The sequence below is a fragment of the Tinamus guttatus genome, unplaced genomic scaffold, assembly GCF_059628265.1.
Source record: "Tinamus guttatus ecotype Peru unplaced genomic scaffold, ASM5962826v1 Tinamus_guttatus_pri_ptg000180l, whole genome shotgun sequence".
Taxonomy (NCBI): domain Eukaryota; kingdom Metazoa; phylum Chordata; class Aves; order Tinamiformes; family Tinamidae; genus Tinamus; species Tinamus guttatus.
Window position 1 is genome coordinate 701,921 of NW_028288714.1, and position 903,080 is coordinate 1,605,000.

The following is a 903,080-nucleotide window of genomic DNA, read 5'->3' on the forward strand; positions in this document are numbered from 1 at the left end:
ACCCTCCTCTAAGGGAAGCTGTCCCCCAGAAGGTATTGAGTCTGTTAGTGGATTGCCTTAGCTAGTAACCCAGCAGTTTACAGAAACACATTAGGATCTAAATTGTTTCAGCAAGGGTAAGCACTTGTATCGCTACTTAGAAGGCAGCAATATCCAGGAAGGCGAAGCCAGGACTAGCAATACTTTCCTTGGTCCTAGCTGAAACTTGCTGCTAATGGAAATCAAAATTCTGAGTGCTCAAATTCTGTTTGGAGCAGAAATCAGAAAAGCAAAACTGTTTCAACTTACATTAATATATATATAAACATGTAAATGTATGAACAAACATGTGCTAATATATCAGCTAAGGATTGCCAATACCATCTTCCTTCCTCCTTCCTTCCTTCCTTCCTTCCTTCCTTCCTTCCTTCCTTCCTTCCTTCCTTCTTCCTTCCTTCCTTCCTTCTTCCTTCCTTCCTTCCTTCCTTCCTTCCTTCCTTCCTTCCTTCCTTCCTTCCTTCCTTCCTTCCTTCCTTCCTTCTCCTTCCCTCCCTCCCTCCCTCCTTCCTCCTCTCTTTCTTTCTTTTCTTTCTTTCTTTCTTTCTTTCTTTCTTTCTTTCTTTCTTTCTTTTCTTTCTTTCTTTCTTTCTTTTCTTTTTTCTTTTTCTTTCTCTCTTTCTCTCTCTCTTTCTCTCTTTCTCTCTTCCTTTCTCTCTTTCTCTCTTTCTGTCTCTCTTTCTGTCTCTCTCTCTTTCTCTCTTTCTGTCTCTCTGTCTCTCTGTCTCTCTTTCTTTCTCTCTTTCTCTCTTTCTCTCTCTTTCCCTCTCTTTCTTTCTTTCTCTCTCTTTTTCTTTCTCACTTTCTTTCTTCCTTCCTTCCTTCCTGCCAGAATTTCTTCTCCTTTAAATAACATCAGAATCTTGGATGGCCATCTTTCTGTATTAAAAAAAGTACAAATTAACATAGACTGAATTCTCAGGAAAGATTGCATAAGCATTCACTTTTTGCACTGGGCTCTCTCATTTTCTAAAGAAATAAGCACATTTCCAAGCTTTCTCAGTCAATTGTCCAGATACCAACGGTCAATGAGAAACACTGATAACTTGTGCACTGAAGTATCTAGTTTCAAAGCAGAGATCTGATTTCAATAATATCTGTTGGTCTTATTTGCCCAATTTCACCTAAACTCCACCGGGCAAAAGTAGCAATCAGCATCTAAATCAGCGTTACAGCATTATTAAATCACTGCCTAAATGTGCATAATTGTAACTTCTGACTGGTTCGCTGGCAATACAGGTAAAAGCATGGACATAACTATTTCATCCCTGCAATCACATCATCTTTTTGTTACCTCTCTCTCATACATTTGCCTGTTAATTTTGCTTAGTATTTTATGTATTTCTTAATTTTAGTACTTTATAATGAGATTGTTGTTCTTTAGAGCAGATCTGTTTCTTCGTATGCTTGCTCCTGGCATAAAGAGGTAGAATCTCCTGTTATTCAGGTCTGTAGATACTCCTTCAGTAATTACTTATGACTAACAAAATGATCAACATGAGGGAAAGCAAATCAAGATCTCAGGTACAGGATCTTATCACATATAAGCAAATTCAGCTGTTGCTTCTAGAATTTACTTTGGTATCTACTGATAATTTTAATAGTCTGCTGACCGGAAATTAGAAGAGCCTTCTTCTTTCATGAAACAGTTAATTTCTTCTTTTTCTTGATGAAAATAGTGGATTAGGGAAAAAAAAAAAAAAAAAGCTGAACCCCCCACTCCTTGCTTCTCAGAAAGGCCTAGATGAGTTAAGGAAAGTAATTATATAAGTGCATTGCCTGAGCTAGTGTGTGACCATGTTTGATAACTCAGAAGGTTCTCCCCAATCTTATGTTCTCAAGAGCCTTTTGACAGCCAAAAAGAGGGAGGCTGGGGAATTCCAATATGTTCTGACACTTTTCGGTATTGAACGAAGACAACAAGTGTTTGACCACTTTTTCGCAGCTGCTAAGTAGGTTGCACTGTACTTAGAGTCATGGAAAATATCTTTGTAGGCAATAATGTTTGGTGTTTCTATGTATATATACTGTCCTCTTCAACTCAATCTTCTCTTCTCTTTGCCCTCCTACTTATTAGGCTAGGTTAAGACATTTATTATCAGAGAGTCTGCAATCCAGATGGAGTCATATACTTCTATGGTATTCCAGTCTTTTCCAAGGACTTTAGCCTAATTGTCACAGGAACTGAGTAAGCCAAGGAACGGATAAGGTAGTCATGCAATGTTTCAGTTTTAGGTTTGTACAATTTTAAGCAAATTAGTAGCAGTCCCACTGCTTTATTTGCTAGATTTTTACCAAACTGTACTGAACAACACTGCAGTCCTAGGTGTGTTGACACCAGTACGTTTCATTGGCAGTTTCAGCAGAGGCTGAGGTTTGAACAGGCAGAAGCTGAGCTACACAAGCCTCTATCCCTGATTCTTCCAAAATGGAGCTGCAGACAGTACTTTGACATGGCAATATCAAGAAGCCTGCAATGCTGCTGCGGGTGCTGTTTGTTCAGTGGCTGGATAAAAGACATCAGGCTCCCGCACTGTCACTCTGACACATTTCACAAACACTAAAATAGCTTATACAAAAGACCCATAAAGCTATCACATGTTAAGGCAAAATTAAATCTAAATTTCATGAAGGTTAGTAATTGTAATTTCTCAAACACTGCTAGCTTGTTTAAATAAATTGTTTTTCAGGATTTGTGATCTATGGTGCATTGTATTGAAATAGCTTTACATCAAAGTCTAACACTGTTTTTTTTCAGCAGATTACATCTTTGATACATGATGTACGTGCATGGAGTGTCTCAAATTGTGAGGATAAAAACAAAACTGTTGCTTTATGACCTAGTTCTGCCCTTTGTATTTCTACCCCTCAGGTTTATTCCATACTATACCAGAGCTTCAAAACAATGAGTCTCTGAACGAAATTGAAGCTTCCAAATCTAAGTATCCTATCTAAATGCTGACCTACCCTTTGTAACACAGCAAATAGATCAGGAGATCTTGTATACTTTCTCTCTTCTTGAAGTAGCAAGTCCGTCGGCAGGGTTAATGGACTGTTTCCTGACAGAGAACATCCAGGAAGTAAAAGTTGCTTATCAGATGCCATCTTATTCCATCAGAGAGAAAAGGCTATCAGCAGTTCAGTCTGTGGTGACATACAAGCATCTGCCTAGATCTAGAAGAATTAAAAGGGTAAACTGCAAAATTACTCCAGTGAAGGGTTCAAAATGTTATGCAGAATATTGTATCAGACATTTCATGCAAAGATTGAAAACAGTTGTGCAACTGACTTGAAACATCCTTAATTAGGACCTATTAATTTCAGGAAGCATGAAGTCAATGAAATCTTTTTGTGGGATCTAGGATTTTACATAACTGGTTAAGCATGCAATACCTGGTGGTTGTGAAGATTGAAAACATTTGTACTTCTGTGGAGAAGAGCATATTTAATCTTTAACACTGACTCCATTTAGTCAGTACTCAGAATTTGTAGCTTTTCTCCTGACCTATTTTATATTTCATGTTTTAATTAAAATTTTGAAATTATGCTAAGGAGTCTGTCTACCTTCTTACAGTGATTTGCATTTAGGTTAGGACATTGTGAATGAGTGTCCATTCCAGAATTTCAGAATGTTTCCCCCTTCACAACTACAATTTGAATTTAAAAAAATATTTCTCTGTTGCTTCCTTTGAAAAATGACTTTATAAATAACTTACAGAAATAGGATCAATGTCAACATTTTTTTCAGTTTTAGGCCTGGCCTATGTGCACTATATCTTTCCATTCTAAATCTTTCCAGATGTTATTTCCAGTTATCCTTAAATATATACTGTGCAACCCCACTCATTTTGAACCTTCTCTCCGTTCTATCACTGCTTTATAACCTGAAGAATGAATGAATGAAAAGACCCATAATCACAAATAAGAAATGTCAAGTTAAATGATAGCTGGGGCCTTCTTCTGATGTTTTCCTTTTACTCAGAGAAAAAGAAAATAAATACCATAGCACAAAATTATTGCTAAAGTCAAAAACACTCTTATCTTTTGAGTTATTTTTTATTTTTTTTTTAAAGAAAGAAAAAGTATTTCCTCAATATCTGGAACTGAAGCAAACTTTCAATATAGAATAACAATCTCGGAAGAAAAAGAAAAGAGAGATAAAGAATAGGAACTGGATAATCTTCATATTCAAAAAAAAAATCTATGAATGAAATTGTATGGACCTTCCAACCTCCAGCTCCATCCAGCAGGAAACTTCTATGAACTTGAGGCTGTCATGTTCATAAGCACATCTCTAAGACTACACCAGAAGAGATTAGTATCAATGTAGGCATTTTCCGTAGGCATTTTCTTCAGTTGCTAAATCCTAATTTAGAAGATGTGCCCTTAATACATCAGGAATTATGTAGGGAATTTAAGATATAAACCTGAGAGGTGCTAATATTCTGCTAAAAACTTAAGGACTTATTTGTTGCACTCCATAAGACATTGACAGCTATAAGTTCCCACATAAAGGAAGTCATGCTCTGCTCTGAATGACACTTCTTTCCTGAGACTGTACAGACAAAATAGCATCACTTACTAGATAAAATTACATATTTTGTCATTAATTCCATAAGCAAACATAGTCTCTGCTTCCTTTGCTCATGACACTCTACCATAGAGATACAAACCTTTGTCATTCTTTCTCTCAGAGAAATAACCACAAGAAAACAAATCCTGACTAAATTGTATGAGATTTCCATCAAAAAAGCTAAGGAGAATAATGAAGCCTATTAGCATTTTGAAGAGAGAGTGGTATTCACTGAACAAAAACTTTGAGCCTTTGAAAAAAAATAGGGAAAATCATAACTCTTTTCTACTATTATCTCCTAATATCAAGAAAATTGTTTTAGATTATTTTAGGATACCTGAATGCTCAAAGGTGGCACACTGGTTATCAGAAAACTACCCCAAACACTTTTTGAACTTTGAAATCCTTGAATGAACTTCTAAGCAAAGAAAACAACATTTTTTACAAGTGTAAAATAGAATAAGCCTGTAAGGAGAAGAGGTGGACTTCATTTCACTAAAGCTTAGCCTTTTAAAATAAAGGAATTTTATTCATGCTCTCTTATCCAGGCTCTCTTAGTCAGTTGTGAGAAATATGCAGTACATCTCATTTTAAGATAGGCTTCTATGATAGAAAAAATCAATTGCCTCTGGAGATGAATGTCTTCCATGACTCACTGTAAAGATAGTCTAGATGACTAAATTACTGTAGGTGCCAAAGTTTTCATACAGCAAATAGTGAGATGCGTCCCCATCCCAGATGTCCAGCAGGAGTGAGAGAAGTAATGTTTCAATCATCTCATTCCTTGAAGCAAAAGAATTATGAATATACTTATGATTACAAAAAGCTTAGCTAAGAGGATGATGATGATTATCACATAAGGAAGTCAACATGGTGTTAAAAAATTTGCTGCCTTTCCTAGGTCTAGGGACTAAGAATTCTTCATATTTGAGATCTATGCACTTAAAGAAAAAGGTCAGGTTTAGGTGAATCTATAAGTGAAATCTATGCCTTAGGTGAATCTATGTCTAAATATAGGTATTTTTTTCTAATTTCTTTATACAACAGCTATATCAGCAATGTCACAAGAACTGGCAACAGGGTTGCAGTTTGGGTATATTTGTAGGGCTATGATTTGACCAGACAAGGTCAAAATTATCTTAGAAAGCAGACAGTGTTATAACAGCCTCCCATCTAATAATTAGCATTGCTACAAACTCAGTTTGACAGGGGCACTCATAAAGTCAGTTTTCTGCTACTAATTGTTGTACTTCAAAGACCACTAAGTCATTTCCAAATGATATTGATGGCGATGGGCTGGATCTAAAAGGGAAAGTTGGTTCATTTCAGATCTTTGCAAATGAAATTAATGAATGAACTCATCATATCTAATGGATGAAATATTATATTAGCAATCCATTTCTAAAGGATTGATGAGTTCCTTGCTTGTTTCAGATGGTGTTTAAAACAGGTATGTAAGGCAAGCTAGCAATACGAACATCTGACCATCTATGATATTCACCAGACCTTCTTTTTTGTCTCTATTTTTTAAAAAAAAACACACTACAAAAAGCATTGAACACACCACATAAAAATTGGCAAAAAGAAAAGTTTTGTTTGCAAAGCCCTCCTTGAAGGCAAGACTGCAGAGCAGTGCTGCTTCGGGGTCTGACTCAGTACTACGGATGTGCTATACATAGGCTAATAAGCCCGTTGCTACTACTGAAAACACAAATTGCCTGTGGCAAAGCTAACAGTAAGTCCACATTACCACTAATTTTCTGGTTATTTTTCTTCATTCACTAGCTCATGAACTCCAATAGTGTTGCTTCTAGGGAAATATCAATTGCTATGGAAAAGGCATGCAAATGTGTTGTAATTCTAAGCATTTCTGTGACAGAATTATTAATATTTGCAATTCAGGTATATCTCTCGATATATGAAATATAATCTAAAATACAGAATCCATTTTTTTCCTTGTAAACGAACAGTAAAGAAGAATAAATACCAATAAAAATAATCTAACAATAAGTGTAAGATTTTCAAGTGATTTTTAGCTTAGTTGTTTGAGCAGAAGAAAAGCTAATGTCTTGTCAATTTGTAAACATTCTCCCTGCAAATTCTGCTATACAAATATTTTCTAATAATGCTCAAAAGGTAAACAAAATATTTATTTTTGTGGACCATGTTTTTGTCTACTACTATCTTTGTTGATGGAGGAGTCTTCTTAAATAATACAAAAGTTAATGGCAGAAAGTTTTGACTCCATTTAACAATTTTGTTTTTCTATGGCAGAATAAAAGTGAGTGAAGTGTTTCCTTGTAGTTGTTTGCATTAGCTTGTATCTTATCTCTCGAAAGTTATTTTCTGAAAACAGACAAGATTTGCTTGGAAGACAAACACTGTGTGAGTTTAAAATAACTGACAGAAATAGCTTTTTACCAAAATGGTTTATTTTAAGTCTAAATTTAGGAAAGCATAACTGCTAAAGAATACACTTGGGAATGTCTCATTCTTACCGTAAAAGTTACCATATCTCCAGGGAAATTTGTCTTTGTAATATGTATTAACAGCTGTTGACAAATGAAAGAGAAATGCAAGGTAGAAGAGAGGCAGAGAGAGAGGAAGGGAGGGAGGAAGTAAGAGAAAGGAAGGAAGAAACGAAGTAAGGAAAGATGGATTCTCTCAGACATGTATTGCAGAATTATGAATAGGTAACAGGTCAAGCTTTTGTCAAGACGGATTTTTTTTTTTTTTTTTTTTTTTACATTGTGGCATCGTCAGAAAAGGGATTTATACCTCCGTCTTTCTTTTGCTGCTGTTGCCTTCACAAGCAAAATCAGCCTCTTAATGAACCTGTGGTGGCAACTTTTAAATATTTCCCCTTCGTATCTTCACTGTCTGTTTAATGTTTCAACATGTCGAGTAATATGACATTGAGAGAAAATGTCATAATAGAAAAGGCATTTAAATAATATAAAATAAACTCTAGCAGTTTCTAGAGAGAGAGTAAGCCTATATTTAATATTTTTGAGGATGTGCTTAGCATGTGTATTACATCACATAGTCCAAACTCCTCTAAAAACAACCACACAATCCTACACTGACTTAATGAAAGGAAAGAACAAAGCTCTGTCAGAAATCACTGCAATAAAAGCATTTATCCACAGATGATAAAAAAGAAACTCTAATAGCTATAAAGCAACTACATTCAATGATTTTCAGGTAAAAGAAAAATTTCTGTTGACTTTTCCAGTAGTTTAAACAGCCTGTGCTGTGCCTTTTTTCCCATCTGCTTGAATAATGGCTTTGAAAACCTTTGTAAATCCTTTTGTTTGGATTTCCTGCATGAAGCATTCTGATAAAAGCACGCTGTGCTAGATAACATGATGAATCTTACAAATGCCCTCTATTTCTTGTAACCAAGATGTCCAGAGATTCCTCTAAGCAGCAGGCTAAATGGAGATCACTGTTTGATTGAAAGTATACTGGGGCAAAACAGACTACCTGGAAATGCATCACCAGTGACACTAGTGAAAAATTCTGTTGAAAGCATTTCTTTCCCTTGGGTGAAATCAATTTTTCCACTAGTGCTGGTCAGCACATTCAGTACATCCATCCACAGATCTGTGCTTCTTGGAAGAGCTAAGCCACCATATGGCATATTAAAGATCTTGCTTAATAAATCTAGCTAAGCAGACCTTTCCTTCAAGCTGTTTGTTTGTTTGTTTGCTTGCTTTATAACACAGCTTCCTGGTTGTTGCAAAAATCTAGGGCTGACAACGAGGACAGTGCACATTTTGCAAAGGGATTCAGATTCTCTGTGACCTGTGTCATTGACTTTTAGTGCTAGGAGCTATATTTTTCTGCTGATATTTATCTGTCTTCATAAAAACCTAAAATGTAAAAATGTAAAACAAGATGTGGTATTGGCAAGTGATGAAGGCTTGTTGTGTTTGTTCGTTTTTCTTCCTTTTTTTTTTCCCTCTTTCAAGTGTCATTCGGAAGGAAAATTTGCATTCTGATTATAAAGTTAAAAGCAAGTGGCTAATTAAAAAGAAAAGGCTTATTAGGCAGGATATACACTAAGTCTTCCATCAAAAATAAACAGACATCATACTTAGGATTTCCAAGACCACTGCCCTTTTATATAGCATCTGAAAAATACAATTTTTCACAATGGCTTCCACATTGGCAATTATTTACCTGATGTTTATGCGCCTGTTTCAAAAAGACTAAATCGCCTTTAGTGCAGTCATATAATGTCCCTCTCATGCATAAAAATTAGGGTCTTATAGATAGGTTTTTTTCTATTTATTGGTGAACCTTGCTGCTACCACTAAACGTTTATTGTACGATATGCCCAATGACCTATATGTGAATTTATGCTTTAGTAAAAGATAAAGAAAAGACAAGCATGGTAGCTCAAAATTCATTTTGAAGTAATAATGAAAGAGAAAGGTCTTGGGTAGTCAAAGTTCATGGGTCTGGCACAAAGACTGATGCAAACTTGCATGTATTTACATTCTTACATTTCCCTACACACTGCGTTATACACTCTCTGTATTCCTCTGTTATACACTAAGAGGAAATCTGTTTTTTTAACTGCCCCTACCAGTTCCCTGCAGTGTGTGGGGGGTCTGAGGTCTGTCTGTATATTGCACAGAGAAATTAGTTATTCAGCAAAATACACTTTACTAAATGTCAAGCCTTGTAGAGAACTTTAAAATCCTTAATTGACCATTTTACCGCCAGACCACAGAATTTAGTTTCATCTCCGACTCATTACTTTCTGTTATTCCTCACATCAGTATCTTACTCAAATCAGATGACATTTTCTTTTAGAGTTACTTCAAAAACTAAACATCATATAACAGCTGAAGCACTCATTGATGCTCCATTTTCTACCTTAAGAACTGTGATCTTCTCATCAGCATCTCTCTTTCTCTTGAGATCTGACATGCTGCCACCAAAATTAGCTTTTATTTTATCAGTCTAAGCATGTTTTCCATGTTTTTGCAATCTGGTCACTGACTCCTCTAATATAATTTCATATTCAGCCTCTTTAAAGCACTCCACTGCTCCACCTTCCCAGCTCTCTCTCATTTTCTTTCTTTCTTTCTATCATCAGTCAAGAATCTTTCCTACTGAAACAATCCGCCATGCACTTCCTATCAAACAACCCTCTGTGCTTGCAAGAGCAAGCTGATATTCATCTGCTATATGACCTTCTCCTTTGTCAAATTGCTCCCTCAACCCCACTTAGACTGTGGGAACGGAGCTCACTGCTAAGTACATTGTTACGGGCTTCCCTTGCCCATTACTTGCAGTGAATGTACCTAAAAGTTGTACACGGCACTACTGCAGTGAACACATTTTTTGCATTTCTTGCTTCACTCCAGTATTTTTTTTCCCAGGGATTTAAATGCTTCAGCGGACTTCAAATTAGACCTTATACCGAGCTTTCATGAACAGAGACTTTGTCTTTTGGGTATGACATTTGCACTTTATGTGCTTTTAAGCACTGGGCACGTCACCAGTGTAATAGGTTTAGGTCATCACAATAGGAAAGAAAGGAAAGAAATGATTCTCTTCATATTTTGAATGAAACCTTGTTAAAAAAAGACTGTACTTGCAGGAGGTTTGTAAAGGTTAAGACCTTTACAAACAAAGACAAAAAGCTACAGGATGGTTGGTAGAAATGACTGATGATAAAATTTAAGATCAGACAAGTAAATAGCAGCCACTTTTTTCACAGTAGTTTAGCATCTTCTTGGTGTACTATCCCATTGCTACTGGGTTTTGTCAACTGTTCTTTGAATTGGTAGAATTACTTAAAGTGTTGGTATTGATGGCATTACTGCAAGCACTACTCTTTGTTAATTTACACTGCGAAGAAGAGAGGTGTTTGGGGAGCAAGCTGAAAGGAGAGAAAACAAGAAGGGAAAAGAAGAATTATTTAGTGAAAATATTAATAAATGTTAAATAGCTGAATTATCTATTAAATGGATAATTTTATCATCATCATGGCTTTTAGCTGTCACAGTTTCTGCTTATGTATATAAAATTATCCACATAGTTGTCCTTTTTATTTAATCCACACATTTACCCATCGATTTTTAATATTTCCAAACATTTTAAATTGTATTTTTGGAAAGAGTTTATCTTTTTTATTGTTATTATTGTTAATATTATTTTTTCGTACATTCATTTTAGCAAATCTTGGATTGACAGCTTTTAAACTTTCTTTCCTAGAAACTCTTCTGGAATGAATAATTTTATTTGCTATTTTGCTGGAATACAATTTAAAGTTAATTCCAAAGTAAACTGTACTTAACTTCAGGACACTTTGATATCAGACTTAAACATTAGGTCAGCACAGCAAGTAAACATTTACTACAGTAAACATTTATCTATATATAGTGTAACACAAAATTGCTCACACTATGTATGCCTACACACAGTCTCTAGTGACTCTAACTGTTTGTTCATATCACTGTGATTTCCCTGTCCATTTATTTTCCCTTATTTTGGAACTGTACTAGAACAGTTTTCTTGTAGAGAGATCTAGAACGTTTTACAAGACAGACAAGCTTTTAGAACTCCTTTTGAGCTTTGCTAAATAGAACACATGAAAATAAAGTTGTCAGTTATAAGAGCAGTACAGTATTTTGTGAGGGTGGCTTGGAGGATGAAATCGCATAGTGCTGTCTCAGGAACAGAGATTTTAGTTGCTGTGAGGTACATCAATATTATTTGGTCTGATTGATCAGGGAAGTATTCATTTCATTTGGATCAAGCAGAGTCACCACCAAATCCCATTTCTTGATTATCCTGTACACAGTCAGGTGCATGCCATCTATCTAATCTAAATACTTTTTCATTTTGTTATAAAAAGTAGACTGATTCCAGCAACTGAAAATAATAAGTGGATGATAAATAAATCAGTGTTGTGAGGCTATATGAGCAGAAGAGAGTAAAATAATAATAAAAAAGAAAGACAAATCTTAAATCTTACAAGTTACATGGAAGGAATGACGCTTTTCAGCTGATTTTATTTGAAATTACATCGATATTAGATAAATTAGACATATATTTTGCTAATCTGCCAACTCAGTTTTGGAAACAGATGGAATATTTTTATACTGGCAGGCCAACCAGGTAAGAAATATTCTATAATCTCTCGACTTATTGGCAAGACTCTAGACCTACTGGCAATAAAAATATGTATTCTGAGATCTATCATGCTTCAGTGTTAGAAACTAGATGGAGTTTTGGAGTAATCTCCTAAAAATCTTGATGAGCAGTAGATCGGGTAGTCCTCTCCTACTGAAACATTGCAAAGGCTGCAGGAGGTATTAGATCAGAAAATCCCCGAGAAACACAAGATGTGAGGTAACGAAATTGTGACTTATACGAACTATAATGAGATTCTAAAAATGCCAGAGAGAATATGTTACTTTATAACACATATGACTGGCAATACTGATGATAGTCTCAACAATTATGGCAAAGGCCAATCGGTAAAGAAATAAAATGATATGTAGAGATTGCACTTAGATTCAAGGTGGGGATAGTCTGGCAAAAGTTATTTTAAATTTGCATTATGAATACTTCTGTCCGTATTACAGTGACAAAGCCCTTAAACCATATTTTTTTAAGCTCTCTTATCCCCAAAATCTGGATACATCAAGCAGGCACACATCATAGGCAACTTTTTCTGTGGCTCTACATCTTGGCGGATGGCCAAGCCACGTCCCAGCTATTCATTGAGACGTCAGTGGTGTGCAATAGCCTTTCTTGTACTTTTTTTTTTTTTCTTTTTTTCTTTTCCGGGATTTCTACATAGACAGGTAGAGTTTTGAGTCTGCTGTAAGACCAGGTGTTAGCTAGAGGTCTTCAGAATTCATATTTTCAGTGAGAAAACAAACAAGGAATGGATATAAAGTGGCAGAGGGTAGTCTAGTCTACAGTGCAATCAATAGCTGGGAGCTGATAATCACATAACATAGACAGACTTTGTCAAGAGTTGTGGCATTTCAGCAATGCAGATTTCTCTTGAGAAGGTCTCCTAGTTAGACAAAAGTGGAAAATAGCCAGATACTTTTTGTCAAGTAAGGAACCATTTCAAAGAGGACTCACTATCATTCAAAGAGGACTCACTATCATACCTATGTCAGTAATTCTGCTGTAATATGATCAGTTGAAGAAGAGTTGTGATCTGGTCCAAATTTACCCTATTCAGTGAAGTGTATTAGTTATCATTTTTAACCTAATATTTATCAGCTGTTAACAAGCAGACGCTGACAAAAAAAACTCTGCAGATACTTTTTTTGCTCTCGCATTTCCAGGGTTTTATAGTATTTATATAGAAAAAAAAAAAAGATCTCTCAGGACTAAAGAGATCATGGAAGGAAATTTCTGCTAATGCTTAAATTATTTCAGATTAACACGAGTCTCTTTTTATCCTTAAAAATAACCATGCTATTGCTATTGTACAAATGCCATTGTACAGTAGTTAATGACAAGTTCTCACTCTTCAGTAGAAAATATTATAATACCGCATTAGCAGAATACTATTTTAGCAATGTACACTCTACTCATAGAGTAGACTACTTAAGTAGTCTACCATGGGCTAAACAAATATTTCAGGCTATATATGACACGTTGACTACCTAATCTACCTTCAAAACTGATACAGGAAAATGTTTTACAGGAAAATGTATTGTCCTGATGCAGTCCAGAATGCTATTTCTAAAGAGCTACTCTGTTTTGATGCTGTGTTGTGCTGCTAGTACAGATGAAGGAGGAAGATGAAAAACAAGCAAGTAGTTATAACTCACTTTTAATTGAGCCTAATCTTTGAAAATGGACTGTAATAAAGTTACAAGCATAGAAGAATTTTAAATAATGTTCAAAAAAAGATAAAAAATTAAAAGAAGAAAGTTGCAGTGTATTTTAATTTATTTTGAAAGCTTCTGTCAATACGTTAAGAACTTAAGTGTTTAAAAGAACCTTACAGAGATGGTACAAGAAGCATCATAACTGAAATTTATCTTTCAAATAACCATAATATCTGTCTTTTTACAAGGGTCCTGCCCAAGAAGGCATATGTTCCTATTGATAAAGACCTTCCTAACTTCTATACAACAGATGATCTGAGGGTTTTTTTTTAATATAATTAATACATATACAAGTAATTAGATAATCTAGACATGAGTTTTGCAGCAAACACTCTTGAAACTGATTTTTTTCATTCCTGACTTTTGTTGAAATAACAAGAGGAACAACAGGAATAATAATAATAATAATAATGATAATAATAATAATAAACAGCAATCTTGTAAGTTTTTTCCAACAATTCACATCAACCCATTATTTGGCCCATGTAAGTGCATGAAAACTAAAATATCCTGTCTCAGAATAATGCAATTCTGGGAAGCCATCCAAATCTGGAAATGTTGTTTTATGATCAATATATCAAAACTGGACAGCTAACTCATCTAATACTTGACTAAGAAAAACACACGACCAAGGAGTTTGAAGCTGAGATTTTATATTTAATAAATGTGGTGCCTGATTCCTTACGAGGAGTGCCAGAGTTTTACCCCTTTCAAAAACCCTTCTCTGTTTAGAGTTGTTTATTAACAGGCAATAGAGTCCAAATACTGAGTCTTCTATGAAGCCAAGTTTTCATCTATGCATATATTAAAGAGTTTGCAGACAGTACCACACTACAGCGTAGCGTTGTCTTCTGTTTAAAATATATCATAGCAAAGCTTCAATTAAACGATGTCTCGTTACTTGCAAAATCTTTACAGTCTAGCACTCTTTTTGCTTCAGTGGTTTACTAGTTTCCTCACCCTGAGATTTGAAGGTTATTTGAAAAGAAGCAGACAGACAATTTGTCTTTACAGGAGGAGTAGATTAGTGAAACAGTTTAGAAAGGATGAACTGTAGAAGCAGCAGAGTTGAGTGTCTGAAATAATATTGAAAATTGCTTTCTAGTGCTGTTTATGTTCTCTGGCTTCAGGAACATGCAGTGTGGGATGATGAGTGTCAGCTAATAAACATGACAACTCCAAGAGGGAGTCATGAAATGACAGCAAAAACACCTGGTAAGTACAGCAGGACCCAGAAATCCCAGAACTTCAAAATCACAGATTTGTAATGGCTGTGGAAGGCAGCAAGATTTTAAATGTGCAGCCATTCTTTGATCTGCAGCAGGTTACTTGCCATGGGAAATAACTTACAAGTCTTTGTTGTTGTTGTTGTGGCTGGGCTTTGTGCCTTTGCGATTTTGGGTCTTGCAGGATGGCCAAAACAGAATGACACATTTCAGGTTACATTACCTTTTATGCAGCCTTTATCAATGAATCATCTTAAATAATATATACTTAGTCATAGATACAAGGCACATATTGATTGTCAATGACACACCTGAAGTTCCTGTTCTCCTAAGATCTTCTCTTTAACCTTTAAGCTGTTTCTTGCAGCAAAAGAGTTCTGCAAAGATCCTTATTGTATCAGATGAAAGAAAATGCTCATTTATTTCTCTCAACTGCTATTTTTCTCACTGTATGTCTCCCCAAACTCTGTTTAAAGATGGAAATGTGCCACATCACAGTTTTTACTCTTAGAAATTAGAAATTTCTAAAAATTAAGCAATGAAGTCCAAACTTTAGAACAAAGATCCCTCAGAACTGTAAAGAGTGAAAGTCACAAGTCTTATACACCCTAGAATTTTGGAATGGTAGAAGAAGTATAATGAAAACACACACAAATAATCCATAAAACAATAAAACCTCCAATAAAGATAAAATCTGAAGACTTTATTTGGAAAAGTTTAATAGAACAGATAAGTAAAAACAACCTGGATGAACTAGATACAAAACATCCATCACTCCCTGTCTTGCTGTTTAAATTAAATTCAAATCAATTTCTGATTCATCTGCCCATCGCATTCTGTGCAGACATTTGGAACCTAAGGCTAGAAGTGATGAAACCAATAATTTGTAGAACAGCTTGCCTTACCTTTAAAAAGGCATGTGCATATCAAAGCAATAAAGAGGAATGGGGATAGTGTCAGAGTCAGACAGGAGAAGAGACAGAAGGGCATAAAACCTGTGTACTTCACTGTTCTTCAGCAATATTGTTTTTATATTAAATTCATCTGCAAGAAATAAATGCCTTTCAAAACACTGAAATGATGGACAAGTGATGAGAAATTGCACTAGCTGAAAAGAGGGAGATATTGTCTAAAGGAGAAGAGGGAAAAGAGAAGATAGAAGACAGGGGAAGGGGAAGGGGAAGGGGAAGGGGAAGGGGAAGGGGAAGGGGAAGGGGAAGGGGAGGAGAGGGAGGGGGAGGGGGAGGGGTAAAAGATACTTTTGTGGGCAAGGACATTTATTGCTTTCTAACTCCAGTTCAATTCTGCATACAACAAGGTAGGTCTAATTAAGTCATTTCATGTACTCCGAGACTATACAAGACACGCTGCCCTCATTAGAGAGAAAAAAAAAACATGAATTAGATATCTGTATGGTGAATTACAAGATTGAAGAAAACTGTGGCAGATGCTATACAGCCTGACATGGATGGAATACCATTTTAGCAATATAATTAAAACTGAAGATTTTATGACAAAATGGAAAGTTAAATATGTCAGTTAAAATTTCAGAGACAGCAAGAGGCTGAAACTGACAACTTTATTTGCAAATTTTTGAATAATCATCTAGACACTAAAGAGGGTGTGCATGAATATATGATCTTGAATTCTATGTTATGAATCACTGCGTGTCCTGTTAAGCAAGGTAGTGTTGGTGACTGACTATATACAAATATATCTATATAATGTTTCTTTGTACTGACAGAGTAATAAAATACATATATCAGTGAAAAAATATAAGCTATTGTGTAAGATATAAGTAAAGATAAATGACAATTAAAGAATTAAAACACATAAGGAAATCATGACAAGGTATATTTATATATATATCAGGATATATTGCAGAATGAAACAACAAGAGAGACAGCATGTGGACTAAATATGGTAATGGTAAAGAATCCAAATGATGCCTCAGTTGCTATTTTACATCAACACTCCCTCTTCTCCTTTTATCTCTTCCAAACTTCTTTTCATCAAACACTCACGTGCACAATTTTGAGAGAAACAGACAGGAGTTTCAAAGTTTCTTGTGGAAAGAACTTCAAGATGGAACTATAATAGACCAGACTCTCACTTTGTCAGCTCTCAAGATTCCCCAAAATCAAAATAGTTTGAGTTATTTACAGTAGCTGAGGATCTGACCCCAAATAAATTTTCATTATGTTGGGCATTTTCTTGCAGCATGAAGAAGAAACATGGCAAGCATATGAGTAGGAAAGATATGTTACACTACAAGTGATCCAAACTCCTGTTTTCTCCAGATGCTTCTCAAGAATGCAGAAGAAAAATGAAAAGAAAGGGGTAGTTAGCAATAAGGAAATAATTTACAAACAAGAGAAGTAAAACTGCCATTTCTACCCAACACTGCTGCAGAAGTTTGGCCTGGGTACAAACTTCTGGATAATCTGAAACTGAACAGTAACTTCAGAAACGCAAATAAACATCAAAGGATAGTTGAGGCCATAGTGCTAATAGTGCTACCATTCTCATTTATATTTGTCCTTAGGAAAATTTAATGGGACTGAGGTTATTTTATAATGAGAGATGATTTAGGGAGTAGTTTCATAAGCAGCTGATCCTGCTAAAAATCACAATAAACATTTTTTTTCCTCTGCAAGAAGCCTGTCCCTATGCCTTTCAATGCTTTATAATAGCTGATGCTAGCAGACAGAAGGAAATGTGACTGCAGGCAGCAATGGGCACCTCTTAGTAGTTTGGATTAGTCTTCTCTGAACCCTCCAATTAGGTAGATGTGGGAAATATTAAGATTCCCCTTAGACTCTCTTCCAGGGTTAACAAGTTCCTGTTCTTCAGCATTTCTTCACAGGCATTTGGACTAACTTCCTGAGAGCCTTGGTAGTCCTTCACAGACTTCATTCCAGTATGTCTTCCTTATATCACTGCTATGAACAGACACAGATGTACAGTATTGGCCCATTCTCTGTATGCATTGCAGTTATTTTTTTCTTAATCAAAGCAGAAAGAAGATTTGTTCCTTTCATTTAGATTATAGATTGTAGATTCCTCTTTGTCTAACAGAACGGAAGTCACACTTGCTTGATATAATCAACAAATGTCATAGAAAACTCTTGAAACATTCACATAGCAAAATGTTATGAATACATTCAAATGAATTAGCAACCTCTCTTCATTAGCTGATATACTGTATATTTCTAATTCTTCAGCTGCTAGATATATGGAGTAGCATATATTTTTCTATACATACACATATGGACAGATTTAATTTGCATTTTCCTTTGTGTCCAATGCAAGGAAGTTTGAAGAGCTCAGACTACTTGGAGCCAGAGTTTAATGAAGGGGGCTATAGCTTAGACTACTTTGTTCATTAATTCTAAATTTAGCCCTGGTATTAAAACTGAACACAGTGCAGGAATGTTTTTAAAAAATATTACATCCTAACTCTCACAAAATAAATAACTTGTAATGGTCTCTTCAAAATACAAAACAGAGAACAACTGGAAAAGAAACAAAAGCTCCTTTTTACAAGTCAGAATACATTTCTTTAAATCAAGAGTCTACTCCCATTTTGTGAGATTTTTGCATTGTAAATGCTTGGCATATTTCATGAGCACTATGAGGCTTCATAAATGTGCATATGATTTTGCAAGAGAGCAACAGGCATTATTTAAAGGAATAAAATTCAAAATGAATTATTCAAGGTTTAACCAAAAATACTTACCCATAGAGATAGCAGAGTTATTTTTGTGATCACGATTTCAAATATCAAAACAGACAGCATGTCTAAAATACTCTTTTATTTGAAATGGTAGCTGGTTAATGAAAGGACAAAGATTGTATCAAACTCAGGAGATCACTTAAAATTACTGTATCTCAATGTGTTTATAAACAATAAATTGATTCATTAGAAATTGAGAGGAAATGTATTATAATTTTATAAAGTTCCATAAAAGTCTTACTAGGGATTGATGAGATTTTTTTTAAAAATAATACTACGATAAATTCATGTTAAAATATAAGTCTTACTTTGATGATTCAGAATTTGGTTTGCACAGAACAGTATATTTCTACTATTTCTATTTTGCTTTCTGTGATGGGTTCAATTACTTAAACATAGGCACCTAAATTCATTTGAAGTGTCACAGATACTAAAACAAGTGTATAGGACTAGCATCCAGGTTCCAATGGAGACCTACATCTTTCTGGAACACCACGTGGAGGCCTTCTGTGGCACATAAATGTTCTTAAAATGGCACTAGATGTCTAGGTGACTGAAACTCATCTCCAGACTTATTTTCACTTCCTTTCTCAAATCTTTTATGTCTTCTCTGAATACAAGAAGTAAAAGAAATCAATTACCATAATTTATGAAAAATTGAGTATTTCATTAAATTGCATTAAAAGGGACTCAGATGTTTATTTTAACCTGTGTGAAAATTCTATAGGCTTCTAATTTAGTTACTTCAGTTAAAGAACTACAAATAAATATTACAAATCTGACTTCTGTGTTTCTATTTTCTACACATCTTTCTATCTACTCACCTCTCTTTTCAGTGTTTATTCTCCCATGACAATTTAAGTGAACCACATATACACACACACACAATCACTAAAGACCTATCATATAGTAACCCTGTGGGTCCTGTACAATTGTCCTATTCATTATATCCCAATTACCTTTGACTCAGCTTAACATGCAGAATGACATTGCAGTTTGCATAAAAGACGTTCACTGCTATTTTTAGGAGATATTTAGTCTTCAAACTCTCATATTTACAACACTTTATTTCTGCTTTAAATTTCCTGTTAATGTTTTTATCTACTACCTGCCCTGACCAATGTGTTACTGACTCTACAGTGATACTTAAAATTTCTTCTGAATTTGCAAGGCGAGATGCTTATGTCTTGTTATTAACTGACTCTGCTTCTGTAACTATTATCTGCATGAAATTTAATAAAAAGAAAAATTATTTTTTTAGCTTCCTTTCAGTGTAGTGATACACAATGTATCAGTCAATGAAGTAGCTTCATCATCCCAAAAGACCTTTGTTGCAGTTCTGTATCCAAGATGATACTCCAATACAATCACTGCATGTAATATAAACTCATAAGTAGTGAGGATGAATTAAAAGCTATGTTGATAATACTAAGTACATCTTCTATTACAACTGGAAAAGAGCTTCAAGGAGTTCAAACAGCCACAGCAAGTCTAGGACATGGATTTATATCTTAATATTAGTATAAGGGAGGGGGTATCCTATTTTACTCCTTAAAAAGACAGAATACAAATGACGCATCAGCAAAAATGAAATATTGAGAAAAAATTGTAATGCTGAAAACATTATTTACAGACAACGAACAAATAAGCTGCATCTTTCTACTTGGTCAAGCTTTGAATAATTTATAATGGCAGTATCTTTTTTTTCCTATGTTATATTCATCACCGGACAGGAACTTAAAGCATATACACCCAAATAATAAATTGAGCATGGTGGACAAACGGAATATCATTTTAGTGTTTCCAGATGGCTAGGCTTAGATGCAGCCCATCTAACTTTGGGCACATAATCAAGGTGCTGCCTCTTTAATTGATGACAACTTTGCTCATGATCATAAATAAAGGTAGCACAAATTTGATGCTAATAGAAAATGCTGAAGCTTTCTTTAACTCTCTGGCTCTTCAACAGTGGTCTGGTTTGATAAACAGAGCCAAAAAAGCAAAGGCTTAAGAATAAGAATTATAAACAAGACTGGTCCAAAAGATGTTGAGAGAGTTTAATTTCAGGGAAAGGAATTTAGAAAAAGAATATGGAATGTGAAATCAAAAGTAATAGAAGTTACACAAAAGCTTGATAGTTTTGCAAATCACTGGCCATCTCAAACCATCTTTCCTTCAAAAAGATGTATCAAAAGTATAGTTCACATAATAAAAACATACATCTTGAATGTTCTGCCTGATCTGGAAGTCAAAATGAAAAATCTCTAATTCAAAGACAGAACTGGTATTTCATAAAACAGAAAAATGAAAGATGCCATGATAATAAATGATAGAGTCATTTGGATACACAACAGTTTCAAAGCAGTTATTTTCAGAAACGAGCAAGAAATCCCTCCGAGAAAAGCAGACCTTTCATTCTTTATACCACCTGTTCCTTCATCTCAGATTTATAAAGGACAGATCATTAAGCAGAGAAAGTATTGTAGAGATTATATTGCAGCTACTCCCACCAGAGAATTACCTTAAGGTAGTTGCTCATTACTAAAACCCAATTTTTAATCTTTGAAAACCTAAATTAATTGAAGTCAATGAGAACTCTGAATGCACAATATCATTTAATATTATGCTATTGAGTCATGGCTTAGAACACATATTTAATTAAATAAATTTTGTGCACAATACATTATTACAATTAAAACTGATGATGACAAATATGATTATGAAGTCACTTAATTAATATTCATATTGCAATTATTATTTTATATGTCTAATTACGGATAAAGAATGCCAAAAAAAGTCCAAGTTAATTATATTGCTTTACTTATGAATTAAACTCTTTATGCCATTTTAACTGCCCTTCTAGCCTGGAAATTTCAGGGCTTTTTGTTTTGACAGATATATTTGGGGATAGAGATAGTAAAAAAGAAATAAAATAATTGACGTCTAGTGTTTCATGCAAGACGTTTTTCAGAACTCTCTCACACACTTACCTGCTTCCTCTTATTTCTCTTGCTCTTGCAGTGAAATAATCTTCACCGAAAGTGAATTTCAGTAATGTCTGAAATCCTATAAGTAAATTGGATATTGAGAGATCTATCCTACAAGCACTTACATCAAAAACAGATTCAGGTTCACTGAGCAAATAAATGTTTCTTACCTGAATACTTACAAAATAAATCTCTCCATTACTTAAAATATTGACCACACAAAGATCATAATTTTAAATTCAGTTAATTCAAAATACTTCTAAAATAATTTTTGCAAACAGTTATTATGCTAGAAATTTCATTTAAAGAGACCTTTTCGAGAATTTGAGTTTTGTCTGTTTTTTTGACTGGAGTCATTAAAAATATTTTTTAATTCACATGAGCACAAGAAATACATATTGCACAGCTCTCATCTGTCCATTTTAAGATCCTTGTTCATCAGCTTATGCATGTGTACAAATGAGATTATCTCTATTGTTTGCAACACGATCTCGCAGTTACAGCATGTGACTTAAACACATGAGTAAATATATGCAGAAACATTTTTTAATGATCATTTAAAAGTTTAATTCAAAAGTTTTCTTCAGTAAAATTCTTTGACCTGCATCTGTGCTCAGGAAATATATATAAAGATGACTTGGAGGTTGCTGAAGAAGAGACAGGTCAGTACAGCAGAAGAAAGTTGATTCAGTGATTAAAAAAAAGAATATATGCAGCATGTTTTTCTGAGATGTTTTCCTTAATTTTATATTACAAGTACACCAGACAACTCATCATTCAACCCAAGATTTTAAAACATTTCTACTGTATTACTGTATTCTCTTGTATGTCTCAAACTCTCTAATTATCGGCAATGTTATACATTTTATTACAAGTGTTTGCTTAAATGAGTGATCTGAACTTGAAATCATGGATCTCATTAGTTTTCTTATGAGATATTTTACTGCATCTATGGTAAAAGAATTACGATTTCATTGCACAGATGTATTTTTTCAAAGTCAAAAGCTTTAAAAAGCTAATATTCAAAGCAGGAGCAACTAGACATTTTTAAGTTGGATGTCATACGTTTTCACATTATTATGATTTCCGCACAAGATCAACCAGGTGAAGAGCAGAGGAAATGAGACAAAATATGTGAAATAACTTTGATAATTGGCTGAAGTAACAAGGAAATTATGAAAAATGTAAGACACTTTTAAAAGTAGGATATATTTTAAATTGGTCCCTAATTTGCAATTCCATTTTCTAAAGAAGACATTTATAACTATCCAGATTCTCAGTTAAGGAATAAATTCAATGGACATTTTACAACTCTTTCATACAGGAAGAAAAGGTGATATTAATATCCAAGTCAAAATATAATGCGTTTTAAAAGTTACAAAATGTGTCTGCAGAGGCCAACAAAGTTATTAAATACCTTTAGACAGAATAAAAGCATATATCTGTATGCTCAATAAATATTTGTTCCATCATTTATCATCTATTTAATTATCATCCTATCGTTACATTTGTATAGGCTATTACATGATTTATGCTATTATATTATTTAAATAGTTTAATTCTAAATGCAAAATTAATGTTTTAGTCTCCATTCTTTTATTAAAACATTCCTAATATAGTTTCAGGGAAAGGAAATATGTTCTCCTTTATAAGACTTTTTTTTTCCAAAAAAAATCAGAAGTGCTGTTATTTGCATGAGTGATTTTCAGCAAGACTAATTAGAGGAGATGTCTTAGCAAATTAGATGTCCAAATTTCTTAAGGACGAATCCAATCTGAATGAAGAGTCAAATCCAGCCCTCTCAACCTGTGAGTGATGTTTTAAATGAAAAGTCCTTTGAGAAAAAGAAGTTAGAATCGCTATTCTTGGCGTAACTGTCTCCCTCCAAAACAGGGTATGAAACTCCAAAAGGGAACTTTGTATCTAGAGAATTTTGTATTATTTCTGCAGCCACATGTGAAATGTGGCAGTTTGAAAGCCGTAGTGGTGGTGGCGGGGGGGAAGGAGATATAAAATCAGTATCGGATTCACAAACAGTCTGTGGACCGTAGGTCTCATCACCTTCCTAGGAGTGAATCAAGTTCCCAAATAGTGTAATCACCTATAAGCTTGACTGTGGCAGTATCGGATGTCAGTACAGGAAATTTTCTACTACAGCATGGGGATTTTAGCTAGCTCTGATGTAGAATTGTGCAATCATCACTCACCCCAGAAGATGGGAGAGGGCTTCCAGTCTCGAGGCTCCTCAGGCGGTGTCCCAGCCCGACGGAAGGAAAGGGGGATCACCGCATAGACTGATCCAGAATTTATTATGGAATCTTCCCTCTCGCTTCTTAGTCTCCTCAGGCGGCATTCCAGTCGAGGGAAGGAAAGGGGGATCAGCCCATCAACTGAGCCAAGAGTTACGATGGATTCTTCCCTCCTCACTCCTTAGTCTCCTCAGGCAGCATCCTGACCTGAGGGGAGGGAAGGGGGCTCAGCCTGTCAACTGACCCAGGAGTTAGGATGGTTTATTTCCCCCTCCTTTTCATCCTCAGTTCACCTTTTATACTTTTCTTTACATTCAGGTGGAGCTTGAGTGACTAGAGTCATACTTCATATTGTTATTGATTGGTGAAAAAGTTTCTCGCTTCCATTTAAAGGTACAGTCAGTCGAAAATCTGGAGCGCACACTCAGCGAGGAGTGGTCGTGCCTCGGAGGCGGGTAACTTTTGGGATGGAGATGTGGTTTTGACATTATAATGAGCAAAGTTCAAGTAAAGTTCCTCCAAAAGGAGTGATTTGCCACCCTTGCCGGCTCGACACCAGACATGTTATCGTATATCTCCCGTTAGACAGCTACTGTGCAGCTTATCAGTGGCCCAGCACAGGGAGTGCAACAGAGTTTGGCCGCGGTGTCTTCACTCCGCTCCATCCTCCATTACTCCCCTTTGCAGCTGCCAGGAGGGCAGATTGTGTTGCCCAGGGAACTGTGGCGGAGCAGAGTCCACGCGCACCAGCCATCCTGGAAGTGGAAACTGTGTATCACCCCAAGCAAGCTTCTGCAATGCCAAAACTTCGATTAGGCCCTAGTTTTCCTCTCACTTCCTGCTTTCAAACAATTCTTCCACACCACAACATGTACTCTCAGTCACTAAAGGGCAAATTCAGCCACTCCAGTGCCTTCACATTCCAGATGGACAGCTTACATGGTTCTCTGATGATTTTCAGGAAGGCCTTTTTCAAACTCTTCCTAAAATTTGATCTTTAGGTTTAGATGTATCTCAACAAGCTTGAGAAATGAGCTAGTAGGAGGTGTAGGATCTTAGTGAAGTATAAAAAAGGTGAATGTGAGACCTACTAGTGGAGCAGGCTGACCCCATGCAACAGCCAGATCGGGCACTCACTGTGAAGAAAGCAGCGGGCCCAGGAGAGCCTGTTGAGTCAGCAGCACACCTTCATGGTGACAAGGCTAACTGCAGACTAGATCAGGCTGCTCAGGCCTTTTCCCAACCAAATTCTCAAAATCTTCTGGCATACCAGTTCCACAATCTCTCTTGAAAATCTGTACCAGGGTTTACTCACTTTTTGAAGAAAGCTTTCCTTACTGGAATTCTCCCTGCTGCAACTTGCGATTGTCATACCTTGAACTTTCCCTGTGCCTCACAGAAGAGTCTCGCTTCACCTTCTCTGCACCCTGTGCACCCCAGCCACGTACCTTATTGGCCACTGGCTGTATCTCCACCCACATCTCATTGTCTGTCTTCTACTGGGGAAGACAGAGATGAATACAGCTCTGCAGAGGTAGCCTCTTAGATGTGGAATAAAGGAGAATAAGCATTTCCCCTCACTTGCTGGCTGTGATCTTATGCAGGGTGGTCTGCAGGTAGCCTTCATCTGTGCAAGGGTACAGTTCTAGCTCATATTAAACTGCTTGTCCAACAAGATTTTCTATATCATTTTCTGCAAAGGTGCTTCCTAGTCTGTAAGTAACCAACTTGCGCTGTTGCGTGGGGTTATTCCATCCCACGTGCCTTTGCTGAACTTCCTGAGCTTCCTCTCAGCCCATTTCTCCTGGCTCTTGACATCCCTCTGAATAGCAAACCTGTGCCAATTCTGTCAAACATGTTTAGGGTGCACTCTGTTCCACTGCCCACGTCATAAATAAAGATATGAAGCAGTACTGGCCTTGGTATGGAACCTTCAGAGATGCCTCTCATAACTGGCTGCCAGATGGACTTGATATTGCTGATTACAGTTTTCAACAAAGTGGCCCAGCCAATTTTCTACTGCTGTTATCCAGTCTGTATCACTAATTTGACTGTAAGGATGAGTCAAGAGAATGAGAACATGTTGAACATTATGCCACTTAACATAGAAAGCAACCAGTTTGGTGAGGCTGCCATGGTCTTAGTCCAAATTGACACTGTGGAGAATTAATGGGCTCAATACCACAGCACTTCTCAAGACTGGTGTATGTAACATTAAGGACATTATGACATGTTAACATATGTAGTGACACAACATCCCTGTCTTGGGATTGTGCGGGATGCTGAGAGCCAGCATAAGGGCCCAAGGGCTGGTGTGCCCTTGTGGGCCCAGTCATGGGTCCTCCTAACATGAGCCCTTAGGCACCACAGATGCCTCCTGGGGACCTCTGCTTCCAGAAGGATTAGATCCATTACCTTCCAAGGGAGAGAGGTAAGGATGTTGCCTTCCTTTTTGCCGTTTTTGAACCTCTATGATATCTGCCTCTGCTTCACAAGAAGACTTCCCCAGTTACTTTTGAAGATGATAGCAGCCTTGGAATAACAGTCAGATCCCTTAGCACCCCAGATATTCCATTAAGTCCCACGAACTTTCAAATGAAAATTTGTTTTAAAGTCCTTAAATTGATCATGGTCCACTGTGAGCAATCACACTTAAAAATTGAACAACAGTGCAGCTACGTCAGAACAAAACTTGCTGTTTTGTAACATCATTTTCTGTGATTTATTCTGTCCTGTCTACAGCAATACCTGCAAGAAAGACAGAGCTATCACCAGAAAATTTGGTGTCTACAATTCTGCTTAAAGATCCTATGACAGGCATCTAGGAAAACTGTGAATGCAAAAGCAGAACAAAGACTGCAAATATTTCTGACTGAATGAGTAGTCTAATCATTTAAATAGCTTACACTGAAGTAAAAAAGAAAATAGAAACTTGATTTGCAAGCTTATATTTCTGGCTCATGAGACCAGAGGTCATATTTGAGTTATCTGGGGATGTATATTAGGAGCCCTTAATGCCCTGTATTGATCACTGATCTAATATTATAAAACTCTCCTTTTATTGAAACCTCTTAAAAGATCAGAAGCCACTTCAAATTCTGCAAGAACAAAGCACTCCTCAAAACTGCTTCCAAGTTAAAAACTAATGAAATTTTAAAAAGGTTGATTTCCCTCTCTTTTTCCTGTAGGGGATGGTAAAGGTGAAAGGAAAAACTCTCTTGTCTGTCTGAGAGTATGTAATGAAGTCTCCTAGAGCATGTTAGTGCTCATGAAAGCTTTCAAATTAGAGGCCTTTTCCTTTTATTCAAAAATGTCTTGTGGAAAAGTGTGAAAAAGAAAATCCCTTTCCTCATCTTCCAAGATTAAACATGGGTTTGAACTAGAACTAAAAACAGAGGCATTTCTTAACAATGAACATCAGTACATTAGGTGCTGTTATCCACACGTTTCAACTCAGTGGGAATTCCAGACACATTCCAGAGCTATTGCAAAAGCAAAACAATGCTTCAGAAAAAAATCTCGCTTTGTTCTGGGGATGAATCTTTTCAGGTAACTTAGGAAGATGTGAACAGAACACAGCATAATTAAATTTTATCCATGGTATGCCACGGCTATTAAAAGAAAAAATAAGACAAAAAAAATCTGATATGCAAGGAAGGCATTCCAGAATGGAAAGATACTCTTGTCATACAAGTTATTTTCTAATAACTTTTGAGGAAAAAATATCATTAACAGTTTGAACATCTACAGTTGCATTAGCACATCATGTTTTCATTTGAAAGACCGCATTTCAGGGTTCTCATTTCAAGGACCTTCTCACCTCAAGAACAATGCAAACCAGCAGAAATTTCTATTTTACATTTACATTAAGTATTTAAGGAGCTATATTAAACTGTATTATATTTATGTACAAGTTTATTATATCTTATATAGAATCTGCAAAATGTACTAAAGGAAAAGAATATCTTACAAATCACATACAGCTCAGTAATTTGTCTGCACTCTATTTTTAGGCCTAATTTTTAATGAAGTGCCGTTACATACATGCTTTATGCCTTCTAGCCATACGCTTGATATTTAAAGCAGTATTTCGTCTTGAGAATATTTGGCCTGATTGCACATCTCAGTATATTTCAACATCACAAAATTTAAGTCTCGTAGTAACCCCACTGGTAGATTTTGCATTGTGTGGGTTTCTTTGCTTGGAAAATTACATGATTTACTTCAGGCTGATTTGAACAGATTCCTTTGAAGGGGAATAATTTTTTAGGGGTTTAGTGCATCTCACAGCTTTTTGTATGCTAAGTCTTATCTTCAGACTATTTTCTGTTCACAGCCCCCTTTAAATCTGATGGATTCTCCTCTGACACCTCTTGATACAGTTTTAAATCAGCACCACATATTTATATGAACTGTTAGCTTTCTGTTCAGTTTTAGAGATTATCCTGCATTGATTTGTACTCCTGGAATATTTTTGTCCAGCAGGTTTTTGTCCAACCTGTGATAAGTTAAAAAATCTTAAAAGGACCTTAAAAGTTGCCGTATTTACTTCACACATACATCAGAATTCTTAAAAGGAGGTATAATTATCAAGTACTGATGTCAATAAATTGTTTCCTAGGGCAATGTTTAGCCTTTGTCTTTTCTATACCCTGCAGATTCAGACTCCACTTGACCTAGACCAAGGTCAAAGTAGAAGTCTCAATAAAACAAAATGCTCAGGTCCAAGCACACTTTGTAACGTTTTCAGCTCCTGGTAGACAGAATGTCAAAATGGCACGGGAGAACAGGAATATAAGTTAAACCAAAAGTATTAATATTTACCTGAAATTTTGTTAAATAGATCATTCATAAGAGATATTGTTCAATGGTTTATCTCATTAGCAAGGGAAGAAAAGTTAATCAGGTTCTTAAAACTTAAGAGCAAATTGTATACCTAAATATAACAGAATAGGTCCCAACTCCAGACTCTACTAAGCCACTGGAAATTACATTCCTAAATATGCTGAGTTTCTGGATAGAAGAGTTTGGAAACACTGTAACATGAGGATCTCTCTGAATAAAATTCTCTCCATAAGCTCAGGAGCAGCATCTTTCATCATATACAAACTAATCTATGAACACAGACATATGGTTGTTGTGGTTTTAGTGGATATAGAACAAATCCAAAGCTGGATAATGAACAGGAAATAAACTCCAAAATAGACAACTGAAAAACCTTTTACTTATGTAAGCTTTCACACAGAAAGGCAGGAGGCAGCACTGGCTATGTACTGAAGTCTTTCAAGTGTTAATTAATGCTCCATAATTAAATGCTCTCCTGTAATTCTGCTAGCAGCAGAACCCCTCCTTTACAATGGAAAATATTTGTAATTGTACTGACCTGTATCATGAGAAAAATATAGCCATTTTTCTGAAAGGTCTGATTCACATGCGTAAATGCAAATATTCAATGATTCTAATTTATAGAAAGAATAGTGCTTGTTTGTTTTCTCAAATTCAGCTTTTTCTTCTTACAATAAAGTAAATTCCTTTTGAATAAAATGAATGTTTTTCCCAGCCACAAAATACCAATCAGTTTACGTCATAATAACTGAGCAGAAGTAGGCTATATTTAGAGATGCCTCCTTGCAAAAGAAAGTAAGGTAAAAAGGTTGGTGCTTACTGAAAATGAGACTACATAGAACCATCAAATCATAGAATCATTATGTTTGGAAAAGACTTTAAGACCATGGAGTCCAACCGTAAACCCATCACTACCATGTGTGCTAAACCATATCCCTAAGTGCCTCATGTACATGTTTTTTGAACACTTCTAAAAACAGTGACTCCACCACTTCTCTGGGCATCCTGTTCCAATGCTTAACTACTCTTTCAATGTAGAAATTCTTCCTAATGTTTGTCCTAAACCTCCCCTGGCACAGTTCGAGGCTATTTCTTTTTGTCCTTTCCGTAGTTTTTATTTTGGAGAGGAGATGGACCCCTGCTTTGCTACAACCTCTTTTCAGGTAGTTGTAGAGAGCGATAAGGTCTCCCCTGAGCCTTCTCTTCTCCAGACTACATAACCCCAGCTCCCTTAGCTGCTGTGCTCCAGCCCCTTCCCCAGCTACACTGCCCTTCTTTGGACACGCTCCAGCATCTCAGTGTCTTTCTTGTAGTGAAGGGCCCAAAACTGAACACAATATTCGAGGTGTGACTTCACCAGTGCCAAGTACAGAGAGATGATCACCTGTCTGGTCCTGCTGGCTACACTATTCCTATATTGTTACTGTACTGTTATTTCTGGCTACAGACCAAATTGAATCGGCTTCTTTTTTTTTATTCGACCCTATTTCATTTCCTCTTTTTGTAGCCTGGATGAAGAGAGGTTGAGTGGAACACACAAGTTTGTGTCTTGACAAATAAGGGGGTTCCCCCACATTCTTTGGCTGATGCGCGGGACAGAGGAATATATTCAGGTAGCAGACTGTTAAGATCCATGAGTGAGTGGGACAAAAGAGCGTATGCCAAGAAGGAAATTGTTCCCCCTTCTTTGGCAAGGGGGACAAAAGAGTCGGGTGACCTCAGATGAGAACAGATGGAGGGAGGCAGGGAGTTTGGTGTAGGCGGACTGGGAAGGCTGTAACTTCTGGGTACCTTGGCCAATGGGGAAAAGGAGAGGGCACCCCTTAGTAGGGAAATTAGGATAAAAGCGGGGGCTGCGTCCTCCAGCAATTGGAGAGACCCCACAAGGACATGCCTGGTGGATTCTCCCCTTATTCGAATAAAGTTTTAGGACTTCTCTGCCTCCTTTTTGGACATTCAGTTCTTGACAGCGAGATTTTCCACACCAGATGAATGGGATGAAGGAGACAGATTAAAAAAAAAAAAAAGAGTCAGAAAGAGAAGGAAAGAAAAAAAAAAAGCAAAGAGAAAAAACCTTTGGAGTCTTTTCTTCTTCTTAAAAGACACTGATTGCTAGTAAAAACTAAGAAATTAGGAAAAAGAAATATTGGTGACAGACAACACTGAAAAAAGAAACAGATTTTAATAGTAAGATTCCTAATTTTATTGTACTCAAACCCAAAATTTCATTGAATTATGTAGAATTGGAGTTCTACCTAACTAATCTCAAGCAATATTTACTGCTAAACTTACAGATTCCTAATATGAGTAGCATAGCAATGCAATAGCATTAAGTAGATTAGTATGCATTATTATCAGTGGCAAGTGCTTGTAGGTGCTTATTCTAAAATTTCAATTAAATTAACTTACTGACTTGGCCTTCAGCCTCATTTTGGAAAGTACATAATGAGCATATGAGTACATAATCTTAATTGCAATATTCAACATATAGACACTACAATAACAGATGAACTAAAAATGGAGAGCAACATTGTACAGGACTGAAACTTTTGCTCTCCGTAGCAGTGGAGAGCGACAATATCAGTCCTCGATAAGACTGCCAAGTTCTATGATTAACAAACAGTTATGAATATTTTCTGACACAACATATAATGGAGGCAACTCATTAAAAAAATCTCTATAGGAGTTCTAAGATTTTCATCCCTAGAGAGTTCAAATTCTGAAGAATGTAAAACAAAGATATCAGGTTTGCCATAAATCATTTTCGTCTTCTCTAGTTCATTAAAAATAAATAAATAAAAGCTCAAAGAACTATATATATCGAGACCAATAGGAAAAACTCTGACAAGTTTAGTGCTTTATTACAAAATACTAGAAAGGTGAAGTATTAAAGAATTATTCCCCAGTTCAAGGTCTAAATCAAGAAACACTCTAAAATTTAACTGTTACACACTAAAGCACAGTATATTTGAAAGCTCAAAATGCTTGTCTTATTTGACAAGTGGTATGGTTAAACAACAATAAGCACTGAAATACATCATTGTGCCATGATATGCAAGTAGCTGTGTTCCTAAATTATTTTTCTTCTTAAATCAAAGGCTGTCAATTTGAATTCCATCTCTCTGCATTGTCAAACTACCTTGTTTATGTCAGACTCCCCACTGAACAAACACAAGAGAAGAAAATGGGAACTTTGTTTAATCTTTGTATAAACATTGTGTCTGTTTACATTCATTTTTACTTCTAATTCCTCACATTTGTGCCCTTTACAGGAAAAAAAAATCAGCTCTGTTTCAGAATTTTCTGATATTTTGGACAAAATATCTTCAATTATTCAAATTAAGAATATATATTTTTAAATCTGCTCTGGGATGTTCTCCCACCCAGAAGCATCAAATTTCTGAAATAATTTCAGCTTTATTTTCTGATGTTTTCTGTAAAACAAATTTAATTATCTGATGAAACTTTGCAAAATTACTTCTCATAGGACAAAAAAAAAAAGACAGATTAAAAATTCTGATGACTTAAAGGATGTATGGAGTCAGCTTTTGGCTTAGAGGTTTATGAACAACTTAAGAGTTTGACTTTTCTGTCCTGATAATAACCAGAACAGTTTTGTTGTAATAGCAGTGGTCTGGTCAGAGCAGAGAGCTGAATTGAGTTAGAGGTTTTAACATTGAAAAATGTGTTTCATTCACCTAAACACAGATACCCAATTGATTCCAGCTGCTCTAGTACTTTCATACATACATATTTCCTCAGGTAGCATGCACATATTCACCATCAGGCTACAAAAACAGATGCATAGAGCAATGTGAAGCAGAGAGAGAAATACAAAGTAGAGTTCTCATTATCTTGGGTATCTTGTAAAGGAAGATTACTTACTGAAGAATCTGAACTGAAGCTGCTGCAAGTAAGGTCACCTGCAGGAAAGTGGCTAGCTAGCCGCTTCCCGGAGAGTCATTCCAACATGAAGCTGGGGCTTGCTAAAACCAGCAGCTTACGGATGCAGCTGCTGTGGCTCTGCATCCCCAGATCCAGCCAGAAGTGAGACCGAGCACATCTTCCTGACAGGCAAACAGAGACTTTTGCCTTTGCTTTCTCAGTCTTCTCCTATCTACACTAATCTCTCCCTTTCCATGATTTCGGTTTTTTATCCAATTATCCTGAAACAGATCTTGTATGTTCTCACAATCCTCTTAAAACATTCCACAATAAGTTTTAGATAGTCCTAAAATACTTTCCCCCTTGCAACCAGTGATGAGTCCTGCACACCTTTCAGCAAATCCCTTTCCTCTTTTTTTTCAGGTTACCTTGACGGGCTTCACACCAGGACTCACTCTTCTCCTGGGACATCCCTGAGAGGAGGGGAGGCAGGAGGCTCCTTCCACCAATGCTTCTTGCTCCTCACCAGACCTCAGTGGTTATGATGATCAACCTTTAATTATCTTGAATACCCTGAGCATTACTGTTCAAAGTAGTAAAAACCTCAAGTTCATTGGGTCACATGGGAAGCAGTGTGCTTACTAGATGCTTACTAGTGTGCTTTGGAGTCTTGGGGACACATACACATTTATTAAGCTAGGGATTATCTCTGCAAAGAAATAATTTGCTTTAATGGGGGCAAAAAGAGAATATATCTTATATATACACCAGGAAAAAAAAGGATAAAAGAGAGTGTTGTCCTGATTTTGCTTGTCATGTCCTTCATTCAATACTTTTAGTACAAAATTTGAATGTATGAAGAAATCAGCTTTTGGACCTTTCTTTAGTGTTTATATGGAGCAAAAACAGTAGAAACATTTGCAGTGAGCAAACTAAAAAAGTTATGGCCAACATTTTTGTCTTTAGTGATCAATGTTCTGATCTATAGTTCATAAATCTTAAGAGTATCTGAAACTAAAATCAGTAAAAAACCTTTGAAAAAACTTGGTTTTAGTCTTGCGTTTATGCTTGCTATTAAACAAGATTCCCTGGGACCAATCTTCATGTTTCAGCCATGGCAAAGTAGAACATAATATGAATGCTATATAAACTGCAGAAACTTGGTTTGTTTATCCTTAAACTACTTTCTTCCTAGTAGCATAAATTTTTAGGTTTTGTCTAAACGTGATTTTAATCATATTCCTTCCTTCTTTTTGGAAATATCTAAATATTGTGCCTCAAGCATAAACACAGACACACTTATCCTGCAACAGTGAAATATTTAAAGGCAATACAACAGTTATTATAGTATATAATAACTGGATCACTCAGGAGAGTGATGTAACTGCAAAGTTCATCATTATAATGTCGTAAAGTTAAAGAAAGTCTAAATATAGCTGCCTGAGTATCTTACTTTGAGGCCTGAAAGGACTATGTGGAGTGTAATCTAGATCCTGACATAGACATCATTTTCCATGAAGCTACATTTGCCTAGATATTTATACTTATGTTCTCACTGTTCCCTTTAAGCAGCAGACAAATGTACAAGAGAAAACCACAGACAAAATGGGAAGAATTTGTTAATATCTTCTTTCTCACTTCTTGAAAAGAAATTTAATTTTGTGAACGTTTATGCATTTTTTCCTGAACACTATGTCACATAATTCAGTGAATTATGCACTAAAAATATTAACCATACCCTCCAGTTCTATTTCACTCAAATTCCTGATTACTTTCAACAAAATTCCAGATCTGAATATTTTATTTTTCACAGATTTACAATGTGACAAACTATATTTAGTTTTTAATCTCCAAGATGGTCAGACCTATAGTTCTGCATCTCGGTTCTTTCCAACTCTGGACGAATGAGGACACAGTACTGAAATTTGTAGTGCCAACTATTTCTCTTTGCAAGCTTTAAAATGGCAGTACTTTCAGAGAGATCATTAGGTTTGAATTAACAATAGAAATAGGAATTTTCCAAACAAATGGGCCTTGTTTCAAATATAGTTCCTTTCCCAGTCAGAAGCACATATTTTCAGCCCTACTAGCATTTGTGGCAGGTGTTACATATTAATTCTAGCTTCATAATGAATAATCTTGACTGTGAACAATAAAAGCATAAGTGGATGACAACATGCATAGTTATGTTTATAATGGCCAGCAAATGCTCCTGAAAATTTATTTTAACTGAACTGGCTTGTGAAAGGACTTGAAGGTCCGTTTTAGACAAGGGACTTTGCAAATGAAAGAAGTCACATTGTCCATAGAGCTGCTCTGTCATACAGAGTATTTGCTTTCAGAACTGACTCTGTTTCCAGCAATATGAATTCTTGATTTGTCAGGAATGTGACACACACTATTAAAAATGGACACTGGAAAGTGTCAGCGAATTCTGCTGAGTGGCCCGCAGAAGTGTCACTTTTTGTTAGGAGCTGCTATCCTGTCCTCCTGCGCAATTATGCGTGGACAACTATACTGGAGGATATCAGTTAATGAAATTAATGCTGAAAGTGAAAGAAAATCCATGATGACTCTATGACAGTGCCATAGTACATCTACCTACTTTAGGACGTGTTAGAAAACAAAGGTACAACCCTCGCTATTTCACGGATTACATTATATTATAATTGTTATTGATGTGCTTTCAGATCATTTTAAATGATCATAGAAAGAATGCTTTACTTCAGTTTAATTTATGCAAACACGTCTAGCTTTACTCTTCTCCTTTCTCCGTTACATTATTTGCACATGTCTTAGCTCCCTGTTATGTCATGTTAGACAATGATTTCTTCCCCTCTTTGTCTTCCTTAACTTGGGGGTATGCTGGTTTCAGCGAAGCAATATGAATTGGGGCAGAGGTGCTATAAATAATCACAGAATCACAGAATCATAGAGTGGTTAAGGTTGGAAGGAATCTCTAGATATCATCTAGTCCAATCCCCTACTCCAGCAGGGGCACCTGGAGCACGTGGCACAGGGTGGCATCCAGGCGGATTGTGAAAATCTCCAGAGAAGGAGACTCCACAGCATCTCTAGGCAGCGTGTTTCAGGGCTCCGTCACCCTCACAAGAAAGAAGTTCTTCTTCATGTGGAGGTGGAACTTCCTGTGTTTCGACACGTACCCATTAGCCCTTGTCCTGTCACTGGCCACCACAGAGAAGAGTTTGGCCTCATTCTCCCTACATTCTCCCTTCAGGAACTTGCACATATTCATCAGATCTCCTCTCAGTCTTCTCTTCTCTAGGCCAAACAGGTCCAGCTCACTTAGTTTGTCCTCATAAAACAGATATTCCAGTCCCTTAATCATCTTCGTGGTCCTACCCTGCACCCTCTCCAGAAGCTCAATGTCCTTCTTGTACTGGGGAGCCCAGAACTGCACCTGATACTCCAGGTGCGGCCTCACCAGAACTGAGAAGAGGAACGAGATCCCCTCCCTTGACCTGTTGGCAACATTCCCATTGGCCTTCTTGGCCACAAGGGCACATTGCTGACTCATGGTTAACTTGTAGACAACCAGTACTCCCAAATCCCATTCCACAGAGCTGCTTTCCAGCAGGTCAACCCCTAATCTGTACTGGTGCCTGGGGTTGTTCCTCCCTAGGTGCAGGACCCTGCACTTTTCCTTGTTGAACCTCCTGACGTTCCTCTCTGCCCAACTATCCAACTTGTCTAGGTCCCTCTGACTGGCAGCACAGTCCTCTGGCCACTGTATATACTGTGAATAGATAACAGCATTTAGTAACTGAGTCAGTGTAGCAAAATAGAGGTATTATATAGAGTGAATTAGGTATTAGGTATAGAGTGGTATTAGGTATTAGGTATAGAGTGAATTAGGTGAATTATATAGGTATATATAGAGTGAACCATCATACATTTCCAGTGGCACTAGCTTTGCTTTACATGTGTTAATATTTTACATGGCTCTTCTGGGGTTTTTCACCGTTGAAAAGAGGAACGATCATTGGCACAAAACTTGCTGAGGCATCTGCTATATCATATCTACATCATATCATATCAAAGACAGCATGCATGGTGTCTTTAGTAGGTAATGCCTATAGTGTTACTGGAGTTCCTGAACAAAGTAGCAGTTGTAACTAACTGCACTGGGGAGTATCTAGGCAAGAATGTGTACTCCAGCATCACTATCATAACAGCTAGATTCTGGAGGAGTACGAAGGAGCCCAGTGACTGCAGAAAGCAGCTTGGCTCATGAGCTCTTCCTAAAGGGCAATCCCTACAGGCCTCGCTGGAGATGAATGCTGAGTGAAATGCACCCTCGGTTTGACCTGGGAAAGTGTCTCTTACGCCTTTCTTATGACAGGGCCACACCCAAATTCCCTTAGTGGGGAGAGATCTCATTCCTCTAATTCAGCCTGTGTTTGGAAAGTTGTATGGGAAGGGAAAATGGAAAAACAGCAATTCAGAAGAGGTTTTTGTTGAAAGCTGAGCACTCTACCACCAAATAGAAGAGATTTGCAATATAAGAAGGAGCTTGACTTCACGGTCCAGTGCTCAAAGCACTCCATCAGACTTTGTGGTACTTGGTTATACCCTTTGTTTTACATTTTACAATTAAAGAGTCATTGATTTAAAAACACTAGTACCAATATAAAGTACTGATTCACAGCTAGTTTCCTTAGGCACTAAGGTGCTATGTATTGCTTTAGGCTTTTAATTCTGAAGACGAACAATTAAGTAATCTGAGACTGTTGTTAAGTAATAATATAGCTTCTTTAAGTTTATAGCTTGGGCACTACATGGCTTTATCCTACAGAGAGAAAAATTTATGATTGTTATAATCTTTGTTATATTACCATGCAATTTATTTTATTTCTGCTTAGTTCAGCACTTGTGATTACAACTTTTATAAAGTAACTTTAGTCAGTATCCTGCAGGACCTTAATCACAAGGGCATAGAGGGATCGGTAAGGGGATAACATATGAAAAACTCCAGATATATTTGTTCTGATACTTTCAGTTCACTTCCTTTTTTGCTCACTTAGTCCAGATGCAAATTCTGCATATTTTTTTTCCTGTCTGTGTCAGAGAAACCAGAAGGGAGGCTGATGCTCACTTGTTTCTCAGGTTATGAATGAAATTATGCATATTTGGCAATTATTTATCTGGATAATTTGTTAGAGCTATACTTTCTGGAGCATATTACGTCCCTTACACTCATTTGAACAGACCAGGGTTGGGAGATATGGATGTCTTTGAGAGAGACATTAAACTAAGATTTGTTATCATTAGAATGGAGGTTATCACACAAATCTGAATCCTCTTGTAAAATAAATACGTAATAATGATGCAGATATATACGATTCTTCCTATAAAAGCTATGCATTGCAGAATTCAAAGTATACAGCTCCCTGGATCCTGTTAATAGAACTAAGGTTCTATTAACAGAAAGGCCATAGCTGAATCTCTATTTCTGACACTATGGAAATACTACATTCTACTTCTTTCTTTACCGATGCCTCCCAGTCACAGCATTTTTCTAATCACAAACAAACTCACTCTTCTAAACGTTTAAATTGCCTTGTGCACTAGATTGCCTTGTGCAATGTTGGCAGAATGGTTTTCATCTGCATACAACCTATTAAAAAACTAAATATGGAATGCTCTGTTATTATTTTTGCATTTCCTCATTCTGAGTTTTTTTGTGTGTGAAGATATCTCATTTCATGAACCATTTGCTGATGTAATGCAGATCACCAGTAAACCAGAGATTGGGTTGAGAAACAGTCCCAGATCTGTTTGCTCTAAGAGCTTCTTTGATTAGTCCCTTCCACTCAGATGCAGCCTGATGAGTAACACTAATTGCTGTAAATCTTTCGGAGCCAATCTGTATTTTGCTAGAAACTTCCCAACAAAGCAAGGGATGAAAATCAGTAGCCTGTTGCTTCTCCACACATCCCCAAATACACACATGCACAGACATACAGATTTAACAATATATTTTCTTCAGGACTAATGGAATTAACTGATGGGTCTCTTTTTTAGAGGGATTTAAAAGTTTTAAGGGCTTGTGAGTTGTAAAAGGCATTCATATAGCTATACACCTGACCCTGTGGTAAGTCTTGTTATAGCAATATTTTTCTGCAGTCATGAAATCTGTAATTTTTTTCCTATTGACTTCACTGTAAACCACGTTGTGGCTTTATGTTATAGTAACCAGCTAGCAAAAACACTGACATTCATGTAAATTCATAGATGACTAGTAACTAATTACTTCATTTGCACTCTTAATATATTATGAGATGGGGTTTTGCACTGTTTTAACCAGAATGAGAAAAATGACAAGAGATGAGGAAAATATTCACTGCTAAAATCCCCCAAGGAACTCATTATAAAGATGAATTGATTACAATATTAAAAAAAATAAATAAAAAAAAAAGATTAGACTGAAAATGAAAGTGAATATCATATGGATTTTGGCCTTATATTTTACAGTTTTTTTAATATGCCCCTGTTTCATTGCATTTTGACATTTTTGTTACTGGGCCATCATTGAAAATTTATTTATGATGCTAGAAAGGATTTGGAATGCAGCAGAAAAGCTGAGAGAAGTATAATAGCATTCAGAGAGTTGAACTGATACTTCAGAAAAAAATGAATTTTTTATTTGTCCCTCAAAAAAAATCTGGTTTGGTAATTCTACAAATATGATCCTGAGTACACACACAATATAGAAATATAAGACAAACATTGAGGGAAAAAAAAAAGGAAATTCCTGAGTACCAAACTAATTCTCAGGTGATGAGTGAAGTGTTTATACTTTTTTCCTGATTAAAACCTTTACCAACTGTGACATAAGTGAGTAAGCTACAGAATAAAATAGTTTTATAGTTTAGCTACAGAATAGCTAAAATACAAAATAGTTTAGCTACAGAATAAAACAGTTCCCTAGGCAGCACAATCTGCCCTCCTGGCAGCTGCAAAAAGGAGTAACAGAGGGTGGAGCAGAGTGAAGACACCATGGCCTCAGAGTACAGTCGGTTGTACTCCCTGTGCTGTGCCGCTGATAAACCACACAGTAGATATGCAACGGGAAATATACAATTAGATATCTGGTGCTGAGCCAGCAATGGCGGCAAATCACTCGCTTCGGATGAAATTTGCTTGAACTTTACTCATTATAATCTCATTATAATTCCAATGCACACCTCCATCTCAAAAGTTACCTGCCTTCAACGTAAGACCACTCTTCACTGAGCACGCTCTCTAGATTTTCTTTTGATTATACCTTTAATGAAAAGCAAGATACTTTTTCACCAATCAATAACAAAAGTAAGTATGACCACAGTTACTCAAACTCCCCCTAAATGTAAATAAATAAATATACAAAAGGTGAACTAAAGATGGAAGAACTTTGAGGGAAGACTTCATCCTAACTTCCGGGATCGGTCAATAGGCTGAACCTCTGCCCTTGGGTCAAGATGGCACCTGAGGAGATTCCGGGAGGTTGAAAGCCCTCTCCCATCTTCTTCAGTGAGTAATTATTGCACATTTGTACATTAAAGCTAGCTAAGAACCCTACACTGTAGCAGAGAATTTCCTGCACTGACATCTGAAACCTGCTTTGTAAAAGTTGTATTTGAATAAAGCATACTATTTGTGAACTCAACTGCTTGTTTTGAAGGCGATCGGACCTCTAGTCAGCAGACTGTCCATGAAGCTGGTGCTGCCAGAGTCCAGCCTATAGCTACCACAGTGTTTGGTATTCCTATTAAGAGATGAGTCCAGCTGCACCCAGTCCCTCTAGCCTCTGAGGATCGGCTGGAATGCAAGGGGATTCATCTCTTATCAAATTAGCCCCACACACACATTTCAGACTGCAATAACATGTGGCAGAAAGTATAGTGCAAGGACAAAACTGACTAAGTAAAACAGTGAAAATCAAATAAATAAGCAGAAGCTACAGCTCTCTGAAACAGAAGAGATTGGTAATCAGATGCTTGATATGATTTGTTGAAAACAGTTTAGAGTCCTACAGAGAAAGAGTTCAAAAGAGAAAAAGAAGATATTTTACAAAGCTTTGTTGAGTTTTCCTATGGATAAACACTGAACGAGGAGAGCAAACTGGTTCCTGAGGAAAAAATGAATGCTCAGGGCTGTTTTCATTAGTACAACAATGTCATAACTTGACCTACTAATCAGGAGTTAAATGCAAAAAAAAAATAAAAAAATAAAAAATAAAGACAACTGCTTGCTTATGTAGAGAAAATATTATATTTATTTATTTCTAGATTCATAACAATTCTGATTTTTTATGCTAAAGTAATAGAAAAATATCTTTTTTACTGCAGTTCCTTTTTTTGTTCTTTACATGGGTTTAGCAGGCTCTTCATGGAGATGGGAAAACTGCTCAGGTCTCACCTGTTGAATTTCTGAAGTTTTTTGGAAGGTCAGTAATTTCTGCATTGCTATGAAGAAGGTACTAGTGGAGTGTTTTGCATTCAGGAGCCATATGAAGTTCAAGGATGGATGAAGAACCACTTCTGCAAAGCTTAGCTCTGTCCCGGTGAATTTTAGGACGTTATAAGACCAAAGTCAGTGAAGTCTTCATCTCTGATTAACGTATAGTTTCTATTAAACAGAGTGCATTTTTAGTTTATTAACTGACTACTTCATTCTCAAATAATGCATTCTACAATAAAAGAGAATAATGTAAGAAATGTCTAAAAAGTAACTTAGAAATCACTCGTACTTTGCAGGTTCATTGACAGATACATTATGCAGCCTTTGGCTTGCTCTTGCCAACCTTGCAAACTGTATTTTACCTTTCCCTTTTGCACTTTACAGCTTCTTCTAATAACATCTGAGCTAGTGTGAGCGTCACGGGAAAGGACAATGAAGGGAACAACTCAAGATGAAAATGCTGTAGCTGCTTTATTCTAGTCTGTGGCACACAGAAGTACAGACTCTGATAAATACATAAATAAAAATAGAAGAAAATCGTAAAAGACAGAAATTCACAAGATCTATAAACCATACTGAATAAAATACCAGGTTAATTGCCTACTTTAACACCAGTTTTCCCATGCAGACTATTAAATGGAATATATTGATAGCTGGGACCCAAGTTATCCTAATTCTATCTATCTGCCTAGTTTCAACAACCTCTTTTATATTCATTTTAAAGTTGTTTGGAGAATTGAATTATTCTTATTCCTCCTTCTCCTGCACAGCTGGTGGGCTAACCTAACATACAGAGAAATCAAGATCAAGACTTCATTACGAAACTTTCCGTGTCCTCATTAGGGAAGAGCTGCTGTACAAGGCTGTTGTACAGTCACTTGGGAAAACTTGGCCCTGCTTTGAGGGAGTTTTGGACAAGATAACTTTCAGAGATCCCTTCCAAGCCAAATGTGAAAATTATGACAATAATTTGCCTCTTACCTAATTCAGGGCTTATGCATAGCTGAAAGAAGGGCAGGCTTCTGACTGGACTACTGAGAGCTGTCAGGGTTGTTATTTATGGCCAGCTGAGACATACTGATAAACACCTGAACACAGGACTGCTGCTTCTGAAAGTGTAAATACGCCGGTAGACATGAGTGCACTGACTGTCATTGGTACAGGATTTTAGTATGTTATTTACAGTTGTATGGGTTAGCAACTGAACATGGTAAAGGGAGGTTTTCCTTTCCCTTCATACCTCCCTTTTGTCTTCTCTAATCAAAACTAAACATATGATAAAACTTTCAGCCCCAGAAAGTAAGGCTTAGGCTGTAATCTCTCCTTTGTAATTCATAACATGATAAATATAATACAAATATTTTTATCTTTAAAGTTCCTATCATAGTTACTCTGTTCTAATGTTTTTACATTAGAATATAGTTTACTATCTTGCATAACAGTACCAAACCACACTCAGTATGCTTGCATTGTATCTCCTCATCACTGTCTAGTTAGGAGTACATTCAATTATTTTCTTCTGTAGGAACAGACTGTTATTTGAATACGTCTCTCTGAAATTGCTATGGGTACTTGAGTGATAACTGATTGGATGACCTAGCTACACTCTGATAATGAACAGAATAGAGAAACTAATACAGCATATTAAATTGAGGAAATAAATCTCTTTCTATTACTACTGTCTTCCACAACACTAATGGAAAGTTCATTTTTTTATGGCAGCTTAAGCAAGAACTAGAAAATGATGAAGCAGGCAGGATTAACTGAATGCCAAGGAAACACTGCTGTCCCAGGTCTGCCTCCTTCCCATGGTTTCTTACACCCTAGAATAGATCCAAGCATCCTCCATTCTTATTGTGTATTTGTGGTAGAATGTTTGGGAGGAAATTTTTTTTTTTTGGTAATATTAATTTTCTGCAAACCATGGGGGCCATTCTGCATTGACTTTACATGTTTGTGCACAAAACTCAAAATTTCCAGTTAGGCTGCTTGTGTGCTCGGTAACTATGACAAATCAATATTGTTAGACCAAAAACCTTGCTGCTAAAAACAAAATATTTCACTGGTGCTGTATCTAGGACAAATGTGAGTCTCAGTCATTTCCTTAGACACACTCAGCCTTAGACATAGCTGCCTAAACCATATCTTCAGAACAAGGTACTACTTAAAAAGAATACCGCTTATGAGTACTTTAATATTTTCGGGTTTGCTCTGCTCTGCACAAATCACACCTAATGTATGTAAATACAAAATTAACCCTTGGAAGAAAAAATTAACCTTCTCCTGCGAAGCTTGAAACTATATTTGATGTTGACAGTTTGCCATCATATAAAACCCTTTGCCGTCACATGATTAATCTATTAGCAAGGGAAACAAGAGCCAATGTAAATTGACATGGTTTTGTTAGGGAGTGGGTTTGGTTTTGATAATAAAAAATTCTAACTTTAGAACAATTATAAAGGGATCATTTTGTCATAATAAAATCTTTTGTTTACTACAGAAAACTGTACAGTTTTGTTTGCTACAGAATTTAGCACCTGTAGTCAAAATAGAAGTTAATACCTTTAATTGCAAGCTATGGTTCAAATGCTGTAGGGCAAATTAAAGATGGCAGCACTTAGTCACCAACAAATTTCACCACCCTACTTTTAAGGGACCGAGCTCCTGCTTTCTTAAGGGGTTGTGAAAGATAAATGAGCATTTATCTTTTCTAAAATAACACTTTGAGAATTATTGTTTTCTTTATTCTAAAATTTTTTTTGTTCACCTCCAACCCTATTTAGACCAAACTGACTGTGTTTCTGTTCTTTCACTCCTAGTTACTCCAGGAAGTCTTTGTATCATTTGCTTTTGTATTTTGTATGATACACACACAGTGGCACATGGTCTGAGGTGAGGAGTGAGTTGTTGGTTAGTTGCCTTTTTTACATCTTTTTTAACAAATGAACAGAAAGGATTAGTCTCCACAACCTTGTAAGCAAAATTTGTAGGAGAAAAATAAGCAAAAGCCATATAAAAGTGAAATGGTCAAAGGGAGATTGCGAATACTTGTAATATTTACCAAAACTCTCCTTTTTTTTTTTTTCTAGAATTCAGCATGTGTGGAAAACATAAACAAGCAAATGAAAGAAGAAAATTTACATCAAGCTGTTTCTTAATTGAGCTCTAATGGATCCCCTTTGAGACCCATCATAACAGAGAAATTTGTATGTAGTCTAATTTGCATCTGTGTACAGAGCAGGCTCACAGATGTTTACCTTTGCTATCTAGCAATAACAGCCAATTTTTAAGGCTGGCATGTGATCTAAATCCGCTTCTCATCTCTTCTAAGCAATAAAGCCCAGAGGCTAAAAAAGATGCATTCTGCTAACTCTCAGTGAAACTATATTTCCCTTAAATATCAGGATCTGAAAAGTACTGTTCTTAACCTTTCCTCACCAACCTTCAACAAAATATAAATGAGATGGATAGTTAGAGTAGAAGACTGAGAGTATAAAACTAAGAATTGCGTCTGCTAGGTAGTCCCCGCCATCATTGCCATTTTTACCTTTTTTTCTAGTGATTGATCATAAATGGAAGTTAAATGAATGGTGTGGTTTCAAGACAGGTTTTAGCAAGTTAAAATATACATCACAAAATTCCCATTTACAGTGCACTTGTAATTTTCGTGCAGACGTGTATGTGTATGCACAAGTACGCATAGTAATGATGTAAGTTGTTTTCTTAAATGGACTGATCTGGAAAGTGCTTTTAGACTGTTCAGAGAGAAGAGATATTACAAAGAGGTGGGTAGAGCTTATACCATCATTAAGGCTGACATGATTTCAAGCTCTATGCCTGAAAAGAGGATTTTTGTTTGGAGTGCTGAGCTTCATTCATGTATTGACTGGAACCTGCGTGAAGTGTCTTGTGTTATTGGAACCTTTCTGTGTGGTGTTTCATTGACTTTACTCCAGTTACTCAAGTAAATTACCATCTTCATTAAGCTTCTGTTTTGTATAAATGGAATCCTAATGTTTCAGCCCCAACTTATTCATTTTCCTGGATCGTTTCTTCCCAGAATTTTCATTGGCCCCTATTGACTAGCTGCATTCTGAAGAGGAGTTGCCAAGGAGCTCTCTTGGTGCTTATTTTCCTCCTGACTGGTCTCTACAGTCTGCTGGAACTCTGTCCTTAACTATTTGAGCAGCTAGCACTGTGCACACTAGCAGGTATAAGAGGGATTACATGACATATTGACAGGTTCGGTATCAAAATGAGATGGATTTTATGCGAGATCTTTCATGTACTTTTCTTCAAAGCTCAGCATCTAACTTTGTTTTGGGATAGTTTAAGCACTTAAGATTTTTAAGTGTGCAGTTAATGCTTTTGTTATGAAAGAGCTGATTTCATTTGTTTTAATGATCCTTATAAATAACTTCATGCTACAAATATAAGCAGAATATTCAGAAGAATTGCTATCCTCAAATTAGTTTGTGACATAAATGTAGGACTGAATTTATAGTGAACTGGAGTTGTGGAACTCATCACATTAAATAAGTATATAAGTATATATCTCATATGTATTTACTCCTGGTGTTATCTCAATTTCAGCGTGTTAGTCTAGCCTTCTAGTCAAAAAAAGAAAAATCAGGTAGGACTGTCCAGGGAGGAATGACCAAGGAAGGCTACACATGGGATGAGGAGAAAAAGAATGACAGATACAGTCTACCTACTCTAACAGGCCTTTCAGTTGTGCCATTTTGGGGAGAGTTCAGGCAGTTGGACACTTACATATCACCTGAAACTTTCAACTGAATCTGTCTATTGTTAAAACAGTTGCCTTAATTCATTTGAAAGGCAAGTAATAATGTGTTTCAACTTCAATGGAGAATCAGCAATTGTATGTTTCCATGAGTGTCTGAAGAACAGAAGTACTGAATTCTAGGAATAATTTTTATTTAGATAAAAATTGAACACAGAAACTGAGATACAAGCCAGAATTTCAGGAAGAAAATAAGGTGACCGCAAATTTGTGTTCATCTTTGGCATGGTTTCATCACTAATAAATGAAGGTGCTAACCCAGAATCTTGGCAGTCATCGTGCAATGTGTTTTAGACAAAACTGGGGATATATTATATTGCCTCTGCCATTTCACTGCCTAAACAGAGGTTATCATATTCATTGTCTTCTCAGTGAGTAAATAAATTATATGAAAATGCAACTTTCATATAAGCAGATGTAACTAATTTGAAAATGTACTGTGAACATGTTTTGGAAATCTAAAGGTATTTTGATTCTTCTCCATTTTCCTGACTTTTATATAGGGACAACTATGTGGAAGTTGCCAAGAACCTGACAAACATTAGATAAAATGAGACAAGAAATCCTGAGAAAATAAAGGGATTTAAGATGACAGGCTAGCTTGGCGCTATGCCTCACTCCTATCAGTTTCTACACCCTGTAAACTTCCATACATCACTTAGCTGTGTGAGGCAACTCAGCACCCACAACCGGGAAAAAAGTCCTTGGTAGAGCAGTGCCTGAAGCCATTGCAGAGGAGGAGGACAACAAGGACTAGCATTATTGGTGCTGTCTGACCATTATTGGTGCTGTCATGTCAAGGGTTTTGTCAGCAGAGCCCCTAGTGTATATACGGCGTACGGTAGCAGAAAATGCTTTTCTGCCAGCACAGTTTCACTATCCCTCTAAATGATAAAAACTAAGTTGACAAAGATTCTCCTCTATCAGCATAAATGTTCCTACACAAGAGATTTTTCTGACATAACAGTGTCAGTATGAGGTGAGATTTCTTTTCATGTTCTCATCTATGAATGCTCCGCTGACAAAATCTTCGGGTGTAATTTGGACTAAGTCTGCAGGACTAAGAAATCAACATTAAAATCCCTAGGAACACTGTCTCCTTTGTGTCTATGTTGAGGAAAAGCTGAGATGGCAAGAGTAGGATTTGCGAGCCACAGAAGGATAACATCGCAATGAGTTTGATATGGGGCCATAAAAACAAGTATTCACATCTCCCTTATTCAAGCATGTCACCAAGGAGCTTGGGGAAAAGTAAGTAGTGTTTGGGGACTGTAGTCATATTAATCCGTGATATAGTTATCAAGATGTCACTGTCTCTATAGTAATATGGAAAGAAGTTTCTAGGAAATGGTCCATATAATAGAGGCTACTTCCGTTTGCTTTCAGCAGGAAGTTACTGGGCCAGCTGCCATTGCCCTTAATCTAATGTCAGTGATGGTGCTCTGTAATATAAACTGAATTTGTTATGGATAATGTCATAAATTATAATGTTTCACATTTATTTTCTTTTCTCAGTTACTAAAAATGTGCTACTTTAATAGGTACATAGCCATACAGGCAAATAACATGCACATATATGTAATGCATACAGATAGCATATACTACAATACTGTCTATATATTGTCTGTCTAAACTGTGCCTTAAGATACACAGTTCTGACTGATTGATTCATTTAGTGAAGCATAAAACCTGTTTACACTAGAAAAGCCTTGATGTTCCACTTCTTCTAATGACAGATTCCGAGGCCATTGGAAATTCGATAAGATCTGCTTCACAAAGTTTGTGCTTGTCAGTTAGTGATACATTTGTTTGTTGTTATAGTTACACCACTACACACTAATACACAGCCTGGTACTGGTATATTCAAGATAGCAAAATTTCTTTATGAGCGTAAAGCCTCAGTTCAGGACAGCTTCTTCACGTTTAAGTATCACACTTAATATTAAATCTACAAAGCATCCCTCCAAAAATAATCTGGCAAAACTCAAGAATTTTGCCATCTATGTTTTCAATTAGAATTCATATTTAATAATACTCTTCTAATACATTGCTTTCTTCATAACATTCGTTCCAAGCTTTGATTGTCTCTAGTGTTTACTTTTGATTTCAAATGCCTGCTATTAACTCTTTTTATTTATTTAATTTGGCAAAGCTGCTTCATATGAAATTCATGTATACTTTACTACTGCAACTAGGTAATTGAACTTACCAGTAATTTGAACTTACCATGTGCCTTAGAAGTGACAGTTTAAGACATTCTGGTTTGAATGTGTTTCCTTGAATAATGTCTGCATATTTAATTGCCTGAGTATTTATGTACATTGTTGTTCTAGTGTGTCTTCTGACACCATCGCTAGACATTAATTTGGATGCAGATCTGTCTTCTGATTTTTATTCACTAAGTTCTCCTTACTTCATGCAGTGCCCAGTTGTATATAAATATTGACTCATTTCCTCTAGCTGCATTTGAATACCTCAGTCAAACCATATAATGGGATTTTCTCTCCTTGCTTTCCTTCTGCCTGCTTATAGAGGGAAACACCTGTTTTCAAAAGTGGAAAAGAAAAACTCTCCACATTTTTCTGTATACTTAGAGTACAGGCTCAGGACATGAAAAGAGAGTTTCAGGCTTTCAGAGGAAACTGGACTCAGCCTCCTCTAAGAGAAGCTGTTATTCAGGAAGTAGATAGGTACTTATAATCTTTATAAAAGATATTTCAGACACTTATGCTTGTGAGCAGACCTCATTCTCTAGAGAATGAATGGTGTTTCATAGCCAACCATGAATCAGGATCTTAAATGTGAGACTGCACTGAAAAAAGGCCTGTGCTCAGTCAGACCTGATTGCTGGGAGGGAGAGGTTCAAGGAGCTCTTATACCACCCTTCTGAGGTGCTATGTTTGTACATAAGAGCATATATGCTGAAACTCTGTGGCCTGAGTCATCCAGATAGTGACAGGTTCCTAGTGCCTGGGTATCAGAAAAGTCTGGTCAAATGACTGAATCTTATCCTTGGCTGATAGAATACACTGTAATGTGTCATCTAGTGAGGCATAATAGCAGTATTAATCCAGGTAAATTAATATATTATTGTCAGGATTGCTACCTTTCGAGGAAAATGTACAGAATTGAAATACAATGTCTGAAAATGTTGGGTACAATTTTTATTCTACTACAGCGACCATTCAATCGGTACATAGTCCTTACATTTTTTAATTTTATATTCTTAAATTAAATGACATGGCTTATTTTCTAGTTTTTATGATCTTAATTTTAATTAGCGTAGTTTCGCTAATATTACTTTTATTATTAATACATAATTATTTTAATGATATGCTAATAAAAAATAATTATATTGGCAAAGACTCAGCACTTGCACAGCTCAGATATTCTCCGATGCTGTATAAATGCTTTCTTTTTACGAAAGTTTATCAATGATTTCTGTGTCAATCAAATTCAACCCCACTGAGGCTAGCAATGAACATGCTGTGGTCTGCATCCTAGCTCCATCTTTGTAAGCTACCGAAGAAGAAGGGAAAGCCTAAAATACTCTTTTCTGAACGTGGGAATGGAAAGAATAGGGAAGAGCTCTCCTCAGATCAGAGGCAGCTGGTATTTGGAGGTCGTGGAGACCACTGCTACTCATTTAAAGCACACTACTACAGAGAGAGTACATCATATATTGCTCATCCCTTCAATCAGAGCTGTACAGGAAGTTCCAACTAGAGAGCAGTCCAGATGTGGGAACTGGTAGGGTATTTGGACTAGCAAGCTATGCAGAGGCTGGGTCCCGAATAGCTCTGAAACTGGAGGCAGGTACTCGCATAATTATCTGTGGAGGACAGGGACATGGGGGTGTTCTTGACCAGTCCTTGACTGGGCTAAGTTGGCGGGAAATGAGAAAGTTGCTCATTATAAAAGACAACTTTGAGGAAGTACAGCTATCTTGAGATGTCAGTGTGGCCATTGTGGTTAGGCGCTTGGATACGGCTTAGCAACCTATGATATGTTAGCACGTTAATGCTTGTAGCCAATTACTGATGCTCTACCGAGATGTAGCTGTGCGAATTGCTATATATTGTGATACGTAACGCGAAATAAACGAAGTCAGTTCCAGCTTCTATGAAGTTGTTGTCTGGCATTCCTGACCCACTCCAAGCTGCAACAATTATCATTCTGAGCGTGTGCCTGCCGGGGCTTACAGTAACGTCCAAGGTCTAAGGGAGCATAAATCTGCAATTGCAGTGCTGGTCTGCACCGCGCAGCTGTATTGCACTGTTTGGAGATAGTGCAGGTGTTTCTAACACACTGATGTATAACTTCTCGTAAGCCTGTCCTTAAAGCCCTAAGTGCCTGGACTGAAATCAATTCATCTGAGGTACTTGACGCCTATATTGGCTCCAATGACAATGTTATGCTATAGTGATTATGGTATTGCTGGAGGCAATTTCTTCTAGAAAGCAGAAATGGAAGTTCTGTGCATGGACATTGCTCTTCTCTTGCTCCCAGGGGAACAAGTGCTACCTAAGGATGAATCTTCAAAATTAGAGGGTGTCAGTGCAAACATTTTCATCTCTGTACAACAAAAATCTAAAAGGCAAAGCCCAACTAATAGCTTCCCTATGACTAAGATCAGGAACAATTTTTATTCCATTTGCACAATTTATCCAGAATATGTAGATTGTCTCCTCTTTTTCACATGCCTACAGTTCTGAGACAATTTTATTCATTTTATCAATGTTTTCTATTTATCAATTTTTTTAACTTTATAAGACTCACTTATCTACCTTACCAGTTATAACCTCAGTATTATAAGCTTGTTTTTGTTTCTTCTAATCACAGCTTTCTGGATGATATCTTTGTTCCCATCTGTTTTATAAGACAGGCAGTATTTTCTTGCGTTACACCAATAAAATATGAAATAGTTCATTTTCTGTCATCTCTCAAACAGCATTCCCCATTAACTACTTAAACAAATTTCATATTCACTGTCCAGTTATTTGTGGGTTTTTTAAATTCTTTTCTTCTCCTTGATAACATACAGTTCTTGTTCCACCAGTGTAGGAAGCATTTTTCGTATCTTTTAGCTCCACTGCATCTGCATCTTATCTATGGATATGCTACCACTTCCATTTCAGGAATAGATTTTCATGGGTGTCAGACATTAGTTAGCTACCCCCGAAACTTTATTATGAAGTCCCGATTGTTTCTTAGAATGTTTAAGTACCTCTTTTTAAGTTATTGCTTTGTAGGCAACTGAATCTCTCTCATTATGTGTAACCACAGACAATTACACAACACCATTTGAGACACTACCAGGTATGTGAAACATTTGTGCAGAGGTGAGCACATAACAGAGGACCTGTGCTAAAGACTCCATTCTGCATTGGCCCTAAAAGCCCACAAACCACACCCTACGGTTAAGAAAATGCGCTTGACACTTCTAGACACCTGAATCATTACCTAGATTAAGTCTGTCATATGTATAGAATATTTGAATAGCAATAATTTCATAGCTGTATTTAAGAGTTTCATTCTCACAAAATCTCACCCGTTCAAAAGCGTCAGTGAAAGGAATTTTGCAAGCATTCTTCATATGCCTAGTACTTACGCTATTCTGTAGAAGGATCCTGCATGAGTGTCTGTACTAGTCACTTTATATAAAAACATACGCATACTATTTCAGGAAAAAAAAAAAAAAAACACTACTGAAAGGATCCAGAACTGAGGTCCCTTTGCAAACCTTCAGAGATAAAAAACTTGCCAATCGTTTAGATCTGTGCAACTGTGTTTGTGTAAAGAAAGCTGAGAATAAAGTCTTTCCTGGGAATAATAGTCAGAAGATTATGTCATTTATTACAGATATAATTATTAGAATTAAACTTTTTCCACCAATTAGGAAGACCCTCTGAAATGAAGAAAATAGGTTGGGATCCATTTTGCCTACACAGAAATAAAAGTATGAAATGAAAATAAGAGTACAAGAAGAAACTTCTTGCCACAACAAATTCATTATTGGATCTTGTTGTCCAAAGACTACACTGAACCAACCTTGAGTCACTTAGCACTTCTAAAAGAAAGAGCATTTCATTTATACCTGCAACAACAGTCTGTAATTAAACTATTCAATGATCTCTATTACGTGCCTTATACAAAGGTTCAGAAGAGTAATTAACACTTCACTACAGCAAAAACAGTTATTAGCTAAGGGTAAAATGAACACATGAAAACAATTGTAAATTAATGGGTTTGTAAATTAATAGGCTTGTAATGTGAAGAGATCAGCAAAGATTAGCAGCTATTTGAGAACTTACTGTAAAAGCACCACAGCTTGTTATGTTCTAAATTGCAAAAGGAAATTTTGTGTATTCTTTGTTAGATAGGTAAATATTTCTGATCTAAAAATCTCAACGGAGAGATGAACATAGGTTTTAAACCAGTTTTTCATTTGCTACCACATTTAATTATTTTTATTCTGTAGTAGAGAGGATCAATTTTGAATGCTTATTATGCCTCTGAGCAGCCATGTGGGATTTATAATTGTTTTGAATCAACCTTCAGGTCTAATTGTAACTATAATAAAGGAATCAGAGAGTTAAGCTTTTGAATTTTTATTTATAATTTCTGTTTTATCGGTCAATTTTACATTATTCTTGGGCAGAAGCACAGCAGCTTTTTTTTTTTTTTTCTGAAGTAGGGATGAATGTTGTTTAACTTCAAAGCTTTCACCCTTCACAGAAGAAAAGAAAAAAAAAAGAAAAAAAAACTCTATGGTGAGACAGAAAAATACCTGAATTTTTTTTCCTTCAAATTTTGCTGCATCTCCTTTGAACCGTTCATAGAACTAGAGCCAGAAGAGACTTATTGGACATTTTGACTGAGGTGTCTACAGTTTCCTGTAGAAAGTGGATTCCAGTGTGCTGTTTTAGAGGACAGCTAGTTTTGTTCTGGGAATTCACATGGCAGACAAGTGTAGACGAACCTTAGAAGGATACAGTGGAGCACATGGATCTTCCATTTTCCTCCCAGCTACTCGCCTTATTTTTCCCACCATAACTGACCTGCAGCTGTTTATTCTTTATAGAGACATCTAAGAGTTTAGATAAATCAACTTCTAACTGCCCTTGATGTTACCTTATATCTGTTGCCTTCTACAGAAATACACTCTCTTGTTTGAAACCCATGTTATTGACAAAATGCCAAGGTTACAGTCATGGTCCTAAACTCGCCAGCAGACTTTACCACCTCTCCTTTCTCCTTCCTTCCTTCTTTCTCCCTCTATTCTAAGGTTTTGGCTGCCTGTGTCAAAGACGAGTGCCAATGTGCCACAGCTATCTAGCCTTGCTTCACGTAGCTGGGAGAACAGCTCAAAGAGAAAGACCTGTCAGACTCTGTTGCTCTAAGCTCTGCTTAAGCACTGGCCCACAGCACTGGTCCTTGCCTGAGCTGTGTTGTAGTTAGGCGCATGCCCAGCTTTGCATCTTGCTGATCCCAACCTGCTAACTGGAATTCTTGGCTTTACCTCAGGCTGGACTCGTGACTTGCATGGTGATTGTTGGACTCTTTGCTAACCCTGGTGACCGTCACCGTCTGTGCTCTGTTCTTCTTGCTCACATAATGTGGGACTGCACCCTCCCAACCTGGGGAGCTTACTGCTCTGACAACCTTTTTTTGTTAGCTTTTATTGAAGGTCTTTGTTCTCAGTTCAAGCTGAAGGAACCACTCATTCTTCATATGTAGTGTTGTCATCCACTGGTAGACAAAAATCACTCCAAATTGCAAGTTTAAAAACAGCTCTGAATTTTCCTTTTGCCTACAGTCTTCCAGTTTATCTATTCAAGCTTTCTAACTAATCATGGAAGTTAAATAGGTCATGTTTCTTTTCCTCGTTTTGATTAGAAACTCATATACTTAGATAATGATACAGGAGCTGAAACATAACAAATATATATTTCATATTGTAAGATCCAGTGATGGTCTCGTGGTCTGTCATCTGGACAAAAGCTGTTGGTATAGTGAGTTAGGAAAATTCCTTTACTTACCATTACATAAAGTTTACCCGTTTTGTCTCTATGTCATATTGCTAACATCATGAAAGAAAAGCTGAGAAATCTTCCAAAATTTTCTTTGAAGTACTTGTCTCTCGTTTGTACTGGTATTCAGCTTGAGCAGTAGCTAAAATAGCAAATGATCCCTTATGTCTCCGAAGTTCAATTTGAAGCCAAAATTAGTTGAGTAGCCCTCATTCATCTAGACCAGCTGATGATGTTGGTACAAGAGAAGCTGTTTTTACTTTCAACATTGCGTGTGGCAGCACCAGCTCTGCTAGCCAATACAAATGTCTTGGAAAAGACTATAAACTTGGCAGTTTTTACAACAAAAGTTGCCTTTAAAATGTCTTTCTGTAAGCAGGAAAAGATACACACAGAAATGCTAAATAGCTTTTATTACATTTCTTTGAGTATACAATGTGTCAGTTTTGCCTCCCCATAAAATGGTTTTAAAACCCAGACATGCACTATAGATATAATTGCTAGACTTTGTGAATACTATTATTATCCATTATGAACATGTCATCCTGAACAAAGCTTTCCCTTCTTCTTGGTGTTTTTACTGCATAGGAGCATATCTTACAAACATACATTTTTGTATTTTCCTAACTGTGTTTTTTATGAACAAATAAATAGTTAAACTTTTACTCGGTCATGAAGAACTAGGAAAAATAATAGGGAAATAGCCCGTCTTCAACAGCATCTTGTGGAGACTTATTCTCTCATCCTAAAAAATGCCGGGTGAAAGTGATAGCAAATTTGTTCCCTCATTCATTTTTACTAAAATCAAGGAGCAAGCATTCTGGACTGCCCTGGGAAAAGGGGGCTCATATATTAAAGGGAATTTAGAGGTCCACAGCAAGTTAACCCATAGGAAGAACTGATCCTAGATAGCAGAATAGTTCGTCTTTAGGACCAGCTGGTGCACTCCTGTTTTCTGCAATGCCTTTATGGCCTGTTGCTGCATGAACATTCTTCCATTTTCTCACCTCTGCATTTAGATCAAGGCTATATTTGCCCGAGTACTAGTTATTGGAATACCAGAAACTGAAGACATAGAGCTAGTCCCAAAGGACCTATAAATGAAATTCTCTGCTGAAAGGACGTAAATGTGTGCAGAAAAAAAAAAGAAAAGAAAAAAAAAAGAAAAGAAAAAAGAAAAAGGAAAAAGAAGTCTCAGTAAATGTGATCTGAAAAGAAAAGGAAAGATGATATATTTATATTTTTTTCAGGTTCATGTATTTTCTGACTGGAAAGTTTTTTTTTCTTTTCCTTTTTTCTTTTTTAGAATGAGAAATAGAAGTCTCCTAGCTGGCTGCATAGGTACCTTTTCCCAAGGTGCAAAAGATACTGCAGCAAAAGCTTTATAACAGATTTTTCCATTTTTTTCTAGGTGACTACTTTCTACTTATTGAACAAATGTATTTGTTTTTTGTTGTTCTTGTTGAAACTGTCCTAAAAAAAATACAATTCTCAGGTAGAAGAACAATTGTGAAAGCAGGATATTATTTATTTCATATTATTATTGCAATTCTTGAACTTTTTTCCTTAAAACCAATGCTAAGATTTCTGATGACTGTCAGTCTGATTTAAATACGAGTCAGAAAGTTTCTGTATGACTTTTAAGAATGTAATCACATGACCAATATGCCTAGATTTCTTTCATCTCTCAAACTTATTTTTATTACAAGAGAGGTTGTTCTGTTTTTTGGTATAATAAAAAGTTTAGGGATAATTTAATCATTTATTGTTACCTGTCAGTCTTTAATGAATGACCTAACTTACTTGCTTACAAATGAGTAGATGACAGGAGATACAAATTAACATCATTAATCTCTGTAAATACATGCTGAGTTGGGCTGTGTCCAGGGAGTACGTTACTTAAATATACTGGACAAGACAAAATCTTGAAACTGATTCTGGCTATGGTTTGGTGTAATAAAATAAGAAGCAGCTGTGCCTCTTCAACAAGTTAGTTAACAGTGAAGCTATATATTTTCAAAAAACTTCATCTGTAAGTTTATGCCTAAGCATCATGTAATTTCAGTCTCTTTTCATTTTGCCTAAAAATCCTACTTATCTAAAAACTATGGGTAATCAAAAAGAAATAGCAACACACAGTAAACCATATGCACAGTAAATACAATAATGCTTATAATTAAAAATAACCACCATTTGGATAGCTGTATTTTTTTTCAAATGGCAATATTCATACTTCCTTATTTCTTGATGTATTATATACATCAGATCAACAGGCCTGCACCACTAATCCATTTTTTTCCTTTGTTTTATTATTTTTTTTCTGTTTCTCAGGAATTTCTCTCTTACACTCCATTTCTCAATCTGTACCCTTGTATAACATGTCTGTTTCCAGATCTGGATTCCAGGGTCCTGTTGTAGAAATGATCAAGTGTTTCTGACTTGAAACATTGAATCTCTAATAGGTTTTACTTTCCCTTCACATATGTCTCCATCCTCTCATTGCTGTTATCTGTAGCGCATATGTTTTATACCACCTTCCCAAGACAAAACGGAAGAGGACAGTCTGCTGGCTTTGGCAGAGTGCTCTGTTAATGCAGTTAGACTCATGGTAGCTCTTTGAAGCTGTATTTTTTTCAGAATTTCCAGGTATTTATCAAGCTAAAAAGGCTTTTGGTATTTGTTCTAGTTTCTCCTGCAGGGGCCTAATTCAGATTTATTTCAGGAAATTTATGCCTGCAGACATGGCATTTCTTCCCTAGAGAGTGTTTTCTTCCTTCCTCTCTCCCAGTTCCTCCCGATAACCTAGCAGCTGAGTTTCCAGTCAGGGCAACCCAAGTAGCTTTTCTGCAACATTTTGCCAGGAAACAGGTAGAACTATTGAATGTGAAGGAGTCTTGGAACTTCTAGGAATCAATTCCCTTAACTCCTCAGTACAGCATCACTAATTCCCTTAATTCATCAAAATCTGACTACTTAAAATTGAAAATATTAGTTACAGACCTATTTTCAGTTCAATTAATTTAAATTGAGGCAATTCATGATTCCGTATTATTTTCTATTAAGTCCTTACAAGAAACACAGCTCAATATAAACTTAGCACCATTTTTTTTGTTGATTCGTAATGACTTAGTAAAGAAATCTGTCAGCTGTCACCAGTCTGAATAGCAAGGGCTATTCAGTGCTAATACCATTATTAGTTGCATTTGTTCCCCAACACTGTATCTTGGAAGCTAAATACTTCTGTAATGATACCATTCCCAGTTCACCATATGTTGAACAATGATTGGTCTTTATAAAACACTTACTGCAAAATTAATATTGAATTCTTCTATGGTGATTATAAAATTACTGTTTCTTGAGACATTACTAATGTGCCTTCAGAAAGATGTGAGTGCAGGAAAAGAGCCTAAAACCTTGAAGAAGTTTGTAAACAAATTAAAGAATAAAACATAAATGTAAATTAGGATAGGCTGGTGAAAAGAGCAGAAAGATCCATCCCAAAACCTGAAAAACTGAGTAAGAATAATGTTGCCTCCAAAATTAATACTTTATCCAAAATTCCATTCGGAAAGAACATGGAATCAAATTCTTATAAAAGTAAGTTGAAGACTCCAGATTAAATATATTAGGAAGAGGAAGAGAGAAAGCCATCTTCCTAAGCTGAGAGACATGGAAGCATTTTAGGAAGACCCTGAACTTTAAGAGTGAGTTGAATTTATATTTTCTTGCCCTTAATTTTCTTTGGTAATGTTATGGTTAACATAATAATAGTATCTTTGATTTTTAGCTATAGTCAAGCACATAGGAATCTCTGGCAGATCTGGCAAATAGTGGTGACTGGATAAATAGTGGATGGTGGCCACAGATCTTTCGTGTGTGGCTATTGCCTAGAAGTAGGTCTCCAACAAGTGATTTGTATGTAAAAGAAAAAGCATATTTACTAAAGGCATCATTTGGAATAGGTGATAAAGAAGCAACCGTATTTTCCAGAGTTTAATCTTAGAAAATCAGGAATTTTTGCAGCAAATTAATTATTCTTTAAAAGATGCATAAAACATGAACCTGTAGTTATTTCAAGAATCTACCTCGGTGTCAGACACAGCATTCCTAACCTGCTGTGATAAAACTATTACCTCAAGTTTCGAAACCAGCCATAAGAGAAATTATTTAAATATTCCATAGTCTAATGAAGACATCTGGCTGGAAGACAGAAATTAGATCAATTTTATTACACTAAACAAAGCCAAATCAAGCCAAATCAAGCCATATCGAGCCATAATCAAGCCAAAAGTCTTAACAAGACACCTGAAGTGTTCTGTTGGTCTGCTGGTTGAGAGTTGAAAAGTTTTAAAGTTTTTTTTTTTTTGATTGTTTGTTTTTGTTTTTTCTTAAGGAAACAATGGTTAGAATGACCCTGAAAGTTTAGGTACTAGAAAAATTTGAAAGCATTTACATTTATGAATTTTCTAAGCCATCTTAGCTTAGGCAACAAAGCCATGAGATAAACTGTTTATTTCTCCAAATGTGAATGATCTTTTATTTGTGTGTTGACAATTAGCTTAAACTAAATACATCATTTTCAGAGGGCTACCTTTGAATGAGATGGATTATACTGCTGAATTTGAGATGTGTTAATTTTACCAATTTTCTTTTCAAATTTCCCATAATGTTTTCCAACACACTCAACACTATATCTTGATTTATTTATTTCAAAGAAAAATACAATAAAATGGTACTATATATAAAATGTAATTTTCAGTTTAACCTGCAACTCCCTCACTTATTAAAAAAAAAGAAATTTCTAACTGTGTGGAGGCATATGTAAAAAAATAAGATAGAAATAAAAAAGAAGAAATAATCTCTGAGGAGTAAACTCATCCTAATTTTCTTAACATGAAAAAAATGTTCACATGAGAAACTGAAGTATTTTTCCATCTTTATGGACAGAGAGATAAATCATTTTACCTGAACAGTTGTATAGGAATGATGAGATTAATAGATGTAACCTGATGCAGATGTTTTCTCTTTACCTTCAGATTTTAAATCTTCCTCAGTCCTCTGCTTAATGGTAAAATTACACACTTCTAACATCCAATTTACATGTATTTTTAACTTAATCATTTTTTTTCTTTTGCTATCATGAATGACAAGTAAAATAAATGTTACTATTTTTTTCTGTTGAATTCTGTAACCCATTTTGCTTTTGGCAGTTGTAGTGACACTCAGTGATTGTGATAGGATTCTACTAGAGCCCTCACACAGACTCTTTCCTTTTAGTAATTTCTTCTTCAGAAGTAGAATATCTAAATCTTTGCTTTCTGATTTATTAATTAACATTAGACTTTTAGATAGCAATTTTCTAAAAGATTAATTCAAAGTCATGAATTTTTTTGTTTTCAGACGATAACAAATCATTCAGTCCTGCAGTCTTGGCCACTTGGATGCAAAATTTGATTTGTTGCAAAAGTATTTATTTATATATATGTATATATTTATATATAATATATAAAGTAAACATAACATTTATAAAGTATGTACCTACAATTAATATTTGGTATGATATGCCAGCTCACATGGTACCTGTACATGCTAAGTATGGTTCTTCCGGCTAACAAAACATTTAATACACTCTTCTATTTTTCTTTTGAGCTACCTTTCTCCAGACTTTGATATCACAGACAGCAGAAGATTCTCAATTAGATGTCCAGTTAGGGTCTCTTTTAATTTGTCACATCTTAACAAAATGTATGTGCTAGAATAATTTTTAAAAAAACTTAATTTTTTTCATGCTGTTCATAATATTTATAGTACCATGAGATCCTCACAGTTACCTCTACAACTGTGAAAGAGTCATAGTTTTCAGAAATGGCTATTTTTGTACTGACTTTGAGGCAGTGGACCTGATTTTTAAGGAGTGTTACAGACATCTAAAATTAATTGCTTCTGAAAAACTATATCTTCTTATAAACAGATCTAACTTGCTCTCCTTTAAATCAAAACTTGTTCTTTAATTCTTTATTTTTTAAACTATATAAGTACACTGTGAACTCTGTAGGTGATTCAGATGCTACTGCCAGCCTGAAATATACAAATAATATAATCTAAGATGACCTTTCAAAGTACCATTCATTTTTTAGATTAAGAACAATTATCTATTTTGATATATTGTAGAGAGAACATTTTATAATTTCTGACCTTTTATAATAAAATTGTATTCTTCTGTTTATTCGGAAGCACAGAAATAAAGAACAATGATAACATGCTTAAAGTCTAGCAAATCAACATCTGGTTTAAATTAACAGCATAGATTTTTGACCCCAATAAGTTCTATTATGAAACTATATCTAATCACTCTGTATCAGCAGTATGTTCTAGCATTTATATTTTCAGTTTGTATGTCATCTGAATTCTGTGTACGTCATTTCACAAAATAATTTTGTTTATTTTCATTTACCCAAAAGTATGGGAAAAAAAAAACAAAAAAAAAAAAAGAAAACCCTTCCCTTAGGTAACTTTTATATATGACAGAAGAGAAAGCAGAAAAGGAAGATGGAGATAAAACTAAGGATGGTTTGGTAATACAAGCTTGCTTATATGAACAGCTGATCCTTTCATATAAGAACGTAATTTTTTTTCCCAACACAGGGCACAATGGCATGTGAAGGCTAATAGGGTTGAGTGAATTTCCCAGGACACATTGCTCCTTTTCTTCTAGAAATAGTTTCCCCTTCAAATGATGGTGATTCCAACAAGGAAGAGCAGGCACCTTTCTGTACCTAAAGAATAAATATGAACACAGATGACACAAACATCTCCATTATTCTCTATATGGAAATAACACTTCACCAAATAAGAGCTGTAGTGGGATGCAGAGAAAAGTTTGACATACACATAAAGACTGGCACCAGTTGAAGGTTTGGGGCAAGATTTTTATATATTTTACTGAGTTCCAGCTGCTGTTAAAATGCTAATTTTTAGGCGGCATTTCTCTAGCATTAATGAAGTCCAAAGTCTCTTGTGTGACTGACTGAGAAAAAGAAAGGCTTCTGCTTTGACTCCCCTTCTGGAAGAATCTAACTTTATAGACTCTGAATGAGAAGAGGCCTTGGTCTCTTCACATTGACTGTTACAGACACAAATGAAGATCAGCATCTGTAAGCACAAATTAATTCTTAAGAAGATCTTTCTCTTAAATGACTTGTGCATTCCAGTGATGTGATGTTGCAAAACGTTTCTTTAATGGTTCCTTAGTGATTCCGTGAGATAGCTGGCTCTAGGGACACAGCATGCAAAGGCAAAGGGAATAGTTAGCAAACTGTATTACCAACATAAAATTAAATGGAAAAGCACAGGATATTTCTGCGAGGTAGGAAAACAACAGAGTTTCTTTGAATAATTAGAAACACAAATATTCAGTTTTTATTTCCAATGGATCCAAATGAAATATGAAGCCACTGCATAGCACTACTGTCAATATTTTCAAGACTGCTGGTATTTAAAAGTTTTTCTTCAATAAAACATTACAATCACTGGGCAGGGTAAGAGTAGGTTTTTGGTTTACTATGTCTTTGGAAAGTTTAAAAAGCTCTGGAAGGATGTTTTCTTCAGAAGCATTTCTGGTCAGTGATGTAGGCGTTTGGAAATTAACTGACCATGCAATCAATTGCTCAGAGAGGTCAAAGCTACTTTCTTCTGGCAGTCATTTTTCTCCAGCATCACACCATTCTGCATTCATATGGAAATACAGAGGTGAACACTTGATGTCTCCATAATCAGCTGTTTCTCTTTGATACAAAAATTCTTACACATATTTGTCTATAAGCGTATGCTGTCAAGCTGCTTGCTAATGATTTTCTCTCAGAAAATAGGCATTCTATTAACTGCAAGGTTGCTGGTGAAGAGTTGGCTCTGATTAGTTGGATCTGATTAGTTAATTAGTGCTATTGTAAGTAAGCCTTAAATTTGTTGGTGGAAATGTTTTTTGATTTGTGTTTTGGGGTGGTGTTATTTTGTTTTTTGATGGTTGGTTTGGTTGATTCACCAACCAAAGTGTGTCCTGGAACTGTATCATTCTTTACAAAATTTGGCAAGTTTGTCCTGGATGTACAGCCCTGGCAGAAGGTAGTCAAGTGTCCTTCCAGATCATGCTATGGCTTCTCAGGGAGGTAAAAGCAGAATTCAGGCCCTGAGGATCCTGTTCCAGGCTGGTTGTTCTATACAAGCTGGTTATCTCGGTGAACTTCTTTCTAGCTTGGAAGAAGGCTGAATGATGAAATCTTAAAGTTCTTCAATTACTTTTTTTTGCTCTGAATCATTAACAAGTTAATTTTATGCCAAGGGAATAAACTCACAACATAAATTGAATTCATAACAATTTTAGAAAATTTAAAAGGTATTTCATCTTATTTTTGACTCTTAATATACTATGAAATGGTGATTTATATATTTTTGATGTTAATTAGCTCACAAAATACTAAGTAAGTAAATCACACTTAAAATGAGTAAAGTTTATAACTTATGTTCCTAAGCATTAATTATGAGGGTTTCAGTGGTTTGGGAAATATTTGGGGGGGGGGGGGTTGGTTGTTTGTATTTTATATCACAAAACCCTTTGTGCTCCTCAATCCTTCCTGACATGCTCTGTTAGGACATTTGCATTAGCATCAGTAGGAAGAACATAGTAGGTAACTAGAAAATAATGATTTTAAAATGACAGTTGTTTCTGGAATTCAAACACAGTTCACAGTTCCTGCTGTTGGATATATACCGACAGGAAAGCTTTCCTCAGTGGTGAAATGTTTCTTATTTCCACTGCAGGGGTAGGATACATTTCACTTACCTTAAGACAACTACAGAATTGCCTTAGTTAATAAAGATTAAAATCTTTGTTAATAGAGTTTTAAAAAACATTTTAAATCAAAATCATTGTCCATGAAGAGAGCTTAGAAAAATGAATCAAATATCAGCATCCTAATTCAGTTATCTGAATTCTAATCTATATTGCTAATTCTAGACACAATGTTTTTGGTAACAACAAAACAATTTTTTTTTTGTCTCTTTTGCTCACTTCATAATTCTTATCTTTATATCTTATCTTCTTACATTATGAAGATACTTTGCAGTCCTATTAAGAGTGATTAAATACAGGTTAAGTAGATAATCAAAGTCTATTAAGATGGATCACCTTATTAAAGAGAAATTTAATTTTAACCATCTCCAAAAACGGGGGCATATTATGTAATAAAAAATCAGGGAGGTTCATCAAGGTCAGATTCTGAAATAAATGTCTCAGATCAAGCAAGAACAGAAGTCGTGACACAAAAAAACAATCAAAATAAATAAAGATAAAAATCATGGATGTATGGACAACTTCTCTGTTAACTGTTCATGAACATCTTGCTTAACCTTAAATTATCTCTTGGCTCTGCCTTTAAACTAACCAAAAAGAAAGAATCTTTACTTTGTTACCAACATTCAAAAGAGATTATGACTGATAAAGTTAAGGCTGCAGTGAGAACTAATCAATTATTCCAATTGCCTGCTTAAATCACAAATAGTTTCTTCTTTTCAAGATATTGTGACTGCAAATTTTCTCCTTTTTGTGACTTTATATATACTTATATACTTATAAGTATATATATATATATATATGCTGTGACACAAAATCCTTGGCATATTTTTCCACCTCTGAGGTAAAGGTGCCTTCCAGTAAAAAAAAAAAAAAAAAAAAAAAAAAAAAAAAGTCTAGTGAAATCTAATCTGTATTTGAAGAGCACACACAAAATGAGATGCTGGAACTGGAACATCTTCACAGTGAAACTGGACAAAACCTAAACTTTTTTTTCTTTGCTCTCTATACATGTGAGCACTAATAATACTGCCAAAGGAGACCTTGGGCAGACCAAGGGTGACTATAGAGGCTAAGGCAGAAGGTAGAGCTGCCCAGGTCATATCCTCCTTAACAGTCAAAAGGAAAGACTGGGACAGGATAAAATCAATACTTGCCTGAACAACTGGGGTCACAGTCATGTCTCTTTAGGACCCTCTTCAAGGGAGGAGAAGCCAATAAAGATAAGATGCATCCAGTGAAGATGGTGGGCAAGGTAACAGCAGCAGGACTGCTGACCTATTGAGAAGGACTATGGTGGGGGATGGAGACCAAAATCCAGAGAAGTGGGAACACAGGCATGAGGGGAAGCTCGTTTGGGACAACATGATGGAGGAGACTGCCATACTTTGCAAGAGAGATCAAGGTGAGTGGGAACTCATCTGAAAGGCCTATAGTCCGTGAAATAAATAGGAGGAATTAGAAGTTTATACATAGTGGTTGAATGCTGATGTCACTGGGATTGTAGAGACATGACACCTTGACTGCCTGGATTGCTGCAGTGAATGGATATGGCCTCTTTTAGGAAGATAAAAAAGAGAAGTGTTATGCAGTATACAAAGGAGCAGCTATGGAGCATGGAATTCTACTGTGGAATATGACTGTTGAAAACTTATGGTTCAAGATCAGAGAAGAACCAAAAGTAAAGCATGGTGGTGGGCATCTTGTACAGAATAGGCAAATCAAGATGAAAAGGTGGATAGCATCTTCTTAAAACAACAGGAAAAAAAAAAAAAGTTCCATCACTGGCCCTGGCTCTCTGGGAATATTTTAACCAGTATTGAATGGGAGGGCAACAGAGTAGGACACAATGAATTCTGAATTTCTCTGGTGTGAGTGTTGAGGGCAATCTTTCCTGTGGGTTGTGGGGGTTATCTAAAAGTGATAATCTGATAGATCTTCTACCTATGAATAAGGAAGATTTTACTGGGGGCTTGTCAGCCTCGATTGTGATCATCATGACATAAAGGAGCTTAAGATCCTCGGGGAAGAAGGGAAGTAGTAGACTAAAGACCTTGGACTTCAGGAAAGCAGACTGGCTTAGTCTGAGAACTGGTAGGAAGTGGTAGCAAATGGAAGATGCCTTGAAGGGCAGAGGAGCCCAGGAGATCTTCTCAGCTTTTAAGGACATCTTAGAGCAGAAGAATGATTTATCATCGTTTACAAGAAGAAAGGAAAATGTAGCAAGAATTCAGCTTGTTTGACTAGGTTGTTCCTCACTGTGCTCAAATAGAAAAGAACCAAAAAGGAGGGATGCACAGATAAAAGCATCACCACTTCCATTTTCTATCATTAGTGCTGACAGTTATGCACAAAGTTGATGAGCAGGTATGAGTTTAGATGAAAGAAATTGAGAACTTTCCATGTGTTCTTCTCAAGTCTATAGTGCCGGAGTGTACATTCATGAATTATATTACAGAAAAAAAAAATTCAAAAAGTCGTTGTGGCTCTTCTTGTTGCACACACACCTACCTGCATCAGATTCTCATCAGTGCAGATGCTCATTTCCGTTCTGGTGATATAAGCCAGCAGCTACAAAGTGCCATGCAGAGGTATGCTTGTAAGGACACAATTTACAGAAACATGATGTGGGTCATTTCACTGCTAAAGTCCTCCAAAAATGCCTAGAGGCAAAACTGATTATGTAAAAAATAATATGTGTTTTTACTATTCCTCCAGTGGAGTTGAGGTTTTCAAAAGGCCAGAGAGATTTCAGTTTTCTTCTGTTTTAGAATTTTAAATTTTGAATGACTCAAAGCCTTGTTTACAGCTATCACAGGCATCTTCTCTGGGTTCATTTTTGGAATTGACTCATTATTGGGCATCCAGTACTGCCTGATATAATTTCCTCAAATTCTGATCTCCTGTGTACCCAAGGTCTTCCGGCTCCTACTTGCTTAATCAGACATGGCAGCTAACGAAGAGAGAAAAATCAGGAGAGGTTTCTCGGTGGTGCCATCTAGATCCTGTGTGAAACTCTCAGGCTTGTAAACTTTTGTAGACAGCAAGGTAAGAAGTATGCAGGGTAAATAGGATAAATGAACACAACTTGCTTGACTGTAAGCCAAAAATGCTAAATAATTGACTGCTGTAGGCTACCTGGAGACCAATACTGGACAAGATTTAGAAAGATGAAGCCTATTTTTATGAAGACAAGATACGGTATACATGACAAAAACATTTTTGTTCATACCTTTCCCACAGATTTTGGCCAAGAGCTCCACAGTCTATGACACTCATAAGTGAACCAAGCTCAGTTATGCGAAGCTACCTTTTTGTCCCTGAACATCGTATAATCAAAATTTTCCCCAAACATAGATAAAAATTGTTTTAAACAGGAGAGAGATGAAAAAGAGGCTCTTCATACCTTTCTGGTTACTATAACTTTTTACTGTAATTGGTAAATGTATCTTGCTTATGTTTCTAGTCATTAGCTTTTTTTTTTTTTTTTTTTTTTTTCTAATAAATTTCCATGATGAGATGCTGCATTAGCTGGTGGCCTGTTTTCTTTCTATCTCAGATACAGCAGAGAAGTAAAGTTTTCTTGAATAAGTGTAATGTTTGGAACATCAATCTTGATTGAACACAATCTTAATTCAATCAGATTCAGAGTGATGTGACCATTCATGCACTGGAATACTGATGTCTCCTTCCCCTCGCTCCAGTATGTCCCTAATTTCACTCTTTAATTCAATATAACCTAGGTATATTGGGTTTTGGGTATGCTTGTGTATATATTTTAGGTATGTTGTTTAGATAAGTTGTACAGTTCTCTAGTTTTATAATGGATTTTTTAAAAATATGTGAAGGATGAGAGATGCAGCAAAGTGACCCAATTTCTATAATGTGGAGGCTTGCAGAATATTTTTTCCTGAAGGAATGATTTCATAAAGAATTTTTCTTACCAAAAGGAAATATTTGTAATGCTTTTTAGTGTCACCTATGAGTAAAACCATGTTGAGCTGATGACTATACTCTGTTGTCACCCAAGTGAAGAAAATAAAGGCAGATGGCAATATACTAACTCTAACATGTCTCTATTTCAGTGCACCCGATGTCAACTACTCTCGCTCAAACTTCCGAATATTAACTTCCTTCTGTTCATTGCCATATGCCACCTAGTGACTTTCTGATGAATCACAGTTTAAAATGAGTTAAGAATGACTGGAAATTACAGTCTAAGTTCTGAATGTTTAAGGATGTAAAATTGGCCATGGAAACAGGGAGAGTCACAGTACAAAGCATGCACTTACTTCTTTATTTCACTATTGCAGACCTCCAAATACAGGCAAACAAAACAAATCGTATGGATCTGAATGATCCAAATTGTGTCTTGCAGCAGTTATTCCCTGAAATCGAAATACTAAAAAAGAGAGGGTCATTGAGATGTAAAAATAAAACCAATAATAAAAGACAATATGCTTGCTAAAAGATGGAGAAATATATATGAACAATGTAAAATAGCATAATTTCCTTCTTATTATCTATTTTTAACATTTTACTTAATATGTCTTTGCATATTTTCAACTTTTTTTAAAAAATCATATTTTTATTGAGTTCTATCTTTTCATATTTTAATTTTATGATAGAATGCATAAAATATTAGCAGTCCTCCTCTCTGAATGTGTACTATGGCCATATTACAGAAATATTGCAATATTTTAATTTTTAAACGTGATATCAAATTTCTTGCCCAAAATAGATGGAATATAGTCTTTGCCTCATGAATCAGAGATCTTTAAAACCTTGTTAACTGCTCTGCCAGTAACAGCAGCCCTCAAAAACTTCCTAATTGATGTAACGACTTTAAAATGAAACTTTTGTGTTTAAGTAGGCACTTCTCAGAAAAAAAGAAAAAGGAAAAAAAAATAAAAAAGAAAAAAAAAGATGTAGTGCTCTCTGTAGATTCTTCCTGTTTAGGAAAGACAGCAAACAAAACAAAGCTATGGGGGTACTCATGATGCTTATCAAAATACTGTGTCTGGTTTCTCTCAAGTGTATGTTGACTGAACACTGTCTGAGAGGTTCTTCATTTCACAGGCAGTCTAGGCATTAGAGATGCAGCATGACTTTATGTAATGCAGATCAGAAAGCATTTGATGACAATTTAATATTTGAAATGTAATGAATAATTCACTGTGCGGATCCAGAACATCATCGTCTAACTTGCCACATTAATAAAATTAAACTGTAAAGAAGTATCATCTCCAAACAAAACAGGATACCAGACCAAATCAAAATGACATTTATCATACAAGACTGTTAAAAGATCTTGTAAATGAGTACTACAATGTATTCTCCTTTGCGGAAAGGCTACTATGACTGGTAGCATAATAATAATAATACTATGTTTGCTTAGAGTGTTTTTTTTTTACCTGATAACTCTTGACCTGTTTTACCAGAATAAAGTTTCCTTAATCTGCATCTGGAATAAAGCAAGGGATCTGTTAAAAATTTATCTATCTACTTCTTCACCTACTACTGTGCAATATTCAAGATATCTGAAGTCTTTCAGACTTATGTCTTTCAGATTTAGAAATTCAAATCTGAAATATATTTTCCTGGTTTATAGAGTTTTTGAAGTTCATAATAGTATGACTTAACAATTTTAATGTTACAAGATACTCCCTTGTCTGTAGCGTAGTGTGCACAGAGCTTTCCTGCTGCAATCGGTGAGAAGCAGTATCTGCAGTCTCAGCATCTATGAAGATCAAATGCAATTGCATTTGAGAATTCAATCACTTGGTCTGTTAGTACTGGACAAGATCTAACAAAATGCCTTTCTTGAGAGTATTTAAGTACCTACCTTCCTATTTTATCAAGTCTGAGGCTGACTGACTTCATTCAGATATTAAATTCTGAGATTAACTGAAAATTTCTCAGATGAGACATTTTGTCTCAAAGGCGAGTGTGTTTGCAACACTAATATTACATGAAACAAACCTGGTGCTAACTGGTCTGGTGCTGCAGACGTGGATTGGCGCTTTATCAGTGTCTGACAAATCATAGAATCATAGAATCATAGAATGCTTAAGGTTGGAAGGGACCTCTAGAGGTCATCTAGTCCAACCCCCCTGCACACACAGGGTCACCTGGAGCACGTGGCACAGGACTGCATCCAAAAGGGTTTGGAAGATGTCCAGAGAAGGAGACTCCACAACCTCTCTGGGCAGCCTGTTCCAGTGCTCTGTCACCCTCACTGTCAAGAATTTTTTCCTTAAGTTCCTGTGGAACTTTTGGTGTTTCAGTTTGTGGCCATTACCTCTAGTTCTGTCAGTGGCCACGACTGAAAAGAGTCCAGCATCATCCTCCTCACTCCCTCCTTTGAGGTACTTATAGACACTGATTAGATCCCCTCTCAGCCTTCTCTTCTCCAGGCTGAACAGGCCCAGCTCCCTCAGCCTCTCCTCGTAGGGCAGATGTTCCAGGCCCCTGATCATCCTTGTGGCCCTGCGCTGGACTCTCTACAGCAGCTCCACATCCCTCTTGTACTGAGGGGCCCAGAACTGGACACAATACGCCAGATGTGGCCTCACCAGGGATGAGTAGAGGGGCAGGATCACCTCCCTCGACCTGCTGGAGACGGTCTTCTTAATGCACCCCAGGATCCCATTGGCCGTCTTGGCCACGAGGACACGCTGCTGCCTCATGGTGAGCTTGTCGTCCACCATGACACCCGGGCCCTTCTGGGCGGATCAGGGCCGATCAGGGGAAAGGGTAGGTTTACGGATTGATAGCAAACATTTAAATGTTTTGTTGTTGTTGCTGTTTTGCTTGTTTAATTCAGAGGCTATTCTACAAGTTTGTTGATTCTGCTTCAGCCTGTCATGCATATCAGCCTTGATATATGGGATGATGTGAGTGATTCATCCTGCCTAATGCTGTGCACTAGAGCTGACCTCAGTCTCTCTTGAGAGTTCCCAGACTGTGCTGAATTTATTGGTATAACCTATTGCTCATAACTAAAATGCTGAAATGCTTGTTTATTGCAATTTAAACATATTATATATATATATGTATCTCAGATAAGTGATATCTAAGAGGGTGATGAAGGCAGCACACACTGTGAGCTGATTCAGGGAATCTGCATTTGAAACGCTAGATATTCATGTGGTGTTTTTTAAAAATATATCATTTCAGAGGGGAAGAAGGGAGCACACAGTGTAATCTTCCATCAGCTGTGAGTGCTGTAGTTCTCAGACAAGGACAATGACAGTCAAATTTTGATGATAACCCATTCTGGGTAGACCAGCTTCCTTCAGCTTCTGTGCAGGAGTGTGGCAATTTGGGGAAAATCTCTCAGGGTCCAATAAAGTAACCAAGAGGTTAATACTCCTCCAGAAACCTCAGAAAGGAAGAGGAAGAGGAATGGGATGACACTTTCAGGTTTGATGACCAGCTAAAGCAGGAGAGTAGAATGCTGATCTTCTTGAAGAATATTTGCCTAAAGTTCTCCAGAATAGTAAAGGAGAGTAGGAGGAGTAAAGGTGTCTTTTGCTTGGGATAGGTTACTTTTTGCTCATGATCGCAGCAGTTTTCTCTCCTGAAGTCACTGAGCATTCCCTGTGCATCATGTCTCTTCTGTGACTCCAAAGAGACAAATGGCAATCCCTGTGGTATGATTACATGTGTGCTAAAGTTACTGAAGAGTCATCTTCTTGGTCCAAAAGCTGAACTGCATTACAGATCTCAATTTTTACAGACGGCTAATAGTTAAATAGCATGATTCAGGCCACTGAAGTGGAATGGATCATTGGGTTTATATCACAACATAAAAGGGGCTAGGGAGTAAACTCAAGCACTGGACCTCTGAGGATGCACACGACATAACTATAGCTCAGTGTTCAACTGCTCCAACCAGCTTTTTCCAACACTAAACCTAAACAGGATGAGGAAGGTGGTTGATTTCCACAACCATAAGGAAGAGACAGTCCCTCATCATGCACCCAAGATATGCAAAAGATCCCTTTAAATTCACACTATTTCAAATACTCTTAATGGAAACACACAAACAACAACAAAAAAACGTAAAATGATAATTCTGTTCTACACATACAGGGATCCCACATGTACTTCAGAGATGTCCTCAAAGTGGATTTATTCAATCTTCCCTAGATTACCTCATTCCTGGGTAGTGCCTGTGTGAGTCAGTGCACAGCAGTTGGCCTTGGGGCCAGAGACCAATGTCAGGCCCCCTTCCCTACAGGGCAGCAGACTATATGAGCAGATTGTGTGTATATCCTTCAGGACAGCTCGGTCTTCTCTTTTGTAATGCTACTCTCTGGAGCACCTAACACCCATGATCATGCCCTTGTGCTGCAGCACAGGAAAGGGAGCTGGCTTGAGTGTTGTTACAATTCACTGATAGAAGTGGAGAAGCCTGAACTCCTCTTTAAACTCTGTCCGAGTAAAACCAGCTGACATAAAACATTCCTGCAGGGAGTGTAACATAGAATGATTCACTCTACCACCACTCACCTGCTACATACAGCTTTAAAGAAGATGCTGTCAGGCTAAAAATGTATTCAATTAACTTTGTCCAACCTGGCTCTTCTTGTTAATATTTCATGTTATATCACTACTATGTACCATTCTACATACACATTAATAATCTGCTACTAAAAAAAATCAATAGTATAAATCAGCTGAGAACTTTAAATGAAACCAACATAACTCAGTTTTCTTAAAATCCTGTAGTTTAATGCTGGTTAACTGCGTAGGAAATTGAACAGTAAAAAACAACTGGAGAACTAGTTTATTAAAAGTACATTTACAACCAAAGATGTTTACTGTATCAAAATACAGTGGATTTCAAAGAGCAGTGGAGAGCTCATGCAAATGAACAAGCCATGATAGTGTAAAAACATCACACACATCTGCTGGTTTGTGGTAACTGCATGTATGCAGGCTCTTAGCTTGTGGTAAGGTAGTTTGAGTTATCTGAGCCTTCTTTCGCTAGTCTCATATACTCTGGGAACTTTCTGATGTATTTAAAGCCCTCAGACCAACACCCAACTTTCAAACTAATGCACAAAACTGGAACAAACCAGTGAGACTGACGTGAAAGCCTGTCTAGATATAAAAATTTGAGGGTTATTTTAACTTACACTGGTAAAAAAACTTCGCTGAATCATAGGATTTTCTTTGTATTTGAAAGGCATAATCAAATGCCTTAGTAATATGGGTGACCCCAAAAGGTGGGGATTAGAGAAAAGAAAAAAAGAAAAAAGAGGATAAGTAAACTAAGCATATTTTATCGAGCCAAGAAGTAGCTTAATACAAATAGTATTTTCTCTGTTATCTTAATACTGCCTTCTGAAAATGACTTCAAAAAAAACGTAATGTAAAACAAAGTAATCATCTAAAAATACTCTGTAACTTGGTGACGGGCGCTTTTTCCAGATGAACCCAAGACCATCAGTTTTATTTCTATTAAATATGATATAAACTTTTATGTTTTTGCATACCCATGAAATTAAGACATATTCCCTGTTAAATTTATTGTTTATTTATTTAAATAAATTTAAATTTTAATTTTGGAAGCTCTACTACTTCTGCCTCATTTAGCGAGGAATTAGAAGTTGTTCTTTCTGAGTCCCATTGAAGTTTTTCAATCACAATTCTGCTCTTCTGCACTTTAATGCGCGACTAACTTTGGAGGGCTTATAGGCAGAAATGTACTTAAAGAGCAGAAATAGCAGAAGGATGAGAATTGGTGTGAAAGTATGTTTTTAATTTATGGATATAGATAAGAGGTGTGGATGGAGGAATGTTTTTCTCACCTGATTATAGACACCCAAAATGTCATGTGATCATTATTTTTATTGATGATAAAGAGAGTTTGAAAGAAAAGTTTATATCATCCCAAATACGTATCTAAGACCAGATTAATGTGAAGGTGCATTTTTATTTCCATCATCACCAGAAAGAATTTAGCTCAGACTAGTTCAGGCTTAGTTATCTGACTTTCACAGATCTAAACTACATGAGAGATTCCCACCTACACAGACAAATGATGCCATTAGAAGCATGAAGCCTTACTGAATCGATTAATTTGGTGCAGCTGAAGGTAATATGTGACCAAATAGAAATCACTCTATTTTGTTATAATAAGCACACTCATATGCTCCCAGTAACCTCCCTGCCCTCTGTTTTCATAACCTATTTAGACAAGTTTCCAAGCTGTTTTTTTTTATTATTTTATTTTGATTTCTATAGCTTTCCCTTCTTGTCCCATAAAATATCATGATGTAGTCCTTTTTTTTCCCTACCAGATTATTACATCTAAAACAATTTTCTTTATATATCATCATTCTCATTGCAATCTCTAGTGAAAATACAATGTGTATCCACTGCCTGTGTTTCTGTCAATTACCCAGTGAAATTTGGAAGATTTTTTCATCATAGCTGAAATATTAAAAAATATATTAGCACTAAGTTAACTGTATTTTAAATAGCTAATATTTTAATACATCCTTTTATGATATCACGTACTATTTTTAAATATGTGCTTTAGAATATTCTCTGTAGAATGCTTCTGTTGCTGTTCCTTTAAATAAAACGGACATCAACAAAATGAAAATATTTATGTGCAAGCAGGACCTCACAAAAATATGTTATATATGACTAGGAAAGGAAAAAAATGCACAGGGCTTAGAAGAATAACAGCAACAAGAGATATCACTATCAGAAATAAAATTAAATGTAGACAGGAACATCAAACAAGAATGTTATATTATAAATAACCATGTCTCTAACTGAAACGATAAATCAGAGTTTCCTTATCTTTAATCTCTCTCTTGAGCATTGTAGATGTAGCTTCAGCTGCCTAACTACAGCCCTGACTGGCATTTGATCCCTGGGACAGTCCACTTATGCTTGAAGCAATGCATTCAGTCTCACATTAATCCATGCCCTGGACTTAGGCTTCATTTCTACTCCAAGCCATATCTCTTCCCAGGCTGCTTGTAAATGACTTCCCAGGTTCACCCCAAGGAAAATTTTGAGAATATGCATTCTGCACGATGCCCTGGCGCTTGTCATGTAGCCGACATACTGCTCCCTGGCACAGGCCCATTAAGGCTTCAGTCTTGCCTCCCAGGTTCGCTCCCACTTGCATTTCCTCTCTCGCCTCCTACTTCAGCCCAACTCTCTTTGCCAGTTCCATGAGCCTTGAAGGTCATTTGGCCAATAAAAAGATCAGAAGTGAATATTTTAAGACAAAAAAAAAAATCATGAAGTTTAAATGTACAAAAAGGTAGCAAAGAAAGCAATACTGGAAATGACTGACAAAATTTTTGCAAGAGAATTAGATAGTATATTTTTTCTACCTAATAAATAGATGACTGACTTGAAGTTTTGCAGATTTTTTATGTGTAATAGCTCTAAGCTATGGCCTTACCTATCCACCCACACAAGAAAACAAGCAAATGACTTCTTTCAATTTTTCTTCATCTCTCGCTTAGATTAATGTTTTTTTTTGTCTTGAAATTGCAAAATTGCCCTGAAAATATCAATTGAAAATGCTCTTGCAAAGTTGCTTGTTCTTCAGTGCTGCTTGATCATGCTGTCTATCTCACTGGGTCCCTTATGTGACCACCCATTCTGTCTTAGCTCAGATATAAGCCACTTGTCTTTAGAAGGGTTAGAGATATACTCAACAAGATATATTGCTTCCTCATCAAGGTGTTTTTGTGGCCTAATGGAAACTTCTAAAGAGATTTCTGTTCATTTCTTATCTTTGTCTAGCTTTCAAACTGCTTGATTACATAATTTCTTGTTACAATAGTTAATTGCCATTGAAAACATCCAAAATCTGAAACCTTTTTTTTTTAAAAAAAAAATGAATAACAAAAAGAAAGTTGAACAGGGGGAGGAGGATTTAGAAAACAATAAATGTGAGGAAAAGTCAAATCCAAGGATTTCAAGTTACATAGTGAACTATGTATTGTAAAAATGAACAACATTGGTGTGCCCTATTTGTATGAAAAGAATACAGACTGCAGGACTCTCTGTACTAATGGCATCACAATTTCAATAGCAAAATGCCTATAAATAATCTGTCTGAAAGGACACCAAAATAAATTAAAATGTGAATATAAAATTCTGATTTGTAAAGTTTCTAACTAATTAATGAGCAACTATAAAATCGTAGGCTAGAAATAGTGACAAACAATAAATTAAGAATGAAGTATTTTAAAAATTAAAAGACAAGAAATCAAAATGAAAAGAGAATCAGAGATGTATAGGCTTGTTAGATTTTAAACTGTTTTATGTAATAGCCATAAGTTCAAAACAATAATTTTGCTCAGTGAAAACAAAATAGTCAGCAAAACATGACTATCCAGAGGCAAAAAGTATGTACTTTTCTGTCTCTCCTATTTAGTATCCTGGCTAATCTGCAACATTGTAGTGATAAATGAGTCAATAAAGGGTGATATAAAATCATGGGTGAATGGAATATGGCTGATCAGTATTAGTTTTTGAGAAGTGTTGCAAGAAGAAGTCATTTGAAGTGTGTGACGTGTTGCAAGAAGAATTTGAAAAAAAAAAAGGTAAAGAATAGGTGGCCATATTTAGAATGTTAAAATCTTGAGAAACTTAAAATACTAAAACTAAGTATCAAATATTGTAGTATTGGAGGGTTAAAGGGATATACAGCAGCTGTTAAAATCTCTTAGTTTAGTCAAACTAAGTAGCACTAACGAGAAGCAAAGTAAACGGTGATATATGTATACTTAAATTTTATGTACGAAGAAAGAAATCTTGCATCAGAATTAGCATTTGATTTAGCATGTACTATGAACTGTAGATTGTAATTAATTCCATTCCAATGTCAAGTTAGCTGTTTGCTTTCCTAAATAAAAATGTATACCCATTGCACATTTCCTCCGGGCAACAAGCACAAAGAAGCACCTTCATTATTATTAACAAACATTTATTCAGTGATAAGTCTTCCGTTATTGTTACAAAAACAACACAGTTGGAAAGGCTGCCAGCGCTTAAGGTATTTCATCATTAGCAGTTCTGACATAAAAAGATGAAGGAATAAAACTTCTAGAGCCAAAACTGTTGATACAATAGAACGCCCGGGTTTTGGAATGTCATTCAGAAGTGTACTGCAAGAACTATTCCAGGAAATTAAGTGACCATTAACTGCATGTATGTGGACACTTGCTAGATATATAATTAAAATGAATCTTACTTATTGCGTGTTCTGTGAAGCAGATGATTTTGTGTTGAAAGACTGAAGATTATGCCAGTCAAAATAAAATGATTAGTCATCTGGCAGCTATATTCCTATCTAGATTTTGCAAAAAGAGATTTATTTTGATGCTAGTGTCAAGAATAGTGCTACTACAAATGATTTGAATAATTGCCCCAAAGTGCTTCCAAAAAAATTCCTTTTCTGGTTGAAGTCAGTGCAAGAAAGCATGCCACAATTAGAAAAGTATTGTCTGTTTTGCAGTTGCGTTCTACTAATGCAAAGTGTAGTATTGTTATTTGAGACAATAGACATTAAAAAAAATGTGGTTTAGTCCAAAACGTTCCGAAGGCTGCAAGTGAGTTTAATCCTTTCATGGAAAAAGGGTACAAAGAAATAAAACTATAGATTCACAAAGTTATCTGACAAGTGAACAGCAGTGAGCTCCTGAACTTGGGACTCTGGCACTGTATGAGCTGTCTGTGCCTTTACATCAGGTCAGTTCATTTCAGAAAAGTCAGGACGAGAGACTAATTCACTTCTCTTACAAGCACTTTTGACAGTTGAATAGGTTTTACTCTAACAGGGACGTTAAAATCAACTCGGAAAATTGAAGAAGAATGCTTTTGACTGTCATATAGACAATTACTCTCTGATGGCTCCAATTTTAATTTGCAAACATCCTTATTGCAACATTTAGTTTCTTTGCCATTTTATTTTGAAGATTAATTAACAAATGCATATTACATTTTTGTTTTTATGTGACTGCAGGTACAAACTTGGGCAAAACCAGGATATATATTATAAATGCTACATAACAAAAGAGTAAGCACCTACTTAAAAGCCAAAAAAATATTTCAGCATGTCTGAATGCAGTTTTATAGTATCCACTTCATGTTAATGTGGTTACGAAGTGGAATTCCTCTGAAATGAAATTAACCTGTGAAATGAAAGTAACATAAAAAAGTGCATGGCAACAAATTTGCTTACAAATGACCAGAAATACTTCAGTTTTAGTTCTCGATTTTCATTAAAATGCATGGCAGATTCGACCTATTCTGTCTATAATTCCTGATGAATACTTCTTTAAACTATCCTTTGAAATCTCCAGCAATTCTTTAGTTTCCCCAATATTTAATTTTTTATCAATTGACACATTTTTCTAAACATATAACCTAAATCTCGCCTTTCTGAAATTAAACTCCACATCCTTTTTTTACAGCAAACATGGAAAATGTTTTTCTTCACATCTATATACTATCCAAAAATCTGTATCTTACCATGTTCTTCCTCAGTCTTTCCTCAGTCCTGTTTTGTAGGTCTCTCCCCATTATGGCTGCAGTCTTCTACTCACTCTTTACTTGGTCTGTATCCACCTCATTTTGTAGGTTAAAGCATTTCACACTTCACAAGGAGGAACTCTGCCAAGAGGATACATCCTAAGTCTTTGATACAGTAGTGCTGTTTATATAGTTTGATACGATAATTGCATGACATTGATAGCTGTTGTTGAGCTTCAGTCCTAATCCTACTTTGCACAACTGCTACCTGTCATTCTCACCTTATCTTTCTGTTATTACACAGCAGTGAATTTGTTTGTAGAGAACTGAATCATTTCAAGATTTTTTTTTTCCAGATCATTCATCCAATTTATTAAGAGCATGAATGTTAGTCTTATCTAACAATGTGCTTGCAATGCCTCCCAGGTGATGAAGATTTTTTATTTTATTCCATTATCTGTTATCCACAGAGCATTAAGGATCCATGTGTTTCAAGACATTAAAATTACAACGCTTTTTATCGAGAAATTCTTTTTTTCCAGTGTGAAATATTCAGAGAAGACACTCAGTAACAGAAAAATGAATTAGAAAGAACCTTTCTCAAGGGATGTAGGTGATTGCTATTTATTTCAACATGCAAAGAAGACAAACCAGCAAGCTCTGATTCACTGCCTGTGCTGCAACTGTTGGGCAGCCAGTGACATCTATCATCCTCTTCAGCTAGTTAATGGATCAGACCAGCCATCTGCACAAAGCATGTCTCCGTGAATTCTGACACCATGCATGACAAGCTACTCTGTCTTATCGTATCATACAACAAGTCCTAATCAATAACAGGGTTATCAGTTGCTTTATGTCACTGATGCAGTCTTTATTTATTTATTTTTGAACAATGTGATCACCAGCTTGTTCTCATGCATTATGATTAGTTATAGGAGTCATAGGAGTACTCTATTTTCCTCATCAGAGCCACAGTGAAGTAAGATTTTTCACCAGGCTTCCAAGATCCCAATCAGCACCTGTTAAAATCACAAAATACAGTGAATTGATGAAGATCACCACCATAATGCTGTTGATGAGATATGATTGAAACTACTCTTTAACCTCATGAGTGTAGGAAAGAAATAATAGTGGCATAGCACTTATGTAACAAGACTATTTAGAATCTCATATTGTATTAAATAGACTATATGCATTTTTTTAATCCACTCTGATGATCTCGGATCATATCACACTTTTAGTGACTCTGAGATACTTAATTTCGAGATGTCATATAATGAACTAATGGACCGTTGTATTGATGTATGGTCGTTGTCAGTGCTAGATGACACTTTTTCCAGAAAAAATTAAATCATCAAGAAGTGACATTTTGGAGTGATCAAAATAATTTGAAAATTTAGTGAAGAGTTTAAACAAAAATGTCAAAATATATTCAGAGAATATATGTTGTTCTCTCTTCAATATTATGAATTAAACTTTTTGACATGTTGTTTCATTTGGATATTTATCTGCATTAGAAATTTAAAGGCTCAATAACTTGAAAATGCAACCAATAATTTCATATGACAGTGTTGACCTAAAGGAAATTTTTAAGGCTTTCATTTTTCAGAGAGAAATAGGGGGTGGAGGAACGTTAGTTTGACGCACAAGAAGTATGTTCCACAGTTCTTTGGTTTTACTCATGAACTGAAAAAATCTTACCCCATTCATGCTGGACGTCTTTCATAATGATGTCAACTGGTTGTAAGGTCTTAGTGTTGAAGTCAGGATATTTCATTTCACATTTTTAAATGCTGATATTTGTTTACATTTGCATTTAGTTTACATTTTTGAATTTAATTTACATTTTTAAATGTAAGCTTAAAATTTTAATAATTATTGATATTTATGTTAGCAGCACAGGGTCACAAATTCTAAATAATATAAATAATATGTTAAATCAGACAGCTGATCAGACAGCTAAAAAGACACAAGCAGGTGTGACTGAGATGATCCTTCATATTATTCTCCTCAGCTCTCCCAATAAGTATTCAGCTACTGCAATTCCAGGATAAATGTCACTGTTAATCAAATAAATGTATAAACAATTGTGTTGGAACAAATTGAAAAAAAATATAATAAAATCAGCCCAGTGTGCAAACATTGATGCACCTTTCCTGGCCAGTCTTATTTAATTATGGACTGACTGTTCAGCTCTGGACAGTGATAAACAACAACCAATTCACCACAGTAGTAGTTAATTCCTTCTCATTAATTCCTTATCCTGTTTCCTCTGATTTGAGAACTTAACTGTCTGAACATCCAAGCAGCTATCTCTTCTCCTACTATTCTTACTGCTATAGCTAGTAGTACTCTTTCTGCTGACAAACAAGAACATTTTATCCTCGCTTAAGCTTGGTCCTGCCAAGGACCCAGCCAGGTAGGCTACATGCCAAATGTGAGACCTAGAAGTTTTTTCTAGTTCTTAGATCCAGTTACACACCACAGCTGTCCACTGATGGTGCTTGGACAGGGGTGAGGCTCCATCAGAGGTTCTGGTCCCTATTTCATGTCCTGATTGCCAGTGGAGAACAATCTTTTGTGATTGCGGTGAAAAAAAAAGAGACTTTAGTGTCCTCTAAGAGTCCTTTTGGAGGGACACCAAGACTGCAAAATGAACTGTGGAGTGAGCTTACTAAACAGTTCAGAAGCAATCCCAGACTTCAGAGTAGGTCAAAACATTCATTTCTGCATTTTAGTTTCACAATTTGAAGATAACATTTTGAAATTCTACCCAAGTTTTTCTTCATTTAATAATTTTGAGATATTTGTAAGATGACTATTGCATTCCTGTCTGGTGATGCTGAAGAGAGGAAGCTTTTAAGACCACTGGTCTGTACTACTGCTGCTGCTGAGAACTCAAAAAAATACCAACATTTGTTTATAAGAACAGTTATTTACCAAGATTTTAGGTGACAAGTCCTCACACTGAGTGCTCATAAAGGCTTGGGCAAAAGCTTTCACCATGACAGCACAAGCTAAGACTCCATCTGAGAAAATTAAGTTACTGCATTATAGATAGCAATATATAGTTACTCTCAAGAGGAGCAGTCAGTCATTTTGGAGACACACTGTACCAGCGTGCGGCAATAATTTATTCTGCTATTGTCTTCTCTGAATTGATATACTGTTCTTTTGTAAGCTCTGCTAATACTGAGTGCTTTGGGTTGTTGTCAGTGAAAAGACAGAAGACCCTTTATTGAGTGAACCAGTTGTGGCGATGACCATTGTGACATTTCGTCACTCTTTACTGAATTCATATATTTCCATTCTTGGAACTGAAACAGCATCCTCCCTTGAAGCTACAATGATGAGCTATGCAATAATTTGCAACTATCATAAGCAGATCTTATTTTCATATAAAAGGCAGAACTATCTCCCATTATGATTTCCTCCTGGAAATACTCCCTGCAGGAAGATAGACATATGGTAAATGTGAAAAAGTTAATTGGCTATATAGTGGCTGTAAAAGTTAATTAGCTGCATAGTGTTCCATATATCGGTATTTTAACAATTTACCTTCAGATACCAAAGCTGGTCTTTTTCTTTTCCTGGGTCTGCCACCTCAAACACTGGCTTTCAGCAAAGCTCAATCCAACAGACAGCTCTTTTTGCCCAGAGAATATGAGTATCTTACAGAGAAGTAAGTTCTATATCCTTTTGCTAGTCTTCACAGAGAAAATGAGAAATGTGTCAGTGAGATTTTTGCCATCTGAATTTATGAGTGGCCAGTCAAAAGGTAACCTGGCAAAATGTGCAAGTTTAGCCAGATCACCTACCTGAATTGATTCTTTGTCTGATCACACAGTGCAAGGGCTCGGGAAAAGGGTAGGAAGATAGCGTCAGTCTTGATTTAGATGGGTTCAACATGCCAAAAAACTGTGATGTAATCATGGTTTTTTGCTATGATTAGTCCACTTTTTAACCTCATGTGCTAAAGCTTAAATTTGTCTCATATCTATTAAGGATTTAGGCTTTAAAAAAGCTCCAAGGCATAGTGTGTGGAAGACAGAGGGGACATTGAGCTCATAACATCACTTATTACAGTACATCAAGAACCTATTATATACCGACATCTGGTTATGGTCATAGACGGATTACCTTTTTTTGTATTGCTCAGAGTGCCTGCAAAAACATATATGGCTAATGTGTGAAGATGACAAATCAGCCAAACTTCATCAGAGGCCCAGCAGGGCAGGCCAGAATTTTGAATTTTCAGGCAGCTGAACAATAAATTTTTGCTCCTACAGAGAACTACTCATGTAGAAAGATGTGAATTCTACTAAGGTTACTAGATACTCGAAAATTAAAATAACAAACTCTAGGCTTTTTATTGTGTTAGGGCAATAACATACTATGAAGACTGAGTTTTTCTAAATGGCTTGCACTTCATAGTTTGGTACTGCAGTGCTGCTTGTCACATTGGTCTAGTCCTCTGTACCCTTTATCCTATGCAATCTAATCTAACAAATGATGTTAATACAGAACTCAATAATTGTACCTTGATTATCTACAATATTCATTTTTCAGCTTCAGCTACCTGTCTCCAGGTATCTGTCTCCAAACAAATCTGTAATAGAAATAGTTAGAACCAAGCAATGTGGAGGCAAGATGATTTGTGTCACTTACCTTTGGGGTCCTCTTTAATTATTATGATAATGTGTTATAATAATATAATAATTACTTGTTCTTCTTCAAATTATCAGGGACTCTTGCCCTGACATAGTTGGCCCCGTAGCAAAAACGGAACAGTCTGTCTACTAGAAGCCTGGTAAAACTAAATCCATGGAAATGTTCTTCCTCTTTTGGTCAAAAGAAAAGCAAGGAGGAGGCTGCTATTATTAAATCAAATTATTTTTGTTTTTACAGCATTATTAATCCAAGAACCACACATTGTTTATGAATTTCACGTACTCTTGCAACTGCCTTGTAAGGATGTTTCATTTCTGCAGATGGTTAAGGGCTCAAAAGAAAACAAGCCCATCAGTGGCAGAAAATGGGTCACCAAAGGCACTCCCCAGTGCCAGTTAGCACATTATTTCAGAAGTAAAAATACAGGATGGTACAAATTCTTAATTCTGACTGTGGTCTCAACTTTCATCAAAGTTGGAGATATATTTGTAATAAAATTTGCTGTTTTCCTTCCAATTTTTCATCCTTACCTCCTCAACTATTTTTCAACTTCATGTGTATGATTTCTGGCAATATTGATAGATGATTCTGCCACTGCTTTTCAAAAGTAAATATTTATATATATATATATATATATACACATACATCATTCCCTCTGAATCTGAACACTCAAAGACTTGAATTCTTTTCCTTCTCATTAAACTTCTTACTTGTCCCATACCTGGGAAGAATAAAGGGCTACTAATAGTTCCATCTCTTCTCACTACTATTTCTACCCTGATTTACTTGGCTAGCAGTTCCATGTTGAATACTTTTTCAGATTCTAATACCCTCTTTCTATGCAGATTATTCCCAAAGAAATAGTAAATTTTTGTAAAACATGCTAAATCTGGTTCGTTCTGTATATTTGAAATATTCTCACTGGATTTAATATACATTTCATGTAAGTCTTTCGACCAGAAGCTGAACAGTTCGGAATATCTGTACCTTTCTACTGACCCATTGAAAAAAGTAGTGTCAAATGATCTTTCTACAGTGAAACAAAGCATTGACCTGTTTGTTCAAACTGCATTTATTTCTGATGCAAAAACTAGTTGAGGTGCTAGATTAGAAACAGCTGAGTGGACAGGCAAATTTGGAGCAGCTCCAGGAAAGCTTTAGGTTACCTTCAGGAAAAGGTAAATTCTAAATGTCCAAGTGAAAAAGTGACATTTGACTATCTCTGTAAGCATTTATACCTGGGTGCTTCATTGTATACCTCAAGGGGTTTTATGATCAAGTGTGTTGTCTGGTAGAGCAACACTTAAGATCCCTGCAAGCCTGGTCCCAAAGGTGTTCTTTGATCAGATTTATCAAGAGCAATTTATTTTCTTTTTGAGGAATGAATTTTTGAGGAATGAATTCTCATTTGAGGATGAATTTGTAGAAATATGCAATGGATGTAGACAGATGCAGGTGATCGGGATTTCTCTTTTCAGCCTAAGGAGATTTAAATCCGCAATTTAGGGCTAACATTTCAGCATCAAGGTAGAAACAAGTTTCCCCTCTGTGCATGCTGGGGCTATGTGTGTAAGATCGAAGGGATGAGAAAACAAGAAAACCTGTGATCACAGGGAGATGATTTATTTCAAGTTTACTAGGGAATAGAATTCAGATTTTTTTATTTTCTCTTTTAGTTGGAATGCTTTACTAATTTGGTAAACAGATTATGGAGAATGGAAAGCATGCGTTACTGACACATCCTTCTGATTCTTCATCAGCTTATTAAAATCTTTTCTTGTGTACCCAGAGATGCAATTTCCTGGATCTGTATATCACAAGTGGTGAAGTTGTCTACTTTTTTCTATCAATTTCATCTTCCTGAGAAAACAGAAATTCCAAAAGAAATGGATTTTTGGAAAGACTTCATGATTGACATTTGCCATTGGGTTACTTTATGCCACTTTGAATGCAGCTTTTTAATTCTTTTTTTGTAAGATTGGATTTTCTTATCCAGACTCTTAAGAGGATTTCTGGAGTTCCACTCTGGGGGAGAGAAGAGCACAGGCCTTTTGCGCACCTAGCACACACCTCTGTGAATGGTTAAGTTCAAGCAGTAACCTGGTGTCTGAAAGTATGACTAATATTCTTTGTGGGGAAAATAAAATAAAATAAAATAAAAAAACAGAAAAAAAAGGAACTTCTCATTAGCATGTCTCTATAAATATATGTGAAAACCAGCAGGTTGCTGCAGATGCATCTGTCCCAATCTGTGAGATTTGGGATCTCTTCCTAGTGCATCCCAGCTGTACCCCGAGTTTAGCTCAGCTGTGCATGCCATATGCCCCTTCCACAGCCTGTTTTTATTGAAAGTAGGATTTCCACTGCCGTCAGGTGAGTCCCCTGAATCACTACCTGTAATTTGTTGTTGCAGAAGAATCAAACACTCAGTGTGCCCAGTGAAGACATCTGCCTCACTTGCCAGATATAGGCACAAAATCTGCTAACATTAAAGTTTGGACTTTTACAAAATAGTGAAAAGGAAAGGAAAAGAAAGGGAAATCCACAAGCCCATATATCCTGCAAATATATACTACACTGTATACGAACACGGTTCCTGATTTTCTTCTGAGTATGGACCACCTACCCTGCAGGTCAGCAGATTTTGTACTTCATGTTCTTATGAATCACTTTCCTTCTGCAAACTAGTAAAAGCCACCCATATTGTTTAGTTATAGTGTGTTTGCATGTGTTAATGTTCTCCTGAAGAACTGGAGGAACTCTATCCTCTGGGTCACTGTATTTGAAAGGTCTTGTGGGCTTGCCAAGTCCATCTGCCCTTCTTCAACAGCAGGAGAGATCTACATTTTGAACCTGGATGAAATCCCTGGGTATAGTTGTATGGCTTCATGACTGATGAAAGTTTCTGAATCTTTGAAAGTCTTTCTCAGACTATCAATCTCTGCAGCTGGTACATGTTTTCAGAGGGCAATTGAACCTCATTACCAAATCAGGTAGGCAGGCAGGTAGCTTCAAGTCTTGCTAACTAGTCCACTATGAAGAATGACAAAGGCTTGTTAGTAAAAGATAGTAAGGTAAATGAAAAATGTTTCCTGAAAAAGATAAAAGCTGTAGTAGGGGAGTTGATTAGCAGGTATTTGTATATTGTTTGTTTTCCCTGGACATATCTGAAACTAATAGTGTTATTTATAATTGGACTAATGCTTGAAGACTTTGAAACTGTTGGATTCAGAAAGCTGCTAGTGGGTTCAGAAGGGCTATCTCTTTATTTGCCTGTAAGTCTAAGTATAATATAGATATTGATCTTTGCTAGGTTTGCTTATTATAGATAAGCATGATCTTATTATAATCTGCAGTATGTTTGATTTGGTTATCTTCAAAGAGTGGAAACTGATCTCTACTGTTTAATATCTTTGCTGTTTATACTTCTATGTGTTGAGTGAATGGAACTCTATTTGAGTTATGGAGACTGTCTCAAGTCTTATAGCTGTTTCTTAGAAAACCTAACTTGTTTTTATGCTGAAAAATACATGTTTATTCTTATTTCTAATTAAGTTGCAGGATTTTCTTTTGGACTCTTATTTGTTGTTTTTCGTAGGTAGGAACTGAATGATTAATGGCATATATATGTTTTTTAATGCTTACATTCTATAATCATTCTAAAAATAAAAATGTATTTAGAGGTAATTCTCTTCCTTACTGTATTTCCATCATTCTAAATAGTTAGTCTTGCCTGAGACAAATTTATATACAATGAAACTAAAAAGTGGAATGCATGTTAATGAATCCCTAAGAATTAAATTTGTAAAACTACATATATATTCCTAGTTTGATAACAAAGCTGCGCAACTTATTCAGGTGGCAACAATAACCCATGAAATAACATTGCTTTAAAAAAAAAAAAAAAAAAAAAAGGAGAAGGAAAGCATTTTGGAGTAAAGTGCTTATTTTTCTCATCAGATGTTTTAGAATGTTGATTTAAGTAAAAGATGGAGGCACACATAAAATACTTAAATTCTCAATTTAAGCATCAAGCCCTCCCATAGATTCTTGACCCTCCACATCAGTATGAATTGTACCCCAGAGAAGAAGTCCAAAACTATGGATTGAGCTAATCAATCTCTTCAACTCCTTTCTGTCCTTAGAGCTTCTGCACCTTCTTTCACTTCATATCCATAGTTTTCTTCCAGAGCTTTCTTCTGCAAATACCAGTCCCTTCTGCCTCTCAGGAGACTGACAGAAGCAAGAACTTCTGTGTGAGGTAGATGAAGTATCAGTTGCTCTCAATCCGCTGTATTAGACCCATAACATTGGGCAGTGGAGTACCTGGGGTTCATTCAAATGGGCAATAGTCTGATTACAAGACAAAGCTTGATTTAGTTGTGTTGTAATTAGAGTAGTGAAAACTGTTTTTGCCCCCCAAAGAGATTGTATTAGATTTTACTGTGCAATTATAACAGGGAAATAAGTCCCTCCAATACCATAATCACAATAACCTGGTTATGTATTAGGTGGTAGTCGTCCCGTCTAAATGGAAGAATGCACTATGTAGTTGTGCGAGAGAGACCAGTGACACATATGGTAGAATACTGAGATTTGATCCAATTGCTTCTTTCATGATGTTTACAAAGAGCTAAGGAGTGTGGGGTGTTTTTTTGGTTTTCGTTTTGTTTTGTTTTTTCCCCTCCTCTTTCTACATACCTTACAATAAGCAAATGTTTTTATTACACAATAATCTGCAGTCACTCAATAATAGAAAGCAAGTATTTAAATTTCCTGGTAGAGAAATGGAAATAGAAATAAGATATAGAGGAAAAAGTACCATGAAGCAGCTTTGGATGTTTCTTGAACAGGCTGGGTTTTTACTAAAATATACACTTTGACCTGCTTGCATTGACAAATATAGTTCTGACCTAGAACTGGCCCTTCAGACAAAAAAAAAGATGATTATTAAGTTAATATTTTCTTTTTTTGGTTGACACAAAGGTTTTTTTTTTTTCATTCCCATATACAAAAATGACCCTTCTGTGATATGGAGGCACTTCTCAATCCACCTAGGAATACTTTGTATCTTCCTGTTTTAGTAGTATTGTCAACTACTCTTGGGCTCCGCATTATTTTTGTACTCTGATGTGCTAGCTTGTAACATGGAGTAATTCTTCTTAGCTTGAAGATATTAAAGAACTCCTCAAAAGTGATTTATTTAATTGTAAGTGAACAGCTATGTAAAACACTTATTTGCTACAGAGAAAGGTAGTCTGATATTTCTCCCATTCTTCCCTCCACCATTCCTTCCTGCCCCGCAAGTTCAGGATCAAAACAAATTATAAAACATCAACACTTTTTGGCTATCTAGATAAAGCCCTCATCCTAAAATAAGGATGTGCACATGCAGACTGCACCAAAAAAAAAAAAAAAAAAAAAAAAAAGAGAGAGAGAGAGAAACATGATTTCCATTCTCACTCTCAAACTGAAATTGCTTATGTATTAGTTAGGGTTAAAATCAATGCAGAACTGTGAGTAGAAAAAAAAATAGAATCTCAGAACCAATTTCATTTCTACAGAGTTGAGGAAAATGGAAAACTGAAATAATAGGTAGCTTATCACAGGCACAACTTGCTCTTAATTTTTTTTCTTTTACTGGGTTACACAACTCTTCCACTCAGTTTTAAACCTGCCGACCTCAGAGGCTTGCAGAATTATTGTAGCAGACTATTTGTTTTGTGCACACTGCTTGAAATTTCTTTTTGGGTCACCAATAGGATAGTGCTTGAGCATTATTATGGATCATGTTGACATCTTTTCAAAATCGTTTGCAGAAATAAACAGAAAAAAAACTAAGCTATCACATGTAAGACATGCACCCACTCTGCCGTTAGGATGCTTTATCCAACCTTCTCCTTGTAGCCAAGTGAGAATTGCATTCTATGTGCTCATACCAAAATTAAAAGTGAAGTCCTATGGCACGTTTGTAAGACTATATATTTAAGATGAAGAGGGTGAAGGTGTATCTTGTACTATTGTGGTTTCCCCTGTGTAGGGTTTTTTGGTAGTCTGTGGTGTTAGGATGAACGTTTTTTTTTCCAAAAAGACACAGCTGACGATGGAACTCAAAATAAAATTTGCAAGTAGCTGCATCAAACTGCTATTAAGTTTGGATAGTTCACTACTTGATTGCTCACTATACTATAGCAGCTTTTTGTGCTGATTTTCTTTTCCTCTCTCTCCAACTCTTTCAAACCAGAGGGCAATATATTCCCTCCAGTATTTCATTTACTTTTTTGGAGAAATGGAGAATTTTAGAAATCATAGATATAAGGAAATAGGACAGGAAGTTTGCTTCTGAAGGCCAATGTTGTGGTGATTTCACCTTTCAGTTACATTTCTTGATTTTGAGTCTTTTATTCTAATCTTTAAAGGAGTGGTGTTATCAAAATACTGATTCTGTACATTTTGAAGGGCAGTCTGCTCATAAAAAGTCCATCAAGGCCATCAGAATCATAAAATTTAAACAGATATGTCTAACAATTCAAATTTGTGTAGAATATGATCTCTTAGTTTTTCTGGACTTCCAGCTGAAGTCAATACATGAATAAGCAAGCCTGAAAAAGTTCTGTGAATCTTCCTTACTATGGGAATAGCCATTTCTGTGAATATTTCCTATTTATTTTAAGCCAGGGAGTTAATTCAATTATATGTAGAGAGATAGATAGATAGAGATATAAAAAGGAGGATATTGGTTCAAATTGAACACTGAATTGTCAGAATTCAAGCTCAACTGTAAACATTTTTTTTTTACTTTTTACTTTAAATATCATACTATACTTGTCCCTTTCTTGCATTGATTTAAAATCACTTCCAAATGGGAGGAAAGGTAATGTTAAGATAATATTAAGATAATGTTAAAATTTATTTTCTGAATATAATGTTCCAGCAAATTAGAAAACATAGATAGCTTTCTCCATTATTCTTTCTAATGTAGAGTCAGTGCTTTAATTATTTTTGGGGCTTTCTGTTTAGTTTTTTATTTTGCTTTTTTTTTTTTGCTTTGCTGGTGATAGATTAGTCTTGGGATAATCCTTTAGCTGAACTTTAATTTACAACTTGGTCATGTCCATTTTGCATATTTGGACATAATTTATATAAACACAATTAGGATCATCAGCTTTTGCCAATAGATTATGAAGAAAAACTGCTAATTAATCTATGTGACAATTTAGTTGTTGCCTGGGTTCCAATTCTGTTGACATTTTTTTCCCTTTTTAAATTCTAATAAATCATTTTTTGCTTTATGATTCACACCATACCCTTTTATCACTGCATCTATCTATATATACTTGTTTGAAGCTTTCCATGATAAGACTCATCACTCAAAGTGGATTATTACATGATTACCTTCCCTTGCTATTAGCTGGTATCATGCACCAGCTCAGCTGAAAATGAAATCCTGAATTCCTGCACATTCTTGGCTCTACAGATAACTTCTTTTTTAGTCTAATTTTCACACATGAGTGTTCATAAACAGGGAGTTCATGAAATGGGAAAACCCAACTGTGTTTGTTTTTGAAAGCTATGTTTTTTACCTTTTCGCTTCCAGACATCTCCATATTTATATTTTCTTATCCGAAAGGAAAATGTAAGGTTATTTTAAAATTCGTGTGAGTGAAAAGCACTTGCTTAGTTGAGTGTCCTAGTGGAGTTTGACAGACTTAATTCTCTAGATGACTGGTTGGTAGGTGTATTCTTAACACTCAACACCACTGTAGTCATGAGCTAAAAACGAAGATCATACACAAAGTATCGCTTCTCTCAGTTCTAGCAGAAACAATCCAGAGATTTTTCATTGGGCAACACATAAGAAAAAGACATATATAAATGGTTGAAAACTATTTATATATTAAAACAATCTTTTTTAGGGTAAGATATGAGACATGTCAATAAAATAATACAAAAGAGCAAAGCAGCACACTTTGCTGTACTTTCCTATTGGCATCTGAACAGAAGGGAGGCAGCAAGCACAGAATTTCTAATCATTGGTTATCTTGAATTATTGTATGTATTGTATGTATTTATTACTTGAATTATCACCCTATGCATAAATTCATACATCTCAATTCTTCTGTTATCCAGCTTTTTCCATGTGGTACACAAAACTCATTGTCTTGTGGGCTTATAGGCTCTATTATCCCCTTTCTGGTATAATAGAATTACTAAGGCTGAACAAATAAGCTTTCCTGACTTTCTGCTATTGCTGTTGTCATAGATATGAAGAAATCATCATGTTTTATCCTGGTGATGCAGGGGAACAGCTTGTAGGGTAGCAGCACACTGCACTATTATTGGTGTTGCCAACTACTCCTTCCTCGGCATCAGCTTTCCTGCTTCTGCCCATGGGGAGAAAATCTCCTAATTCTCTTACCTTGGAGTCAGACCCTGTGTCCCACTTCTTGTGCTGTATGCTCTGTGGCTACCTAGGTGGTCCTAGCCTGGCACCTGGGATTACATGGGGATGTTGATGCAGGTGGATTAGCTTTCCTCACGTCACCTGTAGGAACCACATTTTCCTGAGGAAGTGAAAAAGTGAGAAAGCTTAAAATGCCAAAGTGCATGGCTATCCTATCTTTACTTTACCATGAACTTATTTCTTTAGACAGAGGTTTTGTTTGCTCAGACTTCAGACTTTTGTTAGTTCACATGGCTTTATGGGAAATTAAGCAGGAACCTGTACAGTCTACAGTCTTTTTCTGTTCTTCTGTCTTCCATACATCAAATGCCTCTTTTGCCTTTTGGACTCACTCCAGTTCAGTAAGCAGAGGCATGGCAGTTTAAGTTGGAGCTTCAGATATCCTGCTTTCTTCTACTTTCCTTCTTTCCCTTCTACATCTTCTCCAGCCTTCTCCTTTTCAACCAGTTTTCAGACAGCTCAGGTCCATGAACAGGCTTACTGAATTATTTCAAATGGACAGGTTCACAAAGAGGTTGAAAGGGACGGAAGAATTATCAGGTTTGGGCAATTAGATCACAAATAAACTATTTTTCTAGATAATAACTATTTCACAAAGCATTATGGAGAAGCCCCATGTATATCAAGAAACCATTCCCTTGTCTTCCCATTAATACTTACTAATGATTTTTCCATTCAATTTAATGTTGAGTCTGTTGAATGAAAACTACTAAAATTACTTTGTGAATAAATATAGATTATTTTATTAGAGTAAAAGTGGGACAAGCATTTTAAAAATTGACTTTATTTATGAACAGTGAGCAGATAGGTAGTTAAACACCTAGGTATTTTTTGTGCAAGGATGCACATCCTCTGAAATGTTATCTCACCTTGCTTATTGCTCTGCTACTTCTTTTTCTTTTTTTAAGTGCCTCTGTGAAGTTTCAGCACAAATTACATGAATAAGCTGTGGTATTTGAAGCCAAAATTTTCAGGGATGTATAAAGATGAAAAATATATTTTCAAATACCAATGGAACAGAATAAGATTTAGCTTCAATAGATTCATTTTTCTGGTAGTTTTTTGTTCGTTTCTTTCTTTTTAACTATAATTTGAGTTATGCTTTAATTGATTAGAAGTCTTAAAATTTGGTCCTTGCATACATTATGAGGTGAAATTCAGGAACCAAATGAAAGAACACTGTGGAAACATTAGTTGTTTTTTTTTTTTTTTTCCCCTTTTGTATCCTCCTCTGCCTTGCTTAACTGTAATGCTTTAAGGCATCACTTTTCTGATAGAGCTTTGTCTTGCCTTGATTTTGCTCCTGGATGGGCTCGCAGCACATTAACCAAAGAAGGTCTTCAAAAGCTTCAGTCTTTTCTCTAAAACTCTGACAATCCTGATGCCATCAGACATTTCTAGAAGCTTCTGAGTGCCTATGTCTGCTGGAGTGCAAAAGCTCTCAAGAATGCATATATGCATTATGCTAGCAAAATCTGCCTTGCTTTTGATTGGGGTCTGTCCTTTAGCTGTGATTGTCCTTTAGCAGATGTTACTAGAAAAATGGAGATATGACTAAAAGACTTTGAGATATTAAAGTTCCTAGGCATGGAACTGCAAAATGTGGGCTGAGAGCCAGTAAGAAGACTTACAGTCCTTGAATGAGAGGCATGCTAAAAACTTGAAGCAATAATGACAATTTTATACGTTTTATTGCCTTGATTTTCATTTTATTTATCTAAAAGAAGCCAAAAGAACAACAGAAAAGAGTTCTGAAAAATTCAGATTCAAATGAAGAGTACAAAGCTTGAGAGCTTCTTAGGCCATGAGAATAAGGCATACATAGGCTGTTCAAATGTGTCTAATAGATATTCTTTTAAAAGAGCAAAGCAAAATAATTACTAGTCACGTTAAGAATATCTTCTAGGTACTCGTTAGTGTCTTACTTACCTATTCCAGTAGGATAATTTAATGCATGTAATATTAGGCTTAAATAAACATTTGCAAATTTGCATGCAAATTAGGCAGAAACCACAGACAAGTTCTTTCCACATCCTAAACTTTTACATTTCTTACAACTTGCTATGTGCTGAAGCAGCTGCAAGCTTGGAAGTGACAGCAGGCATTGAACTTTGGAACAAATAATTGGGTTGCTTGATTTACAGACTTTGACAGGTTTTATTTAGTCTAATGATAAGATTTATTATAAATTAATAATATGTTTGCCATTATAAGCATGAAAAACATAACTTGTGTTCCCAGACTTCTTACCTGCCCCTCTGAAAAATCAGCTCCTTGGTATCGCTCACTGCAGAGTCTGTGTATTTTTACAGAATTTGCATTATGCAAGTAGGTCAGTACTAACCTCAAAGTTTCTGTCCTGTTTGAATGTTGTTGTGTGAATGCTAAATGGATGAAGATATGCAGTTTGCTAAAGGCATTTACAGAAAACTATGAAATTATACTGGAGTACTGTGTCCTTTTTTGTCCTCTCTCTTCATTACTGAAACAAACTTGAATGGTCAGCATGGTAAGTCATCTGAATAAACTAATATAAAAAATTGTTAATTAAACTGATTTATAACTTTACCTGCTCCTTTTTATCAAGGTCATCTAATATTTTTTTCAGTAGCTTTTAATTAATATTGTAGCTCCTCATCTATTAAATCAACTCTGAGTTGTCGGTGAAAGGAAGTATTGCAAAGTAATCTGGTTCTATCTTTTAAATCCTCCTAGCTTTTTAACTGAATCCACAATGTATTTTGTGTCAAAAAATGACAGTCTTCTCAAACTTACAATACAGTCAGGGATAACAAATCACATGGATGTAAAGCAAATTGATTTGAAATATTGTTCTGTTACTCCAAGAATGAGTTACTGGTATATCTCTCAAGGGTTTTCGTCTATATGCTGTCATATGATACTGATGTATTTTTACATTACATACTGCCCAGTGAGTTGTTCTCTTCTCTGTTATCATTTTATTACTGACTGAAACATAGCAAAGGCTGAGTTAAAATTTTATCGTGTCAGACTAGTATACCTGATGGGCCAGATGAGTGAATAGTCTCTTTCTTTTTGTTGTTCTGGCCAATTATTTGAATCTGAACTTGTAAGAGACAGGAAAACAAGCCCCTCTCTCGGAGTACAGAGTTTAATCTCAAAAAGCGGAGAGTCTGAGGCTGACTTGCAAAATCAGATTGTCTCCTCTCCGTAAGGAAAACAGAAGCAGCACAGAACCACGTAATGAGGATGAGAAGCAGACAGATGTACATCAGGTTTTCTGATTTGGTGTTATTGATCACTTTAAAAAAAATCTTTTCTATGAATTTTTAATGCACTGATTACCATAATTCTCTTCAACTGCTGAATCTTGATAAAGCTATATTCCATGAGTGGATTAATCTGATAAAATCTGTTCTATGTATTTGCTCTTTTTACCTATAATCTTTAACTCTGTAAAGGTTAATATATTTAGACTTGATCAATTATGGCAAGCTGAAACTACAGAGATAGATGGACCTCTAGCATATGGTAAGGCAAGGGAGATGGGTCATCTTGAGTTCCCCATGTCGAGAGCACATGCCCCACTTCAGATCATGCAGGAGAGGACAGAATGTGTCCAACACATCTTAATATGGGAGAGAAAATATCCTCTCTTATACCGGAAAGACTACTACCTATGGCACTTTTTCTTCCGCTTAGAATTTGGGTTGTCGAAGGGGGCCTGGGTTGTTTGTGGGCTACATGTGAAACTGCAGCCTACGTAAATCGCTTGTGCCTGTATTAATTAGGATGCATCTGCTACACATGGGGTGTGTGTGTATGCTCCCATATTTCCATCCAAGATTTCCAGAAAAGGAAGAGGGGATGCACTGATACACCTCCACCTCCACTCTTTGCCAGCTCAGTAACTCCCTTTCCCTTCTCTTGAGTTGTTGGGTTGCCATTGCTTCCTGTCCCAAAGTCAAGGCAAAATCTGTCTGGCTCATTTTACATTTGGTTTATGATGTTACAGAAAAAGAGAAAAGCACCAGCGGGAAGCGGGGAAGAGGTGTGCTTATGTCCTATAGAGTGGAAAGATGCTGAGAACAAACTGAATGGAAGCAATGAAAGCTATCTGAACAGGCTTGTTAATCTCTACCTTGAGGTAGAACAAGCAATGTGATTCCATCCTCAGGCAGGATTGAAGAGAGAGACTTCAGAAAGACTTAATTATATATATAAAAACACCCTGCATCTTGCAGGGTCTGTCCAAACTCTCTCAAGTACACAAAATATGATAAAAATAGGCAAAATTATCTATTCTAAAAGAAAAGAGAAAATTGGACATCTCCCAGAATTAACCATGCTCTATCCCACAGGCAAAAGAAAGAAAAAAAAAAGATACAAAAATGTATTTTACATAACAATTGCTTTCTATTGTATGCATCAAATGGGTACAAGAGAAACTTCTAGAACTTACTGCCACTTGCTTCATGTCACTGATCTTCATGTCCCCTTTCTGTGAGCACGTCAGAAGGCCTCACTACCCTGTAGTAGATATATTAGGGAGAGAGGGTGAGTGCACATTCAGCCTGATAAATCAGATGTATATGATGAACTCTGTAAATCACACAATCACAGAAACATAGAATGGTTAAGGTTGGAAGGGACCTCTAGAGGTCATCTAGTCCAACCCCTCTGCTCCAGCAGGGACACCTAGAGCACATGGCACAGGGTGGCATCCAGGTGGGTTTGGAAGATCTCCAGAGAAGAAGACTCCATAACCTCTCTGGGCAGCCTCTTCCAGGGCTCTGCCACCTGCACAGGAAATAAATTCTTCCTCACATGGAGATGGACCTTCCTGTGTTTCAACTTGTACCCATTACTCCTTGTCCTATCACTGGCCACCACCAAGAAGAGTTTGGCCCCATCCTCCCCACGTTCTGCCTCAGGTACTTATACATATTGATCAGATCTCCTCTCAGTCTTCTCCTCTCTAGGCTAAACAGGCCCAGCTCACTTAGTCTTTCCTCACACGATAGATGCTGCATTCCCTTAATCATCTTTATAGCTCTGCACTAGACCCTTTCTAGAAGTTCCACGTCCTTCTTGTACAGGGGAGCCTAAAACCGCACCCAATACTCCAGGTGTGGCCTCACTAGAGCTGAGCAGAGGGGCAGGATCCCCTCCGTCCACCTGCTGGCAACACTCCTCCTAATGCAGGCCAGGATGCCATTGGCCTTCTTGGACATGAGGGCACATTTCTGACTCATGGTTAACTCATGGTCAACCAGGACTCCCAAATCCCTCTCTGTGGAGCTGCTTTCCAGCAGGTCAACCCCTAATCTGTGCCTGGGGTTATGTGCAGAACTGTGACTTTTTCTTGTTGAACTTCTTGAGGTTCATCTCTGCCCAACTCTCCAATCTCTCCAGGTCTCTCTGAATGGCAGCTCAGCCCTCTGCAGTGGCAGCCACTCCACCCAGTTTGGTGTCGTCCAGAAACCTGCTCAGGGTCCACTCTGTCCCCTCATCCAATTCATTGATAATCAAGTCGAACAGCACCGGGCCCAGTAGTGATCCCTGGGGGACACCACTGGCCACAGGCCTCCAACTAGACTCAGCTGCATTTATCAGCACCCTCTGAGCTCTGCCATCCAGACAGTTCTCAATCCATTTCACTGTCCACTCATCTAACTGACACTTCCTGAGCTTCCCCATGAGGCTGTTATGGGAGACAGTGTCAAAAGCCTTGTTGAAGTCAAGGTAGGCAACATCTACGGCTCTCCTATTGTCCATCCATCCAGTAATCCCATTGTAGAAGGCTATCAGGTTCGTCAAACATGACTTCCCCTTGCAGAATCTGTGCTGACCACTCGTGAGGACTAAAGAGGACTACAAGGCAGGCTGACAGTTTCTGCACCAGCTTAGTTGTATTCTGTGAATATTGTACACTTAAATGTCAAAATGCCCCAGGCTTAACCTCATAACTTCCTAAGAATCTTGTGTAATAATCTTTGCATGAAATCTATAATTTCCTTTTATCATTCAAGTATACCATCCAGATACATACAATTAATTTAAAGATTTTAAATCAAGAGGTAAGGAATTGACCACCTCCAACTATAAGCTTCCAAGGATTTAACTCTGACACAAATAGAAAAATCTATTCCTTCTGTTTTAAATTTGTCCAACTACAATTCCTCAGTACTGCACCTTGTAATGCCTTTGTCTCTTAGAACAATTTATCTGAAATCTTTTCCCCTATGGGTATAGGTAGACTGTAATCAAATGTTCCCTTAACTTTCTCTTTGGTAAGCTGAAGAACTAGAGCTTTTAAAAATTATTAAGGAAAGCTTTTTTCTGTCTCTCTCTTTTTTTTTTTCCTTCATCTTCTTCCCCAGCCTTTAATGATTCCCAAAGTTTCTTCTGGCAGATGAATAGCAAAACTGCAGACAGTGGTCCAGTGAGAGTTTACCCAAAGCCGTATACACAATACAATTTCTTTAGTCCTTCCTGATATTCTATCCCTTCTTCATCCTTTGACAGCCTATTTATTTATATTATCCTAGGAGTTGATATTCAGTCTTCTGCTGCCCCAAATTCTAACTGTCTTTGTATGTGAAAGCAGTATTTATCTCCCAGGTTTACTCGGAGAAGTTTTATGCAGATGCCATGAAGAGTCATTTGTCCCACCTTTAAGCAAGTATTGTGGCTTTCCTTTCCCTGGTAGATGATTTTGGATATGACAGAGCATCCTGATCCCCTTGGGGGATCTTGAGATCATGAGACCTTAAAACCTTGAGATTTTAAAATCACTCAATCATGCAATGCGTGGTAGTTGAGCTAACACACTAGATATTTACGAATAAAAATCCTCTAGTGGGAAGTCTGTCCTGGGAAGATGCAGTCGTTCCATGTGTTCTGTTTAAGGTCACTGTTCAAACACAGTCCTAATCAGGAATGCAAAAATCCCTATCAGGAAACCATCTAGTTCACTATTTTGAGATGTCTCTTCAAGCTGGTAATATACTGGCCTTGATTTATGCAAGCTGACTGGGAACGATGCTATAATTTTACATGTCTTTGTTAGTAAGGTAAGAAAAGCAAAATTTTCCTCCAGTGAAGGGACTGAACAGGGACCTATCTTGCAAGATTTCGTCCTGTATGAAAACTCAAACTTTACCAAGTGATCTCTCTAGTCCTTCATAATTTCTTTTTGAGTATATCTATCTTCTAGGCTTTACTCCTGCCTTACACACAAGTGTTTTGAGGAAGTCATTGATCATAGCTGAAAATGATGGAAGCTGCATTCAGTAAGTAATGGGAAAAACAAATGCAGAAATCCTAATTGATTGCAAAGTCTCTTTCCCTCCATCCCAAAAACATAGGTTACTGTTCACGTATATATTAAAAAATGACTGCACGAAAGCAAATATAGCATAACGACTATATATCATTTATTTAAATAAAAGCTGAGAAGTGATTTTCCTGGAGATAGGAGTGTTATTTTATGCTTTTAGAATCTTTTCACCATTTGCCCTCTGTTTTTCTCGGTGGCAACTTGGAGTTTAGAGCAATGGCGAAAGCAGAGACAGTGGTATCACTGTAGCATTTACATACTCTACCTGCTGTATCTGAGAAATGGAATGTGATCCATGAGATTTGTTCCTATGCTGGAATTCTAAATACTTTGGAAGATAGGATTTTCAAATTCAGTACATTAAGCCATCTCAGATAAGTAACAAAATTGAGATGATTAAACATTATGTAATTTTGTTGGCTTCTTTAAATAGGTAAATATTTGTCAGTAAAGCTCTCTCCTTTTCCAGCATCTGGAGAATTATGCAGTGACTCAAATGACATTATTCAACCACCCACAGAATGTTTTTGCTTAGAGTTCACAAAAAGATTGAGATGATAAAAACATATTCTAGTAATGAATGTATTAAAGGAACATTTTTTGCAAGGATACTAAAAGTTGAATTGAGAATATCTACTTTAAGAAGTATTTCTTAAAGAAGATTATTTTCTTCCTTATTTTCTATAGAGCTCTATTAAAGAAAAGGATTTATTCATCCTATTTGGCACTGCCGTTGAGGAATAAATATACTTTGCCCCATTTTTTCTCCTGTTTTGATTGCTTGATGTGAATATTCGTACCATTTATTTTCAATTGTAATATTAAATAAATATAATTATTACTTTATCAACACTTCATTCCATCAGCATGTTCTCTGCTGAGAAATGATGTCCTGGGTGCATTAAAACTAGATAGTCCTGTAAGGGATTTTATTTCCTAAAAAGAGCAGCTAGCCTTCCCTTTTTTCTTTCTTTTTCTTTTATCTTTTTTTTTCTCGCCTTTAAGCTGATTTTTAAGTAAGTGTTACTTGCATTCACAAAATATTGCACATGGGAAAATAAGAAAGGAGAAAATTCAGAGTTGAGAAAGGTAGCCTGCCAGAGGGCTGTCAAGTCTACATATATTACTTGCAGGTCTCCTCCTTCCCTAAGGTAACTGATATTGGGGGCTGCGAGGTTGAAAGAGTCTTAATTTTTATATTTTGTGGGGATGTTTGGCTGAAAATATCTTCTCCCGGCAAGTACAGTCACTAATATTCTGGATTTGCCCTTTTGGAGATCAAAATGTATTTAGTGGTTAAACAGATAAGGTGAAGTGGAAATATATGGGGTCACTGAATAGGTCACTAATGTTTTATCGACAATCCTTTAAGCCTAGGTCACTATCTTTCAATTGAGAAACATTTTAAACATCTTATTCTAAGCCTTTTCTGAGCTTAAACATCCCAGATCCATTAGAAAGTAAGTATTGTGTAAAAGGCTCGTGTGCTCATACTTCCACCACAACTCACTCATTCCTGAATATCTCACCTATTGCTAAATTAATACACCTATAAATATACCCCTGGTATGATTAGTATGGCTATTTACATCTAGAGTGTATTTACAGTGACTACTGTCAGGTGAGGTAGATTCTGATTAACACTGGTTACCTTTTGCTAGCTTTATTTTCAGCTGGGAATTTCAGAATAAATGCAGAAACTTTGTAATAATTCTATACAGCAGATAAAGCTAATCATAAATTTTCATGCACACTGACAAAATGCAGACAGAGATTAAAAGTCTGCTGTTTCCCATTAAGATTTTAGACCATTATCTTGTTTGTCTTCATCATATCCTGGAAGAACTGAATGACCAATCACTGATAAATGTTGGGTAAAAAAAAAAAAAAAAAGGGAATTCTTCTAAGGTATTTTTCTTAAAATAATTTTTATTTACCTGACAATTTTTTTCTGTAAACATTTTTATGTTGACTACTATTTGGTACATAAATCATTTGTACACATTAATCTGAAGTTTCAATCATTCCTTGTTATCATTTAATTACAGCAACCTTTCAGGTAATTAACTAAATTAAAATATTCCTAGAAAGAACTCTGATCTTTTCCCTGAACAAAAGGATCACATATTTGCTTTCCTTTTTAATTAATACATATAATTATTGCTATTTCAAATGGGTACTTTCTAAACTTTTTATAAACCCACAATCCAATTCCCTTATGTCAAACAAAGTCCTTAGGCCTAAATTTTCCCATTCCTCCTCATATTTTTTTGGTAAAATCTTAAACTGTGCACACGCACGCACATATTAAACATGATAAATAAGATTCTCAGGTATACCTCTGTTGTTTCTTGAGAAGTTATATACAATTGTCAAGGATTTGCAGGGAAATAAAAAGATATTTTGTCCTAACTTTGACTTCTTTATTGGCCATAAATTTTTGTAATAAATTTTTCCATCTAACAGATGGCTAAACCCAGGTCATAATCCAACGTATATGTGTATCATATAAAGAATATATGTTTCAAAACACTACTGTGGAAAACTAAAGCATCATTTTGAAGAAGGAAAGCTATAATTCAAAAGTCCTTTCAGAGCAAGGTATGGCTTTTGGTGGTCAGGGAACAGATCCAATATTTTCTTCTTGAATTTTTGACCAAATTGGATAAAGCATAAATAAATCCACTCCTCCATAAATTCAAAATAAACTGTCATTCCCTTCCAAAAACAATTTATCAGTGATAAATTTAAGCTAGCAACTTGAGCATAAAATGTTTGAGAATGAACATAGCTTCTGCAGGTCCTTAAATGCCTATTTGCAGTATATCCTGTCTCCAATATGTTGTCTAATTATCTTTAAAACCATACCCTATTTTAATGTTCAAAAACCATAAACTATCTCTGCAATGGTGATCAGACTTCTTTTCAGTACTTACTTCCTATATATATTGAAAAATATGAAATAAATTATAGTTTTCAAATTTAGATAATCTATCACATTTATATAAACATGTTATACAAGCATGATATTTCTAAAAGCTTTGCACGAATATGCCTGCACTGATTTCAACATGATTATGGAGTCAGATTTTTTCCCATTGTAGCAGAAAACATGCACCTCATGGTATTCACATTGTCCTCTTTCACTCCACTAATCACCCTGTATTTCAAAATGCCAGTAAAGCTTAATTATAAACTGACAAAAATATATGGTGGATTGAGAACGGGCTGGATGGCAGAGCTCAGAGGGTGCTGATAAATGGGGCCAAATCTAGGTAGAGACCTAAGGCCAGTGGTGTCCCACGGGGGTCAGTACTGGGCCCGGTGCTGTTCAGCTTGTTCATCAATGAATTGGATGAGGGGACAGAGTAGACCCTGAGCAAGTTTGCAGGCGATACCAAACTGGGTGGAGTAGCTGCCACTCCAGAGGGCTGAGCTGCCCTTCAGAGAGACCTAGACAAGTTGGATAGTTGGGCAGAGAGGAACGTCAAGAGGTTCAACAAGGAAAAGTGCAGGGTCCTGCACCTAGGGAGGAATAACCCCAGGCACCAGTACAGATTACCTGCTGGAAAGCAGCTCTGTGGAAAGGGATTTGGGAGTACTGGTTGTCTACAAGTTAACCATGAGTCAGCAGTGTGCCCTTATGGCCAAGAAGGCCAATGGTATCCTGGCCTGCATTAGGAGGAATATTGCCAACAGGTCAAGGGAGGGGATCCTGCTTCTCTCCTTAGCTCTGGTGAGGCCGCACCTGGAGTATTGGGTGCAGTTCTGGGCTCCCCTGTGTAAGAGGGATGTGGAGCTTCTAGAAAGGGTCCAGCGTAGAGCCACGAAGATGATTAAGGGACTGCAGCATCTATCATGTGAAGAAAGGCTAAGCAATATGGTCCTGTTTAGCCTAGAGAGAAGAAGACTGAGAGGAGATCTGATCAATATGTATAAGTACCTGAGGGGGGAACGTGGGGAGGATGGGGCCAAACTCTTCTCGGTGATGGCCAGTGATAGGACAAGGAGTAATGGGTACAAGTTGAAACAGAGGAAGGTCCATCTCCATGTGAGGAAGAATTTATTTCCTGTGCAGGTGGCAGAGCCCTGGAAGAGGCTGCCCAGAGAGGTTATGGAGTCTTCTTCTCTGGAGATCTTCCAAACCCACCTGGATGCCACCCTGTGCCATGTGCTCTAGGTGTCCCTGCTGGAGCAGGGTGGTTGGACTAGATGATCTCTAGAGGTCCCTTCCAACCTTAACCATTCTCTGATTCTGTGAAAAATAAGAGCATCATATGATGCAAGATTTTTATGGGATATAGAAATCTACTCTCCAGCTCACTATTTGCATGTGCCTCAGAAATCCCCTTCCTTAAGACTTAAACTGAGTCCCTTCTGCATAGACTCATGCTAATCCTTACGTTTTTTGCCAAAAGATGAGTAGGGTTTAATATTTTAGTGGTGTTAGGTGTGCAGATTACAGGTAAGAAGCAGTGAAGTCCTGCCCCAAAGTTTTCTGACATGATAATTTTTTTTAGCTTGGATACAGATAAAGTCCTTGAGTAGATGCACAGAGGGGCATTAGAACTTACTCACGAGACATTTGGGGATGATGCTTTAGCTTTGAGGCTGGAGCTCGGAGTAGGGTACTCAGGGCAGATTTGTTGTTCCCTACTCAGAAAAAAAGGGCTACTTTTGGACAAGTGTACAATGGACCTCTTAAAAGACCTAAAAGAGTGCCTAGACTCACTAGAAACAGGATTGTTCACATTCTAGCAATAGTGTGGAATCTTTCTTTTCCTTTATTTTCCTCTACGTGTATTTTATTCTTCTATGGTCAGACTAAATATCTGAGGGACATTGATCCTGAATCTGCCAATTGTTTCACTTCTTCCTGTTTTTTGCTTGCAATTTGTCTTTGTGTGTTATCAGTGTTTCCAGCTGGTCTTCTAGCTATTTATCTGGAATTCTTCTATGGCAAGAGAAATATCAGGAAATCTAATCTGAAATCCAGAAAAGAGATTGGGCCATGGAGAAAGAAGGTGTGTCTACGTGCCTTGTATGGCTATTTAGTGCATATGTGTGCATTTAAACACCCATCACCTACTCTTGTATGGTAATGTCCAATCAGGGATAGAATGTGTGAAATAATAATCATTTGCAGTATTTCAGAATAGTAAGATTTTTTTTTTTAAATCTCATGATTTCTAACAGAGCTTTGCGTCATGTTTTTGCAGTTAAAAGTAGTATATGTTGTAGGAACAGCTTCAACAGGCTGCCTTTGTAGCACTAGTGTTCCTTTGGAGAAAAGGGAAACCAGATTTGCAAGTGGATCTGCACAGCCTATGTGCCAGGCTACCAATGTTCACTTATATTATTATGGTTATCTGTAGTTTCTAAGAAGGTCTCCAAAGGCACTCCAAGAATTCAGAGTTTTATCAGATGCATGTTTTGTAAATATCTATATAAAAAAAAATAATTATTATGTGTTTTAGCTTGAAAATAAGCAGCGGGAAGCCATTTTGGCTAGGCAGTGTAATGTGCTAATTAAAGAAACACAGAAAGAATACGAGCTAATACTTATTCTTGAGCTGAGCTGAGCCCACATATGCACCGAATAGCACCAGGAGCCAATTAACATGAGCAGGAAGGGAAGAAAACAGGAGATGGCATTTCAGGACTAGACTTCTTGGAGCTTCTGCTCTCTGTAAGTCTAAGTTTCAGGTCCCCCAAGAGAGTTTCATTGCTCCATTTTATTGTTCCACCTTGGAAAGCAGCAAGAAAGGAGTTTTTGCTGTTACTTGCATCACGTCCTTGTCTCCCACAGCTTTCATCAGAATCCAAGCAGAGAAATGGAACTTCTGCACCAAGTTCTTTCCAGAGATTATTTTTTCTTGCTATAACTTTATTTCTCTCCCCCCCAAATCATCATATCACATGGAGTTCAGCGAATCATAGAATAATTTAGGTAAGAGAGGACCTCAGGAAGGCCTGCCACTGCTGAAAATAGCTATATTACAGTGTAGGAATTCCCAGTTTCTTTTTAGTAATTGCTAAGAGCAGTATGAACAGGCTTAAAAATGACCTCCTGCATATTCAGTAATATTTGTATACAAAACTTCCATAGGAATTAAAAGATAACACAGGGAAAACAAAACAAAACAAAACAAAGCTTTTATATCTCTTCTATTTCTTCTAAATGAAGAGTGGGTATGGCCCATTTTTCCTTCCTTTCTGCAAATGGAAGAAACTCCCACTCCCAACACTTTTCGAAATCTTAACATTTAAGGTCCTGAGCATAATTTAAAAAGAAAGAAATACAGTTATTTTAAGGATAATTTTGCTTATATAAAAAGAAAAATCAAAGAAAGAGATGTTGAAGCATCTTGGAAAAAGGGTTCACGTGCCGGTAATGGAAATAATCACTAGAATGTAGAGGCATTTTCCTATTTGTGAGTTTGGAAATAAGGATGAGGCATCTGAGCTACTTACAAAATGTGCATTTTATAACTAAAACCAACTACTGTCTGAAGATTGGAGGGTGGCTGCATACCATGTCTAACTTTCACTAGAGAGGTAAAGGTAATGCTGGCAATTGCATAGTGATACAGCAGCCTAAAGCAGAAAAGAAAACAAAACAAAAACTTGCTGCCACTAAATTAGCCAGGAGGAATTTAACAGAGACAAAATCAATAATTTTGATTTTTCTGTATCAAAATTGTAAATCAACACAATTCCCTAGACATTTATTAGGGTTAAAAGAATACAGTCCTTTCTTTTGTGATAGCTACAAGAAAAGTCTTAAAGGTTATGGGGAAAATGTTCTTTTTTTTCCCCCCACCTAAACTTGGATTTGTAGTTTGCTGAACATGAACATGAACCTGTAGCAGAAAGGTATCTATCTGAGCAGTAAGAAAGGACATTTAGAAAATGAGAGGTCCTGTGAGCTTTCCTTTCTTCAGGAGGACAGGTCTTTTTATCCAATTAAACCAGCAGAATTTAGTATCCTGAAGAGAACTGAGAGAATTTGGTAAAGAACTGAAAATTTAACTGATGACAATAAAGTGGCAATTTTATCCTTTCATCTGTGTGAAGATCACATATCATTTTAGAAGCACGACCACTGTGTTTGGCTGACCAGTTATCCTGCAGGACTTGCTAATTCCTATCCCATGAACTGCCCTCACTGTGGGAAGTCCGAAAAAAGTGAGTTTTTGCAGTCATGATAATGTTTGAAGAGTCTAGTTTGTAAACAAGCAGTTTAAATGAGGGATTTGCAAAGCATACAAGTTTGCAGGAAGGAGCAGCACAGATTTGTACCGGAAGTTTAATTTCACTGAATGCACTTCAAAATTGTTATGTTTTTTCAAACCCAAAGAGATAAGCATGTACCTTACATTTAGGTTATTTTCTGTTCCAGATACAAAAGAACAAAAGCAACAAATAACTAAAATGGCTATTTGGGGTTTGAGCAAAGGATAGACCTAGCAGGCTGTACTGTGTCTAGTAGTGGCCCAAGGCAGCTGCCTACAGAAAAGGTAGAGAAAGGATAAGCCCATAGATGTGTACTCTGTCATCTTCCAGGGACTGATGTCTTTCTTACACCACTACTCAGCCAGAAGTTGGCTCCAGGTATCCATCTGATTTCTTTCCCATTAACTAACTTGTCTATTGTCTCCTTGAACCCATATGAATCTATATAGGAAAACTAAAAGCTCCATTCTTTCTTATTCCATACAATATTCTGATTATTAGCCAAGGCACTGCCCACCCCACCACAAAGACAATGACATCTTTCCACAAAAAGTACCAAGAAAATAAATATTGCAGCTGTGCCAGAGGTGAATTTTCCTTTAGACCTCATTAGAGCTGTCTTGCCAACTCTTACCTTGGAACTTGGCCTTTTTGTTCTTAAAACCTTCTGCTAGGTGTATGTCTGCACAGCAGCTTTCCTCCTGTACTGCTCTGGCTGATATTCCAAAAAAAAAAAAAAAAAAAAAAAAAAAAAAAAAAAAAAAAAACTTTCCACTGTGAAGAAAAACTAAAATACACAAGAAAAGCTGATAGAGTGAGCACGCCAAGAAAAGAGAAGAAAATCTACTCTCCAATAAAATCCCAAATGTTATCATAATGCGTATTCCAAGTCAAGTCTAAGATGTCCCATATTTCTGCTGAATGTGTAAGCTTGTGTGTTTCATTAGGCTCCCATTCATTATGAAAATAGACCAGCAAATTACATCTTTTGTAAATGGAATCATTATAGCTGTAATTTACAAAATATATTAAGCCCTTTGATCTTTGTCGGAGAATATACCATGTACTTTTACCACACATTTCTTGGAAATTTTAATATAAAAACTATAAGCCTTACATTCACAGCTTTAAAGCATATTTGAGACTGTACTTTTCTACCAAAAATAACATTTATGTTTTGTCTGTTGGGCAATGTGGCTCACCTTTCAGGTGAACAGAAAAAAAAATACGATAATGCAAAATAATAAAATATAAATGCAGACTGTCATCAGTGAACACTTTCAACTTTTGCTTTTCTCAGACCTGTGATCTAGATAATCTAATCTTTCTAGTGAAAATCTATAACATATTCAAATTTTCATCTTTGTGTAATATTGTCATGATTTCTGGTGTATGTATGCATCAAAAAAGTTATGTAATATTTGTAATAAATATTAATCTATAATCTAAAAGCTTTTTGAGAATTCATATTTTTCTTTGACTTTTTGATCAAGTTTTTTTTTTTTTTAACTTGTCATTTTTAATGATGGTAGGTGAGGAAAACCAGGAAAAATATGCTTAGTAACATTTAGGAATCTTTAAGATAATCTTGTACAGTTAAGAATCAAAAAGGATGTTGCATCTTATCTGTGGATTAACAGGGAGGAGCACAATCATAAAAGTACACATTTGAAAATGAACCTTTTTTATATATTTGTTTTTAAGTGAGATAACACTTATTGCTGAAAGGCCTAGCATGATATCAAAGTCCTACCTAAGCTGTATACCATTTATCTAGAAGAAAAGCATCTTATGAACAAAAAAGAGGTAGTATATTGTATTTAGAAAGGGTACTCCTGGTCTATTCCATGTAAAATCTATACAAATATAAAAATACTTGTGTTTTGGAACTTTGCCAACATTTACTCAAACTTTAAAAATGTGGAATTGAGCCTAATAACAGAATCTGTCTATATATATGTATGCTGCCATCTGGTTTCACTGATTTATTTAATGAAAATTTGCAATCTCAAAAATCTTTTAATTTTTCCCCCTTTTTTGGGAACTGTCTTTTTCCAGGGAAAAACAATTTATAATAATTTCATTTAATAGAGAAGAGCACTATAGACCCATATTCATTTTCATTAAGAATTGACAGATTAAGTTACACTAGCTGAATAAATAAATAAATAAATATAATTATAAACCTGATTTTCTCTTACAAATAGCACCCACGGATGGTTTGTTGGACTTGTCACCCAAAAGGAGGAATGGTTCTGCCCAGACTTTGAGTTCTGTTGCTGCAAAGCCCAGGCATTTCCACTTACCCATTCAGTTGCTATGAGATTTGTAATTCAGAGTCATAAACTTCAAGATTTTTTTCAAAAAAGGTTTCATAAAATGAACAGCTAAAATAAAATACTATTATTTGCCCAAAATAGCATAGCCTGCAGATTTCAAGATTAACCACTACTGCTTATAATTAATAACATATCACTGATTAGCACTTATAAACCTTTTTTATGGGAGGCTAAGGCTCCTATATTATGCATAACTGAGCATATGGAATCTTAGATCTTATTTATTTATTTATTTATTTATTTATTTTTACCTTCTGTTCCCAAAAATTTTCAGAGGAAAGCAAGCTAGTTTTACTTGATTATTTTGTATATTTAGCAGGTCTGTATTCTTGGCCATGAGTCCAAAAACCTTTTCTATGAGGACTAATCTAGCAGCTGTGTTGATAATTCTATTTTGAGTGCAACTTGAAGAGCAAGATGATTTCTTCACACCTGTGTCTCTAGAGCTTACTTTATGGGGGGCATTGGTCTTTGCATTAATTTTGCAGGAAATGCCATATAATACAAAGCAAAACAAAATATTTCCCTTTCTGAAACAGAAGATCAATCTTTGATATTCAGAGGAAGTTGGGTTTACACACTCAGAACACAACATGAGAAAAACTGCTACTAGGGACCATTTCATGTTGTCATGCATCCCATGCAATTAATGATTTATGGGATTTTAAAGAACCATGTCTACTTGGGCCAGACACTATAGACCCTGAATAAGAACATTTGCTTAATATAATATATTCAAATTATGCATAGAGCTTTACAGTAAAAAGAATGTATTAAGATTTCTCTGTTGCTGCTACTGTCAGCAACCTCAATGGAATTGACTTGGCCTTCAAAATCAAAGATGTGTTTTGTGCTCTTGAACCTGCATTGGAAACTGTCGTGGGGCTGGATATTCCCCTAAGCTGAAGTCGGGATTCTGCCAGCCCACACACCCAGAGCTACAGCTTCTCAAGTGCTTCCAGGTTTGGGAGGGCAGACAGAGCCCAGGAGTGATCTTCCTCCAGTAAAAACCAGCTAACCCATTGTAGACACATTACCAACAATAATTCTAATGGCCATCTAAGAGTCTCAATGATTATAGCCTCAACTTGTGAAAGCTTTTCTTTCTTTCTTTCTTTCTTTCTTTCTTTTTTTTCTTTTTTTTTAACCAGAAATCCACTGTGTGAAAGCTGCAAATCTAAGAAATCTAAGAAGTACATAGATCTAACAGTAAATCTGGACATCTACTTTTCTTTTTTTTTAATGAAGTTGGTTGAGTTGTAGAACACTTTGACATTTGCTAAAGCCTTACTGTCAAGTCAGGTGAAAGATGATTTTGTCTATCCAATTCCCTTAATGCCCATGACTTCGATGAGAGGTTTCTGGTATCACCTGCAAATAAATCAGTGTATCTTTCAAAGTAACAATGTTTACTGTGTTTATAAAGTGAAATTCCCAAAAATCTGAAAAAAGGGCAACACTTCCTTGTACAAAACTTCACTCCAACATACTATGCACTATGCTGCTTAGCATTCATAATCACATGTGTTTTTTCTTCTACATCCTTGAATCCCTCGGAGCTTGACATGATGGCAGCCTGGGAAATGACACAGCAATTCAATATTTATTTTTGTCCTTATTATTTAGAGATTCCATAGCGCTGTTTCTGCACGCTATAAAACAGTCTTGGCCATGTGGGGCATCATGTTCTAGAGGCTGGAGGAATTAATACTGGCTGCTGCTCTACTCTGCAGTGACAGTTTTATTATGATGTGGTGTGAATGACTACTTTCAATCCATTTGTTATAGAAGTATATGAAAGCAAAGGTTAAAAATCATTTGTCTTACCCATTCTTGGCGCAACTGGAGGAAAAAGTTTGCAAGAAATCAATTGGTGCAACTTGATATGAATGAACACCTCCTATTTGGAATAACTTCCAAAAAAGAAAGGAAAAAAGAAAAAGGAAACCCATGCTCGTAGTAAACTTTGCATTGAAAAATCTTAATTCTCAGCAATCACATATGTTACTGCACAGAATGTGTTTAGTGGAGGGGACTCTCCAAGAGGATAAATGATTGATTTTCAGTCTGGCTGTCAAGCAAGCAAAAATATTTAAATTAAATTGATTTTTTAAGTGTTATTATTTCTTTCCACAGAAATGTAAAAGCAGCAAAAACATTCCTCGGTGATTAAAATGTTCCATCTCACTAAAATAAAATGTTTCATCTTGGTGCTTATGTAAGGCAAACGAATTGAATGAGTCTCTTCACAAAAACTATGGGGAAAAAGGCAGCCCTTTTACCAAACACCTTAGAAGTCTGAGAAGTCACCCAATATGTGGGCAACTCATAATCGCTTCCATCTCTGTCTGGAAACACTTTAACCTGGGAGACTTTAATCACCATGTCACGGAGGTGAGAGGAGGGCTTTGCTCCATATTTTATATACATTAAATTGTTTCTAATTCAGCAACTGGTGGTCACTCCGGTGAGGTAGGAGGTATTTTCACTGGTTACAAAGTGCAGGAGTCATGTGTCTTTTTATGTGGTGGAACATCTGCAACAAGATGGGTGTAGGGTGACCACCTCAAATAGCCAGTGTAGAAAGTGAAAAATGAGAGGTTTTAGTCCATGCCCATCACTCTTCCAACAGAAGGTGCCATGCTTCACCGCTGGCTTGGGAGAACATCCTGATCTGGGCTTTCTCTGGTGTTCTCCCACTTTGTACAAAAATTAAATTAATGTGCATTGAGACATAAAGTAAAATCATACTATCATCACCTTACGTAAATATACTGCCATTATTTTTAGTTGAAAAATGAATTCAACTAGAATTTGAAATAGGATTTTTTTTAAAAAAAAAAAGAGGAGGTGAATAACCCTGTTTTCCTCTGCATATCTAGAGAACTGTAGTTCTCTAGAAAATAAAATTTACTTAGATGCATTCCTGAGTTAAGCACAGAATCTCTTGCTAGTGTATGATAATTTTTGCACTTCAAAGAATTTTACTTTGATTTTCTTGTTTGCATCTTTGGGCTCATGTCTAATAACTTTCCTGTGGGTTGAAGAAATGTTGAAGAAGGTGAGATTCAGGGGAGTCTGTCGCCTTTGACAGACAAGGGAACTCTCTGCCATGACCACAATGTAGAGGAAAGTTCAGGCAATACAGAAGAAATGAGGTATGTGCAACATTTGTAATACCCTCTTGGTCCTATCTTGAGGCGTACTGTGCTCATCTTGTTCTGCCAAGTAGTAAAAATATGAATCTTGCATAACTGTAAATTTAGATGGTGTCATGAATGCTTACTAACAGTCTGCTGTTTGTGGTGGGCTGGTAGCACAAAGAGTTCTTTATTTTGGGGTTGTTCCATCCTGTCCTCCATGGGATAAGGCTGGGTGACAGCCTTTGGCACTGTTACAGAATCCACTGGGGAAAAAAAAAGAAAAAAAGAAAAAGAAAAAGAAAAAGAAAAAGAAAAAGAAAAAGAAAAAGAAAAAGAAAAAGAAAAAGAAAAAGAAAAAGAAAAAGAAAAAGAGAAGAGAAGAGAGGAGAAGAGAAGAGAGGAGAAGAGAAGAGAAGAGAAGAGAAGAGAAGAGGAGAAGAGAAGAGAAGAGAAGAGAAGAGAAGAGAAGAAGAGAAGAGAAAGAGAGAAAGAGAGGAAAAGAAAAGAAAAGAAAAGAAAAAGAAAAGAAAAGAAAAGAAAAGAAAGAAAAGAAAAGAAAAGAAAAGAAAAGAAAAGAAAAGAAAAGAAAAGAAAAGAAAAAGAAAAAGAAAAGAGAAAAGAAAAGAAGAAAGAAAAGGAGAAAGAAAAAATGAAAAGAGCTAGCAGGATTTGTGAGGACTTGTAAGGAAGGAAAATCTCTCTTTTCCCTTTCTCACCATTCTTCTTTCTTTTTATTTGTCCCTCTGGCCTCCTAGGGAGCTGGCAAAGGTCCCCTAGGGACATCTCGCCTGAACTTTGTAGGGCAAAGGTTGCTGTGATTCCTTCTTCCCATTTGGGCTGCAGGACTCTCTTCTAAAAAAAATCTGGGACTCTGCTGGTCCCTGCATATGCAGGGACTTGTACTAGGAAGAGGGAGGAAAAGGGCCGGGAATACAACTCTGCTTCCCACCTGGTACAGAGCCAGCCAAGGGGCACCATCACCCATTGCTGGGGGAAAAAAGGAGGAAGAAAATAGGAGATGGCAAAGCAGGAAAAATGGTAACAGGTTGAGGAAACACGCAGTGTCTGGTGGGGTCAGCCCATGTACACTGGCCCCAAGCCAAGAATAAGATTGCAGGTTGCTGTGACGCTACAGTGGTACTGGCACCTATTAATTCTGGTCTAATTTTGAATGTGTCTTCGGTTATGATACTGGCGTGGTATTTGCTATATGGCTCCTCACCTCTGAGTCAGCCTCTGAGCTGATGGCAGTTTTCTCTTCTCTTGGCCCTCTTCCCTTTATTCTGGGGACTGATATCTCTGTCTGTATATATAGAGAGATTTTTCTTTTTTTTACAATACCACACTTCTCTACACTAATCATACCAAGCAGTGCAGTGAACTCTTTAGATATGACTTTGGATTTTACTATCAAATACTTCAGTACAGGCTATTTTTCTTTCTCCCTTAGCAGAGCCTGGATTCACCTTGCAGGGTTTTTCTCACTTGCCCATTCAGTTCTTTTGCAGCTGCTCATTTGCCAGAGAGAATTTATGGTTTTGTCCCCTGCTCTCCTCTCACAGGGTGGCACAAATTACTTGGGTCAAGGACTACTCCTCATTCTCCTCAGTCTGCTACCCTGGCTCGGAAGCATCCTCCCTGCTCCCCCGTTCTGAGGACAGGATGAATTCCTCACCCTAGCTCTCCGGCTCGGGCATTTCCGTGTGCAACAAATAGTAATTAATGAAATAAAAATAGTAGTGATAAAATAACTGTTTATGAGGTCACTCCAAACCCAATATTACCGAGATCAATAGCATTGAAGAGCATCTTTTTTGAGTGGCTTCTCGCCAGCGGGCAATTCGTAATTTGGGGGCTAGGAGCCGCTGGATGCGAGGCCAGGAGGAAGTTTTGGGAGACGCGGGTGCTTTTCCTTCCTTCCGCCAGCAAAGAGCACTCCACGCCAGGATTTGCTTCCCGCTCCCGTATTTGGGCGATGCGATGTGTAGCACGTTTCTGTGTGTGTGTGTGTGAGTGTGTGTCTCCCTCGCTGCGTGCGTCTCCCGGCTTTCTCCCTGCCTGCATGAGGCGGCTGCTCCAGCGCTGCGCGGAGCAGAGGTTTTCCCCGGCACCACCGTCACTACAGGCAGAGCAGCCAGTGCAGCACACACACACACACACGCACACACACACACGCACACACACACACACACACACACACACACACACACACACACGCACATAGAGGCGGAGAGGCGCGCTCGGAGCCGCTGTCCAGTGCATCCCCACGCCGCCCGCCCAGCACCTCCGCGGCGCGCAGGCGGCGGCAGCAGCTCCGCGGCGGATCGCGCTGCCGCCGCTCCGCGCTTTCCATCTGCACCACCTACAGCCAGATATTATAATTTTTCCAAGCCTTTTTTACACCTTTTTTTTTTTTTTTTCCCCTAACATACCGAGGAGAAGAGGGAGCGCTCCGTCTCGCCTCGGGGGACGGCGCCGGGGGCGCGGAGGCTGCCGCCCGCCCGCGCATGTGTGCGTGTGCGCGCCCCGCTCCCGGCCCCCTCGCAAAAGTTTGCCCGGGCGGCCGGGGGGCTCCCGCGCCGCCGCCCCCGCAGCCGGGGGGCGCCGCGGCGGCGCCACGGGCCATGCCGCGGGCGCGGGGGGCTGCGCGCCGGCCGCTGCCGGGGCCGCTGCTGCCGGGGCCGCCGCCGCCGCTGCTGCTGCTGCTGCTGCTGCTGCCGCGCGCGGCCGCGGACGCCAAGGCGCGGAGCTGCGGCGAGGTGCGGCAGGCGTACAGCGCCAAGGGCTTCAGCCTGGCCAGCGTGCCCTACCAGGAGATCGCGGGTGAGTGAGGGGCCGCGCGGTGCCTGCGCGGTGGGATGGGCCGGGGGGGCCGCCGCAGGGTGCGCGGGGGGATCCGCAGCCCGCGGAAGGGGCGCGCTGCGGGCCGCCTCCCCGTGCGGCGCCGCCGGCCCGGCGTTGCTGCGTGTGTAGTAAAGGGGTACGGAGCGAGAAGCTGAGGGACGGAGCGGGGGTGGGAACGAAAAAAAAAAAAAAAAAAAGGAGTGGGGAGGTGTTGGGAGAGGCGAGCGAGCCGCGGCCGCGGTGATGGGCGCCCTCGGAAACTTCTTGAGAGTTGCGGCCGGGTGGCGAGAGGCGCGGAGCGGCCCCGCAGTGGCGCCGGCCGCCGCTCGGCGCGGCTCTGCGCGGCGGCGATCACTGCCCTCCACGGAGGGGTCCCTCCCGCGCGCCCCCTCCGCCGGCGCGGAGCGGAGCGGAGCGGGGCGGGCGGCGCCGGGCAGCGGGTCCGTCCCGCCGCGGTGCCCGCTCGCCGGGCGACGGGAGCGGCGGCCTCTCGGCGGGCTCTGCCCTTCGTGCTGAGGCTGCCTCACAACAGGTTTGCCTCCCCTCCGGGCTGCCGCCGAGCTGGTCGCTTTCTCCCTCCACCCCTTAATTTTCCTATTATTATTATTATTATTATTATTATTATTATTATTATTATTATTATTATTATTATTATTATTATTATTATTATTTTCCAGTGTTTCCCTCCAGCCTTATCCACAGTGTGTCTTTGGGACCGCATGGGTAAAAACGTGTCCAAGGCAGATAATCCTTTAGTAATCAGAGAACAGGTGAAAAAAAAGTACATATATATATATTTATTTATACATAGAGAGAGAGAAATGGTATGGGAAAAGCATGAGCGTGGTCTGCTCAGATTGGGCTGCTCAAGCCCTCAAGGAAGAGCTCCACTTTGCTGCGGACGCTTTGCCGGCAGCTGCTGCTGTTTGTAGAGTGATTATTAGATGCTCCTCAGTTTGCTTGCTTCCTTTTTAAAAGTTGGAAGCAGGGGATTTATCGTTCTTGGAGAGAAATAAAACTGCAGTTACTAACCATGCTGTGTTTAGCACTTTACATGGGGAATGACAAATGTGGAAAATCTCTGGGCAGCAAGGATGTAGTTCACAAAAATATTGAGGAGGTTGTTCCACATTCCCACTGCCTGGACTCTTCACATGGCCACATTGCTTTCCTTGGACACATGTGTCTGGCCCACTGACATGCTTTAGGACAAGGCAGGAGCATGAAGGCCCCGTGCATGGAACTGTTGGGCAGACGATTTGATCTCTCTAGCTCACTGATTCTCTGGTCTTTCTGTACTCTTTTTTGCTTTTAAATTTCTCCTCAAGTTGCTCATTTGCAGTCATGCTTTCTTCTAGCTCACTGTTATTTCATCAGCTTTGAAATAGGGTGACAGGTTATGCCCTATCCTATTAAAAAAATCCAGAGAGTTTCATACTTGCAGTAACTTTGGGTAGGCACTTGTTGCTTTCAGTTCGCAAAGGAGTTTTATTGTCTTTGAATATGAAGTGCAAAGTTGTCCTACGCTTTTTAAGGCATCCTTGGAGTTAAGGGGAATTTGCAAGTTTCTGGCAACATGTATCAGCACAGAATGGCTGATAGCAGTTATGTTTAACAGTTGCTAAATCCAAAGTCATTCTTCAGCTTCCTCTTAAGATACACTTCTGGGTTTGGAATTTTTTTTTTTTTTTGCAGATAAGTTATTTTTTCCTGAGCTTCCTATTAAATATTGTTGGTTTTCTTTGGGGATTATTTGTCCTGTTTATGTATCTATCAACTTGGAGCAGTTTGTATGGATTTACAATTGGAAAAGTGTGATGGCCTTATGGTGTATTTGGCAGTACATTCTTTTTATGCGGTGCTGAGAGGTTTTGCAATAAGTGCTTATGCAGCTCTTGTTAATGGGAGGCTATGTATATGCAACCAGGTACAACGATGAAAGAGCTTAATTAAAGCAATCAACATACACATTTCGATTTTTTTTTTCTTTTCTGTCCTTTTCAACCAGCATGCATCTGGTTAAAGAAGCAATTTGTTACTGTTACAAAAATAACTGTAGTCTGTCAAAGTGCTTTTGATATTAAACATATTAAAGAGCTTTATTTGGATTCGTATTTTGGAACAAACACTGTGTATTCCAAAGATCTTGCATCAATAACCTGGTAATATGATGAAAAATAGTAAAACCCAGTATATATGCAATGTGGTCTATGTGTTTGGACAGTCCTCATATGTTCAGCGTTGTTCATTCAAAAGCTACTTCTCTAGCTTGGACTGTTGAAATGTGAAGTGCTCATGTGTGTATGCACTAGTGCAAAGAAAGAGTTGCATAATCGGCTAAAAGAAGAGGGGTTACAGGCCCAGAGGGACCTCTCTTGTTGAAATGAGCCAGACTTGTTTGATAAATGTTTTCTTCTGCTGGCAGCATTATTAATACTTTCTTTAGAAGTTTGAATGGAGAAGAGAGAGGTTACAAATTTGTGAAGTTGTTTAGTTTTGCACTGTAAGACAAGGTTTTCATATGGTGTTTTGTGGCAATAATATGGTAATAATGTGATTATGATAGTCTGTTTATGCTTTTGTAATAGTGCGGAGTTGTTCAGTGTTGCTTGTGTAGCAGTTACTGTGCATTAGGGCATCCCAATCGCTGAATTCAGGTGCTGTGACCTACTGCAAAGTTCTGCCTACAAAGCTGCTTTCTGATAGAGGCTGCCAAAGTAAAACCTCAATGAAAAACTGTGCCTGGGAATGCCTTGAGAGGCGAAGGGGAGAGATGAGAAATTGCAGTGTATTTTTTTGTGCAAAGCCTGCTTCGCTAACATGTAAACTATGTAGCAGCAGCTTGTGGTGTTTGCTTGTATGGTGTATCCCTAAAACATCTGTCCTCTCCTCGAACTCCCCAAGTGTCCTATGTTTGACGCAGTTACTGCCATGCACGTGCCAGCTTGCAAAAACGTGTCTGCATTAAAAATAAATAAATTAACAGACGGTGTATAATTGCACGGATAGCTGAACCGTCAAAATTATGCTGCTGCAGCCCAGTGCTGAGGAGCGCCCAGTGGAGCTCCTGGGACGTTACAGGAAATGTTTCGCTGCAGGAAAATGTATTACGTAAAGAAGTCAATGCTAAAGTGGAAAGTCACAGCAAGTATCGTCCAGGGATATTTGTTTAAGCTTTAACTTTGGTGTTTCACTAATATGCTCAAAGCTGTTGAACTCACTCGGAGGGTTAGAGTGTGTCCTTGCCTTGGATTGTTCCGAATAAAAGTGAAGGCCCAACTCTGCAAATATAACAAATGTGTTTGGTTGTGCCTTTTCATTTTCAATTATATCTTCAGTTTTAGCAAAGATTTTCATTTCTATTCCCCTGTTCAGCTTAAAACTTAACTATGTTTTAGTGGCATTAAAATGTACAGTATTTACCAGGGATGCTGAGAGGGGAAGGGTTCTTTTTGGAACAAATGCTGACTAACAGTGTATCTGAAGATACCCCAGAAGCTCTCTGGTGACATGTCCAACCATAAAGGTGTTGCATTAAGTTTGTTAAGTGTATTCTTTGCTCTCCTGTGTTGATGATAAAGAAGATGAGATTCAGGTAGCCCAGAGACACTGCAGTGAAAGTCACTTAAATATAAGCAGAAGCAAAGCCTTCATTTTGAAGGTTTGAAGAAACTTGAAATCGTGCTTTGGTGAGTGGGCTTCATACTGGTAAAATATAGAGGAAGAAATCTTAGCAAACATAATGCAGATGCTTATAGCATGAAAGTGGTAATAATATTAATAAAAATAAACTGAATAGTCACTCGCGTAACTGAGCTATTAGCCTGTGTCAGATGATCCCAGAATGCTGTTTGTGAGTGTTTTGCCTTCCTTTAAATAGCATTAGGATAGATTGACTGCAGAATGGTGGAAAGTCCTCCCAGCAAAATCTGTATCAAAGTACTTTTTAATTAATGCCTTCTTTTACCATTTCTCTCCTGATGTCACTGAGAATTGTGTGAACAAAGTGCCTGTGGGAGGGAAGACAAATGGGGACTCAGGGATCTTTAGTTGTCTCAGGAGTATGGAACAGGAATAACTTTCCTGAAATCAATGATATAATCAATGTAAATTTGTGAAATCTGAAGCAAGCTGTTAGAGATTAATTCATTCCTGAACTGAGTGACGGAAATGAAGATGGACATGGAGTTTGATGTTGCCTTGTGCTTCTCCTGTGTTAGGCCAGTTGCATTTGTGTTCTGTATAGCTGCTACTAATCTCTAGTAGCGATTTCAGTCACTGTGGCGTCAAGTGACTACCTGGTCCCTCCTCAAAGGCCTCCCTTATTTTTCTGTTGTGAGTGTGTGCAACATGCTAGTAAACCTGTGCGCGCATTCAGCGAGGAGAAAGTGCAACTTCTGTAAGATCTGGCTTTGCTGTCACTTTCGTATGTGCTTGTTGGTATGTATGTGACTGATTCCATTAAAACGAACACGGCTTGAGTCACTACAGCTAAACCTGCAGCTGCCGTTTTGTAAGACCAGGGCCTTTAAGGAGAAATAATGTGTGTTTTAAAGCTTATAAATAATTGATTGTTGACTGAGAGTTCTAAATCTCAGTATCTAGATTGCCCAGCATGATTTTATAGTAGAGTGTCTTGGAGAGAGGGACTTAAAATAGAAATAGCAATGCTTTAATAATTAGTGTAATTGTGAATTTCAGTGAATTGTCCTTTAATCATCCTTTTTCTTCCTGCTGACAGTTTGATTTATAATCAAAGAGCATACCTAAAGCTATAATATTTTCTACACTTCCAAGTGCTAATGTGCTAAACTCTTCTAATGCTGTATTAGTAGTTATTCCATCATATGGTGGTGTGAAACGCTCCTGAGATTAGGTGGTGTTCAGACACCAGAGAGGTCAAGCACTACATTAAAAGCTCGGGCCATTCTTTTTATATTACTGCAGTAAAGAATATATTCATTTCATTTATATTACCACTTGGCTCTCATAAAAGGTCAGTTTCAGCTGAATGTACAATTACTTGCAAATGGCAAATCTTATAACAAGTGATCAACAATAAAAGCTTTTCTGGGTAATTTGTCTTTAAAATTACCACCTGCCATTCCTTTTGAATGACTTGAAGATCTTAGAGTATCGCTGCGAGATCTCTGTCTTCTTCCACACGATATATGCTAGAAAACTATGCATACTAATCTTCTTTCTGCTTAGTAAAGTAAAAATATATAATTACGTTAAAGTTTCCAGTTGAAATAACAAGTGTAGTGCTTAAAACTCCATTACAGTATCAAAGTATCAGCACTCACATTACTAGCAAAGTGAAATTACATTTTCAGTGAACTACACTTATGCCACCCTTCCTACCTGGTTAATGGGTGCTGTCCCTCTGGAAAGGGAACCTTCGTTCTCTGGTTTTGACTATGCATATTACCAGGCATGATTATTTTAGCAGTTTAAATACGTGCGAAAGAATTAACACTTCCTGGCAAATTCCTAAGAGCAGCATATAAAAGGTTAGTGTTTAAAAGCAGAATAGTTAGTACGCTAAACTGAGAGGATACGTTACGAGATGCAGAAGGGACTCCAAATGCCTTGCAGATGGCAGGGAAATGTACGGCTGGCAAAGTTTGTCGCACTCAATCCCTCCATAGGCAAGAACAGCCTCAGAGCTGCCGAAGGCGGAGGCACGTAGAAGTTTTCCGGGGTGAACGGCACCGGGCCGGTCGCGGCCGCGTGGCCGCAGCTGCCGACACGCCGCGCGCCCAGGAGGAGGCTCTACCGGGCAGCTGGAGCGCGCGGTGCCTCCAGCCACGCGTCAGCCTCTGTCCTGCGGGATTGATTTTCATGGCTCATGGCAGAAGCCGTTCTCGGTCCGCGCAGAGGAAGTGGCAAGGGCCGATCCTCTTTGCGCAACTAGCAAATTGCTGCACGGCTTTCGGAGCTGCCGAGCTCTGTTACCTTAAGGGTCTAATGGCCTTTTAACAGCGTTTCCAGCTGAGCGGCAGATGTAAGGGATACCCAACACGGAGAGCGGTTCTTTTCTTTTTTTTTTCTTCCCTCCAGAAAGAAATATTTTTTACAGCTTCTGTGCAAACAGCAGAGCCTTGCACCTCCTCACTGACCTGTTGGGTTTAAGATAGCAAGACAAAGCTCCCAAAATAAATTGAAGTTTCCACTATTTTTAACAGGTGCCCAGCAGGGCTGTTATGTCAAATTAGGTATGCTGGTAGAACAGTGCAGTCACATCCATGAATGTGCACACGTGTAGTTGTGGTTTTTACCTGGAGCGGCCTCAAAGCCAGATTCAAGGACTGGAAAAAAAAAATGACAAACTGCATGTTACTGGGATAACTGTTTGCTAATCGTGTCAAAACATCTGAAGAACACGTGAGCAAACCCACGTGAATGCAAACATATGCACGGTAATAAACTGCACAGAGCTCAGTTCATATACATCAGAAAGATCAAAGGCCAAGTCAGCCACACTAATCCTATTGCTGGGGGAATCTAGTTAGTTTGAACCTGCTGCTTCATGCAGCAGGTAATATATCTTATGCTCTAAAGAAATAGCTCTGTTGCCTGAAATGTTCCTCCCCAGTCGCTGAAGCGACTTTTGCCATGAGTGTGCTGCTAGCCACAGATGTCCCTCTGATGGTTTTGTCTGCGTTCCTGTCACGTATGTATGTGTTGAGTTTCTAGTCTGGGGACTTCTCCTTTGGGAACTTCCTAGAGACCACAGAGGCTCTTGTGACTTTCTCCTGGGTTTCTCGGGAGGGAAATCAGCACTTGTGAGGATGTGCATCATTGCTGCCAAGGTCGTGAAGGCCTCAGAGGTCTGTAGAAGTACCCTGCATCTGGCAAAATAGAGCAGTTGAATGCATCGCTGCAGTTGTCATCTCTTATGTCTGAGATGGGCTCTTGAAAGTAGCTGCTATGATCTTGGATGTTGAGAGCAGTAGTCTGTAATCAAGGGAACTAAACAGCTTTCTGACTTATTTTTTTAGGGAGTGAGGCATAGCATTAGGGAAAAAGATCGTTAGGCTCCACTATCCTAGCAAAAGTCTGGTGATGTTGACTGATGCTCCTGGAAAGGGAGATCCCATCGGAATTCTATGTACATTTTTCTCTAGGTTCTCCTTAGTTCAGAATATAGCTCCGTGTCTTTAGAAAATGTTTCGCTTTTCTAAGTTTCTTTTTTTCTGGTGATTCTAGTCATGTAGTGGAGGTAGCTTTGGGGGCAAAGCATTTATGGCTGCAACATGTGAATCTGAAGAACCATTTTTCTTGTCCAGTAGATCCCAGATTTCTTTTTTTCTTGTTTTTTTTTTTCTTGTTTGTTTGTTTTGTTTTTGTGAATATAGCAAATGGTCAATTCAATGGTCAAATCCAAGCAAGAATTCCAGATATGCGGCTCTAAGTGTAGGTAGTAAGAGTAGAAAAAAACTGCTTTAGGGAATTAGGGAGAGAATAGTGGGTAGAATGAATGTTATGAGAAGGTTCTGTTACTAGAAGGTAAATGAAACGAGTGGGGACACTTTTCTTCTCTCATTGTTTGAGTCACTTTGCATTCAGTAGGTTAGATATTACATCCTTTCTTGCAGATTTAAACCCTGTCTAAGAGAAAGGAAAAGCCTGTAAATGTGCTTTCGTGCTGGTCAAAGTTCTGGATGAATTAGGTGCAGAGAAGGAGGTAGGGAGAAGAATTGATCTGTTCTTTTTTTCTTTCATGCCCCACTTGGTCTTGTTTCATGCACAGTCTCTAGGTTTCTGCTTTTCCTTCTAATTCAGGAAAGCAGCCGTGACTCAGCCTGACTGATCATGCTCCAAAATGCAAAAAAATTCTCATCAAGATGTATTGGCGTTTCTATTGTTAAACAGTTCAGTCAGAGCCTGGTGGTCTGCTAAGTGGGTAGTTTGCAATGACTCAAACTTGGTGTGTAATATGTAATTGAAACGGGTCTCTTGTTTGCAAAGAATAGCACAGCTTTTGCACAGTTATGTCTGTCATAAGAATTATATGTATCTGTGTTCCATAACCCGAGAGAGAAGGCTGTGAGTTTCCAGGATAAGCTTCCTTTAAACTTAAAAAAGAAAAGTTACAAAAAGCTCGAATCCTGACTGTTGTAGTGTAGCTTTCATTTACACCTAACCCTGTCAGATGGGAGTCTGCCATTAACCCAGATAGCTGTATTCTCCATTCCTGCTTCTGGCTTTGTGTCCTCGCTGCTTCCCTTGAAGAAGAACTAGCCACCTACCATGGTGGCCTGGATCAGCAAGCTGGCCTGATAGCTAAACACCAAAGAAAATCCAGAAATTATGCAGGAGAGCTTGTAGGAACATGTAGCCAAGGGTGTGTTGAGAAAGTTGGTGCTGACTTCTGCTGGTGGCTTTCGGGTCTGGTCTTTAGATCCCTGGGCAACTTCAAGAGAAAGACTTTGTCCGTCCTGTCTCATGAAGCAGCAGAACTCAGCCTGCAGTGGGCCAATGCTGTAGGATTCTTATATTGTGTCTGAGAAGATACTCCCAGCAGCTGAGGACAGTTTGTGGGTGCAGTCTCTGCTTTTGCACTCCACTTTCTACCCGTGTCCCCAGGATTTGATGAACCATGCTATGAGAGTCATCTGTTCTACAAGACTGAACGGTGGCATCTGCCTGGGATGAAGGCTCATCATAAGAGTCCATCACTAGCTTGGGGAAGCTCTTGGCTTGTTATCATGTTGATGTGTGGTAGTTAATGTGGCGAATTTAGTGGGTGTCTGCCTCTTTTTATTACACATTGAAGTTTGGGGTTTATGAGGCATTGGCTTGTTAGACTGCAGGTGTGTGGACTGTTATTTATATTTTCATTTTGTAAAAATCTTTCCTACACAAATTCAAAATGCTCTGCAGTTTTTTTTTTTTTTTTTTTTTTTTTTTTGCATGCCGTAAGTATCTGATCAGTAGTCAGCAGACTTCAGAAACTGCTGCAGAATTTTAAAATATCTTTTACTTTGTGAATGCCATTGTTTTATAGATGTGTGCCAGTCCTTAAAGCAGTGCACCACAGCAGTGCAGAATCAAAATAAAGGGAAGATGTGCACCCAGTGTACAGTAGCTAAACTTGAAGTCTTTTCCATCTTTTCTCTTAAGCTGACAGCAAATTTCACAAAAACTACTTTAAGTACAAACAGTGACTGTATCTTATTCAGATACACAACATTGATTCACAGTATAAACACAAAATACCAATATTTATTTCTCTGATATTAGCTTTTGGCTTTACAATTTGAACTTCTCAGATGAAGCTGTATATGAGCAATTTTGAATTCCTGGATGAAAAGAGAAAATTATTGTTTTGTCGATCACTATTATCTACACTATAGAGAAATATGAAAATACTTCTTGAACAGTTTCTGACTCAGCGCATATCCTCTTTAATCAATTAGAGCTGTGGCATTATACCTTTCTTATCTGGTCCAATGGTTGCAGTATTCTTATCTGGTCTAAACTTTGCATTACATATATATATATATCTAAAGCACTATCAGAAATGTAAGAGAAAATGACAGAGCTGGCCCTCCTTAATAAAATCCTCTTCTCTCTTTCGTAAAGCTGTCTGTCCTCTGCTATTAGTACATCTGGAAAAAAAACAAAGAAAAAAAAAACAAACAAAAAGAAAAGAAAGACCTTGCTAATCTAAGTTGCAAAATAGGTTGTGGCTCAACAGAGATTTAGGTGTTTCTGAGCAGAAAATCAAAATTTAATTTAAAAAATGAAGGTATTTAAAAGAGCAGCACAGGGGAGCTTTATTTATTGAATTGGTGAAAAGCCAGGAGCAATATTCTATGACTGCTGCTGCTACAAGATAGTCGGTCAGGCTGACTATGAGCTAGCAGTGAGCATTTGTAAATTGAATACCTGGAACATAACTAAAATGCATTGATTAAATGCAAACACCTCTCTTCGCAATGCAGCATGGCTGATAAAGTGAAAGGACTCCCAGAAATGGTTTCCTGAAATTGGATACTAAAACAGTGATTGGTTTGTTCTTAGAGCTGATCTTCAGAAGTCCGGTAGCATTCTTTGAATGAGAACTCCAAAGCCTCTTTCTTCTTTAATTAATGAGATAGTAATTAAAAAACACATATAAACTCACTGTAATCAGATTGGTAAATGCTTTGGTTAGAATAGTTTCATTAGTGAAGGACACTAATTCCATTGACTGCAGCTGATGGCAGAATTTGATGGAGATTTACTTGCATTATGTTACAGAAGCTAATCAGAAATGTTTTTTACAATAAATAATCAAAAGTGAAAGCTAATTCAATGAAGCACTCAGTAAATACAAAGAAAGGATGGTTTTGTCTCCAAAGGGCTTATATGTTTTCTACTTGTGATAATATGTCCTCATGAGACGTATGTGACTGTAGCATTTTCATTGCGAAATAGTGAAGTACATATTGTTTAAGCATCTTTTTTTTCTATTACATAAGTATGGAATTTAGTATAAACATGTTCCTTAATTTTTTAATTGCCCTTTTAAAGGACACCAGCTTCATATCCCATGGAGATTACCTCAATAATTGATGGATCCTTTGTGGAAGCATCTTTTTACCTTGTTAATTAGTAATTTAGAGTCTGAGTTTGCTTTTTAAAGCAGCTCCAGCTGGACACTGTAAATCATTGCCTAGAGCACAGTCTATGCTCGGTACAGAAACTAGCCAAACCGCAAATTCTTTACACCTTGTATAGAAAAATCTGGTTGCTGGCAGATATTTAAACACATAAATAGAGATCATTGCTCAAGTGGAGCTTTTCCTTATCTGACAAATGGATTTAAATTGTTCCTCTGTACTGATTTGTGTGTAAGAGACTAATGTCTTCTGCTGAGAGTAATGCATAGGAGTATTAGTCTGTGGATCATAAGTAACCACAGTGCGTGGACATCCATCTCTCCATGCACGTATACATTCCAATACACTTTGCACTCGCATAGGCTGCTGAAATTGTATCAATACCAGCCAGCTTTTTTTTTTCCAAGATAGAATATAATTTCTGGATTGTAAGTGAGATCCAAGTCTCCTTTTACTATTTGGAGAGTTTCCTTTAGTTGTTAGTTTTTGCTCCTTCACGTATTCTAGATCATTTTCCATTTTTGTGGTGGCAGGATGATCATTGACCTTATCTTCATGCTCAGTGGGCTTCTCAAGCTAAATCTGCTTGTGATAGAAGAATCACAGGATTACATGATAGAAGAACTGTAGAATTTGCCTATTCTTTTTTGCTGAAAAACCAACAAAGGCAGACTCAAGAAAATTATGAAGCTGAATAGCAGATCCATGCAGCTTTTAATCCGTAATGCTGAGCAAATCAAATGTAGATCTATAAACTGAAGATAGGATAAAGAATCATATGTGCAGCTTTGGTATTGATTTATATACTTTTAAGTTACCTTTTATAGTCTTTTCAACATCATTATTACAATTATCGTACAGCACAGACAATAAACCTTTCTAGAGAGACTAATGGAGTTGGCAAATTAGAATCATCACTTTAATGGCTGATACATAAGTGCTAATCTTTTTCTTCCATTCTGTGGCTTTACTGATGTTAGGGAGCTGATCACACTGTTGAATGCAGTGACTGTTCAGATGAGTCATGTGGGAAGGACTGATACAGCAGAATAAAACTTCTCAAAACTGTACTGAGAGTTCTTATGCTTTTGCCTTTATTTCAGTATAGAGATCCAGAGATCAAGTTTTGCATTCATTTTTAATCATTGCACATGAGATGTGCTGTTCATATATTTCAAGAGACAGTGCAGATAGATAGATACAGTAAGCAATTTGGGAGGATGGCAGTAATATTTAGCAACCATGTTTTATGATTAATAGATAATATCTATTAACATTTGATATTCCTTATCAACATGAAAAACAAATTTATAACTCTTAGTGGTATTTATTCCACAAAATATGCATTTGCCTGATTATTACATTTTTTTTTGTCTCTGTAACGTACAAGCAAAGATGTCTGCTAACCTGTATTAGATATAGTAGGAACTTAACATTCAAATACATTTCTGTTTGAAAAAAAACAGAATTGGTTTAATTTTGTTGTTGTTAAACCAACAAATTGGTTTAATTTTACAAGAGAGCACTTCTTTCAACAGAGAGCAAATCAAGTTAAGAATATACATTCTGAATAGTTCTTCAGATCTTATGGTAGACTCTTTCTTTAATTTCCTCTAATTTCTAAAGTATTCTTTTATTCTTCCTAGAATATTTCAATGTACATGGACAAATACATATTTCCATCTTTCCAAAGAAGAAAACAAATACATATTATTTTAACATTCTTCATGTTTGATGAAATACTTAATGCATCCTCAAAGGATTAGGCCATTACTATATTCACTATTGTAACCCTTTATTTTAAGGTACCTTTCTGGTACTCCCCAGGTACCAGATAAATGCTTCCAGGATAAATGCTTTTTGTTTAGGTGCGTAGACTAAACAATATAACGCATGAGGAGAATTAGTCAAAACCAAACATCAAGGTGAGTAGGCTGATAAACCAAGGGAATAAAATCCTGAGAATGATGCTGTTGGCTATGAGACTTGACTCCACACCTTACTCTTTGGACGAGCATCTTCCAAGCTCTTCTGGAGGCATGTATGCCATCTTTCTTTTTGAAGCAATTCCAATGATCATCAATAATAACATATTGCTAGTGAAAATTTTGGCCTAATCAAGAAATGGGGCAGGGAGTAGTACAGAGGACATTGCAAATCAATAGGATAGGCATGCAGGAATACTGTGTTGGTTATCTGTGTGACTAATAAGCAAAAATAAAAGTAACTCAGAGGGCAGTGATAGTGGGAGGCCTGTGAAGACTGCATCACTAAGAAAATGGAAGAGTGATGGTGGTTAGGTTTGGAAAAAAAATGTTTGAAGGTGCAGGTTTTTATCAACACGTAGCAGGATACTGTTTTGAAGGAGTTGATGCACTCTTAAAGGCTCCAGTCCAACAAATGCATAAATATTTTTGTGCAAAGTAGCCACTGAGAACATCCTGGCTTTAGAACCTCTTGGTGGGGTGAGAATGCTCAGTGCTGAGCCAGGTAGTCAGCTCGCTCTGTTTCTTCCCAATAAATAATTCCTGCATGTAAAGCAAGAAAGTTTCAATAGAAAAGACTGGGAGTAGGTTGCTGATTTTTTTTTTTAATTTCCATGGAGAATCTTTTTATTTTTTATTTTTTTTTTGGTAGTAAATCTATGTAAAAATGAGGTAGCTGTGAAGAAGGGTAACAATGCTATTTGGTCCTATAACTTTTCTTAATAAGAAGCTTAATAAACTTGAAAATTGGTCAACACGGAAAGTTAGTTCTGCTTTTCCCTTATTTCCTCCCTCCTGAGAAACATTCAAACAATCCCCATTTTCCTCTTGTGCTGATAATGTTGTTTAAATTGTTGGTAATGAACTACTAGATTGGAAGCAGCCAGCAATGATCTAAAAGATAGTTGAGAAGTGTTTCAGTTTATGGAATAATCTTCCAAGGGATTTGAGGGGAAATTTGATACTTGGGTCATTTTATCCTTCGTTAAACAAAATACAGTGAATTTCACATTGCTGTCACCTTCTTAGGATTTGTCAGTAGTGATAGAAGGCTTTCTTTCTTAAAGTACTTTAAAGAAACAAATCCCCAGCTTTAACTGAGTTTCTGTAGGGACCAGGTTGGATTAGCACAGTTCCTAAAGCAGGTAGCTGCTGTCCAAAGCATAGTGGATTCACAAGTGGCCTAATCCCTTTTGATAAAATAAATAAAAACCCTTTTTGTTTAACGGAAGCACACATCCTCAGAAGGTAAGTGTTACCTGTTCCCACTATGCAAAATCAATCTTCAAAAACTGATGAAGACTACATGCAGGAGTTCAAGTAAAAAGAATTTATGTTCTGCATACGAGTAGCTCATTTCTGAAAGAGCGGTAGGTATGACTACTGCATGTAAATACACAGCACACATATGTGAAAGAACAGTGTTAGAGGCATTGGTAAGCTTCAGGTTGTTCTAATATCCATATTTTTAAGTCTCTCTCACACAAACATGTACTAAAAAATGAGAAGAAACCACTGCTTTTGTTTTCCTCTTAGTGGGGGGGGACAGTGGTGAGATTTCCTCATAGACACTGCCCAAAGGGTTGACATTCTTCATTCTACAATTATGTTTATTGAGAATGACACTATAAAAAGATATTCCTCAGAGAAAGGCTGGCAGAAATGTTGGTATTCTTTGCTGAGGATGAACCTATTCCTCTCTCAAGTTGCCCTGCAGCACGGTGTCAGATAGGTCTTGAGCATGTTGTGCATTCTGTCTGTTTTCACTAGAAATTTTATTTGCTTTCTGAGCATAGATGAGAACCGTACAGTGGGAATAACAGCAGCTTTAATATTTTCTCATGGGGAAATCACTTGACTTCAGAAGCACCTCAGAGGCTTGCTAAGGTATCACTGGCCAAAAGGCACAAAATAATTTGATGTAAAACCATGCTTGAAGTTGCTATTGGAAACCACCAGGATAATGAGTCCGTTTCAGAAGGTAGAGGTTCATTATTTTTTAATTGGGCAGCTTTTCAAGAAATCCAACGGCTGCTCATCAGAAGGCAAGAGGTGTTCCAAATATTGCAAAATTTAAGGAAATTAAGTTCTAGTGAACTTTATTTATCTGGCTTGATAACTCTATCCATTATGCACTGCCAACCTTCACTGATTAGCTCTCCCACCCCTTCAAATGTCTTTTCATGTGAAACACAATACAAACAGCAATTTAAGCAGTATGTACCTGCGACCTGAAAGTCAGTACATAAAACCTACCTTTAACATTACCAAAAGCATTTTGGCAAGGTTATTTCTGGGAATACTCAAGATATACAAATACTTCACTGCTTTGTGATTAACACCATTATATTCTCATTTGGGATGTTCATTTTCAGCAATTTTCAGAGAAGCTTTGTTACAACAAAATGAGAAAAGCAACAAATATGTTGCAACTATTAATGTATTTGATTTTCAGAGAAAGCAGTAAGCAGAGTGGCCTAAAAGGAATGGGATATGCCTGTGTTCAAGTTGATGCAGAACTGTGATGTATACAGCTGTGGGAACTTAAGAAGCATTTCTCATGCAATAACATAGGTAATCATGACTGAGCAGACAGGTACTTCATGGAATGCAGATGGTTGGACATAAAAGCCTTTCTGAGATTAATTTTATTGCTTTCGCTTCAGCTCTAAATTCCCTCTTTATTGCCATCAATCGAAAAATAAAGCTGGAATCAAACCTCCTTCAGGAAGAATTTTGTAGTCATTTGATAGAGGCTAACTTAATACACCACATCTCGAAAAATAATGTAATGCAGTTTTCACATATCTCTGTTTATATTCAACGACTAGTAATTCTGTATCAGTTCTGTGTGATGTCTGCGTGTCATTGCTCAAATGAAAAGCATTATAGAGTAACATTATTATGCATTTATATATGTGTGCATACATATTTACATATATATGTATCTGTATATAAATATATTTAATTACATGTATATTTATATACACCATCTTGACCACAAGAGCACATTACTGGCTCATGATTAATTTGTGGTCCACTGGGTCTCCCAGGTCCTTCTCTGTAGAGCTACTCTCAGCAAGTCGAAAACCCTAGTCCTTGTGCATGGGATTATTCCTCCCTAGGTGCAGGACCCTGTAGTTGCCTTTGTTGAACTTCGCGATGTTCCTCTCTGCTCAACTCTCCACTCAACTCTCCATCCTGGCTTTTCCCTTTTTGACTCATTTTCTCTCTATTTTCCCATCCTTATTTCACCCTAGTCATTCCCTTTATCCGCCTTTGTCCTTTACTAAATCTGCTGTAGTAGATTTCCAGCATTCCCAGACCTTCCTTAGCATGTCTCTGAAAAAAATAAATTGACACAATGGCAAAATGTTCTTCCTTCTGTATCCTCTTAAAGAGTTCTATATCTTGGTAGACAATTACCGTGCTTTATGTACATGACATTGTGGGGACAACATTTCTTCTTCTGGCTTATTTTGATGAGTTTTAGGTACAACAGTCTCACCAACTAATCGTTCTCCCTGGAATAGCCAATTTGGTGTACTCTAATTTTCCTTAATTAGGTTACTAGAGTGCCTTTATCTATCATTGTTCCCCCAAACCTTGCAGGGCCTTTGTATTTCATTTGTGCAGCCTTTATTAGGATAACTTGCCTATAAATATGCAGCAGCATCATGACATTTTTCTCTAGTCTCTCATTTTTTTCCTAGAACTTCTTCCTTTTCCAGTTTATCTTAGCATCCTGGTTCTGTACCTTCACTGTAGTTTTATCTGACAATTACACCAAAAGAAATATCATTTAATGTATTCTTCTTGCATTCATGATTTAGCCTCCTTTTGGTGCTTTTTCTGTCAAGCTCTTTTGTGAATAGTTTTTCACCTTGTCAGGCACAAGCTAGGCTTTATCTGTAATTCAGAAATCCTCTCTGCTGCATGTATTTTGTCATTGCAGCTGTTCCTCACTGGGGATACTGGTTTTGCCAAAGTCCATGGCAATGCTACATTGCATTTTAATAAGTCCGGGATTTCTTTGCTTAGGGTTTTCTTTCCTAGGCTATTTTTGAGGCAGTGTGTGTGTGTGTGGGGATAACTTAGTTAATTGCTCAATAAGAAAACCAGTATATCCTTCTAATATCCTTTAGGTTACGAGCAACTCTTAGCAAAAGCACAAAGAAGTTTGCATTTGACGAGCTATGTGAAAGTAGGGGAATATCATAAAAGTGCAGTAATACCTGGAGGAACAAAAGAGGCAGTAACTAAAGGTCATCTTTTATAACTTAGCTTATGTGCTGCTAGAGTAGTTTTGCTCAAATTTCTACTATAACAGGATCTTGTTTACAAACTCTGAATTTATGACCCCATCATAATTAATCCCGAATATTTTATTTTTAGGCAGTAACTGCTCTTTCTTGTCAATGCACCAAAGCTGGCCCTACATCTTTCCTTTGCAGTAGTGATACTAGATGTTGCACACTAATATCTTCACATGTCCAAGAAGAGCCCAGGAGACAGCCTATACCTCCCATTGACCCCACAGGAAGGCAGCTCCATCAGAGGTCACAGGCAGCACTTGCCTCTTCTCCGGAGCCTTATAACTCTCTGCGAAAGGTGTTCATGACTAGAATCAGCTTCCCTGGCTCTTCTTTAGCTCCAATGCTCTGTCCAAAACTCCAAGGTCATTAGAGCACACGGCCAATGATAGGAGGTCGCTTGAGTGGGGATGTCCCATGGTGTCCCTTTTGGCCAACCAACACCTCCAGGTTGGCCACCCCCAGCAAATATACATACGGAAGTGTCTTTCTCAACTTGCTGAACAGAATTTCAACTTGAAAACTTAAGAGCTTCCTTAATGGCTCCTGTATAGAATAGCTTTACTTATGACAAGTAGGGTTTTTTCCTTATGCAGTAATTTGACATTGTTTGGAGAAAAGAGTAGAAGAGTGTGTTGAAATCTGTCTCAGTGTGGATAGGACATCAAAGGAAGACTTTAGGAATAAGTTTGTTATGTTTTTCACCTCATATCAGGAGAAAGGAGAAGTATTAATGACAAATAGCAATACATATATTTTTATTGCTATCAATCATCAGCACTTTGGAAAGAATACAGGCAAAAGACAAAATAAGAAAAAAGCAATTTCAAGACAGAACTGGCAGTGATGTGTTGAAAATGCACAGTCTTTGCTGTTCTACTGTAGTCAGAAAAGTCAAAATCCACTTCAGAATATAATAAAAAATGACATTATGCTAGACTGCAGCCTTACAAAATTGCTGTGAAAATAAGTTAGCTTCAAGCAAAATGCTACTCACCTAGCTTTTACAATGATGTTGACTTTAAGAAAAGAAGTATTATACTCTATTTGGGAGTGAAAAATTACATTTTTCATTAGTATGGTAATTTTTAATGCCATTATTTCATAATTACTGCACTAAGCTTGGAACAGAGAAGTCTAGCATTGCCAATAACTTTGTCTTGTTGAATAACACTGAAGAACAATCAACGTAATCATATACAAATGTAAAAATTAACATGATTTGTATTGTTGTTATAAACATACTCATGAACTTTGAAAAAAAAAAGCTTAATTTTTGTATAAAAAAATGCATAAATTCTCTGCAGAGAATCCAAAGCAGATGGTTTCAGTTTGTGTGAAATAAACTATTACTACCTAAAAGTGTGCAACACCAAAGGCAGATGCGACCTCAGTCTAAATCGGAAACTGTACAAGTGTGTAATGTGTTGTAGAATTGGCACTACAGGCCTAACAGATCTGCTTACAGCTACTTTAACCTTCTCTCCTGGCTTTGCACATTGCCAACAGGCATAAACTTTATTTGTTGGCATTTCTGATGTGTTAACAAGTGCAATCTTGGTAACAGCAAATCAATCTGAATTTCAGGAGGGAACACCAGAACAATGAAAACACTTCCTTTATCATTGCATATAATGAATAAGTAAATAAACAGATAGATAAATAAATAAATAAAAATCATGGTAACGTATTCTGATTATAACCTGAACCTGCTATGTCAGCTAATATTCCTATGCATTATTCTGGGATCAACAGTAAATCTGTACATCCCTTCACCCTGTTTTCCTCTGAGTCGTTCGTCATTATAATCATGATATAAAAAAACACTTGGTCCAGGCACAGCTGTTTTACTATTCGAAGATACAGAGTGTTACTTTTTGACTTCATGCTACTTATCTATAGAGAAAAGAAACAGTTTGTTTTAAAATGAAAGATCCACTTACTCCTTGGAGAGAGTATGAGTTCATAGTTGCTCTTGGTGCATATTTTGAGCACAAACAAATGTATGAACATGCTGAGCCAGAAACTGTGAGGACTATTGCATAAGAGCTGTTATATATCTTTAATGGTTAGATACTGGGAAAATGGGTTTTAATTTGAATTGAAATTGATCTGTAAAAAGTAAGGGAGGTCTGGGAATTGGACAGAGATGATGCTTGAATATGTGTCTACAGATGATGTTTGGGGCATAAAGAGGAGGAGGGCCCCAAAGGAAAAGAAAATCGAATCAAAAAGGAAAAAGAGGGAAGAGAAGGAGAGGAAGAGGTATTCCATGCTCAACATACAACAGCACACAAGGGGAAATGAAGGTGAAGAAAGCTGCCTGGGGTAGCATTGCTTTGGTAGAGCGGCCTTAATTTATTTTTAATTCTTTTGCATATGAATTCTGTAGAGTTATATTTGCTTTCAAAATCTCATCAGGCACTAGTGCTTGTTGGAATATTTTTGACAGTATTCCTTGTCTCTATACTTCGTAGTTGTGATTAGTTCCTTCAACAGATCTTTTATGTTGTTGCTTTGATTCTCAAAATTAATCACTCTCACTCATCAAGCACATTTTTCAAAGACAGAAATTATTAAATATAAATTGACCATAATCTCCTAAAGAAAAAGCAGTTTTAAATGTTTCGATTGTCAACATATGTACCTGATATGAAGAAAGCATGATCACCTGAGCATGAATGAAAGCAAAGGATCCTATTCTAAGATGATCTTTGTGCAAAGACAGATTAGAGTGTATTTTTTAGGATGCAAAGACAAGTTAGGATATTTTTTCCTAATATGTATAAAAAGATGTCAGACAGATACCAAATACTTGTAAAATTCTGGCATTGATTTATTAAAGATGGAGTCCTATATCAATATTTATGACGTGCATAAATATGTATGTATATATTTATATGTATTTATAGCTATGGACAGGTAATTGAAGCAAAGCTGCTCATTTTGTTTGCATTTGTCAAACAACAATTTTACTGTGCATGCAACAGAGGAGGATCTCAGCATATGAAGTAACGTGTGATACCAGCAAACAGAAAAAGCGAAAAGGTAAAGGAAGGTATTGCTTTACCTAGAAATGAAGGCTTGGAGCATAGACAGTATTACAGTGCTTGGATTGTCAAATCCAAATCCTATAGTCCATGCATGCAACAGGACTGTATTCAGCCCTCCTAAATTGGACCATAAAAGGACTTTATATGGAATGTAGATACTATACTCTCAGAGAACAGTTCAGGCAGCTAAGAACCGCATCACCTACGTAAAAACATAAATAAACAAAAAATCAGACCAATTGTAAACTGTTTTGAGGCTGAAAGTGCTTCAGCTTCTTAACCATAAGGCTGCTGAGTCAAAGGAGTGCTATTATCCTACCTGTATTTATCCTGAAAGAAGTTTTTGGCACTTGAATCCCATCTGGATTTAGATGTCTGCTTTACCAGGTTTATATATACTCGTATCTTTTGTTTTGGCATGTGGATAACTTGCACTTTTCCATGGAACTATGTAGGTTTCTGTAGACTGTAACTTCCATTTTTATGGTAAATAAAAAAGAAAATAGTATATATATATATATGTATTTTTATATATAGTTCTTTATAGTTAATATACAATGGTAGACCTCTAATTAAGACCTTCTGAATTATTCTCTAGAATCATTCAGAAAAAATGCACCTAAATTAACACTGTAGTATGAATTAGGAATGTGGTTTTGAAGTAAATCTTCCCAGTGTGTCTATCTAACTGTGGTGCTTCAATTCACATCACAGAGCGCTTTTGGAGAACAAAATGTAGACTTCTAGATGAACATAAGATGAGCTCTAACCATTAAGAGATACTGAAATCCACAGTTTTAAATTAGAGTGTATCTGAAGCCTTTAGTGATCCAAGTTTCATCTTGAGGATCCAGTGTTTCATCTTGAGGACTGGCTTCTATCACACTCCGCTCCTTGCTGATGTTAGCTACAGACAGGGATTTTTTGGAAACTGTCTCTTTTGACTGCAGGATGAGTCTATATCTCTAGTGTGGGCAGTCTGAATCACCCTGCTTCAGAAAGGTGCCTAAATTGGAGTCACTGAAGCATTTGCATCAACTTTCTAAAGTAGGTGATATAAATACAGTTCAGAGTGTTTGTATCATAAAATAGTGCTGTGTGTCAGTTCTTATTTCAGGCCTCTTCAGCAAGTTGCTGCCTATGCTCACGTGGAGCCTGCTGAACCATGCAGAGTGGATTGGGATCTTTCCATATCTTTACAAATCTTGACAGTTTTTTTTTTTGTTTTAAGGAGACATTAATAACTTTTCAGAAAACATGAATCTATAAAAAATAGGCAAAAAACCCAAATCCTACCCCTGTTTCTTTTGTGACACACCCCTTTTCACTCTTCTGTTCTTCTGTTTCTAATCACTGTGCTAGAGCGAAACAAATAATTTAATCTGGTCCTGGTACTATTAAGTAAATCGTCTAAATCATTACTGCTGTTAACTCCTGTTTACTATCTTCTTCTCTCAAAAACTATTACATAAATCTTGATTCACTGTCAGTTTAGAGATTGTTTCTCCCTCCCAGAAAACATAAAGCTCTCAGTTCATTCAAAGAGTATTTTACCAGTATGTATTTCTCATGCCGTGCCTGTGGTAAATCAGATACAGAATGGTATAAGCTTTAGTGATATATCCTTCTATAACATATTGATTTTCATAAGCAATTGTAGTATATATTTCTATTTAAAGACATTCAAAAATACTATGTTCATATTTGGAATCAAAATAAAGAAGATTGTGTATTAATGTATTAATAGAAACTTAGAACTGCAAAGTCAAGTATTAAAAGTGCAGATATTTCAGATTGTTGCAGGAACCTTGGTTCAGCTCCCTTGCATATATGAATTAGGATCATTCTAACAGCATGATCATGTACCAGTCCTTCTGCTTGACCTTTTGCCATTGGTCTTTATATAATACATTTTCTTTTGTGTTTTCCAGTTGTTATTTAAATACTGAAGTCAAATCTGTAAAATACTTCAGAGTCTTTTCTGTTGTATTTGAAAAACTTAAGAAAGCCTTTGTCTTCACAGTACTCTCTAAGATACTGTAAATCTTTCATCTACAGCTGAGAAAGAAAGATTTTTAACGTTTTGAGATGCTCAGCTTGTGTTGTAAGAACAGGTAGTGCTGTATATTTTAGGAGTGTCACTAACACTGCTTTCAACTGTGTTCTCTGATTAGATCTGCATATCAGGCTTTATTGTGCTGGGCTTTGGATGCCAGAAAACAGTGTAAATTTGGACTCATTTGTGAAAGTTTGGGTGGGCTGCAGGGAAATGTAACAAAAGGAACAGTACAATGTAGTTCCCAGTGGAAATGATCTTGCTGCCACACTCGTGAGATTATCCCTGCTCCATCTGCAACTCCCTACTCCATTCGCTGAACATTCTGCAAGCTCCCCAAAGGAGACCTTTTTAAGCCCTTATTGGACAAGCCAGATCCAGTTGAGTCCTGTGTAGTTCACCATTGTGACTCATATGTAGGAGGGAGTCACAATGTACGAGGGAGCTGGGGAACAACTGTATGAATGTTTAATTTCCTCACTTTCCTCACTTTCGTAATGCTCTTTAAGTGGAGAGCATGCTAATATGTCTTAAACTTACACCTAATTTTTGACTTTCTTATTGCTGTACACTCTTACCTTATAAAATTCACCTCAGATTTATCTGTCTGACAGTCTGGTCACTGTTCTGCACAAGTCACATCTTGGTTCACTGAAAGAAGAGACCTGAACAGACCCGATTTTTCAGTAGCTTAGTGAGAACTACATTAAAATGGACAGTGAATACAACATCATTAACTGAAAAATATTAGTTCAGCAGCATGCTAAGTATTCTGCGACTTTGTAACCAGTTGATAAAGTTGGGAGATTTGCTTCAAGGAATGCCAAGTATGGCACCATTAGCCACACGAAGGTACTCAACCCTTAGGTAAGTTAGGAGGAACCTTAGGGGAAGAAAATTATTTACAGCTTTGCTCTTCTGGTCGTCTGCAATGGACTGAGGTTCATATGAGCATGAATAGGTTTTTCAGAATTTGATTTGCAGGTTCTCTTCTTTATGAAGCTTATTCTACTCTAAGACAATATCACAGCTAAGGGGAAGACACATTTTGAAAGTGGAGCAGACATGTTAGTAGATAGACTGTAACGGTAGAGTTAAAGAACTAGAAATGTTGGGTTATTCCCCAGCTCTTATAGAGAGGGAAAAAAAAAGCTTATTGTTCAGATCAAGTGGGAGCTGCTAAAATATTGCTGTAAGTATTTTGAAGCATCAGGTTCATATGGAACTCAGACTTAAACATTTCATGAAAATGAGAACAATTCTTCAAAGCTGAAAGCTGAAGCATTCATTTATTTCAAATGTTTCTCTTAGAATTATTTACTTTCAGGAGACCAGACTCTTCATTTACTATTGAGCAAGCTGTTATTGTTTCTACTTCCTTCTGGGAGATGCTTTGGATGATGTGTCAGAAGGGTCTGGATCTCCATAAAAATTCCATGGAACAAAGAAGACTTGCTTATCTTCTTCCTCTTCTGCGCTGATAAGGTTATAGATACAACAGAATTACACAGAATGAGCAAGTGACAGGTTTAGTAGATGTAATTTGTACCTCTCATGCAATGTATTTCACTTGGCACAAACAACTTCCGTGTCATCAAATTACAGCTTTGCCCATTTCACTAGGTAGTTTGTTTCTTATTATTTTCAGCATTGTGAAGATTTTATATTCATAGGCCTTGGGTACATTTTTCATTACGCTGAAGCTTGCAGCCTGCAATGCAGTTTATGGTCCATGACCTTGTACCAGCCAACCATATGGTGTCAATAAGACATGTCACTCATTGGCGCCAAAAATGCTCCACCTTCTTAATAATTTTACCTGTCTCCACAGCAACTGAGAGCTTAATTGGGTTTCCCAGAAACCAATCTTTTGTGATGAAAATTTCAAGGCTTAATTCAATTTTTAACTATAAAATGTGTGTACTATTTACATCTAATTTCATCTGAGCCTTCTCTGCCTTTTTAAGAAGTTTCCTTTTCACTTGTGTCATCGCCTGTCTTCTGACATAATTTCAGCTGCTGGTGAACCAGCAGATTTCAATGATCATAGGCCAAAATAAAATAAAATAAAATAAAAGGTATATCTCCTTTCTAACTTCCATCCTCCACCCGACACCACCTATAACTGAATATAGGCAGAGTCTGCATGATCATCCTGAAAAAGCAGGAATAAAACCAACCAAAACTAAATGACCTACTCCGAAATAAACATATACAAGATGTTATTCCAAGATATTACTGTTAAATGTTTATTGCTTCCCCGTTACTTCTATCTCTTTCTCAAATTAAAAATTTCCTAATCTACTTGCTGTCTTTTCTGTAGAGCTTTTCTGAATATAGATTCATAACTGTCGTCCTTGCCTGAACTTTTAATCATTTTACCACTTTTTTGAAATTGCTGTGTACATGATGTGCACTGTAAGGTTACACAGTAAATCATATTATATTTTGGTTTTGTTTCCAGTTATGTGATAATTGCTAATATTCTGGGTTTTTCTTTGTTTTGTTATTTATTTATTTATTTAGCTGCTATTGGCCATATAGAATAATAATCAAAGATTTTAAAGTGACTGTTAATACTAATGCAAGAGGCTGTCAATATTCATCCACCATTATGGTTGTTCCTTCTTGCCTTACATATTCATTCCCTTGCAAGTATCAGTTGTCATCTGTCATTTTATTGCCAGGTTGTGTCATTCAGTATTGTGCTGTCCTTCAGCACTTCAAAGTAGCCTTAGTTCTAACTATTCTGATTTTGTGTCACCCAAGTTTTTCTTTACAATTAATTTCTGTTTTCTTTACAGAAAAATGTTTTTTTCTTTCTGTTTTCTTAAATTACAATTAATTACAAGAAATTTACAATTAATTTCTGTTTTCTTTACAATTAATTTCTGTTTTCTTGAACATTGAAAAGAAAGCTGTTAAATAGTGTAAGAACTGCAGGGACATTGTGGTCAATTCTTCCTTCCTCTGTTATGAATACTGACCAGTCTTTTCTGATGTACATTTCCTATCTTCTAACCTGTTCCTGATCTATAAGACAATCTTCCCTTTCCTCTCGTGTTAGTTTGCATTAAGAGGTCTCATTAAGAGACCTTTTGAAAGACATCAGATGGTTTTGGAAATTCAAACAATCTGTGTAATCAATTGACTCATACATAAATTGTTGATTCCTTCAAAAACTGATAATTTGTGAGGCATGACTTTTTATTATAATGCCTTTATAAATATTCTGCTCATTTGGTTACTTAAGCAAGCTTCTATTAACACATTTAAGCAGAGGTCAGAGTTCATGTTAGCCTTATAAGGTCAAATATGGCAAAAACAAATTCTTCATTCGGAGCCACCACTGTTCAAAGAGTACTCATTCTGACCAGAAGTCCTAGAAAGGTATTAATAATGTAGGTCCTTCAATGCAATTTAACACAAAAGCAAAAAGCAAGTTGTTGCAGTGTTATCAATATATTTCCTACAAAATATACAAAAGAACATTAGATTCCCTTGTAAGGACTACATATTTTATTTCAGATATAAAAGGCTAAGACCTTGGAACGTTATTTTTACCAACCTGTGAAGAACAGAGAAAGTGCACTTTCAAGAGACAGTACTGTCAGGAGGTTCATTTGACTAGATAAATATAACCAGTATCTTTAAGCAAATATTTTTTTTTGAACATGGAGACATTTACAAATAAGTTACATGATTACTATATTAATTCAGAAAAGTATTTCTTAAAACTTACACAGCATTACTTTTCAAAATAAATCCATGTAGTATTCTTCCTTTGAGTTAAGCATCAGAATGTTTATAACAGCAGTGAGGCAGAGAGGTCTATTTTGACATCTGTGAGAATGACTGCATGGCTATCAGGACATAAATTTACCATTTCTCTTATTGGTCATCCAAAGTAGATGGAAATAGAAACTATATATAACATATAAACTTTGTTTTGCATTTCCATATTTAAAGTATGGGCTTGCTTTCCAAGCAAGATACATCTTTCCAAACTCATAACTGTGAAAAATTGCACAGTCATATATTTACAGACCTTAGTATGATAAAACGAAAGTGTAACTGTGCTTACCTGGAGGTTTCCGCTTTTTAACGATAAAAGTTCTGAGATCAGAATACTCTAGAGATGCTAAGTACAAATACAGAGATTTATGTCATTATGGTCAATCCTCATGCTTTGTAGTACTGAAACTGAAAATCTTTGTGCCTTTTTTTTTTTCTTCTTCTTTTTTTTTCCAGCACTTACTTACACCTGAAATAGTCTATTTAACTTAGGGATGTAATGCTGAATTAACTTGGTTGTGAAAATTTGCTACTATGGATTGAAACTTATGAGAATAAAATAGGTTTGTTTGATTTTGCCCTCAAGTTGCAGGAAATCAGTGCTAGTGTTAACAGGTTTGTGCTCCTTGTAAGAAATGGAAGTTTCGACACGTTACTCTGACTTGAGGTCACATAATAGGGCTATATTATTTAACCTTTTTATTGGAAAACCTTGGCGGTATATGAGAAATATTAAATAGGCATGGAATATGATTATTCTTAGTGGCTGAATTGTTCTTACTAGGTACAAACTGTCAAACATACAGTCTGCTCTCTGTGTTCCTGTTTCTTCTACCTCCAAGCCCACGGCTCAGTTGAGGAATTTTATTATAATGTCCAATTAAGGTATGTTTTGGTTTTTGAAGGTTTTCTGATACTGTTCATGTATACGACATTTTCCTCTGAACTTTCACCTTCTATCCTCACCCAATAACGTATTACGTGAAGCTGCGGGTTTGGTTAGAGAATATTAATGGTGGCCTGTTTTCAGTGTAATTTTGTGACCACATCTGAAGTGCCGATAAAAATTTATGACTCCCACAAGATGAGGACGTAAAAGTTGCAAAATTCAATCCTCTCCCACATAGTCTTTTAACCACAGCATTATTTGAATCAAGGACAGTAACACTGTGTGCCATAAAAACACAGGAGATTTTCAACAGTGTTTCCCAAAGTAATTCCGACAGAGAGGACAGGCACAATCTTTCCACCTGGTTATCATCATCTAGCAGATGTAAAGACCTTACATGTTGTAAAAACAACAGGATGAGCCAGTATGAGTTATTTTGGAGAAGGCTAGTTAAAACTAATAAGAATTGGGGAACAAGTCACTAATGAAGCATTGTAGCCTTTCATAGAAGCTTGGCTGAAGCTCATTTCACAGCCCTCTTCTATTAACAATTTAAATGTAAAATTCCATATATTTAGAGAAGTCTATGAGACGGTTTTGGTGGTCCTCATCTCTATTTCCAAAGTCAGCGTTAAAAAAAATCTCTGTTACTTAACAGGGTGTTAATTAACTGTGTTAATGCTCTTTTTGCTCTGGTGACAGTCAGCTGAGCACGATCTCCCACTATCTCTCCCTGTCTAGGAAGGAAATCAGTCTCCAGATTTGTTTTCTCCGAACATCAACATTAATTTTCTCATACAGTCTCTTCTTTCTCAAACCTCTTTTCTGCCCACCAGTAGAGATAATGGTGATCAGGATCAAACTAGCTAATCTCAGAGAGATTTCCCTCATCTTAGTCTTCAGAAACCAAATCTTTAACATTTCTTTAACATTTCTTTCTTTTTGTTCTAACTCTCCTGTCATACAGAGGTTTTCAGAATTGAAGTCTTCAAGTAGAGTCTCTACTGCTGTACAATATGACAGAGTTTTTCTTCTTGGTTATCACCAGGAATCAATGGAAAATGCTTCTTCCTTTCCTAACTTTTGTTAGGCTGATTCTTAAATATCCTATTCTGTGGAAATATAGTCGTTATTCTCTGCCCTAGATGCCCTAGAAATAGTATGTTGGGATCTTGGCCACTCCTAAGTATTCCAGTACCAGTATTTAAAGATTTGCCATATCCTTTTGTCAGGAACGTCTTCTTAAGACTACACTTAATAATCACAGTCCTCCTTGGCTGTTCCAGCCTCTCAAAGCGATTTTGTCTCACTTGCTTTTTGTCAAGACAGCCTCTCCCACTATTAATTTAAGCTTATCTGCAGACCGTTTTGTTCTTTTTAGTTTGTTTATCTCAAAGAGAATGTCTCAGAGTAAAAGCTGATGCCTCTGCCATCCCCAAGCAGCTAATTTGCCCTGTAGGAAGGGTGCTTTCCCTGTTCCTATACCGAGTACTCCTCATGCTGACTTCCCAGGGCACTGAGGAAGAGGTGAAGGGATTACCTTACTTCCTCCCGGAGGTTTTGGAAGTAATGCTTCAGTGACTGCTCACTTCAAAGCAGAGAACAGAGCAGTGCCTAATAGAGATGTGGGTGTTTAATTCATATCAGAACCTTTCCTAAGAAGACTCAGAAGGATTTGTATGGGATCAAGAGACTTTACATGGTGTCTCTCATTTGCTGAAAGATGAATTTTGTGTCCTGTCTTTCATATAAGAAATATGATGACTCAGGTATTTCAGTTTTCAGGCCTAATCTGGACTTTTTAAGACACTCAGAATGTATAGATTTAGTTTGTTATTGTGTCTTAAACAATGAAATATTAAAGAAATCCAAAAATTTCAGAAACTGGAAATCCATAAGAGTAATGTAATATTAAAAAAAAAAAGTCTGAAGTACAAAAGATGGAAAGATTTGTGAAATGTCCATAACTGCAGAACCAATTTTTACTCTTGTTACACTGTCAGTGAAGTAGTTGTTACAACTGTTTTCCATATCTTATTTCTTCATATAGATAAATCATCTTAGCAATTGGGAACTCACACACTCAGCTCTAGTTTTGTTCCTGTATGTTGCTTGGGTGACTCAGTAAATGGGGTCATAAAAATTCAACCTACTTTATCTCTGGCAACTGTAAGAAACTCTTCATAAACAGTAAGTTTGCAAGCACAAGAATCAGTTTTTTTTGTATATTTGAGGACTGCCTGATCATTGATCCTACCAATTTAGTTCATATCATGATAAACAATTTAGGAAATCCACCTCGGATCCTCCTGACATATATTTAGTTTAACAGATGCTAATGCAGTTTGAGTTATTAGAGTAGATGCACAAGAATTGTATAAAGAGTTTTTATTTCAGGCAGTGGGTCTCTAAATGGGAATAGTGTCAGACAAGAAGTATTAAAAAAAAAAAAACTTTTTTCCCACCAACAAAAACTGTCTAGGAATACACATTTCTCACAGAATGAGAATGATGATATAATGGTAGTTTGTAAAACAAGTCAGGAAATAAAACATACCCTAGAGGTATGTTTAGATTTAGTTTTCCTTTGAGAACCACCAAGAGAATATATGTAATTTCAGTAGTATTTTTTTTCCATTACTTGCTGAGAATAGATTGCATTCTCTCTTCTTCAGGATAGGAAACAAATTCTGTCCTGTCATACACATGCACAATTCCCAAAGAAAGGGATGACTCTGTGTAAAGTGGTTTCTAGGGAAGGTTTCCAGCCATTAAGAGACTTAGAAAAGAAGGGTTGCTGTATCATCACTGGCCACCTAATAGCTACACTTTTAGTATAGGGGTTTTCGGAAGCTCTTACTGACGACCTTCATAAATTCATGAGAACAACCAAAGATAATTCTGTGCTGTTTTGCAAATCTACCATAAATATGTCCCGTGCTCCCCAAGTGCTATATGAAAATGCAAAATGAACTTCGCTGTCCCCAAGAAAAAACCCCTGTGAACAACATGGATATGGCCCTAATCCATCATGGGGGCATTGGTGAATTCTGCAGGCAGTACACAAATGGGAGTTGCCATAGCTTCCAAGGACTGTTATAAAATTAAATACAAGCAATTGAGTTCACAACTCCCTTTTCCTTTATATAGTTCAGTTGTCTGCTTCTGTCTAGTGATAAAATGTGTTATTCCTTTATGAGAACGTTTTACTACTGTAATTCCTTTAATTAAATGGTACTAGATATGGATTGGCACAGGAAAAAAAATGCTCAATTAGACATTCAAGGGGCACAGCGACAAAGAGCCCAGGGCAAAAGTTGAAACTGTTGTCTTTCATAAAATGGGATTTCTACTTAGTGTCATTACACAAACTCTTTTTACCTTCTTAAAATATTACAAACTGTCTTTTTTTGCTTCCTTAGCCTCATCGGAGCCTTGAAAGCCCTGGGCTGAATTTATAAAGTATTTGTCTTTTTTTTTTTTTTTCCCTTTTTTATTCCCTCTTAAACATCTTGGTATCCTTTTTCAAACTTGAAGTGCAATCATTGCTATAGAGACAGTGAAATAGATAGTGGAATGGTCACTTGTGGTTGGATTTAATAATATCTGTGAGGACAATGTGAGGTCCACTTACGAATTACAATAGCTTGAAACAGGGTATATAATAACTTGAGAAATACAACAAATATATGGCCCGAGTTCAAGAGCAATTGATTAAAATACTATCAAGAGAGGAATCTTTGAGACTATAGTAACTCTGAATCAGTGCTTAAAATCTGTTTTCCTGACTGCTGTGTCTCATTTTCTATACAGATCTTAGAGGCTACATGAACATAGTACTTTCTCTCAGACTGATGAAGCCTTGTGCCCTGATCAGTGGCACCAGGTTTTAATGAAATATAAATAATAAATGTACTGTGCAATGAAATGAACAATCTGTAGCTGATTGCATGGATTGCATGGAGACAGCACCATTTTAGTGCTTCCATAGTCAAACTGTGCATTCTGATTTTCTTTTAATTCTTTCTCATACTACCTGAAGTCTTTGTAATATTTTAGGGTTAAAATAATAAATTAGTATTTAAATATTATATTACTCCAACTGTTAGATGACACATATTCAATTGTTTCTAGGTCTGAGGACAGTCTTGCTGTTAAGATTGGACACAGGGGCTCCAGTGCACAAATGCAGTCCATAAAATCCACAGGAGGTCCCCTGCAACTTAGTAAACCCGTTGTTAAATCATAAGGGAGAAAGTGCTGGTCCTGACTGCCCTTCAGCACTTTTCACTTTTAGTGCCTTTCTAAATAATGGCAAGTTGACCATGCAGTGAGTTATGTATAGTTATGTATAGAGACCTCCATGCCTGTAAAAACTCTGACTGCCAATTTCTCATTCACTGTTTTTATTTCCATACCACCTCTGCAAGAATAAATATATATCATTTAAAACTTTGCCTATTTCTCATGACTGCTAATTTTGTCTCTTATAATGTTCTTGTGTCATCTGTTGGTTGGAATGGCCTTTTCAGGGAAGTTGGAAATAAAGTTGCCTCTGCAGTCACACAAAGAATTTAAAACCAAAACTAATAAAAATAAAATTTATCTATTGCAGTGCTGAACATTGCCACTGACTAATCTTTAAATGCCAAGACTGGAAATCATGTGTTAGGCATCTCAGCTCTTTATCTACTCATGAGACCAATGTAGGCTGCTTGGGTGAGAAGTGTGAGATAACGTAACTGCTGCATGATGAATAGAGAAACTATATGGTTTCAAAATCTGCCTACAGAGTGATCTAGTAGCTTATATTAAGTGGTTGCTGAATAAATTCCATAAGTAGTTATCACAGAAGGAAGTGCACCTAGTTCTCCCTCATCTGGTGGCTCTGCCAGCTATGTGACAAAACTGTGCTTTGCTGCTTCTTTTTGAGTGAGAAAGAGATGTAGGGTGCTCTTTCCCAGTCAGAATAACCCACCATTGAAGACACTTTCCAAAGAAGTTGCATGTCAGGAATAAAGCTTCAGATCTTGCCCTTCACAAGCAAGTGCTATAACCAGTAGACAATTGTATATAAGGGAACTGGAAACAGAATCATAGAATCATTACGGTTGAAAAAGACCTTCGAGATCATTGAATCCAACTGTAAACCCTTCAGCACCGTGACTGTTAAAGCATGTCCCCAAGCACCTCATCTACACGTTTCTTGAGAGCTGCCGTCAACTGGATTTTACTGGTGCTGTCTAAAGAGAGATCTGAGTGATCTTTGGAAGAAGGAGCTTTCTATTTAGAAGGAAGATTTGGATGTCTTTAGAGATCTAGGGGAAAATAGCACTGGAAGTATATACGGCTTCTCCATGCTAATTACTGTCCAGGTCCAGGCTAGTTTCAGCACTCTGGCTTTATATGGACTTGTCAGCCTGGTTTGAATGCCTGCTCTGTGATACTGTGATACAGTGCAAAGGACTGCAGTGCCAATACCTGATTTCTTACTCAAATCATACAGTCTGATACCTGCATAATCTGTAGGGTAGTGTCAGAAAAATGAATTGTTTGAATTGCAGTGGCAAAGAAAGGGGCTAAACCATAATCTCTTGAAAACATCCTTAGTATATGCTTGACACTCTAAGTCAAGAGTTTGAAATTTTTATACTTCGCGAGCTGAACTGTGTGCTTGTATAGCAAATTTAAGTATACTGAGAGTTGTTTTTTCAGTTATCGTCTCTAGGTTGCACTTAGATAGTCCCTTACAGTCTAACATTTGCAGACTATGAATTTAAAATAGGTTAAGATTTGTTAAGATATTGAAAGAGGAAAGAGGAAAATGGACCACTCCATCTTACGTTTTAGAAGTGTTGCTAAATTCTCAACTTTGGAGGCGCTTGTTCCTGTGGAGTGTGTCGTAAAAGCATCTAATGAAATCAGTTCTTCATGGAAGGTAGATAGAAGGTTGCTGACCTAATTCTGATGTTCTGCTTTGAGTTATGTAAATGCTGACTTTTCAGTGCTCCCAAACATGGAGCAAATCTGTTTATGTACTAAAGTAAAATTTTAAGAAAATTCTAATTTTCAAATTAAAAAAAAGTCCTTATGCTAAACTTGCATTTCAGCTCAGGTTGTTAGGATTGCATTCTTGAATTTAGCTACCTGTAATGCCCAATTGACTACTTCTTTCTCTTCTCTTTTCTTCCTTTATTTTTTTTTCCCTTCCATTTCGCCCAGTGTGGATTAACCTTAAACTGTGCCTACAAATGAGCGAGTTAATACCCAGCCTATGCTGTCAATGGCGTTACATTTACTGCTGAACTAGGAAGGAGAACAGCAACCTTAGCATCTGGCTGCCTGTGATCTACTAGCAAGTTTAATTGGACAGCAGCAGCTCTTTGAATTAACGAGTCCTACTGGCAGCATGCACCTGATTCCCAGTGTGAACAGAGGGAATGCAAGGGAAATGATATTTGATACTACAAGAGAGGGGGGCGGAAAAAGAGAAGTTGCTTCAGAAATGAGTGAAAGCAAATCTCTCTCTCTCTCTCTCTTTTTTTTTTTTTTTTTAATTAATGGGTAGGGACCCAAAATCACTTATATTTCAGGAACTGCTAGCTAAGAAGTGCTTTTTAGATTTTGAAGTCTTCCAACTGAGAACTTTTCTATCTTGAGACATCTTGGAACAGAGCAGTTAGTTCTATTTATAGTAAATAGCAGAATATTGGGCAGAATGAAGATTTACTATTATTTCGAATAACAGATGACTTGTCGTACCACTTCCTCTTGTCAATTCATGCATGTCAACAAAGGGTCAGTGTGAGTACTTGGGAGTGTTTTAATGTGTATCAGGCAGGCAGAAAAATGGCTGAATAGGAAATTATGGTGGGCCATTTCATACTAATCATCAGAGACCTACAAGAATGGGTTTGGAGAGGCAATCCTTGATCTTTACCCATTATATTTCTTTGAGTCTGGAAAGGAGGTAGTGATGCTCACAGCCTCTGTGTGTGTATGTGTGTATGCAAGCACATACACTTGTGTGCTTGTGGGAAGGATTCTGAACCTGAAGGGATTAAATTCTACTTTATTAGGTAACCTTAAGAGCTTTCTGTCCTGAATCCTTGTTCCAGAGCAGCATAGGTGGATCAACTGTGTAATCCACCTACATGCATTTTGGCTACAATATGAATTCTATACTGTTATGCTTTTTATTTAGCCTGTTTCTCCCCCCTCCCCCTTTTTTTTATTCCCCTTCATCAGCTGGATATCTTAGCTGTCTAGTTAAAACAGCAAAGCGCTAAGACAAGCAGAACTAAAGGCACCCAGTTTCTTATGGATCTTTTTAATAATTGAATTACAGTGTTTTTCTTCTTTTATCTCTGAATATGCATATATTCTGGTAATGATATTCAGACTGCCACATTTGACAGCAGAAATGGGTTGATAAGATTGTTAGCATCCCACATGTTAATGCAGGCTCCTGGTCTCTCTGGAATCCAGCTGCTGCTTCCTACAAAATTTATAAGAATTTAACTATCTTTGAGATTTCTATCTTCTCGGTCACATTTGGTTGAAAATGGGCAAGTTAGTTCAAAAATTACAAGGAGAGGACATGCAGACTGTGTGATTGCACAGGCTTGTTTCCATAGGAATCCAGGCTAAAAACAACCTGCTAAGAGCCAGGTTTATCTTCTGAAAATAAATCCTTTCCCAATCCTATGCTATAGATCCATAGCATAACTGAGGGTACTCTGAAGCTATTACTTTCAGGGAAAATAGAATATCTGAGTGAAACATTTAGAAATGTCAAATACTCCTCTCAGGGAAAAAAAAAAAAAAAAAAGTGTTTTTATCTGAGCAGGTAGGTACGAGTTGTTCAGTTCCTGAGAGTCTTCCCTGCCCCAAATGTTCCCATGCTGTGTTGGAGGGATGAGAGCTGAAATCATGTTCCATGCATCTGTGGGGTGGAAAATAGATGAATGAAGAGAAGAGAAGGCTGCAGAGAGAGAATGTACTGGCTTTTCCTTACCTGCTGTTGAAGATCCAAACAAACTGCCTCTTCAAATCTCCTCTGCTCTACAGGTGTGCAGGGAATGCTATGAAGCTATTTGGAAGCAAATTATGATAGAAATTGGAGGTTGGAACTTGAGCTGTGTATTGCGTCACGAAGATACCTTGCTTGTGGAATTTAATTCAGGATATGGTAAAATGAATGAAAGAACAGTTGGATAAAGAATAAAGGCACTATCAAAAAAGCAGCATCCTGTAGAAAGAAATCAATCAGAAAAAAAAAAGAGAAATATTTAAAAGTAGCCTAACATGAATATTGTAAGCATATGTTGAAGGCACTGTTGCGTCAATTAATAAGATGACTTGTTATGGGAAAAAAAAGAAATTATAAAATAGTGATAAAAATAAAATTGTTCAAGAAACAATACTAGTTGTGTTAGCTTCCTCCATAGTCAGTGGAGAGAAAAGGTTATGTCTGGAGAATGGTTCATCACTTTCTAAAGTAAGTGTATGAGTTGAATAAAAGTTAAAAAAAAGAAAGATCTTACGATCTTACTCAGGGCATGAATTTCCCCTCGAGAACAGCACTTCAGACCCAGGCTGATTTTTTTTTTTTTAGTAATATTTGCAGCGTGTCACAAAGAAGCACATTAAGACTTGTTTAGACATTAACTGCCCAAAGAGAACTGTTTTTTTTTCCCACTCTCTACAGCACTTTGCTGATGGACCAGGCCATATCCAAGACAGATATTTTTCTTATCTCTACTTTATTCAGACATATTTTGAATAGGACATTGAATTCTCACCCCCCCTTTTTATCTTTATTATTATTTAATCAGGCTTAGTAGGAGCAAATATATTCAATGTCAGTTTTGGAAGCTGAGAAGCAGACTCTGATTGCTGATTTGCAGGGTAATATGTCTAAGATATGATGTTATGACAACTGCCATTTTTACATCATAGACTGAGAATAGTAGTAATGAGGTCAAAATCATATGTCTATACCTGGTTCATTTAAGCATCTAATGAGCTGTATGATATGAAAGCTTTTGTTCATGCATTGCAGTTCAGACCCATGCTGTACAATAGGAAAAATCCGGAAAGGCAAAACATCTTATAGTACATAATTTCTGAAGGTATGTAAATATCAAAAAGATCATATTGTAATATCACATTTGAATTGCACATTGATTCTAATAACATAAATTAAATCAATAAATTAAACATGCCTAATTTTGGAATTGTGATTAGTAACCTGATGCTGCAATGTCATGTTTGCTTGTTGGGCTAGAAATTAGTTGTCATCTGAGGAGGGTATATACGTGGAGACAGCTGCCTCTGAAATTTGTTGCTGACACTGTTCTTAGGAGTAGATGATTTCTGCATGGTCAGATTTCCACTCTGTGAATAACTGTGGAAATGTGGATCAGGAGAGTGATGCTGAGATAGATACAGTTTAATTTAAGATAAGATTTTAGAAGCAGGGGACACACCGAGATTGACAACTGAAAGAAAAGGGCTTCCAGGACTTAGAGAACAACCTCATGGACAGCAGCTCTGTGCAAAAGTCTTCAATGTAGACTTTTAGTCTGTTAGTAGTCAGTATTACGATGCCATTTTTAATTATTTTCAAAGTCTATTATGAAATCATAGGCACTTAAGAGTTTTGCATGAACGAGTACTTTCACACAAACAAATATGCTCACATTTGACGTCCCAGGTAAATTAGTTGTCTTTTGCATGACTTATACTTAACCCAGCAGTTCCTGTGGTATCTTACTTCAATCTGCCAAATTTATTGGGTGGAAAACAAAACTAATCACAGTTAGAAAGATTTGCAATTCAACTTTATTGGATTAGCTAAAAAACATTTTTTTTTTGAAAACAAAGTTATCGATTCATGCTTCTTTTTCATTTTGTGTTTGTTCATACAACAGTCGCTTGAAAAATCTCATCCATTAGTCTTGACAAAGTGATGCTCATTCACATCCTCCAAATCCTATGAATGACAAGATGATAAATTATTTTTATTTAGTTGACAAGAGCTTTTGTTTCTTGTTGTCTTAAAAGCAAACGCTGAACTTGCAATCTTAATAATTATAAGAAGAATGAGTAGAAAATGTAGTCTGGGCATTTCTCCAAATCATGTCTCCAAACACCATTAATGGCATATCGGCTTACATTTGTCAGCAACTAATGTCATAGGTTCTAAAAGTCATATTTATTCTTTATTGCCATCTCTTCCTCTTACTGTTTCTTTCTCTGACTTCTAGAGAGGTCACAATCTCCTTTCCAACATTTCTTTCCATCATGTGGATCCAAAGTATTTTTTTCTCAGTAATATCTTTTTTTTTAACTTTTTTTTTCTTTTGAATTTCTTCCAGGTGGTCATTTCTTGTATGTAATTTTTTTTTGTCAAATGACAATCATAATACGAAGATAAAATTAAAAAAAAAAAATTAATTGAGATCCAGACAACTGAAAAATAACAATGTCACTTGCCTCTTGAAATAATTGAGATAGATTGTCTTAATTGTTTCAGCACTATGATTCAAGAAAATTGCATTTTTTTCTTTACTGAAACCTGTTTTTAAAATAATAATAATAATAATAATAAGTCAATGCTACATTCACTGGACTTAAGTCCTGAAAGATACTTCCTGAAACGCAATCTTCCTAGGCAGAGGCAGATTCTGCCATAGTTGTTTATATTTTTATGCTATACTTGGCTCTCCCTGACTTTGTTGGGTCACAAATGTTAAGTCAGTGCATGAGAGAAGATATCCATTCTTAGAGATCATGTTGGGTGCTACAAGCTGATCTGTTTATTTCAGGCCTGATAAAGTAAAAAGGCTCTTCTAGAAGTTTCTGGCACTCTAAATTTACTTGAATCAAAGTTACCTATCATCTGAACTGCCACAGAAGGCAAGCAGCAATCTTGCCCTCTCGTCAAGAGATGCTGAATGCAAGGCAGCAGAGAAGGCAACAACCAGCACAGGTTTCATAAAAAGCTATTGACTACCTTTTTTTTTTTCATAAAAAGCTGGGAGACTAGTTTTTTTTTTTTTTTTTTTTTTTTTTCAAAATCTAATATACTAAATGAGTATACTGAATGATTGAGGTTGGAAGGGACCCCTAGAGATCATCTAGTCCAACCCCCCTGCTCCAGCAGGGACACCTAGAGCACGTGGCACAGGGTGGCATCTGGGTGGGTTTGGAAGGTCTCCAGAGAAGGAGACTCCACAGCCTCTCTGGGCAACTTGTTCCAGGGCTCTGTCACCCTCACAGGAGATCTTCCTCATATGGAGATGGAACTTGCTGTGTTTTAAGTACCCCTTGTCCTGTCACTGGCCACCACAGAGAAGAGTTTGGCCCCATCCTTTTTACATTCTCCCCTCAGGTGTCTTACTATTACTATGTTAGGCTCATTCTCATCTCTACCCTTGGAACTCCATGCCTGCAAAGGGAGAACTTTCCCAGCCACCTGCCCACCATGACCTGACAAGAGGCACAGGATGGGAATGGATAAAAGTTTCTGGGATATGTTGAAGGGGCGGAGGTTCTCATAGGTTCATCAGCTTCCACATGTCAGGCTCACCTACTTTCTTTTCCTCTTAGCTACTTGATGCCAGGCTCTCTTTCCCTACCTGATTTGCTGGGTACTCCTCCTGATCTTCCACCTCTTTTCCCCCAGTCTTCCACTCCTTCTCCTGCCTCCTCGGTGTAGTTTCCATGACTAAACTATCTCTGTCCCATGCATGGGCCTTTCTCCAGTTCATCAGGTATGGGGAGTGCTTTCTTTAACCGCAGTAGCCTTCAGCCTATAGGTCATTTTCAGGTACTTGTGGATTTCTTGGAGCATTTTGTTGCTAAATTTATATTTATGGAACACGTAAGGATAGAAGTCCTCCAGAAGTTTGAGTTTTGTTCAGAGTTGGTCCTCTTTTTGTGGAACTACAAAAGGCAGCTTTGCTCATGCATTTCACATTGCCGCTCCAAAGTGTGAAGTGATGAGTTATCTAATAAAATTGTAGAAGGAATTAATAAGGAAATACATTTCCTCTCTTTCCCTGTCTCATTTCAGTCTGCCCTACCTCAGTTTTTGCATGCTTTTTTAAAAAAAGTGTCAACCAGCTAACAAATGGAAAAAAAAAAGTTGAAAAGTCACTGGCAAAATTCTAATTTACTGGAAGCAAGGAATATAATGGAAAATTTTCAGCAATGCAACTATTGAAACATCCTGTTTCATAGCCTTGAAGCCATAAATAGCTTCAAGGTTTTTGCTTTTATCAGTCTCTCTAAAAATAATAAGAAATAGCACAGATTAATGACAGTGACATTATCACAATGCTGATTATAATTGGATATATACTATAACAGCATCAGACTGTGTTTAGCTGTTTGGATTAGGATTATTGTAGGTTCAGAGTTATTGAATTTTGCAAAGATCTGTCAGAATAGATAGTTACTTTCTGTGATAGAGTCTTTTATAGCTTTACCATGATTTAACAGGGGGAAATGGCTCAAGAAAGCTCTTCATTCATTCAGACTGCTGTTATTTGATATTCTGTTTATACACTTAAAATAATGTCAGAGCAGTAGTACAAGAAGCATCTTTTATATCTTACATTTTACAGATTTTGTAAAATCATGGCTTGCCAAATTACTCTAATATCCCTCTACAAGGCATGGTGAGACTGTTACAAGTCTACTGTTAATGAACTGTCCACCTTCCAGCTCCTTTGAACTTGCTTTTAACATGAGAGCATGCATATAAATGGGTACTAGAAGACTCTCTCCTGATTTCTAAGAATTTTTGGAGAGAGAAATAGAGAGAGGCAGTCAGACAGGTGCTGTAACATTACATAGTTTGTGTTTAATAGTAACATAACCCTCCAGTGCAGATCTGGGATATCATTTTTAGTGTATTCAGCATAACACACAGCATAACACAGTAGATGCTGTTTAATGCACATGGAAATGCTTTTTATGTCTTTTTCCTTAGATGTTTTCTTACAGAGTTTTAATTTAGTTATTCAAAATCCCCTGAGTTCATTAGAAACAAGCATATTTTCAACTAACATTAATCTCTATCATTTCTTTTTAAACTTTTGTGCTTTTGAATACAAATTTTCTCTTTTCTTTAACTGGAAAGACCAAAAGCAACATAAATTTTGAGACACATATAAAATCTAGTACTGTACAGTGCAATTAATTTTTACATAGAGACATCTCTATAGAAGTCGTTAGTCATATGAAGAAGTACAATGTAATTCTTTGGTGAAAAGATATCATCGTTCTTATGCATAAACACTTTTAAACAAATACAGAGTGCTTTGGAGCTTAGGTTGTTAATAGTTGTGTTGTAATTTCGAGAAATATAGGGAGTGCATATAGGGAGCAAACAGAATTTTAACCATCTACTGTAAGACTAGATTTTCTCCTGATTCAATATTTCAAGTATCTGCCACAGGCAGAATGCCTTGCAACTGCTTTTCTAGGCATACTCAACTGGATTTTAAAATATATTTAGCACGTTGGCCCACCATTGCCCTACTGCAAAATTTGAGAGAGCAGAGGTATTTCTTCTTGACTTTTGTTTTGCTAGAATAAACAAGCCTTATGGCTTTAAGCTTTTTGCTGAGGTGAGGTTACCCCATTCACCCATGTGTTGTTCCCTTTTCACTTCATTGCACTTGAGTATCGGACAAACATTCCAGACAAGGAGCATTGCACAGTAGCAAAGGCCCTTCTCTATCTTTTCTGAATTATTTTTTTCCTTCCTTTTTTTTTTTTTTTTTTTTCCTTTTTGGCTTTGTCATCTTGTTGGCAGCTCCTAATGTTGTGGGCTGGATTTCATAATGTATAATCTGAGTCACCTAAAAGGCAAGCATCCAGGCTAAATCAGTTGTTTAACTTGAGAGCGAAAGATAGGCATCTGAAGTGTGTGAGTCATCCCACCTATCTTAGCCATCAGTTTTAGTCTAAAACTAAAGCTATCTATGAGTTAAAGATACTCTCCACCAGCTGCAAAGAAATCCTCAAGGAGTAGTTTAGACTACACATCTAGCTTTCAGATGTCTGAACAGAGTAAGTTGATTCTGACAGTCTGTGGTCAGTTGTACTCTTTTCTTGCTATTACCTCTAAATGGAGGGTTCCCTTGTGCAAGAACGTAATAGATGTGCTTGTGTGAAGCATAGAGCTGAGGAAAAAGAGGTATCTAGAGCTGGAGGATTGGTTCTTTATCCTTGCATCTCTTTTACCTTCACAGGCCATATGACACAAGCTAAGTTGGATTAAATGTAGAATTGCCAGTCTACTTAAAGCATAAATTACTTCCAGAGTTTGAAGAAGCACAGTAATGCTGTAATGAAATGACTTTACCTGTCTTCTGTGTTTCTTCTGTTTCCCTAAAAAGTGAGTCTTGGCATAAAGGGATGGATTCAAGCTAGATGTACAGCCTGCAAAGGGCTACATGGGAGGACAGAAGGTATGGTCACAGCAAAGCTGCAACTTTTTACTCAGAGAATTGTGAAGAAATATCAGAAGCAAGTTGTTATTAAAGTGAAGTGCATAGTTAGAAACTTTCTCATTATGCACTTAAAAATGTGTTTATTAAAAAGTCTTCATATTGCAATCTTCAGTAGCTTCCTTTGTTTCCAAACATATACCCAAACTCAGGCTTAGTGATACCTCAGGATGCAGAAACACTAATGCAGGGAACATTTGATTTGTTGCTTTATATAGCATGTGCTATTACAAATGTTAGTATTTTAAAAAATTAAATAATTGCTAGAAGCTTTAAAAAGAATCTTAATTTAGGTAATGATCAAATTAGTTACTCCCTATTTTTCTTCACATTCTCGACCCTACATTGATAATCAGTTTTAACATGAAATGACCCTGCATTTTTTTGTGCATAAAACACCTTACTTTTACCTGACAATGACATTATAAAGGCTTGCAATTAAAAACTAAAATATTTAAGATTTCTGGGGAAAGGAACAATTTTCGGATTTATACATGAAACATTCAGTAGCTGTAGCAAGCATTTTCCTAACCATGAATGACTTCGCATACTTTATAAAATATATCAATGGGAGTAACAGATAGCAGTGTTGAAGGCAATGCCTACTTTTGTGGTTCAGCACCAATCATCAATAAAACCCAAGAACACTTTCAGATTTTAATATAGAATATCATTATTTTCTGTTGTGCAGTGTGATCTACAGACTGTTTAAAGGTTGGACTCATGAAGACAATCACATCTTAAATAATAGTACATCTTAGAGAAGTTCATGATAACATAAATTTAAATAAAAATATTAGAATTTCAGCTTTTTGGACATATTTTCCATCATTATATCTGTCATCAGTTTCCACTTAAAAGGGAGAAGATGGTGTAACTTTAAGTTTGATACCTGAGTAACTTTTTCTTTTGCCTTCACAAGTGCTTTCAGGTTTGCAACCACTTCTGCTGTCAGATTCTGCTGTGAGACTTTTTTTTACCCGGTTTTACCAGCACAGCGAAGATGTGGCGTGAGTTTCAACACGTCCTATATGAGGCTGATGGCATTCATACTCATCAGCTGTGTTTGCCTGTGAATGCTGCTGTCAGGGCAGACATTTCTTCACTGCAAAATGTTAGTGTTACCTGGATTAAAGCTAGCGTGAAAATGCCTGTCCCGATTAAAAGTGCACCTTTGTATGCTGTGTGCAAAATGCTGTCTCCCTAGTAATGGGTCATCAGCTTGTCTTTCAGAATACTGTGGTGGGGAGAATCACATTAGTACATGCATAGTTGATATTCATGGGATATGATAATAAACTGTTCTCCAGATTCTGTCTGAGAAATGATTTATTTAACTTTTCTGCAAGATTAGCATTTTTCTGTTGGAACTGACCTTTGCCATGTGCAGTTAAGCTGTGTCTGTACCTAGGCTTAGCATGATTTTTTTTCTTTTTGATCTCTTCATACATTTTATTCCTAGAAGAAAGTAGCTGTATATTTCATGCACTGGTGATATTTTTTATTATTCTTATATTCATTTTAGATCATAACCCCAGTGTCCTATTCAGTATTGTTGTTTCATGAAAATATGAAAATAGTCATACTTTGAGTAATTAACTACTCAGTCTTCACTCGCAGTAAAAGAGTTTGATTCAGACAACTCTGCTGTTTCCTTCTTTATCCATTTTAGACGAAGCAAAAACCTCAGTAGAGATATCTTTTATCTCTTTTTAGAAAGAAGAATCCATTCTATCTGGACTTCCCTTTTTTTTTTTTTTTTTTTTAGAGAGAGGAATTTAAATATAACCGTGCCAAGACAACATGCATTTGTTCACTAAAGCGGCTAAAGTAGAGGGTATTTTGGACCATCTAAGTAGTTACTCTCATAGAGAGTATTCCCAGAAGATCTGTTTCAGACAGCTAAAAACTGTCAAAGCTAAGAAGAATACTGTGACGATCTAGAAAACTAGAGAGTTAAATCTATAAAGGAAATAAATAGAAATTTCTGGGCACATTAGAGTAAATGCACATAATTCTTCTCTGTGCTTTGCTACCAGTGGATGCTCAAGCAAATTAGTGGAAACTTTAATAGAATCGAGTAGATAATATAGAATAAATAGATAATACGGAACTGGTGGACACATGAAGTAATATAATGCAATGAGGATCACTCAAAATTACTTGAGTATGTCTCACAGCCTGCTAAAAGCTTTCTGAACGAAGCAAAGGAAAACATAGATGAAGAGTGAACTTAATATGCTCTGCCTGCATTTTTGAAAAAATTTCAGCAGAATTCCTGAGCAAATCTTCAATAAGAAATTAAGCATCTGTGGAATAAGAATGATCTTCCCATAGATCAGTAACTGACTGAAGGATAAGAAACAAAGAAGAGGTATGAAATTAAATAATAATAATGGTCAACCGTGTAGGTATAGGTCAGTATTAGAATTCTGCGACTGTTTATGCATAAAGGTGGGGTGGATAGTGAGATACCAAAGTTTTATAGTGATAATGGATTATTCAGGGTAGCATGCTCAAAAGTGAACTCAAATCTTAAGATACTAAGTATGTAGGCAATAAAATAGCAGATGAAATTCAGACTCGGTAAGTCCAAAGGCAGGCATGCTGGGAATAGATCTCTAAACTGTCTGTTGCAACTGTGAAAATATATTTTGGAATTAAATAGTCCTATAAAACATCAGAGAAGGATAGCAAGCTTGATCAGAATTCCAGAATCATGTCTGTGTGCAGAGTCCTGACTAGACTACCACTTCAGGAAGAAAAAAGGAAGTCACTGGAAGTGGATAGAGTGGCTGACAGGCTGGAGAGGTGTAGAGAATGATTTTTCGCTCTTTCTCTTAAGTACTATGGATCATTAAATACAATTATCAGGTAGCAGGTATTAAATTAAACAAATGAGAATATTTTTTCTTAGAGGGCACAATGAAATCATGAAGTTCATTTCCATAGGAAATTTTGGAGACCAAAAGTATGAGAGACTAAAAGAATTCCTGCAAAATAATTCCCATTAGGACTGTCAAACAGTAAGACACAAATGTAGTTGACAAAGTCCTGAAAGCACAGATTGCTGGAAACTGGGAGCAGGTGTTGCGGAAATGTTATTGTGTGATTGTGCTGCTTTTAGTAGATTTTTAATCATGGTTATATTCATTAGACTGTGTCAGACACACAATACACAGCTTGAAGGATGTTTGTTTAGCACCAGTACTGCTGCTCATATAATCTTAGAGCCTAATCTACTTGCCTTTATTCCAGGTTTTAAAAAGTGTCTTAACCTGTGGGTACCAGGTCAGAGTCAGGGTGCCCCAGTCTGGTGTTGCTATGTCAAACGATGGGCAACGGGGAGTTCTTAAGAAATGCTGCAAGCTCTGGGCTTTCATACAGTGATAATTCCACTCTTGTCACCTGCAATCTGTGGCATGGGGACTTCCTGAGCCAGGGCTTGTATCTTTATGAAAGATGTCCGATTACCTGATATAGATGCATCTAATTGTTTTTAAACTCACTTATACTTGGGCATCTAAAATATCACGTTGCAATGAATTTAATTGTTGCCTACACACTATGTGAATAAGCATCTCCTCTTGCTTGTTGTGTGGGTAAATAGCCAGATAGTTTAATTTCATGTCCTTCTACTAATTGACTAACTGCACTAAGGTGCTTCCTTCTTACGGAGCACTGTTTCCTATTCACCTTCTCTGCAATGTTAATGAGTTTATATTTCATTGTCCAGCTGAAGCGTCTTTACTAATATCTTGTTAAATTGAAACTTGCTTAACTTTGCCATCTCTATCTTTGCTTTACGTTTTACAGTTCTCTGCCTACAGAGCAGAGACAGATTTTTGGATAAATGAGATTTTTGGACATGTTGGATAAATTCTTGCAACTATATTAATGACCAGAGGAAAGTCTCACAGGGCATCCTCTGTAACTTGCAGACATGTCTGTGAACTTTAGTGAAAGCTCTTACAGAGCAAAAGAGCAAAGCGAAGATACTAAGCAAGTAAAAACACAGATAAAGCTTTTTCCACCCTGTGCAGAGATGCACTAATATGCGTACACTACTGTCATGCTGAGCTTTGCATAAACAGTAACAAAAAGGAATGCAGAGATAGAATACAAATAGCATAACAGCCTTCAGGAAATTAGCTGTATTGTCAAAAGTTATAAATCAGAAGCCCCAAAACACAAAACTGTATTAAAATGACTTTTGTGTTTGCAGTGGGTCTTAGCTTTTTTTCTTTTTTTTTGAGTTTTTTGTGTTTATTTTTTGCTTTGTAGTAAGAATGGTTCTCTTTTAGCTTAAAGTTCAGATTGTAGGATAAATATGTGTAAGTGGGTTTCTAAGAAAAATACTAAATAATGTAAGACTTCTGATAACACTGCATAAGCTTGTATTGCTGATCGTATTTCATGATCTGTTTGAAGCATCAAACATATTTTGCCTTTGCAGCCTGCAAACATTATGTAACGGAATAAAAATTCTGGATATGAGTGGAAGCTTGAGGCTTGCAAACAGTGATGGATGACTGTACTCTTATTCAATATCTTTTTAAATTTGGATATTCATAATAATTTAGATAATATAAAGTTATTCAGTCATGTAAAAAAAAAGCATTTTGTCTATGAGACCATTGGCTCTAGGACTGGTTTCCTGATTGACAGTGTTGCCTGTGTGTTTTGGTCCTCAAGTGTTGGCATGGTTTTTAGCTTCATTTTTATCTTTTGAACAGGAAAGAGATTTTTGGTGAGAATGTGAGGTGAAAAAAGTAGGCATTTCGATTTGTATTGATAGCAGTGAATCACTGAAGCTTCTGCACTACAGTTAAAGATCTCTTTGCACTAAGGGTCAGAGTTTTCTTAAAGGCTCCTTTTTTTTTCTGTACATGTAAATCTACAGTAATAAATAAAATTATTTTAACATTATAGAGGGAAGAAAAGCAAGGTAAGACTTAAGTCACTACCTTCATCCTCTATCAGCATCAAGTAATTTCCAACAAATTACAGAAAGTATTTTTATGTAGACATAGTATACTTGCTAAAAATGTACACTAATTATATGCTAGGATAGATTTGTTACAGGCTTTTGCATAAATAATACTACTTATACAAAATGTCTGAGCATATTACTGTAAAAATATTCTTTTTCTTTTACATTTAATTTACTGCATTTATTTACTCAATTTATTACTGTGTTAATTTACTCAAGCTGACTAGGTACTTTAAATGTGTAATTAAGGAGTATTTTTTTAATGTATGCAATTTTAAGCAAAAAACTATGGAATGATTCCCAGTCACATCTATCCTTTTAGATAAATGTGTGCACATCTTATTTTCTAAAGCATAAAATACAACCCTGACAAACAAGGATGACTTCTTAAATTTTCAGAACATTGTAAACCTGGTATTATATGTCTGAGAGTGGTTTAAATAATGTTACCTGCAAAATGGAAGCCACTGAACTTCAGGAAAGCTAATGTCAAGACTGATGTACTGTGTTTATATCTTTGTGATATTTTTTATTCAATAATATGAAAGTGAACTTCCCACAGATTTGATCCCAGTATCGATTTCCAGGAATTTAGATTGCATTCTTTAAGAACCCATCAGTGTGAAAATACCAGTTCTTTGCACTGGTCAGTCCATTGGTGGTCCTTGTTCTTACTTTGTCATGGACTCAGTTTGAGGGTAGGGGGGGCAGAGGGGATATCAGGGCATTATATTACCTGGAGAGATACTAAGATGAAGAAACAACCTACTTATATTTTCCCCTTCTTTTTTTTCTTCCTACTAGCTCTTTAAGCTTCCTGAACCACATGTTACTGTCTGAAGGCCAAAAAAAAAAAAAAAAGTATAACTGCCAGGACTCAAGTACTCCGATGACAGTAAGATAATGATTAATGTTATTAGGTAGTAGACAGTGATGTCCCAAAGTCATTATTTGTTTGCTACAAAATTGCAAATACAACTGTATTTCAAATGACTGGACAGATATGGCAATGTTTTTTAAATGCAATCACCAATGAATTCTGCTGGAGGAATCAAACCTTTTCCTCTCCTTTTATGAATTGGCTATTTAAAAAATAATTTAAGACTTCTATTTTTTTGTGATTTGTTCAAGCCTCTTTTTGGCATTTACTTTTGCCCAACATACACACTGTGAGGAGCTGTTACTTGTTCACATGGTCTGTGGATTTTGTGGACTGTTTTTCAAAAATGCAAGGCCAAGTTTGTGTCTACTCAGCTGCTTTGTTAAGTCTGCGATGCAAAAGACTTGGGCCTACCAGAGACTCAAGAAATGCTCAAGAAATGCAATATGTCTGTCCAGTTTTCCATGCTATTTCCTGAAAGTTCTCCTGGAAGGCACCTGAGAGCATCTGGAATCACAGAATGGTTAAGGTTGGAAGGGACTTCTAGAGATCATCTAGTCCAACCCCCCTGCTCCAGCAGGGACACCTAGAGCACGTGGCATAGGGTGGCAGCCAGGCAGGTTTGGAAGATCTCCAGAGAACCTCTCTGGGCAGCTCTGTCAGCCTCACAGAAGAAAAGTTCTTCCTCGAGAGCTCTCAGATTTTTATGGGCTACTATCCTGTGTAGCATCCCAACTTCTTAGTGTATTACGAAGCTTCTGCAGTACTGCTGTATAAATGGTACTCCATAAGACCCAGATCGTGCATGTACGTGGTATTTGTAGCAGGAGCAGTTCCTTTTCTACTGTGGATCCCAGCACAAACTAAAATCTAATAAAGACAGGATTCCTCTTGCAAATATGCCCTCCTAAGTGTGCACTAAGTGTCTAGGCTTTCAATAGACTGTGTAGTCCTAGGCAAAATACTGGAGCACTATTCAGCCCACATTAAAGTTTTTTGATGTTAAAGTGTTTGGCTTTTTGTTTTACACTGGTTTCGCGTAAGGAAGTTTACAAAGTTCTTGACTAATATGATAAGCAGAATATCCATCTCAGTAAGTATACAGATTTTAGCTAGAGTCAGATTAATTCTGAGCAACTAATATCTGCCCCCTGTTGCTCTCTGTAGAGAATAAGTAATATGTATGTGTAGTACATATGTATTTCTGGTGTATATCATTCTTTGTGTGTTTATCAAGACATCGATCGGTGCTGGTAAAGGAGAGTGCTAGAATTCCTTACTCTGTCTATGCTATACCTTCTTCCCCACAGTGCCAGGAGAAAATTTAGGAGCTTAGTGAAGATAACTTCCAATTTCATTTATGGTGGTTATTTATAATACAGATGAGGGCAATGGCCTGGTCAGGACTGACAGGATTCTAGTACCTTGTGCACCAGTACAGTAGAGCTCTCTTGTGAGCTTCTCTTTTAATCAGGAAAAACCTATATATCCTCTAAATCATGTTATTTTAAAAACAGCAGTACCGGAACACATCAAGGTCATGAATAATCCTCTGCTGCTATCTGAAAAATTAAATAGGAGTGTTAGAAAAGCTATGAATGTTGATAAGCACCTAAACCTTGACTTATATAGTTTCCGATATAAGAAAGATATGAATATCAGTAGACACAATGAAGGATCATTTGTTCCATTCGATACTAATTCTATCATTTTAGTTTTTAAGGACAATTTAAAAAAGTGTCTGTAGCGTACTTTCAAAGAAACATGGCATTTTTTTTAGCTATCTTCTGAACAATTTCCACTGGAGGAAGAAAATAATTTCCACACTTTGATAAAGCATTTTCAAGCACATAAACTAGAATGAAGTCAGGGTAATCCTCTGTGCTTTACTATATGGCAGGTCAGATTAGAGGATCATAGAGATGGTTACGGTTTTATAATCTGTGATTAACATATTAATTTTTAATTCTCTGCATTGTTCTATTCTTTACATATATGCATGCCCTTGATGGGAGCAGGTAAAGCTGAAACAAGGGGTTAAAATTAGGCAATTGTTCAAGCGCTTTGCAGCTTCAGTTCTGATATCCCTGGTTCTTTTTGGCTTTCAAAATGTTTGCAATAAAATGTCTTTTTTGTCATTGTGGTCTTTTCCCCCTTTTAAAAAACAAAACAAACCAAAAACAAAAATGAAAGCGAGAGAGAGAATAAAACCGTTAAGGTAAGAATACATTTTCTTTGCCTGAAGAGACAATTTATATTAGTTAACTAATGCATTAAAGAAAGTTTGAGATGAAATAGTCTGCATTTCCCTAAGCATGACTTTTCAAATAAATTTTACATGTTCAGATAAAATACATATATCATTTGTAGAAACATTTTAAAAGTTCAATTTTGCTTGTGGAGATACATTAAGATAATGTAAATGCTGGATAATTAGCATCAAGGAACTGAATTCTGTACTCCAATGTTTAAATTAAAACCATGAACAATTATTATACAACTAAATAATATGTTTTACATTTCTAATAGCCTATTGCAATTAAAAAAAACAATAAAACTGATTCTATATTAGTCATGTTAATATCATTTTGATATACTTTAATTAATTAAACATCAACTGTAACTCTTAGCTTAAATATATTGGCCCCTGAAGAATGTATCTTTGACAGTAATGTGAAGTAGGTGATTTACCAGGTGCAACTAATTCTCCAAATATGTATTGGGGTTGTTACTTCCATTATAAAGTGCCTGATGCTAGTTTAAATCAATAAATTCATAGCAGTGTGATACAGCTTGAGAAGTATAGAGGAAAGAAATTATAAATCTACATGCCTATAATAAAAATGGACTTCTATCTTTCTGTGGGAAAGGTTCAGCATTTCATCTCTCCTCCCTGCTGTGGTACTGTAGTTTTGGTCTCTCTGAATGTTTCTATTACATGTAGAGTTGCAAACATAATTCACAGACAATAACATGATCAACACACTTGCAAAGTTGCTGTCAAGTTTCCCCTATTGATTTGTTATTCATTCACCCAGTACTTCCTATAGCGTTTTCACATGCCGTTGTCATTGGTCTTTAAGAACCTGTGTTGGATTTACTGTTTCTCCTCCAGTTTTCACCTGCCATTCTCAGCCCTGCCAATTTTGCCATTACTCAGATGCTACCAGTTTTGCTGGTAGTACGGCTTCATTCTGCTTCACTTGTGAAATATGCTCATTCTCTTTCTGCCTGACTTTGTGACTTCTGCCATTTTATAAATACCCAGTTTCTTCTCCCTCGCTGCACCTGGTAATGGTTTTTTTCCTACCATGTCTTCCTCTTCTGCCGTATCCGTTTTCCTTCTTCCCTTCTGTCTGTACTTGGGCTTTCCATATTCTTTTCCTTTTGCTCGTTGCATAGTTTCTCCTCTGTGCAGCACTCAGCTCTCTATGTAATTATTAAGATGTTAAGTGTTCTGTCAAAGACAATCATAACTGGTGACCAATAAAAACCAAACAGATGAACAAAAAGAGAATGACCAGAATCCATGTAAAATCGCCAGTGACTCCAGATGGTAGGTCTGGAAAAGCATCTTAAGGGACCATAAAGACCCCATGGTAATTAATAGTTTGTGAAGACCTGTTTCTCCTTGTATGAGCATTTTTTTTTTTTTTTTTGGTAGACAAGCTGTATAGCTGTCAGTTGAGACGTTATTTGGTTCTGGATGCCTGCAGCAAGGGGAAAGAGAAAGCTGTAAGAGCAATATAGGATTTTGTCCAGGTTTCTGCCTGCCTCTGTCTTTTGGCAAAGATGCACTCTTACAGTGTGTTGGTAATGCTGATTTGCGATCCTTAGCAAGTGTACGTTAGCTGCCCAAAAGTCTACAGCTCAGTAAAGGTTGCCAAGAGCCCTTTCAGCACTGGAGTTCAATTACTTTCATTCCTCATACAATACAGTACATTTAGAACACCAGAAAATGATGAATTCATTTCAGTGAATTTCTTTTCCTTTGAATTCATTCAAATGCTGACTGCTGACTTCAAATTATGAAAAACATACACTGGTATGCCAAGCAATTTTCTAACGCTGCCCTGTTGAATCACATGGTAGCTAGAGGGAACAGTGCTGTTATCATAATTATACAGTAGTACACCTAAAAGAAAATGGAATTGTGCTGTATGTCAAGAACTTGAGCTCTCAATGTATGCCTTGTAGGTGCTTCATATTAAATACTAATGTACCGCGTAATGGGAGATTGATTAAAGGATGTTGCCAACTGTCATTTTGACCGATGTAGTAAGGTCAAAAGGTCTTGCAAGTCTGAGGTTGGGATTTAGCCCCAGTTATTGTCACCTAAATATAAATGTCTGCAAATTAAATTGGTGTGTAATGGTGGGATTAGAGTCAGTTGCCTAAACATAGGAGCCTGATACTATTTGAGATGCCCTGGCCTATCTGGGGCATGCACACAGTGATAATGATTATAACACAGGATCCAATGGAGATTGCAGCAGTGGAGCCCCACTGGATCTTCTGCAGTGTCTACAGAACATCAGGACAGGTTTCATTTCTTTAAGTGGGTCTAGTGCCATTTGAGATGTCCTAGTGCATCCCTTCAGTTTGCAAATAATACAAAGATAGCAAATCCTTTCCATAGTCTGTGCTGTACCTGTCATCTCCCTGGGTACCTTGCAGCTTCTCAAATTGTCTATTTAAGCAATCAGTTCTACACCCAAGTCTTTGTTTACAATAGTACACCTGTATGGGAATCAAGAAAAGGGTATAGACCATTTTCAGTACTGTTCTGTGTCATTAAGAAAAACAATGCATTTTGACATTGTGAAGGACAACATAAGAGTGATGGAGGAGTTTAGAAAGAATATTCTTGTACAAGGGAGAAAGGATGAAGTTTGCAAGTGGAGGCTGTTTGAAGAGTAGCAGATTCAGAGACAGAGTAGAAACCACACCTAAGTGATATTCTGCCTGCTTATGCTTAATGCAAAATGTGTCTTACTCTCCTGTAAAGCTTATTTTCTGGTCCTAGGCTTCTCTGTAACATCACTTGTAGAAATGTACTAGCAATGTTATTATAGAGGGCAGAGTTAAATTTAACCTTGTTAAATCTTCTTCCTTTGATTTTTGTAGAGGTTTGGGGTACTTCAGTTTAGATTGTGATGCTAGCAGGTAACCCTGACTATGCATGAGTTGGAAGCAATTATTTTTTATTGTCCCTGTGAAGGACATTGAAGGAGACGTTGATTCTTCCTGTCCACTGCTTTAGGTATAGAGATCTTTTCCTTCTGACCAGAATTAATCCTTTGCCTGCCTTTTTTTTTTTTTTTTTTTTTTTCCTACTTATTGTTTGGTCCCGTTTTTTCACTAGAGTAATTGAGCATCAGTAAGTTAGCCCTTTGAGAGTATGGAGAAAATGCTAGCTATCACCTGTATCTGTAATCTGGTATAAGTGACTCATTGATGCTGAATTACTCTAGTGAAAAATATAAATGGCTGAGAACTTACTTCTCACAAAAGCAGGAGTTTCCCATCAGTAGCCTTACAAGGTCATATCTTTATAATTCTTCCTCCCGTCTTGAACATAATTTTGCTCTTAATGCTAATGTCGAATCTTAAAAAGATTGTCCTCATCTTTTGTTACAAGACTTTTAAGTGGAGTAATAAAATCCAGTGATGTGGTCATTGTCATACACTAAAGCATAAGTTGGACAATTCCATCCAGAAATGAAATTGCAAGCCTTATTAATGATGATGTTTTTTAAGATAATATGGGTTTAATTATGTTTTATAAGCATTGATGAAAAAAGAAGTGTACTTGTTACATGCCATTTCATCCTACTCATGCACTGCATTTTCTACACACATTTCACAAGATTCTGTCTAAAGACAGTATTTTTAAATTAATTATAGGTTTAAGTTATTGTTATGATATAGTCTGTATTTTGCCTTTAGAAAAGGGCCCATCAAAGAATCCCTAGAATTCCCAAGGACAGTCCTGGGAGACCTTTTGATGCAAGGAGGGTCTCAATACTTTGTAATAATATTATGTGATCCTTTCCTTGTTAATCCAGAAAAGGATGCATTAAACTATTCCTTAATCTACTTGTTGGTCCTTTGGAATTGTGGCCCAGTCAGGGTAATTCATCTGCTTTCTGTCAACAAAGAACAAACATGTATTTTGAATTTGATTTTTATGAAGTGTTGATGTTTTTTCTTGTTTCATTTTCCTTTTGCTGCTGAAAGGTACATCAAATGTTGCTTGGGAAATGCCCTGCATATGTTCTCCATTATAAGGCTTGCACCAAAAGATCTAAAATCTTCAGTTAGACAGTGTATAGCTTTAGGTTGGGGATCAAAGTCCATTGTAAGTCAAGTATTTCTCTGTTCACAAAATTATTCTTAATGTACTATGATTTATATAACGCTCCTACTTCACAAGAATACTACCTCTGCCAGAGGTTTCTCTCATAGTAGTATGTGAGAGAGAGCCAGAGACCCAAAGAAAAGTTCTTCTGACCTCAGATGTCCACACTGTGGACAAATAAGGGAGTAACTTTAGAAGCTGATTATCAGAAAGAAATACTTCTCAAGCATGATTAATTTTATAAGTATTAGGAAGGGTTTTCTCATATCCTAGGATTCCTGCTTCTCTCCACTGGGTAGAAAAAGCACGTATCTAAGTATCTAAGAGGTAGATACGGGGATTGGGTTAGATGAGTCCCCACTCAGAACATGTCATTTTATACTGATAAAAACACATCACTTCATTAGTACTAAAGGATAGCTTATATAAGAAACTTTTTTGCATCAACAAAGGAGGTCTTTTATTCTAATTAAAATTATATTTAAATATCAGTTCTTTTGAATATCAGTTTTGAGTAAGATCTGCTTATTTATGGGGGAATTGATTTGAGTTGAGCAAAGTCTGGATTTAATGACAAAATAGCCTAAGTTTGTAATATTTTAATTCCAATGTAAGCCTAGTTGATAAAATATTTTCAGTATGATTGGAATGCATTTTTAAGGAAGAGACTATTAAATGAAATAAAAATTTTTTAGTGCCACTTAGGGAACTAAACTAAGATCCAAGCTGTTAGTCAGGATATGTGAAGTCTTACAAACACCTCACTTTTGAACATTTAAACATTAAGTTAAATATAATACAAATGTAACCACATCAGCCAAATCTATAGGAACTTGAACTTCTGAAAACTTAAGGCCATATGTCACATGTATGCTAACACAATGGCATATTTAACTTTGAAAAGCTACATCAGCAGATTGTGAATTTATTTTTAAACACTCTTGTTAATGCTTTTTTTTTATTTTTTTTTTTTTTGAGAGAGAGAAGAGTGTGTATTTGACTGAGGGGAAAATTTCTAAACTAAAAAGTTTCAGTCAAGTACGACCAATTACATTCCATGCTACTGCTTGTTACTTACTGAAGATAGTAATAATATTGTTCAAGCACTGACTATAGGGTGAAACAAGATGTATTACTCAGATTGATAAGGTTACTGATGTGCAAATAGTAAGATGCCAAAGATGTCATATTTTTAAAATAAATTTAGATTGATATACACATCAAAAATTGCAATTTCTTCCATGAATTTTACAGTTTAAATTTGTATTCTTAGTAGAGAATTTAAAGCAATTGTAAAAATGTCTTCCAGGTAAGGATAAAATTAGAGTATAGCCTCATATATCTCAGTAATCAAATGCTGCTTTGCACATGTGGAAGTAATAAAGAATAATCAAAACCCTTACTACAGGAAAAATGGGTTGCTTTTATGAGGCATTCCTGGCTTCCCAGAACAAACAGGGTATGAACCAAAGGCTGGTGAGATGATTAGGATTCCAATATATCTTGGCAGGTCTGGATATGGCTTACTGCCTCTTGACTGTTTGGAATTACCTCTTTATATTAGTTCAGATTTGTTCAAAGAAGATAAAAGTAATAACATAAGTTCCTGTGGCCTAGGACTTGCTTTGGTATTTGAATTTTACTGAGCTTCTCATCTTTCTAGAGCTATTTTCAAGCCAAGGAAATGGTACTACTGTGGTGGTGCCACAAAAGACATTGTTGTTAATTATATATATTTTTAATCAGAATATGGCATGGCCCCAGTTTTGGAGAAAGGGAATAACTGGTGAGCCCATCTTCATCCTCTTCAACGGAGATTCCTTGACTTTCTGTTTGGCTGCTGATTATGGTTTGTGTTTGATATTGTCTTTTTAATAAAATCCCACATTGCTCTACATAATCTCTGTAGTCCCGGAACACTGACCCCTACTGAAAACACTGCTCCTGATGAAGTTTTCCTGGTGCTGATTGCAGGTATCTAGATTGCTTTCTAGGGAAGTCTCATGGATCTTTTCCATGCCAGAATTTGGAAATGTGGCCCTCTGAAGCCTGTGGTACCCCAAGGGAACTGACACAAGTTGGTAGTAGCATGCAACATTGCATAGCAGCATGTGGTCATGCTTAGCTTCACTCTAAAGCCTTCATTAATAGTTTTGTGGCCCGGTTGCTACGTCTTATTTTATCAGAATCAGTCGCAGCCAGGCAGATACTGCCACGATTGCAGCGCTGAGATAATAAATCTCTGCTACATCTGCTTCTGGACCTTGCGTAACTGCTCAGGCCCATGGCTTGCACTGACCATCATGCTTTCTTTGACACTGTACTGGTACCTAACAGTTAGTAGCCTTCTCATTTGCAGCATGTGTTTATATGTGTGTATGCATGGGCAACCAGATATAGGTTAACCATTCCATAACCATTTACAGCAAATGAGCTTTGAAATAAGGCAGTCACCTAATATTCAATATTAAAATATGTTTGCAGTAAAAGTGCATGATCATGATACAGTCCAAGGAAGTCTATAGGGTAAATAACAGTCTCTCAAAGTGTGATTTCATTTGATCAGTGGGACATTTTCTGTTGTCTGTAATAACCCTATTTTCTTTTGTTTCTGTGTGTTGAATAACTTTGCTCACATTCCAGAGTATAGTATATGTAGTGTATGGCATGTATGCATACAATATATATATTTTTGTTAAATGCTTTACAGAGTAATAACTAAAAGATTAAAAACACTGTGGTGACTCAAAAAAAATTGTGAGTAGCATAGAGATCTAGAAAGTAAAAATTGCAAAGACTGCATTTGTTACACTGAAAAAGTTGCAAACTGAACAATTGTTTTAGATTATGAAAAATAAAATAGTTTTTTATCAGTGCTGTTTACGCAGACTTCATTGTGGTACAGTGTCTGCTCTACAGAAAGGTCCTTAAATCCTTAGTAAAATAAAAATACTCAGCAACAAAACTGCATGAAATGGGCCATGGGAATTGAATAAAATGACTGGCACGCTCTTAAGAAGGAGAAATTGATAGACTATTAAATATATGTTTACTTTTAATTTTCTGTCTTGGTTATTCCATTACTGAAAAGAGTACAAATCATATTTTCTCTCTGCAGTTAGGACTAGTGAATAAAAAATGTGCCTGCTTATGGATCATGCTGTTTTCCTCCCACCCCCACCTCCAACATCCCTACATGATCATGCAGGGTTTTTATAGATTTAGTATCGTTTTGGTCAGATATACTTCCTAATATTTGTTAGCCGTACACACACATTTTCTTACTTCCTTTCACTGTGCAAAGGTTTCTAACATAGATTTTGTTCATCTGTTGCCTAACTATAAATTGGCTTAAAGAAGGAAAGAGGTGGCTGATCCCTAGGATAAAAGCTAGTTGGTTTTATTAACAGCTGAGTACTTCAGCCGCTTTGGATGAATGCTGCCTTAATTCTCAAGCTGTTTTGCTGAAACGGATAGGCTCCCCTCCCAAAAGACGACAAATACATTGAAAGACAGACCTTAGCTTGGCCTGATAAGATGAAAACATATAATTTGTTTTATACTTATTGCTCCAATTCTCCAAATGTTTTGTGAAATAGCAATAAACCATACATCTTTTAGCAGATTTTACTGGTGCGCATATATGCTTTGCATGTAAATTTGTGCAATTCACTTCTGCTGCTGGGCAGCAAAATGGCTCTTATGGCTCCTATTTCTTTATGTGGGAATGAGTTGAAAAATTAAGCATTCATACTGTGGGGGAAACGTACTCACGCACTCAGAGCTGGTTGTCCGTCCCAGTTATTTTCTGCTCTGGAGCGTGCATGGCGTGAGGCTGTGGACACTGGGGATGGGTCCACAAGGTGCTGGCAGGAGGCAAAGGTTACCTGCACTGCTTCCCCAGCAGCTATCACCAATAAACTTAGTACTGATCCTATATTTTTAAATTACATGTTGAAAAATTGTGATGACAGTGCTCTCAGCAGAAATCCTGCTTTGATGCATCCAAGCCAGGCATAAGGTTGGTGGGTTCATGGGATTAGAAATGGGATAAAAGCATTAAGCAGTGAGTTCTAAGCTCAGAAATGCTGTGCTATTAGTGTCTGTTAATTGCTATCCCCAAGTTTGTTGTTCCAGCTAATTCGCGGTAGAGACTGTTTTTCATAAACAAATACCCATATCTTAACTTGCAAGCCTGTCAGACAGCCGAGATCATTAAATTCTGGAAACGAAAGGCTAGAATCGAATTGAAGAGATCATCACCCATACTTGAGAAGGATTGAGTAAGACCATACATGACAGCTGTTGGTCCATATTCTGTTCTTAAATCAGAAAGCTTTTCCTGAGATCAGTCATAAATCTTTGCTATAAATTAAGGTAATCTCTTTTTACCCACTATGGCCACAAGGAACAACAGATCACAGTGCCTCATATGCCAACCTTCAATGTACCCAAGTTTCTCTCTGTTTGCTCTCAACTGCACCTCCTAGATGCCCTTCAAGTTTTCTTCTTGAATTTTGGAGTCTTTTAGTATCTTGCTTTTGGCTCTCTGTTATGTCTTTATTAAAATTGCCCCAAAATATTGAGTGTTCCAGCTACTAAGCAGGACTGGGGCAGTGCTTTCTGTTTTATATATGGTATTCATGTTAGCAAGTTTGAAGCAATACTAATCTCATCCTGCAGCTGTGCAGTATGCAGTTAGTGATAACTCACCTATCACATATCCAGGGATCCATGATAAACCCCCACATCATTTCTGGCATGCTGCTGATTCTTGAGGCAGTTTTCCTTTGGGTTTGATATTTAATTCCCCCTTTTAAGTATCATACTACTGTTGGGGCCTTAGTAAGATTATATAAGAAACTGGAGTTTGTGGGGAACTGGACGGACGCCTAGCAAACAAGCACCTGGAGGAGCACTAACCAGCTGGGAATCTGTAGCTGGCCAATGAGAACGCCGCTCCCTAGCGCATGCCCACCTGCACTGGTATAAAGCTCTGCTGCAGACAACAGCAGGGTGGAGTTGATCTCACTTTGTGTGGAGGTGTTGTTTGCTCTGGCTTGTGGGGAGGGCCTCGGTGCTTGGCGAGGATTGAACCGGTTTCGAGTTGGGGTGTTGCTCACTCCGACTCGCTGAGTGAGCCTCAGTATTCGAGTGACCCTTGACATCTGGTGACCCCGACGTGATCGTGCGAGAATGCGAGGGATCTTACTGGAGAAAAGAGGATTGTGACCACGACCTGGTGAGTCAGAATGGGAATTGCCGCATCTAGAGTGGAAGTTGCTGCAACAGCAATGGAACATGATACTGTTGAACGCTTTGTAAGGCTTGCTCGAAAAACTAAGATTGAGGTCTCAAAAACCGAGTTAACTAACTGATTTATTGCTATTTTGTAAGAAGAGAAAAATCATAGAAGAAGCCTCCCAGGCATCTAAATTTGAATCATGGGAGCGAGTAGGAAAAGAACTATGGGACGGTGTACAATTAGGCTCAGAGGAAGCGTGGCGCCTCACAAAAACATATCGTCTCATATGGCCTATGTTTGAGCAGTTAGTCGCTATCGCCTTCTGGGAAGCGCTCCATGGAGAAGAAGAGGAAAATGGATCTGAAAGTTCTGAGTGTACTAACAATGCTGAGCCAAATCAGTGTGAGAAAATAGATAATAAGAAAAAGGTAACCTCACCTAAACAGGCGTGTCCGGTAACTTTGGCCCAACGAGAAGTATGGGGGGGAGTGGATGAGTATCTCCCCCCATGGGAGGGGGAGGAGCGACCACCTCCCACAGCACCTGAATGGGAAAAGCGACCACCTCCCACAGCGCCCGAATGGGAGGGGGAAAAGAGAGCAACCCCCACAGCGCCCGAAATGGAAGTGGACCCAATTAAAGCACCGATCCCAGATGGATCGGACGATGATAATGCCGTGGTTCAAAAAATGCGACAAGAACTTTGGGGACAAGCAGAGAGAATGACAGAGTTATTAGAACAAATGCGGCGATTAGACTGCGGGTCCAAGGCCAGAGATGTGAAGGCAGCATATAAGGCTGCCCACAGGGCTATAGTGGAAGGGTTGGAAAATGTAGACAAACAATTGGAGCAGTGGGAGGCACGAAAAGATACTCCTAAGATTCAAAAGAAAGCAGCTGGAGGAAGTGACCCAGCTGAAGAAGGATTGTTGCTGGAGCTCCCAGCCACTACAGGTGGAAGTAATGATGAGGGAATGCCACCTGTTGATCCAACATTTAATGAGGGAATGCCACCTGTTGATCCAACATTTAATGCGGGAGCACGGTATAAAGGACTCGTAGAGAATGCTCAATTACAAGGAGAATTTGTATTAACACCACTAGCAGCTCCTGTAGTAATGGGAGCCCAGGGCCCTAGGTGGGAACCTCTCGATTGGAAACTGGTTCAAGGCTTACAAAAAACAATAATGCAGTATGCGCATGACAATAAGTTGGTGAGAAATCAGGTCTCTGCTCTGTTTAAATATTCCCATATGGTGCCTGCAGATAGCAGAGCGATAATGGAGCTTCTGCTTTCCTCTACCGCTTATATGCTTTGGTTAGCAAAATGGCAGGAAAGATTAGAGGAAAAACAATTGGAGAATTTAAATTGCAGTATGGATGATCCATTAAGGGTTACCACCCTTGATCAACTGATGGGGAATGGGCGTTACCGGGCAACCGAGGCCCAGGCAGCGCTCCACCCCAGGATACTACAGCAATCAAAAAATGCAGCGCTAGCCACTTTTCTTGCACTACCACAAATAGGAACACCACAGTTGCCATACACCAAAATAATACAAAAGCCGAATGAGTCTTTTTTCAATTTTGTTGATCGGATAAAGGAAGCCCTGGATATGGCACCTAATGTGCCTCCGGAAATGAAAGCAATATTGGCCAAAGATTTAGCAGTTCAAAACGCAAACCAAACTTGTAAGCAACTATTAGCTACTTTGCCACCAGGAGCTTCAATTGTCCAGATGATAGAGACCTGTGCCCGAGCGCCGATGATGGAGGAAGAACAGAAGGCAAAAATACATGGTGTGGCTTTGGCCGCAGCACTCAAAGGAGAAAGAATGTCTAGAAAGGGAGACAAGAGATTTCATGGAACATGTTTCCTATGTGGTCGATTAGGACACATGAAAGGGAAGTGTCCTAACAGGTTCAGGATGGAAGATATGGGCCCGAGAGGATTCAATGGGACCTGTGCAAGATGCCAGAGGTTCGGGCACAAGGCAGCGGAGTGTCGATCACGGTTCCGCAAGAACGGCACGCCAATACAGGGAAACGGGAGCTGCCGCGTTGTGAGGGACGCGGCGAACAAGTATCCCCAGGCGATGGCTGCCTCTGTGAACTCTCCGCCGCAACCTGCAGAAGCACAGGAGTCAACCTCTCTGTGGCAAAATCCACAGTGATTAGAGACTGACGTGCACATATTAGAATTGATGTGCACTGGTCCCCTGGGGAGGAGCTGAGAGCCAGCGACCCCCCCCCACCCCAACCGCCACCCTCTTCTCCTTCTCCCGCCCCCCAAGCTGCAGTGTCGCCGGGAGCAGGCCAGGGCGGGCGGACGAACCAGGCAGGTTAATGAGCAGCGGACGGAAGGGCAGATTTGTGGTCCTCTCAGAGGTGGCAGTGAAGTGCAACTTTAGCACGGGAAAATGAGTGAGCTTGACCAGTTATGCCAGGAGGCCGAGCAACTGAAAAATGAAATCAGGGATGCTAGGAAAGCATGTGCCAATGCCACCTTGACTCAGATCACAGCCAACATTGACCCCGTGGGGAGAATTCAAGAAGTGTACTAGAAGAACACTCCGGGGACACTTGGCAAAAATTTAAGCAATGCACTGGGGGACTGATTCCAGGCTTCTAGTCAGTGCCTCCCAGGATGGCAAGCTTATCTGGGACAGCTATGTCTCCTCCTAGCTGGTTATGACGACTTCAACTGCAATGTCTGGGATACACTGAAAGCTGATAGAGCAGGTGTCCTTGCCGGTCATAACTGTGTCAGTTGCTTAGGTGTGACTGATGATGGAATGGCAGTGGCAACAGGATCGTGGGACAGCTTCCTCAAGATCTGGAACTGAAAAGAGCGGCGGACTCCGTGACTGGAAGAACTTTCCAGCGGTTGAAAACTAAAAATGATAGCATATCCAGTCTGACCATACTAACTTGGACCCCCATCCTCCCCAGCTCCAAAGGGCAAGATTTTTTCCTTCTCCTGTTGCTGAAATGAAGAGCACAATTACCTTTCCAAGAAGAATTTCTGTGGTTGTAAGCAAAATGAAATTGTGTATTCCTTTGGGACCATTTTCTTTTGTCTTGGGAATTTAAAAATGAAACATTATCATAAAAGTGTGACCAGAATGATCATACTTGTGTTTGCAACTAGTTGCTTTGTTTTTGTTTATAATATTTTGATGCATGATATTGCCAATTTTTGTTTTTTGTAAAAAGAGGGGAAAATGCTGAGGTTTACAGCTATGTTACTTTGTTTTGCCAATGCTGTAATGTTTATTGCTAATTTTTGTTTTTTGGAAAAAAGAGGGGGAGATATTGGGGCCTTAGTAAGAATATATAAGAAACTGGAGTTTGTGGGGAACTGGACCGATGCCTAGCAAACAAGCACCTGGAGGAGCACTAACCAGCTGGGAATCTGTAGCTGGCCAATGAGAACGCTGCTCCCTAGCGCATGCCCACCTGCACCGTTATAAAGCTCTGCTGCAGACAACAGCAGGGCGGAGTTGATCTCACTTTGTGTGGAGGTGTTGTTTGCTCCGGCTTGTGGGGAGGGCCTCGGTGCTTGGCGAGGATTGAACTGGCTTCGAGTTGGGGTGTTGCTCACTCCGACTCGCTGAGTGAGCCTCAGCATTCAAGTGACCCTCGACATACTACATATCATATAGAAGCATCACTTCTATAGTATAGACTGAAACACAAAAAGTTCCACAGGAACTTAAGGAAAAATTTCTTAACAGTGAGGGTGACAGAGCCCTAGAACAGGCTGCCCAGAGAGGTTGTGGAGTCTCCTTCTCTGGAGATCTTCAAAACCCTCTTGGATGCAGTCCTGTGCCACGTGCTCTAGGTGACCCTGCGTGTGCAGAGGGTTTGGACTAGATGATCTCTAGAGGTCCCTTCCAACCTTAAGCATTCTATGATTCTATGACTTATAATTATTATTATCTTATTTCAGTGGCTTTCTTTGGCTTTCCAGAATCATCTAGAATTTTAATTACCTTTATAATTGTTTAAAAATTCTTCCAGAGTAACACCATGAATAAGAAGCCATATAAACATAGTCTCTTCTGTACTGTAATGCGAATATTTTTTGAAACTGGGCTCAGGATAGACTTCTGTAGGAACATATTTGCAGTGTCCTGCAGAGAGAAAGCAGAAACATAGCAGCAGTGTTTTGAGGTTTTTCTGAGTGTTGCTTTTCAACAAGCTTTGCCCTACCTGGGGCTCAACCCATGTATTCTGCGTAGATGTAAAATTAATTTGAGATATTTTCCCTGCTTTGCCCAAGCTGCCTCATGTCCAACAGGATGGGGAATTTCCCAAAGGTCTGGCTCCTACTTATGAGCCTTGTGTCAGGAGACTTAGGGTCTGGATACACGTCTCCCTTATTCCTTGCGTCTTTCAAGTGCTATCATAACCTATTCTACGTCTTGTCCTGTTCTACCTTTTGCTTGTGACATTATTTCAAAAACAGATTTCTGGTGTTACCAGACTTTCGACTTTGCATGGTGTCAAAATATGCATAAACACACATATTCCTGTGGGTTCTTCTTATAGAACCAGACCTAATTAATGCTTTCCTTACCGCTTTGAAGAACAGCCAGGAAATGAGGAAATGATATTTTCCTAAGTACCCCAGCAGTGGATAGAGAAAGAAGTTTTCCCTCCAATATTCCTTTCTTATGCTTTTTATTAACTCCCATCAATCAAAATTTTCCAAAGACATCATTCTATTAGTCTTAGAGTTATTTTCATCCAAAATGAAAAAGATTTGATCTAGCAAGTGAAGTACCTGGTTCATTTTCATCTCAGCTGTAAAGACAAATCAATTTGTCCAAAGCATGGCGCTAACCAGGCTGTAGTTAACGAGCACTGTGAGTATGTACACAGATGTCACACCTATGTGAAAGATTCGAAATGCTGCTATTCTTGTAAAAATTCTTTCCTTTTTTTTTTGTAAAAAAAATCTCTTTTTGTCTTTACCTTTAAAAAGGATCAAGTGCTTTCCAAAAGAGATCCTTTCAAACAACATGTAAGTCTTGTGTAAACATAGTCAGCAAAATTGATTGGAATAATTTTAGAAATAAAGCTGAGTGGCTCAGTTTTTGCTCTGAAAGGAGTGTTTAACTTCAATAAATGAGAACGTTTATATTTGGCTTCTGGGAAGAGTCATTTGATTTGGTTGAGGCAGTTGTTGCTGATCTCACAGTTTCATTCTTTAATATAAATCGACACATTTCCAGTAATGACATATATGTTGATATTAAACCTTTTACTGAAGGTAGTAATCGTATTGATATAAATACATTGCACAAGGACAGCAACACTTGGAAGTAGCTTATTTTTTATTAATCAGAAATGGGATGCTAGAAATAGAAATCCTTCCAGAGCATCATTTTACAAAATTATTTGAAATAATAGAAATTGTTTGAAGCTGTTTTATCACTATGGCTCCAGAATTTATTTAGTTCCCTTTGAAAATAATTGGCACAGTAAATTATTCTTTATTATTGCTTTGACCTTATACAGCAGAATAAAACTTAAACATTCAAAAAATCAAAACTTAGTTTGCTTATATCTTTCTGTTTTCTCTTGCATTTTGGAGTTTTATAGTCATGGGTTATCTTCAAGTGAGATTGTTTCTGTCTCACTTGGCAATGTATATAAATCATATCTGGGGTTAGAGAAACTATAGATTCTGTAAGTATAGATTGGATAGATATTGATGAGACTTAGAAGTTGGATGTGGATCCATGTGAAATGAATTCATATTACTGACACTGAGAAATCTTTGGGAAACTTTAGAATTTGCTGTCTGTCTACAGAAATTTTTAACTTACCAAATATTTTTCTTTCCCAGTTGACAGTAAAGCTTTTGTAAATCAAAAAAAAAAAAAAAAAAAAATCCAAGGAAGAACAGAACATATGTTTGCTCCTTAGTATGTTTTAAGTGATCACTGAATTTTGTTTGAACATCTTTATAGTTTCTCCTGAAAAAGTGAATGTTTGCAGTCATTTTGAAGCCTCGATACAAATAGATCAGCACATCTAGGGTTGCAGTAAATTACTGGATTCTGAGGGATTCTCCATAACATTCTGGGCAAGTCTCTGATCTTTGTGAACTGTGGCTGAAAAGCATGCTCTATGATCAACAAAAATGGATTAAAGCTGCTCTACCTAGAGGTATCCAAAAATGAGTCATTTTGTCTGTGGAGATATTGGACTGCACAGAGACAGTTGCTAGAGGCAGCAGGGCAGATAGCCTCTGGGATGTGCTTTAGTCTGATAGCGCTAAAGCTGCCTCACAGGCTGTCTGGGAAGCTGCTCTTTTTTATATATATATATATTATTTTTTTCTCCTAGTCATTTATGTTGACTTGTATTATTTATCCATTTATTTTCAGTGGATGGCAAAATCTTTGCGAAATATCTAAAGCTGTAAATGGATGAGGAGAAGAGTTAGCTCAGATAATACTTCCTAATAAATAAATAAATAAATAAATAAAAATCTTCTTAGCTTTTATTCTGGTGGTAGTCCCAGGATGAATATACAACTTCACATGGAAAATAAAGTAATCTTTTTCTTGTAGCAAAAATAATTATGCATTTTAAGTATGGGTGCCTCTGCTATTGTGTTGTCATATGAGAATATGCCCCAAACCATTATGTTTTTAAAGAGAGATTTCAACTATAAAGTCAGCTTTCTGGGCTTTTACTGTGGGTTTAGATTTCAGATGAAAGTTGAAGGAAAAAGTTTCTCTTGGCTATAACAAGAACATGTCTATGATGAATCTTTTAAGATATTAGCCTCTGGCAGGTAATGCCTGGAGGCCTGGAGGAAATTCTAAAAGCTTTTTAAAGTGCAGAGTTATCAGTAGATGGCTTGCAGGATCCAAATTTCCCTTTTAAGCCTGACTCAGAAATGTACAGTGTTGAGTCATTATGCACCAGAATATATGTTAGCTTCCCTTTAAAATAAATGAAGTTATTTGGAATGAGTTAAGCAAAAAAAATCAGACAGACAGCTAGGGATGTTGCAGGAGTGTTTGAAATGCAGAGGTAAATCCAGAAGCATTAAGAAGAGATATATTCTCATAGTACAAACAAACTTGAGTAGTTTTAAAATACGTTTTCTATAATGAGTTACAAATAGCAGGAACAAAAATATCAAGAGTATTACAGTTTTAAAACCATTGCCAATACAGAGGGAATTATGAGTTGATGAAAGTGACCTCCCTGTCTGTGGGGGATGAGGATTTTTCCTCAACAACTATCAGCATCGTCCAGAGCATGTTTGCAGCTAATGGCAAACATCTGCAATGTAAGCAACACAGCAAGGCATGGAAATGTCTGGAATAAAACAAGTCAGGCAACCTACTGCTTTAGGGCATGGTAGAGACAAGGTACTCAGCATCTTTTCTGACCTGGATCTTTGCTGATGAGGCTTGATCTCATGTCTCCCAGGCCCCCCTCTCTATATCAGGATCAAGCTAAGGACTACTTAGGCAAGCTAGACAGGCATAAATCTATGAAAGGAAGCTGGCTGCAGCCAGAGGCTGAGACTGCTACTATTCACTGTCTTCAGCACCATCCAGATGATGGGGTGGAGTTTGGAGGTGGCACTGGGGTGGTGATGGAGGGCAGACTCATAGAGACTGCAGGTCCTGTAGGAGTGGGCCTCCCAGAACCTCATGCAGTGTAGCATCTGGGTTAGAGTAGACCCAGGGAGCAATAAGTGAGCAGGGCTTACTGCTGGTTGCAGTTCTACAGGAAAGGAGTTGAGGTCTGGGGTGATAACAAGCTGAGGAAGAACCTGCAGCACATCTTTGTACTGCTGGAGGTTGCGTGTCTACTGGGTGGCATTGGAAAGTGCACAGTCAGCAGCTGAGAGGGACTGGTTTTCCCTCTGCTTGACACCCATGGAACCACATCTGGAAATTATCTCCAAACTTGGGCCTCACAGTCAGAAATACTGACAGACTGGAGAACATCCAGTGGAGGGCCACCAAGACTCCTAGGATATCCCTCTAGATATGTTGTATGAGGAGAGGCTGAGAGGATAGTTTGTTTGTCCTGGAGAAAAGGGGGAGCAGGCCAGGGTGGATTTAACTGCAGTTTGGCACTGCATAAAGGGTGTTACAAAAGTTAGACCATCCTCAGAAATGCATCATGAAAAGGCAACTGTCTCGAATTGCAACGCAGAGTATTTGAATTCAATATAAGGAAAAAAATATTCAGAATGAAGATGGTTTATGAGGAGAGACAGCTGCCCAGCAAGGTGTTGGAATCTACGTCCTTGGAGATTTTCAAATTTCAGATTTTCCACTAGCGTGAAGCTCTGAGCAATCTGATCTAACTTTGAAATTAACCTTGCCTTGAGCGGAAAGGGAGGTTGGACTAACTCCCGTTCAGAGACCTTGTCCAGCCCCAATTGCTGCATGAGGCTGTGAAGGTAGCTAGCAGCAAATTAGTAGGGGAAAAAAAAAAAAAAGAAAAAGTAGCTGAAAATACAGAGAGGTTTACTCTAACTTTCTGTACCCTGTGTAGTGAGGACATAAAATGATTTACCGCATCAAGGAAAAGAAAGTGAAGACCATAATAAAAACAATAAATTATAAGAACAAACTGGTAGGACTGGTGGGTAAGAGCTCATGGCAAATAAATCTGCATTTACTAGCACTGGCATTTTCCTCAAGAAACTATATTAAAGGGAGAAACAGAAACCACCTCAATACTAGGAAGCAGCTCCCTTAACTAATCCTGGTGTTTTTCATCAGCCCCAGGAAAAAAAAATGCACAGAAAGTGGAAAGCAGGTCAAGTTACCAAACAGGCCTTAAAAATCGCAAAAGTGTGAAAAGCTAACAAAATTGGAAAGGCCAAAACACCAAGTTAAGTGTGATGTAAAAAAAGACATAAAATGAAATTGTTGTGCATATAGAAGAAAAACCATTTTATAAATACATTAATAAAAGCAAGATCAATAAAAGTGTTGGTATGCTACCAGACAAAGAAGGAAAGAAAGATGATACTAAAACTGCAAAAATTCTTAAGCCTTTTCTAGTTTTCATTAGTAAGGCCTACTGTGATTAGTTACCACAACCGACAGGCATCAGAAAGGGCTAAGATCTCAGATGGGAATGATAAAAGAATTTCTTCCATGTGAGAGAGCATGTGGATAAATTAGATATTTTAAAATGGGCTGTTTATAATAAAGTTTATTTTACAATATTTAAATAACCAGATGAAACATTCTCACATTCTATTAGCAATTCTTTTTGTGGAGAATGCAGGAAGTTTCTGAAAATTCAGAAAGAGATGACTTTGCTTGTCTCTATGAAGGAGAAGAAGAAAAAAAACTGGGAAATTATGGACCATCAGCATAATTTCAATTTCTTAAAAAAAAAGAAAAAAGAAGTAAAAAAGAACCCCTGGAACAAATAATGAAATCAAATGAACTCTAAGCACCTGCAGAATAGGAGGGAGATGACTAATAGCCAAAATGAATTTGTCAAGGAGAAACTGTGTAATGCCAGTCTAATATCTTTTTTTGACAGGATAACAGTTCTCGAGAAGAGGGTGAACTAGGAGATGTCATGTGTCTTGACAACTTAAGCTTCTCACACTGTTTCACATGACATTCTCATAAGAACTCATGAACTAAATTAAACCACTGTTACATGAGTGTGTAATTAGTTGGGGGACTGTGGAGAGTGTATTGTTCCCTGTCAAGCTGCAATGTGTTCTGTAGGAATCTGTCCTGGATCTTGTACTATTGAACATTTTTAGTAATGACATGGCCAATGTCCAGTCTAATTAAATTTCAACCACAATGAGATCAGAGGAGAGGGAGAGCTAAATTAGCAGGCAGGATTAGAACTAAGAAATTGATGAGTGAAAAGTGATCAAAATGCAATGCTGTGATGACGAAGGCAAGTTCTTATATTTGTATACAAATATAATGAGAAACTATAATGATATTCTTCACAAGTTATAAACCCATTGGAAAGGAATCAACATGGATGCAATCAGTATAGCATTTTATATAGGTGCACTTGTTATAAATTTTATTATTTGTATTTTTATTACCATTGCCTCAGTTTTTCCATTTTTACCATGTTTTCAACATTCTTTTATGATAGCCGTCTTCACCATAGGTTAACAAAGTGCATTGCCAAAGGGTCTTTTATGTAGAAGGAAAAAAAGGAGAGTAAAAATTGCATGTTAATTTTATCTCTGCTGAAAAAGTTGCATGAAATAAAATGATGGATTTTATTGGTGCTCTTAAATGTTATTGAAGCTAAGCTTCTGGTTCTAAAATACTGGCTTTTATACTGAGAAGTCTTAAGATCTCTTCTTGTGTCAGTAACTTGTTCTGCTCCAAAACAGGAAGAAATAGATAATTTAGAAAAGAGTCATTATCTTTTGTTTATACTTTTAATCAAATAACACTGTGTTCTGTGTTCTTTAGGAGAGATAGAGAAAAGAAGACACACTCAGGTTGTAAATGCTTTATTTCAGATACAGCATTTGGATCTACATGCTCCGGATTCAAAACTGAGAGGGGAAAAAAAAAAAAAAAGCTTAATAAAGAAGTTTCATTGCCTATTTGAGAACATACGTACACTCAGATAGTCTCTAGTCTGACATTGTAAAGCTCCGAACAGGATACATAGATGGCCAGGAAGGTCAACTTCATTTAACTCAATATTTTTTTTTTCCAAATTAATGACATGCAGTTTAGACTCTGGAGGCTCCGTTTACTTCACCTAATTAATTTGGACATGTAGGTATTACACCTCATTCCAACTAGAATGGGTCATTGTCACTGGCACTTCCTTAAAGGATTGGGCTTCAGCTTTTTCATCTGGATGAGATCCAGTTCCCAAAACAGTAACTCTTCAGTCAGTGCAATTCATCTATCATGTATTGTTTGCTTTGGTTTATAGATTATTTTACTGTATCACATTGCATACAAGGTAAAATGTGTTTCAGGTCAATCTGAGATGAAGTTTCAAAGATAGAACCACAGGCAAAAACCACACACATACATATGTAATAGTAGAAGTAATGCTCGAAAATAACAGCTTAATTATTACAAATTTATTTGGAATTTGTGTTAGTAACATTAGTCATTAGATACTCATTTGGGATTGATTTGGATGAAGTGCTTAAAGGATTTTAGTGTTAATTGACCATTATTTTGAAATGGCCCTTGTGTTTGAAATTAGAGGCTTCACACGCTGAAGACACATTGCTTGTAAGGCAGATAGATAGAACTATGGAGGTGTGCCCTGTGTAAGCCTATGGAAGTGGGATTTGGGTCCCACTGCACTGGAACTGCACAGAGCATCTTTTGTGGTTTACTTTGGCACATCATTGAGGTTGCTGAATGAACCTATTTAAATTAGGAACTATTCATGCATAAAATTTAATAATCATGAATGGAACATTAGGACTATATTCCCATATCTTGGTTAGATTATCCAATATTACCTTTTGGATATTGCTTCTTTTTTAACTGTTTTGAAACTAATCTGTGTAACTTCAGCATAGCTTTGGACCATCAATCAGTTTTGGTTCAAAACCAACTTCTTTCATTTGGGGCAGCAGATTCAATGGGCAGTAGATACAAACTTCTTTCAAAGTCAAATTGAACACAGGTGGTAGTGCCTGAACCAAATTTTTATTTTGTGCAATCTTCAGTGAAATTTGAGGTCCTCCTGTATAGTGGAACCTTCAACTATTTTTAAGCTTCCTCTGTGTTTTGTAATCTTTAATGAATTGAGAAATGTACACTTTCTTTTGAATTCTGACCATTTTTTAAAAGAATGGGTAAAGGTTGGTCTATGCTGAAAAGCAGAATACGGAATAAAAATATCTGACCTGAGGCTGACTTGCATTTACCATGTGTCACCATGAACATGCATGTCACACTAACCTGAGTTCCAAAATGTCTATTGACTGCAATAGTGAAAATAGTTGCCCTTTCTGACAGAGATATTGGAAAGATACAAATTTACAAGTACTGGCATAACTGAGAAAAACAAAAAGATTCACATCTAAAATTCATGTCTGGCAAGAGATTAAAGCAATTGCTGGAGGGTGCAAGAGAGAGCAAGCAGAAGATTATATGTTATCTGTCTGCATGGTCTGAAAGGAGATCTGCAATCGTATGTGCGAGCAGGGATGTGGACAGAACGCTCTGTGTTGGGGCTGAAGGAATCTTGGCTTTTGAATCTTTTTTTTTTCTTTAAGTTCAAAGGGATAAAGCACACTAAAAGACATAATACAGTAGCATTATTTTGTTTTACAGTCTCTTAGATTTAACTGTATTCTGTGTGATTAACAACTGAGAACAAAAAAGAAAGTGAACAAAATTCAGCACTTGCAAACTTACAACTAAAAGGGAAATATGAACCTGAAGATTGTACAATTACTCAAGTTTTTCTCAGTTGTCTGCATCCATAGGCAGAGCAAACTTAGGTGGAAATGTATAGTGTGCAATCTACTAATTTAATAATATTTTGGCCTGTTAGATAAGGGATTCCATTCATGTTGTTTGGAAAAGAGTACTTAAAAGCTTAACAAAAGTTCATTCGTATGCTACAACTTTAAAATGCAATGGTCTTATCCTGTGAGACGCAAAGTAAAAGAAAGAAAGCCTTTTGTTGATTAGATTGAATCCTATAACGAACAAATTTTTATTGTTTTTATGTTGTTTGTAAAGAACGTTTTTATGGTCTAATTAATTACAGATAACCTTTGTAATGAACTAAATTTGAAAATTAAAGTAATCAAAGTGAACCAATCAAGTACATACATGAAATAAATGCTCTGATAACTTAAGGAAAAAAAATTATATTTATCTACTCAAAGCTTAAGAGAGTTGCGAGTCACATAGGCTGGGAGTCATGTTTGTCCTACCCTAAGTATTCGAGAGTTAGGCATTTGACCCTAGCTTCCTTTTTTCTTGTCAGAAAACACAAAGTATATATATATAAACGTGAAGAAATGTGTTAGACACGTGCTTTCCAGCAGATACAGTATCAAAAAAAGGAAATTATTTTCCTCCGTTGAAGTAGGAGACTTTGAGTGCTGAGCAATGCCTTGATTGTTTCACTAGAGAACGAAAATATTGTTTAGGCAAGCAGGGAGCATTATTTATTGTTTTGCAGAAACCCAACTTTATTCATTCTGCTCAACTCCTTTTCTGTTGTAAATGTTGTTGGTTGGGTTTTATGAAGAAATGAAGCGGTAAATTGCATTATGTTTTGTATTATCTCTGTCTACCACTAGGCAATGCCACATCAAATTGAGCTCATATGTACAACAGCTTTTATTTGAAAAAAAACATCAATTGTGATAAACTCATTCTGTAAATAGCAAGTCTTCTCCCTGACTTAGTATGAAGTTATAGGGACAGAGGATGAAAATTTTTGTTTCTTCAGTGTTCTTTGAGCTTGCTGTACAGCATGAAGCGTACAGGTTCGCCTGTTTTTGTGAGCTGAAAGGTGGTTTTGTCCAGTCTAGTGATCAGGGAGGTCCTGCTCCTGGAAGCAGCTTGGGAATGGGATGTTGGGGTCCAGATAAACAGGGCTGACCCATTGAGCTGTGGCACCACACAGATGTTTTGTACAGGCCCTTCTGGAGCACATCCATATTTTGGATAGCACTTGCTCTGTGCTACATAGACTGTAGCTGTGGTCTATGGCTCTAGTCCATGATCCACAGCTACAACTAAAAGAGATACCTGACTCCGAGGGTCAAAGGCTTTTTTTTTACCGATCTTTGAACAAACTGGTCTCTTCCAAAGTTAAAATGTGGTGGTCATAATGACAGCAGAAAAACTTGAAGAGTATCATTCTCAGAGCAAAAAGTAAATAAAAGTAGTAAAAATGAAATTTCTGAATGGGATATACAGTTTAATGTGCTAAGAGCTGTAAGTCAGAACTGGCCAGTGATCACAGAGTTCATTATTCCTCACTGCCACCCATTTAAACATCATTACAGTTGGAATTAGAAACACTCTGGGGATTGAGAGGGATGAGTGAAACTTAAAACCCATAGGTTTTACTTTCCCTGCCGGGAGTGTCACTTTTTAGTGCCCCCCATGCACTTTTTCTTCCATTTAACAAATCACTTCTGGAAATTTGCTACTTCTTTCACCTCTACAAATGAAGATGCAGTGCTCTGTGTCTCTCAGTCCACACGAAAGTACATTGAGAGCTTTTTGTAGACAAAATCTTCTTCAACCTGTGGGAGTAGAGGAAGAAGGTGCCTATGAGATGAAAATAAAAAGTCCGTGTCACTGGTCTTTTAAGAACTCAAAGGAAACTTCTTTTCAGCTATCTTTTTGCATTGTGCTTCATTTCCAGGACTTCTGATAAATAGTTTAGAAAATTCTGTGCTTTTACTGGACTTGGAAGGACTTAACTTACTTCCTTTATTGTTGGCAAATAGTTCAGAAATTCTGGGCAAAAAAAGCCTTTCCGAGCAAAGAGATTGGCCAGTTCTTGTACAGGTATTATCAAATACAGGAAATTGGTAATAAAAATCTTATAGTGAAATAGTGCTCAAGAATTTTCAATGAGTGGGTAAAAAAATCTTTACTAATGTAAAACAGTGTAACTATAAAACATCCTTATGCTCTGATAACAGAAGAAATTTTCATTTTAGCGTAATGGCTTAGATTGTTGAAAAATTCTGCTACAGATGATGGAAAAAAAGAGCAGTAGATGTTTTTTATTATAAAATATGATTAACTTTTCACATGATTGGGCCATATGAAAGAGATGGAAGAGGAAAGGGTAATTTAAAAAATAATTAAAATTGATATTTGCAAAAGGTTTATTACCTTGATTTTTATTAAGGCTTTCTACTAGCTGCTCTACTCCCTGCTGCTCCAGATCTTTCTTCTAAACATCAATCATAGATTTTAACAGTAACTCGCCTGTCACCAGGAATTTTAATTGTCAGTGCGATCATTTATTAAAAACCAGAGGTTGATCTGCCCTCTGCTATGAATTTCCATAGATTCAAATTAAAGCAATTGTACAAGCATGTGTTATCAGATAGAAAAACACTGTAGGAGAAAAGCTGCTGTGTATCAGCAGTTGCCTAGTGCTAATAATGCTGAGGTGCATTTACGTTTCTTACTGAGGGCTGTGATACACACTTACTTGGAGGTACTTCTTTTGTATCACTAGGGATGTTTAAAAAGTCTCTCTGATAAAGGAGTTTGGCCTTTTGCACTAAGGTAAAGGGGCTTTAAAGAGCTGCACTTCAGCATGGATCTGCTCTAGCTGGTGATGGAGCAGGAGTTTGGTGTGGAGCTTGGTGTTCTGCTCGCTTGGAGGAACAGGACACTCCGGGTTGAAAATGAAAACATGCGGTGCTGTCTTGAAGGCCCCTTGGCCAAACGCAGAACTTGGGCAATATAGAGGTCACTGGCAGATTATCTTCTGGATACAGAAAGTGACCCAAATAGCCAAAAAAGAAAACCCTGAAAGAATGGTAAATGCAGAACTCCAGAAATTGCGGCTCCTAGTCTTGTACTTTAATTACAGGAAAATACTGTTTCTTCTTTTGGTATATGCATTAATATTTTAAAATCTAGTTTTGATACTAGGTCTGCCTACAGAAGGAACTATGAGCACATAGTTGTTCACAACACAGGCCAGACACATTCTTAACTTTTCTCTAGACTTCTTTTGAGGCACTTCAGATAGATAGAAATGTAGTTGCCCTAAGATCCCTCTATCATCAGAGGACAGCCACCTGCATTGCACTTAGGAAAAGAGTGGGTGCATGTGCACATCCCTCTTCCTTGACTCTAAAGGGAACTTTAGGTCATTAAACTTCAAACTTCGGTATCTCACATTTCATAACTACATTTCTTTGGTAGAATGTGAATATTGGATGTACAATATGAAAGAACAAGGTGTCAGAAATACGTGTCCCTATAATCTAGCCCAGAATTTATTGTATACATATCTTGTAATATGTGGAAGGAAGAAATTACGGTGACAACATGTCGCTAAGGCAGAAATCTCTCTCAGTCATGTTAGAGTCCTCTAACACGGAGGGAGAGAGGAGAAGCGGCAGCCAAGTCATCAGCTGGCACAGCTGGCAGCTGAGGTGTGCTGGCAGGCTCCTCGGAAGGAGCTTGCTAAGGAACTCCTTCCAGAGGTCTGCTTTCATCAGAGATCTCCCTCCTCCAGCAGAGAGGATTATCGAGACACTGTAATTTAGCTGCTTGATGGAACAGAATAAAACTCGCTCCTACATTTACCACATCTCTGCTAGCAGGATGCTTTAACTGAGGAGCTGAAAACATCCCTCCAACAGAGATTGATGTTCGAATGGCAACCGTTGATACCCATCTAAAAAATACTACTGTGTAGCATGGTGACTGCAGTCTGCAGAATCCAGAATGACTTCAAAGAGCTGATGCTGTAATTTTCTCTTTTACTCTGCACACTAACCAGGTTTACGTTTTCTTTCCTATTGGCGAATACTCTTTTTTTCTGTTGCTCTTTTTCTCTTTTATGCCTCATTAAGGTTTTCTTGCAATATTTACTGAAGCCATGTTCCCGCAGGTCTGGATGCTTGCCCCAAGTTCAGAATTTCACTTAGCACCAAAAATTAATCTAATTCTGATCAGGGAAAATGTTTTATTGATGCAAGGGATAGTTGGGTAAATTTTAAAAGGTAGCACTTATTAAACTATTTTCAAAGGCTGTTTTTAAGTTAAAAACAATGGATTATATGTAATCTATCTTACTATTTGTATGGACCATTGCTTCAGTTAAAATTAAAAAGAAATGCTATTAAACTTAGCAGTATTCTAAGTCATTTTAATGTGACTCTCAACTCCTAATAAAAACGTAGCTATTCATGCAACTCAGTATAACACTGGATAGCCATAAAACGTCTTCCTCATTACAATCAATACCTATGAATAGCAAAGACCTGCAGCGTGCCGTGGCCTTTCTCAACAGGCAACCTCACTTGGTGGTGAGGAAAATTGCTATCGCCTTGTTTGAAACCATTTTAGCATCACCCTGAGCTTAATAGAGCAGTCTTTCATAGCCTGTTAACAAGCTGAGCTATTGCCAGAAAGTGTTTAAACTGACAAATGTTGTCAACACTTTTTCCTTGCGAGGACTTTTTTGGGTGTGTTTAGTGTGTTAACATTAGTTTTAATTATGTCAAAACATGTTGATTATTTTGTTTAAGAAACTGATCAGTCCCTTAATTCAGGATGCAGGAAAGTCTCTACATAACAACGGCTGAAGTTCAGCACACTCGAGATAACTTTTATCACGTAAATTTGCAGTTAATTTCACCATGATTTCACCATTGAACATTATTTTGTGTAGCCTATCTGTTTCTTCCATACTCATTTACTGTGCCTACATAGTATCCAAGACATTGCTGTGACAGTGACAATCCGTGTATACCAAATGTTGTGGAGTGACAGTTGTTTTATAAAGGCAAGATGCTCTGACATTCTGTGGACTTTTATAGTCATATATGTACTTATAGCTGAATATGATGTATATTGAAAATAGCATGCTTGAAATATGATAAATGAAGGAGGACAATGTTTGAAAGTTTTGTGTGAGGTGAACTTTTATGTGAAGAAATCCAAGGAAATGATGACTCCACTGGTCTGTAGTCTGCAAAGGAAAAGTTGAAATCTAAAATGTATAAACTCTCTAAATTTGCTAACAGGAGAAAAATGAAACATGAAGGCTTTTTGGGAACATATATCAAATTTATGATTTCAGCACTGTAATAAAGGGAGTGTAATAAAGATGCATTATTTGTGCTGCAGTGACTTTCACATTACACAAATGGTCAAGCTGGCTTCGACCATCTGCCCTTCCTTTTCTATAAAGCTTTCATGGGCAGTTGGAGATGGGAAGAGGAAATAGGGCATGCTGAAGGAGATAGCTGGTGTACGCTGCTGTAGACAGGTTCCTTCCTGCTTTATATTATTGCAATGCCAACATTTCCATAGTTTGCAAGAGTTACATAACTTGAAAGGTCTCCCTGCTTCATCCCTAATGGCACAAAGCTGAAGTGTAGAGTCCTACTCAGCCAGTTGCCCACTTTGTTGAGTGCACTTCAAGCATATCTGATGGGTGATGAGTCTTACTTTTTGAGTGTCAGAGGACTACTGGCGGTTTTGCCTATAAGTCTTATTGGTAGCATTTTACTTTGCAGTAAGCCTGATAAAGAGATGTCAGGGTTTTTACTTTATGTAGGAATTGTACTCATTTTATTCTCTTCTCCTTCCCCGTTGGCCTGTAGCCTCACCAGATTTCCTAGATTAATTATAACTGGAATGGATGTGACAAGGGGAAGGAAGGCAGAATTGTTAGTCTGAACCCTCTAATTTCTTCGAGTTTTCAGGAAGCAATTGTCAAATTCATTCTTCACTGACTTGAGCGGGAATGAGCAATGATTAGGCTCATTAGATAAAATCTGTTTTCATGTAGCAGGGAAGTGTCCAAAAAAAAAAAAAAAGATATAAATTATGGCTTTTTCACTGAGAAATACTTTCCAATTCCCATTTCTAATGTAAGCTAAGTTATAGACTTTCTGAGACATGTGGTTAATGTGTGAGAAAGAGTAATTTTTTAATGATAATTGTTTTTTTTATGCTCACAGGAATGGCTGCAGTGATTAAAAAAAAGAGGAAAAAGAACTAGTTAAACAGAATTCTTACTCCAGCTGTGTGTTCAAATCCATATTTCTTACTGCTCTTCTCAAGATACGCAGACTTAGAGAGAAGACTTTAGAGGAAGAAAAAGAAAAAAAAAAAAGCTAAAACATAAAGAGATATAGAATCTCACAGAGAGGGGAATTGTCTCCCATTTGTACTTGAAAAATCACCCGGAGTCCAAAGGAGGACAGAGCGCTGCTATCCAGTGCCCTGGGAAACAGTTCTCCTCTATATCCCAGGGAAGGAAGACCGTGCATGGAAATCAGGCTGACGCCGCAGTAAGCCTCAATGCGAGCACTGTATTAGTTGAGACAAGGGGAAAAGGAAAGGAGGGAGCAATCAGAAAGAAAAGATAGAGGAAACTCCCACTTCATTTAAAAACACTTGCAGTTTGATAAGTTCCTGAAATGATGTTTAGAGACAACTCAGAAAATTCATTCACTGTAAGTACAGATAGCCCTGCAAGATGCAGGTTTTTTTCAGGAATCTAATCTCCACTTTGCCCTTTGCGCGTGTATGAAATGCCAGTGAAGTACGGTGGTGGTGAAAGCAGCAGTGAAAACAGCATCCTCCCAAAGAGAAGGCATGCAGCCGGTGGTATAGGAACAAGTGGCTGCAGTGCAGATCAGTTGCTAAAGACCACATGCATCTAGAATGAGTAAATGCCTGAACAGATTTTAATTTTTGCATAATATTTTAAGTGCTAGTCAGAAACATTTTCACAGAAGATTACATTTGTTGTTGCAAAGATGAGGAACATGAAGGTTAGTGAAGATGCTTGCACATTGGCAGTTTGTTTTCTCCAGGTTTGTGAGGTTCGCACTAAGTCTCTGAAACTTGCCCACCTTCTCTTACAGCTACAGTGCATTAAAGCCTTTCCAGAACAGCAGGTGTGCTTTTTAGCAGTTGTACTGTGCTCATAAAATTATCATCACATTTCATGTGTTCAAGTGGATTTCACATGAACTTTCTGAGATGTTGTCTATAAATGGAAAGTAATTGCTGGAAATCTGAGGATGTCCTTAGCAGAAGAATAATGGTAAGAACTGGAATCCAGATAAAATACTGATATCCAAAGCAGGAGGGAGGGGGGAAAACATAGTAGTTCTGCTACTTATTACAGACCGGTGGGCTAATTCTTTAGGAAATCCTTGTTAAACAGCTTTTGGTTGCAAGCAGGTGAAATTTCATCATTCAAAAAACAAACAAAAAGCCTGTTGCAATTTAAAGTACTTTGTGGTCAGTCTGTGGTTTATGCTGTTTTATGCATTAAGCTATAAGCTGGGTGGCTGGCTGAAGAAAGGGCTAGGCAAACTGTGCTATGGTTTGGAAGCAGATAACTGAAAATTACAATATACATTTATTACCCTGCTTCAGTCATTGAATCCGCTTGGAGAAATAATTTAGCAGTGCAATTACAAGAAAATGTATGCACAACTTACTGTTAACCAAGGTAATGCTGAGGGCTGTTGGGAAGGAAGAAGATTTATTTTGGAATGTGCTTGTGAAAATGTGACGTAATTAATATCTCCGCACTGTGTTTGAAATTTGGTTTCCTATTCTAACTCTCAGTTTCGCAGAGGCTGTGCTAGCTAAGAGTATCTCAGAAATGCTGATGGTAGGTTTTAGGATCTAAATCCAATTTTGAGAGAAGTTTTTACTGTGGGGAGTTGAATTAGGGCCTATAAAGTATATGATGACACACCAAAAAGATGCAATAGCACACAGCATGAAGAAGCAGTACCTTTTTTGAAATGAGTTTCTACATTTTCAAATACTTGAGATTTTTTGAACCTTTGTAAATGCAGTCTCTTTTTTAATTGCACTGTGAATCCTTGCTGCTTAATGCAAATCTTGCATGTTTCTTTCCACCTGGAAATATTCAATGGAAACAAAAGTATAATTCACGTAACTCACAGATAAATGTCCAGGCTTTGGAAAATGTTAGGAGAGAAGTTTGAGGGCCAGCCTTGCACTGACATTTTGAATTTACTGCTGATATGAAGTATATGGTCTTCTTTTTACAGTATTTCTAGAACCGGAGTTGCCCTAATAAGCAACAAGAAAACCTCTACTCCTTTCCTATTTATTTTTATGTAAGGATTGTGTTTCAGTGTTGTCTCAAAAACAGTAGTTTTTTGTTCATAAGCAAATTTTTGAGGTCCATGTACACTGCAGTTCAGCCATAATAGCAGAAATATAAGATATTAATATGAACATGATTCGGAGCAGTACATGAAGTCCTCAGTGGAACTATGTGACCATTGGGAATGTGCTCCTGAATTTGTTGCCTAAAAGCACTGTCAGAAATTCACATCTAATATCTGAAGCATTTATAGTGTTGTGTGTTTGATGAGATATTGCAGTAGTAGTCTATAAGTGATCATTATTTCAGCAATATTGACAGTCACTGGTGAGTTATAGGTTTATTTTTGCTGTTTCTGCTATAAAACTTTGGTTTCTGCAGACTTCTTAACACTAAGGTAAGAAATTCTACATAAAAATCCAGCTATCGTCTAAGGAGCTGCTTGTAAAGATATTAAGTGAGGATTAAATTGTGTTTCATAAAATATGAAAAGGCAGCTTCTCTGTGTTGCAAGATTCATCTATTTTTCTAGACATTTCCAGAAATGAATTCATAATAATATCAAGGAGTTTGCTAAACATATCAGCAAATATATAATCTTATTTCAAACACAGAACTATAGAAAGTTCTTTATCTTGGGAAACTGCTCAGTCCAAAACTTGTTAAATCCAAAAGGAGTCATTTTACTGTCTCTTAACAAAAATGGACTTGGTCTTCAAACCTTTTCTGCTTTCCTCTCCAAGTGTTCGGCTTTCCAGGCACAGATTGCCCAATAACTACACACTGCATTTGTCTATGTACTTGCCTTACATGTTTATGAAGAGATGAACATACTACAAAGCAAAATATTCTGCATGTCTTTTCTCATGCATTCCTTCACCCAACTCTTCTTTCACTCACACTATCTTCCCAAATTGCCTATTTTCTGGCATTTTCCAGGCAGATCACATTTGTTCTGACAGATGTGTTGCACCTCCGCTAGAGGTTGGTGTGTTGAATCCTTACAGGTCACCATATTTCATGAACGTAGGTGATGTTAGAAGAATAAACCAGTCAGAACCAAAGCAGATATAAAACAAACTCCCTAGGAATGCTTTGAATTCTCCAGTACAAAGGTGAGTTTTATGGTCACTGAGACACACGTCTTCATCTCTTGATCCTGTCACTACTAGCTCCAACCTTTATGCAGGTATTTTTGAAGAAGAGACAAGTAAGTTCACTTTTCATATTCTCAAAACCATGCTGTGAAGATAGAGGGCTTGTTGGCATTTTGCACTACCCTCTTAGAAATCTGGCAGACTGTGCTGGCCGAAAAATCTTGGCAATTGTTCCTAACTCAAATATTTGCTGAACTGAAAATGCAGGTAATACTTGCTACTATGCTGCCTATATTGCATTTTTCAAGTGTTTATTAAAGACGATTGATAAGTGAAAGAAAAAAATGCTTTATTTTCTTACGTCAAGACTAGAACTGTAAGGTTTCTCTTAAGACCATATTCCTTGCTTAGAAGGTTATATTGTCTACATGCTATTTGCTTCAGGTTTCCTTTAGGAAGAATTGCTTCTTGGCAGAATTCTAAGTGTTTTAACTTATTTCAGTGTGTAAATATAAGTAGGGCTTTGGATAAACCTGCTTGTACTTCTTCAGTTCTTTTTGTTGTACTGACTTCTGCCTTATTTAGGACTTTTAGTTGTACAGTTCCTCCAACTAAAAGGAATATTCTATTAGGGAAACAGATGTAACTTGGATGGGTCAGGTTCAATCTCCTGGATTTGACAGTCAGGCTCCTTGAGTGAATGTCCCCTGCTATCTGGTGGCTCAGTCTCTAGCTAGCAAACACCAACTTCTATTTTGTACCAGTCTATGTATTAGGAATACACTTGACAACCATAAACAAGGAGCAATGCGTATCTTGACTGTTACTAGGCATGGCAGTAGACAATCACTTTGAGGCAGTGGGTTTATAGTGATCAATCTCCACCATGCTTTTTCTAAATATACCACTTATGCCACTAATGGGTCTAAAAGCTATGGGATTCGTAAGACTGAGATGTACTAAGTCAGCACAACGTACTGAGCTCTCTATACTGCTTATGTGAATAACCATAATTCACTTTAAAGGTGCCACAGTTGTTTAGACATGAAACACAGCTATGGTTTAATTTAAGCAATATATGAAAAATTGTCTGTGAGAAGATGGATAAGGTAGAATAATGTTAAATGACATCACCAAATACAGAGATTCACTTTAAAGATTCACTTTAAAAGGTGGAACAGATTATAACATCTTTCATTTCTGCTGGCCCTTCTTTATCTTTGCCCTCTTCTAGTGAAGTAAAATGAGTATGTCATCGGGCAGGCATGTACCTCCCACCCAGTGGCCCATAACCAGTACTGTAGCCAAGTTATGCAATATGCTGTTGTTTTTCCATGCTTTAATATATGGGAAATACTGAATTCTAGCCATAAATTCATAACTTTCTAATTATTAATTATTGAATTTACTCTTTGTATTAATGGAATGGCTCTCAGATTAATATTATTTTCAGTAGGGTGAAAGTTTTACCAGAATAGAGTGAGATATTTTTACACCCTCGGATTCTGAAAGTGAAAAATACTTTTAAATAAAGTTTTTGAGAAGATGACCCTTACATTTTTTTAGGATTATTTTTTAATTTTCCATCTGCTTCCTATCTTTTAAGAAAATTTTGATGGTTCACAGCCTATAATTAATGTTAAATGACTTATATATACGATTTTGAATATTTTAAACCAGCATTTGTTAGCTGATACTTATATCTGATAGTAAGTCAAGAAGATTACAGTACACTTTTTAAGTGTGTCAGAGAGAAAGATTTTGGAACAAAAGTCTACTTTAAACTGATAGGTATGTGATAGATTTATACCTTAGAATTACATTGTATTCATGTCCAAGATTCATAATTTTTCTATAAAAATATTTTTCTATATATGAGTGTTAGACTCAGCATTATTTCTTCAACTTTTTTTCTGACTTTGGGATATTTTTTCATACAAAGAGGTCTTTATTCTGTTGTGCGCTTTGTATATGGCAGTTACCATCTCCTTCCCTGTGTTCTGACCTTTCCATGAGCAATGCTACCTCTAACTTAATTAAAACATTTTCTGAAAACAAAAATCTGCATTGTATGTTTCCAGACTTTTCCTCTCAAAAATTTTCCTATTAAAGGTTGAGTTAACTTGGAAGTGCTATGAAGTAAAATTGAAAGCACCCACAAGATTAATGTCCTATCTGTCTGAAGGTAATATAGTAATGTGTGCATGATCCAGAAGATTACCTTGGTTCTTTCTTCATTATTCAGTAATGATAGCTGTAACTTTTTTGACTGCAAACAGATTTTCAAAATGCAGGTATTTTACCTTCTGTTTTGGGGAAAAAAATCTGTGTTTTTTGTTTGTTTGTTTGTTTCACTTTCTCAATCTCTTTCTGTCTTTTTTTATTCATACCTAGCATTTTAGCAACCATGATGAGGCAGATATTACTTTCTTTTGTTGAGGTTCCATTTAGAAGAGGTTGAATTTCTCAGGCACATTCTGACATAGCACAGGAATCTCAATGGATGTAAAGAAAGCAGATTGTTTCAGAGATGTTGAATAGCAGAAATAGAAATGTTAAGTCATGAGAAATACAAAAAAGTAATAATCATTGTAAGGATTAAGAGTAGAGCAAAGATAACTAGTTCGACTGAGTTTTTAGGTGAAATGTGACACTCTAATGTAACAGGATTACTGATAAAATTGGTGTTAAAGTGCCGTACGGTAAAAATATGCTTCCAACAAACTATGCAGCATCATTTTTTAGATGCCACAGTGAAATAACTGCATTGCTAAAGAGTTAAGAGATCAAACAGTGTCTAAGAAATATGTTCCAGTGACATTGAAAAAGGGATGGATCACCAGCAAAGTGAGTCAAAAAATATGAGGTTTATCCAGCCATCTGGAGAATACAAAAATCTCACAAGATCCTATAGAAGCACAGAATATATGTATAGTTATATGTATAGGTTTTTTGGAAGAATATCTGTTCTGATGGAAAAGTTCAATTATAAATGAAACTACAGTTTACTCACTCTAGGAATGCTATCATGTCCCTTGTCCTGTGTAGCAGGTGTGATTTTAATTTGGGCTTGCTGAGGACACTGTTGTTAGTATCTGTTGGGACTGCAGTCGAAGATCATGTCTGATTACAAATTTCAGAAGATACCTCTTGCCCTTTGCTATGCTCTTACAACCTAGGAAGCTGGAAAATGATTGAGCTACCTCAGAGCTGCTTGGGTACATGATTGCTTCAAATTTATGCCTGAAAGGAGCAAGGAGAGAATAACATTTCTGGTGAGCTGAAGGGGAAAAGTTCACAAAATTCTTATATTAGTTTGAATACTCATGAATGTCATCAGCTGCCTAAGTTCTTAAATTGCATATTTTAGTAAGCCAGTCAATCACATTACAGTGGTGCTTTCAATCTGTACTTTTCACTTTATGCTCTAAGAAGTAACTGGGGGAATGAGGTTGTACTTAAAGGAACACTATAAACACCTGTGCCAGGAGTGAAAGAATTTATGTTGTATGCCTTTTCAGAGCGTCTGGGATCTGGTCTCTCTCCAGTATTTGAGTTTTATATGGATTGGATACTAAAACTAAAACTAAAAAAAAAAAAAAAAAAAATCTGTTTCAGGACCACTTTGCCCTTTCTTCCCCTCCTGTCACATTGAAATATGCAGTAAAAGGAACTTCTGATGTATGTGAGAAAGGACTGTAAGTTATGTTCAGTATTTAGATTCCATCCATCTCCACTGTAAAGTGCATATAATTATTTTAATATCTTTGTTTATTAGAGAGAAGAGGGTTGAGTGAAACTGTCACAAGTCATGCTGCTTAATTACCAGGGAGCTGTAAATGGACTGCCTGTATATGGTTTTCAGACATTTTAAAGGGAAATCAGAAAAGCAGATCTGTGAGCAGGAACATTTCCCAAGAATCTCAAATCTTATATAATCTAATGAATCAACAACTCGCTTGCTTCCTTACTGGAAACTATTACAGGTTTCATATCTTGGCTTCCATAATATTTATATTCCAAATTATGGAATAATAAACCCCAAGTAAAAAAATAATGGATGTCCTGACTTCTCCAAATTACAACTAAGTACTCGATAAGAAATAACAGATAGATATAAATGAAGTAGAAGTATAAAAGAAGCAGGATAGCTTTTCAGCATGAAAGACAGTCGTATTTAATCTTTCTCATGATTTAAAGTCATCAGAGCAAAGGAGAGTTTGAAGGTTTTGAAGGAGGGAGAATACATCTGGCTGTTTATGTGGAGCTTCCCACAAATGTATGGAACCACCAAAAAAAAGTAAAAAGGTGGAATATTTTGATATGAGGACAGTAAAACTTAGGATCATAACGTTAATGGATGGAAGATCATGGGCACAGTGAGAATATTACATGCAGGGCATGGGAATGAAGACAAATGGCTTACATTGGCTGTGACAGCGGTGATAAAGACAAAGAGTGACATGGTCAATCAAATAGGATGGAAACATTTCAACTGTAGAATTATTCTAAGTGAATGAACAAGTGAAACTGCATTAATAAAGCACAGAGCAAAAGATGCTGTGGTGATGAAGACACACATTTGGAGTGTGATGAGTATAGGCTGAATACTTGAGTATGAAAGGCTGTGTCTATAACAAGTTGCCCTGAAAGTGTATGTATGTAAGTTAGAAAAGTACCTTGAATATAAGGAATGGGAAGTTATCACTTCCAAAGGTTGAAAGATGAGTATAATTCAGTGAAAAATTCATGTCAGGTGTATCTAGGAGGGTGAAGATAAAGTGTTCGTTCTGCTTTTGCCCAGAAAAAAAACATAGCAAACCCTTTGGGAATACTGTGTCCATGGGATGCAAAAGACAAGTGTCAAGCTGAAACAGAGGAATTCCAGATAGAAAGTATAATTAGGAAACCAGAAATTGTTGTGAGGGTATATGTAACATAGTAGGGGTCATGGAATTTAGATGGTTGTGTATATATAAATTTCATTTCACTTATGGATTTCGTATGATTGGTTCCATCATATTTTGATAAAATGGAAGTGAGGGAGTGTGTGGACAGATACGCTCTACTTAAAGAAATTACCATATCCATCTTTTGTTCTACTTCCATTTTAACTTCATAAGGAGAGCTGGAAAATAGCTCATGCAAGTCTTAGCCTTCATTATACTAATCACATAGCTCCAGGGTCTAGAATGCTATTAAAAACACTAAGATTAAAAAAAAAATTGATGCACAATAAGAATATGAGAATATGAGAGTGATTGTGCTAGCTCAGCCCTTTGGCTGATCTTGTAGCCCTGTATCTCAGCATCACCTCTGTCAAATGCTGGAGCATGTAAGGTCAAGGAAAACATATAATGATATCCCAGAATATTATGTCCTGATTCAATTCAATTTAAAGCGCTTGCGTCTTTTTATTTAATAGTTTTTAGTTTAATTTTCTTGCATGATTTAGGCAACATTGCATTTGACATTACAATAAAATTGATGGTGGAATAACCTAACATAATGCCTGGAGTCACTTAAAGATACCTAAAGGTAGAAGCTAAGAGTGAAAAGATGAAAATTTTGTTATATCTTTGTTTTGTGAGAGGTGAGAACATAAGGGATGTTTCTTTTTGGAAAAGATTCATCACAGGTTCTACTTTTTGTATCTTTATAGCTTTGAACTTTAAAAACTGTGTGGTTTTATAGCTGAATACCTCATAGATTTCAAGGATTTGGTTTGAGAATCGATGTGTTGGCAGGTCAGACTTTTATACCTATTTCACAAATCTCAGTTCTAGAATATTTTGTGAAGGAGACTATTTACCTGTTGCATGACATTTTTGAAGAAAGCTATATTGCTCCAGTCTTGATATTTTATTTTATTTTATTTTATTTTATTTTATTTTATTTTATTTTATTTTATTTTATTTTTAATTTATAGTATTTTGAATTTTCCATTATAGATTTGTTTTAGCGAGTGGTATTATTTTTGAACAATATGTTAAAACTTAAGCCATAGCATTTACCAGTACTGTATTTCCAGGTGTTCTTTTTCATTTTATTTACAGCAAAGCCATTTTGCCATTTTTTTTCTTTAACCAAGTGACTTTCCAAGATTTGTTTTTCTACTATATTATGTGGTCAATGTACCTTTTAGTCACGTGTCTCTTGAGTATCATGCAACAGCAAACTGTGACAGCAAAATTCAATGATGTAGCTCATTGAAAGTATTGTAGGGGTGAAGGAGTGATCTCTGGAGGGGTGAAGAGTGATCTCTGCCTTTGGAAGTCACCTTTGCTTCTCAGTACCCTAAACCCAGGATTTGGTGACAGTCAGACTTAGCATCTTAGCATTGCTTAGTATCTTCAACACTTTACCAGTGAAAGTCGCAGTGGACTGAACTAAAAAGAAGTAACTCCATAAAATACCTAATCCCTTTTGAGAAAAAAGTGACATAGAAAAGGCATTAATTTATGTCACCGGCAGCAGATATGTCTGTATTTGGGTGAAGAATTTTGATATTGATACAGTATCAATATCAGAACCAACTGGAGTTCTGCCCCAGAGTCTGTGGCTCAACAGAGTTTTAGATGTGCATTTTATTTGTTTCATTTGCTGAGGACTGTCTTTGAGCTGCTCAGAGTGGGTGCTGCAGGGACTAGGTCCATCTCTAGTCCCAAGTAGGAGTGTTTCCTCCTTTGTCCCTTCATTTCCTATGAAGGGCAAGGGGCACTGTTGGTGAATGTCGTTTTATTTTCCTTTACTTTGTTAATGTTTCTTGTGAAACACTTTAATACATCCATATATCTGTATATATGTAAATTTCATACAGACATAAATACAAACATGACCCTTGACATATTCATATAAATAAATATAAGCATAAAATACCACACATATATATTTAAATGCATATATGGGGGATATTCATTTATATACATAAATATAAAAAGATATCCTGACTTCAGGCTCCTTTCTCCTGCAGTGAATATCTAAAGGTAAAATAGATAAAATTTGGTATGCTATATCATGACAAACATTTAGCATTCTGCCTTGCTGTGTTGTGTTTACTCTATACACAGCAGTCTGGGCACAGGAAAGGAAACAGAGAGGCATCTAGTAAAAAGACACCCGATCCACACATATTTACTGTTAGCTTAATTCTTTCAAAGGCCCCTTAAGGATGAGAATAATCAGCGAGACTGAGTGAAGATTGCTAATTAAAAGCTGAAGGATAAGAGCTGTGATTAGATGGAGTCTCCTTTAGTACCTTATGTTCAGAATACTATAATGAGAAGTTACAGGACTTGAAGAGCTATTCTTTTTCTTGAATTCTTGGAAATCACCACACATTCTTGTTCTTAAGTATTTAGTATAAATCTTTTGGAATTCCTCTCACCATAACCCTGGATATCACAAGTGGTGTTCTTCTTCTTTCAATTAATTAATTAATATCAGCTTCTGAAGTACAAAAATATCTTCTAAGTGGTGACTTTAGTTACTTCTGTACATTTACGGGAAAGTGTAAAGACAGACTACTAAAGAATCACAGAAGTCTTGGAAATTACTTATATTTCTGTCTGCATTATAAAATGGAAAACTTGCTGGAAGAAGATTGTGTTCTTATTGTTTCTGCTTGAAATTATAAGGTGTAGTTTAAGTACATAGCACTTTCTAGCGCTTAGAAACTTTAAGCAGGGATCAACATGAAGCCAGAATCTCATTATGGTTGCATTTGTAAAATCCATCAAGTACTAATAGGAAACTAATCTGAAAAAATGGAGAAATATAGGTATAGGGCAGGAGATGAAGATTTGAAATTTTCATGTGATGTAACTTGGTTGAGTTCTAACTGCCATTAATAAAACTGGGCAGTTATTCCATTTCTACATATTCATGAGTCGGTAAATGTGTTAGCATTTTTTCCCAGGGCCATGGAAGAATAGTCATAATTTGAAAAGCATTTTCTGCATATACTCTTACATGATTGTTAGATTTTTTTCTGGACCAGTATCTTTAATAAATCAGAAGTCACATTGAAAAGGAAAATAATTCTGCATTGAAAAGTCTTGGGGTTTATATGGTCTAATAAAAAGAATAGAAGGAAGAACTTATTTTATTGTACTCTGGCTGTGCTAAAATAAATACCTGCTGTAACTTTGCCTGTATATATTCAGGTTTTCTGAATGTTAAAAGAAATATGATTTTCCTTGGCAGTGCGATAAAGTTTAGTTCAGTTATGTGAGGTGCCATTTAGAAATGGAAAATATTGGTGTGAAAGCATGACAGCAGAATCGAGGGCAATCAGATTTCTAACATGGCTTTGAAACATTACAGTACCCATAGTTTATTTTCTTGTTTGTGGTGCTGTTGAGATTACTTTAGGAACATTGCTAGACACGTGCTTACATTTTATTTCTAGTCTAGCTGTTTTCTTTGCTGAGATGTTCAACACAATCTTAAAAACACTATGAAGATACAAATGTGGTTATAATACCTTTATTACTGTTGTTATGCACACATTGTGAAGCAGATGGTATTTTCAGTAAGTTACTCATGAAAGATATTCTTTCCATCACCACTTGAAAGAATTAAGTATTTTGTTTGCTAGTCAGATCCCATTAAAATCCTTTTTCACCCTTTTGTTATTGGTATAAGTGTCCAGTGGGATAAATTGAATCTCCTCAACCATATGTGTTATACAGCATAGATATCATAATATGATTTTTATCTCATTCAAAGTAACTTTAATGAACTGATTTATTCTTTATATAATTCATGATTTTGCAAGCATATGGTAGTTTAAGTCCTACCAATTTCTAGTTTGCTTAGTTTTAAAATTAATGTCATCCTTTTGATCTTCAGAAATCTGATTGTAATTCCAGAAGATATTTTGAAATGCTTTACTCTATTAAATTAGTTTCACATCTTCTAAGCATTTCATGCAGGTGACCAGTATGAGAACACAAACTTTATTGCTAATCTTGGCATGCAGCTTTCAGCAGAAACAGCACTGACCCGTCTCTTGCAGACAGCAACAATACTAAAGGCTGTAGCAAGGCTATTTAGGAAAGCAGCACTAACTGGAAGGTTTAACTAACTACGAGCTTATTTCTGTGCTCTGAAAGCAGCTTACAAGGCTCCTACAACTTTCACAGTACCTTGGTTGAGTTGTCCTCTGCAGCAAAGTGGCTTCTGTTCCCTCCCGCTTTGTGAATGAACCCGGAGTTGTATTTGCTCCCATGAGCTTTGCTAGCATAAAGACCCCTGCCAAAAGTGGAGCCTAACCTGCAGGATCTATTAACTCCCACAGTAGCCTCATGCAGTTGTTATCATTATCAGACAAACAAACAAAGAGGTCCCCTTCAGGCTGTTTTATTTGGAATGACAAGTTTGAAGCCCAGCCTCCCTAATTAGGAGGCCTTGATGATCTCAGCCTAGAGGTTTTCCAAGCAAAAGGTTGCTCTGGCACAAACGTATTTCATCCCCAGTAAAAGGGTGCTTTAGTTGTCTAACTGCAGCTAGTTATTATAGAGACATCCACCTTTAGCTTTGGGCAAACACCACGAGCAGCATTTGTATTCAAGACAATAGGCTCTCATCAGTGTGAATTCCTGCCTACTATGCAAGGTGCATCTTTTGATCTTTTAGAAAGAGCTGGAAAATTGGATGGTATTTGCAAAAGTCTTTCAGCTGAGAAATGTCAATAAAGTAATTGTGTTGAGACCAGTACATGCAATTGACTTGTTGGAGGGGCCACGGGGATAGTTACAGGTGCAGGGATGAATTGTGTCTATCTGCTGATTACATGGAACGAAGCTCAGAGATGAGAAATTGCCCACAGGCTCAGCATATCTGGGCTGCACCGCCAGATCTCATTTGATGTGGCAAATAGGAGTGGAAAAAACAGGGATATAGTTTTTCATGCATTTTTAGGCATTGTCTGTGTAAATGCTTTGCCTTCATCACACTACTAAATACATAAGGGCAACAATAGAGCATGATTGCCCTGCATACACTCAGTCCCATTTGCTTTTCCCAAGCAAATGGGAAAAAATGCATAACAATTTCTCGGTGGAACTCTCTCGCAGTCGGTCCCCCTACACACACGCTCTTCCTTTGCACATTTTTGCAACTATGCTGTGTTTAACATGTCTCTCTGCATGCCACTCCTCTTCATCCACATTACTTCTCTAAGTAAACAGAAGTATTTATCAGGCATTTAAAACAATTATCAGCAGCTAATGCGTGTGTTTGTTGTTAATCCATTAAGTTAAAAAGATTAGTGTTGTTTTACTTCTTTTTAAATAAATACGAAAAAAACCTAAAGATTATACGTAGGTCTCCTTTCCTCCTTGGACACTGTTATTTTGAATGCAACATTCCTCAAAGGTCGTTCTTTTAATAAGCTTATAAAAACATCCAATTGTTTATAAAGTACAAAGGCAAATGCTGTACTCAGTACAACACTGCATTGTTAGAGTAAACTAAGCTGATAGTTTGCTAAAAGGCTGATTTTATAGGATGAAAGCAATCAAAATGTGGAAAAGAAAAGATAATCCAAATGGAGATATAGAGAAAGGCAAAAAGGATAAAGGGAGCATGTAATACTGGTGCCTCCGTGCTAGGAGCAGGTGAGAGTACCATATGTAAGGAGAAGAAAACAATGAATTGGGGTGTCCACTGCTGACTTGTCAAATATAGGTCTTCCTGATGTCACATTAAGATATTTAATTTTACTGACTGATGAGTGTCATCTTTGCGGCTCCCAGAGTAGCAAGTAGCATGAAGAATTTAACAATTTTTATTTATGCTGCAGAAGGCACTTCAGAATAATGTCTTCTCTGTTTTCATGTTAATACCACCACACAAATTTTGTTGAAGGATTTCTCAGTGAAAGTTCCTCATTTGATGCCAGAAGGGAGAAGCTGGTAATGCTACAAAAGCTGCTGGAGTCTTCACAAAAAGTTTGCAAGCAATTCTGTGGCTTAGTTTCATGTTACGTGAGATGTGCTACATCGTTCTTGTTGGTTTTTTTGGGGGGTTGGTGCGGCAGGAGGCTAGTGTTATCAGCTTGCTGGTTCACATAGTGTATCACAAGAGCAAACAAGAAATTATATGCACCCTCTCCATACTGAGGATGTTATAGACCTCTGTTTTATCTTCGCTACCTCTCATGCAGGCTAAAGCATCCTTGACTGCGTGGTAGTTCCAGTACAGAAAGCCTATAAGGAAGTCTAATACGTTGTATAGTTTAGTAATCCCGAAATGCAGAAACATGCATTTTAAGCATCAAAATAGAAAGAGATCTCTCAGGATTTCTGGAGTTCTCCCAAGTAAAAGCTGATTATGCTTATTTGAAGTTTACTCAGAGATTGACTTTTTTGCTTATTTAGGAAGTGCATATATCTCTGATTCTAGAATTTATAATTTCTCTTACAATTGTGATTTTGAAAATAAGAAAAAGCAAATGCAGACGATTCAAACACGAGCTTTGTGGTAACTGAAAATTCCAGAAAGTGGAGTCCATTGGCTGCCTTTTGACATGCACAAATCCATACAGGCCAGAACCATTTTATAGATGTTGAATTTTATTAACTGTCATGGTACACTAGTAACAATGAAACTTCCAGCTTTATATTAGTGACTGAGATGGCTTTTAAGTGTGTTTCTTTTTTTTTTTACTTTTAATTTACAAGAGAGTGTAAAGCAGGATTGGAGAGATTACATTTCTTGACAGATGTCATATGGCATACAGGATTTGCCCTTTCTCAACTCCTGGCTCTGTGTTGAATCTTCTGAATAAATATTTCAAATAAGTTTTTGACAATTCTTTTTATGTATAATCTTACATTTTTATGGATTCTGTGGAAACCCAAGTTATGGGAAGGTAAGAAATTAAGTTAGTTGAGAGGTTGTGGAGTCTCCTTCTCTGGAGATCTTCAAAACCCGCTTGGACGCAGTCCTGTGCCACGTGCTCTAGGTGACCCTGCGTGTGCAGGGGGGTTGGACTCTATGACCTCTAGAGGTCCCTTCCAACCTTAAGCATTCTATGGTTCTACAATTCTATGATCCTGCAGTTGCTCCCTTGCTATAATTGCTTAGCAAAGCATATTTTTCTTGGGTGGGCAGTGGAAGAAGCAGCATTGACTCCCTCCCCACGGTCCGCACCTTCTTTCAATAGGGTAGAGCAAGTGCTGCATTGATGGCTAGGTGAGAACATTTGTTAAAAGTCAAACAAACAAACAAACAAATCCCCTTACATCTTGCGACTTGGCATATAGCAATGCCTATGTGGGGAATTAAGTCACTCAAACAGGAGAGTTTGCTTCTGTCTGGATGGAAGTGGGAGCATTTATTGCAAGTGTCCTTCCAGTGGGGAGCGGGATGGGATGAGACTCACCAAACGCCTCTTTCTGCTGGCCTGTGGTCCTACTTGATGACTCCAGCACATGCATGGTCTGTTGTTATAAATTACGTAGAAAGCACCTCCTAACTGTCTGAAGTACGTACAAAACACTGTCCTCCATGACCGTTTATGCCTCTGAGGAAACAGCTTCTACTGACTATTTTCACGTAGCTTGTCTATGGTTCCCCAGTAGGAGCTTCCTGGGACTTTCTGTAATGTTCCACTCGAGATGTTTTATCAGCTCGTCTGGGCACACAGATTGAACTGGGCACAACAGGAGTTCCTGGGGGACTCTCTAGAACCGTATGAAGTTCCCACCTGGAAAGCTCCTCTAATATTCAGGCAAATAGCTAATTCTGAAGGTGCCATGGAACATCCCTCCATCCTCAGATTCCAAATATTCCAACTTCTTATACTAACGTGACTGTTTCTACTGTTACAGGCTGAAAAAGGTCAAAACATCCCTCCCAAATTCACAATATCTGCCCCAAATTCTTGTTTTAGGACCCTGCAGTGTAAGGAAAACATGTAGATACCTTATTATATTTTTCTGTTGCACTATTGCAGATCTGTCTTCAGGTTCAAGGGATTAATTAAATAATGTCCTGCTGTTCTTTCTGCTAAATTATGGGAGTCTCTTCATTTATAGTAGACCTGAGCCTAATGGATATAGAAAACCCTCAATACGAGAAACAGCAGTGAAATGCTTTACTGGTGTTATGTTGCTAGGAGGATACCTCTTGTTTTGTCGTTTTTAAAGGAAAATTTAGATTAAAAGCTCACAGCAGATGAACGCAATCTTTATTTTAATTGTACTGAGTTTGATAAACACTTCAAATGTACTTTATGTACAGAAAAGGAAAATGTTTGTGAGTGATATGATGGTTACTTAGATACAATTTCAGGTTTTGATTATTTGGATCAGGAAGTAGTATTTGATTATGTAAGTCATGTACATTTATATTTTAACTCATTGACCAGAAAGTAAACAACTTTCTGAATCTTTTGAGTCATCTCTGAGACTGACAGCTTGACATTTAAAATGAAATGCTGTCCTATCAAAATACATATTTAGAAATACATTGCTCATTTTGTTAATGTCATTATTTAAAAATAAATTTAGGGACAGTGCTGTTTCAGAGGGTTCTTTATTAAATAGCCCAGATAGATTTACATTATTAGACCTCACCAAAGTCAATAGATATTTTTTCTCTCAACTTTCTTCCTCTCTCCTCAAAAAACAACAATAAAAAACTTAAATTTGGTTGTGCTTCATTTTAGTTTTGTCTGCCAGTCTTTCAGTCTTTCACAAAACACATAGTCACTCCTTTAAAATTCTTCATGGTGATGGTGCACTTTAGAACATATTATTCCAGACAGTTCTCTCACTACTGAAAATGGAATTGCTTTTTTATTTGTGATTTTGCTAAAATCTCAGCATTTCCTTTTCATCAAGGATGCTACATAGAATGAAAGTTCTTCAGATGCTAGATTGGTGACAAGACACCCCAGGTGGAAAAAACAGTATCTCAAAAAATATTCTGCAAGCCTTCCAGCCCTCTGAGAACATAGCTCCCATTTACTACACTGAGCTTCAGAAGCAGTTAGCTAGTAAAATGCCATAGCTGAATTATCTTCAGACATAACTATTGGCTACATGCATGCCTTACTGTCAACAATTTTACTTGACACAGTAATTTTTTTGTTTTTATCTGAGCAAAACTTAAATTTAACATAACCTGAACAGCTGACCCCTTCCTAATTGGCAGACATGCTTGGGAGATGCTGTAACTTGTATGCCAAAGAAAGGACACAAAGACTGTAAATGAATATGTATATAAATTGATACAAATTACCATTTACTAAAAGTCTGTCTGTAATCTATTTAAAAAATTAACTATATCTGTCAGTTTTTCAAAGGCCTTTAAAGATTTGTTCTTTTGGTGGTTTTGTTTTGCTTTGTGTGGGCAGGCTCATTTTATTTTATTTTTTTTCAGTAGATGTTTCCAGTCTTGTTGCTGTGTCACTAATTGGTTTTCTTGCTGAAATAGCATGCTCTAAACATAAAATGTTCTGTACTTGATACAAGGACCTCTCACATATGGCTTGCTTTTGTTGGGAACTTACTCTCTTACATTTTCTTTAAATCTGAACAAGGCTATACTCTAGTGGACAAAACATTTGAATTAGGGTAAAATATATCAACTGCTACATAGGGTATTTTTCATGACAGTTTTTTTTTCATACATACTTTTAATACTAGTATGTAGTAAAGTCTTGTAATCTTGTTTAATCTTGTTAAATCTTGGTGTGCTTAGTTGCAGAACCACAAAGGTTTTGTACCACGTGGGTATGTTTTGGGCTTCATGCCAAAGGCTTATATTTTATGGAATTTGCAAATGTTTGATTAAAAAAAACAACAACAACAATAAGACTTGACACAGAATTAGGAGTCTAGGGCCCTTAGATGGTTGGCCGGTGCCTGCTGCAGGTTTGAAACCATCATTTTCTCCTCACCACCCCAATCTCAGCACTCAGCAGTTGTTCTGTCAGTCTCTGTGCTCTCAATCAAGGATGAGCACCAGCATCCACCCACACACAGACAGGATAACTCCTGGCCATGTTCTCTGACCAAGTTGGGTAAGGAGGCTTGGCTCTGCTCACAGGTACTGCTGGATTTCTGTGTGACAAGGGAGGGCTAGTGGCATCTGAGGAAACCCAGCAGCTGGAAGTGGGCTGCTCCCAATACAGACATTGGGATAACAAAATCTTAGTCACCCTTTTCCTAGATGTGGAGAGAATGGGAATATCCTCAAATGTGACTTTGAGATTGCACGTGAGGTGCGTGAGCAAGAAGTCAGAGTCTGGGCGAGCTGCACAATGTTCCTTGCTGGAAGAGGGCTGCCTACAAAATTTAAAATAACTGGTTAATCTATACAGTAACTTCTTAAAAGTCACGAAAATATCAAAACTGAGGGGCAAAACTCGGATCCCTGCCTACGCATATTTCCTGCCTATGCATATTTCGGTTAAGATGTTCTCATTGACTAGCATCATGTGAGTAATAATATTCAAATGAAACTGCAGTTGTTTTTCATAAAGAAGTGGTAGAAAGTCTCGTCTGGATTGAACAGCCAGAAGGAGAGAGAGAGAGAAGATTAAAACTGTATGAAGTAGAAATCCATATAGGATGATAGGAATTGATCAGACACTTATTACTAGAAGCATAAACAAGAAAATGCCTCCCACAAGCACATCTATACTTGCAAATATACCAAAGCAAATATGTCAGCATATAGCACAGTGTAAACTTTTTTTTTTTTTTAATTGGTGGAAGTGCAGTTGTTCAGAATACAGATTATCTTAAAGTGCAATAAAGACATTTTTGCAAGACTAATGTAATCTTGCATTGACAGCATGGTTGGATTATATTGCATAGTGGAAGCACTGCAAAAACACTGAAGCTGGCAACATCTCACAGCAGTTCTGGAATCATGCAATATAACTTACGATTAAATAATTTAAAAGCAACAGAAATGCATTTATACGGTGCCATATCCAAGCTGTATCCCTGACTGAAGAGCTTTCTGTCTTAGGTGTAAGCTGTGTTTTTGTTAGGACGTCTGTATCATGCTGAGCTGCACTGTGCAGAGCCACCAGCTTGGGTCAGCGTTAGCTCAGGATCTGCAGTATCTGCAGTATGGTAGAAAGATGCTCTGGGGAGCCTCTGCTTATGTATAAGAGTGTTTTCTCTGACTCTTCAAGAGATGTCTTTATCGAGCATGCCACTAAGAAGTCTGTGTGACTGCCCATGACTTTCATGATTGCGACAAATTATTAGTTATCAATATCCTCAACATCTAATTACTCTTAATAATCTTGGAGCATCCAAATCTGCATAGAAACTTATCCTCTCTGAACCTGCAGAACATTCATTGTTGGTGAGACACATTTGGGCAAGACCTCTTGAAGCTGAAAATTGCAGTATGTTTCTTTTATAGAACAGTGTCTTGCTGGGAGACATTAACAACAGAAATACTGTCCTGGGAGAAATTTAAAAAGTAACTGTTGCTCATCGTGTCGATATTATGTTTTTGCATTTGTCTTTTTTCCCCTTAATTCAAATTTCTTTGCTTATCGTTGCTCAGGAAATGTACAGAATTAATCTTGTTAAAGAACAAATCAGTGTGTGAACAGAGCTGAGGGTGCAGACAAGCAGTCTGTTATGCTAGGAGAGCTGTTCCTGAAGGACACACCAAATTGTGCATTGTGCTTGGATATAACTCTGCCATGACTAGACAGATGGGTGGCTATAAATGAAGTATCTTCCTATTCCCTCTGAGACATAAGCAGTAATGTCCTTCCTTAGATGTTCTGTCATGGCAGTGTACACAATTAGCTACAGAATATTAGTTACCCTGCTGGATGCAAATCAACCGCTTTCTGTAAGTATAGTAAAGGCACAAACCTATCAAATGGTATCAAGATACCATATTTTCACATACACTCAGGTAGTCTTAGTTATTTGGTTGCTCACTAGCAGAGTCGGGGGAGAGTGTATAATGAATGGACAGTCTTATGTTTATTTGTAATGAACCACAGTGTAATGTTTTCATCTCCTTGTCCATTTAAATGCAAAAGAGCACATTTCACTTTGTAATGAACCATATACACTGATGTACAACTTCACTGAAATATCAATTTCTTCCAAAGCTTCTCATCCAGATGTAATAGCTTCACAGTGGAGACTGTTTGACATTGTGGTTAAACACCGGTATGGGTCTAAGGCTGTAGCAGAATCTTCTTTAATGCTCTTTATATGGAGAAAAGAGAAATACATCCAGCTGTTTAATTTCATACCTTAAGCACAGCAGTTATTTCAGCTTGGAGAATTTACCTGAAATTTTTTGTGACCTTAACAACATCAATCTTGTTATCTCTTATAATCTGACTGGATAGTAATTAAGTAATAGATGAATTTGATTAAGCCCCTTGATCTGATGTGTGTATAAAAAGAAAGACCTGACCTCTGCCAAGGATCATCAATAGATCATGGCTCTGTCATTTTTTTTTCTTAGATATGAAGTCTCCTTAGCTTGTTTCTCTTGCAAAATATGGGTTTGACTTGGACAATTGCTGCACAGGGAATGCCCTGTGGACGTCTGCCACCCCAGAGTCAGACTCTGAAGTGGGGCTTGTCACCCCAGGCAGTGACATAATTTAGGAAGCATGGAAGACCTTCTCCAGTTTCAGTAAAACACCTTTCTCAGCCACTGTGCAAAGGTAACAGTGCTATTCACTCTGCCTTTGCTGTGAGCCATGTTGTGGAGAGGTCTATGTCATTTTTACTGTGGTGTCAGTTCTGTCCTGAGCTTTTAGTCATCTGACATTTCTTAAAAACTTGGAATAAAATTAATAACCCTCTGGAGGAGCCTCTATTGATTATAAGGTAGCATGGGGAAGACTGGCACTTAAGTGTCTAAAAGCTCATTATGTAAACTAGTGTACCATAAGCTTACCATGAAATAGAGAAATACCCTTTAACAATTGCATTTTGTGCCTCATGCTCTGCTTTCTGCTCACATTTCACTCAGCTAGTTGCTTTAAAGTTTGGGCGTGTTTTATGGAAGGGCTAAGTCATCAGCAATTCTTAAATAATAATACAGATTCGTAACTTTATTTTTTTACGTATCTTGCATCCATGCAGTACCCCTGCTGATAAATAGAGCTTGCCCTCAGTTACTCCCAGATAACTGTACACCCAGATAACAGCACATTTTATTTTAAGCTTTCTCTTGATGTGTGATCAAGCATCACAAATTTGCATCCCAATCTTAACAATTTATCACATGTTCAGCCCTTAGAGAAGACAGTATTACGGTTAACAATCCTCTTTTCCTCGCTTCCTATTTTCCTAAGAAGCATTTGACAAGTCTTCCTGATGATCCTGTAAAAGTAGAACAGAGAAAATGCATGCATAGTATTTAAAACAAGAAGGCCGTTGATAAAATTACTCTTCAGAATGATATGCCAGGATTGATCTTAAGTGTTGGTCCAATAGTTCTATAAAGCCAGAGACCTCATTGCCTTATCTAAGTCACACAGAGAGTGACTTTTGCAGCAACATGAGACAATTTGAAGACACTTTGGGGAGTCTGAGAGTGATTAAGAATTCATGTAGATACCCTAGTATGCTCTCATGTCACAGTTGGAAACATTTAATTGTGTTACCTGTAGACTGCAGAGTGACTGTGTTTTCCAAGCACTTTTTTTTCTATCATGTATGACCACGTCTCCTAGAAGCTTCATTCTTTTCTTTTTTCTTTTTTTTTTTTTTTTTTTTAAAGCTTTTCTATCTTTCTTACCTTTGCCGCACACTTGCATTTGTCTTGGAAAAGAAGTAGCTGTGTCTTCTGGACCGCAGTTGTTCCCTTTAAAAATGAATGACTTGTTCTGCTTCGCACTCTACAGTGTTTATGTTTGTCCAGTTAAGGAATTACTGAAGGTTAAGGTTTAGCATTAGCTGACATGAGCTCAAGCCTGTGATATTGTTGTGCATCACAACACTGTAAAATTTCTAAGCATTTGGTAAGTTCTTCTGAGATTCTTATATCAAAAGAGGTCTTTAAATGGGGTATAGGTTGTCTTGACTCCTACATTTTTCAACATTAAAAGTAATTTAGCAACTTAAGCATTGCCATTAGCTTGTTTTGAGTTTTCTTCTCTATAAAACAAACCAAAATATAGCAAAAAATAAAAATAAGTAAAAGAACTAAAACCCAGATTTTTATTGTAAGGGTCTATGACTCCTCATGTCTTTTTTTTTTTTTTTTTTTAATTTTATTCCTGTGTTGCCTTCTCCCTTACATTTGCTTAGCTCTAAAGGGGTCTCTAAAGCAGAAAGATCAGAAGCATTTGAAAGATTTCTCCTCAGGTATGGACTTTCTTTGCTGATAGCAGAAGTGGTTTCTCACTCCATCTGTGCAGAAATTAATAATGGCAAATCCAAATATTTTCTCGTAAGATTAGAATCCTATAAAACTCTTCATTTCTGTAAGGATCCATTGGGCCTATCCATTCTGTACAGTGTCAATGTTCACTTTGTGGATGGGAAGTCAATGTGAATTACAACTTTGAAATAAATTATGTTCATTGCCATTCAATTCAAATACTATTATATAGACTCGCACAATTTGTAAATATATTGCTTCTAGTGTAGCTATCATGCATTAATATGCCCAAGTGTAACTTGACTAAAAGTAGCAAGCTACCCTGTAATTCTTTGTTTAATTCTTTATATGGATGTAGGCTGAATTTGTCACTATTGCCTTTCATTCAGTTCCTTTACTTGACAGCAGCTTCATTCTCTTGCTTGGGCTTTGGTTAACGCAAATTAACTACAGACATTGAAGCATGCAGTACAAAGATTTTACCAAATTTGTGTGTCCTTTGAGAGCTGTTAATTCAACAAAGGTTTAATATTTTCTTTTAAGTTAGCTCCTCGTTTTGCAGAAACCACCAGATGCTTCTTTGATCCTGTTCTGCACCTTTTGTTTTTCAGTTTTATTCAAAATTACTGTGTCCATTTTGGAGTTGCATAAGCATCCTCACATCTGTTCCTTTGTGATTCTCAGAAAAAAAAAATCTTGCAATTCTGTCTTCTTAAGAATAATTTCCATATCCCACACCAACATTTCCCAGTCCAGATGTGATGTTAGAGAATATTAGAGTCTCAAGTATCCTTTGTGTGATCCTCAGCAATGAGGTTGAATATCTCTCCTTGTGTGTTCTTTGTAAAATAGGTAGGGTTGTGTCAAAGTACTATTCCTGAAGCACAGTGTGGAAAGGGAATGGGCTTTCATTCACCGGCTCAGTTCCTTCACCTGGTGTCTTTGTTGCCTGCTCTCTCTGCTTCTCTCTCGCGTTTTTAATCACACTGCCTCGGAGATATGCAAACTTTTGTAGAACAGGAGCTGGTGAAATACCATGCTTGGGCCCACATATGTCTTGCATATACCCCTGTCTTAAGCAGTGACTTCTGTTTACTTGGTGTTGGAACTCATTTCAGCAATCTCCTTCCATAAAGTTGTTAAAAGCAGTGTCAGCAACAGCCTCAAGCATCAAGGCCATTTAACCATATCACAATCTAGCAATACCTGCTAGGAGTCTGGAAATGCCAGAAGCATTTCTTAACGATACTTTGCCCTCAACTTCTGCCTAGTCTTAGGTGATGTTTGTTTTAAAGTAAGAAGGATGGTAGGGCAGAATATTATAGTAAAGACCTGCATACAAAGCTGTGTCAGACGAACATTGATGCTGTTTTTATTTTGTCGTTTACTCTTGGTATTTAACAACTATGAAGAAAAAAAATCATTTCATAAGCCTATATGAAATTCAGGTTTTATGGCGAATCACTTGTTGAAACAGAAGAAGGAGCAGGTGAAGAGGACACCTGAGAAACTGTATATGAGAAAGCTCACTTGCCAGGCATAAATTCCTGGACAAGAAATGTGACAGCCCTCTACATTTCTGCATTTCAAATGGAAATAGATAAACATCTCCAGAGACAGACCCAGCAAATATTTAATTGCTGTCTGAAAAAGTCATCTTTCTTTCTGATGATGATGGTGGGAGTTGTCCTGACTATCCTTTTATTAACACTTCCCCTAGATTGTATGACCTTGATTCCCAGGTAGATATGGAGCTATTGGTTTAGAATGGAATATCGTAGAGAGAGATATCATGTTTTAAAACAGATGAATATCTGAAAAATACCAGTTAAATTCTAGAATGAAAGACCTGCCAAATATATTTACATATTAACCTTTTTTATTTTGGCCTGATGACAAAATACACCCATTTCTTCTTTTCTGCCAGACTATTTGTATTCTTTTATCTATATTCTCCATATTTTTGTGGAAGCCACTTAAATTAAAAAATTGCTTTAATTAGTTTGGGTATTGGAACAAAATAAAATGTAATGACTAAAATTTAACATGTACAATAAAAATAGATTCTGTCTTTAATAGATAGATATGATGAAAATTTAACATATACAATAAAAATAGATTCTGTCTTTAATAGATAGATAGATAACATAGTGTACAAATTTATGTAAAATTAGGATAAAAAATCACAGCATGAATTTCTGTCTCCTGATATCCAAAACTGGATAATTTGGAAAGAAAAGGAGATTTTATGTCATATAAATTGTTCTGTATCTGTGGGCAATATATAGATCTTGGAAGCAGAACAAGAAAGGAAACAATTTGCTCACTTGATACCTCTGGTATTTCAGAGCGTCTGTCAGCACTGTGCTGGAATCAAAACAGTATATGTTGAAATGAACAAAAGAGAATAAAGTTGGAGTTGCATGTTGGAATTAGGTAGAAAAGCAGTGTGAACCTCTGTCAAGAATCACCTGTGACTATTGACTGCCTTTCTGGAGAATGTTGGGAAGTGGGGCTTGCATATATGTGCTTCCTTTTGTAAATGCTGACCAGCAATTCCATCCTTGCTAAAATCAGTGTCACATTTTTTTGGAAAGTTCTCGGTTTGCAAATCAAATGAGAAATGTTTTATTTCAGAAAATTCCAACTGCTTCAATCTGTAATTGAAGCAGTTTTCTCCCTATGGTCATAGGGAGAAAAAAAAAAAAAAAAAAAAAAAAAGGATATCCATGCTTTTATCGTCTGCTGCTTTTAGAGAAACAAAAGGTGAAAATCTTTAAATATCAGTTTCATGTATTTTGGAAAGAAACGCAAAACAAAAGCTGCTTTTTCAAATCCCCTTTGGCTTTTCACTATGTTTTCAGTCAGTTGTTCTGTTTCCATGGAGCTGTACGAATTAGTAGACATCTGGGTGGTGAAATAGGAAAAAAAAAAAAGCACAAAACTAGGGTACGTATCTTATCTGACATTTTCATAAAGAAAACACTGCATTTTCTTTTGCTATCTAGAATGTAAAAGTGGGCACATTTTAAGTGTTTTGAAAGTTTCAGTTACTCTCCAGGCAGAAGTATCATTACTGGAACACTTCAGCCGAGCTCTTTTCTCTCTGTTGAATTGTAAGTGCTCAGCAGATTATGGCAGCTGCAACAGGATTTGGATTTCATCCCTTCTGTTGTTGAGAGCAAAATAATTCCCTTTCAGTGAAAACAGTATTAGCAATATTTCTGTAAATTTGCGGGCTTTTTATCATCTCATTGTGCCCGAGGTCACTGTTTGTAACGCAAGATTTTGCATGTTGTCGGGGCTTATTGTGGAATGCTCGCAGTGTACTTGTGAAATCATTCATCAATCGATCAATCAATCACTCTCTGTATAGCCCTAAAATGACTCATCAGTTAATCAGTCTGCTAATTTAATTGCTACTTGCCCCTTGCCAGGTCGGCAAAGATGCCATTGTGGTCCCCATAAATTAAAAATAGTACTGTGCTAATGTAATGGCAGTTGCAATTAATTATTCATAAATTCTTATTTATGTGATTATTCTTCTGTCTGTGATGTAAATGATATTTAAACTCCAGGCTCTATTTTAGGAAAACTTAATGGCGAAGAAATATCTGCCATTTAAACTGAGGTGAATTGAATCTCTACAGAATAAAAGGAGAAAATCAAAGGAACTGTGATCCACATCCTATTCTTTTCTCCAGGCCCATGGTCCATTACCTAGTGAAAAGGTTAATAATTTGCCTCTAAAATAACAAGCTTCAGATTGTCCTGCTTTAAAAATGCATTTGTTATCTTCTCAAGTGCTAGAAACTACCTAGATGGCTTTTATGTCCTTATATCCCTCAAATAATACTGATAAATGCACAGTTCAGCAAGCAAAAAGGTGGGAGTTTTGATCATTAAAAAATATATAGGGCAGCAACAGCTAACTAGGTTTGACAAAGGTCCACGGAATTCTATACTTAGCAGTAATTTTTTGCTGATTCCTGTAGCAGTATCTCTTGCAGTAGGGTTGGTGAGGGGCTTCTGCCTGCTACTTTCCACAGATTTATACATCGAGAGAAATTTTGGATATTCTGCAAAGACAGTCTTGGATATTTCATTAGGAACCCATAAGCAACAGGGTGTGTGGGGGGTACATATTACCTCCATGAAAATCCAGGGTTTGGGTTAACTACCATCTGGCGCTCCAGAAAGTACCAGGATTTCTCCAGCTGAAAAACTGACCAGGATCCCGCAGCTCTGTGGAAAGCACTGACCTGTTCTTGAGCAATATTAACATTTACTGCAAGGCTTTTTCCTTGACCCCTAATGTCCAAGATGTTGTACAGCTCTGTCTTCTCCTTCTCCTTTTCCTTTTCATGCTATTCCTCAAGGAAAAATGCCAGAATCTCTAACTAAAATATTAAGTGTCAGCTGCTCAAAGTGGTGCATTATACTTGTAGGCACTCCTTTGGTCTCCCAGGTTTCTGAAGAGACGTATCAGAAATCCTGGTGGGCAGAAAGCACAAAGTGCTTCAGAAGAGTTGTTGACATGACAGAAGTAACACAGAAAAATGGCCACGAGATACAGTAGCCCTCAAGGCAGCTGAGCAAAGGAAGGCTCCAAAAGACTTCCAGCTGCCGACAGAGCCCAGAGGAAGTGACTGCGATGGCTGCACGGTATCTACAGAGTCGTCAGCTAACTTGTGCAGTGCTTTGGAACGTGTTTTCTTAGGAAGGGGAGGGTTTCGGCTTCTAACACAGGAACGAGCTGCCTCTGTTATTCATCACGAGGTTAGTGCCATTCCACGGCCTGGAGCAGTAGCTCGCAGTGCAAGCAAAGGAGGCCCTTGCGTCAGGGAGTAGCGAAGTACTTGGTGTGTGCTGCCCATGCCAGAAAGCTGGGATGCTGCTGTTAATAACCCCCAAACTTCCATGGTAGATAGGACACGGGTAGAGAGATTCAGCTATAGATTAAAAAAAAAAAAAAAAAAAGAGGAGCGGCAGCACATTTCAGAAGCAGCAGCCACCTTTCCATGCAAATATAGCAGGTGAAGCAAGTGTGGCCCAGGCAGGCTGGCCCAGGCATTTCTATCATGGTCCATGGTCCCACAAAAGCAGCCTCACCAAAGCAGCCCCACATTCTCTGGGTAAGAAAACTTAGTTTTAGTTTTGCCAGCTCCATTAAGGTGACTCTATCCACAGCATTTTCACTTTATTCAGGTCAGTGAAGACTATATAACCTGAACCCAAGCTGTAGGAGTTTTGTAAAAGTTGGCAAATATTGTAGTCAATATAAAAATATAGGATCTTTTCTTGGGGGAATCAACAGACCTAAATGGGTAACTGGGGAGGAATCTGCAAAATCATATTAATTTCTGCTTCTTTGGGATGACATGGTATATATATGCTGTTTATGGAAGAAAATGAGTAATATACCTATATGATCAATGACTGATTTTTCTCTTTTTGATTAAAAACAATACTTCATTTGTCCTCCACCGCCGCAAAGTGCAATTTAGGCACTTCACCATCTTTTTGTGGATTGTAAGGACTGCATCCTTTCCCTTTAGCAACATGAGAATGGTGGGGTTTGGTGTTTTTTCCTTATAACTGTTAAAAAGGAGATGAACTCAGTTCCCCAGTTGCAACTAAAGGGGAAAAAATGAGGGATATAATGTAATTACCGGCACTGGAATCTCACCAGGATAGTGGACGTTATTTCTCTGAATTTCTCAAAAAAGTGCCTTGGGACCCACTATAATTACAAGCAATCAGGACCACAGTTCCGTATCTGACATGAAACACTGCCTCCAGCAACTCAGAGCATCAGACTGGGTCAATCGTTCAGCACTGGCTCAAAAAGGCCATCTAAAGAGTCACAGTCATGTTTTCGGTCTTCTTTTAATTTTGCTCTGTATCTACGGCTTGCCTCAGTGTTTCAGTAGCCAACATTTATACATTTTACAACGTTGTGCTCCACAAACAGCAAAATAAGATCAGTCAATGTGTACAATCCAGTCTGTATTCCTTAACACCATTTCATAATAAAAGCGTGTGAAAAATGTCCGACAAGGTTTTTCTCTAATTTATGTGATCTTAATTGAGAGAAAGTAAGATCATAGCATTTTAACTGCAGTAAGTTTTAAAAACTTTCATGTGTGATAAATAGAAATTCTGTAGCAAAGAGCTGGAAATTAGAAAGGATTGTCCTATCATACTATCTTGGCTATAGTATATCGTCACAGCCTCTCTTTTGTAGTTTACTGAGAAAAGGTGTATCGAAGTTTATGTTACCAGTGTGTGTAACAAATGTAGTCAAGCTTTGCTAAGGAAATACAGAGCAAACAAAAATTGCCTAACATGAAATTTGATTTTCCTCCCTGTGTTCTGAAAACTAAACCCTATTGCTTCGATGCAAAAAGGAGGCACTGCTATTTTCCATAAAGAGAACAATAAACCTATTAAAAAATACAAGTGAAAAAGGAAGTTGATTGAACTTGCTCATATGAAATTATTTCTACATTGTATATTCAGCAGTTGACAAAGATAGAATAAATGGATTTGTGTGGTTTGTGTGCCAGTTTAATGACATAAATAAGTTTGTAAAGTCCTTGATAGGAAGAGCCAAGGTGGAAGGAAGGATACATGTATGAGAATGTTTTCACTCCAAATTATGATCAGCTCTAGTATTTTGCTGTCAGAAAGGAGAATTGGTATTAAGATAGTGAATGTATATAAAATGTCTGCATTCACGTATTACCTAAATGGAAAAAAAGTCAAGTTCTAACATAGATTTTCAAATTTATCCTGTTCTCATTTATTTTTGAGGTTGTGGTAAAATCAGTAGTCTGCATAGGTTAATGAAATCAACATCAGCATGCAGATTTCTTCAACATGAAATCCACATCAGCCGTAGCACAGGTTAATGAAATCATTTTAGAAATTACTTATAAAATGAGGCCTGATTTCTCAGGCTGTTTCCAACTGTAGAAATCATGCTTCTCACTCATTCCTTTTCTAAAATTTCTGTCATGATGTTAACTTCATCAAATGCAAAATATTCTTACTAGTTGGAGAGGGGGATATGAGCTCAATATACATTGCAAAAAATGTTTGGAAGGAAGATTGTATATAAGGAAATGTCTTTGTTCAAATAAGTAATATTGTTCAAATTGTTGAGTTTGTTCAAATAATGATTTTAAACCTCATTTTTTTCCACCTCTGATGCCATAGACTTTAGCTTAAGCCTGGTCTATCTTTGTTTTAGAATAAGGCAGTTCCTAAGCAATGTTAAGAGTGTAGCGTTATAAGGTTGTATGAGAAGCGTTTGATACAACAGTTACCGGTCTTTTTGATTTTGATTTAAATAAGTTGATGCAAGAATATTATTGTACCTCATAAAAAAGTCAGAGGCTGTGTGGTTGTCTTGGAAAGCTTATTTGTTTTTGTTTTTGTTTTTTTTTTTTTTGATGCTCAGTGTGATGACAGCCCTTGTCATGTGATCCTGAAACAGCAGACACTGGGACACTTAAAATTGGTCAAATAATCTTCAATTTAAGCACTTAGGAGGCTCATGCTCCTAGTTTGGTTACACCAAGGATGCAGGAAGCTCTTGCTTTTAGGAAGTTTGTATATGTAAAAATGGGATAGAATAAGACATACATTTCATCTGAACATAAGTTATTTTAGACAGAAATTCACCTGTAGCAACATGGTTATCCAGGCAATTTCTCATCAAGCTGAAAACTGGTCAAGACAGATGTTATTCATAGATGTAATCCTCAAATTTTCAGATTTATGTGGGTGGCCTCCTATGAAGGCGATTAAACTTTTAACAAACTAAAACAGATGAATAGGAAAGGTGGCATTTGACAGAGATGCAATTAGGTATTGTGCACAGATTTTAATAATCTAGAAAAAAAGCTCTACAGAATAACATTGCCAACAGAGGGTGAAGCATTTTTGTATTCTTACCTGAGCTAAGGATTATTATTGCTACTTTATTCCATTGCTCAACTTTTAAACAAACAAACTGTAACCCAGCTCTGGAGCATTACCACTGTTATGCTCTAGGGAATGATTTAAGTAAAATATCAATGTATTAGTCTGCTAGTTGTTAGTGATTAAGTCGTAGTTGTGAGATAGTACTTCACTGGACAAACAGAAGAAAAGGGCAAGTAATGAAAGGCATGCTTTTACTGGGAAGACCCACCTCCTCATTTAGTCAGTCAAATGTTGTTATTCTTTTATTACCCTGTAATTTGAGGGGAAGTTCAGTGAATAACTGTGGAGGCCATTAGGAGCTGTCATGCAGAATTTATTTGCCTTTGAATGGAAGGTGGAAGCAGTACAGCAGATCCTATGCTCCTTCAAAGTGGATAATTCTCCTTTTGCAAGCTTTTTAATACTATGTTTATTGTTTCCTGGTATGTCTCCCTAGCCTGTTCTTTGTTGCCTTTGCTGCTCTTGTCAGGAATAAAATTTATAGAAGTGTGGCCCAGGAGAGCAAACCTTGTTCTGTGTAGTGACTACACTAATAGTCTACACTGAGTCTTACTGGAAACTTGCAGAAAACATAGCAAAAATCCACACCACTGCAGAAACTAAAGGTCTGGTGACATTTTTTCTTCACTGCTATAAAATACAGGTAGTCAGGGGAAAACACTATCTTTCAGTGATGTAACTCCAGAGCAGATCTCATCAAAGTCAGTAAAAGCAAATGCCACTGAAGTCAATTAAATTGTTACAGATATATCATAGCCTAACAGTACAAGCATCTGACTTCTGTGAAAGTAGTTGTTATTCTTATGTTCCCTGAAGTGTATTAGACATCTTGAACACAAGAGAAAAATCTGGTCTTTGCTTTAAATAATGTATGATCTGAATTTTAGAAGACAAAGAAGATATGTTAATTTATAGAAGAGAAATAGAGTGACAGCAATAAGTTCATACAGTTGCTCATGTATGACACATTTATCTTGGAAGAGTCTGCATTAGTTAAGGAGTAGAAGATGTGGAAAACAAGGCAGATAATTATACAGTTTCCAAAATTCATGTCACTGATAATTCACGTGTGCTCTGTAGGTACGGTGTTACAGGACAGCTGTATCAGGAATGTATTTTATTTGTTCTAATCGAAGTTAATCCTTTTTTTTTTTAACTTCCTCATAGCTATGTTATTTCCTTAACAGGGTTCCTCTTGTTGCAAATGTCTCAGAGGAATAAAATAAATAAATAAATAAATACATATAAATGAATCTGAAAATATCTGTTTTTTTTTTTTTTTTTTTTTGGGGGGGGGGGGAATACAAAATCAGGTCATCAACTTCATGGTCATCTAGGGGTAGGCTTGAGTTCTGTGTATTTCTCTTCTCTAGTTAAGGTTGCTGTGGTTACCTGTCAGCATTCAAAATTTATGGGATCTTATTGCATTGATAGATTTTATTCAAGCATTTAGAAATTTGACAGTTGCAGTGCATACACATAGGCTGATTTATACCAAATGATCTACTCATTCTCATTTATAGTTTATCAAAAGGGGGATTTTTAAATGAATGTCTATGCATTCACTATAAGATTTATTCTCTGAAATTAAAGACTATTTTGTTTTCTTGTAAAGTATAGCATTCTTAAAATATTAGTGAGTGAATCAAAATTCTCTAAAACCTGTGACTAAATTATGTTCAGTTATTCATCTGAAAAAAATACTTAGTTGTATAAATAATGCCTGTTCCCAGAAATATTTCCTGAAAAGTAATTATAGCATGAACTCTTAATAATGTTTATATATCAAATCTTCCAGTCCAGACAGCAGAACACAGTTCCAAGCACATTATTAATTGGTCAGCTGCATCCAATCAATTACAAAGATTCTGCCACTAATTATTTTTTCCTCGTAGTGACTCTATTAAGAAAAAGATTATGAACATGAACTTTTCAATTGGATATTTCCACAAGGCATGGACTTCTTCGTTATACAAATGCCTAGACATTATTGAAAGTATCTCTTTCGACCAGTAGTTTTTAAGGCATACATTTCCTTTCTGCTTTCTTTTCCTTTCTCCTTTAAGCTGCAGGAGTTTAAACAGTTTCTGGAGGCACTAGCAGAGGTTTCTTGTGATGTTATTGATACCTTAAAGAAGAATTTGTGGAATAACAATATTAGTTATTGTACAGTACAGTCTAGGATAGCAAAAGGGCTGAAAGTTGAAGATAATAGGTATTTCAAAATCAATATTAACACTTTTCAGAAGGTCATTCGATAACCAGCAGATCTTAGCTGAAAGGTATTTTTAAAATTCTATCCTAGATTCCCATAGCAAACAGATGTGAAAATGTAGCAATGCAGCTGTTAGTTGCTGTGTTTCGTTGTGGTGAGCAGCACTTCCTCAGTGTGCAATGTCCCTTGCCTAGCAGCAAACAATTTTATCAGGCACAGTAGAAAAAAAGGGAAGCCTCTAACCGTGCAGACCAGCAGTGTCTGATACTCCCGAGTCAAAACAAGTTTGAGCTTACCTTCTGCCTACTCATTTATTCAGCTGTAGTGCGAGTGCAGGCAGTATCTACAGCACTAAATGCACCAGTCCCCAAGTGCTGACTGACTCCTTAGCCAACTGATGGAGCGCTGCTCTGTATGGGGTCCTAAGAACTTCATCTAGGGCCATGGTGGCCTTGCTCTTGCTTTTATGTATTACGTGGCAACCATTTTGGTTCCCATCCAGGTGTTCCCCAGGGAACAATCAGCTGCTCATGTATTATTGCCCAACATGCTATAGAGGGAGGGTCCTAAATCCTTGCTAAAGCCATGGAGTTGTCTTCATGGTTCATACATTTTTAAGCAAAGATGTTAATAGATGAGTTGTTGGATTAATAGTGGGAATAATTACCACTATTAATCCAAATATTGGAAAGTATAGACATTTATTTTCAATGAATGGCATCTAATCATTTCTGGGAGTGCTGAAGTTTTTTTTAAAAAAAAAAAGAAAAGAAAAGGTGTAAGGATGGGATCTTTGTTCCTATCCTCACTAAAAATTCATAAGCAAATCTGTATTGGACCTTTAGCACTCATCATTTTTATATGGATTGGTTTGGAAGCTGCCCCAAGGACAGTACTTTGCATGATATCTCACTTGATTAGTGCCAGAGGAATGGCACTGAGTAAGGATATCTGGTAAGGATAAAGGCAGTGTTACATGCAGCTGTCAGTTCAGTAGCCAACTACTACAGTTGCCATGCCTCACACATGACCCTGTCCTATGATCTGTTTATTTCTCTGGTTTCTGCTAGCATCAGTTCAAAAGAAGTCTTTGGGAGTGTTGGCACTGTCCGATAAACCAGCTGCTGCTTCACAAGGTGGTAGATGTGTTAGCGAACTCCCAGGGTAAAGCAAACCAGAATAGTTTCCCCTGTCCAAGGTGAAGTCAGTGGCGCTTGAGGAGGATCTTCCTTCCGAGAACAACCAGGCCTCAGGCAGGAGCATGCTGGATTTGGTTCCTCCTGCCCTACAGCCACATGTGTGATCCCACCAGGCCTTGTACTTCCAAGCACACCATATGCTCCAGCGCCGCGGCCGTCGCTCCCTGCGCAGTGTGCGGCGCACACACACCACACTGCCCTGACAGATGGCATGGCGGCCTTCCGCATACTCCAGGTATTAGAACTGAAGTGACTTAAAAATGAAGTTATTGTAACAGGCTCAAATGCACCAGGTGAGCTGACGGGATTGGTCTGTGGTTTGCTAAACTGCTGGTCCCATGTGGAGAGAGCGAATTCTCTCCATGGCCTGGGGCGCAGGAATGATTGCCAGTATAGACATAGCTCAGGCTGTCCTTCGCTGCCAGATGTGACTAATCTGTCTGCTGCAGGATATTTACTTACACAGCTTAGCCAGGGTAGCAGAACAATGTGAATAAGCATATCGTGTCAGAGATGGAATAATATCCATTTGTGGTGGCTTCTTCAGCTCTCTACGCACCCGGGTAGATGGCTGGTATCAGAAAGTAAGGCGTCTTGTTAGATCTTCCCTCCTTCATAGAGGGACTTTGCAGAAGTAGGACTTGCAATCAAGCCCTAGAAGAATAGCTGCTTTGAAGCTGTGCTCACACATTATGCCTTTTAATTGCCTGATTTTCACGGAATGGGTTGCTCTTGCATGTCCACAGGGCATACCAGTGTCACTTTATGGCGCATCATTGCTGCGTAGTGCACACAGAGGGAAAACCACTCATTAAAAAGATGCACAGTGCCTGCTTTTCAGTGCCTATTACTACCAAGACATGTCTAAAATATGCAGTGCACATTCTTAATGGGTACTGACAAAGTACTTTTAAGCACATTGATGTTTTAAATGTATATTTAGACTAATGAACAAGATGTAACTGAAGACTAACCTTTTGTGTCTATCAAATCACTGGGAAAGCCTCCCCCACACCTGAATTGACTGTTTTGTGTTTTTGATCCTTTCAGCGATACTTTAAGAAGATAGTGAGGTTCCAACTCTCCTTGAAGTATCCCAGCCATATAGTCAAACGGTGGTAATTCAGCAGGGTAAAAACCGGCAGAGGGCTAGCATGAAGGACAGAGCACACTCAGGATTATTGAAAGTATAATTTTGACCTCAGTAGTGACTTTGCAAAAATGGCACTGTAGAGTCACATATTTAATGTGTCTCCCAGATTTTTCAGCTAAAACTTGCTCAGTTGGATAATAAAATGGTGTTGCTCTTGCTGACCTTTCATTCCTTCTGACTGTGCCTCCAGCAGAGCTGTGTCTGGCGTGAGCCACCCCAGCTGCGAGGGCGCTTCTGCTGATCCCCAGCCATATTGTGTAACCTTCTCCTTTGGGATTTTCTTCTGCAATGCCTGTGAACGCCCGCTGAAAGGCCATGGCCATGCTTGCTCTGCGTTTGATGGATGGCCATGAGAAGAGCGGAGGTTAGTCACGCCTCGCCTCGTGCTAGCAGGCACAGCAAATGGGTAGATTCAAGGGCAGCCTCAAGGTGATGCTGATAGCAACACATGAAGTGAGCAATCTGTCTGGGCTTGTTTCCTTCTGCTTAGGTTAGACCGAGGGCGCAGTCTGGTCTGTGCTGCCATGCCACCCTTATGCACCCGTTTAGACAATAAAGGAAGAACTATGATTACTTGACAGTAAAAGCAGGAAGAGGTGGATATATTCTTGTTTGATCTAAAATGCTGTCTGCTGTAGCAGTTTGTGCAAGAGCTCAGTTTAAACATAATTTTCTTTCTCAACCTGGCTTAGGGAAAGACTATTCTAATTCCCTGATTTCTTTCCCCTGTTGTTGAATACTCAGCCTTCTGATACAGTTTGCACTTGTCCTTACAGCAGCATGTGGATGGTATTTATAATGCACATCAGGATGTGACTTACAGGCAGGAGGTTCTACATCGCCAAATCTATTGCTGTAAAGACAGGATCACCCACTGACAGAAAATGAGGGGGGACTCCATAGATTAAAAGTGTTACTGGGGTTGAAAATGCCTGGAGATAATCCTTGACAAGATTTGACTTTCTTTACTTACCTTTCTACTCTGTTTACTGCTGTAGTAGCAATTTACATCACACCTAGGTCGAGGGAAGTACTTGATGCTCCTAAGCTAACAGCCCGTTTGCCTTAGGCTTCCTTAATGATAGCTGGGAGAGAGAGGCATTTCCAGCAGACAGATCAGCTATCTAAGGTCTTCATGCTTAGAATGTAAACATTAATTCTTGCATTTTTTGGGGGTAGTGTAAGAAATAGTAAAGATTGTTTTAGAATAGGAATTGTAAAACGTGTTCCCCAAATACTAATACTACTAATATTAAGACTCATGATGCTCCATCTTCTTTATATACTTGAATTCTCAGAGATGGAAATTGGAGCCTGCTGACCTAGCTATATCCCTCCAAATATTAATGAAATAATTCATGATATATAAATAGCTGCTTAAACAGTAGGTGTTTTATATTTAATGAGATAATAAAAATAAATACACAAGCTCACATATATCCATGAATGTGAGTTTCTTATCCAGTCTTTTTAACCAAGTGTATGGACAATAAGGGCTGAATAGCCCTGTATGCACTAGGTGTTTGCAGTTTACATTTTGTAATATATTGTTTAGTTTCAAGAAAGGCCCAATGCATTAATGAACAGTTTTCCTTTGTATAGATGTAGTAAGAAGAAACTGTTTATGCGTGCTGGTAATGTCTGAATTTGCAAGCTTTCCAGATTTTAGCTGAATGTTTTGTTTGTGACAGCTTGATCTCCTAAGTGGGCCATTCTGCACAGATTGTTTCTCTGCACCTGAAGCTGTCTTGCTTTTCTTGTACTGATTTTCTGCTTAGTTTACTGTTGCTCTTCAAAATATATATGGTTCCCTAAGTGCATAGGATCCAAAGAACTAGGAATAGGGACAAGGACTCTCTTTTGGTTGATCCACAGCTGATAATTTCCATATGACTGGCATGTGTCCTCCTGGCACATTCACTGCTTCAATTAAACCCAGTGTGAATGTTTAACATAACCCTTGTCTAACACACTTTACAAAAAAAATACAATTTTTTTTATAAAGTGCTAAAAAGGGCTTTGATTATGACCCCATTTGACCCCGTTACTCTTTAGGGAAGTAAATACCAAATAAGCTATTCTAAAGAGAAAAGGGCCATAGTAAACAAACATGTTTAATTCCAATTAAATCCTATTGTAAATAGTATCTTAAAAAACTTGTTAATGGAAATGGAAAGCAAGAAAATATGAAATATGTATCTTTCAGTTTCTTGTATAAAGCATTTCTGAAAAATTGTAGAAGTCCGAAGCTCCACCAAAGCGATCTTGTTTTGCATGCTAATATATGCAATTTCCTTTGAATTCCACAGAATATGCCTCCATTTAGTTTGAGCGTATACTCATTGTTTACTGTTATGCTTATTTGCAAGTCCAGATAAATATCCTAAATCAAAATAGAAGCCTTATGCATTTTTTACTGAGGCAAATGGTCATTTATTTTACCAGAAATTGATGTTTCCCATTCAATCTCCAAACTAGTACAGATCTATGTGAAGTTATTTACAGCCTTCCATACCTCATTAACTGAAATGATCACCTACAGGCTTCAACCATTTAGTCAACTTTCTCTTCCCAAACACTGATAGATATACTTGACACACTGATATTGGCTTCTGTCTTTCAGAAGAGCATCCTTTTAGCATTTTTCTGGAGTTACAGGTCTTTTTTTTTTTTTTTCTCCTTTAATGATTAAGTCTGTCAACTGCTTGTGATTTTTAGGATTTTTTTTTTCCTGTTAGGCTGGAATTTTTCTGTATCCTTTTTTAAAAAGGAGCTCTTGATTATTGACTGTAGTTAACACTATATCTTGGCTAATGCTAAGGAAAATCATTTTGGGTCCTTTTTGAATATGTGGACAACAAAGATTTTCAAGGAAACAGGGCAAATATCAATTTGTGATACTTTCACAAATGAGGAACTGTTTTGTTTGTTTTTGTAACCATGACTAAGGACTTAACCTTACTGTAAGGGCTACTTTAACTTGGCCCTATGTTTTGCTACAGAGAACTATGGGCAGTTTTCTTTTATGGTGATTTTCCTCTTACATTCTTTCCATGATTTATAGCTTTATGGCAGAAGTGAATCTAGAATGAATATCATTTTATCTGAGCTACCTAGGTATCTCATTTGTGCTCACTGATTTGCTGCACTTAGGATTCTCTCTAGAGATTTGAATTTCTAAGGAGTTGTTCCTGAAAAATGTCTTTATGATGGTTACTCCTTTCCTTGTTTAAGAATGACAGGCTAAAAAAAAGTCACAGTGCTCCTTAACCATCTTTTTGGTTCTTTATTTGGCTTGAACTTACTATATTTTCCTGAATGTATTTCAAAAATATGTATCATGCCACTGGATGCCTTTTTTTGTTTGTCTTACTAAATAATGTGTTATGTTCGTTTCCTATTCTCAGTGTTGCTCTCCAGTACACTTTTACTTTCTCCTCTCACCTCTGAGCTCATTAAGAATTTCAGTTTGTGCCACTGAGCGGGGCAGCTGTGTCACCGTGCAGTAGCAATCTCCTCATTAGGGCAAGATCAGAGCAGGGCAAAAGCAAGTATAGACGTCGCAAGTATGAGGATACTTGCATCTGTTTTGCAGAATAATGCAACTGGAGAATAACTTCCTCATCTAGAAATTGCACCTTCTCCTGCAACGGAAGAATGATTAAATGTGTACATATTTTGTGGTTAATAACATGCTAATGATCACTCAAAACCCAGAAATTTTTAGGTGGAAATTGCATGTGCATTGCACACACATTACGGAACAAATCTACATGTGCTTAATTTTACTCCTCTGCTTTTGAATTTCCGTGGTTCTATTTTAATGTGTCTTAGCTAGAATGGAAGAAGGAAAGAAACAGTATGAAAAATATTTGACAGCTTTATGACTTAAGCAGTTATTTCATTCTCCACCTCACCCCGGAACATTGCTGCTATGATCTGAGCCATGGCATTTGCATTTATCAAATTGACGGGAATATCTGAGGTTGCACTAGCAGTTCGCAGCGCCTCTGGGGCAGCAGTTTTAAAACCTGCCTGGGATGGCAGAGAATTCTCACTTTCACATATATGGAAGTAGCCCCGGGTCAAACTTTTTTTTTTTTTTTCACCAATTCTGGTTCAGTCTTTTTGGGCTTCCACTAGTGGGGCTCATGTGCAAGTGACTTGGGCACTTGCAGCAGGACTTTTGGCAGGGCTCCTGCTGCCTGGGGCCTTTGTTCTGCTGTCACAGAGATTGAAGCGTGCCCATAAACGTGACAAATGTATCCCAGGCGTCACTCCCCTGGCTTCAATAGAGTTACACAAGGGATGATTTTGGGCATTTTCAGCAGCACTTTGTGATTTTAGTACCTGTATGCATACAGTTTGGAGCACGTATTTAATCTGCACAAGCAATTTGATAGCTGTCCCAGAAAGATAAGTCACCCTTTGTCAGAATTATTGCTCTGTATATTCCACATTTAAGAGACTATTAAATCATTTACTCTAAAAGCTTAACATTCTCCAACTTTCAGACTTTGCTTTCTTCCAGGAAATATAATGTCTAGTCCAGCATAATGTAAATTTTTTTCCCGTTGTTTTTTAATAAATCCTTGCAGAGCTGAATAATTAATAATGCTGCAGTCGTTTAAAGACCCAAGGCAAATGCAGTTTATTAGGCCAAAGTCAAGAAATGCAAAATCTCTCCCACGCACACCCTCTGAATGCGGCATTGCCAGGCTACTTTATAGAGCAGGACGTGCTATCCACCAGCCTTGTGACTGAAACCAATTATTGTATTGAGCCCCCTGGATGTGAACAGTGCCACGAATGAGCTAACAATTAAGTAATTAAGTGGGTGATGAGAGATCCCATACTTGAGCTCTCTCCTTGCCCTCTCCTAGTTGGCAATATAGATATACTCAATTATTCAATCACAGAAGCTTTTAAGCTAATTGGATCTGGACAAGGTCTGCTTTCTAAGTCCACGGGAGAAAATCTCAGGTTCAGAAGTCTCGTCTGAGGCCCTTTCTGAGTAGCATCAAATGGTAATGCCTAAAAATTAATGTCTGATGCCTCTTGGTACACCTTGAGGCTGAAGGCTGGCTTTAAACACCTGGCAAATCTTTTTTGACCCATTTAAAGATGATGGATAGTAAAACAGGTAATTTAGGTGTAGTTCACCAGGAATTTATCCATGAGGTATTAGACAGTTACAGGTCTTTCGAAATATCTAGATCCTTCGAATGTGAGCCCTTTTGGGAGACAGTATTGGGGGCAGAGCTGACTCATTCTCCATCTCACTTCTGTGTGGGGTTATTGGGCAGCCTGCAACGGCTGGCTTCTCTCCAGCCTGCTGTTTGAGAAGATCCTCTTTAGGACTAGTGATTTTAAATTTGTGACAGCGCCAAGCCATCCTATTCGTAATCATCTCATTTCCCCATGCAGCCACCTGTGTAGCAGATGCTTTTTCTTTTTTTTTCTTTTTTCTTTTTCTTTATTTTCCCCCTTGGGAAAGTTTTAATGGAGGGGGAACAGCAGTAACTTTTGAGCTGTAGCCTTTCCATAAGCAACCACCAGCATTTCCAGGACAGAAAAAGGCACTGTGGGCATCGTCAGGCTTTCCAGGCCTGCATAGTTACAGTGCTCTAACATTTCCAGACTCAGCTGAGAGAGTCCATTCCATAACAGTTGTTTCTGTATTTTGTAATCAGTATTATAGCCTTCAAAACACTATGAGCTGCTTGAAACATATACATACTTCATCAAAATAATGGTTGTGATTGAGAAATGGCAGAAATTCAAATTTTAGTCTGATTTGAGTAATATTTTTTCTTTAAAACTGTAAAGGAATGGTTCTAGAAACATGCCATTTAGGTAGCACGTACTGCACCAGATGTTTAAAAGAAAAAGAAGGTAAAGCAGCTCGCGTGGAGGCAACTGTTTCCTTGCACATTAAGCAGTGTCAATGCCAACTATTCATTAGGATTCTCTGGCACATCAGTACGCTGTATGAGAACAGTTTATTTTGTATTCTGAGCTTAATTACCATGTTAAACCTTAGACCTCCCCAGCAAACAAAAACTTTCTGCCATTCTGACAGCTTATTTGACAGAAACGATTGTTAACCTTGAAGGCACCCAAATGGCATTTGAATAGCGCTGTGGATTTATAGCGTGCTTCGCAGTTCTGCTTGCTCTCCAGTAAACCAAACATGACACCTCCAGAAAGGTTGTATTGATTCTTGACCACAGATTCTGGCTCTGCAGGATGCCAGTCTATTCTTCAGAAAGGTCATGCTCTCTTAGAAATCTTTTTTTTGCGGAAAACACATTGCATTGCAGCCAAGAGCTGCTGCAGGCGGCTGCCTAACCTGATTCTGATGAGGTTCACTATTCTTCTGATCTTATTGCATCTGTGGTACAATACCTTTTGCAAAATAGATTCATATATAATTAAAAAATATGTATTTATTAGTCTAGCAGGTTGCAGCACCCACTCAGGATCAGAGGAGCAGCAGCCGTGCCTAGATGGGGCTTCAAAATGGTTGCTGGCTCTTGGCGCTTGTGAGGGCTTTTGCCCAGGCGTCCTCAGTGTTTGTAATTATGATGTTAATTAAAATACTAAGTTAATGATTTGTAAAGCACCATATTCTGTTCACTGATGTACTAACATTTTTCACCTGCTAAGCAACAGTGGGACACAAGCGGATCTGTGATTTTATTTATTTATTTATTTATTTTTCCTGAAAATTGTGTGTGTGTGTCTGCTGAAATAGTATCTTGAAAAAGCTGTTCTCTGGTTGGTGAGGCTTGCTTAATGTGGCATTTTATAGCCACAAAAGGCATATGCATTTGCAGTTTTCTTCTAGAAGAGGTCAATACTAGACCTCCGGGACTTTTCAGTTGTGTTTATCAAGCTACGTCCTGAAGTTTTGGTATAAAGCAGCTATTACGAACAATGCTGTGAGCAGAAGTCTGTGGGTGTTGACACATAGAAATTAAGCTGTCCACTAGGAAAAAAAGAAATAGAAAAGAATTTCTCTATGACATGTTTGGATTAGTTTTCTTTTTTTATTATGATTTTGAGATGATAATCAACAGAAAAACTGTTAAAAAAACAGCCCTAAATGCACTACTTCATGAAGCTTGGCAAACAGAAAGAAAGATATTTCTTTTTTGAAAAGATTTTCTAAAGCAATTATATTTTGGAATGCAAGCTTTATCCTAGGTGTCTGTTAACTATTTAAATAAATGTTCCATTGCTTTGATGTTAATGACATCATTTCCCTATTTATCATAATGTGACATGGCAAGCCTCGTGAATCGAGCATTTTATATCCCCCAGCTCTGGACTCCTTCTCTTTATGTAAAGTGGAGTAGATGCTGATATAAACAGAATAGTCAAAACTACTAATTTGAACATCAGGCCTGGATTAAGGCTATTAAGTAAAACAATGACATTAGTGGGATGAACTATAATTTACTTTAAATTAAATTAAATGGAAAATACTGGCATTATTACAGTGTGAGAAATTAAATAGTTCATGCGTAAATACTAGTGAATTTTCCTAGTTGTTTTTTATCATTATTTTAGGAAAAATATAGTGCAACATATATACTAATTCTCGGCTTACTGGGCACATAAAACAAAATTAAAAGCAACTATCATCCAAGTAAATAACAATACTGCAAAAATGTGTACACAGTGAAATAAGAAGTAATAAGAGGTTGTAAATTGTTTAAATATATCCCTAAGGGAGAATATCATTGACTGTTCTTTTTCATATACTGCTACTAATTAATACCTACAGGCAGAAAATCCATAATTTGAAAAAAAAAGTCTGAAATTATGAAGAAATTTTGAAATTGGAAATTAAAAAAGAAGAAAAGCAAATAAAATAATTTGCTGACACTGTGTGTTTTGGTAAACTAAAGTCTTTTCTTGCAATTTTAACATTTCTACTTTTAGAATGTAGAACACGAAACTATAAACAATAATTGTTATTATTAGGTAATTTTCAAATTCTAAAACAGATTTTTTTCTGAAAATACGAGAATACATTCATAATTCCTCTGCCATCTATATTTTCTAACAAAAGAAGGGCAAACATTTTTGCACACACATTTCTAAGATTCCAAATTCCCTTTGCAAATTCTGCCCGGTGCTAGTGCCAAGGGAACCAGCCATTTCCCCATGCCCATCAGCATTAGGAGAAGTGAGTGCAACTGCTGTGGCAAAAGGACAGATCCTTCTGCCTCACAGTTTGGCCATGCTGCAATATATCGTTTAGGGGAGGGGAGGACAAGGACAATATTGTCTCGAAACAGAGGGGCCATTCCAGCAGCCCACTGCTGCCCTCCCACTGCTTTTCCACTGATGTATTTATTTGTTTGAGGCAGCCAGTGCTTTGTAAAATTCTTCTGGTCTCTTCTTGGCTCTTCACACCTCTTCCCAGATATGCATGCAAACCAGTTTATACGCTGAAAAGATGCGTGAGAGTTGCAAAACCATATTCATTTGGAAATATCCGTACTCTCAGAAATAAAGTTTGCTTCATAAATATTAATTTTGGGAAAAAAAAAAAAAACTCAGTTGAGAAAATGCGTGGTAGCGCACACAAAGCTTGGATGAATGGCAGGTTGGATTTAAGACATATGTGCAGTAGTTTTTTCTGCTGTCATCTTGATTGCAGTTTATTTAATGAGCCTCTTTCCAATGTTACAGAAACTGTTAACATCACTGCATTAAGAGGCACAGGTAGTAATTAATTGGAAAAAAATGCATATGTATCATAAGTTTTGTGATTATAGGTTGAAAGTAGATAAGAGTGAATTTAATGAGAACATGGGCAGTAGCTAATTGTTGAAGATGCTTTAGAGGTTGAATCTAAACAAACATATTTGCTCCTTGGTGTGATGAGGGTGACGATAATAAGTAAAAGAAATACTAATTTATAATATTTAAGCTACCATGTAGTGGGTAGTGAAAATAAAAGGTATAATAAAGAAATAAGCAGTAAGTACTAAGTAAAGGCATAACAAATGTCAATAAGTAATAGAAGCATTCTCTTATACTATTTAGAGATCTAAATGTTGACTACTATAGTAAATAAATTGCTTCTCAAAAGAAACCGATAGTTCTGATGAATTAGAAATCATAATTAGCAGCATTATTTCATTTATTTTATTTATTGGTTTGCTTGTTGCATACTCTTTTAAAGGAAGGAAGAAAGGAAAGGAATCGGGTGAATTTTCTGTACTGGCTGAGCTCTTGTTTCATGTGCAGAATTTGTGGCTCCAACTTTTCTGGATGAGCAGCTGGAGGCCACCCAGCATTCCCCTGGGGCATCTCGAATGGCACCAGACACATACAGTTGGGCAAGTAAATTGAGCCTTTGCTCAATAGTGAAATAACAAAAGAAAAAAGAAAAGAAAAAAAAAAAAAGGGAAAAAAGGGCCCTCCAGCTGTGAGCCCTGACCACAGAGCTGGCCCTTTGACCAGGTGCTTCCTAATGTCCCGTCCTACCTCAATCACCCAAGGATCCCCTGAAAAGAAGTGAAATTTTGCTTTTACAAAATTCAGTTGATGATTGCAAACTGTTTCTAGGGCAGAGATGCTCCTACGGATTTGGATATTAGCATTGAGTTCAAATTCCTGAAGAGATCGTCCGTCAGCCTGGCTGTCTTCCTTTAGTCCTCATGCTTATGCATAAGTTAAATCAGTTACTCTGAGATTATGCACGGATTCGACATTGCTCACATCCCCTCTGATGGGACGCCGAAGCGGAGGTTTTGTGCTTCGCCGCGGAGATCAGAATTATCCATTACAATCCTTCCAATCACTGTTTTAAAGCCTAAAAGCAGCCAGGCACAACAGGCCAAGAGAGCAGGGCTGCTGGACGGCCGCGCTGACTCTCCTCCTTTCCTCCCTCAGCTGTGGGAAGTTATCGCAGATGAGCACCTTGCTAACTCAATTTCTTCTAAGTGTCTAGAGGAAGATTGCAGCCATAGAGCTGAAAAACTGCTTTGAACTAAACTACCATACCCTGAATTGAACTGCGCTCCCATCATGAAAAATTGCTCAATGTGAGCAGTCAAATATAGTTGCATAATTAATCTTCAGTTGATAAATAGCACCTTTCTGCACATTTCAGTCAAGCAATAATTTGGCCGGTAGATTTGATAGTTGCAAAAACACATACCTGAATTTTATAAAGCCTCTAATTGACTTGTGCCTAAAGTGCAAATTTATTTCTGTTAAAAAAAATCATCTCAAGTAACCAGAAATAATTGGGCCAAAAAGAGCAGTAAGAATGCGGCAACTGTAAAAAATTTAAATAGAGTAGTACCTTTTGCAAGAAACCTGCTTGTAGACAGGCAAAAGTCAGCAGAAACAGAGAGAGCATTCTTCAGTATTTACAGAGTAGAGGTATTTCACAGTGCTCATAATTTGTCATGTCTGTGATTCAGTCAAGATGTGCAGGAAAAGCTTTATAATTACATCCATACAAAGGTCTTGGGAGGCTGAAAGGATGAGCTTAGGTCGTTTTAATGATGTGCTTCCTACCTTCACTGGTTCCTTCTCATCTTTATGAAACAGTGGATTATGAAATAAGAAACTGTCATCACCATTAAAAACAAATTTTAAAACAGTGATGCGGAAAATTATGATTAGATTTTGATTGTTTTTGTTAGAGAATGTCAAAAAACGTGAACTATAATTCAGTGGTTGTTCGCTGTTTATTTGGGATTATAGACCTTGATGATAACATTCTCATATCCTGCAAACACAATTTAAAATGGATATTTAATTAAACAGATCATTTACGTTCTCTTCAAGTTGTTTGGAGATGTAGATTCATTTTAATTGACAAATTTTATAGGAAATTTATGAAACATTTCTATTTTCATAATGATGCAAGAGTTGCCTTTCCAGAATTATGCTGGTTTGCAGCTGCACGCTAGAAATTTAAGATAGGTATGCAATGTGATCCATATATAATTTTGCTTTATTTACTATTCTAGAAAAATGCATGAATGAGAGAGACATTTACTAAGAGATTCCTGCACACCCAGAGAAACTTTTTAATAAATTCAGATTATTCTTATTCATATTTTCTTTTTTATTGGACATTTATTTTGAGTACATTTTATTCTAACTAGTAAGCTTCTAATTACCTCAGTGATCTTTAGGGAATATGAAAAAAAAAAGCTGATCTAAGTTGTGGGTTTTTTGTGTGTGTGTTTGCAATAATTAATTGTTTGTATAGTCTTGTTCTCATATTCTTCTGCAATTCTGTGATTCAAGTGAAAAATACATCTTTAAATAGAAAAAATACTATAGGAAAGGTAAACAGTTCTCTGGAGCTAAGCTAAACATGTTTGGATGATTAAGTAATTTTCTTACAAATGCAATTTTGAATGAAAGGGTTCATGAATCTGGGCCAAAACTGATGAACGGTTTTGGCTAAAACAGAAGCAGAATCTGAAACTGAAGACAGAGCTGTCCCTATGCCGCAGTAATAATCAAGCAAGGCTTGTTTATTTTTTGCTGGTGTTAGAATAGTAATACTTAATAACATTGAGCTGTTACACAGAATGTTCAATTAGCAGATCTCAGAGCATTTAAAGAGGATTTAATTGCAATTATATTAATTCCACCCAAGACCTTTACAAATAGTCAAGTATTAAAAATCTGAAAATATAAAAGAAATTAGGATTTGATTGGGAATTGTCTAATGAGACGTTAGGTCTGCTTCCCAAGGGAAATTTCTGGCCGTGGCAAGTTTCTTGCAGAGCTTTCTCAGAACTCAGAATAGGAAGGAAGTATTATGGCTTTTTAAAAACTTATTTTATGAATGTCTTTAGGCAAAGATCAGAAGATCAGTGACCAGGCACTTGTCTTTAAAGCATTGATCACAAGTTGCATATGTAAAGTTAATTAATTAACTACCTGCTTTGCACTGCAGAACAATATGTCACTACCGGATCTTCTCTGATGGAAATACTACATTATTTACTTGCATATGTGTAGAAATATAAACCATAATTCTTACTACTTACTAAACACACTTATAAACCATCATTCTTGTTCCTAGCGCTAACCTACGAGCATAGTCGGCTTGATGGTGTGGTCTCTCCCATCACATTGGCAGAGGCGAGAGAGCAAAGTGGCTCCAGGAGTATAATATATACAAAATATTGCTACAGGGTTAAAGAAATCTGTAAATTGTATTCTACGGAGAGATAATTTGGTAGAGGAAGGTGTATTTCTGCTTGAAACATTGTTTCTAAGCATCTTTCATCCAACTTTCATATACAGAGACCAACAATTGAGTCATCTCCTCTAGTGTCGTATGCTGGGCTTTTGGTAGTCTGGGAAGACTAAAGCACAGCATCAAATATTCAGGTTGATAGGAATTCTAGCAGCCTTCTTTTCTTTGCTGGACAAATAGGCACAGTGTCGCTAGCCTAATTACATGACAGCTTTAGTGTTCATGTTGGAGAATGCTGTCACTTATTGATCTCGCCGAGTGACTATTATCTTGAACCTTAATGGCTCTGCATACCATCTGTGTTCAAATTATTGAAAGATTTCAGGACTGGAGGAAGAGAAAAAAGAAATTCAAACTTCTTGATGAAGAACAAAGCTGTATCTATAACAAGGTTCAAGGTGCTGAAAACAATAGGGTATGTCTTCAGTTTAGACCAGCCAAGAGGAAGAAGAATCTGGAATTGGCATAAGGAGTCATGAAGTGAATCTAAATGTTGAGGAGAGTGGAAATGGGTTGAAAAACATAAAAAGTGAACATTTGAACAGGTTTAGTGGTAAACTTATGAATTGGGAGAAGGTTACATGTACTAGTTTTTCGGCACAGGAACTCTTCAAAGGATAAGTAGTAAAAACACTTTTATATGTATATGACCATGAAGGTACCCTGACACCTGGAATAGAAGAACCAGGTCCTGCATCTCAATGTTCTTCTCCTCTAAGTAACTATGAATCTCTCTGCCATAATATTTAAATTCCATAATATTTAAATCTCCAATTAGTGCTAGTTTGAATAAAAGGAGAGGTTGCTGTTTCGGTGTGTATTTCAATTGGAGGGCTTCCTCGCTGCCCGTTGTCCCTATGAGTTGCACTGGGCTGCAGCGTGGTGCCGTTTCTGTGGTTTGTGAAGTTGCATAAGAAGAGCAGTATCCAGAGTGCTACGGCACAACCTGAAAGCCATCGGGAAGCAAGTTTGCTCCATGGGCAGGAACAGCGTGGAGAAGACAATCTCCTCATGTTCCCAGGATCCCTGCATTGCGCAGCAGATGCAGTTGATGATACGTGGCTTCCTGAGCACTGTCCCTCCAAACAATTAATTTCTTCATAGCCACACCTGCACTTCATGCACCCCTGTAGTTTCTGAATCACAGATATTTACATAAATATTTTAATAGCATGCCTGCAAGGGAATGTTCCTGAGAATGAACAGAAAATCCGAGTCAGGTACCACATGGCAGCAGCTATCGTCGGACTCTGTCCAGCATGCCTATTCAGCGGTCATGATCTGCCCAACGTGAGCCTATATGGTCTTCAGACATGTGCCACATACATTGATTTCAGTAGAACTGATCCGATGGTTTAAAATCAGAGCTAAGCATCTCTTTTCAGAACTTTTCTGCAGATATAGGATGGAAAAGTGTCATGAAATATTGAAGACACAACATTGCATAATAAATGAACATATGTGTAATGAATGTGTAGGAAACAACATGGAGAGAAGAGTTATATGACATCAGAGATAGTTGGGTAGAGGGAGGTGAGAACTGTGTGTTTTCTAACAGTTGAGTAAATATAGGGAAGGTGAATCCGGTTAGCTGGACTCCTTTGCCATCCCAGGTGTTCTACAGCTCTCCTGAACAAGGTCTTCATTACAGTGGGTCATTTGCCAAATGAAGGTCATGAGAAACATTCAGTTTGCAGTTATTTTTTTCCTCTCTGTTCTCTCTGTTTTACACCACTCAGAGGCTAACTTACTTTTCTTCACAGGTTATTTTTCTGGTCTGTGTCTTTGAGTAAATCCCACCGCACAGTATTCAGTGGTCCAGGATAAATGAGGTGCTGTCATACCAGTTAGTCAGTTTGTTTCTTCATTTCACTACAAATGACAAATAAAATACTGAAAACCATATCTAGCCAGGGATATTTTCAACAATGGAGATTTCTGAAGTATTAATATCAGCAATATTTTTGTGTATGTTAGTCAACACTACGAACAACTATAAAGTTAGGCAACCTTCAAATAACCTAATTTGGTGTTGCACTTGTTTTTTCTTTGCAGTATTATTGGGGTGGGTTGGTTTTAATATAACCTGTTTTTAGCAGCCTCTGAACTGAGGTTTATGTTTACTGAGCCTTCTCACTTGCCTCTAAGTCAGAAACCCCTAAACCTAAGTTTAAAGAAAAGGAGAAGTCTCACAGAATTAAAAAAAAAAAAAAAAACTTGGATAAAAATTAGTGGCTAACTATAGAAAAGAAACCAAGATTATTATTTTCTTATATATAGTATTCAAGAGAATTGTGATTGGCAGCAGCTGACCTTGTCAGTCTGGCATAGCTAAGGCACAATTCATCCTAACCAGTAGACACACAGAAAAATATAAGGGAGAAAGGGACTAAGATTCTGTAGTTCACCACTGCACAGAAGCAATCTGATGTATTTCTGTTGCTGTTTCTTCAGAGATGGAGCTGGTGCCAGGGTCTAAGGTTTATATGTAGGGTATGTTCAGCACATGGTGAGCATAGAGAAGTCCCCACTGAAAAATGCAGTTTGCAGAAGTTTATTAATTCAGGATCAGGCAATTCAGGAAGATTGATGGGTTCCTGACAATTACATTGATTAAGGAACCAACAAAACTTATGATCAAATGCTACTTTTATTATAATCTGCCAGTTTTAACAGAATCTCTGGACAGTTAACTGAAGATCTCTTTAAGAATGATAGGCTGCATTCTGCAGGACTTCCACAGGTAAACAGCAGTTAAAATCAATACATGTCCAGAAATATATTTTCTCCAAGAAAAAAAGGCTAATGAAAAAATTAGCAAGAAAATAAATGGCTCTTTCATAATGATATTTTATATGTAATGAAGATAGTTCAGTGCTTTAGAAAGAAAAAACTTTCACTCACAAATGGGTGAAATAATTGTTCTGATAGCTAGTTCATGATATTTAATGTACTGGAGAAGTAAGAAAACAAGGAAAAAGGTGCCTGTGCCTCTGTTGATTAGTGCAGAAAGACCTATTGCGCTGTTCATAAAGGCAGCATTATTGGAGAAGGAGGTAGCTACATATTAGGGAGCTCATAGCCTGAAGACTTCATAGAGAACTGTCATTAAAGTGAATACTAAATGAGGTTCATTCAGCTTAGTTCATATGTGATGCCGATGATTGATTTTCACAGTCAGGCTAATAGAACATTTTTCTTCAGTCCTTAGTGCAATTATGTTACTGTTACAATACTCTTTTTTTTTTCTTTTTTTTTTCTCCAGGTATTGTTGGTTTAATAGATTTTTCAAGTCTCCTTGTTGCTGATAAAGTTAGATTTAATTGGATCTTGAAATCTTTATACTGAAAATCTCACCTTTTTATTCTCTAGAAAGAAAACTGCTTTTTTGTCTTCCCAACCCTCTCAACCGGCTGACCTCAAAAGGATAATCAATGCTCTTGTGGTGGCAGATATTTCAATAAGAAAAGGCTTATGTGGTTTAAACTTAGTCATATAATTCATCAATGGAAATGCTTTATGAAGAAAAAAAAAGCATATCTCTCTGTTATTTAAAGTGAGGTTAGGAATCTGCACACTTGTATCGCAGTTTATAATGTGAATGCATTTTTCGCTGTTACTTAAATGAATCACAGACTCTGAACAAATAAAGCTGTCTTTTAATAGTTTTCCTGCAAAAGCTATTGTTTTAAACAATGCTGATCACACTTGTTTATTAGAGTCCAAACAGAAATAATTTCAGTTTGGTAAAAAAAAAAAATCAGCAGTGCATATTGTTATATACAGTTATACACATGAGAATGGGAAAAAAAAGAGAGGCAAACTGGACAATTTTACGGGTACATACTGGTTCATACAAGGTGTTGAATATGTGCTGAAAAGGTGGCAGATAAATTCTAGTGTTACATCCCTACTTCATATATTACTGTATTTTTGTTTTTAGGAGTCAGTCAATTCTAACAGCTTTTCATGCAAAGGATTGAAAACAAGAGTTCTCAAGCCAGCACAAATTAGTTAATTCACTGAAATAATATTGAAATAGTATTCTGATTTTTTACGTATTTGTATTTGAAGAAACATTTTAAGTAAAAAGTTGGAGGTGTGTGGCTTGATTCACAAGAATTATGAAGCTAAGCCAGATCTATAGGCAGAATCTACTGTAATGTTGTCAAAATTAAAACTCAAATGCTACATCTGGCATGATGAAAGACAGTCTGTCTTTTGAAATCAGTTGTTCTCTGTAGTTTATAATCCATGGCATCTCTCTATGAGAATGGTGATTGATAGGGGGATGTGGGTGTGAATTGAAGACAAACTATTCAAATTGCATGAAGATTATGAACTCATTTTCTGGAAGACATAAGAATGATCAAAGAGGAAAATACTTTCACATACTAATGCAGAAGAATGCATTTCTGCTTTCACGCTATTGACAATAATAAAAGGAAGCAGGTAAAACAGAAAAGAGGGATGCCTATTTTTACATGGCTACTTTTACAATAGCTCCAAGTAGCTCATTAGTTTTGCGTTTGGATAGTTGTGTTCAGATGCAAATCAGTGCTTCTGGTTTTGTATCACGTAAGAAGTTATATACACAGTGCAGAAGATTATTAAAAGACTGTTAATCAGCTATACATTTGCCTAAAGAAGAAGCATGACCTTTTCAGAAAGTATCTGGGTCCGCTCCCCAGCTGCTAAATCTCACAAGACTTGTCTTCATATGTATTTACACATTGTATTTGGAGATGTTTAAAATTACAAGAAGTTCATTAGTTTGAAAAGCAATTAAGGCTGAGAAGTTTTATCTTCTAATGCAAAAAGTTTCCATCCGTATGATGAAATTTCAGAAGTATTAATGTAAAATAAAATATTAACAACAACAACAACAACAAAAGACTTTTTATGACTACATGTAAGTCAAACTTACAGAACATTTTAATTCCTTGGCCAAAAATATCTGTCAGGTGATGAGAGAGGACACAGATGACTATATTAGCTTTTTTTTTTAAAAAAAAAAGTGTGTACCTTTATAACTATTTCTACCCCAGGAAGTCATCTGTAATGTCTGCCCAAGTGGTACAGAGTATCTTTGTGTCCACCCTTTGTGTGACTAGCTCTGGTTGAGAAAAACTATGCTCCTGGTGATGTGTAAGGAGGGTTTGTGCACTTGGACTGCTGTCCTTAGGCATGGTGCATGTGTGCAGGGAGTGTTTCTCTACGCACCGGAAGCGAGGGTTGATTTCCAGCCCTACAAGGTGAGTGACTCTTAGCCTGGTTGTTAGTGCTGTCTCGCATCCCTTGGGAGGTGGCCTGAGAGTGGCCGGAGCAACCGAACGTTCAACTATAACATGTCGAAGTGTAGAGCAACGGATCCAAATCCATACTTCATTAGAGAGATGGCAGTCTACGTGAAGCATAGTAAAAGTTTTGTCTGGTTTTTGGTGTTGGGTTGGGTTAGCTGGGTCACTGCACAAGATGATAATGTAGTTAGAATGTGAATTATCACATAACGCGAAAACAAAAGTGACCAAAGGAGAGAAGTTATTATTTGGCTTACTGGATCTGTAAAATGCTTATAAAAATAACATCACCATTTCCTACAAAGTTCTGTTTTCACCGGCAACTTGTAAATCATTCTAGCACCTGAATCTATCTCCTTCTCTACCTGTGTATATGTCTTACCTGCTACCTGTGGAAACTTTCACCACAGAATAGTGTATATGAGAGGAAGCTTTTCCTTTATGAGAGCTTGTTTTTCCAAAGTGTTAAGTCCTTTGGGGGGTCCGGCAGAACTTCAAAGGATATTTTTAACCTTAACTATATGAGATGTCATTACAGATTATGCATAGACCATTAATACAGGGTGTTACTGGAAATTCAGGCAGAGAATCATTTTAAATTTAGGATGTTTTATATAAAAAATTATTTGAGACAATCACTGATTGAGTGCGTTTTTTAAGTATATAATCAATAAATTTAAAAAAGCAAAAAAAATATATATTTCGTAGTGCAAATTCAGCTTTACACTTAAGAACCAAGCAAGATAAAACTTGGCGTGATTTTTAAGGGTTTTGATAAATTTATACCCAACAATGATAACTGAAGTTATTTAGGTTCTGGAAAGATTAATAAAAAATTATTTTTCAGCTTAAAAGTAATGCTCCACATAAAGCTATTTTAAATCATAGCCTTTCTCATCCCTATTTTGGTCATTACATTGCATTATTGGACCCAGCGATGCTAGAGTGCTGTCACTTGACAATATAAAGGTTGGATTCACTTGAGCAAAATACTGTGAGGATGAGCACCCCCTGGTTTACAGCAGAGCAGGGTGTGTGAGCTTGCCATGCAGAGCCCAGTCAGGAGCTGGTGGAATAAAGAGGATCCTCCCGGTCCTTGCTGTGCTCCTACCAGCAGTGTATCTCTTCACGCATGATGTCTACTTAGATACTTTTAATGAGAATCGCTGTCACTGCTGCCTCTGAATACATCTGCTAGCTGATGTGTGCTGGGCTGCTTGCAGTGAGGATAAAGGTGCCTGCGCTGTAGCACCATTGCTGCCTCGCTGTTATCAAGGAGACCGGTTCAGTCACTGCAAGAATTGTGAGAATTTGCAAGCAGTAACTTAAGTTTTGTTTTTCATAGCATAAGAAGGATCACACATGTTTCGATGTCAGGTATTTTATTATTCTCATGCCTACATGCCTTTACAATATTATCTTCTCCCTTTTAGGCAAATATTAAATATAATAGTAAAACAGCATTCGAATGCCTGAGAAAAAACTCAGTAAAATGGTTATTCCTTCTACATATACAATATACAATTTTTTAGCAATATGAAATGGGGTTCTCCTCGCCTAAGAATCAAAGACATCATAGACAACTCGGTTTGAAACTACTCTTTAAAAACATTTTTTAAAATACGTGATCGCACATCCTGTTTTGTAGAACAAGGCTTGCCACAGTGTTGAAATTATGCAAGTGCTTCTAAGAAGCAAAACCAATCATGAAGTCAGACCAGAGCTACAAAGAAAATTCACATCTTAATTAAAAATGATCCAAACACCCACTGTTAAGAGCTTTTCTCAAAGGGATCTCTGTGGGAGTTAAAGTCCTCGACATATGAGTTATCTCTCTTTAACTAGAGTGAAGTACAATTTGTCATTTTTACTTGTCAGTACTTTTTTTTTTTGATTTTTTAGCAGGCGAATAATTATGAGAATTAACATAAGAGCTTTTGAGATCAAATTTTATTCCCATTACCAAATTTTCCCATGACCAAGTGTGTTTTTCAATCTCAAAGATGGAGTTGGGATTTACAGAACAAAAGTAATAGAAATAAATTGATATCTTAAGACAAATAAAACAAAATGCATTTGAATATGTAGTCAGTGTTTTGAAGATTTTCTTACATTGCAATAATATGCTCAGTTTCCTCTGAATAACTTCTTCAATATAATTTTAATGTCCTATGAGTAATTTGGGGCAGTCTGGGACATTTAAACGCCGATTACACTGAAACTGTTTTATACAAATGATTTGTGGCAATAAATGCCTGGAAGATGGATACCACAAATATGTTTTCTTCACTGGGTTTATCTTCCTGATCCAAAACAAAACAAAATGAAAAAATAGAAGACTTAATGGCTGTGCTTAAATCCTTCTTGAGTGAACTCAAAGTCTTGGTTTGTTCTGATGCAACATCCATCGCACCTCAGCTGTCTTTCATGAGAAGGTTTAACTGTCTCATATTTGCCCTTCAGAAGTTTTTGTTACGGGTGGAAAAGGAGGTAGGGATGTTATACTAAATCAGGGATCAGCATCTTGCAAAGTGAGTGTGTACTGAAATGAGACTGGATGAGCTGCTGAGCATTAAAACCAGGGTTTCATGATCCAACATGGGTGCTCCCACCATCCCATCTAACTGTAGCCCTTTCTGGCCATGCACTTGCTGTCTCTGAAGGGCTGGACCTACCATTCATGCAGCCACATGGCAGGCTGGATGGGGGAACCCCAAAATGATGTCTGCTGTTCAACCAGCTGCTTGCACAGACCCGGCTATCTCTGATGGACCTACAGCAGCACAGAGGAAGGGATGTGGAAAACTGGCCAAAATATGGCAGGTAGTCTAATTAATAAATGCTTGAATGGTTGTTACGCTGCAGGCAGTATGGCAAAAGCATGCTGCATAATGGTCTGAGTTTGAGAATGAGAGGTACTTTCTCCTCACAGACTGCTGGCAAGGCATAAAACCAAATTCTTTGTCATGTTACAAATGGCCAGTGTTGCCTATGTTCATTTTTTTTCAACCTTTAAGAGGAGATTATCCTCTTCATCGCAACAAGAATGCTGCAATCATCATTTATCAACAACACCAAACCTGATGGTGTTACAAGAAAGGCTGCAAAATTCTGAAATTGTATTTCTCAGTTTTCTTTGGGAGCAAGGTGTTAAAATTAGTTAAAACATGACTCTTCAAGGATTTGGGTGAAGAGCAGAAATTAGAAAAGTGACAATTGTTCAATAAAAACTCCCATAAGTGTTTAACACCACATTAGTGAAAATCTTCTTTCTTGTGAGATAATAAGCAAGTATTACTGAGAAGACTTTAAACTTAAAGGACCATAATTTTACAGACCATTAGACAAATAGCAATTTTATTCTTACTATTGCATTTCAACAAAGTATGTCTCTTCATGTCTTTCAATTTTAACTTGAGTGTTTCAGTTGTAATGTGAAAAAAGCAAGACACCATTTGACTCAAAATATTAAATAATATAAACAGATTTTATATACATTTAATAGTTGTAGTTTTAAGTAGTACTAAAAAATGAAGTTTCCAATAACAAAACTTTGTGACTATTTTTAAGGAATCCAAAAAGAAACATTAAATTAAAAGAAAAAACAATGTCCTGCCATATATCCATGAATTCTCAAATATCTGGAGTGATTATTATTTTTCTATAACACCATGGGAACATCATGAGTCTTCAGTATACCTGAAAATCAGATGTTGTACTATATCATTATTTTGGTCTTTTGCAACAATGACAATGTACCATTAAAATTTTACTGACTAGTCCTTTTCTACTGTGGCAGAACTGACTCGAGGAGTTAAATCACACTGTACATGTAAAATAATTCATATAGTTATCATCCTAGCAATTTAAAATGATTTTGATTACAATTGACATTTCATGTATCAAAGAAAGATAACTATGATCTTGCTCTTGGAATGCCAGTTGTTCAAGCACTCTAGTCCTGGAGGTTGTACAAAAAGTGACGAAAAAAAAAGAAAAAGCAACTTTAATTCTAATTCAGTACATGCATGAAGATTTCTGAGAAAGTTCTTCACTAGAAACCAGAGAGAAGAAGATGAAAGTGACAGATAAGATGAATGGATACAATTAACTGCAGGTCTGAGAGACAGTAAAGTGAATGGAGATATATGGTTTCCAAAACATAACCATAAACAGTGAGGAGACCCTCCACATGAGTACATGCTCTGGAAAACATGAACTGATAATGATGGGAACTAACTTTAATTTAATGCCTGGCAAAATAAGCAGCTCGTTTGCTTTTAATATTAAGAATATATCGTTATAGCTCATTTTAAGTAATGTAGATGTTCAGATAAGTTAATATAATCGTACTGAGTCCTTGCCAAATTGTTATAGTGCTTTTAAAATGACCATTTATTTGTGAATTTGACAGAAAACATGAGTGTATAAAGGGTAACAAAGTATAATGTAATATAAAATTAATAAAGGACTTTTATTTAGGAGAAAACATATTTATTTATTAAAGAAAGAAAAACTTACTCCTAAGAGTATTGTTAAGATTGAGGTCAGGAAGGCTCTTTTCAAGCAGTTCCTCCAATCCCATTAACTGAGTTCCAGATGTCAGTTCTTTGCTAGGAGAAGCTATATTCTTTGCTAGGAGAAGCTATATTTTTTAATATCTATTCTTGTTTCAATATCAAAACTATGCATTTAAAAATAAAGAGATACACTGTGAAAGGAAGATTTGCTGAGTCAGTGGGACAGAGAACAAAAACTAGCTGTACGTTTTCTCCTATGCTGTCAAGTTTATCTGGCCTGGGAAACAATTTATATAAGGCTGTTTTCATGTTTCCTTTTTATTTTATTTTGAATAATATCATTTAAAGTCCATCCAGATAGTTTTTCCTCTGACAATGGAAGACAAAAATTACATAACAATTTCATATGCCAGAGGCTGGTATCATAAATCAGCAGTCTTAGTAAGGTCAAATAAAACTCCAGTGTGCAGGTCCTGCATCCTCCTCCAAGAGCTGCAACTCAGACCACAGAGAACAGATGCCAGGTGTTAGTGTTTATGAAACTATATATTTTTTATTAAAAAAATGATTACTGAACTTATTAATCATTGCACCTTTGTGTCAATGTTAACTTCATGCCTGATTCTCCATCTGAAGGTCCAATTCTCACGTCATGTGGGACCCTCTGTGGCTGTATCTCTTGGGTGCAAAAGACCTTGCCCTGACACTACATTAAAATAAAGGCCTCTCCTTTTCCCTCCCAGCTTTACTTTGGAGCAGATGTCTCGGTCCTCAATCTCTAGCAGTTCTGATACTTTACGTGGAATCACTGGTCATTTAATGATTTCAGGCTAGTGAGTAAGGTTCCTTATTTCATTCAGGAAATGTTCATTTAAATGCTCATTCAACATTTACTTTCTTTATGGATACGGTATTAGAAAAGGGGCAGCAAAATGTCAGGTTATTAGAATTGAATTAGGCTCAAGGAAACTAAGATACTTTGACAGAAATTAGCTGAATTCCATACTCTAGAAATTTTATGAAATCTGTATTAATTTTGTCATTTATATTCTATTATTTGGAATGTCTAACTGTTCTTTTAATGTTGGCTAGCAGAGTTTGTATCTTTGTTTTGCAAAGTGAGGACACACTTTACAGAAAGGCTCTTGTGTTAGTTATAATTTTAAACTGCAACATTGGTTTCTCTTTGAAAAATCAATTAACATTTTAAGGTCATCATACAACCAAAGGGGATTAGTTCCAGCAAAGGACTGCGAGTGCACTAGTCTAGCATTCTGAGTGGCAATCTGTGCAGAAAATATGAAAACAAACAAGTCATGTGAATCCATACAGTACTATAATGTTCGATTCAATAATACATGAACAGTTATGAGCTAGGGAAGAAAAAGGAAGGAACAATTTTGGTTTTGAAATTGTTATTCACACAGAAAAAATCTAACAAGGTTGTTTTTTTTTTTTTTTTTTTTTGCATCCTGAAATTCTGTTGAGAGGCTTCAGCTTGTTCTCAAGTAATATATTTTATATATGCATATAATTTATTATCTATGTTCTCATAGTATTTAATAGCATGAACTAAGCATCAGGATAGTATTTTAACTGGTGCTTATGCTCAGTTACAAATATAGATAAAATAGAAGGTCCCCAAAATAGGCAAGACAAGAATTTCGGTCATTTCAGTACACTTCTGGGTTAGACAGTGATTTCAGAAGAAAATTAACTACTAATGTAGAAATGAATTAGTTGGATTTTGTGAGTCTGGGGTTCGATCAATTAATCTGCATGTATTTTTACTGCTCAAAGATTGTGCATATGTGAGGCCTTTAAATTTCTGCTTTCTAAATTCCTGTGGTCTTTATAATTGTTTAAATGGTTTTCCTGCTAAAGTTTTGTGTTTGCATTTAATTTACCACATGGCAGGATTTTGCAGTAAATAGAAGAAAGGTGCAGCTTTGCCTGAGTAGTGTGAAGGCAAAATGAAGTAGAAAATTAAAGATATTTATCTTCATTATTCTTTCTTAAATTTGTTATTAACAAATCCAAAATACAAAGAAAATGATAGAATATTATTCATACTTGTACAGCACTCTATACCTTAATGGGAAGAATAATAACCTGCTTCAAGCATATCACAATCCTTTCTTTCTTTTCTGGAATAAATGAGGTGCAACTGTTGCATGTACATGCCTGTATATTCCAAACATTTGTTATATAATGCAGTACAATCCCATGCTAATCTGTGCCACTTGATGATAGAGATCTCAGGGATCAAGTGTATAACCAGTGAGAAAAAGCTGTGAACCTTCAAGGTCAAACTATTAGCGGCATTAAATTCACTCATGCATTATGATTTTTTAAAATATTATTAAATCTCTAATATATTTCAAAGGAAAAAAAAGGCTGAGAAACCTTAGAAATTACATTCATTAGTGTGTGGTACCTTATATTTTATAGCTGGTTATGCATTTTGCGTGCATTGAATTCTGCTTGCCTCATGCAGCTGCACTTATGTAAGGTGATTTTGTCATTGGTTGCCAGTTTGCTCCTATGTCCGGGGGGCCAGTAGGAAAAGTTAGAGACTCCTTCTCTGAAATTTGTAGGTTTAAATTTAAAATAAATAATTTACCAATACATGCCATTTCAGTCAGTATAATATGCTGAAGTCCTCCTGATGCCTGAAGTCCTCTGAGGAAGTTGGAGGGAGTTTTGCATTCTGAGGGAGTCTCCAGGACAAGAAACTAGGCCTTAAATCTCCTTTCTTCCGCTTGCTGATTTCTATTACTGACTGTAGCAGGGTGGAGAATGTGATGGAGAACTTGCTTCTCCAGTAATCCCAGGAGAAACATTTTCCCTCAAGGATCGTAGACATGCACATTTGAAAATGCTCACTGAGGGGAAGTAGTTTCTCAACTCATCCCTACTTCATTAGGTCTAACTCTACAGAAATAGAGGAATTTTGACCACTGATACAAATAAATATTAGAAAGTAATCCCATCTCTTGCTAGTACTCTTTTGTTTTTAATTGAAAAAGGGAATTAGTAATGCCTGTGCTTAAAATAGACTCTTGTTTTGGTTAGTTCTGCTATTGAATATTCAAAGCATCAACTGTCCACACATACTTTTGGTCAAAAGCGCTATAGGAGTAACCTCTAAAAAATGCTTCAGTTCATTTTGTGCTTCCTAATTCACTGCATATTCTATTTTTAAACATCCTTTGCTAACCCAGTTGTATTGTTTTATACTAATACTTTAAAAATACTCTGAACAAATTGTCAATCATCCAAGAACACCAACCTATCAAGTAAACCTAATGGATTACTATGTTTGCTATAGGTGTAATGAAGTGTATTTTAACCTGAAAAGGTTTTAATTGGGAAAGCGTCAGGGATTTTTATAGAGATCAAATGGTTAATCTGAATATGGAATTATAATAAAATCAGATGAACACACCTCACCAACTAAAAATGTATTTAGCCTAATGATAGAATATGACAGAGTCTGCTTAATACATAAATTGCAAGGTAATTAAATTAGAGGTCATTTTTGAATAATAGTGATTGTTTTTGGGGAAAAAAAAAAACATGCTACAAAACATAACAGTGGAACAGGGGTTATGATAAAGCTGTTGATTTTATCTCTGTTGATGATCAGAAGCTAAAAAAGACATACGTGGTAATGCAAGAATATTTATATCAAGATGTTCATGTTCTGTAGTTTGTTTTGTATTCTTTTTACATTTCTTTCAATCATAAAATGCATAATAGAAATGCAAACAAACTCCCCTCGGGAGTGTCTCAGTGACGAAAGTTAGACTGTAAGCAACTGGCTTTAAAAAGAGAAACAGTAAATGTATAAATGATAGCAAGAGTTAAAAATGCATATCTTCTGTGAACTCAATATTGTTTACTTACTTAATGAAAACTCTGTCTGTGAATATCCAAGCAGATCACAAAATAGTTATCATTATGTATAACCACGAGAGTTCGAAAGACCCCAAATGAATTGTAGATTTGTATGAGCATGGCTTAATTTGTTCATCAACTTTGGTTTGTAATTTCCATGCATCTTGTAGTGGTTTCAGAAAACTTTTTTTTTTTTCTCCCCTCTCCAGCATAGGTCTTTAAATTGTAGAAACATGTTTGACCCCTTTACTTGTGCCCAGATGAGACATCCTAGATGGGACAAATGATTCAGCTGGTGTCCTGTTCCAACATCTTGCGTCCCCAGTTAAACTTACAGAAATTTTGACATAGGCCCAGATTTTAGATCATCATTTCATTTTTTTTACACTTTCCTAATGTTCAGTGTCCAGATCAGATGTTCATAATCTTTCCTTTTTACTGTTAACATAAGTGGACTTGCATTATATTTTGGAGGACAAAAGTAGATATAGCATCTATTGCTATAGAATCATAGAATGGATCATAGAATACTTAAGGCTGGAAGAGACCTCTAGAGGTCATCTAGTCCAACTCCCCTGCACATGCAGGGTCACCTAGAGCACGTGGCACAGGACTGCATCCAAGCAGGTTTTGAAGATCTCCAGAGAAGGAGACTCCACAACCTCTCTGGGCAGCCTGTTCCAGTGCTCTGTCATCCTCACTGTTAAAAAAAATTTTCCTTAAGTTCATGTGGAACTTCTGGTGTTTCAGTTTGTGGCCATTACCTCTAGTTCTGTCGGTGGCCACCACTGGAAAGAGCCAGCACCATCCTCCTCACTGCCTCCCTTGAGGTACTTCTAGACACTGATCAGGTCCCCTCTCAGCCTTCTCTTCTCCAGGCTGAACAGGCCCAGCTCCCTCATCCTCTCCTCATATGGCAGATGTTCCAGGCCCCTGATCATCCTTGTGGCCCTGCGCTGGACTCTCTCCAGCAGCTCCACATCCCTCTTATACTGTGGAGCCCAGAACTGGACACAATAGTCCAGATGCGGCCTCACCAGGGCTGAGTAGAGGGGCAGGATCACCTCCCTCGACCTGCTGGAGACGCTCTTCTTAATGCACCCCAGGATCCCATTGGCCTTGGCCACGAGGGCACACTGCTGCCTCATGGTCAACTTGTTGTCCACCATGACACCCAGGTCATGGACTAACTGTTGTCAGTATTCCCTAAATTTGGCAAAGCAAAGACCCTCAATGGGCTCTCACCAAGTTCTGTTCTCAACATCTAAGAGGACAAGATGTTTACCCTCATCTGGGACATTTGGCAGGACTTTTGGTTCCTTCAGTTATCATGGAGAGATCAAAGAATACAAAAGAACATGGAAAATTGATTCAGACTATCCACATATGGCTACCATCTCTTCTTATGTATTTAGGAAAATCAGATGCCTTTACACAGTGATCCTTTTCTCCTGAGCACCAAAGAAAGGGCCAACTAAGGTCACAGCAAAAAATATTTTGGCAAGGATATGAGATAGAGTAATATTTAAATTATTTGAAATTCTCTAAAAAATATATATATTTTCCTTCTTATGCTCAATATAGTTAATATATTAAGGGCTCCTGGATGTAGTAAGCTGCTTTTGAAGCCAAGCATGTGTGTGTTTGTCTCTAATGCCTTCTGGAGAGTGTTAATCAAATTAACTAATTTTTATTGATATTTTAATTTTTTCTCATCTCACTTAGATAAAATGTCTATTACTCACTTAGGAAGTCTAGCACCTCTATGCTAGTGACATGTTAGAGTCACTACAGAAATATTATAAAACACATGGGTCCACTGAAACTGTGTACTCTGCATAGCATTAGACAAATGGATTTTATACTAATATTTTTCAGATCAGCCAGAGGATATTTATTTCATTATCTTTACTTGGAAGTTACATAAACAGAGGTATTCTTAACATAAACTCCCTAAATTGCTCTATGCTTTTGTTTTTCATTTTTATTTATAGTGCTTTATCCTAGACAGTAACAAGATAAACTTTTAAAACAAAATTCACCCTGCTAGATGACGATTCAGTTTTTCTCATTTCTAGAGAAAAGCACTATCTTCTATTGGTTTAGATTTCCAGTGTTACTGTTTCTATTGGAAATGGCATTTGAAGCTAACATTAAAGAGGACTTAGGCATCGTGAACTCTCCTGAAAATGTTATGTTGTCTTAATCTTCTCTGTGGCAATGAAGAGCTTAGCCCAGGCTGCAAAATTTGACTAAGAAGCAGGTAGATGCTTCATAAAGAACTGTGCTTAATCTTGTGTTGTTACAGCTAGATCTGAATACCAATGTGAGTTGCATCTTGGACTGTAAACCCTGAGGGGATATTTCTCTTCTGCTCCATTCAATTCCATTTTCAACCATCTGGAACTATGTGCAAATTCATTTCCATTATGAGCTAAAATCTGACAGAAAACATTAACTCCTGCATGAGAAAAGTTTTGAATGCCATGAGTTGTACCTCAATTAGCCTTCTGTATGCCAGTCCCCTTGGCTAATTTGTTAGGGTTTTGTGTGCAGAAATGCCAGTTGCCGGTGAGGTCTCCTTCTCCAACACCGTGTACAGGTCAACCTGTTGTTCCTGCCCAACCTCTCCCTGCAACCAAACCTGACATACTTCAAACCTTCACATTCCCAGGACTGAATGAATTCTAGCCAATGTTGTTTATACATACCCTGTCTACCATGAGGTTAGTCTGTTTCCACATCAATAACCAAAAACACATCCCAGAAATAGCAACTAAGAGTTGAGGTTTTTTTTTTTTAAATCAAAATCTTCTCCTGTCTTTAATCTTCTCCAAATATTCTCTCGAAATTTTTCTCTCCATAATAGAAAAGAGCAGGGAAGCAGGAAAAGGATACATTCAAAGTCTTTGTTTTTAAATGATCTATGAATCTATATATGAAAAATCCCATAGCAAATTCAAAGGTTATACAATATCAAAAATAGAACACTGCTCATTATTTGAATTATTGTAGCCATGTATGTAGTTACAGCAGAAAATGGAGTTTCTATTTACAAAAAGATTGCATTTCCTCTTATTTCAGTGAGTAAAAATAAAAAATATGTAAATGGATAGTCTCAAAAAATTTCTACGTCTGTCAAGTCTTTACATAATAATGAAGCCTCTGAACTTTTGGATATACAGGCTATAGGCTGTGAAAGAATATTGTCAATATAAAAGTTGTTGCCAACAGAGGAACTGCAGCAGACCAACTCTGATCATAAATGTGTTTGGCTGGCAAAGGAAGGTGTAAGAGCAAAGGTGGCCATCAGCTGCACAGGGTGCTTCAGTCTCCTGGATACCAGCAGTAAAAATCTCCTTGGTAGTCTCTGGCCTTTTACAATCTTCTGAGTATTCCAGATGAATTGAGAAAGTGCTTGAATTTCCACACTGAAATTCAAATAGGAACTGAGAGAGATATGTTTAACGTCTTTTACTAGCATCTGTCTTACTGAGGCTATTTGTCTACTCACCTGAGCCTGGAGATATTCTAAAAACTATCACTCATGAGACTTTATTCTGAAGGCAGGATTGGATAGCTTCTAAAAATGAAACATGTAAGTAGCATCATAAATGATTGCTGTCTCTCAAGACATTCTCATTTTGCCAGAGGAGTAAAATACTGCAGCTGGAAGAGTGCAGCCACTTTCTGATTCCAACTGGGAGGACTTACAAATATAAGGAATAGGTAAATATTCGGTGCTCAGAGAGCACATAAATACAACTTAGTTCTAATAAGAGACAAATTCCCTATACCTCAGAAATATTGCTTTTTCTGAACAGAAGTTCATATTGAGTTAAGAAGTGGTAAATAGCCTTAGCTCACTTAAGGATGGTACAATACTTTCTGTTTTTCAGTTTGCCTAGTGTTCCAACACAGGCTTCTGAGATCAGTTTGCTATGTCCTCAGACAAAATTATAGATTTTATGGACTGTAAGTCCCGATAAGCCTATTTACTCATTAAATATTTTTATTTCTCTCCTCAAAATTTTCTCGTAAGTAGCTTTTTAAGTAGCAGGTACTTTGTGAGTAACTGCTACAGATTAAGGCCATCTTGGCCATCACTATATTATGAGTGACATCAGTGTATCTAGGATTTACAGCAAGTCAATAAGTCTTTCTTTCTGTAAGAAGAAAAGGACATATTCAGAAGGAATTTACAGAATGCTACTATATAGCATGAGACGTTGTTGTTATTGGTAGAAAACTGGAACCCTGTTGAATGAAGAGAGGAAAAAATAGCTGAACATTACGTTTCATCTACATTACCACCTAAGGAAAATTTAAGTTTGGAGGCTTTGTTTTTTCTTTTAATGTTAGAAGCATTTTTGTTTTATTTTTCACTGTTTTATCTGAAGGTATTCAGTATATTTTCAAGATTTGGAGGGTTACTTTTAGGCCAAGGATTCTGATTAGTCTGTCTGTTTTACTCAGCACTAAATTTTATTGCCATTCAAATTAAACAGCATCAGGAGCAAGATTATCAATCTCTAATATTTCTAGAAAATATATGCCCTTTCAGAAATACTGACATTAAACTTACTGTAGCAGATAGATCATGAAAGCCTAGAGGAAAGATTGTTCAACGGACAGTGTTAAGAAAATTTCTTACTGATAGAAAATATGGATAGGGGTAAGAATCCACTTAGGCTTAAATAGCAAAAATTAAATTCTAGAAAAAGTTATTTTTATAGTTGATATTGTACTTTAATGATTACCATAAAAACTCCATTTGGTTTGCTATAGGAAAATGACTGAAAATATGAACAGCAGAATTGCAGCTTCCATAAGATTTCTATAGTTTTTGTCAGCTTCATAGTAAAAGCCAAGGCTCTGAGGTTGAACACTGAACTCCTAGGAAACATTGTATTTTCTATTTTTATTTTTAATGTTGTAGATGAATTTAATACTTTCGAACCTGAGAGATTAATCAATAGTTCAAAAAATGTTCAAAATGCCCCATCTGCCCTGCCAATGTGCCTGTTACCATGTTCTTTAAGCCAAGACTGATTATGAAACCAGTGAAATTTGAGGCAGTCAAAGAACCATTAAAGGCACTTTTACTTAGTCCCTCGAGCTTTAAACTTTTATCCAGATGCCCAAATGCAGTATTTTGACTCTGTGGATCTTAATTACCATGCCAGGAGGCCATATACTGGGGGATACTTGTCCTCCTCGTGTCTATATCCTTCTGCATAAGTTTGGGCTTTCTATTACTTTCTACTCAGCCAGGAAATTAAATACCCAGACTGGCTGCCTATACTGAGGATTATCATGTGTGTCTAGGCAAAGATCGCAGAAGAAGTACACATGCACTATCTCATGAACAGAATTTCATGAACAGAATCACTCAGAAATAGTTTGGATTGGCATCTCTTCTGCTTCCCTTGCTTATCTTATTCTGTATTGAGAAGGAAGAGATAGCCTTCTTTAGGCTGTATTGACCACTATATTGATATATAAAAATATACTCCTAGCAAAGGCAGAATTTTAAAAAAGGCTAAAAGAACTTACCTCAAAAAGATTGCCAGAATGTCCTTTTTTTGTCTGTAGATTTCAATACTAGATTCTCCTTCTCTGTTCTCTGACATTTAGCTTTTATATCCAGCGGTTATCATTAGGACCAAGGTGCTATTTCTGAAGAAGGATGAAATTCTTGCTTTCCTAGCACCTTAAGATATGGCATTGGCATTATTTATACTTTATGCAGTAAAGAGAAGCTAGCTGGAAAGTGATTCATGTTCTGTCTTTTTAAAGAATGCAGAGGCATATACTCCATTCAACAGATTTTTAGGCCTTTTCTTTTATCTCATGTCTACCCTGTTTATATCACTTTAATGGTTCCTTCAGTTTTTATGGAATGGAGGCTTTATTGACTAGTCAGCCTAAAATACAGTGGTAAATATTATATATGAGCTAAATAACTTGATTGTTATTTTGCCAACTGGATATCTGAAAAATTTGAAACTCCCCATAGTGATTATCTAATGAGAAAGCTCATTTAATCTCTGAAGAAACTGGAGAAGTGTTGCTTTTTGGATTTGTTTGCATTTACAGCCAGAAGAAAATATAAGAAGTATAAAAAAATCACATCTAGGGGGAAAAAGCAATATTCTGGGAAAAATACTTTGTACTTGAATTAGAAATATTAGTTCATTCCTTCCACTCTATAATCATTTTTTGAACTATCCCCTAGTAATATGTAATAAGCATTGGGTTGCACATGTGTAAATCAGTTCTTACTTAGAATATATCGCCACAATACAGCAATAATTAATGTTGACTATTGGTATGTTGCTCTTTCTAAATCCTACCCCCCAAAAAACAAACAAACAACCAGTTGAACAAACAAAAACTTCTTAAATTGACAAGCTACTTGGGAAAAAATAAAATAAATAAAAGAAGCTTCCAAATGCTCATCACGACTGGACTCAGTTCTAATCTGAGAACTGCCATTTTCTAGTGTATGTCAGTTGTACCTGTCTGTAGGGCAGCAAAGCAAGTAAAACATTTGCCACCTACCTAAGAGAAGTATATTTGCAGATGCAAGCTGGGTATTTAAATATACAAGAGAATGTGTTTTAACTCTCTGAAAGTCTCAGTATAAGAATTCACAGTTGTAGCATTTCAGTGTGGGTGAAACTGAGCATTTGACATGTATCTCCAGAATCACACTGGGCAAATAGATTTGTAATATGGTAGGCCATTTTCCTTTTTCCCTTTCCTTTTTTTAGGCTTGTAAAATTTACATTGTCAGGTTTTGTTGTAAACAGTGAGGTCAACTGATCTTTTCTTTAAGGAAAACTGCAGTGATTATATAAACATCTGATCCAGGTGTCCATGGTTCTAAGGAAAGCATTAAGTACTACAGAATAAAACAACAGCAGTTTGCAAGACAGCAGATGAACTTAAGTTCATTTGAAAGACTTGAGTTGCTGCGTTGCAAATAACGAGTATCGGCTAAGCTCACCTCATGATCCAGATTATACCTTGTCCTGCAAAAGTAAATGCAGTTCTTTTGCCTCCACAGTCATGTGCGAGAGAATGAGGGCAAGAGGAAAAGACAACTGGCTGGAGCTCACAGCAATCAATACAGGTGCTTTAAGAAATGAATCACAGCTTTTCCAGTGCTTTGCTCTTTAAGGTCATACATACAAATAATAGTCAAAGTCACACTATGATCATTCCCAGGTAAGGAACAAGGCAAATTGCAGTCAGTTGCTCCTTCAGGAATCTAGTGATGTCTTCCCTGAGCTTTAATGAATAGATGAATGCTCTTAACCAGCCACTGTTACTTGCAAGGCCCAAAAAACAGCAACGAGATGAGATTTGCCTGGGGATGTTTCATGCCTGGAGTGAGGCAAAGCAAAAATCAGTAACTGATCTGAAAGCAAGTGGAACCCAGTCTTAGAATCTGTGGAGCCATTTTAAACCATTTCAAATTTTGTTTTGGAATGAGTTGTGAAAAGAACTCAGATGTAGACTTGGAAGATTCATACTAAGGCAAAGGTTCCCAGCTTCTTGTATGTTTTAAAGGTTCTGGGATAGTCAAGCTGAAGAATTACTCTGTGTTTGTGTGCATGTGTATGCACATTCTGGCAGCAGGCATATATATTAGCGTTTTATATAGGATGAGGAGTGTGCTTTTGAAGCAAATGTTCTGATCGTCTCCCTTGACAGGGGTTTTCATTTTAATAATGGAGCTATTTTGTAGTGCAGTGTGTGAAGGGTTTTGGATAAAGCTGGACCAGGTGGGTTTATACAAATCCACCCCGAGGAGCTACAGTGAGTATGCAGCAAAAACTCCCAGAATTTTGGCAGCGACTGTTTGGTTCTGCAGATTTTTCCCCTGTTGTGATGCACTGCTTGCTAATTTGTACATCACCCATAATGCAAAAACTAAAATGAACTAAGGAACGGAATTTCTTTGGCCCTCACATGTAGAAAGGGACACCATTCCCACATTTTTGCACTATTTTGAGGCAGAAAGTGGCATCTGTTATTGGAATGAACCTAAGAAAGTGATGGTTCATTCCTGTCAACAGATTCTCTGTAGCTGAAACCAGAGGAAGCGTGTAGAGGAAGTCTACAAGTTAGACCTCAACAGAGGAGCTAACTTCAGAGCATCTGCACAAATGCTTAATTTTTTCAAGGTTGCCATGTAAGGGGATATGATTTGTTTTCAAATTCTGACATTGCTATTTTGTAATTAGTGCTTGGAGTAAACTTACTGTACTACTGTTCTGTGTATACACACATACAGACACACATATGCACACCAAATGAACTATAGTGTTTGTTTGTAAAGGTCTGTACTCTTAAGTGCCTTCCTTCATGTGGACTCTCACAGAAATCTTGCTGAAGGAACTTTTGTTGGTACACTTTTGGAAAAAAAAAGAAACCAAACACTATTAAACATCTGTTTCTATGTAAAATACATTAATGCAGTTAATTAATATTGACCTTTTCCAATATTCATCATGCCACTGCTTTATTATCCCGAAAGTTCACTTTAAAGGAGGTGTTGCTGGTCCTGCAGAGAGAAGCTGAGAGAAAGCTCAGTTGGGTTTTATTTTTATGCTAATGTTAGAAAACGGTAAATGGTTTCTGCTGGGTAGCCTTAATTTGCAATATCATTAGAGATATATTTATTATATGTTATTATAAACTTTATTAGATTGTATTATTCATCAGATGATTACTTGGATAGAATATGGAAGTTCTTTGCTTAGCAGTCATGCTTTAGCCTATTTTCTTGCAGGAAAAAAAGTCTTTATTCAAATAAGCAAAGTAGTAACTATACTTTAAATGCTTTAAAATGGACCACAGTCCATTGCAGATTTACAATCAGGAATAGTATTAAGTATCTTTGAATAATTTCTTGTTCAAAGTCTTTGACTAATTTAGGTAAGGAGTTGTAAGATTGTTCTTCCTGCTAGGTTTCCTTGTTTCCTGTTAACAATTTTCTGGAGACTCCCAGGTCTCCAGACCTCAGAGAATTTCTGAACAAGAAAAGGAGATAAAGGAGAAAAGGAGATTCCCAGGTCTCCAGAACGCACAGGTTTCATCTGCTGCTCTATTAAAGAACTTCAATAATGAGTTTAAAAAAAGAAGAGCCAGTACATATTGTAGTCACAGCTGATCATTCTTGTACTCTTCCTTTTAGTGTTCCCAGATAAAAAAAGAAATAGCAGTCTCTTGAGATGTAATTTCTGTATCTGCAGCATCCAGATTACAAACCGAGGTGCACAGAAACAGATTTATAACATAGTCATGTTATCAACACATTATTTGCTTTCACGGTACCCTGATATGTTTCCTACTTCACTTGAGGTTTACACTTTGCAAAATCCTACTCCAGATTTCTACAGTTCAGAATTTCTTTCTAATTCCTGCGGTTATCCCAGTGGTAGTCTGGTGCTTCTTACTTATCTAGATGATAATCCTACTAGATTATCCAGTTTAGTGCCTTTTAAGGATAGATTTAGCTTGCAGTCACTTCAACTTGCTACCATCTCTGCAGGATTAAAGCAAATGTTTGATCTTTGTGCAATTATGTAATGAGCTAAATACATTTATCCCATTTTCATATTAGTACATTTATTCGATAATCTCCAGATTATCATAACCATAGAAATACATCTGTTTTTATAGATGTAAATGGAGATATTGAAATTTCCACTCTGAAATTTCTAGACAAACTCAAAAATCAATTTAAGGTGTGCTGTTATCCATTGTGTCAGGAAGTTTTCAATTGGCCATACACACACAGGAGACAATGCTGTCCTGTCACGTCAGTGACTTACATCTCTATAGCAGCAGGACAACCTTTATTTGAATGGTAGGATCTTCTGAATAAGAAAAGGAGATAAATAAATATGGGAAATGGGAAGAAATGAATGTATATTAATTTGCTACTCCAAGTAGAGTGTAAAACTCTACCTGTTTTGATAGGAACATTGCCCTTAAGGGATGCAACCTGGCGTATCAGCCCTGAAGGGCAGCAGAATTCCTTGGGAGAGTATCTGCAGGTGGTCAGACGAACACAGAGAATTGTTTAGGTTTGATGTTCACACATCTAGTTTAAGTATAACCTATTATAAGGATATAAAATATATATTAAATATTTGCAGATGCTTTCTAGTTTACATTTGCTTATATAGTCATTTCATTATAGTCTGATTGAGGTAAAGGAAGTATCAAGATATATGGATAACAAATATGAAGGCATTCCTCATGTAATTAGGGGAAAAAGGATAAAAATGGACACATGGACTGCTAGAAATATTTTTTAACAAATGTCTAGCTTCACACATATTTTTTCAGGCATGCCCCATAGAAGTAACTTTGTTTAGTCAGAAGCTTGATATCACAGGAGCCGAGAATGGGACTTTCCTGTTCAGAGATAGTAGCGTTTAGGAAAGCTCTTTAGCATGAAATAATAGTCTACATGAACTCCCAAAGTCCCAAAGGTGCTTACAGTTGTTTGCACTTGAATATAGAAAGAAAACAGACCATTACTAAGTATATTTTCAAAACTTAACCGCAGTGGGGGCTGACTTTTTCTGGAGTCTGTACGGGTTGTTGTTTTGCTGTGTAAAACCATTGCTGTCGCAACACATAGCAATGAAAGGCAGTAATTCAAGCAGAGCTGGGCATATAAATACTAATGGGTATTGAGATGCCTAAGTTCCTCTGAATTATTTTTTGGTGTCTGAGTTAGTTACCAGAAACACGCATCCTATAAAATATAATTAAAGCTCCCAGCCCAAATTGGCCACTGCTGTTGTTCTGCTACTGCCATTCCCACTGTAATAGGACAATTACTGTCATTAATGAAACAAAAGTACTGTTTAGAGGAATGCAAATTCAGCAAATCTTGCCTAGCACTTGGCCTAAAGTAAGCAATCTTTGACTGTTTGCTAAAACTTCACACTTCACACTTCACAGGGGGCAAGAAGCAGTGAATAATTTCTAACCAGTGTCATGCTTTTTTCTATACCTGATGATTAATGTGCTGGTAAAAACTTTATGCACACTTAATCATTCATAGCCAAACATATCGGATTCTATGCTGCTAAAAGCTTCAGCATTTATATTTAAATGACATCAGAAGAAAGAAATCAGCTAAATCTAGAGGTGGGTAGTTTGAAAGCTTAATGATAATGTTTAAATCTTCTTCCATATTGCACCATGGCATTTAACGGGGATTCTTGGTGTTTCTATCGTGAGAAGAAGGAATGGATAACCGCACCTCCTTCACAGTGTTTTCTTGGGTAGAGAGGGAGAAAGGGCAATGAGAAAGTAGCGTAAATATGTAAAGTATATATGAAGCCATGGCATGCATTTTCAGCATGCTAGTTCTCCTAAAATACTCAAGAAAATGAGTGCATCTGTCAAGATGGAACAGTGGGACTGGGAACAGTCTTAGGATAGTATTTTCTCTTGACTGTGATACTGTCTTCTCATAACTTAATAACTGTCTGTTATTAAATTAGGGCACTCAACCCAAAAAAATGAAAGCAAAAAAACACAAGACACTCCTGTCCCTTAACCTGCCTCCCCTTCCAAAAAAAAAAAAAAAAGGAAGCTGAGTTCTTGTCTCCCAAATCACGAGAGGCCTTGAACCTCATAACTGCTGGATAAAAGATGAAGCCCTAATGCCTTGTTGTTGGATTCTGCTTCTAATGGCAAATGGGGTTGAAATTGCATAGCCAGATGGCTTTAAATGTGCTTGAGTCACACCTGAATGTGAGCTCAGCTGAGAAATAGCAGTTAGCGAATTCTGATGAGGTTTAGATTGAACTGACATTTCTTATGGTGTAAATTCAAGAATATGGGCATATTTTTCTTTCCTATACCTTTCATGGATTCTCACGACTCATCCAATTCAACTTATCCGAGATTAAAACATGTATTTTCTAAAACAGATATATGCATATTTAAAGCAAATTAATTGTGCAACAAATGCAAATAGTTTTCCATGAGTTTTTGGAAATATACTTTTGGAAATATTTGTTTATATAGAGAGAGTTACATAAAAATACAAAAAGTATATTTCCATGTAACCCCCTATATAAATCAATAAGTAAATAAACCCACTTATAAAGCTATTTGTTATTTTTTTTTAAGTTTGGGTGTATGTTAAGCAGCAGTTAGTGAATAAATTATCAGACGAAATGTTTCCATTCTAAGATTTTTCTTTTGGTCCTCCAAAGCAGGTGGTTGGTGATGGAATAGTGTAATAGATGGTGGTCTAATTTATTAATTCCCTGAAGCTTGAAAGAGGTATCTTAGGGCAAAAGAAAATGGGAGCTGTCTGAGGCAGCACAGTATTCAATTATTTATTTGCTTCTGTCCTTAAAGACTGCTTTAGTTCCAGATCTTGCCATTTCTGCTATATAATTAATGTGAAGTATAAAGCATAGCTCAGAGAACCTTGGCTGAATTTGAAAGTATGTGCATGTGTCATTTCTTTGGTAAATCCTAGAGAACATATATATGTATATATATGTATCTTCAAACCAGTTTCTGCATGTTTGTTAAGCAAATACATGACATATGTTATGTGCTTCACTATGTTTCAGAAGTGACATCTATCTTGCTAGAGTTAACATTTCTGAAAAGTATTTAAACAGCTGTATTTATAAGTGTTTTATAGTCCTAAACCTTTTTATTATTTTATTTATATATTTCCCACTGAAGTAGCACATAGATAGACAGTGTGAACCCACATATTACTCTCTATTTAGTCACGAGTTCTGCAACGGGAGCAGAAATCTTCATCGTAAATTACAGAAATGATGAGGGCATGGTCCTGAAAGGTAAAAGTTTTACATGTATTCTCATATGGGGTGAATATTGAATCCAGACCTTCCATTTATAGTGTTTTCTTGTTTGCTTCCATTTTTGGGAAAAATTTTAAAAAAGTCAACTGATTGCTTAATTTGACACCTAAATTTATTATTTCATCATTTGAGTCATTGAGGGGATTTCAAGGCATTCATTGTGGTGTTTAATAAATTGCTAAATAGATTCCAGATTCCCTCTCCTGTTTTTGTTACTGGTTGGTTTAGTATAACGAAGCATTCAGCAAGTGCTTGAGTCCTCGGCACTCTCAGTTCTCCACCAAGGAAACAAGAAATGGGAAGACAGAGCTGCAAGCTCACACTGCTTGTGCTCTGAACTAGTTTGACACTAAACTTTTGACAGTAAAAGTTTAAAAAATCCAAATAGTATAGTGTGTGCCAAAGTGTATTTAAATGTCAGGCTTTCCATAATCTAGGAGCTTATGTTTCACTTTTTCTTACCCTGGGAAACTCTGGCTCCTAAAAACTCAGGAGTTATTGAATCCCTTGATTTGTGCATCCATTCATTTTAGTAGGTTGTATTTAGTTATTTGGTTAGAATAAAAGTAAGTGTGAGCGCCAAGCATAATTTTCCAAGTACAGCAAATATTATCTTTTTTAACTTGATGTTCTGAGATAGAGAAATGCGATAAAGAATACAGCATTATAATTAAAATATTTCTTCCTATCATGTCTATTAGCCATAGTAAAGAAATGTGTTTCTGTATGCACACACAAAGTTCTGATTGATTTATACCCTCAGAATTCTTCAGTAAATATCAAAGAGTAGGTGATATGTGTGAATACAACCTATCTTTTGTATTTATATTGCTTACATGGTTTCCAGGTAACTAAAATCCACTAAAGACACCGTTTCACTGTGGTAAAATCTTAAAATGCTAGAGATGAGCCCTCAGGGACAACTGAAGGCTGGCCACTCCTGTATGTATTGTTTTCCACCACAAATACTTTAAAAAATAATTCATATTTTTTCTCCTGTCTAGAAACCTCTAATAAAAAAAAGATATTTCTAAGGGAAAATGGATGTGTTTTCAGTATATTCTTCTTTCAGGTTTGTTGGGCACATGTGCATTACTAACAAGATTCTCTGTAGGAGACAAATGTTCTAGTATAGTTTTAAGCAAGCATTACTGTTTTCTTAAAACTAAGACCCCGTATTACTGTCTCATGTGCTGATTTGAGCCTTTCAACTGGAGAAAAGGAATGCAAAAATCTTGCTATTAAGTGTGGTAAACACAGCAGTGCATAGGACTCAGCTCTTGCAGGGTCCTGTGTAGAGATTAGCAGAATTATTTATTTCTCTATGTCTGGAACCAATTTAGCACCAAAAACCCGAAAGTAAATACACCTTGTCCTTGAACAGTAGTTTAGTTTAGGAATATAAGGCCATGGCTTTAATCTGAAAACTGTTACATGAGCTGCGTGGATAATATGTTTCTTAATTTGCACATATTATGTAGACCTTTCATGTGGTTTTAATGTTTAGTTTACAGTCAGGTCATGATGCGTGATGTTGGAAACGGGATGAATGAAAGCACAACCTTCCCCTCCCATTTGTGTGAGAGGAGAAAGTGGGGAGGAGGAGAAGTGTCTTAACAGCTGTCATTGCCAAAGATTATTTAAAAGCTGTAAAAGCCTTCATTTGCCTTCAGGAGTTGTGACATATGGTCAGAAACGGTTTGAAGATTTATTGTCATCTTTGTTGGATGAGATTCAGTGTTCTTTAACAAGGATCTTGTCCCTCATCATCCTTGGAAAAATCCTTCAGAAATTGTAAAGCATAGAGAAAACAGACAGAGAATAATGAGCTTTTTTTTAGACAGTCAGTAAGCAGGATAGCAGATGAAATAAAAGAAATTTGCAGGGCAGAAGTATACTTTACTTGCAGTCTAATTTTTTACATGATGCTATTTCATCATGTTCATCAACAATAACAAAAAATTCTGACCAGTCGGTTCAGGTTTTCTCAGTCCAATTAGAGCTAGTCATTTTGTCTGGAGTTCCCCCACCCTGTTCTTTCAGAAATCAGGTAATAAGTATAGCTATCAGATGTGGATTTCTCGTTTTGGAGGCATGATGGGACCTTTCCGCCCCCTGAAAGCCCAACAAAACCCGTGAGGGCAAAAAGAGAGCCAGCAAGGTACCAAATGACAGGCTGCTTGATCAAGACAAGTAAAAAGCTTTAGGAAAGGGAAGAGAATTGCCTGAGCACAGAAAGGTTTAAAATCAGAAACAGCCCCAATTGTGTGTCTTAACATGGTAAAGGACAAATCTTCTCTAACTTCATTTTCCAAGACAAATCTGCATGGAAAAACACGGTGCCTGTTCTCACTCCCCCAGCCTGCTGCACCTGTGGGAATTCAGAATAAAGCCCCTCTCTATGAATATTGAAAGACAAATTGATCTCAAAGTATACGAGGTAACAGTGAGATACTGCAAAGGGCACCTTTTTTATCCCTCTCTAAATTTTGCATAAGTCAGACTGATTTAAGCTTCAGCTGAATAAAACCCTCCAATTTCAGCAGTCTTGACAAGAATTTATTGTGCTCCAGTAGGAAAATAACACAGAACCATAATACCCCAATCATATTTTTAAAGGTAGCTTCACAGTATAAAGTTATGGAGCTCACACTATGGAATTATAGTTACTTTCAGATTCAATGTCCTTGGTTGTTTCCTGAATAACAATAATATATCACACAGCCAGAAGATTAATCTTCAACATATGTAAAACCTCTCACTGTCTCTTAACCAGGAAGGAGAGCAGGAATGACATACATAAGCAGGAGGTCAGGCAGAGGCCACCCTATGAACCTTGGAGATCTCCTCTGCCTTTTTGTGGGAAGCAGCAGAAAGGCACAGGTCAAATTCAGGGAGATTTAATGATTGCATCTCGAACCTCCATATCACTGCCCGTTAGGGAGACGATCCAGCAGGTACGAAAGGCAGAGAAATCACCTCGATGGTCCTTTGCCCAGACTTCAACCCACAAGCAGTATGATTGTGTGCAACATGCCTATAGGAACACTGGCTTCTATCTGCTGTTCCGGTCTTCGTTTTTGCCATGAATGCCCCTTCAGGGAGGAAAACAGGCCATAATTTATCTACTACGTTCTTCTTTTTCTGAACTTGCTACCTGTTTAATTCTTGATTCATTTGACACAGAGCTTCATTGCTCCTGACAGGAGCTCTGATTTTCTGGCCGGCAAGACCTTCCTAAGCCTCATACTGTATTTCTGATTGTTTAATTTGCATAAATTTGCATAAAACCACCAATACTAGGCCTTGCTTGCTTACTTGCATTAAACTGTACAAAAAAAAAAAAACTCCCATATTTGCCTGAGAGACTTTGAACACCAGTCAGCTTGATGAAAAATACCCCTTCCTGATTTTTTCCAGGAGTTCTGATCGGCACATGATATTCCTAGCATGGGAATTCCCTGTGGTCCATTTAAAATAACTAACTGAAAAGGCAACCACCATGTTCTGTGATCCAAGAGAGGATCTGCTCTAGCTTCTAGCTCCAACTCAAGACTCAAATGTGAAAATAATGAAGAAAGCCAAAAAAATGGAGAGGCCCGCTTCAGAGTAGAAACTATTGACACAGCTATCTTAATACGGACAGAAAAAAAACCCTTTTTTTGCCTGCATCTGAATCTTGAATTACCAAGGTGATCCAAATATATAGTGATAGTGAACCAGTCTCGGCCTTTTATGAGAGATGAATAAACTTGGGCCCATGTATGTTGTCTTAGAAATTCCTGCAAGGAAGGATACACTTTGACAGTATTATTCAGCATTTCTGAGATGCCAAACTAAGCTCTAACAGTTTTCTGAATCAAAGAAAGTTTCTGTTGGAAGCAAATATTAGTCATTTTGATTTGATTTTTATGTGATTCACTGAGATTCTGCTTCTTGACATGAATTAACCTTGTTAATAAATTCCTATAGAATTCTTATAGAAACTCTCCTGTGGCCTACCTACTCTCTTTCTTTTAAATACCTGTTTTTATGATTGCAGATCCAAGGCATATATAAAAAGGTACTAATATATTGCTATAAACCTCAAATATACTGATCCATCAATAGTTATTGTCTCATTAAGTACCTTGTAAAAAGGAGTTTTAAGTATGCGCAGTAAATGATAGCTAGGAGACCTACATAATGATTGTATAAGTTTATCCTAATCAAATGCTGTTTTCCAGATAGACTTTCTTGATCCCTGGGCTAAGGAGAGCTCAGTAGGGGGCTAATTACAATGGTACTACTAGTATGAAAAATAGTTGCTCTCCCTTACGGGAAAGTTTCAGTAGGCTTCTAGGTCAAGATAATGAAGTAGATTGGCAGGCTGGAAGACTGCAAGTAGCAGCTGCTTTTCTTAGAAGCTGGTGTAGATGATTGTGCTGAAATTTGTGAAACATCTGCAAAGTAGTTACTGTTGCTTCTGAGAATTCCAGGAACTAGGACAGAGCAAATGTGCTTTATCTAAGATACTACATTTCAAAAGTCAGACCGCATGAGAATAAATAGCATTTAATGCAGACAAAGGCAGAACCTTTCCTTCTAAAATAGATCAGTATTTAATAACCACTAATATTGAGCTGATGTTCGATTTACTGGGGGGCAACCTTTTCAAAGAGCATACAATATTATAGGTGCACGCACTTGGCACTCCTAGCACAGATACTACAGATAATCTTAGCATTGGTGTGTAGTAATGCAAACTTGACCCTTGCATTTTTGGGTTTGCCCAGTGAGCTGCAAGTCTGTAGATAAATAGTAATGTGGAGCCTATGCTCCACACAAATATCACAAAAATAGACATCAGTTTTACTTGTGTGTGTGTCAGTGTCCACTGCAGAGCACACACTTCTGAAGAAGAGACCATTTCTATTTCCTCATTAGCAGAAAAACAGTTAGAATCTCTGGATCTTTATCTTTTACACCTGAGCAATAAGCAAGCTGGAGAAACCTAAATTATTTGCGTTAAAGAACACTACAGCTATCAAGATTTTGGTTTAGGCTTTAACTGCTAAATAGCTATGTGTTATCATGGCATGATAATGCTTAGTATGATAATAGTAAGTAGTGTGCTGGCTCAGGAAAGAATTTGTCTTTCTCTTACTCCTTTTTATGGAGGAAAGGTATATGCTTACGTGGTCTCAGATAAGGAAGAAGCAAATAGATCTGCATTTGCAGTTGGTGAAAATCTGTGAGGCTGGGTTCTGAAATATTTTTGTTTGGTTGACTGGTTTTGAGTGTTGCAAAGGCAGTTTGCCACAGTTGCCACTGTGTCTACTCTATTTTAGCTTTTATTTAGAGATAGCTTAATGTGGTGCTCTGAATGATTCGTTTGTTTCCCTTTAAACATTGCTAAAATTTGCAGAATATGTTGTCATGTTAATGAAAAAATACCGGTATGTACTTTGCCATCAACAAGACTATGGCATCTGCATTATAGATGAATAAATGTTCATGCTATAATGAGGTTAGTGCACAGGCATCTTTCCATCATCTTTTAGGTCACAGCTCTAGCCTCATCTCTAAGGAATATAGGAAGTAAAAGTGTGCAGGAAAAGAACATTAACGTTCCTCACGTGAGAAACTGTCAATGAATGAGCTTTCTTGCTATTGCTTTCATTCTGCTAGAATCACCCATGCATTTCTCTCATTTATTATTATTATTATTATTATTATTTTCATTAAGAACTGTTTTTGAGACTTACCTCTCCAAATACCCTTTCTAACTGTTACAGCCGGTTGGGGTAGTTTTAACTTTAGTCGCATTGGGAAGATGCAAAATTGGTCCTTTGAGATGGATGATCCTAGGTTACAGAGAGTAAAAGGCCAATAAAGTGACCCCTTCACAGGTTATAATGAAGGGCTGTTTTTCAGAAAATTAGACATAACCTGAAATGACCAAGGGAAAAAAAAAAAAAAAAAAAAAAAGGCAGCGAAAAATCTCAGATATGTGGTGCAAAGTTTTTGGTTCTAATCCCAAAATTCCTGACTGACCTTTAGGATTGTCATGAATATTCATTTCTGCTTCTGTTTTCCAATCAATAAAACACTTATAAAAATTAATGGGAACAGACAAAAACCTCAGAGAGGATTTACTTGTCTAAGTGTACATCCATAGTAACATTTTATAGTGTGATGGATGCACGGACAATGAAGTAACTGAATTGAGAGATCAGAATATGGCAGGGAAAGGTTTGGACTTTGATTTAGTGTTTTGGAGTTTTCCTAACACTATTCTGCACGTTTTGGAGGTTTCTTTTTATGCAAAGCGTAGACCATAGGTAATTTTGAAAAACGATACAGCTTTCTCATGGGTGGATTGAAATGCCAGTAAAGCCAGTGGTGATAGTCTAGCTTCCCGAAATTTGAAGGTTACCCATGTATATTTTTGTCCTTGGTGCCCAGGCATCACTGTGATGAGCTCTGGAGATGTTGAGTTTTGAAGCAAACACATTTCCTTTCAAAAGTATGCAAAACAAGTTTATGTGCAGGTCTCTACAGTATGAGTATGGGTACTCAAGGTATGAGTAACCCTGTCAGATTTACTCTTTCAGCATTCAGCAGACTACTTAAGGAAAGAGATATTAATTCATTTTTAATGTTACGAAAATACAGTCATTAAAAAGCAGATAACATAAAATGCCAGAAATGCTTTTAACATTACATGAAGTGCACTGCTTGCCTAAATAGCTTGCTACTTTTGGAGATCTAGATATGCTGAGGTATTAAATATTAAAATAGAGGTTGCTTTTTAAAATGCAGTGTTTCTTATCAGAAATATAGTTTGAACAAGCAGTGCTGTTGTATAATGCATGATGTTGCTAATAAGAGAGTCTTGGAAAATCATTTTTTACGCTGTAAGAATGATTAGTGTTTTGAATAAGACAGATGCTTTCTCTGTTCATGTTCTCATATATAAAATATATAACAGTGCTGTCAAGATGCATGTGATTATAAATTTACAATACATTTTCAGTCACACGAGGTCCGTTCCAGGCTTTTATCATATTTTTGTGTATTTACTTCTTATCAGGTCTGTTAGTAGATTATACATAACCTTGACTGGAAAGTGATATTCAAAGAGCAGTTACCATGTTTCAGTGTTGGTTTGATAAATTTATTGGATGGGGTCTGCAGGGTCTGCTCTATGTCTGGCATTATTTAATATTCATAGTATTGATTTGGATGAGATAATATGAACAATGCTTATTAAATTTTCAGATGACACCAAACTGGTCGCTGTTGTACCTGCAACATTAAAAAATAAGAATAGAATTCTAATTATTCTATTAAATGAAGAAATCACTAGAAAAAATGGATGTAATTCAGTAAATATAAATGACAAATTTTACATTGGGGAGAAGGTGCAGGATAGATACAGACTGATGAATGATTGATTAGAGAACAGGCTAAAGAAGAATTTTCTATGGTCACCATGCATTAGAAATTGAGTCTAAGTCATAAATGACTTAATAATGCCAGAAAGCAAAGGACATAAAGGAACAGATAAACAGGAATATTATTTGAAAGATAGGTAAAGATACTGAGATATAGGGCTATTTTGTCCAGATTTGGGCATAGCTAGGAGGGAACAATGGTAGGTGGTCCAGGCAGAGTAATAACCCTAAAAAGAGGATATAAACTCTGAGGAAAGGTGGAGAAAACTGAAGTTCTGCAGTTAATAAAACATCTTAAACCATGTAAAAGATCACTTTTTAAAAAATAGAAAGGAAATATTGTGTTCTCCATGTTTGCAGCAAAAGAAATGGGTGTTAGACATAATGACAAAAATGTCTATTACTAAGGCTGGTGAAGCACTAGAATGGATTGCCTGGGGAGAATTCAAGAGCAGGTTAGATAAAAATCTTTCAGTAATGGAAAAGACATTGAGGACTGTTACATGACCTAGAGCTCTTTATTTTGTTCTGAGAAAATTTCTTTGGAGCAAACAGCAGTGCCTGTCCAGCCCAAATGCCAATTTTCATCCTGTAAAAAACAATAAATCTGGGTCTCACCTCAGGATGGATCTGGGATTGAGCAGAGCTCCTAAACCTAAGAACTCAGATATAAATAATATTTTAACTTTGATCTAACTTTTTTTGTGGGAAGAAATACATTTTGGTGAGAACTAAATGCTGCTGCCGTGGAGACTTTGGCATGTGACTATTTTTTTTTTCAGGTGGACAAAGTAGCACAGCTTTTACTTACGGGAGGAAATTATTTTAAGAGAATCTCCAAGATATTGAAAAACTCTCAGACCAAAAAACTAAGCATGGGAAATAGATGAGAATAATGTTCTTGAGTGCTTAAGGCTATTTGTGAAAGACTTTCATGTTTGATTGGTTGGTTGGTTGGTTGGCTGGTTTTGTGTCTTGGTGATAGCATGAACTGTATGACTTAAGAGCAAAGCCAGTAACCTTTTCCCTCAATGTTACAATTCCAGCAGTCACTATCATGGTGAAGTGAGAGACTTCAGTAATACCATATAGCAACATAAAGCCGAGCAATTTTAGAGGAAGGAACATCAGACTGGAAGGACCTGGATTCATTTTTTGCCTTTGCCACTGACTTTTAGCAAATCACTTCATTTCTTTCTTGTTCCTTTGCCTCATATAAACAAACTCTTTGGCAAGTTGTGCAAGGAATGCCTCTCACTGTGTATTTAATAAAATGGCTATCCCTGTTCCACTGAGGACTTCAGGGCACTATTACCATTTAATAACAGCAATATAGGACAAAAAAGGGGAAGCCTGTAAATAAGGTTCATATGCACATCACACATCTAGTCTGATTTGAAGCATCAGGCAATGCAGTTGCAGATTAGTACTGTTGCAGCCAGAATCTACTTTGCTGCTTATTCCCTTTGAAATATTAATATTCATCACTTACTCCCTTATTCACAGCAACAACAATAAAAGAGATTGAGTAAAAATTTTCATAATAGTCACTCTAGTAGTCTGCTTATATTCCTGGCATCATCCGTATCCTGCTGTCTTTCATCTCTCCAGTATTAAAGACTCCTTTTCAAAATATTTTTTATTAAAAGATATACTTAATGCTATAAATATTAACATTTTGTGTTGCATATTGTGTGTGATAGCTTGAAGTAGATAGGTTTATTAACCACAGACCATCTGCATGCCAGCTTACATATAACTCTACCTCTTGCATGTATTTTTGTTCTCTGACTCAAAAGTTGATTTTAAAGTCTGCAGTTCATATTAAATGTAAACTTTCCAGTAATCCATTATTTGCAAGCACAGGAACTGAAATTTTTGGCTACCCATGAAATGGATTAGGTTCCTTTAAATGGTTTTTGGGTAGCAGAGTTCTCTCAGTGTCATAGAATAGATCTTTTGAATTATTTCAGCAGACTGATGCCTCCAACCTAATCAGTTCTGCTGATTTATTTGGCCTACACTGAAGTCTAATGTGGATCACAGCCAGGATCGTCAGATTCACCAACATGTAAGACTTTGTGAGAAGCTGAAGTATTTTGGATTCCAGTGTGTCCTTGGATGGGACTTTAAATGGAAAGCGTTCAAGAGAATGGTGAATGAAGTATTCAGGAAGAAAATCAGTGCTTATTTTCTGTCTTGATTTGTTTAACTCTAGAAATGAACAGTCCACCACAGGCGGTAGAATTAATGCTTGGTCTAGTGTTTCCTGCTGCTAATATATCAGCACCTGGAGATCAAAAATCTTTCCGAGGCCCAGTTTTTCCCAAAGTCTTGTGTCTGCTCATGATTTCTGATGAAGAAGCTACAAGAAAACAGAGAGGGTCTCCTGAAGAGAGGCCTAGAATAACTTTTCTGAGTTAAATTAAAGAAAAAAAAAAGCCATATTTGACCATGCTTGAGATACTGAGCCTTTGCATGTTCCCTAAATAGGGCTATTGACTCTGAATTCAATAGAGCTGCTTTAATGTGGTAATGAATCAATATGGCAGGCAGATCAGAACTAGACTTTAGAAACTGGACAAATTTCTTAGCAGGATATATATTTTTATAACATTGTAATGTTAGTTTTAAGCTTAGGGTGCTACTGATGTGAGATTTTTGTACAATGGTCTAACAAAATGTTTTAGAGATTAATAGTTTTAATTATTCTAAAGTATTTGAATACATTATTCTTTTTCAAAAGGGGCTTTCAGTTGCATTTCTCAAGATTAGTGTTTACTTGATGTGATAGCCATGCATTATAGACTGTTTAAACTTACTGCTTTTACATTCAGATCGAAATTCAGTTGTTTCAATGGCCTTTGCATTTGTGGTCACTGTACTTTAGACTCTAATTTAAGCAACTGAATGTTCACTGTCCAAGCTTGAGCTGCGAGGTGTCCTTTATAGTCAATGAAGAGTCACAGATATTTACAGAGAGCACTTTATTTCATCCTAAAATAGGTGTCTACTTGGGTGAAGCAAAGTTCCCTGTAGTGAAGTCTATATTTCTCTGTCACTGTAGGCTTCTAATACTCAAATTCACATGTCTGATTTTTGGAGAGATTGATCTGACTTTTGGAGGAGATTGATCTCATCTCATTAGGCAATCAGTCTTACAAATATGAAAATATTTCTTTAGAAGAAAAGTATTATGGGAATTTCAGATGCATTGCTTGATAAATTTTGTAAGTGTTTGGCTGAATTACCAATGAGATCTGCTTATTACATATCCTTAACTGAGAGCAGCCTGCAATATTCAACAGCTAAGAAACATTTTGATTTTCTTCTTTAAAGTATTGTAAGTCACTTATTCCCAAGATGTTGGCGAAACCTATGCCTATGTTGGTGAAAATGATACAGATATTCTTCATAGCCAGTTTCAGGAGATGGTAAATTATACTTTTGTTTCTTCTCAACATAGGAAGTAGGATGTGATTTTCTGCTGCTTTCAGCTGGTAGTCGTTTGTTTTTGTTCCAAAAACAAAAGTTTAACCAGTCATAATAGCTGTCTGTAGGTAATTCAGATCTGTCAGATCTCATATACTGAGCAGGAGATTCCTGCCCTTCTGCCCTTCTCCTCTTTGACTACTGTCTCATGCTTCTTTACAGCAGCACCTATGTACTTGCCCTGCAGTGCTGTGGCCTCTCTCCTCCAGCAATCCCTGTACATGACGTTCTGCCCAGCTTGCTCAGGGATCTCTTGACCAACAGCATGTATGATATGGGGCCAGGAAACAAGTCAGTGGAACTGCTGGCAGGGCAGTAGCCTGGTCTTTTTCTGAAGAACCTTCTTAGAAGGCATTTTCCTTTTCTACAGTCTTGCACGCAGTCTTGTAGTTGTCATGTAACATGTAATATAACACTATAATGTGTCTTTGTCCTGAACTATAACAAAGACTTGTTATAGTTCAGGAGAAAACTGAGAAATATATATTTTTGTCATTATTTTGAAAATGCAAATGGCAACAGAAGCAGTGAGAGTATCATGACTCAGATCCAAGTGATCTTTTGAGGTTTCATAGCAGTACTGATATGAAGTAAAATGGAAACAATATTCATTGCTTCTCTAGTAAATAGCACATGCGGTGTATCCCAGCATATGCAAATACTGTTAGGTGGCTAAAACAGGTAATGATGTGAGGTGTGACAGCTGAAGAAAAAAAAAAAGGAAAAAGAGAGAAAGGAAAGAGAAATGATTACCCCTTATTCCAAAGTGAAACAACTACCTGATCACTGGGCCCTGAAAACAAACTATAAGAAAGATAAGTCAGTGAAGCCACTGCAAAACTGTTTCAGGGAGTGGAATCCACCATCAAGAAGCTTCTCTTTTCCTGCGTGTTTTCAGCTCAGAAAAAGAAATAAATGGGACATTCAAATAATGGAAGAATCTGCATATTCATCACTTCTATGGAAATGAAATTTGCTAAGCGAACATGATAAGAGTTGCATTTTAGTAGCGTTGATAAGCGAATGTCACAGCATACATTTTTAGGAGACAATCTGGTTACTTTGGCAACTCAAGCATTATTAGTCACTTCTGATAAGGCATCCTTCTTTCATTACCACCTGTGGCCTTTGTCACTCTGTTTCCTAGTAACATCAATTGTTTTGATAGAAAGTAATTAACATATTCAGTTGTAACAAGACTATACATAAATTTGATCGCTCTTTATTGTTTTCCTCAAGGTAGCAGAACAGATTTCAGTAGAAAGCTTTGTTTTCTTGTCTTTTCTCTATTCCCAGCCAAACCTGAGAGAATTACGCTAAATTACTGAGGCATCTATATATCCAAGCCCATTAAAATAATATAATTAGGCTTAAAAAATGCCAGTTAGTATTGCTGGTTTAGATCAGGGGATATTTGATTAACAAGAGGAAAAAATAGCCTTGAGTTATAATAAGATATAAATGACTATTATGAGAATATAGAGAAAGCTGCAACAATTTAGAGATACAGAATTTATTAAAACCCTACAAAATATAATTGTAGATGGTTTCTGGTGTGAATTTCCTTGATTTATGCAGCCACTTTTAAAGTCTTCATAGTCCTAAGCCAGTTAATACATTGACTTTCTAAAAGTTTTGTACAATAAATGTTTTTGGTTTTATCAGGATGAATACCCATGTTGCAAAACGCACATTCACATGTGCATATGTATGTGCTACATAAAGTATTTTTTCAGGATACAAGATGCTTCTCTTGATGCTTCTGTGCCTGGCATGGCAAAGGAGACATGGCAGAGAAGCAGTATTTCTGGTGGCATCAGCAACTCCCTGAGTTCAATTACTGATTGCTTTAATATATTACAGAATTGCAGAATGGTCTAAGTTAGAAATTCTGGAGAGGTCCAACCCTGAGGACAACCCACTGCACAAAAAGACATTACTTGGATTGCCTAGTTGGGTTTTGAATATCCTCGAGGATAGAGACTTCACAACTTCTCTGGGCAACCTATTCCCCCTTTGATTGGCTTAGAGTAAAAAGCTTTTTTTTTTTTTTTTTAATGCAGAGCAACAGAGAAAAAAACATGAATTTTCTGTTACTCAGTCTTTACTGTTTCCTTTGAGAAGAACATGATGTCTTCATGACCAGAGAAAAGGACAAAATTCATCATAAATTATTCATAAAAATGATTGCCCATCTATAGTGACATCATGGAGAGTAATAGTCTCCTCTTACATTATGACTGTTCAGGCCAAACCTAAGCCAGAAGTGCATTAATATTTGAATTTGATATTCTGAAGGAATTGAATCAGCATTAGGAAGTTTAATGGAAACAGCAGTTTAAGACTTTGATCTTGCTATCTTGTGCTTAGAATTGGCTCTTGTGCTGCTAATGCTAGGTTCTTCTCAGTCTAAGTCATTGAATGGAAAATTGGGGAACACCCAGTAATGCTGAAGCTTTAATCAACCTGGAAACAAGTTCTTCGCAGTAGCAGAAAACAGCATTATTGTTTTATTTTACACAGAAAAAAATCTTTGGCTTAGATATCAATGAGATTATAAAAAGTCCTTATTATTTGTACTGATAATGATTTCGTGCCTCGTGGTGTTGGGAATGATTGAATCCTAAACGAGAATGTATTCAACAAGACATTTTTGCTCAGTTTAGCTAGGACTAGCCACTATGATTCATCTCAGCTAATTTCTAAGCCATTTAAAATTAGTCATTTCTTCTAAGTTGCCAATCAGGACCTATCTGTTGGTAAGGGACATTATCAGGAATTTCTGGAAGGCAGTTAAAATACTTAATGTCCTTTAATTGCAAAGAAAGGGCATTGGTCCATGTACATGCATGTACATAGGTACATCTTGTGGAAGAGAAGCAACGATGTCACCACATGTGAATTGGAGAAATGGATATATATCATTCAGTAATGTCAGGATTGCATTCATATTACCCCATATACACTTCCCTACATCAGACGAATCCCACCCTAATGTTGCATATTACCTCCACTGACTGTAAAAGTAGAACAGGTTGGGTGTAAACTAGCCTAAATGCAGACATCTGCAATATATAGAGCTATAAAGTTAGGTTAAGTAAATCCCACCACATTTGACTGTGAGATTAAACTATATTTACAAGCAAGGCCATTGAATGTGCTGCAGTAAGGTGAGTCAGAACCTCGATACTGAGTTTCTTGGCTTCCCAGTAGAAGGTATTTGATGTGAAATCTCTGTGACTCCCTGCTGTCAGCAGCTGTTTTTTCAACCTCTCAGAATTGCGAGGCACTTTTCATTGTGATTCTGATTTTTAAAAACAAATCTCTGATTATATTCCAGAGAAATACCTTCTCTTTTGTAAGGAAAAGGGTCCAAAATTCCGTTATTTATTTTTAGCCTTGTTCCTAATCCTTTTGCAACTCTTTCACTTTTGGCCAATGTAGAAAATGAGTTTATTCACTATCTGCTAAAACAGCACAGCTATGAGGAAAGGAAAAAGAATTATGAGCTGTATCTAAACCTGCATGTGTAGTTCCTCCAGAATCCTGATCTGAAAGCCACAGAACCAGATCCAAATTCTAAACACAAATTATCTATACTATAACTAAGCTCCCATAGGGGATCTGTTGAAATTAAAGGCTGTAAGCATAGTGCACTTGGGGGGATACAATTATGCATCAAGAGTTATCCTTTAAAGCAAAATAAATATGTCAAGCTTAAACCAACCAATCTGAAAATTTAAAAGATGTTTCATAGGGAATTCCTTCCATTTAGACTGAGAGTTATTTGAAACAACAACAGCAAAACCTTTTTTCAGCAAGTAAGCTTGTGTGACAATAAATTTGGGTGCACTTTTAATCTGGAAAATAAGTTATTTGTAAGTGCAGTGAGCTCCTTTCTGATACAAAGAGAGATGGGGGCAGAGTGGAATGTATGTGTGGGAGGGGGAGAATCTTATCAATATTCTGTAATTTATTTTTGTTCTCTGTAACCTGAACCTGTTTCTGGAATTATGTCAAGGTTAATAATTCTTATCTTTAGTCAGTTGAAAGTAATACTTTCTACGGATGTACAGAGAGCTGATTAACTTACCTTGTATGTCTGTGAGTCTTATTATTTTAAAGGGAGTTCATTCAAATGGCAATGTGTATTGAAGAGGAGATTTGATTTAAAGGCTATGCCTACTAACAGTATGTGGGTTTGGGCACTAAAAACATGCCATCAAAAGAATATTACATTTTGAAATTAGTGTTGTTTTCCTTATATATAATATATATATATATAAGGAAAAGTGTATTTATTCTATTAATATGTTTATCCAAGTCAGCCTGGTTTCTCATTTTTGTTTGAAATTTATTTAACTCTATAAAAATATTTCAGAAACAGTATTTCCGAGAGAGAGCGGAAGACTGTCATGATATCAGCATCACAAGAAAATGGCAGTATAGTTCATGCACCAATATCACCTTGAGATTGGGAAGCTGTAATCAGGGGTCAGCAGGATATTAGGAAACCTGATCTATGACTATAAACAGTTGTTTAGAAAGAATGAGGATTATGGTAGGAAAACAGATATTCTGCCTCCTGTGTGCCTGGGAGTTGATGTCGTGGAACAGAGTACTCTGCTGGGATTGAGGGGAGATGGCATGGCCGTCATCAGTAAGATGAGATGCAGCTGACTCAAGAAATTTCCTTTGCAAATAAATCAGGCAAATAACATGGAAAAAGAATTTGACTAGCGGTACAGGAGAGCTCCTGTCCTGTCTGCGTGAGTGGTCAAACTCGTTGATGGGCAGTAAGAGTGTTTCGGCCTCCTGACTGCTACGTAGACATTAGCCAGTCTGAATAGAGGCCTTGTAAATGAAAGAGAGCAATGAAAAAAGAAAGAAAAGGTTGAAAAAGAAAAGGAAAAGGTTAAAAAGCGTATGTTTTATACTGTATATGTTATATTTTTATTTCTTCTTACTTAGGTTCTGCTTTGTTGTATTTCTGTGCATAGTTTTGAAAAACAGTCCAGAGCGAAATGCAATCGAAAGTGTTAGAATGTCTGCAATTGAGTGGTGACATTTTTTTTTGATTTTTTTTTAAAAAAAAAGGAAAAAAAGACTGCAGGTAAAATAGAGCACAAGCAGGAGACCAGCACAGGGCTAAATGTCCCTCCATTTTACTGCATTTTACAGTTTCTAGGGAAGGAACTGAAAGGAGTGTCAATTTTAAGACAGTAAAAAGTATTGATAAAAAACAAGCAGTAGTTATATATCATGTTGCTTAAATTTCCAATTTTGCATTAGGAGAAGTTGGCAATTGCAAAATGACAAATGCAAAAAGTAACCTAAAAATATACAGGGGGTTGCAGACCTCTTAGTTTGACTTTTCCACTCAAAAAATTGATAGCAAAGGAAAGAAAACAAATGTTAGGAAAGAAAAGGACTAGTGAATTTGTGTATACTTATGATAGATACTAACCTGCCTTATCTGGACGACCACAGAAATGAGATTTGAGGAAAGAGATCTTAGAGTCATGAGGATAGTTAATAATCTCACTCTCCAACAGCTGTCAGAAGGCACATAAAATGTCAGGATTTTTTAAGAAAGGCCAATGAAAAAGAAACATCATTATGCTAATGTACAAATAGATGTTCTGCCCTCATATTGCATTCATCCAGTGCATTCAGTTCTGCCTGCCTCTAATCAAAAAAAAAAGATTAGGAGACCTTAAAATTGTGCAGAGGTAATCAAAAGGGGATGATCAGCAATATGGGCTTCTACGTATCCACTAGAAAGAATGTTAAATAGATTAAGAGTGTTGAGCCTTTAAAAGAGATGATTGATTGAGGTCAAAGGGATTGCTGAAGAGCTCCATAACATATGGAGAAAATGGCCAGGTAATGATTAGTCACCATGTTTTATTGTACAAGGAAAACTGACTGGCATTCAATTAAATTGTCAGGCAATGAGTTTAAAAGAAACTGAAATAAGCAGTTTTCTCACATGACCGGTAATATAGCATGGAGCTCACAGGATCTTTCTGTGGCCAGATGCACGAAAATGTGCATTCAAAGAGCAATTGGATGAGCTATCAGTTGCAAGTCTGTTAGCTGTAGCAGTGGCATAGGAAACACAGTTATATACAGGTTATCAAGCTATCCTTAAACTACCAGCCGCTGAAATTTGGACGCACGTCTAGGGAAAGTATCACTCCACCATATCCCTGTTCTCGTACTTCTCTAGGTATCCACAATTTTCTTTAATTACCGTAACACTGATGAAGGAAATTCAGGGTCTGGAGGGTCTGAAGGTCATAGTAGCTCAGTGGCTTCGGTCCACTTTTAGATCAGCACCTCCTTGCTTATTGAATCAGCTTATCCACTTGAATCAGCAGACTGGCTAAATCTGTGCTATGTAGTGCTGAGTGCTGAATTTCTCCTCAGCCCCATGTGGTATTCCTGTGGCCCAAGCACACAACTGTTATTTTTGTGCTTTTCTGTTGCTGTTGTTTTTCATCTCCATGTGTCTGAAACAATGTGAAGGCTGTGTAGCAGCCTACCACAACGGGATTTTATGTGATTAATCCCTCTGCTGAACATTCATTGGAAATACTGTATCCAGTTTTGGGTTTCCCGATATATAGACATTGTCGTATCATAGAATCACAGAATGCTTAAGGTTGGAAGGGACCTCTAGAGGACATCTAGTCCAACCCCCCTGCACACGCAGGGTCACCTAGAGCACGTGGCGCAGGACTGCATCCAAGAGGGTTTTGAAGATCTCCAGAGAAGGAGACTCCACAACCTCTCTGGGCAGCCTGTTCCAGTGCTCTGTCACCCTCACTGTTAAGAAATTTTTCCTTAAGTTCCTGTGGATGCGTCATCTGCCAGGAGCCCCAGATCCTTTTCTGAAGAGCTGCTACAGTTGCATGTTATTCCATCCCAGATGTATGACTCTGCATTTGTCTGTGCTAAATCTCACGAGCTTCATGATGGCCCATTTCTTTACTGGTCGAAGTCTTTCTGAATAGCAGCTCTGATCTCAAGCATATTATCTGTTCCCTCAGCCCCTTTTCCCCCAAATTTGGTTTCATTCTCTAACTCCCTGGAGGTATCTTCTGAACTATCATTCCCATCTCTGACAGCCATCACTAGGCTAACTAATCGTTAGGATCAACCCTTAAGAAACGGCATGCCAAACTGTTAGACTTTCGTCCATTGCACTACACCTTTTGCTCCCAATTACACAGCCAGTTTTTCACCCACTTGTAATTCGCCCACTCAGGACATCTTTCCCCAATCTGGCTACCAGGATGCTATAGAAAGCTTTGTCAAAGACTCTACTGAAGTCAAAATAAATGACTTTCACTGCTCTGTCCCCTCTCCCCCTGCGCTTGCATCCACAGAGGCTTTTAACTCCTCATAAAAAGCAATCAGCTTGGTCAAGTACAATTTGCCCTTGGTAAATCCATGATGAGTGTTCACAGTCACCTCTTGTCCTTAATGTGCCTGGAAGGGATTCCATGGGGACTTGTTCCATAAGCTTCACAAGGCTTTCATATTTTATAAGTTAAACAAACCAAAGTAAAGTAAAAAAAAAAAAAAAAAAAAAAAAGCTGCCTTCTAAAAAATATCTCTTGTCCTCCTGATCATCCTGGTAGCGCTGCTTCAAACTTATTCCAGGCATTTTGTATTTGCATTTATATATTTTGATCACCAGTGGGTTTTGTTTTGCATAGCATATTGTAGGTAGAGCTTAATATTGTTTCTTACAGAGTTACATTGTAATGTAACTTCCCTTTGCTTCTGCAAATACACATAACATTTGCATTTTGTAGCTTTCATTATGCTGGTGTCTTTCAGTTATCCTCTGCTTAACAAATAAACCTAGTTCTGTCACATCTTTTGCTACTCCCTTTCCACTTAGTAACATTATTCCCTCACTGTGTGCCCTTTTTTCTAATTCTATTATTCCTGAAGATGCAAGTATTCCTATATGGTATTCTTATCCTCCAGCCTTGTGTCATGAAGAAATTTCATTATTCTACTTCTGCTCTTTGTGCTAAAATCAGTAATGAAAAGATCCTTAAGGAACTCCATAAGTAACTTCCTTCCAGTGAAATATATTGCTTTCTCCCCTTTAACCAGCTTTCTCTCCACCTCAATTAATGTACTAATAAATGTTAAACATTTTTAGATTAAGTAAGAACTTTTTGAGTGTTATTATGTCTAGTGTTTAGGGAAGTCTGGAGAATTTTATCCATCTTCTCATTTCCTAACGGGTTCTTTTCCTAGATATAAGGTCCATCTGGCAACTACATTTGGAATATATTTCGTGTATGTTTGTTAGATATATCTTCAACTTTACTTTTGAAGAAAGCTAGAAAAAAAAAAAGTTGTGTGGCTTCCTTGAGGAAAACACTAGCTTATAACATTTACATTCAAACAGCGCTGGGATCCCTGCAGTGGCAGTGAATGTAGCAGTAACAGGGTCGTGGGGATCTTCCGTAATGGCATGAAAGGAGCAGCCACCTCGCTTTATGAATGGCAAGTTCTTAGGTCAAGGAGCATCCAGAGACAAGCCGTAAAATAAAGAATAATATAGTGTGGGTATCAGTAAAATAGTAGAATCAGCACTTCTTACTCTATTTAACTGAAAATAAAGGATGAGGCCTGCCTTGGGAACTAATGCTTCTTAACGGTGTTTGGGCAGAGCGCCAGAAGGAAAATGCATTTTAGAAAGGGGAAGAAGGACTGGTAGTCTGTAGGATAGGCAATCATGGAAAGCCACCCTAAAGCAGCTAAATCCAGGGTTTTAAATTGATCAGGAGTGAGACCATGTGGACAAAACTAGAAATGAGTGGTCTATTTATAAGATTTCCAGTAAAATAGAAACTTGCAGTTTAGACCTAGCGAAGTATCTATCCTTGAATACTCCACGTAGAGTTTACAAAATCTATTTTTTCAGTTTTAGTGCTTCATTTTATTGTGTGTCTTGTTTATGCGAAATATAAAAGGAAATCTGTTCTAATAGCTTAAGTGTAAATGAAAGTTACTGTCCCTACATCCTTTTCTTCCTAAAATTGTTTTCAATTTTATTTCAAGTGTATAAGTGCTTTAATAACAAGCAATAAACATACCTCCTTAGGCACATACTAAGGATTTTATTTTATTCAAAAGTAATCACATTTTCAAGTTCAGATTAGTATGAAGAAACCTTGGAACAGAAGTGTGTGCCTAAGTTAATGAAAATCTTACTAAAGTAACAGTAGGTGCTCTTACGATGATCTGTAAGACACAATGGTAAGGCCTGAAAACTGCTGGCATTAGAAAGAGTGATGATGAAGGTATTGATAGTATCAGAATATCTATTTCCTTTTAAGAAATACTTATCGTTGGTTTTAATTTAACTCCTAAACAGGTTGTAAATTAATTAAGTCAAATATTTATATGAATCTTGGTTCTGACTTTTTAGTCTTTTTTAATTTAATGTTTATTTTTATTGTCTTTCAATCTACTGCCAATAGTCTCTCAACAGGGTGTACGGCAATTGTTAATTTTGTGAAATTTGAATGCTGCCTATCCCCCACAGCATGAAGATTCTGCATGAAGATGCTGTTTTCATTGTCATTTCAAGTGATCTTATAACCACAGATATCACAAATAATAGGCTTGTTTGTCATCTCGTTGGTCTTTAGATTTGAGATATGCGATACTGTGAATCACTAGCAATGCTTTTAAATATAATAATCACTGAGGTTTCATTTTTTAAATCTTCTTCTCTGTATGTTCATTAAACATGACATCAATAGAAGCAGCAAAATATGCACAAGCAGGCTTTGTTTTCTGAGTCAATTGTTGGAGGCTCCTTTTGTTTTTCTAAAATAATTTTCATACTAAGCAGTACATCAAATTTAAGTTTTATGGAACTTAACTTCTTCGATATTTAACAACTGCAACTTCAATCTATCTTGTTCGTGTACAAGAAGGTAACACACAGCTATGTTAAATGCATGTGGTAAATCATGTGGAAACCTAAATTTCAAGGCTCTCTCTTATAAATGGCAAAGACAATGAACTCTTCTGCTCTTCTACATATGACCAAATAAAAGTCTGAGTAAATACCTGGAAATTTTCAAGCCAAACACAGACTTTTCCATAAAGAATTTCATGTGAAAACAAGGAATTTCAGTGGAAGCTTGGTCCTCTGGCTTTACTGAAAATATACTGTATATTTTCTAGAGGAATATTCTGAAGGACTGAGTAATTTTGAAGCAGGTTATCCTAGTGTTTTCTTTTATTTGTCTCATGGCTTATAAAGACTAACAAGACATGAACTGTGCTTCATTTTGGGAAAACTATCAAAAAGCTGTTAATCCAGATCTTAAATAAAGGTCTTAAGGGATAAATGTACTTAGCTCTCCTGATTTATATCACAAGTATGCAGTAACCTTTCTGCTGAGATCAGCTATTCTACAGCTTCATCTTTAACACTGTTCTTAAGTAAACTGGTAATGAAGTAATTGATTACAAATGACTGTATGAGCATAGCTAAATCTTTCTAGCCACCATTTCAGGTGAGCTGTGTGGAAGGAACAGGGTCTAACAAACTTTTTTTTTTTTTCTCCACGTTTTGTCTAAGAGCAGTATTAAAATGATTCCTGTAGCTTAATTGCTTTATTCCTTTTTCTGCTTTAAATTATTTTAAGAGATTTTCAGTAGATACAGGACTCGTATGCAAAATACAGTGGTGTATAAAATGCAGGACAGGATTTCACAGCACTTTCTGTATCTGTGCACCTGTAGCATAGATGAAAAAAATAACTGCTTCATCAGAAGATAAAATGCAAAGTATTGCCTATGAACAGCTGTTTAAACTGAAGCTCTAATTTTCTAAAATTCTCAAAATATTTTCAAATCAGTGGCCTTTCTTACAAACTTGCGGTTGCTGGTGCTGCAGAAAGACCTGCGCGCTATTCTCAAACATAGATGTAATAGGGTTTTCATTGAAATGGACTCTTGAATCTAGATTGTCCAACTCTTACACTCTTAAACTACAGAGTTGTGCTTCCTCAATATATCTTACATAAGATATGCAACATATCTTAACCTATTCTGCAGAAATTGAGGTTTTTCAAATGGAGAGACTGAGAGATAACCAACCTTCAGCCTTAAATACCCTGGCTGGAGTTCATCTTATAGAATTTGAGGCAATAGGGCACTAAAAAAGATTTTAGTCTGAAGAAGTAATTTAGTTAATAGAAAGAGTTAAATTATGAAGAAAAAAAATGGAAATGCCTGAGAGCTAAACAACCTAAGCCAAGATAGTAATCTAAAATAGTCGTAATAAACTGCCCTGCTAGGTAATGACACTGACAGTAGCTAAAGGTAGGTGAGATGTGTCCAGGCAGTCTAAAATGGGCAATCTGAAAACTGGAGAAATTTGTATCAAATTCCCTCAGAGGTACACAGCTGAATTTGGCTGAATTTTCACCTGCAGTGGATGCCTGATCTGTTGAATTAAAGTCACAGCAGCTCTTCTGAATTGTCTGTGCCCCAGGTAACAGCTGACTCTGAAAACACCTCCTGTTTGAGCTGCTTGTGGAAGTGGACGAAAACTCCGTCTGTGAGTCTGGCGATGGTTAAATGTATGCAAGAAACATGCCTGTTCGCTCCTGTTAACGAGTATGCAGTCTAAGCATAGTCAAAATGCAGAATTTGGCATCAGGGAAACATTCCTCTAGCAATTTCCACGCTTGAGGAAGTCAGATACATGCCAATGTTAGGCACTAATGCTGTGTGGGTTTTTGAGGATCTTACTTTTTGATTTAGGTACCCGAAAACACCAACTGAATGCATAAGTCCCTTTTGGAAATTTAGTGTAAACAAAATAAATCTAACTCATCCTTAAGTCAAGTGGGAATATCTGTGCTTTGCATATTATTTCTGATGTCTTTTGGAGAGTTCTTGTTAAAGATTTTGGAAAACTTTATTGTCTTCTCAAAGGAAGACAATCAAAAGCCATGTACTTCAGTCCCTAAGAAAAAAATGACTTTATTTTAAAGGAAGTTTTTCCAGAGTCCACAGTTATATCTTAAAACTTCTTAAAAAAAAAAAAAGGCAACAAAAATGTTATTTCCTTTGGGCACTGAAGGCACCGATTGTGTTTTAGCCATTGAATTTGTGCTAGCATTCTTCATACAGTGTATACTTTTATGTGCTTCATGTATTTACCTTTATGTTCTGAGATATAAGTGTCGTGGCACGGGAAACCTAAGCACCTATTTTCAAATGGTGCATTTCAGGTGGTCTATTTGGATTAGTCCCCTGAAGACAGGAACACACCGTCTTAACACTTAAAATCGTCTCTGTTATTCTTTGGTCCTTGGTGCTTATTCATGAAGAGGGACCAGTACTTTAACAAAGACTCTCTACTTTTTCACAGATCTATAAATTTCATAGCAATCTCTTTAATGATCTATATCTTTTCTTTCTCTTTTCATGTAAAATTGTTTCACATCAAGTACTTGGAAAGGTAACAATTCCCCAGCTGGTTCCAATCTCCGGCATTAATTTTGGCATCCTCTTGCCTTGTCCCTTGTGTCTGTTTTCCTTGGCTCCATTTTCTTCAGCCCTAGACTCTAGTAGCCAATAATAATAATAACAAAGTAATCTATGGGAGGGTGAATGATAAAGAGCAAAGTAGCACACAGAAAACTAATATCTAGTGGAGCAGTTCAGATGTCAATATTTGATGCCATTATCTTCTCCCTCAGATCATTAAACAGCTGATGATACCGAAATGGAGCAGTGAACTGCTTTGGCAGCATTGTGTGTATAACTATTATGGTTCCCTTCTTATGCTAACTATTTGTGGAAGGATTGGCTAGAGTTCTCGCTTGCCCCAAGGAAAACTTCCTTTACCATAAACAGCTGCTGAATTATATGCCCAATAATTTTTAAACTTTCTGGATGTTTCTGGGCTGAGTTGATCTCTAAGCTCTGCATGGATTCTTGAGTAAAGCACATCAACCCCCCTGCTTTTCCATCTTTTCTTCTAGGGAAGAGAGTAAATGGGAAGTAACACATAAATACTTCATAAAACATGTCTAGTATAACATTCATCTCAGAAGTATGAAACAACTCTGAAGCACAGTAGTACCAAGGTAATGAGAAAGGGCAAATTATATCCAGTAGAAGTAATTGCACCATGACTAATAGAAATTCAGATTGTAAAACTGTGTTCTAATAAATAGAAAGTGTTTTAAAATACTATGGATTTACAAAAGAGAACTGATGTATGTAATTAAAAAGTTTATGTTCTGGGACACCTCTTGTGTCCCAGAAGGAGGTTTATCTAGTTAGAAGAGGTACTCTAAAAGCAGAATTATTGAAACAATTTAAATAAAATTCAATTGGATGTTGGATGTGGATACATGAATAACTGGAAAACAGTGCAGGGAGGGCTGTTAGTAAAGTTGTGGAATATTTGGTACACGCATCAGGTGAAAGGAATAGAAGACTTCTGCTGTAAAAACATGAGGTTGTCATATACATTTCTCAAACTATCAGTGGACTGCAAGTGTTAAAATTCTCCTGTATCCTTCTCATTTTCAGTAAGATCAATTACATCAAATTCTGTTCATCTTTCTCTTTCCCATAAGATGCTTCAGAAAATACCAGATGCTTTGTTTCTAAGAGGCCTTTTATCCTTATGCAAGCCACAGGTGATGCAGTAAACATTTTTATAGACAAAACTACATCCCAAGACTGCATTTGTAGTCTTACGACTGTACCAAACTGATGCTATGAGCAGGAGGAAAAATAAAATTAACGAAGCAAAACCACCATATAAAATATAGAGTGGAAAAGAAAATCCTTTCAAAAATCCAAACAAGCAACTAATATTCCGAAAGTGCAGATTCTTATTTTACAGCCCTTAGGCTGAAGAGAGAAAGAAGATCAGAAGAGATGAGGGGGGAAAAAAGTCCTAGAAGGAACTTCAAAGATTTGTGCTCCCCATTTTGGTTCAATACAGAATCCTTTGCCTAAAACATTGTTGATCCACTGTTGATCACTGTCTCTACCAAGAACACTCTCCAGTATTTAATTAGTGTTCCTATAAGAATTTTAGGTTTTTAACTAAAATTTCCTTTCTGGAATGTAAAACCATTTCTTCTTATAGATAAGAAGAGAGAATGGAGAATGGCTTATTTCCTTTCTCTTTACAGCTTCTTGCTTCTTAATATTTGAGACCTTCTGCTTCAGTTATTTTTCTTCTATGAAAAACAAACCCAGCTGTTTCTATAGGTCATGATAACTAGACATCTGGTTGCTCCTCTTTAAGATCTCTCCAACTGACCCATTTTTATTTGAATGGCACCAGACTCAGTGGGCAGCAAGGGTTTTGCCAATCCCAAAGGATTTTAAGTAGTTTGCAAAAAGTATTCCTCTTTACACATCTTAGTATAATAGCTCTTTTTTTTTCCCCCAGTCACATGGCATTGGTAGCCCACTGTCAACAGAGGGTTAAACATATGGCTTAGATTTGCGCTTCACAGCTGCCACTCTGCCAGTTGTTCCCCATCTGATATTTTGGCAGTTATTCTATCTCACATGAAAACTTTTTTTTTCTCTGTAATGAGCCACACCCTGTTTCTTTCAGACCACAACTTCAGTTTGTTAGTCCTATTTTCTAAATCATTTTTATTTTGTCATCTGTGAATATAGTCTCTGTTCGACCACACAAGTGTTAGTGAAGTTTGTCGATAAAATATGAAGTGTTGATGTGTTGCTGGATCTACATCTGTACATCATCACATGTCCTTTCAGCCATGCTATGAACCACTGACAACTATTCTCTGTGTACATTTCTTAAACAATTCTGCACATATTTCAGAATAGCTTTATCTTAGCTTTATCCTTGCATATAAAAATACCTTTTGAGGACACGTCAAAAATAGTTTTAAGTGAGGATTTCTTTTGTTACTCTGTAATTCGGAATGCCTTCTTCTTAGAAAATAATTAAATTGGATTTGTCCTCGACAGAATCCGTGTTGACTGTTTTTCATCTTCATGTTGATATCTTTTAAGTTTCTAAACATTTAATTTCTTCCAGTATTGTTTCAGGAATTTAAGCTGAGTAGTTTGTATTTCCTCTTCCTTTTCCTGCTTTTTAAAGATAAAGGCTGTCTATGACCTTTGAAAATCTTGTGAAATGTCAGTGTGCTTCCTTAAAGATAACCACTAATGCTTCTGACACTGTTTTGGTCAGTATTTCATGTACTGTTAAGGTGAATTTCAGGAGACTCGGCTGATTTGACAACATCTAATTAATCCAGATATTCCCCTGACAGTTCTTTCCCTATTTTTATCTGATACCTACCTGTCTTTCAAAAACATTAGCTACCTGATACCTACCTGGTAAAGGCAGTACCATCCTCTCTTTTCTTTTCTACTAGTTAGCTATACAGAGTAGTGCTGAATTTTCTTCTAACTAACTTCTTAAGCCAGATTTGATTCTCTGTTTCCAGGTACTCTTTGGGGTCAGACAAAGTTTAATTATCTTCAAGTATCTGTCAGAGAATTTTCTGCAGGGCAGTCAGAAACTTGCTTGTGGCCCCTGATCTCATGGAGCTTTTTCTTTTTACTGAAATAAATTTCACTACAGTTAGATACAGGTCTCTAAAATGTCATTGAAGTAGGATGCAGGCTGCAATTCTGACCTCATTTTAGGGTCTGCAGCACACTTGACTAAACATATAACCTGAGACCTTTCTGAGACCTGCTACCATGTCCAGGATGTCCTTGTAACATGGGACAAGCATGACAGGGCCTTCATCTGTCACGTCAAGTCAGCCTTCAGCGAGTCACACACAGGCATTTGGTGCCATTTGAAATATTCTGAAAGGTCTGGCTTGGCCTTCAGTGGCCAATTCAGAAGGTCAGAGGCCTCCCATAGGCCTTTGTTCATATCCAATACCTCCAGATAAGGCAGGTGCCCCAGATAAACCAGAGGGATCCAGGGTGCCCAGTGGGTCCAGACACATAGGTTCACACAACTGCATTCCCCCAGCCATCATGCCCGTAGACCTCTAAGTTACTACATTATGTATCTATCTCATTTACAACTTAAATCCCACTCCAGATTTCAGGATAACATGATTGCTGATTTGAAATAATGCTGCTTCTCATGATAAGTATCTGCATGCTCTTCAGAGACATTTCTATGTGAGTATATACTTAATTCTTTTCCTTTATTCTTCGATACCAAGGCAATGTAAACAAGAACACTCCTCCCACATTAGTTTCAAAGTGATAATTTTCTTACTGCTCCTTTTTAAACTGAAGTCACAACCTGCTGTTTCTGACACCAAAACTGATTGCTGTGGAAATAACTACAGTGTTGCTAGATCTGGTTAAGTGTTCAGGTGGAGAAGCAGCTGCACAAAATTCTTTGAAACAAAGATCCATGTTTATTTAACTATCCTTGCTACTGAATATGAGTTAAAGTAAAATTGCATCTAAATATTTTTTCCCAAAGTTCTTCAAGATGTACTGCTTCCTTCTGTGCGAATAGCTTTAACGATGGAAAAAGAGAGAAACAAAATTGAGAATACACCTGTTTTTCACTCATGTATGCAAAATCTGAAATTACCTCCCCCCCCCCCCCAAAAAAAAAGGTAAAACTAGATCTCTTTAATGGAAAAGTGCAATAAATATAAATAATATTCCTTTAATAGCATCCCATAAAGAACTGCTTACTTTAGGGTAAAGTGAGTACTGTTGCCCATTTATCATCCCATGTAAATAATATCGACTAGTCCATCGTTTGTATGCTGAGAGCACCACTAAACATTCAGTCACAGGAGTTTAAGCTAAGATATTTTGACAGCTTGCAGACATTTTAACCCAGAGACGAGTATCTTTGTGTGACCACTAATGATTCTGATGTATGAAAAAACAGCAACCAAGATGAAACAGTAAGAGGGGGAGAGAAGGCTACTAAATTAAAGGTAACTATCAGATACTTGAAAGCACTGCTGGTTGATTGATAGGTTATATAGTAGGTATACATCCTAATTGTTAAGTCCTAGCTCCAGACTCCTAAGTGCATATGATTTATTTGTACTTAAAAGCTAAATCATGTTGATGTTCTGTACATTACTTTGGCTAAATGGCTAAGTCAAGAGGAGATAAAGTCTGAGAATTTGTTTGATCAGATGTGTTTAGCAAACAAATGCTGGAGAATTAAAGCTGACAGTAACGGGTCTTTAACACTTGGCTGAACTGGCTGCTCAGCTGTAATTAATGCATCTTGTATCAGAGGTGAATACAGTTTTAAATATGTTTTATTCTCCAGCTTTGAAGCAATATTATATTTATTATTTGAGAGATAACTATATTCAGCACTCCAGCAAACACGGAAGTAGGATCTCTTGCATACTCAGAAGAATTTACATTTAAGATGAATTAACTTGTTCCTGCTTCTGTGTTTACTGCAGTTGTCAATCTCTTTGCTCCTTTGGACCTCTGTTATCATCTGCCACTTTTGTAACTGTGGGGTTCCAGCTACAGGAGGTGTTTTGCAGACAAGTACAAAGTACAAATCCCAGCGATCGAAGGATACAGAGTAAAAGCAATATTTGAAGGCAGGGAAAAGAGCTGAAACAAATGTGGAAGAAAGAGGGCTGCTGTGAAAAGCCTCTACTTCATATGTAAATATTCATATTCTGGACAAGACATCAAATACAAACTTTCTGAAATTACGGAAGCCCTTAATCCGCAAGAGACTCCTTCCCCTTTCCTGGCCACATGGGAAACAACTGATGTCCTATGCAAGTATTTCTAGGATCTGCCTGAAACAACGAGTTTGTGTAGTAGCACCTAATTACTAGTATGCAATTAAGCTCAAAGTGGTTTAAGATACATCTCAAAGTTCAAGTATAAATTAGAAGTTGTGTAGATTTATGCAATAAGAATTAAACTATTTCCAGCTAAAGAATAAGAGAAAAATATAATTTCTAATACTCTTGAAGAAATAGTGACCAATTGCCCTCTCTCAAGCTCCATAGTATCATCATAAAACCCTGTCTAATGATATTATGGCAAAAATTCCAATTCCTTCATGAAATCTGTGTTCAATTGCATAAATAAATTAGAATATAGAGAAAATTCCCACCTCTTCACTGCCTTTTCAGTCAACAAGTATAATAGTGCCGCATGTACAAATTAGGAATGTTGCTTTGACTGTGGAACACTGACACAAAGAAATAACTTGATTTGATTTCCATATGAAAAATGTAAAAAACTTGATTCCATGGCATAGCTTCGATATCTCACTTCCTGGGGTAGAACACCAACATGAAATGACTAGGTCAAACTTTAACGTATATTAAATAAAACTAAATTAACTTACTTAAATTAATTTTTTAAAATGTAATTTTAAGTGGTACTCAACAGTCAAGTCTAAGAAATGCTTGGTTTCTGCAGCCAGCTTGTTCACACACGCTTTAATTATTCCCTGTGGATCCTGTGGTGTGTTTTTAATTTGCTTCTGGTAGCCCTGACAATCAACAGTGCCTTTTAATTTTGTGACTTTTAGCATTGCCAAGAGAACATTTATGATTAACTTTCCTATCACTGCTTACAGTCTGAGCCTCCTGTTAGCGTCTCTCTCTCTTTATTTTTCTTTCATTTAATTTTATCTAAGTCAATCTGAAGTTGAAACAAAACAGCTCATCAGTGTTACTCGGCGAGGAAATAAGGGTTGTGGCTACATTAGCAAGGAATCCACTAAGAGGAGATGCAAGTGAACAAACATTTCTCTCTGCAGAGTGAAATAGCTGATAAAAAGGCCTGATGCTTCCATCATGTGGATATCAGGATGTTTATTTTAATCTAGTTCTGGTGGTTCTGTAGGCTGTATCCTTGTGAGAAGTTGGAATATCTTAGAAACAGTCCTGAAGGGCGTCTTTACCTACGGTTTGATCTGAAACTACAGGCATGTCCTTTGACGTGATGTGAAACAGAACGCAGTAAGTGCAGACATTGGAAATTTCACTGCAAAAGCTTACTCTCAAGCCAAACCAAAGTGCCAAAATAGACACAGCCAAGGATTAAGTGCATAAGGGACTACTGTGAAGCAAAAACACCTGGAAGGAAAAAAAAGTTCCTTTCTCAGAAGACAAAATGTCCTATGATTAGTGATCGAAATGTAGAACAGTCTTCCAGTACTCAAAATGTTGTTCAAACTTGTGTAAAGGTACATACCGTTACTTGAGAAACTTGCTTAACTCAGTATTTGATGGATGATGCCTTGTTCTGCCATGGAGAACTAGCAGAGACCTTAGCTTTTCTTGCATTTGTCCACTCCTTAGCCCCATTATAATTTCCGTACCTTAAACAGAATATGACAGGGAATTAGTCAAATTCAGAGTATCTCCTTTTCTAAGTAAATGATGTGATTCGGTACCATCTTGGGACATAGGCTTATTCCAGGAATCTGCTGAATAAAAATTTGGTGCTGATGACCTGATATGCTACAATACACATTTGAGAGGGTTTTACTCTAGCTGAAGTCTGCTTCCATGAATGCTCGTTAGTGACTGGCTCATGTTAGATGAGTACCTGGAGTACATCTTGCAGTTTATTTTCATTTGAAAGGAATCTACTTCATGGGCTAAAAAATGGATAGTTGCTTCAAAAGTCTTTTCCAGACCCAAACAAAACACTATTATGGATTCTTACTGCTATGAAGGGTTCCCTAGTCTTTGCTTTTTCTATTTTTATGATTCTCCTTCATCTCAGTAATCCCTTTTCCTAGAGCCTTTGTGTATCTAATTCCACACTGCATGAAAGTATTCCATATTTTTGATCATCCATCTTGCTCTGTCAAGTTTATTATCTTCTTGGGAATTGAATTGCAAAATCCAGGTTTTTGACTATGTTGTGGCAGTGCAAAACAAGGTAACTGTTTCATCCGGCTGGTCAGTCCTTGAAATAGGAAGACTGGTTTTGTTCCCTAAGCTGGTGCACAGTCATTCTGGCAGAGAAAACAGCCCTGTTCAAATGTAGAGCAAAGTGGAGAAGTGGAGGGAGATAGTGAGTAAACAGAAATTTTGCAGGATTAAAGGATTTTTTTTAAAAAAAATGGCAAGGGAAATTGGAGGAAAAGATAGGGGAGATGGGAAAGGCAGAGCTGGGAGACCTATACTCACACCGATTTTCTTCAGAATTTAAGAGAAAAATCAGTATTTTGTGAATGCCTTCACAAAAGATTGACAAAACATGTAATATCATTGCGGGGGTCTCAGCACCGTTTGCTTTCATCTGCTGACCCTCTTCTGTTGCCTCGAATTGCTTGCTAATGTATACATGGGCTTAGAAACTAACTGCTAATTAGCCGGAATATGCATCTAACATTTAGTGTTGGGCTCATTATAGTTTCACAAAGCATTTGTGACATTTGCTTTGCTTTGTTTTTATAAGGTGAAAAAAAAAAAAAAAGAAAAAAAGAAAAGTGACTTTTAAGAATCGTAGACCCACGTAAACAGGGTCTGCAAAGGCTGTGAAGCCATGTGCTCAAATGTTAGCAAATGTCAGCATTAAGATTGCAGAAGAGCCAAGCACTTCAGAGTTACAAATCAAATCAATTAGGGCAGAGTTTTTGGACATATTCTGTGAATTAAGTGTCCACTGCTATTAAAAGTCAGGTAATAATATGAAATACCTTTTAATGTTGCTTAGCACTAAATTAGTGTAGCCGTGTCAGTATATTACCTTGGGATTCTCCTGATCTCCATAACGTTGCTATTTGCTGTAATGTTCCCATGACTGACTGTGCCATATTAAACATAATTTGAAAATAAACCCACCCCAAATTAGCTAAGTACATATTTACATGGTAAAACACAGTGGAACTTAGGCTGTAAAATGTCTTTTAATGTACATTTTAAGCTGATATAGAGAGATAATGTGCATTTTCAGAGACACTTCTAAAAAGACATTTTACTTACTTAGAGCTATTTAATAGTCATACCAAGTGTCATAATAAATATCTCTAATTTTGGTAGTTATGGAAAAGAAATATAAATCAAATTATTCTGAACACTTAAAGACTAGTAAATGACAGCTTTTTTTTTATCTGTAAGGAGATGTTTTCAAATATTCATGAAATTTCTGGTATTACATTTTAATTTGCAATAGTATATTGTTGTCTTTGTTATTTGTTTTTTGTTTGTGTAGTAGTTACATTTACTCAAACTGTTTTCTTATTCTGAGGCAGTTTTGCAGATGATATAAGTGCATCGATTTATTTAATGACATATAAATTGAATTCCTTTCATAAAAGGATAACACTGTGGTAAACAGACTGATGCTAAAATAGCATATTTCTTTTGAGGATATGGTAATCTTAATGGTCTTATTATTATGAGTTGTCAAAAATAAGCATAGAAAAAATCTTCTTGATTCTGGGGTGGGGGGGATTCTTCCCATTTTAATCCACTATGTGAATAATTTAACAATCAGTGTTGGAAGGAAATAAAATTAATATAAAATTGTATATTGCTTACATTGATATAAAAAAACATAGCCTAACTGTTATACTATGTTGCAATGAGATACTGTAAAAAGTCATCTGTAATAGGAAATACTTGGTAAGTCAGAAATTGTACTGATATTCTTGAAAAACTTTTTTTGTTGTTTTTGTTTTGAAAGCTATTAGTAGCTACTGCTGTAGTCCACATGTCCCCAAAGCAGCAACAGTTAGTCTAATATTTTTAGTTATAACTGTAATTTTCACCTGATGAAAAGCTTCACTTTTTTTTTTTTTTTAATTTCTTTATTGATGGCAGGTTTCAGAAGAGTAATATCTAGATACCATTTTAAAGGAGTATTTCAGGACAAACTTAGGGGAAGAGTCTCCTTCCTTGCCTCATTCAGAGAGAGTTCATTTGCTTGACATGCTGTGCAATAAATCCTTTCATTAAGGAAATTAAACCCAATCAGTATGTTCCTAGTCCTCTATGTACCAATTCAAACTTCTCATATATAATGTGTGCTAGGAATCCTATCATTTGTAGATATCTGGAGAAGAGTTAATGATAAATTATGGCTTGGAAATTAAGTGATTTGTGTTTCCTAATGATTATGTATCTATGAGATGATACATAAAAATGTGCTTCAGCAAATAATGGTCACAGTATTAATGTGACAAGCTGTCTACATTTCCCCTTTTCTGTAGTAAAGATTGATGTATGAAAGGTCAACAAGTGTCATACCAAATTTTACCTAAATTCAGAATAATTTATGTTCAAGGATAAAATACAAAAATAAAAATAAAAACAAAAATGAAAACAAAAACAGAGCAATAAAATGAAAGAGGAAATTATATGAATTTGGCTATCCAAACATAAAATCAAATGTTTTAAGATTGCATGAGATCGCTGATATAGTTTATATTCTTTGGACACACAACAGATAAAATACTTGTGGCAAACTCTGAGTAACTTAGTCCATTTAAATCTAACAAAGACTCCTTGGAAATCTGCCCTGATGAGTTTCCTGGTTATCATGCTGCTAATAAGAAGAAATGAGTGGATGGTCTGGCATTTAACGTTCTGCTAATATGTTTTATTCTGGAGGAAAAAAAAAAAATCTTTCCATAGTGTCACAAGGAAAACTCAAAGAAGTAGGAAGGAAAGAAAGAGTGATAAAGAAGCAAAGTCTTTAAGTAAGTGATGCACAGCCTTAATGAAAGTGTTCTAAGTAATTTGCTGCAGCTGTCAGTCAAGGGCTATAAAATAAACCAATCATCTGCACTAATTATTTTCTACTGCTTGAAAAATACACTATTTGGCAAAACCGCAACACAGCATTGCAAAAGTGAAAGGTATTTCTAGCAACTTGGGAAGTTGTTTTTGCTACAAAACGTTAAAAAATGACAGACCTATTTTTTTTCAGAAATAAACACTTCTTTTGTTCTATCATCTGAGTTGAATTCCTTTTAAATTTTAAAAGTATTGAATCCTACTGAAGGAACAATCCAAAAGCTTTAATCAATTTATTTAAAGGTGAGCCCTATTTTAGTAGTATGAAACCTGCTTTCACTGAGGCTGTCAGAGCTCGCTGAGGATTACAGCTGATAAGAAGCAAATGTCATTTAAATTTTGCCTTTTAAGATAAGAAGTGAACTGCTAACATGCTATGATAAAAGGATTGCCAGAAAGTTAAGTACAAATTTCTGCTTTAATTACAGATTACATTGTGCATGTGCACACAGCCCCCCCCCAACATATGTATTTATAAAATACACGTACATCCCACAGCACACACATATATCTATGTCCAAAGAGGAAAATATAAAGAATTTAAATTACATCTGAGATGTCATCATCAACGAAAGTGGAAGATTATAACAAAAATTGATGCAAAGGAAATGCGGTCTGCAGTATACATGCAACACTGGATATTTATGAAAGCAAAATCCCCACTGTTTAGGGGAGCACTTGTGCTTACTTGTGATGGCAAGAGTTAATCTACTGTGCTAAAATACTGTCTTCTGCATCCTTGAAGGTGCTAGATGCATACACACAAAAAAAAATATTTTAGGAAAGGTTATAAATATAGGCAGAACAATTACATCTGAACTTCTGAAATCCCTGAAATCTATATGAGGCACACAGTTGAAATGCACTCTACAGTTCAAAGATGCCTGAAAACTTGGACATTGTTAAGTCAATGTCTGCCAAACTTCCCAGAAACTCCAAATTTCTCTTATGCTTATGCTAAATATTATTGAGATAATGATACTCTATAAATAAAAAGAACTAGTCTTTTGTAACAGTAAATTAATTGCACAGAACATTACCATGTTAGCTAAATTTTAAAAAGCTTAAATTGCCAGACAAACTCTATTGATAGATCTGTCCACAGTATGTGTGGCGTTCAGGCTGAAAACTAAATGAGAATTTACCAGCTATAAATCAGAGTAGTAAATCTATTTTTCTCATTGAGCATAATCAGACTAGAGCTCATGAGCAATCCATGCCGAAACGCGCCTGCACAATTCCTGCGCCTCCTCTTCGACCTCTGAAACCCACAAGTTTTTCAAAAACAACTGCAAAAAGAAAACCCTCACAGCTTCATGGATCTCTGAAAAGCAGAGATCAGAGTGAAGAGTTTCAAGTAAACTTCAGGAGTCCAGTTACTATAGAAATACTGAACATGGGAGCAGAGCTCATTGGACAAATACAAACTATTCACAGATCCACCAGATAAATAAGGAACTGTGTCTTCTGTTCCAGAAGGGCACTGATTCTGTGATAACATTTTAAGGACATCAGCACTAAGGATAGCATTAAGGATATAGTGATATCTTTGAAAATACTATGGCTTCTCTTAGCTGCTTTTTTTTTTTTCCCTATTTATAACTATTCCTATGCTCTATGCAATAAAAATTACCAGTTCATCTGGATTGATTACCTATTTATTTTAACATAATGAGAACAAGAGAGTATAGTTGCATACTTGAATAAAGAAATATCACTTGTGATGACAGTATTAAACATGAAAGTTAGTAGATTCTGTTTCTTGGAGCAGTGTTTAATTCCGGAACGTAATAAGCAGTGTTGTCTTGATGACATTTTCAGTAACAGGGGTAAAATCCCACTTTGTTATATTGCCTAAAACACTTTTTTTTTTTTTTTCCTGTCATGGGAAGGAGTTTGGTCTTTTTTTTTGTCTCAGACCGATATGCTAGACTATATTTTTTCTGTTCTTAAATCACTCAATCTTGTTTTTCCTCTTTTAACACATATTGCATTTTTTTGTTTGTTTTATTTATAATGGATCCTAGCCCCATCTCAATAATCTGCAATTAATATAAGTTCAGTTTTTCTCTGCCTGCTCTTCTTGTGGGATTCAGAGACACCAGCTCTGTAGAACTGGCACCTAATTTTTTCAAGGACGAATACATGCCCTGGGTGCCAGCATTAACCTGCTTCTGCCAGTAGCTGTATCTCACCTAGGACCGAACCCTGACCCTGCAAGGCTTCCTGGATGACTCACAGCTCACAATTTTCGCCTATAGTCTGTAATCCTAAACTTCTGTAGATCTGGTTTGAGAGCGGCAATGCTATTTCAGTAGATTTAATAATATGCTTATGTCATTGCTGGACTGTGATAAGTGCTCAAAATTTATCAGAAACACCCTCTTCCTTCACCTTTCAGGAAAAAATGGTAATTGGCAACAGCAGTCGATATTATAAAAATAACCTGTTGCAGTATTTTAGTCCTTGGCAAGCAGAGGAAAAGGAGGTTTTAGAAGTTCAGGGATAGCTATGTTAAAATTACTTCATAATCTATGCATATTTTTAATACAATGGACAATGTTGTAAAATAAGAACAGGAGTGCTCTGTAGTGAACTATTTACATATTAGGAAATATTAACTTTAGGTAGTATTGCCAATGAGAAGCACTAATGAACTATGAGTTAGCATTTAACACGACATCATACTATTTTAAGCCAGAGTTTAAAAAAAAAAAAAAAAAAAAAAGAAGAAGGAAAGAAATCTTACAAGGGGCTAACTTTTCTGTTACTATTTTTGTTTGTTTTCTATTACTGTGAATACTCATGTACAAGTTATTGTTAAATAGGATTAAATTGTTAAACCTTGAGTAAGAAATAGGATATTTCCTGAAAAAAAAAAGTTGCTATGTATTACAAAATGCAAAGAATTTCAAATGGTTCACAAAAATTGCTTTAATTTTGCCCATAAGTCCTTCTACTGCCCCTGTTGGCATCACGGGCAAAGTACCACTGATTTTAATAGAAACAAGCTTGCTTTAACATTTGTAATTGAAAAGCAAGTTAACCAGAATCAATAAAAGAAAATGAAGAACAGATCTGCCTCTGGAACCATGTTGTACAAAGCAGAAGGACTTTTTATAAAAACAGAAATTAAGGCAAGTATGTAGATGTTTTTTGTTGATACAAAAACAGGGGAGGTAGGTTTTGAAACTACAGTCTGCAGTATCATCAAGAGTTACAGGGAGAGCAAAGAGAAAGATAAAACATTTAATTTGGAAGCCTAGTTTTAATATATTCTCTTAAAATCTTTAGATCATAATGTTAATCTTCCTTAAGTGCACAATAAGAAAATTGTCTCATTCCCTCCAAAGCAACTTGAGTGCTGAAGGCTACATTCGTATTGGAGACTGCAATAAGTATTTTTACTGATATATTTGTTATCAGTGATTACAGAACATGTATATTTAAGGATGGTGGTATGGAAAATATTGATCTGGCAGTACCTGTTTTACAGTTTGGCATTGCCTAGAATTTATGCTTCTAGTTACTATTGCAAATGCATAGTATGTCAGACTTTTGTTACTGACCTGGGAGAGAGTACAGTTATATATCTGCCAAACCACTCTTGTAATCTGTAACTAAAAACATATGTTAAAAAGATATATGAGAGTCCAAGCCCAATAGTGTGAAAGTGATGAATTATAGTGTTCACAGTTAGAGCTTTTCCTCCTGCTTTTTAAAATGGGCAAAATATCAGAAAGTTGAACAGGTATATGTAGAATAAACATAAGAAATACTGCTAGAAACAAACTATCTTGATTATCAGATAGTAAACCATTTAAAGTTATTTATATCGTGATCAGCAGTGATGCTGATAACAGATAAGTGAATGCAAAAAGAAAATTCTATTATTTTTTATATCTATCTAAATCTAGTTTCTCACAAGTCTCAAGAGGATTTGCTTACATTTCCATTAGATTAGTGTGCTCTAACTGGCATGTGCCTTAAAATTATTTCTTTGCAAGGAATGATTTCTTAATATTTTTCCCATGCGTCTTAATTTCCTTTCAGCACTTTCATTTATACAATTTATCCCATATTGTCAAAACAGTGAGTACATCCTTCACGACTGAAATATAAACATGTCAATACAGCGCTATTTATTGCCACAAATATATTTGCCTTATGGTGTTGTCTCTTTCTTGTTATTGCCAACTGAATAAATGAATAAATAGATTCCTTTGGCCTTCACCATCTCTATGCCCTTAGATTATGAGCCAGTTGTGCACCCCTGTGCTTTGGAAATGTCAACAGTTTACCACTGATAGAGCTTTCAGTTCTGCAGAGAATATCCAGTTTTGCATGTAAACGCTTAGAAACTGAAAAGGGAGCATATGTAGGCTTCTCCCTGCTGCCAGCTCTTTGCATTTGTAGTGCAAATTCACTCACGTTGAGGTTCGACATTTGTAATGCCGCCTTCTCATGATGCCATTATAAACAAGTATGTAAATGATCACCTATTTCTGAGAAAGAGCTGAATCTCACAACGTGAATTTTCTGATCTCTGCTGAATACTAAGTCTCTAGTTTTCTGCTAATCTCGCATAAAGATTAACATCTTTAATTTACAGGAATAATTGAAAGAGAAGGCGAATATTGGCTAACTTGCAGAGTTGTTATGGAACAGGTTGTCAAAATGACAATAAAAATGTAGCCTTTCTCTGTCATAGCAGAGCTTGACTAGATGGTGGTCTGGTAGGATTCCCAAGCCCAGTAGGTTTGGAAACTTCAGCACTGTAAGGATTTTTCTAATGGCAGGATATTTAGGAAGATATTGTTCTATCCCTTACTATGTCTAGGAGAAATTGTTTCTGTACGTATATTGAGAATGGTTGATAAGAAAAAACTTTTATAGGCCCCTAAGTCATGCCAAAATGAATTCACATCCTTCTCAAGCGGTGCATAGTCAGAGTGGGCAAAGTGCATTTCTTTCAAAATATGTTTTAAGTAGAATGAATGTCCTTCATTACCTTCTTTTCATTTCTAAGGCCTACTTTTGCTTTTCTTGTTCATAACACCTTTTGGATTTTTGCAATTTGAAAATAACTGGGGACATAGTTTTTGCCTCGTTTATCTTCTGCCAACAAAAAATTTTTAAGTTTCATGTTGAAAAAAAAAATAGTATTGAAATTTTTAGGAAACACTGAAAGAAGTATAATACTCTATTGTAATACACTTAACTGCCTGAAGAAAACTATTCTGGAAGTTACATATTTTTATTGAAAAATACTCATTTTCTACTATGAACTGCAAATATCTAGGTCATTCTAATTTTTTTGAAAATTATGTTTTGGACTAGCATTAGCCTGCACTTCATGGCATTTCTGCCCTTGACATAAATATTTTGACATGAATCTTTGCTCAGCAGAGGTATAAATTCTAGCAGGTATAAGCAGTTTCTAGTTATGACTTTGATTACAGCAAAGTGAATATTCCTTTGTATGCACATGAATGAGGATAATTTGCTAGCCAGTAAATTGAAATCATATAAATCATTTACTATGTAGTGAATATGACATTTTATGTAGATAATATATGAAAGCTTATTTCCAAGTAATATATACTTCTATTTTTTTTCTTCCCAAGGACAATACAGTAACAGAGAAAAAAATCAACATCAAAACAGTTTTCTGAATATTTATAAGAGATGTACCACAAGGGAGAAGGAAAAGCCCTGTAGACTATAATAGTAATAGAGCTCATTTTAGTCATGTTGAAAAAGAATGAAAGTGGTCAGATCTTTCTATTATTTAAATGTGTTACTTGGACTGAATTAAAGACATGCTGATCCCAAGTGACTATACAAAGTATTGGTTGTGTTTTGAGTAGAATGGCAGAAAAACAGAGCGCTCGGTAAGTCAGAAAAGTAGCTTTTCCAGAGTATGTAATAAGAAGGAAAATTCATATGAAAAATACTTTGTGCAAAAAAGGAATTATGAAGTTGTAGAACTTCTTGAAATTAGGAAGAAAAAAAAAAGATTTCCAATGTGAAGTCATGCCAATCGTTGTATCTGCAGTCTGTCCTACAGAATATAGTTGAACAGGTGATATAGACTACAAAACTCGATTTTTGCATTGAGCATTGGTAAAAAAAAGTCAGTGCAGTGAGAAGAAAAGACCCTTTTTGCTCATCAATAGATGATGAAAATGGAAAGGATCTTAATTTATTATGTGAGTGAAGCATGTGAGGTAAATTTGGCCCCTAAAGGCATGTAAGCAATGTAATACATCCAGCTGGTAAATCTTTGCATCTTGATAAGAAACTATCTTTAGCATGGTTGGGCTATGAATACTCTTGTCTTCATTTTAATTTCCTTAAAGTGTAAGAGTATGATAATGAGAAATCATTTTTACCTTGCAGCAGCATTGAAGTGCATTTTAAAATACTGTATGAAGCACTGCAATGTTTTAACTCACAGCTGTTGTGATGCTTTGTACAGTATGGAATTACATTCATCTTGCTGAATGCAGAACCCATGGGACTGCCTTAGCTTAACAGTTAGATTGCTTGTTGTTTTATTTTCTTTTTTTTTGTTCTATTCTTTTTTAAGTTTCTTTTTAAAGAAAACAACTTTCATTGATCTTTAAAAAGTTTCGGGCTGCTGCCTTCACATCACTCATAATTTTTCATTACTGGTAGTCCTTCAACCCAGTTCTTGCAATGATTTTCAGTGAAACTGAATATTAAGTTTTGAAGACAGAAGACATATATGTGTAGGACTGTATGTATAAGGAGATCATGTGTATGAAGACCACATACATGCCATGTATCTAAAGTTTTATGTGTTTGTTTTTTATTATTATAGTATACTGACAAATAGCAATGTAGTTATGCACATGGCTTCAAGGCAGAAGAAAGAGCTGAATGATAGCAAATCCTAGAAGTCTAGGATTTTTTTACAGATTTCATCCAGAAAACAAAACTGTATTTTTAACTTTTTGGTGTTTCAGGAAAAAAAAAAAAAAAAAGACTTCTTATGAGTTATCTGCTAGCTCTTCTTCAATTGATTCCACTCTACTTTTTCACACTCCATATGTTTGATTTGTCACCCTTATGCAGCTATACAAGCTATTCACCATTATCCTCTTTTGGACAAGTTTTGGCATGCAAAAATATGCTAATTGACATTAACCTTCTCAAAGTTGCTGTGGAAACAAGGGTTTTGTGAAAAATATATCCAGGTAGTGCACTCCCAGCAAAGCTGAACAACATGGCACAAAATTCAGAAGCCAGAACAGAGTTACGAGCTGCGGTGTCCGGTGCAGAGTGGGTGCTCAGAAAGGATTGGATACTTTCTGGAGGTCAGGAGTTACATTGGCCTTTCATTTGCCAAGAACCAGGTCTGAATTTGAAAGATGTGGTAGATTTGGAGGTGTTGTGTGGTCTGGAGCCTGGCTTAAGCAGAAAACTCGTTGCAAAACTCAAGCAGAAAACCATAGAGCTAAGAAAAGGCAATGTGGGCAGACTTGTAGCCCTGGAGCAAGCTCTGCCTCATCTGGAGCAGGAGCTGCCTGGCGGATCCTACACTGCATAGTGCCTTGATTCTCCTGGGGTCTCAAAGTAGGGTAATGCTCTGGTATTATCGCTGTTCATAATCAGTTCAAAGCATGTGAAATAACGTGAGGTTTTGTTCAGCCTAAAGAAGTAGTGTGTTTTGCATGTATGTTTTACTTTGGTTGAAAGCTTATGAAAAGTTAGCCAGAAACGGCATGTCTTCTTCTGGAAAAACACTATGTTATGCAGACTCTCAATTATTTATATTCTTTGTCCACTTCCTTTTCCCTTTCTGTCAGTTCCCCTTTGCTTCTCATATCGCATAGCGTTTCAATTACAGTAATTGTAGTGTCTGAAATCAAACTGAAATCCTCTCAGGATCATGGTCTAATTCAGCAAAGGGGAAGCTAGGTCACAGTTGGGGCTCAGTTATGCAAGTTTTCCACTGAATAAGAGGATAAGTAAGGCAAATATGATATGAGAGGTCTGAATTTTCTTTTGAGGCCTGTTGTTTGTTCAAACTTACAGGAGGAAAACAAAAAACTCAGAGGCCAAAACTTAGATCAAAACTGAGGACGATGTTATCTTGGCTGTGTGTGAAAGGAAATGGTTGAGCTTTGCTCAGTTCTGAGGAGATTTAGACTGCAGCAATGATCATGCAATAGTATGGGAGCGTGTAATGAAGGAAAATGTAATCACTTTGAGGCAATGTGTTTGCACTGTGTTTCTCTAAATAGTCACGCGTTCGCCTGTGTGATGATGCTCACTATCTTATCTCTACCTTCCATCTAATTAGTGTGTTCTGACGATGCAGGCTCTTGTAGAGGCAAATCTGTAACACTCAGAAAGCTCATTTGCTAATAAAATAACTGACAGGGATTCACTTTGATTATTTTGTACCTTGAATGCATCTTGTCAAGCAAGTCTTAGATAGTGCCTTGACTCTAAATGATGCATCAAATTAGCATTAAATAACTGCTTGCTGAGTCCCTTTTCAAAGGCTCTGTCTTTGACAGATCTGCAGTGTGACATGCACTACGCAGTGTCTACCTATAAAAATGCAGGCAGAATTCATTTCTGAAGGGGACAGTTTGGCTAAAGCTAGTACATATGCCTAAATCCTATTATTACATGATCATCCATATTTAAAACTTTTTGATAGATTTTTTTTTATTAATAGAAATAGCTATAATAGCTTCAGACTATTATAGGAACTTCAACTTTGCATTACTCAGCATTTGCAGTTTCTTGAATCTGAGGATTTCATACTATTGCAATGAGTGTGATGCTAGTACAATGATGCTAAGCAGTTTCATTTCTGTCTAATTGTTACGTGAAACTTTTCCATCATTAGAACAAGTGCACTTAATTTCACTTTTTTAACACTAAAATAAACAGAATTTTGACATACATTTGTGTGTGTATATATATATATATATAAATAAAGATTCTAAGAACCAGAATTCTTTAAACAAAGATTTGAGTCCTGTGAGTATTATTCCAATCCTTATCTTAAAACATAATTGTCTAGTGTACTCTAAATTTAACCCTTATGGAAACTTTCGCCTTAAATACCACTGGGAAGAAGAGATCAGTGCAGGCGCTTAATTTAATGTTTTCTTAGATGTCTGAGATTTCAGCACATGGAGGTTGTCCCAGCTGAATTTATCACCTGATTATATGCGTAAGTAGTTATTTAAGTGTGACCAAACACTTACGGATTATAAAAAGGAAAGGATAAAGCAAGGACATTTGATAATATGATACATGAATCACTCTAGTTATTCTTATCCTAAATAAAACTTTATCAAAAAGCCAGTAGGTTTCCTGAATTTTAGATCTTATCTGGCCACTTAGGAGAAAAAAGTCTTGGATTCTGGCTTAGAGATCATGAACCTCTCACAGGCTGCCTATAGCTGGAAAAATATGGAAAAGTGAAATTAAGAAAAATTCTATTATCTAAGTCATATCTCTGTGAGAATTTATGGATGAGCAACTCTGTATCTGTTAGCAATCCCACAGAGCTTTTAGCAATTTCTGAGTATGCGAATAATTGCAAAATTGCATTTATTTTGAACTGTGTGGATGATTTTTTGTACCTTAGGAAGCAATGCTAAGATGCACGTAGTTGCGTTAAATTATGAGTTGTCAGATAATAGTGAATTATTAAAATGACAGCGTGGAGCAGTCAAGATTCACAGCTTGTTTTTAACAGTTTTTTATGTAAATGTGAATGCAGAATTTTATCATGCAGTATTAATTTTGGATAATAACTCCCTTAAGATTCAATTATAGATTTAGATACTTCATGTATAACCATATTCAAGATGACTAAACCTACTTGATCCCGCTTTGTTGTTTTTAAAAGACATGCTGTCCGAGTAGAAGGAGATTGGGGGTATTCCCAAAGTGTAGTTAAAAGAACACAAGTAGTAATCTGATTCTCCCCATAGGACATTAATCTTTCAACAGTAGTATCAGCTAAAATTGGCATTGATAATTTAATCACTCAAGAAGTGAATTTGTATTTGGCAGAATATGCCTGGAAACATCTGCAACAAGTGCTCAAAATTGCTGCAGTGTGGAATGGACATAGAACGCAACCAGAAGTTTTCAGAGAATATCCATTATACACGGTATTCACCAGACAACTGGGATTTATAGACTTCTGATGTGAACTCCACTGAATTAATTGCACTGATCAGAAGTCACTTTAAAATACAGTCATTTTATTCTCAGAGAACAGTACACAAGGAAAAAAAAAAACTTAATGCTTGTGAATTTTCTATTTAATGGAAGATGTATGATATTCTTATTTCTTTTTTTTATGCCAAGTTTTTAGTGCAGTTGATATCACCTGCACTGTAATGTTCCTCATTATAAACGTATAAATCTCTTTCAAAAACATAAAGCACCGTGAGAGCTATTAACTAATAATATATTGTATTTAGTGGGATCATGAATCCTTAATTCATAATTTAGAAAAGTGCCAACTCAGTGAATAGGTTATTTCCTGGCAGGTGTATGTATTTTTGAATGTCTTTTTTCATAAACTATTCTGACTTTGTTTTGTTACACTTGCTGCCCTATCTCATAAATACATTAGAAACAGAGTACTGATGTTTTTCCTCACAGATGCAGCCAAAATTGACTCAGAATTTTGCAAGAATGGTTTTCAACAGTTTCACAAGAAGAAAGCATAGTTTTTCATGCTGTGCATCTGATTATACATGTAATTCTGTTCAAGTGTGCCACATTTGCAAATATTATTGTTTTTAACAGTAACTTTCCAGCCCAACAGTTTAAACCACCTCTCTAAAGCCAAGTTCCTGGCACCTATTCAGCTTCACCCTCGAAACAGCAACGACCTTCAGCAGCTACAGTTAATCCCCAGGCCACCCTGAAGAGTGTACGAAGCTTATTGCTATATTGCAAGCTTTTAGCACAGGGCGGGTTTCTCACAGCAGCTCCACCAGTTCTGGTTCATGCTCTCTTACATCTCCTGGTATCTTCTCATTACCTAGAGAGTCAAAATAGGTCTGCAGACTGACATTAAAGAAACATAATATATTGAGCTGCAACTTAAAGAAATTAATACAGAAGTAAATGGCAGCTGCTGTGATAGCTTACCTGCCAGTGGAGATCTTCCTTTAAGGGCTGTGTAGAGTTTACTGGATAATTTAGCCTTTCTCTTTTCTAATTACAGATATTACCTGTATTTGTCAAGGAAAAAAGTAACTTAGATACCTAAAAGACTACTTGAAGTTACTTGTTTGCACATATATTTTACTAGATTTATCCTGAATTGTACTTTGTCAGCTATTTTTTATAACTTTACTCATGATATACAAGGAAAAAATATATGCCTTCCCCTTGATAAATGATAAATGATAAAGAGAGGAATAAATAAAAGTATAATGTGAGTTTTGTTAAGGCATTTTGTGTATATGTGCATGTACATACACATATTAAATACAGTAAAAGTCAATACCATTGACTGAAAGAATCAACATTGCTGGTATAAATAATGGAAGAAACTTTAGGGGTACTTCTAAGGGCTGTTGTTTCCGTTTTTGCAAGTTTTTTATGAAGGTGGTAAGAGGAAAACATTCCAGATAAAGCTTTGGGGCATGCATTGGCCCAACACCAACCCTGAATGTACTTTAATATATTACCTACTACTGCAGTTGAGCCCAAGTTGGAATTATTTACATAACTCCTTCATCAAAAAGCAAACAGAAATAAATCAGAAAACATTACTGGATGCACATGGTTAATGTGTGAATTACATCCATCTTGACCCATCTCTTATCTTACAGATTTATTTTTGCTATTTTGAGAGATTTCTTTAGGTATCAGAGATTTCCTTATGTATCAGCTACTGTCATTTTCTCCGTTAAAGACATAAACAATCATGGTTTTACCACAAGAAGCCCTTCTACATTGTGAAAGGGCACTGTGCACTACACAGAGCCCCACCTTTAGCTCCAGAGTAAAACCTTATAGGAGAAGGGGAGAAGGAGATAAGGGAAGGAATGCAAATTCATACTGTTTAAGTGGAGGGACCTAGTGAACGCCTTTGTGAAGAGACAGGCGCTTCACAGCTGATTTGGGAACCTTATACTGGACGTTAAGAATTGCTCAAATTAGATGCCTAAGGTAAAGGTTAGGCAAAAAGAACAGAGAAAAGAACAAAGAAAAAGAAAAAGACCTGGAAGCATTATAGCTGCGTCTGGGATACAGATATGTCTCCCCCTTGCACATACCTGCACTTTGGTTTCAGGGCTAAGATAGGGAGGCAGTTGAGATTTGAACAGACATACCCTGAGATTGCTATGCATTTCCATATAGCACTAATGTGATGCATCCTCCTGTGACTCCATCCATGCAGAAGAGTCCAAAAAGTGCTGAGAGGTGTCTTGTTCGGCATAGTTTTTGAAATCATAGAGAAATGTATTCAGGATGCTTTTAATTAGGAGAAGTGCCTTTTGTATACTAAAGAATAAGCACAGACAACCTCTGCTATGATACAGCCCTTGCTTATTTTCTTCCTGGCTCCATCTGCTGTACACCCGCAGAGAGTTTCCTCCATAAAACAAGGCTACTCTCTGGATGAAATCTGTCCATATTATGTCAGCTGAACTGCACAAAGTAAATAGTGCCTTGAAGAGTGCCTTGTCATCTTTATAGGAAATGGCCTATTCAGCCATAATGAAGAAGAATTACCAAGCTTCTCCAAGAAAAAATACAGTACCCGGCATGTGATGTTCTGTCACTTAAAAAAAAAAGTATTGAATTTTTTTTTCCAAAAGTAAGAGCTGCGAGGTAACTGGAGGTCACTGCTGTAAGCAGCCAGTCTGAAGTTTAATTGGGCTGCTCAAATATGCCAAAACCTCATATTAATAATGTAGTAATAGTAGTATTATGGAATAGTAATTCTCTGGGAGACTGATGGCACCTTTCTAGCCTATTACTTTGTTCTTCCAGATTTAGATGCTTTGATTAATTCTGTAAAAGTGCACAGGAGCCTCTTTTTCTTTTTTCCAGTCAGTAATGTCCACTCAAAAATATGGTTACTTAAGTGAAGACTTCAAATATAGATGGGGATTTCCTTTCAAGCTGATCTTTAATCATAAAGGTCAAACCTTTAACATTAAAACACTTGAAGGGCAAGAAACTCTGTTACGTTCAGTTATCGATTTTGAAGACCCTGAGCCTTGCCAAGTATCACAAGCCATAGAGGACACTGACAAAAGGACACTAATAAAAAGAGCTGGAAAACTTCTGGTGGCTAAATCCAATACAAAAAGCTGTGTAGGGCTAACAATAGAATCAGATCTCAAAATCTACAGGGAACAGGGAAAATCTGCACTTGTTTGTGGGCTAAGTTCCTATCTCCTGCTCTAAAGAGCTTTACATTTCCTTTTGGCAGCTATTTCTGTGACTGGTTGGCATTATGGAAGCATAGTTTCTGTTAATTAGAGTGAGCTAAAAGTTTTCAGAGCAAACAGAGTTTTGTTGCAAAATATTGACTTAAAGAAATATGATATTGCAAGCAGGTTTTCTTGGTAGGCTGCAGAGTCGCCTAAGCTCCCAAGCTTTCCGCATCTGCAGAGCAAGGCCTTCTTCAGTTGAGGAGACATTCAAGGGCAATGTTGTGCTTGCTCTGTCAGTCTTCTTGAATCCAGAGTCCTATGGCCTCTGAAAGATTCTGTTTTAATCGAAGGACACAGTACCTTTAAAAAAAATAAATAAAGAATTTTCTCAAGCATGGAACCCAAGACCATCTATACTAAAGAGTAGCTCCCACTTTGGCTCTCCTTTTGACAGGTTCAACCACTTTGTTTCCAGATGCATTACTACAGAGGGAGTTAACCCTGAAAAATGTGGGTACAAGCTCCACCACATAGCATGGGATTAATTACTGTGCCCTTTTTATGCAGGACCATTGCTATAGGCTTTAGGTACACATGAAAGTATACCGAAGCCTGGTATATGGATCTGAGCCTGTTTTGGTCTGGAGGGCTCTGGGTGACTTTGGGTCAGTTTTGATGTGTGCAAATAGACTCCACATGCAAGATATAGACAATTCAAGAGTACAAAGCAATGATTTTCTGTAGTAGATAACTACGACCAATGAGCTATGAAGTTAAGCACAAGTATGACTGCCAGGGGGCTGAGACCCCCAGTGAGTTGCTGCTGGTAAGCAGTCATCAGACAGATGGGGAATTCCCTGATGCTCCTTACTGATGGGTTACAATGTTCCCATTCACTCCTTTTTTTTTTTTTCCTTAGACATTTATATCTTGTGTCAGTATTTTTACTCTAGAATCCTTTCACTGCTGCAAGCCTGTCTGTAGTTTTGCTTTCTGTATTTTGCATGGATTTAGCTTGGGCGTGCTCATAAAGTAGCAGTAATTTACTCTGTAAACTGAGCCAAGGTATCTACCTGTTCTACTTGTGGCCATATTTATAATATGTTTCTTTGAAGAAAAAGGAAGATTCCTTTTTTTTTTTTTTTTTTTTTCCCCTGTAAACTCAAGCACTCACAAACTTGATGAAGACTTCTTTTTTTTTTTTTTTTTTTTTTCTTGCCTTACAACTAGTGATACAACCAGGTTAATATTTAAGGAGCTGGGAGTGGCATTTGGTTCCAAAAAAAAATGAACGGCCAAAGCTCATAGTTTCTCACACTAATATTTCTTGTGTGTACCTTGAGCCAGTGTAATAACAGGACTATGAGGTCTTTGTAAGTTGAAGCTTCCTTTTTTATGCACCCATATGCATAACTAAGTAAAGAAATGTGAAAGTCAAAACCTGAGTTGTGTGAGTAGGCTGAAGAGTATCCTGAAGAGTATCTCAGAAAAGATTTTATGGCAGTCGCACCAAGGACTCATCAGTGAAGCAGCTGATACAGCCTCTGACTTAAATCCAACCCAGCATATATCTTAGTTGCCTTTATGAACTGTTTCTGGGACTGATGTTGTAGGAAAATGCATCATTATGCATCAGAAGACAGGTGGTAAACTGATCTGTTGGATGGTGTAAAAAATTTTCCTTGGCCTGGCTGAAGCCATGTGAAGAATAGAAGAGCTCCGTAGCTGAGGACTCTTAAATACATGCTGTGAGGTTTAATATTTTCAGCATGGATTTCATACATGGTGATAGAGTGATCAGCAAATGACCTGCACAGCTGTAAAATACACTTTACAGTGCAGTCAGACAGTGTAGCTGTAGCCCATGTAGCCCAACTTTTGCTGCTTGCATTTTAGTAATAGTGTCTCCTAAGGATCTGCTTTTCTTTCAGCAGTAAAACGTACCTAGCTAACTTCAGGAAACTAACTCTGCCTTACTGGGGTTGTGCTGGAACTAAGCAGTGTAAATCTGTCTTGAGTGCATTGGGAGCTGCAATCCTATCTTTGGATTTTGGTGCTTTCTGAAGAAGGTTGATTAAAGCCTTCATAATTGCATGGCTGTGTGCAACACCACCCTGCTATCTTAATAACAAAATTGCTCAGACAGCAGCTGAAATGCAAAAGCTACTTGCCCCGTATTGCATGAGCATGGTAAAGCAATGTGCTGCTTGTATTCTCCTTCTCTCACTCTGCTGTTATGTAAGATATCTCTGCTACTACAGTGGGGGACCTAATAAAAAGCAAAAATCAATTTGGGGGGAGGGCAAGTTGGCTGCCATTCCCAGGTGGGAGCATGCTTGGAAATCAGAAAATGACAGCCATGAAGGCAGCGCGCTGATGAAACCGCACGGTGCTGAATCACAGCCATGCCGCTCGCTTTCCGCACCGCGCACAGTGTCAGGAATGCACCCCCGAGAGGTAACGAAGGCTTCTCCTCACAAGCTGGGCTATCAAAAACCAATTGTCTGGCTCTGTATGCTCAGAAAATAAAATGAACCTGCGAGCTGGAGTAGTGGTACCGCTTCTGGTAGTTTAGTAAGGAAGGCTCTGAGGACTTCATCTCTTTCCTTAACAGCTGTGTAGCCCTAGACAGAACAGGTTTGCCTTGGCCCTGGCCTCTGGGCTGTATTACTGAGGGCTTCCCAAGGACAACAAGGTCAGGGCTTCTTGCAAATGAATGTTCCCTGTGGGACTTGTAATGAAGAGACTGTTAACTAATTATCGGTCTGTTTGGAAGGCATTCATTTTTTAATTGACCTCAAAGCACTCGAGTAGCAAAAGGAATTTGAGGAAAGATGATTTGAGTCCAGGGTCCAGGGCAAGCCAATGAGTCGTTTGCCTTCCTGGGGCAGTTGTGCTGGTTGATTAGAGTTCGGGGGATGTGCAAGTTTTTCAAGTTTCTGATGATTTAAACTAGGAGGTTCATTTCTGGTAACACACTTTAAATGTTCCTGGTAGCTTTCCTGCCCCTGCTTCTGGTATTGTATTCTGTGCAAACATTGCTCCCATCAGCGCTTCTCCAGGCACCATTACAATGGAATTAATTCCGATCATAATCTGTTTTCTTTCAGTTTTAAGAGGGAAAGTTCAATTCGGCAGTTTGAGTGTCAGCTGCAGTTTTGAGGAGGCTGCTTGCAGGGCTGTTAGACCCCACGGAGAAGATAATTACAAAGTGAGAGGAGCCTTAGGACTCTACATCAGGGAACAGGTTTTGTCCAGCAAAATGATACTCTTATTTTCACAATTTGAATAGTAGCTGAAATGAAGAAACTTATCTTTCTAATTTAAACTGTTAAATAAATTAATGCAGAAAACATGATGCTTTTTTATTTCAAAATAAAAGTGATTATAAATCTAATTATTCTTCTGTACTACGTATGAGTGATAGAAGTGCTGCATGTATGAGTGATAGAAGAATAGAAGTGTGTTGGAGAGAAATCGTGTTCTGTAGTAGAAACTTCATAATGCTGTCACAGAAAATTCTCCTGTATTTAGCCACTTATTCCTGATTTTGTAGACAGAGCACTTAACACATTACCAGCTTTGAAAAGCAGGTGTTCAAAAATGTAATCGCCAGTGCAGAAAGAAAACCAAATCACAAAGCAGCGGGCAAGGTTTTAACCAAATGAGCCTTTTTTTTCCCCTCTCTCTCTCTGTTTAAAAATAAAAAAACATTAAAAGTATGGAAATAAGTTGGAAAATGTCCTTTGTAATTCTGAGAGGTATGAAGTTCTGAAGACTTTAATAATTTATACTGTCTTCTTCAGCAAGGACTGTATATGAGCCGGTCTCGTGTTCAAAGTAGATCCATAAAGACAGGTATTTGTATTTTTAAAGGATGTGGTTGTTGAGAAAGCCCAAAATTGCAACCACATTAACTTAATTCACAGGATGAAAGAGGTGAAGCTATCCTCTCTTGCTTTAAATTTTGCCAATGCTTACAGGGAAACCAAGTTTGAAAACACATATTGCATTTATCCTTTATATTTATTGCCATTTGCCTGTTTTGGCTTTATGACGCAGTGTGATAATCCTACTTTTCCATTATCACTAGTCACACAATTAATCCTATCATTCTGGAACATGCTGCCCAGGGAAGTGGTGGAGTCACTGTCCCTGTCAGTTTTCAAAAAATGTGTGGATGAGGCACTTACTTAGGGAAATGGTTTAGCAGGAAGGATGGTGATGGATTTATGATTGGACTTGAATATCTTGAAGATCTCTTCCAACCATAAAGATTCTATGATTCTGTAGGCAGAACAATATAGGTTTTTTTTTTTTTTTTTTTTTTTTTTACTTTTAACTTATGATTTGGACAGGAACAGTAATAATCGACAACCTCATAAAGAACTGTTTCTGAAATTTCTAAACTTGCATAAACTTGAAACATGATCCACAAGAAATCTGGCTGACGTAAAATATTTTCTGTGAACATGTTTCCAGTTGTAATATTGTAACCCAAGCTTGCATCAGGTGTTCATTAAATTTGGTGGTGAAACTGTAAAGGGTAGTGTTGTATTCCACAGGGTTTATTACCCCTTCAAATTCTATCGTCTGGAAATAGTTACGGTGCTCAAATCAATTGTGGTGTTTTGATACACAGCAGAAGTATTTATTCTGTCTGAGAGCTGTAAACTGCAATTTTTTTTAAAAAAAAATCCTTAGTGAGTTTCCGTAGCGCTTTGTGGAGACAACAAACTACTGCGTATATGAATATAAAATGAGTGCTTTATAAGTTGTTTTATTGCGCTTCAAAGCAACATGCTAGTGTGATTACCAAACTCAAATGCAAAAGTTGCCGATTTGGAACACGGGAAGGCAGGTGTGAGATTGCAGCTGTAATAAGAGTGAAATGGAGAACCGGGCATCTGGATTTGTAGGAGACAATTGGTTTGATTTGTATAACGCGGCCCACAAAAAGAGAGGCGCGCGGGGCAGCAGCTCCAGGTGGAAGCGGTGGCTGGGGGAGCTGTGGGGAATTGCTGAGCTACCTTGTGTTTCTCCTGGCTTGTCGGTTGGCCTTGTCTGCAGAGACACCATTAGCAACATGGAGAAACCAGTCAGTTCTATCTGATGCTGCTTGTGCTCTAAAATCTTCGCTAAAATTAGCAGGAGAAGGCAGAGCATATGGAATTTCCCAAGGCAAGAATTGGTACATCAGCTGTGAGTACTTTCTCCGCTTGCAAAATACCTGAGGTGTGTATATACACAAATCAGTGATTAAACTCCTTTTGGGGTAATAGAACAATATATTACCAAGCTCATATGGTAAATGATCCTGTTCAAGGAAATAGAGGAAGCACTATCAAGTGTAGCCTGCAGAGTTATTTCCAATGCAAGCAGCCTGTGGTACGACTGATTTGAACAGAACAAGCAGAAAATCCTAAACAAAAAAAAAAAGTTTTTTTAAAAAAGTAATTTAATTAAAAAGGTGAGGTTTTTTGGAAAAATAACGTCTACTTTTGTTTTCCAGCGAATGCAGGGAATGACTGATCTTGATGTAATAATATAAACTGTGGGGTTAATAAACACTAACACAAAATAGTAATCACTGTTTTAAAAAAGAATCAAGCATGCAAAGTACTGTTGGTATGAGGACGGACATTTCCATTTGCTATTTCTGGGAAATTTTGCCCAAATTTCTGGGAGCTGCAGCCATTCATGGGTAGTACAAGGGTGCTCAACCGCCACAGTTGCTGAAGTCCTCGTCTTTGCTGCGTGTGCTTGAACCTCTTTTAAGCTGATCAGCCCCCAAATCCTCCATTGCCACAGAGCAGAGGAATAAGCTTTTCCTTGGTTTATACTCTGGCCTGAGCCTGCAGTGCAGGAAACAAGAGGAAGGAAAAGATGATCCTGAGGCATAACATGAAGAGTAACCCAGTATTTTTGTTATTTCTTTTCTACCAAAATGCAGGGAGTCCCAAGAGAGGAGAACTAGAAATGTTGCTTTAAAAAGATAATTGTAGATTAGAGAAGAGTTTGTGTTGAAGATAGGTGGTTATTACAGATGATATTGGAAGGTACTTGGTTAGGAGAGGAAAGGAATGAAGTGGTGTAGAAGTTGTGAGTATTTGTGCTAATAATGAGTTTCACATTTCAGCAGTTAAGAGCATAAAGAATGTATAAAGATCCAGTGAATTAAAAAAGAGGAAACTTAGTGAAAAAACATGTGTAAATATATGAAATAAGTACAGCAGAAATCTGAATGAGGTCACAGTTGCTAAGGTGCATTTTATAATAAATTGAGAAGCAGGTTTTGTAGTAAAGAGAAAGTAAGACTATAAATAAATAAGAGAGGTAAAATTAATAATGCTACACAAATGACTGCAGTACTGAATTCAATATTCTTTAATGGGTTGTAATACTCAGAATAATATAATGTTTTAAAAACCTACACCTATGGCCGTTATTCACCAAGCCTTGATGATTAGTGTTCGTTCAGTTGATAGTCTGGCAGTTGTGAAAAGCAAATAAAGTCACACAGAAAAGAAGGAAAAATAATGTGAAATGAACAGAGGAAATAGAACTGAATTTTATAAAAATTCATGACTGCCGTGCTAAAGGGAGTTATTGTTATACAAAGCATAAACTACGACTGGCTGGGAATGGGAGAGCATGTCTCCCCGGTGCTTTCCATTGAGCAAAACCTGCTGACTTTGTCTTGGACATGGTTATTGATGGATGGAGAGGGTATATATGTTTTATTAAATCAAGATTATACAAGTGCTTGTAATGGTGTTGTTTCAGTTTCCCTTGTGTTTCTGGCCCCTTATGAGAACTCAGGACATGACTGTTATTGCACGAAGGTTCATTGAAGCTTAATGTGTTACCCTCTTCCTTAATTGCATGCAACCTGTGGAACAGCTTCAGTTCAACGTGACAGCAATGTGGAGCTCTCTTAAATATGTAGTTTGTGTAAGGTTCATGAGCATCTGCCGCAGGCGCAGAAGAGAAATGCCCAGCTGACCCCTCCCAGAGAGGGAAGCAAGCATCATTTTGCTGTTATCATTTATATTTGATAGCAGCTGACTGATCGGTCCTTGAATGTGTTATTTCTGGCTTACATGCCCAATTTGGAGAATGGGGAGGGATTAAGGTGATGGTATCAGGAGGGGTTAGCAGATGGGGAAGAAGATCCCTACACTATGTCGATGGTGATGCCCTATGTCTTCTTCTGTGTTCATATAGTGTCTAATTCAACAGTGGTCTGGTATGTGGCTAGGAGTTGTAGGTACTCCTGCAAAACAATAACTGATAGTAATGAAATGATCCTTCCTCAAGATGTAGAGCTGTGAGTTTCTTAAAAGTTTGAGGACTGCTGAAGAAATCTCCTGGATTTACAGGTGAACTCTTGCAGAAAAAAACAAATTAAGTCTGGGTTGATGGGTCAGGCTCGGGGAGCGACTGAACTTCAAATCAAAAAACTTCATTCAAAACAAATATAAAAACTGGAATATGGTCAGGGCAGACTCATGTGCAAGACACTGTTTATTCTAAGCATGTGCAAACCTCTTTTTGATACTATTTTCAAGATGATGCAGCAGCTAAATGTATGACACCCCTGGGAAGTATAAACCTCGGGGCCTGATTCTCTTCAGTACATAATAAGAATGGTGAAAAGTAGCCTTAAAGTAGGTATAAATTGCATTTAAATCTTCTTTATGGCTCAGCAGTGGTACAAAGGAGCCTTGGTATAAATGAGAATCAGGTCCCCAGTATTTATTTAACCCCTGGGCTTTGTATATCATTTTATTTGCACCTTTAAGAGATTTGCAGAGGGATTTTTAATCAGGATTTGGTGTACAGAAAGCTAAATGTTTTCATTGCCTTACAAGTAACTTTAATCATAGAGGCAGATCATTCTTTTTATTTCTCAAGAGGGAATGGTAGAATTTCCTGCCTTTGTACAAACTGAGCTAAATGTTTCTGACACCCATAGTACAGTGTCAATTGGAAATTCACATTTCATGTAATAACAGACCATTTTAATTTCATGAGCTAAAGAATTGGTTTCCACTTGCAAATTGTACTGAAGAAAGCAATATTGTCAGAAGAACTGGCACAGTGCTTCAAGAGATAAATCTATTGAATTAAATAAGAGGCTTTCATTACCTTTTACATTGCATTTCCGTAAAACATAAGCATTAATTAAACTCTTCATTGCTTTCTCCCATTCAGTGGAGCATTTGGTGGGTCTGACAAGAAATGTCGTCCAAGAAAACATGTGGCATCCAAGCACAATCATTAAAATTCACTTACTCAAACAGAAGGCAAGGGGAAGGAGGTGGAAGGGGAGAGTGTTTTGGTGCATTGGGGCAAGCACTGAGATAGAAGGAAAAAATCACATTGCAACCTAACCAACAGAGTAGGAACATGTTACAGGAACATATAATTTCTGGTTTTTAGGTTTTGACAGCGACAAATCTCTGGTGACTTGTAGCTGTTCATGTCACTAGGTAGCTTTCAAGGCATTTTGACTACAAACAAAAGTAATCATCATAGAATTTTTAAGTTTTCCCCTGTTTAGGAGAAACAGGGCCTCAGCATAAGAATCATGTTAAGTCTGAAATAGTTTTGCCTTGTGAAGTATCAAAAAGGCTCTACAAAACGTATCTCCCCACCTGTGTGAGGCATTCCCAGCTGCGGGAAAGTCAGCAATACAGATTCAAAATGTTCCCAGTGAAGGGGTCAAGTCTTACAGAGCTCCCTGTGCCATAGCACACATCTCTTAACAGCAGGGACATCGCGTAGGAATATAAAGTTAATGGAAAACTCTGGTGGACAGTCATTTAAATTTGAGTATTTCTAATGTGTTTTCTCTTGTGATTCCAGGGGAACATTTGAGAATCTGCCCTCAGGAATATACATGTTGCACCTCGGAAATGGAGGACAAGTTAAGCCAGCAGAGCAAACTGGAGTTCGAAAACTTAGTGGAGGAGACAAGTCACTTTGTACGCACCACTTTTGTATCCCGGCACAAGAAGTTTGACGGTAGGCTGGATATAATTTACTTGTTTTCAAGGTTATGGAATTTAAATCAGTTATCCAAGACGAATACCAATCTTCCCTGCAATTTGGTATCACATGTGCAGCTGTCAGTTTGGCTAAGATAAGGGTTAACTTACAGCTGTTACCCTTATCAGCCTTGTGAGCATTGCCTTTAATTACAATAGCATCAAGAATCGGACTGTTAAGCCCCTGCAGGCTTGGCTAATGTTGAGAAAAGAGATTAGATATACATAGAGAGGCTTATAATTTTGGTATCCTAATTTCAAATGCAAAATTTAGGTTTGCAATTATGTTCACTCTTGCAAGATGAACGACGAATCTCCCATGATTTTTGTTACTGCAGAGCTATTTTTTTCTAGTCTGTAGCTGGTAGCCTTAAGGCTCCATTTTTTTTTTTTTTTTTTTTTCTCATCATGATTTACTTACAATGTCCAGAGTCTCTCAGAAGGTCTTGGTTGCAGTCAGGCCTCAGTTGCATTTGGGAAGGATTTTAAAGCAAACCACACAGGCTGCATTAAATACAAATCTTTTCTATGTAGGAAAAGTCGATAAAGGCAGTTTTTGTTTCTTATTTGTCTATCATTACTGTCATCTCTATGGCCCTCAGCCTTTGTAAGACCTGGGAGAGGAATCAAGGGTCTCTTGCCCTGATTTGCTAAAATCTTTGTTTTAATAATAACCATTAAGCAATTTTTATGGCTGTGTCCATCTTTACAAGTCACAGTTTATGAACTTCCTCTCATAAACTGCCGATTAGCAAACAGACTAGAAGATCAACAGAATGTTCGATGATGGCTCTGGCAATATGTGAAATCTGTGCTTGTGCTGAACACTTCCCTCTGGGCATTTCTGAGTCAGATACTGGAACCCTCAAAAGCAGATACTGGAAACCCTCAAAAACAATTGCAGGGCTTTTCCCTATTTTGAGAAGGAAATCAAGACAATCCCCGGTGTTTGGTGAGAAGTGCAAATTACTGAAAATGCTAGCCTGATTTTTCACAGTGGTCAGAGGCTGCCTTTTGAATTATCGGGCATCCTGATGACTGTTGGTATTGCAATGAATTTGAGCATGTGATGGCTTTTTTGGTAACCCAAAATTCTGTAAATCAAGGCTGCATGTCTTTATTGATGGTAGGGTAAAACTCAAAATTATTGACCTGTTTTAAACAGTACATTCTGGGATTCTTATGGATCTGCTCTTCAGGAAGTCAGATTAAAAGACTGGGCGGTTTCTTCTGACTTATCATTGATTTTTTAAAGGGAATTTGCAATTCAAAAAGTCTCAGTATCATCACCTATTCTGAAGTTGAACTACTCAATTTATGCCTTGGTATTTTAATGTTATTCTACATTTAGTTGCTAGATAACCTCTATGTTATAATTCTTGAAATCATCTTTTTTGTTTTAATTCTATACTTGGGTTGCACAAGGAAGTTCTGATACATGAGCTTTCTGTTGCTCGTATAAAACAAATACAGAGAATGAAACAAACACAACCAGTTGTAATCATTTCCTGAAAGTTTTTACACAGGATCTGTGTTTATTAAGAGCAGCACATCTAAGAAATGACAGAATATGTGAATATTTAAGGTATGGTGAGACAGAGAGCATATTGTCACTGCTACTGTGAGGAATTAGTTTGGCCTAGTGTTGCTACCAGCCTTTTGTTCATGCAGACATTTGTATAACTTTGCAAAATTTGGCAAAATACAAAATAATATGGAAGGGTTTTTTTTTTTTTTTTAATGGGGTATGGTGTACTCAGCATACCTTAGGGTAATGCTGATTTTGACAACATATGACACTCTGTTGAATTATGATCTGACCTTCATATGTCTTACTCGTGTTATCTTTCTTTGTAGTATTTTGGATTTTCTATCATCTCGTCCTTTCTGTCCCAGATCCATATGCTTAAGCATAGATTGAATGATTCTCTGATTGCTTTTCTGAGAGCTAATTTGAAGACTGTTTTCCCTTTTAGGATTTTGCCTCAGATCCCATTCGTGATCTAATCTTTTACCAGGGAACTCAATCTGCTGTAATTGAAAGATTGTCTCTTTAGCCTCAGGTCAAATACACACTCTATACACATTTCTACATCATTTCTATATCCATTTTTTATGTTTCATTTTTACCAGAACTGCAGTTCCTTTCAAATTACTGCAATAACTAATTTTTGTAATATCTGTAAGCCAGAGAAGCTAAGTATGAGATTCTTAACAGAGAACTTTTAAAACTATTAAGTGCCTTGGAACCAGCTACAGTCAGGAAAAAAAAAAAAGTCTTTGTTTTAACAGGCAATCAGTTCTTGCCTATTAAAGCCCTATACAATGTTCTTCATACGTCCTCCACATTTCAAAGACATTGTCACTGTGATGGGAATTGCAATAGTTCCATTCTTCTAGGTTCATTTTTTTTCTAATTGTTTTATTAGCGTATATAATTGTTATATTAACATAGTACACGGGGTTCAGCCATCACTCAGAGCCATCGCTCTAACAATAGTGTTTCTCATTTGGGGTCTATATTCTAGCTGGGAAGTGTGAATTAGCATGAGTCACTAGGCAGCATAATACCAGCTGCCAAATGTTTCTTGAGTGAGCCTTGTGCTGGGTACATCTGCATTGCCGACACCTGCATACTCGCTGTTACATTGCCGTGTGCATGGTCATTTGCAAAAATGTGAGGCTTGGAATTGCAGTTTGGGGTGCAGGAGGATCCAGTGAATCCTCTCCTGGGAATCTTGCCCAAAGAAGAAAGCCTCAAAATGGCAAAAATCCCATGAAATACAGTAAGTGATCCATTTTTTTCAGCAAAGAATAGAGTACCTGCTTCAGCAATGGCACTTCCCGAAACCAAAGGATAAAAAGAAAAAAAAGCCAATAGGCTTTTAGTAGGCTTCCAATAGACAGGAAAGTCACATGGAGCACAGTGTTCCACCTGGCCTGAATTCTTCTTTAACTTCACTGTTTAGGGCAGCTGTTTCCTGTGCCCAGCACTAGACAAGCAATCATGCTCAAATTCTTGGACCCCCACTGCATCCCTCAAAGCAGCTCAAAATATAGTGTGCTCCCAGTGCAGTTGTAATAGTATCATCTTATTATCACCAGTTCCCTTGCATGGTGCCTTTGCTGAGCAGCTGCTTTACAGACAAGCCAATTTCTTTTAAGTATTGCTCCATCAGCAGCCGAAACCAACCCTACCGGAAGGTTTTGCTGTGAATGTTAATGAGCAGACAAGTATCTGCTCAGTGACATTTTCTCACTAATCCTGTGAATAACTATAGGCAAATTATAGAAAATAATTTTATTTTAGCTAAATTTATCTGATCCTGATTAAAGAGACATCATCTCATTCTCGTTAAAAAAAAAAGGAGAGAAGTCTTACATGGTAATAGTGTTAAAATTGAAAGTGTGTCTAAGAAAGCGCTGTCATGAACTTGAACATATATGGATAGCCTTCAGCAGAAAGTGTGAGCCATGAAGCCATTACGGCAAACAACCTGAGTAGGATAAGAACCAATCTGCAGCTGCATTGATCTATCTTGCAGGGCCATCATTCCCCATGGTCTTTTTTTTTGCTGTCTTGGAGAAGAGTGATCCATAGCCATTAGAGCTACTTATATTTCTTATAAACATTACCAGTGGGAGCAGTGGAAATCACAGGGCAGGAAAAAAAGTTTCAAAGATAACGCCCTAAAAACACTACCTGCAAGAAGAGCTAGCATCCCAGAAACCTTGTATCACCTTTCTTTTTCCTTTTCTGTTTTCTATGTTTGTGTTTATGCATCTTTTCTTGATACTGGAGTTGGCAAATGTGCATTTAGGTCTTTCAATAAAAGAAGAACTCTTTAACAGGTGGAAACTCATAACCATAGTCTCAGAGTAGACTTCAGAAAAAAAAAAAAAAGGCACGGAAAATAACTATGAGTAAAGCGAGAGCTGCCTGAAGCTGGAATCTGCAGAATTTCAGAGGCTTGGCCAGTATAAGCCCTCTGCACGTTCTCCTGCCCGTGCTGCCAGCCCAGCTGGAGCTCCAGGTCTGGCAGCTGCTCCTGTTGGTGCCTCGAGCACCGCCGCTGCCAGGGGCCCCCTGCACAGCAGCGCGTGCGGGAGGTCGGCGGCCGCCTGCGCATCGCCTGCGTGCCGCCGTCCTAGCCAGCAGGTGAAGGAGGGCTTCGAGCAGGATATTGTTTTCATGTTCGGCTTTGGCTGTGCTAGGGTGGTTGTTTCGTGTCAGGGGTTTTTGGAGGGAATCAGAAGGCTCTGCCATTTCCACATGGCTGTTTGGAAGGAAGGAGGTTTTTCAAGGAGTGCAGGAAAGTCATACAGATACAGGACAGCCTGTGATCCATATGCAGCTACTGATACTCTGCCATTGCTCATATTCTTCATACTCATAATATTCTAGTCCTGTGACATCTGTGACAGAAAAGAGGCCCTACTTGAGGAATGCTGTGTTATCAGATACTTTGCCTTTTACTTTTGGGCGAGGTGATAGTCTTTGTTTTGTGATGCTTCATTTTGTTTTACAGGACTTCAGGGTTACTTTCAAATGTGTTTTGCATCCAATACAAGGACAGGTGGATTTTTAAGGCTCCACAACTGTTAGGCTGTTTCAGTGCTAGCAGGTCCTGATTTCCATATAATTCTTCCACTGTTTTAACAGACTACATAACTTCTTCACTTCCCAAAATACAGTCCTTACAACAGTTATAAGCCACAAAAAAATGGTAACATCTGCTAGCTTGCAACTAGTAACTGCTGCAAGCCTTTGCTGGACATCTGGTGCAAGCTTCTAAGCTTTACAGAGGTGCCTGATAAAAGATCTCATTGCACGATATTTGAAATGAAACAATAATTTGAAAACAAAGTCTTCTAGACTCAAAATCAAATACATCAGAGCAGATAAGAGCTGGCAAGGCATCTCTATTGCATGCAAAAGAAGTGTTTTTGTTTATTATCTGTTCCAATGTCATGTAAAAACTTTGTTTGCAAACTATATCTGATAATAGTAATTAATAATAATAATGAAAAGTTGAATAGGTGCTGCAAGCCTATTGGAAAGGAAGGGTTTGCTGCATAGTAGTGACAGTTTCCTGCCAGGAGTGCAAATTCATATCACCTGTGAAGGCCGGTACAGACAGGCAGTGATGTAGACCCTGGCTCCTTCTGCGCGCTCCCTGCAGCTAGAGCTGTACTTCATGCATTCGCAATGGCTTGTGCTCACTCCTCTCCCACAGCCTCATTTGCTAAGTGCAGCTGGCCAGCGGACCATGTAATCTCCTAACCAGCTGCATCAGGTTTATGAAGCTACAAAGTGAAGGACAAGCTGCTGCACTGCGCTGCAGCGGCGGGACGTGACCCGCTCTCGGGTGGATCTCACTAGAGCACATGCTGTGCGGGTACAGACAACCTGTGCCACATTTATACGTGCTCAAATAGGCACAGTCTCATGCGTTGACACACATGCTCTGAGAGGGCAGGAATCCAATTGTATCCTTATTGAACTAAGAGCAGAATTCTTCTTGCTGCTTTTTAGGTATGCACGGTGTAGGTACAGGATACCTACAGGTGTCCTGTGGGTTCCTTTGTATTCAACAACAACCAAAAAAGATAGGTGCAAATCATGCCTGTCTAAAACATATGTGGCAAGTAGATCAGAAAAATCTCTTTTTGGAGTGCTTATTTCTCTGTATTGATTAGAGAGGGCCCAGAGTTCAGATATAGATGCCTATACTGTGGACATGTACATTTGTTCACATAAACTCCATCCTGAGAAACGTAGTATAGCAGTGAAACATCTGAAACACTTTGAGACTTTCTGTGCCTTATTTTCCTTCTTTAAAAAGTCATTTTCTACTTTTTTCTATAGTGTTCTGGGGAAAAATGCATTAAAAATATTGAGCCAACCAGGCACTGTGGTGGCTTTCCTGTTAAATTCAAGGAACATTTAATCTTGACTGAAGCTCTGAATAATGCACTTTTTGAACATCTTATGATAGAAATTGTTTTCTCAATTTAATGTCCAGGCCTTAAAAATACTAACCCATAAATAAAATGACTGATTTCTGAGTCTAGAAGCTCCTGTGATTAAAGATGTTTTTTATGCATGTGCACAAGAATAGGATTAATAATGGATTCTGCCTCAACTCCATAATACTGGTGAAAGCTATCAGTATTCTGCAAATGTCATCACAGTCTCTGTTAGCCATCCCTGATTCTTCCTCTGACAGTAGGTGCACACCTGACACACAGCAAGGACAAAACCATATTGTAAGAAAGAAAAACAGGAACTGGATGTCAAAACTAAGCAGCAAAACAATGGCATTCATATGTATTTTTAGCACCATGGGAATGGTGGTCTTACCCTAACTATCTCGTTTGCTGTCTTCAGCCCTTATTAAACGGGCAAATATTATCTCAGAAATGAATTCCTCAACTATATTACACAACATTATTGTCTTTTTGCTGCCCTCCCCTATGTAATTCTTTTACCTACATGTTCAGACAACGGGCAATTAAAAGAAAACTTGAGAAAAAATGTGGGTTTTGCCTGTATTTCATCGTTTAGTGTGCAATTGGTCAGGTATAACTTCTGAAATCTTGTTTCTTTAAAAATAAAGGTGTGGATGTCACCTTATAGGTGTGCTGTATGAATTCATAACAATGCATCAGTGTAGCATCAGTTAAAATTTTCAACAGTGTAACACATATCACAGGGTGGGATTAGCTAGGAATGGGGTTGAAAGACATACAAGTAGGACCCAATATGTGTGAACTGATCTCTTATGACTACAGTTCTGTAAATAATGTTATAATCTAAAAGAGCAAACTTAACTGAGGAATTTGATACAGATTTGTCAAGGATAGTCTTCGTATGAGTGGAGAGGCAGATAGTGAACACCATCACTAGTGGAAGTGTGCTTTGAAGCTATACTGAGAAATAAAAAAGAAAAAAAAAATAAATGAGTAAGCCTTGAAATAAAGCTTAACAAATAACAGCATTTGGGTTAGCTTTACAAACCCATCTCAAACACTTCCTAGAAAGCAGGGGGGAAAGAATAAGAATTATTTTTTCGTGTCTACTGTTCTGCATATTTCTCCAGCTTTCCTGGAATTCCTGCAAGTAAAATGCAGATGAATTTAAGTTTTCATAGAATCATAGAATCATAGAATGCTTAGGGTTGGAAGGGACCTCTAGAGATCATCTAGTCCAACCCCCCTGCACACACAGGGTCACCTAGAGCACGTGGCACAGGACTGCGTCCAAGTGGGTTTTGAAGATGTCCAGAGAAGGAGACTCCACAACCTCTCTGGGCAGCCTGTTCCAGTGCTCTGTCACCCTCACTGTTAAAAAATTTTTCCTTAAGTTCCTGTGGAACGTTAGGTGCTTCAGTTTGTGGCCATTACCTCTAGTTCTGTCAGTGGCCACCACTGAAAAGAGACCAGCACCATCCTCTCACTCCCTCCCTTGAGGTACTTATAGACACTGATTAGATCCCCTCTCAGCCTTCTCTTCTCCAGGCTGACCAGGCCCAGCTCCCTCAGCCTCTCCTCATAGGGCAGATGTTCCAGGCCCCTGATCATCCTCGTGGCCCTGCGCTGGACTCTCTCCAGCAGCTTCACATCCCTCTTATACTGTGGAGCCCAGAACTGGACACAATACTCCAGATGTGGCCTCACCAGGGCTGAGTAGAGGGGCAGGATCACCTCCCTCGACCTGCTGGAGACACTCTTCTTAATGCACCCCAGGAACCCATTGGCCTTCTTGGACACGAGGGCACACTGCTGCCTCATGGTCAACTTATCATCCACCATGACACCCAGGTCCCTCTCCGCAGAGCTGCTCTCCAGAAAGTCAGTCCCCAGCCTGTACTGGTGTCTGGGGTTATTCCTCCCCAGGTGCAGAACCTTGCACTTGGCCTTGTTGAATTTCATGAGGTTTTTCACCACCCACTTGTCCAGTCTGTCCAGGTCCCTCTGGATGGCAGCGCAGCCCTCTGGGGCATCAGCTACTCCTCCCAGTTTGGTATCATCAGCAAACTTGCTGAGGGAGCACTCTGTGCCTTCATCCAGGTCATTGATGAATAAATTGAACAGGACTGGACCGAGGACTGACCCCTGGGGGACCCTGCTAGCTACAGGCCTCCAACTAGACTCTGCACCGCTGATCACCACTCTCTGGGCCCTGCCATCCAGCCAGTTCCTAATCCACCTCACTGTCCACTCATCTATCCCACCCTTCCAGAGCTTGCCCAGGAGGATGTTGTGAGGGACGGTGTCAAAAGCCTTGGTGAAGTTGGAATAGACGACATCCACCGCTCTCCCCTCATCTATCCAGCCGGTCATTTCATCATAGAAGGCTATCAGGTTAGTCAAGCAAGATTTCCCCTTGGTGAATCCATGCTGACTAGTCTTGAGCACCTTCTTGTCCTCCATGTGCCTGGAGACAATGGCCAGTATGGGCCATTCCATCACTTTTCCAGGGACGGAGGTGAAGCTCACTGGCCTGTAGTTGCCTGGGTCCTCCTTCTTGCCTTTTTTGAAGACTGGCGTGACATTGGCTTTCTTCCAGTCCTCTGGCACCTCCCCTGTTCTCCAGGATCTTTCAAGGATGATGGAGAGCGGCTTAGCTATGACCTCTGCCAGCTCCCGCAGAACTCTGGGGTGCATCCCATCAGGGCCCATGGATTTGCGGGTATCGAGGTTCCTTAGGTGCTCTCTGACCCAATCTTCCTCTACCCAGGGCAAGTCTTCCTCTCTCCAGGCTTCTTCTCTTGTCCCTAGGGCCTGGGGCTCTAATGGGCTGCCCTTGGTAAACACCGAAGCAAAGAAGGCTTTCAGCAACTCTGCTTTTTCTGTGTTATTTGTAACCAGGGTGCCCATCCCATCCACCAGCGGACCCATGTTTTTCCCTGATCTTCCTTTTGCTGTTAATGTATTTGAAGAAATTTTTCTTGTTATTTTTAACGTCCCTTGCCAGACTGTGTTCCAATCGCACCTTAGCTTTCCGTGTTGCATCTCTGCATTCCCTGACTACGTTCCTGTATTTCTCCCAGGGGACCTGTCCTTTTTTTCCACATTCTGTATACTGCTGCCTTCTGCTTGAGCATTGCCACAAGCTCCTTGCTCATCCATGCAGGTCTCCTGCCCCCTCTGCCTGACTTCTTACACAGGGATGCACTGTTGCTGGGAGTGGAGGAAGTGCTACTTGAAAACTAACCAGCTCTCTTGGGCCCCCCTACCTTCTAGAGCTCTAGCCCATGGGATTCTTCTGAGGAGGTCTCTGAAGAGGCTAAAGTTGGCCCTCCTGAAGTCCATCGTTGCAAGGCTACTTACAGCCCTGCCACCTCCTCGTTGGATCCTGAACTCCACCAACTATGCTTTCATTAAGCATACACTTAAATACCTAACAGAGTGAACCTGTGTCACCCACTTTGATGCCTCGGGAAGTTTCAGTATTGGCCATGAGCCTGAAGAAGCTTCTAGACTTGTGTTTGCCATCAGGAGTGCATCCCAGAGGCTCAGGGATCTCAATATCATTTTTGGCCTCCGCTCAAAATTAAGCATTTGTTTATATGGATAGTCTTTAAGTAAATGCTTGATCATTCTGCCCAATGCACACTGGGGGAGAGTGGGTTTTATTTATTTGTTTGTTATTCACTCAAAACCCGAACCACTGAAAATTCTGTGTTTAGTAAGGTTCATTGCATTGCCACATCCGACTTAGACCAGTTTTGCCACTTCAACCCAGAGTCCAGCTTAAGGGCTTAGAGTTTATTTTTTTAGACCGTCTTCCTAGCATTGTAATCAGTGGGTAGGGTGACATTTGAAACAGAGGCAAGATGCTGCTAAATCAATATCCTTAACTGCTCCGCAGCCCCGAGATGCATCCTGCACGCGCCACAGAGCACACGCGGCTTTATTCTGTGCCAGTGTGCTGCTTGAAATGCCATCTCTGAGAAATCGCAGTGGCGTGACAGCAGGGTAGGGAGCAGAAGAAATGGAAAGCTGAGCGGTGCTATTAGCAACCGTCAGAACAGGCTAGGGAGGAACATCCAAGCTCACGTATCCTAGGACGGTTCTTTGGATCTTCGTGAAATGTCATTAATACGCTGATATTCCCTTAACTGCCTTTCAGTGTTTGGCACAGCTTGTATGTTATCAATAGCAATTATTGAGATGCTTTATAAACTCAGTTTCATTCTGTTGGTTTACTTAAAAGAGATTATTTTGTTGTCGTACCATGGTTGCACACAGTGTTCAACTGTGTTGACAATCATGCTGCTTAAATAGTAGTCAACTCAAGCCTATGTCAGACACTTTAAACTGTGCCAAGATATATTTCTAAATTCCAAGAAGTGGACTGAAACAAACAAATGAGTATTCTGCAGGAGATTATGCCCAAGCTGAAGTTATTTTAATGTGGCATACTTTTCAGCATTCCCATCACCACTGACTTCTCAAGCAACCTCTATGGTCAAATGCTTAGAGATATAATAAAATTCCTTGCTGGAGATTAGGTTCCCGGTGAGTATGTAACAGTTTTTGTGCTTTTGTATTAAATTAGATAAAAATGAGATGTAAAATATCCAGTGATCATTGAGTAAATTCATATTGGATTTATACTGGAAATTACATAGCAGCAGACATTTTTTCCAGCTTATACACATTTTATCCCAGTCCTTGAATATCTGTCTATCCATCTCCGTATTTATATGTGTATGTATGTATCTATATATCCTCATTATTTTAGTTAGTTTTAGTGTCATGCAGTCTATGTATAGATATGATTTCAGGACCGGGACGTACCGTATTAAATCTGCTGTGCCCTTCCAAAAATACTTCTTTTCATGCCTAACAAAATATCCAGAAGACACAAGAAACTTTAGAAAATAAATGAGAGACAAGACAAAATTTTCAAATGGGCCTATAATAATGTCCCTTGTGGAAAAAAAAAATATTTTTAGCCACTTTAACAGAGGAATCTGAGCATACTCGATCTTGATTTTACAGAGTTCTTGTAAAAAAAAAAATGGTACTGATTCGAAGTAATAATTGACCAGTTCTAATAGCAAAGCCAGAGAGAGAATGTTTTTCATGCCAAAATAATATCATGCTTAACTGTTCACTGGGTAGCCTAAAAGCCTAGGGGGCTATTTGGATTTCATTACTAATTTCTCTGCCTTAATGTGACTAGGTTTTGAAGTGCTTTTCTTCCATGTGGTGAATCCGCAACATTAAATTAGATGAAAAAACCTGCAACCTACTTCCGTTCATTTTAGCCCATAGATAAGTCTGTGCCGGGACTAACATACACAGGCTTAGCGCTAGACCTCTGCGTGGGGATCAATTGCATTTTGAGCTATTGCATATAATAAAAAGTGTTGCAACCAGCAGCAGTGGCATCCTTATCACTTTTAAGGAAACATACTGAAACCAAACTCCTTACCCTTCCCTTCACCTCTTAAATGTTCTACTTACGCATCAGTAGTTTGCTCACTAGAAGTTCATCCCAGCTGTAGCAGTGTGCCTGGGAGGAAAAGATTTTATTCAGTTGTTTCTAAAGAAATGCACTAAAGAAGAGTGACATGGAAGAGAAGGGGAAGATTAGAGGTGGGCAGGGACAGATAAGAACTGACAGTACTTTTCGTGCTGGCCTCAGTCCTGTGAAAGGATGGAGAGCCTTGAAAGCCAGCAACCTGAGGAGTTGTCTCACCTGGCAGTCCTCAGGGCCTTATTGCCATTGAAGGCAACGGATTCACACACCAAGGACTGTGAGATCTGATAAAATGTCTAAAAGTCAGAGTAAGGAAAGGTTATTACCTGAAGGTTGTTTATAAGCAGGAGCTATTTTGTAGTGCATAAATCTGTTCTCCTTCTGGCATATGCTTTTCCTGTTCAACTAAAGGAGACTTCAGAGAGCAAGAAGTGTCTGTGATGAAGCTTTAAGCGATACAGCTTGAGAGGAAACAATTGCAGCTTATAGTGAAAACAATACCCATGTTTCTTGCTTTGACTAAAATCTCTTTAGTTTGCTTTTCAAACGCTTCATTTTACGAATTGCTTAAGTAGAAAACATACTACTTTCCAGACCAAAAGTGTCCTTATCTATACCCTATGTTCATGTATTTTTATTATTGCTGTAGATACATCTGGGGAAGCTATAATGTATATCTAAGATAGGACTAGTAGTGATATGACAAGCTTTTATATGTAATCTTTGGAATGAAAACAAACATAGCATTAGGGGAAAAAAAGGCACAGACCCAGTAGGTTAATTTGACCTGGCATCTATAGGGAAAGATTCATACATCCTTAATTCAATGCTATAGGTTTACCAAAAAAAAAAAAAAAAAGTATGCCTCAACTTTCTATTGGTAGTTCTCAACCTGAGACTCTGATGGTAATAATGGTAATATTGTTTATGAGTCTGTGCAATACTATTTATGTTCATGCGAAGTTGAAAGGCTAAAACTGTGACCACATGTTATTTATGGTTTGTTGCTTGCTCAGTATTTTTGCTTGTGGCTTATAGAAAGGTTTCTCTCTCTCTCTTTTTTTTTTTTTTTTAAAAGGAGATTAATTGCAATCTTATAATTTAGGTATTTTACCAGTATGGCCATACTGATAGCAAGATAATTTTCTGATGGCTACATTGGGGAGAGGTGCAGAGATAAAAGAACAAAACAAAATATTTTGTTCAACAAGACTAAAATGTTAGAAGAGCATAATAAAAAAGGTGGAATTTAGTTGACTTCTGCTTATAAATATTTAAAGGAAATTGTCAGAATTACTGTTGTTTGACTGACATAGATTTCCCTGATAAACTCGTATATAGGACCCCAGTGTTTTTAATTGTGGGCTTTCTTCTTTCTGTCTTCTTAAAAATCTCCTCCTGCTTCTAATGGTTAGGCTGGTTATGGTTAAGCTCATATTTTTCGAGAATTTTAGATGTAATAGTTTAGATCAATCACAAGGTCACCTTACTTTGATGTTCCTGCATTCCATCAGCCAACTTTAAAGGAAATAAAATATTTTAGCTTGTTAAATCTGAAAAAAAAAATACTGCTATAGTTTATTCTGACAAAAGAAAGGGGAGGAAGGGACAGAGAGAGAGAGGTGAAAATTCAGCAATCAGAGCTGAGCAGAGTGGCGAGTGACTCCTGGAGATAAGGACGAAATGCTGTCAAGATAGCGCCAAAACTAGGAGGAGGGTATTCTGAAAAGAAAATTGCCGATAACCCAATGTTTGGATGTGCTTAGCATGCCTCTTATGTTTAGCTGCAACATATAAGATGTCCAATGCCAATTTCGAACTGCTAGTAAAGGCGCTGCTCCCACCAGTGCTTGCTCCAACCAGACCATTAAAAAGTCTTTATGAGACCACGTGGTGAAACTGCACACTATTGGATTCGCTAATAGACCATCTATGAACAAGTGTGGCAAGTTTTGCAACAGCTAAAAGGTTTCTTCTCAGCTTTTGTTTGCAAAACATGCGTGAGCTAATGGAGTATCACATTTATATAGTGCTGGGGCATTGACCTGAAGTCTCTCCAGGAAATAGATCTAGGTTTCACCTAGATGAGCTGTGCCTTACAGTGGCAACAGCCCACATGTTCTATAAAATGGTAATGTTGCTTGTTCATTAAATAACAAAAAATGGATGATAACTTTCTTTCCCTAAATGTTTATCATCTACACAGTACTGTGTTTTGCTCCTTATTGTAAAGTAGTTATCTTCTCAAATTAAAGTCTCATTTATTTCATTTGCCAGCTTTATTTTTGAGTAAACTAGGACAACTCAACATTTATTTTAAAAATCCCATTTTCTTTTCCTAGCTAGGAAAAAGTAATCTCCTTTTGTTTCCAAAGAGTTCAGAAATATTTGGGAGGGAGGGAATTTGGAGAATGGTTTAGAAATAGTCCAGGAACTTGGGGAGTCATATAGGGAAGAGCACTTCTAAGCCAACCTGATTCGTGAAAGCCTGATTCTGAAATCACAGGCACAGATAATTAACAAAGAAAACACAGAATGTTGCACAGAATATGGCAAAAGACTTAAAAAAAGATTTAACAATGAAAGTTTAGTAGGGAAATAAGTATGGTCCCCAGCCACATCCACTACCAAAAAATACAATGGCATCTTAATTCTCAGAATGACAGGGTTCATTTTCATGTCTTCATCTGCTGCTCTTTTTGTATTTTTGCTTCAACTGCTGAAATTGGAATTGTGATGATGCTAAATTTAAGAAAATTTGTAATCATTTTTGCATAATATGCTCACTTGTTACATTTAACCAAAAGCATAATTTGAAGAACTTTACGAATATTACTGTCAGAAAAAAGAAATATGCAGAGGATCATTATACCAGACTTAAGGACAGGGAAATCATGGATTTAAACTGGAATTTAAATCATGTAGCCCCCAATTTTTTTAACCATAAGGACTATGGTTAAAATCCAGCACTCTTGAATAGTTTATCCAACCCAGCTATTGAAAGCTCTTCACTGTGTGAAAGGGTCTCAGGTGTCTTTTGCTTTTCACTCTAAATGTTTTCATTTCACTGTTTATGCTTTCACCTAAACATTTTGAGTAATCTAACTCAAGATTGGCCATTTGAAATCTTGCAGGTTCTCTGTGAACTAAATAAGTATTCTTATAATATTCTTATCCTTATGAAGACAAAAAAGAAACTGAGGCAAATCACAGATGTAATTTGACTTCCCTGAGATCTCACAACCTAGGAGCAACAGAACTGTGAAAGGAACAAAGTTGTAAACAAAATATCTTTTGGATGAGTTTTTTTAATGTAGAATTGCACAGACCCGTACACAGCATTCAGTGAATGTTTCATGTTGTAACTGAAAAAGTTTTTTTGTGGTAGAATGGAATAGTTTTTTGGCTTATGAAAATTAAAATGTTTTTTCTTGTTTCAATACTCTGTTACACACTCATATTACATGTATTACCCTCAGGTCATTTTCCCCCAGGTGTTTGAAGTTTTTCTTAGTTACCTTGAAGGCATTCACTTCCATTTTTTCAGTACTTCAGTACTTGCTGCCAATTTTTATTTTCAATCACTATGGGCTTTTTGTCTTATCCTCATATTAGTCGTTGCAGCACCTCCCATTTTGGAATCATTTACAGATTTAATTAATGTGCTGTTTACTCCTTCTTCCAGGTGATTAATTGATGATTTGTCTGAAAAGAACACCCATCCTTTATCTGACACAAGCTCTCTGGGATATACTACTAACATAACTAATTAGACTGCTGAAATGCTGCCATAGGCTCCTCTCATCATTGATCTTCCGAAACAACCGTGCTCTCCTTGTATCAAATTTCTGCTGTGCAGCTTCAGGCTGGTTTCACTCAGCCACAGTGGATCATGCAAGGCCAGTTATTTATCAAACAAAGCAAGCCTTTTACTTCAGAGCCTTTTACCAAATTACGCTAGACTTGTGGCCTTCTTCGGTTTAGTGCTTGTTAAAACATTTAAGATGTGTTGGCCCTAAATTTGCATCTACAAGTCCCGTTATTGAATTGCCCACTCGGTTTTCTGCCTCTCACTGGCCACTATATGCTGGCTAGTATACCTCGAAAATACTTGATAACTACTCATCCTTCATTTGCTCTCATTTCTGCAAAATGAATGAATTGATGCACTAGGCCTGGCTGGGTTTTGATTTTAGCTAATAAATTCTGTCCGAGGCATCGTTCTCTGGTGACCTAGCAATAAATCATGAATATTAAACTTGGGTGTATTCTGCAGCACTTGATAACAGTTGAGCAGAACCTGCTTGCTATAGGCACTGTATGTGAGAACTTTAAAGATAGTTTCTCCATTGCAAATTCTGTTTTAGTTGCCAGACGCTCTATATTTACCTTGTTCTCACACAGAACTGGAAAACCAGTGTTATCCTTGTGTCATAACTGTGAGCTGTTATGCTCCACGATATCTACTTATTCCTCCCTTTAAGAATATGTCTTATTCCTAAAAGCAGCAAGAAACTGCCTTTTAGGCTGAAGACAGATCATATGCTGCTTTGTTCTAGCATGTGCCTGATTTCAAAGAGCAAGGTTTGCTCCTAGCTTTCAGAAGGGGAAAAAGAGGATTGCTTAACAAGGTATGCACTTACTAAAGTGCAAATTCATTTTGTGGCAGCTTCTACCTTTACTCTTTTTTTTCTTTTCTTTTCTTCCTTTTCTCCAGCTATGCCATGCTGCTTGTTCTTCAGGAAAGTTTTCTGATATTACAGGTACTCAAAAGTGTCATACACTGCTAAATAATGTTGTTTGAATGACAGGTATACTATCCAATAGAATGGTTTAGCTAGTACAGTGTGTGTTTATCTATAATATAAATAGTTGTGACTTGAGTACCTAGAATGTCTGCAGAATGTCAGTCTTTATAGAAGAGAAGGAAAATGACATGCACGTAAATTCTAATAGGACATGCTATACTAGCCATATTGTCTTGTGAGGATCACAGATGAGAGCAGGACTAGAAGCACATGTGTGTAGTGCAGTCCTGTGGTTAGAAATATTGAGAAAGATGAAATACAGAAAAAAAAAAAGAGGCAGAAAAAGGAGATATGTTCTAAGTCTTCAGCTGATGACAACATGACAGGAAATTTGTTTTCAAATACTACAAATGCACTTAAGTGTCTGTTCCTTCAGCTGACAGAATATGATACATGTAATTAATTTGATGGCTGGCCTGGCACCTGCTTGTACAGCACTTATCTGTGAGATATACAGCATCTTAAGTCTTCATTCTCAGAGGACAGATGGGGATCACGGCATCACGTAGAGGCTTTTCTCTCAAAATATCTGTGCAGAGAATACCAAACAATGTTCTTATATTTGTTATACAACTATTGCTGGAAGGTAGCTTTATTAGTGAAATGATTCATTTATGCTTTGCCCTTACTGTTCAGTTAAGTGATCTGTTTGTCTTTGCCTCTAGATGACAGAAGTGCAGGTCTTACAAACACTACCACAAATTCAGAACATGATACTTTTAAAGCAGACAATGAAATCTGATACTAGAAAACTCTTTATGTGAAAGGTGTTATTAGGAGATGATGGTATTAACAAAAATATTAACAGGAATTACTGTTAATCTATCTTAATGCATCCTGGCAATGTGTGTCTAAAATGTATGCATATTGTGCATGCCTGTATACCTTATACACTTAGAAAAATAGATAGATCTTATCATTTATCTACCAGAGTTTATAGTAAGGAATGCTTTTAATCAGATGTCTCATAAGCGATGTTTAGAGCATTTGAGTAACTCTGAAAACACTCAGTAATTTCAGATGAATTTGGTTTAGTTTTAAGGTTTCATTTTACAAACAAAAGCCAGACTGAAAGGCACGCAAAGGAAGTTAGGAATCTATTTTTTCCTATTACTGCTAATTTGTAAATTACCTAATCTACCGCCATCCCTACATAAAATCCTGTGAAAACCTAAATACTGATTTGTGGCATCCTGGAGTGCAGCAGGTGCTGGCTTTGCTGTTTTAACATCAGCTCGGGGTTCAACAGCCTTGCAGGACTGACACTGTCAGTTTGCAGGTGCTGGAATTAAAAGACTGTGAGACCAGATGCATTCAGGCAGTGTGAGTGCTCACGGCAGGCATTCAAGGGCAAATCGTGCTTGAACAACTTGATTGCCTTTATGACAAAATGACTGGCTATGTGGATGAGCAAAGAGCACAGGAGGTAATATACCTTGACTTTTTAAGGCTTTTGACACGATCTCCCACAGCGTTCTCATTTGGAAGCTGAGGAGCTCTGGGCTGGATAATCTGGCTGTGGTATGGGTATAAAACTGTCTGGACTGAGAGACTCAAAGTGTAGCAATCATTGGCTTGATGCCCAGAGAGGGCACCTGGTACACCAGGGGCCCATATTGTGTCCATATTGTTCACCATCTTCATCGGTGACCTGGATGGTGACACAGAGCAAACTTCCTGTATGAGCTCACAGAGCTCAGAGAAGGGTCTGAGATAAGGAACAGCAGAACGTCCAGAAGCTTTTCAAGGCAAAGTTTGATAAACTTGAGGACTGAGTCAATAGGAACCTCATGAAGCTCAGAAGGAAAGGCAGAAGCTCTGGGCCTAGGGCTGACAAGCCACATGCAGTCTGGAAAGAAACTGCATAAGGGTAGCCTTACTGCAGGGACCATAGGTCATGGTAGATCCCAGGCCTGTCATCTGGTGAGCAGTGTGTCTTTTGCCTATACTGGTCCGTATTAGGAGGAGCTGAGCTAGCAGGGAGAACTTATTCTCCTCCTCTGCTTGGTGCTGGTGGGGCTGCACCTAGCATGTGGCATCCAGTTGTAAGGCCCTACTTCAAAAGGGATGTAGAGAAACTGGAGAGGGTTCAGCAGAGGGTTACCAAATAGTAACTTTTTATATGAAGAAAACTTGAGATAACTTGTTTTTTTGAGAATGTCAAAGGAGATTGTCAATAGCTACTTACAGTTCCTTAAAGGATGTCTAGTTCCAAACATAACAAAACCAAGCTCTGTTCTGTAGAGATAGAAAATCACTACAGAAAATAACCAAGGACAATGGCCACAAACTGCAGTTCAGGAGTTTCAAGAAAAAAGAGACATGTTTATAGGAAGTAGTGCAGCACGGGTGCAGGTGGTCCAGAAGGCTGTGCAATCCCCATCTGGGGACCTCCATCTCATGATGTGGCTGGATAAGGCTCCAGCTGGCCCTGCTGTGAGTTGGGAGTTGGAGTAAATAACCTTCAGATGTTCCTTCCAACCAACATTTGTAAGGTTCTCCAATTAGTGCCATGGCAATATCTCCAGTAGTCTGAATGCAGAATCATCAGGAATCTTAAATAGGAGCTACAAGAAAATTGTATATATATCAAAAATAAGCAAGATATTCTTAGGAAGGTATGTGGTAGAGCTGCAAATGGATCCAGAAAATTCCCCAAAGAAGTTAGCATTGTACAGAAAGCTGGGTGGAATTTTCCTTTTCTGTGCTCTAACTTCAATACTTTGTGCACATTTAAACCTCTCTGTTGTTGCTTTCCTCAGGCTTAATATTTTCATTGATTCAGAGTGTTTCCCTCCATGCCTTTGGCAATAAAATCTCTTTGTGAACTTGTTCAGTTCTGAATTATGTTTCAGTGTTAACTTGTCTATATGTCTTTTTCCACCAGCATTTCAAACATTGGCTTCTCACTTTTTATGAATTAAGATATTTATGTTAGTTGCAATTGATCAGGTTCCTGCTAATCTGCCTTGTTCTCTGGATGGGACTGAAATATTAAAGCTTTTCTGATAGCAGACTGTTTCCACTTAGATTAGTTCCTTAGTATTCATAATCTTTTGGCATATCTCCTCTCTACTCCCTCTCCCTCTCCTCCTCTTCCCTCTCCACTCTCTTCTCTCTATTTCGTGGATGAGGATGTCAGCCAAAATGTGGATGACTTCCTCTGAGCAAATTGTCTCAACTCCCTTGGTAGTCATTGGAAAGAAATAGGAACTCTTAGGGCACAATGTATTTCCTAATTTAAAGTAGGTCAGATGAATACATCTTACATGTGGTTTCTCTGCTGACTAAACCAGAAGTAAAGAGTAACCCTCTTACCTGTAAGTTCCATATGTCTGAAATGAGGTAAAATTTTATTACTATAATTCAGAGTGATTACATCTAGAAAATAAATTAATTAAAATGTGTTCTCTAGTTCACAGTATTAGGACCTGTTCCTTCCTCATGTTTTATGAAGGACTTGACATTCCTTCCCTGTTCAGTTTCTTCTACCTAAATTTGCCATGTTGGCTTTTGTGTTTCTCCATATTTTTTAGCTTTGTGTTGGTAAACGTGGTATATAGAGACATTGCTCCCTTTCTCATTGTGCAGTATATTGTGTGTGCATGTATCTAAAGGTTGCATGTACTGAGATCATTCTTTATACTCATTCATTAAAAGGATTAAAGAATCACAGTACTGGGCACCTCACTGTTTAAATCTGTAAAGTCAGATTTCACCCACCAGAAACAGCAAACACTTTTTTTTTTCTATTTATTTATTTTCCGTTTTTTAAATTTCAGTTAACTTCTTGGCCTCTGCTATGCTAAACACCATCAATGTTCCCCAGTCTGAGAAAAATCATAATGTTGCTGGCTGGAACAAAATGCTTCTGCTGTGTTTTAAGTATAGCAATATGCAGCCAATGGGATTTTAATGGCTCTTTATCACAGCTGGACTGTAGTAATAAATGCATCAAGTCTTCAAACAAATAATTCTCCTTATATATTACTGAGGACATTGAAGAATCCAAATTAAAGAAAAATATAATTCTAATATTTTGACTTACAATAAAGTTTCCAATATTTTCAGGTTCCTTGAAGCTCATCCTGGCTCCCTTCAAATTTAATGCAGCAGAAAATCAATATTAAGATAATTTTATATACATAGCAATATACCTCAAATTTTTTGATTTCCAGATATTCATGAAATCTCTGGGGACTCTTTCAAGATATGCAATATCACACGCAATAATAATGCCATCTGCTTTGAGATGTAAGATCATCAGACATAGATTTTCTGCTCTTTCAGGATGCATTAAAACTATGATTTAGAAGAGGAAATGTTCAGCTAAAATTCAGCTTTATCTGTAAATTCTATGACCATATATTTTTTTTTCTCCTTTCTTATTGCAGGATTATTTTTACTCACTGAAAATTATCCATACAGCGCAAAGCGCAGCCCATGCATATGAGAACATAAGCATATGTGTAATACTAAGTAGCATTGTAAAAATATGGACACATTTGTCTTTCACTTCTGTAGTGTTGATAAAGTAAATCTGAAGCCATTCTCGGCATGTAAATTATTGTGTTTGAAATTACAGTCACTTTCAGTGACAAGATAAACAGAGTTAAACAAAAAGCAGCAACTTCTGGCTCTTTTCACACTACATTTTATAAAATAGTGCAATAAAAGCAGTTCTACCTTATATGAATTTCATGTGAGCAGCACCGTCTGAGACAATTGCAAGTCAGAGGCAAAACAAGGAGATTGCTAATAACAGAAACTTTCTCACCCCTTTTAGTACATAGCCATAGCTAGTTTTGGTGTTCTATTCCTGCTCATCTCACTGAGACCTTAGGGCTAAAGGGTCTGATGTTATTCAGCCTTCCAGCAGTCTCCTTATTTTGCATTTGGTTGTTTGGTCAAAATAGTTGACCATTTGAGTATGATGGTAGAAAGGAGTACAGTTACAGGAGTACAGGTAACTTTAGGCTCTATCTTGCTGTTTTACCATAGCGCTGGATCAGCCATACTGGAGACATTTATCTTTCAGCCAAATGATCTGTTGTGTATGGTCAACCCCGCTCAAGAACCGTTTAGTCACATTTATATTTGCCTTTGGGGTGATTCATGTTTTGATACCAACACACAGGCCGCTTCAGCCATTGGCTTTGCTTACATAGGTACATAGGGCGCACATAAGGCATGTCTGTTCCACACACTGGTTGACTACATCTGTTTCCCATGTAGAATTTAATTCAGATTTTCTCTTTATTTTCTTCAGCTTAAGGGTGGCATTGCTTAGGACTGTGCCAAAACCTTCTTCAGGGTGGTCCAGTGGATTCGTGCAGCCATGACTTCCTGTGGTGCAGGGATAGCTCGTAATCTACATGATTCTGCATGCACTGTTAGACATCTAAATGCCACCATTTGGCTCTGGGACAGTGAAGAATTTTCCAAGGTTCTTCAGGAATTAATAACATCTTTGGCAATAAAAGGGCTCTCTAGCACTGTAATTCCATCAAATATGGTTAAGGGCATGAGTGAAGAGAAATGCAGTTGGAGCGTATGTGGGTGTGCAAGAAATATCAGGAGAACATTGAAAAGTGGTGTCATGTGGTGGGACAAAGAGCAGACCCAATCCCATCCATAATCTGTCTCATTTAGGAAGGTCTCTCAGTTGGGATGCCAGGAGCAATCTAGCATTTGCGTAATGCAAAGGCAGGGACAATAGAGCCATGGGTAGTGAAAGAAAAGAGAAACAGTGAGCAAGCTGATACATCAGTGGATTTTGGTGGTGATACAGGATTGCATCATCCTTCTATGCAAGTAAACCTAATTCCTGCTCTGCATTGCAGCCTTTTCAACCTTTTGTACAGTCCCCATCTATAGCATGCATATATGAATCAGTGCCTGTATTGCCATTGCCTTGTAGTGTTGTCCAGAGAAAACATTTCTCAGACACTTTTTGTTTGTTTGTTTTTGTTTAGCACAATCATTCCTGTTAAATCTACAGAATAAACCCAAAGAATCCTGTTTAACTTTCCTGCTTTCAGTAGAAAATGATATCCCCAAACAGCAGTGGTGGCAGCTACTGCGGAGTGAAAATGTTATTGCTGTGTTTCCTCCAGCCCCTTCCGTGTGAGAAAGCTTCCTAGCTGGTTATAAAGTGCTGCACCGTGGAAGCAGCAGGACAGTGCTGCACAAGCTTGCCTTTTTTTTTTTTTTTTTTTCTTCCCAGAACATGTGTTGAATATTTTAAGAAAATTAAATAGTGCTGAAGCTCACACTATAATAGGCAAAGTGATAATTGAGTATTTATGACAAAGATGTTCTTATTTGAGTTAATAGACATATTGTTTCCTTAGCATTCCTTAAATAGCTGGATGCTTTACATGACTAAACCCCAGTTTGAAGCCCATTTTTTCTTCTCTTTCTGCCTGTCATATTTTGTTGTTGTAGGTGGCTTTAGTAGAGGTTATTATTTAGCCACAGCGCTCCTTTGCAGCACACACAATCAGAGGTTTGAGTTTATTTTTGCAAATGGTACTTTTTTTGTATTTTTTTATTTTACCCCTGAAAAGCAGAATGAAAACTTCTTTGACGCTGGTCTCTTAGTAGGTGCTCTTAGGACTTACTGGCTTTTTTTCAATAAATAAGAACTTAATTGGAACTTCAACCATATATCAAAATATCTTTCAAGCATATACACTATGAATGAAAAAGAAATTGGTCCTTTCAATGCCAAAAAATAGATAACTAGATTATTATTGTTATTAGATTAGGCTTTATTGTGATTATATTCCAACATCTCACTATGGTCAATCTTGAACTGTTTTACATGTCATGGCAACACATGTGATTGCTCTCCTTTAAGAAGACTGACACGCTCATGAAGAATGAATCAATGTTATGAAGAATCAAAATTTGCTTAAAGGCAAAGTTAATTGTGTTTACGTATGTGTATATCTGTTGTTTATTTTTATATTTGCTTGTATATCTGTGGTTTATTCGCTTTTGATATTGGGGTTAGAGGAGCTTATTGATTATATTTCTTCCCTTTGCCAGCTGTCACATAGGCTTTTCTGTGAAACTAAAATTAATGAAGAGTGTGCTATTTAGCCCATTTTTATCTCAGAATCCTTCCTTTGTATCCAAAATTTGTCATGAATACACTGGAATTTATATCATTGGGCTTTACACCAAAATCCTTGTTTATTATGAAAATGTGGATTTCAGAACAAAGCATTCTAATTACATTGTCTGGTTCTTTGTTATGTTTTCTGTTCTTCTGAATGTTTCTCAAAGTTAATCAAATATGGTTAAATTTGTTGGGAAAAAAGGCTTATGTTGCTTTGCTTTGTTCTTTCAGGCTCTCAGAGTGGTAGTTCACGTCTTAATTGCATATGTTTAATTGCAAGGGTAGGATTCAGTGGCCTGAGCATAGGTATATTTGCAATCTGAGATGCTTTGCAGAAAAAGGAGATGTGGCACAGGACCTAAAGATGAAATGGTATCTGTGGGAGACCTCCTGGAGGGGCAGCTGAGTGCCAGGACCATCTTCCAGGGGTCCAAATAGTACTAGATCCTTACATTTCAGCAACTTATTCATATCCTAAATATTTGCCAATGAGCAGCATTTGCTCCTAAATACCCTTAGTCCCATGTGATCGCAGAACACTTTGGGTTGGAAGGGACTTCTGGAGATGGTCTGGTCCAACCAGGGCCACCTAGAGCAGGTTTCTCAGGACCATGAGCACCTTTCTGTGCTCACACTCCACAGCCTCTCTGGGCAAACTTTTCCAGCGCTGAGTCACCCTCACAGTAAAGAAGTGACAACTGTGAGGATGTTACTGAACTGAGCCATCAGTTTTTTTAAATACAGAGTAAGCCTAAGGCAAGAAGACATGGACTGGCAATCCAGGAAACATGGTTTTCTTTAAGAGAAATGCAAAGGGCAGCAGGAAAGACACAGCATTTAAAACATAATACAAGAGTCTGTGAGTTATCCAAGGATCTGTCAGGTTTGTTGTGTCACTTTGCAAACGTGTGGCAGACACAGCACCACAGAAAGTGATTGACATTTGCATTTTGAATCTCTGAGCATGAAAAGCGTGATAGTTTAGCTGTAGTCTGCAGAGTAATTACATGAATAGTCAAGCAATGAGAGTGATATGGTGAAATTGAAGCTGAAGTTGTACAGGCTGTAGTCCAGAGTTAGGACAGTTAGGGATATTTGGCCTTCTGTTATATGGTGAAAGATGGCAAGGAGAAAAAATAGAAACCACTTTTAAATATACAGAAATATGATCTCCAACTCCAGTGAGTTTTGGAGGTCAAGAGGATATATTGCTCATAGTAATAAACAATAGTAATAAGGCAGAGGGAAAGTAATTAGAGGAAACTATTCCTTTTTTCTTTCAATAAAAATAGCCAAAAAAAAAGAAATGCTCTTGGGAAAGTTGGGTTGCTCATCAGCAGGAAGCTAATTCATGCTTGATTACAGATGATGTTTTTTTCTTCTGGAGTCTTTTTTCGAAGCAGTGTTTATTTTCCCACTCTTATTTCGGAGAATGTATTTTCACTGAGGTAAAAGTCAGAATCTGCATATAAATGGAAATCCTTCAACACTATCACTAGAAAATTTCATTTTCTTGTGCAAGGATAATGTTATTATATACACTTCTTAATACTGAAAGAAGTGTAAAGCAGAATATTTTATTTAAATGTAAATTTTGAAAATTGAATGCCATGATATATCTGAATGCATTCAGCATCAAAATGCTGGTACTGGGGAACCCAAATGAACCCCTAGACAAGCTATACATCAGCTTCCCTCCTTCTTTTAATATAGAATTTTTGAGTTTCTCTAAGAGCAATGTCACTCAAGAAAGAAGTGATTTGTGTCATGAAGGGCATATGTCTGTTACTCTCTAATCTGTTTCTGTTTTGTGTTCTTATTAAATCAAGGTAGTATAAAAACATGTTAACAGCCAGAGAGGTTAAGGAGAGAGAAGTAGAGAAAAGAAAGCAAGAACTTTCACTGTCATTCTCATGTAAGCAATCGAGCAAGCAGAAGGAGTGCTGGTGTGGCTGTCTGTGGTGCAAAGCTTTGCTTGTCTTAATCCCAATTTCCCTCCAATTAAATATTCACATTCTTTCCCTGTTCTAGACATCTGGTTTTGGATATCTGCTGCTGGAGACAACATACTATGCTAAACGAACCTTTTTTTGTTTTTCCTTATGTTTCTATTTAAACAAAAACTACTCCGTCTTCTTGAATCCAAATAAGGACTTGCCCAAGAGCAATGACATGCAATGTCCTTCTCTCTTTCTTCTTCTGCCATAAAAGAAGCCATTTCTGGCTTCGTGAAATTAAAGGCAGGTACTATTTTCAGAACTCTTTCTTCTCACGCTACACACTCTAGGTGACTTTCATAATCTTGGCAACTTCTATTTGCTGTTTTTAAAATGGGGATAATATTCAGTAACAGTATTAAACTTCTGATACTCTGATTTCTTTTGTCTGAAAGAATGAAGAGCATTAGAGGAGTGCTAAGCATTGCTGTTATCTTGTTGCTGGCTTTAGTAATTCAGAAAACATACTTTTTGGTCACAACTGAGAAGCGACTTGCTAAAATGTGATGTGTTTCATCTGTACATAGTAATTAAACATCTGTGAATAATTGTGTGTGAACACACTAGCATAGAAAATGAAAACCAGAATACTGTCCATTAAAACACAGGCTGTAGCAATACAAAATAATAAAATTCATCACTGTTGTGAAATAACAATAACACAAAGCAGCTGCATTTCAGAGGGATCATTACAGCTTTCTCACTTTCCCTATTTTGCAGTGACCTATGACAGTTCACTCTCTTTAATGGTCCATCTATCCACAGCATTGGAATCTATCATATATCCAAAATGACTCATGCAAATCCTTTTAATGTAAAACTAATGCATCACTATGTAAATCTCCCATGTCTGCAAGTAGACAGATATTATTTGGAAAACAAAGCCTTTGCTAGATAGCTTTGAGATCCTTGGGGTCTGCGAGCATCCTCTGGTCCTTCATTACTCTTAGAGGGGGTGAGCATCAGCTGGCTCCATTAGGTGACTGAGATGGTCCAGTCTCTAGAGAATCCTTCTACTAGAAGGATGAATAAACATCTCGTTGAACCTGGTTTTACAGAACCAGGAAAATAAACAGGCACGGTCCTGGACAAGATGAATATTATATAAGAAACATTCATCTTCTTGAAGAAGAATCAGACTGTCTTAATGTATTGCATTCCTCAAAAGCCCTTTAGAATACAAAGAATGAACAGAAGTCAGCTAGCATGAAAAAGCAGAGCAGAACAAATGGATTAAAAAAAAAAAAGTGAAACTAATGTAAATTGATATTAATGGATCTGTTTGAGTTTCAGCAGTCTTTTTGCTGAGAAATCCAGTGCAATATTTTTATAGTCAACGGGAGTCTTTCCACTAGCTGCAGTGACCTTTAATTCATTTCTTGTGATATGCGTATGAAAAAGCAATATTAAGATCTATGTTTAGAAAGGGACCTCTGATCTTTAATCCACAGATTTTGCTTTCAGAGTGTTAGGATAACACAGATTAACCTTTCAGCCAATTGTTAGTTGCTCACAGCTTCCATGTTATCAGAAGTTCTGCAACTTATTCTTGAAAAATTCCAAGCTTTGTAAACTCTACTTAGTAAGCACGTTTCCCCCTCATAAATTACCAACTCCAGTGTTACTGCAAACCCAAATAATTCCCTGGTGATTACAGATTGCAGTCACAAATGCAAAAGGTACCATACTATACAGAAGTAATATCTAAATTAATTATTTCATTTCTGGGCAACTCAATAGCAAGAACTGAACCACCAGCTGGCTAATATGTACAGTCAAAACATTTAGCAGCAGGTTTTTACATTACTAACAGCAAGAATCCATTTCACGGAAGACAACTGAGAATAAATGATTCTCATTTTAAGAGTCCTTAAGGCTAAAGTGCTTTATCCTCCTTAAATGTTCTGACTAACTAGCTCCGCATGATGTCATCAAGATTAATTTTATGAAGGTGCTTTCTACAGCAGAAATATAGAAGAAATGTATACAAGTTATGGATAGTGGACGAGAGACAAAGCAGAACAATGCATGTAACATAAAGCTGTCCAGTTTCATAAGCAAGCCTCAGAAGTCTTGTGTTAGAGTGTGAATGGGAATGTCCTTTTTCCAATTGCTAGCATTGTGATTAGCATTACTATTATTATGTTCTCCTCTCCCAAGTGTCCAGTGTCATTTGAGAAACACCCAAAATATCCAAAAATCTCAACCAGACTGGCAGATAAGGCTTTTTAGAGCCATTGATAAGTCTCTGCTTTGTGATATTGTTTTTCATGAGAGTTGTAATCCAGGTTTGTTGCAATCAATGGGAATCTATTAATTGCAGTGTAAAGCAGGACACAGGACATTTTGGAGACCTGCTGGTGTGACAGTTGGAGGCCAGGCAGATTACAGTAATACATCTCAAATGACACTAAGTGCCTATGTTTAAGCATTTGAACTGAACACTTGTAATCCAGCCAGTATAGTCAGTGGAAGCTGGCGATTCTTCAGCTAACTGGTGGGATACGCTGAATAGCTCTCCAGATCCATGGAGCTCATTCCATTGCCTGAACATAGTTGTCTGAACACACACATAAACTTTAGCTCGTTGCCTATGTGAAATTTTACATGAAGTTCCATGCATTAGCAAGACGCACAGACTTGGTAGAAATACCTCTGGAACCTATGGAAGTCCTATGCCTAACTGGATCAGCAATCTGAAGCTGATGAGAGATGTATTTGGTTACCTAGGAATTTAATGCAGGACTTGATGCTCCACAGAATTCAACATAGTCAATGAGGAAAGAAAGATCTTTCAAAGAAAATTGCAGAATGGGAGCTCTGAATAGGTGTTTTATCTCTCTGTGTCATACAAGCCCTAAAGCTAGGATAAGCAGATTTCAGATACTGTTTGGGCCGTTTGAGATTTCCTGGTTTATCAGCCACTTCCTTATGGAACTAACAATTTTACCCCAGGTGCATTGGAGACCAGAGTCTCCTGGAAGCCCAGCGCAGTCTTTTGAGGCATCTTGAGGTGCTCTAGACACTTTGTCCAGGCGTATGGATTGCTACGGTAATTATCTGGTGTGGCCAAATTTTACTGTGCACAAAGAGACTCTATAGAGCAGTATAAGCTCAAGAGTGCAGAGCAATTATTTACTGCCTTATTCATAAATTATACACAGAGAAAGCTAGGACTAGTGAGCTACTAGACTAAACATAAACATGATCACATCTGCAATGAGGCACTCAGTAAGTCTCTGCTGGCCAAGCAGTTATGGAAAAGACTAACACTCAATGTTGTTGGGTTTCCATCTTCCTGTTCTCTGCTTTTTTTTTTTTTTCTTTGCATTTTATACCATCCCCTGCCAGTATTTTTCTTTTTGAATCATTGAGCTGTCAACTAATTGCTAAACAATGGCACACATATCTCTCTTTTTGCTTTCTTTATATCGTGTGCTTTGGTTGACAGACTTTCTCACACCTTCACAACCATTTTCTCCTTAAACCAAGCCAGGTCACGCAGTTGCGCTGCACGAAACCACACATTGCCCGATAGAAAGCAGACCATGCTAAGGAGCTGAGCGTTAGGTAACTGACCACAAGGTGTCAAAACCTGAAATACTGCTGAGTTTGGGCAACTAAATCCTTCTCAGGTCAATATTCCTCCATATTGCAACTCTACAATAAATATAGTCCCAGTAAAGTCAGTGGAATCTTATGCAGACTAAACTAAATTGAAAGTCTGTCAAATTGTGTCTGGAAATGCTAATTTAATAGCACATTAGTAAATTAATTGTGCGGTAGTGCCTAATGAAAATAGTTGCAAGAATGAATGAAAGATTTTTTTGAAGAACAGTACATATATTTCAAAACTGAGAAATGTCACAGTGAGAAACAGCCGTGAAAAAGAAAATTGAGATATTTGAGGCACCCAGATACGCAGACATCTGGAATCATATATTAGAAGCACCGTATTTTCAATATATTACTTGCATTTGAGATAACCCACATTCCTCTAACTATCTGTGAAATATCTATTCAGACATTTTCCCGGATAGGAGAGAGCTCTGCTTTGTCTGCTGAAAGAAACGGCTGGAAAGATTCTGCCAAATGCTAGCATATAGGATTACATTCACGCTAGAAATAGCAAGAGCTAATATACTATCTGTTCATATTTGATAAACTTCCCCTTGTATTACCTGCATATGAGCACAATTTTAATTTTCACCAAATTAAAAGTTTTCCCACAAGTAACCCACTGGCTATGAAATTATGATAAATAAGTACATGTCATATCACTTTCTAAGAATATTACAGAACTCTTTCAGAATGGAAATTATTGATTAAAATATATTCTGGTATATCTCTTTAACTGTTTGATGACCTTTTTTCCATTCTTTTATCACAGGATCACAGGGAGCACTTTTTTTCTACTCCATTCTTCCGTGGACATGAATAGAAATCTAGTATTTTTCTGTGGTAAAAATTATTTTTTAATATCTTCATAACAATGATGAGGATACTATAGTGTCTCAAAAATTTTATCAGTAGGTAACTCTCTGAAACATTTTTAAATATTTTCCATTCCCCGACTTTAAAAGTTATTTGGATGTTTTCAGTTTTCTCAGATACAAAAAGACCTAGGAGAGAATGCAACTGTGAAGCGTGAGCTTGCTTGTTTCTTAAGCAGGAGCTTTCGTCTCACTGGAACTAATGGGACATGAAAAGGTCATTAAAGTTAAAGAAATGTTTCCATGTTTTAAAAAAGAAAAATATAACTCCAGTCTTGTCCTGTCTTATCTTATTTGAATTTGGGTCTCCTTTTTATTTCAAATTTGTTTGTACAAATGAAATAGGTAAGAGGAGGATGTATCAGTTGAATGCACAGTATGTTTTCTGTAATTTTCAAGGAACCTGAGAAGTGATAACGTTAGATTGAAACCTTCAATTAATGTGAAACATTCTGTGGGGAATTTAAACATTTAAATATTTCAAGTAACATGTTGCATAACAAAGCAAAAAATAATCTCCCTCCCCACCAAAAAGACCTCACCTCATTTGTATCTTTTTCTAAATTAATTTATCTATCTAAATTGCTAGACAAAAAAAAAATATGATTTAGATAAAGCCTATATTCTTTCATAAAAGAATGCTTTATCCAATAATCAAAATAGCTTGCCTGTTTTCAGATAAAAGTATCAAGTAAGTACACACTGAATTATTTTGCTGACTTGAATGACACTGTCACACTGTCTCCAAGTGTCTAAGCTACTGAATCTCCAGATCAATTTTAACAATATTTAGGCAGTAAGACATGCTGAAATAAATTCAAAGTTTCACTAGGAAAGCAAAAAAAAAAGTGAAAGTATGAGTGTTGTCATTTCATGTAAAATATTTTCAAAAAATGAGAGAGCAGATGGATGAACAATAGGGCAAGTTGCTGCAGGAAAGAAAAAAAAAAGCATAGTAGAAAGAAATTCAAAGCAAGAGAATGAGAGTAATGATACTAGTAATTTATTCTATCCTTTATAATTTATTTGTTATGATATCCAGTTACAGATAAATGAGCCATTAATATGTAGAGACTAAAATTATTGTAACTGTTGAAGTTAAACCACAGCATCTTATAAAGCTGAGCCAGAGCTGGAACAAGTTAGGGCAACCTAGTTGTTCAACAACTTCTGCTCCAGGTAAACCAGCCAAAACAAGGTCCAGGCCAGAATGACAACGCCGTATCAGCTGGAGTACAGTGCTACCACACAGCGATTTACAGCACCTGCCGTAGAGCTACAAAGGTGATTAAGGGACTGGAACATCTAACATTGAGGAAAGACTAAGCGAACTGGGCCTGTTAGGGTTGGAGAAGATAAGATTGAGATGGGATCTTGTCAATATGTACAAATAACCTGAGGGGAGAATGTAAAGAAGATGGGGCTAAACTCTTCTTGGTGGTGGCCAGTGATAGGACAAGGGGTAATGGGTATAAGTTGAAACACAGGAAGTTCCACCTCCATATGAGGAAGAACTTTACTGTGAGGGTGACAGAGCCCTGGAACGGGCTGCCCAGAGAGGCTGTGGAGTCTCCTTCTCTGGAGATCTTCCAAACCCACCTGGATGCCACCCTGGGCCACGTGCTCTAGGTGTCCCTGCTGGAGCAGGGCAGTAGGAGTAGCTGATCTCTAGAGGTCCCTTCCAACCTCAACCATGAGGTGATTCTGTGTTTCTGTGAATTTGTTGAATGCAGAACCTTTGTTTGTAACTGTAGGCTTACCTCAGCCAATGCCTACCCTTCCAGATATGCAAGGCAACAGGCTGTGGTCCAATTCTGACTCTTCTGAGTAAGAATTTCTCTTACTTTTGTGTTTTGGTATCAGTACAGTTGGGGAGGAGCAGGGAGGAATAAAAAAAATTGCTTATTAGAGAGAAATGTCAAATTAGCAGATGCTAAAGAGAGAACTGAGAGCAAGTGTTGGAAAAATGGTTTTTAGAGGTATACAGAAGCCTGTTTTCAAAGCAGGTTTTAACTGCATCAAGGTGGTGAGGTGAGAGCATGGAGTGCGATTCTCTAAGGATGGTTTGAAACTGGGACTCTTTTGTCTATCCTGAGTGGGAGGGTGGCCCATATCTCATCTTACAGCAGTATTGAAGGTTTATGGTATGGCTTCTCTGTCCTTGGTGTTGTTGGGCACAAGTGAATGAATATGTCTTTGTCCCTGTCATATGACAGTATCTGACACAACGGCCAAATGCTGACAGAAAGTGAAAAAAAAAAAAAAAAGTTCAGGTAGGGAAATTAGGGAACAAAAAAGAAAATATACAGACTATCTTTTAAATTATGTACAAGCTTGTAGAAAAAAAAAGTTTTTTTTTCTTTAAAGACAGATTTAGTTTAAGACAAAATAGGCAAAGAGCAGGTGCTGGTTCTTTCCCAATTATTTAGCACAACTTTTTCATAGTTTAGCTTCATTTTTAAATAGGAATAAAGGAAAGCATGTGTTTCATACTGAAGAAAATTTCACAAATGTAGAAAGTTTACAAAAAGCTAACCCCTTAAAATCTTTGAAAGGGGAATAGTACCTTAAGCTCCAGGAAGTTTAAACTTTCTAACAGTTTCAACCTTGCAGTTGTCTTTCTCCAGAATGTTATCCCAATGTAATTTGTTTTAAGTGTAAAGGAAAAAATCATGATGTTCAAGGAAATTCAGTGGTGCTTTAATGTTTGTGATTTCTGTACTGCCTAATAATTTAAGGAAATTGAGTGTTGTAGATAAATCAATATTCAGTGTCTGTCAGGGGTTTATGACAGTCTTCAGAACAACTACTGATTTTAAGATTTTACCTAGTGCTGCTATCCGTCTTAATTTTGGGAGAGTAAAATTCATGAGCGGTAAACCAAAATAGTCATGAAAAGTCATGAAATAATTATAAATGGGGAAGCCTTCCTTCCCACAAATAAAGCTCTGTTGTAATCACAGAACAATATATCTTAAAGTAGATTTCCTTAAAATACTTTGCGAAGTTGTTGTGGGATTGTTATTATTTTAAATAATGTTAAATAAATAATGAGTGATTTATTTTCTAATAGGGCAATAAACCTATGTGAAAAGCTTCTGCCTGACATTGCAGGAGCAGCCTGTTATGTCACTTGAGAAAGAGCAGTAAAATTTCTGAGGAATGATTTTCAAAGGCTTTGTATGAAATCTTTGCCAACAATAGGCACCTATTTTAGAATAAAATCCCTACATTCTAATGGTAAACTGAAAGATATTTTGTGAGATAACTCTAAATATACAGTACCATAATCTCAGTGACTTTTTTGTCAAGTATCTGTACTTGAAAGCACTGTGTGATTGTGGAAGTATGTAAAAAATTACTTGGAGAAATGCAAAACTCCACATCGTAAAAGGTATTTAGTGCTGCATAGGTGGGAGAACATAATCATCTAATGATCTTTCAGTACTTGAAAGACAGACCTGTGTTTCATGAACATTTTCTATTTAGTCAAGCAACTTAAGAAAGTGTATTTGTGTGGCCATGCATTTTACTAGTGCATGCATTCCATTTTACCACAATGAAAATGTGCTGGCATTATTGTTTATAAAATTGTCGTTTTATACCAGTGTTTTTTATATATAAGTGTAGCTTTTTGTCGCTTTAATTTGAGTGAAATAACTATAACTGTATCGGAACAAGCAGAGTCAGAAAATGAACTAGGTCCCTTCCATCCCACTGCAAAATAAATACAACTATGAAACTATTCTCTTTCATCTAGTGATTTAAATTCCTGTGAGAAAAGTTCTATGGAAGTAAGGAGTAGCTGTAGTTTTATAGAAGTACAAATCAGGTACATTAAACTTTGAATGGCATGCAGCAAAAATGCTTTTCTCTGTGTCTTTCAATTTCTGCCAATTTGCATCAGAAAAGTGTCTAAGTAGTTAACATATTTAAATAAGAGCTTTGAAGGCAGGCTTTATATTCTACATAAAAGATAGGTATTCAACAGTGTTTACTGAATTTTTTCAAGCTTTGAGTGTTAAAGAAAGCATTTTTCAAGAAGAAAATACATTCCTTTGCATACACATGTGAAGTTTTTTTTGGTAATATAGATACTCTTTATGCTTGAATTTGAGTTGATAATTTACAGAAACAATCAAACAGTAGAAAAGTGATTTTAAAAAGCCTGTGCAATTAAGCATCAGATGCAGCTTCAGTGGAGTTTGGGTTTTTATTTGTAGCCATATGTATTTGTGGAAATGTTGCTGAGGAATCCAAGTTCTATGCACTGAAAATGGAATTATAATTCTCCTGAAAACTTGTTAAAAATGCTGAGGCATCAACTTAAATTTCAAAAAGATAATTGGCAGTACTCCTCAAATGTATACCAAGTATCTGTGTTACAGAATACAAATCCAGATGCTGTTTTGAAGAAAAACTTGCACACCACCAGGAGATGATACACATGTTTGATCGTATCCTGTTGACCCCATTTTGACGGGACATTAACTTCTATTAGGCAGTTCACTTGTATTTCACCTGATATGTCAGCCAGAGTCTATAGTAGAGACTCAAAGCTTCACGGAGCGCACAGATAATATAGCCAAGATTTGCTGGCAAATCAAGACCAAGTGTTTGCTCTGAAGCACATTGCAGAATGGTTTTAGTGTAAATAAAGTTGTGCAGGGAAGCATGAAATTGAGAGAGTTCCTGAAGCCTCTGGGAATGGAGGGAGCTAGTGCTTCTGCTACATTTGACACTCTTGGCTTGGTGATTTGTCTTAAAAATGGGGTGAAATAGGATAAGAAATCAAGAAGTGCCCATTATGCAGACCCTTTAACTTCTTGGAAGGTTATAATGGTGGGAAGCCAGTAAAATGCTGGGAGAAAATCCTCAGAGAAACCATTCTAGCAAGGAAAGGTTATGGCGGTGTGAAGTGAGTGTATTACTCTGATCACTCACTGAAGTGAGTATCCTACTGAATTTTAGTTTTAGTTCTAAGTTTGTTTTGTTTTTTAATAGATAAAATGGCTTTACCAGCAAAAATCTGTAGTGATGCCTTGCTTTAATTCTTTGAGATGGTTCCAAAATAATACTTACAAACTGTTTCACAGAACTTTGAATGGGTTCCTTGCCCAGTAGTCATATCATTTCAGCCCAGGTATAGCAGCTCAGTCAAAGCATTCAAGAAAATTAATTCATCTCTTTTTTTTTTTTTCTCAAATAAGTGGTTTTGGAGTGTCTGAACAAAACGCATCTGTGCTGCATGACATATAGCTAGAAGATGGGTGGGGTGATACTTGGACAGAGCTCATCCAACTGTAGATTTGATTTTAATATGTGACTACCTGGATGTCCTAATGTTTCATTCAGAATAGCTAACCGATGACTGTAAATGATTACATAACAAACAGGGATTTTGAGGCTCTGTTTCTGAAATAGTCTCTTCTGAAAGTAAGAGTGAGAACATATTAATCTCCTTGTTGATATTCTATATGAATTTTCTTCTATATGAATTTGCAGCATTCAGCATGAATTTTTTTTAACTCTGACATCTATGTTTAGAATTAATTATCATTCTGAAAAAGAGCTGGTAGAAGGATTAAGGTTCCAATATGTAGACATCCAGTGCCATTTGAAATGACACAAGTCACTGCTCTTGACCTCCACTCGCACTGTGTCTAGTGGCATTTGAGATGTTCTAGGAGACTCAGGATGACTCTGTTTAGGGGTCAACTGAATTGACCCCGATGTTACATTATACTCCTGGAGAAGGGTTCAGTTGCTTCAACACAGGTGCTTAGTGCTACTTGAAGCACAGGGCATCTGAACAGGTATTGTAGAAGCTTATGTCTAGGCAACAGTGTTCTTTTGGTGTGACTCAGTTTCAGACTAAGACATTTAAATCTAGGTATGTGCAATATACATACTTAAAAGTAGATTGAGGATCTGCATCTCTATTATAGCCAATGGAGATATAGTTGATACAGACAGTGAAGGCTAATGGGCTGTTTACTGATCTCAATTTAAGTGTGCCTGTTTGACATTTCAGAAAGCAGTAGACCCTCTGTTTAGGTCATTGAACCAAGATCACTGGTTGTTTGTCAAGATTGCCTCAAAGATGTTGGCCAAGGACACTTTTTTCACCTTTTTGTTGCTCGTGTATAGGTACTGAGGGGCCACTAGAGCCATGGTGGTGTATCATATGTCTTTCCAGAGCTGGCAGGTATGACACACACTTATGACACTTCTGGAGTAGCAACTGAAGGGCAACTGAATTAGGATGTGAATCCCCACAGATGATAGTGGGAGCCGAGGCATATAAATTAATGTGGGCATCCTTATCAGAGTTGAGTCTCATCCTTCATGTCGGGTTTATTAGAGCTTCACTAATTTGCCTTAATGAATTTGTCTGGTGCCATTTGAGATATTCTGCCTGTCCTCTAGCTACCAGCACAGAAAAGCATTAATTTCATAGATGTTATGTCACCTACATCAGGATCAGGCCAGTATCTCAGGCAAAACAACAACAAATGGCCCTAGATATTTGTGATTAGGCAGTTGAGTGAAGTCCTTAGGATATATATCACTGAAGTGATGCCATTCCAGGAGCTGCAGTACCTGCAAGCAATCCTGAGCTGAGATGTAATGTTTTTTAAATGTAATTTTTTAAAAATATCCTTTCAACAAATTAGTTAACCCAGTGGTTCACTAAGTAAGATTTTGCGGAAGTTTTTGCAAGGAAGAGAAATAGGCATGCCATTTAATATATGCAAATATTTATTATGTTATGTAGATTATGCTATCTGAAAAACAATCAAATTGAAACATTAAGGACTCAAAAGGAAAGCAGCTATTATTTATCACAAAAAAGATACTATTTTTAAAGATAAGTCATAATGTAGAAAACTTGAAGGAGTTAATTCTTACCTCAAGGTGAGGAAGAGAAGGACATCTAATAGTTTTCCTATCATCCAAGCTGTTGAATGCCACCAGCTTCATTGTGGGCTCTGTCTGCTTTAGAATTCTCAGGCAAATTGCTTAAGCAAAGAATTAGATCTCCTCTAAGAACATATGAAAAATGAACTGTGACTTTCTTGCTACGGAGCCTGGTAGCCTTGTAGGGAGCTCTCTGAAGAGGCTTGTTTATCAAAAAATATCCTCTCTATAGTTTTATGAAGAAAAGGAAAAAAAAAAGACTGTACTAAATGTTGATGTGAATGATATGTTTATAGCAAGTGTTCTGTTTTTTTTTCCTGTGTTTCTTGCGATATACTTTGGCCATGATAGTATGATCAGTGGTCTGGTGCCAAGTGAGAATAACTTTCTCCTGAGATACTTACAGAAGATAAGCAAAGTGTTATGGAGGCTTTAAAAAATAAAGTACAGGTAGAGTGTGAACAGAGAGAAAAAAATCACACAATGATATGCAGAAGAGTAAATTAGAATATGAAGACGTGTTATGGTTCAGAGGTCTTCTATTTCCTTTGCTTTGCAAATATTTGCTACCATTAAGCAACTCCAGGCGAGGCTGCCAAGTCTCTGATTGTATATTCTATGCTAGGATGCTGTTTCCCTTTTTTACTTTGCGTGGTTCTTGAGCACAGCCTATTAAGCCCTGGTAACACAGAGAGTCTTGCCCTGTCACTACTCCCTGCCACTCTTTGGAAGAGTCTATGATTTCATTACATTCTAGCAAATCACTCCTAAAATGCTATTATACCCAATCCATTACTCATGATTTCAAATTGCTGCCTATTTCATTGCCATTAACCTGGCACTAAGTGCCAGAGTCTCTTGCTTTTGCTGTATTCGTGGCCCTTGATTGATTTGCTAAGTGTTTTCCATAATCCCTCGTCTTCAATGTAGACTTCACTTCTTGGAGCCTGCCTTGTTCCTATGGACTGACTCCGTAGGGCCAATTTGAACTTTTTATCCTTGTGTCTGTCACTAGGTCTGACACAGCACTTATTGAGGGTGAGAAAGAAATATCAAATATTGGTTCATAATTGCAACTTCTTCTGTAATATAGATAGGATGCAGTTATACATAAATGACTATATACGACCTCAATCTGTGATTGACTGACATTCATAATTAATGGTAGACTGAAGCAAAAAAACTGTCATCTGGTTTAGAAATAACTAGATTTTAGTGTTCAGATAGAAGAGGTGCTTCCAAACTTTAAGATATTAGTTTATAATCAGACACTCTTCCTTTTCCTTTACAGATAGGAAAATTTTGAATCTAGAAATGAGGAAAAATAAAGGATTTATTTAACTTCGTAGGGGCTGAAATAAATCCACAGTTCTTGGCTCTGATCTGATCATTACCCTTTGCTTGTTTGTTTGTCTTGTTTGTTTTGTTTTGCTTTGTTTCTTTCCCCTAAATTGGCTCAGTTTAATACTGAATTAATGTGCTGTCTCTCCCTTGGTCCTAATTTCTGCATCAGAAATTGTGCTTCTAATGCCACACATTATTGTGTTCCCAAACTGCTGGTGTTCTGCGTGATGTGATTTGATACCATGTGTGAAGGGCTTGGATCAAAGCAGAATTTTATTTCTACAAAGCTGGGAAATTGTATTCAATCAAATTTGTAGGTTGATCCATATATATGTACTTATAGGTACATATATATGTACTTATAGGTACATAATTATATTTTAATGTGCATTCCTTCAATCCTAGGTGGAAATTTAGAAAAACATGCCTAGACAGCTTTGCAGTATGGACGTTTTGTATTGACTGGAGATTTCTTTTCCACTGCTATGCTTCCTCTGGCCATTAGCTTTCTGTTCCATGGATACTCAGGCAGTAAAAACTTTGATCATACTTAACCATGGAGATATCTTTTATCATAAGGAATGGCTAAAGGAAAGCATTTATGAGGACCGTGGAATTTCTAAAGCTTCTGACCTTTTGGAGTGGGTTGACTCTGTGATATTTCAAGAGGAAACAGTCACCCCTTGCAAGTGCTGCCCATCATTTCATGACACACCTACAGCTTTTTTGAACGCAACAGGTCCTACAACTATAGTTCATGGAAATATTTATTGCAAGATTCAATGAACCTCAAAATGTCACCTCCAATTTTTAGCAGTTCTTCTGTTTTGCTTTATTTTGCTTTTTCTCTGAACATTTTTTTTAAAGTGATACAGCCAGAATTGCTTGTAAGGTAGAGACACAGATGGCAGTGAACTGATCTTGTTAGAGTTTGTTAAAATAAAATGACAGATGTACCTTCAAAATTGAATACAGGTGCTGCAGAGAGAAAGTTATTACTTTGTATCTGACTTTGTATGGAGACAGCTGGTGCTGCATGTTTTTTTGCTTTTTTGATAATAGGGATTCGGGCATTTTATTTGTACTCATCTGAAATGTCATTTTCAGAACATAGCTAAATAGTTCTAAAGATGATTACCAGCTGTAATAAATAAGGAACTCCAATTTTCAGAGTTTGCAAGTATTCCCAGCACCCAGTAATTTCAGCAGTTTCTCAAATGGAGACTCTCAATCATAAATAAATAAATAAATAAATAGGAAGCATTTTGTATCAAACATTTTTTCTGTATTTGCACATGAGCCCAAGCTAATTAATTCAAATGTAGTTAGCAATAATGCTTATATATTTTGCAAAGAAGACTATTTTAGGTTTATGCAAATATCAAAAATGAGAGTTTTCTGCATTTGCTGCACAGTGTGTCCTATCTTCAGCTCAAATTTGCTACAATGAGCTGAAGAAGAACAAGGCACTGAAACACATTCCTTATGTATAGATGAGAAAGTGAAAAATTAGCTGCAAGTTAGCAACAGTTGTATTTAGTTTAATTATGGCAATCAATAAAGCAATCTGTGCAAAAGGGGCAGCTGGCAGTTTCAGGGCGAGAGGGAATGTTAATAAAGGGGTGGGAGCAATATCACCCAGCTGTTAAGAAGTCATAGCAATGGGTTAGTGTATATGCCCATGAAACATTTGGGGTAGTTAGCAGCTCATCCCAGGAAAAAAATGGAATGAGCAATATCTTTATTCAGTCCATAACTTTTACTATCCAAAATAATAATGTTGTTATTATTTTCCGAGCTCATCTATTGAAGGTGTTTTATAGGTCTCACTGCAGACTCAGGACAGAAAGGATGATGATAGAGAAGGTGTTCTGTGAAAAATGTTTTCCTCTGACAGTTGCCTGTTTCTGTCCCTTGCCAGTTGGTGGTTGTTTTGAGATGCAGTGTTTGTTTGATTTCAATGGCATTGCCTCTGTAAGCCACTAAAAGGTGGTACATCCTGGGACAAGCCTCTACAGGGTATAGAGGTTTCAGTAACTCAGGTGTCCAAACAATTAACTGTAGTAACTTATGACATAAACTTAAGTTATATGCTTGTTAACTCTGGAATCGTATCATTTCCTAATGAATGTTAATTTTAGGAATTTTAGCATGCATTGGTGGCGGTGGGGAGGGGAGGAGAGGAACTTTCTCTGACAGCATTAGGTGAAGTTAGATGCTCCTAGATGCTAGGATTTTTTCCCAGAACATTTTATTTTCTGTGTAGATTGCAATTGTTTTGTGACCATTTTATTTTATTTTATGATTTCAGGACAAGATGCTATGCAAGATTAAAAATACTCGACTAAATGAGATTGGAGGAGTTAGTTGTTTAATAAGTATAAATGAAATTCACATTTCACATTCACAAATGTGTGAAAACACATTTATGTTTGACAACCTACTTGTACATCACTGGTCTGAGCAGTTATTGCTCCTGTGTGTGGATAGTAGTCTGAGAGATAAGGATAGTAGTCTGAGAGGCATTCACCTGGGTATTGAATTTGAGATATTTTCAAACTTGCTCATAGTGGTGAATGCAGACCCCAAGAGACATACTCAACTTGAGGCATGTTAGAATGAAGGAGCCTTAAAACCACCAGTCCTCTTTAACACAACAGTTTGGTCATAATCCATTTGCCAAACTTTCTTTAGCAATAAATACTTCGTAATGTAGTGTAAAATTCTTATTTCATGTTCTAAATTCACTTACATTTTATCCTTTAGTAGAAATCAACATCACTTACATTGAAAATTGAGATACCCTTTGTGTTTGAGTGAAGGGCTAAAAGGATTTTAAAGTAGAAAATGTTTAATCTAGTGTACTTCTGTAATCTCTGATAATGATGTTGACAGCTCTAAGCAAAATCATATTTCATAGACAATGCTGTGAGTTACTGCCTAATTTGATTAATAGCTGGAATAAGAGCTGCTTGAGGTCCCTATAAATTTAATACCCATATTCATAAAGGTCCCAGGAATTATCTTTGTTTTTCTATCTAAGTGGCAGTGGTCTTGAAAAGCAAACTTCAGGATAGTAAGAGGGTTATCAGGTGGTTAAATTGAAAATATTATGCTGGTAGTATCCAAAGTGTGTTTTTGTAAGGCATAAAGGCATTTCTTCTGATTTCTTTTTCTTTATTTTTTTTCTAACTGTAGACAAAAGTCTGCATTTAAATGTGTCACATTAGTTTCTCTAAATATCGTTGATTAGTCCTGCTTTTTGAAGTGATAGCATAAAATCTGTTTTTTGGAAGGAAAGTAAATGAAAGGAGTGAAACACATGAAACAGTGATTTTAATGAATTTTTTTCTTTACTAGTTTCAAATATTACTTGGTAAGTGTCTGAATTACTTTTTCCTTATCAATAGTTGAAGACTTGATCTGCTCCTCACTTGCCTACCTTTCCTTTTGGTCACAATTGTTTTCAAGGATATAAGGGGAACCGTTAAATCGGTACTAAAAACGTGAAAAGTAATTTGATTATTAGAAAACTAAAAACTCACAATTGAATCTTAAAATGACCAAAATTCTTATTTCTGTATGAGAAATCTATTTTGGTGTAGGTGTTGGAAAGAGAGGCTGAATGCTCAAAGGAAACGAATGAATGGCGAGTTGCAAGGAGAGTTCGGGGAGGTTACAGGAGGATGTGTTCTTGGTAACTAGCAACTAGGAAACTTCAAACTCTTGGATTTCTGTAGACGATTAAAGCAGTGATAAAGGGCTGATACAGGCCTTTGAAATGATAATGATATTACTCCTTTAAGTGAGATGCATAAATGGCTAGGGAAAAGAAAGGACTGCATAAAAAGTATCTTGCATGTTTTTGAATCTGTTCACTGCATTCTTATATAAGTCTGTGAAGGTTGGGTAAAACTCTCAACAGTTGAGTTGAAGGTCAGCAGCTCAGGTTTTCATTTCTCTGGAGCACATTCTTGTCCCTGGAAAGCTTTGCTAGCTGTATTGATCTAATTCCACTCCTCCGTCCTCCTTACACTATTCTAGTGCAAAAGCAGGTTTGACTTAGTTTCACATAGCATTCACATCTCATGAATTGCATTAAAAAGGGTTCTTGTACTGATTCCAGTACAATTGTTCATAGTGCTGAGAGTATGCAGGTGTAATTGTATGGATTTACACCATGTGCTGTTTCATATACCTGTACCTTTCCTAGCTGGGTAAGTCCCTGCAGCTCCTTGAGCACTCTGGAGACTGTGACTTGGGGACTACCAAGAAGACTCATCCATATGGCTTAATCCATAGGTCTCTGGAATTACTGGAAGCCCATTGACCGCAGTGGAATTTCCATTCAACTTGCATACAAGTGTGTGCATCTACCTAATGAAATCAAATGAATCAGTTATCAATAGTTTTTACAAATAAAATGTCTGTTAGCATACTCAGCTTAATTTTAAAGTAACACTGCTTTTGCTGAGAGAAATGAGAAAGCCAAATATGCTTACTCAAGTAATGGCAAAGGGGAAATAATCTTGAATGTTGTTCTTTTCCATGTCTTCTGTCTTCCTCTGCTCTATTGTGCAGAGGACTTTTTATTTTTATTTATTTATTTATATTATTTTCCACTTCATATTTCATTACCTGTGACAGAGTATTCCTCAGGAGACACTGCATCACTCCAGGAAAATTCATCAATGTTGAAATGGATGTTAGCCAGTGGCCTTGACACTGCATGTTAGTCCTTTATGAAATATTTAAACAGACAAAAAATAAGGCATAGGGTGGTATCTTTAGACTAGACTACGGAGAACTCGAATCTCAAAAGCATGCGTTGTCTTTAATGTTTCACAACTTACCTTGAAGGTTTTACATTTGCAACAAGACAGGTACTTTGAAAAATCAAAGCAGCGGTGGTAATTTCCAACAAGTCGTCAGATTTACATTTCAGAATCTTTCTCTCTTCTTGTTCTGATGTAATAAAGTGCCATAATATCTGACAGTCATCCACCCATGCTAATATGTTAAGTCCCTATGAAATAAGACACTTTAAAGTGCTGACTTTTAGGTCCTGCTAGTACCGTATAGTAATCATGCAAATATAGTATTTTATTTGAACAGTAAAAAATGTTAACTTTAGTATAGGGGCTATGGTAATACTGAAAATAGTTGTGTCTTTAAAATATTTAAGCTGAATAATATTTACCAACATTTAAGCTCACCTAATTAATAGAGGGCGTAGAGACTGCTACAGCTGAGAGGCTCATGATTTGTGCTGTTGGTATTTTGAGTTGTTTTCCCAGTCTGTAATAAGAATTAGAATAAAATTAGGCTTATTGTTGAACGTGTTCTGAAATGTTACATAATAATCTGATTTTTTGGATGTGCTGATAACTGTCTGAATAAATGAGTGAACTTGAATTGCATAATGCTATCAGAGAATTTATCCTATACATAAGTAATTTTGTTCCACTTATAATGTTGTTTTTCATCATGTTTTCCACATAGACCATTAATGCTATTAAAGTAAATGATCTGTATGCATGAATAAGGAATCATGCAAGCTTCTGTAACTTTTACAGAAAAGCACAGCAATAGAGTAGTTTGCCTCTTTTTCAGTGTCAGTGGAAAAGGAGAATGCAGCCCTATCTGATTAGCAGATGCAGAGAAGAAAAGTTCAGGTGGGTCTGTAACACAATAAAATTCCTTTTAAAGAAAAATGCAGATGTTTGACCTTTAGGCTAGATTATGTTGCACAGCTTAACATTATATCAGGGAGTACATTTCAATTTTTAGATAATTATCTAGCAAATAACAGGAAAGCAATCAAAATAAGCAGACTTTATTTTATTTTTATTTATTTATTTTTAATCAGTTCTGATTATGAGCCTCACCTCCTCTTAAGGTCTATGTTTTAGAGAAGTTAATATAATTCTGCATCTGTTACAACTATTAATGCTACCTATGATGTTGGATACTACCTTGTAGTCTTATAGAGCTGTGTGTACCCATTTCTTTTCTGAACTCATTTCTTCTTTGCTTGCACTACCCATATCACATCTGAAGGAATGCCTAGATTTGGATCTTGGCTTTGCTTATTTATACAGTAATTCTGTAGCCAGCTGTTACACAGTTGTGTACAGCTGTGCTGTGCTTTGTATTATTCTTTTGTTAACAATCTTTACACTAACAGTAGTGCAATGCTAAGTGTAGGGATGTCCAATGATAACCTCTTAAGAAAACAAAAAACTCATTTTTGGTGGACATAAACATAGTAGAGTAACATTAAAACCTACCACATTTGTGCCAGAGAATAAAAAGTGTTTCTGCTTAGTCCTTCTAACAACAGGACTCAGACCAGAGTTGTGTAAGAAAAACCTCCAGAGCTGGGTACTGGGGACTGACACCCACATGGCCCAAATAAGCAGGAAGCTGGGCTGGGCAAAAGATAGTCACAGATCCTCTTTCCTCCTTGGAGTTACTTAATTTATACTCTAGGCAGAGGCATATTACTTGCCAATATGCAGTGTGGATCCCTTTGTAGGCTTTTAGGATGTTGCTTTACTAATGAAATCTCCCTGCAGGAGAGGGCATAACAATACAGAGAATATATTAAATTCATTAACAGGTAATTAAAAACAACAAAAGAAAATAGAAATAATTCCAGTACTGCCAACCACATGTAAACCATAAAGGATTGTATATGCCCAAGGAAAAAAAAATATATATATATGTATATATATATATATATATATATACAAATCTGTCAAAAAACTGCTATAAGACACTTTCTTTTCACTGCTGTAAATTTGGAGGGAGCCTAGGATGACAAGCTCAGACTTAAACATCTGGTTTGGAGACGCCTAAACTAGACCTATGCCTTCACTTTTATTAGGCTAGAACGCACTGTTAAACTGTTTGGTCTGAATATCTGAATGTCACATTTCACTCAGAATCTGCAGCTTCAGCTAACACTCAGGTTCAGCTCAGTTTTAGCTCATCTTTTGCTGAAGCTGTTGCTGTAGCAGGCCAGGGTGGATCCCACAGCCTGTACAGGAACATTTACCTCAGCTGGAAAGCGTGTGGGTGAGCTCTCAGTCTTCTGGATTTTCCCCTCTGGCGTCCAGCTACAACAAAACCTCTCCCTCCTCCGAAAGTGAACCAAGCTGTCCGATTATAAATGATTAATACAGAAAATAATTCTGTTCCGAGATCTGTTTTCATTCTAATTGAACATCTTGCCTGTATGTTGCCCCATTCCAGATGTGAAATGACACAAATGACACAAATTTATTGCTGTGCTTCAAACTGAGTTTATTGTTATTTCATGTACACAAGGGAGGATGGGACTACTGTTCCCTCCCAAGCAATAATCTTCTGTTTCCTCTTATAACATCATTTCTGGGCATTAGGTGTGGAAAAAGTCCCTTTGAAAGCCATGCTTTCATATTTCTGTTTTGAGAAATTGGTGTTTGCTTTATCTTAAGTTTCATTTCCCACCTTCAAAATATTGCCATATTGAGACTCAGTTAATATGAAACACAGCAGCTCAAATCCTCCTTGGTTCCAGTCTGCCTCGTTATGTTACACCTGTGGAGAGGGAAAAAAAAGGGAAAAAGAAAAATCACTTTAATAACTTTTTGTAAAATTCCTGATAAACTTTAAAGTGTCTTTTTTAGCGTACAAATGCTTCTGTAATAGTGGTCCAATATACTGTGCCTCTCTGACTACCTTTTTTCATATGTTTCTAACCTTACAGCCAAGTGTGCGTGTGGTATTTGAAATGCGCTCATTATCTGTGTGGAGCGTTGGATTCAGCATTTAGGCAGCTCTACCCCTCACTATGATCTAAATTCAGCAGTCGTGCTATCCTGTCTTTCAAGTCCACCTGTAAGGTTTGTGGCAGATATCTAATGAGCTTCCATGCTATGAAATATGCTATGTCTGCTGTAAAGAAAGCCCCTGATATCTGTGACCTAAAATATCTAGCAATTAATTAATGATGTAATAATTAGAATTTACTAGAGAAAAATCACATTGTGTGTTTGGGGTTGGTTCTTAAGTATGCTCCATTTCAGTAAAGTGTTGGCTTTGCCTGGCTCCTGATGCAGATTCAGGGAAGTTGGCTAATCATCCAGGATTACTGCCTCAAAATGCAGGATTATTTACTATATGCAGCAGTTAACAAACATCTTGAAATATTTTTCAGCCAAAGGATCAACAGATGTCCTATGCCTGAAAGTTATAAGGGTATTTTCCCCTCAACCATTTGTCTTGCATTCATGCAGTTCCTCAAGTGTTTCCCATCAGTTTAACTTCAGTCACTCTTGACTCCTCAAACCAGAAATTTCTCACTAGAATGCCTAAGAGGCACGTGCTGGTTGCAGATATCTAGGCTGATGTCAAGCACTACCCTCTCACTTTGTATAATGGTGATTTACATCCTCTTATTTAGCCTCCTCCTTTCTGTCTTGCTCACCTTTTATGGAGCAGTTTAATCTTCCTCAGCGTGATCAACAAATCTCTGTCACATAGATACATAGTGATGCAGTGATGGTTACAGCCCTTTCACCCCTACTTGCTATCCTACTCAATAAATATCAGCAACTAAACACATTTGGAGTCTCAGGGTTCACCAAAGGTTAAAATTCTGCCAAACTGAATACAGCAGTGTGTGTATTGCAGGACACAGAAGGGAAACACTTAATGAAAGAAATCCCCTTCTCTTCAGTCTTTGCTATACCTTAATGTTTACTTCTTGTTTTCTTTTTTTTTTTTTTTCCCTTTTTTTTTTTCTTTTAAGCTCTTTCCATTTCCCTCAAGCTCCAGTACGTTTATCCTAGCTGGAAAAAAAAAGAAGTACAGCAGGTGCTAGGTGGTCCACAGTACCAGAGAAGGTTCCTCGTGGTGGTTGGTAGGAGAGGGCTCATGGCAAGACCAGCAGGGTGCCCTTCCCACCCAGCAATGGTGTAGGCACCAGTGGAATGGCTCAGTGCATGACTATGGAGAAGACGCAAGGCTCTGTGTGTGAGAAAACGAGAAGTAAAGAAGCTGGAATCTGCCAGGCCTTTGTTGCTTTCAGAAATTCAAAAAGCCCAAACGGCTCCATAAATGACTGAATTCAAAGTATGTCAAAGCAGAGGAAGGTGTGGGGGAAGCAGATAAAATACAAATTCAGGCGAGGCTAGAAGGTAGCTGACTGTCAGGTGGCTTCATTAGTTCTCGTTTAGCAGGAATATATGTACCTGGTAGAAGCAGGCAGTTTGATCTTTCTTTGATAAAGCTATTGCCTGTTTATACCAGGCAGTGTACTTTGACTTTCTTTCTATCTTGCCTTTGCTGTTCGCATTAATATTCATTCAAAAGACATTACATTCATGATTATTCACTAATGTGAATGGCAATACTGAAATGTTATTTTAAAAATACTTCCAGATGATTCAGTGAGACTTGATTATCATAGCTATCCAATATAAATATGCAGGCTAAATCTGTGTTTAGGTGTGCTTTGTGGCATACATTTGGGTTTAGTGTAAATATAAAAATTCTTTTAAAAAATGTAGTAGGACAACATCACTGAGTTTTCCAAATCAAATGTTTAGAAATAGGAAATGTCAGAAATAAGGTTGTCTGCATACACAAGCGATAATACAGTCTGCAGTTTTGTGATCACAGAGTTCTTTTAATAGAAAACTTACCTTAGTGTCTGATTTTCTGAGGCTGCCTGGGGAGAAAATGTAGCCTATGGAATGCCTGATTCATTTGTTCTGCGTCTGAAGACATGTAACAGCTGAGATTAGACTGATGAAGGTGAAACAGGATGATACCATCATTAGTGTAGCCATTTTAGAAGTATTATCTTTCATTAGTTCAACTGATAAGTGGAAAAATGAGATCATCAGGAGAATATTCCGCTTTTCCATTCTTAAACAGAATCAGCAGATTTCAAAGCTGAATGCCAGTTGGGAACACCTGCTCGGGTATCGAGCAGTTACACCATCTCTTTAGGAGAAAGTAATCTACACAGAGGAATGCAAAAAAGTAAAAAATGAGAGTTGTGATAAATGAGGTATATCTCCTACAGGAAAGCTGTAAAGCATGTGAAGTCTGGAAGGCAGAGAAAGGAAATTCCTGGAGCATACACCTGAATTTCAGAAATTTATTATTAGTTCAGTGTATAAAATACCCTTGTGGCAACTGTTTCTACTTTCTTGAATGCATCCTGAAAAACTGAGATGAGATTTGCAGAATAACTGGCTTTTCAATTGTAAATAAAATCAATTATGTCTTCTCTGAACTATGACAATGTCGTAGTCTATGATGAATCAGGTCTCAGATGACCCAATCTAACCCAAATTAGTGAGCATCTCAATATCACTTTTCATTTCATTTTTTCAAACTGAAAAATAGGTATAATAAAATCACTGAAATCTCAGGAATTTGTGCTTATCAAGCATTTGCAAGGAAAAGCTGGAAAATAATTTCAGATTCAACACAAGGTTTGAATAATGTGTGCTAAAGAAGGTATTGGGCAAAACACAGAATAAGGAAAACAAACAAACAAAAAAAAACCTTGAATAACAAACCGTTTGTTAAATGTAACCAGAAGCTTTAGGGAATAAATATAATGAGTCAGATAACTAAAATATGATGTTGGAAGCATCATATTATGGCAACTGCCAGTTATGGCAACTGCCATAAAGTTGCATATGCATAGGCAATATTTCTGACTAACATCTGAGTGCTTGTGTGCGCAACCATATCATCCTGCTCGCAAAAGGTTGTGCGTTTTTCAGATCAATAAAATAACTGCGTATTTTTAACTTCCTAGGAAGTGATCTGCAACATGATCAGCTGTTACGAAGTTGATAATGAATTAGGGTCGTCAGCATTTTTTGGACCAGTGTCATAAATTTCTGCAACTTCAGGCAGTATTAACAAGTAGCAGAAGTAAACTAGTCATCCCTCTGTGTTGCAGCTGCTATGAATACTGTGACACAGGAAACCAAAGCATAAAAAAGACTGAGGTCCTTTGCAGCTCAGTTACAGTTTCTTTAAAGAAACGTACCTTATCGTTTAGTGACACTTCTTCCCATATAACACTGCCTAGGGTGTCCTCTATTTTTGTACACCTGCACATTCTATCACAATCTCTAGTTCTCACGTTTCTGCAGAATATTCAGGCAGTACTCTCATTTTAACATTTACACTTGGGCAATGTGTTTTGAGAGCATAGCCTCCTGATTATTCGAGTTATGGTCAGTGCTGCAACTGAGGAGACAAGCTCAGCAGTCAGCCATGGAGACATCAGTAGTTGTTAAAGAGACCATGCACAGTGCAGACGAATGATAGATAATTTAACTTCTGGATTCTAGTGAGTCTTTGTTGTGGTTTGTGTATTATGAGATTCTTAATAGATTTATAATTTAATCAAAACTGAACAAGTTTTTGCTGACAGAGAGGGGATGGGATTCAAGTCCAAATTCAAGCCATCTAAATATAGGTGACAGATTGCAGATATGTGTGTATAAGCTTTTCAATTAAATATTTTAAAAATGTTGCTGTTTTGTTCTAACTTTTGTTTTAATTAATTTAACCCTAATAAATGGGTGAACTATCTTGCTGGAGTGCTCTAAAAAAGCCTGAAGAATAATACTCAGGGTTAATTATTGCCTGAATTAATTTTACATAACTACAATAAATGAGACCAAACACTTAGGGGAATTTTGGACAAGTTTAACTGTAGGCATTTTTTCCCACTTACTCCTATCATGTATGCCTATCATAGCTCTTTCCTTCTCTCACCAAAGAGAGACCCAGCCTGTCCTTCTCACCTTCCCAGCTAGCTATGCAAGCTCTCCCGCCATATCTCAGTAATTTTAATGAGATAATTTCAAGAGTAATTCCAATAAATAACACAAAATTTTTTAGATTAGTTTTGTAACTCAGTGGCTGTGAGGATACCTACTAAATGTAATCATTCCTGTTCTGAAATCCAATAATAAAAAGGTTGTAGTACTCTAGACATTTTGGAAAGCTTCAAAGTAATGAGGGCCTCAGTTCAAGAGTATAGGCATAAAGATTTGAGCTTTCTTAAGAGCAACAGTGCACTTAATGGTAATTGAAAATTGAAAGCCTATTTCTAAATAAATAAAAAGTTATTCTCCACATTTACTTAAAAATTCTCCAATGACTTAGCATATTACTAATGGGGCTGGAAACGATAACTATAGGTAAGGGACTTCTGAGATGTTATAATACACCAACAAGGAAATTAACAGAAATTTCATATTTCATTGTGCTAATCCTGCTCGAAACCCTTGTAGACTAAATTCTCATTCCAAAGCCTTGATCTTTGTCTCCTAATTATACATTATATTAGAACATTCATGTTACTATTTCAAAAGTCCTGAAACACTGCACATTTTATTTTGCATTGTATTTGGCACTATCCAATCAATCTGGGCAATCTTTATTTCCTTTTGAATCATAGCAACTCTTTCTCCCCTTAATGGAGAAGATAAATATAGATTCATTAGTAGTTTGTTTGGGCTGTTTCATTATGTCTGGAAACAAAAGGAGGAAATAGTATTTTCATTAAGTCTCTCCCACTCCCTTTGATTCCAGTTTCTATTTGTTTTATTATATCTAAGCAGGGATTTTTTAATGTGTTTGTTTATACTCTGTTCTTTACTCCCTGTGTCCCATACATGTTGAAGTAGAAGTGGCAAGGCATTCAGAAATTAATTCAGAAAATTATAATATACATTATGATGCCTAAAATAATGTTCAAATCTATTTCAGATTTAAGTTGTCACCTCTGCAGTGTTACACTTCTGATGCGAAGAATATTGAAAGGAAAGGCATTAACAGAAATGATATACCTAGAACTTAGGTACATTTCCATTACTTTAGGAAAGAAGTTTCACAAATCCCAAAAGTCACTGCAACTGTAAGACAGGAGAGTTGTTTCAGGTAAGGAATAGAAATACACTGCTAACAGCTGGTGGTATAAATCTGCATAGGAAGTAATACTAACTATTACTAGTTACAGTACCTGTTTACTAAGGTATCACTGAACTTAAGCCAAGATGACAGCATAAAATATCCAATCTAGGCTTTATGTCTTAGTTTTGACAATATCTCGGTTTTGAGTACATCTCAAGTCCTCAACTGAAATGCAGTTTATATGTATATATAAGTATATAGATAGATAGATAGATAGATAGATAAAGCTATGCCTTTTTCTAACTTATATGCAAGGTATAAGTTAGATAAAACCCCTTCAGCCTGCAGTAGATTAGGCAGCATGCTAGAGGTAGGAAAGTGTGCAATGTCTAGAAGTGCAGCAAAGGTAGGATACTACATAGATGAGATAGATTGAGCAAGTACAACAAATCTCACCTTTTAGTAGAAGAAGCTAAAAAATTCCATGCTTAAAAAGGGAGATTTTTTTTCCAGACCCCAAATTAGCAATTACTGTGGTCTCTACTAACTGTTTAAAAAAAGTGTTAAACATCTTAATTGTGATCAATCAGCAAAATGGTGTTAAAAAGCTATTCTTTGCTTAATTGTTTGTAACATCCATCTACTCTTTCCAAAAGGAATGTGGGGACAGCCTCATGGTTCCTACTCCATACGCAGCACTGGGAAGAGGTGAGAGTAAGATGTTCATGAATGGGTCGGGGAGCATTTGTTTAAGCAAGAAGGTTACAAATATGATCTAATACAGTTCTTCAGCACCTTCACTAAAAAAACATGATTTGACAGCAACTTGAAGGTTTTAGGGTGGGGATGGAAGTTTTGTGTTCCAGTTAGTTACTTCCTGAAATTTTTCACCTACTCATTTTAGAAGTCTGAAATTAGTTAAATCTGGTAAGGTTTAAGGAAGATTTTCTAACCCAAAATATTTATTCTATCGTGTCTGAATCCAGGTGTAAATGTGCTCATGTATCTTGGCTTATCTGAACTTTAGTCATGTTTGGGATTAATTCATTGCCTCCTCTTATGTGTATTCTGGCAACACTGGGGCCTGGCCAGCCATATGTTTCTTTATTAATTTTGGCAAGGCTATCATGGCTTCAGTACGCATTCGACAGCACATTCATAATGTAGAACCTTGTGTTCTCCCAGGGCTGTTGCTGATGGCATGACTTTGAAGTCCTAAAGGTGAAGCAACAGTTTAAAATAGTTGAAATTATTGTTTTAGTTTTAAATATTGCAAATAAGCAGAAGAAAGTTGTCCCATATAGAGCATTCAATATTTCTGTAGGATATGGCAGCTTAAAACCAAAGTTTTAGTTTTGCCTTTGGGTGTGAAATATGTTATGAGTGAGTGCAGCTAGACCTTTAGAGGCTGTATGAGCCAGTTGTGGATAATATTAGTAAATTTCCTAGATTGTAAGAGAAATTTGATTAAGTTACTCATTTTTGTTCCTAGTAAAGCTAAAGCTCTTTGCTTAAACACAATTCAAAGGGAAATAGTTTCCCTCCATATATTCTTGTTAAGTGGTTGGAATCAATTGTTTTTCACAGAAGATGTTAATATTAATTAATAAAAACATTAAAATATTTTAAGTTTCTCTTTTTCAATGTTGAACAATGCAAAAAAGCATTTGGTCAGATCAATATTAGATTTTTGATTGATGAAAGGCTGATATAGCTCATTCAGAATGATTCTTCATGACATAATAGTTTTGATTCTCTTTTTAAAAATAAAGATTCTTTATGGAAGCAAAACAGAGGGTGGATAATAGCAGACCTGTAAGTTCTTGCATATTTCTTCTTTCCCTGAAAAATGCCTCATAAAAACAAATTCGGACTGGCTGTGGGAACTGTGGTTTATAGTTTCTTGGTCTCTAGGTGCTCATAAAAAGTGTTTTAAAAGAGCACTTCATTTTAGAGACTATTTAATTCTTAGCATTCTTCTTGTTCTCTTTGCAAGGTATTTTTGTCTAAATGAGAACTGTCCATTTTATGTTATTATGCATACAGTTAAGAAAAAGTAGGATTTTAATATTGTGTGTCAAATAATGCTACTGAAAAGCTGAATGTATACTTAAAAAGATGATAAAAACCTAGTTGCTCAAGCACAATCTTTTTACCTATTATCTTGCATTTTACTGCTATGTGAAGAAACCTGCCATTCATCTCAAAGCACCGTTGAACAGTAAGAAACATTTCAGAATTTTTTCTTTTCTAGAGATTCCTACTTTTTGGGAATAACTAGATTACGTTAATGTACACATTTTCATGACTATTTTAGTCATCTCCCTCTTTCTAATTCAGGTTGCACACTTTGCAAGTAATGATCAACTTGATTAGTAGCATGACAACTATGGTTAAGAGTCAACCATACAGTAAAATCTGTTAAAAAATATATTACATAGTTTCTATTGCAGTGAATATTTAAAGACTTGTTCTGAAACTTCTGGAAAAAGTCTTCAATACATTGTTTTCAATATTCTTTGTTTATTCTTCAATCAGCACAAAACATCTGCTTTTAGTTTATGAGTAATACCGTGGTAGGAAATTCACTCGAGAATTATCTTTTCTGGTTAATTAAAATTCTTTCATTCATGGAATGGTTTAAGTAAGAAAATTTACCTAACATTTGTTTGTGCAAACTAATGCAAGTCATCTACCAGATGTGTGGCCAGATAAAATCCAGTTTCCACGTATGCCTCATTAAACCAAAGGAAACGTTGTAACTGTGTTTTAAAAAGTATGTATAGATGTCAGAGCAAAAACATGCATCATCATTCATTAGAAATATTTGGGACAAGAATATTATATTAATTCTTCTTTTTCAGAAGTTTACATGAGATTGCCAGTTGAAGCTTCCTGTATGTTTTATTTCAAGTTCTTGCTGTTAAATATATGTTTGCTTAAACCCTTTAATCTGGGGTAAAGATGAAAGGGTCATTGGATGTTCAAATTTAGCTAGAGCTAGAGGCCTGCTGTTGTCTTCCTAATACTTCTTCCAAGCATAAGGCCACATCTTGTAGTTGATCATTTTTGCTTTTCAACAAATAGCAAAAACATGAAGTAATGAGAAATTCATTCAGAGATATGTGCTAGTCTGGATAAATATTTGCAGAGAAAAGCTCTGGTACCATGTCTGGCTCACTGCTTTTTTGTTATACTTTGATTTTGATTTGTGTTATGAAGCCATTTTTGCCACTGAGCATTGAAAATGAGGATGCACAGAAAAAAAATATTTGCTAAGATTATGTATGTTTTCAGTGGAGTGTTGAAGGCCAAGAGAGGGTAAAAACAGTTCTCCATTATGGTATAGCATCAAGCAATCTACATGGGCTATTAATTTAAAAGACAGTCATGACCCTGGAAGAGAAATATACACTAACAAGTTGTTGTGGGTTCACTTCTTACTGAAACCTTTTATCATAAGCCAGATGGAGTTCATTAGCATCAAGAAAGGCTGCACAGAATCTTGTGCCTTTAAAGGGTGGAATGTCAAGGCCTAGGTGAAATTTGTTTATTTGTGACATTATTTTTATTATTTTTGGTAAGTTAAATGAGCGGCGTACTGTATTAATTGTGTTGCTTGTGTAGCTATTGTGTAGCTTGCGAAGATCAAAATATCTCAGGATCAGATTTCTCACAAATAATTAAAGACAACTCTTGAATTGCCTAATTTCTAGATGTGAAGCAATTTAAAAGGGAATATGCTAGGTGAAGAATGCCCTTGACATTTTCTTTCTCGGTGATGCTGTCCTTTTGAAGCTACTGTTGTCATTCTTTTGCATTTAGTTTACACCCTGCAGTGGTCTTGTAATTCTGTGAGAAATTAACAATGTCTCAGAGAGCCCCCCTCTAGTTTCGTTCAATATTGTGTTTCCATTGGTGATGATTCTCAGTATTTGTGTGAAGGAAGTTTATCTTGCTTCCTGCCCACAAATACATGCTGGGTAAATGATGGAAGCCCAGTGAGATAAGCGAGTCTCATTCTCAAATGTTTGCATTAATCCAAACAGGTAAATTTGCTTGTCTGCAGAGAGACATCCAAATCCTTAAGTTAAGATGACTTTGGACCTTTCTGTAATTAACAATAACCTCAAAAGTCTTTACCCTTAGAAATGGTTTAAAGAGAATTTGCCACTGTACTCAGTGTGTGCACAGTGAGTTATATGGTTGGCAATATATTAGGCATGGCAGCTTTTTATATAACACAGGGATGGTTACCCAAAAAGAAGAAATTAATTTTTTGCTCTGTTAAAAGGAGTGTAGTACTGAAGAGAAGAAAAGACGGTGAGAATGTAAGTTGGTCTTCATGGAAATTTTTCACTTCTTCTGATAATGTACTTTAATTGTTTTAATTTTTTTTCAAGGGTTGTTAAGCCGAAGAAAGAATATAAAAAGAAACATGAATCCATGACCTAGAAATTAAGCAATGCCACTGTACGAACGGATCTTTAGTGGTCCCTGCTGTAAGCATTAACTTTTGTACTTTACATAAAACAGTCACAGGGGAAAATATAGAAAGGAATAACCTTTTCTGACTCATTTAAAAGAAAAATGAAAGATCTACTGTGAAAGACGTGATTGTAGGCTGGTGACTGCAAGAGAAAAAGCAGTTTTCCCCGAAGCCCAGAGGATGGTATCTGAGTCCCATATGACAGAGGAATGAGAGAGGGTTGCAGACATGCCCATTTGCCCATTTTTTTCCTAGGGGTTAGCTCTAGGCACGTTTGTTATCAGAAAGGTTTGAGTCTACTTGGCTCTTGATACCACAGTAGCAGGAATTAAATTTCCTAAAATTGTATCCCACCCCTTTTGGGGAATTAAACACCATAGCAGCTATTTATAGGTGTGGGAAATGACTGGGATGGAAAATTATAAAATTAGATAGATGTAAAGTACCTGAAATATTGCCCAGTTCTTTAAAAAATAGAAATCAGATGGAGTTTCTATGGAGTATTTGCCCAAATTCCATAAGATAGCAGACTGATTTGTCAGTTGTGTTTTTACTAGTTTAATTGCTGACTAATGACTCTACATTATGTACATTCATTTTGAATCTGATTATTATCTAATCCTTTATTGATCCTCTCAGTTCACCAGGTAAGAAAAATATATTTTCCCCCTGAATGAGGAATACTTCTACACTTGCCTTCTCTGGTATTTTCATGTATGACATTTGAAAACCAGTGAGGAAGGTTTTGACTTTGCTGTAGAATTGCCATTCCCATCTTGATCTGTTCAGCAGCAAAGAGTGAGGTTGCTGTGGCTTGTGGCTTCTTTCATGGGAGGAGAAGGTATTACAGCAAGGGGAGGTCTTTCAGCATGGAGATTAATTTGTCAAAGGAGAAGCACAGATCCAGAGCTCTAACAAATTATTTCCAAGCAGTGATGAAAAAAACAGAGGTCAATAACTCGTTATAAAAAGACAGTTTATTTTAAAACTTTTAAGAATTTTATTTAACATCTTGATTAGAACTTAGGTGACTGTTAGGTTAACTGTTAGGTTACAGTAGTGCTGTATTGTACAACAAGGTACATGTATCTGACTCAACATAGCTAAATACCTTTTATTAACCTGAAAGAAAATTAAAAAGAACAAAAAAGGAGGTAACAAAAAAAAAGGGGGGAGGAAAAAAAAAGACATAACCAGGTACTGGTCAGTTACCTTGAATCACTGAAAACTGCAATTTAATTTGAATGGTAAGTGCAGTAGTACAGCTAGCTAGAAGTGATATTCCTGGAAATAAACACTGAGTGTTGCACCCCATAGGTGTATCCTTCAGTGCAATGACATTGGAAAGGTCCTGAGGCTCAGGGTAGATGGTCAATTGAACACAAGCTCTCAGTGCGAGACTGCTGAAAACAGAGTGTAATTGGGAATGATTTCCAGTAACCAGGAAAATGAGTGGGGCCAGGGAAAAAGTATTGCTTAGTATGCAGCATCAGTGACATTGCTCCTGAAATCCTACACTCACTTCTGGAGAGGATGTTTTAAAAGCTGTTGATGAATTACTTCGACTAAAAGAAAGGTTAAATTTGAATTAATCTCTCATATTGTGGGTTTCAATTAGTTCTATATTTAGTTTTACAAGTAAAAAGCTATGAGTGGCTCATTAAAACACTCCAGATGAAGAAATGACTTCTGGCAGTAAACAACAGAAGTAAAAATAATCTCGTACATGGTAACTGACACTAGGGGAAAAAAAAAAAATGCTTTGAGGCACTGTGGTTCAGTCTGTAGTCACTAGTCTGTATTCAGGTATGTGGTAACTGCTCCATCAGTATAAATGGACAAGTCAAACCAGCATGTTTCTCAAATACATAGGATAACCCTTAAAGAATTTAAGGGCTTGGTTCATGAAATGTTGCATGACTATTTATAGTTTGGATTATGAAAAAAAGACAAGATGACTGTAAGACTTCCTTTGGCATTTAAATCTAATCTGCTGTAAAGAAGCTACCAAAAAAAAAAAAAAAAGAGACTCACTGAAATTGAAGCTGACACTGGAATCTAAACTTCATGATATAAAGTGCATGAAACCTTGGTCCATTGGAGAAGATAAACATTCCCCTCTATTCACTGGTTTCATCACGTATGCCTAGACTTTTAAAATACAGTCGATATGTCATTCAGAATAGCTGTGAAATGTTTGCTGATTTTCAGAGCATATGGGTCATCTAATGGCATCTAATTAATGAACTTACTAGATGTGCCTTTATTACTTGTATTCATTAGAAAAAAAAATTCTTGCCAGTGGACCAGAATTTTTTTTTTATTTTAGCTTTTTTTTCCCCTAATTTGTTTTTCTGACAGTTTGATGTTTGTAGGAAAATATCACAACACAAAATAGTAGATGCTAGATGTATTTTGTTATTAAGTTAAATTAGAGTATTTTAAAAATATATATTTCTTAGGAAGATGAAATTGGATACTGGAATTTTTGGGGGGAAGCCCAAGCTGTCTGATTAGTTTCCACTTCTCAGATGTTGAGTTATTTTTCTGCAGTGTCTAGCATGGTTTATCTAGGAACAATAATCAGATGTTTTAAAATTATGTTGCTCATGATCTATCCAAGTAGATACTGTGGATTAACAGTTTTAATTAGAAAACAAAGGACAGGCCTGTAATGTTTCTTCTACTTTTTTAATATGACTGAACTACCTAAATACTTAAAGCACTATATTAGTCTCATGAAGATGAGCTGTAGCTTCTCCAGTAGTATCATAAGTTCTTAAGCAAACCATGAAAGAGAATCCCGTTTTATGTTAATTAAAAATCATCTTGACAACAGCATAAATCCCTTTTAAAATTGCCTAGAACTCATTTACAAGTTATGCTCAGGAAAACATACAAGTGTTGTTTATTGTTTTAAAGCACTGTATGAAATAAGACTTCTCTGACAGTGACACAGCTTCCCAAAACTTCTTTGGTCTGACACAATGAAAACCTGCGGGATGCTTTTGTCAGCAGTCTTTTAAAAATATTAATTTATAGATATGAGGACTTTTACCATATTTAAGGACAGAACTAACTACTCAGGGCCCTCCAAAAGATCCCCTCATCTGGATGACCACATTTAAAAGAACAATTAGCACCCTCATTTGTTTCCTCTAACAGGAACTGCGTTCTGTGTTGCTTGCTCGCTTTCCCAAGCCCGCAATCCACAAGATTGAAAAATCAATTAAGAGTCACATGTGAGTGAACCCACTAGCCTTGAACACGAAAGCGCAATCATCAGTCATTGCTCCATCCCTGCCTTGTGCTAGTTTTCTTTGCAGAGTAGCAACGCAGGAGTATTTTTAGACACAGCACTGCCTGTTTCGGTGGCTGAACTTGTCACAGGGGGTGCGGTTACACGAAAGCTGTGCATCCAACCCTTTGGCAGTTTTGCAACTTTGCACATTCCTGGCTTAATTATTTGGGTGATAATCTGACACATTTTTATAAAGTCTAATTAATTTTAGCTACTCTTGTGTTTTAAAATGAAATGAGAATTAGTCTTTTATTCTGTAAATGTAGCCCACTTTATAAGCAAGACAGGATGTGCTATCATAAAAATTTTGCAAGTCTAATTCATACATCTGTAATATCAATGAAGAAGCTGAGTGAAGAAAACAGAAGCACAACTTGTGGGAGATAACAACTACAGAACAGTCTTTAACGTGCCAGAGCAGAGGTCCACCTTGCCCAGTAGTGGCCAGATGTGTATTTAGGGAAGAACATGAGTAGTCTGATATTCTTGTAGGTCAAACCTTTAGAATAACTGTCATTGGTTTCCAATAATCCTGTGATCCATATCAAGCCTTCCTGAGCCAGAGGTGCTGTCTCTACATTCATTTTCAGTAATAGGGCCCTTTTTTAGCCATGTGAAAACACCGTCAGGATCTAAAGATAAGATGAGGAGAAGGGGATGTAAAGAAGAAAATGAACAACAGTGCAAATCAAGGAGAGGGATTTTCCAAGTGTGTGAAAGAAGAAGATACAGAAGAAAATATTATCCTATTTTTAATGTATTTGTATAGCACTTCTGTTTCTACTGAGCACTGATGAGCTTTAAAGGAAACTAAACAAAGAAATGTGAAGCTGAACTACAAGGGTTTATTGTGTTGCAACTGGCACGTGGCTCTTTGAGCAGCGTATGTCATCAGTACAAAAGGACTGGCAGGAGCTGAACTGGATTAACGCACTGAACTGATGCTGAGTGGATTTTCATTAGCAAAGGATAAGTTCTTGCATTTGTCGATGGCACAGCAGTTGTATGAAAATTTTTGAATTGAATGAAAGCTTAGTTCTATGTGAATGAAGACCTTGAGGTTGGTTTGACCAGCAAGCTTGGCCAGGACTTGGGCTGTCTTCCACACCAGACATACCATGTCCCCTGCATCATGACTTGTGTGTAGAGCTTCCTGCATCTGAGAGGTGTTCCAGCAGAGCAGGGGTGAGCCTTAAGGCCCACCTAGCCCCAAATTTGCCAGTGATGGGGGATTACAAGAGCAGGGCAAAAAGTGATCAGAGGATCCTTAGTTTCGTTTTTCACCAGCCATGTAAAATAGCGGTGCTACAGCTCAGCATGCTGCATTTCTGTGTATTTTAAGGTAGCGCTTTCTGACCTGAGAAACAGCAGGTATCACTGCAGCTGTTTTCCTGAGCCGTAGGACCGCTGCCGGCAGCTGTACAATGAAACCCGATACAAGCATCATACAGTCCCTGTATTTGATGAAACGTGAGCTGCTGCTATTCAGGGACTCTTCATTTCTATTTATTTTTAATTTGAACAGTTTTGGTAAGTGGTCTAGGCTGTACACTGAGCGCTTTTCTCCCCACCGCTTCTGCTGATAAGCACCAGCTGTCAACAGCATGTTAGGCGATATGAGAACCGTACCGTGATTTTTCAAGACAAGGTCAAATGACAGGTAGTTAAATAATGTAGAAAGGATAATCTTCTGAACAAGCAAAAATCTCAGTTTGGCTGAGTGGTTTTCACAAAATTTACAATCAACCGATGGCAATGCAGAGGTCAAGCTCCAGACAGAAGAGATCGTGTACCTCAATAAATAATTTGTATATAAGTGATACTCTATGAAAACTAATTTTTGCTACTGAGATACCTACCAGGCATACTATTAAAATTCCTCACTGAATTCCATCGTGAGGTACTCAAACTCTATTCATAGTTATTTTCTTGTATGCATATGTTGAAAGGACTAATGATTGGGAAAGTCTGAAGTTTGTGTTTTCTGTGCTTCATGAACTGTTGCATGTTGTGAAAAAGGTGTCTTACAATGGGAACATGACAGAAATCACATTCTTGAAAACGTGTCTGGACAATCAAGAGCATTTTCTGACAGATTGCTTTTCTCACTTTTATCTGACTTCCTGTGTTTCCTAGCACCTCTTGAGAGCTGTTCTTTACCTTCTTCAAAAACCTAAATTTAATTGAGATAAAATTAACAAACTGTTACTTCTAAACCTTAATTTGAATTCTTCTTTAAACAAGATGTTCTTTAAATTTCTTTAACTTAGATCATTCCAGACATTTATTATGCAAAAGCTCAAATGTATTCAGTAGTTATCTTTTAATTACCTTTTTAAAACAAACAAACAGAAAATCCCCACAAGTGAATATGTTTTTCTAATGTGGTTCTTTTACGTACATTGAAAAAATGTAGTAAAGCAATAGTCTAAAATCAGATTGCAACAAAAGAACTCACAGTGAGCTGTCACAGACATAATAATATAATGCCAAAGGAAGGTATTTTTTTAATGGAAATGTCAAACACAATTGTATTAATATGAAGGTAGCTCCCTATGACAATGTAAGTACTATTTCTTTGTCGGTTGGGAGCTTAAAGGATTCCTTTCCTTTTATATATTACATTTTAGTAAAGGAAAATAAAATATCAATCAAAACCTATGCTAAAATCATTTTAAAAGTTTTAAGGAACTAGGCAATATAGGAAAATTTTCGGATAAGACTGTCGTAATATCCACAGATTAAAAGCAGTGAAACAACCCTCAGGAATTTCTTGCCTTCCATGAATTCTCAGTTGATGATGAGCTGATAGCAAGTGAATATTTCTTCCTGGTGAGCTGAAGGTGTGATATTGACTTCTGAAGGTGTAAAGATAACTTGATCAGACTGAATTTCTTCTGAACTTGCTTTCTAGTTTTAAAGAGACAGCCCTCCTTTTATTTAATTGAATACTAGTGCACAAAATTTCACACATTGTATCTTGGTTTAAAATTTCTTTTCAAATATTATGGACACTCTCCAAAATTAAAGGTACATTTATAAGGTACATTTATAAGTTAGTGAAACTCCACTGATTTTAAAGATCATAATGGCTCAGAAGACAGTCCAGAACAGAGCATTTACAGCTGCCCTGATTACTGTCTGAAAATAACCCCAGGACCTTGGTTTTAAAGAAGCTGGTACACAATATGATAAAAGGAGATTTTCCTTGCGTGCCCCAGGAAAATGTTGCTGTTGCTTGTTTTCAACTTATTTTCAACTAGTCACATTCCTTAATTGGAACAAAAAAAATAAAAAGTATAAATAAACTACCAACAGACAAAGCAAAAACATTACTGACAACTTGAAGATTACAAATAAATATTGGCGTCAGAAGTCAAGTGTTTGTCCAACTCTGTGACATTCCTGAAGAAATCTGTTGTTAAAATGGCATTATATTCTAATTCTTCAAAATTTTTGCAGTACTGCTACAGTTTTTTCAAACGCTTATTATTTTCATTTTTATATCACTGAAGTTAGAAGAGAAAGATACATATTTACCAAAATATTTATGTTATCCGACTGCATACACCAATCGAAGTATATAAAATGTCACCAAGTGCTAATATACTGCTTCTGGTATTTGAAGATGACCTCCAGCGGTTTCACATAAAATGTTTCTAGGAGCATCTTTAGCTGGAAACATGGAGGAAAAAAAAATATTTGTCCTTCTCTGAGTTAGCTGAGAAGGTTTTGAACTTGAATTGTTTGCTTGTCTGTTTTTTTAATCCACACTTTTATGGTCTTTGAAGTTCTTCTGTGGTACTTAACTTGCTGACATTTCAAATCTCCTAACAGTGCAATAATTTTTTATTACTGGACATGCGTTTCCATAGCTACCATCATGTATGAAAACTGACATTTGAAAGATTTGGTTATTATCATCAGCTGAAAATTAAGGAAAAAATTGAAAACCACAGCTGTTGTTATGAGAAGAAGGTCTATCCTCTAGCAAAAAGCTTCAATTAAATGTTATTTTTCTCAGCACATTTTAAGTTTTGTGACACAAGATTGCTAGCTGATGCAATTTGTGTATCAGTGATAAATCTGAGCTAGTAAATGGAAATTGAGGACTGAACAAGGAGTGAAACCAGAGGGTTTGGGTTGTTTTTCCTATATCTTGGGTTTCTGAATGAAAGGTAGATTTTTAACAGATTAATTTCCTACTCAGTGATGTAAAATATGCTTAGATGATTGCATTTTAACCTGTGATAGATGAAAGGGTATAGATAAAAGGGTCTTTATTTTTTTACCAGAATCCTAGGTCTCCACAACTGTTCTCCTGCTGAACCTGGCAATGGCCTTTGAAACCGAACTGGAGACCATGCTGCAGCCGTGATATCAGAAGGGAATTTGATTACAGTATGGGGTTTTCTCCCCAAAACCTTTTACAGTTTTTTTGGTGAACCCAGAGCTCCTGAAAGCTTAATTGGTAGTTCTGAAGAGTTAAGTCTGACATTTAATTGCAGAACAGTTATACCATAGAAGCAACAGAACAGGCTACGCACAGAGGTTGGAATGTCTCTAAATAATGGAAACATGAATTTCTCTCCATTACAGCAGAAGTGAGAGAAAGCTGTAAGGAGGAATGTTTGACAGCAATGGTGTATCATGCTTAGTGTTGCTAAGTATAATTATAGCCTGATGCAATGCAGGGCTTTTAAGAATTGCTAGCTTTTGAAAAGCTTTCCTGTATAGAAAAATGACTATGGGGACACTTATCAGCAATTTTACAGATTATGTTTTATTTGAGGAATGCCTCAGTATCAGATTGCCATAGACATTTAATCAAGGAACTCAGTGGGGGAAGATCAAGAAAAGATTATGTTCTAACTTGTCAGGGAACACTTCCAAACCACTGCCTGAAAAGTAAACACTAAATATTGTTAAAGCTTTTCAGATGTTCCAAAGCAGATTCTCCAATGTTGCTGATAGTGTAAAATGTAATGTAGATTATTGCATGGTTCTTATGACACCCTTTCCTTTACTTTTGTCTATTCCACCAGGATTATATATTGGCCTATAGTCATTTTTACATGATTCACTCTGTGAAAATATTGCGTTTATATTATTTTAGAACAATTTATAATAAAAAAATGACTATTTTTACACTGGCTTAACCCTGATCGGAAGACAAGCCAGAAATATTGTTGCACAATATTGGTGCTTTATTTGCCAGACATGTCTCTAGTCACTTCAATGTTGAGTCAAACTATGAGTGCATCTGGCCCTGCAGTTAATGCAGAGAAACACGAAATTCTGTAGGAATCGTCCCCCCAACTCGATCATCTGTTTTCTAAAGCAAGCACTCTGAAAGTACCAGTTTTTCTCTATTGACCGAAAATGAATCCTATATGATCAGCTTTGGGCCACTATTGCCAGCTATAGACCAGCTATGATTAGCAGAGAAAATCTACCCCTGTGGCACTAATCAGGGTGTAACAATAATTTAGCAATTTCTTTGAAATTTCTTTAGCTTTAGAGAGGGTTTATATCTTGCCATTTGTGACAGTGTTCATCTTTTGGTTCCAATGAGATTCTTTTTGGGTGTTTGTTGATTCTAGAGTATTACTAAAAGTAGTAGTTGCACATTAGAAACATCACGTGAATCGTCAGTACATAGGTGAAAAGGGATGGGTTTCTAGATTTTCCTAGTCAAAAAATACTTTGCAAAATGGAATAAAATAAGGGAAAGGCTTTGATGATGTTTATTTCTTCAGTCCATTTGGAAACAAAATCATAGTTCTGTTCTGTAGTCCTGCAGTGTGGCAAAGGTGAGGGAGCACATTGGTATAATACAGGAGAAGGAGGTTCTGTTCAAACTAGAGTACACTAAAATATGTTCATAAGATTATCATGAAAAAAAAAAAGACATTGGCCCTCAATAGAAACACTTTTTCCTTTTGCCAGTTTCAAGATATGTCTCGAAGTCTGCTGGGTTTATGCCGATTTGCAGCATAGATGGTTTTAGGAACAGCAGCTCTGCTACAGTGATGATTCAGCTGTCATAAATGTTTGCAGTGCGTGGTGGATGTGGTCAAGGCTGCAGAGAAATGTAATGATTAGGATCACACTCTTTGTATTTTCCACTGAAGGAGCAACTCTAGCCTGTGCAGTCAAGCTAGAGTTTCCATCTTCATTTCCTCCTGTGGCAGAATCCTGAAGAAAATGTGACTAAAATTTTGCATTATCTTTCACTCTATGAATACCATCTGGGTTGTAGGAGATAGCATGGGAGGAGTTATATATAATTTGTGTTGGAAATAATTCTGTATTTTGGTCCAATCTATAGGAGAGGCAAAAAGAAATTAAAGGGAAAAAGTTTCAACTCATTTCATGCAAAAAGTTCTGTATTTACTTTTCTTCTGAGGTAGAAGATTCTTATCTACCTGTAGCTACAGTTAATGGCTATACATGCTAAAATTGTAATGTGCATGAGCTCATCTCACTGAATGCATTCTGCTTTGCAAGTTGCCTTCACATCCTTTCCAGTCACAGTTTGTTCTTTTAGTATTCTCAGTTGTGCATGGAGAATATCAATTTACAAAGATATCCTTAATATGGATAATGCTGTCTTCTATTTTTACTTCTTTAAAGCATTCTAAATATAAATATACAAAAAAAAAAGAAAGAAAACAGAAATAAAAAGGAACAAGGAGAGGAGAAATGGGGCAAAAATATGAAAAATATGAAAAAATATGAAATAAAAAGATATACAGTGAACAAAGCAGAAGTTATGCTTCTTTTTATACATCGCGTTGACTCTTTAGGGGATATTCAGATGCCATAGTGACCATAACGATGGGCGTTTGTATAAGAATGTGTATAAGTGAGTAAGGAACTGTGGAATAACCTGTGAGAAATTTTCAGGGGTGATAAGGAAATAGGAGAAAAAGAGGAGAAAAGCCTGTTTCTCTCATGAAATTATGCTCTAGGAAGCCAAGCAAAGATGCAAAGAAATAAGTTTTGTTCTCTTTGTCAGCATCCGTTTGTAAATATGTTATTATGCAGTCTTTATATTACAGTTGATGGTGAGATCCAAGTTATTAAACAGTGTAGCCATCAGAAAAAAATTCAAAGCCTAGGAGCTTACTAGAAGCTCTTAGGGCACAGATCCACAACTTGATAGAAGCAAAATGTATGAAGAAAACATATAATCATATGGTAATGATTGAAAATAAATTAATTAATATCATATATGTAAATTATATCTTTTGTCATGTGTTTTTTGTATGTTCCTATAGATTGGAGTAGGTGAGATCCATTTACTGTTAAGTATTGGTTTGAAGAATTATATTGATTTTGAATTGAGTCGCTGTACCAGGTGCACTTGCACTTCACAAAGCAGCATTTACATGAAAAACTACAAACTTTATCTAGGCCACTGTCAGAAAGTGATGAATGAGGTCAGTGGTGCTGTAACCCCAATACTTATCCCTTGGGTGCTACAGGCTCCCTTGAAAGCATTTGCTAGCTGGTTTCATAATATGCAAGATTTCCTATTGAATACCTGTGGAATCAGAGCTTTTATTTAGTTCCTGAAATGTTTTGTCAATCAGGACGGCAGAGTGTATGCAGCAGAATATTGTTTTCAAGTCTGTATAGCACTATCCATTATAAATAGAGGTAGAGTTGTTTGCTGGAGTATGAGAGTGAACAGGTTCACAACTTCAGCTATCAACTTTAAAAGCTAGCATTTGCATTAGAGTAAATCAGAAAGACAACATTTGAGTAAGTGATTAGGCAGTCTGCTATAGTGCCTCTCGCAACTTTTTGAAATACCACCTGTATGCTGGAATCAATTGAGTTATGGTAAAAAAAAAAAAATACAGAGTAACTGATAGCCTTAATTTGCTGTAACATTACTCAATGTACTTTTTTCTCAGTGTTGAGAAGTAGGAATTAACTAACTGACCTATTTTCTATTATTTCACTTGTATTCTTTTGTGCCATATATATGCAGTGGCATAATTAGAATACAGAGTAAGACAAGTTAAGGGTAAGTTTGCAATTTGGCAATAATAAAATCGGAGTTTTAACAGAATAGATACATGAGATTTCAGGACCTTAGTTCTTAAATATAATGGTTCTTTGATAGTTTGATTTCAGATAAGTGTAATTTTCCCATTCAAATGTATGTTCACCTGCAGAACTGCAATGGTGGGGTTCCCTGGCAAGTTCTTTGCAGTCTGTTGTATTCCATGTTCATATAAATCACTTCCCCATAATAAATTTTTTAAAAATGAATAAAGGCATATATAAATGTAGGGGAAATATATGATATCACAGATCTCTATTTTCATACAGAAAATAAATCTAAACTATTGAGATATTCAACTTTGTGCTTACTAATGAATACCAAAGTTTGATAACTGTGCCCTGCTGTTAGTAATGTTTTTATCATTGTCAAAAGTATAGCTTTACAAAAAGAATACAAGTCACATCATAAAAAAAGATGCATTCACTCTAATGGCTTATTTTCCCCCTCCTACTATGCAGGAGAAACCTCCTGATAATAGCACCTGATAATAGTACCTAGGCACAGAAGAAGAGGGAGGGAAAAATGTAAATTTACTGCACTAACCATTAGCAGCAGTTTTTAAATCATCATCAGAGAGGTGTATACTTTAATTTCCTCCATGCTTGTGATTACATGTGTTTACAGTAAAATCAATACTGCTGGTAAAATAGTGACAATTTCCCTAAACTTTTAAAAAACAGCTACTCCTACTTTCCTCATTCCAAATAAACAAAAACAAAACAGTTCAAATAAAACACAATCAAATAAAATATGGAAGCCAAAAATGCTATCCACAAAATAAGGATTTATTTTTAATAAGCTACAAAAAGGCAGTGGTAAGCTGCTCAAAAGTTATACAGTAAAAGCACAGGATGTCTTAGTCCACACCTCCTCAATTTGTAAAATTTTTGCTGTATAGAAAAGAATGAAAAAATAAGTAGTAGGAGAAAGAAGGAAGAGAGGGACAATTCGATACCAGGGCTAAATCCTCTGTTTCGGAAGCCCTTCTGGCTGCTCTTGCCTGTTAATGACATGCATTCTCCATCCAGACCACAGTTGATCTTAGGCAACTAACAAATTCAAATATTTGTGTGTAATTTAAGGTACATATTGCTTTGTGCTTGGTGCACTGCTGTTGGCTCATAAATAAAACATGCCACTAGCTACTATTTACAGGCGAGGAGAAGTCCTCGAAAAAGAAGTTAATAGGAAAATGTATGAACCCCATTTTTTTCCTGTGTATTTTTTTTTTTTTTTTTAGAAGAACTTTTTCTATCAGATTGTTTAAGTGTTTATGAAAATAATTTGGAATATCTGATATTTAGTGGGCCTCAGAGAGGTCCATTCACCTATAACAAGAAGGAAAGAACTCGTGATTGGGAACTGAAATCCCCTAAAGATTCTTTCCTCATTTAGCGTGATCTCTGGTACAAAGCAGATCATCTTCACTGCAACTCATGCTCTGCATGAGGCCAATGTGACCATGTTTTTATTAGAGGATTTAGTTATTAAGAGCAAAAAAGGCACCAAAGTTTATAGCTTTCCATTGAAGAATAACAAGAGGTAGCAGCATTTTCTGGTGCTGCTGAAAGGGTCATCTTCCCACTCATCTTTAGTAAATTCTGCTCTGTTAAGAAGGATACGTTGAAAAGCATTAACAGTATTTTTCCTTAATTCCCCTCATGCCAACCTTATTTTCTCTTGTGAGAGCATGCCAGCATGCTATTTGTTTATGTCCTATTTAAATAATTTTTTTGGCATTGTCAAGACTTTTTTTCTGTTTCCCAAATGACATAATATTTTGCTTCCTCATTCAATCTCTGTTATTCTCTCATAAGGAAATATTTGGTGGATTTTTTTAGCCTCCCAATTTTTACTCAGTTGCGGTGATATTTAATAATGCTGAATATTGATAGGAGGTAGATTCCCTTTTTCTCCCTGTCAAAGAAAGATGTTTGTGTTCTCAGCCCTTGTGTGCACTTTCTCATAAGTGTGTTCACTCACTTTTGTCTCTCTGTGTTTGTATATGTGTGTATTTATGCAAATACAAATAAAAATAGAAAGTACAAGACTAGCATGCAAAGACCTTGATCAATCAAATTAGTGCTGAAGATTAAATAGGAACCAAATGTACAAGGTAATCTATATTGTGACAAATCTTAAAATTCCATATTCTGACAGCCAGTAACGTCTTTGCTTCCATTTCAGCTGGTGGATGTGACCTGACTATCTGAAATCTCTCTTACCATTTTTTTCTGTTCTAACTTTCCCCTTTGAATGCAGATCTCTTTCTTCCTGTGCTCAGCCCTTTTGTACCAATAGTCCCTTGAGTCAGAAAGAACCAACATGACCTTGAACACAAATCAACATACAGATGTAGTAAATTTACATAGTATCATGCAGTTTTCCTTGAAAAAATATATTACCTAGCAGAAAATGGGGACATGTATATGCCTAGACAACATGAAATGAAGGATGGCCTTGACCAGAAGCTTTTGACATATTAAACTGTTTTTATGGGAAATCACAAACTTATGCAACTTTTTTCCCCTCTGCAACAGCAAAATTTAAGGCAATGGGATAGCCTACTGAAAAAGTGCTGCTGAGCTTTTTGTGCATCTGTCTGTGTGCAATTTGACCTCATAAATTTAAAACCTAAGTGACTTAAAGCAGTAACTTCTTCCAGTTCCTGGCCCTTTGCCCTCACTCCAACATACCCATGCCAGCATCCAACATTTTCTTCACATTTATTTCAATAATTTCTTTAATTATATGCCACTGCGAGCCTATATTTTATCTGGATTTTTTGCATGCAAAAGTACACAGTTCAGTATTGACCTTCATTTTGAATAACTGTCAGTTTTCTGCCTGTGGGTGTACTGAAGAATGGCACTTTACAAAATGGAGCTTGGATTTTTTTTTTTTTTTAAAAAAAGAGAGAAACTAATATGTTAATGGTATAGGTCAATGCATGCTGTCAAGATTGGTTGTTAACTGGTTGTTACCAGTACCATGTTACAGATGTCTTCCTTCTGTCTTTGCTTTGCTCTTTCATCATTCATACTTTCTATCACCTGAAATATCAGAAGAACACATAGTAGAAAGATCAGACTTCTGCCCACTGTTGAATGACTGAGTTATATTTGACTAGTAAGCAAACTGAGCTCTCACAGGCTATTCCTGCAAGATCCAAAAAAGATAAAAATTAATGTCCCTCTTGAAATAGAGTGGTACAGATGGTCCTTTGTTATAGCTATCTTCAAACACCAAATGTCAAGCTACTCCGCAACCAAGAAAAGACATTGCAGAAGTTTAAATATAATCTGCTCATGGAATACGTCAGATTATTAAATGTTTCCTGAAACTTTTACAGCCCTTGTTGAAAGCACGCAAATAGTATACTGATGGAAATATTCAGGCCAGAGTCCTGAAGAATATTAGCATATATGTACAAATCCTTTTGTGTCTCAAAATATTTGACTGTGACACAGTGTTGGGCTGGACAATTTCTTAAGTAGACTAACTTGGCACAAAAATGCTAGTTTTTGAACGTATCTTCTATACAATGTTTGTCTTTAGCACTTGGAAATTCACAGTGGTGCTGGAAAAAATACATTTAAAATTTTATTTAGGTTAACATAGAAAGGCTCTTTATTTGAAACAGAACAAATTACTGCTGACTAATCAGCTATGACCTATTTATTTGGTATGTGATCTTGTATTGGTTTATAATGTGGATCTTTAAACTGGTTCATTCAAGTGACTGAATTGACTGAAATTCAAATCTTTATTCTTTAGCCATCTGATCCAATTCCCATTGAAATGTAGGAGTAGGCATTGAGAAAAGAAAGAGTTTGTTCCCCTAGAATCCAATTTATTTAAGCATCATCTAACAAATGAAATTGAGCTTGTGTTTATTATTTAAGGGGGAAAGAAAGATTATTTTATGTCTTACTCGACCTCTTTGTTACAAAAGAGTTTAAAGATTCCCTAACAATTCAAAGATTTCTTGACTTCATTGAGATACTGGAAACTGCTACTCTTCAGTGGTTTCATGAATTTTTCATGTTAAGTGATCGCTGTGGTAGCCTTTTCAGATGAGATGTCCCCACTCTTTACATAACTGTTTATCTAGACTATGTATCTGACAACTATTCTATTTGTTCTCAGAGGCACCCTAGAGCTTGAACTTCTATTCTATTTTAAAGTAAGTTTTCATACAGCAAATTTTACATTTGTCTTTTAATTCTTCCTATCTAATGCCATTTCCCTGGGATAAGAATTCTGCCAGTGTTACTAGGGAAACCTTGATAAGAAATTGTGTTGGTCGAAGACAATTATAAACCTATTAATTTATTTTACTTAAAAGAAGAGCATTTTTAGACTACAAATTATGTTCATTCCTAGGAAAGGTGTGAAGAAAGAGTAGAAAGATTTCTCATTGCAGAGGAATGATTGTATAAAAGAAGCCTAGCTTCACTGCAGCTAGTGGTAGATTAGAGGAGGAGGAAGAGCAATTCCATCATCGGCTTTATTAGGTGACTTCCAACAGTAAATCATGCATTCCCTTACAAGCCATTTGGAAACATAAATAATCCTGCCCTGATGTCTTCATAAAGCTGGTAAATGAAAATCAAATAAAAACTGATCAAATTTCTGATGAATTCACATTTAGGACCATCTCCATACAACTTGTGGCCACAGCCACACGTCTCACAGCCAGCACATGAGGTACTCCTGGTATGCTACTGGGAAGTGACAAGGTAGGAGCTATCCTGTATCACGCTGGCTTAGAGAAGAGCTAGTTTAGGGCTTATAGACAGGTCTATGCTGCTAAATAAAAGCTGATCACTTCTTGTCGCTGAGAGCAAGTGACATGGGCTATCTAGCAGCTGTACTGCTTAGGACTTTCCTACTTCCCATGTTGTGTCTGACTTGCAAAAAATATCTCTTTGGAGCAGCCCAAAATAGCATCAGAAAGTAGACTAACAATGAGAAGGCCATCTGGTTTGTGATGCTTAGTCTTGTCTGTGCCTTTAGTTTTTTGCTTACACCTAGCCTTAGGAGCCTGTTCATGCAGCTGTGGCTAGCTCATCTTCCCAGGCTTACCCAGAATCTCCTTTTCCTCCCAGTGAAGTTCCTGTGCTGGTTACATCATGCCACAGTGGATGTCCATACCTTGCATGCTCTGCTACAGCCACTGTTTGATTGTTACCACTGCAATGGTGTCCACTCCAAGCACAATTTAAGCTTGCAAGGTACTATACAGCACATATGCACTTGCGTACATATATATATATGTGTTTGTACACGTATGCATATGTGTTTGTACACATGCACATTTTGCAGCTATTGTATCCTGAGGACTAATAATGCAGAGGTCTTCGTAAAACCTAGAGAGATATCAGATTAGAAATACTGGCCCAGTTTTGAACATACTAACTCTTTCCCATCTCTAGGCTTGTAGTTATTAAGTCCTGGTAGATAATATTTCAGTTTCAATAGATTCAAATAAGTTATATCAGGCTTGAGAGCAGAGAGTATCTTTTCTGTTGTTTGTCAACAATTTGAAAAACATAATTCTTCCTTTTTCAAAGCAGTATTTATCTAAGGCATAATATCTTGGAATGAAAATAAGACCATTCAGTAAGAAAACAGGCCAGAGAAGCAGAGCTGCTAATTTTATTCAAAGGAAAGAGTAATGAAATCTGATCATTAAAAAGAAAAGTCGAATTTCTGCAGCAAAGTCTGCCACTGGGAGTACATGCATGCTTACTGAGAGCTACTCTTTTCTTTAAGAATACTGGAAATTGCACAAAATTGTTACATAGTTTTTATCAGTGGAAAATCAATATTAAGAACCTCTACTGAGTTGCATGTATCTTATCATATTTTATAAAAAAGGTCATTCTTATTCACTATGGTAATTATTTTCCTTCATCAGTATAATTTTCACACACACTATTTCAAAATCTTACTGTGATGTATGTACTGCAAGATGAATCTTGCAGGTCACTTCTCCCTTTTTCACACCTACCAGTTTTTGTTCTTTGCTGAGAATGGTGACCTATATGAGCACCTTATTTTGCATCACAAAAACTTCTCAGTCATCAATGGTAAAAATATTGCAATAGGGAGTCAGGGAAGGACCAAGTGTTTTCCATCAGAGAGAAATCTAGTTACATGGATATGTATGCAGAAAGACCTTCTGCAACTTAAGTAGTAGCACTAGCCTTATTTTCTCACCTGCAGCTACATGGAAGTAGAGAAAGGTTCCTTCCACCCCTACTAAACCTCTTCCTTGACTATACAAGATGAACTCCTAAACTTTTAAGGTGGAGCACCTAGATTATTTTTTACTCTTTCTTATTGCTGGCATGTACTCATCACAGCAGTGAATGCACCATACTTGGAATGGCACTATGTGTAATACCATGCTTCAGAACACAGTGCAACACGAGCACTACTGATTTTTCTTGTGTACGGGTAACATAGCTGTTCTTGAACTCTGCTTTGTAACTTGGGACATCAAGGTTATGATGCACCTGATTAAAAGTGCAGCATTTAGAGTCTCACCTAAATGCAGCTGGGTAGCCTCCAAAGCCTACTGAATTTGACTGAATGCATCTTTGGTGGGGATAGTTGCTCAGGAGACTCTCTTCCTGCATATGGGGAGGTGGGGAGGCATTGAAAACTAGGTTTGACTATAGGCAGACAATTTTCACAGTCTACATCTACCACAGAGTTTCCTGAGGATATCTGCGGCTTAAGGGTTTAGAGAACCTTCTACATGACTTTTATGGGCATGGTAACCAATTTGCATTGGGCCAATAAATCGGAAAGCTGCCAACAATTCTCTCTCATCCTACCCCTTTATTTTCCAGTGCTGAACTCATGTGTGCCAGTAACACCTCCTGCCCACAGAATCTGGAAAAGCACAGTTGTTCACTTGCTTTTATATCCTCACAGAACTCAGTAAAATTATGTTAGATGTTTTGGGGCACACAAAATAATGAGTACATGTAGAATATGTAATATAGAAATTAATTACACAATCTTTTTGAATAAGATACTAGCAGATTAAAACATAATTATGAGGTCAGATATATTTTTAAGTATATAGATCAAACTTTAATTGCTAGGCTAATTACAGAAAGACACAGAACTTTTGAAATGATTTGATTGAACAATTTATCAAATGTGGGGGTTGCATTTTTCCTCTGCCTCTCCCCTCTCCTTTGCAAGTCATACTACTTCACATATTCAAGTAATAAAAGCTTTTTATTTAGTCATTTAGAAATTTTACTCCTTGGATAAGACCAATGAACCATTGCATTAATATGCTAATTGGTACTTTAAGAGGTCTGGAAATGATTAAAGTCTTAAAATATTTATTGCTATTTTGCTTTCAGCCAATGTAGGAAGTGAGCACACTGTCTAAAATTAAAGATTTGTTTGTGTTAGAAATTTTAAAATAGAAAGTGCTTTTAACAGTATTAAGGAAAATATTTTTAATTTGGATATTTCAGGCTCTTTCTTGTTTTTAACTGCAATAAGAAACTCCCTGTTGGGCATATTTAATTCATTTGAGGTATTTTTGCTAAATAAACCAACTGAAAGGTGAGACACTGTCATTCAGCAGCTAAGATTTTTCCTTAGACTTAAAAAAAAAAATACAAAATATTGAGGAATGGCAAGATCTATTCTAATGACAGACCAGTCCATCATTTCAGAAATGACAATCTGCAGGGCTCTGTTGTGCTACAGAATGTGAACATCATAGAATATCAACATGAAACGTACAGGAAGGTTTATACCTGTATTGCAGATATAAGTTTGAGCATAAAGTAATTTACAAATAAACAAGAAGCTGCCATATGAAAATCAGGATTAAATTGAGTTTGGGATTTCTGAAATGCAAAAGTTTGATTTCTCAGCTTGATTTTTATTTCCTGGTATTATATTTTGAATAATCTGTGATTTACCAGATTTGTTTCCTAAAGCAGGAAATAACTATAAAATATTCACTAGAGGAGTAATTTTTATTAAAAGGTATAGTCTAAGGACAACTAATCTGGTTACATAAAACTCTCCCCACAAGATCCTGTATTTTCTGAACCTGTTTCATATAGTATACATAATATGCTACAAGTATGTTGCAGCTCTTTCTGAATGTGGTTATTTACAGTGGGAAAGGGAGAAACAGGTGTGGTGATTTCCAGATTACAAGGGGGTATATACAAGAGACAGATGTTGACTATGATAAGATGATGATGGTGTATATATGATTAATATATCACTAAGTGTGGTTTGGGACAGTTCTGAATGACCTCTTTATTCAGATTAAAAGCATGTGCTCTAAATAACAGTAGGCTTTTAATTTAATCAGCATTTGCCTTTATATTGCCAGGACTCGAGTGGAAATGTCATGGGCATTTAGGTTGATGAGACCTTGCAGCTACTATATCATTCTTGTTAATAACAGTGAATGAATACATATTTTGATCTTTGTGGTTATATCCAGTTACATAGTGGACTGAAAAATTATACAGTCTGTATAAAGATGTCATTATGTGCTTTACTAATATAGATCAAATACTATTTTGTGAATATCCACTCCAGTGCAACTCTTGAGTGGTATCATTTGTTATTCACATGAAGTGATAGACCACCCCACTTTCATGAGACTAAATTTAGATTTATATGAAATATATTGTTTAGCATAAATATTGTGTACTGATCCCCAATGAAGCTGTATATTAGAGGTTTGACACCATAATATCAGATTTTTCATAAAGTTGGCAGAAATTCCATGCCTTGAACACCTGCAAATTGAAGCCTTGAATGCTTTTGAAACAAAACATAAAATCCAAAATAGACCCTTTCCATCAGACTACATCTTACCACAAAATGCATATAAAAGCAAGTTGTTTACAAATACTTCTTTTTTTTTTCCATTTTGGGATGATCCAAATTTTGTTTTGATAAATAGGAAAAGTCCCATCAGCCTTTTTGCATGTTCTATGGGTTGTATCATGTGATACAGATGTATAATGAAAGCCATAAAATTATCTTTTCAAGAACAAATTTACTGACAGATCTCTGTAATTTTATGCTGGAGTGCATCTATGTATGCACGTCTATAAAAATGCTTTTAAAAGCTGAATTTAAGAATCTACTGCCTGGCAATGAACCACTACCCTGGGCTAGATAGAGGTGTCTAAATATTGGTGCAAAAATTTGCATTAGGTGTCTAAGTTTGGTTGTAGTCAGTGGAAATCTAAGGGCAATTCAATTGCCTAAATGTAAGATCAACGTACTAAGTCCTCCGATGTGAGGACTCACATTAGTGAGTCCTCCTAAGTGACTCACCTGCTTGAAAATGGGATAAATCAACTTTTAAAAATCATTGTGAAGAGATGGTCAATCTACATGAAAATCATACATCACAGACCTAAATAAAATGAGGTGAGTTGAAGGGTATTCTTTTCATTCTATTTCTCTGTCTCAAATGTTTTCAGAAGAGTAGTCAATATGTTACTGATCTAATCACTTGTTTCCCACCAAAGTTTATAGAAAACAATATTAATCTTGAAAGAATTTAACTGAGTTTAAATGAAATCTGTTTTGCAATGGAAGATTTTTTAATCCCTATCAAATTTGTTTGATAAAGAAAATAAAGAGTGTTTATTCAAACCGTTTTCAGTTTGCAGCTACTCTGTGTGGACTGGTATTTGTAAGCCTAATAAAGCTAAATAGTTTAAGAAATAATCATGATACCTTGGCCTGAGATTTCAATAAGAGAAAAAAAGTCAAAGGAATATTTATAGCTGGACCCAGGATGGAGGGAGCAACTAATACAAACAGAATGATTGCAAAAGAAGAGAAGAGAAGAGAAGAGAAGAGAAGAGAAGAGAAGAGAAGAGAAGAGAAGAGAAGAGAAGAGAAGAGAAGAGAAGAGAAGAGAAGAGAAGAGAAGAGAAGAGAAGAGAAGAGAAGAGAAGAGAATTTTTCTGCAGAAACATTTCACAGCTAAAAACAGAAGAGAGGATTTCTCTTGCCTTTTCGCAAATAAAAATGCCTCTTTATTAGATAAGATAGGTAATTTTAGCACTTACGCTATTCTTCAGGGAAATTGTCCTGGAAATCTTTTGGGATTCTGTTTCTTTGAGATGATATACAAAATCACCATGGGTAAAGGGACTGTCCAATAACTTAATATCCCGTAAATTTAACTAAATATATTTACTACAGAGAAATCTGAATAGATTTAATAAAATTTACAAAAGAGACTAGAAAAATATGGTAGAAATAAGTGAAGTTCATGCAGACCTTAATTATGCAATCCTTTAGTGAATATTTCCAAGCTAAATACCACTATAGTCATTTTATTGAATGTAATGACGTTCAGAAGAAAAATCACTTTAATAAAATATAAAAGCATGAGTTTATGAATTTCAATTCATTTCTACTTGTCAAAAATATTTAATGTTACTTATTCTGAGAAAGTAGTTTCCTAATTGCTCTGATGTATAGACTTTTCAGTAGTTTTTGAGGGCACAGACCTCTCTGTAAACCTACTTACACAGCTTGCTCAGTTCAAATTAAATTAGAGATTGTATAATACAGAGAAAAATTCTGTGGAATTGTCAAAGTACAATAGACCAGATGCAAGTTAGGTAGAGATCCACTACAAATGAATTAAAAAAAAATATTATAAAGACAAAAAACCCTATATAAGTCAATATTTAGTGGTTTGAATGATAGTTATTCTTTTGTTTCTTTCTTTTGTTTCTTATTGTTTGCAAAGTTTAGCATTTGATTTACTAAGAGTCAATTCACAGGTTCCTCATCCCTATGCTTTTGAGCTGTGATAGATATGAGCATGATAGTGAATTTCCTGGTGCAAAAAAGGGAGTAAATGCATGGATAAGAGGTAGGTCAGGCTTATCATAGTAGTGGCTGACTTATGTGTATTGTATGTATATAGATGTAGAGTGCCTACGTATATGTATTCATATCATGCTTGTACATGAAGAAAATGAAGTGCAAACCACAAAAATGTCATTTTTTTTCCCATTACTTAAATGGGACCCTTACCCTCCTATTGTGACTCCTTCCCATCTGATCCTTTTCCATCTATCTGAATCTAAGCTTTCTGCAGGTACACCGTAACTATACCAACTAATAGTTTCCTCATGGAGGAATCTCTTTTCTCCCCTTTCAATAATATTCTTCAAACAGATCCTGACTCACAGCAGTGTATGTTTTCTAGCTGAGAAACTTCAACAAACACATTCTCTCAGCCATTTCTAAAATTAAACAAATATGGCAGGAAGGAAAGATTAGGACTATAATGTGCAAGTTTTGACTTTAAGGGCATAAAAAAGTCTTGACAAACAAAGACCATATCCTTTGAAAGATTCTTCTGTTGCCTTTTTTTTTTTTTTCCTGTGGCTTGCTTAGCCAAAGCAATGGGCTTTTCCCCCATGGGGTATTTCACTACAGTTGTCAGTGTGCTTACTTATGTCATACAGTGAAGTTTGGCGGAGGGAACTACAAAGTAGAATTGACTAATTTAGCTCTAGGACTGCAGACAATATAGCCATGCTAGTATAGATCCAAATCTGAACTCCTCAAAATTGTTTCTAGCTGCTAAGTTTATTAGGTCCCCATTAACGAATTTAAACTGATTTTGGGAGGTGGGTTTCTATTTATTTATGTATTTATTGGCTTATAGGCTTATATTTTATACTTGAAAAAGTGAAAATATAAACAGTCCTTAGGGGGCTGAATTGAAACTGTGATATGTTGTCATATATTGCAAATTATTGTATAAAAAGGAAAGATAATGACAAAAAGAAGCATTTAGAATAAATGAAAACTGAAACAATTTTCACTTCTCATGTCAAGTATATTCTCATATTCTCAAGCTCTTTCTTTTCACTTCTCATGTCAAATATATTCTCATATTCTCAAGCTCTTGTTTAAAAACAAGATCCTCTTAAAACAAAATCCTCTTTTTTTTTTTTTTTTCTCCATGAGGCCTATAGACCAGATTGGTGCTGCAAGGCAGGAGCATCATCTTTAAAAAAGAAAATCTTCCCTTGCAACTGATACTGTAATAAGTGTAGTGACAGATATTATCTCTTATTCCTGGCCAACCTCAAAGTTTTACTATTTATATTGCATAGTTCCCAAGCAATGGGCATGTCAGGTCAGTGAATCTTTAGCAGAAATCAATATCTGCTTATGTATACAGTGGTAAATACAAAGAGGTCACATATAAGTAAATTGAGTACTAGAATAATGTGACTGTAGTTGCCGTTATTGTAGACAGAGCTGATATTGTTGCTGTGTATACAACTGGCTAAAGTTTTCTATTGCTATTGGTATTTTTAGTAGATTCAGTAGCTGTGAGAATTTAAACATCTGTTTGCTTCCTGCTAGAGGTAGATAGGTGTATTTAAAAAGCTTTTTGAACCGTAGTTATAGCGCTTTATAAACATCAAGTTCTTGAATTTGTAGTAGCATTCTGCTTGTAGAAAGACTGGAGTTTTTTTGTTTGTTTGTTTGTTTCATTTTATATAGCAACATAATCCATTAAGCAGCAAAATGCTGTTAGACATTTATCAAAATGCATGCAATTTATTATGAACCTTCTTATTGAAGTACTTACCCTCTTGATTTCATAATATATGGCAATATGTGATTGTGCAGAAAGCTGCTGTATCTGTATGTTTTGTTTCGTTTTTCTGATTCCTTCATGAAGGTTTCCTCATTAAGACATTGAAAGAAATGGGAAGGCCGACTGAGAAGCTTTGTAGCCAGAGTCTAACGCATATAAGCAGGAAAGCTTTACCTACATTCTTTACCTGGACTATTTTCTTAAATATTCTTAATTTTTTTGCTTCGCTTACTAAAACTATTCTTAACCCCTGCCTTGCCCCCTCTCATTAAATGATTGTCTTTATTACATATACTCCACTGACTTATTTAGACTTCTTTGACCCATCCTTGCAGCCTAAAATGATGACTTCAGTGTGACACTACATTTCTTCTACCACTTGCACCTTTGGAAAACTTCTTATATTGTTCTACTATGATGTTTTCGTTATTTATTTTTGATAATATATCGCTACATTAGGTTGCTATAATAGACATGCACAAGCAGAAGATGTTTCTGCCTGGCAAAAGATAAAAATATGGAAAAAAAATCTAGTCTGCTCTTGTTGGAATAAAATACTTTGTTCATTTACTGAAACTCCTGTAACTGTCACACATGGTAACTTTTGAAGTGTATAAAAACAGTTTGCCCAAACATGTTATCAAAAGTATTGTTATCAGTGATGTTATAGGTGAAAAAGAAGGAAGTGAAATTTTACAGTGAAATCTTAGAAATACTTTTTTTTTCAGAAATACAAAATTGATTTATTATTCGAAAGATATTTATGGTCAATCTTGAAAAATGAAATAAATTAATGAACAAGAAAACATCTGTATTCTGAGAAGTCCTAAAAATGAATCCTTTCTTGGGGATAGATCTCATTCTTATACCGCAAATGGGGAAATAGCTAATTCTTTGGCATAAAGAAGCCTTTTCTGCCTAAATGGCCTTCTCCTTTCATTGACTTCCTGTTATTCAGATGGCTTGTATGAGGCATAGAGCATCAAGTAACCTATTTTCCAAATTTAGTTTTATTTTTCTTGTGATATCCTGGTTGATCTCAATAGTCACCATCCATAGTGATTTTATTTTAGGGAGTGAAGGAGAAATCAGACAAATATAGATTATATTCTTATACCAATCACAGGCATGCTAGACTAAAATATGAAGTGGTTTATGGAGCACTAAATTGAAACCACCTTAGTTAAAAAGAACCAAGTGACCCCGTACAGGCATGCTTCATTTTAGCTTGTTTTGAGCCCAGAAGGAAGAATTGGCAGTATCAGTCCTCCTCTCTGCTTGGATACGCTATTATCGGAAGAATGGGGAGTGCCAGAAACATGCATGTTGATTTAGTGTTGTGCTGATGAAACCATTCTGTTTGTGTGATATGTCATTTTTCATTGCTTTCTTATCAAGGTGTTTCAGTTGCACCCAAAACAGGTCTCATAATTGCTTCACTTGCTTCTGGCAAAGTTATGTCAATGTCAGTCACTAAATAGCTTTTGACTGCTTCTGGTTGGATCACTTACTTAGAGAAGAAAGCCAGTACAGTATGGACTTCTACATAGTGATGGTGTCTTCATTCTGATTGTAAGGAAGGCTTCTACCAGGGAATGTGACTGCTAGTAAATATATTAAACATTATATTTCAAAATATACATATAATATTGCAAAAATGTATTAAATATATTATTGCATCTTAAAAGATCTGTAAAGATATGAGGGATCATATGGCAAGCATAAAGTACAAATCTAAAGGCAAACCCTGCTACTCTTATTAGCGAAAGCTCCTGAATTTTAGCATAGGGTATTTCCCTTGCAGAGACTCGATGAATGCACAAAGGTAAAGAAAATACCCGTTTGGGCATTGTCCACAACCTTTCCTGCTTTTTGTGAGCTGTGCTGAGATGCGATTGCAGGGAGGTAGGGGAAAGCTCTGATTCACTGGTAATTAGTAGTTACTGGAATGTGGAAGTTGGTTCCTCCCGCTGAGCAGACAGCTGCTGAAGCAGATTCAAGGAGACACCATGGTTTTTCCTGATGCCTGTTAGGTACCAGGCGCAAGGATTGCAGATTCTTATGTCAACCTTATAAGTTTGTAATGCAGTATTTCAAGATGGAAATGCAATAGGTCTGAAAGTATAATGTGACATGTGTCAGACAAATAGATAAATTATAATATTATAATATTTTCCCTTGAAATAATTGTGTGGGCAGCTGCAGGGTCATATGTGCACATGTAAAACAGGAAAGGCACAACTGGCTATTTCGCCATGTTATGAATTTGGAAGAAAAAACTTGCCCATCAGCACAATTTTTGAATTGCATTTTTGAGTGTAGCAATGTCAGAAAACCTACTGGAACATGCTTTTAGAAAAAAATTCTACCACTCTGAGCTTTTTATAACTATGACTCACAAACAGTTGTAACTCAGGTAAGAGCAGGCTCAGCTTCTAGTGCGTATGTTTACAAACCAAGAACGTCTGATAGGGCACGAGTTTGGATCACAAGCTGCCCTGTACAGATGCATTGGAGCAGATAAGAGAAATCTGGGGGGAAAAGACAGAGGAAGAGGCAAAGGCAGACTGTGATCCACTGGATGAAATACTTACCCTTTTTTTGAAGATACTTTGGAAATACCTTGGGTGTTTAGAAATCAGAATATCTTTTGTGAGCTTTAGAAACAAGGGAAACATTCCAACTTCTCCATGTTAGAACAACATTAGAATTAAAAATTTAGAATACAGAATAGAGACAATTAATTACTTGGATGATATATTTTCACCAAGCTAATGTGAAAAAAGCCTAGAGAGGCCTAGAAATGGCCTAGAGTTTCTGTTGCTAATTTATCAGAAAATTAATTTTAACTTCAAGCACGGGAAGACATTTAAAAAAACCTTTCAAACTTTTCTAATTGTTTTGAATGATAGTTTTGTTATTTCATTACTGGTACATGGTTTAAGAAAGGATATTCTTCAGGTTTTAACTGAATGGAACGAAGTATTTCAGTCCTTCTCCTTTGGCATGATTTCATTGCTCATTGTTCATTTGGCATTTCTTTGTAAGCTTTTCCAAATAAGTCTGTCCGTTCTGATCCATGAGATGAATAAAGAAACAAAGCAAGCTAAGTCTTAGCTGAATCAAAACAATACAATATTTCTTTTTTAGTTTTCAAAGTTTTAGTAAAATAATCCTCCAGTTCAAGAGTTTCATGATGAAACTACTGTTCATATTTTAAAGCACTTAACATACTTAAATAATCTTACAATGTTTCACTGACTTCCAGATTTTTTTAAGCTCTATTTTCTTATGATTGCCTTTGATGCTTTTAATATGCACTAAGTCCAGTTAATTCCATTGATATCTAAGTCATTGTTTGCGCCAGCAAATTTAGAAGAATGCATTTTCAGTTCTTTGCCTGAATAAACTTTTGTTTCTGGTGGTTTTCAATGTTTCCTGTACTTTGATATGCATAAATGTGTGAATTCTCCAAGATGTTTGTAAAGTTGCTGGAGACACCAAGAGAGAACAGGAGATTTAAATATCTCTTTCTAATTCTGTATCTGTTTTTAAGTTTTAAAAAACTTAAAAAAAAAAAAAAAAAAAAAGGACTCTCAGGACAATTCAGTTAAGCTTACATTTTGTTTCTAAGATACATTTCACTGTGTAGTATCAATAGTCTACACACAGGCAGTGAAAACATTTCAACATTTCAAAAATGTTGAGAACCGTTTCATTCTATTTACCCATCTTTTACTTAATTTGCAGTGCTCTGTTGTTGGGAATGGCTGGTATGTATTTCTGTAACAAAAGCCTGAATTCCTCTTTCTTCTTCATAGTTAATCCACAGTTTCTCATTCTAGGGTTTCTGAGAGGGAAGCATTTAGAAAGGCGCAAGAACGGTGACTGCTGTAGATGTTGATGTGTCTTGAGTAACCTTAGTGGAAAGAATATAGCTTTGTTAGAAGTGAAATATTAATATAGCTACATAGGAGGGATAAATGTCAAATGTTATTGCATCCATATTTATGACACCATATATTTTGAAAAAGAGTTAGCTAATTTTCAGATATTATTTCTAGATTCCATGTATGAGAGAATTGTATAACTGCTGTGAACAGCAAGTCAATTACATTTAAATACATATATATGTGTGTGTGTGCATATATATATTATATATATATATGTATAAAATGTATGCACTAATAAAGCCTTCAGGAGAACTTTATGTTGATTAAATTGTGTTTGGAAGCATTCATTGCACCCTTCCTTCAAGCTAGGATAGGAGTGATGTGTCATGAGCAGAGTCTGCCATGGCAGCGCTGTGGATTTATGCAGCTGTCACAAAGGTTGCACCTCCGCTATCAATTTGAGTCATTCCCTTTCTCATTCCAGAAACCTGTTCTCTCTAATTGTTCACACTTCATGCATACAAAATCACTCCCTGGAAATCCTTTTGGAGTGGAATAAGCGTGTCTTTCTGCAGATCACACTTAGGAGGGATTCTGTGCAGAGGCTGGTCCACGTTTTGCTCCAACAGGCGAGGAGGTTGCCCCATCTTTCAGCAGGTAACACATGCTTTCCACTTCCACAGAAGCAAAAATTTGACAGGTGTCAAGGAAGCCATTTATCCCATGCATTTCATACAGACATATTAATTTGCAAAGAAGTCTAAAAGTGTTGCTACAATGTGCTAAAATGCTCTGTGGAGCTCTGGAGGAGAAGCGGTGTCACACAGCCAGATAAATGCTGTGCTCTGAGAACAGAGTCTGAGGGCATGGAAGAGCGTTGTGGCATACTTTTTTTTTACATATAACCTGGAAACACATCCAGATTCACCTGAAAAAGCAGAGTGTCTTGACTCATTCTGGACTCAGGTAAAGGAAGAGTCACTCCCAAGTGTATATTACAAGGGCCACATAGCCAAAATGTAGATACAGATAGATAGAATGATATACTTTGTTTTTGAAAATCTTAAGATGTGGCCCAGTTCCAGTGAGGGCTAGTTCTCTCTCAGTAAGAGATGTCCCTTTTACAAATATCTGTAAAGGTTGAAATGATGTAAGGCACTGGGCAAACTACCTTCTTAGGGGACTTTAGTTATTTTCTTTCTTGCCTGTGACTAGGTTGTTGATAGAGCTCATTTACTTATCAAGTTAACAGAGAAAGTTATAGCAAACTCCTTAACTTATGATGACAGAATCACTTTTTCTAGGTAAGTTGGGCCAGAAATGTGCTCTTGCCTCCCTGAAGTCTAGAGATAAAACGTCTACCTGAAAAAGAGAACATTTTACATGCAGAATGTTATTTTGTCAGCAACAGCTTAAAAAGTCAAATAAAAATATATCCTCCTTTGTTGCTAGGTCAAACTAAAATGAGAGGTTAAATGAATCTTGCCAGACTATTAATACCGTTCTGGAAAAGACACTGCTAAGCATCAGCACTGTTATTTGGTTGTTATTAACCTGAAGATCTTTCATTTTTTTAGTCTTAACAGCGTAAGTCATTACACAAACCTTGGAAACTAGAGTGACAACGGTGAGAGGAGGAGTGGCGCATGGACTGCTCCTTTGTAGGCTGCCAAGGGCAGGCACTGCCTATCTCTGGATGCTGAAGTCGTTATTTGTGGGCTGCCATTCTTTCGGTTTTTATCCATCTGTTATTGCACTTATAGTCAGCTTAGTCCTCTGCCTGAAATGACTTATTTGTTGCCATTCCTCAAATGTTACTAGAAAGAAGTTTGACCTCAGATAATAAACTGGCTTACCTGACTAATCATAGTACTTCTTTTCTTATTTTATATGTTTGTAAATATTTCTTTTTTATTTCAAAAAAAAAATTGATAGAAGTTTGCAGTACTTAAAATATATGCACCTATTTTTTTTCAGAAGACATTAGTAAATCTTATTTCAGTTCAAGTCAAATAGTTAAAAGGCAAATGAAGTATAAAATTGTGAAAAATATGAACACATTACCACAGAGTATCAGCACAGTGTCTGGAGAAAAACAAAACAAAACAGTCTCTCATTTCATGTTTAAAGAACTTTAGTAGATTAAAGCGGTTGATAAGGAGAAACTTGATGGCATGATCCATTTTTGCCTTTAAAGAGTCTCTGATGAAGACCTTCACAAGTGGCTATTTACAGTCAAGGACAAGGTTCTGAAGTAAATTCAGAGCTGTCTGCCTAATAGCGTAGAAGAAAATCTCTGTATTTGAAGATGATACATGATTATCTGGGCAATTCTAGGAAGAAAAAAAAAAAAAAGAAAAAAACAGAACTTCAGAGAAGTCTAGCCCTGCTAACAAAATTGTGCTCTCAGATAAGTCCACTGCTGAGAAACGCTAGGATTTCTGCTTGAAGAATATGTGAGCTGATTAGCCTGCTCCAAGTTAATTGTGTAGGAGAGCGAGGAGATGAAAAAAAAAGGCTTAGTAATTTCTGTGAAGAAATCAGGGAGAACATTAACATAAAGGACAAGAGCTGTCAAAAGCTGTGAGTAAAAAGTATGAATTTATAAGGATTCTTACTTGAGACATACAGATAATGGAAAGGATTAAAACACTACAGAAGGAAGGGAGGGGAAGAATTGATAAAGACAGAGTATAGGATGTTGTTTGGACTCTGTGAGCAAGATGCAGTCAATAAAATAGGAACATTTGGAGCAGGAAAATGTAAAGCATTTTTTAGCATACAAGGTGCATAACTGAATTTTCTCTCAAGTTCTTCAAGGACTTAATATACAACTGTAAAAATGTGTACAAAAGCTTGCCAAAATCATCACATCAGAAATGATTTACCTATATTCTTATCTCTGTCTCTGTTGGTAGTCAGTGCAGGAACTGACATAGTATCTTGTGATATTCGTGAGCAATAAGGCAGACAGAATTGCAGACATTTGTTGTGTGCTGCAGAGAAAAGTTCAGAATGTGATAGGCTGGCACATAGACTTGTAAAAGCTGATACATGTATGTGCTCCAACTTAGAAGAAAGAATTCTCTTTGCAGAAAAATACAAAGAAAAAAAAATTAATAAATTATATTTATTTAATAATTTATTCATTATAAACGAGATGAGTGCTTAAACATGAAATAACCTGCCTAGTATGTATTCATTGAAATTACATGTAAACTGAGGAACTATTTTTATGTGACTAGAAATGTGATGAGACTTCACTATTATGTTTTTTTATGATTGTGGATTTAATACACTATTGTCCTCTTCTTCTGTTTCTTCTTTTCATTTCCATGATGTAGTAAAGGCTTGGACACATGACTTGCACATGTGCAATGTGGCGTTCCTTTTCCTCATTATTTTAATAGTACTCAAAAGAGAAAGCACCAAATTATGGTTGTTGGCTCTGAATAATCCTGTATTTTGGCTATTACTTCAATGAAAACTTAAAGTGTATACAAGAGCACCAGTAGGTATATAAATATGTAAAATATCTTTATAAATTTATAAATATAGAGCTATATTTATAAAAATATATTATGAAATCTCCATTATAATGAGATTTTCATAAATCCATGTGTGGATATGAACTACATACATGTAGATGGAGATTTTTAGAAGAGTCTAAAGGACATGTGCATTAATTTTAATGAAAGGCATGTTTAATATTGTGTGTGGCTTTAAGTAAGTCAGCATTTATAGATAGAAGAAGTGAAAAGTGATATGGTTTCTGGAGATTTTAATGTTTTGTTCTTTATATTCATTTGTATAAATCACAGAAGACTCAGTGCTTTATATTCATCAGATTTACTCAAATGACACTCTCTGGGCCTTCTATTTGCTCCTCAGTATAAGGCAAAGTGAAGTAAGAAGGTAGAAAGACTACTACCATCATCAAAAAGTTATAGGTATCCCCAGCCAGCTCCACACAAAGAGTAGAAGTGTTTGTGGAGAGAGAAAGTAAATTTGCAGATAAAACTTTGCAATATTTCTGTCGAGGGAAAAAACAATCTTGAGAATTGATAGTTAAGTTGGCAGAAAATTGTTTTTATCAGCAAGGGCTTGTCTGACCCAAAGTGGGGAAAGTTCAAACTGACAGTAACAGGTTGTTTTGCTGCTGGATGAGGAATATTTTCACATAAATCTGAACTAACAAATCACTTTAGCATATAAAGTCAGTACAAAATTCCTTGTTATTCCCTCCTCTTAGACATCAAAAAGGTAAATATAATTAAAGTGGTTCACCAAATGTGGGAGAATGATATATTGTGATTCTCTTCAAAATTAGACAAAGTTTATTTTTCAAAAAAGAGAGATCATCCTTCATGCTTAGGTGACCTTATTTATTCTAAGTGTTTCAGTACAATATTCTGCATAGGTCAGTATAGTAATGACCTTGTTTATATTAAAATGTATTCGTGCCTGCTCTATTTTTTTCAGGTTTTATACTTGAAACAGACTTGTTTGTGAATTACATTACCAGCATTGTATCTCATTAACAATTAAAAAACAAACACCTACTTTTTAAGGCTTTTTCTGTCAGATAGATAAATATTAATTTACTGAGTCCATCTGCTGTGTTTCAGACTCCAGAATAGCACAATTAAAATTCAACTTAGATTCATTACACACAATTATTTTTCTTTATGCTGTAGATATTAGTGTTTCCTTGAAATATTTTGTCGAAGTACAATAGGGCGAGTTCACCGAAAAAGTTTTCTTGTTGTTGCTATTGAAATTTATATTCAAAAATGTTAATTTTATGCAGTTAATATTCTAATAGTCAAAGCTGAGATAATTTTGTATGTGAAAATGTATTCAAAAGCATGCAGTGATATGCTGCTAGGCTTAAGGTAAAAGAGTTTCTGAACATTTGGTAATGAGAATGTAATCCAGGAAAATTATTCATTTTTAAGCACAAGTTTTTCAATATAGTTTTTATAACCTCCTTAATATGGTGAGTGTACTTGAAAGGACAAAAATCATTATTTCCCAGAGATATAAATGTTTCGCTCACTGAGACTGGGAAAACTTTGAGTAATTGGGGATTAATTGAATATATGGGAAAGTAGTAAACCAGTCTTTTATGCACAGCTTAACTTGCAGAATATGTTTATTAACTAGGAGGAATAACTTTGTGGAAAGGACATATTTTAACAGCTTAAAAGTTTACATTTGCAGATGAGCAAGAGCTTAAAACACAGTATTCATGAACATCCTGATTCTGTAAAATATTCCCACTGAGGAAAACCATATGTAAAGGTAATATAAAGCTGACTCTGAAGTCCAGTTACAAATAATCTAAATAGAAGCATATGAGTAAGTTCTTCCCCATTTTAGGGAAAGACCTACACTTCTGCTTTAAACTCATATGCAATTAAATTATTTCCCTAATGGGAAATAAACCAAATGGGAAATGTGAGTCATCATGTGCCTAAGCCAAGGAATTTTGTCCGCATAAGCACCGTTGTATATGGATTTATAAATACATTTATTTTGCAACTGTTTTTAAGGAACTGAAGTCATGTATGGAAATGAACCAGCTTTCAACAATGTGTAAATCTCTCAGATGTTAACCTTCAATGATGTGACATTAAACTAATTTCCAAACAATATTATGCTATAAAAGCATAATATGCTATATCATGATTTAGGGAATGTTTCTCTTTTCCTTTCATGAAACTTGTTCCATTTCCTTTTTCAGCCCTTACACCCACCAAATGTTTAGTGTCCAGTAATCCTACAAAAAAAGGAGTTAATATCTTATGAATTCTGGAAGAATGTTCACCTTTCATACTTTTTATATGCATCAATACTCATACTGTTGCATTCCCAGATGAGTAGCTGCCCTAGCTGTAAAATAATGGCAGCCATGACTTTGATAGATAACATGACTTTGATAGGTAAATAAATAATTGTGGAAAAAGTAATTAGTAGTTGGATCAAATATAACATTTTTTTCTTAGCCCAACTCTGAATGTTCCTGAGTAAATATATGGTTGAAAGGCAAAAAGCATTCTTATCAAAATGACAGGTAGAAAACACGACATTTGCTTTATCTGTAGCCTGCCCTCTGTCTCCAACTCTGAACTTTGGATGGGTTATCCCTTTGTAGCTGAGTCAAGTGGCGTTTGGGATGCTTCTAGGTCAACTTCTCCTTTGCCACTACATCTCTGATTCGAACTGGACTGTGCATTTTGAAATGAGCAATCAGGGCTTTAAGTATGATCATAAACATAGTAAAAGGTGGTGGTTAGCATTTAATGTCTCTGAAGCACCATGAAAAAGTCTTCTAAAAGTCAACCTACCAGCATAGTTTCAGTACTATAAAACTAATAAATAAAAGCAAAATTTAACTTACAGTTGAAGAGAGATGGATAGCAACTTGTCTAGAGACTCTAGAGGTGGATAGATGACAGATGCATAGGCAGTGAGAAATATGCACACACATGCATACACATGGACACCTACACACCCATGAATTTTGCTAGGCATTCATCTGTGACTCTGTGTGCATGGCTCTCACATCTTCTCTAAGCATCAGGATGTTTTGAAAAAAATAAATTCATGGAGGCTGCAGAAGCATGAGTATTCCCCGTAAAAGCACAAACTTGACAAATTTCACCTTACAATTTTTATTGCAACTTACATAGAAAAGGGGCTATAAGCCTGCCATACACAGATCTGTGACTGAGGGTAATAGACAAATAAAATGCTAAGAAAACAGCTCACCAATACTTTAAGCTGAAAATAAAAGTAATCCATAATTTATTATTTCTTCATAGATTTTGGCCTTTTGCTATACTTAGGGTCTTGACTGATCATATTTGAGAATTGGCAGTGGACCCCATTACTGCAGGAACCCCATTACTCTGTGAACTAGAAAACAAAACAAAAAGAAATAAAACAAAATCTCCGAAGTCTCATCTACTAAGATACACAATTATTCAAAAAGGGATAGAAGTCTGTAATCTCAAATCTGTTCACTTCTTTTTTTTTTTTTTTCAGGATGAGGAGCAAGAAAATCACTGATATTGGATATACTAAGTAACCTTTTCAAATAGTAAATCCTATGGTTTATACATAGTCACAGTATGTATGAAAAATAGTATCTGATCCAGATCATTATCAATCCAGTTCATTATCAATGTAAATACTACTGATGGTACACATGCAGATCCCATTTGTTTTCAAGTTAATAGCTTGGTTCCAGCTGCCTTTACTATGTTTTCCACATATGTGAGACTATCATAGAAGGCACAAGTTGATTTAGAGTGTCTGATTAATGTTGTGGGTTGAGTTTTGGCTTTGCATATGTCTCTGCCTTTCCTCAGCATCTCTGCCTCTTTTTTTCCTTTCATGCTTTGGTTTTATTCAGCCCGTATTTGTCTGTTTCTCACAAAAGTTCCGATTTGGGTTCTAACTTCTCCCCATATCTCTTTTTCATTGAGCCATTGGATTTAGACATAAGATCTTTTGGCCTGAGTGAAGTCAATAGTTATCAAAACCCCATCATCATTAATGAAAAATGCAAAACTGAGAGCCTGATTCTCTTGATTAGTCCAACACATACTAGGGAACTGGGACACACAGTTCTGCAGTAAGGAGCCTGTTGGAGGAAACTAAACAGGAGATATTTGTCCTCATGAATCAGGATCATGCTCAGAGAACACAGACAATATGCCACTAGTATTCAGTTAGTGACCAGACTACAAACTTAATATAAGGCCGCTCTCAGAGGTCTTTAGGTAGGATTTGTTTCACTCAACATCAGGTCTCTACTTTTGACCTGATCACTGGCTATGTATGTGTTGTGTACTGGACTACTGATATTCTTACAACATGTTTCTTCATCCGATCTTGGGCCATGTCACCTAATGCTTTCTTTGAAAGACCCCAAAATTGTGGAGCTCTCCTCCAAATAATAGTAATATACCAGGACCAATAAGATAACAAGGGTATTCAGATGAAACGTAGCTAAGCATCAAGCACTGTGAATGCAACCAACCTGTGCAAGAGGGCCAGAGAATGCCCTGGTTCAGCTCAGCAGTGAAAATACAGTCTCCTTATAGTCTATGGAGGAGGAAGGAGGAGGGGAATAGCCACTTCTTAAGTGGAATTAGTCTCAAACTACTATAAAAGTATATTTCAGGTTATCTGAATTCTGCTTTAGGAGAACCTATTAGGTAAGATGAATCCCACCCAAATCCAATGTTGAGTGAGGTCATTTATTTTTGGAATATATTTTGTGTTCACCTCAGACAGTGCTGATCTCTCGAGTCATTGAATCAAGCTTCAGATCTTATTATGTTTACCTTTTTTTTTTTTTATTGTAGGAAAGACTGGTTGGTTGGCTCTTTTTTGTTGGTTGATTTTTGGAGTTTTGGTTGGGTTTTGGTTGGTTTGGTTTTGGTTTGATTATTTTTTGGAGCTTTTTGCAATGACTCCCTGCCATAATAGCCATTGCATATTAGGATAATAAACACCTCTTTTTGGAGGTGTTCCTTTGGAAAGTACATTACATACTCAGAGGCCGCTGATAATTGTTTTGTTCCTGCGCTTCTTCAGGGGAAGAGAATTTGTCGTTGCTTGAAAACAGAAAATTCAAAAAACAAATTTCAAGTCCCACTCTCACAGGTATTGAATCTTATCTTATTGGAACAAACACAGATAAAGCCCTACAGCGTGATCTCAGGTTCAATAAACAGCTTAGTTATTAGGGTTAAACAGTGCTGCTGAGAGATATGCTAATGCCCACCTGATTTTTTGATGGACATGGTTTGAGCAGTTGTGCAGTCTGAGGGGATGCTGGATTGAAACAGCTCACATGGGGCTGATTAACTATTGGAATTAGTACTTGAAAATAATAGATTAGTTTGAGAAATTATTTTTTAAAAGGTTTATGAACACATTATAAAAATGCTTCAAAGTAAGCATAGTTTGTTGAAAATTAACTGAGTTTTCTTTATCATCTAAAATTTCTTGCGTTAATAATCAAAATAAATACCAAAAAATGTACAGTTTCATTAGAAGTGGCTCTTTGCCAGAACTGCATTTCCAACCAAGGAAAAGTGTTTTTTGTAACACATTTAATCACTTGCATAACTGCAAGATATGAATTGAATTAGCAGTTAATGTAGTTTAAATAATGCATTGATTTAAAATTGAAAAGATTTAAATACTGAATCAGTTGTAAAAAGTAAGTGGCTTCCTAAAACTTGTTATATCCGTGGTGGTATCAAAATCTAGAGCAAAGCTACTTCAGCAGGTGAAATGTAAGTATTTAAAAGCCTTCTAAATAACCTTGTGATGTGTTTCGCTATAGAAAACATAACAACACTGTAACATATATTCAGAGCTTTAATACCTAAGTAGTGTTCTCTTATACAGTAAATCTTTCTTTTAAATAACTTGGCTTAAGTGAATGGTATGGCAGTTTTTCAATGATTAACATAAAATGTCAGTCTTCTGGCCAGGAGAAATGACAATATCAATCACTTTAGAGAAAGCAAACCTTCGGCTTTGTAAAGAGTGGCTGTAAGTTGAGAAGTGACTTTATACAAACACCATGAAAGGTTCAACAATGTTTCTGTGTTCCAGCTTTTCTAGGCAAGTGGGTCTTTCGGCATATAAAAATAGCTGATTTTATAACTGTCAGACCTGGTTATCCAGCTGAATTTTCCTCCTGTCATTTGTCTGTTGCCAAAAGAAGGCAGAGTGGTTGCACAAGTGGCACCAAAGACAGTGATACTGAAGACAAGCGTTGTACAGGCATCATTTAGCCTGAAAATTTTCTCTCACTGGAAAGATGGATGCAGTGAAAGCTATCAAGTTTGCTTTGTCAGATCACATGGAAAAGTATGTAACAAGGAACACAACTAATTTTCATTTGCAAATTTACTGTTTCTCTAGAGAATGAGAAAATCCATTAGCCAGTAAGCAAGAAAAAGATATTTTTGAAAAGTTCATTTAGAGGTTAGAAACTCTGTGCAAGATTTGTGTCCCCAGAAACTACAATAAAAGTTCTAATGCTTAGACCTAGGAACTTAATGTAGCTTCTTCTCAGTTGCTATAAATTGAAGTAAAACTCCACTGAAGTCAGTAACATCACAAGCATAAACATGAGACTGTGCTGCTTTTCAGTCGATGATCAACCTTAAATATTCCTGTAGAGTGTATTTTGACCTGAATAATCAGTCCGAGATATTTATTCATTCATTGTGATGATTGTATCATGAGATTGAGCATTGGGGAATGAACTGTAACAACCCTCTTTCCTCACCTCCAAGTGATGCTGGCAACACGCTGAAGGGAGCAAGCACCCAGCACAGACTCTGCATGGCTTTGGAGCTGCTGCACAGTACAGCTGGAAGGTTATAACTCTATACAAAACTACAGAAAGGAGTGGTCAGATAGCTGAAATAGTGTTCTGGTGTTCTGGCCTTTTCAAATTTATCCTCTCTCAATGTTTATATTGGTATTTCATATGCATGGTTATCTCATCTGGTTCGACCTAGTCAGATTTGTTCTGTAGATGTCACCAACTGATTCACTCTGTGAACATGTAGCTTTGCAGTTGTGGAAATAACAGAATGTTTGCTAGGAGCATAGCTTTCTGGTTCTAATTGTCAGGGTGAAAATTATAGCACATATTTATTTCCAAAGCACTTGCCTTGACTTTATGAATATAACTGAGTAAATTGAAAGATATAGTGAGGAAGTTTCTTTGTAAGTGATGTTTAACAGAAGTAATCAAAACTAAATAAGTAAAGTGAGAATAATCCCAGTATAGATTTATATTTGCTTATCTGAGGTTTCTTCCTTAACCTATTAAGGTAATTTCTTTCTCCTCTCAGTGGAATGAAAACTGTAGATACATCTTTTTAACTCTCTACATGCAAACCACCATGGTCTCAGCACACAGCTTTTACTCTTTCTATCATCAATCAAAAAAGGACAAAGAAAGATGTGTGTCTAAGTATGTGTATTTGTGAACATATATGTAGGAGCAGTGGTTGTATAAGTGCATTTTCTTCTTTTAACATTGAAATTCAGAGTAATAAGATTAGATAGAAAATGCATTAGGTGAGCAGTATTATATAGCTTATGTGCTAGGGACAAAAATACCTACAAACCTTTCTTAAAATTAAAAAAAAAAAGTCAGAATTCTTTTGTAAAATGCAATCATCATACCCAAATGTAGAGAAAGCAAAATTTCTACTCTCTGATGGAAAAATTTATAATGTTTTCATAATAAATTCAACTGCTTTAGTTTGGAATTCTTACAAGATAATTAATAAATAGTACAAAGTACTATCTATAGTAGTATCTATATTTACTATTAATGGTCTTTAGAACAAGTTAGAATCCTCAATACTTACAGTTTCCATTAAAGAGAACATTGAAGTTGAGAAGGGAGGAACAAAAAAGCATTCTTACTAAAATCTAAAAAAAAAAAAAAAATCCTTTTTTTTGCTCTGTATACTGCCTTTGTAGGATTTCAGTGTGTTCATCACTGTAATCTGATATTTTATTTAATGAAAGCTGAAAATTATTAAAACGTATACACATACATGCCTGATGTGCCAAAGTAAAAGAGGAAGACAACTAAAACCACTGCTCACATGTTTGTGCTGATCACAGCCTGTGTCCTGGTTGTGCTTGCGAACTCCAAGTTTGTCTAATTATCCCTGAGTACTATTAATTATTTTCTGTAGAGTGGCATGTGATAATCTGTAGATCTGCTGGCATTTCACTTCAGAATCTGATTAATCCTTGAAAAAGCCCTCTTATCTGCTTAGTTTATCCTTACCCTTGTTTCTGACAGTTCCAGAGGAATCAAAGTTTTATTACAGACTTTGTCTGAGAGTTTGAGGTGATTTAATTACAACTGCCCAGACCATTTGGCATTTTGAAGTCCAGAGCTGAGGCTTTAAACTTTATTTTATTCAGGAAGTGAAGAAAATATGAGAGGTCTGTTTTATTTTTCTTGGGTCCACAGTGGTGCTGGAGAGAGTGGTTGTATGACTGATGGATTTTTCCATACTGATGGAGGCTTCCAATCTATGTAATTTGTGTTGCTGTAGCAAAGTGGAGAGATGATCAGATCAGCGATCAGATGATATCAGGTCATCATCTACCAAGAATGGTATCAATTCTTCTAACCAGGATAGAGAACATTATTCATTCATTGACAAAATCTTATTAATTATCAGTTTTCCTATACTGTGGATCAAGTTAATGCATTGTGGACACACTTTTAAAAGAAAGGTAACAATTCTGCAATGAAATATGTTTCCTAAATTTCACGTTACTCACAGTACCATTCTTTTCTTGATAATACAATTTTTCATGAGAGTTTTTGTTAATTTAATTTAATCTCTGACAATGGGGAGAAAAGAGAGAAAAGCCCTTTAAAGGTGAAAAGTATGATTTCTTCTTCCCTGAAGAAGCTCTATGACTCTATCTCATAAATTATTTATTTACGGTGCTTAGCTCTGTATTATAACATACCATCATTTTATGGTACACCTTTTAAGAATGCTTAAGAAAAGCTACAAAATATTTGCAGAAGGAGTACATAGGTTTCAAAACATCAGCTGAATGCTGAAAAGGACACCTGAGTGGTAAGAGCATCTAGCTGCTTCAGCTAGTAGTAGCCATATTTCCCCCGTTTGTTCTGCCAAAAGAGGACTCTCATGTAGGCAAAACTCATAAGAAACACTTGTACAACAGCTTAATGAAATAAATCAGTCAATAGCAGTAATTGCAATTTAAAAGAATGAACAGATGGTCTTTATGTGACTGGAAGCACTAAGACGAAATTTAGCATATGTGTTTGTTAAAGCAGCTCTGCTCCAAAAAATACACCTGTATACTTTTCTAATAGCAAAAATATTGTTGATACAGTTTTTATTTACCATTATCTTTGCAGTTATATTACACTGCAGGCTTTTAGTCCCTTTTGTATCTAGACAGCTAATCAGCTTTAAACTACTTAATATTATTCATATAAGTGTTTTGTCCTTGGGTCCAGTATTTGTTAATTATGACATCAAAATAGCAAAGTGATCTTTCCAGTTTCCGTAATCCAATTTACACCATATGGTAACATGGTTCAACTAGAATTAAACCAAGTATTTCATCTTCACAACTGGAAATCATTTTTTCCAGTAAGCAAAAACCAATCAAATTTAAAGCCCTCACCAGAACGTATTGGTAGTAGATCTCCCAATTGCTTGTTTCTAATAGCACTAGAACTGGAATGAATCTACAACTTTACCAAATCTTTCATACAGTGCTTAAAATAGCCACATAGATTAAATATTTCTCCTTAACTCACCAAAGTCATAGGAGTGGGACTGGGACAAAAAGGCTCATGCTGTGTCTCAGATTGTCACCATCTCACTGTCCCTTCCTCGTCAGTCCCTGAAAAAACATCCATTGATGAAGAAGGCTGAAAGGAGTTTCCCCAACTCTGTAGCTTGGTTTTGGTCTTTGAAGGGAAAAAAACAAATATATAATTCTCCTCTGACTTTGGGAACTTCCCTGATTTTATCTTTATTTGTTTTACCTTATTAGCCTGCCTCTCCATGCTAAGCAGTGCTTTTACTGTTCACTTCATTTTCGTAAATCATACATTTCCATGAATACTATCTGTACATACCTGAAGATAAAATTAAATTTTAACTTCTAGTTCTTCAGATAGAAACAAGACCTCCCAGGCACGGAGATAATCAGTTAAGCATGAGAGCATTTCCTTTCTTTCCTTCATCCCTTCTACCTATTTTAGACCTCTTGCACACACTATTCCTTTTAGTCCAGGTGACTTTTTTTTTTTGGTTGGTTGTTTTTTTTGTGTTTGTTTGTTTGGTTGGTTGGTTTTTTTGTATGCTTCCATTTGGCCTAAACTATTTTGCCTTTTGATAATATTCAACAAAAAATAGGGCAGTAATTGAACTCAGATATATTTCTGAGGATGCCCACTTAGTCATTTTTTGACTTAAGTGTCATAAGTGAAAGAATAATTGTCTATTATCAGGACTCTACTGTTTGACTTGATAATGCTGAAGAATCTTCTATTATTTGCAAGCTTTATTTTATAGTATATCATATTTTTAAATAAAATTCACTAAATAAAGCATGATACCATTTTAAAAGAAAAGGATAGCGATGTACAGTTATTAATTTAGCTTTAAAATTTATAACGTATTGAGTGCGGCAGAAAAAAACACTGTTACCAGTTCAGCATTTATAAAGATTCTCTGATTTGGGAATCTTTACAAACACAATTTGGAGCAAAGCCCAAAATACCATGTTATGGTCTGGCTTTTTAATACAGAGAATACAGACCAGGTATCTCTAGTAATTTTATCACAGTTATGATTACGTAACAACTATATGAAAATTAAAGTTAGTAGTTATATGAAAAAGTAATAATGAAACTGGCATTTCATATATTTTTATCTGCAGTTTAACACTGAGAAATGAGAGAACAAACCAACTGTCTACAGGATACCCTGTAGACTAATTTTTTGAGAATCTAGCAATGAATCATTATTATACACCTATTCCATGCAACTCAGATGAATTCTTTGTCCTAGTCTGAGCTCCTATATATACTGCAGTGAATAAAAGAAACTGATATCCTAATATATTTTTTGTAAGATAGTGTATATTTTAAAAATAAATAAACTTATGAAAACACAGCATCTTCCAGCTGCTGAAAATTCTTCACCAATAAAACACTTAAGGATAACTTAAAATTAGATCCTTACCAGTTAGCACAGTAAAGCTTCATCATTCCTTGAATATGTGATCCCATTTTAGGTAAACAGTTCAGAAATCAGGTCAGAATCAAATCAAAAATACATGTCATGCCCTCAAGCCAAGTAACATGTTCACTATATCATTTGCAAAACCTCATTAAGTTACTTACAAACCACGGGTGGCAAGTTACAGGGGAAAAAAATAGAATAGAACAAAAGTAATTAGAAGATAATTTAGCCCCACATATGCCCCACAGAGCTTAGCAGTTGGAGATCAGCCCACACTGTGACTGAATTTCATTTAATCTTCCTTAGGAAACTAGAGAATGCCAAAAATACACCTTGTTATAAGCTGCAATAGACATCAGACTACATTTCACCCCATTGAAAAATTTTCTTATTGTATGTTAAATCTTATTATCCATATGGTTGTCATTTAGGCCACAGCTACCTCACTTATGTTTTATTGTTCCTAAATTTTAGTCATAAATAACAGAATTTCAGAAAACCTAATTCTTGCCATCTATCACTATACTTAACAAGCATAAAATTAACTAAAGAAAACCATAGTTTTTCACAGACGGCCAAGTGCTGTCTGATAGTGGCTCACATGATGTCTTTCATCACCACCTTCCATCGGTTCATATTGCTGCTAAAGTAAAAATACATATTCCTCTTGTCATTGCAATTCCCTCATATTCCTGGAATGAAACCTGCTTCTAATGCCCAGATTGGCTGCTTCTTACTCTTCACCACAGCTCCAGCTCTACAAGGCCCTTAAGCACAGGATAAAGTCAAGAAACAAATATACATATGGGCTAGAGGTAAAATAGATTCCCAATGAGAATCTTTTATTGGAGATGGTTTGGACTGCAATGTTAAAAATGCTCTTAGTGTTTTGCTGAATCAGAGCAGCTGGGAAGAAGCTCAAAGGATGAAAAAGTCATTGACTTCATCTTCAAAATTTAATGCAGCATCATTCTGTTCTTCAAAGCACTCATTGCAAGAATTCTTGAGAGATAACCCATTCAGTCAATTAAATAGTTATCACCTCATCACTCTTCGTTGCACTTATGACTCCCATTTTCAGAAAAAAAAAAGTTTGTATTATCAGTCTCTTTAAATGCTTTTAGAAGTGCTCAAAAGATGTTCTTCCTCAAGTTCCCATGGGAGTAACTTGTGCTTTATGTATTATTGCCATGGTAACTTTAGAGAATAGGAACAGGATTGAATGCTATGTTATATCCATCTTAATTTAGGCTTTTTTTTTATTCCCAGGGTCAGTTTAATTTAACAAAATATTTAATGGCCTGTAGAATAAAGATTGAAAAGGCAAATGTCTTTTAATATAGTACTGCACTGAAGTACTTTTTCACAGTTCATTACTTTTTGTCATTGAATCAAATATCAGTGATCTTTTTATTATCATTATTTTTAGCAAAGCAGCAACTGAAATATGTTGTAAGTTTGCTGTGTCAGACCTAGAATACAATCATGTGACGTTTGTCATGAATCACTTGGAAACTCGCTCCCTGACATTTCTCTGCTTTTTTTATTAACAAAAGTGCAAGTCATGCAGAGTGGCAATGTTTCTCAAGTGATTCCAGGTGGCTGATTGGCTTTAGATATCGTCAGATGACATCCTATGACATCCGAGGGAACTTTTTTTTCCCCTACTTTTAAAATAGTAGTGTTCTTTGCTATCTGCTTTCTCCACCTACACTTTCTGTAAGTATATTTTTCATTTTTCTGTTCTCGAAATACCAAATGTACTTTGATTGGCTGCATTTTTATATGGTTTTGATTCCTGATTCTGTAAATCTTTGCTTATAATTATATAAGACTCACTGGATTTCTCTATCCAGCTAATATTGCTACTTAACATTATTGCATAAATAATATATTCTCCCCAGGGTCAGGCTTTGTATTGGTCCTTTCCATACTTATATCCTTTTGCCAAGCGTGCATTCCTTCATGTGTAGACTATATAAGGAGTAGTGAGATAACGAAGCGCCTGTAAAAAAAATAAATAAATAAAATAACACGGGCGAGGTGCTACTACTGCTAGGAGTATTGGCATGCTAGCAAGAGAAGTTTATTAAAGATTAGGTTTCATTTCTCTGTTTGTCTGTTTGTGTGTATGTCCTCCGAAATGTGAAGAAACGCTATGTAAGCAAGTGTACAGCTTCATCGTGAAGCTGTCAGGGCACAAAAGTACGCTCTGCAGATCTTGAAATATACTGCATGGAAGGCAGTTTTACAAAATATCAATAGGAAATACACCTCAGGGAACGATTGTGCTGTGTAGGGGCAGAATTGCATTCTAGGCATCTCCATTAAGATGTCAGCGCTCCCCAATTGATCCCATGAAGTCATTTCCTGTTTGCAGAGGAGGGAATAGCTATCAGGTAGATAATGGAAACAATTGCATTTAATTATCCCCAATGTTAACTTATCAGCAATTTAATGACCACCACTGCATCACTGCATCTCAAGTACCTCTGTACAGTATCTGCATGTTTGTTTCATGATGGTGACATTTTTGCGCTAGCAAGTATGGAGATCATTTTAAGTATATTTATTTATTTATTGGTCTTGATTTTCTAATTAATTTAGACTAGAAATTTTCAGGAGCCAAAAAGGTGACAAAGGAAGCAGTGTTTACAGAACTTTTTGCAACTCAGTGTGCCTGCTGAACTCATTCTAATTTGGGTACCTAGAGTGAGCGTGGGGAACCAATCCATTGATTTGTGAGGGTTGGGGTAGGGGACGTCTGTCCTTGAATTGTTCCTATACATTTCTCATCCTCTTCTCATCTGAGCACAAGTTTGAAGTCTATAAAGAAAATACTATATGGTAGATTTCTTTCCTCATCTGAGGCAGTGAAATCTTGCATTAGGCTTTTGTAACCAGCCATCTCCATACATGATGCCTTCCTATCTAAAGATATTTTTGTCTCTCTTCTTCTACTTCTCACAGACATCTTTGTCTTTTTACAGTTGCTGCTCCTGTTTGTTCAGCTTAGTGCTGAGAAGGGAGTAATAGCAAGCGTTGGGCTAGCCTTGGGCATATTTGTGCCCACTTCATGCCCTTTATTCCATTTCCTTTTCACACTGCATGTGGGATTGAAAAGAAGGATAGAAAGCTAGTTCCTGGGGAAAATGATCACTTACAAGTAGTTTTGAGATAGGTCATTGAAGGGTGAGTCATTGCATCTCTACTTTATAACTGAGGTTTCCACAAAAAAAAAAAAAAAAAAAAAGGATAGACGATCAAAATAGGTGGTTATCAGTGAAGATGCCAAAATCCTGTATTGTGTATATATTGCAAAACCCTCTGTCAAGCTCCTCAATGCTTCTTTAAAAAGATTTTTGTGCTTTGCAGCTGCCCAGGAGGTAATTGGCTACCACCTGGAAAGAAAGCTACAGTGACTCACTGCAACATTTGTAAATACCTTGAAATCCTTTCAGGTTGCAGTGCTTAGCTGAAAACTAGCATATCTCTTTAGGCCATGGCCTAGTAAAACAAAATTTAAGAATGCTCAGATGAGGAGAGCTACTAATCTGTTTCTACCAGGCTCCATACTTGGAGTTAACTTTTGCAAATCTTCTGCTTTTTTATTTTTAATTCCCCCTGCCCCTCCAGTCAACATTTTAGAAAGGATCTCTAAAGCGTCACTGCCCAGGTATTGGAGCTAAACAGGATCCATAATATTTGAATTTTTACAAAATCAAAATACTAATAACAAACACTTTAAAATCTCAAGGCTGTGATTTTTTTTCCTAAATCCTTGTGAATATTTTTACAGCATATTCAGAAATAATGTCTGTATCCATTGAAACAAAACCTCAACATAAGGCTCGTAGATCATATTTTGTCCTTTTAAGCATAATGTTTGGTGATGATGTAACTGTTTTGATGTTTAAAATTTTCTTTGTGGCTCTTTGTGGTAAAGAACACTGTGCACTGAGAATGTAAGTTAAATTTCCTCAGTTTTGTAAAATAACTCTTGTGGGTCTTGAAGTTTTTATGGCAGATTAGGAATCATGGTTAAGTAATAATTGTTAAATATAAATCAAGGTGACATTAAACCAAAGCACAGAATCACATTTTATTTTCACTTACTGCAAACTAACTACTCACATCCTCCCCAAAATCATACTGTAATCTCTTAATTTGACATAATCTTTTACTTTCAAAAATATCACTCTCCTCCTTTAAAAATGTGTTATCTCAGAGGAGGCTTCCCACCTCTTTTGTCTTAATCTAGCATTTAGGATGTGTGCTGAAAGGTAGTAGACCTGGTTTCAGCTGCCTGTTTATTCTGTGGGGACTTATTTTTTCATTTCCCAAATGTGAACTAAGCTTGTCTTGAAACTGGGCTCTTATATGACCAGACTCATGGGACCATAAAGTGAACTCTAAAGAAGCCTGATCTAGTAGTACTGTGAATAAGTGCCAAGATCATATTTCACGCTGTGATTCTTTATAGGAAATAGAAAGTAGCCCTGGGAAAAGGTGTCCCTTTTGTCCTGGCATTCTTCCATAGAACTTCTCATTCCCATATTTATATTTTCGCTGCATGGTAAAAATCATGTCATCACAGACTTCAGTGTAATATAGAAAGAGATAAATCTTAGCCAGCACAGTACCACACATCTTTGAAAAAAATTAGATAAGATCTCCAGAATGAACCTGAAGCACCCATACCACCCCAAACATCAGATGCAGAAAGTGCTAACAAACCCTGCATTGTAACATACTATTACAGAGAAAATCCCTGAGGAGTTTAAGAGTTAAAATCCAAGCAGCTGCTGAATGTGTGGGAAATGTATTTTTTTCAAAAAAAAAGTGTGATTTTGATTGAATTTGGGCGGTTCTGTCAGGGATGACATAAATCACTGTCTGGCACAGAATCTGTGCAGGTCTGTCCTTTCCTTGCATGCAGTTGCAGACATGGGATCAATGTCTCAAGCATCAACTTCTTTGTTTTGAAGTGATTTCTGCACTTTAATGTTTTGCGTTATAAATCAGTTTTTGGCATTATTCTTCCCTGCAGTACACTGACTGTCTGATAACCCTTTTTAAGGTTCATTTACTATCATTTGCACCAGTAAAACTAGGGCAAGTGTGTCTTCATTGTAGGTTGTGATGGTGCTGCTGCTATTGCTGCCAAACTTTCTGAAGGTGACAAAATGCCTTGAAGATGCTAATGAATTAGGATTCTTAACACCCCTGTAAGATAATTAGCTAACATTATCCTGTACTGCAGATGGAATAAATTCAAGTGCACAGAGGACTAATGATTTTCTCCAATGCATGTAGTATTTTGATGCATAATGATTTATATGGCAAGAGTTAAACGATGGCTTCTGTATAGTAGAAATTCACTCATATCGTTAAACAGCAATGCAGATTTCCAGAGTGAAAATGCTTGCCTTTTTTGATTTTCTACTCACCCACAGCCAGCTCTCTGGATTTTTTGTTGTTGTTGTTGTTGTTGAAGATGTCCAAAAGTTAAGTCTACTTCCATAATTCATCTGGGGTCTAACTCGAATAGCTTATCTCTAAGTAAATAAGTGTAGGCAGCATCTCCATTCTTACAGTTTTTTTCAAGCCTAGATTCAATAAAGCCCTGAGCAACCTCATCTGACCTCAGAGCTGACCCTGCTTTAAACTAGAAGACTAGTGACTCTTGAGGCTCCTTCCAACCTGAATGGACCTATTTTTTTGTGATGTTTATTGCTAGGAACTCCTTGTCTGTGACAACTGCAAGCATGTATCATTAGCATATTGCATGTAGAAATTGAATATTCAAAATAAGATTCATGCAGATTAAAATCTGTTTATTGTAATAAAATGTCATACTAGAACTTCTTATCATTAAAGGAATGATAGCACCTTGTAGTACCTCTCCTGAATAAAATAAACAAATGATGCAGTTATAATTAAAATGCTTCCCAGCAGAAACAGATGATAGTTATGGAAGGCAGAAACAGTATATAGAAACAAAAAGTAAATGGCTCAGAAAGAAAACTGCACAGAAACCACTCTGGATGACCTTAGTATACACTTTGAAATTGATCTAAAAAATGTACAAATCTGAAATCAAATTATAATTCATCTATTGCCTGTAAAATAGGGGTTTTTTTCCAGCAAAATTACAAGAATTTATGAATAAGATTTATAAAACGAGTGTAAATGAGTTTTCACAGAGTATATATTTATTATTAACTTGCATCATCGAAACCCGAGAAGCCTAGGGACTGCAGCCTGCATACCATATCTTTTCTGCATATGAATGTATTAATTGGCACAGAGTGTATGTAAGCTTGTTTATTTAATGAAGTGCATGATGGTCTCTATGGGTGAATTCATATTAAAATATCGTGAAAAGCTCTTAATCCCTTTTTTTATCCCCTTAATTCTCAGAACGTATATGATTTAATTATTGATTATTTTCAGAAATATTCAAGCTTAAGGCCGACGTAATCTGTAATCACGGATATCCAGGGAGGCCCTAAAATCAGGGCCGTGATCTCTGTATCAGCTTCACTTGCACCGTGTAAATAGGAAACTAAGAATAAACTAATGCAAAGCTTTGTGGAGTCTGGGCAGACCTGAATGCTGCCCTTTGTATCTGAAAGATCATTTCACCTTGTAGGAAAGCAAGCTGAAAAGTGGACTGTCAGAGGGTGGGTAACTAGATCCAGGCTCCTTGTCAAGGTCCTTTCACAGACAGGAAGACAAAGAAAAAAGACCTAATGGCCCATTTGAATGTGCAGCTCACAGTGCAAAAGCCACAGCCTGCCAATTCAGTGAAAAATTCCTGCCAATGAGTTCTGCTACAGAAATCAGAACAAAGAGGCTGCAAGCCAGAAAGTAAGAATAAAGGGAAAGTTACAGAAACGAAAATGCTGGAGCAGAACAGGCATTTGCTGCCAGCTGCTGTGGCACTTGTAGATCTCAGTCCAGTGGTTGAGCCCATTTAGCAGTGACTATGGATAGGCAGGGTCAGGAAATGTCTTCAGTGAATGACAATAAAGCACAGCTTCTAAAAAGTGTTAAAGGAAAAAAATAAGTCTGACTACAATGCTTTAACAAAGCATCTGCTATCCTCAGCTGTCCAAGTACTATCGAAGAGTGTGATCTGATTTTGTTTGCACCAAAGACAATATATCTGGCAGAGATAAGAGAACATAAGAGTATGCAAAGCAATAGCCTCCTTTGATTTCACTTATATGAAATATTTATAACTTGCATTCAGTCTCTACTCGTGTTGAAAGCATACAACTTAATACTTCTGTGGGATACATATATTTGTCATCCTGCGAAAGAAGCACAACAGCACTTTGAGACCTGACCTCCTGGCTTTGTCTGGCTACTTGTGCAGAGCTGTCCAACAATAGCTCCAAAAAAGGAAAGGTGCTTGGAATAGTCTATTTTTGCATGTATTATGTCTATTTCTTTATTATAGAATTGGCGTGACTAAATGCAGTGGCGGGGCACAGCCTAGCTAATGGTCATATGGAAGCCTTTTTTCCCTAGAGGCAGATGTTCGGGTATGGATTAGGTCTCCCAATTAATGTGTGGTCAGTGACAAAGGAGACCCAGTCATATTGTGATTGCTCGGCTTGGGTATCCCGTTCATTAGCTATTTTCCGTGTATATCTGGACAATAAGGACATTAGTCCTACTAAGAGTGTATCACGTTTAACTCTTGGCATGCTTTCAGAGTCAGATCCAATAAGCTTAAAACCACAAGCTTAAAATGGCAACAGCTAGCAAGCTATCTGGACTGGGGCTTCCAGCACTGATATCAACAGGGGACTGGAACCAGTATCAGCAGAGATGAAGAGCTTTAAATAAATGGTCCTTTAACTAAGTGTGACCTTGAAGAGAGATCTGTTATATGTCAGGAGCTCCCAAATTTTTCTTTTGTTATTTTTTTATTAATGTCTTCACATGTCTTCTATTTATAAGTGACAGTATATGGAATGGGCAAGTAGCACACATCTCCCTCTTCCCACAGAAATGCCACCAGCTATGCTAGGGAAAAGACTGGCCTTCAGCAAAAAGGGGTCAGTACGGCAGCTGTCCACTTGACTTGACAAGCTTTGCCAATAGACTTTGGTGCCTAGAAAGAGAGAAAGAGAAAAGAAGTGACAAAAGAAATGCTTTTAGCATGTAGAAAATATCTGTATCATGCAGATTAAAAAAAAATAGATATTTAGACTTGGTGGGTGCTTTTCTGTTCTCTGTTCAGATTTAGCTTGGAATCAAACTACACAAGGGCTAAGCTGATACTTCATTAACAGTACTGTCAAACTTCTGCTATATCAAATAGAATGATAGGGAAGTTTTATCAGAGAACTTGTGTTTGTGAGTTTCTACAAAAAGGATTTCTGGAGAAAGAGGATATAAGCGGTCACCTGAACGGGATGCTTACTGAGACCTAAACTGAAATCATTTTCTGGATATCAGGAGTTCGTATGTATCTTGGAGCTGCCTCTGACTTTATGGGCATGTTATACATGAACCTCTCATTCTTCTTTTGGAAATATATATCAATTATGAAGTATTTCTTAAAACAGTTCCTTTTACCCAGCCCTGCTGTTTTTCATAAGACTTCCCTAACTTCAAGGATCTCTGCATCTACAGACTTTCAAGGGACATAGGTTCCAACACAATGAAGAATAAAAGAACCTTCCTCTTCCCTTCCCTTCCCTTCCCTTCCCTTCCCTTTTTTCTTTTCTTTAGCACAGCAAACCTTCACTTATCAAGATCTGCCTTCACAGCAACCTTTATTGCTGGATATTTGCTGTGCCATTTGAAATAGAGTGGCAGAAGCTTAAATAAATAATCTACAGAAAAACTATTCCACCTGTTCCTATCTCTTCCCCTGCCCCTTTCAGATATTTCCAAATTCATTTAAGATTACCATATATCTAAGCAAACTTTGCATTGGATCAGATCCTGATCTAATTGGCCTTTGGATCAGATCCTGATCCCTTCCAAGTTCTCATTATAGTCCTGTAAATTCAGGCAGGCAACATTTTGTCTTAACTGACTGACTGGGAAAAAAAAAAAAAAAAAGCAGGGAACACTTTGGCAACATGCAAGAAATGCACTGTACCAGTAAAACTTCTCTTATTAGTTGGCACATTTGACATAAGCAAGTGTCAAATCATTTCTATTATCAAAGCAGGCTGGAGGAGGGAAATAAAGATGATGTGATGTCACCTCCTACCCCACCCTGAAATCAATAGCTTTTACTTTGCATATGTTGGCAGGCTGGCTGGCTACTTCTGTTCATTTTTGGGTTATCATGAAATTACAGTAACATTGGTTTTAGTCTTTAATAATCCACAGTTAACTGAGTGACCAGCCTGGCTTCTAATGCTACTTAATTTTGTTCGAAATTATAGGCCCTGATGTGTTATTTCTAATACACGTTTCTTAGGTGCTTCAATTTGCCATGCGATGAGAACAAGCTGCCTCCCATTTCAAAAAACCTCCCATAAACGCACAGCCTGGTGGCAGTGACCAAACCAGACTATACATCAAGTTTATGTCTCAGGAACTCTACCCCTAATAATTTTTAGTGTCAATTTTTAATAGTAAAGAAGAAAGTACAGCATAGTGTTTTAACACACTTCAGAACACTTTATTAAATAGCATGGTGGTGTGCTGTTGTAAACTGAGGACGGGACGAAGGGTCGCAGCACTTTACTGACTTAGCAGCCCTTACACTGCAGGATAGCACTGAGATGGGAGTCTCTCTCCTCAGGCGGCTTGGAGCTCACAGGGCTATTAGCAGCTCCAGCTCATTAAGACAACAATAACAATAACAGGGTGGGAAAAAAAAATGTACGTATCCAAGATGTATGTAAAACCAATGATTTTGTTTGTCTCGGGGAAAAAAAAAAAGACAACCAAAAGGGACCCTTGGGATACCTGAGGGAAGAAACTCTAATGCTAATTGACATGATTTAAAAAGATGGCTCTGTTATTGCCTACAGTCTAATTTAGTCATTAACTGTCCAATGTGGAGGCAATCAAATATGGTGTTATAATTTCAGCAGATGGAAAACAATGTATGCCTCAGTGTACATATATGTATTCTAGAATGTGGAATAAAAATGCAATGAGGGCTTTCTAATAAATTATTGTATTTCTTTTTTTATGAAATACCACTTCTTAATGGTATTTGTCTGCTGAATGAGCTTCATTATATTTTGTGCAAATATGCAATAATAATTTGTCATGAGGCCATAGAAAACAGCAAAACCAAACAAAACTATCTACATCTGCCTAATTTCACTATTTTTCAAATTAAGAGCCTTACATTTTTACATAAAAAATAAATATTTGTTGGAGAGGGAAATGCTTTGTTCCTCCTTGCGCAGTATGCTTGCTTTGCAGAAAAGAGCCTTACATTAAAGAACTTCGGCGTTCACCTGGAGATTACTAAAGCTGAAAGTATTAAAAAGTGACTGTATTAAGATCCATTGGAGAGGTAACTGGCTACCTGGTCTGAAAGTCTTGCTGCAATACAGCCCTCAAATCTTCTCCCTGAACACACCTCTTACTCTGAGAGCATCCTGGTGGTACTATGTATTTCCACCAAATGATATGTAATGTGCTGTACCTGCCATAATCCCCATTAACAGCTCTAACCAGTGTCTTTGTTAAAATACATGTGGCTCAAACTAAGTGCAGGAAAAAAAAATTGTCAATATCTGTAGAGAAAAACCTTTTTCCAGACCCTTCTACTGCCCAGAAAAGCTCTTTGTGCCTCTTATATAAAATTGTTACGCTCCTTTGACTTTTTTCTCCTGTAAACTTGCTATAAACTTTTCTTTTCCAGTAAGTTTGCTGTAACTCAAAATGTCTGTGCTGGGGAGAATAGGCATTGAGAGGGTAAAAAAACCTTTCTTTGGATGAGTTCTCCTTAGAGTCTTCCTTAGAATGAACCCTGCTCACCAGTAGAGGGATGCTGAAAGTAGCAGTCACTTACTTTCCATTAAATAAGACAGTTTCGGAACTAGGAAAAGGTTTTTCTTCTTTGCAAGAGCTGCTTTTGGTCCGTGTGTCCCTTCTGCTGCATGCTTTTCATGAAGTGTATCTGCCACCCCCCTTTTCCCTTCGTTTTTCTAGCAGTTATCAATGCAGCCCCATGCCCTTTTGTCAGGATGTAGGACAAATGCAGGGCCCATTAACCTTGGTCTCCTGGCATTCCAAAAGAGAACACTTTGTTATGCTTTATTTGTCAAAAATGTTACTGCCTGTGTATCAAAGCTCTATCTTAAGAGCTGGATTTTTTCAGGCATGATGCCCCCAAATATAAGGTATTCTTACACCATGCTTCTCTGCTTCAAGTCAAACAAGGCATGAGCAAGAATCTGATTCCCACATCCTACTTGAGTAGAGGTGACTAGGTCACAGTCTGTATGAATGTCCTTGTTTTTAAGTTCTTTAAACATAAATCTCAAAAGTACATTTTAAAAATGAAACAAACAAACAAAAACCTCACAGTATAGAACGGTTGCTTTCTCAAAGTAAGCATGTAATACTGAGAGGTTGTTTGTGCTTATACTGTTGTGTAGAGAATAATATAAAATAGTAAAATAAGCCTATGTGAGTAATGCCTATTTTCATAGAATCATAGAATCACCAAGGTGGGAAGGGACCTTTGGAGATCATCCAGCCCAACCGCCCTGCATACACAGGGTCACCTAGAGCATGTTACACAAGTTTTCATCCAAGTGGGTTTTGAAGATGTCCTGATTCCACAACCTCTCTTGGCAACCTGTTCCAGTGCTCTGTCACCCTCACTGTCAAAAATATTTTCCTTAATTTCCTGTGGAACTTTTGATGCTTCAGTTTGTGGCCATTTCCTCCAGTCCTATCGGTGGCCACCACTGAAAAGAGGCTGGCTCCATCATCCTCACTCCCTCCCCTGAGGTGTTCATAGACACTGATCAAGTCCCCTCTTGGCTTCCTCTTCCTCAAGCTGAACAGGCCCAGCTCTCTCAGCCTTTCCTCATAATTTTGTCTATTTATGAGGTGTTCTGGTAAATGTTAAAGAATTAATGCCCTTTCCAGGACATTACTAGACATTATCCTTAGATGTTGTAAATGGGCCTTAGAAAATGACACTGCCAGGGATGGATTAAGAGAGTTAACTTGCTTAAGGCCTTAAATCCGTGACCTCTAATTTGATTCATCTCTTAGGAGCACCACAATCTGCTAGGAAAAAGATGGAAGTGATAGCCTTTCCAGACCAGAGAGGATGAGTGCTCCTCTCCTGAGGATAAGGGCTTTTGAGTAGTTGGATTGAATGCAAGTCTGTTCAGTCACAACTTAGAGCTGCTAGAACAACTTGCACAGGGGCTGATTTCTTTTCTATAAGGCAAGGCTTGTTAAAACAAGTGCAACAGAATCACTGTTAGGCAGGAGACTATGCAATGAGAATCTTAATAACTCAGCCATCTGTCTTTTACTGTCTTTTTTAATAATATCTTGGTGTATGATCAGAGTCTAAGTAAGTGACAGTATACAGAAGGGACAAGTGGCACGCATTTCCTTCCTTCCACACAAATGTCACCAGTTATGTTGGAGAAAAGAGTAGTCCTCAGCAAAAATTGGTCAACAAGGCAGAAGCAATAATCAAATGGCAGCTGTCCACTTGACCTACAAACATTGCCTATAGGCTTGATTGGTGTCCACAAAGAGGGAAAGAGAGAAGAAGAAAAAAGAGAAAAAGTAAGGAAAGAAGAAAGGTCCTGCGGTCATTACAGATCATGAGTGCAAGCTGGAGCTGAGGTTAGATTTATGTGAGGTTCATAGTTCTGTAAGTGTAAAAGCAGGTGTGACATGGGTGAAGTAGGGGACATTTGGCATAAGTTTAAAACCAACTACAATTCACATGAAGGTGTCAGTAAAACATTTTTGCCCTCTGATTTTTATGTATTTTCTGAAGATGATATAAGCACAGAGAGCTGCAAACAACTAAATAAATGCTTTCTGATTTTGAACCATGCAACACTGCCTGATAAGAGAGAAATCTGTGAAAAATTCTCTATCGGCTTTTGCATAAGACTGTAATGATTACAGTGCAGTATAACATTATTGCTTTAACATTATTTTATTTTTTTTCTAATCAGAACAGAGCAGTCTGTATATGCTAGTGCCATCACATCTTACCTGTGCCATGACTAGTGTTTCCAGCCTTAACTGCTGATTTATGAAATACTTGTTTTTCAATAGTAGCTGCACAGACTATTACTATCCAGTAACATACTTTCAATTGCCATGATACAGAAATAGTGCTGTTTTAACAAGCAAAATACTTCCCACAAACAAATAAATTTCTAAACTTCTCATTCAAAAGTAAACCATGGTTGCACAGAAACTATGTCTACTTTCACTTGTAGCTAGACCCAGAGATCACTTGGTGATGACTTGGTGAGAAAGGATACGTGACCATCCTGGCTTGTAACCACAAACTGTTTACTGAAGTTTTTAGCTCTCTGGTGTGAACTACACCTTTCTGGTACCCTTAAAGTGTCAGGTGTGTCACCAAGTAGCTTAGGCTGTTCTGTACAACGTAGCAGTTTGGACTTTTCCTGATTGCACTTTGGGATTTAAATATGGTGTACAAACATAGCAAATGAATCATATATTCAGTTTTGAAAAGTGCTGTCCTTCAATATAGCCAGCTTAATGAAATGCCAGATTCACCAATCCTATTGTTCTTAGTGAGTAATGTGATTTTATGAAAATACGATCTTCTATAAACACCTGCCTAAATTGCCTTCTTGTACCTTGTGCAGCATCACCTCTAATGGAAAAAGAACAAGAAAAGCTTTTTCAAATACATTAACAGCAAAAGGAAGATCAGGGAAAACGTGGGTCTGCTGGTGAGCAGGGTGGGTACCCTGGTTGTGAATAGCACAGAAAAAGCAGAGTTGCTGAATGCCTTCTTTGCTTCGGTGTTTGCCAAGGGCAGCCCTTTAGAGTCCCAGGCCGTAGGGACAAGAGAAGAAGCCTGGAGAATCTTGCTTGACTAACCTGATAGCCTTCTATGATGGAATGACCAGCTGGATAGATGAGGGCAGAGCGGTGGATGTCGTCTATCTCGACTTCACTAAGGCTTTTGACATCGTCCCTCACAACATCCTCCTGGGCAAGCTCCGGAACTGTGCGATAGATGAGTGGACAGTGAGGTGGATTAGGAACTGGCTGGATGGCAGGGCCCAGAGAGTGGTGATCAGTGGTGCAGAGTCTAGTTGGAGGCCTGTAGCTGGCGGGGTCCCCCAGGGGTCAGTCCTCGGTCCAGTCCTGTTCAATTTATTCATCAATGACCTGGATGAAGGCACAGAGTGCTCCCTCAGCAAGTTTGCTGATGATACCAAACTGGGAGGAGTAGCCGATACCCCAGAGGGCTGCGCTGCCATCCAGAGGGACCTGGACAGACTGGACAACTGGGCGGTGAAAAACCTCATGCAATTCAACAAGGCCAAGTGCAAGGTTCTGCACCTGGGGAGGAATAACCCCAGACACCAGTACAGGCTGAGGACCGACCTTCTGGAGAGCAGCTCTGCAGAGAAAGACCTGGGTGTCCTGGTGGATGATAAGTTGACCATGAGGCAGCAGTGTGCCCTCGTGGCAAAGAAGACCAATGGGATTCTGGGGTGCATTAAGAAGAGCATCTCCAGCAGGTCGAGGGAGTTGATCCTGCCCCTCTACTCAGCCCTGGTGAGGCCACATCTGGAGTATTGTGTCCAGTTCTGGCCTCCACAGTACAAGAGGGATGTGGAGCTGCTGGAGAGAGTCCAGCGCAGGGCTACAAGGATGATCAGGGGCCTCGAACATCTATCCTATGAGGAGAGGCTGAGGGAGCTGGGCCTGTTCAGCCTGGAGAAGAGAAGGCTGAGAGGGGATCTAATCAGTGTCTATAAGTACCTGAAGGGAGGCAGTGAGCAGGATGATGCTGGACTCTTTTCACTGGTGGCCACCAACAGAACTAGAGGAACTGGCCACAAACTGAAGCACCAAAAGTTCCACAGGAACTTAAGGAAAAATTTTTTAACAGTGAGGGTGACAGAGCACTGGAACAGGCTGCCCAGAGAGGTTGTGGAGGCTCCTTCTCTGGAGATCTTCAAAACCCACTTGGACGCAGTCCTGTGCCCACGTGCTCTAGGTGACCCTGCGTGTACGGGGGGATTGGACTAGATGACCTCTAGAGGTCCCTTCCAACCATAAGCATTCTATGAAAAAGACAGGGAAGGCAAAGGAGTGTTAAGAGGAGTTGTTTTATTTTTATTTTTTTTTAATAAAACTGCTTAGTCAGGAAAGATTTTACAGCTCATGTTTGTGTTATTCTCTATTCAGTAAAGCTTGTCACAGCACACTCATCCTAGATGATAACTTGAATAAGAAAATTACCCTAAAATAGGGCCTTAGGAAACAGTTAGAAAACTGTTTAGTTAGCCATTATTAAGAAAACATCAGTATTTAGTCAAATTTAGTCCTCAAAGTCTCCAGTAATTCATATTTTAGCATTAACATTTGTGCATTTGAATAATGCCTTGGAAATATGTGTGCTGCTATATGGACACACGGTTATGATTCTGCCTTGAAAGTTCTAAATCTCTCTGGATTCTAACAGGCAAGGGAGAAAGAAAATGCTCACAAAGATTTTTTTTTCTTCATTTTAGACTTAGATTTTTAAAAATAAACTTCAAAGGTCTGTAATATACATTATAACATGCTGTGTCTTAGAGTAGACAAAATTATTCATTGAACTGAAATCTTACAGTGAAAATATAGAACTCCTGAAGGAAGTCTAGTTATGGCAGTGACTTACTTACTCCTTAAACTGCAGCTCTTCCTTAGCTACCATTATTTCAGCTAACACTATTTGTACAGTGACTAGGACAGTTGGGGCTTCTACTCTGTGGGGCTGTAAGCGCTGCAATAAAATAACATAATTTAGAATAATTATAGAAGATGCACACTTCTTAAGCACAGTGCAGCAATCACACAACATGTGACAAGGAGACTTCCAGTGGTAAGGCAGTAGGCAAACAAATGGGGTAACAGTCTTGTTTTAATGTACTACATTACCAGATGAGAAAGATAAGTGAGAGTGCGAGCAGATAAACAATCCAATACTCCAGTGGGATGTTGTGCATCAGAGACAGACTACAGTGCAGATGCATGGAGATAAAGAGTAGCCTGATCGTATTTCTTGCCTGTCATCAAAAAGCAAAGAAAGAGCAGCATATTTAAATGTGTGGCTTGACATGGTGGAGTTTAGGAGCTGAGTTGACTGCCAGCAATAAATGGGTAAAGTAGAAATAGAATGGGAGGGAGAATATGACACTCACACAAAAGTTTTCTGACCTTCATATATTAAGACAGCCCCTTCAGTTCAAATAACCACAGAACAACTACCCAATTTTATTATAGCATGTATAACCAAATTCTGTAATTATTACCTGAACTAGTTGTTAAAACTGTAAAATATTTTAGTTAAATAATATATTGTAATACCGTTTCTAAAATATATTAGAAAAAATATCTGGCAATTATACCTTGATTTTTTAGATGAAATTTCTGCTAATCAGATAGAATTACAGGCTGTTCTTAGTGTTTAGGGAGTGAAGTGCAAAGTGAAAAAGAAAGTGATGAAATTTCTTCACATTTTCCTCGTTATTTCTTCTATAAGAGCAAATTTGTGGCCATTAGCTATAACTGTGACCAATAGCTATTAGCTATTAGCCTGTGTATTTTTTATGTCCTTGTAGGACCTGATACTTTGTGCCAGTAGGACACTGAAGACTATTCTCATATAGAAAGGTAATCACGTGCCTAAGCGTTTGCAGGAAGGACTGTTAAAATGTGCGCTATATGCTCCCAAGAGTGAGGCAGACCTTGAAGAAAAGAGAAAAATTCCATTCCTTCACAATGTGCTGCTTATCCTGGCTATTTGTTAGCCTTCCATTCGCACAGCCAAAGGCTGGAGTAACGTGAAACAAAAGCTGAGAAAACTGCATTCTTATTACTTGGAATAGTGCATGTGAAAGCTTATAAAACAGTTAAGAGGTAATCGGGACCAGCATCTCAGTGGTAATACAAGCGTTGACTCTTCAGAGCTGAATGCTTTTTACTGTCGGTGATAGCAGAAACAGGATATTGAATTACCTGCAATTGCTGTAAGTTTGGAGAACACATTTGAGCAGTTGCTGCGCATCAGCTAATCTGCTGTAACATGCTTGTCTTCAGACACTATTTTCAGCAGAAATCAGCACTATTCAACGCTATTCAACAGAATAAAGTGGTCACACTGTCCATTCTCACCTGCAATTAGCAATTCCCCCATCTTCATTGCCCTTCTGAAATATTTTTACAATCTTCAAATCCATCTAGCAAAATACCTTTCATACTCTGTTCTAAAAATTTTTGTCCTTCTGGAATTACAGGGAGAAATTCAAGACTACATGCTTAAGCATGAGCCACAAAAGCTGGGCATGGATTGTCTTTAATTCCAGTAGGTATAGTAGGATTTTATGTAATTATAAAGTTTTTCATGGCTGCTTTTCTTACCAGATGGTGATTAAAGTCTAGATCCTCCCTTCTACGTTTCCACCCTTGGAGTTCTCTTTTGAGGAAAGCCAGGATAGTCTGGCAGGGTAAAATGGCTGATTTCTTTATTCCTATGAAGATTTATCTCTCTTTATTCATTCCAGGCAACATATTTTAGCCTTGGTTTGATTTCTGAACACCTCTGTGTCCCTCTTCTATTTTTTTCTCATACTTTTAAGACAGTTCTTCACTTATTTTGGAAACATATTTAATAAAATGTCTTCTCTCCATATCTGTACATGACTTAGGAAGTTAAGCACATTCATTGGTGTATTTAATGAAATATCTATGTAAGACTGTGCAAGTCTTTTAAAACAGTTCCAGTGAATCTGCATTTTCTAGACTCTATATTTATTTTCCAGTCTGTGATTTATCTCACACCATTGTGGAGATAAACCACCTTTGCCCTTTCATTAAAAATGAAAAAAAAAATGCAAATTCTTAAATGGTTGAGAATGAAAAATGTTCTGTATAGTTTCTTTAAAAAAAAAACAGTTTTAGTTGCATAGTCTTTTTAAACTGGTAATGCAGATGGTCATTACTGTCCTGCTGGAGGAAAGAGAAAAATTCTGTTGAAAAACTCTGGAATTTTCACTGCTGTAGTTTTGTTGTGTTTCTTTGAAGATCAAATAAATCAAACGCATGTAGAAGTACGTGGAACAGATAGCCAGAACAGAAAATGCAGCCTGAGTTACTAGGGCTGAATTGTGCAGCATTGCCTCTGGAAAAAGTCAGGTATATTGCACACAATTTGATCAGCTGCTCTGACACTCAGAAAACTTGTGGCAGTGTCAAGGTGTTTAAGATATTATCATTAGCTGCCTTTCAGTGATAAGCTTATTGAAATTGAACAGAAATAGATTGCTTTGAGCTGGCAAGACAAGCAGACTTGCAATGAAATGGATTAGAAGGAGTAGTAGTAGTAGTAGCAATGGATTAGATGTAGTAAGCCACAACGCGTCTGTTTTGACATCCCCTATTACCAAATATGACTACTCATAATGTAGCTGAGGTAGCTGAAAAATAGGTATTTATTCACCATTAGTAAGATACAGCAGCTAATATTTTGAGTGTTTATAGCTCCCAAGCCTTTGGAGTAGAGTCCTAGACCTATCAATAGGTCACTGAGCTCGTGCACTCTGTTATACAAATAGTTCACCTCACAGTTTTACTTGCACTTAACTTTACGTCAGTTTGTTCACTGCACTGTTTGTCATGTAGATATAAAGTATGTTAGGGTTTGTGATGAGCCTATGTGACATCAAAGGTTGGAAGAGCAGAAACACAAGGGAGGTAGAAAGGACTCCTGAAAGAAAGTAATGACAGGAATGTAAATGTTGAATTAAAAATAACCCTTGAGATCTGATCGGAACCAGTGAAAGTGCTGATCCCTCTGCATGCCTCTTCAGGCTTGGCCTGATTAGGGCATTTCTAAGGATCAAGATAAGGAAGACTGGAATTAGGTGGTGGAAGGAAAAAAGAGAGGAGAAGAAATGCCAGGAAATGGTATCGCAAGTGAGGAATTCTCATTCCGCTACTCAGGGACTCTGGATGTAAAGCTTCCATAGTCACTGGGTTATAAAAATGGAAAATTTTGCTTTGAAATGTGCTGGTTTCATATTGCATTTTTGACTGATTTTATAAACCACTTTATGCAAGTAGATGAGTTAGTTAGATTTTTGTTACCTTGAACACCAAAATAGTTTTCTACAATAAAAATTAGAGTCATTAGTTCTTCAGTGGTTCTTCACTGTGACTTTCTCTATGGTTTCATTAGAATAAAGTCAGTCTAGAAACCATTTCCATAGACTTTGAAATAATCTGTGGGAAAGAAGGCATTCAATCACAGGATAATAATACTTGAAGAATCTCAAATTTAGCATTAAATAGGGAAACGTTCAATTAACATGCCCTGGGATGATGGCAGGCTACAGATGTTGAGCTTGAGATGGGAAAGTCCAACAGTGGGAGAATGTTGAGTAGCAATGAGAGAAAGAGGAAAAGATGCCCAGAAGAATACTTTGTTTGCACTAGACATCTAGACACCTCTGGAGGAAGGCTAGTATTTTCTACCTTGTTGCACTGGCTGGTGGAGAAACCAGAAAGAAAACAGTGCCATTGGAATTAGCTTGAGCAACGAGGCAGGAAGTTCTCCTCAGAAAAGCTAAGAGAAGCTCCCATGTCTCCTGTAGACAGAGATGCCCTGCTGAAAAAAAAGAAAAAATCTTTTATATTTTACATTTCTCATGATACTCCTCACTGAAGCCTGGAGTGAACAGATACCTATTTGCTACCATGGCTGAACAGGGAAGGAGACAGTGCTAATGCCAGAGAAGGGGAGAATAAGAACTGGGAGAGGTGTAAGGAAATGATCAGATGAAGAGCTGCAATTGTAGTATAGAAGAAGCAGGTTAATTGCTATTCCTATCCAACTAAGAAGCAATGAAGGGAACTGAAACTGAGCATCAACATCCTCGATTTTTTTTTCAATTATTATGGCATTTTGAATTCTTATTTCTATTATCTGTAAATGTTTTATGAAGTGAATCTTAGATATGTATGATATTCCCAGCCATTAAGTTAGTACATTGAGTATTTAAAAAAAAAAGTCAATTATTTCCAGACAGGATGTATCATGGCCTTATTTATAACTTCTTAAGAATAAGGGTCTGCTGGACTAAACCTATCTTTTACCTCTTCTCCCCTACAGACCTCTATGCCTCTGTTCTCTTTCCAACCCCAGTTGATCAAATTCTTCTATATGGAAACCTACAACTTGCTCAGGCATACACTTGATCTTCCTGCTCTCCTTGTACTCTCTCTCCAACTGCTAGCTGTATTAAATTCCCAAGTGAAAATCAATATTGATAGAGGAAGCATGCAAAACTGCAGTATTCAAGTTTCAATCCACTGAAGAACCCTGTTCTTCTACTTCCCTGCGTGTTGCTGTCTTAAGTGTCAACAATTTGAAGTCTCTTGTCATTAAAGTGTTTTACTCCTTCCTTTTTCTTCAGTCAAGTGAGATCTGTGGGAAGGAAAAATAAAAAATAATAACAAAAAAGTGAGATCTCTCACTGCTGAGAGATCATGGCAAGGTGTTCTGCTACCGGTAATGAATAGGCATTACAGTGTTAAAAGAGGATGAATTAGTAGGATTTTGATCAGGGAAAATATCTTTATTCAAAAAATTAAAACTCTGAGAGTCCCTGGAGTTGAAAGTTAAAGAGGTCAGGTCACAGAGAAGAAAAAAAAAAAAAAAAAAAGGTTTAGCAATATAAAAAAACAATTGTAAGTTTTCCAGTTACTGAGGAATGGATGAAATAATTGAATCCTGTCTCTCTGTAGATTTGATTGCCCCAGTAAACAGACAAAAAGTGATTTATAAAAGAAAATGTAAAAATAGTAAGAGCTTATTCCTATTCCTAGAAGAGCCACTGGAAATCAGTCAATCCCATACCCAGTAGTGCATATGTAATGTATAATTCATTTGCTCTTTTGCTTGGAAGGGATCATCTCATTTTGTGACGGCTTTGATCAGGATAAACCATCAGACCTCTCAAACACTGCCTGCTCTGAATGAGTTATAATAAAACCAAAAAAAAAAATCAAAATATGTTTTTTACAGCCTAAACTAAAAACACTACCCACAACTTATGTCTTCTATCTATATTAAAGGGTTATTGTGTGTGTGTGTGTGTGTGTCTCAGAATATATTGGATGGCACGACTACTTAATACTGGCGTTTTGCACATATCATGATAAAGCGTTGTTCTGTACTGGTGTTCTTTATATCCTTGTACCTCTGTAGTTCATTAAAACAGTTTACAGATCTCAAAAATATTTTTCTTCATTTTCCTAGAAGAGTTTCCACAGAATCATCACAAGCATAATGCTTTGTATTTTCAATTCCAAACACTTTACAGAGGTATCAAACACTTAAACTGGCTTCTTGCTCAGTATTAAAAATGGAAAGAAATTGAAAGTGAATGGCAACATTTTTAGTATTTCTTTGGTTTCTCTGAAACATTGGTACTATACATGACTAGCATTAAGTAGTGTGTTTCGAAAATCTCTTTACATTTCAATGTAAAATCATAGTTCCTCATGGTTAACATTATGGGTTTTTTTGCTTTTTTGTTTTCTGGGTTTTTTGTTTCCTCTTTGTTTTTATTTCTTATGATGAAAAAAAAAAAAAAAACAGTATGGTTCCAGACAGAAGTAACATGAATGTTTAGGATAAAAAGTCCAGTTTATATGTTCTGAATAAATCTAACAGTGAAAACATTTTTTGAAAACAAACTTCAGCATTGAAGTGCTTCCTGTATGAGACAACTGTTTGGATTGAATTACATATCCAAATATTTGTCACTTTTGTGCCAGTCTGTTTTCCCAGTTCACACCCAGATATAATCCTGAAAAATAGACTTTATTTACAGGGTTATTGCCATTTTGACTCTTCCACATAAAGTAATATTTACCTGAGTTTAAAATATTTGCTTTTTTTAATTGAAATTTACTACATAATATGACTTCCTGGGACTGCAGGCAAAAAAACAGAATTGTAATGCTTGAAGTTAAGATGACATACATCAGAATACCCATATGATTAGGCTTGATGTTTGCTCTTGAAGAGAAATAATAGTAATTCTGTTTTCTAAGCTCTCTTTGAGTCACTGCTGTGAGTATCAGTAGGGAGCTTGTCTAATTATTATCTGAACTGATATGAGGTTTGGGTTTCCATTATACAGCTTGTGCAATTTCACTGTGCTACCATCATAAAATACATGTATTATTTCTAGTAATTAGTTTTAATCAGTTGTTTGTTCCCTAAACCACATCTACCTGCTTCTTACAATGTAGCATTTCAATTGCTGCAAGACAGAATTCAGTCATCCTTTTACATGTTTTCTTGTTGTCATCAATTTGATTTTTGAAAATATTTGTGAAGCAACGAATTGCTTTTTGTTTTGCAGGGTTTACTCTGTAGAACTTGAGGGGAGAACTTCTTATGATGCTGATCTTCTACAAATTCTCGCATTAAAATAGGCTTAAAGAATTAACTAATGTTCATTTACACTGTAGTCATTTTACATTCTATTACACATATTAAAAATCTCACTTGGGCACTCTTTGAGAAAGTCAAGGCTATAAGGTCACAGAACTCATGTTAAACATACCTCACAGTGGTAACAAAAGAGATGGGCTATGTCTGAGCAAGGTCTTGTGTTTATTTATCTATTTATTTATTTATTTTTAAGGAGACCAACCACTAATATACATAGTGTCATCTTAAAACTTCTTTTTTGCAATGGTGTCTTATAGCTAATGGATGTTCTGTGAATTGCCTGACTTACTGTGATAACTCCCCTAATCCAGAGGTTTCTCCACTCTGAGTCTTAAAGCTGGGAGAAAGTACCTATCAGTTCGGAAAAGGAAGTTTAGATTACTGATTCTCTTTCCAATTCAGCAAGTTGTAGCACATTAACTTGAAACTAGTCTTAGTGTTAAAGATGGAATTGGTCGAACTGTGCATATTAGATGTGGCCGAGAACTTCTTGACAACATTTTGTTTGTTTTATTTTTGACGGAAAATCCAATTAATTGAAACAGAAGCTCATTGCTAGCTTGTGCCAGTCTAACAAAGCTTTTTCTGGCAAAGCCTTATCAGCATAATGAAATTCCTAGTCAAAATGAGAAATAGTAAGAGCTAGAGTAAATGCATAAGGTTGCAGTCTCCTGCATGAGAGGAAAGTAGCATGCTGAGCAAGTTATTCACCTGTTTGATTAGCCCTTTTCAGGCTGTCCTGTTGGAGAACATATTAACCATTACAACAACAGCAGCAATGTCCCTTCCTACTGCCCTTCCTACTGTATTTATCCCTAATAATTTCATCCAAAGTATAAGTTCTTCAGCAAGAGGAAGACATAGTGAATAAGGAGCAAATCCAGTAAGACTTCATCAAACAGCATCACTGAATAGGGCAACAAAAATAGACCTAAAGCATAACCATAAAGCCATAGCCAAAAGCCTCAGTATAATTCAGAGCATGTTGAAGACTGGACTTTATACATCTTCCAATTATTAGAGCAGTGACGGCTGTAGGACCAAAGCAGAGAAGTGATCTTCTGAATGGGGATAATACTATATGACACCTGAAATATCAAAAAAAAAAGCTCAACTTACTATTGTTGTTCTGGGCACTATTCAGTATTATTCCAGCTAGTAAAGATGCTAGGCACAGCTCTGGTAACCCTTAGTGATGCCTCCATCTCTGAGGATTTCTGCCACATACTATGCCTCCAGCTTTATTTTCCTTCCTTATGTGATATTTTGGGGCATTTTTGCTGCCGGTGAAGATTTTGCTCTGATAAAAATTTTTACTCTGTTCCCATGCTATCAGATAGAAGAGAACTTGAATTTTTGGGAACTATGGCTCGAGGTAATGCACTAAGTGGGTTTAGCAGAATGACTGCAGGATCCTGGCTGAGCTGCTTCCCTCGTTAATGACTATATATAAGGTGTCATAATAACAGCTGTCAACAAGCAGCATGCGAAAGATTTTTCTGAAGTCACAATTACTTGCAACCTCTGTTCCCCTTACAAATCAGAAGAGTGTTTGATGTGCCTTCTGTTGCCTTCCCACCTAGCAATAGCACTGCTTTGGGCACCATACATAGCTGCTGTTGCTAGTAAGATAATTCACACAGTTCAGCAAAACATATACTCCAGCTGTGGAGAATGAATAAAAGTGTCACCAGTATTCTGCACTTTAAACTAGTGTGTTTTTAGCTCTGAAGGAAACTATTTTCCTTTGCACTTGGGAGTGTTGTTGGCAAGAGAGTAAAGTGACTGTTTTTTTGATAACTTTTGCTTGTAATTGCTCTTTGCTATCCTGACATAGTTAATCTCAGTGGTAATAATTAATTTTTCACCCACTCAGGATATTGACTGGTAGATTGTGTTAGAAAGATCAGCCAGAATTGTTCTGAGTCACCAGAAAATTGGCACTGGTGAGAGGTGAGATGAGAAAGGATAGAGTTTTCTGCAGTCAGGAATATAAGAACATGTGGTGAAGGAAAATAGTACATTCCTTTGCTTTCCTTATAGAGTAGCTGAGCAAAATATTTTTTACATAGCAATCTGAAATGTTAGGTTACTGATTGACATCTAATAAATATGGAAAAAATACTATTTACTGAATTTAGAAAGCAGACATCTGAAAGAAGAAACATGATCCTGCTGCCTTAACAAGATAATTACTTAGAAGTAGGTTCCTATAAGATGATTTTTGTAGAAAAACACACAAAACCTGTTATAGTTCCAGTAACATATTATCTTGCTGTCTCTTCTCTCGCCTTTGAAATTCTGTCATCAAGTCTTTTAAATTGTATAATTCAAGAAATCCTGTATTCAGAGAATACACAATGTGCGCGAGGATATATATTTTGACAGTGCAATAGCAAAATTGATTCAGGCAATTCTTCACAAAAAAAAAAAAAGAGTGTGGGAGGAAAAGTCTCTCAATTTGTGTTTCTTTTGCTCGCGTGTTCAGTTCTCAAGCAGGGAAAAGCCATTGGTGGATGCGGGAGTTATTACCTTTTCTCTTACTTCGCCACCCTACCCCTGACTCCTCTGAAAAATATTCATATTTCCACGTACTTTCTGATCTTGCTGCATCCCAGGGATCAGGTTCCCTTCCCTCTAAAGTGATTCCCAGTGAGCAGCAGGTCTTTGCAATGCCTTCAGGTCTTGGGCAGGGGTTGGAAATCAGAACGTCTCTCCTGTATCCTGGGTGGAAGGGGATATGCTGCATTGTCCCTTCCTCTGAAAATTCTGCTTAACACTTCATAAGCACAATGGGACCTCTGTACAGATTGAAACTCAAGAGGGAAAATTGGAAAGATTGTTTTAGGAATTACACATGGTACGAAAGTAATTGATTTAGTTCTTTGTAGACGCTACATAGTTCAGTTTTACTAGAAGCTGATGATGATCCTAACCTGCGACGTTTTCATTTTGAAACATTTTGTGTTTTCTTTTCCAAATTATGTTTATTTAAAATGTCTTTTAATTTAGAAATAGCTGGAAAAAAATAGTCTTTTATGAATAAATGAAGTCTTGCTTTCAGTGTGAAATGTAATTTGTACTTGATTAAAAATCAAAAGAAAAATCAGTCCAAATAGAGCAAAAGACACAAATATTGTAATACTCCAATCACAGAATATTTACTGAATCATTCAGAAGTAGCACAACATGCTTCAGAACATGTTAATTTTTATATTTACATGCACAGAGCTCCAAAACTTAAGTGCATATGAAATACTGTTAAAAGCAGCAGATATTTTTCTCTTTTTCTTCCCTCACTCAAATTGCATAACTCTGCTAGCTGTACTAACAAATTAGTAGACACTGATAGCATTTCACAGGGTCAGAAATTTAATTCACAGATCTCAAATAACTACACTTTTCAACAAAATCATTTTAAACAATTAAAAATTTGCTTTTGTTGGAAAGACTAGATGATCCTGTTGGCTTTACTCTTTCAATTAGCCAACCTGTCAGCATAGCTGCTTAGTGGATCCATGCGTTTCATACCTTACAAACATGGTCATAATTTTAAAATAACACAAATCATAAAAAATGAAAACAACAAAAGTTGTCTTCCTATACCGTAAAATAAAATAGTGGGTATACAGATTTCAGTTGCTTGGATATATAGCATTTTCGGATTTTTCTACTTTCTAAAGTTCTGATTGCTATAGATTTTTTAAAAAAGACTTTTTAACAAAGCAAAGAGAATCTGCTCAGAGTTCACAATTCAGCCAGGGAATCCAGGGTTCAGAAGAAGCTCATCAAAGTTTACCTCAGCCTTTTCTTTAGGTTTTAGCAATATCGTTTATCTTTTTGTCTAAGCTTCCTTGGAGATCTTGTTATGGTTTCACAATTTGCTCCTTCATCCCTGCTGAGGTTTATTGTTTCTCTGTGCATTTAAAAAATAAGGTTTTGAAACTTTGGGATTTGGGGTTTCTCTAGGGTACAAATTAAGCAGTGCTCATTTCTTTTCAAAATTTTCTCAATGGACTTCGAAGAACTTCTTGCTATTGCAATTTCTCGTCTTCCTTTACTTTAAAAAGCCAAAGTTTTGGGTTTACAGTTGCAAACTATTAAGATAAAGAATGTGTTGGAGGACGAAAGTTAGAAACAGGATAAGCCCTATGGCCATGTCAAAAATGTTAAACCTCCATCATAAAACTAATCTTCTGCTATTCTTGCCCGAAGCAATATACTGCAATCTCATTGTGTTTTATATAAGAAAGGTCAAACTAGCCTCCTCCATATCTGAATGAAATAAATCCAGAGAAGTAATCTGTTCTTAGGATGATGCTGATTAAGTTAGTGTAGAGACAAACAAGATCTAGCTAGAACAGTTTGAATTTACTTTTCACAGCTGTTTATCGCTGCTTCTCCAGTTAATCATTACAGCCCCCATAACTGAGGTCCAACAACAGCTTGTGGGAGGCCTCCCATTCTGTCTTAGTGTAAATTAGCTGTAGTAAAGTCATGGCAGAAGATGGTTGAGGCTAACCCAAACAGTGACTTACTGTTACAGATCAGGATGGGATGTTAATGGACAACTGCTACTAAGATCTAATGCTGCTGTCACTGTCTTTGAGTATCCTCTAAGTATTTTATTGTTCTCGAAGCTACAGCTCTACAGAAAGGGCAGCAGGAAGTCCTAGAGCACCTCAGCTGTTTCAGCTGGTATGATTCTCCTTCCTGGGAGCTTTAGCCCTTTAAAGCCCCATACTAAAAGCTTTCTGTCTAATTAATAGTCTTAAAGTATTGAATTCCAGAGCTATTTGAATAGTTTCCTATTCTGTGTATGTGTGTAAAAAAAAAAAAAAAAAAATAAGTGTTAGCAATTCATTGTTAAAATGCTCTTGCACACACACTCCTGGAGTGTTCTTCCTACCACCTTTCTTTTTCTCTTTTTTACATCCATGTAAATTAAAAAGAAGGTTGGAATAAAAAGTTTTGAAATTATCCAACTTAGTACAAATAGACACTGTTATTTAATAATTCCAAGCCCTGTTACTACAGCCTGATGATGAATGCTGTCAGATGTACCCTTCATGATCAAAGATGTCTATGTTGATAAATAAAAGAGAGCCAGGAAATAAGCTTGAGGAGTCAGACCTTGTCCATCCATGCCATTTATTCTTTCAGTCAGCCTTTGATCTGTTTTGGAGCTCTCTGGCTAGGTTTCCCTAAGGCCTTAAGCACTATGGACACAAATCTTATGTGCAAGAACTTGTGTCTTTCTCTTTTCTTTTTGAATGGTCATTTTTTAGGATAAGTTAATCGACAAAACTTATGTAATCACTTTAATAAATATTCCAACAAATATTAACAAATATTCTAATAAAGTTCAGCTGTGCCCTGGCAGATAATTTCTGCTCATCTTTTTATTTTTTTCCTGAAAGTTAAGTTTTCCTACATGTTGCTGTCATCAGCTCCTCTAACGGGCAAGTTTATATTCAAGAGATATTTTAAATCATTTCAATTTCCCATTATCACAGTTATATGACAGTAAGCTCAGAAAATCCCTTATTAATTTTTGAGTCTACTTCTTAACAAAAATAAATTAACAGAGAATACATCTGTCTCGTGGAAACTCAGGACCATGGGCATTGATCAAGTGGGATAGTAGGCAAAGTTTCCAAAGGATTAGGGAGAGAACAAATATAGTATGAATGTAAAGAGAAAGGAAGCATTGGAAAGTATGTATAGCAAGCCAGTGTCAGAGTAAAATAATAGTCTATACATTAAAAAAAAAAGTTATTTTGAATAGCAGTATTGTAAGAGAAATTATTGCAAGTAGGAGAAAATGCCACTGTGTTTTATGCTGATCCCTGTTGAAAAACTTAGCTACAAAATAGTTGCCTTGAGAAGACAGTGCTCTAACTTGAAAATATTTAATTTGCAACTCTACAAAACTTTACCAGATGAGCATTAAATTAAATACAGTAAGCTTTATTTCAAAATATTATTTTTAAAATATTACTGAAAAGAGCTGTTTTGGAAGTGATGTGATTGCATGTTGAAAGGTTTCTTTTTTCTTCCCCAAATGCAATGGAGAAGAGAAACTGAAATTTCACAGTAAAATAACTTTTGAAAAAAATATTTCAGGCCAGTTAAAAGGCTGAGTTCCAATCTTCTTGTTCTTTCCTCTCCGTGGATTTTATATGTTCATATTTTTATAATATAAATTTTATACCAGAATTAAATTCTAGGATAATAAAAATAATTATCTTTAAAATATTCTAACATAGTCCGGCATTCTTGATAACCTTCAGATCTTTGTAACAAATCTTTAAAATCAACATGTTTCCATAAAATCAACATGTTTCCATAAAATATGTAACTTCAATAATTATCCACTTCGTGAATGAAAATGGTCCATCTGAAAATCTCTAACTGGGTCTGCTGTTGAGCCTTGCACTTTTATTTTTCTTTAACCATTGCACATAAAAGTTCATGAAAAGTCATCATGCTCTAAACAGTACAAACAATGTTAATGTTGTTTGTAGTCATAGGAAAGAAAAAATCTGACCTCTTTAGCTCCAAAGCACAGCCGCTTAGGAGAGCATTTGAACTTTAAGGCAAGGCACGATCCAAAAAACACGCTGTAGCACAAATGGAAGTTAGGGGCCTAAGGGGGCACTTTTGGGGTGGAACTCTACAGTTTTGTTATGTAAACCATGAGGTTAACACAAAGATCATCATGGTGTCTTTGGCTTGGAATCTCTGAAACTTCAGATCTACTCACCTTGGCATATGAATTAATCGTTTACAAAAACCATAAAAGTTGAGCTGAATTGCTTAAACAATTTCATCGAATCAAGGGGAGATGATTGTTTCTTAACTTGCAGATGGCTAAGTATGTGTAGTCTTTTCAGTAATATCATTGCTTATCACTTATGATCCAAGCCTCTGGCAGTCAGGGGATTGAACTGCTGCCAGCACCATCTTTCCACTGGCCATTGCAGAGGAACACGAACTATTTCCTCCTGGGCTGTGTTTGCTGCTGCTTATTGTGCCAGGGCACTGCAACAAGATCTTTTTCCTCTGTAACAAGACCATTGGAGAGATTCTTAATTAGAGTTAAAATTATTGATTTCAATTTTGGAATTACTAAATGCTATCTATATGTGCATATATATGTGTAGTGTATACACTACACATATTTATATGTGTGTGTGTCTGTGAATACGGTCAGAACATGTGTCTGACAAATGTCATTAATGTCAGGAAATGAAAGTTTTGTAATAGGTGGCGTCCTTTCTCTGCAACAAATTTTAAAATAGCTATCAGCAGTAACATCCAATTAACACTGCCATGTGACTAATACTGTTAGTCTAGAGATTGGTTGCAATTAAAATTGCTGTGGATTTTTTAATTCATCTTTATTTCTCAGAATGGCAAGGGCCTGCAGAGCTCTGCGGATAATTTTGTTGCTTTAGCTAGGATTGCTAATGAACAGCAGCTCAGTGATCTGCTTGTGTGGAAAGAGATCCCACTAATTGTGATTCATAAATATTATCCTCCGGTTGTGCTATTTTAGGGTAAAAATCAGCCTAGGTAATTATGTTCCACTGCCCATGTTGCAAACAGACACTGTATAAATCCTGCAGCTGAGCCAGGCTTGACAGGCTGAGAATAATGTGCTGGCCCTCAAAAAGGATTTACACTCAAGATCCACTTGGTAGGTGTGTTTCCCAGTTTTCCGTTTCTCACTAAGTGCCAACAAACTAAACTAGTTGGTTATTCCCCTCTGACACTGTTCTGCTGATGGGATGATACATCATCATCTGTGATTAATTTAGAGTCACTTGAATCTTATTGCTGAGCAGTTTCAACAGCCTCACTTTAAAAATTGATTTATTATAAAATTTACAAAGGAGAGGAATGCCAAATATAAGGATGGGGAGCTGCTGTGATTTGCTTTCTTGTGGCCGACAGCCCCTGCACCAGGACAAGCCTCTCCTGTACAGAGCTCCATTGAATCATACAGTCTTCCCTCTCCCAGTGAAGACTCTTATTTTATTTCTTATCTTTCATTTATGATGGATTTAAATTCAGTTAGAGAAAAAAGCAAAAATCCCTCTCAATAGTGTATTAACAAGAGTCTGTCCCAGAAACATAATGTACTACTCCCTTGTTACTGCGTGTATTCTGGTTTTACAAGGCCTTGCAGTCTCAAGGGCTGAGAGATCAAGGAATATTTTGCTTTGTTATCCATTCAAACAAGAGCCCTTTCCTGTGAGCATAAATAAGGACAAAAATAATGTCGTTTGACAAAGCGCATGCCTCTTAAGTTCATGTTCTAGATGCGTAAAGTTCTTTTTTTTCTGGGAAAATATATGGTATTAAATTCATTTTTCTTGACAAAAAGTGCAGTTTCCATTGAAAGCTATTGCATTGTTACAGCTGAGAAAAAGTGTATTGGTTGCATAGCAGAAATTATGGCTGGAGCACATAAAAGTTAATCTAATGGGATTGAAAGATAATGAAAATTGCAGTTGACAATCTAGATTTCTTTTCCCATCAAGCTACATTTTTGGATAATACCTTATACTTGGAAACATCAGACAAACAGTTTGGGAAGTTTTATGAGGTCTCATAATGACAGCTTTGAATACATGGAAAAATACTGACTCAGTTCTAGCAAGCAAATTTTCCCATCTGTTAATTATGATAAATGACTGCTTTAACAGTGGTTTACTCTTCCTTGACATCCTCAAGACTGCAAGGAATTTTAACCAAACAGAAAAAAAATGTGGTGAAAATGAAGCTAATTCACATTGCCGTCTTACTACTGAAGTTATCAAACTGTACAATGTGCTAATCATTTTGCAAAAAGAAATGTCCCTTGGGAAATTTGCTAAAATATGTTTGCTTATATATTCAATTTCATTTAAATAATGAAATTGTTTGCATGAAGTCAAAGCATAATAACAACAAAAAAAACTTAACTTTATATGAAAGAAAATGAATATTTTAGCTGAAAATTAAACAAATGTGCTGCTGAAAATATTGAAAAGAATGAGATCATTTTCTGGTTTTGGATGGAGGACTCCCATGAGGACATAAGAAAAGAATGCAAAAATGAACTGTTTCTTTTCCTTTTCTTTTTTTTTTTCTGTTATCAGAAATTAAGCTGCATGTATTATGAATGCATTAGTACTTGTATTCTGCTGTTTTGCTAATGCGTATAAAACTAGCTATATTCCATACAGGAATATACAAAATCTCACACAAACAGCACATAAATATGCAGCTGTATATACAAGATGAAATGAGAATAAAGTATCCAAAGCAGTCCTGCAAACCCTGTAAGAACAGAGATGTATTTAATGCGATCTATAGAGCTGCCATGTTTAGCAGGAAATGTGATACATTTTCAGCAAAGAATGCTGTATATACAGAAATATCCTTCTGGCACTGGCAATATCTCAAGATGTTTTCTGAAGAGTCTCACCCTTGACTACCCTAGTCAAAATGAAGATGCCAGGTACTCAACCAAGACTTGCCTTGGTGAGCAGGCCTGCTCTTGTATGCCTGCAATAGTGCAATTGCTGCCTACGTGAGAACCTACCTCTGCCTTGACCAACATGTACCTCCAGAGTACTCGAAGTACTCCTTGCTTTGCCTTGTCTCTGTGCAGTACAAAGCAAGCATGCTTCAGTGTGTTCTCCTCACTTAAAAATATGATGATGCATATGCTTGTGTTTCTCACATTATGCATGATATCAATTCTAGGACTCCGATCCTGCCACCATTTACCATCTAACGCGGTGATAATGTCAAGCATCACACCTAGATATTGATAACGATACGTAATATTTTCAAAACACTTTGCTTAGGCCATATCTATTTTAGAAGTTTCTAACAAGAACCCTCATCCTCTTTACATATGTGGGGAAGCTTAGGTTTCTTCCACCTAATTTAGTCATGGGATTTGCACAGACATGGAAAAAGAGGCCGAGGGCTATGATACCAATGAAAGAAACAGCATAAAACAACCAGGTGGGGAATTCCATTATAGCATCAGATTATATTATTGCTATTTTATTGCTGTTCCACAAATACTTTTTTCTTAGTTATTTCTGCCCTTTTTCATCCTAAAGGGAAGCATGTAGTTCCACATCTTTATATATATGTGTGTATATATATATATATATGTATATAAAATTTTAATGGAAAATACAGTTGCAGAAAGGGAAATGTCAATATTTAAAAAGAAGAGAGGAATGCCAGAAAGGTTGAGTCCATGTCTTCGGCATGGCTCAAGGAGTCAAGGAACTCATGGGTTAACAGATTTACCCAGGGTATGTAAGTGGAAGTCCATCTGACGACTCTGTAATGAAATGACATGCAATATTCTATGATTGCCCTCAATTACCCTATGCAAAGCAAGAATTAATTACTAGCATTGAAAAAATTCACCTTTGTCCCTCATTTCAGGCTCTCATTTATACTGAGTGTTTCTCAGGCGATATTAATAGAGGTCCAGAGTACTTGATAGCTACTTTTTTTTTCCTTCTTTTTCCCTTGTAATGGGGCTGATCCTGTTACATGATAACTGTAGTCTAATCAATCAATGATGGGAGTAAGCATTAAGTTATATACAGAGCATTTTAAAAGTGCTGAACCCACCCATGTACTGTTTGGCACTTTGTTATCCAGAATTGTAGTACACAGGATGGTTAATTTGATCCATTTGTTTTGCAACAAAGACTGCCACCACCAAGTTATTTTAATGTAATGACATAAATCAACTTGAAGGCTGCATAAAAGAATAAATAAACCACATAAAAACAACCTGGAGATTCATCACATATTTTGTCTGTTTTTCCTTGCTGAATCAAGAGATGTATGCCTAAAAGAAAAACAGTGCTGGATCATCATTATCACAGGCTCTTTCTGATTCCCAAGTCACTAATATGGCTTTATATTGGTAGAATGAACCAGTTGCTTGCATGTGCTTTAAAAACAGGTTGTGGATGTATATTTAGTGCTAGTCTAAATGTAAATGCAGATCCAGAACCAGCAAATTAACAGAAATTACTCAAAAATGATTACATTATTAAAATAATTATAATTCTCCAATATTTACTTTATAGTGAGATGGATCCTTTATCAGGTTTTATTTAAGAAATAGAAGTGATCCCATAGTAATAAAGGAAAGTATATTGCTGTAAGACAACAGACACTAACATCTTTATCCATTTGGTTCTAGACATTTTGCTGCAAATAAAAAAGAATTTTACTGACTAAAGGCTTAGGAGATGTCTATCAAGGAGATTGTGGATTATAGTGAGATGTACTAAGGTTTTTTTTTACATTCACTGGTAAACTATTTTGAGTGAGTAGTATGACTGAAGACAAGTGCATAGAGAGGCAAGGGGGTGCATCAGAAATCAATTCCAGAAACTTAGCAACTCTGAAAACTCTTCAGTGTCAGCTGTGGAGAGCTGGCACTGAACTGCTGGTGATGTGAGAGCAGCTTCCTAATTCAGTTGTTCAAATTAACCTGCTTGACTCTGCTGTGAAAGAGGAAGGTTTCAAAAACCCCTCTCATCTTTTAGCAAAAATCCAAGGAAGAAGGCCTCTCATTTCCACAGATATCTATAATGTCACTATCTGAAATGGTCTTCACTATATGAAGAATAGGCACCTCTACAGTGCCATTTCCCTCATTTCTAAAGTGGATATTTGGAAAAGACCGATTTAATTGCTCTGTAGAAGTTCCTGCTTCTCATTTCTAACAGGAAAAAAATGGGGCTCTCGACAGTGATTTGTGAATGCGTCAGTTCCTCTTAGTGCAGAGTCGAACTGGTGATTTTGAATAACTGAAGATTTAGAAAGCCGATCTTAACATTTTTCAGTAGTTAAAGGATCTCTGCTGAAAGTACTTTAAAATAAGCTGTATGACTTTTTGCTTAAGAGGACTGGAATATATCATGTACCCACTATAATGAAGAAAGGTTTCAGAAAGCATTCCCAACTAGAAAGCGGTATGTAAGTGCAACAGAGTAGGTGGACATCCATGTCAGTTTGGCATATTAACCAACATATTTGGCATATTAAGTCATATTATGAACGAGTTCAAGATAGACAGCCAAGTCACCTAATCATGTAGGGATAGTCTTAATTGCTTTCTAAGTAAATTATAGAACATAGAACCATGTCCATACATTAGTCAGAGTGAAGACTCATTGACAACTATGTTCATTTTAGATACAGTATTTTGTCTCCTCTATCATTTTTAATATGGCGTTAGCAAAAGATACCATAAAAGATTTTGAATTTTTTCTTTCTGTAACTTGAAAGTAGACAGATTTTTCTCCATATCCCTCTTCTTCACAATTTCTTGCTTCCCAACTTAAATGACCTTTATTCAGATTTTTTCTACTGAAAATGAGATTTTTTAGAAGAGTTGAAGTATGTAAGACCTAAAGATTATAGAAGTTAGGCAATGATTCTGGAATTGAGGTTGCATTTTCACGGAAAGGAGGATTAAATCCTTCTCTTTCACACATTTATAACTGAAGTAAGGTTTTAACTCTAACTGCAGCCCTCACGGAAATATGATTCAGCTGAGGAGAGACAAACTCACAGTTTGTGCACTTTTTTTTTTTTTTTTTTAATCTCCTCTTGTTTTCTACCTATTATTATAGAGGTAAATAGAGAAAATATACACCAGAGACTGTGGGAATTGATTCATTGAGCTCTGGTCTTTGAAGAAGGTGATTTGCACTGCACTGACCACTTTAACAGCTAGAGAAATCAGAAACTTTTCTGGGTTTGTTACATTTTTTAATGGAAGCACAAGCTCAGAAAAATAAAAAGATTAGCAGAAAGAACCTAAATCCCTTTACTGTCTGTGGCTGTGACTGAGTATTCCCAACACAGTAAATTGATGTTCTATACAAGAAAATCGTGGTGCTGTGTTTTGTTCCTGATTTATTTTATTTAATAAATTAATTTGTAATAGCACAGCACTGAGCTAGGTGAGATAACTGTGCTGGCACACTGGCTGATGAAAGGATGTAGTCTAAAAAAATGTTAGCAGAAGGACTGCTGGCAGAAAAATAGAACGGGTATCAGCAGATTATTATGTAAGAATGCTGATGCTGAAGGAGAGGAAAACATAATGCTCTTCCTCTGACTGATACATAGTATTAAGACTTTTTGATGATTCTTGCAGTGGGGTGAGAGAAAGGACTACAAGGATAGCAACTCTATATATTCACAAAAACACATGGCTTCATGTGGTTCTTCACAGGGTGGGATATGTAGCTCAGTGGGAAGCCTTTCAATTCTTCTCACCCCGCCAAGGAAGCCAGCAATGCTGAGACCAGCAGAGATTTTCACAGGAAATCTGTCAGCATTAATATCTACATTATTCCTTTTTAGTGATCATATATACTATTGGAATAGCAGGAGGTTTTGCAGATTTCTAATGGGAATACCTGTTGGCAGATTTTTAGTTGTGACTTCATTGTGGTCTTTGTGACCAGGGAAAAAGTATTTGAAATCTCATCCGTAGGCTGTAAGCAATAAATATTGCTCACTGCCCTTCAGGGTGATGCCAAGATGAGACTTCAAGGAGGCATTAAATATACCATCAGAGCATTGATAATATCTGACTATATATCACCAGTAAATGAATGTGTTGCTATCTACAAAACTGGTAAAAATAGGACTTGCTGAGTGAATAGATTTGTTTATCGTTGTTTTTCAGGAATCTTTATATGCAGTGAAACATCCCTAATGAATGTCCAATCTCAACATAAAACAGTTAAATGAGTAAAAGCTCAGAGCAGTAAATTGTGGGCTACATTGATTTTCTGACCTGCATACACAGTAAATTTTTCACATCGAGGCTACCCCCAAAGTCTTTTGTTTTCCACTTCTTAGATTTCAGTTTGAAATAATTGAGAGGAACCTTTCGGCATCTCCTTTGGTAACATCTTTTGGAGGTGACCTTTGGCGCGGAAGGGACAGTTAAAACAGCTCTTCAAATATTACAAAACTACATTGTTTTCAGAGAAGGTAAGCTGTCTGACTTAGTAGCTAAGAGGGTAGAATACAGTATGAAAATTGGAATTAATCAGAAATAATTAGTTGTCCAGAAGGTCGGTAATTGCTTAATTCCTTGAATGAGGAGTGAGGAAGAAATCAAAAATGCAAGTTTTTAGCTTTACTTTTGATCGCCAAGCCCCTGTGTTCCTCTTTCTGTTTCTTATTCTTTGACCTAAGAAGAGGTGCACCCATTGCTGGTTTACTGTTTTGCTGTTTTGAAGACTTTTTTTTTTCTGATGCTAATAAATTTTAAATCCTGCCTCCTGCCATCTACTTTCTTATTGGAAAGCCAAGATCCCTGCAGCAAACACACTTCATAGTGTGTTTGTCATTGACACAATGCTTCTCTACATGCAAGTTTTGGTTCAGACACAGAAAAAAATGAAGCAAAGACAAAAAATGGATATTGAGGCAGAAAGCAAAATGTTGTATTAATTTTATTTTATTTCATTTTTCTAAAGAGAGGATTTACATTCTTTTCAAGGTAGCAGTAGGGCTTGGGGAGTTTGGGGAAGAGATGGAGGGAATAATGCAAATATTGTGGATAAAAGAGAGTTAAAAAAAAAAAAGATTAAAGGGATTTCATTGCTAAAAGCAAAGGAGTTTTGCTTTTGGGCTTCCTACAGCAAAGGGCCATTTTGGATATAGTTGTTCAGATCAAGTTCATTTCTATTTCACTTCAACTTTTGGAAGAATAGGCTGCAGTTCACATCCCTGGCACAAGATGTGAGCTGTAACAAAATTACATGTCTTCAATATTCTTCCGTCTTTACTTTTTATTTTAGCTCTTTTATTATAGGAAATGAGACTTCAGGAAATTGTGAGGGAGGTGAGACAGGAAAAAAAAAAAAGAGAGAGAGAGAGAATAGTGAATGCTTTACCTTCATGAGAAAACTCTTTCCTGCTCTGAAAAACTAGTGATTTTTCACTGTATTTTCCACTCAAAAGCACTGTGATTTGGTAGAAGACACTTATGGGTATGCTAGTAAGCAAATTATTTCAAGTACAGATTATAAACAAAATTTATGGCTCCACTGCCATAAGGCAGGCTGCTATCATAGAGTACTATCACATATTAGATGCAAAATGTGAAACTAGGCTAAAAAAAGGCACTGTTATTTTACTCTGAACTAAATTAAGTGAGAGCTTTAGGTACCTAATAATTAAAAAGAACAGTAGCTCTATTAGGAATTCACAGTAAGTTAGCAAGGGATGACATGTGAGTATTCCCATGGCAAGGGAAAAAATATATAGATATATAATTTCTTTAGAAGACAGGACTAGGCCATAATGAAAATGATTTACTATATTATTGGTTTTTTTGTTGTTGTTATTTGGGCTAAATCTATCCTGATGCTGATAGTACAGGACTTCAAATTGTGGTTAATACTGCATCATAGTTTCCACTGTGCAAGTAAAAATTTCCACCAAGTAAAATGAAAAATACCTTTTGCAGCTATGCAAACATTTACTGAAAGAATTTAACTTGTCATGTCATGGCCACATCCTAAGACAGGGACAAATGCTTGAGGTCTGGGACCCAGAATGCAGTCCCCAACCTCCAATAAATAGCAATTTCAACACCACTGCCCCTTCTCTTTACCGCTTTCAGCTCCGATGGAGACTCTCATTCATCCTAGCTGCTTGGTTGCATTTGTAATTAATTGTGTTTTAGTTTCCATATCTATTCATGGCTAGCTTATACTAGTTTTTGTGCCATTGCAGACATTTGCTTAAGTAGTTCTTTTCCATTCTGCTCTAAAAAAGCTATTTAAAGCCATCAAACTGTGATTATGTATGTATATAATATTTAGCTATAGTGTGAAAAACACACATAAAGAAAGTACCTGAAAGTAGTGAACTATTTTTATATTTGAGAAATCATAGATTTAAAATCTCTGCAGTACTGACATGTTTGCATGTGAATCACACCTGAGATTTAATATGTAGCTAGGAATTAACTGTTAGGTAGTGAAACAGGCTATGCAGGAAGTAATATTGACTGTATTTGGTGTCCATAGGTAGCACTTTAAAATGAACTGTTGTACACAAACACAGTATTACTCCTGCCCTGGCTACCTTCTGAAATTTGTATCTCTTCAGGCTCTTAAACACCTTAGAGTATTTGGATTAAGTCCAGCTAAAATATTTGCAACTCACTAAATCAGCTTCCTGCCGTGATGCTTTTTTTAGGAAGTAGTGAAAGATGCTTTCAAATTTGTAAATATCAACATATCCTATAAAAACAATTCTTCTATTACAGAAGTCTTTATGAAAACCAAAGCATTCATTTCCATCTTATGATGGTCATGTGGCAGAGAGTGTAAGCATCTGGACACCATCATTAAACAGGCAAGGAATCCTATAGATTATACTGTTAAATGTAAAAGTCACTAGTTTTGAATTTTTTATCATAAATTGTCTCCACTTCTTTGTGGAAAGTGATGCTTCAGGAATACAGATGAGCAGACAAAATAAACCCATTAAAGAAACTGCAAATGAGAAAAAAGAGAATATCTACAGTTGGGCAGCAGGTTTTGGAAATACAAAACTGTCCCTAATCTCTGTAGTGAAACTGCCACAGTGTGCTACATGTAAGGAAGGGCTCAAAGGCATAGAAACGAGCCTGATAAAAATTATTCTAAAACTCATGAAGAAAACATCTACGCCTTTTGAACATTTTCCTATTTCTTCTTGCACTAGCACTTCTTTAGACAAATGGAAAAAAGTATAGAGGAAACTACAGGAGATGAGGAGAGCAAACCAAAGGGATTTTCTGTGATTTTTATCCCATGCTGAAAGTATATTAGGCCACCATCCTGTGTCTACTCATGAAGGGTATGAATTTTCTCAGTCTTCAGATACAAAGTCTTGATCTTGTTATTTCAAGCTGCTGTTCTGCTTTTTGCTTTTTGCTTTTTTGTTTTTGTTTTAGCAAGATCAGATATAAAACCTAAGTATTATTTGGACAGAATTTAAGCACTTGCATGCCAAATTGCAATTATGAAGAGTTGCATGACTTTTGCCACCCAGTGCTTTAAGAAATGGAGCTCCCTTCACATGCATTTTTCTTTCTGGTCCTAAACATTTACACCTCTACCCCACCCTGAATAGCAGTGTCCTAGACCAAGATTGAACCACAAAACACAGGTCCTCCTCTACCCAAATCTCCCAAAGTTCCTTCCTATGGTTGTATCTTGAACATCCCTAAACAACCTGTAAGATAGGATTCTTTACAAGATGCAATGCAGTGATGATTTCTGCTTCCTTTCACGGAGGCAGAAGAGATGGCATGTGCCATAGCAATGCTCTCTTCTGTAAATGTTTGTGGTTAAAACACTCTCCAGAAGATCTAGCTTACATATGGACTTTGGTATATATAGGTACAGCTCTGTATTAATAAACTCTCAAGAACAACAGTGTCACTGGAGATGTTTATTATGCTGAATTTGTGTAGCTGCATAGAAAAGACTCAGAGAGGGAGCCTATGTAAACCTCAGCCCAAAAAACACTGAAATTTCAGTCACTTTGACTGAAACATTTTTTACAGTGGAGCTCATTTACATAAATATTTAGTACTTGTGTAATTTTCGGTGTTGTGAGATATTCCACTTGGCCTCTAGAATTTCCGTGCTCTGCCTGCCAGACTTTGTTCTGATGTCTCTCTGTCTCCAATGACCGATGACTCCTGCTCCTGATGTTTCCCATTGATTAATTTCACAGTCAGTTTAATCATCTTGACTCTTGGCTATATAGCATTTCGCATCCCATTTTCCCAAGGTGCCCTATCTACCACCACAGAGTTGGATTCTGGATTCTACTGCTAAACTCTAGGGATAAAGTCCATGGATCTGGAAATCCTCCATCAGTTCAGTAAACAAAAAAGAGGAAAAAAAAAACCAGTTTTCCTATAGTCATAGTTTTCCTATAGTCAATAGGCATAAAGGTCAAAAGTACCAATTATTATCAAGTCAAGTAACAACAGTTAAAATTTTAAAAAATATTCTGAGAGGGTAGTTGCTTCTGCTTGATAAGTTACACTTAAAATAAGTTACATTTGAGTCTGAAGAGCTGGCATCCTTTTTAGAGTAAGCTCTAGAAATAAATTTTATATTGAGAGGAATCTGATAGCATTGTAACCAAAGGTAGCACTCCATACTCTTTCTCATCTTTCAAAAATGCTTTGCTATGATAAACATACAAGAAACAATCTTGAATTTAGATGCAATCCTAAGGGCTAATATGTCAGTCTGTTGTGTTTTGCCTGTTCACTAAGATGTGAAAACATACCACTGAAACACATTTCTTCTTGTTTGCTTTACTGGAACAGAATATGAAAATTTTTGTTGACTTGGAGACATTCTGCTGATTGCTTACTTTTTCGAGGCAGAGTTAACTCAGTATTGCTTTTGGATGTAGACTAAACCAGCTTTAAAGCTTTCTTTTTATTTTTTTTCTCCATCTTGACAACGAAAAGCCATTTAAGGAGATGGCATTAAACAGAAATGCTTGCAGGCAAAATACCTTTCGTTTGTCTTTAAGTAGATTGCCTCTTTAAAACTCATTTCACTGGATATTTTTTTCTCTGCCCTTAAAAATATTTTTTGGGGAGATGAAAAGGCAGATTTCAAAAGGCCAGTGCCATGCTGTCTTTAAAATAGTTTTGAACCTGGAAAATAAGGAAGTGTTATTCACAGAATCACCTCATGGTTGAGGTTGGAAGGGACCTTTAGAGATCAGCTACTCCTACTGCCCTGCTCCAGCAGGGACACCTAGAGCACGTGGCCCAGGGTGGCATCCAGGCGGGTTTGGAAGATCTCCAGAGAAGGAGACTCCACAGCCTCTCTGAGCAGCCTGTTCCAGGGCTCTGTCACCCTCACTGGAAAGAAGTTCTTCCTCACATGGAGATAGAACTTCCTGTGTTTCAATTTGTATCCATTACCCTTTGCCCTGTTACTGGCCACCAAAGAAGAGTTTGGCCCAATTATTCTATATCTTTGTCTTTCAACAGCTTTAAATATTTTCCAATGTGGCCATGCATATTTCAAGAATGAAGCCTTAATAAGTAAGTGTTGAATACGCTGAGGAAGACAAACACAATGACATCCGAGACTGAACCCATTCCATTCATGTACTTAAAATGTGATATCGCATAACATTAGTTCTTGCACCTTATATCAATTCTTGGCTGTACAAAGCATCTTGTCTGTACAAACTTTTATATAAACTTGTCTCTACAAACTCTGCCATCAGGAAAGCCATTCAAAGTAAAAGAAATATCTCCTTAAAACATAAGCTTGCAACCAAAACCTTTTCTTGGTGATAAAAGTGAGATACCTTTCCACCCTCGCAAATGCAAATCAAATGGCTTAGCTACCAATGTTTTTTATTAGAGAAGAAAAACTAAATGATTAAAAAGGGTAACTTAACATAGAACTATATCAGTTTTTCAGCCTTTCCCTCTGAGATAGGTGGTTGCATTCCCTTTCCTGTTGCAACCTTCAACCGTCAGCTGAGGATTTTGGTTAGCAAAGCTCAGTTTAACCCAAATAGAGGGCTTTTCTAGGCCCTCTAGCTCCCTTAAACAGCAGTTCATACTTCTCCTCCTGCCATGAATTTGCATTTAGTTGCCTTATGCTGCTCTTCACTGCTTTCCTTGTTCTGCCAGCTGTGTCTCGTGTTACTTCTCCTAGCTATTCCAGCAAACTCTGGCAGCTTTGTTAATGCACTCTGTTAAGGCATCTCTTTTAAGAATATATGTATGGAAAATTAGACACCATTTCTCAAGTAGCAGGAAACTCTTTTGCAAATTCTATCTCACTTCACCTTCCTTGACATGACTAAACTAATTTTCCTTCTATTTCTCTCTAAATTCCTCACTCTGGTACTGAAAACTGGCGACTTATGTTGCGTACCTTCCTCAGACGTGTTTTAGTTTGTATAGGTACTACATGCAGGTAATTGAAAATCTCTCTTCTTCTCTCAGCATGGGAAAGAGCAACAAAATATGACTCTTATTGTCCCTTTAGAGAGACAAGTGCAAAATGACCGTGTCTTAGGTCTTTTTCATTGATCTCCCTTATCTCCATCAGAAGTCAAGAGATTGTCTGTCTCTTTTGAGGCTCAGGGCATCTGACCTAGACCAGTTTCAGACAATATCAATAGGCACTCATGCCAGTCTTCGATCCCAGATTGTAGGCACCTGCATTTTAAGTGTTTAAACTTTGATATCTGCATGCAATATTGGTATCCACAGATTGGAAGATATGACATAATAACTACAGCTATGAATACTGCACAGCTATAAAATAGCATCTATGACCTATGCCCTGAGCAATGGAGAGGCCAAATAGAATACCTAAGAATATTCTGCATTTGCAGCAGGGTATTCAACATGCACTGACTGTAGGCGAGTTTGAATCTGCTAGCTCAAATATAAAAACATACAGATGCTTTGTTCAGAGAGCTGTATTCTGTTCCTGCTTTTGTTGTTTTTTTTATAGGGAAGATGAACTATAGTAGTAGTTCAGACTATTAACTAGTACTTCAGACTAGTAACTAGTAACAAACTAGTAACTAGTAATAGGAGTTATTACACTTGACCGATAGAAAATCCAGGGCTACAGAGCTGCTTATAGGGAGCCCTGAGAGGCAGTGCTAACTTGGAAGAGCTAATGGGAGCATAAGAAAAGGATTATTGCAGGACTACATGAAAAACACACTTCCGGTCTGACTGGAGCAGCAATATCCACTAGAAGAGTGGATAATTCTCTTCACAAAAAATGAGGTGGTAGCAGATCAGATTTTTACATTTTACAAACCTTACATACACTTTGATAAAAATTTTACTATTCTGATTATTGATGATATTTCTTGCATGTAGTTGATTTTAAAAAGATGCTGTCAAAAAATTATTTCTTTATTTTGTGTTAAGGACTGTGTTTTGAGTTAGAGTAGTGACTGGAGAATGTGAGACACTCTGTGGCTCGCAGTCATGCATCCTTAGAATAGAGGCAGATGAATAGGAACAGAGAAAATGAAGTAATTCCCAATTCTGGAATACTCTCTGTAAGTGCCTACAATTAGAGCTATAGGAGGAGCACATTCATGCTGAAAGAATTTTGTGAAACATGAGGTAGCCAAACATGAGAAATCAAAATTAATCAGTGCCAAGAGCTGCTTGAAGCACAGAAGAGCTAAAGAAAATAGATATTGTTGAGTTTCTTGTAATATACTTTGTTATTTTGTCATTTAATGATATTGTATTCTTATTGCAGAGTTTCAAGGAAATATTTTATCTTTATTATTGTATCTTTAAGTTTTATCTCAGAGTAGACATTGAGTGATTTAACACAACATGTCATTCTATTCCTGCAAGTGCTGTAATCCTTAGAAAGCAAAGTCTAAACAGTTGTAATCAAATAAATCAACATTCTGTTGGTTATGGTAAAAGAAAAGAGCATCTCTCAGTACACTGCTATATGGGCTGATTTAAGGGTAATATGGTTAGATGATATTCTGTCAAGTTTGGCCTTTGATCTGCTTTTGATGTGGGCTCACATGTGCATCTGGAGATCCTTTTGTGGCTGTCTCTTTCATAAGTTGCTAGTATAAATGGCTATAAGGAGGAGGAGATCATTTGCTCTCTTACATATTTGTATTTCATCAGTATTTACATTTAAAAAAAAAAGTAGAGGTTTCTTTTGTCTTGTTAATTTTACTGGTTTCCCATATTCAGGGAGTCTTGCAATTTACAAACCAAGAAAACTAGAATTATCAAAAACAGTGCATGCTGAGTGAGTTCAGGTACCCTGTGAATCTGTACTGAAAAGGTTTTCACAGAGTAATATCTAGGGCTATATAAAGATACATGATAATTTACATATAAATAGTTTCTTTTTAAGAAAGAGGTTAGCTTTCACAAATTTGAGGAAAGATGCATGATGCAAATTATTTTCTGTTGACCTCTGAGCAAGCTCAGAAATGAAATTATGAAAAAGCACGGACATTTGGAAAGACATATTTCCATAAAGGACATAGGCAATTGTTGTTTAAGCAATGGGCATCAGTTTTATAACAGTGACAAGTAAAAATTCAGAGGCTTTTTTTGACTATATATTTTCCAGAAGTGAGATGAAGGCATTTAACTACTGGTAAAATTTGTAGTGCATGTGATTTCATTTGTTGTGAAGAAAGGATCATCCTTTTTTTAAATATATGACTATGTTTAATAGACACTTCTGTAGGGATTTCAACTGTGTCTCTGTATGACCTGCTATGCCAGCAAGAGCCCTGTATTCCTTCAGGAGTAAAGAAGCAATATCCAGACTAACAGACACATTATTTTTCTCACTGGAAGACATAACCTTTTCTGGCCTAACTTTAATAATATTTGCCCAGTCAAGTTAACCTCTTCCTGTACCACACTATAGGTTTGTTAAAAGAGAGAGGGAGAGAAAACGTTTTATATAATTGAAAACAAACAGAAAAAAAAAAAAACACTTTTTTTGATCGCTTCCAGCACAGCTATTATGTCTCAGCTTCTAGGAAAAGCATTTCTCCCCACTCTGTCTCTTCTCAGAGCCATCTTCATACTTCAAAATGGCAATGGTTAAGGCTTGGAGAAATGCTGTATCCCTTTTGGGGAGACCAGAAGTTCAGTGCTTAGTGTAAGTGCTCAGAGCCTTAGCATCAGCAATTGGCACTTTTGCCATCTGATGATCGTTGAGAGAAAATGATGGCTTCCCTCAAGGTTCTTCTCTTCAGCAAGGGAAGAAAGCAGGCTCCAGTTCCAGAAAGCAAAGGTAGCCTGAGCATCCTTGCTGTTGGCAGCAGGGTCCTGAGGGAAAAGAACCAGCCAAGGCCATTACCTCAGGCACTCTCATCCTCATGCAATAGGAATAAGAAAGTCTCTGAAGTGTCTAATGCAATAACTTTAATAAAGTCTAATACAGATTTTAAAAGAAATACAGAACAACTTGAATAAGCAGCCCAAGTCAGGCATGGACATGGAAACAGGGGAGTTTTTAAGTTGCCATCCAGGTCAGCAGACAGTTCTGCCCATCAGATGCCTTCTGGTACCGCTTCTCTGCAATCCTTGCAAAGCACTTGCTGTCTCTTGCTGCTGCTGTTCCGTATACCAATTCTTTATACCAATTTCTGGCTAGTAAGTAGCAGAGAAACATCAATCTTTCCAAAGACTGATCTAATCCTTCATTGGAAACAATATAATTTGTGCTAAGGATCAATAACTCAGTTTAGATGGATGATTCCTGTAGCTGGGTCTGCAATTAGACACCATTGCTCACCCCTTAAACTTTACAGCTTCTTTTAGCTTCGTAGTGACTCTGTAAGAGCATATTAATGAAAACCAGGGGCATAACCCTATCTTATATTGATAGTCCTAAATCAGCGGTCGAGATTAATAAAAATGCATATTTAAGAGCTAAGAGTTACTGTTCTACTTGTATTTAAAAAAAGAATTTTGCTAATTCTAGCTTTGAAGTGGAAATAGAAGTGCAGGTTTTATCCTGACCACAAGCTGCTCTCAACAGAGTACTTTTTAGGAGGGTTCAAAAATTCTCACTGGCAATGGTATTAATTTGGAAAAATGGCATATTTTTGCACAGATTCAGTCAGGAAAGGTAGGAATAGAATAGGCAGAGAATAATGTTTAATACAGTCCAAAGAAAAAACTAAGAATTCTGAGAAAGATTTTCAGATGGAGGTGGTGACTGGATAAAAAGACCTAGGCTGTAAGCAAAGAGATTTCCTTTGGTTTCTGAGCTCTACTGTGTTTGCAGAAGTAGGACTTCATTTTTCAGTAAATAAACAGCCTGTTGAAAGCAGCACTCATCATTACTTGTTTCTTTTGCCAACAGAAACAATCCCCCATCTGAGTATCCCTTTACTAAAAACAAAAAGTGCTAAATAAGTGCTTTCAGCGTGTGGCTTCTGAGTGGGAGTAAAATGAAAAAATCAGATCTCTTCCAAGACAGGGTTGTTATTTTCCCACAATATCTTCAACTAGCACTTCAGAAAATATTGTACTACAAGCACTCTGTTTTTTTTTCACTTGAAATTTGAGATCTGTCTATTATTATTTTTGCACACATATAATTCCAAGCAGGTTCTGAATTACCTGCTCAGTTCTCCATTCTTTATTGCATAAATAGCATGCAGCATTTGCCAGCGTGTAGCCAGAATGGTCTTTCTGACATGACGGGAATGAATACTTACTCAGAGTACTAATCTCGGTGACTGTGCAGCAGACCTTTTATCCTTCTCTCCAAATCTATGAAGTCTGGAATCACTATTAAGGATAAGAGGTTTGATTTTTAGATCCTTTAAAGTCAGGTCAAACAATCAACACCTTGTAAAACCAAGATTAAACAGCAAGTGATAATGTTTAATACATGTTTTAAGCAATATAAATCTTGTACCCATCTTACTCCAAGGCCTTTTATATATATATATATATATTTACTTTCCCTAACATAATTGCTTTTGCAAACAATATTAAAAACATTAAAGCTAAGTTATATGCCTATATGATGCTTAACACTTCATTTCTTGGAGTACACTTTATGATTTCTGTCACTATAATAGCTAAGCATCTCATGGATTTGTTGTTCTGTTGCTAAGCCTTTCAAAGCTTCTCTGAGACAGTCTGAAATCTGATCATCCTCAGTTTTCTGATGAGGAGTTAAGGCATAAAGTTACATATGGATCTTTTGCAAGCAGATGTTATCTCACTCAGCCTGCAAACAGCTACTTCAGGGAGCTCTTTAGTTAATGATGTGCTTTGCTTCTGCAGAGTCTGCTAAACTAGAGTGTACGCAGACATCACTTGACTCTGCTTGCAGTAGATAGTGTGGTTGTGTCTTAAGTCAAATAGTCTTAGATCAAACAACAGCAAAGGAAATGTGAGACAAAACTAGGATTTCAGCCCTGAGCACCTTAATTTGAGGCCTCCATGTGAATCCCTAACATAATTTTTCTCTGGTGCTACTTAAAAGAAGACAGAAGTACTTATTTCAGAGTTATGCCAACATTGCATAACCTGTAGTGTCTTTTAGAATTGAGTAGTGGCGATATCATATGCTACCTCTAACCATACCTATGTGTGACAAAGGCTTGAGCCATGGCTTTTTCACAGTCAATACACATTGTGGAAATGGGGAGGAACTTGCTTTCCCTAGCAAGTAATTGCAATTCCACTCATTATATGTAGTACCAAATAACGCCTTCTCCAAAGACAATAAACTGAAAAGTAATTGAAATAACATACAGAATTCCAGGATAGTTACAGCTTTCTGGCTTATCTGCTATTCAGACAAAATCACTAGTTATTAGCATTTCCTTAAACTTTTAAAACCACTGTTCCATACATGGACTGCCTAAGTGCTTCTGGTTTTGACCACACAGAGTCAGAGTTCCGGGCTTTTTGGCTTCTCATGATAGTGTGTCGGAGAGACTTAATACTGACAAATAGGTACCTTCAACAAGTACCACAAAACTTAATGTGATTATAAATGAAAGAGCTGTTTTTGCATGCTGTTTTGCACTAAGCATAAACTAAACAACAACAACAAAACTTAGAATTCAGGAATTAATCCATGCCTCTCTTTATTCCTGTTCATTTCTATTCTCTCTACATTTTGCTTCTTAGTTGCTTTTGTTTTGGGGTGTATGTCTTTGGATGAACCAGCTGTTGCATCACAATTGCTGTTGATTTCTCCTAGGGTGTCACATGGCTGTAAAATCCTAATTGCATGTTTTTCACAGTTCTTGAAGCTAAATAATGAATTTTCCTTCTGCAAGTTCTCTGTATCTTTCTTACTTGCTGTGGCAACTTAACATCTTCCAACAAAAAAGGTACTAGAAATACTAGAAATTTAGTTGCATACCTGAGACATGTAAAAGGCCATTTTCTTGGCTGAGCTGCCATTGCCAGTTGGAGCACATTAGCTATGCTTGCAGAGAACATCTTTCAGTTTAGATTGATTTCAAAGGAATCTGGTCCTGCAGTCCAAAATCACTCTGCAATTTAAAAGAAAACATGGAAAGTGCTCCAGAAGCGCATGCCTGGTCCAAACTACAACAGTTAATGTAGGTTTTGTCTCTGAAATATAAAGAAAAGGGTCAGCAGGCATATACACACTTTCTCTTTGTGGAACTCTACAAGGCTATAGCAAGTAATAATGAATGATTTGGGTTGGCTGGAAGAGTAAGTGAGATCCACAGCTCACTTACTTAGGAGGTACACATGAGCATAAGGTATGGATGCCATGTGTTTGGGGTTATGCCAAAGGCTGGCTCAGGTAGCACTGTTGCATGGATAAGGGAGAGAATTCATTTGCCAAAGGGATTAGAAAGAAGAGGCAGTGATGCAGCGCTATTGAAAAATTAATTGTGACTAATTAGGAATATTGTTTTGAAATATTAAATTTTCTAAACTATGTTTTTCCTCACTTATATCCCTGAGCTACAAAAAGAGTGTTATGGGCTGGCTGTAAATTATTTTATGTATAAACAAATTGTGTGAAATATGTTTTGCGAAATAAGGACAATTAATTGTCAGGGTAAATGAAAAATATGTTAACAATATAAGAATTGAGGTAGAAAACTGGCTTTCTTGTATTCCATATCTCTCTTTTTGTCCTAGGCAGAGACCTTGTTTTTAATTGAGATTAATAATTAGTGGAATACACTCTAATAGTCTCCATTATAATTGATAGAGTTCTATTTCTTCTTTTCTGATAAGGGACATTTTTCTTTTATTAATTCAAGGAAAGATAATCAGACTGCAAAATAGTCTTTTGTGTGTGCAGAAGCCTCTACTGTTGCCAGTATTCCCAAACAATACATTCAAATTATCAATATATTCATGACTGGGAGTTTTTTTTTTCAGTGCTATGTAATGGAACATTTATGTACAAAAGGTTTGTGTAGGTAGCTTTTGTTGTGAAATAACTTTTGGTCATTTTCAATGTCAATCTGAAGGACTTAAATCTTTCTGTTTTTAGGGTATGAGCTTTCTTCTTAAAGATCTTCTTTAACTTTCCTCTCTGTTAATCTTATTGTTCTTTTTTTGTAGAAACTCACTTTTCTATTTATTAGAAATCCTCTAATTCCTAGACAAGCTTTATTAATGGACATATTTTTTATTACATCTACTTTATCCTTAAGCTTAAATAGTTCTCTTTTTTCCCTGCCTTTTCTCCTCATCCTCACATGTGCAAGAGAATAATCATAACTGTCCTCAACCCAACTTCCCGAATTTTGGGATAAGCATGACTTGCTCTTTCAGGGCACTGTGCTATTCTGGGTCCTCTGTTCCTTTGATTACTCTAATGGTCACTTTAAAATGACTGATGAGTTCCTTGATGATACACTTAATTTGTTTCTTTTCCAAATGCTGAGGAGACCACCATAAGTAACCTCAATCTATTCGCCGAATGTTTCTTCCATGGTCGTCCTTGCCTGTCCTTAGTTTAAAAGAAAAACAGATTCTCTAACTACTGAATAACACCTTAAAAAAATTATGTCTGTCATAACCTGTTGTTACAATCAAATGAACATCAAGAGGCAGCTGTGACTCACAGCTTCATGAAGCCCACTGGGGCTCTTAGCTTTTTGCCATCAAACCAGTAATTACTATAGTGGTTTTCCCAAATATAATTTCAGTATGATAAATTCCATCTTATTTTAAGCTAGGTCCAGCACATCACTTACTTGCCAGTTTGTTTCCCAAAGCTTTATCACCTACTCTGCTTTTCCAGCTCCAGGTACATGAGGAAAGTCCCTCAAAGTAAGAAGCAAAGTTGCTGCTTTTGTGTGGTATAGTGGCTCATGCTGCAAGACTGCCAAACCAGTTAGCACATGCCTACCTATCTTCCTCACCTCCCAGTTTGTCCTGCTATCTCTAGATGTATTTACCAGGAATGTTGTTGCCAGAATCAAACACCAAATCAAAAATGGTAATAGCATAAAATCAATGTGTGGAACTGCCTGAGTTGCTTTTTCCTCCTTACAGAAGGGAATGCCTTAGAAGGAAGCTACCATAGTTGGAAAAGGTTTATAAAGTGCTTTTTGATCTCTGGAAGACAGTAAATGATTGCTAACTATTCTGTGTTTTCTTTTTGGACTAGCATCATGAATGATGATATGCTTATTCAGAAGGTAGCAGAAAAAAATCAGTAGAATCTGAAGGCAAAATATTTTATAAATGCTCTAGGACTGATATAGATGAGAAATGACTATGCAAGGACAAAAATACTATTTTAGTAGCCTAATATTTCTTTTCTGTTCTGGATAATATGAATAATATGAAGCTCCAAAACCCTCTTAGAGGGGAGAATTTAGGAACAGTTGTCCGCTTAGCTCAGTTCAAGTTTTCTACTTTGAAAAATCTGGGTAGATTATGTATTCAAAATAGCTGAAGGATCTTCCTGGCAGCTATCCCAAGCTTGGTGTTTCTTATACGCAGAGCGAACACTCCAAGTGCAATTCACCTGAACATGCAGGTTATAGATATCTTTATCCGTGCTAGTCACTGTAAGTATTATTACAGTCAATAAAGAGAAATAGGCACTTCAGGGTGCAATTTATACAGGCTTAATATGCACTCCACATTTGGTCAAATGAACTGTATTCTAACAAGCACTATTTCTATTCAATGGCTGAAAAGGGACCCTACTGTGACCAATTTGAATACAGATGTCAGTACTGACAGCATCCAAAGTTAGGTGAGACGAATCCAAGTTTTTAAGTAATTAAGTCGCAAATCAAATGGGTCAGAGGGCGTTGCATATCTCAGTCTGCTCTCCAACTGTCTTTGCCTTGCAGTATAAATCCGTGTGTTTAGTGAGCTGCATGGAGCAGGCACAAGTATCCACCCTTGTATTTTGTCAGTGAACTGGCACAAGCATAGGCTTTTACCCGTGCTCAGCTCCCTTCCGTACGCCACAATTTACCCTAAACATTTCTGACCATGGAAGAATTCTGGTATCAAAAAAAACAAAAAGAAGGCACAGGGGGGAGGAGTTTAACTGGATTTAGCTTTTTTCTTTTTTTAAAAAAAAAAATTGTTTACAAGGTAGTCAGTGTAACCCGGAGTGCTCTATAATACAGAGCAGCTTAGCAAATTGCTCCTCCCCATCACACTCATTAGAAATTTCTCCAGAGGCAATTTAGAAGTGCTGTATTAGGCAAATAGATATTTAGAACCAGAAAGGAAGAGAGACTCGTAAGAGGTTAAGAACTCAATAAAAATGTAACATTCAGTCACCGAGTATAAATATTTAAAGTGCTGTTGATATTGATGAATGAAGAAAAATGGCTATCATGAAATAATGGATCTGCCAGAATTTCTGCCTACATATTTGTAGAAACAGTTTCTTGTGAACTTGGCGCATTTCTGAAGTGGAAAGCATTTTTGCATTTTTGGCCAAAATAGTGAGAAGAAGAATGTATGGCATATTGGCTTAACAGACAGTATTTTTAACATTATTTTCACTGAGGCAGGGATATATTTACAATTAAAGTTTACGGATATTTGCAAGTATAAGTAATAATAATTGAAACAGATGGCAACAGAAAGTAGTTATTTGTATTTTTAACACTCATAGATTTATTACTCTCTTGATCTTCTGTGAGAAGGATCTAGAAATATTCTACCTGATTGGTGTGTAGTTTTATGCACACTTCAATATTGCTATTGTTAACAATGTGTATAAAAATGTATAATATTTACTTTAAAAAATATGTATGTACCATATATGTACACAAATGTAAATGAGGGAATGAGATTAAAAAGAAGGCATAAAAAGAAGTAGAGTCATAGGGATCCGTAGATTATTTTGTGATTTCCCCAAAGATTTAGACCCGCATGTTCTTATTCCACTGGCTTCTTTAAAGGTGCAGTTGGTATGTCAGAAGCCATGCAGAGAATGAAATGAAAAAGAATTGACTTCTTTGATTTCTATGACTCATGCTACACAGTGTGTCACTTCCTCAGCTGTTTTGTGGTTTGGTTTTGTTTTCCTGTGGAAAGCTTCACATAGTGATTAGAAACTAGGCATTATTCCTCATACTTCATGGTGGTTTTCTTATGTCAGACACGTGCGATCTTTCTTTCAAGATGCCAGATCTCTGACTTCAAAAAAACAGTGTGAACGATCTTCTGGCTACAATTTGAAATAAAAATTTGCTTCTTATTTTTATGCTTTTCCATTTCCTTCTGTCTGTGCGTGCCTTGAACTTTGAAAAAGATTAGCAGACCTTCATAGAAAACTGTGCTGTACAGAAATCTCTTAATATTTGCAATTGTTACTGCATCCTAGTTATACAAACATTTACCCATGGGTTTGACAGGAATTGTTGACTAAAATATGAGTTAGTTCTCACTGCACACTCGTAAATGGAAATCGTCTTTAGAGCTGGAACAGGTTTATAGCAAGCAGAAAATGTTAGCAAAAAATGCATTAATTCTGTGACCAGTCACAAGTCACGATCCAAATTTAAAAATGTATACAAAGTGTGCGTTGTTATGTATATTCCATTAGTGATCAAATGTGGAAAAAAACCAGTAAGATTGCTAAGGAAACTCCTAAGTGAGAGCATCTGCATGAAGGTATGCACATAATGTTTGCTTTTTCTTGGTGTTTTTTAATCACTGCCTGTATCCTATATCCAATATCTCCTCCTTTTTCCCAAACTTCTCAGGGTGTATGATAGCCGCTCTCCTACAGCACAAAAGTAGGACTCACCTCAGGAGTTTAGAAACGTGTTATTAGCAGTTTCCTGAAGTAGTGGATAAAATAATAATAATAATAAAAATAAAAATCGTTTCAGCTGTCAAGATCAATGTTTTATTAAACAAGGTAGAAAAGAAAAGGAAATGTTTTTCTGGACCCTTTCTTCAGAGAATCATATGACAGTTTATAACAGTGCAAGCATTCACACAGTTCATTTTCCAAACTGTCTAACCTGTGTTTAAAATTTTGGATAACAATCCTATAGTTACTTGTTATCATAACAAAACATTGCCCTTTTATAGTCCATTCCAGAATAGACATATAATTTGGGGAAAGTTATAGGGTTTTTTTTCCCCAAGTTATGTGTTTAATGGTTTAAGAAATCTCTGGTTCTGCTTTGGTTATTTAAATAGTCGAAGTTTTATCTATCTTTGCTGTATTACAAAGATGTGAACCTAAGGTGCTACATTGCTTAAGCATAAGTTCACTCAGCAATGGTGGGTTTGGTGATGGGTTCAGTGGATCAATGGGTTTTGATTCATCAGAATTTTCTCCAGCATTTGCTCAAATGCCTGTAGTCAAAAAAAAAAAAAAAAAAAAAAAAAAGCAATGTCAGAAAATTGTGCTAGCAAGAAGCATTGCCAAATGATAAAATTCTTTTACTTTGTGTGCAGATATGAGAGAAGAAGCAATTACTCCTACTTTAATTGTTTCATACATGAGTACAATGATGATGTTACTCATTCCACTTAGAGACTGAATGTAAAAATAACATCTACATGATACAGTCAGAGATTTCATTTTAAAGTAAACCTTAGCAATGTTAGATATATTAAAGCAATAAAGCAAGAGATTAAAGTTTCATAAACAGTAAGAGCTCATTGTTTTGTAAATGGGTGTATAATAACATCTTTGGAGCTCGAATGAAACCATAAAACTGAGTGGGTGCTTTAGTCTTTCAGCAAACTTTTGATTTATACTTTTAATCACTTGTTAGCATTTTTATAGCAATTAAACATCGAAAATGTGCCCCAGTCTTCTTGCTGCATTACTCATCCTTTATTGAACTGCTGTCATTTCTTTACAATGACAAGCAATTTCAAGGTGCAAAAAACAATCAAAGCGTGTGTGGATCTTGTTGCTACAGGTGTTTGTTATTAATGAATAAAAGTGATGGCTGTTGTTGGGAAGTGAGATTTATCTTTGTCTGTGTGTGTGTGAAGCAGACGGTGGTTGAGATATAAATGCACCTGCAGAGTTTTGAAAAGGGAATATTAAAAATTCCAGGTTGACATGACCAGTCAACAATCACGGAAAAGTCTTAGCTAGAGTCTATATCCATTTTGTGCAAATAACATGAAGGTTAATGTTAGGAAAAGGTTAACTAGGTTGGTGGAAGTGCTTTTAAAACTTACCATAGCTGCAAATAAAAAAAGAATATGTTGCGATATGTGTTATGGTCCATCCATTACAGGCACCTGCTCACGTTCCATGAATTAAGGAAAGTCTTATACCCAGGAATGCGTTATTAACACAGGGTAACATAATGGGTGATAAATACTGTAACGATTCTAACAGAATGGAACATTCTTTATAAAATTGCCCACACGTATATTGCAGCAGCCATTGAAACCAATAGCAATGCTTAACATTGAGAAGCAGTTTTTGAAAATCCCCAATTACTTTGAAGTTCTCCAGCTATGTCTTATGACCAAAAGCCTTTTGCGCTGAGAGAGAGAGAGAAAGAAAGAGAGAGAATTCATTCGGGCTAACAAAAATATCCCTGGCCCCCCCATCATGTTATTGCTTCAGGGCTAACAGGAATAAAGAGTGCTAAGAACATATATTGTCATTGAACAAATCTCTTGACTCAAACTGCCATTTTTTACAAAGCCACTTCTGAGAGTAGAACAGCACCCTAGAGAAAACTGTTCCCAGGGAAAAAAAAATAACAGCAGCAGAATTTCACTTCTTATTTCCCATTTCAATCTAGTTACTTGGAAATGTTATTCAGCCCTACGTACCCAATCTTGAGTGAGGGAAAAGTTATAAACTGGGAACATTTCAATGCTGATAAGACTCAGAACTCTTTTTGAACTGCTGATTTTCCTCAATGACATATATTTTTTTCCTTTGCTTTTAATTTCAAACATAATTTTTAGCATTTATTGAATTTCACATTCATGTATTTTAAGTGCATTATTTTGGTCTACTACATAAATTAAAATTTGCGTCTGCTAATGTTTTCTTTCAAATACAATCAAATAAAATCAGCACAGCTCTGCAAATAAGCCTGACTAAAATAAATAAATAAATCACAGAATTAACTTCTCGATACAATGGGAGAAGACAGCAAATCCCAAAATAGCATAAACTTTGAATCTTGCCATTTTAGATGATTTTCTTCTCACATCAGTCTGTCTATGTGTTGCTAAGGTATCCTTACTGTTTGGTATTTGTTTAAATACTTTTGGTATCATATTGTTTGTGTAAAGTGGAATGGATAAATACAGTTTTGGGGCTGAATGTGAGATTTTTTGGCTTTCATTTGTTTAAACTACTAACATTGTTTGGATGTAGCTTTGTGGTGTAATTGTTTGCATTGAGCTCTGCTGACATTGTGGTGGGTTAGTAATGCAGATAATAACAGATGACAGTTCTTTTTGCGGAAGTTAAGAACTAGCTGATTAATTGTTATTATGTTACACTCTAGAGGAAACCTTGTAATTATACCACAAAAAATGCATTAACATAATGCTAAGGGTCTGGTTTAATCCCACAAAAGCAAGAAAATTCAAAGTTAACGATGAAGAGCATGACATTTCATGTTTTAGTCCAAGTGCTGTTCATTGGAAAATAGCTTAGTCCGACTACTGCAGTTGTTTCTGTATGTGATTAGAACAGCTGAACTTAAATCAAATTAAGTCCTTTGATTTTTCTTTGTCTGTTCTTGCAGATCAGGCTTTACAGAAAGATTAGTAAATCCTCAGCACATACTTGTATTTAGAGCCAGATTTTGAGGTCTGCTCTTTGTTCCAGGTACCTAGTTCTGGCTTTAAACCAGAGGATGAGCTCCTCACCGCTTCTTTCATTTGAAAGTGTATCATTTATAGCCTATCAGACTAGTATTAGTACATTTATGTGGCAGATTTTGATTTTCACTAAAATGCTATTTCTTTATTCCTGTAATCCATCAGAAGAGGCACCTGGTTTAATTGAAGGAGTGCTTTACTCAGAGTTAAAATCTTCTGAGTTTTAATACCCACTCTATTTTTCCATGCAAATTTCTAATGATTTTTCTGATGTGACTTGCTTTCCCTTTCCCCCTCCTGCATCCCAATCCCGCACCCTGCGAGAATCGCAGCGCCTGGTGGCCGCCGGGGCTGTTCGTTGCCATACGGTGCTCTGCAGTAGCTGATGAGGAGCTTTGATAAACCTAAAAGGTCTTGATTTTTCATAGTTTCCTTTTGTGCGAGCAATCTGGGTAACACAGACCTTAATTCTCTATTCTCTAGCCTGTATGGTCCTGTGGCAATTTCATCGCCTGCTTTGCATCTGTCAAGGGTAGAAAATTAGACATAGGCTGATGGAGTTGACAGTGAAGTGGCAAAGACAGATGATTACCCAGAAAATGCACATCCTTTTTCAAAAAAAAAAAAAAAGCTTAACTCATTAGATGTGGGCATCCTTTTGCTTCTTATGCCTGAAGGTTGCTTTCACATATATGTACAATAAAATAGTTTCCAAAGCTTAGTTCTGAAACCAGAGACAGAAACTGCTAAGTACCCAAGGAGATCTCAAGATGCATATGTAGTGAGGTATTTCTTTGGCATGTTTAAAAATATGTACTATAAAATCAGTTTCAAGTGCTTGTTACTAGAGAGGGCAGTAACAAAAAATAAACTAGGTATATTAAAGCTTTATGAAAACAGAAGTAGTTTCTGAAATGTTAGAACTCATTCAATTATGAAATTTAAACAATTTAAAAAGGACTCTGGGGATAGAATTTCAGTTCTAGAAAGAGACTTGTTTGTGACCTGCCACAGCTCAAACATTCAAAATGAGAATATATTTTTCATATAATTCTATGACTATAAAAGCAATACAAAATTATTTATTTTCCAGCTTCCAGGTTTCAAACTTAGTCCAATGTACATTTTGAATGCAAACAGCATTATCTCTTTACAACTGAGTTATCAAGCATATGCCTCAACCACAACATTTAAAACATGATATAGTCATCCCTATTTTGGGAAGCTCTAAGAATACTCTATCTGTAATGGGCACATTATTTCAAACTCTCATCTTTATAAATATAAAGGAAACAAGTTCTGTAAAAGCATTTTAACATTTTTAACATTTGTGAAACAAAATAAATAAATATTTTTTTTTCCAGCATGTCCTGAATCTACACATAAAATGTGCACGTGGCTACCTCTGGGCCTTCCTGGCTCCTTCTCTGTGCACTGCTTATTTTTACCTTTCTCCCAAATGGAGGTGAGATATTTCTCCTCTACAGCAGTATAGTTTTAGTTTTTTCAGTTTACTTTCTTGATTGGCAGAACTAGTTTGGCACTTCCAAATAGGTGCAGGCTACAGCCGTAGCTCTTGCAGGAGTTTGAGTCTCCTTTATTTGCTTAGAAGCCTATTTGGCATATGCAGCACAAAACCTGACATTTAGAGAAATCTTTTATGAGCACAGAGATATATCCCTGTTTCTGGATAGGTGACTTAATATTTGATTTGTAAACACTTTTGGAGAGTTGCACTTCACGAGCACATTAAACCCATCCCTTGTGAGATACAAATACCTTAACTTACAGCTGCAGAATATATTCCCCAGCTGGCTGTCATGAGGTAACGAGGAGTTTTGTTGCACGATCAAACACAATTTAAAACTCAAAGCATTCAAGATGCTTATCGTTACTGTCCTGCAAATGGTAAGAAAAGCCTTCCTACCATCCAAACACCAGCCACCTGAGGAACCCTTTTAGCTGAGCTGTCAGCTCATGGTGCACAAGCACCTGGCGGGTTTTGCTGAAAATCCCATCCCGAACTCTTCCCATTGCGGCCTACTTAACTGGAAACAGTTGGGACGGCTGCGCCAAAGCCAGTGCAGAAGGACACAAAAACTACATTGGCAAATGATCTGTCAAGTGACCCGTGAACAAAATCGAGATTGAGTTGCCCTTTGAAATAAACCTATTTGAATTTTATTATCTGCCGAGCACCTTGTGTCTCTAATCTTGTGAAAGGTTAGTATTCCATCCATCAGCACGAGATTAGGGCTCCAGCCGACGTCGGTGCTTGACAATAACTGACTGCAGTGGTTGGGGCTGGAGCAAGAAGATTCATTCCCGTCAGCAGTTCAAAGCGAGAGTGGGTAAACAGACACGCAGGGAAGCAGCCTCACAATACAGACCACATATATTGCAGGGCAGGACAGCTGAAATCAAAGGACCAGAGTGTCAGCACAGATTTAAACCTTTTAACAATAATCCGAGTAAGGCAATGCTGGCTTAGGCCCATCCTTTTTGTCCTTTTTTTTTTTTTCTCTTTCCTTTTTTAATCACTTTCTCTGTGTATATTGTCAAGCAAAAGTTAAGACTAAAACAATAAATGTTGGGGAAAAAAAAAGCCTCCAGGGCTCATGATCAGATTAATGTCCTCCTGATACAACAGTATGCATACACAGAAGTGAAGAATTCAGACTCTGTGATGGTAAAAAAAATAATGCGCTATTTTCATTAATTCACAAGTTCTCTCTCTGCTACCTCAGGTAAAAATAGTTTCTAATGTGTTGTGTCTTTTTTAAAACATACCTGACACTTTGCAAAAAAGCTTTACTGATCAGGCATAATGTTTTTCTCATACCCTTGTTTGCCTGAACTTTCTAAATTTCGTATTATGGTCTGCATTATATATGTGATTAAGTTATTAACAGTGGTGACCTTGTTTCTGATTTTTAAAACAGGGTCATGATTCACTTTTTCAGTGTTCTATAGTGATATCAGCTCTAACACTACTCATTGCTTCAAGAATATAGAATTAATCCAAAGGATTAAAATATATGTACATTTTTCTAATCCTCCAGTTCCTCCTGATGGATCTGGATTTGTGCCTCTGGCTTTTCCATTCATCCAAAGCAGCCCATGTATTTATGGTCTCACATTTGGCTTTGAAGGATAACAAGCAGCCCTTTGGAGCTGATGGCAGTGTATCAGCCAGCAGCAAAATAACATGCGACTGAAATTTTTATTTGCTGTCAAACTTCATAACATCACAAAGGAAAAAATTGAGGGTAGATCTGAGGTTTTCCAGAGGCAGAGGTATTTTATAACAGTAGAAATGGTTGTGTGCAAGGTAGGAATCAGTTTACCTCTTAAGTACTAGCAACAGCTTAGTCAGGGTTTTTTTGTTTGTTTTCTTTTGTTTTGTTTTTTAATGTAAAACACAGTGCCAAAATAAATTGCAATTTACAATAGATTGAACTGGTGCTCAGCATGTAGGAAATCATGATTTTCGGCTATGACAGAGTAGATCAGATCCTGCTGGTGGATTGTACAGGCTTTTATGGTGCCTTCACAGAATCAGCAAAGCTATAAAGAAGAGAACAATTTTAAAGAAAAAATAGTTACCAACAACAATGAATAATTCTAATGTCCTATGAAATATTTCAGTTTAGATCTTGATGGTTCTTTGTACTCAACAGAAATGCTTTTCAGTACCTTCTGCAGTTCCATCTTCTGTTACTTAACTAATTTTTACTGCAATAAGAGACTAGCAAATAAACTATACATGAGTATGTAATGTTAATTACACTGTTTCGTGACTAATGATGGCTTGTGTGAAACACTATCTATTGGAATTAGCTTGACATTAAGCATAAAAATTGCAATCGAAATATGCCACATGTACACATTATGCACAGTTCTGAGTGAACATGTGGTCTATACAAGAGAGGAACATGTGACTAATAAAATAATGATTTTTCAATGGAAGAGGAGAATAAGTGGATGTGGAACTTCCTACATGCTGGATTGAATGAACAATATAATTTAATGCAAAACTCTAATATTAAAATTACTTCATGGGAACATATTTTTAATTATACGGTCTGTAAATGGCATTAGAGTATAAGACTACCTAGACTACATAAAATTATAATGTACTGATGATGTCTCTTATTATGCAAAATGAGCAGCGTAATTAGTGTCATCTAAAATGTAACATACCTCATTTTTGCATTTTTCACAAGTTAGCATTGTTTTAGTGTGAGTCCAAATGTCTTTCAACAATTATTTTGATTCTCACTCAAGTAAGTATGTTGTGTCAATTGAATCCAGAAGGTGCATTCTTTCTTGTGAGATTTCTTTTCAAAGAAATCTCTTCCTTGACAGCTGCAGTGAGGTATCTTTACCTTATGGTGCCATATGTTGAACAATTCTCCCAGGTGAGTAAGTATATATGTGTTTGGAAACATAAATAAAGATGACCAAAAGTCAAAATAATCTCTTTTTGGAAGTTTACACTTTGCTATCTCAGCAGACAGATGAAGACTTTATACTCTCACAGCAATAAAACTCATGCTTATGTGTATATTAAACCAAATACTAGCAGTGATGCAGTCCAGTTGATATGAAGAGATGGGCTCCTGTGGAGCAGGAACTGAGATTTACGTTTTAAAGCCTGTGTTGGACATCTGATGTGAATCATTCCTCCTCTCCCCACTAACTACATAAAAGGAGAGCTCAGGCAAGACTCCACACTGGGGTTCTTCATGTTTGGAGGGAAGCGCAGTCGGGAGTACAGATCTCCCTACAGTTTGACAAAAGGGACTATCTGGGGGACTGTTCTTCTGTGAGTGTATTCACAGCTGATGGTTTCAATGATATTGAGAGATCGTACTGGAGGAAACTCTGGAAACTCTTCTCATTTTCTGCCTTCTACTCAGTTGCCTTTTTTTTTTTTTTTTCTCTTCTATCTTCTTTCCCACTCTTTTCCTCTCTCCAGCTTTCACTTTCCTGTTTCACCTGTACTGCCTCTTTTGCACTTGTTTATCCTCCCTCATTTATTTGAAAGGTTCTGCTGCATCATAGTGCAGGAAAAAAGTATAAGGGATCTTGTCAGTGTGGGTCAATCAGACCTTGTCAAAACATGCTGCTTAGGAGAACAGCAGGATCACATCTTATAGTGATGTCTCTCCGAGATGGGAAAATTTACATGGGAAGAACAGTCAGCAGGAGTTTCAGCTTAGATGTGACACAGTGTTAATATTACCCATTTTACAGAATTGAGAGTTCGGAAGTCCATAGAAACTACTGTCAAAAAAAAAAAAAAAACAGCAATCAGGTCTCACAGTTCTTATGTAACCGCATCACTTCTCTTCAACAAAGGACCACAGCAAGAAGTAAAAGTTACTGCTTATTTGGTTAGAGAATCCCCACCTTCTGGATTCACTGAAATATTTTTGTCATCACATCCAAAAGATTCAGCACCTAATCAGCAGAACCGCATAGAAACACAAAGTCTTTGATATCACACATACTCATTAAGATGGAAACATCTCATGGAACACAGCATCTGATTAATGGGAACAAGCAGTAAACGTGTCCTAGTTCAATTGAAGAGAAAGTAGATTATACTGCTTTAAATCTAATATAACCATAAATATATGCTAATCTTGCTAGGACAGTTTTCCAGTTCATGGTATCATATTTAACTTTTAAGCTTCCTTATGATCGGAAAACTTATTCAATAGTCATAGTTTTAGGAAGGAAAAAAAAAATTCTATCGAGATAGCTGGTCAGATAAAACTAAATCAGACAGCAGCCCAACACAGCGAACTGGAGTCTGTTGAAGAAGATTGGTGTTGACATTAAAGCTATTCAGTCACAAACTTTGTTTTCTAACCCCTGAGCTTTGAAACATCAAGGTAGGAAGGACTACTGACTTTACAATTTTCCACCACCACTATGTGAAATGTAGATCCAGGATCTGAAAGTGAGACTGTTTTCTTCAAAAGCTGTAGATCTCTCTGTACAATCACAGCTTGTTTGAAGTCAGGTGTGTTATCCTTATGGTTCACCATGGTTTTATACATTGCCTTTTTAAAAAATTCCTCACATCCGGTGTCTAAAACCACTGTCTTTTCATAAAATTCATACTATTACCTTAGGAAAAACTGCAAAACTTCCTATATAACAAGCTGAAAACATTTGAGCTGACTTCTTGACATTTAAGTTAACTTTTTCGATTTTGCAATAGGAAAAGAAAGCTGGTTGTTACAATGAAGTTTGACAGTGTAGCTCAATTTATAGGTAAGAAATCCAATGATACCTCTGTATGGCAGTAACAAATAGTATTGATGTTTGTTGGGGAAAGCTCAGTAATCCAAAAGCTAAGAGGCAACTAGGGAATCAGCCTGGCCTTAAGGGGGCACTGGACTCCTTCAGGTGAGAGTATGGAGAAATGGGATATGCTCAAAAGTAATACATCCTTATCTTGGACGTCTTTTTATTTTTTCTCTCAGCAGAGTTAAACCATAACAGAAACTATTATTTGCATTCAGACGTCTCTCGAAAAAACATCAACATGACTTCATTACCTTTTAAGCTAAGGACTTATATACAAAATTGATTTTATGTATATAATAATTTCAGTAGGAAGCTAAATGCTGAACTCCTTTTACAGCAGGTTTCTATTGGTTAGTTCAAATAGAAATCTCTGCATTTACTATAATGTGATCTGTAGTGAGTCTGACATGTTAGAGTATTTTTGAGCTAATATGCTGTTTTTTAATAAATACTAAAATGAGCTTGTTTCAAAGAGATAGAAAATTGAAATGAAATGAGAAGAACTGCAATGTATTTACAGCAGTTATAAAATAAATATTAGTAACTTTGAAGGTCTTTCTTAACTCTCTGTACTTGCAAGTTTGACTTGAAAGTAGTTGCAATTCTCATTTTAAATGGGTAATGATGTGCCTCAGCCTGCACTGCTGGCTACATGTCTTTCCTTGGTGGCATGCAGCAACTGCACTTCCTACTGGGTACTTTGCCCTAATAGCTGTGATTGAGTAGCTGCTTTCAGAAAATACCCCCTTCTGGCTTGTGAGCTGAGACACCAGAGCATGTAGTTGCAATATGAATTTCAGCCTTTGAAGCCAAATAGGGCCCATGACCAGGTTTTTTCCTTCCTCAGTGACAGCTCTTCAAAGCAATCTATTATGTTTGAAAAGGGAGCAAAAAACCACTATTTTAAAGGAAGGAAAGGAGGAAGTTCTCTGCAGTGCTCATACCTGCCTAATTCCAGGCTGAGATTTCTGCCTCTGAATCGCTGTTCCAAAGTCTTGCTGTTGTCAGGTGGCAAAAAAATCCCTAATTGTAAAAGACAGAGAACATTTCGGTGTTCTCCACAGGCCATTTAGAGCCTCCTTCCACACTAATGAATCCTTCTCTTACTCAATTAATGCCATCTATTCAGTGGATAGGCATCAAGGCATCCAACTTGGTGCTACATTTTTCCCAACAGCACATTGCCTGGCTTCTGAACACTGTGATTTTGAATCAGTTGCAAAAACTGCTCTCGTTGCAGTGTGCTTGTCAAAAAAGTACCTATTTTTTCTTCTTCCTCAGAATAAAAGTTGTTCTGGCTTAGATCAGTTTTATCTAGCTTGCTCCAGTGTGAATGAATGTGGACTTCTGGTCTACGTTGCACCTCCCAGTACTAAGATACCACAAACTTCTGGAAAGTCTAGAAGATCTGCTGTAAATTATAAGCATGGCAAAGAATTTTCATACAAAATGTTAGATGGTAAATCTCTTTAACTATTGAAGTGGATATTTAATAGCCTCTAGTGGTGTATAGGGGAAAACAGAACAGGCTCTGTATTTTAAAACAATTGTTGCCATAAGTCTTATAGTTTATATATTGATAATATCATTTTCATGAAAGCTTTAAATGTTTTCCAGAAGAAAATGTGGTGACTCATGAATTTTTCATGAGGCATTACACATTTTTATGAACATATGATGTAAAATTCATCACTTTGAAATTCAGAGATACCCATGAAATGTTACATGCCTGTTTTGGTCATGGATATTCATGGCAGTAGTACTGCTGTTGGCATCTAAATGTCCATTCATACATTTTCTAGAATGTGGCCTTCTGATGCCCTGTAACATTTTGCTTGCATTTTATGAGTACTTCACTTAGGGATTTTCCACTTGATAATGAAAGTAGAAGCTTCAGGGATAGTTATTAGTATATATATAAATTATGTGAAAAGCTATCTCATTGTCTTATTTTTATTCCTAGCATTTTCTTTCTCTCCTATTACTGCAAATCTTATTAATTCTATAAGAGGATCTTGGGAATTTCAGGTTCCATATTTATTATGGAGACTACACCATTGTTACAAATAAAAAGGTGCAACATAACATGAATTAATATTTTAGAGAACAATAAATATTTCAGAAAAGTATATTTAATAGTGTATTTAATAATTTTCAAGAAAAACTCTCCATGCTTGTTTAAAAATTAGCACCCACCAGCAGGAAGCCTAGACTGTACTGGAGAATTACATGCATGCTTTGGGTGGTCGCAGTCAGTGAAGGAGGAAATAACCATGCCACCACGAACAGAGTTTTCCTCAAATTCTGATGAAAAATCCTATGTATGTGTGTGTGTATATATATATATACATATATATATATACATATATATATATCCTATATCCAGTGTGTGTGTGTATACATATATATATATATATGTATATATATATATCTATATAAGTTCTGCAGAGCTTTGTGTGACGCTGCTATATTCTCTCAGGTAGGAGTTAGACTGCATGTCACAGGCACTAGATGCATCAAAATACAACCACCTCAGGTTCCACTGAGAAAGCTGAACCAGATATAAGGCGAATGAATGAAATTGGCTCTTAGTCTTTCTTGGCATAAATATTGTGCGTATCTGCTTGTTTTAGGGAATCAGATGACAACTATTTCCAGCTTTGTATTTTGCCTTATGCTCACATGTTGGTTTTGCTGAAATTACAGACATAATAGAAAATGAAGGGAACTTAGCAGGGCAGGAAACATCATAAAATATCCGCTCCAATATAATACAAATTTATTTTCCTAATAATTGTCTCTAGACAGTAGTTATTACACTGTGTCAAAAGCAGTTATTACATCATGTCATGCTGTAATTTTATCCCCAGTCCTGATCCACTGACATGTGATGACAACTAGTTGTCTCTTTGGAATTAGGTTAGCTCTCAGGTTGAATTAAATTATCACACTAGATTACCTGTGTTAAAATAAATAGAGTGAGAAAGTCAGCATTCAGTTGAGAAGGAAGTGTGAGAGCTAACAAAGTCTTATTTTAATCTGAGAGAAACACCTACAATTCAATATAATCCTCTAAGCAATACATATCCTTTTTCTTTGCAAATGTGTTGTCTGATGACAGACAAAATGTTTATTAACAACTCAAAATTCATCTACAGAGACGTGCTATTAAGAATCTGACATCCTAAATTTACAAATAATATCAAAAAATAGAAACTATCTATCTGAAGTGATGTGCATTGACTGTAAACCCACCATTTAAGCCTATATTGAGCATGTAATAGTTTCAAATAGTAATCTTCTTTTCCTCTTTTCAGTTCTATGTATAGTGGTGTGCCTTAGACTATTCTTTTGAACTACCTCATAAGCACAATTAAACTGGCTTGCTGATGATCCTCTGGCTAACAAATGAAAGCTATATAAAAATATGTGTGCAGCATAAGACATACCCAGGGCATACTCTGACATATGACTGAATACCGTATAAAATTAGGCAAAAATATTTTCAGCATTAGCATTGCTCGAGACAGCTTTTTTTGGCAGCATTTTTTTTCCCCAAGATATATATTTTAAAACACTGCACGGTTCTCGCTTACATAGATTCTCCTCTTCCACCCTCGCTCTTGAGTGCCTTCCAGGAGCACATTAAGCAACATGATTAATGTCTGTCTCATCTTCGTTCTTCTACTTCTAGCTGAAATATTACATTATTTTTCAAAAGGCATCTGCAGGTTGATGAAATATGATCTTTGCAATGGGCATAAAGTCTTTAAATTACTGTGAAGACTATGGAAAAATTCAACCTTTGCAGAAGGAAGTACTGTTTCTCTTGATATGACTGGACAAGGGCCCAACCATGCCAGGACAGTCTGTGTATATGAGCAGAGCGAAGCAGGCTATCCTCTTGATGTAGCCTGCTTTCCTGACTGAAAAAGTGAGTGATCTTTCACAGCAGTGTTCATTTTGCTGAACAGGATTTGATTTTTTTTTCCCAACTAATTAATGCAACATGAGAGCTCTTTTTCTCTTTGAAACTGAAACAGGTGTCCAATTTTGTAGTTGTTGCTGCTTTATTAACCTAATCCTGCAGAGGGTTACTGATGCGGTAACTGTCTTAAAGTACTGCCTGTTGTATCAAAGCATGCAGAAGAATAAAGGTCTAACTTTTAATGGTATAACACCTTATTCTAAGCAATAGCTTTCAAAGACTGGAGACCTAAGAGAAACTAAAAATTAACTGCTATTCAGAAGATGCCAATTTTTCCACAGCTAATCATATGTCTGGTGTCACATTTGGCCTAATATGACATTCAAGCTTTTATTGCTACTGGTAATGTCTATATTGCAATATATTTAAGATTGCAACCAGCTCAGGGCACATCATTGTGCTAGATGCTGTACAAGCATAGAATAAATGACTATTCCAGCCTAGAAAGTTTGGGTGGTTTCCAACAGACTGACTATGAGATTGCAAAATAATACCCCTACACAAAGAAATAACAGGCTAACAATCTCAGACCAGAGGAGCTGTCAGCCAACTCTTTATGCCACTGATTTATACAATGGCATAATCTTTTAAGATAAATAGTGGGATTTCCAGTATGGCTCTAGATTGGGAGGAGTGACCATTTGATTTGCTTACAGCAACCTCTTAATGTACAGAACCTCATGTGAGAGGACTGAGGGGCCTGGATTCACTAGTTTTATGGTTGCTTTTCACAGCTGTCATTCAATTGCACTGGGTTCGACTGCCAGACCTCAGTCCTAAAACAGGTTGTCTGACATGCGTTTGTCTTACAGACTGTGTGAATGTAGTGCCAGATGTATTCAACCACAGAGCCAGTATACACCACTTCTTACGAGAAGAAATGTTGAATGCATAAAATAATAATCAGGATGATTTGGATATCAAGGATCCCATCATATCAGAAATAGAGTTTTTTTTTTTTTTTTCTCTCTCTCAAACTGCTTTATGGAATGCATGGATAATTTGGGGGGAAAAAAGAAGAAAAAAAATCAACAGAAAATGTATACAGTATACTGTATGTTGTGGATCTCAAGTTATTCTTCTTGATAATGAAAGTATTTTTGTTTGTTTGTCTTCCAAACTGAGAAGAGTTGTAGTTTTAATGACAGTTTAGACATTGATACATTTCTTAGAATATATTTTCCCTTTAATAAGCACTTTGATGTACCAAATGTATTCTCAGTGTTGTGTGCATGCATTGTCATTATAACCCCTTTGCAGTTATCTAGGAGATCAAAGGCAGTAGCTCTGCACAATTTCTGCCAAAAAGAAAAGGCTCTATTCCTGCTGACTCTTTGCAGCATGGTACGCATTGTTCATTGTACTCTGCTTTCCATCGATCACAGTTCCAAGTCCAAATTTCATGAATATGTTTCTCTTTGGGGTTCTTAAATCCCATTCTATCTATCTTCAGCATTACAGTGCTTCTGCATTTTCAGGAATCTCTATAACTGTGTAACAACTCCATATTGTTGCAGGGATGTTCACACTATAGCAGTTGCCGTGATTTTAAGTCAGGGTGTCCATTCAGTTGGCAAAATTGTGTCCTTGGGCAGTAAGCATGCATTTAGAATCTGGTGTCTTCGAGTTGGATGTATGATTATTTCTGCATCAGCATGGCTCATTAAAGGGTAATAAATATGTCTTCACTAAAGGCATTGCCATCTCTGCCTTACTGCCTGCAGTGCTCCATTTAAAGGCTACAACACCCATAAACTCTTTTTCCAAAGGAGATTTAAGGAGGTTGCTTGTGATGAGGGACCTGATGACAAGTGGACATTATAGGAAGACGGTGCCTTCTAAAATGTGAGGGAGCTCTGCCTGCTTTATCAAATATATTCAAAGAATTACTGTATCTGTTCAATGAATATCTAGAGAAAGCCTAAGCATCACATGGTACTTAAAAGATCATAATAGAAGATATCATTGCGCATTTTCACTGTTCTGAGAAAGACGACAGAGATTTCTGCTGTGGTTGGTATCCCATGGGCCAATTTCCAGAATCAACTCCATACGCCAAAAATTAAAAACAGCTTATGATGTGGGCTGAAGTAAATAAGAAGCACAGAAGCAGTTAAGTTTGACGTACATTTGAAGAAATACAAAGAGTACTCCACCAAGGCCAATGATTAGCACAAATGGGAATAAGTAGTCTGGCTATGACATGACTGGTGAATGATTCTGGAACAGTCCTTCAGTATAATATCAAATTATTGAAAATGCTAACATTTTTTTAGTATCACCTAGACAAGCAATATTTCTAAAAGGAATTCTGCACATGTACATTCATCTTTCTCTCAAATTTTCTTCAAGAATATTTAAAAATAAGTAATCAATCAGACTTATTTCTTTGGCGTTCTACTTATGTAGATCAGCTTTCTGACACCACTGCTGTTCCAGCTATATCAGCATATTATAAGATTCACATTTAGCATACAAGATGTGGTACACAAGCTATCGAGGAATTTTGGAAGTGACTGGAATTGCTATTTTCAAATGATAAGTGAAGAAGTGGAACTATTCTCAGTGAAGTTCTTTTAGATGCATATTTAATATTTAGCATTCTAGGTTTCTAGGTATCTTTCTGCCTAGTCAGGGAATCCAGGATATTCCCTATTTTTCTTTACCTCTAAATAAAGCTATTTCCTATTCAAATAATTGGATTTTACTAGTGAAGTGTAGTGACAACAGCATGTTATGTCAGGTTTTTACTAACAGTTGTTTGGGAATACAATCAAAAAAAAAAAAACCTTTGTGCCTAATTAATTATTTCTATTAACATCTGCTTATTTTCTCTGCAGAATTTTTCCGAGAACTTCTGGAGAATGCAGAAAAATCCCTAAATGACATGTTTGTACGGACGTATGGGATGCTATACATGCAGAACTCAGAAGTGTTCCAGGATCTCTTTACAGAACTGAAACGATATTATACAGGAGGCAATGTGAACTTGGAGGAAATGCTAAATGATTTCTGGGCTCGGCTACTGGAGCGGATGTTCCAGCTCATAAACCCCCAGTATCATTTCACTGAGGACTACTTGGAGTGTGTGAGCAAATACACAGACCAGCTGAAACCGTTTGGAGATGTCCCGAGAAAGCTGAAGGTTCAAGTGACTAGAGCTTTCATTGCTGCAAGGACCTTTGTTCAGGGGCTGACTGTAGGCAGAGAGGTTGCAAACAGAGTATCCAAGGTAATCTAAAATTAGGATATTTTTAACTTCAAATTTGTTTCCAATGTGCTTATTACATATTTGAATTTTGTTTATGCACTACTTTTTTTTTTTTTTTTTTTTTAGCATGTACTGGTACACTTATTCTAAGTTTATAAATAGGGACTACAGTTCTAATTCTTTTGGAGTCAGTATTAAGATAATACCGGAATATATCAATATACATCGCAATTCTATCACAATAGCGAACGTCATTAGCAATGCAAAAAAGGTTACATATATAAAATGTGATTATTATGATCAGAATTTAAATGTTTCAAGTAAATTTATGCAGCTGTTTGTCAGGGCAGCACAGCCTGTGCAGTATTCATTCATCATTCAGTGGAGTGATGGATGTTGTTAGGAATGTCTAGTCATGCCTTTGATGAGGAAATAGACCACTTTGGCACCTCTGGAGCTTGAGCTTTCCCAAAGGACAGCTTGACTCTTATTTATTTGTTTTAATTATTTATCTATGCAAATATTTATGATGATTAGAACCCTCAAGGGCTTCACATAATTAAAGCTGCATAAGAAAAAAAAAAATACACACACGCACAAAAAATAACCCATCTGGGTACCTGAAATGTGCCTGAATCACTTCTTATGTAATGCTTCAAAATCAGCTGTAGTTCTCTGGATTCCCATTCCAACAAGTTTTGTGATCTAGGGATCTAGATCTATTTCATAGGCCTAATATGTAGTGCATTTGGAACTAGTTTTTATTCTGAAATTTGAAATGCTGAAGTGAGGGTCTGTATGAGATGCTGAAATACTTTCTTCTTGTCTATAGTTGCTTGGGTGATTTTGGGCTTGCCACTTGCAATAAGTTCCTATGTTTACAATCTAAGCCATTACTCTTCATCAGAAGGACTGTCTTTTTTGTTTCTTTTAAAACACAGAGAGAGGGCAAGGTGGAGGTAGAGCTGATGTGTTGGACGGTAGTTTGCAATTCAAGCATGCAAGACAAGGAAAACCCAACAGCTAAACTTTTCTTACTATGCATGATGCATTATTTTGCAATTAAAAATTCAGAAGCTGTGGAGCCAGAGAGGCAGCTGAAGGGTCATTTTTCAGTTTAGCATTGGTGATCAAAATACATGATCTGGTTACCCAGTTCAAATTAAGTTCTCTTCCTCCCAGGTGCCTTCCTGGGCAATGGCATTGGGTTTCCTTTTATTTCTAGGATTGTTGATTCTTGCATTCCTTTCTGAACAGCAACATGGTATCAGCATGAAATCCCAGCCCACCTAGCCAGGTCGGTGGATGACAGGTTTGTTTAGCCTCTGAGTGCGTGGAGTGCATGTACCTGCCTCCCCAGACTTCCAGGGAAGGGCTTTGGAGTTCCCCCTTGGTCAGGCTGCAGGTGCAAATGCTCAGCTCTGAAATCACTCTCGTCAGTAGGCACCAAGTTTTGCTACAGTAACTGAATTTGTTTATAGGGATTAGGCTAGGTAAATAGGGATTAGGCTAGGTAATTTATGTAATAGATATGTTTTGTGTGAAACCCAAACAGAATAAGGTATGAAATGTAGGCTGAGATTATGCATTTTCTTTGCATGTACATAAATGCACAGAAAGTGCAGGTATCTTGCCTTTTCTTACCTAGGAAAGGTTTTTGTTCAGCCTGCTGGTTTTGGGCACACAAGCCCTTTGAAAAATAGATCCTTATCAGTAGATAAGTAGATAAATAGTCATATAATCCTATGATGAGAAATACTAGTTCGACAATCCTGAAGTGAGCTTTTTTTATAGTGATGCTTGAAGGTGATAACAATAGATCATTTTATATGGTAGTGCTTCTGATTTTTTAACTTGAAAGTAATCTTTTAAAATCTTTTAAGAGTTTCTGGTAGTTTGTGTGGTTGCAAACATAGGTTCTTTGCTTTAAATATTCATAAATATATTTTAAAGTAATACATTCCTGAGGATTAGATTTTTCTAGTATTCGTACCAGCTTTCTAGGTTTCTGGTTATTTATACCTGTGATGAAATCCAACTGTTTTGGATATTGATTAATTTAATAAAAGTTTCTTCCAAGCATCACAGGAAAGGGCTATGATGAAAACAAAGGAGGGATCTCCTTTACATGCATTGGTCTCTGAAATCCCATTACATCTGATTGTGTGTATCCAGTTGGCAGGAATCTTGATATGCATGCTCAGTTTTTGCATAAAGTATGTGTAGGTGATGTGTTATAAATCTTGAACCTTTCAGGAACATTTCTACATATGTATAGGAGTCAATAAGGCTAGTTTGTCTTATGCAGAGCTTCCAAATTAGTAGTCCAGAATCCTTGTAGATATCCTGTGGCACTCCCACTCCACTTCCTGATGGGTTTCAGAAATGGTCCCACCTCAGCCATATGTCACATCTGCTGGGCCTATATGGTTGTTTCTGGTAATACAGTGACTAGCCCTAGGTGTTTACTTCTGTGAGAGTGGAGTATTTCTGTTGGATCTGTTGACAGTATTGATTACATTTCTGTTGAGTATATTGAATGTTGAGGTGCCGAGCTCACATGCAGATGCTTGCCTTTAGGCATCTAAATGTTGGCATCCACGTTCAGGGCTGAGTCTCACTAAAGTTATAGAAGAATCCTGTTATTTATAGTGCTTGAGTACTTGACTTCTCAAAATCAGTAATTTTCTTCCAGCTTATTTTTGTAAGTATGTAAAATATCAACATATACAAGCTAATGTAGTAATATTTTATAGAAAGATGAGTGCGTCAGCACATCCAAGCATTGTGCTTATATTGAAATGTTCATTTCATGTTGCATAAAATATAAAGCACATATACCTGCTCATTTTAGAAATATATATGATTGTGTGTAAGTAATAATATTTTTGAATTTGAATTCAGAAGTATTTTTGAATACTTCCCAATTGCAATTTAGTCTTAGCAATGTAAAGCTTCTTCTTTCCAATCATGCTACCTGGCTAGAGAAATTTGTCAATTATATTATAAATGCTAATTCTAATGAATAAAATCAGAACTCTGATTCAAAAAAGAAAATACATATGAAGTAGAATGGTGTGCGATTAGCATGTTTTAGGGTTGAGACAAACTGGAGTGAGTCTAGGAGAGGGCTGCCAGGATGATCGGGGCTGGAACGTTTTCCCTGTGAGGAGAGCTGAAGGACCAGGGCTTGTTTGGCCTTTTGGCCTGGAGAAGGAATGATTTATGGGAATGTAACAGCAGCCCTGTAGGCATCGTCAAGAAGTTGGATCAAAATTCTTCACAGTGGGGCAGGAAGAGAGAAGAATAGACAATGGAATCTGAATTGAAACTTTTGAGGTTCAGACTGGATATATGGAGACACTTTTCACAGTCAGAAGAGTAAAGCAGAGAAATAAGATCCCCAGAGAGACTGTACAGGCTCTGTCCTTGGAGGTTTTCAAGACCCATATGGACAGAGCCCTGAGCAAACTGTCTGACCTCAGAGCTGACCTTGCTTTGAGCAGTAGGTTGGACTAGAGACCTCATGAAGTCGCTTCCAAACTGAATTATCCTATGAACCTATTAAAATATTAATGAAATTCTACTTAAATGTGGAAAGTGCTTTGATGGTAAGACCGACTTTAGTATTAAAATATATGTGGATATATTCATATGCACAGCAAATGGTAAAAAGTGCTGGTTTTAGAGACTGTGTCATATATAGCATGGTGAGGCAAATGCAAAGAACCCTAACTGACCCCAAATACGCAAAATTAATAAATAGCCTGTGAATGTGATTACTCTGATATCCACATTTTCCTACTTGTACAATAAATGCTTATTTTTGCATTGGTGTAGCTACTATAGAGTGTAACAAATGCTCTGTATATAGTATAAAGAGCTTTTCTTTAAACATCATTTTGAATAGACTACAGTCATTCTTTAAAATTAGCACATAACTTTACCACAAGAAAACAGGCAGGTAAATATTCTTTTCTTGCTGTTTTGAAAGTCATCAGATTCAGTGTGTGTTTCATCTTCATAGTACTCTAATATCAAAATAATCTGCAACAGGAACAGCGTCTCTGTGTAAGCCAAGGCAAATAAAAAAAAAAAAGGAAAGAAAAAAAAGAGATAAAATGAAAGGAATCTCAATAAAGTTCTTTTACAGAAATCCTAGTTCGTTGCCTGCACTTGTTGGGAACAGGTGGGGCTTTCTTAGGTGCAACATCCACAAGTTCAAAAGATTTTGTACTTTCTGTGTGTGGACTTGTTGTCTCACTAACCTGTCTCTGCCAAAGGCTACTCTTTAGAGCACAGTTCAGTCCCCATCCTAAACAGAGTGAAAAAGAGACTTATTAAAGAGAAAACTGACAGCAATGTCTGTAACTTTATGTAATGTTTTATTTCTGTCAGGCAAACAGATGTAGTTGCATTGCATCTAGCTGAAGATGTGTGGTTTTATTTGAACGGAATCTTTATAATCTCAAGTTACATTTTTTAAGATTTCTTTTAATAATGTGTTAAAAAAAATGGACAGTCTGTGTTTGTTAAGGGCGTGTTCTATCTCCACCCCATACAAGATATTTCCACTGTCTTGAGTAGGCGCCAGCTCACTAACTTCTATATATGTTCTGTAAAGTTATTTATGCATAGAAACAAGTAATAGTGTGTTTTAAAGTGAGAAAAGTGAAACCTATATATTCATAAATTTATAATCTAAGAACTACCATTTTGGGCACACTAAATATCAGTTTAGTAGATTTCCACCTCAGTGTCTTGAAGCTTATCAGTCAGTAGGAGAGCTGAGCTTCTCCTCCAATTCTTAAGCTGTTTTATAGACTTCAAGTTTATGGACTTTATGAGCTACAGGAAATAATTGGTAGATTTTTCCACCAGCCTGTTTTTCTAGTAATTTGTCAGATCCTAAAAGCCTGTAGAATAGACTTTTTGGCTTTCTTACTATTTTAGGCTAAAAAGTGCCATTTTTTTCCCATAAAATATAGCATATTTAAAGGTCAATGCTTTTACATTAATTTTGTGTTTCTCAACTTTTTCCCTGAGAAAAAAAAAATCTGCCCAGCTGTTAATTAGTATATCATGCTAAACCAAAGAAATTCCTGAAAATTCCTGCCACTTGTGGTTTCCAATAGTGTGATAGAAATGGCATATGAATATTTCCTGAGTTCATCTCTCACTATGGCTGAGCTCTCTAGACTTTACAAGTAGATATTGTTAAGTAATTCCCACAGATGCTTGACAAAACATTCCAAGTGATCATTATGCTCTCTTGGAACTCTCACAGCTTGTTGGAAAATATAAACAGCAAAAAATATGGGGAAGATAAAGCAATTCAAATCAATTAAGTGATTAATTAAGGGAGAAGCTTTATGACTTTCCACAAGCTTATGATTCCTGGAATACCTTCCTCAGCAAAACCCAATTATGGCAATTTTAAAGATTATTGTACAAGATAATTTTTTCCTTAGGTAAGAGACAGGTCTGAAAAAAATAGCAAATAGATATGAAAAAAGATAGCACCCAAAAAAAGATTCAGATTAAAAACCAGTGCTTCTTTAGAAGTCTAAATCTCTAACCATGTGCAATTTTCCAAAAATGAACTATTAGTTGGTAGACACAGTATGGTTTTCCTAACAGAGTGTATCACCTCAGGAAGTTGCATTCCACCTAAACAGATTTTTTTCTCCAAGTATTTTATTTTCATGCATTTTTAACTGAAAGCTGTAAAAAATGGAGAAACAACCAACCAGCCAACCAAACACATACTCTTATGTTTTGTGAGCATGACTTCACAGGGATGATTTGTGCTGATTTGCTATTTCAATCTAGGCAAATTCACAATGAGAATGTATGAACTGTTAAAAAGAAATGTGATTAATGTGACTTTTATTTTATCCAAAAATACTGTTATTATGGAGCTGTCCCTACTCTAGTATATATATATACCATATATATATATATATATATATATATATATACACTCTACTATAACTTTAATCCAAGGAAGACAGTTACAACTTCATTGGCTTTTTGCACTGAATCTGGCTCCCTGGGAACACCAAATGAGTGCAGATTTCCTCTTGTCTCTTTTGGGATAGCTCTAGAGTATTAGTTAATGTTTGTCAGTTTTGCTTTTTTGTTAGGTTTTCTGAATATAGTAGTTTTTCTCCTGATGTATACTGGGATAAGTACAGAGAGAATTATTTTTACTTTGAATTTGCTTTTTATGCATGCCAATTTATGATACCAGACACCAAAATAGCTTTTATTCAAGAAGGAAAGTGGTGGTGAAGCTTAGCTCAGGGGTATTATTAGGAGCAGTTAGTGATTTTATTATTGGCGTAAACATCAAAGATGTTTGATACAGCAACTAGGAACTTATTTCATTAGTGTGTTTAGATATTAATTATGATCCTTTGCAAAATAAAAAAGGTGGTTACAATACTTTTCTCACTACCTGACACTGGCCTCTTGATTCTGTCTTTTCTTAAAACCAATTAAAACCATCTTTCTTCTGAGTATTATTAAATTATGTTCATATCAGACTTCTTATTAAGAATCTGATGATATATGGACAAAGTGAAACAAATTCAGTAACACAGTTATAAGGTTAAACCCAAGATTAGTAGTGAAAAGTAGTCTCTAGTAATTGCCCATGATTACTTCTACTCACAGAAAGCCAGGTTGCTGCTTTTTAAACACACTGAATCAATATTCTCACAAACTCTGCTTTTCATGGTCTATAAATAAACATTTGACAATTCGTGAGAGCTACAGATAAAGGTCAATATTGAATGTCACACTGATTCAGAATGTAATTACAGCAGGGAGGGGGGACATATATGACATGCTGATAAGTCAGGTAATTAAGAGCCAAAACGAATAGTTCTTTAATGCTGGAAAATGTGATTTGCAGGGTGTGATAGATAAAGAGCTACGCGTACTGTATACATTAACTGCATGGGCCAAAAAGATCTGTCTTGTTAAAGTCACAGAGGGAAAGCAGAACTAAAAAGGACAAGAGTTTTCACTGTACTTCAATCCTTAGTTCAAACTGATAGTTTAGGAGCAGCACAGCTGAGCAAGCACAGCTTTTATGGCTGCTTCTGTGTTTATTATTTGAAGGCTTTTTGTCATTTGTTCTTTGAGTTTTAATTGAGTTAAAGTATCTTTCCAAGAATGGATCATAGCACTGTGTGAATGGGCTGTGTTTTGGGGTTTTTTTTTTTTTTTGTCTCTTGTGCTCACAGGGTGTTTCCCAGGCAGGGATTGTAGGGACTGTCCAGCCAGGGACTTTTTAGTGTGCAGAGCCTTCTGTGGCATAAAACAGAACCCGCAAAGAGAATGGCATCTGCGCTGGAGTACTTTGGGATAAAAGTAGCTTGTGAATCTCTAGCTCTGAAAACAATCTCTCTGCTTAACATGGAAGGAAAAGGGGCATAAATCAATGTAGTTTCTATGCAGGTATTTCACAGGAAAAGGAAAGAGCATAAAATAGATGCCTTTTAGATGTCCCAGACTTAATGAAGGCTGACTGATCCTTTTACCGCTTTATATGGTCCCAGTGAAACATCAGATCTGGAAGGACAGCTTAGGAGAAAACACCAAAGATGAAACAGGGACTCCAACAGCTGCTAAATCATTAGATTATTTTCAGAAGGAGAAGGGCAGTAGGATATTTGCAAAAGCTGTGTAGTAGCTATTTGAATTATCACGTATAATGCAGCCTGGCCTTTCTGTATCTAATGTTCTTACGTTTCATTCCGCTAGCTTTGCTCTGAGTTTAATAACTTGAGTTTAACTGAGGCTTACTGTCTAAAAGACATTTAGATTTGCTTACCTTAAGTAGATCTGCCAACCAGGCATATTACTGAGTATGGACTAGTTTACATTTTCAGTAGTCCTGTGTTCCAGGTGGGTTATTTGTATCAGTCACAAGCAAAGAGAAACCTTCAGCCCAGCACACTAACTCCTCCTGCCCAATTTATGCTTTATTTTATCCCTACAGCATGGAAAATGCCTTTTAGTTCATGTAAACATGAAACATCTAAGTATGCACTAAGAACAAAAACCATTTTAAGAGTGTCATTGGACACTTTTCTAACACATTATTGAAGTAATTATTCATATCAAATCTCTCTGTAGGACTTCCAGGAACCACACTTCACACACAACCCTTCAAAGTTTTCGTAGAAATTACGTTTCTCAACTAGAATAGATGTTGATATGACACTGGCAAAAATTAAAAGTGAAATGTAGAACTTTTTCAGAGGAATTTCCAAAGCACAGAGCCTTAATGCATGTCATGATACACAGCCAAGTTATGATAAAAAACAATGGTGAAGACCCACAGCTCATCTCATTTGTGTTCTTCTTGCTGACATTGTTAGATTTAGGCCTCCTCTATAATTAATCTTGGGGCAGGTTTTACAGTTTTGCTGTTTTAGCAGAGGAGAGTGAAAGAAAATTCAGAAGAAGCAAATGGAGATATGAAGGAGATTAAAAAATCTAGAGGTTAAGCAGTGCAAGGAGATCTATATTATCTTGCAACGTGCTGACTTTTTAGAATGACTGCAGTTATAGATTATCTTCATCCTGTTTTGAAGGCAGCTTGTGGAAGCATTTCTTTTTTCCAAACATGATTTGATAAAAGCAATTCATCTATTCTCATATGAGCCAGCAGGTTTCTACAGAAAACATTATTCAAGGAAATATCTGATTTACCTAAAACTTATCAAGAATATTAATTGGAACTTAAATGCATATCTATTTGAGGCATTATATTCAGCAAAGTCATCAGCAACACACTGAAAGAATCAGATCTCTCTGAGACTTTAAAATAATGAAACAGTTGGAATCAGCTATGTTGATCTCAGTTATTCAGTGGTCAATGACAGATGACTGCATTGTCCTCTCAGGTACTGCATCAAAAAACTATATCTCAACAAAATAAAAATTATATTTATAGGAATGTATTTTAAAATGGAGCATTGTCTTATCAGTAATACACAGTTCTGGTTATCTATAAAATTTTAAATTTATCCTCTAGCATCAGATTCTTCTAGGAGTTTTTTATACCATAAGCCTTCTAATTTATTTACATATATTTTTCTGAGAGGATACCTGAAGATAGTAACATGATGGTGTTAGTCAATTCACTGTGTATAATATTAATGTAATTTTGTCAAAAGGGGACCACACTTTGCACACTTGTGCAAAGGACAGCCTGAGCCAGAAAAGCAGTTTTCATCTAATCTGTGTGTGAGTGTTGAATATACACACTTTTTCTTCAGATAACTGGTGGCCAGTTTAACTGTTGCTTGGGGATTCAAGACATCTTAAGGCACACTGCCGTCTTTAGTCCTCCATATCTTAAGGAAAATTGCAAGGGCGTAATCTACTACCATGTAGAGCATAGGTAAAGAGAACTAAAGGGTATTGGAATCTCCTGGAGGAATCTACCTATCCATCAAGTATAAAATGTACTTTTGCAGCAGGTAGATGTCTTTCATCATCACACATCTGTTCTTAAAGAACAGTTCACATCAATTTTTTAAGAAAAAGGTATAAAAAGTTGACCGCAGGAGAATCTTCTATCCCAGTTCTCAAAACTAAAATAAATCTCTTAATTCTGTGCAACTATTTTATTGTTATACAATTCATTGTATCTAAACATTTGACATTCAAAAGTTATATAGAATGTACCAACTGAAATTGAATGCAATTCAACTTTTCACTTAAACCTAAGTGCATCTTATGCCCATATCATGCTTTCAGTTTAATTCCCAAGAGTGTTTCTGAGAAAAATGTCTTCCAGACTTAGTCTAGTACTGAAGCTGCATGAATGCATATTTAGCTGCATGAATGCATATTTAGCTGCATACTGCATATTTTTGTATAGACTCATTATCTATATACTAGTTCAATCTCTATCTCCCTCTCCCTTCTCCCACTTTCTCTCCTGACTCAGTGAGACTCAGCCATTGAATTCAGTCTGAATATGATAATGGTTGGATAGCCCAGATCTGTGTAAAATCAAACACAAAACAGTTTGCTTGTTAAAGCAAACACTTTTACAGCAAACCTAAAGAACTTACTGAAGTTACATACTCCTGAGGAAATTCGAGTGAAATGGCAGACATTTTCAGTCAAGAAATGTCCATTTAAAGGCACAGGAATACTACTACTAGTTACCATAGGTAAAATTTATATAGTCTATATAGGCTATATATAGGTACATATTTCTAGTTAACTGCATATAACATCATCGTCAGTAAAAACTTCCCCATATTTTAGTTTAAACACACTGTAAAAGTTTAATAAAATTCTGAAACATATAGTATCAACTGCCACCAGAGATATGCTCCTAAGGACAATGTGCCCTGTGTTAATTAATTTCAAACAGAAAACAGAAAATGAAGAGGAACATGAAACAATCCACTGCTCCATCTGACTTCATCAATTCTTCCTTACTCTGAGTAGTGAGAAAACTGACTACCAGAGCTTATTAACTCTTTAAGGACCGTTAAAGCTATAACAAAGGCACTGTAAAGAGTATTTCTATGAACATGTAGAGACATGCGTCATTTTACCTTTTCCTCTCAGTTATTTTTTTTATTTGTAAGAAAGTTTATTACTCCATGAGCTAAAATGTTCTGTTACCCAACTTCCGAACAATATCTGTAGAATGACAACACAAAACATTATTCAAAAGAAGTGTTGTCAGAGGATAAAGCTTTGCTAGAGACTGAACTTTTTAAAGTTTTGAACATTTCTCTTTTATCATCCCATCCACAGAGATTCAGTGCTACAAGGACGTTCCCTTAGGCAATATCAATACAGCGTGGAGGTTTATGAGCCAAGATACACATCAAAAAGAATTTTAATAAGGCTTGACAGATATATTGCATTAATAGTGCTGATGTAGTGAGGTAGGACCTACGCAGTGGGGTGTGGAAAGTACTAACATATTCTTATTGTTGGCTAAGATAGGACATAGAACAGACTGTCACTTGGTGGAGAAAAAGAAATGTATTAAGAAAATGTGCTGAATTATTTCCTCTGCTCATGATCAAAATTGTTTTCCTATGGAAAAAAAAATATTGCTCTCTACTAGGAGGAGTATGTCTTTATCAAGGAAAGATTAGAGCTCCATAAAATGAATAAGCTTATTGCTTATTCAACTAAGGACCCAACTCTACATTTTTTCCCTTGTCCTCTCTGCATACAAGTGCATGTGCACGTGTGCACCTGCATGCACACACACACAAACATTCACACTTTCACAGAGCATTGCAGTTGCAACTAAAAAAATGTGAGAAACCACCTTTTTCTACTTAAGAGTTGAATCAGACTGTCTTTATATGCACCAATTCATAGTGGACGAGGTCTAGCTACCTACATCTATGCTCAGATATACCTCAACATAAAAAGGGGAAGAGAGGAAAGGAGTTTACACTCTGCGTGTACATTCTGTGTGTACTCACAATATCACTGAAAGTAGCGTACAGATTTTGCTAATCATCATGTTCATAGTAACTATCTATCATTACAGTCTAGTGTCTATTTCCTGGTCTATAGGAAACAATATGCATATAGATCCTAGAAAACACTCTTAGATCCAGTATCTTTGCTGGCAATCTTATTTCACAGGAAACATTCAATCAACAGGGATGCAGAACTATAGAATATTTTCTATCCCATGTAGATTTAACTTCTTTAGCTGTGGTTTTGTCTTTTCCAGGCAAGACAAAAGGGCTGCTGAGAGTCACTTGTCCTTTGCTATTTTTTATCAAAACAGGAACACAAGTCTGCTGTGTTGTCAAGTTGATATCTTTTACATCCACTAAAAACGAGAATAAAAAAAATGCATTGCAATGGAGCCATGTCCCGCTATTATGATTTTATCTGCATGTATTAGCAGCATGCTCAGAAAAGCCTCACAGGTAAAATGTTACCTAAATACTCTAAGATATTCAAACATAATACGGTGCTTAACATGCAAGTGACAAATGGGCAGGCATGCAAAGAAGAATGGAAATACTGGTAGCTGAAAATGTTCAGGAATATGATTATTGGTAAGAGAAATTATGGGTTTATAGTACAGCAAATATTAAATATGCTAAGAGTTGCTGAAAAGCAGAATGCTTGATGTGGAAAAACAGTAGAGGAAAGATATTCCTGGAAACTAAGATCTAAGAAACTAAGTAATATTTAATAATAAGAAATTCACATTGCCTAGGTAATTTACCACTTATCTGAGGTAACACAGTTAAAAGTAGAGTGACTTGATCCTCCTCCTATAATTCCTGGAGAAAAACGTGCTTCTAGGTGAAATTCATATATTCAGTAGGTTAAATCATGTGCTGGAGCTGACAGTCTTTCTCCAGGGACAACAGAAGGAACCACTCATGGCCATTCAGTAAAGATTAAAACTACTACAGGGAAAAACTGCCTGAACTACATATAATGTGGACATCCCAGGAACTTAAAGAAACTTGCTTCAATTAACAAAACCATTCTTACCAACATTTATCATATTTTCCTTCCTTCTCGTTCAACTGAGGAAAATATATCCATTTATTCTATTTTGAATATATATTTTAAATTAATTTCCATTTAATATATTTAAATTACTTTTAAACTGTTACCATGATTTGCAGGCTGGAAGACTCTGAATAAAATAGAAACAGGAAGTATAGTTTAAGTTAAAAGGGAATAGTAATAAAAATAATAAATAAATTAAAAAGCTAGTCTCAGAAATATGAGGTTTCTCAGTGTTAGTTCTCTCTTTCCTGCATCACAAATTCCTGTCATTGAAGGTACAGTAATGTAAAATTTGCATCAAGGAAGACAAAAATGGTTATGTTTAGAGTGGAACAAAGCCATTTTCAGTGGATATTATTAGAGAAGTCAAGAACAGTGATGATTGATATACTTCTTAAGAGCCCAAAAGGTTACCTTTGGCCTAACCAAATTTACTCTTCATTTATTTGGATTAGTTATTTCTAACTAAAACGTCTGATTAGACTCACAGTTGTAGTTTCTTATTGCATGATCTGTAGTCATCCAGATATACAAATTCTCATTAATCAGACATTAACTTTACAGGTGATGGATAAAGATTAAATTAAGAGAGAATCATCTTTAATTTCCTTGAGATATATGTAGGGTTCATTACTTCATAACTCATTTCTTCTGAAGTCACACTAAAAAAAAGTGGGACTTATGCTGAAATGAAAAATGTCCATTTTAATCTGAAGCGCCATGTTTATGTAGATTATTAGTTACTAGAATATGGAAACCTTATAAATTAAAGAGCAGATGACATGGCAAAAGAGGAAAGAAACTCTCTGCTTTTGTAGAATTCAGTTGCTACGCGTGCATAAAATGTATTACAATTTGATTTTCTTTAGCAATCATTAGAGAAAACTGCCATTGCAACATAACTAAAAATGTTATATCTAAGAAACTTGGAGCTGTTGGTTAGAACCTTCTTAGACAAGCAATGCCTGATGGTAGCAAACTCAGCCTACTTGTTTAAATTTCTGTCAGCGTTAATATTATTGATTTACTGTTTTCTCCAAGATACAAATCTATATCCCAGTGCAACCAATTTTGCTGTGATTGCTGTCAAAAGCATGGTGGCATTTCCTGATTTTTTTGCATGAGGTAAACATGAGGATTTTGAGCAGTTACCTCAGATGAAATGATGGTCAGAGAGCTTTAAGAGGAAAAATTTGAAAAGCTCATCTCTCGCTCTTTCTTGTGAATAGAATGAATCAGAAACAGACATTGGCAGGTATCAACAATAGGGCATCCAAGAACCGCTACTGTCAATATTCCTGTATTACAGTTTACAGCTACTGGATACGAAAACAGGAGTAATTTCAAGAGAGAGTAAAGCTGAGCTATCTATTTCTTTACACATCATCAGATATTTAAAGTAAATATTGCCACTAAAAAAATATTTGCAGAAAAATGTACTGCTTCAGTACCAACACCGCTCTTCTCTAGTATTTTGCAGTGCCTTTGTGTCTAGATTCCATTTAGCCTGGTAGATTTGCCTTTCATCAAATTGGAAGGAGAAATTTTGGATTTTTTTTTTTTTTTTACTTTGGAACCATAATTTTCATAATTTTTTTAATAAGTTCATCGATTACTGTTTTTTTCCCTGTACCTTTTTGATACAGAGCATGAAATGAACCTGGGAAAGGAGTTACTGCCTCAGTAAATACAAATGACTATTTTCCGGATGTGCCTGAGCATTTTAATGGGTCTTAAAACATGTGGTTTAGCTAATGAGAGAATTGGCTTCAGATTATTCCATAAATTATATCTTCTAGTGTAGTCAGAAAGGTATAAACTGATTTACTGTGAGAGAAATCTTTTCTGCCTCAGGAAGCTGTGGAAATGGTAGGCTGCATAGTTTGAGCACACAGTTCACTAAATTCAAAGGAGAATTTTAGTTGAAACTAATAGCCTGTGTTAGCCTGGGCATACTACAAAAGGAGAAAGAACTGTCTGGTCATTCAGTCTGCTCTGCACCACTTATCAGTCACCTTACTTCATGATGTGGGGCTCTTAAGAGTACTTGCTCAAGTGTTTTATCAACCTGATTTTATACATGTCCAGTAATAGTGTTGCAACAACATACTCAAGGAACTGTAACTTTACATTTTAATAGTCTAATTGACTGTAATTTTGTGTTAAGAATTACTTCCTAGAGCTAATTAAGCAAATTCTTAGTTTTTTGTTTCCATATCAGGAAAAAATGCATCCTTGCTTCTCATATGCATGTCACACAAGTTTTAGTGTATATTCTTCATCAGAGAAAAAAATGTTTCAGAAGCCTTACTAACTAAAAAGTTAAGGATGTTAGATGAAAGCTGACCTTTACCGACTTATTTATTTTCACAGAGATTTATTCAGAATTACATTTCTCTGAACATGGAGGCCCCTTGGGTTAGTGCAACTAATCTGGCTCATTAAGCAAGAGTGTTACTTTCTTGAACAGAATTTCAGATGATCCCAACTTTAGGTTTCTATCAAGGTAACTGAGCTTTGAAATGCATTGGCTACAAGCTTCTTCAATAAGCAATGAAACGAGATAAGCATATCCAGAAAGCAATTCCTGTCTTCAGCTACTTGAAGTGACCTCAAGAGGTTGACCTGTTTCTTCACTGACTCTAGTGGAGAGACTAAATTTTAGTAAGAATGTGTTCCTGATTTAGATTCCTTGGTTAAATACATGAAGTAAGGCTAGGGAAAAAATCCAACCTATTGAATTAATATACAGTTCTAGATTTTGTAAAGATTAAGTTAAAGATGGTCAGGATTTTATCATAGATTATTCTAAATGTAGGCTGCTCCTGTTTAATTAACTAACTTAAATACAATTGTTAATGACATTTTATCCAGTATTTGTTAATTAGTCATTGTGGCTATGACTTTTGAAGGACTGCACAAAGACAATGATTTTCTGTAGAAATCATCTACTTTAAAGGCAACAAATGTACAATCTTAATACAGTTCAACACTTGGATGTACTAACAGAGCTGACTGAATAATAAAAATCAGTTCATCAAATATTTTTGAGTAAAAGTTGACCAATCTCAAGGAAGTATTATTTTGAAATCCTCAGAGCTTTGTGAATTGCAAACAAGGTATAGTTAATCTTGGTATTATGAGAAACTTGTTAGTTGGTCAGCTGAAAAATCAGAAGACCCAAACAGATGGCTATCTCATTAGACATAAAATTGTCCAGTTTAAAATATGCAATCTGTGGAAAGCAATAACTCAGTGGTAAACATCGTTCCTTAAATTCTGTTCTAAAATACTTCTGAATAAGTAAGGCATCAGCAAAAATGGAAATTGGTCAGCATTAAAGAAACATTTTAAAAAAATCCTGAATTTCCTAATCTGTACAGTTTACAATATTTCATCAGATAAACTATTTAGAGGCATGACATAGAATGCTTAGATACTTAGATATTATGCTACCATAAATCTCGTAAAGGAACATATTTTCTGTTTTTGTCATGTTCTGCATCTCATATTCTCCAGCATTCCAGTAAAATTAAACCTTAATTAATTGCTGCTTTTTTTTAAGGAAAGTCTTACTGACTTAACCAAATTTAAGTGGCTTATTGACTAGGAGTACAGTCACTGCCAAATGAGTAAAGTGCAAACATATAAATCATGTATTCTAAATTAGAAGTTGGAGCAATGCCTTCAGAAAATTCATGAATTAAGTCTAAGATGGATCAAGTCTAAGACATGGCTGGTCTCAGGATCACTTCTTCATCACTTGTTGCTCTTCGATTTTGTTTATTTTTACCTCTGGATTTTGATGCCTTTGTAGCTAACATTCCACAATTAGTTCAGAGGTTTCTATACCGCTTACTTTAGGAGCATGAGTATGTAGCATTCTTAGAGTACAATTCATATCTGTGCAATTTATGAGTTTAAATTGGTAGAAAAGCTTTTAAAACAGAATTTTAAAGAGTTGTATTAAGAGTTATGTAAGTACATTTAAGGATACATAACTCTGTTTAGCATAAAAAATCATGACCACCAAGAACGAGTGAGATGACTAAGGCATGAATAAAAAACTGGTCTTTGTGAAATGCTACCTGACATTGCATAAAGGCCACAGTATGTCCTTTTGACTAGCTCAGCTTTCTCAAGGTAAAAATGAGAGAGGAATCTTGGGCTCCATTATTTTAACTTGCCTGTACTTAAGATAGTTTTCTCCCCTCCATCTATGTTGTATGAGTACTTTCCACTTTGGTGCACATGCAGAACACCTGTGCTCATAAAGGGTAGCTCTGTGTTACCTACAGCAATTTAGTATTTCTCTGGCAGAGTCAAGTGTCTGAAACCACAATGTCATCTGTTCCTTCTATTGTTCGCATCTCTGATTTTGGCTTGGGCATTTGGCACTTATGTGACACTCTCTTAAAAACAATGCCCTTCATGCAGATGAGATGGCCTTGGCAGAATAATATCATCTATCTACCTAAGCCCAGTCTTGACTGGCAGCTGTGTCCTGGAAAATTGGCATATTACTTTGCAAGGGGCACGTTGCCATCCATAGACAATCAGGAGCTTCGGCAGCAAAACGGTCACAAATGAATATCAGCTGCTAGTGCTCAAGAACTGATTCCAAGTTGTTGGGGTTGGCTAAAAGCATGAGGTCTTTATTCTCTTTACTGCTAAATACAGAAGTCTCTACTGTGCACAGCCTACTCTCTTGTTTCACGTAAGTAAAAATCTAAATTGCAGAGTAATCTTCCATTCAATATTTACAGATGTCTGTGCTGCCTGGTGAAAGATGATGGTATGCACATTTCAGGTCTATATATTGAAAAATCAGAAAATGTGTTAAACAGGTCAGCTTTAATGTCTCATCTTACCCAAGCTGCTGAGAAGCAGTTTGTGATCATAGTGAAATAAAACATTACAGGGGTTAATAAATGTTTCAGACCTGTGCATTTTCAGAATAAAAGATGGTAAATAAATAGGTGATCTGCATCTTTACCTGTAGTAACAGGTACAGACAATACCTTCTTAATCAAGAAATCAGATAATGTATAATATTATTATTATATTGTGTAAAATAACACAATAAAAAGCATATATTAAGCAAACAACTAACATTTTAAAATATGGCTTTGATGAAAATAATATCCCTGAAGCCACTCTGAATTATTAAAAAAAAAAAACTTTAAATTAGTAAACTTGAATATTAAAATAGCTTGAATTTCGTTCCTATGAAGTTGATGTTGTCTACCTTGACTTCAGCAAGGCTTTCAACACCATCTCCCATAACATCCTCGTGGGGAAGCTGAGGAAGTATGAATTAGATGAGTGGACAGTGAGGTGCATTGAGAACTGGCTGGATGGCAGAGCTCAGAGAGTGATGATAAATGAGGACGAGTCTAGTTGGAGGCCTATGGCCAGTGGTGTCCCTCAGGGGTCAATACTGGGCCCAGTGCTGTTCAATTTGTTCATCAATGACTTGGATGAGGGGACAGAGAGGACCCTGAGCAAGTTTGCGGATGATACCAAACTGGGAGGAGTAGCTGCCACTCCAGAGAGCTGTGCTGCCATTCAGAGGGACCTAGACAGGATGGAGAGTTGGGCAGAGCGGAAACTCATGAGGTTCAACAATGACAAGTCCTGCACCTGGAGAGGAATAACCCCAGGCACTAGTACACATGACAGGTTGACCTGCTGGAAAGCAGCTCTGTAGAAAGAGATTTGGGAGCCAGCAATGTGCCCTTGTGGCCTAGGTGGCCAGTAGGATCCTGGCCTGCATTAGGAGGAGTGTTGCCAGCAAGTCGAGGGAGGGGATCCTGCCCTTCTACTCAGTTCTGGTGAGGCTGCACCTGGAGTATTGGGCGCAGTTCTGGGCTCCCCAGTACAAGAGAGGTGTGAAGCTTCTTGAGAGAGTCCAGCACAGAGCGGTTTAAGCGACTAGAGCATCTGTCCTATAAGGAAAGACTAAGCAAGCTGGGCCTGTTTATCCTGGAGAAGAGAAGATTGAGAGGGGATCTGATCAATACATTCAAATACCCGAGGGGAGAATGTAAGGAGGATGGAGCCAAATGCTTCTTGGTGGTGTCCTGCTGGACAAGGGGAAATGGGTCTAACTTAAAACGCAGGCAGCTCCCTCTCCATATGAGGGAGCTCTCCTGTGAGAGTGACAGAGCTCTGGAACAGGCTGCCCAGAGAGGTTGTGGACTCTCCTTATCTGGAGATCTTCCAAACCCACCTGGATGCCACCCTATGCCAGGTGCTTTAGGTGTCCCTGCTTGATAGGGGGATTGGACTAGATGATCTCTAGAGGACCCTTCCAACCTCAAACATTCTATTATTCTGTGATTCTGTAACAATTCAGTGGACCAAGGACCAAACCATATAGTTCTAGATTGTGTCCACCACTTCATTTGTAGTGAAGAGAGGGATGTTGCACTCAACAGCTCTGGAGACAGAGAAGCAGGAATTAGTTGTCCCATAATTCTGTGAAGTTTGCAGTGCTGAGAGTGAAAAATACTGATCTTGAATTTTTATTACCAGACAAATATGACTCTGAATGCGTATAGCTAGCTAGAATGTTAATAACATGAGGACATTTCCGTATATTTCATTTTCAGATTAGAAGTGAAATTTGATTTATCTCACAGTTTTTAGGACAATTTTATTTGACCTTTTCTAAACATTACCACCATTAAGCAGTGGATTTATCCCAGGGCAGCTGACAAAGGCTCTTTTCCCTGTAATATTGTATTTGCTAGAAACCATGAAAAACAAAATTGTTATTAAATTATTGGCGTCATACATTTAGTTATATTACGAAATTTGAGGCTACGGGAATTCAGGCTTCAGCAATTTAAGATGAGTGTTTTCAAAAATAGCTTCATCAGTAGATGGAGGTGTCTGAGTTTATGCTCCTTTGTTTTAGAGATTTGGCCCATATTACTAATCCTACAAGGTGAAGTCAGCATCAGCAGTGACATTCCCTATTTGCCAAGGTTTTGGAGGGAGCAAATATACTGTGAATGGCAGGGAGGGGAGTGGGCAGAGGGGACGACGTGGGCATGAGATAGTGAGGGGTTACTTATTCCACAGGCTAATGAGAGGAACGGGGAGGTTAAGCTTTCTATTCTCCAAGCATAATAAATCCAACTCTGCCTGAGCCACGGAGCTGCTTCTTGAAGAGAGATGTCAGGTCTATAAGCAGTCCAGGAAATGTTTAAACCGGGTTAAAGTTTGGACTGATTGTGTTTTCCAAACTGTCTTGGCACAGAAAGGATTACAGATGACATTTATTTTACCTTTTGAAGGGAAAGTTGAAATTCTTCACATATTTCTTGACTGCTGTGTGGATGGCCTTTTTGCTACCATGAATTTTCAATCTCTCTAAGACTGACTAACTGTACATAAAATAATAATATGGGAGAACATCCCGTTCAGAACAAAGAAACTATAAAATGATCCAGATGCAGCTGCATCTCAGAATTACTTCATACACTTACTGCTAAATGTGTTGCAAATACTGTTGACTCCTCCTGAAAGCAATTCTTGTTTGCCGTGCACTAATCCTATTTGTATGCAGTGGTTATGTAATTTCTTTTTTATAAGACTTTTTTTTCCCCTGGCAAATTGGGCTTTTATACAGAAGATCTTGATGATATTATGATTCATAGGAGGTACTAATATATTACACACAAAGGCATGACAATTATGCAAAATAGCATTACAAATCTCAGGTGGGTATCTGAGATTTTCAAATAGCTTAAAAGAAACAGAAAAATCTTTTAATAAACTTTTAAACTGAATATAAAACTAGAAAGCATATTTTACTGGTCTATCTGATGAGGGCTCTCTGTGTTTGGTATTTGTTGGTCTGCTATTGTTACCTGTCTAAGCTTTGTACATTAATTCTGACTCCCTCAAAATACCTAAGAGCTTTAAATGTGTGTCACTAAATGCAAACTTAGAACACCCTTGCTCAATCAGGGTCATGAGCTCCACAGATAAAATGTGGCACGTATATTGAATTTACACAAGTTTTGTTAATACTTTTGCAAAGTGAATTGGGAGTGCTCTAGCAGAGAACATCAGTGACTAACCACAGACTTTTTCCTGCTATGTTTATGTATTATTTCTCCAGTGACATACAGCTTTCAGCACAAGAATACAGGCCAACATACTTATCAGAATTAATATTAAAGTAATTATTGCCCAGAGAATACCTTCATGTTCATTCTCATAGCAGCATTAGTCAGGATTAAATGTAAAATGAAGTATTATCTAGGTTATTTTAAAAGAAAAAGAGGATTGCTAAGGCTATTTTTTTCCTGTTTTATATACAAGCAACGGTCCTTTTTTGAGACTAATAGATTCTACAATTGGGAGTAATGTGTTATTTTCACTAAACTGTTTAAAAAAAAAAAGATGTTTGAGTTATATAGAGATGTTTTGGTAAAATTAAATTATTTTAATTTTTGAAAAACTGGAATATCTCTAATGCAAGCTGTTATTCTTTCATTGCAATCACTAAATTAAGATTCACTTTTGCATATTACAGAGATGTCATTAAGGCTAAGAGTTTTAAAAGCAGCTAGAGATTTGGGGAGTTCAGTTTGAGACACACTAGAGAACTGGGAATTTCTACATTCTGCAACTATTGAGTGGTTTCTAAAAAAAATCAGCTCTGAAATGCTGGTCTCTGAAAAGTCATTTGGGCACCTGGATACACTAATTACTTTTCAAAATCTTGGCTAATTAGAAAGAGGACACCTCAGATATTGCCCTAAATTACTTGCTTGATGGAGGTAATTTTTCCAGAATGGATAAATCTTACTCCAGGAAACTCAGGGCCTTTACATTGAGACTGATGATCTATATTTATTTTAATAGCCTTTGGGAGCTGACCTGCCTCATGGTTTGGGGAACCATCATCTCTTCGTCCTTATTTTGAAAACATTTGTCTGTTTATAGTCTCACAGCTTGTTTGCTTTTTTTTTTTCCCTAGAGCTGCTTGGCAGGAGTGGAGAATATGGTGCTTTGGCTACCAGCAGCTTGGTGATTAGACAGGGAAGATCTGAGGGGAAAAAAAAGTTTTTACAAATTTTCCTTTATGGCTTGTTCTTCTTTTTTAGCAAATAAAAAAACAGTGTAATCGTGGCTTTTGCATGCATATATGGGGAATAATACCCGCAGTAAGCTGATAGGAGAAGCTTGCTTTACGTTGACAAAGATACATGATATTTCCCTGGCTGGAAGCTGAAACTGGGCAAATTCAGGGTGCACTCAGTACACATATTTTTAATTGTGAAGGTAATAATCTGTAGAAACAGCTGAAAAATGTTTGGATGGTCTCCCTAACACTAGAAATTTTAACAGTTAAATTGGATATTTTTCATAAACTTCTGCGCTATTTTTAACCTAGCTATCTGACTTGGAGAAGGAGTTAGTTCCAAGAAGACTTATTAACTGTGCTTTGCTAGCCTTTAGACTAGCTGATTTTAACGCCTCCCTCTGGATTTAATGTCCCTCTCCCAATGTAAAAAGGGTGAGAAATGAAAAAAAAAAAAAACCTGCTCTAATAAGGTTAAGTGAAAACTTAGCTTCATCTTGAGCACCCAAATAAGACAGCATAGAACAGATTAATCAAGGGAGACTGTTCTTGGAGTTTATTGTCTTTTGTCTTGTGCTCAGGGGAACTGAAGGAACCTACAAAGTAATTTAGCAGTGTGAATTAGTAGAGGCTGTGTGCCCTACTTGAGCTACTTGATGTTATTATTAATGATAATAATATAATAATCATATTAATCTGTAAGACTGTAATATGCCCTCTGTCCTAGTGTTCAGATGCCATTATTGGATGTTTTCAAACACTGATATCCCCTACCCTGACTGTATGTGTTAAGGGACAAACCTCCCTCCGCTGTATCTGTATCACTCGACCCACTAATTACAGTAGGAGACACCAAGGCCCGGCAAAGCCAAGCCTATCCCTTATGTTATTTCTTGTTCAGGGAAATTGTTTCCCAACCAGGTTAAATGGATGTTCTCAGCTGTGTACAGGTCCCATTAAAGAGAGAATCTCTTCCCAGTGTTTTCCAGAAGGCAAAACAAGCAAAGTATGCCTCTTTAATTGCAAAGAATGCATTATAAAAATATAGACTTTTTGAGTTTGATGTGACTATCGCTTGATTTATAAATTAGAAAAACTTCTCAACCTCTTTCAATTCATTCAGTTTAGCTCAGCCTTTTTCCTCTTTTAACAGTTTTATTTCTAATCTGGGATGTCTTTATTCAAATCCCTCTCCCCTTTAGTGGGACTAGTTCATAACCTCTCCTTAGAAAAATATGGCCTCAGTACTTAAAAGAAACTGTGTTTTTAACACAGTTAAAATTGTTTGACTTAAAAAGACAATTTAATGAGATACAACTATTTCCTTATTCTCACAATGTTGGGTAGACAAACTGCATGTTGAACTTGTGAAGATAAAAGTGGTTAGGGGACGAACAAGGCTAGAAAAATGTCACCATGTTGTGCAGGTTAGTTTAGAAGATATCTTGAATATGTATGTACCATTGCTGATAATGCAAAGCATGGGTTTTTGAATCAGGGGAACAATTTGTTATTTATGAATGTCAGCATATCCAAATAATTTGAATATCATTAATGACACTAAGATTTAAACAAGCAGCAACATAGATCTATGTCCCAACACCCTTATGAGCATTTAAATAGCTGACGTCATCCTCAGTACTTCAGAAAATCAGCTCGCTTTTTTCAGCACCAATAATAATACAGGAGATTTGAACAAGGCATTCGTTATTAAAAATCTTGGCTAGGATATTAAAATTACTTATGTAGATGGCATTTTCAAACACATCTGAATATTTATGCAGTGTAATCTGTACAGTATAGAATGATCTTGTATCATGTTGAACATCTTGTATTTGCTTCTGAGTAGGAAGAATTTAAAATTTTTGATGTTCATATCCTTATTACTCCAAAAAGTATATCATAATAAATGATGAACATATTTGGGTTGTTCGCTGAGAAGCAGAGAGGCTTTCTCCTGTTGAAAGCAAGAGCAAGGCAGAGATAAGAATCTGTGGAAACTGTAGACACTGAATTATCTTATATTTGAAAATACTCAATAATCACTTGTGTGCAGGTTTCGAATGCCTTTGTGAATGCTCTACACACAATGCAAAACAGTATCTTCAGCTCTCAGCTCTTTATAGGAGAGAATAAAGGGATCAAAATTGTTGAAAAATGTGCAGTTGGCTTTGAAACAATTACTTCTCTACCCTTTTAAAAGCTAATATGTTTGAAAAGTCGTTAAATATTAGCCAAAGAAGAATTCAGATGTTTCTCATTGGCTGTTTCTTCTGTTAATCCAAAGAGAAACAAGATAAGAAAATGTTAAATAGGTAACTATGTTTAAGTAACCAGCTACTGTAATTTCAGAAATATATATATATATATACATTTATATATATATATATAAAAGAAATATATATATCAGGGTACATTGTTAAGTAAGAGAAGGGGCACTTGTTGATTTGAGGGAAATCCCTAGCTCCATCCATCATTTTGTGATAAAATTTACGCATTTCTGGTCTGCGCAATTCATGAGGCTTCAGGTTTTCTTGGACTGGCTGCAAACTATCGAGGCTCATGATTGTGAAGAATGTCTCTGAAAAGTATCAGAATGTGCTGTTATCGTGTCCTCTGCAGGAAAAAAAGCATATCAGATAGCTCTCAGAGCTGCAAAATTCAACTGTATTGTTTCTTACTGAGATGCAGCAAAACTCCTTATTTATCCTTGGGTTCTTTCACTCCCAAGCTTTCTATGGACAGGAGATTTAGTCCAGAAGCATATTTTTTCGTGTCTCTACATACATCCTCATATTTGAAGGAAGGTTCAGCTTTGGGTTGTGTTCTTATCAAGTAGCAATGCATCCCAAGTAGGCTGGGAGGCAGAAAGCAGCAGATCCACCATGTTGTAGCTACCATTAGTAACCGTGACTTTTCAGATCAGATCCAAAAGGTTTTGTGGCTCCAGATGGCTTATTTGTAACTGTTTGGGTTTGGGAACTGTTCTTGATCAGTAGGTTGCTGGTTAGCTCACATGAGGATGTGGGAACTGCACCTCTGCACAGGGGCTCTGGTGTCAACTAGGGTACAGTAAAATCAGTTCCAAGACAAGTCTGACTATGTCCATCCATTCCTAGGTGTTAGGTTTGGGCAGCGGTCTCAGACTGGAGAAGGTGCAATTAACCTTCCAAGAAGAAATCAATAACACTCTTGTAGCCAGACTCTTAGCTGGGAAATGATGGAGAAGAGGTGAGACTTCTTGACCATGGTGTGTCTCAGAGCTCAGTGTGGTTAGCAGGCTCATCTTGGTGACTCCAGAAACAGTGGTTTAAGATCTTATCAACTAAACAATGCTCATGCTGTCATTAAGCCCAGGTAGTTGTGTAGCAGTGGCTCACTATCAATATACAGAGACAAATAACACTATATGTGGTCTTATATGTGTATATAAATAGAGTTATCTTTGCTATAACACAGTAATAGCCTAATTGCCTTTTATTTTCAGGTAGGATCTTTCTCCCTTCTGTAATCATTTTATTATTTTCTTGCTACCTACCCCTATCTTTCATGATTTTTATTTCATCTTGTGTGAGTCCTTTCTGGCACTGCATCCTCTAAGAGTACCCTTCACACCAACCATACTCTCATCCTTATCTCCACATCAGTTTTTCACCAGTGTTGTTCAACTGTTATTTACTCTGCATTCTGTATTCTTCCTCCTTGACTCTGATTGCAAACCCTCTGCTTGCACCTGTAGAGTACTTCAGAGAGTAGCTTTCGCACTGCCAGTAGGCTTTCTCAGGTATTTTTCCAACATTTTTCCTTCGACACTGCGGTTATTCCATATTCCTAGAGTGCTTCCTTGCTCATGTTTCTGGTACTTGTCTGTTATGATATTTCCCATCTCCACCTAAGATTCTCCACCATCCATCAGCTCTTTTCTTTCTGTCTGGCTATAAATCGTTAGTGCCTTTATACCAAATAGGTATCAACATGGTCTGTGGGTTGTGGACAAGTCTTAAATTCAGTAACATATCCTTCCTCTGTTTTCGTTCTGCTATGTGTACCTTTGGCATTATCCTTCAATCATTCATTTTTGAAAGCTATAAATATTATTATTTTTCTACTGTATATACTTTTATTGTTGGAAGTTTTATTATTTGTATTTTTTTCTCCTGGACTTTTCAAGTCCCATGGCAAGACCTTGCCAAAAAGTGCTGCATTCACCTCTTAATTGCAAACAGTAGAAATAGCTTAGTATTACTTTTCTGTGTCTTCACCCTAGAAGTTCAAACCTCATCTGAAATACGTTTTTTTTCCTATAATTTCTTTTTTTAAATAGAAATTCTAAAATTAAAATTTCTATTTCTAATTACTTCTACTGTCCTCATTGATCATTTTGTACAAACGTTTTGAGAGGGACTGTTAGCAGTTGTGTTGACAATGCCTCTGCTATTTGCATATTAATTTCTAGCATTTTTTTGTTTTAAGATTAACAAGACTGAAGCTACTATATTTCACTCAGAAGAATAAGAAAGATTTATTTATTTATTTTACAAAACTATTTTTACAGTAACGGTGTGAAACATTTGGTGGCCTCACATTGTCATGTTCTGTCTTTCATCACTGGGAGAAATGGCAAGTAACATAGTATTGCCATCCCATTATTTCTTCCTCCTACAAAACATCTATTACTACCGTAGGTGGCAGCTAACAGTGTTTGTCCCACTTTATGTCGATTAAAGTAGTGGGAGGAAATCAGCTACCCTGGGTAGCTGCTGTATATATAGTCTCTTTCTCTATTACACCAGTGAGTGGGTGGCACCTGAAATTATGATATGCTTTTTTCTCTGTTTGAAGGTCAATGGAACTGCCTGATTATTGGATAATGTCCTTGTCCACTGGCTTTATATACTTCACAATTCCTTTTCTCTGAAGGAAAGAAAATCAACAGTAAATTGTCTTTTTAAAAATCTTTTTGATGAAGAACAGTAAATTATTCAAGCAAAGTTCTACCACTTTTAATTAAATTACAAATGCTGCTTGCAAAGCAGATATATCCTGTACAGAAATGGCAGAATCCAAAGCATTATGGGCAGAATGAGAAATATTCCAGGGTTATTGTGACTCAATTAAAATAGACCTTTTAGTAAACAATAATAGATAAAACAAAGAAATCATGAAAGGAAGTTTTCCAGGGATAAAACTAGAAACCAAAATAGCCATAGTTAACATTTGAGGATATTACTTGCTAGAAATTATGAATTCCTAATTTATAACCTTAAAAATATCTGTTACTTAAATATGAGAGCAAAAATGATTTTCTTCCTAATAAAATGCAAGAAATCAGAAAATAGTTTGTCCTCCTCTATTTAGAATTGCTTTTGAGCTTTGAAATTGTTTTGTGTCATTTGAACAATAAAAATATGTGATGACACTGGAGATATTCTCAAAAATTAACAAGTTATTACATGCATCCCCATGCAATATGTAATATCCTGATTCCAACATCAGGAATGGTACATAAAACATTTATTCATATTAAAATATACCTAATGAAATACTTATATTAATATTTTAACCTTTTAATGATATATTTCTATATGTAATTTAACAATTAAAACAAGTTTTTCTTTATTCATCTAAATTAAACTATTTCTATTTCATTATTATGTATCAGTGATTTCTTCCTTCAAAAGTTGCAAAAGTAGAGGAACACTTGTAAAAATATAATTAAACTATAATAAAGGGTCAAGCAATTCCAACTTTTATATCTAAAGTTAGAAGGAACCTAAAATATTCTTACATTCTTTGTTTGCTCTTCAGAAGTATTGAAAACTTGTCACCATAGGTGATCATAGAAGATGGTGGTCGAGCATTTTTGAAAAGCAGGACATATTTGTTTAGGGGAGCAAGTACAGGTTTAGCATCTGTCTTTTGCCATCTAGGCAAATGTAGAACCAAACAATTTTTTGCAGAATCTCATTAGAGGTTTCCTATTTGCTCTTGATCTTTTCCATTTCTGACTGTTTTTCTTCCTGTAGATGTCTAGCTTTCAAATATTGTGGTTCTTATCCTGGGAATGACAGAGTAGTTCTCTTGATCTTGAGCTTGGTGGTAATTTTAGGTCTACATCTGTCTATATTTGATAGAATCATATCTTCCATGGTACCTGGGACATGGTCAATGTCCACCCAGATGTCACATTCAATGAATGGCATGGAGGTGCTCCTTGTCTCTTTCCAAGGGAGTGAATGCAGGAAGGAGAACACAGAAGCAAGGATGGGGACACAGCCTGATCCTCCTTCCCACAATGTGATGTCCACAAGTGTCAATAAACTTTTTAAAATAAGTTTTTTGTCACTGCATATTCCCATTTCCAAACATTCATATTTCCATTTACCGAACATTCAAAATTTCTGTAATGTGGATGGGGAGGGTGGTTCTCACAAACTTTTGAAGAATTTTGTGCATTTTTTAGCTGAAATAATGTGTTGATTGGATTTTGTGTTATGACATCTGGAATACTATCCCCCAGCTGTATACTTGAAACCGTTGTTCATTTGGCATCAAAATTAAGCAAAGCAAGTTCACTCATTTACATATTTTGCATATTTATAACAATACCATTTTTCTGTATCAGTGAAAATGTGGGTGCTGGTCCACTGCAGATGTAGATCAGCCCAGCTCCATTAATTTTGAAGGACGCGATGTGATTTAGACCAGCTGGGATTCTGGCCTGCTGTGTCTAGCACGACTTTACTGTGAACACCTTCCTGAAGCCAGGAAAGGTGATGATGTCTGAAATTCAGAGAAACTTTCTGAATCTTCTCTTAAATAGCTTCCATACAACAAGACTAATTTCAAATCTGTTGAAATTTAAAGCTGAAAGAGGTGAGATAAAGTAAAAGCAGCAGCAGAACCATGAAAGTAGCCTGCACATTATTTCTAGCAGAGATATTAGGATTAAGATTCTCTGTAATGAGAAAAGCAGTCACAGTACCTGAAGTTACACTGCTGTGGGCACCACAGTGGTGGAAGAGCACCTCCAGGAAGCATTTCTGCTGGAGTGTGATTTCTTGATCTGCTTTTAAGCTTGCCCTGCAACTGGACAATCTCCCTTAGTTTTAACCAAAGTGAAAACACAGTTGGGCAAGAACATCATCTCCCGGAAAACAATGAATTTTTCACACTCCACGGAATAACATAAATAAAGAAAATCCACACCAGGCACCAGAGATTACCCAGTGGAGTCAGTGACTAACAGAAGTAAAGGAGGGGGCTGTAGTTAAAAACACCAGCTCTGGAAAACATAGCCTCGGGGGATATTATCTGTCAGAGACAAGCTGGGTAGTTTCCAGAGGGTAGTGAGGTGCATAATCTCAGCTAGTGACTGCGAGGACCCATGTTATTCCCATGAGCTGCTAAAGCCAGGGTATTCTGGCAGCATCTAAGGAGGGAATCAAGCATGGTACCAGAAAAGACCTTGAAGCACGTTGTGAGGGACAGCAGTGCTCCCCAGAGACCCTCCTTCCCTTCTAGAAAGGATAATTTTCTTCGTAGCACTCAAGGCCCAGATCTGGCTATGTTCCTGTGTTACTTGGGTTTCCTTGAAGGACTTGCCAGCTGCTTATTTAGGGCAAATTAAAACCTGCTTCATGATATCAGAGCTGCAAACAAAGTGGTATCACAGCACTTCTTGGAAAAGCTTGGTACAGTTAATGGCACTACACAAGCTATGTTGAAACTGTTAAATGAAGCAGCAGCCCCAGAATGGCAACCAGCTTGGGTCTGCACAGCGCAGGCTAAGGCTAAGGGGAGGAAATCCATCCTGCAGACACTACTTGGAGCCAGCCAAAGCACACCTAGAGAGTGAGCTAGAAGGCAGCAGTTGTGTGGTGCAGAGTCTAGAGCTCCAGACCATGTCCTGTCACTGTGCTTAGACTCTCTCCATATTTGTAATACTCTGTGTGTGCATGTTTGTGTGTGGGGGGGGGGGGAGGTTGTTTGTATATATGCATGCGTGTGTCTGTTAGGAAGTTTAGTTATATGGTTTTCAACAGCAGAAATCTGTTAGGTTAAATAGAAGGAAGTATTGAGTTACTGGCATAGCTATTTGATATGATAATAGATTTAAATGTTGTTTTATAAGGGAACATTATTAACTTTAAAATCTCACTTGTGTCTGAAAGCACTGCTGTTGTTTCAAGGCATACATAAAGTTACTGTTTCCGCAAGGTATTAGAGGCTGAGCTATTTGATCTCTTTCTCTGTTTATTTAATGTTTTTGACAGCATTTCACATGTGGTGGGTTTCCTCAACCAGTTAGTATCACCTATAGCTGTAGAGATCTTGTTGAAAACAAAGAGAAAAATCATTCTTGGGGGAAAATTTGGTTGGCTTGCTTTCTTTGCAACCCGTCCAGGATCCAGGAATATTTTTAAATGTGGCTCAAAATGTAAGCACGAAACAACTGAGGAAAATTATGCTATTCATATGCTTTAAAAAACAGCATTTTTGTAAAGTGCTTCACTAGCTCGGGCCCACCGCCAGGGCAATTTATGGGCAGATGTAGTCCTTGAAACTACTTTTAACTCATCTTGCAAAACTGATTCAATTTTAATTTGATAATCTGTCTTTAATGGTGCTTATTGTACAGTTGGTGCTGGTTAATAGGGATGTTCAATTCGTTGCCAGGAAGCGGTTTCATGTAAGGTATTTAATGGATATTTCAGACCTCATGCCAGATATTATGGATAGCTGAGAATTTATTATTGCTTTCATATATGCAACACTGTCTTGAATAACATCTTTAAAATTTAAAGAATGTTATATTATTTTTCAAATATGTGAAGATATCACAACTGCAAACAGGGCTAATATGACACATTTAACAGGGCCTTTTACATTTCCTCCCTTTTTACAAATGGAGATGTGCATGGCTCTGCAATTATATCTTCTGATCCTTATTGTGTGGTGGAAGGGGATATTTACATTTTCAGTAATTAAGTGCCTTTTAAAAAATAAGCTTCAGGAAATACTTGCCTTTGCAAGAAGTGACCTTCAGTCTACATTAGAAAGCAAATGAAATTTTGGTCCTCCAAGGATGGACTGTAGTTTTTAAATGGTACTGTCTCCAAACAGCAAGGTTTGATACCTGGTTTGAAACAGTAAATGTTAAAACTACATAGCAAAGGAGACAAGTGATTCTGAGAAGAAGATGCACTGAAGCTTGTGTTTTTCTTGAAACACTGAGGTCTGGCTACAGTCTATACTTTTCCAAGAGAACCTTTATTATATTCTCAGGGGTGGCACTTTTTACTTTCCCCACTCTCTTCTTCAGCAACATTTCTCATTGGTTTCCATCTGTCTATTTTATTTTTAATTGGCCATTTATAAAAAGACTGCCAACACTTCTTAACATCAGCAGGTCAACAAAATAGAATGCTTTTTTAATTATTATTTTATTTTCTCCATAATTTTATCTGTCCTGTTGAATTTTTGGCCCAGCACAAGCCAAGCCCTTTGTGCATGAATATGACTCTGTTACTTGTAAGTGGAACAACTGCAGTTTGTCAACCAATTAGTTGCAAGCAATTTGTTCAGTAAGGCTGTGGGAGGAATGACCATGAAGTGAATGAGTTGGGTAGAAGGGAGCAGTGGCTGTAATGGGAACTGGCTGTGAATTACTTCACTGTGAACAAAAAGGCTTCTGCTAATCTGTTTGGATAAAAGAGCAAAGCAGTCTGCTTGCAAAAGCCACTTCTTAGTGGTTTATTCCCCCCTTATTTTCCCTTCCTTTCTTTTTTTTTTTGGAAAGGGAGTTCGGATCTCAGGGACTGTTTGCCCTCCTTGGCTTTAGTTAATGTCTCTATTTTTATCTCTATTACATAAATAATTGACAAGTCCCAAGAGTCCAGGATAGTTAAGAAGGGCATTGAATTACTTCTCAGTTTCAGTTTGGCTGCAAAATAATAATAATAAAAAAAGTGATGCTTCATTAGCTACACAGCAGTTAAAGCACTGTTAGACAAAATAAGAACTTAGTGTTGCATGATCAACTTATATAATAAAATGGAGGGAAAATAGGAAACACATTTTATTAATTTGTTATTTAAATGCCACTTCTTAAAAGGCTGCTTGCTTCAGTAGGTCCAAAATATAATCTACAAGTTATGTTCATTTTATTGCATTAAGCTGCCTAGAGCAATAACACCTAACAGCTGAAGGAAAATGTGTTGTCAAGCAAATAGTGAAAGAGGGAATTAAAGCGAACACCTGTGTCTTGTTATTAGAAATCATACCCATGCTGGACTTGTAATAGGCTAAATAATACAAATTTAGCTAGAAGTAACAAAGCAGATGGAAACATGTGCATGTTGTGTGTGGTGACAGTTATTGGATGGTAGAATCTGTCTCTGGTTTTCCTCTCAGTAAACATTATTTGCATACTAGTTTTCATTCTCTTTGTCTTTAACTCTTTTAAAGCACTTATGCATGATAAAGATATCATTGTGCTAGCAGATTCATACAGTGAGACCGTATGTAAATGCACAGGTACAGATGGGATCCATGTAAAGGTCCACGCAGCAATGCAATGAATACACTGATGGGCAAACAAAACAGCGGAAAACAAAACATTAAAACTGCCTTAAATGTACTGTTTTCCCAGTAAGTGAAAAACTCAGAAAAAAGCGTGTGGAAATACCAGAACCGTCAAGACAAGAAACAGTGGCATCAAATGCAGCCATATCACTGCATTCAGAAAACAAAGCCAAAGCTTATAAACATTGGCATGAGGGAGTTTCATGCTCCCTGCCTGTAGGTACCTATAGTGAAGGTAGTCGGCATGCAGGAGAGCTCTCCTCTCCAAGGCAGCACAGCTGAAAGAACTGGGAAGCAGTTCAGCTGGTGAGATGTCAGGACCTGTTTTCGTGTGAGATCAACAGTCACAAGTGTTTTACATAATCCTTTCCCTGACCACAGTTTTCTTGGAGAAAGGAAAGAAACCCAAAAGCAACAATAAAAACAGATGATATATATGAAACATGCATGACCTGAAAATTATATATACTGCTCCTTATAAGATGAATTTGAGCAAAGTTTCTGCAAAGCAGTAATCTTAAAAAGTGTTCCCTCTTCAAAATAAAGGAAATCAAATAAAGGAAGCCAGCACAGTAAATCATTTATATTTGAATTTTCTATTTCCTGCTTCAGAAAAGTAATTTTAAATATATTTCCTTCTTTCATCTGAAAGGAGTCTTCTGTACTTTGTCAGCAACCTGTGATAGTTGTACACTGTACACATTGATCCAGAATAGCTCTGCAATACTCTCTACTGCAGGCAGATACTAAACAAAACTTTGAAGTAGATGAATTTGAAAATATAGAACATGGGATTTTGAAAACAGAAATATTCTTGGAGTTCTTACTGACATGTATTATGCATTTTGAGATATTGAAGTGTTCAAAGAGGATATCTGGAGTGTACTTGTTTCCTGTACAAGCCAGCAATGGTTCTAAACTGCTATTTTGCTTCACACTGGTGCTTCCAGTGCTTTGCTATCTCTGGTGCTTCCAACCAAAATATTAGCTATTTCACCTGACAAATCGTGGATTTATTTTTCTGATATGAAGAAGTCTTCCTCAGATTGTGTATGCAAACCATATATGACTTGGTGCCTTGGTGCTGCAGATTTTTTTTTTTTTTTTGTAACTTTTAACATAGGTATAATGGCTTCAGGCATTATTGTTGTACTGTCGTTTGCATAAATCCAGGATTCTTTTTAAAAATCTCTTGGTATAGCTGTTGCAGTGATGTCTTTCAGAGGATACGGAGGTCACATTTTGTTGAACTTAGCGGGCTTGTGTTGTTTTTGTGGATGGCTATAGGACTTGCTGTTAAGAAATTCTTTCTATATAAGAATTCTTTATATATATAAATTCTTATATATAAGAGGAGATGTATTGCTGAAACTTTTTTTTTTGTTTAGATTCTAGGACTTCATTCTACTGAGTTTATTAATAAGGAAGCAAAAATCTTACATCTTGTATTCTTCTTCCAGCTATTGAGCTTCTTATATAATAAAAAGGAAACATACTATTAATGAAATAACATTCCTTAATGTATTATTCACCAACCTCTAGGGTTCAATGCTGTTTTTTACTGTCACACTTTTCCTATATTCATTATTTAATGTTCCACAAAATTTCAAATAAAGCAGGTCATTTAGGTGGCAGATCAGAAAAGAAAGAACATGGATTAGCAATTGAATCTTTTTTCTTTTTTTTCTTTATCTTTATTTGTGTATGTGTTTTACCTCCAAATTTGCAGAAGTACTTCAAAGAGTAATTCTCTCTTTTCTCCTAATACCTTGCATAGCAGGTTTCTTTAACATAAAATGAATCTATTGCATTCTCATGTATTTTTCATTATTTGGAAGATAGCCATGGTCCTATTCCATCTTTAGGCTCAGAGACCATGTCTTCATTTTCATATCTTCTTTTCCTTACATTTCCAGGATATTAATACCTTCTCTTTTACCCTTTGCTGATATATTGTCTGTTGCCATCTTTCTGTACCACACAGTGCATGGTATTGAGAGATACTACATTTGAGGCCATGTGAACATTTTTTAAATCTTTGGTGGGAACCAACCTGGTGAAACTGTGGAAGGTAGGTACACTATAGAAATGGAAAATAATAATAATAATAATGGTAAAGCAAGGTAGTGTTCTCTAATTCAGTAAAGCTTACTGTTAAAAAGGAGAAATTGGTGCTTTCTGTGTTTCATAGTCTGTGTTTCAGACTATTTTCATGTGATGGAACCCAGGCTTCCTCTTGTCCCAGTGTCTCCAGTGATGGCACTGACCAATTTTGCCTCGTATAGAAACTTTTCTCTAGACCTTGATCCTTTGACTACAGCTGGGCTGTGCTCACTTAAATCAGTAATAACCTACCTTTACATTTCGCTTCTTTAAGGACTTCAGTCCTTAAAGCTCCATGACATGTTGAATAAGCCAAGTAAGCTCTTGCTCTGGCCACTAGTATGGCATATTTTGTTCAGACAAGACCTCCAAGATGTTTCTTTGTCATGGTAAAACCTAAAACTCTTTCCACTGTGTCCTCTGGCTGAAGATGCCATGTTTCTTTGTATTCAGAAAAGCCCAGGGCAGAATGCCATTTCTTATCCACTTTCTCACTGCTTCCGCCTGCTCCCACTCTTATTTTTTTGTTGTTCGTATATTTTTAGCCTCGTAGGAAATAAAAAAAAGACTCAACGTGTGGCCCATGTAAGCCCCAGAAGTTCCAAAAGCAGAAGATGAATGCACAAAACTGTCCATGCATTACCCAAATACGACGGTTTAAAAGCTCTTGAATAAAAATGAGCCTGATTTTGTAGGATCCAACTCGTGATTTCTGAATGCTCTTGCTTGGCAAGGCAGCAGTGGAAGCACCTGCAGTGGCACAAATGCCTTCTATGGAGCAAGTGTCCTGACAGCTTCTCCCCATGTGCAATGCATCCTGCAAATGCTCCTTGGGGATTCCTGCCAGGTACAACTCAATGTATTTCATTTTTCAGGTGAGTCCCAGAGCAAGTTATCCTAATAAGGATTCTCAGAATGGGTATTTGGGAAGGACAACATTAGAACATAATGATGGATATTGTGGTGGATATGTTAATACTTAATTAGCTAACCTACTTATAGGCATCTCTATAGCACTCATTACCAGAGCAGCTGTGATCTGATTATATCAGCAATCTGAACTTTATCAAATCATTAACTTATGGCATTAACAGTTTGGGAAGAGAATCATAACAAAAAATGGCTGGCATTACGGATGTTGTAATGCATGGCATAGCACAGTGGCAGCTGATAATTAACCATGCAATTAATCCTTATTAAGGCTAATACCTGTACGTTTGTCAGCCATGGAACATTTTTGTTTTGAATAACATAATGTTTAGGACATGATACTCTGGATTAAACATATTCTCCTGAGAGGAACTTTAAAAGATACGAGCAGTCTTGTGTTCTTCTCAAAACACAATAACAATGTGTGTAACAATGTACTTTGTGACATGGTTACATAAAACAGCAAGCCCCCTGCTTGACAATGACACATAGAATAGGTACCAAAAAATAGGTGCTTAGTGATCTGTGAAAGAACTCCCATAAGCCAGGTGGGACTCTGGTGTTCCTGAAAACTAAAACATGGCCCACTTCATTGCTATAATTTAGAAAATCAGGAAAGACAGGAATCAGAAAAAAAGGAAAAAGCACATTTTATACTCTATCGGCCACTATGAAAAACTTGTATTTTCCTATGCTGATTGATAACTTGCTGCGTTGACACATTGGAACTGTGCTGAGTCCCTATGCACAGCACTGTTGGTGTTAGGAAGGGCAGAAGTCTGGATTGAATATATTTTGAAATGGCCTGTGTAGTCAGTTATTGAAGGATATATATTTTTTCGCATTCACTGGAATTGAATGCCCTCATTTAGGGTTACAGATTGACATCATTGAAAGGAGGTAGGTTGAGTCAGCTTTCTTTTAACATGCCTTAAATGAAACGTACTGCCTTTGAAAGGGTGTTAGACTGACAGCAGGAGAAGCTGAAGTCATTTGTTTATCCACAAAGCAGGTTCTGTGAAATCAGTGTCAAGATGCTTTTGTTAATATATATATCCAGTGCTTTTTTTTTTCTTTTTTTTTTTTTAAACTTGGAAGGCAAGCTCTTTAAAGTGAGCAGAGTTTTTCAGCCTTGTGACCCATAAACTGTTGGTCATTCAAGTGCAATCTGCACCAGTCTGCACCTGTATTTTTCTTTCTGAAACAAATGAGGCTGATTCATTGAACTGAGACCGTCAGCTCATTTTATGTGCGCCCCCAAACAAGCTTTGCTCACAAATGACATGAGGAGAAAAGAGAACACTGTGAGGGTAAAAGTTTCAATATTCTCTATTGGTGTCTTTCATCAGAGCCAATATTTTTCATGTTGTCCCATTTGTTACCTTTGTGAAAGAATAATCTGAAAAATAGGACAATATGATTGTTAGCGTATTCCCAGTCTACATCCATGGCCACTTCTTTTTCATTTAATTTTTATTACCTAGACTTAATCCTGAAAGAGGCTGCCTTTCTTGCTGTTGCTTCCCAAATAATATTAGGTATCTTGCACCTAGGCAGGCTCTTTTCCTTGCCTGCACAAAGAAGGTAGCAGATTGGTCCTGATCGTGTTTGGTCCATGCCCTACTGAAAAGAAAGCTTCTCAGATACCTGAGATAAGCAGACCTTTTTGGTAGGTAAGTGTGGAAGATATTGTCATTTTTTATTACCTCATTTGATTTTCTGCTTTGCCGATTAAGATTTCAGATTTTCACAATTATATTTGTTGCTTTCAGTAAATATTTTGTGAATGCTCTTTAGTTTAAATGAACCAAATGAACTTGCTACTCAATGCACATTGTGTTGTTTGCAAGCGCACTGGCAAGTTTTTGTAATTGATTGATTTAAACACACATTTTGAAGAAAATCTTAATTACCGTGATCCAATAAAAATGTTAATAAGAGACTAATATATTAGAAGTCAATGTAGACTTACTGATTTCAATAAGGTAATGCAAATGATTTAATGTTTTCTGACTTGAGACTAGAGTGGATTTCTACTATGGCATTATCCATTGGACTGAGATACATTCTCCATATTTACATTAATTTTGAGAATAAGATTACCTTTGTTGAATAAGTTTGTGGGGAATGAACAGCAATTCCATATGCCTATGCAAACACTGTCTGAATGAATCTCCTTGAGAACATACTATCCTGGTATTGATAGCCATTTTGCTTTTGCTAGAATATTTTATGCGGATGGAAAAAATGATGTCACTGCCCAAATTAGATCTGTGCTTTTTGTTCAGAGTGTACAAAGAAGTGATTTTGCTGTTTCTTCCCCTAAAGTAAAAGCTAAGTCTCCAGGCTTCCTTTATGCTACTAATACCTACCAGCTCTGCTCATTTGAGGCACATTACTAAATTCAGGAAATGTGAGGAAAAATATTTAAGAAGGGAGAAAGGAGGTAGATAACCTGAAAGACAGTTTCTTAGTTATGTTCATCTGCCATAAATCTGAAGGGAAAAAATACAAATGCTTAGACAGAATTTTTCTGTTTACACCAGTGAAACTGAGACTGGACCTCTTGAGGATTTGTTCTTAGTTAAAAACACCCAAACTCATCTTTCAATATCACTAGAGACAGAAGATTGGATTCTTCCAGTGTGTCCAGTTCCAGCCTCAGTCTGGAGGACATTTTGTGCAGTCTTGTTGTCATCAGGAGGATTAAACAGTTCCTTTTAGTTGACAGGCTCAAGTAATTTAAGTAAGTTAAGTAATGTAATGGTTTAAGTCCAAATGAAAGATGTCTTGAACACACAATAGGAATGAAATATTTGCGGCCCTCTTGCCTCCCATATATGCTCATCAAAAGATGGCTCTAAGGGACATTCTTGGAAAAGTAAGTGCCCTCCTATATCTGTTTGAGTTTTGACTCTTTCATGAAAGCCCCATGCTTTCATACTGATAGCTTCAAATTCCATTCGCTTTAAAGCTGTAATTGGAAGAATGTTTACTTAATAAAACCCCATCATTATGCGATTGGTTTATCTGTAGTTTCTATTCCAAAGAAGTGAGATGAATCATCTTAGAGAGTGCATGACTGCTGAGGGGGTAGATTCTCTTGAAAGATGCCATGATACAAGGAATATTGTGCACCCTTACATGGCAACAAGGATTGTGGGTTTGTTTTTCTTCTAGCACTTGCATTTCTGTTGTTAGTTTGCCATCTTTCCCAGGTGCCACTGCAGAAATGAGCATTTTGTGGATGAAGTAAAAAAAGAAAAGCTATCATCATTGTGATGGCACAGAACTCCAAAAATATACGAACGAAATAAATGGCAAAATCTTATCTTTGTTCAAATGCCAAATTCTAGCCAAAGAAATTAATTGCACCTTGAAAAGAGTCCTGTCAGAATTGCTTTGCAATCAAATCAGAATTCATACTTTGGGAGGGCCTGTTAGTCTACTGCCACTCATGCGCGTCCCAAGTAAGCCAGTGTCTAAACATTTCATATATTGGGCGATTTGTCAGATTCTGAAGATGACACCATAATTCCCATAACATATTTTTATACTGTGTACTGTTTTCTGCACCTTATTCAGCACCTTGCTTTCTGCATACAAATAAGTTCCCCTATTAAATGCTTCAGTGAAGTGCTTTTCACCTTATTTGCAAATAACTCCAGAGCAAGAGAGCGGTGAGGGAACGGGATGCTATTTTCAGTAACTTGGAACTAGCAAAAATACAAGAATCTAGGTTTTTTCAGGCAAACCAATTTCCTTTCATGTTCTGTGAATACTAGTTTTATAGGCAAAATGGAATATCCCAAATAGTAGATGGGAGTGGACAACCCCTTAAAACTGTGATGGAAGTGTTTTCCTGAACTGGGCGGGAATGGATACATCTTAACCATGTAGCAAGGCTTCCTGTATTTGGTCTTTTGATTGATTCTCAAACATTCATTTAGGTGAAATATGTCCTTAAAAGACAGTTCAATGCTCAAGTGAGTGGAGCACAATTAGAGCACATTTCAATGTCTGTTGCAGGTGTCTTTTTGATTTTGATACAGTTTCTTTTATTTATGAAATAAGAAGCCACATTTTAGAGATAAAAGCAGAGTTGCATTAAAATGTCTTAACATTTACGCTGGCAACTTAACCTTCTGCCTTTGTGCACAGCACTCATAGGACTTAACGCACACCTTTTTCCTCAATCTATTAGCTAGGATTAGAAAAAAATATATATATATTATTCTTTGGATTGTGGGAATACTTATCTTCAAGACTACAGCAAAAGTATAGGAAGAAATTCGTATTGCTCAAGGTGAGAAGAATTGTTCTCTGAAATTGAACGAATTCATGTTTTTCCTAAACAAAATTTTTTTTCCTGCATTCCTGTATCAGAAACTGTGAGGAGAATAGTTGCTAGGAACATATAAGCCTATATGAAGTGTTGTGGTACTATTTTGTGGATTTAAAAAATGGAACATCCAATTGGGTTATATATTTGGTATAAAACAGATGGCAATCATATTAAAACCTTTTACATTATCTCAAGAAATACATTACATTTGGAAACAAGTCTGCAGGTGCAATTATAAAAGACTCAGAGCACTTGCAGAAAAACACACACTGCAAACCAGAAGAGTGTAAGATTAATATTGTTCCCATATGGGAGGGTCAAAAAATTCTGAAGTTCAGCTGAGTTTAAATATTCTATTTGTGCTAACTTCTGTATTTAACTCCCCCCGCTAAAAAAAGTCTTTAAGAACCATGGTCTAGCAAAATGTAAATACATTTATCCAGGATGCAAATTATTATAGTGCATGTTACTATGGAAATCACTCGAGAAAAGAAGTATAAAATTACAAGGTATGAGGCATAAAATTACAGCTTTCTTTCAGAAATTGAACAAGTTGTTATGAAAACCTTCACGGGAATTAGTGAAATTGAAATATTTAAAAGAACAAAGTAAGAGAAAGCATGGATCTACTTATTTAGGTAATTCCACAAAGTATGGAGATCTCAATGACTGAGTTACTGTTTTTGGTGAAAGAAAAAATTGGACATCTTATATATACTTAAAACTGATGAAAGTTCTTGTGAGTCCTCAGCAGTGAATCTTAGGATTTTAGCAGGGTGGTAAGGCTTAATCTTTTCAAATTCAGTGTCATAGTGTCATAACAGGCTGTAAGAGTCAAATTGTTTGCCATTTTATGCTTTAATACTAAGTATCCTTAGAAAATGTAGGAGTGTGGGAACCAATGAGTAGTATAAGGAAGTGAGACATCTGAAATGAAGACCTGTCATTCTGATATCCAAATTTCTGAGAAGGGAATTTGAGGAAAAATAAAAGCAAAAAAGAAGACTGAGAAGGAATTATAAAATCATGGAATGGTGAAAGTAAAGGAAGTAAAACAAGAGGAAAATAAAACATGAAGTTTCACTGAGAGGCATATCAAGTCTTAACTTCTCATTTCCACAATGGTCATTTGTAGTCTTCATGGGATTTTGATCCTTTTATTCAGTGTACTGTCTCTGTGCCTGTTCTCTTTCATGGTTGTTCAAATATTTCAGGGATGTTTTTCTTCATTTTTCTTACTCTCTCTTTTCACATTTGTCATCTGCTTTCTAAAATAGAAAAAAAAAAAAGTGTCTCCTAAGGGTATTTCTTCACTTGTTTTTAAGTATTCTGCTAATGGTTTTAAGTATTCTAAGAATGTTTTCTTAGGAGCTCTGACAATCAAATCAAATTGTTTCAGTGCCTCGTTATATACCACATTTCCAGCATACTTTCATCCTGGATGTTTTTTCGAGTCTAGTTTTCTACTATTTCCAGCATTACATTGCTTTCTCTGTTCAGGCTAGGCCAATACTAAGATCTTTCCAGTCTTGATGATTTTAACGAGGAATTAAGATGACAGTGTCAACCTTCCTTCTCCAAGAGCCACATACTGAAAACGTTCAAGCCTGTTCGCTGTTAAGGGCACAGTCAAGCACCATGAACACAGACTGCTTACCATGGTTTGACGCGAAATATTGATCCAGATGCATTTCCAAAGCCAAAATTCTTATGGTATCCTACCCCAACACTGCAACGGGGACTAGTGTTGAGTAGGTCAGCTCTTTGGGGCCCAGTAAGACCAGTCCCAGCCCCATCAGAAGTCCTCAGCTGATCACTGGTATTGGATCCACAGATATATGTACAGCTTCCCCACCAGTGTGATCAGACGATGCATTTCAAGTGCTTTGGTGAGCACGTATGTAGAACTTTGTATTTTGGCCACAGTTTTGTCAGTTTACAATACAACTTGGCCACACAGAAATTTGATTTAACTGAAGTAACCTTTAGTTAAACCAAGACACGGATTTTTTTTTTTTTATCAGGGAAGAAGAATGTCCACACACACACACAGAGACTGACAGTAACTCAGCTGAAGTAGCAACTTGATACAATTCCTTGTTTTAAAAGCAATTTATTTTGCATTCCATTCAACTTTCCTCTAGTCTTAAATGGAAACAGGCTTAGTTTAGACAGAAGATATCAATTTATGTACTTTGATCACTAAATTCATCCATCTGACTTCTTTATTTTTAAATCATAAACTGAAGTAGTGCAAATTTCTTGGGAGGACAAAATGGGAGTCAAGGTGAGAATGAATTCTAAGGCACTTGAGGAAGAAATAACAAAATCTAGGTGTTAAAAACATAGGAAGGGAAACTCAACATAGATGAGTGGTGTACTTTACATTCAAAGGAGAGATGAAAGCACTGTGAATTTAAATTAGTGTAATGACCTACAGAAGCTAAATCAAGGTCTTTGTAATTATTCAGCCCTAGCAACCATACAGTGTTCAGGTTTTGTTTTATTTAGAGTTCCAGTTAAGCCTGAGCACTAGGAGAAGTCATTTCATCCCTCCTCTAAGAGGAAGCACAGAAAAGCACTTCGTTTGTCTGAGCAGCGCTTGCTGCAGTGCTCCGAGTTGTGGGGCTGGGCAATAGAGCTGACCCATTTTCTTTCTTTTTCCTTTTTTACCTCTTTCTCTGTTTCCCATCCTCTCCTGTTCCCCTTCCCCTTCTTTTCCTTACTAGATAACTCTGCTCAGTTCTCGCTGTTTATTTATTTCTTCTGATGAGCTTCTTACCCCACCCCCAGCTTTTCTTTTTCATCAAGCATGAAAACTTCAGCTCTTCAGGAATCTGAAGCAGATTAACAAGAAAGGCCACACTCACTCATGATATCAGAAGTCTGTTAAGTCATGTTTACAGTCTTGCATATTCTTCATAAGCCTCTTGATGCTCTGAAGCTTAGTTTACAAAGTTTAAATGGGTATGATTGGAAATACTGAAAATCAGACTTTTGAATGTTTCAAAGAGGATAATTTGTTGTTTCTTAAGGTTCGTCTTTGAAAATAGAACTAGTATTTTAAATGAAGCCAAATGAATCAGACTGTTGTGAAAACATTTATACTTACTTTCCTGTAAAGCTGAAGAATGCAAATACATTTAGCACTGAAACTTAGAAACTTCTTGACTGTGAAAAAAGTTTCCCAAGTAAATTTTATCCCTGGAAAACCATTCCATGATTAATAACCCTAAGGGTCACAATACTCAAATTAGCACATTAAACCTATTTGGAAATGACATTTACACTATTTGTACATGCAATAAAATTCTGAATTAGTTGTAATCTCTCAGGAAAAAAAAAGATGTAAATGTCACTGTGGGCAGTTCAGTGAAGACATCTGTTTGGTGCACACCTACAGCCAAAGGGAAAATGTTATATGCTTTTTATTTTGGTGGATGCTTTGCCTAAGAGAGAATGACAGGAGCAGGCTCCGGGTGCTGAGTGCCTCATCATTAGCCCCGGTAAGAGGGAGGATATGAGTCTTGATGACCCATTGTTTTGTCCCAGTGTGACAATTTCTGTGTTCCCATGATGAAAGGAACAAAATCTTATATGCAAGGAGGAACAAAGAGATCTGTAGATAATAGCCAATTAGTGGATCAAAGGCTAATTAGGTAAGTTCTAAAATAAAGTTTTGAAGGTGATCCAGGCAGCTAAGCAGGGAATTGTCAAATGAGAGGATAATGATACTCTATACTGTTCAGGAAAGGGCAGCCAAAGAACTCAATGATGCCTCAAAGGGTAAGGGAAGGAATATTTTAAAATAAATATACAAAAAAAAATTCTAAAATGAATTATTGTGGAAATTACTACTGGAATAACTGGTCCAGCAGACAAAACAGTTAGTGAGATTGATGTATTCTATTTTTAAAAACAGTTTATATTCTGCTATTTGTTTCTTATATAAAATATGCATATACACAGACACACACAAAGTCACATATACAGCATTCTGTTAGTTATTTTGAAGTATACTACTAGAGACTGAGTTTACTTCCGAATTTATAGATATATGATTGCATAATATTTAGAGTTGTTCTGTTCATACAGGAAGATAGCTTGCAGTTTGATTTATTCAGTTTTTACAGGATCTTACTTATTTAATGACAATTTATCTCTGGAGGTGTATGGATTTTGAAAGAAGGGAAGGAATGACGGATGATTACCCTGTGTGCAAATGTAAACATTAAACTGATACAAAAGTTGTTCGAAGCAAATAATGCATAAATCAGTCAGGAAACTATGGGAAGAGTTCCTATGTGTATGTGCTGCCTACCCTTCCACCTCCTGCCAGCGAACACTGGGATGCACTGTGGGAACCAGTTCTCACCACTGCCATCTAACACTCAGTCTTCCTTGGTGGAGAGGACGCGCTTGTGAGGATGTCCGGGTAGCCGGATTGTGGAGCGGTTCCACCTGGATGTGGAGCTTTTGTATCTATCATCTCCCCTACAAGATCACTCCTCAGACAGAGTTGCTTTGTGATCATGCAGTCACCCAGGCAATGGTGCCAGCATGACGGGAATGACGGGATCTGACACCAAGGCAGCACTGCAGCTTTTCTCCTGGGTGTGATGGCTGCTGGCAGACAATGAAGTGTCACTTTTATGTGTCCTCTCTCCCTCACCTCCTGAATTTACAAACCATTTTCTTCTGCATTCTGATTCCTCATTCCTGCGTGCAGCCAGTATTTGGGTTTTCAGAGAGTAATCCACCCTGTAAGAAGCAAATAACAGAATATATAATATTTATGAGTTATTATAGTCTGGCTCCCAGAGCCACCGTGTGAATAAATGTCCTCCATGGTTCAGTGCTACAGCATAAACAACTACACCATATGCTAGCTTAAATGTGAACATTCCTCAGCTCTCCACCAAACAAATTGCCAGAGATACCAGATTAGCTGAATTACATTCAAACATGCTGAGTGTTTCCTTCACCAGGTATTTTCTTCCAAAAACTGTAAACATTTTTAATGTTTGTAAAATAGAGTTTGCGAACCCAATCTTTGTTGTTTTGTTTTGTGTGTTACAGCACTATTAAGTTCACTCCTTATTAAAGAGCATGTTGCATTGTACAGTGTATTAAATCACTGTTCTTTTCAGGCAAGGGCAATATTTAGTGTTGTGACACCGTGGTAACCACGGACAAAGTTTTCAAATTGTTCCCCTCTGTGTTTTTTTAAAAGAGTGGCTAAAGTACAGCATATAGATGGAGTGTTCCTATGCAGTGGTTTTCAGTTTGAACATAAAAAACGTTTTGTCATCAAGGTAACTGTACTGAGCTCTGTGCTCAGCAAATTTCCCATGCTCTGACATAAACCCATCACAGACACTATCATGCCTAAAAACACTCAACTTCTGATCACTAAGAGCAGACTTCATCTTGTTTTGCTATAATAATCTGGAAATTACACATTTAGTAGGCTATGGCACCTCTAAAGGAAATTCAGTTAATCCTAAAATAGGTGTCTAATGGAGAGAGGTGGAAAAGAATTGCCCCCTGGGACCATGTGTCTCTTAGAGGGCTTAAGTTAGGTGAGGTGAAACACATTTCTCACAGTTAACTGCATCTTTTCATGTAAAATGTTCTTCTGTTGTCAACTGGAAAGAACAAAAAATAACATATACTTGGAAAAGAGAGAGCAACTGTACTTTCTGACAGTGAGTTAAAATATAGTAACTAGGGATAAGGCAATGCAAGTTATACTGTACTTTATTTTTTTAAAATGTTGCCACATTTTTTACACTTTAATTGTACTGTGTTGCATTTATTGTATATTTCTCATGATGTGAACTACAGAGGTTTCTTAGGGTGACTCTATATATTTTTAAGTGAAACAGATGATGCACATTTCTAACTAACATTCCTGTTGTTTTTTGCCCTGCATCATTTGAGCTTTCTATGTATAGAAAGTAAATAATGTCATACCAGTACTTGAAAACTGATGGGGTTTTGCTCTGGTTAACAATTGTGAAGGTTCTGCTTTTTTAATTGGAAAGCTGTAGTTTGTATTTTCTGTATGTCTTTAGACAGCAATCATGTTCATGACTGTTGCTTTTTTTTTTTTTCCACTCCTTTTTTTGCTACATATTATTATTATACTATTATCCATTTGGAGGTTATTTTCCTGAATTCCAGATACTAGGTAGTGTGTAACTCATGAGAAAACTCTCTGCTGAATGTCATACCAAGACATGGATTCTTTCCCTAGTCTTTGATCCAACAAGTGCTCATGAACAGCTGTACATTCAGGTGATATATTCCAATATATATATAGGCAAAGTTATTCATGTAAGATAAAGTCTAAAGATATTTCATGCTTTGCAAATGTGAGAAACATATATTTCAAGCTATTTAATAGCTAACTCATTTGTATGTTTAGATGATTCTAGCAAGGCTAAAAATTATTTAGCCTCTCCTCTCAGTATTGCAGCAACTCTACATAACACATTATTCAGTTTTTCAAGACTCTAGCCACTGTACAAACTTTGAAAAGTGCATGTGGAAGGTGACAGAAGAAGGATGATACATCAAGAATAAAGGGTGCCTATGAAATAGGTCAGATGATATATTTTGTTGTCAGAAGAAAAGAAGATACATGCCATTCCTAATGTTACTGCATTCTAGTGATTTTATGCAGTTTGAAACAGGTCAGAATAGTGCTTTTTCCCTCATTTTCCTGAATAAATGCTTAAACCTCCTATCTTTATATGCAACATTTGAGAGATTAAAAAAAAAAAGGGAAAGCATTAACTCTTCGAAAAGCAAATTCTTTTCCAAAACTTGGGGTAAATAAGCCTCACCACAAAACAAAAAACGAAAAACACAAACTTGAACCCTGGAACCAAACTCAGCATTTAAGAACCTCAAAAATAGGAAAAATCTGAGGATTAAGAGGAATTAAGTCCCTCTAGGTCAAGGGATGCTGACTGAAATTTTAGGGTATCATACTATGTTAAGTTTATGTAGAAAAAAAAATAGCTTTTATAATGGTTTTAAGGGGTAATGGTTTTCCTCAATCCTTTAATTGTAAGCAAATACATAAAGATGATCTCAAGAATATAATTACTTTTGATCATTTTTTAAAATATAATCAGAAAGCCTTTTCTGAAACAGTGCTAATGAAAAATATAGTGTAATATTATGCTCTTTGAGACAGAAGGCTATTTAAATGAATGAGGGGTAGAAAAAAAGAAGGCAATTTTGAGCATAGCTCTTCAGACTAGAGCAAAATCAATGATGTGGCTGAGGTCAGGAGTGAGTAACACACAGGCTAATAATCTGGATGAGAAAGTGACCAATGAGTCAGATGTTTATTAATAACAGCACTGTAGGTTGTTTTAGTTAATTAACATGGCTGGACAATTAAAAACCAAAGCAGATTTAGACACCTCTGTCTCTGAGCAGCATGATGCCTATAAAATTCAGTCAAGCTGAATATAATGCTCATGGGCAAAAATAACTGAAATTTTATATCTGAAAGATGAAAAGTCCTGAGAGGAAAACAGAGAGAATGGCTCATCTGAAGGAAATGTTTTCTTTTGGGAATGTTCTACTGAACATTATTTTTGGCATTTGTGACAGTTTAGCTAAAAAACCCATAGAGGATCCTCTCAAATAAAATAAAAAAAAAAAAGTCCAGAAAGCAATAAAGTCATGATGATGACACAGTGAATCAAATAATGTTACCCTTTTGCTTAATCTTGTCTTACATCTTTGATCCGATAGCTTTAAGGTAAATGCTACTGGGATTGAAACTGCTGTCTAACAAAGATGTGTATAAAATACATAGGACTATCCAGGTATATGTCTCCTACCAAAGAGCTTTTATAAAAAAATATATACTGAAGGCAGTCAGAGCTGCCTATTTATGGAGAATAAAGTATAAAAACACAATCTTTTTTGCAATATTTCAGTTCTGGGGAGGAGTAGCACTTGCAGTTAGAAAAGCCAAAGTAAAGAGGTAGGAAAATCTTAAGTTTCGGGGAGATACTCCATCATTTATTGGACAGGAAGGGATTTTTCCCCCCTATGAAGAATCTTGTCTTGGATGTATAATGCATGTTTTGCCTTGCTGCTAAGCATGAAGTGTGTGATGGTGGCCAGCAGCAGGCAAAGTGCTGGGACAGACCAGCTGTCTGATCCAGCCTGACAAATGCTGTGTTTCTGGGTTTAATTTGTCCAGGTTTAAAGTTTGCTTATGTAGTTGACAGGGGCATAGAAACCAGCTATACAATATCGTTTAACTTGTCCTGGAGAAACAGTTACAGTTTCAGAACACACAACCCCTAATTAGGGTAAATTACTCCTGATGGAATAAGCAATCTGTGAAAAAGGAAAAGAAAAAGTGAGTTTAATTTCTAGTGCCACAGGGAGGTCTTGACTATTCAAATACTGTCTTTAAATCTTACGAGCTATGCTTTGAAGTGGTAACTAACAGAACTGGGCAGGAAATAAGCCTGATTCGCAATATGTTAGCAAATATGAGCACAAAAGGCATATTTACAACAATAGCCAAGACTTATGATCTTCATCTAAACTTGACATTTGTTTAAGAAAAAAATCATTTGAATCCATTAAAATGAGATTAAATAAATTAGGATATTCATTCTGTTGGGCATTGCTTATCACTTTCTCATTTTGAAAAATATGTTTGGAGATCTTCAGCTCTGACTAAGGGGAAAGGGTTACCACTGATTTAGATGGCTTATGACGCATTTATATACATGCTATTCACTAGTTAATATTAATTCATATCACAACAGCCTCTGTTGTACTTTAATACAGCAAATCAATCAGCAATATCTGTAATGAAAAGGCAATGAGAGAGGAATTAGATTTATCCCAAACAATTTACATCTTTAACCTTAAGGTCTTATTCTGCCAGATTGATTTGAATTATTTTCAGTGCATGAGGCAGTGGTTATGATTTTCTTTGCTCTACATAGTAATTCAATGTAAAGATTGGATGGGCCACATAACTCTCTTTGGATGCTCTTGGTACCTTCACAGTGAGCAATTGTAAAAGGATTTGGGAAGGGAAAGAGATTTTCTTGTTGTTGATTTGACTTTTGGATTTCATTTTTTTAATGAAAGGCATTCAGAGCAATTGCTCTTCTGCTTGGATTTTGTTGTTGTTCAATTTTGGGCAGAACACAGAAGGCAATAAGGAAAGGCTTTATACAACAAAGAGAAACAATATTTTCCCATGAATACAAAGCAGAATCATCTCTGCAAAACCTATAATCATGATAGCCAAAGATGCATAAGTTTTTCTGGGTGCATGTCGCTCAGTTTGAGCTATGGATTTCCAGACATGCGGTCAAAGGGGAAGAGATAAGGGGTAAACCTTACTTTAACAGAATATTTAATATATCACGATTACTGACTGTCCGTTAAAGAAAAAGAGAGGAATATGCAAGAGAAGCAGAAAGGAACATATATAAAAGCACAGAAGTAGATAAGTACTAAGCTATTCCTTCCATCATTGCAGGAGGGAGGGCTTTTTTTTTTTTTTTTTTTTTTTTTTAACCTTACTGCTTTCAAATTTTCCTAGTGGTTTTGCTGTCACATGAGTTTTACTCGTATTTGTTTTTAATTATTATTAATTGCACAGTTAACTGAATCCCCCTCAGTGTCCCCAGTTAACTTCCCCAGTTCCCCAAGGATCCCACATTTTTGACTGCAAGAGGCTACTGGAGCTGAATGACAGGAGAAAGAAGTCTGTCATTTCGCCCAGAGGCACTTCCTGATCACAACAGGCACATTGTCCTCTTTGATGTGGGTTACATATGTTCTTCAGCACTAGCGCTTCTCCAGGACTTTCTTTCCTAACACTTGCTAGGGCTCAGGTGTGCAGTATGCTGACGCCATACTCCAGAGATAGGGTTGTTTAACTTAATCCTCCTATGCTAAAACATGAGTGTTCCTTGCCAGATGTTCAAATCATTGACTTGAAACATTTTAGAGAACCTCACAAATGCATTTTTTCCCTCCTCAAATATTAGCATCTCTTTTATTTAAAATTAGTGACAAGCAGTTTATAAAAATAGTGACTCCTCCTGTTTCTAGTCATTAATTACTCAAGTTCCCTCCACTTATTTTATCTTTCAGTCTAAAGGAGCTCTGATCCCTCAGTGACGTAAGGGAGCACCGAAACATAGGACTGTTGTTATAAGATCCATAGTTTTCAGCATGCAGAATTGTGTTCTGTTCAGATAAGCGAGTGTCTTCGTCCTCCTAGCAGATCTTTGTATCCAGAAAACTCTTCAGCACTCAGTGAGTTAATTGGTGACAACTACCTTTTTGCAGTTTAATTTTCTTCAACTTTGAGGAAATGGCATTCAGTAAACACATATCTGGGAACCTGAATGTGTATAGTACATGCCTTATGCCCTAGGGCCAATAAAATTTTGGTATGGGTCCCATAAGGATGCTTTTAAATAGTCTTTCCAACTGGTCTCTAGTCTCAGTAAATGTCAGTTTTGCTTTTATATTAAAAGTTATCAGTGTAGATAAGCATTTGCTCTGCTTTCATATTTCCATATTTAAAAGATCCGTGTAGAGTTGGAAAGTCAAAAAGATTGAATCACTTTGACGTTGCCATGCTCTAGAGAATCAGACCTCCAGACGTAGACTCAAAACTATTTTCTCAGATGCCTCAGATGTAACCCATCATATCACTGCTGTCCTGGGGGGAAAAAAAAGGAGGGGAATGGGTGAGGGGGAAAGGGAAAGGGAAAGGGAAAGGGAAAGGGAAAGGGAAAGGGAAAGGGGAAGGGAAAGGGAAAGGGAAAGGGAAAGGGAAAGGGAAAGGGAAAGGGGAAGGGGAAGGGGAAGGGGAAGGGAAGGGAAGGGAAGGGAAGGGAAGGGAAGGGAAGGGAAGGGAAGGGAAGGGAAGGGAAGGGAAGGGAAGGGAAGGGAAGGGAAGGGAAGGGAAGGGAAGCGAAGGGAAGGGAAGCGAAGGGAAGGGAAGGGAAGCGAAGGGAAGGGAAGCGAAGGGAAGGGAAGGGAAGGGAAGGGAAGGGAAGGGAAGGGAAGGGAAGGGAAGGGAAGGGAAGGGAAGGGAAGGGAAGGGAAGGGAAGGGAAGGGAAGGGAAGGGAAGGGAAGGGAAGGGAAGGGAAGGGAAGGGAAGGGAAGGGAAGGGAAGGGAAGGGAAGGGGTTATTTTGCCAATATTAGAACAGTTTCACCTAGTGCAATTTACCCAGTAGGGTATCTGCATGCAGACTCTAACAGTTCAAGGGCTAAATTATTTTCTTACGAGAAAATACTCTCATTCTTTTATAACAGATATCACTATATCATGTGTTGTTTATTGTTAAACAAAACAGCAAAGCTGGTATTCTGTCCTACTCTATCTCAGCTGCACAGTTCATAAGGGGAAATTTCTAACATTTACCCTTATCGCCAGATTTTGAAAAATAATTTTCCTTAGAATATTAGGTGGTAATAAAAAGAAAGTCACGCCATGACTGCAAGCAGACAAAGCTGATTCAAAATCTTCAAGAATGCAGAAGGTGCTATATTGCAGAATACCTGTCATCTAATGAGACAAAAAGCTACCCTGGATAAGACAATAGGCACCAGCCGTACCAGAGGAGACGTGAGGATAGAGAGAGTCTCTAGGGGCTTTAGCTCATCCATTAACATTGCTCCTTGCACGGATCCTCTTTCGCTGCCCCTGCTCTAGAGGGATGTACCACAGACCTTGTGCAGGCTAATTCACAGTGTTCCTTCCTGCAGCTCCTTATACCCTGGGGCATAGAAAATCATATCTGTTTCAGGCAAATGTATATTCCATTTTCTTTTTCTGAAAATGTTACCATTTCTTACCAATGCCCCTAGAAAAGGAAGTGTGCAGACTTAAGTTCCGCTTTAATCTGTGGCATTTGGACCTTATGCAGGTGATAATCATTCCATTAGTGAATTTCTCAACAATGTTAAATGTCCAGTCATCAGGATCCCCTTTAAGGCTATTTGTAGACCCCTTGGACCAAGAATGCTGAAATTCTCTTGTACCTGTCATAACTCATAGTTATTCTTTCCAGATCAGATGTTCTCCAGGGTCAGAGCAGAGCGAATTGATTTTTTTTTTTTCTTGTACTTTAGCAAACTAGGAGCCTGGATTTGCTTCTGAGCTTGACCTTTCAGAAAAAAGAATTGACTGTCCTCATTAGTGATTGTAGGATTTTCTTAACTGACATGGATCAGCCAGGTCAAGAGGTGAGAGATACGAAGGCATACAGAAACGAATGAGAATCAGATATCACACGAGGCTGCTTTTCTCTGCTCCTGTACTTTGAACACAGGAATCAGTCAGCAGAGAGTCTCTGCTGTGCATAGAGCTGCCAAATTCTGAGGCTATGCCCTTTTTATTAAACTAAACATGGGAAATATGAGAAAGCAGGGAATCCAGAATCACTTTAGTTGCTGACTTGTTTTGCCAGCTTGGATACGGTAATGTCACCTAATACGTGCTTTAAATAGTTCACTTATTCGATTATATGTTTGGATAGTCCATCACGTTTCCAGGTAAGTGAATTGTGATTATTCTTCCCATTTGTCAAAGTCAAAATATCTTTTCTCATGTATTGTAAATACATGATAAGATAGTGGCTACCTAGTAAATGGTCACTGTGGGCTATCTGGGTAGGATAAAGTAAAAGCAAGTGGAAACTTGCACTGCGCAGTGAAGCCTGAAGCAGAGGCTGACAAACTGGGTACATCCCAGTGAGCCCTGGAGCCAGGAACAACGCAGGGTGCCGGAGTCGCACCCCGGCAGCATTGCCCCACAGAAAGCAGAGTTCATTTGAGAGGAAAAGTAAGGAAAATTCTATCTGTGTTTATTTCAGAGCCTGATAGATAACATTTTCCGTATGTCTATAAAACAAATATCTCTTCCGACTTGACTAGTCATTAATTTGTTGATGCCTCTATATACAACTCCAGAATAGATGGAGCTGATTCTCCCTAATATTCTCCTTATCATTCTCTGACGAAAGATTTAGGCACATCTTTCCATTTCATTTGTTTCTCTTGGTGCTAATAAAGTACATCTTTTCCTTACTCTCTTTGCATCTCAGACAAACAGTAAGCAGCAATAAGAGGAGGGAAAGAAAGAAGACAACCCAAATGGCATTGATCATTTTGTGCCTATGGACACATGAGCTTCTTTCTGATGATCTGGCAGGTCTAATTACAGCAGAGTACAGTGGAAAAAAAAAAAAAAAAAGAAGAAGAAGAAGTCCAATTTGGGGAAAAAGATAGAATTACAGAAATACCCTACCACCCTCGCACACACAAAAGGAAAGCGTAACACAAAACCACTATGATTCCCATATCAAAAACTCATCCCTTCGATCTTTCAGGGAATATGAGGAGGTAGTAAACAAAATCCAATGAATCAAAGTGAGTGGCAGATTTCAAAGAAATCCAGCAGAGCTTCTTCATAGTTGCTGTCAATAAACTCAAACATTACTTTCATGAGAATCTGTTTATGAAACATTTTATTCTTATGAATGTTCACAGAAGTTTGTATAGCATTGAATAAGTGACATAGCTAAACATCCAAGAAATATAAAGAATAAATAGTAATAAATCAGATATATAAATGGTGATGGAAGCACATTCCTCAAAGACTGCTCAAAGTTTTTTGAGCTTATAAGGGCTTAATTCATGGATAAAGAAATAAAGTATAACTATTTAATTTGACTAATACTATTTTCATTTTTCAGATTAGAATATCACATTCAAATTTCCTAAAGGACATTTCTTTCCTCTCAGGATTCATATTTTTTTTCAGTTCACCTATTTCTGTGTACTTTCCAGTCCAGACTTTTATGTTTGCTTCTTGTTTTCTATAATCTCCCTGCATTTTCTTTTTCTTCTTACTTGTTTTTTTTTTCCCAAATTATCCTATCTTTATATTGTACTTTCAATTTTGATGATCCTTGTTTATACATCTCCCGACTTTTTTAGGAAGATACCTATTATACATCTACCAAGGAGATGTTACTTTAGATAGAGATCTAGAGATAGAAATCAGACCATTTAACTCTCTCACATACGGCAATACTACCATTCTCTCCAAGAGAAGAATATATATGATGATCATATTGGAAGCTTCTAGCTCATCTCTGATCCATCAGTTGATCCCGTGATCACACCAGTGCTGACTTATATGTGTTCAGTAAACGTCATGAACCATCTGACAGGTTCCTCTGGCTGTGATAAAAAAGGAAAAAGCTTTCTCTTCCTCTCTGCCAATCCAGCACTCATATGATCACTGGACAAACTGGTGGGACACAAATGAAATAAAACTGCCCAGAAAAGCTTCAAGGTGACAGTGAAAAAAAAATTTCATCAGAATGTTTCTCACTACCACAATTTAACCCAAAGTAAAGCAACACCTATAAGTAGGAAAAGAGAGACTGTCATGTTGGATCTACAAAAGTAAGTAGGCAGCAAAGAGTTTGCACTTATTTCTGAAGATTTCCTTCACAGTTAAGAACTTAAATGTATTTTGCTTAGGAAACAAATCTGATTATGAGAATGCTTGTGATCATATATGCATCCTACAGGGCATGTAAGGAAGAGGTGCTTTCAAGCTGATCACTTTTTTCTTAAGTCATGAGGGCATAAGAGTCAATGAATATTTAATTCATTTTTATATTTGCTTATTTCACCCAACTGCATTTCTAGATATTATGTTTGAGAAGAGGCTGAGATAACTGTGTCACTTCAGCCTTAAGAAGAGAGGGCTTTGCTGAGGTCTTAGATAAGAGGAGGAGGTGGGATGGAACCAGACCATTTTCAAAGATGCACAGTACAACAATAGCCAACAAACACAAGTTGCAGCATGGGAAATTCCAATTAGATGTCTGGAAAAAAAATACCTTAAGGGAGGTTAAACAGGGCAGCTCTGCAATCTCCATCCTTGTAAACTTTCAAAATTTGATGGGAAACCTGCTATGGTTGGTCCTGCTCTGAGCAGGCAGTTGGACAAGGTGACCTCTAGAGACTCTTTTCAACTTAAATTATCTTACGGGTCTGTGGCTGGATGAAATATAATCATGTTACCCAGAAGGAATGTGCACTGTGACTTGGAAAGCTGTGACCTGGAAATTCAAGTGATAGTTTAGAAAACAGGTGTTATATATGGAGTCTGTCTGTACTCTCTTTTGAATTGGTAAAATAGATTTACAGATCCTGATCCTGATTCTGAAAAAAAGAAAAAGAACAGCAATAAAACAAAAAAATGGCTAATGTATTTCAAGAAATAGCTGGATAAATTATGCACTTAGAATGAAAATGTTACCTCCATTGAGTAACATCCATCCATCCAGTCTGTGACATTACATTTGCATCAAGAACTTTTCAGTTCTCTGGGCAATATTTTATAGCTATCAGTTATACTTCTGGCATAGTTCATTCAGCCAGAGATAGTTAAAGAAGCTGGATTTCAGAAACATCACTGTATTAGTTGGGGGATGTGGAAGTATACTAATTTGGGTTTTGCTTAGAGGTGCTCTTGTAAGTTGGATAGGTCACATATGGCTGCTGTGTGATTATCTTCAGAGCACTGCAGTTACTCTTTCTGTACATAAACAACCATTTAATACACTGTAATGCAACTGTGCAGTTTATGTACTAACTCCTTTAAAACTTTAAGTATTTAGCATACAGAAAAAATGAGGGTAGGTAGCTTGCCAGTAAAGCCAGAAGTCACTGAATGTGTTTGGTACTGTTGCAAAGCAGTCACAAAAGATCTAGTGCAATACATAGCAAACACTGTTAGCTGGATTTCTCTAGAACCGTAATGACATTTTTATGTAGTCCCCGTTGTATGATTCTCACAGGAGAGTGAGAATAGTGATAGCTACTCTGCCCTTCATGTAGAAGTGAACAGAGCTCAAAAACTGGCATTTGGTATTTTTTTTGTGCCTCTTAACATAGGCTGTTTTTGAACTGCGTCTGCAACGGCCGAGGAGTGTTATTGTTGTAATGGGAGAAGTGTTGTACTTTAACTCTTTGCTGGCATTTCAAAGACTCAAAATCTACTTGCGGTGGTTCAGCTTTGTCCAGAGCTGATTCCAGTGTGTTGAGCTTGGCACCACAGGGTTTGGGCTGACTCTGCCTCCTTCATGAGCATGTGGGCTCAGCAATCAAGCTTGCAAACCCTTCCTCTCCTTCCACTGTGTCACTCATCTCATCCCAAAATAGATGTTTCCAATACAAAAATGAGCACTGACACATGGTTGCCTTGGCCTTTCCGTTTACTGTAAAATGAACCTAAAATGACTATGGATTGACTGTGAGTGAACCTAAGTCCTTGTATAGACATGTTCTCTGCAGACATCAAAAATGAGGAGCAATAGTCTCCTACAAAAGGAAAATAAATAGCTAAATGGCTAATCAACACTAGGAACAACATATAAACATTGCTATGTCAAGTAGCCTATTTTGATCCACAAAGCAAACCAAAAGGCAGGGGAGACTGGAATTAAAACTAAGAAAGTAAACAGTAAAAAGTGATATATATCACAGACTCCACAGACCACACAGAATGACAGGAATAAAAAATAAAGTAGAAGAGCACCCAACTTAGATTTATATCTTGCAATCCAAGGAAATACGAGCAGGTTGTAGAGCTGTTTGATACAAATTTTCCTAACTGTCTCATATGTTTTAATCATATCTTGTTTTGGAAAATGTTATGTCTCACATGCAAATAAAACAGATACTTTTTTAATTAGCTACAATCACTTTAATTGAATGAGAACAAGAAGAAAAAAAGACTGAGGAAATGAATCGGTCTGGCATAGCTTGGGCTGTACGTTGTCACTGTTGTGCTTCAGTCCAGACTCAGCCCAAAACTGAGCAAGGGCTGCTCCTAATGCCATGGACACGTAAAGCCATGTAACAGTCGCCACATTTCAGGCAACCACGGGGAAGAATCAGGTTCCAAAGAACTGGTGCAAAGCGTTACAATTTTCATGCAAAGAAGACACAAGCAGAAGTGACTCTCCATTGCGCTTTGGTTGGGGTGCTGGGAGTGTGCACTTGTGAGTATTGGAAACCAAAAAAGGCACTTAGTCCTTAAGCATCCTTCCATTTCAGTGAGATCCCTTTTTCTGAAATGTTCTTTATGCATTATACATCGTCAGTACTATTTTTGTTTAGGCACATCAGGAATCATCCCACAGTGATTAAAAATCATTATTCCATTAACTTTCATGCCTAAAAAGAATTAATGACTCCATGAATCATAATTAAGGCTTCTACTTCTTTTGGCAAGCAGAAAGCCAGACATTCAACAGACCTTCTTGTTATCTATTTTGGCTGTTGTAACGCTTCATTTTTCATCTCGTTCTCATGCTAACTGAGATCTCTGGGCTCTTCCTTAATGTTTCTTTGCTGTGCTGTTAAATTGTTCAGTAGCAGAGCAAAACTGAAGGAGAAGCTGGCTACAGGATAACTTTGGACATTTTTCTAGTATTTTATTGAGAAACTTTTATTGGAAAATTTAGGAAAAAAAGGATGAAGACTGTTTGTTTGTTTGTTTTAATGAAAGGTTGGAAAATCTTTCTTATATTTTAACTAATAACAAAAATCATATTTTACCCACTGTTGCCTTGCTATTTCTCCCCACTAGTTCATCAAATATGTTTGTTAACAAAGGTGATAGTTATGCTCAAAGAAAAGAAGTGCTGCCACTTGCGTGACAGTGAACAGGGAGTCAATAAACATATGGCAGTCTTCCAAGTTTATCGACTGAAAATATTCTCAGTTCTAATTCCATGCATTTACATGAATTAGATGAATCATCATGTGATTATCATTCATCTTTCTTGAAAAATTTTCTTTAAAATATTTTCAGGAAAATTAGCTATGTTGGATGTGGTGACATTCCTGCAAGCTTGTGGAACAGTGCATGTGCATTCTGTTAATTAAAAAAAAAAAAAAAAGGTAATAGTTTTGTTGTTGCTGTTGTTGTTGTCATTGACAACTGAGACAACATTTCCTTTCTAAGGAGCATTAACATATTCAGAGAAGTCAGTGCAATTTAGCAATCCAGGGAAGTGGCTGATGAATATTAACATGTAAAATTACTTGATTTGACAAAAATCAGAAATACTTCAGAAACTAACTAATGTAACAGCCCAGTTTGCACAGAGCTAAGTCCTGTGGTGATGTTTTCTTCTTGAAATTTGATTCTTCTTTCATTTTCAGTTACTGCTGATTATAGTCTGCATCTTCCTCAATTTTTTCTGGTGATCCCAAAGATCTTAGCATTCTTTATTCTGGTAATACAACACTCAGCATAATAAAGGCCACAATCTGGATTTGTTTGTAAAAAGTAGTGCCATGCTTCTAAAACGATGATGATAGAAACCACAGTGACTGAAGTTAAAAGATCTCTTATGTGAAGAAGGCATTAAGTAGATGCATAGTACAGATCAATGTGCACTTGGGAATTCTACATTTTTTCAATTGCAACATAGTTTTGTTTCTAAGCAGAAAAAATACTATGCATATGTATATATAATTAAAATTGTGATTATATAGTACTTATATAAAATAGTCATAATGAGACTCTGGTGATGCCAATGGCAGAGATGGAGTTTCTTCCCTGAAGCATTTTTTTCTTGTGGCATCCTGGAATCACTTTTCTTCTCAATGTAACAATACGGAGTTAACCATCTTCTTACTACATTTTTGCCAACACAGCAAACCAAGCATTTTTTTTCATTTATTGGGATGTATTTGTTATTGATAACAGAATTCAGATGTGACTGTATACCCGAACAGAATGATTCATTTTCATAGAAACAAATATTAAGATTTTTGCTTTCTGAACCAGTTTTCACAGTGCATAAATTTTAATTTTCAAGGAACATGTGTTTAGGACACTAAGAAGACTTTTATTTGATACATTATCCTTTATTTATATATCTGAAAAAAGGAAGCCAGTGTTTCAGTACCTCCTAATGAAAACTGGGAAAGATGGATTTTAAAATATAAATAGCTTTGGTTGTATTTGTCAGTATCTAAAAGATGCTCCTTTGAAGGTCATCCTGCCCTCCTTGGGTCTTTGGGCAACTTTGTCTCTCTGCTAGAAAGTAAGAATATCCCCTGTACTACAGCTCTTTGGATAGAAAACACTTATTTTTTTCCCAAATAGCAGCACAAAGTATGCTCCTATGAGCATACTTTTTTTTTTTTTTTTTACTGAAGAAGGGATTGCAGGTTAGCCGCATCTCATCTGTTTTGCTGTTACAAATCCTATTTTCACATTTGTTCTGGAGGACTGTTGAAAGAACTGCTTGTTAAACAGCTATCCTTTTTTGTTGTTGTTTTAGTTGGTGGGGATGCAGGCTTCTTTCCGCAGTGCTCTAAGATGTGAATACCAATTATTTGTGTTCTTTTTTTCCCACATGTCCAGAGTAACAAACTCACTCTGTCTAGTCAACTACGAATTTACAGGCCTACCTTTGTAGCACCACAGTGAGAATTGTCCATGTCCAGGGTGATGTTCAAAGATGTCCATAACTCTTAAACTCTAGTTTAGGGTTTTTACAGAGGCATTCAAAACTTTGCCCATTATTCTTAGCTCCCAAGGGAAAAAACAAACACCCAAACCAACAAAAACATCAAAAGAGCATTTAATTCCCTTGCTATCTGACACTACTTGTACTGGTTCATCAAGCTAAACAAGTGCTGCCAATATGTAGAAAAATTTCTGCTGTGCGGAGGTATACTCCAGTCACAATATGACTTCCCACGATGTTTGGATTTTGTCCTGTGCCTATTTATCACTGACACCTATTATCATTTTGGTGGCAAGATGCCACAAGGTTTGACATCTTCATCCCTCTTTTTGCTCTTCCCAGCCTTATAAAAATGTTTATAGGGATTCTCAGTGAAAATGTCCAGTGTGGAAGTTTGGCATTAGAATACTTGCATATTTGGTTTATCATCCAATGTTGCAGCTGAGAGGGGTTTTCCAGCAGTAACTTGAATAAATACTATGAGCAGCAGGTTCCACTGTCTTTCCCGTGGGGACAGAAAAATGTCGTAGAAAACCTACCCTGTGTATTCCTACAAGCTGTTATTCAGAAGGGAACAATACACTCTAAATTCTTTGGAAGATATAACAAGGCCACAAAACAGAAATGAATAGTGGGAAATTGAAAGATTCCCCCCTCCAACAAGCTTTTTTTTTTTCCCCCCACCCCGTGTAAACTAGAACGTTTTATAAGTTTCATCACAGTAGCTTTCAGCAAACATGATTTCTTGCCAAAGGCACAGGAAGATTAACCAAGTATATCCAACTGCTCAACCAATAACTCATCTGAAAAAGCGTCTAAAGAGCAAATTGTAAGCTTCACAAATGCAATCAGTTTATCAAGGTCAGATAAGGACAAGAGCCTGAATGGATATGATTCAGGATAAAAATTGAATAGATACTGATACTATATGATTAGAACAAAAATGAGGCCACCTGCTGAATCACAGGGGTGAAATATCACATTCTGCAAAAATGCACTGTCACTAGAGCATACACAGACTGAAATCCCTGCTGATGATGAGAAATTAGCTTTGTAGTCAACAAATTTATCACTGGTTTGCTTTCACAAATGTACAGTGGAATTGCTGGTAAGATTAAAAGGAAATTTGCAGTGCAGAAATGAAGAGCTTTTATTAGAATTCTGGATCATGTGGGAGAAATATGTAGCAAGCCTCTGCCAATGACCTCGGGTGTAATCATCATTAGTGATGGGGCAGGATGGCATCTGCTGGGAAGCCAGCACCTGGCAGGTGAAATATGGGTATCTTCTATATCGTTGAGGACAATATTTTAATGGAAAAACACTGCATAACTAAAATAAAGACAGCAAATTAAATCACCATATAATGGTGATTTAATCTTGAAAGTGAAAAACAACAGCTAAGGAGAGGACAATTCTCTACATAATGTGAGGGGGAAAAAAAAAAAAGGAAATCACAGGGAAATGGTACATCATGGAATGAAACCTGAAAAGAAAAAACGTGTCATGGCAAATGTGCCATTCAGTAGCAAAAGAAAGCAATAAACAGGCCAAGGCAATTTCAAAGAATTGCTGGTCTTTGCAAATCTCAACAGTTGAAATCAACCATTCATTTTGTTGTCACTTCTTTCTTTATAATTTATTATAACTGATGGCTTAGTATTCCCTAAATAAAGGTCCCTATATGTAGGTAACATGTTCACTCAAGAGCTGATTGTCCCTCAGTACTGATGCAGATGGACACTTCCGAGGTTGCTTTGCAGTAGCTGTGTTCATTTACATGAGTCTTTAGGATTTCAGGGGTCAAAAATCACATTTCTTAGCTTTCCCAAAACATGAAACATGAGCCAGCTTTATGAATCCTTCTCTGAGAGGTTTTTTTTTTTTTTTTTTTTTTGTGGTCTTTCTGCAATTCATAGTTTGTAAAGAGACAAGTAGAGAAGCTTCAACATTTCAGTCAACACTGCCTTCCTTCCACCCTGCCCCCTGGGGTGGATTGCCATCAGTGTTCCCCTGACAGGTCCATATTTTAGTGTAGTAAAAGCCCTACTAAGTATTAGAGAGCTGACGGCTGAGGTCTTTTCTCAGGAGATTTGAGACTTTAACACCATGAGATTACTGCGACAGAAACCTCCCTCTTCAGTCAAGCACTCTGGTTAAACCCTATGGGGTTTTTAGAGGAGATACTTGTAAGCTGGTGCCTCTAACTCATTTCACATTAAGAAAGGCCACTCATATTTTACTTACATTTTTTACTACTCATTGTCAACATATTCAATATGCTCTAAGTCCCTTCGAAAAGGAACATTTTGCCGAACCTTCTCTCAAATGCTGTTTAGCCATAAGACTTGTGTGAGTGTGTACGTTCACGCTGCACACACAGTGTGACTGAGATCAGCCCCAGGAGAGTTTAGCAAAGTGCTGTAAAGAGCAGAAGCGTAGAAGGAAAATATTTTCTTTCCACCATCATTTGGTTCCCATGCTTGGTTTCATTTTCCTGTCTCAGTAAGATCTGGGCCATTAGAAAGCATTCCTGTTTTCATTTATATATCAGCTACAGAATATTTGACAATTCTTCATTCGCAATGAAACACATCAACCTTGCAAATACAGTATAAAGCCATCTGAAATCCACTGTTATTCTGTTATCTTACAAGAGGAAAAGGATGGTGTGCCAATGTGTTGACACCCAATCCTCTCTAGTTCTTAGCAGTGGCCCCTCCAGCTGTGCCCTTCAGAAATCATCCTCTTTCTTTTGTTTGTTTGTTTGATTTTTTAAAGATATTTTTACTCCAACTTGTTGCCCAAGCAGAACACCATAATTATGCAAAGACAAGGTGCATTTTCTTGAGTGAAGCTTCTGTTGCTCTTATTCTACTAATGGGTAAAATAGTACACACTGCCACAAGAGACAGAAGTACACTCAGTATGAGTGCACATATTTAACTTTGAAAACATGCTTCAAATACCATTGTGTTTTTAGTGTACGCAGATATTTTACAACTTTTGTCTATTTTAAAAGGACTAAATGTCAATCATTTTGTTTAATGTTAATAGAAAGTAAACATCGCTGGGACATGTAGAAAGGAGGTTTGGAGATACAGAAGAAAAATATCTCAAACTTGGATTATATTGCTGAAAGAAAAAAAAAGTAAGAAAGAGAAAAAAAAAAAAGAACTGTGTTTGCAAAGTTTTATTCCTAGAGATGCTGAAATAGGCCTGCTAAATACTTGCTTTGTCAGAGATATATGGCATGTGGAAAGAATCTCAACAATGACTACAATAAAAAATCTTGAAATGGTCCTACAATTAAGTGAGAAAGAATTTATCTTTAAGAAAACACTAGTAGAAAAAAAAAAAAAAGCTTTATAAATTCCAAATTCCAAAATTGAAGATTCTCTGGATCTTTACCAAAAGATACAGTCATAATGAGAACTGTTAAGGATTATATTGTTCAAATAGAAGTCTACTGGTATTTTTGATAGCGTTGGTATCTCAAAATACTGGAAATTGGAAAATTCCCTTACAGGCAATGTCATTTCAAATACTTGGCAATATACAATTATAGCCACAAATAGTTGCATTAGTGCAATCTGTCACTGCTGTTAAGTTTTTATAGATATACATGATTCAGTTTCTAACTAAACTTGATGACTTCTGGAAAAATACCAGAGCAATGGTTTCTTAGTCACTGGAGTTAAATGATTTCAAGCATACATGAAGATCAGAAGTACATGAATTTTTGTTTAATTTCATTTTGAAAATTCTGGATAGGCTAAACCAAGCACAGAGTAAGCTTTCATTGTATGAATGTCTAGTGCTATGAACAAAATAGGAGGAACATATTTTGCCATAGCAGGTAGAAACATTTGTGACCTTAGAAATATATTACTTAGCAAAAAGCAGTGAATCTTTGAACAGCTTCTGATCCACACAGACTGTCCCTTCAGCAGAATCAGTAATGGGCTTAGCCCTTCACTTACTTACAGCAGGGGAAGTGGCCTTTTTGCCTTTTTTTTTTTTTAATAGATGCAGATCCAGGGATAAAAGCAGGATGGATATGGCAGCTTTGGTAAAGCACAAACGATGCTTTGTGCAGTGGACTGGTACTGATACAGTGGTAATCAGGTGTCAGACTTGTGCTGTGCTAGCAAAATCATTGCAGTTTAGCACCAAAAATGGTATATAATGAAAAATAACTTATGAAATAGACTCTAAGTGCATATGAAATCTGCAGACACTGCAAGGGGTACTGTGTAGACAGAGCAATCAGAAAAGCACACTTGTGTGGATTTTTTAGCAACCAGCTCTTCAGATAAAAAAGATGTGAATAATATTAACATTAGACAATTGTTTTCATGAATTCTGCTATATATATTATTAATGTTTTAGAATTGAAGATTTTTCCTGTCACAAGATATGCTTCTGCCCCATAATCTTAGATGTAATATCCTTCTATGATGGGAGAGGTAGTAAAAATTATTAGGAAATGTGTATGGAGAGGTGGGCCAAGGATACAAAAACAGCTGGTGTAACTGTTAGGACCTGACTTAATCTGGTGAAAAGAAAGAATATTTCTAATAATGAAAAGGGGAATTAAAGGATTCCTTGATCCTAATTCCCACAGACTGTGCAGTCAGAACCAAGCTCATGTAAGAGCACAAAAGGGAAGAGAACAGTGACTTGAAGCTGTATTTTCAGAGATCTTTATGATAGGATTCCTACCTTAATTTGTGCATATGATTGTTCTGTATCCATGTACCCCTCTAAGCTGATTGAGGCTCTTTCCAGAATTTGTTTCATCTTCTCTCAAGGTAGATCAAATAAATTAACTAGAAAGGGAGCCTAAGGTAACTCTCTTAGACTTAGATGTCTAATTTCAGAGCAGATGAACCGCACTTTATGCCGCTCGTGAAGCTAGATCATAGCATACATGCTTTGCAATTGCTGTGTAGAACTACTTGCCAATTCTTTCTTGTAACCTCTAATCCTGCTCTAATGAAACAGCCCTCGTGAGAATGATTTTTCTGAGTTGAATTGCACTACGAGAAACTTAATTTTACCCTCTTCTGGCTTTCAGTCACTTCCAGCACCTCCATTTTCTCCTTCTTGAAATCTTTTCATTCATTGCTTCTAGGACTTTACCGTTTTCTGATTCTGTTCTTTACTAGCCTTCCAGTGCACTTACTTTAAACGAAGCCCCTCTAAGGTCTGCCCTGGTCCTTTCTCTCCTTCTGCTATGCTGTACTCTGGGGATTCCCATCTAAAAACAATCATCATCTCTATTTATTTATTTATTTACTTGAAAAATATGCAATTTATCAATACCAGCTTTGTTTCCTCCTGCTCAAACCAAAATCATGTTTCTCTCATGTCTGCATGTTGCCAGCTCTCAAATTTGCCTGTAAAATATTTCTGCGTTATCTTTTTTCATCATCGGTTTGAACAGCAGCACATTTTTTTTCTCTCGCTAGCTTTTATATGAATTGGACATATTAGGCTCCATTTGGAACTTCCTCCAGATTGCATCTAAGTGTTATAGGTTCATTCTACATTGTTTATCAGATATACAACCTTTTTCGGCATTCGCACACTTTTAGCCAGGCTCCCAGCACCATGTGTCTCAATTACTATCCTATACTTTCCTGGCCTTGACAAATGCAATCTTCTTTCACCATTTCCAGAATCCTGTAAAGACTGTTTTTCTAACTTGTTTTTAAACACCTCTTTCTGGTCCTCCACTGTATCCCATTTTTTATCAAAATAAACATAAGATTGCTGTTACCTTCTCAGATTATTCTCTTCTCTCAAAAGGTCACTTACAACATCCAGCTGGCTCAAAACCAGCCTCCGTCATTTTTGTGCCCCTGCTTCTTATTAGGAGCATCTTGTAGTAAATCTTATTCATACGCCTGCTGAAATGATGTCCACAAGGAAACATCATCTGTCCTGCATTTGTGCTACATATGTCTATTGCTTGTTAATGCATTTTGGTTTTGGCTCACTGCTTGTGAACGACTGCTTCTCTCTGTTCTGTGTGTTTTTTGTTTACTCCTCACAGTGTTTTATATGAGTTCTTGATCTATGTCTAGAACTCATAATGGTAATACTAACTAATAGAAATAGAAGTAAGAGACAAGTGCAGGATTTGATGACGTATAAATAGATACACTGTGAAGAAGGTCTACTTTTGTAGTAAGTACTAGAAACCAATTTTTGTTTATTTTTATCTCTCAGGTTACAGTGATACACTTTTTGATGTATCAAGCCATGTTACAATATCGTAGCTAATTTTTCTCAGCCAATGCGTCTGGTGAAAAGCTTTGCTGCCAATAAAAATAATGTAGATTTGACAGGATACAGATCCACAAACTTGATATTGAGCTTTCAAGGTTAGAAATGATCACACATTCCTTGTGAATATGGGATTTCCATAAACATCACAATTTTTCATATCTTTTGTGACTTCTGAATGGGCAGTGTCCACTCAGGCTGATTGACAATAGAGTCATTGTTCATTTTACAAGGGTCAAATTATTTTTTTTTGTATTGTTAGCAATTTTAAACTTATAGGAGGGTTCTGTGTTCACTAATATGCCCTATAGCCCCCAAATCTCCTTCAGTTAAGAAAAATGTTATTTCTGAATTACCGTTCTCCAATAACAGAACTCAGCAACCATACTTATGGAAACAAAATTTTAGAAAAGAAAGCATAAAACCAATAGTTCATATCAATGAGAAATATGTTTCTCAAGATTCAAATTGCTCAAATGTGAAAATCAATGCAAACTGTACAATAACTCTTACATTGTGCTTATGAGGAGATTTTCATAACAATGGGATATACTAAATTGCATGTTTCATTTCTCCAGGTAAGAGTACTGGCTAAGTTAGAATCATTTATAGATGATGAATGTATGAACATAAGAAACTTATATCGGCTATCCCACAAAAAAGAGATGTGTAACGGAAGCTTCTTTACAGAAATAGGTCAGTCCATGAAGATATTTTCTTTTCACATCTCAAATTTTGGACAAGAAAATGCCAAATTTAAAGTCTTAGCACATAAGCCAGTGGGACTTAGGCACCTAGGTCACAGTTTGAAAAGTCTTTGCATTGAAAAGTTATTCCTCTCTGCATCAAAATTTAAATAATAATTCATCTTTTGAATGTCTTTCTAATTTAAAATAAGCAGAATCTAGCAGAGGACATCCCCCTGCTATATTAGCTATTGATTAGAAATTCTTCTAATTTCTCCTGTTTCATACATATTATGCATAGGCACATTCAGTTGTAGTCAAATTGTTCCAGAACAAAATTCAGATGACTTAAAGGAAGGTAAAACAATCATCTGATTAAAAAGTTTTACAAACTGGCTATGAGTAGTAACTCTGATAGATGCAGAGAGCAAAATCTAATAGGCTAGGAAGGCAGGCAGTTCTCCTGGTCTGAAAAAGAAAAGTAATTTATTTAGTCATGCTCTAAATAAAATCTTACAAATTATTTTAAATATTTATATTAATAAGTCTCTTTTTATATATTGTATTTATGCTATAACCTTGTTTACAGCAAGTCATATTTCATAGTCATAATGTTGATGTCTAATTCAATATATTAGAAAACCAGATGCCAATGAAATAGCCTTGTCATCTCACTGCACTGGTTAGTAACTACAGCTGAACTCTCTGCCACAATCATTTTCTTTGCCCATTTGAAGATTTTTTGCACTTACACCTCCCTGATATTTAAATTTTCTTTCAAAAAAGTGTGAAGTTGTACTCTCTGGGGAAAAAAAAAAAAAAAGGAAGGAAAAAAAGAGCTCAATTTAAAGCTCATATACTGTGTTGGTAATGTAAATCTTTTATATGATTCTGTACTGCAGTTTCCAAAGGTATCTTATTATTACAAGCATTTACAGCAATTACAGTCACTCATCTGTCTAGGTTTTCACAATAATCTATCAACAAATGTGGTGGAAAGGAGCATATGTATCATAAAGATTATGTTCTTCACAAACACTGTATTCTAGATTCCCCTTTCTTCCATTGTCTTCCCAAGTCCGACTCTCCGCTCTCCCCAGCTGCCAGCTAATCCAGAAAAGATGCTGCTACTGAGAGCAGTCCTTGGAACTGGGAAGACAGCTCAAGCCACCTGCCTTCTGGAAAATCAGTTCCCAGCCCTTTTTTATTTTGCAAACCAAAGAGCAGAGGGGACCCCCTTTCCGCTCCTTTAGCAGTGCCACCCGCCTTTGTGGGCACTGGGAAAACATTAAGTGCATCATGGCACAAGGAGGGAATGGAGAGAGCAGATGAAGTCACGATTTGCAGGGACAGCAGTTTTGCCCCTTTGGTGCATAAAGGATTTAAGAGGCTTCAGACAGTCTGCGTTTTTCTACTGCTGTGGGCCCATGAAACAACAGTAATATGATCTGTCATGTTGAAGGGGACCTTCAATGATACATTAACCTATTATGAATATTAATAGGCAAATGTGTTGAGAGGAGTATTCCAAGCAAATACAAAAATAGAGACCTAGCTTTTGAGGTAGGATATTTTCTTTAGAGAAGCTTCAGATTTAATTATTTTCAATACCTTGATACCAGGCAGGAAATCACAAAACATTGACTTTGGTGTGTTTAGTTTGCCTGAGGCTTATGCCTGGGGTTTTTAAAGATATATGGAAATGTTAAACCATAGACCAGTAAAAACAGTAAAAAAATGAACTCTAAAGAAAGTATGTGCTCTGTCTTTTCCTTTCCTAATGAGAAAGGAAAAGGTGTTTTAAGCTGAACTGTTCAGACTTGTCTTCTTCAGTTCTTGCCATAACAACTAACCGTTGCTAATTGTACCTCATATTCAAGTAATATTTGCATGCTTTTTGGACAGGTTGAGTAATCTTTAGCTTAGGTTTTAGTGTGTTTTATAGAGCAAGTGTTATGAGAAAGAAAAGGATAAGCAAACTCAAACAACAAAAATTCAGCCTTAATCCAAGCTATATGGCTCTTAAAAATCTCTCTTAAAGTTATACTTTTTCTTCTTTTTAAAGAAAACTTTTTATGGCAAAATATGTCAGCTTTTTTCAAGTACTCTAAACTGATTTTCTAAAAAAAAAAAAAAATATGATAACATGCAGAAGGAAATCCTAGAAGTTAAAAATCACCTAAAATTCACACTGTGCTTGGGCTTTTATTATTTATTTAATTGCTTTCATGCCAATTGCAAGTATATCTGAAAATTATTTACAGACTTCCTGTAAACGAAAAAGTAGCTTTCTATTTTGACAAAGTGTAAATAAGAGGCAACCGGAGTGTATGTACAAGCTATCTTGCACAGGGTTCAAGCAATCATGGGAAGTGAAACCATTTTAAGGAAGAATTATCACAGTGGCTATACATTCCCTAAAAATAAGGGCAGCTGTCCCTTTCTGACATTGCCCTGCTGAGTGGCAGGATATTAGGTGATCCAGAAATGCTTTGCTTATTAAACTCCACAATCTCATTCTTACAGGTCACTGAAAACCCTTTGAGATGTTTTGTTATATTTCAGCCATAGATAAATGAAGCAGAAAATAGCTGTGTTAGAGACCTGTCAATTAAAGAAAAAAAAATCTGCTTTCCCTTTTCTGTCCTTGTTTTGATAGTTTTATTTTAGTTTCTCTAATAGAGTTTTTTTTTCCAGAATTTCAAAGACGTAGAAATGCCACAAAGAAAAAGCTTACATGTGGAAATGAAATCCTCTCTTTTGAGCAAGGGACTAGAATTTCTGTTCAGCATGAGCATGTGAGATTTGTTAAAATATTTTTCAGTCCTTTCTGTGGTGGTGTTTTGCCTCTGTATTTTGTTGCCCAGTGCATTAGCAAGTAAGGTACATGTGCTCTGTGAGTTGATTTGAATCTTTGAAATGCAAGTAAGTGTTCGAAAGAATCTGCATTGGGTCCATATCCATCTATTATCTATTTTATTAGCATATGCACTGTACTAACCTACAATCTGCACATGAATTGGAAAAAAAAAAAAGGTTACACAAAAAATGCTTCTTTCCTTTTCCTCTTTCCAATTTTCTGTATCACTAATTTTTAACTCATTACAAAATAATTTTGGTAAAAACAACCAGTAACACAGATATTGTTAGTGTACCCTTTTTATTCATATCTCTGTAAATTACCCAGTCCCACAAGCAGTTCACAGTCCATTATATGTAAATTTCATAGAAAAGCCATAAGCTTGTGTATGTAATGAGTGAGGCTGGGATACAGCCTCCTTCCTTGTTTCGAGCATATTTGAATGATCTGTTTGGATATGTCTTTATACTGCTAAGTCCCACAAGATTGATTAGTGTATTGGTTCCCTCTAGAGCAAAGATATTTTTTCTATCCCAAGGTCATTGCTACTTGCCATATCTAAAGCAGAACATATCTGGAAGTACTTCTAATTTGCCTTCTTGCTAGACAACACTGCAATCACAAAGCACATGGGAAAGCAATTTCTTTTCTCTCAAATTAAGACCTGGGGAATACTAAAAACAGCTACTGAAAGTGCAAGTTTTCCTACTTTCTCACTTTTCCTTCTTTCTACGGAGTGTTCCATGAACGACGAGTGCACCATTTTCACTTATATGTTTGAATATACTTTCATATATGAAGAATTTAAAAGACCCACTGAGAAGTTCCACTGAGAGTATGGAGTACAAGTCACAAATTTTAGTTTGCATTCAAGAAACAGAAGCTAAATAAAAGCTAGGATAACATATATATTTTTCTGTTTTCTTTAAAAAACTGAATGGCAGGAAGAAACTAAGTTTTTGTAGCAGCTGACTCTTTGTCCTCACTTCAGTCTATTCCAATCCCACAAAGGTTATGTGGGTCCATTATCTATAAATATTCTATAATAAATGTGTATTCCGCATGTTTTTCTATCAAAGAGTGTGGAAAACATTTAATAATACTGCCTAGAGTTTTCCATTTACATTTTCATTGCACCTGGGAAAGCTGCTAAGTGAACGAAAGTTGACTTTCTGAGATAAAAATAAACCTATAGTGCTTTAATTTTTTGGCAAAGAGCCAGCATTTCATAATTTCATCTTTTTGGATTGTTATGGGCTGTAACTCAACTTTAATGATCTGATTCACCGAAATATAAAATCTCAGCTTTGCTTCAGCTTTTTTGCTCTTTAATAGCCGAATTTATTGGTTCGCACACAGACTTTCTCATCTGCAGGTTAGACACTGTCAAATTGCTAAAATGATGGTATGTGTTCATTCCCTGGACAAAGTGAACATATAGATTTCTGCATATGAATTAACAAAAGACTGGTGAGTCTATTTCTAGTGATATAGCAGAGTTCATGATTTTTTCATTTGTAGAACACGACTATATGGGGATCCACTAGGTTTGTTTTTTGCTTATTTTTATACATCGCCAACTGTATATTCAGCACAGAAGTAAGCAGTTTTATCAGAATCAAAATGGGCAGTCTGGGAACGTTGTTCAAGGATCAGATTAAAGATGTGAGGGAGGTGAAGAAGCTCATTCATTTAATATTATAGCTAAACATTATGCTTCTTTAGCAAATGTGACAGAAACAATGGAGGTGCCTAGTACTGCAGTCAGATAGAAAGACTGGTTAAGAGGAAGGCACCGAATTAACCTCAGTTCTATGCCTAGATATGATGATTTTACAGCTTTTATGATTGTAAAAGTAAAGTAGTGACACTACTCACACAATCACAAAACCATTGGGGTAGGGAAGCCCGTCTGAAGATCAGCTAATCTTGTGCTACTGCTCAAAGCAAGGTCACTTACAGTGTGTTCTGGCTGTGTCCAGCTGGGCTTTGGAAATCCTCAAGGACTGAGACACCACAGCCTGTCTGCCATGTGTTCTACTCACCATAAAAGAAAAATCCATATGCTTAAGTAGAATTTCCTGTATTTCAATTTGTGTCCATTGGCTTTTGTCCTGTTTCTGGGCACCACTGAGAAGAGTCTGGCTCCATCGTTGTTACTTCCTTCACTCAGGTACTTATACACATTGATAAGATCCCTCCCTGAACTTTCTCTTCTCCAGACTAAACAAGCCCTGCTCCCTTGGCCTCTCCTTGTATGAGAGATGATCCCATTCCTTTCATCCTACTCACCAGCTAGTTCAGCTTTCAAGTCACTAGCATTCACACACACATGCAGGCTTGGAATAGACAGTGCACTCGCACAAAACATAGTTAGAAACAGGATAAAGGATGGCCTGCAGTGATGAAGTTCAGGGTTCAGGCAGACGAGCATACTGAAAAGTCCCTGTTCACTGTAGAACCAACCCCTTTTTCCTAATCTTTTTGTTTCTTCCTCCCTTTCTCCACTTTTGGTCCCTCCCTTATACTCCCCACTATAAGCTTCATACATCCCCACAGTCCCCTTAGAATACCTGATAATATGCTTTACACAGTCCCCAAATCCTCTTCCTTATATCCCAAAATTACACCCTCCATGGCAGTATGTACTGTTTTGAGCAACAGCCCCCTTTGGTTTGCATGGCGTTCTGGAGAGACGTCTTCTTTCCTTAAATCATCTTGGCGGGATCTGCACCTGCGACAGTGGTCTAATCATTCTCCTTTAATGGGCACAAGAGTATCTAGGTCAGTATACTCAATTTTCACTAGCTATCTGTTACAGTAACCCTCACCAGGTCTTTATTTTTGTTTTGGCCTTTAGGCAGATGACAAAATACAGGCATCTTCTTTTCATGCTAAATGGCACTTTCGTTTTGGTCTTCTTCCACAACAAAGAATCTTTTGCTGATTCAGATCCTCCCTTCCACCAGCAATTCATTGAACATTCATTGAACAGGCAAAGACACTGTGCAGGAAGAACAAATTTATCTGTGTTTGCACTGGGGGGAATAGTTAGCAATGCAATGCACTTCCAGTTCTGCCTGTAACTTGTACAGAGTTGACAGCAAGCATGATGTCAGCTTGGAGGCTTGGTTCCTTCTACCTTCTATGTCTTGTAGAAGAAATAGTAAAGTGAAAATCCCTTGAAAATGTTGGTATGTGAACGTCCCCTTGTTTGCATGTTTTCTGCCTGGTCCAGATCAATTTTATACTTCCCTAGTGATTCAGCAATGATATTAATGTGCACAGAACTGTAACCTCAGATTCATCGGTGATTACTCTGCCATTCTTCAATGGGAAATACAGCTTTCTTAGAGCTTGAATCATCACTTATACTTCTCATTAAACACTCCACTCACCTATGTTTTTTTTATATGAGATGACAATATACTTTGTACTATACTGCAGACTAATTCATTATATATTACAGACCGGAGCACTCTTGGATTTGCAGAATGAATAGCCAAAGGAAGAAAAAAAAAAAAAAAAAAAGGAAAGAGAAGTGAAATAAAAGGCTTAATATAAAATTTTGTAATCTACATATAGTTAGTACAGAGAGGGACCGTGTTACTTTTCTTGTTCTAATGAAGCACTCCACTTCCATTTTGAAGCATCCTATCATAAAAAAAAAGAAAAAAAAAGATTATAAATAAGGGGATTGGCTTTTTACCACTGGCTTGTAAGTAACCTTTTACTACTGGTTGTCTGCTGGATTAAGGATTGCATGCCACTGAATGTGAGCAACCTTCAGGTAGCAACCTGCAGGTAGCTCTTTTTGTGGAGCTAGTGCAATCTTGCAATCATTCCTTGCATTTTCAAAATTAGTGAACATTTTGAGAGCTAAAGTGGCAGAAAAAAAAATGTGTATCTATTGTTTGCCCTTCGTGTAGTGATATTTTATTTTTAGCAGGTTGCTCTTTTCTCTTTTTAGAAATAGAAATTCACCAAATCACAGAATGGTTAAGGATGGAAGGGACCTCTAGAGACCATCTAGTCCAACCCCCCTGCACAAGCAGGAACACCTAGAGCACAGGGTTGCATCCAGGTGGGTTTTGAAGATCTCCAGAGAAGGAGACTCTACCACCTCTCTGGGCAGCCTGTGCCAGGGCTCTGTCACCCTCACAGTAAAGAAGTTTCTCCTCACATGGAGATTAAAATTCCTGTGTTTCAACTTACATCCTTTACCCCTCATCCTGTCACCGGCCACCACAGAAAAGAGCCCGGCCCCATCCTCCCTACAATCACCCCTCAGTTGATCAAATCTTCTCAGTCTTCTCTTCTCCAGACTAAACAGGCCCAGCTCTTTTAGTCTTTCCTCATACGATAGATCCTCCAGTCCCTTAATCATCTTTGGGGCTCTACGCTGGACTCTCTCTAGAAGCTCCCTCTTGTACTGGGGAGCCCAGAACTGCACCCAATACTCCAGGTGCGGCCTCACCTGAGGAGAGGGGGAGGATTCCCTCCCTTGACCTGCTGGCAGCGCTCCTCCTGATGCAGGCCAGGATCCCATTGGCCTTCTTGGCCACGAGGGCACATTGCTGCCTCATGGTTAACGTTGTCAACCAGGACTCCCAAATCCCTCTCTGTGGAGCTGCTTTCCAGCAGGTCAACCCCTAATCTGTACTGGTGACTGGGGTTATTCCTCTCCAGGTGCAGGACCCTGCACTTGTTCTTGTTGAATCTCATGAGGTTCCTCTCTGCCCGACTCTCCACCCTGTCTAGCTCCCTCTGAATGGCAGCACAACCCTCTGGAGTGTCAGCCACTCCTCCCAGTGGAGTTTCAATTGGAATTTCAATACAGAAATTGCAAAACCACTCCATTTGGCAGGTACAGACACCTGTGCACTTCTCCATGCACACACGTGTGCATTTAAAGACTGCACATACACCATTCAATTTTGTTACTCAAATTTGGAGCAGAAAACGTAAGTGGGGATAGCTCTCAATGATTAGGTATCATGGAATACAGCTTCAGGCTTTGGCAATACTTGTTCATGAATAATAGTTACCTACTTACAAATGTGAGTTCTCCAGTAATTTCCTCCGTGTTTCTGGGCAGACCCTGTCTTTAAGACAGGGAGAAAAACAGTCTTTCATATTTGAGAAACCAGTGTTTTCATGTTAGAATGGTTGACAGGTTCAATTTCCATTTCAAATTCAAAGTCAACTTCATTCTTATTAAATAAGTATTGACTTTCTGCAAAGAAAGTCTAATCAGAATGCCCTCAACAAAGAAAAGGAAACTGAGTGTAGAAGAGAGATAATGTGAACACAGGTTGGATATTCAGTGTCTTCTCTTTCTTTGAAGAAGATATGCTTTTAGGAACTTTAATCTAAATCATGATGCCAAAGAACCTGTTGTCTTTTTAATAAAGTTAGTGCAAATAAATATTAACATTTCTGTCAATTTTCTAGGTATCTTGTTTCTTTCTGTGTAGGCATACTTCCAACTATAGCAACTACTATACTGCCGAAGATCACAAATATTTTTATTAGATTTAAAGGCAAGATTTTTCCAGGAACTTGCTTGGCATGTGTAAGACCTGTAAGATAGTATTATAACTTTATACAGGATGAAGATTTAAGGAAATCACAATGGTCAGAACGAGAAGGTATTGCTACGATCATGAAGTTGGACATGGAATCCAGTCTAAAACACGTGTGCCGTAATGGCAGAAGGACCTAACCCGGCTAACCTAACTGGCCCTGCTTTGAGGGCCAGACAGCTTCTAGGGGTCCCTTCCAAAATATTTTTTTTTTCTAGGATATAATGATAATCAGTGAAAAGAAACAGTAGAGAGCATAACATCTTCCAAGTCCTCAGTTCCAGTAGCACACCTCATTTGCTTCCTGGCTCCATGTCGATAAATTCTGGGCGTACTTCACTCTTTGCTCCATTTCTTCCCCATTTGTATTTGTGAATATTTGGCGAAAGCAGTAGTATGATCCAAGTTTTCAAGTTCAGGAGGACACAATTAAAATGCTTAGGAGAATCAGATCAACAGGTGACTTGCATTGATGTTCCATCTCTGCTCAGTTTTTCTCTCTATCAAATATGACAAATCACCTTCCCAATGGCTATGACTACATAATGTTTGTAATCATGATCAGCAGCAAAGAAGTTAAAAGATCAGAAAAATGCAAACTGTCACCCCCACTACCACAGGGCTCTACAAATGGACTGTTATAAATGTTGTTAGCTTTCCAGTTACAAGACATCTTAAATGATGGATGAACAAAAGCATCATCTGTGCAAACATTGGGATATTTGAACCCAGAGGAAGGCTCAATAATTAGTCATGCTGAATATTAGTAACGCCCTTTGGTCATATTCCAAGTTCCTTCTGGAATACAACACAATGTCACAAATTGTCAGCTGCTGTGACTTGTATTTTCACAGAGGACAGGCTTCCCGGTGGTAGTACTTACTCTTGGAATAATATCTAACTCTGATTCTTTCCTGAAAATGGGTACTCTACAATGACATTTTATTTGGTGAACACTTTTTTATCATTATTTACATTTCTAGGAAAGTTTTTTTTTTCCCTTTTCCTTCCTAATTCCATCATCCCTACAGAACTAAATCAGGTCAGGATTAGAAAACACGATTGTTTTCTACTCTTTATTTTATTGGTGTAACTATGAACAGAGTTAAATATGCAGAGCCCTATCACTTTAGATGACGTACTGGGATATATGGTGGGCTACATAGAAGGACATAAACTAGGGTAATATCTAAAAGCAATGTTTTGTCTTTGCCAGTTGTACCTGAAGGAAGCATTTGCCCGGAGAAAAGGTTTTCAGATGGTGTTGTGCATGGAAGAAGCATCATTGTTTAGTTTTCAGAGACCAGGAAGGTTTATAGAACAGGTATATAGATAGAAATGACCTTTCAGACAGTAAGCTAAGCAAATTTGATCTGGAAAGCACTGGGATGTGAGAAATGTGGAAGTTTATGCTACTATTTTTTTACAAAGGGACTTTTAAAGTAGGAGTGCACTTTAAATCATTCAGTCTTAAATAGTCTTGGGCTGTAGGGAGAGTTCAGAGACAGGGATTATGGAAAAAGCAGTGGAAAAATATATGCCTTTATTTCTAGCTTTAAGGTTATCTAGAAACTAGCAGATCTCATATTTATTGTTATTGACAGAAAAGAGCCATATGGCATTAAAGATACTACCACAGTACTGTAAATTACTCAAAAAAAATCCTATTCACCTAACATTCTACAGTTAAACTGGCTCATTGTACACTTAGTATCAATTCAAGATTAAAAAAAAAAAAAAGACAGTTTGGGAAGACAGGTTTAAAATGGGACTCAGTCAGACAGACTTTCCTGGATAAATCAGGCTCACTTCAATACACTCATAGCTGAAAATTTCTCTAATGAAATATTGGCACTGTATGGCAAGACATGCTGGCTGTGACATCAATTGTCTGCTCTAAAACACAAGCCTCCTGCAGAAAAAAAAAAAAAGAGAGAGAGATTATTTAGTTAGCTAAATAAAGTGCTTGTTGAAAATTCAAAGAAATCATTTGTGTGATAAATAAGATTACTTATTACCAAGCTAGGATAATTATAGCTATTTTATGAAATTTTAATTACATTATGTGGCTGCTCAAATATTGGTTTTGAACATTAATCAAGTTACTTGGGAAGCATTTTATGGAATAAAAATGAAATGGCTTATTTACTTATCCCAATGTATTAAAAACAAAATTCAGCAGGGAAATTATGAAAAGCCATCAGGGAGAAAGTACTCCCTAAGAGTGTTCACAGTCAATAGAAGTCTAAAACGCATTTTCACTTGAATGATTCACCAAGGCTGACTCGGTAGTGTCTCCATGCTTCAGACAGCGCAGGGTAGTTAAATGCTATGTGCATAATTTCAGAGGTAGGGTTATAGCCTGAAGCCTTCAGATATTTTACATGTTTAGGAGACTTTAAGATATTCCCATGTTACTAGATAAACAGGATATCTCCCCATTTTGTTATTCAAGACATAAAGCTATTCATAGTTTCTGAAAAATCAATAAAAATTATTGCTCAGAAAGAGAGGGAAACAACAGTTTGCACAGAGGAAAAGCAAAATGCAAGTCTGCATTAACTAGACAGATACGGATTGACACGGAACCGATGTGACAGGTCCCATGTTTTGCCATTGCATATGTTTCCTGTCTTGGTGATTTATTTCCTGTGGTAAATTACAGAGGACAGAGATGTCACCAGAAATCTGCTGCATTATTTCATTTCATGTTTTTATTAGCCTTCGGAAGCATTCCAGATTTGTATTAACACTGCCGTCTGGAATAGTGATTTCAGTGGGCTAGTTATGCCTAGAGCTTTACTATGTACAGATTGGCATTGATGGCAGCAAAAGCTTCTGATGGTGCCGCGCCATTTATGCCCATGAGCTCGCAGCTGTATTCCACAGAGCTCTCTAAAATGAGAAGCAGGCAGAGATCTGTGCTGTACTGCGTGGTGAAAGAAAGCATTATGAGCTGGTGTTGCTTGTCCCTTATCCATAAGTGCCATGATATGGGAAAAAAGAGCCCATTGCTTTCCTTTTCCCCAGCAGAATCCACATGAGGCCAGACCAGCTTCCACTCAAAGAGCCCAGCATAAAGGTTTATTGGTTTCTGTAGGCCTAGAAGGAAGAGGGAAAAGAAAAAATGAAACAGTTGATGCTGTCAGCATTTCAGTTCAATCATATGAAAAAACATTCTACACATCTTGAAGACTGCTGCAGTGGCATGTGTGCCATTCACTCAGCAGGAGCTCCAAATGTAGTTGCTTTTCCCAGTTAACTTCACACAACATCCTTAGACATCCTTTTCCAGCTAAGGGCTCCATTTGTAAGCTCTCCAGTCTGATATTGTTGATACTAAACAGGTGGTATAATGGAGAGTTCAGTCGGGGAATACAGCTAGCAAACTTCCTGACTGTGAGGGTGAAGGTCACCAACCACTGTAGCAGGTTGCCCAGGAAGGTTGTAGAGTCTCCTTGTAAGGAGATCTTCAGGAGGTTCCTGTGCAACACACCCTAGGTCACTCTGCTTGTGCAGCAGGGTTAGATTAGGTGATCTCTTCCAAATTTAATCATTCTATGATTCTGCAATAGTTATTTCGTAGTTTCAAGCTACAGATTCATTTTCATCTACAAACATTTTGTCAAGGCCTCAAACTGTCTTTGCAATCAGAAGTATTAATCCTTCTGAAGCAACCTTTCCTATACCTTAGCTTCAGGGAAAAAGAAAAGATATTTTTTGTAGTGACCTATGTAAGTGTGTCTCCTTATTGGAATTTTCACTCCCAAAGTGTAGCATCAGTAAAACCCCATAGAAGTTTTCTTGATTTTTCTGTTTGTTTTTTGGTTGGTTGGTTGGCTATTTGGTTTGATTTTGTTGGGCTTTTTTTTTTTTTTTGGTCTAAACTGTTTTTGGTGAGTCTGTGGATCAAACTCCTTGGATTTACCTGAGTTATTAGTCACAAAATTTGATTCAAAGAACACAAAAACTTTTGAAGGTTTGTGTCTACGTGTTCTTCAGAATTTCAGCTACCAATTTAGCCAAAATGACACGATAACTCTATTAGGGAAGATAGTATTATGCAGTATTCCATAACTCCAGAAAACACCATTACAGAAAGAGTTTGGTATGCTACTTGGTATGCTGTTCTGTTGCCTCTCACCTGGATATGTCTTACACTAGCTTTGAATAGTAGAATATATAGCGGAAAAGAGATTTTCAAAGAAAAGTCAGTCTTCAGTGCCCAGGCCACACTTTTTGCACTTTTTAAACTTCAAATGAGTAAGAATAATAATATCTGATGCTAACATAATTATTACTTTTGTAACACTTTTCATTCTAAAGAATCTCATGAAAAGGGGAGAGAGGGTGACAGAGCACTGGAACGGGCTGCCCAGAGAGGTTGTGGAGCCTTCTTCTCTGGAGATCGTCAAAACCTGCTTGGATGCCACCCTGTGCCACGTGCCCAAGGTAACCCTGCGTGTGCAGGGGGGTTGGACTAGATGACCTCTAGAGGTCCCTTCCAACCTTAAGCATTCTATGAAGCATTCTATGATTCTATAAAATTAAGAAAATCATCTGAGGAACTGGGAGATAATTTTGGTCAGGGATACGAGAAAGTAGTTGGACCAAAAATAGTTTTGTGTTTTCACATTAGTTTTAAGGATTAAAAAATAAATAAAAAGAAATGTTTATCTAGTCTTTTCTTCTCGTAAGGTTAGGAACCACTAACTCATCTGGATGTGAAAGGCTCTACTTGATTCTGTGCATGTGTGCTTAGCCTCAGATATCCTCATTCCAAACAATAATGCTAACCAAAAGCCCATTTTCTACTCTGACGGAAAATTTGCAGCCTCTCCTTTTGGATCTGTTCCACCATGGATAAGTGATTAATCCAGCCCTAGAAAAGACACTTGAACCTTATCTTCCAGAATGCCAGGATAAGGCTTTAACTACTGAATTATTCTCACTGATGCTTTCTCTGCACTGCTGAATATTTAATTGCACATATCAACAAGAAAAAAAAAATCAATAAAAGAGAGATTGTCAAGAGTGATTGGAATAGGTAGAATATCTTCTTCCTTTTTATTGCTCTTTTTTGATAAGAAATCTAATCTTTGTCTTGAAAATATTCTTGCTGAAACAGATTGACTAGTTAGTACAAGATATTTTGATTTTGATGATTCAGCATTTTGTGATAGAAAAGCTATTTACTGGAAAAATTCCCAATTTCCCAACCAGCTGCATACTAGCATATCCATCTGTTCTTTTAAAAAAATCCATGTAAGGGATAACAAACCTTGGTTTCCTTCCAAGGAAACTACACAAAGTGTCTGGAACTTTATTTATCTAATTTGAAAGAATAAAATTTCTCAATTGACTTCACTTAGATTTAAAACCATCTTCCCCTAGAATCTAAGTTTTCCAAATTTGTAGAGATTGCTACTAAATTATGTCCTTTAGGATGTTGGTCATATTTTCTTTTCTGAATAACGGACACGAATAAAATTAACCAAGAAAAAAAAGGAGAAAAAGATAAAACTGCAGGATTATATATTTAAAATAAATGTGTGCCAACTAATAGGTACTCCGTTTACCACAGTATTTTGGATATTTCCTATCCCTCTGTTATTATTGATATATTCTTCACTGTACATCTGAGTGTTCTGTGAACTCAGTATGATCAGCACATTCTCTTTGTGGACATATTAAAGAAGAGAACATATTTTTAAGAAAATAAGAAGGCAAAAGTTTCTCTGGTACTTGGAGAGCTATGGGAGGTTAGGAAGGGAATATATTATAAATCAGAAATCATCACCATATGTTTAAATGAAGCTGGAAACAGCATTTTCACAGAAGTGATTTGGAGCTACACAAAGGCAAATAATGTGCCGCAATGACCTAAAATGAAATTAAAAATGAAGGAGCTAAGGTAACATTCAGATCTAGAAAAGGTCAAAATTATAGCTGCTCTTTCGACTGTGCTTAGAGGTTTGGAAGCCAGTAGGGTTGCACTCATGTTACACTTACTTGGAATATGGAAGCCTTAGAGAATCAGTCTGAGAGCAGAGCAAAACCCCTACCCTCCCTAATTTAAAGGATGATCTTTGCTCTTCCTCATAAATACTTTCATTATGGATCCACACTACTTCCTTCACCTGGGACATTCCCTTCATCAGAGCCCTGCACATTGAATACTCACTGTCTGCATTTGCTTGGGCACTACTTTCTTTTGTTATTCTGCTGTTTAAACCACAGAGGACCTTTCTATGTCACCTTCAAATTCTACTGCTCATACCAACAGAACTAATCATTGACACCTTTCATAGAAACATTTGCTGCTTCTTGTTTTCGCTTGAGTTTAGTACAATTCTTTATTGCTTGCTTTGCCTGCTTCTGCATTTTCTGTAAGATTTCCAAACATTCCCAGACAACACAGAAAGTTGTCAGTCCCATTGAAATTCAGTATAATGTAAGCAGTTGAGTATCATAAGTTGTTTTAGAAATGGTATATCCTTTTAAGCTATTTTCAAGTAGGGCCCTGTGTGTGAAACTGGGGAACTGTGAACACGTGAAGTGACTTACTTCCTGGACTAAATGTATATTGTGGCACTAAAAAAAGATGATGGTGCAACAGTAAAAACCGGGACAAGGCTTCAAACAGTGTTAATCCCCATATCGTAAAGACACATGAGTTGCTAATCCAAAATAGAGCTTCAGGTCTGAGAAGATTTCCTTTCAACACATTCTCCTGTGTGATTTTCTGTCGGATGGTTTGGGTGTCTTGACATCCTACTAATGACATATCTGGGCATCTCTCTCTCCTTCTATTTCATGACTAGATGGTTCAGATGCCTACATCAACATTTTGAATTCTGATTCCAGGGTAAACACACCACAGTTTTCCAAAGTGACACTCAAATCACATGTTTTTTCCTCCTATGAATAAAATCACATTTCCATCTTCAAGTTGCTTGCGTATTCTAAAGTGTCTATTACCTGCTTCAACATCTGCTCCAGGGTGCCTTTCAAGCAGAAGAATCATTGTACTTGCCTTAACCACTGTGTTTTTCAACAGAAAATGCTCTTAAATTGTTCTTAATTATTCTGTGAAACTTTGTTGAGAAAAAAAATATATTGCTGTAATGTGCCTAAAACATTTGATTGTGAGAAACTGTGGCAAAAATTCAAAGGCTTCAAGGAGGGGAAGAGGTGACATCTACAAAAAAAAAAAAGAGAGGGACAGGAAGGTATAGAGGAGTAAATCTAGATTAAAGTAGATGCTGTTTACAAATGCTGTTCCAAATTGTAAGCAATTCTAGATGATACCTATATACTTGTCTTATATAAAAAGATGAGATATTGTGCTCATGTTTGAAAGATTAAGATAATTTCTCTATTTCCAAATATAATAGCATATAGTAGGGACAGAAATTCTGAAGCTGAAATTGAGCTTTTTAGAGCTGATTTCCGAAGCTTAAAAGCTTGAAGCTTATACATGTGTCTCCAGCAGACTGTTAAAGTTTAAAGTTATCTTTTCATTGGCTGGATTCCATCAAAATGAAGTCTTAAATGTTCATTGTGATGTGAGTTGGAACATAAATGCTAAACTATATGAGATCTCAGGTTAAAATAGCTTCCCTTGTATTTGCTAACCGTGATACAAATTTTAAGCATTTCTTCATGGTAATAATAATTTGTCCCATTTAATAATTTTCAGTGGAGAATATGAGCTCCTTAAAAGCATTTAAAATTAAGTATCATAAATACAAGTTGCACCAGTCAAGGTAGGCTTAGTGCTGTAGCTAGACAAGATGGATATTTATCAGAAATAATGGTCCTTAACAGCTTATAAGACTTTATAAGTTGTTCAGTTTATAAAAAAATGAAATTATCATTTTTATAGTCATAAATCTATTGGATTCAGGACAATTTAAAAAAAAAAAAAAGAGAGAGAGAGAAAAGTGCATTGCTGAACACACAAGGGATTTCATTGTTCCTCTGCTGGAATTTAGATAGGCAAGAAATTAAAATTTGATCAGACATGGGGATCCTTAGAAAAACTCATGTAGAATTAACAATGCACTGGAAGAGTCTGAACAAAAAAACCTAGAAACTAGGATTTTACTTTTCATATTTCCCTCTGCTTTTGTGAGGACATTTGAAGAATACCATCTAGAATTCATTGTATTTATTTCCTTTATCTAAACAAGAAGGTAGAAGGAAATGAAAATGATCACTGATGACACCAGAGGAAAAAAAAAAAAAAGAAGATTGTGTGTAATCTTATTTTAAACTATCAAATTTGGTCTTTCTAGCTAGCTATGTTTTTACCTATTAGGCAATGTCTTCAAAAGCGAGTTTAAAAGTTGAACAAAAAAAGTTGAACAAAATGAACTGAATAGCTTTTTAAGTTACTTTAAATTTGTACAAACCTTTCAAATTTTCCATCATGGTATGTTGTTACAGTTTTAAATATGAAGAGGCTGCACTTGCTGCATTTTTAATTTTCTTCATGAGCTAATGAAACATGAAGCAGCTACCATCTCAGTACGTCGTATTTACTGGAGCACTGTATATTTCCCCAACAGCTCTACTTCACTGGTTTTCTATGTAAGAGAATGAGAACATGCATATTCAGGCAAGCCAAAAGGTGACTTGCTTCATTGAAATTCTCGAGGTAGGAAAGGTTGAATCCATTTGTATATTAGTCAGAAAGAGAAAACAGCACTGATGATTATGGGTACATTTCCTTTTTAGCTGTGCAATTCGTCAATTAGTTAGATTTTTAAACCAGTATCACTTCTTGATCCTCAAGAACAACAGGAAGGCATGTCACTTCAAATGTCTCTTACTTTGCATCATTTGCTGAAAGGACATCTATTTTCCATATAAAAATGGTGTTTTTTTTAGAAACTCTGCCAGTTTTTAAGTGGAGCTCTTTTATTAGGCATGCATTTGTGTTTGATATACACGGTCATTCACGGTATCTCTGTTAGAAGCAGTTTGTTTCGTAACTTTATTTTTATTTTCTGAAGAAAACATCTTATCAAAATGGAGAAAGCAAAGCCCTTGAAAGGATTGCTTACCTATTTGCAGCACATCAGAGAAGTAAAATGCCAGACTATCTATCACTCCTATCAGCTCTGTTGGATAAAACCATTGTGGGCTTTCAGTCCTTAGCAGAATCACTTTGGTAGATACTGAGTGGAGCTGTTGATACTACATTTTCTGGAAAGCTCAGTCTGATCACATAGTGCCGGAAGGTACTGACCATAGGTGGTCAGATTTCATGTGACTCTCTCTAGCATTTCTATTTCCTTTATTGTGATATGATTTAAATCACATGCTTAATTCCAGACTCCTCATTATTTCATTTTGAACTGCGTTCTATGTTGTAATTGTGTAGGAACTGAGTTTCTGCCAATAAGAATATACTCCACGTAAATGCAGTAAGGTATTGGTAGCAAAGTTACAGAGAAAACTAAAATTATGAAGATCTTGACTTATAGAGTAACAACTTGTTTACATCTTCTTCCAAATAAGGTTTATTATGAAGATAACAGGACAGTATTTTATGAGACTAGAATATCTACAGAATCCTAATGTTTCAGTAGATTTCCTTACAATAAGGGCTTTCTTAGTTTTAGTTCCCGGTCTTTTTTTTTTTTTTTTTTTTCCCTGTAGTATGCTCTTTAATTTAAATAAAAATATATATATGAACAGTCTTTCAAAGATGCAGCCATAGTTTCTATTGCCTCCAACAGAATCTTCTTTCTGCAGCATCTTCAAAGACCATATCAATAGATTCTAACTGAAGAAGCATATTCTAGTACAAATCATTTAAAATTTCAAGACTGTACTGATGTGGCATCTGGGTGTTAAGGTATTCAGATGAGTGTCTTCCCTACTTTGAGAGGGTAGGGGAAGCTTCTGCAGATGTCTTCTGCAGCTATGGTAAATACTAGAAATGGAATGTGATTTTATTTATTTGAAGCTGGAAGCTGGATGGGGTTTTTTTCAGTTTATATGTGAAAATGGTACTGTTATTGATAGACCTATTCTTGACTTTTTTTTGTTCTTCTTTTTGCTTCTCTCCATTTTGTGGCAGCCCTTGACAACTGAAATTGGTTTTATTTTATCCATCCTTCATATCAGAGAAATAAAATAGCAAGCACTGTCATGTCCAAGACAAGTTTATCTGTGTGATATCTCTCTCTTTCATTTTGATCTGTCATTTTGTTTTGATTCCACACACATCTTCCCTCCCAATGAAGAGACATAATGCAATAGTTCTGCTGACTGAACGCAGGAAACGGAGTTTTGCCATCAGTTAAGCCCCATCTAGCTTGAATGATGAACCGTGCTTGAAGACACAGTTTGAACTACATTTTAAAATATATATTTTTTAAATGTGCTTCATGTTCAGTTTGTTTGCTTAAATCCTACCCATTAGTGGGTAGTATTGGCTTTGATTTCAGCCTGCTTATGTCAGGTGAATTGTTGATGCTGTTGCCTATTGCTAAGCCAGACGAATCATTACTTCTTTCCTGATGTCTATAGCTATATCTTTCTTACGGCTATGGATTAAAGACTGAATTTTGAAAAAAGCAAAAAGCTGAATGTGTGTGTGTATGTGTATGTGAGGGAGAGAAAGGAATGGAAAACTTGATCTACTAGAAACTATTGCATAGTTTCCATGATATGAAAGAACTGTTTCGGCTGAATTTCTCATCAAAAAACGTTATCTCATGTGATAGTCATCATGATCATCAGTATTGTTCATAATAACCTTAACAGAGAATTCAGTGAGGACAAGTGAGGGTAGGATGCAATTTAGAAACAGGCTTAGGTGTGGATTTTGTCATTTATTTATACTTCATAGGTTTTCTCTTTTTAATTTATTAATGTGGAAGAATATAAAATGATGCAAATCATCAGGTATATCCTCAAAATTCAGACTGTTAGGATCAGTCATGAATAATCAATATCTATATTAGTGCTGTACTTTAGTACATTATACTATATGCAAAATAAATATGATTTGTGGTTTAATATATTACATTATTTTATAAAATTATCATATTATGTAGTGTGTATTATCAAGAAAAAAAAATAGCATGATTCATGCCACCTGGCTTGAAGTTATCCAAAGTTAGAATCATACAGGCAGAGAATAACATGCAACATGTTGTGTTTTGTTGATTCTTGTCAACAGATTTGAGTTTTCTGCTTTATTCTCATGAGGGCATGTATATTTATATTTCACTTTACATTCAAGTGAAGCCAACTATTATTTTTTCACTGCTGTTCCTCAGAATTATTTGATTTCTGGAGGAAAGACAGAGAAACAGACATGTTTTAGGGAATTTAAACAAAAAAGTGTAATATTTATTTTATGCTGTATGGGAACATAATTACAGAAATCATAGCAAATGTTTAAGCAAAGCTTTGGGATAAGTGGTATTGCACATATTTAAAGACTTTTTTTAAAAGAAAATAAGCACCATGATTAAATAAAATACTGATGATACTTTTACTGTTATTAAATAACTCATCTTGGGATTTTTGCTGATGGGTCAATCCTTTTTAGCTCTACAAGTGCATTACCTAAGTCATTTTACCTTCCAAAGGAAAAAGAATGGATACACAGTCTGAACATTAGTCAAGTAGACAGAACAGCTGTCTGCCTGTCTGCTTTTAAAATTACTTTGTGAGGTCCACTGCAGTAATATATAATGGGTAGCAGATAGAAGATTACTTATGAAACAAAGCAACTTTTTGTCACTTGATGACCCGAATTGTTCATTATGCTTTGTTTGCAAAGGAATAGTATTGCTATTCATGTGCTGCATCAATTGTCTTTCAGTTTTAAAGAAGAATATGGGAAATTTATTGACAATCAATTCTGCACTTTTGCCTTCTAAATAATAATATTTTAACTGATGCTGATTTTATGCAATGCAAATGTTTGAGAAGGTGAGATTTTCTTTTTGCATTTTTTGAAAACTGCTATTTTGTTTTCAATTTATTATCAGGTTTAACTTTAGAAAATACATCAGAGATTTTTTCTATCATACCTGAACTACTGTGATATATTTACAATAGTGATACATTTCCTGCATTACTATATTTGCTACTTTTGCCAGGGTTTTTAAAATGGTTTTCTTTCAAATCTGACAGGGATTTCCACACGCACAGTGTTTAAAAGGGAGAAAAGTTCATCTAGATGAGTCCTATTGTGGTAGTCATCTTTAATATGATGGAAAGTTTGCTGGCAATGCAGAGCTATGCATTAAATCTGTATCTGCTAAAAATCCTTGGAAAGAATTGGAAGTGCTTTAATTATCAAAGCCTAATTTCTGTAAGCACCAGGTGTGAGAGTTACCATGTGATGAAAACATGTTCCATATTTCCAAATGTCACTATCTCCTCTGATGTAAAGTTCAAGTAATATAATCTGTGACGGTTAATAGAAATCCATACAGAAAAAAATGCCATTTTGATTATCCGGATATTTTGAGAACATGTAAAGAACTGCAAGAAATAGTTTTTATGTATATACAGACCCACAGGCTCTGTGCGTGTGCACACATGTGTGTGTTTGGTGTTTTGATCTGATGAATTTTATGTTTACGAAGTTACATGTTTGCTTTTGGATTATCTCCCCTAAACAGATGGTATCTTTGTGATTGTTGTGACACTTCTTTGTTACTGCTGGCTGATGACTCACGGAAGGAAAATCCCAGCACGCTCAGTATGAGAAAATAAGCCTGTTTGGTGTTCTTTGCTACATCTAATTTTCTAACAGAATTTCGACAGATGTGACAATTCTGCTGAAATGTTGTCAAAATAATAGCAACAAGTTGACAAATCAAATCTGGCTCATTTTCGGTCCCCTGGTATTATACTGGTTCATCTGCAGTAACAAGGGAATTTATATCAATGTCATCCTTGACAACTTGATCATTTTAGATGGCACATTATCAATTGTTTTTGTCCTTCCCTTTGCCTCTATGCTATACTCTCTGGCATTTTTTACAAATAATTATTAACAGAGGTGAAATAGTGGGCCCTGATTCTTGGCTGATAAGAAAAAGAAGGAAATTACAAGCACAGAAATTTTCAGTTTGAGGTCAAAATATGGAGCTAACTAAGTTTTATTAAACAATGGCCTGTTTTTTATTACTTGCTGAAGTTAAACTGCGAATAGCAAGACCAAAAGCATTCATCATCCCTTACCAAATGTGGAGTCTTTGCATTTGCAAATACCAACCAGTGATACCTGGTAATGTGGCATCTAATGAAATATGGTAAATATAGGAACAGTAAGTGTTCCTATTGAAAGATATTCCCATGGCTCCACTAGGAGTTTTTTTTAATGTATTTTTTTTCTTTCTTTGCTGAAGAGAATGATTTTGACCAAGATTTTGTTGTGCTAATATAGAGAAATGGAAGCGAGAGGGGCCAAAAGAATGTATGGCCCCTTTGAAATGCTGGAGTAGAAAAATCCCTGCTGTGTCTGAGTTTGAACACTGAAACACCAAGATCTCTCTGCCTATGGCCTCAGATAAGAAATTTGCAATGCATTTAACACTTATACAGTCAACTTCTCTGCTTTATGGCTAGTTCTATTTCCTAAGCTAGTTCTGTAGTTCTGTTTTTCATGGGTGATTAAATAGTCATTAGGCAGAGGTAGAGAAACTTGCTTTGAAAGTTGCTGGTTATGCCGAAGAGGGATTTGAACATTAGCCTTTCAGATACTGTCTACAAGGGAACTTTTCGGTATTTTAGAGGCTCAGTTATTTTTACAGGCTCTGTGTTATATCATGGAACTGCTGAATTCTCTGAATCCCTTTCAGAGAGAATTTCTCAGTCATAAATGCATGGTGTGAACATGCAAGTTCACAACTGCTAGCATGTTTAAATGACTAAAAGCATGTAAATTAATAAAAACTTCTCATATGAATAATGCTAGTTAATGAAAAAGTCATTTCAAAGTAGGAAGGTTTGTCCTTATATTGGAAAGAAAACAGAAGCTTTCTTAAGTTATTTTTTCTACATATACATTCTTCTTTTAGAATGTGAAATTTTCATCCTAACATTCCAAATACAAGCCTAATGTATCATCTGGATTCTTTGCCCAGTGCAATTTACTTTTTACAGCTGACTAATGTGATTACAACAATATTTTGCAAATCAGTTAAGTTAGTGAGCATTTATTTATATTGATAGACTATAACATATTCTGTTTTCAGTCCAGGTTCCAGTGCATAAAGACCCTTCAAGATCGGCATGGGCACTAACTCATGCATTTGTTGTCAGACTGTGTAGATAGGTTAAGATCTCCATGATCATTCGTATCATTTTTCAGGGCATATTGAATAATTCACCATTTTGCAGTAACAAAAATTGAATACAGAGAGAGAAAGCAGAAAGTAAAGTTGACAGATCTGAATGAGGACAAAAAGTAGACTGGAGAGAGAGAGTCATGTGAATGTTAAGGTCTGTGTTTATATCACCTTCTGGTGATGTAAAGTGGGAATGTAAGAAGTACGAGGCAGGTAAAAAAAATGACTTCCCATATCAAAAGTGAAAAAGATTAAGAAACTGTTCAATATGGTGCACACTTTTTGTAAACAAATAATAAAAAAAAATCTTCACAGCTGACAATTCATTATTTTGCAAAATACTTCTTTTGTATACAAAACACTAATAAAGAATTAAAATGGATCAGCTACTTATACTGTTTTAGAAAGGTCTGACACCTCTAAATGTCATTTCAATGTAACATTTTCTGTATAACATCTTCTTACTGACTGCAGTCAGTGAGATCATGCCTCTGTTGTGTGATGACAGTCAGCTGGAGACAGAATAATGACAAAAAAGTGAGAAAAAAAAATAAAAGGATTATATGGATTAAATTAGGGAAAACATAGTCTTCTGAAAAAAATGTTTAGAGCTCAAGTGAGACTTTTAACATATTCCCTTTCCTCAATAATAATTTTGAAAGCGTGATTCGAAACAAATCATATATACAGATTAGAACAGACCCAAATGAAACATGCTTTTATTCCAAAACAATATGTATATAGAGAGAGAGACAAAGAGCAAGTCCGGGTTAAAATTAGATCCTGATTTCAAGTCAAATGAGATCTTTCGCCACAGTTGTACCAGCACTCCTGTCTCCAAAATGCATCCTAAAGCTGAAGAGGAGAGGCAGCCAGCATCAGTGTCGCATGCTGTTTTTGCTGTTGTTCATCATCAGCTTTGTGGACAATCTGGAATTAGCCTGGTGCTCGTGAGGATGCTCAAATGTAGTTTGGGCCTTCAGTAAAATTTTCGAAAGGGTTCCAGGGACTTGAAGCTCAATCTATCAAAACTCAGTGGGCTTCAGGCTTCTAAATTACTTTGAGCTGGAATGGTTAAGCAGCCAGCTTGTTTTGTAGATGTTCTCACAAGGTACTTTTGAATGTTTTCTTCCTTTTTGTTCACCCCCATCCTTTACTTGCATAGGTAACATCACAGGCAAGCCATAACATAAGCTTAAGAGGATCTGTAATGAGGGTGCCTCTTCATAAGAGCTCGAGGATAGAACTTCTACACTTGCAAAGCAAAAATTGTTCGTTTTAATCAACAGTTTGCACTCAGCTAAGAATACTGCTGTGTTGGTTCTGTAAAAATGCCAGACTTAAAGGTTTATATATGTAATGTTTATATGTGCAAACTATAGATTGTTATTGTGTTTGTCAAAAACACAGTATCTTGGGAGCAATGTTGTTTTTGGGAAGAGGAAAGCTAGGAAGAAAAATATTTCCATTCTGTATGGGAAAAAGTATTTTTTTTCTGACTTTTGCATGGCTTAGAGCAGTATTGCTTCCCTACCCCATCCTGGTTCCGCTTTTCTAGGTCTCTCAATGCTTCCTTTTTTGGAGCCAAGCAGAGTTCTGATTATGGGTATTAGGAAACAGTGGATTTTTTTTTTCTTCTGTTATGGAATATCCAAGATAGGATAGATGTGCAAGATAGGACAGGCATTTATTTTCCTACTTTGTTTTCAAATGATCTTTTCACAAAAAAAAAAAAAATACACTAATTTGCAAAGTCTTCCGGTCATGTATGATTTGCACTATGCTTTATGGTACTTTGCATGAAAGAAAACATCCATAAAAAATACTACTATACCTTCTAGATATAATACAACAGTATTCATAGTATTCTTTTATGAATCTCATAGTGTTTTGATGTTGCTGATGCAGTGGACAGAGCAATGGACTGTGGCATTTGCAAAACTTTAATCATCATTAGAAAGATGGATACAATTGTTTAAATCACTCCAGCCTGCAGAACCTGCTGTTCTGGCCTCAGGAAGCACAGAAGAAAGTCTGTTTTTTTTCCCCCCGGGAAAAAATAAATATTTTATTTTTTAACACCATTCTTTAAAGATCTCCAGGAAGGGGTCAGGCTTTGTGTATCAATTTTGTCTTTCTTTTTCTTTCTCACACAAGCAAGAACAAAAATCAATTTCAAATGCTTTATGTTTTCCTCAGAAATCTGCAGTTAGTATCTGTGCTTGGAGTTTGGACATTTTGAATGACATTATTCCTACTCTGTCTTATAACTCATGATCATGATGGTTAAATTGCCAGGTGACATGAAAGAAAACATGAAAATAGAGAGCTAAGGGCTAAGAGAGCTAAGCATCACAATCCCTTGAATTTCATTTATATTTGGAGGAAAAATCTTCTTAACAGCGATGCTGCTGCGAGACCATCTCAGGATTCTCTTTCCCTCCATGGCAGAGGTGGGAGGAGGGAGGAGGAAAATGACCTGATGATGACCTCTCCTCCGCTGGGTGCTGACTACATGAAATTAGAAGTCTTCCCTTGTTGGCTTTTTCTTAAAGTGACTATGATTGTGCAGAATGAAACGAAATAGGTCAGAGCAGTGGTGACATTGAAGGTGAAACTTGGATTGACTCCTGGCTGGCCTTTGGACCCCACCACGGCATAGGGCTCAAGCTTGATCTCTGGTCTTTTGCTGTGTGCTTAAAACTCATGGATGTCCTGCAAAGATAACATTCTCATTAATAGACATGCTAAAAGGACACGTTTGTCAAAACTTTGGGCTGTGAGCTTACCTGCTTTTTTGTAGTTCTGTACTAATCTGTATTTATGTAGTCAGTGCAGGCAAATCTTCTGAGACAAGCAGACTCGTTTGCAGGAAAGCCACATCAGCAGCACTATATGATTAGTAACATTCCATCTCAAATCGAAAGATTTTAAAGAATTACAGACTGAAGTATGTTAAAAACAAATATACAAAATGCAGTTTGTACTGACTGAGATCTTAAAATAAAACAGGATTTCAGCTCAGAATGCTAGTGATTGCTGGACTGGTTTATTATTATTGTTGTTATTATTTTTCCAACACATATGCTAGGCACCTCTAAGTCTTCATGATGAATCACAGTGGTGCCAGGTAGCTAGCTAAGATGAAAAGAATGAAGTGGAAATATGTAGCAGCAGAAGTGTCGGCAGGTAGGGGAAAGAAGGATGCTGCAAAATGCCTTTTTTTTTTTTCCCAAAGCCCTATCTTCAGACCAGAAGTCCTAAAAAATCAGTACTAAAGGAAGTATATCTGCTCTTAGTCTATATTTCTGGACATTAGTCCACTTAGAAATTAGAAGATCTAAAAGCGGATATATGCCAGTTCTAAGCACCTTTCAGTGCTTATACTGTAGTTGTATGTCAGTGAGCTGTGGACATACCTTTGGTGGCATTACAGATGTACAGTACCTTCCAGAAGGCTATTTAGCTTAGATGGTAACGGTACACTGCTGCTGGTTCCAGGGTTAGATTACGTACTAGCATGAGAGTCTCTGTTAGATTCTTCATTATTTACCTCAAGCAATACAGCATACACTAAGAAAAGTAGAGGTTTTGTGAATTAACAAATCATAGAAAAATGTGCAACCAGTTGAAGTATACTGCTCAAAAAGACTTATCCAGAAAGAACTAAAATTAAGTAGTTATGAGTTTTAGATCCAGTCATCAAGTGAACAATTCTTTATATATCGCTGTCACTAAACATCATGAACCTTTGCAATGATCTGCAAGCTATCCTAAGCGTACTCTGAATTTCCTCATGTATTATATCTCTCCTTACCAGTTCTCATATTTCTCCATCAAAATACCTGCTTTCTTTTCAGTTCTGTGTTCTGGCTTCTCTGACTTCTCTTTGATTTTAAAAGCTAACAGAATTTCCTTATTCCTTCCTATATAAATAAAAAGAAGGAAGTAGTGATTCAAAAACATGTGAAGAAATTAGTCTCACTAGGAAGTTGAGGAGACTCGAGCATGCCAAACTCAAGGTATGTTTTATTCTACACGTCCCGAAAAAGAGCTAGAATGAACATTCTCAGTCAATAATGACCTTGTTTGAGTGACCTTTACAAACTGCTGGGTTATTCAGAGCACCAGATTTCCATCTCTTTGCTTTTTTTTTTTTTTAACACTTCACTTCACTCGTAAACCTCTCAGTATGATGGAGCCGTAAAATTTGGAAACCTTCAAGTGACACCAAATCAGAGAAAATAGCTCATAGAGCAACCCCTGGTAGCTCCTACATGCCCTGTGAGGACACACAGTAAGCAGAAGGTGATACAGCCCTGAAATCCCCCCAATAGATAATGTGTTGTATGTAGAAGCAAACACTGCTGGCAGTCACCCAGCAATGCTGGGAGCTGCCACCAACATGCCCTCTTCATCACTTGTGTAAGATGTGTAAGGTCAGCCTTCAAGGCTCACCGTAGGTGAATGTTCTTTCGCTACCTGCAGCTTGCATGGGCTCCACAGCCTGCTTCTTATCAGAAATGTCAGGTGGGGAATGTGTAAGTGGAAAACCACCCTCAGGACCAGAGAGACTGTGGAGTCTCCTTCTCTTGAGATAATCACAACCTGTCTGGGCGCAATCTTGTGCAATGTGCACTAGGTGACCCTGCTTGTGCTGGAGGGTGATCTGGATTGATTATCTCCAGAGGTCCCTTCCAACATCAACCCTTCTGTGGTTCTATGACCGAACTAACCAGCTTAATATCTCTGAGGCCAGTTTAAATGGCAGATCCCTGCTAAAACTCTAAATTCATGGGTGTCAGGTTTTGGGAAGAAGACATTTTCCTTTTCCATGCTTGAGAGTGGCTCAGAAGGTAAAACAAAATCCCTCAATCTCAGGATATGAGATTCTTTCATTGGGGTCACACCTTATGGTGACCTGTAAGGCTGTAGGGATGCCCTTTTTTCTCCTAATGTTTAGGGAAGTTATAAACTCAGGAAGAAGATTAGTGGATGCTGGGTGAACATGATTTCCGTAGAACTGACTACACATCAAATTAGACTCAGGGTAGGGGAGCCAGGGTCTTGCCTTTTGGTGTTATGACTGGTGAAAACACAATTGCCTGGTGTTAGAATGGTATAAGCAGCTTGTAAAATATACACATAAGAACATGCTGGGGGAGAAAAAAACACATACTCTAAGGTAGAAATTCTGACCTTTCACATCTGGAAGCTCTTTTAAAGGGACATGTCAACTTAGCTAGACTAATTGGCAAAAATGCTTTGAGAGTTTTTCATCAGAGTGCCTCATCCATATACAAGTAATACGCTCTGTTAGACAGTGTCACCTGACCTTGTTATGTCTTATTTATTCCTAATTAGAAAGGAAGCATCTAGATGTGAAAGGTCGTTACACTGTTTTCTGTGACACCTATCATAGCTTATCTGTGTCACCTAGATTTTTATTAGAAATGTGCTGAACAAGCCCAGCTCTCTGTGCCATATGGTTATTGCTGTGTTCAAGGACCTGCAGGTAAAAAGAAAATGTTGTCTACCCAGATGGTTATTACCATATTTTGTTTTCAACTTCCGCAGCATCTCATCATACTAATTGCTTGCAATCTGATGCCAGCTTACAGAGATGTTGCTTTTGTTAATAACACCATTAATAGCAATTCCTTTATACACTGGAAGACATGGGAAGGAAATAAAAATTTTAAGGATGTTAATAGCAAAAATTAACATTTTAAATACTAATTCCTATGAAGTAGTTGAATGTACCCTATTTAATTTTTTTTTTTGCTTTTCCCTATTGTTGCTATTTGGAAAGTCGCTGCATACATGTTAACTAAAATTACTCAGAAGAAAAAGAAAATGACCAAAAGTTTGCTAATACAAAAAAAGAACAACTCAAGTCTCACAGAAGAACAAAAGAACGCTTTTTTAATATAAAAAAATCCCTTAATGGTGTGGTCACAGGTATGCGAAATATATAGTAGTCATCATATTTTTCATTTTCAGAAGGTGATGTCCTACTTGGTTTGGATAGTTTCTTATTTGGTAGCTGATACCATTAAAATCAATTGCACCACTTGATGAAAAAGGTACCATTCCACACAAAACCAGGGTAACAGAATCTGGCTCAGAATTGAAACTGTCAAAGCTGATGATTGATTGTATTTTTTTCTCAAACTTACTTGAATACCTAAAAACCTGGGGCCTTTTCAAGGTCCTGAAAAATATCTGTATAATGGCTTCATCACTCTCCAGCACTGACATATGTCAGTGGTATTGTTTGTTGGCTTGAAAGCAGAGAGGTATGATCCAAAAGAAAGACTTTTGCATGAGCACCAATATGCATAACAACTCAGCAAATTATTTATCCGCTATTGATATAAAGATCTTACATTGCCTATGTACTAGATATTTCTTTGTCCCCGAAAAAAAAAATAGATTCTATTGGTCTGTGAAGACTGCCATCCATTTATCCATCTATTTGCCTCAAAATAATATGTGATTTGTTAGCACATTCTAAGGCAATTTTCAAATACGTCACATTTTCATAGACCTTCAATATATCATGAAAAAGTGTTACGGATTAATTATCACCATAATGCAGCAGAGAAATTTGACTGAAGTACCCCAGATTTTGTTGTAATAATGTTTATACATATCTTATGGTAACAGAAGCCTTATAGGACTCAGCATATTTCATTCAGATGGCATGTTCAGAGTTTCTGTTCCTAATAGTTTAGCAAGTTGTACAAACGATAGCACAAACTATAACATTTTCCTGTTTGGAACTCAGTCAAGTCTGGACATATTTTCCCAAAGATAGACAGATTTTTTTTTTCTGTAATTCTTTCCAACTTTCAGATGTTTTCTACAAATGATGAACTTCCGCTATACACTGCTTTGAGGTTTTTAAAAAGCCAGGAATATGTTTATAATATCAAGGAGGCCATTTGATTGCATATTATAAAAGATTAGTCTCTTTATTAGACCCTACAATCTTCAATCTTATTTATTTTTAACAAAGTGCTTAAATCATTCACTTTTAATATATCAGTATGTCTTCTCAGATGGTCAATCAAGCTTTCTGGTTAAAACTACCTATGTGGAGAGTGGTGGCATGAGATGTCTCATGCCATAAGGACTAAACTCTCTTCCATCTCAAAACAGGGGTATCTGCTGGAAAAAGTTTGTCCCTCAGACTGCATTCCGGTATTTTTGGGGAAGGCAGTTGATGATGCAAGCCACAGCCATGCTTTCCACACAGCTACACACTGTGTTAACAGTTAAAAAGCATGGATTACAACATATGCTGTAAAGCTCTGTCAGGAGACATCCCTCCAGTTGTGTTGGGATAAGGTGCTCAAGATACATTGACCCCAGACGTGCACAGTAATGTGTAGGAAAGCCACCTGCCAACCTCCATGCCCAAATTTCTTTGGATACTGGAAACACTCCTGGATCCAGTGATAGAGATGTTAAAGAACAGCAAAAACCTGTATTAGTAGTCAAAGACGGCATCAAATAAAAAGTTCTTTTAGATTCGTCCCCCCACTCCAAAAAAAAAGTATAGTGCAATGGAGTACATTTTGTGTGACAGTAACTAAATGAACCCACATACATTAAAACTAAGGGGAAAAAAGAAATTTATGGTTATTATTTAAAAATAAGATCAGATGTTATGGGAAGGCAGAGACTCTCTCTGGTATTGTAAGTAACTTCTCCACGAATCTGTAGCTTGATAACTTTGACTTGGGAAATCAATAATTTCTTACCCCATAAAGTTAAAATTTAAAACCTAAAAGTTTCAGCTATGCATTTAGTAATTGGCATTGCACTTAGACTCTTTGTATATATATATATATATATATAAAGTATCATATTTCCATATAAGACTCTATGTTTGTTCATAAATTGCTTTCTCTCTAGATCCAAACTTTAAGAACACTAGACACAAAGACTTAGATGCAACTTATGCTGGATGAATCTAAGTCTTGAGTGGATGATTTAAGTGAATGGAACTTGCATTAGTAATTTCAAATTAGTTCTTCAAAAATGAAAGATGAAATCTGTTAGGAATGTTGTGCTATGTATCTTTTCACAAATGTGAAAGATATCTTTCTCTAATTGATCCTGCACTATTATATTTACATTAGTATAATTTCTAAGTTTGAGGATTTTTCACATTTTTCACTGTTTATTTTAAACTGCTCATTTATTTTTAACAAAACTTATTTAAGAAATCTCTCAGGTGTTTGGAGAACTTCTGTACAAATTTTAAGTTACAGAGTATAGATGCTTCAGGGTTTTTAAAATTCATTTTCAAATATCAGTTGGATTTTCTAAGGACATCAAAATGTTGATCATTCTGACTGAAGTTTTAGTTTGTTTTTCCCAGACTCCTGGCTTTTGGAAAAGAAAAAGTAAAAAGAAAAAGAAAAGAAAAGAAAAAACACGACTTGTTTTTTATATTGTATACTATGGTCAGAAATACCTTTATGTACAGATACTGTCGTAGGATTCTGTGTGTCAGAAGTTGTTGTTATAGTATATTGCTGTAATATCAAGAAAAGTAATATAAAAGGGAAGGTGGAGAGAAAAATAGACTCATTCATTTGCTTTTAGGTTAGGAGATAATCAGTGAAATGAAAAACAAACAAACAAAAAACTACATTTTTATGAAGGTATTTTTTATGGTATAAATCTGTTTGGAGTAAAACAAATGCCTTGACAGAATCACCATAGAAATGGAAAAAGAGTACTAACTCAAAGTAAAACATAAAGTGAAAGAACACAGGGGCAAGATAGAATGAAATCAGCATTGCTCCCAGATGTATAGCAGCTTGGATTCACTTAAAAGAGAAAAATGTAGTTCTCCTTCTGTCCTACCTCCATTCATCTTCACTTAAAAGAAAATTGTGTTAGTGTTGGAACTGGAACATAGTCAAAATACTTGATCCAGAAGTACCAGGAAAGTAAGTTCTCTGTTTTGGCAAATATGTGACTTGAGGAGCCAAAAGAAATAATTTCTTTTAAAACAAGTTTAACAGCCTGTAAATTATTGTGTTTCATATAAAATGAAATCCTGGACTAAATGAATTCCTGGACCAGAAGGCAGAGATATAAGCACTCACTGCTTTTTCCACAAAATCATCTCAGCCATCTTTCTCCTTGTCAATAGCACTATTGTAACAAAAGGGAGGTACCAAGCGTACCAAACAATATATGCTTTAAAGTCTATTAACTTTACCTTTTTATATTATAGGTATGAAGATCTTTAGTTATCTAGAAATCAGCAGTATAATTTGCATATTTTTTTCTTTCTGAGACTCCTTGCTCTTAGAAAATATGTATTTTACTTGGATTTTCCATGGGTAGAAGAGTGAGCAGGGCTTATTGCCCAAGGAAAATGGGAAGATCTAGATGTATGCAAGGCAAGATTTTCTTTGTTAGTCTTGATGAATTAATCTTCTGATTCGATGAATTTCACTTCTTCTCCTTAAAATAAACTCTTCGAAAGCTCACTCCAAAACTTGTACATAATTCTTTTTCTTATTTTTGTGTCTTTCAGAAGCAAGATGGGTGAAATGTTGACAGTTAGTTTTCCATAGGTGGGACTAGTACCATGAAAACTCTTTGGTAAGGGTGGGAAAGAAAGCACATGTTTTAAGTCCTTTATTAATCACTATTGTTGATTTACATGGCCATATTTTAATTTAAGCTCTAAAAGAAGGCAAATTTGCCAGTATGCTCTGCAACTCCTAGTCAAGTGACTCAAAATGCTGTTATAATGCTTCCTGACCCTTTCTTACAGAGTCTCTCCCAACCTGAAATAAAATATTGATTGAAATGCATTATACAAGACTTAATATGCTCAGCTGCTCTGCAAACTAACATTGAAAACATTAGTATAGTGACATACTATAGTTTCTCTAGTTTTGAGATTTAGCCAAGCTCCTGCTTACCTACATGAGGTGGTTAAGTCTTTGTCTAATACCTGTCATAACTGCAGATGGAGAACATTAGGGCATTCTTGGCAAAAAAGCTGAGCAAACCAAAAATAGAAATTATTAAAAGATTGATGATTGGAAACAACACGTTGTAAACATTTGGCAAGCATTTCACTCACCTCATTTTCATTTCTGGTTTCAAGCCATACAGTAGTTACAGTAACCATAGGTTTTTGCTCACATCAAAATGTGTAGAGATGAGAAGAGGGGGGTTAATTCCCCAGTCATTGCCCAAATGATATTTCTGTAGTTAAAATTATAGGAGTTCTAGGATAAATATCTCATTGGCATTCAGTGACATTTTTATTCCATGAGACCTTGATTATTATTACTGACCTTAATGAGATAAAGAGACTGTATTTTGATGGTTCAACGCTTGTTCAAAAGCTGGAGTTCAATGAAGTTTAACTAGTGATTCACAAAAACTTTGTCAGTGTATGGCAGTTTTTCTCTTCTCCCAAGTATGATTATTCTATTACCATGTTGGAAGCTGGGGAGTCTCTGTGAAGCGAAGAGTGGACTCATTTTAATGGTTATGGGCCAAAGCTTCCTGTTGTCCATAAAGAGAAAATAGAAGGACACTTAATGTGCCCAAACATTGAAGTATTAAAATATAAAGAAAAAATTACCTTTAATATAGATATTTGGGGGCAGTTTTCCCATGCTATATCCCTCGTCTTTCACATGTGCAGCTATGCCTAAGTTGCCACTGCTGGACAAGATCTTTGCTGGCACCAGATTTTAAAAGTATGAGCTTTTCAATGGATGCACTGAAAACTGAAATATTTACATTTTTCCTTTAGCACTTCATCTTCTTAACTTATTGACATGTTCCCTCAAATATTTGCCAACTATTTCTGTATAATGGGAGATGGTATGAAACCTGAGGTCAGGATGCTAAGGAACAATGATTGCTGACATGCTGTATGGCTGACTAATCCTAGTTATGGTCTTATCATACCGGTTTTGATTTAGGATCTCATTTAATATTCATTTGCATAAATTTACTCTTTAGTTTATACATAGTTTAAGTAATAAGTGGGCCTCATTTTTCTTTATATGTCTAAATTAGAATACACACATTCATCTATGCAAAAAAAAATCGCTGCAAATGAATTTTCTGTGGAAATCTATGAGTAAGTATTAAAAGCAGAATTATGATCCTAAGAGGCTGTGGCAATCCTAATTAATTTTATTGGCTGAAACCAATTATTTTTTATTGGAAGCCTTGCTGTGTAATTCCGGTGTTTGCTATTGGTGTAGAGTCTGCCTCACTCTTTCGAAAAGGAAAAAGTCCTTAAGATCTTATCAAAATATTCTTTATGGAACTAGAGAGCTGTCTGTATGAATGTGATGTCTGCCATTTTGATCTGACATCAAGTCAGGTGATATCAAAGGTCACAAGTCATTATGACTTGACGTCATATCAAAATGACTTGTGACCTCCAGGACTAAAAACCATAAATTGTTACAGTTTGGAAAAAAGACACAGGGACAGTAATCTCCCATATCTCATGCAGATCCATAAGCAGCAGTGGCAGCAGAGCATCTCCAGTGGGCTTCATTCTCTGCTGCTCTAAACAGCTTTTCCTCAGCATTTGCGACCTATCGCGGTTTTAATCCCAGATGAGCCTCCACATACAGACTGCCTCATAGCCCACAGTACTGATGGCCAATACTACAGACCTCAAAAACTAACAATTTGGGTCACTTACACACTCAGTGTAAGGCACACTGAGACAAGGTTTGCTATCAACTGCTGTCATCTATAGAGCAGCAAACCCTGTGATTTACACAAATGCCTGCAATTCCAATGATCAAGGTGTGATTGGATGTAATTTAATAGAGATCTGATCAGCCTCATTGTCCCTGGGTAGTGAGAATTCAATCTTTTGCTATTCAAATACTAATTAAAAAAAAAGACTTCCACTGGTTCTAGTGTTCTAGTGATAATAATTTCACTATATCTCTTTTCTTTACAGGGCTGAATGTCTTAACATTTAATTACTGTTAACAAGACCTTTATGGGCAGAGTAGAAAATTTCATGTACTGACACAGCATTAGCATATTAAATATAATTGTCAGGTGGCCCTCTTAGGATTACTTCTCCTGATTGAAGCCTATTCAGCTTTTTCTTCATTGTCATTTAAACTTCATTAAGTATAGAAATTCATTGCTTTTACTTCTTTCCATGACAGACTTGCGGTCAAAGTTTTGCAAGTAGGTGATTCATTTTGGTTGATCAATAGAAATTTGATCTGGTTGTGTTCTGATTTGGAAAGGCTGGGAAGACAAGTTTGATTTGTCAAAGTCAAAATAACCGTGGAAATAGTTGTTCTTTGTAAGAGTAAATAAATTAGAAACTATTCTTCTTTTGTCAAGATGTTCACTTTTAAAGAAGTTGGCCCTGAAGAGCCTGGAGTTTAATGTTGCTTCAAATCCCTAATAACCTGCCAGTGCTTGGGAAAGGCAAGCTTGATTAACATAACAACTTTTAAGAAGTCATTCTTAAAGTCTATAATGCATGAACAAAGTTTATACTCTACAGCATCAAGGCTCCTGCTACTAAGTGAACGTATTTCAGCCTTCCAGAAGTGCTGTGGTAGTAAGAGGAGGAATTGTTTTCTTAAAAATGGAATGTAATATTCTGCAGGGCGTAGTACTGTCAAGAAACCCCTGAAACTTAGAAGAAGTGTACAAAACACTGACAGAATTGAACTTTATCACAAGAGGTTGCCTTTCAGTTGCTCTGCTACTAATTAGGATTAACAGCTAACTGTTATTTCACATTGTTTTAATTGGCAGACTACTAAAATTAGGACAAAAGCAAGTGATACTGCCAGGCATAGGTGCTCTGATGTTGTTTTTCCCAGTCTCCTTTGGTTTGTCAAAGATCAGTGTGTAGGTTCCATTGGCCCTCTGATGAATGCATAGCAACGCTTATTTTCAGGGGGATTAGAGCAATGAAATACGCATATCTATCTTCAATCAGTTTCCTTTTGCACAGTTCATGATGATCCTTTAGGAAGCAATGAATGCTTTGCTTTCAGGAGATCTCAGCTTTGGAGCACAAGGTCATGTTTGTATCAGGGGAGCATTCATATGGGGCAGTGATAATGTATCAGCCTGAAAAAGCATTGCATGCACGAACAAAAGGTCTTGGCATCTGTGTCAAAAACAGAATTCAAGATAGTGCAATCCATGGTATAACTTGATAATAATAAAGCTTTCTTTCCTTCCCCTTTCTTTCCTTCCTTCTTAAAGATCTGTTATTTGAATTAATTTTACTTAGTACTATTTTAAAGAAGACTTTTGGTTTGACAATTTTCTGTGAAATCATCATTTTCCATTTTTCACTGCAGAGGAGAAATATATTATTTTTCATTCAGACATATAAATTAGATTGTGCAGGGCTGCAGGCCAATTAGACTTGACATGACAAAGACCTCAACTGATAAAACTATGCACAAGGTCCAAAGCAGGCTAGATTCATTTCACCATCCCAGAATTCTTTGCATTCTTTTTCCCCCCAACAAATTGAGGTGTAAGTCATTTTCAAGTAGTTTCTCCAATAAGCTTACGCAAGCGTAATTTCATGCAGTACAATTCAAACTTACATTCCTGCTGTGAAAGAGAACTCATCAGTCTGTCTTCTGGACAGAAAGGCAAAGCCCTTCTGAATTACTTAGTGTCAGTTATGTTTCCTTCACAGTGCAACATAACTCTTCCCTGGGAATGGAATCTATCTACTGCTTGTTTCCATTTAGGGTCAAGATCAACCAGTATAATTTCATTAAAGCTTTTATACATATTTAGGGAGTAACGTCCTCATGAATAGCTCCATATTAATACCACAGAGAGTAAGATATTCTGTCTTGCCAAAGAAAGGAAGCAACAGTGTGGGCTACTTTATGCCGTTCTTGCAGATTGGCATGGGTTATAGGATGGCTCAGTCTCCAAAGTGCGGCTTTGAAGTAAGAATGCCAGTAAGAATGACAGTTAATGCAAAACACGATGGTGTAGTGGCGATGTGATGGGCTGAGCTGATGGGGTGAGCTCACTGACTTGACTCCTCATCTTGAGCTGGCCACTCAACAGCCATCAAACACTATGAACAGAAGCCAAGATCCTGTGGTGAACTCTGTGTGGAAGGGATTCATTTCAAGGTTGTGGCCATATAATAGCCATTAGGAATCTGCCTTCATCTTGGAGATTGAAAATAAAATAGTCTTTATTTCTTTGTCCAAGCCCAAGACATCAGGACTGTTTGTGAGAAGATTTTGTTTCTTTTAAATCAAATATGGATGGGAAAAACAAGAGATTGGTCACACATTTGGTCTTTTAAATGGTCAGTCTTTGGGGAATTTTGGCAAGCTGCTTCTCCTACTTTGTGGTTATCTAAGAAATACCACTATTTTGTAATACTTAAAAAGACAGAATTCTTTCCACATCCTTTTCCTGTTGCTGACTTATTCTTGATTAATTTAGTAATCCTCATTTCGTTCAGTTGCTTCATCTTAAATCCATAATCTTCATCATCAATCCTCATCAATCCAATCATTTTAAAAGGAAGGGCCGTAATATTGTAAAAGATTGTAAGAAATGGCAGCAGGGTCTTTTTTTTTTTTTTTTGATTTAACATTAGTTTGGTGACATGACATATAAAGTAGACTTTTATAAAGCAATAAGCATGCATCTGAAGTTTAGTTGCCTTATGAACTATATGCTCATAAGAACAGGAAAATAACCAACTTTTGTGAAAAAGTTCTTTCAGTTTTAGGAAAAGCAGTCACTGCCACGGATCAATCATCCTGATTTTTTTCTCCAGCTGTTAATAACACTGAAGTGTGTATTGAATGTGCATGAATAAGTTACCATGGGTCCTTTCTGTGGGATAAACAGGAATATTAAATTATGAGAATTCCATTAGTAGAAGGAAATAACCTATTTAAAAGCGAGTTATTCAAAGTTAATAAAATTAAGTGGTTTAATTGGGTGAGTCATTCTCAAAAAGAAGTAAATCCCACAAATATTGGGAATAAAAATGTAAGAAAAAAAAAGAAAAGAAACAAGGTATACATGGATAACAGATCCACATGGCTTGGTAGGAGATAGTGTGTTATCAAAGGATGGACTGAAATGGGAACAAGTCTGCTGTTTCTAACGAATTTGTTGTTCATGTCGATGAAGAAACTTATGCTTTTGGACCATTTTTAAAAAATACTTTTTTAAAAAAACTCTTCCCATTATTTAATGCAAGTTCTTACATGTTTGCTTATTTCTTAACCCATTTTTCCACTGCCCCATGAGCCTACTGCTACCTTAAGACCTGATAAGTACTATTTTCCCTTTCTTCATCCACCTCCAGAAAATTTCCTTATATACATGTGTAAGAGAGGCATGAAGACAAGGCCTAGTCAAAGCAAGAAATTACTGACCTAATGAGCATTAAAAGTTTTCAGTTCTGCTATTACACTGGAAGAGGGCTTTTCACAGACATCCTCCTTGCGCTGGGATGGACAGGAGGAAAAGGGTCTTCAGTATGGACAAAAACAGATGGAAGTGATTCTAGACAACAAAAAACTAAATGTGTTAGTATCATACAGACAGCACTGCAGAACTTCTCCACTGATATAACTAGGCAAAAGGCTTCAAATTCTCTGAAAACTATTTTTTTTTTTAATTTTTGTTCTATTGCTTTCATTGATCACACACATCCTGTATACTTAATTACTTTTTGATGCTTTGTTTGTCTCCTTTATTGAGGGAATTATCACGAAATATCAATCATGCCATCATAAATTGTTGTTTCACTCTCAAAAGCATTTCGCCTCTCTGCATTCTATTACAATGCACTGCATTGTAAAAGCAGAAAACCTTTCAAAGTGGTTGTCTGTTAAAGTGACATTTGTCCCTTGTACCCTGCACATTGTTCATTTACAGCATAAAATAGAAGTCAGGCTGAAGTGCTCTTTCTCTAACTTCATGTGATACTTCTATTAAATGTTTTACCAACTGTCCAGAGGAGTTTCTTTTTATTGTTCTTCGTTGTAGTTGCCTTGCTCCTCTAAAAATAGTCTTCATTTAAAATTCTCGGAAAGCATTACATTTCTTTTTCAATAGATAAAGGTGGCTTGCCTTGTTATTGGAAAATGTATGATCAAAATATTCTCTCTATTTTTTTAATTAGATTCTTAATTTTAATGAGCAGACAGTCTGTACGATACAAGTTGATTGGACTTGTTAGATGCTTGGTAGTACTGAAATTACCCAAAGACTCAACTTTGATGCAGTTTCTTCATCTTTTAAACCTTGGCCCATACATCTAGCAGAATTTTTACATAAATTAGGGGTTTTAATTTCATGGGTAGCTTGTAATACATCATCTGTTTCTCTTAATGCCCCTCTTGTGCTCATCATTTTACAAATGATAATTTAAAAAAAGCACAAAATTTGGCATGAAGTGTAAAGAATATCAATCTTAAATAACTCTGGAGGGAAACTGTTATTCTGCCAGAGAATTCACAGAGATTGGGCATGTTAAGTGAGATCAACTAAATAAATACAGTAGCACTATGCAGACAAAGCTTAAAGTTTGAAAATCCTTTTTCTGAAATTTAAAATAGAAGTATACTTTGCTTTAACAAAGAGATGTGGATTTTTGTCTTCTTTATCAGATGTCATCTGCACAGTCTATTATTATAATTGAAGAATTATGCCATGTGGGCTCAAGATTCCTTTTCCTTTCCTACATATGACATCTTTACTTCTGAAATCTCATGCAAAAAAGGTTGTGATATGAACAAAAAGTAACTATTAGTACAAGAGAAAAAAGGGATGTGGCTAGAAAATATGTGAGAATAGACATCTTTGTGCCTTTCAGAAACAATAGGACCGTTTCGTTTAGGCCTGAGGGTATAGTAGGAACTATCTTTGATTCATAAGAGATTTTTCCTTTAGCTATTTGCTTTCAGATTTTTTTTCCCTTTTTTTTTTTTTTTTTTTTTTTTTTTCCTGTAGAGCGGCATTTAATATCTTAGGTCAATTTTCCACTGAAGGTGGCAGATTGGCCCTTGAGGTCAGGTGATGTTTTTTACTGCATTTACATTTCCAAGATTTCAGTCCTAGGAAATGTTTCTTGCTTCCAGTATTTTTCATTTTCTGTTGAGTATGGGGACTTCATGTTATGCTCGTAGCACAGAAAACTACCTACACTGTGAAGATCTTCAGAAAACCTTATCCTTATTTGTTGTAATGATTTCTGTGGTGTCAGATATGGTTATAAAATGAGGTCTTTGGCATACATAGCTGTTAGTTTATTGACTTGGAAGATGTTGTCACTTAGGAATCTAATACTTCTTACCAATAAAAAGATTAGGTAGGGAAAATATTTTATGTCATCCCTCCCCTAATTAATCTGTTCTTATTTTTGCAAATCCATCCGGATTAGCTACCATTGAATCAAGAAATGTTACTAGACGTTGAAGTTGTCTGCTCTTTTAGTCCTATCTCTTGGCTTCTAGTCCCAGTAAGGACTTCTGCTTAACCCCTACCTGAGCTCAACCCAAGCCCAACAATGCAATTGTTCATGGCAGTCTGAGTTACAGGGCTGTCCACTGTCACCAAAGCAAACTGTCTGATGGCTCTGCCACAGGGAGAGCTTAATCAAGGTGCTCTGAGCACCGTGCTCTGAGTACAACCTCTTCAATTTCCATGAGTTCCCTGAGCTCAAATAAAGCACAGACTTATAATAGGAACTAGCCTTGGTTTTCAATTCAAGTATGAAAAGTCCAGCCTTATTGCTAATCTTCTTGTTTGAGCCCTACTGTCACATGAATGTCATAAACGTGGAGCAAATTGGACAGTGGCAGCTGGGCACAGAGGGAACAGCCTTTTCACATTCAAAGCTTTTCACTGCCTGGCAGAGTCAGCCCTAGGTTTTCTCTGGAGTTTTCATGGGGTAGCCTGCTTACACATCTGCTGCTTTTTCTTTGGAGGAAAACATCTCAACGAATCGCTTCCAGGCTATTGTAACAAGGTGGATAGCAGGAGAGATGCAGCTCTTTGGAGGGAACCTAAAGGTACACAAGCCCAGTAGAGACAAGTAGGACGTTTATCTCAGTGACCCTGATTTCAGGCCACTCACAGGAAGGCACCAGAGGAAGGACAGGATTTCAGTCAGTAGAAATTAAGACTTTGCTTAAAGGTGCCTGAAAAAAAGGACAAGCTTTAGCTGTATTTTGTTCAGTGAGCAGATCTGTTTTGTATCTACAGAACTCAGCTAATGGAGATAATGAGGCAAATTTTAATTCATGGTTTGTGAAGCACAAGCTATGGTGCTCAATGCCATGTAAGTGCTTAGAGAAAAAATAAAAGAATGCAACAAAGATAAAATCTATATTTCCATAGGTGATAATCATAAGATTGTTGTAATTAGCATTTCTGCTGTTCATCTTCAGGAAAAAAAAAAAAAAAAAAAAAACAGTTTTGGAGCTGAAATTTTAAAGCAGAAGATTTTTAGAAAAGCTCTATTTGACATGAAAACACATGTGGGAAAATAATTTTTTCTATAAAACTAAAGTTGAATGTTATGTAGAGTTCACAGGTTTTTTCTAATACAATATCTTCATCCACTTTTCACAGAGTTAGAATATGCATCACTGTGGGATAATAGACTCTGGCATCTATCAGTGATCATAGAAATGCACTTACATGAGAAAATAATAAATATTCATAAGGAACTGCAGAAGCACATTTTATACAAATGGTCTGCCCATAAGTTTTTGCCTCTTACAAAACATCAGTCAGTAATTGCAAGATATGGCTAGCTTCATGAAAAATTCTAAGAAGACTTGATTCATTGTTGTGACTTTATTAATAAGAAATTATGAACTTGAATTAACTGACCAATTTAGATAAGACCATCTGCTGTCTAATAAGATGTGACTATAATTTGAATAGTAGTTTTGTAATAAGTGTATTATGGAATGAAGGACAAGCAGATATTAGCTTTGTCTCATTAGCTTCTAGAAAAAATATGTAGTAATTCTGCCAGTAGGGAACATAGAAAGTTTTTTTTTTCTTTAACTTTCAGCTGATCCTGTGTACAAATAGACCTCCCTGTTTGCATCCTCCCTAGCATTATGATAGGAAGGTGTCATAAAAAGAGAAAGGAATAGAATGTGCCATAATCTTCTGGGCACACATCATTGGAGATAAATGCATTTTGTTCTTGGGGCTATTTTGATTTTTCTTGGTTCTACCGCATACCCTGATTGCTGTGATGACAAAATGGCAGGCCTTACATGAACATTATGAACATTATGGCAGGCTCTTATGAACATTATCCCAGTATTTTTTGCTTTATTTAGTTGCCCTCTCTGGGCTAGTGCAAGGAGCAAATGTCAGTTAAGTACTGAGAGTGCTGAAAAATAGTCCTTTTATGTTTAGAGAAAGCACATGCAACGCATTACAGCTCAAACTCTTGCAACAGCTTTCTTTTTTTTTTTTTTTTTTGGTATGAATGTTAAATAATACTGTAGCGTAGATTAACCTTTACTACAAACCATTGTGCTTTCATTAAAACTCATAGGGCCAAATCTTACAGAAGCCAGTTAAGCAACAAGGATAGAAGTCCAGTTAAGTAACAAGGATAAATCTTATCTTTGACCATACAGAACCAGGCATTAATCTACATGTATAAAATATAATGCAGAAATAAGTGCAGATCTGTGCCAGTGACTTTTCTAAAGATACCTGTAGGATGAAGAATGCTGTGTAATTTGCTCTGGCTTCCTTCTGAAGAGTTCTCTCCCTTTAGGTCTGGTATCATTGAACAGAGGAAAGGAAAACAGATGGTTAATAAGGACTATATTACCACAAATTAGAAGAAAGATCCTGCCAAATGTGTAAACTATGTTGGATGAAACATAGTCTTTCAAAACTTGTCTTTATACTCTTAGAACTCTCTCGTTTGGGATATTCCTGGTCAGATGAGGTCCTACTTCTTTGTTTTTTGCAACACATTTATGTTTAGAAGGAACAACAAGTATTCCACAAAATGACATAGGACTTCGAGTTTTACAGTTAATATGACTTTGGCTTGTGTGTGGTACTGCAGGTGTTCATATATTATCTCAGCGGTGCATATTGGCAAGTTTCTGGCTAAACACTATGGAATACCTCTGAACACTACTATGCTCTTAATGCTCTTAGTTAGTGCAGTTCCTTGGGTGAATTCGTATTTTCAAACAGCCTGAAACAGCAGCACAATATATTACAAGATAAAATAGTTAAGCAAAAGCTCATAAAAGCCCAAGACATCGTACTAGTTTTCTCCCCTTTCAACTGAGTTCCTCACCATGCCTATTATTATTCAAAAAGATTATGTCAACTGGAGTGCGCTTCCATGTTTCTTGAGCTATAGACACAGGAGTACAAAGCACCAGATCCCCTCAAACTGCTAAAACCTTCCTTTCTCGCTAATGTATTGGTGCACTCTTTACTGAGCATTCAGTGAACTTCAGGGGCTCTTGCTGAATCTTAAAACTCAGGGACCCTTTAAGTAAACAGCTGACTATCCCATCTTCCCAGCCAAAGGTGGAAAACAATGCAGAATATTTCCAAAAGCAAGCCGGATACGTCTGGCGCTGGAATCAAAGTGGACTGTTATTTAAAGAACAGGCCCTCTGCGGGCCTCAGGCTCACGTAAGGGTGCACCGAACTCCCAAGGCCAGGATGTTTCTAAGCCTCCAGGAAAATAAAAGAATCTGCAACTGATTCCTTTAATATAAAGATCCAGTTATTGTATTGACTTTTTTGGAGAGACAGAATAATGAGTTTTCTGTGCAACTTAATGAAGTATCACCAGAAAGGAAATTGCATAATATGAAATCTTCAGACAGGTTTGAAAGAGCATGTTTTATATTTCCGGAAGAGTAAAGATTCATTGTGGATTCTCATTTCTTTACCCAACCTTGAAGTTAAAATGCTGTTTCTCCATAAATCCCAGTATATCAGTCTGCTCAGAGAGTTGTTTTATGTTTGCATTCATGCAGTCATAAAGCTTTAAAATAGTGTCTTAGAGATTTTCTGAAGCAATACATTTTTTAGAAAATCTGTAAAGACATATAAGGTATAGGAAACCTTTTCTATTTGCAGGAGTACAAAGTCTCAGCTAGCAAATACAATCCAGGAAACATAAAAATATGTTGCAGGTTTAGGTCACCAGCTTCCAGAAGATCAGGAGGTTCTTTACACATGACAAAAAAGATACACATCAGCAGCAGAACCAAAAACTTACAGATATTTTTGTAGCATTGTAGTCATGTTTGATTTGCTGTATTTCTATCTTTGTGCGTGTGTTTTGATCTCAGTCATAAATACAAAAACATGTTAGAAAAAACAACTGAGATCAAAATGTAGCATTTACTTCCAAGGAATATGCAAGGCTTAAAGGAAAATAAAATTGCTTTTCAGCAAAGTCTCAGATAAGTTAAACATATAACAATTTTCACTATGTTGTGGAAAACCCTCTTTCACGAAGCATCATTACCCCTGTTAGAACTGAAGACAAGGTTCGTATGTGCGAACACTCTTGAATAAAATTTATTTCAGACATTGAAATCTTTGGAGAGAAAAAAAAAAGTTCTAGCTAACTGAAAATAGTTGCCAGGCGTCAATTTTAAAGCTAAGGTTATAGTCAAGGTTAATTCAGGGTGTCAAGAAAGTGTGACTGTGACAAGATTTAGTGACGATGTAAGGGCAAATTAATGCAAGATCAGTGGCCTCACTATTGATTCTTATCATGGGATCCTGCTGAAATGAAGTCATTATTTAATTAGACTTTTACTTACACTATAAATGGTTCCCAGAATAGACTGCACTCAGGTTTGATGTCTGCGGCTCCGTCTTCACTTTTTTTTTGAGTTCATAAGTGAGTAGAAAATAAGAAGTACCCAAGAAAAAATTGATTTGTTATATGTTGTATGGCATGCTGTCATTTTCTAACAAAAAAAAAAAATAAAGTAAGCAAATATGTTCTGATCCGTCATTCTCATCCTTCCATTCAGAAGAGTCCGTGGTCTCAAATATCTCTGAATGTATGAAACATTCCTTGAAATCTCTGTGAAGATTTTCAGATTTTTTTTTTTTCTAAATGTTATTCTAACACATCAGTGTTTGAATAGTTTTGCAACTTTTTCTGAGTTGTTTGAAAAAAAAATCCATTGTCTCTAAAATTCAGAGGTCTTAGACTTCTAGAGTTACTGTTCATACTAAAGCAAAAAACAACCAGGACTACAGGTAACACAGTAAGAGTGTTACAATATAAATGTATTAGGAATATTCAGTTATATGCACCTTTCACATGAGTCCTTTTTTCATTGAATACTAAAAATTATATTGTTTGCCTTTTACATCCTTTACTCCCTTCATTCTGAATCAAATGCATTTGACAGAATTGAGACTAATAAAAAGATATTGTTAATTTAGGTCACTACTCTGTATCTAATTTGAGAGGACAAGTTAGTGTTGTCTTGTGGACCAATCTCCACATTTTGTCAAATGACATCAATTTTTGAAGGCTCAGAAATGAGGAAAATGCTAAGTACTCAAGCATTGTTGATTATCATTATGATTTTATTTCCTGAAAAAAATAATATGAAAAAATTAGGCAGCACTCACATTTTAAATGCAGGATTATTTTTGTTGCTTTAGAACATGGAAGCATCTAATTCTTTCTCGCATAGCACGTAGTAAAGTGCAATCCCGGTTTTACTGAGGTTATAATAATAATAATAATAATAATCTTATTGAGGAAAAAATTACAGTTCAGTGAAACTGAAATTTATATCAAGTTAATGAGATTTTTTGGTTATAATTAAACTAAATAAAGGCAGAAAAATGAACCTTTTTATTTTGCATCAGAAGCATGAGGAAAACCAATCTCCAGAATTTATTCTCTACCTCCTCTTATCTGACCATGTTTATGAAACCATATAATTCACAGAATGCCAAAATAATAAATGTAGTTCTTGAAACTACATTTTCAATATATTGGACTTGAAGGGGGATAGAGTATAACTTAGTCCACGGGGTGGACCAGACTTTCAGTATACTTTTCGCACATAAATGTTATTCTCATTTAACTACTTTTCATATGACAGGGACATAAAAAGTCAGTTTTAGATGTAAGCAGTAAGAGTAGATGTAAGCAGATGTAAGAGTAAGCAATGTGATAGCTCTCTTTAATTCTAACAATAACAGTATCTAGTAGGCATTTCCTAATCAAACATTCAAAAGGAAACAAATATAGTGCAATGCAAAAGGATTTCACTTGCTGATTTAGTACCATGTGATTAGCCATTAAATGACAGTATAGTAAAATGATTATGTTAAAAACAAATGATTTAGGAAATTTCTTTTCTTTTGCATACTATGTTTGTAAGTAATGGTATTACATTTTTATAACCATTTTCAACTACCATAGATAGAATATATATGTTTAAGTAGAAGAGGCAATATATAAAGAATTTTGTTAGTGCTCTTCCTCTGAATAAAGAAATCCAGATGTAGAGAAATTATTTCTGGTTCAGAATGTCTTTCCCTTTACAATTGTCGGATTGCATTATTTATTTCTTTTAAATTTCTTTCTGTGCTTCATGATCATGGTAGTGGCTGAGTGTATTTTTTGAATTAAGTTATATTTTTTATTATTTTTTTAGCTGTTCCTTACCAAAGTCAGTTCCACCTGGTTCTTCTCTTTCCCTCATCTCTAGAAGCAGCAATATCACTGATCTCACCATTTCATAAGCATACTCACAGAGTCAGTATTTCCCTTTAGCATTTTTTTAAATTTCAATTCTTTAAGGGCCATAGAGGTAATGGAACAGTGTCTATCAGAGGAAATTTGGCAAATCATGTCTTGTTTTGCTCAGTTAATCTGTGAGCTGCTTGTGGTGCAGATTGGTGGGTCAGTGGACTTTGGTTTTAAGTAGCAGTGGTGAAATTAGTATTAAAACAACCAATGACAGTGAAAAAAGGACTATTTTTATAATATATCTTTTCTCTGTGAATTGGAAAATGGTCTTTTGATGAAACAAGAACAAACTGCCTGTACCCAGTTGAAGTTGACCTCAATTACTAACTTTTAGGCCATCCATTAAATGGCATTTTACTGACATCTGGAATCAACAGTTTATTCCGGTCTGCTCCCTAGGGCAGAGATACCCATGCAACAGAATCTAATCACTGTTAGCGTTAACGGGCTGTTATGTTTAGAGTATATTTAAACGTTCGTTTAGAGATGTATGTTATATGTAAAGATTCTGAAAGTCAAGCAGGCATAACAAAATTTAATCTTTCTTATGCTCTGGAAACAATCTTTTAAATTCAAAAAATGATGTCCAGAAGACCTTCAAGAGCCAGTGTAGGTAAGAACTTGAATCTTAGTACTTGTTGGTGCAGCATCTATTCCATTCACTTCTTTGTTACTTTAGAAAGAAAACCAATTATTATCTTCCCTCCTTTATTAGACATCTTTCAGCAGCCATGTAAGGCAGCGGTCTGCAAGAGCTAATGTTCTCCTGGGAAGTTTTTTTTTCCTAGAAATATCATCAGAAATAAGATACTCTTTGCTAGTTGGACTGACAGTGAAATTGGCCATCTTACAATGATTTGGCCTAAAGTTGCCAGATACATACTCCCTTCCAGTATCCGCCTGTAATGACAGAGGAGACTATTGTGTTTTTGGTATTTTTTTGTACTTATTGGAAAATTTAGCCTCCCTGTCAAAGGTTTACAATGGTGCTGTTGTTACAGTGATATACCTGTTGTCCTCTTCTTTGTAGAAAATGAATGATATTCCTAGTGAGGAAATCTCTCCTGACTTGTGAAATACCTTTATGTGTTGGACATCACTGAGACTTGTTTTAACTTTAAAAGGTTTGGAAATAGGTTGTGGTAGTGTAGCTGACACTTCATCCATAATGGAGATGATAATGATGAGACATCTTTCAGCAGGCTTTATAAATAAATATCTGGCACTGAGAGTGCCTTTATGGTTTGAGTATGTTTATCCTTGTGGTTCTCAAACCCAGACCGCTAGGTAGATTATACTGCTGCATATAAATTGTATTCCAGCATGTTTTATCAATCAAGTGGCTTAATCGGATAAAGACAAATGACAATGAAATAGTTTAAATATAAATTTACCACTGTGTAGCCATTATGCAGTGCTGCATTTTAGTTCTGGATTTGCTGAGCTAGTTGGCTATAAATTCAGTCATTCGCCACTTATAGACATTGGGCCATATTCTTATCCAGTCTCATTTTTGCAGTGCTCTCATTCAGCAAGAATGGGGATTTTCCAGCCATCAAGGACTGACACTTGATTTGATGGAGTATAGAACATCTCTAACTATGTCCAATAAGAATTTGCCATGCTGGGAAAGATTTATGAAAACCTCTGCCTTGGTGTGATCATGTGTGCAGTCAGGGCCAGTTCAGTCCATAGCTTAATTAAGTCCGTCCAAATTTACTCTGGAGTGTGAAAAGTCCAGAAGACTGGGAAGAGTGACAGCAGCAGGGGAGCCATCTGTCTATAAGAGCTGACTATCATAGCCTTCTCCACGCTCTCCATATCCCTGACTCACAGTGTCAGGAGTCCCTCAGGAAGAGGGAAGCTCCAGTGGCTGTGGAGCTCCAGTGCTTGCTTGCCCACACCAGAAGATCTATGGGAACACCATGAAACCAGATGTCATCTAAAAGAAACACACTAGGTGCACATTGGCTGGTTACATACGCAGTTATTACATCCTGCCATGCGGCCATGGTGTGACCACAGTACCCCTAAGGACTTCAATATCAGGATCCATGGAGTGCATGGAGAAAGCTGTTACTCTCCCCGAGCACTCCAAATCCATTTAACATAAAATCTGCAAGCTGAGGTTGTATCCAATATTAATCAGTAAGAAGAGCCGATGTACTTGATCTTAGCCAGAGGCTGGGAAGTGTACGTGTGGGAGATGGGCTTCGGCATATACTGCAGAGTGCTTCCGTCCCAGGGAGGATATAGGATCAGTGCTTTGAAGGGCTGTTGACAGATCTAAGCCATAACATGTAAATGACTGATTTCTGTACTTGACAAAGTGGGAACTGTAAATCAAGGAAATTACAGTAGTTTGTAGTGATAATAGAAATGATTATGTTTAAAATGATGATGGCAAAATGTCTCAGCAAAAGAAAATAATCTCAGGCTATATTTTTCAGAGTTCAATTTCTACTCTTAATTTTCACATTTATAAATCTGTTGCCATTTATAAATCTGTTGCCTAGTCAGTCTAACACAGAGTGTATTTTCTTGCTCAATTTTGGATAAAGATAAATTTACTGAACAGCTTACCTGCTGAGAATTTATGAGAAGCAAAATATTAAAGGAATATTTTCATACAAGTTTTATTCTCTACTTCTGTTTTGCTCATCAGCTTAAACTTCATGGTAGATTAAATCGGGGTTTAATACTAAATTTCATCTTAGTCTACCTCTACATAAAAGGAGAAGGCAAATCTGATTGATTGTCAGATACATTCTTGTAGCATAGGTTTGATCTGCTTTCTGCAATTGTGAACAAATAACCAATTTAAACTCAAAGAATTTTCCCTCATTGGGTACTTGCTTATTCCAAACAATTGCTACAATGCGCTTTCTAATAGAAAGAATGGAAACATTCTTTCCATTAGAGTGTTTTCTAAAAATGATAATATCTATCTATCTGAGCTATGATTGTTAATGTTAGGTATAATAGAGGTATTTTGCTAGTACAGCACAACCCTTTAACTAGACAAGGCACAAGACAATGCCTGTAATTTTACAATATTGATATAAGAGTTTAGATTTCATATGTTTATGTGCTCATGGGTGTGAAAGAGGGAGAAATTTGAATCTTTAACATAGGACTACTCTTTCTGCTAATTTTATATATATATATATATACGCTAACCTGTGCTAATACTCTGGACCATATTTTTTTTCTTTAGTAGACAAATCATGGACAAAACACTGAGGGCTATCCCTGTGTTCCCGTTATGCAGACATTCATTCTCCTAAACTATTCTTCCTTCTGTATAACTCTTACAGTCACTTGGAAGTAGGATAAGCAGACACTCCTGAGGACCGTTCTGTTGCTAAATTTTGTACCCATAAGGAAGGAGTTATCAGGGGAGATGTTTTTTTTAATGTGATGGGAAGAAGATGCAAATGTTTTCTACTATGCAATTCCAACAGCTTCAAGTGCAATACTCAGCAGAAATGTGGGCACACTTCCCATAAACAGGTCATTCCAGACCATAGCCATCATCCCAAGGTGCACTTGAGCATCTGTTAAATATTTTATAAATGGTATTTATACTTACAAGTAGCTTTGTGAAAGTTTAACAAGAGGATTTTCAAAGACCATAAAAGAGGAAATGTGAACATGGAGATATAAGGTGACCTCACATGATTTGAGCCCACATAATGGAGTGGGCAATTATGGATTCTATAAATAGATAGTGGGCTATTTATAAAGCATCTTTCTGTTTGCATATTACCCTGAATATATTACCAAGACTTTGTGTATCATGATGAATTGCCCACACTTGAGTATTAGAAACTAGCAATGTATCTGCCTAGATTCTTACTGGGATACATTAAAGATCTGAAACCTTTCTATATTTTACAAGTTAACAAAATAGTTTAAGATGATCATCTTTGATCTTGGTACTTACATATAATCCACGTAAGATTTGTTTTACGTCCTGTCTATTGTGCTTCATCTTATGATTCATTAATATCATTAGATGCAACAGAAACAGAAGCAAAGTATTTAGCATTATATTCTGTTGTGTCCCAGATATTCAACATCCTGGGTTTTGCTGGCCTGGAGCAAATAGCTCATCTTTAAAGTAACATTTGTGGCCATTGCTGAGGTGATGACTATATTTTTGTTCCTGTCTTGTTTCTGAAGCATGTGGTCAGCTTACTGCTGACAATCAGAGTTAACGTTTCATTCCAAAACACAGCATTTTTGTGCGTGTGTGATTTGGCCTTCCGCAGTTCATGCAGAAAGACCACGAACATAGGCATCTGGAAAAAAAAAAAAAAAAAAGTTTTCTTTCTATAGAAGTTCCTTCATTTTTACAAACTTTTTTTTCAACTTGTCAAATTTCAAATGCCAAGTTGCCATTTTACCCTTTTTTAACCCATTCATTGTGGAGATATGATGAACAAGCATCAAGAAACAAAGCAATCTACTTTGGAGCTGCCTACTTTGTTACTTCTACAGTTTCACACAATTCTGTAGAACTGTACTCTGTAGGAGAATATCATCCTTTTAGTTTTAGTCCTCTCAATCCCTATCCTTTAGTCCTTACTGTTTTGGAGAATGAACAATTCATCAGTTCTGTGGAATGCACAAGCAAGGAAACTGCAAGTTCTATTTGCTGTGTTTAGAAGACTGCCATGGTCAGCAAACTTCAGACAGAAATCACCTTAACTCTAAGCTTTAAAGTGCCTTTTTCCATCTGAACTTCTTCCACATCTGTCAGAGCAGCATGGAGCTGGAACCAATAGGGTCGCTCTGTTGTCACTTGTCACACCAAATCATTGCATAACTTGTCACTGACAGAGACTGTCAACAGTTTCTTCATTTATTTGTTTTTCAGCAGGGCTAGCACTAGCATGTTCTTGCTGACATCCTGCAACTGAAGATGGCTCACAGCCCACTATGCTATTCTGAGCTGCATGGGTTTTTTTTAAGTCACAACAGACATTGCTGTCGTGCTTGTGAGTGCTTATAGTGATCAGAACAGATCTGCTGCACTCTCTGTGTTTGAGAAAACTGATTTGCATCTCATTTCCTTTTCTGTTTTGCCCTGTTAAACATAGATAGGTAGTCAGCAAGACTTTGCTCTCTTGTATGTTCTGCCTCTCAGCTTTCTTGGGTTTTCTAAGTAGGGCTGACTGTCCATTCTTCAAGTCATTTTCCTTTCCAGAGATTGCTGCGCAGCATGTCTAATGACTTGATTTGATCATTACTTCCTGCTGTGGCAGCTATTCTCTTTTATCTTTTTCTCTCTCAGAGTCTTCCTTCTTGCTTAAGCAGGGTTTGGTTTCCAGATTATCAGTGACCTCTTCTATTTCTGATAGTTATCTAGATAATATTCGATCCACTTCTCCACAATGCCTTTATTTTTTTTTAACCTCCCAGTGAGCACATAACCTTGATTATGCGCAGCCTAGATGGGCACTTTTTCCTCATCATGCTTTCCTAATGTGTCTCTCAGTTCAGCTCTTCTCCTGACTGCTCATCATTGCTCAGCAGTATCCTTCTGCTTTTCTGGTGGAAAGAAAAGTGGATTCATCTTGTTTCACTGTAAGCATAGATCTGAAGATATTTATGTATGTATAATCACTATTTTTACAGCACCTGGAGAAAGTAATAAGCATCTAGTTTAACAGATAGTTTTAAGCCAAGGTGAATTGGTTAGACTAGCCTTACTGTCTAGACTCCAGTAAGGCAGGCTTAGGTCAAATTTAGACACCCCTGTCTAATCAAGCAAATCCTGCTGAAAAACTCTTCTAAAATTCAGTTCTTTATGGGTTTTGATTTGCTCTCCACCATACTTGAAGCGGACAGTTTCAGAAGGTTTTATGGCCATCTTGCTTACAGTCATGTCAAAGCCTATTTTGTGTTGTCTTCTTTGCCAGTATTGAGATTCTGTGGATTTATGTTTCTCATCTGTTGGTCCCCTGGACTTGTGAGAGGAAGCTGATACTCTTTCTACGATATCTAACTGTTTCAGAAAGTGTAGAAAGAGTATCAGTTGCCTCTAACTGTTTCAGTTAGATATCCATTTAGTTAGTGAAGCCATTTTCAGTTCTCAGATATGGTTTCTTATGTTGTATACATGCAGCTACAGCCGTTACTAACCTACTATCAAACATTTTGGATTACACTGTCATGAAGGGGTCTCGGCCCCTGTGAGGAAACATGGGCTGCACAGTGCAGTGTTTGTCTTGGAGCACTCTGCATGTCTCAATGCTTCGGGTTGGTTGCTGATCATAGAACTGGTATTTTCCTCCAGTGTTCATTCAGGAAGCAACAAAGCCCAGCTGTAGAGCTAAAATCAAGAACACTGCTAATATAATTCCTACTGGCATTAAAAAAGTAGAGATTTTGCTTGACTTTTTCAGATATTTTCTGTTTAAAGATTCATGTATGTTTGTATTTGTACAACCTAATTATCGATGTGTGAACATTCACCTACAACTTTAAAATCAGTTTATGTCACTGGTGTAAATCAGTCTGACTTACATGATTATATTATAAACCCTGGTAAACTAGCACCTACGTCCTTGTTAAACTCAGACCTTCTTATCTGGATGAGGCCATACGCAATTCTACAAGTGACTGGAAGAAATGGGCACATTCCCTTTTACATGAGATGCAATGACTTCTTCCTGGGGAGAAAAAAAAAAAAAAAAGAGGCAGAGGAACTACTTTTACTACTTTTTATTAAGACAGTGTCTTAAAGTTTTTGTTCCAGAAGAGATGGTAGGATTTTAAAAGTCTAGCAGCAGGGAGATTCATCCCTTACTTCTGTATAACAGAAAACTTTTCATCTCCTGGGAGAAGGAAGAAATTATCTCAAAGTTTTCTCACCTTATCTTTACCCTTTCAATGCTTAAAATAACCGATGGTCTCTGTACCCCCAAATCCATTTAATGTAGGTTGGATTTGACAACAGATGAGAAAGGTAAATAAGTTTTTCAGAAAATTTGAAGAACAGATTTTTCAGCTCTGCAATATTTTATGGGATATGAATGTCCCTCTTTGATGTTATATTCTCAGTTTGCACTATTTTCAAGTAAGAAATTTCTGCTTTAATCACAGGGACAATTTTAATATTTTAAATATCAAATTCAAGAAACTATTAAAAATGTTTATGCAAAATATCATTGCAGCATTTCAAGTGATTTTCTAAATCTGGATTTTCTGTATTTGAATAATCTGATAAATAGCTTCCCTGGTTCCCTAAAAATAGGAGAAGTTGGATATTTTTTTCCTCCGGAAAAAATGCTCAGACTTACCCAGATGAACATACAAACATTTTGTCCTTGTGTTTTCTGCACTTGACTTCTATGGAGAAACTGTGTATTTCCAAATTCACCTCTCCAACAATGCTATACTATGTAATGTGCTACTTGTTGAAGCAACCATTTGCGTATTTGCAGTCCTTACATTCCTATAAGCTGTTTTAGAATAGCATGCAATGATAAGGGAAGCAAATCGCAGATCCGAGTGATGCTCATAAGCAGCTTTGAAAACTTTGTCTGGTCCATAAATTTCAGGGTTTTATTCTTCTAAATACCTTAAAATTTGTTCTGTGGTATTTCAGTTTTTCTTCTGTAAAATGGGCAAGCAATATTGCTTCACCTTCCTGGACTACACAAGTATGCAAATATAACTGTAGATGGACAGAGGTGACCAAATAAGTATGAAAAAAATACCCTGAATTTTAATGAATGTTGGAAAGGAATACAGTTACCATAAACTTCAAGTTTACAAAATAGATAATGCAAAAGAACATCTGAGTTGTTAAACAATGGCTAAAAGCTCCTTTTGAGAAAAAAAAAAAAGTAGCATGGTTCCCTTGAATCATCATGGGTAAGTGCTTAGCATTGAGTAATAACAGATAGTAAATATATTATTTACATCCAGAAGGCTTTTTTAGGATTCAAATATTTCCTTAAAATCACCTCTAGTTGTATAATGAGTTTATTCAACTATCAGTGTTATTTTGTAGAAAAATATTTCAGTGGATATGAAGAGACTAAAATGAAATTTAATACACATTATCCTATCATATTCTTGAGATAGTTATACAATCCCAGAATTGCCTGTACCTTGCATCTACTTAACTGTTTGTAGCATTCTGCTTTTATTTTAGTGTAATTCAGGCACAAACAGTAAAAGACAGTAGTACAAAGGTCTTCTAGCTTTCAGTCATCTGGGATGCTATGAATTGTTAAACAGATAACTATTTTTATCTGTAGGAAGTTGGTGTTAGACTACGCTTTTGTTTGATATGAGCAACTATTCTCAAATTGACCTTCTACAATATAAATTCCCAATTGAGTATGGTTGATGCAGTATTTTTGTTTGCGTGTCAGGTAGAGCTACAAGAGAAGTGAACTGAGATCTTAGCAACCAAGAGTCAGACTGAAACCATGAGAAATAGCTCAGTAAAGCATTCAAATACCGTGTGAATATTTCTGTGTAGCCCTAATTTTATATATATAAAAGACATATTTTCAGCTGAAAGCTGTTGGAAGGAACAACTGCTTGACATCTAGATTATTAAATGAAAACAGTGCAGCACAGTACCTATGAAAATAGTGAAAATATGGACAAGGAGAAAAATGCATGATTTGGATCCAGCAGTGAGCAAATAATATAGTTTGAAGAAAAGAAACGGAGAAAGGAAGAAAACATCATTACCAGCTAAACTTCATCTGTTTTCCCCAGCAATAAAAAAAATCAATAGGGAGCAATTGTGTCCTGCCAAGAAGATAGTGTCATAGTATCAAAGGTACATGATTTAAAGTAATGAGTGATTCAACAAAAAGTTTAGTCTTCAGGCTAAAAGTAATTAAACATGAAAGGATGGTGGGGTGAAAGATCTGTGGCTCTTAGGACATATGCTTTCAAAGTTTGTGCCAACCCTTCATGTCCTAAAACGTGCCCTTCATGATACATTTCATTTTGATGCAGGTTACGTCACTGTTAATATTTTAATAAAGTTACAATGGGTTTTAAATCATTTTGTTAGATGAGAAACTAAGCTTTTGCATGTAGGAAAAGGTTTCCTCAGTTCTGGCAGGTGGAATACAATAATCATCAATTCTTGAATTAACTTGAAAGCTTTTCTTTGTCCTTCTGAGATTCACATGCATGAACTTCTAATCCTGGTGCCCCAATTTATTTTCGTTTAATTTTATATTGAAAATACCAGGACTGGACTGTGAAGTTGTCCACAGGCACATTAACTTTTTGAAGGACATAGGACATAGGACTTTTTGAAGAATATAGGACAATTACTGTTAGTGGTCTGCGCATTTTTTTTTTTGCAGTTCATTTAGAATTAGTTGAGAAATGTCAATATATACATGATCAGACTCTGACCTGGCCACCTGCATAAATATGTATATTATATTAATATTTTCCAAGCTCTCATTGAAACTCTTGAAATAATTGGACTACAAACAAAACGAGACTTGAGCAACTAAATCCATTTTTCATTTTGGATTAGTAAATTGGAAACAAACTAGGGAGAGATCCAGTAGATGACATCATAGGAGTGTCAGTGCCTAAGTTTCTCAGACAGCATCATGTTGATACAGGACACACATCGTCTTGTTGAGTCAGGAGAAGGGCAGTTTAACCCACACAGAAGTGCTAAGCACTTTTCATTTTAAAACCCATTCCAATTAGGATCCACTTATTTGTGATTGAAGGAATATGCCTCACCCTCTTGTGAAAAAAACACTATTCAACTGTTATCAATCTGAAGCCCAAATGAGAATATAAGTAAAAATTTCCACTTTTTATCCGATAGACAGGTTTTTAAAACACTTGTATAATTTGTCAGAAACAAAGTGCAATCCTCTTCTCCTTCTCAGAATATATATTGCTTTAGCGTAAGGGTGTTTTAAGGAATATCCTAGTTCCTGGTCCAGCTGGCTGGAAATGGACTGTTTCATCCCTGCAGTTTTTCCTCAATCTTTATGCTATGGGGCAGCTGTATGTGATTCACAATGAGAGATGTCCTATGGGCAGTTGCTTGGGTCCATAGAATTTCTGAAAGGAATACCTGGTCTCTAGGATGGCACTGTTTTCGTTCCTTCTGCTCATACTTGACAGATTTTATTGTATGTCAAGAAATGAGAGGATCTGCTTTATACCCAGAGTTTAGGTGCATTCAGTATTAATTTGGAAGAACACCGTTATTTGGCACCATACACCAGCTATCTCAATAAGAAATCCCTGTAAATACTAACAGGGGAAATGAGTTTCAGTGTGTCTGACCTCTGAAAGGCGACCGGCTTTTTATCTAGTTTTTTTGATTTTTAAAAAAAAAAAAAATATCAGAAGAAACATTTAAGTTTATGATCTTGATAGAGCCCAGGCTTTTGATTATGAAAAACAGGTCAAGTACATAACAAAGCAGAGACCTTGTGATGCTGTGAGAGAGTACAGTTTCATGACTTTTACCCAAGAAAGTTCTCTCCTCAATTATTTATATTTGCAAGTTTATTATTGCGAAGTCTGTCTTCTGGATGAAAGAATAGTCCTTCTAGAATTTCTGTGGGGAAAAACAACGTGTTCAGTAATGAAGCACTTAACAATCTTACTCTTAGATTTTTTGCATGTATGCAAAAACATGCATTTAGGTAAAGCTGAAGCTGTCAGAAAATGTAACAAAATGCAGCAAAGTAACATGTCCTGCAGCTACTAAGCTTAGTCAAAGGTCAGAAGGGCACTTTTCTGATGTGCTACAATCTGTGCGTGCTTACAATAAAATGAGGATGACCTAGTCGGTCAGGGAGACAACATGATTTAATTAATGACTCTTCTATAGGTATTTCTCCAGTTATGTCATTCAGCGTGATGTGATTGATTTATAATATATGATTTTTCACAAATCATATTACTTCTAAACTCTGAAGTCTGTGCAAATTTGTCTGCTTTTATTAGCATAGAACCAATTATATATTATTTTAAAACACACAAAAAAAGCCCAAACTAAATGTTACCTTGTTCTATTTACCTACAAATCTGATTTAAAACAAAACTGATGAAAATGCTGAGCTCTCCTCAGCAAATGCTTCTCAATGTTTTCTTGTTTTTCATGTTTAGAATGCTTCTAAACTGAAGTCTTTTAAATGGTCTACAGAAAAGTATTACTAGATGAGAGAAATTCTGGTTATAGGAATTTTTTTGGAAAATGGGATGAGAAATGGTCTTTGAAAATACATTTCATAGAATTTGCCAGCAGCAAGTAGTAGCAAGCAAATTTTATATGGCTGAAAAATGACTTTCTCTGATAATCTCCAGATTTCACATGTTCATAGCTTTCTGAAATGCAGTCTACACTGAATTTTATGTTTGTTCTTTTGCTAGGACTTTTAATGTAACAGTGAAGTGTGACAGTTTTTTGCCTGGCAGATACTTGAGCTGTTGTTAAGGGAGGAAAGAGGCCTGACTATATTGTCTGAAAAAGAAAAAAAAAAAAAAAAAAAGAGTTACTGGGAATTGAAACTTGGCTCCTTTCTGAAGGCTAGATTCACAGAGGCACCTAACTGTTTTAATACACCGTTTAACTTCTATTCCTCACACCTCCAAAGAAGCTGATTTTCTAACTCCCCTTTTCCATAGAAAATGGGGTATGTAAAGATATATTAGTACTGCTAAAAAACGAGTAGATTTGGAGCCTGCTTGAGAATTGGACTCATCAAGTGCTCAGGTTACAGCTCAATTTTTAAGCCACCACTGGGTCCATTTTGGACCCCCCCGGCTGTCTGTCTCCAGAGCAAAGTCTCAGCACTGTTTGCAGGGCACTTCGCTACAGGCATTGCCTTCACTGCCACATGAAGACACCTGTCCTGTTTTGCCTCCTGAGTGCCTTTCTATCACTTTCTATCACTTTTTTGCTTTTCTGGAAAATGTAAGCTCCTGTCTCACATCAAAACATGCAATGTTGAACTTATTTTCCAGCAGCTCCTGTAGTTTCCTGCAGTGCTGCGTCATATTATTTCAAACACATTGAGCTGGAAAATAACCATCACAAAAAACAATTATTATGTCTTTAAATTACTCAGGAGCCATGTAGGGCCCAGAGGAGAAATAGGAACAAGAGTTATGTAGTAAGGCACATGAACCAGTTTGGACCAGAAGATGCTAGTCCTAAATATGGTCAATGCAAGCCAGTACCTGCTACTTGGCCTCAGAGACAGGAATTGATCCATACTTGCATTTTACTTCAAAAACACAACAACTTCTAGCATGTTCAGTAGGCAGCTGCCTGTGTTGGAGGTTGAAGATACCTGTCTGTAAAAGTTTTCTGTATCTACTTTCTGCTTGGAATCACAGCTTGGCCTTTTGTCTTAGAAGCAGCATTACTTAGAAGCAGCAGAGGATATTCCTTTCTTCCAAAGTGCTGTTGATCATGTCACTGTTTTGTACAGTAGGTATTAAACTCTTCAGATAAGATATGAGAAACCTAAGTTCAGTTCATTCTTTTTCAGCAGTAAGAATTTATCTTGACTCCTTGGAAGTGGACTCTTCCTAGAAACACTCTTGTTAAAGCTGTTCTGCCTGGCAATGAAAAGATTTCAGGATTCACTGGACCAGTGTAAAAAAATATTCTGATTTGTCTTTAGAGTCCTGTCCTAGAGAGTGAAAGATACTGTTTGAACCTCTGACAGAGAAAGAGCTCATAGATAGTTCTCTCTCAGAATAAACTTGTAAAAGGACGAGGAAATAACCTATACCCAAAGGACTTCACACATTTATGATATATGGTTGATATAATTTAAAACTAGGAACTGTATTTTCTAGCTCAGCTTCTGGAAAAAAAGGAATTACCAGGAAGCTTTTGTGAAAGGCCAAGATCCTTTGATGTATATTCTCTCAGCACAAGGGAGGCCAGAGAGGACATGGATTCCTATCTATGGAATATGTGAATTTCAGCTGACCTTATCGGGTGCTGACAACTTTGCATTGAGAAGACTTTAGAGCCTAGGAAAAAGCATAATTCTAGGCATGAAGGAAATTTTGCTGACAACCCTGAATGTCCCAAAACAGAAACATCTCTCTCTGGCTTTTAGTGGTTATTTAGAACATTGTACCATTAACCATAGGTATCTACTTTTTGCTTACATCCAACTTCTGGTAACTATGTCTTTTTGTAAAAATCAGCCTACTGTAGGTTTGGAGGTGCAAAGATAAAAAAAAAGTTAGATAAGTGACTCAAAAAATTAGTTCAGAGCAGTGAAATTAGTGAAGTATATTTTTCCCTGGATATGTACCTTCTATTTAGATTTTCCGATATTTAGTGAAGTGAAAATTTCAACTGATGCTTTTTTATCTTCTGAGGCATTCATAATATTTTTCTTCCACACGGATTCTTTAGAATCTGTGAAGAACTGACCTCATGCTTCAATCTTTTCCTCAATAAAAGCAGTAATAAAACCTGTCTCTTTTCTTCTCCCAACTGTCTTATTTCCAAAAAAACTTGTAGGACCTTAATGTACTGAGATCTGAACTCCTCAGTCAAATCTGATTGAAATTGGCCAACAGCTTCAAAAGCTATTAAGAAAGGACAGAGAAATATACCCTCACACACAGCACGAGAGTGTTGTGCAAGTTCAGTGAATTTCCCTAGGAAGCCAAGTTAAAAATCACCTCTGAGCATATACAGAGGCACCAGCTATAACTTTTAACAGCCAGGCTCATATAAAAAGGTCAATCATAAAGAATATGTGCTGTATAGTGTTCTAGAATCAGTGTTTTAATATCAAAAAGTGGAAAAGAAATCTCAAAGAAAAAGGAAAGAAGTACTACTTCAGTACAATTCCAATAATAAAAAACGTATCAGAAACTGTTACGGTGTTGCCAGATGCATACTTTCACCTGTTTTAGCATAAATTACCATTAACATAGAAAAATGTTTTAATCCTTTCAAATTCATATGAAAAGTGTTGCATTTATTCATGAACCAACAGAATGAATAAAAGGAATGCCATTATTTTGCACTCTCCAGAAATTCTTAAATCATCAAGGAATCTGAAGCCTTTCTGTCATTGTTCTGTATTGCCACCGTGGCATAAGAAACACATGCTCTGCATCACTATGACAAGAAAATATTGCAAGTAGTACCTAACATTTGTTTAGTACTTTTAATCCAAGATCAAGTTTTTGTCCTGGGAAATACATGTTATAATAGTACATAAGATTTTAAAGATCTGAGATCAAACAATTAAATACAAAAATGAGAGGAAGAAGGAAATAACATTTACGTAAGGAGCTCCACACTTCTATCAAATGTGACCAATTCGTGCAGTCTAAATTAGATATAGAAACCTGAATGAATGCCTTCCAGAAGATGATTTGTGCTTTCCATAGGTGGGCAAGGAAACCTCCCTAAAGTGGACCTATTTGTCTCCTTTGAATATGGAAGACACATCACTGAAGAGATGCCTGGCCTTTTAATAGCTGAGAAGAGTGAGATGAAGGATCCTATCACTAAAAATAATGGAGGATCCTTATTAAAAAACACTTCCTTACACTTCATTCTCTCTCTGCAGGAAATCCATACCCCTTTCAGTGTAAACTATATTATATAATCACTCTAAATTTATGTATACACACTACTTTCTTCTGTCAATTATGCCCAGGATTAATAATTTTGTCTGAAAGCTTCCTAAACTCAGTGAGTGTCTTGCCATTGACTCTGATGGCTGTTTTCAGTTCGCCATTCAGAGCCATTTTGTGCCATACCGATATGTAAATTGAAATGCATCAGGCTGTTGTCACTTGAGATATTGAAGGGCAAAACCATACAAAACCCCTCTGTTCTCTTTGTAAAGTTGTCTGAGAAGATAGAATGGTGGCTTTGACTGAAAGAGAATGATATCCTTTTTCCATGGTGTAGTTCTGAATAATTTTATAGAAATGATCAGGATTATCTGGGATTTACTGTGTGTTAATAAAGAGGAGAATCTGATCCAGTAACAATGTCTAGACTGGCAGGTCTAATAGGATTAAGAAGAACACGTCTCTCTTCAGGATCCTCCACATTAGGTCAGTCAGTTATTGTCCAACTTCTTTTGGGGGTATGTTCCTATAGATTTTGTGTGGGAGGGCTGTGGTGGAAAACACTGCCATCAGTACGGGAGTGTTGATTTTTACATTTCTGAAAATCACTGCTGGCTGTGCTAAATGGAGATAATTGGTAGGAATCGATTAGTCTCACAGGAGGGTGTTGTCAAGGGTTGAGCTCTCTGCACAAAGTGCCCCTTCTGCATTAACTATTGAGAAGCATAACCTCAGCTGCCCCAACGTTCACAGGGCAGGAGATTGATATACTCCTTTTTCTTTTTCTTTCCTCCCCCTTAAACTCTGCAGGTCAGTCCCACCCCAGGGTGCATCCGGGCGCTAATGAAGATGTTGTACTGCCCTTACTGCAGAGGACTTCCCACTGTGAAACCTTGCAACAACTATTGCCTCAATGTAATGAAGGGCTGCCTAGCAAATCAGGCTGATTTGGATACTGAGTGGAATCTGTTCATAGGTAAGAAGAGTTTAAATATTAGGGGAAGGAAATGCTGGTAATAGCAAATATCTGCAGAGTTTTGTGAGGTTAGAACATACCGTTGGTCAATATTTATCAAAAAACAATTGTAGATGATTATCACTTCCTCACTGATCTTCCTGGATTGCAGAAAGAAATGATTGTTCCATCCCAGAGCCATTCTTATGACATGCATAATAGTAATGGTGTGATGTTAAGGTTTCTGAGCTGACTTATTACATGATACATGAAATGTGGCGAGGAAGCTCTGGCTGAGGATACAACAACAAGCTTAATGTGGGAAAAATAGTGTAACTGTGTATTTTGGAACTGAAAATTAGGCTCTTGAAAGCTGAAAAGATAATACCACTGTTTAATAACCAGTCAACAGTGTAACTGCTGCTTTTCTTAGTTTTGTTACTACCTAAATGCTAAAATAATAAGCAAAGAACTTAAGAAGTTACATGCATGGCAAATTCTTAATTCTCTTTTCTGAGTTAAAACATGTTAATGTTTTCCTTTCAGTGTAGAAAACATCAGACATGCAATCAATATGTTAGAATGGAGTATAGAAAAGTTGTATTTAAGGGAATTTGCTATTACAGCTGTATTTAAATAATTCTTACTAGAGTAAACTAATAAAAAAGAGAAAGAAATCTCTTTAAACAGCCATTCATATATCCTGGAGCAAAAGGACTCCAGAAGAGTAATGTTTAACACAGAAATAAGACCCTCAAGTACCTTTTCATCATATGCAAGGCTAAGATGCAGAAGAGGTGGAATGCAGAATTAGATATGGCTAATGATAATGTAGAAAGACCAGAAGCAGCTATTTATATCAGTCATTAATGAACATCATCAATATAGAAAGCCTAAACTTGATTTTTGGCAGATAGAAGCAGCTGTAAAACAAGAGAGAAAAGTGTGTTTATTATAACTGAAGGAAGGAAATTCTTGTTTCTACTTTTGGAAAGATGATATAGGGGCAATCTCATTTTGCTTTCTTTTCAAATCCCATCGAACAACATGACTTTGAAAGCTCGACTTTGACTCATGCATTTTCACTTTACTCAGCATACAAGTGGTGCAAGATGGCAGGGAGAAGAAAACAGGATGAAAAAATGAATCAGACTAAGCAAAATGAAAAGGAGTATTGGGTATTTTTAAAAATAGCATAAATAATTAACGCTAATGAACATGCCTTCTCAGTCCCTTGAACTATTTAAAGGAGCCACTAGGAGAAGCAGTGCTGTATGGGAGGGATACGCATGGGATTACTGGTGTGAAAGGAAAGAGTAGGCTGGAGAAGGTGATCCATAAGAATGCTGAGTAGCAGCAGATGGGAGTGCAATGCCTACCTGCTGCTGAAGACTTTGTGGAAACTAACTCCCTTTTGGCAGTAAACCAGGTGCAAACTGTAAGCAATTCTGAAAAAGAAGATAATGTAGGCTTTTAGAAATGCATTTTAATTAAAGAAAAAAGCACAGTTTTTATTAAGGTAAATAAGGTCTGTTCAAAAGAAAAGCTGGAATTTAAGGTTTAATGTCTTAAGATTTTCTTTCCCAGTGCTTTGAATTCGGTGAGACTGCTAAGCAGGGAGTATTTGTGCATTTGCCAGTGTACAAGTGCTTATAGATTTGGGATTTTGGTGTCTTTGGTGGAAAGCCCTCGTCTTCATGCGTCGTGCATATGCTGATTGTTCCCGCTCTCACAAAAGAAAAATTGTATGAAAAGTTGTAATGATGTTGAAAGATAGTCCTAATTAAGTATTAAACATCATGTAATACACTGTGTGCTTCCTTAAAGGAAAGAAAGCTGCTGTGCAATTATGCCTTCAGGTAAGTGACGGCAAGGCAGTGTAAAGTACAAATACATCAGGAGATATTTTCTTTCTTCTCTCTATACAATTTCCATGTACAACTTGATAGGGAAGGAACAGACACATATAGAGAGACTTTCCTATGTTTGAAAAAGGTATTCTGTTTTATCCCATTTGGTGTGGCTTCTGACAGCTCTGCTGAAGATGAGGGTCCTTAGTCCTTCCTTTATGTGAGATTGAAATGCAGCGAGTTGTCTCTGTCTCTGACAGCTGTCAGAGGCTTTCTAATAACACATGCAATTCCCTTAGTACTAAACACAACAAAACCTCTACTCACTGAATTAAAACGAATGGCAACATTTTGCAGCACCACTGAGCTATGAAAGATTGGAAACTATGCATGAGCAGTCTTTATCCCTGTTCCAATGTTAGGAACCATGCACTAGGCAAAGAAAATAATTTTGTGCACCAACAGTCTCTGCGTAGGCAGGATTCCCAAATGTTAGTGCATATTCATACACAACAAGACAGTTTTGCTTAGCTATTAATCTGTGTATTGCAAGGTCTTTTTGGCAAAAGTTTGTACTGAGAGAAAACTCTTAGATGTGTTTGTCTCTAAGAAAATATCATAGCTTGGTATATATGTTCTAGTATTTCTCTGTAGCTACTTTAATTCTTCAGCCGTGCCCAAAGCCTACAGGTGAGGAGGAGCAGAGGAACATAAATGGGTCTCTGCCAACAGGATACATTACATATTCCACCTAGTTTATAAATACAAAACTCAGGACTGAAATCACATTTATATAGTGCTAATAAATCTTGCATCCACTTTAAAAGCTAGGGAGAATGGGACAGCTTCCCCTAAACATCTGGTGCTTTCCAAGGTTTTATAGACTGTGAAAATTGGTAAGAGGTGAAACAGCTGCAGCAGCATGACACATGGTTTATTATATTTTTCCTATTTGTGTCACCTTAAGGTCTGTGTCCTTTTTGTGTAACATTTCATTACGGGTTTTTGTATTTTGTTGCTTCTGTTATGGCACAATAAAAACCAAATATATCACATAATCTTCAAGCAGAATATCTATGAAACTCAGAATTTTGCCTGAGAAAGGGTTTAGCAAGGAAAGGAGACATAGCCCTTACTAATTATATGCCATAATAATAGTAAATATAACAATAACAATCAACATAACAAAAATATAATACTATTTTTAAAAGTAATAATTCTTTTTCCAGCTATAATTGATTCAAGAGGTATTTAGAAGTAAATAAGCCACTATAGCTCCGAAAATATCTATTTTGACAAAGCTTGCTTGTGATGTTTTGTCTTTAGTTATAACTTGTGATCTCCCTTGCATTAGTCTTAGGAAAAAAAATAGAAAGTAAAAGATAAAAAGACTGAAGAGCAAAACTGTACTTCTGGATCAAAAAAAATATACCTCAGAGGAGAATCTGACTACTTCAGTGGAATAGGGAAAAGAGAATTTTCCCTATGTCCCATAGCCCAAAGGATATCGTGCAAATTATGCTTCTCTCCATGGAGCTACATCAATTAGCAGTGATGAAGGTTTACCCAAGGATCCCAGTGTTCATTTTGTCATGAAAACACAGAAGAGACGGAGACGAAGCTGTTCCCAGTTGCACAGACTCAGAACCTAACTATCTTGGGGAATTATGTTCAGTTTTAGCAACACTGTTCTTTCTCTAGTTACCCTGTATTTCATGCTCTGTTTCTGTCTTGTGACTCTTCCTCTTTTCTTGATACTAGCTTTCCCTAAGATTGATCAGTTAATTCCCATCAACTGCGCTTTTTCTCAAGCAGGAGTGACAGCCAAGGAGCGTGCTCTCCTTAGTGGGCACCACGCTTTCCCTTGGTGCCCTCATTAAGCTGCAGAACTAGCACCTGCAGAAATATGATTTACATGCAAGAACACACACATCGCTCTGTCATTGTACTCGCTCATCCATGAGCCCACGGAGGCAAAGTGACCACAGTTTGTTTCGTATTCATATGCAGAACTTTTTTCTCTGTTGGCTGTGTGTTTATTTTTCTTCTCTCTCTTTAGATAAAATTGTAGAGGATACTAAATCTGATTATGTCAAGGAAGAAGGTGGGCTAAATATGATAGCTCACGCTTAAACAATGTGAGAGGATAAAATTAGATAGTGGCTGTAATCACAGCAATGATTGTACGTGCGCTTGTTTTGTAGACATCTAAAGCATATCATAAAAGCTCTGTTACTGTATTTAGTCATTAAAATGTATACTAGTATTGCACTTGTGCAAGTCACTTCTGCTTTGCTGCAATCCATGGCGAGCTGCCATTGCACTGGTGCTCGTCCATGCCCACGCTCTTGCTTGGTTTGGACAGCAAGTGCTAGCACTATATTCAATGTCTGACCACTTCTGTAGTGTAACAGGGTAGATCAGCATATAATTTGCTCAGATATGATTTTCTCCAACTTTATTCATGGCCAGGAAGGATGACATCCAGTCATGAAGAGCAGAAGTCACCTCTTGCTCCCAGTGCTCTCATATACATCAGCCACGGGAGAAAGTCTTATATGCAACATTTCAGCAAAAGTTTGTCCTGCCAGCCTTAAAGTTATTCCACTTGCTGTCAGTGTAACAGTTCTGAACTACTAATAAACTTCCTTGCTGCTGTGTTTTAAGAACCTCTCTTGTTTCTTCACATCAGCATGACTCAGGCACTTACCTTAGGAAACCTCTTGAAATGGAGCTTATGCAATCTCAGTTATAGCAACTCAATCACTTTAAGTAAAAGCTCCCATCAAAACCTTAACTACTCATTCCTAATGAAAGCTTTAGAGTGATGAAAATATGCAATCAGTTTGATTTACTGCCTATAAAAGCCTTCAAGACTATATAATTTCTCTCTTCCATGTATAAGCACAAGGATAAATATTTTCCTTTTAAGCTTCAAGAGACCACCCAAATGTGTTTGTGGGGGTTTTTATTGGTTTATTAACAGAATAACTGTGCTTTCCCAGCCCCATTCTTTTGTTCATTTAAAAAAAAAAAAAATCTGTAATGGGATAAAGAAAACTGTAAAGGATTACTATGTGCACTGCTACTGTAAGTAAGCAGAGCCATAGCTGTATGATGTTACATATTGGTTTATGAATGTAGGAAACTTCAGAAGTGCACCAAGGTAGGAAACCTGTACGAAAGTTTGGGTTGTTTTCTTCTCCTTTTCCTGCAACATATGGTATCTGATGCTTATATCCTTTGCACTACATACTAGGGGCTGTCCATCTCTTGTAGCTAAAAGCCTTGTAAAATCTCTTGTAGATAAAAGCCTTTCTCTGGCTTGATCGTGCTAAGAGTGAAAAACAGGGATTTTTAGCAACCTTGGTTGCACTTGAATTTCTTGCCTCACCACCTTTCTCTTCAAACCGTTATATGAAAGTATGCTGTGGTATTATATGTTAGTGTCTCTCAAGGACTCCAGGAGAAAAAATAAGGGATATTGCAATACTTCTATGGATAGGTATTGCAGAAGCTTCCTATAGTCCTTGAGTGCCATTACTCCAAGATCAGGTTGTCCAGCAGAAATAGATGCATTTTCTTTTGATGGGCATAGAATTGTACTTGAACACTGAAATTTCATAACATGCATCTTGTGTTTTGATGAAAACAGAATGCCTTCATGGGTAAGGCAGCCTAAAAATCAAAATCTATAAAGCCTTATTTTCAATTACAAAAGTTTAATTGTTCAGGCTAAAATTATCCTTACTTGCATTTCTTCTGTAACAAAATGCATAGTGGCACCTTTAATGAAACCATGATTGCCACACATCGGAATGAGAATAGGGAAAATGTTAAATTAGTGCTAATCATCTTTCTACTCATTTTGGATACCCATACACCAATCAGTATTCCCTTAGCCAAAGGGGTAGACTTTAGTGGATGGCTCTAAGGGTTCTGCAGCCCAGCCCTAATTATAAATGAAACAATGGAATCCATATTTTTTTCCAACTTTCTTTTATGTTTCCCAAAAGCCAGGGAGGATGGGTAGAATAACCTGTTGTGTGTATGTGTGTGTATGTATATACACGCATATATATATATACACACACACACACACATAAATGTATATATAAAATAGAAATGTAAATATATACATATATGTGGAAAATATTTATATTTATTTTGGAAGATTTTATAATGAAACACAAATGATGACTTATGTCTTGCATGTCTTTGTTTACTTATTTATTTCCTTTCCACATCTTCAATTCCTTCATTTCATTTCACACCAAAGTGAAATGGCTGTTTAGTGCACATTAGCTCAGTTTGGAGGTTGCACAGAACAGCCAATTTCTCTGTGTTTATATTCAGAGGAAGTGCTGGGGAAGCTATTTTGACACTGCACTTCAGAATGCAATGAGTGAACACAGTTGTGTTACATGAGCCATCATTAGAAACAAGAGGATATGTTCATTGCTTATTACTCAAATACTGTGTGATTTTTGCATTATTATGCTGCTTTTTTCCACGTCCATAACTGTGCTCTCGAGGGAATTCATGCCTACAGGAGTGCATTAAACAGCAATGGTCATTTTGTTCTATGCTGCTATGTATATTAACACCTCAGAAGTGTTTCCTCATCAGTAAAGGAATTGATCTATTAATGATACTGATGTAAAGCTACATCTCTGTTTACCTGCTGGGATATCCCTCAGGCACCACGCTGCTCTCCCATTTCATGGGTCAGAGGCCAGCTGGAAAATACTGTGGGTCTTACCTGGTCCAGTTTCCGCTCTGGTTTCCAGGGTTGGGGCATCTGGTCTCTCTGACATATGAAACGCTGTGAACGGAGCACACACCTGGATACCAGCACTTGGCAGAGATGCTTCTTTCATCATTTACATATGTCTGAGTTGCCTGAAAGAGTCTCTTCAATCCAATTACTTTTTCAAGGATTACAGAACCAACTGAATGAATGTGTGGTTCCCCACTCGTTTCTGTAGTGGTAAATTACTGGGAGAGAGAGGAAGGGAAAAAAAAAGATTTCCCAAATACAGAATAGCTTAAGCTGAAAATAAATGCAACAGCAGATTCCTATAAAGCAATATTAGCAAATAATGTGTAAGATTCTAATATACTATATTTTTTCTATTCCTCTGAATGGATGGCTTGCAGGACAAAATGAAGACTCATAGTTATAACCATAAACTTTTTGAAATATCACATAAAGCATATACAAACATATACCTAAGATCGAATAAAGAAGCATACAAGCATATGTTGTAAGATAACATATGCACGTATAATTTAGAATTAAATTGAAATGTAGTTGAGAAATTGTCTGATGTTTCTAGGTGGCATTATCCAGACTAAAATGCTATATCCATACTGCAGCTGATGCCCATCTCACATATAAACATATCTGGTTAGACAGCCAGTTTGTAAACCTCACTCCTTCCCTTCTTGTAGTCTGTGCTGCTTTTTGTAACTAGCTTTTATTGCTGTGTGACAAGCAAAGAGTTTAGAGAGAACTGCGGTTTTGATTATCCTTTCAGGGAGTGGAACACATTCTTTCAATACTGCTGCTGTTTCTTGAAGGATCGTCATTTGCTTTAGGTATTTTTTTTCTTTAGCAGAAATACATAAAAATAGGCCAAATTAAGAAAAGCTTAGTTATCCACCAAAGTAAAATAGAGATTTATTTTAAATCTTACAGGCAGGAGAGCGCAGATATTCATTGAATTAGTTTGAACTTGTCACTTTCATTGTATTTATTGAGGAAATGCTGTACTACACTTGGAATCTTGAAAATTATATTTTCTCTGTAAACATATCTTCATTTACATCAACATTTGGCTGGGTCTCTATTGATAAACTTCATATGATCTGAATTTTATGTTTTGCAAATACTCCTATTTTTAAGGGAAAACATACTGATGCAGAAGTTTGACTTTTGCTTACTAAATACTAAATATTGCACGGTTTGTCTTTGTATCCATTTCTCTATTTTATTTTTGCTTGGGTTCAGCTGAGTTTGAGATTGCATAGCTGGACAAAGTCTTTTTAGAATTATATGTTCAAAATGTTTTGTCTTGGAATGTGCATATAGGGATAGAAATTATTTTCAGCCTGTTTTAGAAATTTGAGTAAATAAGAATCATTTTTCTGACATTGAACACAGAATTTAGAACTATGTGAAAATATTTTAGGTGACAGGTTGATTCATCCTTTTCTTTCAGATACTGTAAGCTTAAAATTAAAAACAAATGTTAAATTTCATTCTCCAGCAAATGTAACAGATGCATGTAACTCTGAGGAATTTTTTTTTTTCATAATAAGGAGCCTGTCTACCCTACCATTGTCTAAAAACTCAGGCATATTTGAAAATAATTTACTTTTTACACCTTTTATACTTTATATACCTTTATACTTTTTATACTTCATATATAGGTATAAAGTAATAGGTACAAATCAATTATCTCAATGAAGTAAAAGCAAAACTGCCATTGATTTTCTTTGTATTAGATTTTTGAGTCATTGCTTTTACCTGATAATGACTAGTCTGTGATATCTCAGAGGATTTTTCTAAAATAAACCGACAAAACTAATTCAAATACTAAATTTTGTATAGACATTATACTAAGTACATATAATCTTTAATATAAACAATCTCTTTTTTTTCCACTCCATATAAATAGATGTACCAGAGTAAAGCTTGCTTAGTTCACGTGCTGGGTTCAGAAAGAATTTTGTAAGAATAAGCTAATAGAAAACCGAAATGTGTTAACTAGACCATAAATTTCTCATGTTTTGGCAGAGTCTAATAAACATCACTGTATAACATATCCCATATCAGTGCCAGGAATTGGAGGAAAAAGTTTGAGCTGTCAGAAAGAACAGAATTTTAGTAAAACAAAAGATTCAGAAAATAATCATTTCTTTCTGGAAAGGTTTCCACTGGTTCCCTTCTTGCAATATGTGTTTGCGCTCCATTTCTTGCAAATATGTATTTTATTTCTTATTGGGAAAAAAAAAAAGGTATTATTTTCTTCCTTTGTCTTGCTGACAAAGTGTTATCCCCTTTGAGGTCAAGAGAACTATATTTGCTGAGAGGGGCATGAGAGAACTTGATATGGCTAAGATTCATTGGCTATTTTTGCAATAGGGAAAGCTAAATATGAGTTTATCCATAAGAGCTTAAACTGACTGGATAAAAGGGGCTTTCTCTTTCTGCAAAATATATTTTCACTCCTTTTGGTGCTTATTAAAAAATTACCAAAGCACTCAGGCAGCTAAGGCAAGTAGGCAAAAGATGTAATCAAGTCACCAAAATGTAAAGATAGTATGAAAATCTCGGCTCTTAAACTTCATATTTCTCTGTGTTACTCAGTGTCACCTGCTCTACAATATAACATTTGGTATCTCTTAATGTCATTTATATTGCGGGTTAACTGATGGGAGTTTAAACTCTCATGGCATGCATTTTTCACTTAGCCACCAAAAGCATATACTGAACTTTCCATGTCAGCAGTAACTCGCCTTCGTAATATCACACTTCAGTTTGCAGTAGTGGTAAAGAGCCTTCCTATTTGTCTTGTTAACTCTTAAAATACAGCTAACTATGTAGGGAAAACCATTAGCTTGAAAAATACAGAATGAAATTTTGATTCCACTGGATATTTATTCCATTCTCAAATGAGAATGAGAGGTTTTTGATCGTTTTCAACTAGTCTTTGCAACTCACTGTAATGTATGAAATGAGGTGACTTCACTTCCAGTGTGAAGGTTACACCAGCATCCTGCACTTAGCTCAGCTGTTGAATGAGATGAAAACCATTTCCAAGCCAAATGATATACTGTGGTGAATGGACACAGCCCAAAAAGGTCAAGAGGTTATCCTGAGCCTGAGCCAATAAAACACAGAGTGCTCACAGGTATTTAACTTGAATTTCATAGATGGACTAGAATGAAGCATGTATTAGGTAGAATGAAACAGAAAATCTTACTGTAGATTTCAGACTTCTGATAGAACCTTTAGGTTCTATCATTGCCACTGGCATCTAGTTGTACTTCAGCATCCTTGTTTTAATACACTGGCTAAAGGAAGCTGTTAAACAGGACATAGCCTGTCCTGTAGGAGGCATGAGAGATGGCTGCTCCAAGCTATGCTGATGACTAAAAACATATTTTAATAATCTGGAGATCTTTTGTCACAGATATTAATGACGGACATCCTCCTTTTATCAAGTTGACTACACTTGGATAAATCACTTCTAAAATAATAATTTTGAGTCACTTCATAATATTACTTTTACTGTCTTCTCTATATACAATTACCACATTCTTGCAACATCTTTCAACCTTTTTTTGAAGTGCATATTGCATTTTGTTTGTTCAGATGAAACTGCAAGGAAAAGAAAATAAAGCCTACTTTTCTGAAAGATATGTTTTGAGACATGTATATAGATTTAATAATTTTTAAAAAAATTACAAGGATACACAACTATGGTAATCATATCTGCTATCACCTTTTTAGGAAGCCTCTTTGGCATTTCAGCTGTAACGAAACCTCTTCTACAGAAGTTTAACAGTAGCGTGATAAATTACTTAGCTTGAAATTAGAAGAGAAAGAATGGCAGAACTTTAGCTAATGCAAATCATTTAGTAATGGAAAAATGCCAAGGAACTATACATGAAGATCTCTGATTCAACTGATATTTAATGTATCTCTAAAATAATCCAGAATGAATTAATTTGGTCAAGTCATTTGTTTACTGACGGATAAAGAAACTAAATATTTATTTTTCTCTTTTTAAGAGGGAGGAAAAAAAAGTCTCTTGATTTTAAAATTTAGAGAGTTTTTCACATCCACTTACCAAGAGGATTTTGATATCTAGTTATACGGCCCATGAAGTCAAAAGCAGAGCTGTACTAGTTGTAGCTAATTAGCCTATACTGTGCATTTGTGCATAGTCTGTGAATCACCATTTTTAATCTACTACTATAAATCTTTATGTGGCATTGCATAAAGTCCATTAGGTAATGTAAGTGTAGTTTGTGCCAAGTTTCAAGTCTAATTCACATTTATTTGAAATCTAGTGATATTGTCAAGTCAGGATATGATTTGCGTCCTGTTATTTCTGTTTCTACCTGCATTGCTGCTGCTCTTCAAGGTGAACTGGCTACTACTACAGTGGGACTAGGGAGTTATCGTCTCTCTGTACTCAGCTTTGGTGAGGCCACACCTCGAATACTGTGTGAATCACCAGTTCAGTTCTGGACCCCTCACAAAAGAAAGACATTGAGGCCCTGAAACGTGCCCAAAGATGGACGGAAGCTGGTGAAGGGACTGGAACACAGTCATTATGAGGAGCGCCGAGGGAGCTGGAGTTATTTAGTTTGGAGAAGAGGATACTCAGGTGAGACCTTATCACTCTCAACAACTACATGAAAGGAAGTTGTAGTGAGGCAGAGGTCGATCTCTTCTCCAGAATAACTACTGATAGGACAAGATGAAATCACCTCAAGTTACGCCAAGGGAGGTTCAGGGTGGATATTAGGAAAAATTTCTACATGGAAAGAGTGGTGCAGCATCAGAAGAGGCTCGTGGGAAAAGTGGTGGAGTCACGGCTCCTGGCAATGTTCAAGACGTGTAGATGAGATGCTTAGGTACATGGTTAAGAGTCACGGTGTTGAAAGGCGTATGGTTGCACTTGATGATCTCGAAGGTCTTTTCCAACGATAATGGTTCCGTGATTCTGTGATACTAGACCTCTAGTCAGCTCATCTTTGCAAGAAGAGAAACCAGCAGTTAAATATAACTTACATTTTTTGACAAATAAGTAATCTAAGAGCAGAAGAATATGTTGCAAATAGCTTTTTCTGAAGTATATCACAAGGAATTATAATTTTCATCTTGTTCTCATCTCTGGCTTATCTTATTGGGAACCATTATAGGCCCAAATCATGTAAAGACTCATGACTATGATGCAATGTGAATGGCAAGAATGCAACCCTTTCTACTAACGCCCAGACACATTGTTTCATTTTTTTAAATTGTACTCCCCTTTATGATTTTCAATATTCCATATAAATATGCAAAGTGTGTTGCCCACAGGAGTCTTGTACCATAGCTTAATCAATGCCATAGGGAATGCATTTCTATTTGCAGCAATTCTTAACTTATTTTTCTGAAAGCACTGTATTTTATTGTAGTTTTTACCTCTTTGGCTTTCTGAATAAGTGATTAATGTGAAGAATATTATATTTGTTAGGAACGAAAATAAACAGTGTTTTGCAGAAGGATAGCATCTCTCATTTTTTATTCCGAGCTTGGCCACAAAATCCATGTGTCATGAGAAGTTCTTTGTGTTCAAACTTTGAATGCTTATGTATAAAACTACATATAGTTTGAGATATATTTATTCTGGAAATGCCATAGGAAATAAACAGTTCTTCCTTAAATCAGGCTTTGTATATTTCAGCTAATGTTTTAGCATTCCAGCTCAGTTTATTTTCAGCTATAAACATGATAACTTTTATTGAAGAGTTGTGTCTTCATATTTTCTGTACATATGTGCTAAGCTGTTGCAAGAGAGGTAAAAGACACATAGATCGATGTACTGGATTTCAGGATTTTTTTCTTTGTTTTTACTTTTTGAGAGAGGAAGTGGATAGATTTTCCAAAAATTCTTTCACTGCAGTTTAGAATAGAGCTTAGTGTTTGCTGCAACACCTTCAAGAATTGAAATATTATTTCAGATCTCTAAGATGAACATGAAAAAATAATTAGCTTTTCATTTGCTCCTCATCTAAATTGCTTTTGAATGCTTCTAGAAATATAACTCTTTAAAATAACAAGCAAAATGTTATTGCATTGGTAGTTGAAGTATATGCACTGGACAAGGGCCACGTAGGCAAGTGTGGGACCCCAGAAGGTACAGCCTACAGAAGAAGGGTTTTCTCTGTGGCATTCCCCAAGAGTTAATGAAGGTGGTGCAGCAGGGCCAGAGCCACCACACTGTGGGGCTGCTGCAGCCTGGGGCACTCCCTCTAATTACCCCATAGTTGACAAATCCAGACAAAGGACAAGTGACACTGCAGACCCACACTTTAGACATCTCAATGACACTTTTTGCTACCCATGGAACAGAGCTGTGGGTCAAGGAGGAGATGACCTGCTGATGTCCACCTTGGTGTTGATTTGAGCCCTGTGGCCCCGGGCTGGCTGGATATGAAAGGGAGCAAGCCACATACCTCGGTGTAGACTCGGATAAGTGGCCAGCTGGTCAGTGGACCCAAGGACCCATCCGCTAGCAAGGATGTCAGTGATATAGTGAGGAGAAACCATGAGGAGAAAGCAGGGAAAATTAGACCAAAGGACGACCTGTAAGGGGCAAGAGTGGTTGCTGTACCATGCACCTGCTGTTTAGGATCTCAGGAAAACAAGACTGGAGGGATGACCTGTGAGGGGAAGGGCATTCTACCACACACCCATGATTGAACTGTAGAGCTCAGTTGGGTGTATATATGTTCAGTTCTGCTGTGTTTCTAGCTTTATTATACTTTTAAAACTACATATAGTAGAGCTGAACTGTAGAGCTCAGTTGGGTGTATATATGTTCAGTTCTGCTGTGTTTCTAGCTTTATTATACTTTTAACTCTGTTCTAAGCTCTTATCTCTTGGCACATGACACACTTGACAAATGACAATATATTGATTTCAGTGCAACTAACCCTGGAACCTGAAAGAATCTCATCTGCCCCTCCAGTGGCGCATCACAGCACTCTGTGCTTTTCCTCACTTTTTATGGAAATTCTGTTGAAATTAATAGAAGAAATAGATATTAGAGTGGCATAGTACTTCACGTGAAAGAGTTAAGATTTGAAATGAGTTATGAGATCTCATTACTTTCAATGTAAATCAGACACATATTGAATTGTCTTCATTTCAGCCTGAATTCTATAGCTATTCATTTGTAAAGTGTTTCAGTTATCTATCAAATTCCATTCCTTTAAACAGATGCAGATAAACTAGCAAATCCTTTTTGTTTGACTTATTTTTTTTAGTAGATTTTTTTGGGAAATAAAAAAGATAAAAACCAAGCTCATCAAGTCCAAACTATTGTATATTGTAGCTGATCTCTTTAGGGACAGAACTTGAAAAGTTAGATAATATATGTGAAAGATAATATAAAGGGCTATAGTTGCTCTATTCAGCATGATATATGCAGATGAATTTTATTTATTGTTCTTATTTATTCACTGAAAGCACTGAAGAATATGGCAGGTAAGGGAGTTTGAAAGAGTGCATTAGGAGGTTTTTTAAGAAGGAAAATTTAAGAACATTAAAATATTCTTATATTAAAAATCCATATTCAAGCAGAGGCATTAACTGCTATTTGAAGAATAATGTGAGTGTTGTTGTTGTTGTTTTTGGGTGGAGGGAGAGGAATGGAGGAAATGTCTTCATAGACTTTAGAGAAAGTGCCAAGAATATGATTAGACACCATCCCGATCAAAGTTTTTTACTATACTACTGTTTGATAGAAATAGTGATTCAATACTCTGCAAATCTACGTCACCTTTTACTGGATTAAATAGAGATATAAAACCTAGGCCTTTGAGAAGCACAGTATTTTCTTTACTTGATCATAGGCCAGGAGAATAGCAGATGTATTCCTGCTTTCCTAACACATTAAGTGCAGAATTTTCACAGAATTCATGTAGTTAATGCAGATGATCACTGACCCAGATGGAGCACCTGTATGAACCAAGTCTGGATGTAAATAGGTCCTTAGCAAATGCAAACTTGTTTTTACCTGATTCCACTTTCACACATGGGCATTGCTGAAAATTCTGGGTGTGTATCAGTATTTCTGCTAAATTAAGATACCTTATTTTCTAACTATTGCAGAAAATTGAGGAGTGAATTGCTATTGCTGGGGAAACACAGGAGCATTGTGATGACCTACAGATGCCTTCCCACTATTTCAACAATTAGGTTTAAATCTCATGATTAAATGGAGGATTATCTGCTTAGTGAAGCATCACCTTTTGTTACCAGTGCATGACTATTCCCAAAACAGCATGCACAGGGGGGTTTTATGTATTGGAAATTCAGGTCACACTGTAAAAAAACTGAATGAGCAGTAAAACATGGATATTGATAAGATGCTTTGCAACGTCTTTATACTGCAGTTAAGGTACAACCTGAGCTTTATTTGGCTTAAGCACATTTTATTTGGCTTAGGACTCCTCTTTTGGGTCCTTCTGGATGAAGGAACCTGGATCTGCTGTTACTAATCTCATATAGGAAGAGGAACTGGGGCTGGTGCCATGTTTTCTTCTAAGCATATGATAAGTCACAGAGTGGGAAGGTATGATAGAAAACATTTGTAGCCCTATGAAGGTGGTGCACAAGCAAACTGTATTTGCAAATCTCTGTATGACCACAGTTTCACATTTGGCACTATCTGTGCTTAATCTGTTTGTGTCAGCCCTCACACAGCAGCCAGTTGCATGTTTGTACCACTGTATCATCTGCTGTTCTCTGATGCTGTGATCATGCAGACAGATACACAGCAGTGCAGGGTGGGAATAAGCCACAGGGACTTACACATGGCATGGAGAGAAGACAGTTTCTTAGGAAAGTGGTGTGGTAGAAACCGTAGTCAAACTGTGATTTAAGAGATTAGTTTGATATTACCATACAAGGAAACTGTGGATAGCTGTGCTTGAACAGGTCAGTCTGATGTTTGCCTTCACCACATGCATTTACCACTTCTGTTTCCAGTGGCAGCAGTCCTCTGAGCCTGCAGAGATTGTGAGACCAGACCGGCCAAAAACTAGTCCTACCACATTACTGGGACAAGCTTTTTACTCGTTCAGTTAGCTGAATTGACTCATATCATGTTACAGACAAAGGACATTGTATACAAGGAGGATTTCAGTCTTAATAAGTAAACCTTTAGGTAGATTTAGCAGGAATATGATACTATGGCCTTAACGGGAAATTTCTTGATAAGGGTGTTCAAGTCTAAGAACTGGAAGACAAAAGTGGCTACCACTTTGACTGACTAAGCCAAAAGTGGTAGACTTTCCCAAAAAGTGGTAGATGTGCTTCTTCTGCTTCCCTCCTGACTTTTTCCTTTTTTTTTTTCTTTTTTAGTCAGCTTATCTACTTGTTACAACGCTAACTCTTCAGGGGTAAAATTATTTTAAATTCTCAGCTGGTTTAGTGAGCAGCATTAGCTCAGGAAGTAGCTATTCCAACCACAAATGCAAATCATAACTTTATCTGAGACTGAATCCACTGCTGCTGAAAAAGGGATGTCTTATCACTTAGCCTTTCTTCATCACTGTGACTTCTTATGGATGCACTTTTGCACCAGTTCCTTTGATGCTGCTCAGAAGAGTTGTGAACAGGGTCATTAGCCAACCACAAAATAATCCATGTCCCCTGCATCTTAATTCTTTTTAACTGGGTTTGTTTTCCAATTGATTACTGAGTTGTCTTGATGTATTGCCAAACCAGTCATAGGCTGATGTATGATAGAACCATTTCAAAATAAGCTGTGGGAGCTTGTAACCAACAGCAAGGATGAGATGTGTAAGAGAATGGGATCTCCAACTCTCCTTGTAGCAGCCGATAACTACCAGATAGGCACAAGCTCTTACATGCCACTCCACCCCAAGAGTCTCCTTTGAATTTTTCATTACAATTACATGTCACATAACACTGCAAAAGCGTGCATCTCCTTAAAGAAAAGAAGCTGTCATATGCTTTATATGCTTACCAAATAGAACAGTTGATTATTCTAGCTTTAATGTTTGTAAATTAACTCCTAGTTCGCAAGCTCTCTTATACATAAACATTAGTCTTTGTATGAAATGTTAGAGGACATTAGTTATGTATAATTTTCAACTTTTCTGTTGCACTTGTGCCATTTTTCCTGTTTCATGCTTTAACATGAAGAAATTGTTACTTTGCTTTATCTTAATTTTCAGCTTTTCTTCTAAAAGACATCTCACTGATGGATGTGTTGTACACATCATCGTCCTATACTCCATAGACCAAAATGTTTTATAGACTTACTTAACTATGTTTACAAGCTGCAAGTAATGAAGAACAAAGTGAGGAAAAGAGCAATAAAAATGGAAAAAAAAGGAGACAAGTGATGAGACGAGATGTAAAAAAGCTGTTAAGGATGGTAAAGGTTGTTTTAAGAAGGCTCCTGCACCAATAATGGTAACAAAATGGAAAAAAAAAAAAAAAAAAAACAAGAAAGAAGACAGGAGAAAACAGGAGTGGAGAGATAAGAGGTGCAGAGGTAAAGACAAAGTCTGGATGGTAACTTTCTGTAAAATAATCTGACAGATTTACTGTCAGGAGGAAGCTTTGATCTGAGTTCTGAAATTAATGCTGTTTTTAACATATTTAAGCTTTATTGTACCCATGAGGAAATGGGAAGTATTTGTGAACAGAACGCTTTACAAAGTCCTGAGAAATGCAATTACAGTCCCATCACTATAACTGTATTGAGGGCTTCCTCTTTCCTTGTGTTTTTGAAATGTTTTAGTCTGGAAATTGGAACAGGCAACAAGAAGAGGTTTGTGTCATCAACACTGACAGTAAAAATTAGGGAAGGCATTGCTGGAAACTTTGATCAAATTCACAAATAAGAAACAATTTAAGAACAGGTCCTCTATGTCTTCTGGATTGTGAGTATTTCCAGTAATGAAATGTTGTAGCTATGCTTTAAATAACTGGCTTGCTTTTTTATAGATACTAGTGAGAAGTAGAACACAGTAAGAAGGGCTTGTAAATGAGGAAATACTACTTTTGATGAAACTTAAACCGAAAAAGTAAAATATAATTTCATTTCAAAATAAGCAAGGTCCCCTCCAAAGTTACCCATGCGTAGAACAACCATCTCTTTGGAGATGCTGAAGAGGAGAATGGGGACTTCCCCTGTCAGAAATAATGACTTAGACAGTATAGGGATTATACAGTGAGTCTTCAAAGACCATGGTTTCATCCTGATATTGAAGAGGAATATTTTTAACACTTTAAGGTTTCATTGAGCTATATATAGTTTTAAAATCCCTTCTTTATGTTGCTACAGCCTTTTAAACCACCATAATATCACATTATGTTAACTCTAAAGAGCCTCCCAAATAGATATTTTAGTTAACGGAGTGTTCTATGTTGTCTTCTAAATAAACATGAGGTTTTCTGTTACTGAACACTAGCACAATTCTGAGATGAGTGTGAGCATATGAGGAGGACTGTAATTACAGCAATTATGGGAAAGTAATTTACTGGTTGTATAAACTGAACAGCTTTGAAAGAGCGTGGATCAACCATAAAAAGAAGTTCAATATTGAAAATAAATACTTCGGGATCTGTGAAATGGTTGTTATGTGGATAAGCAAACTGTAAACATTTTGCCTAAAGTGCATGTATTTTCATTTTGGAGACCCTTATAAATATAAGTTTGTGTTTTTATAAAAAGACGTAGAGATGTTGAAATTACAGAGATATACAGCCCTGTCATTTCCCATCTGGTATGTACACAGAGCTTACTAAAGAAACAAATAAAAACAAATGAATATAATAATTGAATTTACATGTCTTTGGGGGGAAAAGAACAAAAACAAAACCCTTATATTTTGAATTGTGTAAAAAAAAATCATATAAAAATCATAGAATCATAGAGTGATTTCAAAATATGAGTGAAGAGTTTTGTTATTTGGAGCAATATTTGATCCAAATACTTCTCCTAAAATATGGATGCTCCTTCTATTTACATTTGAGTGGCTTAAAAACCAAAGTGATATGCAATAGTAAGGTCTAGACCACTATATTCAACCCCTGAAGTTTCCAGTGTTTGGTCAACAGACCGTCATGAGTTTGTCAGCTGTTTATAAACTCCACAAAGTGTGATTAAGGAAAGCAAGTTCCTGAATCTCATATGATATTTTTAAAGAGATTTTCTCCTTCAGCACACAAGATAGAGTACATAAATTTTAAGGACTACGTAAGTAGGAGATGGGGAAAAATTATGTTCTAGGTGAGATTTTAACCAAATCAGACCCATTTTTACAGTGGCCGTATTTGATGCTAAGGTGATACTGCAAATAGCTGTGCTCTGCAGCACATCCCAACATCCTCCTCTGCAGATCTGAAGGCATCATTCATCTCTGCACTTGCATCCATCCCATGAAAATCTGAAATTAGGGAGGATAGATACTCCCACTCAGTTTTGGCTCAAAAAAGGTTGGTTCATGGCCTCGATATACTTCCAAAGTTTGAGATAAATACACTTCTGTGTCTTGTGTTTAAACGAAGTGTGAGTGATAACAACAGCAGTGTTTAGATCTTGCTTATACATCAAACCAGAGCAGCCCAAAATCTGGCATAATTCACTGGATAATAACAACAACGTTCCTTTCATCTAATACCTGAGGAGGTCTGATGATCGGGTGTCCATAACCTACATATTCCAATTTTACATTGATCTCTGATTAATAGCATCCATTATGAGCACTGGCCATATTCTGCGGTCAAACTAAACCAGATGGCAATTGAATGTTCTACTGCTTTGTACTAAGTCACAGCATTTAATCACATTATCACAACACTAAACCATTATAAGCGAGTCAAGAGCAAATAATGAAACCTGAATAACTATTTACAGTCATTCAAGCTTTGGGGACTGTTACATAAGGAACTGTCACTTACACTTTGCAGGGAGAAAATTAAGATTTCTGTCTATGAGTTAAATGCTATTGAAAACTGGAGGGCTGGGCCAAAACCGTCACAGAAAATAAACTGCTTTAAAAACAACCTTGCATACTGTAAATGCTTCTTTTTATATGAGGCACTTGACTTCTTAAATGGATTGCAGTTCTTCTTGGCTGTATGAAGAAAGGTACCCTGAAATGGTTTAAAAAGCTCTTGTATTCCACCTTTAAAGCTTTGGTGTATTAACTTGGCAGAAAATGGCTTATAAGAAAACCTTACTTACATGAATGACAAAGCTGAGGAGTTCTGTATGCTATGGGAAGAATACATCACTTTGTCAGTGGGAAAGAACATAGGTACCAGTGGGGGCTTGTAAAATGAATAAAGGGTTTTGCAAAGGGATGAAATACTGTAACCTTTGGTCTTCTATTTTGTAGCATGTCCAGAATTTTTCGTTCCTATTTATAACTTGTTTTTAAAATCAGTGAAGCCGAACAGAAGGAATATAACAAAAGAGATGCCTATTTGAATAGGTACTTACTTTATCAAAAAAAAAAAAATGTTCAGTACAGCTGATTTCTTAATTGCATCTTTCTGGAACAGTCCTGGAGAACTGAGTGGGTGTGGAAATAAAGGTGCTATGTAGAAATGCAGCAGATAGATATTCATATACAATGCTCCAAGACCCTATTAAATGTAATCTGCAATATAAGGCATATAAGTGCTGTTTTTTTAACTGCCTAATGAAATTCTAACCATAGAATTTATAAATGAGCTTTTTAAATGTATGGGGTGGCTCAATGTACTTATGATTATTCTACAATGAAAATTCTTGTATTGTCTTAAGTATGTGTTTGTCTTCTTTAGACTTTCTGCTCTAAAGTGACTTAATTTAAATAAAAAAAAGTCTTCCACAGAATGGTGTTGTAATTAAGCAAAATATAATTAACCTAAAAATATTCTTCAGAAGGATAAGCTCACTCTATAATAGAAATGATTCTGTGTTTTCAGGACAACAAAAAAGCCTAAAACAAATCTATTATCCTACAATTTTATTATTTCTTTATTCACTGCTCAAGCATTATTGAAAAGCACTAAACTTTTCCAAGTTTTCTAGGCTTCACTGGGCCAAAGATACCTGCAATAAATTAAAGCTTGAATTCCATTCAAAGAACCTTTAGAAAACCTCATTATCTGCAGCCTCTTCTAACTTTGACCATGTTTTTATTAATAGATTTTTGTGATGGAAAATGAATGAAAGGATTGCTGTGTGTCGCTCTTGAGTAGTATGCTCTTGCATAAAATCCTCATGTATTTTAAGTCAAGTGAAAAATAAGGCATAAGTTCTTGCAATGGAGAATAAGAAAATGTGTTATTTCAATTTTCTGTTTCTTCTCTGAGCAAGAGATTCATTCTGTAAAACTTTATTAAAGTAACCTTCAATATAAAGATAGTTTTCGTGTTTAGGTTGTTATAAAAATTGCAATGCATGACTAATATAGTAATGAAGTACTTTTTAATTCAACTTAATCCAAAAAATGATTTGGAGTTAGTTTGGGGTGACTAAACAAAAAAATCATTTATAGGACAAATTATAAGGAGTAAATTGATGCTGGATCTTATGAGGCATGAATGAAAGGAAAAAAATCAGATGAGCTTTGGAAAGGTATAATCTTGACGAGACAGAGAAATCCAGAATGCTAGGAGGTCATGCTCAAAATGCTGTTGTAAAGTGAGAGATAATGGGAGGAAAAGCAACAGAAACTGAAAACAAGGCTTTTGTTTTAGTGCTGAACAACCTGTCACCACATTGAGCAGCTCCTAGAAAAACAGTTATGATTCATCTGAGGTAAAAGAATTCACTCCTTTACTTGGAGTTAACTCTCTGCTGTCAGCAGGTCAGGTTACCTCCACTCTTTCTCGTGGTCAGAATTTTGTCAAAACAGAGCAAAACATCTGCTGCTTTCTTTACACATAGGAAAGAATATCAAACAGATATGCACTTGTTTCTCTGTGACACAAATGGGAAAGAATATCAAACAGATATGCACTTGTTTCTCTGTGACACAAATGAGTAATAATACATCCACTAAGAAGTCTCGTTGGGGGCCTTTTTCCCTTCGTCTCTGTTATCTTGGGCTCCACAGTGCAGTTCTGAAGAGCCAGTTAGTCAAAATAGAGCAAGTGTATAAAGAATAGTCTTGACCTGATCTTGAAATACATCCAAAGGTGGCATTACTGTTTCATGATAGTGAGAGTCTTTGTTTTCTTTGATCATCTTGACACTTTGTGCATCTTGTGCACCTGGGGAATATTCTTGCCTAAAAAATGGGAAAAGCAGAAAGGAGGTCAATAGTCAGAGTCAATGTCTATGTGATGGGTGGACAAATCACACCTGTGTCACACGGTCCTGGGCCTCTCATCATGTAGCCTGAGAGACTGGTCAGAGCATGCCACCGCATGAGCTTCTCTCACGCCTGGGTTTTCTCCCAAAGGAAATGGGTGAGGAAAGGACTGATGCATGCTCAGGTGTCATCCCATCACAAAATTAGCAGCTGAGTCTCGTACACAAATCTGAGAGAAAGAAAGTATTTCCAGTCCAACAATGTAGACATAGCCAAAATGAACATATAGGATAAGAGATGGAAAAAATCTAAATGGTGGCAAGACCAGGGCATATACAGAATGTGTAGACAGTCCTACGAGTAGTCTGTTTACATATTGAAATGGAAGTAGAATAAATATCTGAAGAGACTGACACCCAAGTGACACAATAAGGAGGAACATTAGAGTGGGAATAGCATCTCTAAACTGTCCTGATAGCAAGCTCACTGGGGCAAGGATTGTACCATTTATTGGATTTATGAATTATCTTGCCTACTGTAGAATTATTTGCTCCTGGAACAAAATCATTGCAAAAAATGGATAATAAGAATATCAGCAGCTACAAGATGACTAAAAGAGTATAGTGTCATATCAACAACCAACACAGATAGTGATATATGTGTCTCATGGTGAGGAAAAAAAGAGATTTCTCATACATTTCAAAACTGGTCAAGTTCATAGGAGTCAGTGAGCAGTTTTCTCAAGGGCTTATATCTCTCTAATGGAATTTTACTGAAGATTGATTGCACTACCTTAATAATTAGAAGTCTTAATAAGCAGTTTACCTTTGATAAATAGTATTGTTAAAGCTACCGTGCTCTTGTTGTAAGCTAATAAGGTTGAAGTGTCAAGTTTTAGAATGCATTTTAATCTTGGTGTTACATGATACTTAAAGGTAATTAATAATCCAGAAATAATCACCAGCAGAAAACTCCAACTCCTTCTCATTATTGCAGAAATTCTATATAGCGTATAAATGAGGTATCTGTATAATGGCAAAGTTTACTAAGTAGTTCTATGAAGTGGGTTTCATGAGTGGCACTTTCTATCTTAAGTCTTTTTTGTTTTTTGGAATCTTGATTATTTTACAATACTTAAAAGAGTATTAGGCATTTAATAATTTGTCTTCTAAAGTAAGGAAAAGAGAGTTTCACTCATTTTGACTCAGAATTGGAAAATAAAAAGCCTAAGGAGTGAAACTGGAAGCAGTGGCCAAGAACTTCACATAGAAACCACCTTGCACTGAGATCCAGAGGTAACTGTGCCATGAAGTGAACCGACATGCTCATGCATCCCAGACCACTGATCTTATGTGGTCTTACATCTATGAGATAGCTGAGCTGTTAACTGGGTTTGGAATTCAGTGTGTCATGAAGCGCCATTCCTGATGCGCAAAATATAGTATGGATATTTTCAGCTTCTTCACAAAAAGTGATATATGTGCCTTTCTTAGAAGGACTCTTGGCCATCATCTATGTATTTCCAGCATTGATCCTGCAACAAAGCTGACAAAGCAAATAGATGGAGGCTGTTCAAGTTACTGGCATAATCCACACACTTCCTGGGTGTTTATGTGAACTCTTGTCCATGAACTATCCCAGTTATCTGAAAGCTGGACCTTAAGACGCTCTTGCAGCAACTAATGTAGAAAGGAGGTGATTTAGCCCTGGAACAGGCTGCCCAGAGAGGTTGTGGAGTGTCTCTCTCTGGAGATCTTCCAAACCCGTGCCGCCGCATGCCACGTGCTCTAGGTGTCCCTTCTTGAGCAGGGAGGCTGGACTAGATGATCTCTAGAGGTTCCTTCCAACCTTAACCTTTCAATGATTCTGCTTCAGTACTCATCCTTGGTTTGCTTCTGTACACCAGTGCAGAGAGGTGGATAACAGGTACATGGGAACAAGTCTACCAAAAATCCAAAATCTGGGAATAAAATCTGAAGCAAGTAACTGGACTCCTATGAGTGTGCCTGTTCCTTAACTGGTCATAGACTTCACTAGGGAGTGATGGACAATATTGATATTTGGGCATGCTCTCACTTGAAGTGCATAATGTAAGTATTTAAAGTATCTAAACGTGCAGAAGAAAATATTTATCATCCTGTAGCCATTCTAAATAAAAGCAGTCTCACAAGAGCACCAGGATATTTGCGCAGTCCATAAAGTATGTAGTCACCTTTTGCAGTAATAGAATGTCTTAAATAATAAGCAAGTTAAGAAGGGATCTATAGCATGATAATTAAATGCATTAATTCCCCTAGCTATCCCAAAGGGATTGATTATGACTCTTAAATGGGCAAATTTCTTTTACTTTATTTAAATCAGATGTAGTATAATCAATGTTAAATTTCCTGATTAACCATAAAAAGCCCTCTTTGAATAAGAGATCTCTGGCATTTTAATAGGTTTTGTTATAACTACAGTGTGTAGGTAGAGTTTATTAATACCATAGAACTTGAAACATAGCATGATATTGGTAAATTGGTTCCAGTTTTGTATAAATGTTAATATCCTGTGTAGATGACCTTGCACCTCATTTCACATATATTTGTAGCTCAAGGAGCAAGTGAAATTTAAAACCTACCTACAAATAACAGTGTGGAAAAATTTGATTTGTGAGGAATCAAAATAGAATTTTCTCTCATTAAAAATATGGATAAATAATTACACATTTTAAAAGCTAAACTGCATAACAAAGATAAGGTACTGAACATAAAAAGTATACAGCATTATAGTTTCACTAAATATGTGCGTACTGGAACTAAGGCAAAGAGTTCACTAAATATTTGGAATTTACGGGCAACTAAGGCAACTCACTTTGCAGGTGGAGGGTCACATAAAAACAGTTTCAGTAACAACATTTTATTTTAAAAGCTTGCTAAATTTTTTTTCTTTAATGCTGTTGCTGTGATATACTCTGTGTGGCATGAGTAAAATATATAATAGTGCATGTTGCTATAAAAGTTGTTTTTCCACTTGTTTGGGATGACCTGCATAACTCAGAAGTGGCATACTGGTAGTAAAACCTTTATAGCACTCTTTGCTATTACTGATTCTAACCGTATGCTGATACATACACTTATGTGTATCATAAAGCACAGGCTGTGCTTTAGCATACCACTTAATAAGACAAGTGTCAATACACCAACAATAGGGGCAAATTTAACCAACACAGAATTTGTGAACTTTCATATAACAGCATAAAGCAAACTGAAAATGTCGCTGGGAACAAATAGCTGGTCCTTGCCTAAACTGGAATTGCCAGCTAGACTATCCTAAGAAATCTTTAATCTGCACTTGCTTCTCTCACCAAGCCCCTCATTCCATATGTTGTTGCAGGTGTCTTATTTTTTAAAATAAACGATTTCAAATGTTAGTAGTCTCATTTCTGTTGTCATAGCAAAATTGATCCCAGGAAAAACAGACAGCATAACTGCGGCCCTAAAACTAGGTTTATGGGACTACTAAAGAACACGGATCTTTGATTCTCCAAATGTTCTGAAGAAGAGACTGCAAAAAGAAGACCTGCCTTGCTCAGAAAGTGAATTGGAGGCTGGCAGAGCAAAAGCTACACCATCACACCCCGCAGACTCATTAAGTAATGCAGGCAATTGAAAATTTGTTGGAGAATTCATACAGCATAAGCAGCATTTGCTTTATTTTTTAATCAAGATATGATGGTTGATCTTACTGACATCTTTTGCAGTATATGCAAGTTTCCATGAAATTGTGTGATCATCTTTTCTGATAAGGATATTTAGCTCAGATTTGGGAACGTGGGTAAATCTGTCATCTGCAAGAAGCAGTTAATAACATGGTGTCTTTGTTCTTTCTTTTCCCTTATTTGTGAGAAGTGGCATGTTTCGGGACAATTCCATTATGAGGAGTGAGGAAAGTTTTAAAATCATTAAAAGTTGCATGGGATGAGAAAATCGTTCTCCGTCTATTCCTAGCAATGTCTTCTGAAACTTCCCCAAGAAGAATCAGTTATAGAGGCTGGAGTCCTCACAGTGAGAGATTTCATTGCTAGCAGCAGGATGATAAATGTTCTTATAAGCAGATGCATTTTAATTAAAAGTAGATACGTGAAGGAAATAACCATTTCTGGAACATTTAAAATGTTTGTTTCAGCACCTGTGTGCTTATGCCATAAAGCATGTCCCAGGTTGCACGGTGCTCTCACTTGTTATTTGGTACAGGTGTAATGAGACAGACACTCAGAGGAGTGCAGCAGTGACAATGTGCTTCATCAAGGTTATCAAGAAAAGGTAGGGAAAGGGAACATGACAAGATTAATAGTGCATCCATTAACACATTGCAGCTCCAAAGACACGATGCCCTTTATCTTGTGCAAATATTGGTATAGAAGTATATATCATTAATAAAGAGAAAACACAAACAGCAAATCTGGGAACTTGAAAAGCAGCAGCCATCCAGACTGCAGCTAGTGGCTGTTCTTGCTTTTCCCATCTCTTGATTATAAATCTATGATTATGTTAATGATCTTTCCTGTCCTACTATTCATGTTTTAGTCATTTCAACTGTGAGATTTCCAGACCAACGTGAATTCTAAACAGACTGTGCCCAACCTTGCCCTCACTCCTTTTTGGTCTCTTCTGCTACAATGTTATGTGCTATATATATCTTAATATAACCTTATAACTAGTGCATATGTACTCACAGAGGAGTGTTTCTCAAGAAGAATTCAAACAGAAATGGACTGACAAAGTTGGTTTCCTAACTTCATATTCTTGTGCAAACCTGTAGTGCGGTCTTGGTCTATAACATATCTGATCTTCAGGGGGACTTCACACTGGAAAAGGAAAATACACACGCCTTATCAGAAGTGAAGGATTGAATCATAAAAAATATTATAACCCAGTGAAGGTTGTTTGAGATTTGATTTCGACCTAGTAATAGTTTTTATAAATAAATGTGATGCTAGCGTGCCTGTTCTGCACTAATGTGAAGCTCTTGCACATTTCCAACCTAATATACTTCCATGTAGCTCTAAATACATAGCAGATGAGTCTATTTTTGGTCATAATATTCCTAAATGTTCTATATAATTAGAATGAGTGTCTCCGAAAAGTAACTCAAATCTTAGGGAATCACCCACCAGAGATGTCTATGTCTCTCCAGCTTTTCTATAATATTTAAATCTTTTCAGGCAAAGTGAACAATGTAGATCCCTTGAGTAGAGCATACAGCACCTTTTGAGGTTTGTGTATACTTTGCTAAAACTGAGAGAAAAATATTACAGACACTGAACTGAAGTGCGCAAACATGCCACTGATCTACTTTAATCAAACATAATCATACTTTTTATTTGCTTTAAATTTGCCTACAGGTGCAATAAAATATAAGTATGTATGCGAAGGAGTGCATTTATAATACTAGTCTGGGTGGCAAGTGGGCTGTAAAAACCTTATAATTGTTTTCAAAATACTGAACTAGATTAGCATGGATTAACACATTTGTTTGAAAATCCATAGCAGGAAGCATTCTAAGTGCTTGGCACATCATCCCTTATCACACTGTTTGTTTTTTTTTTTCCACACTATGAAATAGGTATTGCATGAAAATAAAATATTTCATTATGTGTTTCAGTTTGCCACAAAAGATAGCTTAGTAAATGAAATAAGGTCATTGTCTGCAGTACCAAAAATACAGCAGTGATGGGACCAGTGGTTCACAGCCCAAACTCTTTAACCAGCATATAACAGATTGTTGTTACAGTCCAACATCAGATAATTTGCTTTCAACTTTGTTCTTTTTATTTGAAAAGGCAAGCAACTGCATGCAAAAAAAAATGTAAAAGAGATCAAAAAGAGAAATAAGAGCTGATAGCTGTTTGAATGTATGTTATTTATACCATATGAATTTTGCTAGATTTTTTCATCACATTTTTTTTCTCTAAAGGATTGTTTCATGCAGTTCCCAAGGGAAGTGGTGACCAAGGAAAGAATGAGAGCCTGCAAGTCAGTATGGCCGGTCTGGAGGAGCCTTGCTTCATTTCCTTGTAGCAATAGAAAACCAAACAAGGAACCTAGCAGAAAGAACCTCTTCAAGCAGGTGTGCTAGAAGTATTAGCATTGCAGAGTTTTCTCTAACGAATTTTGATGAGTCAAAGCTGTTCTGAGAGGACTTAAGCAGCAAAGTGCAAATACAGTAAACCTGCACTCCTGTGATGGCAGTAATTTGCATGCCACACAGTTGTTATGTCCCCAGCCAAAAGCAAGGCTTGATGCCAAATGAATGTAGATTTTGAAAACATCCAGACCCAAACACAGTCCTGGACAAAGAGCCATCAAATGACAACTATCAGTAAAAACAAATAAAAATTTAAGTATATGTTCTAGTTTGATCCCTTTAGAGACATTTGTTTCTATCCTGATAACTTTAGCTTTGCAATATATCAGCATATCTGATCATGCTTAACATGTAGAAAAGATTCAGCACCTATAGCTTTATGATTATTATAGATTTTTATCCCAAGTTCCACTGACATTTTTTCTTTATGTGCAGGTAACAATGCCCCCATTGTCCTTCCCATAAATCATGCAAACCAGTGTTTTTACTGGTTGCCATATGGTTCTCAGTCCTAGGTACTTATTCAGAGGTATACAGAGTTTTACAGAAGAAATAATGAACATGCACAGATTCAAATCCCATTGCTGGACACTAAAATGTTGCATGATTTCAAGAAACAAGACCAATTCATAGAAGAAAGCTGATTTCTAATAAGTAAGAAAACTGCAAATGTAAGTCAGGAAGTCCAGAGCTAGAAGTCACTGGAGGCTGAAATATTATTCTGAAAATATTCTAATACTTGCAAATAAAGTGCATTTATATCACGACAAGCTTGCCCTATCCACTGACTTTCCTATTACCTCCCCAAGGTCAGACACAGGATGCTAGTCTGATTTTGTTTGAACATTTTCTATTTATCACATTTGACAGAAATGCATCATGTCTGAACACATACCTGGCAGTCAGGTGATTCTGAATTATAACCCTTCATTAAGCGCTAAGCCCATATGTTGCCCCAGGAAGATTTTCTCTTCATTTCTCCAGCTGTGCAATGCGATGTGTAATCTGATATCAGAGATAAAATGATATCACAAGCTTCCAGGTTCTTGAGTGATGAACTTTTCTGAAAAGCTTGTAAAAGACTGAATTACAATTTTACAAAAATATTGAACTGCTTCCTCAGGGAATCTCCTGAACAAAATCCATCATGCATATTAGATGAAACAGGACTCTCTTGGGAAAAATAATAGGTGAGCATGGCATTAGAGGTGATCATGCCACATATGCACAGGGAGAACCAGCAGATTTAAAGTTTTATGTGTAACCTAAATTATGAAATTTCTTATTTTCCAAGTTCTTGCCTCTGCAGCCTTATTGCTTTTTAATGTAGTTCTACATAAGTGTAAAATAAACACAGAAAATCCATGAGTTTGAGAGGTGCAGAGAGATTTTAGAAGCAATGCACATAAATGTGTGTAAATACTCTGTGAATTCACTGCAGGGAGTAGAATCTTTTTTTTTTTTCCTGAGGCGAAGTGGTGCAGGTCAGAATACTACAGCTTGAGTTTATGGCGTGCTTTCATTTATCCTTTTCAAACACTTGTTTGAAAGCTAGAAATATATCTTATTTCCTGAAAATGCTTGACACTACCTCTAGAATAAGTTAGGAAGAATAAAACTAAATGGCGCTATAAGCAAAAAAATGACTCACACTGGCCTATTTTCTGTGGTACTAGCAGTAAATGACAGACAGAAAAGTGGGGAGGAAGGAGCATTAATCATAAAGGAGAAGCACTGAGAAACGATAAGCACAAATGTGGATGGAAGGGATCACAAAGAGAGAGGCAAACAGATTTTGTTAGTTAGAGCTGCAGTCAAGTAGAAGCTCTTTGATGCAGTTTGAGAGGGACTGGGTTCTTCAAATGCTGTTACTTTCTTATGTACAGCAGACCTGAGCAGTAAGCATGAGTATACTTCTTGCAAGGTCATGAAAGTGACTTTTATGTTTAGAACTAAGATGATTTTAAAAGAGCAGAATAGTTTTGTTCCATTCCAACTCTAACAAGATGGGTTGTTAGATCAGACTGCTGTTTTCTTTGAAGGGAATGTCTCCAATTTCCTTGACTTCATTGCTCTGAAAGGATGTAAAATCTATTCTTCAGTACCTCCAGTACTGCATATCCCCTCATATCTCTACTTAGCCTCCATTTGCTATTCTTTCCAGGATGCTCCCTTTGTCATATTATTTTTTCATTCTTTTCTATTTTGCTTAATGATGCTCTGTGACTGTCTCAGCTTGTCCCTTTCACATCAGCAAATTAAATAAAATTATTTTGGAATAAATTTCTGGAAGGTACCAGTGGATTATGGAACCACTCTCCTACAAACACTAGCAAACATGAAGTACCTATTTACTTTCATGGTCAATGAAATTAGAGCATCATCCAAGCTAAGTTCTTGGAATATAGGAAAAAAAAATGAAGAGAAAAAAGCTCTTCAGTGGAAAATTTTTCCTGTCCCTGCTCTATCCGTAAAACATTGGAGGAGTTTAGTTGGCATTTACATGCTTAAAGACAAGCAGAGAGATAGAATCAATAATTTAATCAAGGTGAGTCCAAAGAAAAAAAAGAAAACCTCTTTCAGTTGCAAATACACATATAATGGCTATCAAAAAAAAAAAAAAAAAAAAGTGGGGGAGGTATTTTTTTGTTACTATGCCTTAACTGTCTTCAGGCTAAAGAGCAAAATTTTACTGTTTATGAGGGGCTAATTCTTCTAAGCTTTCTAAAAGCCAGTAGTGTTGTTTAGTGATCCTGAATTGTAGCAATGACTGGGCACATTTTTTTTCAAGTGCCAATTAGTTATAAATGTTTTCTAATTAATGGGAAAGACAAGAGTACAGACAACATTACAAATCTGTGCTGATACACTGTTGAAAACAAAATCAAAGCTCAGGTGGCATTGCATGACAATGCAAAGAAGATTTGGTAGAGGTCTCAAACCAGTATGAAGGCGTTTATCAAGAAGTGTGGTTAGAAATGAAATAAAGGGATGTGGTGCTTAGAAGGTTCCTAGTAACATGGTACCAGCTTATCACACTAGAAATCGTGATTTTTTTTCCAGTCAGTAAAAAAGAATGTAGCATAGCAGATTGTACTAAGGGGAATTGAGCTGTTAGGTCAGTGCAATTAATGCTGCACGTTTTTGGCAATACTTCTCTTGCCCTACCTGATTCCTTTTCTTTATTTCTAGTACACATTTATCCTTTTGCCTGTAAATTAGCCTCCTTTAGAAGTAGGCTGTCAACCTTCTGTGAACTCCTCCTGCCTTTCACCTGAAATGCCAATTTTAATTAAAAAGAAGAGGATTCATGGATCCAGTACTGCAAATTCTTAAGGTGCTGTCAATCTGAAACTGAACTTTTAATTTCCTTGCTCAGGACTTAGGAGTCTTAAGTGTACTTACCTTACTTTTAAAGACCTAAAAATTCTATCACATGTGTTAAAAAAAAGTACTATCCCTTAAGAAATATTGCAATCACTTTAAAACCTGTTATTTTCATTTTTAGGATTCATAGTTTAATATTAATTAACTCTTTAAATAAGCAAGAAAGAAATATATTTATTACTAATTTCTGATGGTCCTTAGGTACTATCTTTCATACATGTTTTTTTTTCCATTGAAAAGCTGCCCTGTTCTAAGACAAATTAATAGTTACCAGACTAATTTACTAATTATCTTAAGTAGTTACAACAGTGTATCTGCAGTCAATTCTGCAGCCTCAGCAAATTGGAGGAAGTCTGTTGAGCAGAATATAAATTTGATACATATGCACAGAATGTATATAATTTCATGCCCATGCATTAACCATGGTTTTAAAAAAGCACAGCTTTAAGAGATTAGGAAAATTATATAATGTTTTATGAAATAAGGCAAAAAAATGTTTGTTTTCTGTCATGCGCACTATTTATTCTTTTGTATATTGCATTAAAGTCAGGAAAAAGGTGCACAATCATGCTCATTTTAAAATATGGTGTTTTTATTTTTGATGTTGTATTGTTATAGTCAGTGAAGGTAAAATGTAGAAAAAAACAGCAACAGAAAGGTAAAGATCAGTTTAAGCCTGATGACATTAAAACACATGTTTTGTTTAAACAATTGAGTAATCCCACCCGATTTAGTAGAATATTTTGGCTATTAATTATTGAGACCAGGTTCCATCCATATATTGGTTTTTTGATTGTTTCTGTTATTAGTTACAATCATTTGGCTTTCTTCCCTTTCCTTTCTGTCTTCCCCTTCTCCTTTCTTTTGCAATATTCATAGGAAAATCAAATAACTCAAGAGGCAAAAGAGGTCTAAGTAGTAGAAAATACTAAATCATTTCAGACACAACAAAATAGCAATACATGTTTGCCAAACAAAAAGCATTTTGGATGGAATTTATTTCAGTGTGAACTAAAGACTCCGAAAAACAAATTAAGGTCCTTGTCCTGTGGGAACTCTTTTAGTAAACAAGTTACCTAGCATACTTTTCTTAATTTAGGGTTAGAAAAGTCTTATAAACCCATCCTTCCTAAAGATTTGAACATTAGGTTAGCAGTTACAATTGATCCTGTTTTATAAATAAAGCAAACCTCCATCCCATTCTGTTGCAATGAGTCCCTGTTGATGTGTTGTTGGAAATGAGGGTATTATCACTCAGTGGATTAAATGTGTTTGCTTGTGATGGACAACTGGGTTGGCTGTAACTTAGTTGAACAGTTTTCCCAGGTCTTACTTGTGTTAGATTGGTAGACTCTGATCCTCTTACACATTGTGAATTATCTACTTTCTTTTTGCACGAGGTCAGAATTTAACTCTTTTGAAGATATACAAAATAAATAAAACAAACATCAGATACATCTCAAAAATAATTAGAAAACTGTTCCATCTTAAGTATATTAATAAAATGTTGGCAATGTGTCTACTTTTTTTTTCTCTGTAGACGAACAAATCAAAGAAGAGGATAAGGAAAATTTTTGGTGAACACGAAAGTAGCTCGAAATCATAGAATATATGAAAATAAGACTTTTCCATTCAAAACTCTGCAAAAATTGTGTGGAGTAGTGGTGCCTAAAATGATTTGAGCAAATCGTATTTTTAATGCATTTTTAAATCACAATCATGTTTAAAAAAAAAGCATAAAAGCCATTCCAAAATGAACACTTTTTCATCAGATACTTTTCCGAGAAGATTTTCTCATCAAATGATCTGGAGGTATTATAAACTGCTGTATGTTCAATCTTAAGGTTGATTGATAAAATAAAAAAGACTGAATCACATAGTACAGAGAGTTATTTAGAACAGTCTTTTTAAAATTTCAAAATAAGTGGCCAGATCTTCAACAGCACTCAAAAGTCTAGTGTTCTCAAATGTCTCTTTAGGATTTGCTGAGTGCTGCGAAGGTGAGCTCAACATCTGCCCCAGCTGCAATTCTGAAGGCAGTTTTGTTTGTGTAGACTGCAGGGCTGAGGGCAAGGTCTGCAAATCTGGATGTCTGCTTAGACACAAGACAAGCAGCAGCAGCCTGATTTTCAAGAAAGAGTAACCTTCGTGCCCTCCGTCGGGGTGCCTGGTGTTCCTTCCTTCCTTTTCCTTGAGGCTTCTTTGCCTTTCAGCTGTGGCAGCGGGTTTGAAGGGTCAAAACTTTTAAACTCTTTAAGTGGCATATAACAATACTATACATGAAGCTGCTTGTCTGTTCAGGATTTTACTGAGGGAAAAATTTTCCCTCCTCTGAATCCAGCAGTTACTTTAAACTTGGGCTTAAGAAAAGGCTGTATCTTGGATATAGTGTTTATATGTATATAAATATATACATATTTGTAGATATAAATTTATAGATAATGGACTGATTCTGTTTCTCCTGCATGTCATATAACGAGGTATCTTCCTATATCTAATCCAAACCTCCATGCTAGTAAATGAGCACTGGTGCATTTTAATCTTCTCATTACAATATTTTCAATGCGGTACAGCCATCACACAACAGAAGAAGAACAAGAATAAAGGGGCCTGCCTGTTGGAAATCATGTGGTTTCAGAATAGAGATTTAAAAGTGTGGCATGTTCTTACTTATAAAAACCTTACCTATGAAAAATCTCATGCAATTCAACAAGGCCAAGTGCAAGGTTCTACACCTGGGGAGGAATAACCCCAGACACCAGTACAGGCTGGGGACTGACCTTCTGGAGAGCAGCTCTGCAGAGAAGGACCGGGGCATCATGGTGGACAACAAGTTGCCCATGAGGCAGCAGTGTGCCCTCGTGGCCAAGAAGGCCAATGGGATCCTGGGGTGCATTAAGAAGAGCGTCTCCAGCAGGTCGAGGGAGTTGATCCTGCCCCTCTACTCAGCCCTGGTGAGGCCACATCTGGAGTGTTGTGTCCAGTTCTGGGCCCCACAGTACAAGAGGGATGTGGAGCTGCTGGAGAGAGTCCAGCGCAGGGCCACGAGGATGATCAGGGGCCTGGAACATCTGCCCTATGAGGAGAGGCTGAGGGAGCTGGGCCTGTTCAGCCTGGAGAAGAGAAGGCTGAGAGGGGATTTAATCAGTGTATATAAGTACCTCAAGGGAGGGAGTGCAGAGGATGGTGATGGTCTCTTTTCAGTGGTGGCCACTGATAGGACTAGAGGAAATGGCCGGAAACTGAAACACCAAAAATTCCATAGGAACTTAAGGAAAAATTTCTTAACAGTGAGGGTGAAGAGCACTGGAACAGGCTGCCCAGAGGGGCTGTGGAGTCTCCTTCTCTGGAGATCTTCAAAACCCGCTTGGATGCAGTCCTGTGCCACGTGCTCTATGTGTCCCTGCTGGAGCGGGGGTTTGGACTAGATGACCTCTAGAGGTCCCTTCCAACTTTAAGCATTCTATGACTCTATGAAATGTTGGATTAAAAAAAAATCTCCTTTCCACTAGGTAACCATAGATCAATCTGAATCTAAACTAATTTGTTTTTTTAAAAATCCAAGAAATTAATACCTTATTTCCATGGCAGGTTCTGTAAAGGTAGATATTGCACTTTGTGCAATTGTACCTATTGCTAAATTGCCTTGAAAATTTTAAGAAGAGGACTCTGCATTCAAACTTAATTATACCAAAAGCAGTGTCAATGACACCAGAGTAATCTTGAACAGAACACTCACAAAAAATGGAGGTGTTCTTCTGGGACCTTCTATGATATTAATAAGGACTTTATCAAATCAAGAGATCTTATTAAAGAGATGTGCTGTATATGTCTTAATGACAGACTATTTAAGAGCTTATCAGGATCCCAAATGAGAATGGTAATTACCTTAACGGATGCTGATTCTTTCCAGACGTAGGACAGTTAACTGTTGGAAGTAATGTCTTGGTTGAGTAAAAATAGAATTTATTGGGTAGGTTTTACTGATATTTGGTAGATCAGTGCTATTGATTCTGTACCTGAAGTTTCAAATTTTGTATTTTTTGTAGAAGGATCTCATGTAGCACTCAAAAAAAAAATCCAATTTTATCCTGGGAGTCTATTTTCTCCAATCATGTATAATATATCTAGTAAAATTTAGACTATTTTACGAAATGGCAACTTAATCTGTGCAGGAAAGAGATTACAAAGATATTTGCAGAAAAACTCAGAAGAAATATGGCAATCTTTCTGTGCAGATATCTCTGTTTTTTTAGTCTTTTATTAACTGCCCTGTTTTGGAGCTCCTTACGCAACTGTGATATGAAAATAGGTGAAATTATTACACAGAGAAAGTCAAGCCTGGTTCAGCTGAGTATCTAAATACTGACTTCTTTTGAAAGGAATTGCATAGTGAAATGCTCCAACGGTGCTTTAGAGAACTTTTTTGGTACAGATACCCTTTGTGTGTGCCTTGTTCTCCACAAGATACCTAGCCAGTTCTCAACAAGTGCTGCACATGGCTACACCAGAACTATTATGGCAGCTGTCATACAGCAGGAAAAGAAGAGAATGTTTTTTTAAAAATGCGTTTTGCTAGCAAAATCCACCACCTCTGATTTACTGCAGCCTTCCCAACATTCATACAGCTTTTTAAAATGTCAAGTAACAGGACCATCTTTTCCCATGCCATGAGTGTGCCAAGCATGAAATCAAATGTGATAATCAGGAGAAAGAAATGTCCATGTGCACTTCTTTCTGACCTAGGTATTGACCAGCTGATGAGAACTGACAGTGCAGGCTGTTTCCACCTAATCTCAGTACTATCTCCTTCTGCAGAGTCACTGAATATCTGAGTGAGAAGAAGATACAACTTCCTTGGCACAGAAATGTTCATAGAAAAGTGCCACTTCCTCAGAGCACGTTATCTGTGTGTTGTTGATCCTGTGGAACATGCTCAGGGTTAGTTCTTACCGCCGTGCATGAGGTGCCACTCTTGGCCCCAGAATGTAAAAATTAAAATGCCAGCAGGATGTATAGTTAGTTCCCAGCTACTTCAGCTTGTTCCTTTACACAGCTAATGCTCTGCTTGCCTCCTTGCTCAGCCTTTTCCTCAGGATATTCTGTGGATCAGCCACTATTTTATCAGCGTCTTACTTGACTTCACCAGCTGCACTGTTTTGTTTTGTTTTGTTTTTTGTTTTACATTATTCTAATGTAAAGCAAAAATGTTTAGTGTGACAGATTTTCCTGCAGACTCTTTTTAGAGCTGTGTGTGTTGATAATGAAGGAGAGAGCTGTTTTCTGGGTTTGTGGAAGGTTGGTTGGTTGGTTTGTGTGTTTGTTTTTCTGATGGAAAGGGTATCTGTATTGATGTATGTGAAGCTTTGCCCTGCTCAAGCTTTGTACAGTCAGTGGTGCAGGCAGGATTACAGGCTGGAGTTTTGCATTCTGATAACCTACCAAGCTAAACACCTAATACTTATCTGGAGGCAACAGTGTTTCAGACGTGTAAACCTCCGAGTACTAAAGACTGTTCTGGAAGTTTCGTACTCTCTCATTACTGTACATTCCCTAACTGACAGGCAAATAGCAGGATGACTTGTACAAATCTGGTATGCCTTACTTCACCTCATAAACATCGTGTATCATTTCATGCTCTTTATGCATCCTGCCTACTTGCAATCTTAGCCTCTCTATAGGCTTTAACAACAGGTTTGTATCAGCCTCTTTTGTGACTTTCCAATAGGAACACTATTCTTTAGGTATCTAATAGTTTTTGACAATATTTGTACCATTTTCTGAGTGGCTGAAAGAGTTGGATGAATAGATAGTTACCATAAAATACCCCTTGATTGTTCAGACCTGCAGGGCTGTGTATCATAATAAATATGTGAAGAGTCTTTGAATTCTCCCTCATATGACATCAGGTGTACAAGAGAAAATTTTTCTGATACTGAGCTTGGGCTAATTAAGTCAAAAGGTAAGTTGAACATAGATAGGGCGTGATAAACATCTAGCTGGAATATGCTGTTCTTGGGAAACACTATATTCAGTGCTTGATTGGGTGTAATTGTACAATTCCCAGTGAGAATGGCTGATTCAACTTCCATGATTTTTTGCATGTTTTTTGACCAGAGTGGTCTGGGTGGTATTTTTCTTTGGTGAAGGCCGCTTCCATTTCACCTCCCTTGATGCCACAGATTATCAGTAAAAGCATTTTTAGCAAAGAAATGGCTAACATTAGAAAGATTCTAAAAGATGTAAAAGGAAGCCTTATCACACTGATCCATAAAGGGTTTGATTCCTCATCCTCATCTAGCATAGAAACTGCTAGCACTTTCCTGGAGTATATTTTTTTGCATATTTGCAGTGAAAGGTAGAATTACAAAGCGATTTTATTCTTAGGCAGTAGGAAGATGTTGTATAAGCAGAAGCCGATGACAGCTGAAGGTTTTTTATGCGGTTCTGTAATTCACTAATTAAAAAAGATCATTCTAGCAAACAGAACAGCCTCTTGAGATAATGCTTAATGAACATTTCAGTGACTGGATACCTTTAAACTCTGGTCAAGATTGCTGCAGTTCATGAGATTGCATTCAACAAGACTGCATATTATAGTACACAAATTAGTTTTACCTTTCATCAAAGAATTTTGAACCGTTTAGCATATTTATACCTCTTGTATTTACATTTGCTGAAATAATTGAATTTGTAGCAATTGTAAGCCTGTGCAGATCTCTCTAACTCTGTCTATTGATTGTTACAGTACATCAGTTTTACCTCATTAATAATAGAGTCTTTTGACAACAATGCCTCTGTACAGACACTGGTTTCCATTCTTTCAGGAATCATCTGGTTTGGAAGATATAGCCAGCATTCTTTACAGTGAAACATGTAAAATACTGACTGGCTTAATCTTAATAAAACCAGCTCTCTGTGAGTGCAGCCCATGGCTTTGGGAAGATGCCTTGAAGAAAAGTCCTGGTAATTGTTTTAAAAAACAGCAAAAAAGAAACACCTCCGTAGGATTCTTCACAAAGATGACTAACTTTCTTGGTGATCTCGACAGATTCCTCCGTTCTTGGAGGGGAATGAAGAACAATACACTGCCCAAATTAAAAACATAATGATTCAAAGCCTGTGGCCATTAATAAGCCAGAGCAGTTGTTCTTCTGCTCTTCTGGGATGCAATCTGGGGCTTAACAGCTAATTACTGATACTGCTCAACTATCAGGAAGAGCAAGGGATTTCTGTTTGTTCATATTATAGAATCACTATTTAGGACACAAGGATCTCTAACATTGAGGAGTTAAGGATTTTAATTTATCATGGGCTGGTAGTTGTTGCCATGGTGGAGCCTCACCATTTGCTCTGTCCTAGCAACAGACTCTGTAGAATGGTGCATATAGAAAACCTCAAGTGAAACAATTATGATGTGATTTACACTTCATCAACAGGCTTATAAAAAAACAGGCTTATTAGGTGCAATATATGTAGAACTTTGTCAGATCAGAAGTGGCAAAAGGTGATTGTTATGGATATAGTATGATAATAATGTAGCTGTTCTTTCTTTTATTGCCAGGATAATTGAAATAGGTTAAAGAAAAAGCAATCTTATGGGTATGGATGCAATTTTAAAACCCTGTTATGCTTCATTTTGTCTCTCTTTTCCCTTCCTCCCCCACTGCCCCAAGCTCATTATGTCAGTACCTGGAAAGACTGATACAAACTTAGCATTATGGTTATCCAGTCAGGAAAATAATGCTTTCAAGATAATTTCCATTAATATTCATTTCATTATTAATTTCCGGCATCAGAATTGCAGTTCCTGCAGTTTTTTGATAATGTTTCTTCTTACAGATGTTTTACTGTTTGAGTTTGCATTCACAGAAATATTCAGGGACCTAACCTATTCAGTCCCACCAAAACACTCAGGCACCAATAAATTAGGATTCTCAGTGTTTTTCAATTGAGCATATGGATCATAAGATGCACGAAGGACTTAAACGCAATGAGTACCATTATATGGGATTTTCAGGCATTTGGCTCCCAGAGGGAAGTCTACAGTGCCACTACCTGTGCAGGATATAAGGAGAAAGGCACCTAGAAATGTTGTCATTTCTTCATTCATTCAGCCAGCATGCTGAAGCCTTAGCTAGCTATCTAAACTGCATATGAGAGATTCCTCTCTTTATACATAGTACTTCAGGCCTCGGTACTATATCAGATTTTAGCTTCTTCCTGCCTGAGCTTTAAATGGATCATTAATTTCAATTGGATATGGGCATCTCAGTATCTCGTTTTGGATGTAGGCCTAAGTGAAGGACTGCTTTTTTATACTATATGTTTTGCTAGATGTAAAGTGCTGCTGATATGAAAACTATTTGCCTTTACAGTTTGGCTTTGGCTCTAGTATGGACTAATATTTGGCTTTGGAGTCTACATTTGTGCTTCTTTTTTTGTGTGTCATATCACATTAAGTCACACTCTTTTAGCCTGTTCTGCTTCTATTTTTGTGTATCCACATATTCTACCTTAATCCCCAGGGATTAATATTTACAAAAGAATTGTTGATGCTAGCTTGAAAAAGCAAACTTTGGTGTAAAGCTTTCACATTTCCTCCAGTATCACACAGGCTTTTAATTAATAACTGTTTTGAATATGATACATTTCACCAGAGATGGAGACTAAACAGAAAAAACATTAATTTAAATGGCATGAAGTATAAATATTTTAAGCATCCCTTCTAAAATAAAAAGCCCAAAATAGTAAAGAAAGATACGTTCTGGAAATTTCTGTAGTGCATGCCATATGAAGCTGTGCCTACTTTAATAAAATCTGCAAAAAAACAAACAAATAAAAAAGGCAAAATAAATAGGAAGCTGAGTATGTGATTCAATAAGCAGCACTAACTATGGAGTTTCTAAAATACTTTTGTGCTATCACAATATAGTGCTAACTTTTGTATCTAGTTTTACAGATGGCATTATCTGGGACAACAGTCTTGTATCCAGTGTGAAATTATGCTTTTTACTCATTAATAAAAGCATTTGAAGTTGAGGTCGAGCTGAAAGGGGAAAGGAGCTGTCTGTATGAGTGCACATCAGAAGCATAAAGATCCTGTTTTTGCAGGGCTTTCCAGCTACAGCTGACACCGAAACATTGGACTACATTGCAGTCCCCTTTGCATCATTTTACAGTCTTTCACACTTGCTTTATTTGGCTGCACAGTGAAGATCAATGGATATTTGAATCTGTTCTTTACGTGATCACTTGAGTAATAAATGAACCCAGACACACCAATAGATCTGGCTTGTGTTTTGTTACCTTACCCCAGCAGACTCCTGTGTGGGGCTAGGTCTGTGTTCCCTGGGCTGCCTCAAAGCTTCTTTCCAGAACTTGGAGCCTTTCTAGGCTGGGCAGCCTCCCATGGTCAGGACTGATAGATCCGCCTCTCTTTTGCCAGAAGGCTCCTCATGGCACATTTTGTTCCTTTTGTGAGTCATTTTTTTTCTGTTGTTCCCCACTCTGCTACATTATCTTCATGCCCTGTTTGGAAAGTTTGAATTTTTACCCTTCTTTTCCCTTTTTCAGAAAAGGTGGAGAAAAGGTTGCTTTTCTACCTTTAACTAGCCTCATGAGCAAGTCTCCTATGTAGACATCCTGGTCATTAAGGTTAATGACTCTTCGATGTGCCTAATCTGATGAGTGTTACAGAGCTTTTAAGAAAATTGCAAAATTCCCCGTACACAAAGGTCAAACAAACAAACAAACAAACAAACAAAAAAACCTCCCACAGACTTACAGACTTTTCAGAATAGTTTTATACAATTTACTAGGTTTCATAAATTGTACACTGGAAGAATCTAAAATTATCAAAGTTTTCTGATAGTATTTCTATGAGATAAAAGGATACAAGCTCTTTCTGCCCTTTAGTTTTCCAGGAAATGGTCTCTGGCCATTTTTAACATATTCCTCTGCTGTTTCTAAACTTTGCATTTGCAAAATTTCAAAAAAAAATATGTATATTGGATGATGAGTGTAAAAAAGTAGGTTGACAGAATATGGCTAGATTGTTTCCCTTTTGAGGGTGCTGAGTATAATTATGTACAGTGAACTTGAATTTAGCATATATGAAGCAGGAGACTAAAAAATGCCTCTGAGATTCAGTTTGAACTTAGAAGGTCTTGAGGGAATACGCAGAGAAGCAGTTGTCAGTCTCACAACATCTGCAGCGAAGATGCTTGAGCAGAAGAGCAAATTACCATATCTTCTGGGAATCTATGAATATATCACAGAGTAGCCAAACACTTATAGTGTTAAGAAATGTCTAATAAAATTCAATGTAAATTTGTGCAATCCATGAATTGTCAAAGTTGGAGTTACTTAGCCTTCAATAAGGATAAGCCTTCAATGCCCTGAAGAACAGCCTACTATGTTTGACCTGAAATCAAGATTATGTGTCAGTGATCCAAGTCAAACTGAAAGAAGTGGTCTAAAGATAAATTATTTGGATTCTGCTTAGAATTTTGCATCTTTGGAAAATCATACCCATTTAGAGCAATTTCAAAGACCTGCAATTTGTACTTACAATGTTCAGGAGAGAAAGCTGCATGCACTGTAAGATAAGTCAGATGCCTACAGTCATCAGAGGTGGAGGGCTTGGGGAATCCTTGGCCCAGCTGATAGGCTGGAAAAATACACCAGAAGAAGAGATTGGACTAAAACCTCTCTCCAGCATGCAGCCAGGAAGGCAACTTGTGCAGGATCTGTGCTGGTCCTTGCACACCTTACTCAGTGCTACCATGCATTGGGACTCCAGTATGCAGCCTTGACCCCAGTGCAGGAGAGACACAGACCTGCTGGAGAGCCTTGAAGGTGAATAAGGGCTTGAAGCGTGTCTGATACAAGGAGAGACCGAGAGAGCTGGGACAGTTCAGCCTGAGAAGAGAAGGCTCAGGGAGATCTTATCAGTGTATATAAATAACTGGTGTGCAAGAGTAAAGAAGATGGGGCCGTGCTCTTCTCATTGGGGCTCTATGAAAGGGCAAGAGGCAAGGAGTGCAAATGGAATGCAGAAAATTCAGTTTAAACATTAAAATTTCTCTGCTTTGTGATGAGAATGATCAAACACTGAAATGAGTTGCCCAGAGAGGTTATGGAGTCTTCATCTTTGGAGATCTTCAAAGAGTGCCTAGACACAGCCCTTAGCACCCTGCTGTAGATGCCCCTGCTCTGAGCAGTGGCACTGGACAGGGTGATCTCCAGAGGTGATCCAGAGGACATCCCGAGTGCAGGAAGCACATGGCAATTCAATCACGTGTCCTGTGCCAGGGGGAGCCAGCCTCCTCCGCCTGTTGCATTAGGGATAGGCTTCAACCTGAGAAAGGAATAAGCATGCAGCATTGAGGAAAGGAAGATGATGGGGATAGAGACACACATTCCAGGTACTGCAAGTGGAGCAGCTCGACTTAAAGGAGCAAGGTACAGAGACAGGCACTGGATCTGAAAAAGCACCAACTTGCTCTTTCCTACGAAAAGGCAGTTACTCCTCAGTCTGCAAATATTTCATGTTAAGGAGAAAGTAGACACACAGGATATACTATTTTCCTTTTTTAACTTCAATCTCTGTTCCAGAAAAGAAATACTACATGTGCAGATGTTCCACACAAATACATATATTTTTCAAGTTGTAAAAAGCAAACACATTTTTGCTCCAGCTAGCAGTTAATGGTGAAATCTTTAAGAAACTGCTTCTTACGGAGATAAATGGCACAGCAGGCTCCAGGAAAATCCTAAAAGGATAATTCAGCAATAAGCATTCTGGAAAGAAAAAAAAAAAAAAAAAAAAAAAAAAGCTGTTTAATTTTTAAATTATCACAACCCTTTCTAACAAAAAAAAAAAAAAAAAAAGCTTTCAGGTTTCCAAGCCTGTTAAATAAACCTTTCCCATGTCTTAACTGTATATATTTGAAGTGCTTGAGAGAATTTTCAAATATTCCTTGTAGATTTGCATGTTTACTGGTAGAAATTTAAGTGATGGGACTCTGAAAGCTTTATTCACGTGAGCTGTCATATGGGTATCACCAAAAATATTTGTGTCAGAAACACACACTAAGGTAAAGTTTTGCAGAATAGGACCTCATGAGATACATAGCAAGGAATCCTTTCAGAAGGCTGCACAGGCAACTTCTAAATAATCTGTTTTACTGAAATATTCTGGATTTGGCATGAATATGATAATCTCACCTTTTGAAACAAAAATGCTGACAAGATTTTACGTGCCACGAGGACATTATTTTAGGAAGAGTTCAGTGTTAATGCATCTATTCCAGCATATGACTCTCTTTTCCAGTTCATGCCACCGTTTTACAAAGATCTGTAAGACGAAGGATCCAATGTTATTTCTGAGAACTCATTGTTATTTATGAAGTAATTTAATTGTGGCAAACTGCTTATAGAGTGAGCCAACTGAGAAGAAAGAGTTTGTGAGTACTTTGTGATCTTGCTGAAATTGGATTGAATCTCTGACAGCAAATGACCTTCACTTAAGAGCATTCCAAGGTACCAGTTAATGAGGCTTTACAAGGAGTCCAAAAATATAGTTTTCAGCTTTGTCTTCTCCTTTAACTTATTTCCCATGTTAATTTGCAATTTTATGCCTCTGTTTTCCATGTCCCACATTTTCCTTTCTTGACATATGAATTGCTACACTTCTCTCATAAACACTCTTTTTGGGTCGGCTACCACCACTAATCTTTGCTCTGACACTCATATGTTATAGATAATGAAATGACATGTGGAGTAAGAAGTTAATGCAAGAGAGAGACGCTAAACAACAGTACTTCTGGTATTTTACTTGCTTGGAAAACAGTACATCTAAAAGCTGATTTTTGACTTTTTATTGCTTCAAGCTGTGTCATTAAGCACTGCAGTTTAATATTATGATTCATAGTTACCTGCCTAACTTAAAATAGAAACCTCTTGAATCTGAATTTATAATTCTGCTTAATGCCAAATACGTCAATAAAATTGAAAAGATGGTAATATACAAAGTCACGATTATGCAGACTTTTTATCATCTGTGCCTTTATTTTCAGTATTAGAATTAGGTGGACAATGTTTCTCATAGGCAGCTAAATATTCTAAAGTATTCTAATATGTATCTTATTTTACACTGGAATAAATTTCAGACTTTTTTGCACTGTGAAAAATGTAAGAAGGAATTTAAGAAGGAATGACAGAACAGAATATAAGAGAGGCACAGAGGAAGAACCTAAAATAATCTGGTAGGTAAGGGAGCTAATCCTGGATTTACAAGTCAGTGAGACTGTCAGAGAGAACTAGTGATGATCAGGACAGTAGCTGTGTTTTGCTCTACCTTGGGAGGAAAAGAAAAAGTGCCTTCGACCTAGGAAATCAAGTAGATAAATTTGGTCATAAATAGATAATTATATATATATACACATATATATAAAACAGAATTCCATTCAGGTTAACAGAAATCAGAAGTCACTGATTCTATGTAGGCGCTCAGCACTTTTGCTAAAGATCTCATTGTCAGTTCAGCTCAACCACTGCAAGTTGGCAGGACAGCTGGGACGCTTCCCTGCAGCAGCAGAAAAGGATTAGAGAGCTTGATGGTGTGAGGAGAGGAGATGACAGATGACAACAGATAACAGATGACAGATGATAACATACGTAGCATATGAACGTAAATATAGGAAAAATATGATATCGATGTTGCAAAAGGCTATCCCATACCATATTTTCCGTGTCCAGCTTCAATATCTTGTAACGGTTTGTCTTGACTAAGTAATGTCTGATTCTCCAGTTAAGACTTAACGGGGCAAAGATGAAGCTATCAGCTTCAGCAGATTGACCATCAGACCCTGAGACCACCATATGTGTATAATAAAGCATCTGGAAGTACTTTCTTATTTGCGGTAGGTATGTGGTGCCTGGCTACTTCCCATCCCTGCACAATGGAAACCTGGTCTCCAAGCCGGGTAGACACACCTATTGCAAATGGCAAAAAAAAAAAAGGAATCTAATGTTATTCATTTCTTTTAAAAACACCATTGTGGTAGAGGAGTGCACAAGTGGACTTCAGAGACCAAGAGGGTGAGAAGTGATAGAAAGAAGAGCAAACAGGAGTCCAATGAAAAGACTCTGAGGGAGATTTAAAGACAAATTGAGGCAAATACATAGTGAGGGTGGCTGATGAAAACCATTACTTTGCTGAAAATGTTGAATTTCCAAGGGCACATTCACATCATTTTAGTGCCAGCTTTTCTATGTCTAACACTTGAAATAGATTCCCTTTTTTGGCATTTTCAGTGGGCTTTTTCCTTTCAAAATACTTCTAGAGGATTGTATGGTTTACTCCTCCTTGATGCCTTCATCATTTTCTTTATGAAGTCTGCTTAGAGTGCACTGACCTGGCTTGCCCATTTTTCAGTGTTTTGTTTGCACAGCGTAGAGTTAAAATCCACTGCAGTCAAATGCCTGCCATGATATTATTATTAATTTTAAAAAGCACATTTTTAAAACTAGGATTTCATTCTGTATTTCTCTCTCTTTTCATTACTCATTTTTTTCCTCTTGTTTACTCTTATCTATGTTTTTATTTTCTCTTTAGGACTTTTCAAATCAAATGATTTTTGTGTAAAGGTTGAGCAGTCAGAAATCTGATTCCTGAATAGGTTTGAATTTAGCAGAACACACTCCTAGATCTGTGTCGCTGAACATAAACAGAGGAGACCATTTACTTAAAAAAAAAAAAAAAAAGAGAGAGAGAGAAAAGGAACATTTTAGGGATATCCTGAAAATACCTAAGAAACCTACAAAAATCAGCCTCTAAAATAAGAGACAGAAGTATGATATGAGGATATGAATATGAGGAACTAATATGTCAGTCTATATATCAACCCCTGTCTAAGACAAGAGGTAGCAGCCATGGAAAACATAGACAGTTTTATCACATAACTCAAATGTTTTGGTGACCGAGCACATTTCAGTCAAAGAAACAACTGAATCACAAAATATAGCATCTATAGCTCATTAACTGATCTAGAAATCTGACAGATTCTAATCAAAATCTGATCTAAGTGGAGATTTTTCTTCAAGTTGCAAGCAAATTAGACTTGGAAATATTCAGTAAGAATTCAATAATAATTCAATATTTTCTTACTCAGTAAGAAAATAACAACTAAAGGCATTAAAAAAATCCTCAACCAAAATCTTCACCTGAAACCTAATTCCTGTTTGAAAAGTTACAGAAAATTCTATCTGTTCCCATTTTAGCCATTTGCTTTGTGAGCTGTGCTGTTAACCAATATTATTCTTACATATTTGGACTGAAGCACAAAGCAAAATTATTTGCATGTGGGACAGTTAGGTTGTGCATGACAGGTGAGGCATGTGAGCTACTGCATTTCAGAATGGCCTGATACTCTGCTTTGAAAGGAAAAAAGGAGATGACATGATAGCCATGATGGTCTAGCAATATAAGAGAAAATACGGGGTCTTGATGTCAGAATTAACCTCGGTGTTGCAGTTCTTAAATACTAGGGACACCCACATTCCCTGATGGCATTCTTCTGCTAACAGATTCAGGTTCATCACTGGTCATCATCTCACTTCACAGTGATATCCTGTCTCACATGTTTGTAAACAGTATTCACAGTATGATATTTGTGCCCCCTATTTAGAGTAATATTTGCTACAAGTAGATGCTAAACTAGACCTCATTAGTTCTGCTCTCATTAAACAACTGTGGATAGCTGATGTTTTACAGTAGTATATTGCTGTTTAGTTAAAAAGTTACACAAGAAACTGCTTATTTATTTGGAGTTACATACTGAATTAATGAATTACAAACTGTAAACCAATCCAGCTTCAATAAATATCATTATGAGAAGCACTGGGTTTACCTACGCAACTGTTCAGAGCAAAATTATTCTATGACTGCAGTAAGATTTAGAGCACAATTATGCTCCCTCCAATATAAGTACTTAAGGAGAAGCTTACCATATGTTTAAAATTATCTGTAGTTGCATTTATGATCTGTGATAACAGTGCATATATTTTCCGGATTGCAGCACTTTAAAGGTTTTCCATTTTATTTTTATAGTGTTAGTGTACAATTCACCTCCAGCAATTTATAGTAAGGCTTAAAAAATCAGATAATAAAGGGTTTCTCTCTAGGGCCGAGGGTAGTCATTTAACCTTACATTAAAATAGTGACTTATTCCCTACAAAGGAGTCAAAATAGCTCTTTAGGAAGTATTTGGATCATTGGAAAGTAGGAATACACAACATCTTGGAATTATAAAACCATTAGACTCTAAAGCTGCAATATTTTTTACACATAGAAAAATACTAAATTATTTTACATTGACAAGAGTTGTATTTTTAAATAATATTTCTTTTTTTGTCTTTTATTAATATACTGCTAGACTGAAAGTGATGAAAAGGTTTTTCTCAGTTAAATATTTGAAGTTTCTCTAAAATTTTCATATTTTCGAAGTACCTGTCCAGTATGTCATGAGTTGGCGTAGTAAAACTTTTACTCTTGTTGAGATGTGCAGCTGTTGATAAGTTCATAATAATTTAACTAGTTATCCATGTTATGCACATATTGCATAAGTATGGACATTGAACAAGCATACATGTATGTCTAGATGTGTACTTAATGTTCAGAGTAAAAAATTATAATTCTTGTGCAAACAGCAAAGGGTTCTTTATTTTTCTGTAAAAATAGAGAGGTATGAAATAAGAGTGAATTATGTTGTCATTGCTAGTGAATAAGATAAAAAGACATCACTCTCCACCCATGGAGCAATCTCTCTTCTCTGCTTTTCGCCATCATTGAAATTCAGTTCAGCATCCAACTAGAAACTTCTCCCCAGAGTCTATGATTAGGCCATACAGTATTCTACTAAAGTGTTATTTAAATTCTCTGTTTCAACTTTATTATGTGATATCAGACAACTTAAGAAATCTTTAACATGCAGTTTAACATTTCCTAGTTGTTCTTTGTGAGTTTGAGCACTTTCGAAGTTCTCTCCACAGAAATTCCTCAGACATCCCAAGCACCAGATTAACACACGTATTGATGGAAGTCTTCACCCAGCATAACGTTTAACAGTATGCCATCAAAATCCAAAAGTATATAGGGACATTTAGGAGGCTATAAATCCCTGTGCCCTTTGGATGTAAATTGATATATCTTTGAGTATCCCTGTCATTTCCCTTTTCTGTCACAACTACCTAATTCACTTCATTTTTAACATTTTTGTTGGTCTTTGTTTTATTCTTTCACCTTTTCATTTTGGAAACAGGGTCCTGTTAAATATCTGTTGCTTCCATGGATTAACATCTCTGTTAATGTAGATATTATCACATGTATAGTTCTATTGATATCTAAAAATACTTTCTGAACCAAAGTCCTCAGATGATTGACAGACTAAATTCAACACTTTCAAACTCAGGTCTAAAATGTGTTGTTACCCAATATAAGTGTTAAAATAGGAAGGATTTCCTAGGAACTCTGCCTTAATAAGCTCTGCAAAGTTGCTTCTATCATTTTCCAAGATCTAAATAGTAATTTTTTTTTTTTGAGGGTCAGCTTTTCTACTCATCTGCACTTCTGTTCCTCAGAGAACTTGAAAGTTCAGACATACATCCGCCTCACACTTCCACTGAAATTAATCGGGGTTTGGTGTTAGCTTCAGGGGCACTTGGCCTTTGCTTTGTGGCATCCAGATTTAGAGCTGCTGTCAGTCTTTGAAACACGACTCTCTTTTCCCGCATTGACGACCTCCTTTTTCCCCCAGTGCTGATTGCAGACTGTTTTAATGACATTTCATCACAGAGTGTGAAGCACATCTCCTCTGAGAGGTGTTTCCCTGTGTGTTTATTCCCCAGCATAAACTGAATAGACGCTGTAGAGATAAAACAGCAGGAAGTAGCTGAAGGCTAACTTGAACGGGGTATCACTGAAATCACGTCTTCCCTTGCCCAAACAATAAATTTACAGAAACATGTTCGTTCCAAGTACAAGAGAGTTGCTAAAAATTTAACCTGATAATGAAATGATAATGAAATGATAATGAAAAACAAAATTTGCTGAAGGGGAATCTGAGTGCATTAGCATAAAAAATATATAAAAGGGATGCTGCAAACTGGAGCTGTCCGCCTGCTTTCAAAAGCAGACAAAAGTGCTTGGACAGCCAAGGTAGGTAGGCAGTCTGCAGCAACAGCTCATTTTATGTCTCCTACAACTGCCATTAGCAGAGGATGAGTTTCTTTGGGAAGTCGTTATGTAAAACATGCCTCCTATTTTTCTGTTCTTTCTTCTGCCAAAGTGCAGCCCTGGAATCTCTTCTATTTGTAAGAATCTTCTATTTGTAAGAATTTGTAAGAATTTTCTATTTGTAATCATCTGTGTAAAAAAGACTGTCTGCTGCTGTTGTCTCAGACACACCCAAAATAGTACTTATATGAACAGAAACAAAATACCAAATTTTCAGAAATCACTTGGTTGATATACTACAAGCTGAAAGCTGCCTGGATCACATCTTATTCCAGATGTTACAGGCCATATTTGTATATGCACAGCACAGCCAAGAAGATTTGTACAATATGTCGCAAATTACCAGAAAAGAATTAAAATTTCATCAAAGGATATTCTTTGACCTTTTCGATTTCATTAAAATATTTTGTGTTCTTTAGAAGGCTTTTGTAATAAAGTAAACCCAGATACATAATTTCCTTCTTATGCCTGCACGTTAATATTTTCCAAAGTTCCTGGTTTTTGTAGATTTTTAATCCTACTAAAAATCACTAAGACTCATTTGCCTCATGACATTTAGAAGTACTTGGAAAACAGCATATACACTCCACCCCCCCCCAAAAAAAAAGACTATCTATGCTTTTTAGTCATGCAATGCTTTATTTACACCTAAAACATCACTTTAAAATACCTAAAGTAGCAATAACACACAAGTGAACTCCAAACCAAGAAGCAAATCCAACTTTCTTTCAGGTTTTTCCTGGTTACAAATGCCTAGGAAAACAGAAATGCAACAGGCCTTACAGGACACTGAAAGATCAAATTATTTCATATCCAACAGTCATCATCTGCATTAGCTGGCCCAGAGGTGCAGACACCTATAAGCCATCTCAATTCTAAGAAGTCAACAGCTAATTTTTAAAAAGTGTCTAAAAACTGCATCTTCAAAACAAAACAGCATGTAACTATGAAAGTGTCACACACAAAACAGATTTTTTTCCCCTTTTTCTTTCCTTTTTTTTCCCTCTAACTGATCTAGTTCTAATTTGGAGAAGTCCACACTCTTTCTTAAAAGAAGTCTCGTTCACAACATCTTCTCTTTCCCCAGTTCTTGCCAATCAACTCCCAGTGACACCTCTTGGGCAATTCCCTTCCCTCCTGAGACATTGTAGTAAATTTAGGCTAAGCAGCTTCTAGTATCATTGAGGACAGTTAATTGTTTTAATTAGATCAAGTAAGTAGAGAATTTTCTCTTTTTTTTTTAAAAAAAAAAAAACTTTGTATTCCTTCAAAAAAAGAATACCATTGGTTTGGCTTTCTTTAACAAACAATATGTTTGTTAAAACAAACAATATGTTCCTTTAACAAACAATATCATCTAAAGCATTAATCCTGGAAAGTATTGCAGAGATAAACTGGAAGATTTATGGTGTTTATAAAAAAATGTCAATTCTATATGTTTACAGAGAACACTGAAAGGAAGTCCAGACATATAAGACTGGATTTTATACTTTTTCCAATGATGTAAATGAGTTTAATACTCTATGAGACTATTCTTGCAATTTTAACAGAAGAAATATACAGTATATTTCTAGGTCAGAATGTTATTTTATTTTCATGGACAAAAAGTGAAACAACTGAAGTCAGTGAGGCATCACAAAAGGAAAGCAAGCACAGATGAAATCAGTTTAGTTTTGCTAACCATTTCTGCACATACACTTAATAATCACTTCATGCTAGATTGTATCAGCAATCTCCATGAGATAACACTTTAAATTTAAGAAAAGGAAGCTTCAAATGAAGAAAATCTGGAAATGTTTAATGACTCCATAAGTCTGTATGAAAGAATAAAGGTTCCTATCAAGCAATTGTGAAACACTCGGATGGAAACACCTCGTTCTACAAACATGAACAAAAGTGCTTTCCCTAAACATGGCATATATTGGTAGCTGCTGTGCACTATTTTGGTCCCTCTCCAAGCATCGAATATTTATGTTCAAGCCTTTTTCCTTGGTCATGGTAGAGAAATTACTCCAACTTCTGTGAGTCAGTAACAGTGTATATCATATACACACTGAATCTCTCTGAACATCTATTTTTACAGATATAGAGAAGAAATTGGCTTATTTTTGGTAATTAAGCCATTGTTTTTTCAAATGTGGCTATTAGCCATCAGCACAAATTACCTTGGATTGGGAACATTTTTTTTCTCTTTGCCAAGAAAGTCAGAAACATCTTGTTCTGGAGGTCATCTGGGGTATGAAGATCAACATCAAAATGTTAATTTAGATTAATGAAATAAAATTCATTTAATATAACCAGTAAAACAAAAGACTAGTAATGTACATATGGAAGTCTGAATCCGGTTGTTGCGGCAGACGAAGTGATTATGTTACATAAGATGATTTGAAAGTTTTCCATTGAAGTGATCATTAAGAAAGACTGTATTCTGTAAATTGGTATGTTGCTTGATTGTTTGAGACTGGTATCTGCACTGAAAGTATCTCTTAAAGACTACTGCACTGTAGGCTTCAAGTGATGCTAAGTTTCTACAGACCTTTAATAAAGCTTTCCAGGAATGAGCAGAATTTTGGAACACGAACTTAATGCAGATAAAAAGATGTGAGCCTTACCTAAGGACTTCTCAGATCATGACAGCCCAAATGCCCTAAAAAATGGTGCCAACAGTGGAACTGTTCCAGTATCACTCACAGGCACTGGGAACCTCTCCATTCAATTTAGCAGGTGTTGGATCAAGCTCATTTGTAATTTGGGAGGAATGCAGCAGTGGTGTCAAATCAGTCAAGACAGTTAGCAGGTCTTAAGAAAGCCAGTTCAGGCTTAGGCCTTAGGCTGGTAAGTGAAAATTCAACAAGCCAAAAAAAGACATTCAACTGTAGATTTGATTTCTGATCTGAGAGTGGTCAAACACTGGTACTAATTGCCCAGAGAGGCTGTGGTGTCTCCATCCTTGGAGATATTTGAAACCTGACTGGCCGTGGCCCTGAGCAACCTTCTGTAGCTCAGAGCAGTGGGATTGAACAAGACGATCCTGGAGGTCCCTTCTAGCCTGAATGACGATGATGCTGTGATCTCAGTCTGTGTTACTTTCGTGTAAAAAATGTATTTCATTCACATCTTACAACACACTTTATTAAGAAAGCTCTTTTTGATAGATAAACCTTCCAAGAGAGGTTTTTCAGGATTTCATTCATTTTCTTCTTCCTGAAAACACATATAATATGAATTACTTGACCTGAACCCTTTTGCTCTTCTCTTGTCTGAGATATTAGATGCTCTACAGCCTTAAGTTGCCTTTGTTCCTGCATGACTAGGTATTACAAATTAAGTTAAAGATACACAGAGGTTATGACATATTATTGGGAAGATTAAGATATAGTAGTATAAATGAATAACACAAATATGAATATAGCTTAGCTTTACTCTGTTTTTTGGACCAGAACTATATAAATAATATCATTTTGGCAGAGCCAGCATAGTTACAATAATTTAATTAACAATCATTGTGTTACAATTGTCCTTGTGAAGAAGGATATATAGCAAAATTAGAATTGTTTCCCTTCCATGAAAGGCAGAATGGTATTATAGCATTACAGCTTCTTTCTTGTAGCTAATCAATTCTATGAAAATTTATTGAGCTAATGTAGTAAAAGGCCAAAGGTAAGAAAAAAACACCCATGAAGTAATGAAACTAATAATATTAACAAAGTATTAAAGCAATCAATTATTAAAGAGACATAAAGGTTAACTGCCCATGAAATGAACATACTAATTCAATGTTATTTGATGATGAACTCAGAGTTTGTTTCTAAATTTGGTTTAGTAGCTCAGGAGAAAAGCTACTTAATCTTATTTGTGTTACATTAAAATATACCTAACTACAGTTTATCAGATTTGTGGTAAGCATATATTCTGGTGACTCTAACGGCAGTCTACATTTGTTAGGGTAGAATTATACCCACATTGCTTTCTTCTCTCTCTCTTTGACTTGCAGATAGTCCAAGTCAATTTTGCTCTTAGCTACATCTGTAAGTTTTTGTGAGATGGATCCTGACCCAAATTTTAAAAGCTTTGAACCCCTGTACCTGTGAACTGTTTTCAGATACAGCTGAGCACCTTCCTCACAACAGTGAATACATTGAGAAACTTGCAGATATAATAAAATGATTCTTAAATGAGCTTCTTTTCCTGGAAGAAAAAATGAAATTTCTTTTGAAACTATTTACCCAAGTTAATATGTCTGTTTGGAACAAGAATGTTAAAATGGCTTGGCTGTTAGGATTTGGCCAATTGCTTTATACAACTAGCATTTGGGTTTTTTTTCACTCAAGATGTTGTTATGTATGCTTTGTTAAGATTGGTTCAGATGTAGTCATTGCATCTGTGATCATGAATCACTGGTTCAGATGTACATCATTAAGATATAGTGGCAATACATAAAGAAATCAGAAATTTTAAAATAGCCTTGCCAGATTAATGAAAGATATGGACAACCCTGCTGTCTTGCCTTTCTTTTCCTAGGATTGAAGGATCATTCAGGTTGGAAGGGATTTCAGGAAGTCTTTAGTCCAACTCCCTGCTCAAGCATCTTGCTCAAGACACTATCAAATATATTTCTGTTTCTCAAAATATACTTGGGCCAGGAATTCCACCTTTTAGAGTCAAATATATATTAGAAAAATAAATGTGTTACAGATTAATGAAGAAAAATAAGAAGGCATGCGTTTATATACAACCACCACATGTATGAATGGTACATGGATCTATTATAAATGTATTCTAAGTCTATGGTCTCTATATGTATTCTATCTATATGGAAGCAGTTCATGGTTTTAAGCTTCATCAGTAGTTCAGTTGCCCTCATCCTGGAGTCTGTCTTGCTCCCTATACTCCCTTGGAAGTAGGTGAACACCGGATTTTACCATTGATGATCTCCCGTAAAGACCGGGTATGGTGCTGCTGCATGGAGTAAAGCAGTTGAATATAGGGATTTAATGACCCATAGCAGATGAAAGGAAGCTAAAGGCAGGAAGGAGCTGCTAAGGATGGTTCGAAAGGTAGCAGTCATCCCCCATCAAGAAGTTTTACTTGCTTTGTCCTCTATGTTATCTGTGGTTGTTTAGCTGAGCGCTTAAGAAAATTAAGATTCCCTACATCTCTTTCCCCCAAAGCCTTTCTTCTGATATCTTATATCCAATCTTTTCTGTCTCCAAAGTGGGATAGATACTGCCCAGATTGGTGTTTGGAGAGGGCCCAGTTAACTAATGTATCTTTGCCATATAAAAAACTAAATAATGACTTTGGCTTGCCCATGTTTTTTTAGGTACCTAAGAAATAGAAAAGGAATGAGACCTCGTGTCTGGGGGCTGAGCAGAGGGAACCAGCCACAGATTAGTCATAACTTCAAAAGGCCCATCACTACAAAGGGGTTGCTTTCTGTGCATTGCCCAGGGGCAGCAACACACTTAGACACTGCTCCTTTCATTTGCTTTTTTGTTACATGCCATGCAGCAGAGGGGACTCTCCTGATGGCCCTGGCTCCAGTGTCACTATTGTTTGGATCTGGATTGCTTCTGTCTCAGCCTGGCTCTCACTACCTCCCAGCTTGTAAGAGCTTCCCTTGTTTTCTAGTTTCTAGTCTGCCTAAATGTCCTCTTGAAGGAGGCAGTTATCTTCTCCTTCAAGACATGTCAGGATAATATTTCTTCTTCCTTTCACTTTCCTTCTCCCTCTGTTCTTATTGAGGAGGGTTGTACCTGGAAACCATTTTATTTTTCAGCCTGTTCACCTTCCTGATTTGTGAGCATAGGGATCTGGCTATAAGAGACTTTTGCCCAGTTGAGGGGAGAGGCATCACTGCCCTGCTTCTGGAATATCTTCCTGGGGAGCCTGCCCCTGATTTATGCTCCTTCCCTGCTATCATCTCAGTGGTGAGAAATTGCTTGGTTTGTGTCCAGTCACAAGACAACTCCTGTGCTATAAGCTTTCTGCCACCCCCTCAGCGTCATGCTGGTTCCTGAGGGGATTAGCCTAGGTGTTGCTCCTGCCTTTATCGCCCTCCCTGCCCAGTTCTCATTTCACTTTTGGTGCAAGCTACATCCCCAAGCTGCACTTCCTTGACCAGAGATGAAACCCAACAAAACATGAATTGCTTATGTGAAATAAGGATAGTTTAGTTTTTGCCAGGAACTATAGTATCTTTTCAGTTTGACCCCCTCATGCTGCTATCTGTCTGAATTACAGACAGCCTACACTAATGTCTAGAGAGTTCTCTTTCCTAAAATTTAAAAGTAAAAATATTAGATCTTTGAGAAGTGAGAGATACAATTTTCAAGATTTCATATTCAGCCAGATACTTCCCTCTTGGTCTTTATTTGCAAAAAGTTGCAAACCTGGTGATTTTTGTTCCCAGTTTTCAATAACAGAAGACTAGCACTGGAGCTTTTAAGTGCCATCGTGAGTGGGCAATGTATCCTGCTGAATGGGATCCAAAACAGCAACAGAAAGATTAATATTCCTTCTCATTTCATACTCCAATATCCTACTGCAGTATTTATTTTGTTTTGTATGCAATATCAAGGAAGACACACAGGTAAGCTCTCTGAATGGCAGAAAATGGGACCTGCAGTTTCCTAGCTGACATACCTATGAAAGAAAAGCAATGAGCCTCACGGCCTGCCAAAAGTAGAAAAGCTCTTTGCGCCAATACAACGGGTCCTTGGAAAGACATAATCTCTCAGCCTCTCACTTAAAATAATACTGAATCGCTAATACACTCTGACACATGACCTCTGGCACTTTGCCACCCATTGGTCTTCTTGAGTTAGCTGGGGAAGTTGCACATTTTCTCCAATAGGGCTTTTTCTCTTCTGTTCTCCTTTTTCCTAAGTCCAAATGAAAGGTTTTTTGGGGCATTCTATAAAAAGCCTGAAATTCATGTCTCACCACAAAGTTTTGACCTACTCAGTAAAAAAGTTCTTGAATGGCAAGTAAATGCTTAATCAAAATGGAGGTATTTTTAGTGTCATTGAGATGTCTTGTTGGGACAAAAATTGAACTTGCCTACATCTCTTCTAACTCTTAATTCTTATTTAATTTATTATTTAAACCTTCCATGATTTTTTCCATGAGGTATGAAATATGCCTTTTGTAGATATTTCAGAAATAAACATATAAAGTTTTCTACTAAATGTCCAGTGAATAAAAAGTTGACTTGCTATTGCACTGGAGAATGACTGTAAAACCTAATCAGAAAGCTATTCACAAGGAAGAGCAAATGTTTGTTTCCATTTCACAGAGGATTTTTTTTTTATCAAAGAACTGAGTGAGAAAAATGTCTAAGGAAATCCCCTCTGCAGAACAAAATGAATATAGACTGGTGACTTGTGGGAATCATAGGCAAAGGTGATTAACTTTGGAGGTCAGTCATGGTATATTCCCAGTTATCTCATGAAAAGACTCACACTGCAAGAAAGCACATTGACAGAGGTGCTGTAGCTGCACATTATGAAAGTACTTAGCTTTGAAATGGTGCAGGACATCCTTTTTGGTAACATTTAGCTAACTGCATAGCCATGCAATGATTTTGACTTCTACCCCAAACCAGGAACTAGAACAACAGTCCAAGAAGAATAGTTTGACCTTTGGTCCTGTCTGCTGTTTGAACTATAGATCCATCCCTCACACCTGAAGAAAAGTTAGCACAAAGATGGAAACATCTCCTTAGACTTTAACCATCTAAAAATTGGGTATCTACTCTAAGGTCACCTAAGGATGCCTTCACAGTCAGGGGAGAAAGACAGATGTCTAAGACTGCTGAAATGAATCATCTTCTGGAAATGTCTGTGTCTTTCTCTCTTCATTGTCTGTTGAGTGAGCTTAAATAACTCTCTTGTGCTAGACACAGCTTTTAGGAAATCAAACTTAATCTTACCATAATGAATATACACAGCTCTGAGTAGACAGCTATTATAATCAGGATATTTTTTTCTTTTGGTACTGCAGTATCAGATTGCCCTGAAAAAAAACTTGCTCAATATCCTTTGCAGTTGTTGCCAGGGAAAGCTTATATGATGGTATGTTCTGCATTTTACTGTAATAAGAAGAGTTCCTATCTGCCAATATTCTAACGAAGAAAATGGTAGGAATCCAAAGTGTCCATAAAACCATCTGTGCAAGTGCTTTCAATCTAATCTATACTGTACACATGCAGATCTGCTTTGCCTGTAAGTCCCAAATGAGATGGTTCTTCATATGGGTTTGTATGCTATCTACACTGAATTCAGAGCATCCAGAATATGTTTGATTTGCTGCACATGAGATGTAGCTACTTTGTGCATAAATAGTGACTACTGTTTTTTTAAAGATTGCTGGATGACCAGAAATCCTATGTGCTTTACAGTAAGAAATCTGGTAGGCTGTTGCTGAATGTTGTTGCATGGTACATTACTGCTAAATGCAATAAAAATGACAGTATGTGAGGAAAATAAATTTCCATCATCAGAGAGAACTGTTTGAGTAAAAATACTGTGAAGAGCAACTACTTTGTTGTAGTAAGATATTGAAAAAAGGATCAAATCTGTACTGGACGTGTGTATATACAGCCTGGGAACAGCTGCAAGGTGGGTGGCATTCGCCTGTGGTACATGAAGAACAGGGATACTTAACCTTGGTGGATTTTCATGCATTCAGTTGCAATAAATACACAGTATGAGCCAAGAGGTATAAAAAGACTTTCAGCAGTTCCCAAGTAAAGCTTAGATGCCATCTAGTCACACAAGATGAAAGCTATGCATAGTTTGTGATTCTGCAAAAGAAATGCTTCCTGTTAAGGCCAGTATATCGAAACTAAAGCAAGCTAATTCCATAAAACTGCATGAAATGCACATTGCCTCAGTCAGTATGTAGTTTCCTTTCTCAAATGTACTGATGTGACACCAATCCAATATAGTAAATCCTGGGAGTGACGGCTTGTTTTAAAATAATTACTCTAAGCTGTAACTGGTGGTCATAGCTGGGATTCACCTGCCTACTGCAGCCATCCAAGGCTATTTGTATCACTAAGATGAGAAAGCATATTAAATATGGAAGCAAGGGAACATTCATGCAGTGCAGCTCACCGTGCCTGCCTGCTCTCCATCCGCCCAACGAGTCGCATGAAGTAGGTTAGAAATACGAAGCAGATGGCATGGGCAGTTGCAATGCAGTGGACTTCTGCACTCAACAGATGGCATCAACAGGATGCAAGAAAATCGTTAGTGGCCCTTGCGGCCTTGAGAGCACAACAGGAAGGGTTTCAGAGACAGCGACTGGAGTTCTCTTCGCTGCAGCAATAACCAGCACATGTCATGGCATTTCCAAATCAGCTGAGCAGCTTTCAGAGATGAGCTCTGTATACATCCCTCCCTTGTTTGAACTAAACCTTTAAGAACAATTGTCTGTGTTCTTGCAGAAAGTTGGATCTGGATCCAAATTTACAGCATAAAATGATCTTTACAAGCCATTCCCCTGTCTTTTCACAGCTTACTACAAATGGAAGGTCAGCCTTCCGCACTGTGGAATACATTTTTCCACTTAATTCCTATTCAATTTTTGGCAAGATCTTAATGAATTCCTACATTCCTGTTGTTATGTATATTTTTTAGTCATATCCCTTACTTCTGATAAAAAGAAAAATAGAGGCAGTCACAGTGTTGTACAGTGAGTTTGGAATGCTTTTATTAATGTTATATTTACATAGAGGCATTCCCAAGATATGCTGGCTAGTTTGTAGGTCAATATTTCTTAACTGGTTCTGAGTGAAGAACCAGTTAATCTTTCCTGAAAACATATGCTAGGACTGTTGTTTGTGGGAGGGAAAAAGAGAAAGGGAAGATAATAAATTTACCTAATGCAAATTATTTTATAGAAACATAGTGGTACCATTCTAATTATAAAGATTTTAATTGCAAGTATTGATAATAAGAAAAATAATTAGCAGCAAAATTATGCCTGAGGATAGACAACCACAGCAGTCAGAAGTTATCCCCTCACTATATCAGCTTACAGGATAAGACTTAGTCTAGACTTGGATGTTCAGCTATTATTTTAATTTCTCCCTTTTTGTTTCCTTGCTTGTTTGAAGGGTGTGAGGTTTTAAACAACCATATTTACAGTCATGGCATATGACATCAGCACATGTCATATGCAGATTAAGAGGATAAAGATACAGTTCCTGCCTCAGTAAACATAAGATCTGCATTGTAGTTGAACGGCGTCTGGGTGGGTGATGAGTCTCTGCATGCTTGGTAAATATTTCAAAATAACCTTTTGGCTGCATTATTATTTGTATAACACATTCTTGAAATGATTTCTCACAGATATAAACTCAGAGATTCTCCTATCTAAAACAAGTTCAGTAGGAGGTATGGGTGATCTCTGTAGTTACCACTCTAATTGAAAGGTCCGGGCATATATGCAGAAGACAAATGTAAACATTTTGCAGAGAGAGAGCAAAAAATGTATGAAATGTGTCTGTTTAATGGGTTTGTTTCGGAGGTGAATGAAAAATGTGAAACAATAGTTTTATACCATAGTGCTTTTAATTAAAGTTCACCATTGGAAGGCGTCATGTTGTTGAGAATGGAAAATCAGAACATTTTACCTCATACCTGACCCGGAGGTCAAATGTAACATTATATGATAAAAGAATTTTTTTAATTACTAGAGTAGTATCCAGCCCACACTGAAAGTAAAGAATTTTAGAGATAGGTAAATACTTGCACAAGTATGTGCGTGTCTCCACTGAGCAAAGAGGGAGCACAGAATGAGAAGCCTGGATGTACATACCTACTATACGTCACAAATCACGGAAAATGAAGCCCATCCCAACCTCAGTTTTTCATAAATATTTCTTAAATAAATTACACTCTTTCACTCCTTTCAAGTTTTACTTTAGCACAGAATGAAAAGAAGATGGTCTCTTTTTTTTTTTAACTTTATGCTAGCATAGATGATCCATAATATGCAGGATAGCAGAAAACCAGGACTCACAGCTGCAGTCAGTAGATCACTGCTAGAAAGATTAACACAGACTAGCAGGAGCAAAGAATGGTAGCTATAGCAAGGACACAGACTACCAGAAGACTGGCAACTAAAGCAAGGAGGAAGAGTAAGGAGAAAAGAAGTGCAGTTGGAAGAGATATACTCATACAAAGGCAGAACTGAAAGAAAGCAGCAGCAACTAATGAATACTAAGTAGAAAATAGGAACTATTTCTCACAAAATAGGGATATAACTATAAAATGATGTTTTTCACCGAATGGGATGACTGAAGTGTGGGAACCTCAGTGTGTATTTTTGTCAAATACACTGAGGGCCAGATGTTTCCTACCTAATTAGAGGCTCCTGAGTAAAGATCATAATTGCCTTTGGTTCACTGCAAAGCAAACCCAGAGAGAGAAGACCTGGTTCAGTCTTGTGTGAAGTCTAGGAATCTTGAATTCGTTTTTGAAGTTTCTATTTCTCTCGATCACTAGTTTTCAGGACGATAATGTTCCATGTGGCATGAACCTAGGCCTTTCTGTTTTTCTCATATCTGCTAACTACTAGCCCTCATACTGCCACTGTGATTAATGGTTTGGTAGGATTTAAATAATAAGTAGTAAAAGCATGTAAAATTAAAATATCTTCCACACACTTTAGGGGAAAAAAAAAAAAGATATCCTAATTAAAGAACCAGTAGATGGAGGAACCAAAGGTCTCACCGACATCTGTGAATAGGGCATGCCCTCAGTCCAAAGAGACTTGAGGAGTACCATTCCTGGCATCACAATCACATTTAATATTAAGGCACTTGAGACATGCAAGTCAGGTAGTTAGCAGTGGTCAGGTACATAAATGAGAAAGTAGAATTATTATATTCCTATTTATAACTATTCATGCATGGGACTTTTTTTCCTCTGGAGCTCATTCTAAAATGCAACATGCATCATCAGGTTTATCATTTTTACAACAGTTGCCTTGACAAAAATACAACTGGAATTAGAATAATATGGCCATGGTGCCAGAACAGTGAGAATAGTAATAATGATAGCCTCACTGTTTATTATGAACATCATTTTATTTTCAATGTTACATCAAACAATAATTTATTGCAGTAATATGACCTGGCTATGAGTGATTATACAAATACATATTTTATCAAGTTCACAAGTTTTACATATTCATGCTTTTCAGATGAAAATATATTATGTACCAACAAGGAGAAGGTCTTAGATTAAACAGAAAACAAAATTTCTTCTAATAGACAACTGTCCGATTAAGAACCAAGAAGGATATGAGAAAAACATGTATATGTGACACCTGCCTGTTGATACTAGGATTTTTATGAGTCATCTATTAAAGTAACTTTTTCTTAGACTTTTCTGCATCCTGATTCAGAACTATATGAATTTGCACTTAATAATACGTTCATGTAATTTTAAAATATATGTAGCTGCTTAAGATAGAAACTAATCTCTCGAGTAATGTATGGCAAACAATCTGTGATTTCAAAAAAAAAAAGAAGCTGTTTTCATTTACCATCTAAATAGATTTTAAAGCACTAAGCTTTAATGGTATTTCTTAGAGTTTGGAAATTCCTTTCAACAAGAAAAAATAGCAATCCTATTAAAACTCTCTGAAATGCTCACTGAAACTACTCAGTTAAGCAAGCTTTTTCATTTGGTCAAACTTTTACAAGATCCATGTGTTTGAACTGCAAAATGCTACATTATACATTTTCAGTTTGTCTTTTGAAATAAGTCAATTCTGGAAGACCAGGTTTTTACAAATCCATTTTACATTCAAAAAACAACCAATTTAAAAGAGAATTAATAGAGCTTGTGGAGCCTTTATAGTAATTTATTGTGTGATTATATTTTATAAGGAAGAATAAGGTACACGATGACCTCTTCCATAATTCATGTTAATGCAGTACATATTTTAAGCTTCTCTAAGACATGAAACATTAGATTGCTTAGATGAAACACCTCTGGCATCCAAAGGACAGATTATAAATATTTTTGAAAGCTATTAATAGTCTAATTATATTTGACACGAATGTATCAATATAATGTAAGTAAAGTTTGAAAGGCTGCTGTGACACATTTATTAAAGGTAAACTACTAAAGTTATTCATGCTAGGCATGCTTCTAAGTGAATATTAAGCTTAAATCGGAGCTGCTGTTTATATATATGTGGCTGGTGAATTCCTTTTTATGAAATTTTATTTTCCTTTATTTTCACACTCACATTTGCCAGTTGCTCTGGCAAAGCATTTGTTTCCTCAGAAAATAGCTTTTGATTTTCCTTTTTTTTATTATTTTTCCTGAGGATACACGGATGAACTTCCTGCAGCTTTGCTGCAGGCACTATCTTCAGGCGTAGTCACCCTGCTTTAACCATCCAGCTCTCTCATTGCTGGTTAACAGCAGAGCCTTCACCACAGCAAGACCATGCTAGTCCTAAGTGCCTTTAAAGTATCACTTGAGAGGTGTGATGTAAAAAGAAAAGAAGCAGGCTCTGAGCCGGGGGTTAAAAAGGAACCTGCTGTTTTCGTATGTGGTGCAGGTGCAACATAGAGGAGTCATGTTCTATTCACGCCAAATCTTTCACCAAGCTCTACACTGGCAGAGGCAAAAAATATATGAGTTACTTATACATTAATTTAGTCAATATCTTTCTCAATTGCTCTGATTTTGTACAGTCTTCTGCACTGATGTGCTTGCAGGTTATACCAGCTTGCAGTGTCCAGTTTTGATGTTGGAAAAGGTGCCTTTTCCTGGCCACAACTCATGGGTACCCACGACCCACAGCCCAGTCCCTTGGCACATCCCTATCAGCAGCACGAATAGCCCATACAGGGAGGGTAGCCTGGATTTTGACCCTCCAGTGAGTTTCCTTTCTTTACATCCATAGGCAATGAAAGGCATTTTAGTACATCCTGCAACACAGTCTTCCTACTCGAATCCGAGTAGCCACACTGATAATCATGTTTCACATGGTGCCTCTTTGCAGCAAGGTTTTCTGTCACAACTATCTTTTACACAGCATTGCTGGCAAATGTTTTGTTGGTGAGAATGTTCCTTGACAAGTGACTAAATGTTATGAAGGAAATAATCACACTGTCAATTTAGAAAGGAAAAAAAAAAAAAAAGACAGCTACATTAATTGATATCTCTTTGGCAGTTAACATGGGAAGATATTTAGAACTGTAGTTTACATCAGGCTTTGTTCTTTAGCTTTCAGTAATTTATTGATTTTGTTTAAAATAATAGCAAAAGAATTATGAGACGTAGAGCATTACTGTTTGTGCTGAGATTAAAAGGAAAATTGGCAAACACAGTAAGCTGCAGGAAAATGGCATTTCGTAATGTTTTCTCATTAAAGAAGTAGGTTAGGATCTTTTGTTTTTAGTTATGAGATTAATTTGTGAAAAGTATGTAAGAGTTAATATCCACAACAACTGAGCATTGTGGATTTAGATTCAGCACTCTTATTTCTGTGTTACTCACACAAATACAAATATCAGACAATCAAGAAAAACAGATAGTAAATCCATCATAAACCTTTATATGAGTTTATTACACTGTATCAAAAATGCCTACATACAAAATTAAGCAGTCTGTTCCCATAGAGAAAAGCAATTCACCTTTCTTCAGGCCAGCACTAACCAGATGTTCACCCTAATTACTGTTCTTCAGGTGACAGAAGTCACAAAAGAAAAAATGTATAAAAATATATTGCTCCTCCAGAGATTTATAGAGAAGTATACCAGTACCTTTCCACAAATCAAACTTTTCTCTGCATTTTTTTCTTCCTTGCAAAACCATGACAATAGTATTTTGCCTCAAGCAAAATTCACAAGAAAAATCCACATGTTGAAGATGTTTGCAGTCTCAGGTTTCTAACAAACCAGGCAGGCAGATGGGTGGCTTGGAATGCGCTATGGTCTGATGACTGGGACCCAGGAGGACAGACCACAATGGGGACAGAGCTGAACTCTGAGCTGGTTGTTCCAGATGTGAAGTCAAGGAAAAGCTCCAAGTGCTGTCCTGGAGCTAAAGTGGCCTCTCTGGGACAGATATATCTCTCCCATGCCGGGAAAGGTGCCACCCATGCCATAGCTGATCCCTCTGCTTTGGGATGTGCCACAAGACATCCCACCCTCTGGCTGCCATTTGCTTGCGTGACAAGTCCCAGATCACTGTATCTGGGAGCTACCCCTTTCCCTTATGTAATTTATTGCTTCGGCAACCTCGGGGTCTTCCATGCACAATGTCAGTAATAGTTCTATCAGTTTTTTCAGAACTTTTATAAATATTTGATATGAGGGCTAAGAAGCAGTCCCCCAGTGAGTTCATTGAAGGAATTTGATGATGAAAATAACTATTTCAAGTTACAATGACATTTTGAGACCAATCACTTAGCCAGTTCTTAATTGTTTTAAAATATGCCCTGCAGAGTTTTAAAATAATTTGAATTTGTTAATTAAAGTGCCACGTAATATCAAGTCAAATGCCTTCCATAAGTCTAATTCAACACCTTTACCACAACCAATAACTCATAAAAAAAAATTTAATTTGATCTCCATAAACCTCCACTGACTGACAACAGGTACAGTTCCATTTTTAACTTTTTCATTACTAGTCCTGGAGAATCCAGACCATTATTTTGCCTAAATATCTCTTAAAATAATGTACCTTCTTCATACATTTCCTCTCACTAAAATACTGCTTAACTTTAAGCAACAGTGTAAAGTATCTGTAAGGTTAGACAAAATATTTTAGTATCGCATTCTTAAGTGTTGATTGCAAAGACTACATGTGCTTTCTAATTGCGTGTAGGAAAGCAAAATTTTGCAATTTTTCATATCAATTATCATCCTAATTATATATATATATATATTATTGTTGCTCTTTAAAGAGGAGTAGCTGGTCTGAAAAATTTTAAAACAACTCTTTATTGTAGTGTAATGAAATTATATATCATGAATAAAATGAAAATAAAAATCATTTTGTAATGAATTACAAATTCACACTGGAGAAAGCTAATGTACATGGGCTGTTAGTAGTGCAACAAAAAGCTGTTCATTACCAACATTACCATCAAGTTTCAGAGTAAACATCTGGAGTCACCTATGCCATCATGTCTTCTGTTCTCATTTTAGTTTTTAAAAGTTGCAACTACCAAAAAAAGTGATCTCCAACTTCCTAATCTAACTTATGATGTGCCATCTTTTCATTTTTGTCCAGAGATCATAACTGAGTGTTTGCCTTGAAGCACCTGCTTTTTAGATCTGGGGATAAATATACTGCATAAAGAATTAAAAAATGCATAGGGATATGAACTCTCATCTATGTTTAATTTATAGCTATCATTAGCAGTAATAGGAGCTTGATTTTCACACTGAAAATAGAACAAACCATGTGCTTTCAGTTCTGACTGGTGTGTAAATAGAAAATAACAAATTATCCTAGCATAGTAGATAATGAATATCATCAAGAATGGAAAAAAACCTCTCTCGTACATCCTAGTTAATTTTACACTTAAGCCAGTAGAGTGATTGCTCTACTGTTTTGGTGTTTAATTTTAGTGTTACCAAATCGAGACTGAAAGCATCTGGTGTACAGCAACACAAAACTTTTAATTTTAGAGCTGCCTGTGGATATACTGAAATGGTAGAAGATACTGTGCTTCCCAGACACCTAAATACGGTCAAGTAAATGAAAGTTTCATGGCAAAAGTGAGGCTCAGCACTTCATAAAATGACTGCTCTCTCACTGTCATCCCATATGACTTACATGCACCAACTTTGACATTACACATATTTTAAGAACTGTCAGCTCAGGATTTGTTGAAGCACTTCTAAGGAAAAAAATATTGTTTGAGAGATAGCGTATGAAATTTGGGGGGATTTTACAATGTAGTGCATGAAAACTTGAGCCTTCAATGGAAAGAACCTTTAATCTTGTTTGTAAAATGATTGTCAGTGACAACCTTTAGCTAAACAGTTGAGAAAGAAATAGAAGGTTCCTTACAAGACAGGTGTACAAAAGGCTTCCAGAAATGCTTATTCAAAGCAGCTATTTGAACAGTAGCTAAAAGAGCTAAAAGATCATTTTGCAGGTGTGAGCCTAACAAAAGGTATTAACATTTGCTTAGCTATAGAAAAATTGTAATAAATTTTGTATCTTGCCCGTGTTCACTTCTAGCAAAGCATAACCATGTTATCTTTTAGGAATTTAAACAAATACAAAGAGTCTGACTGATAGATTTATCATTATTTCTACCAACATATTAAGGAGAGATAAAGCAATTTCTCTCATTTCACATAAAGAACTACTGTACTTTCTCATTAACATCGGCTTTAATACCTGTATTCTGAAACTGAGTCTTTCCTAAGTTTAGACGCCCAAGTTTAGACACCTAATTGGAGAGGCTATTCACTCAAAGCCTATCTCCAGTGCTTTCCAAGGGCAGTCCAGCCACAGAGAGGCTGATTTGTTCATGGGAGGAGCTGCTTCTCCACACTGATGTGTCCTCTGCCTCAGTTGGATACTCTCGTAAGTGAATCCCAGCACACCAAAATCAGTGGCAAGACAGATGACTGCTTGCATCCCCAAATGTTTTTATCTGTGATTTACAGAGAGCACATCCTGCCCTTGGTCTTTCCGTGAGAGCTGAAGCTGGTGTGGGATGCAGTGCTGGGGAGGGTCGGGCACTGAGCTGCTTCCCGCTGTGCCGGGACGCCCAGGCTGCAGCGGTGCTCTGCTCTGTTCCGTGAGGAGCGACGATCTGGAACTGGGAAAGGAGTGAAAAAAGCTGTTTGGAAGTGAGAAGAAAGAATACGAACAGAGGACCAGGAGCGTATTGATAATTTCACCGCAACATTGTCTTGTTCTTCATTGGATACCTATTAATACTCAGTGTCAGCTGCTCATTTTAGATAAATTTGTATGGATTTGCTTGAAAATAGCTACTGTGTTTGCATATTGTATAGACAAAACTCTAAAAATGTCTAAAGAATTCTGTAAAGAAGGGACTTCAGTGGCACAGTCCTAATAGCACTGAGCAAATTAGATATCTTTGGCTAATCAGTAGATATCCTCTTGTGAGCACCTTGCTACCATTGGGTTAATTAGAAAACAGCTGGCACTGCTTGTGGGAGGGAGGAGAAGAACTTATGACTAGCAGGAGCTTGGAGATTCCATATAATGCTTATCATTCTCTAACCTATTAGCCTTAATTGCCATTTTAGGAAGTCTAACACAACTTGATGATCTGCATGCTTTCAGTGCTATGCCCCACAGAGTGATACAAAGTGGGTTTGCTTGGGTAAGTGTATTTAATCCTCTTGGGATACCTGCGAACTGTTCTACTTAATTGGATTACACCAGGGGTTGTGACTGGGTGTGAAGAGGGTCCTCTTCACTGGTCCTTGATTGTTTCAATCAGTGTTCAACCTGTTTTACTTTGGCTTGGTGGGCTATAAAATGTGAAATGTCTTAAGACTTAGCATGTCTTTGGACTTAGTAAAAACATGGAGTTTGCAAGTAGGGCACCATGTGCTGATTTCTGTCTTCTGAAGGAAGATAGTCAAGGAGAAATGTGGATATGTATGGTATCTACAAATTAATTGAAGTATCCAACAGGGGTATATTTTTTGAGTTTGTGAACTAAGTTACTACATTGCCTGGTATTTAGAGTAAGTATTTCATAGCAAGGATATCTGGAAAAAAAATGAGCACAGCAAGAATACAGTCAAAAGCATCTAGAATAAGAGCTAGTAAGAGAGGACAGAGAGAAAGCAAAAGAGGGAAGACACTGAGGAAAGAAGAACTTGATAGATACCAAGTCACACATGGAAAGTTTCAACTACCTGTCAATGTTATAAAGAAGCTGGTGGTGGAGATTCTTAGGGAAAGAAACCTGAGGAAGTAAAGAATTTAAGCCCCATAGACACAACCACAAGTGCATATCATAAGAAACATTATAATGATGCTGAAGAGATGCAAAGGAGGAAAAAAAAGCACACACAGTGGTTTTTTCTACTCTCACTCCCTTGCAGTCTTGAGAGATTTACACTTTATACCACATGCAAAAACAGCTGCACAGAATCAGCCACTGGGAGCATGAATGCACCACATCGTGGTGGTGGATACCCCGGTCTGGGAAGCAGGACTTCAAGTAGGAAATTCCACATGCATCAAATTTCTTTCTTCCCTCTCCACTTCTCATACTAGTCTGACCCAAACACAACCTCTAGGAGTTTACCGCACAAGTAGCCATCAGTCACCCCTCCATTACTGCTGCAACAGTTACTAAAGAGGAGTAAGGACTACACAGCTGTGTTTGACAAAATATATATATATATTTTGCATTGCAGGAGTGGAATTCTCATGTATGATTCTTATTTTCTTAAGATGAGCACAATGTTATTGAAAAGTAGAGCCTGTAATGAAACTTCAGGCAGATAGCTTATATGTTTGCCACATATCTTAAAACTGGTGTCGCTTCAACAGAAGGCAATCTAACCATAGACTTCAGCATCTGTAAATCTTGATGGCAAATAAACAATTTGATGAAAATGCGGTGGTATAATTTTCTAAGCAATAAATCAGTTAAATACTTGAAATAGAAATCTGAATGTGTAGCTGAAAATACAGTGAAGATATAAAGCCATAAGATCTTAGCTCTGTTTAAGTGCTTTCTGGTCCTTAGGATTGTTCTATGTAGAAGGAAAAACATCTCAGTAACTTGAATGCATAACAAGAAGAAAGAACTACCGAGTCAGAGGAAGGATACTACACTTGTGAAAGCATCTGTTGTAAAGAGAAAGGTGCTTAAATGAGGAGGCAAAAGTAGTTATGAAGACAAACAATATTTTATGCTGCAAACTCTAGCCACACATTTTCATAGCAACATCTAACAGAACAATTTGGGTCTACCTACTCTTAGAATGTGTGGCTGCTACCTGAAAATTTATTACCCTGAAGCTATACAACATCCCAGTACATTCACAAACAATTTTAATTTTGACCGAACGGGGCAATTACAGTGACATTGTTGCCGTGGTAAAGACCATCAGATGTATGCAGATAAAAACGATATGTGATACGATTAGCTCAGAAAGTGATTAGACGGACACTATGAAAGTCTACAAAGAATTGGTGTAAAACCTGAAATAAATCGTAAAGTAAAAGAGGAGGACATGAGAAGATTTTTTATTTTTTTACAGGAGTTATAGAGTCTTTTTTTTAATAAGATGCAGATTTTGAATAACAATTTAAGACTTAGAAACAGAGACATTTTAAATAGAACATAGGGGGTCTATTCTTTTTTTCTTATTCTTGAGGAAAGGATTGAAGTAGTTTATATTTGAAGATGTGATGATAGAGATCATTTATCATGTTTTGAAAGGGGAACTAGAGCACAAGGAAGAAAGGAAAAATAGCCATCTGATACCTTCTGACTGAGAAGAGAAGAAACTCAGAGCAGCAGTAAGAACAAAATTACATGAGAAGAGAATGTAATCTGAAGCAAATTGTTCAAAACCAGTAAATGAAGACTCATTATATAAAGGAAATAAATCAAGAGATAGATCAGTTTTGTGGTTAAAGAACAGCATTATACCATATATCCAGTAGGGAAAAAGAAAAAAATTAATAACAAAATCAATCTTTGGCTAGGTCTGTGTGTGGTAAATATAAAGGGATTGCAGATGTTGAGGAGGGCTCTTTACAATTGTGTTCATAACCTAATTAGGGTGGTAATTAGGACACAGGTAAAACCACAAAAGGAAAAAAAAAAGAGGATGTTAAATTTCTAAGACTGAGTTTTAGAAGAATGTAGAAAGCACAGGATGAGATCAAGTAGGATAAATCAATAGAGATAAAGGACACAGAGGGAAATGGAAAACATTCAAAGATAAATTAATGTATGCCCAAGGGTTAGGCTTGCAATCCAGCTAAAAATACACCAGAAACAAAAAAGGCAAATGTTGATGAACAAAGAAGCACAAAACTGAAAATATATACTCTAGTTATATCCTATATATATATATATACGTATATATACATATATATATATACGTATATATATATATATATTTTAAATGAATACAGCTGAAAAACAAAAGGTCAAAGACTAGGGTAGTAGTGCTTTCAGCAAATAGGAAGGGTAAGTTTTCAATTAAAAAATAATCTGTTTCTCAAGGAAGAAAAGAAAATATTCTTGGATGAGGAAGTAATCAGAAGATGATAGAGAGCAAAATGATTACAGGGAGTGAGATATTAAGTTCGAGATGCTCAAAGAAGTAGGAAAAATAGTTGAGGATATTTTGGAATCAGAGCAGAAACTGTTATGCTGTCAGACTGCAACTCTGATGTTTACTACTTACAATACTTCATCAACATTTTGCAAGGGACTGTGTGAAAATCCTAAAATTAGTTCTAAAATCTTCTTACATAATTCAGCCATTTAAACAGCTGATTCATGGGTGCTTTTATAGATCCTAAGCACAGTATTAGGAGACTAAAATTCCTGTTATCATTGATTTCTGTCCAGCTTTGGATCCTACATGTTAGAAATATAGTGATAAATGATTACAAGCAAATAAGTCAAATCCTCAGAGACACATTGTGAAAATGCTGTATGTAGCTCTAACTAACATCTGCGGAAACTGAAGCAGCTCAGTATCTCCTGAAGTTTCAGGTCGGCAGATTGGGAAAATCTTTGGAAAAAAATAAAATAAAACTTTAAGGAAAAAAAAAAAAGTGCTAAGAGAAAACAGTGTCAGACCTGCCAGAAATGTGCTGAAGTTCACAGTGGTGAATCAGTTACCTCTGCATACTCTGTTGGTACTGGCAACCAGCACGGCCAAAACTGCCCTGCCCAGTTAACAGCTTTCACTGGGGACACTTCAGCTCTGCATTGCCCTGGGAGCACCAGTGCTGGGATCATGCTTAACCAAGGTGCCTGGTGTTGTGAGAGGGTAAATTGAGCCTGAATAGGGTTTATTGCTGCATTTAGAGAAACAACTGCTCACTATACATGAAAATGCAACAAGAAAATCCAGTGACTAACTGCCTGAATTAAGCTGATAAATGCACTCTAATCCTGTATATAGGATGGATCCACTGAGATAGCTGCTTGAAAATGAGTGAATGATAATCATTTTACAGCAGTAGGCATTACTTACTACAGCCCATAAACTGTCTTTCTGTAATTTTCCCAAGTATGCGATCCTTTTTTTTTTTTTTTTTTTTTTTTTGCCAACTAGGGAAGAAAATATCTTGGCTTGTCAGAAATTCTGTTCTTCCTTGATAAAAAAAATAATTAGAACAGCTAAAATATAGGGCAAGAGAGCTTCATGTTCCAGGAAGCAAGCATTCAGAAATCTCTTTAGCTAAGGGAAGAAGTAGAGTGAATGAAGTTTGTTTCCCTTTTGATTTGACCCTTTCTGTCCTTGCACCTTTTCTTGCCCTTTTTTGTTACTCAGTCAAAGTTTCAGAGCTGAAGACAAACCTGAATTAAGCTTATAAAGTGATGTAATGAAACTTAGAAATAAGTACAGCAGAGATGGAAGATATTGAGGAAATCCTTTGCCAAAAACCCAAATGACAAAACACTCCAAAAGAGGGGTTCATCTCATGCAACCTTAAGAACAGTGGTGAGATCCAAATTTAGACACCTTAACTGAAATATCTGCACTGTAGCTCTCTATACATACATACCTGAATTTGGAAGTGAATTCTACTTGTGATACCTCTGTCTGAAATAACCATCCTTGTATCCCCTAAGCAGACAAAAAGGGGCAATTTTAATCCACAGTGAAATAGGTTTGCCTTAGGTTTGTATGTTTTATATGTTTAGTTTAGGGTGAGATGTACTCTGCCTTTGAACTGCTTGTTGCTGTTTATAGACAAAGGATGACAAAGTAAACCTGCATTTTGTCAGATGTATCTGCATGTGGAAAAAACTATCCAGGCCAATTCCTACCAAGCAAGGCAGGTATTCAGACACTGACTGGGTGCAACTGGAGTGTCCCATAAGAAAAATATCCACCAGGTTTCACCTAGCCATCTCTATGGCTACATGATAAGATGTAGGTATGGTCTTTGTTGTAAGATTTGTATCATCCACTGTAACCTTAGTATTTGTCCTCAGATTTGACATAACTGAAAGCATGAAATATGCAGTGTAAAATTTTGTGCTTTACTCTCCCCAAGTAAAGTTTATGGAGATTGTAGATTTGGATTTTTTTTAAGATAGCTAAGGTATATCTCAGGGGGGAAAATGGTATTTGTGAAGTAAAATTAGTAGAGAACGTGTATATTATTTCTCTTGAACAATGTATTCCGTTATCAACTATAGTAACAGTAAATTATGATTTGACTCCTCTAGCAGTGTGAAGATGCATCAAATGACCTACACAACTAGCATTTGCCTTTTCTTTTGCTGCTGTTATCAGAGAGGAGCTGTTTGGCAAGTATTGTTCACAGTCCCAGGAAAGAGCAGCCAGAGGCTTATTGTGTCTGCCTGACCGTGTGATCCATCAGTGCAATGAAAGAGAAAACTGCACCTTAGAACACATCAGCAGAAATATTTTCAGTAGAAAAAAAGTGAGGCTGCAATAGACAGTCTGTAGGTAGGAAAAAAAAAAGTCTAGAAAAATGAATGCTGGAACACAATATAATTTTAGTCTGTATTTCAGAAATAAGCAAAAAGAAAGGAGCAATTTAAATTCGGCTAAAGGAGGGTGGCACAAGATTCTTTTTTTCAGTTAGAGAAAAGCTTTGAAAAATTAGAGCACTGAGATTCTGGAATAGCTTTTTTTCAAGTAGTGAGGGCGAAATTAATTGATCTCAAGGTGCAGCCTGATTATTTTATGAAAAGCTTAGTATCATGTGAGTCTGGTAAATAGTGAGTCTCAATGACCCATATCTCTTCCAGTCCTTTGCTGTTCATTGTCTGGAGAAGTTTTTTGAAACAGCTATATTGGACTCCAAAAATATTTTTATTCCCTTTTCTCATCTGGAATGATAAACAAATAGTAAGTCGGAGGCACAATGACTGTAGTAAATTCAGAATTAACTAAGCTACTTTATATCTGTTATTCCAGACCTAATAGTCATTTAACTGAGGCAGCATCAGAAAGGTGGAAAACACTCATGAAAGAAAGAAAATAAAGTATTTTGTCAGTTATCATTCACTTGACTCCTTGTGATTGTAGTCTAATTTAATTATACTAATTTAAAGTGTATGTAGGTATGTCTGCAGGGATTGCAGGTCACTAAGTGTAAAGGACCAAAGGAAATTCCTTTTCAGATATGCGTGAGCAGAGCCCACTTTTAGGCAACCACTGCATACATAGGATGGTGCAAGATGGTCCTGATGTGATAGTCAGTCACATCTCCTCATTGATTCCCAGCTCAAAGTGGGGATGGACGCCAACTTCCTTTATCTTCTGAAGGGTGCAATTTGTCTCCAGCGGTTCCAAACAACTTCATTTTGTGCATTCAATCTATTTACAGCAGTAGCAATAGCAAGCATAAGGTGAAGCAATTTAGATCCTCTTCTATGGAAGATGAAATTGCCTACTCCTCACTGAGGAGTTATACACCCTGAAACTACTCCTTAAAGCTCTCTGATAAAGCATCCTCACCGTTCAGTGACTCCTCCCCATCCTTCTGGAAGAGGCTGGTGAAGGATATCATTTTTAGGCATTTCTAATGGACATCACACTGTTTTTAAGTGGACATGTGGAGGAACAGAAATCATTAGGTCTGCTCTGTGAGGAGGAAAAAAAAAACTGTCAGCTATACTGAACTAATTTCACAGATGCTTTTTCCCTCATATTTTTCTCATTTTCTATATTTTTATAAAGAAAAATGAAAAAAAAATACTTTTTGCAAAGTTGAAATGGTTATATAGATCTTCATTACCTTCTTTTGGACCACTGAATCAAATCTTACCAAGTCTGGTTTCATTAGTATGCCTTCAATAAGCTCCTTCCTTAGAAAAGGGCATTGTAGCATCAACAGAAAAATGATTCCTGACAAATTCAAACACAGGACAAATAAGATCATCACTCTGACCGCAAGTGAATGCAGCAGTCTCTGAGAGTTCCCTGCGAGTCTAATTCTGCCTGATAAGCACTCCCAAGAAATACCTTTAAAAAACAGCTACATAAAATCTCACTGAATTAGATTCTCCTAGTCACTTTTCCAGGATTAACACTTCTCTCTGCTCTGGGGTGCTATATATCTTCACAGCTTCCGAAAATGTGTGCTGCAAGGAATGAGAGATACTGGAGCTTGCAGGCTGGCTCTGTTCCAGAGATGTTGATACACCCTTTGAAGAGTAGAAAAGCCTCACTGAAGCTGCAGACAAAAGAATCAATCCATCCCTCTTCAGCGAGAGAATCTAGAGCAGATGTTCCCTTTGATTTTGCTACTTTTTCATGATCAGCATAAAGATTACATATAAGGAAGGGATCATTCATTCCTTTGTTGGCAGCTGGCAGAACAAGGCTCTGATTCTTTGAAAAATCAATCACATTGGCATTTCTTAATTTTGGGTTTTCCCTGAATCTCCTTCTCTCTGTGACAGACAGTTCCAGAAACCTGAAATCATCAGGAGTGGATAATGCTTACAGAACAGTCTTTTCTTTGCAGTAGGCTGCATCACTTCCAAGGGGCCTATTTTATACTCCAAAGAAAATTTTTAATGAACCTCCAACAAAGCAAAAGCCTGCTATACATCTCATGGGTGAGTGCACTGGAAGAGTTTCTCAAAATACTAGAAAAATAAGATAAGTCTGCTAAAAGATATTTTCTAAGGTTACAATTTGTGGTGGAAAGGAAAATAATGTCATGCAATGCAATTTAAATTTCATGTCCCACAAAAATCTATAAGGAAATCAGTGTTCTGTACAGAAATACCTAAAATTCATAATTAGAGCATTAGATTCCCAAAGTTCATGTTTTGCTGGATATGTGTTTGTGATAGCTATTCTTGTTTGTACTGAAGTAAAAAAGGCATTTCAATACAAAATAATCTTTACTATACTTAAACTTTTCCCTTCAAATGTAGGTCATGTTTGTGAAATGCTTTCCAAGCATCTCATGCAGCACCATCATTGATTGTACCTTTGGAAACCTAATTCTGAATAAACTAGTGGAACAGATCATTAACAGTTCATCCAGCATTTTCATACTCAGAAGAAGCTAGGAGAAAACAGGCAACAGATAGCGTGAAACAAATTGGACACAATAACAAGTTTCCTAACATAAAAGCTCAAGAATTCCACTCAGGAACTAAGCCAGGTCCCCAGCCCAATTAAATGCTGTATCAAATCCAGAGTTAACATCCTCAGTGCTGTTGATACGGGGTCTGATAAAACAGTTTGATGCAACATGATGTAACCTTTAAGACTCTTTTCAAGTGTGTGTGGTAAATAATTTAGTGTGTCTTTGGTTCCTATGCTCCTATGCTTGGCATTAATGCCCATTGATAGAGAGCACCAGGTCATCTTCTGCTCTCTCAATCTCTTCAGATACAGCCCTTTTTCATTCTCAGAAAATTATTAAGTAAGGACCTCCTGTCATAAACCCCTCTTCAAAACCAATTTAAGCATTGCCAAATACTGAACAGCGTATTTTAGAGATGTTTTAATGGTCCTTAGGCAGCCTTACTTACCAATTAAGTGAGGATAGAGGAATGCACACTGTCCACTATGGAGCCAGGATCCAAGAAGGTCCCTTTAGAAGCTCCAGACCAATTATAATCTGCTCCTCTGGAAGACAGGAATTTTATATAGCCTTTCACAGGTGACTCCCATGCCAGTCGAACATTGCCCAGGCACAGGGATGTCATCATCTATACTAGCAAATCTGGCACATTTTGGTCTATGTTAACTACCACTCTCCCGGACAATTCCCCGGCGCAATTTGGCAGATAAGTTCCAGAAAGTGTTCCAACTGGATTTGTGTGCAACCACTGAGCAAATCTAGACACAAGACATTCTGTTCCCACTGCCCAGTTAAGTACAGAAGAGGTTTCAACATCCTGACAGCTGAATCCTTGGCAAGGATGTGACATTCTCAGTACTACTTTCTCCTCAACATACAGCCAGGAGACCAAGAGTTTAGGGTAAATATCTTCCCAGTAAATATGCTTCCAGATATCTGCAGCACCACCTGGAACCTTGGCTTGAGATACAAATCTCTTAATTCTTTAGAAAATGTTCTCCCATGCGACAAGCACTGCAGTATTATGTTCTGGAGGAATAGGCATAAGTATGAGCAGTGCCTGGAAGTTGGAGCAACCTCTTGTTCTACTTCTTTCAGTTGGAAAATCAGATGGTCATGTCTCTGCTCAGCAATTTATTTTCCAAGACTTTAATTCCTTGGGAAATTTCAAAGATTAAAATCAGAAGAAAGACTGCTAAAGTGGAATGAATAATACAGAATTGAAATTTGCAAAAAGGTTAAAAGGAGTTTTAAGAAAAATTATATTCCCTTGTTAATGTTATACCTGAGGAATATTTCTATCATAGTTTTCAGGAAAAAAAAAAAAAGAGGGGGAGCGGGGAATATTTTAGCCATATATATACAGTATGTATACAGTGTGGGTAAGTATTCCATAAATCCAGACAAATGAATAGCATCAGCTGGCCACAGCCAAGGGGGCCTAGGATACCCGAGGCAACGTAAATCCGAATAACTGAACTGGCTTAAAACAAAGACAACCAATAACCAGTGTATCTGGGAGCGCCAATAAGCCAGGTAGACCCAAGATAACTTGACTCCATCCAGTTGTCTCTACCCCAACCACCCTCCCTGGCAATGTATATTAGCTCAGGCATGACAGCAGCCCAAGCTGGCTCTGTACAATATTTCCATTCTGCCTCTTCCCTGGGAACAGGGCCGCTGTTGGAAAACAGTGCAGAGTCGTGGAGAAAGCAAGCTGTGAAATGATGCAATGCCAGCCAAACTCCTCAACTCCTCTCCAGCCAGCCATGCCAGACGTGGACTAGCTCCATGCAGCCATTTGGTTGACTCTGTGTGGCTCAGGGAGGCCAAGTCATATTAGTTTAGGCTCTGTGAAAGTGCCTCACTGCTTCTGGGCCAAGCTGACCCTGGAAACTATAGAGTTACCTTGACAAAGCCCTGTGCATTAGTGTATGAGCCCTGCCTGACTTGACCTGGCTCTACAGGGAGCCAGCTCAGTGTCCCTGCATCTGCAGTTCAGCTAAACCACGACTTGTAAACCACCCACAAATAATTGGGAGTTGACTTGGTGGAATTCATTTCATCCATGTAAATTCTCATTAATCTGCAATTTCTAGGCAGGAAATTGGTGGGGTGGGGGAGGACATTTTACTGAATTGAATCCAAATGAAACATTTAGAAAGTCATTACATTAAATTACAGGAATAATACATGAAGCGGGATTTGTGATGGTTTTGGAAATTAAACGAGCCTCTGTTCTCTTCGGCTATGGTCTGAATTATATCCGGTCATTTTCTGTGCGGCTTCTCTGGTTGGGATAAGTGAAATGCGCTGAAGAAGTTTGCTACAAGCACTGGAACAAAGCAGACTCCTTATCACAGCTGTTAAACCAAAAGTAATCTGGCTAAATGTTGTCACTCATTTTGCAACAGAGGTCTAGAAATTTCTTCAATCACCAGCCTTCTCACACCACCACTCAGTTAGATCATTTTGTTATCCTGGTCTTTCCTGTATATATGAAAATACTCATTCAGTCTTCAATTACCTCATTATTCCTTCTCAGTAGTGTATTTAAGTGCTGTGCAATGCCTTTCATTTTAGAATAGACTGCATATATATGTTTCATAGTACCTATTGGCAAGCCCTACTTGACATGGCATAAGTAGCCAACTGGTTTTTAAGAGGCTGGGCAACTACTCTCAAAAACACTCAATAAATAGCAATGTAATTCCTGTTTCCATAGGAATATGGCACCAAAATAACAGAATTATCTTACATGTGTCAGGCAACAGACCTCAAAGAGAACAGAATAGAACTTCTGGGATTTTGAGATGTAAAAAAAAAAAAAAGGCAACTCAAAAGGCAAAGCTGCTAATTTTAAATAAGAAAAAAAAAATGTTTAGGCTTGCCAATCCTCCATTAGGAATAGTTCAGTCGCTAAGAATGTGCCTGACATTTTATAGGTGCTTGGTCTGCTTATTGACTCTAACAGGGAACAAACATGTTATTTAAACTTTAGAACTTCCAAGTGGCTTCACTTCAGTGCTCTAAAGAATTTCTGGAGAAAGTTAAACAAACAAACACCAAAAAATACATTCCTTCTCTCATTTTGCCATGCTACTTAGACACATCTGTCCTGAAAAGAAGTGATAAAGTTACTAAAAGATGTCAATTGCATTACATTTCTGAATGGTATCCATTCTAACAACAGGATCATAGCTGTTTTTTTCTCATGTTAGCAAGATATTCTCCTGTAAAGGTACCGATAAAAGGTACACCTTAGGGTCACTTAAAAATAAATTACTTATTTTTGTTCCAAAATCTCTATTTCCAGTGAAGTCCATGGTCTTCCTTAGCAGTACATAATATAATCACATTTATAAGGTAGAAGTAGTTATTTTAGAAATAACTATAGCAAAAATAACAGAACTGGAGATAACTGTCTTGGTATCTCCAAATGGATGAAACCTCTCACTGTGAATTATTTGTGAGGTACCCATTTTTCCTCTCTTTCCCTAAGGAAATCTGCTGACATAAGGCTTGAGAGCTAATGAATTCCTGCAATTCCCATAACTGGTATAGCAGATGCAAAACCCCTTCCGAATCAAACATTTGGCTATAGAAGGAGCAGGAAGAAGCATCTGTTTTTTGGCGAATGAAGCACTGCTCAGCATTTCAGTGCATGAGGAAAAAAAAAAAAAAAAAAAAAAGCTGTGAAATGCTAGCCTAAGGTACACTTTCATATTTGGCATAAATGTATAAACGCTATAACTGTTTTAATGTGATATTGAAGCTCCATGTCACCTAAGAAATACAAAACAAAGCAATTGTGAAGCTTGTCTTTCTCATATATACTAATGTTAAAAAACAAATCTTTCAGTTTCTGTGTACAAGACCTCAGTATGATGAAGCCTTGTGCTTAGACAATGCTGATACTGGCCAGGAATTTTTCTGTGGATACATGCAAAATTAGATGAAGCGACTATAGGAAAAATTTATTTGGACACTGGCCATTTTTTCTGTTTAAATATGGCTTCCAGGAAGAGTCACTTTCTACTCCTGCAGTTCCTTTCACAAAGGTCTCAGGCCTTTCATATGAGCAATAGGAAATGAATCATTAATGTAAAGCGCTTAATGCTTTTTCCCTACCTAGCAATATTGCTACTGATATTCCATGTTTTGGAAGGACATAATACCATGCTACCCTGAATTACTACAAACTCAGTTCTGACAATTTGCTTTACCATCATGTGACACTTTATGATGCCAGTGTATAATTTTACTTGATCAGAAAAAAATGACAGTACTTGAAAGGAGGCATATGACGTGATGTGACCATCTTGAAGAGCTCTTCGATTTTAATTATGAGAAAGGATTTGAAGAAGAAAGCTATCTTTGCAGCCTTAGTATTTGGTGCATAAGAACTTTTACCTACTTCTTAAGTACTTTTCCTAAACTCTTATTAAGTTCAGTTGTTGTTATTCTTTCCAAATTCTTTTGTGGTCTCAAATTCCTACTGCTTCAAACAGTGAAATTATTCTCAGTTCAGATGTGATCCCTTTCTAAAGATGTGGCTTGTAACAGGCCATCCTTTGCAATTTATTTTGTAAAGAAAGTGATTTAATTTAATATTTTGTGAATTCTTGATACTGAATTTCAGTTGAACTGAAAATATAGCAGAAGACAGTAGCTTGATGGGGATGGGAGGAATGTATTTTCTTCCTTGTTTCAAGGCATCTTTGTATTCTTTATAAATTATTTTCTATTTCAATCTTCAAATCATTTTTTTTCTTATGGATTTGGATTTACCTCTATTTTAGGGCTGCTACTTAAGAAGTATAGGCAAACTACCTGACAACCCAAGGTGAACCTACAGATTGCACTTTTCTGCTCAAACCAGCAAATTTTCTGATTTTTTGAATTCTTTGGTCTGATCTTATAGCTGCTGCTCACCAATAGTCAGAAGTATTTTTGGTTTTTAGCTTAAAATACACTCAATTTAAGAACCAGCTACTGTCAGTCTGATACATAGGCTCCTGAAATTATGTATATCACATATATACTATCACCACAGGGTAGAATGCATTATTTATAGCTGACTTTATATAATATGGAGATAAGAAGGAAGTTTAGAGGAACCCCACACAAAACGTAGCTGCTTCCTCGCTCTTTGGCAGGTTGCCCAAAGTCCATGTGCTTTGGACCTGACAACTCCATGGAAGGAAAACTCTTGTCCTTCTCAGTGGATTCCCCAACTCCTTCATTTCTCCAGACCAGGAATCCAGCTTTGTTTCCATGTCTCCTCTCTGCTCTCACCTCCCTCTGTGCCGCAGCTGATTCCCACGTTCCCCAGCACTATGCTGTGCACTCGCCAGCACTGAGCAAACAGAGTCAGAGCAGACACCATCGGTACCCACCAGTGCTAAGACCTTAACTCTGCAGACAGCAAGAGAGGTTTGCAGGCTCTGCACACAGCACTGTCACTGGAAATTTGTGCTTCCCTAGCACTCAGCCTGAAGACTCTGTAGTCTATAAATTCTTCTCCCGGTTCAAAAGACCAACTGAAATTTCACAGGAAAAATGGCGTCTTCAGGCACAAGGCCACAAGTCCTGAAGGTTTCTTCACGGCCTGAGATTTACTTCACATCCTACTATTCCAGGTATCTCCTGTGTATCCGGATATCTATCAGCAGTAGTTTCCCTGTATTCTCCTGTATTCATGGAAGAATACTTCTGGGCTGTGATTTATCATATCCTAACATTAGATCTAAAACAGACCAAATGAGCTAGTGGTATCGTGTAACCAGCGTGCCTTTAATAACCTTTGCACCAAGCACATTCATATGTACGCCTGGCTCTAGCATAGGACAGTTCTGCTCCACCTACTGGAGCTCCACCTACTGTGGGACCCACATGGGACCACCCAGGTCCCATGCACCTGGGACCATTTGAAGTTCAAACTTTTTCTTAGGAGCTAAAAAGAAAGGGGAATTGATGCAAATAGGCATCTACCACTATTTGGTGTCTTTATTTAATTTTTTTCTGAAAGGCACAGTTACAAGGTTCATTTGCCTTAACAAAGGTTTCATCTTTTTGGTTGGTTTGCTTGTTAAAATACTACCTGACATAGGAAACCTATGTCTAGTTGCCCTGCTTTTGACTTATTCAAAGTATATAGCAGAGAGCAAGAGCTGCAATGTACTATCCTGCCACACAACATAAGGATTTCACAATATTCCTGCCCCTTAGCTTGGCTGTAGTTTTGCTGATACTATGTTTCCTACTCTTGAATAATATATATCAATGCTGTTTTTGCAGCATCTTTGCAATTCTATTCTAATTGACTGGTTTGTATAATTTGGAATTGTCCATAACATATATAATATAAAATATTTTTTCATGTTTTGCGTTCATTTTTTTTTCAACAGTATAAACTTGTGAGTGTGTGGAGACAAAAGTTCAAGGGCCCACAGTGCAAAGGCACACAGTGCCGCAGCGCATTTCATTATTTAATTCACTAGGTGAGTTTATGCTTAAAATATTTATACAGTCCTTGAGGCTGTTCCAGATAACGTAACTAAGCCATAATTCTTCATTCATCTTTGTTCACTTGCAATGTATTCTCATATTATGAAACAGAGATCAAGTATGACTAGAATAGTCAGGGTGGTTTAGAACTGAGCTGTGGACATCCAGAACTGATATCTGTGTATCACCTGAGCAGTCTGCTTCGTCTATGCACATGTTGTTGATAAGCTGTAATCAAGTATTGGCAACATCCAATGGTCAGTAGATTATTTTAGCAAAGAGATCAAAAAAAAGACTCAGCTGTAGCATCAATATCATACATGTCTAAAGTTAGGTGAGATATCTTCTGTTTGAGATAGATAGTGTTGGGTAGTATTCAGAATCATGTGGCTTGTGAAAATATTAATTCTGTGGACTTTCCCAAGCCTCTGTTGGTTGGTTTTCTATAACTGTGGGATGATTCATTCTCAGTTCAGAAAATCTTCCATCAGAGGCTATGGCAAATTATGTCCAAGAGCAATTTTGCTGAAAAAATTCTCTCTCCTGGGTCAGAAGGGGTATTGCCTGTTTTAGTGAAAGATCTTGATTTAGAAGTGCTGAAGATAAAATACGCTACTAAAGAATACCATCAGAGTGCCAAAACGATATTTTATATATAAATAAAAATGATTCTGCACTTTGCGCTCCAGACTTCTGATTAAACGTCTTAGCAAGAAGTTTGAAAAGGACTCTGATTTTTGACTCTGGTTTTATTGACTAGGTGTGCTATCTGCTTGGAAATTCAAGAAGATCAGGTATAGCCTGCATGCTTATCAGGCAAAGAGATTTGCCTGACTGCTTAGAAAATCTTAATGCGATAGAGAAGGATTCAGAAATTCTTTTCCAGAATGGTGCTGTCCTCGGCTTGTCTTGATGCACCATCAGACCTCTCCACTGTCTTTTTCACCATCAGGTTCAGAAATTTGTTGTCACTTCAGGAATAGTCAAATAAATCCCTGCTTGCAGAAGATGGGAGCATAGCCCAAGGTCTCACCATCTTTTGAGGAGATGGAAAGGTATTCCAGCAGAGCAGTGTTACTTCATTTTTAAATTACTTTCATGTTTGAAGATCTTATAACATGCAACTTCTACCTCTTTAATGTTTCTATACTGCCAGGACAGAAACAGTACAATACTTCCTTATATAGTGAAAATAATGTGCAATTTTCCAGTTTTCCTAACTTCACGTTTCTTTATATAACTGAAAATCAGGCCCAGATTAATCAAAAGGAATGATTGTCTCTTCTCAATTTAGGCTGGAAGTCATACCCAAGAGCACAGATTCTGAAAAAGAAAAAAAAAAAATTGTTCCTTTCACTGAGCTCAAAATTAAAAGGGAAATTGGGGTGATGCCTCTCTTTAGGAATGCAGAAAGAATCAAAACTGCAGTCTAACTTACTCGAAACTGAATTCACTGTGTGTTAGAAGCTCTAATAGTCCTGCCTCTTCCTTTCAACTCTACATCACTCTTGTGTTTTTACTAATAAACTTACAAACAGCAGAAAATAAATATTTGGAATTTTCAGTGCAAGATAAATTTACATTTACTTCACTTCCCTTTTTTTTTTTTTTTTTTGTCTCACTTCTATTGTCTCTCTGTTGTGACAATAACAGCAGTAACATTAATACATAATTAGATGGGCAGGAATATGCCCTGAGTCAATAGATCGTAATAGCTCCTTTGGAGCCATAGTAAAGTATCTCCTATAGTAAATACATGGTTATGGACTTGTTAAAACAGACATTAGTTACTCAGTAGCCCATTATGGCTCCTTATAGTCTACCCTTTGAGTAGATCTATATTTAGAGTCATATTGATCAGTAATTAAGACAGAGAATGTTGGCAAAATGGAAATATATCATAAACAATCTTAAATTACTAATTTATAGAAATGTTAAGAACATCAGGAACTGGCAAATGTCCTTTGCATTATTTTTGCTTTCATGCAGAAACCAATAATCTTAACAAATTTATAACTGATATTAAAATACCCCCTTATGTAGGTTAAGAAGCTTACTTCATCCAGAATTATTTTTTAAAACAAAGCTATTAAACCTAGGAAGAAGTAAGGTAAATCAGAATCATTTATATAGACTTCTGCTACTTATTGCAAAAATGAACTTTACCAGGATGAAAATAAACAGAGTTAAAAGGAATTCAGACGCTTTTAATTTGAGCTGTCGGGAACTTTCCCACTGCTCATTACCCTATGACACCATAGAAGTGAGCTTATCTATTTTTCTATTTACCACTGAACTTGATATTCATTGAAACATAGTTTTAAAGACCAATGAATTACAAACCATTAAAAATCTTTATTAGAAAACACCTAGAAAAGATGTTTAGGCACAATAATCTTTCAGACTTTTGAAAGCTAAGTAAGTACCACAGTCAAACTTAACTCCCTTATGATTTTCACATGATACTCAAGATATTGGGAGATGATTAAATGTAAATCCAGAATGAACAGCTATTCCTCACTTGACTTACATTTAACTCCACAAGGGGACTGCAATAATATTACTTGCATTGCACCTAATGGAATTGTTTAATTCATGATAACTCTTGCAAATGTAAAGATTTAGTTACCATGCTTGTACCCACTGAGCAAAAGAAGGATGTTCTACTCTGAGTCTATTCTTCTAATTGCTCCAATCTTTGTATTAACATTAATTAGCAAATTCATCTTTCAGTCTCTCCCACTTGGGACACTTGCAGTCAGGGTTGGCTCGGTAGGGAATTTAATTAATTTATCAGCAAATTGGATTTTTCATTAAGTGTCCTTACTTTGTTATTTATTTATTTATTTTAATTTGGGGGTGTTGGAGGGCTTATTCAGCTATAAGTCTTTAATTCAGAGGTTGTTAATGAAATGATATTGAACTGAAACACTGTTTAAAAAGGTTATCAAAAGCGAAGCTCTCTGTCTCATTGGTCAACCAGAAGCAGCTACTTTTGTTAACTGGAACTTTTTCTCGTATAGGCATGTGTTCCAGTGGGAATACCACTTTACAGTATACCTGCCAATAGCTGGATGTAGAAATGCCGGATATTTATGGCTTAAGTACAAAGGGTATCAGTGTGTGAGAATTCAATTCAACAAAGCTAATCTCAAATGCAATTAATGTTCACATTCTTTATGTGCCCCTATGGTGGTCTGTTTGCCCAAGGAATATATTGGAAGTGATACATTTAATTAAACTTCTTGAAACACTTGGGCAATGAGATCGCTTAGGCAATAAGGCATCACTTATGGAAAGTGGAAAGAGGAGCAACACGATAGTTACATGGGTTCTACATTGCTTTGCAGTTTACAGAGAGCACGGCAACCTGTGGGGAGTACAAGTCAAACGCGGCTCAGAAAGTGAAATTTCCTCACATGGTACTAAGCTGCTAAATAAAAATCTAAATTTTTTTGATCTCATATCAGTTTGGATCTAGCCACAGTACCGTAGTTATTTGAACTGTGGAATAGAGGCAAACGAGCAAGAAAATTTGTTAAACTGTTCATGGGATAAAAATGTGGTTTGCTATACTTCATTGGGGTTATTACTTTGTTAATAGAAATATTTTTTCTGCCTGCTTAGCATCCATTCTTTACAACTTGCTAACCACATGTTTTAACTTTAATTAAAGAGATATCTTCTTCCTTGCTGCCAGGGCATGTTCTATTTGATGTAAAAACTGCATGCTGTTGCAGAAAAGGTAACCTGACTTCTCAAACAAGCCAAATTCTTCTATCCTTATGCTGTGTTGATTCCTCGCAAGATTGATACTCTGAGATAAACTATCCAATGAGTAAAATGATCGTTAATGTTTATCCTTAACAACATTCTTTTCACAGTGTTCTCCAAGGAACTTAGCATTGGAAGTATTATCAGTGCAGAGCTGGATGGGTGACAGTATAAATTCCACTCAAGTGCTTTATATGTTACTGGAACTCCAGGAAGGTATCAGTGAGAGTTCGAATTCCTCTAATCTGGGTTTTGGCTCCCTCTGTTTAGTAACAATTCATTGCAAAAGAAAGTGAAGGTCAAAATACACTTGTAGACAGCTGTCAGTACAGCAAGAAAGGAAACAGAAAATTGGTCTAATTGGTTGCATGGACTTTATAGCTCCTGAATTACTTCAGATAAATGCAGAGGCTTCTATGACTACCCAACTGGGGACACTAGGGACTTTGGGAGGTATTGGGTAAAGTAACTAAGCAAGTTTGCTCTTTCAGAGCCTGCAAAGAGTAATGTAAACTCAATTTATGCATCAACATCATCTTTACAACCAAAAGTGGTCCTAAACTTTAGAAAAAGTTTTAAACAAATTCAAAAACAGGAATGATGAGATTCCTGAGCACAATTCCAATTGGAGGTAAATTCTGCAATGCTACCAATATTCCCAGAAACGTTTGTTTTTACAGAGAAGGAAAACATAAGAATTATGTGGTATGTGGCTTATATTTTTGTTATGGTAGCAAACAGAGTACAGTTTCAAAGAAAGAAAAAGATACACTCCCAAAATACTAACCTTTAGACGTTCTCCCATCAGTAGGAATCAAGAAAAAGCTCTGTCTCCCAAGTAAACTTAATCATCTCCACCATTTGTTTTATATACATGTGTATATGTATCTTGTTCCAAGAAATATAGCAAACATTAGACATACTTAATAGTACTTAAAAAAATGTGTATGTCAGGAAAAATCAGAATAAATAATGACAGATTTTTGCTAATTTTCTCTAGAGTCAACTTTTATAATAAAAATGGGAATCTTTTCACATAGCAACGGGGATGGACAAACAATACCTAAGTAGTACTGAGCATGTGGTGCTTTCATGTCTCTTCAAATCTGTGCAGGCTCAGTTGGAGGATGGAGTAGATGTACTGTGAATAATATGAATGCCTTCTCTTCTTTTGCTGTTTTGCCTACACTGTTCCATGTTACAGAATACCATGGAGAGTTTGTTTCTGTTTTAGAAATGCTATATTTTGACTGAATTTAAAGACAGGTTACTGTCAGGAGCTTATTTTCATCTGGAAGGAAACAAACAGAGAGGAAAAAAAATATGTTTGAGAAAGGCTCTTAATTTCAAAAAAAAAAAAAAAAAAAAAAAAAAAAGGAAGGGGGATTAAAGAGACGATAACAAATGAGAACGCATGTGCTAATTGCAACCCGGCACGAATCCGTGAGTCTTACCAGGTGCAAATGTGCCAGTCTTCCATCAATCTACAGGGCTTCACTGACAGTAAGGTTATAAGGTATCCTGCAGTCCCATTAGTTACCCTGTCTGTTCATCGTGCAGGGTTGTTGAATGCAGAATTCAAATGAAAGATTTTACACATCCCAGCAGGGACTTGCTGAAATTAGTTAGACAGTATTAAGGTCTTAAATACTATTTTCAATTATGGAAAGTCCTGAAAATTTGCAAAGTATAAAATGCAGTTTGTTAGATTTACCATTCTTTCTTTCTTCAAGGAGTCACAGCACAAGTATATTTAAATCACCTTTGGACCTTCATAATTGCATTTCTAGCCCAAGTACAATTCAGAGTTATTCAATATTCTTAGACATTTCACCAATTTGGTGTGACTTCTGCAAGCATAGAACAGATAATTATCCCTCACTGACTTGACAAGGATCTTTCATTTAATGCAGCATCTATGGGGGGACAAGGGTATTATCTGCTGCTCTAGCACTACAGTGGAGCTTCTTAAACCCACTTGTTAAACCTTTCTTGTAATTGGAATGGTCTAACAAGGCTGCATTAAGCAATAGAACCAAGACTGAAAAGTTCCATTTCCTTTTTTCTTTATTTTTTTTTCTCTTAAATAAACAGAGATGCATTTTGCTGCCTCTTAAAAAAACAGTAGTGTTTACTTCCTGCAGACTGGTAATGAAGCTTAGCCTTTGCTTCCATAGTGAAACGCAGAATCATAATTACACTGCCATTGTTAGAAGAATATAACTCACCAAGTGGTAGAAATTGAGAAATTACTCAGAAATAAAAGCTTCCATGAAAAGAAAATTATTGGTAAAATTATCCTAGTAAACATTGTCATGATGACAAGTCATCTTGTCATGCAGACTGCAATCTTGGTTTCAGGATAGTAACCTGATAATTTAGAGACAAGCTGGGATCAAACCTAGGATTTCAGTACATGGTTTGGCTAAGACCGATATCTGAGTATTATATTTGGTGATTGTTTCCACTTGGAAATATATATATATATCATTGCATAAAAATAATGACCTGCTTGTATAAAAAAGTGAGAAATTGGTATTATATAGGTTATACTGGTAGATACTGACATATACTGGTAGATAAAACTATAGAAACATGAGTTTGTAATCTGACCTTTCTGTAACTTCATGTTTGAAACAGATGGGTAAAAGTTTAATTTAAATAAATAAATATGGTAATGTGAAATATTTGAATCTGAGGACCTTGAGCAGTAAAGCAGAGCCTGTAATTATTTTATCTGACACTGGTAAGTATCATGTAATGTGATGAACATTACATGAGCACGAATGTTATCTCTTTTTTATGAATAATAAATAGGATAGTATGGTAAACATGTGTATTCAAATCTTTTTATTATTTCAATTTCACCTTATTATTTTATGACAAATTGGCAATACAGCCTCTAATCCAAACTTACCTAGTATTTTAGAACACTTAGGAGTATCAAAACACTTTATCATCACTGAAACATAAAGTATCATATTATTTGCAAAACAATTCTGTCCCATCCAAGTCTTATTTCAGAACTGGAAAAAATAGGGTTCTCATATACCTTAAGAAGGTATTTATTCTAACTGTCTGTGTTGCAGCTATCTCTGTATTAGTACAATCACTGAGATCCATCAGAGCATTAGGGCTAACTGCCCCTAGACTTAACTATCAGAAAGAATTCAAAGTGGTTGTGCTTTTTGTCACATTCATATCCCTTCACATTCAAGGATGACCAAAAACATTAAGATTTATGCTTTGCAATGTCACATGAGATTGCTCCTGGAAACATCTGAGTAATAACCATGCATTTCATGAACAAATCTGTTACCTTCCCATTATGAATCTTGAGAACACAAGGCAAACAGACAGTGTTGAGTTCTGCCATACAGCAGAAAATCTTTGGGTTAGTATAGTGTGTTGTGATTTATCAAATCAATTCCCTACACACAAAAGCACAGAACTTTAAATAGAAAGTGCAGCTACTCACATCAAATTGTACTAGCGTCTATAATGTCATCAAGATACAAAAAAGAATCACACTGGTGTCCCTAGATGTTGCATGCTAAAGTATACGCTTGTTCAGAAGCCCATATACAATGATTCATCTCTATGTCCAATCTGTAACACTGTAAAATTCTGTTTTAAAATCTGCCATATATCTAAAAAAACCTCTAGTAAGGTTAAATTTGCTAAAAGAAGGGGCAAGGAGGATGAACAAAGACACAGAAATTCTTCCACACTAGGAATGGTTATATGGACTAGAATTCTTCAGCTTAGAATAGAGATGCCTCCAGGGAGAAATTACACTGATCTCTAAGACCCCAGGAAGCAAGAAGAATGTGCATAGAGTATTTATTTCCAAGCTGTCATAATATGTGAAGTGAGAAATATCAGAAAAAATCAACAGGTAGAAGATGGCAAATAATAAATACAAAGAAATATTTTTCCACATATGGCATAGTTAAGCTGCAGATCTCATTGCAAATGATAGCGTGGCTGCCAGATTATTTTATGTAGGTTTAGAAAGCAGTTAAGCAAACATATGCAAAGAGAAATCAGGTAAGGATTGAAATACAAAAATACCCCTCTGGCAGTTAGGGGCTTCAGAAGTGTTTCAGTATGTGCCCAACTTGTTCTTGCACGCTTTCCCAAGGACCTGCTAATAGACACTGTTACAAAAGAGCGAGTTATGGGAACTTTGGTCTCACCCCGTGCAGCCATTTACAACTCCTAAAACTACCTTAAGCACACATAAAACTTAAACCACCTACTTATTTATTTAATGTTACATAAATCAGTGCAGCAATTTTATATGTTGCATATAGCAATAAATAGTAGTTCTGTATTAGCTTTCGCTTGCATGATACTTAGCAAGTCTCTTGCCTTATATCACATTCTCTTTTCAATATCTGTATTATTTGAATATATGTATTAATAATAGTGGGAAGCAACCACGTAAATCCTTAGCTACACATGTAGAAGAATAGACCCCACAGCCTATTATTGTGGAGACCAATATGGCATTATCAAACTGTGAAGTAAGCCTATAAAATATTAATTACAGATTGATTTAGTCTGGCTGGAATTCAGCATTAATGGCTTCACTTAGTGTTATCTAGTTTTTCAAAATCATAGAAGAAGGAGAGTGTAGGGTAAGTCATAAATGGAGCTGTGGAATACACTCAAACTCTGTGTAGCTTTCTTTTTTGTGACTTCTGTGAATGAAAGTCTTTTTAAATATTCTTATTGGAATGAGAAAATGGGATTAAATAGGTTTTTTTCTTCTTCTTTGCTTATTTTGCAATATTTTTATATACAAGTAAAGATCACTGCCATTGTAAGTATAAATTTAAACACTTTAGACAGGATCTGGGCTGAGAAGTGGGGAAAGATGTTAAATAAAGAGTTATAAATCTCACATTATTAAATTCATATGTCAGTTCCTCTTGCAGCTCTTGTTCGTTGTTATTTTAGACCATCATTTTTACTAGATATCTAAAGGTCTTTGTTTTCTTTCTCATATAGGCAGCATTATTTCTTTTTTTGTTGTAGAGGTAAAATGCTCTAAGAAAACGCATGTGATTTAAGACCAATGGAAAAAGCATTAGTGTGTTTCTCTATTCCCTGACAGAAGTCGATGTATTGTTTTTAATTCTTTGCCAAGGTCAAAAAGATTGATTTTATTATAAACATTTATTATAAAACATTTATCAGAAGAAAATTTTGATGAGGAGTGTGTGAGTTCAAGTTGTCTCTAGCATTCCTATAGAAAAATAAGATGTATAACATGAGTAAAGAATCTGTCTAAGCACATTTTTTAATACTTTTGAAATACTTGATTATTATTTAAATAATACTTTAAATACTTTTAAATGCTTTCCTTAAAGGAAAATTACCTTTTCCTTACACAGAGGTTTAGTTTAGCCAGTCTATCTATGATGTTTATGGAGCATCCAGCTTTAAATTATAAGAATACCATAAAAATCGAAGGCGGTATCTTGCATTCTCCAGTAATGATCATCAATCTCCTCTGAACCTAACAGTTATTTTCCAGGCAAATATGGAGTAACTTGATCATCTAGTCAGGTAGTTTCAGTATGAATTGAGTGGGTAGACTTGGCCCTCAAACTATATATTTTGCTTCACAATTTAAGAGACAGGAAAAAAAGATTTTCAAACAATAATTTAAAAAGTGGTTAAGTAGGCTCCTTCTGATTCTGTTTTGTCATTAAAAAGATTATTTGAAAAAATCCTTTAAGCCCATGTCTGTAAAGCAATATATGAAAGTAACATTGTTTTAACATCTATGAACATAGTGCGTGTTTATTCTAGAATATCTTATTTGCTGTTCTTGTTTTTTAGAGCATAGAATAATTACCTTGGAATGAAATCATAGAAATATACAATAATGATATATGTTTTAATATCTTATTCTTTGATTATTTTTATTATCAACTTTTCATTATAAGAAACAAAGGGTAGCTTAAAAGATACTAGACAATTAATAAGCAGTTCTCAGTGTCATTATTTTTCCTTGGTTTTGCTCCCATAAAATGTGTGCTGCTACGTTACTGAACATTGGCACTGAAAGGGTTTCTTTTAAAAGGCTTGTGATAATCAAACTGCAAGCTAAACAAAATAATAACATATGATTTCACGATTTTGACTAGTAGTTTTTAATCTCATAGAACAAGCAGTGGCTAGAGGATAAAGAACATTTTGCTCTACTTATTTCTTTTCATCTTTTACAAATTGTCTTAGATTGCCTGGCACACAACCCAGGATCAAAAAGAGTAAAAGTAGTCCTCTGTGGTTAATTGTGGTATATGGATAACAATCTTTTGTGCCTATTACATACATGTATCATCTAGAATGGAAATGCTGGTTCTCTTGAAATCAACAGGAGCTTCTCTATTCATTTCATCAGAGACAGATTTCCTTCTGGGAGTATATCTGCAATTGCAGCTGCTGCTTTGTGATGTAAATGTGCAGCATGTTTGAGGGCTCTCTCCTGAAAACTTTGCTTTGTTCTTCTTGCTTTACTGTTCCTTACAGTCAAAAGCAACACCATCCAAATCTCTCTTCAGAGTTGTTTCCCTTGTTTCCAGAATTTAACAAATTCTATCCAAGCTATCCTGCTCCTTATTTTCTTTGTATCCAGTATTGCTAGTGTCCTTTCATACAATCTGGACAGACTTATTACAAGAACTTTTGCCTCTTAATCTCCAGTCGTGCAGAACAGTCGATTTACCTGGTTTATAGCTTGTTTCAGACATTAGTTCAAAACTTGTCTCTTCTCCTCAGTCTAGTTTTCTTGCTGTTCTCCCATTGTGCTACTTGTCATTTTGACATTAAATAGGAAATCCTCTATGCCAGACAAAGTGTAACTATTTCTTACTATTAACTCACTACGAATTCTCGATAAAAAAGTTGGCCTGTCCTTTCCATGATGTGCTAATTCTAGTAAGAAGTCTTTCACAAAAAAGAACTTTTTAAAGTGTTTCGTTTTTCAAAGTGAGAGAGTCAAAACCATTTGCATGCAAATATTTCTGTAGAAAACCGTGATTGCATGCTTATACAAATTACTATTTTTGGTTATGAGTGAGTACACAGAGAGAAAGTAGAGCACCAAGCAGTTCAAATAAGTAAATGCAAAATAGCTTCAAACAGCATCATTTTGAGGCAGAAAAATCTCTTTAGGGTAGGCAGATTCTTTTGGTTGGATAGACCAGGTCTTTCAAAATTTGCCTCTTTTTTCTTATAGAGAACTAACTACTTCATTCATCCTCCAAGACAATGTTTAGTTTAAACTTCGATTTAAATTACTGGAGAAAGCAGCAGAATATCTTCCTATTTATTTTCTTGCATTCCAACTAAAATAAAACATTTTTTCAACACATACATACATACAAATGTCACTAGCTCCCATCACATCACGCTGTATTCATCTACATTCTCAAGGTCAATATTGTGAATTTCTAATATCTTGGCATTGACACTAAAATAAACAACAAGTTTTATTCCAGCCATGAGGGCCTACAAGAGCTTGTATTTTTAATAATGCAGAAACACATATTTTGCAAAGAAATCACCCTGTCTTTAAAAATATGTATGATCTAGTTTGTAAAAGTCCGAAGAATGCTAGTGCAATGTGTTCAAATAATCATCATGAAAGGAATCATAGGTTCAAAACATTGACACTACTTTTTTTTTTTTGCTTTTATAAAGAAAATTTAAAATACTTGAAAGTTACTTTTAACAGCAAAGCTTTTTTTTTCATTTAACTGTGAAATAACATATCAATATAATAACATACGACCACTGTTTTAAAGGTTAGGACCTGAAGTTAGAAAAATGCCTGTGAGGGACTATAAGAGATGACTTGCAGTCAGATTAAACTGTGGTCTCAACTTTTTAATGTGTACTGGGTCTCCACTAAATTGTCCACAGTATGTCTGAATCAAAATCTGAAATGGCTACAAAATATGCTTTCAAGATCTGAACTGGGTCATAGTATATATTGAACAAATATGCAAAGAAAATTGGTATTATGTGCTCTGCCAGCTCATTAGATAGCTCAGAAAATGCACATACAGCTGATTTTAGGAGTTACAGTAGTAACATCCAGTACATTTCTTTTTCCCAGGAAAGAGAAAAAGGACCTCAGTATTAATAGCCCGTGGGAGTAAAAAAAAAAAAAAAAGGGGTATCATCTAAAAGTAAGTTTAAAAGGATTAAAAACAGAGTTTTGTGAAATTCTAATGCTACAATAAAATATTAAAATATTCCATCTGAAAGGCTCTTTCAGCATGTTTCTGTACTGAAATAAGATGACGAGAAATTTTTGTTTAAAAGAGCAATGTTCAACCTTGAACTTCCATTGAGGACAGGAGCAGGAAAAGAATTCAGATATCACATAAAATCAGAAGTTAGTAATTAGACTTTTTCAACATTGAAACTCTTACGAAGCGTGTTTTTGTCATCAGGAGCATACCTGTTTCCTGAATGAGCTCATACTTCTCTGGGACTTCTGCAGTTTTGGGCAAATCTGGAGTTAAGAAGCATTTGAGTTGGCAATGGAATAAATACCGATTTAATTGTAGTCATGATTTCTCGCTATGTGCCCTGCTTTCACCAGCATCTCTCTGATGCTGCATTCTGAAAATTATCTGGGCCTTTAGGGGGATGTCTGGTTGGAGTTGCACAGGGAAAATAAAAAATGATTTACCCATAGAGTACTTCCTCAGATTAAAACAAACAAAGAGATACAGTTCCTGTTTATAAATAAAAGAAATAGTGTCTGATTATTTATTAACTTAGGCCATTTTTGTTGAAATATCAGCTTAAAAAACTGAGCTTAAAACTTGTTTGTAAACCTCTATCGTGCATTGATAGAAATAATATCTGTACAGTCACACACCAATTTGAAAAATCTTTTAATGAACAAAATGAATTAAAGGTCACCATCTCTTCATGCAGAGACTAAGGAGGAGAAGGATGAAGTCCCTTTGAATTTATATTTATTATCTTTAATAATGTATATACAGCATTTAGCTGCACAATGTTTTCTTCTTGAATGACTTCCCTAGTTAAAGTTAGGCACTAGTACAGTTATTGTAGAATAATAATTATTTTGGGGGTTGTCTGTGTGTAATATTTCAATATGTGGAGTTAAATCCTATAGTTTTGAATGTCCACTTTGAAGTTAATAGAATGATTTTATGGACATAAGTTAGGGAATAATATGACCCATTCTGTTTCATATTCTGCCTTTTTAGTGGATAGCAACTTTACCAGACCATCTGTTTTCTATAAAATTTTTATATGTAGATGTAAAAAAGATAGAGATCTAGAGAGGGAAAGGGAGAGAGAAGTAGGACACTTAACAGGAATAGAAAGAGAGTATATAAGGACAATTTAAAAATGCAGTATATTTTTAAAATATTGTATTAAATATAAATATAGATCAAAAGTCATGACTGAATTTTGGTTTTGGAAAGGCAGCCTTTGAACAGGGTTTTATTTTGTGACTAGGGATATATGCGAAAGGAAGTTCAAGTTTACCTCCTTGGGAAAAGAGAAGAATCTCTGCAGTAATATTTCTCTGCTGTACATGTAAAAAAAATGTTAGGAAGCAAATCAACACAGTAATATGTTAAAGGAAATTCTCAGTCTCCATAGCTGCTGAAAATAAGTATTTAATTAAAGAGAGTTCAAGAGCAGGACATCCAGCACTCAGTTGATATGAAGTTGAACTCTCCTCAATATAGCTTGCATATCCTAAATTTTGGATATCGATGCATTCTCTACATAGTCAATGAAGAAAGGCATGTGCCTCTCAAGGAGACAAAAAGGAGGAAAAGAGCATTAAACCTGAAATTATCCCAGAGGTTAAGCAGAAGCAGTTGTTTTCTCTGAGGCTTTTCCTGTAGTTTATTTGAAGAAAAAACTAATACCATAGGAGGAGGGCCCTTAGTATTTTCAGCCTGGGGCTCACTTGAAACCTGCACAACAGACTAGACCATGAGTAGTTCATACTTGCCACTGCCTTGCTGAGCAGCCCATTCTCACAGCGCTTTTGGTTTACCTCTCTGCAGCTAACAGCTCAAAAATGGGTAACACTCAGGTTATTTGTACAGCCAGACCATTGCACGTGTGCAAAATGATGACCACTAAAATAACAGACAAATAGCTCCAAGCAGTCGCTGGTGTCAGTGATTTTCTAATGCATGCACTGATTTAGTCCAGCCTCAAATTTAGGTAATTCATTTCAGTGCCTAAGTTTACACATGACATATCAAAACTGAACAGAAAACCGCGACGAGATTTAGCGAGCTGGAAGAGGTCTCATGGCTTTGAACTCAGCAGGGGCTTGCATGGCGGTAGTGCGCAGTAGCCACCAGCATGAGGCCAGCAGAGCCTCCCACTGGCCCTTGCCCATGGGCAGAGAGTTGCCCCTGGGGCTGCACTCCCAGGGGCTATGGAGGGGTGTCTTTGGACTGCTCAGACTGAGGAGAGTCAAAAACTTGAGGTCTGAAGGTGAGAAATGCTGAGCCATTCCCACGCACGAGGAAAGGGCTGGGAGCCCTGTCTACACTCTCATAACCCTTAAAGAAAACATCTATTTATATAATATTAGGGACTTTAACTGCAAATAGAAGCAATCTCATGTAACCTAAAGACCAGTTTGCATTTGTGATGGTGACACACGTCTCCTTTTTTACCTCCCGTTGTACACAGTTCACAAAATCAGCTCCTACTCCAGTCATCTTCTGTTCACGGTTAATGATGTGCCTAGTTGGAAAAGTGTCGCCGTGTGGTCCTCTGATTTATTCTGATCAAAGTCTGCACCTTGTATCTTCAGAGTGAAAGTGCTTGCCCGGATGCTGTGTTTGTTAATCTGTAGGGATAATGCACATGCAGTTCATCCAAGCCTGAAGCTATTCTTTATGGGTCTTTTCTGGGCCCTAAATTGCTTATCGCAGGCAGAATTGATACATTACATTCTGTCCCCAGCTTCTATAAACTTGTGGGATCATTTCTGGAATTCTTCCAACACAGCAGACTTGTAACTTGTTTTAAATAGAGGTCATATTGCATAGTTAGGGTTCTGGTGTTCCACTCTCACATAAAACAAACCCCGCCTTCCCTCCACAGCCGTGGCCCCAGACAAATGCAGGCCCACGCATCCAAGGCTCTGCATGCTGATACGCACCACAGCTCAGCCACCAGGGCTATCATTGTTCATTCACTGCTTATATTACAGTATTTTTTCACTGAAAACCCACTGAAGTGACAAGAGTGCAGAGCTGGCATACTTAAACCCTCTGTGAGTAGGAGAAGTTAGGTGAGGACGTCCTCTCACTTCCCAGCCAATGCACCTCATTTGCAATCCTGACCAGCATCCATAAAGGTAGGAAGAATGGAGTCATTTTGCTGCCCATGCAGACCTGAGCTTCTCAGAGTTATGCTTTTGGGTGAAAATGTCCATCCGAGTGTTCCAGCTGGTCTACTCCCAGCTAGACCGAGTCACAAAAGTGCTGACCAAAAAGTGCTTCTACGGAAAATGCTTGTTTGTCAGAACAAAACCATTTAATCAGGTGTTTCGCATCATTCTAGCTGCAATTGAAAGCCTGTGGAGTAGAGCAAGCATTTAAAAGCTTGCAGGGTAGATCCTCGGCTCTATCATGCAGACTGACAGGGGGGCAGTCCTATGCCCCCCTCTTCTGCTGGATTCGTGCACTGCTCAGTTTTAATTAGTGCAAATAATCAGGTCCTGCAATCTACCCAATATTCAAATAACATTGCATGTATGTAACACTCTTGTCCTTAATCTTGTCCTTAATCCTCAAAGCCATCCAGTTTCAAGCATAAATTTCACAATGGAAAGGAAAGCAAAATTTCAGTTTTCCTTTGTTAAACAGAAGCAAGCCAAACTCTAAACAAAATTACTATGTGACTTTTTGGACCCATGTTTTTACAAGGCTGGAGATTTCTGCTAAAATTCATAAATGTACTGTAGCTACTGAGTATATTAGCTGAAACTAGGTATGAGCAGCTAACAATCTCTGGTTGCAGCTAGACGTGTGTCTAAAAGATTTATTTGCTTCCAGATTCAATTATGAGATTTACGTGCATGCTGGTGAGGTGCATGTGTGTTTGTTTGCACGTATGCACACACTTACGCATACATAAAGCAGAGTCCTACACAAACAGAATAAATGTGCATCTACATCCAAATGAGTGCGAGTCCAGTGTTCTCTACAGAAACAGTTTCTGTAAGGAGTCAAATCTTTAATGAACTATAGGATAAAAATGACAAACATAAAAATGACTCATCTCTTACTAAAGTTATTGTAAAGAAGGAATTATTTTATCATTCACTTTTCTACATAAAGTAATAGAGGAACTGTGCAATTAAGATTCTTTGATTGTTTCTTAAATAAATAGAATTTTAAATACATAATGACAGCTGGAGGAAAGATTTCATGAAATGCACTGTTAATAGTGCATTAGGGACAGCATGAAACAGAATGCAAAAAGCATTCAAATGAAGGAGTTAATATATTTTTTTAAACTGTCACGGGAGTAGAGGTGGATTGTTACTTGGATGAAGCCCTCTTTTCTGTAGCCCTGTGCTGTAAAATTCATCTGCTCTGGCTAGAGAGCTGGCTTGCTGAACACTGCAAGACATTATTCCCCAAAACAGAGCCCTAGACATGTTCTGGTCCCTAGTGTGATGCATGAGTTTTCCAGAAGCTTCCTGACTCCTCTACTGATAATGTAATTTTATTATTATTTATTTATTTATTTATTTATTTATTTATTTATTTATTTTGCGGCGGGGAGGCAGGGAGGAAGAGGGTGAAGCTAATGCGAGGCAGTCGGGTGCCCCTTCCTCTCTTTTATGTCCTTTTCTTCTGGCTTCTCTGTAATAGTGAAAGATGTGTCATCTGTATGCCTTGAAGTGCACTGTACAGATGCTTTTTATTGAAAGCTTGAGCGGTGGAAGACACCTGTCTGATCTGACACTTTGATGCAAAAACAAGCACATTAACCTAGAAATTGAGTCGCCTTGGATATGTGGTTTCTTGTCCTTCTCCACTATCCCGAATAAAAGAAGCATCTATTTAATCTCTTGCTTCAAACCCAGTTAAATTGTTAGTCACTAAAATGTATTTCTGGTGACTGAATCTAAGTTGTGCGTGAGATTATGCTATCTGGGCGAAAATGGGACATGAAGGCAACTGCTATGTTAATTTTATGATGTAGTAAAATGCATTGTGATGCTTCCAGTGATATTTGGGGCCTTTTTCAATCATCTATGTGTAATGAAAGAGAAAAAAAGGAAGCACCACGAGAGAATTTTCTTTCCTCTAAACGGTGCTTACACATTCTGCTGCTTACTGCAGGAAGCACGTAGCAATAGGCAGGGTGCGGTATATTTCAAATTATCTTGACATTATCTTATTTCTTGTGCCATCAAGCAGTGTTGGGTTAAGATGGCATTGGAGATATTCATAAAAATGTCCATTTTTGATGAGAGAGAAAGATATAAAATGCACACAAAGATCCATATTTATTTATTGGTGACTCAGAGCTCACAGAGAATGTGAGTGAGTGGTTGAAACAAGTTGACTAGCTAAGTGTGACATAACTAGCTAAGCTGAATGAGAACAAGTATATTTTATCTGATCCCTTCACCCGAGGGAACACAGTGCAATCTCTGAGTGAATCCATAAAACTGCTAATCAAAGACCATGCCCCAATGGTAGAAAGAGACAAATAATCTCATAATGACAGTACTCATCTGACAGTCCATATTCTTTTAAACAACATGAAGCTTTCCAAGGCAATTCTGCCAAACCTTTTCTGTGGCCCTATTTTTAACATGGATTCACAACTCCCTAGCAGGCTTTGCCTTTTTCCTCCTCCATGGCAGTCTACTATTTCAACTTTAGCAAAGATTTTCTTTCTAAGATGCTGCTTCCACTCCATCTTTCTTGGAATACATGGGAATATTTTCCCTGCAGTGTGCACATCTCATTTTAGACTTGCTGTTACATCCTCTTACCAAGGTTCATCTTGTGAACTGTGCAGGTACAGTTAGTCAGTCTTCTGCCACTGCTTTCACATTTTTAGACCGTCTGTTAGAAGTTATCTCCTCCATGCATATAGACTCAATCTGCTTTTTCACTAGTCCCTGAAGATTTCCAGGCTGCATCGTGTGTACAGGAAAGCAGAAGAACAGGAGACCATTCCTGAGAAGACACACTAGTACTCTTTTGTCCCTTGTTGTTCCTTCAAAGAGCTATCCATAATCAGACAATACTATTGTGAGAGCAATCATTATTCACCACAGTTTGGAGAACAGATGTCATAAACATATGTGGATATTCAGTTCTACTACAACATTTATACTAGAGGAAAATGCAAATATTAATTAAAGTAAGTAGTGTAGTAGTGTTGTTACTGGCCACTCAATTCACAGTAAATGGATTTCCCATCCTTGATTAGATAATCTAGCCTCCCCATAGGAAAAAGAGACCTAAAAGAGGTATGGAAACGTTTGATATTTTTTCCTTGTCAGACCATCTTTCATTTTAAATTAGTGAAATTCCTTCCTATCAAAGGAAAGAGAAAAATAGGAACTTTCCTTTTATATATTGTCTTTTTACATCTAAGTGATTCATATTTTAGTGATTTTTTTTCCCTGTCATACTCCTGTCAAATAATTGCTGGTTAGTATGTGTTGCAAGGCTGAACAAAATCCTCTGGATACAGATACAATAATTGGTCATGAATAAAACTCCTCCACAGATATTTGTGTAAACTAACACCAGGCATACAAATATTTGAAGAAAAATAAACAAATAAAAAATGTTAAGCAATATGTTCAGTGCAAAGAATTAGCTGAATGTAATGATTCTTATGTTTTTGTATATGCGGGAAGAGAAAAACTCTTGAAATGATTGAAAATAATGTTTCTGTGCCTGGCTTATTCTACTTTTCCCATAGGTCCACATCACCAAAGGAACTGAGTAGGTCCACTTTCATCTATGTGACTAACCTTTGAAAGAGCCTGTCATGTAACTTAATTTTCCAAATCAGACTATCTCTTATAAGAATATAGAGAGATCACTTATGTGTTTTAGGATAAAGGGTTCTGTTTGGCTGATATAAGTGGTATCAAAGCCTTTGGGTATTCTTTCTTCATGGAAGAGGAATGTAGTGGTAATAAGTAAGTTAAACATCATTATTTATATCAATTTTTAGCTTTGAGCTTGGCAGAAACTGCAAGGACCTAAAATGTACCTTAACTTTTTCTCTTATGGACCTGCAAGCTGGTTGACAACTCTTAAGTGGCTCTCTTTAGTTACTCAATGGCAGCAATGTTAATTGCTTGCGAAGAAGCTTCTCCTTTTAGCAGATCCACTATCCAGTGCCTCACACCAATATCAGATAACTTTATGGAAAAATACATGACAATTGTAAGCAGCATCTTAGAAAAATAGGTATTACCAAATCAGTTTTTAGAATGGTGTTTGTAGGCTTTTTTTTCTGCATCTCCTTTTTAGTTCTCTTTTTAAAACATGAAAATTAATTCCTCCATAGATGCTGTCCTTTTCCATTTGACAAATATTGGGTTTCTCCCCAGAGTTGTGAGTGAAACCGAAAGTGGCACATCTTGTTTTGTTTATAGATGCAAAAATATCAACTTAATTACCACCTGGTCCTGCCATGCCAAAACTTGCTTATTACTGTACCAATGCTGGTCACCTGCTGGTCACCACAGGGTCACCTAGAGCACGGGGCACAGGACTTCATCCAAAAATGGTTACTTTCTGTGAAACTTGAGAGTAGAGAATGGACAACAATCTCCAAACCTATCGAATTATTCAGAGATGCTTTGTTACTTTAGCTTTGGATCATGTCCCAGGTGCTTGGCAAATATAAATATTGTTGATATCAATGTTGTTTTAATTAAAATGTATAGCGTTTAAAGCTGATATCTTTGTTTTTATGTTTTTCCTTTCAGAAAAATCTGAAATCAGAATTGATTTTGATTGCAATAAACACTTGGATGCAAAACATAGGACAGAGTGACAGAGTGTATCATTTGTTCTCCCTTCCTAGGGATCCACTAGTAGATCTGCATCCTGTCCTTGCTTATGTCAATATGGATCTGGAACAACTGCAAGGAAATCAGTGTTGATTGATTTCCAGTCTTGTTAAAGCAAAATTTCACCAACATGCATTGTGCTCGTAGGCAGGGGAGCAGGATTAAGCTTAGTAATTGCAAGCAGACTGGCACCAAGTGCAGGTCATTGGCACAGGAGAGAGGACAGATGGTAGGTGTGGTGGGACAGAAGTGTAGAGAAGCTGGACTGCCAAGGCAAGAGCCTTACAATCTTGGGGCCATTGCTTAAGGGGTGATGAATAGGGATAATTTCAGCAATAAACTAGCAGCTACATTTTAAAACCTAACTACATTGCATGGATAGAGTGTCCCATTGTAGATCTCCAGAGCTGACAACGTCTCTTCACTTAGCTTACAGGTTATTTGGAAAATTCACTTCACCAAGTGCTCAGAATCATAGGTACCAGTTAAGACTCCAACTTACAAATTGATCCCAGAACATCCCACTCTACTTTTTCCCTTGTCTGTGCTTATAATATCCAGTAGCCTTACAGAGAAATATAATTAATTCATATTGATAAATCTCTCTGACATTCTTGGATGAAACTGGAGCTGATTGGATGATTTTTCTCCTGGAAAATGCTCATTTAAAAAATCAAAAAAAAAATTGAGGAAAAATTAATATGATTGTTCCCTGGCTGCTGGCCTGGGAATCTCGCCAACAAGCAGCTTGACAGCAATCTTTCTGGTAATTCTTGTGAAAAAAATGTTCCATTTTTAAATTTTTCATGCTTAGTTAAAACGTTTTTTCCTGCTGTGAAAGTTTTAGTGGGAACAGATTTTCATTTTGTGGCCAACACAGTCTGTGGTGTTATTAATATTTATGATTACAATATATCAGACAAGTGGCCTTCTGTGGTGATCTTTTTGTTTGTTTGATTTTTAACAATTTTTCATTATTTAGACCTTCTTTAGGCTGGACAAACATTTTTACTTTCAACCTCCTAGTCGTTTTTTTAAAAAACAGAACACTGATAATTTTAAAAAGTCAAGGAACTCCAATGTAGGATATTATAACATTGACCCTTTCCTATTGATTATTTGTGTTTCATCTCAATGATATAGTTAGCATAGCTAGGTCAAACATAGAGATCTTGCTCTTTCCTTCCAAGAGATGTGTCAAAATAATAAATAGATTTGTCACACCAGCTGTATTGATTTGTGACAGCTTTGATGTACACAGTCATTTGGGATGCATGTGTGCCATTGGAGTAACAGCTTAAGTAAAATGTATATCCAGAAAAAAAAAAACTACTATATTCAAATCCTATTTTTATTTGCTACATTGAGCAAATAATGGGAGAAAATGCTGTTAAGCATCTAAAAATTCTCTGTATAGTGGAAGGCTTTATAAAGCAACAAGATACCTGCAGTACATTTCTATATTAATCAATAAGATGAAAGACAAAAATCAATTTTGTCTGTGCAACTGTATGTGACACCTCCCTTAGAGCCATAACACAGGGTTAGATTCATGCTAGCAAAGCTGGCCATAGGTTGACTGTTTATTTATTTATAGCAAGGAAAGAAAAAAAAGTCAGCTTAGGGACAAAGTAGTAGGAAAGATGTTTTTCTCAGCATGTCTATTCAAAAATCTGACTTTGGTACCTGGGAAATGTATGTTTCAAATCTTAATAATATTTGTAGTTTTCCCACATCAAACTGCATGCTATAATAGACAGAGGCTATGGAACAGACAAATACTATGTTCAAGGAAAAGAAATACAGTAAGGTCTTTCCATAAAACAGTAACTGCCGATAAAAATGACAAAGTTCCAATATGGCTTTTTACAAAGGAAGATTTTTAGGTCATAGATAACACCATACTTATCATGAGAAAGTTTAGGCATAGACTACACACTGCTAATGGGTAAATGGGAAATAACCAGACAATCCTTTGAACCAAATTACTTATTAAAGTGAAACATAGATCACTTCTCAAGAAGAGATAATAGCTTATTAAGCACGTTTTCAAAAGAGAACCATAAGTTCTGTTTAAGCTGGAAAAAGATCTACTTCATAGGATTTAGAAACATAAGTTAGATACAAAGCAAAACAGTGCAGAAAACATTCTGAATGTGAGTAGACACATTCAGAATTAGTAGAATGTGTGTCAGGAGTGACATGGGAAATGCGCATTATAAATCAGTTGTGATGAAGAAGATAAGGATATCAGATGCATCCAGAAAATCAAGCCAATTTTCTAAGAAGTTGGAAATGTGGGCCAAAAAGAGCCTCTGCAAAACAATGCTAAGGAGATCCCACTATAAAAGATTAATCTGTCCTAGACTTCGCACTAGTAGTGAGCTCCTTTACTGCAAATAGAGAGAAAGACAAAGTACCAGAGGAAATTATTTATGAAAACAGCAGAAGAGTGAGCACAGAAAGCATGATCTAACTTAAAATAAAGAAGGGCATGATAGATGTCTACAAATATCTGAGAGATGTAAATACCAAGAAAAGAATAAAACTTTTAGGATGTTATGAGATAAGTTATTATGAATAATTGGATGAAAGAAAGCAGACAAAAAATTACTCTACATAACTTTAAAAATATTCTAATATTAATGCAATGAAATAGCTTTCTAAGAAATGTGGGGAAAACATATCATCTGAGCTGTTTTAAAATTGGTCAGAACGCCGCTGTGGAATGTATACTGTAGTAGTAATTCTGAATTGGGAGTGGAATGACTGAGAATATCTTTGAGGTTCTAATTTCTATGACTTGCCTAAAATAATATGTACAATATATTCTGGACTATTTTTACCAAGGAAAGGATATATTAAATAAGAAATTTTAGACTATAATTTGCTATCTTCAACCACTGGAGCATATAACACCACAGAAGGGTCAGCAAAATAGATTAAAATAGACTTTTTTTTACGGTGTTACAAAGTTTACATTTCTTTAAAGAATTTTTCAATTCAAAATTCTTCAAACTTGTTAATAGAAATTTTTAAAATGGACTAAAGCAGACAGTACAACACCATGTATCTATCAGGGTTGTGTTTTTTATTACATTGCTAATTAATGCTAACTAACAACTTACTCCTGATTGGACTATTTAAACATTTCTTGTTTGAAGAATAAAGCAACTACACAGAGATTATATGAAAGTACTGTGTTTTCTTCAGTCTTTTGTGTCAAATATTCAGACAGAATTATCAGTGACTGACATCACTTTCTGAAATTCTGCTTTAGAAGGACATCTTGCATTCAACTCCTATAGAGCAATGGAAGAGTAATAATCATAGACAAGAATTACTGTTTTACCTACTCTTTACTACTTCCTTTAGTGTTTGCATACTGAAGGACAAGACACAACTGGTCTCCTAATAACAGTGCACCAAATTAAGTAGAATTGCTCAAAGCTAGAAAGACACTAAAGTATATTTACTATGGTAATTTAGTCGTGGAATCTCCTTCTCTGGAGATCTTCAAAACCCGCTTGGATGCAGTCCTGTGCCACATGCTCTGGGTGACCTGTGTGTGCAGGAGGGTTGGACCAGATGACCTCTAGAGGTCCCTTCCAACCTTAAACATTCTATGATTCTATGATATATGCTAATGACCATATATATGGTCATATATAATGAGTATAACAGTAAAATCACAGAAACGCAATCACAGAATGCTTAAGGTTGGAAGGGACCTCTAGAGGTCATCTGGTCCAACCCTCCTGCACATATATGGTCATTACCATTTTACTATGGTTGTGGAAGAAAAATGTATGTTGTAAGAAATATTCAGACAAATCTTGTAAACATGCAGTTCGCTCTGCAAAATTCATTTTGTTGCTATCAGATACAAGGTGACAACTGCCTGTCAATATCTTTTTCATACATATATTATACATGATATTAAACTCATTTCTTGTTCTGCTCCATATAAAAAGAAAGGTTACAGACAAATCCTGTAGGAATAATAGAAAATAATCCAGTATTACAGAATTGGTTAGAAAACAAATTAGCTCACTGAAAATATTATCAATCCTTTTTTTTTTTTTTTTTTTTTTTTTGCTTTTTTGAAGGAGGGGTAAGTGATGCATCTGTGAATCAAAATAACCACATAGCCGATGAGAAACAGCAAAACCAGGATAATTCTTAAATCTTTCTTGTCTCTGATATTAAACTTAGCGAAACTTACGATGTTTTATTTCAGTGGGTAGGAGTTTTAGTCTCCTCAAACGACTGGGAAAAAAAAAAAAAAAAGGGAAATTGAGCCTCCCACATCTTGATAGGTTTTACTGCTTAAAGGCACCTTCAGAAATAGGTTCTCTGACTCCTGCTTTAAAGAAAATCTATGCCCTATGAACAGTTACTGAAACTTAGAAAGGCAGAGAGGGTCCCTGTCAGACTTGCTCTTAGCTAGACACTACATTAACTCAACATGATAACATGGATAGTCAGATTCATAAGTTTTTTGTTGGAGGAGGAGCAGCCTGCCACCATCCCCGTGCTGTTCCACACCATCTCCAGGATTTCAAGAGCACATTAACAAGTAAGAACCTTAACATGGACTCTAAGGTGGAAGACTTAGGTGTGCTGACCATCAGTACTTCCGTATGGGCAGCGCTTTCACCTCACTTGTGCTTTGTTTTTCTATGATTTTTCTTCCCCAGCACAACTTGATACATCCCTTTCTCCACCCCGTTCTTCTTCCCTTGATACATTCTCCCCCAAATTTGGTATTGCTGAAACAGTTATCTGGGTAAAATTGACCTAACATGTTGTTACTGATAGAGTTGCTGTGGGTCTTTACAAATATTCCTCCAGTTACCTGCAATTCTGAGCTGTTTCCTACAGTACCCACCCTTAACCATCTGTGATATCCAGACATTTCTCACACCACTAACTGAGATTTTTTTTCAGCTTCCCACTCTCTATTTTTTTTTTCACTTCCAAGAAAATCTCATACCATGTGCAGCAGTATCCCTGGTCTTGCTCTGTTAACTGAACTTCAGGCCAGGATCTAGTCAACTGCCTATACACCTTAAGAAATAATCTTAACAGAACAAATAACGGAATTGATAAATGAATATCCAGAGGATGAACATTGAGATTGCTTTTACATAGATGCAAAGTACTTCTCCAAAAAAAAGGAGCAGGATGTAGCATAAAGACTGAGATTTATGATAATATTATGCCAATACCCATGTAGAGATTAATGATATTCAGAGAGGAAGTATGACATTTTAACCACATCAAAATAGAACCACACAATGTTTTCATACCAATAAATAATAATGTTTAAAGAGGACTATGAACCCTAAGGAAAAGATTAGTTTTGGCATCCCTGGTGTGACTTATTCTTATTTTCTGGGAAAAGAGTTCTTAGCACCTCATTAAACAAGAGGTGGAGTTTTACTTTCCTCTTCTTCTTGAATTTTATTATTAAATCATAATCTGGCAGTAAAAAAAAATTGGCAGAGTATTACAGGGATGTATTTCTGTTGTTATTATATTTTTAAAAGTCGGTATGTACTATAATTCAGCTTTAAATTTTATTTTTGTTTTATTTCATTACTTTAACATTTAGCACTGTGAAGATTTTGTAGCTGTTATTTATATTCAGCGTCATTATGGAAAATTCACTGAGTTTTATCTACATGACACAGCAAATACAACCCAGACTTCCACTTCCCCTTGCCCTTGGTCAGAAGGATGGGAAACCACCCCAAGAGCATTACTTTGCAACCCAGAATATTTGCAGTTCTATACTTTTCCAAAGCTGCCATTGCCACAAGGTCATGTTGAATAAGGTCATAAGCAATAAGCTGCTCAGTCTGTTTACAACTGATTCTTCTCTCTTCTCCTGTAATCTTAACATACATAAAGTCCTTTGAAGTTTTTAAAATTAAATTTATCCTTACCTTCTTTCACAAAGCAATATACAAATAAGCCTCTCACATTTCTTCATGGTGATTATTAGGAACAGGTAAATAAGGCTAGAAATAATACAAACCTCCTTTTGAGATTTTGTGAAGCACATACATTCTCAGTGATTTACCCTTCTTCATCTCCCTGAAGAAACAGTGTTCTAAGAGCATTCATCCACAAATGTTTCTCTAGAATTCCCTTGGGAAAACTAAGCTATTTGTGGGATCTCACTGATTATTTAGAAGATCAACAGAGATGCCTACAAAAAAAAAAAATTATGTCAAATCCAAGGTAATGCTGATCAAAAAGTACTTTTTCTTATTGGCTTCCTGGGTCTTTAAGGAATCAAAAGGCAAAGAAATGAAACTTTCTCCTTGCATATCTTCCTCATAGTAGAAAGGTGGCAAGAAAAAGTGAGGGTTTTTTTTGTTGTTGTTGTTGTTTTGTTTTGTTTTGTTTTTTTTAGCTTTGTTTTACATTCCATTTTGGATTTTTTTTTAGTTGTCCTGTGTCTCGTAAATCAATGTCTTTATCCCTGTTCTATTTGTTTTAACACAAGTTTTAACAGGAAACGTTCTTGAAACCTTCCCTGAAAGAAACATAGCATAAACAAAAAGGTATCACTTTTGGTGTAAATACAACTGAAAGAAAATGGTTTGATGTAGTTCATAGGAAATATAGGCAGACTCCTGTATTTATATTATTATATCAATTTTTTCACTTGGAGACCTTCGAAGTTCACAAAACATTAACATATCTTGAAATTTATATTACCTTCTGAATTTTTCAACTAAACAATAACTAACAGCATCATGGTCAGCATTGCCATGTGCTTTTTATTTAAACATCTATAAAAACTTTTTAAGAGAAGTTTTCTGTGATATAAACCAAAACAAAGTAAATTTCTTCAGAATATCTTTTATATTTTGCTCAGAACAAAACAGTGTCCTTCTAAGAGACACAAGCAATAAAACCCATGACATTTCTTTTGTGTGGACAAGAGACAAGCTGCGTAAGCTCCTGAGAGTTGCTGTGCTCAGCCAGCAGCAACACTTCATGGAAGTGTCTCCTTGAGAACTCTTCAGAATTAAGATTTTAAAACTGAGATTCATGTGTTTTCTTGATTTCATATTGAAACCTTTCCAACATCTCGTGCAATAATATTCATAACGTTTTTAGGAGAAACAAGAAAGCTGGGACAACAAAGCGTTATGCCTACAATATGATCGTAGATTTGAAAGGTTTGTGACTGGGAGGGATCATTATATCGTTTTTGACTGACCTCATAAATCTCAGACCAATACATTTAACCTGCTTCTAAAACATTCAGCCTAACAGCTTTCATTTCATTAAATTGTATAGGTTATTTTGTATTTACATATTGTATGTGTTCATACAGAACAGTGCAAGTGAATAACAAGGGCTTGGGCTAGAGTGTGCATTAGGGTGAGTAACCAAGAGGTTGGATGCCAAAGGTAATAAGACAAAGGTGTATTTTCCAAGGGAAAAATTCAGCTTAGGAGAACACACTATTTTCTGAAGTAGTCAGTCTTATGAGTAGGAAATTCAGTACGAATTTCAGTCTGAGTGCTGACTTAAAAATTCAATAGGTAGAATAGTAGTTGGTTGAGAGACTTGCATACTGTCAATATTATTGTCATGATCATATTATGATTCTTTTGCTCTTCAGGCTTCTTTGTGTCTGTCAGAGACATTCTGGATAGGTTTAATTTAATATAGGGAGACTGTGATGGTGGAGGGGGAAAGGGAAAAGGGAAGAGCTCAGTCAGAAAGAGGCTGTTAAGGTAAGAAAATCATCTTTGGAGTTTATTGGAATAGCACTTGCTCATCCTCTTTTTCCTCACCAACCCTGTACTCCTACCAGAGTTAAGAGTAATCAAGTGAGCCAGCCAACACTAGATTAACCATGGCCCCTGTACCTGCTTGAATCTGGAAAATATAATACAAGATCTAAACCATACGTCAGTTGTCACTTTTACACCAGAGCTCATCTAAATCATGCCAATTGGTAAACCAATTTTACCCCCTGAACTAAGCCCTAAAATGAAGTTTGTCTGAAAGCATACCCACCACATGTGCCAACCTCAGAACCACTTCTGCAGCAGGAACATGTTTTACCTGAGCTCTTCAAACCCTTCATCTCTCATCCCAGTGTTTATCTCATTCATCAGCCTTTTCTTCTTCTAATAGGTCCCTATCTAGGATCCTACTTTTAACACTGGCCCAATCTCACCTTCCAGCTCCAAAAAAAGCTAAAGGTGTTGATAGATATTTGCCCTTGGTGAACATGTGGATTGCTTCCAAACCAAACTTTCTTTTTAACCAGTTGATTCCCATGGTTACTCTACAGCTCTAAATCAAAGATTGCAGGGCTCCAAATTCAAACATCTCACATTTGTACTGCCTTAGGTTAGTTTCTCTACAGATTGGGTTATGAATAACCACTTGGAACAGTCCAAAGTTATTCCAAGGCAGAGAAGGAGATAACACTTTAGGAATACTGGTAACCAGGAAATCACTGCTTGATTTTGTTCTCTGCTCCTCTTTTCTTTCTTTCTTTCTTTTTTTTTTTGATTCCCCTTCTTTTTCTTAGCACATAGCTATGGCCCCTTGTGACTAAACCATAACTTGCCTCTAACCCTACTGTGAATATAAGCTCTTGAACATACCAGACCTGTGCCTGAACCATCTCAGACAAGGGGGTTCGACATAGCAATAAGCTCATGGAGGCCTTTGCCAGCCAGGAACTACCCACATTTCTCACTCTCTGCCCACTTCCAGTGCAAAAACTCAGGCTGCTCTTAAAGCAAAACCTAAGGTTGCAAACAGGCTTAAGGTTCCGAAAATAGAGGCTGATGAACTAAAGTATGTTTTTTGTTGTTTTTTTTTTCTAGTGATACAAACTAAGAAATGATCTTAGTTTTTATCTCCTAATATTATTTTTGAATATTTACTAATACTAATATAATTACTAATATATATTAATATTTATATTAATTTTTGAAGACCCTTTGCTCAAGGTAAGATTACTCTTAACAGAATAAGAGTAAACTTACTCTTATTCTCTTAAACTCTTAAACACTTAAGAGTAACTCTTAAAGATGTGGTTCTTGTTCAGTCACAAGTGAACAAGCATACACTTCTGTCCTATAGCTGAAATACCACTAAAGTATCAGTCCAAGATTTATGCTGAAACTATTCCCACCTTACCAGTAGAAGGAAAAAAAAGTAGTCCCAAACCAGCATCTGTTCTCATCATAGACCAATGGCTCTCTTCTCGTACTACCATTTGCCTATTTACCCGCTTCTTCTGCTTCTACAGACATTGTCACTTATCTGAACCATGTACTTGACTGAGTTGAGCCCTGGGCTTGCTCAACAATTAGAGTGAGCTGGTGCAAAGAGGTGCCTATCCTTAACTCAAGCCATAGGCTACTCCTGCAGAAAAACAAGCAAACAAAAAAAAAAAACAAAATAAATAAAACTGATTGGTTTCTGCATTAGCCTTTACCTTGTCTTTAATCCTGAAGCAAGACTAAGCCACCTAAACCAAATCACCAAAATTTGCATCAGAATATTTTCTAATACTGGTTCCAGCAGTTAGGATTTAGGCTGGTCACATGATTCACAAAGTGCAAAGACACTTATATTTTATACAAACCGTTCTGAACTTTTGAGGAAGAAAGCACTTTGTAGCAGACCACACTATCAAATTCTCTTTGCATGTGGAAAAATTGTTAAATTATGTGGAAATCTTTTCGTGTATATTGTGCGTGTATGTATCTGTGTGTGCACAAAAACTGCTTTGGTTTCTCTAAGAAGTTAGATTCTCTTTTCACTGGATTTCCCACATTATTTTTAATAATAATAATAATAATGCCAGCCCAAATAGCACTTCTGTTAGAAAGAAGTGTCTCATCATTTCTCATAGTCAGCAACAAGTGCTGTATGCCCGACTCCAAAAATCTGAAAATCCACTCTTCACAACCTAGAAGTATTGCGAAAGATTAGACCCACATTTTCAAAGGTGCTTAGGTATCAAATGCCAAGTGATTTCTATTTCAGTGGCATTTTTAGGCACTTGTTGGCTAAAAAGCAACTATGTCCTAACCTTCAAGTCTGACCTCTGAGACTGGGACTCCATTTTCTCTTCTTCTCATACATCCACACAGCCAGGTCTGCGGGTTGGAAGGATGCAAACTATAAAGGAGTCCCAGGATTGCCCAGTCAAGAGCACAGCTAACACAATCATCAAGGCAAAGAGATTCCTCACATCTCCTGGAGAGAGTTTCTATGGGTCTGGTACTTACCAAAGCAAAACATGAATGGGAAGGCACTTTGATTATTACTGGAGTATTAACATCAGAGTCTAAGACTGAGGGATAAAGAAAGCATGTGAAAATTATTGATTGTCATGTTAAAACTACTCTGCTAAATCTATTCTGCTTAAAGATAACTAGATGATGGAAATTTAAAAAACTAACTAATGATAGATTAGGCTCAAATATGATGTACAAAGGTATAGTGTAATTGCAGTTTATGGTACAGCTTTTGCGGCACAAAAATGTGATGAATCTGTGTCTGTTCATAGACAATATGTATGATGTATGAAAAAGTGTTTCTGTTGCTTTTAATTTATTTTCAGTTACTTAGTTTTTACTTGTTAGTCACTTGTTAGTCACATCTACACAAAATTAATTTAGAGCATAAATAGGCAAAAAAAAAAATCCAAAGCATATAAAGACTATATCTTTCTGCTTACAACTTTCAACAACATTTTCAAAACATAACAAGGCAAACATAGTTTATACCTATGTGCTATGGCAGAAATCCAATATTCATCTGCTGTTCATATTGCAAGAAAATGAGATCATTAGGGTCAGAAAGAACAGCTGCTTTAATTATAACATCCTGATATATCGTATCAAAGTTTTCATCATCTCACACAAACTCTAAGAACATACCTCCAGGGATTATTTCTTTCAACCTGCCTTTTCTCAGGAAGAAGATTATACAAGCACACTCCAGAGCAGTGGCGGTTTGAGTGTTGTGAAGCTGTGTGGAAATAATTTTACCCCAAGCTCGATAACACTATGGCAGCTATTATTAATCTAACCTCTACAATCTTGAGTCCCTTTTCTACTGTGGTGGCAGTGGTAGGGGATGATGTTTTTGGCAGTCAGGAAGCAGCCCTGCAGAGACAGGTTTGTGCGATGCTGCTGCCATACGCTTGCTGCCCCAGAGCTCTCAGCATCCACATCTGCAGCCAGGGAAGCTGGTTGGTACGGGGCACCCAGGGGTATCTCTCCCTAAGGGAATGACTGCTTTTGTTTTAACAGATGCGATGCTTCTGGTAGCTGAGAGATTAGAAGGGCCGTTCAACATTGAATCAGTCATGGATCCTATTGATGTCAAGATTTCTGAAGCCATCATGAACATGCAAGAAAACAGCATGCAGGTGTCAGCAAAGGTACTGTGTGAGTCGCTCCTTCTCTTTTCCTGAGTGTCACAAGCAGGGGGGAAAGCATTCAGTTTTCTCTCCAGGCTTTAAGATTGGCTGAACTACAACAATGTATATTAGTTTTCTCAGCAGTTCACTGTGTCTTTGTGTCTTTGAATCCTTTCTCTAGTTAAATAAGCCCACAAGTTTTCAAACAACAGAAGTGTCAGAGAGAAAAGTACAGTTTAGTAAATTGCAAATTAATAGCTGCAAGTGGTTAGAGAAAACAGAGACTGCTGAAAATTGCAGGTAGCTCAGTAAGCAATATCCTGCAGAGTACATTGGCTCGTGTCTCATCTGTGATTCTCTGTATTAACATCCAAGCACATTTTGATCTGCCTAAGTCAGACTGCAATACAATGTGTTTGAGGTGAACATACGAAATGTTCCGCTTAACCTCCTCTAATAACCACTCAAAGGAAATATCATTATTTTGGACAGCCTCTGATTACTAGACCTTGGTTTGATAGAGTTTTGTGTGGATTCTGACATGAAAATAAACAAAGTTAATGATGCTATCTTCATTCTTTCTGTTTTTAACGTGCATATATGCAGGTCACCACCGTCTTCAAACCCCATATAAATAAGGTCCTTGGAATTCAGTAACTACTGTTGAGCCAGTAGTTAACAATTAATGTCTTTTCCTTAATATTCGTCAGCACACTGTGGTTCAGAATCTGAAATCAGCTGTTTGCCAGGTTCTCCACATTAAGCATTTTCATCTCCCATTGATCTCCTAGTAGTTCTGGCTAGACTGCTCTCCAAGTTGGTGAATTTCCATTGCTTGGAAGGAAACGACTATAGATGGGGGAGAAAATGAGGATAAAAGACAGGAGGCTGAGGTTAACATTCTTCCTGCCAGCCCCAAATTAGATGCTCTTTATGGGTCCAGTGCTGCAGGATGCTAAGGATTTCCTTCAAGAGGCTCTTTGCTTTTCACCTACGTGCAGTTACTTAGGTTTTAAAAGCAGTCTATGTCCTGCGAGATGTGACTTTGCTCTGGCAGAAATCATCAAGTTGTTTATCAACCAAATTCTGTCGAATACTTTGAAGCTACCTTAGCAAATCCAGCTCCTACCTTAAAAAAGAAATACATATTTTCACTAAAAGCTCATGCAAGACTCAGATATATTTCATTTTCCTTCTTACTTCCTTCATTCTCACAGTTTTTCCATTAGTCAGGAAACTGCATTTCCTGCCAGAATCCAGTGACATCACCTTGGCATAAGCTCATCTCACTACTCATTTGAAATAGAGCAGACTGTTTGTCCTGTCCCTGAGAAATATTGTATTTATTTGCTCTAAAGGTTAATAAATACAGAAATTCAATTTGCACTTCAAAGTTTTTCTCTAAGAGAAATCTTAAGATTTTTTTTTTAAATCTTGAGAAAAAGAAACCAAACTATAGCAGGGAAATTTATTTGACTCTGTTTTCATAGATAACAGAGCTATCTATGCATGGGGGCTTTTGTATTTTATAAGTAGACCATTTTTCTCCTGAAAAGTGATTTCCTTATTTTGCTGGGTTATATCCATCTTTTTCAGGTCTTAAGTCATGAAAGTGCTCTAATGTTAAAAAAAAAAGAAGGCAAAGTCTTTGAGTCTACTGCTGTGATATTCTATGTCATATCAGATCTATAAAGATGATACATGAGCAGACTTTGAATCAATTATCTGTAGTCTAATTTTTTCCCCTTATACATACTTGACCGTTTAGATCGAGCCTCACTGAGAATGACAGATACCTTGCCAGATGTAATGGGGTGCATGGAATGCAATTGCAGACCTAATCTAGGAAAAGTTCCACACTTGTCAGTCATTCAGAAACTGCAGTCAGAAAGCTCCAGGCAGAATGTTAAAAATCACACCATTTTCTTTTTCTTCAGATAATTCTGTTTTTTTGTTTTGTTTTTTCTGTTTTTTTTTTTTTTTTTGCATTCGGTTTTATCCTGCTGAAAATGTGGTAATCAGGAACCACGACCATTTTTTTCCATAAGTCAGTCATTGTGTTTGCACATGAGAAAATGCTAGTGCACTTATAAGGTCATGGTATGGCTACAGCACCTGTATGTACACGGCTGATGCTTCTACAGCTGACATGCAGCTACCTCCACTAGAAAATCTGGCTGATACCTGGCATGAGGCTCTACACTGCATTCAACAGAATTTAGTGCCATTTAGTTATTGCTGTATGTTGCTGTTCCTCTCTTAAAATGAATGGAAAAAAAATAACAACCAAAGTTTCTTTATCAAGGAACCCTCAACAAATCCATGTTCTTTGCCAGCAGAAGACCTGGAGATCATTTAATTCAAACCCATCCCTTTCCTGTTTTGAATATTTCTATAAAATATCCCTGTTCCAGAGGTCATTACCGTTAAATTGTACTGCCATTTGTGTTGCAGGGTGTTATTTTGTATTATGCCAACTGCCATTGTATTTCAAAATCTATTTGAGGAAAATATATGTTTTTTGACATAATACAGTTACTATACAGCACTGTGCATATGGAGGCAAAATTAAGTAGATAATAATATATGATTTTCCTCAAAACAAATAGAAAAAAAAAGAACGCATGTTTTTATTTGAATGATGAGGTCTTCAATTTTAGACCTCAACATAAAAGTATATAATGAACATCCTAAATCTCCATTTTATGGTTTATCTTTCCATTTTTCACTTGATGCAACCCTGGAGATTTTGTACAATTTCTTTTTTTTCTCTAAATAGGCACCTCCTCCTATTCAGCACTATCTTTCTGAGAAATAGTCTTCACAGTTATGGCAATACTGATAAATAGAAGAGGGGCAAGTACCCATGCCTGATCTTGAGGCCAAGTGGCACAGACTGATTCATGCCTATCCTGCTGAACTAAGGAGGAGTTTCATTCTGGAACAAGCTAGTTGGGGCAGTCCAAGGAAAAGCCAATGAGTTAGCAATTAATCAGTGTAGACAGTCAGGGCTTATTACTCAAGTTCAACCTTATCTTTCATTTCTTTAATAGAGGCAAACCCTCTAACTTCCACTCTTGATGGGTGCACATTAATATCATTGAGACAGAGAGTTATAGAGGTGTCACATGTACCTCTTCTATCTTCGTACTTCCAAGCAAGGACACACAGGCTCAGCCATACCCCAGTTCCAATCATTCCATAAAATGGAGCATCTCTGTTCCATCAGCAATCAGTCATTGGCTTTTATTGTTTGTTGATTCTTTTAGCAAAGCTAAGAACCTCTAATTCATCTGGAAGCTGGAATCTTTGCTTGGTTGGTTGGTTGGTTTTTTTTTTTTTTTTTTTGGTATTTTTCTTCAATCTGTATACAGCACCAATCTGCTTAAAATGTTTGACCATAAACCTCTAAACTGCAAAAACTGCTCATCTTGTAAGGCTGTCATGTCCCTGAATGGCAACTATGTGAGGTCCTTATTTTGCCTCAAGAGGAGTCACATTCCTCACAGTTGCAACATCCGCAGATGATTTCCAGCAAGGAGCAGTGGTCTAGCAGGACATACCAAAAAATAAAAAAACAAAAATAAAAAAAGAAAGAACAGGCTGAAGATCATCAAAATTAGTTCCTAATAGGTGACGTGCTAACATCTGTTAACATCTGCAGCCATTCTGACAGAGTGTCTTCTGCACGCCAAGGCCACACAAAGTGCAGAAACAGCCAGGCTGGTCTGTTTGAGATGCCAAACAACACTTCTATGTTTTCTAAGAGTAGGCTTTATGATACAAGTCCACCTCAAACTTCAGTGGAGTTGCCTGAGGGCTGCCTCTGGTAGCAATCAGGTTGCCATAGACCTACCTCAGGTTTCCCCTGATAGTGTCTGAGACATGTTAACATCCACATTACTGAAATAATACTCTTTGTCATTTGTCAGTGACGATCTTTGATATTTGAACATTATAGCCATAGCAATGCTTCAGGTAATAACACGCTGTGCAGCAGCTTGATTATTTCTCAGGTAGCCACATTATATTCTGTATATTGTTTGTTCTCAAGATTTAGTCATAGCAGATATACACCATATTCTCCTTCCTGCAGAGTTAATTCAGGGAATCGCAGTCAGAGCGTCAAAACATATCCATTTAATATCATTTTTAATAGCTTTATCCTGGCCCGAAGAAACTGGGATCTGGATCTTCAAATCTTCCCATAAAGCTGACAGTATCATTACCTTACATTTTAACAATAGAAATGATTAGTAAATGACATCTGCAGAGACTGCTTTTTTACAGGAAGTGAAGGAAAACTCCCCAAAGAGCAGCAAAGATTCTGTAACATCTATCCATTTTTCCTTCAAAATGGATAAAATTCATATTCTAATTGCATCAGCATATTTTTCCTTCATTGCTGCCCCAACACATTGGACTATTTTCTGCATTTTAAATAGGCTGGTCTAAAACAACATGTTTGACTGCTCTGTCATTTGGCTACCGTGCCAAGATTCCTGTTCCTTCATAAAGACTGTCCCCAGACTTGGGTCTCCCACTAGCTGAACTTGAATCTTCTTTCATCCAGGGTGATGGACATCCAGTTTAACATGTAGATATGTGTTTCTTTTTTGGCAATTACTCCTCTTGGCAATTACTAGCTTAAAAAAAAAAAAAAAGAACGAGTTCCATGACATAGCAGACTACCTATGCATTATTTATAAGGAGGAAATCTTCATAAAACTATGTGTAAGTTTCTTCTTAAAATAGCCCCAGAATTTCATATCAACAAACCTCTTAATTTATCTGTGTTCTCCACAGAGTCCTGTGCAAGAAAAAATGTAATGGTGTTCTTCAGGAAAAAAAAAAATCAATAGTATTCTAGCTGAAGATGAGAGAGTCAATGGAGCAGAGTCTTATAGAGATACTCAGTAGGAAATACTGTACACAAGTACATGTCTAAATAACAGCATGGCTCAAGACATCAAAGAGGATAAATTCTTTCTGTTGGGATTCAAGCCACTGAGTTCTCCTGAGAAAATTACTCCTTTTTTTCACAATAAAATTAGCTCCTACTAGTAATTTCACCATTATCCAGCTCTCTGCATTGGCTGAGTTGACTTGATCGCATGGCTTGTTTCACATAAACAACACAGAAGTCTAGTGTCATTTGAAATGCTCAAGGATATTGCATCAGAGAGTTAACTGCCAGTTAGCAGGGAATTGGTCTTTCAGACCAAGGGTCCTCTGTTAAGGCTGTCGTAGGAGATATCTCAGATACCCCAGGATGCCACAAATGAATATAGCTGCTGATGTGTGGGCAGCCAGAGTTTGGGTCTCCGATACCTAAAACAGGAGCTTAGATATTGAGCTTAAATATAAATCTACATGTCTACACCTAACTTCAAGTATCTTAATTTCAAACTGAATACCCTCTCTAAAATGAGGTGAGGTGAATTGTGCACATTACAAATAAAGTGCTTTTTTTTTTTTAAGAGTATATTTATGTTGCCAATTCACAGCATGTATAATAAGAAACCTAGATATTTTCCTGATTTTTAAGTATCTCTGAATATTTATTTGAATAAAATATTTCATGTGCTTTTTCTTAGGAAGCACTTGCTAATTCCAGGTTATCAGCTTTATATTGTGTACTCTGACAGTTAATACCTGGATGCAAATTAGAAATTGTCTCTTTTGCACCAAAAATATAGTTACTGACTATCATATGCTTAGTACATTACTGCTAGCTTGCTTAGAAAATAAATGATTTCTTCTCCCCAATGTAAAAATGGCCATTCAGCTTCCACTTCTATTATTGTCTGATTGTATGTAATTTTATTCATACAATATTCTTACACTACAAGTAACAAGTATTTATATAACTATTTATTGTATCTAAATGCCAAATAATCTGTGTTCTTTTTTTTTCACTAAGCCACAAGAAAAGTAAAATATAAATTATTCAGAGTCAAAGTTTATCCACAGGATCATAAAAAGTAGCCTGTCACACAGTCTGTGAAATTTAAAGGGAGGATTTCAGCATCCTCATTTCCCTTTACCACGAGAGTCAGGGCCCATATTTTGAATGACCGTCACTTGTGTTTGTAAGTAGATACGTGAATACTTAAATAACTGAAGGAGATTTCATAGATATCTAAATAAACTGTTATGTTTTCTGCTCGTGATTTACCTCCAATCAAAATAAATCGGTAAATATCGTAAGCATAATTAATGTTCCACCACATATATTTGGCCCTTAAAAATGTACATTATTCATAATCATGTATGTAAACTCTGAATACTAATTTTAGCCTAAATTTCTGAAAAAAATAGAACTATTCAAAACAGAATAACTTTTCCTAGATTAATTATTAATTAATTAATTAATTAATTCCTAGATTAAATTATTTTGTTGTCTTATTATCCCCATGATTGAAGAGATTAGAAACTCTTCAGAAAATCTTACAGATAGTCTTCAAACAGAGCAAGCAATGTTTCACACATAAATTAAAAATTCCCATGGCCATGCAACAGCTGACTTGCTGGACTTTGAGCCAAAACCGATGTGATGATTGAACACAAATTTAGCATGGGTCAGTTTCTTTCAGCAAATTCTGAATCATTTGGGACCTCTAAATTAATAAGAGGAAACCTAGCCAAGAGCTAATTGTAATGAATGCTGAAAGCAACAGAAGTCATGATATCCCTACCTACTTTGAGAGACATCCACTCAAGGCAGAATATTATCTAAAAGTGAAACATGACCCTTGGGAACACCGACTCGCAATGTAGTTGGCACTTTTTGGCCACCCAAAAAGAGAAAACTCCCATCCTACCCACAAGGCACAGCATTTGCAGCACCGCAAAATTAATTTGAGCAAATAGCCTGTGTCTATTTTGAGAGTTCAGTAGAAGATATCTTACAGGAAATCCTTTTCAGAGGAATTAAAATATTGAAACAGGTAAAATATAATGCTCACCAAAAAAAAAAAAAAATCCAGAACTGAAAAAGTTGCTATGAAAGTAAACAGCAGGACACTACCTCATCAAAACACTTAAAAATATAATTGTGCAAATATCCTACCTCCCTTCAACCCAGCAACTTCTAAAAGAGCTTCTCTGACATTTATGCTTGCTAATGTGTCCTCAGAGTCATTTAGTATTCACAATGTATATACTACTGAAACTTTTTCCAAAGAGGAGTATATAAAAAAATTTCATAAGCCTGAACATTATTTTTGTACTTAAGAAACAAGCAGCAAATAACTCTTACTATTGCCTACTATGCCTTAGCCCTCATCTAGAGAAAGACCTGCTAGGGAATAAGAAGGTAATCCACTTATAAAACTATTTATCATTGACCTTTTTGCAGAGACTACAAATAAGATTAGCTGGTGGGGATAGCTAGGGATTGGGATTATGAACGAGCAATGATTTTGGATAAATACCACTTCTAATAAAATCTGCAACAATTATCAACTGACTCCTGCCACAAAGGGCTCCCTTTTGTTCATCTCTCCTCCTGAGCAGTTAGTAATTAAAATGCTCTAAGGTGTTAACTTAGAACAATCACCATTCTGAAATGATTTAAGTATTTTTATGGTCCCTGTATAGTGTTACCCTTACACTGAGTAATTAATAATCCTTAATTATTCATCTGAGTTTTAATGCACAGAGTGTGCTCAATTCACTATTAACAAACTGTCAATCAAAGCTAAAGTTTCAAATATGAGAAATAGAGAATACCTCTGTAAATATGAGCTTCTTTTATTCTGTGATTGCCATACAACCTGCAATGTTTTTCTTAGGTTTTCCAAGGATGTGGCCAGCCTAAACCAGCACCTGCACTGAGATCTTCTCGTTCTGTCCCTGACAACTTCAATACCCGTTTCAGACCTTATAATCCGGAGGAGCGACCTACAACTGCTGCTGGCACGAGTTTGGATAGGCTGGTAAGGCAAAATATGTGCCACTTTTTGAATTAACAGAAATGGTTTGGCAATATGATAGAAAAAATGGTAATTTCCTAATAAAGGCTTTTTTAATAATTTCATAATCACTCTACATAGTGTTCCTGTTAATTAACTCTTTCCCCATTGGAAAGAGTACAGAATTGCATTTTAGGGGAGCAATGTGAAGGCTAAGCTCCTTCCTGCAGGCCAAAAACCAGATAAGCCAAGACAAATACTTTGCAATATGAATGTTCTTTGAGAAGCTATCACATCATATACTTTAAAAATATTATTTTTTAACAGGCAGTTCCTTAACATAAACACTCATAAAGGCACATTAATTTATTCCACTCTTTAAATCAACTCTAAAATTAATGACTTTGTTTGCACCAATTGCAAAAAAAAAATACTTCTATCAGCCAGAGCTTCCAGTGATCATTAATCTTGCTTTATTTATTCAATCATTTCAAAAGCATGACTTTAACACAAGATTGTTTTCTCTACAACACATTATTGGATTGACATCTCAGGCTTCACTGTTCTTGCTATTTATACATCTATAGATTTCTAGTGGGCTGATTATTATAGTTGTTAATATTGTCTCAGCAATTATCTTGAGGTAAAGCCAATGGGAAAATTTCAGGAGCTGTAAAGCACCTGGATCAACAGAAACCCTATCACGTAACTGCAGCTTGCTGAGCGCATTGCTGCATGCCTGGGCACCCTCGCTCCTGCTGCCCAAGCAGACACCCAGCTCATCCCAGGGATCAGACGGTCAAGCTCAGGGCTGTAGCAAGAGGAGCACCCGTCCAGGAGGAGTCAGGGAGCTGAGGTCTCGGGCAGCTGATGCCTTCCCTCATGCTTGCCAGCTGTGCACATGCACCTTTCCACGCTGCAGAGAACCAGCTCCTGTGTCCTAGAACTGTCCCAGGTGAAGTGAAGACATGCTGAAGCCAGTAGGTTTTGGTCATGCTCTGGATGAGCTTAAAGATTGTAATCAGAGGAAGTGGGAAGAAGAGCATGAAAGAAAAGTCGGTAGCAACCATAACTTGGATTACTACTATATAGTGACAGCAGTAAAGGCATTTTTGCAAAGAAAAAAAGAGATTTAGGAGGCATTCCATATTCACATAGGGAGAATACTTCCCAACACATTAATATCTTTTTAAAATTGCAAATATACAAAATAATGATCAGCCTAACTAGAGAGAAATGTGTGATATGCTATTGGCCTTTAAAGGCTGTAATTAATAAAAATTTGCAGTGCGGGTATTCCTTTATAACTCTTATTAACTTTCAGGCACTCAAAAGGGAATTTGTCTCTATTTGATTTAACTAGGTTAGTTCACCCATTGTTTCAGAAAAAAATGAGCTTAGCTTTGCTGCTGCTACTTTAAAAAGTGTTGCAGCCAAATACCTATTTATTTTTCTTTCAGCTCATAGTTACATTAGAAACTGTTCATTGCTTGTTAGCAATGAGTGCTGGTTTCCAATTCATTTCCAAATGGCAGGGATGCACGTGTTATCTCCTTCTGGTTTGAGACCAACAGTTGGAGATGGCCACTGACCTCAGCTGGAGCGAGGAGAGGCTGCCTGTGTGGCTTAGAGCAGCAGGCATTATTTCAGAGCTGTAATCCCTGAGCAGTGCTTGGGAAAGGTCACTGCCTGCATCTCGCGCCAGCCTGGATAATCTTACCCAGAAAGATATAAATGCTGCTCTCGGTAGCACAATTCATCCCATCTACGCTGCACTTAATGTGCTGAATCATTCCTGCAATCACATATCTCTCTTCATTAACTATAGACAGAGCATGGAGGACCAGCTTCACTTCGATCCTCCTAATCCTGGCATTGCTAATATGACTTAAATGCCACTCAAAGCAGTTTTCTAGTCTCTGCACTGATCATTTTCTACTGCTTACTAAATATAAGCACACAATATTAGCAATTAGATAGTGGCCTCAAGCTATCAGAGACCCTTTTGATTTTATAGATAAAAAATATATGCATAAGGAATTATCATTACCAGCTTTGAGGTTACAGGATTTTTTGCTTGTGAGACAATTGACTCACTAATGCCTTTAGAAGTCTGGTTTGGTGATTTTATTCATAAAACACTGTCAAACCACTCAACTTGAAACTGCCATAGCAAAGTCCAAACATGAACCTATGTAAATCTTTAAAGGTAAAGTGACAAACAATTCTGCTTTCGTCTTTTTTTGACAGCATGTCCTCAAAACAGTTATAGAGAGTACTTCCTCTGTATCTCAATCTTACACAAACATTGGCCAAATTTTTCAGTCCTGCTCAACTGCCCATTTATCAGTTCAATGCAACTGATCATATTTTATCGGGTATGTTGCACAAAGCAGCTCTTATAAGAAACTGACACTAAAATCACCCAGTGCTGAATCCTTCTGAAAATGGGCTCCTTCATCCTTAGCTGAGCCTTAATGTTTAACCCCACCACTGCATTCCAACAGAGAGGTGCTTTCCTGCGTTATTGTCATAGCTGGCACCAGTAAGGCTTAATAAACAAGAAAAAATTCAAAATACTCATGTGAATTGGAAAAGAAAAAAGAAGAGGAAAGGAAAGGAAAGGAAAAGAAAGGAAAGGAAAGGAAAGAAAAGGAAAGGAAAGGAAAGGAAAGGAAAGGAAAGGAAAGGAAAGGAAAGGAAAGGAAAGGAAAGGAAAGGAAAGGAAAGGAAAGGAAAGGAAAGGAAAGGAAAGGAAAGGAAAGGAAAAGAAAAGAAAAGAAAAGAAAAGAAAAGAAAAGAAAAAAGAAAAGAAAAGAAAAGAAAAAAGAAAAGAAAAGAAAAGAAAAGAAAAGAAAAGAAAAGAAAAGAAAAGAAAAGAAAAGAAAAGAAAAGAAAAGAAAAGAAAAGAAAAGAAAAGAAAAGAAAAGAAAAGAAAAGAAAAGATCTCCCAGAACAGCAATGGTTTAAGTGGTGTAAAATTCATTAGCTATATTTAGGAAGTCATCTAGAGCTTGAGACAGTTGTCTATGCATGGGCGTGAAGTCCTGTTTGAGATCCCCTGAGTATCTAAAATGTGGAATCAACAGACATGGTATAGGATTGGAAGAAACCAATATTTTTCTGGAGCCGCATCTGAGAGCCAAGTGGATTATGACGCGGCATCTCAAACAGGACAAGACACCCGTGTTCCAGCAGCTAAATGAAGTCTTTGCAGCACAGGGCCTAAAAGTCAGGCTCCTGCTAAGACCAAGGGAGAGACACACACCTTTGGATGGTGATTCACCCCCTTATTGTAGACCACTCTCACAGACTGGGAATTGGAAGGCTTAGATAAGTTATTCACATCTAGGCATGAAATACTACTTGAGATAACCCAGGGTTTCTGAGATATCTTATCAAGCTGGCAGGACAACCTTTCAGCATGCCCATGCTCTCTGAGGCTGATGGCTGAAAGCCAGGTAAGATACCCTAGACAAGAGTATATGGCATTTCTGTTCCATTAACATAGCCACCTAAATGCTATTCAAGATGTCCAGATGTTACTGGTATACTTACAGGAAACTGAAGTTTCCTGTTGGCTGAGGGCAAGCAGGAATACCTTAGAACTGCTGAAGTTACAGTTTGTGCTTCTATTTAGGTAACTGGATTCCGTCTATTTCTCTACCACATTTGTCTCGCAGAAGCCAAAAGTATTACTCTTCTGATTAAATACAGAAATCTATAGTATAGATACCCATAACTAGCTATCTATACATGTAGTCTAGATGACTATCTCATATATGAATATCTGTAGTTTTATTGTTAATGGAGAGAAATAATTTTATTTTCTTGTCTAATTGTCAGTTTAGAAAACTAAATTGAGACCAAGTATTTCTAAAGCATGATTTATCTCATCCTAAGCATATGTTTAAGCAGCTCAGAGATAGTATTCTCTATCCCTCTGCTACAAAGGTACCAAAAATGACAGCCTTAGACCGGTCAATGAAGTAAGACAAATATTAACAAAAATTACATAATCTTATAGTATAATCTCAGTTGTTTCTGCAGAGCATAATCTAAGATTTCTCATATACAATCAACTGCTTATAAAGACTCATGATCTTCTCTGTAGTTGCCTGTTTGGTATAACCTGTTTTGTTTTGTTTTGTTTTGTTTTTCTATTCCCTGAATCTGTTTCCCTCTTGCTTCCCAGAGGACTATCTGGAGGACAATGCAACATGGTGTAAGCTTTGGTATTCTTATTCTTCACCTTCATTCCCATTTGTCTTTGTACAATGCTGGCAAGACACTTTTTAAGTTTCATCTTCACCTTCTTTACTTTGTGTTTCTGTAGGCTAAAATGCAAGTAGTTCTTTCTATAATTTTAAATCCTAGCTCATTTAATTTTCTCCAGTGCTCGGAGCTGCTAGTTCTTTCCAGTACTCCTGCTTCAGGGATGATCTTTCACCCCTGGGAAGGAATGTGATCCCCCAGTAAGCTCAAAGCTGGCTTAGGTGTCCACATGGTCAATGAAGGCATGGCAATGTGGACACTCTGCAGTTTGGGGCCCATCACTTAAGAAAGCACTGGAGCAAAACTCTGGAAACAAACTCTGCAGCCTTCCTGAGCTCCCTCCCTAGAGCTGCCCCTGTCTGGCGCTCTGATCTTGGGCAAAATGCTTAGCTTCTCTGTGAAAGTTTGACAAAGCAGATTCTCTTGTACTTTGCAACTTCAGAGAGCTGCTAAATTTTGTGAATTGGAGCTGCTCCTCAGGTTTCAAACAGAAAGCTTCCTTGGCAGGGAGCTGAGTGGGACCCAAGGGGAAGGTGGGGATGCAGCACCATGCAGACACATTTCCTCTCACTTGTACCTCAAAGCCATCTGCTTGGACTATTATATCCTGCTTGGTGGCAAGACAAGGCTACCGAGAGCACCACACTAAAATATCCATACTATGCCCTATATTTGAGCTATCCCAAGCTATCTCTGCATCCAGTGCACCATCATACCATACAGAACAGCTTGGATTTATTGGGAATTTCTCCTAAGAGTCCCTTGCAGCCTTGCCCCAGGTGGATGTGTGGAAAATAAATTCCACATTCTGCTTCAGGGGAACATGGGAGCTTTCTTCATTTTCTGACAGGGAGCTGATGCACTATTAAACGTATAATGCATAATGCACATGCATCCTATGGAGAGAGGCAACAGAGAAATTGACCGTGGCGTTCAGGGAGTGATTTACATTCAAGTACAGTATAGTGGCTGCATAGATAAGTGGATGAGCACGCACTCAGTCTGAAAAAAAAAAGAAACCCTTTCATGCTCTTTACTCCAGAGAGGAGAATATACTGTGTCACACTTTGTAGGAAAAGGTTCTTTTATCTGCCCTCCTGCTTTCTTTAAAATAAAGTCTCAATTTCCATAAGTAAAAGACTTTGAAACATTTGCTTTAGGAAAACAGTGGGGTGCATTTTAAGTGTGCACGTGTTCATATTTTTCAACATTCTTGGATTCTATTGTGATGATTTTTGTTACCCAAAAAAAAAAAAATACTAATAGTAACCTACAAATTTTGTTGTGAACAATTCCTTCCCGGTGTTCCCAAAATTATGGGAAACAAAACATAACTCAAGAAATGAATCTCCTTTGCATTTTACCTTTAAAAGGCTAAAATTAGCAGGACAATACACTTTGGAGATGTTGCTTTGAATTACTCAGGAAATGCCCTGGGGGCACCTCCGAAAGTGGAGTTTATGTTTTAGTTTTGTTTGAATCCATTAGTCCAGAGTCTAGAAATGTTAAGTATGTGCAGTGACAGGACTCCTGAGATAGGATGTTTATTCTCAACATTTTATTTCTCAAGGGATCCTAAAATAAAATCCTGCAGGTATAAATCTTGGAGAGTTTAAGAGTAAAATCTAGGCTCTCTAATCCTGCAGGGCAGATATGAATTTTTTAAAACATATATATATAGCCCCTAGGAAAAGATACAAATAATGAACATGCAAAAGACTTCACAGCACAAGTATCAGTCCAAATTTTGAAAGCTAAGATAACAGGCTCTTGCACCTGTGTTGGAAGCCTACTGACATCCCACAGGCTAGTTCCTTCACAACCTTTAGATGTCATGCTGTTTGAGGTGTCATATCTCCTTGTACCATGTCAATCAGCAGATAACTACTGTCAACTCTCAGGTGTGTAACTTCTCCAAATTAATATTCTGTGTGAACTAGTTTCTTTTTTCCCTGTCTGGATATAATGTGCATAAAGAATAAATATATTTTACGATGCCTGCAGTGGTCATTTGGTGTCAGATTTAGGATTTGCTTGGTCTTCCTACAGTAGATATTTGCTTTGTGTCTGGTTTTGTCTATTTTCAGTTCCTGTGTCACAGCAACATCTAAGTAAGTTTAAATCTGTGCTATCACTTTTTTCCCTCGTGGTTAATACCAGTTTCAGGTGGCAAAAGGAGATGAATGATAGTAGCTGTCAGAGTCCTCCTGGGAGACCTGCCAGAGCTCTTTAAAAAAAAAAAAGTGATATTATTCCATAGCCCAGCTCGAGGGTTCTGCATGCTACTCTATCTGATGCAGTGCATTTCTAATATGCATGAGACAATTACTAAGAAAACGCTTAATAGCAGTGGTTGCCTCTAACTTTAATGGAACAGGTCTGCCTGCTGTTCAAACCCTCTTTGGTATAAGCAAGAGAAAAATGCCTTCCAAGAAAAACAGGAAAGACAGTTCTCTACCTTAATTAGTCGTTTGAGAAATATGCAGTCTTGATTTTCATGCTGCCTCTGAATAATGATGTGTTGCTGCCTGGCTCTCTCAATGAACACAATGCTTGCTTGAGCATCTTCTAAATATGTACTTGTTACTGCTAGCTGAGCTTCCTTTAAGTGATGGGAGTGAAGACCCACTGAGAGTCATCATCTCATCTCCAGGAATGTCTTAAAGGCATAAACAGTATTTTGTAAACCCGTTACCACAATGGGAAGTATGAAACCTGCAGGCTGAATCCACACCTGACTTGCCTGCACACAGTGCAAGGAAGAAATGGCAGTCACAGGTCCTCAGTTTTCATACGCGGAGGCATGATGTGATTCCTGAGCTCGGTTATTAAAATAAAGAAAAATAGAATAACAGGCTAAAGATTGCATGTCTGTGACATATCAAGCCAGAATAACTTGAGGTTGGATTTATTTGCCCTAGTTTTAGCATCTTTAATGTTTGCTAGCAAAATCTGAGCTATGACTTTATTCCTTTATTAATCAGTAGAGAAAATTAGGCACCTCCAGGCCTTAAGATACAGGTGTGAAATGAATCTGAATTATCCTCTGAATTATCTGTTTCTCCTCTCTAAGTATGAAGCAAATCTGGTTGATTAGCTCAGACATCCAATTTGTAGATGTCTAAATATAATTTTAATGTTGGTCTTTGGAGTTAGCCTCCATGAATTCAGAGCAAAGAAAAGGAGAATTCGATCTTTAAAATGTATTGATAGATAGGCAGCTTCTAATCATCCTCATTGTTGTAGTATTGTCAGGTACCAAGAAGGATCACTTATCTCCAATTAAAAAATAGTTTATTCCAGAGGCTGCACAAGTTTTATTCAACAGGAATTCTCCCTTGTAAATCTGGATTAAAATTTGGATCTTTCCATTTGATCTTTCAGGCTCTGTTCAATAAAAAGTAAGTTTTCTTTTTCCAGTATACAGAAAGCTTTTATTATCAGCCTCTGGAAGATGAATCTAAGCAGGAAATACATCAACACAGTTCTTTCAGCTGAGAGAGAGATCATGTTTCATTTCATGTGTCTGCATGAATCTCTGCAGTAGAAAAAAAAAAAAAGTGAATTCTTAATGTTCTTGTTAATGCTAAAGAAACATAGTGACTATATAACCATCCTCTGCCCTTTAACATTTTGGCACAATATTAAGAAAAGAAATGTCATTTAAAAATTGATAGCAGGGCTTGTGTCCTCATTTAGAGTGCATGAGCTATTCCCATTTATATGCTTCCAAATAACATGAGTGGAGCTGCTAGACTGACTACCTGGCTGAAAGCTGTTACGCTATGATGAATTCCAGCGTTGTTAATTGCACTGCAAACAACAGGTTATAAAAGCAAGTTTCCAGAGGGAAAAAAAAAAAAAAAAGGATTCAAGGATTCTGTAACCATTCATTTAGCACTAGAGAGGAATTAGAGGGTCCGTTTTTGCAAGTGGCTACGACCATAAAATATCTTTTCAGTAGCAAGCTATTTGTGCATGAGTGTGGGTGCTGATAGAGAAATTAAAGCTTTGATGACTTAGAAATTAATTACAAATAGAGATTCTCACTCTCCAAAGAAAAATGTTTCCTAAACTGTTTTGGCAATTAGCTCTTTCCAGCCTTTTGAAGCTATTTTCTTTTTCATAGGCTGCAGCACGTAGATATATTGCGAACTTGTAACAGCAGTGTGTAATACCAAATTCACCTTATAACAAATAGTAGGTTACAGCAGACTAAAAACTGATTTCCCAGGCCAAACATCTAATACATTTTTTTTAGTTGTAATAGACATAAATTGACGCTTTATGGACTTTTATGAGTATTACTAGTGGTTAGAGGGGAGGTAAAGCACAGGGTCTGAAAAGATTTACCTTCATACAAATACTGACCCTTTTGTGAACTTTTCTTGGCCAAAAAAAACCCAAATATTTTACATTAGAGAAGATTGCTTATGTTTCTCCCTAGTTGCTTCTCCTGCACCCCAATCACATCAGCATATCAGTTGAGGTTGCAGACACAGCAGTGCAAGATGTTTGTATAATGTTGCTGCTACCTGTGAACAATAAAGCTTAAGTAACTAGTTATAGATATTCATTTATGGCCCAAGGCACCGACTTGTAATCATGCTGGAGTAAGGATAAGGAAAGGATTCGTCCTGTTTAATTTTATCCATCTAAGATAACCTCAGATTAGGACAAGTCTAAGGTTATACAACTATTAGCAGACCCTATAGCGCTTTTCCAGTCCCAGCCAGGGGTGCAGGCTCCAGAAACACACAGCTCCACGCTGGGGCAAAGTGCATAACAGTCGAATTAATACCACAGCAGGTTGCCTGGTCCCTATGGAAGGTAGGAGAATACTGCTGTGGCAGGTCCTGCTCTGGATGCCGAAGGGCACGGGGATGCTGGCATTTACTGAGAAGTCCAGCTACAGGAGCAGGAGTTACAGGACTTTCACACACAGATATCCTCACTGGGTTCTTTTAAATGCAGGCAAGAATAGCTCCCACTGCTCCAGTCTGATGGAACTGCTATTGCCATTCATTTGCACAGGAACAAAACTGAGCCTCTGATATAACAACAGCTTTTAGCGGTCTGTAGGATAATTGCATTCACTTTAAAGTGCTAGGAATTTTGTTTTGTTATGTATTTGGACAGCATAAACACTATGAAGGCACCCAGATGAAAATGCCCTAGAATTAAAGGGGTTTTTTTTTCCTCTTCAAATATTCAAGCCTATAAAAATCTTGAATACATAATAACAATTGTGTTACCTAAGTAACAGCTACCACCACCAAAGTGAAAAGCTAATTGTTTGAAGTGCATTGTCTTTTTTAATATAATGGACCTACAGCGTTTGAGTAGTCTGTGAAGGTATTACTCACAAATGCAAGCTGATATATTACAAGTATGATATATATGCAGAAATAACACAGGTTTGTGAACCACATTTCTTTGCTGAAAAGAGCAGCAATCATTTATGAAAAAAAAAACGATTCACTGTATAATAAATGAAGCTGAGAGAAACTTCCTTTTTCCATGATATCGGTATGAATGTTAGTGAGTCTGAAAATCAGGCAACATTTATAATCTTGGAAATAATATGCAAATAAAAAAAAAAAAAGCCTTTCACTCCTTTTTGTGCTTTCAGTTGAAATCCAGCTAATCCCAACTAATCAAATGTAGATATCTGACCCAAGAGCTAGCCAGATTACGTACCTTTTACCATCAACAGAGAGAAACTGGCATTTTTAGGGCACAGTTGACCTAAGCCATTTTAGAAATCTGTATTAGACTGAGGAGAATTCGAACCCTGTGCCAATTTCTCACCACTGACTATGAAAGTTGACATTAGAGTTAGCAACAGTTAGCATCTCAGACATAGACTCTGACTCCCTGAAGAGATAATACCATTCTCAGATACTGTTTTACAGAATTCATGATCTACAAGCATGAGTCGACTGTGCAATTACTATTGCACATCTTGACTTTGATGATAGTTATATTGTTTTGGTAATGAGGGGCCACCCTGCAGTCAGCACTGAACATGTATTAAAAGGAAGTTCCTGCTTTGAAGATTTTAATGAGATCTTCATTTTGGGTGTTTTTTTCTTCTGAAGTCTAAGATGCAGGGTTCCCAGACATCACAATCTCTCTACATGGTTTTCTGATCATTCATTTGTGCTATGGGAGTGGAAGCAGCCAGAAAATTAATCAGTTGTTTCTATAGAGCACGATTTTCTGAGTGTCCAAGTTAACAAAGTCTGAACTGGTAACCTCAGTTTGTCTCATGGTGGAAAAAAAAGAAATTAACATAGTCACCCCATGTCACTTATACCAGCAACATCTGAGCTTTCATCTCCACATGCAGAGTAATGGAGTAAAGCAGTTTCAACTCCAGGGTCCAGGACTGAGTACTCTACTCTTAGTATGGACAGAGCACTTCCTCAAGCAGTCAGTGCTACGGAGTGATGGGACTGTGAAACCCTGGCTATTTTTATCTACATCCCACCTTTGCCAGAAAATGATGCCCATAATATTGGGAAAGAAAAAGTGGACACGTCCTGGCTCAGTGTCCCCTGGCTGTCACAAAGGCTACTCATATGTGCTCACTAGCACAGCTCCTTATTCCCAGGCCAGGCAGTGTTCACCCCAGCAAAGACCTTTGTTGTTAGATGAAACGCAGTGAACTCAACTCCTCTCTGCCTGTAGAGAGAGGCCCAGCTTCATCATGCTTTTCATCAAGTCACCCCTTGCTTGATAAAAGTCAGGGTGGCAAAACTGAGTCCCTTAAAAATCTCTTTTATCATGAAGTCAGCCTAGTCAGCTGGATATAGAACAGATAGGAGAAGGATTGATTGGAGAAAAAATACTGCCTGTGAAATGTGCAGCAGCTCCCTCATAAATGTGACTGGCTGGAAATTAACTTGGTAATGTCCTGGGACGAAACCCCTGGAATTCTAAAGCTAGATGTGGAAGCACTTTTAAAAAATCCTATTTCCCACAGGTTATAATACTGATTTATTTCTGTGCTAAAATGTGAAATAACATGGCTGGCAAACACTCTTTCAGAAATCTAGAAAATAGTTAATGATATATAGGGACATATTCTTCAATGCCATTTGTTCCTTAATGTCTCCCCATGGCAAAGGCACCATAATCACTCCAAGGCCACTCATCCCCATGCTAAACCACTCTCTTGCCTCACTCAGCCATTCCCTTTCACAAAGAATTATTGGGGATTGAAAGGGCATCATTATATGAAACAGGATTTGACCAGGATATCTGTGTGCCTTGTAACACCTGCAGATTTAAGTTTCATCTTCTTGACCAAATGACCAAGGCTGTCTTCTCATTACAGGATATGAACCATACTCTGCCAGTACTCAGTGGCTGCTAATGGCATGAGCATGTTGATGCACTTTGGACTCTGAGGGCTGGCCCTGCATCCTCGTATTAGCCACTCTGGTAGCTGTCCACAGGCACGTTCTTAGCATAAAGCAAATGCAAGCAATTTGCAGTTTTGGGAACATGCAGCGATTTTGGGGAGGGCTCAGCTGCTGCATGTTGCCAGTATGGTCTATGTCTTTCACTGAGTTCAGACACACTCATACATTTCTTTTCCATTTGAGGCACAAGATTATCTGGAGCTCAGTAAATCCTAATTTGTTTTGTACTCATCCAAGTAGCCTGTCCTAAAACAAGCAAGAATGTACTGTCATTTTTTCAGTACTAATAGTGACAATAAGAGGACTAACAACACTAAAGTTTTCTCCAGCATTTATTGAGCTTCTGAATCTAACGTTATCTTGTTTTGAAACCTTAGTCTACTGGCTGTTGGCTTGCTGAAGTCTTTTCTAACAAAGAAAGCAATACTCATGCTGTAGTCGGGACTAACAATAAATCTTCATCAAAGCCATCATTCGCATAGTTCACCTTTTAATTTTGTTGGATTAAATTGCATAATCAGGGGATATTTGCCTAGATAAGAACATACATGTAAATGCCTTGTTCTTGCTGCATTGGTGCAAGCTGGGATAGTAATTTATAAGGATAAGTTAATCAAGCCTTTCCTCTTATCAGAAAGCAGCTGGAGCAGAGAATCCCAACTATGGATCTCTAGACAGCTGTTAAAAGTCAGGTCCAAGTTCAACTAGATGTAAATAGGAATGGGTCTGTCAGACAGAAGACAAGGCCAGATATTTTGGTATAAATAAATGACAGGAGAAAATAGAGAGAGAAGACAGATCAAGGAAAATGTTTAAAATGTTTATAACTATATGCTTTTCTGGTTGAGAAATATATTTACTTAAATAAGATTCTGTTATCCCATAGTTTGTTCCACTATTTTTAAGACTAGCATGCATACTGGTTTAGTCAAAGCAATTTTTTTGCTCTATTCAGTCTTACATGGTCAACCCAGTCAAATTGCCCTACTTGCCTCTTGTATTTATCGCTTGTGAAGTTCAAGAACCTAGATTCTCTTATACAGTATCTGTCCATCCCTGGATGGTGATTTGTAAAGAAGAAAGTAGACTTGATTTTCATGGACTTCTGTGAGGATCCATATTAGGCCGGCAATAATATTATTTCAGCCACGAAGAAAGTGTACAGCCACCAAGAAAGTGATCCTCAGAAAGATGTTGGGTTTTCCCTTGAAGGGAAGGAGGAGAGCACCACAAGCAGGGAGGTGGCCACATGGCCTCTTCTTTCAGTTTAGGCAAAAAAAAGCAGCATGCCTTTGTATAGGTTCAGAAAAGGTCAAGACAGTTGTGCCCTTTGTTTGGGAACATGGTTTTTATTCTCAACTCCTTCTGTCCTCAACAGTCAAAAATGGGCAAGCAGTACTTTTTATTATTTTTTTTCTTGTATATACAGTTTTTAGTTTACCTGGAAGACATGTGTGTGAAGGGCCATGATTATAAGGCTAGATGCTTTCTGTCTATGAATACAGAAGGAATGTCTAAAGGTACTTCTTGCGAGCATGACCATCAGCTGCAGGCCCTTGGGGTGCACGTCATATATGACAGCTTGAGATACCTTTGCTCTTCATCAGAAGAAGAGCTAATCCAGAAAAGATCCACAGAAATCCCATGAGTTTGGATTTCAACAAGTTAATCAGAGCACCCAAGGTTACCTTGACTTGTGAAGGTACTAAGCAGCCATCTAGATTCCATGAAGAGCATTCATCTGCACACTTGTCTTTTGGTATTTTGCCAGATTTTCCTAAGTAGAAAAATAAAATGATATAAAATTGCTAAAGCCACCTTGAAAGGAAGTGTAAACACAGCATAGATTTGGATTGCATACCACATCAGTTAAAGGCTGGAAGTCATCTGTGGGATAATGTGAGATGCTATATCATCTAAAAGAATTGAACCCAAACAGCATATCGACATAAAAGGCAGATGAGTAAGCTAGTTCACATAAAATAAGAACTGACTCAACCCTTTCTCCCAAATCTAATCAAGTTCAAAGATTTTTGTGGTTTGAAATAATCATGTAGTCTCTGGGGCTTTTTCTTCTGATTTATTTTTATGGAGGTGGTCCTTCTTAGGGCTACTGGCAAGATGAAGGATCTATTATTCTAAGTACTATACAAATACATAGGTCTTATACCAGAAACTTGAGTCATGAATGAATTCACATCTTGACCATTCCAGCCCTTGGCCGTCAAATCATATTTCCTATCAAAAGGAGGCAGTAAATATGAATTTAAGGCAGATAGTTCTATTACGTTACTTCTTTCTCTGGTTTTGGTCAGGACTAGAAACAGAAATAAGCAAATAAATGAAACACAGTAAGCTGCTGACCCAATCTGCCATCATAGGTTGAAGTTCAGACTGCAGTGGCATTTTGCAGCTCTATTTTGCAGAATTCAAAGGTTCAGAAAAGAAAAGGACTCCAGTTTGGGGAGGTTCTGAACCACATTCAGAAGTGGAGCTTTAAAAGAAAAAGAGATAAAGTTCACAGCTGGTTTTCCTCATTTTTTGATAGACAGCACTGCAGAAGCTGGAACCCATTTTGAGTACGCATATTCCAGGCGAAAGAATCCTTAAGAGCATCACCTCCCAGCTAGGGAGATTCTCCCTGCAGAAAGTTTGTTCAGAGTGGTAGCAGGCTGCCAATTCATGTGGGTTTTTCACCTTTTTACTTCTCCTGTGTTTCTGATTAACAGCTTTCAGCTTATCCGTTCTCATATCGTACAGCAAATCTTGAAGATGTTAGAGGATAAAGTCCTCCTAGACTTTTGACACTGCTTTGCCTTCCATTTGATGACATTTGCACCCTTTGCTTCTTCCATCGCAAGCTGCTCTTATGCATAAAATGGCTGAGTTATAAATTCAGCTTTGCGTAGAATGAAATAGAATGGGCAAATTGTCTGCGAGAAACAGAACTTGTTTAGATATAAGTGTCTTTGATCAGCAAATGTGGCAAGGACATAAGGAAAATAAATCGGCTTATCTTAAAATAGGGCATAGTTTAAAGTCATTCCTGGTGTGAAAGTATTCTCTTTAAACAGCCGAAGCATAAATGTTGTAGGATCGATGTTAGCTGTTGGGTAGGCTGTGCTAAAAAGGGGCTTGTAAAAACTGTGCTAACTCATCACCACCAACGAGTTTACTTACTGTATGCCTCAAGACAGAGGAATTGAACGTGCATGTAAAATCAGGAGCAAGCTGATGAAGAAATTAAACAGTACAAAATACAAATGAGAAAAGAGGAAATTTGATGACCAGTACGGGCTGGTTCGACTGGTTGTTTGAATTAAAATGTTTATGCATGCTGCCTCAGGAAAGAAAATCTCTCATTCCCTTCAACACAGTTTATAACACAATCCTCCAGTAATGAAAAATGGAAATGAGCCTCTCTAATGAATCATAGCAATTACCTCTCTGATGGGGCAAGGCAACTCTGAATCCTGTCATTTTCCCGCAAGTCAAAAAGCACAACGTGTTGCTGTTCACTATGCATCTTGCGAGATTCGACAACATATTGTGCCTCTGAAGTATGAGGGTACTTAGCTGCTAGCCCACGGCACTTCTGGATTTTACACTGTTAATAGCCTCTGACTTCACTGGGGTGTTTGCATAGGAATACACATTTCTGTGTATGAGGTTGACAGACAGAATTAGATTGATTTCTTATACTGTTACAGGGCATTTATTTATTTGCAGATTATGAGTCTGGCTAAAATAAAATAAAAGTTACTTCTCACTTGTGAAATTTAGTTGATTTGTGAGAAAGGTACAAAACATGTTTTAAACTCAAACATTTTTTCCTATGCTACCTGTCATAGTGAAAGAAAGCCATAGCTAGTGTTTCCTCGTTAGTGTGACTCCATCTAAATTTCCTGGTCATTATTATACAGATCATAGAAGTGATGTGCCAAGGTGAAAGGACTAATATTAAGATTAAATCTTTCTGCAAATGGTTGACTACAGAAAGAAAAGCCTTTACAGCTTTTCTTACAAACTTCATTTTACTTCATGGGTACATACTCTCACACACATTCAAGGTTGCTCAAATGTATTTTCATTCAATACCATATTAAAAAAATGGGGAATTTTACTGTTAAATTCTACTCAAACTAGACAAAAATTGTGAAATAGTATGGCTAAAAAAAGATCATATTTAACATTCACCTAGCAAAATTAGGTTAATGGCTACCAATATTAATTAAAACTGAAAGATGTTACCTGGGAGATCACTACTGAGGATATAATATAGCTCTTAATTTGTGATGCACTTTAGCTATGCCGGGGTATTATTTTTATGCAAGATGTTATGTTAAACCAAAGGCACTTGGAGCCTCTGGGATGTCTTTATCTGAATGTTTTCATGTGATAGAATATATATTTATTTGCACATGTATATCATTTGTGTATATCACATATAGCTGAGCTTTCAGACTTGCAGACTCAAACCTTTGCTGCCTAAATAAATGATCTCATTATCGGAGAGGTATTAAGCACCCAAGAAAGAAAATTTTGAGCATGTCACATATTTGCAATGCCGTTTCAGCAGAGGACAACCTCCACAATTAACTGTTTAAAATGATCGGAGCCTGTTTTCTCTCTTTCTTTTGACAGTGAAAAACTCTCTGCATCCTAGCCATAAATCTCACTTAAGGCCAAAGCTGTACATCATCTCATTGTCAGCATTCAGCTACACCACCCTGCCCTGGCAGGCTCCAAGCTCTAATCCCAGGATTCATAGGCACTCATCAACATTGCTTCACACGTGCTGGTCTCGACACATCAGGATGAACATCCTTTCTGAAGGCAAGGCGGGCTCCATCCTTTGGGGTGAACGTTCCCCAATTGTTGCTTGTGGAGGTGACCTCCAAGGAGTGGTGGGCCTGTGACTACCAGCTAATAGAGATGTGTATAACTACTGAGGAGCAAGCAGGAGATAGAAGAGTCATTTCCATTAAGAGTTAGCACAGCTCATTGTGCTGTGAATCGGAGAGAGCTGCAAAGGAAGGAAGGAGTTGGCTGATTTCCAGTTCATTTCCATAGTACCTTATTGAAATGAATATATGCCTAAAAGCTGCACAGTGCAGGAGAGGGACATGCCCCTGAGGCTTTCATCTGAGATAGGCAGAATCTTTGTAGGACAAGACTTCATCCTGTGGCTGCTATTTTATCCCTGCGGGGCTGCTTGTTATTGCTGCCCATGAGTAACCTAGTGGCAAAGTGCCATCTCTGTCAGGTCTCTCTCTTTTTTTTCCCTCCCTTCCTTTATGCAAAGTCTTTACTGCTTTCTGATCACTCAGGGAGATGCTGCTGCTCTTTGGTCCATGGCTTTGCACTTTACAATTGATAACGTGCCATGGGTCAGCTCTGTGTGAGCAAATGAGAAGGGAGCTGGGCACGAGCTGGCTTGCCTCTTCCCCCAGTGCTGTGCTACACCGTGGGGAGTTGCTAGCTCTGCTCCTGCGGGCACGGCGGGTATCTAAAACCAGCTCTGCACCTCCTGACCTGCCTCTCCACATGACTAACTGGGGTGAGCGAAATGGCATTGCCGTTGGTCGGGGACAGCTTCAGGACTTCTGTTTGCCATGCCCTTTGTCCCCCCTTTCCCACATTCACTCCTCCCCAAATATCAAGGGTTTCTGTGTCAATTCCTTTTCTTGTTTATACCCTTCATGATTTCTCTTGAGTTTGCCTGTTAGTGGAAAGTTCTGCATCCAGATCTGTAGTGTACTTGTTTTTGAGGTATTCGGTTTGGTGCGCAAGATAGGAATGGCCTTACATAACTTCTGCAGCCTAAAACATAAGAATGGAGCCTAAGTTGCTCACCTAGGCCAGTATTTATCCAATGAAAGGAAAAGGCTCACATGTTTTAGATAGATTTCTTGTAATAAGAGTTTAAAAAAAGACTTCAAGAACTACTACAGTGAGAATATAAACAATAGACTAGGCTAAATTTTAAATGCTCAGGTAATTAGAGCTGGGGGCAGATGAATGCTCCTTGTTGTGAAAACATCGGTTCTTCATATGTCTTAGTCCTTTAAATAGTGGCTTTAGCAGTATTACAGTTGTGTCTATGTTACAATATTAATCCCACTTACAACTGTTTTCTGGCACTGCAGCCAGACATGGATAGCACCAACAGACTAGCTGTCTCTGTAGTCTAGAAACTGCTGCATAACTGGGAATCACTATTTAAAAGGTATGGCAATAGTATGATGCCATTTATGCAATAAAGTTACTTCCATAGTCAGAAACACAGTGCAGAACTTTTGGTTGAAGGACAACCTAGTAGGAAATGCAGAAGTATTGTGTTGGTCACTATAAAAAAAAAGAAAAGAAAAAAGAAAAACACAGGAATGATGCCATGAAGGCATCAGTTTGCAGATGACAACAGAGAACAACTCTGCTTGCTTCTATTTTTCAGAGATGTAATAAATTCAGTTGCCAAATACAACAAAGTAACACATCTCTGTTATTTGAAGTGACAACTCTGAATGTCTTGCTTTAAAAATCTTCCGCTAGCATTGAAAAAGTCTGTATCAAAGGCATTAAGAACAGACAGAATTTTAAAGATATATAGACACCTAATGTCTCTTAATTTCCAAAAGGAGTATCTGGATAGCTAACTGGCTAACTCATCTTAGCAAACAAAGGGAATCATCATCAGATGGGGAAGTTTCTACACAAACCTGCTCCTCTATATAACTCTATTCTTTTATGACACCTAAGAAGTTGTAGGTATTGCAGCAGCAGCCTATACTGTTTTTATTGGTAGTGTCAGACTTGTGGTTGAAGGATGAAGATTGGTTGAATAATTTATAGAAGAGGGCAGACCAAGAGAATGATCCAAATCACTTATGATTTCAGACCATTAAGATAAAGCAGTTGTGTATCTGGGAATAATGACAATAGGTAAAGTCTATAAAACATGAGACTACCCTTCAAAAGAAAGACTAACAAGAATCAAGAAGAGAAGGAGGGAAAGTAAGGCAGAGACTTCCAGATGTTGCAGCAAGAAAGGCTAGCTATCTGATACAAATGCCACGGTGAAGAGGCCTAGGTATTTATTTCTTTGTCTGAATTTGGAACTAAAGGGTGTGCTTATGCCACTGAGTAAAAGAGGACCTGGGAGTGAGATCAAGGACTGGACTGCTGCCTGTCCACACTGCTTAAATTTATCTCACTCTGTATCATTGCTTCGGTCAGTGCCAACACCTACTCTTCAAGGCAAGGGCATGATTTGAAGGATATTGTGAATCTGGGACTACTCCCAAAAGTCAGCAGTGGGGCACAAAGCCACCAAACTTTTGACAGTTGAGTGGCTGAGCATAGTTCTCCAACACATCACATCACTTCATCCAATATATTATAGCATCTACAATCCCAGTATCACCCACCTGTGCTTTGCCTAGTTACCTGGCACATTCCAGAGTGTATAACACCAGTCATGGAAATCCCTGGGCCAAGGGCTGAGTTGACAGGATGTTGCCAGATCTAATTACTTAGCATCAAATTCAAACTCTTGAGATCCTGGAAAACAAGTGTGTAGTTTTTGTATGCAGATTTGTATGCAGAACAAGTATGTTGAAAAATCTGAATAGTATGAACCATATACAAAGGCTGGAAAAACACCTTACAATAAAAGACCTAAAACTTCTATGCTGAAATAATCAGAAAATAAAATAAACATGTAATTTGGTTTTGGTGTGTAAATTCCTCCAAATAGTCTCCAAAACTCCAATTAGTAAAGAACTCTTTAATCTTAATCTAAGGAAAAATTTAAAAAAAAAAAGGAAGAGTGTCTCTGTCTGAAAAGCCTGATTTCAAATGATTTCTGGCTGAAATGATTTCTGACTGAAATGCCTGATTTCTAGCTGAAATGCCTGATTTTGCCTGCTGCCAAATGCCTGATTTCAACAACTGTGCATTTTTCTGACTTCATCAGGAAGGACTTCTGATGAAGTCAGAAAAATGCACAGTTGTTGAAATCAGGCATTTGGTTTAACAGTGAGGATGACTAACCACATAGGTAAACTCCACTCTCTCCCATTTTTTGGTCATTTTTCGTCTTAAATCCAATCCAGGGATAGTGGGTTAATTCCTTTCACAAGAGGTTAGACTAGTTTCCCTCTGTCCCCAACATCAGTGAATCTATGATTGTTAATTTACCTGATCGGTGTATATAAGTACCTCAAAGGAGGGAGTGAGGAGGATGGTGCTGGCCTCTTTTCACTGACGGCCACTGATAGAACTAGAGGAAATGGCCAGAAACTAAAGCATCAAAAGTTCCACAGGAACTTAAGGAAAAAAGTCTTGAAAATGAAGGTGACAGAGCACTGGAACAGGCTGCCCAGAGAGGTTGTAGAGTCTCCTTCTCTGGAGATCTTCAAAACCCGCTTGGACGCAGTCCTGTGCCACGTGCTCTAGGTGACCCTGCGTGTGCAGAGGGTGGACTAGATGACCTCTAGAGGTCCCTTCCAACCTTAAGCATTCTATGATTCTATGATATAAAAAGTTAAATAAGCATATCTTTTGCCAACAGAAGGGATAGGACTTGAAATAGATCTTGATAAGAAGTTCACTGCTTATACATTAGCAGAGCACAACCCAAAGCAATGTGCAAAGTGTTCTAAGCACAGCATACAACTTAGAAAGCAGAGAAGAAGTGGCTATATTCTGTGCTTGCTCCATTTTCCAAATGAATTCAATAGGTCATTCCAGGTAGAGTGCTTTACAGAAACCCAGTCTTGTGATGACAAAGATATGTGGTAAGATTTTATTGGAGTAAAGAGGTTGTGTTTGTCTTTTCAGGCATAGATAGAAAAATTATCTGGGGTCATAATTGCATGCTAGACATTCAGGACTTCCTTAGGATCTTATAACACATCTAAATGATCCACTGGCCTCTGCCCAGAGTGCAACTGCACTCTTTCAATTTGCACACTGGTGTAATAATTTGATAATACTCACACCTCTTCCCAGCCCATCCAAATTATCTCAGGGGACATGTAATACAACCAATACAGACAACTAATCCTTCTACAGCTTTCTAGCTCACAAGGGTACTCAGCTGGTCCATCGCCCCAGCCTGAACTAATGAGACAGATATTTGAAGTTTCATCAACATACTGAATGCCTGTGCCATTTACAGGCTGCTCCCAGTTCCATTTTTAGCTTTCTGTCATTCCTTTATTGTACCTGTAAATAGTATTCAGTCAGAGCTAGAAATAATCCCTAAGATAGAAATAAAGTACTTGACTTTTGTATTTGAAAGGAGGACTACTAATTAGGTAAAAATCTTGCACCATTTTATTTATATTGAGAGCAAAGTTGATTCTGAAATCACTGAGAAGCAATAACTACAGAACTTCATGATTTCACCGCAAAAGAGATATTCTTCATACTTTACTGATTGCCTAGTTTTGACAAACTGTCTGCAGCGTTGTGGGCACATTTCCCAGCTAATTGCTGAGAAATCCAGTGCTGTCTGAGAGTCAGCTACTCTGTGGTCACCTGAACTTGGTTCCAACAAAGGATGCAGATACTTAGCAGTTATGTTGCATAGCACCAACTTTTTAGCACCTGGAGGTAAATGGGCTGATGCAGCAAGCTACACAGCTAAAAAGAATCATTCAATATATCTACGTGCTGACTAGGTGGTGGAAGTACATTGACAGGTAACAGGAAATGAAAGCACCGGAGTATAGCTAAGCCTGTCATATTTTTGGAGCCAAGTTGCCTTTTGAGGGGAGAAATATGCATCTTTCAAACTAAACAGGACTCACTGTCCCCACCCTAAATGCAAGTGCCACCTTGCTGTAGTGACCACCCACCTTTTCTATACTAATTATGGTTCAACCACGCATTCTCTGCACCAGCATTTCCACTTGGCTAGATTTAGGCAGCTTCACTTTCTGCATTCAGGATTGTAGGATGGCCTTCCAGGGACACCTAATTTTCTTTACTATTTGTGTACTGCAGCGAAGGCACTTCAGTCCATCTCGTTTGCCTTCTGGAGCCAGGCAACTTCTGCATTTTGTGACGGTCATTGGCAACAGCAATGCAGTAGCTCCCATACTCATCCAGGTGATGTTGAAAGTTCCTTTTTGGGTAACTGTCTGTTTAACCAGGCTTCAAATAATTTCTGAACAGCTGTACTAAACTGCTCTAAGAAGAGAGACTAATATCTTGCTGAAGATTATTCTTCCTTGCATCCCACTTCCAGGATGATGCCCTCCCTTTTTTTTTTCGCACATTAGCAAGATATAGTTGTAGGACACACAAGTCTGCTGTGGTCCTGTACCATATAGCACAGCTTATTTTGGCCAGCCGTAGCTTCCTTTCATACATACCCTGTGAAAGTTAGATTTCCTCTGCATGAAGTCTTGGACATTCTGGGGGATGAGGTAAATTTCTCCCAATTACAGCATGTTGTAATACTTTGGAACCATCCAAAGCCTTCTTTTGATTTTCCAAGGGCTTTTGAAGCTATTTTGCCTACTTGGAGCCTAAAAGGTAGGCACTGTCTCAAGACACTTCTTTTGGCAACACTCAAAATTCCTCCAGAAAGGAGAACTAGACTTTTTTTCCCCCTCAGGGCCATGTGCAAAACTTTTATTTATATGTACATCAGTTTAAATCTCAGTTTCAAGTAGTATGGCCTAGCTGGAAAACCTGCCAGCTCCCAGATGGTCTTTGTCTCCTGCTGTATACTTACCTCCTGGAAGACTACCCTGGGTCAGGGAATGCCAGCCATTGCCCATATTTCTTTCCTGTGTTCAAAGCAATCATTTTAAAGCTGCATGGTCTTTCTCACAAGCCCTTGTCTGGGTCTTGTCTAGGTCATATATTACTACTCGCTATGAAAACTGCAGAGTCTTTCTAGATTGACTATAAAATATCTGCAGGTTGCTGCAGGTTTTTGATTTGTTGCACAGTACTAGATGAAAATCCTTTCAGCTAAATATGAACGAAGATTCAGGGTTTATATAGTGGCCATCCAGGAAGAGAAGGTCATCATAACTCTATGCTCTGAAGAAAAGAGCTAAAGGAGTGTAATTAAGAATTTTCTCTCTAAGAAATAGGATAGTATAAGTAAGCTCTGTATTTGAAAATCCTAGAGTAGCGATGGCAACCACTGAGATTTTTGCCATGTTTGCTGCTAACAGTTATTTGAGTTGTTCCTAGTAGTAGGGAGACTCGATGTTCTTTTAAAATAAATTTCTCAACAGCCACCAAAAAAGTGCCACTATTGCTGATTCAAGGAAAGAGTGGCATGAAAATCTTTATCTTTGAAAATTCAAGGGGGTGCTATGTTCTCCTTTTTGAGGATTTATTATAAGAGGCAAATACACTGGTTAGTGACTCCACATGAAAATCCCTAAGCAACGTATCTTAGCAAATGAAGTCCATTACATGTGAAACATGCACAGAAAACTAGGGCAGAGCTACTAATTCTCAGTCTGGATGGCTGCATGTTTCAGAAGAGCCAGGAAGACTCCTGTCCAGATGTGGTCTGACTGCTATGGTGCAGGCACAGTGGGAGGTTTTGGAGGCTCTCATCTGGGCTGCTCCTCAGAAGCCAGGGCACAACGGCCTCTTCTTGGGCACACATATTTTTTTTCCACCAGACAGATTTCTTCCAGTTCTTTATCCCCTGCCCTGCCCCAACACTCTTCTTACACATCCAGACAACCCCAGATATCTCATGGCAGAATAAATATTGCAGATTTTGTCCGGAATTATCTTTTAGTAGTTGCTCCCACCAGCTGTGTTTGCTGTGCAATCTACTGGCTGTAACCACTGCTCTGCTGAGCTCTCTGCCCAGCATCTTCCCTACAGAGTTTCAGTTCTTCTAGAACAACAGGATTTTCATAGAAGCTCTGCAACGAAACAAAGACATCGTGAGTGGCATCTTTTTCCTTCTTAATAAAAATAAGCCAGATGATACAAACTCTAAACCCTTCTGACTCTTTCATTCCCCCCATCAATGCCGAACACAGAAATATATTAAGGAGCATTTGGCTCAGTGTAGCTGCCCATATTTTTCCAAACACAAGGGCACCAGCCCTTTTCTACTTCTGAAAACGCCTAGGACATTATCCCACATTGTTTATTCTATTTTATCCAGTCTAGTCAGAAGTCTACAGATCTATTAATAGTTCTCAGGGAGCTCTTTGTATCACTGCAAGAAGTGCTGGTAGCCAGTCCCTTCAGTCTTTCGAGGCTTCAGACAAATAGCTTACACAGGAAAGGGAAAATAGTCAACTTTTGATGTTTAAAAAACACCCAGGTAGCATAATTCTCTAGAAGGCAGAAACCCAAACACATGAAATTCATTTCATTCATGAATTGAGTTGAAAAATAGAGACCTAAATTGTTTTGCTTTTCTTTTCATATTTAATTTCTAAAGGACAAAAAGACAAGATGATGGATCCCAATGTTATTACTTTCACATCGAAGAAAACTACAATATGCTATAATATTCCATCTGAGGGTGCAGAGCCTCTGCACAGACCTTCCATGCCATATTTTTCATTATCACAGTGGCCACATACAGACAAAGAAATTATAAGTACCATTCAAACATGACAGTCTTTTTAGAAATAAATTATATAATTGGACTGCTTTGAGGGAAAAAAAGGCATTATGTCTTTTAAGTATGACAAATTCACTGATATGACAAATTCACTGATAAACTACCTTAGGAGATCAGTGAACAAAACCATCACAATTGCACAGAAAGCTGTTGGTGAGATCTCCATGACAAACAGTTTGAATGTCTTCAACACTAATTTGTGACCAGTAGCAGTAAGAATATCTTCCTGGCTACAACATTCAGACACTCAGTGTAGGTGACAATGAAGATATAACCTCACTAAGATCAAATCTTTTCATAGAGGAATCTGACAGTTTTTACTGCATGTTAAAAACCATGCTTCATTTTTAGGTTTCTAGGTCTATGAAAAAAAAAAATTAGGTGGCATATGACTATGCTGTTCTCCTCTTTCTGTGATTATTCATCCTCCATGCTTGCACATTAACATGAAAATGTCAGGAGTTACAAGAGAGATGGTCCTTAATGGATATCCAGCTTTTCTGCCTTTGCAAACATGCTCATGTTCTGATGTACTTCTCAGAATTGCTAGCCAACATTTTTCTAAGATTCAGCTTTCATCCTTTACATTTCCATGTAAGGAATGTAGTAAGTGTGCTTGTATCAAATTTCAAGAACTTGAGATAGCATAATATCAAGTAATACTTTTTCCTTTAATTTTCCTATCCTCTTTTTAGGTTTCTCACATTGAAAGTGAGTTCTTTTCTCTAAAACAATATAACTGAACTATATCCTTCTCACTTGTCTCCATGACCTATCCTATCCTATCTCCTTATCCCCAAGAAGAGAGAGAAGAAGAACCCATTTTACATTTCAGAGACTAAGAACCTTGAAGCACTGTTTGAGACTCAGATTTATCTTGATTGCTAGGTCAGGGGGGGTTGGTTTATAGCTCTTGACCTCAAAAGTGCACATTTTCAGACAGATGTGCATGCTTTTGGTAGTATCTATATATATATACGCTCTTGTGTCTGCTGGCATTGTGGCCCACCCATATTTGACAAGTCCAGTAACCAGGTTTGCATTTAAAAGGGTCCATATGAGGAGACAGAGCAATCAATAAACAGACTCTTTTAAACTTTCCCTCGTGGTAAATGAAAGGACTGTAAAACTCAAAAAGATATTGGAGCAAAGCTTAATCCTTAGACACTGTGCATATATTAACCTCTGCAAAGACTTTGATCAAATGCTTAAATGTCACCAGCCTCTTTTCTGTTTCTTCTGGGTCATATAACATCATACAAAACATGAGAATTGACCTTTATTGTTTGCAGGCATGCCTGAGGATATTTACATCGTCCAGACAACCCAGAGATGCTGGTCTCTGCTCCTTAAAAGATCTAAGTAACTCACACTGGATGGAAAGCAGAATAAGAGATTCACAGAATAATTTAGATTAGAAGGAATTTCTAAAGGTCATCTGGTTTCCCCCAGCTCTTCCACTCTCATCCTGTTTAAAGCAAGGGTAACTTCAAAGCTGGATCTATCTTAAAGCTACATCAGGTTGCTTAGGGCATTGACTCAGTCAAGTTTTGAGCATGTCCAAGGACAGAGATACCACAACTTGTCTTGACAATCTTCATTGTGCACAAAGTTTTTGTTGTTATGTACTTGGAATTTCCCTCACTGTCAGTGGTGTCCAGTGTCTCTCATCCTTTTGGTGTCGCCCTCCAAGAATAGTCTGGTTCGATCTTTGTAACCTCCCAGAAGGCAGTTGAAGGGAGCAATAAGATGTTCTCTTTGCCTTTTCTGTCTGAACAATACAGTTCTCCTCTGTGCCTATGCCATGCACTCCAAGCCTCAGCCATCTTGCAGATGGTAAGAAGCAGTTAGAGGTTTGTACAGGAATCTCTTCCTCCTTCCAATGCCAGTGAAAACCGCAGTAAACAGATGGATTGTTCCCAGGGCAGAGATCCCATTTGGCTGGACATGTGAAATAGAGCATAAACTCCCCAAGAATCACAGTCCCACGTCAGCCTCCTAGTGCTCAGCACAGTGCTCAGAGCGAGACAGCATTTCCAGCTATTCAATCAAAATCAGCCCATGCCTTATTAACAAGGGACAGTGCAGCAACGGCATGCACAGGCATGCAGGCAAAAGCAGAAAGCAGCCTCCTTGGCTTTGCACAGACGCAAACACTTTGATAACCGCGTCGACACGGCGCGAGCTCTTTATCGGCGGCGCACACACTGGCGGTGGAGTGCACCAGCTGGTAATCTCTGCGAGCACTTCCTCACAGATTGTGAATGGGAGAGCTACGGTTTGGTTGCTCTGTTAATTTTTCAGAAGCGGGGTTGTTTAGCTGCGGATCTGTCCGTAGGAAGCACGGGCAAGGAATGTCAGACTTTATTCAAGAGGCATCAGAGCCGGAACACCTTCCCCATGTGCAGTCAGGTCAATTAAGACGTGTCCCTGGTGATCTCCCCACTGCTGAGCGGGGAGCACTCAGTGAGTGAGAGCAGCTAATGGGATTGACTAACTAGCTCCTCCAGTATAAAATTCAACACGCTCTTGCCCTGGCAGTGCATCCTGTGGGGCCCCAAAATGTGCCTTTGCTGCTTGTGAGTGGGTATCCCATTCATGTTAATGGTTTGCTCCTTAAAATAACCTCTCTTCCCTTCACGCTATCCATGCATCACTACAGGCCTTGCTCTCCCCTGCCAAACAGGCACTGCTGGGAAAGATCCCCCAGGGAAAAAAAGTGCAGGGAATCCCGTTTGAGGAGCTAAATGCATATGGAGATAATGCAAGTCAAAGACCCCCAATTACTGCACAGGTAAGTGACTTTCCTCTGAGCACACTGCATGATTGAGTCCTAATTGAGCATCGTATTCCTCCTGGATGTAAAAGCAAACCATGCTGGACAAATGAGTCAAAGAGCCAAAATAAAAATCAGTCGGATAGCTCAAGCACGCCTGACAGAGCTATTTAAAGGATTCTGACCATTAGCTATCACTTCAATGATATCACTTTTCATACTGACATGAAAGGTGGCAGAGGAGCTATTTTCTCAGTCTCTTACTTCCTTACAAAAGGAGACAAACATCAGACACAAAGTATTCAGAAAGCTGTTAGCTCCCTTTGTCCCCATCACATCTTCATCTGCCTCTGACTTTGTGTTAGCCTTGGGGGTGGGGAGGATACATGTTTGAAGACAAATACTATTTTTAAGACTTCAAAACAATAGCTTGGATATGAAATAAATGTGGCTACATATGACGGTTATGCTGCTTTTTATCATGCAAGTCCCATTAAAATTTTGCTGACATCATTAAAAGACCTAGACTGAACTATTTAAGTGTATGTGTTACATCTTTTTAGTGTTTGGGTTTAATGACATATTTGACGGTAAAGTTGTGATCTGCATAGGTATGGTTCCTTTGCTGTTATCAAAAAAAAAAAAAGGTTTTTTTTCACAGACTGATGCTGTTCAATGTAGCCTGGTATTTGATTTTACAAAAGTAAAGAAGCAATTTGAGGCTGATTTTAAATTAAACCAATCCTCAATGTATCTTGTTATCTGAGCTTTTCATAACACAACACTTTCTCTATTCCCACTCCTCTCGTCTCCCAGAAAAAAAAAAATCCCCACAGTGGAGCCTTTCTTCTTAAGTAGAAAGAATACAAACATCAAGTCTTAAAAACAAATCATATCTCGTATTTGACTCTTGGCTGAAACTCCTCCTTTTCTGATGTTCTCTCTCCCAATTTACATTTTTTCTTTTCCTCTCAAACAATGATATATTGAAGTCTTCTGTTATGAAAAGTAAATGCTTGCATTTTGTTTTAATTTAACTCATCAGTACAATTCAATAGAAACATCAGTGAAATAGATGGGAATGACAGTTTAGGGCCATGGGTATCTCTCTCTCTATTAGAATATGATCCAGTGTCAACAGCAATCTTCCCACCAATGTCAGGGAATTTTGGATCAGGTATTTTAGGGCTAGATCCAAAAAGGCTGGCTGTACTGCCATACTGAGTGAACCCTGAGCTGAATCCAAAGCTCTGAGTCAGACATTTAACATTACTTATATCACATCTGGGGGACAGTTTTGTGCTTCATTTTGAGAGGCAAAACAAATTCCAGAAATTAAAACAACTGTCTGCAGACTTGGTCTTGGAAGCGTATAAAGCAGTGCTGTTTATAGCATTTCCAATAAAGTACTTCTAAGAAAGCAAAGTAACCTAGAAGAAAGTTTGAAAGTTAGCAGTGACTTGCTGGCCAAAAAACTTTTGGACACCACAGACCTAAAGCACAGCTAATGCCAAGCTAATGTTTTAGATCCTTACTCTGTCTACATCTTAGGAAACTTATTCATCGTTACCAGGAAGCCTCTGCACATACAGCTTGGATCATGTAGCTATGTATAGGTATCACATAGCTATCACCTTGGACCACTGAGCAGAGATGATCCTCCAAAACAGATATAATATGTTGCAGAGCTCATTATCAGAGTATTCACCTGGTATCTGGGACATTGGGTTTCACTCCTTCCCCTGGTTGAGATGACTCAAACTCAAACCTCTCACCTTCCTACAGGAGCCCCATCCACCCGCTCTCATCTGAACTGGCATGAGAACATCCTCCTACCTTATGTGGGCAGTGTACAGGAAAGACCTCAAAATGCGTCAGGGCAAAGTGCAGAAGTGTGGCTGAGTTGGACTCCAAAGCATAGTGATTGGAGATTTCACTAACCCTCAGGTGCTCGTGAGCATGTCATTCACTTTGATTTTTGCTGTTTTAGGCTACCACTATAATTTGGTTCCAGTCTCTTTTCCAACAGCTCTCTTTCTATTTTAAGTAAAAACTACTGGCTAATCTGTATAGACAGTCCTTAGGGACAGATTACACATACTTTACTTGACATAGTTACATACTTTGCACATACTTTACTACCTCTTTCATATGCAATATGAAAAAGGAAAAAACAGCAGAGCAAGACAGATAACTGCAGATGCTGGGCAGAGTTTCAGAGATTAATGAACCCTAAACAGAGAGCTGCTCTCTTTGAACGGGCTTCTCTTTTCCGGTCAGTCTCACCTCAGGGTATCTGGGAAACTTCTTTTTCTCCTCCACTAATGGCTTATGTCTATCTTTTGCTTCCCTGTTCCTAGGTAAAGAACCTTTGTGGCTCCCATGACAAGCTTTGCTTTGCTAATCAACACCTTTTCTGGGTGGAACACAGATTGCTTCTGTGATGTAAATAACCTGTGTTGAAATTTCTTTTTTGTTTCACTTGGAGGAAAGCTAAAATATGTTAAGTGTATCATCAGTGTTGTCTATTCCATTAAAACTAATGATATGCAGCAGATTGGAAGGGTAACATAAAAGTAATTTTCATTTTTGACAAACTGTAACTTTATGATATCTATCATTTTGGAATGCATTTAGTTTGGGGTAAAGTTAAGGTAATTTATACTATTATTGATTCTGCTGTTATGGCATCACTCGGATTAATAGCGGTTAGTCCTCCATAAAGAGTCTTGAATTATAAATGGCTTTTTGTAATAAGGACAGCCTACTGTTTTCTAGCTGTGACACCAGATGTGTGGCCTCTTCCAAGGCTGTTTCTAATCACAGCAACTTCTCTGGTTTTCACTTTGCTCGGAAAAGTTATTTCACTGAAAATAGAACTGCATTGGTATTAGAAATACACATACACCGACCATTTCTCTGTCTATACACTTAAATCTCTTCAGATAGATTTGACTGTTTTTAAAGAGTGCTGTTACTCTTTAGAAAACTCTGCGTCAGTTAAACAGCAGATATAGAATAAGTATCAATAGAAGACACATTGCTTCTCTACTCTTAGCACTGGTACAGGCTGCCCAGAGAGGCTGTGGAGTCTCCTTCTCTGGAGATCTTCCAAACCTGCCTGGATGCCACCCTGTGCCACGTGCTCTAGGTGTCCCTGCTAGAGCAGGGGGGTTGGGCTAGATGATCTCTAGAGGTCCCTTCCAACCTCAACCATTCTGTGATTCTGTGATTCTATGATACTAGAGACTAGAATTAGGCTAAAAACATCATACAGAGCTTTTTCAGCAAGTGGTCTTATTTTTCAGAAGGTTTGAGGACCCAGCCTTTTCCAGTGATTTCATGGGAAGTATTTGTTCATTTCTCCAAATCATGTCACTAATCCAACAGTCTAAATGTGGACATAACAGTCATAGATATAACAATTCCAGAAATATTGTTCATAAATCAAATTTTATAAAGATCAGATACTTTAAAAATTTATATTAAGCCCACTGAAGTCAATGGAAAACTTTCTATTCAGGTTGTCAGATCTTGGATGAGAGTCACGACACAGATTTTGCAAGCATTCAGAGTACAAAGTCATAGCTTAGAACTAGTTCTGGTCTAAATGCGAACGCCCAATAAATATACAAAAAACATTAAACATATTCAGTTCACAGTTTTCACCATTCAAGGGTCTATGCTTGTGCCTCCTCCTTTTATTTAGTAGTGTAGCTATAGCTTCAGGGTCTCATGGATAATGCTATCACCATCTACTACTAGGATTAAAAATGTATGTCTTTACATACTTACATTTATAACATTTATGGCATTTCAGATGTGTTCTAAGAAAAACTCAAAGTAGAGTGTGCTTGAAATTTTAATATTATTTTGTTTTATAAATAACTATGTCCTTCTTGGACTCAAGGACTTGGTGTTTCTGCAACTTCTTATGTCAACCCCCTTACCAACCATGCAAATCATTGCATTCAAAAGTATTACTAACAGAAAATGTGAGACCAGTATATTCACAAATGGAAAATACATCCAACGAGGGTGAATGGTCTGTGGCTAATGCTAATGTGCCTGCCCACAAAATGTAGAGTCAGTGAGAATCAGGCATTCAGTACAGGCTAAAATTCGTACCTTACTACAGTAAGGCTATCCAAATCAGTATTGTGGTGCTCTGCTACCTTAAATTATAGTGGCTTTCCTGCTGTGTTGGGAGTGAGAAGGCTCTGGGGAAGCATATGATCAGGACATTGATTTAATATCAGTTCTGATTTAAGTTTCTTGCAACAAAGTGGGTTATGCTGACTCGCAGCCTGTGTGTGTATGTGTGTGTTGTTATTTGAATTCCAGAGAAATAAAATATTTTTTTCAGAAAGACATTAACACATTTGTTTTGACTTCTTTGTATATGAGGGAAATCATAAGGCCTCACCTTTGTTGTTATCTTAAAATTTTAAGCATAGAAAATCATACGAAAACTAATTTCCATATGATGTGTTTAGATATCAACTTAAAGGAGGCTTCACAAATATTGCCACTAGTAAAAGAGCCATATTTTATCCGGCCTTGTTGCTCATAAACAAGTTTTCTTTTTGCAAGCAGACACAGTGATTGCATAAAACAATGATAATTTATGACAATTGTGCTGCAAGTTCCCTTCAGCAAATACAATTATTTGTGGACTTCACAGGATCATCATTTTTGCATGTCAAGTATCTCATCCATGAATGTCTAAAGGACTTAGGTCCATGTTGTAAGCCTTCCACATACTAAAACAAAGACTCTCCTGGATTTTCCAGGATGCTCCAGCCTCAAAATGTGGGTAATTTAATCTTCAATAGTACTTTTTCTTCTCTAAGGAGAATGCATAGGAATGATCTGACTGTTGAGAGAAAGTAGGTTAGTTTGCTGTCCCTAAGGATGACGACAACAACCAAGGCTGCTTGCTCTCAATACTTTAAAGGCAGAATTCTGTTTGCAATGAAAGTAAAGTTCATCAGCGCTGCAATGAAGATTACCACTCTCCTGTTTGTTTCAGCAAGAATAGCTCAAGTATTCTTTCAGTTTGAAAGAATTAAATGGGAGGAGAAGTCATTTTAGCATACTGTGAGCTTAGTTTGCACCAAACAATTTTGTTATTCATTGCATAGAAATACATGTATCCGGTGTATATTGGTCAAAAGGAAATTTTAACTCTATTCCTATGAGGCATCTCTTTATTTATATAATCAAATTGTTGAGTTTATTTCTAAATTATTTATTGGGCCCACTTCATTTGTCCTTATGCACTGTTTGCCCTCTGCTGATTATTCTAACATCTTGGTCCTCCTGCCAGTGAGAGTAATTGGTAGAATTTCGAAGCTGTGTTATGCTTAGTGGTTTCAGTTAGCCTGTTTTTCCAGTGTTTTGATAAACTTTCTACATACAGAAATCTGAAGTTCTGTAACCTTCAGAGGAAAATGAAATCCTACCAGTGACATCTGTCTATTATCTGATTTTGAAGGAAAAAAATAAATCAGTCACAATCAGTCCTTAGAATCTGAATCCAGGCCAGGCAGCCTCAGGAAACCTGACTGGTCAAATCTTAAAAAAAAAAAAGAAAAAAAATAAAAAAAAGAAAAGAAAATACAGAGGTTTCGTTTGGCTCTGGTTTGAAATGAAGATGTTTTTCAGAAAGCTATTCCAAAGTAGACTGTGAAAACTGCACTTTTTGGAAAGGTGGTTAACAGAAACATCACCCTTATTACATTGCTCTGAAATTCATGTTCTGCTGCGTTTTCATGAATACAGTGTGTTCCTCCAATGGACTGAGAGAAGAGATGCTTTACAAACGTGTCTTCTGCACAAAGATTTGTGCTGCTCCTGGCACAGTTTAAAAGTAGGAAATCATGTGCCTGTATCTTCAAGCGGTATTCAAGGGCACCTTGATTTAAACTGTAACCAGGGCCCTGGTGTATAGTCACAGGGTTATTTCTGTTCTTTGGGGAGAAAATCAGGCTGCCAGTGCACATGTCCTTCATGACAGAATATCTGTCTAGAGAGAGGAAAGCAGATGTATGTGTAAGTCTAAAAATCCCAAATATAGCCTCTAATAGGTGTTATAATTATTTTCAGGAAGAAGTGATAAGATGCAGTTTAAATCCATGGGGCACATCGTTCCAATGAATGTGTAGTGTATTTATTAGGGTACTCCTAGGATTTATAGCTGCTCTAAAGAAGTACATCTGCTCTATGACTACAGGCTACATTAGTTTCTAGGGAAAGTTTCTTGAAACTTTTTCTCAAAATGCTTTAACCTTTTGCACGCTGACTTGGTATATCAAAAATTTCCCCATTCACCAGCAACGCCTAGATTACAGCTGACAGTGGCTTCCAAATTCTCAGGCTGGAATAATCGCTCTGGCTGAGTCCTAGCTCCAGACCGTGTCCAGGATGAAGCACACAACCAGGCCCCCAAAATGTGTAATTTCTGGTTTCTGGGAAAAGAAGTCCAGTTATAAAGACTATATGGGAATCAAAGCTCTCCAAAAGTATCTGGCTTAGATGATGAAGGGTTGCAGAACACACTGGTGGCATGCACCAGCAGTGTAAGGTTGTGTATGTACATACATGGAATGGCCCGTTGGTCCTGATAAATAGCATGCTAAAAGAATAGCCCAGCAAAAGCCTGTGTCCACCGTACACATTTGGCTTAGCCCAATAGTCAGTGCTTCGAGCCAGCAAATCCTCAGGCACGCAGCTGGGCTCACGCTCGTACGCTGGCAGGTGCACAGCTTGGAGGGGACAAGGAGGAGTCTCTTAAATCACCTCCACCTCTGTGCGAAAGCCTGAGCAACCTGCTCCTCCACTCCACACCAAGCAAGGCATGAGGGTGACCTGTTCAACGCCACCTGGGAAAGGAGAAGCCCATTCACCCAGGTGGGCACGAGCACTCGCTGGAGGCAGTGACCGCTGGCTGATGGACAGTGCATGGAAGTGGTTCCTCTGCTCCCGGTCCCACAGGGTCAACATTCAGGGTTGCCACTCAGCCTTCTGACTAAGGAGACAACTGGATGAATATTCAAAGGAATAAGCAAGCACTGCAGTGTTTTGTTTGGAATTCAAATCTCGATTAGGATTCCCTGCTTTCCATGCTTCTTGTTCTTCCTTGTGGCAATCTTGTTACACAGCAACAAGATGTTAACAGTGAAGAAGAAAAGGCATACTAATAAGTATAATTCCCTCCTCCCTCCCATTTTTTTAACAATCATATTTGCTTCACGTTCTTCTTCCATTGTGCATAAGCATTAAATAACAGAAGAAATTATGCTGGGCTGTTTTGTTTTTTTCTCCTACAGGGCTCTCAGATTTTTCAGGCAACCCTCCACACAGCATTTATGCTAACTGTGTGGTTGCTCCTTGTTCTCCTAACGTATCAGGTGCGCTCCAGGACCCTGCCGTTCTTCTATGCAGAGATGTAGTAGCAGTGGAGAGCAGTACAGCAGCTCGCCTGAAACCCATCCTCTCTCTCTTCCCTTTTTATTTTTTAACCCAAGCATTATCATCTCACTCGTTTTTAAAGATTTCTGTTCTACATGCTCTTTTTTGCTTTTTTTTTCTTTCAAAATTCCCTGTGTATACTGTTATTGGCTTTGATGGACAGATGAAGTATGATAGCCCGAGACATTTTTGACAGCATATGTCTTTGGCCTGCATAAATTACTGTCAGGGGATTTTCAGGGAAGCACTGAAGTACATGTGCAGGGACCAAAAAAATGAGTTATAAATTATAGCATAATCACTGTCGCTGAACAATTTGATGAGTAAAACAATTAATTCCATTTATAATTTAGGTGGCTCCTCATAATTTTTCTTTATAGTTTAACTTCTAAAACTGCTCTGAGACCTTCACAGGAAGGATTTTTAGAAGGGGTGTTTCCCCACCACCTTGCCAAAGGTCATATTTCTTCTGGGTAGACATAGTATCTTTTCTCTCACATAATTCAGAGATCACAGTTTCTGGTCTTGCTTCATATACCCAAATCAACACCTCTGTCAGAGTAGCTAGGCATCACTTTCATCATGTGCTCAGATCTTCCTGGTCCTTCTCTACCACATGTCACCTTAGCCCCTGAAATACTCCAATTAATAGATAAGAAATGAAATACTTCATGAAGTTCAGTGTCCTTATGGAATGCTGATGAAAATATACTGTGGCCTATATTTTATATATTCTGTATCAATGTTGTCTTCAACTCAAAGAGCTCCTGATCAGGAAATATCATTATCTACAGCTAAAATAGACAGTGTTGAATGTTTCTAATATTAGCTTTATTTCCTTTGTGATACTATCTTTTGTGAGGGTCTATTCTTTCCCTTTTTTCACCAAATAAAAAGGTCTAGTTTTTGGTTTTAGGCTCAAAACTGCAAATTCTCTAGCCTTTCATCTCATTCCTTGTAAAATGAAGAGGCAGGGTAGGGGGATGAGACACCAGTACACTGGTGAGTCACTGTTTTTCACAAGAAACTCTCTAATTAGTCATTGCAGCTTGATGGCTTTGTCTCATGTGACTTCCCTGTCCTGGCTCCTTGTCCACCTGCATCAGCAGGTGTCTCTGCATCATTTAAATGACATTTTGCATTAGCATTAAAGGTAAAGAGGTACAGGCTCCTCTTGCCCTGTGTGTCTCTAGCAGAGGGCTGCTGCTGCTGCTGTCTCTGAGCAGCATGCGTGGGGACAGCAGCCAGCACTGTCATCTCCTTTCCCACCTTTGGGAGCAGCAGCCTGTCTTTTCACAGCTCTTCCCACCGCTGGAGCACTCCCCATCTCTTCCGGGCCTGGTTTTCTGTTTGTCCTCCATTTTGGGGAGACAAAAACAGCATATGTGTGATGGCAGCCTGCAAAGCCTGTCCAAGAGCCACCGTCCATACCCCAACAGTAGCATTAAGTCTAGTTGCATGTTGCATTTCCCTGCATTTTTTAAACACAGCTTGAACATAGCTATGCCATATTATAGTGACTGTCAGGTAGACATATCCTTGGAGGAGCAGGGAGGCTTATTACTTAAAGCAGTACCCATGGAGAGAAGGCAGGCTCAGTTAAAAAGAAGATCTGAGAGATGTGGGATTCCTGCTTTGCTTCTCTCATGACTCCCTAGACAATTTCAAGTAATTTTTGTAATTTCAAGTAATTTAATGTGTATAAGTATTTTTCATATATATATATATATATATGTATATATATAATACTGTTCTTTTCTCCTCGCCCTTTTTCTATTTGGAATGAAAACCCTTTGGGACAAACACCTTCTCACTAAGATTCACCTAATATACCTCAAGTGCTTGCCATGTGCCCATTCTTTTCCATACAAAATTCCTCTGTCAATGTTTGTTTTGCAAATTCTTCAGATTAGATTCTACAAATTATCTTCTAGAGTGTATTGAATTTATGGCAGCAGTGAGCAGTGCGCATCAAATTCATACTTCTCACAAAGTCACAGGGCTCAGACTCCAGATTCCAGATACAAGCATGTCCTGGGCAATTATTTTCAAAGTGAATCCAGAATAGAAGGAATCCATGTCATAATTCAGAATCAGATTCAAGCAATCTTGAAAGACTATATATCCATAAGATTCCATCTCACCATAGCAGAATAGATTCCCCAGCAGGGAATATATGAGTTTCATTAGACTTTTGGTGGTTAAAAGCAGTTAAAATTGTAGAACACCCTACTATTTTGCTACACTTCAAGCTGCACTTGTGATTTATCCCTGATTCAGAGTAGGATTCAGACACTGACTGTAGCTGGACCCACACCCAGCCACTGCGCCCCTTGCTACGCTGATGAGCCCCCGGCAGGCCTGATGAAGCTGCGTGTAGTTGTTCATGAGGATCCAATAACTGGAGTGCTTAACACTCCATGAAAGGACAACAGAGTGCAACTCCATATCACCTCAGCAGAAGGTGCAACTCCCTCTCCTCAGCAGGAAGGCAGTGAAAGTCATTAGTATATCAATACATGGTAGAGTTCCAGCAAAAATCTCTCTCTGCAAATGTCGTTATTGCTCTAACTCTAGATTTTTTGTGAGTTTTATTTTGGAATTTGATGTTCTTGCAAACATTTGTATGTAATATATCATCAATTTGTTGCATACTCTCTGAGCTCTGAACCACCCCTGAAAATAAAATTTGCAGCTTCTTTGGGGAGTCCGAAAAGAAAATTTGTCGAAAAATAAATATAGAACTCCATGTCAGCAAAGTCAGTTTGTGCAATGTCACAAAGCCTCTATGTTAATTTTTAATTCTTTCCTGACCATATATATTCATGACTTGTGGTAATGCAGACTTGTTTATTTGGATTAAAGCAATCCAGAGCACAGAATACAAATATCCAGGCCATTGAAATGAAGCCATAGTTTCAGTTAAGATGAATGACTGACACTCAGAACTGCTAGGGGAAAGAAACCTATAAAACATTAATTCTGGATGAAATGAAAAAATAATATTGGAAGTCTGCATGCTATGGCGGCAAGTTTTGGTGTGTGTGATAAAACAATGTTGCGGATTATGATGCATGTGTAGAGAGAGGAGCCTTTCATCACACATAATTTCATACCGCTCACAACAGCCCTGCCTTGTGCCAGGCCTGATGTTTCAGGCCAAGACAAAACTGCCCTTAAGGACAAGGTGTTCACCCTGATTTTTGAACACCGTGATCAGAGTGCACAAGGACACCAAGCCATTCTCCTTATGGCTCAGTGTCTGCTACCTAGCTAGCCTGGCTCTCTACCTGCCCTTCTTGCTTTCCCCCGTGCTCCTATCCTCCTTTTACATCCCTCTTGCAGCCAGCCACAACCTTTGGGGCTGCAGGGTGAACGTCCCCTTGCCTGCTCCCACCACCAGGGGCTGCAGGGTGAACGTCCCCTTGCCTGCTCCCACCACCAGGTCACCAGCTCCTCCGGCTCCCCAGGTGCCACCTCTGCTCCTGCCCCTCTGCTGCCTCCCCCAGCTCTTCATCCATCAGCCTCACTTCACACTTCCCCCTACTCTGTTTCCCCCTTTTTTTATGTGGAAGGGAGGCTGACACCTACTGACATATCTGCCAAACTTCACCCAAAGAGGAATAAAAATAGTCAGTTCAGGTCCGATTCACCAGAGTATCTCTGGGAGCTCGGCCAAACAATCCTGTACTTATGAGAAGGAGTTCTCGTGCTCTCACATAGCCCCTTCTCAAAATTCCTTCTCCAGAAGAAGCACAGACGTACATTGCTCGCTTCACAAGAAGTGCTCTGAGGCTATGCAAATCTCACAAACGGCATGTGGGAAATGCTGCCATTGCAATGCAGTGAAAAGAGAATTTGCATGCTTTTCTCTTACAGGCAGGCATATGGGCAAAAGAGAGAAAACATTTCAAATAGGGTTTCATGGGCTGAGTGGAACATTTCATTTAGGGTTTAATGGGCTGAGTGGAACACTGAAGTCTGATTAGTTAATTAATTTATCACTTTGCAGCATGAGTGCCACTTATGGAACAGCAGGTGTTTTTATACATACATCCCACCAAAAAAAAAGAGTTATCCAGGCTCTGAGAGAAAGGAAAAGGAGAAAAGATCCCTGAAGCCCATAGGGAAGACTCTGTTGTTTTTGTTATTTCTTGGAAAGTGTCTCATACTTTATGATGATGTACAATAATTTCAAAATTTTAAGAAGGATCATTCATGAAAACTCTCACTTATGTACTCTGGCTTCCCATCTCTCTTTCCTTCTTGTCTTTTTAGTTGCCCTCAGACAGCCTTTCCTCCAGAGTCCTACCTGCTTTGGGCTGGATGTCCCGCCAAAGGCTGAGGGAGGGCAAGGTCAGAAGCAGAGACACTGCTACCTGGGTAGTTGTCATTGTGTTTCTGAACCCTGAGTTACTTCACAGCATTGAATGTCCTCTGAGAGCTCCTTCAGGCTGGCAGACGATGGAGCTATGTCAAGAAGTAGCTGCTAGGTGAAATGAAGTTAAATACAGGGCTGCTTCAAATGTGAAGTACAATTGTCCTTTTTGCTCTGTTATAAAGGAGTTTATGCAGCTCTTGCTCCCCACACACATCTAGGAATCATGAGCTTCTCTCCACTGTGGGGAGACTTGAAGTGCCTGTCTCTGCTAACACACACTGTAAACCCTTGGATTTTCAGATAAAAAAACCTGCCGTTTCATTCCTGGAACTGAATGAACATTTTCAGGACAAACGAAAGTCTATATACGCCTGAAATACTCTATCACTAATTGCTGTACATCAGATATTAAGATTTTTGCTTTCTTTTGGGGCAGATAAAGGATTGTTCACAAAGGATCAGTGCTTAAGTGCTTAGTAGTGTCATGGAAAAGCCTCCGGCATTTTATCTTTAAGATTCCAGAATGTTTTTGGAGCTACTTTTATGCTTATCTGCAATAAAAAGCTGATTCCTACAAGTGCTTTGGATTTGCTTGAATCAGATTTATACCCAGCTTTTTAGCACTGCTCCAGGTATTATAGGAAAGGAGAAAGCTGCTTCAAGTTCCCTACTTCTGGATGCTGACTTTTACAGTTGCTTCCACTTCAGAAAAGTAATGTTTTTACTTACTCTGGAGCCATCTGTATTATGTGGAGCTTGGCCTGACGTAACTACTGTAGGCTTCTGATTGGTTGTGCAAGCCAAGCCATGAGGAATAACTAGGGTAATTGGAAGATTTTTGCAACAGAGTAGAAGCTTCATCCAGGCTGCTTGATCATTGGAAAGACTCCTCCCTATTCCTCTTCTCTCTCTTCACCAAAATGGATGTTGAACAAGAGAAGAGTTTGGTGTCTGGCTCTACTTGCCTATAGAGCAAGTGTAATGTCCATGTTAAAAAAAAAAAAAAAAAGAAAGAAAGAAAAGAAAAAAAAAGGCATTGACCCCATTTGATGATGTATGACCAAAACTGAACGATGTAAAATCCAGCTAGGCCGCTGAAGAGAGCAACTGGGCGGACACATAGGACTCACAAGCTATGGGAAATTGGCCTGGGTAGCAGCAGGCCACGAGTGCACCTTGAGCATCTCAGATGGCACCAGGAACCTAAGTGGGCAACTGAGTTGACATGCTGATAGTCATGGATTATACTAAAAAAAGTAGATATGTAAAGGTTTGAGTAACAGGATGGCAGTTGAATCCACACTAGCTGTCTAACACTATATGTGTTTAAGTCTGAGAATTCAGTAGGGCCGCTAGTAATTCTTTACTTACTGCTATTAAAGGCCCTAACTTCTTGTCAAAGACGTGAGTAGCCCTTAGAGATAATGAAAGCAAAAATCCATTCATTTCATTTTAAAATACTCTGGTGAGAAACATCTTGCTCTGGAATATCGCCTAGCTCATTTGTTTTATTTCCCAAATTACCCAAGTGCCCATTTGTGCTTTATAACCAGGATTCCGCATTAGTTCTTGATTAGAAGAGCTGTCATCTGCTTTTCTATGTAGAAATATGAATCATGATAGGGAGTTATTGGAAGAGCTCTGGACCGTTTTAAGTTGCAAAGTCAAATTTAAAAATAAAAAATGAAAAGGAGAAGCTGAAAAACAGAAAGCATTTGTTGCTCAAGAAGGCCCGGGTGAAATTCTCAGAACTTATATGTACTGGGAAAGTATCAATAACCGTAAAATTTCACAGCCCCCTTTTTAGAAGCACAGCCTTAACATTTTGTAGGGAAATAAAGCTTTGGTTAACCTTGGCACTGGCAGACCTCATTAAAATAACAGCCTGTCACTTTCGAGTTTAAAATAACAGGGTTGTCAGTTTTATATTCAGCGGAACAATCTACAGTTTTATTCTCTGGGAAATCATTTGGATGCACATCTGGGGCCAGTGGGAGCGGAAAGCCTGATCAACACTGCCATCTCGAGGCACGCATGGCGACCGAGCCGCCGGCCAGCCACGCAGAATCCCTTCAGCAACTGCTTGGCATTTGCATTTATTCTGCTGAAAAAGTACAGAAAGAAAGATATAATATATATGGAAAAAAAAAAAAAAGCTTCCATAGAGCAAATAAAGGTCTGTTTCACTTGTTCCAAATCAGAGCAGGACTTCTTAAGTCAGACACCTAATGTGCATTTAAATTTTGGGCACCTAATGAGGCATTTTAAACCGAAGCTTCAACTAAGTTCAGGCATGTCTTAGAGGGAGCTCCATTAGTTACTTTTGCCTAAATGCCTCTGAGATGCCCATACCAAGCTGGCAGGTATGGTGAAGGACATACAGGGTCAACAGGCTTTCTGGAAAGGCAAGGCTTACTTAAAATTTGTGGGTCCAGTTTAGTTGTTCTTCATTAAACCCAGTTTACAAAGAAAGCTCTGTCTTTTAAAATATCCAGCTGCCTGATTCTGTTCTGCTTGTGATATATTATTCTGATATCGGCTCTGGCACCCACACGTAACAGAGACATAAACACAATAAACAGTTAGGTACAGTATATATGTTCTTTAAGGCCGCTGACCTAGTAGTTTTAAGCTGATTGCTGGCCATTAGTCTTAGAATGGTTTCAGATCAAATCCCTAATGAACATAAATACTGATCAATGTATGGAGAAGGTCCTGGGTAGTGTTCTGCTGCTATAGCATAATATAAATCAGATCATAATGATCTGTTTATTGGTCCTGCATTACGGTATGGATAGTGCAGGGTATGCTCTTCACTAACCCACACACAGCTTGGGTGGTCAGGCTCCACATCCATAAATCTATTAGCCAGTTGCCCTCTGTTAGATAACCTCTATATCATTTTAAATAAGGGCTGCCAGTGTGTGGGGCACAGGGCTCTGTGCATGTTAGACATGTCTCAGGCAGAACAAAGAGCAAATTCCTGCAGCAGGTTTGAGAAAACTGTTTTTTCACCTGGAAATAACGCAGCAAGAAGAAATGGTACCAGTTAAATATTGCTTGTGCCTTAAAGGCTAGAGGCGTGTTTGACGAAGGATGCTATGAACATATGAATCTAGCTGGCAATGGCTAGAACTTTTACTCTTTTCCCAATGACAATCCCAGCACCTCTTTCTGCTTGCTCAGAATTGCTGTCACAATTCTGTTTGTGATATACCAGCAAAATGTAAGTCACATGCGGGCCTGGACTCTCCAAAATGACAGTGCCTTCTCACAAACATCCACCTCAACATCTGAGCATCCGCACTGCCACATACCTACGCACCACACTTTATCCAGAGTGGCACCGCAGTACCTCAGGGAATAGCAAGAAACATTTGTGCATGGTTCCAAGGCATAAAGATTTACCCCTTATCAGGGTTTTGCATCAAAATGTTTCTGAGCATCCCCAGAGAGAAGATATCGACAGAAAGGCAGGCTGAGTATCCTGCTTACATTCAAAGAGAAAATCTTTCAAAACTTGCAAAACAAACAAAAGGAGTGTTGATGCAAAAATGCTGGGAAGAAGAAAAGACAGTTGATAATACCATTTATTCTAAACACAAGCAAGATTCAGTATTATTTTATTACATTTATTGCATTGAAAGGGGTCAGAAGATTCCATCGTCTTTGAACACTACCTTAGTTGCTTCTAATATCCATATGACTCTCTGTGAGAGCAGGGATTATACTGGTGTGGATGTCAAAACTAGATAGGACTGTACGATGAACTTAAGGCCAGGGGATATAGGAGGAGAAAAGGGAAGTTACTTTAGAAAATAAATATTTCTGGGCCTTTCAAGGCCACCTTTAAAATCTGGTTTTGAGTCCACATTGCTTCTCGGGGCATATTGTCCCTCTGCTGAAAAGGCAAGTTTCCATAAGAAATTAAATAATGCTTTTCCTGTTATTCTGGTGCATCTTCAATTTTTACAGGCCTCTGAAATCTCTACAAGGGATTCCAGGATTGAATTTCTGCTAAAATGATGGTTTTCCTTTTTAGCCTATTTTCTTTCTCTTGCTTGAATGCAAGGTAGATAAAGAAGTCAGAAAAGTTGGTCAACTTTATTTACATCTTAAAAGTGATAGGATTAGAGGTGAACTCATGAGGTATGTTCTAAAGTCTGCTGGGGAATGACGTAAGTGACAACTCCAAGCCACCTTAAGAAATCAATATAGACGGATATAAGAAGTGGGCCACATAACTATACTGCTTCTGTGACTCTAGATATCGTTTTCCCTTTAGAGATTATGCAAATGTTTTCACCTATTCTCAACTATTTATTTTCAATCTCCATTTATCACAGAAATTAAAAATGTAACCCTTTGAATGGTACCTTGTATGTCCCTTTTATCATGAGAGATAAAATATTGCAAAGCAGAACAAGTTTAGTACCTTCAAAGTAGTATCTGAGGGACTTGTCAAAGTACAGCTTGGACTGCTTGAAGAAGAGAACTGGGAACTGTCAGGCTAACTACAGCCAAAGAGATCCAGTTGTCTTAATCTGAGTAAATCTGTGCTAGGGAAAGTGGAAACAAAATATGTAAAACATCTGAATTGCATAGGTCTTTTGTTTGAATGTTTCTGCAGAACTCTAACCTAACTTTAAAGTTAATCTTTAATTCAAAGAATGGGAAATACCAAGGAATCATTTACAAGGCCTCAGGTCACCAGGGGGTATACAGTATTTTGGCTTCATAAATCACTAGCAAGTAATGTTAACTGAAACTTTAGTGGCTTTTACCTCATTTCCAAGGGATTGTACATCTGTTACATATATTTTTTTTAATGCTGGTGATGATCAAAGCATTATACTATGGAGCATACATAGCTGTGGAGACTAATAAAAGGCTTTCTAAGGCTATGCTTGGGGTGATCCCAGAATTGAAGCCACTGAAAACCGCAGGCTAAAGTGTTACATAGCATGGTATCATAGCAGGCATTATGTAATCTAATTCTGTTCTGCATTTAAAAATGTATTAAAAATATTTAAAAACCATTGGCTGCCTAAATGTTCATAGTATACAAGTGAGCATGACCATCAGTCTACTCCTCTGAGAGAGGAGCTCCGTCAGTTGACTGAAAGATGGGTTGAATCAATGGGTACTCACTCATAACTCCTCTTCAAGGACATAAGAAATGACACTGAATTTCCAGAAAACCAATATTGAGGTGAGATTCAAGGAATGGCTGAGGTCGGTACATAAAGACTACTACCAAAAGTTGAGAGGGTTAACAGAAGTCCAGCAACAGAGCAGGAAGGAACAAGACTTTTCAAGCTGAGTCTATAAGTCATTTTAAATTGGTGAAATAAAGTAGAGAGAGAGAAGGGAAAATATATGAGGAAGATAACAAAAAAATGCTAAGAATGCACCTGGATTGGAGGCAACTAGAAACGTCTGCACAGAGTAACCACACACAGCTGTAACCATTGCTGCTGCTGCTTTGTGCGAGTCACGTAAACATTCCCCCACTCCAGTCTACAAAATGGGAATGAGAATTCATGGGGATGTTTGAAAGATTTAATTAGTTATCATTTGACATGGATCCTGACCTTATTTCTTTTTATTTCTGTAATGCAGAAAAAAAAATATTGATAGGAAATTTAATGATTCGTTGTTTATATGCAAGAGACACAGGAAGTATGTAAACATCTCCTAGTATCTTCAAAGGTGTCTGTGAAATGGGAGTCCTCAATTATCAGAGAGAATTTCTAGTGAGCTTGTTTAGTCCCTGAACTGTGAGAACCAATCTTGATTCTTTTACTGATGTCTAGGAAAATAAAAGGTTTGCACTCCAGATTACAGCCTTTACAAGGACTGAGGGGGGTGGGGGAGAATTACTTTCTGATGTGTTGACTCACTTGTGGTTCAAAACAGTAGTCTGCAGTCCTAGAGCACCAGCTCTAATTTGATTGCTGTAGAAATATGAATATAACTATCAACATCTGAGTTTTGAATAGCTTAAACCAACTTCCAGATGGCAACAAAGTTGCTGGTCTGAAAGCTAATTACTCGCCAATTATATGACCTGGATTACTCATGTAAATACTTACCCCAGCATGGGCAATAAATGAGAAAATATGTGCAGTTGGTTCTCATGTTCCCTGAGCTTATGTGCATGGAGCCTCCTTCCTATAAATTCTTTTCCCTATTCATTTAGTATCTTGAACAGTATTTCTGCTTCTCCTGTGACCTAACAGGAGTTTACATACCTACCTGTGAACACCTGTTAGTGTACCTGAGGTACTTGTGTTTATTAGCTGCACAACTAGTGACCCACAGCTTTTTACTCTTATGCTAAGCTGGAGAGGGAAATAGGAGGATCTCTTGTCTGCCTGCTGCCCAGAGACCTTGTTCCCATAAACCAAAGACATCAGAAAATGCGGATATCCTTCTACCATGCCCACCGCTGCTCAAAGCTTGCCTAGCATCTGTAAATAGGGAGTTAATGTTTGGCTTGACAGGTTGCTTGTGTTGAAATTTCAAAGACTTGCAAATGCTGCTAGTATCTGTGATATGAAAACTAAGCAAGTGGGGCTTGGCAAGGGGTGTGGAGGAGATTTATGAGATTTCTATCGTCGCAAGAAACACTGTCAACAGCTCATGCAGTGAAAAGCTATCCAGCTTATTTTTCAGAGATGAAAATGCGCATTTGTTCTTCTTGAAATAGCATCCTTGGATGTTTTCCTCTCCTAGCATATAAAGTGACATTCTACAGAGTTTAAGTACTGCAAAGCAGTGTGGACCATTTACTCTGAGAGCTATCCTGTCTTCACAACAGAAGATAAAAGAGATAAATGGCCAAGTACAATATTGTACCTCAACAACCTAAAAGCCCATCTTAAAACTGAATGGAACAATGGAGAGCTTTTATTTCTTATTTTTTAAAGAACAAAGCTCAGTGATTTCCTTTGAAAGCTATTCAGCAAGTTCCCCTAAATTCTATTACAACTTAATCTGAAATGCATCTGTTTCCATAAGAACAACAGTGTAACATTCATCCTTTGTAGTGTATCCTTTGTTGCGTTTTCTATCTATATCTATATCTTTCCACTGTAGTAAAACAAACACAAAACAAAAACTGATATTATTTTAGGCAGAGCATTTATTAAGTTGGTGCTGGAAATTCTGTTTGCTCCTGTTCGCTGGCTAATACATCTCAGATTAATTTATTGTTCAATAAAGAGTATATAACTTAAAGGAACTGTTTCTATTCTGGCCCACCATTTCTTGAAAGTGAAGCCTATATCTAACAACAGATATTTATCTACATCTAACAACAAAGATGAATATAGTCTCTGTATGCATGTATATACCCCAGCTTCTCACCATTCCTGAGTTCCAAATGTATTGCAACTTTTTCAGACTGTGTATATGAAATCAGTTCAACATCATTTTGGCACTGCATTTTTTAGAATCTGCACATGTATATCTAAATATAATATTTATCTAAGACATGGACAAGTTGGTGGGTGAGACATTTTATCTGATGAATGCTGTTTAACTGAGTTGGCAGTAGGCAGACTACCAGGCATATTAATTCTTTGAAAGATATATATTTATAAAAACTCAGACAAACGGGGAATAGAAAGAACAAGATGTAGTACACTCTTTTTATTAATGTCTTGCCTGTTGAACAGTGCACTGAAGGTGGTTTTCAGTATTTGCAATCTTTGCAGCCAAATGCACTGTGCCTAGCTCGTAATTACAGAAATTTAAGTTTTGGCACCTCCAGTTCCTTTAACCTTCACCATCATTTAATATGGAATTAAACAATCTAGTATCCAAACTGATAGTTAATGTGGCCCATGTCTATAACCTATTTTCCCTCTCATTGTCTCTTAATCAGGTAACAGACATTAAAGAAAAACTAAAGCTCTCTAAAAAGTTCTGGTCAGCATTACCATACACAATCTGCAAAGATGAACGCGTGACAGCTGGTTCGTTGAATGAGGAGGACTGCTGGAACGGCCACACCAAGGCGAGGTGAGGTGGACCCCTCTGCACGGCGCTCAGGCCAAAGCCCCATCAGGCCTGATGCAATAGCAAAATGAAGGGTATTTTACAAAACTGTTGCTAAGAGTGAAATGGAAACAGGGAGAACAAGTAACAGTCCTCAAGCAGCTTGTAGCTGAGATTACTTATTGTCAAGGTGCCATTAAAGCTGGAAGGCAAGTCACCATAAATGTGCACAGCATGTCGGCATGTGAACACAGAAAATTTTCATTGGTTCAAGTCCAAAAGGATAATTTATACTGAGATTTGAAAGGCTCTTTAGCTCTGTTTAGCATCCCTGTGTTGGGACTGACAGATTGCGAGGCAATTACAGTCTTGGGATATCATACTGGGATGAAAAAGAAATTGGAATTTCAACTCTATTTACTATTAGCTAGCAAAACTTAACAGCTATTTTCTGAAAAAAAATGCTGAAAAATAGCCAATACATAATAAACATAACTCTTCTCATCTTGTGTAGAAGGCCTAGTGTTACTTCACCAGACAAACTGTGGTCCTCTGCCCTTCTTCGTGGCAATTTTCCTGAGTTTTAAATTTGAAGTTTGCTTGGCTATGGTTGTGACAGGGCCAGTTCTGACAGAGGAGCAAGTGTCTCAAGAGGGCAAATACAGATTCGTCAGCTCACAGAGGAAAGGATCCTCCATGTCACTGCTAAGAAAGGAATGGGGGAATTGGCTCAAGGACCATGATGAGGGCAGTTGGACTCCAGGTCTGCAGCAGTAGCTTGTGCTTTTGGGCACTCAGGAGTTGTGGATTTCAGTGTTCAGTGAGCACTAGTTCTTGAACACAGTGATTCTTTCCTTCACTCAGTGCCTAGAATCTTTGTTTCTCTGTTGCCTAATAAAATAAACAGAGATAGAGTAAAAAATAAAAAATGAAAAATAAATTTTAAAAAGGATAGAAAAAAAGAGACAAGCAGATAAAAACTCCATGGAAAAGAGAGAACATAGGAAAAAATCACAAACCTTTTAAATGTCATTTTTTTTGAACGGATGAATGAATGGACGGACAAATGGGTGGACAGATGGTATTGATCCTCACCTCTCTATCAGTTTGATAGGGAAAATTTATGAAGAGTTTTCTCCACTTTATGTGGAGATATGTAATGAGTGTAAATCCTTTCTTAATGCCTTACTTTGGATTGCCAGTAGTCCATTGAACCCACTTTGAGAAGCACATGAATAAATCTGACCAAAAGCACAGGCACTCCTACAGGTCACTGCTCAGTTCCCAAATCCTAGCTCCAGAGGAAGACCCTGGGGACATGGAGGAAGACAACTAACGGTAACATCAAGCTATTACAGCACTCATCACAAAGGAATAGGGTGAAGAGAGAAATCAAGAAGTATTTTCATCTTCCTCTATAATATCTATTCTTGTCAGTAGGCTTTGTGAGTTATGATCCCAGACAGGAGTGCCACTGTGGTTAAATGGAGGTGTCAGGCCTCACAGCTTGTTACCATGTGTCACATCAGGATGCACGCACTAATAAGAGATACATGCTGCTCCTTGGACAAAAGAACAGTCAAACAGACCTGCTGAAATCCCCCTTGGTTTCTTTGACCAATGCTAGTATCTGTACCATGCCTGTACAATACTATTCAGCTTTCTTTTGCTTACTGTACTTAATAGCTTGGCACGGGCACTGAGTTTGCTGGTGGTTATGTAGGTGTATTTTAAGCATGTAGGTTTTCATCTTCCTTTTGCTGTATATATATTATGAGAAGCCTGATTATTTTGATGATGTCCTCTGAAATTAATCCTTTAATGATAATGTCCTTGATTAATTTAACACATTTAAGACATTTAACTGGATGTGAAACCACAAATTCACAATATCACATGAAAGTAGTTCATGTTCAGCCAGTGTTACTCTGTCCGGTTTCTGTGTCATCTATTTTCACAGAGGAAATGTGGATTCATAGTATAATTTAATAATGCTTCAGGTAGAGAGAATAGTAATATATCAGAGAGAAACCATAGCCATGCTATGCACTGTGTGTAAAATGAAAAAAAAAATTACTCCAAGATTCACTGAGAATGTAATTAACTGTGTATGCAAAACAACCTATTGAGTGTTAGTAGGGATGCTTCTTTTTACTATAGCATAAAGAAAAAGCATACATATTCCCTTACAAGCATACAAGTTCCCTTACGCATACATATAAGCGTGTGATATCAAACACTAACTAGCACTAAAAGGAAGGCAGAATCTGACCTCTAGGCTTATACATATTTGTGTTCACTGTGTCATCCATCATAAGCACCCCGTTTATTCAGTTTATTCAGTGAAATATTAATTAATATATATTAATATATATATATTAATATATTAAATATATCAGTGAATATTTTGTATTACAGAGAATATGACTAAAAATATTAGAGAATATTCTAAAGAATATTATGTTATCTTCTAGAGAAGATGACAGAATCTCAGAATGGAAAAAAAGAAAAAAAAAAAAAAAAGAAAAGCAGCTTCATCACCTCATCTTTTTCCTAGATTGCAGATAGGAAGCCAGTGTACTGCCCATTTTGGGGAAAGTACCACCACTCCATAGTGGTGGCAAGAATTAAATCGTTTAAGCTGCTGGATGCACTCTATGCTTTGCATTTCATTTTGCATATCATTTTAAATACTGCTTTTACAGGGGCAAAGAGTTACAAAGCTGCAATCACAGAAATTAAAAGTTAGTCATTCTTCTGAAAAAGGCATTATACCAAGGACACTTATGGTTGTTGCAGTCTCTAAGTATCACTCTTCTCCCATGATTAGTTTACAGGGATCAGCAGAGGACCAAATAAAAGCCACCAATTAGCAGATAATCATGAGGTAACACAGTGATCCTCTTGGCATTCCAGAGGAGACACTTGGCATGTTGCTGATCCTGGCTAGAAAAAGTTTTTAATCAAGTCACCTCAGGTAGAAACTGTGTGTGGAGATTGAAAAACAGCTATTAGATGTTTGAATCTCTTTAGAAAATCTATCAAAAATATAATAATAATTATTATTATTATTATTATTAATAATATAAACTTCAGATAAAGTGCCTTTCAGAAAGGCCCAGCAAGACTTCCCCATCATATCTGTGTTTGTAAAAGCATGCGGACATAATTTTGTGTTTTATCAATGAATGTCTGCTGCAAGACACACAGACAGATTTTAAGATATTAAGAAACTAAAACCAATCTTTAATTAATACCAATCCTTAAAAATGTAATTCTTTTCCTATATGCAGATAAATTCTTAGCAACAGCTGATTTCCTCTTAATTCACAGAATCACAGAATTGTAGGATCACAGAAAGGTTGAGATTGGAAGGGACCTCTAGAGATCAAGTAGTCCAACACCCCTGCTCAGGCAGGAACACCTAGATGTTTTCAAAATTAAGGGATTTTCCAAGGATTTAAAGAATTCAGGCTCTCAAATGAGTTATGTCAAGTCCAGGGCATTAGGCCATGAATAAACAAAGTGACTGTTGCTTCATGAAAAACTATAATGAAATCTACAACCCTTCTGATGCTTGGAAGAATCATCTTAATTTATTTCAATTAATTCAGGCAACTAGTTTCAACAAACCCATCTAAGAAGTGGTACTCATGTCCTAGCCACCCCTAATATAAATATATTAAAATGCCTTAGCTCTGAACCACTGTAATATGTGGAAGAATTTGAAGCTTTCTTCTGTTCCATGAGGAACTTACAGCTCCTCTTGGTATAATAAAGAATAAATAAAATTATATGTAGAACTGACAGTAGTTGGAATCATAAAAAGAAAACATAGACAAAAACAAGAAATAAAGGGAAAGAGGAACAATATCATTTTCATCATCAAGTAGAAAACTCCAAGATGTTTCACAAAACCAAACACAGGACAGCATAGGTAACCATGAAATTTTCTTCCTTCCTGATACAAGTAAATAAACAACTACTTGCATGCCAAAATAAATGCAGCAATGTATGGAGAATGATGCTAGTACCATATTTGCTGTTTAGAAAGCGCTAGGACTGGTGACCTCAGACTTACGGCTAGGGTTTAGGTTAGGGATTGGGTTAAGAGAGAGAGAGCCCAGAACCCAAGGTGCAGTGAAGCTAGAAAGGGCATACCAAAAAAAATGTAGCACCAGATTGGTGCTAGAACCGTTTTGCTGTTGACCAAACTCTAGGCCTGGTGACCTCAAGACTAGACCTAGGGTTAGGGCTAGGGATAAGCTTAGGATTAAGAGAGAGAGAACGCCTAGAGCCCCATGAGGAGTGGGGCTAGAAAGGGCATGGCAAAGGAAATGTAGCTCTATGTTCAGATTGGTGCTAGGACAATTTTTGCCTTTGACCAATATCTAGGCTTGGAGAACTCAGGTTTATGGCTAGGGATAGGGATAGGGATAAGGCAAGGGTTAGGATTACGGTTAAGAGAGAGAGAAAGCTGGAAGCCCCATGGGGAGTAAGGCTAAAAAGGGCATGGTGAAGCAAATGTAGCACTATATCCAGATCGGTGCTAGAACCATATTTACCATTGACAGAACTCTACCCTACTCTGAGGCTCTGAGGCCTTGTGACCTCAGGCTCGGGGATCATATTAGAGTTAGCACTATGGTTAAGAGGGGGAGAAATCTTAGAGCCCTGTAGGAAGTGGGGTTAGAAATGGCATGCCAAAGTAAACGTAGCTTTGGAGTTAAAGCTAGGGTTAGCGTTAAGTGAGAAAGAAAACCTAGAGCCCCATGGGGAGTGGGGATAGAAAGGGCATGCCAGGATCAAATGCAGCACTATAACCAGACTCACGGAATGACAATATTTTCTCTTTGCACAAGACCAAACTCTAGGTCTTGTGACCTCAGGTTTAGGATTACAGTTAGTGACAGGGCTAGAGTTAGGGTTAGCTTTAAGAGAGAGAGAAGCCTAGAGCCCCATGAGGATGGAGGCTATAAAACGCATGCCAAAGCAAGTTCTGCAGCAAACCATATTTGCGGTTGTCCAAACTTTAGGCCTGATGACCTCAAAGCTTAGGGCTAGAGTTAGTGTTAGGGCTAGGGTTAGAGTTAGCATAAGGATTAAGAGAAAGATTAGATCCCCGTGGGGAGTGGGGCCAGAAAGGGCATGCCAAAGCATATGTAGCGCTATATCCAGATTGGTGCTATGTTCATATTTGTCATTGACCAAACTCTAGGCCTCGTGACCTCTGGCTTAGAGCTAGTGTTGGGGTTATGGCTAGTGCTAGAGTTAGGGTTTAGAGAGAGAGAAAAATCCTAGAGCCCCATGGTGACCAGGGCTAGAAAGGGCATGGGAAAAGAAATGTAGCACTCTGTCCAGACTGGTGCTAGGGCAATATTTTCCATTGATCAAGCTCTAGACCAGGTGACCCCAGGCTTAGGGCTGTGTTAGGGTTAAGAGACAGAGAACACCCAGAGCCCCATGTGGAGTGGGGCTAGAAAAGGGTATGGCAAAGGAGATGTAGCGCGATATCCAGATGTGTGCCAGGACAATATTTGCTGTTTAGGCAGCACTTTGCCCTGTGACCTCCGAGTCTTAGGGCTCGGATTAGGTTTAGGCCTAGGTTTAGGGTTAGGGTTAAGAAAGAGAGAAAGCCTAGAGCCCCATGGGGTCTGGAGAGGGCATGCCAAAGTGTAGTTGGTACAAATAGAAAGATAGGATGTTTCATCCTCATATGAGGAAGAACTTTGCTGTTTGGGTGACAGAGCACTGGAACAGGCTCTCCTGAGAGGTTGTCAAGTCTCCTTTGGAGGCATTTAAAACATGCCTGGATACCATTCTGTGTGAAGTGCTCTAGATGTCCCTGCTTGAGCAGCGGGGATTGAATTTCATAATCTCTAGAGGTCCCTTCCAACATCAACCTTTCTGTGATTCAGCAAGTGTGAAATTTGCCTGCTCATAATTGATGGCTATAGTCTATTTTTTCAGCTTTGTCCTTCCAATGAGTTGGCAGATGATCCATTCCCTCTCTCTGCTTTTGTCTCCTCAAGCTTTGCTCTAACACAGAGCCAAAAAATATATTAAAAAATATACTGAAAATATCTAATGGGTATTATCTCCTGAGCAAACCGAATCAGATGTGGTGGTCTCATTAGCTAAGCAAGACAATTTTCCAGGGCGTGTATCTTTTCAGGCCAGATACAACTACTTATCACTGGCCTAGTCTGAAGAAAAGTGTGCTATATATTATACTGTACTGCCCATGATCCCAGACACCTGGATAAACTCCATTACAGCCTAGGTGGGATGCTCCTGTCATCCTGTATGCAGCTGCTGGCAAAATAATGCTGGTCTTTAAGTCAGATGTCATTAAAAAAAAAGTAGAAGATACTGTTTTTATACTTTTATATAAATGACCTGAAAGATTCATCGGTCATTTTTAGAGTCGAAAAGGAAGCAGACATCCTAGAACATTAGCTTTTTGAAAAATAAATAAATATAGTTTGAGGGGCCCTGGTGTGCCAAAAGAAACACATTTTTGCTGTATCTGCTAGGACAAGGAAGAACTGTGAGAAGGCGAAGGCAAAGAGGAACAGAAAACATTAATATTTTAGAAAACAATGCAAATTACACTAAACTCCTGACATAACAGAGCAAAGATCAAACAGGAGAAAACAAAGACGACAATGTCCAGCTTCTCTGTGCTAAGAGGGTCAAGATAGATTTTTTTTTTTTTTTTTTACTGGGTGGATGCAAAGAACAGACATGATTCAGGATAGGGCTGCTCGTTTTTTCAGTTATAATAGGCATACAGTCCTTGCAATGGCCAGGCATACAAAGAACTCTCTAACAAGCACAGAAACAGCAGCAGCAAAGCTTAAAATTCACAGGGGTGCCTCCACTTGCAGAGCTGCAGCAAAAGCAGCTGTGTTCAACTATTTTGCCCAGCCAGCAACAAATCTGCTGTCAGAAAGTGGTCCCGAGACATGGCTTCCAGTTGTGTGTGCCTCAACCCTATCCCAGCACACATCAAAATGCTTTTGTCAGAACATGTGCTCAGCTGCTGCATGGAGGCTGTCGCTCAAGAAGCGCCTTGGGCTGCTTGCTCCCTTATCTATAACAGTCCTTTGAAAGAAAGGAAAGCAATTCAAAAATATTTTTATTCAATATAGACTTTTCTGCTTGTTTTTTCTTCTCCTGATGGAGGATGTGAACAATCTCAGTAATAAGGGAGAATTCAGCTTTCAATTTAGACACGTAAATTCAGGACTTTAGATATAGGTGCCTGGAGGTAGGCTAGTAGGCAATGAGGCAGTTGTGCTACTTGAAACTCCCTGGGATATCTGAGACAGGCATGATGGATGACACTGCCTTCCTTCTGGACCAGAGGTTGGGCAAAACCTGCTAGAATGTCTCCAAAATCACTAGTGTTATGGTGTCTGAGAAGAGCTCCAGTATCCAGTCAGCATAGTCAGTGATTTCAATTGCCCAAACACATATACCTACTACTTATCTGAGATGCTCTAAATACTCAAGACTCTCCATGCTCTAAATACTCCTCATGGAGCTGGCAAATATATCACCAGACCTACAGATGTTCAAACCCTACTGGAGTGGCAGGGTTTGAACCCCAAGCAGCATATTCCACTGTGGTTACAGTGGAACAGAAGACTCAGTTCAGCTCTCTAAAGAATAATTGCATCTAATATTGCTTCAGATTCCCTAGGCATCCAAGACCTTTGCACTCAGCTTGTAGATATAAGGCAGGACCTATGGGGAATCCACACTTTTCTGGGCTGGTAACTAGAGTCTAGGATGAACTGAAAACTTCTCAAACAGTACCAGATGCTTATGTTTGTGTAACTAAATCCCAGTAGAAGGAACTAATAAACTAATCATGCAGCCAAAGGCAGGTGTTAGTCAAACAGCTATATATCTTCCACTGACAAGATTTGTCATGGACTAGTATTGACAAGATCTTGACACAAGAGCAGGAGTCAGCAGTCACCTGTACTTAGACATACAGGTTTTGACATCAACAAAAACCTAAAGCTGAATCCCACCTTAGCTCTGAATCCTTCAGCCAGCTGCTGTAAATGCCAAAGTGCTCAGTTAGGTGCTTAACATTTAGGTGCTCATAAGGTATGTGTTATTTGATCCTGTTTGGCCAGCTTATATGCCTAGATGAAGTGCACTGGACCATTCTCCTGAAATATGAATTGCTCTCCTTGTCACCTGAAGAGTACACCTAGGGGCTTGTTAACACCTGAAATAAAGATGGATCTAAATTATTTCCTAAATATTCATGGTGGATCACACCGGCGCATCTGCTTAATCCAAAAAGTTCTTTGAGTCACTAATCTGGTATTAAAATGCCTACAATTTGAGAAATTTGCTTAAAGCTTGATAAACTGATAAATGCGGTAAGTGTTAACATCCTCTAACTTAAAAAGAGATTTAAGCAGTAAACCCTTAGTAAACCCCAGCCTTAGATGCCTGGTTTGATAATTATGCATGGAACAGTCAAATCCTACTTTTGCTGTAACCAATCGTTTCACCACACCTTATATTTCCTCAATTTGGAATAAAATTTTCTCTTACAGATTTATTGTAATGAAGTTGCTGATTCTGTCTTCTCAGCACTGTATAAATTGCCCAAAAGCTGCCTTTGTGAAAAATTTATTGAACTTTTTCATTTAAAAGCAATTATATCAGAACTAACTAACAAAGTAAGATCTTCCATGCTGGGAGTGCTTTGGGTATCACCACATCCTGAAGCAATCAAATGACCCCTAACTGAATCTCTACAACTCACTGGACTATCCCATTTAAAGTTAAATAGTCTCTACGTGGCCATCAGACCCACATTGATCACAGTGAAGAACTGGAGCCTCCATAAAAAGCACACACCAGAACACTCCCTAACTGCATTAAGTGCCCAAAATAACTCATATTCTCTCCATATTAAAAGCTCACTAAGTCAGTACATTCTTTTATTGTTGACAATAAAACAATATGCAATCAAACATAAATCAAAGAAAGCCTGTGCATTGCAGTTCAGAAATAGCAATAGCTTCTCATAGATTGTTTGCAATGAAGAACCGCTACCTCTTCCCAGAGAAAGAAGGAAAGCAGTCCACATGGACAGTCAGAGATTTTAAATAACTTTTAGCTACTAATAGCTGTGGCCATTGCTATGGACAAGATACTGGGCAAGATGGACACTCCTTCTGAGTCAGTAGAGCAATTCTTACATCCTTTCTTTTTTTTTTTTTTTAATCAACCGCACCTTGAAATCAGTGATTTACTTCCAAGCTGAGCAATTTATCTACAGTAGCCATTTCATTTGTAGAGACCTATGACAGATGGAGGTGCCATTCCCTTGTAGCCCTGAGCTTCCCTGCATGCCAAGGTCTCCATCCCTCTGCCTCCAGGCAGCTCTGCAGAATTATTTCCAACTTCTATCTGCGGTGATTCATAACACTGTGCTCTGCAGTTCTCAGTGCTGTGGGAGGTAGCTCTGTATCCTCACCTAAGTTAAGAGTGTACCACAGGAGTCTAGATGGGGTCCCTACAGCATTGTTATTGCTTCTTCTGCTGCTAGCAGAACATCAGGAAATGCAATCTGAGGCTGGGTATTTTGGGCAGCCTTGTTTCATTCTTGGATGTTTCCACTCCCCTGAGATTATTCTCTTGTAAACTTTCAAAGGCCATTGATGACAAATGAGTCTCATCTTACAAAGCAAGTACCTATTATGGTGTGACTAAACCCTTCCCTGGCTCAGCAAAGCACTCATCATCTTGTGAACCTCCAGGAGCAATACAAAACTTATTGTCCCTTAACCATGGTTTCATCAGGGAAAAAAAAATAAATAAAAATAAAAAGCTTTCTTCTCTCTTACTTTCACACTTATTTTTAAGGAATATATTTACTTCCAGACAAATAGCAACAAAACACTGGCACCCAAGTTGAATTTAAATATTGACAGAGGTTTGGGTTGGCACCAGCGAGAGTGCAGTTTACTACTCCTAAAACTGCATTTGGCACCAGACATCATGAAAGTTTCCCACCAGTAAGGTAGCGTGGCTTGTAAACTAGTTGCCAAATCGATCACACCCTGATAATGAACATGATCATGGGATAGCCCCAAATCCCTTGCAATGTAAATGAGACAAAGAAAGCAGATGAATTAAGATAGACAAGAGAGTACAAGGATTCAATGTTTTCTCAGGATTACCACACCAGCACAGAGAAATAATATCAACACTTCATCAGCCTCACAGCTGTAGAAAGCACAGATAATTTTTAAGAGATTCAAAGCAGGAAAAGAGGTAACTATGCAGATGCTTATAAGGAGAGCTGCCTGAGCACAGGCAGCATCAGGGGGCAAAGCTGCATATTTAACAAAAGATGAAGACTGTCACCATAGGTTGATCAGAGACATGGGCTGATTTTTGTAATAGAGTTGTATCTGCAAAAGCACTCTGGATGACTGTGAGCAGCATAAGACTGCATTTGCCAAGGTCAGAGGAGAGTGCTGCAGTAATCAAGAAATGATAAGTCAACAGCCTGAATAAGAATTTCAGATGTGCAGATGGATGGGAAATATCATATCTTAAATATGTTATGCACACTGCATATATGAGATGCAAGCTTAGCCCCCTTGTATTTAGGAATGAGGACAAATAAGGAATAAGGGACAAATGAAAGATAATGCTGGAGTTTTGTAAACTCATGACCCTGTTTATTGTCCTGGATATCTGTCAGGTTGGAGAGGTTGTTTACAGCAGTCAAAAAAAAAGAGATGCAAAAAAGAACTGGAGAAGAAAATGAATTAGGTAACCCCTTTAAGAAAGGGGGGAGCCATAAGGTCTTCTGAATTATCTCAAAACAAATAGGTAGCAGAGTACATAATTTCTAAGTACAAAGAGGTAACAACAGAAGAAAAATTTTCCTTAATAATTTAGTGTGCAACTGGTTATATCAGAAGAGGATCTAACACGCAGAGACTTACTGTTAGGTAATGTAACCATCCTTGGGTTACAAAAGTCAGTTCACTTGCTGGGTAGGATGTGGAGAGTTGGGTAGTTCATATTCTTTCTGGTTACCCTGCAGCCAGGCTACTAAAAAGAGTCATTAGAGTCTGCAAAATTAAAAACATATTTTAAAAATGTCTTCCCTGGAGCTGTTTAAGAACTGTGTAATTGTTATTGCTGTCAAATTGCTTAGTACAGAGTTTACGGTACGGACACTCTTTCTGAAATGCACTGTATTTTCAACTAATCAATCATTCTGCTATCTAGATACTTGCCTGAGATTATGAACGATGGCTTGACTAACCAGATCAACAATCCAGAAGTAGATGTGGACATCACAAGGCCAGATACCTTCATTCGACAACAAATCATGGCCTTACGTGTCATGACTAACAAACTAAAGAACGCATATAATGGGAATGATGTCAATTTCCAGGACACAAGTAAGCTCTCATTAACCAGGTTTAATGTCTGAAATGTCTGAAATAAATTTGTAAACTTAACTATCAGTTTTATTAGGAAGACTTTTCTTGGTCTTTGTGCTGTATGTTGTTGGGTAGCATAAAAAACATCTTTTTTTATCTCATGACATTCCAATTATATTTGTTTCTTTTGAATCTCTTGCTTATCAGCAAACCTAAGGCATCAAGACATACAGTAATTTACATAGTGACAGAAATCCACCCTTTTTCCAGTATAACTAAATCACAATGTCTTTCATTTGGATGATTTATAAAGTGAATAAAATGAATGTTGGCAGAATAAACACTTTCCAGTTTTCAAAATGTCTCTCTGGGACACCTGGTGTTGGTTCCTTCCTAAGGACAGGAATTGAGGGAAGAGTGCAACATTCTAACACGGGGTCCTCATGCTGTTATTCTCCCTTCTTTATGCCAGGTGATGAAACCAGCGGCTCAGGAAGTGGAAGTGGCTGTACGGATGACATCTGTCCCACTGAGTTTGATTTCATCACAACCGAAGCTCCACTTGTTGACTCGGACAGGAGGGAGGTGGAGGCCTCAGCCACCCAGCGTAGCCAATCGCTACCTACATTGTTTATCATCTTCGTCATCCTCGTACTACAGAGACAGTGGAGATAATCCCAAATCTGGTTGGAGAAACTGTATTTTAGCTACAAAAACAGCCAACTTTATTCTTTTCTTATACTCTTGGACAATGGACCATGCCACAAATACTTACAGTTTTCTATGAGAAGAGAGCAGTACTGCAACCTGCTTCCCTTTTTTTTTTCCCAAAGAGTACCAGGTGCCAGACTGAACTGCTTCCTGCTTTTTTCAGATATCTCTGAAGACAATATCCACTCTTGAGATAATTCTTTCTCAAATCTTTATTACAGGAGACTTTCTGAGCTTCATTTCCTTTTATGCTGCAAAATAAAAGGATCTTACAGTGTATGTTTTTCTTAACAAAAAGAAGAGGGAGAAAGAAAACAGAAGAAGTTTTCTTAATGAATCCAGCCTGACCCAAGGCTGCTGCGTTTCAACAGAAAATAAACAAAAAGACAAAAAAAAAAGAACAAAAAAAATGCAACCATTCTTCACTGGCAGCCAAGTTTCCTTAGGAACTTCTATACAATGATTTAGGTCATCAGAATGATCATTGTCATTGTAAGAAAGTCTGGATTTTTTTCCAACACAGAGTATGTCTCAATGGTGAATGTCTTGCACTCCATCTGCCAACTACGTCAAATTGGTATGACGGTAAAAAGCTGAAAAAAATAATTTTATCTTCTAGTATTTTAGTAACTCCACTAGCTTCAGAATATCATGTTACAGTTGTTTAGAATTTAAATCTTAATCCCAAGTTAAAAAGAAAAAGAAAAAAAAAAAAAAAAAGAAGAGTAGTAGCACGATCTCGCCTAGCTTCTTTTAGTGTTTATCCGCGTTATATAATTGGCCCAGAATTCCACTTAGCTTCCGATCAACAAGGATGGTGATGCTAAACAACTCTCTTGACAAATCTCCCCTCAAGGGTTCAGATAGAAAAAAAATCTCTTGTGATATAATCTCTTTCTTTTTGTCACTATTCTGACATCAATTAGATTTTTCTGCTACTATGTTCATTATCCATCTTAGGATGGCAATTCCGTAATGGACTAACAACAGTGACTGGATCAATACTGTGTTTCACATTTACTATGTCTTTCATATCACTTATTTTCAGTATCACAAGGATTTCTTCTACAAAAAATCAAAACCAACAAATATGTAGTACTGACATGGAGATTTCTTTCACTTTTTTAGTCTTAGTATGATCATCTATTTTTATATATATAAATATATATATAAATCACAGATTTTAACTTCTTAATTACAAGCTCAGGGTTGACACTTCTTTGTAAGAAAAAAAAATGTTTGGTCAACCAGCTCTTCTTCTTTTGTGCTGCTCTGAAAAGAAACCCTTTAATGACTGGTGAGCACAAAAATCAAAGAAGAGATTTTTTTACATATCCAATTGTCCATTTCTTAACAGGTTTGCAGAGTGGGGGAGAAAACCTCTCTCATATCTGTTTATTTGTGTGGGCATGCGAGTTTGTGTGATAGGCCTAGAGAAGGACACAGAGTTTATTTGTGATGGCAATTGTACTCTCAGATTGTCCAAGGATACATTGCTTTAATAACCATTGCCTAAATGAGTATGGTCCTGTGTTTCCTTGATTTGCATTTGGTTGTAAGACCTGAGAACAGACCCTATTTTAAATCATGGACAAATAAGTATCAGCAAGTAGGCAGACAGCAAAACCATCCCTCTTCCATCAGACACAAAGAGTTTCTGTGCCAATTTCACGTGGAAATGAAGCAATTTTCGAGAAGTTTACTTCCTGATTCTTATGGGGACTCTGGAATTGGTACAGACAACACATGAAAACACTGTAAAGCCAACCAATCACATTACAATTTAAGAACAGAGCAGGTAGATCATCTCCACTGCAGCATCTTTTTCTTTTCAAATTATAATTAGCTATCGATTTAGGCATTAAAGTAGAAAACACGGAGCACATTAGGATGAAGTATACTTAAGCACTTTTACCCAAAAGTACTTACAAATTGTCAATATATTATGTCTAATAATAACCAGCATAGGTTTTGAGCCGCCTGTATTTCATTCTTTTTTTCCTGTTTGTCGGTTTACTTTGAAGTAGAATGATCTATTCTCTCAGCCCAGCCTCATGTACAGGATTCACAGCTTTGGGTCATGCTTTTAATACATAGGCCTTAGACCACTCTGTGATGGTTCACTCAAGAGCAGGTTTCATGATTCAGCATTTCATGTCTCCAAGCAGCTAAACAGCAGCATTTTAGCCAGTTCTCACAAGTAGTCTTGGTTAGATATGGAAGAACAAGTATCAGTGGATCTTTTATTTGATGTGTTTTCCAGAGCCACATATGCCTTTTGCTGTGCAGAGAGACCCTTAAACTCTCACCTGGTCCATCTCTCGTTATCCATATACACACCTTATTTACACTATTCCGCTTCAGCAACCTTGTCGCAGGACAGTTGTGTCATGGTGCTTTTTCAGCAGGCAATTATTCAGTGGCAACTGATGCTATTTCCACCTACTTGTTCTGGTGCTGCAAGCTTGCTGACAGGTGATGAAATCCATACCTTCCAAGGCAGGCCCTCCTTTGTATCTAGTTTGCACTGCTGGTTGAGCAAAAGCGAAGAGGTCATGACTCCCACGGTCTTTGAACTAGGCTTGGACTTGTTAGGGTTTTCTGATGACTGTTGTCATCTGGTGCAACCAAAATAAATGCCCAGTGTGCTCTAAGCTACTGTAGGTGTCCATGGACAAAGAGTAAGAGGTCACCTAAGAAACAGAGGGCTTCTGAAGGTTCTTCTCACTCACAGTGATGTCCTAGCCAGGAGCTTGCAGGGGGCCCTCCTCTGCCTGAGTTGGAATTCAAAAACTGTTGGTGAAACAACAAATCGAACTAACCTCTCTGAAATGTGATTTTCTCATGGGAGTGCCATCAGAAATGCATGTCTTCTCTATTATTTTTCTCCCTATTTTTCTGCTATGCATAGCAATGTTTTGTCAGGAAATGGAGATCCCTTTGCATGAGGTAGTAGGTAAACATTTTTTTAGTCTTTAAAGGTTGAATACTCTCTTCATACACTGCATTTTTCAAAGATTAAGAGAGCCATTAAATCGGCAGAGCAGATTGGAAATGAAATAAAGAAAAGAAAGAACATTTGTGTTCATAAATGTGAGAAGCTATATTATTTCCAGTGCTTCTGTTTTCACCTCCTTTAGATCTAATGATTCTTCTTCTAAGGTAACTTATATGTGTGCCACAGTTCAAATATTTCTCCTTCTTGATGGCTGATAAAATAAGAGATGATAAAGAAAACAATTACTGTTCGGGAAAGAGCGCGTAAGATCTAAGGCAGTCCTCAGATTGCATAAACCCTTTATGTTATGCAGTGCACAAGTTCTTGCTATTTTATGCTCTTTTAAAATGAAGACATAAAAAGATTAGATGAAATGAATAATGCAATCAGTGCTGTAGGCTTCTATGAGATTTATCATTTTACCTTTAACTAAGTTTATTTTTCCTTATCCCTAAATTCTTAATGTAGATATATTGCAGTTTTTTTCTACTGATGAATCAGTATAACCTGTGGTAACCACAGCACAGACTACCTGAGCTCTGGTTACACCTTGAGCATCTTAGTGGTTGCATCTTAGTGTGTCTGCTAAAGGTGAAGAACAGAGGAATTTGCATGGGGTACTAGTGAAAGCTTATATATCTCAATCCCTTAAAGTACACATGTGGCTACTGTCACAAAGCTGTGACCACATGCAGCTCTTGAAATCTGAGTCTCAGTGATAAAAATCATCATAGTTCTGTGTGATTTTTAGGAGGGATCATTCCAGCTGTGTGAACCAGTTTCATCTGCTTCCACACAATATGAGTTAGAGCTGTCCTTGGGAAGTGCCATACACCAGCAGAGTTTCAAGAAGCAGCAGTTCTCCTCAGTTTAATAACGGATCCTAAATCGTTATCAAATGTAACTATACCTATTTACTGAGAATTTTTAATTGTTTTTACATGGAAAATAAATTGCAGCATTGTTGCAAGTTGATGATTCTTGTAAAAAAATAATAACAAGTAAAAACTTCAAAAGATAATCCATTAAAACTGAATACAGAAAATTGTAGAATGCTTCTACTTGGAAAATCAAGTTCTTACAGATTTCATTATAGAAAGAAATGCTCAGGCAGTCTTCAAATATTAAGAAGGAATCCACATTTCAAAAACTACAAAATTGGTATTTATTATGTTTATTCACAAATTTTCAAACCCACTGGATAAGAACAAGTAGCATCAACAATAGACAGAATATCCCATAGAATTGCAAAATCCCTAATTTCAAAGGGAAATTGAACAGACAAATGCTAAGGCTTAACTGGAGGGTTGAGAATATGTTATCAAAATGCAATAGGCACAGCAATGCATACTTCCAAGGGAATTAGAGAAGGCAATGCACTGAATGGAGCAATGTTGCTTTTCCAGATATTCACACGGACTATATGATTATCATATTAAGATGTGTAATTATGCCCCTTTTTTGAAAAAAATAAATAAATAAATAAAGATTGTAGTATCATAGTAATAGGGTAAATTAAAGATAAACAATACACTATTAGCCATTTTCCCGTTATTAAACAGCAGGAGACCTAATCAAGAACTTTGAAATTAACTTTAAAATAAACTTTTTGCAATAAGAAGGAGAGATAATCTTAAAGTAATTCAACTGGAACGCTTTTAACAATCTGTCATTTTCAAATGTTCTGACAAATAACAGTCACTAGGATAATTCACCAGTGTAACTTGAGTTGTTCACTTATTGTGCTTATCATTTTTTCTTCTAAGCTGATTACACAGCTTACAATTCTGATTGCATTTGGTTGTGTATGACTGTATAACAACCTTGTGCTTTGCACCTGTGTGAATCCCATCTCCACTGAAGTAAAGAGAAGTTTTGTCATTAAGTTAACGGAAGGATTTTGATTATAGTCATGCAGAGAAAGATAAGCTCTTTCCTCTAGGAAATGTTCAAACTTGATTTCTGTATGATTCTGAGTGAAAATAAAGCAGCAAATTTCCATAAGAATGATAACATTAGCATTCACAACTTTAAATTTCCAAACTGTACTACAAAGTAGACACAGGCATCCTGACTGGCTCCCCCAGAGCTGAGGACTCTGGGCTACCCAGCAGTTGAAATCACATAGATTTGTCTATGGCTTAAAGACAACTCCATTGAAATCAAACAGTTTTCAGAAAATGTATGAGTATATTAATCAGCTGTCATTTCTAATTATGTTGCATTGATACTTACAGTCCAATATATGTGAAGGGTTTTTTTCTCATGATACACTGGATAGGATTTTTCTTCTTGAATACCCTCCCTTATTCTGGTAGTAAGAAATCCTTATGCTGTTAAGCTTTAAGCAATAGGCATCATCATGTAGTGTTTTTTTACCACAGTAAAACTAGCTACATTACCAAGAAAAGTTGTCCTTCTGCTTGGGAAGGCTTGGGAAGGTGAGAGAAAGGGAGTATTTATTCATCACTAGTAAAAACAGTATCATCAACAGTATCTCAGTATCATCTGTTATTGCCTCTGGAGACCTTTGAAAGCAAAATTTCCACAGAAGACAAATCTATATTCTCTAAACTGGTAATCAGTATGATTTCCATTCTTGAAAAAAATAGTTTTATACAACTTTTATTATACTAAAAATAGTTTTATACAACTTTTAGTTCCAAGTGGCAGGGAAGATGGAAAGAAATCTTCCTCTTTAAAATCAGAGCCTAGTCATTTAGACAGTTATGTAGCTGTAACTCCTGGAGCTTCCTTTATGTTCTTCTGGGTTTTGTTGAGCTCCCACTCAGATCCCTTGAAACCGAGATCCTGCTGCGAGTGCAAATCCTGCACAACAGTAGTGTTTGCTCTTCCAAGATGGCTGAGAGACAACTAAGAGAAGCAATGATTTCCTAGTGAAACCTAACATATTTATGATGATAAAGGATTTACAATGAATGAGGAATGCAAAGTATGTGATGGACAGCTAGTGCTCCTCACCATTCTCCAAGTCTTGTTTCTTATCTATTCTCTGATTTTTTTTTCTGTAATTTAAATCCATCCACTCATGCACGTAACAAAGACCCAAATGCTGCTTCAGTAGTCAGCAATATTTCTGTAATCAGCTGCAAGGTCTGTCTCTCTTCTTTTCAAGACTTTGTACTTTGTTTAAATCTGTATCTTTCAATATGTGAGAAAGAACTTACTATATATAATAGAACTCTGTGCAACAGCAGTTCTTATTCTTAAAAATATTAATTATTTAAATGCAAAAGCCTATCATATCTTTTAAAGAAATACTCATCTCCAATATGCATCTAGGGAGGTTTCTTATTAAGCCCGAATAGGTCATTCACATGTGCTAGGGAAAAACATGAATTCCTATTGCTGAACCAAAGTTCAGTGGAGAATTGAACTTTCCATGTTCTACTAACCATCTCAAGCAGAATCTTCTAGGTAAACTGTGCTGTTTCTTCCCTCTCTTCCTTTTACTTCTCACCTCAAAGTATCATCCTGCATCTGAAAACCTTTCAAAATGAATGATTCATTAAAACTAGTGAATTCCAGAAAAAAAAAATCCTTTTGGACAATTGGTGTTTTTTGATGGTAGATATTCCTGACTAAAGCTACCTACCTGCCTCTGCTCCTCCCATGTGCCACACATCCTGTCTCTCTTTGTGTCACCCATGTCCCTGTGACCATATTCTTCACTAGGCTGAAGTATTTTCAGTCAGTTCAAGTTAACTGGACTTCTTGTCGCCCTTTCCAAGACCTCTGTGTCTGTGTAACTTCATGGCTCTTTTTTCAGAGGATTCAATAACAAAGAAGAGATTTGGTCCACTTATTTTTGTTTTGTCAGGCTTTATCAGGCCCTACTTTAGCCTTTATCTCAATTCTAAACATGAATTTCTGTGTGCATGTTCTTGACCATCTGTCATAAATCATGGTGACTATTCTTCAATCTGCTGCATTATTAAATCTCAGAAACTACAGCTGGACTCAATCATTCCATAGTGACAAAATTCTTCCTTGTGGCTGTAGCCTACAGTTTGAATTTTATTATTCTCAGTTGTACTGTTGAGTCAGCAAAGCCAATGGCAAAGAATTTTGTGAGACATTTTGAGAATTTACAATAGCAAGATTAACTCATCAGGTAGTATCAGTATAAACATTTCTTACCAGTTCTGCATTTGGTTGTTTTGAGGTTTGGGGGTAGATTTTTTTTTATTCATTTTATTTTGATATTCTGGTCTTCATTTCATTTACTTTCACATTAGCTATGAATAAACTACATTATACACGTACAGTGTAACTACAGTGTAACTCATATGAGTTACAAAGTGATGACCACTCTTAAAAATCTGTTCAAAGAAAATTAGTTTGAGAAGTTCAGATCTTAGTTTTATTCTATTAGTTGAGTATGAGACTGCAAGAATATTTTCTAAATAATGTGTGGATATGTGCACGTACTGGGAGGAAAGGCATCACTTTCACCTTCAAAGCATTCTGCAGCTTCTTTCCAACCTTTGTCTAATCTGAACACAAATATACAAATTAAGGGCTTTCCATTCTGACATTTAAGGATGTGAAACTGCAAAAAGTGATGGACATTTATATACAGACTTCTCCTAGATTACTTTGTTTTGTTGGCAAGCAATATCACTTAATATCCACTAGAAGCTTTGTTGCATTTAGCAAATTCAAAATGTGTTTCTTAAGGAGGTTAGATGTCTTGATTTAGGTATCAATTGACAACTATATTTGCTTGTTAGACTTTTACTACTTGAGACAAATGAACATTGCTTGAAAGCATGCAAATTGTTAGCTCCAGTTTTGATGCTATATTTCTACATTAGTATTTAACATAGTTAAATGTGAACTGATAGGGGAAATGTTTGGTTGCAAGTCAAAGTTAGACTTTGAAATAATAAACCTTAGAAATAAGGTTGAGTTGAAAAAAATCTTATAAACCTGCTGTTCTAGGGAATCAGCTTTAACATTTCAGCCTGATCTGAGATAAAGTAGACAGAAGATCTTGTTTATAAATCATACTGGGAACTAAATGACACAAGTTCAGTTTAGAGAGAGTTCCAATCAAAAAAAAAAAAAAGTTCTCCCATCTCTAAATACTCTATTTAGCAGTGCACATATGAATAGCAGTGTAACAAGGCAAACTTTGATCTTTTAACGAAAAGATTCTTTATGGCTTTATAACTTCAAAAAAAGGACCATGGAGACAAATAGAAAAATATTAAAAACTGTTTTGATACATTCCTGAAATATGTTACACAGAGCCCAACGTTTTTTGTGTAAAATGCCTTAAATTACTTTCTGTAGGGCTAATGCAATTGAATTTATTTCTGTACATAGCCTTTTATAATAATTACTTCGGATGCAACACTAAACTTACTTTTCCACTACAGTCATACACAGCCTTATGATTCCTAAACTATAATAGATGGACTATGGAAGCTCTTCTTTATTAGCTGTAAATACATTTCCAGAGAAGAGGTGATGGTGCTGAAAGCATGGGGACCTACTTGACAGGCCATCCCAAAGTTCTCTCAGGCTTGAAGTCCTCTCCTTCTGATTCCTTCTTCTTTCACCTCATTTGTCTCCATGAAAACCAACTGTGTCTTAGGGCCTAGAATCATCCCACCTAGCTCTAGGTACGTCAGCGAGCACCTCACTTGGCAGAGAGGTACTCGGAAGAAATAGGCACTGCCAAATCTGCACTGCGCTTGGGAATAGGCCTATTTTTCTTCTTTATGCAGGCAGACTGGGATGACAAGGCCTGTAATTCAGGCACCTCACTTAAGTGCCTGTTAGATACCAGTGGTGAGACTGGGGGATCCTGACATAGCCCAGACTCTTTCCCATCCTACTCCTTAGGGAGTTTCATCTTCATGCTATTGCTGGAGTGAGGAGTCAAGAGGGAGAGTAGGGAAGTTATAATTGTTGACTCATTTCTTGGCCAAATCAGCCCTGAGGTAACTAAATGTACAGCTTCATCTGTTCTGGTTGTTATGAATTCTGCGTAATGCTGTTTACAGTCTTTATAAGATACCTGAATCTGCCAACTTTCCTAGCTGTGAACATGCAACACATCTGCTTTCAAACCCATATGCGCATGCGGACGAGGTTCAAAAATGATCTCTCCTGAAACCCCAGGTTCCTTTCACAGCCTGGTGAAAGCAACACACAGGGCTCAGGCCAGCTCAGAGAGATAGCCAAGAGTAAGGTACCAACACCGAAGAACAGAAAGGAGATTAATATAGTGCCTCAGGAGAGAGAAATGTGATAAAGATACCTTCAGGTTTAACCATTAATGCATTCAGTCATTTGTCAAACTCAGGTCCTTACTACTTCAATGAACAGAAAATACACATTTCCTAAGAGGTCAGTAGAGAAAGAAGGCCAGTATTCACTAGATAACACTGATCTCTAATACACCTCATTCAAAGTAGCTGATTATTGAAGTTATTTTACTGTCATAATAATCAGCTACTCTTGAATGAGGTGTATTAGAGATCAGTGTTATCTAGTGAATACTGAGCCTTCTCTTCTCTACTGCACCTCTTAGGAAATCGTGTATTTCTTCTGTCTCATTGAAGTCAGCTAAGGACCAGAAATTCAAGCATTCTCCTTCTGACTTTCTAAGTCTCCCCGCTCTCATGCTTTTTTTCCTTTTTGTATTTCTGAGAAGGGACCATGTGTGTAGTACATGTGAGCATGCACAAATCACCCTATACACGCGTTTAGTTACCCATACACACACAAATGTCTACATGCATACAGCCACAAGCCAATTAATTTTAAGTGCATACACTATAAAAGAATCATTGCATTGGAAAGACTCCATTTACTGACACAGCCCTGAAGAGCAAAATCTCAGGCTGGGATTTCTGGTTCAGAGATGATTATAGCTTGGATCTCCATAAATGTTATTGTAATTTTCTGAAACAAGTGGAAAAGCGTGAGTCTTCGGATATTATTTGGCAACACCTGCTAATGTTAACAAAGAAACTGTAAAAAAAAAAAAAAAAGAGAGAGAGAGAATTAGACAGATAAAAACAGCAACCTAGATGGTATCTTATTCTTAGAATTTGGAGCTTTGCTCTTATGAATTTGGTTACTTATTGCTCTTGATCTGAACATGAAGAAAATCTTTAAAGCTCACCAAGTCTTTCAGGATCCCTGTCCCCTTCACGCTTTCAGACTGCCATAATTATTAAATGACTTTTCTATGTTTATGAAACATATCCTTCAGAAGTGAAGAGAGTAAAATACTGATCAGAACTCTCATCCTGCTTTCTTTTTTTTTAAGATGAAATTCATAATACACAGGAGAGCATGTTTCATTTCTAACAGCATCATCTGGCTCCCCTTAACTGAATTACAGATTTATAATCACGCTGTCACTGTCCATCATCCAAGAAGTACACGACACAACAATACACAATGGATTACCTCTGCAACTACTGGATCTTTTTCATCACATTCTTCCCTAGCACTTCACTCCACAGAGTTTTGATTAGTAGAAATGCATTCAGAATCCCCTGTGGATAGAAAGAAGGGAAGTTTTTGACATTTTCAAGACAACCTCAGTTGGTTCTGTTTGGCCCATTGCTTTTCCATTTACCCATGAGTCTTTACGAAGTACAGGGTACAACAGTTAATGTGGTTTTCACAGAGCAGTATTCAGTATTGTAAATATCATTTCTTCCCTCAAGGCTTAGACAGTATTACTTAAGCTTGCTTCTTCCATGATTTGTCATGTCAAGGATATTAAAGATGATAACTGGAAACCATAGACTAGCCAGACCATAAACTGCTGTGCTCCTAAGCATTAGTAAGAAAAGTTTGACTGCAGGGTTATTTTGTTGGGAGGGTTGTATTAACAGTCATTTACATATATATATATATATATTTGTAGTGCGTCACCTGCTTCTTTCATGTACCCTGAAATTACTACCAGATACTGAATGATCTCCTATTAAACTCATATTTTGTAATTGCATCTTCCTAAAGTATAGGCATTAGAAGATCTTGCTGCTCTACCAAGGTAATTTTGCCTGGTACCGTATTATGTTACTAGACAAAGGCATTTGATAAAGGCCATACATTTTATTTTCTAAATCAATACTTCCTTTTGCTGCCTACTGAAAAAAAAATCTTTTTAGTGCTTACAACACATTTGAGAGTTAGAGTAGGATTGTAATATTCAGTAATAGATTGAGACAATAACTAGCATTCTTAAAGACTAATTTTATTTGCCTTGCCTTTTGCCTGCAAATGTTATCCACATAATGCTTTTCAGACAGATTGTACCTTGTTAGCTTCCCTGCTTCATACTATACATATATTAATGAATACATATTTTCATTGACAACAGTGTAAGGCAAGCTATTTCTCTCATAGTGTTATTCTACTGTTTATTCGTGTGCATATTTTAAATTTGCAATGGCTTGTTGTAAAGTCTAATTGATTGTCACTGATTACTAGCCAAAGCTTTGCTTTTTTAAAAACAGTATTACATAAAATCCTGATCATTACATGAAAGTTTAATTCTGATTATTAGACGTTATGGATATTTTTCTCAAAATCAAAGAAAATTCTGTGACTGTCAGTTTATCTCCACAAAGGCACTTTGTTAAAAATATTTGAAAACACTTTGTTTTCAGTTGTCTTTACTGTGAGAAATAGAAAGACCTTCCTTTGCTCAATGAGAATATATATTGGACTATGTATAAATCTTGTCATAATTGGACTGGTAAAGCACTAAAAAAATAGAATTCGTGATTAACTAAGTCTCCATAGCAATATCTCACCTAAAAAGATCTGATTGCTTGTCAGCAAAGTCACACAAAGTCATATGCAGACCGTATACTATAGGTGCCAGCTGTAGCTACGACTGTGATCAAAACAGCAATGAGCAAGTCAAACTGCTACCTAATGCCATGAGATCTTGCCTGTCTGTACAATTAGCAAAGTAAGGAAACATATTCTGTGCGCCTGTGGTAAGAGCATAAATTACACATTGCACCAACTTCTCTCCACTGACAGCACAGAGAAGCCTTGGTCTGGCTGTACAGTATAATAAGTGGTGTGAATGATTCATAACTCTCTCCAGATTAGCAAAATTTACAGACATGTACAGTGTCATAGTAGATGGTCTGCACATAGCTCATTAATAATGAACTAAGCATTGAAGACATGTGATAAGTAGTCAACATTTTGATGAGATTACTGTCACCATCGTTTACAGATAACAACTCCATAATATGACTTCTCCTTTCAATCCTAAATTTAAAAGTATGACAGTAGTGTGGACAACATAATTTCAGCTGTGCGAGGACTATGCAATGGAGGATCAGAAATGCCTTCCCCAGCCTCTCTGGCCCTCCTTCCATTGAAGCTAGTGAGAGTTTGCCATTAACTACAGGATGAGGAGAAGCATATTCAACGAGTTTGATTCTAACCATTTAAATTTTGCGCTTGTAGCCTCAGTGTCTACCTATCAAGCAACACTGATGACACTTACTTTATTAGTTCATAATTACAATAGTAATAAAGTGTGGGGCAATCTTTTACACTGTTGCTAATATATTCAGTACTGTATGTATATATACTTGACACCTCAGTGAAGACTTTGACATGCCTTATTCATTCTAGTTATTTTTATGGTATTGGTTTTGTTAGATTGCTTTACCATATAAAGAATAAAACTATAACTGCTCTGATTTAAAACTGTCCAATTCATTTTTATCAAAGATGTGTTAAACATCTGTCCTTGTCCATCAGTTCTTCTCATTTAGCTTTACCACCTTCACTCACACCATGAAGGCAATGAACATTGGTGGTTTGAAAACAGGGATTTGGTATTCTCTGATAGACTACAATAAATATCTGAAGTAAGTACCTGTTTTGTGTCTTGTGGTTTCTTAGATGTACAATAAAATGTGCTCTCTATGGAATTGTAGCCATCAGTATTAATCCCATGATTGCCAGCTACTACCACAAGGTGAGATGAATCCAAAATAATTCATGAGGAGTTCATCCTACAGCATCTTTTCCAGTTATATGTATGTGTGTCAGATTACTGAAGAACCTTGTGGAAGTGTCAAAAGTCATGACATCTGAGAATGAAATTTCAGGCAATACTTACTTATTCAACTATTCTTTTGGAAAAGGTGAGAGCTCTCTGGGACTGTGTATATAAAACCACTCTATAAAATGACACAATTGCTATTTTCACTTGCTTGTTAATTCTGAGTCAGTTAGACTGACAGATCATGTAATGGTAGCGTGTTATTCTGTCTATTGAATCATAATAAATCCCATATTTCTACATAAGAATATCTATGATATAGGAAGACTTAGAGTGTCAATCAAACTTGTTTGATTGGAGTGGGGGTTGGCCCAAAGAAAGATCTGTTTTTTCATCTTAATGTATTTGATGCTTTCTAATTACTGCAGTGGATTCTGAAATTTAATATTAAGTCTTTAAACTGTTGATAAAGCCATCTTAAAATTCTCCTGTTGACTCAGCTCTAAGTTTAAGGACTTTGTTCAGTTGCCTACATATTGGTGTCTGGTACTGCCTTAACTGTGTCACATCTGCAGAGTCATCAGATGTAACATGGGACTTGCAGAAGACTTGTGCCCTGCTGGGTTGGCAACTGGACATTAGGTGGGAATGGCTTTGAAGATCCTACATCCACAAAGATGCTTATGGTAGGTCAGCAGAAAAAGTTTCCCAAATTGGCTTTCAGCTGAAGCCACCCTTACCTGGTACACACCTAGATTTAGGTGAACTGAATATCATCAAAGCAGAGGATATAGCTGTCTAAATATAAGCATCCAGTTTTGGATCATGTAGGGCTCAATTCATTTGCCTGCTGGACGTGTTGTACATCCTATGCTAACAGTTGTTGCAGTAGTTGTTGCATTCTTCTAGGATTTTCAAAGTCGTCTCAAAACGCACAAGCCTCCTCTGAGGGTGTTCAGCGAATTCTTCTTCTGTTGCACTCCCAAGGCCTGTATGTAGCTGGCAGATCAGCTGAGAGCAGTGGGAAAACCACGCACGCCTTTCTAGTGCAGGGGCTGGAGACAGTGCATGGAGACTGTACCTCTGACTATCAGCTTTCTCATATGGCACTGTATTATCAAGCTATGAGCAGCCACACTATGCATCTAAGATAGATAGATAAGATGAACTACAATCTTGGGGTCAAGAGTCGGGGTTGAATTTAGAAAGATAGCAATGGCGAAATAATCATTTGATCTAGACTGCAAAAACACTCAATTAGACCTGATCCCTATGCTCCCCATTCCAGACACAAACCTGAACTTTCAAAAAAATAAAAAGGAGTATTTTTTGCAGTTTTCATGTTCTGAAAATTCCAGATTCTAATACATTTTGCAGCATTTCTTGTTTTCTTAAAGCAAAGCAAATTTTTCTGTGCATGATTCATGCTCTACAAGGAGGAAAAACCTGTTGTTTATAGGGAATAGCTTAGTTGAAGCATCAGTTTAAAATCCTACTTCTTGCCTGAAGAGACATTAACTGCAACAATGGAAAGATTCTCCCATGAATCATGGAAGACCTGAGAACTAATAACTCCTATTAATTACTATTCTTTTCTCAGGCACCTTGCACAAAGTTCTATTAATTAACGATATCTTAAAAATGTAAACTGCTATAGATAAGATTTCCGTTGTTTCCAAAATACAGCTACCCATTCTAACGCTCCTGAAACTCTTTAGAAATATTTTAGAAATATGAAGGCAATTTTCTCTGCCAGATTTCTGATACTTGTTTTGTGACTGTATGAAAGATTGAAAGTCTCTTATGATATTTTTGACTCATCATCATGCAAATAAATTTCAAGGACAATGAAATGTGAGAAAGTATTTCCAAAAATTGAAAACAGAATTAGCTTACTGTTTGAAAGCAACAGATGCTTTTAATTGAGTGGTGAGTAAAGGTTCTGGTCTGTTCTTTTATCTCTTAGAGATAATACTTGAAAACCAGGTTTTACCACTGAAATAATATTGATATACTAAATCCTGGGGATTCACTAAATTTATTAGCATGCTATTGTTTTAATAAAAATACAATATTACACTCAGTAGCATATCTCTAAAGCACACATCCATTCACTTGGATGTATAGGTTGTAAAGAACAATTTCTCAAATAAAGGCAAACATTAATAAATCCAGTTCTTCTCTCACTTATCCGGGAGAAACCATGGCTTAGCAAGACATTTTCTGACACCTTGTTAAGCTCAGACATACCAGAGAGCTATCAGATGAAGCTGCCAAGTTGATATACAAATGAACAGGTGTCAAGAGTTTGTAGCATGATGCGACTGCCAAAATAACAAAATAAGCTCCTTTCGAATTTGGATCTGCACAGAGAAGGATATTGTATCATACACAGAGAGATGGCAACCCATGTTTATACAGCAACGCCTCATCCATCGTGTTCACTTCTGCATTCAGCTTCACCTGGACGAGCCTAGCACACGGGGCTGGGCAGCACACACCGAGCACTCTGTGGACAGGGCTCTGAAAAATTATTAAAAGTATGAGGAGCTTGGGGAAGGAACTAGCTCACTGAAACAATCCAGCCTTTTTGCAACTACCACAAATAAACTGATGAGGTGGTGAGTATGGGAGAGAGGGAAAAGGGAAAAGGAAGAAGTCAAGGAGTCTTCTGGCAGTTGAACTAGGAGGAAGACTTGGAGTGGTCAAAAAAAATGTCATTAAAGTGAAACAGATTGACATGCCAAGTGTGTTCTTCTGGTTATGTTTTGAGGAATTAAATTTCTCTTCTTTGGCTTTTTTTTTCCGTGGTAAATATTTTTCCCCTGTTATGTATTTATTCAGCTTGGGCACAAAAATTAACACATATAAGTCAATAAAATTAACATGAATACAGAAATTCCTCACAAACATTAGATATTAAAGCTTTCAACTTTTAACCATAACCTTGCCTAGTCTAAAAACAACATACATATTCATACAACATACATGCAAATGGTTAACACATAGGATAATTGTTTGTACCAACCAGAAGACTTTTGTTTTCTCATTCAGTAATTGGGAGTGTAGGTATAACTACAGTACCCCAAAATGTTGAAATGTTCCAGGGCCTCTTCCTAAGACAATTTCAAGTATTCTCTAGATATGCAGCAATAAAAAATAAATGAGATCCTTCTATTTTGGAGCAAGCTGCTTTGCTACACACTCCTTGAAATGTGTGAAGAAACAAGCCTTAGGTTCCTTGGTTGAAAAGCAAAATTATGGTAATTTATTGGGCAAATCAGTTTTTGTATGCTGTTGTTATTTAATAAATTTCCATTTCCATCGACTTTGCTCTGAAAAACTTGCCCTTATGCTGCTTCTATATGAAATAAACTCAGCAATATTAGAGAAAAGGAAAGGGAGAAAATTTGTGTTCTGCAACTAGAACTTTCCAAATAGGAACTATACTGATATCAAATAACTGTCAGCAATTGAGGCAAAAAAAAAAGAAAAGAGCATGAGACTGTTTTGACTCATTGGCTGAAAGTTAGTAGATTCATCAGTCTGAAAAACTCAAGTAAGTATAGATAAAAAAGTCATTCCCAAAATCAAGTTAGAGATGGTACATACAAGCCAAATAAACATATACAAACAATAGGTACCATTTTTTTCCTCCCACAAAGTTGCATTTCAGTTTTAAATAGAAATATACCTTTTCTCTTTCTGATTTTCTATCCTAACCCAGACACTAGTGTAGACTACATTTTTTTTTAATCAGCAGACAGACATGGTGCAAATAAAGTACCTCTCCATGTGTCATGTGCCTGCTCAGATTTCTTTCCTTAGACTAGAATGTTGCACTTTAAAACAATGATGAATTCTACAAAAATATATATATATATAATGTTTTTACAAAATCATTATTATGCACAGGAAGAAATAAGGGGAAAGGAACAGCGGGTGTAGAAGAATGTACCTGGATTGAATAAAAGGATGATTTTTCTTTCTGTTAAAAACGCAGCCTTCTCTTTTCTCAGGAGGGATTGTGCTTTGTCTTTGCAAGGTGCATTTCTCAAAGCTAGAGCTGTATTCTAAATTCACCAATAATGGTTTGGCACAGAGAGAGGGGGTACACAACAAAGGCACTTGCTAACGCCTCTGCCTGAGTGCTACGCCAAGGGGATCTGCAAGAGCACAGTACTTGCTAAGCAATAACCTGGCCATTGATGTAGATCTTAAAGATGTAAGCATATTTGATGTTGCGGTATTGCCATGCACAGACAACCAGAGCCAACACAGAAGGAAATAACTCTGGCCCAGTCCCCCAAGGCCTGAGTGGTCACCAACCGTCAGGTAGCAGAATGCAAGAACATGAAGGAAAGTTGAAGAACGTGTTGTTAAAACACTCACCAGCACCTGAAATTATCTAGTTAAAACATAAAATAAGCCAACTGAAGGAGGTTTAATGAGCACTTCAGGCTATATCTGAAATCAGTGGCAGCCAGCCCAATGGAAGCCTTCATCAGCCTTATTCCTAGCAATAGCAGCTTCTGAGCATTTAATGTGTTGAATAGTTTTTCAGTAAACTCAAGCAGAGGAGCCAGCTGTGAGAATGTGTTAGAGATATTTGAGCAATAACACCTCCACATAAAAAAGAAGCTGCTGAAAGATGCTTTAAAGCAAAAGGCACCAAAAACAGTGAAACCTCAGGAAACTTTCTTCTGAGTCTGAAATGAAAAAAAACAATCTGCTGAAATCAGATGGGCCAAGCACTGGTCATAAGGGAAGCAAACTTGGAAGCAGCCTGGGGCATAGCAGCAAAATCACCATGGGAAGGAAGCCACAAGAGGGGAGTTTGTGGCCCCGTTGCTTAATACTTGAGCCTTTGACTCCTACACATCCATCCTAATGCACATATGCACCATATCCCAAACAGGCAGATAAAAAAAGCTCTCTGTTACACAAGCACTGAAAATCAGGAACCTAAGGAGGCCCACTACAAGCTGAATCTACAGTGCCAAATAAGGAGCTATTTGAGCTACTCTGAGAGAAAACGTGAGGTTAATTATTTCAAACATTTTGTCTGAGCTGCCAATAAAGCACCTGTCTCAGTGCAGTCCCACCTATCTTGGAAACACTACTGAGGGCAATGAATGGACCAAGCCAGTGCTTTCCACCCTGCTGGTAGAAGTTGCTCCAGGGTTCAAGCATTTGTAAATAGGCCAGAGACAGCAAGATATTGAAAGGATGAGAACTGAACTGAGTGCTATCATTTGTAGTGGAAGAGATCTCACCACTTCCTCCCTTTCTGCTGAATAGTTTGGTATGTTCAATGCTCACAGAGCCAGTTCTCTAATCCAGACCTCTCACTTTCATCATTGTGTTTATCTGCTTGGTTTGCTGTCTGCAGGTCAGATCTGTCCATGCAAAAGTATCACTGGGCCCTTTGAAGAAAAAACACACGGTGACAGTAAAATCACCGTAAGTGCAGACAGGATCAGTGAATAAGATCAGCCCAGAGCTGTGAACTAGACCTCTAGACACTGCAGTTAGGTGTGCAACTGGAGCCACATTACGTGGAAGGTCAATGGTCACGTCTTCTTTTCAGGATTCTTCCTTGGAGAATCATAGAACCATAGAATGCTCAGGTTGGAAGGGACCTCTAGAACACTCTCAAGTTAATATCTAACCATATTTTGGATCTATACTGTGCAAAGGAAAGTGTGCAAGATGAACTTGAAATACAGTATAGGAGTAGATGTGATGACCATAAGGTTTCAGAAGGATGCTTCCTCATGAGAAGGGATGTCATTTGTGATATCGCTCTTGCTGGGCAAGTGCAAGCCACAAAACTATTAGATAAAAAGATGATCAGCAATCGCACCTTCCCGTCTGGCCACACAGACCTGAAAAGCCTAGTTTTGGAGAAGAGTTTTTAATACTGAATCTCCCTCCATAGCTCTGTCTCAGCTGCAGGAGCTCTGAAGACACAATGCAGAGAGCCTTGTTCTTAACCTTCCACTCACCAAGCACCTGTGTGGAGAGGCACTTAACAGGCTTCATGCACTGTATAAAGAGCCAGAGGGCATAGTTTAGGGTAACTAGATTTCTTCCCAGTTGCCATCAGCCTGAATGCCGTGTTGAATTTAGCTGATAGGCTGAATCTGCCTGTCCTTTCTCTTTTGGTCCTATCACGAGCAGAGTCACACAACTTTTGTCCCAAGAGCAAGGAAGCACAACGTAGTTAGTCAAGAAAAGCATAAGGTCAGATCTTGCAACCTCAGATCTTCAAACAGCAGTTAGGAAATGTGGTTGCCCTCTGTTGCTTTTTCTATATCAGGACAGAATCAGAACAGCTCCACTTTCATTCAGCTAAATGGGCAGTAACGAAGCTGAATTCAGTTCAGCAGACAGGTTCTCACTAATTCTTCAGAGAATTTTAATGATAATCATTTGCATAAAAGCATAGGCCATGACAGACAGAGATGATGTGGCCACTGCTAGCTACTACAGAGTCAAAAAATCAGGCACCCGACCCACTGGCTGATACAGAAAGGCATTAGCTGCCCACAGCTCCTGTATAGTCAATTGAGGGAGCAATTAGCAAGCGACTAGAGAGAATTAAACTCCTTAGAAGGATAATCCACAAAAAAAGCCCTCCCAACAGAGCTGGAAGCTGCAAGGGTCTAGTTAATAAAAAGGCAGAGAAAGGGATATTTTCGAGCATGTCTCCCTCTCGGGGGTTAGACATCTCATTTGGAGCCTTATATTACATGCCCCTGCATGATTCAGAGCTTTTTGTTAGAAGGAGGCATCAATTCAATAGGAATATTTTTAAAGGCAGGGGGTGGTGATGCTTACACCCACCTCAGCTTGAAGTAATTCACAGCAGCTTTTCCCATCTGCTGGCAAAGTGTCTTGAGCAGAAAGATACCCAGAGATTGCATGTGTTGGTCCTTCACGTTTCCTCTTTGTGCTGGGCGTACTCAGTTAAGAAGGTGAGAGGAAAAAAGCAATGGATGAGGGCAGTCCCAGGGTTCCAGCACCCCCATCACGGATGGACACGGCTCTCATTCATTGCCCGTGTCGTTGTCCTCATCACTGCCTGCCTGCGCCGAGGCCGGGGAGGTGGCCCAACCAACACTGCATCCCTACCCAGAGCAGCTCCAGGAGCTCCAGGAATCTAATGCACTAATTGCACCTTCAAAACTAACATCCCAGGGCCTCTAGGGTTTTGGGGATCATGTGTTTCCAGGATTATTTTCTGCAGAAGCCTTAGCAGTCTTTCCTTCCAATTATGTGACAAAGTAGTCCTTCTTCATCTCCCCCTCCCCAGCTGTAACAGCTGCAGTACAATTTATACCACAATAGACTTTAGGTATTTTTAACACCTACATCAAACAATAAAACATGGGGGGTTTGTTTGTTTTTGTTTTTTTGTAGTTCAGAATGGATGAAACACTAAGCCAGAGAAACAACCTTTAAAATCAAAAATTTAGTATTTGCATATGCTCAACTTTTTTTTATTTTTGTTTCATATAAATTTTACCTGCACTTTTTTCCTTCTCACCAAGGACACAAACTTGTCTTAGTTGGTATACCAAGACTGTTCTTTCAAAAAAAAAAAAAAAAAAAAAGTGAGAAAATCAACTTTAGAGTGTCAGCAGGTAATTTTCAGGTGTGCCACTAGAGGGCAGGTTGCACTCGCCATATAGCCTGCATAAGCCACATTTTCACAAGTAACTGTAAGACTAGCCACAGCTTTAATGCTATCACTATTAAATTCAGACCAAGCAAGTGAAAAGAGCAAAATATCAATCTTTACCATGGGCTCTTTTAATGTGTATAATATTAATCTCATGCACTAATTGCTTTTCTTCAGGAAAGGAGAGCACCTACACTCAATTTACAAATGAGATCTGCACAAGTCTCTCTTGTTTAACTTACCCATCTCTAGGCAAAATCAGTTCTAACAAGCTAGATGGATAGGCTACGTATTTTGTTTTGTCACCCCAGTCTCTCTGTCCTTCTCTCTCCCCAGTCCCACTGTCAGATAATCCCCCTGCCCATAATCAGAGCTGCTTTCAGACAAGTGCTGCAGTAACAGCAGCTACACTACTGGTAGTGTACCACTAGCAGGTGGTAGAGCACCACTCGTAGGTGGTAAAGCTAGTCAGGTACAGACTTAAGTCCTGGGGCCCCAAGAAAAAACCTCATTTAGCCTTGGATGTAACAGCCCAACCCGCCTCCTAAACTTTGGCATTCACGTCACACACAGAACCAAAGGCGGCAATCTTGATTCAGCAGCTTCTTGCTAAAACACAATTCGGCCCTAACTGGTGCATTTGAAGGCTGACAGTCCTGTTGTGCTAGCAAGCGGTTGACATTTCCTGCTAAGAGAAGGAGACCTCAGAACTGGTTGAAAACTGAGATTGACGGGCACATGCCCCAGTCAGCTCCCTGGAGGCTTCTGGTAATGTCCTCAGCACCACACAAAGCTGGTCCCACGCAGCCAGCAGTCCCACGGAGGCAGGGAAACCGAACCAGTACCTACGGTACCAGGCAGGGGAGCAGCTGTTCAAGAAGAGCATCTTGGCTGTGGTGTTGAATGAAGGAATGGGTTGAAGCACCTGCAGCAGGGGATACACTGGTGTTTGTGTACTCTTCTCCTAGCAGCCTGAGAGCTCTTTGCTCAGGCTGCTTCCTTGAATCTCCTTTGGCTCCCATGCACTGACCCTGCATCACGAAGTCTAACAAACACATAGTTTTGCTTTCTACAGCAGCAATGAGCCCCTCTCCGCAATTCTGCAAACACTTGTCCTCAGCACTTTCCGTTGGTATTCCCCTCCTCATGTTGGCTTTTGTGTATCTTAGTCTTCAGGCGTGCCCAGGTGGCACAACGCAGTACTGTGCAGGAGAAACCTGCGCTGGCTGTGAAGGCTGGCAACCACAGAGGGCATGGCCATGCTCTCCCAAGGGCCGTGCAGCCTTCTTAGGGTGCTGCGAGGCTTTCCTGTGCAGCAGGATGGACTTCAGTGCACAGCCAGCTTATCAGTGTTGTCTGGAGGGAGTTCAGCTCCACATCATACTGCCAAGCGTAAGCCTTTCCTGGCCACCTAACTCATCTACGTTTTGAGTGGATAGATGCATAACATAGACATTTGAAACCTTAATGTGTAAGTAGGTATACAGATGTTGGTAGATCATGTCAAATTTGATATGAAAACAACCATTACCTAATCCCCTGTCAATGCTTCAGTGAAGAAAAACAGCGGTGAGAAATTCTGGTAAGGAACATAATTAATTCCAAAAGAAGGCTGTATCTTTGGGCTTACAGGTGAACACAAGGCAATCTTAGCCTAGCACTGAGCTTGAGTTGAAGGGCAGTTGTACCAAATGTTGAATGATAAACAGAAAAGCAGCAAGTAGCTCACCAAACGCTTTGTATGCTTACAGTGGATTTCCAAGAAGACTGGAACGCTGTGATCACGGTACCCGCGCGGTCCCTGCGGCAGGTCAGGCTCGCAGTGCGTGTTACCACGACGCCCGCTGCCTCCGGGACCCTCCAACAGGCCTGCGTAACCACACTGCTACCCCGAGAGAAAGAAGTAGTAAAGAAAAAAAAAAAAAGGAAGAGAAAACAGCTCAATAGTGGCTAGTATTAAACAGACCTGGAAGGAAGACCACCGAAATATTTACTAAGTGGAATTTTATTCGAGCAGGCCCTAAGACACAAGTCATTACGGTTAATAAAAATGCCAAATCTGAGCATTCTGTTAATATAACACATGCACTGAGCCTGACACAATCTATTCAGGACTTAATTTCCTGTGTAAATGGACAGGACAGTCACACAAATACAGTGAAAATTATGTTTAAATGGCATTTATAATGGAATATTTATATTTATACTGGAATATTTAAGAAAGAGGTCCAGGGAATGCCATATCCAAACCTGCTCCCCTATCTGCAGACCTGAGTAATAGATGATATCTCAGCCTTGCTGTTTAAAGAGCTCTGGGTCCCAAACTTTGGCAAATATTTAGATAAGTTCTAGATTCTTTTCTGCAAGGAGTCTTCAACATTCACATCTTCCTAAATCACTAATGCATGGCTGTATCACCAAATATAAAGTAGCAGTTATAGAAAATTTGGGCCACAAGATGGGTTGGTTAGTAAAGGAGTCCTGTGAGAATATAACTAACCAAGTATTTAACTAACTTTTAGGTATGCAAAACAATTTGTCCTGTTATATGTGAACGGATATAGCTATAGATTCAGTTAATAATGACTGTGATTATTATACATCTTGGGAATAGCCACAGCTCAAATACCAGGTAGACATTGAAGGTAACTGCTTTATACTGTGACCAACATTTGATCTGATTCTGAGGAGATGCTTCTGTTTTTCTGACTACTTCCTATCTGATACCTGCTCCTTCAACCTACACATACTCACTCCTACTTCTCTGTTATTGGAACATTTCTCATTACTGAAAAATTCCTCTTTTCTCTGCATTTAGTACCACTTTACCTATTCTGAGCCACCCTTTCCTTTTCATACATACCACAAAACTGTGCAGAAGAGCCAAAAGAGGGAAGGACGAGCATCACATGCAGCTTCTGTCAGAGGTCCTTAACTCAGATATAAAACAGAAGTGTGTATTTTAGCTATTAGAGAACTCCTGCTCTTAATCAAACTACAGGGATAGCTGAGTTGAGATTTTTATCCAGAGTTAGAATCTGCTTGATCAGAAATAACATATGGAACCGATCATGGTTCTGAAATAACCTAAACAGAGGTTTCTCGGAGTATTCTGTCAGGCTGTACTCCCTTCTTCCCTCTTATCAAACTGCATGAAACATTTGGAACAGCAAAGCAGTCTACATCATTTATTCAGAATATTGATTGATAACTGTAAAATGATCTGCTATTCAAATATACATGTAGAGCTAATGACATTCTGCACATCTCAGAGATGTTAAATGAAATCAAAAACACACTGAGCTAAAATATCATCTTGCTTATTGATCAAGTTGTTTTTCTTCTTGTGTCGCATTCTCAGCTGTCTTGATCTAAATCTATAGAGAATATGTATCACACACTCCAGATAATCTGTGGAAATAAGAAAACTTTGGCCTGTCTTGGGCGTTACACATTAGCACCCAGAGACCTCACCTATTACAATTCACAAGATAACAGGGAAAAAAAAAAGGAATGAGAACAATATATTTAGCTGCCAGAGGAGTGTGTGATAGTGGGTAGCTAAAAACCCATCTAAGATCTGAATAAACTAGTCAAGTTCGCCTCCTACAAGAGTAACCAAAGAAAACAAGCCACGGCACTACGCCTCTTCCATGTACTTTTTGGGGCTGAAGCTCACATTCATCAGTGGTTCAAAACCTTTTCTCTGTCTCTGGTGTTGAAAAAACACAAGCAACAGAACTAGCAGGACTAGAGCTGCAACTGCTCCTCCAACTGTGACTCCAACCATGATAGCCCAGGCTTGAGTTTCTTCAAGTGAACCTGGAAATACAGAAAATCTGAAGTAAGGATTTCTCATAATTTTATTTGTAAAATCACATGAGAGAACACAATATCATACTGTTTTTGACAACTATAACTACCTGCACAGTGTTTAACTGAAAACCCTACTACTTATGGTTCTGCTGACCAGCTGTGCATCACATCCTCTGATCTTGAACCATTACTGGGGAACTGTCTTCTTACACAATTTTGATCATTCTTGCTGCATAAGTAAGTCCATTCCAGTTCCACTTGCAACTTTTAATTTTATTTTTAAATTATGCTTGCAGAAGATTTGAGCAAGAAATTCCTGATGTCCTGTTCTGAAAAATGCTACAGTCACTGATGCCAGTTATAAAGTCTGACTCAAACAACATTCAGGAAAAACTCTCAGAGAAGCTTAAGGTATTTTCAATACCTGGAAACTATTTAAACATAAGGACTTAAATTCAGGGGCCTCAAGGAGATGTCACTTACTGACTACAGAAGTGACTAAAAGTTGTATGCCCCAAGCTGAAGTATACCTCAACAAAAGAGTTAAGGGCAGCCATGGCCAAATTGGATATGAAGCCAAAATGATGAGAGCCAACAATGTCATGCATGTTAACCCCCAGTTAGTTAATTATAGTGAATACCGTAGAATCATCAAGCTATAAATTTAGATGAAAGAGAAGGGTTATAACATAAAAACTTCACTCTCTGAACACTGATCATCCTAACAGGAATAGAAATGCTGCTTCACAGTGGGCTCAAAATGTATTTAGGTTGCAGTCAAGAACCAGCACAATCCCAAGCTGTCTTTGTTATTGCCTAGGTAAGTGATGCCCGAGGGGGAGCAGCATTGCCAAAGAAGAAGGTACAGTGGTCCAGAAGAAGGAAAATTGAAATGCATTAACAGGGGAAGTCACAACATTCAGAGGAAACTCTGGGGACATCCCTGAGAAAACCACTGCAGAGGCAGCTCCCCTGCATGAACGCAGCCTCAGAAGGAAGGGCAGGGGATTTCAATCCCTTGCAGTCTGTAGACGTTTAAGCGGTCTCCACAGATTAGAAACAGAGATACAAAGTAAAAATAAAATAATTTTTTGTTTAGATAAGTACCTACAGCCTCTTGATGGACTCAATAGACAGAAATACAGTGGGTTTTTTAAGCTTTTTGTCTTGATCTGGTTTGTGTCAAAGTTGATTTTAAAAGAACAGACAAACACTGAGGCAAAACATGCAGAAATCTTTAAAGTTTAGTGGAGAGTTATAACACGAAACACCCCATACATCCCTCAAGAGTATCCAAGCATCCAAAGCTTAGCAGAGGGCGTCTCTAATGAGTTTCATGGTGCAGTACAATGTGTAAAGCTAGCATTTTTTAATGACCAGCATTAGCCAGACAAGATTCCTGGCAGAGAGCCTGACCTCTGACAGATTAAAGGATGCTGTAACAGGCATAAACCGCCCTGGGAACAGGAGCCAAAGTCAGAGTCTCCCCAGACCCAAAGCAGCGTGCTCATCAATATCAGAGCCGTTTAAGTTGGTGCATTTGGCTGCACAACAGGAACAAACGGCACAAGCTTGTGGTCACCATAACACACCTGGCAAGTTGCAACTACCTGGGCTACGACAAGATGCCAGACACATGTGATTGCTAGTGACCTGGGGAATAGACATCTGCTTTTGCAAATTGTGCCTTATTTTCCAAATTCCTGCATCACTGAGAACTTCACCTGCCACACTGTTTGACCTGGCGGTATGGCCATATCTTCAAAACGTACCTGGCAGGTCGATGGCATAGGTGTAGCCAAGTTCCTCCGCAGTGAGGAAGAGTTGGTCATTGGTCACAGGAGGGAAAAAAGGGACCATGTTATACAGTCTGTTGTGACCAATGGGGGCCATCTCCTCAGGCCAGGCATTGTCAGGAGGGCTGAACCGCTTCATCCATTCGTCAAAGATGGCATCAGTAAAGGAGTGAAGAACCTGCAAAATCAATCCTGCATGTTTATTAAGCTCTCTCTTGAGAAAATTGCACAGTGGGTCTAGGCAGATGCTAAGCATGAGCATGGGGAGGGTGGCGAGACACCAGTCACCAAAGGGTGGAGCTGGCACACTGCCTGCCCTCAACAAGCACAACGGTTCTGTCACCAGAGGAGAGCATAGGACTCAGGCTGCCCCTCAGAGAACACCCCAGCTTGGTTCCCACATCCCTCTCACCTCCTCAGGGATGGAAAAATTTTGCCTGCCCTCCCCTGGCTACAGCACATGTCCCAGGGACCTGCTGGGGCTTCACTGGTGTCCCACCATACACAGAGCTGTGACATGGGGACAGATACTCACTTTAGCCTCAGGGGAAGCAGCTTTTTACAAGAAACCAGCAAAACTTATGAGAATGGGCTAAAATAAACTACTCCATAAGACATTTTGCTATATACTTTCTTACACTGTTCATCATGAGCTCTCTCTCCAGATGCTCATTTTGTAAAAGCCAGCTTTCTATCATTGTCACAAGCTACCTTGAGTACTCACTACACTGAAAAGTCCAGTTACTTTTCAGCACTTTCTCTTGAAAACCCTGACCCAGGGATTTAGGCTGAATGCAAAGTGAATTGCTAAATAGCTTTGATTAATCTCAGCTTCATTTAGAGACCTATGCATGAAAATTGACTCTGAAGTCTAAGCACTCCTTCAGAGAAGCAATGCTTAGTTTAGTCACGGGAGGGAGCTCAAGACACTCACAAGAACAAGCAGCACTTAAATGCATGAGAGGCAGCGGGAAACGGACGTTTCAAGTGAGGAGCTTCTCAAAGCGTTGCAGAAGCTACCTAATCCTGTGGTTATTATGTTCAAGGGCATTAAACGCTTCACAAGTGCAGAAAAGCGTAACATCTTGGCTCCAAAGAATATGCTGGAAGCTCACAGCATCTCCACAGCGTCAAGGGATGTGGTTTGTTTGAACGTTGTCCGGACAGTTATGAAGTGTTTGCAGTATCAGGCAGAAGGAAAACCCTTTGCTTTTCCTCTCTATATATATTTAAGACTTGATATCATAGTATCACCCAGATGGAAATGAATAGGTAGGTCTCATGTAAGGCTCCACCAAGCTCATTCAGGTTAATCTGCATCTCATACATGTTTCCCTCTCACTTGCCTCTGAAGGTGTCTGGAAAATTGCAGCAAATTGGATTCTTCATGGTCATTTTGTAGCATTCCGCAAGCACCACGACTCCTGTTAGCTTCATATTGCATTGAGTCTTTCCCAGTAAGTTTATAGGTCTATAAAACTCCAGGAAAGTTGTTTCCACCCTGAGCTCAGACACCTATTAGACGCCAATTAGACACAGCGGCTGCTCAAAATCGTTTCTGGTGTACTTTTGTTCTTTAATGACCACCCTGGAAAAAAAATAGTCCTGAAAATGTCTAGGGAAAATAGCTCTCTGTGTAAAAATGCACAAGACAGTGAAATAAAGATGTCACTGTGTAAGAAGGAATTAATGTAGGAATTCAAGAATTATGAAGGAAAGAAGCTGGAGAACTACTACTTAAGTAGTCAGGCTAATTTATCAAATTAACATTTTCAACAGAAAATTGCAAAATTACAACACTAGAATAAGGAAATAATTTAATTCTGCTAGAACTTTTCCGTGTAATCATTGTGGTTTAGTTCAACAAAGAAGAAAACAACTGGCAGATGAAATGTGTAGCAGATAGCATGTTTGTCCATGTTTGCTGTTTGTCCTCTCATCGCAATGCAATTCTATACTAACGCACCAGCAAAATCCCATTATTTCTGAAATTAAATGTGCTTCCTCTTAGATTGTCCATTAGAGAGGAGTTAACCAAAAAGCTACTCAGTCTAGTTTTGATTGAAAACTAGTTCAGTTTTTCTGTTGCTGTAAAATTGTCTGCTATAAGCCACGAAGTTTAAATCCTACCTAATGAAAGGATTCTGGGCAACATGACTCAGAATATTACTCTTCTCTCTGGAAGCTGATTTTATATTGCACAAACCATCCTGAGATGCCTTCCTCCCTTATTTGACCATTATGCAAACATGGCAGTGTTCAAGCAAAGAGAAGGGAGCTCTCACTTTGTATGGAAAGGACCCATTTTAGCGGGTTTGCTTTACTTCTTCCATTCTGCAAATCTCTGGTGACACAGCTGCCTTTGGATCACTGCCAGTTACATTCACATTGGGGGGAAAAAAAAAAAAAGACATACCACAAATATGGGATCATTGGCAGCCGCGTGAGGAAGAACACTGGTCCCATTGAGGAAAGAGTGAGCCAAGTTGTGAAGGCTCAACATTGATGAGTTCAGGGTGCCGTCTGGTTTGTCGAACCCTTCCAGCGCATTCCTGTGGATGGATTAAAAAAAATACCTATTAATCAAGCCTGTCTCAGTCACAAACACGCGAGTAATAAGTGCACGTGAGGTAGCTGGCTTGCAGAGGAGCCGAAGGACAAACCTGAAACTGAAGCTGGAGTTCCGGAAAAACGGGGGGCTGTCGAACTCCCGCAGGGAGAGGCAGCTCCTGACGTCCTCCTCAGTGGGCAGCGGGCGGCCGGAGCCCCTCGGCAGGCCCCTCCGCAGCGGCCCTTCCTCCGTCCCGTTGCACAGCGTGACCAGGCGGTTGTAGTCGTCCAAACTGGGAGGGAAGCAGAAGAGGGCACAAGCTAGGACAGGGCGTTCGTGCCTGTTAGCCTTTTTCTCCCCCCACAGTGAAAAAGAGGCCTCACCTCACCTGAGGGGTCCTCGGTGAGAGGACCTTTCGGGAAGAGCTAGCAGAACTCCGTGCGTGCCCTCTCCCATCCCAGCTTTTGAGAAAAGTAGGCTTTGGCAGACAGCCCCAAACAGTTGAAACTTTTGGTCCTGAGTAATGAGTAGCATTCTAACTTTTAACGATTGAAAAAAAATAAAATAAAAAGGAGTCCCATTGTGAGGTGGCAAAAAGAAACGCAAGGAATGATAGAAAACAGGTTTGCACTTTCAGCCCTCATAGGTACCAGGAGAGAGGTGGCTGCAGTACATTGTTACCTCTTTTTCAGAGCCTGGGGGATAAAAGTGCTGCAGCTCATGAGGGGTCCTTTAGATCAGAGAGATCAAGAGGGAAGAAGAAAAACAACATAACAGCTGTAAAAAATATATCTGTATGGGCTATTCATTATATAAGAAATGGCACTTTCCTAAACTGCTGGGGTAAGAAAAGGCCTTCTATTTAACCTTGGCAAGACAAAAGTCCAGTCACTTCAGTTTTCAAGAAGAAAAACAAAACTCTATTTATTTTAGAGAAAAACTAGAGATAAAACATAATGCTAATGGGTGCCTAAGGCCAGTATTTCGAGTAGCTCTTTACATGCCCAGAGAAAGAGACTCTTTTCTGAACAGTTCTGAACTTTCTGTACCTTCTTCTGACCTCGGATTGACCCCAGCCTCACAGAAGGATATCATAGAAGAAGGTGATCTTCTCATAGAAGAATATTATGTGAGTATTATAAACAACAACATCATATATCATAAGGGCCCGATCCTGCACATGAAATTCCCATCAACTTACTCAAAGAAGTACCCTGCACTTACTCAAATCGCTGTATACCTACAGATAGCTGACAGCAAGATAGTGAGTAGGGGTTTTTTAACTTTGTTAGCTACATGAAAACTGAGTCACTTTGAAGTCAATACCAAAACTGCATTAAATATATTGGATTTAAGATCTCGCACAATGCAAACCAGATTTTTCAACCTATCCACAACTTCTTCCAAGATCAGTTGAGTGTTACAGAGAATGAGCATACTGGCTTTTCTCCTTTAAAAAACATACTTGCAAATGTGGCAAGGTCTTTAAACTTTTGTCAGACTCAGATTGGCTGAATCAACTAAAATCTTGTCCCAGAAGAAACATCCTAAGAATATACTTCCATAATACCAGTAGTAAAACTTAGATAGCACCATATAAAGCCTCCATGAGTGCCAGGTTTAAAAAGCAGCCTTGACTCTTTTCCTATCATTCCCTCCCACTGTGAGAGCAATATGAGCTGCCAATACTGAAAAAAAAGAAACAAAAAACAAGAAGCGAGATTTGGTCAGCTTGCAAGTTTTTTCTAGGAACTCTCTTACCTGCTACAAACTATTTGCCAGAGGGAGAATCTGGAGTTGGGGCTGATTAGGGTTGGGTCATCTGGCCGGGATGCTCCAAAGAGCTCATCTGTGCACACATCGCACTCATTCCTACCCGTGGCAAAATCCCAATAGGGCAATGCAAAGGACTCATTGCCCATCAGTCTCTACAAGGAAAGGAAATGTGTTAGCAGGGAATCAGCTCTAAAGGAAAGATCTAAAAAAAAAAAAAACAGAGTAATTTCCCAAAATTGTTTGCAAATGAACGACACATTTCATAATGCTGCTCCAACTCTTTTGCAAACGTTGTTGCACTGAGTCAGGCCCAAGAAAAATATTGTCTGTAGTTATTGTACTGTTGAATTGCACTTTTTTGGCCAAGTTAAGCTTTCTACTTAGCTCTTTTCACTCAGTAATCGAGCAGGAGAAGAGAAGAAAAGATGAATCAAGCCTTTAAACAATTAAGAGATTTTATGAGTGAAGCAAGTGGGCAATGCGTAAAATTGTTTATGTGGTTTGCTTTCACTCCAGAAAAGGTGGGGAGGAATCTGGTTTTGTCTTAATGCTTGCATCTGCTTGTTAGACAGGATTTCATGCAAGCAAGATCCCACAATTATTTTGATAACAGGTTAAAGTGGAGTAATGCTGCCAACATAGAAGTAATACGAATATGAATACTTAACCAACCACCTGGCATCTTAGCGTACATTGCTTTAAAAGTCTATACCTAAATATATGAATGTATTAAATGGCATTGTTAAAGGGATAATATTTGGAGTTGCTTTACCTAAGATAGTGTCTTCAAAACCAACAGGCAATATCTGTCACCAAGCTGTGCTTGTAAGTGTTGCTTTGATTTTATTAGACATCTTCTGTTCTTTGTTGAGACTATATCGGAAAATCTCAATGATAACCTTTATGTAATTGTTCAGAGTGAAGTCCCTAATGTGGGATCTGTGGTATCTTCATCTGGCTATTAACTCCATTTGAAGTCTTGTTCTTCTTGAAAAGGCTCACAGTCATCTCAAAACTGCTCAGAACCTTGCAAGAACTAAATTCACTTTAAATAAAAAAGGACCAGTAAGGAAATGTACTTGACAGTACGTTGTGTAAGAATCTATCCTAGGAAATATCCTTGGCTAGCCGGACAAAGATGTATAGCAAAAGAGAAAAGCTCCATGAAAAATAAAAAGGATGTTTTGCTAACCTGTAGATCTCTTTCCAGCAACAGCAAATGGTACCTGTGCCAAGTAACAAAGGCAGGTCCTTGATGTGAGAAATCAATAGCCGAGAAAGGGCGGCCAGGTCCTACAAAGGGAAGGCAGGATGAGCACTTCAGTACCAAATGAAGCTAGGCAGAAAGTGAGTACCTTCTTCTATCTTAGTCAAATTTAAACTTCCAGCTCTGCACCTTTGGAAAAAGCACAGATCAGAAGCCAGAATACTTGCACAGGACTGGCAAAACAAAGCCCTCTTTTTAATGTCAGCATTTCTCAAAACCTCACCATTTCAAAAGGTTTGGCATTGTGAAGATTTCTTCCCATTTTAACGTTGAAGAAACAATCTCAGAACCTAAAATCTAAGCTCTTCTCTAATATGTACCCCATTGTCTCTGCATTGTTTCTTGCTCTTACACATTCTTTTCTTTTTTCTTTTCTTTTCCATTCTTTTCTCTTCTTTTCTATTTTCTTTTTTCTTTTCTTTTCCATTCCATTCCATTCCATTCTATCATATTCTAATCTAATCTGTTAAAGTTACAATATGAGAGGATGTTACTGTTTAGAATCTGTTATTTTCCATAACCTGACAAACCTGCCAATAGTAATTCAACATGACCTTTTACACCTTTTTTTGTTTAAAAAATGGGCTTTTTAACTCTTTTAGACTCGTGTTTCATAGAATCATAGAATCACAGAATGCTTAAGGTTGGAAGGGACCTCTAGAGGTCATCTAGTCCAACCCCCCTGCACACACAGGGTCACCTAGAGCACGTGGCACAGGACTGCATCCTAGCGGGTCTTAAAGATCTCCAGTGTTTGTTGGTCCCCACTACAGAAGCTTCTGGAAGAACCAGCTAAAGTGATGGGGATTCTCTGCAGTGTTTTGCAAGGAGGTGAAGTATGATTCTGCAAAAGGAAAGAAATGTGGTGGGTTTTGCTGCTAAGCATTTCAGATCACTATAGTTCTCACAACTGTTTCCCTTCCTGGACCTCAAAAGCTCAGCAGAAGAGCTTCCATCACATTTTAGGAAGTCCTTGAAGAAAAGCAGTGCATTGTTTTCAAAATGTGTACTGACAAGCTAGTTTTTCCTACATTTAGCTGACCAGTTACTAGTGGGCACTGACATCACCTTTTCAGATAAATTCTTATCTCATAAAAAAAAGCTACTTGATATAACATAGCTTAGCCTTAAGGGGAAAAAAAAGCCATCTGTAATGTCTTAATGCATGCTTTGTACATAACTATCATTTTGCCAAGGAGATTTGTAATGGTTAACCATGCACTTACAATTAAATCTCATGCTGGATTTCGGAAGAAATACAGATTTTTTCTTTTTAGCAATCCAGCAAAATGAGAGGTTGCTCTCCTAAGATTCACAAATAAACCCAGTTTTATTTTCTTACATGACTAGACGTTGATTCCACAGTGTCCCAACACGCTACACTAGCTCTAAACTTTAAAAAAAAAAAAAAAACTGAGAGAGAGAGACATGTCAAAAAGTTACTTCCACAGGAAGAGATCCTCAGGTAACAGCTATTTGATCCTGTCCTGATGTTTCCCTGAATACAAAATAACTTTACACTGTTTGAGCGATAGTACTGGAGACAAGCAATGTCCTCTAAAAGATAGGTTTTGATTGGCATCTTTTTAACATAAAGGATGCTTCTGAAGATGAGAATGGATCCACCAAATTTTAAAAGTATAGGAGTATGTTTTTAAGCTGTAAAGATCTTCATAGAGTATGCATGATAGACGGGTATTTGGTTCACAAAGATTTGGAAGATTTTATGATTAGTCTTGTATTTTCTATTCAAAACTAATCTCTCTTCTTGCTCAAGTCATCACAAAGATAGGAGAGTTCAAATATATTGATCTCCTCAATGACAAATTAGTCACCATTTGTATTTTCATTTTAACAAAAGCCATTTCCGATATTTAGCAATTTTGTAATAATGGTTTCACCAAAATATCGTATAGAAAATCCACTTTGATTCTCACATTGCACTTCCACAATGTGACTAACCTTATACACTGACATCATAGCTTTGATAGGTGGTGAGCTGACAACCTCTCCTGAATTTGTAACATTGTTTGGAGAAGAGCAGTCTAATGGATAACCCCACATTGCACAAAAAACTGAGGCAATGAAAGAGCAGATTTCTCAACCCACGTAGGGATTTGCTTATCATTGCAGTGGCGCTGCCTCTTTCCACAAGACTGTCTTATCCTCTGAAGGCTTCCTGCTTTTGCTAAGTCCTTCAACTGTCGTACTCATCCCAGCAAGTTTCAGAAGAAGAGACTGGAGTAAACCCGCTCCAGGGTAACAGACACTCTCCAGCAGTGGCCAGGTGAATCCCACATTCAGTCACTTGCTAAAAGCCACAAACGGAGACTCAAGGTCAAGTAGGCAGAGAGACTCCAATCTCGGAAGTCTCTGGATGCTGCCTTCATCTGTGAAGAACCCTTTTCTCCACTTTTACTGCCTCTACCTTGTAGTCTGTATTAAGAAAGTCTTTTTGAGGTGAATCGCTGGCCACACATCAGCCTACCCAACACAGTAATCCTGAAGCAAATGAATGGTCCTCCCACCAGGTGGAAGGTGCAGCTCATGCACCTCAGCCAACCACCCAACTTTCAGTCCTTGGGAGCAGGTCTAAAGCAGAACTCTCCAAACTGCATATGGCCACCAGGTCCTCAGCATCAGCTGTTTATTCTACAGATCTGCTCCTACTGGGCCTCACTGGTTGCTAAGTTAACAGTCCTGTTAAACACTTAGCTTTGTTCAGCATTTATACATTACTTTACATGAAGGACCCCTTCAATAAGAAAAGCACTCACCTAGCAGTGTGTCTCTGACGGAGTAGTAATGAAGCCAAACAAAGTAGTTATAGATACTGCAGTTTGCAATTTGTGGCTCATTTCCTGCAGGACCAAGCAGACTCATCCAGTGTTGAGTTGCAATTACATAGTCTGGATGAATGGTTGTCTTTGCCTGGTGTAAAGCATCGAAGAACTGCTCTCTCTCTGCTGCAGTCAGGGAATGGATGTTCTTCCTGACAACTGGTGGCTTCCTCTCATTGCAGTCGGGGCCAGTCCAGCCAAACTTGCAATCACCACAGTTATAGCCAGCAAAGTTTCCTGTGTTGAGAGGAAGAAAGCATCCATGAAATTATGAATCAAGGAAAACTAACCTTGAAATGCAGAAAAATTAAGAATTAGTGTTCCTTTCCTCCCCAGAGACTTCAGTCCCTGGAAGAGACAGCAGCTGAGTAGACTGGCAGCTTTGCAATTGCTTAACTGTAAGGATGGCTCACTTCCCAGGAGCTCAGGCGGGCCAAGAATCACACTCAGCTGGTTGCGCGGGTGAAGCGCTGGATGATAGGCTTGATGCCTTCAGGTGCTGAAAACACTGCAAAGCCCTCAGGCGTCTGAGGATTTGCGCAGAACTGGGGTTAAGCACTTCAAGTTAAGCACGTGATTAAGTACTTTGCTTGACTGGCTCTCCAGTACTCCCAGACTTCCAGGATCAAACCCCCAAATTGGTCTGCTCATGCGGATCTTTAAACACAGTAAAAAAATCCCAAACAAAACAGTGCAACAAGGACAGAGCCCTGTGAAAAACAAAGTCTGTTAGCAGCATTTTCAGGAGACCACAAAATCCAGGACAAGCACCAGGGGTGCTGCTGGTCACACTTCAAGCATTCTTAAATGGTGCTGAAATAACAGCCTGAGAAGCAGCACAGTACTGTCGTTCCCTGGTGGCATTTTTTCTGAGGCAACTAATCAGGTCTGCTCTAGTCTATTAACTCAGATTCTCTAATGTGGTGGAAGAGTCCAGGAATACAAAGCTCGCTTTAAGCGCAGACACCGTGGCCTCTTGCCTACAGTGGCAGACTGCCAAAAACAGCAGAAAGACCCCGCTGGAGCGTGGTAAGCTGTCTTTGACTTTGCTGGAGGAGATGAGGAGTGTCTGTTCTGGCAATGTGCAGCTATCTCTTGCCCAGACTGCTAGTGCAGGAGGGGTGCAGATTAGTGGGCATTGCCACGAGAAGGTGGGGAGAGAAAGGATAGAGCCAGGGCTCCTCAGAGATCTCCACTCAGCTCTGCAAAAGTTGCACTGAGACCTTCTCATTCCACACCCTTCCTGTATACACATGCTACTCCACGATGACCATGCCAATGGCCTTAGAATCACAAAATCATTAAGGTTGGAAGGAACCTTTAGAGATCATCTAGTCCAACCCCCTGCTCAAGCAGGGACACCCAGAGCTCCTGGCGCTGGGTCGCGTCCAAGTGGGTTTTGAAGATCTCCAGAGAAGGAGACTCCACAACCTCTCTTGGCAACCTGTTCCAGTGCTCTGTCACCCTCACTGTCAAGAATTTTTTCCTTAAGTTCCTGTGGAACTTAAGTTCATGGTCGTTTCCTCTTGTCCTATCTCTGGCCACCACTGAAAAGAGGCTGGCCTCACCTCCTCCCTTGAGGTACTTATAGACACTGATCAGGTCCCGTCTCAACCTTCTCTTCTCCGGGCTGAACAGGCCCAGCTCCCTCAGCCTCTCCTCATAGGGCAGATGTTCCAGGCCCCTGATCATCCTTGTAGCCCTGCGCTGGACTCTCTCCAGCAGCTTCACATCCCTCTTGTACTGTGGAGCCCAGAACTGGACACAATACTCCAGATGTGGCCTCACCAGGGCTGAGTAGATGGGCAGGATCCTCTTCCTCAACCTGCTGGAGACAAGGGAGCAGGCCTTCCAGAAAGCCACAAAATCTCACTTTTCCCCACACACATTTCAGTGCTGTCCCAGGACAGGCTAACGTGAAGATGGGAAAGTGGCTTTTGAAGAGCTCCTGGATGGGTAGATGTCCTTAAGTCGCAGTGTTGAATATAGAAGTGTTAACACTACAGTAAGATTCCGACTGTCAGCAGGTATGGAGCTACAGTTAATCAACCATCGGAAAGGCTCCTGAGGTTGCAAGAGGTGTTGTCACACAGGTTATAGAGCTTAGGGCTCACTCCAGAATAAGGACTGCAGAGCTGTAAGCATTTGTTACAGACTCCTGGGAGACCTACCAAGGGGGTATGAGAACTCTTAATTTCAGGTTTGAAGATCTTATGAGGCTATGAGATTGATACATTTAAATGATTTCACAAAGCTTAGGACCAGTGATAGGGTTATGGGCAACCAAAGCGAAGACTATACCTATGTTTTGGAAAGCCTGAGACACAAAAAAAGGATGATAGCCTGGCATATGGTTTATGTTCCATCCTGATGCAGGCAGGAATAGCTGGGCTAGGCTAGGATTGGAGACACCAGAAGCCAGGGGTCTGCTCTGGTTTATGGTGGTGACAACTTATTCCAGAAAAAGCAAAGAGTTTATAGTTTTCACGAGAGGAAGCAGGAGTACATGGATATGTTATGGTGGTGCGGGAGATAATTGATCTCAATTATGACTGAGATGGGGGAAGCATCGATTTTATACTTTTATCCTACGAGTCCCATGAGAAAAGCATGACTGCTCATTTGAGTTGATATACTCCACTACCTTTACTATCGCTTATTCTTGACAACCCAAGTTAGCTATTAGTCTGTCACATGCTCCAACCTGTACTGACCAGAGGAAAAATCTTCAGGAAGAATGTAGAATGTCACCTAGTTAGCCATGTATATTGCAGGAGCCGTTCATGAACTTCTGGAAAGAAACAGGTGTCCCTTTTCACCCAAAGGTGCAATTCAGTTCTTTTAAAGAGAGGATTGGCAAAGCAGGAGTTAACCTTGAAAACATTCTGTCAGCAACCTTTTGTGAGATCGGAGATAGCCCTTACAGTAATTCTAATAACGCATTTACTTGCAGGGTTGGATAAGCACCACATTGAGACACACTATTAACAGAGCCACAATTAATGCAGGACCAGGTTTTGCCTGTCTAGCACCTATTTCTGTCTCAGTGAGAGGCTCATTCTCCTCCATTCTTCTGTTCTGAGATCACTTTATCAGGCAACATCCATAGCTTAGGTATATTCTATGTCCTCAGGCTATGGGAAGAAATTTGCAAAGGCCCAAGAAGGTGAGTCATCTGGGGAAACAGGCTTTCCTCCACCAGCATGGCTCTGGAGCCAGGCAGACCTGTGACTACACGCCTACTCTCCTTGGGCAGGTGCCAATTAATCCTGCTGAAGATCTGTGGGATTTTCTCCCTTAGCAGGCTGATTTACCAAGTAACCAAAGAGGTCCATTCTCTACTCCACTCCGCTAGACACTTTTCAGTGGGACATGCACTTTGAGCAAGAAAGAGAACTGGTGTCAAGGAAGAGGCTGCAATCAGGAGCAACCAATCTCTTGGCAAGGTAGGAATTCATGCCACGGGACTTCTGCTATTTGTCTTGCTTTTTTTTTTTATCAGCCTCTGGTCTGCTTGGCAATGTCCTACACACACACAAACACTTCATGAGACAGCAGTTAATTTTCATCATTTTCTTTTCCCGCATCACAGGATTGTTGCTATAGAGCAGCCTAAATGGGGAGAAGTTGGTGGAAGCCTATGGTATTTCCCAGATTGAAAATGAGAAGGTTTTCAGGAGGCAGGCGCATTTTGTGGGTGGTGTTCTAGCTAAGACACTTTTTCAGCAGTTGTTTCATCCTTCTAAAGCTAAAGTGCTACTAGCACGTTGGTCTCGAAACAATGCCTTGCTATTTCCAGAAAGTTCATGTACCACTTTGCAGAACTCCCACATAGCACCACTGTGAAATACACGTCCCAGGCCCTTACAACCTAACCTCCGTGTCTGCTACTCCAGTGGCAGACTGAGCTTATAGGGATATAGTGCTCAGCTGACATTTGCAGCAAGATAGAGAACCTCTCAACATTTTATGAACACTGAACCGTAGGATCAATGAAGGATTTGTGTCTCAGCATTTTCCCGCTTTCAATGACTAACATGTAGCAATTCGGTGCACAATTTCTCTGAGGCTATGCTAAGGACTACCTAGATTTCCTTACTTCTTGTGGCGCCTAGACAACACAGTGCAGAAGGTCACACCAGCACACAGACGGAAGATAATGTTACAGTTGGGGTCCACATCTTCTCGGGTATAGGCACAGCTTGCTCCATGGCTTCTAGGAATAATCACTGCACTGATGGTGGGGAAAAAAATCATGTGGAGCTTCTTCCCCACTAAACCTATTTGTCTGGAGATGGCATCCCACTCCTCAGGAGCTCTCTTCCTCTGTATCTCTCCTCACCACCATTAATGGTGTTTTTCCTGATAAAGTTGCATAGATTTGGCTGTTTCTGTAGACCTGATGGCCTTACTAGTTCTCTTCTTGGGTCATTCCATGGACATGACACTGGGAAAATGACACATCTTATGACATGCCATTTCTTATGTGTTCAGAGACTTCACTGGTATATGGTAATGTCAGCTGGCACATAGCACTTCAACTGCTTCTCAACCTCAGGGACTGTCTGAGCTCAAAGACGGATTTTTCTACCTCTGAGCAAAGTCACAGCACATGGTCAGTCCTCAGATACCGAAGGTAACACAAATCAGTAACTCCTACAACTCAGTGTTAAAAGTGTTAATTTCTTCAGTAAAAGTAAACCCAACTAACCCTCACCATCTTCTATGTTTTTTTTTTTCTTGTAGCAACACGAAATCTGTCCTTCCTCTTCCTTTCATGGAGAACAGCTAACACATGATAATTTATCAAATGAGGATAAAGGACTTTTTCTTCAGGGTACTTCAGCCACTACATTAACACAGGTTACCCTAGAGTTGAAACCCCAGCATACAGCAGTATCCCAAGGGTGAGATCAGGTTTCTTGCCATATGAGTCAAATGGCTAGTTTTCCTGCAATAAGGGTCACTAGCCTCTGCTTTTGGACCTCGTTTTAGGCTGCAGTGCAGGTTGGATTTGAAACAGTTATAATTTAGCATATTCTACAGCCACATTGCCCTACAAGAAGAAATTAAGTGTACTTATAAGCTCACTTTTGCCTAATGGGAGGACAATCTTATCAGCTGTTTAGGCTTTCCTGGAAATATGCTTACAACTATACGACAGAATTTAAATCTCCTCTCTACAACCGATCATTTATTACATGGGAATGTAAAAATATTTGATTATTTTGCTGCCTAAAAACTTTCCATGGACAGCAAACAAAACTAGTTCAGAAGTGTTTAATGCAGATTTTTTCCAACCTGACATTAGGCATCCTATTGAAATATTGATTTTTGTGTAATTAGCCACAAGCAACAATTTCCAAGGTCTACTAGACAATGCATTTTGTCTAAATCAAAACATACCACTTATTGAAATACAAACGACCATCTTCCTTCATGGAATATAGGACAATGTTATGGAACTGTCAATAGTTCAATTCAAGAAACTTACACAAGCTGAATTAATAGTAGGAGTATCTAAATGCATCATAGAATACATACAATGGATTCAAACCTATTATTAAACAAGTACTAATAGCTCTTTGCTACATCACAGCTACACTCATGCCATAACCACAGTTTTTTCTAGAGATTGTATTTTTGCTGCCATCAGCACATCGAGTGAACCATGTGCAGTTAGGATAACAGCCTTACGATGGTCTTTTGTATAACATTCTTCATGTAAAAGTTGGGGAGGGGAGCTGGATCTTTCTGTTTTAATCTCTTCCATTGCTTTTGTGCCGATATACAAAAAACTAATGTGTATTATCTGCTAAAGCCTAGAAAGGGATGAGATTTTTTTTCCTTTCCATAGAAAAGTAAATGAATTCACAAAACTATCAAAATAATCGGGCTCCATAATAACCAGGTATCAATGTTTTGGGGGTTTGGGATTTCCTTCAGAAATGCTCAGCACCCAGACTTGGATGGTTATGATTTAAAACAATATTCTGTATTGAATAGCTACAGGCCTTTCAGAAGGCCTTCTATCCAAGTAAGTATTCAGCAGAAAGCTCAAACAGAATAATTTACTGAGAGATCTCTAGAATTGTCTTCTGGAAAATACTGATCCTGTTGCTCACAGCTCCTCCAACAAGCCTATTGTGCCACCATGAACAATGTGATATGGTTAATAGCATTGTCTAATCAAATATAATCAAACATATGGCACTTGGAATTCCCATAGCTATCTCATGCCATATCTAAAGTGTAAATTAAACAGTGCCCAGATAGCACTGGAGCGCAGTCCCCTATGGCATTAAACTATTTGAAAGAGCCTTAGCATGGGTTGGATTTATCACAGACCGGGAATTATTTCACGTCACACTTGTTTGGAAAATAAGAAACCTCAACAGTCCAGATGCGCACTGTTCCAAACTCCTGCGAACAGGCAAATTAAATTCACTAGCCTAGACACCACAGGCCTAGATGCCTAAAAACAAGCACACATGATACGTCTTAAAACTCTGGTGCACAGCCAACTAACCTGTCAGAACAAAACAAAATAAACCAAAACGACAACAACTAAACGCTAGTAGACACAGGCTTTCAATCACCAGGACCAGGCTCACAGCACCAGGTTTAGCAGTCACAGGAGAACCAGGTTTGAACATAGTATTGCAATATCCAGAATCTTCCGGGAAAAAAAAAAGGGGCTGTGGGAACTACAGAGGGAATTCTAGGGGAAGACAGTGAAAACCCAAAGTGTTGCATGAGAGAATGTGCTTTTTTAAGCACAGTGCTCTGAACGCCAGTACCTGCTCTATTCTGCACTGGGAATAGCATGGCTTGGTCATAAACTTGATTGAATTCTTGGAAAACTGATAATATTGATAGCCTTCTTGTTGCCTCATTCCAACAGGGACCTCTGCAGTCCTTGGCCCTGCTCAGAGCAGGGTTAGCAAATCTGTCCGCCCCTCACCGCCAGCGTCCCCTCTCACCTGTGCACTGGCAACTCTGATTGAAGAACTTGAGGGGCCATCGTTCCCGGTCGTCCACGTTTCGGAGGGTGTACGGGCCGCTCCAGGGCTGAGCGTCCGCGCGCACCCCCTGGCACTGCCCTCTGCCCTGCAGGATCCCGCACACGTTGCCGGGCTCCAGGCCCAACACTGGGCAGCATCGCTTCAACCGAAGGGCCTCCACCGTCATACAGGCGCGAGGAAACTGTGCCTCCACCCCGGCGGGACAAGAGCAGCTCAAAAACCCCAGCAAGGCCCAGAGGAGCTTCCTCCCAGAGCCCATTGCTCCCCAGCACTGGTTCTCCCCTCTGCAGGAATGTAGCAAGCGGAGCACGGAGATCTGCTCAGTGGGATCACAGGACTGCTGGGCCTTGCAGCTGCTCCATGCCCCGCCTAACCAGGATAATTCCCCTCGCTGCTGAGGATGCCGGCGTTGGGCCTTCACTTAATCCCGGCCTCTAATTGCCTTGAATCTGGTTCAGAAGGCAGGAGTTGTGGCTCTGTGGTGCCTGCGCAAGAGCCACCGCTTTGAGCAAGGGTTTATATAGAGGTTGGGAGAAGTCCTCATTAGAGGGATTAGCGCTGCACAAATCCTCGTGTTTTGCACATGACATCAACGGCAGAAAAGGCGCCAGTGTGAGAGCGAGTTCTGAGGGCTCTGGCAGCTTGTCAAGAGTGCGAATGCCTTGGATTTCTTTCTACACGTCGTGCCTGTCCGTCATGTGCTTTGCGAAAGTGATGGTCACAGTTTTGCTGAGGTGGCTAGAGAAACAGTTTTATTCTTTTAACCCAAACCCTTGTAAACAGATGATAAATAGAAAGGAAAACTCTTCTTTTTTTTTTTTTTTTTTGGTTCATTCACTGCAAAAACAAAAACACTTTTCACTAAAGAAGCAGCAGGAGAAATGAACTAGAAGTCCAGAGGACATAGGTTCAGCATAAACAGAAATTAATAAACCTGGCAGTAACATCTTAGATGGAGTCTCCATCTGCTGACTGCAGAATTCTAGTACTCTTCCAGTAGCATTTAAGTGGCAAGTGGAGATGGACTCATTTTTAATAATCTTTTTGCATACAGAATGAATTATTTAATAGCTTTTTAAAACGTGAGTGGAATCTGTCTGGTCTCTAATCTTTTCCTCAGCATTACCCAAAGATTGTTATGGGGCATGGTCTGATTACTAGCCTTTCCAAACTGTCACATTTATTACCCACTGTAGGAGACAGTCTGTAAGATCAATACACACAGCAGACTTACAGACAAGTGGCTTTATTCAGAATATCTACAAAATGACTTTAAAAAGCTGCTAGTATGCAGCAGTTCTTGCCCGCAAGGCAACTCTTATGTATTAGAGGGATAAAAGGAATAAATCAAAATAAAGTAGTGATAAGTAACAAAAGGAATCTTAAAAGCAATACTCTTAGTTCATTTCTACCAGGCAGAATAAAAACTTGCATCTCCCAGTAGTAGCCTGAAAGCTTTCTCTAACTCCCAATCTCTCTCTTTCTCTCCAGTGTTTAGGCAGTTTTGTAAATAGATATAATAAAAAACAGCTGTGGTTATAGCTGTGGTTGTGTCTATGCTATTCAATATTTACATGGATGTTCAATCACATTATCCTACAAGTCTGCTATCTATGCAACAAACATTACCATCACACAGCTAAGGACTTCATTGATGCTGCAGATATTATAATCAGCTTTTTCAAGCTCTAAAATCATTATATCAAAAAAGTGTCATTTGCCAGACATGTTCAATTGTCTTTCTACGCTATCTACGAAAACATAAAGCAAATTAGCAAAGCCATGTAATATAGAATACATTTCATCTCCCTTAGGATCCAATTTACCTAGAACTGACTTTTGTCTGCTGCTCTCTTTTACACAATATGTAAAAAAAAAAGACAGAAAGCAAGCATAGTGTTTGGAAAAATGTGTTGAAGAAGTTCAGAAATTATAAATGCATACACAATGCATATTAGCATTGAGCATTAACTCAATCCCAATTTGAGCAATGCAGCTTCCCTGTCCTCCCTGAAAACACGTCTGTGATGTGGGGAAGATCAGTACATGCAGATAGGTTAGATATTTTCTTGAATTGGAGTTACCAACACATCGTCTTAGCGCAAATAAAATGAACATTTTACACGTATCTACTGGCACGTCCAAAAAGAGTCAGAAAATACTGCTGGAGTATAGCCGGCTCACTGAACCCCTAATCTGAGGTGTCTACCTATAAAATGCATGTGTGAGCAGCCATTACAGTCAAAGCTGACTCAGTTCAGAGAGCCCTATAAAATTTATTAGTGCCATTTCAGACCCCATCTGAGGCAGAAAGAGTGGGCACAGAGAAAGGCGAGGTATTGAGAAAGACAAGGAAAAGTTAGGCAAGGAAAAGTGTTTCTAATGTAGTACAAGAGAGAGGAGAAACGATTACTTTTCAGGGAAACTAGATCGGAAAGCGAAGAAAAGGAACAGCAGAAAGACATATGACGATTACTTAGTTAACAGAGGAAAGAAAGCAATAACAAGCATAGTAGTATAAGACAATACTTTTTCTTATTTTTACTCCCTTCCATTGCAACTACATAATTTTTCAAAACTGGTAACATGCTATGGCATGCAGTATTGTGTAGATGTAGCATTAGTCTCTTCTGCTCTTCAGCAGTGCATCCAGATTTCAGGTGTCCAAGGAGCTCTGGAGGTGTTCCATGGTCTGTTTTCTCACATGTCCATGTGTCTAGCACTGGAATAGCCTCGTTTCTTTTGTCCCTGTTCAGAGACAATTCAAACTGCCCTGTATTAGCCAATCTGTTCCTGCATAGCTTGGTATGAAAGTATTTGCTACCACGAATGTTCACCTCTAGTGCTCTATTAAATGTATTTAATCATAAGTGTCACATTTGCATGTAGTTCTTTTTATAGAAAACCACTTCTTCGTCATCTTGCAGAGATGCATCCATATCAGTGTCAATCAGCTCAGTCTTCCCCAAGCAGATGTCTACTGCCTTTTGAGCTGTCCCCAGATTTCTGAGACATGCTTTCCTCCTTTCCCATTCCTCCTCCTACCTGGGCTGAGCCACATCACTAAACATATGTTTCACAGGTTTCACTTCAGGAGGAGAAGTAATTCCATCGGGCATGCTTAAAGAAAAGAATTACATGAGCAATTGGTTTCATCAAGACCTCACTCACTGTTCTCCTCAAACTCCAGCCTAATTATTCTTATGTCTTTTGTGTCTTTGCTTCCTTTCTCTGCATTTTCCTTTCTATCTTAGGCATAATCTCTCCTTTTTATTTTTTTTTGAGCTATTCAGAATTTGAACAATACTAGAGCTGCAGGCATTTGGGTTGCCTGGCTTGAAATTCAGATAACTGAATTACACATGGAAAACTTCTGGATATAATGTGATGAATTGCTGTACAGGACACAGAACAGCATGTAAGAAGCTGGCACATTTACAAATAGCACCATGAGGAGTAGCTGGAGTGGTAGAGGAGGAGTTATATGAGAGCAGACAAACCCTGCGGATAATTCAAGGGGACCATTAGAGACATTTACAGGCTTGCAAAGCCAGCAGGACCTTGGAAGCCATAACAGCAATACCGCAATGTAAGGCTGAGATTGACCAGTTAAGGGTAACAGAAATGCCGAACTGCTGGGCAGAAAAAAAAAAAAAAAAAAAAAAAGTGGTTAGAGGTGGATTGTTTCTTTAGGAGGAGATCAGAGTGGAGAAAGGGTGGAAAAGGATGGCAAAGAAACAGAAAAGGGATAAGAAGATCCTGTGAGGGGTGCTGGCAGCCCTGTGCTTGGTCACCACAGCTGGAGCAGGACACCAAACCGAATCCCCCTTGTCCTCACCACAGCGAGAGAGCTGGTTCTGCATCTGTGGTGGGAGGAAGGAGACGGGCACAGGGTGCTCTCCCCACCTGGCCAGGAGCACTGGGCAGAGACACGAGCCACCCCGGTGTCCCCGTGCTGGCGCCTGCTCCAGGCTTGCCTGCATCAGCAGCTAACCACAGCTGCCAGCTGATAGCACGAAAGACACCAAATAAAACCACAAGAAGATAGCTGTCTTTTAATTAGGCTTTGAGGAAATTGCAGTTAAATAAAGGGGCCACTCTTATAGCTGTACAATATCAGCACTACCCTGATTTTTCAAGTATCATGCTGAATGACCTTTTATTTACTGTGCGGGTTTATTATCTGTTCAAAACGAGTGCTGTTGTGTGTTTCCACTGTTGCTAACAAGTATTCATAGAGAGTTGTCAAAGAGCTTTTCAAATAACTAATTACAGCATAAGGGTACTGGCTAAAGTCCCATTGATTGAATTTTTGACCATAATGTTTTTTTTTTCACAAGTTTAGAACTGCTGTGGTCAGATTTAAATTGTATTTAATTATTTAATTTGTTAATTAAAATATTTAGACTTCATACTGAAGCACAGGAAGACCATAATTCAGCTTGCTTGTAGCCTGGACTCATGCCCAGATTCACCCACCAAACTCTTCAGCCTATCTCCAAAGGGCAGTAAATAAATATATCAGCATCTTTAGAGTTAACACATTCACATAATTTTGGGTGGCAAAGAGGGAATAAATAAGCAGAATACCCTAAGGTACAGACCAAAAAAAATCGCTAAACACAGTTCACCCAAGTAATACAGAATTCCTGAGCAGTAAGTAGGCAGTTCACATTTTTTTCCTTAAAAGACTGTATTGTTTTTCAAGATCCTTCTACTGTACTCAAGGACAGATTAGCACCAAAACAGAGATTTAGCCTTTGAAATTTTTGAAAGAATTATGGGCAAAATGAAACATTCTGCACATAAACTTATGTGGAAATTAATATATGAACAGAAAGAACAAACCACATGATGATTCATCATGATTTTTCTGGAGATGATAAGATAACTCCATACATAAAGGGAAAGGTCAAAGTGGAAATAAGAGGGACAGGAAAATGACAAGCATGTATGTGTTCCATAGGAAGAAGAAAAAGATTTTTGAAACACAAGGAGGAAATAGAAAAGAAAGACATCATATGATAAGAAGCAAACTCAGTCAAGTCAATCTCTGGTATCTAAAATCCAGCATCTAAAACTGAAAAAAAAAAAACACTTTAGAAAACCTTGGGCATTGACAACATGTTTAGTTTCTTTTCTTGTAAAAGGAGAGAATATAACACATCTGATTCCTTGCCCTGCCAAACCACCTTTACATGAATACATTGTCATAAATCTCATCTAAGAAGGCAGAAATTCTTCTTTTTGGGAGCAAAATTTCCAGTCTGGACAAAAAGGGCTTAGTAGTTGTCAAGAAGCTCAGTTTATAACACTTTATTATATTTTTCATTTCTCAAAAAATTATGCCACGTATCTTTTTCTTATGCATGACATGAAACTTGCCATAATCAGAATGTTTTGTATGGAAATGAACCCATGCTAATCTTCATCCAAAGCTTACATTGTTTCCCCCTTTTTGCTAGTGTTTGAAGTGATAAATATTTTGGCTGCTTTGAATTTCATAGAGTAAGCAACATGATCTAAGGCATGCTGTTCTAATGCTGTCACATGGGAGCATTAAAAAATATATAAAAATATATATTTATATAAATATAATTTTAATATGAATATATAAATATATATTTATATTATAAATATACATTATATATATTATAAATATACTGAGACATTTCTCAGTGCAAACTTCAGAAACAACCCAATAATACATACTTATATATATATATTTATATATGTATATACAGGTTGGGAGTTAATTCAAGACTAATACAGTTTAATGATGTTTACCATATATAGCAGCTAGGTGTCTAATATTCCCACAGCAGGCAATAGAGAAAGAATCCTAAAGAGTGATATCCTCATAAAGGATATAGTTTCATAGTGGTTCCAGGAATGATAGATGATGCTAGATGGACAAGTGGAAGGGAGAGAGCTGGTAAATGCCCAGTTGAGGTAAAGACTGTAGTATGAAACTAAGGACTGTGAACATTATTAGACATTAGAGATATTAGACATCACACACACACAAGTGAGCCATTTTAAGTGACCTGACCAAAAACAAACAAACAAAACCCCTTATATCTCCTAAATACAAATTCAGGTAGTTGAACACAAATCCACAGGAAGATAGGTTTCCTTACATCTGCAGATCTTGTTCTTAATCTTGTTCTTAATTGACTGTTTATTTTATTGCAATCAGACCTACACAAAACATATAAGTAATTTAATATGGGGAGGGGAAAAAAGCAGTTAGAGAAACATATTTGTTCTCCGAGGTTTACACCTCAGAGCAGTACATCTCAAAGAGCGGTTTCTCCAATCTTCTAATTTTTTCAAGCATTTCACATTACAATATGGGATGACCTAGGAAGGAAAAATAGTATTTGCCACTCTGTGCCCTCCTGTGTCCTCCTACTAACAATGTTTGTTTCTTTACTCTTGCGAAATTATTTCTCATTTCTAGTGAGTCTTATGCTAATTCTGCAACCTTCTATATCCCTGTCTTTAGGCCTGTAAATATCTATCTCTGTGCTGGAAGTATTTTCCTTCTTACTTTCTAACTTAGTTAATTGTTCATCTCCATTCCCTCCTGCCTTTCTTAAGTGTAGACTTCCTGGACCTCTTTTCTCCACACTTTCTTCCCCCTCGCATCCCATTTTGCTTTTCCCTTCTCATACACTTACATATACGTATACCCATGCACGTGTACAGGCTCTTATTCACCTGTGTCCTCTTTCTTCCCTCCTCCAGCACAAGTCAGCATCCTTTCAGAACCTTACTCTTCATCTCACTGTGACTGGGAGGACGAGTACAAAGTTCGGCCATGCCAAGCCGCCCTGGAGATCTCATGATCCTGTCCTTACACAAAGTGCCTCTTGAGATGAACAGTCTCGTTAGCATTTGCCCTCTCACATTTATGTTATTTATCCAAGTCTTTTTTAATTTGCAGACTTCCTTTCCGTTAGAAGTCTCACTGAAATCCAACATACTAGCTATAATATATCCATACATTGTTAGAACAGAAGACTAATTCAGAGAGGAGTCATCTAACCAGGCCTCAATGACAATATACAAGAAGATTGAAGCCAGGAATTCAACATGTGTTAAAGACAGTTTCAGAACCTTGAGTGATTTTCCTTTCTTGGCAGCCACAAGGCTGCTGTGCTTGTATCCCAGCAGCCTGGACTCTGTTTACCGAAGTTTTCTGTGTTTTGTGAAGTCCACTCATCAATCTTTCCCTGGACATATCAGCAGACTTCCTAGTCATCTAGAGGGTGAATTTTATCTCATCTAACATTAGACATCTACTGATAAGCTGCATGTAACTGGTCACCCTGGGCGTCCTTTGTAGGCTCCTCTCTTAATGGAGAGAAACAGATGTTTTAAGGGTGCAATTCCCTTGATCTGTTTTCTGTCTCTGCATTAGAAGGGGATGAATTACATCAAACAAAGGTCTAACCTTCTCCATTTATTTATTGTAAGAGGAACCTAGAGTGTTTCTCCAGTAATGCTCAATATACCTTAGAGGACTACATTTAGACAGCTGAATCCAGTCTGGATTCCTTACTTAAATGGGTCTTTTGGCCCAAGTGAACTTGTCCTCCACAGGTCTGAAGCTAGCAGGAGCAGGAAAGTCTATTCCTTTTTTTTGTTTGTTTGGGGGTTTTGGGGGGGTTTTTTGTTTGTTTGTTTTGTTTTCATCCGAGACGATTTATGAGTACTTCATTTGCTTTGCAAAAGTTCTTACTACCTTGTTTGAGAGATGTAGTTACTATATGTCTAAAGACTGTCTACTGTACAAAGACTTTGTGATCTCTAGTCACTTCATTGTCTTCTAACAGACTGGCTGTAAGGACAGGGAAAGAATATGAGGTTCCCTAGGTACCTTACAAATATAAACCATAGGTATCCAGAAGGTAGAGAGGTCAATCCCAGTTATCATGTGTTTCCTAACTAATCCATGAAGAGACACAACTACCTCCACGGGATGACTCATCCCATGCTTGGACAGACATCTTGGAGAGGTGACGTGACCTCTCTCCATCCCAGTTTCTCTCCCTTGAGCCGACAGGGAGGCCAGGGAGACTAGTTCAGTCTCAGCTGGCATTGAACAGTATCTAAAGTTGTGATCCTACTCGAAATGACTATGGTAGGAGACTACCCAATTTGTACACAGCAGATTCGTATTGGTTGACAAAATGTGAAGTGAAATGTAAACTATTTTCATGTTCTAGTTTTGGCACATGTGGACCTTTAGAGATATTGTGCAAAAACTGTAAAAAACCTTCAGTCTGGCTAACACACAGGCTCCCTTCATGATCCATCTTTCACCAAATATATATAGTCAGAAATATGTAAGTGAGAGACCAGCATGAGAAGGGTATGAGAGAGGCCCTTCAGGTCTATGATTCAGTAGTGCAAGAATTTGTCTGAATCACAGCAAGAAAATATATATAAAGCCTTAAAGCAGATTAGACTCTGTACCACATAAAACTAATTTGAAAGACAGTGCACACATAGTATTTGAGATAATATCAGAAAACTTCAATGCCCTGCTTTTATGTTAGTCCTTCTAGAGACAGTTCCGGAACATACAATTCCCTCACACTCTTTATACAAGATAGCCCAAACCAGTATTTATCCTGACATCTAAAATGACACAAAAGATATTTATCCTTCATGTCATGTGAGCTAAGTCGCAAGAACATTGTTGGTCAAAGTAATGAATGCTCCCTTGCTTTAGGCAAGCAGACAAATATACAGACAAACAGAAAACATACTGTTTTCTGGGGAAAATATACTGTTTCCTCGAGGACTCCCAGGGAATAAAGATTCATTTAACTCTACAAAATCTGACTTGTTCACTGTTCTAGATTACATGTACCACTACTGCAAAAACAAAAAAGCAGGAGCCCTGTGATACATTGCTGGTGAAAAGGTGAGAAAATAAACAAACAAACAAACAAACTCCCCAAACTTCCCAGGATCTGGATCGAAAAGAGTTGCTTTAAAAAGAGTTCCTGAGACGGACTGAAATGGAATAAATTTCTCCTAGCCTTCTCTCTCATGGAAAAAAATATTGAAGAACTTGAATGTGGAGTGCCAGATCCTGGAAATGCATAATTAGCTGAAAGCTTTGGCTTTTGTTTTAAATGGATTTCTTTCCCAGAAGGCTGAAAAACATAATTCTAGTTCTTCTGTGAAAATAGTTAAATCATTGGAATTGATCATACCATGTATCTGGCAGTTTTAATGGATGTCTGAAAAAGGCACAGAGCTCTAAGTAAGAAAAAAAATAGTTAAGAAACAAAAACACATCTTTTCTAACAGACAAACCAAATTTTCAATGCAAGAAGAAGGAATATTTGCTACATGTAAGAATGTGTAAAATTTATTCACAGCTGAGAGGCAGACAGGACAGTAACAAACATCAGGTGGAGAAACTGTCCGGAGGGACAAGGAGAGGGATTTTTACATTGGACAGATGTGCAAGTCTGGGGACATGGAGAAGGAGAAGGAGCATGTAGCCGGAGCAATACCTGACCTTGCTAAAACCCTCAGAAAGCCAATGCAATCCATCTGGCCTCTGTTATAAATACCAAGTAGTGGACACCTCATCCTGTGTCATTGCAAGTTGTCGCAAGCTGTTGCACTTGGGAGAGCACTGGAGCCAGTGGGAGCGATACATCTCTTCAGAGCTGCTGATTCTGCGGTTTCCATTCACCTAAGACAGTGTATCAGTAGCCAAAGATGGTCATAAAAAAGGAAGAAAGAAAAAAAAAAAGGGAAAAAAAAACATATCAGCCCAATCTATCAGATTGTGAATGTTTGATTAAGACTGAAACCTCATTATGAATCGTGACTTTCCTCTGAATCCCTATGAGGCACTGGTGTCTGATGCTCATTTTAAAAATACTTGCAACCGTATCTGTAGCAGCAAAGAAGTTCCCCGGCTGCACAGAGGGAACCTTGTGATTAAAAAATAACGGCTTAGTGAGGTGGACATGAAAGCAGCCCAAATCTGCTTCCTGGCAGGGGGCTCAGCGCAGAGAAATGAGCTAAGAGAAAAATAAATGGAAGTAGAGATGTTCTCTGGCAAGAAGAAACTTAGAAAGCAGCCATGCCAACAAAAAAGACGGTGTGAAGCAGATAAAGTTGAATGAAAACTGTCTGGGTGTGGTGTGACATGAAAGCAATAAAGTGCCAACACCCTTTTTTTTTTTTTTTTTTCTGGAGACTGCCAAATCACATTAGAAACCTGCAATAAGCCTGCACAATCAGACAGACAGAAGTTCAAAAATACCAGAATTAAGGTTATCTCTTCAAAACTTAATTTTGTCCTCTTCTTCCACATGAGACCTGAGGCCACATCAAGTGCACGCTTTCCAAATCCCAACAAAAATTAGATTTCCTGCTCAGTGTTCCCATGCCTATTGCCCTTAGTGTTTCAGTGTTTCACAAAAATTAGGGGTTTACTTTCACAGACCCTGAGAAGATAACTGCTATTACTACTCTAACTTTAAAAATTGACATTTTATACAAAAGTATAGGGTATAACCTCCATACATCCACACATCGGGGAGCCCAGATGGAAAATAACACCCCAGGAGTGGGAAAGAGCAGTCGAGGCCTTTGCTGGCACTTCAGGGAACACTGTGGAAGACCAGACTTAAATTTCCAATGTGCCACGTACAGGCTATGTCCATCCTGGTAGATAAAAGCAGGCCTGGGACCAAGCCCCTGGCCAACCGACTTGTGACCACACGGCACATGGCTAATCCCTCAAGAGTAAATACAACTTGGAAAAAGTTACTCGTAGGGGTGAAGCCAATACTGGAAGGCATTTTTCTGCGTAGGCCGCTGGTGTCAATATATTCAAAAGGCTGCAGAAAAATGTCTGAAAGCAGGAAAAAGGGTCTGTAGAAGGAGAGATATCAAGATGTTGATCCATTTGGCGTATCAAAACAAGGGCAGGGTGATGACTTGATTAACAAGCCTTCATGAGGACCAGATACCAGATTCTGAAGCCATCTCCATCCTAGGAGCAAAAGGGTTTAGCAGCCACGAGAGCTACAAGTTAAGAGACTGCAGATTAAAATTGAGATAAGGAACATAAATACGAGTGGTTGCAAAAATTACCAAGGAAATGAATGAATTTTACATCTCTTGATGTCTTCAGATCACAAATATGTGCCCTCCTTAGAGGTGTGCTTTAGAAAAAGCCATGTTACGGTTACAAACAGGAAAGTAAAGAAGGGGGCGGAAGGCGGTTTCTGAGTTGTGAAGACTATAGCACATTTAATTGCTTTTTTGACCTTAAAGGCTGTTCTTTAATTTCTGTGCCAAACATGAGCAGCTTCAGCTACGCGCTGACAGCGGCACACGAGCGAGATGCCGGAAAGTCGAGGTTTTGGGGAGCGACGGGGACTTCGGAGAAACGGTAGGAGAAAAAAGGACGAAAAAGGGTTCTGCCGAAACCCGGGATCGAACCAGGGACCTTTAGATCTTCAGTCTAACGCTCTCCCAACTGAGCTATTTCGGCTCATGCTTGAGCAATGGGACAGTCTCGACACACAAACGTTTCCGACGTTAATTCGGTCAATGCCCAAACGGGACCGTTTCTGCTGGTGCCCCCCCAATCAGCCTCAGGATGAACGACATGCAAAGCGCACCCGGGCCCTGCGCGCGCGGCCGCCCCCGCCGGGGCACAGCTTGTTGGGGCAGTAACGCCACATAAAACATAAACAAATAAACGAGCAATTTAAACGGGAAAGTAGCTGTTAGTTCTCCACTGATAACCTACTTCACGGAATAGTGCAAACAAATCGAGTTCAGGTCTTTTCAGTTGAAATCTACGCTTTGTAGAGCTGGAAACGAGACACATTTTGAGAAGCAGAAAGAGGGACGATTGGGTCAGCGGTTCCTTCCCTAGTGACTGAAAACAAATTTTCAATTAATTTTTTTTTTTGTTTAACCACCATGATAGCAGAGGTGTGGCAGTAATAACATGCAAGTACAAAAATGTCATATTCCCATGACTTTCCATTGCCCCCGGCAATGACTGTTCTGCTAGAAATGATGAATGTGATCACTTAATGAGCATGTCTCATACTGAGGCAGCTGCATAATCTGATCTTTGGCATGGGCAAACTCCAGAAGTGTGATTGCATGCATAGAAGTTAAAACACTCCTGACATGAGCGTTTCCGTACCCGTTACCGCAAAAACCAACGCTATTATAGATGAACAGGTTCCTGATTGTTCCTGATTTTTATTACTCTCAGAAATGTTTGGTTTTGCCAGGAGAGGCAACAGAAATAAAAATTAATGATGGCAAGGAAAAAAAGAAAAGATGATTCAGAGTTGGATAGCGTGTGTTTAATAAAAAGTCCCTCAGCAAAACTTAATCTTTTATACAAGAAACCCAGCAACTGAAAAGCAGAAATATATTAGCACTTTGTGGCTACTTAGAGGGAGCATCAGGAGAAAGCGTTAGCAAAATGGCACTCTCAGTAGAGCTGAAGCTTATTCCAGTTCTGTTTTAATGCGGAACTGACTTTGTGGCACTTTACACCCCTTAGAATAGAAAGCGGAGCTTTTCAGCCACCATCTTGCCACCCCACCCTAGCGAAGGGCACGGTGAGACATGAAAAGCTGTCGGCTACCCCATCCCACTGCCACACCACAACTCGGCCTCAACCAGAACTGTGATCCCATCACAGAAGGGGCACGCAAGTAAACACAGCCAGGGCCCAAGGCTAAAGTGAAACCTGAGAGCCCAAGTGCTACCCCTGTGCGCAGCCCTGACCAGGCCCCGGCTCACAGAGAAGGGCCACGGCAGCAGTTCCTGTCTCAGCTTTCTGCTTCACCCTCTTCTCCCAAACTCCCTTTTTTTGTGTGTGCTCCTTTTCCTCCTGCTGGATTGCAGCTTATGTACAAAGATAATGTGGCACTTTTCTTCCCAGCGTGTTAGGTCCAAATGTGTGGGATTTCAGGGGATCCCTGAAAAGCTGATCTATTCTCCAACAGTGATCTCCAAAAAGAGATGGACTTAGGAATGACAGTGGATGTCCCCAACTAATTTCCCAAGTGGGAGCTTCTCATCTATCCTCAGAACCTGCAGTTCCAGGCAAAACCGAGCCTTACCCTTTAAGAAGCCTTCGCCAGTTCAGTGACATGCATGTTTACTCACTGCATTAATTTTCTTAGTGGTGTAATTTCAGTTTGCCCTGTGACCCCAACCTTGACAACAGCTACACTTCTTCATATTAGCAATTCACCAGTTCACCCTTTGCCTCCTTCTCCAGCAGAGGCCAGAAGGCTAATAGCAAAACAAGCTGTTATTATTAGAAGTCAGTAAAATGGCTTCGCCCTGAAAAAAAAAGCAGTTCTTCCCAGAGCATTAAACTGCTAAGGCAACCTGACCTACAGTAGCCAAGTGGCTCAGAGCAAAAACCTGCATAAAAGAAACAGGGTGGGGAAATAGAAAGAAGAGTGCAAACACCAAGCCAAGATCTCAAAAATTTGCAAGGATTAAGTCTTCAAGTAGACTAGGAAAATATTTTCCATTAAAAATTAATAGACCTCTTGGAAAAATCCACTTAAAAAACATTGCTTGCTTAAACAGTTACAAAGCTGTCACTATCGTCATCTAAAAAAAAAAAAAAAAAATCAGAATACTTTCTAGAAATACGTTCAAAAAATCCCATCAGACTGCACCTTTCCTCCAATATGGTAACCCCACATCACAAGCTAAATGATTTTTTTTTCAAAAGATTCCTGCATTCTGAAGAAGGATGCTTCCTAGATCCAGTCTTTTTGCATGAACAGATGTGAAAGAGCTACTTTTACTGATTTCATACAGGCCAGCTATCAGTGTATCATAGCTATAATAATTTTTTTGCAGCTCTTTCCAGTATATAATTGTAGGACTTATAGTAATCAGAAGGATATTCCTCAAAGGAAAACAAGGATATTAAGAATACGCTTGAATATCACCTATTTTTAGCCTATTTAACAATGTGTTTTAAATAATTCGGGATACAAGCTTAGCTTTAGCATTCAGGCTGCAAATATTCTCATAGATTATAGTGTATTAGTGCCTTGTCCTTTCTGCCCTTCACAAACAACAGTTTTGGCTGCCAAAACAAGTTCAAGAACTTCCCCCCATACAGGTGTATTACAGTTGTGTGGAGAATAGTATTATTACCTCACCTACATTGCCACAGAACCATTACCTTCAGTGCTATGTTCCCAACACGGAATGTGTCATTGTTGCAGAGCTTATTATTCAAAGCTTCTTTTAAGGTGAATGTTACCCTCAAAGAGGGGCATTTTATTAGCAGAGCCCCCAGGGAATAAGGGAGTTGGGGGTATATTCTGGGTCTAAAGGCAGTAGTAGCAGTGAGCTAGATAGATCAGGTAACTGTAGCTTTTAATGTTCAGTTGCTCCTGTAATGCAAGGAGGGGAAAATTCTTCCTGTATCTAGGATACACAGTGGAGGAAAATACTGCAAATAGCTGCATTTTGAGCGTCAGCTGTAATTTTTCTGAGATACATGAGAACTTGCAGCAGTGTCAACATACCTCAGGAGCCAGCTAAATTTCTTCAGGACAGGGCCGGAATTCACCAGTACAAAAGCACCACGGCCTACCTTTCCAGCCCCCCTGCACATGCACAGCTTAAGTCATTGACAACAGCCAGGAAACAAGAACATAGCACTTTTATTAATAAATCAACTTTGAAAAAGAATCTCATTTACACATTTACAGAACTGATGTTTCTTCACAAATTTTTAAATGAAAACTAAAATATTGTTTCATAATTAAAAAAATACTTGAAGACTTGTGGCACACTGCACTGAGCAATGTATACCAACCCACAATTCACTGGAAAGTAGAAAAAGAATAAAACCAAAAAACACTGTTTAAGCTTTTCTCTGTAAGTGATCCTCATATCAAAGAAAGAGGCATGAATGGAATGTTAACTGGGGTGCAGTTTTAAGTTTGTTAAAGACATGGTGATGGCTTTACGGTTGGGACTTGATGATCTTGAAGGTCTTTCCCAACCATTATGATGCCATGATTCTACAGGAAAAGGAATTTAACTAAGTCCATAATACTGTAAAGAAATTATCAGACATCAACCAAAAAAAAAAAAAAAAGGCGCTTCCATAAGATTAAATAACAGATTTTTTTTTTTTTGGGGGGGGGGGGGGCAGGGAGGGAGAAGGGGAAGAGGAAGGAAGTGAGAACAGGGAAGAGAAGGCAGAAGGGAAGAAAGAAGAGATATTTAGATGATGTATAGTCTCTACCAGACATCTACAAAACACAATAATACACTAAACAGAAAAGAATTGTGAAACATCTGGAATTAATAGGTAGGTTTTATCAATTGAGTTATACTCTTTGGCTTCTTTTCCCCTTAATTAAAACAGAACTCTTGACTGTGGCAAAACAATTATATTACACTGCAAAAACTAGACTAATATAGATAAAAGATTTCAGAACTAATAAAAATGTAATTGGAAATTGCACTGGTCAAAATCATAATATTCTTGTTCTAAATCAATAAGGCAGATTTGACATCAGCTATATAAATTTGCAGCATTATAAAAATTCTTCATTATGTAGAATTCCTTCGAACAAGCAAATCAATACAAAATGAGGATCAAATATTGCACCAAGAGCTGAAATTAACTTATAAAGTGCTGAAAGCCCTTCCAAAGCCATGTGGTACTGTCGCTCTCTGCTCCTAACAGTTCGCATATCTTTAACATGATAAAAAGTTTAGTGTGGCCACTTGATTACAGATTTCAAAAAAAGACTGTGAGGTAGAATAATTCCTCTGGTCCTCCTCCACCTTATGGAATATTAAACTGTGCAAACGGCTCTGTCACAGGAAAGGGCTCCAGTGCTTTCTCTGCGTTCTTCCAGTTGTGAAAGTTTTCTTTGTACCATTCAACTAGGGGGGAGAAAGTGTTGGTGAATCAAATTGAACAGACATAACAGCAGGAAAATTCAAAGATTCCCTAAGTATTGCAAGGGTAACAATAGAATAATAACTTTATACAAAATTTTATTCTGTAAGATAGCAAACACCTAACATCTTCTCTAGAGTCATAGTCCAAGACTTATTTTAGTGTTAGAGAGAGATACCCAATACTAATGCACTGTGATTTTTTTTTAAAAACATTTTATGCAAAATTAAAATCACAAGTTCATTCTCCTTAGCATCTCATCAAGTTATACATCCATTTTTCCCCTCTCCCTTTTCATCCTCCCATCATATCCAAATAAAACCTTGTCGTACTTGTTTTCTTTATTCCTTCTTTCCAAGGCACTTTAGGTCTCCATCCCAAGTTGTGCATTTTTTCTGAGCTCATTGGGTATCTCAGATCATTCGTAGGTCTGACAAGGCATGAAACAAGCCAGGAAAACAGCTTAGACTGTTTTATTAATTAGAAACACAGCACTTCACATTGCCTTCAGTCAGCACATTACATGTGCTTCAATTTGAGGATTCCCATAACACAAACAGATTATACTGCTTTCACAAAATGGATTACTGCAGCTGCACACAATTGCCACAATTCAGTTTGAACAATCAACTACTTGCTGTTTAGCTACTATGCAAAACCTTTCCCCTTCATTACTGACAAGGTTGAAAAAAGTCTGAAAACAGCCAACCTTTAGAGATGAGCAGTATATATTCCACTTAAATGCAAAATTCTGACCAAAAACAGGAAAAAAAAAAAAAAAAAAAACACTTTTCTATAGTATTTTCCACTGTTCATAGATGTAAAATCCATTTAAAACAAGTTACAAAGCAAAACAACTTTTCCTCCCTTAAGGTCTCCTCTTCTGCAGGGGAGGAACTCTTTTGCAGAAGAACTATACCAAGCAAGAGACCTAGAAACTTTGAGAATAAAAATATCCTGCATATGCAGATGATTTTCTTACCTGTCCTTGATATAGTCCATCCAATGCTCCATTTCAGATTCTGAACTGGTCTTCTTTATCTGGGAAGGAGAACCCACAGATCTTACACTGACTTTTTACATACATCAAAATTTAAATTTGTTTTCAATGTTTAACTATATCAAAGGAAGCTGTCTTCTGTATAAATTGAATTGTCAAACTGGTGAAGTTAGAACGATTCCAGTGATTTTTCTGCCTCATGCAAGTTCTTAAACATCCATAACAAACTTTAACAGTGCTACATTCTCAAATAAAAACTGAAGCAAATAGCATGGAGAGTCAAACAGCATTCACTCATCATGCCCCTTGCACTCTGTTCAGGACTGCTGTAAATTTATATCTCACTGCTACAAAAGGTTTACAGTGCAACTCTTCAAAAATCCAGAGAGTGGTAAGAAAAAGCATCAAACTGTTTACTCACTAAATGGATTAACTCCTTAGCAAGCTGGGCAATGGACATCTCAAAATTAGTTCCAATGTTATAAATTTCACCTGGCTTCCCATCCTTCAGAACAGTAAGGAATGCTTCTACTACATCAGTGGCATAAAGGAAATTCCTTCTTTGAAGTCCAGAACCATGAATACAGCTAAAAATAGAAAATAAAACAGCAAAACTGCTTAAATGCAGACTATTAAATTGAACGCTTCTATTTAAAGTTATATGAAGGTATCTCAAATTAAATAGCTTGATTGCACACAAACTCTTCTAGGAAAAAAAAAAAAAAAGTTCCATTACTAAAGCAAGTCATACCATAGTTAAGAAATTGTTTTCCAAGTGATAGCTCCTGATTATAACCACAGTTTCAGTAGCAAAATACAACACGCATGCACACACGCAAAAAAAAAAAAAGGCAGCAAGTTACATACCATTTTCTGTTGTGTTGCAACAAAGAGATAAACTTTGGAATAACCTAAACATTTAAATAAGAAAATTGTTAAACTACTTATTTTAGAAGCTGTTATTCTACAAAGAACAAGATGCTTCACCATAAACATCATCAAGCAAAGCATTTTAATAATCTTTGGTACTTTGAGTTTTCTTAAGTCTAATCAAAGAATCCATCAAGCCAAGAAATTGCAAGTATTCCTTTTTTTCATGGTGCAAGCAGTGTATTTGACTATTGTGTGCACTACAGCTGCTTTTTCTTAAGCTCAAGACAGAAAATAAAGTCATCATAACAATTCTATAGAATACACACAAGCTTTAATATTAAAGAGATTCAGCAGAAGAGCTAGTTTATTTAAAAAGTATAAACACGGATAAATGCATTCTTATGAGGAAAAAAAGAAAAAAGGAATAACATCACTAAAACCTTTATTTATAATGTACTGAATCTCAGAGTAAAGCATACAGTTAACTTACTTTTTCTGGATATTGGTGCGGTCCATAAACATTACTACTCCGTGTGATAACAACTGGAAACTTAAGAGTATTAAACATGAACGTGATTACTTAAGAAGTCAAGTATTTACGAGTGAAAATTCCTGCACATTAATGACAACCAATGCAGCTAGTTCTAGTCAAAAATCTAAAACCTGTTTTGTACATTAATATATTACACTACATAAGCTTCTGTCAAATACATATGGAGGTCTCAGCTTGTCAGACAACATAAGGGACAATCCCATTAGGGATCAACCACAGAACACTACACAAACGCCTATGTGTTGGTATATGGTTGTCTAAAGACTTGCTTTCTATTTCTTATTCCAGGATAAGGCTTCGGAGTTACTAACACCATATTCAAGTTAACTTTGTGCCAAAAGCAACTTTGTAAAAGGGCATTTAAAAAACAACAAAAAAAATCCCCTTTCCCATCTCTTTGTGCTACCTCCACAAATAGAGCAATGGATACCCTCGATGCAATCAAACTACAGAACGGCCAATCAGGAAAGGGGTGGTACTACGTTATCTACTGCTGATTTTTCTTTTATGACCCAATGAATACAGTATGGATGCTAAGTATGAGTTTCTGCATTTTTGAAGCTTGCATTAACTTACTTGGTACCTTTCCCAATAAGACTGCACAAAACATTCTGCAGCTGCTTTTGAGGAGGCATAGGGATTTGTTGGGCGCTTTGGTGAAGATTCATCAAATTCCTGCAATTAAAAGACAATTTGCCCAGGTAAGTCTTAGAAGGTTATAAAACCTCACTGAAAGCTGCAGTTACAACTGAAATGAACATCCATGAACAGCCAAGAACAACAGTCTGAAAAAGTTAATTTCACCTAAAGCAGAGGATTAACACAAGATAGTCTCATTATTGAGCACTGGAAGTGGTCACAGTATCAGTAGTGTACTTTTATACATCTCACAGGCAACCTCACAGGAGCAGGTCCTCAGCAGGCTTATTGAGAGTCATATTGCCACTAAGCACCACAGCTGGAAAACTGAGCTTTCAGATCTAAATAAAATGGATTCTTACTTCCGTTTCTGTAAACTCTATTTCTCGAGAGAAAAGCAGAATTTCAATCCATAGCCCTCTAAAGTAAAGCTTCAACAAGTACCAGAGGCAGACAACCATGTATAATCTTTTTTACTGGACTAAGTTTTCCTTTCCTGAATTAAAGTCAATCATAAATGGACAAAAGTGAAATATATTTTCACATAAGTTATCTGTGTATCACTTCCACTAACGCAAAATCCTTTCCTGTACGATATGCCAGTATCTACAGTTCTGTTATTATTTCTGCTCAAATATAAAACAAGTTCCCTGCATGTCAAGTTTACAGTCTATGCAGAGCAATAAAAGAACAAGCCATGTGCATGACTGAAGTCACAAAAATGCTCTCAAGCAAAATCTGGGTAATATATTCCCCAACACTACTTCTTAGATATAGCCAGGAAAGGTTAACAACGCCAACCTCAGTGATTTAAATTTAAAACACGCCATGAAAAAAAACTTATGGTCAGTTTTGATGATCATCTTTCTACAAACAACCTACATTAGTTTACAATTTTGAGCACTGTACGAATTAGTTCAGAGGTCACACTCCATTTACAGAGGAAAATTATTCATTTCATGTGCAATTTTTCAATATTCAGTAAAGCTAGAAAAATCCTGATGCACTTTCAAACTCACCTCATCAATACTACCTCCATACACTTCATCTGTACTGGCATAGACAAACTTCTCCACATTAGCTTCATATGCAGCAGCAACCAACACATTAGTGCCATAAACATTCACATAGGCGAACTCTAGGGCGTGCCAAAATGAAAGGTCTACAGAAAAAAAAAAGATTAAACTGGACAACAAAATGCAGGGAAAAAAAAAGAGTTTAAGCAAGATACAACTCAGCATTAAAATAATAGTTTCCTACTAAATCTTAAGAGGGAGCAACGTAGACAGGAAACTGCTGGTGGTGCTTTAGCACTAAATAGTGGATAGGCAGACTGCAGGGTCATTATTAAATGAAGAATTCTTGTAGTTTTCTACACCTACTTAAAGACAAATTAGTTGGTCCTACGAAGAGGACACAACCAGAAGCAAAAGTTTGCTTGCTACAGACAGTCACATTTGAAATAGCTTTAACCAACTCTGATCAACTTTAAGTGACAGGATAACTCTCCTGCAGGAAGGGCCAATCTCAGCAAGAACACTGTCATTCAAACATGGCTTTAATATATGGTAACATGTATTGGTTACTGTTAATAAAATAGTAACAGCTTTAAGAATTATGCCTTTGCTGTAATGATTCTGTGCACATCGATTTTGAGAAGTGTTTTTCTGGAAAATACTTAAAGAACTTCTTTTTATGATGAATTTTCCTTAGCAGTTTTACTGAAGAGTGGCAAACTATAATAGGCAGTTTTAGGTATATATTTCATTCCTTCACTTCCTAGAATCTTGACACTTCCCTTTCAGCTTCTATGCCTTTGCATTATGGTTGGACTCAAATCAAGTAAAAATTTTTTTAAAAAAATGCATAAACCTTTTCTCAACTGTCTTCTCATCACCTCATTACAGTGTGTGTCTAAACCAAACTTAAATGTATGTTATCATGTGTGTAGGGTCAAGATGGATAACAGTCCGGTGAAGCTCTTCAAAGTTGTAGATCTCTTCTAAGTTAAAATCATATAGTTGTTACAGTTGGTACAACAATATATAGTTGGTTTAAGGATACAGTTGATTTTGTATCCTTGTTTTATGTAAAAGGGAAAAGGATGAGAAGCATAGACATAGTATTTCAAAGAAATGCATCTCATGAACATAAAACATGCAGCAGTGCTCACCTACATGTGTTTGGGCTGCAAAGTGAAGGACTATATCAATTTTCTCAGTTTCAAAAAGCTGTTTTATAAAGTGAGGTTCACAAATATCCCCCTAAACAGGAAAAAAAAAACATAAATAAGATTGTTGATAACAAAAAGTATCACAAAAGAGGCATAGGCAAGAGTTTTACAATAAAAGCATGTATTCCAAGGCATGTGTTATGCATCTGGGCCACAGTGTCAGGCAGCTTTTTCTTTAGCAGTAGTAACAGAAAATAAAACCGCCCAGCCAAAATGCAAAATTATGCCCTGCAAGATCAAATAAGATATTCACATCCAAACCTTTAAATAAAATAACATGCATTATTTTATTTATTTATAGACACAAGTATGAAGCAATACATCAATGCCATGTCTAAAACAAGACCAGATGCAAGTGTCATGATTGATGCTATTACTCAAGAAGTATATTTGCTTCATTTTAGGGTTTGCATTGTTATTTAAAACTAGAAACATGATCACTCACAAAACACAGAATTGTATTGCAAAAGCCTTGAACACTGAAGTTGCAAGGACAGTTTCCTACAGCAAATAAAGAAGTTATTGGAGCCTGGCTGGCAGACAGTGGCACCTAGGGGTACCATGAAGTTATGAAGTGAATGAAGTGTCAGAGAAGACTGACTTCTTTTCTGAATGTATCACTTGTTCTAATATAACAAAAAAAAAGAAAAAAAATATTCCATTCTTCAGTTTTAAACAGAAACTGCAGCAACTCTCAAAGTTCAATAAAAGCTGAGAAGTTTTTGATATTAATTAGTTTGGTTTAAAGAAAAGTGAACGGGGACCTGAAAAAAGATGTTACGTGGAAGAGGAGGATTACTCAAGCATTTTCAAAAGCAAAGCAATTAGCCACAAATATGTCCAATGCACCAATATTTTGAGAAGTTCTCAAGGAACAATTCTAAACAACAGCTTTTAAGAAGTACTGTATGTCAAAAATGGAGAGGAAGTCAAACCGATTTACTTACTTCTCACTCCTAAGCAGAAATTCAGAAATATTTTACGCCTATAACTTGCTTTTAAACTGACAGAATAATCACTAGTAATACTACTAGATTTCTGCTAAACTCTTGTAGGCTGAACCTCAGTTATTTAACTGAAATTCAAGTTTGATCATACTTTCTTGAATGTTTCTCTTTCTTCAAATGAATAGTTTTCAATTAAATTGTATAAATCAATACTTTCCATGTAAAAATATGCTTAGATGTAACTTTGACTTGGACCACATGAACGCTGACCTCCACAATCAGAGTGGGTGAAATTTGCAGAAACATTAACAAATTGAGCATACGGATGAAAAAAGTGCTGACAGGTCCATTTATGCACCACACACGGTGACAATGACAACTAGAATTAATCTCAAAACTGTACCATAAAGGGAAGTGGTGGTTTCCATTCTAGGGAGCTAAGGAGATCACATTACTTTTACACTAATATATGAGTCTACCCAAACTTAAGTTTTCTGGAAGATAAGGTTTTATTACCTGGATAAATTTGTAATTTTCCTTCTTGGAGACCGTTTCAAGATTCTTCAAGCTTGCACAGTAGTCGAGCTAAAGAGAAATACCCACCAAATATCATTAAACAGTCTTCATTGAAGTGAATAAGCAAGCTCAGATCCAACTTAATTAAGCCTGTATTTCAAATAACTTTGAAAAATAACGTAAAACCTTATTTCTAAAGAAAAGCTATTTTGCAAGAAAACATGATGAAACTTTTTAAGTCAGACAGGTAACAGCTTCACAAATTCTTAACAGCTAAATAGAAGCTTAGAACTTTAAAAGCCTCCTTTGATTTTTTCCCAGTAGTAGTATGCAATTATGTAATACATCCTTATAAACATGATCAGCAGCTAAGTCACTGTTTTTGTATAAGAAGAAAAGAAACAGTAAAACTAATTCAATACATACATACGTATATATATATATATATACATATATATGGAAAAATCATCATGCCATAGTTTGAGTTAAAAAAGAAAATTCTTTTGAGAGGAAGGTAAGAAGTCACTTACCTTATCTAGATTTACAATCAGATAATTTGGATAGTTTTTTACAAGAGACACAACTACATGTGAGGCACTGTAGGACAGAAGAGAGAGAGAAAAAAAACACATTTTACAACTACATACTGTTTTAAAGTATTAAAATGATGAGAAATAACTTTAGTAATATCAAATGGGTTGGCTTTGGAGGTGGGGAGGGGAAGGAAAGCTTGAACAGAAAAAGTGAAAAAAAGGGAATTCACAGAAAAAGAACACAATGTATTCTGAAACATGCTAACATCGATCATGCCCCTAATCACATCTTGCTAAGGAACTAAAAACTGGAGGAAAAAGCTAATGCTACAGCACAAGGAAGCAGCACTCACCTAAACATTAAAAACAAACCCGCTATGTGCTCCATCCTGTTCTCTTTCTAAAAGTCTACCACGGCTGTTCATCCCCTACGAGTAACGGCTGGGCCAACTCCCCCAACTCGCAACGGCAGCTCCCGACAACCCGCTCCCATCGCCGCTCCCAAGGCGAAAGGAGCGGGGCGCGCCGGGCCACGCGCCCCTCATCCCCCGGGGGATCCCTCACACCCCGCGTCTCCCCCAGACGCGCATCCACCTTCCTACGCCGCTGCCGCGCGCGCAGAGACACTAGAACCGCCTCATGTCCCGGACCCGCTTCCCTTCCTTTAACTCCAGGGAGCTCAGAAAAACATTCCCGATGCTTTCACTACTATTTTTGCAGGCGCCACGCGAGGGGTCCCGCTTGGCAGCGGTAACCCCCTCCCTAGAGCCCCCCAAGGCAGCCCGGGCCCACGCACGGGCCGCGCTCACATGAAGCCGGCGCCGCCCGTCACCAGCAGCCGCTTCTCGAAGGGCGGCGGCGCCGCGGCCTCCGCCATCGCGGGCGCTTTACGGCAGCGCCGCCGGCCCGGCGGGGGAAGGAGGTCCCGCACCACGCATGCGCAACGCCCACTTCACACGCGCACCGCACGGGGCAGGCGGCGGCAAGGGCCCAAGTCGGAGGAAAACACCAATTTTAGGTCATTTTTCGCCCGCGCGGGCGCCCGCGCCCCGTCCCCGCGGGCGCCACGACTTCAGCTCCGCCCCGCCGCCACCGCGGCGTTTTTACGACGCCGCGCTACCTTACGGCCGGCCCTAACTACGGACACGTCGTGGCAGAGGACGGGGCGGGGGGAGGGGCTCGCCGCCTTGGCCACGCCCCCTGCGGCGGTGCGCGGCTCCCATTGGTTTCCTGCCCGCCCGCCCGCGCGCGGCCGTGGCGGCCGTTGGGGTCACGTGAGGCGGGTAACGGCCGCGGCCGGCGCCGGGATGCGGTGGCGGCTGCTGTGGCTGCTGTACGCAGCCTGCGGCTGGGCCCGCGCCGGCGCCAAGACGCTGCGCGGCGGCTTCGCCAGCGCTGCCGCCCGCCGCGAGCCCTGGCGGCCCGTGGCGCGCTTCCAGTTCCACGGTAGGAGCCTCCCGGCCCGCCGTCCCTACCGTTACGTCGTGTCAGAGCCGTTAGGGGGGCCGCGGGTAGGAGGGGCCGGAAACTTCGGGGGCTCCTGTGGTGTCGATTTTTATTAATAACGGCGGGAGGGAAAGAAAATAAAGCACCGCCGTGGCCGCTCTGTGCTGCGTTGTCCTTCGCGGGCCCTAGGCGGGTGTGGAGAGGAGGTTATAACTTTGCTGGAGATGCCCTGTTTACTAATGGGATTACTCGGCTATTAAGCAAATGAAATGACAGAGGTGGCAGTGCTATTTAACACGTTTTGCTCTTTTTTTTTCCCCTCAATGCTGTCGTGCATCAGGATGTAAATTCCCACCTGATAGCCTTCATAGGGTTTTTTTTTTCCTCTCCTGTGTTAAGTTTTTCTTTCCTGCGTTAATAATGTTAAGAATAAAACTGTTAGGAATTCGTAATTGCTAAAAAGCTTAGCAATGGGACAGAGCCGTGTTAGAGGGGACACTGTGCTGAAGGTTTGCTTTGAAGAAAGGGGTGACTTGCAAATACAGCGAGCACTGTATGCAATAGGTCTTTGCTGATCTGCGTGTGCATTCTATATGGTCAGCGTTTCAGTAGCTTGTAACTGATTTCTTTTTTTTGGTTGGCTTTGTGGCAGAAAAGTTCTGCAGCGGGCATTGAAAGAGCTGTGACCATAGTGCTACGGATGTGTGTGGAGATTCCTCCCAGCCCGCAGGAGTAGTGTGAGAGGAAAGCGAAAAAATTTCTGACCTAGGGAAAAGTCAGTGAGAGCTGAGCGATTGTGTGGGGGAGATAGGGAGTGACTTGAAAATAAAAATAATTATCGATGTCCTAGAGGATGATGGCAGAAATGCCCTAAATAGCTCTGAGGAGAACAAAACGTCTTGCTTAAAACTGAGACAAGAACATCAAGATTCAAGATGGATGTTTTAGATGCTCGAGTGTATTTTATTATACAAGTTTGTTAACGTGGCATCCTTCCTGAGAAATATTCCTTCTTCTGCATGCATGTGTATTCCGGGTGTCAGTGAAAGCTGTATGAGCTTTTTTTTTTTTTTTTTTTTTTTTTTTAGAACTTGATGGTAATTTTTCAGATTTTTTTTTCATTAGAAATATAGATGACTTATTTCCCATGTAAAGTTTTACAGAGATCGCTTTTTTTAGTTTTGTGTTGTAGGACTACTGTCTTGTGGCAGGCTCTGAATAGACAAGCCTTTCCTGACAAAGGCTTATTTGAGATTGGTAGTGGTCTGTTTACCAGCAGCCACCTCATGCCCAGGGTAGGTGGGAAAGGAGGTTATTGTCACCGTTTAAAAAATCTAAAGTGGTGTAAGTTTGAGTAAGCTTGAGTTCTTGTAATACTGATTGATTTTTCTCCAGTATGTACTTCTAGTCTTGTCAAGCCCTATATTTTAATTTAGAGTAGTGCTTAGCACTTAAAGATGTGCTTAGCAGTATGTAGTAAAAGTGTGTTTGGGAACTGCTGAATTACCCAGGCGATAAATTGTGCTAAAGGAGCTTGTTCTGAAAAGACAAAATATTTCTGCATATCAAGATGAAGTATGTGGCTAGTCTGATTAGAGAACATTTAAAGGTTTAGTTTTCTCTGTAAGTTTGTTAGTAATGATTTATGTCATCTCTAAGCAACTATTTTAGTTCTATTCTGAATATAACATGAAGATCCATTTACTCAAGTTCTTCTGGCATTAGACTGAAGAGATAGACTTTGATGCTGTTAATCATGGTAAAAAAAAAAGTTACAAATGACTTTGAATCAGTTATTGTAACCAATCGTGTCTTTATTTGAACACTTAATTTGGAGTAGGTAAAGGAAAAGATGATGATTTGGAAGTGGAGAAGAGGAGAAGGCATGGAAGAAAAAAGTGGGCTAGAAAAAAGGTTGTTTGAAGTAGAGGAGGCTTATAATGGCACTTAAATTTTCACCCATGTTTCACTAAGAACTGTGTATGCATGATTGTGTTGCTGACATTGTAAATTTTTTTTTAACAAAGATAGTACAGACTTTTATGGAAAGAGTGGTAAAAGTTTTAGAAATAAAGTGAAACTTTAGTTCTATTGCTTGTTACCTGTTGCTTTTTTTGTTGTTGTTTCTATAACTGGCATCAAGGCAAGAATAGTTATTTTGTTATTTTCATATCGAGGTGACCATGCCGTTCTGTGTGTCAGAATCAACAACGTGGCAGTAGCTGTGACAAAAGAAGCCAGACTTCACCTGTTCAAAGCGCAGGAATGGCAGGAGCTACACAACGGTGCCCAGCAACACAGCTGTACAGAGAAGTTCTCTAAAGCTCAGCTGACAAGTGAGTTGCTACTTCTTTCCCCTTAAGAATTCTTATCTAGGTATTTAGAATACTGATGTTTCAGTGAATTTGGACTTTGCATCAACTTAAGTGAAAGCGGGACTTCGATCTGCTGACAATTAAAAAAAATGAAATGATTGCAAGGATATATGATTACTTTGCTTGCTTGCTGCAGAGGACTTTGACTGGAAGTTGTAACTTAATGTATTGCTGGAGTAACAAGTGTATTGGTTAAGTGGCAAATGGTGGGAGACAAATGCAAACAACCAAATTTCATGGCAGGTTCTAGCCTTGTGTTCTCATTTGTGCAGTGCTGAGTTACATGTTTGGATGAAGTTTCATTTACTCATTCAGTACAGAGACTTTTTGATCTCTGCTTGGAATAAAATTCTTACTTATTCTTTCCACTAACGCTTTTTGTTTTTTTGTTTTGTATAAGGTTATATTTATAAATGTTTGCAGTGGACAGAAGTACATTTTGAGTTGTGACGTTCTTTTTTTCAGTAGTGAGAGAGGAGAAAAAAAAAAAAAAACACAGACAGAGCCTGCTGCAGATACCTCTGAAATTCTGAAATAACTGTTTGTAAGGTGGGAGTGTTTAGTCCAAGCATGCAGTAACAGGGAAACTTTCTACCTGAAAACTTTTCTTTTTTTCTTGTGTTTTGTTTTGTTTTCTTCACACCCTCATAGCCATTTTTTTTTCATTTTTGTCTGTAGGCCATTGGTGAAAATTAATTTGTCTGAGTTATGCTGCCTTGTTTTACAGTTTGGCTTTATTATCATGTAATGATAATTTTGTAATATGGGAGGCCTTTGAATCTTCCCTTTTTTTTTCATCATATCCTTAGCCATTGTTATCATAATTTATTTTAGTGAGTTCATCTATAGCCGACTAATTATTTCATCATTTCTTCTACAGAGGAAGGCTTTTGTTTGCGATTGAGCTGACTAACACTAGAGTTCAGTAATCAATGCAACAGCACTTGTAACTTTCGCAGTTCAACACACAAAGCTACAGATTTCATTTGCAGCAAATGTTCATCTCGGGGTGTAGTGATGAATAGTTGCCCTTGTTAAGAATCGTACTCAGATCAATAGCACCTTTAAAGCATGCATGATATTTTTTTACTGTTTTCTTCTGTCACCGTTCCTGTTCAGTGCTCAACATATCATTGAAAATCGAGTAGAATAAATTTCCCAGGGGTATTTTATATTTATTTTTGTTTGCGTAAGTGTCCTTTAATATAGAGTAGCTATTCTGCTGGGCACTGTGCAAGAAGGTGGAAATTGCCAAAGACAGTAGAAGCTTTATGAACTTACCATCTTCTGGCAGAATGGAGCTGTCCCAAGCAAACCCCAAAGCTGAACTACAGAATGCTGCACGTGTCCTCACTAGCCCGCGACTGCACCTAGTTGAAACCGAAGATGTGGATGGAGAGCTGGTTCTTTGGTGCCGTGGCTGCATTCCAAAACAAAGATTGTTTTTCACTGTATGTTGTTTATATACCATTTATAAGTGATGATGTCAATTTAGATTTTCTTTCAAAGGTTAATTCTATTGAAAAAACAAAAAAGATTACTCAAGTACTTACTCCAGCTTTTGTTTTGTTTGTTTGTTTTCTTTCAAAGTGACTGTGAACCACACAGAGCAAAATCTGACAGTGTCCCAGGTTCCTTATCCGGAAACATGGTATGTGTTTTATGTAGACAAGTTTACCTGCGAGGAGAATTATTCTGAATCCGAGGATATTCAATTTGAAATGGTCTTACTAAACCCAGATGCAGAAGGGAATCCATTAGATCACTTTAGCGCAGGGGAATCTGGTAAGATTTTTTTTTCTTAAGATTAGATTTTTAAGTTAAGGATTGCTTTGTAAGTTAAGGATCTGATCACCCAGATAATCAATACTTACTTGAAAGTGCATGGAAAAGTGTGGAACTGGGGACTTGGCAACAGTTTCTTACATTTCATTTTCTTTCTTTTTTTTTTTTCAAAGAGTGAATTCTATTAAATTTTCTAATCTTACAGATAAAGCCTTCCCTTTCTCTAGAGTGACTGTCCAAAACTTCTTTCATTAGCAAAATAGATGCACAAGGAGGCCTGATATTTATGTCTTTACTGATAAGCATTTTCCCTTTGAAATTGTAAGCTTTCGCTTCAATGTGAATTTAATTCCTGAATTTAGTGAATTTATTCTCGACATTCCTTAACTGTTTAAGCTTTGACTCAGTGTAGCGTGAGTTCACACACAACACAGTCTTTCTGCCAGTACAATTCCAAGTCAGTGTTTAGATGTTTCCAAATAAGTTGGTGAGAGGCTGCAGGCATTGTGGTTATTATTTAAGAAATGTAATTTTGAACCTGTAAACCTACAGAGGAGAACTTCTGGATGTGACTCAAGATCACAGACAAGAAAGTGCCTAGAAAAAAACTGTATGGTTTTGTTGATCCCAATCCATCTACATAGGCATCACTGCAATACTCAGCTTCGCTTGTCAATATGGCACTAACTTGGGACTGTTCTAAGGGAAGAGCTCAGCAGGCTAAGTCTGCCAACACATACGCATCTAGCTATGCAAAGAATCAATCATTTTGCTGCTGTTCTTGGTCTCAAGAGGATGTAGAGGGAACAAGGACAGCTTTCTCTTTGAAGGGAAGAAAATCTTCACATTGAAATATTTAGTGGGGTCTCTAAGAAAGTGCGCTGTAAATCATTCCTTTTCTCAGGCTTATGTGAGCAGGCTCTTTAAGTTAGTCTCTTTATTAACTGCACTAGTTCCTCTGAAAGCATAGTTTGTACTTTAGTGAATTTTACATCCAAAAGTGAATTACAGGTTAATTCAGTTTTTCCCCAAAGGCAGCATTAGCCTGCTAAATCAAGAGGCAAACACAGTCTAAGACATTATCCGACCCTTAAAGTAGAATAAAGAAGAGTACTTTCTAGCAAGGCAGCTGAGTTCTGTGTAAATTTTGTAATAGGCTTGAGCACTCTGAAGTAGAACTCGGAAAAGCTAGGGTGTGTGGTAAGAAGTGTAAATGTGTTGGATGCAGCTATTCAGAGCTAAAAAATAGGAGATGGGATGAGCCTTGCCGCTCATCCCTTCCATAGCTGCAGAGGAATGTGCTCTGTTCATTTAGAAGCCGAACCTGCAGCTCTGCTCTGAATCCTGAAGTTAGTAACAGCCTATGAGGATTTCTTTTTTCATGGCAGCTTTAGAAAATATTTTTTTTCTTTTTTTGTGAAGTGTACAGTTTAGAATGTTAGAATGCCACAGAAAAGATCCAGCTTTTTGTTTTTCCTCCTTCATTAAAAAAAAAATAAACTACATAGTTACAGGTGGTTTTAGTTAGGTCTCCCTTAAATTTCGAGTTGTGCCCCTAACACATGAGATCTCAAAATTAAGCAGGCTACAAGGCTTGAGACTGTAAGTTTGTTGTTATGATGTTTCCTTGAGAGAGGAGGGCTGGGTTCCCATGCCTAACAAATAATCTTCTATCATTTTACGAGATAAGAATCTAGGATTTCTAGGAGCAGCTGACCAAGCAGGCAGCATTTGATGTTTGAAAATCTTTAAAGTCAGGTACTCTAAGGTACCTGTCTTTTTTTCCCCCTGACATGTGTAAGTTGCTTAAAAGTCAGAAATAATGGTCATATCTACTACACACACGCACACACGTGTGTGTGTATGTATATATATATATATATATATATATATATATAAAATAGTGATCTTCAATCTGAGCTATACTTGAAGCTGAAATCCATAGTAGTTGGGCCTCCCCTGCCGACTGCCCCAGCAATGTACACACTATTTTCCCTGTGTTTAGGAATCCTATGACCACAGAGTGAGCTAGATCTGCTCGCTGATCTGTTGGAAAGTCAGTTACACTTTTATTTTCTCCTGCATTGGAATACAAATATATGCAAATTTCTTTTAAATCCTTTTGTTCTCTGACCTATCAGCTGTAATGTCTTTGGCTGCCAGATGCTTTCTGTCCTGATTTTTTTTTTACTGTTTATTAAAAGCTAGTTGATTTTTCAGATGTTCCCATTCTTGATAATGAAAAATATCCTGCTCTTAAATCTTGCCAACTTCTGCTTCTGGAGCACAAAGATAGAGTGAAAGAAAAAATAAGAGATTTGATCCAAAATACATGCTTTTTTTTGTCAGACATAAATTTTGCCTTTTTATAGGAGGTTGGGAAAACCAGAGTGGCTCTGACACTTCTGTTTTAATGAGTATATAAATCTTTATGCTCTTGTTCTCCCATTTCGTTGCCTTATATTCTGACTAGTAGATAACTAGTAGAAGTTATGGTACTAGAGAATATCAGAATTCATCTAACTCCAATGATTTTCTTCAGCTAAGATATTGAAATGAGTATAATTGCTCTGTTTCTGTTCTCTGATTAGAACTGATTGGAAGTTTTTAAAGTTTTTAACAAAATTGTTTTGCTGGAGTAAAAAAACAACAGTCAGAATCTGATTTTTTGGAGAAAAAAAAGTACTTGGGTTCCTGGAAGGCTAAGGAAGAAAAACTTTTTTTTTTTTTTTGTGAGAAACTTCTATTTACCCATTTTTGCTTTATACACTTTTTAATGCCAGGCTTTTTGACCCTCTCATAGGTCATATGACAGGTTCCAAAGCTTGCAGGTGCTAGAAAAAAGCTCCAGTACTCTTGTTTCACAGATGGTGTCAAAACCTTTGGGCCTTGCTCTATGAAATTATAACTGTTTTTTTTTCTGCTTTTCTTTAGATTTCTCTTTCTCTGGGAGAAAGGGGAGAGCGGGGCGGGAGGAGAAAGCCTCTCTACTTCTTAGACTTCCTGTACTTTTATTTTATGTGGAGGATGAGTGACACCCAGTGGTTATACAGATCCTATGGAAATATGTTCAGGGTTGTTATCATTTCAGGTTGTGCCTTTAAAAATTGACACAAAACCCAAACTCATTTTGAGTCATTTATTAAATGATTTTGACTGACAAAACTGGCTGCAATTATTTTCCGCTTGTTAAGAAACTAGGCAACTTTATTTCAGTATTTGCTACAAAACTATTTATATTATGAACAGAATATCTCTTAAACTAAGCAAATGTGTTGTTGAGTAAAAATATACTTTGTCAAATCAGGTTATAATCAGATGCCTGAAAAACTGACTTTTTTTGGATTTGGATAAAATAAGCTAGAATTTAATCATTTTACATGTATTTTCATTCTGGGGAGATTATTAATTAATATTGCCTAAAATGTGGTTTTGTGCTGCTGGTAACATTTTTTTTTTATATATAAAACTAATCTGTACTTTTTACTCCTGCAGGTTTACATGAATTCTTTTTCCTGCTTGTCCTAGCATACTTCTTAACTGCCTGCATATATGCACAGTCCCTATGGCAAACAATTAAGAAACGTGGACCTATGCATACTGTGTTAAAGGTGCTGTCAATTGCATTGCTGTTGCAAGCTGGTTCAGCTTTTGCCAACTACCTGCATTTCTCAAGGTATCTTTACTTGCATTTGCTTTTAATTGTAGTATTTGAAGATGCTGTAAAGATCAGTACGTGATCTTTCCTGTGGTGATTGTTGACAGAACATAGATATGACTTTTTAAAACTACATCATTTCCTAAGTGTACTTTTGATAGAGAATATAAATTTAGGAATGACTCATTTAAATATCATCTCTTACTCTTTTATCAGTTATTCTAAAGATGGAATAGGAACACCTTTTATGGGAAGTCTGGCAGAATGTGAGTATGCTTGCTTTTTTTTTTTTTTTTTTTAATGCATCCCTATATATTAACCTATATAATGCATTATCTAATGCTGTTGTTGGACTAGATTATGATCTTGGGCATGTCACTACCTTTTAATGAGAAAGGAAGTGGCTTAAAGCACAAACACTATGACAAAGAATCATGCAAAAAGATGCTTACACCAAGAATTGATGTTAGCAAAGCATTTTTCTCAGCTTTGTATAGGTATTCTGAGCTTTCATTAGAACTGAATTTCTGTAACATCCCATCCTAAAATGCACTAGTCAGAGGTTTCTTTCCAAACTAAACATGCTACTTTCATTTGTTTTAAAGTACCCCATGAAAGCAGTACTTTGATGGTATCGTAGAGTAACAATGTATACAGGAAAACACCTGCAGGGAGTCCACTGTAACACTTGCAGTTCGAATTAACAGCCTCTTGATGGCGCTTGAAACCACCGTAATTGATGCCCTTTCTTCTTTAGAACATTTGAACTAGCAAATCCTTGCAGTCTTTCTAACAACTGTGTTATTAAACTTTCTTTCTGGTCTTCTGAAAAGATATTAAATGGAGGGTAAGGGTTCTTCCCCAGCGAAAAATCCAGTGTCAACTGTAATGCACCATGAAGTGTTTGGTCTTAGATTTTATGCATACGCAATATAGTAAAGACCACAGTTGTATTTTCTCAAAGCAGAAAATAATAGGAATAAAATCATATTTCTCAAATTAATAGCTACATTTAAGAGATTTAATTAAGAGTTTTCCTTCCCTACTGATTTTAAAATGCATTGGTGCCAAAAGAGTAAGAAAGCAGAAGGAATAGAAATGTGGAAAGCTTCAGTTTCAGTTACAGCACTGAAGAATGGATAAGAAGTATAGTTTGGAGATTGAAAGTACTGCCATTTTTCCCATATTAAAAGTAAAATCCTAGTTAAAAGTTGGTGTTCAAAATTCCCATCAACTTCAGTAGGGTCAGATTTATTTATTTATTTTTTTTACACTGGAAACTGTTTAGATAGTATGCCTGGCAACTATATTTTTTCCCAACATCATTTAGCTTTTATTGTGCATAAAGACCTGACCCCAAACCTAATTAATCACCTAAATTTGCATAATCACCTAAGCTCACATAATCACATGAATAATTCTGATACTCGAAAGTAGCACAAGTAGTTGACAATCCTTTAACTTTTGACAAAATCAAAACCGGAAAAGTCAAAGAAGATTATTATGGCTGATGAACATGCACGAAAAGATGGATTGTGATGGAATCGGACGCATTTCTTCCCACTTTGGTTGTGCACAGCTTTGTACCTACCTTGGATACAGTGGGATGGTTGTTTTAGGAATTTCTCTAGATGGTAAAGACCCTTTTTAGTTTCAGACAACATGTTTGATCCATCAAAGTTAATAGCGTGTACTGAGTCTTTGTCTTGTACCATTTTATCTGGGAATTCACATGAATTGCTGCTACACGAAAGCACAACAGTATCTACATCCAAGATGTGACTGAGAAACAATATCTGCCTATAGCTTTTACATAGAGAAGAGGCTAGTTTCAGGAGTGACTGACTATAAAATCGGTGAATGCTTTTTAAAACACCCAGATTAAATTTTTTTTTCCATACTTTGAGATTGTGACACTGATTTGGCATTCCATAAGCTCAGGTAATATTTTTTCTAGGGCTATCCCGCTAATGGTTTGCTTCAGAGAATGTAACTTTGTGACTGGAACGTACTGAATAATTCCTAAAGCTAGTGTTTGGACTTGAAAGTAACCTAGAATTCTTTCTGATGACAGTAGCATTTCAGCAAGGCTAATGAGTAAAGCCTTGAATATACTAACTTGATGATTTCTTTTTAATCAGCTACAGCTTCAAACACAGGTTTGAGACACTGATTAAAAGAGTAACTTTATATTGTGCATGCCGTTTGTTTCAAATAGAGCAAAAATGGACACAGCAATATGAGGAAAAAGGCGTTTACATTTAATGAAATAAAGTGCAGACAGATTGTTTCTCCAAATTAAGTTCTATTAGGGTTACTCATTAGCTTTTTTTTTTTTTTTTTTTTTTTTTTTTTTTCTTTATGTATCTAAGAGTGGAATTTGTCCTTAAGGTACTTTCTATTGCAAGATTCTTTATCCTTAAGATAAAATATGAATGATTTAAAGTACATGCAACCATCTTTTTTTGAACAAGAAAGTTTGCTGGAACAAAGGAGTTAATTCCATCATGTTTCATATTAGCAGAATGAAATATATAGTATAGTCAGTACACACATATTATGATTTTAGTCTGTTAGCATTTGTAAATCTGTTTATGCTGTCTGGACTCCTCGGCCCAGACTTCTCCAGCACAACCAGAGTGGCGTTTGGAAGGATGCAGTGCCCTGCCCATGTTGCTGCAGAATTAAAGCCTAAGCAGGGGAGAGCTGCTGGTGAACTATGTGGTCATTGAAATAGCCACATTTTGTGACAAAACAACCTCAGCTAGTCGAAGTGTCAAATGTCCATCTTCCCTTTGTGGGTATATACCTTTCTTTCTTTCTTTCTTTCTTTCTTTTCTGTAGAAAATCTTTATTACTTTTTTGTTGTTGTTCTTATGACTCTGTTTATATTCCTTTTGTTTCCAACAGTGTGTGACATAGTCTCTCAGATACAAATGCTGTATTTATTGTTGAGTCTGTGTATGGGTTGGACAATAGGCAGAATGAAGAAATCTTACAGCAGACCTCTTCAGTGGGATTCTACTCCAACATCTACTGGCATTGCCGTAGCAGTTGTTGTTACACAGGTTTGTATTTTATATTTATATTTATGGTGAAATATACAGCTGCTATTAGGTATGACAGAACTATGAACCAACTAATTTCAATGTTTTATGAGGGAGGGAGTATCAAGACTGGAAAAAAAAAGCCCACAGCATAATGTGCACCCAGTATATCTAATAGGTAACAACACCTCTTCTTTACTTTAACAATTTAAGATGTAGATGCACAATATGTTTTTGTTCAGCTGGAAAACCACTTAAGAAGTTCCCACAGTTTTCCAACTCTTGGTGTGCCAATTGTTTGTAGCATTAAACTGTAAACCAAATCAGTGAAATTATCTAGATTCCAAAAAAAGAAGGGAGGAAAAAAAAAACAAGAGGAGGAGGAGATTCAGGAGATTTTAGCACAATTATTTTACTGGCTTGTAGTATCACGTTATAATGTTGTAATTAGTACAACCAATGGGTTTTGTTGGGCGGGTTAAGGGGGTGAACATAGAGTTTGGGAAGAAAGCCAAGAATTTCTTTTCGCCAAAAAGATTTCAAACTACACCCTCAGTGTTCTCCTCTTAGAACTACTCTAACAGTATAGCTAGTAGTCTTTTCAGTTAGTATAAGAGAATTCTTAAAAGGTTGACGTGCAGGATTGGTCTTGCAAATATACAAATGGTCTGACACATAATTTAATTCAAATATTTCCATTAATATAAACTAGAAAGCCAAGTAAACTAGTAACTTAAAAGTAAATTGTAATGGAGATCATCCAACCCTGGTGGTGCCTTTTGTAAACAAATTTTTTTAAATCGCGCATAAAGACAAGAGAATCTGGAAGCCATTAAGAATGAGAAGAACAGGGAGAAACTGGAGACAATAATGAGGAAGAGATTAAGTTTTGTGACATTTGAGTAGTATTTGTAATTAGTATGGCTTCCAAACTGAGTAAATTGACTACTAGAACATTAAAAGTACCTGGGAGCTGACAGCATTCTTTCTAATTAAGAACCTAAACTAAAGACTGTTAAGGTTGGACTGTTGAAATTTCAAGGTAGGTTCATTACACTTCAATCTGACACCCATCCAGCAGCAGAAATTTTACATGCTGGTAGTAAAGACTTCTAAGGCAAGTACTTAATTTTATTTGTGCGTCTCCACTTGTACATGTGTATGGGTGTGTTAGTGTTCTTTCAATTGAGACTGGAAAAATTTTTGTTATTATTGTTTCCTTTTCAATTTACATGGAAAGGACACTCAGTATCCTTTTTTGGATCTTTTTTGTTGTTTTGTTGTAGTAAAAATTAGAACAAACACCATACATACATGCTGCTTTTCCCAGCTCTGGTCCATTTTGCACCTGCACTGGCTGTTTCAGCAGCACTGAAGCATTGGCACAAAATCAGCCATCAGGCAAGCATCTTTCTACTACATTTTCCTTCTGTTGAGAATGTCAGGGGTGACAAGAGTCTTTGCTTGGGTGGTTCTGCACCCCATCGCAGTGCCTTCTGTCTCCAGCAAGGCTTCCCTGACTCCGAGAACATCCCACCCATTCTAGAGAGGAGTCTTCCACCTCCTGGCCCAGTACCTGCAATATATTCCTTTTCCCAGATTTCTTTATTACTGAATGCAGTTCCTGAGCTTAGGGAAGCAGAACCCAGACAACATCATTTCTGTCAAAGGTGCTGATCTTAAAGCTTCGTTCTCTGGATTACTCCATTGCTCGCTGGCCTGTCTGGATAGACATGAGTGTTGGATGTGCTGTAACAGGACAATCAATGAGCACTTTTATTTATAAAAACATGAATTAATCTAGGTTTAATTCTGTCTATTCTACTCTTCTGCAAGGATTTTCAAGTTAGAGCTAGCTTCCATACAAGAGGCTGAGCAGACTTGTGTGGATAATCAGAGCTGTTGTCAGGAGTTGCTATAGAGAGAAATGGAACCCATATACATTCCCATGAAACAGAATATGAAAATTAAGCTGTGTTAATTTACTGATGTTCTACATTACCTGCCCTCTTCTTGGGTCTGTTAGTAGTAGTAAACTTGGAAATGGTTATTTTGGAGATGACTGAAGTATTTTGGAAGTTTCTGGTACTTCTGTGTCTCTTCAGAGGAGAATTGATAGCAAATTCCTAGTGTCTGAGGACTCAGGTAGCTATAGAGAAGCGCATACAACTTGAAGTTCTCCTGTTCGCTCATTGCAGCTGAATCAAAGGGACATCTGCCCGTGTAGACAAGAAGGAAGTTGAGCAGCTGGACAGCCTGGGGAAACTTGCTGTTCTTCAAGTTAACTGCAGTTTTAACTGGAAAAACTATTCCAGCTATTCCAACCCTGCAAACACATGCTTTTTTTTTTTTTTTTTTTTTTTTTTTTTTTTTAACTCTTTATACTGGTGCTATGAATTGTATTCATTCTTTCAGAAACACAAGCAATTTCCTGGGATGTGTTTACAGGTTGCTGTCAGTGTTGGGTAGATGTAGCCTACAAGTCAGCAAATCTCTGTGGTCTCTGTGGCTATAAGAGCTTACATCTCCAAGGAGGGACAGATCTTCCATCCGCATCTCCCTCTGCCTTAGCTTGTTCTTTCCGTCAACCTCAAAGCAAGGGATTTTCAGGCCACTGTTCGTTAAAGCTTCTGCTCCCTGCTCTTGAGATGCAAGATTTGTCCAGAACATTTCATTGATGATCTAGGCCTCTCCCATGACCTAAGTAGTGTCACCTATCTGGGCTGGTTGGAGAGGTTGCGTTGATTCCGGAAGAAAAACTGATAGCTTTGATGCTGATGAAAATGCACATCATCTCTTACTGCATTAGACCTTTAGGCTCTAAGATACACCCCTAGATATGCTCAGAATTAGTGTATGCTTTTCCTTTCCTCTGCCTCTGACCCCATATCTAAAACATTTTTCCTGTCTTGACAATGAATAGCATCAGATACCAAAGTACTAAACATGTTTAGAAGCAGTTAGTTAATCCACTTCACCTTTCTGCCACTTCCTTTCCCTCTTCCCCTTGTCTCTTTCAGCAATCTGTCCCATGAGAACCTGCTTTGGCTGGAGATTGGTATGTTATCTTGAAGTACCATAAAATCAATGTTGGCATTGCAGGAGGGATGAAGAACTACTCCATAATTGTTTCCTCATGGTAGAAGAGAAGTGTCTGGTACTTCTTTGTGTGGTTGTGGAGGATAAACTTGTATGTCTGGAACATCAGGGTGATGTCCATGGCAAACATTTTAGTAGCAGTTTAAGAGGGAGATGGGTACTGGTCAGTTGTTCTTGTCCACGGAGACCCAAGATAGGTAAGATGTGTGCACAGGTGTGGCAGGTGTTTTGAACACCTTTGACACAGGTGGTGTCAGGTGTTACTGTGTAAACAAGGGGACCATCATTCTCCTTTACCTTGTCAAGAAGAAACTGACTTTTATGTTTGGTATAACTAGTGTGAGCCAGCCTTTCAGTTGTGCACTTACCCATCTCATCCAGCTCTGTTGTAGACAGCCTGAACAGGGTGGTTGTGCTGGGTAATTAGGAAGGTTATTCACCCTGATTTCTTCTCTGAGCTCTTTTCAGAGCTGCAACGTAGATCTGCTCAATGCCGACAAAAAAAAGCCTCTGATTTCTGCTTGAATGAGTTGGTGTCTGTGTGTGGGTTGTTTGTTTTGTTTGTTTGTTTGTTTGTTTTCAGCTTGTGCCTGATATCACAGCCAAGTGAGCTGATGTCTGCCTTTCAGTGGTCAAGGCAGGGATGTCGGGGCTTATTGACCTTAATTTCTGTGACACAGCCAAAGAAATTTGGGCCTCAATATCATCTTTGTCTGTGAAAGCACTTCCCTCAGAGACTAGGTCGCATAATCCATTATACTCTAAAAAAAACTCCATAGTACAAATGCTATGTATTTCTCTTTTTCAGAATACTACTTTTCTCTAGTCAGCGTGGTTCCAACTTTTGTAGTAAGAGGAATGACACATGGGGCAGCTTCACCTGGGCCAGGTTTCCAGCTTAGTGCGCTAATGGGTTCGTCTCTGCCACCTGCTTATTTTGGAATAGCACAGTGAAGCTGAAGGAAGCTGTACTTCTCTGATGTTACATTGCTGCCGTTGCACACACTCTTTGATCAACTGATTTCTGTGTTGTTGGCACAGGTTTTATTCTTTAAAGGGACAGTCCAGAGCACACCCTGCAGTCAGACACTATTTTCCCACTCGGACCTGGACTTTACCCTGATGGTTCATTTACTCCAGCTATTTGTCATCTTCTCATGTAGTCCGCTCTCCTGCTTTTGGTAGAAGGTTAAGGAAAAGTCAAACCCATATGAGCTCTGCCATTTAATGTTGACGCGTGCCTGGGATCCACAAAAATATCTTTTTGGAGTAGTATCGAAGTTCCATCTCCATCAGTTTTCCATATTTTTTTACCCAGGTTACACGCTTGTGTCAGATTCTATGCAGGATTTTTTGCTGTTTAATTTTCTCGGGCAGCGTACATCCAGTCCAGGGTGGTTAGAGAGGTTGGCCATCCTCACACTTTAATGCCAAGGGTGATGTTCTATCAAACTACAGTGATTCTGTCACTTGTGGGACCCTCCTTTGTTGCCTGTGCAAGTTCTGCCTGAATCAAAGTAACTTCTGCAATGGGAATTCATTGGTTTCTCACCAAAGATAATTATCCATGTTTTCCGCTTCTGTTCCCTTTTATCTGCCTGCTTGCCAAATGCTGTGCTGTCTCTTAGGGTTTCAGCAGCCTTTTAGTTCTATTTCTTTCCTACTTTTTGATAGGATTCTCTGTGGTAATACGGAGGTGTTCTATGGGAGTTGCCCACAAATGGAGTGTTATGTTGGGATCATTTAAAGAACAGCAGTCATAATTATTTACTAGCAGTAAGTAGTGTTAAGGTGTGTGTGCTAAACACTTGGCCCCTCGCATCTTTCCTTTTCCATCCTGGCAGCTGAGAAGCAAATAAAACAACAGCAGTTGCACTTGCTGTGCCATGGTCTGCATAGGGGAAGGGAAGAGCGAGCGTGTGCCCTTTATGGATATTCTAAGGGAAAACTAACCCATCTGAATCGGACTAACTTAGATCTCTAAACTGGGGCAACCAATGTCTCCTTCCTCAGGCCTTCAGAGCGACCTCAGCTATAAGCACACTTGACTGCCTCCGTTCAGAAGGCTGCTTCCCCTGAAACCGAAGTGCAAGGTAGATATGTGCACTAGGGGGGCTAGACTGTGCTGTATTTTCAAGTCTTAAAATGCCACTCAGCTGCTACATGATGCCAGAAGAGTGTCAACTTTTATGGGCATTCTAGCTTGTAACTTGGACATTCCCTGAGTCCCACAAGGATGTTCTTCAGCAAGACCCAGCTGTAAAAGTTGGCAACTACCTTCTGCCCAGCCGAGATCCAGAAACTCGGTATTCCCTTGTCTACCGCTGACCTTTCTCACAGTACTCCCACAGGATTGGGTTCTGCAGGAAATGCCCTGCATTTGGTGGAGCTAAGGGGGATTACGGCCTTTCACGCAGCGATCTGCTGGCTGGAGCATCTGTCCAGATGTTGGAGCAGCACTTGGAACCTGCCACGCTCCCTTTCCCTGTCCCTGGGCGGTTCGGGAGCTGCTACTTGCAGAGTCAGGCTCGCTCACACTTTCTGACCTAGCCAATTTTGGATTTTTTTCTCCATGGTGGCACAGCTTCAAGAGAAGGGGTGGAGAGTGGCCCACCCAGGAGCAGCCCATAGCCTGGCAGTCAGGGCGCTCTCCAAGGAGGTGGGAGATGCGAGCTGGATCTCCTTTAGGCAAAGGAGGGGATTGTGGGAGATGCAGGTTCAACCTGGGTGAATGCTTGAGCCTTTAGGCTATTGTATAAAAGGGGCAGCAGCACCACCCTCTTACTTCCCCATATTTAAAAAAGAAAAGTGAATCCTGTTAGGATTTTGAAAGAAAAGGCGTAGTCGCCTGCCTCTGAAACAAGCTTGACAGGTTGTGGATCCCAAGTGGAGAGAGACACCTCCCCATGGCTCTGTAGGATCGGCTCAGTGGGCTTCCTGTTGAGTAGGCTGACTGTTTAACTAGGTGCTTATTTTGGATCTTGTGCTACAAAACTACATTCCTTCCATCCAAATTAGAGGAAACTTTAAATTGACAAACTTTATAGAAGTAAAGGGATGCGGGAGATGAACTCTGTTCCTGACAGTTGCACTTGGAGTAGTAGGTAATGCCAAAAAGCAGTCCAGGATAGTGTTTGGGGTTGGGTGCTTTCCCCACCACCCCCTCCGCCTCCACCCATGTGTGTGTGTAACATGATGGTCTCCAGCAAGCAGAGTAGAGCCTGGCCAATTGTGTTGGTAATTTAATCTGTGATGCAAAGATTAATTGAGGTTTAGTGTAATCTTATTTACTCTAAATGTGCTTTGCTGTTGTTGTTCTTTTCCAGGGCTTTTTATTAATCTGGGAGCAGTTTGAGGATACTAATCACCACAGCTACCATTCTCACCATGGCTTAGCAAGTGGACTGCTTATTGGGCTCAGAGTTTGCCTAGCTTTGTCACTGGCTGCTGGTCTCTACCAGATCATCACAGTAGAGAGAAGCACGCTGAAAAGGGAGTTCTATATCACCTTTGCCAAAGTACGGGACACGTCAGAGTGAACTGATCCCTTTTGCTGTAAATATAATTGTGGTATGCAGTTGACTGAAGCACTAAGCTGTTTCACTCCATAAGAAAGCTAATGTTTAAATGTCTGGTTTGAATAAATCGTACCCTATCATCATACTCTGAGTAGTCATTTTAATATGACAAGGAGTGTAGAGCTTTCTTTAACAGAAATCCCACCTTTCATTGTGTGGTTTTCATTCTGTTGATTGAAAAGTAAGCAGTGGATTCATGAAATAGACAGAAATGTAAATACAGTTCCTGTAACTGTCGTCTCTTTCTTCTCAGCTGGCATATAGTCATTTTATAACTTGCACTTTTCTCTTTCAGGCCTGCATTCTCTGGTTTTTGTGCCACCCATGTCTTGCAACCATTTCTGTAATATTCAGAGAATATCAAAGGGAAAAGGTATGTACAGGCAAGATAAAAGAGATGAAATTTGAATAGTAGTTGTTCTTCATGTTTAGTGTTTGTTAGCAAACTCATGCTCTTAGGCTGTTAATCTTATGACCCCAAATCAACTTGAAAAGTCTTAGTCACACAGCTCTCATTGATGCTAATGTGAGTCAGATTTTACAAAGGCTTTGAATCATAGAGGTGGAATCATTTCTAAGTTAAATTAAAGGAAAATGTGAAGGGGCTGATGTTGTTTTATTGTTTGCTTGTTTGTTTTTTAATTAAAAACACCTTGGGGACTCTTTTAACAAAGCTAGTAGCAAGATAAATCAGTGGATTCTTTTTCGCTTGTTTTTCAGTCTTCATCATTTAAAAGCTTCGTGTGGCTAAATAGGTCAGGGAACCTGTAGCTGAACTGTATTCTTTAGATTAAGAGATCTATCCAAATATGCTATTTGGTTTGTAAACTCTAAATAGTTAAAAACAAAGGTGGACTTACTGGGTTTCTCAGTTGCTTAGCATACTGGGAACTAGGGAACTAGTTTGTGGAGCCTGCTGTGTTCAGATAAAGTGCACTACTATTCTCAAGTGGTTGACTACCTCATTCCACGGTAAAGCTTGCATCTTTTCTTTATAATTAATACCATCTGTGCATTTGGGTGCAAGTATTTTCTGAAGCCAAGCATTTGTTTTTATGGAGGATGTACAGGGAGAAAAAGCGTTGCACTAAAATACATAAATGAAACACATTTCATTTCAAGAGGAGGAGCCTGAAAAAGAATCTTCTAAACCTACACATCAAGATACTTTCTGTTGTTGGTGGGTGAAAACCTCGTCATTTGTGGGGAGGAAGAGGGGATGTTCTCTCAATCTCCTGAGGTGGAATCAGTAAATGAAATTGTTTTCTTTTTGCAATAATTTGAGCTCAGAATAGGAAGATTATATTTGCCCTGTATTTGTGTTTGGGGTAGGTTGAACTACTGTGTGCAGCTGCAGTTCCTAAATTATGAAAATTCAGCTGTGTTTTCTTCTTTAAATGCATTTCAATATAATTAAGAAATATATAATCAATAAACACTATATTTGTTTAAGAAAAATATGTATTTTAAAAGGCTGTATTTAAGCTTGGAGTTTCACTTTCTCAGAAACAGCAGTGATCTCTCTTGATTTGATAAATGATGCCTTACCCATCCTTTCCAGATGAAGAAACTTGCACTGAAAAGAGAGCTAGCTAAGTGAGGCTGATAAATAACTATCCTCATAATTCCGTGACTGTACTAGTGCAAAGTGGGCTGAAGGATTATTTTTTTCCTGTTCGTTGGAAGAATAGAGTGTCTAAATATCACTTCTGCTGGTGGAACTGCACGGGTGACGAATTGCAAGTCTGAAATTCCCCAGCACAGAGACAGCCGGAAGGGGTATGTGACTTGCCCAGGGCTATCTACTGACTTTATTTTTTAAAAAAGAAAACAGGTGTGAGAGTCTGAATCCTGGACTTGAAACTCATGTTCAAGTCTTTTGTAACTATTGCAGTATTAAAAGGCTTAAAGTTAAGCTTCAAGCACTTGCACAGTGTGCTAATTAAATTTTTTTTTAAGTTGTGGTTTTTCACTTATTTTTTCCTTTTCTCTTTTTGTCTTCAGATTATTACTATAGGCGTTATCCTCTGTCAGTGCATCTCCATGGTTATCCTCTACAGACTTTTTCTGTCTCATAGTTTATATTGGGAAGTATCTTCACTGTCATCAGTAACATTGCCACTAACAGTATCCTCTGGACATAAAAGTCGACATCACTTCTGAGATGTTCAGGAAGAATGTTATGTAATGTGCAATAATGACCTAAGTACACAGATTATTTTTGTCACAGCTGTGATACATTGGTTTCTATGGAAAACTGAATGATAATATGAGAACTCTTCACTGACCCTCGTCCTGACAAGATCCCTAGATTAATCTGTTCAAGTGTTGTGGAGTGGAAAAATCCCAAATCTGCTCCTTTTGAAGACTGTATCTGTGTAGCACGTGGTGCTGTGCTATGTGACAGAGTGGCTCTTTTCTCTCCCATTAACAACTATGCAAAAATCCTTGCTTTATATCAGTACAAGGTTCGAAGGCCTTTCAAAATGCAGTTGTTAAAATGACTGCGAGCTGAAACAAGTTAGAAAGAGGCCGGTTGTGAAATTGGTGTGGTGCATAATAATGAATACAGATTCCTTCTATTTTCATACTTCAGGGAAAAAAAATGATTTTATGTATAAGTGCAAAAGAAGGGGAAGCAAAAGAGGGAGAGTCCTCTAGAAAACCTGTATGAAATGTTTACAACAAGCTGCAGGAAACTTTCCTGTGTTAATGGTGTAAAACAAAAGGGGTTTTTTTGCCACTAATATTGGTTGAAGTTTCAAGGAGAATAGCAATAGGGCTCATTTACCTTTTCTGAAATAAAGGTGAGTGAAAGTACTAGTAATAAAGGTCTAAACACTATCTGCAGCTTAGAAGACATAGCAATATAAAGGTAATTAAAACAGCAGGCTCACATTTTCAAAAAAGAAAAAAAAAAGAAAAAAGAAAGAATGGGGGGAGCAAAGAAAATGGAATGGGTGATGTGGTACTAGAATTTTAATCCTGATATAATTCATTTCTCTTACATTGAGGATTCAATCATAATTAAGCCATATACACAGATTAAATTAACAGAAGCATTTCAAATAAATGTTGGTTTCAGTCATCAACTACCCATGAATTCCTGCCCAAGGATACTTAATCAGGATTAAATTTTCTATGAATAATTGAAAAACAAAATACTCACTGGATTTGTTATAATCCATGTTGGCACTGGGTTCTAAGTAGCTGCCATCTTCCATCCATTGTAATAAAGCCATAGTACTTTGTGATGCCCTAGCATTCAGAAAGCCTGTGTAAATATATACTTTATTGAAGTGCCTATTTATTGAGTATGATTAAATCATGCTGACATTTTTCTTCCTTTGTAATAGGAACATTCTTCTTACCTCTGCAATTTAAATCTTTTTGTCTGGATTTAGTAATTTGTTAAATTTTAGACCTGTTGTCATGCATGTGTTTCTTCACAGCGTTGTTTTATTTGCTAGTAAATGAATGTTCATTTCTTCATAATAGTCTGTATTTAATTGTGTTTCTTTGAAAACATGAAGACACACACAGCCCCAGCACTTCTATTCATGTTTCGCTGAGTTGTGAGCACAGTTGAAACGTAAGTCTCTCCCATTTTCGTTTAGAGGCAAAACTAGACATTTGCCTTTGACTAAGGCAAAATGGCAACATGACAAAGTTGCTCATTAAATCATCTCCGTTCTTATTGTTTGTAATTCAGATCAAGAATGGCAGGTTGAGGCTGGAAAAGATGAGATATTATGATTTCACACAATCTTCAGAATGATTAAAAGATTAATTATTACATTCCTCTGATAACCACACAAAAATATTATTGGTTAAAACTTCAGTCTTTATTTCCTTGCTTATCTCTGTACTTTTCATCTTCTCAAGAAAAGAGCATCCTGTTTTTGATAAGGGTCCAATAATGCAGGATGAGAGTTCTATTTGTCCTCACGTATCAGACACGAAATTCACACATCAAACGTAGAATAATTTTCTGATAGAGACAATAACTATTTTATAGTTTATGATGTGTTATCATCTAAGCTTTAATTCTATGCAGGAAAACTGCATTTGACCCTTCAGAATAGGCACTCAATTTACTTATTTCTCCAGAAATATTTTCTTACTTCCTCTAACTGCACTGACACTAGTCTATCAGTATTAAGGTGAATGGTATCTTAATTTCCTATTGTAAATGTGTCCTACAACAGCTCATAACACGAATTCAGAATTCATAGTTTATCTGAGCGTATATACGTAAAGCATAAGATGTTGTCTCTTAATCTTTTCCAGATTGCTGCGTAAGTCAAGAGGTAACATTGTCCTCCTGGTTTGGCATGAAATCCAATGCTTTGAAAAATTAATTTTCCTATTAGTGTATTCCTTGGCAATTAAGTATCATTTTTTTTGTTTTCTCCTGGTAAGCTCTACCAAGGATGTGCACCTCTTCTGAGCTCTTTTAGCATTCTGTCTTTAACTAACATTCACCAATTTTGTGTTATTGAATCATTAATACATGGTGTAGCTAATAAGTCAGTATGAAAATAATAACATTAAGGATTTCAGTTAATGCAATACATGATATCCTTCGGGAAGGAGGTGAGGGGAGAATCTTCAAATCTGGCTTCATATTTACCTCTGCTCCCACCTGAAGCTGCTGTCCCTGGCTTGTGAGTGGTTTGAATACGTGAAAGCCTCTCTTTTAACTTGCGTTTTATGCGAGACCAACTGATACTACCATTTTTTCTTATGCTTATTCATCCAGCTACCTTTTTTTTCTTTTTTTTTTCTTTTTTTTTTCTTTTTTCCCCCCCTTTGGTTTTGTAAACTCATCTTGGAAGGACACTTTCCAGCCTTCTTTCGGTTGTCTTTGGTCAGTGTGTTCTGACTTGAAAACTTTTCTCTCTCTTATTCTAAGACTTACTTTGTGGAGAGAAAAAAAAAAAAAAAAAGGAAAGGAAAGGACAGAACATATAGGACAGACAAGTCCATATGAAGGGGTTTGTGCCAGCTGAAAGCTGCCACATACCCAGGGAATTCTCAGTGGGAGAGCTATAGGCAGAGCGCAGGCTCCCTGCCACCAGGCCCCGGCAAAGAGTGAAATGTGTCCCCGTAAATGCGACAGAGCAGCTGCTAACTGGGCCAGATGGAACTAATAAGCTGAGTTTGAATGGCAACATTTTGTGTTAGTTGCTCCATATTACCTGGTTATGCTTTAAATAAAATTGCTGTTACAGAATATAGTAGTTCTGATGTCTGTGAAGTTCTGTGTCTGGAGAAGATAAGTATGTATTGACAGAACTGCAAACTGTACTGTAAAGGAATCTACTTCTGTGCGTGTGAGAGGATGTTTTCTTGCCAGTCCTCGTCTTTCCTATTGGCACAGATGCCAGTTCGCATCAATCATGATTTATTGGTGGGGATTTTGGGGGGATCCCTGCTCTGGAGGAATGAGAGTGAGATCACCAGCAATTGAGCCTACAAGACCCCCCGCAAGCTCTAGGGAGTAATAACTTCCCCTTGCTACCAACCGGGGCCTGATGGGCCCCAGTGATGTAGAGGTTGGAACGATTGTAGAGCTCATCACAAGTCCCCTAAGCTATTCGCTCCCATTCATTATGTTTATTGTACTTTTATTTAAAAGTGCTCCAGGTAGGAAAATGAATATTTACAATTAAATATATGTAAATGGTGGTGGAAAGGCTTGATTGGAAAAATATCAAGTTTCTAATACATATTATTCTAGTAAGACCTCCCACACAAGACAAACATTTATAGTCAGATCTAATGAATATTCCTTGCTGGGTTCTGCGCCAGTGGAAAGCCATGAAAGTATCAAATCTTCTTGTCTGCATGTCGATCCTCTACAGAACTTAAGGAATATTTTATTTGATTGGGGTTTAATTAATTGTGCACAGTGTTATGCAGCTAGTAGATGGCTTTTAGAGATTCCAATAAATAAAGATTGGGCTGGATAAAACTACCAGTTTGCCATACCTTTTAACTCTTACTTCGTGGCTTGTACAGTGCGGAAAGAACAGGTGAGCCTTGCAAATGTGAAATATTAAAAGAGAAAGTGTTAAGCTGTTCTTTCTTTTAAAGAATCATTCCTCTCTACCTGTACTAGCATAACTAGACAGTGATATTCTGGTGAACACTATGTCCTGGTTCTATTTTTCTTAAACCATTTCTCCCTAAATCATCTTGTCTTACAGAATTCCCTCTCTCCCACCTCTCTCTCCTCCCCTTCCTCCCCTCCTTTCTCACACATATGATCTCGAGTGCTATGGGTGTCATTTCTCTCTGTATCTCTCCATCTGTTCCCACGATCAGCACTCACAGTCCAGCCCCTGCTTTGCATCTAGTGTGCGTTTTCTCTTTCTCCTTGGTCTGTTTTGATTTCACGCTTTTCCTGTCTGTCCTTTGCCCATGCCTTTGGTCTCCATAGCCAGCAGAGACCCAAGGGTGCGCTTTGACTTTGTAGCTAACTCGGTCTAACTGTTTGCTGCCAAAGAAAGAGTGTCCCTGTTGTCCCTCAGTTTCGTGCTCTACTGCAGCCCATGCGCTGACAGGGGCTGTCTCCTACCTCCACGGCAAGGTGGGGCCAAGAAATCCAAGTGGTGGAAAGCTCAGCACTTTGTTTGTTTGTTTTTTAAAAAAAGGCAAAATCACTTCAGTTCTCAGTTGCTTTTGCTCCCTTAGCCAAGTCATCAGGATTTGATGAATACTTGTGACACTACCGGGGATGACATGGAAAAAGCACAGTTCCGCTTTCTACAAACAACACTCTTGTGTCTCTCGTATCTCTGTCTTCTGTATGTTCTCTACTATGTTTTGCATGCTAAGAATTGGACTGTCCCTTACCTTGAAAGTGATTTTTCATGAAGATGGATGGGTTTTTGTTTGGCTGTTTTGTGGTGGTGGTGGTGTCTTTTTGGTTTGTTTTGGTTTTTGTTTTTTCCTTCTGTTCTCTCAACAGAGAATCTTGTGGTGCTGCCTCAGAGTATTTTAGTGTGGATGTGGTCAGTGATGCCTTCGCAGTCTTCCAAAAGGGGCCAGGAGGTGCCACGAGCAGGTTCCAGATTGAAGGAATAGTCTCGAGGGAACCAAAGCAACGTGAGGTGAGCGGTGGCTCGAGTAGTTGCCAATCTCCTCAACAGATGGCAGCATTGTGGTAGGAGGCGGCCCAAGAGATCCCGTGGCTCTTCCCAAGGTCTTCCCGTCTGTGGAGAGAAGCTAAATCTGAACAACCGCAATGGGCCGAGTGCTGGTTCCCAGCAGTGGGCACCCCTGGAGGGGGTGGCGCTACCTGAATCTACCGTTTCGCCCGCGCCCGTTTGTGAGGATGCGGCAGGGTGGTGCGGGCCCTTCTCACCCCGGGGTCACGCACGGGCAGAGCAGGTCACGGAGCTGGCCAGTGAGCTTAGGCTTGTCAACGCTGCTGCAAAACAGGGCAGCTGAGGAAGGCTGCAAATAGGCAACGTCGGGAACCTGTCCTTTCCATGAAGTAGTAGTTGGATCTAAAAGGATGTGTGTGTACATTGTATGAACACAAGCTTTTTGCCTACTTTCTGAGTATGTGAGCCTTTTCTTATTTTTTTGAATTATTTACAAATCAAGTTTTATAAAATGAGCATTAGAGTTGTTAAGAAGACATCAAAATTTATGTAAGGCTTCTATCTAACCTATTACTTATGAAAATTTACTTCAGGCTGAAACTTGTTTTCCAAAGTTTACAGCATACAAAACAAATGGTTTTTAAAATTTCCTTACTTGTGAGCACCTTAAATTGTGTTTTCTGAAAGGGGAAAAAAAAATCTTGGAACCTTCCCAGTTTAATTTGCATTTTGGCTCTGATGAAACTGAAAATAGATTAGATTAAAAAAGGAAATTTGGCAAGTGATTACTCAATTACATGATTTTACTGCTTTGGTATTTTGAAAATAGAAATGAACAGATCTGTTTTACTTTGAAAAGTGCCTGGTGCACGTGTGCTGTAACCACTTCTCAGAAACCATATGGAAGGTTTTCTACAATGCATATGGCAGTGCTAGCCAGAGCTGAAACATGTAGTCCTGCGATAGACTACACGCGCTACGTAGGATCCAGTGGGGTCGGTGATCATAATGCATGCATTTAGATAATGCATACATTTAGAAATATCTTTAAAAAAATAATAATCTAGAGCTAGGGTATTTGTCTCCATTGCCTCCCTGGTGGATGCTCACTTCTGGCCTTTGTGTCAAGGGAAGGAAGCCTCGACTGACAACTAGAAGACAAAACAGGTGGTGATAGAGCTTCTGGAAAAGGTTAACACCATTTCTCAAAGTGATGAGGGGTGGGGTAATATTGTGCCTTCAGCTGGAAATCATGAAGGTTATCTGTTGTCGCCCCATTTTCATTAATGAAGTGGTAGAGGGAAAGAGACTTGAGTGTCTGGGACTCTATCAGCTACATTCAGTTCTCAGACAAATGCAGCACTTCTGCAAGTGTGTGTTTAAGCACACTTTACCTGGTGGTCACTTGCCCATGGACATAGTCTTCTCTGCCTTTTCACTCTTTTCCCTAGAACAGTTTTCATTCTTAGAAGTTCTTCCACGGGCACGCGTGAAGAGCACCTGCTACCTACTTGGAGCAGAAGTCTAGTTGCAGCAGGGCAGGCATTCAGCTCTCTCAGCCAGGAGCTGCTACTTCTGCCCCCTTTGACTATTTCAAGAGTTATCGTGGCATGTGAGACTACAAGTTGTCCTCTGCACAGTTTGAGTCCATCTGCTGCCTCTCATGGGGTCCCTGAGAAATATAAGATGTACCTCATTGCTCCAAAATAAAGTTTTTCTCAAGGATGCCTTTATTCCCTTTATTTCTTCACATTTCTCCTGCTTAAATGTCAAGTGATAGCCTTCCTGTATCTCTGTTACCATGACTTTGTGTCCAGCATTTTCAGTGCATGAGAATCATACTGCTTCTCCAGAAGTTTGATTTTCCTGCTTGTGTGGGAACAAGGAATGAACTCAGACTTGGATCTCTAGCCTGTCTGTGCAGTAATATCTGTCAGTCTGTCAGTCCCCTGCTAACAGCCCAGTCATTCTGCAGCTTAGGAGCAGACAAAATACAAAGTAACAGGGGGGAGATGAAACTGTGGTTTCAGTCTGATGTATTTATACTAATGGGGAATTTCAGAGCACTTACTGAATAAGATGACCATCTGCAGAAGTAAAAAGGGAGTTTATATTATGTGTAGACAATATATATATATATATATATATATATATATATATATATATATTACTCTTAGGTCTGTTATGTACATATCTCACTGTCATAGGCAGTTTTATCATGTCATGCAATGACTTGTTTCATTGCTTGGAATATCGGAAAGCAGAAAAATCCCCCTGGAGATGAAAATGGGATTGAGGGACAAGGGAGCATTGCTTCCTGGGCACCATATCACCCCTGGAACTGCTGAGATTTCTGTATTATTTAAAGTCTAGATTTTGCAGCTGAATCTTAAATCCACCTGGAAGCTATATAAAACCATCTTTTCTTCCTTACTGAATGTGTGGCTGTCCCTAGCATATTCCAAACTTCTCTCCTTGATCGTTGCTGTATCACATGCTGCACATTACAGAAAGGAAAGCACAGCAATGTCTTTAGGTTTTGGGCAGATTGTTTAGGTTTAGTTCCTCTTTCCCTACTTCTTTATGCATGGCTGTATCTGTACAGGGCCCATGAGGAGGCAGATCTACGTAACTCCTCAGTAGTTGGGCCGGTCACTTCAGCTTTGCCTCGTGTGCCCGTGTGGGGTTGTGTTCCTGTGATGGGCTGTGTGCCCCTGATGGGTTGCGTGCCCATGATGCACTGAGTTCCTGTGGTGGGTTGCATGCCCACGATGGGTTGTGTTCCTGTGATGCGTGGCATGCCCGTGATGACTTGAGTGCCCATACTGAGTTGCGTGCCCATGATGGGTTACATCCCTGTGACAAGTTGCGTGTCCGTGATGGGTTGCGTGTCCGTGATGGGTTGCGTGTCTGTGATGGGTTGTGTGCCTATGATGGTTTGTGTGTCTGTGACAAGTTGCATGCCCATGACAGGTTGCATGCCCATGATGGGTTACATTCCCAGGAGAGGCTGCATGCCAGTGTGTGCTGCTCCAGACATGTGTCCTATGGCTATTAGCATTGGCGTCATGCACAGCATCTCCCCACGTCCTGGACCATGGAGCTTGCTCCCCAGGGGAGGAGGGGGAATGCCCTTGGGGCAGACAAGTAGAGCAGGGAAAGGACCCCCCAGGGGTCCCCAGGAGCTTTGCTCGGCTTCCCCTGCTCAGGCAATCAATGCCTGCGTGGGGTTGGCTCCTCGCCATGGAGGATGCACTGCCGGGGGGCTCGGCCCACAGCCCGGCTGGGGAAGCTCTAGCGGCCATGTCGGTGCGGGCAATGAGCGCCCGACTTGCAAACCTCTTGTTCAAACCACCTCTCAGCACCGCGATGTTCGGGTGCCCTGAGCCCCCCTCACGGGGCGGGGGGTGAGGGCACCTTGCTGCAGGTCAGCAAATGTGGCCCAAAAGGAGAGGTTACAGGAGACCAAAGCTGGGACGTGCCGCTTCTCCGGGAGCGGGATTTAGAGTCGTCCCCCCGGCTCCCGCCCCGGGTCCGTTTCCAAACGCGAGGCGAGAGGCGCTGCCTCGACGGCTCCACTGAGCTGGAGCGCCCGGGGGTGCGAGGCGGGCGGAGAGGGCACCCGAGCAGTCCCCACGGCCGCCCCGAGCAGCCCCCACGGCCGCCCCGAGCAGCGCCCACGGCCACCTCGAGCAGCCCCCACGGCCACCTCGAGCAGTCCCCACGGCCACCTCGAGCAGCGCCCACGGCCACCGCGGCTGCACGTCCCTTCGTGCTGCTGCTTTCCCGCGCGGCTCTAGCGGGAACGCACCTGCCTCGCCACTCCCGCGCCTGGGCAAATCCGCAGCCCCGAGTGCCGCGTCCCGGCGAGCGAACCGGGCGGGAGGGAGCAGCGGAACTTTGGGAAGAAAAGTGCGAAATAAAACGGGGGGGGAAGAAATCCCGAATGTCTGAACGCGTGCGTGCGTGTGTGTATGTTTTCCTGCCAAAGCAGGATGTCAAATACTGTCCTTTTCCCCTCTTTTTTAAAGCACGCTAAAAGGAAAATTCTTCACAGAATCTTAAAGAACTTTTTGACACAACAGCTGCAAAATCTATTTTCTAAACAAAGATTTATACATATTTATATGAGCTTAATCCAGATTTTTTTTTAATAAATCATTCTCAGAACTGCAGAGGTAAACTATATGTAAATACCTCAAGTAATAGGCTTGTAGTGCAAATCACATCATTTTATCTTCAATTTTGCATTCGTTTTTCTGGCTTAAAGGTGCATCAGAGATATGCATTTTAGCATATTCAGAACACGGGGCGTGAAATTAAATGTTTGACAGAGTGAGAAAAATATACAGACTTTGGAGATGCCTTAAAAATAGTAATTTATGCAGATCTAGAGGAGTGAAATCATTTGCAATGGAGTGACCCTCTCTCCAGGAATTTTTTGCTCAGTGTTCTTCTCTAATCTCCTGCTGTATCTTCATTTTTCATTGAACTAGCCAGTTTTCTGCGAAGCAGTCTTGTAGATAAGGGAAGTGCTAAAAGAAGAAGAAAGAAGAAGCTCAGTGGGTCCGTTTCCATTGCACTTTTACCCAAGGCAATGGGCAGAATTTAACGGATTCCTTCCAACATATGTTTTTGCCAGATAAGTAAACAGTGTGTGTCGGAAATGAAAAAGCATTTGCAATTTAATGACATTACAGCTCTCAGCTTAGGCTGGCGTGCTGCGAGGCGAAAAGCAGAAAGAGAGAGGAGAGTAGAAAGAGAAAAAGAACAAAGTTCATCTTCCCTTTTGTGCATTTTTATCAAGGAAAATATTACTTCTTTCCCTCTCTTGTTCTCCTTTCTTTTTCTCTTTGCTTTTTTGTCTCACTCATTTACATTTTTTCTTTTCTCTCCTTTTCTCTCCTCTGTTCACTTTTACCTTTTTCTCCCACTGCCACTGACTCACTCCCTTTTACCACCCCACCCCCCCGCATTGTGTCGCCTTATTCATCCATTTGGGCCATTCAATTTTTTTACCTATAAGAAGCTGTTTATCCAACAATGTATCTTTTTTTCCCTTCTTCTTCTTCTCTTTTTTTTTCCTTTTTTTTTTTTTTTATTTTTTTCCCTCCCCGCACTGTTGTCCTCCCAGCGCTGCAGCTCGCAGTCAACAGGATAGTTGGCGGCATTAAAACGTTTCCTCCCAAAGCGCTGCAAAATCCGCCCCTGCCCTCGCCTCGCTGCGGCCGCCCCGCTCCGCCCGCCGCCCCCCGGCCCGGCCCGGGCTCCAGCGGCGGCTCCCGCCGCTCCGGGCCGGGCCGGGCCGGGGCTCCCGGGCTCGCGGTTCCGCCGCTCGCGGTTCCGCCGCCCGCAGCCGGTGCCCCCCGAACCCCCCCGCTAAGGAGGTTTCGCCAAAGAGCGAAACCGGCCCCGGGCTACTCCGGAGGCTGCGTGTAATTGAAAACACCTCCAGTCCGTGGCAAGTCCTATCATATAGGCACATAGCACACAAGGTGTTTAAAGGGGGAAAAAATTTACTCGTCTAAAGACTTGTGCATTTTTTTTCCTTTTTTTTTTTTTTTTTAACCATGAAATTACATCTTCCACATCTTCCAGATCCGGTACTTGGTAAGTAAAAAGGGAAATCTGTTTGGACATAAGGAGGTAAAGTAGCTAGAGGTGGTAATTTAATCAACCGAGGATATATTTCAATGTTTTTTTTTTTTTTCCCCTGGTCTTCTAGGCATTAGCACTTTAAATTCATTATGTCTCTTTGACAGATATATGCAGCCTTAAGGATCTAAAAATGAAATCCAAGAAGTATAGCCTGCTAGAGGACATATATTGAAGTTAAGAGATTAAAACGGTCTAACCATTGCAAACAGAATGGAACATCTCGCATTTCTCATTCCTTATAAGCATGACTATTTTGCAGATGTTAAATACGGTCTGCTCTAATTATTAACGAGGGGAGGGGGGACCCGCTCAAGAGCCGAGGCTTTCTAACTTTTATATTGATGAAGTGGATATTAGAAAGACAATATTAGCTCCTGTGCTGTCTCAGGCTGGGCAAGTTTTACATGGGGGATTTTCTCTATCAATAATTTAATAAGGAGGGAGCAGCAGCAGCTTCTCTTACATGCTTTAAAGACCCAAAGATCGTGCAAGAATTTCCTATAAAGCCAATAACAAAAGAGCCAAAAGAGAAAAGCAGGTCTTTTTTTTTTTTTTTTTTTTCTCCATCTAACTGGGACACTGAGGACTCTGTGTCATTACAGCAATTTAGCAATGTTAATGATCTGTAATATTAATACATCATACTCGAAAATGGGGAAGAGTTGTCATAATTAAACGCATTAAGCCACAATTAAAAAGTCATCTAAGCAGTTGTAAAGATACCAGCGACGATAAGGCTGCTCATTACACTGCAAACCTCTGCGCCTGGAAGTTCCTCCCTCCTAGGTCTGGTTGTAGCAGCCCTCGCTCTGGCGCAGACATGTCAAAACAGCAGCCCCACATGCAGGCAGCGCAGACACACACGGCTCGGCCTTATCGCCCTCCCCATCACCAGCTGCGCTGCCGCACAGGCCGCGGCGAGGGGGGACCCTGCGAGGGAGCCCTGCTGTAACGCATCTGCAATGGAGACCCGGCCACGGATTTACCAGGCCGAGGCTGGAGCAGCCCCGAGCCGGGCGCAGGCCCCATGGCTGCCACGCGCAGCCTGGTCCATCCCGCGCTCGCTGCGACCCTCTGCAGAAAAGTCGAGGCCAAAGGTGCCTCAGACTCCTGGTGGTGACAGTCTGGGTGACTTCAGAGCACTGGCCGCAGCCCCTAACCTGTGGGGCTGAGTCTGATCCCCTGGGCTGAAGCTGTAAGTCCGGGGACTGAGTCTGCAAGCACTGTGGCCGAGTCCTTGACTTGTGGGGCTGAGTCCCTGAGCCAGGGACTGCAGTCTCAAGCAGTGGGGAGCTATCCCCAGCCTCGACCTAACTCCCTGACCTGTGTGGCTGAGTCTCCAACCTGGGGGCAGAGTCCCCAAGCAGTGAGACTGTCCCAGCCCCATGGGCCGCTTGCACCCGTGCTCTGCCACATGCAACCCTCTTCCCAGCAAACCAGCACCTCCTCAGCAGCTGTTTGTGCCAAACCCCATAGCTCTCTGTGACTAAAAATGGGCTTGGGACACAGTCAGAGCCTCTCTAGCAGCGAGGAGGCTGAGCCCCAGTCCTCACACGGCCCATGCCCACCACCCTGCTGTGATCGTCTACTGCAGCAATGTGGATCCTGTGTCACCAGGTCCTTTTTTAGGATCTGATATCCAGAGAGCTTCCTTTTCCATCCTGGCAGGTTTTTAATTCCATGGGCCTGCACAGCGAGCAGGTTTTGGGTTGTGTTTATATAGGCACAGTGGTCTCCTTCACTGGTGTCCTTCTGAAAACTGTTTATCTTTTCAGTCAAATTTCTGCTGACAGTGACTTCAGCACAAGGCTGATCGTATGAACAGGACACAAGGATTATGAGTGCCCCAACTCACAGAAAAGTTCCAGGCGGATTTTGAGGTTTATTGCCCCAGATAAACCCCGTTCCCAGCCATAAGCCACAGCTCCGTGCAAGGTACCTTGCTTATCATGAGGCTTCTGGAGAGCTGCAGCACATAGATGTTGTCACCTATCAAGGTCCAGAGAAGAGCATTGCGCATTTGGGTCACACCTCACTTGGCTATTCCTTTCCTACTCAGGATGATGATGATGGCTCTGGTTGCCAGCAGGAATAACAGTGCAACTAAATGGGATAGAAAAATAAATGGGATAGAAGCAGAAGCAATGGCAAATTGCTTCCATCGATAGCAGCTAAAAAAAAAAAAAAGTGGAAGAGTGAGAATAGCACATTTTGTTTAATCTTCAGATATGATATTTAGATAAAGCACATGGTTTTTTATTTTGTTTTGTTGTTGAATTCAAATGTATCCTAGAAATACTATCTAGACTACTATAGTGAAGAGTTTTATATATGAAGAGTTTATAGTTGGATAATAGTATTTATTCCAGCAAATAACAAAAATCATATATGCATATAAACATGCATGTACATTTCTCTGGAGTTTCCTGGCTTCCATGGAAATGTTGCTTCTCTGAGTAAGAAACAGCATGAGAGCAAGCGCCTGCACTCTAATTTCAGCACTGAGACAATCTTAGTTTATCCTTGTTAAAAATACACAGGCATAAAGTGGGTAGAGCCTGCAGAACTACCATGAGAAGCAAGTAAAATTCAAATAAAAAATGATGGAATAATTGCTTATATAGGTGCGGATTTCTTAAAAAGGTGAAGGGAGCTTTATCTCCCCTTCCCCTCTAGCATCCAGCCATTCTGTACGCATTCCCAAACCAAGTGGCACAATCATAGCTGTGTGATCACCCAGCCTCTCATTCAGATCAGAGCTGAAGCGGTTCCACCTAATGCCTCCATCCACCTAAAGAACCTCACACTTCAGCCTTAACTTCCTGTCTTATTGTTTTCAAGTATTTGCCTAAATCCCACGCATGATCCTAGGGTTTATATTCAAATAGTTTGATGCCAAGCAACCTTTCACTTCAGAGCGCACTTAGGTTCATGGTCAGAACACCTTGAACCCATGCAAACTAAACCTGACTTAAGTTGTGAAGAGGCTGTTGCCTGTTGCCCTCAGGAATGGGGCTGGACCTTTCATGTCTGTGAACCATTGGATGCAATATCACATCTCCAAACCTCCTGTACGGTCCACTTGTGCCAAACATGCTGCAAGTTCAGAAGAGGAAGGATTAACTCTGCCTTGCAGAGCAAATGTGGATTCCTGGAGAAAACCTGTCCTAAGCAAACATATTCTAGATGTTGTATTTCATGCATCTTCCCTGGAATTAAATCCTGGAAGCAATGACCTTGGCCTGAGGCAAATAACTTAATAGATCTGCTCTGGAACAGAGTACCTAAAATCTGAAGGTCCATTGAACTGAGATATCCTATAGATGAATCCACACTGGAGCCAGGAACACCAACAGTTGTTTAACTTTACTGCAGCTGCAATGTGAGAATCAGGGGAAATGTGATTCCAGTCATACGGAACCTTCCAGACTCTCAGCCATGGAGTCAGAATCATGAAGCTTTTGGTGTCCCACCTCTGAGGTTACAACACCTCTAACTCAAGTATTACTTGACTGTGCAGCAGGGAGCCCAGAAAACTCATGAAGCCCATCTGAAACTTCAGAGCCAGGGACTCTAGGATGATATCTCAGGGTCAATAGTCCTAGTTTGAGTGGTAAAAAAGGTCTCATAGCCTAATCTGAAAGCTTCCAGAAATGCCTGGTGATATTGCCATTGCAGAGGACCCATGAAGAGTGGTGGTTACCTCATCAACTGCAAGATCCACATTATATATTTTATTTGGAAACATTAAACAGTGGTGTTTTAAAGCAAATACATTTTCTAAAAAAAGTCCCAACTGTGGGAAAACATTTTTGACTGAAATTTAACATGTATTCGGTATATGTAAAAGAAATCTAAATTATTATCTTCAGCTAACTCTAACACACATGCTAACTGAGAAACTTCTTGGAACTGCAGAGTGAATAATCCTTGTGTATGATACAAGACAACAGATAATCAAACATGCAGAAAGGATAAGGGAAAAGTAAAGTCATCCTGAGTATCAGAACAAGGAGCCATCCAGGCCACCAGCCGCCTTACCTTTGTTGAGTACTCTGCAGGCACAATTGGAGAGGGGAACTTCAAGGAGAGATGAGAAGGAGGACACTATGCAACTGACCTCTTTGAGGGGGCAGTATTGGTATCCTGAGAGAAGATGGAGTTGCTTGAAGGGAAAACTGAATCAATGATCTGTGTAGATATAAATATATATAAAAGCCTTACAAAAGCTAAAAAGGAAAAGGACAGTGAAGCACCTAACTGGAGGTATAAAGGAACCTGAGAATGTGAGGACATTGAGAACAATCCATGGACCATAATGGTAGACCAGAAAGTGAGGAAACTGGAAGGAAAACAAAACCTCTAGAGAGCAACCCTGGGTGGTCAAGGAAGGAGCTGAGGTGGAACATCTTCAGGAAGCAGACGAGGCGGGATATTAGCTCACCTCTCCGCTGCAGCCAGCCTTAGTTTGCTCATAGATGTTCAGCTGCATCGGCGCTCTGTGCCGTGTTCCCAAGGGACAGGCATATTCGCCAGAGGTATGGGAATACCTTGCTAAGGCAGACTTGCTCTGTGGCTGTCATTACTACTCCTCACCTTGATCATAAATATGAATTTCAGTAGATGATTGACTCCCCTCCTTTCGTTTGATAGAAGGATAGCACAGGAGAGAATTAATGTTTTAATTTTAAGTGTAGGTCTAGAGGTTGCCAAAAACTTAATTTCTCCTATAAAAGCAACACTTGTAAAACCAATGCCTCATAAAGAGCACCCTTTCCCTAAAAGCTTGCAATCTTGTACCTGAATCTTTAAAAAGTAAGCAATCTTTCTGTGGTCACAAATTAGAGATGAAATATTCTGCTTATTTGGAGGAGCAAGCCCTGTATCCCTCCCCCCCCCCAGTAAAAATTACTGTTGAAAATTTCAGAGCAAGTAAATAGGAGAAAGTGTAAATGTGTCTTCAGCAATTATTTTGATGAATAATCTTTAAATAATGTGTCCTAGTCGGTCACCCAGAAGCTAGGTTTGTCATTAGCTCTTGACAGAAAAAAAAAAAAAGAGACCATTCTCAAGCATATTTATGAGATGTAAATTAAATTCTAAATTTTGCTGTAACCCTCTATCCTCCTCAACTTTTCACTTGTTAAACAGAAGGAAACTTGTACATGAATTTAAGACATGTTCATATAAGTGATCCAGGTGCGATTTCAAGAGGGAGCATGTTTTCATAAGGATTTATGACCCTCTGGAGAGTGTCTGGAGCCCAGAAACTAATTAATTTATTGCAAAGCAACAGGAAAAAGAAAATAGAGTAAAAAAACTGGCCACAGTGAAATCCATGGTAGCTGTGTCATTCTGCTTGGTGCCATCTGGATTTCCCTTGGTATCTTTTAGCTGTGACCAATGTAATCCAAATGCAATTGTTTGTAAGTTTGGAGCTTTTTCTAGTTGATTTTCTGCGATTACTTTTAGCATATAGTAAAATACTATTTTTTTTTAATAAAAGAAGTTGGATGCAAGAATATCCTTTAATTCGTGCAGATACACGTGAAAGGGTGTTGTTTATACAATATACTTCCATAAATATTGCCCAGCAACACTGGTTCCTGGACTATCGAATGCTGGATTGTTAATTATTAAAAATAGCTGAGGAGAAGCAAGAGCAAATATTATGCATACTGTATGCAGAATATTCAGGACATAGAAACAAATTTCAAGCATACCTTTATTCTCCACTAATTACAGTAGCAAAGCCAAGAAACGCTGGTCAAGAAATGACCAGAGCCCAACCAGCAGTTGGACCTGAGCAATTACGGCAGGTTTCAATGAAATGCCATTGCCCAGCTTCCAAGGAGAGGCATCCAAGAAAGGGCTCAGGCACTAAGGAAAGTCGGGGGATAAATCTGGAGGTGGAGTTCACCTGGCTGCCTTTGATATTCGCTCGTGATGGAGCGCCCCGGGTACGTCCATGGGGGTTGCGAAGGAAGCGTGGAGGGAAAGTCCATGGCTGAAGTCCATCTCCTGTGATTGTCCCTCAGGCACCTCCTTGAAGCATTAGAGCCTGAAATCACACGCTTCACCCCGACCTTAGGTTTCTACTGGAGTTGTTCAAACTGGAGACGTCTGATCTTATCCCTAAGTATCTCCGGCAACACATGCAAGTGAACCACCGTAAAGCCGAGCCTCCAAGATGCCTCCTTCATAGACGCAGGTGTGCCTTAAATGCCCTTAAACTCTCCTTTTTTCCCCCCATTTTTTCCTTCTACAAATCTCAACCTGCTGCCCACGTAGTGCTGCGGCTTGTGAGGCCAGCGCAGGAGGAGCTTCCCAGCCGGGTGGAAACCCTTTTTCATCTCAGCAGGGCTCAACCAGGACCTGGAGAGCTCCCTCCTGGGCACGAACTTAAATCACCTGCTGAACCCTGCGGACTCGGCCCCCCGGCCACCACCTCTTCCCTCATTGCCCCTCTTTTTTACTGCCCGACTGAAGTCCCGGGCAAGGGGAGCCTTCACGCTCGTTTAGGGCGCTCTGCCCCAGCCCGACCCCCGCGCCGGGGCCGCCCCGACGGCAGCTCCTCTCGTCCCCTTGTGGTCCGGGGCACCGCGCAAGTTGCGCTGGAAAACGCGCTGGGGAGCGAGCCCGGGCTCGGAGCTCCCCCAGGAGGCCCCCAGGGCGCGGACTCGACGCCGAAAGGCTGTAGGGCCCGGGCAAGCTCCGCAGCTCGTCCCTATCTCAGAGTTTATCGCATGGGATTTCCTCAGCGGTGTGAAAAGGACAGGCGGGAAACCCTCCCTCGGGGCTTCCCTGAGTTTTGCCTGGCATGAACCTGCTGACCAGCAGTCGCGCTTTATAAATGCTTGAACGTTTGGGGACCTGCAAAGAAACAGGACCGCAGCTCACGGTTAACTGGGGAAATATGCGGAAAATGCGGTGTCACTTGTCTGGAGAAGGGCTTGGTTTTGTCTGCGCTGCTAATTGACTCCTGCTCGGGCTGATTCCCCGCAAACTACGAGCAGATTTAATGGTGCTTGCTCCCGAGCGGGGTGCGAGAGAGCCAGCTCGCGTTATTAAGACGCATTAATGATCTGCTAATAGACACCCTTCTTTCCGGATAGGTAAGCTCTTTTCCAGTCCGAAATAGATCAACTGTCTCCACTGAAATGAACTGGGGATCTGCATTTACTGTCCACAATTGTGTGGGAAAATAAATTAAAAAAAAAATCTGGGAATTGCGGGAAGTTCGTCCTGCACGGCCCGTGTAAGTCCTTCTCCGGTGTCGTGCGGCACCTAAACAGGGATGTAGTGATTAATCTGGTCCCTGACTCCGCTAGTGAGAAACCGGCTCCAAACACACGCACCGAGTGCGGCTCCAGCCCCAGAGCAAAAGAGGGTGAGTCAAATTCCTCGATGCGCTGGATGGATGTGCTACGGCGGTGTGCTAGGCAGCCGCCTCGCTTTTAAGGCCCGCCGCGTGAATTCGCATCGAAAAACACCTGGATGAGAGCTGGCTTAGGTAACTTGTCGTTTCCCTGGATCCATCCTCTGCTCCCGCCTCTCTCCCCCCCACCCCTCCTCCTACTCCTCCAAAAAAAAAAAAAAGAGCTTATAAGAATTTGCTCCGGCCTCTCTTTACTTTCTCTCCGGCACGTCTCATATTTCATTTCTGGCAGCCAAAAGAAATCTTAATAAAAAGAACGTGTAGAAGCATTTCCAGGGGAATAATTTGATCAGGAATCATCGCCGATTTTTTTGACTTATTCCTAAAAGTTATTAAAAGTTGAACAACCCCAGCACACTCCTCCT

The 903,080-nt window shown here is 37.4% G+C and overlaps 5 protein-coding genes and 1 non-coding gene across 7 annotated transcripts; 3 read left to right on the forward strand and 3 right to left on the reverse strand.

Moving 5' to 3' along the window:
* Positions 1-112,684: 112,684 nt before the first annotated feature.
* Positions 112,685-798,756, forward strand: GPC6 (glypican 6). Of its 2 annotated transcripts, XM_088523305.1 has the most exons (10): positions 112,685-113,090; positions 320,543-320,701; positions 488,845-489,236; positions 617,424-617,589; positions 731,307-731,437; positions 739,213-739,356; positions 743,528-743,557; positions 786,187-786,323; positions 797,586-797,761; positions 798,216-798,756. In XM_088523305.1, the coding sequence occupies exons 1-10, from the start codon at positions 112,775-112,777 to the stop codon at positions 798,416-798,418; spliced, it is 1,854 nt and encodes a 617-aa protein (XP_088379431.1). In that variant the 5' UTR covers positions 112,685-112,774; the 3' UTR covers positions 798,419-798,756. The 2 variants fall into 2 exon arrangements, with proteins under 2 accessions (XP_088379431.1, XP_088379432.1); XM_088523306.1 differs by lacking the exon at positions 743,528-743,557.
* Positions 172,512-179,521, forward strand: LOC148594940 (endogenous retrovirus group K member 21 Gag polyprotein-like). The gene is made up of 3 exons (XM_088523303.1): positions 172,512-172,585; positions 173,129-173,905; positions 179,284-179,521. Exons 1-3 carry the CDS (start codon positions 172,512-172,514, stop codon positions 179,519-179,521), a joined length of 1,089 nt encoding a protein of 362 aa, XP_088379429.1.
* Positions 798,757-822,730: 23,974 nt separating the features above from the next.
* Positions 822,731-840,517, reverse strand: DCT (dopachrome tautomerase). Its single transcript, XM_010225506.2, has 8 exons — positions 840,202-840,517; positions 833,156-833,455; positions 830,304-830,404; positions 829,097-829,263; positions 827,448-827,627; positions 827,201-827,336; positions 824,761-824,962; positions 822,731-822,994 (listed from the first exon to the last, which is right to left on the reverse strand). Exons 1-8 carry the CDS (start codon positions 840,500-840,502, stop codon positions 822,813-822,815), a joined length of 1,569 nt encoding a protein of 522 aa, XP_010223808.2. The 5' UTR covers positions 840,503-840,517; the 3' UTR covers positions 822,731-822,812.
* An 11,195-nt stretch (positions 840,518-851,712) lies between these two features.
* Positions 851,713-851,785, reverse strand: TRNAF-GAA (transfer RNA phenylalanine (anticodon GAA)). The gene has a single exon. It is a non-coding gene; the product is annotated as a tRNA-Phe (tRNA).
* Positions 851,786-855,677: 3,892 nt separating this feature from the next.
* On the reverse strand, positions 855,678-864,424 carry TGDS (TDP-glucose 4,6-dehydratase). The gene is made up of 12 exons (XM_010225508.2): positions 864,326-864,424; positions 863,514-863,580; positions 862,984-863,052; positions 861,461-861,551; positions 860,307-860,449; positions 859,225-859,323; positions 858,586-858,645; positions 858,090-858,133; positions 857,644-857,809; positions 857,205-857,263; positions 856,555-856,652; positions 855,678-856,206 (listed from the first exon to the last, which is right to left on the reverse strand). The coding sequence occupies exons 1-12, from the start codon at positions 864,391-864,393 to the stop codon at positions 856,106-856,108; spliced, it is 1,065 nt and encodes a 354-aa protein (XP_010223810.2). The 5' UTR covers positions 864,394-864,424; the 3' UTR covers positions 855,678-856,105.
* A 383-nt stretch (positions 864,425-864,807) lies between these two features.
* On the forward strand, positions 864,808-884,839 carry GPR180 (G protein-coupled receptor 180). Its single transcript, XM_088523304.1, has 9 exons — positions 864,808-864,962; positions 867,140-867,298; positions 868,928-869,122; positions 872,618-872,798; positions 872,997-873,046; positions 875,691-875,848; positions 882,253-882,444; positions 882,800-882,877; positions 884,509-884,839. The coding sequence occupies exons 1-9, from the start codon at positions 864,824-864,826 to the stop codon at positions 884,665-884,667; spliced, it is 1,311 nt and encodes a 436-aa protein (XP_088379430.1). The 5' UTR covers positions 864,808-864,823; the 3' UTR covers positions 884,668-884,839.
* The last annotated feature ends 18,241 nt before the right edge of the window (positions 884,840-903,080 follow it).

What these genes read in the sequence shown, in the direction of transcription:
- GPC6 (XM_088523305.1), top strand. Translation starts at nt 112,775, where the DNA reads ATGTGTGCGTGTGCGCGCCCCGCTCCCGGCCCCCTCGCAAAAGTTTGC. An exon ending in TTGCAAACAGAGTATCCAAG is followed by an intron (nt 489,237 to 617,423) that starts GTAATCTAAAAT and finishes TAAACTCTGCAG; the next exon opens with GTCAGTCCCACCCCAGGGTG. An exon ending in GCATGCAGGTGTCAGCAAAG is followed by an intron (nt 731,438 to 739,212) that starts GTACTGTGTGAG and finishes TGTTTTTCTTAG; the next exon opens with GTTTTCCAAGGATGTGGCCA.
- LOC148594940 (XM_088523303.1), top strand. Translation starts at nt 172,512, where the DNA reads ATGCGACAAGAACTTTGGGGACAAGCAGAGAGAATGACAGAGTTATTA. An exon ending in ATGCGGCGATTAGACTGCGG is followed by an intron (nt 172,586 to 173,128) that starts GTCCAAGGCCAG and finishes TTCCTCTACCGC; the next exon opens with TTATATGCTTTGGTTAGCAA. An exon ending in GTGAGGGACGCGGCGAACAA is followed by an intron (nt 173,906 to 179,283) that starts GTATCCCCAGGC and finishes CATGTCTCCCAG; the next exon opens with GCCCCCCTCTCTATATCAGG.
- DCT (XM_010225506.2), bottom strand. Translation starts at nt 840,502, where the DNA reads ATGGGCTCTGGGAGGAAGCTCCTCTGGGCCTTGCTGGGGTTTTTGAGC. An exon ending in TGGCAAATAGTTTGTAGCAG is followed by an intron (nt 827,628 to 829,096) that starts GTAAGAGAGTTC and finishes CTTCCCTCCCAG; the next exon opens with TTTGGACGACTACAACCGCC. An exon ending in AACTCCAGCTTCAGTTTCAG is followed by an intron (nt 827,337 to 827,447) that starts GTTTGTCCTTCG and finishes ATCCATCCACAG; the next exon opens with GAATGCGCTGGAAGGGTTCG.
- TGDS (XM_010225508.2), bottom strand. Translation starts at nt 864,393, where the DNA reads ATGGCGGAGGCCGCGGCGCCGCCGCCCTTCGAGAAGCGGCTGCTGGTG. An exon ending in ATGGAGGTAGTATTGATGAG is followed by an intron (nt 859,324 to 860,306) that starts GTGAGTTTGAAA and finishes TTTTAATTGCAG; the next exon opens with GAATTTGATGAATCTTCACC. An exon ending in AGAAGGAATAAAGAAAACAA is followed by an intron (nt 856,207 to 856,554) that starts GTACGACAAGGT and finishes TCTCCCCCCTAG; the next exon opens with TTGAATGGTACAAAGAAAAC.
- GPR180 (XM_088523304.1), top strand. Translation starts at nt 864,824, where the DNA reads ATGCGGTGGCGGCTGCTGTGGCTGCTGTACGCAGCCTGCGGCTGGGCC. An exon ending in AACTACCTGCATTTCTCAAG is followed by an intron (nt 872,799 to 872,996) that starts GTATCTTTACTT and finishes CTCTTTTATCAG; the next exon opens with TTATTCTAAAGATGGAATAG. An exon ending in TAGCAGTTGTTGTTACACAG is followed by an intron (nt 875,849 to 882,252) that starts GTTTGTATTTTA and finishes GTTCTTTTCCAG; the next exon opens with GGCTTTTTATTAATCTGGGA.